Below are 1,140,259 nucleotides of genomic sequence, written 5' to 3' on the forward strand. Positions count from 1 at the left end.
AAGGGATACGGTCTTAGATTATTTATTTATGTGGCCCTGAGGGCTGAACTCAGAGGTGATGTACCACTTAGCAACATCCCTAGCTCTGTTGATTTTTCTTTTGAGAGAGGGTCTCACTAAATTGTCCAGGCTGTCCTTGAACTTGTGATCCTCCTGCCTCTAAAGTAGCTACATTACAAGCATGCTCCATTAGGCCCAGCTCTGATTTAGATTTTAAAAGGCTGCTATCAGGCCAGAGTCATAGCTCAGAGGTAGAACGCTTGCCTAGCTTGCGCGAGGCACAGGGTTCAATTCTCGGCAGTCTACACATAAACAAATGAATAAATAGCCGGGTGCGGTAGCATACATCTGTAATCCCAGTGGCTTGGGAGGCTGAGGCAGGAGGATCAAAGAGTTCAAAGCCAGCCTCAACAAAAGGGAGGTGTGAAGTAACTCAGTGAGACCCGGTCTCTAAATAAAATACAAAACAGGGCTGGGGAAGTGGCTCAGTGGTCCAACGTCCCAGAGTTCAATCCCCAGTACCAAAAAAAAAAGTCTATCAACATCTAAAAAAATATATTTTTTAAAAGGCTGCTCTCACATACTCTCACAGAAGTAATTAAGGGCGAAATAGATGGACGCTTAGGGACACAGGCACAGAGGCTTCATGACCCTGCTGTGGCTGTGTTGGTCACAGAAAGCCTCTATTATCTTACCATGAGTCACTTACCATGAGGTACTGGTGCCCAAGGCTTTGAACATGCAGACCACGCCATGAGGCCTCTGCTTCAGATCACTTTTCCCACCTGGGACAACCAAAATGCTGGGTAGGAAAAAGTTTATTCAATATTAAAAACATCAACTCTCGGGCTGGGGAGACAGCTCAGCTGGTAGAGCGCTGGCCTCGCAAGCACAGGCCCTGAGTTCGATCCCCAGCACCGCAAAAAAAAAAAAAAAAAAAAAAAAAAAAAAAAAAAAAAAAAATCAACTCTCCTAGCAAGTCAGAGGTCCTGGGTTTAATCTACTCCATGAGAAAAAACAAACAGACCAGGCTTAGGGAGACCAAGCCCCATGTGTCTGCCTTTGGGGCATTTATCTATTCTGAAGTAAGTTGGGAACTGAGCTTCATTGTCCCCCGAGTCCCCATGCTGGAGACTGAATTCAGGGGCATTCTTCCACTAAGCTACGTGCCCAGCCCTTTTAATTTTTTTTTTTTAAGGCAGGCTCTCACTGAGTTGCTAAGGCTGACCTTGAATTTGTGATCCTCCTGCCTCAGCCTCCCTAGTCACTGGGATTATAGGTCCGGCCACCCATACCCTGCCGGAGTTTTCCTTTTGATGGGCCTATGGGGGCTGGGATAACAAAGCTCAAAGTTTGTGGAACCACAGTCCCTGAATTTGAATTTAGATCATCTCAGACTGGTTTCTAGTCTGTTGCAGAAGCATATGAAAATCTAACCTCCTAGTCCTCAAATTTTTCCAGCAAGTAATTATTAAAACACAATATTCAGCACAGTAAAACAACAAAAATTAGACATACAAGTGAATGAGACCCCATAAGTGAAAACCAACAGAAACAATGACAACAAAAACAGGCCCAGATGAAAGTGTCAGGCGTGCACCAAGGCCTTGCAGCATCTGCTCTCCACAGAGCCCTGGGCAGGAAGCACTGCCACTATCTCCACTTGCAGACACTGAGGCCAGAGCTCAGAAAGCTGAGTGATTTGCCTAAGGCCACACAGCCAAGCTACGGGCGCTTGATTCCACACAGGCCTGTGGCCTTACTGTGTAGGGGTCCTCAGAAGTAGAAACCTAACAGGAAAGTAAGAGCGAAGCATGCAGCACCCTCTTTGGTCCCCACCTTCAGAGGTTCCCAGTGCCCAGGTCAGATTCAGTGATGGGAGGGATGAGAGATGCCTGGGACCATGCAGAGGCCCATCCAGTCACCCACACTGTGTGTCGGAGACATGCTAAGGAAGGTGATGACCAGGCCTAGAGAGCACAAAACGGCACCGAATCCTCTGATGGAGAACAAGTGGCTGTCTGGGTGACAATGTGGAAATATCTACTCAAATGCAAAACCTTCTCACCCTCCCACCCAGCAACTCCATTTTCCTCGGAATTCATCCCACGGATCCTAGTACACGGACACCCACAGCGCCAACATCTACCAGGGTGAGACGGAAACCACCCAGGTGTCCACCACAGGCCAACTGAATAGTCAAGTTATACCCACACGTATCATGGAGCCACTACCAGAAACGAGGTGGGGGCTGGAGCTCGGTGCTCAAGCACAGGCGTAGCACACGAGGTCCTGGGTTCAAGCCAAGGGACCCAAACGAATGACTGAATGAAGGAAGGCATATTTTTATGTGTTGACTTTTTTTCTTTTTGCAGTGCCTGGGATGGAATCTAAGCCTCATGCATGCTAGGCACGTACTCTACCTCTGAGCTACACCCCCAGCCCAGGTATTGGCATTATTCAAATGTTCAAAATATAGTATTATCGTAAGAGCTGGGTGTAGAGGCGCATGAATGTAATCCCAGCTGCTTGGGAGGTTAAGGCAGGAGGATCGTGTGTTCAAAGCAATCCTCAGTATCTGAGCAAGACCGGTCTCTAAATAAAATACAAAAACAGGGCTGGGGATGTGGATCAGTGGTTAAGGACCCCCTGGGTTCAATCTCTAGTACCAACACCACCACCAACAAAAAAATACAATATTAACTGAAAAAGGCAATTGCACAACATAATTTCTACCACTGTTTAAAATATTTTACATATACACATATTATACACATATATGTAGATATGTGTGCATAATTCATAGAAAAAATCTTAACAACAAACTGGAAAAGGACATATTACATTTATGTGCCATTTAAAAATTTTACAGTAAAGATGATTACTTTTACAAGCAGAACACAAAGTACTGAACTTGGGGACCCAACTTTATATCTACCTGTTAACTTGAAGGCTAAGAGCCAGATGCACACACTGAAGTGGAGGTGCCATCATGGGGCAGGGACACTCCGGAGGCCTGGGGCCCAATTCTGCCCACACCTGGACATGATCTGTCTTCAGTGGGAAAAGCAATGGACCTTGAAGCACCAGGACATCGCAGGGCCCACCTGTTAATGCAACACAGCTGCTAACACGGATCACACAACCAAACGGATACTCTGAGTTCCCAGCAGGGCCCAGCCTGGCCCGGGGCAGTTGTGCCCGGTGGGTGAGACGAAGCTTGCACCCCGCCTGGATGAGGGCCCATGTGGCACTGGGAGGGATTCTCTGTGACTGCTTCATAAATCTGTCTTGGGCCAGCCCCAGGGCGGGGGGCAGGGAGAGGTTGAAACAGAGGCTCTGACTGGGGTACAACCAGTGAGGTCAGTGGCCCATGTCCCCAGGCCCATCTGTTGGGCTGGGAACAGGGTGCTCCCCAAGCCAGGGCCCCAAGCATGCACTGATGGAATGCTACTGGATTCCAAGGACATGACTCCCGACCCTCTCTCTCCAAATATGTCAAGGCATATATTAAAAGTGAACTTGGGGACCCAACTTTAATGCACAAAATGTGTCCTGGGGCACCTTTCTCACTCGGCCTTCCAAATCAGAGCTGATAGCTGAAATTCGAAGTTTCTGGGCTGGGAGGTCTTTGACCTCTGTGCTCGAGTCACTGATTGATGAGAACAAGATGTTTGGCCCTGCAAAGCAGTCTCGTCTTTTTTTTTTGGTGCAGGTCCTCGCACAGGGTAGGTAGACAAGCTCTCTACCACTGCACTACACCCCCAGCCCTGCAGAGTAATTCATAGGGTCTAGACTAATTCAGCTTGGGGTCTTGGTGGCCCTCCAAGACCTGCACAGCCTCTCCTTCTTGCTCCACATCTTCAACCTTCCTTTCCAGACAAACCACAAAGGGAGAAAATGTACTCACTGCTTCCTGGATGAAGGGTAAGCAGTCTTGAGATGGTGGCCTACATTTTGTCAAGACCGAGTTCATGCTTGACCTCTGAGAGAAGCCACCCTGTGTGGCCCTCCAACCACGTTCTCACACCACAGGTCTCTGATCAGCCATTGAGTCTCTGTCCCTCTGCCAGCTGCAGCCAGCCTCAGCTCCACTCTTAATTTCTCCAGCTGGATCTGTGCACAGACAACCCCGGAGCCCTCAGCCCTGCCAATCTGCTCCCCCCACACTGATCTCCTGGGCACGAGACATTTAACACAGCTTTGGAACCACGGCATGCACTCTACACGTTGGGTCTCCCCCTTGAACTTTGCATTCCCAAGCCCAGTTGCCCTGAGGAGCAGGCGTCCTGCACTGCTGGCTGCCTCTGAAGTGCCTTCCCTTCTTTCTGAGAAGAGCCATGGAGGCCTCAGTCTCTGCAACCCCAACAGTCTGCTGCAGTCCCTCTGCTAGCTAATTCCTTGGTGAGGAAGGTCTGGAAGTTGGGTGGCTTCTACAGGCAGACAAGCACAGCCTGGTCACAGAGCAGAGACTGAGGGAGCTCCAAAGCATTAGAAAAACCCAAGCCACAGTCACTTGAGCTACCACAGTGGTGGCATCTGGGCGGGTAACCGTGGAAACCCTGGGCTGCCCAGCTCAGCTCTATTTGTTGAGTCCGAGATTTGCTTACTCAGCTCCTGGCACGAGCAGATCAGACCTGTGGCGGCGCGTGCTTCCTTTCAGTCTGCGGCACCAGCAGCCCTCCAGTCTCTCCCTGGCAAAGCTTCGGTGAATATTTAACTTAGTAAGGTTTTTCTGAAGGGGCCCTGCAGATCACGTGGGCCTCCCCTGCTGCACAGATGGCCCTCATTTATCGTAGCCACTGTTCAGGCTGAGCTTGTCAGCCAAGTCTTGTTCTCTCTGCCAGCCCAGCCTAGGAGGGGACACTGCAGAACTGAGGTCATGCTACAGCGTTACCAATAGACGCAGGTTGGGTTTTTTTTTTGTGCTGGGAACTGAACCAGGGGTACTTAACCACTGAGCCACATCCTCAGCCACACCCCCCCCTTTAAAAAAATATTTTATTTAGAGACAGGGTCTCACTAAGTTGCTGAGGTTGGCTTTGCATCTCATGATCCTCCTGCCTCAGCCTCCTGAGCTGCTGGGATCACAGGCGTGTGCCACCACAACTGGTTGCAGTTTTTTTTTTCTTTTTTCTTTTTTTAAATATTTGGCCTCTTCCAGGAGCAAAATCCCCTTCTCCCAGTGCTTTCCAAGGTAGTCCAGAAGGAATGTGGCTCCCTTTTTAACTTCCACAGGGGCCCAGACAGGAAGATAAACTCCCAAGACAAGCGACTCTGACACAGAGCACAGGAGGCATCTGCTGGGCTCCCTGTGTGTCCCTTGCTTCGACACCCTGATTCGACCATCTTCCCGTTTTTTGCCAAAGCATTTCATAAGCACTTGGATACCTGGAATAAAATGGTTTATTTACATAATAAAATTACAGTTACATTCATATTCCAAAAATCTTCGATGACACAAGTTCACGTATGACTGGAAAAGCGTTGGAAGGAAGCCACATGTAACAGGGCACAATGCTACAAACACAAACACCAGACGCAGCAGCCTCAGAGGATTCACAGTGCTACCTGGGAGGGGGCTTCAGCATGATTCCCTACACATGTAAACGTAGGCAAGGGGGCGAGCAGTGTGCACATCACTCAACACGACTGTGAGGAACAGGACTGGGGCCTGCCTCCTGGCTCATCCCTAGTCACACCACACACCAGGAGCACGCCAGACCCCACCTCCTCCTCTCCAAGGAGCCCAGGTGGAACTACCCCATCCTCCAAGAATCATGGTCATTCACCTTCCTCAAAGGCACGTGCTCGGAAGGGATGCACTGGGATCCCAACTCAGTCCTGCCATCAAAGCCTGCTGCCTGAGTCACTCTATCGCCACACAAACCTAAAATAATAAACTAGACCTATCAGATAATTTTTTAAAAATCATCACCAGGGGCTGGGGAGCTAGGTCTGTGGCACAGCACTTGCCTGGCATTCACAAGGCCTGGCTGTGATCTCAGCACCGCCCCTGAAACCACATCTGGTACAACAAAAGGGACCCCATGTCCCTTGGTCCTCATACCATTTACCAGGCAGAAACTCGCGTGTCCGTCGGGTTAAGAAACTGCCCATCTGAGGGATCCAAGTGGAGGATGCAGGACCTGGGCCCAGCCTGCCCTGAGCTGCTCCCGCGTGCCACCTCTGGGCAGGCTAGGCCTGTTCGCACAGCCTCTCTAGGCTCGGCCTTCAGTTTCACGCGCTGCCTGCAGAGGACGCACTGGTTCACTGCTTCCGAGAAAGTTTAACCGTAGGACAAATGGGAACAACCTGGACCATATTTATTTATGAAATAAGTCATAGAATTTGAGAATCTTGATTATTTTCACATCTATTTTTGCCATGGATAGATTTCTGTAAAAGAATTGATATTAAAGAAACATAAAAACTGACAGTTGACCAAGGTTTTGACTTTCTAAGCATATGCTTCTGGAAGCACGTTCTTCTTTGGAAATCACACAGGAGAATGGCCCAGAGAGCAGGCAAAGAAGCCTCCTCTGGAGAGTCCTTGCTGTGGAGCCTGAGGCCTGCCCAATCTGACCTTTTCTGAGCACCCTGAAGGCCACCGACAAGGGGTCACATGGACAGAGCGCCAGGTGGATGTCACTGTTGTGGTCTGAGGTGACGAAAGAGCCACCTCCAGAACCTTCAAATCCCTGGACAAGCGTGACTGGGTTCCCCTCAACCGCACCCCTCCTGGCTCCCGGCACGGGCTAGTGGTGCCCTCTGGTGCTGATGGGGTTTCTTACCGATGGGACAGACATTTAAAGGTCCACAACTAAAGGCCAAAAGCAAAGTTCCCTCTTTCAGACCCAGAGCCACGGCTGGGAAAGGCGCAGACGGCTGACAGGGCAAACCGTCCTGAATTCTTTGCATGGACAACACAAGCACATGGCATGAGCTACCTTCATATCAAAGTGACAGCTAGCAAGGGGACTCCAAGGCACCCTCGTCCTGCGGCGAGGCTCCCTGTGCACATCCGTGAGGCAGTGCTGTGGTCTGCAAGGGGCCCAGGGGCCACAAAGGCGTTGGCGATGAGGACCATCGCCGGTAAACGAACACCGCGCTGGTCCACAGCAGCGTGAAGTGCTCCTGAGCACCCACCCCAGAGCTACAGGGAAGCAAGACCTGGCCACTCGCCCGGCCACATCCAATCGGGAGGAGGAGACCTGAGAACGGCCACCTCCAGGGAGAGGTGCTGGCAGGAGGAAGCTGTCACGGCAGGACGCACGTGGCTTCCAGCACGGTGCAGGTGCAGGAGCAGCTGTCTGTGGTGGTGACCGAGCTCTTCATGACAGCCTGCTGGCCCAGCCTGGAGCTCTGCCACAGCCTCTCTGATCTTCAAGGAGGTGCCAGTGAGAGCAGATTTAGGTTTACAGAGTCACCAGGAACTTTTTCAGATTTGAGGATAATTTCTTCAGCGAAGCCTCAGAATTAAAAAAAAAAAAAATTAAAGGGCTCTTGACTCTGAGCTTTTATCGATTAAAGCAACGGATCAAATGCGATCTTCTGACTTGGACCCATGTGACCAGGAGAAGCCTGGCGGTGCTGACGGAGCAGAGCCCCCTGCCTGTGTCTGCCCCTCTGAGGGCACAGGCAGCTCCCAGCCTCAGCCTGGGGTCTGCATGGTCTGCCTACCTTCCTGGCACAGTGTATGGCCCAGTCTCCCTGTTCTTATCTTGATTCCAATAACTGGATCCTGGCAGAATTTTCTTTAAGGAACCGGCTCAATTCTTCCTGCTTCCATGGTGTACAACTTCCCACTGCTTGCTGGATTTGTTTTTTGTGGCACTGGGGACCGGACACCAGGGTGCTCTACCACTGAGCTACAGTCCTTGCCCGTCTTATTTTTTATTTTGAGACAGGGTCTCCCTTAAACTGCTGAGGCTGGCCTCAAACTTTTGAACCTCCTGCCTCAGCCTCCTGAGTCGTTGGAGTTGCTGGGGTCACAGGAGTGTGGCACCGTGTCTGGCTCATTGCCTTAGATCCTCTAAGAAAACACCAGACTGCAAGAAGGATAAACCATACGAACATCAGGGCCAAGTACTAGGTCATGTAGCTTTTAAGAGAGAAACGTGAAGCTTTTCATTATACAATCCTCACGAGTCCACAGGAAGCGCTGTACGTAAGGGCACCATCCGTGGCCCCAAAACCCACCAGGTCTGCTGGTGTCAGGCTCAACACCAAGCTTCCTGGTACAAATGTCTCTCCTCTCGTTGAAACTTGTTTACTTTTTCCGATAGAACCTGGGTCTTCGATATAGTTTCCCTTCCTGAGTGTCATTAAATTCTCTTGCTCCAATTTTCTCTGATGCTCCAGGAAGTTTGAAATTATAATCTGTGGTGACGTAGGGAATTGTTCCTTCAGGTCCACGCTGAAATGGAAACACAAGCAGAACAATGGAGGCTTGTCTGGACTCGGCCTCGGGAGTGAGCTCCCCCTCACCTGGGAGCCAGCATGAAAGTAAGTCACAGCCTCCGGTGCTCAAGGTGCTGGCCTCCCCCCTCAGAGGCCCTCGCCCACACCTTGTTCATTTGTGGTACTGGGAACTGAACCCAGGGGTACTCTGCCACTGAACTACGTTCCTAGCCATTTTCATTTTGAGTCAGGGTCTCACTAAGTCGTCCAGGCTGGCCTTGTACCTGTGCTCCTCCTGCCTCAGCCTCTTGAATGGCTGGGATCAGGTGTGTGCCACTGCACCTGACTTGGAGGGTCTCTTGAAGCAACTGGCCTGGTCACAAGCATGCACGTGCCTCTTTTATGACTCCAAATACCAAACACCGGGAGAGGAGGCAGGGCTGCTGCACACTTGGGTCTAAGCAGGTGAGCGGAGGACGGCCCAGCTCCAGGGCACACGCGCCCCTGTACTGGCTGCGGGCTGCAGAGATGCTGGGTGCCTCTGACGACGGCTCACGAGAAGGACCGTCCTGCAGAGGCCACCACCGCTCTTCCCACGACCCTTCCTGTGGTAATGCTCCACCCTGGGCTCCTGACCACACGTGCCATGGCTGGCAGCTTGGGACTCTGAGGACACCATGACACTCTGGCTCCACTTCCCAAGAGCTGCTCCAGCTGCAGCCACTCACTCTCTGCCACGGCCCAGCCATGCCCCCTGAGGGCTGTCCCAGGCTGGGGCGGGGGAGGAATTACCTGGCTCTTGAAGATACACTGTGGAATGGAAATGGCCCCCACCAGCAGACAGTTCACCGTTCTCAGTTCTTCTGGGGGCACAGGAGTGAGGATGTGGTACAGTCGCTTCTCCATGTCGATGCCTCTACAGATTCCTTTAAGAGAGTTCACGACACTAAAATCAGTCTTTCTGAAGACACTGAAGCTCCCTATCACTAAAAATCGTAGACTGGGGCAGGGACAGGGGCATGTGCCTGGAACCCAGTTATTCTGAATGCTGAGGGAAGAGGATGGCAAGTTTGAGGCCAGCCTGGGCCACTTAGTGGGATCCTATCTCAAATTTAAAAGTAAAAATAAAAAAGGGGGCGCTGGGGTTGTGGATCAGTGGTGGAGCGCTTGCCTAGCATGTATGAGTCCCTGGGTTTGATTCTCAGTACCACAGAAAATGAATAAATAAATGAAATTAAAAGGTATTGCGTCCATCTAAAACCAAAAATATTAAAAAAAGAAAAAAGGGGGGTGGGGGGGGCAGGGCTGCAGGTATTGCTCAGTGATAGAACAATGCCTGTCATGTTGGAGGCCTGGGGTTCAGTTCTCAGTACTGGAAAACAAAATAAAACTGTAGAATGCTCTCGAATGGTCTTGAGAGGAAATTTCGATTTTAAGTGTGTTACGCTTTCAGACTACAAAGTGCAACTCAAAAAACCCTGCTCAGTTGTTAGGAACCAAAATGAGCTGCAGCAAGAGCCATGGACTATCATAGCCGAGTAAAAGCAGCACCCTGAGATCATGGCGGGACTCCGCCTCTCCCCATCACCGCTTCCTTCCTACAGCTGGCACCAAACGACATGGATTTCTGTGGAAATGCTTTTGAGAAGTGATGTTGCACAGATCTGAAATGTGCATTTAGCTATTTAAGGATTTTGCTAGTTGTCAGTTACTCAGCCTTCCAAAACTCCACGCTGACGCAACTGACCTCTGAGCTGGGAGCAATCTGTGAGCTGAGGCTGCGAAGGAGCTGGAGACCCACCTTGCTAGGCCTAGTGGCATCGTCTCTGCATCCAGGTCACCTGACTTTGGGGAGGGCTTGAAGACAGGAATTTGGAGACCCCACTGAAGCATTTTCAGTAGCCCTTGTGGAAATGACAGTGCCCGGTGGGCACAGGGAGAACACGTACAGGAACCCAGCATTATTTTGAAAACAGACACTGTAAGAACTGCCAACAGACCAGATGTGTCAAATGCAGGTGAGGGGATGCCAAGGTGGGGCAAGGGTCTGAACAAACACCAGAGCAACCTGGAGGGGCCACCATGGGCCGGGCATAGGGGCAGCTGGGGGGAGTGGATACACCAGGCTTCGGTTGGACAGAAGACCACACATGGAGGCATCCCCTTGCAAAGGGGATGGAAGGCAGAGTGGGAGCGCAGTCCAAAGACAGAGGCCAAGTCCCCACAGTGGGCAGGACGGCCTCTAGAAAGGTGTCAGGGAAAGAGGGCCTGGTCAAGGCCAGTGGAGTCCTAGACACAGAGGCGCTTCCAGGAGAAGCATGTCTTTCAGACCTCCCAGCTGAGAGACAGCTACAGCGCCGAGGCCAACCACCTTCGGCTGAAAGGTCCTCTACAGCAAGGTCAGGGACAAGCTCCACTCTCAACTCACCAAACCCCAAACAGTCACAGATGGGAGTCTGGGCCAGCAGGATGGGCCCCTTTGTGTAGCCTCTGACATCATCCAGGATCTTGCAAAGGCCAACCCAGCTGGCATTCACAGCATAGAGTACGTGAGTGGGGGCGACATCAGCATGGGCAATCCGGAGGGCGACTGCATTGAAAGGGACCTGGAAGATAAATGGGCCCCTTGGAAGATAAATGGGCCCTTCTATCAATTTTTACTTAAAAAAACTATTTTTAATTTTCACAAGCTGACTTCGCCATCTAGATCTGCCAAACTGCCTACCAAAAAGTAACAGAGCACTAGCCTGGCCACAGTTCCCAAGGCGCTGTAATAAAGATACTAACACACACACAGTTCTTACACACCAGCACACCTGCTAGAAGTCTCAACTGAATGCCCAGCACTTTCCTACCTACAGATACCAATGGATTCAAGTTTAAAGATGTCCAAAATCAGTTAAAGTCAAGGAGACTTCCAGCCAAGTATGTGGAAGACTGTTCGCTGAGTCTTCTGATACAAGAAAACCAGAAGCACTCCTGAGAAAAGGATCCAAGTTTTTCCCAACCTGAACACAGTAGGTGAAGTGGGATGGACCACATTCCTGGAGCACAAGATAAATGAATAACACACAACATTCTAGGTAATTTCAAATTTTGAAGTAGGAAAGTATTTTCTTTTTTAATTGTAAACAAATGGGATACATGTTGTTTCTCTGTTTGTACATGGCGTAAAGGCATGCCATTTGGAAAGTATTTTGTTATATGTATTATTTAGACTTCAAAAATAAACCTGGACTGGGGTTGTGGCTCAGAGGTACAGCACTCATCTAGCATATACGAGGCACTGGATTCGATTCTTAGCACCACATAAAAAAAGAAATAAAGATACTGTGCCCATCTATAGCTAGAAATATATTAAAAAAAAAAAAAAAAAGTAGGTAAGAAAAAAGTAAACCTGCAATCCTGGGAGGCTAAGGCGGGAGGATTGCAAGTTCGAGGCCAGCCTCAGCATCCTAGCAAGATCCTGTGTCAAAATAAAAAATAAAAGGGGCTGGGGCCAAGCGTGGTGGCTCACACCTGTAATCCTAGCAGCTCAGGAGACTGAGGCAGAACGATGGTGAGTTCAAAGTCGGTCTCAGCAAAAGTGAGGTGGTAAGCAACTCAGTGAGACCCTGTCTCTAAATAAAATACAAAACAGGGCTGGGGACACGGCTCATGGCTGAGTGCCCTGAGTTCAATCCCTGGTATACTAAATAAATGAACAGGACTGGGGATGTGGCTCAGTGTTCGATCCCCAATACCCACTCTCCCAAAAGAAAACTAAACATAAAACAAAAAAAGGTGACGGAATTTCCGGCAGGTGAGTTTCGATTCGGCGGTAGGGTCATCGCCAAGCAAACAGATGACCCCACAAACCAACGCCCAGCGCACCAGTTAGCTGCCTGACTGTCCGATGGAGAAGACTTGGAGGCCTGTCCAGGTCCACCAACGCTGCCTGTGCGACTCGGGCGAGGCCTCCTGCTGGCTGTGCCCAGCTTTTGGAGCTGAGGTGGGGACACCAGGGGCACCTTCCTCTCAGGCTACTACAGAGCCAGTCATTCCGTGTGAGGGGCCCTGCAAAAGACCTGGCACAGAGTGGCAGTTCCAAAGTGGACAGGCCACACAGCGGAGTGGGCTTTGGGCTCTGCAGGTGTGCCTGGGCTTGAGGCCCAGCCCAAACTTGTACTAGGCTCCTGTGGGCAGGCTAACTCCAAGTTCCCCAGTCTCACAATCTGTAAAATGGGGACAGGAACAGGAGTTAACGCAGGCTCAGAACAGAGCAGAGCACAGAGCGGTCCTTTAAGAAACTGCCTACAAGCCTTCTGTGATATCTGCCACTGCCCACTCAGTCACACACAGCTGACGAATGCAAGTGTTGGAAATGCCGCTGGATCAAGAACAGAACACGTGGAACAGGCACAGAGCTGTGAATGCCCAGCACCAAGCTGGCTGCCAGGGCTGGAACACCAGCTCTGCCAACTTCCTGCTGGATGCCCTATCTCTGAGTACCTGTAAGGTAGAGAGGATTACAGAACCTGCGTTACAGGTGATTCTGAGGGTGACATGAGTCAACAGTTAAGGGGCTGGGAGGGGGCACAGCACGTAGGTAGTCATGAGAAAACCAAACAAGATTTTTCCCACAAGTCCCAAATACCTGATAGGGCGTCAGGCCATGTAAAGGACTGAGTGATTTTGGCACTGGGGGCAGCAGCTGGCCAAGATAACCTAACACTGCCAGTTCTCGAAAAATTCTGTTATGTGACTCCCTGAAAGGCAAACGAGAAGGACGTAAGTAACTTCTTCCACACCCGCTATCACGCAGAGACCCAAGTGCAGTCATCTAGGTGGCTCTCACGCTGCTCCCTGGGCTGTGCGCCGGCCCCGCACAAACAAGACCTGGGGTCCCGGCCCAGCACCACACCCAGAGGTGCTCCCACCTTCGCACCTTCAGGTCTTGCCTTGACACGGTCCTGTGAGAAAACATGGAGCCGCGAGAGTCTCCTTAAGCTAAAGCTGGCAAAGAGCTAGAGGCCACTTCTGGGTGTTTCCGCTGGGAAAATAACTGACTCTCCTTAGTAACTGCATAGCTGCAACAGGTCTGAAAACATTTTGCTTTTGTGATGCTGAGGACAACCCCACAGCCTCGTGCATGCTAGGTGAACACTCGACACTGAGCCACACCCTCGGCCCAGATAGGGAAAACTTTTGAGGCCTTATCCTTCTAAGGAAGTAAAAATAAAATGCCTCATTGAATCGAAGGAAACAACTCTTCAGTCAGATGGTTTACTTACCTATTCCTTGAAGTTTTTCTGAATGAAAACTCTGAATAAACACTCATCAGTTTATGTCCTGTAAAAAGAACTGGACTCTCTTTATCTTCGTCAGCAAATTCCAAATTATCTGCGAATTCTGGAAGTTCGTAGCCACGGTTCCTGACCCTGGACTTGCTCTTTGTGTACAGGCCGTCCATGTTATCCACGTAGTCTGGGGTGAGGCTGGCCATGTATCTGCTCTGGGAGGTGTGAAGCTGGACGACGTGGGTAGGAGACAGCAGCCGGATCAGGTCCATGAGCAGCAGGAGCCCTTCGTCTGTGAAGGAGGTGACATGAGCACGGCTGGGGATTAGTGGGGAGCCCATTTCAACCAGAAACAGAACAGCCATCCTCAGGCAAAGAAATGATCAGTCTACAGCTCAGCTTGTTGCTGGGCACCCTGGTGCACGCCCACAACCCGTGATTTAGGAGGCTGCAGCAGGAGGATGGCAAGCTCAAGGTTAGCCTCTAGTGACATGCCCTATCAAAATAAAAAGGGCTGGGGAAGTAGCTCACTGGTAACGGGCCCCAGCACCTAGTTCTAGCCCCCCTCCAAAAAAAACAGAAAAGAATAAACTGAATAACTGGACTTCTTTTTATCCAGGATATATAAGGAACTCAAGGAAATAAACAGAAAAATACCCCCACGTAATTTGATCACAAATGGCAATAGCAGGGCTGGGGATGGCGCTTAGAGTGGCCGCCTATCACTTGTGAGGCCCTGGGTTCAATCCCAGTGCTACCAACATAATCAGAATAATAATGGGCAAAAGGGCTGGGGTGTAGTCAGTGGTACAGCACCCGCTTAGCATGAGCCCAGGGTCTGCTCCAACCACTGCAAAAAAATAAACAAAAAACGGACATTCCTCAAATGATATCCAAATATCCAACAGATATAGAAGACTGTACATCACCAGTTGTCAGGGAGATGCAAACCACAGTGAGACCTCGCCCTCTGACAGAATGGCTAGAATCCAAACAAAGGAGCCAGGCCTGGTGGCACACACCTATAATCCCAGCTACTCAGCTACCTGGAAGGCTGAGGCAGGAGGATCGCAAGTTCAAGGGCAGCATGGGCCACTTAGCGAGTCCCTGTCTCGAAATAAAAAATAATGCAAAGGGTTGCGGATGCAGCTCAGAGGTAGAGCGTGCCTGCGCGTTCAATCCTCAAGGCAAAAGCGCTGGGAAGATGTAGAGAAAAGGGGACCAGGAGACCCAGTTTGCGGGAGTGTAAATGGTAACAGCTGCTGTGAACCATGACTGCGGTTCCTTGGTTCCTCACAAAGTAAAAGGCAGGCTGTGGTGGCCACGCCCACAATCCCAGTGGCTCAGGAGGCTGAGGCAGGATTGCAAGCCAACCTCAGCAACTTAGTGAGCCCCCATCTCAAAAACAGGGCTGAGGATGCAGCTCAATGGTTAAGTCCCCTGGGTTCAAACCTGGGTACCAAAAAAAAAAAAAAAAGTTGACAGTGCAAAGGTGGTGACTGAAGGTTGAGGAGAGGAGGGAGGAAGGGACAGGGACAGGATGGCCAGCAGGCAGAGCTGCAGTTCCACAGACAAATGAATTCTGACATTGTGTTGCTCAAAATGGTGACTACAAATAAGGATGACGTACCATGTATTTCAGAAAGGCTAGGAGAGAGGACATTAAAATGTCTTCACCACAAAGAAGCGTAGCGGTGCCAGCGTGGCCTGCCCATGCACAGCGTGCCCACGCCCCAAGCGTCCCACGGCACCCACGCCCGCAGACACTTGGCAGGCCACCCTCTCTGTGCCACACGGGTGCATTACCTGCCACCCAGCCCATGGTGTTGATGATAAGCGGGCACTCTCTCTTATAAGAGCTGAACACGTATTTTATTATCTCAATATAATTCTCGCAGTTGTTCTCACAAGAAGGCTTCCCGTAATACACCATCTTCTGTGGCGTCCTCTGGTGGGTGAACGGCGGTCCTAGGAAGATAAAGAGCAGAGTAACAGGCCAGGTAGGGACGCAGCTCGAGGATGACCACTCACAGCACACAACAGGAACAGCTGTGGTTCCATTTTTGGAAGAGAAAACTTTCATCTTAAGCTGAAGACAGGTTCTCTCTTCCCCTGCGTCACCAGTGGTGTCCTGCTGTGGCCTCGCCTTCAGCCAGCTGCAAGCACGTACTGCCCTGTGGGCAAACAGAAGGCTGCCCGACTCCCAGGGGCTGCCATCCTGAGGACGAGTGACAAGCTCCAGCACTGCTTCCTGGGCCACACAGCTGGCTGCTCTCACACAGCCTCCAACTTTCACAAAAGCCCTGAGGTGGGCAGTGACAAGATCCCCACTTTTAGATGAGGAAACAGGAAGGGATGAAGAGAATGAGGTCGAGAGCTGACGAACATCAAGCTGGGGGGAACTTAGGCTCCAGAGCTCCCACTCTCGAGCACGACACGCAACAGCCCAGTGCAGGCCACTTTCTGTCTCCTCTGACCAGGTACAGGGAGTAAAGCCAACGAGGCCAGTACAGCCCTGGGGCTGGTGACCAGCACAGGCGGGAAGGTGGTGACCAGGAGTACATGGTGACAAGGTCAGGACAAAGCCCTGGTCCACATGGGGAATACGAGGCCGCCTGGGGCAGATTCTACATCATGGCAGTGTGGCCATGATGCCAAGAGCTGGGATTTAGCGGGAGAGGCCAGGGATGCACACAGCCCCACTGAGGAAAGGGGCGCGCAGCTGGGAAAGGAACAGACACAGCAGGACTGAACACGTGTGAACACGTCAAAAGGAACTGCAGCCAGCTTCCCTACCACCAGAGAAAGAATCTGCAAACATTGAAGGGTAAGCCTAACTAGAACAAACCCTAGAGTGCTAGGCTGGAATCAGAAGGCCAGGCATAAACTCACGGCTCTTCACACACACACACACACAAAAAAAAAAAGAGAGAGAGGTACATGTGTACGTGCACATACCTAAAGCACGTGGGTTTGACACACGCATACCTCTGTCTACTGATGACAAGAAGCCATGATGCCCCAGAGGCAAGGAGCGACCTATTGCAAAGACTCTGGTTTCCCTTTCTTCTCTCTCTCTCTTTTTTGGTACCAGGGATTGAATCCAGGGACACTCCACCTCTGGGTTTTCATTTTGGGAGAAGAGCCTTGCTAAATGGCCAAGGCCAGCTTCAGCCTTGTGATCTGCCTGCCTTGGTCTGCCGAGTCTGTGGGATCACAGCTGGCACCACTGCACCTGGCTTTCAAATACCAGCCTCCATTAAAAGAGGGCTGGGCTGTGGGTCAGTGGTGGCACACTCGCCTAGCAGGTGTGAGCACTGGGTTTGATCCTCAGCACCACATAGAAATAAAATAAAGGCATCGTGTCCACCTACAACTGAAAAAAAAAACAAAAATTAATGAGGAATACTGGTACATGCCCCTAATCCCAGAGACTTGGGAGGCTAACACAAAAGGATCACAAATGTAAGGCCAGCTTGGTCAACCTGGCAAGATCCTATCTCAAAATAAAAACAAAAAGGGCTGAGGATATAGTTCAGTGGTAAAGCACCCCTGAGTTCAATGCCTAGTAATGAGGAACAGTATATTTACATAGTCTTAAAGCATCTCCCCATGACATATATTTTAATTTTACTTAGCGAGCAGTAACGAATAAGCATAAAGTAAGTTATCTGAAAGTTTTACACACATACATAGAAAGTATCTATGTATCTTACTGGGGAAAACCATGGCAAATACTATCTCAACTAACTGATCCATGTTCATACTTCTGGTGTAGCACATGCTTACCACATGCCCACACAATGTGATGACAACACAATGTCACTTCCGTGAACTCCTGCCAAAAATGTACACCCTCAATCTGTGTACTGTGAAGAAATTCTCCTAATATCCTCTTCAAAAATGTCAAGGTTATGAGTTGATGTAGCTTAGTGACAGGTTTACGTAGTATGGGCACAGCCTGGGTTTATTCATCAGTACTACCACCAAAAAAAAAAAAAAAAAGTCAAGCTCATACAAGACAGTAACAGCTGAAAGAACTGTCGCAGGCCGAAGAAACTGAAGATCATACAGGGCTGTGCTGAGCCTACACAGATGAAATTAGCAAAGCAGTTCCATTTAGAGTAACACCCAAAAGTTTTAAATCCTAAGGGATAAATCTAACCCAGGAGATAAAAGACTTGTACCATAAAAACAAAACATTGCTGAAAAAATTAAAGACAACCTAAAAAATCGGAAGGACTTCCCATGTTTATGGACACCAAGACCGACACGGCTAGGATAACAGTACCACCCAACCAATCTACAGATCCAATGCAATCCCTACCATACTTCCTGCAGCCTCTTCCCCAGAAATGGAAAAGCCAATCCTCAAATTCATTTGGAATTGCAAGGAGCCTTGAAAGGCCAAAAATATCTTAAAAGAGAATAAAGCTGGAGGACTTGTACTTCTTGTCAACACAGTTCTGGAACTCTTGACTGTAACCATCAGGCATCCGGACAGGAAAGGAATAAGTGAGGCTGTCTCTCCTTGCAGCTGACATGACCTTATACACTTCCATGATCTTACATGTAAAAACCCTGCAAGATTCCACCAAAACAACATCAGAACCCGTACATAAATCCAGTAACGTTGTGGGACACAGAACTGACATTTAAAAAAAAAAAAATCAGCAGCATTTCTATGTATTACTATAAACCATCTAGGGGATGGGGATGTAGCTCAGTGGCAGATAGTTTGCCTTGTAGATAAATGGCCCTGGGTTTGCTCTCTGGCACCAGAAAAAAAAAAAAAAATTTTAAATGGACAAAGGACATGAACCAACTTCAAAACTTACTACAAAGCTATAGTAACTAATACATTGTGGCACTCAAAAAAGGACAGACACACAGACCAACAGAATAGAACTTAAAAACCAGAAATAAAACCTCACGCATAGGGTCAGATGATCTTAGAGACTGTTTAAACTGGAAAGCTATAGACACACAATGCAAAACAACCAAGCTGGACCTGTTCCTCTGCACAAAGACAAACTCTAAGCATAACACAGTCACAGAATTGAGAGTCAGAATGGAAACATTCTTAGGAAACAAAAGCTTCATGACACTAGATTTGGCAACTTCTAAATGCCATAGAAATAAAGAATGCAATCAAAAATGCAATATTTACCGGGCATGGTGACACATGCCTGTAATACCAGGGGCACAGGAGGATCATGAGTTTGGGCCAGCCGCAGCAACTCAGCAAGGCCCTGAACAACTCAGGGAGACCTGTCTCTAAATAAAATACAAAAAGGGACTGCAGATGTGGCCCCTGGGTTCAAGACTCAATACCAAAAAAAAAAAAAGTGCAGTATTCAATGACTTCAGTAGACATCTACTCTAAGACATACAAATGGCCAGCACGGTGGCATAAGCCTCTCATCCCAGCAACTCTGGAGGCTAAGGTAGGAGATCACAAACTCAAGGCCAGCCTCAGCACTCCATGAGACTCTGTCTCAAAATAAAAAGGGCTGGGGGGCTGAGGTTGTAGCTCAGTGGTAAAGCACTTGTTTAGCATGTGTGAGGCATTGGGTTTGATTCTCAGCACTGCATATAAATACATTTAGAAATATATATATAAAGGGCTGTGGATGTGGTTCAGTGGTAAAATGACTCTGGGCTCAATCCCCCCCCCAAAAATGATACACAATCAGCCAATAAACACAAGGTCAAATATAAAACTACCATATGACACAGTAATCCCACTTCTTGGTGTATATCTGGGAAAACTGGGAGCAGAGACTTGAACAGATACCTATACCTCATGTCCCTCCTAGCGCTATTCACAACAGCCAAAGCACGGAAACAACCCGAGGGTCTACCAGTGGCTGTCCGGACAAACAACACCAAACATGTGGGATGAAATAATATCACTCAGTTGTGAAAAAAGGAATTAAATTTTGTTCTATGCTACAATGTGGAAGGACCCTGCAAACATGATGCTCAGTGAAATGAGACCGACAGAAGGACAAGTACTCCACGATTCTACTCATAAGGGGTATCTATAATAGGCAGATTCATAGGGACTCAAAGTAGAAGAGAACCTACCAGAAACTAGGGGATGAGGGAGAAGGAATTTTTGTTCAATGAGTATGGCTTTTCATATTAGAATAATCAAAAAGTGTTAACAGAGGTGAAGGTTACATAACCTTGTAAATGGGTTTATGCCACTGAATTATATATACAAATAGGTAAAATGATGAATATATTCTGTATATTTTATCATTAAAATAAAGCAACATGGAATTCCATGTTGGCTTCTGAGCCAGAAAAAGGATGTTACCAGGCAACCAGTGAATTCTGAATGATACTTGTAGACAGGTCAACTGCATTGCACCACTGTGCATTTCCTGGATCGAACAGTTGTAGAAGGTCACATGAAACAGTAATATTGGACAAGGTGTGCTCTCAATTTACACAAAGCAAGACAAGCAGCAGTTCCACTTGCTAAACGGAAACACACCCTTGTGGGTGTGCGAAGGCTGGAGGTGCGAGAAAGACCTGTCTCATGGAGCGTGCTCACTTTCTCCAGTCTATATTCTTACACGGAGTTTTTGGCAGGTGTCATTCCTTTTGATTTTATAAAACCAAGACCATGAAGAATTATGTAATACATACCCAGAACTGGTTCTGTGACATTAAGCAAAGAGATGCAGCCGGGAGGTGTGAACTCTGTCTGCCCCAGGTCACATTCCAAATAGTCAATGCAGGGAATACTGGAAACATTTAAAAAGGAAAAGAAAGAAAATCTTAACTAGCTTATCCTGTGGAAAGGAGAAATCAGATAGTAATGGTTCTACACGACACAGTAGTAATCCACTCTATGCAGCTTTTCAGGTGGAATGCTCCAGAGATGACCATGGAGCGCAGGCAAGGTCACAGTGACCCTGCACAGCAGGCACGCGACTTGGCCTCTCCTGCGATTCCATTTCAGAACAACGCATCCCCACTCTGAACCTGTGCATCTGCATGTCAGCTCCACACACACCCTGCCTTGGTAGTCACTGATGGCAGGACAGCACTGGGTGCCTGCAGCCTGGAGCTGGTGCACTCCCACGACTGTTGGAGCAGCTCTGCACAGCCCCGTACAAAATCTCCACAGAGAAGGCAGGCAGCTCCGACACAGTCTCCAAACAGAGACCCTACTCCTGCCTAAGATCTAGCAATATGCCAAGAGAACAAAAGCTCTCTTACCTATTTAACAACTGGTTAATCAGGTATCTGTTAAATGTTGACTTTCCAACGTCCTGGTCACCACAGACCAGAATGACAGGGCAGCCATCTGCTTCTTCTGAAGATGAAACAAACATTGGCCCAGAATTAGCTGTCTTCTTCAGTACTTTAGCCACAAGCAGGAGTTCTTTGAGGCTTCAGTAGACAACAACTGAATTTACCAAAACATACTACTCACCAGAAGAAACACTCACTAACTCTTCCAGGGCTGCCAGGGCACTCTCACTTAAATTAAGTGCTTTTTTCCTTCTCTCTTTTTTGATACCAACAGACCTCAAGGCTAAATATTCAGCATTAATCTGGAAAGTTGTAACCTGCAATATAACACTTTAAACTTTAAGGAACAGTGAAAACAATATACATTTTTCTTCATTTCTAAACTCACAAGCCTCACACAGTTGTAAACTACGTAAGATAAATTCGGTCCCTCCCCTTCTCTCACCACCCCAAATCCAACCCATCGGCAAGCCTGTCAACCCCTCCTGAAGCCATCCATGGTCTGCCTCACAGCGTATGCTAACCCCTGAACTTCCAGGACCTCTGCAGAAGGCTCCTCAGAAAATAAAAAGGCCTGGAAACCTAAAAATGATCGTCATAAGAAAAATTCAACAGAGGGCCCACAGCTGTGGAACAAGTTGGTGTATGGATTAGAGTTAAAGCAGAATCAGGCACAGTGGCACTCACTGTAATCTCAGCGGCTCCAGAGGCTGAGGCAGGAGGATCATAAGTACGAAGCCAGCCTCAGCACTTTAGTGAGACCCTGTCTTAAAGAAAATATAAAAAAGGCAGGGAATGTGGCTCAGTGGTTAAGTGCCCCTGGGTTTAATCCCCAGTAACAAAAAAAGGAAAAAAAAAAAGCATAAGGAATAAAACAACAGTGTTGGTTAAGTCTTGGGTAGGGAGCGGGAAATACATGTCGGATCCAGGCTATTCTGAGCATTCACCTCCAGGTGGCGGGGCTCAGGAACACGTCCTCCTGTGGCCCCATCGAGCCACTCAATTCTATAGTGGATTAAAATGCAATCGAGAAGGATGCGCCACTGTCCCACTCCATGTAAACCTCCACACCCAGTCTGCTCCCCACCCAGTGATGACCCTCATCCCATTCCCACTATGGGAGAGACGTCAGAAGTGGTGTTCTGGGCTGGGGCTCAGTGGTAGAGCGCAAAGCGTGAGGCACTGAGTTCAGTTCTCAGCATCGTGCGTGCGTGTGTGTGTGTGTGTGTGTGTGTGTAAAATATGTAAAAATATAATAAATAAATAAATGGTCCATCAACAACCAAAAGGGACCTCTGGCCCTCCCTGGGCACCGACTCCAGCAACTATAAATGAACTGCCTATTCCTCCTCAGGCCATGAGTCTGGGAACCAGACCTTCCCAGTGGGTAGTGGGTTGTTCCGGCCACCCTCCCCTCTCCTCTGGACCATCCCCACCCGCTGTGATCAAGTATGGTGTTTTAAATTTCTATCTTTTTTGTTGTTTTTTTGTGGTATTGGTGATTGGAGTTCTCTGAGCTACATCCTCACCCTTTTTATTTTTTAGTAGTAAATGGACACAATGTCTTTATTTATTTATTTTTATGTGGTGCTGAGGCTCAAATCCAGTACCTCACACATGCTAGGCAGGCGCTCAATCATGAGCTACAACCCCAGCCCCTTTTTAACTTTTTGAGATGAGGTCTTGCTAAACTGAGCAAACTGGCCTTGAACTAGTGACCCTCCTACCTCAGCATCGAGTTTAAATTCCATCTTAACCAAAACAAAACTTTCCTGGTCACACGGACGCGCCCATCACTGCTTCACTTCCTTCCTTCTCCCTACAGCAGGCTTTACCACCAACCCTCCAGTTCACTCTCCCCAAGCTCTTACCCTTACTGCACCCAGGACGTCCCAATGAAACCACTGCAATCCAATGAAACCACTCTTACGCAGACCTCCTTCTCTACCCAGCGCTCCTTTCTCCATCTTCCTGCCATCACTCTCTCCTTAAAGACCTCTGACCCAGACCACTCCTTTCAGGCTCTACTGATGCTCCCTGTCTCTGCCTACACCTCTGGCCCTCTCCCTTCCTTCTATGCCAACTGCCTCCCAGCCATTACCCATCTCATGTTCTCAAGAACCCTCTCTGCTGTCCATTCCCAAATTTACAGCTCCAATCTCCTCCCTCAATTCCGGCTCACACACTCCACTGCCCAGCTGATGTTTACAGCTAGATGTTTAACAGGTATCTCCAAGTCAGCATGCCCTGGCTCCTTGCCGCAGTGCCCTGCCTCAGTCAGAAGCAACTCTGTGTACCCAGAGGGTGAGGCCAACAAGTTTGGTGCCACTCCATGATTCTTTTGATTTGGGTGCTAAGGATCAGGTTCAAACCCAGAAACTCATGCATGTTAAGCACAATGAGCTGCACACCTCGCCTCTGTGATTCTTCCTCACATCTGACATCCAATCTGTACACTAATCCTACAGATTAAGTCTCTGATGATGTAGCTCAGTGGTAGATCACTTGCCTAGCATGAGAGAGAACCTGGGATCCACCTCTTGTACCAAAAAAAAAAAAATCTATAAATTAGACTCAAACTTCTGGCTCATGGGAGACATTTATAGCAATGGAACTTGACTTCAGATTAATAACACAGCCATCAAAAATTTACAGGTGAGGAGAGAGATGGGTGTGTTAGGTATTGAAGTCATTCTTCCATTGTTTAGAAAGTAACCATTAACCAACTACAACATGAAATGATGGCCTCTGCTAGACAATGAAACCAAGAGAGGGACGAGAGGCACAACCCTTTCTATACCAGCAACTTTCTAACTTCTGACAACATGACATTCTGTAGGATCTACCACACTAACAGGACAGACAGACTGATCTTCCAAGACAGCATCCTACATAGTCACTTGGTATGACCACTTTGGTGCAAATAATTAGCAAACCTCTGGATAAACTGGTAACTGGTTATACCTCTTGTGTGAAAATGTAAGATAAACCCGGATAGCTGGTTAGGAAGTTCACAGTGGAGGTTTTCAGACGTTCTAGCATCACAATGGAACACAGAGGAGAGAAATTCTTCATCGACCAACATCTGTCCTCTGTAGAAAGAAAAACAAACCACCTTAGAAAGAGCAATTCTAAAAAAGAAAGAGCTAAATTCTCTGCTCACTAAGGTAGCATCTCCTCAAATTAACTGTAAATTTTTTGAGAATTGGAATTATGTTTCAGTCTTTCCTAAACCATAATGCATAGTAGGGATACATGGAAGTCAACCCACGTTTGCCACATATGGCTCATGGTCTTGAGAATTTTCATTGTTTGAAAAATAACAACGTTAACTCTTATAACTCCCAGAGGGGTTAAATAAAGTGTTTAGCACAATATGGAGACAACAGTAAGCATTAAAAATTATTAACTTTATGATAGTAGGCCATCGTTAAATTACTCAGTTCTTTTCATTACCCAGGTTAAGATGAGATCTGAGCAAAATCCGGGCTTCCTTTCTTATCTCTTTCTCACTTTTCTCAGGCATGGAGTAATGGATTGCATTAATGGTCAGGTACGCATGGGTATAGGTAGAGAAGATATCTTGGGCAGGCTGGCCTTGGCTGATGATATAACCAAACACCTCCACCTGGCCATAGAGGCAAGTCAAACGACAGATTCCACTAAAAGTAAAAGTCTAGTGGGGAAGGAAAAAAGGCAGAAATAATATTACAGTTCCTATTACTAATGACAGAGAAATTCTAAAATCTTAATTTTCTGATTCCATATCACTCTTTTCTCATCGGTTATCTCTCTCTACCCTATATTCACTTTTTTTTTTTTTTTTTTTTTTTTTGGTTCTTTTTAGTTACACATGACAGTAGAATGACTGACAAGCATTCCTTATTCTCACAGGGTCTCCCTCTCCCTTCTTTTCCCCATCGCTGGAGAGGTCGGCCAGCTGTCCGGGCTTGCCATCAGAAGGCAGCGGACATTCAGGCAACAGAGCACACTGTATACAGTGACCAAAACGTGCTTCACATTTTTCATCTAAGATCATACTCCGTGGCAGCTCGGGGTAAAGCCTGTGGATACGGACACGTGAAGCACCGAGGGTCCCTAAGACCAGCTGTGCGGTCCCCCTGCTTTGCACTCACTCTAGGAACCCATCCTCACCACGGCCCATCGCTTGCCAAGTCTTTCCCGTTCCTGGGTTTTCACTTCCCCGCAGCATCGCAGGGGGATCTCTCGGACCCGCGCTTGTGCCCGGCTGCCTGGGTGGACTTCCAGCTCCGCCCCTTCTGCTGCCTAACTCGGGCAAGTCACCTGCTCCTCGGTGCGGAAGCGTATGCAGCAGGACGCTAACTGCTGCGCCCAGGGCTGGGAGCACCGAAAACACCGGCATCCGCGAGCGCCCAGCACCAGGGGCCCTCAGCAGAGGCGGTGGCCGCGCCTGGTCCCACCGGATCGGGAGGCGCCACCCACCTGCTCCGCCGGCAGCAGCAGCAGCGCGCGGCCCGGGCCCAGCTGCCGCACGGACAGGACCGGGAGCTTCTGGGGGCCGCTCGCGGAGGCGGCCGGTTCTGGCTCGGGGCCAGGGGCCGGGCCGGGGTCGGGGTCCGCGGCCTTGGGCCTCCGCGCCGCCGCCGCGCGGGAGCCCTGGCCGGCGCCCTCGCACCAGTCCCCGCCCGCGGCGTGGGCCTGCAGCAGCCGGCGCCGTAGGCGCCGCCGGCCGCTCCAGCGCAGTGTCCAGAGCCGGCGGCGCGGCCGGCGGCTGAGGATGAGCTGGGGCCGGGCCTTGCGGACCCGCAGCCACGTGGAGCGGCTCGCGCCGCGCCGCAACAGCAGCACCGAGTCCGCCATACTGTGCGTTCTGCTCCAGCCGCGCGCGAATCTCGCGAGGCCACTGGGCGGAGCGACGGGACCACCGGCAGGAGCGGCCTCGGGGGTGGCTGGCGCCCTCTGCCGGCCTCCGGCAGCACACGAGGGTGTCTCAAATGCCCCGCAGAGGCTGTAGCAGCCGGCGCCATTTACATTATGCAAAAGTTCCACCCCGGCGGACCTGAGTGGGAAAGCCAAAAACCCCAGGTCTGGCCACCAGGCCTCCTCCGGAAATCCACCTGGGATTTATTTTTCCTTTAGAAAAGCTCCAGGATTGGCATTTTAAACAAAACTGGTCTATTTGCATACCTTTTGTTTTGCATGCATTTGCCTTTGGGCTGAAGGGACCAACCCTGGATAACAAGGCTAAACTATGATGGTTCACTCACAATTTCAATGTCAAAAAATTGGGAACTGTGGGTGGGGATATCAATTCAAAGCCATGTCTCATTCAGTTAGCTGAGGTGCAGGTAAAGGATTCTAAAACCTGCTGCTAGTCAGCTCAGTGTTGCACACCTTACTTCCAATTTCTGTAACTACTAAGGCAGAAGAATCTCGTGAGCCCAGGAATCACCAGCCAGCCCAGACAACATAGCAAGACCCGGTCTCCCACCAAGTGTGGTGGAATACCTCTGTAATCCTTGGAATTTGGGAGGCTGAGGCAGAGGATCATGAGCTCAAAGCCAGCCTCAGCATCTTAGCGAGGCCCTAAGCAACTTAGCCAGGTGAAGCCACAGGAACCAGAGCAAGGTCAGAACCCACAACCTTCCAGAGGAGGGTCACGGGCACTGCCTGGTTTTGCATCCATGCCCTGGTCCTGCCCAGTTCCTGAGTGGGACCGCAGGCCCGGAAAGCCAAGAGCAGCAGCCCAGCTTCCACAGCTGGGCCCCAGTCCCACCCCTTTCAGGAGCATCAACTTGTGAAGTGACTGGGCAGCGACCTTCTCTTCTATTTAAGGCAGGCCTTGTCAGAGGCTGCTGCTTGCCATGCTGGGCACAGGGGCACCTGGCCAGCATGTCACCTTGGGTGGCTCACCTGGTCAGCCTGCAATTCTCCATTGCCTGTTGCTGGGCTTTCAGCTGCCACCAGTCGGGGTCCTCCCCTGACTTCAGCCTTCAGGGGGATTACCTCCTGGCAGGCCTTTTCCCTCTCCATGGTGACTATCTGCAGGTGAGACACAGGCCTCAAGTGACCCTCTGTGACAGGTAAGCGAGGGGCCAGCAGAGCTATCACTTAGTGGGACCTGTGCCTGCCTCTGGGGTACTCCCTGAGCTCCCACCCCGTCCCTCCTTTCCTCCCTCCCTCCCTCCCCAGTTGCCCCCTCCAGGTGCTGGCTAGAGCCCCAAACGCTTCTGGCAGCTTCCACTCTGATGTGCTGTTTTGTCCTTACTGTTGGAGTGCATTGTGTTGCAACCCCACTCAAGACATTTCCTGGCTTTTCTCCCAGGGAAAAGGACAGTGGATGCTCCACACAGCAGCCTTCCTGGGGCTGGTGGTCCAGCAGAGAATGCTTCCTGCTTCTCTCTGAAAGAAGAGGGCTGCTTGGGGGCTGTCACAGGAGGCTGGGGGATGTCTTTGGGCCACCAGGGAGGGTGCTTGTACTTTATTTATTTATTTTTTTTTGTGCAGCTGGGGATTGAACCTAGGGCTTCGTGCATGTAAGGCAAGCACTCTACCAACTGAGCTGTATCCCCAGCCCTGGGTGCTTGTACTTGAAACACACCTGCTGTTGGCCCAGGCTGAAGGTTCTGAAATGTGAAAGGTTCAGGTCAGAAGCTATAGGCAGAAGCTGGGAAAAGAGCCCCAGGCTGTGCAAGGGGTTTTGGGGTAGGACCCCAGGAAACTGGCTTCAGGTCACTGACAGACTGTGTGCAGGAGGCAAGTTCCCGGTGAGGTGAGAAGCGCTCCTTAACCAGGAGAAGCGGATGTGGGGGTTATTTGTAGTGTCAGTTTGTCCAGGTGATGGTGCTCAAAGCTGTTCTATCAAACACCAGGGCTGGTGTTGCTGCGAGATTTTTTAGATGTGATGAACATTTAAATCAATAAATCAAGCAGAGCCAGGAATGGTGGCACCTGCCTGTAATCCCAGCTACTTGGGAGGATTGAGTTTAATTTAGCAAGACCTTATCTCAAAATTTTAAAAAAGGGGGAGTGAGAGATGAAGCTCAGAGGTAGAGCACTTGCCTAGCATGGGCATGGCCCTGAGTTCCATCCCCACTATGGAAAATAAAATAAAAATAGACTGAGAAGAGCAGGTGACCCTCCAGACTGTTGGTGGGCCTCGTTTAATCAATTGAAGACCTTAGGAGACTGAGGTCCTGGCAAAGAAGGGAATTCTGCCTTTGGACTCAAGATTGCAACACCAGCTCTTGCTAGAATACCCAGCCTGTGGTCTTACCCTGCAAATTTCTGACTCACCCTCCCCCACAATTGTGAGAGAAGTTCCCAGGTTGCTCTGCTGCAGGACCTCTGGGACTTCAATGCTCACGTGCTTACCCACGTGGTGTGGCAGGCGGCGTTTCGGGAAGGTCTGCTCTACCTCTCCTCGGGCCTGCTAGCACATCCTGGGCCCATGCTGAAGCCACAGCAGTACAGGCCTGGGCAGATGACCTCAGAGGTTGTTCCTACTCCACAGACCTGGGCTGGGCCAAGGCTGGTGGGTCTCAGAGGGACCTTGACCTTCTCAGCTCTCACCATGCTTTCCTTGCAGGCCTGATAGCTTCAACGGCCACGGCTACCACCTCTTCCAGGCCATGAGGTTTGGTATTGAGGAGATAAACAACTCCACGGCCCTGCTGCCCAATGTCACCCTGGGGTACGAGCTGTATGACGTCTGTTCGGAGTCAGCCAACCTGTATGCCACCCTGAACATGCTCTGCCTGCCAGGGACGCACCACATAGCGCTCCAAGAAAGCCTTTCCCGCTACACCCCCAAGGCGGTGGCAATCATCGGGCCTGACAACACCAACCATGCTGTCACCACTGCTGCCGTGCTGAGCCCCTTCCTGGTGCCCCTGGTAAGCAGGGGCCTCAGTGGTTTGGCAAGTCCAGCTTGGGCTGGGGCAAGTGGGTGAGGACAGCTGTGCCCTCCAAGGCTGGTCTGGCTCTCCGGACCTCCAGCCAGTCCTGCTCCTTAGTCACACTGCAGAGGTCTCTACCTGTCCCAGCCGGCTTCCTTCCTCTCCGGGAGCTGCTTCCAGATCCCCCTGCCTCAGCCCTCACTGACACTGGTTCCCTTGGGAGCTGCTGCATTTGACTACTCCCCCTTGGTCCTCCACAGCCCTCTCCATCCAGAGCCTCCCCTCCTTCAGTAATGGTTGAAAACCTTTCCTCCCCGTGGTGCATGACCTTCACGTCGCCTGTCTCCTCCTGGCTCAGAGGCGGGCATCCCTCGGCTGGTTGGCACCAGCTCCTGCTTGGGCCTGTCAGTCTCGCGCCCCAGTCTGCAGGTGTGGGGCTCCCCTTGCCCTCCCGGCTCTTTCCGCCCTTCCCACTGGAACTCGTGCTCAGAGCATTTTGCTCCTTCTCATTTGCTCCTCCACCCGTGGCCCCGAATCCTGCCCCCCATGCCTGTTCTAGCCCCAGCACTTCTCGATTTCCGAAGCCAGTGGGCCCCCTTCCAGCCCCGTGTCCTGACTTCTGAGCACCGTGCCCGTGGACATTGCCACTTCAGGCGCCAGCAGGTTCCACACTGAATGCATCTCCCCCCACGAGAGACTCTTTTCTTCTTGTAGTTCCAGCCCTGACCCTATTGGTCCCACCAGGCCAAGATGCTCAGCTGTCCTACCCTTCGTGCTCACGTTCCTGCTTCTTGCCTTTCATCCATCCGCTGCCGCGGCTGCTCCATCTTCCTTCTCAACACGGCCGCGTCCAGCCCTTCCTACCGCCACAGCCTTCCTTCAGAGCACCTCGACTCCTCTGGTCTCGAGCCTTGTCTAACACATTTCTCACTGAGATTAGCTGTGTATTCCTCAAACAACCAATGTTATTTCTCAGGCTCGCCCCATGGCCTGGAGAGAAGACCAAGCCCTCAGGCCAGGCCGAGGACCTCTGGCCAGGCAGAAGCCCTTGTCAGTCCCCACACACACCATACTGTGGCACTCCTGTAGGCAGGTTTGTTCCCTGTGCTCAGAACGCAAGACTCCGCCACCTGCCCACCAGCCAGAGTCCACTCCTCTCCAGCACCCTGCTTCCCAGTGTAGCCTCCAGCTGGTGCTCAGACTGGGTCAAGCATGGCTCTCCTGTCTCCTTCCTCCCTATATCCCTACACCCAGCACAGGGCTGGCACTGGGGGACCTCAGTTGAGGTTGCTGCTGCTGATCTCACTGAATGGGATCCCCACAGATCAGCTACGAGGCCAGCAGCATGGTGCTCAGCACGAAGTGGCAATACCCCTCTTTTCTGCGTACCATTCCCAGCGACAAGTACCAAGTAGAGATCATGGTGCTGCTGCTACAGAGGTTCCAGTGGGTCTGGGTCTCTCTGGTTGGCAGCGATGGTGACTATGGGGAGCTGGGGGTGCAGGCGCTGGAGGACCTGGCCACGAAGCGGGGCATCTGCATTGCTTTCAAGGGCATTGTGCCTTCCTCTGCCCAAGTGGGTGACGAGGAGATGCGGAGCATGGTGCGCCACCTGGCCCTCGCCAGGACAACAGTGGTGGTGGTTTTCTCCAGCCGGCAGCTGGCTGGAGTGTTCTTCAAGTCCGTGGTGCTGGCCAACCTGACTGGTAAGGTATGGATTGCCTCAGAAGACTGGGCCATCTCCACACATATCACCAGTGTGCCTGGGATCCAGGGCATCGGCACAGTGCTGGGTGTGGCCATCCAACAGAAGCTTGTCCCTGGCTTGAAGGAGTTTGAGGAGGCCTATGCCCGGGCTGACAAGGGGGCCCCCAGGTCCTGCCCCAAAGGCTCCTGGTGCAGCACCAATCAGCTCTGCAGCAAGTGCCAAACTTTCACAGAATATACGACGCCCAAGCTTGGGGCCTTCTCCATGAGTTCTGCCTACAATGTGTACCAGGCAGTGTATGCTGTGGCCCATGGCCTCCACCAGCTCCTGGACTGTGCCTCTGGAGCCTGTTCCAAGGGCCAAATCTACCCCTGGCAGGTAAGAGTCAAGCCCCAGGTCCCTGAATCAGGGAGAAGAGCCAATCCTGAGACAGGCACAGTGGACACTCTAGGTCACCCCAAAAAACCAATGACTTGAGGGATGACAGTCTTCCCTTAGACAAATCCTTCTCCTCTCTGAACCTTGCCTTCTCCCCACCACCATACCCCAGAAATGACAAGGGCTAAAACAAAATATCCACCAAGGGGTCCTTTGCTAGAGGCCTCCTCTGGGAGGACCAGTGGGAAGGGCTCTGAGGAAGGGACAGCAGGTGTCCCAGGGAGTCTGAAATCACCCAGGTCAGAAACCCGAGAAGGCCCCTGGCCCCTGCTTCTTGCAGTCTGGTTCTGTGTGGTCTGCCGTAGCTTCAGGATGTCTGTCTGTTTTAGCTTCTGGAGCAGATCTATAAGGTGAATTTCCCTTTACACGAGGACACTGTGACATTTGATGACAATGGGGACCCTCTCAGTGGCTATAACATCATCGCCTGGGACTGGATTGGGCCCAAGTGGACCTTCAGAATCATTGGCTCCTTCATATGGTCCCCAGTTCAGCTGGACATAAATAACACTGATATCCGGTGGCATGGAAAGGACAATCAGGTAATGGAATGTGGTCGCTCACCAGGTGACTGCTTCTTGGGGGCCAGGAGCTTGACAGTGGCACCTACCCAGGGCAGGAAGGGTACTAGATTGCCCCAGGTACTAGATTGCCATCACTCTCCCCACCCTGCAGGGATGGTAGACAGATGCCTACCTGGATGCTGTTGGCACAATAGCCAGGGGCTCTGCCTTGGGAGTGATCTCCAAGGGCAGAGGCAGGGACATTCTGCTTTCTGTTCCACATGTGAACTGTCCTTTGACTTGGGCTCTTCTATGTGACTACAGTACACCTGTGGCTTCTTACAGGTACCTACATCTGTGTGTACCCAAGACTGTGTTGAAGGGCACCGTCGGGTGGTCGCGGGTTTCCACCACTGTTGCTTTGAGTGTGTGCCCTGTGAGGCCGGGACCTTCCTCAACAAGAGTGGTGAGTGAACAAGTGGGTGGGCCAGTGACCAGCACTCCAGGGGGCTACACAGCAGGTAGAAGAACCTCTCCCAGGCCGTGTGTGTACACTCAGCCCCAGGACAGTCACTGGGCTGCCAGTTAGGTGCAGGTTGGCAGACACCTGTCACCAGATTTAATTCTGATCAAGCAGACAGACAACAAAAGGAAAGCTGTAGACCAAGGTGTGTCCTCCATCAGAGAGCTCACATCACATCTGCAAAAAGCATCTTATTCTGAGTTCAACCTCTTCGTTCCCCTGGACGTAGCTCTTTGTACTCTCCCATCCTGTCTATAGAAAGTCCCTTCTGTTGCCCATGCTGAACACGGCCAGCACCTGGACTCCTGGGAGCATGTCTGCTGCAGGAAAGAGTCCCACCCAGTGACGCAAAGTGGAGACCAGAGAGCATTTTATGTAGCTAAGGGCTCAGCCCAGAGCTGGACTCCAGGGGTCACATGCTTCACTTTCACTCTCTGTGGGGATGGGACAGTATGCCTTCTGTCCTCAGAGAGTCAGGACTCAGAAATCATACAGGAGAAGTCCAGAAAGGTGGGTGTGGCTGGTGGAAGTGCTGGGAAGACATGAACACATCCTTCCTTTCCCCAGCCCTACTTTGTTCACCTGGCTCTCAGGAACCACCTTTGCTTTCCCTTTCAGACCTCTACAGATGCCAACCTTGCGGGAAAGAAGAGTGGGCACCTGAGGGAAGTCCGACCTGCTTCCCACGCACGGTGGTGGTTTTGACTTGGCAGGAGCCCATCTCTTGGGTGCTGCTGGCCGCTAATACACTGCTGCTACTGCTGCTGGTTGGGACTGCTGGCCTGTTTGCCCGGCACCTAGATACCCCTGTGGTGAGGTCAGCTGGAGGTAGGCTGTGCTTCCTCATGCTGGGCTCCCTGGCAGCAGGTAGCTGCAGCCTCTATGGCTTCTTTGGGGAGCCCACGCTGCCTGCGTGCTTGTTGCGCCAGGCACTCTTTTCCCTGGGTTTTGCCGTCTTCCTATCCTGCCTGACCGTTCGCTCCTTCCAACTCGTCATCATCTTCAAGTTTTCCACCAAGGTGCCCAGGTTCTACCGTGCTTGGGTCCAAAATCATGGTGCTGGCCTGTTTGTGATGATCAGCTCAGTGGCCCAGCTGCTCATCTGCCTAACCTGGCTCATAGTGTGGACGCCACAGCCCACCAGGGAATATCGGCGCTTTCCCCAGCTAGTGGTGCTTGAGTGCACAGAGGGCAACTCACTGGGATTCCTGCTGGCTTTCACGTACAATGGCCTCCTTTCGGTCAGTGCCTTTGCCTGCAGCTATCTGGGCAAGGACTTGCCAGAAAACTATAGTGAGGCCAAATGTGTTACCTTCAGCCAACTCCTCAACTTTGTATCCTGGATCACCTTCTTCACCATGGTCAGCGTCTACCAGGGCAAGTACCTGCTCGTGGTCAATGTGCTGGCCTTGCTGACCTGCCTGAGCAGCGGCTTCGGTGGTTACTTCCTGCCCAAGTGCTACGTGATCCTCTGTCGCCCAGACCTCAATAACACAGGGCACTTTCAGGCCTCCATCCTGGACTACACGAGGCGCTGCAGCTCCACCTGACCAGCGGGTCAGGCAGAGCCAGCCGGGCGGGGCGGGATGGGCTGTCAATCTGTCCTGCCCTGAGGTTGAAGGTCAAACTGAGTGGAGGGCCTGGAGGTCCGGGAGGCCTTTGGGCGCCCCAGTCTTAGCATGCGATGTGTCACCGCGCGGGCGAACAGAGCCCAGGCTCCGGGCGGCCAATAAAGAGGTGAAACGAGTGTTTGTGTCCCAGCGGCTCGTGCTGTCGGGAGAGGGTGGGGCCTCGCCTTTCCAAGTCTGAGCGCAGCGAGGCCTGGCGCCCAGCGTGGCGTTGCCAAGCAACTCCGGAGGGTGGGCCCGTCGCCCACTCGGCTCGCCACGCCCCCTCCGTCCATTGGTGGTTCTCAGGGGCCCCGCCCCCAGGGGCAGAGCTGAAAGCCCTACGCCTCGGAGTCTTTCCACCCCGGCGGCGCCCCTGACGTCACTTCCGGAGCGGCGTTGGCGGCGTCTGCGCACGGTGGGCGGGGCACGTCGGGCCGGGACAGTTGGTCCGTGGGCTGTGGAAGGGAAGAGACGGAAGTGGGGCCGGTGCAGCGGGTGCAGGAAGGACCGGTCCGGGTGAGGAGGGCACGGGGCACGGGAGGGGGACTGCGGGCCGCCTTCGCCGCCGACCGTAGTGCCGCGGCCGCCTTCCGCCCGCCTCTCGCGACCTGCGTGTGCAGCGTGGGCTCCGCTCACGTGTGCGCGGCCTCCGCCCTCCCCGGGTCGGGGTCCTCCGGCTGAGCCTGGCCCATCTGTCGCGCTCGTCTCCCGTCCCCTTCCTTCAAACTTTGATTCTTCCCAGCCGCACTCTTCACGACCCTGCCCTGTCCCCGCCATGCCCTCCCCCGCACCTCCTCTGGCCAATCCAGTATGACCCCCGCCCCGCGGGAGGCTGTCAGTGCCTTCCTGTGCTCCGCGTGCACCCTTTAACCTTGACCCAGGCCCTTCCTCATCAGTGTGTCCATCCTCCCTTTTCGATCTCGTCAAATCCAGGGACTTTCTCTTATTCTCGGTTGGGCTGGCCAGGGTGTCACTTCTGCCTTCTTCCCCTTCAGACCATGGATGGCTCCTTCGTTCAGCACAGTGTGAGGGTTCTGCAGGAGCTCAACAAGCAGCGGGAGAAGGGCCAGTACTGCGATGCCACCCTGGACGTGGGGGGCCTGGTGTTCAAGGCACACTGGAGTGTCCTCGCCTGTTGCAGCCACTTCTTCCAGAGCCTCTATGGGGATGTCCCAGGGGGCAGTGTTGTCCTCCCTGCTGGCTTCTCTGAGATCTTTGGCCTCCTGTTGGACTTTTTCTACACTGGTCACCTCGCTCTCACCTCAGGGAACCGGGATCAAGTGCTCCTGGCAGCCAGGGAATTGCGAGTGCCAGAGGCTGTGGAGCTGTGCCAGAGCTTCCAGCCCAAAACTTCAGTGGGACAGGCATCAGGTGGCCAGAGTGGGTTGGTGAAACCTGCCTCTCGGGATATGAACAGCCACCTCAAGGAGCCCACAGACTTGGAGGAAGAGGAAATTACAAGAACTCTCGGGCTAGTCCCCAGGGATCAGGAGCCTAGAGACAGTCACAGCCCCCAGAGACCCCAGCTCATCTCCCCTATTCAGAGTGAGAGCCCCTCCTTCCTCTCTGGAAAACTCAAGCAGGCTCTGAAGCCTTGTCCCTCAGATGACAAAGAGTCTGAGGACTGCAAAGTGCCCCCAAGGCCCTTTGAGGCTGAAGGTGCCCAACTGCAGGGCGGGTGTAATGAGGTACTGTGCCCAGGGAACCAGGGAGGCAAAATGGGGGAAATGCAGACATTTCTGGGGTGCTCTGGACCCCAAAGTAGGAGCTCTGTTTTGTGGAACAGGCTTTCTGTGAACATAGGAAGCCAGTGACCTTAGGTGACCATTCTGTGAGTCACAACTGTCTGTGGTTGCCAGCTTCCTTGGGGATGGAATGGGCAACTCAGGGTTACAGGTGTTTCCTTAGAGTAGTGAAATCTGGCCAGGCTTCTTGTTTCTCATAGAAATAGCCTCTTCCCCCCAAATACAAGATTCAGATGTCTGCCCTGGGCCCCTGAAGGGACCTATTCCTGATGAAAGGACTCATCTGGGTTGGGTTTTGGTATGGAACTAAAGCTGGGTCCCCACAACCCCTGCTGATTAATTTGGTGACCCCACCCCCTCCTGCTGCCTCCTCTGCTCTAGTGGGAAGTGGTGGTTCAAGTTGAGGACGACGGGGATGGCGATTACGTTTCTGAGCCTGAGACTGTGCTGACCAGGAGGAAGTCAAGCATAATCAGAAAGCCCTGTGCTGCAGAGCCAGCTCTGGGTGCAGTTTCCCTAGCAGCCGAGCCCGCTGAGAACAGAAAAGGTACAGCGGTGCCGGTTGAATGTCCCACATGTCATAAAAAGTTCCTCAGCAAATATTATCTAAAAGTCCACAACAGGTAAACACTGTTTTTCTACTTTCTTTTCCTGTCTGCCATTCCCATGTTGGGGGAGGGGACCTGTACTTCCCACTTGTGGGCTTTGTAGGGGCTGGGGGCTCTAGCTCAGACTCACATAGTGACTGGTGTGGGCATACCTCTCTGATTATCAGGGTGTGGGAGCCTGGTTTGGGGTCAGCTTCTCCTCCCTCTCTTACTGTGTCTTTTAGTTGGAGATGGGTTAGTAGACACCTTGTCAACAGGTTTTGCCCTCTGTGGACTTTGACCTTCACCTGGCTTCTTTTGCGGGGAGTGGAAAAACCTGTGATCTCTGAACCGAAACTAGTGCCTGACCTAGGAATTTCTAAAGCCTGGCAGCGTGGGCTTTGGGCCAAGGTGCTCATCTTTAGAATTGGTGCTATCTATATTTCTGGGGACTTTAGCTTTGAGGTATAAGCAGAGCATAAAAGACCATTTGTCTAAAGCTGCTGGTCCAGTAAGGTAACCAGCAGTCCTGTGGGTCTGTTTTAATTTAAAAGTAGTTAGTTCAGTTTCTCAGACACATTTAGTCCCATCTCAAGTGCCTGGTAGCCTTGTGGCTCCTGGTTGCTAAACAGACAGTGTAGACATTCCATTATCCTGGAGAGTTCTCTTGTACAGAGCTGCTCTGGAGAGCCTGTGAGGCCTCTGGGGACAGCAAGTAGGTGACAAGCTTTTCATTCCTGCTATTCTGCAGCCCAGGACATCACAGTGTGCTTTCCTAGCAAACCAGGTAGTGTCACACACCTCTTCTCAGTCTGATGCTCTGGGGAGCCACTGGTGATCCAGGAATTGGAGCTGGGGGGTGACACCTTTTTGCTACACCTGTGCTCAGTCTCAGGGCAGCTACTGTTAGTGAAGCCTTTGGGCAATCTCAGTATGTGGGGAACCCTGGCACGGTCTCTTCTGCCCAGCCACTTAGGCTCTGTGCCACTGAAAGACTCCAGTGCAGAACAGTCTCTCTCTCTTTATCTTGGGCTGTGTGTTGCTGGGTGGCCCTGAGAGCTGTGAGGGTCAGGCCATTGAGCAGGGTCCGAGGACAGTTGATGTAGTAGCAGGGATGAGAGGATTGTTTGGCCTCTGGCAGGTTGCGAGAGCTCTTGAAGCGTAGCCCATGGGCTCTGAGGTCAGGGTTCATTTAATTCACTTATCCCACAGACTGCCAGATAGGGTTGGCATGTGGTTCAGTGGTAGAGCACTTGCCTAGCATGCATGAGGCCCTGGGTTCAATCCCCAGTGCCACCCCCCAAAAATAACAAATTGCCAGAGAGCTGACAAGACTTGTGGGCACTCAGGATACACCAGTGGACAAAACAGAGGTCCTTATTGAGGGCTTACCTTCTGGTCTGGCAGTGCAGATGAAAGTGTTAAAATCTAACATGTAGTGTGACAGAGTGACATGTGCATTGGAGAGAAGTACAGTGGGTCCAGGGACTGGGGTCAGTGTGGGGACAGTTGCTCTCTTAAATGGATATAATCTGGGTGACTTACAGGGAAGGAGAAATTTGAGCAAGGATTCAAAGTGGCTGAGGAAGCCATCCACTGGGGAGAGCATCTGGGCAGGGACAGAAGCCTGCAAGAGGCTCTTGGCTAGGAGTGAGGCAGGCAGGTTGAGGTGCTGTGAAGGGGCGAAGGCCGTTCTCCAGAGGCCAATGGGGACTTTGGAGTCAGGCTAACAAGATAAGGGGCAGGCCAACTCGAGGAGGGCCACCAAGGTTCTTGTTGAACTGGGAAGCACTGGCAGCGTGAGCCAAGAGGTGGTGAAAGCTGACTTGGTTTAAAAGGGTTCCTCTGGCTTCTGAATGTAAACCTGCCAGGGAGGCTGGTGCAGAGGGGAGGACATGCATTAGCTCACGTGGGGCTTGGAGCTGCTGTTGCAGTGTGGTCGCAGCAAGGTGCAGGGGTTGGATTTTGGCCAGTTTGAAGATGCAGCCTACAGAGGCTCTAGGAAGACAGGCGTTCCTCCAGGTAGTCAGAGCCCAGAGATACTACTGCCTCAGAAAGAAGACTGCTAGCCAGGCCTCCCCCGTCACCTCCATGGGACCACTTAAGGAGGATGGCAGAGGTGGGGCTCAGGCTGGCTCCCTGCTGTCTCCTCCAGCACAGAGCTGTGTGGGCTATGGCCTGGGGTGCCTTCTTCTCCCGAGAGCCTCTGTGCTGGAAGGGGATTCTGGGCTTGTTCCCTGCACGTTCACCAGCTGGGGTCTCAGGTCACGTGGTGAACCATGGCCAGTCTCAGGACACATCTTCCTCCCTGCTGTGCAGCACTGGTCAGTAATAGGGCCTTGGGTGAGGGAGAACCAGGAAACCCTCTCAGCCCCCACACCCCTGTGGCTTCTCCTGGCAGGAAACACACTGGGGAGAAACCCTTTGAGTGTCCCAAATGTGGGAAGTGTTACTTTCGGAAGGAGAACCTCTTGGAGCATGAAGCCCGGAATTGCATGAACCGCTCAGAACAGGTACTTGGGAGCTGACCCAGGTACTCGTGGGCAGGGGCACACTGGCCCACATCTTGGTGCTATCTAGGCAGGGCCCCCAGGAGACCTTCTCTGATGGGGACTGAAACTCAAGATAGCTGCAGGGTCCCTGGAGGTCATCAGGTCCACACCCTGGTACAGGTGGGATATAGGCCTCCAGGGCAGAAGGGACAAGCCCTGGAAGGACATTTTGGGTTTGCTTGCTGAGGTCCCTGGCCCAGTTCTACCCTCAGTTTTGGAGAAGGGATGGCTCCTGGGAAGGGCCTCCTGGCCACCTGCCCATGCATCCCAGAGCTGTCCATGTGAGTGGGGTCTGGCTTACTCCCACCCTTCCCAGAGTCCTGTTGGTGGCAGTTGGGGCCAGGGACTGTGGGTGAGGTCATTTGGTCCCTGCCCCCAGCCTGTCAGGGCCTGAGGTGGGCAAACCCTTCTCAGCACGTGATAGTTTGCAGTGCCCAGTGATGGTCAGGGCAGGTGGGTTACATGTTGCCCTCTCCCGCCCTAGTGCCCCCCACCCCAGGCAGACTCTTCCCAGCAGCAAGTGGAAGCCCCCGCAGAGGCTGCTGTCACAAGCAGAGGCCCCCCCTGATGCTGGCCCTGCTTGCCCCTCACACTGCCAGGTCTTCACGTGCTCCGTGTGCCAGGAGAACTTTCGCCGGAGGATGGAGCTGCGGGTGCACATGGTGTCCCACACTGGGGAGATGCCTTACAAGGTCAGCTCAGCCTGGTCCCAGAGCTGAGGGCCTGGGCGGAGTGGGTGCTGGCCCCAGAATCCTTCCTGCTGAGCCCTTTGCCTGGTGCCATGTACCTATCCCCTGACAGGTTGAGGAACCTACCTTCTCTGCCCATCCATTGACCCCCATCTGTGGGTGGGGCCACGGGCCACAGCCTCACCTCCAGGGTCTCTTTCCAGGGGGGCAGGTTCAGCATCTCTCTGGGCATGGCATGGGCAGCTGAGCACAGCCCCTTCCCTCTAAGCCATCCTTTGCACCAGATCAGGCACCCTCCTTGATCTTGGACTGGGCCCTGCCCATACTGTGTTCCCAGTGGCTAGGGTTCCCTTGGTGCAGGCTGCCCTGGAGTTGACTGTGGGCCTGTTTTCCAGTGTTCCTCCTGCTCCCAGCAGTTCATGCAGAAGAAGGACTTGCAGAGCCACATGATCAAGCTGCACGGAGCCCCCAAGCCTCATGCTGTAAGTGCCAGACTGGGCTGGGCCCAGGTGCTCTCATGCAGCATGAGCAGAGCGAGGCAGCTGTGGCTGTACCCAGAATGGGCAGGAAGCCCTGTGGTTTATGTCACTGGGGGATCGTAGGGGCCTGTGGGGATCCTAGGCAACCCCATGCTGTCCTCACCTGGCCCTGGGCCCTCTGCCTGTCCCCCCTGCCCCACAGTGTCCTACCTGTGCCAAGTGCTTCCTGTCCCGGACAGAGCTGCAGCTGCATGAGGCTTTCAAGCACCGTGGGGAGAAGCTGTTTGTGTGTGAGGAGTGTGGGCACCGGGCCTCGAGCCGCAACGGACTGCAGATGCACATCAAGGCCAAGCATAGGTGTGTGTCAGCCCGTCCTCGCTCGGGGTCTGGCCCTGCTGCCAGCAGCTGAGCTGGGAAGGTGGCATTTGCTCACGTTCACAAGGGTGTCTGTGCTTCCCCCCGAGTCCAGTGCCTGCAGCTTTACTGGGGTTTTGGGGACCTGTGGGACAAGCAAGGGCTCGCTAGGTGCAGAAGCTGGGAAAGGGGCTTCAGACTACGATGAGGCACTGTATCTGTGGGGGCAAGTTCTAAGTTTCCTGTGACTTCCTGCTCCACAGACTCCCTTCTGTTGTTGGACAGTGTTCCCCACAAGCCCTCCTGCCCAGTGTCCCTAGCTGTAGCAGTGAGGGGGCCGCTGTCCTCTGTGATGGCCTTACTTTGTCTCCTGTCCAAACAGGAACGAGAGGCCATATGTCTGCGAGCTGTGCAGCCACGCCTTCACTCAGAAGGCCAACCTCAACATGCACCTGCGCACACACACAGGCGAGAAGCCCTTCCAGTGCCACCTCTGTGGCAAGACCTTCCGCACCCAAGGTGAGGCAGGCCCCTGGCCTCCTTGTCCTGGGCCCAAGTCCAGTGGCTGAGCCCCTGCCTTGTTCCCACAGCCAGCTTGGACAAGCACAACCGCACCCACACGGGTGAGAGGCCCTTCAGCTGTGAGTTCTGCGAGCAGCGCTTCACGGAGAAGGGGCCCCTCCTGAGGCATGTGGCCAGCCGCCACCAGGAGGGCCGGCCCCACTTCTGCCAGATCTGTGGCAAGACCTTCAAAGGTACGGGGGTACCCAAGGCTGGGTGACCCGAGTGGGAGGGTGTCCCTAGAGAGAGGAAGGCAACATGGGCCTACAGATGCTCCTCAGCAGCCGAGCCTCCCTGCCAGCAGGTCTTCTGTCTTCCAAGTGCTGACAGAGATGAGTGGAGCTGCCCCAGTGCAGGTGGGGCTGGGGCTCCCCAGGGCCCTGGGCAGTCGTGACCTTGGGGAGGTGTTGTAGAGCCTGGCAGCTCCTGGCCCCAAGTAGTGGGGGGCACCCCTGCACAGGGCCTCCTGCTGTGTTTCCTCCTGGGCCCTGGAAACCCGGCCTGTAATCTCAGGGGACCTCTCTGCAATGTTCCCTTCTCTCCTGATGCCTGTGCCCTGCCCCTCCTGCAGCTGTGGAGCAGTTACGTGTGCATGTCAGACGGCACAAGGGGGTGAGGAAGTTTGAGTGCACTGAATGCGGCTACAAGTTCACCCGGCAGGTAGGTGGCAGGTGGGGCCCATGGTCACCCCCGCCCCGCTGCCCTGATCCCTGAGCTCCCGCTCCCTGCAGGCCCACCTGCGGAGGCACATGGAAATCCACGATCGGGTGGAGAACTATAACCCACGGCAGCGGAAGCTCCGCAACCTGGTAATTGAGGACGAGAAGATGGTGGTGGTGGCCCTCCAGCCACCTTCAGAGCTGGAGGTGGGCTCTGCTGAGGTCATCGTAGAGTCGCTGGCCCAGGGCAGCCTGGCCTCCCAGCTTCCTGGTCAGAGACTGTGTGCGGAGGAGAGCTTTGCTGGCCCAGGGGTCCTGGAGCCCTCACTCATCATCACGGCTGCTGTTCCAGAGGACTGTGACACATAGCCCATCCTGTCTGCTTGGTCCCGGCCAATAAACCACCTGGCTTTGGACTCGATGGTTTCAGCCTGTCCAGCAGTGTTTCCTGACGCCCTGGAGCTGCAGGCCTGGACTCCAGTGGAGTGCTGCTTTCTTCCGCCTGCGCCTTAGTGGCGCCCTGTCCAGTCCTCTGGACCTCGCAGCTTCCCCAGCTCCTGAGCTGAACAAGACGTGATGGGGGCAGCCTCGGGTGCCCAGCCCTCTGGCTGGATTTGTCCCACATCTATCTTCTACCCCTTTTTTTTCCCCCTCCTACCCCTGTTCTTTCGGGATTTCAGAACTGATAGCGTTGGCCAGAGTTGGTAGTGTTCCTGTTTTATTGGAGGTGACACCAGGTGGAATTCATTACTAAGCCTCTGTGGAGTAGCCAGGGCCCGTGATGATGGCCTCACTGGCAGCCCAATTCAGGAATAGCTGAGCACGCCTGGGGACCCGAGGAAGGCCAGGCTCCTGGCTAAGCAGGCTCTATCCCTTAGGAGTACCCTAGCTTGGTCTGTGTCTAAAAGACCTGGGGTGTAGGCAAGGCCAGGCCTTGGACGGGGAAGGGCCAGGTTCTGTAGCCATGGGTGCTGAGTTATGGAGGAGAGGCACACAGTGCACTGGCAGACTGCCTGTGTCCACGTTTCTACCCCACTCCTTTCATTTCTAGCCCTGTGACCTGGGGCAAGACACTGCTTCATCTCCATCTTTGAATGGGATTAGTATCATGCTATATACTTTGCAAAGGATTAAATGAGAAAGCTCACTGAATAATAAACCACTGCAGAGTGTATCTGGGGACTGGGGGTTCTCTTCCGAGGATGTCACACACCACAGAGGTGCACACTGGGGCTGGGTCTTCTCCGCTGGCCACTTGGTTTTTCTCACGGCATGGTGGCTGGGTGCCAAAAACATATCCCAAAAGCCAAAGCTGCAAGACCTTTCTGTGCTCAGCACTGGAAGTCATGAGGCATCACCTCTGTTCATTCTGCAGGTTGAGGCAGTCACCAGTCTCTTCCAGGAGTGCAGAGGGCGCATACACCCTCTGGCCACTTGACAGAATGGGTGCCAAGGAATCTGGACACATTTGTAAACTGCCCCACCCGCAGAGTAGCCTGAATCAGTGGTAACTGGTTCAAATGGTCATGACCCCAGTGACCAGAGCTGGGCGCTGCCAAAATCCATCACTGGAAGGTTCCTGGACTGCATGACCCCATTCACAGTCCTCCTAGAGCTGGAGGCTAGGAAGATGTTTTTAGACTCAGGGCCTTGTGCAAGTGAGGCACGCACTCTACCAACTGAGCTATAGCCTGTCCTCTTTAAAAAATTTGAGACAGGTTCTGGCTAAGTTGCTTAGGGCCTCGATGTATTGCTGAGGTTGATCTTCAACTCTCGATCCTCCTGCCTCAGCCCCCCGAGTCGCTGGGAATACAGGCATACGCCACTGCACCTGGCCCATCTTTCTTTTTAGTCCTTGATCCCTGGGACCTTGGAGGTGATAATGCGTAGTGATCGCAGCCCAGGTTGGGCTCTTTCCTGTGTAGGTTATAAATACTTCACATCTGTTCTGGGAAGGGGTGTGGTGGTGTGCACCTGTGATCCTGGTGACTCAGGAAGCTGAGGCAGGAGGATTGCAAGTTTGAGGCCAGCCTGGGCAATTTAATGAGATTGTCTCAAAAAGTAAAAAAGGACCGGGGATAGAGGTCAGTGGTAGAGCACTGGTCTGACATGTATGAGGTCTCTTTTTTAAGGGCTCTACCAACCCCCGCCAGGTTATCCTGCAGAGGACTCCCTATTCTGCACTTCCAGGAGGGATGAAGAGCTTTGAATCGGGAGGTGGCCAGTTCCTTGAGTTTAGAGATGCTCCCAGCATAACGGCCCCTCCCATTATGCTTGATCTGTGATGAACTGAAAGGCCTGGGAAGCTCTGTAAAAGGGAGACACTCCTCAGACCCCTGGCACTGGGACCTTCTCCTCTACTTTGTTCCTTGCACTGCTGGTTTCAGTCCAAAGATTCCCCAGAATAGGATAAAGGCAATGACCTCAAACATATAGGAAATAGTTTTATTTCAAAAAGTATTGAAGGCATCATAAAACCTTAGACAGGATTCTCAACATTCATAAGCCTGGAGAACAGACAAAAATAAATATGCAAATTGTTCCCACCCCTGGGGCAGGATTGGAGGTGGACTAAGAGTCTTCTTTATTATGAGTCTCTGAATCATATAAATATAGAATGCTATAGATCAGCATTAAATACTACTTTAGTTTTCATAACTTAAATGTCTTATAGACAGAAAAGTTCTATACATGTAACACATGGGGATGGCCCCACAGCCAAGGGTCCCAGCATCTATCCCAAAGTCAGTGTAGAGACCTCTGGTGGAGACCACACAGCCCAGAACCATGACAAAGGGGAAGCAGGAACAGAGGGTCGGGTGCTGGACCCCAGCTGGAGGAAACTGGTCTTCCCCATTCTTAACCCGGACTCCTGATGATTGAGACCTGGGTATCTCTGGATCAGACAGGAGGGACACAGACCAAGCCCCATCGCTCCGGCACAGGTCCCGGAGACAGTGGGTAAGCCAGCCACCATGATGCAGTAGTGAACAGCAACCTAGAGCTCTTTCTCAAAGGCCCCACAGCCCATCCCAGATGACCTGCAATAGCTGTGTCCCCAAGCAGAGTGGACTGGGCGTACACTGGTACTGAGTTTGGTGGCAAGTACACACTCAGGGCCTCTTGGCTGAGACAAGCCACCCCACATGGAAGGACAACTCCTGGGACTCCAGCAGTCTCAGGGGAGCCAGGTGAGGGCCATGGGGAGGCAGCTTTCTAGAACTGAGGAGCAGAGAGCTCAGTGACGGGGTCACTGGGCTGGGGAGGAGGTGGCCAAGGCACAAAACGCAGTACTTCAGGCGCACGCTGCCCCTCCCCACCCCCGAAGCCGTTCTCCCGGGCCTGATGCCCAGCAAGTGCTCAGTGGGACTGGGAGTGGCTTCCCAGAGTCAGGAGGAGCTTCGAGCTGCAGCCACTCCAGCCAGGGGTCACAGAGCATGCCTTTCTAACCCAACACGAGGGCACGGGCATGACACTGTACAGGGAGCAGGCAGGCCAGGGGCCAAGGAGTCAAGCCAGCAGCCCTGCCACCTGACCAATAAATGGTCTGAGGTGTCAAGACAGGTCGTTCTCGGCAGGAACCTGCTGCACAGGCTAGGTCCCCAGGAAAAGGCCGCCCCAGACCTTTGCTTTCTTTCACCTAACAAGGGAAACTCTTGATCCCCTTCCCTGGAAAGGGAGAGGAGAGGCAGATTCAGCAGAGGCCACTTAGGCTACCTTAGGGGGCTCAATCCCCCAGTCCATGGAAAAACAGGGCCTTCCCAAGCCGTGGTTTCCTGGGGGCTCGTCAGGAGTCTGGGTGGCCCCATTCCTGCAGAAAGCAGGTCTCGTGCTGGATGAGGACACAGGCCAGTGGAGCAGAGAGGCCTAGCATCTGCCACAGCTGTCTCCTCTGGATCTCCCTGAACTACTCTGGCTCAGTCTCTAGGCCCTGTGCTCGCCTGGAGGCAGCCCGCTTCCACTTTGGTGTGAGACCCCAGTAGGTCCCCCTCTACCTGGTCACAGAGTGTGGGACCCCACTGCAACCATCACCTGCCTGGTCTCCAGTGCTCCAGGCCCAGAGAGGGCCTGAAGGCAGGCACGGGCCAATCTCAGACCCTCACAGGAAGACCCCTGGCCCTGTGCTCCCAGGATGGGAGAGGCAGGTGCAGAAGGGGTGTGTACCACATGGGCCGGCTGGAGTCGTGCCAGCGGGTTTCTTCCTGGACCGAGGGAGAGGCACCCATACTGGCCTTGGCCCCAGCAGCTGTGCCTTGGGTTCCAAGTGCACAGAAATCCTCCAGGCAATGGGTTCAGGTTCGTTCAGTGCTCAGGAGCCCGTGCTCTGCCTGGAGAGCCCCCCGAGCTGTGCGTGAAGGAGGGTTCCCTGCACCAAGGCCCGCCTGGGCCAGGCCAGGGCTAGTGCAGCTCTGCAGGGTCCCGTGGTGGCTGGTGTCGGCCTGCTTCCACATCACTGCTGCCACTGTCCAGGTCAAAGCCACGCCCACCCAAAGGCGTCTGGGGCATGAACTGGCGGAAGATGCTGACGCTGCCATGCCAGAAGGTGGGCTCCGGGAGCCGGCCCACCACACTCCACGCCCGAGCCTCCGGGTCGTACGCTTCCACCACGTCCGAGAGTTCAAAAGTGTTGTCGTATCCCCCGGACACATACAGCTTCCCTCCCAGGACAGCCAGGCTGCCCCCGACATGCACCTGTGGGCCGAGGGGATGGGTGAGAGGAGGCTGGCAGCGGGGCAGGGAAGGTCCTCTACTCCACGGCTCCTCTCCACCAGGAAGGTGCTGGGGAGACCAGGTCGGCCCTGCCAGCGCCCCCAGAGGGGCAGCCTGGGTACATCTAGATACCAGGAGCCGTCCTCAGCCAACCTCCCAGGAACTGTAGTTGGGATGCCAATGCCCTCCCTACACCTCAACTAGGAAACAGGGCTCCCCAGGGTCACAATCAGCGCCTGGCCTGGCAGGCGGTCCTTCCATGGTGGCGAGGGCGGTGGCCACAGCACTGTCCCGTGTACAGGGCACGCGAGCGCTTCCTGCGCTCTGTTCAGCTCCGCAGCAGACCCTCTCGGGCAGACACCACCGTCCTCTCCAGCTCACGGATGGGGAGACCGTGGGTCACGTGGCTGACCGTGGCAGAGCAGGAACTGGACCCAAAGCCTGTCAAGTGCCACTGAGCCTTCCCAGCACCAGAGTCGGACCTGGTGTCTCTCTTCCTAACAAGCACACTGGGCTCCAAGTCAGAGCACACAGCAGTTGTCCAATAGATGTGTTCCTCAGGTCAGTTCCTCGGGAACCGCTGGGGAGGCTCAGCCTCCAAACACCACCTGTCTGACCTCGCCCTGCTGCTCGGGCAGCCCACGCCGCGCTGCTGGCACCCTGTGAACACACCACCGCTCCCTCCCCTGGGGCTTGTGCACCTGCTCTCCCTCTCGGTGACCCTGTCTCCTTCCCTCACTTCCTTCTGCTCTCCGGCTCAATGCAGGTGCTCAGCGCGTCAAACAGATGAACCAGCACACGGCAGCCCTAGGACCTTATTGGACACCTGTCTCAGTGAGCTTCAAGTGCAAAGCGAGGCCGGAAGCCTCCAGGAACTGAGATGGTTCAGGAGAGGGCTGGACAGAGCCCCACCCAGCACGCCTGCTCCCAAGGACTCATCCTAATGACACGCGGTTGCCAAACCAGGACCAGCCTGTGCTGGCAATGCTGGCACGTCTTCAGAGTTACCTGATTCATAGACGGGATCTTGTCCCATTCGTTCTTCACTGGGTCGTACACGTCCACCTCAGCAGAGTCATCCCTGTGGAAGGAAGGGCGGGGAGACAGCTGGTCAGAGCAAGGAGGAAGCTGGGATGTGAAGGGACAGAGTCCACAAAGCCACGGGCTCCTCAAGTGCCTTGTATCTCCACTCCACTCCGGTACTGGAGATGGAACCCAGGGTGCTTTACCACTGAGACACATCCCGGGCCCTTTTTATGTTTAGGCGGGTCCAAGTTGTGAAGGCTGGCCTCAAACTTGCCATCCTCCTGCTGCAGACTCCTCTTGCTGAGGTTACAGGCATGTGCCACTGTACCCAGCCGTGACCTGGGGTTTTTTGATGCTATATGGCAGCGCTCTCAGTGGCAGATCCCATCCCCACTGTCCTCGAGGGAGATTCCAGGCTCCAAGGCTAGAACCCAGTCTTGCTCTCCCAACACAGGGGCCATACCCTGGGATACCTGAAGCCCTCTGGTGACCCCCACCAGGCAGCACAAAGAGGCTGCTCCTCCCTTGAGGCAGTAACAGTGGATTCCTCCAGATCCTGAAGTTCCTCCCCACCCCAGGCTTCCAAGCTACCCCCACCCTCCCAGTGCTAATCGGAGCCCTGCTTTGGGGAAGGCTGACTAGGCCAGACCAGCCTCTTGTCTTCTGGGTCCTGGACTTGTCACTGTCCTCAACTTCACTGTGAGCCCCCAATCCACTCATTCACTCGTGAGTCCTTGGTGCCCAGCAAGGTCAGTACAGTTACAGGAAGGAAGGCGGCAGACCCTTGCTCCCTGTCTGATCCGCCCACAATGAGAGGCGTGGAGGTGTGGCCTTGAACAGCAAAGGCGACAAGAAAAACAGCAACAGTGACAATTCATACAAAGATCAAAGGTCAGGAGTCAGCACTCACTACTGTCACTGTCATGCAAAACCAGCCATAGGGGGTTCTGAACGGGCTGGCTGTGTCCCAGGAAGACTTTACAGGAACGCAAACTTGAACTTCACAGGCCTCTTCATGTGCTGGAAAGGGGCCCCTTGTGTTGAGCCCCTCCTGCTACCCAACCATCGCAAGATGGGAAACTATTCAACTTGTGGGCCCCAGGTGATGGTTACACACATGGGGACCTGCTCGGCGGGGCCGCTTGCCTCCTCTTCCAGCAGACACAGGACCTGCAGCAAGAGGGGCCGGGCTGGACAGGGCTCCCCAGCTCTCCCACTGCACGCTAACCCAGCTGCCACCTTTCCCAGGACCTCTGGAGAGGAGGCACAGGACAGAACCCCCTCCACTGGTCCCAGGTGAGGGAGGAGGAGCTGCCCCCCAGGGACTGCCCAGAGATAAGTGGCATTTTTGGCAAGGGGTCATGTGGCTCATGAAGGGACCAGAAGCACGAACAGAGTGTAGGTGGGAGTAACCAGGCAGGTCCCTGGGCCCAAGGTCTTATCCCACTCCCAGGACTTTCTCTTTCTCCTGAACAGCCTCCACTCAGGCCCAGGCCAGCTCCCGGGCCTCCTGGCAGGCCACCGACCTATTTGGCCCTCTGCCCCCTGGGGTGGGGGCCGAGGCCTGCCTCCTCCCACATGTCCTGGCCCGAGTAAGAGCCAGCAGAGGCCACACCCTCCTGGTGCCACAGGGGCGGCTCAGCACGGGGAAGAGGGAAGCGGGTGGGTCTCGGGAACAGCAGCCCTTGGGTACTTCTCGTTCTAGGACCACAGAACAGAGGACGTTCTCAAAGGCACTTGGCCTGGAACCACTGCCGAGGGGCGAAGGGAGGTTTCTGGCATTCGGAGAAGTTGTATTTATAGCCATCTCCACCCGCTCTTTGAAGACACCTCCAAGGATGTGGGGGAGGGAGGAGGGTCAGGCGGTTTTATAACAGGACCAGACCTGGCCCAGGTTCCAGAGCTTTCTCAGAGCAGACCTTTCCTTCCTGAGCCACCATGTGACCAGCAGTGGTATCTTCCCCTCTGCTGCTCACCTTGAGTGGGAGTCGCCCGTTTCCAGGGTGAAGCGGACAAAGGCTAGTGCTGTTCAGGCCTTGGGCACTCACCCTCTGGGGCTCCCAATTCAAAGTCCCAGCCGGAAAGGGGACAAAGGGACTGTCAGTCATGCTTGCTCCTTCCTTCCTGGTCCCAGAGTCTCAGGCGGGCTCTAGGCCAGGAAAGGGAGCCGCAAAGGCAGCAATGTGTCCCCACTGCACACACAGCACTGCCTGGCAGGGAGCTTCCGGCCCCCTCCCTGATGCCAGGAGGGGCCATCTGGCTGGGACCAGTGGCCAGGGCTGCGATTTAGCTCACACACACTGGACTAGCAGATGCATAAGTGACCCGCTCACTGCCCATCTCTGATCTGTGCTGCCAGGCTGCAGCTGAGCTCTTTTTCCGAAAGAACCTAACTTACCACCCATTAAGAAAACCAGACCAGGTGCGGTGGTGCTCACCTGTAAACCCAGCAATGCGGGAGGCTGAGGCAGGAGGATCCAGAGTTCCAAGCCAACCTCAGCAACTTAGTGAGACCCTGTGTCAGAACTTTTAAGAAAGATCTGGGAGTACCGCTCAGCGGCAGAGTGCCTGCCTAGCATGCTCTGTCCCTAATAGCATGTGGCTCACACACACAAATGCCAGAAACAGTATCAGGCACATGGGAACTCACCTGACGAAGTACATGAGTCCGTTCAGAGTCACAGTCTTGGGTGCAAAGGACCAGGGTGGGAGCTGGCCACAGTCCACCAGTGACCACAGGTCCGTGTCAGGATGGTAGCACTGCATCACCATGGTCTCCTTGCCGGCCAGGGAGCCAATGGCGTAGAGGCGGCCGCGGCAGGCAGTAGTGGAGCAATTGTCCATGGGGTAGGTCATGGGCTGCAGGGCCTCCCAGGAGTCGGTGGTGTGGTCATAGCGCTCTGTGCTGTCTGCAGCCACCACGTACAGCAGCCCATCCAGCACAGAGGAGCTGTGGTACTCCCGGGCCTTCAGCATGGGCGCCACCTCCGTCCACTCATTCACACTTGAGTTATACCTCCACACGCAGTCGTAGAGCCGGGCGCCATCAGAACCACCTGCCGGGATGCAGTGGGCAGATGGTCAGCTTCCAGGGTGAGTCACCTACCTGTGCCTTCCTGCACTTCCATGAGGGCCTCTCCCTGGAGAGGAATTAACCTCACTGGACTTCACCTGATATGCAGAAGCTCTGGGATTTGGCTGGGGCAATGTCCACCGGTCCACTGCCTTGCAGGACGACCACCATAGACCACACCTAAGCCCTGGGGCACGGTGCTAAATAAGGAGGCAGCCTCTGTCAGGACCCCCGCATCCACCACCCAACATCTGGTCAGGTCACCCGGTCAGTTCCCCATGGAGCTTGTTCACCAACTACTACCCTTCCTGGGCATTCTCTAACCAGGGCTCTGCCAGGGTACGATGAGGAAATCCAGGCGGTAAACTAGAGACCCAACGGAAAATCATACTACAGGGCACTGCCAGGGTTCTGGTCTTGACTTCGGGGCAGGTCTCAGGGATGTGTTTCATTGAAAAAATTCATTAATATGTATAAGCATATATATATATTTACTTATTCCCCCTGCCCTTGGTACCAGGGATTGAACTCAGGGGCACCCAACCACTGAGCCACATCCCCAGCCCTATTCTGTAGACAGGGTCTAAGTTGCTCAACATCTCGCTTTTGCTGAGGCTGATTTTGAACTCGTGACCCTCCTGTGTCAGCCTCCTGAGCCATTGGATTAGTCACGCACCACCATGCCCAGCTTTTTTTTTTTTAATCAATAAAAATCTTTTTAAAAAAGTAGTGCTGGCTGTCGTAAATTAAATTAGATCAGGTCTATTAAGGACATTAGAACCCCTTGGCACAAAGGGACTCCAGGAATCCTGGGGACTGCCTCCCTTAGCCTCAGAGGCTGGTGCTACAGGCAGGGCAGGGTTGGAGACACAGTTTGTCTCATAGCCCTGAGCTTTTGAAGGGAGAGGACAGTCTTGTAAAGCTCGCTCTGGGTCTGTGCCTGCCACCCAGGCGCCGTGGCAAAGGCAGCTAAAACCGGCTTTCCTGGCCCCCAGGAAATTCCCAACCGCCAGCTGAATGGAATGACCCAGCCACCTGCCTGAAACCCAAAGGATTAGCTGCTCAGCTGTGACATTTGTGAAAGGATGTGCAGAAGCTGGGGCAAGTCTGGCAGTTCTGGGAGAGAGTTCTCTGCTCAAAGCCACCAGGCAAACATCAGTGGGGATGAAGATGGGGTGGCAGATGGGACATGGTCCCCAAACAAAAAAGGGTCAACCTCAAATTGGAAAGAGGGGTAGATTCTAACAAGTATCCACGGAGGGTTGGTTGGCTGTCAGGCAGGAGGCCAAGGAAGCTGTGGTCAGAGCCTACAACATCTCTGGGCTGGGATGCACCCCCTTTGCTAGCTCTGAGTCCCCCCAGAAGGCTGGGGCACAGCGCAGGGTAGGTTCTTTCCTGAACTTGCCAGGCTGGGCACAGCCACTGTGAGAAACCAGCCTGGAGCCTCCCTGCCTGATAACAGTGCCAGAGGCCTGCCCTGTCATTTCTTTCCTTATATAGCAGTCAGAGACCGCCCTGCATGCCCCACAGAAGAGGTAGACTCCCTCCTGTTTGAATAGGGATTTATCCTTAATAAAAAATGGGGGAGAAGCCCAGGACTGGGGCAGGCTGGGACCCGCCCACTATGACTCGGCAGGGTTTTGGGGTTTGAGCCAAGTAACTGGAAGAAAACCTTCTAACACGTGACCATGTTTACAGAGGCAGGCCAGCTCAGCCTAAACACCACGTGACCCACAGCCCCGTGGCTAGGTGCAAGTCCCAAGAAACCTTATCACTGGGGACAAAGCCAAGGAGTCAGGAGGCCCTGGTGGCCCAGCAGGGCAGAAATGTCCTGACTGGAGAGAATGGTCGCCTCACCAGGAGTTGGCCTCCCGCGTGTCCCCACATTCCTTGCGGAGAAAAAGAAAGCATTCATTGTGTGGCCGTCTCTTCAAACAGGAGGGAGGCACCTCCCGCGCCAGGCAGGCCCTACCGCACCGGGCACAGGGCCCACAAGCAGCTACTTGTCTCTGCTCGTAGGCGCACTTTTAGGTTGAAAGTAGCCGGAGAAACGCAGTTGTCCAGGCTCTACCTTGGACTCAGGTGTGCCCTCAGACTCCAGGTTCTGTGGGTGTTTCCTGGAAAGATGGTGGGCTGCCCCTGGGCGGCCCCCAGCGCACTCACCCGTCACGTAGATGTCATTGCCCAGAGCCACAATGCTATAGCCCCCGCCCAGGTGATCGGGGAACTCAGCCAGGTAGCGCCACTGGCCCGTCTGCGGGTTATAGCAGTCGACCGTAACCAGTTCATCGCAGTCCTGGTCGCAGCCGCCCACAAGCACGAGGATCTCGGCGAGGCCGGTAGAGGGGCGCGGGCGCATGCGGGGACAGGGCCCGCGGTCGTGGCGGTCATAGCGCGCCGCCTGGAAGTCGCGTGCCTCCCGTAACAGGCGCAGGCAGGGCGGGCAGCGCGCCACCAGCGGCTCGGCCTCGACGTGCGCCAGCAGGTAGAAGCGGCGCACGAAGGGCAGGCGTACGGCCTCCAGCAGCTGCGGCCAGTGCGCGGCGCGACGCGGTGGGTCAGCGCGCACCCAGCGCAGCGCGAGCTGGTATGCCGCCTCCTCCTTGGGCACGCACAGCCCGTCGTCGCGCAGGTAGCGCAGCAGGCGCGCCAGTGGCAGCCGCTCCAGCTGCTCTGCGCCCAGCTCGCCCACGTGGCGCAGGATGAAGCGCTGCGCCGCGCTCGCCAGACCCGCGCAGCTGAAGGCTTCCGCGAAGTCCTGCATGTCCAGGCAGTTGGCCAGGTCGAGCTGCTGCTGCAGGAAGGCGCCGCACGCCTCCTTCACGGCCGGGAACTGCAGCAGGTCGGCGGCGCGCAGCAGCGGCTCGGCGTTGTCGCCGCTCACCGCCACGCGGCCCGTGTAGCTGAAGTCCAGAAGCAGCTGCAGCATGTCCGGTGGCACGCCGTGCAGGCGCACCCGCTCCGCGCGGCTCTCGCGCAGCTGCCCAGCGAACATGGCGCGGAAGTAGGGGCTGGCGGCCGCCAGCACGGCGCGGTGCGCTGGGAAGTCGCGCCCGCCGGCCGCCTCCAGGGTCACGTCCAGGAACTTGCGCTCCGCGCGGAGCTGGCTCAGGCCGCGCAGCAGACTCAGGGCGTGCGCGGGGTCCGAGAAAGGCAGCACGGCCAGGGGCGCCGGCCGCTCCATGGCACCTTCACCTCCGGACTCGGGAATGCCGCGGCCGGGGCCTGCGGAGAGACGCGACGCGCCGGGCACCGCCGCTATAAGTACAGACCCGCGCGGCGGCCTTCGGGGGCGGGGCCAGAGGGGCGGGGCGCCGTTGGCACCGCCCTCTTAACTCCTCCGGGTCCGGCTAGCTGCCCGCCAGCAGCCGGCGGCCGCGCGGGCTCACCTCCCCCGCGCCGCGCCCGCCCCCGGCCCTCCAGGCTGAGTCACCGCCGCCCGCGCCCGCTCCCTCTCTCCGCCCTTCCGGGGCTTCCTGCAGCCTCCCGCCGGCGCGGTGCGGGGAACGGCTGGTGGCAAGCGCTGGTCTCCATAGGCGGCCTCGCGCGCGCGGGGGGTCGCTGACCTCGGGGGCCTGCCCACGACCCACCCAGGCTGCCGAGCAAAATCGTGGAGGCGAACTCGGCTCCCGGATTTGCAGCCACCCATTTCGCGCCCATCCCTAACTGCGGCGCCCCGGGGAGGCTGCGTTCCCAGGCCTATTGTTTTGTTTTTTTGAGTTCCAGTAGTTCCTAGGATTGCTAGTTAACCCCATCAAAGGGCCGATTTCAAAGGATGGGATTTGTACAAGTCAGGACCAAAGTATCAACAAGTCTAAGGTTTTAGGTGACGTTTTTTCTTGGCGCATATGTAAGTGACACGGGGCCAGATTTCTGGAATGCGCTTCACGGTCCTCCTCCCCGAGTTTCAATCTCAACAACACAGCCCTTAACTTTAGTCAGCATGGAGGAGCAGTTTTACTTTGCGAATTGCCTCCCAAGGGAAGGCCTCCTGCGGGGCTCAGGTCTCCCCGCTCTGCGAGGACGCGCTAGGGGTCCAGAGACAGCTCAAGGTCAGATGGGGGAAGTGCCTTAAGCACGGTATCACAGTCACTTGAGCTACGCTGGGCGACGGTGAAGAAAGGGAGCTCCCTTATTTCAGTTCCTCCCACAGATTCAGTGCCGCTTTGAAAGTGACCTTAGAGCGGGGAAAGACCCCTCGCTTTTTCTTCAGTTTAAGGTATGTATGCTTCCAAAGAAGACCCTATTCAAGTGTCAGTTCTCCCTTTTGCAGAGGAAATTTTGGATTTTTGTAGTTCGCCAGCCCCTTAGCCCCGCTTTTTGGGTCTTTGAATGCATTCCTCTGAAGGTGCCTGCCGGTCCTCTTGCGCCCCAGGGCAGGCCCGGCACGGCCCCCTCCCCCCTCTTCCTAGCCAGCTGTCAATCCTAATTGCCTGCTGGGTCAGCACAGCCTCTTTGGGAGGAGACTGTATTCTCTCTCAAATGAGACCCCCTAGGGTTTCTCTTCTATTCCGGAACCTCCTTCACTTTGCCCTAAGAATACATTTGGTCTAAATTTCAGAGTCGGATCTGGAAGCAGAGGCCTAAGTGAGAAACCATTCAGGTACCCAGGCAGCTGCCCGTTGCCCATAGAAGGACTGTTCACACAGCTATTAAGGGCAGCACAGCATTCCTGGGCCCAGAAGCCCAGCCAATAGCTAACTTGCACAGAATTCGTGACAGTCTCCAGCAGCCAGGAAGTGGGATGTTTTTAGGGAAAAGAAGACAATCCCTCTGGGTCAGCTTCTCCACCTTGCGTAAGTCTGGTGATTGAATCAGTAATCTATGGTTGAGAATTAAGTACAGTTGCTTTTTTTTTTTTTTTTTTTATTCCTAAGCATCAGGGTTTATTTAAACATTTGATTATGCAGCCTTGAGTAATGATGTAGATGTTTATTGAAATATGGAAAGATGTTCATGTTGTAGTGTCCAGTGAAAAACATGAGATTACTTATGGTATGATCCAATTTGCTACATGTGTTCATATACCTAGAAAACAAAGTGAAGGTAACTTTTTCTCAGGGTAAGTATGTTTGTTATATTTTTGCTTGGCTGCATTTTTTTCTTTCTGTACTAAACATACATTACCTGTGTATTAAAGAATACAAGTTCAAAATAAAATAAAATTTCAGGGCTGGGGCAGGGTGTGGTGGTGTACAAGGAAATCCCAGCTACTTGGGAGGGGTCAGTTTGAGGCCAGCCTGGGCAACTTAACAGGACCTTGTCTCAAAATAAAATAAAAAGGGCTGGGGCTGTAGCTTAGTGGTAGAGCCTTTGCCTATAATGTGCCAAGTCTTGGGTTCAATATCCAGCAGTTGGGAGGGATGGGATGGGGGAAGAATCATTGTTTTTTTTTTTTTTTTTTTTTGCTACTGGGGGTGCGGTTGGTTTGTCACGGAGCCACATCGTAGCCTTATTTTATTTACTTATTTTTTTTAAGACAGGGTCTTGCTAAATTGCTTAATTACTGGCTTGAACTTGTGATCCTCCTGTCTCAGCCTTGGAGTGGCTGGGATTGCAGGCATGTGCCACTGTGCCTGGCTGAAGAAGCAGTTCTTGAGGAAGAAAAAACACATTTTTGATTTCCAGGATCTGACACCTAACAGAGAAACATTTGAAACTGTGTGTGTACGGCTAAGTCAGTAGAGGCACGTGGTGAGAATAGAAACGCACAGATTTAGACCTATCAGCTGTGTTTGGAATTTGGAATAGCCTACCAACCCAGGCATGCTATTTAATTCCTTTTTCCTATCAGTCCCATGAGTTCAAAATGAGTATATGAGAATTTTTTTTGATTTTTATTTTTACAGACTGCATTTTGATTAACTTTACACAAATGGGGTGCAACTTTTCATTTCTATGGTTGTGTACAATGCAGATTCACACCATTCCTGTATCATACATATACATGGGGTGATACTGTCTCTCCCATTCTACTATCTTTCCTTCCCCCACCCCTCCTGCCCCATTTTCCTCTACACCATCCAAAGTTCCTCCATTCTTCTCTTGCCCCCCCAATATGTGAGAAATTTATTCACTACAGTGTGACAATGTCACCAATATAGTCAAACTGAATTAATTATAGAGAAAATTACAAGCAAACTGTATTAATTAAAGTGATTTAAATTCCTCTGAGATCATCCAACAGTGTGGTGTAATGCAAACTCTACTGTTTGTGTGGAAGATTTTAAACTGCGAAATGAGCAGTAGTTTGTGGGACTGTGTGTTCACAGATTAAACTTCAATCATGAAAATTCTCGAAGTTCACATCTTCTAAAATCATGAAAATTGGGCTGGGGTTGTGGCTCAGTGGTAGAGGGCTTGCCTAAGGTGTGAGGCACTGGGTTGCACCACATAAAAGTAAGTAAAATAAAGGTCCCGTCAACAGCTAAAGAAATATTTAAAAATAAAAATAAAATAATGAAAATGTTCTTTGCCTAACTTGTTTATAATGTATGACTTAAGGTGATTTAACAAAAATGGTACTATTTAATTAAAACATTTAAACTAATTTTGGTGTTTGAATTCCAGTTTTAGGCAGATAGGACAAGGAGTGATTGAGATCATTTTAAAAGCTGTTACCTTTTTATTTTGGGACATTTTTAAAAATGTATTTTTCCTAGCTGGGTTGGGTGGTACACCCCTGTAATCCCAGTGACTCAGGAGGCTGAAATACGAGGATCACAAATTCAAGGCCAGTCTTAGCAATTTAATGAGAACCTAAACAACTTAGTAAGGCCCTGTCTCAAAAAATACTAAAGGCTGGGGGTGTGGCTCAGTGGTAATAGTGGCCCTGGGTTCAATCTCTACTGGGGGGAAAAGAAAAAAAATATATATATATACACATATACACACACACACATATATATACTTTTTTTTTTCCTTTTTTTGCTCCTTATTATACACAATAAGTGTGATTTAAGCAACCAAACACAAAACTTGAAGGAGGCGGGCAGGTTAGGGACAGGGCTTTGTGGTAGGCCCTGTTCATTTATTTTTTTGGGGGAGTGGTACTGGGGTTGAACTCAGGGGCACTCTACCACTGAGCCACATCCCCAACCCTATTCTGTATAATTTTATTTAGAGACAGGGTCTCACTGAGTTGCTTAGCGCCTGATTTTTTTTTTTTTTTTTTTTTTTTTTTTTTGCTGAGGCTGGCTTTGAACTCCTGCCTTCGCCTCCCGAGCTGCTGGGATTACAGGCATGTGCCACTGCACCTGGCAGGCCCTGGTTTTGATCCCCAGCACCAAATAAAAAGAGGGAAGTATCCAGGATTTATTTTCTCCATAAGAGTCATTTATCCCTGTCAGGACAGGTGTGCTTTATGTGTTAACAGCTACACTGAAAAAAAGAATCCAACTGTCCTGGGCTGCTGTAGAACCACCTGGGACAGGGTTGAGCTTCCCCAGTAGCACAGCATGTGGAGGATCACGTTGCTGCTTTGTGGTGGTGGCTGCTGTCTCTCTCATTGTGAAAATGCAGAGCCAGGTGGAGTCTGATTGTGCAGGCAGGTGCCGCCTGTCTCATTCATCCCCAGGGAACAACCAAATCTGAACCAAAGACCCTGAACACAGGTGTTGCCTCCAGTTAGGTGTGGACCTCCCAGGCCTGGACCCTGGCTGACAAGCCACCGGGTTGAGTCTCAAGGTGCACTGAATCTTACAGCACCCTCCATGAGGGGCAGCCAAGTGGAAGGCATCTGTCTCTTTGCCTCTAGTGGAGTTGGAAGTCTGCCTTCCTGTTTTCCTCTTTTTTAAAACTTTCTTCAGGATCATTTAGGAAACATAATTCAGCATAATTCTGATTCTGGGTCTCCTAAGGTGTTGCTTGTAATGCTCTTAAGCTTTTTTCTTTAAGGAATGTTGTAACATCTCTTAATTAACTGTATTTGTTTATGTAAATGAGATTCTGTAAGTAAAAGCCTTTAATCTGCATTTATTGTTATCTTTATATTCTACCAGTAGGAACCATAATAAGAAATGCACTTGATTTCTCTGTTCATAGCAGTCAGTTTATATTCCTCTGTGAAAACCTGACAATACAAAGTCTAGAAACTGACTTAGAATCATTCACACACATATTCATCCGGTCGTCAAAGTTGAAGACAGTATGATGTTGAGGACATTTCACTTTTTTCCTCATCTCCTGAAAATGGAAGTGAGTAAAGGCAGGTTAGGCAGTGAGCACTGATCGTGGGGAAAATTCACACTATACCAGGAGAGCCTGGTACGGTGGAACTCACTTGTCATCCCAGCGACTTGGGAGGCTGAGACAGGAGGATCACACATTTGAGGTGAGGCTGGCTTGGCAACACAGGAGACTCCGCTGCAAGAAAGAAAATCAAAAGAGCTGGGGAGGTAGCGCCTTGGTAGAGTGCCTCTGGGGTCAGCCCCCCCATTATGGGGACGAGGGGATATACCACTGTAACTGACGAAAGGCTAACATTAGAAAATTATTCTGAGACAAATACTCAAGTGCAGAGTTAACAAGGGAAGCAGTAAGCATATCTCAATGTTCCCCCAAATGAATGTAGTGTAGCCAGTGAGATTTAGGAAGGTAAAACTATATTTGGTAACTCAATTAAAATAACTACATTCTCAAGTTACTAACTGGGAACCCATGGTATTGTTAGTATTTTTAACTTGTCACAACCTGTGCTAATGTGGACTTTTTCCCCTCCTCTTTCCTAAGCAACTTCAGTCATCTGAGAATTAGCACTCAGCAGCAGGTTGTGTGTGTGTTAGCAGAAAACAAAGAATCATAGATTCCAAGGATCTGACTACCTGGGTTAATGCTCTTGAATTACTCAAGGAATTCTAGATTCACCCCCTGGAGCCCAGGAGTAGTATAGTACACCTGAGGAATAAAGGAAATGCAGAACAAACCCAGCCCTGTCACACAGAGAGAAAGTCGACCTTGTTACCCCACAACTACTTATTCACTAATGAATTTGGGTCAATCACTGGTGCTATAGTTCCCCTCCCCCCTTTTGTGGCCTTCAAAAGGCTAAAATTTTAAGGGAAATTGAAAGGGAGACCAACAATAAAAAAAAAAAAAAAAAACCCTTCTGCATTACTTGAAGGGCAGGAAGAGAGACAAGTATAGAATGGCACTCAGTACTGGTCACACCTGTGCACTGAGAACCACAGTTGCCAGGTGCACTGGCACATGCCTATAATCCGCTACTCAGCAGTAATTCCAGCTGAGGCAGGAGGATCAAAAGTTTGAGGCCAGACTCACAACTCAGTGAGACCTTGTCTCAAAATAAGATAAAAGGGATACAGATGTAGCTTGGAGATAGAGTGCAAAGTGCTTGCCTACTGTGTGCTAGCACCTACTGGGTTCAATTCCCAGCACTGCAAACAACAATAATTACTGTTTACTAAGGACAAATTTAAGAAACATCTTTTGAATTAGAGCATTGAGCGGGAGTTATCACTTAGATCTGAGATTTTCCTTCCTTGGGGTGACCCAGTGGTCCTATATAGGACCCTGCATTCTAGGTTTTTTTTTTTTTTTTTAATGGTGCTGGAGATTGAATTCAGGCAACCCAGCATGCTAGGCAAAAGCTCTACTAAATCTTGCCACACCCCCAGGTGGCTTCTTGACCTGTATGAGGACTTAATGCTTATTATGTGAAATATTTACCATAGGGAATACATCAGGTGTAACAAAACAAAATAACCCTCTGTCTTTCATTTGGGTCTCACTAACGATTACTCTTTTTGGTGTTTGTATCTTTTAAGCTGCCAAAAGGATGCCATCTTTAAAGCCCTTTCTTTATTCAGGCAAAACAAGTTGCTCCTGGTGACTTTGGGCAACACTAGCTAACCTCAGGACATTTGCTTTGGCCACAGAAATAACATTTTAAGTCTGTGGTTAAATCATCTACATATGGCAAATCTACAAGTTAAGGAGAGACAGGTTAAGTGGCCAGTCTTCCTTTTCATCTAAGTAATTTTATCTGTGTATTATTTCGTAAAGCACCTCAATTTATCACCTCTGGGGAGCCCTCCTAAGGACTACCACACTGAACAGATAATAAAAGAACAATAACAGTAAGCTACCATTTATTGAACCAGGCACTATGCTATAAAATTTATGGCTTAGGAAATTGAGGCTAGAAGTATTTCTAAGATAAACGCATTCTCTTAATCACCAAACGCTTCCAATGGAATTATTTTAACCACCGAAGTAGCCACAGCCCCGGTGCAGCGCACGCTTCCTCGCAGTCTCATCCTGGCATGCCGAGGAGCTCCTTTTCTGATTTGGATCACATTTTCACGTCCTTCCTTCTAACGGTCGGTCTTATCTGCTACACACGACGCCAGGGACCCTGCATTCTGTGCAGGAACACTCCTGCTTTCGGGACGTGAATGCTGAGGGACGTGGGGCCTGCTCCCGCGATTTCCCCGGCGCAGCGCATGGAGTCGGCCTTCCACGTCCCAAGTTGTACAGCGCCCGCGGTCGGTGCCGGTGCCGCCCGCTGCTCCCGCAGCCCGCACGGCACCGCGGAGGGCAGTGTCCTGCGGGCCCGCGCTCGCCTCGCCCCGCGGCGGTCCTCCGGGCAGGAACACGCGCGGGGCGGGAGAGGAGGCCTCGGCCCCGCGCTGCGCGAAGGGCAAAGCACAAAGCGCGCCCAGCGAGCCCCCCGAGCGCCGGGGACGCGGGAGCGGAGTTCCGCCAGCTCCACCGAGCGAGCCAGCCCCGCAGGCGCCCGCCCCCGCCGCCGCCCCCCGGCGCGCTCCGCCCAGCGGCGGCCGAGGCCGGGTCCGCCGCGCCGCGCCCCGGACCCCAGCCCGCCGGGGGCCACCCCGAGCCCTGCGGAGGAAGGGCCGCCCCCAGCCGCCGCCCCTCCCCCACCGACCCGCGGCGCCAGCCCCCGCCCCAGCCCTGCTCCGCCCGCGCACCGGCGGCAGCCGCGCTGCCCCATGGGGCGTGGAGTCCCCCGGCGGCCTCTGCGCGCCGCGTCGGCGCTAAATGGACTACGACTCCCACAGTGCCCCGCGCCGACCGCGCCACGCCCCCGCCGCGGCCCCCGGACTACACTTCCCGGCAGACCTCGCGGCGCTCCCGCCCTCCCTCCCGAGACACGAGCCGAACTGGGCGTCAGGTCGGGGAGCCGGTCGGGTTCCCGCTCGCAGCCGCCGCCGCCGCCGCCCCCCGCAGCGCCTCTCCCGCCTCTCCGCCCCGCCGGCCGCGGGAGCTGCATCGCCCACTCTGCTTAGCCGTGTAGCCGCCAGTCCGCGAGCACCTAGCCCGGGGCACGACACGCCGAGCCCCCCGTCACCTCCTGCCGGGGCGACCCCTCCCGGGTCCCCCCCTCGCCCTGCGCGGTCGCCGGAGCCCCCGGCCGCGAGCGGCCCCACGGCGGCGGCCGGGCCCCTGCACTCCCGCAGCCGCCGCCCCCCACCCGGAACATGGACTCCGACTCCTGCGCCGCCGCCTTCCACCCGGAGGTGAGTGCGGGCTGCGCCCCGATCGCCCGGCCTCCCCTCGTCGATCCTGCGCCCCTCGGGGAAGCCGGGCCCCCGGGAAGCCGCCGAGCCGGCCCCCTCCCCCAGCTTTTCCTCGCCGCCCCCGGAGCCCAGCCCCCGCCCCCCGCTCGGGCCCGCGCCCGGTCCTCCCTGGCGGCCCTGCCCCGGACGCCCGCGTTCGCCCCGCATCCATCCCGGGGCGCCGTGCCCACCCCCAGCCCCGAGGACGCCCCTCCGGCCTCGCGTAGCCCCGGGACCGGGCTGCGCCCCCGCCCCTCCCCGCCCCTCCCCGCCGGCCTGCTGCTCCTCCCCGCCCGGGACGCGGCCGTCGCCGCCCGGGCCCCGCTTCCCGCGGCGGCGTCCCCTCCCCCCGGCCGCCCCTCCCGGTGGGGCTCGGGCCCCTCGGCGTCTCGGCGCCGCGCCGCCCCGCCGCCCCTCCCCGGCCCGCCGCGCCCGCCCCGCCCCCTGGCCCCGCGCGCGGCCCGCCGGCCCCCGCCCCCTCCGGCGCTCGGGGGCCGCGTCCCGCGGGGTCCCCCTCCCGGGCCCGCCGCCAGCCCGCCCCCGCCCGCGGGCTCGGCCCGCCCCGCCCCCCGGGCTCGCCGCCGTTCTCCGGCCCCCGCGCGGACCCCCGCCGGCCCCGGGTGCCGGTCCGGCGGCCGCGGTGGGGGAGGGGCGGCGCCGCCGGGCGCCCGCGGGTCTGGCCGCCCCCCGAGCGGGCTCCGGGGCCCGCGGCCCCCGCCCCGCGCGCTAGGCCCCGCACCTTCCGGGCGGGCGCCGGCGGGGTCGCGCGCCGTCGGCCCCTGAGGGCGCGGCGCCGGCAGTCGGGTCCCGGCCCCGAGCGCTGGAGCGCGGCCCCCGCCGAGTAAAGTTGTCCCTGAGTTTGCGGCCGCAGCGGCCTCGGGCGGGAGGCGGCATCCGGCGGGCCCGCGGGGCCGGCGGGGGGCCGCGGCCTGCCCGGAGCTGGAGAGCGCTCAACAAGTGGCGGGTTGGGCGCGCGCCGCCGCCCCTGCCCCGCCGGCCGCAGGGAGGGTGCCGCGCCACCCGGGAGGCCGCGGCCAGGGCTCCCCAGCAGGCCCTCCTGCAGCAGGGCGCCTCGGGGCCCCCGGGCCCGCGACCCGTCTTCCAGCATGCAGCCCAGCCGGCCGCAGCATACCTGGTGGCTTCTCTGGGTTCCACCGGATCCCGAGGGTTGTGGAGGGCTCCTGACTCGCAGGAATTTGGTCCTCACCTACCCTGGGCGGGCAGGGGTCAGCCTGGAGAGCAAGGATCTAAGTGTTGGTTTTCTAAGTCCCAATACTCTAGTTACAGCAGTAGCAGTGGTTTGCTTTCAAAATGGAAAACCTGTAGCAGAAACGTCCTTAGAACTCCCAATATGTGCAAGAACCAGAAGTTAAGGTCATAAAATGCCATGTGAGCACCGAGAGGTCGACTTTCCTACAACCTTTTATCTCTTAACCAGATTCCTAGTGTTCCTGGGACAAAATCTTAACATTTTGACTCTTCGGAAAACCATTTTATTTCTTGACCTGAACTTACCTCTTTGTTTAATAGACTGTAAAGCCAGCGGTGTGTGTTTTAAGTGGTTGACGGTAGCTCAGCTTCGTTGGTTTTGAAGGCTCTTCTCCATACTCCCTTTTCTGCTAACAGGAATACTCCCCCAGTTGCAAGAGGCGCAGGACAGTAGAGGACTTCAACAAGTTCTGCACCTTTGTCTTGGCCTATGCTGGATACATCCCTTACCCAAAGGAGGTAAGTATGCAAGTATTTGAGACCTGGCTTCCTGGGCAGTCAGACCTCAGCACCTGGCCCCTGGTGCAACTGGAGGGGCTTGCTTGTGGTGCAGTGGTTTGGCAGGAGTCCCTTTCTTGGGAGTTTAGACCAGTCAGGGAAGTCTTTTTGTTTATTACTTATTTATTTATTTTTGTTTCAGGAATTGAACTACATCCCCCAGCCCTTTTAAAAATTTTTGAGAGGAGTCTATAGAGTCTAAGCTGCTTAGAGTCTTGCTACGTTGTTGAGACTGGCCTTGAACTTGTGATCCTTCTGTCTCAACTTCCCAAGTGGTGATGTGCCACCATGCAGAGAAGTGGTTCTTAAAGCTGTGATAGAAAATGCAGGCTTATATAGAAATGATTTAACAAACTTTCAAAATTTATTTGCAAATAATGTGCTTGGTATCTGCCTGCTCTTAAGAGTGGCCAATACTTTTTTTTTTTTTTTTAATCTTTAGTCATTAATGAACCTTTTATTTATTTGTATGTGGTGCTGAGGATCGAACCCAGTGCCTCACACATGCTAGGCAAGTGCTTTACCTTTGAACCACAACCCCAGACCTGGCAGTACTTCTTTACAGTGGCTGGACACTCTTTTTGGCCCTTAGAGTGATAGGTTATTGAGGGAGAGAGGAAGTACCTTGTCCTAGGACCTGGGGTCCACACTTGCCCCTCAGACTGTGAACACTGTTTAACCAAATCTCCAGAGACTCATGCCTCCCCAATCCTACGTAAATGAAGAAAAGACAGGACTGTGGGCCAGAGTTGCTGTGGCCCTCAAACTTCAGGAGCCTCACTCATATTAAGCTGCAAATAAAAGGGTCCAGTATTTTTAGGAGGCATTAGCTTATTCTTTCCACTTGCTATGCAGGTCGGTCACGTGTGCTTTACACCGTGTAGAATGTTGCCATTGTCTGAAGAACCATGGCAGTTATTTACTTTGATTTTGCAATATTTTAGGATGTCTTCAGTTTCTTTAAGATTGTCAGGAAGTTCTCAAAACTACTTTAAGTTCACTTAAATTTAAAAAATGTGTCTCTTGGGGGGAGAAATGGAAGGAGAGACCTACAATCAGAACAGATGAGCAGTGAGAGGGTGTCCGCAGCAGTCCTTTCCCAGGTTTTTCCCCTTTGGGGCTGGTATGCTGGGCAAATGCTGTACCACCGAGCCACCCCCTCAGCTTTCTCCCTGGGCATTTGAGCATGAGCCCACTCTGGGGCAGGGTCTGGGGGTTCAGCAATGGAGGGAGTTCTTCACCAGAGGCTCATATTAAACTACCAGTGTCTTGTGGGCTGCCGAGTAGTGCCAGACCGAGGTTGTGCTTGCTCATTGCGGGAGGCCTAACCTGGGGGCCGGTGGAGCTGGGGAAGCTGTACTGGGGGCTGGCTCTTGTCACTGGGGACTCAGTAACCAGAATGTGTTCCTTTGCCTGTCTTTTCAGGAGCTCCCTCTGAGGAGCAGCCCCAGCCCTGCCAATAGCACTGCTGGCACCATTGACAGTGATGGCTGGGACACTGGTTTCACCGACATCGCGTCCTCTGTGCCCTTGCCGGTGTCTGACCGCTGCTTCAGCCACCTGCAGCCCACCCTCTTGCAGCGAGCCAAGCCCAGTAACTTCTTGCTGGACAGAAAGAAAACGGACAAGCTGAAGAAGAAGAAGAAGAGAAAGCGAAGGGACAGTGATGTGCCTGTGCCTGTGAAGGAGGGGTACAGAGGGGGTCTGCTGAAGCTGGAACCTGCAGATCCGTATGTGGAGTCCCCCACGAGTCCTGCCCTGCAGGATATCCCCCAGGCCCCCAGTGACCCCTGCTCAGGCTGGGACTCCGACACTCCCTCTAGTGGATCTTGTGCCACCGTGTCACCTGATCAGGTCAAAGAAATAAAAACTGAGGGCAAACGGACTATAGTCCGGCAGGGAAAGCAGGTGGTGTTCCGAGATGAGGACAGCACTGGCAACGACGAGGACATCATGGTGGATTCAGGTCAGTGGTCTCAGAAGGATGGAGTGCGGTGGCTGGCGATAGAAGAGGGGCCGTTTATATGATTTTGATTGTTTTTTTGGAAGAGGAGTGGTTTTAGCGGTGAGTTCTCAGATCAGAGGGCCTGGACCCTGCCTTGCAGTGTGGTTGCAGAATGCCTACCATCCTCGGTGGGGAGAGTGCAGGAAGGTGGGCGGCGATCTTAGCAGTTTTGGTGCCACCATAGACCTCAGGACGTAGAAGGGAACGGCCACTCCGCATCTCCGTGCTCCAGTGATGGCACGCAGAAGTTGGAGTTGTCTCGTGGGCTGATAGTGGGTTGCAGCCATGCCCAGCTGTTCTGCCTGTTGGACGAGTAGTTCTTCTGGGGGAAAGTGACTTTCAGAAGGGATCCCCCACCCCACAAATTAAACAAAACATGGGGGAGCAGTTAAAATGATGGACCTCTTTAAGGAAAACTTCATCTCAGTTTCAGTTCGGTCATTAAACTGTAAAGTCACACCAGAAAAACAAAAAGGGATCCCAGTGCCTTGGGGGACTGAGATGGGGGTCACAAGTTCCAAGTTAACCTCAGCAATTTAGGCCCTGTTTGAAAATAAAAAATGAAAAGAGCTGGGGATGTAGCTCAGAGTGCACCTGGGTTCAGTTCCCAGTATCACCAAAAAGTGTCCCCCTCTTCTCATGTGTTGTTTCCTTCCAGATGATGATTCCTGGGACCTTGTCACCTGCTTCTGCATGAAGCCATTTGCTGGCCGCCCTATGATAGAGTGTAACGAGTGCCACACCTGGATTCATCTGTCCTGTGCGAAAATCCGGAAGTCCAATGTTCCGGAAGTGTTTGTCTGCCAAAAGTGCCGGGACTCCAAGTTTGACATCCGCCGTTCCAACCGTTCCCGAATGGGTTCCCGGAAGCTGTTCCTAGACTGACTGTACTGGCGAGGAGACTCCGGGCGAGGGACTGGAAGGGATTGGAGCTCTGTGGCCCTCCCTCAGTTGAGCACAGAACTCCCAGCTCTGGTACAGGCAGATCCTGCCATTCAGGTGCCTAAGCAAAAGGACAGGCTGTCCGAGGTAGAAACTGTACATAGCCAGTGAGCGAATAAAATCTTTGTTGGCCAAAGCTGCTGCCAGAGCTGTGTTCTCTGCAGTGGAAGTGGACTGAACACCCAAGAATGGTGGGTTTGGTTCAGCTGAAAGTGAGGGTATGTGGTGGTTGTGAATTTTTCTATCATTGTTAACAAATTCCCCCTGTTTGGAACAAGTGCTAGCTGTTATTCCTGCTTCCACTGTTGGGGAGCGGAAGTGTTCAGTTTCCCCGGCCTGTAAACAAACAGCCATAAGTGTACGTTTTTTCTCGAGTGTCAGTCTCTCACCGTAAGTGTCTGTACAGCAGCCATCCAAGTCTCCCCTTCTCGTGGCCTGCACTACCTGCTTCCGTGGTCCCTGCCAGTCCAGGGAGCTGCTGCTGGCAACTTCTGATGTCACCAAGAGGAGTCCTGGGGTGTCAGGTGAACTTGTAATTCTTTGGTTTTCCCTGTTTGTTAAAGGGACTGTATGTGGCCACTGCTCTGTGGAAAGGGTTGGTTGGGGGGTGAGGTAGCCCACGTTCATAACTCAAGTTTCCTGTTTTGCACGATGTGAAAAACCTGTCTTTGCACGACTCAGCCAAAAGTATTGGCCGATTTCTTGCCTGGTGCCCTTCCTTTCTCTCCGGTTGGTGTGTACAAGGCGCCTCAGGTGGCCCAGGCAAGCTGTTTTCAAGTATGGGAGTGCTTAGGTTCTCTCATCTCTTCCCCTTATTCCAGTAGCAACCTAAGGATTAGGCAGACGCTAGGACATGAATGGTGTTCCTTTAAACAACGGGGTACAGAAAAACAGGTCTCTCCTGTGGGGGATTGAAGTATGCCCTTAGAGACTGGCTGGCCTGCTGGTTCCACCAGGTCAAGGTTAGGACTTGAATCCTTTTGGTTTGCATTGACGAGTGAGTGGTACAGCAACACTGGCCTTCAGAAATATACTGTTGAACTGTGATGTGTTCCTCAGATCCCAGCTGGGGTCCTGGACTGGGGAGGCCCCTTTGAGGGCCAGATCTGGAGAAGCCAGGTGTTTGGCCTGAAGCCCTTGCAGATTCTGCTCAAGGGCAGTGTACCCAGTACACTGGTGGTTCTGGGGCTCAAAGGGAGAAGACGCTATGAAAGTTTTCTCTGAAGTTGACCTTACTCTTCAGTTCAAGTACATGTTATCAAGAATGTTTTGTAAAGTGGTGGGTATGTTCTCATAAGCATTGTTTTTTGTAAGGCATGAAAAGGGAAGAATGCCCAAATTAGTCGTATTTATTTGCATATTATTTGAAGCAGGATGGGCCCGCAGGCTCCCTGATGGGAGCTTCCCCTCCCTGTGGCACCTTTGTGCCAGGGCTACCAGTCATTCCCCATGTTCTCACTGAAGCACCAAGGGGTTGAACTGCAATTTGGCTAACCAGAGCCTGTGTTTTTGTTTTGTTTTTTGTTTTTTGGTCCTAATATCCTTCACACTTGTCCAGTCCACTGTCTTAGTTTTTAATAGTCCTATTGCTTATATCAATGTGTGAAAGTAGAAATAGCTTCTGAAACTCGGTTTACTGTGGAGATCCCACGGGAGAGTTCTGCTGCAGAGAAATAGCTGGTTGAGAAACAACCTTGTCCGCAGGCTATTGTCTGACTGGGGCAAACATCCAGGACAAGTTGGGGAGGAATTTGCCAAAGATCTGCCCCATGACCATGCCTGTCCACTGTCTTCACCATGAGAATAACCAAAGTTCCAAAGTGTGTTTCTTTTTAAAAAAAAAGTTCAAGATTTTTTAAAAGTGCATTTAAGAATATGTGTGGTTTTAGACTGGAACTGCCAACCCTGGTGATGGTTAATGTGTGCTAGAGGGTTTGATGCTTCTGGAACGTGTTTGACACTCATCTCAATTTTTGTTTCCTTGATTTTGTTTTTGTTCTTTTAACAGATCTATCCCTGTTGGTGGTGTCTTGAGATGGCAAGCACACACCTTGGTTTTGGGGATAGATTGAGCTGGGCAGCTGCAATCAGCTTCTTTATGCAAATTAGGCATGACCTATCTAGGGGCTTCTGGTTGATAACTAATGAAGTGAGGGGAGGGAAAGATGTCACCCCCAAAGTAAGCCCCTCATGGGCTTTGGCCAGGCCAGACACTTAACATCGTTTACATGGTTCTGTGTAATTATAAAGTTTATGTGTATAAAGCAAGCTGTTTCTGTGAAACTGTATATTTTGTAAATAAAGATATTGCTACTTTGTGGGTCTGGTCTAGCTTCAGGTGTGTGTTCTGTGCAGAAGGGCTGCAGTTGCTGCCTCCTGTCTCCCATGCCACAATTCTGGCAAACTAAAGCTGGAGTTGGCATTTTAGCAGTTTGAAAAAACAATACTCGCCTGCTTGGACTGGGGATTGAACCTGGGGGCCCTCTATCACTAAGCCACATCCCCATCCCTTCTTATTTTTTAGTTTGAGAACTTCCTAGGTTCCTAAATTCCCCAGGTTGTCCTGGAACTTGTGATCCTCCGGTCTCAGCCTTCCAAGAGCTGGGATTACAGGCAGGTGCCACCATGCCCATTTCAGTATAGTTTCCTAGTGAATTCTTCAGAAATGAACTGCATCGTGGGCAAACCCAGGAATTAAAGCTTGGTCAGACCGACTTGGCTGAACCCCAGTGAGGCTAACCCAGGTTTTGCAAGCCGGATCTGAACTTCCTGTGGGTGCTCATTTTGCCCCTTTATTTTCGGGAATTCCCAGTGTCAAGTGTGCACTGTTCATCAGACCAGCGTCTAGCTGGCACCTCCAGTGACGTCAGAGGAACCGAAACCTTACCACCTGAAAGGAAATCTTGCACAGCTGGGGGGGCACTGGGCTCCTAATCTGGTTCTGGGGTCCCAAGGTTGTCAGCCCGAGTGAGCCTCGGAGGCCTAGGGCTTTAGGAAGCTGGGGTTGTGCTGGTCCCGGCCCGAGGTGGGGGACTCGGGGAACCACCGGCCTGGCGGCCGGGGTCCGCCCACCCCCGAGGCGACGCGGTCGCAGGGACCGCGGGAGGAGCGCGCCGGGGCCGGGCCGGCCTCGGGCCCGCGGCGGCCCGCAGCCCCGCCCTCCGAGCCCCGCCCCGCCCCGCCCCGCCCCGCTCGCCCCGCCCGCCCCGCCCGCCCTGCAGCCGAGCCCCGCCCCGGCGCTCGCAGGCCCCGCCCCAGCCCCGCCCCGGCGCCCCGCAGACCCGCCGCCATCTTTGTTAGGGGCGGCGGGCTCGACTCCGAGATGCCCAAGTCCTGCGCGGCCCGGCAGTGCTGCAACCGCTACAGCAGCCGCAGGAAGCAGCTCACCTTCCACCGGTGAGGGGCGGGCGGGGCGCGGGAGCCCGGGGCCCGCCGAGCTCGCGGGCCAGGTGCGCCGGCGGGAGCGCTGCGAGGCCGCGGGCGTGCGGGGCGGGTCGCGGCCGGCCGCGGGGAGGGGCGGGCGGAGGGGGCCGCGCCCGCACCGCCTGCGCCGGCGACCCCGGAGGGCCGCGGCGGTGGGGCGCTTTGCTTCTGCCCAGTCCTCCCCGCGGCGGCTCCTGACCTGGACCTCGGCGTGCTGCGGGGCAGGGACCGCGCGGTCGTGGGAGGACGGCGGGCTGTCCTGGGCTGCAGGACCCGGCTCCAGCACGCCAGGGCCCCCTGCCCCGGAGGGCACTCTCCAGGGCGCCAGCCCTGCCGTGTCTCTAGAGGTGGGCGGCCTGTGCTCTCTGCCTCTCTGCCCACCGCACTGTTTAATGCTTCTGTGGATGTGTAACACAGGTGTAGAAAAACGACACTTTTACACAGACCCGTTTTCACCAAGTGAACGCTGCTGAATGGTCGGCTGCTCCTGCTTCCAATCGTCCTCCCGTCTGCCCTTGGGAATGTGGATCGCTTTGGCCTGTTTTGAACTTTATAGAAATGGAATCACAGCATGTACTTTTATGTCTTTGGCTCGGCATTGTTTTAGAGTCATCCTTGCCACTCCTTTTGTTTGCAGCATAGTATTCCATCAAATGTATATACCAGAGTTCATCTGCCCTACAATTGAAGGGCATCTGGCTGGCACCAGTCCCTTACCCCACTGCAAATAATCTGCTCTGGACAGTTTGCAGGAGACCTCTTAGAGCATGTATCCTTATGCTTGTGTTGAGTATGTACCTGGGGATGGAGTTGCTTTTAATCTCCCTGAACCTGTTCCTACAAAAGAGCCCTGTCACTGGTGATCTATATGATGCCAGGTCTACCCATCTGACCTCATGTTATTCGATCTCTGTAGCATTTGACACAGCTGATCTCTTTCCCATGTGGCTCTTAGGACGAGTTTTGGCCCTCTGCTGTTGTCACAGCATTGCCTCTGAGTCTCCTTTGCTGTATCCTTCCCATTTACAAAACTGAAGGTCGGGGTGTTCAGAGTGTGGGCGATGGATGGCTCAGTGATGGTCCCCTCCACTCTGGCTCCCAGGGCACCATCTCAGCCTAGATTGTAGGTGGTTCAGGGCCCTCTCCAGACACATATGCCCCTGCCTGTCCACGTAGATGATCTGAAGAATGCTTTAAATTTAACACCTAACATACAAAACAAGCTCTCATCTCCCAGACCTGCCCTTTTACTTTTACAGCTCCTCCAGTACAAACGTGGAATTCCTTCCTTCTGTGTATTCCATGTTCCATGGGTAAACTCACTACCTGGCTTCAAGGTATCCAGATCTTCCCTTTCCTCATTGCTTCCTGCTGACATCTGTCCATGCCACCTGGTGTCCTCTTAGAAGCCGGGGTAGACTCAGGTCCCCTCTTGTGCCTACCCAGAGCTTCCAGCGACTCCTCTTCCGTCAGGCCCTGCATCTGGCTGGGGCAGCTTGAGCTCCTGCTATCCCTTCTAAAGCCCACAGTCTTGCTCTTCTGCTTCCTGTAGTGTCTGCTCAAATGTCACCTCTTGGGTGGTGGGGCCCCAGCAACTCAGTGCTTCCTTCTCTTTGTTCCCAGTTGTTTTTATCCTGCATAGTCACTACCTGCTTGGCTTATGGCTGTCTCCCCTTTTTGGAGGGCAGGCTCCCAGAGGGCAGGTGCTCTGCCCATGTCCCTAGCACCTAAAACAGAAAACAGGGTGCCTGTGGCAGGCTCTGGAAGGAATGAATGACAGCTTTGGAAACAGCTCATTTGTTTTTTGTTTTTTTTAAGAATTTATTTTATTTGTTTTTATGTGGTGCTGAGGATTGAGCCTGGTGCCTCACATGTGCTAGGCGAACGCTCCACCACTGAGCTCCGGCTGTAGCCCCTCACTTGGGCTCTTTGGTCATGTTCATCTTCTTGGGTTTCCATTAAGGATGCTGTTAACAGCCATGCCAGAAGCTTCCAGAAATTAGATGTGATCTAACAAAGTGAGATTACCAAATTTCCAGAGCTGTCCCATAAGCCACCCTGCAGTGGCCCAAGCGCAGCTTTGTCAGACCTCTCACCTCTGTCTACCTCAGGTTCCCATTCAGCCGGCCTGAGCTGCTGAAGGAATGGGTGTTGAACATTGGCCGGGCCAACTTCAAGCCCAAGCAGCACACAGTCATCTGCTCCGAGCACTTCCGGCCCGAGTGCTTCAGTGCATTTGGAAACCGCAAAAACCTGAAGCACAATGCTGTGCCGACAGTGTTTGCCTTTCAGGACCCCACGCAGGTAGGGACACACCGGTGGCCACCTTTGGTCTGTTCAGGTTCCCCCAGCAGTTGGGGGTGGAGGCAGCGTTTGTAGGAAAAGCAAAGGCTAAGGACTGTTGTGGGGCGGTACTGTCAAGGCTCTGGACCTCGGAGGCTGGCACTGTGGGCTGTGACCTCCACTTTAGACGAAGTTGTGTGGGGTGTGCTGGTGCACCCGTCATCCCAAGGACTCCAGGCTGAGGCACGAGGATCACAAGTTCGAAAAGAGCCTGGGCAACTTAGCAAGACCCTGTCTCAAAATGAAATATAAAAAGGGCTGGGGATGGAGCTGAGTGCAGAGTGCCTGTGGGTTCAACCCCGTACCAGAAATATAAAGACAACGTCGTGTGAGACTGCGCATGGGAGTGCACTGCAGTCCCAGCTGCCTGGGAGGCCGAGCTGGAGGACTGCTTGGGCCCAGGAGTTCGAGGCCGGCCTGGTCAGCACAGCCTTTCTCTTCAGAACAAGACTGTCATGCCTCACAGCAGGCTGCTGTTGGAGAGGCAGGCTGGTCCAGTGTGCTCCTTGGCAACTCTGCCTGGGTCTCCTTGGGATGGAGGCCATGCAGGGAAGGCCTTCCGTCCTGAGAGGCGGCAGGCCCGGGGCTGCGGCCAGGCCCAGTGCTCTTTGTTGGAGTAGCACCAGGGCTGTGCCCCACGCACCACTGTGGGTCCTACTGTGTGCTGCACCTGAACTGCTGGACCCGTAGTGACGTGAAGGACAGCTGGTCAGGAGAATGGAAGGGTGCTGCAGGGGGAGCAGTGGAGGCGACTTGGACGATGGGCAGAGCCTGGCAGTGGAAAAAATTGGGGCAGACTTGGGAACAGTGTCTAGAGGATTCCCAGAAGCTGGGGAGAGGAGCAGGGCCCAGCTGGGAGCACGGTCAGGCCGTGATCAGGCTTTAGGGTGTCTTAGCCAGCTCGGGTTGCTACAGCAAAGGACCTTGCTGGGGGGCTTAAAAGAGCATTTCTTTCTCAGTTCTGGAGGCTGCAAGTCCAAGATCAGGGTCCAACATGCGGGGTCCCGAGGAGAACCTGCTTCTGGGTTGTGGATGGCATTCTCCTGTCTGTGCCCTCACATGGCAGACAGCAGAGAGGAGGTTTCTCTCGTGTCTCTTATAAGGTCACCAATGCCTTCCTCTGGGCCCACCCTCCTAACCCAGCCAAAGGCCATCACACTGGGGGCTCGGGTCCCAATGTGAATTTTGGGGGGAACACACATTGAATTCATAGCAGTGGAAGGGGTGTGGCTTTGGAAGTTCGAGGTGAGGGGTGTGGCCTGGCAGAAGCTCGTATGCAGGCTGAGTGAGCGTAGCTGTGGTGGCCTGTGCTCGAGGGGAAGGAGCCTAGGAGGGCAGAGCTGGCTGGCTCCCCCACTCCCTGAGGGGTTTTTGGCACAATTTTTCAGTTTACTGCGTGAAGGAGTTACGCTGCTCTTAACAGCAGACCCCAAGTAGTTACGTCGTACAGGCTGTGAGGCTTGTAAGCTGTGATGGGACACAAGGGAAGTTCTATGTTGCAGCCTCAGGGAGCCACGAGCAGTTAAAACCCACGAACCGTCAGCTGATGGTCCCTGGTCAGTCCAGTTCAGGTGGAACTGGCGCGTGTTGTCACGCTGGTCGCCTGTGCGGAGTCACTGCTCCATCTCCTGGGTGCGCGGTTACAGCGCCAGTGCAGGCCCGTCTCCTTGAGCACCTTCTCTTGTTTCCCCTTATTGTGACCATCAGTGACCTGTGGACAGTGGTCAGGGTCTTCCTGCTCTCTGTTGATTTCTCACGTGGATATGATCCTTAGGGCCAGCAGGAAGGTCGCCATCCTTACTTGCATCAGCAAAGGGGTGGAAGGAGCAGAGGTCCCGGATAACAGATGGGATACGATTCCTTTTCCTCGGGGGAAACTGCTAGGTGGGTGGGCAGTGGGGATAGCACATTGGGGAGCGAGGGGGCTCAAGGGTGAGGCTGCTGAGTCCTCGGGGTGGCTTGAGCTTGGTTCCGTGCAGGTGGAGTTTGACATTCCTGTGGACATGTCTTGATGGGCACAGGAAGTGCAGGTTCTGCTCACGAGGGAGCTCGCCACAGCTGGGCGTTGCAGCCACGGAAGCCTGGTGACTCAACCCTTAGGTGTGCTAAGGCCTGGTGTGCGGGGGCCCCTCGGGGCACACTGCTCGAAGCTGGAAGGCAGAGTAGTGTGGGACACCCACAGGAGCAGCTCCCTGGGCCGGCTTGTCCTGGGAGTGAGTGCGGGACCTGAGCCCAGGAGCCAGCGGGAGGCCTGCCCTGCCTCTGCCTTCGCCAGGAGGGCTCCGCCCCGGTCTGGTCTGTCTGGCCCTGCACCCGTCTGGGCCTCCACTCGTACTCCCTGGTCTTCCTAGTGTCTGCGACCACCCACTGAACTCTGGAAGCTCTGTGAGGGCTGGGATGGGTTCACTGCCATATGCCCAACACCCAGGGGGCTGCTGGCACAGGGGGCTGCTCAGTGTGCTTGTTAATAGGTAGTCTTTTCTATCACATTCACATGTTTGCCCCCAGGAGTAAGAGAAGCAGCTGGGGCTGGAGGACGTGTGTGCTTGGCAGTGCTTGATGCCCATGTCAGGTTGGTGGTGAGAAACTGGTCGTGGCTCCTGTGGGCTCTTGTGCTGGGCAGGGACTGCGGATTGTGTCCGTGGGGCCTGGAGCGGTGCGATAGGCTTCCCGTATGTGCTGGTACGGACAGACGCTTACTGAGGCCACATGGCAGGCCCCGGGGCGACGTGTGCACTTTAGGTCCTGGCGTTGTGGGGACCTGTTCAGGGGCCTCTAAACCAGGAGTTGGGGACATGGTTGGAGAAAGAGAAGGGAGCACAGGCTGGGCATGGGCAGCTGGGTGTGCCCTGTATCAGGCTGAGCAGTGGGAACACAGGAGCCCAAGGCCTGGCTCCAAGGGACCTCAGGTGATGCCAATCTCATTGCACTCAGAACACCTGCTGTGTTCTGTCTTGCAGCTTGTGAGGGAGAACACAAACCGTTCCAGCGAGAGGGGCGACGCCGGCTCTCGGGAAGAGAAGGTGAGTCTGCACTGGGTCTCAGTGTGGGTAGCATGGCTGGCCTGCAGGCGTCGGTCCCGTTTCCTCACAGGCTAGAGTCTGGGATACCCCATTTCCCGTGAAGGGAGAGCTAGAGTTTCTCAGGCTTCCCTCGTTCTGTTCAGCACCAGAGACCTTGGTGGGCAACAGTCCAAGGTTGAGGTGGGTTGTTCTGTCACGCAGGCCCTGTGGTGGTCCTGGGCTGTAGCTGTTCATGCTGGGGGGACTGCCCCGGTGTGGGTGGCGGCAGCCATGGAAAGGTCTGGTGTCTCCCTGCTGTTCCCAGGTCCGCCCTGAGGCAGGGGCCTTGGAGGACAGCCAGAGGAGCAGCACTGACATCACACTGGAAGAGCTGCAGCTGCCGCTGCCTCCAGACACTGAAGGCCCCGCGCGGCAGGTAAGACCCTGGGTCCCAGCACAAAGGCAGCGTGTAGGTGGTTATCTTGGCAGGAGATGATTTTGCCACACACTGAACCTTGGTCCCCCAGTAAAAGAGCCCACTGAGGAGAACGAGATGCCTCAGAGCTTCCCAGTAACGCTGGCCAGCAGGACTTGGGCACACTGGCTTTCAGCAGAGCAGTGGAAGGGGCCCGCTGGTGGGGCTGGAGCAGACCCAGCCTGGCGCTGGGCCTCCCGTGGCCCCTCACCCCTGCTGGGGATGATCTGGGCAGCTCATGGCTCTTGCTCAACTCTGTCTTTAGGTTTTGCTGCAGAGAACAGAAGCAGCCGAGGCTCCTGGCGGGCCAGCTGGCCCCACAGGACTGGCGTCTGATCACAGCTATGCCCTTCTGGATCTGGATGCCCTGAAAAAAAAGCTCTTCTTCACCCTGAAGGAAAACGAAAAGCTCCGAAAGCGCTTGAAGGCCCAGAGGCTGGTGATGCGGAGGATGTCCAGCCGCCTCCGTTCACACAGAGGGTCAGCACGGACCCCAGGCCAGGCCACGGCCAGAGCAGTGGAGTTGAGCCTGGCAGTAGCACCCAGGGCAGGCAGTGATTTGGGGGCTCTGGTCATGGACACTTCAGTCTGCGGCTGAGGCTAAGAAAGTGGCATTGAGATCTGCCAGCAGGGGACAAGACAACAGCCAGGACTTGGTCTACTGTGCAGTTGAGAGGCCTTGGCTGGGGGAGCAGGGGCTGGGACAGAGGTGCGTCAGAGCCACACTTGTGGAATCAGAAGTCACAGGCTAAGGCAGGTTTCTGTGCAAGCACGGCTGGCACCCCAGCTTGAAGAGCTGACCTGGCAATGTCGCGGGCACTCCCTGAGGGAGAGAGCCCATCCTCCTAGTGCACCTCCCTCAGGGACAGCCTGTGGGTCCCCTCTGTCAGCCAGCCAGCCGTGTCTGAACAGAGGCTGAAGCTGGGAGAAGTGGCTCCCCTCCCAGCCTGGTTTCTGTGAACACCGGAATAAAGTGTCTTTCTACGCTGCAGGTCGCTCTCCTCCGTTTTTTTTTTTTCTCCTGCCATCTTTCCCTGCTGCTAAGAGGGTCGTCTTCCTGTTTCCCATTAAAGAACAGACAGGGTGTGCCTGCCTTTGACAACAAAAAAAGCTGTGACTTTCGTTACTCAAACAAAAATCCTAGCCCAACAGGTTTCCTAACTTGAGGCAAATGTTTAATGTAGGAAACGGAACCATATCTTCAAGTTAAGCTCGTGATATAAAATGTGGCTCAACAGTGAAGAATCAAGGACAGGAACCAGGCCTCTGGGGAAGAGGCAGCCACTTATTTATTTTGTTAACTCCTAAAAATGAACACACAGTCAATTAAAGAAGTACCCTCAGCTCTCAGGACAGCTTTATTGCGGGCAGAGTGCCTCTGAACAGCTGGCTTCAGACCGACGAGCAGTAGTGCCCGGGGACCACCAGGCTGCAAGCTGAGACTCACCCGTGGGGCGGCCAGAAACGTCCTTTTAAAAATTGAGATATTATAGAATTGGACAACCTAAACTGCTTTTAAGAACCGGAGAGGGTTCATCAGCAGTCACTTAGATACCGGTGCCAGTGAGTGAGCCTGCAGGAGAGCTGAAGGCCAGAGTGACCTTGGCCTTTAGGGCCAGTGGCCACCATCACTGCTTGGCAGCCGCAAGAGCAAGTGACCACTGCCTGCTCCAAGGCCCAGGCAACAGGTCTCTGACTAACAGGGAGCTGTTCACTGAGGCACACATCAAGTGTCTCAGCAGACACCCCCAATGAACCCAGGAGGAGCCAGGCTTGGCCTGGTGTGGGGTTAACAGTGCCACCTGCTGGGCACTCACCAGAGGCACAGGTGCTGGGGCCAGCCTTAGGGTCCCTGCCTCTGGTTGGCATCTGACCCCTTCTTGTCTGCCTTTGCCTTGTAGACCTCCCCTCGTTCCAGCACTGTACTGTAGGGGAGTATGTGTCACAGGGTGAGACGGACACAAGCTAGTTTTTGTCCACTGGTGGCAGGGTCTTTTCCCACAGGACATTCCCTGGGGTTACATCACTGTTCCAAGCCAGGGGCAAGAGGAATGACTGGAGAAGCTCTGGAGTGGGGAAGAGAGACCAGTTTCCAAACCCGTTTGTTCGCAGATAAAAAGCAGTTTTATAAACCCGTAGCCCTCTCACGTTCACTTGGTGACATTTCAGCAGAGGAAGGTGGCTTGTGGGGTGGCTCGACAGATTCCCTCACCTGGAGGCCTCAGCTGTGGGGCTTCCCTCCTTCCCACGAGTCTGTGTGCAGCTGTCCCGCGAGGGCAGCCTGGTCCACAAGGGCCTCCGGGCCCAGAGCTGTGGGGTGCCAGGCCGCAGGCATGCAGAGAACCTGGGATCAGGACCCTGGGCCCTGCCCTCCAGGAACACGGTTCTCTATAAAAGCCATGGACCACGCTGTGGTCTGGCCCCGTGTGGGGCCACCGCAGTCCTACTGCCAGCACCCATGAAGCTGGGCGACTGTGTGTCCCTTCACATAATTGATATGGTTCACCTTCTAGAGGAATAAAATAAAATAGAAACATCTGGCGTCTGGGGTTTCCCTGCTTCCATATTTGTAGACTCCCAAGAAAAGATTTTTGCAGCCTCTTCTCAGTTAGGTTCTGAAGCAGTTTATCCATCTGTATCGATCCTGTGAGCTGCAAAAGACAAAACCACCTCAGGCTCCAGGCGTGTCCTTTTCCACGCCTTCCTGGCTGAGCACTGATCGATGCCCAGGCCATGGCTGGGCATCACAACAGATGCCAGGAGCCCACTGGAGGGCAGAAGTTTACTTCCCGCCGGCCGTGCGTGCTGCAAGAGCTCACCCAGTGCCACCTGTGAAAGGGCTATCCTGGCTCCCTGGGCACAGATCACAAGCTCTGGGCAAGTCCCTGGGCCAGGGTTCAGCTGGCCTCCCTGCTTCTAGGTGGACCCCAAGTGGGAAGGTGGTTGTCACGCTCATGTTGCCACCCCATGTGCAGGTGACTGAAGGGGCCACTCACACTGCTTTGGTATCCTAAGGGCCTCGCTGTCAGGGACCGTCACTTGGTGCAGCACACCTCGGAACTGGTAAAGCACTCTCAGGCTCTTCTCCTCCCCCACACATGGGTCGTAGAAGCCCGGCAGCCCCGCCTGCAAAAAACCACAGTGATCCGAGGAGTCTACACCGCCCCTCCATCGCCACTGTGCATGTGGGAAGGAGGCGCACACTCTGGAGGGAGAACTGGTGTGCCCGTCAAAACCGCCTCTGCCCCACAGGAGCCCTACCCAGGTGGTGCGCCCACTTCTCCAGGGAGCTAGTTCTTCGAACTAAGCTAAGCTGCCCTTGAATTCTGGAGAGTCTGCACCCCAGGCTCTGGAGGTGAGACTCCTATGCGCTCTGAGTGGCCTTGCCCTCATTCTGGAACATAGCAGGGGTAAACAAGGCACTGCGTGTTCCGTCTGCTGCTGTACTGGCACGTGGCTCCCCCTGGAAGCTTCTTAGTAAATACCTGTTGAGCAAATGGCTTTAAGGAAACACGAGCGCAGGTGGTAAGCCGCTCCAGTGCGGGCATTACTCAGTGCATGCAGCGGGTGCTGGCAACACGAAGACCACTATAACCAGATGGCCAGGCAAGGCCAGGATGTCCCTGTCAGACTGAACCCGTTCCCTAAGTGCCTTCCTCTCTGGTGGAAGGCCAGTGCAGCGCACCTTGGAGGCCTCCGTGAGGATGAGCTTCGAGTCCTTCACCAGGCACTGCAGGGGCACAGTCACGTCGATCACCTTCACCTTCTCGCTCTTCTTGCTCTTGTCGTTGACGAACTTCCCGTACCAGGCGTTCACGATGATGAGCCCTGAAGACAGGTGCGTCAGAGCAGGGGCAGGCCTCCGAGACACTTCCCTTAGAATCTCCGAGAGAGCCCGGCGCCACCCCAGCCCCAGCCCAAGCATATGCCTTCTCACCCATTCTGGACTCCTCTGCCTCGATGATCCTTCGGACAGATTCCTGCATCAACCGAACCTGCCAGAAAAGATGACAAGCACATCAGAACCTGGCTGCGCTTGCTTCCCTGACCTGGTCAGTCACAGGCAGGGAGTCCACGTCCTTGCCGGCACAACTGCTCAGGGTCTGTGAGGGAAGGGAGTGGACACCCCAAGGATCAGCTCCCTATCAGCAAGGCCCTCAGCCCAAGAGCAGGTGGCTCGGGTAACTGGCAGGTGAAATGGCAGGATGCCCATGTCGACCCCAGTAGGAGCAGCAACATCTCCGCTCCCTTCCTAGGGATCCTGAGTGGGTGGGTAGATTTTTTGTGACCTGATGGAAAATCACTGAATGACTGCTGGTATTTAAAAACAGATTTCAAACAAGAAGTGGACTCCCAGCTCCTCTGGAGGAAGGACCCCATGTCCTTGTGTGCCACCATTTAGCTGGGCTGTGCTGCACTGCCCCTGATGGGCACGTGCTCACCCAGCTGCACGCACGGGCCCTGGCCCACACTAGGCTGTCTGCCTGGTGCTGAATTTCCTCATGTCCTAAAAAAGGAAGTACATAATGGGAAGAAAAAGAGGGAATACCAGCCACTTTTGCGTATGTGGCACCGAGGACTGAACCCAGGGGCTCTCTACTGCTGAGTTACATCCTCAGCTCTGGTTTTACTAAGCTGCCCAAGTTGGCCTTGAACTTGTGATGCTTCTGCCTCCCTCCTAAATTGCTGGGATCACAGGCATGGGCCCCTGCATCTAGCTCTGGCTACTTTAAGAACCTTGTTATGCCTTTGGAAAGCTGTCGTCATCTTTGGGACAGGGAACTAAGTCTTGAGTACTGTATCCCGTACTGGTTGCCGGGGAAGAAAAGACCGAGGTCCTTGAGCCCACTGCAGGGCACAGGGTGTCCTGCCACCAGCTTGGCACGCGGGCTGGAGAAGAGGATCTTTCCCACGCTCTAGGCTATGTGCGGCAGGAGGGCATCCTAAGGGGTGGACCTGGCGGGTGCTATGCACTTACAGCCGCTTCTGCCTCTTGCTTCTTCTGCAGGATGTCCGTTGCGGTGCTCTCCCTCTGCTTCTCCAATTCCCTTTTGTGAGAGAAGCACAAGCCACACATGAGCGTGTTGCCCACAGCGAGTCACAAGGCCCCTTGCTGGACCTTGGCCCAGCGAATAGTCTGTGATCTTGCTGGATTTCTAGTTCTAGCACTCAGAAACTAGTTCCAAGGTCGCCTCGGGCGAGCTGCGTGAGTTGCAGGCCTGCGCAGCCTTCCTCTGGTTACCGTGTGGCCCTCACCCCTCCCCGCTTCTCCGCCAAGGCCCTATGGACCCACTGGTGGTCTCCTTGGAAAGAAGACCTCGCCTGGCGAGAATCTCAGGAGGCTCTGCCCGACTCTGGGCTTATCAGGCGGCACTTTGGGAGGAACAACTCACACTACTTCAGATACACAGACGCATAAAACCTACTTTCCTGTAGCAAAGCACAGGGACTTGGGGACGGCGTGCTGGGTCCTGTTAAAGGGCTTGACCCAGTGCACTTTTCGTGCCAAGCCGCAGGGACCTGGGGACCTGGCTGGTAGTAATCCAGAGGCCAGAGGGGCCCTTCCTGAACAGGAGGGTCCTCTGTTCTGCAAGTTCTCCAAGTCCAGCGCTCCATTCAAGAAGACTGTTAAAAAGTGCACAGCTCACTCCCCTTCATTTCTGCAGGGATGTGCCCCAGGGGATCACCTACATGGAACTGCAAAGTGAGTTCTTTCCTGTGATGTTCCAGACTAGTCAGTATATTTCCCTTACACAAGAACAGAGCCCACTCCTCTTGACCGTGCCAGGAAAAGGAACGGTTAGAGGAAGCAGGAAAACTTTCTTTTGGTCACGGTTGAGAGTCTCGACTTTACACATGACTCTAGCTCTTTCTGAAAGTGGGACTGATAAATGAAGGGGACTGCTGGGGAATGTTCCTTGTGGACCCGTGAGGACCCAGACGCCAGGTCAAGTACTTTATATGCGTTCACTAGTTTAATTTTCCTAATAACCCCATGACATGTCTGAAACTCACTTTTCTTTCTGAGCCCTGAGGTATGGTTTGATGATCAGACGGTGCATAGCAAAGTAGATGACGAGAGGCCCCACGGTGGCATAGAACACAGCGCTGGGCAGCAGCTGATCTGTCAGGTGTATAGGGAAGAAGTAGGTCTGGCTGGCCCTGTTTAGCCTGGGGAGAAACAAAAGCAAAACACCCAAGGTCAGCCAGGTTTCCCAGTGAAGGGTGGGGGTCTCAGCCATAGGAAGCAGGCTTGAGATACCAGAATACCAGTTCCAAGAATCTCAGCACCTACTGGCTCCACAGTCCCCTCCCCTCTGCTGGTTCCATTCCAAAGTTTAACTGCCAGATGTGACGGATAAGGGAGAAGAAGGGACTATTATGTGCTGACCTCAAGGATGGAGCCCTGGAATTAACAACCAGAGTATCTGACCCCTGAGGCTGTGCTGGGTCAGAGGCCTCGGAGGACAGGTGTCTTGGAGAAACATGTTCTAAGGAAGTCTGTGAAGGTTTCAAGTTAGCAAATCAAGGAGGCTCTGCTCCCAGTGATGGCTGAGCAGTTCTGGCTGGGCTGATGGTGCTCACACCGGGAGCACCTATGAACTCAGCCATGTTAAAGAACAAAGGTAGACGGTTCCATCCATCCATCCATCCATCCATCCATCCATCCATCCATCCATCCAGGTAGAGAGTTCTGCTCTAGCCCAATATGGCATTGAATTCCTGGGCTTAGGCGACCCTCTTGCCTCAGCACCACCAGGTGTCACTGTACGGGGCCTGAGGTTAACATTTCTTTGTTTTTGTTTTATTTTAAAACAAAGCTTTGTTGAACATGGTGGCTCATGCCTGTAAAGTCAGTGACTTGGGAGACTGAGGCAGAAGGATTGCAAGTTCAAAGCCAGTCTCTGCACCTTAACAAGGCCTTAAGCAACTTTAGTGAGACTCTGTCTCAAAATAAAAAATTAATAAAAAGGGCTGGGGATGTGGCTCAGTGGTTAAGTGCCCAAGTGCCCCTGGGTTCAATCCCTGGTACAAAAACAAAAAACAAAAAACAAACAAAAAAAACACAGAATTGGAGATATTAATATTCCTCTCAGCAAGTAACAGGCAGCCCCCACCCTCGCCAGATCAGTAAAGCCAAAAAAATTCTCAACACTAGGTCTGGGGTTGTGGCTCAATGATAGAGCACTCCCGTAGTACGAGTGAGGCACTGGGTTTGATCTTCAGCATGTCATTAAAAAAAAAAAAGAAAGAAAAACAAAAAACTCAACACTGCTGTCAATCATGTTGATCTAACTGGCATTTCTGAAACACTATATGTAACAACTGTAGAACACTAGTTTATTTTAGCTGCACTGTGGTATATTCAACAGGATTAATCATAATGTTTGGCCATAAAACAACTCTGAATATATTTTAAGACTGAGCTGGGCACAGCTGTCAACCAGCAACTTGGTAAGGCTGAGGCAGGAGGATCCCAACCTCAAAGTTGGTCTTGGCAATTTAGTGAGGCCCTGTCTCTATGTAAAATATTAAAAAAGGGGTTCAATCCCCAGGACCCAAAAAACAAAACAACACAAAAAAGGGTTGGGGATGTGGCTCTCAATGGGAAAGTTACCCTGGGTTCAATCACCAGTACCTCCCACCCCCCCAACATTTATTTTAACATATTTGAAGACTAAAATCATATGATCTAATCCCAGCAACTCAAGTTTGAGGCCAGCCTGGGTAATTCAGTGATTTTCTATCAAGTGCAAGGTTCAATTGCTAATACTGGGAAAAAAAAAACAAACAAAAAAACAAAACAAAAAACAACAACAACAACAAAATAGAATATTATCCTTGGCCTACACCCAAAGGACTTAAAATCAGCACACTACAGAGATACAGCCACATCAATGTTCATTGCTGCTCAATTCACAATAGCCAGATTGTGGAACCAACCTAGATAAAGAAACTGTGATATATATATATATATATATATATATATATATATATATATACACACACACACACAATGGAATATTACTCAGCCATAAAGAATGATAAAATTATGGCATTTGCAGGCAAATGGATGAAATTGGAGAATATCATGCTAAGTGAGATAAGCCAATCTCAAAAAACCAAAGGATGAATGATATCGCTAATAAGTGGATGATGACACATAATGGGGGGGAGGGAGGAGTTAGGGTTAGAGTTAGGGTTAGGGAGGGGGGCAAGAATGGAGGAAGGAAGGACTGTATAGAGGGAAAAGAGGGGTGGGAGGGGTGGGGGGAAGGGAAAAAATAACAGAATGAATCAAACAACATTACCCTATGTAAATTCATGATTACGCAAATGGTATGCCTTTATGCCATGTACAAACAGAGAAACAACATGTATCCCATTTGTTTACAATAAAAAAACAAACAAACAAACAAACAAAAAAAACCAGAATATTAGAGCAGGGGCTGTAGCTTACTGCTAGAGTACTTGCATGTGCAAGGTCTTGGGTCAATCCCGAGTAATGTAAATAACAACAACAACAAAAGACGACAATGAAAAATTCCACAATATGATCTCTGACCAAAATGAAGTTAAATTAGAAATCAATAATCATTAGATAGTTAAGAAAGGTCTCAAATGGGTAACTTAAAGGTCCTTTATTTTTGTACTGGGGATTGAACCCAGAGTATTTAACCATTGAGCTCCATCCCCAGCCCTTTTCACTTTAAGACAAGGTCTCACTAAGTTGCCCTGGCTGGCCTTAAACTTGTGAACCTCATGCCTCAGCTTCCAAATCGCTAGGATTACAGGCATGTGCCACCATGCCTGGCTGAGGTTCGATTTTAGAAAAGCTACAAAAAGAACAAACTGAAACCAAAATAAGCATAAGGAAGGAAAGAATAAAGATGAGAAGCCAAATCAACAAACGAGTAAGGAAGAGAGAAGATGAACAAGATTCTTCTCAAAGATCAGTTTCTGCCAGACCAAGAGAAAGGTGGGAGGACACACATTAGGAAACACGTGCAGGTGACCAAGAGCAGAAGACGGGCTGCTGGCGCACTTCACACCGTCAGATTTGGCACCTGGATGAAACGGATGCACTCCTTGAGACACACAGAGCAACAAAGTTGACACAGATGAGATCAAATTTAAAATGTCCTATATTCATAAAAGAAACTGAACTAACTACCAAGAACCTTCCTACATAGAAAATTCAGACTGGGATGATCTTATTGGTGAATTTTAACAAAAAGAAGGAAGAAGTAACACCAATCATGCAGATTCTCTGAGAAAGCAGAGGAGGAAGGAATATTTCCAACTTACTTTGTGAAGCTGGCACAGCTCATCTAAACCCTGACCAGTACGTAATGACAACGGAAAATCACAGCTGAGCACCCTGACAAGCACAAGCACGCCGCAGCTCCAGTAAGATGCAGCAAGTCACAGCGAGCAACGTATAAAGTGACATCAGGACCACAGGGACGCCCTAGGGAGGTGGTGACGTTGTTTAGAACTAAGACATTCCTGTGATTCCTCCAATAACTGCAACATATCTGCTTTGGTTTAAAATATGGTGCCTTCTGATAAAACTTTGGTTCATACAGGTGAGGCATCCCTATCCTGAAAATCTGAAATGTTCCAAGATCCAAAACTTTTTGAGGCCACAAGTGGAAAATTCCACACTGGTCTCACGTGTAAAAACAGTGTCTGCAATTACCGTACATGAGTCGGATGCATAGGAAACGTACATGAGTACCGTGTTCAGACTTGGACCCCGCTCCTTCTCATTAGGTCCATGCAAACATTCCAAAGTCTGAAAAAAACCCTAAACATTTCAGATAAGGGATATTAACCTGTATAGCAATTCAGTTGGAATGGAAAAACTCAGTGGAAATGTAAATATTTTTTTCCAAAAATAAAGGGTTACATTCTTGGGATGAGAACTCAAATTAGATATCACATGTCATTTAGCTTCTGCACAGGAGTACTGTTGAAACAGACTGAATTACAGGGCACTCTGTAGGGCTTTTGTAAAATATGTGGTCCTGGGTATTGAACCCTGGGGCACTTCACCACTGAGCCATATTCCTAGTCCTTTTTATTTTTTATTTTGAGACAGGGTCTTGCTAGGTTGCTGAGGCTGGCCTCAAACTTGTGATCCTCCTGCCTCAGCCTTCTGAGTTGCTGGGATGAGCCCAGCTCCTCCCATATACTTTAAATCATCTCTTAATTACTTATGATATCTAACACAAAGTAAATGCTATGTAAACAGTATATTATAATATACTGTTTAGGGAGTAATGACAAGACATAAGTCTGTTCATGTTCAGTGCAGTGCAGCTTTTTTCTCCCAAATATTTTCCACCCAAGGTTGCTTGAATTGACAGAACTGGAACTCCTGGCTACAGAGGTCTGACTCTAAGTATGAACTAGAGATTTAGGAAGTGGTCCACGCCTGGGCTCTTGAGGTGTGAGTCCTTGGTACATGAAGCTATGAGGCCAGATTACTTGAGAGTGTACCCAGAGAGAGAGAGGACTATCTCCAGGTAGAAGTTTGGAAGAAAGGAAGAGTGAGCTGGTCAGAAAAAAACAGAGAAAAAATGTCATATCCTAGGACCCCAGGGCAGGGAGGCTATAAGGGAGCATGGAGCAGCCATAAGGTAGCAGCTGGAGAGACCAAGCAAGACGAGAAGAGTTGTCCTCTGGTCTGCGGTAGGACACAGGGTCCCCCACTGCTGGCTGCTTTTGGAATGGGCTGGGAACAGTGCTAGACAGGTTAGAAAGAAAGCAAGCAAACTCAGAGAACACTTCTGAAAATGAAGGACAGGGGCTGGCATGGGGAAAAAGAGCGTGTGCACCCATGGAGCATGGAGGGAGAGGATAAGCTGACCTGCAGGGCTTGGGCGGTGCCACTGCAGGCAGGAGCTGCAGGCTGCCTGGCCGTCAGCCAGCACCATCAGAGAAGGGGAGGCAGAGACTCAGACCACCCTAAGTCCCTGCTAGACTTCCGCACTCCTTGACCTCTACTGATGCACCAAGACAGAAGCGACCACACCCTTAAGAAAACACTACAAGGCAAAGGCCACCTCGCACTTGACTCGGGTGAGCCAGGCTGAGTGAAGCTGCCAAGTGTTCCCTGGCCAGAAAGAGCCGAGTTCAACTTACTTGACTTTAAGAGAAACGCCTTGTGGGACTCCGACACTGACAGCCGCACCCAAGACGCTGTGCCTGGAGATCTTCCTCTCGGCTCCGTACTCTACCACAGTCCCGAAGAAGCCTGCCCTGCGGGATGCAGAGTGCGGCTGTCAGTGCCAGGGTCCCTCAGCCCACCACCCGTGGGTAGCTACCACTTGAGAACAGAGACTCGGTCCCCATCCTGCCCCGCCAATATCCCAGGAGCAGATTCCTGGCTGATGCTCGAGTTGCTAATGGAACAGCAAATCCCTCACCGCGATGCAAGCAGAGGCGCTCACGGAGCATCATGTACAAAAGAGGTCACAGGAACAGGCATCCCACGCTCCTGGCTCCACTGAGACCCTCCACAGAGCCTGAGGCATCCCCCGTAGTCAGGCTGGGACTTACTTGAGGGACCCTTTCACGCGTGTCTGGTCATCATCTTGGAACTTGTGCTGATAGCTGATCAGTGCAAAGGAGTGGGGGATCCCCAGCTGAGGAGACAGGGTAAAAGGACTCAGGGCTGGCTCTCACTGCTTTGTGCAAAGATGGCGCCTATTCCTGTGCCAGCTGCTGGGTGTCCACTTGGTCGTTATGCAGTCAAGCACGGCGTGTGAAAATTTACCAACGGCCAGTACGGCCAGCAGCCTTGTAATGATGGGTACAGTCTCAGAAGCATGCTGCCAGGTGACTGTTGTTCTGTGGACGTTACTAGTGTACTCAGGGCTGATAGTTAAGACATCACTGAGAGAGACTTTCTTACAAGCCACTGATGGATATGTGTTCCATCGCTGACAGAAACTTCATGGAACACAGGACTATAGAAGCTGGGAGACAGGGCTCGGGCGTAGCTCAGCAAAGCCCTGGCCTAACACATTGGCCTTGGGTTCCAACCCAACATTCACAAAACCAAACCAAACCAGGAGATTTCACATAAAAATTAGTTTTCTCAGGGCCTGGGGATATGTTTTAGTGGCATGGTGTTTGTCTGGCATGCATGAGACACTGGGTTCGATCCCCAGTACCGCGGGGGAAAAAAAAAAATCCAATCAATCAATCAATCAATCAAATTTTCTGGCTTCTTCTGGGGAAAAAAAGAACAAAACAAAACAAAACACCCCCTTGCCTCCCATTTCTGGCAACTCCAAGCCAATGTTGCTAGGTGGCAGCCAAGAGGTATGAGCTGCCCAGGGGATTCTTCCCCAGAGCCTCTGAGCACACTGTTCTGCCTGGGGCTCCACTGTCACCCAGGGATCCTGCCCTGAGGCTCTGGGCTTCTCCTGAGGAGGATGTCAAAATGTCAGTTTGCTTTAGGATGATGTGAACAGGGCCACCTGGGCACCTAAGAACAACAGTCCTTACACACTGGAAGTTCTGAAAGATGGCGCCTGAGTGTCTGCAGAACTGCCTGCAGGCCCCCTGGTGCTGAGATGTGAGCAGGGTGACCAGGGTGCAGGACTGAGGGGCACAGTGCACACACAGGAGGGGTAGTCCTCCAGAGCCCTGTCCTCAAGAGACTACAGTTCTTTGGCTAACCTGCAGGGCCACAGTGAAGTGGCTGGTCTTAGTGTCCCGGACGATGCTTGTGTTCATGGCTGACTGGATACCCCATCGCCACTGCAGGTAGCCCACTGTGTTCTTGTCCAGGTTTCGAGCTAGGACAGTGGTAAGGCCAGGCCGGATTCCACGGGATGAAAACTGCAGAGCACAGTTTGTCGTCACAAAGCTGGGGAGACACAGAAAGGGTCCGGATGACACCTGCTCTCAGCTGTTCTGTCGCTTCCCAAGACCTCATTCACAATCACTCCATGAATCCCTGGACCCACTCCCAGCAAGGAAAGGCATGGAGCACAGGACAAGGGAGGGAGGCATGGTGGAACATTCTGGGACCCTCCCTGGCAACCTGCACTACCCAGTCCCTCTAACTTCAGACTGCTGTGTTCCTACATTAAGGGATGGCAGTCCTGCTCCACGTCAGCCACCTGGGAAGCTCTCAAAAGCAGCCCAGGGCAATGGTTCCCCAATGCTGCTGCACACTGTTGCCCGGCTGCTCTCAAGTCACTGGGGCTGGCTCCTGTGCCAGGCACCCAGACTCAGCAGAGGCCTGGAGTGTGAGCAGCCTCTCATGCTCTGGATGTGCAGCAGGGTGTGGGCCGGGAGCACACTTCCACCAGTTAATTCAGAATCTTCCTGAGGCCCAGGCACCAGTACATTTTCTAAAACTACCCAGGTAATCCTGGTGTGCTTCTGCCATGTGAACTCCTGACTAAAGCTACTGGAAAAGCCATCATGTGTGAACAGCTCTGAGGTTTGCTTCCAAGGGGGTGCAGCCCCATCTTCTGGTTAAAAAAGGGTATTTCACTTGTTCTCGGGACTCAGCACTTGGCTGCAGAGCTTGGATGTGGCAGGCCACGTTTAGGAAGCAGCCCAGCACTCTCTTGCTCGCCTGTCTTCAGCCCCAGAGGCGAAGCTTTTGCCACTTACTCACTGCTGACTGCTTCCTTTGGCCAAATGAACCAAGAGCCCACTCCTCACCCTCACAGGTCCCAATCCAACCCTCCTGTCATCTGTCTCATTTTCAAGCCCTGCTGAAGAAGGGCCATACTTTTCTGCTTTAGCTGTACTGGGTTATGTGAGCAAGGAGAGAGAAGAGAGAGATCACAGGTGCCCTCCACCACTTCACACAAGCAACCTCTGACTGTGGCATGGATGTGTAAGCACCTTAAGGCACGGAACAGGAAGCTGGGGTAGTGGATGTGACTAGTCTGTCCCTGTACATTAGTAAACTGGCATCCCTGTTTATAAGCCATCCCCACTGATGATAAATATATCAGTCGCCCTTTTTTATAAATTGAGAGTCTCAGTTTGATAAACTCTGGTGCCACAACACATTCTATTTCCAGATCTGTAACACTGATGACCAGCCAGACCCCTGGTGGAACCACTGAGTGGACAGACATTTGGAGGCCTAACCAGAATGAAATGGTAAAAAAAATATTCCTCAGTGATGTCTGCTCAGTCTGTCTGAAGACTCACCTAGGGAGGCCTTGAAATAACTAGATTCCTATTTCCCTCCCCCAGAGGACTGAATTCAGTTTTTCACCAGCATCTGAGATGACAATTCTAAACAGACAAGGTTAGGCCAACACTGTATGCATATACAGAAAATCGCCCTAAATCCTGGCTAATGGTTTCAGCCCCCTTTCAGGTCCCATTTGCAGACCTGTGAACCCAGCTTCAGAGCAGAGGCCTGCAGGCCGTGTTCTCAGCAGGCCTGCTGGGACTCGGTCCATCTTCTTTTTTTTGTGGCTCTGGGGACTGAACCTGGGCAACCTAAGTGGCCCAGGCTGGTCTTGAACTTTGACCCTCCTGTCTCTACGTCCCAAGTCACAGGGATGGCAGGCATGGCCACTGAACCTGGCTGTGGCAACTCCATCTTTGTGTTCTCTGCTTGTCCCACATGCCACGTGCTCCCAGGGGGCTCTTGCACCCAAGTTCTCTCACTACGCTTCTGACTCTGAGTGCCAGCCTGACTCACCAACTCACCCTGCTCCCTATCCACAATTCACTGACCCGGCCTGCAGGATCTGTGAACCTGGTAGGCCTGAAGACACACTCCACTAGAAATGGAACAGCTTTCTCAATAACACCTGCTTTGCCCCAGGACACCTTTGGCTCTACTTTCCCCAGAGGTAAGAGGTGTGATTTACTCTCCACTCAATTCTCTGATCTGACTTACAGAGACACCTTTGCCTCACATGGGGAAGGAGGACACTGTGTTGTTCTAGAAGGGACAGTGGTACACAGTCCTATGAGTGGGACACTGCTGCAGTCACAGAGATGAAGGAAACGGGCTGGGCAGAGCTCTGGCATATGTGAGTCCTACTGATCACCAGGCAGTCCAATATTTTCTGAGGGAAATGACCCACATGTCTGTAAGCACCTCAGACTGCTGACCAACACCCTGCAAAGGTATTTTTCATTGTCCTGTGGTTCTCAGAGGACCATGAGGCCAAAGGTGGGGAAGACTTCTCAGTGCAGAGGGAAGGCCTGGCTGGGGCTGGGACCAGAGTCAGCCTCCCACCCTCAACCCAGTGCCCGTTCTAGTCTGTATGCTGCCAGACTGCAGGCTGGTACCAGGCCTTACTCCACAGTGCTCAGTAACCTTGTAGGACAGACAAAAGCACTCCAAATGTCCTTGACCACGAGAACCCACAGACAGACCACCAAAGAGTAGTTATCTCATCTCTTATATTTACCATCTTGGTGTGAGATTACGGAACAGCTTGAGACCAAATAAAGGCCCCTGGAGGTCTCCAGCTCCAAATTCCAACTGTTCAAAACAGAAAGAAAGAATTAACGGAACTTCAGTCTCAGAGCAGCAACCAGGTCCCAGGTGTGTCCTGCTCAGAACTCCTTCGCTTGCTTCAGTGTTCTCGCCAGGGCTCTACATGGAGTGGGTGCAGGTTCATGCTGCTCTACCCTCACCTCTGCCCACTGGAGCTGACAGGTGTCCAGATCCACAGAAGGCCCAGGATGCAGCAGGGGGTTCCTCCAAGGAAACACTGCTGGCCTTGGGCCCACCTCCTGCTCAGTCGGAAGGTGAGAGCAGTTTGCCCTCTTTACCCACTGACACCTGCTTTGGTAAGGTGTGTCACCACCGCCACCCCATGCTGCCAACTCCTTTGCTCTGAAGTTCGTACAGGACTAGATATGGGCCCCAGGGTTCTGGTTACAGTCCACCCACAGTTTCATGCAGGGCCTTGGAAGTCACGGCCAGCTGTGGCTGCCTCAAGTACTAGCATAGGTGACCCTCAAGGCAACTCTTCAGTGTTAATTTGCTGCAGCTCAGGACTTGGCAGAGCTGGCTATTACATGATCACCAAACAGTGGCCCAGGCCCCAAGACAGGCATGGCCTCCTGTCCTTGCAGGAAATAGGGTCAGTCCATAGGACTGCTAGAAGGAAAGATGCTGAACTTCTAGAGGCTGGATTTCTGGAGCTGGCACCTGAAGGTCACCTTATCCTAACTTTAAACTGCTTGGCAGATTGGAAGAACTCCTCAGATGTGACATTCTTCCTTTGGGGCCAACGTCTAAAGAAGTTTGATATCCAGTACCTGGCTTCACAATGATGTGGCCACCCCCTGCCACTGTGAGGGTTAACGTTTAGAGGGTGCATATTCAAAAATAAGGTTTGGCATGGACAACACAATCCAGCCCGGCGGCAGACCTACCTCTCCCCAGCCCTTCGCAGAGGTGACACGGCGGAGCGCGAAGTTAATGGAACCCCCACCATTGCCATTCTGGGTTGAGAGGCTTCCAGAGAGGATGGCTGTGTCTGTAGCTGTCAAAGGTGCCTAGAAAAAGACACTGGCTATAACAAGTGAACCAAAGCAACAGGAAGTGCAGTGCCAGCAGCCCAAGGACCCCACCGTAAGCACACAGCCCAGGGCACAGAGACTGCAGGTCAGACGCACAGGGCTATGCGATCACCTCAACCGCTTTGCTGTTATTTGAACTGCACATGGCCATGAAGATGATATGTTTTGCAAAAGCTTTAGTGGGGAAACTTTTAAAGACCACAGAAACACAGGGCTAAATACTGGGTTCTTAGTGTGCCAGTGCGTGCAAGTGCACAGTGACTCTACCTTGGACCTTCCGCTGGGGGCTATCTGGGTCTCTCCAGTACCTATATGCCATCAGGGTTCTAGAAGGGACTGAAAACCTTCCCATAGCTCACGTGGGAAGGCACAAAGCTCTCGGCGAGGGCAAGTTTCTCTGTGTCAACTACGTGTTGTAGGCTGATGAACTTGAGAATAAATGAAGAGGTAAGGAGGCAGAGACCTGCTGTAGTCCTCGGTGGAAAGGCCTAGCTTTGCAGCATCCCAAAGTGGGTAAAAGTGACATTTCAGTGACCCCAGGGAACAGGTTGCAGAGATGCTATAGCTTTTCAGCGCATAATGACATGTAAGGAAACCAGTTCTTAAAATTATCTACGGAGGTCTGCCTTCTTTCCTAAAATCAAGGCACTGGGCTTCTAGGTCTCCCAGACCATTAACAGTTCTGAACTGGTGAGACCTAAGATCCTGTAGCCTGAAGGCCCCATGCTGGCACTCATGCTGGCTCATGTGTGGATAGAGCAATAACAGACAAGGCTGTGACTGGCGTTGGCTGTCTTTTAAAGTGACTAATTGTTATAAACAAAGATGAGAAAAACCTGCGCAGACTCTCATTCCAGCAGCTTGGTGCTGTGCCTCATTAACCCAGGCCTGCGCGGTACTGGGAGAGGTGTTCGTGTGCTTTACCTCGATGGACTGGGATATGTGCATTTTATTAATTTCAATCTGTGGAAAGCCACTTCCAGATACATCTTCATACTCCTCGTCATAGCGATCAAAAAGGTCAGTGGCATCTACTCCAACGCTGATGGTTCCCTGGGGCAGAAAAACAAGCAGTCAGCAAGAAGGGGTGGTATCTGTGGAATGAAGGACAATGTACCATTCAAGCATGAGCTCAGTTTCATTGAACTGGGGATCTGACTTCACAGTCCCTGGGGCTTGGGCATGACACTCCACCATGTGGTCACGCAAGTGTGAATGTCACCGTTTAAACCACACAGCTGCAGGGTACCGGGGACTTACAGAGCTAGGAAGTAGTGTTCTGACCAGGAGAACCAGTATGCAGAGCAACCACATGCCAAAGACAAGTGTTAGTGCAAGGAAAGAGAGGTCAGCTGGGCGCAGAGGCGCATGCCTGTAGTCCCTGCCACTCAGGGGGCTGAGGCAGGAGGATCACAAGTTCAAGGCCAACATCAGCAACTTAGTGAGCCCCTGTCCCAAAATAAAAAAATTAAAAAGGGATGGGGATTACACTCAGTGGTAAAGCCCCTGGGTTCAAACCCCGGTACCAAAACCAAAACCAAAACCAAAACCAAACTAGACAGAAAGAAAACTTTTTGAGTGTGGCCTGACCTGATCTTCAGAAACCAAACAGGATCCCTGGATACTTGAGACCACCTAGAAATTAGCTACTTGGATCAACCAATTTTTTCTAAACACTCTTACACCATGAACTACCTTAAAAACTCTTTTCTGTTTCATTTTGGTACTGGAGTGCTCTACTCCTGCTCTACTACTGAGGTACGTCTCCATTCCTTTTATTTTTTATTTTGAGACAGAGTCTCATTAAGTTACTGGAGCTGGTCTCAAACTTGTGATCCTTCTGCCTCAGTCTCCTGAGTAGCTAGGATTACAAGTATGTGCCACTGTGCCCAGTCTAAAACTCTTTAAAACATAAAAATGACTTCTAAGATAAAGAAGCTCAGATAAAATAAACTATGAACAAATGGGAGATTTGAAAATTGTTCTGCCTCTTAAAGTAATCTGGGCATTAAATTATGAAAAACATAAGACCAGTGGGCTGGGGAGGTAGCTCAGTCGATAGAGTGCTTGCCTTGCAAGCACAAGGCCCTGGGGTTCCATCCCCAGCACTGCAAAAACAAAAACAAAAAAAACAAAAACAAAAAAACAAACAAAAAACATAAGACCACATTCTCTCAAGAAATACAAACCCACAGTGCACACCTGTTATCCCAGCAATTCAGAAGGTTAAGGCAAGAGGATCACAAGTTCAAGGTTAGCCTCAACGACTTAGTGAGGCCGTAAACAACTTAGCAATCCTGTCTCTAAATAAAAAATAAAAATGGCTGGGAATGTGGCTCAATGGCGAAGTGTCTCTGGGTTCAATTCCCAGGACCAAAAAACAAAAACAAAAAACCTAAAATTTTGCTGATAAAAATGTTCATCACTCAGAAAAATCAATGATTATTTTCTTTCAGAGTCCTAAGACTTTTCAAACAGGTATGTATCTCAACCCAATGTATAGAAACATGACCACACACATTTTTATTAAATTCTCTACAGCCCATTTTTAAAAACAACTTTACTAAAGTTTAATTTATGTCTAAAGTAAGCTGCATAATGTGAAGTGCACACAGAATGAGTTCTGACATATGAGTACACTTGTGACACCACCTCCAAAACACAGCCGGGTGTGGTGGCACACACCTGTGATCCCAGCACCTTGGAAAGAAGAGGCAGGAGGATCACAAGTTTGAGGCCAGCCTTGGCCTAGCAAGGCCTGTCTGAAAAAAAGAAAAAGGAAAAGAAAAAAGGCTGCGGATACAGCTCAGTTGTGCTGCTTACCTATCGATGCAAGGCCCTGGTTTCAATATCTAGTACCATAAAAAAAAAAAAAAAAAAAAAAAAAAAGATAACAAAAAGTCAAGACGCAGGCTGTGGCTGTGGCTCTGTGGTGGAGCGCTTGCCTAGCATGTGCGAGGCACGGGTTCGATTCTCAGCACCACGTATCAATAAATGAATAAAATAAAGGTCTATCAACATCTAAAAAATATTAAAAAAAAAAAAAATCAAGACGTAGAACACTATCACCCCAAAGGTAGCTGGTAATGGTGTTTTAATTTTTAATAGTGAAGAAAGGCATCCCTGAAAGAAGATGTGTGAGCAGATTTCTAGAGGAATGCGGGTCAGCCTCTGGGCAACTGTGCGGGAGCCAGGAGGCTGCTGGGGCGGAGCCCACAGGGAGAGCACATGAAGAGTGCTAGAGTTTGCATATGGAGTGTTTCCCAAGGCTCCTGCGTCAACGTTTGAGCTGGGCATGGTGGCACACAGCATGATTTCAGCTACTTGGGAGTTTGAGGCGTCTGGGCAACACAGCAAGACCCCCTATCTAAAAGAGAAAAAAGAAAACAAAGGTTTAGTACCCAGTTTCATGATACTGGGGGAGGGGGTGGAACCTTTAAGAGGTGGGACCCAGTGGGAAGGTTCCAGATCACTGGGTGTGCCCTTGAAGGGACTGTGGAACCCTGTTCTCCTTGTTCAGGCCAGGAGGTAAGCGGTTTTGCTTTAGTGCGTGCTCCCTCCCATGATACAGTCCTACAACCAATCAATTCTCCACAGCTGTGAGGCAAAGTAAACCCCTCTGTTCACAGGGTGAGTACCAGGCAGGTCTGTTACAGTAACGGAAAACTGGCTACATGAGGAGTTTGGAGGGGGACGTGCAGGTGGTCTCTCAGATGGGGTCTTCCAGGATCACACCAGTTTGACGCTGTTGTTTCTATTGGCCCCACTTTTGTTGTTTTTTCGAAGTGCCATCATCATGGCCATCCTGCCTTAAACCAGGAAGCCAGAGTGGGCTGAACAGACTGCCTTCCCTCTGTCCTCGCACCGCCTGCTGGCACGTGAGAGGCAAGGCCCTGGGAGGTGGTCAGAGGCCCCGCCATGCCTCCCCAGCTCTTGCGGAGGTGCTGGGATTGAACCTGGGGCCTTGCACATGCAAGGCAAGTGCTCTACCACTGAGTTACATTCTCAGGCCCCCTTTTTAATTATGACTTTTGAAACAGAGTCTTGCTGGCATGGAACTTGTGATTCTCCTGCCTCAGCCACCACGCCTGCTTCTCTGCTCATCTCTTTCCAGATGAAAGGGCAGCACATTCCCTTGTAGGACTGGCAGCACAGAGCCCACCGCCACCAGGGGAAGATGCAACGGACTCCTTCCAGGTCAGATGTGGTGTCAGACAGGTGGCCACATTCTGGTCCTGTGGGACGCATGAAGTTGTCAAGGTGCTGGTCAGCAACAGCTGCCAAGAACTCGGTAAGTGTGACAAGATTTGGGGAACAGAGGTGGACTCAGTCTGCGGCAGGACCCAACAGAGCGCTCAGGGCGCTGCCGCCACAGCATCCGTGTCACTGCTAAATGACATGAACCGGGAGTTGGCATTTGCTCTGTGCAGGACCAGAGGACATATTTTGGTGCTGTGGGCCACATCGTCTCTGCTGCCACTGTTCCACTCTGCTGTTGTCTGTTGGAAAGGATCAGAGTAAATGGCTCGCTGTGGCCGGTAAAGCTTGTTTGGAAGCCCTGAAAGCAGAAGTGCGTGAGAGCCCTCCTCCCTCCTCCCTCCTCCCTGTGCAGGGGACGGAAACCAGGGCTGGGGCTGGGGCATGCGCCGTGAGCCCCTGCCATGAGACGCAGCCCCAGTCCTTGAACTGCTCCTGAGTTTTATGTCACAACTATTCTTTTGCCGTTTCTGTCTCTTAACCGGAAGCCTGTATAAAAGCAGGCAAAGGCTTCAATGTGGCACCCTGAAAGAAATCTGCAGGTCTTGACTGGTAAGGCTTTGTTTTTTTGATGAGATTAAACAGAGTATATGTTTTATTTTTAAAAAAATAAGTACTACATTTGTTTTCCCAGAAAGTTGAACTTGCGAGTTTATAAAATATTTTTCCACAACGACTGTCCAAAGTGCTAACTCTAAACAGAGGAAAATTAAGTCTTGGTTCTGCCAACGCAGTGCCAGCATCATCTTCACTGGGCATTCCTATTTTTTTTTTTAAGTTGTAGATAGACAGAATACCTTTATTTATTTATTTTGTGTGGTGCTGAGGATCAAACACATGTGAGGCAAGCGCCCCACCAAGGAGCCACAACCCAGCCTGGGGCATTTCTTTTTTAAAAAAAATTTTGTGTGTGGTACTGGGGTTCTCTACCACTAAGCTACACCTTCAGCCCTTTTGATTTTGAGACAGGGTCTTGCTATGTGGCCTAAGCTGGCCTCAAGAGTGTGGGCGTCCTGAGTCACTGGGGTCACGGTGTGCACCACTGAGCCCAGCTGCACCCCAAAGTTTGTAATGCACAAATGAAAAGAGAAAGCTGCTTCTGGGTTGGTCCCTAATGGAACTTCATAAGCAACGGTGCCAGTCCCCTGTTGGCACACAGATGCTTCAAGCAGAAACTCAGTCAGTCCTGACAACTGTTTGATTTCCAGGCCAAACACTTGATGCCACAAATGCTTCTGTGAACTTGGGGAAAACGGTCCACACTGAACATGAAACCATTTCTGTGGGAGTGAAGGGCAAGGGTGGAAGCAGGGAGAGCAGGCAGGGAGGCTGTGACTCCATCCCAGGGGAGGCAGCATGATTGAGCTCAAGATGGCAGCACTGGGTAACCAATGACCTTGTGTCCATCTCTTAACTGCCACCTCCTTCAACTCAGGAGACCTGGCAGTTTTTGTCTGGTTCTTTAGAGAGGCAATCACATTATACACATTATTTCAATTTTTGTTTTTGTCTTTTGGTCCCAGAGATTGAACCCAGGGGCACTTAACCACTGGGCCACATCCCCAGCCCTTTTTTAAATTTTATGTAGGGATAGTATTGCTGAGTTGCTTAGGGCCTCGCTGAGTTGCTGAGGCTGGCTTTAAACTCTGGATCCTCCGCCTTAGCCCCCGAGCTGCTCGGATTACAGGCATGGGCCACCACTCCTGGCGCATTATTTCAATATTTATCTTACTATGTGTCTAATTGTCTTGGCTAAAATAATTTTATTTCTTTTCCCAAACAAAAATCTAAATGTTACGTATCTGTGTTAAGGCGACGTGGACAACCAACTGATTTGCCAGAGGAAAAGCAGCTGTTAGGAGTCGGAAAATGTCTGGTCACCACTTCTCCGACCTCTCTGCTTGTTCCTTACATACAGCCAAGATAACTGGAACCCCACGAGCCAGTGACTTCAGACTCGACACCTCTGGTGCTGACCCAAGACTATGGAAAGCAGAGCTGCCAGTGAGCCAGAGAGAATGTAAGGCTCAGGTGCCAACTTGCTTGATGAAATTAACTGTCCTGGAAAATGACCCATCAAGTCATTTTGAGTTGACAAGGACATCTCTTTATTTCAGAGTGGTCCAGATGCCACCTTCTGTTCTTTTTCCATTTCAGGGAAACAACCTTTAGAAATGGACTGGTCACAGCCTCAGAATAGATGGATTTCTTCTCTCGGTGCCAAGGAGGGCTGGGCTACAGCCTGTCATTCATTTTCACTTGTAAGACAATATACTTTTATATAATGAAAAGGGACAAGTTTGAGAGGAATGAAGTCAGATTTGAGTTCTGACAGAAAAGTAAAAAATATAAAGCAAAGATAACAAATCTAACACTGGTTAAATCAAATGGGTTAGATTTTTTTCAACCACTTCTAATTGAACATATGCAGGCTTGTGTCCTATTACATCAAACTGTTATTAAATCAAACTTTGCAAACAAAAAGATTTACAAAAGAAAGTACTGGGGCTGGGGATATAGCTCAGTTCGTAGAGTGCTTGCCTATCAAGCCCAAGGCCCTGGGTTCAATCCCAGCACTGCCACAGGCCTATAATCCCAGCCACTTGGGAGGCTGAGGGAGGTGGATCACAAGTTCAAGGCCAGCCTCAGCAATTTAGTATGGCCCTAAGCAACTTGGTGAGATTCTGTCTCAAAATAAAAAAATAAAAAGGGATGGGTTTGTGGCTCAGTGGTTAAGCTCCTTTGGGTTCAATCCCCAGTACCAAAAAAAAAAACACAAAAACAAAAACAAAAGGAAGTTCCTCCTCCTCCTCTTCTTCTTCTTCTTCTTCTTTTTTTTTTTTTTTTGCAGTGCTGGGGATGGAACCCAGGACCTTGCACATGCTAGGTAATTGCTCTACCACTAAACTACACCCCACAGGGCTTTTAAAAAATAGTTGAGACTGGGCCTTAAGTTGCCCAGCCTGGCCTCAAACTTGCAATTCTCCTGCCTCAGCTTCCTCAGAGTAGCTGGGGTTATAGGCAAGGGCCATGGATTAAAGTACCTCCCTCCCTCTCTCTCTTTTTAAAAAATATTGTTAGTTGTAGATGGACATATCTTTAATTATTTTTTATGTGGTGCTGAGAATTGAACCCAGTGCCTCACCCATGCTAGGCAAGCGCTCCTCCACTGAGCCACAAACCCAGTCCTCTTTTTTTTTTTTTTTTTGATACTAGGGATTGAACTCAGAGGCACTTAACCTCTTAGCCATGTCCCCGGCCCTTTTTTGTATTTTATTTAGAGACAGGTTCTTGCTGCATTGCTTAGCACCTTGCTAAGTTGCTGAGGATGGCTTTGAACTCGAGATCCTCTTGCCTCAGCCTCCTGAGCCACTGGATTATAGGTGTACCATTGTGTCTGGCTAAAGTACCTCTCTTAAAGTAATCTCTGCCATTAAGTTCAAATCACATACTTTTATCTTTCTGCTGCTTGCTCAGCTCTACTCCTGAAGCCAAAAACAACTACAGATTGTAAGCAACAAGTTTGTCCTGCTGTGCTTCAATAATATTTTATTTTCAGACACTGAAATATGAGTTTCATAGAATTTTCATGTCTCACAAAATATTCTTCTCCATATGTGAAAAACATTTTCAGATGGGCAGTGGCCAGCTTGCTGACACTTACAGAGAGCACCTAATTCTACCATCAGTGTATGGAAACAACAGCCCTTCACAATAAGGATGATGCCTCTGGAAAGCGACCAGAGGCACACCTGGCTGCTGCAGACACCTGACCGCAGCCTTCCTGACTTCTGGAACTAGAGTTTTCTGCAAGTTTTTTCTTCTGCATCAGTGCTACTAAACCACAGGGTCTGTCAGTTCGGGCCATAAGTCTTCAACACGAGTCATCCAAAAAACATGATCTGGCTTCTCAAGTTCTGAGCGACACAGTAAAAAACACAAACTGACAAGCTTCACAATCCGAGGAGGTGAGCACAAGAGGAAGCAGCTGAAGAACCCCTGGGCGGCCTCTCCTCCAACCTGCCAGCTACAAGCACACAGGTACTCCGCTCACAAACCAGCCTTTACCTTAAAGAGTTAGAGAACAATAAGCACCTTTTTACTATCTCCCCGCAAACCATTGCGCTGGTTTAGATTCAGCCACCATCTGAATCCACTGCTTGAGACAGGGCCTGAGAATCTGCATTTTCATAAAAATAATATCATGATATAGCCGAGTTCACTAACTGGCTTTTGGTAGCATAAACTAGTTGATATTCTTTTTTTAACTGAAATTTTTACAGATATTAATAATTTTAATTCATATGCAGCTGTATAAGAATAAGAAGCCAGGCATGGTGGCACACTCCTATAATCCCAGCAGCTTGGAAGGCTGAGGAAGGAGGCTTCCAAATTCAAAGCCAGCCTCAGCAACTTAGTGTGACTCTGTTTCAAGATAAAAAATGAAAAGAGCTTGGATGTGGCTCAGTGTTTAAGCGTACCTGGGTTCAATGCCTGGTACCAAAAAGAAAAAAAAAGAAAAAAAGACCGTAGAGTAGCCAGGTGTGGGGACTCACCTGGGTAATCCCAGGGATTTGGGAGGATGAGGCAAGAGGACTGCAAGTTTGCGGCAATCTCAGCAACTTAGCGAGATCCTGCCTCAAAATAAAATAAAAAGGGCTGGGGATGTGGCTCAGTGGTTAAATGCCCCTGGGTTCAAGCCCCAGTCCCTGCTCTCAAAAAGGAAGGAAGGAAACAAAGACAATAGAAATTAAAAAGAAAAATAAGTTTGCCTTATATGCATCTTTTCCGTAGAGCCTACTGGAAGATGTTTCACAGAGAAAGTGCAAAACCAAACAAGAAGGCATGTGAGCCAAGTAAGAAGCAAACCTAAGCTCCAAGAAGAAAGGGGACCTGTGGTTCTGAGTCACAGGGTCTGAAGACGTCTGCATGTGGGCAGCACTCGGCAAGCCGAGCAGCATCTGAGAAGTTGGTGGGCATGCTCCTGGAACGCAGGCCAGGCGGGGCCAGGGACGGAGCCCTAGAGGCCACCAAGGTAAACATGAGTGACATGTCACCTAAGGGCCTGCTGAGGCTGAGGACAGTTCTAGCTCCGACAGCAAGTTTGGAGATGCATCTGCAACAGAAGCTGAAAGGACTGAAGGACAACTGCTGGCACAGATGGAATAGCGCTAGGAAGGGCAGGTGTGCTGTCCGAGCATCTAGACAGCCTTCATGATGTAATTCAACCCAAAGGGGTTGTAACCACTAGGGCAAAGACTATGTGCCCTGTTGGGGAACTGGGCCTCATTTCTCTGGGAGGTCGCCTTAGCTACTAAAACTGAAAAAACCATCAGTATAAACATTTGACTCAGAAATGCAGAATAAACGTCAGAAAAGAACACAAAGAGGTGGAGGGTGGCTCCTTCCAGGGAATGGGAGACAGGAGGAGGAAAGGAGTTACGGTAAGGTGATTGGGATTTTTCTCCCTACGTCTGGTAACTGTGACACTCTCCAAGCTATTTACACGTATTACTTTGGTGAAAATATTTCCCCCCATACCTTAAGGACTTCCACACTAGAAACTACTTAAAAATTATCACCATCTCCAAAGGGTCTTATATGCATATTTTAAATCAACAGATTTCTTGTGTAGAGCCTCAGCTGTCTTGCTCAGAAGGGCTCAACACAACAAGAAGACACCCTTACTAACAGGCAGGGCCAGCAGCATGGAAAGCCTTAATGATAATCTGACATTATCAATGGGCACAGCCATGCCCAATGGCAGGGGATCCAACTCAAATGGAAGAACCAACTGCCTTGGCCTGGGGTCCACTCCTGCACTGGCTCTGTGGACAGACTGGAAATTCTAGTTTTTACCTTAGTTACATATCCCATCCTCCCACTGCCATCTTCTAGAAGACAGAGGTCCCTACCACATAGTGTTTTAAGATGAGACAGTGTGACAAAAGTTTTATTTCCACGAGTCCCCAGCAGCTTCAGTAGCTCAATGCTCCTGATACTAAGCTCAAACCATTTCCTCCAACATTCACTCACTGCTTCTGGTTCTGGTCTCTCTCTCTCTCTCGCTCGCTTTTGGTTCTTCTCTCTCTCTCTCTCTATTTTTGGTACTGGGGATTGAACCCAGGAGGACTCTACCACTGAGCTATATTCCCAGCCCTTTTTATTTTTTGAGACAGGGCCTTGCTAAGTTGCTGAGGCTGACCTTGAACTTGCGGTCCTCCTGTCTCAGCCTCCTGAGTCGACGGGATCACAGGTGTGGCCACCATGCCTGGCTGGTTCTGGTCTCTTGAGTCATCACATATTAAGCCTGGTCCCTGCTTCACTGCAGAGTGAGGGGAAACATACCTCTTAGACTTCAACCCTACAAATTCCCCCATCATTGTTCCAGATACATCTTGGACATACAGATTCACTTCCCGTCCACCGGGAAGTTCTTCCCCCAGGTACCTCCTTCTCATCTTGTTCTGGCATCACTTTCCTGGTGAGGCCTGACCACCCTATTTGAGCCTGCTGACCTGCCCCTCACCTCGCTCTAGTTGCCTCCATGGCATCCAGGATAGAATTTATGTGCTGTGTTCACTGCGCATTATCTGTTCCTCAGGTAGAATGCTACTTTTCATGACAGCTGGACATCATCTGTTTTAGTCTCTGCTGAATGTATTGCTTTGTTTTTCGTAATGCTGGGGATGGAACCCAGGCCTCACTGTGCTAGGCAAGTGCTTTACCACGGAGCTATACGGCCCTGAATGTCCACACCTTGAACAATGCCTGGAAGGGTACAGGCATTCAATTCAAATTACTTTGTGAAAAACAACCCTCTTTACCCTGTACCCCTCAAAAGATGCTGATTGGTTGCTAATATTCAGCCAGTGAGTCAATTAAAGGCTACCATTTCTCCCTTCCCTCCTCTTCTAAGCCTGTTGTTGTCCCTGCTAGTCTTTATTTTGTGCTTAGCCCTTTCATCCTTGTTCGCTGGGTTGTTAAGTTCCTGGTGCTGTCCTCTGGCTTGGGTCACCTTGTGAGTGTGCAGCATCTTCGCTCTGTTGCTCAGAGGACCTGTGCACGGGAAGGGCAGCCTTGGCAGCAGAGAGGAAATGCTGCGCTCTTTAGCCCGCTTTCAGCAAAGTCAGAGACAGGTGAGCATTCAGCCAGGAGCAGACCACTCAAAATTTTTAGTTTTTGGTTTCAGATCTGCTTTTTGAAATTTTTAAATGTTTAGTCAACAATGAAGACTACACACATTCAAGGTGTGCAATGTGATGATCTGACGTACACATGCATTAATCCTTTTTCACGAACTGATCAATGTATCCACCACCACCTGCACTCAATTATTTTCATTTTCACTATTTTATCTGATCATGAGGATAAAACGAAGAATTTCTGTCAAAAGGAATCTCAATAGTAACTCTTTACTAACTGAAAATTCCCCTAGAAGAAGCGACAAGAGGCAATGTGAAATGTGCCCATTTTACCCTGACAAACCTAGGATGGCTCTTGCCAGGATGGCTCCCCTAGCCAATGTCTCTCAAGCATTTTATCTGGGATCAGAGAAAGAACCTGTACTTGCTAATTTCATGGAAGCTTAAAGTCAAAACCTACCAGAATTTCAAGAACTAGTCTGGCCCAATCACCACTGGCCCCCACCAACTGTGGCATCTCATTTCTGAAATGCTGTCAATCAGTGATCACGCACACACGGAGGCAACAGCTCCTTGCCCTGGAGCCCGCGGTGCTCTCCGTTGTCTCAGCGCTACCCCAGAGCCCACTCCAGACAGGATCGGCCAGGTCTGGCCCTTCTCCTTCCGACAACTTTCAAATTCAGCAGCAGCGCACTTCTGCATGTGGTAAATGGTTCCCTCCTGCCACTGAGCATCACAAACATACGGGCTCAAATGGTTTTTCCTGTACTATCATCCTGCAGCCAAGTAGAGTCAGCTTATGACCTCAGAACTGTTTACACAGAGCAGACTTAAGTCATGACCACAGGCTCCTTCTGACAGTTATAATCAGCCATGGCAACCACAGGCAAAAAAAAAAAAAAAATCCTTTAAAAATGCTTGAGCAACGTACTTATATAACTTTATGAAAACATTTTGAGACTTAAGGCATTTTTTATGGACATTATAAGCCTCCTTTGACATATTAATAAGCTTTTCCTAATAAAGCTGAACTGTGTTTCTAAGCTATTACATGAACTATCCTCATAACTGAGCCTTCTTAAAACCAGAAAGGAGATCTTCCCAAGGAGTTTACATCAACCTTCAAGAAAGAAAGGAAGGGACCAGGGAATAATGTAACAATCTCCATGAAACATTTTCTAAAAGAGTAAAGAATAAAGGCATATATACCCCTGGAAACAGTCAAGCCCCTAAGCACTCCTAGGTGAGTCCTCAGCTGCACCTGAGAACCAAAGAGTTCAGCAGCAACAATTAGACAAGGTGCCTTTGATCCAACAGTCTTCTGAAGATGCCTGAAGTAGCCACTGTCCATACAGCAAGAAGACTTACAGATAGAGAGAAGAAAGGAATTCAACTACCCGGTGTGAAGTGAACGCAGCACAGCTTTACCCTACTGTAGGACCTTAGCCTCTAAAAGGCAAGACATGTGGATAGAGTATACAATAAAACAGAAGCCCAGAGATGGAGGGAGGACGGTCCAATCAGTCCACGGCTACACCAGTCCCTCCTGGATGAACCTCAGGGCCTTCCCACACCGCTCTCCGTGCAGGGCCACGGAGACAGCCTCAGCTGGGTATTTTCTAGCAGTAAGTGCACATAGAGGACTTGTTTTCCCAGGGCAAAGTGAAGGCCCGAACAGAGGCAGTAAGAACTAGGGACTGTGGGGTCTCAGGACTTGAGCTCATGCGGTGGGGCTCACAGCAAACCTCACCAAGGGAGAAGCTGGGCTGAGGCCAGAGAAGGCACCTCATAAGCACAGAGACCGGAAGGTGGAGTCTGAACCTGGATCCAGGGCTCTTGTGTCCAAGGCTCTTCTTGTGTGTCGTGTGAGGGAGGTGGGTGAGTGTATTCCCCCATCAGATGCAGAGGCACACACTGGAGGCCGGCACTCGCCTTTTCCCTTCTGTGCCCCACGGCACTCTTCACACTGCAAACCGCACGGGGCCTGGCCACAGGAGGAGGCCGAGGGTGAGGTCAGTGGTCATCTTCACATCCCAGTCGGCAGACCCCATCTGGCCCCAGAGTCCAAGGGGCAGAAACTGGGAGCTGAGCCACATGAAATACCCATTTGATGCCCCATGGAACATCAAAACAAAATTAGGGGGAGAGGGCATGGCTCAGTGGTAGAAGAAAAAAGGAAGAGCTATAGAGTTAAAGCAAAATTAGGCTCCAAACCTCACCTTGGAACTAGTACCATTCTGTATTTACATATCAATGCTATCTTTTTCTCTTAACATCGACTTCATATTTATTCAGTTTTTCAACGTGGTGTGGCAGGATGTCCTCACTTTACAATGGGGAAAATAAACACAGGCCAAAAAGTATGCTCGGGGTCCTGCTTTCTTGCATCAGTCATTGTTTCTCACCTACCTATTTCCACTTGGACTTTTTGCTCTGTACACACACCCTGCTGCAAAATCCTAGACTCCCACTGATGAAGACAGAAACACCCATCCAAGGGTCAGATTCAGGATCACACATGACATCCAGCCTGCTACTGCCCCACGAGCTGGGGTCCTTTATGGGTGGTCCAGCTGACAGGCTGATTCCTACCATTGTCAAAAGCATGGACCTATTAAATGCACCCTTTTCTTCTTAGAAGGAGGCTGTTCCAAACCTTTCTGCTCATCTTGAAAATAAAAACAAACAAAAAACCCAAACCAAAAAACCCTTTGGAAATGGAACAAAAGATCTAGCTCAAATCCTCTCCTCAAAATGCCACAGAGCCAACATCTGGTTATCACTATTTCTGGTTAGAAAATGTTTTATTTATTTCAAAGCAGTTTATGGAAGTAGCAAAGTACTGGAAATTTTAAAATAGCTTGCATGCCTGCAGGAAATGGTCCCAGCTGTGCTCCTCACTCCACAGAAAGAGGGCCCGGAGACACATTTGGAGAGTCCCAATAAGCGACCATCACGCACAAGCAGGCACACCCAGATGGCCTATGTGCTTCCAGGACACAGCTCTGGATGAGCTTCTCTTCCCTGCCACTGCTCAGACAGCAGTGTAAATGCAGCCAGGACAGCAAAGCCACCAGGGCAACTGCCTGCCTGCCTCATTCCTGCCCTCACCTGCAGCTGCCAACACTGGTACTTTAAGTCAGACACCCCCAGCACACTGGCCTGGGCCCATGCTGGGGGTCATAACAGGGAACCACTGAGACACCTCAGAGACTTCTGAGTCTCCGAATGCCTCAAGCTCCCTGGCTCAGTTTAGCTGGGGTCACCTCCTACCTCTTTCTGATTAAGAGATAGTTCTATGTAACTGAACTGTCACCTGCTAGGGGTAAGTGTGTGTGGACATTTACAAATACCATTGGCCATCTGTATCCATGGCCACGAACCCACGGAGCAAAAATGTTCAGGAAAGAAAAAGCACTGGTACTAAACACAGACGTTTTCTTTGTCATTATTCCTTCAACAGTACAGCGTAACAACTGTTTCTACAGCATTTATGTCGTGTCCTTACAAGTAATCTAGAAGCGGTTTTAGACACACGGGAGGAGGTGGCAGGTTATGTGCAAACACCGTGCAGTTTTACAAAGGAAGGCGAGCATCCGTGGGGCTGGCATACTTTGAGATGTCCTGAAAACAGCCCCTCTAGGACCCTGAGGCATAACTAAATTATATATACTGTGACATGTGCAAACATACAGGTCTATTCTGAAAATAAGATTTTTTAAATGCTCTGTGTGTGTTGGGGGGGAGTATTTAAAAAAAATCTATGTTCTAGAATGAATTTAATTGGGTTCACTTTACTGGGTGCTTCCCAGTTTAAGCTGTCATTATTCTTTTTACGATATTTAAAGAAAAACAACGATGTTTGTTACATACTTTGGTCAAATTTCTCCTCCCTACAATGCCGCCGAGTTGGCAGATTATGGAAGCCCTGGAGAAGAAAAGCTGGGGAAGGCTGCTAGCTCTTATCACGACGGACACAGGCTTTCTGCACGGCCATGCTGACCACAACGGGGGACTGGTTGCTAAGTCCCTGACTGCACACAGTTGGACAGCACACCAGGCCACAATCCATCACTCCGTATGCTGCCATCCCACACTCTCGGGACAACCTCCCTAGCGAATGCAAACAACAGAACTTGGTTTTGGACTGAAAAGTAACTTTCTGACTCTGAGGTGTCATACCACTGAGGACTTGGTCACCTTATGGCTGCAGAGACAGTCTGGTGACTGGTGTTCATGGCTCCCACGTCCTGGGGTGAAGAAAGCAGAGGTCCCTGCTTAATGGGATCTAGAAATGCCCTACATTCTCTGCATCAACTGACCACTCGGTGTCCTGTTGCCCCCATGCTTAGGTGGTTAGGTGACTGTCCCCTCCTGACACTATTTCCTGCTGATTTTCAGTGCCAAAGAGTTGGTTGGGTAGCACAGCCGCAGGAAAAAGTCCTAGAGAACGAGCCTGTTTCTGCTTGGGGATCCTGGGTTCCATGAGAACGTGGGGTTGGTTCTGCTTCCCTCCTTCCCGCTGGCAACACCTGCTCCAGCTCAGCAGCAGTAGCTAGCAGAGCTACCTTCCAGAAGAACCCACTCTGAGGCAAGTGTTTTGTCCCACCTCCTCTGGTGCGCTGTTACCATAAAGCCCGCCCGTCCCTCAGTATCTGAGGCCTTCCTGTCCTATAACCCGCAGGGCTACCTTGGGGTTGGTTCGCTGCTGCAGCCTCCTCTCCTCCCGCTCTCGCTGCAGTCGCTCGAATTCTTCTCTGATTTCCGCTGGAGTTCTCCTCCGCTCCACAACCTGCGGGCAAAGCAAGGGAGTCAGCTGAGGAGCAGGATGTGAGGAAAGCACATGAAGAACTTCTGAATGCCTTCATTTTGGCAGGTACAGGTTGCTGGGGAGCCTGCGTGCTTGCCTCCTGGGACCTTGAGGTGTGAAGAGAGCTGTGACGAGTCTCTGCCACGGGCCCCAGAGGAGGGAGAGTGCGGCCCACCTCCCCGGCAACTTCCCTCCGCTCTCCAGAGTCTGACGTTCTTTTCTTTAGCCACCTCTCCGAGACTGCATGAATCTTACGAAGAAAATCCCACCGTTTAGATTTTCTAATGGCGTCCCCAGTTATAAATGCAGGCCATCAACTCAGACATGATGCTGGCTAGTGCACTGGGGACTCACTAGACTCCTCGTGGGCTTCTTGGACCAGAGGATCTCAAGCTGTGAGGGCCACGTGTTCCAGACTCGTGGGAGCCTTTCTCCTACAACATGTCGAGAACCTTTGCGTGGAACACTCCATGACGTTCTAGTCTTAGCCCAACGATAACTGGGACAGATAGCAGACCTCAAGTCTATGAGAAAATAAGGCCTTCCATCCTAGCCTTCTTGCACCACGAAAGGAAGACGGTCTAGGTTAGATTTCAGAGAAGGGGAGGTGGGGGAAACAAAGGACAGCCACAGGTCCTCGGGTGCCCCTTCTGGGAAAGGAATCTGCACCATGTGACAGCTAAGGGTCTCACTTATAACTGCACAGTCCTAGGCACTGCTAGAAATGTGTTGCTGGGAGAAGGACAGAAAAGAGGTTGCTCTTCTTCTGTCACAGTCAGTGGTTAGTGGACGAGGGAGCACATTCAAACTCATGTTCTGTGTTGGTGGGAGAAATATAGGAAGTCTTGAGGTGGTGCTGACAGAGTATCTAAAATGGTGGGTGATGGGAGAAGAAAAAGTACCCGAGGAGCTCCAAGTTTAAAAAAATATATTTTTTAAAATATATGCTCATGGGCTGGAGTTGTAGGAAAGTGGTAGAGCCCTTGCCTAGCATGTGTGAGGCACTAGGTTTGATTCTCAGCACCACGTATAAATAAATAAATACATACATACATACATAAATAAAAGTTATTGTGTCTATCTATAACTAAAAATATTAACTATATATATATATGCTCATAGCAAAAAATCAACAGTACAAAGGATATGAAAAAAAGTATGTTCTCATTTATCCACACTCTCTTCTCTCTCTCTCTTTACCTGCCTTAGTACTGGGTATTGCGCGTAGGGGCACTCCACCACTGAGCTGGATTCCCAGCCCTTTTAATTTTTTATTCTGAGATAGGGTCTTGCTAAATTGCTAAGTTTGGCTTACAACACGCAATCTTCCTGCCTCAGTCTCCTGAGCTTCTGGAATTACAGGTGTGCACCGCCACACCCAGCACACACTCCCTCTTCACAGAGGTTGACCTGCACACACACACGTAATTTTTTTTGGTAGTGTCAAGGATCGAACCCAGGGCCTTGTAAATGTCAGGCAAGTGCTCTACAAGTCAACAACATCCCAACATCCAACATCCCTAGATCAATTGTAGGTTAATATTCAATTATTTATGTCTCTTCCTAAAAATCTTTGCATATGTATGTGTTTGCATTTATTTATGTGTAAATAAATATTTTTTAACATAAATATGGCCATATTATAAGCTTCGCTCCACTCGATGTTAACAATGGAGAAAAATAAACACAGCCACTAGCTTATCCAAAAAGACTTTGATATTTGTTCACTACTGCTTTCAGAAGGTGAACAGAAGAAAAACAAAAAAGGAAAAACCAGCCTCCTGGTATATGCCTGTAATCCCAGTTACTTGGGAGGCCGAGGCAGAAGGATTGCACATTTGAGGTGAATCTCATCAAAATAAAATATATTTAAAAAAGAAAAAGAAAGAGAAGAGCCGAGGGAGCAGCCCAGTGGTAGGTACATGCCTAGCATCAGGCAAGGCTCTGGGTTCAATACCCAGTATGGGTCGGGGAAATAACATTCTCTTCCCCTCAAATAACTCAATATTATAAATCAATTGCTAAAAAAGGGAAAGGTGATTATTTTTTAAGAAAGCTTTAAAATAAAAAGATTATTAAAATTATCCAAGAAAAATGGAAAAGCCCTAAAGAGCATGACAGAGAGTGCTTTGGGACCTCAGGAAACCTCCTTGGTAGTACTTAATGGATAGGACAGGTCCTTCGAATGGACCTGCCAACACCAAGGGCCCAGGAACCTATCAGTGGTGTGCTAGCTGCCCAAAGCCGCCACTGGGCTGGAACGAAAGCCAGGCACAGCCTCTCACAGTTTCCATTACCTTCTCAACCTGTCAGTCTCTCCTTTCATTTAAGAAAAGAAAAAAAAAGGGGCTTTAGGGAAACAATGTAGTCAATTGTTCCATTTACCTTTGAAGAACCACAAAAAATGATTCAAAATACTTTAAATATTGTTCATGAAGTTAAGTGAGTTACAAATGCAAACACACCTTATCAGGAAGGATGAGAGGGTCTGGGTGTGGGGCCATAAGGTCTGGAGGGGAGGGGGCTCCTCTACATGGCCCAGGGAGTCAACACTGCCCCAACTCAGACCAAAGGTTCCATAACTGCATGTTCCATTCAACAGGACTCTGGTTTTAAAAACAGGTTAAGCAAAAGTTTGCTTAGCCATAATTTTAACCAGTAACATTAACAGACCCCATCAATATTCCCATACATGATTACACAAATGGTATGCCTTTACTCCATGTACAGAGAAAAAACATGTATCCCATTTGTTTACAATAAAAAAAAAACTAATACCTGTATACCCAAAAAAAAAAAAAAAAAAAAAATTCCCATACACTTTTTTTTTTTTTTAAAAATACACCAACGTGCAAGTTTCCAGGAATTTAAATCTGTTCATACCCTGCAGGAAATGAAAATACTGGACATGCCAGGCACCACAGAGGTCACGGCAGGAAAAGATACGTTTTCAGGAATTCTAGCTCTTTACTCTTTGCAGATGGAATTAATAGCTGCAAATTACTTCCTGCTGCACTGTGATAAACTACAGAAAAAAATAATCCACAAATGCCAGATCAGGCTCAGCCTCCTGGATTATAGGCACCTGCCACTGCACTTGGCTTGTAGTCATGTTTTGAACAATCAGAGCTAACTGCCAATCAAAACAGCCAGTCCCTCCAGAGAGAGGAGGACACTCTGCTAGGCAGGCACCTCACTCTTGGCTCCCATAGGCCTTTGCCATCCAGGATAATTCACATCCTTCTCTGAACAGAGGACAAGATGTTGGAGAGTGGATGGGGACTAAGGTGGCCATGAGCTACTCTCCCCCACTGTGGCAGCCTTTAGAAGCATGAGGAACACAGCACCCTGAACAGCACTGCAGCTGGTAAAGATCACATTTCTCTGCTCATGAACAGAGCGCATCACATGCAGCCCAAGAATCTACATAAGTGTGTTGTTCACCTGAGCCACCTGCTGCAGGTCCATCCCTGGGCTAGCCAGGAAGTCCCACCTTCTGGAGAGGGGAATACGGACATCTTGGAGGAGAGGTGGCAAATGGAAAGAGAACAGAAACCGAGCCTGTCTGACATGACTGCTCACCTTGGGACCTGAGGAAGTCATTCCTCTGTAAGCTTCAGTTTCCTGCTATGATGTGAGGACAGTTAAAATACCCAATTCTGGGGCTAGGGTTGTGGTTCAGTGGTAGAGCACTTGCCTAGCACGTGTGAGGCACTGGGTTCAATTCTCAGCACCACACATAAATAAATAAAAATAAAGGTCCATCAATAACTAACAAAAACCCCAAATTAAAAAAAAAAAAAAAACAAAAAACAAAAACCCAACAACCCAATTCTGCTGGGCATGGTGGTGCATGCCTGTAATCCCAGTAGAGCAGGGGGATCAAGAGTTCAAAGCCAGTCTCAGCAACTTAGTAAGGCCCTAAGCTCCTCAGTGAGATCCTGTCTCTAAATAAAACACAAAACAGGGCTGGGGATGTGGCTCAGTGGTTAAGTGCCCCGAGTTCAATCCCCAGTATGAAAACAAAAAATAAAACAAAAAAATATTGATTCCCGAAGTGTCATCTGGTTTGAAAATTCTATGATCCTAGCCAGTCAATTTCTTATTTTGGAAAAATTTTAGAAATTTAGAACTTTAGGAAAGCTGCAGATAGTTCAGAAAGTTCTAGTATACCCTTCACCCAGCTTCCCCTAATGTTAACATCTTATGTAACCAGGAGTGTCTATCAAATCTAAGCGACCAACATTAGTACATTTCTATTAACTAAATCCAGATCTTTCAGATTTTACTATTTTTTCCATTAACATCCTTTTTTTGTTCTTGAATCCAATCCAAGATGGGAAAAGTGAAATAGAGATAATGCAAAGGATTGCAAACTGCAGATGACCTAGGTCAAAGGATCCAACTCTAAACCTAAGTTCTGAAAGTGAGAGCAGGTGAGCTGAGTATGTGCTTCCCATTCCACCTGCCCCACTATCACAGTCAATGTCATCAAAGCACAGTTCAGTTCAAAGTTAGATTTTCACTGGGCTAAGGATGGAGTTCAGTTGGTAGAGTGTGTCTAGCATGCACAAGACTCTGGGTTCAATCCCCAGCACCATGAATAAATGAATAACTTCGATTTTTTAAAACATTTTTTTAGTTGTCAATGGATCTTTATTTTATGTATTTATATGTAGTGTTGAGAATTGAACCCAGTAATTCACACATGCTAGGCAAATGCTCTGCCACTGAGCCACAACCCCAGCCCCAAAAAGTAGATTTTTGTTATTTTAAGGAAAAGACATATTTTGTTTTCAATGTGGGCATAGGTACCAACACTGCTAACCAATGCCAAGCACTAACATGGTGATTGACAAGCTGGGAATGGTCACACAGCTTTCCTTTAGAATACTGCCAGAGAATGAGAAAGCCTCTTGAAGTCAAGGAAAGCCTCTTGAAGTCCATGAATGGATATTTCGTGGAAGCTGAGAAGCTCTGAAGCCTCCCCAGCACACACCATGAAATGGGAGTGACACGTCTGCTGGGAGCGGACCACCAGCCCCTCCACAGGGGCCCCAGCAGCGTCCTCCACTCTCACCACCCACAGGCTGCATAACAAACGAGTGCAAGTGGGCACCCCAGTGGCTGGCAGCCTGACAGCCTAGAACACTTCAAGAGCAGGAAGAGGGCACAGCACCCTACTGGGGTGGCGGTTACCACTGCAGAGGGAGACTCCAGGTAGGGGACAGTTCACCCAGCTGGAGCCAGTCCTTGAGGAACCTGCTGGAGCCGGGAGGCCTTAGGTAGGAGCAATGGTTCCGTTCCCCTGTACATTATGCACGGGGTGGTATATTCACATAGTTCTCACTCAGAGCACTTTCATCTTGCAGCGAAGCCTTAGTATCAGTATGAACTGATCCATGAGAACTTTATTTCCTTGAAGTAGTTTACTAAAGAATACAAACTATCCATAGCCACCTGTGACGGCCTCAGGGCCATGTGTGTGGTTTTGCCTCATTTCTAATGGGGGAGATGACGATAGGAAATCATGCAATATTTTGCCGGAAACTTCACTGCCCCAGGAGAGTTGGAATAGTGCTGCTGGAAACTAAAACCCTAGACTCCGAAGTGGGAATAGGTGCTAGGGGCCTACAGCTCTCAGTGACCCCGACCGCTGTTTGTTGACTTACAGTCAACTAAAACAATTATGGGAACTTTAAAATAAAGTTGAGAAATTTAGTATTTACAGCAGGATTCTATTTCCTTTTCTGGATTAAAAACTGCTGAGCTACTGAACTTTGTGCTGAGTTACGACGTACTGCTATGACATGAGGCACTGCTATTTCCACCAAACCAGAGGCCACAAACCCACTGCCTTGTGGAGCAGGTAGGACAGGCAAAAGAGCGAAGGGCCTGATAAAATGACTGACAGGGAGCTGGGGGACCTGGTGGGGGCGGTGCACAGCACAGCCTAGTCAAAGGGGCTCAGCTCCTCACTTCTAGTTGACTGCTGCCTCTCGGGGCAATTCAGATCAGTATGACTAATCTTTTGGTGCTTCAAGAAGACAGAAGTCTGAATTTCCATGCAAAAACTCCCAAAGGTGTTGTTGTTGTTGTTATTATTATTTTTAGTGCTGGGGACTGAATCCAGGGCCCTACACATGTTAGACAAGTTCTCTACCTCTGAGCTATATCCTCAGCCCTTTTTATTTTATTTTGAGACAGTGTCTCACTAGGTTGCCCAAGCTGGCCTCGAACTTACAATCCTCCTGCCTCAGCATCCTGAGTACCTGGAATTGCACGGGTGTGCCCTGGTGCCCAAGACCTCCCAAGTTAGAAACATTAGCAAATACACTGTACTGTACGGGGCAATCAAAACACAGTCACAGGTGGACCAGGCATGATGGCATATCCTTGCAATACCAAAGACTCTCAGGAGGCTAAGGCAGGAGGATCACATATATGAGGCCAGCCTCAGAAACTTAGTAAAACCCTGCATCAAAGTAAAATAACAAGGGTTGGGGACGTGGCTCAGAGATAGAATGCTCCTGGGTTCAATCCGCAGTACTGGGGAAAACAAAACAAAACAAAAAACATGCCACCAACATCAAGCAGGAAGAAGAGGAACGTTCCTTGCCCACACCCTCAGGCTTGAGAGGGCGGCCGCTAGAATCTGAAGAGACAGGCATACATGCTTGAGGTCAAATACCACATGATGATGGGAGACGGGCATAAACCCTCAGAGAAGGTGAAGCTTATGTTACTTACTAAGCCTGCCCAAATTTCTTGGGCATCGTAACTAAATTTCTTTAATGAAATTAAGTCATAACACCTTATACATTCCTGCTGCAATTTGAGCTTTAAAAAAAAAATTTTAATGGCTTTATTTTATTTATTTACATTGCTGAGGATCAAATCCGGTGCCTCGCAAGTGCTAGAAAAGCACTCTACCACTGAGCCCCAGCCCCAGCCCTGCAATTTAGTTTTACAACTAGTTTCCGTGTTCGTTTTTCCTCCTGAGTCCCACATGCTCCTTTGTTGACAGCAACATAGAAGCACACAGCAGCAGTGACTTGCCCAGGGCTCCGCCACCCCACAGCAGCACAGCAGGAGGAAACAAAATTGGAAGTGCCTGCATTTCAGCTCAGCGATTTCCTCATGCACCACGGCTGCCCAGGCAACCTATTTCACAGACAGTCGCTATTCATTTTGTTTCACTCATCAAAGTTGACAATGTTATAATATTATAGTCCTTTATAACTGCAAAGGTCATTACAGACAATAGTCCTCCATTTTTTGTGTTTCCATTTTGTTCACATGCCTAACTCTCCCAGCAGCCACATGAAGGAGGACAGAGGCACGGACAGCCGGTGGAGGGGGACAGACTGGCATCCCTTCCCTGAAGCAACATCTTCTAGGGCTCCCCAGCCCTGCCCCAGGGTTGAACAACCTGGGGTGCCATGCATCTCTATAGACAAGCCAGACTACAGACTTGCCCCAGTTCACAATACAGGGTGGCAAAATCAGGTCTAAAATTCCACCTCTGACTCTTAAATACAAGGCGAGGAAGGGGCCTGCCACACCTCAGATACTCTCCAAGGCCTTATCACAGGTTGTAGGTGCTCCTTTGTAGCTGCTTAATGACTCTTCTGGGATGTCACACAGTTTCTCTTACCTCCCATCCTTCCATTTCCAGTCCTCTCTTTCCATATATATCATAGATGGCCCTGGTTTGGGGGTCACTAAGCACTGCAATGAGAAAAACGAGACATGTTTACCACGTACAAAATTCTCCTTTCAGTCCTTTCTGAAAACACTGGCAAGAACATCATTGGTAAGTCCATCTTCATTGCTTCCCCACCCTGTCACAATATTCCTGGGGACCCTCTTCATGCCCTGTGCCTCTTTTTATTTGCTTCCTTGTTAAACCTCTGTTGTGTTTAAAGGTGGCTACAAATCAGAGAAGTCCATCTCCCAGGGTCCAGGCTTCTCTTCACTGCAGGGACAAGGTATACAAGGTGCACCTGCAGGAAGCCAAGCTAAAGGGCTACTGTTTTTAAAACAATTTGGCCAATTTCTGTCATAATACATAAGAGATGCTGGTCTAACAGTTGATTCCAGTTTCTAAAGAAAAATCTGATTCATTATTTACTCTAAAGAATGTTACTATCTCCTGAGACAGTCTATATTTTTTGAGTGCCCCTCTTTTTTATCTGAAATCATTTTAAAAGATACCAATCCCTTTCACTGCTGATCACATCAGGCAAAAAATTTCAGGAAAAGATTTGGCAAGGATCAAAGCCCTCAATGACCAAAAGTAGTTGTAACCTCTCCCCACCACTCTGCCAAGTTGTTCAGGACCTTTGCAAAATCTCCCCCTCCCCTGAGAATTCTCATATATTTTTAGGTCTAATTAAAAAAGGATGTAAACGAGCCCATCCATATTCAAACCTTGTGGGGAAGAAAGAAATGCTGACCACTGGAAAACATGGGAGTTAGACTTCTTGAGTTCACCTCAAGGATTTAATAAGGGAATATCTATTTATTATTTTATTTTCATCTCCCTTTAGGCAAAATATAGGGGCCAGGTCTGCTGGTGTAGCACTTTCACAAGTAGGGGTGGGTTTTCCTGTTAACTTAGACAACAGTAAAACTAATGCTACCTTCTAGAAAACAGAGAATAAAAAGACTTTTGGGCACAGCCACATAAGTGGTTTGACCAGAATGAAATTTGGTAATGACGTGAGACCAAATGCTCACATTTGTCATTTACCAGGTCCTGCAGCCTGATTTCTACTGGTCATTAAAATCTAACTTCTTGGTAAAAGGTAAAATACAACAAATGCTATTATGTCTGCCAAGAGTAGCCTTTATGACTGTGTAAAGAAACACATTATCTAATTTTTTGGTCTGAGTAAGGAGTAATCACCAAGTAGTTCTGAAAATTACTTTACTGAACATATGTCCTCAACATCAAGTAATCTGATGTATTTTGGCTTTTTTCTTCCTATGGAATGTGATGAAATGTGCACAGCACACAGTTGACCCCTCCAAGCACCTCGGCAGCAGGGAGTGTGCACGTGGTGTCAGGCTCTCGCATTGCCTCTGGAAGCTTCCATCATCCCAAAGAGAAACTCTGAACTCACCAGGGAACCAAGTATTTCTTAAGCAAACACCACAATCCTTCCTCTTGACACACCTAAGATTTAGGGTAAGAGCCTGAACCACCTGGCTCTCTTTCCTATTTGCCTTCTTAACAACATTTTCTTTCTTTTGTCAGAATCTTTCTTTAACCGAACACTGCAGAAGCAATAAAACTGCTTTCAGATAAAAAAAGAGAACAAAGAAAGCTTCCCTGTAAGGATGGTCCTTGCCTCCTGAGTCCCTTCAGAGCAGCCCGTGACGATTCACAATTCACGGAGTCACACTCGCTGCTGCTGCTGCGCCTGGGCTCTCATTCTCTACTCACTGGGCACATATCGATTTCCAAAGCAAGACGCAGCTCTCGCAAAGGACTGTCAGTAAGAAGCACTCAACTACCACCTCTTTTACACACCTCCAAGGACTCTTGTTTTCTATCCCCTACAAATCAAGTCTCTTAAAAATCGAGTAACTACTACCTGGGAGCTTCAGGGACGCTGAGTCCTGCACTGACCTTCATAAGCCTGGTGAACAAGGTTAAAGAGTCGCTCCGCCTGTGACTTGAGCTCTGGGTCTCTGTGCTTGTCGGGGTGGTAAAGCATACACAGCCTCCGGTAGGCAGCTTTCAGCTCTTCGGAGGAGGCCTGAAGAAAGAGAGATTCAATTAGAGAAGGGCTAATGGCATTCACACATTATTATGATCAGCATCAGCCCTGAACTAGGAGCCTGTCAGCCCGCTTCCAACCTGTTGGCTCTCCACATACAAGACACAATGAAGTCATGCTTTAATGCCTCAATAAGCCTTCTTCTTTCCACAGCTAATAAGTGATCAATTATGTACATCAACTGCTACCTTGTCTTGCTGGGGAGCCTACTATCAGAGGGAAGGAAAGTCCTTGTCCCTACTGTGGCACATGGTGTTCTGAGCTGAGACTAAATGCCACAGATGCCTGCCTATCTAAGTTCACAAAGGAGAAAGCCGGGTGACCTGTGGGCACAGTGGCGCACACCTGCAATTCCAGTGACTTGCAAGGCTAGGGCAGGAGGATCTCAAGTTCAAAGCCAGCCTCAGCAACTTAACAAGGCTCCAAGCAACTTAGCAAGACCCTCTCTCAAAATAAAATATAAAAAGGGCTAGGGGTGTGGTTCAGTGGTTAAGCACCCCTGGGTTCAATCTCTAGTACCAAAAAAAAAAGCTTTGTACCATTCATTAGACAGAAATGACATCCAATGAACCAGTCTGACGAAGTCTTAAGAAATATTAGTTCTTGAAACCAAAGATAAGTAATGCTGTAAAACCACCAACACACACACCTCTAATCCACCCCTCAATTCTAAAAGTGGCAAAAAGGCCCTACTATCCTGTAGTAACCAGGCCAGTAAAGCCCAACCAGAGTGATCCTTCCAACAGTCATGTCTGCTCCTCTGCCAGGTGCCCTGCCTGACAGTGCAGATGACAGAGCTGCTGGGTGCAGAAGCAGGGGCCACACAACATGCTCCTCCCCTGGGCCCCCTGGTAGCCACCAATAGGCTCTCATCCAGAGTCCCCTGGCCTAGGAGCCCTGTTCAGTGCACAGGGCTGGCCCTGCATTTAGGTGTGGCCTCTGACACGGCTGGAGAAGGCAGCTCTAGCAGGGGCTGTCCAGCAAGTAGTGATTTACTGTGGGAGGCAGCCCCCACTCTGCCGAATCAGAGACAGCAGGACAGGGAACCAAAAATCGAGGCATCTGGGAGAAGAACGGGCCCAGGTCCCCAGTGAGGCTGCCAGGGACTGTGGTGCTCTAGGATCAGGTCCTTGCCCTGTGGGTCCTCAAGGAGAGGTCATGGGGACACAATGAGTTCTGTGGACCAAGGTCACAATGGAAAATGCTATACTGTTTTTCTCTATAATTTCCACAGCTTTTTGATAGCTTTCAATTCTAGGACTTAGAATTAAACTTAAAACTCTTTTGTGCTTTATTAATAATTATGCTAAAACACCAGGAAACCCATCCAAGTCCAGAGGTTCTAAAGAATTCTGCCGATCTCCAAGAGGCCAGGCAGTAAGTGCGACAGGGAAGGCATGCAGACACAGGCGGAGAAGACAGGCTGGGGTGCCTCCTCCCCTCCCTCCACGTGAGGCTCCTCTGTCCTCTGTCCCAACAGGTGTCTGGGGATGTCCTGGAGGGGCCCTCCAGCTCTAACTTGCGGGATTCTGGTTTGCAGAGAAGAGGAGCCAGACCCAGGCACACAGCTGCCCTCTAGGCCAGGCCCTGGATGCCCTTGCTGCCTGCTGGACTGAGATGTGTCTGTGCTGCTGTGGATTTAAATCAGGCGCTCTGGAAGGTTTCATTAACTGCTCCATCAAGAAGGGTCGAGGATCCCCAAACTGAGTGTCTCTTTGTCTGCGAGAATTTGGTAGTTCCCCCCCACCCCGCCCCGCTAATCTCTTTTCCCATCTTGTCCTTGGGGCAGCCGTGACACTATTACACAGCTCTTAGGTGGCTGCCTTCCCTGCCCTCTCCAGCTGGTGGTTATGTGCGTGACTTACGCCATGCTGCAACCAAACCTTTCAGTTTAGGGGTGTAGAATGCAGGTTTTTGAGTCAAATGGCCTGTATTTGGATACTGGATCTGTCACTTCCAAGATCTGCAACTGGCAAGTGAGTTTACTGACCTTTATCTTCCTTATCTGAGGGGGGATAACATGCCTCTCCAGGATGATGTGAGGATGAAACAAACTGGTGACCAAAAAGTGCTTCGCACACAGCAAAACACCTAACAGCTGTGGCTCCTTTAAAACCCGTTTCCAAAGCCAGGCATGGGGGTACACACCTGTAGTCTGGCTACTGGGGAAGCTGCGGCAGAAGGATCTCAAATTTGAGGCCAGTCTCTGCAACTTAGTAAGACCCTAGCTCAAGAGAAAACAAAACGCATTGGAGGAAGTAGTTCAGTGGTAAAGCACTCCAGTACCACAAAACAAAACACAAAAAACGCAACAACCTTTCTGTCTCCCCATCTAAAGACTGGACCGTTATTGTAAGGTATGAAGGAGCTAATACAAGTTCGAGAACTTGGCAAACTCTTGCACGCAGCAGGGATGTAACCACTTAAGCCATCGTTATCATCACAATTCAATTTCCAAAACCCTTTGGCAGCACTGAAGCTGGGACCATTCAGAGAGAGGGTATTGCCTTCGTGCACGGTAGGAAGGTGGGGTTAAGGGAGTAACTCTATAAGCAGGGTCCCGAGCTGACACTCACATGCTTTCTTTAAAACAGCAGCTTCCCGCAGGCAGCCCTTCCTGCCTGAAGTCAACAGGACACGTTATACTCCTCAACAATCTCTCATCTGCAGGGGAGGCACAGGTCTGAGATGCTGATAAGAACACTTACGCTGGGGGGAGAAGAGGGGATTTCTGAGACCCTCACACAGACCAGGTTCCAGAACTGAGGGAGACCATGATGATTCCCCTAGTCATTAACTCTGTGAGAACAAGTTCCAATTAGAACCAGTCCACAAGGGCCAAAGTAACCCTGAGTCACCCTGGATCTTTACCATGTGCAGTGGGGGCTTGGAAGTTTGATGTCACCCTGCTCTCAGTCCAAAGTCAAGAGCTGAACCTGGGTGGGACTCTCTTGAAGGTTCCCTTGGACCCCCAATAAAACTGGAGGGCAGGAGGGGAGTGTTGTCCTTCTCATCTCTGAGAGGACCAGCTCTCTCCCTTGAGAATGTCCCCTTTCCCCGTTCCCATCCCTTCTAATAAACTCATGCCTGCTACTGAGAGGCTTGTTCTAAATCTTCTGGTGTGACGACAAGAATCACACCAGGGAGGACCCCCCTACCCCTACCCCTTGTAGTAACAGCAGCCTTCGTTCACGAAGAAGTCCTGGCTGTGAAAACTCACCAAGCCATGTGCTTAGGAGACGGGCGCTCCTGTGTGTGTGTATATCGTTTCATTAGAAATACAAGGTTCAGAGCCCAGCAGGTAACTGCTTGGCAGAGTGCTTGCCTAGCATCTGCATGGCCCTGGGTTAATCCTCAGTACTGGCACCAAAAAAAGAAAAAGAAAAAGAAAGAAAGAAACTCAAGGCTCCTGGGCTGGGTGGTGGAGTGCTTGCAGCAGGCAGGCAGGCAGGCAGGCAGGCAGGGCTCTCTGGAAGGGCTAGGCCTCAGTGTATCCAGCTCTGCATTTCTCCTTTTCCTTCCCATCGTAGTCTCTTTCCCTGCCAACATCAGCTATATAATGCATTTCTTGCACTCTTACCAACAAGCCAACAATACTAAACTTCTTAAATAAATATAAGTAATAGTAAAAAATGAGCACATAAAATAGGTCTTCTGGTAGGTTTACTCATGTCATGATGTAAAAATGGTCTTGCTCTTTCCTAAGCAGTTGTTCAGATAACTCCATGCTGCAGTTTTCTGGGAAGCGCAGGGGGTGAACCCACGGCCTTATGTGTGTTAGGTTAAGACCCTCTTCCTGCAAATTTTAACCATCCTTTCCTATTACAAGTACAGGATGAGATAAATTTGACTGATTGAGTTTGAATGCAATCTCCTAGTTATTAAAATTAAACTAGATGACAAGGGAAAAGACCATCTAGTCTGCAAGACATCCTTTAATCATATTAATAAATGGCTTAATGTACTATTGATTAAGTAATGGAAATGAGAGGCTTCATTTTTAATAAATATCACATTCAATAAAAGGTTAGACTGGGCCTTTTGTCACAACTGAAGAGCTAAGGTCACTGGTTCGATAGTTCATAAATGATAACCTTTTACTACCATAAAAATAGTGATACCATTTCAAAATGTAATGAGCTATCATTAAGAACAATGCCTAAAACTGCATACTTACTTCTAAGTTTCTACAGTAAAATTTAAAAATGTATCATTTTTCAAGTCTGAAAAGTTTTATCATCTTGTCATTTAGTTATATTTTCACTGGACAGACTATGTAGTAGGCCACAAATTAAGTCTCAATAGATTTAAAGACTGACATTACACAAAGTACAGCCACTACCACACAGCATGAAGTTAGAAATCGATTACAAAAGAAAGACTGCAAAACCCAGAGTCAGGAAATTAAACCATCTACTCTTAAATAACCAATAGATCAAAGAAGAAATCAAGGAAATGAGAAAAAACTTATGACAAATGAAAACAAAAACACAACATTCCAAACCAAAACTTGTGATGAAGTGAGAGTGGCGTTGAGGGGTAATTTATAGCTAGAAGCACATCAAAGGCACAAGGGCTGGGGATGGAGCACAGTGGCAGAGCATGTGCTCAGCACCCACAAGGCCCTGGGTTCAATCCCCAGCATCATGAAACCGCAGCAGCGGCAGCAGCAAGATGTCAAACCAATAATTTGACTTCAACAATTTGGCATTCAAAGATGCTACAGCTGAGATGTGGCTTCAGTGTGCTGCAAAGGCGCATGCGTGCGCACTGGCAGCTCGGCCCCCCAGCATGGTGATGCGAAGAGGTGGGGCCTGGCGGGAGGTCTTTTGGTCACAGGGGCATGCTGGAGCTTTGATGGTGTCTTCCTCTGGGCAGGCTGCCCACCTGCCATTAGCCTTCACCAGAGCCAAGGGGAAGCTAGTATCTGTGCGCTTGAGCCCCATAAACGAGTTAAATAAACCCCTTTTTAAAATAAAGTATCTAGCCTCAGATACTTTGCTACAGTAATGGAAAATGAACTAATACTATGAACTAAAAAAAGAAAAAAAGTACATCCCAAGACTAAATCACAAAGAAAGAAAAGACCGCAATAGTACAAAGACTGAATTAGTACTCAAAAACCTCCTAGCAAAGAAAATCCCTTGACCGCATGGCTTCAATGGTAATTTTGCTGAACATTTAAAAAACAAGTAATATCAATTCTTCTAAAACTTTTCCAAAAAACTGGAGCAAGCACTTCCAAATTCATTTTATGAGGCCAGTTTCAGAAGAATCTGAAAATCGGTGGTGATGGAAAACCGTAGGAGCCCTTCTGGCAGGTCTGACCACTGACCCACAGGGAGCTGGGGGGGTTGCCGACTTCCTGGGCTCTGCACAGGCGAACAGCCTTGCTACCTGGTGGGCGCCTGTGTGCTGGGGGCACTGCAATCTCATTTGGTGGTCTCTTCTCTGTAACGGGTTGCTGCCTGGAGAACAGAGAAAGAACTGCAAGTGCCCCACGCAGGGCACGCGCTCCTGCGCTCCCACTCTGTCCTCCGCCTGCCTGGTGCCGAGGCTCTAGGGACGCTGGTTCAGTTTCCCCAGAGGACAAACCCACGTCCCCTGGGTGGCGGGCAGCTCTGTCCTCAGCACAGGCACGCCATCGCTCACACACACACAGAATTTAAAAAACTCTTGTTTTAATTTGCATGTTTTATTTGCCGGTGAAGACGAACATTTCCCCATGTTGACGTATTTGCATTTTGGATTTCTTCTTTTATGAAATAAACCTGTTTCCTCTATTTTCCATTAGCATGGTCATCTTTTCTTTGATTTCAGTCTTTTCACTGTTTGTCTTTCTTAGATTTTAGTTTTTTCCTTTAACAAACACAAACCACAAAAAGTTTCTCATTTTTATTGACTTTTTGAAAGCAGGTTGCTGCCGGGTGGCAGGAACTCCTGGGCTCGAGGGATCCTCCCACCTCAGGCTCCCAACCGCTGAGACTCCAGGCCACACCACCGTGCCTCCCCAGGCTTCTCATTTTAAACACTCGAGCCCATCAGTTCTTTTCTCTGAGCTCTGTGGTGACATCAGCTCAGGGAAGTCTCCCACCTCCAACTTCCCCAGACCAAGCAGCTGCAGCTGTAGCTGTCATGAGTCCATTTATTCAAACCCAGCATCTCTGCAATCAGGCAGGACACGTTTAAGCCCTGCCACCACTCTGCTCATTTTCCACCTTCGTGACCCACCCTGGTCTTGTACTGCCTCGGTGACCTCACTGTACTGCTACCCTGTCCCATCTTGCTCACCTTTGAGGACAAGATGCCCAGAGGCCAGAAGGTCCTTTCAGGTGGGCCAGTTGGATACAAGAGGGCTGCCAGTGACCATCAGGCAGCCTCTAAGTCATTAGAGTTCCCTCTGCATGCCACATGACACGCTGCATGCCACATCCACCAGGAGGACAGGAAGGACCCAGAAAAGTGTGAAGAGGAAAACTTCTGCCCGTGCCCTGAAGAGCCAGGGGGTTCCTCCTTCTGTGAGCTCATCCCTCCCTCTTTCCTGAGCCCCGTGTCCATGACTTTCCAACCCCCAATGGTGGAGAAGCTGCTTGGTGAGTTTATCTCCCACTTCTGTTCTTGGCCAAGAATAAACCTTCCTTCAGTTCAAGAGGCACTTGGTGGGGCTGGGGAGATGGCTCAGTCGGTAGAGTGCTTGACTTGTAAGCACAGGGCCCTGGGTTCGATCCCCAGCCCCCCCCCCCCAAAAAAAAGAGGCACTTGGTCTTGTTATGGGCTCCACAGTTCGAGGGGGAAAAAAGGTCAAACACTGGGGACATCTTTAAACACAGCTATAACATGGCACCCGGGAGCCCACAAGGGCAAAACCATTTTCATCACAAATCCAAACTTTTCCACTCTCATTCTCTCAGGAGTGTGCAATGGAATTTTCTTGAGGCTACATGATGTGTGCTAAAATCACTGTTCTGATGGCTGATGGAATGTGCCTTATGTCTTCTAGAAATTTCTAATTTGGGGGTCCACTGGTTCTCAGTGTCATGACTGTGCTCCTACCATCTTTGGTTATAACTGCACTGACATCTGGGCACCTGTAGTCTCACTGCTGTCCAATACAGTACTTGAAGTCTTTGAGTTTTTCTTGTGCCTATACTAAAATACAAGAAGGGTATTTGTGCCTCATTACATGACAATACTTCATCAATTACCCAGTTTTAATTTCAAATGATTATCAAAAGTCACAAACAAAAGCTCTGTGGGAGCCTCAAAAATTTAAGAATGTAAAGTGGTCCTGACACCAAAAATCTTGTGGACTGCTGGGCTAGGAGATCCTGCACTAAGGCACAATCCAGAACTCCTGGAGGTCTGCTCCTCCCCCACTTGCCGTGCCCACTTCAGGTCAGCTAGTACTCTGCCTGGCAAGGTCCTCAGCTGGGACAGATAAAGCAGTCACCTTTGGGATGCCACCCATCTCCAAGGCAGAGGAATGAGCATGCAACCCGCTGGTTAAGACTGGCATTGAGGCACTTGAGCTGGGAAGTGCCACACACCCCTTCACTCATGTCACTGGTTGGAACTAGTCCCAGGGAGTCACTTGACCATGGGGGACCAGGAATGTAGCCCTATCCCACGGCACTCGCCGCTGCCCTGATAATACCACCCAATTCACACTCTGAGGACCCAAGAGCGCCCAGTTGATGGCTTAAGAACACCCACACTCCATCCACTTGAGAAATGGAATCCCTAAGTGTTTTCTTGCCAAACTTCTAATTTCAAACTCAAACTTCCAGGCTGTGTCTCTGAGTTTCAGCAATTAAATAGAATATAGTGAACTATATTCCACTAGATTTGGGGAAGTTTGCCTAATTACCACAATGAAGATTCTTTACTATCCATATGTTCCATAATAATCTGATTGAAATAAACTGCATCAGCTAATAAAAATCTGCACTTTTTAAGGAAATGATACTTGGTGCTCATACACTTTAAAGGAAAAAAAAGCAGATTTCAGGGCTAATTAATACCAAGCTAGTATGATGCTCTGTGCTGACTAAGGGTGTTCTGTGGAGAGCAAGGGTACCACATGCTATCTGCCGTCATTTAGTAGATTCTGATTGTACCAAGATGAGGCCACATGCTGTTCAGGCACTAAAAAACAACCCTGTAGCTGGACTTGGTAAAACATGTCCTACTTCACTTGGTGAAAGCTTCAACTACATGGCCTGAAAATACAACCAATCCCTCCTTGCACACAGCCTGACCAAATTCTGACACCACTTTCCCTGCTCAACACAGCTTTCTCCCATCTTCATGGACACATGGAGTGGCTTTGCAGGGTATGGAAATAAGGTCCTGTGTGGGGAATTTGTCCTCAACCAGTAACAGGCCCCAGCAATGTCTCTGGGATCAGCATATAATGTCAGGTACAAAGCAGACTTGTCCGTCCAGGCTCTGAAGGGGGCACTTCCCCAAAGTGAGATTCCCCTGAATCTACTGCAGAAATTCAGCTGTTTAGTGGACAAAAGAAATACTGTACAAAAATATGTCTGATCCATTTGAAACTTATTTTCTTTTACAAACATCATTACTGGTGCTCATGTGAAAGATGATAAACAGGCAACCTTTCCCCACTGCAATAAAAAGCATAAGAGGAAGACAATCAATATCTGCCAGATGAAGGAGTCCAGCAAGGGAAAAGCTGCTGTTTCATCTTCTAGCAGGCTATACTGGGGCCTGTGTGAGTCTCTGAGGCACAACTTACTATGGGGCCTAAGCATCATGGCCCATGTTTGGATTTGTTCTTTACCTCGTGTACCTGACTTTGATTTTCCTAAGTGAAAATTTAATTAACTAAGTTGAAAACTAAGACATTCCTTCCAATAATCAGTTCCTCTACAATTATTTGACTGCAAAAACGGCAGTGTGCTGCTCAGGAACACAGTGCACCTGTACAGGGAGGGTGGGTCGAGCAAAGGTGCAGTGTCAGCCAGGGGGCTTACAGGGGCTCAGCCAGGCTCCAGGCACAACCCGAGGCACAAGAGAAACACAGGGCAGTCCCTGCCTCCAGCAGATTGCAAGCTAGATGTACCTTTGCCCTCTTGGACTTCACTAAGCCAACTGAAACAGGAATGCTAACATTCATGGTACAGAGATGAGTGTGGGGCAGTCACAACACAGAGAAGAGAGGCCTACACAGGAAACAAAGATGCGTTCTGGCTTTCAGTACTGGAGAAGGACTGAGGTATTGCAGGGGAGAAAAACACTCCCTGAAAACAGCCGATGTTAGGGACAGAAAGAAGGAACACAAGCACACTGGCAAGAGTGGAGTGTGCGCAGGCAAGAAGCTGACCTGGGCACCAACGTTTGCTCGTTCGCTCTGCAAACACGTTAAGGAGTCTTGCTGCTTAGCGGCAGGGGCATGATCTGAGCAACATGCCGTGAAGGTGATTGTACTCTGGTGCGGCGTCAGAGTGAACCTGCACACATGGCTGCCAAGTCACGAGAAGTCCTGCCCCATGGGACCAGCATCTTACATGTGTCCTGTGGTTGGTGGAAACCTTGTTCCATAGCACACTGACTACCTACTGTGTGCCCAGTGCAGCCAGGGGGCGTAAGGCTGAAGCACACAGCCCAGACCTGGACCACACAGAGCCTCCTTTGTGTAGAAGAAGGCGCAGGTCACCACAAAGTAGGCGGAAAACACACAGAACATCTGACTTGCAAGGGGCTTCAAAACTGGAGCCAAAGAGTTTGACCCTTACCCAAGGAACAAGAGGAAGCCATACGTGGTTTCTGGATATGGTAACGACAAGCCCCTAGCTGGGGCGTAGCTCAGCCCTAGCGCATCGGCCCATCATGTGAGGTGGCACTGGTCAATCCTCAGCCAAGAGGGAAAAATGAAAAAAGTAACAATGTGCTCTGGACATTTGTCAAGTTGACTTGGCATGCTTCACTAAAACAGACTAAACCCAAAGTTGGAGAGACCTGAGAGAAACAGCAGGAGGACTGTGCTCTTTGTGAGAGGACTCGCAAAGCCAAGGGGTGACGGAAGGGTACAATTTCCGAAAGCTAAATGGAGAAGAAAAATTAAGAGTGTTCTGGATTTTTGGCTGCAAGTATGGGTTAGGAAGAAAGTAGAAGATAGTTGGGCTCAGGGAGAAGTGTCCAGAAGGCAGAGATTCAGGGATAAGGCAGATTTTAAAAAGAGCCAAGGAGGGGAGGACTGAACCCCAGAAAGGAGCCCCTGAGGAAGACACAGAACGAGCAACTGGCAAGGTGGGAAGACAGCTCCACAGCAGCAGGAGAGCTGGGTTGTCCGAGGTGTCGCGGAGGCGCCGGTGGTGCAGCGGACCAAGCGCCTTCACTGCTGGCCCTCCTTAACGTCTTAACCCTCACTAAGCTTGTGCTGGGACCAGAACCCTCACTCTGCCCATAGAAATACTGAGGAGCAAAAAGAAGTGCCGGCTGAAGAAGGAGGAGACAGTTGATCAGGGCATGGGTCCCGACCCGAACGCTGGCTAGAAATGAATGTTGCCTGGCTCTAATCAAATTTCATTTGTGAAAGTGAAAAGGAGTCTGCAGAGAGGGGACAGCCATACATACTACTCAGAGAAGACCAAGGACTTGGCCGAATTACTTAAACGGTCCGTAAGAACACTCCTTACTAATGTCTGTGCTCGCAATACTAACAAAGCACACTGGACCTGCAGAGTACAAAGTGCCCACTGCGTGTTAGGCAGCATCCTCACTCCTCAAAACAGCCCAGGGACAGTGAAACTGCCTGGATTTTATGGAAAGAAACAGGTTCAGAGAGGTTAGTGACTGCCCTGTGAGGGGGCCAGAAGGTCAAACTTAGCCCTGATGCCTGAGGCCGGGCTCCTGAGGCCATGGCTATCCCACAGACTCTTCTGAAGCTAGACTACAGTCCCCGGCCACTTCAAATGAATGTCAGATGCGCCGAAAACACAAGGTGCCGAGATGTCATTCCTGACGTCCTTCCCTAAGCCGAGGCCAGGCTGCGGTGGACACGCTACACTTCCCGAGATTTTGGAGGTCTGCTTCCTACAGCTGCTTTGGGCCTCTTTGCTGGAGAGATAAGAGCTCAGGAGAGAAACAACCGTATCATGAGTCACAAAATGAGTCAGAAAAGCTAAATGGGGGACTGGCCAGACAATTCCAAGTTTCTACTACCAGGAAGAACCTTTGACACTTAAGTAACTTCTATTTAACCTTGATTTCTACTTAATCTAGAGTAAAGGAAAAACTCAAAAATACACCCAAGATGATAATATAAATTCTAAAAAATAATAAAAATTCTAAAAAATAAAAAAATTTGTCAATCAGTAGTGACAAAATTTTAAATATTAAAAAAAAAAGGGGGGGAGGTGGGGGCAGACAATCACCTTTAAGGTTCTCGGGGAAAGGGAAATCCTGTCCAGCAGCACATACCTCTGCTGAAGACAGGAGACAGAAATTCTGATTCCCCATTAGGGGTCATTTCAAGGACTTAGGAAATATTTTCCCATCGCTATGCAACTTTCTCCCTTGCATGTCCACCTGCTAACATCCTGCCTACTCATGTGGGCAGCTTACAGTCCATCTCTCTATTGAACTGGCATTTCACTGAGCAAGGATTTCCTAGGTCCCACAAGCTACCGAAGGTTCACTGCACACTCAGGACATGCACAAGAGGCTCCCACAGTCCAGAAGCCTGACAGCAATGTCGCTACCAGGTTATCCTCCTGGGGGAGGCCCCTGCCAAGCTGGGGGATTTTCCAGGGAGCGAGATCAACCTGAGTGCCACCTAGGGGCATAAAGCAGCACTATTCCCATAGACAACCTTTTAGAAGTATGAGTCCCCTTCAGAAAGTCAAGTTATCATTGTATCATCTATTCGCTATCTTAAAATCCTTTCTTGTAGAAGGCTACGTATAAAACAAGTAAAATTTAACTGAAAGTTTAATAAAAGTATATACCAAATTCCATAGCCACATAAAACATGCTGCTTGCAGGTCCTGTATTTTCTTCTCTACTGTATTATTGCCAAACTTGCAGCACATACAAAAAGTTTTCAACTGAATTCTCTTTAAGAAAGAAAAAAAGAGGTGTTTTGGTAGCTAATGCAAAACTAGAGCATAGAAATTTCAAGAAACAATTGTTTGAAATGCCCAGAGTAGAAAGGTAGTAAGTGGTTTATGGTTCATTAAAGAAACACATTTTTAAGTTTAACCTCTTCTGCTTGTTAATTTCACTGCCATGACACTGGAACTGGCTGCTGTTTCTCCATCCACAGGCAAGACCACAGGCAGCCCCTCTGGACTCTGCCTCCTAGTCACCCTTGAGACCCCATAGTCCTTGCTGCTTCCCCTCCCTGCCCAGCCCCTTCAGAGGACAACTTGTAGGTTTATCTTTGGGTCCCACTCTACCTTTATCCCAGATAATGTTCTGTTTGTTTGTTTTCAATTATTCCTGAGCTTGTATCCTACTCCCTGTTCAGCTTCAACTTACACCAAAGTCCCCTAACCCACCCCTCCAAGTCAACTATGCAGGAAGCACAGTACAGAAAGATAATTTTTTTGGTAGTACTGGGGACTGAACCCACAAGGGCTCTATCACTGACCAAAACCCCCAGCCCTTTTTATGTTGAGATACAGTCTCCCTAAATTGCTCAGGTTGACCTCAAACATGTGATCCTCTAGCCTTGGCCCCCTGAGTCAGGGACTAGATTTTAAAACAGGCCATAAACATGGCTGAATGACATGCTGTAAAAATAACATTCTTTCAAAGGCAAAAAGGATATGGATAAAGAAGGTATGAAAGTCAGACATGGTGGCACACATTTGTAGTGTCAGCGACTTGGTAGGTTAAGGCAGGAGACTCAAGTTCAAAGTCAGTCTCAATAACTTAGCAAGGCCCTGTCTCTACTGTACCTTTATATATATATATATATAACATATATACACATGTATTTCATATATATATATATACACACCCCATATATATATACATATATATATACATATATATATATATATATTTTTTTTTTTTTTTTTAAAGGGCTGGGATGTGACTCAGTGGTAAAGTGAGTGGTAAAGTGTCCCTGGGCTCAATCCCTGGTACAAAAAACAATGCAAAACAAAAACCAAAAAAATTTAAACCAAAACCAAAGCAAAACACAGATGAATTAAGATATTAAGGCTCTGATCATGTATATAACAACACTAAACCAGAAAGCCGAGCTGGTATTGGTATCCAGTTATTGACATATTACTCCCTCTACTTTCATGAGGCAGGCAGATGGTGGCTCCATTCTATAAACAGGAAATCTAGAACACTAGAGAAAGGGAATCATTAAAGACCGTGAACCTTGTTTACAGCGCAGTTTGGTGGTCCTGTCTAACTGCCTTCTTCACTCTCTGAAATACAAAGTCAATGTGATATTGTAAAGTTTAAGACCTGGGAAGGGGGATTCTCAGGCTGATTTTTGACATTTCTATATAATGTCAATTGTATACCTCTACCAATAATTTTTAAAAAGAAAACTGGTTTTGCCTCAGGCTGTCTTCATCTACGACTTCTAGGGAAGAGTCTCAGAACTCAGTTGTAGAGTTCTGAAGGTGTTCTTCCAAAGGTGCCCAAAGCCCTGGTGGAAGAGGCTCTCACGTAAGTGGCACCAAGCCCTAGATTATAAAACCGACTCACAAACAGGTGTTATCATGTTCTTCCAACCATACACAAAAGGGTTAAGATTACTTCTACTTTTTCTCCAACTGAATCATGTTATTTCAATTTTATTTGATTTTGGAAAACAAAAAAACAAAAAAGCAAAAAACCCTCAAAAGTCTACTAAATATCAGCATCACCTTTGGAACTGCCTTCCGTCCCGAGACAGAACAGCACACCAAATCTGAGAACGACATTTAACACTGAGCTTGTTAACAAAGGCAACAGAGGCATGTTTCATAAGAACTTCACCTACAGCTGACTGTATATACAGGAAACATCTTCACTCACGGGACAACTAAAAAAAATTTTTTTTAAAGAAGTATTTCTTTGGCTTCCATTCATCAATCCAACAACAATGGCAAGCCCTGAAACTCTAGCAGTGTCAAGTTATACCTCTGTTAAATGTCTTTATGATCCCCTGCAGCTGCTTTAGTTCAGTAAGCTTGGAAAACAGGTAAATGGTTGATCAATTACTGATAACCCAGACTATGACTGAGTAGTTAAGAAAGGCTAAGACTGCTTTGCTCCCCCAAACTGGAAAAAACATGAAAAACAATAGCCAGACAGCTCATTCCATAGGAAAGAGACTAATGGCCAAAGAAGAGATTTACCCTAAGTCTCAGCTTTGATTAGTTACAAACTGAGAACAGGAACCCCCAGATGCCCCACAGCAGCTTAACAAGATCAACAACTCCCCAAAATATTTCGTCAGACTTTCCATAAGTAGTGACTAAGATATTCGAAGGATGTGGAGTGCCCAAGAACCAGAACAAGCAGCTGCATGGTCTGAGGCCTGGACAACTGAGGTGGCCGCACTGCACAGAGATCAAGGCTGGGACTCCTCGGTCAGTGTTCAGAGTTGAATTTTAGCTTCTGAACTTCCTAGTGGGTGTGACACTGGGTGAGTCAATCTTTCTATGCCTCAGTTTCCTCAATTACAAATCATGGGGATTGCCATCCATAAGCATAGCTGTGACGATTAAGTAACATAACATAATATGAAGTGTTCATCCATAGGGTGGCCCTACACAAAGCAAGCACTCAAAAAACGTTACCAAACACCACATACACTGGACAGGCTTTGTATGGGACCAGAAAACCTGAGATGTAATCTGCGATTCTCCCGTAGGGCTGTCAAGTATGGACCCAGCAGCTTAGGATAACTGATGCACCCTATGACCTGACCTTGGAAGCCTTTCTATCCTTCAAACCCGATCTCAACCGCAGACTAGTCACCAAAGTAGGAAATGTTCTGCAAATGCATGCCTGCTGGTCAGCGAGACTCCCTCGCATTCGTTTTTGCTTGCGAGGGGACAGGGGAACAGCACGTGGCCCGGGCGCTGAAGCGATAGCTGAGCCGCACTTCCTTCCGAGCCGTGGGCTCCATTCCCCGGCGGCCTCCGAGTAGCTGTTGGGAGGTTGGCCTCCCCACTCCTGACAGCGGCCCGAGGGCAAAACCCGTCCGACTGTCCTCGCTGCAGGGGCTGCACGTCCCTACTGGGGACGCGGCCGGACAGACGCCTGGAGAGGCCCCCTGGCGGCCGTGACCTTGGTGTCCGAGCCTCAGCTCGCCGCCCTGCGGGCACGGGGCGACAACACGGCTCATGGGCCAGCGCAGGTACGTGGACCGGGCAGCGCACCCCGGGGTCCCCCGGGCCGGTCCCTGCGCGCCCCCGGCCCTGGCTGGCAGGGCGCACGCGGCGCGCGGGCAGCCAGGGCGGTGGAGGCGGGGCAGGGGCCGCCGACACCGCGGTCGGGGCACGGCGGGGGTCCTCGGGGGCCGGCGGGGCTCGGGCGGGGGTCGGGCTGCGGCCGGCCGGCGCGCGCGCGGCGGCAGGGTCACGCGGGCTCCGGCCGGGCCGCGGCCGCGGGGCGGGGCGGGCGTGGCCAGCGCGGCCCTCCCGAGCCGCTCGGCCCGCCGCAGCCCTGACGGCGTCGCGCCGCGGGCCTCACCTCCCTGCGCACGTTCAGCAGCGAGTAATAGTCTTCATTGTCCAGCTCCTCCTCGCCCAAGGCCGTCGCCATCTTCGCAACCTTTCACCCCGCTAAACCGGCAGGGCCATGGTCAAGAGGGCCCCGCGCGCCGCGGCGCCTCCCGCGCGGCCGCCCGACTGCGCCACAGCGGCCCCTGGCGGCCCGGAGCCGCCGCGCACGAGCGCGCATGCGCCCCGCGCCCCCGTGCGGCCGGGTCCCTCCACGTGCTGCCCACGCGCCGGGGCTGGAGACCCGCCCGGTCGCTGCAACGCTGGTCCGGGACTCGAAAGGGAACCTGTAGCGTCAGATCAGCTAAGCTGCCGTCTTCTGGGCACCGCGGAGACCGGCCCAAGCCCGGGAAAAAGCTCGAGGCGTCCCGCTCCGGGCGGGAGAGCCCATCCGGGGGCAGGCTCACCAGGGCCCCGCTTGCCGACTTCTGTTTGCACGGAAAATCTCCCAGACCACATTTATGCCTCGCTCCGTTGCCGTCGTCTTCCTCCTGTTCCCAGCCCCGTTGCCTTTTCTCATGCATCTAGCTCCATTGTCTTTTTCTTAACAAACCAGAAGCTTTCCTGCCCACAGATCGGGCATCCACATTAAAAAAAAGAAATGTCTTCTTATCTGTAGGAGCACCTGGTCATCTTTTCTGCTGCGTAAATGGGAGGCAGTACCCACCTGGTTCCTAACCCAATCGTCTCTGGCAGGCGTGTGTTCCTATGGTTTCTACCCTAGAGCCATTCTGCTGTCAATTTTTCCCTCATAATTTAGCAGTGGAGTCTAATTGACTTTAACCTGGTGCCTGCTGTTTGGTGCATTATTAAAGATGTCTTGGTCACAATAATTTAAATAATGTAAATGTCTTCGAAATAATGCCATTATCAAGAGAAGGTGGGCGGCAGTCATCCTCTTGCCACCTGTTTGGTTCCTGTACTAGTTCTTTATCGTTTTTCAGGAGCCTTTGTTGTTCCTTAACTACCCATCACTTTGGAACCATCCTGGTTGCCCTTCATAAGCCGGTCTCCTGGGAAGCCCCAACACCTGTCTGTGGATTTGAGAAGTTGATTTCTTTCTCTTCCTAATTTTTGACCAGATGTGCACCATCTGGGCCTGTGTATCATCCCATCCAAGTTGCCCAGTCCTCTTAGGACCTTTTGGCATGAGATGCTCAGGTGTGCAGAGAGGGGATGTTCAGAGCAGTCAGTCCGCCGACGGCTGTCAGCTCAGGTCGTAAATTAAGAGCTATTTCTTGAACTGTGTGAGACTGCCCCACAGTCACTCATGGTCCATCAGCAGTTTTTATAGACTTCCCTTTTTCTCCTTTTCAGAGCTGTGATTAGGGCCAAACTGCATGCTGACATTTGCTGGTCTTTCAGAATTTCCTACAGAGAGTCTGGAGAAAGAAAGCTACATCGTTGAGAGCTTCTTTTTCCCCAGGTTCGTGGACATTAATTGGGTGCCATGTTCACTTGGGTAGAGGAGTTCTTTGCCATCCCTCCTCTGCTTTGGAAAACTGCTTCTAGAAATCACATAAACCAAACATAACATACGTTTCACTGTGCCCAGGTCCGTGTTTCTATGACTGAGAATGACCTGGTTTTTATTGCCACTCAGACAAAACAAACAGTGACTCAGGATGCTCTGTGATGGTCCCCTCTTGGGCCCAGTGTTTTGTACTACCATTCCTTGACAAGTGGTTGCGATAAATGTGAAGGTGATTCGACATGTTGCCAGCTCTCAAGAATGTATTTTTTTCAGAGATTGGCTCTCTGGTTTCTGCCCTCCAAAAACCCTAATCTGCGATGGGCAAAATAATGGAAACTGTGGGTTATACAAAACTCACATCCAACACACTACCCAAGCCAGAGCAGCTGGCAAAACTCAGCTGCTTTTACTCAGGCCTTGATCTTGTGTTTGCTTTTATGGATAAAGCCATAAAGCAATTTGTAACTTAGCTATAGAGCAAAACCTAATACATGTATGTAATCTATTTATATATAACTATAGCTACACATGTCTGCATTGTAAATGTACATACACATATATTGCATATTATATATATGATTATATTATATATTTTACATTGTATATAATACAACTGTTTTGAATTCTCTTATCTTTAAGTAGTTGATATAAGAATATTTATCTCTCCTATCATTCATATTTAGAATGATCCCCAGTTTGGCTGGCTGTGCAACCACTCTGTAGATATTTAGGAAGTTTCCTCCATTTAAAGTCTCAATCCGATGCAGGTGCTCCTCTTGAGTGTGTTCTGGAGATGAGATGCCTAGGTTAATTACAGAATGCCCAGTTAAATTTGAATTCCAGATAAACTGTGAATTTTTTTTTTAGTATAAATATACTAATATTAAACAGCATACACTTATTCTAAATAGTTGTTTTCTATCTGAATTCAAATTTAACAGGGTGTTAGTTTGGATTAGGAATGTCCCCAAGGGCTTTGTGTGCAAAGGCTCTCTTCCCATTGTGGCACTGGGAGAGGGTTAGAAACTTTAAGAGATGGGGCTTAGCAGAGATCTTAGGTCTTTGCAGGCAGGATCTCAGAGGGGCTGTGGCATTCTGTTCTCTTCCTCTTTTACATCCTGGTTGCTCTAAGGTGAATGGGCTTCTGCTACACGTTCCTGCCATGATGTGCCCTTATAGGCCCAAAGCAGTGGGGCCAACTGATCAAGGACTGAGGTCTTCAAAATTGTGAAACATACTAAACCTTTCCTCTTTATAAGTTGATTTATCTCAAGTGTTTGTTACAATAACAGGAAACTGACTAAAACACTGGGAATCATTTAAATAAATGCTATTTGTTTGCAATCCCTTACTTTCCCCCTTTTCCTGAGTAATAGTCCTGAGAAAAGAGGACAGCAGCCCACTCTTTCCCCCCCTCTCAAGCCAGTCTGAATCCACCCTCCTCTGTATAATTCAGGAGCAAAAATTACCTGTAATCACTTGCCTATTCCTTTGTCCCTGTGTCTGGATTGGGATTTAGTGCTTACTTGCTTCCTGGAGCCCATTCTTCCTTTCCCTCACAAGTGCTGATAACCCTGTTAATGGAGATAGGGGAAAATCCTGAGCTAAAGGAAAGACGAGAGAATTTGCAGGCACCTAAGAATTAAATTTTCTTGATGCTATCTGTTCCCTGAGCATTCAGTGACTTGTCACTGACATCTTTAGCCACGATGATAATTGCAGAGGGTCACCCAGAGGGAGAGCTGCACCTGCCTGTGCTGAGATAGCTGCCCAGAGATAGTGCTGGCTGCGAGCCCAACCAGGAGGCAGCCTTGGGTGGCAGTGGAGTTATGATGGCAGGGCAGGGACACACTAGAAACGTCTGGGGCTTGCTGGCCTAGACCTCAACTCCCTGAAAGCTTGCATCTCCTGAACCTCCCAGGCAGAGCTTCTGCCTTTGGCACTCAGCTAACCTGCAACGCCACCCGTCCGTCCCTGCCATTTCCTGCTCCAGGTTTCCTATCCCTTGTATTAACCCATCCAACCCATCAACTCCCTTGGTGGGGACCCAGTTGGATCCCACTGGGACATGCCATTTGGTGATGGTAATGCTATGCTCTACCCATCGCATCTCTCCCAGTTTAGCTTGCGTCCAACATCTGCCTTTTGTGCCCCTTCAGGGCTGTCTCGAGTAGCCGGAGGGTCATGCCATCTGACTTGCACTGGGCCTCCATGTCACATGGTGGTTCTTTTATGTCCATCTTTCCAACTATGCTGTGAATCGCCCCCTACCAGCTATTCCACTTATCTTTAAGATGGAAGATGAGTTCAGAACTGGGCATTGGAGTTTCAGCACTTCACGAGAGAGAACACTCTTGTGAACACTCCAAAGGGTGGGGGTGGGGAGGTGCAGACAATAAAGTGTTAATACTCAAGGTCCTTGCAGATGGTGAAGCCCGGCCCAGTGGCCCCGTGATGGAACAACTCGGGTAGACGAAGCTCCTCTGCATTGGTTGGTCAGGGAAGATCTACCTGAGGAGGTAACTTTGGCCTCAATGACAGAAGAGACCCAGCTTTGCAAGACCAGGAAGAGGCAGCTTCTAGGGCAGGGCGCGGAGCCAGGCAGGAGTCTGGTGCTTGGGGCCAGGGAGAGCGCTAGTGAGTGTGAGGCTGAGGAAGGTGGGAAAGTGCTAGGGAAAAACGTTCATGAAGCCAAACTGAGCGGGGTCATGGGGGGCTTAGAGGCAGTGATTGGGAGTTTAATATTTGTTCTGACCACAATGGGGAGCCATTGAAGGGTTTTTAAGTTGGGAAAGAACATGGTCTAATATTTTTCTCCCCAAAAGCTCACTCCAGGGACGTTGGGTTAGAGGGACCAAGAACAAGACATCCCCTCAGTCTTGGTCCGTTAGAGAGTGTCACAGTTTGTCAGAGGAGAGACTGTGGTGGCCTTGGCCTATGACGGAAATGATGGGGAGGGTCGGATGTAGACTATGATGGGGAGGGTCAGATGTAGACTACCCATCTGCTCTGGTTTGGATGTGGTTCATGTTGGACGCGTGGCCCCCAGTGTGGTGTTATCGCAGGTACTGTGGGTCCTGTAAGTGATGGGGCTTGGTGGGAAGTGAGTGGGTCACTGCGGACATGCCCTCTGAAGGAGTTAAGTAGTTCTCATGGGACTTCAGTTCCGTGTGGGTGAGTTGTTATAAAAGAATGAGCCTGGTGCTTCCCGTTTGTGGGAAGCCATCCATATCTAGCAGGTTCAGACGTGGTTAAGCCGTGGGACACAGAGGCCTGACTCCCAGGAGCTGGCAGCCATCAGAGACTGTTCCAGATCCCGGGCAGTGTGTGGCCCTGTGGGAGTGGCTTGCCATCTGGTTATATGGTAGTCCCTGAGCAAATGGCTCCCCTGACTCCACCCCTCCTGTTCATCACAGAAGAAGCCTCTCCTGGTCTTGACCCCCTTCGCCTGTGTGACGATAAAATAAAGGAGAGGTGGGCTACTCCATCTTTTTAGAGGCCAGATCTGGTATGGCCCAATCCGTCACACCCTCCCCTCGTCCCGCCCCATTTGAAGAGTATTGGCTCTTGTGTGTTTATTGATTAGATAAGTTTATTGGTGATTAATTGATTTATTGCCAGCATGCCGTCCTCTGGCAGTTAACCCTTCCCTCTTCCACGCGGGACGTGGTGGAAACGCCTCATCTGTTCTCTAGCTTCTGGTCTCTGAATGCCATCTCTCTGCGTGAGCTCCTGCCACGACGCTGTGCGCCATGATATAACATATCCAAAGGGACCCTCACTGGAGCCAGCACCATGCTGTTTGGACTTATAGCCTCCAAAACCGTAAACCAAATCCACCTCATTTTTAAATATGTTATTTGGCCTCAGGACTTGGGTGATAGAAGCAGGAAACAGACTGAAATCATCAAGAATTGCTGATGGACTGGGGGATGAGGAAAAGAGAAGAATCAATGGTTATTCCTGTATTTTGGTTTGAGCTACTAAGAAGTAAGGCCACTTACGGATCTGAGGAAGGCTTGTAAGAGGTGGGTTTGGGAGGGAAATAACCAAGATTACAGTTTTGAAGAATTAGAGATAGGTCTTTGTTACACTTCCAAGTGGAGATGGCACCTACTACTTCACTGCTCACTTTAATCAAAATCACCTTCTTGCTGGAAGTGGTGGTATGCGTGTGGGCCCAACTACTTGGGAGGCTGAAGTGGGAGGATCACTTGAGCTGAGGAGTTCAAGAGCAGCCTGAGCAATGTAGCAAGACCCCCGTCTCAAAGAAAATGAAGATTATTTTAATGTTTCCTGTGACTTTTTTTTTTTTTTTTGCAGTGCCGGGGATTGAACCCAGGGCTTGTGCTTGACAGGCAAACACTCTACCAGCTGAGCTACATCCCCAGCCCTCCTATGACTTCTTGAACCCCAGATCCAATGGCGTCTGTTTAGCTGCCATCTGACTGGGCTCTGGAAAGTCTTTAGCAATGTCATTAGCCTGCTATGTCATGACCTCTCCCTCTGACTGCTGTGCCTCTTCTCTCTTCCATGTTCCTCCTTATGTGTTCCTCCTCATCCTCCTGCCTGTCATTCAGGACCCTTGGAGGTCTGGGTTCACTTATCTTTCAAGCTTTATAACTCCTAATTTTCCTTTATGGATCTTTGGTTCTAGCCAGAAAATTTTTTTTTCTGAATATTTCTTGGATTTCTTTGTTTTTATCCTGTGCTACATCCCTGATCTTCCATGGAGCCTCATTGACCTTCACACTTAAAAATGCCCTGTGAGGGCTGGGGAGATAGCTCAGTTGGTAGAGTATTTGCCTCCCAAGCACAAGGCCCTGGGTTCAATCCACAGCACCACAAAAAAGAAAAAAAAATGCTTTGTGAAATTTCTTTGAAGTGGGGTCTGCTCTTGGAGAACACCCTCAGATTTTGTTTACAGGAAAATGTCTTTCTCTTGCTTTTTCTTTTTCTTTCTTTCTTTCTTTCTTTCTCTCTCTCTCTTTCTTCCTTCTTTCTTTCTTTCTTTCTTTCTTTCTTTCTTTCTTTCTTTCTTTCTTTCTTTCTTTCTTTCTTTCTTTCTCTCTCTCTCTCTCTCTCTCTCTCTCTCTCTCTTTCTTTTTTTTCCTTTGCTCTAACCCAGGGATGCTTAACTACTGAGCTACATACCCCTCCAGCCCTTTTTACTTAGAAACAGGGTCTTGCTAAGTTGCTTATGACCTTGCTAAGTTGCTGGGCCTGGCTTTGAGCATGAGATCCTCCTGTTCAGTCTCCCAAATCACTGGGACTATAGGCGTGTGCACTGTGCCTGGGTCTTTTGCTTTTATTAATAAAGAATATTGAAAGGTAGAGAAATTTACTTTGGCTGTTGTTGTTTTGTTGTTGGTATTTGGGTACTGGGGTACTGGGGATTGAACCCAGGGGCACTCTACCACTGAGCTACATCTCCAGTCATTTTTTTTTTTTTTAGTGATTTTCTTTTTTTAATCTTTAATTTTATTTGTTCTAATTAACTGTACATGACAGTAGAATGCATTTGTACATTTTGATAGATCATACATAAATGGAGTGTAGTCTCTCATTTTTCTGATTATACATATTACAGGATTACATCAGTCATGCGATCACACACGTACATGAGGTAATAATGTCTGTTTCACTCTAGCACCTTCCTTCCCCCTTCCCCCCACCCCCTCCCCTCCCTTCACCCCCCTCTACCTAATAGAAAGTAATTCTATTCTTCCCTACCCCCCGACCTTTATTGTGAATTAGCTTCTGCATATCAGAGAAAACATTTGGCCTTTGATTTTTTGGATTTGGCTTATTTCACTTAGCATGATATTTTCTAACTCTGTCCTTTTACTAGCAAATGCCAGAATTTCATTCTTCTTTAAAGCCAAGTAATATTCCATCGTGTGTGTGTGTGTGTGTGTGTGTGTGTGTGTGTGTTACTATAGTATAGTGATTTTAAGTCCTTTGGGTATAAACCGAGGAGTGGGATAACTGGGTCAAATGGTGGTTCCATTCCAAGTTTTCTTAGGAATCTCCATACTGCTTTCCATAATGATTGCACCAATTTACATTCCCACCAGCAATGTATGAGTGTACTTTTTCCCCCACATCCTTACCAACACTTATTGTTGCTTGTATTCTTGATAATTGCCATTCTGACTGGGGTGAGATGAAATCTTAGAGTAGTTTTGATGTGTATTTCTCTAATTGCTAGAGATGATGAACATTTTCTCATATATTTATTGATAAGATCGTATATCTTCTGTGAAGTGTCTGTTCAGTTCCTTAGCCCGTTTATTGGTTGGGTTATTTGTTATTTTGGTGTTCAGTTTTTTGAGTTCTTTATATATCCTCGATATTAATGCTTTATCTGAGGAATGTATGGTAAAGATTTTCTCCCATTCTGTAGGCCCTCTCTTCACATTATTGATTGTTTCTTTTGCTGAGAGGAAGCTTTTTAGTTTGAGTCCATCCAATTTACTGTTTCTTGACTTAAATTCTTACACTTTAGGGGTCTTGTTAAGGAAGTCAGGTCCTATGCTGACATGGTGAAGGTTTGGGCCTACTTTTTCTTCTAGTAGTCACAGGGTCTCTGTTCTAGTGCCTAAGTCTTTGATCCACAGTGAGTTGAGTTTCATGCAGGGTGAGAGATAAGGGTTTAATTTCATTTTGTTACATGTGGCTTTCCACTTTTCCTAGCACCGTTTGTTCAATAGTTATCTTTTCTCCAGGTTTTGGCACCTTTGTCTAGTATGAGATACCTGTATTGAAGTGGGTTTGTCTCTGTGTCTTCTATTCTGTACCATTGGTCTGCATGTCTGTTTTGGTGCCAATACCATGCTGTTTTTATTACCATAGCTCTGTAGTATAGTTTGAGGTCTGGTATTGTAATACCTCCTGCTTCACTCTTCTTGCTAAGGATTTCTTTGGCTATTCTGGGTCTCTTATTTTGCCAAATGAATTTCACGATTGCATTTTTTTTTTATTTCTATGAAGAATGTCATTGGGATTTTAATAGGAATTGCATTAAATTTGCATAATGCTTTTGGTAGTGTGGCCACTTTGACAATATTAATTCTGCCTATCCAGGAGCATGGGAGTTCTTTCCATCTTCTAAGTTCTTCAATTTCTTTTTTAGTGCTTTGTAGTTTTCATTGTAGAGGTCTTTCAGAACTCTTTTGTTAGATTGATTCCCAGGTATTTTATTTTTTGAGGTGATTGTGAACGGGGTAGTGTTCTTTATTTCTCTTTCAGTGTATTCATTACTGATGTATAGGAATGCGTTTGATTTATGGGTATTGATTTTATATTCTGCTACTTTGCTGAATTCATTTATTAGTTCTAGAAGATTTTTGGTGGAATTTTTTGGATCTTCCAAATATGGAATCATATCATCAGCAAATAGTGATTGATTGAGTTTTTCTTTACCTATTTGTATACCTTTAATTTCTTCCTTCTGTCTAATTACTCTGGCTAGAGTTTCAAGGACAATGTTGAATAAAAGTGGTGAAAGAGGACATCCTGTCTTGCCCCAGTTTTTAGAGGGAATGCTTTCAATTTTTCTCTGATTAGAATTATGTTGGCCTTGGGTTTAGTATATATGACTTTTATGATGTTGAGGTATGTTCCTACTATCCCTAGTTTTTCTAGTGTTTTGAACATGAGGGGTGCTGTATTTTGTCAAATGCTTTTTCTGCATCTTGAGATGATCATGATTCTTGTTTTAAGTCTAGTGATATGAATTACGTTTATTGATTCATCCCTCTCCTTTTAAATTTTATTTTGGGACAGTCTTGCTAAGTTGCTGAGGCTGACCTTGAACTTGCAATCCTCCTGCCTCAGACTCCTGAGTCACCGGGGTTACAGGTGTTGTTCCTCCTGTGCCCAGATTGGGCTGTTATTTGTCTTCCAGCATGTCGACAATATCATTTCACTTCCCTTTGGCTTTTATTATAGCTAATTTGAAGTGATTCTTTTTCCTTTTTTAGGTATCCCACGCAAATACATTAGATCTTCTCAGCCTAAACTTTCTTTTATATCTTCCTTTTTTCCTTCTTTTTAAACTCTATGGCTTATTTGTGGATAGTTACCTCTAACCAATCTTCCCCTCACTAATTTTCTTATTTTTTTTCAAAAACTTTACTGCCTTATGAAGGCATAGTTTACGTATAATAAAATGCAGACCTTTAAAGTGAACAATTTTGTGCATTTAGAGACACATGTATATACCCAGAGATCCATTACCACAATGGAAAAACAAAGAACATTCTCATCATCCCCCCACCGGAGTTTCTTCATACCCCTTTATAATCCCTCCCTCTAATCACCCCCATGTTCAGGTAACCACTGAAATTAGTTTGAATTCTAAATTAGTTTGCATGTTAGCATTCTAAATGTGGAATCCTATGTCCTGCTCCAGTCCTGCACCTATCTTTTCAATACCATCTGTAAGATAAACAATTTCTTTGTCCCAATATTGGCATCCCCATTTCCTGGATGCCTTATTTTCTTTTTTCATCTTGTTTTATTCTGTTGCTTTGATTGGGCAAGTCCTCCCACATTTTTTTTTAAAGAACTTGAATGCCCTTTATATTGTTCAATAAATAGTTTGATATGCAGGTAGTTTGGCTGTATATAAAAATCTAGGTTGCAAAATTATTTTAAAGGATTTTTAAGGCATTGTTATATCAACTTCAATATTCCAGCGTTGTTAGCAATAAGACAGATTCTATTCTAATTCCTGGCTCTTTGTAGCTCTCTTTTTATTGGGGGGGGGGGATATTCTTATTCTTGATGTTCTGAAATTCCATGTGACATATCTTCTATGGATCTTTTAAAATGTATTGTGCTGTGTGCCAGGTGGCAATGCCTGTAATTCCAGTGATTTGGGAGGCTGATGTAGGAGAATCACAAGTTTGAGATTAGTATTGGCAAGTTTGAGGCTAGCTTCAGTAACTTAGTGAGAACCTGTCTCAAGATAAAAAATAAAAGGCCTGGTATGCAGGGCAATGGTAAAGCAACCCTGAGTTCAATCCCCAGTACTGAAAAACAGTTATTGTACTGTGCGTTTAGTGGGCTCTTTTTTTTTTTTTTTTTTTAATTCAGTGACACTTGACTACTGAGCCACATCCCCAGAACTATTTTGTGTTTTATTTAAAGACAGGGTCTCACTGAGTTGCTTAGCACCTTACTACTGCTGAAGCTGGCTTTGAACTTGAGATCCTCCTGCCTCAGCTTCTTGAGCCAGTGGGATTACAGGCATGAGCCACCATGCCCAGCTTCCCTGATTGTTTTTTCCCCTTCATTTATTTTGGTCTGGTGTGTGTGTGTATGTGTGTGTGTGTGTGTGTGTGTGTGTGTGTGTGTGTGTGTGTAAAATTCCCCCAAAGGTCTGGTGGTCCTTGGCTCTCTCTTCTGAGCTGTCCTTTTGGTGAGCCTCTTAAAGGATCATCGAGTAGAGTCCTTCACCTTCACATGTTAGTTCTGTAGCTTTTTTTTTTTTTTCTCTTTTCCCAAAAAGGACAGGTAAAAGCCCCGCAGGGAAAGGGGCTGGTACTGGCACCTCAGTACCCAGACATTCACAAAATTCCCATCTCTCCAGCATCTGGTGTCTAGCGAGACTCTATGTGGACTCCAAAGTTTGTCTGCTGGGCCTCACCTCTGCAGTTAACAAACCTCCTATGTGGGAGCAGGGGTGGTATAGTTGCTTGGCTGAACAAACTGGGGAAGGAGATACAGGGTTTTGAATTATTCTTTTTTTAACAAAATTTTTTAGTTGTAGATGGATGCAATACCTTTATTTTATGTATTTTTATGTGGTGCTGAGGATTGAACCCAGGGCCTCACACGTGCCAGGCAAGTGCTCCACCACAGAGCCACAACCCCAGTCCTGAATTATTCTTTATGGAGACTAAGAACAACCCTGCCCAGCCTCTGGTTCATGAACCACTTCTGGGTCCTAATCACAAACCAGCTGACTCTGTGGGGGCACAGGCCCCTCCGTTTTATATCTTTGAAAACTTTGTTGACATCTTTTTCCTGAAGTCATCTCTTCTCCCATGCATTTTGTTCATATGCAGTTAAACCTGTTTGCTTCCTTTATTATTGTTTTATTGGAATTTCTGGGGTGAGTGAGATTAGCTCCTGTGTGTGCTTTATTGGATACGATCAAAGCCCTTTTGCACAGCATAATGCTATGCCACTAATCCATCACTTATAATAGGCCACTTACAAGTTTCATCATTTAGAAATTTATGTCCTCTCTTGGACTGGAAGCCCCTTGAGGCAGGTGCTTGAAATGTTTTGTGTATTTCCGGCAGCACCGTGTGCCTGGCAGACGGTCGGTGCTTCGAGCTCACGCGTGTGCTCAGTGTGTGCCGAGCCTGGGAAGAGAGCAAGGGCTGCAGACAGAAGATTGTGGTGGTGGAGCAGCCGAGAGCAGTTTCCATCCACTCAGGTAGAGGAACAGAGTTCAGGTTTGAGTGCCAAGGGCTCCTGGGAGCAGAGCATTGCCAAGGAAAGCCCCGAGTCCTGAGCTGGGTAGACCAGTGGATAGACCAGCGCTCCCCCAGCCCCGGTGCCAGGAAGCTTTCGTCTGTGCAGTTGGGCAGCTCCAGGTTAGTCTGTTCGGGCTGCTGCAGTAACGCACCTTAAACAGAGGAGTTTGTTTCTCACAGGCCTGGAGGTCTCAGATTAAGATGCCAGCAGGTTGGATGTCAGGTGAGGGCCCACTTCCTCGTGTCGACTGACCGTCTTCTTGACGTGTTCTCACATGGCAGGAGGGGCAAGGGACCTCTCTGCAGTTTCTTTAATAGGCATTAATCCCATTCAGGAGGCTCCACCCTCATGACCTCATCTTCAAGAGCCCCTACCTGTCACCTTGAGTTGGGATTTCAACATACGAATTTGTGGGGTACAGAGACGTTCAGACCACAGCAATGCCCATTGCCCTTCCCACCCAGTGGGAGTCCTGAGAAGAGATTGCCAAGGAGGTTTGTCACTGAGCATGGTTGAGTGGTGACCTGCTTTGACCACAGATATGGGTCAGATTTGAAAAAATGGTTCCTTTTAAATTAAGTGCTGATTTGAAGGAAAAATTTGTCTTTATGTGATTTTTTTATATTTCAAAAATCTCGGGAGTCCTTGAGGGGAGGTGTTGTTTAGTGGGTGTAGAGTTTCAGTTTTGCAAATGGAAAGTGTTCTGGATATGGGCTGTACAACAGTGTGAATGTGTGTAATGCACTGAACTGTCCATTTAAAAATGGTTAGGATGAATCCTAGAGACTGTGGAGGCTCAAAAGTTCAAGGCCAGCCCCAGCAACTTAGGCCCTGAAGAAAAAATGATCAAGATAACAATTTATTTATTTATTCCTTTCTCTCTTTTTCTTTTCTAATTTTTTGCAGTGCTGGGGGTGAACCCAGGTCCTTATACATGCTAGCAAATGCTCTACCACTGAGCTGTACCCGTAGCCCCAAAGATAGTAAATTTTATCTTATGGATATTTCATCACAGTTAAAAATTTTAAATATATATGTTTTTGGAGCCTTGATCTTTTGACTTCGGGAGCTCTTGAATCAGGCATAAGAGACCTTATTCCTGTTCTGCCATCTAGAAAGCCAAGCTATAGGCAGAAATGTTACTGGTCAGCCAGGGGTGGAAAATTCTGGAACTTAGCAGGGTTGCCTCTGTTTTGCTCCACATGCGACACAGTGCTTGTGACTTGGGTTCTGAGTGAGTTTTGGGCTTGGGGAGGCACAGCTGGGTTGTAGACGTGGAAGGCGAGGCTTCAGCCCCTCTGTGTAAAACCTGGAGTAACAGCCAGGAGGCTGTTTCCTCTGGGCACCCCTGGCATTCTGTGCTGGTTACGTCTTTGCTGGGAACCGCCCTGTGCCTTGGAGGACACGGAGCAGTATCCCTGGCCTCCACCCACTAGGTGCCAGTAGTCCCACACCCCACTTACGACAACCTGGTCATTGCTGAAAATCCCTGGGGACAGAATCACCCCTAGTTGAACACCACTGGGCCAGAGGTAGCCAGCGTGTCCTCAAATCACAAAGATCACAACGTCCATTTTTCTTCTTTAACATCAGATTTTCATGTGTCCACTCTGAGCAAAGTTTTCTAGCTTCTAAAATAAAATGAATTGAAAACGAAAAAATATTTAAGCTGTCTTTAAAGAATGTTTACTCTAACCAGGCATGGTGGTACATGCCTATAATCCCAGAGGCTTGGGAGGCTGAGACAGGAGGGTCACAAGTTTGAGGCGAGTCTCAGCAATTTAGCCAGACCTTTTATCAAAACATAAAAAAAGGCTGGAGCTTACATCAGTGGCAGAGCACCCCTGGGTTCAATCCCCAGTACTGCAAAAAAAAAAAAAAAAAAAAAAAAGTTTACTAGGTGATATCTGATTATTTAATCTTTTGAACAATTCTCTGATATAATTATGAACAGCCTCATTTTACAATTAAGCAAGATGGATCTGAAGAAACTAAGTTCTCGTCGCAGCTCACTGCATTAGCGAACAGAGAAACCAGGATTCAGAGCAAGGTTGACTCTTTCAATGACTTCCTTTACATTTATTTATTTATCCTCTTTTAGATGAATTCATATGATGATTTCAGAGGACTTACAGGCGAATGTGATAAAGCAGCTCAACTTCACGACTCCTTGGCTGTGTGGTGTGTAAAGATGCTATCTGTGACCTACAAAGGCAAGGAGTGTTCTGTCGTCCAGTCTGTGGCTCCCACTGCAAGATAAAAGCTCTGTGAGTTAGGAGATAAGGACATCACCCTGCTGCATGGAGGGAAAGGAGTTGGTTAAGGGCCACCAAGGTCCCTGTCCCAATTGTAGTAATGCTCCAATGTCCCTTAACCAGCAGAGGGCAGACTTGTGGTCCCGATGAACAGAGGACTGCACTTGGTTAGCACAGAGGGGATCTGGCTGTCACGTATAACTAATTAGAACAACAACAACAACAACAACAAAAGCCAAGGATGTAATTTAAAAACAAACCAAACAGGGGAGAGGTTGCGGGGAATCACACTTGCCTCACCTTCTTGTCCTGGGCGGGCTGTTTTTATACTGGTGGACAATGCACATGGCGTTCCTGTCCTTTAGAGCTGTGTTACCTCCCTCCACAGGGAGAGCCGAGAGTCAGCAAGCCGCTTTGGGCTTTGCCTTCCTGGTTTCTGTTACAGAGCTGGTCCTGGTCCTGTAGCACTCTGGCACCAGGAGATCCACGGCCATCTCAGGGCCTCCACCATCCTATGGGGCCTGTGGCCTCTGCTGTGAAGCACCATTGAGTTGGAGAGCGTCTGCCTCCACCTATCGTGCTTGGTAGGTTCTCGGGGCCCAGTGCCACACCTGCAAAGTCACCAGGTGGTCAGGCCCCAGCATGCTACAGGAGGCCCCGGCGTGCTACCCCGGGCAGGACGTCGGAGCCAGACAGCGATGGATGTGCTGACCAGAGGAAAGCCACCCGCCTTTGTTTCATGGAGAAGGAAGTTGCCAACAGAGCCTTAGCCGAAATCCTGCCCAGGCCGCCACTCGAATGGACTTGCCCGAGCCTTCAACTCTCCTGCTCGCCAGCATGAACATCCCCCAGAGCCTGGGCTACTCCAAGGTTGTCAAGCGCCTGGAGAAGCAGGCTTTCACCTGCTGCCTGCTCCTTCTGCCAGCCCCTGTGACTAGCCGGGGGCCTGGCAGAGCCACATAAATCATGACAAACCTCTCGCAGGCTTTCCTGCACCTCCCTTGTTTCTGCTGGCATCTGGGGACGTGGAGTGTTTGCACCAGCTCCTCTGCACGGGAGTGGCGGAGGCCGGTGACTACTGGAGCGTGCCCGTCCCTTCTAGCCCTCTGTCCTCCTCACTCCCAAGTGTGTCTGAATGTGGGGAAAGTGTAAGGCAGTGGCTCAGCCCCGTGCAGCGCCCATTTGGGGACAACCCCGAGAACATCACAGGTGCTGTTTCTTCAAGGAGGGCCAAGGGCCTTCTCTGAGCCCGGAGTTCGCTCCGGAATCAGCCCACCTGCTGAATTCATGTGTGGAACTTGAGGTTTGCGTCACTCGTCCTTGCAAACAATACAAAAAGACAAAAGTTTCAAGGTTTGGCATCACCATGGCAACACTCCAGATTCCTTACCATCCCCAGGTCTGAAAATGATCGGAGCCGCTTGGGCCAGTCCTCTGAAATTGACCAGAGCCTCGAGACCCACGGGTGCCCATTCACAGCTCACAAGGTGAATGTCCGCAGTTTCCACGGCAAAGTCGCATGGTAAGTGGGTATGATGAGTTTAACAGTGGCCCCCCAAAGACATGTGCGAGTCTTGACCCTCGGAACCTGTGAATGTTATTTGGGGAAAAGGTCTTTGTAGATGTAGATAAGGACCTCAAGATGAAAGGTGACCCTAAGTCTAATGACAGGTGACCCTTGTAATAAAAAGGCAGAAGGAGACACGGGGAGAAGGCTCTGTGGCAACAGGCAGATGGGGGAGCTATACAGCCACAGGCTGGGGAAGGCCTGCGGGCCCCGGGGCTGGCCGGGCAGGAGCATCTTTCCCAGAGCCTTCGGGGGGCATAGCCGAGCCCACATCCAGATTCTGGACTTCTGACCACCAGAACTGTTGAGAGAATACATTTCCGTTACTTCAAGCCCCCAAGGTTGTGGTCATCTGTCCCTGGGGACCCATACCGCCCCTCCCTGGGGCCAGCCACCACACTGGCTGGCGCTGTAACTGGAGCTCTTTCCCCCTGGCCAAAGAATAAGCGTCTTGCTTAAAAAATCAAAAACAAAAACAAAAACGCAAAGTAAAGTAGTGTTTGGAGGGGCCACCCAGCTGGCCAGTGCAGCAGAAGTAACTCTGGTATGCAGGGGCCGTGCTTGACCCATGAGATTTGTCCTCAGGTCCCTCAAGATCACCTTCTCAAGAGCCCTGGATACTGCTTGTTGTCTTTCCCGTCCTCCCTCCTACCCGAAGCTCATCTGAAAGCTACTTTCTGTTGCTGCCATTCCTTCCTCACGCTGGTCAGACTCCTCTTTTCGTGGCATCATAAATGGTTTCCATGGAAACAAAAGGCTGTGATGGAACACTGCTGATGTACATGTAAACTTCAGGATTAAACACGGCTATTGTCTTTGCCTGCCGCGGAGTTTCCTTCATTCTGAGATCGTCCCAGGAGACTTGGGCATGTGCGTCCATAACTCCCTGGGCTCCTACCGCACACGGGCCTGCCTGGCTCATGAAGCATGGAGCACCCCAGGAGCACCTCAGAGCTTCCGGCCCCTTGTGCTTCAGGCTTTCTCTTAGTTTTGGCATGTGCGTGTAAATGTCAACAGGTGAGGTGAGATTTGTTGTAAATAAGCAGATGGTCCCCACAGGGATGGAAATTCTAGCAGGCGATATCACAGCCAAAGACTCTGCCAATCTAGACTCATTTGTTCAGTGCATCAGGATTGGGGAACGGAAGAGGAAAGTGGACCCCAGGCCCTGTGCCTCTCCTCACATCCGTGAGTTTACGCCTGCCTCCTGCCAGAGCCAAAGGCTCTGCGACACATGCAGACTTCACGGGGTCAGGCCGTCAGCAGAACACACTTCAGTCCTTCAGCTGGCTCCGAGTAACTGAGATATGAGCTGGCGAAGGGGCGGCAGTAGAGATTCGGGGCCACTGGAGCTCTGCACCCTTGGTTTATAAGACATACTGCCGGTGATTCCTGTTTGGGAGAAAGTCAGGTGTAGGTGGGGTGACATTATCAGCCAAACTGGAATGCTTCCCGGGAGCGAGAAGAGCCACTACTAATTATACCAGGATAATAGGCCCAATCGGGACTGTCCCTGAAAAGAGGGACATCTGGTAAGCCTAACTGTAGGCCACACTGCCCCCAGCTCCACAACAGATCAAGCTGAAGTGTCCCAGGACTAATGCCCTAGTTCTGGAGATGGATGGGGTGGCACGACATTGTGACAACAACGTGACCGTGCTGAACACCACAGAGCCGCACACTCGAAAGTGGTCAGAATGGAAAATCTCTTATGTACATTTTGCCACAATTCAAACAAACGGCAATCGTTCGGGTATTCCCTTGAAACCTGCTCCTTCGGCTTTCTCCCCTTTATTGGAGGCAACTCTGTTTTTCCACTGGCTAAAGTCAAAGACCTCCCCTCGCAGAGCCCATGGCACGCCAGCTAGTCATTGGCTGTGCCTTCAAATGCATCCACCTGGGATCTCACATCCCCGATGCCTGCCATTCTGGCCCACGGATATCCCCTGTCGGATAGTCAGTGTCACATGCTGGATTGCTTCTTCCTTGCCCACCCACATTGTCCCTTCTCAGAGTGATTCTGCTAGGTATCAGGAAGCACGAGGCCTCCCAGCACAACTCCACTGGCTTCCTGTATCACTCAGGGAATCCGCCTTTCCTGTGACCTACAAGTCCTTTGTGACCAAAGCCCCCCTTTGTGTGTGTGTGTGTGTGTTTATGGTACCCTGGGTTGAACTCAGGGGCACTCGACCATTGAGCCACATCCCCAGCCCTCTTTTATTTAGAGATAGGGTCTCACTGAGTTGCTTAGCACCTCGCTTTTGCAGAGACTGGCTTTGAACTCGAGATCCTCCTGCCTCAGCCTTCACTGTGCCTGGCTTATCTGTGATTTCGCTTTCTATAGTTTCACTTATCTGAGGTTCATCATGGTCTGAAAGTTTAAATGGGAAATTTGAGGGATAAACAGTAAGTTTTAAGTTGAATGCCATTCTGGATAATGGGATGAAATCTTGAGCCTTCCCTCTCTGTCCAGTCCAGGACGCGAATCTCCCTTGTCTGGGGTATCCACACTGTATGCTACCCACCCATTACTCACTCAGTGAGCGCGTTGACTGCAGTGTCATCTCAGTGCTGTGCCCTAGGGCTTAGTAGACGCCCAACACTAAGTCGCTGTAGCTACACCATTCACCTGACCTTATCTCCTCCCTTGGTGTTATACCATCTCACACCATCACAGGGAGAAGGGTGAGTCCAGTGCAATAAGGTGTTTGGAGAGAGAGAGAGAGAGAGAGATGAGTGGGGGAGGGAAGGAGGGACCATATTCATATAATTTCCACTACAGTATATAATTGTATTTATTCTATTTTATTAGTAGTTATTGTGGTCGATTTCTTACTGTGCCTAATTTATAATTAAACTCTATCATGAATGTATGTACAGGGAGAAGGCAGCATATTTAGGATTTGGTACTTCGTGTGGTTTCAGGCATCCACTGAGAGTCTGGGAACGCATGCCTTGTGGGTAAGAGGACTGCCTTTTCTGTCTCCCACTGTCCCCTTGTGACTTCATCTCCCAGCTGCCCCTGAAGTGCCCAATGTTCTGGTCAGGTCTCCTGCTCTTCAGACCCGCCAAGGACGCCTGCCTCAGGGCCTTTGTTGTTGCTGTTCCCTCTGCCACGATGCTCTCCCCGCAGATCTCTGTGGCTCGATGCCCCACCTTCTTAGGTCCGCACCTGGACCCAGTGAGCTCTTCCTTGGCCTCCATGAAAGTGTCCGCACCACCAACACTTCCTGTCCTCCTCACTTGCTTGCTTTTTGCATTCACAGGTATTAGTACCTGACCTGCTATATATTTTATTTATCTGGTTTGTTTTCAACCTTCCCTACTAGAATATGTGATGCTATAGGCCAGGTTTTAAGAAAATCTCCTGTCAGGCGTGGTGGCACATGTCTGCAATCCCTACAACTCAGGAGGCCGAGGCAGGAGGGTTTCAAGTTTGAGGCCATACTGAGCAACTTAGTAAGACCCTGACTCAAAATTAAAAATTAAAAATAAGAAGGGCTGGGGATGTGGCTCAGTGGTAGAGCACCCCTGGGTTCAATCCCTATACCATACAAAAAAAGGGAAGAAAGAAGAAAACTTCTTTGTTTGTTGCTTTTCCTCATTGCCCAGATCAGCACTAGACATATACTTGATCCTCAGTAAATATTTATCAAATTAATGAAAGATCCAGACATTTAGGGAATTGCTTGGGATCCCCTGTTTTAGGAGACATTCTCTGACTGCTGAGTGGCCATGCTGGCTGCTTACACGTGTTCTATTTGTAGTAGTTCTATCAGCTTGGCCTGTGTTTCACTTAACTCAGTGGTTCTCAGCTGGGGGCAAGGGGGCCACCTGACAACAAATGGAGACATTTTTGTTCTTTAAAGAGAGGAGGGGTGCCACTGGTATCTGGTGGGCAGAGACCAGAGAACTTGCTTAGTACCCTATGTTAATGCACAGGATAGTACCTCATAATAAAGAATTATCAGGACAGAATGTCAACTATGCTGCGGTTGAGAAACCCTGACTTAACCTGGTCATATTAGGAGTGATCTAGCTTGCATTCAATGGGAGGTGAGTTACTTGTGGGCTTTTGGAGTTGGCATATGTCCCTAACCCCCAGTACCTGAGAATTTATTCGGAGATAGGGTCTTTAAGTCATTCAGATGAGGTCATCAGAGTGGGCTCTAACCTAATTCAACTGGTGTCTTTATAAAAAGTGGAAATTTGGACAGAGACATGTGGAGGGAAGACAATGTGAAGATGCTCGGCGAGAAGATGGCCTCGTGTCAAAAGCGATGCAGCTGTAAACCTAGGCTGTCCAGGGAACCACCAGTAGCTGGAAAGGCGAGGAAGGCCCTCGAGAGTCAGGGACAGCAGGACCCTGAGATTTCTAGCTCTAGACTGGGAGGGTGCTCTTCTGCTGTTTAAGCTGTCAACTCTTGGAGTTTGTATGGCAGCTCGAGCTAACTAATACACGGGCAGAGCCAGCGCTAAATCTAAGCTTGGAACCAACGGGCTCTGTGCCCTGCAGTGATGAAATCGGAGTAAGGTGTTTTACCAAGATGGTGGTTAGATCCTAATGTGGGAGGACAGAACAGGATATTTAGACTTTAGGGTGTCTTGAGACTCTTCATGCCCTGGAGTGAACCAAGAATACTTGTATAATAAATTTTCAAAGCCTCTAGTCGCCAAAGCCTTTCATGGGAAGATGACCCCAGCACAAAGTGTTTTTTGCTAATATTAACTTTGGTTCTATTTCAGATCAATGAAGGCAAAAACCAGGAGATCCCATAAATTCTGCTGTACCTGTCCTCGCTGTCAGATTACGCCCTGATATAGCTTCTGTTGGCTAATGATGTGGCCATCACCCAGAATGGATGCGTGTAGGAGGGGCTTTCCAAGAGCATCTGACCCACCATGGGGACACTTGTCATGCAGCGTCACCTGGAGGTTCTGAGGCTCCATGAAGGGTGATTCTTTGAACGTCATTTTCTCTAAAAACAAAATAAGAATGACAATTTAAAAATAAACAAAGATGTGGATTTAAAGGCTACTTAGCGTCCCAGGACCAAGATTAATGGTGAGTGGCAAGTTTTTGTGAAGTTCTTCTGTAGGCTGATTAGCTGTGCTGGGAGTCCAGAGAGATAATGTCTTTTCACATATAAAAGATCCTATTGATTTCCTGTTAGTATTATCCTGAAAATGTGCAGCGTATATCCATGGAGCAGAGTCAGTCTTCCATCACTTGCTTTATGGGAAGAGAATGGTTATTGTATCTTTCCCCATAAAATATAATCTCTTATTCTCTTTCAAAACCTACTCATCCCTCTGGGAATTTCCACTTGTAATCTGTGGAAGTGAATTGATTATTTTATTTTATTTTTTGCATGTGTCTGTACTTTTATATTTGGCTTCTCTACGTTTCCTCCTTGTTTTCTGGAGTCTGACTTTTCTAGATTGTTATTTGAGCTCATCTAAAAATAAATTTTAAAGATCTCAGTCCCACTGAGACACACGTGGCCACTTCGTGATGGTGGATGTCCGGGGCCCCTGACTTGATTGGACTGGGGCACCCCTCACTTAGCCCCGCTACTGGGGCTGGTGTTTGTGAGGTCTCTAGTGTATTCCAGCAGGATTAAAATTCAAAACCAAGTCGCTGGATGTAAGGAGTGCTCTTCCTGCTGATTGGGGCTCTCAGCATTATGTCTGGGCATTTCTTCAGGATCAATTAAGATACAAGGGCAGAGTCCTGCATATTTAAATACCATGCTCCAAGCTGTGGCTTGCTAAGCTAATGAGTTTGGCTGAGAAGACCCCAGCAATGCGGTGCTGTCCACACCTTTTACAGAGAGGTCTGCAAACATAGCCTGGCCACGAGGCCTGTGCTTATGGTCCTGTCTCCACCTTTGGACTAATGTAGATCTGTCTTTGATTCTCTTGTCCACAACCTCCCCACCTTTACAGGTCAACCCCTCCCAACCCCTTCAGAGTCCCATCCACACTTTCTGCCTTCTCTCCTGATTTCTTGTTCTTTAAATTCCTGTGATGCTTGTGGGTGATAGCATTCCCTCCAGCACTTTGTTACAGCCACCATGGACAGAGGTGGCTCAGTGGTGGAATGTATGGTTAGCATGCCCAAGGCCCTGGGTTCCTTCCCCAGCTCTGAAAAAGAGAAAGAGAGAGAGAGAGGAGTGAGGGAGAGAGAGAGAGAAAGGGCCTCCTCATACTGTTCTGGCTTATTGCAGGCACACTATTCTAGAGCACTACAGGGGTTCCTATCTCCAGCGTGCATCTTGCTCCCTCCCCTCCACTTCCACTTCCCATCCCTTCAGTTCCATGCTGTGTCTGGAGCTAACCAAATTTATTTTGCACTATTGCCAGATGATTTTTTAAACAATAATCATTGTAATATTATTTAACATAAATATATAACAAATGCACTATGACAATATAACATGCATATTATATGTACATGTAATATTTTATAACGTAAAACTCAGTGTTATGACTCCCCCCAATTCATATGTCAAGGTTAAGTTCTCATGCCCAGCACCTGAGAATGTGACTGAATCTGGAGACAGGCTCTTTTGTTCGTTGTTTCTTTCCTTTCACGTGGTGCTGGGGGTTGAGCCAGGACTTCGTGCATGCTAGGCATATGCTGTACCCCTGAACTCCATCACCAACCTGGAGATAGGGTCTTCGAAGAGTAATTTAATTAAAATGAGATCATGCTAGATTCTAATCCAAGAGGACTGGTGTTCTTTAAAAAAGAGATTGGGACACAGACAAGCACAGCTGCTCCTTGGCTTAGGATGGGGGGCCACCCCCTGATAAGCCCACTGTCCAGTTGAAAGTATCTCAAGTTGCAAATGCATTAGGTGCACCCATCTAGAAACCAGCTTAGCCACACAGTGCCCTGCAGCCTATTGGCTGTTTCCTCTTGATACATGGCTGGCAGGAAGCTGCGGCTCCCTGTCACTGCCTGGCATCCTGAGAGAGGATCGTATGGCACGTCCCCATCCTGGGGAAAGATCCAGATTCAAGAAACATGAAGCACAGTTTCTACTGAATGCATATTGCTTTTACACCGTCACAGAGTTAAAACATCCTGTGACCATCGTAAGCTGGGGACCTGACTGCAAGCCAAGGAGAGAGGCCTCAGGAGCAACCAACCTGCTGACACCTTGACCCCAGACTTCAGGCCTCCAGGACTGTCTAAAGGTACACTTCAGGTGCGTAAGTTGCACTGCCTAGCGACACAGGGCAAAGGCCAAATCTCAGCTTACTATTTTTTTTTTTTATTGTAAACAAATGGGATACATGTTGTTTCTCTGTTTGTACATGGCGTAAAGGCATACCATTTGTGTAATCATAAATTTACCTACAGTAATGTTGTTTGATTCATTCTGTTATTTTTTCCCTTCCCCCCACCCCTCCCACCCCTCTTTACCCTCTATACAGTAGTTCCTTCCTCCATACTTGCCCCCCTCCCTAACCCTAACTCTAACCCTAACACTAACCCTTCCCTCCCCCCATTATGTGTCATCCTCCACTTATTAGTGATATCATTCGTCCTTTGGCTTTTTGAGATTGGCTTATCTCACTTAGCATGATATTCTCCAATTTCATCCATTTGCCTGCAAATGCCATAATTTTATCATTCTTTATGGCTGAGTAATATTCCATTGTATATATATACCACAGTTTCTTTATCCACTCATCAATTGAAGGGCATCTAGGTTGGTTCCACAGTCTGGCTATTGTGAATTGAGCAGCTATGAACATTGATGTGGCTGTATCTCTGTAGTATGCAGATTTTAAGTCCTTTGGGTATAGGCCAAGGAGTGGGATAGCTGGGTCAAATGGAGGGTCCATTCCAAGTTTTCTAAGGAATCTCCACACTGCTTTCCAGAGTGGCTGCACTAATTTGCAGCCCCACCAGCAGTGTATGAGTGTACCTTTCTCCCCACATCCTCGCCAACACCTGTTGTTGCTCGTATTCTTGATAATCGCCATTCTAATTGGGGTGAGATGGAATCTTAGGGTGGTTTTGATTTGCATTTCTCTTATTACTAGAGATGTTGAACATTTTTCCATATGTTTGTTGATTGCTTGTAGATCTTCTTCTGTGAAGTGTCTATTCATTTCCTTAGCCCATTTGTTGACTGGATTATTTGAATTCTTGGAGTAGAGTTTTTTGAGTTCTTTATAGATTCTGGAGATTAGTGCTCTATCTGAAGTATGATTGGCAAAGATATTCTCCCACTCTGTAGGCTCTTTCTTCGCATTGCTGATAGTTTCCTTTGCTGAGAGAAAGCTTTTTAGTTTGAATCTATCCCAGTGGTTGATTCTAGCTTTTATTTCTTGTGCTATGGGAGTCCTGTTAAGGAAGTCTGGTCCTAGACCAACAAGGTGAAGATTTGGACCTACTTTTTCTTCTATAATCTGCAGGGTCTCTGGTCTGATTCCGAGGTCCTTAATCCATTTTGAGTTTAGTTTTGTGCATGGTGAGAGATATGGGTTTAGTTTCATTCTGTTGCATATGGATTTCCAATTCTCCTAGCACCATTTGTTGAAGAGGCTATCTTTTCTCCATTGCATATTTTTGGCCCCTTTGTCTAGTATGAGAAAATTGTATTTATTTGGGTTTGTGTCCGTGTCCTCTATTCTGTACCATTGATCTACCTTTCTATTTTGGTACCAATACCATGCCGTTTTTGTTACTATTGCTTTGTAGTAGAGTTGAAGATCTGGTATTGCAATACCCCCTGTTTCACTCTTCCTGCTAAGGATTGCTTTAGCTATTCTGGGTTTCTTATTCTTCCAGATGAATTTCATAATTGCTTGCTCTATTTCTGTAAGGTACATCATTGGGATTTTAATTGGAATTGCATTGAATTTGTATAGCACTTTAGGTAGTATGGCCATTTTGACAATATTAATTCTTCCTATCCAAGAACATGGGAGATCTTTCCATCTTCTAAGGTTTTCTTTAATTTCTTTCTTTAGTGTTCTGTAGTTCTCATTGTAGAGGTCTTTCACCTCTTTTGTGAGATTGATTCCCAAGTATTTTATTTTTTTCGAGGCTATTGTGAATGGGGTAGTTTTCCTAATTTCTCTTTCTGAAGATTCATCACTTATGTATAAAAATGCGTTGGATTTATGGGCATTGATCTTGTAACCTGCTACTTTACTGAAATCACTTATGAGTTCTAAGAGTTTTCTGGTGGAATTTCCAGGTTCCTCTAAATATATAATCATGTCATCAGCGAACAGGGATAGTTTGAGTTCTTCTTTTCCAATTCGTATCCCTTTAATTTCTTTGGTTTGTCTAATTGCTCTGGCCAGAGTCTCAAGAACGATGTTGAATAGAAGTGGTGAAAGAGGGCATCCCTGCCTTGTTCCAGTTTTTAGGGGGAATGCTTTCAGTTTTTCACCATTTAGAATGATATTAGCCATGGGCTTAGCATAAATGGCCTTTCCAATGTTAAGGAATGTTCCCACTATCCCTATTTTTTCTAGTGTTTTGAGCATGAAGGGGTGCTGTATTTTATCAAATGCTTTTTCTGCATCTATTGAAATAATCATGTGATTCTTGACTTTAAGTCTATTAATATGGTGAATTACATTTATTGATTTCCTGATGTTGAACCAACCTTGCATCCCTGGGATGAAACCCACTTGATCATGGTGCACTATCTTTTTAGTATGTTTTTGTATGCGATTTGCTAAAATTTTGTTGAGAATTTTTGCGTCGATGTTCATTAAGGATATTGGTCTGAAATTTTCTTTCCTTGATGAGTCTCTGTCTGGTTTAGGTATCAGTGTGATATTGGCTTCATAGAATGAGTTTAGGAGGGTTCCCTCCTCTTCTATTTTATGGAATACTTTGAGAAGTATTGGAATGAGCTCTTCTTTAAAGGTTTTGTAGAACTCGGCTGAGAACCCATCTGGTCCCGGACTTTTCTTTGTTGGTAGGCTTTTGATGACTTCCTCTATTTCAGTACTTGAAATTGGTCTATTTAAATTGTTTATGTCCTCCTCGTTCAGTTTAGGCAATTCATATGTCTCTAGAAACCTGTTGATGTCTTCGAAATTTTCTATTTTGTTGGAGTATAGATTTTCAAAATAGCTTCTAATTATGTTTTGTATTTCAATCCTGTCTGTTGTGATATTTCCTTGTTCATTCCGAATTTTAGTAATTTGGGTTTTCTCTCGTCTTCTCTTTGTTAGTGTGGCTAAAGGTTTATCAATTTTGTTTCAGCTTACTATTAAATTGTGTCCCATCCCACATTCCCAGCCTGTCTTCTCCCTCCCAAGGTGGACCCCTCCGTCCCCTGTGACTTGCAGCGTCCTCTTTCCCCATACTGTCCCACACCTCTGGCTCTCTTCCTCTCTTCCTGGACAGCTTGCCCCTTCTCCTTGCCCACGTGGATCCAAGGCAAGGCCAGTCCACTCCCCTCCTCCCTGCAGCCTCCTGCTATTCTGCGCATCAGGAACGAGACGAGCAGCTTCACTGTGGGTTGTACAGTGGTTTTCCAGCTGTGCTCCTGGGACAGGGCTGCTGTCTGATGGCAGCAGAGGAGAGGGACCAGCTCCTCCTACCCATCCATCAAGCAGAACTGTCTTTTTCCTGTGTGATTCCCTTATTTTTCCATCTGTTGTTTTAAAACAGGTTTTGCAGGGTGGCAGTGAGGCTGGAGAATCCCATTGAAGTTCTGCCTTGGTTGTAATGACAATAAAATATCAAAGAAGTCACACAAAGCTAATGCTCCTGGTTCAGGAAACACTGAAGCCAACGAAGCCCATAGCACTTTTTATCTAGATTTCCTAGAACTGTGCTGATTGTTAGGGATAAACTCAACTCTCAAATCTCATTGACTCTGGAAATGTCGCCCCTATGTACCGCTGCCCATTCCAGTTCATCAGACAGGCGGCTGCCGTGCTGGTGACGCGCTCGCCGCTCGCCATGTTATTAATCTGTTTTCTGAGTATGGAAGGATGACGGTTTCTAGTCTCTGATGCAGATGTGGACATTTGCCAGGTCACATCTGGCCAGGGGTTGGGTGCACAATGACCTCACAGAGAAATCAATTCCCGTTCCTTCTCGCTGACCTCAGGGCTGTCTCCGCAGGCTTGCTTCTTTCTGTTGAAATATAACAATTAAATTCCGGTCTGTGTGATTTTTACATGGTGCTGTTTCTTTCAGAAGCACTGTGCATGTTAGGAAGGACGGGAAGGGCTAGAATCACGTCCTGGTGTCGTGTATAGATGTGGGCATGGAAAGAGGAAGAGCTGGCCATCTAGTCCTGTCCACTCATGCCTGTGGTTGCAGGTTACCTTGCAGCCCACGTTAGAAACTCTGGCAGTGGAAATGTCATTAGGGCACAGGCTAACTGCCATGCCATCACACCCCAGGCTTCGTGGGACCTTGTGCGTTTACGTCTCCCCTACATCTCTGAGAAGTAAGCTAAAGTCTCTCTCCAATGTTTGGAGCAAAATTTCCTGGGCCTTGCTTGCTTCCAAAGCCCAGCTGGAAGACTCCACACAACCTTCCTGCTTTCTTCAGCTAGCCATTCGGTGTCTACTATCCATCTATGAAGGACAGTGGACTCATTGAACGCCCAGGGGATCATTTAGGAAAGTGGTGGCTAAATCTTCCCCACCTAAATTTTCAAACTTTTCCTTATTCTCCAACCCCCATCTACCCCTTAATCTGCCAGCGCGCGCGCGCGCACACACACACACACACACGCAGGTTTTGAATTTTTTTTTTTTTTTTTTTTTTTTTTTTTGTTGCTGGGGATTGAACTCACAGCCTTGTGCTTGCAAGGCAAGCACTCTACCTACTGAGCTATCTCCCCAGCCCACACACAGGTTTTGGATCTCCAATTCCTGGCTATTTTCAGAGAAAAAGGCAATTGCCTTGCAATCCTGGTGGCGAATGGATGGCACGTTGAAATGTGGACTCCAGTTCTCTCTGAAGGTGTACTTCTTTTTCTCCTAAGATCCCATAGCTAGATTCATAAGTCAGTTTTGTCTAGTCTGATTATCTGTTTCATCAGAGATTTTGCATAGATTTCCTATGTTTCTGATCAGTTACCATGGATATTGCCTTTGTTATCACAGTCCTCCGTAACAAGAAGCTGCACTTCTGTGGGCTTTACTCACTGTAAGAATTAATCTGTGCAAAGCTCTCAGGATAAACCTTGTTTGTTTTAAATTCTTTTTAATGGAGGTAGAAGGATTACAGATCGAGGGAAGTGGTGGGGAGGGGAACAGAAATAAATTTGCCATATGCTTGTTTATTGTCAAACATTTGCATCTCATTTTCACTGAAAGCATAAATTTCCAGTGTGACTTAAGCATTGCAGACACTTGGCTCTGAGGTTGCTGGGGTTTGGGACCCTCTGGATCACTTCCTTCCTCCCCTCTCACCACACTGCAGCATAATGACCTTGTCCTTCTTCTCCCTTCTCCAGTGCTACTGTGGACTCTGGTTCATGGTTGCATCCTTAAAGCCTAGCAGAGTAGCTCAGGGCACAGAGTTCTCAATACATGTTGAATGAATGACTATTTTCTTGCATTTCTCTCTTACTCCGCTGAAAAGTGCATTAAATCTAAGCTCCCTTGTTTAAGAAAGGGCTCTTCTGACCAGGAGAAGGGAGGGGAGGGAAGGGGAAGGAGAAAGCACCCAGGGAATGGGGGCTGGGGGTGAAGAGCAACATACCAGACACAGGAGCCCTCAAATGTGAGGGCCCTTAAATGTGAGCTGGACCCTCACATTTAAGAAGGTTAGCAGCATCGGCGGGGGGGCATTCTGGAACCCAGGCTGCCCCCTCAGGAGCAGCAGTGGGCTGTTTTGTTCCATGTTCTGACGCTGACATGAGCCAGCTAGGTTACTCTCCTCCCCCATGTGTACCCTCTCCCAGCTTGTCACTTGTAAGTCGACATCCTCTCTCTGTGTCTGTTCTGGAACAACCTAGTCCTAGTGTATGAGGATTGGCCCCAAGGTGTCCGGAGACTGAAGAAAGAGAGGCAGGTGACCCAGGGTCATTGGCAGACTTACTGACAGAGCCTCGTCCTGCGCATCAGCAAGACCAGCTAGATTCTCCACAATTGGGGTTAGAAAGAGGGGTGGGTTCATGGCTTAGGACAAAAGTGACTTCCTGCTGGCTGGAATGTACCTGGTTTATCTTCATACGGAAGAGTCAGGCGCAACCCTGGAACCAGGGTCCAGGTGCAGGGCCCCACGTATGACTCAACTGATTTATCTGCTCATGGTTTGCTGGGAAACCTTGCAGAAAAATCCAGCTAGGGTTACTCAGGGCCAGCATGGCAGTTATGACTCAGGATGGCTGGTTGCATCAAGCTGAATCCACACAATGCCATAGATTGTGCTGGCCCACATTTCTTGTCCCTTGTAAGTCTCACTGTGGTCTCTCCACTTCGTGTTTCAACGTTAATCGCCCCATTCTCTGGGCCCTACAGAGAATGGGTCCTTCACATGCCCCAGGGCACAAATTGGATGGCTCTACTTCCTCTCTCTATATCAGGGCGATGTAAAGCCCACAGAGTGACTGCCCCTGGGTCAGGGTCCTGTGGTCCAATCAAATATGACCAAGGGTTAGTGTCATATGCTACACAACTGCCCATGGATGGTCTTTGCCAAAGGCTGTGAGCAGGGCATGGGGGTGGTCATTTACAGTCATCTTGTGACCCTCTCCTTCCATTGTAGCAGTGTGACTCAGGGGCTCCACCTCAGCTGGCAGGGAGGCAGAAACCAACCAAGACTGTTCCCTGCCCTGCTGTGTGTGTTCTTGGTCAGAGACTACGAGGTAGGGTCAGAACACCGCATTCCCCTGCAGCAGAGATGGGTCCAGGGATGGGTTTATAAATCAGTTCCACATTTTCTGCTGGGCACTGTGGACACTAAATGCCATTGCTCTTAGAGGGTCAAGGGGAGAGGTGGTCTCATCCTGGATCGTCACTGTGCACGGGTGGCTGAGCCTAGAGCTGCTGCAGCCATTCTTGCTTCCGCCCGCAGAATGATAGCATTGGCCTAGGAGGGCGGAATGGAGGCGTGGCAGGGGAAGGGGTTTGGAGCCACAGATTAGCCAGGTCCCTGGAGCCAGGATTTCTCTCCACCTCCAGTCATGTGATCCAGTACATCTCCTTACTGTGAAAGCCAGTTTGTGGAGGGTTTTTGTAATTTGCAGCTGAACGCATAGCAGAGGGTGTGGCTGGAGGGAAGGTGAGTTTGCGGCCACAGTGGGCGATGTGTGCATCGTGGATTTCAAATTCTGCATATGGCACCGGGGCCAGGTTGGCCTCACAGGCAGGCAGACTGGGCAGTCACTTAGGGCCCGTGCTTGGTTAAGTCTCTGCTGTCACTGTCTTAAAATTCCTGATAGTGTTTTAACAAAGGGCACTCAGTTTCATCTTACCTCAGTCCCTACAAATCATATAGACATCCTGGGGAGGTGATAGATACAGAGAAAAGGGGTTGTATAAACTGTGAAGTGCTATACAAAGCATTATTTATTGCTATTTAGAAGCCTCTTCTCCTTCTAGGACGAAGGACACTATTGAGTCTCCTATGTCTAGTGTCATGAGTCTTGCTGCCAGGAATCCTCCCCCTCACGTGGTCCAACTCTGTGCTTAGCCCCCACAACCTTCTGCGGAGACGGTAGGGACGCCTATAGGAAGGCTGACAGACAGCTAGGAGATTCCTTATTGATAGAAGTTTCTTTTCCGTTTCTAAGAAATTGGGGAAGTATATGAACAAAGTTAAGGTATAACTGTTTAATTAACACCTGAACAAACACACACACACACACACACACACACACACACACACAGGCACAAACTACCATGTTTGTTGGACCTGAATTAAAATTTACTCCTCTGTTTGGATCTTCTTCTGCTTTTCAGGGACCTATTTTAGGCCCGTGGGCCCAATTGTCCTACCTTTGTGTGTGTGTGTGTGTGTGTGTGTGTGTGTGTGTCCCCACCGGATGTGGGCTCACATGTCTCAGGTGGAGAAAATGGCTGGCTGATTGTGCTGGTCCTTTCCTCCTGCTAATGCTGTTGCTGAGTGAGTGTTACTTTGGAGATAATTAATGTGTCCCATTTTAGTGCAAAAATATACCTTGTCCCAGGTCACATGACAAATGTAACCATAAAAAGTTTAAAATGCTATTATTTAAAATTTATTTTCTCATAAAAAATGGTTCCTGAAATGATCATAATTTGAATAACTTACTCTATAGTTATAATACATTATGCCTTGGCCTGGGTCCAGGCTGGGTAATCCGGGAGCTGAGCAAGATCTGTCTCAGGACGGAGCAGCCCGTCTCCGATAGCACCTCCTAAACGCAAGGCTCAATTCCATGCCTGTGCCACTTCCATCAACCTGAAGCCGGGGCTGCAGATCGTCCCATTTTACATTCTCTCTTTTCCTCTCCTAAGATGGCATTGGTTTCGTGAAGTTATTTCACAGGTTTAGAGATTCAAGTGGACTTTAATTCTTGGCTATCGAGTTCTTGGATTTTTACCTTCCTTTTGCCCCCCGCCGCCGCCTCCAGCCCCTGGGCTTGTCTGACCCGAGGGTCATCTGAAGGTCAGGGATGCAGGGAGGGAGTCCATGTGGGGCCATCACTTAGAGCAGAGCAACGGTCCGCGAAAGCTTCACTGCTCTGGTGTAGGGTGAGGGTAGGGGTCACCTGATAGAGCTGCAGCTCAGCTAATGACAGCAGGGATGCGTGCCCGTCCCTCCATGTGTCACATGCCCATGACACTGCTAACGATTGCATCTTATGGCATGCTGGGTACTGTGCTGGGAGCCGCATGTGTGCATTGTTCCCAGCAATCAACTACCCCGTGGGGACTGTGGATTGAGGCTCCCATGAAGGAGGCTCTGTCTGGGACTGGCTGCTTGGTCCAAAGCCTAGACAGTGTATTTTCTTCCTGCAGCTTCTGTAACAAGTTCTCACGAAATCTGTGGCCCAGAACATTGCAAATTTCTTCTCTTACAGGTATGGAGGAGATGGGTCTTACTGGCCTACGATCAAGGGGTCAGCAGGGCCGTGCTCCTTCCAGAGGCTCCATGGAAGAATCCATTTCCTTTGCCTCTTCTGGCTTCTGGAGGATGCCTGCATCCCTTGGTCTATGGCCCCTTCCTCCGTCTTCAAGTCCAGCAGCATGTATTTTCAGATCTCTCCCTGACCTCTGCTTTCATCATCCCATTTCCTTCCCTGCCTCTGACCCTCCTGACTCTCCCTTGAAAGGATCCTGAATGCACATTGGGCCCCCCAGATAATCTAGGAAAATTTCCCCGATTCAGTCTTTCATTTAATCACATCTACAAAGATCCTTTGCCATGCAAGATAATGTATTCACAGGTCCTAGGGATTAGGATATGGACATCTCTGACGGCCATTCTTCTGTCTAACACAGAAAGCACCATTATTAGCCTCACTTTTCAAGTAAGGAGACGGAGGCTCAGAACAACTTGACCAAGATCATATGGCCAGCATGAAACACCTGGGGTTTGCACCCAGGTACTTCAGACTCTGGCTTACTCATTTGGGCCAGTGTATACCCTTTCTGCAAAGGACACACTTTCCCCTGGTGATTAGCAGGGGCCAGTATTCCCCAAACCCTCGTGGGGTCCTGGGCAGTGTCGATCTGAGTAAAAGTCTTCCATGCTGGCAGATACAAAGTCATATGCAGATCTGCAAGGTAAGGCCGGGCTTCAGAAAATGTTCTTTACTTCCCAAGCCAGGAGCTCACCAGACCTGGGCTGCCCACTGCCACACCCAGCCCCCTTCCCTATTTGCTGTCTGTGCCTGGTGGGGTTTTGCTCCGCCTCTCATAATACGGTCCATGCCCCAGTAGCAGCTGTGCACCTGAGTGCTTGGTGGACAGGCAGGATTCCAGTTTCACCCCACACCTGCCAAATGAGGACCTGCACTGTGGCAGATCCCCTGGTGATTCATGTGTACCTTAAAGTTTGAGAGGCTCAGCCTCCAGGACCACGCATGCCATCTGCAGGGACTGCTCACCACACCTATTTCTCCTTCTTTCCCACCCCCTCTGCAGGTGTCTGGGGCTTGGATTCCTGCAGTCTGGGAGGAAGCATTAGGGAAATGTCTAGGTTGCTCTTTCTATCTCAGCGTCTTCGAACTGGCAGCAGAACAGGCCCTGCCTGGCAAACTCAGCTGGGCCCTGCAGCTGGGTGGGGGAGGCGTCTCTGTGGCTGCATGCCTGGGGACCTGGCCGGTTCTTCTGGCTGCTGCCTCTCCAGGGTGGACAACTGGCTGTCTGGGGCAGCACTTGGTACCTTGTCCCTTCTGCTGTGCACCAGCCATCTCGAGAGGCAAAGGGGAAGATGTGAAACGACTTTGACCTTGGTTTAGGCAGATCCCTCTCACTCTGAGTGCTTCAACATGTTGGCCCGGTACGTTCCGAGCACTGTGGAGTTTTGGCAGAGTGGCCGCTAAGTATTTTTAGTTCCTTCCTCCTTAATGTTTGCCAGAAAACCACAGTCATTACTCATGAGCAGGAGAAGTTTCCTACCTCCCAGTCTCCAGAAGAGTCCGGGCTCACCCTCAGATGCCCACTGAGGCACCTGTCCTGGGTTTCACACTGCCTTGGAAATCAGTGCCATGCTGATCCCTACAACGAATCAGAACATTGTGTATTTTTAAAATAGAATCGGCCTTAAGCTCTCTTCCTTAATTAATTCTTTTAAATTGTAGTACAGTATGCATATCTAAAATTCACCATTTTAACCATTTCTCAGTGCACAGTTTAGTGGCACTAAGTTCATTTGCACTGCCTTGTAGCCATCAGCACTGTCCCTCTGCAGAACTTCTCACCTTGCAAAACTGAAGCTCTGTCCCCATTAAACGTGACCTCCTTAGCCTCCCCCAGCCCCTGGCAGCCACATTTGCTATCTGTCTCTGTGACCCTGGCTGCTCTCAAGACCTCATATGAGTGGAATCGTACAGTATCCCGTCTCCAAGGTCCACCCACGGTGCAGCACCCTGGCTTTCCCCTCGGTTACTCACCTGATTGATAGACAACTACTAAATCAAAATGCAATCGCATCTTTTCTTTGAGGCAACTAGCTTCTGATGAGTCCTGCTAAGGAGAGCAGGGTCTGCTTTTGGAAAAAGGCTGGCATCCGAGGAGTGGGCCTAACCCAGGGCACACCTTGGCTCTTTCATGGGGTGGTCTGGGGAGCGCCCACTGGGCACCGCCCCGCCTGGGAGTGAGGAAACCCACAGTGTTAGGGCATAGTCCTCCTTCCACAAATAGTGGGACACTTTCCCCTGCCAAGGGGAAAGTTCCTGCACCCTCAGCATCTTCAATCCTGGTTCCCTGTGTGGATCTTAGTTTAATGGCAGTGCCTTCCAGACCGCAAGGGACGAGGCTCCCTCAGAAAAATCTCACTATCTGCGGAGGCATAATAGCCTGAAGGATCTAGTTCAGTAGACACAGGATTCTTTTGTGATGCACTTTCCAAATGAAGCGCACACTTTGGGATTAATTAAACTCTTTTCTAGCTGCCTGCCAGCGTAACCTTTCTTTTATGCTTCTTAGGGGGGAACACGAGTAAAAAGTCAAATCTATTATGTTCATGACTCGGAGGGAAAGATCTGGGACAAAATTACCTTACACACTGTTTTTCTCTTTAGAAAAAAATTCTGAGTACTGGATCAAATAGAGAGCTGTCTGAGCGATGTGTTCGCTGAGCAACAGATTCAACCCGGGACAGGAGTGGTTGGGGATTAAAGCAGTAGGAGCCGAGGGGAGTTGACACTGATGGCAGCGCGGACCCCCAGTTTCTTGGCACACTGGTGGGGGGGCGCTAAAGAGTTCATGGAAATTGAATTCTGGCTGTCTAAGCTTGGCCTGTGTTCTTGCCTCAGTCTTGCTGCGTTTTTGAGTGCATGACATTTAATTAATTTTACAGTTAATTCTTTTCACCGTTCCATTTTTGACAAAGTGTCACTCTCCGAGCTCTCAGCTGGTTGGGAAAAATCTGTCTCAGTCATTACCCTTGCTCAAGCACAGACAGGGTCATCTGGACCCAGCAGGAGACGCAGCGAGGAAGAGCAGCAGGCAGGGAGCAGAGACAAGATTCTAGCCTGTGGACAGTTTCCTGGAAGAGGCTGGGGCCAGAGGCTCCATCTCTGTGTCCCACGAGCACTGTCCACAGCTTCCCTTTTCCTGGCACCAGTGTCCAGGATCTTTGTTAAAACAAACAAACAAACAAACAAAAACTTGCTTTTTGGAGAACTTATGTATACAGAGACTTTAGATCAAAGTAATACACACTAAAAAGTAGAAAAGAGATAATAATGCTGAAAAGCCTCATGCTCACTCAGCCCTCCATCCCCAAAACAACTTTAATCATTTCTTGCTTTAATTCTTCTGGAATTTCCCCTGCTGCTCTAATAATTATACCTCTATTGTTTGCTTTATCAATTTTGGACAATATCTTTTGACTCCTAAATAGAAAGATGAAGATTTAGCTTCCATAAACCCCCTTCCTCGTTGTCCTCTCCTCTCTCTTTATTTTTATAATGGCTTTATTAAGATATAATTCACCTACCATATAGCTTACCCTGTTAAAGTTTGCAGTTCAGTGGTTTTAAGTATACCCATAAAGTTGTACAACCAGCTCCAGATCCAGTGTGCTCCATTCTCTAAACCCAGAACACACCTGTGCCCTGAAAAGGTAACCCCACCGACCATTATCACTCCCTCTTCATCTCCCCAACCCTCCATGGGCCTCAACCCCTGAGGCTAGTAATTCCCACTAACTTCTCCCATGTGTCTTGTCTTCCTCCTTTTTTTTTTTTTTTTTTTTTGGTGGTGCTGGGGATTGAACCCAGGGCCTTGTGCATGTGAGGCAAGCACTCTACCCACTGAGCTACATCCCCAGCCCCATCTTGTCTCTTTTCTTGTAACATCCTGTGGATATGAAGTGCCACTGATCATGTTTTTGGTTTGCATTTTCCTAGTTGTTAATGATTCTGAGCATCTTTTCATAAGCATATTGGTCACTTATGTGTCTTATTTGGAAAAATGTCTCTACAAATCCTCTGATATATATATGTATATATAAATTTTATATTTTATATTTATGTTTATTTATTATTGTGGTGCTGGGGATTAAACTCAGAGACTCATGCATGCTTAGGAAAGTGTTATACCACTGAGCTATACCCCTAGTCCTTGCCAACTTTTAAACTGGATTATCATTTTTTAAAATTTCTTTTTAGTTGTAGATGGGCACAATACCTTTATTTTATTTATTTATTTATATATGGTGCTCTTGATCAAACCCAGTGCCTCACACATGCTAGGCAAGCGCTCTACCACTGAGCTACAAACTCAGCCCCTGGATTATCAGTTTTTTAAGAGTTGAGAATTTAGCCGAGTGTAGTGGTGCATGCCTGTAATCCCAGCAGCTTGGGAAGCTGAGGTAGGAGGATGGTGAGTTCAAAGCCAGCCTCAGCAAAAGTGAGGTGCTAAGCAACTCAGTGAGAACCTGTCTCTAAATAAAATACAGAATAGGGCTGGGGATGTGGCTCAATGGTAGAGCCACAGTACCAATCCCCTAGTACCAAAAAAAAAAAAAAAAAAAAAAAGACAGTTGAGAATTCTTTCTGTATTCTGGATACTGGACCCTTGCCGGATATATGATTTGCATTCTATTTTCTGCCATTGTGATGGTGTCCTTGGAGTCACTGAAGTTTAAAATTTATCTATTTTTTTCTTCTGTCACTAATACTTTTCAATCATATCTAAGAACACATTGCCTGTCAATGCTTGGGGAAGCTATTTCCGTTTGCGTCTAAGATCTTCACAGTCTTAGCTCTCACGTTGAGCTCTGGCTGGAGCCCTGTTGAATCTATGGATCACTCTGGGGAGCTGCCATCTTAACGTTAAGTTTCCAGATCCATGAACGTGAATTCCACTCGTTTAGGTCTTGTCTATTTTCAATAGAGAATATCTTCAATGTTTTGTATTTTTTTAGTTTTTAAAAATGGATTGTTTTCTTAATTTCATTTTCCTATTGTTCATTGCTAGTGTATAGAAGTAAAATGATTTTCATACATTGATTTTATATCCTGCAACCCCGTTGAACTTATTCATTCTGAGAGTTGTATGTGAGCATATTCCTTAGGATTTCCTGTAAATATGATTATATCACCTGAGAATAGAGTCTGTTTTACCTCTTCTAGATGCTTTTTTTTTTTTTTTTTTTCTTGCCTAATTGCCCTGGCTCGAGCACAATGTCTAATAGTGTTGGAGAGGGTAACCGTTTTGATTTGCTCATGATTTTAGCAGAAAAGCATTCAGTCTTTCATTGTTAAGTGTGACGTTTCACTGTGGGTTTTTCAGAGATGGCCTTTGAGGTAGTTCCTCCCTACTTCTAGTTTGTTGAATGCTGCTAATGCCAACGGGTGTTGCATTTTGTCAAATGCTTTTTCTGTGTCTATTGAGATGGTCGTATCATTTTATCCTTTATTCAATTGTTATGGTGTATGACATTGATCGATGTTCATATGTTAAACCAACATTGCCATCCCAGGGTTAATCCCACTTGGTCACATAATACTTTTTATCCCACTTGGTCACATAATACTTTTTATATGAATCTGATTTGTTAGTGTTTTATTTGCTAGTATTTGTGAGTGTTGCTGGGCTTGGTCTGCTAGTATTTCATTGAGGGATACTGGTATGTCATTTTCTTGTGTTACCTTTGTCTGGCTTTGAAATCAAGGAATACGGGTCTTATAGAATGAGTTGGAAGGTGTTTTCTCCTGCTTTGTTTTTTGAAGGAGTTTTTGAAGAATTGAAGTTAATTCCTCTTTAAACAGTTGGTAGGAGTCAGTGAATTCGGGCTTGGACTCTGTGTGTGTGTGTGTGTGTGTGTGTGTTGGGGCAGTTTCTGGATGACTCATTCAGTCTGTTTTCTTGTTATAGGTATGTTAGATTACCTGTTTCTTCATGAGTCCCTTCTTGTGTTTTCTTTCTTCTCTCAATGTTTGATATTTACATTATTATTTTTAAATTCTTCTATCAGTCACTTTTCTAACTCTAAAGAATAGAATTCTATTTTGATTTATTTTATATCGGTTGTTCACAATTTCTTTCTTTTTTTTTTTTTTTTTTTTTTCAGTTCTGGGGATTGAGCCCAGGGGTGCTCTACCACTGAGCAGCATCTGCAGCCCTTTTTATTTTTTGAGACAGGCTCTGGCAGATTTGCTGAGGTTGGGCTCAAACTTGTGAGCCTCCGCCTCAGTCTCTGGAGTAGTTGGGATAACAGGCATGTGCCACCACGCCCAGGGAACTGTCCACAATTTCATTTGCCCTCTGCTTTGTTAGACAAAGACCTTTACACCCCACGCTTTCCTTCCCTGTTCACCATCATAACATCTGTCGGCAACACTCTCACAAGGTCAAGATCAGAAACATTTGCATTCTGTCCCGCAGATGCAACCAAGTCTTGGGTGCTACGTCTAGTTTGAATTTAAAAGTTAAAAACCAACGGATGGCTTCTCATTATAATGACTAACTCAGGAGTGTTCAACGCCTGACCAGATGGTGAAATCTGTGCTATTTTTCCAAATATTAAAAAAAATGTTATGTTCCCTAGATTGCCACACATTAGCACATACTTTGGCCGCTTTGCTTTGGGCCATTGTTTCCTGTACACTTTTTGTCGTATTTCTTGGCGTCTAATTGCCTTTCTTGCCTTTCAAGCTCTTCATCATTCTGTCTGTTCTATCAAGTCTCCCTTTTCTCTAGGGGTCTTCCTCCAAGACCTTTCTACCTACCTGCTCCAAACTGGATGATTGATCCTCCACACCCAGCAGCTCCTTGGAAGTGACTCTCTCTGTGCCATCGCTAACCATTGGACAACACCTCTTCCCTTGCTGTGTCACCTCAGGTGCTCTGAGTTCTGGCTCTACCTCTCTCCTAGTGTTTTCTTTCCAAACCATTTCATCTTCTAGTTTTTCTTCTTGTCATTATGGAACTTGGCCTTACCTCAGCTTTCCTCTCCCTCAGAAGAAGAGTCCAGATCTTTCCAGAATATAACATCAGCAGAATTTAGAAGACAATGAGCTCATATTGAAAATGTGCCTCAAAATCCCAGGAGAAAGAGGTGTGACATAAAATCAAGGAATTGATTTCATTGTTAATTTCTTGTGACTTTTCCCTAGTTTTGACTAATTATCCATTCTGCAGGCTAGATTAATTTTTGAATTTAATATCATTGTATAGGGTTCAATCAGAAAGAGGGATAATCAAGGTTAAAATTGTTACACAATGAAGTTGTAGTTTTTCCTTCCCTACCTAAAATGGAAATGCTAAAAATTTACTTCTTTAACATTAAAATGAATCCAGATATTGATAAGTCTATCAGCAAGTATTTAAGGGAGATAATTTAATGCATAATCCCTGCTGAGCACTTATTAAACATAAGGCTGCCTACGCACTCGTGGGCAGAATTTGTATTTGAATTAGGTGCTCCATTGGAAATATTTTGGCTTCATTCAACACAGTTTTTTAAAAAGGAAAAACAAACTGGATGCAGAAATCTCCTTTGCAAGAGGAAAAAAACATCATTTTATTACAAGCAGCAAATCCAGCAATCAGGCTCTTCCACCCATCCTTAGGGGCTGTGTGGGCGCTCAGGTGCTGACGGATCTCATGATGTCTTACTCCATCCCAAGAAGCAAACAGTGGTGGCTCAAGTGTTTGGCTTTGCGTTGCAATTAAAATTAGGGTAAATCGAGGCAGGTAAAAAATAAATCTTATAAAAATTAAGATATTCGGTATCACATGTGACTTCCAAGATTTTTAAGAGTTAATTTTGCCTTCATCGGCATAAGCCTTTGGGCAGCATGCAAATAGCTACAAGAAAAATTACCAGCTCCTAAAATGCTTTCTTTGCCTTCATTCCCTCAGGTGGTAAATAAGGAAGACAACCTATCTTCTCCCTCCTTCCAGCTGAAATGGTTAATAGTTCCAGGCAAGGGGGCTAGTCACTATTTGCCGAGCAGAGTTAAGTACAGACAGATGCCATCCTAACGGCATCCTAACTTGAAATTGACACATCATGGGTTTCCCCTCTTAATTTACAGTGCAATAAAAACGGTAATAAAGGTAGGTGCACTTCACCCTTCCAAAGAGTTACCATTTTTACGGTTTTGACAAGTCCACACTCCCGATTTTACCCTCACACTGTCCCAGGCTCAAGTGTTTAATATTTAACAATCTGTATTCTATAAATAATAGATGTGCCTGTCTTCACAACTGAACATCAGCAGCAGATTTTATTGTTGACAAGAGTGATAATGTTCTCTCACCTTCTTAACTTTTTATGTTACTGTTAATTTCCCCTTTGTGGCTGAGAGTCCAGGGAGGGGTTTGGGTCGTTCTGGAGAGAAATGAGCTGTAATAATCCAATTGGAACGGAGTACGGGGAGCCTCGGTAACTTGATGATCGTTCCAGCAGTTTGAGGTCACACAGGCAGATGCTGGAGTCGGGAGGAGCCGTCCTCCACCTTCCTGTCCCAGTGAGGCAGCTGCAGATCTCCATCGGACAGACGCTGGTTAATGCCCACTATGTGCAAAAGAAGGAACTTTGGGACAGGTGTCTGCACAAGGATTTAGCCAAGGTCATGCAGCTAATTCTTTGCAAAGTCGATGAAATTCAATTCAATTCGATAAATGGTTGGAAAACATTAAGAAACAGAATCCCAGCTTTCCAAAAGTTTAGATCATCTGAGTCCCTTTGCTGAAAATTCTTACAAAGGAACTTTTGGTTATATCGGACCAAGCACATTGCCTCCTTCTGCCATCCATACAGGCTGTTCCCTGGACCTGGGGAGCTCTCCCCACGAAGTCCCCACTGAGCTAGCTGGAACAGCAGCTCTCCCACTGCTGTCCCCACAGCAGCAAGGCATTCCCTGCCCCCTCTCCTTGCTTGCCAACTGTCCTACTTCTACTTGCTGTTTCCGTCTTTCCCACTGGAATGCGAGACCCCATGATGGTGGGACATGTCTCTTTCATTACTGGATGCCTGGAGCCAAGAACAGTGCCTGAGCTGGTGTAGAAATGCACATACCAGTGGGTTCACAAGCGAATACAGAGCAAGGCAACTGATCTGATGGCGATCACAATACTATGGGAGGCGGATGCCTCCGGTCTCCTCTCCTCGTGACCTCCCACAGGGCCAGCTTTCGTTTCCTCGGCACTTCATACAGCTATTTCTTGGGATACTCAGTGTTCTCCCTCTCTGGAGGGCAACTTGGGGTTCCCACTCTGAGCTGATTACCCAGCAAATCCTTAGAGGTTTTTGGGAGGTGGAAGAAGCCAGCTGGGTGAATGGAGACCAGTGTTTAGAATTTGCAAAGCATTTTTCCTCACCAGCTGGGAGCACTGCCTTGATGCTGTAGTGTCAGGTTGTCCGGTGCTGTTTCTAAGTGTGATCTACCCTCTACTCAAAAGTTGACATGCATCTCCCTCTTGCTTCCAGCACGCAGAGTGAAAGCAGTCCAGTTCCATCGGTTGAGTACAGTGGGTCCAATAGGCTCTGTGAACCCAAATGAGAAATAATGTAGAAAACAAAACGAGAACATTTAAGCCTCCGTGTTAAATTGCCAGAGCTTGCTTTTGAAACTCCTGCAACATCAAGCGAGGGTTCTGCAGTATAGAATGAAAATGAATGGCCAGGCCAGCAGAGAGCTCTGCAGACATACGGAAGATAAAGGGCAGGTGGCAGTTGCTCCACCTGCCACTTCCGGGGGATCTTGTATTTCCTAGAGAATTTTTACAGGTATTCTCTGATCTTCGTGACAAACCATGAGTTGGTATGATTATATACATTTTTAGATGAGGAAAGAGAAGCTCACAGAGCCATGCGATTCGCCCAATGTCACCATCCAATATTGGCAGGGGCAGGACTGGAATCCAGGCCTGGCCATTGATCTAGCGTTTTTTGGTAGGATGTTCCCAAATTGCAAAGTCAAGCTGTAAGCCAGAGTGAAGGCAGCTGAGGAGTTTCTGCTGATCCCATGGTACGGACAGCCAAATAGGAGTTTGGAAACAAACCCTCTCACCTTCCCTCTCGGGTTTCCTTTTCCCTTTTGTACAATTTACTGCTGACTATGTGATAGTTTGGAGAATTAGGCCCCACTGGGGCTTCAGCCTGTTGTCATGAACATGTCCCGAGGATCCCAGATCTTGTTAAACGACTGTGTAGCGTTTAATTGTGTCTTTGGGGAGGCCTGCTGGGGGGAGCGAGGGCAGGACTGGGTGTGAACTGGGAGGAGAGGCTCCCTCCTGGGTCCTGTGTGTGGAGGGAGGGCCCCTCTGTCCTACGCTGGGTACCAGGCTGGCCTCACCAAGTGCTGCTCTGCCTTGGGTGCCTACCAAGTCTGATGCTGGGGGACAGTGTGGCCAGCCAAGGCTCTGGAGGGCCACTATTGCCCCTCGGTGTGGGCAGCCTCTTTGCTCCTTATCCCCCGTTCCCAGCTCTGACCAGGAATACGCTTGGTCTAGTTCCAGATGCCCCAGCTCTGCCGGAGCCGATCCCTCCCTTCCCAGGGTCTGTCGGCTGTCTTCACCCAGAGAAAGTGACCTCTGAGGAAAGGTGTAGAAAATGAGGGGATTCTTCTCTCCTGCCCTTGACGCCAGCAGCTTGTGTTCCCTGGGGCAAGTAGCTTCTCTTTCCCAGGCAGGGTTTCCAGCCCTGGACAGTAGGAAACAGCCTGGTGACCTGTCACCTTGGGCTGTAAGAAAATGAGATCTGCTACATGGGTGCTGACTTGGCACCTGCATTCATATGCAATTCCAGGCTACTACCGCTTCCCTTCAAATCACAGGAGCACATCAGTGAACAGAAGACAGTCACTTAGATGGATGGGCCACCAGACTGTGGGACCCTGAGAAGGGACTTCGTGTGCTTCGGAGCACACATTTGGTGAGCTCAGCAACATCACTAAGCATCCAGCTGGATTGCTGTAAAGACTCAAACTTTCATTTCAAACTGTCAGGTAGGCTAGCCTTTAGAGGGGCCACTCCTCCATCCTATTTACAAGGAATCTTCATTGGCACATTAAAAGATGTCACGCCAAAAGAACAGTTGGTTTTATCTCAGGCATACAAACACTGAAAAAGCCAGACTCAATTTTGACTAGTGTTTAAAAAACAACAATGCTGGGCATCTTTGCCACTGTTTTCCTCTGCAGAGAAACTTTGCACCAGAGGGAAAGAGTTTTGGTATTGCCATTTAGCCATTAGAAATCGTATAGGACACATGACTGTTTTCTGCTTGCCGTAGCAACTGGACATGTGTGTGTAACTGGCTGAATGCCCACAGTGACATGCGTGGACAGGATCCCCTCTGCTTCGTGTGTGCATGTTAAGTAAACAGAGCCCATTTCAAAGTAAAGAAAACTCCAGATAGGGTCCTAGAAGGTGGAGTCTCAAAGAAAGGTCCCCTCCCGCCATGTCCAACTTTCTCCAGTTTACCTCTCACAAAGGTAAAGATTAGGAGGGGAGCTGAGAACCTGGAGCAGCAGCTCAGATGGAGCGTGCATCCATTAGCGTCACCTGGGGGTCTTGTTGCCACAGACCACTGGGCTCCTCTCTAGGCGTTTCTGACTCAGCAGGGTGGGAGCGGGGCCCCAGACTCTGCACGTTTAACAAGTTCCCAGATAATGCTGATGCAGCTAGCCCAGGGACCCCACTTTGAGAACCATTGATCTAGAGGGCCATTCCTTTAGAAAAGCGTGTGCGCCACCCACTTAGTGACACCCCCTCTTCTGACACATCTGGTTTCTCAATATTCTAAAGGTATTTCAGACCTAGCCACATTTAGCAAATACAATAAAATAACCCCTCAGAAATCAACTCGTGGCTCTCTCCTTCGGGCACCTAAGCCACAGTGAGGCCGTCAGGAATAATAGGCTGTGTTTGGGCTTCACTTCAGTTCCCTGCTAAAGCCACTGACCACCAAGTTATTAACCTTCACCAGGCTTATTCCTGACGCACCAACAGCAGAGTAAGCGGAAAGCAGACTCTTGATTATGTTTCTGTGATGTAGCAGAGAAGCTCCAAGTTCACGTTCCAAGTGAAAAGAGAACCGTCTTTTGAAGGGGTCAGCTTCCCTGGGGGAGAGCTGGCCAAGACAAGGCCACTCAGCAGCAGGTCTAATCTTCCTCCACAACACGCTCACCCTCCTCGGAGTCATTCTTGGTTCTTCCCTCTCCCCCACCCCACCTCCGGGTCTAGTCTGCGGCTGCTCCTGGCTGCTCCTGGCTGCTCTGTCCTCATCCTCAATCCAAAACCTGATTCTCTCTCACTACCCCTATCGATCTCACTCTGGGCAACCTGGCGTCACGGCCTGCCTGGACTGTGCAGCTGCTTTGTGGCTGGTCTGCCTGCTTCCCCCTTGCCCACCCCCACCTCCCCTGCAATTGTCTTTCTTCACTCTTTGGCCAGATTCAGGACTGCAGATTGTGTCCCAGATCATTGTGCTTCGTCCCCCACTGATGACCTTCCATGCAGCAAAGTCCCCTTCATTGGTTCTACTTACCCCTGTTGATGCTGAGTGCCTCTCCTACACTCTCCTTTGCTACTCAGCTATAGTAGTTTAGCCTCTCTGCTCTTCCTCTGATGCACAGGGAAGCACTTACCTCAGGACCTTTGCACTGACTGTTCCCCCAGAATCCTTATGACTCCTTCCTCAACTGCTTTGGTCTTTGTTCAAGTACCCTCTAAGGGTTGTCTTTTCTGATTGCCCTTTTAGAATTTTTTTTTTTTTTTTTTTTGATTCATCATTTAAAGCTCAGAGTAACAGGCCAGAGGGACCTCTGAGTTCAGCAGCTGTGAAGAAGGAGGGGTCCCCAATACACCCTAAGGCAGGTCACTGCAAGAAGGCACTCATGAGGGGGGCTTCAAGGCCCTCTGATATTTCTTCTTATGAAATAGGGGTGGGGAACCCCAAGAGTAAGGGAGGCAAAGAGACCATCAGGAGGAGGGGGTTGAGTGCTGAGAGTAAGAAACTTGCTAAGTCAGTGGCCTGCCCACACACACACATACACACACACACACGCACGCACGCACGCACGCACACGCAAGCACACGCATGCACAAAACACCCCACCACACCTCCAGCCTCTCTAAAACATGCAGTGGGGCCCTGGGGAGAGGGCGCCCCATGTTCAGACCCCTACTTCTTCTCCCATCTGGCTGGTTTGAGGCTGATCATCCCCACTCTGGGTGATATACGAACCCAGGGCAGGGCCTGGTAACTGCTTTTCTCAATGATCTTCGTATGAGGGACCTGGATGCCAGAGACGGTGAGGTAGGGAATCTCAAACTTGACCCCAGTGGGGGGCCAGCCATCTACCTCTTCCTTCTCCACACTGGGGAGGCCAGAGTGGGCTCACGTCAGGTACTCCTTGCCTCCGGGAAGAATCTGATACTCCAAACAATGACATTCTTTTTTGGCACATACTTGGCACTGCCCACGCTGGTCTTGAAGTGTGGGGAGTTGACATTGCTGGATATGGGAACAGATATGTCCATGTCATTAGCCACTGATGGCTTCTTAAACTGGCCCTTGGCCTTGACCATATTCTCCACTAGGCTATGGGAGAATTTCTCAATGACAGATTCAATCCAGATCGGCAGCATGACCTGGGTGTGGAGGCGGTAGGACATAAGCTCCAAGTCACCATCAGGCAGGATGAAGGAGATGGCGCGGTCGTTGTCAAAGCGTGAGAGTCACATGCACTAGTGGAATTTGACATCCTCCAGCTCCATGACCTTGTTCTTGCTGCCTGAAAATCTAGTGAGCTCAAAGAACACGCGGTCATTGGGGCCAAGTTGCTGCTCAGGCCTCCCGGAGAGAAACACCTTGAGCTTGATGGTACCCATGATCTTGCTCGGCAAGACGCTGCCATTGGCATTGGCCAGCAGGTTGCACACTCTGACATCAACGAAGACCTCACTCTTCTTATACTCGATGCCCTCAGAGCGCCAAGACACCACATTAGTTACGGTGGGTGGCACCCATGACTTGCCAGTCTCCAGCTTGTTGCCCTGCTGCGTGATGTTCTCCTGTAGGAGCTTGCTGTCCGGGGTCTGTGGGAAACCACAGTCCTTGAGCTCATCCAGCAGCTCATAGACAATGACAATGCTCTCCTCCTCCAGCTCCTTGAAGGATTCACAGAAGACCTCCACAGTCTTGTAGAGGAAGGACTGTAGCACGGAGGCATTGGTGGTCTTCAGTGTGGTGGCCACCAAGTAGAGGTTACTGTGTTTGGTCCACAGGAAGTAGACCTGGCCATGGCTCAGCAGTGGTGCCAGGGCACCCTCCTCTTCCCGTTGTGTGAGCAGAGGCATGAAGTGGTTGGTCTCGCTCATGGCCACTTCACCCTTGTGGTTGTGGCTGATCAGGGGCTTGCCCTTGACGTCAAGAATGAAGACCGCCAAGGTGGACGTGGTGAGGCACGTGGACCTGGGAGGTGGACAGGGAGACCCAAGAGGTGACTAGAAATTGTTTTTGAAACTGGAATCCAAGCTGGGTATGGTGGTGCATGCCTGTCATCCTAGAGACTCGGGAGACTGAGGCAGGAGAATCCCAATTCAAAGCCAGCCTCAGTAATTTATTGTGCTGTAGCACATATCAGAATTCCATTCCTCTTCACGTCTGGATGACATTACGCTGTGTGAGTATACCATGTTCAATGTGCCCATCTGTCCATCTGCGGACGCCTGAGTTGCCTGCACCTTTTGGTCATTGTGAACAACACTGCTATGAACGTGGGCGTGCAAATATCTGTTGGGGACCCTGCTTCCCACGCTTTGGGAGCTACACCCAGAAGGAGGCTTGCAGGGTTGTACGGTATTAGTCCGGTCTGTTGAAGAACTGTGTTCTGCAGTCGCTGTACCAGTGTACCTTCCCGTCAGCCTGCAGGAGGGCTCTGGTTTCTCCACATCTTGCCAATGCTTGCTATCCTGTTGTTTTCTCCTGTTTTGATGACAGTCATCCTGGTGGGCATGGAGGGGTTCTATCCTGAATTTTTATGGCATCTAACTCCGTGGATGCTTCCTTCTCAAAACTTTCTTTCCTTCGCGTTCTCCAGTATTATTTTCTACTTTTCTGGTTTTCTTTTTCCCTCGGTCTCTAAACACCCCATCAATATTGGCGTCTCCCAGGCTGCGTCACACATGTCCCTTGCTCTGGAAGCTCACGTGGTCCATGTGGTCACACAGAGCCTATTAAGATTCTGCCCAGTCCTGGACCTTACCTCCCACCTGAAGAGCAGGGATTCTCAGATCTCTACCTATCTAGACCCTGTTCCTGAGCTCTTTTCCAGCAATCCGCTAAAACCAGAAGCTCAAACACCAAATAAAACAAAAAACAAGAGAGCTAGTATTTGTGTCAGGCACTTGAAGTGAGGGGTTTATGAAGTCTTTGTCATTGAAGTGAGGGGTTTATGAAGACTTTGTCACTGACTTTTTTTTATGGTACTACAATTGAACCACTGAGTCACATCTTTATTTGTTTATTTACCTATTTATTTTTTCTTTAAGACAGTTTAAAAAAACACAATAAACTAGACTGAAAATCTTTTTAAAAATTCCTTTATTTTATTTATTTATTTTTATGTGGTACTGAGGATCGAACTCAGTGCCTCACACGTGCTAGGGAAGCACCTCTACCCCTGAGCCACAAACACAGCCCCTTAAGACAGGGTTTGCTAAGTCACTAAGATTGGCCCCAAACCTGCCATCCTCCTGCCTCAGTATCCTGAGTAACTGGGATTATAGGATTACACTGTGCCCGGCTCACATTTTTTTTTTTTTTTAATTGCAGTGCAGGAACTTGAACCCAGGGCCTTGAGCACACCAGACAGGTGCTCTAGGGCTGGGCTACACCCCCAGCCCCACGCATTGTGTCGAATCCTTCCATGTCCTCACCAATCCTACAAGGCAGGTTCTATCATTAATCCCACATTGCCACTGAAGAAACTGAGGATTCAAGAGGTCACTTAAGGTGTCAGAGAATATATCCATTTAGTACTTGTTTGATGAATGAATGTGTGAACTGCCTGCATTTCGTACAGTGTTCATTCATGATCAAATACTGATGGCTACCTACCCACTGACACACGTGTGTATGGATGGAGGCTTCCACTGAAGAGGATAATGGGATTCATGTTATCTTACAGCTAAACTCTTATGACTAATAACATTTGTAGGGAGAATCCCCCAGGATGTGAGATCTGGCGCTCCCTTCCCCCATCCCTCACCCACATGGGTAGAAATGGTAGAGAAATAATTCTCAGTGGCTAAGAGGGGACATAAACTTTTATATTCACTATTACTCAAAATATTTAACATTGGCCAATACCTTGTGTCTTTTCTTTTTCAGAGAGTTATCTTCCTCTAAAGATAACTATTATTTGAATAACGATAATTAATTATCGTTTTTCAGGACTCTTTTTTTTTAGGGATTGAACACAGGGCCTCCTACATGCTAAGCAGGTGCTCCACCACTGAGCCACATTTCCAGCTGCCCACAAGCACTAAGCTTAGGAACACCAGCTACATTATAAAATAATGTTAAATAAAGCAACTTCAATGGCAAGATTTAAAAAATGAACATTTTTTCATAGACCTGAATTCATAGAATTCCTCCAACCACAACTGGGCATTAAATACTAGGAATATAAGTAAATGACTCTGCACAAGTAAAATAAAGAACTTACTAATCTTGACATACTTTGTGAGTTTTCATTTATACCCAAGCTAAATCTGGAGTATAATAATAAAAGGACACTCCAGATTTAGTTTGGATATAAATGAAAAACTTTTTTTCTACTTTGAAGTAGATACTCATTAGCTACTTCCATGAACTTTCTAACAGTTGTTCATTAGCTATTTCCCCAACTTTGTAATCTATAAAATATGTAACATTATTCTTTCTTTGGTATTTTATGCCACACTGTTGTAAAAGTCCTACAAAGAATCTGGGCTACAGTACAGAAAATGTCTCTTTTTTCTTTGAAAATAACCAAGTCAATTAAAAAAAAACAAAACAAAAAAACAATACATTTTTAAAACTAGGTAGTTCATGAGTGTTAAAAAATATCTAAAAGTATGGAGGGGTTTCGGGAAAGGTCCTTCCCACTCCTCTCTGGGCCCCGTAGGGCCTTAACTCAGAGACAGCCTTACCTGCTCCACTCGTGTATTGCTTTGCTTTATGCCCTGTAATCACAAGCATTTATAAATCTCCACACTACCCCTGCCTACCCCGCCCTGCTTAAAAAATGGCACTACCTTGTGCTGCACCTGGCTTTTCTCACTTTGCCGTGCGGGTTGGCAGCTGTTCCGTGTCCATCCACGGAGAGCATCCTCGTCCATCTTCATGGGCAAACCAGCACTGCGTCAACTTTTCTGCCCAAGCGCTTGGGATGGCAGAAGCGCATCTGTAGCAAGGACACAATTCATTTGCAGTCTTCCATTTTGTTGGCATGTCATGCCAACTTTCCATTCTGCTTCCTAATGCACTTCTGCAGATTTTAATATAAAAATCATATTTTAGGGGTTGTGGCTCAGTGGTAGAGCGCTTGCCTAGCACGTGTGAGGTGCTGGGTTCCATCCTCAACACCACATAAATAAATAAAATAAAGGTAATGTGTTTATTTGCAACTAAAAAAAATTTAAAAATCATATTTTAAAACAGAGGCTGTAGGCGGATATACCTTGTTCATCCTGAGTCTTATGCGCTGCAGATATGTGAACCTCCATTTAGAGGGTGGACTTGCCACCTTGAATCCTGGAAATGTGGAGGGGAAGGCAGGGTGGGGATGATTAGTCCTTTCTAAAGATGTAGTGATGGCTGCTCAGCAATGTCAAGTGACCTATCCCTGGTGACACAGTGAGGATGCAGCTGGGGGAGCATCCAGCACCCTACTGTGGCCCGGTGACTTGTCCCACTTCTCTGAGCATAGGGACTTAGGTCTGCCACGACCATATGTGCATACCCAAGAAGATAGAAATCCAGGATCTAAAGGATGATCCACACCAGGGTTTACTGGAAAGGAAGAAAGACCTGGAAAACAGTGCCTTTATTGACTTGGCAGAAAATGGCACCACAGTAGTGAATTTTAATGTGTAAGAACAGTTCACATTTTTCATAGGATCAATTATGTCCTCTGAAATTCACAAGGTGAAGCCCAAACATTCAGTATCTCAGAACCTGACCATGTTTGGAAATAGGGCTTTGAAAGAGGTGATTAGAAGGTTGAAATGGGACTGCTGTGGTGGGCCCTAAATCTATCCTATGGGTCCTCTTAAGAAGAGGAAGAGATGCCAGGGATGTCCATGCAGAGGTAAGTCCACGGGAGGACACAATCACAAGGTGGCCATCTGCCAGGCAAAGAGAGATGTGAGGAAAAACCAAGCCTCACAGCACCTTCATCCTGGACTCCAGCCTTTAGGACTGTGAGACAATACATTTCTGTTGTTTAAGCCTCCCATTCTGTGACATTTTGTTATGGCAGCCAAAGCAAACCAATACAGTATGCATTTCAAGGGCCACTTTTAATTCTCTTCTAGGTGTTTTCTTGCCTTCACAGCAATCTGGTTCCTTTGAATAGGACTGGACTGGGCATTCATTCATTCATTCATTCATTCATTCAGTATTGTACACTGTTGTGTGCTTGTCCCATGGAGGGGGCTGACAAGTCCCCTGCATTCTGGAGCTACTGTCTAATTATTCCACCTCCAGAATGACCTGCTTCCTCATGTCCTCCTTGAATGAGATACTGCAGGAAAAAAAAATACATTAAACATAAATTAATGATCCAAGTCAGGATTTATGGGTAGTTCCAAATGTTTTGCTTTAAATACAAGCTTCCCTTGCAGGTTGCCTTGTGTGTTACAGGATTGAAGAAGAAGTCACTGAGGTGGGTTATACTCATGCTTCCCCTCACTGTCAAAGTGTTCTGAGCACCTGGCAGAGCCAGTTTTGAAGCTTGCAGCTCTGATGGTGATCGGAGCTATTGATTTGCTTGCATGTGTCTTTCCAGAGACTACCCTGGCTCAGAGAGGAGCTCAGACTCTACCAGTCCCGCTAGGATGGTTTCACCTAGAGGCTGGGAGGACAGGGGTGAGACTGAACCGGGAGCAGGTGTGTGGGTCAGTGTCTAGCAGACCCCACCCTGTTTCCCAGACCCTTTTACACTCCTGGGTGCCAGAAAGAGATAAAAGAGCCCCCTGGGAGTCCCAGCCAGACTCCTCTGCCTCCCCAACGTCACTCTCTGATTGTGCTCTCTGGATGTTTTCAGGAAAGCCTCAGTGGCTCATTGCAGATACCCATCATTAACGTGCCTTTCACGCTTCTTAATTCCTCCAGAACTTTAACCATCATCGCAAACACAGAAGGGGTATGATTCCTGGAGAAAGCCATTCATCATGACCGTACCAGCCTCCATCTCCAGCGCAGGAATTACTTCAATTGCCAATGGGAAGAGGGAGCCAACAGGTATTTTTAAAGAGGCTCTATCCACTAGAGGATCGAAAAGAAAATATCCCCTTTGAGCATTTAGTCACACACATCAAAGGAAACAACAGTTTCAATCTTCATTTGCATCGTGCAGGCATTAGATGTGGTCCAGTTACACTGAGCTCCGCTTGAAAAGGCAGAAGTGCCAGTACTTTTCAAGCCTTGATGGAGACAGAGAGAAAATGCAGCCAGGCAAATAATATATCACCCTGCCAAGGCATTTTCCATTTTTAAAAGGACAGAACAATTTTACATTATTTCTGGAGACTCTTTGCAGCAAATACCCCTTGACATTTGTTCTAGCACCCTGGCTGGCCCTCCTCAAAGTGCTGGCTGGTCCCAGCCTACTGCTCCTGGGTGTGCGCCAGGGACCATATTCTGCCTCTGGGTCTTGAACCTCCAGATGTGAGAAGGGCAAGTGGCCCCCCCACCTTTTTTTTTTTTTTTTTTTCCCCAGAGTGCAGGCAGATGGAACTCGGCTCTGCAGAAGTGGTCAATTAAAATGCCACCCTGATGCAAAGAACATGGTGTTTCAGGTCACCTGAAGATGCTTGGTGGAGACACAACACTCAGGGCTTGGAGTTGCTAGAATGTAAATGCAAGGAAGGGGTTTTGTGGTGAAGGCCCTGGGGGCTTCCGAGGGCTTAGACTTGATGGTGAACTCCTGGGGAAAGAGGGAAACAGACGCCACTTCTGGAATAAATTAGTGCCGATGACTAGTAGGGAGGGTGACCAATGAACAGGTCTTCCCTGGATCTGGAGAGTCAAGAATGGGGTATGTGGTAAATTCCCACGCTGGTCTTCCTAAGGTGGTTCGTGCACACTCCTCTTGTCCAGAAGGCGAACCGTGGGTTTCATTGTTTCTAATCCTCAGCCCTGGCTGGCCTGAAAAATCTCAGGGTGCTGAATGATTAATTCCGACCTGCCCTAGAAAACGTTAGTCAGCTGGCAAAAGGAAATAGCCCAACACGAAGGCAAAAGAGCAAATTGACTTTATCTGTGAGTGATTATGTTTGACAAGATGAAAAAGAAAGAAATCTTTGTCACTGGAGAAAATGGTGCTTTGAGAAATCTTTGCACAAGTCTTAGAACTGTGCTGTACACTGTTTGAATTAAAAAGGAAATAATCCCCGCCCCCTTTCCCCTCCCAGATAAAAAGCAGAGAAACAAAACTTTATTTTCATTCGTTGACTAAGGGAGAGTTTGGCAAATCAGAGCAGGAGTCCCAGGCTACTCCAGAGCAGCGCTTTGATTAACCAGAAGATCCTCGTTCAAGAAACCTATTTTTGAATTGCTATTTACTACTAGAATTTTAATTTCTCCTTAAAGTATTGTCACACATGCAGTCTGATTCTTTGTGGGTGGAATAGCAAGGCAGATGGGAGTTTCCTCTAATAAAAAAGGAGAGCCAATTTCCATTCTGAAAGGGCGAAAAGATCACCATTGTTAAAATGATTCTTCTGCTTTCCCACTCACCTCGTCCCCCAGCATCACGGTGTGCCTAGAACCTGAAGGAACACTCCACAGGCAGAAAAACGAACTGCTTGCACTCCAGCTATGATTCTGATTTTGTTTTGCTTACATTTTTCTCTTCACCAATTACAAGAAAAAAAACTAACCTATTCAAATCTCGAAACTCCCCTTGTATTTCAAACAATCTTTCAGTTACCCACATGACTAACTCCCTCACCTCCTTTGAACCTTTCCTTAGATGATAATGAGAATTCCTTTTATTTTTTTCAGTACCGGAGGTGGAACCCAGGGCCTCACGCATGCCAGGCAAGTGCTATACCACTGAGTGACATCTCCTGCTCTTCAGTTGACTTTCTTTTCAATTTTCGATTGACACAGGAGAACTGTACATATTTATGGGCTACCTTGTATACATGGTGTAAAATGTCAGTTTCTTTCTTTTTTTTTTTCCCTCCAAACAGATTTGTTTAACCTAATGAAATTTTATATACAAAGTAACCTTGACATGCTGCTTCAAAACATGATCCTTTCTTAACAGCATCCTGATAGGCTGGTTAAAAAGCAAGTCACTTGAAAATAAACAGACTAATGCCTGATGCAAAGCACATTAAATGAATGGCTTCATCACTGCAACTTAAATAGTCCTATAAGATAATTAACATAGTAGGATCGAATCCCTGTGACAGGCTGCTGGAGAACTGAGGGAAGAGATCAAGAGGCCATTTTGTGCACTGCTGCCGTGATGCCGTCCTGTTTTTGGATCATAATGTTCCCATTATCTGATTCTAGGCACACCACAGGAATGTCAGTGGGGTCAGAGGTTAGTTAGCTGCTTGCTGAGCTAGAACAGATATCACCCCAGCATGTTCATCTGACAGTGTCCCATGGCAGCCCAGATTAAGTCCTTGTGAATCTGTGCACAGGACTCCAACAATGGATGGGTTCTTCATTGTATCCTCCGAGTGCTGCTCCAAAGTCGCCTCCATTCCGCTCAAAGCCCACCCCGGCGCAGGACCCTGCAGTTCGTCCTGTCCTCTGCTCAAATGTCAGTTTCTTAATGTTCCCTACCTGACCATCACTATTTAAGATTGCACCTGCCCGACACGGGCACGTCTGGTCCCTTTTCACCTGCCCTACTTTTAGTTTTTCCACTCATAGCTTTCTCACATACTATAGGCTGTCTTTCTTTTTTAATTTCTCCTAGTTGTAGGTAGACATGATACCTCCATTCTACCTATTTTTTTATGTAGTGTTGAGGATCAAACCCAGTGTCCCACACGTACGAGGCAAGCACTCCCCTGCTGAGCCACACCCCCAGCCCCTAGAATGTCTGTGCTGTGTTCATTGTCCCCCACTAGAATGTAAGTGCAGAAGTAGGGTCTGTACTTTGTTCAGTGACATCCTATAATAGTAAGGATGGTGTCTTGGTGCACTTGGTAGGTGCTCAGTAGATGTCGAATGACAACGTCAGGCAAAATTTTCTGAGACTTGGAAAGGAGCAGGAGGTTATTGGGTGTCCTTTTGCAAATGCCTGGTAGATCCTCCTGTGGGACGATTCGATGGGTGAGGACCTTTAAATGAGTACATTGTCAATGATGAGGTAAAAATAGAGAACAGAGAGTAATACAGATCATTCTTGTCCAGAGAAGCAACTGATTTTTCCCTGTAGAAAAGATAACCCCAAACATGATACTTTATTGCCTTATTGAAATAGGTTATGAACCACTTTGCATCTTTTAGCAAGCATTCTTGCTTACCTATAAATATACATCTGTTCTTGGAATTCTGCTTTAAACCAGTTTAAACATCTTACAGGTTATCTCATTAATTAAAGAGCTGAAGAAAACTCTTGACACATACTTTATATTTGCATGAGAGTCATCATTTTTATCTTTTTGAAAGTTATGATGGAGTAAAAGTGAATTATACTCCTTCCTCTAGGATATTTCAGTTATCCCTGTGCTGTTAGCACCACCCAATGCTAAGTACTCCCAAATTTGTATCTTTAGACACAGCTAAATTACCCAGATGGCTTCCAACTTTCAATCACCCTGCCTCAACCTCCAGAGTGGCTGGGATTACAGGTGTGCACCACCATGCTCGGCTCCAAATGGAATTCTGAATTCTCACTCTCTCCTAAAATTGCTCCTCCCCAGCCTTTAAGTGCTACAGCAATAACTCAATTGTTCAAGCCAAAATTCCAAGTGTCAAATCTTGGCTGAAAGCATTTCTTTTTATTGTACTTCACACTCAATCCATTAGCAAAACCTAAGCAATCCTAAATCCATCTACTTTTTAAGGCCTCCACCTCAGTCTAACACCTCACAGCTGTTTTTGCAAATAAAGTTTTATTGGAACATAGACACTTCCATTTGTTCACACATTGTCTGTGGCTGCCTTTGTGCCACAATGGCTGAGTTGAGTAGTGTGACAGAGACCACAGAAACGGCAAAGCTTAAAATATTTACTATCTGGTACTTGACTGAAAAAAATGACTGACTCCTGGTGTAGCAGGCTGAATAATGGCCCCCTAAACTATCAGGTCCTAATCTTGAGTCAAATCTGTTACCTCATTTGGAAAAAGGGTCTTTATAGATGCTATTAAGTTAAGGCTGTTAAGATGGAGAGATTATCTTGGATGGTGTACATGGGCCCTAAATGTTATCATGTGTTCCTGTAAGAGGGGAAGGGAAACCTGACTCAATATGCACAGAAGAGAGAAGGTGAAGTTGGAAGAGATTTGATGATGCTATCCTTACAGACTGGAGCCATGTGGCTGCAGGCCAATAGAAGTTGGAAGAGGCAGGAAAGGGTTCTCCTTAGAACCTTTGGATTGAATGTAGCCCTGCAAACATCCTGATTTTAGCCCGGGGGATGATTTTGGACCTCCAGCCTCCAGAATGGTAATAGAATACACATTTGTTATTTTAAGACACTAAACCAGTTTGTTACAGTAGCCTTGGGAAATTAGTACCTTCAAGTCACCATCAAGTCTTGATGTCTGTGATAATCTCTTAACTGACCTGCTTCTTTTCTTGCATGTGAGGTATATTCTCCATGCTGTGGCAGAGTGATCCTTTTAATATACCAGTAAGATAATTCCCTCTGTTAGCTTTCTAGTGTCCTTAAAAGAAAACCCCAAGATCTCACCCAGAATGTGAGGTGCTGTGTGGAGGGCCCTCCCTGGACTCATGCCCCAACCTGCTACATGGCTTCATTGTGGTTCCTACAACACATTGTGTGCCTTAGCTTCAGGGCTCTTGAACTTGTTAATTCCTCTGCGTAGAACATTCTCCCACCCCATCCATGGCTGTTCACTTCCTCTTCCTTCCAGATTCAGAGACTTCCTTGGCCTACCTTGACCAAAAAGCATCCCCATCATCCCTCTCTCCCACATTATTTTTCTTCAAGCATTTATCAAGGTCCTTCAATCATTACCTTAGATCATATATTTGTGTGATTATCATGTCTTTCCACTTCCATGTCTGTCTATAAGGGCAGGAATTTTTGTCTTGGTTTGTTCACTGCTGTATCTCCAGCACCTAGAACCAGTATCTCATATGTGATAAACACCCAATAAACATTTGTTGAATGACTATACATAGTAAATAAATTTAAATCATATCAAAGGAAGAGTAATCCTTATTTTTTTCTGTCCCATCCTCAAAGTTAACTATAGGTAATTAAAATTTTTGTTATTCATCTGGAACCTTTTTCAGAAGAATGTACAGATACACAGGAATAGCTATATAGGTAATAAACTTTATATCCATTTTCTATACGCATATGAGAATAGCATATGTTATGCCTTAACGTATTCAGTTAAACATTTTAGTTGGAGATATTTCCATAGCAGTACACATTGATTTACCTCCATTTTTTAAAGTGGCTGCATAATATCCCACAGCTTAATACGTAAAGAAAAATAAACGTCCCATTTTGTTTGAACAGAGAAAGGCTAATGACAATTAAGTGCCTGTGCTCCCAGACCCTTTTTAGTTACTCCCACAGTGGCCTGGCATTTCTTGAATGTTCCTCACCACAGTGTTGGTGTATCAGTGGCTTTTATTCCAAATGTTTTGATGGGTCATTTTACTTTCAGCAACTAAACGAAGTTCCCTCAGAAGACTGGGAATGGAAACAACCTACAGTGAAAGTATTGAGCACATCAGTAAGAAAAGGGGGCGGGCGGAAGCAGCCCTCCGAATGATTTGCCAGGCATCCCTACAATTTCCATTAGCAGCCACCCCAAATAAACTGACGTGACAAGTGCAAGTGGGATTAGTCTGTGCAGATGCTCAGAGCCCCCTGGCTCCCTCCCTCCAGTTTGCTGCCATCCCCTCAGCCTTCTTTATACACAAGGGCTCCACTGACAGATGGGCCTTGAATCAGAGGTGTGAGCCTTGTCTCTGAAAGCTGTTGACTTCAGAAGTCATGGAGCTCTTTGCCTCTGTGCCCTCTCAAAGCCCGATCCCTCGGTAGAAAAGAAGACCTTTTTTTTTTGGATCATGAGTCCAAATAAACAATAAAAACTATCAGGCTGTATGATACCGGAAAGTTCAGGTAGGGAGTAGAAAGACATGAGTTTTAAAGGGAATGTCCAGAAAAAGAAACTGGATTGATTGTTGAAGTAGCATATCAAGGTGAGATACATTCCATCAAAGGCATTTAGATAAAACTCGAAGGAGGCCCCTGGAGAGCAAGTGCACTCGGGTATGTTTTATGCAATAGCTGGATGATGTGGCAAAGTTTTATGATTATAGCTATTGTTTAAACAACCTCTCTTGCAACCCCAATGACGAAGGATAATGTTCTGTTCTAGGTTTTAATTGTTAAAAGAAAAACAGAACTGCCAGAAGTGGGTGTGGCTGGTCCTCAAAACTACTGTCCCTTTGGACTTGGCTACCTCTAAGTAAATATTGAATGAATGAAACTACTGACTCGTTTCAAAATTTCAATGCATTCCCTATCCATAAATCAGGACTTTTTTTTTTTGGGAGGAAAATTTATTTTGGACTTACAGTTTCAGAGGTTCTCCAGGGTCAGTCACTTTATTGTTCAGGACCCAAATGAGGCAGATCAACACGGTGGCAGGGCACGGAAAGGGAATGCTGTTCACCTCATGGAAGTTAGGAAGCAGAAGCACACATCAGGACTTTTATTTTCATGTTATTTTTTAAATAAGCTGAAATTCAGGCTTCCTAAGGCTCAAATATATCATTCTATTTGGGGTGTCTGACAGGTCTCTACTCTTGCATCCTAACAGTAGACATTCTGATCATGCTGACATCATTGCTAACTGATGGCAGGTGGGTGCAGGAAGGAGGAAAGATGAAGATGTGCAGGCCTGGGAAGATATAGTATCTGGTTGGTGAAAGGTTGGTTCTAACAAAACCCACACATTTTCATTATGCTTTATCTTGAAAGACAAGGGACATGGGATCTCTCTGAATTATTTCTTACAATCGCATGCATATCTACAATTATCTCAGCATTAAAAAAAATTAAGAGGAAAAATCCTTGGGAAGTAGAAATATTGGATATCATAAGTTTTTGCTCTAAAAAGGCATAGCTAGAATAAATTTTCTTTCTTGTCTTGTGCCTGGTGAAAATGAGCTTGTGCTCCCTCATCAGAGTGTTTAAGCATCCGAAATGGGATCAGTCCATGCTTTCCTCTCCAAGTCCAGTGTTATGGAAGCTTCGGTAACTTCCAATTTAAGGAAACAAGTCCAAACATTTGAATTATTATCATTCCCAGTAATAATAAAGTCACTATTTCTGAAAGCTGATTGGCAAGGAACTCTTCTGCATGTATTTTTGAGGTAAGAAAGTGATGATTTAACATTCCCATTGTTTACCTTATAGGTTCTGTTTCTGGATGGTAATGCACTTTGCCTGAGGAACATTCGGAGTGGTGCCAGCCACGTGTATCTTCTAACGACTCCCTTTTCTAGGTGTACTTGTTTAGTGTCTCAGGCTACTTCCTCTACTTACAATGCCCATCTCTCGGTCATCCTCCCAAGCAAACACACCGCCACTAACCAGCCCCCAAAACAGCTCATTCTCGAACTCTTTGGTTCAGGATATTTTTACACTTAAAAATGATTGAGGATTCCCCAAGAGCTTTGCTTTATGTGAGTTTGTTTACCTAGAATTAGGTACTATATTTGAAATGAAAACTGAGACAATTAAAAAATATACATTAGTTCATTTAAAAAGAATAAACCCATTATAGAAAATCATAAATGATTTTTTTTGTGAGAAATAATTACATTTTCCAAAAAAAAAAAATTAGCAGCAATTTTAGAGGGGCATTGTTTTTACAGTTTTGTAAATTTTTAATATCTGACTTAATAGGACATGTCTGGATTCTCCTTTCTGCTTCCGCAGTCTTGTGAGATCACACATTACGTGGCCTCTGTGGAACATCACTGTACTCATGAGAGTTTGACATAGCATCATTATGTAAATAGTTGTGACTCTGTGGATCCCTATACCCCACTGAGGTCCCTAGGCTGCAGTTTGAGAACTGCTGGACTGCCCTATCTAAGGTGGCTTCAATGGTGATGGTGATATTCTCTGGAGGCTCAGGTGACATTCATTACCTTCTTCAGCATTCCCACCATACCTGGTCCTGATATGTTAACCTGCTAGGTTGTGAGCTCCTTGAAGGGAAAAACTCACCTTTATTCATCTTTAGTCTCTGTATTTAACACAGCTTCTGGCCCATAGTGGGCATCAGATAAAGTCAATGTTATTTTTTTTAAGAAATAGGGTCTCGCTATGTTGTCTACCTTGGTCCTGAATTTATAGGCTCAAGGGATCCTCCTGCCTCAGCCTCTTGAGTAGCTGGGATTATAGGTACATGCCACTGCAGTGGCTTAAAATTATTCTTTAATTTAAATGTTTTAGTTGTAAAAGTTACATACCTATATTATGGCTAAATTACATGAAATAGAGCTAATAAAAAAAAAAAAACTTCCATAATCTCCCAAATGTCATATTTTGGATGTATTTTATGTCCTTTTGCAAAATGCAGTTTTCTATACCTACCATTACATCATATTTTAGAAATGAACACCATAATTCTGAATATTCCCCTTTATCCTCAGCAATGGGTAAGCTTTTCTTTCTGTTTCTAATGACTAGCATCATGTTCCATTGTGTGGATATAACACTTTAATTACTAAATTTCCAATATAGCATGTTTGGATGCTTTCAATTGTCATAATACATACAGTGATCCTGTGAAGAATACCTTTGCACATCTAGCCTTTTTGGCATTAGTGTTATTTCCTTAGAATAGATTCCCAGAAGTAATATTACTAGGTCAAAAGAGGCAGACGTTTTTATGGCTTTCAATACATACTGTAAAATTGCTTTTCAAAGGGTTATACTAATTTACAGTGCCACCAGCACTTTCAAAAATGTTTCAGCACACGAATCGTCAACATAGGTGCTATTAAGAATGCTAATCGATAACATATTGTACCCTTGTTAAAATTCTGTATTTTTTGAGACACATAAAATTAAAGTTTGTTGAGGAATGAGTGTATAATACAAAACATTCTTTTGGGACATCTTTATTTCTAGAAAACTTAAGAAATTTTCACTGATGAAGACCAGAAGAAGAAGAACAGGTCAGGATTGTACAAAACTCACTCTGACAATCTTAATGCCAAAACCATTGAACGACTTTTCTGATTCTGTTGTCACTGACAGTAGCAAAAGGAAAAAAAAAAAAAAAAAAAAAAAAGAATGAAACGTTCTCACTGTGAACTGTACAAGATCACGGAAATAGGTTGGAGCTCTGATTTTCATTCAACTTTTCTTCTTTTTTTTTTAAACTTAGACATTTCATCCCTCTCCTTTGTTTCCGGTTTTACCTGCACATGTGCAGAGTGAGAGGGGGCATTTCCTTGCTGAGCGCTGCACTCACCGTGCCCAGCTCGGGGCTTCTCCGCATAGGGCGTGCTAGTCCACCAGGTGTGGACCGGCTTCCAGAAGCGCTGCAGCTGCGTTCCTCCGCCCTCTGCTCTGGGGCTCTCCTTCCCTCACTGAAACCCTGCTCGCAGAGGCGCATCCCGCACCTGGCGCGAACGCAGTGGGCGCCGAAACCTTCACTTGGAGAAGCCCGGCACTGAAAACCGGCTGCAAGGAGAGAAGGAAACTTGTGTCGCCTGGTCCTCCAGCCAGGCGCGCCGAGGTCTAACGTCCCTAAGGTTTCGCTCCGCGGCCTCATCCTGGGACAGAAATCTATGACTCATCGGCTCCGTCGGTCACATGGGCAACGTGACCAAAATAAAGTTTCAGTATTTTAAGCGCTAGAAAAGGGGACAGCGGAGCACACCGGGGGCGGGCGCTGAAGGCGGGCGCAGGCGGCCGCGCCCCCGGCCGTTGGGACGCGACGGCCGAGGGGGCGGGGCGCCGGTGACCGGGACGGGCGGGGCCTGGCAGGAGGCGCGGCCCCTCCCCGCGGCCGGCAGCGCAGCCCTCACTCCTGGTCGAAGGGCTGGGGGGCGCGGCGCCGGGGAGGACCCCCATGCCGAGGCCCTCAGGGCCAGCACCAGCTGTCGCGGCAGGCTGCGGGATCCCGGAGATCCCGGCGCGTCCTGTACTGCCACCGGGACCCCACGCGCCGGCAGCGGCTTCCCCGGGAACGTCCTTCAGCCCCGGGAGCACGCGGGAAAAGCCCCAGCGCGCCAATGAGCGAGCGCCTTCCTCATGACGGTCACGCTCAGGGGCGGGGCTTCCCTCCGCCGCTCCCGAGTTCCGGGAACCCCCTTTGATTGGTCTGGACGGCTTGGGAAACACTGTAGTGACGCCCAATGAAAATGCCACGTCCCGGCCTCGAGGAAATATTCCGTATCGGCCCCATCTTGATTGGGCCGTTCTTTCCGACTCTGACCACTAGGAAGCTTTGTTTAGGTCTGAAAGGCGGGCTTTCCTGGGAGTGGGTGGGGAGGGGGCGTTGGTTCTTGACCAATCCGTTTAGTCCGTGGGGTGGTGACCAGCCAATGGATCGGATGGATAGGACGCTCCTCCCGGAGAGTAGTGAGACCCCTGGTGCGGGGCGATTGGCAGCGGGAGCAATGAGTGGCAGCCCTGCGGTCCAATGGGCGCTGTGCGTGGGCCGCGGGGCGGGGCCAGGGCGGGTGCGCGGCGGCGGCGGGGTGGCTGGGCCGGCGGCGGCGGCGGTACGAGGCGCGCGCTCGGGGTCCCGGTCGCGAGGAGGAGGAGGATGTGGCGCGCGGAGGGGAAATGGCTGCCGAAAACAAGCCGGAAGGTAAGAGCCGGAGCGCGAGGGCCCGGGGGGCGGCGCGGCGGGCGGCGGGACGCGGCCCCGCCGGACATCCCGGGCATCGGCGGCGCCGGGCGGGAGCGCGGGGGCGCGGCGGGCGGGCGCCCCGGCCGGGGAGGGGGCTGGCGGGGTGGGGGGGGCGGAGCGCGGCCGAGTCCTGAGGTGACTCGCGGGGCGACGGAGCGCGGCGCCCCGCACCCCACCCCCGGGGGCGGGCTGGGCCGGGGGGGCGGGGGGCGCGCGGGGCGGGGGCCGGGCCCAGCGAGGAGGAGGAGCCGCGGAGGGCCGGCGCCTCCCCCACCCGGACCGGGCATCCCCGCCGCTCGCGAGCCCGCGGCGCCCGCGCCCCTCGCGCCGGGCCCGGGGTGGGGGCCGCGGGGCGGAAAGTTTATCTGCCTCGGGCCCCTGGCCCCGGCCCGGCCGCTCGGGCCGGTCCCCGTCGGGTGCCAGCGGCGGCGCTCAGCCCTCGCGGGCCGCCCGCTCCCGGCGGCGGGCAGGGCCGGACGTACTCTGGCAGCCCCCGCCGGCCCCGCGACGCCTCCCGGGCAGGCGGGGGTCCCCGCGCCGGTCCCCGCCAGGGGGACCCTCTACCGCGGAGCGTGCCTCGGCCGAGGGCCTCGTGTGACCCCTCCCCCTTCGCCTCCCGGGGAGGGAAGGGGGCCTGCGCAGCATCCCCGCCCCTCGCCGCCCTGCACATCCTACTCTTGCCCTTGCACCCTTGTAGCCAGGAGGGTGGGGTCTCGGTTTCGGTGGCAAGTGAGGCTCTTCACACTCCCTTGCCCTTTACCTTCCGTGACCCCGATCCTCGCTTGGCATAGGGGTCCGTCTGAGCCTCTCCTCTTCCGTGGAACCTTTTGGGGCCTCTGCACTCTGTCTGTTGACCCTTTTTGCCAGGAGTCGGGGACTCGGTCCTCCCCTGTTCTTTCTCACCCAGTGGATCGTGGGGGCCTGTGCAGCTCTGAAGTCATTTCTAAATGGGAGAGCAGACACTTCTTCAGATTATGTGCACTCTCCGCACACTTTCCTGGGTTAGGGTGAGCTCATTTCCTGAATACCCTTTGAGTTACCCTCTTTTTCTTAGGGAGAAAACTGGATGTTCGGTGCTCCTTTCTCCAGTTGTCTGTCTCCCTTGACGTGTTCTTTCTCCTCAGAGTTCCCAATCTGGATGAGGATGGGTGCCCCAATGAGATGTAGGGCAGGGCTTCTGTTGTGCCTAGTACTTGATTAAAAAGGGGCCACAACAATTACTCTCACGTTAGAGGAAAACAAAGGTGTATTTTTGCTTCCAGTTGATTCTTGCATCTTTGGAGGGGGCAGCCTTCACCAGTTGACACTACCCTACTGGGACAAGGGTCGTGTGCCCTTGGCTTTTGGTGTTCTGATTACTGTCTAATGTGCAATAGGAGCCAGACTTTGTACGTCCCACACTCAAGTGCCTTTGAACCTATCCTGGAAATAAACTTCCCAATTCTTTTTTGAGAGAACTCATATCCTCCTTATGGCTTCTGTTTCCTAGTCAGCCATATTTAGTGAGCCTGTTACCTTGACTTTTTCTAATTTTCTCAAATTGTATTCATGTTGGCTGGGTAAGGAGAAGCCATATGCCTTTCCATCCAGAATAGGGAGTGTAGACACCCATGTCGCCCACGTGCCATTCGGAAAGAGGTAGCTTGTGTGCTCCTTGTTGTACTAGAACCTTCCTTTGGCCCTGGAGTGTCTCTTGTGGGATCCAAACATTTCTTTGGATTTTGTACCTTTCAGGCAAAGGGGAAATTTGAATGCTTTCTCTTTTCTGCTGCTCTGGTTCTCTGGTGAAACAGATCATCTTCATGCTGTATGCATTTGTTGACATATACACATATAGGTCTGTATGCATAGATGAAATAATTTTCTTTAAAGTGAGAAGAAGGTAGAAAGATTAGGTGACTAGCTCTACACTTTGGGTGTGTGTGGGGACTGTGACATGCAAGAATATAAATATGCATTACTTTTGTTGGTAACTGTTCAGGCTTAGGAGAATCAGAAGAAGAATCATTGATAAATGGCCAGTTCTCACCACTCTTTCATTTGTCATTTGTACTGTACTGAATAAGCAGAATGACATCCTGAATGTTCCCCGTGTCCCTGCGTATGTGAAGTGTAGAGTGCTTGCTGATGAGCACCCAAACTTAGGCATTCTGAATTTAAGGGCAGTATTCTGTGCTTGTTCTGCATGGGTGAAAAGTTCTTATCTTGATTTTCTTATTGCATTGTAGGGGAAAGAGGTTTCCTGTGTTTTGGGCAAATGATAGGAAATGGATGAGAAGAATCTATTTCTCTGTGACAGAACTAGAAAGGAAAGGCCACATATATATGTCCCTGCTGGATTTTGGCCATTTAATAAGGAGAGAGGCTGTTAAATTAGGAAAAAGTACATTTGGAAAGGCCCTTGCCACTTGATGAGAGGGTGGGAGGATTATTCCTGAGGTTCTTTTCTCTGGGGCAGAGGAATGGTGAGAGCCTTGTGGGCTGGTCTCTGATCAGGGGCTTTACCTCCTAGTCTCCACCCGCTCCTCCCTTCTGTCCCTCTGAAATGAAGTCTCTTTTTGACAGGCTTAGTGTGGAGACTTGCTCTTCTCAGCAGGCTCTGTCGGGCTGTGAGACTTGGACCTTGGAGCACTTTTCTAGCAAGGAGAGACTCTCCATCTCAATTTCTTGAGTAAGGAGATGTAACCACCTAGAAGTTTGGTCAGCACTGGGCTTGGACTGCTGGGCTTTGCCTTTCAGTTAATATTGAGCTGTCCAGTGGGTATGATACTCGTTGCCAGAAAAAGCTTTTGACCTAATTTTTGCTTTTCTTTTTGAGTTTCTTTTAATTTTTAAGCTGTTTTTGTTTTGTCTGTATTTGTAATCAGCTTGATGGAGTTGTATTTTAGGGGTAATGTTAGTCTTGGAGAAACCAAGTCGAATACCTGCTGTGTATGTTGGCGTAAAACCAGGAGAGTTATCTCATTTCCCGTGGTAGCTCTTCCTTGCCCTTCTCCAGGCCACGGCCTGCCTTTGGGAGTCGTCCCTGTGGAGCAAGGTGCTCCCTACTGGGGCAGTGGAAGGAAAAGTGGAGGTTAGTCAAGAACACGCTGGACGTTACTGTGTAAAGTTGGGCTCTTCACCTTGAGTTGAGTACAGTTGTGCTTTCTGTGTCACTGGGCTTCATAGATGGTTGGAAATTGACATTTTCCTTCTCCTCCCCCAGTGCTGGGTGCTCTTTTGCAGATAGCCAGCCCTCGTGGGTTCTCTTGACCACTTTGCTTTTTTACATCTTTCTGTTTGACTATTTGCTAGAGCATCAGTCTTTCTCCCCTTATCTCCCAGATTTTGGGACAAGTTTGGATGGCCTCTTCTCCCTTGTCTTCTTGATGTCCTGTCTTACCCTGCTTCTGGGAAACACTGGGTTGTTCTGTCTCATTTTTCAGTGTATTCAGAATGTTGACATGTCCAGGGCAACCTTTCCTCAAGGTCAGATTGGGTCAGCTTTTCCTGTTCAAAGTGTAGCATCACTCTTACTTGCTCTTAGAGACGTGTTTATGCATCGTTTTCAGCCACATTTTCTGTTTCTTTAGTTTTTAGGCCCTGACTGTTTTAGACTGCCCTGCCCCCACCCCAGAAAAGCCCATTCCTTAGAGTCAGGAAGCATTGGTTTAGATCTCTTGTTTATTCTGTTCATGCTCGGTGTCATCCCATGTGAGAGGGTGGGCTTGGAATTCTTTCTGACCCATGGTGAGGTAGCCCATCTTGTGGCTTAACATTTCTTCCCACCATTTTCATTACTTTGGGCCATTCATCATTTGTCATTTCTTAAAATTTGAGGAAGACCCCTTTGTGTGCAGTTGTACTTCTTTCTGACTTCCTTATGGAGAAAGCAGTAGAAGGTGACTCTCACGTTCTCTTCCTTCCCTTCTGTAGTCGTGCCACTTGCCTCTCTTGTGGTGCCTTTGAATATGCCCTTTTGGGGAGAAGCCGTTTTTATATCCATAATCCATTACTGCAGTCATGCATTCAGGAGCCCTTTACTGGGTGTCTATTATGTGTGGAGCTCTGTGGGGGTTATGTGACTTTGCTTGAGACCATATTGAATCTTGTTAGCCTTTTAGTATGAATGACATTTAAGTGTATCTAGTACTTTTCTTTAATAAAGTCTTGTACAATTTTTTTCTGAATTTTAATTTTTGGATTGTAATCTTACAAAAATATACTCTAATAGTGTACTATCCTGTTGAGCTTTCTCCCTCCTCCCTGCAGGAGTGGGGGTGGTGAAGAGGGTGGAGGGTGTACTGGGAGAGGCATTGAACAGCTTTCATCCAGGCCGTGGGTGTGTGTGAGAGAGAGAGAGAGAGAGAGAAGGAGAGAGAGAAAAGTAAAGTCAACCTTAATCTGATTGTCTAGACATATCTTTCAGATATCTTTTAGATATATGATTGGTTGGAATGCTTATTAAACATTTGAACAGCAGCATTATATTAGATATTGTATAGAACATAAAATCAAATACATCCTTTATATAAGGAAGTGTTAGAAAAGCATTTTTCTCTTCTGATTAACTGGTCTGGTTTATAATACCAGATAGTATATGATAACTGTAATATGAGCTGCTATTACATTTTTTGCTGCCGGAAAGTCTTATATCTAAATTTAATGCCTAATTGTGATGACCATTTTTAGACTAGATATCTGATAGCAGCATCACTGCTTTTATTATGTGACTTTTAATTCTTCATGCTTTTTAATGTGCTGTTATTTGTATTTTTTGTTTGTTTTAGTGAGTAGCAGCAGATTCTTTTTGGATGCAGGTTAGATATTAATAGTGATGATAATCATGATAAAAATTAATATGGAGTGTGCTTTTTTTTTTTTTTTTTCTGCTTTAAATGAAATTACCTCCCTCCATAATGTATTTAGAAGCCATTTTTCTAGAATTTCATTCCTGTGAAAACTCTGGGTAGGATTGTTAGGGTTGTAGTATGTGGTTGGCAGTGTCCTCCGTTGATGTGAATGTGTGAGTGAATGTTCTTGTGGTGACAGAGATGTGTGTTTCTTTTGTGTTTCCATTATACAGATCATTTCCTACAGTGTTCTGTATCTTCTAGAATCACTTACCTTGCCCTTTTGGGATGTTTTAGATGAATTAAATCTTATCTCCCTTTCTCTTCTTTAGTCTTTCCTTTTCCTCTTTCTTACATAAGGAGGTTTCTTTACTGCCCTTGTTGTTATTATTAAGGCACTTGTAGATATACACTGCATTTGGAGCCTTTCTGACTTTTAGTGGAAAGGGATCGCCTACCGTCTCTTTTGTCCGGTACATAAGGCATGGTTCCTTCTTGTTTCCCTAAGATAGGTATATGGAGTGGGATTTAAGTCCCAGCAAGGGATGACAGCGGTATTTGTAACTGGAAATCATCCAGGGTGAAACACTGAGTCCTTCAGGCTTCTGGGCCTCTACATATAGGATTTTGTAAATTTGTTTTTTTTCTCCATTCAGTCAGCTTTTTTTCTGTCTCTTTGGCTTGATATCAGTACATTTCTTTGGGTACAGCCAACACGTATACTATGTCTTTGGAGCCTTTGTTTATGAGGAAGATGGGGTCCTTTCTAGTGTTCCTTTGCCTAGACTGGTACCGCCTTTAGTCTTCGGTGTGTTTGAGGGTGAGAGTCAGAAGTGTTCTTGTTCTATTTCTTGCCCATATAACTTGAGTAGAGTGTATGTCCATTGCACTGTTTTCCAGACTGTAGTATGGTCTTTCTTTGTTTTTTGTTTGAATACCCAATCCAGTTTAGGACATAGGTTGATCAGACACTATCGGAACCTTTTGTTTGGTGCCATCCATGGATGTATCCATCAGTCTTGTGACCAAGTCATGTCACCATTCAGTCATTAGAAGCTACTTATATACTTACAGATGGTCTGCCATCCTGTGATATTGGTTATGTATTTGTAAGGGAAGTCTATTTCTATATATACTGACAATGGGCAGCAGTCCTTGATTTTTAATATGGCCCGACAAAGTAAGGTTTTTCCCTCCCCTTTTTGGTATCAGTGTACTGACTATATATTTTTTAGGTTGTAGTGCATCTTCTGCTTTGAAAACCATGGCTTGTCAAAGGTCATGGGCCTACTTGTGTAAGGATTGGTAATGTTTCCTGATCATTTTTTTTAAACATCATTATCCTGAACTTAAATATTGTGTACTCCACTGCAAAGAGAGGCCAAATATCAGATAGTTGTCTGTCTTCCTCTTTCACTCCCTTTTTTTTAGAGGATTGTTCATTTAGTATGAGCTGATTGAAAAACATAAGGCAGAAGGACCAAAGATAGCTTTGTGATGCCTCTTCCACATTCACCCAGTATTTTGCTCATTCTTGATATAATAGCATGTTCTTTTATACATGACTCTTTTGCTCTTTTTTTTTTTTTTTTTTCGTCCAATTTCTCCTGGCTTGTCAAGTCGTGAACTGTTTCCCTTTCTGATCCAGTTAGCAGAGGGTAACTTTGAGGGAGATTGCTAGCTGTATTTCTCACTCTGCTTTCTGCAGTATAGTTTTGTGCACAGAGTCACATGCCTTTGAAAGAATGTTTGGGACTGAGTTCTTCACAGTTTTGAACATGGGGACTAAGTGATATTGTTCTCACCTCTTACCTCACTTCCTCAGGTCATCTAAAATAAATACCCTCCCACGTTCTCTCCAAGCAAAAAACCAAATCCCCAAAAAACCAAAAAACAACAACCGTAACAACGAAGTTCCAAAGCAGGCCCAATACCCCGAAGGCCATCTCTGATTGCTCCTGCTCTACACTTCAGTTGCTAGCTTTGGACAGGTGCATAACTGGTACCTTTTGGATGTGTAGTCTCAAAGGGGTTGACATGTGAAAAGTCTTTGGGACACTCAGCATCCATTCATTCAGTGAACCATGTAGTATCTCTTCCCTTTTTCTTTATCAGTTACTATAAGGTAACACCTGCAGAGTGGGTTAATTTTCTCCCTTTATTCCCACTTAACTGTTGGAGTATAATACTGGCAACAGTAAATTATTATTATCCCTACTTTTGTGTTCAGCATTGGTGAGAGAATGGAGAGCTAACTTCTGGTGGTGATAGTACAACCCATGACTGACTTCTCTGTGTAGGCTACACATTATTGCAGTAATGATTTACATTTTAAGCTAAATATAGGGTTTGTAATGAGGGATGAACCAAATATGTAATTCTCTTTTTTTACATCTAACAGGACGTATCTGTGTGTTATATTAGAATGATGTGTGGATATATCTGGAGGTACTCTTTTCAACAATTAAATAAAAAGAAAAAAAATCTTTGTTTTGAGTTTTGAAAAAACAGGTATTATTTTTCCTTCATCAAGGCATCAAGGTTGATTTAGATTGCCAGTTGTTATTTCTGAAGGTATATGAAGAATTTCTGTCTTTAAAACTTAGACTTTGTTTTTAATCCTTTTCTGAACAGTCATTTCTGAGTATGTGTGTGCCTCACTGGTTTTCTAGGCACTGGGATATCAAATCACTTGGGAGTGATAATAAGATATTGGTACAAAGTATGAAATTATCAAATAGGAAGAAAAAAATGCTATAGTGAAAGTTACCCATTTATGATTTAAAATAATCTCAAAGTGATATTTGGAAGTGTGAATTCAGATACTCTTAAGAAAAAATGGAACGTGGATGTGGTTACTATTTTGAAATTGACACATGCATATTGTACGAAGTATGGGCCTCCAAATGGGGCATTTAGAAGACAAATAAATTGATGGGATTGGTTATTTTAAAATGTGCCTTTTTTTTTTTTCTCTTTTAAAGAAGTAATTGAAATAGCCATTCTTAATGAAGAAAATGTAAACTTTGATGTAAGTTCAGCATTTGAAAAGTAAAGATTCAAGATAAGGATTTTTTATTGCAAATCCACAAGGGGGTAGTGATGTTCTATCAAAGATATTTGTGGTGGAAATGTGAGATGATCTCTTTTAACATTTTAGATTTACAGATAAAACTGGCATGTTTGCATTTTAACTTAATAAGATCTTCTTTTTAAAATGTTTATTGGCAAAATTGTTTATTGCTTAAATTAAAAAAAAATCCATTTGGGGTGAATGGCTATTTTAAGCTGTAAGAATGAGAAGAGAGAATGTCCTTGTAGTTTTGTGCTTTGGAAAGGTTACAAAGGATCTGAGGGTCAACTGTTATTTTCTAAGAATGTAATAATCTTAAATTTCCTGGGAAACATTAGGAATCTAGGAATCAATGATTTAAGTGTTCTGAATAAAAGGATGTTAGTAAATTGTGTCTAAACTTTACAGAAGTTTGTATTACTAGTTGTATTTTTCAATTCTGCCAAGAGATGAAAAATGTGAACAATCCCTACCACTAGCCACTTTTAATAGTTCTAAATAAATCAAAATTTTATAATCTTTTTTATTAGTTTATCTTATATCATTAGATAAAAGCATTTTTTTTTTTTTTTTCTCTTCTCCCTCACATAAAAATTCCAGCAGTTTACCTCTGGTCTTTGAGTTCCACCCTTATGTTCAGAATTCAAGTCAGTGTAGTGTGGTGATGCCAGGCAGTCTGTCCCTCTAGCTTTATCACGTGCTCTTGTTTGAATGACAGGCCACATGGTGGGAGAAAGATTTTTTTAAAAATTGGAATGGGAATTATGTATCACTTATTTAGAGACACTGTAACTGTGTCTTTAAAAAATACTACTTTTAACATTAATGGTGTGAAACAGTTGTGTGGTTTAGGAGTTAGGCTTGTTTTGTATTGTATCCATTATGTATTTTTCATTTCTGGTCTAGGAAAAAGGTTGTTAATACAGTGTTTCTCCCTACCTTTCCCCTTCCCTCCTTCTGAGCAAGAAAGGGCAATTTTTTCTTCTTTATTAAATGACTTTGGTGATGTAACATCCTCAAAGATCCACAGATTTTTCACATACTACTATCAGCTCTACTGGGAACTGAACTATGACGTCAGCATTTTCATTCATGGATTTGATGCTTCTAAGTCTGTTTTCCTGGTTTGTATTCCTGAGCTAACTTCTGGCACATGCACAGATCAGTTTACCATCAGTCAGCCCATAAACCAACAGTAGACCAACAGTAAAAGGTAAAACAAAAGATAAGACACTGGAGTTATTTCAATAGCACTGTTGTTGCTCATGCTGATTTGCATCCAATGCAGTTTGGATAAGGTTCCTGGCCAAACAGATTGAAATCTAAAAACAGTCAGTTTAATTATCTCATGATTTTTGTGGATTGAACTGTGTTGTGAACATACTGATACAAAATTTTTGTTCTTGATTTCCATCAGAAATCAGAGTGCTGTGTTATAGCACCTTTGTTATAAAGTAGCATTTCTTTTATCATTTGGCTAAATTGGAGGATACTTTATTTCACAGAGGTTAGGCCTGGAGATTAAATTATCAAATTTAATACTACTCAAATTACTTTTGGAATGAATTTGGATTTTGGGAGGAAATTGAAGTATTTTTAAATAACTTTATTATTTGATACATTATTGTAGAACTGGTGTAGCACCCCATGTGTTGGAGTCAGATTTCATCTCCCCTAGACTCTATATTTCCTGTGGCTGTACTCCATCATCTCTTCCAGGGAGGTCACTGCTTGTAATTTAGTGCTGTGTGAGAACAGATTTTGAAGAAATTTTACTTGGGAGGTTCCTCTGCAGGGCCAAGTTGGAGGCTGGGTCTCTGGCCTCTGGCGTCTGGCATCTTTCAAGCTTCCTTGGGGTTGATGAATGGTGAACTGTAAAAAAGTTGATTTTCTCTGCTTTCTTGAGGGTTAGCTGACTTTCTGGATACTTAATTGCCAAGAACATTTAGAAATAAAATGTATTACTTTTAGGAAGTACCATTTTAGTTAGTTATAATTCATGGTCATAGTAGGTGATTCAGACCATTTTCATTTGGGTTCATATGCATTTACCCACCACTCCCTCCTTGCTGGACACTGGACCTTGGAGCTTGTGAATACATGTTACTCTAGAGATACTTCATAGGTACTCTCTCCCCATCCTTAAATGGAACTAGAGCTTTGTGTTTTTTAGGTTCAGCAGGTTGTCTGAGGAGTAACGGATGAGTGGTCTCTGTGTTAGCTTTGTTCTTTTAAGTAAACATACTGGGAAAAAAATAAAAGTCAAATAGCGTGTGGATGTGCATTTGAAGACTTAAATGACTTGTCATTTTCCCTGAGAACTAAATAATTTTGATTTTACAAATATAATTTTTTCTTATAAATACAATTATTTATAAGTAATATGGAAGAAAGATTTAATGGTAAAGGGTCTCTGTAAAAACTATAATTTTCAAAACTACCTTTAGGATTTCTGGAAAGTTGTGGACTGTGATGGCAAGATTTCACAGTGTTTGGAACACTGCTGTGGATTAGCATTGTCCTCATTGTTCTACCTGGAGTGAGTGATAGATTAGTCTTTTGGCCATGGAGGGTTTAGGTTTCCCAAAGCTTTTAGAACAAGCCCAGTGCCCTTTCCTTTCAGTAGCTGGGAATGCAGGCCAGCAAGACTAAGGACCCCAGGGACTGTGTTTTCTGCAGTCCTCCTTGTCCTCACTTCAGTGGGCCAGTAGGGCAAAGGAGCCTCTCTGTCTTTGGCACCTACACCTTGTTCTTACCAGATTGGTCTTCTCCACTTATTGTTCTTCATTCTGGGCCAGCATCTCCTTATCTTGCCTTTTCCAGATCTCACCTGTGGTGGAATGAGTTCATGGGTGGTAATTTTGAGAGATTCAGGTGTTGAGTAGCCTTAGAAACCATCTCTAAAGTTCTTCTCATTCTTTCTTAAGATGATAGAAGGTGAGGTTGGATGTATGGAACTTCCCTTCACATCTTGCTTTGCTTATGCAAAGCAAGCTGTCTCGTGTAGCTGTTGCTTTTCCTGTTGAGTTTCTTGCTCCAGATCAAGAAGAAATATGTAGGTTCAAGCCACGTAGGAGGAATTGGAACTCTTGCCGCTGAGGTACTTGCTGCCTTCCCAGTGCATAGAGAGGGCTCATTTGTTACATCTTTTGCCAACCACATTGTGAGTGTTTAAGACACGTAAAAAAACTGTTATGGGTTTTATAGAAGACACACAACAGAAATGTCCAGTCTTCCTAGTTATTCCCTATGATAGATTTAAGGCTTTATTCAGTTACAGATGAGGGTTCATAGTTTTGGAAAATAGACTTAAATAATAGATGATTACAGATTTAAAAGCATCTGCTAACCTCAGTTGTTTTACATTCAAGGTAGTGTTTATACTCATTTAGTTGTATTTTTTGGATTTGATTAATATAACTGTTATTAAACTGTATTGATTGCCAGTAATTCAGAATATAAAGACTCTTCCTATTAAGAAACTCATGTGGATTGGGGAGTTGCTGAGGGTCCACTATAATTGATCATGTGGGATCTTCACTTGGACCTATTCCCTGGGCAACTATAGGCCTGGTGTTTGGGGAACCTTTGAACATAATTCATCTTTGAAAGTTTCTTTCAATATTTAAAGATACTGAGGGCAAGTTAAAGTTCTTGGTGTTCTTGTAAACATTCCCTGCCCGTCCTTTCCATTTCTGCCGTCTTGAAATGTGTTGACCGAATCATTTGCTTTGACAAAGCTTTGATGGAGGTTTCTTCCTCATTTAGTTTTATTGATGGAGGCTGTTGTGCTAAAAAGATGCTGTAACAAGTTGAAAGGTGGCGAGTGGGCACTCGGAGCTCTGAAGTACTTGTCTTTCTTCCTAGGGCTCCTCCAGAGATTGATTATAGATTACTTGACCAAATTTAAAGCCCACAGACTTACTGCAGACATTCTGGGAGGAAAGAAGCATCAGTCTTTCTGCACTGAGTCAGATTATTCTATGTGCTCCGTTACTGCTTATATGAGGACCTCCTGAAGCAGATGTGGTTGTGGCGACCTCTCTGCTTGGGAGGAATATTCTTGGCAGCTCTGATCTGTCGTCTCCAAGTATTTTTAGTCTCTCTTGCCTCTGTCTGAGGAGCTGAGGATGGATTTAGCTGCTCTGGTGCTGCTCCAAGTTGTGATGGATGCCTTTGCTACTACCTTGCTCACCATCCTATCCAGCACTGCCCTGATGAGGTTCTTGCCCTTGTCGTTTGATGAAGGAGCAGATAGAACCGTTTGTTCAATAAAGAGAGAGAAAAAAAACTCATGATTTTCAGAATGCTTTTAAGAAATAAATGGTGGTTAGTGGTGATGGTGTACAACCATGTGAAAGTACTTACTACCACTAAATTGTATGCTCAAAAATGTCTAATATGGTAAAATTTATGTTGGGTATATTTAACCACCATTAAAAAAAGTGAAATTTTCAAATGAATTTGAAACCTAATGAGAAAAGTATCTATAAGGTTCTCAGAGTGAATGAATATATGGCAGTATTTTCATCACCCCAGGGTTGGATATTGTGTCTTAAGTAAATGGTCAAAAATCACACACACACACACACACACACACACACACACACACACACACACACAGAATCAATAAATGATGGTAATCAGGCCTTGAGATTATTTTATACAGAAAGTGATTTTTAGGTGAGATTTTCATATTTGCCGTATTCATAATTGTTAAAAGGATTGACTGGCTCATTCAGAAAAGTTTGAGGCTTATAGTGGACACTTGTAAAGGTAGGTTGTTTGGTATTGATGCCTTACTTTAAATTAGAACAGTTCGGAATGCAGGGATTACAGCTATTCAGGTGAGATCAGTTGGGGCAGTTCTAGGCTAAGAAGTCTCAACCTCTGGGACAGACACTAAAGTATAGTGGGACATTCTGGGAACTGGCCCTGGAGTGTCTGGATGTCCTCTCCAGCGATGTCTTGGGCTAACCAGGTATCGCTGGGATACCAGGGCTCCTGTCTCTGCTATGCCCTCTGTCCTGTTTCTCCTTGCAGATTGGCTTTCTCCTCTGACTTCCTTGCTTCAGTTGCATGCAGGTATAGCCTGCCATGACCCCATGGCATGTCTTGACTCTGGTTCCGTTGCTCCCCACAATCAGATTCCACTTTCGTGGCCCAGTACGAAAGTATTCAAGACAGAATTGGACCGACTCCTCTCTCAACAAGTTGCTTTGTTTCCATAGGACTGGTTAGGGTCAGTGGCCTGCTGATCCTTTAGTGGCTAGGCTGAGAGGAGTTTGGGTGAGAAGGGGACTGTAGCAGGGGGCCTGGCACCTCAGACTGCATCTGTCTTCGTCAAGATCCAGTGTAAAAGAAAGGATATTGACTTCGGAATGGATTTCTTGTGTTTAGTTGCTATAGTGATTAAACTTTTTGTAGAGAAAAATGTTTATTGTAGCTACAGATAGTAGGCCAGTGTCCTCAGTCATCAGCTTGAGTGTGTGTAGAATGCTTCAGCAGTGGGTGTCAGCACTATCTGGAGCTTGGGCTTCCAGATGCCACCGCCAGCACAGTCTGTGCCCTGTGGGCTTCTCAGGTAGAATAGGCAGTGAAGGGGAATGTCAGTATCATGTGAGGACTCACATTTCAGGTTGGGTGGGCTCCCCTTTCCCCTGGTGTGGACCAGTAAGCTTAAAAAGTTAGCAAGAAAGGGAGACATCGCCCTGGGGTGAGCATGGGGGAGAGCACAGGAGCAGCCTCTGAGGGCTGCGGCTGCCTGCGCACTCGCTCTCAGCGCTCCTTCAGCCAGCCTCCCTCCTCTGATCTCGTTTGTCATGATTTCTCATGGTAGAAGGAATTATAGGAGATAGGGGGAATCTGTGCAAAAACAGTAGTTGGGAGGTCCGGTGCAGGGGCTGAGGGCCTGCACAGCATGGGACTACCTGAATTTACAGTGTTTAGTAATTGAGGTTTCACAGTGATGACCTTGAGTATCCAGCATTCAGAAAGCAGGGCTTAGGATTATCTTGTTTAACAGAAGAGGAGAGTATGTGATGTTTTCGGGAAACAACCACTAAAGTAGTTGTAGTAGTTAAAGGGATTTGACTCCTTTTAAAATTACAATTTATTAAAATATATTTGATGTACCATAACATTTACCCTTTAAAAGTTTAGTGTCTTTTAGCATATTTACATGGTTACACAACTATCACCACTAATTCCTCATGTTTATCATTCCAAAACGAAAACTTGTGCCGGTTAGTAGTCACTCCCAACTCTTCCCTCCCCTAGGCAATTACCAATCTATTTGCTGTCTTTGTGGATTTGCCTATTTTGGACCTTTTATATAAATGGAGCCAGACAGTATTTGTTCTTTTGTGACAGTTGTGTTTTCCTTGGCATAATGTTTCCTCTGTTTTGAGTGTTGGGATCTAAAACCAGGGCCTAGTGCATAGGAGGCAAGTGCTCTGAGGCTGAACTACACCCAGTCCATAAGGAGGGTTTTTTTTTTTTTTTTTTTTTTCCTTTTTCTTTTCAGTTTTTGGCAGTGCTGGGGACTGAACCCAATGCTCTCCTATGCTAGGCAGGTGCTCTACCAGTGAGCTATATCTCCAGTCCTGACATAATGTTTTTGAGATTCATTCATGGTGGAGCATGTATCGTTAGTTAATTCCTTTTATGACTGAATAATTTTCTGTTGTAAGGATATACCACATTTTGTTTATCCACACACCAGTTGATGGACATTTGAGAACTCTGCTTTTTGACTATTATGAAAAATGCTGCTATTAATATTAATGAACAAGTTTTATTATAGACAGATGCTTTTAGTTGTCTTGGGTAAGATACCAAGGTGTGGAATTGTTCCATTTGTTGTGTTCTACTTTTCAAGAAACTGCTAAATTGTTCTCCACAGTAACAGTGCTGTGTTATATTCTGCCAGTGCTGTCTGAGGGTTCCAGTATCTCCACATCCTTGTTGACGCAATCTCTTTCTCTGTGATTATGACTTGTTACTTTCTACAAAAAAGACAAATAGGGTTATGTTTACTCTGTATCTATTTGGGGAGTCAAAACCCTTTTTATGGATCTAGTATATGTTGAGGAACTCCTGGTTAACCTCAGCATCTCACCTTGAAAACATGCCATTGCTTTACTTTGCTAATACAGAAGGCTGCCTTGGTGAGCATTGCAGTCACTGTTAGGCCGAAATTGGACTTTGTAGGTTCCAGGAGAGCAGCTCGCTGCCCATATAGCCTGTAGGTGACTTTTTCTTTTTCTTCTTCTTTTTCTTTTGTTCTTTTAGATATACATGACAGCCTATTTTGACATATTATACATATATGGAGTATAACTAACTTATTCTAATTAGGATCTCATTCTTGTGGCTGTACATGATAAGGAGTTTTCACTGGCTATGTATTCATGTATGAACATAGGAAAGTTATGTCTGATTCATTCTACTGTCTTTCCTTTTCCCATCCTCTTCCTTTCCCTTCATTCCCCTTTGTCTAATCCAATGAATTTATGTTCTTTCCTCCCCCACTTTTATTGTGTGTTAGCATCCACATATCAGAGAGAACATTCAGCCTTTAGTTTTTTGGGATTGGCTTATTTCACTTAGCATGATAGTCTTCAGTTTCATCCATTTACTGGCAAGTGCCATTATTTTGTTCTTATTTATGGCTGAGTAATATTCCATTGTGTATATATACCACATTTAAAAATCTGTTCCATCTGTTGAAGGGCATCTAAGTTGGTTCCATAGCTTTGCTCTTAAGAATTGAGCTGCTGTAAACATTGATGTGGCTGTGTTACTGTAGTATGCTGATTTTAATGGAGGAGTGGAATAACTAGGTCAAATGGTGGTTCCATTCCAAGTTTTCTAAGGAATCTCCATACTGCTTTCCATAGTGGTTGTATCAGTTTGCAGTGCTACCAGCAATGTAAGGGTGAATCTTTTCCCCCACATACTTGCTAACATTATTTTTATTTGTATTCTTGATAATTGCCATTCTGGCTGGCGTGAGATGGAATCTCAGTGTGGTTTTAATTTGCATTTATTTGTTAGAGATGTTGAACATTTTTTCATGCATTTGTTGACCATTTGTATTTCTTCTGTGAAGTGCCTGTTCAGTTCCTTTTTCCATTGTGTTGTTTTTTTGGTGTTAAGTTTTTCGAGTTCTTTGTATATCCTGGGGATTAATGCTCTACTTGAGGTGCAGGTAGCAAAAATTTTCTCCCATTCTGTGTACTCTTGTGTTCTCAATCACATTCTTGATTGTTTCCTTTGCTGTGAGGAAGCTTTTTAGTACTATCCCATTTATTGATTCTTGATTTTATTTTTTGTGATTTAGGAGTCTTATTGAGGAATTTGGTTCATTATGTTGATGGAGATTTGGGCCTACTTTTTTTCTATTAGGAGCAGGGTCTCTGCTCTAATGCCTAAGTTGTTGATTCACTTTGAGTTTAGTTTTGTGCAGGGTGAGAGATAGGGGTTCATTTTCATTCTACTACATAAGAATTTCCAGTTTTCCCAGCACCATTTGTTGAAGAAGCTGTTTTTGCTAATGTATGCTTATGGTGCCTTTTTCTAGTATGAGATAACTGTATCTATGTGGGTTTGTCTCTGTGTCTTCTATTCTGTTCCATTGCTCTTCATGTTCGTTTTTGTGTGCCAATACCATAGGGTGACTTCTTGATGTTTGTGTTCTTTTGATGTGAAAGTTTGCTGATGCCTTGCCTGTGTAGAAAAAAATAGACTGTTTTGGCTAAGACACATTCTGGATAATAGAAAATTAACAGATTACATATGTGAATATTTATCAAAGAGTCAGAATATGTTAAAATTGTGATGCTGAAATTCATGCAGTTCTTATTCATACTGTTGGAGGTATCAGAAGGCACCATTGAACATCAGTCGTTGTTGTACTTTTGAGTCTTTTCATTTACTCAACAAATAATAACAAAATGCCTATTTGTGCTAGGCATGGAAGGACAGACTCAGTTCCTGTCCTCATGGAGCTAATGGGGAGACCCTCCCTAATCAGGATGCTGTGTGAAATTACAGCTGGGTATGATGGCATGAACACGGTGCTATGTATCATGAATGGATTGCCTCACTGAGAGGTTGGGGGCTTTTTGAGCAGAACTGTGGAGGAACATGGGAAAGAGCGAGTTACTCCAGGTAACTGAGCGAGCTGGTTAGTGAGATGTGTGGCGATAGTTGGGTTACATTCTGGCTGCATACAGCTTTTGGGAATGAGCGTCTGAAGGCCTGCTGTGGTCTTTTACTCTGCCCCTTAAGTGTCTTGTTACTGAGCAAGTTACCCAGTCTTTCTCAGCTTGCATACTTAGTGTTTTTTAAATGTACATAACTATTTTGGGGGGCTGGGGTTGTGGCTCAGTGGAAGATTGCTTGGCTGGCATGAGTGACGCCCTGGGTTCTATCCTCAGCACTGCATATAAATAAATGAATGAATAAATAAATAAAATGAAGGTCCATCAACAACTAAAAAGCATTTTAAAAAAAGTACATAACTATTTTTATTTAGAAATACATAAAAAAATGCAGAAATCTAGGGCTTTTAATTGGTTATTTTTGGGTAATTCAGAAACAGTTATTTCTTTGTGACCTTATAGGTTTGGCTACTTAGAAATGTAGCACTGGCAAACCGAGTATTTTTCTGAACATTTCCCCTAGTCATTGATGGCAGGATTCACTTCATTATATCTTAAATTACTCCAGAAGCCTGTGGGGCAGAAGTGGGGGCAGGCGTGGCTGTGTCTGACTGAGGCAGCTCAGCGTGCTGGTGTGAGGTACTCAGAGCTGGGAAGATTTCCTGGAAGACGTGGAATTTAACCTGGCAATGTTGACAGGTGGGAGGAGAAATTCCAGGAGGAAACGGAGCAAAGGGAATGCCAGGAAAGGACTTGGGCGGTTAGAACTCAAAGGGCATTCTGGGAAGGTAGACCTGGAAGAGCAGGTAGGTTCAGGTATAGGCCTAGGAAGTCCATCTGAGGAGCTGCTTATCATCTGTTCAGGGAGAGGCTTTCAGAATTTTTTTTTAAGTAGGAGTGGCACTGATGGGATAAAGTTGATTCTCCTTTAAAGTGCTGCTTGGGCCACCGGCTTGCCTCTTAAACTTCCTGCATTACACACAGATACAACTTGGCCACACACACAGCATGCTCAGTTTTTCAGTGTCTTCTGTCAGGGTCCATGCTTCCTCATGGTTGCAGGCCTTGCACACTGCTGTTGCCTGATGTAGAAGGTGGCCTTCCTTTAGAACACAGGTACTAAGCTCACATGTGCTCTTGCTGATGCTCCTTGGCCTTACTTTGTCCCACATGGGATTGGGCACCCTTCCTTTTTCATCAGAGCACTCTGGTTTTCCTGATCGTAGCATATTTTAGTTCCTTCTGGAAGTGCTTGCTTCTGTTTCTCCCTCAGTTAGGCATTCATTTCTAGAGGTCAAAGACTTGAGTACCTGGGCTTAGTAAGTGCATATTGGCTGAATGAATGAAAGAGGGAAGAGGAAGGACTAGAATTGGGATAGAGTCACTCCTGCCAAGAATTGTGTGTGGCTTTGGGTTGAAGAAAGAACTAGTGTGACTGAATTGTGTGTGTGTTTGTTCCTTTCTCAAACACAATTTTGTAAGTGATTGAATGTGGGTCTTGAGGAATGGCGACTCCTAGATCTTGAACTCCCAAGAACTGGGAGTGTGGCGAGGCCAAACATGAACGAGGGAATACAGGAGAGATGTTTTGGACGGCTCTGTTGTAGATGTAATTGGATAGCTTTAAAATGTGTATGTACAACATGACTTTGGAAATGTGGGTCAAGGACTAGGGAGTCATTCCTATCAACCTTGTCTCATTTTTCTTTGGATATTTTCAGAGGACAAGGAAACACTGGTTCTGAGGTCCATGAGATCAGCCTCCTGGGCACTGTACAGAGTGGAAAAGGGCAGTGGGTCCATCTGGAGGGGCAGACAGATGTGCCAGCATGCCCTCATGGGAGTAAACTTCATGAAAGCAGTGACCTTGTTTTTCTGGCTTATGGCTGGTTCCCTGTGTCCATAACAAAGCCTTTGTTTGAATGAGTGGATCAGTCATTCATTTGAAAAGCATTAGAACTCTTTGGAGTGAGTGAGATGACTGTGGGAGAAGAGAAGGGGCTTAAGGGCAGAAATGTGGTGGATTCTTAGATTCAAGTGTGTCTAGAGGGTGAGGATAAGTAGAGGCTGAGAAAGAATGGCCACAGTGGTGGGGATTCAGAGTGCAGGGGTGAAGGGAGGCGATTAGTTGAAATGCTGCCAAGAGTTCGAGTAGACTGAAGACTAAGGGAAAGGAATTGGTTTTGTTAATTTGACAGTGAGTTGAGAGAATAAAGGTGTAGAGATGGGATAGATGATTCTTTCAAGAATTTTGATGGTATATGCAGATCACTAGTGGAAATGATAGTGAAATGATTGATCAAGTTCAGGTTGAGAAACAAAATGACTGGGGCCTGGTGAGCTGTGTGTGTGTATTAACTACCCATTGGTGCTGTAACAAATGACCATAAACTTAAGTGTCTTAAAGTCATACACCTTTATTATTTCAGAAGGCTATGGCTAAGGCTGCAGCCTCACACTCCATGAGCCTCAGCACCAGGCTTCCCTTTCCCTCTGAAAGTTGCTGTCATGGGAAGATTCCGCTGGGGAAGGATTCACTGCCTTGTGGGCTCTTGGACTGAGGCCTCGGCCAGAGGCCACCCTTAGTTCCTGCCACATGGACCTCACCCACATGGTTGCTTGCTCATTAGAGCCATCAAGGGAGAGTCAGCTAGCAAGCTAGAAGTCACAATCTATGCTGCCCAGTCACAGAAGTGACGGCTTTGTATTGCTGTAGCTCCGTGTGCTGGTGAGATGCAAGTCACCAGGCTTAGCTACACTCAAGGCAGGGACTGCACAGAGGCAGAAGCCTCATGGGGTGGGGATCATGACAGGTACATCATGAAGTTTGTTCACCGGGAGGGATGATGGGACCAGGAGGCATTAGGGCAGTTCTTCAGATGGAGATTCTGTAGGATGCATATGAAAGGACAAGAGTTCTCAAAGAGGGTAGTTCTGGAAGTGAAGTTTCAGGGGAAAGATAAACCTTGTCATGCGGTTGACCCTTCACTGGGAGCCTTCTGCCCCTCTCCCTTCATCCCGAAACAAGGGGCATAGATGCCTTTTTGTGACTTCTCTCCTTTTAGACAAAATAACATAGTGTCTTATAACTGCCATTGATAAGCCCATTTACCTTGTTAAAGTGGAATTAGTCATCAGAAGGTTCCTGGCCTTTCAAAGTGTCTGCCCTGCTTTTGTTGAGGATGAAATGAGGTGATCCACATGGAAGTATTTTATGTAAAGTGACGTGCAGATAAAGGATATTAAACTGTATCCCTCCCATGTATGACAGGTAGTTTACATGAAATTTAACTTACATTTGCCTTGTTAACTTGGGTTCATTGTGTTGTCTGTTAAGTTATTGAATTGGGCTTTAGTTAATACTCTAATATTTTTAGGACCTTTTGAGTGGAGTGTTTGCTTTTATGACAAATAGTCCCAGACTGCTAACACCTTTCAAGTCCTTGTGTCCATTTTTAATTTAAATAGAAAGTCTCTCCTTGCTGTCCCTTGTCATTCTTTTGCGTTTGCCTAAGTGTCAATTTTTAGCTCTCTTCCCCTTCTGATTTCTTTCCTCTTTTCTCTGGGCTTGGCAGCCTGATAATTAAGCCTGTTACAATTGTGAGCAGTTTAGTAGCAACCAGTCCAGGAATGTGGGTTGGAGCTCTTCTCTCTGTAAAGTGGGTGAACTGATGTACGTGGACTTTGTGACAACCTCTTCTGGCCTTTGGAGTGTGTCTTGGCTTCCTTCCTGGTCCTGGCTGTGCAGGCTGAGGGAGGCTCCCACATATCTGTGTTCCATTCAGGGGAGCGCGCTGCCATCTTCTTGGCATACACCTCATTGCTCTGCTGTAAGGAACAGTGTCAGTTCTCTCTAGTTTTGATGAGGTTCTAGTGTTTTGGGCAGAAGTGATAGGTAATGGGTGGTCTGATGCATGGACCAGAAACTATTTGGGAAGTACAGGAAATCTTCTTGAGAGAAGACCAGCAGCCAGGCCTGCACAGCAGTCTCGGTTCCTGAGCCTCTTGCCTTTAGGGTGCCCACCGCCCAGCTTAGCTTACTGTGCGCTGCACGCTGTTCCTCCATGTGTTCATTGCTTTGGCTTTCTGTCAGAGCCGCCTATTTCCTTTCTCTGCCCTAAATTTTGGGTGCTTTGTGGAGGAGCATTCCTGTCTTCTGAGGGAGTGAGCTGTGTTCTTGTAGAAACAGTCCTGGATAGTGTGGGGAGCTGGGTCTGGAGCCCTGTTCCTTCCTGGCCTGCTGCCCTGGCCAAGTGCCCCAGCTGTGCCCTGGCATCCCCTTTTCTGGAATAGGCTTAATGTCTGCTCCTACCTTTTAGAATGAAAATTAGATTTTATATAAGAAAATGCTTTTATGTCTACGTAATATAGAAAGAGGCCTAATTTGTTGGGTTGATTCTGCTGATATTTGATTATTCTCTATTTCTGAGGAATTAAAAATGTCATTATTATTAGTACTAGTAACAATAAGTACTGCTAAAACAAAGTAATTTTAAGTCATATTTTTTTTCCCTGAATATGTTGTATTGAAATATGTGTAATTGTGTAAATGGGGACACTTACTAAGTGCCCTTTGATTATTTTCAGACCGTTGAGTATTCTGGCTTCCTGACCAAATTAAATTTATGAGAATTCTAAAGATATTGTGATTCATATCTGGAAAGATTTTTTAAAAAAATTCTGAAATAACTTTAAATACACTTTACATGAATCTCTGGGAATAGTGAATCAATTGATCTGATTTCTCAGACCATAAATCAGGCTGCTGTATTCTAGAACTAGTTCCTGTGAGCTTAAACCGGAAGGTACTCTATGGTCTGTTCTAGCTATTTGTTTGCTTTTGAACTGGACTCTGGGTGTGGAACTCAGTTTGAGAGCCTGAAATGGTCCCAGTTTCTTAGAGGTTCCAGTTTTAATTTCACCCACCCCGGGAGGAGGTAGCACTACCTACTGGACCTTATCCTTTTAATGTGTGTGTCTGCCTTCATTTTGACTCTATCCCACGGGAGTGTTGTGAGGTGGTTATGGTACGGCAGAACTTAGAGGATATTTTAAACTTCTTGGAAAGAAAGTATGTGAGCACAAAATATTTTTGTACTGTACTACGTATATATATTCCTGTTGACTTTTTGTGATTCAGGAAAAGGATAAAACTGTTTGCATTTACTTGTTGGCTATCCTGTCTTAGATAGTATTAGCCTAGTTTTATGAAGTGTCCCCAAAGCATGTCTTATGACAGATCTTGTGCTGTTTTATTTGGCAGGTGTGTGCTGTAGCCAAGAAGTTGCGTGTTGGCCATTAGGTCTGTGAACACTATTATGTAGCCCCCATTCCAGTTTCCCTAACTGGGTCTAAAGTAGTTTTGGTCCTTTTTCCTCATTTCTTGAATGAGCAAAGTGATCTGGTTCATATATATATATATATATATATTTCTCCCCCCCCCCCCCCCCCCCCACAGCATGACTGGACCAAGACTCCTTGACTGCTGTCTTGCTGTGAGTCATTTGCTCTTGTCTCAGTGGCAGGAGCCCTTAGGCTCAGCACCTCAGAGCCATTGTTCAGGGTACCTCTAGGGTACCAGAGCTAGGAGGGAGCTCAGGTGGTATTAGTAGAGGGAGAGCAATGCCTAAGGAGACAAGGAGGCCTTTGGTAGAGTCCAGGGCTGGAGATGGGGCTACTCTTTTTCCTTTCCATGAACTTTTGGAAATATCTTTTGTTCATAAATTCAACAAACATTTGAGCTTCTGTTACATGCCAGATTAGGTATGGGAGATACTGGAATGAACAAGCCAGACATCTCTCAGGATGCCCTTGGTATAGTCTGATTTTGAGTGTGTTAGAAAAAGATTTATCAAGAAGAAAAACTAGATGCTGAATGGCTTTGGGAATTAAGGTGGAGTTGTAGGTTGGCGCATGACATTTCTGGAAGGAGTGACTTTTCTGTAAGTAAGAGACAGTTTACAGATGGCATTGGGTAGAGACTGCTAGCTGCTCCCGAAACCTACCTCCTTTTCCTGGGCATTTCCCAACCTCCCTTGTGTTTTAGGTGTGGCTTTGTGGCCAAATTCTCTTCAGTGGCGTGAGAGCAGAGAAGTGTGCTGCTTCCAGCCCTACTCCCAGAGCCTTTGGGCACAGGTTTGTGCTTTTTCCTCATCTAACTCAGTGCAGAGGAGCCCATAGACCTAGGAAGTCCCCTAGTGGCTCAGGTTCCAGAGCCACTGCTTGGAGGAGAGCTATCTGCTGACTGGGGACACCTGTTTAGGACTTCATATAAGCTAGAAATAAATATTTATGGTATTTGCACCATCATACAGTTTGTTGTAGAGTTAGGCTGCCTGACTAATGTAGACACCATGCCTAGTGTACTGCATAAGGCTGGTGAGTTTACTAAAGGGCTGAAGGATTTCACATTGCTTTGATTATTTATATGTAATGCTATGTGCAGTGACTGCATTTCATGAATCAATCTAAGTCAGGATAGAGTGAGTGACAAAAAATGTTTAATGCATCACTTCTAATTGGTACAGTGGTTTATTGCACTCAGTATGGACTTGCTCTATCTTTGATTTAATAAGCTATGTGGATCCTCAGCTTTAAAGGTACTCTGTGGAGACTTAAACATCCTCAGTCCTTATTTCAAGGAACTGTAAATACAGTTTTCATCATGTTATTTCCTCTGTTCCAAAGTATGTTATCACTTCTTATCATATAGCATTTTGTTTCAGTAATCCATTATCCAAAAACTATGCACGTATGTAACGAAAGCACCTAAGTGCAACATCCTGACCTGAAGGGAGACAAAATGAGTAAAACGTAACCCGTGCTCTCAAAGTTTGTCCTTGGTATATTAATAGTTAACTTCATTTCCACACTACCACCATCTGCCCCTCATTTTAGTCTTTATTATACCATGTATTATTTTTTCATTATCCCACTTTCATTTTTGTCTCCTCAACTAGATAGTGTACTTTCTGAAAGCAGGAAATACATTTTTTAGTGTTCTATATCTCCCCTTGGGTACTTCTAGCAGATGCTGGGTGCTATACTTAATTGAGTAACTATTTCTATTTTTTTTTTTTTTTTAAATTATCTTGCTTGGATATTCTGCTGGAGTTTTGTATTATAGTCTGTATTAGCAGACAGAAATACTTTTTAACTTATGGAGTATTCATTGAATTATGCAGTTGAGGAATGTCAGGACTGGAAGGATCTTTTTTAGACCATTTATCTAATTCCTGATTTTTTAGGTTGATCATCTGGTTCCTGATACTCAAGGTGTGGCCATGAATCACGGCATCGGCATCACCTGGGGCTTTTTAGAGACAGACTGTCAGGCCCCACACAGACCTGTGAATCAGAACCCACATTTAAACAGGATCCTCAGATGACCTGCATGCACATAAAGTTGGAGAAGCCCTGCTCAAGTCAACCTCCCATTTGACTCTTGAGAAAACCAGGAAAGTCATAGTTGCCCAGAGCCACACAACTGTTTTCTTGGGATCATTTGGGAACTATTAATGCGGGGGTCCACTCCCCAGACATTCTGCCCTAACTGGTCAGGATTGCTGGGCATTAGAATTTAAAACAAACAAACAAAACAAAACAAAACAAAAAAAACTCCCTTGATGACCAGCTGAGGTTGAGAATGGTTGATTTGGTTATTGATAGAATTCAGGTTTTTTGATGCTCTAATCAAGCATTCCCTTTACCCCACCATTCAGGAACAACGAAAAAAGTCCCACAGAGTTCTCATAGTAGCACACCACTCTTCCGTTTCCTTTGTAACATTTATCCCTGTCAGCAAGTATCTGACTTGCTGTCTGCCTTGTTCCTCTGACATCCATCTTCGGAGGACAGGCCCCTTGCCTGTTGTGTTCACTGCTGGATTCCAGCTCCCAGAACAGTGTCTGGCATGTGGCAGGTGCTCCTTTTATATTTGCAGACCAAATGGAAGGAGGAAAACAGTAAGGAGGGAAACACAGGCTGCCCTAGAGGTGCGCAGAGGGCTGCCTAGCCTTGGGGCCATAGGCTTACTGATGATCAGTGCCTGGGCCAGTGGAGGAGTTGGCCGGGTAGAGCAGCAGGACTTCATAGCTGAGGGAAGGTGTGAACCCTCATCTGTCTGGCTTGAAAACTTGTGCCTTTCCAGTCTGCCTTGTTGTCCTGGGAGGCTGGTTTGCCTGGACTTCTCCACAGTGAGGGAACTAGGGTGGACCACTCCAACTCTGCAAATGCTTGGGGCTGCCTCCTCCCTCTGTGGCTGAGTTGCCACAGTGTTGCAGATAGGCATCTAGTGGCAGTGATAGCCGGCTCAATATGTGGTCCTGTGCAAGGCCCTCACTCACTGCCTGGCACAGGAGTGCCTCTTCAGAAGTGGCCATTTCCTTTCCACTTTTCTTGTGCTTTGACTGGAGGTTTCGAGGTTAGGGTGACTTATAAGGTTTCACTCTCACCTTATGTGAGTTGCTTTTCTAGTTAAATTAACTGTTGAACTTTATATATTATACCACTGCTATGGAGAAAACATGCTTAATTTTGTTCATGATGTTTCTGTTTCAGGTATTATTTTCATGCTTACTTCTTCCTGTTTGTTATTTGAAACATTTTACCACTAATTGTCATCAGACTTTGAATTTGGGTGTGAAAATCCTTTTTTTTGTGAAGCCATTCATTAGTGTGTCCCACTGAGCATAACTTTTTAAAAATTTCATTTATTTTATTTGTTCTAATTAGTTGTGCATGAAAGTAGAATGCATTTATACATTTTGATAGATCATACATAAATAGAGTGTAATCTCTCATGTTTCAGCTTTTGACTGGGACCATGGATAAGGTGTCTTGAAAAGTGCTCATCTGTCTTGAAAAGTGCTCATCTTTTGCTGTCTGCTTTTGGTAGTAAGAAATCAGAAAATATTGTCTGGAAAGTAAGAGTTTTTTTTTTTTAAACACCATTAAACTTTTGTTTTTGGTACTGGGGATTGAACCTGGGTTCACTTAGCTACTGAGCCAGATCCCCGGTCCTTTTCATATTTTTTCTGAGACAGGGTCTTGCTAAGTTGCTGAGGCTGCTCAAATTTGCAACCCTCCTGCCTCAGCCTCTGGAGTCACTGGGATACAGGTGTGGGATTACAGATCTTGGCCTAGCACCGTCAACTTCAAGTTTCAGTTTAGAAGCTGCACGAAGATGAGAGTGTTGCCTTTGTGTTGCAGTGGGCTGTTGGAGATTCTGGCAGATGTCGGAGGAAGTCCGGTTCTGCCGATGTCCCATCAGCCTCTTTGCATGCTGCAGTCCCCTTTTCTGAGGGTAGTCCATAGTTCAGAGGGAGGATCCTTGCTTCTGGATGCTTCCCCATTTACCAAGGATTGAACTCAAGGGTGCTTTACCACTGAGCCACATCCCCAGCCCTTTTAAAAAATATTTAGAGACAGGGTGTCTGAGTTGCTTAAGGCCTTGTTAAATTGCTGAGGCTGACTTTGAACTCCCGATTCTCCTGCCTCAGCCTCCTGAGCTGCTGAGATTATAGGCGTACTCTGCTGTGTTGTTACTGAACATATTATCATAGATAGCCACAGCTGATGAAGTCAAATAGAGAGGGGTGGTTAAAAGTCTTAGAACAAGAATTTTCCAGAAGTAGAAAAGAATTAAGAAGCTGATGGTTATCCTGGTAGCTAGAAGACATTTTTTGGAGAAGGGTTTATTATATGAACCCTGAAAATAATTTGACTTCTGAAGCATTTGACCATGGATATAAGGGAGAAGAAAATAAAAAAATTCATGGAAATCAATTTAGTCAGGTTTTACCATTCTTTTTGGCATAAAAAATTCAGGCAATCCTCAGTTCTTAGAAAATGTAAAGATTATTGAAGATTGTCCTCAGTAACATAGTAACAATCACATATTATATTTGTTTGGTTCTTTTGAATTTAAAGTACTTTGGTATGTATTAGTCCATTTCTTTCTCCTTTCTGTCCTGTAGATCAGAGAGAAGTGGTCTCGTCTTTTTTTAATGAGGGAATAGAGAAGTTCACTTACTTTCCCAAGGACAGTTAGCAAGTGGTAGAACTGAGCTCTTCATAATTTAATTAAGAAATGTTAAGATTGGTTGCTGAACTTGTAAACCATCTTTGGTTTTCAAAGTATACAGATGGGTAGTTAGTTGATAATGTAGGATGTATAATCTAAAATTTTACTTAATACCACAACGAAACAAAAAAGTTATTAGGACTGAGAGTAATTGGCTGGCAAGACCCAAAGAAAGTTTTTTAAAAGTTACCCCCCTGTGTAGGTTTTAATATGAAAACTTTAATTTTATTTGACTAAAGCAGCCTGAGAGCAGGGACACTGTCTTCCGGTTTCCTCCTGATTGTCTCAGATTCCATACTGCACGAAGTGCAGTCCAACTGCTGGTTGGCACTCAGATTCTTTTGTATGAGTTGGGTGTTGGGCATTCTGCTGGGAAATGGTTGATAATGTTGGTATTGACGGACTGCAAAATGAATATGACATTGGTTCTTAGTAAAAATTTACTCTATGTACTGCACATATGTATCCTATTTTTAAAAATAAGACAAAAATAATGAATGTTCACTAGCAGAGATCTTTTTTACACACAAATCTTAAGTTGTTGTTTGTGGTGTTGGCGATTCATGCATGCTAGGCAAGCACTTGGCCACTGAACTGCATCCCCAGCCATTTTTATTTTATTTCGAGACAGGGCCTTGCTAAGTTGTCTAGACTGGTGTCAAACTTAAGATCCTCCTGCTTCAGCCTCCTGAGTTGCTGGGATTACAGGCATGTACCACTGCACCTGGCTACCTCTTAAGTTTTGCAGCCATCGTAAGCCTACAGTGGAAAAAACTTTTCCCTGAAATTTGTGAATAAATTGTTAATATTTTGTCACTCTCAAATACTTTATTATATATTTCTTAAAAGCAAGGACATTATCTTCCATAACAATACACTAATCAAAATTGGGAAATTAATATTGAGACATCTCTACCCTCTTATCGTCAAATCCTATTTCAGTTTTGCCTGTTGACCCAGCAGTGACTTTTGTTTAAAAAAAAAAAAAAAAAGTTTAATCAGAACCTTGATACTGTTGTATCTGATTCTGTTGTCTCTTCAGTCTTCTTTAATGCAGAACAGTTCTCAGTCCTTTTTTGACTTCCTTGACCTTGAAGATTGCAGGCCAGTCATTTTGTGGAATGTTGTTCATTTTGGATTTGTCTGATGTTTCCTCATGATTAGATTCAGGTTTTGCATCTTTGTCAGGAATATCACAGAAGAGCCAGAATATATCTTTTTCAAAGATTAGTTTTACATTTTATTTTCTGTTTCCTTAGAGCGTTTCCCAAAGTGTATTCTGCGGAACTAGCACCTACTGTGTTCTCAACACCGTGCCACCTATAGAAGGTAGGATTTGAAAAAGCTTTTGACTTAACAGGAAGGGGTGGGCTTGGCAGTGAGAGTGACTCCTCTGTCAGTGCAGTAAATCAGCTTTTGACCAGGACTTAGAAGGCTTGGATTCTGCCTTTAACTGCTGTGTGATCTTAGATGAGTTACTTAATCCTTCTGGGGTCGCAGAGAGAACACTCTCCTCATAAAGTTTCTGAGCGGATTCACAAAGCAATGGATTTAATCACACAGAAAAGCCAAAGCACTCTGCAGGTGTTGGATATTAATAGAACAGTTCTTCAATTCTAGAGTCCAATACCAAGTGATACCGAGTAGGAATAGTGTGGCATTGTGGGAGAAGCCACAGGTCATGTTTGAATCCCAGTTGAGCCACTGGTATCTGTGGATCCTGGACAAATTAATCTCAACCTCAGGTTCCTCATCTGAAAGTGGGAGTGATAAAAATTTTCTATTTTATCAGAGGATTAACAGAGAGAGTGCAATGTAAAGTGCTTTCTGGGTGCCTGATGTGTTAGAGTCCCACAAATGCTTACCCCCAATCATTAACAGAAGATAGATTTACTTGATCACATGTAGCTGAAGTTGGAATTGGATGGAATAAAACAGGAGAGGGTACCTTTAAACCCAAATTGAAGTCATGGATTGAAGGGCTTCTGTGCCTGTATTTTATCTGCCCCATTCACATATTTTTAGATTGAAAATGTAAATGCAGATAAATAGAAGTTTATCAAACCTGAGTTATGAATCCACCTAAACCATGACCAGGGATTTAGTAACATGATTGACAGGATAAAGGTAATTCTGGGCCATCCAAAAATAGGGAGGAGGAGAAAGGTTGTTAAATACCTAAGCTAGTTAATGTTTTTCTACTCAAAAAATTATTATTTTTTATCCTTTAAAAATATTTTCTGTAATTATAACTGGGCTTAATTCATTTTGGAGACTTGCATTGGAAAAGAATAATGCAAAATCTGATCAATGCTTGGCACATAGTCAGTGCATAATTAATATTTATTTTGGATGAACAGTGCTTTGAAGGTCTGAGGTTAGTCAAGATAGTGCTGGCTGCTGTGAGTGCTGTGCTGACTTGAATTTAACAATATGTGCTTATGTTTTCCTGAATCATTTCCTCTCCTACTCATTAAATCTCAGCACATAATAATTAGAGCTAAACAGAAAATTGTAGCGCTTCCTTTTAATTTTACCACTCCAAGTTGTTGATCAAATATATTCCCAGTAAGATTTAGCAATTGGATACACTGTTATACCAACTTATTTTGAACAGTTTGGTCTAGAGGTTGAGAGATTAATCATTATCAACTTGATTGAATAACAGTCTTCATTTTGTAGAACTCAAATTATTTAATTTTTATTAATTATGAATCAAAATGGATGTATCATTTCTAGTTTAGAGTTAATGTAGTTACAGTTTATCTTGCAGAAGTCACAGCCTGTCCCAAGGAACATGTCAAATACATTTCTTTGGATTTAAATAAAGGATTTGGCAATGTGAATCTCAGTTTTTGGAAACAAAACTGAAAGCAAGTGTTCTACTTTTTTCTTGTTAACTAAGTGAATGAGCATTTGGTACATTTTAGAAAGATTTAGTTAAATTATAGTATGCTTCTAAAATTATCGTTTGGAAAATATTTGAAGGTTGACTAGAAAGGATGGTTCATTCTCTAGAATTATAGCTGTCAGCCAAGTAAATCATCTGTCAATTTCAAGAGCTTCACTGGTTATGTTTTTATTGTGATGTAGGTTAGAATATTATTTTGTAGAGTCATATATCATACATGCATATTTTGTTAGATAACAATAGTGAAATGTTTCACCGATATTTGGTTGACACTCCCATTTTGCAGGGTCAGAGTTTGACTATTTTGATTGAAGACTGAGATGCAGCTGAAACCAGTGTATACCTTAATTTTATTAAGATACTGTTATTAGAATTTAAAAACTGGCATGTGTATTTAATTATTTAATCATTTATAGCTATTCTAAAAACATTACACAGTAGCTTTTAATTAAAAACACATTTTCATGCAGTATTGCCATGTGAATAGTTCTTTGCCAGTGTAAAAGCAAAGTTTCTCTTTATTACACTTTACCCAGAAACACCAAAAATTTAAGGCACAAGTTTTAACATTTTTTTGCCTTTTTGAGTTCTTACATTCTTTTCCCCAGTACAGAAATCATCATATTCATAATGCACAGTGGGAAAATTTACCCAATGTTATGAGTCTTAAAAATATCCAGTTTACACTAGCATGAACCTGAAGTTCTGAAAACAGTACAGTTTAGAAGCTGATTAAGGGCAACCTGAGGGCTGGTCATCATCTTCCTACTTTTTAGGCCCTGGTCACACATCCCGTAAGTGCTTTATGTAGGAGCTTGGTTGCGATGGCGCTTACACAGCCTACTCTGCTTTGTCTTCTTAAAAGCTTCTGGGCCAAATCACCACAGCCTGATTTGGTATCAGAGTGGAGGACTGAGGCTTTTCCTGTAACAGCCAGTTGTGCTATTGAGAAAACACACACACTCACACTCACACTCACACATACTTTATTTACCATGGACACCTAGGTAGTTTTCTTACAGAGGCTAAAAGGACAGAAAACAGATACCAGGTTGCGATCACGAACATCATCTGCTCACTGGTGTTCAGAACTCTCGACAGCTAGCTTTCTCAAAGACAAGCCTGTTCCCATGCAGTGCAGTGTAAGCCCATCTGTCAAGCACCTAGCACAGTGCTGTTTTCACAAAAGGTACCCTGTAAATCTTGAATATTTGAATTGAGTATAGATTTTAGAATTTTATCTCTATTCTCAAAATCATATACATCATCATGGTGATTTTTTTTTTTTTTTTAGAAATGAGAATAAAACCACTTCTGGGTCTGAGAGAAGGGAAGTGAAGGCTCCTGTGATTCGGTCTTCTGTGCTTTAAAGTTTTATGGCCCATGGTACCTCCCTCTGGAGGATGAAGTGCAGGGAGCATGCATAAGCACATAAAATTAGAAAGGTTTTACAGTGAGTAATTAATACAGAACTTTCTATGAACTTTCTCCTAGTTAACAGTTTCCTTTTGATTTCTAAGTAAGACTTTTTGAAAGTTTAATCTTATTTTGCTATTAAATTAAAACTTTAGATTCTAGATAAAAACAGTCAGTTTTTAAGTTTTTTGAGTTTTTATCCTGTTATAGAAATATATGATGGCATTATAATTCAACTGGTTATGTAGTTCATGGACCAAAAAAGATTTAGTACGCTAAAACTCTCTTAAGTTCATCCCTATAAAATATTCTATATGATGTAGTAAAATTTTTTAGACTTATTTCTATGCCCAATATTTTCCTTTTAAGATCTTTTCCATGAAAAGGAATGTGTTAATCAGATGAGAAGTATTTGGAGAGCGTTTTCTGAACTTAAATATTTTAAAATTCTTTCGTGTTGTTACATGTTCAAAAGAATAGACTGTGCTAAACAAAATTACTATAAATAACTAGAAAAGTATATTGCATTTCACATCTAACATTATTAACTAATGCTTATATACTTATATAAGGCTGCTGAATTGTAAGACATGTTATTGAATGATAGTAAATTTTATAGGGATTGTGCCTAAAGCAGAATTAGAAGATCTCTAATTAGTGATTTGGGAAAACTGAAAATATTAAGTAACTTACCCAAGGTCACACAATTAGAAAGTAGCAGAACTGGGCCAGAATCTTGGTCTCTTTAACTCAATTCAGTGTTTCTGTTGTTTCTTATTAATATCAGAAAAAGTTGATACAATTGTCCTATTGGAGCAAGTTCAGTCCTTAATGTTTCAATGTGCTGCTCCTTAGTACCCTAGTTATTCATTGTACCCTTTGGTTGTGTATTGGGGAATTTATTTAGCCTAAGAAAAATTGGAGTGGGTAATTTGAAACTTTGACCTAAGTATGCCACAACTGCTTAGGAGTTTTGAGCCAGGCAGAGACTGTGTTATAGGAGTCAAATAATAGATGATATGTAAATAAATGACTGAAATAAATGTTATGTATCTCTTTTAGAAGGCATCAGGTAGACTGATGATAGATTGTCAGATTTACCATCTAGTTTAAAAGTAATTAATTTTTAAAAATTCATTTTGAAGAGTTATATTTTGATGAAATATATTCTGTAGATACGTACTTGTAAATCAAGTTAATCAAAGTGATATTTTTCAATTCAGGAAAGAAAGGCCAGCTTCTATATTACTAGTAGCTAGCTGTAGATTTAACTTCCTGGTATTTATAAGATTTGGTTTTGAATGGATGAATCTCATTTGTATTCAAAGGGATGAAGTAGTATTAGTTTATGAATAAAATAATCATATATTATTATAATTCTTCTTGCCTAAAAATTTTAAAACTTTTTCAAGTGGTTAATAAAAGATTTCTGGGTTTTGCCAGGTTAAATCATTTTGCAGTTTTGATGTTTCATGGAAACATGGGGGAAAAGACATTAAAAGTAACATTCTGTTTATGGCAGCTGCTGGGATAGTCCCTATTCACTTGCTTGTGATGGAACAAAGCTCCATCCTGTTTTAGAATCTTGTGGCCAGCTTCCTGCTGCTGTCCATCTGATCAGGTTGTAGATGAGTGTTGCTAAGAGGAATAGTGGCCCTCTGCTGCTCTTGGTCTCATAGCCACTAAGCTGAGCTGCTGTTTCTGACCTTGCCAGTTTACTTAATGGGAGGCTTTGCTCTTATTTTCTCTGAATTTATTGTTTTCTTCTTTATAGATGATCATGGGAACAGCAATAGTAGTCATGTAAAAATCTTTTTACCGAAAAAGCTGCTTGAATGTCTGCCGAAATGTTCAAGTTTACCAAAAGAGAGGCACCGTTGGAACACTAATGAGGTAGATAAATTTCTGTTTTTAAGGATATAATTATTTTAAGGATGAACTTTTTGCCTAGCTCTACTTTATATTATCTTAAATTTGAAATATTGAACTAGGAAATTATCAATGAAAAGAATATTTAATCTGGATTTGACAGAAACCAATTTGTGTCTTGAGCTGTCTTTGATCTGCTTGGCTTGTGTTGAAACATGTAAAATGTGTACCCTGACTTAAATAAGGTAGCATGAATTTCTGTGTTTGTATTTTCTTGCCTTTTGGTGTCTTTCATTTGGTACCTAACCTTGCTTGCATTTCAGTTAAGCATTAGTACTGCGTTGTCATAAATTAATAAATATGCAGTATAAATGTTTCACAGAAAATACGGTGTTTTGACAATGCGAAGTTTTGCTAAAATTGTGAACGACAGGCTTCTTCTGAGCAAAGCAGCTTTAGCCTTCTCTGATGAAGAAAGTTTGCTTGGAGCCTTAAGGCTTTACCTGAACGATGGGCAATTTTACTGGGAATGGAGGCTGTGTGTAGTAGCATCCAGATGGAGGACAGATTGATGAAAGTTTATTTTCTTGGGCAAAGTTTCTGCTTTTGGTAAATTTTAATCTGGGAGTCCTAGTATTAGTGTGTTGCTTTGTCATCTTTTTAAACTTCAAAATCTGAATACTTTTGTCCAGGGTTATAGCCATTAGTGTGGTGATAAGAATTGGGTGTGTGTGTCCATTTCAGTTTAAGGTAATATTCATTTTGTGTGGTATGCATATTTTGAGAATTATATTCCTGTAGTTCTAATGCTGAGGTTACTGTTTTGCTGAATGGCAATATGAATGTTCTAAATCCGTTGGTCTAAATCTTTGGTGTTGCTGGCTCAACATTTACTTCCAAGTTAGGTTAAAGGTAGCATTCTTACCTTGATTGGCACTCAGGTTTGCCAGGGCCCAAGAAGAAAACAGTGCTGTCTGCTAAGCCTTGATTTTTGAAAGATTCTGTTTGTGCCAGTTCTTGACTCGCTGCTTTTATTTCAAGTTATGGGAGGTTCCAGGGATGAAAGTTACAGGTTTAAATACTCGTATTATTCCCTTGTCTAAACTATTTTAGCTCTCTCTTAAGGTATATACATTTTTGATTATTTGCATAAATAGTATTTTTCTTTGGTAGAATATGTTTGTTTTGACAAACATTAACCTAGTTTAAAGGCCTGTGGTTTTAACCAGTTACTTATTAACTATTTCAAACGTTTTAGATATGAAAATAAAGTAAGTATGCTGACAATTAATCTTAATCATGTGTTGTAACTCTTATCAGCAATATGGTGTATTTTGGAAGCCACTCACTAACTCTGTACTAGGTTATGAATTATTTAAAAATTCAGTATGTTTCTTAGTATTCTCTGAAACATATATTGATACAATATTATTATATATTATTCCAGTTTTAAGTAAAAAAAACTTAAAATTGGTATGGTCTTTTCTTTCGCTCTCTCTCATTCTCTGTTTTTCCTTTTTTGGCACTGGTGTTTGAACCTAAGGGTAATACTACTGAGCTACATCCCCAGACACTTTAAAAATGTTTCGTTTGAGACAGGGTCTTGTTAAGTTGCTGTTGATCTAAGTTAGGTATGTATTATTCAATGTTATATTTCATTCAAATTGGCAATGTAATTATGATTTAATATTATATTTAAACTAGAAATTACCTAATGATTAAAATTGGTGGCCTTAAGAGTCTTATAAAAGTGGGTGTAGCAGGGTCAGAAATTTAGTTGGTAGATTATTTAGATCAGTAGGTTCGAAACTTTCTTTGAACTTCTGAGCAGTGTACTCTTCTTTCAGACATTTACCTGTAAATTATTGACATGTTCCAGTTTACTAATGTATTAGGTATGATGTAAAACACTTGTAAAGACCTTTTATAGAGGACACAATTAAAAGAAAATGAGAAGTCCTTCTGTATATCTTCTGAATATTTGTACAAGGAGTTGCTATAGTCCAAGTTCCAGAGAGGAAATGCATCCCTCTTGCTGACTGGTGGAAGGTGAAATTGGGGGTAGATGGGAAAAGGTGATTCTCTTTGGTAGGTGAATGCTGCTGCAGAAGCACAGTCAAAGAACGTGTATTCCCAAGGGTGGTGGCAGCAGGAGATAGTACAGCAGAGAGGCAGTCACATAGTGCCCTTGGCCCTTGTGATTGCTTGTTGCTGCAGTAGTTTATTAGCTCAATACTGGCTAAAACTCTTAGGAGAGAACGGAATTGAAAGGTAAAAAACCTTGGTGTGTTTTTCCTGTTAATTTCTTGACTTTAGGAAAAATAGAGGAATATTAAGTATGACAGTGGAAGACTTATGTTAGGGGGTGTTAATTCTCAGGGTGTTATGTGGCAGTAAACTGGCTTGGATATTAGAAGGAACACCACAATTACTGTAGTTCCTAAAACATTTTACTTCTTTGGTCTTGTGGGGTATTGACAGTTGCCCACGTTCTTCAGCCTGCCATCCTTATATCCCCACTAAAATCTGAAGAAAACCAAGTTCCTTGAACTTGCCTCTCACTGGGGCTTTGTGGTTGTAGGTGCAGGTATATCCTGTTTAGTCATCATTGCCGTGAAGCTCCTGGACTCCCTCATGATGTGAAGGACAGCTGCACCACCGCTATTAGGAGCCCGTTCCCTTCTAACGTTGAAATAGATGCTGCATTTTGGTTGAAGGCCAAGTGAAGTAGTCAGCTTGTGTTTAGAAACTGTGTTGTTTAAAAACTGCAGTTCTTCAGATCACACTTCCTAGGACAGGGGACTCTTGCTGGGAGAGGTATGTGGGCCTGAGAGCAGTTCAGTGCATGGTCGAGTTGTGTTTTCCATCTCACTCTGCACAGCATGCTTGACAAGTAAGACTGGCGGTCAGAGCTGCCTGTGAAAAATGGCAGCTGTCATCTTTCTTGGTTTCCCGTGTCTTTCATCCCCCCACTCTCTGCTGGGTGTGTGTGGTTGAAATCCTGGGCATAAAGTGACTCCTCTTATACTTTTAAGGAATTCCTGTACTCAGATTTGGGTTGAAATATTTGTGGCTATATAAGAAACCAGCTTTTATACTTGTGCGTGTGCCTGCGCATGTATGTATGTGTGTGTGGGAGAGGGTGTGAGATGGGCTCATTCACATGTTGCCATTTATTGAACTCGCGTCCTTTGCTAGTGACTGGGTATTTTCTGTAGTTATTTCTAAGTCTTTTAATAATATTTTGGGTAATATTTCCATTTAGAGAAGAGGAAGTGTTGGTAGAACAGGGTTAAATACTTTGGTTAAGACAGCACACTTGATAGTGCTTGTTTCTGAACTTAATTTCTTTCATGTTAAACGCTTATTAATGCCTAGGAACTTTCATTCTATTATTTGTTGTCTAGGCTCTTCATGGAGACTCTGTAATTCTGAGCTGCTTTAGTGTACTCAGCAAATCCATTCCGTGTTGTACTTTTGAATTAGAAGGGGTTAATGAAGAATTAATATTGTGGGGGTCAATGTGCACGTTTGGTGCAGCTGAAAGTCACCAAAGGAAGACTTTGACAAGAGAGGGATCTTTGGTCTAGTTAAGCTATTTTTAACCTTTCCTAACCTATTGCAATACATAAAATCTCCTGTCCTTCTTGAATGTTATTTACAGTTGCAGAATAAATTAAATGTTGTACCTAAAAACAGATCAATTTTAGATTATGCTTTCTCAACCGTAAGTACTCTTCCCAAGGTTTTGAAGACCAGAGAGGAAATGATGATGACTACAATAGAAATTGTGGAAGCAACATTTATTGAACATATATTGTGTGCTAGGCACTATTCAGTCCTTTACATGAATAATCACATTGAATCCTTGAATCAGTCCTGTGATATAGGTTATTTGATCATCTTGTCTCATAGATGAAGAAATATGAGCCCTGGAGAGGTTATGAAGTATTTCCAGAATTAGGGAGCTAGCTGCAGAGGGGGGACTAGGGAGTCCAGTCCCTGTGGCCTGACTTTGGGGCTCCTACTCCATCCTGTTCTATCCCAAAGAACGATTTCAAATGGACTTTTCTAAGATCTTTCAGTATTTTAGTGACTTATAATCCTTGTATAGAATTGTTTGACTTTTTTATTCAGTTGTATCTTCAAGTACTATACATAAACCATGTATTTTTGCAAGCTTATTTTAAAAAAAGTAGCAGCCACTCATTTTCTAGGGAAATACTTTGGATTTTTAATCATGAATATAAATATGTGGGCTCTGGATAATGAAGAAAATATATTAAGAGTAGAAATTTCGTTACCAGTACTTGGGGGTTAGGCCTGACTTGTATTTCCAGTGCCGGGGAGAAAGACTATAAATACAGAACATGTTTTTTAATGGAACCCACTCTTATTTCATAATCAGTTGGTATTCACAGCTGTTTTAGGTGAACTATTACAAGGTTTCTACATTTTAAGTTAATATTTTTAGGGCCCAGAGCCAGAAATAATTATGCTAATGTAACTCTCTGATTGCACAAATGACTACTTCATAATTACACTTATTAGTACTCCATATATGTTGTCCAGACTGAAATTTCTTTTGTTTAGTCATTAATTAACTGTTTGACTTAAAATATAACTGGTGCATTCCCGAGTTTCCAGATCTAGATTTCAAATGGCTTTCTTCCAAGTGGAGTGTGGCACCATCAACCTTTTATAATGAAAACATTCGCCCTGAATATGTTCACATCACTTTGTGTGCTGTTTTTGAACTATTAATGGTCTTTCATTTGTTTGTTTTTCTTCTAGTATAAAGTTTCTGTAGAGTAAGCAAACAATAGAATGCTAGTTTGTACTGATTCTTAAAGTGACATCACGTGTTTTTAGTTGGTGGTAGCTTCAGAAATTTTCATAGCCCTTTTTTTTTTGTATTGGGCATTGAACCCAGGGGCGCTTAACCAGTGAGCCACATCCCCAGCCCTTTTTATTTTTTATTTTGAGTAGTCAGGGTCTTGCTAAGTGACTGAGGCTAAAAAGGTTTTTTTTTTTTTTATGGTAAAAATGACTAGGTAAAGAGAAGTGTACATATAGATGATACTTTCTAAGTCATACCTAAGATCCTGAAGAAAAATCCTCAGTGTAATTTTAATTAAAAAATAATTTTTTTGTAGTTGTATATGGAGAGAATGCCTTTATTTTACTTGTTTATTTTTATGCGGTGCTAAGGATTGAACTCTGTGCCTCACGTACTAGGCAAGCACTCTGCCACTAAGCTACAGCCCAGCCCAGTTTTAATTTAATGTTTTTTTTTTTAACAGGGGGAGAATTATCCTTTGAATACTCTGCCCCCCCCCCCCCACCCCTTTGTATTTAGGTAAGAGAAATGGACTTTTAAGACCATGGGATTTAATAATTTTCATTGCAGTAAGCCACCTTCCTTGTTAAAAATTTCTTTAGTGCTGGGGATATAGCTCAGTTGATAGACTGCTTGTCTTGCATGCACAAGTCCCTGGGTTCAATTCCCAGCACCCCACACTCACACAAAATTTCTTTAATAAATTTTTTTTGGTGTAGGCACTCACACACACAAAAACACACCACACACACACACACACACACACACATTCACATTCACACACACTCACACACTCATATACTCACATACTCACATATTTTCTGGGGACTGGGGATTGAATCAGGAGGATTATAATTCTGAACTACAGCCCTAGCACTCTTTAAAAATTTGTGATAGAGTCCTGCTGAGTTACCCAGACTGACCTTGAACTTGGGATTCTTCTACCTCAAATTAGCTGAGGTTACTTGCATGTGCCATAGCCCACAATGTGTAGGCATATAATCTTAAGTGCTTTTGTATTTTTAATTTTTCTTTGTATAATTTTATGAAGTTGTGGGTTTAGGACTATAATTTTTCAGTGATTGGTTTTACTGGATAACATTTTGGTGTTATCTCTTTGAAATGTGCAGCCACATTTTTGAGGGACTCTTCAGACTTCCTGGGTGTGATCTAAGCTGATAATCTCTGGTGAATTCTAATTATAAAGGCCATTGAGATATTTTGGCTCTGATGACCTCGAAAGTTTGTTAACCCTGCAGTAGGGCTTTGTTTTGTTTAGCTTTTGACACAGCTGCTGACTTAAATGATCACAGATTATTTTCTGAACCCAGGCAGGGCTTTTCTGATTAAATTGCAAATATGAAAAGCATGTGAACATCAAACACAGAGATGAACTTTAAGAGTGATATCATTTGGTTTTTGAATTCAGAACATGCAATCAGGTTTCAAATTAAATGTGATAATCTTGTAGCAATTGGGTTAAATATAATTCCTCTATTCAACTTAGTATGAAGCAAGATAAATGATACCCAAACCCAAGAGGAAAGGTCTCTTTCTCAAGACAGCCTGTGTCAACTTGACACTTTTGCCTGGGGAGAAGTGGAAGTTGGCAGAATATTTTGGAATCTGTGCTGGGCTGCATGTCCTTCCACCTTGGTGAGAGTGGACAGGTGAAGACTGTCCAGTATAGCAGGTTTGAATGAGAAATGGTAAGAGAAGCATATCTCACCTGTAGAGAGTAATGCTCATAAAATTTGAGTAAGATGTTAAAGAAAATGTTCTATAAAGGAAGAAAATTCCTGTGGACCCATTTCAGTTTGTACCAGAACAATTTTATAGTAATTTTACTTCAGTATGTAGCACTTAGAAGAATATCTGGCCCATAGTCATCATTGTTCAGAAAATGTTTGTTGAATGAATGAAATATATAAAATCACAAAAAACACTATAAATTTCTTAATTCCTGGGATTCTTATGCAGATATAAAATATATATGTATATATTATATACATAGAAATCACAAAACCAGTAAAATTTGTATTAACAGTGTTAGTGACTGTGATGGATGATGTTTTGCCAAAACTAAATTGTTCTTGCACCATGAATCTCATCCTGAGTGTTCTCCAGCAGATTCTTTGGAATTTGGTGTGTGATACTATCCCATGCCCTTCTCCATGGAGAATATTTTTAAAATTTTTTATTTTATTTTATTTTATTTTATTTTATTTTTGGGCATAGGAATCATTTCTAGAAGTCTGTACTTGGTACAAATACATATATATATATATATATAGCTTTAAATGACACCACTGGGTACTAAGGTGAAAGTAATCACAAATTAAAAACTTGAGCAATGAATTTTTGTGTTAGAATATATTTGTTATAGGTGTTCCTTTTTCAGATTACAAATTGTGAAATTAAAAGTTTCTTAGGAACCCATGGACCTCTGATAATATTCCACAGAGCCTAAGTGGAGAACCACTGCTCTCTTGAAAAGAACGCAGAACGGGCACGGAAGCATGTTCTAGTCACCGTTCTGTCACTGATCCAGGTGGGTGTTATGTAAGACACTTGCCTGCTCGGCCTCCTCAAGTCTTAAGTGGTGGCGCACAGAGACCTTTAATAAAGATTACTGTTGCCTTCAGAGGTGTTTGGGTGTGCAGGACCCTTCTAGAGAGGCTTGGCCCCAGCTTGGGAAGTTCGTTTTTAATGTTAATTGCCCTTTTATAAAGTGTACAGTTCAGTGGTTTTTCATATATCCACAAAGTTTTGTAAGCACCACCACCTCTAATTCCAGAATTCCCTCTGACAACCTCTGGACTTGGTGGGGTTGGCACATGCAGCATCTCATCTGGGGTCTTGAGGTTCTTCTGTAGTATTGTCTCCGAGTTTCTCTACCTGTCTAGTACTGGCGTTGAACTTCCGACAAATTGTCCTTGTGTTCATCTCATAACTTACTCTGCTGTTTGCTGAGCTTGCTTTTTAAAAATACTGAGGTGTAAATGAAGATCCACTTTGGGTCCACACTTTTTGAAGGTGTATGGAGAGCTCTTGAGGGAAGTTTCAGTTGCAGTTGAAAGCTCTGTGTTTTCTGCAGACACCTTATTGAGGTTACATGGGGTAAAGTAGACCACCCTTTTTCGTTATGATGGGGCCTCCTATAAAGGAAAGTCTGAGTCCTCTGGGAGGGTGGACTGTCACAGAAAGGGAAGAATCTTGGAGAAGCTGGTATTCTTTGACTTAGAGGACTTCTGTCTCAAGCTGGTCAGAATCACCTTGCATTTGCTGGGCTCCATTTGAATTGTCTGTTCCAAACCATCACCCCCTGCTCCTGAAGACCCAAGAATGTGCATTTCTAACACATATCCAGAGAAACCCACTTAGATGAGAGCATTCAACCTAGAAACCTATTCTAATTAACATCACCTGACCTTGGTCTCAGCTTTGCTGTCCCCTTACCACTCCAGTGTATTTTGGGGCATTTTAGCTACAGGGGATACAGTTGAACTTTCTAGAGTTCTTTTATCGTGTCTTTAGCTAGTGAGTACCTAAGGGTTAAGGAATGCAGAGTTGATTTTTTGGTACTTTTTCTAAAGTATCTGTTAATACCTTGAGCCTTTCAAAACAGGATGGCCATAGTGGGGGTATGTGGAGGCATATTCTGATTTTTTGAACATTTTTTGAGGTTGCAGCATGAAGGATGGTCCTCTTCCCCTATCTTTTTCATCTCCATTTAGCCCAAGTAGCTGAAAGCAGCAGAATCCTGAAGCTGAGTGGAAACATCTGGCAGGTAGGCAGATTAGGTAAGATGGTAGATTATGACATTCAGTTTCAGCAGGATGTTCTCTTGGTAACTATAAAGTCCTGTTGACGGTTTTTAAAGAAGTTCCTAAACACTTTTGCACCAGTAATGGGAGTAAATGAATACAACTGCTATGGAAATCAGTATGGAGGTTCCACAAAAGACAAGTTGCTCTGTGACCCAACTTACCACCCCTTGGTATTTATCCTAAAGAATTAAAGTCATCATGCTATAGTAATACATGCATACACATATTTATAGAAGCATAATTCACAATAGCCAAACTATGGAACCAGCCTAGGTGTCTGTCAGTGGATGAATGGATAAAGAATATATACACAATGGAGTTTTATTCAACTATGAATAAAAATGAAAGTTATGTCATTTGCAGAAAAATGGATGGAATTTGAGAGCATTATGTTAACTGAAATAAGCCAAACTCAGAAGGTCAAGAGCCATGTTTTCTCTCATATGTGGAAGCTGAAGAGAAAGAAGGAAAAGAAGTGTATCAGGGGCGGGGATATATCATGAAAATCAAAGGGAGACCAATAGAGGTGAGGGACCAGGGGAGCGCAGGAGAGGGAGGGAGGAAGGACTGGGGAGTGATATTGGCTAACTTATATTGTCATATTGTGTGCACGTACAAATATGTAACAGCAGATTCCACCATTATGTACAACTTTATATAATGCACCTTAAAAAAATGTGGGAAAAAAGTTTCTAAAAAATAACCCAGGTTTTCCGGTGTTAATGCTTTTGGAAAGCTGGAAAATCAAATGAAAAATAGCAACAAAAACACAAAAAGAAATTCCTTCTAGATGATGAGAAACTGCAGCTGGGCTGGGGTCAACGTGGTGAAGGAAGTGTGCATGGGAGAGTGCTTCCTCTATATGAAAGGGTCTTTTGGGCTGCTTTGTGCTTCTGTGAGTTCTGATGTGTTTCTGTGGTGGTGTGTGCAGTGGTGGTGAAGGGTGTAGAGATGAATAAAGGTGAATTTTGAAGAATCTGGAATTTGACATGAGGAGAAAGAAAGGTGGAAACACAGAGCATCTTCAGCTCTGGGGAACTGGGCAGCAGGGTGTGTACGCCTGTGCGCTCCTGCCTGCTCCTCCAGGTGGGCATTGTGGTAGCCAGAGGTGGAATTCTGTGCAAACTTCATTTATTTCTGTGATCATTTTATTGTGATTTCAAAGTAGTTTATGGGAAGGGTAAAAACAGTTCCTGCATGCAAGAAACAAGGAGGTAGAAGAGTCGGAGCCTGCTGTGACACCATCTTAGGAGAGAAGCAGGCGATCTGAAGGGGTGACAGCCAGTTTCCGGCCAGACTTCTGAGCAGGCAGAGACCTCATTCTGTGTGGATCTCCTGCTGGGGAGTTTGGTGTCCTTCTGAGGAGACTGCTGTGGGTGGCACTGCAGGGGAGATTAGAAGGCCTGGGACCCACGTGGCGGCATCACACCTTCTTTGTGCTCTGGCTCTAAGAGAAGCTGGCCCAAAGGGAGACCTGGTTGACTGGCAAGTGGGGTTCTTATTCACCAAGCCTGCAAAGGGGCACTTTTTTCAGAACGAGAGCACTTAAATATATTTATGTTTTTAAAAAAAGTTAGAGTTAAAAGGACAAGCAAATGCCATCTGCTTCCTGTTTCTGAGAAAGGGTGCATAACTTAAAACTAAGCAGGATCTGTGTAACAGGTTGAAGTAGAATCATTCCCCATTTTTCCTGACACATTTTTAAGTAGTGTGGTAACAAATCCCCTTTTCTGGTGTTAGAAGACACTTGTTAATATGCATGTTAAAATATTTATTTTTGTACAGTTGAACAAAATTTAGACTTCTTAACTGATTATTTAAGAATCATTTTTGTTAAAATGTTTAGTTACTAATCAAATTTTAGATATTAAAGCATTTTCCACTAATTTTTAACAATCCATTCCTCAAGCTGTGTGGTGGTGATTCTATATTTTTTATTTTTTAAATGACAATAGTGAGACATAAGTGTTTTGGAATTAGCATTCATCATGATTTAGTATACTGTATAACTTTATGCCTTGGTTGTCTGTCCCTGCTAGATTGTAAATTCTGGATGAACAGGGATCTTGGTCTGCTGTATTCACTGATATTTCCTGTGAGCTTAATGTAGTGCCTGGCACCCAGTGAGTGCCCTAGGACCTTTGATTGAATGGACGAATGAGGAGGAGTCCGTCAGCCCACAGTGTTATGTTGCTATTACTCTGGGCTGCTCTAACTTTGTCCCTGAATTAGATGGCCTGGCATAGTAATAGTCACCAGTAGCACCCAACTAATCCATGGCAGCTACCCCTGAACAGCTTGTGATGTGGAGAAGGGAGCCAACATATGGTCCTGTGTTCAGGCAGATTCTTAGACCCGTGAGGGGATGGAGCAGGGCAGGCATGCTCAGTTCTGATCTCAGACTCCTCGATCAGGTGAGACCCTCTGTCTTGGAGTGAGGGTCAGCATGGCAGGAAGCCAACGCCATTTTCTCTGGAGGTCAGTTGCCTAGGAGAGGATATGGGGAAGAAAACATTGTAGGCAGAGGGGATAGGCAGCCTGTGCAAAGGCCCTGATGCAGGAATGTGCTTGGTGTGAGGACCTTGAATGAAACACTGTTGGTTGGAGCCAAGTAAGTGTCCGGGAACTGAGTGGGGCAGTCTGGTTGGGGTGCACCTGGTAGGACCCTGTGAGCAGGCCCTTGGATTTAGTCTTAAGGGCAGTGGGAAGTCACTGGAGGATGAACTAGCAGGATGTGAGTGGCATAATATGGGACTTTTTTCTCTAGCTGCGTCTTGGCTGTCAGGGGAAGCAGGGAGACCAACTAGGATACTGTTGTGTACTCACTGTGATCATGTAAGAGATGGAGTGGAGAGGGAGCAGAGTGGGTATGTTTTGTGGAGCTGTCAAGATCCCTGGGGTTGGGTATAGGGGAAAGGAAAAGAGAACTCAAGAAGTTCTGGCTTGGGACTCAGCTCCTGCGTTGGGGCTGGTGTTCATTATTGAGACTAGACTGAAGGAGGAGAGGACGGGATGTCAGGCGAGTTCTGGATGCATTAATTATGAGATGTCTGTTAGACACCAGAGTGGTGATGTTGAATAGGCATCTGTCTAGAAGCCTGGGAGAAGGTCCTGTCTGGAGATAAAAATTGAAGAACCATCAGTGTATAGATGGCTTTTAAAGCCACAGACTAGCTGAGGTCATTCTGGATGCAGAAAGTAGACAGAGAATGGGATGCTAAGCCATGCGGAGTAGGAGGAGCCTTCGTAGGAAGCTGCAGGGGAGCAGCGGTATGAGATGGAAGCCGTGAGAAATCCTGGCATTCAGAAAGCCTTTTTGTCACCACGTTCCAGCTGTGTGTAGCATGCAGAAGATGAACGGCCTCTTAAATTTGCATCTTTTTTTTTTTAAATATATTTTTTAGTTGTAGGTTTTGACATGGTATCAAAAGTCTTCTGAGTGGTCACTTGTAACAAGGGAAAAGTCAACTTTTTTTCTTTCTCAGACTTTTTCTCCTTTTCCTTTAGCGAACTTCACACTTAACACATATTTATAAAATGTTGGTGAAGTTCTGGGGTTAGAAACAGAAGGAACAATATAGGAGCATGCAGTTTCCACTGCGTGTCTTCAGTTCAGTATTACTGTTTTTGGAATGGAAGATCTGGCAGTTTTTAAAAGAACCTTTTAATAGTAGTTGAACCATTTTTTTAAAACAATCTTATGGGTAACCAAAAATCTATAAAACTGGGAAAAGTGGAGATGCTGTGATTGAAGCCAGGTAATAGGGCCAAGCTGCTTGCCTGGGCTTCTCACCTCCTCTGATGGCAGCTTCCCGGGTGAGCACTTGGAACCCTGAGTGGCAGGAAGAAAGACTTGCAAAATTGTAGCTAAGAAGACTGTACCCAGGCAGGTGGAAGATCAAGTTAGTGCAGATCCATTCATTCCCTAGAGCAGCGCTCTCTAAAGGAGGAGGCACTGCCCCTTAAATGGGTTATTTAGCAACAACTGAGTGTTGTAGTGAGTGTATTGTAATGCTATAAAGAATGGTGAAAGCTCCCTGTGCAGCTCGAAGAGGCCAGGCAACCCCTCTTGCTCCTGGTCCAGTGCTCTCTGTATTGTTGGTTCTCAACCATGGCTGCATGTTAGAATCCATCACTCAGGTAGGGCCTGGTTCGTCCACCCTAGTCCAAGTTATTTGGAGTCCCTGGGGGTCGAGCTCAGATGTTGGTTTTTTGGGTTTTTTTTTTTTTTTTTTTTTTTTTTTTTTTTTTTTGATGGTGCTGGGGATTGAACTCAGGGCCTCGGGGATGGAAGGCAAGTGCAAGACACTTGCTCTGCCACTGAGCCCCAGCCCCAGGGATGGAACTTCTAAAAGCTCCTTGTGGTCCTCAGCATATCAGCATCAGCATCTTGGTAGTTTTTTAGAAGTGCAGACTCTCAACCCCACACCAGCCCTAATGAATTAGAACTCCCCAGGAGATTCTGAAGTGCAGCCGGGTTGAGAACCACCACTTTAATCTACCACCGATTACTTTTTGAAGTCTTCATTGTAATTAAACAAATTGTGGTTAAGAATAAGCAAAAGGAAATCTGGAGGGGAGTATCTGTAATATACAAGTGGCCGTAATTAACTGCAGTTACGTCTGGATCAGTGGACACTACAGAGTTTGGGTTAAAACTTCAGCAGTGTGTGACATTCAAAGTTTGGTATTCATAAGGACAAAGATTATCTGTTTGTTTTTATCTAGCTGCCTTTATACATTTTTCCTTTCTGAAAATTTCAGGTTAATACAGTTAAGTGTCTAACACGTGGAGGTTTTTTCCTCTTTTCTTCCCATAGCCTGTTCTACATTTAGCTACTGTTTTCGCTTCATACCTTACAGTTCTTAACCATCCTCATTGTACATTTTTAAACTTACTGCACTTCTCTCTGACATTTACTTAACCCCACAGTGACAGGAAATTCAGCATGATTTTTCAAATATTTCAGAAGTATGTCATGATGGTTAATCTCACTTTGCTTTCTAACTTTCCAAAGTAGTTGTTTTCCACTTAATCCCACTCAATAATTTGTAATTTTCTTATTGTTGGATTGCTTCATATTAGTTTTTGTGCCGCTAAATTAATATGCTTTTGATTTTCTGTAAACGAATACCAGTCTTAATGGTTTACACCTGTATCATTTCATGTTTTCTTGAGGTTGCACCAGTAATACAATTGAATCTTCAGTTGACTTCTTTAATTTTTGAAATGTAGGTTAGAGATATTACATGTATGTGAATAATCGTGTTTGTGTGTCATTATATATATGCATGCTGTATGTATCTGGTAACTATGTGAGTGCTATGAATACACAGATCTTCTTAGGTACAGGTTGTAAGCACACTGGTGGAAAGCTTTCTTAAACTAGTGTACACAAGGTGGTGTATAAGGTTTGAGTGTGTGTGGTGGATCTGGTGGCCTTTCCCTGTTTATAATATGTGTATATATATATATATATTTTTTTTTTTTTTTAAAGTTGTTGATGGACCTTTGTTTAATTTATTTACTCATATGTAGTGCTGAGAATTGAACCCAGTGCCTCACACATGCTAGGCATATGTTCTACCACTGAGTCACAACTCCAGACCCTCTTTGCCCCTGTTGAGCGCCCCTAAGATACGTTGTGCTTCTAGGATATTATTCATACCTTTTAAGGATGTTTGGGAGGATTCAGTGACAGGTGTAACACAAACACTCTCTTATGAAACATGAGTTCTTGCCCAGTGCTGATATGTTTAGTAAATAATAAGACATGAAGAACACTAACTATAATGGAAAGGGTTGATACTTTGGATTACATTAAAACACTTCTGTTTGCTAGAGACACAAGTAAGTGAATGAAAAGTCAATTCGTAGAGTGAGACTGGCCAACATAGGCCTATTCAGGATATCTTAAGAATTTGTGTGTCAATAAGGAGATAGAAAACCCAATTGAAAAGTGAGCAAGAGACTTGAGCAGGCACTTCGTAGATGGGCAATAAACGTAGGAAAAGATGCTCAGCTTTTTCATCAAGAAAATGTGGAGTAAAACCACAGAAAGATGCCATTGTACATCAAATGATTAAAATAAAAAAGACAACAGCAGGTGTTGGCAAGGAGCAGAGCAGTGGGCATCCACATTAGTTTAACCACTTTGGGAAACTAGAATTATCAAAGTAGAAGATATGTTTGCCATGCATTTTAGCAATTCTACTTCTTACATATGTTACCCACAGAAATGTGTGTGTACGTGTACCAAAAGACATGTGCAAGAAATTTCTTTGGAACATTATTCCAAATTCTCTAGAACAGGAGCAGCCCAAATGCTCTTCAGCAACAGGATGGAAGATTACTTGTTACATGTTCATGTAATGTTAAACTATAAAGCCATGAAAGTGAATGAATAATGCTGTTTTCAAGAAATAACATTCACAGACATAATGTTGAAAGAAACCAGATGCTTAAAATTAAATATTGTTTGATTCTGTGTACAAGTTTAAAACAAGTTTGAAAACAGACAAAATGAATTTATGGTGTTGAAGTCAGAAGGTAGCTACCTTTGGAGACTGGGGAGGATGTGGTACCTGAGCTTCCTCAATATTGGTAATGTTCTTTTTCTTGGTCATGGGCACATATACAAATACATGTCTGTAATTAAAACAAAACAAAACAAAAAACAAAACCACAGTGTAGTTTCACAGAGTGTGTGATATCTGATTCTGTTTTCTTCAGTTGAAAAAATTGAAAAGCAGGCCCAGTGACTAAGGGAAGAGCTTTTGGAAGGGCACACACCAGGCTGAGGCTGGTACCACTGCATCTCCTCTTCTTTGGGAAGTAGTGGCTGGTTCACCTCCTTCTCTTGCTATCTGTTGCCACCTCCAGCTCTGCTGGCCCTGGAAAGTAGCTGGTATTCCACTGTTTGCTCTTCAATCTTTTGCAGATCCAGGGAAGGAAGGGCAGCCTGGGAAATCCAGCCCAACCAAATCATGCGGGTTAGAAGCTGCCATAGTCTTGGTTGCACAGTTCTGTGACTAAGAAAAATCCTGCTTTAAGTGTGTGGGCTTTTTGTGAATTATATCTCAGTAAAGCTGTTACTTGGAAACTACCATAGGTTGAACTTTATTTATTTTTTCTATTTTTTTTTTTTTTTTGATGGTGGAACAGTTTTATTTTTATTTATTTAAAATTTTTTTTCATACATGCATATATGGTAATAATGTCTGTCTCATTCTACTGTTCTTCTCATTCCCACCATCCTATCCCCCCCGCTACTCCCCTCTGCATAATCCAAAATTCCTTCATTCTTCCCTACCCACCTCCCACTGTGGATCAGCATCCGCTTATCAGAGAAAACATTCAGCCTTTGGTTTTTTGGGGATTGGCTTATTTCACTTATCATGATATTCTCTATTTCCATCCATTTACCTGCAAATGTCATAATTTCATTCTTTTTTAAGGTGAGTAATTTTCCATTGTGATATGTACCACATTTTCTTTATCCATTCATCTGTTGAAGGGCATCTAGGTTGGTTCCATAGTTTAACCATTGTGAATTGAACTGCTATAAACATTGATGTGGCTTTGTCACTGTAGTATGCTGACTTTGAGAACTTTGGGTATAAACCGAGGAGTAGGATAGCTGGGTCAAATAGTGGTTCCATTCCAAGTTTTCTTAGGAATCTCTATACTACTTTCCATAGTGGTTGTGCCAATCTGCAGTTCCACCAACAATGTGTGAGTATACCTTTTCCCCCATCCTCACCAACACTTATTATTGCTTGTATGCTTGATAATTGCCATTCTGACTGGAGTGAGATGGAATCTTAGAGTAGGTTTTTGGTGCTGTCATGTTATTGATTGTTTCTTTTGCTGAGAAGAAACTTTTTAGTTTGAATCCATCTCATTTATTGATTCTTAATTTTACTTCTTGTGCTTTAAGAGTCTTGTTAAGAAGTCAGATCCTAAGCTGACATTTCTTCTGTAGGTTCAGGGTCTCTGTTCTAGTGCCTAAATCTTTGATCCACTTTGAGTTGATTTTTGTGCAGGGTGAAAGATAGGGGTTTAATTTCATTTTGTTACATATGGATTTCCAGTTTTCCCAGCACCATTTGTTGAAGAGGCTATCTTTTCTCCAATGTATATTTTTGGCACCTTATCTAGTATGAGGTAACTATATTTATGTGGGTTTATCTCTATGTCTTCTATTTTGTACCATTGGTCTACATGTCTATTTTGGTGCCATTACCATGCTGTTTTTGTTACTGTTGGTCTGTAGTATAGTTTAAGGTCTGGTAGCGATTCTTCCTGTTTCACTCTTCTTACTCAGGATTGCCTTGGCTATTCTGGGTCTCTTATTTTTCCAAATGAATTTCATAATTGCCTTTTCTATTTCTATGAAGTATGTCATTGGGATTTTAATAGGAATTGCATTGACTCTGTCTAACACATTTGTTAGTGTGGCCATTTTGACAATATTAATTCTGCCTGTCCAAGAGCATGGGAGATTTTACCATCTTCCAAGGTCTTCTTCAATTTCTTTCTTTAGTGTTCTGTAGTTCTCATTGTAGAGGTCTTTCATCTCTTTTGTTAGATTGATTTCCCCAAGTATTTTATTTTTTTGAGACTATTGTGAATGGGTAGTTTTCCTTATTTCTCGTGCAGTGGATTTGTCACTTTATGTATAGAAATACATTTGATTTATGGATATCGTTTTTATGTACTGTTACTTTGCTGAATTTATGAGTTCTAGAAGTTTTCTGGTGGAATTTTTTAGATCTTCTAAATATAGAATCATATCATCAGCAAATAGTGATAGTTTGAGTTCTTCTTTTCCTATTTGTATCCCTTTAATTTCTTTTGTCTGTCTGATTGCTCTGGCTAGTTTCAAGGACAATGTTGAATAGAAGTGATGAAAGAGAGCATCACTGTCTTATTCCAGTTTTTAGAGGAAACAGGTTGAACTTTAAAGAAAAGCAAGGAAACAATTGGGACAAAAGTCAGGATGGTGATGGCCTGGGAGAGAGGGCCTGGAAAAGAGGGGCTTTTGAGCAGTCTTCCGAGGTTAGAAAATTCCCTTAAAGTGAGTTGGGGTTCCATAAGTGTTTGCCTCATTATCACGTAGTGCTCTGTAAATAGAGTATTGCAGAAAACACAAGAAGACGCGAATTTGTACTCCAGTAGTGGCAGGCAGTGAAATTAGTGCAGTTTATAAAGTTTGGGGGGCATGGTAAGATATGACCCTCATTTCTAACTTTGTAAAGGTTCAGAGATGTTAGTGTCTTCAAGTGTTCTTCTTAAGGTTGGGTTTTAGAACAAACCTTACTTCTCTTTCAGGTTGGGTCTGTGTTACCCTACACAAGCTATTCTTTGGAAAACTAGGGGCAGGAGCTGTGATCCACTTGTTAAATCAGGTCTCCAGGTCTCCTGACAGTCATGATAAGTTTTGAAAATAGGTCAGTGGGATACTTCTGTCACTTTCCACTGGGTGTATTTGATTTTGAAATTCAAACTAAGATTTCTTTGTACTTAAAAGTGGGTTTTTAAGATTATTCAAACTTTCATATCAGATCTGTTTTGGTAATCTGACAAATCAGAACATTCTCATCATCTGAAACTTATTGGAAAATTCCCTTATCTATTCTGCATTTACTGGAGCCACTTTTCATATGAATATTTGTTTTGGCTCTTTTTATTCTCTTTGTAATGAGGAAGCAATTGCTCAAATAAAGATGTGCAGCTTTCCTGCCTGGGGCTGTAGTTGTACCATAGTTCTGATGGATGTGAAGGCTTTTAGGAAAGTTCAAAACCAAGAGTATCTTGTATCATTTGTATGCAGAGATTAGCTTTTCTTTTTTTCTTTCTTTCTTTCTTTCTTTTTTTTTTTTGCTGTAGTTATGTAGGCTTTTAACTGCTTCTCTTGGTGTAGAACATAAATACAATGTTTTTTGAATTAGATGAGTTTTTTTGGACAGATGATTTCTATGTGGATTAAATTTATAACAGTAAATCCTCCTTAATATTAGTTATGACACCTCTGAACTATTGTAAACCTTCAGAGATACATTTGTAAGATAATGAGATTGTTAGAGTGTGATTTGAGTCAAGTGTCACTTTTCCTATTTTTTCCCATTAAGCAACAAAAACTTTTGGTGAAATTTCTAAACCAGTTTGTTGCTAAGCATTGTGTCTGCTAATCTTTTTCACCCAGTGGTTGTTTTGAGTCCCCACTTTTTCATGATACTTGTTAGAACAGCAAGGCAGACCATGTTCAGGACACTGTTCGTGGGAGCACAGCAGTGGGGTTTTGCAGCAGGCTCACACAATTGGGCCCAATTTCAAAGATGAGGATAAGTGGGGACCCCTATAGCCAAGGAACTGGACAGGAGTCAGTGGATAGAAAATTACTAGGAAGAAAGATCAGGGTAAGGGGGATTCTGACTAAAATCATCTAATGGGATTCTTGCCAAAGGCAGGCTGAGGTGATCAGACGTAACCTTTGAGGTGGTGGAGGTTGAGGAATCTTATCAGTTACTGAGAGTGGTCAGATATTGAGGGTGAGGCTCTGGCTAAACCATGCTGACAGGGTACTTGCTGACAGCCCCATTAGGTTGGATACCTAATGTTGAAGTCCAGGTGAGAGTAGGGTACTAGGAGTTTTTCTAGCTTTTGGGCAGGAGACATTCTGTTTACATCTGACCTTGCGATAAGCTACCTGTTCAGAGGTATGTAGAAGATGTCCGAGATTTTATAGGTTAGTTGGACATAAAGTTTGATTGCATTGTGGTGTGTTGGGAGTGTGATGAATTACAGAGCATGTGTGAGCAGAATGAACTTGGGCACAAAGGCAGCACTGATGAAGTCTGCTTGAGCATGTGAATGTAGATATTAAAAAATAGGGCACTAGAACTGTGTTTGGAAGGTGATAGGAGTTTGCTAGGCAGATAGAATCTGCAGAAAAGTCTAGTACACGTGCAGAGGAATAGAAGGAAGCAATTTGACTTACATGGGTAATTGAGGATAGGTGGCCAAGGGTTTGAGGAGAGGAGTGGATGAGTTAAGGTTAGAGAGATGGTAGCAAGACCACAGAAGCCCTCTCTGTGGTGTTGGGTCTACATTTTGCCTCATAGGTAACAGATTATCTGAGAGATTTTGATCAGAAGAGTGATTGATCAGGCTTTCATTTTGCACAGTTACCCCGTGGACAGTGCAGAGAATGACTTGGAGAGAAGCTGGGAGTCGGGTGGGAATTCCAAGCCAGAGTTCATCGATTAAGACCTGTGTTTAGGCTGTGGCAGTAGAGGAGGATCTGACTTGGAAGCTAAAACTAGTAGAATTTAATGGGACCTCTAAGATGTGGTGGCTGTTTCATAAATCCACAGAGGACAGATCAGAGAGAAAAAAGATAACCTAATCACTTACGTACTTAGTTAATAGAAATATGACTGAAAGGAGCAGTTACAATTTGGGGCTGATATACCTTTTTAATAGGGGAAGGGGAGGCAGAGAAAGGGCATTTTGGGGGAAACAAGTAACTTTTTGGAAAGGTAAAGGGCCCTTAGGAGAATAGTTCTGTGACATTGTTTGGATGTAGTCTGTTTAGGTGTCTTCTCACCTCAGAAGATTTGAGTTGTTTGTGGGGAGGGGATTAATGGCAATTGAGTTCTGTCCAGTTCTTTTGGGAGGTTCTGCTTTTAGACTGATTTTAGGGATTTTAGGAATTCAAATACCTTTAGCTTGAATTAATTTTTATACCACAGTAACTTATTCTTGATCCCTTCTTGGTGAGGGAAAGGAGAAATTACTGTGATTCTTTTTTTTTAGTGATAGTGGTACTGTGGATTGTGAAGTACACAAAGAAGAGCATGTTTCAGAAGTGTTAAAATTTTACTTGTATAGTCAAGCTTGGAGCACCCGTGGAATATCTAGGTAGAGATACTAGGAAGTAATTGGATGTAAATCCGGGAACTCGAGAGAGGGAAAGCTCAAAGAAGCCAAGGGTATGGATGAATTATACCTAGGAGAGTAGGAAGAGTGGGAAAAGAGAAAGGTTTTAAGGATGAACCAGAGGAGGCTGGAAAATGAGGGAGATGGGAGGAATAGGAAGGAAATTGAGCCTGTAAAAGGAGACTGTAGGGAGAAATAGCTGAGGATGATGGGAACTGGGAGCATTATAGAAACCAAGGGAGGACAGAGTAGCAGGGAGAAAGAACAGTAGGGATCTACAATGTCAGGTTGCAGAGTAAAATCATATATCTTAAGAAAATTTTTTTGATTCAGTGTATAATAATGGTATTCTCCCACTCTGTAGGCTCTCTCTTTGCATTGCTGATAGTTTCCTTTGCTGAGAGAAAGCCATTTAGTTTGAATCTATCCCAGTTATTGATTCTTGCTTTTATTTCTTGTGCTATGGGAGTCCTGTTAAGGAAGTCTGATCCTAAGCCAACAAGGTGAAGATTTGGACCTACTTTTTCTTCTATAAGATGCAGGGTCTCTGGTCTGATTTCAAGGTCCTTGATCCATTGTGAGTTGAGTTTTGTGCAGGGTGAGAGATAGGGGTTTAGTTTCATTCTGTTGCATATAGATTTCCAGTTTTCCCAGCATCATTTGTTGAAGAGGCTATCTTTTCTCCATTGCATATTTTTGGCTCCTTTGTCTAGTATTAGAAAATTGTATTTATTTGGGTTTGTGTCCGTGTCCTCTATTTTGTACCATTGATCTACCTGTCTATTTTGGTGCCAATTCCATGCCGTTTTTGTTACTATTGCTTTGTAGTATAGTTGAAGTTCTGGTATTGCGATACCCCCCTGTTTCATTCTTCCTGCTAAGGATTGCTTTAGCTATTCTGGGTTTCTTATTCTTCCAGATGAATTTCATGATTGCTTGCTCTATTTCTGTGAGGTACGTCATTGGGATTTTAATTGGAATTGCATTGAATCTGTATAGCACTTTTGGTAGTATGGCCATTTTGACATTTTTGGTAGCACATTTGATAGTATGGCCATTTTGGCCATTTTAAAATATTTTCTTAGTTGTCAATGGATCTTTATTATTTATTTATATATGGTGTTGAGAATTGAACCCAGTGCCTCAACATACCAGGCAAGTGCTCTACCACTGAGCCCCAGCCCCAGCCCCTTTTATTCTTAATATATAAAAGATCTAGCCAGGTTTGAACATGTAGCTCAGTAGTAGAGTGCTTGCCTAGCATGTGTGAGGCCCTGGGTTCAATTCCCACTACCGCCAAAATTACCTCAAACAAATAAATTACCCCAAACAAACAAAACAAAACAAAACAAAACAAAACAAACAAGGTCTGGGGCAGAGTGCTTGCCTAGCATGTGTGAGGCATTGGGTTTGATCCTCAGCACCACATAAAAATAAATAAAGGAAACAAACAAAACTACCCATAAAATGAATAACTGGAGATTGCTGGTTAAGCAGTACTGATGGAAGGTGACTTTCCATTCCCTTCCAAAACTTTGATGAAATGACAGATAGAAATCACAGATAGAAAGTTATAAACAGAAGACAAAAAGAATGAGACTGGGGGAAATTTCTGTTTCCACTAATGGTAGATTAACTGTTGGGACCCTGTTTGCTGATGAAAACAAGTAGAAAGATGGGAAAAATTTAAAATAAATTTGTTCAGAAGTAATGGAGTCAAGTGATCATAAGACAGTAGAGTGATGTCAAAGTGTTAAAAAGTAGATAAACTGCCAGACTAGACTTCTGTATCCAACAAAAATATTCTTTGAAAGTGAGAACAAGGGCTGGGGCTGTAGCTCAGTGGCAGAGCGCTTGCCTAGCTTGTGTGAGGCACCACACAAAATAAACAAAATTAAGAACAAAATTATTATTTGTTTTGATTAACAAAATTTATTAACTAGAATAACGAAGAATCAGAGGACTTAGAAAATCTTGGTAACATAATTAATAATAACATTAACAACATTAATAACATTATTAATAATAATTATTATCTAATTGAGATGTCATTTTGTAGTAGATTAGACAAAGTAGAAGAGAGGATATTTTTTGGGGGGGTGGGTACCAAGGATTGAACTCAGAGGTACTTGACAACCGAGCCACATCCCCAGCCCTGTTTTGTGTTTTATTTAGAGACAGGGTCTCACTGAGTTGTTTAGTGCCTTGCATTTTGCTGAGGCTGGCTTTGAACTCACAATCCTCCTGCCTCAGCCTCCTGAGCCTCTGGGATTATAGGCATGCACCACTGTACCTGTCAAGAGAGATTATTTTGAAAATAAGAAATATTCAGAACAAAATATGGGATATAACAAAACATGAAATAAATACATTGTACCTAATACTCTTAGACTATTCATTCTTCTCGTATGCATAGAGAACATTTACCAAAATTGCTGATCTGTAAACCTAGCTTTAACAAATTTCAAGACCAAAATTAGACTGTCAGACTTACTATAAAGATATGTTTGATATTTGAAAAATTGATCAGTATAAAACACTAAAGCAGAAAAATAATGTAATGTCAATAGATGCAAAATTTGCCACTGATAAGATTCAATACTCATTAAACATGAAATCACATACTATGAGTAAAAGGTAACTTCCTTAATTTGGTAAAGGTTACTCAGAAAAATCTTCTGGCATGCGTCGTGTTTAATGGTGAAAATGTTGAAAGTTTTCCTTTTGAGAGTGGGGAAGGAAGAAGTTATTTTTAATATCACCATTTTTGTTTATTATTTTATGGGAAATTTCTACCTAATTAAGACAAGAAAAATAGAGTACAGAAATCAAAATAGACATATCAGATTTTATAGATGACACAATTGTATGCACAGAAGCCAAAAGTATTTCTTATAACTTGTTTTAAATAATAACCAGATTGCAAGATTTAAAGTAACTTTAGACCCAGTTTTATATGCCAGTGACAAACAGGAAGTGTAATACAATATATTAATTGTAGTAACATATAAATCCATATTTTTCAGAAAAAAATTTAAAGCAATAAGAACTAAACAAATAGGGGATACACTATGTTCATGGATTAGAATCCCCAGTTGTAAAATGTTGCTATGTCCCAAATTCATCTAGCACTCAATGTATCAGTCAGAATGCCAGCAGATTTTTATGTGTGTGTGTAAATTAACAAATGGATACTAAAATGTACATGGAGATGTAAGCATCCAGGAATAGCTGATCCTTTTTGAAGAACAACAAAGTGAGCAGATTCATGTTTCAGGATAGCAAGATTTATTATAAAGTTATAGTAATAAAACGAATATGGTTCTAGTGAAAGACTATACAGGTACACCAATTGAACAAAGTAGTCTAGAAAGAGACCCACATTTGTAGGGAAACATGAGGCCCTACAGTGTAGTCCACAAAGGATTTTCTCTGCAGTAAATGATGTTTGGAGGCTGGGGACACAGCTCAGTGGTCTAGAACAATTGCCTAGTATGTGCGAAGCCCTGGGTTTGAGCCTCGGCACTATCCATCAATCAATCAATAAAACTAAATGAAAAAGGAAAAAAGATATTTGGTTAATTAGATACTTATGGAAAAAACAAAAATGTCACGATACTTATTTTTTTCTTTTTTTGCATTGCTGGGGACTGAACCCAGGGCCTTGCTCATGCTAGGCAAGCTCTCTTCCACTAAGCTACATACCCAACCTGAATAAAACAAAAATATGAGACACCTACTTTATGCTTGACAGATTTATTCCAAAATCCATATAAGTCTGAATCCAGTTAATGAGGGAGAAACCAGTAACTTGAAAGAAAAATTTAACATGAAGAATACTAGTAAGAACAGGGAATTGAAGTAACTAGGGATTGGCTAATAAAAAGCGAAGAGAACTCTATAGATAAAGTAAGAACAGGTACGTGCAGCAGCTGCTGCCTCCAGTGCTGAGAGAGAGTGCCCCTACTTCCCTCAGGACTGAGACAGGACTAATATCCAGAGGACGTGGCTCTGGTTTACTGCATGGAGTGTCAAACTGGTGGAACTTGATGGAAATCTACCTCTGGGTTTGGCAGAAGCCACTCTGTTGGACTCCAGAGTAAAGCTCTTCGGGGGGGGGGGGGTGTCCACTGGGGCACCTTGCTAAAACCACCCAAGTAGGATGCTAGGGAGCTGTTGAGCATTTCTGGCTGCAGTGTGCTACTGTCTCCAGAGGCCAGAACCACTGCACGTACTGCAGAACCTGGATGCTGGAATAGCCACTGGGGTGCAAGAGCTGGTTGCTGTGAAATAACACATTGCAGAAAAACCTGGAAGGCTGTTCATATCAAGATGCCAAGATGGTACATGTATTTTGTTTTTCTCACTGGCAAATAGGATTATGGTGATTGCTCCTCATTCCCTTATTAATTCAGCATTTATTCAATAAAAGTCATTGAGTGTTCCCTCTGAGCTAGACTAGATACCTAAGGATGAACAAAATAGACATTACCTTTGCAGAGTTTGTGGTGTGGTAGGATAACCAGCTATTCAGTTGAGGTCCTTCTTTGTGCCAAGTATGTTCTTGTCTCTGGTATGTACATAATGGTGATCAAGACAGTCTTGCCTTCAAAAGGAAATAGCCATTGAGCAGATAATCATATGAATAGCCACATCTTTAGGAAATTATCTAAAGGGTCAGAAAGGGAAAATTCAGGCTGCTGTCAGAGAGCAGACTCTAAATTTAGGTGGGGAGCCAGAAGCTTTCTTGTAGAAAGTGATATTTCATGACATAACTGATGCGGAGGTGTTAGCTTGGTGATCAGAGATGAGAGATCAGAATGGGGCTTGTGGGAAGACCTTACAATGGAGAAGAGCTTGGCTCATTTGAAGAAGTGAGACTCAGGGAAACTAGAGGGTAGGGTAAGGTAGACAGTGGCAGGAGAAGAGTCCACAGTAAGGGCCAGCTTGCTCTCAGCCTTAGGCCACCTTGGAAACTGGTGTAGCCCAGCGAAGGTACCCCTGTGGAGTTCTGAAATCAGAGCCTTAATGGACTCTGTTTAGGTGCTTTTTCTTTTATTGCCATCTTGTGGTGTGCTGACTGGTCAGTTGATTGGAGGTGGGAATGGCGGCCTCGACACCTTGGATGCATTTGCAGCCCCAGGGAAGCTCAGCAGTGGAGCTTGACATACGTGGATGGCTTGGGGATGGGGTTTGGAAATAGAATCAGACTTGGGGACGGATTGAATGTGGGCTGGGAGGGAGATGGAGCTGTTGAGAATGACTCCCAGGTTTCTGGAATGTGATGCCACTTTTCTGTGTACTTTGAAGTGAGTATAACTTGTTCAGTTAAAAAAGTAAAAGAAACTTGAATTCAGAGATGAGGAAGGCTTTGTTACAAAACAAAAATAAGCCAGTTACAGAGGGAACTAGAAAGTAGACCTGCAAGTTCTTAGAAAATCTGTAAGGTAGAAGGCTATGCGACAGAGGGCTTTGGATTTTGTTTTACAGATGGGGTAGGTGTGAGCAACTTCTGTTGGGATGGAGAGACCATAGAGAGAAGAGAGGGCATTTGTTAGCAGGTATTTGAATATCTGTATGCTAGGCAGTATTCTAAGACCTTACAGTATAAACCACAACAGACGTCCCCCTCTTCTGGGAGCCTACTTTCCAAAGTAGGGAGGTGACAGTAAAGAAATAATCTGCTAAGTGCATTGTAAACAGAGAACAAGAGCCTGTTAATGGGAGGTACAGAAGAGAAGTGCTGAGGTGGGTGGACTTTGTGATTATATGTAGTGGGTGACATTTATGTACTTGATGCCACTAGAGTGCAAGATATAACAGGGCAGATTTTTGTTTTACTCACTGCTATCTCTAGAATGGTGCCTGACACATAGTAAGTGCTCAATAAATAATTGTTAAATGAATCAATTAATGATATACTATCTCAAGGATGGAATGAAATGAGTTGTGGAATACAGTTGCAAATGAAGATATAGGGTAGTACCCATATTCCCAATTCAAATTGTAATTATCTTTGCTTTCAAAGGATTCAGTTATTCAATTGTGTTTTGGATCCTTTGGTTACCTTTGTTTCATGGCTTTAGTTTGGTCTGCTGTATGTTTCTCAGGTATATTAATATAATTTACAAATCTTACTTTAATTAGGGACATTACCCAAATGAGAGGTGACTGTTTTCAGTAATTTAAAAATCAGATTCAGGCTAGGGTTGTGGCTCAGTTGTAGAGCGCTTACCCAGCACATGTGAGGCACTGGGTTCAGTTCTCAGCACCACATAAACATAAATAAAGTTATGTCCATCTATACAACTAAAAAAATTTAAAAAAAATCAAATTTGCACTATTATATTGGTTTTTGTATTGAAGATGTTTAATGCTTTCATCATTATCCTGCTTTAAAGTGGTGTGTGTGTGTGTGTGTGTGTGTGTGTGTGTGTGTGTGTGTGTGTGTTATGCCAATGAAAGAAAGCAGTTTAGCTGGGATTTAAGCTGCAGTGGTCATATGTTAAGCTGAGCCACTCTCCTTGCTGTCCTTTTTTTTGATCAGTTAGTTGGCCTGATCCCATAGCAAGTCTTTTCATGGACTTGCAAGGTTCAGCCTCATGACAGTCTTCTAGTTTACTTGAATTTCTATGATAGGCCAGACTCAGCTAATTTAGGCATGCATGAAGAAGATGGTTCTTTGTTTGCGGAGTCTCAGCTCTTTATTGGAGGATTCCAGTGCCATTTATGACTTTGCACTAGCTCATGAAGATCTGACTTCTAGAGGCAGCAGGGTATGCCTTTGTCAAAAAGAATTTGGCACAGGTGTTTTAAGACCAGTCAAAACTGGAAGTTTCCTTGTGTCTCAGAGATGTCACATATTAATGAGGAAAAGGGAGCATACAAAATGACTATATCCTTTTTGCCACTGGTTGTCAGTCCTTTCTTAGAGAAATCACTTTATCTCTCTGGTAAAAGTGTATAAAATATACTTAATTATAAAAGTAATAAATGGTCATTGAAAAAATTCTAGTAATAGGAGTGTGGAGGTTAAAAAGTAGAAAATTTTCTCTAAAATTATACATTGTAGAAGATAACATTCTCAACAATTTGATATGTATTTGTATTAGTGAGTCTTTCTGTTACTTTATAAAGTGAAGAGGTGTATTTAGCTCATAGTTTTGGAGGCTGAAAGTCCAAGATTGAATGGCCCCTTTGGTTCAGCCTCTGGTGAGGGCCTGATGGCTGAAGACTGGAGAGCATGTGAGTGGGAGAGATCATATTGCCCAATAGGAAGACAACCTGGGTGGATCGGACCCGGGCTCTTAGAACAGCCCTCTTGTGGCAGCCAACCAGGGTCCCATGAGAAGTAGCTTAACCCCTTCTGAAGGCGTGCCCCACTTGATCTAAGAAGCTCCTACTGGGCCCTACCTGTTGAAGGTTCCACATCCCCTCTCAGTACCTCCATCCCTAGGACCAAAGCCTCTGACATGTGTGGACTTTAGGGGACACACTCAAACATATCCAAATCATGGTAATATCCGTACTTGGATTTTAAAGATGCATATGTATGTGTGTGTGATACATATTTGCATGTAAGTATGTGTGAATCATATACACACACATAGAAGAGGAATCATATATCCCTTTTAACTGTTTTCTTGTAACACAATTTATCATGGGCATTTTACATGTCAGTGAATATGTTTGTGTGTATGTGTGTGTGTGCATGATTATATAGTACAGTGTTCCATAAAGATTTTAAGCCAACCCATATTTTGTTTTTATAAGCAGTGATGCACTTAACTTTCTGTTAACTTTTTTTTTTGGGGGGGTGATTAATAGAGGTTGAACCTAGGGACACTGCCACTGAACCCCAGACCTTTTAAAATTATATTTTTAGGTAGGGTTTTGCTAAGTTGCTGAGTCTGGCCTTGAACTTTTCATCCTGCTGCCTCAGTCTCCTGAGTAACTGGGATTATAGATGTGCACCACCTTTCCAGGCATGTCCACATATTTTTGCACGCTTCTTTGTTATTATCTTAGGACAGATGTGCTTGTCAAAGTATAAGCATTTGCCATGTGCCTTTTGAAAAGCTATCAACTTGAATTCTGAATTGCCAAATACAAGTGTCCATTTCCCCCAGACCCTTACCAACAGTGTATTCATATTTATTTTTTTAATATCTTTTTTGAATTGTTGTTAGTCTTTTGTTCTTTTTTTGGATGGGTTCTTTTTCCTTTCTGATTTCCAAGTGTTTTTTTTTAAAAACGCATTTGTATAATTTTTCTTCTGTTAGCCATCTGTATTCATCTTTATTTATTTATTTATTTATTTTTTACTTGATACATCCTCATGCCAGTCTGGTGAGTCATGCACTCAAACTTTGAATCTTTCTGGCATTGGTAGCAAACTTAGGAAGTCTTCCCTACACCAGTAATTAGATGTTCTAATTTCTTGTTTAGAATTTTTATCCTCAAGATGGGCAGGGTAAAGTAGAACTCTCATTTGGTTTTTCTCTGAAACAGATGCTTATTATTGAATTGTTGATGCTTTACTGCTGACTTAAAATGCCGCCTTTATCATGTGCTCAGTTTTTATAGTTATATGGTTCTTGACAGTTGACTCTGCCCAGCAGTCCATTGTTCTGTGCCTGTATCAGTTGCATGCCATATTCCTTTCCTTATGCAGTAATTTACTTATTGTCACTTACTGTAAAGAGGACATTACTGCTTCTCTTCCCATCTTAAGTATCTATCAGAAAACAGGGGTGTGACTTTACATAGATATTCATTTGTGCGAATTATCTCTGTACTGATTTCAATAAGTTGAGGTCACATAATCTTTTAGAAGTTGTGAGTTGATGAAAAATGTATATAGAGCAACTGTCTTTGCTGTTGAAGATGGAATTGAAATAATCCTTACCTGTATTTCTCTAGCCATTACTTCCTAGCCTTTCTCATATCTTAGAATACATCAAGAATAAGAATATTTGCAGGGTCGTTTGGTAAGTGGAGGAGTGCTCTGGATGTGGTCTGGGTGGCCTGTCCCCTCACAGTGGACCAGGGATCAATACCTGCAACCTATTCCCAGTGTGCTGCACATGATTAGGAAAGTGTTCAGAAGTGCTGCTCTGGGATCATGCACTCCCACTTCAGAACTTTTTTGCAGTTTTGTTCCTGTCAAACACCAACTCCCCATGCCACTCTCCCAGCCCCTGGCAATTACCATTCTACCATCCATCTACAAATCTACCTATTCCAGGGTCCTCAGAACGTGGAGTCTTACACGTGGAGTGTTTATCTTTTTTTTGTGACTGACTAGACTTCTTTTAACCTGACGTCCTTAAGGTTCATCCATGTTGTAGCATGTAACAGAACTTCCTTTCTTTTAAAGACTGAATAATATTCCATTATGTATAGACCACATTTTGTTATTCCATCCTTAACGAACACTTTGGTTGCTTCTACCTTTGGATATTTTGAATAACACTGCTGTGAACATGGGTGTGCAAATCTGAGAGCCATACTTTCCCCAGAGCCAGACTTTCCTCAGGGCTTGATCCTAGACCTTCTTTCTGTAACCATTAAAAGTGGATATTTCTCAGGAATTAGACCTAAGGCCCTTCTCCCCTGCCCCTTGGATTTTTAAAAGAGCAGCAAAGAGATTTTGTCAAGTAGTTTCATGTTCTACATGAACAGTATAACTTTTTTAAGGGGATAAAGACAACAAGAACAATGAATTACACTATTTTTAAAGGCTATAACCCCCTCCCCCACTTTAGGAGATATAATTGACAAAAATAATGTATATTCAAGGTTTACAGTAACAATTTGATATGAATATATACATTGCATGCTTCACCATGCATGAGGTACATGTAGGGGGAGACACGGACCCTTGAAATCTGCTTAGCAAGTTTCAAGTAAGCAGGACAGCATTATCAACCATAGTCGCCGTGCTGTGTGCTAGGGCCCAGAACACACTCATCCCACAACTGAAAGTTTATCCCCTTTGACCAGCATTTCCTGTTTCCTCCAGCCCCTCCCCTGGCCACTCCCATTCTGCTCTCTGCTCCTGTGAGTTTGGGTGCTTCTCCCCTTGCTGTCCATTCTTATTCTAGGTGACCCTACACACTTCCATAGTTTGTTTGCCAAGGACTCCGTTGCTTATTGAGCTCAGGTCCTCTGCACTGAGCTCCACTTGAGTTGCCTCCCCACTGTCTGCACTGGGGTGTCTAATGGGTTGCTCCTGCCTTGCATGCCTGCGGTAAAGGGAGTGCACCCTAACCCCATGTACTGTCTCAGGAAAGGGTACTTCAGCCTCTCAGGTGCTCAAGTCATATCCTGAGGGTCAGTTTTAAAACAAACCTTCTAATTTGGGATACTTTCAGAGTCACAGCGAAGCTGCAAGAACATTAAGAGTTCTGTGAACCCAAGTTGCCCCTGTTAAAATTACTGTGGTTTGTTTGTCACAACCAATGCCAATATAGATACATTATTATAAACTGAACTCCAAAGGAAATTCAGATTTCCTTTGTTTCCCCTAATGTCCTTTTCTTTTCCAGAATCCCACCCAGGATGCCATATTACATTCAGTTGTCATATGTTTTGAGGCTCCATTATGCTGACAATTTCTCAGACTTTCCTTGTTATTATTGACCTTGACAGGTGAGGTATTTTATATGATGTTCTTCAATTTGTGTTTGTCTGCTTTTTCTCTCATCATTAGACTGGGGTTATGGGTTTTTGGAAAACCCACAAAGGAAAAGAACTGTTCTCACATCACATCAGGGGTTCCTATTCTCAGCGTGACTTATTACTGGTGATATTAACCTTAGTCACCTGACTGAGGTACTGTTTATCAGATTTCTTCACTGTGAAGTTAGCGTTTTCCTCCCCAGAAGAGGTCATTTTTGACACATTCCCTGTTTTAATCTGTACTAACTCTAAACCACTTCCACTGGCTCTTCTTCCCAAGTATGTTTCCATTCTGTTCAAATCCCTCTGTTTAGGTGCCACTCTTGTCCAGGCAGCATGACTTGGTTCCAGATTGCTTCAGGAACACCCCTGCCCACATGCCTGCTCTACTCTGTCCTCCTCCCAGTGTGGTCTGCACCCAGAGTGGTCTTTCAGAAATGCTCTTTCCTCACACCTGTGAATAATTCCCATTGTGCTTCCCACGCCATTCCTGCTGCTCAACAGTCACTGTCCTGTGTAACTGAATTGTCCCTTCTCCATCCTCTGGTCAAGCCCTTCTCACTTTGTTTTTTGTCCCAGTTGCTGGTTTCTCACCCAGAATTCCTTCAGCACACTCTGCTCCAAAATGTGGTCCTTTCCTGCTTAGAATGACAGGCACCCACCACCTTGTGCTCCTTCAGTCTCAACTTGACTATTCCTTATGCTTTCTCTGTAAGCCAGCCCTGGGGCGCAGTTGGGTCCTGCTCTTGATATGTGTTTCTGTGCTTCTTCGCTGTACCCGTCATGCTCTGAATTAGCCTCCAGTGCTAAGGTAGACCAGTGGAGACTTTCTCTGGTCTTTGCTGTGTATCCATCCCTCTTACCTGATACCGAGTTTGCTCTGGAGTAAGTGTTTACTTATGGATTAATTTAGTCTTTCGAATGGAAACAAGTACTCTTTGATTTTAGCATGAAGGTATATGCAAATAAGTTCTCGAGTTGATGTCTCTCAGTCAATTGATACAATACCCTGGGCAGTCTTTTAAATGCCTTGTGCAGGGTGCAGTGATAGGTACAGTAGGGAATGGAGTGGTGTGTGTTCAGCCTGTGCTACTCTTGACCCATCTGTCCATTCGGTCATTCTCTACTTCAGCACACATGAATCAGTAGCTACGGGGTGCCCTTTGCAGAATGTGGGGACCTGAGCATGTGAGCCTGCTGGGGACTGGGGGAGAACCTGCAGGCCAACCCCTGACTGTTCCTTTAGTGGAATAGAACAGATCTGGTCAGATCCCATTTGAATTCAGCTGTCAGTTTTAAGATTTACAGTCTTGAGCTCAGCATTTACCCATCTGCAAAAAACAGAGATAGAAGTGTCTCCCTTGTAAGCTGTGGAAGGACTCAGATAAGAAAAGGAATGTAAGATGATCAGCATCACGATCATAGTAACCATAGAGCTAATGTCCCTGCTTTTTAGGTGCTGAGCACCCCGCCATACAGTCCATATTAACATTTTTTGTTAATTCTCACAGCAGCCCTATAGGTAGGGATGTTATTATTTTCATGTTCTAAATGAAGAAAGAGACAAGTTGGAATACTAAATAATTTGTCTAAGGTTGCAGAAGGAGTAAGAGATAGAGGTATTGCTTGAACCCAGGTTCAGCTGTATGTGATTTTTAAAACCCAGAATGGACTTCTTATATCCTCTAGCCATTCCATCTTTAAATGTAGCTTTGCTGTTTGGGGTTTTAAAGACTTTTCAGGTCTCTATTGGCATTTAAAGTTTTCAAGTCTTATAAGGGAGGCCCTGTTAAACTGTTACCAGCTTGAATTTATTTTTAATTTACATTTTAGCAACCTCGATATCTGTAACTGGTTGCCTGTCTGAGACCAGTGTATGTTTGTGGGTCCTGGAGAACTGGGTTGAACCTACCTGGGCAGTATTTCTAAAATGAGGATTGTGGGCTCCTGGCCAGACTTACCTGGGATTTACCAGAAATCTAGATTCCTTAGGTACTTCTTTGATGTCCTAAATTATAATTTCCTGCTGAGAGGATATGGGAAGCTACTTGTACAAGGACACTGTTTAGATAGGGGGTTCGTATTTAGTCTGAAGTGTGAGAATCAGTGACTAGAGGAAATGGGAAATGTCAGAGGGATTTTTTATTGTCTCAGGTTACAGGAAGACAAGAAGTAACTCAGGAATCGTAGCTCCATGGGCTTCCCCGTGAATCTCTTGGCATTGACTGCACGGGCAGCCACAGCTGCAGCATGGCAGCCTGGCTCTGAGCATGCAGGGAAGGCACGTCCCTGGCATGTTCTCCCATCTACTATTCTCATTCTTACACAGCTTTATTGAGGAGCAGTTGGCATACAATAAGTTAACACATTTGTTTTTTAAAATTAAGTTTTTATTTTTGATTGACAAATAATAATTGCACATATTTATGGGGTACAGTATGATGTTTTAACTCATGTGTATGGTGTATAATGATCAGGTCAGGGTTATTGTCATATCCCATTAACTTAGATATTTATTTATTTTATTTTGCGTTGAGACCATCCAAAATCCTCTTGATTAACTATTTGGAAGGTACAGTTGTTGTAACTGTAGTCATCCTACAGTGTTATAGAGCACTCGAAGTTATTCCTTCTTTCCACCAGTGCCCCCTGCACTTGTTAACCATCCCTTCCCAGGCTCTGGTAATCAATATTCCGTTTATGATGTCAACTTTTTAGCTCCTGTAGAAGTGAGAACATGTCGCATTTGTCTTTCTGTTAAACTGCACATTGCTGCGTCTGCCTTATAAGGGTACCTAGGTAGACACTTTACGACTGTCCCCACACCCCACACCATGATAATGAGCACGTGAATCACTCAGAAGTGTCCTGGCGATTTGCATTTCTTTCCTCCCACTCACTTCATCCTTTTGTGAAATCTTTGAAGCCATTATGGGGAAAAAGTTACATTGTTGAGGATAAAATGGGAGGTAGGAAGGTATTGTAGTTTCTGCTTTTGTTTTCTTTTTGAGGAATATAGTGGAAATAATATGATGATTATAGGTATAGGTTACTGTATCATTTATGGAAAGTTTTAGAAACTGACAAGTATCTTAGACTGACTTTGAAAAGTTTGACAGGAAATGTACTTTTTGAAGGGTTGGGAAAGTGGTGACCATTGGCAGCAGGGGAGAGGAAGGGCTGATGGGTGGCATGTGGATGAGCTGCACACATGAGAACCAATTGCTGCTCTTCTTTGGGTTTTCAGTGGATGGCATTTATTCCATATGGGAAAAACTCAAATAAATGGCAACAGGAAGTGGAATAGAAATATAACTCCCCCTTAACTGGAGAATATACGTAGCTCAAGTGCATTTTACATTTTATTGAATGGCATGCTAGTGTTTGTGCATATTTCTAGATTAAAAATAAAATTTACCCAACTAAATGGCTTTAGTTGCTGAATACACTTGCTGAAGTTAGTTTTTTTTTTTTTTTTTTTTTTTTGGTGGGAGGACACCAGGAATTGAACCCAGTGGTGCTTAACCAAGAAGCCACATCTCCAGCCCCTTTTATATTTTGTTTAGAGACAGAGTCTAAGTTCCTGAGGCTGGCTTTGAACTTGAGATTCTCCTGTCTCAACCTTCGAGCCACTGGGATTATAGGTGTGTGCTCCTGTGTTGGATTCTGAAGTTAGTTTCCACTGCAGAAAGCATTGTATTATTATCATTGAGTTAATAGCTGTTTTTTTTTTTTTTTATTATAAGAATTGGTAAAATGTGTAGGATTCAACTGTCACCTAGTTTCTCTTATTCTTTGAATTTCTTGACCATATTTTTATTTCTTTCCAGTTCTTCCATGTATTTATTTTGAAGGCATTATGCTTGAGGTAAAAATGGCATCTTTTCTGTCATGATTTAACCTTCTTAGAAATATCATTTTTGCTCTATGTCTTGAGAGTTGAAACAATTCCTTGTGCTTTTGGATCACATTCCCTTCCTACCCCTGCTGCAAAACAAAAACAAACAAACCAAAACAAATCATGTAATGGAGAGTACACATCCCAATTCACTGCTGTCCAGATAGAGCTCACTGTGGGCGAGAATTCCCTGGAGAAATACTGTCTGCTGGAGCACCGGTGACTTGATGTTCCGTGAGACAGGTTCTGTGTGTTTTCTTCTTTTAGGCTTGTAGCTCATGAGTGTGGTGACATAGAGTCATTTCCAGTTTTAGATTAGCATGTATACTGTGTTTACACCCACAGGTTTTGGGTTTGGTTAGGGTTTTTGAGCCCTTTCCCTTTAATTCATTACTGATTATAGAAAGAGACTAGCTTTAATTGTAACAAGTCTTCCTGAGGTTAACTAGCCTTCTGTACCTCTCGATGTGAAAACACCGTGCAGGCTGACCATTTGGGGGTTTGCTGATTGCCACTCAGTCTGTTCGTCATAGTATTAATTCAGTCCATGCAGTCATTAGCTGACCATGGCCTTAGGAAATGGGAGGCGACTGGAGAAGGAAGATGGGTCATCGTAGTTCATGAGGCACTGCTGTCTGGGGCCTGGGAATAGGACTCGGAGGCAGGAAGGAGGTTGCACAGAGAGAATACCTTGACTCCAAAGTTAGGACCAGGGCTGACCTCTTGGGGTGTGTGTGGGGAAGCTACTCAGGCCCAGTCATCTTTGAGAATTCAGAGCAGAACTGTAATTTAAAAAAATTCCAGGGCAAATAGGTGGGTGTTAACCATAACAGCTGCTTACTGCATTGTTCTGTGGGAAAAATATATGTGAGTTTCCCATACCTGCCCTCTGCAAGTGGACTGGCTCTGAGAATTGGCTCTTCTTGCTATTGCGGGGGAGGGTGGATGGGGTGGGGGTCAGCTGCTGGCTGGGGTTGTGTCACCCCTGAGGGTTTCCAGCTGCCTTTTGCTTGCTCACTTGTATTGTGAGATCCTTGGCTCTGAGGATCATGGTGAACTGTGTACTGCCCTTACCTTCCTTTACCCAATAACAAACTCATTTGGAAAATATTCCTAAGATCCTGCATTGACTTTTTGTTTTTAAACCGCCTAAAATGTTTTTATTTTGGCACAATTTCCTTCAAAGCCAGTTTGTTAGAACTGCTGAATATTTAGGTGGAAAGATGGACTCAGTCCCATGGAATCATTTGTGGGAATTCTGTTGGTTGTAATATTCAGGTGCTGAGGAGCAATTCCTGACTCCTTGGAGGTGGAGACATGCTGCTTTGGCAGTGGGTGTCTGGAACTTCTGGCAGGGATTAACTGGTAGAAAGTTTAGGGCACCATTTTTTTGTGAGTTGGTGAATTCTAATAATAACTTAGAAGACTTTTTAAAGTCACCCGTAGGTACTTCATCATCTTTAATTGTCAAGAAGAGATTATTTTAAAAATACAGGTTTTGGAAATGAATATGACCTATAGAGATGTTTGTTCTGAATAGTCCTGTTGCTTTTTCTTTCTAATAGAGTGATACCTTAGGAAAACAAAACTTGACTAACATCACACTGCTGGCTTCTTGCCGTTTGTTACAAACATGCTGAAATGGTCTAAGTAATGATGCTACTAAAACAATGTATGCATTGTTTTGATGGGTATTGATTCCTTCTGTAGTGTTCAAAATTGCTTGCATGCCTCCCAGCAACAAATGCATATGTGACTGTGTGAGATGAGCATTCCAGAAAAATGGAATGCTGCTTTTCTTTTCATTAGCAGTGCAACTTAAAGGGAAAAAGTCATGTTTTTAGAAATGTGGCCTTAAGGCACTAACTCACTTGTATCCAGTGCATGAAGCTCTGCAAGTTATTTTAACACAACTTAATCAGAGGGAACAAAAATCTGGCATTTATAGTTGTTTATTTATTGATTGCCATAAGTCACTAGAAAGAATATCCTATTCCTTTTAATAAAATCCTTTTGGACAGTTGTCTGTATTTTAATCTGTAAGTGTTTGGGGAATTTGATTTTAACAAGGTTAACTTAAGTGTTATATTTTTGGGCAGAGCTGACGTGGGAGAATGGAAGAAGAAATGGCAAGTGGGGATTTATGAAAGAATTGTAACCCAGCCAAGTTCCTTTTGCTAGTTGTGCTTCACCTGCTCTCCTGTGTGGCAGGACATAATGTGTGTTGTTCTTAGAACCTGCTGTCCAGTAAGCAGAAGTTTGGATTCTGAGATCAGGGAATGTACCCTCCTCAAGCTTAGTTTTCAGAGATGAGATGCTGAAGATAATCGTAGTAGGCTCAACTATTTGTTTTATTTACTAGTGAAATGAATATTGCAATTGTTTACTGTAACTTAATTATTGCACTGTTAACAGTTAATTTACTGTTGCTCAAAGTTAAGCAACTATGTTGTGATTTAGGTGGTAGCTACATTTTTCAAAACAAAACTTAGCTCTTTTCTTTTTAAAAACATAAATTAGTTAATGGGAAAGAGTACATTGTAACATTTGTTGAAGAAATTAAGTCTGTTACTTTTTTCCCTCTGTAGATCTTTGTGTCAAGCCTCTATTAACGCCTTGTAATTCCAGTAGGACTAGCAAGTTATTTTGCTTAAAATGCCCTTTTTTCCCTGTGCAGTGAGAGTCGAATGTGAGAACAGATCTTAATAGATATAGTTACACAGTTTATTTTATCATGTATCACTTTATTGCTATCTTCTAGAACATTGTTATACTAAATGTTCCAATAATGGAAATTTTATGCAGCTACTTCAAATGAAAGAAATTTGCAAAAACTCAATTTTGGAACTCATTCCTTGAGGAGAGGGAAAAAACTCACCATGCTGTGACCAAATTAGATTTCTGATATGTTAGCAACTTATCAAACACTGTCATTTCCAGAAAACAGGGTATGGGCTCCCACTAAAATATCACTACTTCCCCAATCAATGTCAATTTGAGATATTTTGGGTTTTAATATGATCGAATGGCTAAATGTTTATGAAGTTGTTTTTGGTAACAGGTAATTAAAAATTGGTTTTGTACCTAAATAAAAATGACTCTGTATGGAATCAGGAATGACCATTTTCAATTACAGTGGAATCTTCTTTTCAAGAGCTTGATTTAAAATTCTCGGAGATATTAGTTGTACTTACTGGAGCTCCTTTGTTTTGCAGAGATCATGATGCAGCCGTCCTTTTGGATTTCTTTTTAATAATGTGTGACCCTTCACCTTTGATCCCCTGACCTGCATTACCTTGGTAACCATTTCATTTTTTAATTTAATTTCATTTTTAATTTTGGTGTACAAGCTGTAACATTTCATCTCTCAAAGTGTAGCACGCTGATTTCCTCAGATAGAGATACCCCTTTGAGCGATAAATTTGCAAAATGCTGTCTTCATTTTTTGTATTAAAATTCATTTCAGTTTTATAAAATAAAATGTAATCTGTGTTTTCATCCTTTTAAAATTTAAGTTTAGTGAGTGCATTTCCCCATACAGGATAGTTCCTCTTCTACAATGTTTTGCAAAAGCTGAATTAAGTGACATTCACATGTATTGCACCCCGCCCCCCTTACCTCCACTTTACTGCCACTCCCCGTCACACACCCACTGTTACCACACAGCCCTGCCATTGCAAGACGACTTGTCTTCCCTTCAGAAATACTAGCCACTTGAATTTGTTAGTCTTAGCAGCCACGTTCTGCACCCTTAGGTTATATTTTGTATTCTCAAGTATTTTTGGGAGGGAAAACTTAGAGTATTATTTTTAATTTCATTGAAGGGCTGGAAGAATATAAACTATTTTCATAGCAGTTTTTACCTTTCCCACCTCCTTCAGTATTTTATTTCTTCAAGACCTAAGTTAAGGAAAAGTCACAGTTTTAACTTGACCAAAAAATGTGCTTTTTGTCTCTGCTGAAACTTCATCAGTCAGCTCTGATGGTCCCTATAACAGATTGATTTACAAATAATGTATTTTTATGGTAGTCTTCTTTTCAGAAAATTCTTAAAAGCAAAACAAACCAAAAGTCAAATGTGAGTTAATTCTTTGAATTGGAAAAATATTCCTAAGAAACCATGTTTTAAAAAAAAAAAAAAAAAAAAAAAAAAAAGCTATGGACTCTTAACATGGCCCGGTGAGGCACAGATGATTTTTTAAGTGTCTCATTATTTTATTCTCTAACATTTAATGCTGATGTTTTAATTGCACACAGCTGAAGCTGCTAAATGAGCACTGAAATGGATTTAAGTCCTCTCTGAGCTTTGTTGATACCTATAAAAGTTTATATCATTCATTAGAACCACAAATTAAAATTAGTTGTGGTGAGCTGTTCATTGGAGATTGGAACTCTCACGAACACTTCAGCTTGAAGGCTTGTTTTTTTGCATGTTACACCTATTTACCTGGAAAGCTGCCTTTGCCCTTTTGGGTATCTTTTCTTTTCACAGAATTGAAAAATATCAGAGTTGAGGAATACAAATAGTCAACTCATCTTGTGATTGCAAAGCCCCTGTGATTATAAATGTTCCAATGGTTGGGAGCAGCTTCCTTGCCGAATCTTGAATTTTAAGGTGTTCTTTTTTATAATGTGTTCCACAATTGTGCAGAGAAATTTTCCAGATCCAGAAAACATTTATTTATTTATTTAATTATTTTTGCCTCAGGTATGTCCTTTATTTGTTCCTTTGATGCCATGTCCTTCTAGCACCAAAGGAATGGTGCCTGACTTGAAGTTCATAGACTCACAGGGCTGCAGGGGACAGTGACTGCTTGTCAGCTCCACTCCTCTTGCTGAGGGATGAGCTGGTGCCTGGTTCCCTGGGGAGTCACAAGTTCCCTGATGACAGAGTTGGCTCCCCTGTGGGCTCCCATCTACTTGAGAGAGCCAAATACTAAAATTATAGCCTCTAGTAAAAGATGTAGAGACATTAATAGGTGCAGAAATGTTTCTATTGTCATGTTTTATTTTGTGATTATATCAGTTGAAATTTTTAAAGTTTTCGGCTAAATATATTTTAAGATAACCTAATTTTTCTAAGAGAGCTAGTACATGAATACACTTGTTATTTTCAATGAACATTAGTTACATGGTTTGTATTTGGGACTTCGGTAAGTTTTTGTTATCATGATTCACTGAAAAAACCCTTGCCTGAGAGTCAGAAAACTTGCTTTGGACTGGCAGCAAGGTCTGTGGACATGTCATTGGTGTCTTTTGAGGTGGTGGACCCCAAAACTAAAATAATCAAACAGAAAGAACTTAACACTTTAATTTTGGAGTGGAAAACTGAAATTAGTTGTCTGGTTGACCACGTAGGAGTTTGTAAAACATTTCATTGATGCTGCTTCCATTTTCTGTGTATGTGAAATGTAGATACTGTGTGTCTCCTACTTGCCTTTTAGGGTTGTTGGGAGGATAAATGAAACACACACTGGGAGCTCAGAAGAAAGGTCCTTTTGAAACTGAACCTCATCCTATGGCTGTGCCAAGAGGCAGTGGTAGTGAACCCCGTGGTGAAGGGCCAGGACCATGGCTCTGGAGCCAGGCTGCTGTGGTTTGAATCCCACCTTGGCCTCTTGCAAGCGGTCTAACCTCTCTGTGCCTGAGTTTCCTCCTCTTTAACTTGAGGATGATAATAGTAGCACCTACTCAAAGGATCCTGGTGAGTGTTAGCTGAGCTGATATGTGTGGAATCCTCAGAGCAGTGCTGACATGTAGCAAGCGTGGCCACGCCTGCACACCGCAAGCAGGACATACACCCTACACAGAATGACACTTCAATGCCCCTCTCCCCTGCCCACGTTAGTCTTCTAACATTGATTTAGAAACCCTTGAGTGCTTGGAGGGGGGACTGCACAGTTGATGATATTGAAGCACCTCTGAAACAGGTAAAGTTCAGTGGGTAAAGTTAAACGTGGCTTCCTAACCTTTTAGGAAAGAAGTGCAGCCGCTAGAAGCTACTTGACCCTCTGTCTGTATGTTCTTTAGTTTTAACTCTTCTGGGTTATGGAGGTATAAGGGGAGAGGTCTGAGGGAGGGAGTGCCTTTTGCCTAGTTAGCCTTCCTACCTCCACTCTGCTAAGTGGTCTAGCTGGCTTTCAAGGAGTCAGAGGGTGGACTGTTTAGAGGCTTTTACTTGACTGTATGAGGCTTTGGACTCTTCTTAAGTAGATAGAAGGATGGGACCTCACAGTTGTTCTTGCATGAGAATGTGTGTTGCATTGTTCCCAGTGCTTTACATACATTTTAATCATCCAGATTTATCCAGGAGGTGGATGGTTTGTTAACTCAGTTTTGCACCTGAGAATGCTGAGGCTTAGGTAGGCTAAATACACTTTCCCAGGTGCACATCCCTAGTAGATTGCAGAGTTGCAGAACTGGCATTTAAGTCCAGGTGCTGCTTACCTCCTGATACCTGCTGCCTTGCATTCACCTGCAAACCTGGTGGAACCTCTTTTAACAAGAGACTCTTCTGCTCTTTTGGTTGCAGGGACCTGAACTGCATTAGTGTCTCTCAGCCACTGGACCTTTTAACTTAATAGCACCCCTAACTTAGTAAGATCTCATATGATGGAATAGCTGGCTCCAACAGTCCACTACCACCATTATCAGGAAGGCTCCATTACGTATGTGGCACTTGTAGGGTCTCTATAGCAGTGGCTTCCTTGATCCTGGTTGTGCATCTGGAATCAGTTGTGCAGTTTTTTTTTAAACTTGGAGCACTAGCCCCATCCCGTGACTGATTGTGGTCCAACAGAGAACCATTGATTAACAGGTTCAGAAATATAGGAAGATTTGGGTTTTTTTTTAAACAAAAATTGGTAAATGCCCTGTGCACATACTGACTTATGCTTCTGAAATATGGACCAGTGCAGTTAGTTCTGTAGTTGGCTACATTGTAAATTAAAATGGATCTCTAGTTTAATCATTCAGCCAACACTGATCAGTACCCTTCCTGAAGGCAAAGCCCCAGCATCCACTCCCTAGAGCAGTCAAGTGTGAGAACCCTGAGGTGGGCTTGCTCTTAGTTACAGGGTGAACCAAGTAGAGCGCCCTGCTGGCTTTCTCCGGCCCTTTCATCTGTCTTCTTTCTCTTTGATGCATCTATTTTTCCTTTCTCTTCCCCTCCTCCAAAGTTCTGTCCCCTCTCTGTTTCTCCTTCTTGCATTCCTCTATCTGATGTCGACAGTGTATCAGTCATCAAACTGAAAAGTACTTGAAATACTCCATGTACACAGCACATAGTAGGTGTTCAGATGAACTTTCTTAATTTGTCTTAGAATCCATTTTTCAAAGGAGAAGGCAATACCACTCATTAGCCTGAACTTGGTTAGATTTTGTTTGTGATTGTCTGCCCTAACTTGGTTTATCTTGAGAATTTAGATAGTTTAGTCTCACTGGTTCTGATAAGCTGAGTAATGTCAGGCTTTAGTCACTGAGTAGTATAGAAGCTTAGGCAATATAACAGACTTAGGTTGTTCTAGAGGCTGCTTTTATCAGGCTTAAAAAAGCCAGAGGATCTGCATTTGCCTCAGTCAGACCCCTTTTGTTTGGTGATGAGGAACCTGCTCCTGAGAGGGAGAGGCTTTTGGACTTGCTGCCACCGCCTCTTCTCTCATCCTCTCTCATCGCATTTTGTGTGTTGGGACAGAGAACAGAGCAAACAATGTGACAGCATAGAGGCCTGCAGTTAACTGTTTGCCTCCAGAAATGTTGGAGAAGTAGTCACAGTAATCCTCCTTCTGCTTCCCCTTTTCACAGGAGAGGTGACCTAAGGGTGGGGCGATTCTGAGGGGAGTGGCGGGCCTCCTCAGCGTGGAAGTCGGGAGGCTGTGTGTGCGGCCCTGGACCCCAGCAGGTTGGCCCAGGCGCCAGCTGGCTGCCTTAGGAGTTCCTTCTGATGGCCTTTAGCCCTTCGAGGCTTTGCGGAGGCTGAGAAACACGGTAAAGGTATGGAAAGGTGTTTTTGTCATTCCTCAGTAAAATTCTCCCTAACCAGAAAGGGAATTTCTGCTCAGGCAGGAAACAATTGAAAACAGCTCATTTGTTCTCGTTGTGGTTGTTGTTTCCCCTGGAAACTGTGGCCGTGGTTACTGTGGTACCATGTGACAATCTGAGCCTTTAGACTAGATTTTCTGTTTTCCACACACATCTATAAGTGGGTTCAGAAATGTGCCCATGGCGGACATCACACAAGCCTACCACAAAACTTGAATGGTCAGCCAGGGGTGGTTTTGCACACCTGTAAGCCCAGGGGCTCGGGAAGCTGAGGCAGAAAGATTGCAAGTTCAAAGCCAGCATCAACAACTTAGGGAGAGCCTGAACACCTTGGCGAAACCATATCTTAAAACATTAAAAAGGGCCAGGGATGTGGCTCAGTGTTCAAAGCGCTCCTGGGTTCAATTTCCAGTACTGAAAACAAAAACAAAAACAAAACAAACAAAACTTGGATTGTTCAGGTTTGACTGTCCAGTCCTTTTTTCTCTTGGTGCTGATCCTTTTTCTTATCCTTGCATTTTTCCAAAGGAGAAACTACAAAATCTGTAACTTTTTGTGATGGTGAGAGGAGGATCGGTCCAGAGCATTGAAGCTCTTGGTCATGGTTTGGCTCTGGGTTTCCCTTACCAGCTCTAGTTCACCTTACATGCCTGGCACAAGTTCTTGCACATAATAGACACTCAGCAAACATTAACTCTCTTCTCATTTCTCATTAGCACAGGTAATTAAGAACAGGAGCTGATAGACTCCCTATATCTGTGCAGAGATATATCTGTAATTAAAGTTTTAATTAAAGAGACACCAGACCAGGCAGATGGTTCTTATCCCCATATCCTGTAAACCAAACAGCCGTGGCTTTTTGATCTTGCATACAAGCAAAGCTGAGAGAAGCAGCTTTTGTGGTGACACTAAAGGGGCACGGTAGTTTTATTAACTAGCCATAATCTAATTTTGGTAGCGCTTTGTGTGATGCCTGATCTGGGGATAATCATTGCAGTTTGATATGGAAAGACAGTACATCAAAGTTATGTCCCAGCTGAAGCTTTCCAGCCTCAAGTCAAGGGCATTGCCACAGCCCAGCTGGTGGATCACAGGGCATGTGGTTTTGTGCTGGATCACAAAAGCTGACAAAGTGTTATTTAGGATCATCAGCCAAATACAGTATTAAATTAAAGCACCACAATCCTGATTGTCAGGTTTTGCCACTGTACAGCAATGCAGAATTGAGTTGTGACGTGTGCCACTTTGCCTCATGCTGGTTCTCTTCTATGTCACAGTAATCTTAATGGTCAGTCAGGTGCAGAATTTGAAAAATAAAACAACCACAGGGACTAATGGAAAAGGACTTGTCTCAGATCTTATCACTTCTTAGGCCCTCCCAGTGAACCCCAGCCATTTATTTCTAGTTGAATCCCTGTTGGCAGGAGGCAGAGCAGTGCAGGGAAGTGGGCAGGTGTGAGGTACATGGCTGCTCACCTTGACCGCTTGGATTTACCCACTCCTTTACCCCCAGTTTCTTAACCCTTCCTTGTAATTTTTAATGTAGCCAGGTTGTTAGGCCTTCCATGAAGGAGGCAGTTCTACCACGGAATTGTATGCTGGTTGACATAGGTGTGTTTCTACCACCAGCATCCCAGTTTAGTTTGTTAGGTAGAATCGGTACTAAAGGTGTTTATTTCTTATTTCACAATAGAGCATTTTAGTGTAGAGGTTAGGAACGTGGTTTCACAGGAGGTGCAACTTTTGTGTGATAGAGCCCACAGTACACTGGGAAGTGCACTGGGACTGTCACACCACAGACCTGTCATAAAGTGACAGAACCTGGAAATGTTTTAACTTATCTCAATATCATCTATAAATCAAAGTCCAGCCATGCTAGGAGAGATGTATGTGCAAAAAGGCACAGTAGATGGGCCAGACTCATAAGGCTGTGCACTACTCTGAGTGAAGCCTGCGTCTTATGGGTAGCTGGAAATGTGCCCACACCTTGTGGCTCAGGAAAGTTGTTTTTTGGTTTTAAAAGAGTCAGTTCAGCGTAAGCTGCTTTGACTAAATAGTCTTTTGTTATTGTATCCAGAGAATATCTATAGGATCTATGTGTAGGATATATCACAGGGTATTAAGTTGATGTTTTACATATGGAATGTGAACCTGACCAAAATCTGCGTCTTTTCTGGAGTAGACAACACAGTTTTAGATTATAGGTTTCTTATGAAGTTAACTGTTGCTGCTCAGAGAACAGTGGTTATTGCTGCTTTGCTGTGTAGGAGTTAGACTTCTTCCTCCACAGAGAGATAAGCACCAGCAAACCCTCCTGGGCTTACTTTTCTTTCTGTATTGGATTTAGAGAAAGTGTGTGCCCCCAACCCTTACCTCCCATGCCTGGGGATTGAACCCAGGGCCTTTTCCATGCTGGGCAAATGGTCTGCCACAGAGCTGTTTCCCTAGCCCTGGAAAATCCCTATTTCTCCACATAATTGTCACCACTGCATCAATGCAGATTCACTAGTATTCCATGCAGTCTAATCTTGAACCAGTGACAGTTTAGTAATAAATGGTTTTTAAGTAATACTGGCACAGTTTTATTTTGTTCTTTGTTTAAAAAATTTTTATAACTTGATTACTTATTTATTCATTTATTGCTTATTTTTACATGGTGCTGAGGATCAAACCCAGTGCCTCACACGTGTTAGGCAAGCACTCTACCTCTGAGTCACAACCCCAACTCCCTCTTTTTTTTTACTTTTAAAGCTTCACATAATGGTCACACTGCATGTTTTACCAAAAATGGGGGGGGGGGGGGGAGACGTAAGATCTTCAGTGACTGTGTGGTGACATGCATGCTTTTGCCCTCTCTGTAGTTGGGTGGTGATGTGAGAAGAGTGTTCTGCCCACTCCAGAGTGACTTACCTTCAAATATTTCTTCTTTTAATAGCCATACTGGGGATTGAATCCAGGGCCTCACACAGGCTGGGCAACATTTAAAATTTTAAAAAAATTTAAATGTTTTTATTAACATTATAGTTACACATAATGGTGGGGTTCATTTTGACATATTCATGCATATATAATGTGATTTGCCACATTTCAGTCCCTATGATTTCTCTCTTCCTCATCTTCTCTTTCCCCTTGATTTCCTTCCTCTACTGTTTGTCTTTCTTTGGTTAATTTATTGTTTTTTTAATTAGTGCATTATAGATATACATAAAAGTGGAATTCGTTGTGATATACTTGTAGTACATATATATAGTTTGATCAATTTAGGTTTTTTTGCAGCTCCTCTTCTTTCCCATCCCTTCTTTTCACCACCTGATTCCCCTTTCTCTACTCCACTGTTCTGTTTCATATCCCTCGCTTCCCTCCACCCCCACTTGATTTTTAATAAATTTCTCCCTAAATTCTATATATGAGAGAAAACATTAAATCCTTGATTTTCTGAGTCTGGCTTATTTCACTTAGCATGATGCTCTCCATTTCCATCCATTTATAAGTAAATAACATAATTTCATTCTTTATGGCTGAATAGCACTCTATTGTGTATATACACCACATTTTCATGATCCATTTATCTGTTGTTGGGCACCTGGACTGGTTTCATAACTTGGCTAATTTGGATCATGCTGCTAAAGACAACACTCAGCCCTTTTTAAAAAAACATTGTTTTGAGACAGGGTCTCACTGAGTAGCCTATGCTGTCCTCTAACTGGCCATCCTCCTGCCTCAGCCTCTAGTCTGGGATTATAGGCATACTCTACCACACCTGGCTTATTTATTTGTTCTATAAATAGTTATTGAATTCCTGGCAAAGGGCACTATTCTAAGTATTTGGAATAAAGCAGTAAGCAAAATTATTGCATTCCCCTCTAAAAGTTTTATTTTCTCAGTGGGGGAAAGGGGCAATAGACAATAAAAAAGTGTAACGGTAATTGAAAGCTTACATGAGCCAGTTATTTGTTTAACTCATGTCTGAGCAGCTCTGTGCTGTTTTGCCTGTTTCAGAGGCGAAGTCTGTGCTACAGAGACCTTGACTTGTCTGCCCCACCCAGTGAGCCTGTGGTGCTGCTGGCGCCCCAGCCTACTGCTTTCCTTCCAGGCTTCATGCTCTCACATACCAGGCTGCCTGACTCTGTTAAAAAAGTGCCTGATCTTGGCAGCTGGGGATATAGCTCAGTTGGTAGAGTGCTTGCCTTGAAAGCATAAGGCGCTGGGTTCAATCCCCAGCACCACCCAAAAACAAACAAACAAACAAACAAAAAAGTGCCTGATCTGTTCATTTCTAAATAATAAACAAATATCATTGGTAATGAGTGTGATGAAGACCAAAGATGCAAGGGAAGCCATTTGGATGTCTGGATGTCTGTGCTCAAGTATTGTATGTGCTGTTTTAGTTAGCGGGACTTGAGTGGGATTCTCTCATCTGGGAGGTGCAGGAAGGCTACATCATGAGCCACATAGCTATCCAGAGGGAGAGTATTCCAAGCCAAGGGAATAGTAAAAGCAAAGGCCCTAAGGTTGAGGCAGGGTTGTCTAAGGTGGAAGAGAAGCCAGGAGGACAAGCAGAAACTGTCCGTGACTCCAGGAGGGAGGCAGCCAGGAACAGCATCCCTAGGGGCCTTGTAGGTTTTACTGAAGAGAGGGGAAATGGTCCAAGAATTTTTGAGCAGGAAAAAGCCATGATTAAAAGGATCACTCTGAACATAGGGCAGTCTGCAGGCCAGAGTATTGCCTGCTTCGGTGTAGCCGGCGAGCTAAGAGTGCTGTGCACATTTGTGAATGGCTGGAAAGAAAAATGAATAATAATATTTTGTGTCCCATGGAAATTATATGAAACTCAAATTTTGGTGTCCATTTTTGTTCCAGTGTTATTGGAACTGAGCCACCCTTGTTCCTTTGTGTACTGCTTTTGAATAGCTTTAGCTGAGTCCTTGTAACAGACCCCATGGCCTGTCCTTTTCAGAAAAAGTTACTGTTCCCTGTCTTAGGGGGATGGAAATAGGAGAGCAGAGAGTACACATGACAGAAGCCGATGGTGGTCTGAACAGGGCAGTAAGAAGTGAACAGGGCCTGTTTCAAAGCAAAAGCAGATGCACCGTATTCACATGGGAAGATTCTGTTGATGTGGGAGTGTGGCACAGAGCAACTGGAAGAGTGCACTTGTCCTTTCTGGGGTCGGGAAAGACAGGACCCGACAGGGAGTGACAGGTGGGGGAGGAGGGTGAGGAGGAGGCCAGAGTTGTGTTTTGGACATGTTGGCTTTATGGTTCCTAGTGGAACCAGGTGTTGGGTTGGGAGTCCCACTCTGAGGAGAGGTTGAACCTGGAGGTAGACTTTGGAGTGTTTTCAGCATATTGTAGGAGGGCTTCCAAGCTGTGGGAGGGAAGAAATCCTGTAGGGAGCATATTTGGAGGGCAAGTTCAAACCTGAAGCCCTGGGACACCCAGCATTAAAGGGAAGGAAGCAGAGGAGAATGAGAGGGAGCATCCAGAGAGGGTCGTTGAGGAGACTGCGGTGTCCTGGAAGCACAGCATGGTTCCTATGTCACCATGCTGCTCAGGGTCAAGCAAGATGCCAGCCAACGATTCACCGTGAGTTTAGCAATGTGGAGGTCACTCATGGCTCTGATAAGACCTGCCTGAGTGACATGGTGAGGACAGAAACCTGAAACCAGCTGGGTCAGTGAAAATGGGAGGACAGGCAGTGGAACTCGTGAGTGGTCTGTTTCCTGAAGCCTAATTGCAGGCCGGGAGGGGGCAGGAGTGGGATTTAACCTGAAATGAGGATTTTTCCAGGTGGGGTCAGTGGAGGAAGGAGTGTGAGGGAACTGAGCATTGTGCAGGCGAACCCGTGTGACAATGGACCACATAATTGTGGCCAGGCAAGGAGCAGGAGGCAGGAAGGAGATGAGGGACAGCAGGAGGTTGTGGGGGTCAGTGGATTCAAGGAATTGTTGGAGTCGAGGTGGTCAGAATGGTGGCTTGAAATCGTCATCGTGGAGGGTGCAGTCGAGGTTACATCTAGACCTAAGGCAGTACTGTCCAGTAGCAGTGTCAAGAGAGCCATGCGTACTCTTCATGTTCTAGGAGCTAAATTTTTAAAAAATAAGGAAAATGAAACAATGAATTTAATATTTTACTATATTTAACCTGTTGCATCTCAAATACGTGAACATGTGAGCAGTATACGAATTATTGTGTGGGTTTTTTTCATACAGTCTTTGCATTTGGTATATATTTTATATTTCTAGCACCCCTAGAGACTGGGCACATTTCAGGTGCTCAGAGGGCACACATGGCTCATGGCTGCCATACTGGAGAGTGTAGGTCTTGGGAATGACTGTGGAAGTATAGTCCAAGGTTACTGGAGGGTGGGGTTGAGGAACAGTGAACCCAAGATTCATGAAAGACTGTGTGGATCTAAGCCACTTGGGACTCCTTTCAGAGGGAGGCGGTGGGGTCAAGGAGGTTGAGTGCTCTAGCCTGTACCCATCGAGTGAGTCTCAGCATCTGTGAGAAGGACTGCTCTTACCTCATTTTAAGTCCAAGAATCATGGGTTTGGGGCATGCTTTCAGCCTCACAGTAAAATTATCAGAAACATGGGCCATAAGATTGAGAGAATCTCCTCAAAATGGCAGCTTCCAGTCAGAGTTCACTTCTACTGAGAAGGCATTTCCGTGAGCCACTAATGAAGATGTTACCCATGTGAACTCATTCTGGCCCATTTTTTTTCCCCAAGAAAAAAAATATCTGTTTGATTTTTGTCTTTATTTTGACATAAATCTTTAGATGCTGATCTTTATTTTGGCATAATCCTCAAATCCTCCAAATTCTGTTTGTAATACTTAGCTCAACAATCTTAAACACATTTGAATCCGTGCAGAAGCGGATATTTAGTAGCTTCAAGGACATGATACGGACAGTAGCTTGCAGTCTGCCTGCCCTCTCTGCCTCCTTTTGATAGGGCACACATGGTCAGCTTTTTATTGTGCAAAGTTGTAACTACTATATATTTTATATATACATGCATATGTTTTATATATAGAGAAATATGTGTATGTACATATTGGCTTTGATCCATGAGGAGTCTTTGAAGATTAATAAAAGTGGTTGATGTCAGGAAGCCATTTGGGGCCTTACAGGCCAGGAGAAAGCAGATACTTTAACAGGGTAGACAGGAATGCCTCCGCAGCGCACTTTTCATATTGAGAGTTAACACAAGCTACTAATCTGAATCCCAAAGGAAATGGTGAATGGGGATCCCAGTTCCATACTCTTAATGAACCTTAGATTCTTTTTAGTTTGTTTCCTGTAGTATTAGGATTAATCAAAAAATTCTCCCAGCTCCAATATTTAGGAAGAAAAATGCATTTTAAACCTTGTGCTTATGCACTGTGCGTTCTCGGATGCTGTGTGTATTGAAGGAGCAGTTGTTCCTTTTGTAGCAGCCAGTTTCAGGGAATGAGGGATCTAGGCGGTCCAAGCACCCAGGCTTCTGTCATCTCAGAGCAGGGTGGGTGAGTGTCTGCTGGGTCAGAACCAACTTCCCTCTGGTGTGGGCACCTCCTCCCCGACCATGGTGTTCCTTGAAAGCAAGCCCAGGAAATGCCACTTGGTAACCAGGAAAGCTTACTCTTTACGTGAGTTTTCTTAAACACACTTTATTATAATTAAAATGTTTACCATCTGATGGGGAAGTGTATGAATATCAAGAATGGAAATTAGGCAAGACATTAAAAGAACATTAATGGCTTCTTTGCAATTTGTTTTGAGGTTTTTCTCCCCACTAAGTGGTGTTTTGCTTACAAAGTCACCCTTTCACACATAAATCTTTATGACAAATGATCCAGAATAAACCCCAGCAAAAGAAGAGCTATTTTATGGTGCCACGTGTAAGTTGTATCTCACATGTGGAAGAGAACCAAAGCATTCACTTTTTAAAAAGCATTGTTAGTGTAGTTACTCAATTGGTGTATCCAAAATTGTAGTTTGTGTGAAAGCAAAGTTTGGTTTGTCTAGGGAACTAGGAAAGTAAGTGTTCTGACATTTGTTCATTGTTTGAATTTACATCCAGTTCACCAGAATGCTCAAGAAATCCAAAGTGTGATTTACTTATTCTTTCAAAAGTTCACTGCTGAAACTTAAACTTTATCTGTCACAGCCAACGTCACTTCACCCGAGGTGCATGTTTGGTCTACAGTAGGCAGGCATCTGGTCTTCCTGGTCCTTGGGTGCAGGGAGTGAGTGCTTCTTCGTGCCACACTGGCAGCTTTGTTTGTTGTTACCTGCGTTTGTGTCCACGGTAAAGTCCTCACTGACCTGCAGCGCCTGCCTCTGGGTGGAGAAGTAGGTGGAAACAGCACACTATCAAACCCTGGGGCCCTTCCGGGTCCACCCCAAAGTCCCTACCCGCTGCCTCTCTCTCTTTCCTAGACCTTAGGGCACTAGGGCTCTGTCTGTTGTGCTTGTGGTTCCCTTCTCTGGCCTAGCCCTTCCTCCCCACTTCTACTTGTTCTGGTGCATAGCCTTGAGGGGCCAGCCCAGATGCCACTTCTCCAGCACCCTTTCTTGAGCTCTGTTCTGCACAATTTGTCCTTTGGTTCACTCTTCTCCTTCCCACATCCCTGTGAGGACTGTTGCCACAGTATAATGTCATGATCTCTTTATTGGTGTCTTTAATCTACTAAATTGGGAGCTCTTTGGGGGCAGGTGCTGGGCCTCCCTATTTTTGTTTCCCTAGAACCTAGTCCAGCATCTGCACATGGTTGTGAGTGAATGAATATGGGTGGATGGGTGGGGGAGTGATGGTGGGGTAATGTACCTTCAAGTCAAAAAGGTAAAATTGATTCCTGTTTTGGAGAAAGAGAAGAATAAATCCTGTTTTTGTTTATACAGGTCTTAAATTTTGGTAGCAGAGAGCAATGGAAAACAAGTCAGAAGCTGCTGTCTGATTCCAGAGATGGTCACATTTTATGCAAAAAGAAAAAAGTGATTTACATTTGATCACCTTGAAACCTTCAGTTTGTTGTTCTGATATCTTAAGTAACTAATTATTGAGTGGAATAACTCTTGGGGAAATAGATCATAAATGGAACGAGGACTCTTTCTTGTAAGAAGCCCACAGCTCTTTTCTTTTCACAACATGACCTTTTTAAAAAGTAACATGTTCCAGGCTTGTGAATGGGGTGGCTGGCCTCTAAGCATTGGACATATGCCGGAAAGTGATGGGCCTTTTTTATTTACCTTGATCCACTGGAATTAAACAGTCATGCTTACATTCAGTTAATTTGAGGTGTGGTTGAAATTCACTTCCAAATTGGGGAAAGACATGGGCATCTGCCCCTCTCCCCCTGTGCTCCAACCTGCCCTATAAGATTCATAAGTACAGTATTCCCGGTTTGAACTGAAGTTACTCACTTGACTGCCCCTGCGATAGTCCCTGAGGAGGGTAAACGAACAGATTTTTAAGACTTCCTTCTGCGTCAGTAGTTCTGGTAGTTTCAAGGCCACTGTGGAAGTCACCTGTAGTCTGTTAGGATCTTACATTACTTAGGAAATGTTAGTCCTTGTACTCATGCACCCTCCAGTATCCCTTTGGAATGCTGCATTTTTCTAACCAATGAAACTGGTCTAGAATGTATAGTAGCAAGTGCTGGACGTGAAGTCACCCTCTTGGTGCTGTGCTTCACAAATAGTTTCTAGCCAGGAGCCTCTCAGAGCCTCGTGTTCTGTTATATCAATATGTACTTAGACACGTTAATCTGAATTAGAGAGCTGATGTACATAATGACTCCTCTGGGATGCTACATTAGACAAAACAAAACAAAAACTGAAGTAGTTGGCTGAATATGCATAGTAAGCTAAAAAAATCCTTCTAAAATTAGTGTTAATTGAATCTGGACCTTGATCATCTTTGAACCTCTGATTTTTAATTTGTTCCTTTAAAAAAGTTTTACGGTCTCTTGAAGATACAACCTACAACCCAATAAAAGTTATGCTGTACAAGGCCCGATTTTGAGTTATTGTTGCCCCATGGATACACAGCATGTGTGGGGTAGATGAACACATGTACGTGCACATGCAAATGCATGTGCTTAATCTGTGCTGGAGTTTGCCTTTATTCAGATTTCTCCTTCTCTGTCTGCCTCTGGAAATGGGGCAAATTTTCTTCAGTTAAAAACAGAAATAGAAGCGGCGGCCTTGACCCATTTTACACCTGTTTATTTCAGGTTCTCACCACATACTTGTTCATGGGTGTAGCAAGAAGAGGGATCCACAGAGCTGGAGCAGTGAGGGCTGACACATTGGGGTGAAGCTGGCAAAATTTGTAGGGAGAGCTTTACCATCCTGTCAGCTCCATATCTGGCCTCAAGACAGTTCTATTAGTGGATTAATTGTACTCAAAACCTCAAATTCATTTGAACCGAATGTTACTAAAAATGAAATAGATTAAAGTGACCTCCTCTTGCCTCATCCAGAGTGACTGTGAAGGAGCCTCTGGCCTGATTTATCACTGGAGATCAAGTCTCCACCGTGTGCCACCTGGTCCTGGGGGCCTCCTTGCCCATCCCTGATGCCACTCTGCCCCCAGCCCCTCAGCAGGCTTCCCTTTTCTTACTGGCACTTCCCTCCCCTGGAATCTATTTATGTTGATTATTGTTTGTCTCCCCCAAGAATGGAAGCTCCATGAGAGCAGGGTCTCTGTCTTGTTCCGTGTCCCAGTGCATATAGGACAGTGCCTGGCACAGTGGAGTTTCAATAAACGCTGTTGAATGAACTAGTGGGTCACTAGCCTTGTGTCCTTTCTCAATCTTTCCCTTTTACTTGCTGTTTATGTACCACATACCTTTTAAAATGATACAGCAGTGGAAAATTGGGATTAAATATGAAAATTTTGTGTGATGGAAATAACTGGTAACCTAGTTCAGTGTGGAATAGGAAGCCAGAGTATATGAGGACTTAGGAATTACAGCCTGTGTGTTATGGTGTCCATGCCTCCTGGATAGAAGGCATAGGTGGGTGGAAACAGGAGTTGACTCTCTAGAATATTGTAACATGACACCAGGGAGAGTTGGAAGAAACATCCAATAAGGAGAGCAGGGAGGCAGACAATAGGCAAATACCAAATGCATTTCTTAATATCTAACGTATGTTGGCATCAAATAAACAAGATAAATCAAAATATTTTCTAGGTCAAGTACGCATTAACAAAGATACACAGGAAACTTGAGGTGTTGCCAGTCATCTGCCACATGTGGATGTCTGGTTGTCAGTGGATTGTGTACACGACTGTGGTCCCATAAGATCACATGCCATCTCAGTTCATGTAAGTACGTGTGGTGATGTTCCCATCCCATGATGGCAGGAATCACCAGCACTGTGTTTCTCGGAATCTGTGCTGCGGCCCATGGCTGTGTGAAGGTGATACTCACATAAGTACTTTTGTTCCAGATGTCCTTCACGGATGCCATAGTCACGCCCTGTTTACTCCTTGTGTGTTGACATAGGCCAGAGTACTGATACTGTTCTTGTAAATCTTTGAGAAGTTTTTTTGTTTTTTAAAACAGAACAAAAACCAAGGAGACAGTATTCTGTGATGTAGGCTGTTAGCACAAGGTGAGTTTATTTGTAGCAGTAACTTGTGATGAATTGTTTGAAGAAGTAAAACTTCTTTTCAGATTGAGCATATTTTGCCTGATTTTGTTGATTTCAGCACAAACTTTGGTTGTTATACACTGATGAAATCAAGTAAAATGAGGACCAGGGTCCAGTTAAACTGAAATTTTATTTCACACAGAGAATTGACCAATATTTCTGATCAAATCAGTAAATATTATTCAGTTTTATTTAAATAAAGTGTGAAAAGCAAAGGCCAGATTTTTATGAATCACAGAGCATAAAAGAAAAGAAAACCCTCTTGGAGCATGATGCATTTTCATTAGAATTAAATGTTGAATTATTTTGATTATATAATCTTATCCTCCCATGGAAGTGTAAGGAGTGTGAATTCTGGGGTGAAGATGTAATCACAAGAAATGGTTAATGAGGCAGAACACACAAGTCTGTATTTATAGTTTTGTGGACAAATTAATCACCATCAGAGAATACAAATGCAAAGAATTTTCCATTGCATTCTAGAAGTGCAAGGTTGAACTTCCTACTAAAACAAAATTTTAAAACTTCTTAAGGATGCTGTATTAAATAAGTTAATGTGCTTGGAACAGGAACCTAGAATGTAATGAGCGCTGATAAAATTAGCTGTTTGTTCTTAGCGGATCCTAGTACAGGAGATGAAAGCATGTTTTAATCATGCCTAATAAACTGTACTGTGGTTTGGGTATGGATGAGTGTCTACTTCTGATTGAACCAAGGGAGGTTCTCAAAGCAAAACAGATACCAAAACCTCTTCCTGGTGTTTTTTTGTGCATGTGTAAAACATACTGGGGCAGCTTGTGCAGATGACGCTCCTGTGGCCAAGAGCTGCAGCAGCTGCTCCGCCACTCTTGATTTCACTCTCAAGTGTTGCTGTGGTGAATCTGAAGTTTTGATTAACTTATGTTTTTCATATATCCTGCTGCTGCATGTGTGTAACTTTAAGTTTTGTGGAATTAAATAAAAATTTATTACCAATGACTCTTTAAAGCCACTGTCAATATTGCATACAAAACCTTTCATTGATTTGAAGTCTAGTTTTCATTCAACATTCCTGCAGTTCAAAGTATGTGACATAAGCTTTTAAAGAGCGATTCCATGAGTTAGTGCCCTCTGGTGGCACACAAAGGACATCAGGCACGGAGGGACTCGACCCAAGAGCCTTCAGATAGCTCTTCTAAAGTAGATTGTTTTCTTGTTTGTTCTTTCTGGTAGCTTTTCCTTTGGGTGGATTTTGAAAGTCCCCTGATGGTTGGTTGATGCCCACCTGTCATAGTATCTTTTTTTGTGTTTGGTGCTGGTCAGTTTTTTACTCTGTTAAACTATGGCCCTGGAGTTGACTCACCAACAACCTCACAGCCCAGCGATGTTAGCAGCTTAGGTTGTGAGCAGAACTCCATTCAGGTGAGGGAGGTTTGGGGTGGGCTCGCTGTAAGAAGGTACATGCCAGCATTCAGATTTCCCAGGAGGAACCAGGGCATCCATTTTTAGATGCATCTCTTATCTCCCCTTTAAAAGGGGAGACCATGTCACTTCCTGGATTAAGGAGGAAGTCTTCCTGATGACCTTGGGGTAACTAAACACAGCTTGAGATAAACCCATTGGAGGACTGGTCTTTGGTGGGTACTTAACTTCCCAGTTGGCCTTCCTGGAGTACTATCTTTCCCACAGAGGCCTTTACAGAAGCCATGCAGGCCTGGAACTGAATCTTCCCTCCACCTCTGAGAAGCTGTGGGGCCTTGGGGGCAGCTGCTGTCTTGTATGGGTTTCTTCAGCTGTGAAATAGAGGTGACTTTGAACCTGTTTCAGTGGATGTGAAGAGACAGCCCTAAGGGTGAGATGAGATGTTGTATCTAAGAGCCCTGCAGGGACCTTCGCCAGCCGCTAAGGGTGTTTCCTTCTCTTCTTTACGGCAACTTCTCTGCCTTTTTTAAACTTAAAATGTCATTAAAAATTTTTTTTTAGAATTTTGGGTTAATTTCATGTGTACAGCAAAATTACAAAATAATATGGAGTATTCACACACCCCTTTCCTCATTTCTCATGCAGGCAGGAGTTTTCCTGATAGTTTTCTCTGTCATCCCTGTGAACTTGGGTCACATCTGGTTTAAGTGCCAGCTAACACTTTGCTGAGACCGAGATGTTGGCCTTGAATCCCTGGAGTTTATTGTCAGTGTGTTTGCTTCCAGGTCGTCCTCTTTTCTTATTTTGTGTCTGTGACCATTTGACATTAGAACAACCTTCTGTGATTTTTCCAGGATCTTAGTGCCTAAATATTTCCCCTTTTTGTGCAGTTAATGAGCTGTGCAACCTAAGGAAAGATGGGCATCAGTTTCCGTCCGTATTTCAACTTGTCACATAACTATGAGGCAAAGGTAGAAGCACATACATCTTCAAAAATGAATAAACAACTCCAGAATGATTCTTATCTTTAGAATTGAGAAACTTACTGACTTCCCAATTAAAAGTCCACTAGCTAGTTTTAATGCATAAATAATCTGTAATTAGAATTATTACATGAAAAAATAAGCTTGAGACATTCATATTTTACATGTTTTAGCAGCTTAAGAAAATGTCACAACTTTGTGCTAGGTTTCTTAACAACTGTGGGGGTCAGGCAGGGAGAGTGTTGTCCCTTTTCATGAACCCAGATGAAGCAAGGGAGTGAAGGGGTGAGCTGATTGGGACCACATAGCAAGTTAAGTGAGTCATTCCCCAAACCCAGCCTGTGCCCCTCCACCCCTTCTTCCCCACAGTACTCCTGCAGTCGCCGAGAAAGGCTATTGGTCCACTTTTAGGTTACTGAACTTTACTTTCATGATCGTAAGTTTCTAATGTGCTTAGTAAGACTTTAACTAGTAGACAGTTTCCATGTTTTGTTTTAGGACTTTGCTGAATTTTGAAATCAGCATTGTTAGTCCTGAGTTAACTGCATCCCATTGTCTTGTGCTGAACTTCAGAGGAAACCCTGTGTTTTATTCGTGTTTTTTTTCTGTGACCAAAACCTGATAAGAACAACATAGAGAAGGGAAAGTTTATTTGGGGCTCGTGGTCTTGGAGGTCTCAGTTCATAGATGGCTAACTCCACAGCTCTGGGTTCCAGATGAGGCAGACCATCATAATGGAAGGGCGTGGCCGAAGAAAGCAGCTCAGGACATGGCAACAAGGAAAGAGTTCCACTCACCAGGGACAAAATATAGTCCCCAAAGGCACACCCCCAGTGACCTACCTCCTCCAACCACAGCCTGCCTACCTACAGTCACCAGCCAGTTGATCCATATCAGTGGATTAATGCACTGATTAGGTTAAGGCTCTCATAACCCTGTCTTTTTACCTCTGAACTTTCTCACATTATCTCACATGAGCTGTTTTTTGTTTTTTAACCAGGGATTATCGAACCCTGGAGTACTTAACCACTGAGCCACATGCCCAGCCCTTTTTGTTTTATTAAGACAGGTTCCCACTAAATTGCTCAGGGCCTCCCTGAGTTGCTGAGTCCGGCTTTGAACTTGCCATCCTTCTGTCTCAGCCTTCCGAACTGCTGGGATTACAGATGTGTGCCACCACGCCTGGCTTACACGTGAGCTTTTGGGAGACACCTCGTATCTAAACCATAACACCCTGGGTTGACCATTGTTGGTTCGTCTCAAGCTCTGCACTGTGGCAACACTGTTAGCACTGTCCACAGGCCCTGGGATGACTGTGGCCTCTTCCAGGAGGCTGCATCTTGTCTGGGACCTTTGGGTTACATATTGTGCTGGAGATAAACCTTGACAGTACAGGCATGTGTGACATATTTTTTATAAGAGCCACTGAGATGTTTGAATGAGAAGATGATGTTGTTTGAAAAAGTGATAAATGGGCCAAATTCTTGAGAAGCTAGCAGAACATCTTATTGAAACCTTGAGATCCAGTCAGAAAACAGGAATGAGTCTTCTAAGAAGTCCCCCCCCCGCAAGTACGATGGGGGTGTCAGTGCTTCTATGTGAATTGTAGAACCTCTTTCAGTGGCGTAGAGGTTCTGTTGTGTGCCTTGGCCTGTGTTCTTTGTTCTGGGTTAGTCATCCATTTCTAACAGCATCTCAGCTCAGGGCCCATGCTGGTGGCTGTAGCAGCAGCAGGCCTCATTCACTGCTTGTTTTGGTGGGTGGGTTTTTGTTTGTTTTTGCTTTGTTCTGTTTTTAATCATTAACATAGAGCAAATCTAAACCGAATCAAAGTCACATGTAGGAGGTAAGATGTTTTAATCTTTTGAAGGCCTAAAGCCTCACTAAAGAGCCTGTATTTTTTTCTTTGTTGTCTGTTAAGCTGAGGAGGGACCCAGCTACCTGCCTAACGGGTACCTAGCCTGGCACCCATGGATTAGGAGCAGCAGCCAGGCAGCTTTAGGTGTCACCTAAAAGCTCTTAGCATTTGGTTGGGCGGCCCTCTTCAGGTGCGCTTTAGGTCCTTAGGGGACCAGTGGTGCGATGGGGCTGGAAAGAGAGGGCGCCCTCTCCCTGTGCTCCTCCCTGCCATGTTTTCAGAATTCGTAGTGAAGATTTTAGCTTTTTGGGTGCATGTTGGGGCACTTGTCCCCCCTACTCCTCAGGGGGACGCACATGGGACGGAGAGAGTGACTGGCTGCAGTCCTTTGCTTCCTTAGGAGAGTGAGCTTTGTTGTGGGTCACTGGAGACTCGACACTTACCTTTAGTGTTAGACTCCTGTAATCCACGGTGCTAGCCTGAGAGGTGCTTTTTTGGGTTAATTTGTAGCTTACAGACTCTTTTAATTTTTATTTTTGTCTCCAGTGATTTTACCCAGGGGTGCTTTACTATTGAGCTATATGTCCAGCTCTTTAAAAAATTTTTTTTTTAAATTTTGAGACAGGATCACACTACCTTGCTTAGGGCCTTGTTAAGTAGCTGAGGCTGGCCTTGAATTTGAAATCCTACTGCGTCAGCCTCCCGAGTTGTTGGGATTACAGGTGTGTACCACTGCATCAGTCTGTAGTTTACAGACTCTTAGTGGGAAAATAGATTAAGATTTTGGTTGTATAATTTACATAAATGACTGAAAATGTCAAGCTCATTCCCCACATACACAACTGAGCCAGTTACACAAATAAGTATTTAAAATTTTTCTTTAGCCATGGAAGGGCACTTTCCATTCCCCACCCCCTTTTCTTTAACAACCAGATAGATTGACATTGAAAAATTTCATGGGATCCAGTATGTAAATGGCATGTGCTTTGTGGCAGGTGCAATTAAGTAAATGGAGAAGTGCACAGTTGTTGATTCGAAAGGCTGGCTGTGACATTGTAATGCCACCTGGCTGCTCTGGACTGAAGCAGGCCTTTAGAGTAGGTTTCGTGTTTTAAGTTTAGTTTTGAGAACCAGCCATTCACTGTGAAAGCAGAGTTACTGGGAAGTTTGTTTTAAAGACACTGCCACCCTCTATTTCTGTGAACCCAGTAAAAATAGCATGGAATAAAATTTAATTATACTGTGCTGAATATTTCATGTGGAATTAAGGGGCAAAAGCTGCCTTTAAAAAGCATTAGGTTTGGAAAGAATAAAGGCTTTGTAGGTTCTTTGGAAGATACTATAATTAAAAGATTTGTTCAAATGTATTTTCCTGTTTTTGAAGAGTTTAAAGAAATCCATCCCTCCCTTCCTAAATTGATTACCTCTCAAACATCAGCCCTACTTCGCAGTAAATACGGTGAAGCTGCCTCTGTGCTGATTTGACAGCTTTTTTATGTTAAATGTAAAATAGTTTTTTAATCTTCTGATTTAGATATTTAATAGAAAGTAAATGTTTGACTTGCTTTGGTTTCTGCTGAACCTGTATTTAAATCCACACAAACAGTTTGAATAAAGTGAAAACATCACTGGACTAGCTATTTTAAACATTTCAGGATATAAGAATGCTAAATGGGGTTCCCTGTTAAAAATAGAAATGACTGCTTGCATTTACATAATTACTGCTAACTAGCACAACATTTTAAATGGTGACAAACTCAGGGTGAAAAAGTAGCTGTTTTAAAAAGCTTGGTAAGAGGAAGCTGAAACTGCTCTGTGAGCAGCTGCTTTGGATTGAGGGTCTTTGCAAAGGCAGGAAATAGGCTTTGCAGTTGGAGGGTGGTGTCAGGGAGGAGAGGCGAGCCGCCCAGGTGGCCTCTGATGGCTCTGGGCTGACGCTTGGGCCAGAACTTACCAGCCTTTCATTTTGATGCATGAGTCTAAGTATTGACTCTTAATCTGCCTTGCTGTTTTGAACTGGGCGCAGTGTTCTCTGTCCACTCTTCGAAGGGGTCTGGTGAGGATTGAAGGTCAGTGTTGGTGAGACGAGCAGGGCAGGATATTTGTGAAAAGGAAGACGAGGATTGACTTCACGTGCTCATCTGAGTATCCTCTAGAGTACCCTTGATTCTGCATTTTCTCCATCTTAAGCATCGAATCCATTTGTAAGTGTTTTTGCTCTTCTCCCACTGTGTCTGACCTTCCACATCTCCACAGTGCCGCCCACCCCCAGCTTTGCCTAGACATCTGCCCCATTTTCTGTGTAGATTTCTACCTCCAATTTTGTCTCCCTTGCTGGGGCAGGATCTCTCTTAAAAATGTAAACAGGATCAGGTCACTAGCTTGCTTCAACCTGCAGTGACTTGCCACGCCCCTGGAGTCCTGCAGCCTCTTCAACACTTCCTTCCCTCCCTTTGCCCCTTCCTCCTGCGCATGCCGACCGTTCCTGTACCTGGAACGGATCAAGCATGATTGTGCCTTGCTTAGTTGTTTCCTCTACCAGGAATGCTGTCCCTTCCCCCTCCATCTGTGTGTGCTGGCCTCTTAGTGCCAGTCAGGCTGGCCTCACGTGTCATCTGAGACAGACCCTCCCTGAGGACTCCGTCTCACCACTGCCCACCCACTCTCCTGAGCACTTGTTTTCTTCATAGCATTTGTTACTGTTGGAAATTGTCTTTCCTTGTCCCCTCCCCACACCACCAGCTCTCAGGGGAGGGAACTTGTCTGTCCTCAGCTGTGCTCCCAGCAACTGGGATCAGATGAATGTGGGGGAGGGACTCGGAAGGCCGCCGAAGCCCGAGGACACTCCCCTGGTGGAGTCAGCTCCTGGAAGGGTGGTTCTGGAGTCTTTGTAGTTTTTGGAATTGTTCGGGAAACACTGCTGTAAATCTTGCCTTTTAGTGTTGAAAGTTGAAATCGGGCTTTTTCCCAGTGTGTGCTTAAACAGAGGCAGCCTGAGTCCCAAGAAGCTGGGGAAGCGCTGCTCCTAGCAGCCTCAGCACTGTCTTGCTTTGCCAAAGACTGAACTTGAACTCTCACTCAGCTTTAGGAGCCGGATGGCATTTTTCCTGTGAGCACGGCAGGGATGCTTTCCAAGTTCAGTGGTCATTCTGGGGTCAGGTGACAGAAAAGAGGGGATTTCATGAAAATTAGAAGGGAGACCAGTAGAGTAGAGGAAGGGGTAGGAGGTAATGGGGAATAAAATGATGTGTGCATGTATGAATTCTAACAGCAAATTCCACTAATATATATAATTATAATGCATCAAGAAATTTTTAAAACCATATAGGTATTTTCAGAAACCTAAACTTTGGAGCAGCTTTTAGCTTCCTTGATTTTCCTCTGGTGACATCCCGGTTTTAGGAGGGAAGACTGCTGATACCTAGCAAGTTGTGAAGGTGCTCAGAAGTAGCTAGTTGAACCTTTTGTGTTCAGAGTCCTTAGGGAAGAAAAGAATCACATTTCCGGCTCACTGAGTCTCAAACATATTTTGCCACTCCCAGCTGTCTGCTGAGGCACCGACTTTGGTCTTGAATGTGCTAGTTGGGGACTGGGTTGTAGAACTCAAGAGATCTGCCTGCTAAGCAAAAGCTCCCTTGTGTGACTTTCCATTCTCACTGCTATCTTTATCAGGGCATTATTACAGTGGTTGGGTTGTACAAGTGAAAATAGTGACATCTTCGTTAATTTATAGTGAAATGGACCTTTCTTTAAAATTGGGACCTAAAAAGCCCTCGAGCTTTAGGATTTGAGTTGCTTTTGATTAAGCATCAGTTCATCAGACGAGGTTTGAGAGGAGCTCAATGCCACCCAGGTGCGGGTACCTTGACGACTCTTGGTCCCACACCTGCCACAGGAAACCAGACTGGAGTTGGAGGGAACAAACGGTACACACAGGCCAAGTCAGAAGCTTCAGGTCTGTTCAGGATCATCAGGTGTGAAGTAGAGGAGTATAGAGGGGACTGGAAAAGGGTCTCGTATACAAGAAATGGGTGACCTCAGCAGGTTGCCTTCCCACAGTGGTGAGCTGCTGTTTTTAAGGTCAGCTGGGGGTGGGGAGGAGAGCTGGGAGTACTTGCCAGTCACTGGTGTCCTACTTAGTGCGGGCTGACTGAGCCTGCCTGTACTTGAAGCCACTCTTGTCCTACAGTTGACACTTGGAGAACCACCTACTCAGACCACCAGGTTGCATTACTTTCCTGATTTGGCCCTCAGTTGATTGCATTTGGAGTTAATGTAGTGGTCTGGTCAGCTGAATGTTCTAAGCATACACACTGGCAATGTTCTAAGCATACATACCGGCTGCTGGCAGCCAGCAATCCTGGTGAGTTATTTGAAGGGCAGTGACCTTCCCACCTGCATCATTAGAAAGTAGTGTGTACGGTACAGTTGTGATTTAAATATTTGAAAATCATCACACTCACTGAGCCCTCTAGTCAAACCTAAAGAGGTGAGACTGGCACTTCTGTGTGGACATGGTGGTTGCATTTAACTGTCCTTGGATGTTAGTAGGGGAAAAGTACTCACTTAATATTGATTATTTCTCTTTTCCCAGTTGTAAAAGAGCTCAAGTAATTTCCTGCCCACCGACAGATTGGTTTTCTTTTTGTATCTTGGCTTTCCGTGGCTAATTGCAGAAGTTTCTGGCTAACCACTAATTCGTAGTTTTCCTCACCTTTAGAAGTGCTACATTCAATCATATCTGAAAAAATCCACGAATCTGAAGTTTCACCTTAGGGAAGTTGGGATTCCAGTGGTTCAGTTGTTGATCTTCAGTTTCATTTTCCTTGTTTTGGTACATGGTTTGCTGATTAAATGTTTCTTAAAGTTGGTTGAGGAGCTTCAACATTTGTTAAAAGTTTAGTGTCTCCTGATTTAGGGAAAATTAACTATTACATGCAGCTTCACAAGATCCATTTGCTGCTCATTCCTCAAGTTTAGTGATGGAAGGAGAAGGTAATAAATTCTGTCTCCCAGGCTGGCATAAGTTCATATGTGTGGTGAGGGGCAGTGGAGTTGACCCATCAGGAGGTGCAGATGGCTTCCAGGGGATGTTCAGGAAAGTACTGGAAAGGGCTTTCCCTGAGCCGCCTCTTAGTGGAGTCTGCTTTGTGTTCACTGGCCAAGCTGGCCGGTCTAAAAGGACCCTGAGCCTCTCATCATGTACAGACCTCTAAACAGGTCCCTGGTTGATGTGGAGCCCTGATTGGTTTTGTTCAGTTTTATTTTTAATGTAGAAGTGGATGACCTAGACCCAGCACCAGGATGTCCTTACCTTTCATCACCTTTTTGTGTCCTTGGGTCCACAACATGTGAATCTGTGGGGAAAATCTGGTAGGTCACCGGGGTTTGGGAATTACCTGTACCTTGGGCACTTCTCCAGCATGGGGAAGGTTTGCAGCCCTTGTTGTCTCTGCACCATCATGGAGATGTCCCCAGCCAGCTTATCCGTCTTGATGCACTGTGGATGATGAACAGTCATCTCAGCCCTGTGTGGCTGAGAGGCAGACTCCAGCCAGTGTGTGCTGGGCGATGGTGTTTCCTGATGGATGGCGCCTCTTCTGGGAAGCAGCTTATTGTCTCACGTGAACAGCCTTTCTACAATAAATGGCTGCTTTCGCAATATTTTGAATCATTTTCTTCAGCACATGTTTTGTTGCTGTGGTTTGAAAGCTTGCCAAATATATGCCTTTGCACAGCTCCCTGTAGAACTGGATCTACAGTCAGACCAAACAGTGTGATTTAGGGTTGAACATAATTGGGAACTCAGCAATCACTTGCCTCACATTTGATAGAATGGCAGTGGAATGCTTAAGAGTTATTTCTGTTAAAAAATTATACATATAAGACACGTATACACTGATATAGTTTCACTGCCTCATAATAAAGAAGTTGTGTCTGAAGCCACTGAGCAAAAACAGTTGCATGATAAATAATTACTTGACTTCTGTGATGGAGGCAGTAATTAACTTCCAACAAGTCCTAGCAGTTGATACCACAGACACAAGTGAGGACCTTAGTCAAGTCATGTAAGATTGGAGGATGGAAAGCAAACCGTGGCAGAAGTACATTTCAAACTCAGGTCTTTCATCTGATGATCTGTCTTGTTAGTGAACTTCAGTAATTGAGCCAGAAGCTTGATGAGTTTGGTGTTGCCTCCCTGTTAAACAAGGGTCTTTGGTTTTTACATTTCAAACACTGCTGCATGTTTGTCCTTGGTGGAGAGCTGGTTGCCTGTAATTGAGACCTTTCACAAGCCTCTGCTGGTGGGAAAGTGCCGTTAATAGTCTACTCCCTGGAACTCTTTGAAAAGTCACTTGTGAAACCCAGAATTCCTTTACCATGTGGGGAAAGCACATGGGTCCCATAAACCAGGTATACCCAGGAGAGGAGGGAGGGACTTGACACTTGGTCTTTTCCCTCCCTGGTGTGCTGTTGGCTGCCTTGCTTGCTGCTGCCACTGCATGGGAGAAAGAGGTGGGGTGTTAATGAGTGATAAGGACCACCAGGCTCTGTGCCGGTGGTGTTCTTTTGCCATCAAACGCCTTTCTTCATCTGTTGTAAGCGTGCTAATCCAACAAGAAGAGGAAATAAAACTCTTGAGATCAAACTCTTGCCATCTTAACTTACACAGTTAGAAGGCAAATTTTATCCAAGTTTTTAATTTTTTTGAATCTTGGACACGTTCTAATCATTGAAAAGTACCTATATCTTTTGGCGTGTCAGTCAGTTAAGTGTATCCCACTCCAGAATTTAACCTTTATTTGCAAAAAGACATGATTATGAAAAACTCTAAACAATCTATGAGAATAAGTGAATTCAGCAAGGCTATAAGATACAGGATCAATTGTATTCCTGGGTTAGCAATGAATAATTGGAAGATACAACTTACAAATCAGTGCCATTTACTATAGCTTAGAAAACATTAATACCTTACATAAAAACCAAGGAAATATGTGAAGACCTATACACAGCATCACTGAGAGAAGCTAGAGATTTATAGAAGTGGAGGACTTATGAATTAGAAGACTAAATATTGTGAAGATGCCTGTTTTCCCTAAATTAGTTTGTGAATTCAGTGCCATCCTAGTCAAAATTTAGACAAGCTGATTGTAAAGTTCATAAGGAAATGCAGAGTACCTAGAAAAAAATCAATTTTGAAAAGAACAAAGCTAAAAGATTGCACTGCTTGATTTCAAGACTTCCTATAAAGCTACCGTAATCAAGACAGTGTGGTATTGCACAAGGATAGACATATAGATAGATCAATGGGACAGAATAGAGAATCCAGAAATAGACCCACACATAGATAGATGGTCAATTGATTTTTGACAAAGGTACAGTGGCAATTCAAAAGAAAGGATAGTCTTTTCAATAAATTGTAATGGAACAACAGGATATCTAAACACAAAAAAGAAAAAGAAAAAAACCCTGTACCTCATACTGTATACAGAAACTAACTCAGCTAACGCAAAGTAGATCACCTAAGTTTAAATTCTAAAATTATGAAACTTCTAGAGAAAAAATCCACAGGAGAAAGTTTTTGTGACCTTAGGTTAGGGAATGACTTCTTAGTTATGGCACCAAAAGTGCTATCCTTAAGAGAAAAGATGTCAGACTTCATAAAAATTAAAGATTTATTCTTTAGAAGACACTTTTAAGATAGTGAAAAGACAAGCCACAGACTGGGAGGAACCTTTGTGAAGTGTGTGTGTACACACACACACACACACACACACACACATTCTTGTATCCAGAATATAGGAAGAACTCTTAATATGTAAAACCCAATTTAAAAAAACAGGCGGGAGACTTGAATAGACATTTTAAGATATACAGATGGCAACTAAGCACATGAAAGATGTTCAGTATCATTAGTCACCAGGGAAATGACACTAAAACCACAGTGAAATACTAGTACATACTTACTAGAATGTCTTCTAGCCAAAACAAAACCCGGAATGCTGTTAATACTGGGTACTGGTGAACCTGTGGAACAACCAAAAACTTGCATCTTGCTTGTAGGGATGCAGAGTGACACAGCCACTTTGAAATCAAGACTGACAGTTTCTTATAAACTGCATTTGGAAAAAAAATCAAGTAACTCTGTATTTATAATATGACTCAGAGTCCCACTTTCTAGGTATTACCCAATAGAATAAGTGCATATAATTTGTATGTGAATGTTTACAGTGGCTATACTCATGATCTCCCAGAGCTGAAGATAACCCAGTTGTCATTGAATGGCTGAATGGAAAAGTATCTGCATTGGAATACTACTTAGCAATAAAAAGGAACCAACTGGTACTGCATGGGTGTATCTCAAACACCTTATACATAGGGAAAAAAAAATCAAAGTACTGAGAAGTGTCTGATTCCATTTATATGACATTCTTGAAAAGGCTGAACCAAGATGGAAAGAAAATGGGTCAGTGGTTGCTAGGGATTGGGGTGAGGATGAGTTGACTATCAAAGGGAACTTTCTGGGGTGGTGGAAATGTTCTATATCTTGATTGTGGTTGTGGGTGTACAAATGTATGTATTTCTGAATGTATGGACCTGAGCATTGAACAGGTGACTCAAAAGAAGATTTTACAAATGACAAGGAAGGTGCAGAGGTGCCCAGCATCTTCACTTGTTAGGGAAATACAGATTGAGACTGTAGTGAGGTGCACTCTGTTAGAAGGTCTACCAGCATTGAATGTCGGCGGGATCATGGTGCATCTGCAGCCCTCATGCACGCTGGTGGGTGTGTTGAGGGGTGCAGCCTCCTAGGAGGACTGTTGGCCAGTTTTTTCCCTTTATAATTAAACATAATCTACATCGTGATCCAGCGATTCTACTATTAAGTATTTATCATAGAGAAATGAAAATATATGTTCACAAAATGACTTGTATTAGAAGGTTTATTTGAAGCTTCAAACTGGGAACAGCCCAAATGTCCATCAACTGACAAGTGAGTAAAAAGAATGAGTGACCAATACAATCATGGATGGAACTCAAAGAAGTACATAGTATATGAGTGCATAGAGAGAAGCCAAGAACAGATGGACCAGTATATGGTGATCCACAGTGGTTTCCTGAGCATAGGGAGGTGAGTTAACTGGAGAGAGAAGGGATTTTTCTACAGTGATGGGAATGCACTGAGTCCTATTTTGGGTGGCAATGCATAACAATTGTTAGAACTATTGGCCAGATTAAGATTGTACGTTTTAATGTATTTTAGTTATGCCTAAATAAAAAAATATCTTAAAAGCTGTGTGTGTGTGCTGCTGGGGTGGAACCCAGGGCCTCCCACATACTAGGCAGATGCTCTACACTGAGCTATATCCCCACCCCTCTTAAAAAGTCACCCTTACAGACATTTTACTGAATCCTAAATTCCTTTAACCATTGGATCTGGTCATTGTTATGTACGTTGTGTGTAACCTAAGACTGTATGTGGTATGTCTTATTGGCCTTGTCCCCATTCTCCTGAGGCAAGAGGAAAGCTCGACTTTTGGTTGAAGTCATTGTCATGGCCTGGACCTTCAGAACGTCAAAGAAACAGGTAAGTAAGCCAGTCTCCACTCTGGGTCCTTTAGGACCTGCCCTATTTGCTGGTTCACCTCTCGTAGAACTCAGCTGTTCATATGCTGGTCCAACCGGCAGCCCCTTACAGACACGAGTGGCTGGAATTCAGCATATGAGTCAAGGCGGCAGGTGATGAAGGGGCAATGATATGGACAAGTTGGGAAGGAGGCGCTGGTCCCTGCTTCATTGGACCCTCACGGTTCTTGCTGTGGCCTTTCCTCTCTGTGCTTGGTGTGGCCAGTGTCATCTGAAGATCCCTGTGCTCTCTCTCAAGTCCATTGCTTCTCCTTCTGCTCACAGAGGTGCCGCCCTTCTCAGTTATGTCCTCTCAAACCTTGCTCACTAGGATTTGGTCATCTCTCCATTTTCCTTCCCATCCTTTCCCTAAGGCACCTGCCTCCCTCCCCATTAAATAGGAACTTCTTATTTTAGGATTCACTGGGAGCTCTACTAAGTCTATGACCTGTTTTTGACCCTCATCTTTCCTGGCTTCTCTTTAGCATTTGTTGATGTTAACTGTCCTTTTCTTGAAAGAAAATTTTTCTCTCCCTCGTTTCCACTGCTGTCCTTCTGCCCCATTCCCCAACGCCCCTCATTTCCTTGTCCCCTCTGGAGTGGCTGCTGCCCACCTTTGCATCCCCAGAGGCTTCTTTACTCTCTCTTGCTGAGAGAGCTCGACTGTCTTATCCTTCATGGTTACCGTTTCCGTTTCCCTCCTGGGTTTCAAGCCTTGGTTGGTATTTCAGATTGAGCACTTGCAGCTTAACGTGGGTGTGCCCAAAGCCAAAGTCGTCTCCCCCCCCCCCCCCCCCAGCACAGGTTCTTTGCCTAGTTCAGGTATCCCCTGAAGCAGTGGCCCTGGACTAAGGGATGCCCTTTGACATTTTCTGGGCTGGGTGGAAGAAGGATATAGACTCTCCTGTGAACTTCATGCTCTGTCTTCTCTGCCTCACCCCCACTGCCCAGGTTCAGGCCCTAACCTCCCTTACTCTTCCTGGCTCTGCCTGCTTTCCTCCTCTTTCTGTAACCCGCCTTCTGCCTTCGGGTTACCCTGCTCTTCGGGATAAAGCATCTACTCCTTAGAATGACAGTGGAACCCTTTGTGCATGCAGTTCCCTGTCCCTTCTGCACCAGCTAACAAGACCACATTCAAGTTTCAATTAATTTCTCCCTCTCTGTACTCTCCACGTCCCCTGGCAGAGCGCACAGTTGGGGTTTGTGTGGTGCCTCACGTCTTCACTAACTTGTGCATGTGTCCATCTTCATATGTGCTGCTCGGGAACAGAGCCTGGGTCTCATTTGTCTTTGGGGCCAATATAGGGTGCTCAGTCCAGGTTTGCTGAAGTGCACGGTACTCTGGTGAAGCCTGGTGGAAGCACGACTGTGTCCTCCCTGGAAGCCGCCTACTTGTTTTGCGCTTGAGCCTCCCACATAGTCCCCCTGCTCTTGCAGATGCTCCAGGGGGGATGGGGCTGGCCACAGGAACCCAGCACTGCCTGGGGTCATGAGCCTCCAGGTTGCCCGTGCTCTCTTACGCCCGAGGGATCACTGTGACCTGGAAGCTTTCCACAAGTGAGGCTACGATGAGGGATTCCCTCTCATGTCATGTCTGATGGCCCTGCAGTGGAGCTTCGCATGACCCTCTTCCTGCAGAGAACCCTCTGCCAAGGGACTCACAGAAGGCAGTGCTGGCCTCCTAATAAAGAAATGTGTCTTCCATGCCCAATGCATTTGTTGTGCCTGAGCTACCTACTGATGCCAATTAGGGCAAAGAAGGCTTCTGTCATGTCTGCCCTTCCTTCCTTGCTGGAAGGGCAGTGGGCAGCAGCCACTCCTCTAATCTTCAATAAAGCAGCCTAGGAACACCCAAAAGAGGCTGCATTCAAGATCACTGCTACCCACTGTTGCAGCCAGTGAGGGTGGCAGCAGGTGTTACAGGCGGGGTGGGAGACATGCCAGGGACCTTGGCCACGGTGTGGTGGAGTTGGGCGCTTTTAATTGATGCCTTTAATAATTACTGTTTAAGCAGCAGAAGGCACAGGGAAATTGTTTCAAAGGCAAATCAGCAGCATGAGTTTAGAAGTTGGCTCAGAAATGTGTGCCTCTCTTCCCTGCTCTGTGGCTGTTACTGGAATGTATTTTTTATTTAATTTTCCCTCCCCCTCATTTTGAGTGTAGCAGTCTTTTCCCTAAAGGGAGTGGAAGAGGAAGGTGCTAAATGAAATATTCTCATGCAGTTATTATTTGCCCGGGGCCAGTGTGGGTTTCTTGAGTAAATCAAAATATGCATTTTAGCTGAGTTTAAAACCTCACTGCCTGAGCCCTGTGGGCAGCCAAGGAGAAGTGATGCTGACCTGCCCAAGAGGTGGAAGCCGTTGCTCTGCGTCCTGTGACAAGTCTGGCCACCCTCTCGCGGGGACCCTGGCTGGGGTCTGAAGAGGAAATTGAGATCCATCTTCAAGGTAGCCATCACTTAAGTTCTTGGTCTTTAAATATTTGTGTTTTGTCTGTTCTAATTGCTTTTCAGTTTGTTTGCTTTTTAAAAATCCGGTGTGTGGTTTCCTCTGTGTCCTTGAGTTGGCATAGCTGTGAGTTATAGGACGTCCTGGAGCCGAGCAGCTTCGTCAACATTCACTATCTGCTGAGTCGCCAGACGGCCGGGCTCTGGGATGGATGGAGGGACATGGTCCCTGACCTCTCGGAACTCTCTACCATAAGGAGACAGTACAACTAGCTTGCAGCCTCAGCAGCTGTCCTCCCTTCCCCCTACCAAGGTCCCATATTTCTGGAAGGGGTACAGAGATTTTAAAGTGTGGGTAGGGACACTTCTGAATGAGGCATCCTAGTGGGTGTGTTTCAAATGCAGGCAGCTACTGCTCTGTGACCTTCAGTAAACCAGGGCATCTCCAGGGCCTCATGTGACTCCTGCCTAACAGCCTGCTGTTCCTTGTTGACAGTCCCTTCCTGGTGAGACACAGGGCACTATGAGGCAAGTATCAGGTACTGGCCAGAGTGTCTAGGGCATAAGAGTGGCCACCCCTGACCTGGGAAGAGTGCCCTCAGCATGTAACCTCTGGTGACCAGCAGACCAGCCAGGCCTCAACAGGCCCTTCCCAGCCAACCCTTCTGCTCTAGACCCACCTGGGAGTCAGTGTGGTCCTCAAACCCAGCTCAGGTCCCATGGCTCTGCTTTCCTTCCTGACTTCCCATCCTCCCAAATCCAGAGGTTCTGCTGCATCCCCATTGGTCAGGCATGTGGCCTCTTTTCCTGTGCTTCTGGATCACAGTGGCCACTTGCAGTCCCTCAGGCTCACAAACAAGTTGCCCCCCGGATGCACTTGCTGTTCCTTCTGCCTGGTACCCTGTCAGTTCTGCACTCGCCCCTTCCTGGAGCTTTCTGAGGAGCACATCTTCATCCTCTGCCTGGAGGCACTCCACAGCAGATCTTGGACACCCCCTGCAGGTTGCTAAGCTGCATGAGGAGGGGGCTTCCCCTGCCTCATCACCACTGTGGTATGGACCCGTTGTACCTGACACAGGGTGGATGCCTGACGTCCTGCGTTGCCCACAATGAACAGACTTACCGACTGGGGCTCTCACTTGCCTGCTCTCGGCTCCAATGGCAAGACCTGGAGTGCTCCTGGCACTGGGACGGCTACTCACTGCGATGTTGGGCCCGCTCACTCCCAGAGCATATGTAAATTAAAGATGAGTGCACTTTCTCAGTGGACGGTGTTTTTGTCAGTGAGTCGACCAAGACAGTGGCCCTGTCACCCTTCTCCAGGTTTGAATTCTAGTCCTCCTTCATTTTACTTTCTTTGGTGGAGAGTTGGGAAGAAGGACATGCTCGGGTTCAACATGGACAGATGCTCTTGATGTGCCAGGGAATGGCGGGCGTGCACGCTAGTGCGAGGGGCTTGTAGGCCCTGCAGCTGGCTGGGCTTCTGCTGGAAAGCCCCTTGCTTTGCCCTCCTAGCCACTACTGGTAGGACCGTTGACGCGGGCTCCTGAATGTGTGGTTTTTCACCAGGAGTTGCTGTTGACAGGTAAGTGTGCAATATTAATTTAGCCAGATTCTGGCATTTTCAGAATCACACATGAGAATTGAGAAATCATTGTTGAAACTGCTCAATCAATTTAAATTAAAAGGCATCAAATCAAAGAGTAACATGGTCAAGTACACAAGCATCCTGGTCATTTTCTATCATAATCCTTTACAGTGGAGACAGGATTGAGCAGTCTGGCTTGCCATATTTTCTTTTACTTCAGAAAAATGAGGATTTCCTGGCCTCTGAAGGAAAACTCAATTTATGTGTCTGCTTCAGACATTTGAAGTGTTAGATGTGGACCAGAGAATCCTTGTGACTTTTAATAATTTAGAATAAAGGGCGTGCAAAGTAAAGTCACCTGTATTCCATGCAGTGTTCAGATAGTGTTTCTGAATTAATTCAGAATACACATGAAAGGTCAGTTTTGTCTTCTTATCCAACTGCACTTTGAAAAGAAACCTATAGGTATTCTTTTTTGGCAAAATCACAGTGGTCTCATTTTCGAGAGCCTCTGAGGGGATAGATGCTGCTGGCTCCCGGAACAGGACAGGTTGGCGAGCAGCACTGTCTGGATTTCATAGCCACAGAAAGCCTGTCTCAGGACTGGGGGGCCTTGGGGCCTTAGTTCTCAGGTGGCCTCACCCTGAGGTGGGTGCTCAAGCAGACTGTGGCAGGCAGATACAACTGAGGGTGGGTGCTCCTGGCAGGAGTCTGAGGGCTGTAGAAGCTCTGTTCTTTGGGAGTGGGTGTGGCTGGGTGGGGGGTGTCCTCTGCCTGTCAGTATTTCTTGGTTTTTTTTGTGGTGCTGGGGGTAGAACCTAGGGCTTTATGCATGCCAGGCAAGTGTTCCACCACGGAGCTACACCCCAGCCCTGACTGTCAGTTTGCCATATGGATCTGACAAGCAGATGGGGTCTCTCAGGAGGTGTACCTATAAAGGGAAGCTGAGATACACTTAGGCTTCAGCTGATTATATGATCTTGAATATTGACCCAGTAATCTGTATGTGCAGAAACATTTGTGAAAAACACCCCTGATGAACTTTCCAGGTCTCTTGCCTTTCAGGCTCAGATTTTAGGAAGGATGATAGTGTCTTTGGTGGGATAGTACACACCTCCAGAAACCGAAAGCCAATGAAGTTTTCTTCCCCCATGTCTTTGCTGCAGCTGGTTGCCCTGAGGGTGGCGCAGCCTGGGGAAGTCTGTAGCAGCCCGTCTTGTCCAGTCTAGCAAGCTCTGTGAGTCAGTTGCCTGTCTAACAATGTGCGTTCATGGAACTTGACACAATCCTCTTCCACCTTCGGTTTTACCCGTATATTGACTTGGTCTTGGTTCCAAGTGAAGCCCTTTGCTGCACTGTTAGAGCTGATAATGCTGAGGCAATGCCACCTGTGGTAGGACCCAGGAGACTGCTCAGTGACTGGAGGGACACGTTGTTTATCTTCCTTCTGCTGGGTCAAAGTTAAAGTTCATAATCCAGATGATTGCAGAGTTGCCCTGAGCCTTCCCTAGGTGATGTGCGGGTGGGACAGAGTTGTAATCTCAAAACACCATTTGCCTCAGTTTTCATTCTCTTTCTGTGTGGGTGTGAGCCAGCTGTGTAGCCCTCCAGCCAGGCGGGAACGTAACTGCAGGATTATCATACTCTATAGCAATGTTTCTGCTACTTTCGAGGCTCATAAAACACAGCTGGCTTAGATATTTTAGGAGAGTGCTGTTGTGTTTCCGAAAGGGAGCATGCTGATGGCACTTGGTGTGCCCTTGGTCTGTTGGAGATTGGTCCTCTGGACACCTCTGCCTGTCACTATTTGGGAAGGTCATTATGTCCTTGCAGTCCATCTTGTGCCTTTTCTGTTTACACAGTGCAGCCAACAGTCTCAGGAACTCACATTGAATATTTAATGATGAGATACTTTAAAGACGGGGTGTGTGCTCCTGTTACCTAAGGGGTCTGCATGTGAACTGGTGGCTGGGCCTGGCCGCCAGGCCCCAGAATCCCATGCTGGGCTTCAGCAGCTTGGTGCCTTCTGCTGTGGGGTACTTTGCTCCTAAGTGCTCAGCACTGAGGAAATTGAAGTGGCGGGCAAGAAATGGACCTGCAAGGAGCTGTGTGTCCCTGTTGCTGTCCTCCAGGATGTCATCCTAAATTGCAGTACATCTGCTAATGAGGAGACAAGGTGCTACCTTCCGTTTGGAGTAGCTGCATTAATTACATCCTCTCAGACATCCCCTGTGCCTACCACTCCTGACCAGCTTCCTTTGTTTTAAATTAATAGACCAAAATAGAGGGAATTGGGGAAGGTGTCCCTGGAAGCCAGATGCCCTCTGCTTCTTGGCCAGGGATGAGGACTTGAGCTCAGGACCAGGAGCTGTGGGTGAAATACAGGCTGGCTCTGTAAGGCCATCATCCAAGGGAATTTGGGAACTCAAGGGTTACTTGCATGAGGGTCCCTTCAGGCTGAGAAGTTTCTGCCCACTGCATGCCTTTGCTTCACTGTGCCTAGTGGCGGGTGAGGAGAAGGGGCCATGCAGTCCCTCTGCCTGCCGTAATTGTTAGGGAGAATGGGACTTTAATATTAGAACAAAAACAAGGAGAAAAGCCCCTCTGCTTGTGCGTTGTATCATCTCAGTAAATTACCTGTAAGGCGGGAAGGTAGACCCATGTGGGGAGGGGGCTACAACTGAGGGCACAACCTACCTTCAGGCCCTTCCCTTTACCTGTCCCTGCCTCTGGCAGCAGGGAGAGTGAGAAACCCCAGGGGCAGAGTGCTTGCTGAGCTCCTGGTCAGAAAGCAGGAGCTCTGGGAACCACCTTTCAAGTCTGTCATGCAAGGTAAGTCAGCACCTTACACTGATTGACTTTCATCTGTCCCAGCGTGAAGCACATTCAGTGCACAGTGCATATTTGTTGAGCAAATGAATGTTCACATTGATAGCCAAGGACACATCCCCTTTGTTTCCCTGAAGCCTGCCTCCCTGTCCCTGCCCTCTTCTTCCCTTCAGGCTGTAACTGGAGGGGGTGTCAATGGCCAGGTTTTAGGATTTCCAGTGTGGCTCTCCTGTGTTAGGCATGGAGGGTGAGTGTAAGCCTCAGGCCTTCCCTTCTTTGTTAGCTGGGGCTTGGCTCTCATCCCTGGGTTAGCGGCTTCAAAGGAGCCTCCTCTGGAAGTCCCATGTGTTGGAGCTTATTGGCTTGAATAGCAGTAACCCTGAAGGTCAAGTCCTTTCAGACTGGCTGCTTTAGGATGGTTAGCAGGCCAGTGGGGTAAGCAGCAGTGATATCCCCTCTTTTTTTCTGAATGAGACCTTAAGTGTGAAAATGTGTGTTGTCTTGCTAATGGGACATTAATGAAATATTAAAGTGCCTCTCTTCCTGACAGTCTCCTGGGGGCCACTTTAGCCTCTCAATTTTAGTCTATCTTTACATAAAGAGCTCCAGGGAATGAACATTTCTTAGTACTTTCCAAATAACCTTGATATTTCTGATGCCATGGTAGAGAAGTTCATGATTTACATATGGTGACTATCCGATTCAGGGAGAAGCTCTGTCCCTCTGCAGGAGGAGGCTATTTAAGTAGCCTTCCCAACAACTTGTCCTTGAACTGCCATTTCTCCCAGCTCCCTATGTCCCATATCTACTTCCCTCTTGACAGAAAACTCTGTCCCAATTCATGGGAGATCTGCTGTCATAACTGCCCAAAGTTGAGCTCAGGCCAGGAGCCAGGCACACTGCCAGTCACCATGCCTGTCATCAAGTCCTCTCAGCTACCCAGCGGGACAGTTGCAGAAGTGTTTCTGTTCCCAGTTTGCAGGGAAGGAAGCTTGATTTGGGTTGTGTGGCTAGCTCAAGGCCCTGGCAGGTGAGTCACAGAGGCAGGTTTCCAGCCTAGCCAGCCCCAGTACCATGAACCCCAGGGCCGTGTGCAGATGCTGTGCTGTCTTTCCAGCATGACCACCATCCACATGCTACGACCTGAGTGATTTACACTACTTGTGCTTCTGTTGCCTCTCTCTCTGAAAGAAATTCAGTGCTTTCAACACGATCATACACTGGGCCAGTTTCTCTCTCCTGTTGGACTTTAGAGCCATGGCTTTGCTCTGGTGGCCACTGCTTGGCCCAGATGCCTTGTGTGGATGCTCAGTCAGTTGTTATTCACCACCTGCTTGCTCTGACCAGCATGTGCCGTTCTCCATGGCCAGACCATTTCTATCAAGTTGATAAGAGCTCTGCTAGGCAGCCTGCAGGAACCTCCAAGGTCCTTCTGCCTTTGGGATTTCTTGGCCCTCCAGCTTTGCTGGGGTATCATCCTGGCAAAGCCATCATGTATCAGGCATTCTGTCCCTGGCGGTCAAACACCCCCACTCCAGACTGTGAGTTCATAGTCTTTGAATGTTCCCCAGTTGCTCTTGGTGGGTCTAGCACACTTGGAGTGAAGGGGCGGAGCCCTGATTTTCCAGGGCATACCCCATATGCGCCATCCCTGCCTTCCTATTCCCAGGCTTCAAAGTCTTGGAGGTGACCAGGAGCTTTTGATCAGGCTCTGGTCCCTAGGTAGGATAGTTAGGTAGTTAGAATACCTTGGCTCCCTCTCTACCCCACATCCAAGCTTCCTCCAGCATAGATGCATATCAACTTCTTCCTGAAACTTTTCACCAAGAAAATTCTTCCTGCCAGGTCCTGTGGGGCTTGCCTATAATTTCAGCTACTTTGGAGGCTGAGGCAGGAGGATCTGAAGTTTAAGGCCAGCCTGGGCAACTTAGCCTGTCTCAGAAATAAAATGAAAAAGGGCTGAAAATATAGCTCAGTGGTAGAGCACTTGCCTAGCATGTGTGAAGCCCTGGGTTCAGTCCCCATTATTGGGGGTGAGAGGAGAAAGAAACTTCTTTAATGCCTGGCTCTGTGCTCAGTGCTGAGGGAGGTCCAGAGAAGGGAAGGAGATGGAGGAGAGGATCACAGGAGGCTTCACAGAAGCATGAACTTGGGCTCTTCATGCAGAGTAGGATATTTGAGGGCTAAAGGTGGGGGCTTCCAATTGAAGGAAGTGTGAACATAGGCATGTGAGCAGGGAGAGATGAATGTGGAGGCAGAGGAGTAGTTCTTTTGGTGTGGAACACAAGATTCATGTTAGCATTGTGGGAAAGAGGCAGGAGTACGTGAAGGCCAGGTTTCTTACCTCGTCTCATCCTGCCTTTGAAATACTGGGCTTAATCATAACTATTTCTGAGATGATTCATTTGACACCTGCCTCGCTCACAGGAATGTGGGTTGCAAAAAGGCAGAGTTATCTCTTTGTCACTCTTGTCTCTAGTGCTGGGGCAGTGCCTGCTGCACCACAGGCTTTCAAATGAATGAAGGTGCTCTTCGGATGAACACGTTCATACACGTGTGTGCACACATACACAACCATAGACTCCTGTAGCTTGTGGCTGTGCTATGGTCTTTATGGTGGGTTCAACCAGTGGGCAGCCTGCATGGGGCACCCTCTGTCCATTTGCAGAGCTGGTCTTAGGCAGAACCTTGGGGAGAAGAGGCACCTCTGTGCTGGGCCACAGGCCTTTTCCCTCTTTGAGCCCAGGCCTGCTTGCAGGTCTGAGGAGATGGGAGCTCAAGCTAGCCAGGGAAATCCGAGGAGCCTGAAGACTCTGGGGCATTGTTCTGCTCTCTCTCCCCTCCCCAGAAACGAGTTCTGTCTCCACCTCTCCAGCCTTTTATCTTAATTTATGAGCCTGCCGGAGCACCAATGAAGACATACTGTACTGCCTGAAAAAACTCGGCTGAATTCTAATTCTGTGAGGCTCGAAGGCGTACTTTTGGCCAGAGCTACTTCACAAATAAGCAAAGCAGGAGACTCAGCCTTGCTCTGGCTCCTTGGTTTGTCAGGAAGCTTTGCCCTGGCTGTCTCTTATTGGCCTCAGGCTTAATTAAGCCTTCTGATTTATTTTTCAATTCATTACTTTTTGAAAAAAGAAAAGCTGCTTTAATGGAAGCTTTTAAAATCCAGGAGCTTTGGATTTTTCTACTTTGTCAGGCAAAAGTGGATTCATTTAAGTAGTTTTATTTTTTAAAAAGGACATATTTATGAAGGTTTTAAAGATTAGATTTTTTTTTTTTTTTTTTTTTTTTTTTAACTCCCTTCACTTTAGGAACCTAAAAACCAGACTTGGGAAAGTTGTTTTTTCTGTGGTGGGGTATGTGCATTTGCTCAACTGGGAAATATAGTAGTTTTTAAGTACTCTTGAGTTTCTGTGTTTTATAGTTTCCCTGTCCTTTCCTACTGGGAACTTGGGCTTTGGGGCTTCTCCTGCCCTGCTTCTTGCTTTGGGATGTGTGGAAGGGCTGCAGGCAGGGGTTTGACTACAGGAGGAGTGCCCAGGTGGGGAAGTTCCAGCAGGGGGCGGAGTGTCAAAGGGGGAAGGGTCCCACGGTGAGTGCTTCTCATGTGGGTCCTCAGGAACAGCTGTTGGCTGGTATGGCTGGTATGGTGGTGTTCAGGATCATTGAGAAAGATAACAAGTGAGCCCTGCTGCTCGTGGGGGCCTGCATCCTACCCCCACCCCAAGATCCTTTGACCCTACCATCAGCCACTCTCAGACCCTGGCCCAGGGGACTGAGCCCAGCTGTACCTCCCCATCCCAAGTCTGAGAATTCACAGTGTGAATGTGCCCTAGTTGCTCTTGGTGGGTCCATCACGCTTGGGGTGGGTAGTGTAGCCCATCTCTAGGACCTGCTCCATGAATACTATCCCTTCCCTCAGAAGGCTCCAAAGTCTTGGAGGTGAGCAGGCTGCCAGAGAAGAGAGCTGGGCATGTGATGTCTTTGGCATGTGACCTCTTTGCTGTTTCCTACCAGCTGGGAATCCCCAGGACCATGGAGACCTCCTGGTCTCCCCCTGGCTGGGCTGAATCGGGCTCCCCCACCTGTTAGCGTAGCTCTGATGCTTCCCAGGCATCACAGAGTAGAAAGCGCATTCATTTTCCAAGAAAGGGCGCTGGGAAAGAGGGCCAAATCGAGTTAGGAGTACCAGGAATCCAGATCCTGGAGCTGCCGAGTTCCTGTAAGGCCCGCCCCGCCTGTGAATTGCAGCTGCTTCGTGTTTCTGCGGGGAGACCGAGCTGCTCTCCCGAGGCATTCACAGAAGCTTGATTTACAGGCCTGCATGTTTGCTGCATACTTCACATCAATTCTTTCTCCTTCTTTAAACTTTTAAGCTTTTGCCTTAATATGAATGAGGCCACTGATTTTCTAGGTTCCATGTGCTTTTCCTATCAGGATTTTTGTTTCTTCCTTCTTGGTTTCTCCATACACAAATTTTGAACCCCTGTTGTGTGTGAGACCAAGGACAGGCTCCCCAAGGTGACAGGATGAACTGGTCTCCTTGTGGGGTCACAAGGAGTTGGCATTCTGGGGAGGGTCAGGAGGTAGCCTGTCTGTAGTTGTTTCTCCATTTGGTTCACCCCTGAACAAGTGTGTAAGGGACCCCTGTACTGCATAGGCTCTGTGCCAGGGGTGGGCACTGTATAAGCACTGACCAAGAGCAGGAGGACTATGAATTTGCCTTGAGTGCCCCCTGGGGAGAAGGCAGAGGTATGCTGAGAGGTGGTAGGAGAGCATGGCAGGCTGTTAGGAGCCCCCAGCACAGGCTATGGGGCCTGGGTCAGTGACAAGCAAGTGGTGTCTAAGCTGAGAGATGAAGGATGAGCAGGAGCTAGCAGTATGGAGGGGACTGGGAGAGGAAGAGTGGTCCAGGCAGGGCATATGAGTAGCCCCATAAATATGTGGCATCCAGGGAAAGCATAGTTTAGTAGACAGGAGAAAGTTCAGTGCCTGTGGAGAGGGGAACAAGGGAGGCTGGCCGGGGAAGGGTCAGCATTGCATGTGGGTATGTGGTGATGCTGGGCTGGTAACATGAAGTACACAGGAGGCCCTGGAAGGCCCAGGAGAGAGGTGGCTGGTGAGATGTCTGTGGCTTAGAGGAGAGGGCTGCACTGGCAAGACAGAGCTAGGAGAACCGTCAAGAGACATGAACTTGCTGTTACCAAGTTACATGACTGATAACAGTGGCTGAGTGTGGCAGTGGAGCGGAGAAGAGTAGCATACTTGAGAGATTTAAGAAAAGGAATATGTAGGATTTGGTCACCTATCCGAGGGTGAGGGTAAGAGGAGAGTTGAGAAAAATCACATGGCTCTCAGTTGGCTGGCTGGGCAGGAGGCAGCACACTCTGCCATGCAGGACCAGGGGAGGACAGGAGAGTTCGTTTGGAGGCCCCCAGGATGCAGCCGGTGTGGACATGCAGTGGGGTTTATGGGTGAGAAACTCAAAATTGAGGAAGGCTGAGGAAACAGATTTGGGAGTTGCCTGCAGTTGAGCTCCAGGGAGTGAATGGAAGCCCCTGTGGGGAGATTGTCAAAGGGAACCCAAGAAAGGCACAGCACTTAAAAGGCAGAACTGCAGTGTGGAGTTGGGAAGGTCTTCAAGGGTGGGGTCACATGCATGTCTTTGGTTCTTTGGACCATGTGGCATAATCTTTCAGCAGGCCACTGCCACAGGTCCCAGGAAAGACACTGCAGATAACAGGGCAGTGTGACCAGGAGGAGAGGTCACAGGCATTGGTTTGCCTGGGACCTGGACTGGGCAGGACTGAATTTGGCTCAACACCTGGAGAACCCTGAATGCTAAGCCCTTGGCCTTGCTCGTGGGTCTCTAGCTCTCCTCTGCCTTCCCCACTCCTACCTGGGGATGATTCTACAGATAGGCCTAAAAGAGTCATGCCAGCAGCCCTGCGTGGAACAGGGAGTGTGTATTCGAGAGCAGAGGACTTCCGCCCAGTGTTAGGCCAGCTGCTTTGGGAAAGTACGGAAGAAGAAGAAGAAGAAGATCTTTTTAATCTGAAAGAACTTTCCATTTATGCTGGACTGAGGCACAGACCACACTGGTCCTGGGAGCCAATGGGAAGCTGGAGTGTGGGTGATCTATGCAAAGGCCCCTCAGCTGCCCTGCATCCATCACCCCAAGTGACAGAATTTACATCATTAATCATTGGCGGTAATAGAGAAGTCATCGGAATAGAATGTTGTCACAGGATAAATGTCTCCCAATTGCATATAAACGTCTCAGCTTTACGGTACCATGTGTGCTTGAGAAAGACTGGGGCTTCAAATCGGTATTTATCTGGTATCGGGAAACCATCACCTACAGCCCGTCCTGTTGACAGCCTTTCCCCAGGAAGGCCTCAGGCTCGGGCACCACACACACCTCGTCTCTGCTCACAACTGGAGTAGGGCACAGGCGAGGGGAGGCCCGGGCTCTGCACGCTCCCATGGACAGCGGTTCGCGCTCAGGTTCCCCACCGTGTGACCCCAGCGTGCCGTCTGCAACTGGAGGCAGTCTTGCCCATCCATGGCTTCCCACTGCTTGATGCAGACCTTGAAGGACAGATCTCACCCTGGCCCAGCCGGGCTGGCAGTGTCAAAGTTATGGCCTCAAGTCCCAGGGTGTGGCTGTTCCAAAGCCACCTAGAGTGGCTTTGGAAACAAGGGGCCACTCAGCAAGCCAGAAGCTGAAGAGCTGAATGTTTGAAGGCTTCTTTACCATTTTAGAAATGAAATCCACAGTGTTTTTAGACTGGCATCTTTCTGTCCTGTGACCTGAAAACACTCTGTTTTTGGAAAGTGCAGATCTGACACCTTTTTCCTGAGGTTCGTGTGTTTCTCTCTACCATGTGCCAGCCTTCCCTGGACAGGGCACGTGGCTTAGGAGGCAAAGCAGCTCTCGCCAGGCTTTGAAGGAATTTTTTTCTGTGTGAGCTTTCACCTCTCCATCCACTCAGTGGTCTTGGGGCTTTGTGGGGGGCCCAGCAGAAGAAGGGAGCACCCCGTTGGGCACAGCCAGAGACTAAGGCAGGAGGATGCCACATTTGGTAGCGGGCTTGTGGGGCCTGTGTTAGGGAAGTGACCCAGAGCCAATCGAGCTGGTAAGCCAGGGCAAGGTTTTGTAGTATGTGACTAGGTAAATGTCCCCTTTCCTCAGGGAAATTCACGAATGATGGTCTATCAGATGTGGAAGTAATATGAGACCCCCCCCGAGCCAGGTGTTCCCCGACATGGAATGGTCAGATTTTAGAAACATTTGTAACATCCTGACACAGGATGGCCACCTTCCAGTTTGACCAAGTGAGGCCATTAAGAGCCAGTTCCCAGCTACTCTATTGTCATTTCATAAAGGAAAGACTATTTTAGCACCAACAATATAAGAGGGACATAATTTCAAGATAAAATATATTTCTTTAGTGAAGGAAATTTAGCTTTATAAAGGATCCATTCCATCATTCTGTTTATTCTTTTTCTTTCTTTTTTACCAAAGACTGGCAAAAATCCATTCCTGGGCCCCAGTCCTCTATTTCACTGAGCAAGAGGGCTCGGGTGGGGCCCAGGACTGGTGCGACTGTGTTGCTGCAGTTGTTTCCGCTTCATAACACATTGCTGTTGACTGAACAGCGAGAAACTGTGTTCACTTGTTACCACATTCTCCCTTGGTTCTGGGGTGGACCTGGCAGCTCTAGCTTCAGGTCACAAGGTGGTTGGGCTGTCTCATCTTGAAGGCTCCTTGTTCCTAGAGAGTTGGGGAAGGTGCAGGCATTTGGGAATGGGGCAGCAGGGCATCCTCAGCGTCCCTCCCTATATATGACCCAATATAGTGGCTTCACGATAGCAGACTTCTTGCCTGGACCCAAATGAGGAACTGCAGTGCCTTTTATGAGTCAGCCTTGGAGGTTGGGCGTTGCTTCACCTCCTTCCATTTACTTACAAGTGGGCCATTAAGGCAAGCCTTATTCAAGAGGAGAGGAAGGACTCCACTCCTTGGTGGGAGGCATGCCAGAGATTTGCAGACATTTTAAAACTACCCTCGCACGCATCCAGTAGGCTAAGCCCAGAGCTCCTCTGGGAGGCCAGGTTTTAATCTGGAGCCCCACCTGCTTCCTTAAGTGCTCCAGGAAGGAGGCTGCTGGAGACCTGAGGGCCACTTGTGCTTTGGGGTGGTGGCAAGCTCTGCTTGCGGTCCCTGCTTGCTCTTGTATGAAGTAATGAATTTCATGAACAAGGTAGATTCCATCAAATTAGTATCAGTTAAAGTCTTTTATGATCATAACTGAGATGATAAATTAAAGTCAAGTTAGAGAAATAACCAATAAAAGAAGAGAGACTTCAGAAATACGGTGTTAAGCTCTCAGGATTCCAAGCACTCACTCACTCACTCTATAAGGAGGTGGCCTTCAGCCCTGGCCAAGCACCTTGTGTGCACGGCTGGTACAGTGGCCCGTGATGACTGCAGTCATAGTGGGAGTAGGGGGCCCAAGCCTGTAAACCTGAGCATCTGTGAGCATATGGAGGACCAGCCTGTGTATCCCCATCAGGGCCTCGGTGAGAGGGTGACACAGGGACCTTTTGAAATTCTTACAGAATATGGGCCAGTGGACTAGCAGCTTTCAGGCTTAGAGACACTAATTTCCTGTTGAAGGGACTTTCTCATAAGGATTCTTGAGGAAGTAAAGAATACTTTACAGCCCCACAGCCAGGCTGGAGGGATCCACACATGGCTGCTTCCTTGGCAGGGTGCTGGCAGCCCTCGCTCACAGCCTCTGCAGTGACCCTGGCATCCTCAGCTGCCAATTACCTTCTCTTGGTCTTAGCCCCAAGCTGGCTGTGTCCTCCATGCCTCCCTCCTTGGGAGGCAGACAGCCTCGGCCTACCACCTCCAGTGCCTTCCCATTCCTCTTGGAGTTCAAGGCCCTGTGCCTAGGAGAGCGCCTCCAGACCTGGCTCTGCCAGCCTTACCTACCTCTTTCCTGCATTTCCTTAGAATGCAGGGGCTTTGCTTTCTGCCATGGCTCCTGCCGAGAAAGAGTCACTGCTGGTTCTTCCTGCAAGGTGGTTCTGCTGACAGCCCTGAACAACGCTTGGCAGCCATCTCCAAGGCCATGGTCAGGGAGTTGGTGAGTCTGTAGTGAGGTCAGCAGTGAGAACAGAGGTGCCACTGGCTGCTCAGATCTTTTCATCCGTCATGGACAGAGATTGAGCCAGGCACGCTTCTGGGGGCTGGAAACCAAGCAGCAAGCCGACACCCTTGCCTGTCACATGCAGTAGCTGGGGTAGTCTTACTTTCTGAATCCCTGGCTTTGGTGGATCACCATCTTATACCATAGTTCTTTCCTTTCAAAAGGAAGGGAGAAACCACTTCCCCAGGGTATAGCATTCATCAGGAACAAGACCCCACTGCCACCCCAGCTGGTCTGTAACCTCTCACGTGAAGGGACCCACCTGCGTTTGTTCACAGCAAGCCAAGGATGCTTGCTTACCCAGAATCAGGAACATAAGCCGAGTGAAGCTGGACCAGGCCTCTCACTTACTCATTCATTTGATAAATATTTATTGAGTGCCTGCCCCAGGCCAGACACTGTCCTGGAGACTGTGTAGTGGACAAAGAGGGGGAAGCCCCTGCTCCCTTGGGGTTACCCTCTGACCGGGAGAAGGGCAGGAAAGAAAAAGGGAAGGCTATGGAGAAAACCCCCGAGGAGGGGCTCAGCTGGCGATGGTGCCCTGCAGGGCCCGGCCCCTTTTCACCTGAGCTGGTATCAGGGCTCCAGCTTCATCCGCTTGTGCTCGCAGGCGGCGACCCGTGTGCCCCTCCTGCCTGGCGTCTCCCTCCTCACCCACTGAACATAACTCTGCTTTTCTGACTTCTGACCTGGGCCCCACCAGTGGGGAGTATATTTTTAGCCTCTTGTGCTCCCTGTGGTAACTGTCTCTTTATTCCTGGTGAAGACGAGGAAAATGGGTCGGCTGTGTTTACTAAGAAGTGTGTTCCTGCTCCTTGTCCAAGGCTATTTATAAACTTCCAAAAATGTGTGCTGAGCTTTTCCATCCTACTGGAAGCCGGCGTGCCTGTGAATACCCTGTTACTTACTATGCTGGGGAAATCTGGCGCTTAGGGACTGGGTCACGTCAAGTGGGGAAGACAGAAACCTTGCCAATAGTGATTTTGATGAACTCTGGCAATCCAAGCTGCCTCTTGGTCTGATTCCTCTGGGTATTTTTTCATGTGACATTGTTGTGGCTTTCTTGGGGGACTGCATGCTAAAATTGTCGGGCTTGGACCATTCTGGGACCTTCACAGCTTGTATCCTGACAACTTTATCTAGATTGTGAGCCCTGAAAAGTGGCTACTGCCAACGACTGGTCCCTGCTCTCAGTTACCCTTGCCCTCTGGGTGTGGGGTGGTGGGTCTATGGGAAGGTGACTCCCGTGCTGGGAACTTGGGAAACTGTTCTGCACCAGTTTCTTCCATTGCTCATATCTAGGTGGAAGGAGACCAGGAGGCCCACCCAGAAGCTTCGCATTGGCCCAGGCTCCCCCTCCCTGACTCCCTTGTTGGGCCACCAGCCCCTGGCATCCCTCTTGTCTAATGCTGTGACTCTGTCATGGGGCCACACTTTCCTCATACTGGGCAGAAGAAATGTCACTTCTCTATGTCAGTGGCCTGGCCTTGCTTTCAGGGGTCATAAGTTTGAGGTCACTCTGTGCTTTAGTCAGCTTTTTCACTGCTGTGACTAAAGGACCCAACCAGAACAATTGTAGAGGAGGGAAAGTTTGAGGGCTCACCGTTTTCAGAGGTCTTAGTCCGTAGGTGCTGGCTCCATTCCTTGGGGCTCAAGGTGAGGCAGAACATCATGACGGAAGAGTGTGGCAGAGGGAAGCAGCTCACATGAGATCAGGAAGCAGAGAGACTCTACTTGTCAGACATAAATATATACCCAAAGCTATGCCCCAGTGCCCACCTCCTCCAGCCACAGCCTGCCTCTGCAGTTACCACTTGGTTAATGCCATCAAGGAATTGATTCACTGATTGTGTTAAGACTCTTACAACCCAATCTTTTCTCCTCTGAACCTTGTTGCAGTGTCTCACATGTGAGCTTTTGGGGGACACCTCATATCTAAACTGGAATACTCTGCTTGTAGTAGCCCCTCAAATTAACTGTTTTCAGTTGGTGTTCAGTCTTTTAAAGTGCCCTGCTGGGTCCCTGGTTAGAGAGGTTGGATTGTTGAGCCCCATTTGGACTTCGTGGGGGGAAGCGCCACATGGGTGAAGGCCCAGTCCCACTCCTTCCAAGAGGCCTCTTGCTCCTGAGCAGCTGAGTCAGGGCGTGCCCCAGCCCATCTGTCCGCTAGGGGGCAGTGTAGTGTGCATGGGTGGCCCTGCCCTCCTCAGATGCAAAATGAGGGGGTCTTCCACTCTCCTGTGCCACCTCTTTTGCCTATAGAACTATCACCATGATGATGGTGCTTCCTGAGCACTCAGGCCAGACAAGGCTCCTGACAGCTGACCACCCACAAGGCAAAGGGGCCGGTAGGATGGAACTAGTTATCAGTCTCTCAGGGCTGCACCTGCCCTTGACAGTAACACTTACTCTCGTCATTGCCTGTCTGCCTGCTGCGCACTGAGGGGACTTGGACCAGCTTTCTCCCAGAGCAGAAATACCCAAACTTTCTTGGTTCTTGACACCCAAGTGCTTCTGTAATTTGTTTCATCACATCCCCAGGCCTAAATAAATATCTAACAGTTCCATTTAAATAGTTAGATCCAAATACCTTAATAAATATTTGTGTCCTAATACCTTAATATCTGTTTGAAAATATTCATAATTTAAAAAATTTCGTTTTTGACCCAATTATTCACTAGTGAGACGTGTGCACATTGAGCCCTGGATAACTTTTGAAATTCTGTATCAGATGGACACTACCACCCACATTTCCTGTTTCATGGAGATTTTTGTGAGGTACTTGCTTTTTATCTCAGCAACCACTGAAAACCCAGCCTCGCTCATGGTGCATGACATGCTCAAGAGGGATGCAGGGAGCCCTGATGGCGAAACTAAGCCATCCGAAGCTGGCAGTTCCAGCATGTCTGACAGGTGTCTGACAGATACAAGTGTTCTTTCCCTCAAAAATTGAAAATGTCCTGTAGGTCTCCTGTGAATTTGCTGAGGCTCCCTAGGGTTCCTTGGTGCACAGTTTGGGAACTGTTCCTGGAGCCTTGTGGCTCTCCCCTGGTTACCCAGGAAGCAGATCCCTAGCTCTTGGGTTTCTGATTCCTGCATGCCCATCTGAAGGGGTATGGGAGATGAGAGAACTCAGGTGTCAGGACAGGGACAGGAACGGGGGCATCTTATTGAAACTCATGGAAGAACTCAATGATCTGCATCCTCCAGGATATGGATTCAGAAAACCCTCCTCTCAACAAAATGCGTTCAAGTCTGTGGCCATGCTGCTGACGCTGACAAAAATCATGCCTGCCATGTGGAGTGCCTTTGTTGTCCTGGGGGGTGTGCCCTCCACCCGAAGTGCTGAAATCCACTGCTTCAAAAGGCAGGGAGCTCTGCAAACCGCTGGATTTGCAAGACATCGAGTCTGAAAAGAGCAGAGTGAACCCAGTGCACTGTCTTCCTGCTCAGGTGCTGTGTCCCAGGCACAGGTGACTGTGAGCTCGGGAGACAGGGCTGCTCTTAGCAAGCAAGTGCTTTACCCTAGCACTTTGCTTCTGCTGGTCTCCTCCCTCATGGCCTTTGTTCTCTGCCTTCCCCCATCTGCCGAGCTCCCGGGCAGACCCTGACCTGTGGTTTCTGATGATGCTCTACACCACTCTCTCTCATTGGCACCTGCCCGTTTCAGGAGGCCACCACCTTGTCCTCCTCTCAGGACCTTTACACTCACCAGTCTCCCCACCTGGAGCCCTCTGCTTCTGTCCCTCCTTTGGCTGACCCCCGTTCATCTTCCAGGTCCCACTTTAAATGTTACTCCTCATCAGACCAGCCAACAGCATGCTGTCTAGAGAAGACCCAGCTCCTATGGGGCTTTTAACCTCCCAGCCATTTGAACTTGAACTTCATCCTGCAAGAGACCCCTTGTCTCTGCATCCAGGTCACTCACTGTGTTTTCTCAGCACCTTGCCCATGCCTGGCCCTTCTTGGGCTCTGAGTAAGTACATCTTCATGACTAAGGGTTTCCCCAGAGCAGAAGGGACTTACAGGGCCAATGACTTTTAATTTTGCCAAGTAAGACTTAGAAAAATCCCAGCTGCTGTATATCATCAACATTTCATAAAGAAAAAGTTGGAAGGACATAATCTCTGAATAAAGGACAATTCTTCCAGTGGAATAAATTTAGCATTATTGGAAGCTTGCTGAATTGTCCCTCTTCTCATCCCTGGAGGATGGACAGAAAGCCTCACAACATATTAGCTCTCCCTACAACTTCATACCAGTTCTACACCGTCCTGATACTGTTCCTGTGACATTTTTCTCCTTCACTGAGATTGAACTCCTGGTGGGATGCTGTGCTTTTGACTGTACTTGTCCTTGCAGGGGCCATGACTTCTGCTTAAAATGCCCTTGTTGATCTCTGGAATATTCCAGGTTCTGCCTAGACACCTGTCCTGCAGCTCTGTGTGATTGGCCTTGCTTCCCTTGCTCCTTGGAATCATTTGTGACTTGCCTGTCTATATTAGAATTCAGGTCTTACTCCATTTTACAGCAAGGGCTGGCACACCATAATACACTGAAGGATGGACAGCTGTTGACCAGTTTTGATGAGTATGTAGCTGGCACACACATCAGGCTACATCTCAGGTAGGTGACATGGAGCCTTCTCTTTATATAGCCAATTTGAATTTCTGTTTCTGCCCCTCATCCCACCAGTTACAGAAACATTGCCTCACTTAATTCTGTGTTTTCTAGGCACGCCATGAGGCCTACCAGGGCCAGCTCCTCCTCAGCTGTTTCCGTACTCCTCTTGTGGGGTGAAGGGCTGTCTGGCTCTCCCTGGCCCCTGGCAGCCATCTCTAGTCTCTGGGGCTCAGGGCACCACTTGAGGACACAGCTTGTATCGATAGGTGCAGAAAGACCATGTCACACTCCTCATCTTCCTCCAGCTTGGCTCTGGGCAGGAAGCGGTTCTCTCCAGCCTTGGCTTCCCTTACACTTCTGTTCATGTCTGGGCCTCGGCTTTTGAAGTCATGGCTTTGAGTCTTCTGTTGTTTGGTTCTAAGTAACAGATTTTCCCTGGGGTGCAGCTGCCCTGGGTCTGGTTAGAATGAAAGGCTAGGAGGAATGTGATGAGAGAAACCTCTGTTCACACCTGCAACACGTTCACCTGCTGCAGTCATGTGGGCTTGACTTCTACGATGGCTGCTCACCCAGGAGGGAAGAGGATGGGGGCTGAGTATCCCTTGGAAACTGCCTTCCAAATGTGTGCAGGGTAACAGATGCTGCAGCTGCCCAGTTCTGGCTTATTTGTTCATTTGTATATTGTTGTTTACTTAAAAATCTAAGTGTCAGGGACAATACCTATTCAATGAAGAAAAGTAAGGAAATACAGGAAAACAAATAGATCAGAGTCACTTATCTTAGCTGCTGAAGATGCTCTCCTTACATCCTGGCATGTGTCTCTATAGGTAGTTTAGTAATAAAAGAGATAATTATGGTACTAAATGTAGCGCACACTTACTGAGTGCTTACCATGTGCCAGGCCTTGTTCTGAGCATCACACGGATGTTAATTTATTCAATCCTAACAACTCCATGGGTGAATATTACTATTTTCCTCATTTTGCAGATGAGAAAGTTGAGGCGCAAAGGTTTATGTCATCAGCCCAGGGCAGCCAGCCCGGCAGCCTGGCTGTGTAGTGACCACACACCTGCACGCAGGGGTGCGCCTAGGCTCAGGCATGGCGCAGTTAGCAGATCAGCTATTAAGTTGCTATTCTAGTGTCCTTCAAGGGAGAAACCTGCCCTTGAATCCTCAGGGCTCAGATGTCACTTTCTGAGTGAATGAATGGGGTTATGCTTTTGAACTGGACGAGTGTGGTTGTAGCCTTAGTCACAGGCAGCTGTTCTTTGGCATCTCGTTTTTCTTCCCCTGCGTGGGGATAGCACACTACAGATTGGAACCTCCTTGCACAACCTCTGGGGGTTCTGTTCAGGTTGCGTTCTTTTTCTAAAAGCACCTTTACTGAGGCATAATTGACATGTTATAAATCACATATTTGAAATGTGAGTTTGGGCTCCATCATCATTACATTAAGATAATAAAAATATCCATGACCCCCAGAAGTGTCTGAGTCCCTTGGTGGTCCCTTCTTGCAGGTCCTCCCTGCCTCCTGAGTCCCAGGCAACTGTGAGTCCACCTTTTGTTAGATTGGATTTAGTTCGCATTTTCTAGAATTTCATAAAAATGTAATTGTACAGTCTGTACCGTATGATTTTTTATCTGGTTTTCCCTTAGCATAGTTATTCGGAGATTCATCCATGACATGTGTGTTAGTAATCCATTTCTTTTTACTGCTGATTAGTGTCCCACTGTGCGGACATAAGGCGGTTTGTCCATTTACCTATGGACAACTGTTTGGGTTATTTCCAGTTTTCGACAACTATGAACAATGCTGCTGTGACCATTTGTGGAGGAGTCTTCCTCTGGATGTGTGTTCTCTCCTTGGGCAAACTCTGAGGAGTGGACCTGGACTAATGGAGGACTGGACTAATGGACCTGGACTAATGCCCTGTTGCTTTTCAAAGCCGTGGCACCATTTTACATTCTTGTCTCTCCACATCCTCACCGTCCCTCTGTGTGGTCAGTCATGTTTACTGTAGCCATTCTGATAGGTGTATGGTGGTCTCCTGTGTTTTGAATTCTCATCTCCTTAACCACTGACAAAGCTAAGCATCCTTACATGTGCTTCCTTGTAATCCACGTGTCTTTTGTGATGTGTCTGTTCAAATCTTTTGTCCATTTAAACACGTTGGGTCATTTGTGTTCTTATTCTTGGGTTTTGAGAGTTTTTTTTACGTCTGTTCCAGATGTGTCAGATACATACTTTGCTAAAATTTTCTTCCAGCCTGTGAGTTGTCATTTCATCCTCTTTAACAATATCTTTTGAAGATCAAAAGTTAATTTTTATTAGTTTGTTTTTGTTTTTTGGATCATACTCTTAGTATTTATCTAAGCAATACAATGTTGTAAATATTTTCGCCTAAGTGTTTTTTTTCCCCTTTTTTTGTAGGGGGTTGAACCCAGGACTTCACTCATGCTAAGCATGTATCTACCACTGAGTTAGACCCCCAACCCCTCAAAGTTGTATAGATTTTAAATTTAGGTCTGTAATTCATTTGGATTAATTTTTGCATGTGATATGAGGTGTGAGGCAAGATTCATTTTTCTTTTCTTATGCAGATGTCCAGTTATTCCAGCACAATTTGTTGAAAAGACTCCTCTTTCTCCACTGAATTATATTTTGCTCCTTTATAAAAAGTCATTTGTCCATATATATTAGGGTCTATTTCTGGACTCTGTTTCATTGGTCAGGTTGTCTGTCTTTAAACCAATATTATACCATCTTGACTATTATAGCCTTATAACATTCAGATTCTTTGAGTCAAATCTGTCTTTGCTTCAAATTTATTCTTCCCTTATAAATTATTTTGGCTTCTCTGGGCCCTTTGCATTTCTATGTGGGTTTTAGAATTGGTTTCTAAAGCACAGCCTGCTGGGATTCTGATGGGGCTGAGCCTCACTTCTGGTTCTCTGCAATGGTCTGTTCTGGTGTTGTGTCCACCTGGCATCCCGCTGCACCAGAGGCTGTGCAGCCATGTGAATGACCGGGTGGAATAGAGTTGTAGTTGGTCAAAGGAGGGGTGATGAGTATGTAATTGGGTTTCAGTATGTGATTTTTGTGATTTTAATTAAATTAATTAATTTTTGGCTAAGCCTGGGGGACCCATCTGAGGACTATAGACCAGGAAGAGCCAAACATGCTTGTGGAACTTACCATGGCTCATGGTCTCGGTCAAGGCTTGACTCCTCTTTCAGAACAAGGGTCCCTGGAGCCCTCCTTCTCTAATCACCTGCATCTCGCATGTTTTAGGTGTCAGGGTTTGAGGTTCCGTACATGTGTTGAGTGGGCACCATGGGAAGGTGGGCAAGGGCAAGTTCCAGGAGAATTTTCCTTTCTGGATTATTCCTTTGAAGAGAAGTGGGTAGAAGAAACTTGGCTATCGCAGCCTGGTCCCATGTCTCTGGGTGTGGCTGACTTGATGGGTGCTAGACTCTCTCCATTCCTTCCAGGGCTGGCTTATGATGGCAGGGGCCTTTGCTTCCCTTTTCTAGCACCCTGTCCCCTTTGTCCTCCCCTCTTTGGTCCCTGTTGCCTTGGAAGGAATTTTGCAAAGGCTGCGGTATGGGGGATGAAGGACTCTGAGGAGGCCATGATGTGCCATTTCAGCGAGCTTTTCCAAGGACCGTGCTCATTCGAGGCCACCCCTGGGGAGAAGGAGCTGTTAAACTGTCAAAATAAAAAGTCAACCAAACTCCTCTGGACAATCGAAGGCACTTAACGCGGGCTGCAGGCGCAAAGGCAACAGATTTCCCTGTGATGTGCTACTGGGGAAAGGCGGTTGGGGAATTTACAGAGTGCAGGTAAGGTTCTAAAATATTGGAATATACCTAGTCAATAATACTTTAAATTTGGAATTCATAAAAAGAAATAGTGGTGAAAATCTTCCCAAATAAGTTTTTATTCCAGAATTTGATGACAAATCTCTTGGAGCACTGGTTATCCCGTAGGTGTGGTATTCTGAAATACAACCTGAGGCATATATATTGTCAAATAATAAAGTATTATGAAACCAATCAGCTGAGAGCTCCCCACTTGGCAGTTTGGAAGTAAAACCCTTTCTCCTTTACAAGGCCAAGTGACTCTTAATTCCTCCCAGGAGATTTCACGTTCAAATGTGTTCACTGCCAGCTGACAAAAGAGGCAAGTCCAGATTTATTACCCTGGCACCTGCAGCAAAAAATGACGGATGGTGAAAATATATTTAATTATCATTCCATGCCGCATCTCTGTCTGCTCCAGTCACAGGGCTGCAGCTGTTGGCACGCACTTTATTTTAAAGTCAATGTGCTTATCTGGAGAGAATGCTGCTCTCTGAGTAAATTGACTTGGGGGAGGAAGGAAATGGCGATCTCTCTCGACCCAGCTGAACAAATGCAGATTTGTATTCTGCGTGCCTGCTTTAATTGTCTAATCCGCCCCACATCACATCGGCACTGGGATTTGGCTTTTGTAAAGAAAACATTTGCAAAAAAGTAAACTTTCCTGCGGCCTTTCTGAGCCAGAATGAATGATTTCCTTCCCGGGTGTGAAGTGCCAGCTGAAGACGGATGCTTGTGTTTCTTCCAGAGGCGGATGTGGAAGTAGCTGGCTGTTGCATCTGAGAATGGAGGGAGCCCTGGGGAGCCCCAGGCCGGACCCTCAGAAGCTGGAGGGCTCAGGCTCTCACAGAGGAGGGGGCCTGGAACTGAGGTCCACCCTGAGTTCTCATGACTTCTGGCCACCACAGTAGGTTGGGGTGAGGAGCCTGAGCTGAGGGTGGCGCCTTAGATGTGCCCTCCTGTTTGTCACCTATGGAAGATGAAACTCTGGGCAGAGCAGCCACACTCCATCGTGGGTGAGGCGCATCAGATTTCTTGGAGTCTGTGGGGACTCTGGCTTGGCTATTGGGAGTCTGTGCCATTAGTTCACACCTAAGATGTGCTGTTTGCAACAGAAATAGCCCCGATAATAGGCAGTGTCTAATGTGGCAATTTTCCTGCTGTATCTCTTCTTATCAGGAGAAGCCACTCGATGTTTTGTGCATGGTGGGATTTAGTCCAAAGTGATGGCATTTCCTCTGAAAGCAAAACACAATAACTGGCTTAGCAGTTAGGATTTAGGAAAGAGGGAGGATGCTGAGCGGTCCTGATGGTGCCTGGTGGTGCCGGTGGCCTGAGGCAGATGCTTGTGCATGGGGGCAGGAAGGGATGGGGTTTCTGTGAATGTACGCTCACTGGGGGCGTGGCTCATGCCCCTGACCTTCTCTTTGATAAATAAGGATTCAAGATTGCATCTGCTGAGCCTGCAGGACCTGAGGCCTGGAGGAGAGAGGAGAGCTCTGGCTTATGATTTGGGCTGTGAACAGATCTCTTAGCCCCCAAGCTTCGCTGCATTGATCATATTTTGCCTATAAAGCAGAGTATTCCGTTATCATCATCACCATCATCACCATCACCACCTCATCTCACTGAATAATTTATACGTCAGTTATCACGTACCAGGCCCTGGAGTAAGTCATTTAAATGGGTTGTCTCTTTTAATCTCACGAGGTAGGTATTAGTTTGCCTATTTTACAAATGAGAAAACAGGCATAGGTAAGGGACAGAGCTAGAACTAAAGCCAGGCCCCGGAGCCTACTCTGTCAACCACACTTTTTCATTCAGGGGCTTTAAGTAGATATTTTAAAAGTTTTATAGGATAAAGGAAGGAAGAGAAAGCCAGCTGTGTGCTTTTGTCAAGAAAAATGTTTGAGGATGTCAACGATTTAAAGAGTTTGAAGACCAGTCCTTGGGGATTTCCCTTCCATGTTGGCTGACAGATAGGAGGAGAGGTGTCCCCTCCACTCTGGGGACTGTGGCTACTGGGAGAAAAGCTGGCTGGGGCCAGGATGTTGGGGGTGGGGTCCAGAGACATTGCAGAGGGAGCGCACTTGCCCTAGGGTCTTGGAAGAGACAGCAGATGGGGAGGCCAAGGGGAGGTCCTGGCCTCTGCTCTACTGCATCTCCAGACCAGGTGTCTGGGAAGGAATGGACAGAGAGCCTCAAGGCTTGACTAGGGGGAACACCTCAACCATCCTGTCCCCCGGGTCTCCTCCTTTGTGTCATCAGCAGTACAGCCCTGTCCCTGGTGTGTGTGTGTGTCCTGTTGGCATGGCCAGGTTGGAGCCAGCAGGGCTGCTCCAAGTGGTCCACTTTCCTAGCCACACAGCTTCCAGGAAGCCTGACCTTTATATATTTCTCACCTTTTATGATCTCCTCTGGCACTGGTGGCCCATCTGGAGCTCTGGGTATGATGCTTGACTGTGGCATACACTGAGCAGGATTATAGCTTCTTGCTTCATGGTTGAGCTACCTGGACAAATGGCAGGATGGTGGCCAGCAGACGATTAGGTGTTTGTCACTTTCTCTTCTGTTACCCTGCAGCTCCATACTCAATCAGGATCTTGGGTTTTACACCAGCTCCTAAGACCATCGAGTCTTCTGGCCCTGAATCTCTCAGAATAGCTTTCACCAGGTCCTTAAGTGTCCCCTATATGCCAGACACAGTCCTCACATGGGACTCTACACAAACAAAGCTTGGGAAACCTCAGGGAGATGCCATGACTCAGAGGTCTGCCCCTCACAGTCTCGTGTGTCCTGGCAAGAACCTGGGTTGAGGCTTGGAGGTTGTTGGCAGAGGAGCAGACTTCTCTGTGGAGTCTCGCAAAGCTTGAGGATGCAGACATGTCAGTGCTCACTCACCCAGGAACTATGACCAGAGAAGTTAGTACTGATTTCATTTCCAAGTGAGGCTGATGATTCTCCTTTCACAATGCACAATACTTTTTTTTTTTTTTTTTTTTAAACCCAGGGATGCTCTAACACTGCTACATCCATAGCCCTTTTTATTTTTTATTTATAGATAGGGTCTTGCTAAGTTGTCTACACTCGCCTTGAACTGGTGATCCTCCTGCCTCAGCCTCTCAAGTAGCTGGGACTACAGGTATGTAGCACTGTACCCAGCTTCACATTACTCTTCATTAAGCATTTTAATATTATTCCAAAACCATATACTATACAGAGACAGTTTAGAACACATTATGGGTTGTGTGTTTTGTAATTATCACAAAACATTATGGGTTGTGTGTTTTGTAATTATCTGGCCTCTATCCAGAATACAGCAAATAAAATAAGCACAGTTGTTTCCCAAAGAAGGGAATCACTGTGGTATGTGTGGACACTACCCATGGGCTCCAGGCACAGGAACCAGTGCTACCTGATGCACAGGAATGTGGCTTTCGCCCATCCTCCCGAGACAGCATCCTGGCTCCTCCATCTCTGAGCCGCAGGGCTCCCGTTCAGTCTGATTCCCTGTGCCTGAGACCCTGTATATTCTCTGCACATCACAGCTTAGGCTTCACCTTGGAGAAGCAGTCCCTGCCTACCCAAACCACACAAAATGCTGGTTGTTCTCTATCACGGCAATAGAATTTGCTTTCATTATGACACTTATTTACTCTTTGGGGGTTTTGCTTATCTGCATCTCTGCTTCAGTGCAAGCTCCGTGAAGCTGTTACCTTATCTGCCTGTTCAGCCTAATATTCCTTGCAACTAGGACACGACCCCAAACAGGATAGACATAGTCAAATACCGGATGAGTGAATGAATGCATGAGTGAATATTTCCTTCACTCAACTGTGAGCTCCTTAAGGGCAGGCAGAGATCTATGTAGCCATCCACATGGCCAGAGCCAATCCTATGGGATGCAGAACAGAACCTGTAGAATCTTCCACTCGAGTCTGTGTGCTTTTAAACAGTCACACAGGAGCTTAGGATGGAGCCTGTATTAGGGTTCCCTGAAGAAATAGAATCAAAGGAGATCTATCTATCTATCTATCTATCTATCTATCTATCTATCTATCTATCTATCTATCTATCTATTTATCTATCTAGTGGTGTTTGAGTCCCAGTCTAAGGGCAGGAGAATATCAACGTCCTGGCTTTGTACTCGGGGAGAGAATTCTCCTTCCTCCACTCTCCTGCTCTACTCAAACCCTTAGTGGACTGGATGTTGCCCAGTGATGCTGGAGAGGGCAGCCTGCTGTACTCAGTATATCCATTCAAGTGCTGATCTCCTGAATGGGGAACCCTCCCATAGACACTCCCAGAAATAATGTTTAGCCAAATGTGGCCATTCTGTGATTTAGCCAAGTTGACTTACAAAATAACCATCACAGAATCCCAGTTGGAGACCAGCACAAACCTATGAGTTGCAGATCATTCCACATAAGAAAAAGATGGACTTTCTGGGGAGTTGAGTTCAAATTAAGGAATAATCAGGGACTCTGGAAGCAGTAGAAGTCAGGAATTCAGTAGTTTTGCGTGTGTGTGTGTGTGTGATGGTGACCTAGGGAGGTGAGAGAGGGCTGCATGGCAGGTGTCCACTCTGCAAATAGCATCGTCGTCACTGTCTCATTCATCAGCAAAATCATCTACTGCATGGTGTGCCAAGGCCAGGCTCAGCACTAGCCCCCATCTGTTCATGGACTGTGGAGCATCCTGTCAGGTGGGTGTGATCTTGACAGGTAGGCCAGTCTCATTTTACTGCTGACGAGCCCACAGAGCCAGTACATGTATAGCAGGGATAGAACTGAGGTTGCCAGACTCCGAGTCCTAGTGATTCTTCTGTCATGTGCTGCTGCCTCTCATCCTGTGGTGGTCCATCCAAAGTTCTTACTGTTACGTGAGGTTCCGGCAGCAATTTGGTATAGCTGCACTTGAAGTTAGAGAACACCGCTGGATAATCATGGTGTCCCCAAGAGAAGGATGCTTGCTGACTCCAAAGTTGTCATGAATAGCACCCTTCCTTGGCTCTCCAGCAGCTCATTTTGATCTGAGCCCCCCAAAGGCCAGACCTTGGTGTGTTCATCAACAGTGAGGAAGCTGTAACTGAGAGGGTGAAGGGACCTGATGATTATTTTATGGCTCCCCCAGAAACTGTCCAGGGATCCAGGTGTAAGTGACCTATTTTGGAGACGATCCCAGAAAACATATCAGTGAGGGGTGGGAATACTGTAAACCTTATGTTAATGAGAACGAGGTTTACAGTATTGTGTCCCTTAGGGACAGTGGGAGCACATCACAGAATACTCTGTTGACAGGGGAGGAAGCTGTTGTCACTTGTGGGCAGAAGGTCACTCCTGAGGCAATAGTGGCCAGCCTTTGCAGGAAGTCCTGCAGGTGAGTGAGCCTGACCTGAGAACAGCCTGAGGCAGAGATGTAAGAAGAGATCCTATGCTCAGAATGGGTGTGTGGGATCCCCAAGAAGGGTGTTACCATTCATTAGGGGCTTTGTTCGCTTCTGATGGAAATCTTGAGTGGTGAAATGCAGCTCCCTTAGCATTAGCAGCTCTGAGCTTCCAATGCCAACAGCTTTCAGCTCTTAGTGTTGGAGCCCTCCATGCTGCCCTGGCAGCCAGAGCCAGTAGCTATTGGCAACTCTCTGGAACCCTTTCAGCAGCTGGGGCTATCAGCTCCCGGAAGCCCTCTATCGCTCCATCATTCTCTAGCTGCTAGCTGCCCTGTGGTCAGCCCTGGGCAGCTAAGAGAGTTACCAGCTCTTAGCAGCCAGCTAAATCTGTGCTACTGGAGATAGAAATCATGAGTGGGCAAAATATGACCATCCAAAAGAGATCTTATTAGGACTCATGTTGCAGCACTGGGGGAACAATATACAGACTGTTCTAGTAGGAGAATGCTTATGTAGACAAAAATATATAAATAAATAAAGTAAAGGTGGCTCACATGTGCACAGTGTCCTGACACCTAATTGCAGACTTTCTGCTTGATCATGGTGGTGTGGAGGAGCTTTTCAGACCAGACTCAGGGCTGCTGAAGGGCTGTGGAGGGATGGTATCATCCAGAGAGGCTGCAGGGTGGAGTCATCTGGTTGGACCCAGCACTGAAACTGCTGCAGCCAGGGCAAGTCTCCAATGTCGGCCAGGCATGGGGGCAGCCATGGCTGCAAAGATGGAAGAAAAAACATCTCTTGGGCCCTTCGCTCCCGTCTCAGGTGGAGGCAGCACAGTTGCCTAGCTAGCCAGCACACAGGATGGACTGGAAGCTGATGTGTCCACTCTGAGTGTGGCCAGAACCCAGAGAAGGTACAAGACTTGAGCTGAGATCAGTTCAGCCACTTACGAGCTAAGCAATGAGGGACATAAGCTAGGGATGGACCACTTGAGTCATGAGCCTGGCCAGTGGGCTCAGGGTGGACTGGGACTGTGCTACTGCTCCAGAAGAAGCCTTGCCCAGGGGACCTGCTGGTGACTACATGGGCTTTACCGACTCCACACCAGCCTACCTCTGCCTGCACCGTGCCATGATTCTCTTCCCACTCTTTTAATTCTTTTTAAGAACTTTCATTTTACAAATGGTTTTCCGTACATTTCAAGTGCTGTTCAAAGTGCTCACACCCTGTTTCATAATTAGCCCATCCAATACACCCTGTTCAGAATTTTTAATCAACTATGGCAAGTTGCCCCAGCAATTTAAATAAAAAGTATATAAATGAATTTAGTATTTTAATATAACAGTGACATTAGCCTTATATATGTACTTAGCAATTTCATGCAGTATTACAATTTTGTAAAATACTCTTCTTCATTTGGCTGGTGAATAAAGCCCAGTGTTAAAGCCATGGGCTCTCTGTGCAGCCAGCAGAGAAGGGAGCAGAGATAGCTGGGAGGAGCAGAGCCTGCCAGCTGGACCCTCCTGAGAGGTCTGACAGTCTGGGCATTCCATGCTGTCAGAGCCATGTCAGGACAACATCAGACTGTTTCCTTGTGTGTGGGCAGGAGGGACTTCGACCTGGTGGAGTGGGCATACTCTGACTTAGACTGGTTCCTTGGCAGGGCATGAGAGGTGCCACAGGGCAGAATGAGAACATAATTCAGGGGGAACCCACCCATTCCAGCTTCCAGTAATTTCTGTCGAGCGTCTTTGATGTGCCAGGAAACTGCCGGTCACTTTGCAGGCATCATCCCTGCTCAGGGTCACCAGTGAACCTGTCCTTGACTGTGTAGTGGCTGGATCTCATTCTTCTTCTCATGTACTCATCAGTAGTGCTTGACAAGCATGATCCTCCCTCCTCCTGGGATGACTTACCCTGGCTTCTAGGTTACAGCTTTCCTGGTTCCCTTCCTTTCAGTCTCCTCTGCTTCTTCCTCCTCTGGAGACCCTAGGGCTCAACCGTGGTTCCTTTTCTCGTTGCCATCCTTGGGGCTGCCTCAGTCTAGAGCATCATGGGACTCCAGTGGCAAAGGGGAGGCCATGGGTTGTGCACACAGGCGACACCCGTCTTCAGAGGGCAAGGAGGTGCATCTGGCCCTGTGCAGAAGTAGATGGACTGTGCACCTGCTAGCTCATTTCCCAGATCTGCCCTTGGTGCCCCAGGCTCTCCTCAGCATGGCCACAGCGTGGTTCCTCCTTCCCATTTACCAGTTTAGCCATTACTAGGTGTCCAACTCGGTAGCGTTTGTGCAGCCGTTCCCATCATCCATCTCCAGGACTTTTGCATCAACCCAAACTGAAACTCTGTCCCTTTTAGACACTAGCTCCCTTTTGCCCCTCCCCCAGCCCCTGGCAACAACCATTCTTTTTGTCCCTGTGAATCTGACTGCTCTGGGACCACTTACGGGTGACCATACTGTGTGTGTGTCCTATTGGCTGGTTCCTTTCACTGAGCATTATGTCCTCCAGGTCCATCCGTGCTGCAGCAGATGTCAGTTGTCTCTTCATACTGAGTAACATTCCGTTGTGTGCACACTCCAGTTTTTGCTTATTGATTTGTCCACGGATGGACACTTGGGTTTCCTCCACCACTGGAAGGCCAAGCCTTTACAATGGCACACCAGGACCATGTGCCCTGCCCTTTCACCCTGCTTGCTCTATGTAGCCTGCGAGCTCCCTGCTCTTCCTCAGAAACATGGGCGCACTCCCACCACGTGGCACAACCATAGGCTATCTGTCACACCTCTGCCTGGGACAGAGCCCTTCTCAGGAGCTTGCTGGACTTCCTTCACCTTCTTTAAGTCTTAGCTCCAGTGACTGCACTGACTGTCCAGAGAACACTGCTTCACACTGTGTCAGACCTTTTGGTTAGTAAGGTGTCACTGGAAAAACACACCTGGAAAAACCAACTTAAGGAAGAGAGATTTTTTGCGGCTCATGATTTCGGAGGCCTCGGTTCATGGTTGTTGGCCCCAGTGCTTTAGGCCGATGGTGAGGCAGCACATGGTGGGGAGCATGTGGGGGAGCAGAGCTGCCCGCCTCATGGTGGCCAGGAAGCAGGGAGAGGGACAAAATATGCCCTTCAAAGGCAACCCCCATGACCTGCTACCTCCAACTAGGGCCCCCCTCCTAAAGGTTCCACTGCCTTCCAGCAGTGCCACCAGCTGGGGACCAAGCCTTCCATGGGCCCCTCGGGGGGATATTCCAGATCCAGGCCTCAGCACCCCTCTTCTGCACTCCAGCTCCTGACTGGCTCTCCTTTTCAAAATAGCATTTATTGCCTTCTAACACAGTACCTAATTTACTTTTTAATTATGTCTGTTGTCTGTCTCCTGTTCCTGGAGGAGCTTTCTGTTTCATTAACTGATGTATCCTGTGTACCTGGATCAGTACTTGGTGCAGAATAGGTACTCAGTAAATATTTGTTGAATGAATAAATTTTTTGGATTATAGCTTTATTGTGATGTAATTCACGTGGAAGGCAACCCCCCTCTAAAGTATGTAATCCAGTGGGCGTGGCATATTTGCAGTTGTGCAACTGCCAGCACAACCAACTTCTGAGCATCTTCATAACCTATAGCCGTCACTCCCCAGTCTCCCCGGTCCTTGGCCATCCTCAGTGTCTTCCCTCTGGATTTGCCTACTCGGGACACTCATCTGGTCCATGTCTTCATGACTCATCTTGTACTTGTGGCACGTTTTGGTGTTCATCGGTGCTGCAGCACATATCACCCACCGCCTATGCCTTTCGTTGCTGGAGAGAGTTCTGTGTGTGGGTGGGCCACTTGTCCATCCATTCATCGGTGAAGGGGTGTTTGTGTGGTGTCATGCTGCTGCGATCAGTCATGTGCATCCCTTTCATAGGGCCATGTGTTTTCAGTTCTCTGGGGTACACACCTTGGAGTGGAATCATGTGGGTCATATGGGCCTGAGGGGGTCACATGGTAGGTCGGTTTAACTTTTGGAGGAGCTGCCAAACTGCCAAATGCCGTATCATTTACATTCCTGCCAGCTCTGCGTGAAAACTCAAGTTTCTCTCCATCCTCCCCAACATTACGTCTCCTTTAGAGTAAAACCATCCTGCTGGATGTGAGCTGGTATCTTACATGGTTTTGATGTGTAGATATTCCTCAGTGACATTCCTGTTAGAGTCTTTGCCCATTTTTAAATTGTTATTTATCTTTTTGTTATTGAGTTGTAAGCATTCTTTATATTTTTTGATACAAGGCCCTTATCAGATATATTATTTGAAAAAAAAATATTCTATTCTCTTGGCTTTGCTTTCTCGATGGTATCCTTTGAAGCACAAAAGTCTTAAATTTTGATGATGTTCCATTTTTTTTTTCTTTTGTTGTTTGTACTTTTGTTATAACTAAAATTGCTGCCTGATCTAAGGTCATAAAGATGTGCTCCTCTGTTCTTGCTGAAGAGTCTGTGGCTTTAGCATTTATGTTGGGCCTTTGATCATTTTGAGACAATGTCTGCATGTGTTGTGAGCAAGGGTCCAACTGCATTCTTTTGCACCTCCACTTGTCCCAGCAGCACTGTTGAAAAGACTGTTCTTCCCCCCTGAATTGTCTTGGCACCTCTTTTTATAAATCAACTGACTGTAAGTATGAGTGTATTTCTGAAGCTTTTTTAAAGGGGGTGGTAGTGCTGGGGATGGAATCCAGGGCCTCACAAATTCTAGGCAAGCTTCCTACCACTGAGCCACAGGCCCAGCCCATTGTATTTCTGAGTTCTGTACTCCACCGGTCCATGTGTCTGTCCTTATGCCAGAAGCATACTGTGATAGTTACGATAGCTTTGTAATAAGTTTTGAAACTGGGAGATGCGAATCCTTCAACTCTGTTTTACTTTCTCAAGATGCTTTGACTCTTCTGGATCCCTTGTATTTCCATGTGGATTTTAGAATAAGCTTGTCAACTTATACAAAGAAGCCAGCTGAAATTCTGATGAGGATTTTGTTGAATTTTTTGACACTTTGAGGAGTATTGCCAGCTGAGCAATATTAAATCTTCATCCATGAACATGGTAGTCTGTTTATTTGGGCCTTCCTTAATGATGTTACATAGTTTTCTGATAGAAGTTTTGCACTTCTTTGTAAGTTTTCCATGTATTTTATGCTTTTGAGGCTATTGCAAATGAAATTATTTTTCTATGTTCCTTTTCAGCATTTTTCATTGCAAATGTATAGCAATGCAGTTGATTTTTATTGTTCTTGAATCCTGCAATCTTGCTGAATTTGCTTTAGTTCTAACAGTGCTTTTTTAGATGCTTTAGGATTTTCTGTATGTAAGAACGTCTCGTTGGCGAGGATTAAGTAAAATGTGGCATGTCAGCTGTTAGCACCTCATCCCCTGTATGCTGATTTTTCAACCTACATGAGGTCCTGTGACACACCTGTCCTCCTCATGCCAGCTTTTCCCAAGGCCAGACACGTCACTCAACCTCTCTGAGTGCCACATAAAAGAAGATATTTTTACTTCCTCCTTTCCAATCTGGGTACCTTTTATTTCTTTTTTCTTGCTAATTGTTCCACCTAATTGAAGGGAAGGAACACACAAATGTAAATAAACCTCACGTCATCTCAGTATTCACCATTCATATTCCCATATTACAGGTTGGCTAACTGAGACTTAGAAGAGGTTAAGTAAGTAGTCTGAGTGTGTCCAGCTTAGAACTGCTATGCCCAGTCTCCGTGTTGGAATGCCTTCTCCCCAAGCTGGGCCACTTCTACATGTGTGGGGCCTTGGGGGAGGTAGCATCCAGCTTGTTTGATGACATTAGAGGGTCTAATGGCATGTTCTGAGTTTTGGCAGCATCACTAAACCCCTGTCTATCTGTCTGTCTGCTGCTCTCCACGCGTACACGTAGAGTAAGAGCATTCTCTCGTGGGCTTCCTTGTCCCAGATCCTGTTGCATGCTCTTAGCAACCCTTTCAGATGAGAAGGACCAATCTCACCATCCCCCTGTAATGATGAGGAATTGGCACTCAGAGAGGTCAAGGGACTCATCTGGCTTTGGGACTTGCATGATGGGGACAGGCTGGGATGTCATGTGGGTTAACCCATTAGCACGAGCTGGGTGAGGTGCTAATCATTAACATAGTTAGTTTCCTTGACCCTCATTCAGCATTGCTTTCCTCTTGTTAGTCCAGAAAATGGGCGCTTAGAAGGTTAGTAGTGTACTCCCGCTTCGTTGTGGACATCAGCGTCTCCCCTCAGGCCCAGCGTTTGATCCCCACATTCCACCTGCTTTTCTTGCACCGTTGGCCTGAGATCATTCAGGAAATTCATTAAAGAGAAAAAAAATAAATAAATACAAAAAGGGCCATTCCCAGAAGGCCCATGGTGGCAGGTGCTGCTGTTCCCTGGCGTGTTCCCTGTGTGTCACACCCACTTTGGTTTCCCTGCCGTTTTCAGAGGCAGAGTGATCTTCCAGGGCAACGCAGAGAAGGGGGCCGTCTGCTGAGGTGAGAGTCCTGTTCATACAGACGCCTGCCTTTTCCCAGATATGTCTGACTAATCCAGTCCTGCGGCTAATCCACTGAGACTTGATCTTCAGAACTTGTGACTAATTGGAACAGGCTCAATTGTTCCTCTTGCAGACCCCACACCATGGGGTCCGGGAAAGTGGGCTGAGGGAAGAAGGAGGTCCTGGAGTTGTGAGGGTCCTTAAATGGCTGCAGTTTCAGAGTTCCCAGTGGAAGGGACGGGCCAGAACCCCCACTCACGCAGCCTCTTCTGCTGATGTCGGGGATGGTTCTGCTCTGGATGCCCCAACTCACTCCAGAAGCCCCAGGGGCAGACTTGTGCAGTGTGGCCCTCTTCTCACAGACCTTGTGGACAGTGCCGTGGGTGGGAGTTCAGGGAAGACAGTGCTGACCCTTTTGTGACTTTACTTTCTCAGCCCTCCCTACAAGCCAGCGTTTTGCTCCAAGACCCTGAGGGTAGGGTCATAGTTGACACAACAATAAAATGCAGAAAGGCTGCTTGTGGGATGCCCCCTACCAGCCTCCCTAGAGACCCTTGCTGTCTGAAGACCAGGATTGCAGTGGGCAGAACCAGAATGTTGAAGGCAGACCTTTGGCACCTTGCTGTCTGTGTGGCCTTGGGCAATTCATTCAGGTTTTGAGCCCCAATCTTACAGCTCACCTAGTCCAGCAAGTTCACTTTTTAAAAAAGAAGACACTGAACTTGGAATCATCCCCAAAGCTACTCAGCCAGTAAGTGTAGAAGGGAAGGGCGGTGGCCTGGATGGACCGCTCTCTCAGTGCCAGCCCTCCCGTCTAGTTGTCTCAGTGGTCTTTACGTCCAGCCTAAGAAGTGCAGGCATTATCCTGATGTGACAAGGAAGGAGATCAGGGCTACAGTGGGTGGTTACTCTGCTGAGACCACACAGCAAAAACATGGCAGAACCAGATCGGAATCTGTGTGTGTCTGACTCTAGACCCCAGGATGGTGACTCCTGCTGAGCACGGGTGGGGACAGCATTGGCTGGGCAGACATAGGCCGGAGGCATGGAGGAAGGGGATGCCTGTTCCTGCTCCCAGATTCCCACATTCTCTCCCTCTGCACATGGCCTATTGCTAAGGGGAGCCTGGGCACTCACAGGCCATCAGCTCCTGCAGTGTCTTGGTAGCCTCCTATTAGGTGCTGGGCATTGAACCCAGGTCCTTGAACATTCTAGGCAAACACTGCCACCTTGCCACACCCCTACCCCTACATCCTCCTATCTTTTGTTATACATTTAATTAGATGGTGGGTATTCCCTTGGCATCTGTGGTCGAAAGTGTTGGCACTTCTAAGAATGGGAATGGAACCTGGTTCCCCAGTGCCAGCTTCCCAAAGCAACATCTTGGAACAGGCCATGGGAAGGACATCACCTGGGCCACAGCGTCTTCACAGAACACAGGTGAGGTCTCATTCCTGCCTCATATTCACCGCCTAGCCCTGGAGGGCCTTGACCTGGTTCCTAAGTGGTTAGGCAGAAGCGACATGCTCCTTGGCTGCTTGCTGGCCAGAATGAGTCCCCCGGCTTTCCCCAGCCATGGTGCCAAGGAAGGAGCACTTCTCTGTGTGTCCCAAGGGAGGCAGAACAGGTCGTGGCACTCATGACAGTACTACTGAGAAGTAGAGCAAAGGTGCTCCAAGACAGGGCCTGGGAGCAGCTCTCGTCAGGGTGTCTACAAGCAGGGGGTGTCCACTTGGTTGGTGTCCTGAAACCTGACCTGGACTCCTGCAGGACATGTGCTGTCGGTGCTGATGCGGAGGCGTCAAAGGGGCCTGGCCTCTGCCTGGAGCCGGAGGCTGCAGGTTGTCTTCATTTTGCTTTTCCTTGTGGTTTTGGCCTGGGAGCTGCAGACTTCCTGTGGGTGAATTGGAGTCAGAAATGCTCACAGGTCCAAGTACAGGCCCCGGAGGAGGGAAACGTGCTTCTTTCCACTTTCCTGTGGAATCAAGCAGCAGAGGAGATACAGAGTCACAGTGAAAGCAAGTCTACATCTGCCTGCTGGGGAGGATGCAGGTGTGGGACTGGGGGTTGATTAATTGATTCCTGTAAGTTATTGAATCCTAGCTTTATATCTGCCTTGCGGTGTGACTTTAGTTAAGTCATTTAACCTCTCTGTACCCTAGCTGTCTCATCCTAACATGTGGGAACTGATCCTATCTCACAGGGAGGTTGTGAGGATCAAACGGAAAGAAGGGGACTAGTGCCTATCAGAAGCAGTAGGTCCTTTGAAAGAGCTCATGTCCCTTTCTCACATGTAGACTGGGGTTCTTAGAAGCATCTCATCCCACCAGATGATTGGGAAGGCCAAAGAGACGATCTCTGTGAGTGCCGCCTGGCCCAGACACGAGGAGGTGGCTCCTCCTCAGGCTCAGGGCAGGGGTATTCTCCCTCCTCCTCTCAGTAGGCTGACGGTCACAAGTGCTCACCCAGAGCCTTCCCCAGCCCTGTCCTCAGCCCCAGAAGCCTTTTACCGTTCCTGCCACGACCCCAGCAGAGGGAGCATAGGCCTGGCCCAGGAAATGCCTGTTGTCAGCCTGGGGCGGTCCAGGGCCAGGGCGCTGTGCAAACTGTCAAGTGCAATACAGCTGGGAGGGCTGCCATGCATGCTGTCATCTGCTGATGACTGTGAGGCGTGGGTGGAGCTGTCAAGTGCAGCATGACTGTGAGGTGTGCTGTGCAAACTGTCAAGTGCAGCATGACTGAGGTGTGCCGCAGACTGCCGAGTGCAGCCTGACTGTGAAGCGTGCTAAACTGTCAAGTGCAGTACAACTGGGAGTTGTACTGTGCAAACTGTGAGGTGCCAGATGAGTACGAGGTCACATTGTCATTGCCTGGGTATGTTAGTCAGTTTTCCACCACTGTGACAAAACACCTGAGAAAATTGACTTAAGGAGGAAAGATTAATTTTGGCTCAGAGTTTCAGAGGTTTCAGTCCAGTTGCTTGGTGCCATTGATCCTGGGCCTGTGGTGAGGCAGAACATCATGGTGGGGAGCATGTGGTGGAGCAGAGTTGCTCAGCTCATGGCAACCAGAAAGTAGAGTGAGAGAGAGCCGGGGACAAAATATACCCTCCAAAGTCACAGCCCCGTGACCCACTTCTTCCGACTAGGCCCCACTTCTTAAAGTTTCCTCCCAATAGCACCACCAGCTGGGGACCAAGCCTTCCATGCACAAGCCTCTAGAGTACATTCCAGATGCAAACCATAACCTGTAACTCCAGGTCTGGGCCAGTTTCTTGCTGCTCCCTTGGGCCGCAGCCCAAGCCCCCTCCTACCCGCCTACCTCTGCCCAGAAGTCCTACCCGCCAGCCTGCTGTCTGCACACTAAGCCTCTGTCTGTCGTGGCAGTTGTATAGAAAGGGAAAACAGTATTGGGATGCTTAGCTGTTTCTGGTATCAAATGGAACAAAATCGTGAAGAGATTTCTTTGGGAAGGATGATTCTTTAAAGACTTACTATGTTTTAACATGATCAGTTCTAATAGTAAGAACAGTTCTCACTGCAGGGAGTTTGGAGCATGCAGAAAAGCAGAGAGAGGGCAGGCAGAGGGCTTGCCAGCGTGCGGGGGCACTGGGTTCCATCCTTAGCACCGCATAAAAAGAAACAAATAAAATGAAGGCATTCTGTTCATGTTACAACTACAAAAAAATAAAAAAAGCACAGAGAGGAGAAGGGGGCTCAGCCCAGCTCTCACTGCCCAGAGGTCCCCCCGCTGGCACCGTGTCCTCCATGGCTCCTTCATGTCAAGGTGTGTGTCTGTCATGCTTTGTGGCATTGGGATGGTATTTTCTGTGGCTTACTTTCTTTCACTTAACAACATTGCCAGCATTTCCCTGTCATTAAATATTCTTTGCAAACATGATTTTTACTGTTTGCCTATATCCCGTCCTGCAACTGTCCCTTCACTTTCTCTCAACATCATTGTGTGGCTTTGAAGAATTCAGTATAGGTTTCACTCCTGGAGTTCAGCCCAGTCTGAGAGAGGAAGATTCTAGAAGCTGTGGAGAGCTTTCTCTTTGACCTTGCAAGTTCCCGGTCCTTGTGCGTGATGGAGACCTGGAGGAACTAGAAGGGCTGGGCCCAACTGGGAAACATGGCCAGGAGACGCTGCTGCAAGTCCCCTCCCTCATGCCGTGGCTTCCACTGTGGCGTCATGCTTGGGGACAGGTCATACCCAGTGAAGTGCTCTCCCTTTCCCACCAGCCTGAGGGCCCCGCAGGGAGACGGCCTTGCTGGAGCATCCCGGCACACTGACCTTGGGTTCACTTCTCTTACCTCCCTGTCACCTCGTTGGGCCCAGCGTCAGCTTTGATTGAGGAACTCTCTAACACAAGATGGGAAAACCCAAGGGTGTGAAAGTCACTGCACTTTATAGTCTGTTAAGGGCCTTTCAAAAACAACGCTCATTCCATTTTTTTCTTTTTTTTATGAGCTTTTTGGTACACACAGCACATAATCCCACATCAAATGGCTGCGCATTATACTGGCATAAAAACCCAGCACGATGTGAAAGTCCGTGAAGTTATGGGTTGCTTCCGTGGGAGAAGTCACAGTCCTTCAGCTCCGAGGAGACTCTGGGTTCAGTGCCAAGGCTCCTGGGCTTTTCAAATTGTCGTGGAGTCCAAGGGCAGCACACGGGCAGTGGGGTCCTGAGGGTGGAGGCTCAGGCCCCCCAGAGCAACGACAGAGCTGCAGCTTGACCCTGACAGCCGTGGTCAGCACACACACTCTCTGGGACTTGCTGCTGTTGCCAGCCAGTCTGGGGAGCTAGTTCCGTATAGTGGCTTTCTTCATGTCACCCCTGATGGTCACCTGATGATTGACCACTGTGAGGTCAGTAAGGAGTGTAGACTGTATGCCAAAGAGCTGGTGCCATGTGTGGACACTGCAGTGGGCTCCATCTGGGTCTCAGTAGGGAAAGCTCCAGTTTTGTCTCACAATTGTGGCTTTCCTCTCCATCCTCATAAGCCACAGTACCATGCAACATACCCCACAAGCTCCAGTATTTCATGATCTAACGTGGATCCTAGGCTACCTCTCAGACCCCCAAACTGCATGCTTATTTTGTCAGATCCTGACTTCTGAATTGGACTTTGTAGAGTAAAAGGGAAGATCCTGTTTAAGATGGTTCTCTGTGCCAGGCATGTGGGTACATGGTAGCATAAGTGGTGGGATCTCTCCTGATGAAGAGGTCCAGAGGGGTTGTCGCTTTCCCAAGGCTACCAGGAGACAGGCTCTGAGCTTTGGCTGACTCCAAAGACCAAACTGTGAAGGACCATGAACTCTTTTAAAAGCCCATCCCCACCTCCTGGCAGCTGGGAATCAGAACAGTGCAAGTGGGAGCCTGCTTGGGCTGGGACTCTGCTCCCAGAGGCTACTGTCCCTCTTCTCGCCTGCAGTTGACCGAATGGGCTCCTTTTTGGTTGCCGCAGACCTCCCGTCTCTGGACCGCCTTGACTCTTCTCAGTGTGGACTGTTTTCCAGGTGTACATTCTTATGTTCTTTACTTTGTAGTCTTTATTCTCCTCTGTTAGAAGCGCTTTGTGTTTATCAATTGTTGTCTCTGGACCTTCAATTTTCCTCAGTGTTGTTAGCCACCATGTTCTGAAGAGCATCTGACCTTTCCTTAATCACCTTCAACTAATCATGGCTGGCGGCTTTGGATGAGTTGAGGTAGGGGCTTGGGGAGTAGGGGCCTTGGGGTAGATGATGATGGCAGTGATGATAATGACAGGCACCTGCTGTAGATCTTTCTACCTTTCCTGTCGCCTACACTGCTCCTCTGCTCTGGGGCCGAAGGCACCTGTCCTGAGTGTGCAAGGGGCTGTATTGGTTCAGAGTCAGACCCTGGGTTGGGTGGAGGGGCTGCTACTTGTTTTTGGCAAAAGGCCAGTTTTTGTAGATTGCATGTGGGGTTTGGAACCAGAGATCTGGGTTAGTTAGATACGGATGGAGGCCTGGTCTCTTGGCCCTGGACACCTTACTTACCTTCTGTATAAACCAGGGACAGCTGTAGTGCCTCAAGGGTTAGACTGCTGCCAGGGCCAGATGGCCCTTATGACTGCTGTTGTTTCTGATTGTCACGTCTTCTAGGTTTCTCCTGAGGACTCTTGCCTGGACTGTATCTCTGTCCCTTGTTCCTTTCTTGCATGATGTTCTTAGTGCTCGGTGTCCTGCTGAGCTCTGAGCTTGGCGTTGTGTTACACAGGGAGGAGGTGGCTGGGTGGGAGGGGTGGCTTCCAGGACTGTGGGAACTGGTCTCTGTCCTGCACCCATGGCCATGACAGGAGAGGCAGGCACCCAGAGGAGTTTTCTCCACTGACTCTTTGTGTGCAAACCCATAATCCTGCAGTCAGGACCGTGCACCAGGAAGGCCAAGCTCAGGGTTCCTCTGCAGCAGTGTGTTCTGCTTGAGAAAGTGCTGCAGCAGGCTTCATTTGGAACTAAGCTTATGCTTCCCTTTGCACAGATGTGCACTAAGCTCTACTCTGTTCTGTGCACACTGCTTGGGGCTCGCCACATGCTGAGACCAGACCTCTCTAGGTTGTTCAGTAGAATCATAGCTAAGGCAGCAGGTCTGGGGTTGCTCCCTGCTGGGAAGCCCCAACCTCCTCAGAACCCCAGTCCCTAATAGGAATTTTTGGGCCAGACAGTGCTCTTTCTTGCCTCTGCCAGTGAATAATCAGGTGCAAACTGTGTGCTTAAAGCTCATGGTCAGCCTTGGGGGCTGATGCGTCTGAGTGGGATTTCCGGAGAGCTCTGCAGGGTCCCATGTATCATCTGCCCTGCTTGCCCCACAGTTTGTTAGACTCTGGCTGATCCCTTCACTCTCTTGTTTACCATTCGCTGTTAACAACAGTAATTACAGTATAGTCGTGAGATGAAAACATGACTAAATTATGGCTCTGCTTGTGTAACAATCTCTTAAAACCGACTCAGAAGGCAAAGCTGCACAATTAGGCTATAAATTCTCTTCAATGAACTTGTTGGTGGCAGCAGTACCTGTGTGGCTGTGTCGTGTAAGAGATAACCAGACTTAATGGGCTTGGGAGGAGCACCAACGATGGCCTCGTGGAGAAGGAAACTTTGTACTTTGTCATAAACCACTTGTTCTCTTATCAAAACAAAGGCTGTTGCTGGCCCATTAACTCCTCTGTCTGTCCCGGGAGCAGTGTCCGTCTGGAAAGCTGACACAGGCCTGCTCCCTGCCTTCAGGCGTGGCTCTTCTTGGGCCTTGGGCCACCGCCTGCCCTCAGGAGGCCTGGTGGGAGTGGCTGGGAGCACAGCTGGTCTTGTGCTTAAGGGCAGGGCACCTTGGGCGGGGCCAGAGTCAATGGAGGATGAGGGAGGCTGGCCTACAAGTCGCTGAATTTGTTAGAAAAGTTGCTAGGTCATGAATATAAAGAGAGGGATAGAAACGGGAAAGTGGTCCAAAATGTTTCTGCCCCACCCCAGTTGAAGAGGGTGGCGGGCATGCCTGGAGGTGCTGTCGCGGGAGGCCCTGCTGTCTGCTTCCAGGCCAGCCTCGGCAGCATTTCCACCTCCCGTTTCCTTCCTGTTGCCACCCTACATATGACACAGACTTGGTGGCTTAAAACAACACAAACGCATTACAGTCTGAGATCAGAAGTCTGACACGGGTCTCACTGGGTGAAAATCAGGGTGACATCAGGGCTGTGATCTTCTCTGGGCTCCAGGAAAGTCCACTCCCTGCTTTTTCCCGCATCCGGAGCTGCCTGCATCCTTCAGCTCCTGGCCCTTTCTCCATTTGAAAAGCCAGCAATAGCAGGCTGAATTCCTTTCACATCATATTTCTTTGACCTTTCTCCTGCCCCTTCCTTCTCTTCCATTTTTAAGGACTCATAAGATTGCATTGGGTACACCCAGAAAATCTTTCCCATCAAGATTAGCTGATTAGCTACCTTAATTTCATAAGCCACGCAATTAATGCTATGTCTATTGACCAGATTTCCATTGTCAAGACAAAATACCTGAGGCTACATAAGTTATAAAGAAAAGAGGTTAGTTAACTCAGTTTTGGAGGCTCAATATCTAAATAGCATGACACCTGCTCTGGTGAGGGACCCCCTGACTATGTCACTCATGGCAGATGGCATCATGGTGGGAGTGCATGGCAGAGGGAGAGATCACATGTTGAGACTGGAAAGCCAGAGAGCAGGGATGTGCCAGTCTTGCTGTTCCAAGATCTGATGTAGATGATATAGCAACTTGTAAAAACAACTGCCTCACGCTCTGTGACCAATATCATCAGTCTCTTCCAGCAGCAGCGTCCCCAATGACTTGATTACCTTGAACTAGGCTCCACCTCTTGAAGTCCCACCACCTTCCCAACACTGTGATGCTGAGGACCAAGCTTCCAGTACGTGAACCTGTGGGGACACATTCATACCATGTCTAACCCTTAGCACCACGGAACGATGTATTCATAGATTCTGAGTGGTAGGATGTGGATATCTGTAGGGGACCAATTTTCTGCTGCCCACAGGCAGGTGGGGAGCACAATCTTAGGCCAGTCTGATCTTGCATGCCCTGAGCTGAGCACAGGCAGGGCTCGAACTTGAGAATGGAGGCTGATCTGGTCCTGTCACGGATCAGTCACTTCTGTCACTGTGGAGATAAAGGAGAAAAGGTTTATGTTGGCTCACAGTTTTAGAGGTTTCAGATCATGGTCACGTGGTCCTGTGTCGAGGCAGTACACTGTGGCAGAAATGCGTGGTGGAGGAAACTGCTCACCTCATCCAACTGGGAAGCAAAGAAAAGAAGGGACTGGGTGCCAATACCCCCTTCAAGGCCACGCCCCCCCAGGGACTTCACTTCCTTTAGTCATCTCCACCTCCTAAAGGTTTCTCTACCTCCCAGTAGTGCCACAGCCTGGTGTCCAAGCCATTAGCATATGTGCCTTTGAGGAGCATTTAAAATCGAAGCCCTAACCTATGGGGAATTGAAAAGGAAGGGTAGCTGAATGGACAGCATGGTCTGTCCATGCAGGAGACAGCCCATGCCTCAAATGTCACCTGCATTTCCCAGGAGCTCTCGGTAAGAGGGCAGGGACTTGCAGAAACAGAATCCAGAAGTGGATGTTCTCCCTAGTTCACCTGCTGCGGGAATCTTCTGGAATGAAAGGACAGTGGACAACCTTTCCCTCCTAGATCCTCTTCCTGGAGAAGGTGCCAGTCAGCCATCCAGTCAAGGATAGAGTTCAACCTGAACAATTTTAAAAACACACGAACCCTGGCCATTGCACCAACCCACTGGCAAGTGTCATGGCTGTGGGTTTTAACAGCTTTCACCATTTGGGGGCTGTAAATCTTTCACCCACAGCTGAGGCCCCACTGGCTTCCTCCACCCTCCCCCACCCCAGCTTGGCCAGGAGGCACCAGACTCCTCCAACAGCTTCTGTGAGGAGCCACAGGCATCTCCCAAGACCTGTCCACACAACAGGCTTCTGGAGCATGTCCCCAGGGACCTCCAGCTCCAGGCCTATTACTGAAGTCTGTCAACCCAGAAAATCTGTTGACGGAATCGTTCTCTCTGAACTGCAAGCAAATTGGGAAATTTGAATGTGATGCAATAAGACTGCAATAAAACACAGCCTCCAAGAAGTGCATGGAGCGAATCTCCTCCCAGCCCCAAGTCCACCGCCCTTCTGTAGCTTCCTGAGCTGTCACCCTCGGGGGTGGCCACATACAGTATTTATTTTTTTTAATTAAGCTGCATTGCTGTGTGGCTCACCCTCCACAGATGCTTTATAAAGCCCAGCCTTCTAAGTTGCTGAAAGTTTTTATTTTTTTAAAGTGGATAGTAAAATTAAGCAGTTATTAGTATTCACGAAAAATGCTCGTGGCAGGCTTCGCACACGTAATGAGAAGCCACCTGCAGTTCAAAGCAGTACTTGATAATGCTGTAATTAGATTTGAGATGCAAAAAAGCTCATTAAAATTAAATAACATATTTGTCACTGTTTTAAGAGGTACAGATTGCCTAGAACCATGCTGGTCTCTTGACCTTGAGTATTTTGGCAGAGTCCTTGCTGCCAACGATTCAAAAATAACATCAGCAATTCTGCAGAGAGTCCTGAAAACATGTTCATCCTGGGTTCGGTTTGTGTTGAAAAAAATCATATAGATATCCAAGGGAAATCACAGATTTGTGCACAGGGTGTTCCAAGAGAAGGGGGCAGTCAGAATCCTCTACACACGCAGTTCAGACAGTGCTGAGAGGAGACCAGTATGTGTGTGTGGCTGGTAAGTGAAGATCCCCCACAGGACTTGGGGACACATGACAGGGTCTGCAAGGAAGCAGTGGCATTGGGTACCACTGTTCACTTCTCTAGCTCTGGGCTGGATGAAGCCGCTTGATCAGAGCAGGCACAAGGTCACAGAATCAGTGGCCTATATTTCCTGGGTGCCTCGTAATGTGCTAGGAGTATGCAGGGCGGGGAGAGATGCATGTGCCAGCAAGACATGTCCTGGGCTGCAAGGAGGGCATGAAGGAGTTCAGGTCCAATGAGGAGAGCAGGGGCGGGGGAGGGGGCAGGTGGGATACACCCAAAGGCACCAGCGCCTTTTTTTTTTGGTCAAATCCTATTCAGAAAGTTTTACATGTATTGATCATCCAAGTCCCACAACAACTTGTTTACTCCATGGTATAGATGAGGAAATTGAGTCCTGAAAAGTTAAATCACCAGCCCCAGGTCACCACAATTGGCCACAGAGCTGGGATGAAATTCTTCACTTGACTATTATTCTATCTCTTCTCTCTTGAGATCTTGAAAGCATTCTACAAAGGATGTAATTTTAAAGTGACCATGATTATTCTTAGTGGAAAAATTTGCAAGTTGCATTTAAGGGGTAGTGACCAGAGCATCTGCCTGGAAGGAGAGCTCTTAAGTTAGAGGTGAGGAGATGGGACCAAACAATTGGAAAATGAGGCCAAATTGTTTGGGGAGACCTAGTCTGGTACCCAGAGGGAGTCCAGGCACTCATGGCCTGAGGGAGCTGGGCGTCCTTGGGGCAGGGAGCTGTGGAGAAGCTAGCCTGTGGCTGGCTGCCCCTCCTCCGGTGGCAGGATTGATTTTTGAGGCTGACTCTCTTGGCACTGGATCCAGATTTAGTTCTGTGGAGAGCTCGTCTTTCAAAGTCCAGCTCAAATGTCACCTCCTCTGCAAAGACTCCCCAACCCTCGAAGCAAAATTAATCACTCCTCCCCTGTGCTTCCACCGCACTCTGTGGATACCTCCAGAATAGTCTTATCACATCAGACGTGAAAGGATTTATGTGTTTACGAGTCTGTCTCCCCAGCTCTACAGGGACTTCCGAGGGCCAGGTCCACTGTGCTTTTGTGTCAATGGGCCTAAGGCAGTGCTGAGCCCACAGCCATGATGCATGTGTAAAGGAAGGACCAAAAGATGATTTAATCTGCTTGACTTTGCCAGGCACCGAGTACTGGCTATATGCAGGTCTTGCTTGAAGCCCTTTCTCTGTGTGCCACATCTGGTCCTCACAATAGCCCTGCGAGAACAGTTAGATCTTTTATCTCTACATTACAGGTGAGGCCGTGGAGGCCCAGAGAGGTTATGCAACGTCTCAATATCACATAGTTGGTAAGTGGGAGAACTGGGATTTTGAACCCCAGCAGTTTGAGGTGGAAACATCTGCTGAATGTGATTTGGTAGATCAGCCCATTCTGATTGTAGGTAGTGATTCTAGGGGACTTTCTGGAATGTCATTTCACTTTTCCTTTTCTTAACTTGTCTGAATTCAGCAAGGTTTGGAAACTGCTGGAGCTGTGCTGCAGTTACGGCGCCCTTATCGTAAGCCTCAGAATCAGCTCTGGGTAAATTAAACAAGAACGGGTTAGCTCACAGAAGGAACACCCCAGAAGGAGGAGCTTTGGGAACGCTGAAGACAGTCTCCTGGGAGAGCTCAGCCTCGGTCTTCATTCTGCAGGGCACATGTCCCCCATTCCTATGCCTGGGCCTGGCAACCTGCCCCCCTCAGGCCTTTGCAGGGAATCGGGGCACAGCACGAGTGCTCAGTGGACAAGAAGGTGCGTGCTGCTTGCTTGGTGCAGGTGTCCTGCTCTGTGTCCTGTGGGCTGCCCTGGGCCCTGGAGCTGCGGAGCTGAGGAGCATAAAGGCCCAGCACTCTCTGCAGCATCTCCTTGACACCAGCACTCTTTGCAGCATCTCCTTGACACGCAGTTCTGGAGGTTGTGGGGAGGGGAGTGGGAGATGCTTCTGAAAGGAATATTCACTGGCAGTGACCTTTCTTAGGTTTTTAACATTTTGAGGGGATTGATTGAATTGATCTAAGCCCATTCATTCTCAGCCTCCAAAGGACATAAATACCATGAGGCCAGCCTGGCCTGGACGTTTGGAAGCCGGGTGCTCTGGAATGGCACCCAGCCTGTAAGATAGGAGAAGGCGGGGGCTGGCTGGGCGTCCCTGGCAGGCTGCCGGAGCTGAGCTCTCTGGTTGTTGCAATGAAACCACCTTTCCAGAGAAGGGAGGGCAGGCGGCTGCGCATATCTCCTCAGTGGCTGGTCCAGGTCTTCCGGGATGGAGTCTTCTGCCTAGTCGTGTCAAATCCACACCCTCCTGGGGCTGGCAGGTCCTCACCGCATCCTGGTGCCTCTCGGTGTTGTCGGAGCGTCCGGCCTCTGCCGGGGCACCTTGATTTATTCATTACACAAGTGTGCTTTGAGCTAGGGTATGTGTGCGTGTGTGGATGTTGTGGGGCACGGCACAGTGGGAACGGGGCACACAGGGTCTCTGACAAACGGCACTCCTGCTCCCACTCTGCCCAGCTGGGGGGCCCTCCCCAAGCCCCTACTCTCAGGCCTTGCTGCACCTCACCCAGGTCAGCTAGCCCTTGCTGGCGGGTGGGTCCTGGGGTAAGGAGGAGGGCCCCGCCCTCTCCAGCCTGCGAGTCCCCGCTCCCTTGCTCCCTTTCTTAGAGCCCGCCCGTCCCTCGCAGGCTCCTCCCTTCCCACCTGGCCCCGCCGGCCCCGCCCCTTTTGGCGCCCCTGGACCCACCCCTCATTCCTCTGGGCCCCATTCCCCTTTGACTGAGCCTCCGCTGGCGTCTGGCACCCTCCACCAGAGCCAGCGTGATTTGTAGGCCGCCTGAGCGGTGACCTATAAACCCTTTTCTTCAGGGGGTGGCTGTTCTTGGATTAAATGCCCCTAAAAGGAGCCTTCGCCCCAGAAGTGTCAAGTGGAATGTTTCCACTGACGGGGAACATGACCTTTAAAACCCCACATAAAGGAATCGGCCTCGGGGAGGAGAAGGGGCAAGGCGGGCCTGCGCCGGCTCCACCTGCCCGCGGTCTCTGACCCCTCCCCAGGCCTGATTGGCAGGCTGCGGTCCCCAACCGGGTAGGCGGGGCACCCTCTCTGGCTTGGAGGCCCGACAGAACAGAGGAGGGAGTGCAGGCCAGGTCCCTGACCGCCTTAACTGGAAAGAAGGTCGAGGATCTTTGCTCCACGTGGGTCACATTCCCAGTGTCTCCTAGGGAATGGCGGGGCCATAAAGGCTTACATGCCTGCTTCATCCTGGAGGTTGCTTGAGCTTAGCCCAAGACTGCATAGGCACAGTGCCCTGGCTGTCCCCATAGGGCACAGGCAGGGGGCAGCGTCCTGGGTGCCCTGGTTGAGGCGCAGCATACTGGATCCTGAGGGCCCCATCTGCATGAACCTGGAAGACTGTACTTGCATTTCACTGGAGACCTTGTTGCTTAGGGGAAAGCGGTGCAAAGAGGGCTGGTAGCATACCCCACCCCCACCCCCACGGGACCTCTGTGGGGGGAGAAGCAGTCAGTGTGTCTTGCATGTGGGGTGTTACAAGGAATTCTTCGGAAGGAGGACCAGGTTGGTTCCGTACCCTTGTGGATGAAGGCAAGGGCATGTTTTGCCTCATATTAAAGGGGTTTCTACAGCCCTTCTCTAAGAATCTCAGAGTGGCAGGTTGAGGTTTAGGAAGGGCTTGTCTCATCAGGGAGACAGGGTGCATGGTGCTGGCAAAGAAGAGAGGGAGGTTTCTCTACTAAGGGACTGGGCCTGACCCGTGCCCTTTCATGTGGATGTATGTGAGAGCCACTTCGGAAGCAGCAGCATGGTGTGACTATGCACACATCCAAGCATGTATGTGCTTCTGTGTGCCCGCGTGTGCACGTTTGAGTGTGTGCTTGTGTGTGTACCTTCTGTGCATGCGTGTGTTTTCACATGCCTCTGTGTGTGTGTGTTTCGGGGGGGGGGGGGGGGGGACACAACCAGCTCTAACCTGAGGAGCAGAGTTGTTCCATCGTTATAAATAAGGCTGGTTTTTATATTCCCATTTGACCATGGAGTGAAACCAGCAGAGCAAAGGTAATGCGTTTCCGCCACCCGTCGGGGAAGGTAAATGTGGTTTATAAGCCCCTCTGGCTCAGAGGGGGTTGGGCAACTGTGGCAGCTGAAGCAAGGCGGCTCCAGATGGAGGGGGGACAGGTTGGTGACTGTGCACCCGGGTTTCTCTAAAGGAAAAGAAATGACGTGCTGCCCGTTAGCTAATCAGCAGTGAGGAGAAAGTCCTGACAACAAGTAAAGAAAACTTAGCTGGCAATAAAATAAGGGACTTTTTATGGTGGTTTTTATGGGAACATTTTCACTTTGGGAGTTATTAGAGTTAGTGCCGGTTGTGACAAAAGCCGCATTTGCATATCGCCTGTGATGGAGGCTGGATGGAGCCTGGATGCGGCATTAACTGCATATCAGAGACCCTTTCAGAAGCCAAACAGGATGACATTTATTGCAAGCTCGATGCCGCGTGTCTGGCATTAGTTACTGCTTGTTGTGTCCTGTGGAATGTAGATTTCCAGTCCTGGGATCTTTCTGGGGCTTGAAGCAGCAGCTTCCTACGTCAAGAGCAAGCTCGGGAGTAGGCGCTGGAGGGTGGAGGGGCAGCCTTGGGGAAGGGGCAGGGAGCGGCTGCAGGTGGACGTCGACAAGACTGCCACCAAAGATTCAGGCACCCCCAGGAATAACGGTTCCCCCCAGCACTCTTTGTGTCTTAAATCACAGTGCAATCCACATGCCATCTGGTTTGCCATTTTAAGTGTGCAGATCTGTGGTTTTCTTCTACGCCGAGTCTTCTGAGGGGAAGCAGTTATGTATCTCCCAGAGGTGTCTTGCCCTGATGGGTCAGTGTGGTCAGAGGAGAGGCCCGGGGGGATTCTGCCCAGCCCCAATTTCAGGGAGGGTCTTTGGGCAGGGAGTGAAGTCAGAATGTCCTATTTTTTCTCTCCCAGAAAATCAGGATCCCTTGGTGACTCAGCTCTTAGTCTTAATTATGCTGCTATGTAAATATTTCTGAGGTCCCTTGGTTTTCTCAGTTGGCATTATATCACCGTTAATAACTAGAGGGCACATTAGAAATATGCAAACTAATAATAATGCATCAACTTGAAGAGCTCGATAAATTGCCAAACTGAGCCCGAAGCTGCACAGCTTCTTCCTGTTGCTGCCAAGCCCACTGCCCCTACTCCTGGATCATGGAACTTGAGGATTCCACCGGCTCCCCCGCCCTGGAAGGCACCCTCAGGAGCAGCTCGTGCCCACTCATTTGCCAAGGAAACTGCTCTTAATGTGGCTCTGGATGTGTTTCCAGAATCCAGTGAGCCACCAAGTAGAGCCAGATGCTCGTGTCCTGGCCTGCCTTTGGCTCTGTCTGTGTTGGGGCAAGATCAGAAATAAAGGCTGGAGGGCTGGTCCTTTTCCCTGTCCTTGACTGAGTTGGAGAGTTCACAGCCACCAGAGAGGGACACTGCCAGCTTCCCACCTGAGAATGTGGCCTCAGGAAGTCATGTTGGCTTCCTCGTCAGATTCATTAATTTGACAGACATTTACTGTGTGCCTACTGTGTGCCAGGTGCTGTGCCGGGCAGTGCAGACAGGCAAGCAGGCGGTGATGATGAATGGGACAAGCGTGGGGACCCCTGGAGCAGGGAGCACTGAGGCAGGGCTTATAAGCCTGTCCTGGTGGGCTGGGGAGGACTCCAAGGAAGTGCTCCCTAAGTGTAGACCCGAAGGATGATCTGGGGATGTCCTGGGAAAAGGAGGCAGATAGAGAGAAGGGGCAGATGTGGGATAGAGCACGGCAGGTGAAGCAAGCAGGCTGTGCAGACAGAATGCAGGTGTGAGTGGGGAGCTGCAGTGAGGAAGGGTGTGCGGGGGTCTGGAGGTGGCTGCAGGGGCGGGCACGTCTGTCCCCAAGGCCCGCCTCCGCCTCACCGAGTAGGGGAACCTACAGGGCTTAGACTCTCATCCTGACGAGAGGCCCAGTCTGTCTTTAGAAAGCTCCTAGCTGAAGCGAGTGGTCAAATGGGGCAAGAATGGTAGCTGGAGTGCGTGAGGACCCTTGCTTGGCCTCCACTTCATTTGCAGCAAGAGCTCAACCAGAAGCTTCGTCGATTGCAAAGGGCACCTGTCCCCCCAGCCTGGGCCATGCTAAATTAGGTAGCCTGGGAACAGGATGCAGGCTGGGCGGCCTGCACTTGAGTCTGGGCAGGAAGGAGGTGGGTGGTATTTGCGGTGGGGGCAGTGGGATGCCTGTGACCTAAGTGGAGACAGCCAGGACTGGGACTTTGCTGAAGCCAGGTGACCAGGTGCAGGGAGGACTGGGTTCCAGTCATTTGCTGCCACTTACCCTGCTCAGGCTCCTCACCTCAAAACTGAGGACACTCACACTTGCTTTGGGCTGTGAGAAGGGCTGAGCTCTGTGCTGGGAATTAGCGGTGCCCGGGTGAGGTGCAGATGGCCCTGGAGCTGACCAGCTTCTGCGGGTCAGCACACTTGTCCTGCTTCAGCTCCCCCTCCATACCACAGGCACCTACCTGTGGGGCTTCGGGGGGACTAAACGAAGGGTGTGTGTGCGCTCGCTCTCCCTTTAACAAAACAGAGCTCCTGGCCCTCCCAGCTGGTGTCCGCTCGCAGTGCAGACGCTCCCTGTCATCAGTATTGCTCACGTTAGGTGTAGACCATGGTCAAGCCAATTTTCAAGTTTTATTTTGAAATCATTATACAATTTCAGGAAATGGAAAATATAGAACAGAGAGGCCCTGTGTGCCCTCTGCCAGTTTCCCTGACGGCTCCCTGTCGCCCAACTGCAGTAGTGTCACATCTAAAGCACCAATGCTGATCCGATGCTTGTGGTGCTTCTGTGTCATTCGGGTCACATGCAGACTCGTGTCCCCACCGGAACTGCTCCACTGCACAGACGTCATCCTGCTGCCCTGGCTAGGCAACCCCTGCCCCTCCCACTTTCTCTCTGTCCTCACACACTCCGTTTTCCCTCTCTGTACGATTATTTTAAATCATGAATTTGTTTTTGTCATGCAGATGTAGGGTGTGAACAGCAGCCCTTTCCACATTCCCCCACTTGGCCTGGGCCTGCCTGCCTGCCCTCTGGCACGGAGCACACATCGGATATATGGTGATCCCAGGCCGCAGGCCTGCTTACCCTGCTTGTTTTTCTCCTGGACCATAGCGCTCTCCCCGTGGGGTTGGTGCAGTCAGCATTCTAGGAAGCCGAATCTGGTGGCAGGGAGTTGGACTGCCACAGGAGTGGAGACTGCACGGAGGCCAGCATTGGTGACAGGGCTATGAGGCTTCTCGCTAGGCTGGGGACACTCAATCTGGAGGAGTCACTTCAAGGGCCAAGAAGTAGAAACAGGGCTCTGTTGAGGCCTGAAGGATTTGGCGACTCTAAGATGTCTGGGTCATAGCAGCCTCCGAGCAGAAGAGACCCACTGACTATAGGTATGCCTGGGCCGGTGTGTCCTAAGGCTTGCAGGGATGAGGCCAGTGGGCAGTCTTCAGGGACCCTGCTGACTGACCGTTTCACCTTTTTCCTTCTGCCTGGCTGCACTGCTGATCTGGTCCCAAATTCTACTTCCTGGCCATTGGGAGGGAAGGTGCTCTGGTTTGGCCTCTGTTCCTTCGGAAGACCTCGGAAGCCTCTTTCCTTTCCCCAGCATCCTGGCTTTCTGTCACCCAGCGGCTGGCTCAACTGTGGCCCTCAGTGTCAGCAAGCACAAAGCAGAGATGGAAGAAACTTTGGGAGTCATGAACAGTGCAAGGACGAGAGGTTCCCAAAGCAGAGCACACAGTAGGTCCTTTCCGTCCTCCGGGGTCTGCTGTGGTGAGCAGGTCTTGGCAGGTGTCTGGGAGTGGGAGAGTTTCTAGCAGCGCCTCTTGAGGGAATGTTGAAGTCTCCTCTTCGTGGCACTGCACTTCCAAAAGGTAATCAATAAGCAGACAGTGCGATGGTATCCAAGTCATCTGTCATGACTTTGGTGAGCACAAGAACAAGTTGAAAGTAGAAATTTTGAAATTCTTATCTCCTGGACAGTTTGCAGACACATCAAGGCAGAAGCTGTTTTTTAGCCACCCTGCCCTCACTACTGATTTTACAGCTGTGTCTTCAGCTGCTCAGTGGCAAATACATCCCCAGTAGGTCTCTAACCAAAGAATAGATCTGCAGGCAGGCCCTTTATTAAAAGGCATTTAATGACTTCGAAGTCTTGGTTGCATTAGTGCTGATTTGGTGCGGGGAAATGGCTGTGGCCAGGATAAAACCCCATGGCCATCCTGCATTGTTAATAGGTTTGTGATCAGGCTGATCTCTGCTCTCTGAAGGAGAAAGGAAAGAAAGGAAAAGGACAGGGTTATCTTGGAGAAGCAGGCACTTGTCAGTAACTACTGCAGAATCTTATCGATGGCATTGTCACTGCTAACCCAGGTGTGACTCACTGCCACTGGCCACCAACTCTGGCTCATTGCTTGCTGCCCTCTGCCTCACTAAAACCAAGAGGTGACAGGAGAAAGGAGGGATCCAGGGCAGGTGCTGGCGCTGCTCTTGAAGTAGAGGCCTCCTTGTGTGTGGACAGCCTGGGAGCGGGAGTTGGATCTTGATGAGGTGTATGTCAGGGCAGAGCTTCCTAGGGACAACTTTTGCAGGCCTTTATTACTTAGCATCATTGGGAGGTTGGAGACTTTGGAAGGGAATGTGGCCAGAGGCTTCCTTTGCCTCTTGTCTTCTCTCAGCGGGGTAGGGGGGCAGCGGTGGGAGGGTTGTGTTGTGCACCTTGAGAAGTTTTGCTGAGATGGGCAAGTTCTTGTGCAAAGAGAGGTGGTTGTCCTGTTACCCTAGTGGGGAGGGAACTCAGTTTATGTTTCTGATGATTGTAAATATATGTGGACGGCAAGGGAGAATAATATAGCACTTGAGGGTAGTCCTGTGTGTGCTATAACAGTGTGCCTGGCCCCTGGTATTTAATAAAGACAAAAAAGACTTGGTGAAGACTGTGCTGATACCTTTGAACAAATTAGTATTGATTTGACCTTCGATAGGTGTTTGTTTGTTTTTCCTTTGTTTGGGGAAAGGATCATATTTAGTAAGCATTTTTGTCCCCTAATGCTTTTAGTTGAAGTTTGTCCGTTCTCTCTGCTTGTGTCAGGCTGCTCTTCCGGGTGTGAGGGAGCACAGTCCCACCCTCATCTAGCTTATGTGTAAAGAGAAGCCACCTGGGACCTACCTGACTGCCTTAGGAGCTGGCAGTTGGCCAGGAAAATGTTGATTAAAGGGCGGAACGTTGAATTCTGCCCATGCCTCTGGGCGAGGATGGGTGGGGGTAGGCTTTATTCTCTGTATCCAAACTTATCCTGAGCCTGATATATCATTATTATTATTTTGGCAAGAACACTTAGCGGGAGGTCTATCCTCTTTGACTTTCAGGTGGCAGCAGAGTCCTGTTCTCTGTAGGCACAGTGGCGTTCAGCAGCTCTGTAGAAGGGATCGTGCGTGAAGTCAGTCAGCAGCTCCCCTGCCCCGCGGCCTCTGCAGCCGCCGTGCTCCTTCCCTGCTTCTGTGAGTTTGGCTCTTTGGGTGCTTCATCCACGTGGAGTCATGCGGGATTACCCTCCAGGCCTGGCTCATTTTTCCTGGTGTGCTGCCCTCAAGGTCCATCCTTGTCATCACGTGTTGCTGTTTAAGTTGGAGTCTGCCCCGCTGCGTGTGTATCCCCTGTCCTCTCTGTTCATCTGCGGGTGGACATTCAGGCTGTTGCCACATTTTCCGGGTTCTGGATGGCGCTGCAGTGAGCACAGGAGCGGCAGTTCTCTGGATTGAGACTTCTGTTCTTTTAGAAAACACTCAGAGCAGGATGGCCCGTCGCATCCTGGTTTGTTCTTGACTGAGGACCACTTCTTAACCTCTGGTTCCCTCGTCTGCCAGAGGACACCTTCCCTATAGGGTCATCGTGACCCCAGGCATTCAGAGCTCAGTTGGACCATGGCGACTTCAGCCTGGTGGCTGTTCCTGGGGCCATGAGTGCGGGTGAAGGGGCCACCCCCTTACTCTCACAGTGGCAGGCCGGGGGGAGTTGAAACGAGAGCTGCTGCCACCATGTCCAGGGCGTCCAGCTGGAAGGAAGCTTTGTGTCTCTGAATCTCAGTGCCATAAAGAATTTCCCTGTCAGGACCAGGAAAGCTCGTGGGAAATGTGATCCTTAAATCCAGCTTGAAGCCATGGGGTTCTTATTTGGAATTTGGCCTAAATGGCAAGCTCTCCCAGCCTCTTCGGGGCCTCTGCCCCGTGCACAGAGCAGCCTGAGACCCTGGTGTTGGTGTGGGCTGTTCTGCTTTGGAAGATGCATTGTTCTCAGTGCCAGGAGCTGCAGCAGTGTCTCAGGTGAGGAACAGGAGAGGGAGGAGCCCAGGAGCAGGCGGGGAAATTGGAGTAGGAGAATCCAATTTTTCATAGAGTAACAAAACAATGCAGTTGTGTATTCCCATAATGTCCCTTCAGTTTCTTGGGGTCTAGAGTTGCATCTATTTTTAAAAACACTTGGACCAATAACTCTGCTTTATGCAGACCAACAGTAGGGTCTCTGGCTTGGAGATTTAATGTAAAATAAACTCTAAATGGGGTGGCACACAGCACGGTGGCCTGAGTATAGACAAGCAATTTTTCTTAAACAAGCTGAGGGACTGATGTGCAGGACGGCTGTGTTAGGCTCGTCCTGAAACGAAGGGCTTACTGCAGATCTGGGCTGGCTGGGTCGGGGAGATGGAAAGCCCGGACTCATCTGGCCTCCTATCCCCATGCTGCTCTGTTCATTTTGCTTCCTATAAGCTCGAGGGTGAGGACTGGTGGCCAAACAAAAGTCCGACAAAAATGGCCAAAGCAAAGCTTTATTGGAATTTGGCTCTCAGGTGAAATTCCCAGCCCTGCGGGGTACAGGTCTGGGTGGAGAGCTCGAGAAAGTCGCATGTGGCCCCGGCTGCCCAGAGTCTCTATAGGCTGGAATAGGTGGGGTCCTGCTGAGTGACAGGTGGACCTAAGTGTCAGTGGGGTCTATCTGTCTGTGTTTGATTGATCGCTTTGTGGCACGCTGCCCGCTGCCTCAGTTGTTCTGCTACCTCCCACGCAGCCGCTTAAGTCCCGACCTAACACTTCCTGTGAATGCCAGCCAGGGTTCTGCTGGGCTCTGAGGTTGGGGAGACTGCCCAGAGGCAGCAGGGCTTGGGCCATCTCTGAGCCATGTGGAATTGGAATTGTTTCCTTGCCCATCACCTGTGGGTACGGAGTCCTTTTGCCACCTAAGACCTATCTGTTTGTGGAAGGGGTTCTTCCTCTGAGTCACAGCCACCTACCTAAACCTGGGCATCCCAAGAGGGTTTGCCTGCTACCTTTGCTGAAGGTCTCCAGCCACAGGCTGAGCTCGGTGCAGCCTTGACCCAGGGGTATCATTGTCCTCGGTCAGTAAGTCCTCCTCGAGCTCCTCAACTCGGATTTGAGCTGCACGTTGAATGCTGCAGGGCTCTGGTACTTGAACCCAGATTTCCACTCTCTTCTATTCCCGGGCTCTTTTTCTTATATAGTCTCCCTGCTTCTCAATGTCTGTCTCTCCTGGGGTTTAGGAACATTTCCTGGGATTCTTTCACATCCGTTCTTCTTGTCCTTCCTTGGGATTCCCCAAGCAACAAACTTTGGAGACACCATACTTTTCTCTCTCCCCGGTTCTCTGACGGTTCACTGGTCATTGTCTCAAGAAATAAAACATCAGTTGCTTCCCAGTCCAGGAATTGTGCTTGGCCGGTGAGGCGGATATGAATTAATCATCTCAGAGAATCCCCCTAAATGTCAGGTTGGAATCGTTCCAAGACACTGGGAGTGCAGGGAAGATTACATTTCTTTGTTTAAATCTAATTAAATACAGTTCAAGGCCCCATCTGCTACCATTAGAGATTGGTCCCAAATCAGGAGTTCTTGGGGCTCCCCCTCCAGGTTGTAGAGAGAGAACCCTGGGGCTCAGAGTCCAGGAGGGTCCCCTCTGTGTGGCAGCTCGTGGTCCTCATAGGATTCTGCTTGCCCCCCTGTGGAGGCCAGCAGAGGCCATTCGGAGTTGGGTGGTCCCTCTGGTGGCTCTACACTTGGCCAAATAGGGCCATTTCAAGCCTTGGTCAGGTCACAAATAGCGTTTGGCGTCTGGTCTTCACACCCTTTCTTTAACTTTGTTGTATCTGACCAAACTCAGGCCCCTGACCTCTCACCTGCTGAGACCCTCCACCTATGTCTCCTCTAGACCACGGAAGAGACAACCAATGCCCCAGGAAGGCTTCTCTCTTCTCACCAAACCCCTGGGCCTCACCCCTTCTCAGGGGACAGCTTTGAGACCTTGGAGATGCAGAAACCTCTGCCCAGGGATATTCTGCAGGGCAGCCAGCCATCTTCAGGTCCTGGGGTTTGAGACTTATTTCTCCCCTGTGGGAATGAACAACAATGGTAAAAGCATGTATTCACCCAACAAATACCAAGCATTTGTTGGAATAAATAAAAGGCTTCCATCTTCCAGGAGAAGGGGAACTACTCTTCTTTCATTTCTGATGAGTCCACAAAGTACAAGTTAATTTTTCAACAGAGCACCTGTCGGCCTACTCTCTCGGGAAGTCACCCTGTGGTCTGCAGTTCTTGTGAAGCAGCTGCCCCCCTGCTTTCCAGGGTAGGACTTCTTTGGCAGCGAGGAGGCCTGCCCCAGACACACTGCTGGCAGAGGCATGGCAGGCAGTTGTGCCAGGATTTCTAGGCCAATTCTTTAGCTTCCCACTCACCATGTGAGCTTTGGGGAAAAGGAGAGGGACAGACTTCATCTCTGGCCTTAAGGGGCTCAGGATCCTCTCGAGAAGATCAAGAGTGAACCCGAAAAGTCCAGCACAAATGCAGGAGGCAGAGGAGCGTGTGGTCAGCATGGGGTCCTCCAACTATCCTCGGCTCGTTCGCTGTTGGCTCTTACTGGACTGCAGGTCCCGGGGAGCAGGCTGTGTACTCCTGAGGCCCCAGACCACACACAGCCACCATTTTTTTGAATCCAAGAAGGAAAGAATCAGTGAACAGTGCTGCCTTGATGTCCAGGGTGTCCTGGGGGCAACGATGGCAGTTCAGGCTGTGGGGAGTGTGGCGGGCGAGGAGGGGTGGAGCCCGCACAGAGCGTGGTGACAGGGCTGAGCTTCATTTACCCTCGGCCTGCTCACCCACTGTATTTTAGTACATTCAGAGTTGTGCTACCATCCGTACAGTCAATTTTAGAGCTTCGGGGAAAGGAGGACAGACATTATCCCTGGACTTGAGGGCTTTGGGATCCTCTCCTGAGGAAAAAGTGAACCCCAAAAGGTTTAGTGTGAACTTTAGAACATTTTCATTGCACCCCAAAGAACACCACCCTCTCTAGCTGTCACCACCCAGCCTTCCAGCTCCCCAACCCTCGTAAGCCGCCATCTGCTTTCTGTCTTTATGGAGTTGCCTATTCTGGACATGGTGTGTCAGTGGAGTCATGCACTGGTGGTCTTTTGTGTCTGGCTTCTGTCACTGAGCGTGGTGATCTCAAGGCCCATCCACGCTGCAGCATGGATCGATGCTTTTTCCTTCCCATCTGCTGAGTGGCACAGATTGGAGCGTGTTGACTGCAAACCCAAGTTAGGCACAGGAGCCTGAACGGAAGCGTGAGCAGGCCCTCCACCTAAGCCAACCCGGGTTGTAGGTGGATCAATCTGACAGCGAAGGTCAGGACCAGGAGCAGAAAGAGAAGCACAGATACAGAGGTGTCGAGGGCACTCAGCAGGACCCACTGGGTCGTGTTTAGGGGACCAAGATACTGCAGGCCTGGGGCAGGATTGCCCCTGGGAGTGAGAGCAGGTGCAGAGTTCAGTGGGATGTTGGGCTCTGCAGTGAGGACTGGGGACAAGGGCTCCTGCCTTGAGGAAGTTGCCTTTGAGGGGGAGCAGATTCACCTGGAGGTCACTCCTTGAACCAAGTGTAACCCCAGTGATGGGCACTCAGGGAGCCGACCACCCAGGAGGAGAGGAGCACAGGCTAGGCTGGTCCAGCAGGACTTTCTGGGATGCAGGAGCCAGTTTCCCTAAGACTGGATGGGCCATGCACAGCAGGGAAGAGGGGAGAGAATGTTCTAGACCTAAGTCTGGCAAATAACAGGAGTAGGGCACTGGACAGGAGAGAAGGTCATGTGGGTGGAGCCTGTTGGTGGAACCCGCTGCCTACAGAGAACATTGAGAGCAAGCTGGACGGGCAGGGGGAAGCAGCAGATACGTAGCAACACTAAATCTAGCACATTCCATGTATTTATATTTGTGTGGCACCAGTGGCTTTGTACTGGAAACAACACTGGGTTAAGTTTTAAGTGTTTATCATGTCATTTGCATGTTATGACAGCCTACTCAGTAAGTTATATCATTATTACTGCTTACAGATGTGGAAACTAAGGTCTGCAGAGGTTAAGAGCTTGACCTAAACCATGTTTGTGAAAATTGCCTGACCTGGGTTCTGAAACCGTTCTCATTTGGGTGTAAATAACAGGGTTAGGGTTGTGGCTCAGCGGTAGAGTGCTTGCGTAGCACATGTGAGGCACTGGATTTGATTCCCAGCACCACATAAAAATAAACATCTAAAATAAAGGTATTGTGTCCATCTACAACTAAAACACAAAACAAAACAAAACAAAAAAAGGAAAAGCCAGTTATATTCACAGTGTGTTTTAGACAGGGTAGACTTATTCTGCTGATGAAACTAGGACGCTAGTTTTCCAGAGGTGAGATTTCAATCCAACAGACATTAGTTGGGAGCTGGGTATTTTGGGTACAAAGCACACTCCTAACCTGGCTGTCCCAGACAGGCAAAGAAAGGACAGCGCCCCACCCCACCCGGCCTTCCCATCCCTCTACCCTGGAGCCTCTTAGTGAACACAGTTACAGTGGTGTGTAGCCTAACCTCCGAGGCTGCCAGGGGGCTCTTTCCCTTTTGCGCCGGCAGAGTTAGCAGATGCAGAGGGACAAAGAGGGAGAGGCTGGGATGCCCAGCAGGTTGTTATTGTGGTGGGAGGGGCCTGTGGAGGGCAGCATGGCAGGGAGAGCAGGAAGGAGCGAGATGGTGACTGGGCTGACTTGGCAGGCCAGCCTGTCCCCTCGTCCTCTGGAGGAAGTTTCCTGAACTCTCTCTGCGGCAGTCTCCAGCATGGCAGGTTTCCCAGGTAATGTGCCCCTCACCTGCTTCGTGGGAGGCCTGGCCTCCTCCAGCTCCTGGACCTGTTTTGCCGGGCCAGGGCCATTTAATTCTGCATCCAGGCGCTAAATGGGTCTCCAGCAGCTCCAGAGAAAGAGATCCATTTAAACTGTGTGGTTATGGGAAGGAGGCTCTGGGAAGAGCAGCCCTCACTGAGCTCCTGTGTTTTGCAGCCTTCTGGAACTGAGCAGCTTTTAGAATTTCAAGCCACAATTTGTATTCAAATGAAGGTCATTTGAAAGGTGTAACATAGTAAACAGCCATTATTTCATTTTGATGGTGGCACTAAAATTATAGTGTTGGTTGAATTATTTTAGTGTAGGACCATTACCGTCTCCCTAAAACACTTATAGGGGTTCTTAGAGCGCTGCTGCAATCCCAAAATTAGAAGAAAATTAAAAATCTCAAGGCTGTGGCGATAGTGGTAGTGTGGTTGGGGAGAGGACCTCCAGGGTGTGGGACACTTTCTCTGACCCTTCACTGTGCTTTTCTTGCTCACCAAGTTGTCCTGGAGCTCAGTTCCTAAGTGCACCTGAAAAGGGGTATCTTGGTGCTTCAAATTGTGGGACACAGGAACACCCAACACCTTCCCACCAGTGTGTCCCTCTGTCATTCAAGTTCTTAAAATCCCACTGTGGGGCCTTTTCTCCCTTGGGCTTTCCCTCTAGAGAGGAGCATCCTGGGAGGGCCCTCTGAGAGCCAGTTTAGTGAGCCTCCCAGAAGCCCCTTCTGATGGTCTTGCTGGTGCACCAGCTATGGGTGCTCGGCCTCCCCTCCATCTGCGGCCTACAGGTTGGGAGGTTGTCCAGCACAGGTGCTGTCTTCCCTAATGGGAATCCAGAATCTTCTCTTTCCTTCCAGTGGCCTAAGGCTCCTCTCTGGCTGATCAAGGATGCTTCAAAGAGGCATTGGGGGCTGAAAGGGATGGGTCCTTGTAGGGACACTGCATTGCCTGCAGTAGCACCAAGAATCATAAGCAAGTGGAGTAACAGACTCAGGAGAGACTTAAAGATCTTCATCCTTCCTGGTGCAGATTGGGACACCAGGGCCTAGGGAGATATGAACTCTGCTAGGTCACATGGCAAGTCACAGGAGAACCTAGGGCCTTGGTTCTCTTCTGTTGGCCCTGGGCTGTGGCTCCCTTGTCTGAAACCGTGGGATCATTAGGATTGCAGAACTCAGGATTCTTTGGCCTTCTGAAGAGTAGGAGCATTTCTATGCTGCTGGCCAGTGCAGTGGCTTTGGGAATACTCCTGTGAGCAGCAACGCTAACATCACCCTAGTGACTTGTACAAATAAACACCAGGAGGGGCGAATAAGGACCATGAATAATGTCCTTTCAGGTCAAGGTTTGCCATCAAAATACGTCTAATTTAAGGAAAAAGACTTTTGAATTCCACAAACTTTTTGGATTTTAGAATTTCTCATAAAGTTTGCTCCTTGAAGAAAAGTTGAAAAGTTCAAAAGATGAAGAAGATGGCAATTGCCCACTTTTTAACCAATTTCTAGACTTTTAACTATGCGTTTTTTTACATAGCTGAGTTCTTACTCTACGGTTTTGTAGTCTACTTTTTCATTATATTAATGTATAATATATCGTTTTGCACTTAATGCATTTAATGCATAATATATTTTTATTGCATTACATAATAAACACATTTCCATGTTTTAAACACTTAAGCAGTTTGATGGTCGCACAGTGTTGGAAACCAGGGCGGCTCGACTCTCTCCCTTGTGCTTTTCTCCCTGCAGCATGTGCTGCTTCTCCACTGGTCATACTATAAACCCACAGAGTATCCTCCAGAATATTCTCCAGGGTGTGTGTGGATGGTGGGTATCTGGAATCCCCAGGGCATGAATCTCCCACGGCTGTACCTGGGGAATAGTGCTTCAGGCTAAAGTTGACGGACAGCACCTGTGACTGTTTCTAGGACTCCCTGTTTCCTCTCCCATGCTGGCCACGGGCAATTGGGAAATTGCTGGGACAGTGAGGGCAATCCTGGGGAGATGCTTCTCCTCTATTGTACGTGCGGAACATGGGAAGAGCGCTGGGGCAGGACATTCAGCATCCTCCTCACGTGGGTGGGTGATGCAGCCCTTGGGAGAAGTGTTTCCTGCCTGCACTCCCCTCTCAGGAGCCCCTTATTTACTTCCTAAGTGTCCCGAGTACTTCTCTCACAATCTAGTATCCTTCCATAAGGTTGCAGGCAGTGTGGCCCTGGGGCTGGCTCCCTGTCCCTAAGGGGGCAGAAAGTGGCTCTAGGCTTCTTGGTTCTCCCTAGGACCCCTTCCTGGCTGTCTCCCCACTTGACTCTCTGTGCAATGGCTATGGGCAAATGTCCTGAACTGGGGAAGGTTGGGGAGGTGAAGGGAGCAGAAACGGCCCCTGCCTCAGTAGCCTAGACCTTTGTGGCTCAGGGGGACCAGGTGACAGCAGGATTGCTGACCTAGTGTGTGGACTGTCAATTTCCCATGAGGTGGAAGCCTGGGAGGGTTATTGGTCTACAGTCCTGGGAGTCCTCTCTGGGGGGAGAGCCAGGTTTTGCTATGCTGCTGACAGACCCTAATCTTAACACTGCCTTCTTGGATCCAGCCTCTGAGGCTGCCCAGTCTAAACTTTTTTGATGTCTCATCCTTGAAAATTCAGATTAGGGTTTGGGAACAGTCACTAGGGCTTTCAAACTGTGTGGGGTTGTGAGTCCCATTTGCTGTCACCCTGTATTACTCTTCCCTCAGGCAGTTTGTCCAAAAGCAGATTCCAGAAAGAACCTGAGAACATTTGGGGCTGGGCGGTGGAGGCTGTGTTGCTGGAAGCCCTTCCTAATAATTCCATGCTCTTAGAAAGTAGATGAGCCAGTTTCTAAGACCTGTGCCACCTCTTCAGTTCTGCCCACCTCCCTCCACCATGTTCCAGCTGGGCTGGTGCCTTTCGGTCCCAGAGGCCCTGGCATGTTCTGGCCTCAGGGCTGTGCTGTCCACTCCCCTTCCTCCTCGGCTCCTACTAAGTCTCAGCTTAAATCCCAACCCCAAACCTACCAGGCAGCCCTGTCACAATCTGTCCTCACTCTGCAGCTTTTCCTTTGTAATACTTATCACAGGTTGGCTTTGAGTATTTATTTTAGTGTTTTATTTTATTCCCTATTTGTCTTTTCCATAAAGCTTCATGAAGGAGAGTTCCATAGCTAATTTGTTCATTGCTTTAGCCCAGTACCTGGCAAATGGTAGGTGCACAATGAAGAGATCTGCTGGACAGTGGATGGATGAGCGGGTGGGTGGGTGGCTGGATGGATGGAGATGAGGGGGTGGGTGGTGAGTGGCCAGCAATACCAAGTGCTGCACTTCTGGAGCGTTCCATGAAAATTAGGCTAGATATCTCAAAACATCCCAGGCTCATCCTACATCAGGCAGCTGTGTTCTGACTCCTTTGGCCACAAGTTATAGAAAAAAACCTCAAGCTAGTCCAAGGAGAGGTAGGAGCTTCTTGTGAGGACACAGGACAGTCTCCTGGGGAGGGAAGGCTACAGAATGGGCTGGAAAGCCATCCAGACTCTCCTGCCTCCACCTCTTTACAGTTGTGTGTTGTGGGCCTGTGGCTGGCTGACCCAGTCCTGCTCCTCAGTGCTTATGGCAGGGTGCTGGGACCCTTGGTCCTGAGTTTGCATGTGTCAGGTCAGCCGCCTGAACAGTCTTAAGGCCAGAGGCCTGGGGAAGAGTCTGGCTGGAGTCATCTATTGCTGGAGGCCAGGTCACACGTCTGGCCTGGGGTCCCCTCTGTGGTGCATGTAGGTCCCATAGGATCCAGGATGCCAGCTCTATGTATGCTGCCCTATGGGTCATGTTTCCATTTTTGCAGAAGTTCTTACATTCACATTTGATGATTGCTTGGCCTATGCCTGTCCATCCCAGGCCTGGAAGCTGACTTGCATGGCGGGATTCTCCCCTCAGCTGCAAGCCAGGGAAGCTGCTCTTCTTGAGCACAGGAGGAGCAGGGATGTCATGCAGAGTCCACCCAGGCTGATTCGGGAAGAGAACTGCAGTTCCAACTGCCAGGGCTCCTCAGGAAATCTTTGCTGGATTTGCCCAAGAGAGATGCTCCTGGGGGTCTGTCAGATACTGTGAAGAGGGAGGAGTTGCTATAAGAGGGAGGAGCCACTGTGAGAGGGAGGAGCTGCTGTGAAAGGGAGGAGCCACTGTGAAGAGGGAGGAGCCGCTCTGAGAGGGAGGAGCCACTGTGAAGAGGGAGGAACCGCTGTGAGAGGGAGGAGCCGCTGTGAGAGGGAGGAGTGGAGTCTGAGCTCTCCACACAACCCCTGAGAATTTTCCCCAATCTGGTTTTGCAGTAGGCAATGTGCTGCCATTTTCACAGTAGAGATTTTCTCCATGAGAAGAGAAACCCAGTTATGCACTTGTACAATGCAGAATCTAATTTAGGTTTCAATAAGAAGGAGCCATTATATCACCCTACTTCAGTGCCTTTTGTCATTGTGTTATATTTTTAAAAATACTTTCATTGGGGACCCGATATATACTTACAATCTCTCTGCATTTATTTTCTTTTAAGAACACATATAATAAAACTCAAAGTTAATAGCATGAAAATAATTTCTACAATAACAGTTGTAGCAAATCTTCGAATTGCCAGGGTGAAGGTGGCTAGACAGAGTGAGGCAATTACGTCTATTATTAGCAGCACGCGGGAAGGATTGATGTACAGTGCGCTGTGTGTAAGCAGAAGCCTTCAGACGTGAACTACATTTTAATGGTGGAATTCTCATAGATTATAACTCCCTTCATTAACATTTTCACACATCGCTGACTAACAAATGAGGAGAGAGGCCTTCTGCATGCGTAGATTTATTGTGCTCCGGATGCTCTCTGCACCTCTGTGCGTGGGCAGGAGCTCCGTCTTCTAACCTCTGACCACGGGAGGATTAACTCTTCCTGGCCTGACCCGTTTCCTTCAGGGATGGCAGGACATTCTGGGAACACAGGCCCTGAACGCTGAGGTCATTCCTGGGTGCCATCCTCTGGGCTGCCCCCTGTGGTCTTCTGCGTGTCCCCTGTTGGCTTCTGAGGTGCTGTCACAGTGTGGAGGGCCTCAGGGTAGTGAGACAGCACAGGCCTGCTGTGTGTCCAGCTGGCAGGGTGTTCTTTTCCACAGGACTCCCTGCTCAGGAATGTGGGTTGCCATGAGGAGGACGGTGCCCTTCTGCATGAGGATGGTCATTTGAGAGAAGAGTGGGTGTTTCAGCAAGGGACAAGCAACCTGTCTCTGGTGGGGTAGGAACATAGTCCAAGATGGGTCAGGGAGTTTGGGGAGGGCTCTCTGGGCAGAGGGGGAAGTGGACTCTTTGGTCAGGATCTGGTGAACTGGCTTCCCAGCCCCAGAGCCTCGTCCTGGGAGAGGTTTCCTTCCTGGTGTATGGAGGTAGAGGCTGTGGTGCCTGCCCTGGAAGGCCTTGCAGTGAAGGAGAGAAGACAGAGGAAGAGACGATGTTCTTAGGCGATTTACCAGTTGATGGTGGATCTGCACGAACTGGGAGGTAGTGCTGGAGCATGTGGAGAAATGCTGTCTGCTGGACACCCCATTAATCAGGCGGGCTTCCTGGAAGAGTCTGCGAGTCCGGGACTTAACAGAAGTGGCTCCGGTGGCTGTCTGCACCTGGCATCAGGTGGTGAGAATGCTGAGGATGTGCCTTCACCAGGGAGAAAACCTCTCGCCTGAGTCCTCGGCCACCCGTCCTGCTGCACACCCTGCTCCTCGCTGAGCACACAAGCCGCGGTGATGCAGGGGCCCGTAATCAACTTGCTGGCTCGTGGGCAGATGTTGTGATGTTTATTGGATCCCCACTGAGCAGGAGACCCCGGGTCAGTGTACCCAATGCTCATTCGTGTGTCCCTGCCTTAGGATGAGTATCTTGGTGAGTTTTTCAGGATGCCCAGACCCAGGATTTTCAGTCCCCTAGAAGGAACCTTAAAAACTAGTGATGCAGGGCTACCCTTGGAAACTTACCAAAGATCTGGGGTGGGGCCGGGCACCAGTGTTGTTCAAAAGCTCCTCGTGATTCTGAAGTCTAATCCAGACCGAGATTGACTGCAGTCACTCAGGCATGGACCTGGTTCAGGTGAGTGAGCTGCAAGAACGTAGGTGTGGCCAGCACAGTGAAGCCCAGGCAGCTGGGGGTGCCTTCGTAGAGCCCCTGACTCTTCCTGGTGCTCTGTGGCCTGAAGAAACCACTACTGCTGGACTATATGGGCTCACAGCACCACCCCCGTAGGCTGGTAAGGGGTGGGCACCTTGTGCATAGTTCCCCTTCTCCCCGCCACTCCGTCCTTCCCTCTGCCAGGTGCCCACTCCAGATGTGTCGTGGGCCCTGGGCAAGCGTCGCAGCAGCCAGAGCTGACTTTTGTCATCTTTGATCTCCAATATCGCTGGAGGGCTCAGCGGATGAGTCTGACACCAGCCTGGCACAGTTGCAGAAGCTGCTCTCTGACCCCCGCCTCCCTGGGAACATTAACCCTTAAATAAAATCGATAGGCCCAGGACATGCTTGGAATCTTGAAGTTAATCCCATATGAGTCCCATGTTCAGTGTTTTCCTAGTGGCCATTGGTGGGCTGTGCAGTGATAGGAAGGGGTGGGCCCACGGGAGGGGCTCTGTAAGTGCCCCTGCAGGCTGGGAAGGCGGTTCAGGCACTGGGTGGCTCATTGGGAAAGGGCGCAGGACACCCTGGAAGCTGGTGTTGGGCTTCCTTCCTCTGTGCAGCTCCCTCCTGCATCCTGGCATCCCATCAAGTGTTAAGGAGCACAGGAGGCAGACCTAATGAAAACCCAGTTTCATTTTGCATAATCAGGCACTATTGAAATGATGCTTTCAGTGCTGCACGCTGCAAATTAACAATCTGACTTGTATACAATAAAAACCCGAGTATTGTACAAAGCAATACTTCTTAGGTGGTGGATACACAGATGGAAATTCATTTAATGAACTACAAGTCCCCGAATGGATTCTAAACTTCTTGTAATTACCCTGGAAAGAACCCCAGTAGAAACAGAAAAAAGCTTTTTGTGTTCTGCCACCCCCTGCATTATGGCAGGCAGTTTTCTCCATCCTTCAGGCTGCCTCGTCAGAAATGAGCATCTTCATTTGATGAATTCTTCCAGGCCCATCCAACAGGTAGGGTTGGTCCATGTGCAAATTAGCAAACCCTGTCCCCCTTCCCTAGGTTCTGAAAACGGCGTGATTTGTGAAGACTTTGGTGCTGAACAAAATGGGTCCTAAATGGTGTTATGAAATGTAACCCTAACCCCATGATGGAACAGTGAAGAATCTAGCCAGCTACCCAGAGGATCCAGTAGGCTCTGTCTTTGGAGTACTGGGCAGACTGTGTCTAGACTGAGCCAGTGCTGGCCAGATGACTCCACCCTGGTAATTTACTTTGAAAAATGTTCCAAGGGGGAGGCCATTAGAAGGGTTCCAGTGTCCAGGAGGTCCAGGGGACCTGCCTATGCTTTGGGCATAGCAGAGCTGGGCAGCAGCTCTCAGGGGAACCATCTCTGCCTCCCACCATCAGGCGCCTGATGCCGGAGGGAGTCATCTGGGACCAGCCTCTTCTGAGGGGACAGTTCCACAGAAGGGCATTAGGAGCGGATGCAGCATCCACAAAGTGTGCCACACTCGATAAGTATCACAACCTGTTCCATATTTATTATGGGCAACAATTTGACTAACGGAGAATTTAGATTAATAACATTCAGGCCAGAGAAGTAATTTCCTCTGAGAAAGCGATTTACATGCACTCTGCCAGAAAGAGCCGTCACTGCTCTCTTGTCGTGTCAACTCAAATAATGAAGTTGAAAATAACATGGAAGGTTAATAGGTCCAACTTATCTCCTCAGAACTGAAAAGGAAGATTTACAGTGTGGAGCTGTTTTGCATATTTCCAGTGGGCATTGAAAGGATTTTTTTTCCCCAAACAAGATTTATGAGAACCCGTGGTTCAAGGTATCTGCTCTGTTATTGCTCCTAAGTGAGGCAGTAAACCTCTTCATTTGGGTGGATGCTCTTGGCTTTCCCAAGAGTCATCTTTCCCCAGGTCACCGGCTGGGGGCTGTCGTTGCTGCTGAAATTCCCGCTTGCTGTGAAAGGAGAGTCAACAGCTTTCAATTCACGTCGTTTGTTTGCTGGCCACTAGAGAGAGTTTTAAACATCTCCACCACCTAGGGCTTTTCAAAACATATTTTGATTTATTTTGTCCTCATTTACTACCCTTAGAACTTAGTGGGTTGCTCCGAGATCTGGTGAATGTAGGGCAGTGGAGCTGGGTCAGAGCAAGGGAGTGCTCAAGTGAGTGGCCGTGCACCGTGGGACACAGGCAAGGTAGGACAGAAGAGGCCTGTGCCGCCCACCTCTGCCTGCAGCAAGCTTTCCCAGAAGTCCCACCCAGCCACTCTGCTAACATCCCATTGGCCAGCTCTGTCTGCAGCGAGGCTGGGGGTGGGCGGTTGATCTGTTACTCAGCACTTTCCTGCCCACATAAAACTGGGTTATGTTATTTAGAAAGAAGAGGAGGACAGATATTGGTGGGCCACAAGCAGTCTTTAGCACTAGTGCTTGGTTCATTTATTTTTAATCTTTCTTGTTTGTGTTGAATGCAAACTGTAAAATTCCCTTTAAATACTGCTTCGGGCTGTGGACAGAGCTCAGTGGTAGAGTGCTTGCCTTGCTAAGCCCAAGGCCCTGGGTTCAAATCCCCAGCACTGCAAAAAAAAAAAAAAAAAAAAAAAAAAAAAGGTTAAAAGAATCATACAGTTGCATAGATCTCCATCACTCTAACATTTTGCTGTATTTGCTTTATCGTATAGCAAATCCATTTTAGTTTTTGATGCATTTCATAGTGAGTTGCAGATAACAATTTACTATGTTTCTTCTAAATATTTCACTGCACATATTATGAATTGTTTGTTTATTTACTTTTATGGACGATTTCTGTACAGTGGAATGCACAATCCTAAGTGTGCTGCATGATAAAGACATGACCCAAGCTCCTGTGAAAGCACATGAAAGATAATACAAAAAGAAAACGGAGGGAGACCTCGTGCGTGGACCAGCAATACTTTCTTCAGCAAAGGAGGGGCACATCTTCTGGGGTAAATGGTGGCTGGCCATCATGGGGTTCTGGGTTTTATAGGGCCTTAGCAGAGCCAGGTCATGGGAGGAGTTTTGGTGGCCAGGTTAACTTAGGGCAAGGCAGAAGGGCAGGTAGGGAAACAGTAAGGGAAGTTCCCTCCCTGGGGCTTATGGTCCATACCCTTTATTCCCAGGCAGCACTCCATTCCTTTGGGCAGATAACATTCTGATTGTTTTCACTAGAGGTTATTTTTGCCGGCTCTTGAACCTAATCTAAATGATTTCATATAATTATTCTCTTTCAGGGAACACGTCCTACGCTCTATGTTTTTGAGATTCATCTGTGTCATTCGAGTATCATTAGTTTTTTCCTGTTTGCAATGTGTGGCATTCTGTGGTATGAACGTACTGTAGCTTGTTTACCCATCCGTTCATGGACATCTGGTATGTTTCCAGTTTGGAGTAAAACTTCTGGGACTGTTTTGTACGCGTCTCTTTAGGGGATATGTATTGTTATTTATTTCGAGTAAATGCCTCAGAGAGAATTGCGGTGCTATGTTTTCTTTCTTTTAAAAGAAACTGCCAGACTTCCCCCACCCAAAGTGAATATACCCAACTCTATCAACAGTGCATGGGGGTCCCAGTTGCTCTCCATACTCCCCAGTCTTCAGTACTGTCACTTAAATTTGGGCCATCCTGAAGCATGTGTGATGGATCTCAGTCTGGTTTCAATGCACTTTTAATATTTTTTGTGTGCTTATTAATCATTTATATGTCTCCCTTCATGATGGGTCTGTCCAATCCTTTGCCCATGAAACATTTTGGATTTTCTTTTGGTTATTGGGTTATAAGAGTACTTTATATAATATAGGTAGAAGTTCTTTGTTAGCTGTATGTTTTGCAAATATTTTCTCGTAGCATGCCATCTACTTATTCATTTTTATAATGGTACCTTTTCCTAGAGGAAGTTTTTAATTTTGCTGAAATTTAATTTGTCACTTCTTTCCTGCTGTGATTCTTGCTTCCAGGTCCTCCTTCAGAAGTCCCTGCTTACCTCCTTTCTGTGAAGATATTCTCTCATGTTTTCTTCTGGAAGCTTTGTAGTTCTGGTTCTTACATATAGGCCATGCTCCATCATGAGGTAGCTTTCAGTGCATGGTGAAGGTAGGAAACAGTACCATTATCTACTGAGGTTTAGTTGTCCTGTGCTATTTGCTGAAAAACCCTTCCTTTTCCCTTGAATTGCTTTGGAATCTTGGTCTAAGATTAACTGAACACATATGGGTGGTTATATTCTGGGTTCTGTTCTTTTCCAGTAATTTATTAGTTTATTCTTATACTAGTACCTCACTGTCTTGATTACTGTGGCTTCATAATAAATCTTGAAGTGAGTCCTCCAGCTTTGTTCTTTTTCAAAAGGGATTTGGCTATCTCCTTCCTTTGCATTTCTAAATACATTTTTTAGAATCAGCTTGTCAATTTCTATAAAAAACCTTGCAGGTATTTTCACTGGACTGGTGTTAAAGTCTAGATTATTTGAAGAGAATTGTTGTCTCTCTGTTGAATGTTCCAGTCCTCAGAGATGGTTTATTTCTCCATTTATTTCAGTCTTCTTCAATTTCCCCCAGCTATAGTTTTTAGTTTTGTTAAATTCATTCCTAGCCATTTTTAATTTTGGACACTATTGTTAAACTCACCAATTATGATAATGAATTTGTCTACTTCTCTATTTCTGTCAAGTTTTGCTTCTTGTCTTTTGAAACTTTGTTATTAGGCATTTGTACATTTATGGTTGTAATGTTGCACTGATTAATTGCCCCACTTATCTTTATGAAATGTCTCTATTTCTGGTAATTCTCTTTGTCTTTGAAGTTAATTTTATGGCCACTCTAGCCTTCTTAAGCTATGGTTTACAGGGTATGTCTTGTTTCATGTTTTACTTTATCTGTCTTTACATTTAAAATGTGTTTCTTGTAGACAGCATATAGTTGGGTCTTGCTTTTTTGTTCATTCCAACAATCTCTGCTTTTTAAATTCAAGTGTTTAGTCCATTTACATGTAATGTAATTATTGAAATGGTTGGATTTACATATACCATGTTGATATGTGCTTTCTGTTTGCCTCATCTGTTTTTATTGATTTTTGGGTTGATTGAATATTTTAGAAAGAATTTCAGCTTCTCTGCTGGCTTTTTAGCAGTGCCTCTTTGCACGTTTTACATTTTGTGGTGGTTGCACTAGGGAATATAATATATATTCTTAATTTTTTGCAGTCTAATTTTAGTTAATACTTGTACCACTTCATTCTATTTATTAGACTCTTGCTAGGCACCATGGCACACACCTATAATCCAAATAGTTTGGGGGGCTGAGGCAGGAAGATCACAAGTTCACAGCCAGACTCAGCAATTTAGTGAGACCCTGTCTCAAAATAAAAAATAAAAAGGACTGGGGATGTCGCTCAGTTGTTAAGGGCCCCTGGGTTCAATCCCTTGTCCCCCCCCCCCCACCAAAAGAAAGAATCTTATAACTGTATTGTATATTTCCACTCCTTCATGCTATAGTTGTTATGTGTATTACATCTATATTTGATCTAAAACCATAGTGCATTTTTTCTTTTTATTGCTTTAAATAATCACATGTGTTTTATGAAAGTAAGAGAGAAAAATGGTATCTGTTACAGAATACGTTTAAGTGGGTCTTTGTTCCTTCCTGAAATCAGAATTCTAATTTGTAATTTTTTTTTCAGTGGAAAGAATTACTTTTTAACTTTCTTTCATCGGAAGGTTTGTTGGTAGTGAAGTTCTTATATTTTATTTTATAAATATGTGTTGTATTTTATTTTGCTTTATTATTGGTGAATACTTTAATTGGATGTAGAATTCTGGATGGTCACATTTTGAAAAATAGGGTCCTCTCTTTTGTCCTCTTGCTTTTGATAAGAAATTATTTAACATTTATTTAGGTGTTCCCCTTAATGTTATGGGTTGTATGTCTGGCTGCTTTCAGGATTTTTCCTTTACCTTTGGTGTTACTCACTTTGACAATGATGAGCCTAGGTATTTTTATTTTGTTTAGAGTTTGCTGAACTTCCTGAATTGGACTTTATTTATTTATTTATTTTTGAGATGGAGTGTTGCTGTGTTGCCCAGGCTGGTTTTGAAATTGTGGGCTTAAGAGATCCTCTTGTCTCAGCCTTCCAAATAGCTGGGGCTACAGGCATAAGCCACCATGCCCAGCTTGAATCCAAAAATCTATGTTTTTCCACAAATTTGGTAGCAATTTGACTGTATTTCTTCAAATGCTTTTTTTGCCCTATTCTTATTTTCTTCTTCTGGGACTTTAATTATATGGATATTTGACTTCATGTTATTATTGTTATTATTATTATTTGCACAAATCACTAAGATTTTGTTCACTTTCTTCAAAATTTCTGTTTTTAACATAGGTTAGGATTTACAACCCCAACACTGTTGACATTGTGGGCTAGATCATTCTCAGTGTGTGTGTGTGTGTGTGTGTGTGTGTACACGTGCACGTGTGTGCGTGCATGTGTGGTTCCTATGCATTTTAGGGTGCTTAGCAACGTGTTCATCTCTATCACTGGATGCCAGTAGCAAAGTCCCTTAGTTCTGACAACCAACAATATCTCCAGACAGTTCCAAATGTCCCTTGGGTGACCAAATCCCTCCAGTCGAGAGTAACAGATAAATCAACAGAAATTATCCGGTCAGGTTCACCAACTCTTTTTCTGTCATTTCCAATTCAGTGAATATATTACAGATTTTATTTTTTAGTTGTAGAATTTTCATTTGGTTCTTTTTAAAAAATAGTCCCTACCTGTCTTCTGAGATGACCTATCTATTAATTCATGACAAACATCTTTCCCTTTATACACTTGAGCATAATTATTATAGATCCTTTAAAATCTTCTAATTTCAACATTGTTTCAAAAGGAAGTCATTATTACTCAGGTACCCTGAGATCAATATCAGATGTTTGCCATTGAAAAGAGAGTTTGTTACAGTTTCCAAAAGGAAGGAGCTCAGCACTCATACTGGGCACAGGGGGAAGCATCAAGTCGGTTGGGAGGCAGAGGAGCAAGGCGGAAATGTGGGCAAAAACCTTTCCTGTGGTTTCTGTGAGAAGACCAGGTAAGGAAGGGCAAGCAGGCACAGCCTTGGCTAGTTTGCGTAATTTCCATGGGTTCTGGGATGTAGGAGCTGTCCCTAATTGCCTGGTGCCTGGCCCTGAGGAGATTAGGGCTGGGGACCAGTGATGGGCTTTGGGTGGGTTGACTTGCATATGAAAGGGGCACTCCTGGGCAAGTTGTCTGCTGTCTCTAGGAATTAGTACACCAGGAAGGGGAGTCCCTTCTAGTATCCCAAGGACATACGATGTCAAAACACTAGACTAAACATGCATGCTGGACCGACTCCACTGTGGCCTTTTCTCTGCACTATGGGTGCAATTCTCTGCTTGTATACTTTGTAGTTTGGGATCTGTCCTGGTCCTTAGGAGTGATATATTGTTGAGACTTGGGATTGTGTCAGGCTGTACTGAAACACAGAATTTTTGCTTTAGCAGATACTTAACTTTGCTGAATCCAGCTCAACCCTGTCTGGGCAGCACAGAACTCTCTGTCCGGGTAGGGCATCCCTGATGGGCTGCTCAGGGTCTGTCCCGTGCACATAATTTAGGGCCAGCCAGAGATCTGGGCAGTTTACACTGACTTTGGAGCTCTCTCCTTCTGTGGCAATCTCCTCTTTGGGGTGTCCTCCTTCATTTTCCAGGGACAGTGGTCACCTAAACTTTTTTCTGATTCTACAAATAGGACTTCAGCTTTCTGGGTATTAGCTGCTTCACGTCTCATCCTGACCTGCCTCAGGCAGAACATCATTCAAAAAACTTCTAGATCCTCAGAAACTCACCTGGGCCTGTCACCTTCCCTCTGGTGTCCAAATCCCACCAGTTTCAGCCTGCTTTTCACCTCTCCCTGGTGTCTTTGGATTTTGTTTTTATTACTTTGAATGTTGGAAGGGTTGGTCCAATGTGAGTGACTCCTCCCTCATTAGAGGTGGGATTCTGTGTGTCTCATGAATTTTGACACAATGATTTTACTGTGTTTGAATCCCAGTCATTCCTCAGCAACCCTTTGGAATTGTTTCCAGGACCCCAAGCATATCAAAATCCTTGGGTGCTCGAGTTCCTTATGTAAAACTGATAGGATTTGCATAGAACCTACACAATCTTCCCATAGACTTTAGGTCACCTCCAGATTACTTATTATGTCTAGCATGATGTAAATGTCATGTAAATAGTCGTTATACTGTACCGTTCAGGGGTACCTGCACACGCTCAGCACTTTTTCTTCCCCCTGAATATCTTCTGTCTGTGGTTGGTTGAATCTATAGATGCAGAACCAGTGGATATGAGGGTCTGATTCTCTTTAAGTTTCCCCTATGATTTTCCCTTTTATAAGGATCAATGGAATGTTTTCTAGTTCCTAGGTATATTAGATTTGCAAGCAAGCCATTCTTTTGTTAATAATTTTTAATTTTATTGTGCTGCCATCTTGAACATGGTTTGTAGGGTGTTGACTCATTGGCATTTACTGAAACTTGCCTTATTGCCAGCTCATGTTCAATTTTTGTGAATGTTCTACATATGCTAAAGAAACCGTGTTTTTTGTTGGGTGAGTTTTCCACGTATTTTTTAGTTCAAACTCAATAAACTTTGTTCTTGAGTTTTTTGCGCATGTGCCATCAGTTTCTGAGAGGTGTGTTAGTGTCTGCAGCCAGACCACTTGATTTACCTGCTTCTTGTAGTTTGGCCAGTGGTCACTCTGCATTTCTCTGGGCCAGATTCTTAGGTACATATCTTTTCCTGATGATGTGTCCTCTTGAGCCGCTGTTCCTCTTAGAGGCAGCCACTCTCCTCCCCTGTGTCTCATGCACCTGTTGGCATGCTGCAGCCCTTCCCACTGAGGTCCTTACATCTTCCTTTAATTTGGGAAGTTCTTGGTGATCATGCCTCTGTCCTTCTATCATGTGGAGGATGATGTTTCTTCTGTTTCCAAATTTTCTTCTACTTACTTATTTTACAAATATTTTTTATGCCTTTATCTTTTCTTGATGCTTTCTAGGTGAGTTCCCTGAGTGATCTTCCAGCCTCCTAAACAATTCTGTGGCTATTTATCAAGCGCTTTCTTTTAGGAATAAAATATGATAAGTGTGCACCTCTGGCAGCCTCCAGCCTCCTGAGTCCAGAGGGAGCCCCGGAGCGCTGCATGTTCTTGGCAGGTGCCTCACCTGTCCTGCATCCGGCAGCCCTGAGCCACTGCCATCGGCCTTTATCTTTGTGCATCAATCGCTGCAAGAGCCCTGACTTCAGCGCCCTCCTGGGAGACCTGTCCTCCTCCTGCTGTTTAGGATCACTCTCCACCCTCTGCCTTCTCTGCAGCACCCAGCCCCAGCTGTGCATCTGCGTTTTATCTTCAGACTCTCCTGCTGGCTGGGAGGGTCATGGAGCAGCGTTCTTTGGCTGTCTTGCCCTCTGTCACCTCCCTGCCACCTAGCTGAGGCACCTGACACATAGCAGATGCTCCGTAAGTATTTGTAAGTGAATTGATGATTGTACCATAGTTTTATTTATTTCACCCCTAATTTTTTAAAATAAAGCTATCCTTTTATTGGATATCTACATACCAGAAACAGGGTCAGGGGCTTCACATTGAGAGCATCATGCAAACATTTACTTATTCATCCTTTTCTATATTTTTGTACTATGATAAAATATATGTAACAGAAAATTTACCATTTTAAAACATTTTTTCAGGGGACAGTGCAGTGACGTTAAGTTTGTTCCTCTTATTATGCATACCATCATTCATCTGCAGAACTTTTTCATCTTCCCAAACTGGAACTCTGTCCCCATTAAACAATGCTGTTATTTTCTTCCTGCCCAGTGTTTGGTCTTCGTTCTTCTTCATGACTGCCTGGTCCAACTTTATATTCCCAGTAGCTCCCTTCTTTGAGGATGTTTGTCTGTTCTGGGTATAAATGGTTTCCCACTGAGACAGTTCCTCTCCTTGCCTTTCTGTTTTCCCCATGGGCTGCAGCTCTGTGGTGGGGTCACGTGCCCCTGGAGGAGTGGGAGGGAGTGCCCAGACCCACTCAGGCTCTTTCTGGCGAGAGGTATGTGCCCCTCAAAGTGGAGAAGGTTGGGGGTCAGATCTGTGCTTGGTCATGCCCTGATTTCAGGTCCACCCTGTATCCTAGCCTGCATAGGATAAGGGAAGATAGCAGGGGTTCTGGCTGAGGCGCCACAGGGGTACTGGCTGAGGGACTGGTGCTTCTGTCTTCTGCTGTCCTTGCACCAGGGATGGGATGCGAAATAGACAGTCAAGGCAAGAAGGTGTAGAGAATTGGGCCCCTGGAGAATTCCTGGCAGCTGCTCACACCAGGGTGTCTCCTCTTGCACTTCCCAGTCCCACAAAGCCCTTCACGGGGACCAATCATCTTCCTCTTCCCCAGCATTTCTCATGGTGGCTACCCATCAGTCCCCCTTGTCTGGGGCACCCCACATGTGGAGAACCAGTGCCCCTGGCCAGCTCACTGTCCTGTGAGCTAGCTTTGCCTTTCAAAGCTGTTCTGTTCTGAAGCCAGGGCAGGGGAGTGGGTTCTACAGGCCGTGCTTGGGGTAGCACGGGAGGGACCTGGAGAACAGCTACTGGAACAGTCAGAAGTCTCCCCGTGGAGCAGGGCAGCTTATGGAGTCACAGTTCTGACAGAGCAGAGGGCACCTGCAGTCTGGGATCCTTTCCTTGGGGCATCAGCCTGTTAAATTCTGAGGTCCTGGTTTACGTGGCTTCTCTAGGCTCTGACTGCAAGTGTGTGGGCCATTATTCCATGCATCAACTTTCCAAGTCATTGTTCCCCGTTCCACCCACCCCCGCCCCAGGTCCTCACCGCCTTTCCCTCATCAGTGTCTGGCGAGCCCTCAAGCTCAGCTTGCATTTTCAAGTGGAGAGGTTGTTTCAGAAAGAGACATAGTGGGAAGCCGTAGGCGTGTTTTATAGTCCAGTGTCTTTGACCAGAAAGGGACTTTAGAGGTGACGGGTCCTGTTGAAATCAGATCATCTTGTATTTGACTCTCTAATTACTTACCCAGAAAGCCCCAGCCCCATGCTGACAGAAACTCTCACACCTTCTTTTAGTTGAACGCGGCACATCAACAGTTTGATCGCATTTCCAATTTCTTTGAGTCTCAAGGACCTGCACACTGGAGTCACAGTGCTGGCAGAAATCTGATGGTGGGCCCTCATCTACCTCCCGCCTCTTGGTGATCGCCGCCCCCCGATTCCATCTTGGCTGGCTGCCACCTCCCAGCTCCCTGGGCCATTCCTCGGGATGCATTTGTCTAGGGCTTGGGCTGGACCTGCTCTGACTCTGGCCTGCCATTGGAGAGGCACTCATGTTTAGGAGCTCTCTCGCTTCTGCTGAGCTTCAGTCATTGCTGCTGAGTACGGGTTGGTCCTGCTTCTGTCCTGTGGGACCACAGAGAATCCCATCTGTGGCCTTTCTCATGAGTGATTCCGACATTGAAGACAGCTGTCGTCCCCGGTCCCTTGGCATCTTCTTCATAGGATGCTCTTCACTGTCCTAGTCAACCCCTGTGGGGAGCTTTTGTTTTCAGCATTGTCTTTAAATGTAGTAGCCAGAGCTAAGCACTAAAGCACAGGTATGGCTTCTGACCTGGGCAGAGAGTAATGGACCACCACCTTCCTTTATCATGACCTTGTCCTTGATTAATGCAACCAAGTTAATGCTTTTGGAGTTTGTGCTAAACTAAAACCCTTTTTAAAATGGACTCTGTCCCTTGTTTTCTAACCAGTTGTTTTGAACCTGGGGCAGACTCTTGTACTCCCTTTTGGCAAGGCAGAATACAGAAAGGACAATGGAATAGGGCTCAGAGACCCACGGACATACGGACTGGTTATGATAATTAAATAAAATAGCCTAGAGAGAAAGTGCTTGAAAACCATAAAAAAGCTGAAGGTTACCTCTTCTTGCTGCAGAGCTGGTTTGTTCTGTCACGAGCCCTGGGGTCTGTTTCAATTGTGTCTCAGTCCACCAGCATACCAGGAGTCCTTCTCAGTGTGGCTGTTTATGGACTTCATAAGAGTGCTTTCTATGATTTTATTCAAGCTATTGGTTGAAAAGTCCCATGATAGGACTGAGGGCGAATCCACGGCTGGGACATCTGGGATGACCGGGAACTATTACCTCTGTGCTTTGTGAGTTGAGTTATTCAACCAAGAGCGAGCATCCCTGCCTATACCTCCACCTAGCCTATGTGGCTTTGCGGCCTGTGCTCCCCACGTGCAGGATGGAGCAGGGAAGGCGGAGTGGTGCCAGGCCTGGGCCACCTGCGGTGCTGCAGGGATCCTGAAGGCTTCTTCCTAAGTGCTCCCCAAGTCAGCGTCTCCCCCACGGACACAGCGTGCAGTCACGGCAGCTCCACGCAGGCACACTGGAGACCACGGCAGGCTGCTGGTGATCCTCTGTCTGCCACATGGGTACTTCTTTCAGAAGTTACTCTTTTCTGGTGGAAAGCATAATGATTTTCATATAAATAGAGCCATGTTGTCGTAGCTTGAGGATGTGAGTAGCAAGGAACCTTCAACTTTCTGAAAGTGTCTGGTAAGTGCTCTGGGAGGTCACAGAAGTTGTGAGAGGTGCGTCCGAGCCTGTCATCATGTGTCAAACAAAGCTTTACTCATCATCGTTATTTTTATTTTGAAAATTAACTCTCTGAAAGGGCCAGGCTGTGCTGTGCCTCTCAAGGGTATAATTCTACTTTAAAATGTAAGCTGTTTTGAGATGATTTGAGCACAAGAATGCATCCAGTTACAGAAAATGATTTCCCTTGCTTTCCTTGAAATAAAAAATTGCCCAGCATGCTTAGGGAATGGAAGTTATTGTGGACACTGCATTATTTTCTAGATGAATCACCTTATAAATAAAAGTTCCATCATCCAGTTAATGGTGAAGAGTTGCCTGTTTGAAGAGAGGACAATTGCCAAGGAGCAGAAGCACCAAGTCTGTTTTTTTTTTTTTTTCCCCCCTTTCAAAATGGGGGCATGACACCAACTGCAATTGGGCCTTCATGTGAGGCAGCTGGGATCTGAACTGGAGAGCTGAGGCTGGGTCAGGCGCCCTGGACTGGTTTCTGGAATGTCCACTTGGGGGCTTGGCCAGTCAGCTGGGCAATCAGGTGGTCCTTTCCTATTGCTAGAATGTTCTCATGATCCCCTACAGCCTTCAAAAACCTTCAGCTTTGTTTATTCATTTATTTATTTTAACAACTAGCCAGGCTTGGTGGTACATGCCTGTAATTCCAGCAGCTCAGGAGGCTGAGGCAGGAGGATTGCAAGTTCACAGTCAGGAACTTAGTGAGATCCTGTCTCAAAATAAGAAATAAAAAGGACTGGGGATGTGGTTCAGTGGTTAGGCACCCCTGGGTTCAATCCCTGGTACCAAAAAATAAATAAGTAAAAACTGTAAGTCTGTTTGTTGTGAAATACAGCGTATATGCAAAAAAAAAAAAAAAAAAAAAAAAAAAAAAAAAAGCCTAAAAAAGGAAAAATTGCAGATCAGAGGATGAAAGTGAAAGTGAGAGCTATCAATTCAAGAGTGTGGCAAGCCAGCCTAAAGAAGCCTCCCTGAGTCCCCCACCTCCTTCTCAAAGACAAGTACTTCCTGATTTCTAACATTGTACTTGGCTTTGCCTGGCTTTTTATATATGTATTTTTTCAGATTGAAAAGTTTGAAATCTGCAGAGGCATTGCAAAAGGAATACAATGAGCACCTGTCCACCCCTCACCTGAATAGACCCACTGTAGGCACCTGGCCACATCTTCTGTCTCTCACCTGAGAAGTCCTTAGAGGCAACCTGGCATTAGACTTTGGGGCCATCCATTACACTCAGGCCCATTTCCAGACAAGTGCTCCATGTGCTAAGATCTGACCAATTCCCAGTGCCCATTTGAAGTCTCCAGGCAAAATAGAGGATCATCCCTTCCGGACCTCTGAAGGGTCCAGGCGGTTATCTGGGGAAATGACCCATCACCGCGTCAGTGAGTTGATGTCTCCCTCCTCTCCCCTCCACCTTCTTTTCCCTCCTCCTTTCTTTTCCCTTTCAACAAACACTCTCTGAACATGGTGGTCTTCGTGCCAGGCGTGAGGGTTCACGGAGGGGCAAGATGGGCTTGCCTTTGCCTTTGTGGTCTAGTCAGCTGGTATGAACAGCTGACTAGGGAAGTGCACCAGGGGAGGATGAAGGAAGGCTACTGGCCAGCCCAGGAGGGCAACAGGGCGTCCTACAGTCAGGGACCCCCATGCAGGGAGGACAGGAGGAGGAAGAGAGGTTTTGAAAGGAGCTGTGCCTGTATGTATAGTCTCGTAAGCCCGCCTGAGGAGCAGGTCAGGCCCTCACAGGCACGCGGGCATGGCAGGACGGAGAGCCAGACCAGGGCATGGGGAGCAGGCCTCTCGGGTGGAGCAGGTGCCTTCTGGGCGCTGGCTGTCTAGGGGACAGCAGATGAGGGCAGGGAAGAGAGTCCAGGTGAGGTTGAAGAGAGGGGCCAGCAGCTGAGCCCTGAGCACGTGGAAGGGTGGGGAGGGTTTGCGGGCACCAAGCCGGGCATTGCCAGACTGCGAGAAAAGCCGAAGGGCTTCACTGACCCGCCTCAGTGTCTCGGTCTGATGTGATGCTGGTCCTGCCTTGAGCAGTAGGAGCCCTCTGCTCCTCCAGGGTCTGTCCTTAAGGTCCCCGGTAGTAAAAGCTGTCAGGTGAAGAGGTTTTTTAAGAAGTTTACTTTTCCCATTATAAACTAGTATATGCTTATGATAGAAAATTTCAATAGTGCAGAATTTGAAACAGTGGTGGTATTTCACTGAATCGTGGCGTTCGTCCTAGAGATCCAGTCGAATGGAGGGTGGCAGGTTTTATTCCTTTTATTGTTTATCTGATAGGAAAAAACCCAAACCTGCAGTCTTTTCAGAATTCCCCCAGGCTTAGGTGTAGAGAATCAGCTTATTAATTAAAAGGGAAAGGATAGCGCTGAGAAGAGAGTCACTGAGGCCTGGGGCCGGCCAAGTGCACAGGCGAGGTGCAGTCACCGCCGACATGAGTCTCCACGAGTCACCCCTCAGGCCACTTGCTGGCCGTAACTGGGTCCGACACAGGGGCATCCACACCTGGCATGTCCCAGCCCACCTCGCCCAGCCTTTGAGGACAGGCCTCTGCCTCTGAACCAGGAGTCTTTCCCCCTTATTTCCCACATCCACATCCACATCCGTGGCTTCCCCTTTAACCCTTTATGCAGTCAGGCTTGCGGGTGTTGTTTTTAGTTTTTTCTCTCTGGTTGAAGACTCCTTTATCCACTTCGGCTTGCATTCTGTTTGCTTCCAGGTAGGACTTACGAAAGCCTAAGTAAAACGCACTTTCTCAGCAAGGCTGCCGAACAGAAGTAGAACTAAGAACATGATATTGGTGACGACGATTAAAAACAACACGGATACATCAGCCTGTTGTGTCCTGGCTTTAAGTTCAGCTCCAAGGGCCCTGGTAGTCAGGGCAAGAGGGAGGGAGGATGGGCTGCAGGGTGATCTGTTCGGAAGGAAGCAGACCAGCCCTGCCACCAAACCCTGCACAGAACTGGCCACATGGGTGTTTGAAGGGCCACTGAGCCCAAGTGGGGTCCGCGCTGCCAACAGTGCCTTGGAGCCAGAGGGATTCTTGCAACCATCTCTTAATGAACATGGGCCCAGGGAGAGCGGGATCCTTGTAGGGAACCGGCCCTCGTGAGTTTTCCGAGGAGGCAGGACGTCACTCCCAGTCCTTCCCTGGCTGAAGCCACCCAAGGTGTTCCCAGTTTCCATCAGAAATAGTTCAGCCCCCTTGAGGTGCTTTCGAGGGCCTAGTGCCTGAGTCTCGGCACCTCCTGCTTCCAGCACTTTCCTGCTCTTCCCCACTCCCACCACCCCATCCTTCAGGCACCTGGTGCTTCCCCTAGGCCTGCCACCGAGGGATGGCTGGGCTCTGCCTGCTGTTTGGAGGCTCCCTCCTCCCGGAAGGGCCCCTCTGTGGAGCCCTGGTGGCATCCTGCCTCTGCCCCTCACAGAGCTTTCCCACCTGTGGTCCCTGTGCCTTTCCACCTGGCCCTCCAGAGAGATCGGAGCTTGTTCCACTTGCTGTCCTGTCACAGGCCTCGGCATGAGGTTGTGCTCAGTGATTATCAGATGACCTGTACACACCTGGCCTTTGCAAGACCTAAGAAACAACATCCGCAGTGCATGAGCCCCATGCTAGCAGGGAGCAGGGCGAGGCCTGAACAGGAAGCCATGGAGTCCTGCTTCCGTCTGTGCGTCTCTTGGAGGTGGCTGCTGGGACACGGGAAGGCCATGGAGGGTTGGCTGTGTGTCTGTGTGTCCTGGGCACTCCTGGGAGGAGGCCGATGTGGAACTTTGCTTTCTAATTGGGCCCCGGATGTTCTCAGATGAGGTTCTTACAGAACCATGGGAACAGAAGGCAAGTGCTGGTGAGTGGCGCCCAGAGCTCGCAGAGCTAAGGGAGCAGAGACGGGCCACTGGGCATGCGCAGCCCTTGATGGGGGCGGGGTGCAGTCAGGAGGGCAGAGAACACGCTAATAAACATCGTGGGGCCTGTTGTTGTTTTAATGGACACAATATGGACAAGGCTCTCCCACCTGGACGCCAGGTATGAACTTGGCTCTGTGTGGCCTTATCCCGAGGTCCCAGAGGAGGGATGGAGCTGGATGTGTCCAGGTGGGTGAATGCAGGTGGCCCAGCCTCATGCACCTCCTGTGGGGACCCTGTCAGGGGGTCGGGGACAAGTTCTAGCCTGGTACCTAACAGATGGTCTCTGGATTGGCAGAGCTTCCACAAGTTCATGACTGTCTTGATTGTTCAAATTTGTAAGGCACTGGGACCTCTTACAAGTGGCTGAAAGGAATTGGATTGCTCATAAAAGCAAACTGAGAAATATTCATCTGAGGTGATTATTTCATATTATGGAGTAAGTACAAAAAGAATGAACTTTCTGCTCACTTAGGGAAGAATCCATGACCATCTGAGCTATTTAGTGAATGAGATATTCAACTAATTTATATGCTTTAAGAGACCTCAGGATAAATGCTGAGAGGTGCTGGAGAGGAAGCGAAGGGAAATAAACAGACTCCGCCTGCCCCAGCCCAGGAGCTCTCCAGAGGCCCTGGTGCCCTCTGCCCTCATGGTAGGGCAGCATGGCAGCCAGGCTGGTGGGACCCTTGGTTTGCAGTCCCCTTAGCCCCACGCTTGGAGGACATGAGCTGGGGAGGGGACATGGAGTGCTCGGGCGCCCCCTTTCCCTCTCTGGGCCCTGTCCCCTTCTCAGCGCATCACAGGCTTGACCAGGGACTCCTGGGCTCTGTTGGCTCCAGTGTGTGGGCTGCAGGGTGCTGCGGGGCTGGGGGACACATGACCTGGCTCTGGGGAGCTGCTGGGACTTGAGAGAGGGCAGCACCTCATGAGGTGCACTCCCTGATGCAGGGTATCAACTTCATGTTGCGGCAGCTCCAGCAGCTGAGGGGGACAAGTGCAAGCCATGTCGCCCCTGCCCTGAGGAGTGTGGGCCAGACCCCTGATCCAGGCTGAGCTCACTCACTTGCCTCATAGCTGACACCATAACCATAGTTGCCCATAAGCTGGTTTGTGCAGAGCCTCTGAGCCCCCTTGGACTTCCAAAACCACCTTGGATGGGTCTGGTCCTGCTCTTTGCCCAGGGTCCTCGGTGCAAGCAGCAAATGGCAAGTCCCTGTGGCATATGTCCCTGCTCTTCCTTCCGTCCTTGTTCTTGGGCTTCAGCCTGGCGCCCAAAAGGCCTTTCTTCAATGAGTTTGGCTCTTGAGCGTCAGGCCTCTGGACCACAAGAACACGCTGTGGGAGGTGTGGGGGCTGTCCAGGACCTGGCCCACATGGACAGCAAGGAGCCAGATCCTGAGTACTCACTGCTTCCTGCTGCCAGGTCCAAGAACTTGCCAGGTATGCTTCCTTCCTTCCCTTGGACTTGGATTTGCCCCTAGGACATGATCTCAGGTATAACTAAGAACCACTGGCTGGCAGGACACTACTGCTGCTGGGAGGACTTGGACAGGGGGGCGTCCAGAGACAGGAGAGGATTCCATTAAAGACTCGACCAGTACCTGGGGACTAGCTCTACATGTTGTGTCCAGAGCCGAGGCCTTGGGGCTCTCACCCCCACTCTGCCTGCGCTCAGCTGCACTTGGCCTCTAGGGTTCATGGGCTTAGGCGGCACCTCAGTAGGAAACTTTGCTGGCCACTCCCAGTTTGGGTCCATCCTGAGGAAGCCAGAGGCCTTTTCTGAAAATGGCCTGCCTGCCTCCTATTGTCACTGGCTTCGGTGTCCTGCACTAAGCATCTGGAAAGACTTGCATTCAAATCTTGGCCCATTACCTACCTGCGCCACCTGGGCAGCCCATTTCGTTACCTATGAAATGGAGATAGTGCAGAAGCCTCGGCCATGTGCGCCTGACGCGCTAGCAGACCGAAACTGCCCCCGCCTCCTCCTGCACCTTTCTGAGGGTTGCAGTTCTTATAGCTTCTGCCCTCATCGCCCACTCACCCCCTCTTCCATCTCAGAACCCACTGGAGTGCAGCCAGCAATGGCCGAAGCTCTTGCCCGGCTCCCTGACCTGGTCGGGTGGGCTAGACAAGCAACGCTGAGCCCTGCCTATGAACACCTGGGCCAGGTGCTCAGGGTTGCGGTGTCTGCAGTGTCATTGGGGCGAGCGTTCTGTCCCCAACCCCCCACAGCTGTGTGTTCCGGCACCTGCTGCTTCAGCCCTCCTGGGAGGGTGGCTTTTCCCTGCCTCCTGTCTGGGCGTGGACACCTCGGGAGGAGCTGCTGCAAGCCTGCTGGTCTTCTTCCCATCATGGTTGAGTGGGTAGGTTGTGGCTTCAGTTTGGATTGTGTCACTTGCTGCCCAGAGCTCTCCAGAAGCTTCCCTGTGGCTCTAGCATGGCATCTAGACCCTTGCATGTGGCCCGCGAGTCCCTTCCCGTCATGTAGCGCCATCTCCCCTTCCCTGCTGCCTGTACTTTGCAGGTGAAGGGACTGCACCTTGCCTCCCCTCCAGCTCAGAACACAGGTCAGTCCCTGCCACCTTTTGGGCCTCAGCGGCCGTGGCCTCCTGAGACCACCTCTGCGTACTCTGCTTAAAACAAGCCCTCCCTCTCTTCTCTCGTCTGCTTCCCGCTTGACATTTCCCCAGTTTGTTTTATTATTTGTTACTTTCTTTCTTGGTCCACCTCCCCACAAGACTATAAGCTCCAGGTGAGAGACCCCCCTGCACCTGTCACTGGTGTGTCCCTGACTCGGGCTCAGAGCCTGGCAGGCGGAGCTGCTGGTTGGTATCCTGTGAGCGTGACCTCCCCATTTCCCAGAGTCACACCCTCTCCAGGTCTGGACTGGGAAACACCCCAATCTCCAAGTGCCACATCTTGTGTCTCCAGTGATTCTCCAAGAAACCAACCCCCAGGAACTACAAGCCGCGGGCGCCTCACCCCAGTCCTGCAGGCTCTCCGACCTTCTAGCGCCTTCACACTCTCCTGGTGAAACCCCAGCCCTATTTAACGGGGTCTTCCCCTCACTCCTCGCCAGGACTGTTTTCAGGCGCAACCAGAACCCACCGAGGTGCTGTCTTCCTCCTTCTGGACTTTCCTGCCAGCACGCCACCCAGGCCACAACCTCTCCATCTTGGAAAGACTCCTGAGGGCCCACTGCCGCCCAGGGTGGCCATTCCTCTCTCGTTGAGCTGCGGGCCTCTTTGAGGGGCGGTCAGTACCCCCGAGTTCCTGCCATCTCCTGTTCCCTCAGGAACCCTCCACACGCTCACCCCAACACGCCAGCCACAAAGGCTTCTCTGCCCTAGGCCGTGGGTGCAGTGCCAGGTCCAGGGAACCCTTCTTGCCCCCGGACCTTCCCCAGCAGCCTTGCCCCGTGGGTCTCTCCTCGCGAGACTCCTCCTGTTGCCCTTCGCCCCCATCTGCCTGCCCACCATCCACTCTCAGCTCTGTGAGGTGCCTTCTCCTCCCTTCTTAGGCAGCTCCTCCACTCTTTGTGGCGCTCTGGGGCCCTGCCCTGCCCACCCCTGCTTGCCACTTGGGCTCTCATCTCTGATTTTAACTCCCTGGGGGTGTCAGTGACCTGGTTTCTTCCCAACTCCAAAGGTACCCACTTGGCTGGGCCTCCACTTGCCTAACAGGCCCAGAACCTGAGCGCTGGTCCCTCTCCCCAGAGCAGGTCTCTTGCCTGTCTGTCCTTCTCAGCTCATGCCAGCCTCATTTGAGGGTCTTTGGCCAAAAACCAGGGGTCAAAAATGTAAAATGTAATGTATGCTTTTTATTTTTTTGTGGTTCAAGGAATTGAACCCAGGGGTGCTCTCCCTCTGAGCTACATCCCCAGTCCTTTTATTTTTTATTTTGATACAGGGTGTCACTAAGTTGTTGAGGCTGGCCTCGAACTTGCAATCCTCCTGCCTCAGCCTCCTGAGTCGTTGGGATTACAGGCCATCATCATCAGGGCTGGGGTCAACTCTGAGTGCCCTGCCCAGTGTCTCCACACATCCAATCCACAAGGAGACTGCTGGTTCTACTCCCAAGGGCCCTGTGTCTCACCTGGCTGGTGTGACCTCCAGGTGCCTGTGACTCTTGGTGAGGCAGTTGCAGTCCCCTCCTGCCTTGTGTCCAGACTGCTGCCTTCTTCAGCCCAATCTCAGCCCAGTAGCCAGAGCCTCCCTCTGAGATGAAGGCCAGAACAGGTCGCTCTGCTGCTCAGACCCAGGGCTCTCATCTCAGTAGGTCAGGGCATAGTCCTTGCCTGGCCACCAGGCCCCTCCCTCCCCCTCCAGCCCCTCCTGGCCTCTGTCCCACCAGCCCCACTCTGCCCTGGCACCAGTGTCCCCTGCCCCCTCCCAAGCTTGCCCTCCCTCTTGGGGATGATCTCCCTGCCTCTGGTGTCACCAGCTCCCACTTGCTTAGATGCTTAACAGGAGCCTTTGTTTCCTCGTCTGTAACACAAGGAAATGTCGCCCAGGGTCCTTGAGACAATGCAGGGAAGGCTCACAGAGCAGACACTCTGGCAGGGTTGGCTGTTACCATCTGCCCACCACCCATCCTGCCCCATGGTGCCTCTGTGAGCCCTTTTCTGGCACCGCCTCCCGTTCTAGCCGCTGCTCCTGCGCCTGGCCTCTAGGGCGCTCACTGTGACCACCAGCGTGTGCTGTCGACCGCCCACCTTGATCTCTTTCTCCAATAAGAACAGAAGTGTCCTGAGCTCAGGGCAGTTGTCTGTGTCACTGTAACCTGGGACACACGTACCCAGTGCCTGATAGGGACTGGCATGGGACTGTTGGAGTGACAGGTGGGAAGCCCTTCCTCCCCAGCCTGGCGGAGGGAGCATCCCAGCATCAGCACAGACGCGTGGGCCTTGGGGCCCTGGCCACACTTGGGTGGTTCCTGGAGATGCAGTTTTGAGGTGAGACTGGAAATGTAGCCTTGAATGAGGTCTTTTTAAAATCGTGGCAAAATTTGTGTAATACAACATTTGCCATTTTGGCCATTTTTAAGTGGACAGCTCGGCGGCCCTGAGTGCATGCGCACAGCTAGGCTGCTGCACGCCCACATCGCACACCAGGTTGGGTCTGCTCCTCTGCGGATAAACCGCAACACCTGGGATGCTGCCCTTTGCCTACTATGAACGATGCTGCTGCGAACACCGTTGCACACACATCTGCCCCGTCCCTGCTTTTAGCTCTGCTGTGTGTGCTCCCGGAAGTGGAATTCTTGGATCATGTGGCAATTCTATGTTTACTTATTCAAGGAGCAAATGGAAGGTTTCCAGAGTGGCTGCGCTGTTGATGCTCCGGCTAGTGTGCATGAGGTCCCGCTCCCTCCACGCCCGTGCCAGCACTTGCTGCTTTCTGTTTTCTCCCTTTGTTGATAATAGCTGCCCTAATTGACGTGAAGTGGCATCTCATGTGGTGTTGATTTACGCTGCTGGAGTGACTGATAACATCCAGCGTACTTTCACGAGCTTATGGGCCATTTGTATATCTTCTCTGGAGAAATGTGTATTCCAGTCCTTTTCTCATTTTTAAATTGGATTGTTTGTTTTTCTGTTGAGTTGGAGAGGTTTTGACTGAGTCTGGGTGCCTGTGAGGTCTAACGAGGCTGTATTTTATCCTGGGCAGAAGGGGGATATGTGGAAGGTTCCGGAGCAGGGGAGCAACATGCTCTGGTTTGTGTTTAGAATGCTCACCTGAGTGGTCTCCTAGAGGAGGCTGGAGGCAGGAAAGGTGTTAGGTGATGGATGGGCTGGCTGCGGTGAGAAGTGGCCCAGGGAAGACCATAGAGAGGCTCGTGTCCCAGGCCTGGATGTGGCGTGGAGGACAGATTCCAGATGCCCTGTGCTTGTTCCCCTCATGAAAGGATCCTGGAGAGCTGCCGTCAGGTTGGTCTACAGGTCTGGGTGGCCTTGCTGCTCCATCACAGTCAGTGACCACTCCAGGTGGGCCTGTGGTCCTCAGGGTGCAGGTAGGCCAAGTGCAGCACTGTCCTGGCTGTGGGAAACGGTGCTCAGGGACAGGCTGGGAGTGGACACCCCACCCCCCCACCTCCGTCACAGGGCCCTTAGTCTGCCGGCTGTGCATTGGCTCCTGGTGGCAGGGCTGGCAGAACTTCCTTCCTGTCCTGCTTCCCCTTCTCTGGCCTGAACCAACCCCTCTCTTCCCTTGAGACTCTTCTTTAAAGCCCAAACGATAGCAGCTGAGAGCCCCTCTGGAGTCGGGGACAAGGAGGCTTGGCAGTGGAGCAGCTGCCAGAGGCGAGGCCACACTCCTGGAACTAGGAGCCAGCGCCACCGATGCTTGTGCTAAAAATACAACTCTGAAAATGGAGCATGGGGGGAGCCCGCCACGTGCCGCCTCTGAGGCCAGGGGCAGGCGACTGGCCTGCTGGGCGCTGGTGCACAGGGGTGCCTGAAGGTGCCCAGGGGCCAGGCCTGGGTTCTGGGGAGGCCTGTGTGCTCCAAACCCCCGCCAGAGGAGCTCCTGTCTGCACATGAGGAACCCGAATGGAAGCCGGGCCTGGGGCTAGGCCTGGAAAACCTGCAAATAGCAGTTTGTGTTTGGTGTGCGCGGCTATAAATAGCCCGCCGGCCCGAGGGGGTTGGCGACGCAGTCAACTGTGAGCAAGTGGAGACAGCTCCCTTTCCTGGGAATCCCGACGCCCACTGGAAAGGAGGACTCGTTTTTGCTCCCTGCGCCAGCTGGCCCATTAGATGAGGCAGTGACAAGGTCGGTGGCTATTGGGACCCCAGGCCTCTCTGCAAGCAAAGCCCCTTCCCCCCAGCTCCAGGTAGGGGTGTTGAGCTTCCGTTTTAGGGCAGCAAAAAAGACATAACAACCCTGTCCCTTGGCAGGAACCCATTTGGCTGTGTCTCCGCAGGGGTTCCTCTTCTCTCAGGGATGGGTGTGTCTAGGCGCCATGCCTTCTGTGCAACCTTGGGCCTCCGTCCGATCCAGAGTCCAAACCTGGGCCTATGGACCATCTGAGACTCCAGTGTGCCCCTGGTGAGCGTCACAGGTTTGGGAAGTGACCCAGACACTGTGTAATTGGGTCTGCAGGTGTCTCTTTCTGGAGAGAGATCATGGAATAGTTTTTCAGATTCCTGAAGGTGTCCCGACTGAAAAGCCACAAGCTAACCGACCTGTAAATGTTCTTCCCCCTCAGAGTCCTCGATCTATTCTTCCAAGCACAGGATACAATGTCTTCCCCGAGCAGGGGCCAGGGGTGTCAGCGTCCAGTCCTCGAGCTGCGACTGGCTGGCTAGATGGACTAGCTCCTTGGAAGTTTCCAGGTTTCTGATCTTCAAAGAATGAAGATCTCCTCTGCTGTGCTGGGGAGCCACGTGGTCCTTGTGGCGCAATAACTGGGCTGAGTGGGGACACTACGCTGAGGTCCTGCGGCCCTCCCGCCCTCCCTGCCCTGCCCGCTCACTGCCTCCCTCACTCCCCACTGCCCAGACCCTGGGGCGTCTGCAGCTCGGCCCTCCTTGCCCTCGGCCGGGCTCCTGCCCTCTGCCTGGGGTGTTCCGCTTCCCCGTGTCCCCATGTCCCAGGCCTTCCCGTGGGGCTGTGCACTGACTCTAATTCCTGAGCGCGTGGGGTATTGACCTTCCTAAGTTTTATTTCTTCAGTGACCGCAGGACAGGCGTGGCTCTCTGGGGGTGCTGCTGTATGGATTCTGGCACAGCAGGCCAGGGGCAGCACGGCAGGGCACAGGGCTCTGTCACCTACTGCCACATCCTGCCCCCAGACCCCCATGTCGTTCTGGCTCTTTTCTGTCCCCCCAGTCCTGGCTTTCTGACATGTCCTGTGGAGGCTGGCCTCCTGCCCTCAGCCTGTTGCTCTTGACTGAGCCACAGTGGGTGTCGGTAGTGGGCTCTTCTGATGGCAGGTTCTAGTCCATTCCCATCATCTTATCTGGACCCTCTTTCTCTTGATGAATTTTGCCTTATTTCATGCATGTGCTGTGTCGCTAGATGCAGCGAGCAGGGTCAGAGTCTGATTCATTTTTATAACCTTTCAAGTGCTATGCAAATTGTGCACTCTTGGCTGTCGAAAGGATGAAGGAATGAACCGCAGCAAGTGACGTGAAAAGGAAATTAATTTTGCAGAACTTGGGCTTTTCCTATATCCTAAAAAGATCCCTAATAAACATAACCCTCAAATTCCTCAATTAAAAGTAATTGGCTCCCCCATTCTGTTAGTAGACGAGCAGGAGGAAAGAGGCCCAGATCACCTGGTAACAGGTTTCTTCCTGCCTCCTCACCTACCTGCTTTCCTAGCTCTTATTTTGGTAAGCAGTTCCCAGGCTGTGCCAGAGGGCCTGTGTGTCCACCCATTTCTTATGCCCCATGGTCAGCAAGGCTGTTGTCCCCTGAGGGCTGGATTGGCCTGGGTCTGAGTTGGCCTGGGTCTGAGTGTTAGAGGGAAACAGGCCTGAATCTGGTCCCAGCTGTGTGACCTTACTTAAGTTGCTTCCCCTCTCTGGTCTTCCTTTATCTTGTACACATCTGTTAGATAGTGTCTATGGTCTCTTCGAGCTCTGGAACAATGTGATTTTGTGACTGAATGATCTCAACTCACTCATACAGAGGTAAACAGACACAATTTTCTAACGAACTATTTTTTGCATTATAAAAGGTGAATCCCCTGCTAATGGACATGTGTGCTCTTGAACTAGTGCCTAGTTATTTAGTGCCTACTATGTCTTGGTCTCCACCTGGAGATTTTCAGTTATTTGTAGGAAATGTAAATCCTCAGTGCTAGTGTTTGTAGGGAATCCAAGTACCACCCCACGCCTCTGTATTTATTCATTAGATAAAGAGAGGAGAGGAAAGTGTAGGTCTGTGTCATTGTGGCCTATCTCCTTTTCTGGGGTGGCCAGTTCAGGCTGGTGTTCTACAGAAGAGCTTTTTAGGGCTGAGTGACCAAGTGCCCAGAGCATGTGTCCCAGCAGCAGCAGCAGCCAGGGCCTGACCCTGCTGCTTCCCTGTGCCTGGTCCACCAGTGTGTCCTCAGCAGGAGCCTCCAGTCAGGGGCTCATGGCCGTTTCCCCGGAAGCGTTTGTGGGGACCAGGCAGACTGGGTCCTTCCTGGGCCTGGGCTTCCTTGCACACGGCTCAGGGGCTCCTGGTGGAAGTGCCTGCGTGGAGGACACTGGCCTCCTCCCTCGGCGTTATCCAAAGTCTGCACAGCCTGCTGGGTTGTTTTGCCCTCTCAGGCTTGGAGGTCACAGGACTTGTCCAGGTCACTTGGGTGGTGGTCCAGTTGGGGTGAGGACCTGGCTCCCGACAACTGCGTCAGAAAGTGGCTCTGAGAATGAATGTTTTCATGTCTCAAGTGGGCTTGCCAAGAAAGGTGTGCAGAGGCAGTGAAGGGGCACCCCAGCAGAGCCAGGGGACATGGAGCTGAGTCTCGTAAGGAGTTTTTCCTGTTTGGTGGTAGTTTTTGGTCCCCCCAGGCTTGTCCCGGGGAGGAAGCATCTTGCAGAAAGAGCAGGTAGGGAAGAGGGGGCTCTCCTCCCCACCTGGGGAGCCCCATGTGATTTCACAAGCCCCTATCCTTTGCCGTCCTCTCTCCCCGCCCCTTGCTAATGTCCACTGAGGATTACACTAGACCGGCAGGAAGGAGCGCTGCGAGAAGCCTCCCCTCTACCTTCCAGTGGCCAATAGCAGCATCTCATGGCAGAAAGCCACCTCTGCTCCTCCCGGTGGCGCCTACGTGGTCATCACACGAATTGATGCCGCGGAAGACACGCTTCCCGTTGTTGGGGTCGTTTCTGGTTTAATGTGCTTCATTTCCCTTCCCAGCCCAGAAAAGCCTGGCTCGAGGCTTGACCCGGTGCCCTGGTTCTGTTATCTCTGCTCAGCAGCCGGGAGCCGCTGGGCTCTGGCGTGAGGGCGCAGGGGACAGCAAATCATTTTAGAAAAGACCCTGCTGGAGCCCGGAAAGCCCAGAGACGCCCACCTGGCCACAGTGTCTGCTCCCACTCTGGCTCCTTGCCCTTCCTCCTGGTTGGAGGACCACCCTGCCCGTGATGGACGCCCGATGTCTGCCAGGTGGCTTCGGCCTGGGCGCCCGCTTTGGAACCTTGCCAGCTCTTGTAGCTTCCGCTCAGTCTTCCCCTGAACCCGGACCCCCTGAGCTCCCAGCTGGCATGCAGGGAGCTGGCTCTTGGACCTCTAGCAGGGTCCTCATAATCCGGGCCCTTATCGTTCCCCTGGCTGCCCCTGTGAGGTGTGTAGGGAGGCTTAGAATCAGTCCCTCTGCACAGCAGCACCCGGGGTGGCTGGCAAGACCTGCAGAGGAAGACAGGTTGGGATGGGGCTTTGCCCCCATGGAGAGGGGCCATGGGGCTGCGCAGCTCCTGGTGGCCTGGGGCAGAGGTGACAGAGCCTGAATGGAGCAATGCCATCGTAGGCAGTAGTCGATGCTGCCGTTACCCTCTCAGCAGGGCCAGGACAGGGGCCTGCATCCCCTCTCGGCTTCCCAGAGGAGATATGTCTCAGTTGGAAATGCTGCGAACCCTTGGAGCCAAGGAGCCAGCAACTGCATGGCCACACCAGGAGCGGGGGTCTGTCTGTCCTGCCCCTGTACCCACGCAGGAAGTCCTCACCCAGGCCGAAAACAAGGACAGGGCACTGGCCAGCCCAACAGAATGCCAAGGTCGGAGCTGGCTCAGCCCACGTGTGGCCCTGCTCCCTTACACTGGCCTGACCCCGGGTGTGGGGACATGCTTTTGCAGTATGGTCTTGGAACCCGGCCACTCCCTGCTCCTTCTCCAGGATCTGTGCTTGCAACCCCAGAAGTAGCTCAGGCTCGACTAGAGTGGCCGGGTGCCCGTGTCTCCAGGAGGGCTGTGGTGCCACCTTCGTGTCAGTGTTGCCTGCTGAAGTGTCCCAGCTCTTCGAGCAGGCAGTTCTGCTCTGAGTGCTGGAGTGGTTTAATCTAAAACCAGGAGCGTGAATTGGAGCCAGTTGGGACTAACAGAATTGAGACATTTTGGATCTAGAATGTTCCCTGAAGGCCCAGGTATTAAAGGCTTGGTCCTGGCTTGGCGTGGCTGGGAGGTGATGGAGCCTTTAAGAGGCAGGGTTCAGTGGGAGGAGCAGGGGATGAGGGCAGCCAGAGGGAACGGGGGGTACCCAGCAGCGTCTTCCTTTCTGTTTTCTCTCTGGTCTTGCGGTGGAACGTTTGGCTTCACCATGGGCTCCTGCCATGATGGACGGCCTCACCACAGGCCTAAGAGTAGTGAGGCCAGCTGATCAGACTGCAACCTCTAAAACCATGAGCGGAAAGCCAGCCTTTTCTCTTTTTAAGTTGATTGTCTCAGGTTTCTGTCATAGTCATGGAAATCTGGCTAACATGATTGTCTCACGGCACCCACAAGCGATGACCAATAAACAGACAATTTCCTACTGTCCCCTGCCCCTGAGAGCTCCTGTAGGGTGTGCTCCCTCCCTCTGCCACAGTGGCAGGGCTGAGAGCAGGGGCTCACACTGTGGGCTGACCTGGACCCACCACCTGGGGCAGCATGATGGCTGGACACCAGGGCCCGGGGTGCACTGGGGTTGACCTGACCCCACAGGAGGCAGCTGGGGGCAGTGGGCAGCCCTCTGCATCCTCCCTGGCCATCAGATGACCTCCTCTCGATTATAGTTCAGACAGCCACTGGGCGTGGGTGCCGGGGCCTGTCCTTCCTTGTGCAGGGGCTGAGGAGCAAGTCCCAGGGCCCACCAGAGAACAGATGATGACAGGTGTCGCAGATGCTGTCAGAAGCTCCCCTAGGTCCTCACGCACTGTGAGTGGAGGTGGCTGCAGTACTTAGGGGGTCCCGAATGGCGTGGCGCGTTGTGCTGGGGCCCTGGCAGTGAGACGGGGCACCACGACGGAGCATGGAGACGCCGGCCGTGGGCTGAAGGGCACCTGGTGGGGTTCTGCTGCCTCTGGCGGGTGCACAGACGAGCCCGGGTGGCACAGCTTTCTCGGGCTCTCTGGCCCCTGTGGACCGTCTCCAGTTCCTCTGCTGCTCAGCGACACCAGGGCCCTCCGTCCGACGTGTGCCCTCGCTCCTCGCCCACTGTGCTCACTCCTCTCTCCACCCCTCTTTCCTTCTTTTGTATTTGATTTATTTTTTACTGTAACAGAAACCATGCCCTGGACAGTGTGCAGGGGCAGGAGGCTCCTGGCTGGGGGCGGCCTTGGCTGCCCCGCTGGGTGAGGCCTCCCAGGTGCACACCGCAGCCCCTGTCCCCAGCTTCCTTTTCCTCACTCAGTTACCCACAGCCAGCCAACGGTTGAAATGTGTGGGTTTCACCGAAGGTCAGGGTGGCCAGCGGTTCCACACAGCTGACGTCACACACCTCGCTGATGAAGGTGTTGAGTCACCTCCCGGTGGCAGGAGCCGGGGTAGAGGAGAGAGGACGTTCGCTTGGCTTTTCCTACAGTATTGCTCTGTGCGCCACTTTTATCTTTGGTTCCTGTTCCTGTCTTACTGTGCCCGATTTTACAAATCAAACCCTGTCACAGGGGCTGTGCACAGGGAGGACAGTATGCACAGCTTTATTACCGTCCATGGTTTAGCCCCCCTGAAGGTCCTGGGATGTATCCACTGCAGATAAGAGGGATGCCAGTACGTCAAAGTTTAGCCATGCACACCTTCAGTATATGTGGCTCGTGGTGGCATTTCCACCTCAGGGAAGCTGCCTTGAACCCTGCACCCATTTGGAGGAGGAGAGATGTAAGAAAATGTTTTTTGAATATTTAGCTTTTGGAAAAACCCATATTCTGCTTCCCTGTAAGCCAGAGGGAAGCTGTGACCCAGCAGGGGACCATTAATTCTGGGAATTGGTCACTTTCAGATCATTGTTAATGGCATCAACAGCTATTGCCACTGGGCAGCAGTTCCATCTGCATGTCACAGCTGTGCACTAGCTCCCTGGCTGGTCCCCCTGCTTGAGACACAGAGAGGGGACATGAAGGGACCTGCCCGAGCCACACAGCCAGTCAGCTGCAAAGCTCTGTTTTGCGCCCAGCTCTGGAGATGTCTTCTCCTTCAGCACCAACTGAGACATGGGGCAGAAATGTCACTTGGGAGCAGGTGGCAGTGTGTGCTGGGGGTGCCTGTCACCTTCCCTGGAGGGTTGAAAGGGAGAGGCCTCTGCTTCTCCTGCAATGCTTCTCCTGCCTCTCTCTGCCACTCCTGCATCCCCAGCTGCGTGCTGCTGCTGCTCAGGAGGGACTGTCTGTTGTCCCTTTCCTCCAGGCTTTGTCTGAACATCAAGGGAGGCTAACAGGGAGAAGGTGATTGGCCCCATGTGAGTGTCTGGCAGGCAGCATGGTGTGGGCCGGTGGTACACTAGGCAACACCACGAGTGGGGTTTCTTCTTGGCTTGGCTTCCCCACTTAGTCCAGGACGACAAGAAGCAGACTCCTTTAAAAGAGCTGTCAGTCCTATATTGGTTTCCAAGGTTTTGGATTATTCAGGCAAAATTGCTTGGCAAATTCTGAAATCCTACAGATATAAGGTGTCTGCCCAACATACTTTTTTGTTGTCTTCTCTCTATCCGATTGGGTGGTATTTCGGGGTCATATGTTGAGGTGTGAAGGAGGGTTAGCTGTGACCAGGGTTTCCCGTTTTCTTGGTGAATATCAGGCAAGAGCAGCATCCCTGTGGCAGGACTGGGGACTCTAGTGGACCTTCTAATTGAGGAGCCAATTGCGCATGTGTAGGAGTCTCCTCTCACCCTAGACTCAGAGAAATGTTGCAGCAAAGGCATAGTTGAATTCCAAGGTGAGACTAAAAACTTCCATGTGCCAGAAGCGAGCAGGAACATCAGAGACGAGGCTGAGTGGCTGGGCTGGAGTTTCCACCGTAGACCGGGGGTCATCTTCACAGCACCTGGACAGCAAGAACTGGTTTTCTTGCACAAAACTGGGAGCAAGAGGGGCTGTTCTGTCTGTCAGAACAGAAGAGTTCTTTCCATTGGCTCAGAGACATGGCATGATCTCAGCAACCCAAACTGTAGCCACAACAGGAACTTCCTGTTTGAAAGAGAGCTGTGGCTTAGTGGCAATGCACCTGCCTAACACGTGTGAGGCACTGGGCTCGATCCTTAGCACCACATAAAAATAAACAAAAGAAATGAAGGCATTCTGTCCATACACAACTCAAAAAAAAAAAAAAAAAAAAAAAAAAAAAAAAAAAAAGGCTGCCATTTTTTGGCTGAACCCGACATGAGAGCAACCTGCACTGTCACGCGGGGCAGAAACTCTCAGCTGAAAACCTAAGAAATTTGGTCCAGAACTAATGAGACCCTTAAGATTTTGTCAGATGTAAGTGTAAAACTGCCCTCTGGGGATCATTCCTCCACATAATGCACATGTGAGTCGAGTGGGAAAAAGTTGGTGGAATCTCAATGTAGATGAGCTCTTAGACGAAAATTATAAAGCAAACAAGAAAATCTCTACTACAAGAGGTAATCAACACCACAGTGAGAGTCCATGTCTCAGCAACTGTAGGTAATACAGCACCCCAAGAAGGACATTAGACTGGAATGTGTAAAATATTTGAAGAGCCAAAATAAGAACTAAAATCCAGAAGAACTGAGTAGGAGATGCAGTCAGTTTAAAAAAAAAAAGTAATCAATTGGTTATTCTAAAAATAAAAATACATAGTATTTGAAACTAAAACCAAACAACCCCCAGCCTCCTAATAGATGGAGTCAGCAAAAGAATAGACATCCTGCTAAGGAGAGAGCGAGCCCGCCTGGCCTGCGGAAGTCCTGAGAAAGTCGTTCAGACCACAGCATGGAGGCCAGAAATGTGAAGTCCTAACACATGGCCAGTGGAGCCTCGGAAGGAGGAGAGAGGGAACAAGAGGGAGGCACACCCACCGAGGGAGTGGCGGGAGAAATGGGGAGAGACTGACCTTCCTTCTGAGGTGAGCAGGGGTCCCAGGTGGGATGAGCAAGAGCAAAACTCCATGTGTGGACACAGCACCGTGAGGCTGGGTACACAGGTGTCTTAAAAACCACCAGAAAAACACCTCCAGCAGGACCTCATTCACTTGGATAAATATAAAATGGGAAAATGCAAGGTGGAGGCTGCTTCTCCGTTTTAATGTGTTCCTAAGGAAGTTACTAGGCTTGACAGGATATTTTGGTTCTCCAGGCAGTCTGTGCTGATGCTGGCCTTGAAAGCCAGAGCGTCCCTGAGCGTGTGTCCCCAGTGTTTCTGAAGTACTGTTTCCCTGGTGTGTTGCCAGTGCCGTGTGTGCTCCATGAGCACCTTTCTGGGATAAACCTTCAAACGTGGGCTGTGGGCCTGGGATCCCCTTGACAGGTGCTGCCAGGCACGAAAATGTGATCTTCCCAGGGTGCTTACCTCCTATTAATAAAAGAAAAAAGCAAACTAAATTAGTCTTGGGAAGCAAAGTGCCATATGAATCAGCTCTCCTCACTCTGAAAATAACTTGGTAAGAATTTATAGATCCCCTAAGTTCTGCTGATTTTTTATATTGTTTATTTTCCTCTCCAAAATATCAAATAATTCACAGGTGCTAGGTATGGGGACTATACGGATAATTTGAAATGAGAAATGGACAGCAAGAGGAATTTCCTTCCAGGGGGTCAGTGCTGGGGTGACTCCCTAAGACTAATGGTGCTGGATTAATAACCCGGGGCTGCTTCAATATTCATAGCCTGTTCCCTCTGAAGGCTGGGATATTTCCCACTTTTATGTCCTGCACAAAACTGTAAAGCAAAGATGGTTTCATTGCAGCTATGTGCGTAATGAGATGCGCAAGGGCCGCTCCTGCCCATTAATCAGCGTTCGGGGAGGCTTCTGGAAGTCTGACCTATTGCCGTGGTAGCTGATCTGAATGCAATGATTTTTCCCTTGTGGGAGTCAGTGCTGCAGGACCTGCGAGCTGGCTCTGGCAGCCCGGGGGCTCTGGCCATGAAGCCCAGCCGCAGGGAGGAGGGTGGTTAAGGCTCCAGGGTGCACAGGTGCATAGCTGGGGTCTTTTAAATTAAAAGGCTGCAGGGCTTCGGAGGGAGCCATAGGATTCAGGGTTTGCAACGAGTCCATCTGTCCCAGGGGCCCTCTCATCAGCCTCGCTGGCTTTACCAGGGCGGGAGTGCTTAGGGAGGGTGGTGTGACCACATTCAACGGGAATATGAGTGCATCTCTGCACTGGGCAAGGCCAGGTGCTGGGGAGACAGCTAAGTAATTGAGACATTGCCTCTGCCTTGAAGGTGCTCCTCGAGGCGTGGGGGCGGGGAAGACCCACACCGTTGGCCTCAATGACCACGGGTAGTGAAAGGTAGGGATGTGACTGGTGCGAGACTTGGATCTGCCTGTTTTAGGGAAGAGGGCAGGAGAGGGATCGCAGCTTGGGAAGACTTCCTGAGATGTGAAGTCTGAGCTAAATCTAAGCCTAATAAAGATTTGACCAAGAGCTAGTGAAAGGGGACCCAAGTGACTGTGCGCCACAGCAAGGGGGAACATTGCCAGGAGGGACCTGTCAGGATTCTTGGACTTGCTGTGATGGTCTCACATTTCCCCCTGGGTGGGCACGCATGGCAAGATCCAAGTGTGACGCAGGTGGATGACCCAGAGAGGGAGGCCACTGGAGCAGGAAGGGACTCTGGCGAGCTGGTCTGGGCTTCCTGCTTCATGTGCTCCCCTCCCCAGAATTTGGAAATAAGCTAAAACTATACAATTCATTTTCAAAGATTTTGGAGATGTTCATGGGTGGTATTTAATAATGGGAAAATAAGGGCCAAGGGGACCCAGAAACCAAGGGCTGGGGGGATCGCCAGCTGTGCAGACCTTTGCTGGCCACTTTAACGCTTCTTCTCAAAGGGTTGTGTCCTTGTGTTGGTGGCTGTTCTTGGAGGTGCAGTGTTGGGCTGGGTGGACTCCTTTGGCCCTTGGTTGGAGTTGGTGCTTCAGGAGTTTTCCCAGCCTGCTTTGATGTAGACAAGAGGGCGTGAAGACAGTTGAAGGTCAAGGCCACAACATCATCTGTCTCACCTCTGGGGGACAGATGGGCGGGACGGGGAGACCTCTTTCGAGTGTTTGGACCCACACATGTCGCCCCTGGCTGCAGAGCTCATGGTACTAAGGCGCATGTCCGCTCTGCACAGCTTCGAGGGCCTGCAGCAAGCATGCACAGCACCGAGGTGCCTGCAGTGAAGGCCGAGGGCGAGAGCAGGACCCAGGGCAGCCACTGCACCGCATAGGAAGGAGTGAAACCTCAGCTGTGTGTTCCAACGAGATCTGTCGTGTGCGCCCGCTGGTGTTTTCTCATCCTGCTTTACGTCTCAAGCGTGCTAGTCAGGTTGGTGATTTTGGTGGTATGCGGGACTCCCTGGCTGGCGGTGTTTGAGTCTGATCCGTAGGACTTCTGAGCCAGGTTTCAGAAGATGGAGATGCCGCCAGGGTGTCCGAGCTGCGGGGCAGAGGGGGTCGCTGGCAAGCCCTGACATGCGCCGCAGAGCGTGGGATGGCTTAGTCTGACGAGGAGCGCGGAGGGAGTCTAGCAGGTCTCTCATGTGGGATGCAGCCATCTGTCTGAGATAGTAGGAAGATTGGGCTTGGATGCAAAGACCCTTAGACTTTTCGTTTGTTCACTTCGGTGGCAATGCCTCGATGAGCATTTCCTGCCAAACAGAGATACTCTTCACTGTATTTCTTCCTGACAATTTTCTGGGTCCAAGTTTATGGCAGAAACTAAGCTGAGGAGAAAAAGTGCTTAAGGTGGACCAGCAAACAGTGAGACAGCTGCAGACATTGCAGTGTCTTACTCATCGAGTCAGTGCCAGCGATTGCCTGGGTGGTGGAGCTGATGGTCAAAGTGGACCTAGGCCAAGAATCAGAAGAGGAGCCAAACACACAGCCCCTTGGCTCCTCCAACCTAGGAGACTGTCCTAGAGCAGGAATCTTTTCTAGTTAGGTCCCTGGTTGCTCTCTGCCACTGCAGTATGGTTTCCTGCATCTCCCCTCTTGCTGTCCACAAATCTCTCTTTCCAAGGATACCCTTTCTCCTGATGTTTCTCTGAAGATCCTAATTGTGGCCCCCATGTACAGCTCTGGACTCCCTGAAGCCCTGGTCTGTTGGCATGCCCCACCATGCTCAGAGAGGCACTCTGGTGTTGTCATGGGTCATTTTATATTCCCACAGCCCTGCTTTGAGGGTTGTCTTCTTGCCTTTTTGCCTCCCCAGGGGATTGTAGGGTACTTTGCACACACTCAGTCTTTGGATGGTTGGAGGTGAGTGAATGTGCTTTCCTGCTCTGTCTATCCTGGCCTTCAAAATATTCTGAGGTTGGAATTTTTAACACTTGTAGATAACCGAAAAGAGATGAAGGACTCAGTGCCTAGCTCTGACCCCACCCCCACCTTACCCGCTAGGGCCAGCTGAGAATGCATTCCTCCGCACCGATTAAATAAAAGCTTCCATCCTGAGATTTGGGGGCAAGGCACTGGACTGAACCGGGAGCTTGTCTCCATGCTGCAGGGCTTGGTGTAAGCATCATGTGGAATTTCACTTCTCCTTCCATAAGACAGGAGAATTATATGTGGCATATATAAATTAAGCCTTAAAGAGCCTATTTTATGTAAAACAATTGAGGAGGACTGTGTTAGTCAGCTTTACATTGTGACAAAATACATGAGCTAATCCATTTAATAAGGGAGAAGGCTTAATTTGGCTCATGGTTTCAGAGGTTTCAGTCTAGGATCACTTGGCCTTTTGCTTTGGGCCTGTGGCAGTATAGTACCTCATGGCAGGAGCACATGGAGAAGGAGCTGCTCACCTGGAGTCAGCAGGGGGGCAAAGAAGTGGGAAGGGGCTGTGGGCCCAGCACACCATTCAAGGGCTTGACCTCACCTTCTTCCACCACCTGAGGCCCCACCTCCTAAAGGTTCCACCCGCCTCCAGTAGCATCACGTGCTAGGGAACCAAGCTTTCCACTTTTGAGCCTTTGGGGAACACTCAAGATCTAAACCATAGCAACCAAAACCAGTGTTAATACCGCCTGAGCTCTCAGTGCCCTAGGACATAGAACTGTCCGTTACCATAGTGATTTGTTCCTTTGTTCCTTCGCTAGTTCCTCAAATACTTCCTGAATTGTCTGCTACCATGTGCAGACACTGCTGCAACCCAGGTAGGTAGGATAGACAAACATCTCAGAGCTGGAGATGTAGCTCAGTGGTGAAGTGCTTGCCTGGCGTGTGTGAGGCCCTGGGTTCAATCCCCAGCGCTGAAAAATAAAGCAAAACAAAAAACCCACTGCGTTCCCTGTGCCTCCTTTCTAACAGGGAAGAATGTAGGAACAAGAGGGACGCAGAGCAGAGTGAGGAGACAGAGTGAGAGTGTCAGGGAAGTTTGAAAGTGGGCGGTTTTGTTGGCCCAGAATAAGATAGAGCTATATTCAACTCCTGGCTCCCTCACCCTCCAGGGCAACTAATTTCACCTCTATGAACCTCGGTTTCTTTATCCATAATATGTGCATAATATTCATTTCCAGTGTTGATGCAGGGTAACAAGGAATTCAGTTTGAGTATAATGCCTGACCCCTAATACATGGGAGTTTTCATTGCTATTATGATTATTATTATTGTTATTATAAAATCGAAGGCTGCATTGGTCATCTGTATCGAAGAGTTGGCTGGTTAGCTTGGAATCTCCGGGGTCTTTGCAAATGTCAAGAAATTCCTCCTGGAGCCAGCCTGACACTTTCTTGTTAGAAATGCATCTCCTGGCTGAGTGGAGGTCCCAATAAAGTCTTCACCTATATATTCATTAATAAAAGAAAAAAAAAATCCTCCTTTCCTGCATAGATTGTGGCTGAGCAAGTTGGCTTCTGTAGAACAGTGGTTCTTGAACTTCTTGGTCTCAGGACCTCTTAACAAACTCAAGGGCCCAAAGATGATCTGTTATGAATTATAGCTACAACATATACTGTAATAGACATTAAAATGGAGAAATTAGTAAAATATGTATTAACTCATTAAAATAGCAGTAATAAACTAATTTCATGTGAACATAAATAGCATAATGTTTAATGAAAAATAACTATGTTTTTCAAAACAAAACAAAATTTAGTGAGAAGGGTAACGTCATTTTATATCTCTACAAATTTCTTTAATGTTTGACTTAATGAAAGACAAATGGATCCTCATATCTGCTTTTGTCTTCAATCTGTTTTGATATGTTGAAATAAAGGAAATCTCGGGGTGGGCTTCTTGAGAGGCTGAGGTAGGAGAATCACAGTTGGAGGTCAACCTGTGTGATGTGGTGAGACCCTGTCTCAAAAAATAAAAAGAGCGGGGGATGTAGCACAGTGGCGGAGTGCTTCTGGGTTCGGTCCCCAGTATCACAAAAGGAAAAAAGAAAGAAAGAGGAAAAATTTAGCTTAGTACAAAATAGAAATGTAGCATTTTAATAGTGGTTTCAGAGAATTGTAGATATTCTTCTTTGATTCTAACCCAAAACCTATAGGTGGTACTTTGTCAGTCAGCTTTCTATCACGGTGACAGAAATGTGTGAGAAAAATCAACTTAAAGGAGGAAAGGCTTATTTTTGGCTTTTAGTTCAGTCCCTTGGGCCTGTGGTGAGGCAGAACATCATGGCAGGGAGCTCGCAGCCGGGAGGCCCCCTCACCCCCTGGTTGTAGGGAAGGGGTGGGGCAGAAAGAGAGGTGGGGGAAGGGTTGGTCCCAACATGCCCTTCAGGGCCACACCCCCAAACAACCCAACTTATTGTTTTTTATTTTACAGACTGCATTTTTATTCATTGTACACAAATGGGGTACATCTTTTCATTTCTATGGTTGTGCACGATGCAGTCATACCATTTGTGTGATCATACACGTACTCAGTAATGATATGCGTCTCAGTCCACCATCCTTCATACCCGCCCTCCTCCCTCTCATTTCCCTCTATGTAATCTAAAGTTCCTCCATTCTTCTCTTACCCCCACCCCCAACTTCTTTCCACTAGGTCCTACCTCCCAGTAGCACCACAGGCTGGTGAACAAGCCACCAACACATGTCTTTGGGTAAGATCCAAACCATAATAAATACATTCTTAGAGATTAGAAACCACAGTCACGTGCCACATAATAACATTTGAGTCAACTGAGACGGCACATGATGATGGTCCATAGACCTATCACCCAGTGATGTTGCAGCCTTCTTGGTTTGTACAAGTTCATTCCATGATGTTGGTACAATGACAAAACTGCCTAAAAGTGCATTTCTCAGAATGTATCTGTTAAGTGACATATGACTGTGGATCAGTGAATTGTTTTGCATCCTGTTATAATAAAATCCATTGGCCTTTTTTTGTTTTGTTTTCTGAATCATCTTTTAATATGGATCTCTGGAAAGATCTTTTACCTAGGCATGGGTTTGTAAAATCACATTGACCATTTAAAAATATTGGTTCACCCAGTTATGCAAAATCTTCCAAATGTTGGCTCACTTCATTATATAATAACCTCCCCCATTATCTTTGTTACTACCCTTACTGATGTCCTCAGAAAAGTCTTTAGGTTTGTCAAGCTGCCAAGTTCACGGTGGTGAACACAAATTTTCTCAAATCAAGTTGTTCCTTAAATACTTGAATTTTGTCACTGACAACAAATATAATCAGTTGAAACGATGGTCTTATTATTTTCATTTTTGAAAAACTTTCAAATAAATGTATATTATTTCTAATTTACTTCCATTGAGATCAGAGGAATACTCTATGACAAATTATTTTAATTTTAAAAAATTTATCAAGACATTTTCATGGCTCAGAATATAATCTATTTTGTGAACATTCTGTGTGTACTTGAAACAAATGTGCATTCTGTTGTTTTTAGTGGGAATGTTCTATAAATGTCCATGAGTTCAAGTTGGTTGATAGTGTCATTCAAGTCCTGTATCATATCTACTTATTTTATCAATAATTAAGGGAAGGATGTGGAGATATCTAACTATCATCGTAGATTTGTCTATTGCATGTCTTATTTTTATCAGTTTTTGCTTGATATATGCTGAAACTTCCTTGTTTAGTTCATAAACATGTAAGACTCTTATGTCCCCCTGATCAGTCGCCTCCTTTATCATGAAGTTATCTTCTTTATCCCAGGTAGTACTTTTTTTGTTCTGAAATCTACTTTGTGGAATATTAATATAGTCATTCCTGAGTTCTTCTTATTATCATTGGCATGGAGGTATGTCTTCTTCCATCCTTTTAGTTTTAACATATTTTCATCTTATAATTAAGGTGGACATCATAGAGTTGGATCTTGCTTTTCAATGCAATTTCATAATCTCTGCATTTTTATTTGAAGTAGTTAGAGCATTTAGTTTTAATGTGATTATTTTTGGTTTCTATTTATTTTCTGCTTTTCCTATCTGTTTATCTCCCTCCTTTTCTGCCTTCTTTTGGATTAAGAATTTTTAATGATTCCATTTTATCTCCTTTGTTGGAGTCTTAGCTATAACTCTTGTTATAGTTGCTATTTTAAAGTTCTTATACGCCTCTTTAAGTTATCCTAGTCCATGCTCAGGTAAAATTATGCTACTTCATACATAGTATGAGAATTTCTATTTCTATTTCTCCCTCCTATCATTTTTCTCTTTTCTTCATGTGGTTTATTTCTAGATGTGTTTTAAGCCCCACTGTTCACGGTTATTGGTTTTGCTTTAAGTGGCTGTCTTTTAAAGAGGTTTAGACAATAACAGGTCTCTATGCATCGCCATTTCCAGTGCTTTTCATTCCTTTCTGTGGATCCAGCTTCCACCTGGGGTCACGTTCCTTCTGCCTGAACATCTTCCGTTCACATTTCATGTAGTACCTGTCTGCTGGGCATGCATTCTTTCAGCTTTTGTATCTATGAAAAAATCCTCAATTTCATCCCTTTTTTTCCTGAAAGATATTTCCAATGGGAAAAGAATTCCAGATGGACAGGTTTTTCTTTCAGGACGTTTAAGGAAGTGGCTGCGTGGCTTCTGATTTGCTTGCATTGTTGTTGATGAGAAGTCCGCAGCTTTACACATCTTTGTTGCTCTGCACACATGTATCCTTTTTCTGTGGTTCCTTATAAGATTTGCTCTTTGTCACTGGAGTTAAGCAAGTTTATCATGATGAGTCTTGATATAGTTTTCTTATGTTTCTTGAGCTTGGGGCTCATTGAGATTCTTGAAACTGTGAATTTATAGTTTTTATCAAATTTGGAAAAAAATTTGGCATTATTTGTTCAAGAATTTTTTCTGACCCCATCTCTCCATTGGGAACGTTATGCATCTAGAAGATTGCTTGACGTTGTCACTGATGCTCTGTTCATTTTTTCCTTCCTTTTCTCTGTTTCATTTTGGATAGTTTCTATTACCAGCTTTAAGTTCACTAATATTTTCTTTCATGACATCTAATTTTGTGTTAATTCCATCCAGTGTATCTGTTATCTCAGATTACATCTTAGATTTTGATGGCATCATCAAAATCTCAATCATCAATTGCATCATCATCTCTGGAAGTTTTCCTTGAATGTTTTTAACATTTAATATTTAATTAATTTAAATATTTAAATTAAAATAAAAATTAAATTTAAAATAAAAATAAAAATTAAATTAAAATAAAAATTTAAATATTTAATATTTAATGTCTCTTCTATTAATTTTATCACTGGATCATTTCTGGTTTGATTGTGATGGACTTTCCCTCTCACTATAAGCCATATTTTGCTTCTTTGTAAACCTAGACATTTTCCATTTGATCCCAGAGATTATCAATTTCCCATGTTAGAGACTGTATATATTCTTATTCCTATAAATGTTCTTGAGCTTTGTTTTGGAGCATGGCAATATTATTTGGAATTGGTGTTAACCTTTCAGGTTTTGCTTTTATGCTTTGTTCCATGGGTGCACAGCAGCATTGAGTCTAGGGCTATTTTTCTCCCCTACTAGGGTAAAACTCTACTGATCACTCTACGCCCTGTATATTATGAAGTTTTTCACACTTGGTGTGAACAGGCATAGTCCAGTGTGACAGTGATCGTTCTCTTTAATCCTGTTGGGTGGTTCACTGAATGACCTCAGATAGTTTCCTCATGGAACAGATCCATATTTATTGGGATACTTAAAGGGGATCCGCTGCACAGATCCAGAGTTGTCTGTGCATCTTCTCCATTACTCCGCCCTGTGAGAGTTTCCTTGGCCTCCTTAGGTTCCTGTTTCCTCCTTCTCCACTCAAAGAGGTTGCTGGGCGTGGGTCCCCTTACCGTGCCATGGCCTGGAAACTTTCCATGGCAAGTAACCTGGGGCAGTCATAGTCATAGACCTGTGTCTGTCCCATCACTTCAGGGATCTCTGTCCTTCACTGTCTGATGTCCGAAGTCTAGAGACCTGAGGTTTCACACATGTTGTCCAGCTTCTCAGTTGTTGTGAGCAGGAGAGTACGTTCCTGTTAATCTGTCTTGGCAAGAAGCAGAAGTACTGCCTTAAATAACCAGTTATTCTTTGAAATAAAAATGAAATTCCATGAAGAAATGGCTAGTTTAGCTTGTAGCTCAAACACGCATGTAATTGCTCTCCAAGACACCGTGGTACTTCAGTTAGCAGCAGAAGTGCTTAATGTATATTTCCATTTTATCCCACAGAATATTAAAAAGAAATGTAATCAAGGATTGAGCTTTACTAAAATCAGTTGTTTTTACAGCTTCGTCAAGGAATTCTTAAGTAAAACTGGCAGGAGAGCAAGTGTGTTTCTGTTAGTGACCGTGAGTACGTACAGTTGGTGCCACTGCCTTTGTGTGGAGGCCCCTGAAATTTTACCCACCACTGCTTTTACTTCAGCAGTGCAAATGGTAACACTCTGAAAAAGGCCAGTCACTTTTTAGTGTTTTATATAAAAATGGTTTTAACTTTGCAGTCCCCTAAAAAGTTCCTGGTGCCCCAGGAGTCTGGAGACCATACTTTTAAAGCTGCTGCCCTCCAGACACCCTTGTACCTTTGCACAGAGGTATGGTCTTTGTAGCATTGTTCACACTAATACAAATTTGGAAGCAACAAAAATGGTCAACTGGAGTAGAATGGACAAATAAGTTGTAGTATATTTATCGAATGGAATAGTATATAGCAGTTAAAACTAGGAAGCTAATACAGTTGTATGTATGTTATAAAAGAGCAATGTGGAAAAAATAAGCTGCAGAAATGAATGTATCATATGGTACTATTTTTAGAAGCTTCAAATATTTAAAAAAAACACGTTGTTCAGGGATACCCACATATGTAGTAAATAAAAACTAAATGAAGATAGTGGCTACCTGTGAGGGAAGAGAATGAGATGAGATGGCAGGTACATACACGAGCTCCAGTTATCTCTGTAATTATTATTTCTAAAACATAAATCTGAGGCTCGTGGAATATGACTGGAAAATATGGCTGGTTGGCACACAGATTTCTATTATGTTGTTCCTTGTAGTTTTTGGAAATCTTGTACTCTTGAATCATCATCATCATCATCAAAGAATATAGAAAAAGAGAAGAGGTAGGACGCATGCTAGAGTCGCAGTTCTACGTGAGAACGCTCAACGCTAGTGCCCAGTCCACCACGGTTGTGGCAGTGCCAACAGCTGCCGCTTGTGGAGGACTGCCACCTGCCTGGGACCCGCCTCGCTTCGCGTTCAGCTTTGCTGCCACCCAGGAAGTAGGACTGACCCTGACTGCCCACTGAGACGTGCACTCGGAACTGTCAGATGACTTGCAGTCAGGAGCCTCCAATGGGGCCGGGTCTGCGGGCTTCAAGGCTGTGCTTTCCCACTCTGTCAGCATCCGGGGTGATCCCTTGTCCTTTGAAGGCATCCTCTTTCTTCCTCTTATTTGGCTCTTCTCCAACCTAGTTTTTCTTGCATAGTTTGCTGTGTTTCTGCTGAGAAGTGAGCCACTGTCTCAATGACATGAGTTTTGTTGCTACAGCAACAGATGCAGTGGTGTTTTGAAGTATTGTTACTGTTAAGAGTGTGGCGAGCGGATGCTCTCCTGTTTGCAGAGGGCTCTTTCCAGGGGCTGCAGCTTCTTGTCTTTGAAGCCAATGGCATGGAGGCTGTGTTTCAGTGAGCCCTTGGAAGTTTGGGCTCATATGTGACCGGCTGTGGGAACACTTCTTAACCAGTTTTATGTTGGGATCATTTATAATGTTTCAGGTAATAAAACAAAAGGACCTTCTGAGGTTGTTTGTAATAATATCCATATGCCACATCAAGCATTGTCTAAAGATTTACTTGAATTAATTGACCAGCTGATGGAAAGAGAGAGGCTGTACTATTTATTTAGTCCTTTTTACTCACAGATGACTGATAAAGGAGAATGGAGGTAGAATACTTGAGATTGCATTAATGTGCCTGGAAAGATAGGCTGAGCGTTTATAGAGTTTAAAAATAGAAGTTTGAGAATTTTGTAGGTCTCTGTACTTGCTGGCAGTCCTGCGGGACTCGAAGAGAGTGCTTGCTGCAGAGAGGCAGTCAGGTGAGCCAGGCGAGGACAGCTTGTGGCGGTGACGGTCAGCTCTCCCGAGTTCTGCTTGCACCAGCCCAGTGTCCCTGCTCTGCACCGTGTTCTGTGATGCTCTCGCTGTGCTGGGCTCTTTGCATGGGTGTTCATGGCCCGAGGAAACAGGGACCCTCAGACACTGTTTTTAAGACTGTCTGTGGATCGATCCTTTGGACCATGATTGGTAAAATGATCTGCTCTGGGGTCAGACTGCCATTTCTGGCTGTAAGGTCTTGGGCAAGTCATTCGATCTCAGGGCACATCTTCCTCAAACATAAAATGAGCACACAGTAGTCCCTACTGCCGAGGCTCACGTGAGGACACGGGAGGGGAGGGGCGAGGGTGCAGGTGCCTTGTGGGGGTGCTGGCCGGGGTGACTGTGCACCCGAGTTAAAATGTGCGTTCTTTCCGAGTCACAGATTCCACATTTAGGGATTTATCCTATAGAAATGTTACCATGAGTATTCAAAGGCATATTCATACAGATGTTCATCGTGGTATCCTTTGTCATTGCGAAGCATCCTAATGTCCATCAGTGAGGGGTAGGTTAACAACTGTGGTGTACCCATAAATCAGGATCTGTGCAGCTTTAAAGAGTAGAAAGAGATTTGTGTGTATTTGGAAAGGGATCAATGCAGTATTAGTAAGAAACATTAGTATTTTTGTGATTTCAGTTTGTAAATTTCAAACATGAAGTTGAAAGAATTTCACAATGAAACCAATATACCCCCAACTCAGCTTCTACAGTGAATGTTTTGTTATGCTTGCTGTATCAATATCTAGCCCTCTATTCATCTATCATCTTAATATTTTGATTCACATCAGAGCAAGTCATAGACATAGGGTATTTCCCCCAAGTATTTCAGTATGCAGGCATATCATTCATTAGGGTTCATTATTTGTTTACAGTTCTTTGAAAAACTAGCTTTTGTCACAATGCCAATACTGTATATATCCATTCATATAAAAACAAAGCTGTTTACGTATGTAGCTCTCCTAGGATGGCAGCAAAGTGCTGCTGCTGGCAGTCTGTTGCTATCAGGGTTACTGAGCAGTGCAACCTTGACTTTGTGCTTTGTCTGAGCTGGACGTGTGGCACCCCTGCCCCGTCCTCCCCTCCTGCTGCGCCTCCTCTTCCTTCTGTGCCTCCTTGCTCTCTTTCTAGTTCTGGAAAGCTTTGCTTCACTTGTGAAGATTCAGACTGCCCAGGCAACCCTGCATTTCATGTGGCACACGGGACAGGAACGGGGCACTCTTCTGACTAGAGACACTCATTCTGTCATTAAGTCTGGGGTCCTGTCTGATACCCTGCGGTGAGGAATCTGAATTACAGTTAGCAGCACTTCCTCTCCCTCTGAACCGTCACGGGAGAGCCTCGCTTCAGTGAAATATTGGGAAACAAATGGGAAATTTGGAAGACGTGTAGGTATGTGGGGTGGTTTCTCTCAAGGGGCGTTTTATTCTGTGAAGTGCTTGAAGCTAATTGGCATGTGTCAACCTGCCTGATGGGAATTGCTTTAAAGTCTGAAACCAAAGTTCTCAAGGCGGAGAGATGCGGCTCTTGGAGTTGGCTGGATCAGGCATCCTCCTCTCAAACCCACTTGCTGCCTTTCTCTTCAGCCTGTGGGCGGGGACGTGGGAGGACAGTGGGCGACCTGGAGGGGAGAAGGGTATGAGTACAGAGACCTATATATAGTTTACTTTCCTGGAAAGATACGGAGACAAGGCATTTCAATCGCTGTTTTCTGGGGGCGTGTACCCTACAGATTCTGCCTGGGCTTGGGTAGAGTCCATTAGAAGTGGCAAATCATTTTTCTTTTTTCTTTATGGAGGAATTCAGGAAATTTTAGAGCTTTGCAGTGCATATTTTTAAATATGTTAAGTGCTATCATAAGGCTCAGATACCTCAATCTTCTTTAAATAAATGGATTTTACAATTGCAAAGTGGTGACTTACTCTTTTTGGGGTTGCAACTCACAATAGCTCCACCTTTCAAGTGAAATTTTAGACGCGGTGGGTTCCGAGATGCTAACTGTGAATTTTTTTTGGCTTTTAGCATTTTGGAGTGAAGTTTAAAGTTTCAGGAAGCAGCTAGTATATTTCAATTTAATCTACTGCTGCTGGGTTGTCTCTTGTTGATAGCATAAAGCTGGGGCCACAGAAATGTTTTCACGATGTAAATAATTTGTGTATTATAAGTTGTCTAAACATGGAATGCGTGTGATAGGCTGCAATAAAATTGCCTGGATATGGTTTTACATGACGGACTGTAATGGCTGCTTCGGAGTCATTAGAGCCTAGTATGTAAATAATCCGCATTTTCAAGTTGTTTTAGATGCGCTCAGACAATGGATGAATGCCTCCTCCAGATTTGTTAATTCCATCAAGAATTCACCGTCCACAGTTCCTGAGGGCACCTGCCTGCTTCTCGGGGGCGCTTCCGTCCCAGCACTGGCAGCCTCCCCAGCTCCTGGGTGCCTGCGTGAGCAGGCACTGGATTCACGTGGTGCAGGTGGAGAGCCTGGCCTGGCCGTCCCGCTGCTGCCTTTGCGCCCCGTCTGTGCTTGCAGATAGGTAGAGGGCCCTATGCGATGCCCCAGCATTTGTGGGGCAGGGAGTTGAGAGGAAGCGGAAAACACTGGGCCACCGAGTCAGACGTGTGAGGCCCTGAGTGGCCCCAGGCTGGCTCTCTGCCCTCCCAGCATCCGGTACCAGGGACAGACATCCCATCAGACATGTGCAGACAGGAGTGTAGCTGCTGCGATTTGGTGAGCATCTATTGTCTAAAAGGGCCAGTTAAGCTCTGTCTTTGAAACACACACACAACATAACATAAATCAGAGCCAGAATCTTTTAACATTTACAGTTTTAAATGAAATTCCTGTTGAGAGTCTCTTAAGCTAGATTTATATCTGATTTTGCATTGAACTGTGTCGTTATGTGGGACTGAGAAACTCTTATGAAATTAAGCATAATGCGAAAACATGCTGAAAAGACAGTTCTGTAGAAATGTGAAACATTATTATGTTATAGAATATTGGAGTGAAGAAATATGCATAAAGGCACAATTACCATGGACATTTTCCTTTTAATGATCCTTGTACAATCCTTGGCAGAAAGGTTTGCTGACGTCTCCTCATAGATAAAGGAAAATTGAGACAATATTGATAGTCTACATCCATTTTGAGATTCAAAGAATATCAGGAGAGCAAACTAGTCTGTTTCCATCTTCCTAGCAACAGGCCAGCCTACCCTAACTGCTACTTGCAGGAACTTAGGAGACTCTATCATTGTGTTTGGGGGTTTAATTGAAACCGACACACCATGCACAGACTGAGTGTTGGCAATAACCTGTTTAAGGATTAACTTCTGGTTTTACTGAACTGGAAGCTTCTAGAAGTTACTAGAATGGGTAGTGCTGAGGTTGTTGGAGACTTTTATCTGGAGAGTTTTGGGGCTTAAAAGCATCTGTCTAGGATGTTTTGGGGGTGGTCTTGGGGATCGGTGATTGAGACTCAGTTCGAGCTAAGTGTTCTCATTTTCAGCTGGTGGCAGAGCTGTGTGCCATGAACCCATCTCTCTTCTCCCCCATACTTTGTTCCCCACAGAAGAATCCCCCTTTACCCTCAGATTCCTGCTGACCCAGGTAAGGGTGACATGGATTATTTGTTACCTCCCCTGGGATTTTGTTCCTTTTTCCTCCTACCCCAAAGCTAGGGCCTCCGTCTCCAAAATGATGCCCAAAGCCAGTACTTCTTTCCACCTGGTCTGCGCTGCCCCTTGGCCTAGATGGGACGTGAGCAGCAGCCCCTCGGCTAGCCCTCCCTGCCTGGGCCTGGCATGCGGTTTACTGCCTTTCCTGTTTAGCTGGGGCCTCTGCCTGCCAGCAGGAGCTCTAAAGCAGCTGAGCAGGGATGGTGGCCGAGCTGAGATCACGAGCCTTCTCGGATCCCTGGCACTGGGCTCCTAGCAGATCCCCCGGCAGGCTTGAAACTCTCCCACAAAATCTTCCTGAGCCTGTGCCCTCTAAGTCTGGCACTGAGGTGCCAGCAGCTGGTTGGGGGAGGGGAGGTGGGGCTGGAACACGGTCCCAGGCTGATGCTCACCGCCTTTTGCACTTGGGTCTGGCATACTCTCCAAAGTCCTGGCTGTGTTATCCTCAGGGTCAGGTGACCGCCAGCCTCCTGCCTCCAGTGGAGCGGGCAGCTGCTCCTGACCCACACTCCTTCCTCTTCCGCTCTTCTTGGAACCATTTAGAGGACCTCAAAGTATTTGGTACTCAGTTGCTTGAAATTAAGCAATCTAATTTTCCTTTGGCCATGCAATGTCTGATTCTTGACCACCAGAGGTCACTGTAATAAGGTAGAAAGCAGGTGTTTAGAGAGTTGTAGAAAGCAAAATGAAACAGAAGCAAATCCCCTGGTTTTTTCACCGGCATGGGTGTACTGCAGTGTGCTTGGGGTGTGAACCCAGCCCCATCTCCTTCTCACTTGTGGAAGGTCCACTGGCTGCACAGCTTGGCAGGGCCAGGACAGGTGGCCACTCTCGGGACACCTGGCTCCCCGGTCCCTGGTACAGGCAAGCTGGCTTCACGGTGAACTAGGGCCCCACTCAGTGGCCTGGCTCTCCTTCCCACTCCCACCCAGCATGCTTCTGGGTTGCATCCTCCCAATTTCCTGCAGCAATCCTGGGTTCGGCTTTCCCGACTTCATGTATACCCATGCGTGCCTCCCCCTCTGACGCTGTCCACCTACAGCTGTTTGGTGTTCACATGAGAAGACGCACAAGGGAGGGGCTTAAGCCCAGTGCCTGGCTCCTGGCTAGTGCTTACTGAGCATCAGCCATGCAGCGTGATTATCAGGGAGGAGCCTCCACACCCTTCGGGGGGAGACTGGACTCCTCAAGGGCTGCCCTCCCTGGTCATCTTCCCTGCATGCTGATGCTTCTCAGTAGAAAGTAAGGAACACTTGTCTCTATCAGCAGCGACTCCCTAATGTTTGCCCCAGGCAAAGTTTTTCCTCTTTGGTGGGCGGCTGGCAGGAGAACATCAGGGCTCTGGGGGCGGAGGTTTGGCAGGCCTGCATTTAGCAAATACTTGGGTCTGCCAGCTAGAGCTTGTGTGAGCCTTCTCCTGTATCAGCTTCCCCTCCAGTTCTAAATTCCCTGTCATCTGCACAAGGTGACATTAGAGATGCATGGGATCTCAGTAAAGGGCCAGGCAGTGAGGGCAGGGGTTGGCTCTGGATGCAGGTGCTCACGTTTCTCCCTGGGAGCATTTGTAGGATATATGGGTTTTGGGGAAGGTGACTGCATTACCTGGGTCCTCTAGGGGGCTGTTCGGCTGCCAGTGGAGGAGGTCAGGAGTGGTGATCTACAGGAGATGCGCTGCCATTGCCTTCAGTGGTAATTTCCTCTGGCTGTCTCTGCGGAGGTGTCACACGTGCATGAACACACACGGAAAATAGCTAGGGCTGCAGAGCACGAGCCGTGTGGCTGCAGCTGCTCGGTCTGTGAGCCCTCAGGCAGGACTGGCCTGAGTGGCCAGGAGGTGAGGGACCCCCATAGAGCAGAGCGGTGCTGCTGGAGACCCCGGTGTTTGTCCTGTGGCCCAGGTGTGACTGACAGGACTCCAGGGGCTGAGTCTGGAAGGCACAGGCGTGGTTAGCAGGTGGGCCGCTGGGCCTCCAGCACGCAGGTATGGCGGCGCTGGAAGAGGAGCGAGCCGTCCTCTCTGACCTTGAAGCCCTGGCATTTGGAGCCTGAACGTGTGGAGGGAGAAGGCTCAGCCCTCCCCTCCCTGGTGACCTTCTGAGGCGCCAGCTCCGCTGGCTTTGGAGGGGACCTTCTCCCTGCTCGTCGCCCTCTGCCCCACTGGTGTGGCATCGCTCCCCCTGGCCCTCCTTGCCTCCGCTCTCTGCTCCTCCTGATTTCCCTTCCTGTCTGCCGCCATGTCTCCTTCCTGACCACATCCGCCATTTTGACTGAAAGCAAAACAAATCCCAAACCGATCCGCGTGGAGGTTTTCTATACGGGCTCTGGGGTTCTCTGGAAGCAGCCCCTTCACAAACCCCATGAATAAATCTCTCCCATGGGTAAAACTTCTGCACAGAGAGCCCTTGTGAAGTGTGGCCCGCAGCCTGCGTGGGTGGGCCGCTCCTGTTTTTAACTGTCAGACACCAGGCGAATGTTCTATGTGCTCATCTCACCTAATCCTGCTGAGGACCTCAAGAAACCGCTGCCAACATTGTCCTGTTTTAGTGCAAAGCAAAAGTTCACACATTTAGAAGACGACTTGTGTGGGGTCACCCCACTGAGGAGTAGCAGAACCCCACAGCCTACTGGCTCCACCCACTGACATGTTGCCTCTAGGGACAAGCCCCACTGTCGCTGGCCTTACCTACCTGTGCGGGTCCCTCTACTGTGGGGAAGGGCACTTCCCTGCTCACTGCGTCCTGGGCTGGAGTGGAGCCCAGCTGGGTACACTGCTGCCCTCAGCGCTCTGCCAGGTGTGTCTTCTGGTCAATCTCAAACCCTTTAAACTTCAGTGTCTCTACCTTTCAAAAGGGGCTCTGGAAGGAGGGACCTAGTGGGTGACTAACATGACTGAATCTGGTTCTTTGCAGTCAAGATATGAAATTGGCTTAGGGCCAGTTAAACCTGAATGAAGCAACAGGACAGGTTCAAGGGTCTCTTCTCTGAAGACACCCCCAGTATATGCTCCTGGCTTGTGTGACCGAGGAGGGTCTGGGGTTAAATCCATCCTTCCCTATTACAAGTTCTCCCTTTTCCTTAAAAAATATGTAAGTCCCAAGGCTTGGGAAGTACCTGGTTTAGATTTTCCCACACTGGAAGGCAATGTTTAATCAGGGCACTAGGCAGTGACGTGGTACTCACACCTAAGAAAATAAAAGATTAAGTTACTGACTTAGATGCTGCTGTTCTTTCTCAAACTGCTTTTTCTGGCTCCCAGCACCCCTGAAAGGGTCTGGGGTTCTTCCATCTGGTGTCATGATGAGGAGGAGACCCCTTCCTAGGGATCCCTCCCCTCTGACCCCTCTCAGCAGGAGTGCACACAAAGTCCAATTTCAGATCTGCTTCTGCATATTAATAGCAAAATTACTTCTAAATTGAAAATTTCATTTTTCTTGCCTGGTGTGTAAGCAAATAATTGAGACCTAATTTACTTTATTTAATAAGCTTGCGGCCAATGTGGTTGAGCCTGCACTGATAAAAACCTGGAGGGCGCTTGTTTACAACCTTCCGGATTTTTCTGGCTGGCTGGTTTGGGGCTGAGTATGCTCCAGAGCAGCAGCATTCCAGGACACCAAACCCTCCCAAGTCCCCTGAGAATGCCAGGTGGTCTTCCAGGTGCCCGGGGCATTGGCTCCTGGAGGCAGAGTCTGTGGCTGGGCTCTTGGAGCTGGTGGAGTCCCGTGGCCCTCTGGTGAGGAAGGGCTGCAGCCTGGGGCCTTGTCTCCCAGTCCCTGGGCCGGAACTGAAGTGCTCCCTCTGCAGACAGTTTTGAGAGCCTGACATGCTGCTGGATGGACAGAGAAGGCAGTGTGTTCCCCTTGAAGAACTGGTCTGGTGGGAGAGGAGAAAGCCACTAATTGCTTTTAGCAACGAGTGTGGGGTAGGAAATGTGCATGCTGGGCTCAGGTAGCACCCGTTTCGCGTGCTGCTCTTGGCGCCTGACCTCAATGCGCGCATTCAACACCTTTGAGCCTTGGTTTTCTCATCTGAAACAACACAAGTGTCTTAAAGCTTTTCTTCCGGGCTGCGACATGGTTGTCGCTGGGCAGTGCCCATCACAGCTGCTGGCCCATGTGGCCTCAGTGCTGACCTGGTGTTTCCGCGTCCCCCTTCCCGGGGCCATGGTGGGACTGCACTTCCCTGCGTCCTGTGAAGCGAGGGCTGGGCTGCTGCTGTGTGTGCAGAAGTGTGCGAGTCTTTCTGGGCCGAAGCTGTCAGAGCCAGCACATGGCTGCTGGTGCTTCCCCTGCTTGGTCATGATGGATGTGCACGCGGAAGTGGGCCTCGTCAGTCTGGATCCCCACTCCTGCAATATGGGGTGCTGTGTGGTGGGAGCAAGAGACAAACCCTTTGTTTGGAGCCCCTGCAGTTTTAGGGTGACATTGTTACTGCAGTGCCACTTAGCATCCTGTCTACATATTCTGGAGGAAACTTTGTCCCCCTCACTGAGGAGGGGGTGCTCCACAGAGAAGTTGACCTCTGAGCACAGTCGTTAGTCGGGACTTGGCGTTGGGCAGGTGCAGGAGGGGAGAGGGCGTCGGATGGCGGAGCCAGCTCCCAGGCTGCAGCGTGGCTCTCGGCGGGCTTACATTTCCTCTTTCCCTCTTTTCCTCTCCTGCCTCTTCACTTCCAGCTCCCTCCCTTCCATTGCCAGGAGTGCTGATGCTCAGAGTGATCCTGGAGATCGGCATTTAAACTGCCTGTGTCCCCAAAGAGCTCGTGTGTCTTGAAGTCCTTTGTTTTTCCCTCCTGCTCTCAGATTTCTTTCTTCTGTGCCCCTCCCCTGCAGAGGTCACTCACATTAGATCATAAAGCTGATAAGTGCAGATTTCCCACTGGTTGGGTGGCGATGGTGGGGGACCTGCGAGAGGTGTGCTCAAGGATCGTCTGCCCACGTTTAAGGCCTCCCCAGGAGCAGGGCGCTCGTGGGTCGGGTGGACTGTGCGAACCCTGCAATTCCTGTTGCCGGGCAGCGAGTTCTCGTTTTCCCTGACCGAGAGGAGAGCGTAGGTCTTGCCTCGTGCCTCACCGGCTCAGCCACCCAGGGAAAGCTGTCACAACTGGGCACCTGTCTCGGGCCTGGGACAGAGAGGTTTGGGGGGGCAGGGTGGAGCCTTCCTGGCCCAGTGGGGATCAGGATTTGCTCTTTCTCTCGATGACACTCAGCTGTGCTCGATTAAGATAATTTGAATATAATTGCTTTAGGAATAGAACCAATTAATTATTGTGACAAGGAGAAATTTTTGAGTGTGGAGAAAGGAAAAAAGAGGGAGTCACTGCAAGATAAGATAAACCACACACTGGAAAGTCCAGGTGATCAGCAGAGTGAGACCGACACTAGCCAGACAGTCACAGCAGGGACCCTGGAAAAGGACATACAATTAAGAGTTTAATTTTTGGTGGAATTAGTAAATCAAGTGTTGCAGGGACAGGCTTCTTAGGAGAGGGAGAGATTCATGTTCATTTTGCGGCACGGTGGGCCCTGCTCTTGGCCGCTGCAGCCTGGGGACAGCAGGAGGGGCCTCTTCCTGCGGCACTGGGAGCAGCGTCCTCAGGGCTCTGCGTGGGAACTTCAGCTAGCGTGCCCCCACCATCTTAGCGTTCCTTTACCAAACTCTGGCCCTCCTTTTGTTCTCTGCCCTGCTAGAGTCAGAACTGGGCGTGTCCTTTGTCACTCAGGAAGCCAGTTCAGGTGTCGCTCGCACCACACTCGACTCGGGTAGGGCGATCTGGAGGTCTGTAGACCCAGCTGCTCTGGCAGGTCTCCGTGTGCCCCTCAGAGATTTGTGACAAGGCTGTCCCCAAGCACTTTTGAAATTGTTCACAGGACTTTCAAGATGATCTGTCGACCTGTGTTGCAAATCTCTTCCAGCTTTAAGAATTAGTTTAAAATTAAAGTTACAGACAAACCAAATCCCGCTGGACCCAGGCTGACTTAGGAAAGTACATATGTAGCTTCATTTTAACCAGGAGCTCCCTGATGCTGTTCTCGAGGAAAATGTTGCCGAATGTCAGTTCATTAACTGGCGGACCAAACTCGAGCCATTCTCTGGCCCTGGCTGAGCTCACCGAAGGCTGGGGTTTTGCAGTTTAGAAGAATGTTGGTTCCAAGATGGAAGATCCAGGGGGGACCGGCATGAAGGACACGGGGACCCACCCAGTTCAAATGCCGGTGAGTGCTGTGCCAGAGGCCGAGCTCGGTCCCGCGGAGGAAGCAGAACGTGCCTGTGGCTCATCCCTTGCTGCCCCACGCAGGCCCTGGGTCCCGGGAAGTGGACCGCGCCCATGTGCGTACATGCGCATTCCTTTTTCATTTTGAGGTTATTTTTTTCAATAAAACAATTGGCAGCCAGTGAGGTGGATTTATTCACCTACAACTGTTTATTAAGCACTTGGTGTGTGCCAGACACCACTGTGGACACCGGACGTGCAGGAACTGAGGCCGAAGGCTCTGCCTTCATGGAGCGTATGTTCCCCTGGGAGGAGGGGGTCAGGCCTCGAGGACGTCACTGGGCCGGGCTGTCTCTGCTCCCTTGGTCCCAGTGCCTCTTCCGCCCACTGGCCCTCCTTGTCCCCCTGCCCTGCAGGTCACTGGCACTCTCTCCAGTCTGGCCCTCTCCCATTTCAGGATGTTCCAAATGCTCTTCTGGGTCCTCAGCCCCCTGTCCCCACTCCAGAGGCCCCCTCCACCTTCTCCCTGGCTCCCTGGCTGGGGGTCCGCCGTCCATCACTGCAGCCTTCCCGACCCCCTCCTGTGGTCCAGGCTCACTCCCACTGGGGCCTCCAGTCCAGCCACCCTTCAGCCCCTCTTCCAAAGCCAGAGGTCCTTGCCATCTTCCTGCTGCCCCCATGTTGGTCATCCCTTCTTGCTCACTCACGCTCCACTGTCCACTACTAGGCTCGCTCCCTGGCCTCCTCCACTGGGCTCTTGCCTTGCTCCCAGTCACCAGACCTGGTAGACCAACTCCCTGCTCTGCATGTGCCAGGTGTCCTCTGTACCTGCACCCACTATGCTACCCCGTGGGCCTTAGTTCCTGGCACCTGCCTTGAGGCTGACACCCTTATGCTCCTGGTCCAGGCCCTGCCTGCTCCCCTGAGCGAGGCCGGCTCCCCTCCCCCTCCCCTGGTTCCCACTCGAGACGAGACTGCTGACCTGCTGCAGGACCAAGGCTATCAGAACAGCCCTTCTGGGCCCTGCGCCTCCTCCAGCCTCCGCCCCCTACTCTGCTGTGCAGCAGGAAGGAGCAGGCATGGCTGTGCAGGGCAGAAGAGGGACATGTGGGCCGGCTGGAAGGATAGGCAGCCCCTGCTGTTCGTGAAGGGCCACTTGTCGCTTGTGAACTTGATTTTGACCTGTGTCTTTTCCCAGCCCCGCAGCTGTAACTCTCCTCTCTCCTGCGCTGGCAGTTTCCTTGACCGTCTTTCTCCTTCTCCACTGGTTCTTCCCCATCAGCATCCATGTGCGCTCCCGTTACGGAGGAAGGAGTCCCTGGCCTGACTCCATTTCCATTTCCTTTACAGCAAAACTTCACCAAGGACAGGTCTGTGCTCACATCTCCAGCGTCACCCACAGCTCATGTTCAGCTGTGACAGGCCATCAGTAGCCTCCTTTCTGGTCTCCTTCACCCTGCTCACTATAATGTGTTCTTGACACAGCCACCAGGAGATCTTGCTAGAATGTGCACCAGATCATGTCACTTCTTTGCTCAAAACCTCCAGCTGCACTTCTCCCTGAGAATAGAAGCCGCCATCCTGACCATGGCTGGGCTGCCCACGCTCTGCCCTCTGACCCCTGCTGGTCTCCCTGGCCCACTGCACTCCAGGGACATGGTCTGGTGTGCTGTTTCTCACACCAGGGCCTTTGCACTGGCTGTTCTTGCCCCGGATGCTTGTCCCCAGGTGTCTGCCTGGCTCCCTCTCACTTTCGTAGGCTGGGCTTTCTATGGGACTATTTCCAGCACCTGCAAAAGGCTCACAGAAGGGACCCTTGCTGACCCCCAGGCAGTGAGCCCAACAGCCAACAGGTGCCTGGCGTCTGGAGTCAGGCCCACCTGCCCCTGATGAGAGCGACACCACCCCTCACTCTGAGCTTCCGAGAGGTAGCCTCAGTGTTCCATCTGTGGAATGGGACAGTAAAGGGGCCTAGCTCTTGTTATGAGGCTAAATGAGAATGTGTGACCCGGAATTAGGAGCCAGAGACTTCCCTTCACAGCAACATGGCAAGCACCCTGCACATAAAAGCCCTGGCTGGTGCTGGCTCTGGCTCTGGCCCTGGCCTGCCTCTCAGGTCTCTGTGACTTAGTGTCCTTGAATTCCCACTTCCTCTGGCATGAATGGCACTGTCCTGGGGAGCAAATGAAAAACACAGAGAAGGACGTTCTGGGCTTCAGTGCACAATAGACACTTCAGTGAGTGTCACCTATTCACATTTCTCTCATCATGAGCACTTATCATGCCCTTTCGGTGCCAGATGCTATGGGAAGTGACATGGATGGAGACCTTCCCTGAGTTGGACCTGCTGAGCATCCAGGGCCAGCTTCATCTGACAGCCCTGTCCTTACCTGGGGGTTGCAGCAGTGTCACAGTGGAAGGCCCTGTCTCCCACCTGCGGGCTGGAGGACCGTGTTACTCCAGGGGCTTACCTGCCTGGGCAGTCAGAACCCCCCAGGGCCTTTCTCTCTGCCGTGAGTCCTGAGTGGCAAGTTTTGGAGCTAAGCCACCTGCCTGGAACCGTGTTTGGTCAGAGGTAGCGGCCTGGGAGCCCCGCTCCTCTCTGCACCCCCCACTTCCCGTCACCAGAGGTTTCTGGAACCTTCGCTGCTCCCTGCACAGCTTGCACGGGCCTCCGTGTCTCACGATGCTTCATTCGGTTGAGAGCCGAGCGCAGAAGCGGAAGGTGGAGCTGCTCCTGGGCCCAGAGGCTGGAGTGACAGATCGGGGACTGGGATTTCACATTGTAGGGTCATTCCTCACCTGGAGTCAGCCACGAAATCTCATTTCACACACACACGATTCTACTACCTCTTTTGACGTTACCATGGTGCTTTTGAGTATTTAAATGTACGGCTTCAAGAATTTATTTTTAACTGCTCAGATATCAACTGCAATTAGAACATGCTACCACCAGGTGGGAAAGCGGGTCACCGTCTGACCTGCGAGGCTCAGGCCACATGCCACCACCTAAAAGCTACTCTGGAGTAATTTCTAGCTCTTTTGATTTTTAAAAATAAGGACTCTGTTAAGATAGTGACATAAGGCAAATGCCACAGAATGCCAGATGCAGGGGCTCCCTGATGGGTGGATCCAACCAGTGCTTGTGAGTGCCCTGTCTTTGGTGCTGGGGACAGAGATGGGTCATTGGTCCCCTTCCTCAAGGAGGAGCTCAGTCTGGGGAGGGGAATAGGCCACAGAGGGACTCCCCTCTGGGTCTCCCGCAGGGTGGTCCACCAGAGGGCCAGCCTCAGCATGCCCAGCTCACACGCTTCTCCGGCTCCGTTAGGCCTTCTGTGACCTTGCCTCCCTCTCCTCCATCATTGTGGCTCTGGGCTGGCACCTCTCTCGTGTGGGCAGAGCCCAGGGTGGGCAGGAAAGTTAGACTGAGGCCCTCCTCTCTGCTCTTCTCCCCTGTGGGCCTGAGATGGGAGTCTGGGCTCCTGGCTGTGTCTTTTGTGGCTCAAGGTCCTTCTGGAAGTTCATCTGTTTAGAAGACAAGTGCAGTCTCTGGTTTTGTCAGGGCAGGTCTCAGCTTGGAGTTGGTCCTGTGCGCAGGGAGCTGCCTGTCTGCCCCAGCCTCCCGCAGTGTGCACAAACCGACTCACGTACCGACTGCTCCGGCAAGAGCTGTCCTGGGGATCGATCTTTGAAAGAGCTTGTATTGCAGTCAGAACAAAGTGTTTGAAAAAGCCAACCTTGCAGGTATTTAAACAGCAATCTGAAGTGGGTTTTATGATACCTCTCCTTAGCAGGCTTGGCAAATTCTCCAGGTGGTGGGCGGCTGTGTCCTGCTTCTCCCACAGAAGTGGCTGACATTTCAGGGACCTCCACAGGTGCCTGGGAAGGTGTCCAGCTGCCCACCTGACCCGTCTGACCTGAAGAGGCTGAGACCCTGCCACAGGATGGGGACAGTGTGGTCAGGTGGTCTGCAGGGCTGGTGTTTGGTTTATGCTCATGTGAAGCCTTTCTTTAAAGCTCTGGCAGTGAGTCCTGGAACATCTGGTTTGGAATACAGATGAGGGGGTGTCTAGTGTGGCTTGTCCCCTGCCCTAGGTGTAGTTGTACTTTATCAGTGACCAGCTACATCCACCTTCTCTTCTGAGCTGGAACAGGTCCAAAGATTTGGAGCCAGGCTGGGGACGGAGACGTCCTCCCATCTGAGGATGCCCTCTTCTCTGGACTCCAAGACCCTAGAAGGTGAGGCAGGCCAGGCCCTGGGTGTGGTCAGCGGAAGTCAGAGGAGGGGTGGGGACAGGTCCATCAGGACCATTTTCTCACGGACAGTCTTCTGTGGTGGAGGCTGCATTGACCTCATCCAATCCACATGCAGTCACGAGCATACCTTGGCTGATGTCATTTTTAAGAGGAATGTCCAGCAGGAGTGAACGTAGGGTCTCTCTTCTCGTTCCTTCTCAGACCAGATGGACGTGGCCCTACAGATGTCCAGCTTCCAGCTCCTTGGGGCACTTTTCCTAGTCTCCCCAGCATTACTCCAGTGCCAAGATTCTCCTCAAAATGTAGCAGGAAATGAGGGTCAGGACACGGAGATCTGGAAGCAATACTTTATTAGTAGTGCCGTGGCCCAGAGGGATAATTGCCGACGTCTGAGTCACAGGCACAGCAGGGCTTTTACCTCTATACATAGTCAAGTTTTGGGTACCTCGAGGCAAGAGAGTTGGTGCGATTCTCCTGGAGGGTGTATTCCATGTTCCTTACATGGACACAAGCTTGTCCACAACCTAGGGATTCTTAGCTCATACAGCTTAGGACTTTCCCTAAAGCCTAAGGCGGGGTGCTTCTGTCCCAGGTGTGTTGTCTCCTGCTTCTGCTACCGTGGTCATCTTGTTGGAGCTGCCTGTCAGCCGCTGCAGGCTTCAGGTAAACGTCGAAGCAGAGCTGCTGCCAGACCTCAGCCTGCTGTCTCTGGAACTGCTCGAGTTTCCGTTCTGTCCTCCCACAATGTCCTTGGACGCTTTTTCTAGACACCCTAGCCTCACTACAGTGCCAGGTTCTCCTCCATACTCTGTGGTCCCAGGTGTGGCACCCCACCCCACATTTCCCTGGGCCTGAAAGCAGGAGCCCCTTGTCTGGCTGATTCTCTTCATATCATGTGTGTTCCTTGGCCAGAGTTGGCTTAGTCCTCGTGTCTGTTCCGGGATTTATCCCTTGGGGGAAATGGGAAGGACACCCAGGCCGCCTGGGGACCCTCCCCTGGAGCCTGGTGTCTGGGCTGGATGAAGTGGATAAGACCTGTTGCTATCGAGTTCTCGCTACTTCTGGATGTCAGGGCAGGTGGGCGGGTGCTGGTAGACAGTGTAGGGACACCCAGTGGACCTTCACGGGATGAGCGACTAAGTGAGGGAGCAACAGTAATGCTCGGCCAGGGAAAGGTGGGTGCTCTGTGGATGCCGGCGTTCTGAGGGTGGCAGGACCCACGGAAGGCAGGGCTTCTCTTCCAGAGGTGGTTCTGGATCCGTGGATCTGCCCGGGTTCCAGGGTCTGAACTTAGAGGCCCAAATCCCTGCTCACCCTAAACTACAACACGGTAGGTGTCCTGGCCCGTGGGAGGATGAAAAAATTTGTGACTCCACAACTTGCAGTGGCTGAAGTGACTAGAGAATGGCGTACATAGCACACATGTGCACACGCACGTGCTCGTGGCACACACACCACGCACCTCCTCCTTCATCCCCGGGGTGAGTCCTGGCCTCCTGTGACTATAGGCTGGGATGTACTCCAGGAGAAATCTGCAGGCCGCGGCCTGAGGCAGGAGGTCATAGGCTGGTCAGTGCACATTGTGGCCCTCCTGGGGCTGCCGCGGTCATCTGAGCTTCCCTTCCCTTCTCTTCTTGCACACTGCACTGTCTCCCATGGCCTCTCATTTCTGTGCCACTGCCTGTCCTGTCCCCAAGTATTTCTGTGTCACTAGAGAGGTTGGGAAGGAGGACTCCATTGGACTCCCTGCTCCTTACTGACCACAAAGCCTTGGGACTGGATCTGTTTATGACCTTCATCAGTCAAGTAGGTGGCGGATGGGAGGGTGGTGCTGGGCATCGAGGGGCAGCAGCGAGCGTAAGGGATATCAGTACGTTATCCCGTCCTGTGCCTTGTTCTCTGAGTCCTGTTCAGATGGTGCCCTCTTGTCTTCTCCTCTTCCTTCTTAAGGGAACTTCTTCCCGCTCCTTACACCTGAAGCGACCAGTGTGGATCCTGTACGTTGGGGAAGGATTGAAATAGAACTTCCTGGGTAGTGACAACTGAAGCTTTTATTGTGCTGGGCTCCTGCGCTTTGTGCTTTATAACTGTAATTGGATCTAAATCTCACAGAATGCTGAGAAGCAGTTGCTCTTATTGCCTTGTTTTAGAGAGAAGCAGCCTGAGGCCCAGTTAACACAGCAAATCAGCTGAAGGACCGGATGTGAGCTGAAGTCACTAACCTTCAGCAGGTGCAGCAAATACAGCTGCCCCAGACCGGATCAGGACCCCAGGGACTTTTGGATGGCTTTTATGTGCACAGTCTACCGTGCCCACAGTTCTTGAGGGGGTCATCTGCCTGGTAGGGACATAAGATGGGCAAGACCCCTCCTGAGGGGCTGTATCAGTCTGCTGCCATTGCCAGAACAAAGTCCCACAGACCTGAGGTTTAAACAGAAATTGCTCTTCTCACGTTCCTGGAAGCTGAAGTCCAAGGTCAGGTGTCTGCAGGGCTGCCTTCTCCCAAGGCCTGTCTTGTTAGTTTGCAGTTGGTGGCCTTCATGTAGTGTCCTCGTGTGGTCCTCCCTCTGTGTGTGCATCCCTGAGTCTCTGCGTCCAGATTTCCCCTCTGACAAGGTGCCCGTTATATTGGATCAAGCCGCCCTGCTGCCATCATTTTGACTTCATCACCTCTTTCAAGGTCCTGTCCCCAAATGCAGTCACACCCTGAGGACTTAAACATATGAATTTCGGGGGCGCCCAACTCAGTTCATTACAGGGTCTTCTGCTTCACACGGGAGGAGTCCCTGACTGTGGCTCCTGTTCTCCTTGGACGCTCGTCTCCAGAGCATCGGAAACCTCCAGGCCTAGGCCTGGTGGCCGGTGCCTGGAGTCGGACATAGCTCCGTGTGCTCCTGGCTTTGATTTTGTGTCCCCTCCAGAGCAGCCCACACTCACTTCAGATTGGAAAGTTCTGTGTGCTCTCGCATAGTGCAAGTCAAGCCCGCTGCGTGGCAGTCCTGGGGTCGGGACCGGTTCCCTGGAGCACACAGCGTTGCTGGGCAGGCAGAGGTGGGTGAGCGCGGGCGACGCTTCCCTTTGTGTTTGGAACTGACTGCAGGCTGCTTGCCAGAAGAACGGCCTGCGAAGGAGCAGATTATTTGCTCTCGTTCCTCCTCCTTCCTTTTTTATTCCCTCTCAATTTGTTTTCAGGTCACAGCTTCCCGAGGTCGCTAAAGCTGTGAGAGCTGACAGACTCGCCATCTGAACGCACAGACTGTCCAGGAACAGGTTTTATTTGGCTCCCGAGTATATGTGACAGTTTGGGAAAGACCTCAGTCATTCCATTTTGTCTTTGCCTGGAAGAGTTTGGTTCAGTTCGACAAACATCATTGTGCACTGTGCCAGGCACCTGAGTGACTGCTTCCTGTCCCAGAGCACGGCAGATGTGCACATTCCCCTGTCCTGACCTCGTGCCCTGGAGCACATGCATTGCCAGGCTACCAGCCACTGGTGCTCGCCTGGAGTTGACCTGTCAAAAGCTTTCCTGACTGTTGGAGAGGTGCCATCTGCTCTGCCCGAGTGCCCCTGCCACCCTGGCCCACGGGCATTTGAGTAATGGCATCTGTGCTAGACCAGCTGTTGCACGTTTGAGTGTTACCGTTGGGGCAGGGCACATGGATGGGAGAGGTTCTGTCGCAAGCCCATTTTTGGGAAGTCTTTTTGGAGGACGTTAAGACTAAATTTTGAGTTGGAGCTCAGCAGACAGACCAGGGAGGAGCTGGAGGAGGGCATTCTCAGCAAAGGAAACAGGCTGTGCAAAGGCACTGGGGCAGGGAAGAGCGTGGTGGGTTGGCAAATGGCGACGGAGCAGGTCCGGGAGTGGTGGCTGAACAGATGGAGGAGGAGCTGGAAAGAACGGGATTCAGGAGAGGCAGAGTTGCAGGGTTGTGCTACGGTGCCAGCGGCTGTGAGGAGCGAGGGATTTGTTGTGATGACTCAGCCCCATGAGATTTAATTTTTTAAACCATTCTTTGTTCCAGAAAGGATGCATCTCCCCTCACATAGCTATTGCCCAACAAATATTTGTGTCATGAATTACGTATGTAGAATAGATGATAAAGAAATGTGTGATTCAGTGAGACAGGAGGAAAAGGGACCCAGTGTGAGGCAGTGAGGACACAGAGCATGTGACACAGAGCTGTCCACTCAGGTGGGGCTGTTTCCGTCAGCCCAGGTGTGCAAAGGCGACCTCATGGAGGGTGGGTGGAGGGGTGGGAGGGCCACCAAGAGGCTGCACAGCGTAGCACTGCCAGGCACCTCCCTAGGTGGTGGGAGGGGCTGGGCAGCTCTGGCTGGGGAGGGGGTGGCCAAGGCCAGGCCTGCGCGGCCGTCTCAACTCGATTGGATCTCAGAGGTTCAGTTTCCAGCTAGGGGCGCATGCACAGGTACTGGAGTTGGCACTGTAGCTTGTCCTGTGGGGGACACAGGGCAACCCATGAGTCAGTCAGCTCTGCCCAGAATGGCCAGTGGGTGTCGGAGGCCATGTCTCCTGCAAGACCTGCTGGTGCATCGGCCGCGGAGGCGCAGGGCCCGTGATGTGGGGCGTTCCACTTTGCCTCTGACTGGAGCGTCTGTGGAGAGACTGCCGCAGAGCACACCCGGGAAACACCAGCTTAGCCGCGGGGCAGACTGGAGGCGGGCCAGTGGCCCCGTTCAGGCGACCGCCCGACTCTTGAAAGACTTCCTAAGGACCCTCGCGCCGCCCCTTTGGGTCTGAAGAGCCTCCCTGGCCCTACCATTTGCCTTTGGACTTGGAATTTCAGACATCTCCTTCTTGTAAGAAGCAGCAAGTTGTAGCTACGAAGCGGGAGCAAGCTCCAGTCGTATTTTTGGGCACCTGTCATCTGTTGAGCATCGGCTGGCTCTGGGACACAGTGGTGAATAAGCTGGAGACATTTTCCGCCTCCTGTAGTTGTATTTCTAGCGAAGGAGGGAGAAGGACAAGTCGGCGTACTATCTGCTTGGGCTGCTGTAACAAAACACCCTCGACTGGGTGGTTTAAATAATCGACATTTATTTCTCACAGTCCCCGAGCCGCTGGCCACTGCTTCTGGTGACAGCCCTCCCTGGCTGGTGGACCACTGCGTCTCTTCACGCACCCGGGGAGGAGTTCCCTCCTCTTCCCTCCTCCTCCCTCTCGTTAAAGCCCCGGACCCCATCACAGGGGCGCACCCTCCCGCCCTCTCTGTCCCAGTCACCTCCCACAGGTCCCGTGCCAACACCGTCACCTTGGGGGTTGGGGCTTCAGGCTACGAACTGGGAGGATGCAGTTCAGTCCATGGTCGTCAGCAAATTTTATTTATAACCAAGGTCATTTCACTGGTGGGCCGCTGCAGGGCAGAGGAAAAGGCGCTGGGGCGGGGGGCACTCATGGGGGGCTGGCCCAAGGAGGCGCCATCTGGTGTTGAGAAGGTGACCTCGTGAAGGGCCAGGAAGGCGGCATCTCTGGTAAAGAGAACAGGGATGCCCAGTGTGTCCCAGCCCTGAGGGAGGCCCTGGGGCGGGGGACGGGAGACTAGTTTTGATTGATTAGTTATCAGGAGACAGGTGTTGGGATCGAGGACCTTGAGGGCCTGAGAGAAGGTGGGACCTAGAGCCCAGCCAGACTGACCTGGGCGGAGCAAGGATGCGGATTCCATGGCAACAGGAGATGGGGTGGGGAGGGAGGCGCCTCTGCTGTATTCCATGTCGGTCGACGGGAGGAGTCCAGAGTCAATGAGTGCAGGAAGGACCAACCAGGGAGACCACTTCTCCTCCAGCCTGGTCTGGTAATTCCCCCACCCTAGAGCAAGTGGCCCTCAGGGCACTCGCCCAGGTCTGCCCCACCCCTCCGGTCTGCAAGAGCAAGCAGGCTTTGGACGGGGTGAAGAACAGCTGGGCCCCACTGTGGCTCTGCATCCACACTCCCTGGGAGCGGCATGGGCCCAAGCTCACGCCAGGACTGAGCAGCCTGCATGAGAGGAGCTGAACCCTGGGGCCGCCTGACCTTGACCTGTTCACATCCTCTCTGATTGCTCTCGTCCAGCGTTCCTGAGCCCGCTCCGGTCCAGGATCCTCTCTCCCCATTTTTCCCTTGCTCCCCCAGCACCTGGGCGCTGGTTGGGTGTCTCATCCAGTGCTTGGACCCCCTGCAACCCAGTGTCTCATCACAGGTGGTGGGCTGTGAGCCGCCCTGGGTAGCTAGGGAGCTTGAAGAGGCACAAATGCTGTGTCGCTTAAGGAAGGCGAGACTTCTCTGGTCTTCTTTGGATGACACTTCGATTAGATACCTGTGGGTCATTTTTACTGCTTTCTTGATGAACATGCTTGCTTTGGGGACAGAGCACCAGGAATGTCTAAAAATGAAATGACTCGCCTACTTCCATGTTCTGGTTGGGTTTGGTAGAACTTCAGATGCAAAGTGCAGGAAGTGAAGCTGAACTCTTGCTTGGAGGAAAGACTCAACACTGAACGTCCAGTGTCCACTCACATAATCAGTTTCATCTTTTCAGAGGTCTTGATGCTAACAATGCTTGTGACCTATGACAGTCAGCTTCCCAAGTGGCTGTGTTAGTCCAGCCATGTCTCAGAGTGAACAGGGGGGCTGGAGATCACCTGATTAATAGGGAGAAAAAAAAAAAAGAAAGTTGTGCCCCCTAGATGGGCTAAATTTTCATCTGGCAAGTCATGGGCAGGGTTCGTGAGTGACTCCATTTGTAGAGTGAAGTCCCAGGGTTGAGTACTTGTTCAGGTCAAGTCGTGACATTTGTATGGCTATAGGTTTGCACTCAGCCCAGTAGCAGAATCTGATTTGTGGGAAGATAACTTCCTGGTCACCACGAGATGGACACCTAAACAAGGGGGCACTTTAAGGTTGAGGGGGGAGGGTGCTTCTCCCTTGTGATTGGGATGGTCAGAGCCCCCTACTCGGGACTCTCCTCCCCATTGTAGCTTCTCATCCAAAGATGGTTCCTGCACAGAGCATAGGAGCAAAGAATGGGAGATGCTGCGGGCTGGTCAATACGTACCACGGAAAGACAGAAGTCAACTCGGCTTCTAAGGGATGATGGCCTCTCCCGGGGCCGGAAGGGTCATGTCCCTTGGACTCCGAGTCTCCCGTTCCTGGACAGGAAGGGGGAACAGTGCCATGCTTTGATTCCTTGGGAAGTTCCCTGCCCCTGAGCACTGTCTTTCTTCAGAAGGTCTCAAAGCACCACGTCGGTTCTTGCTTAGTTACACTCTTCTTGTCCTGCTGCTGAGACCTGGTGGTGGCGCAGGGGGCTGGTTGTCCTTGAGTCCATTCCCAGACAGTCGCTTGGTCTAATTCTAGTTTTCGTTCATTCAAGTGCTCAACAGAGAGCTGAGTGTCTCCTTTATGCCGGGCACCCTGCAGCTCTTGAAGGTTGAGGCAAAGAACAAGATGGATTTTACCTTGTCTGTGCTGCTAGTTTCCCTCAGGACGCCTTCTGAGAGTGTCCACTGTGCAGGCAGGGCGGCTCTGCCTGGTCCACCCGACATCTCTGCCCTTTCACTTCTCGCTGACAGAACTTCAGCTGCATTCGAGTGTCAGTGGCCCCATTCTTCAGGAGGGGCCGGCCTCTCCAATCCTGGGGGCAAACCTAGCTGTCTTCATCCCATCATGCCCTGGTTGGTTTGGGGGTGGCCTGTCATTCACTTATTCCCGTGAGAAGGAAGGAACTTTGGGACCGTTCTCCAGCTCGTAAGATCATGATCATGGTGATCTCTTTGGGAAGAGTCCAGAAGGGAACCTGCTATGGTCACTCCACACCGGTCCAGCCCACAGTCAGAGCATCACCGAGGCGAGAAAGACTCAGGTTCTCGTCCATGCTTTGACAGCAGCCCTAGCTGCGGACCTCTTGTGGCAGGAGGTGCTCTGTACTCCTTCCTTCAGGTGCTCCAGGTTGGATCCGTATTGATCTTGTGCTCACGTGTCCATGGATACAGTGTCCACTGAGAGATGCTGCTCCTGCGCCCATCCCGTGCCAAGCCTTCCCTGGGTTCCAGCTGGGCTCAGCACACAGCAGAGTCCTTTCTGCATGGCAAGCTGCTTTGGGGCTCTTTGGTTTTCTCTTCTGCCCCTCTCTGCAGCACGCAACCTGGCCTGGCGTCTTGCAGGTGGTAGAATATATCAATAAGTGCTTATTGAGTTGAGTGTGAGTTTTTAGGACAGGAGTTTAAATTTAGGGGCTACCCATGGGCTTCTGAGAAATTATTGAAAGCCAATCAGCAGCCCAGAGGGAGGACAGGCTGGTCAAGGTGTGTGCTTTCAGGCCTGGGCAGCCAGCAGTGGGGATGAACATGACGCACGCGCAGTGCCAGGGAAAATCTATCATGTGTCCTGAGCTCTGTTTTTTATTGAAAAATCCATTTATAAATAATCTGGACAAATAAAGTAAAAGGCACTTTATTGTGATTCAGAAAAATTCATGGCTGTGAGCCTTTGACCGATCCAGCTCCTGACTAGCCTTCCCCAGCCTCTCTGGAGCAGGGACCCTCCCGGCCATTCCAGGGGCTGCTCTGGGCCCAGGAGTCTCTTATTGCTCAGCATGCTGGGCATGAAAATCTCCTTTCTCTTTCTTTTAACATACTAGCATTTATGGGGTGTCTGGGCCGAGTGGATTTATTGATGTGTTTCATGCAGATGATTGACAGTGACGGAGAACGCCAGACTCCTCGGCTTTGAGCTTGTTGGAGAGCCTCGGGCCAGTGGGAGGGGCTGAGCTGGGGGATGCCTGGCCTCCCTGCGCTGGGGAGAGGAAAGTGAGTGTCCCACACCCAACTTGCACACCCTGAGTCCTGCCTGACCCTGGTATCCTCTGGGTGGCCTCTCATTTCAGGAAACTTTTTATTTTACGCTTGTTTCCTTAACCCAAAGGCAACCAAAAAGAATCTCATGATTTGCCACAAAGGAGCAATCTTCATTTATTGAGCACCTATTGCATGCCATGTTCTGCACAGAGGGCTGTGGACACTTCATCTTGCCTAGCCCTCTCAGAGATCATCTGAGGACAAAAATGAAACCCGAGATATTCAGTGACTTGCTCAGGGTCACACAGCTTGTAATGGTGGAGCCAGGATTAGAAAATGCAATTTTCTTTTTAGAGTCTCACCTCCCTCCCAGGATCACAGGGATCATATTCTCCAAACCACAAATCAGATGCAGACAGCCTGGCACAGAGCAGCTAGACGATACCTGGCTGTTGAAGGAGTCAACAAATTAATGAGATCACGGGTCACACAAAGGTTAGACCTATTGTTAGTGGACTACCTGGGCGGGGCCAGAGACCTCTGGGTCTGTCTTTCCTCTTTGGATGAGTGGTGGAGTGCTGTGAAGGGGAGTCTGGACATTAGTGTTCTGGGGTGTTGTGGGTTTTGAAAGCCACAGGGGCAGGGGTCTGGCAGAGGGGCTGGCAGTGGGGACCTGTGCATGCTGCCTCACCAGGTTAATTTGTCAAGTCAGCAAGCCTGGAGCCAGACTCGAGACTTACCCTAGGTCCAACTTGGGAAAATACTGCACAGTACAAAATAAAATTAAACAGTATTAAGCACAGGCCCAAATTGCACCTATATTTTAAAAAGCATTGTGCAGCTGAGACTTACAAAGCCCAGCGGCGGCCGCATGAGGCTGTTTTGGTTAGTGGAACCTCTGTACTGCCTGCTCCCAGCCGGCCCCTTCCTGCGCTCACCCTCTGTGGGGATGCCTGGTCCTCCCTAGACCAGTCCGGGGAGGATGCGGCTTCTGGAGGAGGAGGGCCGGGTGTGAGGGCGCCAGTGTGCCCACCCTCCCTCTCCTGGTGCACGGAGGGGGAAGCAGCCAGGCCAGGGAGGGACTGGCGCTGGTGGGCTCCAGGGCCTCTGGCATCACAGCTTCGAAGCGTGGGACAGGGTGGACCTTCTGTGGGTGAGCAGAAGCATTCAACAGCCTCTTCTGATTTCACTTCAGCCGTCACTGATCCATGTTGGGTCCTAAAGTCAATTATTTTCCAGGCAGTGACCTGCTTTCCTAACTTGAAAATGGGCACCATGCTGGTGGCCCCTGGTGGCTTCCCGCTGCTCTAGAGCCAGGCTCTGGGGTAATTTCTTTCCCTTTCCAGATTCCAAAGCTCTTTAGGTCTGGGGAAACAAATTCCTTTTGGGCGCAGGACCTTATCTCATTAACTGCGGTGATGGGTGACGCCTGTTGCCCCCTAGTGGTCGCCAGCAGAGGGAGGGGCTGACATCAGCTAAGGCCCAGGCCTGGTAGGGCTTGCTCCCCGCCCGCCCCCCACTGCTGGGCAGCCACGGATGCCAGAGAGGAGCTGCTCCACAGTCCCTCAGACACCTAGCCCTCTGCCTCGTAGAGACGCCACTGGCAGTCAGTTTTTCCGAGCATGGAGATCATCTGTGTGTTTTAATTTTAGAAAACTCTTCCGGCAGGGCTGAGTTTGTGGGAGAGGGGCTGACTCAGCATGTGTTGGGGGCAAGGGGAAGGTCTGAGAGGGAGCCGCACAGCCTGGCTGCGTGTGACATGGACCCGAGCGTGCTCCCCTCTTCTCCCTCTCTCCTTGAACAAGGTCATAAAAGAGAAATGAGAAGGAGACGGTGAAGGTGGGCTGGGGAGGATGTAGATGTGCTTTTATGACCTTGATGGGGCCTTGTCCTTTCTATTTGTAATCTTGGGCTAGAGCAACTGACAAATGGCCTGATAGGAGACAAAAGCAAACAATAGACTCACTTGAAAGATACAGTGAATAGAATTTAATTGAAATTTTTTTTGGGTACAGACATTGATTTGACCCTGTAAGATGTATAGAGTGAATCATTAGGGGAATTAATATACATTAAAATGTAGTTTATTATCATGGAACTTTTATTGTGCTTGTAGTTGTGTTTTAATTATTATTTTAATGACTTTCTGTATTTTAAATTGTGATAAATCTATTTTGTTTTTAAAAATAAATGGACTATAGTTTTACAAGGTGACGAGTGGTGCTGAACTGGGAATACTGCTTCTTCATCAACAGGATCGGGCAGATGACAGGGACCGAGAATGGGCCAATTTACACACTTAAAAAGAAGCCAATTAATATCTGGCCATTAAACACAAATGCTATAGATTAGTCTCCCTCTCTTATCTATCTCTGGGCTCCTATTGGATCCTGCAGAGACTGACTTTTTAAACCAAATAAATGAAGGAAGCTCTAAAAGTGGAGGTGCCTGGGACCAGTTAAGGCCAAGGATTGGGCCACAGGGGCCGAAAACGCCCGATGGCCTTCTGCCCGGGGAACATTGCAGAATGAGCAGAGGATGAGGTCTGGTGGGGTTCGCCCCGCTGCCTTGGGGGTCTGGCAGAGGCTAGTGGCTCTGCTGGTCGGGGCTCTGGCGATGCCTCCGGCTCCTCTGGGGACGGTCTGCATCGTGCCTTCCCAGCCTCCTGGGATTAAGGGCAAATTCCTCCTCCTGGCTTCTTGAGCTTTGTGTGCCGCCGCGTCTGTGCCGGGACCGTCCCTGTGACAACCCTCAACAGTGGTCATTTAGCTCAGCTGGCCCCAGGGAGCTCGCACCAGCTTCCTTCCTGGTTGTCTGAGCTGGCTATTTCTGACTCTGTGAGTTTGCCAGGTGACATGTCTTGGCAGCCAGAGGCGGGAGAGTGTGGGCGTGATGTGCGTGGGTCCTGGAGGCACGAGGCCTACGTCTGCAACCTGGCACTGACACTTATTAGCTGCATGACCTTGAACAGCTTGATTTGTTCATTCATGTATTCATTCAATATTTATTGAGTCTGAGCCAACCGCTGTCCTAGGCTGGGGACGCAGCAATGAGAAACAGAATCTCTGCATTCGGGGCTGGGGGTGATGAGGGACGGAGAGGGGCACTCAACCAACAGTACAGCAAAGTGCACAGTGTGTTACAGTTGTTGGTGGAGGTGTGCACTGGCGAGGGACCGGGAGTGTGGAAGGGACACTGCAGTTTTGTACGGTGGTTAGGGTCAGCCCCAGGATGTGGGACATCTGAGTGGAGACCCAAAGGAAGTGAGCCAGGAGCCTCTTCCAGCCACAAGGAGCTGCAAACGAGGGGGCTATGGGGCGGGGTGGGCTGGGGATCCAGGAGTGGGCAGGGAATGGCGCCACAGGAGCAGGGCGGTGAGAAGTGGGTCAGAGAGAGCAGGGCCAGGTGGGGAGGGCTGGGAGGCCAGGATCAGACCTGGGTTTTGACTTTGAGAGGAAGAGGGCTGGTGTGAGGAGCAGGAGTGCAGGTGGGAGACCAGGCGGGTAGCAGGCCACTGCCATCGTTCAGGTGGGAGGGGCTGGTGGCTTGCACAGAGCGGGCAGCTGGCAGGAGATGTGTCTGATTCTGGCCATCTTTTGAAGATGGTGTGAACAAGATTGGCTTTGCAGGGAGGAGACAGGGATGGCTGGGCTGTGTGGCAGAGCGTGGCAGGGCGGAGCTTCGTCCACCGCATGGGGAACTCTGGGGAGAGCAGCTTCTGTGTGTGGTGGGAGGACCGAGGGCTCAGGAGCGAGAGCATTGAGTCTAAGACCCTGGTAGGAACCCAGGGAGGTTTTTAACAGGCAGTTGAATAGATGACCCTGGGCTTCATGGGAGAGGGCCAGGCTGAAAATGCAAATTTGGGGGTAGCCAGTGTAGAGGTGTTGAAAGTTGCCTGGAGGGGACGCCTGGGCGAGTGGAGTGGGGAGGGTCCAGGGTGCACTTTGGGACAGCCCACTGTTTAGAGGACTGGAGGATGAAGAAGAGAGAGCGAAACCCCACAAAGTAATAGCCAGAGAGGCAGAAGACCAGAGAGAGGAAGTGTGAGCGGCCCAGTGAAGATGTGGGGTTTTGCAGGGTGGGAGGGATGTCAAAAGGCACCGAAAGAGAAAGTCAGACACTTGCCAGAACCGTCTGGATGGAATGGTGGGAGGAAAAATCTGACCCTAACAGGCTTGGGAGAGAAGGGGAGGAGAGAAATTGGAAGTAGGAATTACAGACACTGAAAAGGAAGTTCGTTCTGAAGGGGAGCACAAAAATGGAATGATAAAGTTGCTTAAATCCCAATTCCTGATTGCTAAACGTGTAAAATGGGGACAACGACAATGCCTCTGTCATAGTGATGGCAGGATTGATCGTCTGAGATGTTGGGAACTCGGTGCTTGGCACACAGTAAGGACTTACAGCTTTTCTTGCCACAGCATTACTAGTCCTTTGTGACTGAGGTGTGGACAGGAAGATGGGGTCGGTGTGCCCGTGTCCTGGGTTGTTCAAGGTGATTCTGTTACTCTGCCCTGGGGTTGGAGTGCATCAAAGTTTGAGTTTGGGGCTGGGTTGGCTCATGGCGGAGTGCTCACCTGGCACACGTGAGGCGCTGGGTTCCATCTTCAGTGCCACATAAAAACAAACAAATAAATAAAATAGTTATTGTGTCCAACTACCATTAAATAATAATCTTTAAAAAAGTTTGAGTACATTCCCAATTTTCAGCAGCTGTGAAGTGTCATAAAAGGACAAAATGTGAGCCCCAGAATGTCTCTGCTAAGTGCTGGTTCACCTGGAGGACTGTGTGAGGCACGCGCTGCCTCCTGGTCCCTGTGCCCAGCTGTAGGGTTGGCTTGCTGATGGTGCTTTTCAAGATTAAAGCCATTTTGACTTTGAGTTGGAGTCTTTGAAGTGTAGTTTTCTCCTAATTATAAAACTCATACTAATTGTAGAAGTTGGAAAATAGAAGAAAATGTTCAAAAAAAGAAATTTATCTCAGCCTTTATAACCAAATCCAACTGCTATTAACATTTTAGTAAATTTTCCCCAATATTTTCATGCACCCTTTAAAATATGACACATCATACTGCTGTGTCTTGCTTTTTCTTCTCAACACTCACAAGCATTGAATTCTTCACCTATGGTCTTAATGGCTGTGCACTGTGGAATCTTTACAATTTCCATCTAAACTTATATTCGAGTGAAATTGCAGTAACAGTTAACCCTTTTAGCATAATGAGTTCCAGCTTCTCTTTCAAGTGACTTTATGTATACTTTCTCGCTCTGCAAAACCCCCCTTGACCTGGGCGCAGTCAGCGTTTCTGGTCTACCCCTCTGACCCGGGTTAAGTCCTTCATGGACTGTGAGGGTCCCAGGGGAGGCTCTGTACCCATGGCAGCCGGTCGCCTGCCGTGTGAGGCCTCCCATGTGAACCTCCTTCTGGAGGCTGCTGCAGAGGTGGGAGTGGAGATGACAGACACGCCTTCCACTTCAGTGTCCCCCAGACTTTGGTAACTGTGATGTGAAAACAAGTTTCCCTCATGCCTCCCGTCGCGGTCTCTCATGGCTCTGGCTATGTGTCCGTTTCTGCCTTCTCTGCCCCTGCTGCCTCTCACCTCGGAGTTGGGTCGGAACTCCTGGAGACAGGGGCAGAGTGGTCAGGCAAGGACAGGCAGAAGCAGTTGTGCTCAAGAGCAGGGAGGTTTCAGTGCCATGTCCTTGGCCTTGGCAAGCACCAGAACCCTATTTAGGTCATGACCCAGAACACACGTCTGTGGTTCATTTACGATGAACTATCTGGACAGAGGTTGAGGAAACAGTGCAGTCTGTGGCGCGCTCAGATGGTTTCCATTCCATCCCATTAAAAACCCCAATTTCTACCTTACATTGTTTCAGGACTCACTAATGGGTTAGTTAGGACCTGCAGTAAGTGCTGCCACCCTAGAGCGCTCTGCTGCTTCAGGACCGAGGACAGCGGCCTGTCCCTCCCCTTCCAGCCTCACGTTTTGGTTTTCATTCTGAGGTCTCAGCCGGGGTTGCCCCGGCTCTTCCTGGATTTCCTGTGGCCCACCTTCAGTCTCCGTGGTCTCAGAGTCTTGTGTCACTCTCCAGCTTAGGGCCTGGTCTTCCCAGCGGGTAAGCTTCTTGGAGATGAGCCCTGGTCTCTATGGCTGGTACTTCCTAAAATGCTTGACTCGGATCTCCAAGGCATGGGGAGCTTGACTAGAAGAGAGCAATGTGGCCTCAGGGCTGCCCCCAGGTGCAGCTGGCTGTAGCTCTGCAGGCTTGACTGTGACTTTGTGGACCGCCTTCATGTTGGGCCAGAGGGCCTCTCTTTATCAGAAACCCCTTTTCATATGGCAAAACCAAACCCGCCCAGCCGGCTCTCCTCCTCCTGATACTGTCCTGGTGCCACCTCTTGAAAAGCCAGCTCCCTTTTCAGGTTTTTATCTTTATTTTAAAAATTCTCTTAATTTTTCATTTTTATTAATTTTCTTAAGACCTCACCTGTGCCCTCACATCACAAGGGTCCCAGAAAGAAGCTTCCCACCACCTACGTGTTTTACCCTATAGCCATCTGCTCTGCGGGTGACATAATACGATGCTTTTGGGCTCCTTATCTTCCATCTTACTGCTTGATGTTATCAAGAAGTGAGAGAAGAGGCAGAAGATCTCTTTTTCACCTTCTAACGGAATCCGAGATTCTGAGGATCAGGCCCACCTGGCCAAAGGGGAGACTGGCATGCTTACTGAGGGTCAGTTTTAGGCAGCCCCGTTTTTGATTTTAGTTGGTTCTCACATGGGCCCAGACTTGTGTCTTTGGGACTGAGGTGTCTGCACCACTGGTCAATTATACCTGAGGCTTAGAGCCTTTCTGCCTTCCCCACGGGATCCACTGGAGCAACCCAGCAGCGGCTCCTTTGAGCCGCCCCTCAGTGGGAAGGCTGTGTTCATGCATATGTTAAGGTCTTCTGAGACCAAACCCAACTACTCTTCAAAGCAGGGGAGAACAATTACCTCTATAAAATTCATGAATTCTCCTCCTGTTTACTCTTCAATCCCAAAAGCTTGAAGCTGGGGTGCTTGTTTGTCATGTGGGATTTGTGATCACAGGTGTTAGCAAATGGAGGTGGTGACGGAGCTTAACTTCTCTTATGCAGGCGGGTTATGAAATTCAAACACTACTGAAATCCAAACACCTTTCATCTATTAATGGCCACCAGTGGCCCATAATCAAGTCACACTCTGTTAGCTACACAATTAGCTTGTTTGTTTGAAGTGTGAATTAAGGATTTGAGGCATCTGCTAATGAAACCTTACTTTCTCCCTATTTTAGCTGAAATCCCTGTACTTTTCCAAATGCAGCCAGTTCTGGAATTTGAAGAAAGATGTCTGTTGACCCTATTTTCTTGCTACATGAAATCAGCTTCTGCTTTGCTCTCTCAGTGGAAAGAAGCAGGTCCTCTAGCCCTGCTTCCCCTCTGGACCCGCCTTCACTCTCGTCTGGGTTTCCCTCCTCAGGGAGGGGGCTCCCCTTGCTGGGGTTTTCAGGCTCTTCCTGGAGCAGAGGCGAGTGGCGAGACTCCCCCTTTGCCAGGGCGTTTGATTCTCTTTGTTTGCGACTCTCCTCTGGAACGCGTTTCTTTTGTAGATAATGGGATTCCATTATGGGGCGTCAGGGCTGCTCTGGCGGTTCTGATCAATGTTTCTGCTTGTGCCTCGGATGTGTTAATTTTAAGATGACTAGTTTCTGTTTTTAATAGTTTTATTGGGTTTTCCGTGGTGAGTGGGTTAGGATGAGTGTTAGTGTTTGTTCTGCCAGGAGCGAGGTGGCTCCGCTTGGCTTGGAGGCAGGAAGGTCCTGGAGCAAGGCGAAATGGCCACCTGTCTCCCTGGGTGTCAGAGCCAGTGGGCTGCCTTCAAAGCTTTTTCTTGCCTCTGCCTGAACGCCCATTTCCAAAGGGCCGCGTGGGTCAATAAGTTAGCACGGAGGCGTGAGCGGAGCCCTGTGGCGTTGTGGGCGGGGTATTTGTTGGTGGGCGGAGCCCACGCACCCTCGTGCGGGTCCTCGCAGGGCAGTGGCTGCGCTCAGACCCGGGGGCGGTGCACCTCGCGGGGCCGACCCCTCGTCACCGATCCTTAATGGGAGCTGGCGGCATCGCCGTGCGGACAGCACCTGCCAAGGCAGAGAGGGAGGCCAGGGGCATGGCAGCTTCCGTGGCACTCTCAGGTGTGCGCCACTGTGCTGGGAGTGCCGAGGACAGCAGCCTCTGCCTTTTCAGGTTCTTCTGATTCTTAAGCTGAGCCTGTTGTGTCGGCAAGCCAGTGTCTTCCTCTGGGGCAGAGGGGATGGGTGGGTACCGCCAAAGAAAGCGGAATCAGTACCGAGTGGCCCCTGATGCTCTCTGTCCCGCTTCTGGGCAGCCGAGGAAGCCTGGCTCCCCCTGGGTTTCCTGGGAGCCTCTCTCTGAAATGACACAGCACCCTCAGATCTTTAACCCTGCTTCCTTAGGCTGACGCTTCTGTCCTTCATCCAAAGACTGCTGGCCTCTCTAAGAATAAAACACAAATTTTGAAATTTATCACAAGACTTTTGCTGTTGGCCATGATGGAGTAACTGGGACCCGATTTGTCCTCTTGCTATAAACAATTATAAAACTGGACAGAACATGTGAGATAAATATTTTCAGATGCTAGACAATAGAATAGGCCTGTCACTACACAGTCCCAGAAAAGATTGGGAGCCCTCCAATGCCTTTGTATTTCCGCCTGGAGGCATTTCAAGACTGATTTCAGGGAGATATCCCAAGCAGAGTGCAGTGATTCTGCCAAGTTGAGGAGACAGATACCAGAGCCTCAAGAGGGCAAGACGACTGGGCTTTTCAGGGAAGAATAGTAGAGAGCAGAGGGTCTTGCAGAGAAAGTACTCTGGAAACCAGCGCGACTGCCCCGGAATGTTCTATGGACACTGAGTTGATGGTGTGGAGGTGAAGCTTTGCGTGGCTGGACACGGCACGGGGACCGCAAGGTGGAGACCACAGTACTCCTGCAGAACTGGGGTGTTCAAATTCTGTGCACACGGCTTGGTCCCTCCTGAACACCTGGGACATTCAGTAGAGACCCTGAAGGGAGAAACATTCCTAGAGTAAAAGGTATGGCAGAATAGCTGAAGGCAGGCTAGAAGAGGCCCCAGGTCAGCTTGATCCACAAGTAACTTAACTGTTCCCCAAAGCAAAGCCTAAGACTCTATTTAAAGATGTGTGGGCTGTGGGTACAGCTCAGTGGTAGAGTGCTTGCCTAGCATGAATGATACCCTGAATTCAGTTCCCAGTGCACGTGCACACACACACACACCCACCCACCCACACACACACACAGATAAAACGGCTGGCAGTTTTCCAAGCTTAAGGAAAACTATAGACCCACTGATCCAAGAAGACCAACCCACCCATGCCAGACAAATAGACCGAAAACTGCAGAAAGGCCCATCATGACCACATCGATGCGAATCAGTGATAAAGTCACCCCAGGACATGAGGGAGACGCAGCAGACAAAGATGGGAACTGCAGACTTCCTTCAGAAACCACGTGAGCCAGGAGACAGTGGATGAAGTCTTCTGAGTGCCAAAATGGGGAAACCTGTACACCTAGAATCCTACAGTCAGTGAAAGGATCCTCCCATGGTGCCGAAAACTTTTTTATCCTGAGTGTGGGGAAGTGTATTCATTTGTTACCGTTCGGAACAGGGTGCATGCTATGGAATATGAATCATTCCTCAGTGAGGCAGCTTTGAAAGCGTTCAACGCAATGATCTCACGTGTGCCGGGCATCTGCCCGTAGTACTGTCCTGTGGTACAGTTGAGCTGTACCGTATTTCAGGTGGGGCACAGGGCTGTCAAATGACGCTTCCGTTCACACAGACAAAAAGGGACAGATGACTGTCTACTTTAGAAGAGATGCTTTCATCTTCCAATAGGCAGATTCTTCTCACAAACAGGAGTGTGGGACACAGCTTCCTGAGTGCCTTTCAGACTGCCATCTGGCTAGTGCCTGGGGACTTGCTGTGAAGTCCTCACTGGGACAATTTGGATCTGTCCCCAGATATATGACTCTCCCCTTAGGTGCTTCTTGTTCCCCTTATACTTTTAGTATGTCTTCTGGGATGGGATGAGATAAGACAGTGCCCTCTGGGCTGTGGGTAACTCTCTTATCAGCCAGGGCCCATTCAGGAGCTGGAGACCACAAGAGCATTGGACATAAAGAACTGCTAACCTGAAGAAGGCAGGGTTAAAGAAGAATTCCAGGGGTTCCTGGAGTCTTGGATATGAAAGAGCCACGGCTAGCTCTAGGCTGAGGGGGAGCAGGCAGTGGATGAACCAAGGATGCCAAGACCCCTCACCCAGTGCCAGAATTCAGACCTCTGGAGATTGGGTGCGACCAAAGAAGCGTGCACCTGAGAAGGACGTGGGTCAGCAGGAGGCTTCTGGCTGCTCGGGGGTCAGTGGACCAGAACGGGTCCACCACGGAGGGAATGTTTCCAAAGGGGTGCTATGCCCATCCGTGTGGCCACTGGCTCCTGCTCTGAGTGACACTGACGATGTTAATGATAACAATAATAGTAATAATGGTGCATCTTGGTGTATCGGTGCTGGGATGGAACCAGGGCCTCACGTGTGTCAGGAGGCACTCTGCCACTGAGCCATGTCTCCAGTCGAGATGTGCCTTCTTGCCATTGCCATCTTGCAGGGTCCTCTCGTCACTCTCTACTGATGAATCTTAACATTCTGCTAAACTGGCAGAGGGGCAATGTTTTTAGGGCCCAGCTTCTGTATCATAAGGCAGGACAAAGGACAGTGAAATTAGTGACAATGGTCACGAGGTTGAAATAGAAGTGGGGGCAGTTTGGGGTCCAGCTTACTCAGCAAATGTCATTGTATTTAGGGGCAGTTAGTGTTTTGGTTAATGTCACTTTCTTCTAAAATCTTTTGTTCTCAGATGCCCTTCTTTCTGGGTAGCCTGTATAGGCTACAATCCACTGCTTCCAATGCTGTAAAGACCAAAGCCCCAAAGTCAAGTGACTTCAGGTTTAGGTGGGTATTGTCAGTGGAGAAAGGAGGTCGGTGGAGACAGTGGTCGCCCGAGACCAGCCCACCCACAGGGAAGTGCCCCAGCCCCAGCCAGCGCGTGCCCTGTGGGAATGGGGCCTTGCCACCAGGCTTCGTTGTTTCAAGAGCAGCTGGGAATTTTTAATTCCCATCTTTTGATTTTTAATTGGCAAATAAACCAAATGGGAAAAATACTATGCAGGCCAAGCTGGTGCATCTCTGGGTGGACTCGGCTGCTGGGCCCAGTGTGTGACCTTGGCTTTGGAGGTGTTCTCGCTGCACCACCGTCCCCCGTGTTCTGCAGCCAGCTGGGTTTCAGCCCCATCTGTTTCACTTTTGCAGGCGTTTGCTTCATGCGATAGCTCAGGGTCCCCGTCCCTCTCCTGGGCTGTCAACATAACTCCTATCGGCAGTCCCTCTCCGCGGCACCGCCACCAAAGATGTTTCCAAAGCTGGGCCCAGCTTTCTGTGTCTCCCTTCTGCTTAAAAGCCTTGCCTGACCTGCCTGGCTCTCGGGATGAAGCTGCACTTGCCGGGCACATTCATTCCTCCACATTCTGGAGCCTCCGCCGCCTCCTGGCGTGGTTCTGCCGTTGTCCTCAGGCCCGCAGGCTCCAGCTGCTTCTCTGATGATGTTGCCCTGGACACACTTGCTTTTCCTGCTTTTGCACACACTGCTTCCCTGGCCCAGTGCTGTACCACTTGTCTGCCTGGCTACCACACTCATTCCTGAGGCTAAGTGGTGGCTCCTTGGAGTAGCCTCCTCCCTGTCTCAGAGCTAATTCAGCCTCAGCATCTGCTTTGCATTTGACACTAGCACTGGATCCAGCCTTGTCTGTCTTCCCAGCTGCAGTTTCAACAGCCATTACTCATATGTCTTCGTATCGTTAGGGCTTTGTGTAATGTCTGACATATAGTAGGTGCTCAATAATTCATCAAGTGATTGAACCAGTGAGTGAATAAATGAGGGAATCGCTTCTTCACTGCGTCTGTGGTTGAATGTCCTTTGGTGGCTCATTGTTTCTTTGCTGCTGGCACTTAAATGGTCAGAAGCATGCTTTTTCATGTCGACATGACAGATGGCCAACTGGGTCAGTCATCGTGATTTCAGAAGTTGAGGCTGATATATTCAGAAATGCTGTTTACCATCTTGTGGGAAGTCCTATGGACACCCTTGGATTTATGATAATGTCCATTCTCATAAGTGGTCAAAGTAGAGCTCTGTTATACCCTGTGCAAATAAAAATATCTATAAGCCATTATTCCATATGCTAGTTGCTTCTAACAAGAGCTGGCTGTCACTTTGAAACCCTGATTTGGGATGTTGGTTTTGACCTGTGGGTGGGGATCCAGAACATACTGTGCAGGGTGTGGACTTGGCCATCTGGGTACCTGGGAAGTCCACCTGAGGACAGGCACAGGAGTGTCCAAATAGGGCACTGTATGGCTGGACCCTGATTGGACTATTTATCACGGGGCGGAGACCCACTAGAGGAACACATGGGGAGCCCCCAAGAGAGCAGGGAGAGACACTGGGGGAGGGGGCATGGAATGGTTATTGATTTATTTAAATTAAGACCAATTATTTTGTGTAAAGTGCAGTGAGTGGTGGATTCTGGGAAAATTTGCTTCCACTGTAAACACGTTGGTTAGAAGTCATTAATATGACATTCACACATCCCTAATAAAGTGCATAACACAGAGAACTGGCACCATGGAAATACCCAGAGGACATTAAGTATGAGCCTTAAAACCAAGAGTAGTGGAAACAAGATATTTTTACTTCTCGTTTGGGAGTAATATAATTGCATTTTGTGGCTCTAGCAGATGCTGGGGCCAGCTGCGAGGAGAGCCATGGCTTTTCTCCCTCAGCATTGGTCCCTTACAGATAAAACCCTGTGCCGAACTCTCATGAGAACCAAACTTCTAAAAATTATCTGGTTGAAAACCCACCCTTTTCTCTGTAAAAGATATCTGAGATTTTGCAGGCCATAGAGGTATTTTTGTTACAAGGACTCAGGAGAATAAAGAACAAAACACACAGATGCACACTTACATTCACTCATGCGTGATGGACATGCATGCACACATCCACATACATATATACAGACATGTTATTTAATTTGCTACAAAAGCACCAAAGGCCCCTCAGTTGACCCTTGTTCTCCCTGACGTTAACCCATGTCTTGAAGACAGATTGGAGACAGTCTGTCGTAGAGAGCCCAGGGACTCCTGTCCTTTGTCTGAGGGCTGCTCCTCCTGAGATTGTTGTGGGGGAAGCTGATCTCCAGCACTGGCCTGTTCTTCGCAGACCCTGTGTGCGGTGGGCAGGTCCTCCTGGGAGGAAGAGAAGCTGCACAGAGCTTGGGCTGAGAAATCTAATGGATTCAGCCCTTGGGACCCCCGTATCCTTTTCTAAACAGATGGGAGCCTCCCACACCCCAGAGGTGGGATACCGATCCCGTGCTTCTGAGGTGGCCCAAGGGGATAGTGAGCCCTGTCCTCTGGAGAGTTCTACCTGTGTGGCATCGTCCCTCCCCTGGGAGCTTCTGAGTCTGGCCCAGGGCGCACAGGCTTGCTGCAGAAGGCGTGCTGTGTTCACAGGCCCCTGCTGAACGTAGTGCTGGCTGTCCTGCAAGGCAGCTGTGTAAAGCCACTGAGCCTGGGAAGTATGGCTGAGTCTGCTTGAGGGGCTGAGTGGAAACTCACACTGGATGTAGGAAGCAGTACGAAAAAGAATATCAAGTAGTTCCTGACTTCTTTCTAAAATTAGGGAATCACACTAGTTTGTATCTATCAGGTTGAAATATAAAACATTATTAAAATTAATTTCTCCTGTTTTTCTTCCCACCTTTAAAAAATGTATCATCTAGAAATGACAAAACTGCACCTTGGCTGGCATTCATGACTCCCGTGGCGTTTCTTCTGGACAGCGCTGCCGCAGTGCCGAGGGACAGGGAGCTGGGAGGAGTCTGCAGTTCCCCTCACGCGGGCCTCGTGCCTTCATGGCAACTGTGCCCTCACCCGTCCATCCCGGGTCCCTTGCTCACAGCAAGGGCGGCTCAGACGCGGCTGGACAGTCACATCCTTGGCAGGAGGATTTGCATTCTCTCGTTCCCCTTCCCAGGGGGTCCACGCCATCTTTGGATACGAGAGCTGGCCAGGGCTCTGTGTTGACATAGGACTGAGACAGCCCCTCCTGGACACTGCACAGCCTCAAAGGGAGGATGACCACACACCACGGGCCTGGGGGCAGGAGGCCCTGGGTGCTAGAAGTTCCAGAGTGTGCAGCCATTGCTGAGAAGGCTCCCGCGGCCGAGGCCACTGCGGAGGGCGAGGCGGAAGACTCCAAGAGCTGTGCCGTGAGCAGGGCCTGACAGGTCGGGGCGGAGCTGTCACAGGTGCTGGGCGGGAAGGGCAGAGAGCCAGGTCTCGCCCCAGTCCCAGAGGGGTGGCCCAGTGGGCAATCCTCCAGCCTCGCCGGCCTCCTGCTGGCTCACCACTGCCACGGGCTTGCAATCCTCCATAGGCCCTGGGCCTGAGCTGCTGACTGGACCTGCAGGGTCCAGCTGTGCAGGTGTGGCGGAGTGACCCCTGCCCTGCCGCCCTCAGTCCTGCGGCTCTGCCTTTGCTGCCGAGACTCTGTCAGGGCCTCCAGGGAGGGCCCACCTGCCTCCCTGGTCTGCGGGGACCTTCCCCAGCCCGGGCGGATTCTGCTGCAGGCGGCTCCCTGGCCGCGGCACACACAGGCAGCATGCCTCGGAGGCAGTTTTTCTACCGGAACGTCCAAAGGACAAACTAAACACTTCAGGCCTGCCGGCCGGCCGGTCTATACTTTGGCACTTGCAGTGACCGTCCTCGTCTTGACAGTCGAGTCATTCTCCTCCGCGTGGTGCAGCATTTAGGGCCCGGGAAGAGAAGGGTGCACAGAGCCAGGCAGCTGGAGAGGCTGGCGCGGTGAGTGGCCCCTTGGGCTCAGGCCCCTCCGCCAGCGCGCACCCGGCTGGATGCCATGTTCTCTTCTTTCATTTATCGTGATGAAATCCACAACAGAATTCACCACTCGTGACGCACAGCACATCCAGGGTCCTGCCGCTGTCGTTGCCATCAGACCCCGTCTTTGTCACTCTGACAGGGATGCCCTCGTCCCCCAGGCCCTGAACCCCCAGCTGGCGTTTGCTCTCCGTGGAGTTGTCCTTCTAGACACTTCGCGTGGCCTCTAGTGCTGGTCTCGTTCTCTCAGCCTGGCGTTCCAGGGTCCGTCTGCGTGGTGGCACTCTGTCGGAATGACCTTCCCCTGGACACGTGCATCTCGTGTAATCAGTGTCCGTGGAACCTGGGCTGCTTCCGCCTTTGGGGCACTGCGATCTATGTGGCTCTGAGCATTTGTGCCTGTGTTTCTGTTCGAGAACCTGTTTTCTCTTCTCTGGGGCCTCCTCTCCTGTTGCTTGGGCTTCCTGTGAGTCTTCTGAGCCACACTCGATTCTGAGAAGCCAGTGAGTGGGAGAGGAGGTGTGCGTGCTGGGTGCTGGGGCATGGGGTGCTGGGAGCCAGCTTGGCCCAGCCACAGGCAAGCTGACCTCGGGCAAGAGCTCCCCTTTCTCTGCCTCAGTTCTTCCTCTGGAGAGAGGAGCTGGTCCCATCTGTCACGTGCCCTCCTCGGGGCTGTGGGTGTGCAGAGCTCTGGGGAGGCGGGCTGGAGTGCCACTGTTCACAGCTGCTTCCACTCTCGGCCGCCATCTCCTCTGCCTCTCCAGCAAAGGCTTCTTGGAGACGAGCGGTCCTGCCCATTTCAGGATACAGGGACCTGACGCAGCAGGTGACCTTGCGAATCAGACTAGGGTGTTGGGTGAAAGTGAGACTGATCCTGGTGGGGGAGGGTGCACTGAAGGGGGCTCAGTCTGGACCCCTGGTCCACTGCAGAGAGGTGGGCGGGCAGGGATAGTCAGTCAGGGCGAGGGAAGCTCCACGCATGTTTCCTTTGTGCTCCATCCAGTATATCCTGCTGTTCTTGAAGGAATTCAGGAAAAGGGCAGAATGCGGGTTCTGGAAGCATCCTGCGTGGGTTTGCGTTCCAGTTCTCCAGGTACTGGCTGTGTGACTTTGGGCAAGTCACCTAAGTGCTCTGGGCCTTTGTTCCCTCACTTGTGAAGTGGGGCATGGTTCCTACTCCATAGTTTGTTGTGGACAGTGAATGAGATTATCCCTCATTAAGACCGAGAGAGAGCAGGACACTGTGTTAGCCCAATAACGGTGACACAGAGCCACCCTGTTGGCATGGCAAGGAGGACAGAGAGGATGGAGTGCCCGGTCCCCCGCAAATCACCCCCACCGAGCCCCACTGACCCTCCTTACTGGGAATTTTCATGCCTCTTAAGTTTCTCCACACTGTTAGCTGTCTAATCGCCTGTGTGTCCCTCTCCCCTCAGCTTCTAAGCTTGAGGAGGCAGGGTCTGGCCCTGGCTGCCCTTCTGGTAAGGGCAGCGGTTGGGAAGGCTGGGCAGCAGGTCTGGGGTTGGAGAGGAGACCAGACTTGTGCAGGTCTGCTGACCACCAGCAGCCTGTGACCATCACTGGTGATAGAGTCCAGGCCACATGGGCATGGTGGAAGTTGGACTGGGTGCTGGCGTTAGTTTCCTTGCTCAGACAAGCTGATCCTAAATGGGACGGGTGCTCTTCGGGGGTCCCGTGTGGAGGGTGTCATGGACTGGGAGCAGCTATGTGTGTCCCGGGGGAGGAGGGAGTGCAGTAGCCAGGTAGTTTGTAAGTCCGTGTTTTCCTGGGGCCTCTGCCTGCCTGCACAGTGGCTCGTCAGATCTGCAGGGACCCTGAGTCTGGCTATGGAGCTCACTGCACAGCTGACCCCGTGGCAGTGCTGATGCTGCTCTATGCGCTGCCTTGTCTCTGTCCCCTCTTGACTGTGAGGTCTTTAGCCGCGGGCTTCCTTGTGGTCTCGTTCATAGGCTGACATGTAGTATGTGCTCAATAAGTATTGGTAGATAAATTCCAAATACAGAAGTGGCGCAGGGTTTTCTCTTTGCAGGACAGTAGCAGTGGGGAGGCTTGCTGGTTGGGCCAAGTGACAACTGAAGGATGTTCATGAAGTTCTCTTTTGGGTGGCCCAGGTCATTGACATAGAATGAACCTAGGAGTGGCTGTGGTGGATGCACTCTGCACCCCATCCTTGGGGTCACCAAGGCATGATCCTGGCCAAGGCTATGGATCAGGGGGTTCCAGTTGCTTGGCCTGTTCCTCCAAGTCTCCCGAGATTTGGGAAGAGAGCGATGCAATCTCTACTTACACTAAGCACACCCTGCTCTGAGTATTTAGTGAAACCAAATGGAAACCAGTAGCTTGGGGCTGGACTCCAGCAACTCTGAATGGTTATTCTGATGTTCAGACATTCACCGTCTGCTAGTGGGGGTGAGAGGTGGTGTGAGGGGCAGAGGTGGGGACAGAGGGTGGCACACCAGCAGCAGGACCGCTTCCGACCTGGGGCCACTTTGGCACCTCTACCTCATCAGGGCCTCAGGACAGGCAGCTCACATGGTGTAGACCTGGGGATGCTCAGATAAAGGAGCTCTTGTTGGGGGCATGCTTTGCCAGCCAGGTATTGTGGATCTTCATTACCTGCCCGGGAGGGGATGTTCCCCCAGTTCTGTAGGAAGCGGGTGGGGGCCGCAGAGCCAAGCTGCGTGTGCAGGACAAAGATGGCCAGACGCTAGCGGGTGGCGCTGCTGGTGCCTGAGCAGGCTCTTCGCCTCACGCTGCTTCTCCTGCATCGACTTCGAGTCAGCTAAATAACTGGCAAGTGTTCTCCAGAAACCGCTGTGTTTGGGGGCTTTTAAGCCCTCACTTCAGCTATCTTCGTAGTAAGCGCACGCCCTTCTGAACGCACGCTTATTTCCACACTGCCTGCTCTGCCCCAAGCCCCCACCCCTCCTTCCATCCACCCGCCCGCTCATCCAGCCATCTGGCTCGCAGACGTTGATTAGATGCTTCCTCCGGCCCCAGGACACTGTATGTCCCGGGGATGCATCAGCGACGGCTTAGTCCTTATCCTTCTGTGGTTCAATGGGATATTGTCCAAATAACCAGGCAATCAGAACACAGGGGGTACACCCTCCACACCAGGACAGATCCTGGGAAACAGGGAGGACCAACCAAAGGAAGTGACACCTACCTGCAGCGAGACCCCAGGGACAGATTTTCCTAAGGAGAGGAAATAAACTGTGGAAAGGCTCAGGGACGTGAGGACAATGTGCTGATTGGCATGACTTACTTTATGGGTTCTGTAGAGGAAATCAAGGACAGCACTGGACCACGAGGGAGCTCTGTTTTTGCCAAAGGTTGCTTCCTCCCGGTCTCGGTGCAGGCGTGGCTCCTGATTTCCATCACCGACCACCTCTCGGTAGCGCCTGTTCCCATTCCATGAGGCTTGGTCTCCACTGGGGCCTCGTGGCCTTGGGACTGCATGACACGGGTGATGTTTTCTACTTGACCTCTCTGTTACCTGTCTTCCGTGGTGGTGCCCTCTTTTTCTCTCAAGGCCAAGTGTAGCGTCTCTGGTCACAGACGTCACTCCTTTATGTCCAAGTCCCAGAGGCTGCTGACCCTGGGCAGCTGGGCTGCTTCATTCGAAGGCACCCTTGCTGCGGAGAGAGTGGGGAGGGAGGCCTCTGCTCTGCCTTCCCCCGCTAGTCAAGGGCAGCAGCTCCGTGTTGTATCACCACCAAGATCAAGGGAAACGTGTACTAGTCCAACCTTAATTTAACTTACAATCCCTGCCAGTTTCGTGTTAGCAGATCTGTTTGGAGCTGGAAGTAATGGGCCATATCATGCCTCAGAGCTGGAGCAATGACTTATGCTGATGTCACCCATTGGCTTTTTATGGAAATTATTAATAAATCAGTAATTCTATCTGCAGTGATGCTGTTGTGTTTATAAATATTTAATTTACCTTCAGGTGCCCACATTTTCTCCCTCTTTGCCTTAAACTCAGCTGACATTGCTCTTCTCTGAAGCACTGCTCAATAGATCAAGTTATCAGTAGTGGGAAAGGCTAACTCACTTCTCTCTCTCTCCCTCTCTCTGGAATAAGGCTTTATCTCTTCTTTTCCTTTTAATCTTTCTGTGATTTGGCTCAGGGGGTTGGGAATCAAGCTGAGAGAATGCGGTGTCTCTTGTGACAAAGCCGAAAGATTCGTCCAGCTTCAGAAAAACAGACCAAACTTTCCAATCTCGCCCTGGCCTCAGTGGAGACCGGTAGTGGGCATGTGCTTTTCCCTCCTTCAGGTTAATGCCATTTAGAACCTGAAAGGTGTCTCATGTTTTCCTCCCGCAGAGAAATATTTTTGTCCTTGCCATTGACTCCTCTTTTGAAACCCAGTGCTTTGATTATTATTGTATGGCAGGTTGAGTGGAAAGGACTCGGGAAATCAAATCGAAGCAGAGTCCAGGTGGCACGTTTTCCTAGCAGAGATGGAGTTCCAGCCTGGCAGAGGAAGACCGCAGCTGGCAACAACAAAAGCTTTCTTACCTCTCAGGGTCCAGCGTGAGCTAATTGTTGTTATTATCTTTTTATTCTTCTGTTTCAGGAAATTGCAGCTTATTTAATAACATTTGAGAAACACGAAGAATGGCTAACCACGTCCCCTAAGACAAGGTAAGGTCCTGTGTCTTGCAGTTATCTGCTACGTACAGTGAGTGCATTGGTGGACTTCCCTGGATTGCCTGATCTGGCCAGTCTGTTCAGGGCAACAGGTTGAAAATGCCACGTTGTACCAGGTAGCCGGTGAGGCCGGTGTCATTAACTGCCCATGTCCCTGGTAGCGAGTGTAACTGGACAGACTTAAGATGGCCCAGCTGCCTCCCAGTTGTTGAGCGCCTCTGTGGATGGCCAGGGCCGGGCCCCTCCCCTGGGTTCGGGAGCCTTTTCAGGCAGGGGCTCCAGGGATGTTTATTTGGGAAAGTGCCCACCTGCCACTAGTACTCTCCAAAACGTGCCTTTGAAAAAGAGATACTGGCCTAACTGTCGCTTTCGTTTCAATGTGTTTTACAAATTGTGGGTCGAGTGGCTCCCGATTGCAGGTGAGAAGCTCCCCAGATCAGAAGCAATGGCCGAGTTTGTGGTTTATTATGCAGTAAATGTCCTTGAACCTACTAACTGCCACGAGCATTTAGCTTCGCTGGCCACTCGGGAGCAGAGGGAATTGATGAGACACAGCCGCCTGGGTTCGGCTGGGATTCAGCCCTCGTCTTAAAGGCAGCCTCTGTCCTCGCCAGCTCTGAAGTTTTTATTTTCGATGTGTTACATTCTAGAGCTTCAGAAATTCATGGCTGCTCTCTTCCAATGACCACAACTTTTCCATTAGTGGCGACAGGGTCAGCTGTCTGTTAGCTGAGGGTGTTAGCTGGAGTGTGACTTGCAGGGTGATTGGCCTGCAGGTGTGAATTTAAGGCGTGGTACGCTCAGGATGTCTCGCTTGGACAGAAGCATGAAGCCTCCGGGATTGCTAGCTGGGACCAGGGGAGGGGGTGAGATGGGTCCTCTGCACTCTCGGTCACAAACTTGACCTGTCCATGTGCTGAGCAGGGAGGAAGGGTCTGCTCCTGAGAATGCGCACTCATTCAGGAGGTACTCTGAACTTCACCTTGTCAGGCTCAGCTGTTCACTGGCTAGCTTCCTGCAGAGGAGGACAGTGTTCCATTTGGAGACTGGGGTATTGAGGAAAGGGCCATCAGTGACTGAGAGCGCCCTCCCCTGGGGCACTCTGACTCATGTGACTTTTCAGCCTGAGACCTGGAAGAGTCCCTCTGCAGGTGTCCTCAGCATCTCAGCCTTCTGGAGCCATGATTCCCCCTGCTATAAAATCAAATGGCTTACATCAGTCAACTTTTGCTGTGGTCATGTTATGTAAGAAACAATCCCCAAACATAGTGACTTTATAATAACAAATTTTCATTTTCCGCATAAGGGTCTGTGGTTGCCTGTGGTTTTGGATCAGGACCACATCTTGTTCTAGGACCTAGGCTGGGAAAGCCCCCTCTGTCTGGGACAACCGGTTCTCATGGAAGAGGGCAGGGGCTGAGAAGCCCAAGGCAACGCACGCAGGTGAAGTTAAAACCCCTGTCTGGATGTGGCATCGTGTGCCATGTGGGCTTGCCAGTTCACTGGCCAAAGCAAGTCTGTGGCTGGGCCCAGTAAGAATGGGGCTGGGAAGGCCATTCTTCTGGGGAGGGGCAGGAGTGGGGAGTGCAGAGCAATGGTGAACTCAGCCACGACCCCGACTGTGGAAAACCTGGTGCAGTCCACTCCTTTCTTCCGAGAGCAGCTTCGGGGGCAGTCACCACAAGCCAGTGGACATCAGAGCACATGTCACTGGGCTGACCCCATTTCTGATGCAGTAGTCTGGCCTGAGAATCTGCTGTTCCGAGCAGGTGATAGGACAGGCCAGGACTGAACCTCCCTTCCCGAAGTCCTGGCCTACTTTCTCTGGGGAGACGGCGGGGAGTCTGGTTTCTGCCTCTGTGCTGCTTCCTGTTGGCAACTGGTGCCTGTCTGCAGCCTCCAGCCTCTCCGAATACTCTTCTCTCCTCCCTGAGATGCTCCTCCAACCTGAGTGGGAGGAAAGAGCCTCTCTTGAGCTTGAGTGAGGCTCTCCAGAGCGTGTCGGCTCCAGACACGCTCACGTGGTGCTGGACCACGCACAGCAGAACATTCCAAGGTGAGGGCTTTACCTCACATCCCGGCTTCCAGGATCTGCGTTTGATGGAGAAGTGGATCTCACTTGCGGACTTTTTGGACTATAAAAGGAGCGAGAGACTTACTGTCCTGAGGCACAGGGCGTGTGGGGCAGGAGAGGGAATGTGGGTTCTCATATTGGCAGGTTTGGGTTTGAGCCCTGGCTCTGTCACTCAATAACTTTGTGACAGTAAGAAAATCATTTCAGCTCCTTCAAAGGATCCACTGTTTCTTCTTCATGTAGAAAGTGAGTTACTGCTGATGCTGTCCTTACTGAGTCGTCACGAGGACTGGATGAAGGATGTTTGTGATCCTGGTCGGTCATTTGCAGGTGTCATGGTGCCTCTTGTCTGAAGGACAGTCCCCAACCTGCCTGGGGTTGAGACTTCAGGAAGCATCTGCCAGAATTCCCCAGACCCTGGAAGGATGAATCATTTTCCTAAAGGCAGAGGGCAGGGCTAGGCATTGCTCTAGTGTTATGATATTCTCGCAGTGTTTACACTTGAAAGCTTCATGTCCCAGGAGAAGGAGAAGTTGCCTTCTTGTTCAAGGACCTTCCTAAATTAGTCGTTGAGTTGGGCTTGGCACCCCACCCCCACCTCCAGTATTGAAATTAATTGGTGCAGTTAACTGCTGAGTTCATACAAACTGGCCTCCTGGTATTAAGGAATTAATGACACCAATACTCTGCTGAACGAGAAGGCAGTGCAACTTCTGTTTGCCACCACCGCCGCCACTGCTAATTTCATTTTAGAAAATTAATAAAAATGAATTGCACCACTGACATTTATAGAGTTTCTTAATAAAATGATACATTGTTTGTGTGGAGGAATCCCTATTAAATTAATTGTTGTAATCAGTTCCCATATAGATGTTGGTCTAGGAGCAGCAGAGGACCCGTGGCTCATCTCTGAGGCTTCCTGGGGGCCAGGGGTGTTGCCCTCGTTACAGAGCAGCTGGGAGCCGGTTCACCTGCTCGATAAGGAGGCAGGCGGCTGGGGGGCCTAGGGCTGGGGCTGGGTCCTCTCACTGCTGCCATAGGACAGAACGCTGAGCCCTTGCGTGACGGTGTTGTGCTATCAGCAACTGGGAACTTCAGCTTGAAAATCACCCTCAGGATGTCTTTATTTGGCACTGGCTGTGTGCTCAGCACTCTGATAATCCCACTTGGAGATTGAATGCCACGCACCCTGCCCTGCCTGGTGAACTTGGGATCTCCATTTGAAGAGTGTCCTCTGTCTGGAAGATCCTCTGACTCCTCTGTCGGGCCTCGATTTACCCCACACCCTCTTGCCCAGAGACCCTGTCCCTCTTCCTTGCCCATTGCTCAGGTTCAGCCCACAGGAGGCACCTTGGATTTCACAGTTGCTGTGGTTGGTTGATTTATTCATGATCCACCCCCCACGTGTGACTGCCACAGGAGAGGGGTCTTAGGTTGGGGTTGTTTGCAGCAGGTTGGAAAATGTGCGTCTGCATCTGTGCAGGAAGAGACCTGGTTTCTTCTGGCCTATCTGGCCCCGGCACTGGCTAGCTTACCAGGACTGTTACTGGACACTTGCTCTAGGCTAGACGCCAAGCTTATTCTTACTACCAGGGGCTGGGAGGGTGCGTGATTGCCCCCTGCCCCGGCCAGGCCGCACAGAGGGTGTTGGAACTGGAATTTGAACCCAGAATTGTCTTCCTGCAGAGCCCCTAACCTTCCCTTCGTGCTCACTTCCAATGCCCAGAGTGGGAGTGGGGACCAGATGGGAGTGCAGGGTCTGGCTCCACTGTGCCTCTCCACCTCCCTTCTGCATGAATTCAGAACCAGCCCAGAGACCCAGGCACCCGGCAGGGCCTCCCTTTGTAGGTGAGTGTGGCTGGGGACATCAGCTAGTGGCTTCCCGCACCTCTCTGGGACTGGATTTGGGGCCCAGGCAGAGGCCATGCAGAACACACACTGCCACAGGAGCAAGCCCTCCACAACCTGCTGGAGGAGAGCCAGCAGAGCGCAGGCAGGCGACTGCAACACCGAGCGATCCCGGCATTCACTTCTCCCCTGGGACACTGGCAACCTTCCCTGGAAGACCAGGACATGCAAGCCTCAAGATGGAAGTGAAGGCGTGTCCTTTGCGGGAATCCCGCTGTACCAGCTAGGAGGCAGGAAAATGCTATTAATTATCTAATTAATTAATTGGGTTGATACAGATAGCACCTTAACACGGACGCACTAAGGTCTAGTAATAGAATCCTCTATAATGAACACTAAATGCTGCTTCATCAATAAGCAGTAAAACCCAGAGCAGAAGGAGGTGGAAGGAAAGGAGAAGTAGCCCTGAATGTCACGAAGACGCAGGGGCACTGGGGCTCTACCCTGTCCCCGGGTTCTCTTGACCCTGTGTCCTGGTTTCTTCAAGTGCCTGGAGCTGCCCGTGCCCCAGTGGTGGAGGCACACCGAGGCCTGTGTGCTCTGTGATTCTGCACGGCCGCCTCCCTGGCTGTCCTGGCCCCAGTCTCTCCTGGGCACCTGGGTGTCGGTTAGTGGCTCAAACTCTGCATGACTCCTCCTCTTCCTTCCCTGACTCCCATCCTGGCCAGCTTCTTCTGACTTCCCCTGTTCCCCAAGAGCTGCCTCCTCTTTAAAGAAGCCAAGCACGAGCCTGGTGCTCCCCATGCCTCCTTGTTCCCTTTCTGCCCTGAATCTAATGAGTGACCCCGGGTGCAGCCTTCCCGACTGGAGTTTCCATCCTGGTTTTCCAGTGCCCAACTCTGCGCTCCCGCTGCCCGTCCGCCACACCTGGGTGGCTGAGGTGGCTTGGCTGCCTCCCCTAGAATGCGGTCTGCACCCCGAAGCACTTCTTCATCGCGATTCTGCTCCCGAGCCCTGAGCCTCCCTGTGTGGCGAGATCCAGGCTCTCCAGGCTGCGCCTCTGGTCGTTATTCTCTCCCACCCTGACCGCTCAACCTGCCCACCTCCTTGCAGCTGGAGGTGCTTCCTGCTCTTGGGACACAGCTCCCCCAACCCCACTTTTGCCCTCATTCGGCCACAGACCTCCTCTTGGTGCCCTGCCTGCCGCTTCCTGGGAGCTCCTCAGCCGGCGGCAAGCTCTCTTGCTCTTGGCCACAGCCTGTGCCTGCGTCGGGTCTGTGCCCCAAGCCTTAGCTTTCCTAAGAATGGGCGTCGCCTCCCAGGGAGGGGCCAGTTCTCCAAGGGCACGGTCATGCTGTTGTCACTCTGTTGGTGTGGGTGGGTAGGCCTGTGGTCATTGTGGTGACCACAGTGGTGGGGATGGTCCACAGAGGGTCCCTGTCCTGTAGACCCCTGGGGTCCCGGTGGTGCCAGTCTGTGAGTGCAGGCCTACACCCCTGCGCAGACCCTGGCCGGCCCCTGTGTAGATGGTGTTGCCTTTTTCCAGTCCATGTAAGCAGTGCAGGGATGTTTCCTGGTGGCCACCTTTGAGGTCCCAACTCCTTGGGATGGGGACAGGGCTTTTCTAAGGAAGCCCCCTTTCCCAGTGAGGCTTCTCGAGTGGCCAGAAAAGAAGTGCAGAAATTAGCAAGAAGATGTCATTTGGATGATTAAAAAAATCCCCTGAGCTACAAAGGAATGAGAGTCAGACCACAAGGCATCTGGAGCGGTCGGGGTTGAAGACACAGAGTGGTGGCATTGGGCCTGGGGTGGTGGGGAGTTGGCGTTTGGTGGGACGGCTTCTGTTGGAGAAGAGGAGAAGGTTCTGGAGTGGACGGTGGTGATGGTGGCATAACATGTGAACGTGCTTAGTGCCACTGGGCTGTCCACTTACAATGATCAACCTTGTGAATTTAACGTCACATGTATTTTCCACAATTAAGACAATTCTCAGAGTTACTTCTGTAGCTCTTTCTCAGATTGGCAGAGTGGGTGGGTGGGGAACTGTCCCTGTGAATGGGTGTGGTTGGGGTCCGAGTCCCTGAGGGCAGCCTCACCCCAGATCATTTCAGGAGCCAGCCATCATTAACGCAGGGACCTTTGCTTCTGCTGACTTGGGGATCTGCTCTCAAATCAACAGAACTTGGTGTCACTTTCCGGGCATTTCAGCACGTGCCTGACACGTGGAGCAATCCCTTGATGCCATGCCATTACCCAAATAGCAGTTACAGCCAGAAGGACCCAGGGGAGGCCTGGCTGCCCGAGGACATTTACAAGTGTTCCTGGGATGAGGCAGGGGACTAGCTGTGACCCGGATCCTGACGAAGTGTCTGGCAGCGTCTCTCAGCTCTGTGTGGAAGTGGGTCTGTCCCGGGTCCCAGTTCTTCATCGGGAATTACAGACTATAGCCAGGAGCCCAGGGAGACCCTCCTGGAAGCCAGAGGCCATCGGCTGCCCAGCAGGGGCCATAGTCGCCCACACAGGGCTGCGCTCAGAGGACCTGAGCAACGAGTACCCTCAGGCTGCTTAGCTGGTTGCTAAAGTGGCAGTGCCAGTCGTGTGTGTGGTGGCCCAGGCAGGAGGCCCAGGGCCGGCTTCGCCCTTCTGCCCCCTCTTCTCAGAGCCAGGGTGAAGCACGGGAGCTGCTGGAGGCTGCGGAAGGGAGGCCTTGGCGTGGGTGTCTCCAGCTCCCCTGGGTGCGGGTCGGACGGTTGCAAGCTTCTGACTCCTGTCCCCACCTTCTTTTATTATCTTAATTTTATTAAAAATAAATACACACATCTGTGGTGTTTCCTCTGGATCAGTGAAGACCTAAGAAACCGGGACTCACTGCAGAGACAGGGAGCTGGCCCTCGGGCCTTGCGGCCGTTGGCAACAAACCACCTTTTGCAATTCATAAGTTTCTGTGTAATGAGTAATTACCAAATCATCTGGGTATTCCGGGCTGGAGACTCTCCCGCGTCCTCAGCTTGACTGGGAGGAATTGCTGGCTTTGCTATTCTTGGACTTTCCTCAGTCCTTTATTATGGAGCTAAAAAATTCAAAATAAACCAAAAAGAAAGGAAGGAATCTTTTCTAGTTCTCAAATTCTACTGCATACCCCCTTCTACCTGAGTCTTAGCTTGGTGTGGTGTGTGTATTTATTTGCACACATTCACATACACACACTAGTATGTAGAACACATGCACATGCATTTAACACGTCCATGCATGCTCAGGCACATACAGACACAATACACACTCACACACTCACACATTAAACACACACGTCTATGTCCACTTAGGTGAGTACAACTACAGCATACAGTATGTGCACACCACAAAGCACAGACACACAGTCACACATAAATCTCTCTCTCCCTCTCTCTCTCTCTCTCACACACACACACACACACCTCTTCCTGAATGGGTCACTGTCCTCTTATAAGAAAGTATTTTGGGGAAAAATTTCCTTCCATTCGTTCTAGATTTAATAAGCTGGTGCTTATTTGGGTAGAGGGAAATTTCTCCTAAAAAACGATTTCTGCTGTCCTAGCTGTTTCTGACCTCACTCAGTAGGGCACTTCTGGTTAATTAAGATGTTTAGTCTGAGGCGACTCTGGGGTAGATGGGGCTGCCTGAGTTTAGGGCTGGGGCAGCCATGTCCAGGAGCGGATAGTCCCAGCTGTGCCCACGTGGGAACTCATCGAAGCCATCCTGGGCTTGCTCTGTGACTTCCCCTGGTTTGCCACCCATGATCTGTAGGAATTTTGGCGCAGACCTTTTAACCCTTCTGGCCACTTGGCAGGCACACGGGGCTTTTTGACTGGTGGAAATGAATATGTGTGCAAGATGGCAGCTGGTGCCTGGGCTGAGGTTGGGGGTCATCTCTGTCAGACTTCAGGAAAGTTGTGGAGAAAGGCGGAGAAATGACAGAGGGCAAACTTGGAGGAGAAGACCCTGCGTCTGCAGCCCATGTGACTGGGCCATCTCCACACGGGGCCACACTCACGGGTCCAGGCCTGTTGCCTCCACTGTCGGGGCTCATGTGATTAATCCAGACCCCAGTGTTGGGGGTTGGGCCCTCCAGTTTGGGGTTGGCAGTGCTGTTGGGGGAAGGGACACGGCTCCTGCCATGGTGCCGAGTGAGCTCTTTTATTCCTGAATCGCCTGGTCCCAAATCTTCCCTCAGGCAGTTGTTGGGCAGTGTCCACCTTTCTACTTATTCTGTGAATTCTTTGAGACTGTGCCAGGTGCTGCGCCGGGCATTGGGACAGAGTGGTGATCAAGAGAGATACTTTGCCATAATTGCAATTCTAAGGATTGCCAGGAGAGCCAAGTGCAGGGAGGGGTGGCCCCTCGAGTGAGCAGGTGGGAGGGAAGGGCGTGGCCACAGGGCTCAGACCCCAGGCTGAGCTTGGGTCGGGCCGGGGGTGTGCAGGCGTTTGCAGGGAAGCTTGTCGCCCCTGGCCGTGGCTGCATGGCCTGCACAGAGCTGAGACAGGAAGGCATTGGGGACGGAAGACTAGACTGCAAGCCCTTATAGCTGGAGGTCGTAGGGGTGAGGTTAGGAGAGGGGGAAATATAGGCCAAGGGTCAGGGTGGTGCTGGAGGGAGCAGGCTCCTGGCAAGGGCTCCGATGGTTAACGTGGTACCCGGGTTGCCCTGGGGGTGCAGAACTGGAGGGTGGACTGGAAGGGTGAGAATGGAAGTCCACCTGGGTGCTTTCAGGAGCCTTTGCAGATGCCTATTTCACCGATGGGAAAACTGAGGCTCTACTTCTCTGATAGCGTGCAGAAGACACAGCGGAGTCTGGTTATAGGCATTGGGAGAACCAGAAGAATTGACAGGGAGCAGGGCCACCCTGAGGAACTGGGTGCTCAACAGCGCTCAGCCCAAAGCCTTGGTTCTGCTGAGCGTACTCGGCACTTGCCTGATGCCATACGCTGCCCACCCGTTGTCTCCGGCATTCTGTTGCCTCCCCTGTGCATGCTCTGTCCCTCTTCTCAATTCAGGGTTCTGACTGCACCTGGGGGGTGGCCTCTGGGTGGAAGTCCTGCTGGCTCAGAGTGTCTCTCCTAGGGCTGTTTTTATGTTAGAAAAAGGTTGGTGCTGGTGGAGATGTGACGGAAAACAGTGCAGGGAGAGCGCTGCAAATAATTGCCAACTTTGAGTTCTTCTTTGGCGTTGTGCAGAACGTTAAGGTGAGAAAGAAATCTCTCCTTTACTTCATGAGGAAGCAGTTTCGGTCTGTTTCTGATGGAGAAATTCTGGCCTTAACCCCATGCATCCCGTCAGCGTGTCTGGGGTTAGCCATGGTTACGCCATTTCTCTGGAGCTTAATTTCCTTACCTAGCGCCAGAGGGTCTGCAAGGATACCTATGAGTTTTGCAGTTTATTAATTTTGCATTAAATAATTAATAGTAAAGTTAATTGATGAATTATTCAATTTTCAGGTAAAGTGGGATGATAAATATTCATAACTTATTTTATTAAGGGAATTTTCATTTCCTATGTCATTAAATCTAGATTAACCAAGGCTGATTTTAAATGAAGATTGAAAACAATTGTGCTTTGGAATTAATTTACTAAGTTAAGGTCATTGCTTTGTGAGTTTACCCCCTGCCAGAAAGTTAGGGCTCATCCTCTGAAGAAGGTTCTGAATTCACAGAAAACATGTTGCCCTCCGTATAAGAAAATTCTCCATGTGTGGTGGGGACTTCCCCAGGACGGGCAGCGAGGTGCTGGCGGGGTGGGCGGAGCCTCTGCCCTTCCTGGGCCTCTTCCTGCCTCCTACTGAGCCTGACTGAGCCTGGCTGTTGCTTGGAGCTGTTTGTTGCTTGTTTGCACATTGCAGCGCAGGATAATGTCCGCCAGATCAGATGTGATGCAAGTGTGAATGCTGGTGAAGGAGTGACAAGTGACTGTCCTCTAACCGTGGAGGAGTACCCTGGGCTTTCCCACAGAGCTTTAGGAGGTGTGTGCAGGGTTTCCTATCTATTAATGCTCTCGGTCAAGGGTTAAGGACAGTTTCTGTTTTTATTTGTTTTCTAGCTATCTGATTTCTTCCAGATCTGGTTTATGTTAATTTGCAAAACTGCTCAGAGCGCAGACCGCAGAGGGGTGCCGAGGCTCCCTAGCACTCGGCAGGCGGTTCCTTCCTGACTCGCACAGCCCTTCTGATCTGGGACCTTCGTCCCTTAGCCCTGCTAGCACGTGATGCCTGTGGGGTATGTACTGAGGTGAGGGAGGGGAGGTGGGAGCAGGAGGAGGAGGAGGAGAGACGCAGGAGTAGGGAAGGGAGAGAACGCTGGCTCCAGGGAAGCCCTCTATCTGCTGTGCTGCTACTTCCCTCCATTCATGGATGAGAAAACAGACTCAGAGACCATGTTGCTTGCCCAAGGTCACTCAGCTAATTAGCCGCAGGGCTGGACTAGAGCCCAGGTCTTTCTGACTCACATTAGAGTGCTGCTTTCAACTCCAGTGTCTTTCTTAGTGGGTTAACATAATCCCAACCACCCGTGAGCCACAGCACCTGGACGCGTTCTCCACGTCACCAAGTGTTCCCTGTAATTTCCAGTGGAACTTGTTTGCTCGGAGGAAGCTGATCCTATGTAAGCCTTCGCCTCAGAGGAAAGCGTTTGATCCTATCTCATGAAGCTGCTTTCCTAAAATCATCCCTAATTGGCTTGGAAAGCGACTTCCAACAGGCAGATGGCTTCATATCTTCACTTTCTGGTGTGACTCAGGGAGGCCTGGGATTAGATCTGGGTTGGGAGAGCGGTCTAGTTAATTTGGAGGTTCGGATCCTATTACTGCTGTGCAGACGGAGGTGGCTGCCTCTGGGGAGGTGGTGTGAACCATCAGCAGCAGCCTGTGTCATCAGGGATGGCAGATGGCAGGTGCAGGGTGGGGAGGGGGCACAGAGAGGTAATTCCACAACGTCTAGCTTTTGTCAGCAAGCTTTTATTGAGTGCCCACTGCATGCCTAGGTTTGTGGGAGGCACTGTGGGGTTACAGAGGCAGTAGACAACATGGGCCCTGATCTAATTGAAGAGCCAAGTCACGCATATCTGAGATAACTGGAGAGCAATTCCCAGACAGCACACACAGCGGAGCCCGGGTGTGTGCGAGTGTGTGTGTGTGTGCGTGTGTGCGCACACACACGGAGCTGTAGGAAATATGCAAAATGGGGCCAAGATCAATTGGATTCAATCGATTTCATTGGGCAAAACAGCACAGCAACATTTGTAAGGGTGAATTTCAATCAGAAAACCGTGAACTTTGGTGGTGGTGAGGGGAGTGATGTGCCCTGATGAGGGACAGAGAGGCGACACTTGGACTTTTCTCATCTTGAAACCACACAGCGAGCAGATTAATTGGTGGCTTTGGCATCAACGATCATAGAGTTCCAGAGGCCACGGGATGCAAGAAGATGCGGCGGAAGCCGGCCGTTCTGGGGGAATGGCTTCAGGAGGAGGGTGCTGCGCGGGGCGTCTCGTCTGTGTTCAGGCTGCTGGGAGTCTGGCAGGGGATGAATAAATAGCCATGCTGACCCCTCTGGATCGACTAAACATCTTGAAGCCCTGACCTCGAGGGCACAAAGCGGCCCCCCCTTATTGAGCGTCTGAACAGTCCGGGGAGGTTGGAGCGCCTTCCCGGCTGGGACTCCAACTCTGTCCTCTGATTTGGAAGCCTGTTGGTGCCCTGCATCTGGGTAGCTCACGGGACCTCAAGCAGGTTACTCTGTGGGGTCGCTGGGATCAAGCCCACGTCCTCCTTCCCTTGAGAGCATGCTCCTCACCCTGGCACTTTGCTCCTCCCTCCCCTGGGACATTCCATAGAAATTGGAGGCGTTTTTTGTCCTCACATTGGAGGGAGTTTGCTAGGCTTATCATTTTGCTGCAGTTTTTTCTCAGAATTGAGCCAGTAGGTGCAAATCATCCTGAAAGGAGAGGACCCCAGGCGGGCGTGCCCTCAGCGGCAGGAATCAGTGGGGCTCACACAGATGCCACCTACCACAGAACGGAGGCTGAGCGAGCTGCTTCTCCCTTCTGGCACTCACTTTCCCTCTTAGAGGGGCTAGTTTGGATCGAGGGTGGAAAGGTAATGCGTGACCCATAAATACTCAGGGCAGACATCACTAACCATGACACATTCTTCCTGTGGGCGGGATTCAGCCTCAGAAGTCTAGCCACGTGCCCTGGCCACACCTGTATTCCCAGCTGCTTGGGAGGCTGAGCCAGGAGGATTGCAAGTTTGAGGTCAGCTTGGGAACTTCACAAGACCCTGTCTCAAAATAAAATAAAAAGGGTGGGGATGTGGTTCAGTGGTGAGGCAAGCCCCGGTCAATCCCCGGTACCAAAACAGAATGAAAACCTTCCTAACACGGCTCTCGTTCAGATGGCCACTACGAGGTGATCAGACAGCACTGGGGTCAAAGTCCCTTTGCCATCCTATGTGGCCTGTAAAGAGACATTCTGTGTTTACGACGCCCCAGACCAGGAGTCAGGATGCTATTGTCAAAAAGGGCTGTATCCTCCTGTCAGCCAGACTGGGAAAGCTGACTCCTCCGTGTTTGGAGAGTATGATGACCCACAGAGCTGGGGACAGTTCTGTAGCCTAGCCATGTCCTTCTCAGGCAGACCTGGCCTCCAGATAGGTGACTTGGAAGCCCAGTGTGGGGTGAGCTTGACCTAGAGTTTTCATTGGTGGGGTCGGGGAGGGCTTAGCCCCACGTCTTCTGTTTCCTTCGGGTCAGATATGGCTTGTGATGCTCATGCCTCTGGTGGGCTAGAGAAGGGGCATAGGTCATTCTGGAAAGGAGCTCAAGATGGCCTGGGCGTTCCTACATCCAATTTGTCTGACTTTCAAGTGGCACATTCCGTCCCTTTCTGGATCATGCTCTGGGGCTCCAGGTGATGGCTTAATTTGCTTGTGTAATCTTGATACCACCCAGGCACCTGCTTCCAGTCGCTGCTAGGGGTGTGCTGTTAACAAGGAGCAGAACGCATTTTCTGGGCTGTGTAACCTTTATCCCAGTCCATTAGGATTTTCAGCCCCCACCCCAAGTTTCTTTTCCTGGAGGGCTGGCGTGCTCAGAGGCAGCGTAATAGACATCGATTTGCAATGATTTTTAGCCACTGTGCTTCAGGAGAGCCGAGGAGCCCATAATTAATCCTCGCAACGGCTCATCCCTTTTGTTTGAAAATGACCTAGTAGCTGAATTGCTCCGGCAGGCCAGGCCAGCCTGACCCAGTTCAGCTCCCTGCCTTCTGCGGCTTCGTTCAAACGAGTCCGCCATGAATTATTCAGCCCTGCTGCAGGGGAGAGGGGTGCCCCTCTTGTAATGGTTAATCGGCAGCCGGGAGGATAGCGCCACTTTCTCAGACAGCTGTGCTCACGGAGAGGCCGAGAATGAGCCTTCTTGGAAGTCAGGTCGGATCCTGCCTTTTCCAGGAAGCTGGCTGCCCTCTGATCTCAGAAGGATAATGCTGCTGCTCAGGCTTCGCCAAGATCCCTGTGGGCTGGTCCTCTTCCCGAGCCCACGGAAAATGACCTCCTGGCCCCTCCCAGCTTGGGACTCCTGTGAGACTCCCATTTCAATGCTCTGTGGAGGTTTCCTGTTCCTGTTTCCTCTGAAGCAAGTCAGGGGGCATCCGTGACTTGCAGCAACTCAGACCTGCTATCTTAGGATTCTGTGTGCTGGGGAGCGGCAGTTTCGCGGCCTAAACCGGGGTGCAGCAGGGCTGGCTCCTTCTGGGGAACAGGAGGAGAATCCTCCCCTTGCCTTTTCCAGCTGCTGGAAGCCACCCACCTCCCTTGGCTCCTGGACGCTTCTTAAGAGCCAGCAATGCCGCATCTCTTTGCCTCCCACATCCCTACTTCCGACCTCCTCTCCTGCCTCCTTTAAAGTCACTTTTCAAATGATTTAACTGGGCCCACCTGGACAATCCAGAATTACCTCTTAGCTTAAGATCAGTGGCTTGGCAATCTTAATTCAACCTGTCACCTCAATTCCCCTCTGCCGTGTCACTAACGTACCACTCCAGGGATTAGGACGTGGCCATCTTTGGTTTTAAGGAAATTTATGTTGAGAAGAAACCCCGAGAGACTCCCTGAGCAGACGGGCTGGGGTAATCCCAAGAGGGTGGGCTCCGGGACAGACGGGCTGGGCCCATCTCAATTCTGCCGTCTGAGTGCCAAGGATGAGGTTGACACGGGCAGCAGGTGTATGGGGACGGTGGCTCCCACTCTCTGAGCACAGGGAGATGCTCATGAACACAGCCCCACCACTGCTGCGAGTGAGATGAGATTCTGGAGGAGAGGGAGTGGCCCCAGGAAGCAGCCCATGCCTGGGACCGTCACACCCCTCTGTCCTCAGGCCCTGTGGCTCCTCTCTGTTGGGAGGTGGTGGCTTCCTCTTACTGCCTTCCCTGCAGCTGTGAGGGGAGGCTGCGGGCTGCGTGGGTCTCTGGGATGTGGATGCAGGTGTATTTAGTGCAGACTGTTGCCCAGAGCCAAGCTGCCGGGCTGTCCCCTTGACGTCTCTCATGTCTGGCTTCCTTCAAACCCATTCGCTTGCTTCTGAGGTCTTGTGCCACGTGTCCACGAGTGACACAGACTGACCAGGCTGACCTTTTCCTGTCCTTCCTCAAGGTTCCGATGGATAATCTTTATAGTTTCCACCTCTTGATCAGACTCTCAGACCCCTTAAAGAGCTTGGCCAAGGCACCATGTTTTTTCTTGCTGTAACTGGTAAGGGTTGAGATTACCTTCTGCATTCAGCAGCCAGAGATGACGGTATAAGTGACCTGATTCTGTGACCGATGAGTAGCAAAGCTGAATGCTTGGCCCAGATCTGAACGTCTTTCTGCTTGGGTTCTAGATCCTTCTTTCCATAAATACTCAGCAGATACACGGCTCTCCGTAAGAAGAGCCCACCTCCTTCCCCCTGTCCCCTTCCCTTTGTGGTGGCACATTCTGGAGGTAGACTTTCCTGCTCACTTTTGACCTTGACACCTGAAGGGCCGAGGAGCCTGTTGGTGGCGAGCCTTCCTGTTGGCTCAGGGTTTCTCCGGGCTCCAGGTCTCCAGGCCTTTTCCATGCTCTCGTGTGGAGGCCGCAGAGACTCTTATTTCCTCCTCCCGCTTTCCAGACCTCACTTCTTGCCTGGGGGTGGAGGCCTTTGCTCTTTGGGCCTCCTTGTCAACTGTGTCAGTGCGGCTCCTCATGCACCCCTCCTCCCCATCAGTGCAGCCTTCTCGGCCAGCCTCACAGCCTCCTTCTCAGGTATGCAGCCCGTCTCGTCTGGCCCTGGCACGCTGGGCTCCCGGCTCACCCCAGAGAGTTTAGCGTCAGTGCAAGAAGCAGCAACTTGCTGAAATGCAGCGTGTGCAGATAAATTATTCAGTGAAACCTAGTCTAACTTTATTAAGCCTGGAATCATCCTTCTCTGTCAGAAGGCGCAGACAGAGGCTGGAGCAGGCCAGCGGCCTCCCAGGGCCTGAGGATGGTGGCTGGCCGAGGACTGAGCCCCCCACCCCTGTGAGCTCCAGTGGGCTGCCCGTGAATGCCCTTGGCCTTGTGCCCGTTGGTCCTTCAAGCAGACGGGGCTGGAGCGGGAGGGAGGCTCCCCAGGAGAAGGGCGCTCTCCACTCACCTCCCTCAGCACAGAAGGAAGGATTTGAGGCCAGAGAGGCTTCAGGGCAGGATGCCCAGGACCACCCTGAGAGGAAGGAAGGACTCAGGCGAGACCTCCCCAACAGACAGGCCAGGCTACACATATTTATTCATGATATTTAACATCATAATAAAGTTAAAGAGTTTGTGGCATTTTAAATGCTTTACAGATTAATTTATATTCTAACATGGTAATGAGGAAGCAGCTTTTGTCCAAGAGGTGAGATATGCAAAAATAACCTTTAAGTTTCTCATAATTAACCTTTAATGGGATTCTCACACTTCAGCAATATATTTTATGCTTCAAAACCGCACAGACAGAAGGAATTGCGTGCCGCCTGCAGCCAAGTGCCTGGCAAAGTGAGGTCACTTTGACGTAGGGGCTTTTGCCCCTCCGTAGTTTTGGTCCAAGTTCCTCTGGGAGGGACAAAGGGTGATGGGCGCAGGGGGCTTGGCTCTGTCCCCCATGAGCCTTTCTTTTCATCCATCCATGAGCCACAGCTTCTGATTCTTCAGGGTACATCCTCCCTCGTCATGGCCCCTCCAGCCACAGCAGGCCGACTCTCTTTAGCTGACTCTGGAGAGGGCCCAGCGTGGGCCAGGGCTCTGCCCTGCCTCCCGAGTGGGGGCTGCAGACACCCAGACCACAGTGACAGAAGCCAGGAGGGACAGTACCAGTGCTCTACCCCAGGTGTCCTCTGTATTTGATCAGGACTCTCCAGGGAAAAAATCAATTTTGTGTGTGTGTGTGTGTGTGTGTGAGACAGAGTTTGTGTGTGTGTGTGTGTGTGTGTAAGAGTGTGTTTGTGTGTGTGAGTTTGTGTGTGTGAGTTTGTGTGTGTGTGTGTGTGCGTGTGTGCGTGTGTAGACATACACATACAGAAAGGAACCCATGAGAAATTGGCTCACACACTTATGGAGGCCGAGACCCAAGGTCTACAATCAGCAGGTGGAGACCCAGAAGAGCCGAGGGCCTGTTCCAGCCTGAGGCTGGAGGCCTGAGGGCCAGGGAGCTCATGGTTCCAGCCTGAAGGTCAACAGGCTGAGACTCGAGGGGAGCCAGGAGTTCAGCCTGAGTTGGCTACAGTTCACTGTGCCTCCCGAGGTCCCTGTGTGGAAGGCTTGGTCCCAGCTTGGTGCTCCGGAGGTGGGTGGGCCTAGTGGGAGGCCTGCTCATTGGGGCGTGTCCTCTTTCTCTGGTTTTGCACCCTTGCCATGAGGTGAGTAGGTTTGTCCTGCCATCTGCTTCCCTCCATGGTGTCACCTCAGCATGGACCCAAAGCAACAGGGCCAGTGGACCATGGGCTGAAGCCTCCCAGAGTGTGAACCAAAATAAACCTTTTCTTTTTGTAAGTTGATTACCTAAGGTGCTGGGTATAGAGACAGAAAACAGCCTACACAGGGACTGAATGCCAGAAACAGAGCACTGTCCCTACCCCTGGAGTTCAGGCAGGAGGAGTCCCTTTACTCATAAAGATGAGCCTTTCTGTTCTAGTTGGGCCCTCAACTGATTGGACAGGGCCCACCCGCATTAGGGAGGACCTTCTGCTTAACTCCGTCTACCAACCCAAATGTTAATCTCATCCCAGAATATCCTACAGTCAAAACCCAGAATCATGTCTGGCCAATTATTTGGGTATCCCCTGGCCCAGTCAACTCAACACATAAAATTAACCATCACTCTGCCCCTGGGGTCCTTTTCCTGTGACGGCTGCTGGTTCTTCCTTGGTCCCTGGCCCAGCTACACTGAGTCATTGTTCAATTAATTTTTAAAACATCACTTAAAATAGGGAATCCTGATAATCACAGGTTCATAGGTTAAGAACTTTAGCTTAGAACCTGTTACTAGGCATTGACTTTTCGATCTTCAGATGCAGTCTGGGTGTTTAATCTTCCTTGACGTGGGCCTGCTGTTGGGGGGTTTCATCTTTTTTGTTTTACAAGTGGCCTTGTAACAACACCTCTCTCTAATTTCTAATTTAGATTTCCTCAAAGTGGAGGGGAACTTAAAGACACTTGTGGGACAGTCGAAGTGCCAGGTCCTTCCAGAGTTTGTCCCGTGTGGAGGAGTCATATCCACCCCCTCTACTTGGGCAGCATTCTTCAACTGCTCACTGTCATGGGTCTTTCTGAGTTTTTGGCTCAGTTTTTATGGAAACAGCTATCCTTCTTGTTATGCATGTTTCATTATCCAACCCATTACTTAATTTAAGTAATTACCATAAAAAGTTCATCAGTGCAAACAGGTCTGGAAAGGACCCGGAGGACTCCTGGTTTCCACAGAGCTCATGGGTGGAGAGGACACAGCGGCACCCTGGCGTGGAGTAGCCCCTGGCACTTGGTGGGCTGGGCAGGTTCAGTGGGAAGGGTGCTGTCTGCCGTGGCACTGGTCTGTTTCCATCCTATAAATGCTGCTGTCCTGGCAGATTTCCTGTTGCCAGGGTTTAACCAACCAACTGCTGAGTGACCTCCTGAACATTTAAAATCGGCTCTCCCGTGGGCCGAGGGGACTCCACCAACCAGCCTCCTACGCTCCATGTGGAGCAAGTGGTGGGCTGCAGTGCTGACCTTCAAAGAGAGTTGTTCATCCGGGTCCTTGGCGAAGGGAGGCCAGGTAAGAGCGCTTTCGCTGTACTTGCTGTCAGCTGCCTCAGCCTGATTACCTCACAGCCAGGAGCTCCTCTATCTTAACACTTGTTAATCCCGACCTGGGGTGCCCTGGGCCCTCCATCCTCCAGCCACCCGCTTCTCTGCCCTGTCCTGGGAGCCCTTGTGCTGCCATCTGCCATCAGTGATCTGTACCCAGCTGGCCCAGTGCCCTCTTGAACTTTTCTGGCTCTTTAGTCTTTCTACAAAACTTTGCTGTTCTGCATCTCGGGCCCTTAGGGACTTAGTGGGCCTTCACTGCCTGATTTAATCAGCACTTCCAGCCACAGTGTTGGCTTGCGAGGGCTTCATTACCTCCGCCTGCTTGATGCGCTGACTCATGGGCCTCCAGGTCTCAGAGCCTGCATGCCTGTGGTTACCGCTATTGACGGGCACAACCACCTCTGTGCGGGGGGCAGTGTTTTCTGGATCCCTTTTACTCTTCTTCCTGTCACTCAGGGGTCCTGACAGCACTAGGCACCCCCAGCGTGGACAGTGCCAGAAGCAGGTGGGTCAGGATGAGAGCCCGTGTTCTCGGCATCCCATGGCATCTGAGCTTTGATGCTTTTGATTTGACTCAGAGGCAGTTTTTGGAGTCAGGAATGTCCTCGACTGTGTTTCTGCCATCGTTTGAAGTTTTTTCTTGTTACACACTAGGTGTCCCTGTGTGTGAGATCAATAGCACTTCCCTCGCCTGTGCAAACACGAAGAAAACGTCACAAGTGGGGACTGTGCCCTGGCGGCCCCAGGGTTCATGTGCGGGGATGAGGAGACTGTGGCTGAAGGGAAGGGGACACCAGGGAGAGCTTGCTGTCAGTCTCGAGGACAGAGAGTGACATTGTGTGTTGGCCAGGGAAGCAGACTCTGACTGATCTTTATACTGAAGAGCGGAGTGAGCCAACAGAGTCTGTCTCTGTGTGGGATGAGAAGCAATCTGCTGAGCTGGTCACTCCTGTGTTTCCCAGACACCTGTGTACTGGGCTTGAAGCCGGGGGTCCGGAGCACAGGAGACCCCTGAGGTCAGTTCACATTTCAGAAATGCAAGAATTAAGTGCTTTCTGCTTTTTCTGAAGACTTCTAGTGCTTGAAATGACCTCTTTGGTGCAGTCCCCCAGACCAGTCAAGATCTGATGTGGCCCTGCTGAAACCCCACCTTTCTGTCCTGCAGTGGACTGAGCTGGGACCAGAGGAAACGCAGCGAGGAAGGCCAGGGAAAGCTTGGGAGGAAATGAGCCTCAGATGGAAGCAGCACAAATCAGGAGGCCATGAGCTCCCAGTCCTAGGTCTTCTTTCCACAGCAACTTGTCCCAGTGGAAGCTGGCAATTGACAGAGGCAGGGCGCTATTCCATCTCTGTCCTGACAAATTTGAGTCCTGGAACATTAACATGGATGAACCCTAAGCCCAGAGCAGAAAGGGCATACGCTAGTAACCGGCACCAGAGACTGCTGTGCCAGGTTGCTCCAGTCTGTCTTTTGGACTGGTGGCTGGGTGCAGTAGGCAGCTGGGTCTGCAGCATGGGCCGCCCTCCGACATGAGGTCAGACATTCCTGAATTCCTACCTTTGGAGAGTCAGGAAATTTGGTGGAAAATATAACAGTAATAAAGTTACAGATACCACTAAGACAGCAATCGCAGGTGTCCCACTGGAGTTCCGTGGTAGGACTGAGCTCCACATTAAGTGATGTGTGCAGCTTTTTCTCAATTCTTTCGAGAATGGTTCATCCAGCGCCACCCTGATGGCATGCCCACAGGAAGGTAGTGCTAGACTCCTTCAGGAACCCTTGTGAGGATAACTAGAGGTAAAGAATGCTAAGCTTTTGACCAGCGGTCTCATTTGGTCCTGGTGACCAGCCCAACAGGTGCCATGTTTTTTGCCATTTCGCAGATAAAGAAACAGAGGCCCAATGACACTGAGTGACTGGCTGGAGGTCACACAGATTGCACATGGTGAAAGAGGACCAGAACCCAGTTCTGTCTGCTCCTGTTGGTTATCCATCACCATATGACGGACTGCCACACCCTTAGGGTCTTAAAACAACACCTTTAACTATGTGAGTGTCTGAGGTCAGGAGTCCAGGCCTGGCCTGCCTCGGCCTCTGCTGCAGTAACTTTCACAGGCTGAACACAAGGTGTCTCATAGCAAGGCTGGGCAGCCACAGGGTCTGCTTCCCCATGCATGAACTGTTGGCAAGACTCAGGCCCTTGCTGGCTCTAGGTGGAGGCTCAGCTCCTGGACAGCTGGGCCCCTCCACCATGGTTGCTTGCTTGCTTCATCAGAGCCAATAGGACAGAAGTCACACTCCTGTACAAATCAGTCATGCAAGTGACACCCCCACTGTGCTGTCCGATGCTAAGCGCACACTGCTCAGCGTCAAGGGGAGGCACGAACACCCATCCCTGACTCCAGGGCCCAGGCTTGCTGCCTCCTGACTTGACGAAGACTCGGAACCTCCGTAGGCCACAAGAGGTTTGCTTGGACCGTCTGCTTTCGGGTGATGACTTTCCATTGTTCCTGATGTTTCTGATGGTATAAGGCAGAGAATTAAAACCACAGAGCTGCACTTTTGATTAATGTGTTAGATACAATGTCACACATTTCATGAACGTATCTTTCAAAGGAAGCGAATCTGCTGCCAGGAGCATGGGACAAGGGCTGTCTTGCAGAAGCACACTTGCTTTTGGCAGCTGAGCAAAGCCGGAGACTCTGCTGGTGGGGTGGAGCATCCAGACGACCTCAGTAGGGCCTGGTGCTCATACCTGGAGGAAAAGGAAGCCTCTGAGATGAGCCAAGTCAAGCACAGTGACCCGGGAGTCGAGAGAGTGTGAAGGCCTTGGTGTGCCTCAGTACCATAGAGTCACGGGCTTTGCACCAGGACCTGCCCAGTCATGAGTTTCGATGGAAAACAACATGAGCTATGTGTGCAATCTAAAGACCCCAGAAGGGTCCTGCAGGGCATCTTGATAAGCACTGTAGAATTATTAAAAAAAAAAAAAAATAAGCCACAACTTCCCATACGCAGTGGGCGAAGAAGGTGGTCATGTTCAGCTGAAGCCTGTTCAGCAGTCAGGTGCTTTGGCTTGTGGGAAGTTCTTGTTGTTGGGGTCAACCACATGTGTGCCCACAGAAATCACCAGTTATGAAAGAATCAGAAAAATTTTAGGGGTGTGGGTGTAGTTTACGGGTGGAAATTGAACCCAACAGGAAAACTGGGGTAGCTGGCCATCAACTCTCTCTCTGACAGTCCTGAACGCACAGGTGGATGTCCCTGTTGGGTTGTGGGAAGGTCAGGTCACCTCAGTCTTGAGGAGGGCTCACAGAAAGAACAGGGCCCCGTCCTGCCCTTCCATACTGCTTGCGGTGGTGGGGCCCACAGAGGGTCTGTGGCCTTCTTTGGTAGGTTCCCTGCCCTTGGTCGTTAGTGCTGAGGCTCTGTGAGCAACCCTGAGGTGACTGGCAGGTCACTCTTTGGGTTGGGAGTCACTCTGTTTCCCAGGTCTCAAGGGACTCTGGGGGGTGGGGGCAAAAGGCTAGGTTCTTGGGAAAGGCACTGCTTGTCCTTCTGTCCCTCTCTGATGTCACCTTCTCCTGGGGCTCCCACAGTTGTCAGGTACTCACCTGGCTCCTCAGGACCGCCCCAGAAAAAGGGCCCAGGGAGTAGCAGCCTGGGTGCTCCGAGACCCTTTCTGGAAAAGTGTGGTGTGCCTGGGCCAAGGAAGTGAGCCTGGGGCTCGCCCGCAAGGAGGGCTGCCCTCTTGCTCTGTCCAAGTCAGCTCTCAGGCAGTGTCCAGACAGGTGGCTGATAGAAACCCAGGGTCCTTTGTCCTGAGCATGTTCCAAGCCCACCCTGAAGGAGACAGCACAGACTGCCTCTCCTGGTGGCTGTCCTTGGCTCTGCTACCTTCGCTGGTGCAGAAGCCAGAGCTCAACCCTCCTCCCTCCCCAGGACTGCCTGGCTCCTCTGATGTTCTCTCCTGCTGGATGTGGCGGTGGCCCTGCCAGCCTGCCTTCCTCCCTGCCCAGTCCTTCTGCCCACGGAAGGCAGGGGATTCTGTGAGAGCACAAGCGTGCTCAGAGCCCCTTTCTGTCAGAACCCTGAGGGGGTCCTGCTCTTCGGAGGGAAACTCGAGACACCCAGGGATGTGGCAGCTGCTGTTGCTGCTCCAGCTCTGCCTGGTGGTTGTGCCCTGTGAATTTTCTGAAGCAGTTGCAACGAAGGCCTACAACTCCGAGGCTTAAACCATAGAGACTTCTTGTCTCACAAGAAACCTCTAGAGGCCAGAAGTCTGGTTCCTTCTGTGGCCTGAGAGGGAGAATCTACTCCATGCCTCTTTCCCAGCTGCTGGCCCCCAGTGTCCCCTGGCTGGTAGATGACCGCCTTCTTCCTGTGTCTCTATGCTCAGCTTCCCTTGGAATGTGCCTGTCCCTTTGTCCAAATTGCCCCTTTTTATAAGAGTGCTGGTCATCTTGGCTTAGGCCACTCCAATGACCTCACCTACCCATTGTCTCAAAGACTCCACTTCCGACATATTCACAGGTAGTGGGAGCGGGGCCTCAACATCTTCTGGACTCCTGTCTTCCCTACAGCAAATGCTGTGTGAGCTGCGTGCCCCTCCCCTGGTCCTCTCGGGTGCTGGGCTCTCTGGGTGCTGTGTGAGCTGTGTGCCCCCCCTCCCCTGGTCCCCTCTGGGTGCTGGGCTCTCTGGGTGCTGTGTGAGCTGCGTGCCCCGCTCCCTGGTCCTCTCTGGGTGCTGGGCTCTGTCTGCCACTGGTCTTCACCAGGGCACCTGTGTGTCCCCTCTGTTCTGGAAAAGCCTGGGCTGCTCAGCTGGCCCTGGCCCCCTCTTCAGGACTGACTCCTTCCTCAGGAAGACCCTTTCTGATGAACTCAGCGGTGAGCCATGAGATGCCCAGCCCCTGCCACTCTCCTGCTCTTCTGCAGATGTGTGCGCGTGTGTGCCCGCGTGTGTGTGGGGTTGAAACAGGCCTCACTTGTGCCAAGCACACGCTCTACCACGGAGCTACACCCCAGACCTAGGGATGCCCGAGTGGAGGCCCGAGGAAACAACTATTCTGCTTCCACTTGAATTGGAATAGAAGATTGTCACCACTGACAGTGTTGAGTCAGGAGTGGGACTTAATCTCTGGCCCTCCACCCAGGCCACTCTCCTCCAAGTGATCCCTGGGGACACTGGGAGATCTCATGGTTCTAAGGGAGCTGGCCATTTATTAATTAAGTCATTCATCTGGTGTCCAGAGAGCCTTTCCTGTGCTCCAGGCGCCATGCTGGGTGACGAACGTGTAGGAGTGGGTAGGACCCATAGTGATGGCCACCAGCCTGTGGCCTGCATTCGAGGTTAGCCCAGAGTCATGGTGGGTAGCACATGTTGGCCACCTGCCCATCCATACACACCTAAGGAAGCGCCTCCTGGAGAAGCGACATCTAAGCTGACATCCCGAGGAGGAGTAGGAATTAGCCTGGCCAATGGGAAGGGTGGCGGGGGGTGGGAATTTGAGGTGGGAGACAGCGTTGCCAAGGTCAGGAGGCCAGAGGCAGCCTGGGACGGTTAGGGGCTGAGTAGGTGGGCAGGACCGGTTATGGGCTGGAGGGGTGGGAGTGTGGGGGAGCAGGTCCCAGGGGCCCCCTACGTCATGCCTGAGGAGCCCGGGCTCTGGCAAGGCCAGGGGTGTCGTTGAGCCCAGCGATCCCACAGACCACGACCCATGTCTGTCTGTCCGCTGAGGCCCCGACTGGGTGGCTTTGTGCAGGTCTCCCTATCTGCTCCCCCTGCTCCCTCCCCCTTATTTGATCTGCCACCAGCCTCTGTTCAGCTAATGACACAGAGTGGTGTTTAATTCTGAACTCTGCAAACTTGAAAGATTAAATAATGGATTTTGTGATCTGCCGAGCTCCTTCCAGGGTAGAATGATAAGATGTCAATGGGAAAAATTTAAATATTGATGAATTTTAACTTTTGTATTGATTGAGCAGTGACATATTTTGAATAATGAGTCACACTAAAATGACAAGGATTCCTATTGATCCTGCAGTATCTGGCTGTATTAAAATGAGAGTAATTCTTAGAATTTGGAAGGCTTTGAGCAGCTGAAGATCCAGGCCGCGCGTGCGTGAGCGCGGGTTTGAGTTATCCTGTCTCCCCGCGCTCTTCACCTCTGCGCTCCTCAGGGTGGCTGCGCCTTTCGAGGGCTGGGTGGTCCAGGGCCTGAGACACGGTGACTGAGCCAGCAGATGTGGGGCTTCCCCAGGGGAATTCCCAGACCACTCAGCTTTTCCTGGTGCTTGTGGCTCAGGGGTGAAGAAGAGGCCAGGCTATGGGGCTGGCTATGTTTCACGCTTTTGCTGAGCGTGAAGCTACAGCCTCAGGAGCTGACACAGCGAGCCCCCAGTGGCTGAGCCCAGGGATGCTCTCAGGGTCCTTGAACTTGCCTTGACCCTCCTTGCCAGCACTTGTGACCACGTTGTCCTCACGTTTCCTGGTGCCTCCTCACCCACATGGTTACAATTCTGAACTTCTTCACTGTGGCTTTGAATATTTCCCCAGGGCTCTCAAAGAGGCTCAAGAAGCCGGCAGTCAATCAGAATGGCACTGCCACGTGTGGTGCCCGGGACGTGCCAGCCACTCTGCTGAACGCTCCATTCGTTCATCTGTCACTCAGCCTCCACGTATTTATTGAACTTTGACTCTGAGCCAAGCGGTACCCTGGCTGCACTTAGAGCTCCGAGCCTAAAAGGGGAGGGAGATGTAACCAATGACAACACGCAGAGTCCTCGCGTGACTGTTGATTTCAGGTGTGACTGACACTCACAGGACACATGCAGGGGACAGGCTCATGAGGGGGCATGCAGACAAGAGCTAGCCCAGCAGGCCTGTCAGGTCCCCTCAGAAAGGCCTAGGCCTGTCTGTAGAAAGTCCCACTGGCACGCTGGCTCTTGACTGTGTCTGGGACCTTGGCAGGTAAACAGTTCAGAAACTCTCGAAACACTAAGAGCAGCCAAACCTGTTTTCCTTCTTGGATTCAGGCGTGTGCTAAGCTGGGCAACCCCCATGACCACCCTCCATCCCATAAAAACCTCAAGTGCTGGGCCACCTGCCTTTGGAGGGTCACAATGCATCCCGTACAACTTTGCTGGGAGAGGACCCTTGGGGGCTGGGGCCTGGCTCCCTGGTCTTTGCCCCATGGGCCCGTTCTCTCTGCTGATCTTGCTGTGTGTCTTTCATATAATAAACCTTAGCCACAGGTGGGACCACAGGCTGGATCCTGGGCGTCACCCAACCGGGGGATGGTCTCGGGATCTCTAGACACAAGTGGTTGGAGAAGGCCTCCTGATGAGGTGGCATTTAGCTGAGACCTTAGGAACTGAGGGGCGAGGCACAAGATGGGAGAAATCTTCCTCGTCAGAACTGAGAGCTTGCACAGAGGCCGGGAGGCAGTCACTGAAGCAGGATGGGGTGGCTGGGGTGTCGGTCTGGAGGATGCAGCCTGCGGTGAGGCAGCCTCGGACAGAAGAGGCCAGAGCATGTTGGGTCTTCTAGCCACGGTCAGGAATTTGGACTGAACTTTATTTCTGATTTTTTTATAGCAACCCTATCAAATAGGAAAGATTTGCCTCATTTTTAAACATGGATAAAATAAGGTCACTTGCCTGAGCTCTCACGGTTAGTACATGGCAGAACTTGCCACAGATTAGGCCACCTGGCTTCCGCAAAGCCTGGGTTCTTTCCAAAGTCCTTGGTGCAGATGAAGCAGGGCTTCAACCCTCCTGACAAGGTCAACAGGAGCACCCTGGCTGGGTTGCTGTCTTTCCCTCCTCCTCCTCTGCGTCTGCTAATTCTCAAGGGCTCACTGCCCTGGAGAGGCCACGTGGGGGAGGTGGGAGGGTGTCTGGGCTGGAGTCCTCATTGAGTGAGGCTTTTACTTGGGGCAGTGGACTTACTGCATTTGTGCCTCAGTTGGGCTGCGGTGGTGGGTCTGTGCTAAACTTAGAAGAAACTGCCAACCTGTTTCCCCAGCTGGTTGTACTATTTGACATTCCATGAACAGCACATGAGAGTGCTTATGCTCTACCTGTCCCCAGCCTGGGCCTGGGCAACTTATTTATCTAAAATGCTTAACCAATCCAGGGTAGAGTAGCTGTGTCCCTACTGATGAGTGGTGCTGACAGTTTTTCACGTGCCTATTGCCACCGTACCTGCCGTGATGAAGCATCCTCAAATCTTTGCTACTTAAAGAACTTGATTGTGTTCCTATTATTGAATTGCAAGAGTTCTTTGGGAGATTCCCCATTGAATATGTTTATAGATATTTTTCTTAGTCTGCTTCTTGCTCTTTCATTTTTGTAACAGGTCATTTGAAGAGAAAACATTTCAAACTTTGATAAAGTAAAATTAGTTGACGATTTCTTTCATGGTTCATGCTTTTTGTGTAATATTTAAGAAAGCTTTGTCATTCCAATTTTAGAAAATATGCTGCTGAATTGAGCACAAAGGAATCTTTGTCAAGCCCGACATCATTAACATTTTCTCTTGTGTTTAAACTTCTAGAAGTTTAATAGCTTGCCTCTTGTAATTAGATCTATCGTCACTTCAAGTTGGTTTTTGCATGTGATGTGAGATAAAGGTCAATTTTCTTTTTCCATTTTTTGTTGTGGCTACCTGATTATTTCGGCGCTATTTGTTGAAATGATTACCCTTTCCCTATTGCATTGTTGATTCCTTCACTGAAAATCAATTGTCCATGTATGTGTGAGTCTTTTCTAAACTCTCTCCTGATCCATTTTATATGTGTCTCTGTTTATACCTAAACCACATTTTATCAGTGTAGCTTTACAAAGTGTCTTTAAATATGGTAGGGTAAATATTCCAATTTTGTTCCTTATTGACATTATTCTGCTTTTCCTAAGTCATTGTACATATGCATTTTAGGTTCAGTTTATCAATTTCTATAAAAATTTCTACAAAATCCATATAGGATATTGATTAGGATTGCATTGGCCACCTTGATAAATTTGAAGAGAATTCACTTCTTAATAATGTTGGTTTCCATTCCATGAACATGGTATATATCTCTATTTATTTGTTTCTTTCTTTCTTTTTTTTTCCAAGCCAAACTGTATCCAGCTTTATTAAAGATACTTTTCATAAACAATCATGGTATTTCAGGCAGGACATGGGCAGACAATCGTTAACAGTATACAACAACTTTCAAACTCCCTTCTTTGATGGACTACCAAAATCAGAAAGCCACTATAAAATCCAATGAAATCTTCATTTGATGCTCTGAATAGGAAAAGTTTAGAGTGAGGGTCGACATTTCACATTTAGCATGTTGTTTAACAACTTTTTACAAGCCAACACTGACTTTCAGGAAATGAAATGAAAATGGCAAAAATTATTAATCTGAAGATCCACGATCTAGAAAAGGAACTGTTGCTCTTCTGAGGGACAATATCTCAATGATGTCACTGGGAAGTCCAGATTGCCGACATACTGGTAAAACCAATTGTTGGGAGACAGATCCCAACAGGTCTGAGTTTAGGGGAGTTAAGTCTATGCCGATGGCAGAGGGAGAGGAGGACATAAGATGAATTTGAGTTTTTCCATACCACAAGGCGTTTGTGCCAAGGTGGATATGTGTGCAAACATCAGGGAATCCCTCCTCTTGGGAGCCAAGAGGAAGTCTCTCAAAACTAGCAGGGGAAGGTGTTTTCCCCCACAGCAATCCAGCTTTGGAGACATTCTACTAGTAACGTATGCTCCTTCCCCTGAAAACAATAATGAAGTGTTCTGTGTGCTAACAACATAGCTTAAAAAAAAGAAAGAAAAAAAAAGTAAAACAAAATTCTGCATTTTTATAAAACTTGATAAAAAATAGTATTTCAAACTGTACAGTCACCAGAAGTACACAGTTGTCAAAAATGCACACACTTCACTTGGCATCTCCAGCACCTTCGGCTTTCTGTGCCTGGTCTGTTTGGCATCTCCATTTTCTGCAGGGTTATTCCCATCCTTGCCAGCCTCGGCTTTTCCCTTTTTCCCTTTGGGTACCTTCTCTCCCTTCTTTGCAGGGGCCCTTTTAGGCTTGGGCTCTGGCTTTGGAGGAGCAGGTTTAGCAGACAGCCTTGCTGACTTCTCTGTGGTTCGTCCTTCACCTTGGCTTTATCTCCTTTAGCATCCCCTTCAGCCTTTCTCTTGGGCATGGTGGCGACGGCGGTGGGACGCATGGTCATTCTCGCCTCTTCTTCCTATTTGTTTATTTTTAAACAATTCTTTTTGCTTTATAGTTTAGCATGCAGGTTTTGTACATATTTTGGTTAAACATATCCCTAAGTATTAAATATTTTTGATGCTATTAAAAGTGGCATTTAAGATTTGTCAATTTTCTATTGTTGATGCAAGCATACAGAAAGTTGATTTTTACATATTGACCTTGTATTTAGAAAACTTGTTAAATCCACTTATTAGTTCTGTTAACTTGTTAGTTGATTGTGTAGAATTTGATGCCTAAACAATCATATCATCTGTGTATGAAGACAATTTTATTTTTTTTTCTTTCCAATTTGCATACCTTTAAATTTCATTTTCTTGGCTTACTCACTTGCTGCAACCTCCAGTCAAAAGAAATTAAATGTAAAGTGTAAATCTTTGCCTTATTCCTGATATTCAGGGGAAAATTTAGTCTCTGACCATTAAGTATGCTAATGGTGCATTTTGTGTACATGACTCTTATCAGGTTGAAGATTCCCTTTTATTTCTAGTTTTTTGAGAGTATTTTTGAGGGGTTACTTTTAATTTTGACGTAATTCTTCGACTCTCAAGAAGTAAAAATCATACTCTGTAGATTCTTCTAATAACATACTTATAGTTAAAGATATTATCAAAACAAGGCAACTGGCATTGGCACAGCCCCATCGGCAAGCCTGTTGGCCTTAGCTGGACTCCTGCTGTGAGTTTTTATCATGGACATACATTGAATATTGTCAAATGTAAGATTTTTATCTTTTAGTCTTTTAATAAAGTGATTTACCTAATTCATTTTCAACTTAAACCAACCTTTTATGTGGCTATGATGTGTTGTTATTTCTTTTCTTTTCTTTTTTTTTTTTGGTGCTGGGGATTGAACCCAGGGCCTTGTGCATGAAGGACAAGCACTCTACCGACTGAGCTATAGCCCCAGCCTTTGTCTGGGTTTAGTGCTGGAATAAAGCTTGATTCATAAAATTAGTTGGTAAATCTTCCCTCCTGCTTGTATTTTAGAAGAGTTTGTGTTGAATTGGTGTTATTTTCTCTTTAAACATTTGTTAGTATTTTTCAGCAAAATACCAGACATCTGAACTTGGAGTTTTCTTTGTGGATCAAGTTTTTAACTACATGTTTAATTTCTTTGATGGGTAAAGGTCTGTCTGAGTTATGTGTCTTCATGAGTGAGTTTAGCACTTCATGTCCTTTAAGGAGTTGTCTGTTTCTTCCAAGTCACCAACACATCGCTATGAAACTATTCATGCTATTTCCCTGTTAGGCACCGAGGTCTGTGGGGCCTGTAGTGATGCGCCCTCTCATTCGCAGTGCAGGGAACTTGTTTGCAGAGGTTTCTCAATGTCCTTCATAAAGAGCCATATTTAAATTTCATTGACTGTTCTCTCAGGCATCACTGTCCTATACCTTTAGTGTGAAAACTGTTATTTCATAGATTTTTAAAAGAGTTTCTTGTGGTAGGAGGGTGATTCCATCATGGCTGCAGGGTAAGTCCTCAGCGTGTTCAAGGATATGAAGGAGTTCTGAGGTCAGGGGGCTGGAGAACTGCCACTGTTGTGAACCTGCCCTTCCCAGGATGCCACCCCGTCAGGCCTTCTCAGGGGGTGTGTTTCTCTCCCACGCTCTTGGTTCTGCTGCACCCTGAGGCCATGCAGGTGTCTTCCTGTTGAATGCCCATGCCATTGTCCCCACGTCCATCCCTCTTCCCTGAAAGCTCCCCTCTCCTTTGAGCTTCCCGCCTTCAAGCTTCTACCACATGGCATCTTCTCTTGCCGTGGTTTTTGCAGACTCCTCTCCTTCCTTGAAGAGGTCGGCACCTGGATCACTGCCTCTTCCCAACTCTGCACCTGTCATTATTCTTGCTGGTTTTTAGTGGCCACAGAGGGATGCTTTCAAGACTCAGGAGTGTTTGTTACAGTAAGCAACACTACCTGCTGCCACCAACGAACCTTAACTCAGAGGATGAAGCTTCCATGTGCCAAGCGCAGCACCCTCTGCGGCTCTCACCTGGCAAAAGCCACGTCTGTTCAAATCCAGCTTTACCTCTGGACACTTACCCATGCTGCACGGTGTAGCTGTCTCCAGAGGCCGGCCCTGGCCAGCGTCCTTAGGTCTGTGATCCTCCTGAGCTCCAGTGCTGCCTGGCGAGTCTGCACCGCTCCATCCACACGTGCTAGGCCACTCGAGTGGCTCTGCACCCTCTCCCGCGTCCCCTCTCAGCTCTTGGCCTGGCTCCTGTTTTCCTGAAAGGACAGGATGAATCCAGAGGAATGTCTGGGGCACCTGCCAGCATGTCTCCCTCCTGCCTTCAGCTGCACCTGACCCAATGGCACCTTCCCTCTGCCCTGTGGGCCACCTGCTTTGCTGCTGGCCACTCAGCTCTGCTGTTGCTGGGCCTGTCCTTCTCGCCCATTCGAGGGCACTGTCCTTCCCTCCCTCTCCTCGGCCTCGGGCCCTCTGTCAGATCGCGCTGATAGCACAGAGCCATCCGCGGCCCCTCCTGTCGAAGGCAAGTCTCTGCCCGTCTCTGTCCGCACTGCGCAGGGCAGTCTGGACACCGCCTCACCTGTGCACTCTGGCTCCTCTGCTCCAGCTCTTTCTTTTGCTCAGTCAGAATTGGTCTTCCTCACCCCAGCGGGAAGGTCTTGCTCAATATACCTGACCAGAGGTGGGGCTCCACCTCCTCTTCTGGCCCACGAGATATGTTTGACGTAACTGGTCATCTCTTCCTTGCAAAGCTGCCTTTTGCTGCCCACTCCTGCTGTGGCCACCATTCCAGACAGTTCCTTGAGTGGCTCCCGTGTTCTAGACATCTTAAGGCTGTGGTGTCCAGGGCCCCGCTGTCTGTCTCCACTTCTCCAGCAAGCCCTCCTGGCCGCCCCTGCCAGGCCCTTTCCTTGGCACACATCTGTTCGCTGACGACCTCACATGTGTAGTTCCTGCCCTGCCTCTTCCCTGGACTCCAGGCACATCTGTTCCTCGAGGGTCAAGCAGGCATCTCAGACCTAACCTGTCCCAACCGAGACTCGTAATCAGTCACCTGCTAGAGTGTTCAACCCTGATCTTCCCTCTCCCGGACAGTGGCCACCTGACTTTCCCCAGTGCCTGGGAGTCACCTCCGCTCCTCTCTTGTCCCTCTTCCTCCATCTAGTTCACTGGCAAACCCTCTGGCTCCGCCTTCCCAACAAATCCAGAATCCCTCAGCTGCGGGCCCTTCCCTGCACTCAGGGTGGTCCACACCACTTTTGTCTTTCTCCTGGACTACGGAAAATGGTTTAGGATTTCCTTGTAGCCCTCACATCAAAATGTGTCACCCACTGCCCAAAAGCCTACCCAGTGGCTCTTGTGCTACCAGGTCCTCTTGGATCTGGTTCTCATCTCCTGCTTGCTGGCTTTGCTCCTGCCACTTGGCTTAAATATGCTATACATATTCCTGCCTCAGGGCCTTTGCACTGGCTATTTCCTCTACACAGAATCTTCCCCCATTTTCCTCATGGCTCCTCCCTTGCCTCCTTCAGGTGTCCCCTCAAGTGTCACCTTCTCATGGAAACTCTCCCTGACTACTCTCCGCAAGACCCCACCTCCATCCTTCCTCTCATTCCCTTCCTCTCCTGTGGCTTGGCCGCATCTCTGTTGTTATCCGTCTCCTCTGCCAGAATCTGAGGGGCAGACATTCCAACTCTGATTCATGCTCTGTTCCCTGGTGCCTATACTTGTGCCCAGTATGTCATTGGGACTGTCTTTTAGAATGAATAAGTTTTGGCCCAAGTCCTGGATTCATAAACATAAAAATCCTGTCCTCCTTTAATATTTATTTAAATTTCAGGAATTAAATGTGATGACTGAAAGAAACAAATCGATTACAATTTAAATGTGCATTTTTATGGTTGATAATTATCATAAGGACAATTTATGTTAATTCTGAAAATTCACGCTCTTCTGAGATGCGTAGTGTCAAGTGGAAGACGCCCCAACGCGGTCTCTCCCTCCTTCCTCCTCCCGGCGCGGCCCTCAGCCGCACAGCTCGGAGGCCGGTCTCGTGGGCGCCGTTTCCTGTGGGTAAAACACTCACCTAGGACGCCATCTTGCTCTGGCTACAGAGTTGGTCTTTTTTTTTCTTCACTTAAAAATACACCAAAGGCCTTTCTATGCTGATGCCTCCAGGTCTTCAGAAAATGCCACTGGAGGCCTCTGGGACACCATGGCTGCGACTCTGGCTGCCCCTACCTGCCCCCCCAGGGGCAAGCCCACTCAGTACTCCCTGTTCAGCAGCTGTCCCCCAAAAGCCGGGTGCTTGGCCCACGTGACGTGTCCCTGCACAGCTGTGTGTCGCTTTCCGTGGGGTCTTCCATTGCCCCCTCTGCAGGAGCTTCGTCCCATTCACTAGGTTGTGGTGCTTCCCTCCTGCAGTTTTGTACCCCAAAGTTCTGCATTCAGCCCACGTGCGTGCGATGGAGAGGGAAAGAGGGAAAGCCAGAAGACTAGCTCCTCTTCTGGACCCCGCCCAGCCACGCCGGCCGATGCTTCAGGACTTGGAGTGGGCAGGTTTGCTGGCTGGGGTGTGGGCTCCCTCTGTACCCCATCAGGGAAAGCCGCAGGCTTGTTCAGCCATGGGTAGCAATGGCATTAGAAAAACAGCAGCAACAGTAACAGCGACTGAGACTAAGTCACCATTTACTGGGTGCTTACTCTGTGCAAATGCTTTATGTGCATCGTCTTTAATTTTCCAATAACCCAATATGAATTAGATACTATTACTATTTCTGTTTTCTGAAACAAGCCCAGAGAGGTGAAGCAGGCCGCTCAGGAACACACAGTTAGTGTCTGGGCTGGGATTCAAATCAGGGTCGCGTATCCAGAGCTCAACTTTCCAGGGCCAACCTGGTATTTCTGATGGAGAACCAGGTTTGCGTGGAATCTTCTTTCCTATAGGGAGTGGTTGCATTTTTAATTACAGAAAGCTCCCAACGTGTAATTGATAGGTTAATATGGCAACTTGTTTTTTGCTTGAGGAGGTATCAGTTTAATGCACGTGGACATTAGCAGTGAAAAGACTCTCCAGAGTGACTGACTCCCTCCCTCCACCCCAGACTTCAGAGGGGTCCACCCAGCAATCTGAGTGCTTCATCCTTGGGCCACTTTCCGCTCCAGCCTGAGAAGGCGAAGGGAAGGCGGGCTCAGGAGCCGCAGCAGGCGGGTGAAGATGAGGCCTGCAGGGTTGCTACGTAAGCAACCAGCAGCTCGGACAGCAGCATCAGCTGTTGTCAAACTCGACTCGGGTTCCACAAACTGAATCTAGAAGAGAAAAGAAAAGCTATCTGAGGAGATTTTGTTAAAGTTCCACTTGGTTAGCATGCTTGCAATGCACACTGTAACAAAGCTTTAATATAATTAAATTTTAAATTCCATGTAGAATCTAGTGGGTAGGCAGATGTACCGGTATGTTAAACTTTATGTCGCTTGAAAATGGTTTTCAAGTACATCAGAGGGAGACCATCCAGCTGTAAAATTATCAGCTTTATGACGCCGCATCACAGCTCTGATCTTTTTCTTTTAATTAAAAATGTACCTTAAAGTTGAACTGTTCCTACTCTCTGCTACCTCTTCTTCTTTCTTAAAATCTTCCCACACAAGATGCAGTAGTGCGACTGTTCTGTGAACCTGTGGGGATGTTTATGCAGGAAATAACTTTTCAATTAAATATTAATTTTGGTGGCTCTTGAGCCCCTCTCTGGGCCAAAGGGCAGCTCCTCGCCTGTCTGACGCTGTCCAGGCTGGGGGCCTTAGGTGGTCAAGCCTGCTAACCTCTGTAGCCAGTTCCAGAAATGGAAAGAGTCATAGAACTTTGTACAGGAAGGAGATGAGCCCCGTCCAGCTTTTCTGACCTTGGCCAGGTGTGGAGGGCTGCAGGCGTCTGCCCTCAAAGAAAGTCATCTCTTTAATTAGAAGTTTTGTCCTCTGTTCACGTGGAGGCACTTGTGGATGGGACTCATCAGTCATAGTCCTTTGCTATGACCCAGGTCCCAGATCCTTGGGAAAGGCCATAGAGACACTAGAGACTGGTTCCCAGGGCTGGCCTCGGCAGCAAGGAGAGGCCCCACAGAGGCCTTGGGCACCGGGGTTACTTCCAAGGCTGGCTCTGGCAGGGGCTGACTGACAGCTGCCAGTACACTCTGTGTTCCTTTGTAAATGAGTTCAGTCCTCATCAGGCGCCTGCCCCCGAGCCTGGCATACAGTGAGCACTAAATCGACACTGGTTATTATGGAGATTATGAATGTTTTTGATATTATGAATATTTTCATATTCTAATTATAGTCAGATCCTGGTAGACCTTAAGGATCCTTCTGGAACCTGCCAAAGGGCAAAGGAAGGGAAATGATCCATTCCTTATGTGGCCTGGCAATCCTGTCAGCCGCAGATGTGGGTGGGAACTGAGGATCATCTCATTTAAGGCCCATTTTTGCACTAAATGAACAGGAAATGGGGCTCCTACCCACTGAAGGGACTTGTCTAAGACACACAGTGGAGTGGCCCTCCAGCTGGACTTTTCCTTTGGTCTTCTTCAATGGCCCCACTGCTGGGCACCACATGCCGAGCTCCCTTGAACCTGGGTTACGTTGTGGGACAACTGCCCCGGGCCTCCTGCAGCCTTCGAGAGCCCTGTCCTATCCCACCACCTCCCAGGCCACGGGAAGAACAGTGGCCAGAGAGGTCTGCTTGGACGCTGGAGAACTGCAGTTTCCACAGCCCGTGTGCTTCCCCAGACCCCGCTGAGAGCCCAGTCCTACCCACACCTGTAGCAGGAAATGCCACGTCCTGCCCTCGTGCTGGGATGTGGTTGTGACGGTGCTCCTTGAGAGCGGTGGTCCAGGAAGTGTGGCCCTGGGTCCCAGGATGTCTGCGGGACGTTTGCTGCCAAGGGGTCAGACTTGGGGGAAAGTTCCAACCAAGGATTCTGCCACAGCTCAGCCTGGGTGCCTCGTTGTGGGGACTCAGGACAATCCAAGCTTCTTCTGCCATCAGGGCTTGGAAAACAATCCACACACGTGTGACTCCAGGGTGGGTGGTGGAGCCTCCTCCACCAGCTGGGGCAGAACCAGGGGAACAAAGGGCAGAGGCTTCTGGAGGAGGTGACCCTGGCTCGGGGCAGGAAGCCCACACTGGCCTTGTGGTGGGTGAGCTGCTGAGTTAGGATGGCGTGCCAGCATCATCAGGGCTCTGCATATGGGGCGGGCAGCCTCTGTCAGAGAGGAACAGAAGCACGTCCACACAGCGGAACCACCCGTATTTCATGGCATCCTGTGAATTTCTGTGATAGGCTTAGGTTGGCACTGTGGGCACAGGGCTGGTCATGGTGACGGGTTGGCACCGTGGGCACGGGGCTGGTCATGGTGACGGGTTGGCACCGTGGGCACGGGGCTGGTCATGGTGACGGGTTGGCACCGTGGGCACGGGGCTGGTCATGTGACGGGTTGGCACCGTGGGCATGGGGCTGGTCATGGTGACGGGCTGGCACCGTGGGCACGGGGCTGGTCATGGTGACGGGCTGGCACCGTGGGCACGGGGCTGGTCATGTGACGGGTTGGCACCGTGGGCACGGGGCTGGTCATGTGACGGGTTGGCACCGTGGGTATGGGGCTGGTCATGTGACGGGTTGGCACCGTGGGCACGGGGCTGGTCATGTGACGGGCCACCTCAGGGCTCTTCTCACGATCATGTCATCTTGCTGGAGGTGCCTCGTGGCTTGCTTGCTCTGAAGAGGGGGAGATACCCCATTGGGCAAGGGTGGTTTGGGGCAGTTTAGGGACCAGTGGCAATGACAGTGAGGACGGGCAGACAGCGTCCCCTCCCTGAGCCTGGTGTGCCTTCTCTGAAGAGTGGAGGGCTGAGCGAGCCGCTGTGCAGGTGCTTCCTGCCGCACGCTCCGATTCTGATGTGGCATTCTCATGCCTAAAAAGGTCTTTCTTTGTCCAGCATAAGATCCACTTTGGAAAACGTGGATCTACACCTCTTTCCCCCTAGGGGACCCTAGAGAGAAGACAGGCTGCTGACCAGGTGCTGCCCCTGCAGGGATGGGGAGGGACAGGACAGGAGGAGCAGGGTGCAGAGAAGGACTTGTGTGGTGGGGTCGGGTCCCAGCGGCTCCAGGGAGGAGCTTCTACCTGATCGCCCAGCCTGGACTCAGGGCCGAGTCCCACACAAGTGCAGGTGATGTCTCCATGCTGATCAGCAGTTGCGAGTTGTGACTCTCAATCCCAGTCCCGAGTATTAGTCACCACAAGAAGCAAAACCTTCCATGAGACACTTAGGGCTGTTCCAAAGTTAGCATTGTTTGGAGCCACTTTGGATGTGTGAAACCCAAATTAATTACGCTTCACCACCTAGTCAAGCCACAGAGTGTTGACAGTGGCTTTCGCCGTTTCCCTGTGTAGCTGGCTCTTCTGTGGGTGGGGACTTCCTGCTGGCTGCGGCTTCTCTCCACTCCACACCCACACCTGACACTGAGGCTCCTTCCCAAAGGGTCAAGGTGCTGCAACCTCTCCCCCTGATCTTCCCACTGCCGAGGAGCAGTCCCTGCAGCCACGAGGGGGCACCCCCTTTCCTCAGGAGGGCATAGAAACCAGTTTTGGTCACTTTGCAAATAATGACGTTTTGTGATTTAGAGAGGGTAGTCCAGTCTCAGCTTCTACCACGAGCTTGGATTTACTGGTGCGAACACAGTCATATACATAAGTGGAAACGTGGCTTCTGTCCACTCTTGCTTTTCATGCAATGCCTTCTATCCTGTTCTTCTTGTGCATCTCTGTGTCGTCAGCAGAGCCACTGTGTCACCAAACTCAGGGACGGCTTCACTCTGTGGTTCAGATACACTGCTCTTTCAGTCTAGGTACCATGCTGCCCTGGAAATTCTAGGCCGTTGTCTCAGCTGGAGCTGCTGTAAGGCGGAGCCACAGGCCGAGCAGCGTGACAATGCACTATACTTCCTCACAGTTCTGGAGGCTGGAAGTCCAAGTCGGGATGCCAGCATGGCCAGGTTCTGGAGGGCTCTCCTGGCTTGCAGGAGTCTGCCTTCTTGCTGTGTCTTCACATGGCCTTTTCCAAGTGTGTGTGCATAGAAAATCCTCTCCTCCTCCTCTTCTCCAGCCACTATCAGATTAGAACACCACCCTATGACCTCATTTAACCTTAATTATATCCTAAACTCTCTATTTTCAAATACACTTGCATTGGGGGATAGGTTTCAACCAGTGAATCTTGGGGGGCATAATTCAGTCCATGGCACCTGCTACAAGGACCCACACACAGAACACTAGACAAGCTCGCCCTGTAGGTTCACGTGTGTGATCGCCACATTGTCAGGACTTACTCTGGTTTTGAGGGCTTTTTTTTTGAGGCTTGTGTATGTGGACACCAAAACCTGCAAGCATGATGTCATGCCATTCTGCATGATTATTAAATGGTGTCAGATTTATTCGCCTCTGTTTATCAGTCCTGTCTGGTGACCTCCGTAAAACTTCCTGAATGAGGATCGCTGAGGCCGTTTCAGCTGATGCTGTCTCCAAAGGGTGCTCTGATGTCAGTTATGAACACCCCGCAGTTTGGACAAATCTGTGGCCACGGCACATTGGTGAGGAGGTATCTGCTTATCCGTCCCATTTTACAAATGTAGACACAGATGGGGGCACGTAACCTGCTCCAGTGTGCAGGGCTGCCAGCCACCTGGATTGGCATTTCCCAGCATCATGTCCCCTATGGGGGTGTGATGGGAGCGTGTTTTAATGACAAGATCTCTGAGGGGACAAGGGGCAGAAGGTCCAGGGACCTTCTCACTGCACCTGCTCAAAATCCCCAACCCTGGGAGCCAGCGGTGCCCTCTCAGCAGGGCCCACCCTCCTGGGCAGGCGCGAGAGCACCCCTTAGGCCCCCCGGTCTTAGTGGGACTTCACGTGCCTCTTCATCCTGCAGGTCTGAGTGGGCTCTGGTTTATTCATCGATTGTATTTATGGAGACCACTGAAACTTCCAGAAAAGGTTTCTTCCCTGCAAGGCTCTCTTTGAAGACAGGGGTTGAACAGTGTGGGGAGGATGGGCTCTCGCTGCGGGGCAGAGCAGCTGTGTATCCTGGGAGCCAGTGAGAACAGGCTGTGGTGCCAAGATGGCTCGGGACAAGCTAGCTGGGCCCAGCAAAGCTGGAGTTGCTGCTGCCCTCGGGGAACAAGGGCTCAGGGACATGGCAGCGGGGCATCCAGCGACCCTGGGGGGCCAGAGCAGGAGTTTAGCCTGGTCCAGCAGCACAGAGCTGGTTCCTTGCAGCTGGGACCACACCAGTCACCCTGCGCAGTTACCTGAGCAGGATGTCCCACACTCAGTGAGTGGGCTTGGGAATGCATCTTGACTGACACAGGAAGCCTCTGACTGAGTAGGGGCATAGCTGACCTTCAAGGAAATGAAATGTGGACTGAGGGTCCTCGTGGTATCCAGAAGGAGTTCAGGAATGGCATGGCCCTGGGCATGAGTCCATGTTTCTGAGCTGCGCTGTCCTGGGCCAGTGTCCTAAGCCCCAGAACTCAGCCTTCACCTCTGTGAGTAGAGGTCCAGCCTAGGAATTACCTAGGCTGCTGAAACCATGCAGGCTGCTTTCTGCTTCTTGAACAGGTACTGTGCATGCATTGTATTATGTCAAACGCTTGAATCGAATCATCTGCTTTAAAGGAAGAACTTCATAAAGTCCAGTGGTGTAACAGCCTGGGGGTGCTCAGTAATGCAGCTGCATATTCCCCACCCTTCGAAAACAGGGTGGCTGCTTATTCCAGAGGCAGCTTGTGGCCAATAGTCCACAGGCCCCAGGTAGCCTGTGGGCCTCTCTGCCTGCTGCTCAGCAGAGCCTCCCTCTGGGCGCCTGTGGATCCACAGGGCCTCGGGTTGTTAGAAGTTAATGCTCACAGATGCAGGGGAAGCACATTGGAGGGAAGAAGTAAAGAGATAAAAATGTGTAGGAAGGTTATCTTTCAGTTAAGAAGGCAGTAATTCTTCTTCAGAGTCCCGTCTGGGATATCTGTTTCGCCCATGCACTGAGAACCAGTATCTGCACAGCAGGAGGAGGGCTACTGGGCTGGAGCACCCCTCTGTGCCTGTGTCTCCATGACACCTGCCAGGTCCCAGGGGCTCCTCCCCAGGGGGCAGAGCGAGGCGTGCGCACCTGCCTACTGCACTGGCTGCTGGGAGGGTGACTTGGTGTCAGTGGGGAGGAGGGTGCAAACCTGGGGTCTCGTGCCTGCACCTGCCCCTCCTCCCTGCTGGCTCCTGGCCGGATCTAGAGGGCTGCTCTTGCTCCAGTGCTCAGTCCTGCTGACCTTCCATCCAGGGGTCGTGGACAGGCCAATTCCAGCCCTGCCACCTCCTGGGTGCACACCCAGGGCTCCCCTGTTCTGGTTTGGGGTGCGGCCAGTTTGCCCAGAATGCCCAGAGGTCCCAGGCCCTAGCTGCCCCTTTCCTTATCAGGGGACTTCGGGTTCTCCGGATGGAGGCAGAGGGGCTCCGAGGGGCTATATAGCTGCCACTCCCTAGGTGACCGCAAAGCCCTAACTGTGCCAGTGGCCACACTACTGTCTGCCTCCACCCCATGGGCCTGTCTGGTTACTTCTCCACCCAGCTTGACTGGTCCCTTGGGCCAGAGCCTGGGCTTGCTTGTCCTAGGTCCCCAGGGTCTACCCGGGGCAGAGCATAGAGGACTGCAGAATCGCTTGCCACCTTCTGGGCAGCTGTGGAGGGCCCTGTGCCCAGGCCTGCTTGTCCTGTGGGCACATTTATACCCACAGCATGTCTTCCCTCCACTGGGGCAGGGAAGAGGCTGGGGAGTCTCCCCTTAATGCTCCCTCACTGCCCAGCGATTGGGACAGGTGGGGCAGGGTAGGGCTCCCTGCGTGGGGCCGTTGCCTCTGCTGGTGGAGGTGGACCAGCTTCCCCAGGCAACGGGGTTTCCAGTTGTCACCCTCCTGGGCTTGGAGGTGCTCCTGCCTGGGGAGGGGAGGCTTTGCATTTGAGTACACTGGCCTTTTGCTACTGAGCAGCAGAAAGACTCGTGGGTAGGGCAAAGGGGGCTCACAAGCTGGACCCTCGGCAGGCCTGGAAACAGTACCTGGGGCAGCTGAGGGGCATTTCTCGCTCCTCTTTTGCATCAGAAGAGACCTTTCCCCCATCAGCCCTTCCTTGTGGAACGCCAGCTTCATCTGGGCTGGTAGTTTGGTTCCTTAGCAGCTGGGTGGTCTTGGGTCAGTTGTTCAACCTTCAGTCTGGGTAATCATGCCCTCTCCCAAGGCCGCTGGGAGGACCTGAGAGTTAATGTCCATGAAGGCAAATGTCTGGGCAGGGAGTTGTTCTCATTCAGGTCTCAGCAGCTGGGCTAGGTTTCCTGGCTGGTCCCCAACACACGGAGGACAGGAGACAGTCTGCTGGATCCTGCGCTCTCCAAGGATGGCTCCCCTGACCTCTGGGAGACAGAGTGGATCCAGCCAAATTCCAAAAATAACTCAAGCCTGGGCTGTGGCCAGCAGAGTCAGAGGTGCTGATGGCAGTGCCAGGCAGGGCGGATGCCGGGAAGAGTCCACGGGAACCTGACCCAGAGCGGGGAGTATTCGCTCTTGATGGCCGTAAAGGACAGGAGCAGCCTTTCTTCCTCCTGGGCCACTCCTGGGGCTGTGGTGCTGGGGGATGGTCACAAGGCTGGTGTCACTGCCTGGGGGGCCCAGGAAACTGACTCAGCTCCATCCAGGAGCTGGTGACCTTGGACTCTACCAGCTGGCTTGTTGTCCAGCGGCCTTGCCTGGAGGAGTAGGGACGAGGCCTCTTCAAGGACTCCGGGCTCTGCCCAGGGTTAACGAGTGAGGCACGCTTTGGGGAGCCAGAGCCCCCACCCAGGCCCCAGCAGCTGCTCAAGATGGCAGTCTTGCCCAGGAGGTCCTGGCCTGGCTTTGTGTTTGGCCCGGATAAGCAAGTGGACCCCAGGACCAAGCGACTGGTCAGTGTAGTTAATGAAGCAGGTACAGAAATGCCTGTCTAAATGCAGTGTGGGAGGGGAAGTCACACAGCCACAGGGCAGGGCCAGACTCCTGCTTCTTCCTCGTGGGAGGGTGAGTCTGCCAGCAAGGAGGCGCACTGGCCAGACACAGGGCCTGCGCCTGAGCACCCAGTGTTGGTGCAGGGCACACTCCTGGCTGGATACTACTTTGCGGTGGGGCCTGTTCTGTGCATTGAACGGTGTTTAGAAGTGTCCCTTATCTCCACCCAGCAGATCCCAACAGCCCCTTCCTCTACCTGTGACAACCAAAAATATCCCGACATTGTCCCAGTGTTCCTGGAGAGCAAGATTCTTCGCTGCGAGAACTGCGGCTCCACCATGCAGACACAGATCTCCACAGCTTTCGGACGGAACGTGGGCCTGTGGGGAAAGGCCAGGTGGCGCCTGCGTGCTGGGTCCTTGCCATTCCTTTCGGAGGGTGCTCTGAGGAGTAGGCCTGGGTCCTGGCCGCACATACCCGGGGGAAGTCTGTATCCCTCTGTCCCTTCTGATATTGCTGCTGCTGGCTGGCACGGCAGATGGGCTCGGAGAGCCCCTCTCACTTTGCCCGGGTGAAGAAAGCAGGCGCAGGGTGCTGCACACATGCTGATTGACTCATCAGATGATCTGCTGCAGCTGCCTGCATTTGTTTACAGGGTGAAAATTAATGCCACAGATGTTTACTGTATAATAGGATTTGAAATCTGTGGTGGGGGGGGGGGGGGCACCCGTTGAAACCACTGGGCCAAGAATGAGAAAAACGCTTCTGCACGAAGGAGGATTTGGTTCACTAAGTAGCGCACGGTACTTGCTGTCAAATGCTAACAAGAAGCATAGGCCTCCGCTCGGCCGGTGTTGGCGTTTGTGCCTGTCTCTGGCTTTATCCCGCCCTGTGCTTTGCTCTGGCACGTTCTTAAGCGTTTTCATTATGGGGAGAGCTGCTTCTGAAGGGCACACCCAAACCTAACCCAGGGCGCAGGCTCGGAGGCCGGCTGGCCTCCTAAACCCCTCCTGCTCGCAGCCCCCTCTTGTTCGGGGCAGGGTGCTGGATTGCAGAGCAAGGCCTCTGGTCCCCCTGGTGACCCCGGGCCATATTGCCTGGATCTGGACCCCTGCCCGTGGTTGTCCCTGAGACGTGTGTCTCTCTCTTGGTAGAGTGTCTAAGCCACACGTCACCAAGAGCCATGAGGGAGCAGCCATTTGCTGGGCCTGTCCAGAGGCTTTCTCAGGGACTGGGACAGACAGGGTCCCCGGTGCTTTTTTAGTGGAGTGCCACGGAGGAGAGGGGTTTGGGGGCATGCTGGCACATGCCTGGGGACCCTGGGGCCCTGGAGGGAACCTCCTTCCCAGAGAGCTTCCTGCCTGTGGCCCAAGTGTGCACTTCTGTTTGGATTCTCACTTTCCTTTGTTTTTCTCTTCAGCCAGCTCTGATTGGATTCACCATGGATTAACATTTTCCATTATACGTGATAATGTGTTTTTTTTTTTTAAACCAAATCTCCCTTCACAGATTGCTGTCTTTATAATATAGGAATGATTTCTCAGTCACTTTAAAAGTCCTGCTTCATTAGCTTGCTGACTGTTTGGTAATTTGCAAAGTCACTTTCACAAGTTTTAATACTGCCCGGTTGAGAATCACAGTAATAAATGTATTAGATCTTAATGGTGTTATGATTCTGTCTGAAGTGAAAAAAAATTAGAATCAGTAATTAGCTCTGACCCCAACGTGAGCCTGCGGCGTGCGGAAGCGGATGCTGATGGTGAGCTTCACCACGTAAGCGCGAGGGAGGCCCTGGCGGCCGGCCGCTCGCCTCTCCCGATGGTGCTCCTCCTTCCCTAGGACATGCCTCAGTCTAGACGGGCCTCTGGGAAGCATGCGGGGTGGGCGTGACTGTGGGCGTGACTGTGGCCCTTCGCAGGTGGAGACCTTGGACCCCAGCATCCGGCTCCTGCTCTGGCTTACTGTGTGATGGGTGACGACACTTGCCAGGAAAATTGCCCAGAATTTTTTTTTTTTTCCATTCTCACTTTGTTCCTCTTCCTGTGTCTGGGATGAGAGGAGGGGTCAAGGGCAGAGGGAGAGCATGGCGCTCCACTCGCTCCCCAGCAGGCTCCTCTGCCTCGTGGGGTCTCTGCAGGGCCCTTGTGGCCCGGGGCCTAAGCCGTGCTCCCTCTTGGTGGAGAGGTGGGTGGGCTCCGGAGAACTCACTCAGCTTTGCCATGTTCCATTTACCCTGATTAATTTGGCAGCTGTACGAACCAGAGGGAGTGGTACACGCCCCTAACCTTTCACAGATGTTCCAGGCCAAGGTTTTCTGGCAAAATCGATTTTGACATTTTGATAAGAACTCATTTGCTATGTTCTGTATTTTGAATCTTTGACTCTAAGCTGTTCTGAAAACCAGCTGTGAGGCTCAATCCTGTTTGTAGGATCTGCATACTGCATCGGCAGCGGAAACTGCAGAGCCTTGGGTCATCTCCGAGACACCTGAAGCAAGTTAGGCGGGACGTGGTGGTGTGGAATCACAGTGGTGTATCAGACTGCTGCCTGGGAAGCCTGGGAGAGATGCATAATGAATGTCTTGAACCCTCTTCTGTCTGTTGCAGTGTTTGGAATGCAAAACAAAACAAAAAAGAGGTAGACCTTTAATAGAAAGATTTTGTATTCATGAAAAAGACCAAGTCCCTGTTACTTAGGAAACTTGGTTGCAATGCGAAACCGAGTCTTGGCATCGGGAGTGGGGTGATCTTTTGTCACTCAGCATAAGGAACGAAATTAAACATCGGGTTGGAAGCATTTTAGGCCACTAGATTCTGTCCAAATTGAGCTTCCTGTTTACAAGTATTATTTTGGGGGAAGAGTGATTCCTAGGCAGCCTGGCTCCTGGAGGGGTCGTCTGCCCCCAGCGCAGGGTCCCCTGCCTACTTGCACCTGTGGCAGGCTCTGTGTCTTGCTCTGAAAGAACAATTCAAACCAGAGAAGACAAAGCATGCAAGGAGACAGGTCCAGGAACCAGGAGGACAGGGAAAGGGTGGCTGACAGCCCGTGGTGTCACCTCCTGGCTTCCTTCCTCCCCCGTGGACGGTGAGTGTGACGTGATGGGCAGGGGATGGGAGCCTTGGGCTGGTGTCCTGCACAAGGGCACTGCAAGTTCTTGGCCTTCTTCATCTTCCCTCCCTCTGCTTGGGGTCCCTGTGTGTGAGGCATTGTGGGTCTTGGGAGCATTTCATGAGTGACAGAGAATGTGGCACTGAAGGATGCAGCCCTGGAAGGCTGCATGGTGACATGACAGAGACCAGGAGGCTGGGCCCCTGCTGCGACTCTGCCTGGCTTTCTCTAGGACCCTGGGTACCAGGATCCCCATGGGTTCTGACTGTCCCAGTTGTACCTGGGGGTATTGGGCTAGAGGATTGGCAAGAACCGGAAACCCATTCTCTGCAGCATCGCTGAACAGTCCATCCAGCTGGGTTGCTGGAAGGTGCTCCAGAAATCCCAGCCAGGGAAAGCACCGCAGGCGGGCAGGCCACTGCCCTTGGAGGGTAGGAGAGCCCTTTCCCTGACTGGAAGATGGCGGATTGACTGGGGACCACACCCCCTGGAAATCTGTCATTGAGAGTCTGCCATCGCTAAGTGGGTGGTGGATCAGCCTGTGAGTCTGGCTTATGTCTTCTATTTTTCCTTCATTCTCCGCCCTTCTTCCTAGAATCCCATCTAACCTTTGCATCCATTTTCCTGCCTGGGTATCTGGAGCTTCTTTGCTACCCAGTTTGTCCCTCCCTCTGGAAGAAAATGAGCTAAGAAATTAGCATTGAGGCCATGATGAATTTGAATACCCTTCTTGCTGTGGGGTGTTCGCTTTCTAAAGCCATGGAGCCTTTGCTGGTGATGGAGTTCCAGGCACACAGCACACCTGAGCAGAGGGCATCTCCCTGCCCCTCACTGCAGAAAAGAGAGCACGTCCAGGTGGGGTCGTCTCTTGGGTTTATTGGACTCCAAGCCTCAACCATTCAGGACTCCCTCAGGGGGCTGTGATTTGAGGTGTGGGAATTGACGGGACTTCTCAAGAGCCCCTCCTGCCCCAGCGGGGCATGTGGGTGCCAGCATGCTAATGCTCGTGCACATGTTTTGTTAAAACTCTCCATGCTCCTAGAATAGAACGTCCCTGCAGTTTGCATGCTCTCTCCACTGTGGCCCTTCCCTCCAGAGCTAGCGAGATGAAAATCAAGGCCCGGAAATACTTGTAAGTGAGAGACTGCAGGTGCCAGGGCAGCCTGGGGGTTGGGTGAGGGGCCGTGGACTGGTGGAGGCAATGTCACTGTGGATGGATGGGAAGTGGATTCAGGGGAAGGTGGCAGAGTGGACATTAACCTTTTCCTAAAGTCAGACTCTCAAAGGCCCCTTGTGCTGGGCAGTGCCCACACTCCCTGTGGGTGTCTCATGCTGGTTTGGGAAGGCCCCAAAGGAGGGGGGTCAAAATAGAAGCCTGTTCAACTTGGGCCTCTGTGGGAGCCCAGTGGGGTGGGAGAGGATAGGGGAGAGAGCCAGTCGGGGAGCAGGACACAGAAAAGCTTTGGGCTGGGAAAAAGGAGCCCTGTCTCCAGCCTGACCTGCCACTGATGAGCCACGAGGTGAGGCGCTGGGGGAGGGAAACCAGGCGGGCCTGGTCAGCAGGCTGGTCCCGCTTTATGCCTGCCGTACTCCAGCCCCGTGTCTCCCTGTGCCACCTGCCCGTGTGCCTGGCAGGGGCTGTGCACTTGTCCTTCTCATTCCCCAGTGACTGGGTTCCACCTGTACAGGGTCCCTCGTCCTGGGCCAGTTCTGTGCCCCTAGGGGGATCCAGTGGAAGATATGGCCTCTGTCTTCAAGAAAGGAGGAGACACAGAAATGGCTGGTGTGAGCACAAGGTAGCCAGGACAGTGACAGGAAGACATGAGAGACCAGAGAGAAAGGTACCCAGCCCGCCTGCAGGACTGGAGGGCTTCTCAACAGCGAGGTGACCTCTGGCCTGAACACCTTCCAGTACAGCGCCCTCCTCCCCGCGCTGACGTCCCACCTAGGCTGTTTGCAAGAAGGTGAACCTCGCGCCACAGTGAATACAGAAGAGTGTGAGGTGAGAGGCGCTCGGCTTTGCTGAGCCCCAGTGAGCTTCTCGTGCTAAGACGAAGTCCACTGGGGGGGCTGCACCCGGTGTACCTTGGGCCCTTTGTCGTCTATGGCTGACACCTGATTTTATGGGGAGCAGATCATTCGCCCTTTCAGATTGTTTGGATCAATTCCCACTTTCAGGACTATGGTCAGCAGTCTCCGTGGGTCAGAGGCTCCTGTGACCCGTGAACCAGCAGAACCGAGGACAGAGGTTCCTAAGAATCATTCCTCATCACCTTCCTTGTCCCCAAGAGAATCACGGGTCAGGAGGAATTCCTATGCAGGGAAAAGTGTGTGGTGTAACACGAAAGTTAATGATGGAAACTTTAAGCAAGGTAGGGATCGAGGGCCTTTCTCTACCAAGCAGCTGTAGCACAGGAAATGTAAATCTAAACCGCAAGGAAATGCACCACGCGTCAGCACACTGGCTAAAACTGAGGACATAGACACAAGGTCGGGCACAGTGGGAAGCATTGGTGACTGGCGGGGGTGTAACATGGGTGTACACACTGGGAAATGCTCGACGATTCCTACATCTCAGCTGAGCACATCTACCTACAATAGAAGCTCCTCTTTTGGACGTGTACCAAGAGAAATGAAAACATATGCTCACAAAAAGGCTTGTAGAAGAACATTCTTGCCCGTTTTACTCGTGACAACTAAAAATGGAAGCTACTCAGGTGGCACCAGTGCGTGGTCAGATGGCTCCAAGTGGAACATCAGGGCAGAAGGGTGTGTTGGAGGAAGGCAGCTCAGGACATGGCAACCAGGAAGCAAAGAGAGCTCTGATCACCTGTGACAAGACATAAACCCCAAAGTCCCACGTCCAGTGATTTGCTCCCAACCGCTACCTGCTCAGTTACCAACCAGGTAATCCATATTAGAGGATTAATCCACTGACTTGTTTATAAATTTCAAATCTAAGTTCACCTCTGAATATTCTTGCATAGCCTCACACATGGGCTTCTGGGGGACACCTCACATCTAAACCATTACAACCAAGACGTGAGTGGACTGAAGGATGGTATATTCATGTGATGGAATACCACCCAGCAGTAAAAGGAACGCTTTCCTGAGAACCACCGTACATGGGTGGATCTGAAAACATGCTGAGTGGAAGAATCCAGACACCAAGAGGTCATGTTTTATTTTATTTCCCAGTTTAATTTTATTTATATGAACTTTAAGATCAGGCAAAACTAATCCATGATGGGATACAATCTCGACAACGATTGCCTCTGTTGTGGGTGATGCTACCTGCAATTTACAGGGAAGGGAGGTGAGAGGACTTCCTTGGGGTATTTGGGTGTCCTCTCCCTGGCAGATGCATGACTCACACCAGCCTGTGCATTGTCAGAACTCATCCTGTGCTGTATTTGAGATCTATATATTTCATTCTCTGCAAATTTTACCTAAAACAAACAAACCGAAAATATCGAACTGTAGTTAATGATACGTCTGCAGAAGTGTACTGATGTCTGCAATTTACTTTGAGATGCATCAAAAATAAACTGGATCGATGAATACATAGAAGGATGGCTAGACACTTGCAAGACAGCAAAAATAGCAAATGTTAATTGCAGAATCTAGATGGTGGGAATGAGAATTTTCTCTGTAAGATGTAGCTTTTCTTTATGCTTGATGGTTTTCATAATAAAATGGAGGAGAACTCAGCAATGTACCTCTCATGAACTGGTACACAGCTGGCAACACTACAGATGCTAAACAGTTATGGGATCAGAGTGTGGAGGTCAGGAGCATGCTGCCCCACGGTGCGTCAGGCGCACCGAGAAAGCGGGGCACACAGAAGTGCCCACGGTGGTTCCATGTGGAACGTTCTGGCTCAGGTCAACGATGCGGTGGGGCTGGGTTGATGAGTCTTCTTTTATTCAAACTTTGTAATTTACATGTACAAAATATATATATATATATATATATATATATATCTACAATAATTTTTCTTAAAAAATGTAAAGGGCCTGAAGATTTTTAAAGGAAATGATAAAATCTTAGAGGCAGAGAAGTTCTATTTTAATAGGCTTTAAATAATTGAGGTCCAAGAGGGGCTGCTCTTGATCTCTGGGGTGAGCTGGGCTTCAGGGGGAGGGGAGTCCAACCCGGTGTAGAAGGAGTGATCCCAGACTTTGAAAGTGGCTCTCCGAAAGAGCGATGGTTCTTTTCAAATGTTTAATCTGTGTAGAAAACCGCGTAGGCAGGTACCGCTGGATTCCAGCTCCGACGGCTCAAGCTTCAGTCCCATCACTTCCCCTCCTCACTCTCAGCCAGCGGTCACTTCCTGCTTCTCCACCTGAACCACAAGCCATGACATGAGGTTGGCTTCAGCCTGCCCATTTCCCTGCATGTCCTGCGGTTGCCTGTCCCCTCGAAAGATGGGAGGTGGCCTCTCTGTTCTCCACTGCCTGATTGAACCCTCCATTTCCTCCTCTGCAGCTTCTGGATGAGGGAGGGACTGTCTCCTATGAAGCGTAGGTGCTGACTGCACCCACTGTGTTAGGTGCCTGTCGCACGTACAGAGTCAGTGGGTGACACTTGCTCTGGACGACTCACCCCTCCCCTGGCACCTCCTTTCACATCTTCAGCTTCATTCTCACCCCCCACCCCAGATGTCTTGAGACTGTCTCCAGCTGGCTGTCTCTGCCTTGTAAACGGCTGCCACAGCCATTACACGGCCTCTGCACGTCACTGTGCGATGACTCTCATTCCCCTGGGAGCATTGCTGGACATTGAGTCATTTTGTCCTCCTGGGACGCCATGCCCGGTCTCCTGCAGCTCCCTGCCCACCTCGCTCTCACCCTTGTGAGCTCCCAGCCCTGCGCCATCTCTTAAATATTTCGGATCCTTGGAATTCAGTCCAAGGCTCCCTATTTTCATCGTCTTAAAAACTTTCCTGGAGAATTCCATCTTGTTAGACACCCCATGGTTTCAGCGTTGACACCCCATGTCCCGCTGTTTCGGCACGGTAACCCCCGTGGCCAGCAGACCCCTCCAGGTGAACGCTCTGTGCTCTCATTTCTCCACCTGGACGTGCTCCCTGGGGATCTGTCTCAGGACCTGGCCCTCCACTGATCCCCCGTCTCTCTGCTCTCACATCCCTCCACCCCACGCCTGTGGCTCTACTTCTGAGTACTTAGAGCTCAGTTTTCTCTCCGCCCTCACCGCTCGCCCGGGTCAGGTCCGTTACCTCTTTTCAGTGTTGCCGCACAGCCTCTTGCTCCTCCCCCTCTCCCTCTCTAGCTCACCTTCAATTCCTTCTCTCCACTGAGGCGTTTTCCTAGACCTCCATCTCGATTCTGTCACTTACCTACTTCATGTCTTCCACTGAACTTGAAATCATTCAGAAAGCAGTGTCCGACCTGGCCCCAGCCCACGTCCCCCTTGCTTCCGGTCCCAGCCCTCTGACAGCCGTCTGTCTCCCTGCGGGCTCCTGCCTGTCCTCCCTTCCTGCCCACCCATCCCTTGGCGCTCCCACGCACCACTAGCGCCCAGCTCACCCGCCACCTCCCTGAGCCAGCCTTCCCTGTCCCTTCCCTCACTGGTGAGCAGGAGGGGTGGCAGGAGACAGGCAGGTTCTTACCCTCGGGTGAAGCCCTGGTGGAGTGGCAGTTAAGGGGACGCAGTCAGCGACAGCTTCCAGGGGTGACTGTAGCCGCAAGAGTCTAGGACGTGTGTGTTTCTGTGCCTCCAACACCAGGCGCCTCCTCTGGGGGTTTTAGCTCGACCCTGAAGGGGTCAGCAGGAAGGACAGACCAGCGGAAGGCACAGTCAAAGCCACCAGGGCTCCTCTTGGTGCTAGAAGAACAGAAAGACCAGGTGTCTGGAGTGTCTGGAGTGTGGTTGGGACAGGAGAAAGCAGCGGGGGTGGTCCTGGCCTTGTGGGGCACAGCCACGTGCTGTCGGTCACTGTGCGGAGCGGGCAGCGTTTCAGACACAGTGGGGCTGCTGCAGGGTTCTGCCAAGTGAGAGGACCCCGACTCGGGAAGTGTGCAGCCGACGGTTTCCAGTGTGTTCCAGGTGGTGCCACGATCGACTTTCGTCACCCCAAATAGACCCTGACCCCTTAGCCGCCCCCCACTCCCCTCCAGCCTGGGGCAGCCCAGGCCCTTCGTCTCCGTCAGCTGTTTGCATTCTGGACGCTTGTGTTCCTGGGGTCGCCGTCTGTGTCTCTGGCTGGCTTCTTTCACTGGCCGAGCGTCTCTGGGCTGCTTCCTGTAGCGTGGGCCAGCTCCCTCCAGCTGGACAGTCTGCCCTACACGGTCGGACCATGTTTTGCTTCTTTCTTCATTTGCTGATGAGCATTTGGGTGTTTCTCCTTTTTGGCTTTAAGAACGGTGCCTGGTGACCATTTGGAATATGTGTTGTGGGGACACCTTCCTTCCTATTGGGCGTATCCCCAGGGCTGGAGCTGCTGGGTCGCCAGGCAGCCCCTGTGCTGGATCTTCTGAGGACCCTCCAGCCTCTGTTCCAACGTGGCCACAACACTTTATTTCCATGAGAGGTTTCATTTTAAAGGGTCAAGTTTAGGTCTCTCCCGTGGTGGAGCGTGGACCTGGGGAGTCCTGGGAGGGGGCTGCGTCAGGACGCCAGGGAGTGAGGGAGGGTACCCTGCTTTACAGGTAGAGGGAGGCGGACAGGCTGGGGACAGAGGAGGCAGAGCTGAGGCTCCTGGAGGACTGGGCGTAGAGGGAGGGAGAGGGAGGAGTCTCGCTGAGGCACGGAAGGGTCGGCCATGCCATTTATGAGCCAGAGGTTGGGGTGTGGGCCAGGCGTCTGATCTGGGCAAATGAGGCGTCCCAAGCCAAGGTGGAGAGGGGGTGGTTTTGGTGCTAGCATAAGGGTCAGGACTCGGGAGTATGTTCGGGATTGTCAGTGTGCAGGTGGGGGTGGTCGAAGGATCACCAGGAGCCCCGGGAGGGAGCGGAGAGGGCAATTTGGCTATAGCACTGAGCAGTGGAACTTTCTAGCACTTAGGTGTTAAACAGAGAAAATCCCACCCAAGGAGACTGAGAAAGGCTGCCTGTGGTGGGGGAGGTGGTCAGGAGGCCACAGGGCTTCCTGGGAACAGGGAGGTCCGAGCATCTGCGTCACCTCTGCTGAAAGCCATGGAGTTTGGAGATGAGAAGTGGCTGCCCCACGTGGCCCGTGTGCTCTTCAGTGATCTTCAAGTCAGTAGTTTCAGCTCCCGAGTGGAGAAGGCAAGGGGAGCCCACTGCCTCAGGAGGGTGTGGCCTCAGGGAGTCCAGACCCGAAGCAGGTGCCAAAGAGCAGCAGGACCAGCCACCAGAGGCTAGATGGAAGGTTCTGGGGAGAGAAAAGTCCTGAGCAGGTGATGGGGCTGTGGTTTCTGATAGGAGCAGGGCCGTATTTTCTCCCGTGACCCAAGAGGGCAGGAAGGGAGGTGGCACTGTAGGAAGGAGTTGGACTGCTGAGTGGAGCTGGGGGTCGCCTTGCTGCCCATCACTCCTACTCCTCAGGGAAATGTCAGCTGGGCAGAGTAGCTTTGGGTATTCCAGGGGTAGAAAGTGTGACAGAGTTTCCAGAGTGGCCAAGGAGGGACTGAGGAGATGTGTGTCCCTGAGTATCACCTAGAGCCACCCTCAGAGCCGACCGGGCCAGTCCTAGCAGCCCCTCTTGCCTGGGTCTGGGCTAGCATCCCTCACTCACTCTGCAGCTGTCTCCCTCCCTCCTTCCCTCCCTCCTTTTGTCCTCCCCCTCCCTCTGTGGGGGAGGGCCGTGGTGTCAGGGTGAGTAGGAGGGACTCTAGCAACAGACCCTGAAGCCCAGGTGAGGAAAGGAGGCTGCAAGGGGAGGCAAGGAGAGCTGGGGTCCGTGGGCTGGGTCAGCCCCACACAAGGTAGCCTGCTGGGTGGATGGTGGTCAGAGAAGGAGAGGCTGGCGGTGTTCCAGAGGTGGGCTGCAGTTGGTGTCTGGAGGTGTAGGTGGCCAGGGATGAGGGGAAGGCGAGGTCACTGGAGACATGGGATTGAGGGATCAGGACACCAGGGGGATGGGCGGGGATACCACATGGCTACCGAAGTCATCCAGGATGACTGCCGCATGGACTGGTGAGGAGAGAACCATTCAGGTGTAACAGACCAGAAGCGTGTGGTGGCCAGGAGCATGTAGATGCCACAGAGGGACAGGCTGGAGGGTGGCGAGGTGTTTGGACTGAGGAAGCAGGAATAATATTTTGGGAATGATAGTGGGAGACAAGGGGCCACCAACCTCACCTTTAGGCTCCCGGGGCATGATATGCAGGTACAAGAGAAAAGGCCGCACTTGGGAACACCACAGAGACAGGCCCTGGGCAATGGCAGGTTCAGCTGGGGCTGTAGCCTGAACAGGTCGCTGGTGTTGGACAGAATGTCCACCATGGTCCACAGGACCCCACAGGGCACCACAGAAGGACCTGGGAGGCAGGTGGGAGGGAGCAGGGCATGGGGGAACAGTGTCTGAGGAGGGGCCGCTGTGTGGGCACGCCGCACGCTCACCAAGCTCGGTCCACCTGCTGGCGAGACGGGCCTCCCCTCTGGCCACCAGCTCTGCTTGTGGGGAGCCTTGCCTTCTTGCTCATGGCTCTGCCCCCGTCCCAGCCCCACTCTCAGCACCTAGCTGTTCAGGAGAGTTCACTGCATGTACTCTGCTGTTGTAGCACGGGCACAGTGATGCCCTGGGCGTCCTGCAGGGGGACACAGACCCTGGAGACCTGCCCCCCACACTCCTTGAGTCCTTCTCCTGACCCTGGTGTCAAAGTCAAGTCCATCCTACAGTTTACCTCAGGGTTTTGGCAGATAACAAGGCGTGAGATATTGACTTAGAGCTGCCGGGTCCCACAGGCCCCAGCTGGCCCCATCACTAGCTGTTTGGAAGTTAGGGCAGACAGATTGGATTGGGTTGTTGAAGGAGTTTGCCAGTTTGTGGTGGGAATTGAGTTGAATTTATTATCATTTTTGCCAGCACTACTTTGCCAAATATTTATTTAATCTGAGGATTTTAGAGAATGTTCAGGGTTTGACGGGCAGGTGGCTGGAAGCCAGCCTGGCCTGTGTCTGAGCTGGCATCCCTCTCTCTGCCCCGTGCCATATTAATTCCAAAACTGCAGTGCCTGCAACGCAGAACAGCCGAGGTTTGGGGCCCATGGCCATGGCCAGGACTGGCCCATGGTGGCACGTGGGGGTCGGCTTCTGGTCAGTTCTCACAGGAAGTGCTGAACCTGTAGTTGCACCTTAGAAGCTGGTGAGAGGTAGCACGGGACAGATTGTCTGAAGATTGACTTGATGAGTTCTGTATTTTTCCAGTATTTGAGCCAGTGAGGCTTCTTCTACCTTTATAAAGGGTGATCAGATGAACCAAGAGAAAAGTGCCATCTCATCGTGTGAGTGGACGAAGACACTGTGATCACTGAGGTGCCAGGCAACCAAGGTAGATAGACACCTGGGCCCTCCCTTCCTGTCTCAGGGGTAAGAGCACCTACAGTGGCAGTGTCCTGCATGGAGATGGGTGTCCTTTGGTCCCTTTCAGAATGGACACTTTTCAGGAGTGTCCTGCATCGAGATGGGTGTCCTTTCGTCCCTTTTCTTCATTAGAAAGTAGATGGAAAAACTGCTTAAATATGATACAGTTGCAAAATGTTGAACAAACAGTAATAAAGTAGACATTGCTGACTGGAAAAAAATTACCTATTTTTAAAAAGGAAATGAAAACAAAGTGGCCAAATCACTTAAATGTGGTCAAGATTGTGAAATCACCCTAGGATGGATCAGTTATCAACAAATAAATTATAAAACAAATTAGTAGTTTGAGATTGTTATCTAAAATGGATTGTTAACTACTTCATCATGCAATACCTACCGACAGACAGACACAGAGGCTAATGTAATATACACCTGTGTATGTACCACTTAGCTTTTTACCCTTTATCCTATTTAATTTGACATTTTTATAAAGAAATAGAGCATAACAAACACATTATACATCTCAATCCAACTTCCCTCGCTCCTGCCCCAGTGATGGAGTTCTTCATTCTTGTGCATTATTTTCTTTCCAATGTATTTTTATACTTTTCACATATTTATGTGTTCATTAGCAATGCAAAGCATTGTTTTGCAGATTCCAAAGCACCCAATATCTTCTTGCAACATTGTTCTTAAGTGTTATCCTGATATATAGACAAGTGCATGTGTATATAATATGTATCATCTATCTTACATATATATCTCATAACAGGAAATACACACATTTCTGGTGTACTTATTGTAACTGCTGTAGAGAACCTCATTGTGCTAATGTGTGCGTGCCAGTGTTTGTCTAAGGGCTGTGTGAGTTTATCTGGATATTCTCATTTTGCTAAATGTCGAACTGCTTGGAGGGAGAGAACATGCATCTTCAACAACTGTCAAATTGCTCTCCAAAATGATTGTATTGATTCATGCTCCCAACTATCACTGTGTGATAATTCCCACTTCTTGAGATTCTAGTCTGAAGACTGTGAAATCTCTCTGCATTGTCTTAATTTCCACTTTCACCGCTGCCAGTGCGGTGGAGCTTCTCATACAGCGCCACTTTGGGTTTTTTCTGTGTGTTGCCCATCCCCCCCATTAGATTATTTGTATTTTAGTTATTGATCTATTTGCAGGGGCTCTTTATATTTCCTATATACTGATCCTTGGCCAGCTGTATGTATTAAAATGCCTTTTACCGTTTGAGACTTTTAATAGAAGTGTTCTTAATGCTGTCTTTGGGTGAATAGAAATTTTTAATTTTGATGTAGTTTGATTTTATCAATCTCATTTTTACAGTTAGCACTTATTTTTCTTATTTAATAAATCTTTCTGTATCCCAAACCATAACTACTGTCTTCCAAAAGTCACAGGGTTTTGGCTTCACACTTGAGCCTCAACCCATCTGGAATTCATGCTGTGTAAGCAAATTCTCATCTTTCCCAATGGTGAAGACCATTTGTTGCCTGACCACTTGTTAACGTTTCCCCTGTGCCACGGCGGCGTGCGTGCCTAGTGTGCCTGGACGACTTCTGTCCACGTCACGGAGTCATATGTGCGTAGGTGATGCAGGGCCAGGTGTGGTCAGGTCTGCTCTTTTCTTGCCTCAGTACATCATCAGCTTCATAAGGGGTAGGTGGTGGCTCCCCACGTAGATGTGTCCCTCAGACATGTGGACCAGTTTGTCCATTTCTGCTGTTCCATGAACACAGGGAAGAAAATCTTGTCCAGATCTTTAAATTCTGTGATGATTTTGATTGGAGTCGTCATGAATCTATTTACCAGGCTGATGAAAATTGACCTTCTCATGATATTGAGTCTTCTACATATGAATTCCATGTACCTCTCTATATATTTAGGGTGTTTAAATTTTTTCCATAATGTTTTATATGTTATTCATAAATTTAGTCTTGAGATAAATCGTAACATATCCTTAGAAAATTTAAAATTTACATTGCAATTATAATTGGTATCTTTTAAATTTTATTTTGCAGTTGCAGTTGCATAGATACAAACTTATTTTTGTATACTGATTTTATATCCAATCACATTGGTCAAATCTTTAAATTTGGTGCATCACCTCTAGATTCTTTGGATTGACATATGTAATTGTCCGTCTGCCAATACTGGAGTGTTCTTCCTTCTTTTCCATACCTGAGAGCTTCTGTTTCCTGTTTTGCATTACTGGGCAGACTGGGACTCACAGGGCAGAAGCTGGCTACAAACAGGAGTCACAGGAGCTCCTGTCTGGGATTCTTCTGTTTCCATGCTTCATGTTGGTGTTGGCTGCTGGAGTTTTTTGTTTGTTTGCTTTGTTGGTATAATATAAACCCTTTATTGGTTCAACAGCATTTTCTTTTCTTTTTTTTTTTTTCTTCCTGCCTCTGGATTTATCTATACAAACAGCATAGGAGGACACCAGTCCCCATAGACAGGGGCTCAGGGGTCACACCAGTCCTTCTGTCCTCACATTCACAGAGGTTTTTATTATGGAGGCTTTGCAGGGACCTGGGCACCCTTGGGAGAGGGAGCCGGAGCCAGAGTTTTAGCCTGGGTCTTGGCTTGGGCTTTGGCCTTTGGCCAGCACAGCCTGCGCTCCCTGGCCATGTGGCACAAGCACACTTCCCGCGCTTGGGATGGGCAACAAGGCAAGGTGATCGAGCTTGTGGCTGGCATCCTTTGGCATCTTGGGCTTGACCTCCTTAGGCTTTACCAGGGCCTTGACAGCCTCAGCACGTGCACTCATGGCCTTGGCATTGTTTGCCTGCATCTTTTTCAGGCCTTTCTTGTTGTGCTTCTTGGCAAGATGCATATTTCTCAGGAACTTGGGGTCTATCCCCTTTAGAGATTCATGTCTCTGTGATCGGGGTTTCTTGATGCCATTTCTGTGCCATTTTTGGGATTGGTTGTGCGTGGTGTGGTTCTTGGACTTGGCCGTGTCTGCACCGTAAGCCACTGCTCCCGGAGTGGCTGAGACCGGAGGAGCCAGGGAAAGCAGCATTTTCTTCTAATCCCAGTTTTTTAAACAGTTTTTAAAATCACAGATGGATGTTTAATGTCATTGAAGGCTTTTAATGTAGCTATTAAGGGGGATCATATAGTTTTTCTCCCTATAATGTTAATATCATGAGTCATATTTATTTATTGTATAATGTTAATTTCACTCTAATTCTAGAATAAACCCAGCTTCCTCATAATGTATTATCATTTTTATACATTGCTGGTTTTGGTTTTCTTTGAGTTTTGCATCTATGTTCATGACTCATTTGGGTCTTTAAGTTTCTTTTCTCATGATGCTATTGTCAGACCTGGTTTCAGACATGAGTTTTAGGTCATTGGATAATCATACTCTGGATAATTTGTGTAAGACTGGGATTATTTGTTACTTGAATACTTGGCTGACTATTGAAATGTCAGAGCCCTCTGGGCCTGGTCTTTTAGTGCAGGCTTCCGTTCTGCATGTGTCTCCTGGGAGTATGAAGGTCTCTAGACTGCCTTTCATGGCAGTTTTCACAAGTTTGTTTCCTTGGAATCTGCCCTTTTCCAGTTTATTGTCACGAGATGGTCACATCCTCTCATAAACTTCTCATTTTTCAGGCTTCTCTAGTAATGTTCTTTTCGCTCCTAATAGTGTCCTTTTTTCATCAAATTTTGTCAACTGTATTATTCCTTCCCAAGAGTCAACTTCTGGCTTTGTTACTCTTGTCTGCTTGGCATTTGTTTTGTTTCATGACTTGCTTCCTTATGCTGGTTTCCTGCTTCCTATGCTCTTGAGTTTATCTTACTGCCCTTTTTCCAATGTCCTCAGTTGGAAACTTGATGCATTAATTTTTAGCTTTTCCTATTTTCTTTATGAACACTTAATAAACTCCTCTGTAAGTGTATATTATTAGTTATCCTCCACATATTTCAATACATAGTGTTTTAATTATCATTCAGTTGTATTTTACAACTTCCATTATGATTTCTCTTTTGAGTTGTTTAAAACTGGTTCCTTAATTTTCAAACATGTAGGGATTTTTCTAGAATCTTTTGGTTACTTATTTCTAATTTGTGTTCTGATTTCAAGTTAAGTCCATGGTTATTTGGAGAACACGATCTATACGATGCTAGTGTTTCTGAGATCTCTGAGGCCTGGCATTGGTTTCAGTCAGTGTGAAGCTGGCATATGCATTCTCCATTCAATGGTTGCGATGTTCCAAGTATGTTTGTTGGGTTAACTTTGTTAATGGTGTCGTTTAAATTTTCTTATCTCACTGATTTTAGTTTTTATTTGATCTAGAAATTGCTGGGAAAAGTAGACTTTCAGTTTCTCCTGTCTTTCTGTCAACATTTTCCTTTATTGACAACTTACTTCCTGATAAGTTTGTTCTCAGCCCTCGTGCTGGAGCTGGAGGAAAGTGCAGTGTGTTCCTTTGTCCTGTCTAGTGTCCAGTTCAAGGAAGGCCGCAGACACGGCGGTCCCCAGCAGCCCGAGCTGTGCATGCCATGCCCACTCCTCCACCTGGGGAGACTTTCCTCTCCCAAGCTCTGCTCAGAACGCACCTGCTGGACCTGTTTCCCCCTCACCTCCTGCAGCATCACAAGGAGATACCAGGAAGTGGCCACCAGCACTTCCTGGATGGAAATAATTCCTGCCCTCTGAGAACTCCTTCCAAGGGTATCCCCCTCCCCGGGCCAGTCCATCCCTTGAGGTTGTTCAGTGGAGGTGAAACTCACTTAAGATTAACCATTTTAAAGTGAGCCAGCCAGTGGCGTTTGGTACATTCATGGTGCTGTAGGACCATCGCTATCAAGTTCCAAGATATTTTCATCATCCCAAACAACACCTTGCTCTGCTAGGCAGTCACTCCCTGTTTGCCTGCTCCCGGCTGCTGGGAGACTCTGCAATGCTTTCTGTCGCCAGGGGTCTGCCTATTCTGGGTTTTTCCCACAGAATCATATGCATGACCTTTCGTGGCTGGCGTCTTTTGCTGGGCATCAACATTTTGAGGTTTGTCCCCACTGGAGCGTGTGTCTGTCTTTCCTTTTTTTCCATGGAGGGGTGAGAGTCCATGGCACGAGTGGGTGTTGTAGTTCCCCATTATTCTGTGGACCGATCCTGACCCTCAGCCATTTTCCCTGTGGCCCCACCTTCCCTTCCTCTCCATGGATGGCCCCAAGGAAGAGGGACCTGCTGGCCTTAAGGGTACCTCCATGGTTAGCAAAGGAGGCAAGGGCACCCAGGGAGCTACTGAGGGCAGAGAACCTGGGTGTCCCTGTGCAGACCTGGGAGGGAGGCCCAGCCCAGGCCTCTCCCTGATCTTTACTCTGCTGTCTCCTGGGGCTGCTGCAGCTCCTAGCCAGCCCGGTTCCTCTTTCCGGGTCTGCCCAGGAGACAGGGGATGTTCGCACCCAGCGGCAAGAAGGTCACTGGCTTCCTGGGACACTGCCCACGAGTGGCTGGCGGCTGGGGGACCTTGGGCAGTGAGGTGGGGTGTGGGGCATGACACAAGGGCACTGAGTCCTCTCTTGGAGGTCTTTGTGGGCTCTCTCTCCATGATCCCCGAGGTCTGGGAACAGCCGAGTGTTTAATGATCTTCTGCAGCAGCAATTTTAGGCTCCGGCAGCTAAAATTAGATCCCTCCTGGTGCCTCAGGGAGGGTGGGCCAGCTCTGTCCACCATCCCCTGCCAAAGCGTGGCTGGTGACAGCCTGCACAGGAGGCTTGGGGTGAGGCTCCGAGTCACGAGCTGCTGGACATTATGTCCCTCCTGTCCCCTTCAGCTGTGCCTTCCTTGGAGGATGCAGAAATAGCACTTGGCTGCCCTCTGTCCTCTGGCAGGTCGGCATGGCTGCATTTGAATCCTAGCTTCACCGCGGGGCCTGCCTGAGACCTCAGGCACAGATACCAAAGCTCAGATCACCCCATGTCATCCAGGGAGGAAGATGGAGCTGCCCTCTGTGTGTGTGCTCATGCACACTGGGGACTGAATGCAGGCCCTCGCACAGGCTAAGCGCTTCTCTAAGCTATCCTTTGGTTTGGGGGGTGGGAGGTATGGGGAGGAAGATGACTGCAGACTGCTTTCTACAAAACCCAGCAGAACCCTGTGTGGCCCAGAGGAAGCCAGCAGGACCCAAAGGGACCTAGAAGGGCCCAGCAGAACCAACTGGAACCCCTGGGGACCTAGCAGACAGGGAGCAGTAGAAGCAAGAGGGGCTGCGGGGCCCAGCCTTTACCGAAGATTACCTCGGTCACTGAGGCACCCATTCTTCCAGATGCCTGGGTACCTCTCCTGGTATAGTGGCTGTCAGACCTGCCAAATATTCACACATGAGCCACTCGCCTCCTTTCCTCACTTCCTGCCACCCTCTCTCTCCCCTTGGAAAAATGGCCCTTCAAGGAGCAGTGTAGAGAGAGCTCTCCAGACCCACAGCCCCTGCAGGAGCAGCTCTGTCAGGCTGGGAAAACGGTGGCATTATTCTTCTGCAGAACTTATTAGATTAGAAACTTAGTAAAAACAGCCTCAGCTGCAACCACTATACATAGTCACTATCAACAAGGAAAATTTATGCTTTAAAAATAAAAAGAAACTCAAGTGCATTAGTCAGAGTGAGGAAGTGTTCAGGAAAAAGGTTTGTTCCCCAAGTAAACAGCCACAATGGAATTGTAATCAAATTTCTTAATTATTTCCATAAATCTTGGGTACATAAAAACATACAGGGCCCTTTTTCAAAAAGTCATTGTTTACAAGTGCCTTGGATGAGAGAAGAGGTAGCCCCAACCACCCTGGTGTGACTGGAAGATTCCAGAAGGGGAGAGGGGCTAAATACACCTTCCCTCCTCCCAGACCTGGGTGCATGGAGCATGCTGTCCACCCCAAGTGACTGAGGATGCCTGGCCAGAGGCTTGGGTGACCGTTCTGAGGGGACACTGATCAACAGAGAGCAGTGTTTCTGGTCTCAGGAGAAGATGCTGACCTGTGGGAAGCAGGGGCGGGGAGAAGGCTATCCCTGCCCGCGGCTCCTCTGATGCTCTGAGAACCAGGCGGTTGGTGCTTTTCCCAGGAAAGCAGGGGCTTGGGGGCACAGGTGCAGAGCCTGGAGCCCAGGGGAGGCGGAGTAGCCCTTGGTCCTCTGCATGCAGGGACCATGGGCCTTGGGACAGGAGCCCTTCCAGGGTGCCAGGGCTGAACGGGTGGAGAACTGCCTGCCGCAGGCCACTCCGCCCCGCATCCTCCCATCAGTCTTTGGGCTCGGGTTTGCCCTTCCCCAGGATTAGGGCATGATCCTTTTATAAACTAATTTTGAAAATAATTGAGAGAATTGGAAACTTTGAAATATTCTTCCAAGTTATCTTGTGGGAGAGTAAGGGAGACAGAACTCAGGCCCCAGAGCCAAGCACACACCTGCATGCTGCCCTGGCAGTGTCCAGGTGCTGTTTCCTGTCCCCACGGAAGCTCTGGGCAGGACGACAGACAGGGTCATTGACACCTAGCGGTGGTGCTTGGCCAGTTTAATGCCACGGAAACAGATGCATGTCAATGAAGTGGAGGGAGGTCTTTCTGCGCCTGAGCATCGAGTAGTGGGAAGACTGTTCTTGTGTTTTCTGTTCTCCCCCAGCCTGCTTAGCTCTTCAAGAAAGCTGGATGAAGTATCTTGTTTGAACAGTTGGCCGCACATTCTCATGATAACACAATCCCATTATAAGGTTCCTTGGTTCAGCAGAGGCACTGTGCCAACGGCCTACGTGCTGTATTGAGCCATAATCAGAATTAAAAGGCGGATTCCCAACGTTCCCACAATGTGCTTTCCTCCATGGTGGTGAGGGACAAGGAATTTGAGGGGCAGAGGGCTGGGGAGGACAGAAGCGGCTACATTGACAGCTGAAGCTTGGAGGCCCTGCATTGTGTCCTACCGTAGCCGCCGGGTGCACCCTGGAGTCCACTCCTGGCTTGAGTCAGACCCCCAAGTCAGTCAAAAGCCACCTTTGTGCAAAGCCCTGCCCCCGACCAGGGTCTCACTCCACTGCTTCCAGCAGTAGTCAGCTGACAGGAGGAGGCACTGTCCTTGAGTCCCTCTGGCCATCCCCAGGTCCTGGATGGGCAGCTCTACCTAATGCCTTCTGGGTTCCAGAAGATCAGTGTGCTCGCCCACGAACACTTGTTTCACAACAATATTGTTTTTATTGTTATTGATCTTGCCAGTCGTTTCCCACCCGTCCCCCAAAGGTCTCCAAGTAAACCCTGAAAGGCATCAGGAAAGCCTCTCCTTCGGGGGTGGGGGACTTGGTCCAAGATTCCTTAGACTGTGGCTCCTGGCACCTGGCCTAGGGTGTGGGCACCCCAGTGTGTCCATTCTGAACTTGGATGCCTCCTTGTTGGGAATGGGTGGAGCAAGGGTAGGTGTCTGATTCACACTGAAACAGTGGACTCTGGAGACGTGGCCAGTGGCAGCTACTGTACGTGCAGTCATGGATTTCTAGATTAGCCCCTACCATATAATATGGAATCAAGAAGTTTTGGAGACAGTGTAGCATAGTGATAAAATGTGAACTGTAGTGATATTTAGGCCACCTACAAACTGTGACGTCTTGGAAAGGCCCTTGCCTGGTGATCGCATGGGAGAAATTATTAAAAACAGGCCTAGGAGTGGCATATATCATTTGTACCACATTTCATGGACAGATGTCAGTCATAGGCCCCCCTGTCTGCAGGAGTGACTGGAAAACAGTTTAGCAATATCCCTGGAGGAAGAGAAAAACACATTGGTAGGTACCTGCACAATTGGATACCTGAGACCAACTAGGCAATAGGTTAGGCCCTTCTCCCACACAGGGCTCCTCCCCCACACAGGACTCCTTCCCTGCATGGAGGCCCCTCCCCCTAAGGCAATTCCCCCACGTTGGGGTTCCTCCCATACATTGAGGCTCCTCCCCTACACCAGGGCCCCTCCCACACACCAAGTCTCCTCCCACACTCTGAGGCCCCTCTGCTACATTGACTTGACTTCCTGAGGAGTTCCCCAGGAGGAAAAGGCTTGAATGTTTCAGGAGAACAGGAAGTTCTGTTTTTCTGGTAGCTTCTGCTCCTCTCTTTCTGTGCCCAGGGCACCAGAGATGGTGCAGAGTGTGGGTCTGTAAGAAAGATCCCTCTCCAACCTGCCATAGTCAGTTTGTATCTCTGCTGCTATTTTATAAAACGCTTGTGAACAGTGATCCTGTTTGTGTCCCTGCCTTTCTAGTGACTATTAATTGCCTTCCAGATGAAGGCTCAGCACTTGTAATTAGGCTGGCACATTCTAGACAGCATTTGACTGTGTGTCGGGCCGGGAGGGAGCATGTGTTAGTGGCACTGAACTAAGCCACGCCCCTCCTCAAGCCTGCGACTAACCCCAGGCCCATCCCCGGCCCTCTCCTACTTTGCTAAGCAATGAGGTCTTTCTGGTTCCTTCCGCATTCACATCCTGACTTGACTCTTGGCTAAGGACTGCAAGCTTTGATTCCAAAATACTTTTGTGCACAGAGTGTGCCTCTCTGCCTCCCATTCCTGCAGAAGGAACTCTGTCCCTGCATGCACAGCGTGGGGACTCTGCAAGGAGGCCAGGAGAGCAGAGAGCAGGGCTGATGAAGGAGCAGGGCGAGCTCCCTGCTGCTGTTCTGCAGTGTGCAGGGAGAGCCTCCTCAGGCTCTTTCCTAAGACGTCTTCTGTCATTCCGTTGACTACAACATGGTGTTGAGGAGCCACAACCTTAGAGATTCCCGTGTGCGTGTTAATATTTTAAAGACACAGTTGGATCGGAAGTATCCATCTGCAGCAGCAGTAGGCTGCTTGGCAGCGGCTGTGGAAGCCTGTCCAGAATGCTGGCTGAGGGAACAGGTGGAAATAGCCCAGGATGAAGAATGTGTTCTGGAACAATTGGTGCCCCAAGTGAGGAGCACCTGTGCCAGGGCACTGCCGTGTCCTCGTGACCCAGGCAAAGCATCTCTGTGCCCCTCTGTGGCTGCGGCTTCCTAATACACGGAAGGACAGACGATGACATGGACTGCCCCGGCCTACCTTCCTGCATTCGGAAGCAAGGAGCTGACAGCAATTCAAAGTAGTCACGTGGCGGTTATGAATATGGTTCAGGAAGGAGCGCCAGGGCCACCTCTATAAGGCAGACCCGCAAAAGAAACCTGGAGACGAAATAAAAAGGCGCCAATAACACCACGCTCAGCAGATCAGCTGGGTGAACCATGATGTCATAAGCCAGGTTCATGTAGGTGCATATCAGGGGCATGTAGGTGCATATACATAGCTCGCCACCCCACGGATGTGTCTCCATTCTTATGCACCACTGCATGTATCCATGCCACCAACTCTAGAATATACCTTCCTCTCAAGTACACACAGAACATTTACAAAAATTTATCATGTTAGATCACAAAGGAAACTTCAGCAAGTTCTGTAAAGTAGAAATATTACAAGCAATATCCTCTGATCCCGTCACCCTACAGATGGACTCTATTAACAAAGACCAAGACCCTATCCTCTGGAAATGTAAAAACCTCCTATGGAACAGCTCTTGCAGAAAAAGGGGAGACAAATTAAAATGAAAAAAATTATGAAAACACTTCCTACCATGATTTATGGGATGCATTTAAAGCAGTGATCAGAGGAAAATTCACACCCCTAAACACTTCTATTAATAAAAAATAAATAAATAAACTAGATTTCCAGCTCTCAAGCTATGGAAAGAAACAAAATATAAACCAAAACCAAAAGAAAACACAAGAAAGAAAATAGGAAGGATAAAGGCAAAGCAAAAAAAAAAAAAAAAAAAAAAAAAAAAGGATAGAGAATAGAAAAACAGTAGATCTAATTAATAACCCCAAAATCTAATTTTTTAAAAAAATATTTTTATTAGTTGTTGATGAATCTTTAATTTATTTATTTGTATGTGGTGCTGAGAATCGAACCCAGTGCCTCACACCTGCTAGGCAAGGGCTATACCACTCTGTCACAAACCCAGCCCCCCAAAGTCTAATTTTTAAAAGCTTTGGTAAAATGGACAAAAATTTTTTGCTAACAATAAAAACTGAGAGACAGCACAAATATATAAAATAAGAAATGGTAAGGGAGGTGTAGCCACTGAAATAAAGGAAGTTTAAAAGCCATAACATTGTTTGATAGACCTCTATAAAAATAAGTATGAAGACCTAGATAAAATGCAGTACCAATTAAACGTAGGAAATGTAGACAGACCAATTTCCATAAAGGATCTAGAGAAAGCCCTAGGGGAACTGCGTGCAGAACGCACGAGGCCCGGGTGGCTTCACAGGGTGCTGTGCCAGACTTTCAAATGCCAGACATCCTCTCCTGTTTATGGGTCGTGTCAGGGTATTACAAATGCAGGGCTGCATTTTAATTCTTTCTTGAAAGGAAATATTGCAATGATATCTGAATCAAAAAAGCAAGTACAAACATGAGTTGACAGAAAAATAATCACTCATAGATACTGAAGTGAAGGTAGTAAACAATCAAAGGCCAGATCCAACTCCACATTACGAAGTCAATTTATCGTGACCAAATGGTGTTTTTTCCCCAGGAATGCAAGGTTAGTTCAATGTAAGGAAATTTATTAATATAATACAAAAATAAATAGATTTAAGGGAAAAGATCATCTGATTATCTCCAGCGCCCATGGCTGAGATATCAATGAAGAAAACAGAAATGGATGGATACTTTCTTAACCTGAAAAACCATTTTATAGGCTTAAATTCAAGTGAGGATCTTATTTGATGGGAAAACACTAGAACATTTCCACCAACTTTGGACCAAGGCAAGAAATGCCTATTATCTCCTCTTTTGCCCACAACAGGACTGGTAATACCAGCAGCTAGATAAGTCCATTAGGGGCATGAGTACTAGAACAGAAGAATCAAAACCTTTCCACTGGCACACGATACAATCATTCACTAGGAAAACCTCGTCATTGGTAAATGTCAACAATTGACATTTGTAAATCCACCAACTAAAGAAATCATGAAGGTGGCAGGATAAAAAATTGACACAACTCAATAACTTTCCTGTACACAAGCAAAAAGCAGTTGGGGACAGAGTAACAACCAAGAAGATAAACTCTTTAGGAATGCACTTAGTGAAACACAAGCAGAGCCTATCCGAGGAAAACCATTACACTTCTAGAAAACCAAAAGTAATCTTGGACAAGTAGACATCCCTTGTTCTTGGTGGGTTGACTTAACATCATCAAAGACCAGTTTGTCCCACGTTAATGGTGGCTTTAACACAATCCTAGTAAAAACATCAGTAAGCTTTTTTTACAGAGCTGGACAACTGGTATACTTCTGTTCATAGTGAAAACAGATAGGCAATAACCATGAAAATGCTGAAAACCTGAAGCTACCTGGGGATAGCTCCACCATAGGAAAGGGAACCATTATGCCTCTGTGATTCTGTAGGGTGGACAGGCTCAAGGGGACAAAGAGCAGAGGAATGGAGCAGGAAGTCCAGAAATAGGCCCAAGTACTAGGAATTTCAGTCTGTGACAATGGTGGCATCTCACATCACTCAGAGGTTAGTTTTTTGATACTGTGCTGGGACATCATACCTGCCTTACACCATGCACAAAAACAGACTCCAAATGGACCGAGACCCTGATATAACAATGACATCATAAAAGGACCAGAAGAAAACATGAGTGAATTGTTCTATAACATGGATGTGCAGGGAAGGTTTTCTAACTGACTCAAAATCCAGATGTAGGAAAAGGTTGATAAATTTGAGTAGGTAAACAAAACAATTTTGACATTACAAACAACAAAAATACCAATCGAGTCAAAATGCAAATGACCGTGTGTTAAAAAATACTTGCAATATGCATCAGACGTAAAGGGTTAATATTCCGGATACACAAAAACCTGCTGAAATTGAGGAGACCCTACGAAAAATGGACAGAAGATATGAAAGAGAATCCACGTAAAGGAAATACAAATGGCCCTTGCACATACGATGTTCAGCTTCAGTCATAATTAGAGAAATGCAAATGGAAACAACTCTGAGGTATTATTTTTTACCTGTCAGATTGGCAAAAATTAGAAAGCTTGATGATACATCTGTTGGCAAGGCTGAGGAGATGAGCAAACTCACTTGTGGCTGATGAGACTGCAGACAGGGGCAACCCTTCGCAGGGAGATTTGGCCAGACTTATCACAACCCTTATACACTTCCATTTCCATCCAGAAATTCCACTTCCAGGAATAAATCCTGAAAATACATGTCTGGAGTATGAGCATACCCATGCACAAAGTTATGCATTGCGGAATTATTGGGAATCCAAAACAGTTCTCCTTCCCTTACGGCGGGGCTACATACATATCGACCCACATAAGTAGAAAATGATGTAAGCTGAAAATACACCTAACACACCTCTCTACTGAGCACCCTGGTGTAGCCACAGAGCAGGTAGCAGAAAGTGCGGCTGACGGAGCTGCAGCTCGCTGCCGCCACTCCGCATTACAACAGAGGATGGTACAGTATCGCACCAGCCCTGGAGAAGGTCCAGATGCAGAATTTGAAGCAGTTTCTACTGAATACATGTCACTTTGGCCTCATTGTAAAGTTGAAAAATTATAAGTCAAATTATAATTCATGGACTTTCTCTATGGGAAAGAACCTGAATTTCCAAACACAATGGAGTAGTTGAATGACTATTGGTACATAATACATGGTACATAGCACAATGGAGTACCATGCAACTATAAAAAAGGAATGGGAAGGTCTGTATGAATGGATGTGAATGGTAAGTGACAAAAGCAAAGCACAGAACAGCATCCTTATGAGGCAGGGGACAGGGATGAATGCAGATGAATGTGAGGGGACTTTGTGGAGCAATGATGGTAGCAATGCACGCAATGGGTTTTTGTTATTAGACTGTGCACTTAGAGTGACTGAATCTTATGGTCGGAAATTGTCCCTAGACAAGGCTGTTAAAAGACCATCTTTAGCATACTACCATTGTGTGGCAAAGGAAGTAAAATAAGATCTTATCTGTGTGTTTTAGTAAAAGAAGGAATTCAGGATGGGGAACTGGAATCTAAGGCAAATGATTACCGATTGGTGGGGTGGGTTAGGACCCAGGCGGAAAGGATGGGAGGATGGAAGGGGTCAGAAGGAATGGAGAGTGCAGTTTCTCTGCGTCCACTTTTTTGTATACTTGTGACATTAATAATCATGTCAATATTTCATTACTCAAAAAGAAAAGAAAAAAAGCATCAAGAACTAGAGACAAACCCTCTTGTGGAATAAAAACAGAAACAATGTCAGGAGCTATAATTCAAAGGGATAATAAACCATGCTGGAAAGTGGGGACAGCTCCCCAGGTAACTTTGGGACTCTGTATTTTGACCATACACTCTGAGGCTGGTAACAAAAAATAGCTGTAAAAAAAATACAGTTACTCTAGTTAGTAGGTTTGTTTTTTAAAGTGACATTGTTATGGTTTTGATGTGAGGTATCCCCCGAAAGCTCACGTGTGAGGCGATGTGAGAAAGTTTAGAGCTGAAAAGACTGGGTTATGAGAGCCTTAACCCAATCAGCGGATTAATCCACTAATGTGGATTAACTGGGTGGTAACTGTAGGCCACAGGGTGTGGCTGGAGGAAGGGGTCACTTGAGGTGTGCCTTTGGGTTTATATTTTGTCCCTGGTGAGGGGAGCTGTCTCCGCTTCCTGGCGGTCGTGTCCTGAGCTGCCTTCCTCCTCCACACCCTTCTGCCACTACGTTCTGCCTCACCCTAGTCCCGGCACTGTGGAGTGGCTGTCTGTGGACTGAGACCTCCTAAACCCTGAGCCCCAAATAAATATCTCTTCCTCTAATATTGTCCTCGTCGGGTCTTTTAGTCACAGTGCAAAATAGCTGACTGAAAGAGATGAGCGTTAGCGATTCTGAAAGTACTCATTTCTATTCGAGGTCGGGGGAATATGTCGATGTATTGAGTAGTAGAAGCCATGGTTTCCCAGGCCAGTGGCGGGGACCCGCATTTGGAAGGGTGGAGGGGTAATGTTACTGGAGGTGCTGGGTTGGAATTTGAGTGGCATGCACTCTGGAAATCAATGTGCCTGTCCACGTGGCTCTGCCTGTTGATGGAGCCTGGAAGCTATGGCATCTCAGTAGCAAGCCCAGCACCCGGGTCTGTTTTCTAAATCACTCCCACCGAGAGGTACCAGAGATCTTTGGAGGGACGGTCAATTCCAGGGTCAGGACGGAGCAGGGACAAGCAGGCCCAGAGCAATTTGGACTGGAGAGTAAACAAGTGCTCAAGGAATCCTGTAGACGTGGTAGAATGGACCAGAGCAGGGAGTCTGGGTGGCTGGTCGTCAAAATTAGGATAGACAGGTGGGCAAGAAGGAAGGTGCTTCCTACAGAGCAGACCGCACGAAAGGGTTAGAACAAGGCCCGCATTTCCTTCTACACGATTCTCACTGGTTTCAAGGGAGGCATTCCAACATGACAACGAGGACATGGCACGTTGTATCCTAGTGGATCGGTGCAGGTCGATGTAGGTCGGTGTTGTGGGGGCCAACAGACCGCCCGCCCTCTGGCAGGCGCACCAAGCGGGGCCGGCATCGTTCTGTGGTCCTGCCCGAAGTGTGCAACCCGAAGCTAATTATGGGCAAAAGCAGGCGGAGTGAAATCGAGGGGCTGCTACAAAATAATTGGCCTGTACTCTGAGAAAAATGTCAAGGTCATGAAGGAGAAAATCAAGAACCATTCCAGATCAGAGATGAAGACACCGCTAGGTGAAGGCTGCACTGGACTGGACCCTGGCGAGCAGGCCGCGACCCATGTCCTTCCTTCTGCTCCAGCAGACCCTGGGGATGATGGGGAGAGATGCGGTTCTGCGGACTGGACAGTAGTCCTGTCACTCATTCCTAGCGACCACTCAGTGAAGAGGGGAAGGGCACCGTGGCTTCTCACTCTCAGCTGCCTTAGGGGCACAGAGTTGAGACCCAGGATCTGGTCCTCATTGGTTTTGTCCCCCTCCTCCATGATGGCAAGGTGGCATTCCCCAGTGAAGCTTCATGGGGGCTTCTTCTTCCTCTTCCTCTTCCCCTTCCCTTCCTCCTCCTCCTTCTCCTCCTCATTTCATCCTTCTTCTTCTTGAACCCAGGGGCCCTTAACCACTGAACCACATCCCAGCCTTTTTTCTTTCTTCCTTTTTTTTTTTTTTTTAATTTTGAGACAGGGTCTCACTAAGTTGTGTTGTGCCTCAATAAGTTGCTGAGGCTGTCTTTGAACTTTTGATCCTCCTGCCTCAGCCTCCCAAGTCGCTGGGATTACAAGTGTGCCTCACTGTGCCTGGCCATGGTGGTGTCTCGATAGACCTTCAGAATGCGCTTTGCTCATTCACAGTTCATTCGGTGGTTCACATGATTTACTGAAAATGACGTGCCAGGCATCGATCCCTGCTAGGAGCTGACACCCCGGGGAAGGAATGCTATAGTTCAGAGAGAGAACCCTGGGCAACAGCGGCAGTGAAGAGACACCTTCAGCCAGCTCCTATTTCCTGTTGGGTACAACTCAGGAATTTTCCTGGGGGGGTGAAATCCACCGTTTCCCTGGAAGGGTGTGGTTCAAATGGGGTGTACTATATGGAGTCTCCCAGGAGGACTGTAGTACCGTCTCCTTGGCAGGGATTAATTCAGAATCTTCCTAGGGGGTGTGATTCAGACTCTGCTGGTGGGTGTAATCAGAGTGTTCCCGGCAGGTGTCATTCAGTCACCCTGGTGGGATGTCATTTGGAATCATCCCAGGGGGTGTGATTCAGACTCTCCTGCTGTGGGTAATCAGTGTTCATGGTGGGTGTTATCAGAGTCTTCCTGGTGGGTGTCATTCACAGTCACCCTGGTGGGGGTCATTCACAGTCACCCTCGTGGGGGTAACTTGGACTCTTCCTGGAGGTGTGAGTCAGACTCTCCTGCTGGGTGTAATCAGAGTTCCTGGTGGGAGGTCATTTGGAATCATCCCAGGGGGTGTGAGTCAGACTCTCCTGCTGGGTGGGATTCAGAAGTCTTCCTAGTGGATGTAATCAGAGTCTTCCTGGTGGGTGCCATTCAGTCCCTCTGATGGGGTGTACCTTGGACTCTTCCTGGGGCGTGAGTCAGACTGTCCTGCTGGGTGTAATCAGAGTGTTCCTGGTGTGATTCACTCTCCTGGTGGGCGGGATTCACAGCCCCCTGTGGGGTGTACCTTGGACTGTTCCTAGGAGGTGAAAGTCAGAGCTCCTGGTGGGTGGAGTGCAGGGTCTTCTGTTGGGGTCTGACTCCGTCTCCCTGGGAGTTACGGCGTCTTGGTCAGGGAAGAGGGCTGGGGTGCTCACCTGGAAAGAGAGGAGTAGAAGGTGGGGGTGAAGCTGCCAGACCACCGTCCCCGACTGGGAAAGGAGCTGGGCCCAGGGCAGGAAGGGCGCTGGGTGTGGAGCCAGGTGTGCAGGTGAGGAACGGGGGCTTCCTGTGCAGCCTGCGGAGCGGCGCCACAGGGGACTGTGGGAAATGAGGACACTGCAGGGTTGGACACTCACGGGGAAGGACCTTCGTTATGAAGGACTTTCTTTTATGTCCTGCCTCATTTTTTAACACAAAATCTACCTTCTTTTATGATATAATACTGAAAGCAGGTAACAATTTTTTAAATGTCCTTACTTAGCAAAATAGAAAGTTGTCGGTCCTCTGTTTGTCTTCCCACTGATGTTTTAAACATTGGATCATAAAATCCCGACAGCTGGGGACCTGGGCGTTCTAGATTTCCTGAGGAAATTTTCATGGCACCTTCTGGTTTTAAGAAATATATTTTTTAAAAGTTGCAGCATTTTAAACGCACAGGATATGATGGTGGATAGGAGGAACTGGGCCCTGCCCGCCGGGCTCCAGAGGGCTGTGGCCTCGGCATGCACCCCTTCCTTCCCCAGCTTCACAGGCATTGGTGATCCTGGTGATCGCCCAGCCTGCTGCTGTGTGGCCTGGTGATGAAGGGTGGGGCCTGCGTCCCCTGTGGCGGTTTTGATGGAGCCCTTTGGGAGCTGCTTTTCTGTGCCTGATTTTTTAAAAAATATTTTTTAGTTGTGGATGGACACAGTCCTTGGTTTTATTCATTTATTTCTGTGTGGTGCTGAGCAAGGAACCCAGGGCCTCACACGTGCCAGGCAAGCGCTCCACCCTTCAGCCTCGACCCCAGCCCAGCCCTAGCCCTGAGCCTGCTCTTTCATCCAGGGACTTGGGATGAGCCTAAAATGAACCGTTATACCTTTTAAAAGAAACTACAGAAAAATGTGCGCCTCATCCCACTTCAGCCCTTCAGCCCTTCTGCAGTGTTCGCCACGCTGTGCACCGTCGCCCGCCACCTGCAGAACTTACTGCTCCCCAAAGTGAAGTTCTAGAGCTGTTCAACCACAGCTTTCTGGGACTGTGCCTCCTGGTCTGTGGCCGCCCCTGCTCCCTGTCCTGTGACCTAGGCTGCCCTCACCCCAAGTGGAGTCTGAAGGGCTTGTCCTTCTGCGCCGGCCTTCCCGCAGCTGGGTGTCTGCAGGGCTTAGCCGCTCCGCAGCTCCTCTCAAAACCTCCTTCCCCTTTGTCCCTGAGTCCTGCGTCACTGAGTCCTGTGTCTTGTCCATCCGTGTGTCTGTCTGTCGATGGGCCCTGGGTTGTCTCTGCCATCTGGTCTTTGCTGTGACATGAGTGTACAGTCCTGCTTTCTTTTCCTGTGGGTTCATACCCAAAAGTGTGACTGCTGGGTCAATGGAAGCTCTGACTATTTTGGGGGAAACTGAAGATACTGGAGTCGGGAGCTTCTAACACAGTGACAACAGACGTGAAACCGGGCCAAGGAACAGAATGCACAGGTAAAGATTTAATTGGAGTGTGGGGGTTACCTCAAGGAAAGGGGAGACGGGAGAGAGGGAGAGAGAGAGGGGGAGAGAAGGAGAGAGAGAAACAGAGAAGAGAGAGAGAGATTAGACCAGAGCCAAGCAAGGGGCAGCTTTCTATTGAGCACAGGGCGCCTCGCGTCTGGATGATCATGAGCTCGGCTCTGGTTTTACTGGGCAGCTCCAGAGAAACCTTATGGCTCCAGAGCCAATCTCCTTTTGTTTGGCAGGATGTTTACCCTGTTCCTGGAAGGGGGCAGTTTGGTTTGCAGGAGAAGGCTCCGCTGTCCACCCAGGCACCTCTTAAGGGCGATCTGTCTGGAGGGCTCCACTCAGTCTTATCTCTGCAAATCTTGAAAACACCTTAGTTTTCTTACCGCGGTGTCCTTGGCCTTGGAGGGGGCAGATTTCCCGCTCTGGAATGCACACCTCTTAAACGATTGGTGTACCTCTGTGCAGAGCCCAGCAGGACCCTGACCCCGGGTTTCAGGTGGTAAAGGAGACTCATGCACAGGGAAGGCAGCCATGCCAAGTTCCACCCTGCTTGTGCTTACGGGTCGGGTACCCGCAGGCGGGCGAGAGTCGGTGCTTTGCAGCAAGGCAGCCGGAGTCCCTGTTGTCCCTGGGGCTCTGGCTCGTCCAGCTTTTGAGGTACTTTTAGTGGGTAACAGGCTGCGAATGAAGGTCTCGGGAGTGCGCCTGCCCTTCGTCCCCGTGGTGGTCCCTGGAGGCCTCGTTGCCATGGTATTTTCTCCAGGGGCGGTGGCATCACACGTCCACACAGGTAATGCACAGGGCTCCCCTTTCTCCGTGTCCCACCAACACTTGCTTTTTGATGTCTAAACACGGGCTATCCAGGGGTGTGAATGGAGTCCAGCCATGGCGCCCTAGCTTTGATTGTGTCACCAGGTAACATGCCCATGTGGCTTCTCTACTCCACCTCGAGCCTCATATTCTCTTTGTTGCCTCCCTCGGCCTCACTTAATCTTTGTCACCTTGTGCACCAAGTTGTATGCAAAGTCCTTTCTGCATGGTTTTCAACGGGGAGATGCTGGAGAAGGCCATTAGGAGGGAGAGGGAAGCAGTGCACCCCACTGCACCCCACGGCTGTCCCTGCTGCAGAACAGGTATTCAGGAGCACTCCCTGTGTCCCCAGAAGCCACACAGAGGTCATGGTGTACCACACACAGGTTACAGTCTACCATGCACAGGTCATGGTCTACCACACCCAGGCCATGGTATGTCATGCACAGGTCATGGTATGTCATACACAGGTCATGGTATGCCACATGGCAATGAAAAAGAGTGGATTACGTTTACAAGAGCCCATGGCATTTTATTGTTATAAAAAACAGGTTATAGAATAACATATTAAAAACTCCGTGCATGAATAGATATGTAAACGCACACGTTATGTGTAACGAATAAGGATGCACCAAATGTAATCTGAACTATTCTATCATGTATGTACACAATGCATGTGACATGTAATGTAGACGTGCACGTGTTTACCTGGTTTAAACACACACAGGATCCTCTGGACAGATGTGCGAGAGGTTGTGACAGTAGTTATTTCTGAGGGACTGCGGTTGGTAGGGGAATTTCAATTCGACTTGTTATGCCTCAATTGTTTGAGTGGCTAATTTTTTTTTTTAAACAAGAAATCTTATTTTTGTAACTTAAAAAAATAGGAAGGAAGAGGGAAAGGAAGGAAGGAAGGAAACAGATGCAGTAGCTTGAGGTGGAGGCCATAAAGCGCAAACCCTCCGTCGCGGTGCCACGTTCGTTCTAGATGCGCACGATGGTGACAGCACTATCCAGATGCTCACTGGGGCACTGCTCTGGGCTCTCTAAGGAGCCCACTTGCTCCACAGACCATGCTGTGAAGGAGCGAGGTTCTCCAGTTTTACACAGGAGGACATAAGCTCAGAGAGGCAAAGTCATTCGCCTAAAGTCGTAGCTAGTAGGGGTGGGTGTTCAGTTCTTTAACAATGCTTTTTTTAAAAAAAGACAGATTTTAACTTCTGATGTATTTTTAAAATTGATGAGATACTGTAGGCAGCTTGCAAAATGTGAAGATGATTAGACATTTCGTTCGTTTGGCCTAACTTGAGCTCAGCTCTGCTCATGAGAGCCTTGCGTGTGGACTGAACGCCAGGAACTGGACAGCGGTCTTTGTCAGAAGAGGACATTTCAGTTTCCATTTTAAATAAAAAGAATTGCGAGGTCGGACCCCCGATAGCTGTGTCTGAGCCCTAGATGTGGACGGGGGCTGGAGAGTATTCTGAAGGTACGCCGAGTTCCCTCCTTCCCGGCAAAAGTGTTGAAATTCGCCCTTGGCCATCTGCAGAAGGTCACCTTGAGGTCACCCTTGGGGCCTGAGTGGAGGTCTGGGCGCAGCCTGCTGGCCTGAGCATCCCCAGGTGTGGCTGGGCTCCTTAGGGAGCCATCCTCGCTTTCCAGCAGGCTCTCTAGGGGGCGCTGTCCCTTCTGCACCTAAATGAGCAGATTCCACAACAAAGGTTTCCAAGTGCATCATTCCGTTAAACTCTAAAAACTGTTAAATTAATAAAATCAGCTTAACAGAACGCTGATTAGTTCAAAATTGCTTTAAAGCTGGTCATTAGGTTCCAGGAAACATGTGGTTGCCTGCACATCTGGTACAGCTGCAGGGCGTGAGGGATGAGGGCAGGGTGGTGACGCTGCAGAGGGTGGCGAGCCAGCGCTTGGCTGCGGGCAGGCTCTCCCTGCGAGCTTGCAGCCCCGAGTCCACTTCCTAGTGAGACGTGCCCTGAGTTACTTCTCCAGAAACAATCTCTTCCTGCTGTAGGAGGGACATTGTGGAGGGGCGGAGTGTCCAGGGAGCTGGGTTCACTTCCTGAGAGCCCACGAACTCCTGGAGCCACATGGACACGCTCTAGCTGCTGCCCTTGACATCCCCATTTGTGAAATGGGTGGACACCCACAATGTCCTCCTTGGATTTGGAGGGGAGGGGGCCTTCTGGGGAAAGCCTTTTGTTGAAGCTATTAGATAGATCCCCAGAATTATTTGGAGAAGCCTGTGTCGATACGCATCTGACTTCCTCTTGGTACTCAACTCCTGGCTCCTTGTGCCTTCTGCTTGGGGCTCCTGGATCAGGTCTGCAGGACACTGACACTGACAGTGGACATGTGTCAGCAGCCAGCCCCCTCATCTGCGTCTATCCCACTCTGTGGCCACGGTTTGACGAGCCTGCCAGCTGACATTTGTGCTGTGTGGGTGTCTGACCTGGCCAAGGGGTGTGTGCTTGGCCTTGGACCTCAGGACAGCACCACTGATGGGCCCTGGTGTTGCATCCTTCAGGAGCCAGGACGTTTCCTCTTCAAGAACTCGCTGACACTTGATGGTCGACCACAGGTGACATGGGACAGAAGCTGTGCAGCCTGGCAGTAGAAACTGCCATGATGGAAAAGACTAAGTGGAATCTCAAGGCTGCCAGGAGTTGAGCTATAGCTGGCACTCATGTGGAGCTGGGTGCACTCATGACCATGCCCAGCACTGACGTGACTGCCACCAGCTGGGAAGTGACCATGGCCACAGATCTGACCCTCCATGGCCACCCCTGCCACAGGTGGCGCGCAGAGCTCCCTGTGCTCTTGGGTCTTCAGGACCCCGTGAGCTGAGCCTGTTGCTCCTGTTACACAGGTGAAGAGGCCTGGTGTGGTGGGCTACGTCACTGGCCCAAAGTCACAGTGCAAGTCCAGGGCAGGGCTGGGATTTGAACCCAGTTGTGAAAGCAAAGGCAAGATCCCCGAGGGAGATGGAGAGCAGGATTCGGTGATCTGCCCTTGCTGGCTCTCCTCAACTCCCTTCTGCAGAGAGAGCTCAGAGCCAGGTGATACCATCAGGGGCTCCGTTCTAGGCCACAGACCCTCATGGGCCCTGCAAGTCTCTGGGGAGTCCAGCCTCTTCTGCTGGTCCTTTAAAAAAGAGTCATTTGCTCTCCAGAGAATGTCATCTTTCAAGTCGCAAGTCTCCCAGCAAAGCCAAGTGCCATCTGGAATTTACAGTATGTAAGTAGGTTACTGCAACCCCATTGCATCTGCTTCCCAAACGGTAGGGAGGTTCCAGGGAATGGCAGCTGCGGGGCAGGGGACAGCCTCTTAGGAGGAAGGATGTGGGTGGGAGGCCAGGACGCAGAAACTGGCCTCAGGGTTGTTCTGCCTGGTGTACCCAACTGAGGGGGGGGACACACTCGGGTCACACACACTTGGTGGCTGGTCCCAAGTGCGGAGAGCCTAGGTGGCCGCGTCCTCAACGCAACGCCCTGGCACAGTGCAAGCACGTCATGTGCCCAGAGCTCTGTGAGCCCAGGGAGGTGCTGCAGTGGGGGGACACGCGTTCTGGGTGCCCTTCAGGAGCTGGGCAGATCTCTCAGAAGAGGCCACTGCCCGGAGCTGTCACCGGCTGTGGGTTTCTATGAATGTCTCCTGTAGTCTCCGAGGGTGAAGTGGCAGGGCCCCTGGTGACAGCAGCAAAAGTGGCCCATGTCTCACTGGGTCCCTCATGGCCCTCCTAGCACAGCTCCCTGCCGTTGGTGGGCACACGCGGACAGAGCGGCGCTCACACACCTGCACGCAGCCTGAGCCTCAGCAATGTATTTAAAAACAGAATTGTATTTAGAAATACAAAATATTTTTAGCTCATGAAATTGAGGTTTTTAGAAGCATGACTTGAAAACAAATATAATAAGCACAAAATTCCTTCCTCAGCAATCCCCTTCTCTCACCAAGATCTGGTGAAAACAGCTACTATTCACTAAAACCAGCTCCAACTTCCAAAAAGATGGCAAAGGTCGATCTTGACTTTTCAAACACTTCCTAGTGTTCTTGGAGTCCAGAGCTTTGTGCGCCTTGTACAGACCTATATGGAGGATATATTTAGACAGGTTGAATATAATAAACTATATTTAAATATTTATATGGGGAATTATTTTTTTTATGGTGCTGTTCTTTAAATCATTGAATAAGGCCCTATCATTTCTCCAAAAGATATATGAGCACTGTCTCTTGGCATATAGATCATTTTGCCTTTGAAAGATCTCAACTTAAACATGATTTCTGCGGACGGTCTTTTGCATACATTTGTTATCGCGCACAGTATTCTATCCTGCTGTCTCTCAGCACTGCTTGGAGGGATCCTTCTGAAAATAGCACTTTATTTGCAGGAAGCTGAGAGCAGAGAGTGCAAGGGAGAGAACGGGCTGGTTTCACTGGCCTGGCAGCCGGCACGGAGAGCTGGAGGGCCCGGCTGTCCCCAGTCTGAACTCGCCTTCCCCACACTCCCCAGCAGCTTGGGGCTAAGAGAGAGTTGGCTCTTCTCTTCTGCTAAGAGTCAGGATTCTGTGATTTTTACTTTCCACTTCTTCCTCTGAGGCCTCCCTCCTCCTCCTTTGTCAATTTGAAGAGCTCTCCTATTCCTAGGAGTTATCTAGATAACAACCATTTGTTTTTGAGATTGATTCCTATAAGGAGAGCATCAGGCATCTCAGGGGCTAAGCTGTGGAAGACTGTCAGACTTCCCGGGTAGGACATTGCCTGCTGAATAGGCAGGTTTCTGGTTTCATGGTGAAAACAAACAAAAACAAATATACATCCAGACCCCCTGCCCACCTGCAGGAAGAGGTTGCTGGTCAGATGGCACGAGGTGGGCTTCCCCTTCCTCATACCTTTCGATGCAGCCGTGCCCCTTGCTCTGGCCGGTGACATTGTAATTGGAGGTGACACATGCCCTTTAAGGCACAGATTGCTGGAGTTAGAGCATTGTTCACCATGCTCCTTTTCCCTCCCTGGCAATCTTGGAAGTACTTGGTGCAGCCGAGCTTCTATCAGTGTGGCTCCCTGAGAGAATAGCCTGTGCCACAGAGCCCCAGGTAGCCCCCAATACCCATGTGACTCGAGCAAGAAATGAAACATCACTGTTACTGCAGCAGAACTGAACCCATCCTGACTGATGTAGGTAGATACCAGCAGATTGATATGGGTGGATACTGAGCAGGAGGTGAGACTCTTCCATCACAGGAGTAACCCACGTTGTCGGTACCCCAGTGGTCCTGAGACAGGGAAGCTGGCTTGCTAATATGCTAATCATAGCCTATCGCTGTCTGCAAATGGAAGGATGAAGGGAACTCTGATGGGTGCACTTGAGAGGGCTGTCTGCCTGCTCCCCGGAGCTCTGCTCAAGGAGTGGACGTGCCCATCAGCAGGACAGAGGGCGTGGCGGAGCTGGGTGTTGCTGGAAGAAATCACGCAAGCCAGGCTTCGGTATGCTAACGGATTTTGGAGTGATTTATATGAAAACAGTTTAAAGCATTTACTAGCTGTAAGAACTAATTTCCAATAAATCAGGCAGGATTCCCTTGGGAACCAGAAATAAATGAGGGCAAAAGAAATTGCTAAGGGTTGTTGAGCAATAAAGAGATAGGTTCTAGATATCTTAAAATGATATTTAAATGGACAAAGTTGATTTAACTGTCTTTTTTCATGTCTAGGAGTAAGATTTAAGTCTACAGCATGTCATTATAACCAGGAATTATTTGCCAGGAGACTTTCAGCATTTCATGCACATTCCACTGAATGGCAGTTTTAACATTCCAGTTTCAGTCCTAAATTGTAACGAAAAGGCATTAGTTGCTTCGTTCCCTGCAAAGTCCATAAAAAAAGGAGAGTTTCTAGAAAAAGTTTAAATTTGGTACATGAGGCTGAACTTTCCTTACCTAATTTTAGTAATTTTTTCTAATTAAAATTTTAAATGAATATTTATTTTATTATCTTCATGTTCACAAGTACTTACTACACAAATACTGATCATGGGGCCACGTGCCACAGGAAACACAGAATAGATGCGCTCTCTCTGTCCCTTTCCTGTCCTGTCTCGTCCTAGCCTGTCCCCCTTTCCTTCCTTCCTGACTGACTGTCTGTCCAGCCGTCCTTCCTGAACTCCAGAGGTATAGCTACATCTCCAAGCAGACCGAGCCCTGAACTCCGCGGCTGCCAGGGAGAGGAGGGAGGCCCTCCCGGGAGGTGCTGCACTGGCTCCAGGAAGCGGGTCAGGCCTGGGACCAAAGGTCCAGGCCAGGGCTAGTCGTGACCAGAGTGAGGAGAGAGCTCCTTCTCTGGATGGGGACTAGCTGCAGCCAGAACTGGACACAGGAAGGTGTGCACGTGGTTCCCGAAGGTGGAGGGCCCCCAGCTGCCCGAGCCGGGTTAATTTGAACACCACCATATCTCCTAGCTGAGATTCAGCATCATTTCCTGAGGGCCGGTGTCCTTTAGGAAATAGGACATGGGTGTGCTTGGGCAAGTGGGGCAGGTAGGAAGGGACCCTTGGTGTTGGCCCTCTGTGCCCAGCTCGCCGACCCACTGCCCCGTGGCTGCCTCCCAGCACAGGGAGCTTTACGCCATTTCCTGGTGGAGCAGACAGACCTGTAAGGTTGGCAGTGTGGCCCAAGCTACTTAGCCCACGGTTGCTGGGCAGTTCTTGAGTCCAGCCCGTGGCCTTGTATAGCACACGAAGGTGTGTGGCCAGCAGCAGGGGAAGGGCTGTCCTCTCTGGAGACTGGGGTGTCCCACACCCAGGAATTCAGTTTCCATGGCAAAGGTGGCATCATGGCACCCATGAGCCTCCCCGGTGGCGTCGGCCCAGCACGCTCAGGACACCTGGGGGTGCAGTGGAAGCCCTTGCAGCCTGTGCCCCGGCACCCCAGTGCCCCAGCCCTGATGGACTCCCAGGAGGTGTGTGGCACCAAAGGGAACTGAGCCGCCACAAGGCGCACGCAGAGCCGTCTGGGCTGCAGCGTCCCCGTCCCCACGCTACAGCACAGAAACAAGTCCCTTTCACCTTGTTCCTTTGCTCAAAAGCTCCCGGAGCTCCTATGTCACCCGAGAACGGCCACCTCTCTGGTCTGGCTTCCACAGGGTCTGTCACTCAGCCCGCAGGCCACGCGGGCTTCTCAGCATCTGCCAAGAGGCTTCCTCAGAGCCCTGCTGGCCGTCACCTCTGCCTGGAGCCACCTCCCCGGCCAGGGCTGCCCTCCGTCCTTGAGGTCTGTGCTCACAGTCTCCTTCCTGCAAGGCCTTCTCTGAGGACTGTGCTGGACACCAAAGCCCCATCTGGCGTTCTCGCCCGTGCACCAGTCACCTGTGGACGTGTTCTCACGTGGTTGTCTGGTTTACTGTCCCCCTGGCCCCCTCTCTGGAGGGCGGAGGTCTTTCCTGTTTTCCCTTGTCACCTCTGTGAGGTGGAGGACTGCACGGTGCACCACAGGTTCCCTCTCTTCCTTCCCACTAAGGGGCAATGATGCTGCAGCCAGGGTCCTTTCCCCTGGTCCCCTGGTCCCCTGGTCCCCACCTGCCCCATGGAAGCTGACTGCAGCTTAGGTGCAGCTGGGAGGGCCGAGGATCAGAGGCGCTGCCCTCTGACCTCTGCAGGGCAGAGGAGGGAGGTGGGAGTTTCTACTGTTAAAGTTTCACCGTGTGATCTAGATGTGCATAAGTGGGATGATAACAGGGGGAAGCCCACACCCGCCACCAGCTGGCACCTGACCTTCGTCCCCCAGACCACGGGTCACAGACATCCCCCACCCTTGCTACAGGGACTTGGAGACTCACCACTTCCTATGAATGACATTGTACTGCAAACATCCTTTTTTTTTAAATTGAAATTTTTTATCAGAAACAAATTCAGGAAGTTGGGAAAATTTCAAAAAATAGTGCAAGTCTCCTTCATATGTCATTCACCAAACTCCCCGGCTGGTCCACGCTTCCTGCGTGGCTTCGCTGTTCTCTCTTGCTCTTCCCTGCTCCACGTTGCTATCTCTCTGTGCCCCCTACTCCACGATCCCCCCTTATCAGTGGTCTCACTTTCTGTGCTTTCAGTTACCCACCGTCAACCATGGTCCCTAAACAGTAAATGGAACATTTTCAGAGATAACCACTTCATGTTCTAAGCTGCGTGCCATTCCGAGTCCTCCCTTGGTCCAGCCTGTCAGTCACTGAGCAGCCAGGTCAGTCATCAGCACAATTGACCTATCACAGTGCTCGTGTCCAAGTGGCCTTTATTTGCTTAATGGTCCCAAAGCTCAGAAGTAGGGATGTGGCAATCCAGAGGACCTGCAACGTGCTTTCTTTAAGTGAAAAGGTCAAAGTTACTGATGTCCTGGGGGCTCGGTAGTCACGGGTCAAGGATCCCTGGGGGCCGTGGGGCACATCCCCGTGGTGTGCACACTGTGGTGGTATGACTCGGTGTACACGTTTGTGTACACGTGGGAACGGTGCAGTTAGACGAAGTAGCTCCTATGTAACAGCTGAACTTCCTTCAGGGACGTTCCAGAACACACCCAAGACAGGATGCTCCTTGCTTCTAAATGTCTCACTCTGCGTTTCCAAGACCAGGGACACACTGCATGAGATCACAGAACAAACAGCAAGGGCAGGAAGCTGACGTTGATAGGATACTATTATTTAATCCTCATTCTTCATAGAAACGTCCACAGTGGTCCTGTCAATGTCTTCACAGCAAAAGAAAAACAAAGAGTGCTTTGGCTTCAGGGCCAGGGTCTGACCTGGACCTGGGTACCTTTCCTCGCCACGTCTCTTTGGCCTCTTCATCCAGAGCAGTCCACTGCCCCTGCTTTTCTTTCTCGGAGTTGTCATTTTGAAGAGCACTGGCATTTCATAGAATGGCCTCTGCCCAGGGTTTGAGGCTGCCTCGTGGGTACAGGGACATGGTGGTCTACAGTGCCCCGAGTGGACTTCCTCCTCACCATTCAGGAGGTGCCTGGTGTCGGTCTGTCCCTGGCTGGTTGGGGTTCACGAACCTCTTGATTAAGCCGGTGCCTGCCAGGTTCCTCTGCAGAGAAGCGTTTCCTTTTGTTTTCTAATTAATAAGCATCTCATGAAGTGATACTTGGGGACGGTCTGAATACCTTGTTTCTTGTTCAACTTTTAAAACAAATTGTAAAAACAGTTTTATTGTGATGTAATTCACATACCATATAATTCACCCACTTGAAGTGTATGAATTCAGTGGGGTTTAGGACATTCACAGATATGTTCCCCCAAAAATATCTTCATCAAGTCGAAGAGAAAGCTGGAATCGAGAGCTATCACCCTGCATCTCCCTATCCCCACCCCAACTCCCAAGGCCTATGCAACCATGGATCCACTTTCAATCCCTGTGAATTTCTCTAGTCTGGACTTCTGTGTGAACAAACTTCTGCATGAATATGAGCTTTTGTGAGTGGCTTCTTTCCTTCAATAAAGCTTTTAAGGGTCACCTAAGTTGTAGGGTAGGTCCTTTGTTCCTTTTATAGCTAAGTAATATTCCACTGTGTAGATTGACCACGTTTTGTTTATCCATCTCTCAGCTGATGGACATCTTGCTGCTTCACCTTGGGCTGTTGTGAACGGTGATGGTGTAAACAGCCACACACACAGTCTTGTGGAGACAGGAGTTTTCCCTTGTCTTGGGTGTGCGCTAGGAAGGAAGTTGCTGGGTCCTGTGGTCATCCTACAGTCGTGTGTGGAACCGATCCAGCCTATTTTCTTAAGTGGCGGCCCCTGTTTCCTTCCCGCCAGCAGGTACGAGGGTTCTGGTTTTGCTCTCTGACGTTTTCATTCCAGCCCTGCTGGTGAGTGTATCACCTTGTGGCTTTGGTGGCATTTCCCCGGTGGCTCATGACGCTCTGTCTTTGTGCATATCTGTGTACTTCCGTGGAGGAAAGTTCATGTGGAGCCTTCGCTGACTATGTAGTTGTCCCTTTTTATTATTAAGTCGTAAGAGTTCTTTACGTATTCTGCATATCGATTCCTCACTAGATACATGGTTTGCAAATATTTTTTCCTAGTCTATGGGTTGTCTTTTCACCTTTTAACACAAGTAAATTTTGATGAAGTCCAATTTATCTACTTAAAATTTTGTTGATTGTGCTTTTAGTGTGCTATCTAAAGATGCTTTGCTGAATCCAAGGGCACAGAGTTACATGTTTTCCTCCAGGAATTTTATCATTTCAGGTCTTAGGTGTAGCTGTTTGAGCCGTCAGTTTTGAGTTAATTTCCCTACGCGTGAGGTAAGGATTTCATTTCATTCTTTTGCATGTGGCTAGTTGTTCTCCTAGGACCATTTGTTGAAAAGATTGTTCTTCCCCAGTCGAATGGTCTTGGCACCCTTGTTAAAAATCAGTTTGACACTTTTCTTGTTTAAATTATCCCCAAGTATTTTGTTATTTATGATGGACGATGAGTGGAATTGCTTTCTTAATTTCATTTTTAGATTATTCATTGAGTCCATAGGAAATCGAGTTGATTTTTATATGTTGGTCTTGTATTCTGCAACCTCAGTGAACTCATTCACAAGTTCATTAGTTTTTTAGTGTATTTCTTGGGGTTTTCTATATATATGATCATTTTCTCTGTGCTTAGATTTAGTTTTATTTCCTTTTTCCCCCAATCTGGATGCCTTTAGTTTTTTTCTCTTGCCCAGTTTCCTGGCCAGAACTTTCAGTATGATGTTGAAGGGAAGTGGGGAGAGTGGGCAGCACTGTCTTGTGTTTGGCCCAGGGGAAAACCACCACCTTTAAGTGTGAGGCAAGCTGTGAGCTTTTGGAGATGCCGATTAATAGGCTGAGGAAGTTCTATACTAGTTCACAGAGGGTTTTTATCATGAAAGCATGTTGAATTTTCCCTAATGCTTGTGTGCCTTTTCTGGGGAATCATGTTACTTTCTGGTTTTAGTGTATTGATTGATACGATGTTGATTTAGTAGACTTTCAGACGCTGAGTCAATCTTGAATTCCTAGGACGAGTATTGTCTGGTCATGGTCTGTCATTCTGTTTAAGTGTTGTTGATTTGGTTTGCTGGTTTCTTTTTGAGGATTTTTGCATCTGTATTCATTAGAAGTATTATTTGTAAGAAATATTTGCACTTTTATTTGCGTAAGAAATATGAGCACTTTTATTTTCTTGGGATGTTTTTGTCTGTTTTGGGCATCAGGGTAATACTGGTTGGGAAGTGTTTGCTTCTTAAATTTTTGTGAAAGAGTTTGTGAAGGACTGGGGATATAGCTCAGTGGGTAGAGTGCTTACCTTGCAAGCACAGGGCCCTGGGTTTGATCCCCAGCCCCTCAAAAAAAAAAAAAAAAAAAAAAAAAGAGTTTGTGAAGAATGGATATTGTTCTTCAAATGTTTGGGGACACTGTCTGGGCTGGACTTGTCTGTGATTACTAATTTAGTCTCTTCACTTGGTATAGATACATTCAGCTTATCTATTGCTTCTTGTGATGGTTTTATTTCTTTTAAGTAGAATTTATTGTGTATATTTAAGGTATGCAACGTGCTATGGTAGTAAAAAGGTCACTATAATAAAGCAAATTAACATGGCCATCACCTCACATGGTGGCCTGCTCTTTGCTGTGTGGCAGGAGCAGCCACACTGTGCTCTGCGTGGGTGTCTTGCTGTAATTTTAGGTCCTGTGGTCCTCCCAATGTGCACCAGGTCTCTAGGCCGGCTGCTCCTATGTACCTGTCACTTTTATCCACTGAACTGCGTCTGCCCATTTCCTCCTCTTGTCCCATTCTGGCGACCCTGTTTTGTCCTCTCTCTCTGTAGGTTCTACTCTCAAGTGAGCTCATGCGACGTGTTTTCTCTCCGGGTCTGACTTCTTTCATTCCGTGCAATGTGACCCAGGGCTCTTCCATGTTGTGGCAAATGGCAAGATATCATTCCATCTTTAGGGCTGATTTCTGATTTCATTCCATAGTGGTTGGAGAACATCCTTTGTATTATTTCTCTTCTTCAGAATTTTTTGAGGGTTGTTTTATGGCCTTGGATGTGGTCTGTCCTGGATGAGCGACATGTACCCTTGATACCAACATGTAGGCTCTTGTTCTTTGGGTAAAGTTCTGGAGGTTTCTGTTAGATCAGTTTAGAGTAGTCGGGTCTTCATCTCCATGTCCGTATTCTGTGTGTTCTGTGCATAATCGAGAGCGGGTGTCAGAGTCTCCAGCTGCTACGCCCGTTGTCCATCCTGCCTTCATTTCAACTGTGTTTTCCTTCCTGTGCCTCTGTGCTCCGTCCCCAGGTGCACCGGTGTGGCTACTGTTGTGTCCTCCCGAAGGGCCGGCCCTTTGGCCTTAGGAGATGCCCTTCCGCGTGTTTGGCTCTGCTCTGACGGTGGGAGTGCCACATGGTCTCCTGCTGCGTCCTCACGAGGTGTCCTTCCACGCTTTTGCTTTCACTGTTTTGTGCCTTTGAGTCTGAAGGGTACCTGCTGTGCAGACCTCTCCTGTCTGAGTCCTTGCGTTTACCAGGCTCCTTTGTACAGGGTCTGTCTTTCTGAGGCCTGTCAGGAACCCTTTCCTGCACCTGGATCGGAGTGGAATCCACCCCCATTTTCTTCTGGTGCGTGTGGAGTTTCTTCCTCTCCACCTGGGCGTTGTTTGACCCACTGGGACTTTATTCTTGTATGGTGTGCGGTTCAGTTCTAATTGGATCTTTTTCCAAATTGTGGACCAGTCGTCCCTGCAATAGGAACTCGAGAGCCCCCTCTCACACACTCCGTTCCAGGCGGGTGCTGGGTGCCAGCTCTCCCCTCCACCCGGCCTGTGGCACACTCTCCTCGGAGTCGCCGTGCTGCGTCCATGTTTGGTGGGCCTGTGCTCCTCAGAGTCTTCTTTCTTGTTGTTCTTCAGCTTCCCCTGGAGGTTTAGCCTCTCACATGAATTTTTTTTAACCTATGTAGGTTTATACAGGTAATAAATAATGACATTATTGGAGAAAAAGTTAATAGGAATTCAGGAACTGAATTTAGAGAGGAACATTATTAAGAAACCATAAAGATATTTGTACATTAGCAAATGTTTACGGTTTTCAGTGGGGTATATAAAAATGTTTGTCATTTTTGTGGACAGTTCAGTAGTGTTTAGAATATTCACATTGTTGGACAAATGATGTCCAGAACTCTTTTCATCTTGCAAAACTGAAACTCTATGTCTATTAAACAAGAACTTTCTAGACTTTCCTCCTGCATTCCTGGCAATTCTCATTCTTCTTTCTTTCACCATAAATCTGACTATTCTTGGTACCTCACATAAGCCGAATCTTATGCTGGTTTTCTTTCTGTGACGGGTTTACTTAGCACAATGTCTTCAGGGATCATGTATGTTCTAGCCTGTTGATAAGCGAAAAATTCTGAGATATCCAGCATTTATTTAATTGAGTCCCAATTTGTGTTGCTCCATAAAATTGCATTAAATTTACAAAATAACTTACAGAAAACTGGCCTCTGTGTGACATTGAGTTTTCTCCTCCAGGAACAACTATGTCTTCCTATTCATTCAAGAACGCTTTGATGTTTTGTGTTGGTTTTTAAAAGTTTCCTCATAGAGGTTTCACACATAACTCACCAAATTTACTCCTAGATATTTTGCTTTTGTTGCTGTTGTCAATGGGGTTTTTGTGATGTTAGTTTCTGAGGGTCAATTTTTATATTCTGCTACTTTGCTGGTCCTTGTTTCTTTGAGCTGTAAATGTGAGGTTTTCTGGGGGATGCTGGTACCTTTATTTGTTTTCACTGCTGTATACTATTTCATTGTGTGAATATACCAGAATATATTTATTTTTTTCATAGGTGGATGGGCACTAGATTGCTTCCTATCTGCTCGAATTTTTCATTGGTTTTCAGAAGTAGTTACGTCAAATCTCACTCGCCTTCTGTAGTGTGCGCTTCACCTTTTGTCTGATGTTACTATTATCAATCTTTAAATTTTGTCCATTTGCAGGGGAGAAGGTGGTAGAGAAGCATGTTTTTAACAACTGTTCTCGTGTCCTTGGTTTCTAAATCCTGACCCAAATAGCCCTCCCGCCTGGACACATCCTTGGGATTGCTCTGCAGTGCCCTCCTCTCACCCCAAACACCAGGCTGCCAATGCCTGGTTCATAAGCCTGGGTCAGAAAGGCACTGGGATAAAAAGTAAAGGTACCCCTGTTAGATGAGGAATGTCCAGCCTGGGGACGGTGGCCCCGGAGGAATGTTTCTGCTGAATTATTGGGTTTATAACTGCTCTTCAAGCATCAGCAGTCAGCATTCACCCAGTAACGACTTACACCTGGCACTCGGATGGACTCTTCACAGGGTTCTTCCTAATTGGAACGAAGAGACCACCAGATAACACCACCATTGTCCAGTGCCAGGACAGCAGTGCAGACAGAGTGGCCTCCACAGAGAGAAAGGGAGAGAAAGGAGGAGAAGGGAGTTGAGGCCCTGAGCAGCTCATGGGAGCCTGTCTCCAACTAAAAACTAAAAAGGGCTGTGGACGTGGCTCAGTGCTTAAGTTCCCCTGGGTCCAACCCCTGCGGGGTACCGAGAAAGAGAGAGAGAGAAAGTGAGAGAGAGAGAGAGAGAGAGAGAGAGAGAGAGAGAGAGAGAGAGAGAGAGAGAGAGAGAGAGAAAGGTGTCTCTCTTTTTCATGTTATGGGACAAATTCAGGAGGAAGAACTGTCATTGAATTTCTTCTTCTTAATCAAGTGAAATTCATCCAGGTAAAAACGAATCCACCACCATCTAAAAAGTCCACCCTCTCTTTCCAACCTGCACAATCGCCAATAGTTTGAATTCCACTTTTGAGCAGAGTTCCAACCTCCAGTGGGTGATCTGGGACCAACCCTATTCCCAAGTGGGCCGTTTTCAGGACCCTGTGTCATGAGACCAGTGGCTGAGCCAATTGTGACCCTGTACCAGGAGCCCTCCTCTCATTTCTTGGGAACAAATCCCCGCTGTTTCTCCCCACCACGCTGGGGTGCCTCGGGATCCGAGAACTGCCTTCAGCTCCCCTGATTCCTGAGACCAGAGCTCTTCCTGTGCTTTGGTGGACGGCTTCTCAAAGTCAAGTGCTCACGCGTCCATCCAGACATTTCCTTGATCAGCAAGTTTCCTCCTTCCGCTGCCAGACAAAACCAGGGTTCTAACTAAGGTTTGGTGGCAACGGGTGGTGAGAAGTGTCCACGCTCATCTACTTTAAGGGAGAACGCCCTTCTCAGTGAGCCTCTCCCTCCGTGGCCCACAGCGCACCCTGGAGGCAGCTGGGCAGCATCGCGTGTTCTGGGAGAAGCCAGCTGGCTCTGCAGACTCTGGTCCTTTGCCTTGACCTCATTAGGTCCACTTGCTAATCCACCACGCCCACTGGTCCAGGCTTGTGGAGGTTGGTTCGCTCTTTTGTTCACTTGGTGAACATGGACTTCGCTAACAGTCCCACAACTACCTGGTCAGCCCAAATGTACACACACCAAAGCGCCGGCCTCTCCCCTTTCCCTGGAGTGCTGGGCGTCTCTGAGCAACCCAGGAGCTTTAGGCAGAACTCCACCTGTGTCTGCCCGGTGTGTGGGATGTGGAGGCTGCATTGGGCCGGGTCGGGACTCTGCAGAACCACGAGGTCCTGCTGGGTCGAGTCGAGCCAGCGCCAGGGGAGTGAATCTGCACTCAGCTCTGTGCTGTGCCGGTGTGGCTCCAGGAGAGGTGCTGGTGTGGCCGTGTGTTCCCTGAGGCCTGGAGGGGTTGAGGGCTGAGCCTTGAAGGATAGGTGGGCTTCCCACACACTCGGGACAGGCATCTACGTGGGGAGAGTGCTCGGCTAGGTGTGCCGAGACTCAGCGGAGTGGGTTCTGGTGCCGTTGAGACCAGCGTGGCGGGGTGTGTCACGTGCTTCACTCTCATGTCCTTGGACCTCCTCCTTGGGCCTGTTGTGTAGGAGACTCGTCCTGGGGCCCAGGTCAACTCTGTGCTGTGCAGGGCCCTGGAGGTAACTGGCCTGGCCATGGCGGATAAACAGCCTCAGCCACGTCTGGCCCCTGCCCCTTTCCTGGGTGCCTGCTTTTGAGCTCTTATTTTTTGTTGAAGTTGTAGGTAATTACCCTTGTCCTTAATAATTGCATTAGTTTCCTTGATGAACAGAGATGCTCTGGAGTCCACACTGTTAAAAAGAGGTTAGGATTAAGTTTTTCAACCTGCTGGTGGTGTGAGAAGGATATCTCCATGCCAATTACTGTCTCCTTGATAGGATTAGTCACTGTGTTAATTGCTACTCAGAAAAACTGCCAAGTTTGTTGTTTTAGACTTTGGCTTTTAAAATATTGCAGATGTCATCTCAAATGCAAATTGTATTCGGTATTAGAGATAACGGCTGATCTATTAACACTTTGGGGTTGATTCATATCCGAGGCTGCGTGAGAAAGAGGAGTCTTGCCCTCAGATTATTAATTGCATCTTTGATGGTGGCTGCAGAACTGGGAGGGGGAGGCAGCTGTCAGATCTGTTCCTTGGCACTCTCTTTGAGAGAACCCGGAGCTCTGTCAGCAACAATCTGTTAGAATTGGCCAGAGTCGTGTACCAAACAGCCTCGCTCTTCAGCCCAAGAGCACCGCCTGTCTCCTCTGCAGGTCACCCCGCCTGGTTAGCTCCTGATCCTCGCCTTTAGTGCTCGCTCCTCGGTGAGTGTCAGGTGGCCGCGGACTTCTCAGTACTTTGAGATTTCTGAGTCCCCTTTTTGGACCAGGTAAGACTAGTCAGAATTAGAGAATTCTGCTGTTCTGTGGCATATTATTTTTCCTTTATAGTTTGGAAACTTTTTACTAAATTAAATAATTTTAAAAACTCAGGAAAGTTGTAGGAGTAGAACAAAGAAAACTTTTACACCCTCGACCCAGATTCCTCAACATTTTTTCACATTTGCTTTGTGGTTCTGTGTGTGTGTGATCTCGCCTGAAGCATTGGAAAGTGTTTTAGGCCTGACACCCCACTAGCCCTCAGTACTTCAATGTGTGCCCCCTAAGAAATAGGACTGTGGGCTGGGCAGTAGCTCAGTGGCAGAGCCCTTGCCTGGCATGCCAAGGGCCTGGACCTGAGACCCAGCTTTCCAAAAAAAAAAGGAAAGAAACAGAACATTTTCTCACATAACCCAGTACAATAAGCGAAATTGGGAAAACAGACCCAATGCAATACTATTAGCCAATCTATAGACTTTATTTGTATGTCCTTCATAGCATGCTGTAATCTCCTAGGATCCAGTCCAAATCGCACACTGTATTTCGTTCCCTATGCCTTTAATCTCCATTGATCTGGAACAGTCCTCAGTCTGTCTTAGTCTTTTGTGACCTTGACGTTTTTGAAGCATGCAGGCTGGTTATTTTGCAGAATGCCCTTCGGTGTGGGTCCCTAGCCATCTCCTCGTGACTGCATTCAGGGTATGTATTTTTGGCAGAATCACCACAGCAGTGATTTGGGGACCCACTTAGCGCATCATTGGAGGACACCGGGTACCTGTAGCCTCAGTTGAGCATTTGTTAAGATGGTGTCTGCTGCGCTTCTCTAAAGTTTTCCTTTCTTCCTTGGTAATTAGTTCACATTTCATGGGGATCTCACTTAGGTCTATGTAAATACCTTATTTCTCGTTAAGCTTGTGTGCACGTATTTCCGCTTCCATTGATAATTCTTATTGAGTCAATGATTATGTTTGCCAGATGGCGATTTTTTTCTAGATTTGTTTGTTGTTTAGCACACCCGACCACATTGAAGAGCGTTTGCTTTCTTGCATTATTTATTTTCTCCCTTATTTATTTATACACACATGGACTCACGGATTCCCATCTTAGACAATTTTGTCTTCTGCATCCTTTTGACAAATCTCTGTAAATTTTTGACAACATTTTTATTACGGAAACACGTTAAGCATACAGGAAGTGAAGGGAGAGTTCTTCAGTGAACATGCTCTCCCTGTCATCAGGGTTCTTCAGCACCTCACACGCCCGTTCTGTCACAGACCGTCCGTCCGCCTGTCCCTCCCTGTGCCCCCAGCAGTTTGCCTTAGTTTCTAATTCATTTCTGGGCAAGGCGTAGATGTCAGTCCGCTTCCTTCCTGAGCCCCCGGCAGGCGTGATGTCGTCTGTAGCTGCTCTCTGTCAAGTGCACGGCACACCCAGGGCAATGTGCCCGAGGGAGGTGGCCAGCTGATGAGCCAGGGCAGAGTGTGCACCTGGACGGCAGAGCCGCGGTCACCCGGGGCTCTTCAACGCCTCTCAGCACTGCTCGGCTTCATCCGCAGCAGCCACTGTTCTTATTTTGCTCCCAGAGTCTGGCGTCTTCCTGTGGCTTCGTCTGAGTGGCTTACGCACTGTATTGCTACGGCTTGGGTGTGTTTGACAGTGTCCCCCAAAGGCTCACGTGCTGGAGGCGTGGTCCTCAATGGGGACCCCAGAATCACCCTCATTGATTCCTCTTGGGAGCTGGGACCTCTAAGAGGTGGAGCCTGCAGGCGGTGCAAGGGATCCTGAGACCCAGGGATCTCTGGCTTCCTGTTTTAAGACGCAGTCTCTCCCTTACACGTGGGCTCCTGCCACGATGTTACACAGCTGAAAGGGCCCTCATCAGAGCTGAGCTGAAGCCAGCACCTTGCCTTTGAACCTCCCAAACTGTGAGCTAAATAAACCTTTTTCTTTATAATGTAGCCTACCTCAGGTATTTCGTTATAATTACACAAAGTTGACTAATACAAGTGAAAGTCTTTCGTGTGAGGATGATCGTACTCATAGTAATGAGGCTGAGATTTGCCTGTGTGGTGGATTACACCCATTGTTCATTCTCCCATCATTCTTTTGAGCACTTCTTTACTATCTGGCACAACAAAATGTTCCAAGGTTGCCTTGTACTTTCCTGCAGCAACCTTTACTTAGCTCTATCTTTAAGGAGCTTTGGCTCATTTCAGGAGAAATGATGGCTTCTGGGAGTTTGCTTCTACGGGTATGCCATTGATTCTAGGGGCCCTCTTTCATAATAGAGATCTAAGAAATATGCATGAGTATAAATGCATAGGCACACGTAGCTCCACATCTCTTCCTACACATGTCCATCTATGTGTATGTGAGCGTGTGTGTGTAAGACTCTCCATCTGTGCTGATCTAATGTGAGGCCACACTCACAGGGCTCCCCCTAGCCTCTCATCTGTGGGTGGTGCTTCCCTCTCCAGTAAAGAGATTTTCCTGGCCATGTTTATTTGCTGCCTTAATCCTGAAAGACACATTAAGTAGTTAAATGAGAATTAACCCATGCCACTAGAATAGCAAACCTCTGAACAAGAGTTCATGATTTGTTTGCCACACTTTTTTTTAGTCTGAGGTACGTAGTTGGAATACTGTGTTCAAAGGTCCCTTGGGTGGATTTTCTTCTCCCCAGCCCTGCTTGCCCTGATGATGCTGTCTTGGAAATAAAATATACTTGTTATTCTGGTTTTTTGTTTGTGTTCAATTTTAGGATCCATTCCATCCTTCTTGATTTTTTAAAGTATAGAAAGCATGAACATATTTACAAAAATCTTTTTAAAACGATTCAAAAAAAGTTAGAGAAAGGTCACTGCTCCACGGTCCTGTGTGGGTAACCAATGTCATTAACATCTCTCCATCTGTCCTGTGTTTCTTTGCTGATTTAAGCAGGTTCATGTGTTTTCTTACATTTTTCTTCTTTACTGGGTAATGGGAGGGACCTCGGACAGATACCCCTTTACGAGTTAGTTGTTTTCAAGTAAACTCTGTATTTTGAGATAATTATTGATTCATGTGCAATTATAAGAAGCCGAGAGAGAGAGAGAGAGAGAGAGAGAGAGAGAGAGAGAGAGAGAGAGAGAGAGAGAGAAACACACTCTAAACAGTTTCCCCTGATGGCAATAGCTTGAAAACCATAGTGCCGTGTCCCCACCAGGATGCTTGACATTGATACTGTGACATGCAGAACATTTTATCACCCAAGGATCTGCCTGTCGCCCTCTATGGCCCCACTCTCCACCACCCGCACCCCGTTTCAGTCCTGGCAGGCACTAGCAGTGTCTGTAAGTGTGTCATTTTAATGGTGTTATATAAACGGAACCCTACGCAAATCGCCTTGGGGTCAACTGTTCTCACTCCGCATGGCTGGAGATTTGCTGGGTTGCTGGTGTGTTCAGTCTGCCCCTTCTGAGTGCTGGAAGGTGTCGAGTGGTGTGGACCCGCCAGTTCCAGTCTCTGGCTGTCACATGTACAGTTGCTACAGGTTGGGTATCCCTTCTCTGAAATGCTTGGGGCCAGAATTGTTTCACATTTGGAATTTTGGGGACTTTGGACTATTTGCATGTACATAAGGAGACACCTTGGTGAGGGGAGCCAAATCTAAACATGACGTTCATTTAAGTACTTTATACATATAACCTAAAGGTGATTTTATACAATATTTTAAAAGTTTGCCCACGAAACAAAGTTTCATAGTGTACAAAGTTTTCAAAGCTCAATTTTTAACTTATTGGTATCATGCTGGTGCAAAAAGTTTTGGATTTTGGAGTGTTTTGGATTTCCCTCTCCAGCGTATGATGCGGTCACTATTTTGGGCTTTAGCCGTCCTGATGGATGCACGAGGAGATCTCATTGTGGTTGAAGTTTGCCTATCTCTAATGACTAACGACACTGAACATCTTTCTGTGTGTTCACTTGCCACCTTGTTCTCCTTGGTGAACTATTAGTGTCCTTTGTCTATTTTCTACTTAGATTATTTTATTTTTAATTTTACTGCTGAGTTTTGAGAGTTCCTTTTATGTCCTAGGTACTAGTCCTTGGCCAATCTGTGGTTGGCAGTATTTTCTCCTCATGTGTGTCTCGCTTTTCTACTCTCAGCAGGGTCTTTCCCAGAGCATGGAGGTATAATTTTGATGAAGTTCAGTTTATCGATTTTTCCCCTTTTGGCTCTGCTTCTGGTGTAAGTCTCAGAATCCCTTGCTTATTCTCGGGTCCGAGTTCTCTGCTGTTCTGAGTCTGCTGTCGGTGGGATTCCACTTCGGTAGGTGTGGAGCGATTCCTTGGGAAGAGGCTCTTTCTCCTTTTCCCGTGGATGCCCAGTTGCTCTGGTTGCAGCTGTTGAAAGGGCTCTTTCTTCCGCTGAACTAATTTTTGAGCCTTTGCCCCTAATCAGTGGGCGTGTGGGTTGGCGTGTGTCTGTTTCCCGGGTCTTTGTTTCATTCCGTGGCTCTGTGCTCATTTGATGCTCAGCCTCGAGGCCAGTCTCTGTATAGTCGAGACCTCCTTCTCTCGCGCTGAAACCGCCCCTCTTCTTCCTCCTGGGTGTCCATTCTGCCTCCTCCCGCTGAAGTTTAGTGAGTGCTTAACCTGTTGTGCTGACTTTGCGGAGCAAAATCCAGAACTGTGCTTCCGTCACTTGGTCTACCTCCTTGATTTCTGCATCTCACTGTCCCCTTGTCTTACTTTGGTTGCTTTTCTTTCACTTTCAGCTTTCTGAGCTTTGTTCTTTTTTTTTAATTCTTTTATTCCTATTGAAGTAGGGGGAATTTTCATCTGGAAAATAAAAGTTTTCATCTGAAAAATATTTCCATCTGAAAACATGTCCCATAAATTCCAGTATAAATAATCATTAAAACACAATTTTCATTAAAACAGGATTTCTGTTATTTTAGATATTTATTTCAAAAGTTAATTTGCACAATTTTATTGCACCATAATGAGAAAATTTTTGACATTGTTTCTACTTTATGGAATGTATTGACATTTATTTGTCACCTGATGTGTGACCAATTTTATAGCTATTATGTGTGCATCTAAGAAGAAGGTATATTCCCGTATCAGGCACATGTACCTCCGTGTGTTCTTAGGGCCTCTGCGTCTGCGCTGCCAGATCTCCCCTGTGATTACTGTGGCTGGTGAGCATCGCTGGTGTGTGGCCCTCCCTGTTTCCTTTCATCTCCTCCAGATTCTACCTATGAAGGTAGAGGTAAACCTTGCAGGTCTTGCTTGGTTCCTTGGTATTCATCATTGTTATATTTTCATTGTGAAATGTAGTATTTAGCAGTAGAAAGTATGTTGGTCACATTAAATGTTTTTTTAATACCACTCATTTTACTTTGATACTGAGATTGCAATCCTTATTCTTTTATTATTTTCGTTTGCTATATCTTTACCCATCCCTTGATTTTTAACCTCTCTGAATCCCTTTTTAAAAGCATTCATCTGGTATGCAATGTATATTGGATCTTTTTTCTTAAACTAAATTGAAAATCTTTTCGTGGCTAAGTTAAACCACTCACATTTATTTGTATGTGCCCATTATTTGTAAAATTGATATTCTTGGTCTTAACACTCTCATAATAGTTTATGTAACAAATAACTATGTGTATTGTATTCTATCTGTTGTACTCTTTTCTCTACATGATGCATTTTCTTTGCTTTTTTATTTCATTTCTTTTTGTAGAAGTTTTCACTTTTGTCCTAGTGGCTATCTTTGTACTTATTACCTTAAAAAAAAAAAAAAAAAAAAAAAAAGCTCTCTTGGTCTCCACTAGCTTTTCCTGTCTGCACTGTCAGTTGTTTCTGGGCTCTTGAGCCCACCTGTTTGTAGACAGCGATCACTGAGTGAAGTCTGCTTGTCTTGTCCTCTTTCATTGCCTACCATCTTGTGGTGGACAAAACATGACATCTATGTATTTTCTCCTACTCCTATTCACATATTTAAGTCTACAATTAAATATACTAAATGTTCCCCATAAACCCATGTGCCCAAGTCACCAGTCATCTCTTGGTTGGATGAAGTTAATTCTCTCAGTGGTTCCTTAGGAAGGCCAACGGGGCCAATTACTCCCACCCTTCCAGAGCTATCTCCCTATAGCTCTGATGGTCAAAGGTCTGCTTTGTTGGGTATAAAACCTTTGAGCTTCATGAGGATCCTGCCCCATCCTCACTCTGCTTTCTTGGTAGGTTGCTTTCCAGAAGGCTAACACCCATCGACATTTCCCACCCTCCTAAGTTATTTGGCGCACCGGTTTGCAGGCTGTGAGCGTGTTCTTCAGATGCTTCTTTGAGTGTTTGAAATTAGTTTGTAGTACTATGTTGTAGCCCCTCCAGCAGTTGAACTATTTGGATCATGTTTTCACTTCTTTCATTACAGCAGATGAAGACTGCTTACATTTGTATTTTTGGGGTGACTTATGTGATTTTTAGTTCAAGAGCCTCCTCTTCCGTCAGTGTAGCACAGTGCAGTTTCTTTGTGGTTGGCTTCTGGGGCAGAAGGGAGAGGAGGGGATTTCTCCTACTGCTGCTTGCTGTTTTGCAGGATCCTCAGGGCCCACTCCTTGCTTCCTCCTCCCTTCCTGCATACCCTCCCAATGCTGCCCACCCCGCTCCCTTCCCTTCCTCTGTGGGAGAACTGGCTTCTCAGCGCTGCCTCTGGAAGCCCAGGCCTGCTCTAAAGCCCTCCCTTCCAGTCTGTGGCCTGGTCTGCCTGGATCTTTTCAGCAATTTTCCAGAGGGTGTACTTTTCTTTCCTAGGTAATTTTAGTTTAATCCTAGCCCTCCATTTTCAACTTGTCTTCATGTGGCTTTTGGACCCGGCCCACTCCGTTGCTCTTTACAAAGGTTTTGGGTGGAAACCCAAGAAATAGCTTCACTGCAAATTGCTGTATATTTTTCTTCTCACAGGTGATTTGACATTTATAGCGTCCCTATCTTCTAGTCACACAGAAGGCGTGAGTTGTATATGGTTTTATCTGTTCTTCTTGTTGGTCTGTGCTGGTTTTGAGGATATGTTGGGAGATTCTGATTTTTGCAACCGCCATTACCTTGGCTACCCAGGAGGACCTTTCCAGTAGCATTTGGAGAGGTTTCATGCAGTTACTTCAATTTCAAGTACAATAGCAACTCAAGCCTGTTATTAATGAGGCTTTTCATGCTCATTGTACACAAATGAGGCTTGAGGACATGCTTGAAAGGGATGCTCTCTTACAAAGGTCAAGTGTCTCCCCTGTGAGCTGTTTACACCATTCTCTGCTGAGCCTGTCCTTGCTCATGGAAACTTCAGCCGGATGTTGGAGGGTCACAGTCTCTGCAGTTATGGGTTGGACTTGATGAGGCTTTCACTGTCCAGGCACTTTGGAAGGAAATTGCCATTCAGTTGCATGATACAAATGTGATCCAGTGGCTGGTGTGTGTGTGTGTGTGTGTGTGTGTGTGTGTGTGTGTGTGTAGTCTTTATGAAGAAGAGACTCACTGTCTGTGACAGCCTGAATGGCCCCCGTACGCTGAGGCCCTGACCCGCTACCTGATGGCATTTAGAGATGGGGCCTTTGGAAGTTAGTTAGGTTTAAATGGCCCCCGATTATGGGATTTGTGCCCTGTGTGGACACAGGGAGAAAGGCTATCTGGCCAGGACGAGGATCCTCTGTAGGAAGAATCAGCTTGGACCTCGAACTCACACTTCCAGCCTCCAGATCTTGGGAAAGAAAGTCTGTTGTTCGAGCCGCTCGCTCTGAGGTGCTCTGTTATGCAGCCAGAGCTGACAAGGCCCAGCGGACACTATTTTTACCGAGTTTTCATACAGAGCCCGAAGCCTGAGTCAGCCTGTGAGCTGGGGGCGGAACCCACTTGGAGCCTCCAAGTGCTGGTGGAGAGGAGGAACGGAGCAGCTTTCTGGGACAGCCACCTGAGTCACTGGAACAGAAAGACCCAGGCCCCCAGAAGGAGCGGAAGGCTTGTCGAGCACCTGCAGCTGGGTCCATGGAGCAGCGGAGGGCGGCACTGGGGAGAGGCCCTCCGCCTGCCACTCACTGCTTGTGGGCTCAGGGATCCCCCTGGCCGTCTGCCCTCTGGGTCGACACCCATTCACAGGGGTGATCAGATCTCTGGAGAAAGCTTCTACCTCTGAGGTCGCGGATGAGTTCTGTCCCTTGATGTCTGCAGGGTGCTACCCCATCATCTCTTCTGCTCCGTGGCCCCAGGAAAAGAGGCCACCTCAGCCCCAGGGAGGAAGCTCCTCCACAGCCTCTCTGACAGGCTGTGGCTGGAATTTGAGCCACCTTTTCAAAATGAGAGCCAGTCAGGCCCAGTGGGACAGGGAGCAGGGGACTCCCAATCCAGCGTGTCTACCAGCAGTACCCCCGGCCCAAGGAGCAGCTGGGGGCCGGGAGCAGCTCAGGGACTTGCACTCCATGCCACCGCCTGTCCCGGCTGCGAGTTTAACCTGTCACAACCGCTGGGCGCAGGGAGGACCCGGTCAACAATGGAGGGATCCTGGTGGTCACCAAGGCCACCTGCTCTCCTGCCTCCTGGCCCTCGGGCCAGGCCTGCAGTCTGTCTCCCATCCCGTCTTGTCAGTCACGTCAGTGTCCTTGCGGGAATTCCTCCCCGAGCCCCGCAGGCGGGAAGCGCTGGAAGCCCGCCTGCCCCCGCGCAGAGTGATGGCATGGTTTCCTCGGAATCCATCATGTGGAAAATTGGAGGCAGCTCAGGAAGGGCCGAGTTCCGTAAGAGCAGCTGTGGCTGATGGGAAATGCTGGCCCCGGGAGCAGCGCTGGGCCTGCTCCCCAGGGCTTGGCTCCTCGGTATCTGCAGAAAGGACCCTTGCTCCTGCCACCCGCTCCTTCACTCACACGCGCCTGGCGGACGCTGCACTCTCCACCTTGTGCCCAGACCTGTGCTGGACCGAGAAGCAGAGGTGGACTTGCAGCTCGTGTCCTGAGCAGCTGTCGAGAGAGGAGGCTGCCCTGACCTCCGGAGGGAAGTCCCTCCAGAGCCAACATAGGGACACTCGCCCATGGGCGCCGGCAGGTGCCTCGGCTGCACCCCAGGAGGACTGTTGGGAATGTGCTCCGAGTCTCTGGGACAGCGACAGGGGCACAGCGGTGGGCCTGGGCTTGGGGTCCAGACAGATCCTGCCTAGGCTCTTAGCTCTGCTGCTCACTGGCTGCAGGCACCACCGTGCTGTGGCTTTCTCAGAAGCCATTTGGGCTAAGGATTCCTGTCCCAGTGGGAGGATTAAATAAGGAAGAAGCAGGGCTGGGGGGGCGGTGACTGCCAGGTGCCATGTGGCAACCTGGTGTTCCCTCAGAGCATGTGCAAATGGTCATGTGTGCACACACACATGCACACTGGCACACACACATACATGCACCCACACACACAGGCACGCACATGCACACACACATGTGCACACAGGCACACACACACATATACCCACGCACGCAGGCACGCACACGCACACACACACGCAGGTGCACAGGCGCTCACATGCACACACACATGTACACGTACACACATGTACGCAGGCACACACACATGTACACACACATACACATGTGCACAGAGGCACACACACGCAGGTGCACAGGCGTACACACGCACACACACATGCACATGTATACAGGCACACAGGCACGCACACACACACACACATGCAGGTGCACAGAGGCACACACATGCACATGCATACACACACACACAGGCTTGCTGTCATCCTGGCCAGGACAGCAGCAGCTCTCCTTGCAGAAGCCCTCTGAGCTGTCTGCTCCCCACATGAGGGGTAGTGGGACTCTGACTGGAGGTGATGGGTTATTGAGCAGCTTTGCTGCCAGACATATCGCACGGGCTTCTTATAATGTCACTTAGATCTGGGAAATGGACCAAGCATGATTTCCAGCTAGATGAAACACTTCAGGGCCATCAGCTAAATAGATGATGCTTTTGAGAAAATCCCGTGAGTGTTGTGTCAGACAGGCTGTGGGACCTGCAGGGCTCTTTTTCTGTCCCTGTCGGGTGATGATTCATCACCTGGGCCAGCTCCACGGGCCCCTATGGCCAGAGGACCCGTGCTTTACATCTGAGTGCACTTGCAGAAGGAAGCAGCGACACGATCCTTCTGGAATACTTAATCCTTTCTGCATCCGCTCTCTTCCTCCTCCTTCCTGTTCTATTTCTCTCTTCCTCTTGCTTGACTCTGTCAACTACAGAATAAGAGTTTTTAGGCAAGCTTCCTTGCCTTCCTGCCCCACTCCATTTCCTTCCATGAAATAGTGACTGGGCCTAAGTGAGAAGCGTGCCTAGGTTCTGTGGGCTGGAGGGAGTCGTGCACCTGGGCCCTCCCTGGGAAGCCCCAGCCCCTCACTCTATGTCCCAAGGGGCCGGCTTCCACCCTGCAGCCTCATCCCTGAACTTCTCTGCAGAAGGCCTATGGAGAGCACCCTTTCTTTCTGGTGGCAGACCTGTGCTGGCCAGGAGAGGTCCACTGTTCTTTGTCATGGAGGGAACCATGTCAGACCAGCATTGTCTCCACTTCTGCAGTTGTGCAGGTTCATCCTGCTGAGCTTCCTCCTCTGCACCGCGTGACACCTGCCCAGATGCAGTGTGAGGATCCGATGCAATGCTGCTGAGATGCTTAACGCACTGTGAGGCACAGAAGAGATGATCTGAGCAAGGCTGCTCACTCCCGTGCCGAGTCCCTAGCATTTCTTCCTGTCTCAAGCCCTTTCTTCTCGATCTTCTGTCCTTGCTGAACAACACCTTCTTTCCTCCTGCCTTTGCTGGCCACCTCGGCGCATCTTATCATGGGCCATAGCTTAGGTCTTTCGCTGGCCTTTTCTTACCTGTTCATTCACCTGCCATCCACCCATCCACCCACCTGTCCACTCCTTGCATCATTTATCCAGTGGTTCATTGACCCTTTCCTGCCTGTATATGCCAGACTGTGGCGAGCAAAGCAGGTTCCAACTCTGTGCCCACTGAGCCTGCATCCTCCACCAGCGGATGGAAATGATGAAACACGTGTGCCTGTGTGTGAGTTAGAGAGTGTGCTGGGCAGGATCATTAGGGCCACTTGGGAAATGCACAGCAGGCCACTAGGTCCCTGAGGTTGGAGAACTTCATGGAGGTACTAAGTCTTACCTTCCTGACCAGATATATGCACCCTGAGGCCAGAGGGTGTGCTTTTTAGTGTTTTAGAAAACCAGCATCATCTGCAGGTGGTCCAATGAGTGCCCCCGTTTCTGAGGTACTGGTGTTACAAGGAGGGGCGAATGTACACATGAACTGCAGTGCACACTGGCCGAATGCTTGTTCAGGGGGTTTGTGGTGAACGTGCCACCACCAGGCTTAGGTTTGCTAAGAAATCTGCCCAGCACGTGTTAACTCTGACTCCCATTAATAAGGAGCTTAGAACTGCTCATCTTGGTGTTCACGGTTCATGAATATGCAAGTCAGTTTCCTTTTAATCTCAAATTTTATTTTATTAGATGCATTTAAATTTATTTATTAGATCTCCGCTTTTCGCTTGAATCTATGGGAGATTTAATGAAGGCATCATCCCATCAGTGCCGTTATTAAAGAGTTGGGTGGAAAATTCCTGAATAACTTGGTCAGCCCAGAGGGACAGAGAGCTTCTGGGTGTAGGATGACCACAGAATAGTCATAATCACACCCCAGAACTGCTGCCACATTTAACTGTCTGTGCTCCATGGCACCTTGACCTTCACAGCACAAACTTCACACACAGCCAGAGCTCTCACCCAAGGGAGGGAGGCTGGCCCTCCACAAGGTGGGATGGGGACTCCGGTCTTGCTGGCCTCATTTTGCCACAGAGAGGCTGTGGGCTTAGTTGAAAATGAAATCAATGTTCAAGATCAGGGTTAAAACTGGTGGTACAGGCCCGTGGTGAGCCTGTCCCTGGGTGTCCTGAATGTGCACTATGCACCGTGCTGCAGGCTCCAGTCTCAGCTGACAGGTATACTGCCACTGTGAGTGGCTCGGCCTCTACCCTAAGGAGGAAGGAAACCCAGGAGCTGGCCGAATCTGAGCAGGTCGTGAGAACCAGTGAGGAAGCTGTTCTAAAACTCATTCTTACTTGCTAAAATTAGGGTTTTGTAAAGGAAATCTGCTGTGCACTGATTTTCTTTATAAACACCATCATCATTTTGGACAGGAGCACAGAACTTGCAAGCTCTTCTGTCCCTGCAGGCTGGAGGTGTGGAGGGATGGAGACTCTCTCCTGGGGTCAGTTGTTGTCGAGGGAAAGGGTCTTGGGTCAGTGAGGTGCTGACCAAGCCCTCCTGGGGCTCTGGGGTGAGAGTGCTGGGTGGACATGCCTCTGCCAGCCCAGCTGTCCAGGCCTGCCTGACGCTTCTCTATGCCTCGATGGACTAATGGCACCTGCCCACCAAGGCTGCCACTCTCCACAGCCACTGTGATAAGACTTGGTTCACCTGAGGTGCATCTTCATAGCCTGCAGCCACTAAGTGGCACAAAGCACTTCAATCCCCTGATCCCTCCATCCAGTTTCTCCTTGGCTGAATTGAGGAGGGTCAGAGGAGAGTCTGGAAATGTCAGGAGGGAGCTGAAGGGTGCCAGCGGACAGGGCACCTGCAGATTCTAGCTGACAGCCAAATCTCTCTCACTTTTTTTTTATTTGTTGTTTTTAGATATACAGGACAGTAGGGTGTATTTTGACATGCTATACATACACAAGGCGCAACCGATTACAATTTTGATCCCATTCTTGTGGTTGGACACGATGTGGAGTTACCCTGGTTGTGTATTCATATATGAACATAGGAAAGCTGTGTCCAGTTCGTTCCACTGTTCCTATTCCCCCTTCCTTCATTCCCCTTCGTCTAATCCAATGAACTTCTATGCTTCCCCTCCCTACCCTCCCCTGTTTTGGGTTAGCATCCACTTCACAGAAGGAGAAATATGAATAGTCAAGAAATATATGAAAAAATATTAACATCTCTAGCAATTAGAGACATGCGAATTAAAATCACACTGAGATTTCAACTCACTCTAGTCAGATAGCAATTATCAAGACTACAAGTAACACTAAATGTTGATGAGGATGTGGGGAAAAAGGTACACTCATACATTGCTGGTGGGACTGCAAATTGGTGCAACCACTCTGGAAAACAGTGTGGAGATTCCTTAGAAAACTTGGAATGGACCCACCATTTGACCCAGCTATCCCACATCTTGGTTTATACCCAAAGGACTTAAAATCAGCACACTAGGTGACGTGGCCATATCAATGTTTACAGCAGCTCAATCCACAATAGCCAAGCTAAGGAAACAACCTAGATGCCCTTCAAATCTCTCTTATTCTCCCAGCAAACCCCATCCTCCACCATCACCCTCCCCCCTCCCCCAACAACGTCCTGAGAACTTTGTCTCTCATTAGCAGTAGGGGTATCTGGCCTAAGCATTGGATTTCTTGAGCTTGGACTTCCTGACCTTGGGGGATGGTTCTGAGAACACTTAGAGGGTTCAGTCACCCGTGAGTGGTGAGGTGGGTACCCAGCACCTTATCGATGCTGATAACTATCTCAGAGAAGCAGGGAGAGTCCCAGGACATTTAGTAGGCCATCTGGGCTTTACTTCTCCACGTTGTTCCCTGTGTTAATCAGCTCTCCATCCGCTGCGACAAAGACCAGGAAAAACAACTCAGAGGAGGAAAGATTCTTTTTGGAGTTACAGTTTCAGGGATTTAGTCCCTGGTCTGCCCGCTACGTTGCTGTGGGCCCGAGGGGAGGCCAGCCATCATGGTGGAAGGGTGCAGTGGAGGAGGGTTGCTCCACCCATAAAAGCCAGGAAGCCAACGGGTAGGGAGGAAGGGGCTGAGGACAAGAAATACCCTTCCAGGGCTTGCTCCAGGGACGACTCCTCCACAGTTTCTACCATGTCCCAGGAGTCAGCTACTGATGGAGCCAAAGACCTCATGGTCCAATCACTCTGCCAAAACCCCTGCCTCTGAACATTGTTGTGTCGGGGACCCAGCCCGAACACATGAGTCTTTGGGGACACTCCAGATCCATTCCATAGCAGTCTCCTCCTGGGAAAGGTTGCAAACACACACCCGTAAACTTTTGGTTGGCTCTGATTTCCGAGAGTAGCATTCCCAGGTCAGACCCTAGAATCCACCCTCCTCTGATGAGGCCACATGTCCCCTGCTGGAGGAGTGTGAGTGACAGCAATGCCTGGCTCCCGTCGTTGCTTGAGTGTGGTCCTTCCCTCCACCCCGGTGGGGGGGGCCCTGAACGGCACTCCCTGCCTCTGTGCTCGGGATCCTGACCCCCTGGCTGGTGTCTCTTGGGAGGGCTGAGTGTTGGGAGACGGCCTGTGTAGCCACCTGCTTTGGGTTTAATGCACCCACATCCCATGAAGCTCCAAAAGGGTCTTTTTACCCAGTGAGAGCTTCCTTCATGCCAACACCCGCTTCTGAAGAAGGCCCTTTCAGGGGTGCACAGGAGGGATTCCCACAGTAAAAGGAGCTTCCGAGCTCACTGCCTCCCTCTTCGCCTGCCTGTGGGCTTCACAACTGTTTACTCTGGTGGTTTCCTCTTGCCTCTTCCTGGCTAAAACTGGGTTCTGTCGCCTCTGTGTCCCTTGGATGGGGCAGAGCTGGTGTGTGCTGAGTTAATCAGCAACCCCTCTCCTTCCATGTTCCTCTTTGACTGGGACAGTAGGGGCTCGCCGAAGAACGGTCCCATGACACGGAGCACCTTGATGCTCTTCTCCCCTGCCCTGATCCTCTGCAGTCCGCTCCCTGCAATCGGGGCCGATGTGAGCGTCTGGCGTACTTGCTACTTTGCAATTAAAAAAAAAAAACAAGCCACGGAGCGCTTTGTGTCGACGAATACAGACACGCACATCTTTCCTAATCACTGCGTGCTATTCTGTCACATGAACACACTATGATTTATTTACCAAAGCTATTAACAGACACACTTTTAGGTGGCTTCCAAGCTTTCCCCCTCATAAACAAGGCCACAGTGAATGTCACTCCATGTCTCTGGGCCCCTGTGCACCCAACTTGGTGGGGATAACCCCATCCTTTCCTAAATGGTTTTCATGACACGGATTTGCTTCTGTGGACCTGCCTCATTGTTATCGTTAAGGGCTCCTTGGTGGGCCAGTGTTCTTGGGAGCTTAGTTTCCTAAAATGGGAATGACAATCCCAGGACAACAAGGGGCACCATGAGGAGTGACAGAAACAGGACACCTGGCGGTCTCTTGCTCCAACAGGACTGCATGCTGGAGGACGGAAGCAGCTTCTTTCCGAGCCTGTCCTAGCTCCGCCCCCTTCCCCCTGGCATCCTACCCAGTGTCCCCACAGGGTGGAATTTGAGGATCGCTGCTGACTGCCAGGGAAGAAGGGCCCTGGGTGGCCCCAGGCTGGGAGTGCTTTGTCCCTTCAACCTGCCTAAGGTCATCGCAGGGCTTTTTGCTCATCTTCTCAGCCACCTAGCTCCCCGACAGTAAAACATCATTTTCTATTAAATGATGTGTCTGACATTTGCCAAATTTTATGTGACAATTTAGAGGGAACTGGTTGCATTAAACAGCCTTATTAATATTGCAGTAACATGATTAGGGGAGCATCATGGCTGTTAGACCACAGGGCCCTGTTTACAAGCTCTGGAGAGAAGAGCTGCGGAGCTCTCTGTTGACCAAACCCTGGGGCACGACTCAGGCTATAACTAAGGACAGTCGGAGGCGAACCCAGCAAGCCAGGATGCTGTCAAGGGCTCTTCCCAAGTCTGGATTTCATATTTCCATCTTGGGTGCATACAGATTTGACAATGGGGTGTAATACCAAGGGGTATTTAAACTACCCAGAAGCCCCCTTTGACGGGGTGCGTGCCAGGCCTTTCTTGGTGTGAATCTCTACCTTTTAACCAGCTCCCCAGGGACGCAGCTTGGTCTGAATGTGTGCCTGGAGTCAGACCTGAGGAAACTGGCATCACTGTCATGGCTGTGTGGACTTGGGGAACCTGGGGAACCTCCCTGGGCCTTGGTGGCTTTGCCTGCAAGGAGTAATAGCATTGCCTACTGCATAGTCATCTCGAGACTCAGAAGGCTCCACACAGCTCCCGACACATGGTGCTCAGCTCCTGCTGGCTCTCTTGGGGTGGGAGAGGCCCACATGGATCACCTCTGTCCCTAGCTCCAGTTGGGACTTTGGAAATCTATTTGGAGACTGAGGGCACTCTTCTGTGTCTTAGAAGACCGAGACTGAGCCACGTGGCCACCCGGGGGCTTCCTGCCTTCTGGGGAGGCAGACAGGGAACTGGCTGTCATGAAGGTCACGAGTGGGCCTGGGGAGGGGCCTGGGGACTGGCCTCACAAAGGCAGTGTGGAGCTGCATGCTGGGAGGGGTGGGAAGCAGGGGCCTCTGGGACAGGCCTTGAAGAGCCAGATGGGGTCTTGGGCCTGGACCAGGGGTTGAAGCTCTGGGTTTGAAATGGCAGTCTGATGATTCACAGCTGCACTTTTGGGGCTCTTTGGGCTAAGACAGTGGTGTGTATGGTGCCACCAAGGCCTGAGGGGTGGCGGGCAGCACAGGGGCTGGGTCGCAGGGCTTCCGGCTTGTGTGGCAGGGGTGGCGGAGCAGGCTGAGCCCAGATGGGAGGGCTTTGCTCCCATCAGGAGTGTATGGGGCAGGGTGGGGAAGGCCGCCTGGAGCAGGCCGAGGGCGTGCAGAGCGCAGCACCCACAGGGCGCAGGGCGGTGTGAGGCTGGGCCCAGGTGGGCAGGGAGCAGGGAAGAGCTGCAGGGAACGAGGGCGCTGTCTGCCACAGCCCTGCTCCGTCGGGCCCCTCAGTCCTCCATCCCTGGCTCCTGCCAGCTGGGACTTCCCAGAATCTGCGCAGACGTAGAACAGGCCTCACTCTCAGGGTGCGAGGGCCGAAGTGGACCTGTGAGCTAGACCACCAGGAGGCTTGAAGGGGGGTCGGGGAGAGACAGAGCCAGCCCAGGGGAGCCGCCCCGGCAGCCCAGAGACAGGCTCAGCTGGGGCCTCCTTAGGAACTAGGTGCCACTCCAGTGGGATTCAGTGGCAGAGATTCCCCTTTTCTCTTATTTTAAAATGAAACAGTCATGTTCGTTGTAGAAAAGTTGAAATGCGAATGGGTAGAAGGAAGGAAGTGGAGCCCCTGGCACTCCAGGTCACAGATGACGCGGGGCCTGGAATTGTTACTTTCAGCCAAATACCTTCTTTGGGGAGTTTTGAGGGGCTGGTTGGGGCCCAGAAGCTCCAGAAAATGGAGGCCGTGTGAGGCCCAGTGGAGAATTCCCAGGGATCCTTTGACCTCAGGGACGGGCTCAGCGTTCACTGCTCCCAAGCTGCCCGGTCAAGGGGGTGAGGTGGGAGCCTGTGGAGGACTCTGGAGCTGGTGCTGGTGCCCCCCTGGGAAGGTGCCTGCGGCCTGGCTTCTCACCTGGCCCCAGCCCTGGGTTGTGACATGCCTCCTGTTGACCTGGAGCTGCGGTTTTAGGCTCCGGCGGTCAGAGTCCTCGGAAACCAGGAGCCACCGAATCGTGCTCCAGGCACTTCCCGACTCTGGGTCTGTGTTCTCCGTTTCCTGTTTCCTGGGCCTCTGGGCTCCTGAGGCCACTTGGCCTCTGTGTCCTGCTGACTTGCTGGCTCCTGCTCTGGGCTCCCCACACTCGTCCCTGGCAGGCCTTTCCCCCTGAAAAGCTCCTTTTGTGCTCCCTCCTGACTCTCCCTGCCTCCTGAGTCCCCATCTGCACCAAGGTCACTGTCCTGGTCCTGGTGCTCCTTCCGGCAGTTCCCGCTGTTGGTCAAGGTGGAGGAAGGCTGCAGCCCTGCCATGGCTGGGGCACCACTCAGGGCTCTTCTGCTTGGGAGCCAGAGCCCCAGAGCCCTGGGAGAGGGCACTGTTTCCGGGTCCAGGTGAAGGGCAGGCAGGGGCAATGGAGACGGTTTCTAGACTCACCAGTCCCTGGAAGCCAGGCCAGTGGAGAGGTGGCACACAGCTGGTACCTGTGGTGTCTCTGAGAGATGAGGGCCTAGGTTACTGAGGCCTGGCCTGGGGCAGATGCTTACCTTCTCGAGGAGCTTGCTTCCTGAGCCCAGAATGACTGCTCCAGGCCCACAGCTGGGGTGCCACTGGCATCCCATGGGAGCCTGGGACGTGGCCTGGGAAACAGGAGCCATTGTCGCCTGGGTCGCCTGCATGTGAGAGGAGGAGGTTGGTGCAGTCACACAGCAAGGGGCTCCCACCTTGGGGTACAGCTGCACCTGCACCTTGAGCAGGAGCCCATGGGTGTCCTCCCTGAGTGGGATCTGACGAGGGTACGTCTTCACCCTTTGATGGTGAGTGTGAAGTTTGGAAATAGCTGAGGCCATGCAGGCCAGGTCTGGGAGGAAGGGTGGGCAGGAGAGGCGGCAGCGCATGGGCTGCTGGGGGCATGACTCCGAGCTGCTGAGAGATGACCTGGGGTCCGGGAGAGCCCCCTGTGTCCAACAGACCTGGCCAAGTCCTGCTCTACCAGCTGCTTGCGACCTGGAGTCTGCGCAACCCCTGAGATGGGGGCCTTTCTCCTGTAGAGGGGGCTCCACTAGAACCTGCCTGGAGTTGAGCAGATGAAAGGAGCCACTCCTTTGAGCTCAACCAATCGCTGTCCTGGCTGCGATTTCAGGAGCAGCTCAGCCTGCCAAGTGCCCAGGCGGGGATGCACCGGGTGCCAGGGGAGCACAGGCAGGGGCCCGTCATTCTGTGATGGGGGGAGGCCGTCAGTCCAAGGCCAGCAGAGAGAGCAGGGTCTGTTGAGGACTCCAGACCCACGCCCATTTCCTCCTCCCAGGGCACTTCAGCTTCGTGGCCATGAGCTGCTGGGCTGGGATGGTTGTGGGGCTGGAGGGCACAGTGTGGTCGGCCAGCGGAGGCAGGGGTGGTCACCTGGAATGCTACCCTGGCAGCTGAGCCAGGCACCCGCTGCATGGAGGGCCCAGGGCTGGCGCTGGGCTTCCTGCTACTGGCGGCTGGTTCCTGCTGCCAGGATGGACTGACATCTCTGCCTGTCCTGATTGCTTTGGAACCAGAAGCGTGACTTTGCCAGAGTGCATTTTTATGTTTTGCACTAAAGATAAAAAAAGTTACTAGACAAAACAATTCTATTTTAATGTTCAGAATTCCTGTCTTGAGTTTTCTCTTTGTAGTACTTATCTGCTTTTATTAGTTTACGTATGGATCGGCCCATTTCCTCCCTGGACTATAAACTCCCTGAGGACCAAACAGGCTTATCCATGTGCCACTGTGTCCCCAGGACCTGCAACAGTGCCTGGCATTTAGGACATGTGTCGGAGGAGCAAGGGACAATGTCCATCCACCTCTCGGCCCACCTGGAAGAGGCCCGAATGGTGTTCCCGTAGCTCCCTGTGCAGCGTCGGCCCTGCCTGCCCATCTTTCTCTTAATAGTTATGGATTATGGAAAAGAAGAACAAAGCCCATTAAGAGGTTCCCCTACATTTGATTTGAGGAAGTTTTCATCAGAACGGCTCCATTTATTGGCCTTTAGCGGATAGCCTATTCCCTTCTCACAAAATGAATATTGCCTCGTCTCCTTGAGAAAAATTGATTTCAACCAGGAAGGAGAATAGCAAACTCCCTCCTCCTCCTTTTCTTCTTCTTCTTTTTATTTTTTTCCCTCCCACTGAGACAGAATTTATCTCTTAGGTAGGTGGGGGAAACAGGAATAATTGGCCCAGAAGCTAATTCCCTGAGATTCATTGTCTCCAAAGCTCCCACCAGAGTGTGGGAAGCCTGCCTTGAATTGCATGCTAATGATAAATGACAGCTTAGCAGACCCTCACATTGAGATGTTTAGTCCTTCCTGCAAGGAGATGACACATTAATTTTCTCTCAGATTTACATTGGATTATTAATAAAGTATCAGTGTTGGAATGTGACAGGTGAGGGCCATGGAGTGCCAGGCGCCACTGTGGAGGCATGGACTCTGGCCAGATGGGACAGTGGTGGGGAGGAACGTGAGCCAGACGCTGGGTGGCATCTGAATGATGCTCTTGGTGCTCCCTGGGGCTGGGTCCCCAGGGGTCTGGGCTGCACCAAGCAGCAGGAGTGGAAGGTTCTCCTTCTTTGCAGTTGTACTGAATCCAAGGAAGGGGTTGCTATGTCCTCTCCTCCATCTTAAAACCGCTCTTTTCTTTGCCTCCTCATTGACTGAAATCTTTAAAGGCAAGTGATGCTTTCCCTGTGTTTGTAAGAAAGTCACCAAGTTCTTGATCACTCACCGCTTAGACAGGGGTCTAGGTGCTGCTGTTTAGGAGTTGGAGAGGTGGAGGCTGAGCCAGATCTGCCAGTCTGGGAGGCCATGCCCGCTCTGCTTCCCATCCCCATGGGTCCCCTTCTCCTCCAGGGAGGAGCCAAGCCCTGGGACGGGACCCAGCCGCACCCTGAGCTGCTCCTCACTGCAAGTCGCAAGTTGTCACTGGAGGTCAGTGCGTGGTCATATGCTTCTGCTGGGAGCCAGTCCTTGTTCTCGCTCACTGCCACTCCTGTGGTTGACGCTGTCTCATTAACCTGTGTCTTTCCTCAAATTGGAAGCGAGGGCCACCTCATTCCAGCGCCCACGTCCCGTGGCTGGCCCCGCTGCCAGCAGTTGGCCACCACTCTCCTCTGTTCCCCCTGGGGTCCTCTTCCCTTCTCTGGCTCTGGGGACTGCACAGGGCAGACCTCTGAGAGTCCCCCACTGTTCCCAGAGCCCCCAGATGCGCCAGCCCATAACAGCTCCTCAACATGTATTAACCGAGTGAGTCTCGAATGTCGTCATAGGATCGAAGGCGAACCCGGGAGCCCTGGGAACGCGCCATTGCGAATCCCTCCAGACTCGCTCTGGACCGAGCCCTGGCCGTTACCACATCTACATGTGGGTCGCTTCTCTTTTCAGGGACCTCCAGTGACAATTTATATGGACAGAACTGTGTTTAGCCAGCTGCATTTAGTGGTCCTTGGGAAGCACACAGGACTGCTGCACCCAGAGTTCTGGAAGCCCACCTGGACGTCTTGCCCTTGGAGGCAGGTGTGGGCCCTGACTGCGGGCTGTCGGGCTGGCCTTCAGGCCTCGGTGGACCTGTGAGATCCACCACACGAGGCCGCAGCTCCTGGTGGTGCTCCTGCTGACTCTCCTGTTATTCAGAAGGACGGAAACGGGTGCTGGGGAGTCCTCAGGGGCAGCTCCCCGGGCCCTGGCTTCCTGGGACCTGCTCATCCGAGACAGCAAGAGCCGGCGCCCTCACAGGCACCGTGGGGCTCACGGGGGGCTTTTAGGCCTATGAATCTCCCCGGTCATTTGTTCTCTGATAAGAAAGCCTTTTACGATTTTCAATTTGCCCTTATTTTAATGAAAAGAAGCTGGGGTTGGACCGCCCAAGAAGGGGCTAATCAAATAAAGCAAATTGGTGTTACCTTCTCCTCATCCTTATTATTTCTATGGCTCCAGCTGGAATTTATTATGAAAAGCAATTGGTTTTCATATCTGGCAGATTGCAGCCTGGGCCGGCCGACGGCCCTTTCTTCCCTATCATTCCATAAACAGCATGGAGTGGCCGGTGGGGAGGGGACACTGAGCACTTGTGACAGGCTCTCTTGCTCCTTGTCCCCCAAATCGTGAGGACCCTATAAACAAGTCAGAAGCAGGCGCCAGGCTGCAGGTTAATAAACCAGCCCCTTCCCAGGAGATCTGGCTGTCGCTGTGGCTTCTTGGGGTCCGTCTGGCGTCCTATCAACCTTGCTGAGCGCCCGCCATCAATTACGGCTCTCGCTGGGTTTGTGTGAGGAGAGATAAGCGGCGGGGACATTCCTTTACCAGGCTCTTTTCCTTCCTTGCAACAAAAGGCAGAACCATCGGACAATTTAGACCAGCCTCCCTCCGTCCTTCCTTTACATGGGGCAGCTGCTGCTGCTGGATCCCGTGGGCCTGTGGATGTCTTGGTGGTTACAAGAGAAGAGGGGCGGCTGGGAGGTGCCTCAGGAGGAGGGGCAGTGGGGCCTCTCCCTGCTTCTGTCCTTTCGGGCTGTGTGATCTTGGGAAAGTTTCCGCCCTTCTCTGTGCTCTAAATATTGTCCCTGTGAAATGAGCATAATGACACTCACTTATCAAAGCTACTGTGGGATTAAAATGAGAAATGGGCTAAAGGCCTGTGCCTGCATCTAGCATGTGGAAAAAGCACAGTGAAATGGCAGCTCTTCTTGTTGTCACGGTAGTTGCCATGGTTATTATTGACATTTTGGTCCAGGCCACCTACCTCTAATGGTGCATTTAAATCAGGCCATTCTGTGTTGGAAAGATCAGAAGGGAAGGTGCAGGTGCATAAAGTACGTCGGCTGTAATTAAGGGTGGCATTTCCCTGTCCTAGCTGCCCACCGGAATGGAGATTCAGCACTGGCTCGGGAATAGCATCCCCTGCTCCAGGACACTGCATCCGTGCCTGGTCACAGGGATCACTTTGACACTTGGGGCCAAGGCCTGCAGGCAGTGCAAAAGCAGGCACTGCATTGTCCTCTGGCCAGGACTTTCCAAGTGCCCGAGGCAGGAGGGAAGGGAGAAAGGCACAGGAAGAAAGGGAGGTGCCCCCCCAGGGTTCGGGTGCCAGCTGGAGAAGGAGAATTCTTTGCGGTGGTCACCATTTGGCAGCTCTCTGGGTGTTGTTCGTCGAGTCCCACTAGGAGCAGAATGTCATCTGCTCTTCAAGGGATGCCTCGAGGGGCAGCCTTTGAGTTGGTGGAGCTGGTGGGCTGCACAAACACACAGCCCCTGGGCCAGGGAGGCAGCGGGTGGGACAGGCTGCCAGCAGCACCGTGCCCGGGGCCGAGGCCTGGACCGGCAGCCAGTATCCACAGTCTGTAGGGGACTGGTGGCTGTTGAGGTTCTAGAAGTGATCAATTAGTGACAGAGAGCAGGGCTTCCGGAGGAGGAGCCAAGAGCCAGACCTGTTTGGGCCCACTCATGTCTGAAGTTTGACAACGCAAAGTGCCCCGACTTCATTCTGTAGAATGAGCCCAGTCCTGGATCCACCCCCAACTTGCCCTGTAATTCCTATTTAATATCTGCACGTGAAGCCTCTCAAAGCACACCACCCCGCGTCTTCCACCATTAATGGTCTTCCGTCGGCCTAATTTGAAAAAGATACTGTGCTCTAAGGTGCTGGCCAAGTAGGAGGACCGCGAGTGCTTAGGCTCGGGCTCTGTCCCGCCGGGCGTCCAAGCTGCACCCACAGCCACATTTCCTGACCCTCCGTCCTTCCACCCCTGCTCCTATGGGGGACCCACACGGAGGGGCCAGGTCTGTTATCTTTACCAGGCACAAAAGGCCTGCACTGTGTGCTGGCAGCTGCTGGCCACCGTGTATACATTACGTTATGCAACAGGAAGACCGAGGAATCTGTTCAAGGTCACACAGCGCATAAGAAGCGGAGCCAAGATTTAAGATGTCACCTGGATTGCACTCCAAATCCCCCAGCGATCTTCTTTTTAAAAACATTCTCTCATGGAAAACTTCAAGCATTCACAAATATGGACAGACTAGTGTGACACACTCCCTCGTGCTCAGTGCCTTAGACCACGGCCGGAGCCTGGCCAGGCTGTCATTCATGCAGCCTCCCCTCTCTGACTGATTTTGAAGCACACCTCAGTCATTGCGTAATTTCATCTGTAAATATTTCAATATATAATTCTCTAAAAGGTAATTAATAATAATGCAAAATAGCATTGAATATCTGGTCATTATTCAAAATTCCAATCATTTCACAAATGCCAGAAGACTGGCTGAAGGAACCAGCTCCTGTCCTGTAGTTTTCTGCAGTCCAGGTTTTGCTGATGACGTTCCTATTGTAAGGTTCCATATGCAGTCCGATCCACACCAAAGATGGCCCCTGAGCGGCTTCTTCTTCCCATAAGTCTCGGCTTCCCGCCACCTATTTTCCCGCCGGCGGCAAGCCGGACCAATCAGAAACCCACACACCACTTTCTCCCTTAACCCGGAAGCCCCAAGAGTATATATGTAAGCCTCATCTTGTAATAAAGCGGACTTCTCCGGTGACTTGCCAGCCGTCTCCATCTTTTACCTATGATGGCCTTGCCATGTTCCAGTGCCCCCTGGGGGAACCTTAAAAAGTGGAGGCTAGGTCAGGAGGTCCAATTTCAAGGGCAGTTTTTTCCTTCACAAAAGCCAAATGTACTCCCACTAGGAGACGCTGGGTGCCGGGCTGTCTTCTCTTGCCGTGTTGGCGGTGGGCCACACCTGGTGCATCAATTCGCTCGAGATGACAAGATGGCGGTCCTCTGATTCCCTCATCCCCCTCGTTATTGGCCAGGGTGCTCTTGCAGAGGTAGACCTCTGGTATCTGAGAAGGGTGGTGACAGGGGTGGGGAGTGGGCACCCGATTCTCCCCCTCCTTTTCTTCTTTTTCAGTTTTCACAATAATGTGTCGGGTCACGAGCATCCTCAGACAAGAGGTCTGTTTTGCCTCTGTTTCAGGATCAACGTGAAGTCATGGATCTGAACATATTCGATGTGTTTTAGTCCGCCGTGGTTCTTATTCCTGTCAGGGATCAAATTGTCCCATCCTCAGTCAGCAGGAGCCTCTTCAGGTTGGTTCCTGAGTCCTTTTCACAGGATTTTAAGCCTTTGATGTAGCAGCATCACACTTACAGGTGGAAGACTGACTGCTGTCCCCTCAAAAGGGCCAAGGCCAGGTCTTTGTACCACTTCTGTTCAGGTTGTCCTGCAGGTTCTAGCCAGTGCAATGAAGCAAGAGAAAGAAATAAAAGGCATCCACAATGGAAAGGGGAAAGGGAATGATGTGTATTTGTGGGTGGCTTGATTACTGATGTAGAAAATCCTGAAGAATCAACAAAAACCTTTACTAGAACTAGTAAACAAGTTTAGCAAGGTCACAGGATACAAGATCAATATGAAAAAATCAGTTGTATTTTTGTACAGTAGAAATGAACAATTCCAAATGAAGAAAATAATTCCATTCACAAACAGCATCAAAAAGAATAAAGTATTTGGAATAAATTTACAAATTGTAATACCTGTACATTAAAAACTACAAAGTCTGTCTGAGAAAAATTAAAGATTTATATAGATAGAGAGACATTACATATTAATAGAATTAAAAATCACTTAATTGGAAGCAACTGGAAGGCTCAATAGTGTTAAGATGGCAATTCTCTCCAAATTGATTTCTAGGGTCAATGCAACTCTTATCAAAATCCCAGCAGGCTTCCCGCCCCCCCAAGAAATTATCAAGCTAATCTTAAAATGCATATGGAAACACAGAGGACTTAGAATAGCCAAAACAATTTTGAAAAAGAACAAAGTTGGAGGATTTGTAATCTTTAATTCCAAAACTTGCTTTAAAGCTATAAAAATCAAGATGTGATATTGGACAATGGAACAGAATACAAGTCCAGAACAATGCCTTTTATTTGCCAATTTATTTGTAGCAAAAATACCAAAGCAACTCACTGGAGTGTGTGGTAGAGAAAAGGAAAGGAGTTTCTTTTTCTCTTTTTAACAAATGGTGCTGGGACAATTGGAGAGCCACATGGCAAAAATCAACTTAGACCCTGACATCATGCCATCCACAAAAACGAATGCAAAATGGATCAAAGACCTAAAGGTAAGAGCCAAAAATATAAAATTCTTAGAAGAAAATGTGGGAAGTGTTCTTGTGACCTTGGGTTAGATAAAAAAAAAAAAAAAAAAAAAAATCTTAGGGGGATTCTTAGGGCACTAAAAACACTTCTAAAGAAAAATATTGAGGGACTGGGGCCGTAGCTCAGTGGTAGAGCACTTGCCCAGCATGTGTGAGGCACTGAGTTAGAGTCTTAGCATCACATAACAATAAATAAACAAGATAAAAGATATTGAATCCATTTACAGCTAAGAAAAAATAAAAAAAAAATAAAAGAAATTGATAGCATATACTTTACCAAAATTAAAACATCTTGCTTTTTCAAATAAACCATTAAGAAAAAGAAAAGACCAATCATGGAGGGGGGGAGGCATTTGCAAGTCACTTGTCTGATAAAGCTCTTGCACTTAGATCTTATGTAAAGAACTCTTACAACTCAAAAAATGAGAAGATAAGTAACTCAATTAAAGATGGGCAGAAGATTCAAATAGACATTTCACCAAAGAAATTATATGAATAGCTAATAAGGACATGAAAAGATGCTGAACATCATTAGTCATTAGGGAAATGCAAATTAAAACCACCCCACACCCACTAGGTGGCTGCCATCCAGAAGACCGAGCCAGTGCTGGAGAGGCTGAGGAGAAATCAGAGCCTTCTACCTTTCCTGGGGAATGTGAGACGCCTTGGCCACTCTGCAAAACAGTCTCGCGGTTTTATTTTTATGTCTTTCACATATCGTTACTGAATTTTGCATTATGATCAGGAGTTTTCTTCTTTCAGGTTATGGTACAATTCACCCATATTGTCTCCTGGAGTATGCATGATTTTATTTGTCCCATGGAAACTTCTGGCCATGTGGACTCGTTGCTGCTGTGTGGCGGAGGGGTGTCTCCAATGTGCTTTCCATGTTCCTATCCAGTAACCCTAACGCCACTCAGTGAAACGCCGATCCCCTTCCCCACAGACTTGGGTTACCTTGTTTAGTGTACATACTCAATTTGTATGTGTAACGGGGGATGTTTTTGGATTTTCTGTTCCATTCTGTTGATCTGTCTATTTATGTGTCAGGCCAAGAGTTTTTAAAGTATAGAGGTTTTACACTATATATTAAGAGGTGGGAGGGCTAGTCCTTATGCCTTGGTCATCTTCACGGGGGTTTATCTGGCTCTTCTTGGTGTTTCTTCCTTCCAAATAAACTGTTCTAGATACAGAAAAAAATCCAGATGGGATTCTCAGTGTTATTACATCTTATCACATTTGTAAGTTAACTTTGAAAAGATTCACATTTTATGATCTTAACACTTTCCAACTGAGACTTATTATCAAAACTTGCTTTTTTGTCTTTTAGTTTTTTTTAGAGTTTGTCTCTCTAGGTTTGGGGAATTTCCCGTTGAATTTATGCCTAGGTGTTTAATTTTCTTTTTCTCTGTAGTAAATAGTCTCGCCCATCATTTTCCTATCGGTCTAATCTATCACCAGCAGCTGTGTCTCGGTTTGTGCCTGTTTCTTTACTGCTGCGGTTTGCAGCAGGCTCTGCCGACCCTGTGACCTTTCAATCCTTTGCACCCAGCACTAGTGGTTCTGCTAGCTGGTTGTCTCCTGGAGAGAGGGTTACTTGGCGAGCAGCCCTGTTACGACAGGACTCCTGCAGTTGCTCTTTTCCTCGATGTCCCTCTGCCTCTGCTGCCATGCCGCAGCCTGGCACAGCTTCTCCCAGAAGGAGACCTTGGGAGGAGGCCTGTGGGCAAGCGGTTTATCTGAAGGTGACCCCAGGAAACAGCAGTGGGGAGTGTGGGAGAGAAAGAGGAACAGGGGGACCATACAAACCACCGCCAGCAAGTCCCCACGGTGGGGAACTGAGCTTGCTACCAGAGGGGCATCCTCAGAGGCCGCTGGAGCCCCCAGAGCACCTTGGCCTGGGGAGCTGACCTCCACCCACCAATTCTCTATCCTAGGCCAAGGTGCTTTCAGAGCGCGCATGCCCAGCCAGCCAGCAGAGCAGAACCGGGCTGCAGACCCTGCTGGTGGCAGTCCATGCTGAACCAGCGGCCCCAGGTGGCTCTGGAGTGAGACTGGCTCAGGGTCTCCTGTTGGACGCTGCCAGCTGGGAAGACTGATTATAGGCTGGGAATTACAGTGCCTCCTCCTGGGGTGCAGGTGAAAAAACACGTGGACAGAGACAGAGGGAGGCACAGACCAGACCTGCCTGTGCTCCTGCAGCCCTGGACCGCGGTCAGCGGCCGGCACCCGGAGGGGGTGACGTTGTCAGGTTGCAGAACTCCAGGCCTCCTCCACGCCCGCAGCTCCGCTCCCGTCCCCGGTGCTCCCCAGGCTCCTGCTGCCTCAGGTCGTCCTGAAGTGTGTGACACCCTCAGGATGGCCCCTGTGGCCAGCCCCGCCTCGTTCCTCCCAGAGCCACCCTCCCCTCGCCCTTCCTTCCTCGGCCCCCTCTGGCAGCTCTGGCTCCCCGTGACACATTCTGGGACAGCCTACAGCCTCACTGGGGCACTTGGGCCCTTCTGCAGCCCGTCGTTTCTGGTCTCAGGACTGGTGCTGTGGGGGGGCCCTCCCACCTGGCAGAGCAGAGGCAAGTTCTAGCAGCATCGGATGCGCCGTTACCCTGCTGGGTTGCTCGTCCCTGCAGGTTAAGACGAGTCTGTTCAGCGAGGCTGTTCAGTCAGACTCGTTCCCTGTGGGACGGTCCCTCCTACAGGGTCAGATGACAGGCCATTCTTGGATGCCAGAGAGGGTTTCTCCAGAGCAAGATGGATGTCCAGGGGTGTGTGCAGTTGTGACTCCACCTGTGCACGTGGTAGTGTTTTGGGGAGTCCCCCTCTTTGGGCCACTACAAGTTGGGGACAGTTGGCCTGAAGTGGCTGCCAAGGTTTATGGATCATGTTTCAATAGGTCAGGGCTAGAGAAAATCGTGTCTCGTCTTGGCCCCCAAGAGGCTGGGTGGGGTTAGCGTTGGGCCTCCTGCAGCAGATGGGCCTTCCTTGGTGGGCTGCCTGCAGGACACTGCCATGGGGGCTGCCACTCCTCCTGTGAGGGGACAAGTCACATGTGTAGTCCATCTGTTGAATCCAATGCGTTCCTTAGTTTTTTCCTGAGGCAGCAGCCTTAAGCACAGTAGTTGGACTTTGGGGGCCTTCCGGGGGTCTTTCGAGGAGAGGGGCTCTCAGTGTGGCTAGAACAGGCTGAAGAGGAAGAGGCAGGCCTCACTGGCCCCTCTGAGCCCACCTGCCATTCAAGGATCGAAGCAAATGGAACCGTTTTCAATGCAGACTTGTAAACGCAGACAGATACCATCAGGTGACAGCGTTGTGACAGCGTGCGGAGCCGTTTCCTGATTGTTTTAGTCGGCTTGGGCTCAGGGAGGGAACCAACACTGACACAAGCCAGTCGCACCCTGACGGAGACAATGAAGTGCAGGGAGTCCTGCCTGAGTCTGTAATTTCCACAGCTTTGATGTTTAGTCATCATATTGCTGCTGAACGACAGTCCAGTTGGGTGGGAACAATTAGCTGCAGTCACCCTGGTGTGATTTCCCCCTCTGGGCAGCGGAGCATGAAGCCATGGATAGCCAGTGATATGGCCCGTTGTTCAAAGGAGGGAGGAAAGTGAGAGGCTGGAGGTGCTGGCCCGGCGGCAGGGGAATGGCTGCCGGCTCATCCTCACCTAGCTCTGCTGTCGCAGAGAAACATAAGCCAGCATCGTCAGAAGAAGCCACTTCATTTGCCTTATTTGTGTAAAGTGCTCTCTCACCCTCCGAGGGCGAGATGGAAGGCTGGCCGGCGCGCAGGACACTCGGGTGTGCCAGTGCTAGCATTCAGGTTCGGGGTGACGCAGAGCTGGCTGAAGGGGCGGGGGTGTGCTGGCCCCGCAGGCTGGATCTGGGTGCACCTGCTTCCACCTGCTCTGGACGTGGCTGACCACAGCACGGGCCCTCAGTTGCCCCGGGCCTTGGAGTTTCCCACCCCAAATATGCGACCCCTGCAGCTGCAGACAGGGTCATACTGATCCTCTGCCCTCTGCAGCCGAGGCAGCCTTTCTTTTTTAAAATTAAAGGTTCCTTTGGTTTGTTCTTTTTAAAGGTCACAAGTATGGCCACTGTACTCTTGGTGTTCAGCAAGTGGGCAACTATTTTCCTGAGGTACTGTGGCTATGGGCTGCGTAGATGAGTTACGTGGCATTATCTGACAGCTGAAGCCCAAATGGGAATGAACCAGCACTTGGCTTGCTCAGGAAGGAGGCCCGGGATGCTCTTCCATATCTCGCGGTAATCTACACGCAGGCAATGAGTCAAGAGCATGTGGCCTCGGCAACTGGCTCTGCCATTGGTCTGTTCTTAACATAGTCATCCAGCGCCTGCCTTAAACTTATTTATTTCCTAATGCTGGGTGATGGATTAAAAGATGTGTGGAAAATCCTTCTACAAGAGATAAGATATTGCAGGCTGCCACAGCACCCCCAGCTCTCTCCCTCGCGCTCTCTGTTTGCCTCCCCTTCAGTGCACAGCTCAGCCCCCCACGCCATACATCCTGATTAGTCTGCGGATATTACTAAGGGGATTTTTTAAGCCTATCATTGACACATTTAATTCATTAGGTACCAAATCCACAAGCAAATTTTGGCTGGCCATAAAACACTGTTAATCCAGGGAGCTACCATAAAAGGTGAAAAATTATGTCCCAGCAAGTGTGGAATATTGCTTTTCTGTAGAGACTTTTACTGGTCTACAATACCTTTCTTCATAAATTTGTCTTCTGCTTGGTTCTCTTGGTGACTTAACCATTTGTTGTTTGCAGACCACAGAACGGCTCAATGATACTCTACAACAGGAAGAAGGTGAAGTACAGGAAAGATGGGTACTGCTGGAAAAAGAGGAAAGACGGGAAAACGACCAGAGAGGACCACATGAAACTCAAGGTCCAGGGAGTAGAGGTAAAGAGCAGAGACGCTCTCTTGTCCCCAGATGTCATTTCCGGGCTGCGTTGGAGAATGGAACTGCTTGAGAGTGATTCGATGCCAGTCACCTCTGTTGAAAGAATTTTTGTTTGCCGAGACCCTGGGGCTTGCTTTTGTTTTCCTGCCTTCTTACCCACTAGTCTCCATTCAAGTGTCCAGTGAAATGTGGGGTGACTGAAGCACTCTGCTTTCTAGGGAGGCACTGTGTGCAGATGGGGGTCTGCCAGGTACCTGCAGAATCACGTGTGGTATCACTGCAGAAGAGCCCCTGGGTGTGCTGGGAGTTTGCAGGTGTCAGGGAAGAGGGGCAGCAGCTTGAGCAAGCTCTCTGGCCTCCCCCATTGAGCTGGTACCCTTCCCCAGAGCTGGGCTTCGCACCCTTTTACCAACAAACCTTCCATCCCCCCCTGGGTGTTTCAGCTTGAGTAGAGCTTAAAGATAATTAGATGGGATCACAGGGTGTGTGTGATCCTCACAGGGCTGTGGTGGAGGTGGCATGTGCAGAAATGTCTTGGGATCTCGGGCAGACTTGGGTTTTGGTCCCTGGATCAGCCTGAGTTTCTTGCAGTTGTTCTGGTTCTCAGCCGTGGGCGGCCGTGGAGGAATCCCTCCCTCCTGAGGCTCAGCATCTAAGGGCCGAGCCAGGTGTCCCAGCAGTCGAGGGAGAGGGCGTGGACCTGCTAGGTAGCCAGCACACTCTTCTCCGCATTCCTTGCTGATTCTGCCGAGAGTCTTCCCCAGGAGTGTGGCAGGTGCTGCCTTGGGGCCAGGAGCTGAGAAGCTGGTTTGCGATCCACCTGGTGTTTCAAACTGGCAGAAGAGAGGCGTCCGGTCTGTTGGTGTGTTGAGTCTCTAGCGTGCCACTAGGGTGAGGTGGTGAGGACCCTTGGGTTCCATGGGTCACCCTTCCACACTGATGTTTTTTGTGATGCACTTTTTCAATATGATTTTTTCTGTATTAATCATGTGCATTTATGACTGCTAAAAATAGCATCAAATGGTTTTTATTACTCTCCCCCCGGAGATAACTTTTGTTTTATGCCTGTGCGGTTTTTTACACCCAATAACAATGCTTTATGATGATGAACAAAGAGCAGCCGATCCGAGAAACCCCAGTTCCCTCCGCTCTCCTGTGCTCAGTGTTTGCACAGGGTGATTTAATTGACTGCATGGGACATTAAAATGCAGATTACCCAAACATGCTGCTCTGGACCCACCTCTAGGATCGTGACCAGCCACTGTCGCAGGGGGTGGAGGGAGATGGGGCTTTGCTCTGGGAGGATCTGGATCTCCCACCAGAGAAGAGCAGGTAGAAAGTGTAGGCGGGGCCCGAGAGGGCAGGGGCTGCTCACAGGGGACCCACAGGCCTGCGGAAATCCACACACAACCAGGCACACGTCCTGGCCCGTGGCTTCTGGCGTATTTCATCTGTAGTGATACGTAAATCAGGACTTCTGGTAGTGAGTGCCAGCAGGCGGAATTCCTCCTCAGCAGCCGCTCGGAAGCCCGGGGACAAAGGCACAGTGTTCATTTTTCCTCCCTTGTGTTATAAATTAGAATTGTCACTGGATGGAATCACAATGATTCACGGCTATTTTTAGGCCATATTTATGTTTGGAGTTATTTGTGGTCTCACACTTGCGGGCTGCAGCGCGCCCCACACAACATGGAGGAAGGGAACTAGGGGTGGCCGAGCAGGCAGTGGGGACGGAAGAGGCCTTGCTGGGTGACACAGGAGCTTGGCCTCCAGGCCACCTGTGGCTACGTGTTGGGAGGCTGCCTTTCTCTCCAAGCTCAGGGAATTGTCCCACTGAGCCACCCAGCAAATCCCCACCACGCACCTCCTTTGGCAAGGCTGTGTGCTGTCCCTGGAGAAACAGAAGCCCTGATCTCTGTCCTCATGGTCAGCTCAAGGAGACAGCCATGTCTGTACACAAAGGCCACTAATAGTGCTGACAGGTGCACAGATTTTGGGATAAGCATCCTGGGAGTCTGGGGGAGGCCGCAATGAGCAGAGACGCTTCCTGGGAGAGGCGGGAGGTCAGTGAGCTCTTGGAGTTGGGGCGGAGGGCGTGTGTGAGTCGCTCATCGTTCCCCTGGAGAGTGCAGCTGAGCTGTGGCCCTTTTGTCCTGTTGTCCTGGTTAATGGCTCTGTGGCATCCCACTGGGTAAACGCTTGAACTTCTAAATGCCTCCCAGATCTTCAATGTGACGCATGGTGCTCCCATAAACATTCATGTGCATGTCTCTTTGTGCACATATGTAGCCTGGTTCAGGAATTGCTGGGTTGTAAGGTACAAGAATTTTCTGTTTTGCTGGATACAGCCAAATTGCTCCTAAGTGACTGTACTAATTACATGCCCACCGGCACTGGAAATTACTATTTCTCCCACACCCTCTTTCACACTAACGGATGAAAGATAGCACCTTGTCCGATGCAAATTTGAGTTTTTCTTAATTAGTGCTGGGGGGGGATGGGCACCCTCTTTTGCTAGTGGGAGATTCTGTAGAGAGTGCTGTACGTGGGTGTGGAGTTTCAAGCAGCCCTGGAGAAGGACTTTCCAGGCAGGTTCAGCCCCTGCCTGGCAGTGCTCCTGATTAGCCTGCTCTGTCCAGAGCTGGAAAGCCCAGTGGGCAGGCTTTTCCGTCTGAGGAATTGCAGGGGACGGCCCCAGGGCTTTGCATCTCTCAGGAGGAGGAGCCCTCCCGTTGGGACCCGGTTTAAGTCAGGCAGTTCCCCCTAAACAGTAACCTATTTCACACCAGGGGCGGCGCCTGCCAGCCACCCTCCCGCTGCGTGGGGCAGAAGGTCTGGCATAGGGTCTCCGAGCTGTGGCTCCGCTGCCACACACGCAGGTTTCCTCAGTTCAAGGGGCGATGAAGACATTTGGATCTACCACTTAGCACAGCGCTGGCCGTAAGGCTTCCCTCTGGCCAGGAGAACCTCCAGCCCTGCTTGGGGCTCCGCGTCAGGCTTCCTTTGTTCTCGGAGGCCAGCCTCACTGCACATTGATTTTCTCTGTCAGGCACAGGATGGGGGCAGCCGTGTTTGAAGCTGTTAGGGCCATGATTAGTCGTTGTGTCTCTGAGCCAAGGAGAAGCTAGCTCGATAAGCTTCCAGAATGACAAAGGTTGGCAGGGAGGAGAGGAAGGTGGTTGCGATGTCAACGCTTCACGAGATAAAATCTCAGCAGGTCTGAAGGGGGGCCGCTCCCTGCAGATCCTTGCCTGCCTACCCTCGGGGAGGGCCAGTGGAGGTAGGCGGTCCCCGGAGAGCAAGATCTGAAGCACTGTCCTCCTCGAGGACCAGCACAGCAGGTGTCTGTGTGCCAGGTCAGCCGGAGGCGAGGCTGACCGTGGGAAGATTCCTTCTGGGCTCCCTGGACTTTTCTCTGGCCCTAGCTGCTGCCCTGACTGTCCAGTCTGGTGTTTACCCCTCTCTCCTAAGAGTGCCAGGGTATCTCAGAAGCCAGGCCAGATCTTGGCTCCCCACTCCTGCTGGGTCCCCAAACAGACAGGAGCCACCACCCTTAGTGTAGGGACATCACAGGCTTATGTAGGGACGTCACAGGCTATGTATGAGGCATACCATCTTATTCATCCTTGCAAAAAAATCCAGGCAAAGTACATATTATAATACCCAATTTATAGATTAAGAGATCAAGGCTCAGAGAGGGTTTCTCTTGAACCATATTATTGCCACAAGTCAGTAGCAGAGCTGGGACTGGCCCTGGGTCCTCCTGGCTCTGAAGCTCACACTCTGCCCTTATCCCAGTGGCTTCTGGCACCTGGGTGATGTGGGTTGGTTTTCAGGCCCAGCCAACCCATATGTATTCAGCACATACCCTCCACCGTCAGTCCATCATCGGAGGCTCTCTGCCCACCAGTGTCGTGACAGGGTCTCTAGGGGTCTCTGATCTCACCGGGAGACAGAAAGCCCAGTGTGCACTGGAAGAACTGCTAGGCACCTGTGAAATATGCAGGCAGGTACCTAAGGCAGGGTTGGCCTGAAGACATGACAGGAAGCAGGACACGGCAGGAGCCATACAGGTAACAGGGCAGAGATGGGAAATAGCAATGAGCAACAATAATCTGTTGACAGATAGCTCACGTGACTTTAAGCAACAGAGGACCAGAATGGTGACATTGTTTGTATTTCTCCCCGCCCTCTGCAGACTAGATGTTTGCCTCCTGGGGTTGGGGTCTTCTCTGCTCTGGCCTTGAGGTGTGCCTTGCTGTGGGCAGCCGTTCTTTGGGACCTCTGGGTGGTCCTGGGATTGCTGCTGTTGGTAGTCTGATCCAAGGATCCAAGACCTACTTCCTGCCCACCGGGCCTGTTCTTCCATGGAAGGAACTCCCTGGCCGGGACCATCTTTGGACAGAAGTGCCAGCCCATCATCCGTGAACTGCTTTCTAGCTAGAAGCCCAACTTTAGTGCAGTAGTGGTAACAAGCTTATGTGTGGGACTCAGCCTCATTAGAATGATGTTCTTTATTTGGGCACTTAGGCCACATATTTAAAAAAAAAAAAAAAAAGCACCTCTTTTAAAAGTAGGAATGATATTGTAGTTACTGCATTAGGAATTAACAGGGCATGAAATCACTGTCCGCCTCATGGCGATGCCAGATCATTTCAGCTCTGCTTGCAGCCATAAGATAAATAGGTATCTTGCTCGCAGCTGATGGGAAATGTTTTAAAATAGCCAGCCGCAAACATGTATGGTGCCCAAATCAAGTTTGGAAAACAGCAATGACCAGATAAGGAGGAGGCGAGCTGGCTAATGAAACCACTGAGCTGCACAGGCTCTGGAGGGCGGGCCTGCGTACTGCCCCGACGCACTGCTCACGTTTTGCAAAGGACTGTATATCTGTCTGTGGATGGCGGGTTTCCCGCGTGCTCCTCAGGCCCGCCGTGAGCCTCCAGCGGCGCTCGTTCATAACCTGTTTCTGCCCGTGTCCAGGTCCAGATGCCTTACCCTGGTGACTTCCAACTCTTCCAGGGTCCTGCTCCGATTTCCTCCAGTCAGAAGCAGCTGTTTCCTGCCCTTGATCAGGGTAGCACTGTATCTGCCTCTTTGTGATGAAAGAGCTCACTTTGACTTGACATCAGCGCGTCTGTGCCGTAGACTGGTTGAGTATTTGGTTGGTATCTTCTAGGTATTAGGAAGCCTGGATCGGGTGAGGAGGTACTAGTAAGCCATGTGGGGCAAATAGAGGAAAATAAGACGGTGGCATCCCTGAAAAGCTACAGAAACAATACTCATCCAGACGACGTGACTTGGCAATTATTAAAATGACCTGGTCGCTAAAGAAGGTCTAGGAGTATCGGAATGTCTTGCCCTTCCCCCTCCCTAAAGGCAGGCTCTGCACTGGGACCAGGGACCTTGCTCTGAGCAGTGAGGTCTACTGAACCTCCGAGAGCCTCATGATGGCCACCTGGCCTGGCCCCACACTGCACTCAGGCGGGCACCCACCTCGCTCCCACTGGCGGCTCACCTGGGTCCTGGCCCAGGTCTTCTCCTGCCTGGCTTTGAGTAGGGTGGTTAAGGTGTCCTTGTCTTCTGACATCTCCAGTGGAGAAGCCTGTATGTCCAGTGGGCCTCGGACGATCCCCCATGTCTCAGCTGGCTTTTAATCATCTGAATTTGGGGGTAGCTTTCTGTTAAAATGGAACAAGTTAAAAATATCCTGTTACCTGGATGTGCTTTGGTAAAAGGATTCATTCAGGAGTTCAAATCCATAATCTTTCCTTAACTTCTAATTACTGAGCATCCCTGGTGCCATGTCCTTACCCAATTCATATAATTAAAATTTTAGGTAATAAATGGCATTAGCTAGCCATGTTTCCAGATGACAAAGCAGCCCTTTCTGTTCACATTCCATGCTGTTCACATTCCATGCTCTTCACCAGGCCTGGTCAGGAGGTGCTTTAAATTCTGAGGTCTCAGTCTGCTCAGCTGCTGTGACATCAGTGTCCATAGCACACATTTCTCCCGGGCTCTGGGGAGTCCGAAAGTCTGAGATCACACCACAGACAGATGTAGTGACTGTGCAGACTGTCCTGGTCCATGGATGGCACCTTCTGCTGGTGTTCTCACCCGGTGGAAGGGACAAGACAGCCTCCCTGGTCTCCTTCATAAGGACACTCATCCTAGGTGAACCTCATGAGGTCATCACTGAAAGGCCCCAACTCTCCAACTGTGACACTAGGCTTAGTTTCCAACATATGAACTTGGAGGCAGGCACGGCCAGCCAGTGGCCCCTTTTCCCTCACAACAGCCGGTAACAACAGCCTCAGTGAGGATGGCTCTGCAAACTGACTTCACTGTCTTGCTTGTGCATTTTATGTCCATTGTCTCGTTCGGCTACATGACAGTGCCTCTCTTGGGTGGGTACCGTGGCTGTCCTCATCTTAAAAGTTCTATATTTTCAAATACCTAGGGATATTTTAGTTAGAAAAACAAAGGCCGTGGAGATCTCTCTCAGGTTCTGAAGGTACCCTGAATTAAGTCGTGCACACCCCCCTTAGAAAACCAAACAAGCCTGAGCCACCTCGCTCCTCCGCTTTCTCACGTAAAGAACAAGGCCGAGCTGCCTTCAGGACCAATGCAGTGGTGCCTGAGGACGGCTGATGGTTAGGCACCGGGCTTGTGCCAGGCCCGTCCTCACTTTATCCAGGGCTGCTAAAGACCCAGCAGCCCCTGCTGTGCACGTCATGTTCAGAAGCTGGTCCCCAACCCCAGACACCCTGCAAAACCCTGGGTCACCCTTAGCTGTGGTTTGATCCAAGCCCTTTGGGGACTTCTATATTCCCACAGGCGCGTCCCATGGGGTGACGAGCTGCTGGCTCCTGGCAAGAGCTGCCCATTCCACTGTCCCGAAGCTGCAGCTGTCATGCTTCCAGGTCAGGCTCACTGTGACACTGAGCTTCCACTAAGTGTCAGTTTCAGACACATGGTGGCTATTGTTCAGTATGAATATGTCCCATGCTGTATTTGGGATGCACGTGCCCCAAGCAGTGCCCCTGTCCATCTGGACTTGCACTGCTCAGGGCCGCCTCTACTCTATCCGATGACCCTCTGACCGTGAGGACCCTCTGACCGTGAAAGCATTTGCCTGAGTCTCTGCAAGCAGAGACTTGCCTGCTTCGGTGCCGGGCTCAGGAAGACCCAGGAGTGCATGGGCTTCTCTCAGTCAGGGAGGACTCTGGCCACTGTCAGTGGACCCATGTGCTGCCAGGGCTGGGGCCCTTTTGCTCCCTCTGAAAAGGGAATCCCGGGTGCCTCTCAAATAGGCACTGGACCCACCTGCGGCCTGTGCAGGGCCCTGGGAGGAGTGCGGCTTCCACCAGTGCTGTTGGGAGGGGAGCTTGGTAGCGAGACAGACCAGGGAGACCCTGAAGGAGATGTGGTCCTGCCTTCCTCCTGTCTCTGGTAGACGACAACATGTGAAATGTTTTGTGACGTCCTTTTTTCTTAAACTGCACTTGAGCCTTAGTAAGCCAGTGCTCCCTGGCAAAGGTGAGGCCCTGGAAAGCCAACCCGAGGGCTGCACTAGGGCTTGGTCACCCTAACGGCCTGGCTGTCATTGTAGTTTGGCCCACAAGGGCCCAGTGGAAATGTTATCATGTCTTGGGTTGACATGGACCCTTGAATGCCACTGTCAAACCAGCTGAGGTCACTCTGCTGGACCCCAACCTGCAGCAGGCTCAGGTGGGCCCTCTGACACCCCACGTGCACTTTCCGTCCTCAGGGAGAAGCGGGCGTGCATTTTAAAGCCATGATATGTTTTTCCCGTTGGTAAATAACCAGAAGGGTTGTTCGTGCTGGGTAAAGAACATCTCTGGCCTTCACTCTTCTGAATTGTGAAATACCGATCTTCTCCATCTTTTGGTCCCCTCGTATTACTAGGAAACTCTCTCCCGCCGCCTGCTGCCGTGGCTTGTGTCTATGAGGCACCCACACTGCTTTGGTACACATCTCCAGCCTGGCTCCAGGTAGTCACACCAGATGCACTTGAGTTGACCTGGGTTTGTCACCAGCAGAGGGAAGGGGAGGGTGCGCAAGCTACTTAGGCCACTGTCACTCTGTCTGGGTGGTTCCCATGCTGCAGCCCATACCATGGAGGTGGGAGTAGATGAGCAGATAAGGGCTGCGGCTACCTGCGGGAGTGAGCAGAAAGAAGAGGGGACAGCGAGCCACGGTGCTCTGGCCAGGCTACTTTGCGGGCACTAGCTCTGGTCTCAGGTTTCTGCTCCAGGTTCTTTGGGTTTCTGGCAGCTGAGCTTCCCGTGCCTGCCCTCCCGTGATACAAGGGTAGAACTGTACTCAGGAAGCTTCTTGCTCTTTGAGCTTTTCTCCTGGATGGGCAAAATGACCTTCCATTTCCTCTTTACAGTTCTTAGTTCCCACTCTGGGGAAGGCTGTGTGCCTTCAGGGAACGCCTTGCTTCCTATCTCAAAGACTGGCATCCCACTCCTGCAAAACCCTAGATGCTGCAGAAAGGGCAGCCATCACGGCGCTCCTTGGAGCATCAGGGATGGCAGGATCTGCTTCGTCGCGGCCCGTTGGACTGCAGAGTGTCCTAGGTCTGGGTCCCTGCCTGGCTATCTCAGGGGAAGTCTTTGTGTTAGGCAGGCCACGTGGTTCACCTGTACCTGCACTTGACTCGTGTCATCCTCTTGCTACTGGTAGGGTCCTGCCTGGGGGGTCTAACCACCCGCTGGGCTAAACTTTTTTTATTTTATGAAAAACATCAAAAGGAAATTTTCAAAAGTTGGTATTTGATTCCTGAAATCCCTGATTATATGGCTTGAGCCTGTCATTCTTCATTCTGCCCTTGGCAATGAAGGATCAATAGCTGGTTCCCAAAAGCAGAACACACCAACTAGCAAGTCCCTCAGCCTTCCGTTATCCAGGGAAACAGCCCTGCCCATGTGTTCTTAGCTACTCTGAATAGGACCCTGCCTATCCCTTCACTGCCAAGTCTTGTGCTTGGCATGGTACTTGGTACACATTTGGTGCTCATTAAATATTTTTTTAATGAATGAATTTTGAATAAATGGACTTTTGCTGTAAAGGGTCAAACTGAATATTTTTTGGCTTTGTGACCAGATGGTCTGTTGTAAGAATTCAGTTCTGCCATCGTGACATGGAAGTCGTCACTGAGATAGTTAAGGATCGAATGTGGCTGTGTTCCAATAAAACTTGATTGACAGAGGCAGGCTGTGGCCACACTCAGGTCACGGGAGTAGCTTGCCCACCCCTGTTTTAGGGTATGGCGATGGTTTGTCGAAGGGGTGGGGTGTCAGGGGAGCTGGGAGGGCTTGAGGGTGTCATCAGGACTTCCACAGGAAGGACTTCAGTGGGGCACCAGAGTGTCCCTGCATTCATGTTCATAGTGGGACACTGATGTGTTGTTCACGCTCAGCTTGCATTTCTGCTAGGAATTAGTATTTTACTCACAATATACCTGGGAGGGGTTCCTTTTTTTTCCTTTATTTTCACTGGCAAAATGTCTGCAGGCATAGACTTATTTGCTTCACCCCCAGTTGTCCTCAGCCAGGAAAAGTCAGGCAGTGTCTCTTGCAGAGAGCAGTTGAGTGGAAGTGGAAGTGTCCTTTCTCTCCGGGAGGCAGGGGTGCTGCTGCGCAGCATTATGGGAGCACCCGGCCAGTCTCAGTGATGTACCCTGAGCTCTCTGGCAGTGTGTGGTTTTGTGAGACTGACTGGGATGTCACTGAAGAGGAAAGGGGACCTGCCCACTCCTTAGGCTTGAAGTGCTTAAAAGGAGCCCACCCAGTTGGATGTGGCAAAGTCCCTCTCGGATGGTGACTATGGGAGGTGCAGATGTGACTTGTGCATGTTTAAGTGCTTACACAACAGCACGAGAAAACTGCAGGTTCCCTTTCATCCTGGTGCTGCCATTTCCATACAGCTTTTTGATGGATGCAGGAGGTAGACATTTATTACAAAAGCACAAGAGATGTCGACTCCGTGAATGGATTATTTAGAATTCATTTTATTAAATATTCTAGGTGGCGTGTGATAAACTGAACCTCTATTGGTTTGCAGTTTAATGATTCCTGTGTCCGTGGTGGTGAGAAGGAAAGCAAAGATTGGGCTTGCCATTTCCGAGGGACGAGGTGGATTATTGTTAGATTTGGAACAGGCCTCTGGAGGAGCCCCCTGCAGAGACCGCAGGTGCGACAGTCCCTTCTCTGTGGAACCCTGGTGCTTTACTTAGGGAAGCAGAAATCCCACAGCACGTGGCCGTGGGCTCCCCTCCCTCTGGCTGCTCACATCCTCACTAGGGATGTTGCTTTTTCCCCTTCCTTGGTGTATTGTGTCCATAGTTCTTCGGTCTCCATGCCCCCACCCCCCATGCTGAAAAGCTCTGCTGGGGTCTTCACGCTGGAGATGCCTTATTTAAACTGGGCTAGTGGCTTCATCCTGGCCCTTTCGTTTGAAACATCACAAGCTGTTTAACTTCCTGGAGCTCACTGTGAGGGTGCATTAGACCTCAGAACTGAACGGCAGCGAGGCCGCTCGTGGGGCAGGAGTGCCTGAGTCAGGGCGCACCAAAGCCAAGGCGCAGCTCAAAGAGCAGGTCAGGGCGGAGGGTGGCAGGTCAGGTGCTTGGCTCCCGAGGGCTCTGGGGCCACTCTCTTTCTCAGATGCTGTGAGCCGGGTGGAAGTTGGCAGTGCCACATGGCTGTGTGGCTGTGCAGCCCAGCACCGGAGGGTAGACCGCGCTCCAGGGGACGTTCAGCAGCTGCCGGAGCACATGTCTCACAGTGACACTTCAACAGTGCTCACCTGGCAGCTTGGGTTTCAGAGTGCTCCATGACTTCCTTTGCTTTGCACAATAGTAGGCATTGCTGCATGCCGTCACCTCTTCACCATGTCACTGGGGAAGCAGAACTGGGAACTCCCAAACCCTGCTCCCGCTTCCCCAGGACCCCTCGCGCCCACGAGCTACACACAGCATGGCGCTCCAGGGGTACTATGCCTGCCCCCCATCCCGCCACATGCTTTATATGTGCAGTTGGGCCTGATTTTCCATATAAGTCCACGTCAGTGTGGTTTCCCAAAAGAACGACGCTGAGCTCTTCAGCGGTTATTTCCTACCAACAGAGTCTGCTTGACTTTCCACGCGCTAATCAGTCCACAAGGAAGTGAGTTCCGCTGCTGACCTTTAATTCTTTAATTGCTGTGAAATCGCTGAAAGGGTTTTAAATTCCAGCCTCCCCGTAAAGGTGGGCATGACGAGGCTCCCTCGTCTCCGCGGCACAGTGCTGCCTTTGCGCCCCTTGGCTCTGTTCTCAGCAAACGCCTTCCTGTCTCCTCCCCTCCTCTCCCTGCCATTTGCCTCCTCCTCTCGGGTCTCCCAGCACCTCACATAGTAGGGCTCACCTTCAGCACCGGAACATCTGGAGGGGGCACACCTGAGCTTCTGGTGCCCCGGGGCGGGGGGTGGCGGAGCAGAGGTCTGTGCCGCCGGGCGTCAGATGACAGCAACCTGGTTCCACCGCAGGGCTGATCACATTTGCCTTTTCCTGGAAGGCGATTAAGTAACCGCATCGAAGCAGCTTCTCCCTCAAATTAATGAATACTTTCAGACACAATATGAAATGTTTGGAAACGAGATGCAACACAGGATTTTGGCCGTATTTTTTCCCTTTCACAACACCTGGCAATAAAATTCTCAGGCTAAATACCAGATGAGCGGGCGCTTCATTATGTATAGCAACTTCGTCTATAACTTTTTTAAGCCCTCCAGATGGAAGCACGGTATAAATGTAGAGAGGCTGAGAAGGGAAATGAAAATAAATGCACTAAGAAATAAAGAATCTGTTTTTTATACTTTCTTTTGCAAATAGTGTTTGCAATGACATATTGTGAATGGACTGAATTATAACAAAAACAGAAATGAAACAGAGCTCGGGGGTAGGAAGAGCCATTGTTACACTGACTTTAACTGATATAATGCAGAGCCACGCTTTTTACACTCAATTAGTTTGCACATTGTGTTGGACACAAACCAGAATGTAGAACATTTTTGGGTTTTGTTTTTACATGATTAAGGGAGATGAGATGAAATAAATTCAGTAAATTACCCTCCATTCCTTTTTGGTCTGCGATGTGTGTGTTTTATTTTTTCCTTACCCCTGGTGCCGAGAGAATGGGCCTCCATCCTCTGGGTGGAGGGGCGGGGCCGGCAGAGGCCAACCTCACCCTGTTCCCAAACAAGATATTCCTCAGCAAGACTGGTGGGTTTCCAGTGGAGTTCCTTCTCCCACATCAGGGCCATGTTTTGCTGCATAAACAAGGTTGTGAATCAGAATTTATTTGCATCTGGTGTTTGACTGCATTTCCTGCTTCGGCTTTGAGGAAGGGGAGCGGGCTCCACAGAGGCCAACAGATGTCAGAGAGCATTTAGGCGGCAGAAGTGTTTCCAAGACTGTGTATTTCAAGATCCTTGTTTAATTTATTTTGCTTAATTATCCTTCCTTGCATTTTTAATGCTGCTAATATGGTAATATTAAGAATTTCAGTGTGTGATTATGTGTTGCTCATTTCTGGATCTGAGAGGCGAAGGGAAGTGTGGGTTGGTGCTGTGAGCCAGGAGCAGAGGAACTGGGGACCCAGCCTGGCGCCTTTCCATGATAGTGCTAGCTGTCTTCCAGGAGGGTCCAGGGAGGACTGGGCTTCCCTGCAGACGGCTGAGACGAGCTGCAGACAAGTCCCCTGGGCATTCTGACTTGGTTGGCCTGGGTGGGCCCGGGGCACCCTTTACAGCAATCCCCTGCAAGGCCAGTGCTGCTGGGCTGCGGATCCTGCCTGAGTGTTGAGGACAGGAAGAGAGGGAGTGGCAATACATCCCACAGCTGCTGGCCACCTGGGCCCCACACCAGGACCGTGCCTGCCCACTGGGCCCTGTCCACCATGTCCAGGCACGCAGTGTCCCTCGGGCGCAGAAGGTGTGGGGAAGGCCCCTGCTCAGACTCTGGCTTTTAAAAAGTTCATCCTCATTTTCATTGGTGCAAAACGAAGGCCACCCTGGTGTCACACACTCTGCGATTCTGTGCTTGATATTCCGAACCACAAGCACTAAAAAGAAAACAATGAGAGAAACCTGTTATAGGTATAATATCCAATTAGAATTATTTTTTACTCCAAAAAGCACATCAAATAAATAATGCAGTTTATGTTACTTCTAGAAAATGCAGCAGCATTAGTTAATTTACATAAATTATACAACTCATTATCTTTGTTTATAAAAAGCCTTAGCAATATTTTGGCTTATGGATGGAAAACGGGGAAAGCATCCCAGATTTCAGTTCAGACTAGTTTTCCTTTCCTGCAGTCAGTCACCTTGTTATTTATTTACAGAAAGAGCGTCAGACAGATCCCCTTAGGAGAGCTGCCCTTTTCTGATGATGAATGAAATGTCTCACATTCACCTTTTGTTTATAAAAAGTTTAATAAATACAATGAATGAATCCAGGAGTCCAGAGCAGCGGGCCCCTTCCTCTGCTGACTCCAGCATCTCCAGGCTGGGGAGGGGGTTTCCGGAAAGGGAGAGGGTCTCCCAGGCCTCTCTGCTGTCTTTTCTCAGGCAGGCTGGGGTGAGCATGCAGTGTCTCTGGCCTGTGTGTCAATGTTAGCTGCTGGTCTTTTCCTGCACCCCTAAGCCAGTAGCCACGAACCATCCGCTGCTACCGAGCACTTGAAATGTGGTTTGTCTAGATCGTAGCATGTTCTAAGTGTAGAGCCCATACTTTGTTTCCAAAACTTAGTATGGAAAAAAAAAGTTAAATAACCCATGAATATTTTTATTACATGTTGAAATAATACTTTAAACATATTGGCTAAATAAAATGTATATTAAAATGGGTTTTGCATTTTTTTCCCTGATTTTTTTACTTTCCTGTTGCCAACTACTGCTGTGAACGTGGCCTGTCTCATCTGCGGGGACTACAGTTGACTAACAAGGAGGCTGGAAGCCTCCATTGCTCTTAAGCACGCCGTGATTTAGGCTGAGTGTGATTCCTCTCCCAGCCCTGCCTCAGGCTCTGACTTACAATCAGAAACTTAGGATGCGTCGCCGTGAAAAGGGCAGGGCTTGCTCGATGGTTTGGTTAGAGATTTGAAGGGCACTCAGGAGAACAACATGCTCTAAGAAGATTGAGCTCTTCTCCCTCAACGACGCTTCGCTCTTGCTTCCAGCTTAACCATTAAAGACTTTGCCCATGGATGGAGGAGCCCTGCCCCTGGTTGTTTCCAAGAGGAAACTGGCAAATCAAAAATTCTGCATTGCTCATGCAGATCCACTCGGAGGGCTAAGGACTGGCCTGCCCGAGGGGGCTCGCGGATGAGCGTGCCTCAGCTGTGGGCAACCTGGGCCTGGCCTCGAGCTAGGCTATCTGACAGTGTGTCCAGGTCGTAACCTGGTGGCAGTTGGGCTTCTGGATGGGCACACCACCACGGAGCTCACCCAGGCTAAGCCCGCAACCCAGAAACAGAGATTCCAGACTAAGATTTCTGCCACTGCTCAATTGATAACACCTTATTTAATTCCTCTGTCCATCCATTCATTGAAGGAAACTGATCACAAGGCCACCGTGTGTCAGAGCTTTGCCCGGCCCTGGAGATACAGTGGTACACACACCAGATGTGCTCTCTGTCCCCTCGAAGTTTCCAACACAGTGGACTTCATGGTGGGAGTGGGGGACAGGCAGGACGTGGTAAGCAGCCGGCCCCTGGGACCCCTGAGAGGAGGCTGAGGGTAACTCCCAAGGCTCAGGCCCAGATGCCAGCACTGGCCTCAGAAGTCCATAGGTCTAGGTGAGGCAGGAGCAGTCGACCTGTGACTTGAAAGAGGAAGGGCCCTGGCAGGGAAGAGTAGGAGGGGTGCATTCAGGGGATGGGACAGTATGTCCCCCTCAGGTTGGGAGTACCTGAGCTGTGTACTGACAGAGCGACGGCCTGGAGAGCAGCAGACAGGAGAGGGTGGCGTGAGGGGTGGCTGGAGGCCAGACTCCGGTGCTCCAGGGCTCAGCTGAGGGATGACACTTGGATTCGGTTCCCAGGATCATGGGAAGCCTATGGCAGGATGGTAGCAGTGATCTGGGGCCAATGGGAAATTCTGCATGGGGTCCTTCACCCTGGCCAGGTGATACTGGGCTGCTCGCTCTGCCACTTGGGTGTTGGTTTCCTCGTCTGTGAAGTGGAAGGGCTGGGGGAAAAGGGAGGCGGGCCAGAACGTCCCTGCTATGTGAAGCGTCATGATTCGGAGTGCTCCGTCTGGCCCCTCTCTGAGCTGATTCACCTTCCTGTCCCCTGGGACTGATTTGAGAAGAACTGGCATTTCCGTGCACTCTTTGGCTTGCACGTCTGTGAGTTCTTTGGCTTTGTGAGACGGGAGACGACAGGTCCTTGCTGTGCTGGTGTCACAGTGGGGTGCCCAGGCTCCCTCAGTTCATCTCGGGTGGGACAGGCTTCTGTACTTTTCAGAAGCTTCCTGGGTGGTTGTCTTCATGTCAGCCAGATTACAGACCCCCAAATGGTTGGGCCTCTATCAGGGGAGAAAGAGGACCCTTAGCCAGATGCCTGCAATACATAGGACTTCCTGGGACCACCCCAATTCAAATGTCCACATCCAGTGTGTCACTGGGAGGTTACGCTCTCACCATTTTGCACGTGACAGATCTCTTGCACCCTACAGAGCAGACAGTTCTTTGGTAGACCAAGGGGCTTGCTGGTGGATTCTTGTCATGCACTGACAAGTCATTTGTGAGAAGGCACACGGATCAGTTGTCCTGAGTGCTGCTAATGAAGATTTGGGATCTCAGGACGCAGTTGGTGAGCATTTCTGCTGTATGTCCCCTACCCCTTGCCTGCACACCAGGGAGCCAGCTGAGACTCTGCATGAAACTTAAGAACTTAAGGCGGGAGCCATGTGGAAATCCCAACCCTCTTGTGCACCTCTCCAAGGGCCCAAGACCTCCTGTGGTCTAGGAACTCTAGTGAACAGGCAGTCCCACCCAAAGCAGCAGGAGCGCTCAATAGAATCTGTGAAGCAACTGGGTCAGACACTGGGCAACCAGCAGCGCAGGACTGGGGGACCTGAGCTGAGTGACAGGAATGCCAGCTTTCCAGCCAGAGGCTCTTTCCATGCAGCAGTGTGGGCGTGGGTAGGAGAGCAGGGCGGACCGGACCAGTGAGATGAGTAGGTGGAGGATGGAGTCAGGGAGCAGGCGACAGGGGCTTCTAGGGCAAGTGCTGGGACGACAGAGGCGAGATAAGCAGAGGAAGCAGGACACTGGAGCTTGTGGCTAGACACTAAGCTACACCATCCTTGGGTGAAACTCCACAAGGTTGGTCATGACAACCCTTGGAGCTAGTTCTCAGCTCAGCAGGTTCAGACTGGCCTGTGGGAAGAGATGCTAATAAATACGCTTAGTAGAGACTCCAGAAGGATCAGCCTTCAATCATAGGGTTAAATTCTCCCTGGAGTGAAAACAGCTTTAGATGCACCCTGTCAAAGCACAGCAGCGAACCTCAAATGAGCAAGCCGATCTGAGAGTAATGAAGGTGCCTGACAAGGCAAAATTCAACATTCTTTAAAGTAAAATAACAAAATCCACACTCAACAATATATTATTCACAATGCTCAGCACTCAATAAAAAGTTATTAAACATGAAAGAAACATGAAAACATGACCTATATACAGGAGAAAAATCAGTCAGTAGGAAAGAAGCCTAAATAATACAGAAATGAAATTCAAAGACAAGGACTTTAAAGCAGCCAATATAAATATCCTCAATATATAATCTATAAAAATCCTCAATTATTTAAAGGAAATAGATGAACAAAGTGAGAAGTGAGGTAAGGGCCAATTAGAATTTCAGAGCTGGAAAACAATACCTACAGTGAAAATCTCTGGTATCTATTGATATTTAACCAATTACCACACACAGAGCACCCTGAAAGAATACACATGCATTATCTCAGTTTTTGAGGGTCAGAATCCAGGCAGAACTCAGCAGCAGCTTCTTCATTGGGGCCTTACACAAAGCTGGAATCAAGGTGCTACCAGAACTGAGGTATCATCCAAAGGCCCAAATGAGGAGGACATGCTTCTGGGCTTTCTCGTTTGTTGTAAGAATTAGGTTCCTTACCAGATGTTGGACCAGGACTTTGTTCTTAGCTGGCTAATGGCCACAGGCCACCTCCACTACCTTGTTACATGGACCTCTCCAACATGACAGCTTGTTTCATACAAATATGCCAGTCGAAAACACAACAGAGTGTGCTAGCAAGACAGAAATCACCGTTTCTTGTAATCTGATTGCAAAGTGACGTCTTGTTATCTTTGATGTGTCCTATGGCTAGCAGCAAGTCACCAATGTGCCCTCAATCAAACAAGGTGAGATTATACCAGGGGATGAATACCAGGAGTCATACACTCAGGATCCTACAATCTGGCTGTCACAATGGACTTGATAGCAGGTTTGACAAAGTATAAGAAAAGAATCAGTCACTTGAACCTGAAGCAGTAAGAACTACTCAAACAAAAACACTCAAGGAAAGAGAAACAGAAGAGGGGGTTGAGGATGGCAGAGCATTAAAGAACTGTGGAACAATATCCAGTGATCTAGCATATGTACGATTGGAGCCCAGACGTGGCTGCCAAAGCAAAACATCTCAAAGAAATCATGGTCAAGGTTTTCCCAAATTTGATGAAAACTATGAAGTTATAGATCCTAGATGTACAGTGAACCTAAACACAAAGCAAGAGAAATACAAAGAAAGAACACTGAGAAATATAATCAAATTACTGAAAACTAGCAGTAAAGAGGAAATCTTTCAATTAGCAGAGAAAAATAGACATTACAAAAATAAGAATTACCTCTGATTTCCCATCATGAATACTACAATCTAGAAGACAATGAAACTTTTTAAATTGCTAAGAGGAAAAAAAAAATTCAACCTAGAATTCTATATTCAGTAAATGTATTCTTTAAAGATGAAGATAAAGACATTTTTAGACCAAAAAAGAAAAAGCTGAGAGAAGTTATTGCTGGCAGACTGATACTACAAGATGTATTAAAGGAAACTCCTGAAGCCAAAAGAAAATGTTACCAGATGAAAATTCATACACAAAGGAACGTGGAGCTCCTGAAATGGTAAACGTGGGCAAACAGAAGATACCTTCCTTCTTCATTCCTAAATTTTTTCTTTAGACTACATATAAGCAAAACTTATGGGAAAGTTATTGTTCTTAATGCCTGTGTCAAAAAAGAAAATGATCTCAATCAGTCCCTCAACCTTCCACCACAGGATATTAAAAAAGAAAAGCAAAGTAAACCCGAAATGAGTCAAAGGAAGGCAGGATGGACTGGGTGTTTCTGTCCACCTCAATTCTTAGACTGAAACCCTCACCCCCAGTGTGGCTGTTTGGAGATGGGCCTCTAAGGAAGCAATTGTCCTTCAATGAGGTCATATGGGTGGGGCCCCCATTCAGCAGGATGGTGTCCTTTTAAGAAGAGACATCAGAGAGCTCACTTTCTCTTTCCAAGTGTGTTCCAAGGAAAGCCTGTGTGGGACCGAACAAAAAGGTAGTCGTCTACAAGCTGTGACGAGAACCCAAACAGAAATCAAGTTCTCTGGCACCCCGATCATAGACTTCTAGCTTCCAGAACTGTGAGAAATAAACTTTCGTTGTTTAAGCCACCCAGTCTGGCCTTATGTAGCATCCCGAGAAGACTAACACATAAAGGACTAGTAAAGATCAGAGTGGAAGGGAGGGAAACCATAGGGAAAAAGCAAGAAAATCAAAGTTGGTTCTTTCAAAAGATCAACCAAATGGACAGAACTTCAGCTAGACTGACAGAAAGAGGAAGGAGAGAGGGAGGGAGGGAGAAAGGGACAGAGGAAGGGGGAGGAAGGAGGAAAGAGCCTCAAGTAGCTAAATCAGGACTGTAAGAGCGACATCATACTGATCCACAGAAATAAAAGGATTATAAAAGGAATAATATGAACAGCTATATGCCAACTAATGAGATAAACTTAGATGAAATGGGCAGAATCCTAGAAAGGTATGATTATTGAAATTAACTCACAAAGAATAAAGAATCTGAGAAGACCTAAAACAATTAGAGATATTAACTTTAAAATATTCTGACAAAGAAAAACCAAAGACCAGATGGATTCATTGGTGAATTCTACCAAACATTTAAAAAATAATTAACATAAATCATTCACAAAGTGTTTCAGGAAAGAGAAGAGGCGAGAACATTTTAGTTGTATTATTATACACTAAATAAATAATTTGTAAGTCAAATTTAGAAAATAATTTCAGTTATAAATAATGGCATCAGGAAGAATCAAATAGTCATGGATAAAATTTTTAAAAAGCACAAGACTTATAAATGGAAACTATAAAAACTATTGAAAGAAATTAAAAATCTAAATGAATAGAAAGACAATTCATGTTCATGAATCACAAGACTTAATATTGTTAAGATGGTAACAGTTCCCAATTTGATCTTCAGATGCAATACAGACCTTCTCAAAATCCCAGCTGCCTTTTTAAAAATCGAAATTGGCAAGCTGAACCTAAAATTCATATGGAGATGCGAGAAGCCTGGAGTAGTTAAAATAACCATAGAAAGAATGACAAAGTTGGAAGAGTAAAAAATTTTCAACGTTGAAACTTACTACAACATCATCGCGATCAAGGCAGTGAATCACTGGCGTAAGGGTAAACATACTGCCCAATGGAATAAAATCGAGAGTCTGCTGATAGTCAATTGATTTCTGACAAAGGGGCCCAGGCATTTGAATCATGGCAGAAGTCTTCAGCATATGGTTCTGGGGCAACTGGATATACTCATGTTTAAAAAGAAATTTGGGGCCCTGCCTCACACCTACATAATAAAGAAATGCAAAATAGGTAACAGACTTAAATATAAAAGCAAAAATGATAAAAGTCTTAGATGATAACATAGGAATGTATCTTAGTGACTTCAGGTTGGAAAGTATTTCTTAATATGGCCCAAAACATTGGTGATTAAAGACTGATAAGTTGGACTTCATGAAATGAAAATCCTTTGTGCTTCAAAGAATGCTATCAAGAAGCTGAAAACGTAACCTACAGCCTGGGGAAAAAAAGGTGCAAAAATATTTCTGATAGAGGACGTACATCTGGAACATATGAAGAATTTTTATAATTTAATAATAAAAGCCACTAAATTAAAGATAGACAAATAACGTGAATAAGACATTTGCCCCCAAAAGATACATGAAGGGTCAATAAATAAATGAAAATATGTTCAACGGCATCATTACTCATCAGAGAAGTCAAAACCACAATGACGTGCCACACCCTGCCCACCAGGAAGGCTGGAGAAAGAGCAACAATAACCACCGCTGATAAGCTTGCACTGTTATAGGTCGAGAGTCTGCAACCCTCACCTGTGACTGACAGGCATGGGAGTGGTGGTGCTCTGTGGAGAACAGTTTGACAGCTTCTCAGAATATGAGCATGGAACTCATACATGGCCCAGAAGTCCACTCACAGGTATATGCTCAAGAGAAATGAGAACGTGTTCACAACTTGTACACCGATGTTCATGGCAATATCACTGATAATAGCCAATGAGTAGAAACTACTAGGAAATATTTGGCAATAAAAAGGAATGAAGTACTCCCACATACTACAACATGGATGAGTTTCTGAATGTTATTCTAAGTGAAAGAAGTCAGTCATAAAAGATCATATATTATGTGACACTATTACATGAAATGCCAAGAATAGGGTGATCCATAAACACAAAGTGGCTTGAGAATTATCCAGGATTGGAGGGGTGCGTGGTGGGTGTCTGCTAGTGGGCATAAGGTGAATACTGGGGTGATGAAAATGTTTCAAATGAGATTATGGTGATGTTTGCATATGGCTGTCAACATATGAAAGACATTGAAGTGTACTTTTATTTATTTATTTTTTTGGGTACCAGGGATTGAACTCAGGGGCACTCAACCAATGAGCCACATCCCCAGCCCTGTTTTGTATTTTATTTAGACACAGTCTCACTGAGTTGCTTAGGACCTTGCTTATGCTGAGGCTGGCTTTGAACTTGTGATCCTCCTGCCTTAGCCTCCTGAGTCACTGGGATTGTAGGCTTGTGCCACTGCACCTGGCTGAAGTATACTTTAAATGGGTGAATTTGATGGTGTGTAAATTACACCTCAATATAAAGTACTGAAAATGAATTGATTGATGTCTTAAAGAAAAACTACATAGAAGCAAAACACGTGACACCAAGAGTACAGAGGAAAACAGAGGAAGGTGACATTCTCACGTTATGACTGGTGGAGAGCTGTGACATTTTTGAAGGTAGAATACTGTAATCAAATATAGATATTGCAAATCAAGCATGACCACTAAAAATGAAGAGACACAGCTGAGAAGCTAACAGTGGCAATTAAGTGGAATACTCAAAACTACTCAAGTTATGAAAAGAGGAAAATGAATCAGGACAGATAGAAAACAAAGAGCTAGATGGTGGAGTTGAACCAGCATTATCTATGATTACATCAACTGTGAATGGCTCAAACTTTCCCGGTAAAAGTTAGAGACTATCAGACGAGACAGTAAAGCAACACCCATGCTTTCCAGGAAATACACTCTGACAAGAAAGGCACAAACCAGTGAGGAGGAAAAAGGCAGAGTGCACAGATGCTAACAAGAATGCTAATGTGACTATTTATCAAGTAGAGGAGACTCCAGGGTAAGGAACACTACTCATCATAAAGAGGGGCATTTCATGACCATAAATAGGCAGAGCAGTCCTCACGGAGGCATGCACCTAAATAAGCAGCTTTCAGTAGACTTTGAAGTGACAAAGGAAGGGATGAATGAATTCACAATTAAAGTGAGAGATGTCAACTTCCCTTTGTTTAGTGGTGAATAGAATGTATAGGCAGCAAATCAGTAAAGACACTGAGAAGAATAACACTGTCAACCAACTCAGTCTAACTGGCATTTTTTAAACAAATACCTGACCATGGAAGGATATACATTCTTCCCAGCTTCGTGGAAACCATTTACTAATACAGACCAAGGTGCCATAAAACAATCTCATTAAACTTATAATGATTGCTATCTGTTTTTCTGACAGTAACCGAATTAATTTAGAATTAAATAGCCAAACAGATATCTAAAAAAATTCCAAATATTTGGAGATTAAACAACATACCTCTGAGGGCAAAAGAAAAAAAAATCACAAAAGAAGTTATAAAATATTTTAAATAAGTGAAAATTAAAAGCCAACATATAAAATGTGTGTGATGCAGCTAAAGCAGATCTTAGAAACTTTCAGATATAAGAATTTGTATTATGTGCCTTAAAACCAATGAATATAATTCATATGATCAAAGATGTAAAAGATGACCTAAGCTTTCACATTTAGAAGTTATAATGAGATAATTAAAATCAAAGTAAGTTTAAAAAAGATAGTATTAAGATAAAAATAAAAATCAATAATACAGCAAGTAGACATACAAACAATGGGAAAAATTTATAAAATAAAAACTATCCTCTCTTCAAAGATCAATACAGTTTTTGAAGAGATCGATACATTTTTTTAAAAAAGATCAATAAATTGATGTCTGTAGCTAGTCTGATCAAGAAACAAGAACAAAGTATTACTATCATAAATGAAAAAGGCTGCATCACTAGAGATACTATACACATAAAAAGTATAGTAAAAGAATACCATGAAAATTTTACAGTGGAAAATTTGGCAACTTAGATGAAATGGATACATTCTTGAAAATCAAAATTACTCAAATTGACATGAAAAGAAATGGAAAAATTGAATAGCTCTATATTTATTAAAGAAATTGAACTTGTAATTTAAAATCTTCCCACAAAGAAAAGCCCTTCATGGTGAATTACCAAACATTCGAGGAAAGAATAATGCTAAACTTAGCAAACATGTTTTTAAAATATACAGTGGAATACTTCTGCATTCACTTCATGAGACTAGTATGTCTGATAACAAAGAAAGACAAAGACATTACAAGAACACTACAGACTAACCTTGTGAAAACCTTTGACAGAATATTAGCAGGTGGAATGCAGAGATATGTGTGGATAGGGTAATGCACCATGATTAAGGGGGTTGGTTAGGGTGTGCGAGATGGGCTTAACATTAAAGAATCAGCGTAATTTGCTCTATTAGCAGAAGAAAGATACTGAAAATGACATGCTTCTATACTCATTCCTGATTTTAAAAAAAATCTCAGCAATCTAGGAATAGAAGAGAATTTCTTCAGTCTGATAAAGGGCACATAGCAAACACCCACACCTAATATCTCACTTAATAGCTTATGATTGCACTTTCCCCTAAGACTGGGAAATGGTGAATCTGTCCACTTTCATCACCTCTAGTCATTACTGGACCGTAGCTCCTAGGTAGTTCAAAAAGGCAAGGAGGTACTTCCCTGCACACTGCTTTCCTCAGACACAGAGCCTGCTGTTCTCTCTTCCCTGAGTTGCCTATTTTGGGGCATGGAGCTGCCAACAAAGCCTGATGTCTTTGACCTGGACCTGGGCACATGGAGCCCCAGCTCCTCAAAGGAGAAACCCTAGGCCAGGTCACACTGCAAGGGTGTTGGCAAGCAGCTGCCTGAGTACAAGGTGGCGGTGGTGCATGCAAATGGTGTGGCACGAGTGCATTAGCACATCCAGATGACCCACCAGTGCTTTGTGCAGGATCACGACCCCACCATCCAAGATTCCTCCTGGAAGGAGGTGGCCCTGGACCACGGGGGCTATATTCTGCATGTGCTATACACTTGCAGGACAGGAAACTCACAGGACCCTGTGTGACCAGTGCTTGGCAGTTGGTGATGGTGTGCTGGATGTCTTTGCTCTTGACGATCCTTCATCTCTGCAGCAGATGTGGGCCACCTGGGGTCCTTGCCACACCTAAGCCCTGGTCCTGGTGGGCAACACATGTGACCTTATGACCACTGCTGGAGATGCTCATGCGGCAGTCCTGACCCAAAGCTGAGGGTCCCATTTGTGGAGACCTCAGCCAAGACATGGCAAGGTGTGGAGGAGGCCTTTCCCCTGCTCATCCAAGGATCCAGAGGCCCGGGGGCCCGGCGGTGTCACATGGGCGAGGTCCTGGCATCGGAAGGCTGTGCAGCTGTGGCTGCTCTGTGGTCTGAAGATATTGGTCTAGAATGATGGCTCATCCCACAGGCCAGGGTGATGATTCCTTCAATATGAGACACCCCCTAGCAAGTAGGATCACAGACACTGTTGGTGTAACAGGCATAGACAGACACACTTTTCTTAACTTTCATTTGGTGAGGGGTTTTGTTTTGGCAATATGGGTTGTCTAATGTTGAATATGTTGTGTCAAATTGAGAGATTTTTGTGCAAAATTAAATTGTTCTCAGGTTTCAAACAAATAAGGAAAAGAGACAATGGTGAATATGAGAAGAAAGTAGCGAGACTCTCCTGGGACATAGAAAATTCCAAAGAATTTGTGAAAAAAAAAAAATTACTGGATCTAGAATATGAATTTAGAAAGATCACAGGGAATAAGACCAATATTTTTAAAAAGTGCTTTTTCATAGATTGGCAATGAACAATTGAAAAATAAAGGTCAAGTAATATGTAGTTTACAATAGCATAAGAACTTAAGACGTTTTAGGATAAAATTAACAAAATTTGTAAGACCTATACACCAGACACTGTAAAACATTGTTGAGAGACACTGAAGAAGATTTTGAGTGGAGAGGTATACCATGTGCATGGATGGCAGCACACAGTGGTGTTCAGGTGGCAGGTTTCTCCACATTGATCTGTAGCGACTGCAGTGCGCTGCTAACACAAACCTCTTCAGGCTTTTTATATAAATTGACAAAGCAATCCTAAAACTTACATAAAACATGAAAAGAACCCTGACTCACTAAATAGATTCATAAAAAATAAAGAGCGCCATTCTTGTCTCATATTCATTCTTGACTTGCCTCTTAGACTAAGAAGGCGGCTCCCAAGAAGGCTCTCGTGGCAGATGGCAGGAACTATATACCATTTCCTCTTCTGTCTCCTCCTCCTCAAAATAAAAACAACTTTCCCTTTTTGATTGTTTCAAAATGAATATATACTCATTGCAAAAAACTTCAGATGATTCAGAAAAGTGAGGGACATTAAATCCACCCTGAATTCTCCACTGATAAAACAGTCCATGATGTCCATCCTGGGACACTGATTTTTACTGAAATGCAGGGTTATATTGTATGCACTAGCCTGCATTGAAATAATTCCATATTAAGTGACTTAAACAATTTTAAAAGGCTCTGTGTGAGTTCACCTACTTAACCTGTTCACTGCCCTGGGTACTGGGCATTACTCCTGCTGTCACCTGTCATGCTATGAGTGACATCCTTGTGTCTATTCAGCAGTCCTTCAGCAAATGTTTATTTGAAGACTTACCAGGGTTTTCATATGTGTTCACTTGTTTTCTTGGGTATATTCCTAGAAATTAACTGGTAATGCTGGGTTCAAGGGTATATCCATTTAAAAATTGGGTAGGTGCTGCTAGGTCATTCTCCAGAAAGACCGTGCTCATTTGTAGCAGCACCAGTGATGTTTATTAGCAAATATGCCCGCCACACCTGACTTTGCTCAGGGCAGGCCACTTAGGATGGGTGAAACCTTTTGTTCAGCAAAGACCACTGGACCACATCCGTTGGGTGCATGTGCTGTGCTTTCCTCTAGCTCATAGAAAAGACTGTGGAACTCACCCTGGTTTGTACTGGGCGTTACTGTAGACAGAAGTGTTCCAATCTGCCACTCAGCCATTTAACAACAGCAGTAAGAAAATCAAAATGGAAGCTACTACTTACTATGCTAAATGCTTGTCGTGCATTATCTCAACTTTGCAACCCCCCTGCGATGTTCCACTGATGAGAAACTAAGGCCCAGGTTGTTAAATAATTGCCAAGGTTACTGAGCTCGTGGAAGAACCGATCCCCAGATAGATCAGGCTGCCCTGCTGTGAGATCGCCTCGGGCCTGCACGTTAGCTTCATGGCACCATGGTTCTCTTATGCAATTAGAAGACTAAACGGTGTCTCCCCTACCAGACTGGAAGCTCCGTGAGGGCCAAGACCCCTCTATAACCCCTCCTGGCCCTTTGCAAGGTGATCAGTAAATCTTTCTAGAATGAATGAACCCAAAGCCAGTGTGATTAGGAACAGAAAGACAATTTGAAAATCCATGATTGGAGTTGGAGGAGGAGGCTGAACTTGTGAGTCGGATATCTTGCACTTCAATCATGGCTCCTTGATTCAAAGAGGGTTTTCGTGGAGATGGGCAGCTAGTGGGGGTGGGGAAGGCCACTAGGAGAAGGGGACCAGCAGCAGAGAGAAGGGCAGCACATTCAGAGGCCCTGAGGGCGGGGGATGCAGGAGGAGGACTGAAGGCCGGGGAGGGGGCGGTTGGCCTTGCAGTATGGAGCCAGAGGTGGGCAGTGGTGAGAGAAGAGTAGGCATGAGCCTCACAGGGCTGTGGAAGGCTCTGGAATCCTGCCTGAGAACAAAGGGAGACAGTGGGAGGTGGTGGGAAGGGGAGCCTCACCATCTAATTGCTGTTTTGAAAACATCACTTAGGCGGCTGCAGGGGGCTGGGAAGGGTGGGGCTTGGGTTCAGAGGGGAGGGGCTGCTGCTGCATTGTTCAGAACAGGTGGTTCCCTCCCTTTTTTCCTTCCCCTTCCCTTTTGCTTTTACCTTTGTGGTTGGTTTCTTGTCCCTGTTCAGTTTGAACCTTCTGGGTTTTGGGCTTAGGAAGTGAGAGGCTACAGATGGCCTGGGTATTGGAGCAGAGAAACCAGGGGACTGGCAGCCCCGAAACCTGTCAATGTCACACAAGTCATCCTTCCAGAGCCGCAGCTACCTTCCCGGCAGAATGTCAAGCAGCTTGGCACGAGGAGCAGCTGCTCGCAGCAGCTCTGAGCATTGTCAGAGCACCGTGAGCAAAATGGTCAGGTTTCTGCAGAGAGAACCTCCTGGCCCCCCCCCCCCCCCCCCCCCCCCCCCCCCGCTTCCCCGCACCGGCCAGGCGCTCTTCCAGCATCTGTTTTTGGTACTTCTGAAGCCCACAGTGTGAGACTTTGGGATGCTGTGGTTCGAATGCTAAGATGCCTGAGTCAAGGCAGAGTGGGACTCGGAGACTGTCCCCCACCTCTTCCTGCACTGAGAGGAAGCCCAAGGTACAGCCTTGGCACTGATGGAGGACCCCAGGCCAGGGAGGACTTGCTCAGAGAGATCCTTCCTATCCCAGGCCTGGGTTCAAGGAGGGCGGGGAGTGGCCCCGTGCCAGGCAGGCCCAGAGCGGGGACGTGGACTGCGCCAGGAAAGCGCCTGCTGGTGGCTGTGGAGAGCTCAGGCCCTTCGGCCTGCTTGGATGCTCTATTCCTGCTCATGTCAGAAATGCCTTAAAAACAAACCAAAGCCATCCCAGTGAAGGTCTCTCCGCTTAGAGTACGGCCATGCTCCTGCCCACGTGGGCATCTGGCCCCACACAAATCTCCACCCAAATCCCTGGTTCTCTGAACTGTGCTCACCAGGAAGGAACCCTGGAGGGTTCATCCTGTCGGCGTCCCCTAAGCTCATCTGATGGAGGGCCGGGCGGGCTCCCGAGCACCGCTCCTGTGCTAAGCCCTTCCTGTCCTGCTCTCGGGATCCCTGGGGTTGGCAACAGTTTCTGATTCTGCAGAGGCAGCTGCACTCTGGCGTCATGGTGCTGAGTGCCATGTGGCAGGACCTGGTGGCCTCAGGGCACCGCAGTGTCAAGAAGAGCCTCAGAGCGGGCCCTTCCTGGGGAGGCTCCCTGATAACTGCCCGGTGGCACGGGCCTGCAGTGACTGCTCAGGTGACTGCTTCATAATCGACTCTGTCTCCTTCTTCCTGTGTGATAAACGGCACGAATGGACCCAACCTGCAGGCGGCGGGATTGGAACTCAGCTTCCCTCCCCTGTGGCTGTTCGTCTTCCATCTAGCATGTAAAGGCGGTTTCCATGTGAAGTGTCTCACAGGGTCCTCGGTGGACTAATGGCCCTGGTGTCTGGATGGAGGAAATTGGTCTCAGCAACGGATACTACCACGGCGCGATGCGTCTTGGAGGAAGAAATTGGCCCTGTACCGTGCACGCTTTTTTTAAAAATTAATATTAAAGCCAAATTAGAAGGAAACTGCTGAACAGCAAAACGCAAATATTTTGTTAACAAGAATCCAAAATGTGAGACATTTGTTTTGACTTGAAGAGCCAAATCCTCTACAAACAGAATGAAAGATCCCACCAATGAACTTTCTGTGGAAAAATGATTAGCGCTGGCAAACACGGAGGTCCCTCTTTCCTGAGCAGCCAGCTTGTCTCCACCTGAACGCGGGGTCCCTGACGCCCCTCCCCTCCTGGCAGCAGGAGCAATATTAAAGACGTTACTTCAGTTTTTAAAACACAGACTTGTAACTTTTTTCTTTATAACTAGGCAGAATATTAATCTTGCAAACCAATTCAAGAATCTCTTTAAAAAATGGCCTTCTGGGCTTCAAGGTTGTAGGTATATATTTAATAAATTGAGGCGCTTTACAGTTAATATGTCAAAGGCCTGCTCTGCCACATGGAGAAAATAATTGCTGCAGAAACAAGACTAAAACCTTATTCGCAGGTGGGTAAATGTCCTGAAAAATTGGATTCTCCCCTGGAATAGGAATCCATGTGAGTTAAATATTCAGGCAAAGACCAGTCAAAGCAGCAAAATAGGAAAACAATCAAAACGCGAAAGTGAGTGTGCTCTTAAATGAAAGGATTAATCATGCTAAATTAGAAAAAGTAGTAAAATAGTTTTAGATTAATGCAGACTGTGAATATCAATATAATTGCAGCAGCTTAATTTGGCATAAAAAGTACCTAATGAAATATTTTAATGTCATTGTCCATTCAGCTTACCAGCTTGAATTTCTTGGGGTCCAGGGGTTTAGATCATCATCACTGCACCTTTCAAATCCTGCTTTTGTTGTCGTCATTGTCTTTTGGGTGGTGGCTGGTGGCGGAGGGAGAGGGCATTTCTGTGTGGCCGCGTGTCATTCAGGAGTCGAAACCCAGAGTCCTACTGCAGCAGGTGAGAACCAACCCTCTTCTTGCCGGTTGTGTGGGGATGGGACTCTGTCCCCGTCTGGGCCTTCGGCGCCGCTCCGGGGCTGTCTGCCCGGCTGCTCTGGGAGCCCAGGGCCCTCCGGCCTCCATGTCACAGTCGAGGGTGGCAGTGGCTTCACCTTCCCACAGAAGAACTTAAAGAGGCTCATTTCGTGTGGGTGGCCGACGCGTGGAGGGTGGCAGAGCACCCCACGCTGGAGAGGAGCTCCCTGGGGGCAGGGTGCCACTGGCCCTCCCCGGGTCCTGCAGCCCCCACGGCCTATGCCTCCTGGCAGCCGCTCCTGCCTCTCCGGTGGCTGAGAGGGACTCTGGGCTGGCCTGGCCACTCGGGGCCTGTGCTTCTCTCTCCTCACGACCCGCCTTCTCACTCCCCAGAGCTCCCACCTCTGACAGCTGCCCCAGATCCAGAAGAGCAAAGCTGCAGACCAGCGGCGCGGCCCTTGGGTGGCCTTCGTCCTCCTCAGGAGCCTTGCTAGCGGTTCCTCTCGCCCTCCTGGGATGCTCTCCCTGGCGTTCTCTACCCGAAACCCGGGCCTCAGCCACCTCTGGCCTCGCGTTCTGCTCTCGTTGCTCCCCTTGAAGGCGCTGTGCGAGGGGCTGGAGGGGAGGGGGGCCGCCCTCCCTGGGGAGCTGCAGGGGGTGAGGGACCCGGCTGCGAGGAGGAGCGCTGTTGCCAGCATGGACAGCACGGGGCGGATCTGTTGCCTTGGGCCACCAGAAGCAGCTGTAGCTTTTCACAAAGACACAGGTGACAAGATGTGCCCCTGCCCGTGTTGGGGGAGCTCTCTGCACAGTGCTGGGGGCAGGAGTTGGGCGCAGCCCACCTGCTCGGCACAGAGCTGGTGGACCATCACATCCCCACCTGTAGCTGTGCTGAGCGATTACACAAGAGCAGAGAGAGGGTAAGAGGGGCAGGGGTCATGTCCAAGCCTGTGCCCGAGTCCCCAGCTCCTTGGCAGTCGACCTGCCCTGACACCTGGCCATGTCCAGCCACAGCGTGTACCACTGAGTCTCCACACGCTGTCCCATCTTCTGAGGTTGAGGGGAGCCACTGACAGCGTGCGTAGCTCGCCCTGCACACACAAGCACATTTTCTGCCTTTGCTGCTCTTGCTGTTTGAGAACTAGTGATTGTATTGAGAAGGACTCAAGTTAACATGGGCAGAGGGCTTGTGAGCGAGCTGACTGCAGAGTAAGTCCTTCACTAACACTGCTCGTTGTTAGTGTGCTCCCTGCACATCCTGTGCCACAGGCTCTCCCTGCCCTGAGCCTACCTGGCTCCTTCAGCTCCTTGAGCTCACCTTGTGCCTACCACAGGGCTTTTGCACATATTCTCCTTCTGCTATGAACACTTCCCTCTCCTCTCCACCTGATGAATGCACTCTTCAGGGCTCAGCACATGTCCTGACCCAATGACAGGAATCAAGCAAGGAGGGGTGGCATGGCGGGTGAAAGCCCGTGGTCTAGTTACATGTGGGTGGGGAGGAGACACCTCCCAGCAGCCCTCTTGGAAACCTACTCCTGCAGGCTCTCCCACAGGGTTCTTGGTAGCCCCCGTGGTGCCAGCCCAAGGCTCCTTCAGGCCCAGTGGCCCCAATGGCCATGGGTCACAGAGAGAGGAGATGTCCTGCTGAGTGGACAGAGCTGTGTGATGCCCAGCAGATGGTTTTCAGGCAGCTCACTTCCACCCCTGGGTGTCCACCACAGCCACTGAACAAGTGGCAGACACTCACCATGGGCTGTCCTGACGCGCTCGGGAACCTGTGGCTGTGCGCAACCCTGACCACAGTGCTCTAGCCAAGCATGGTTGCCTTGGGCCCCGGCTCACTCGGGGCTCCCAGGGCCCTCCCATCTGGGGCAACGTCTCTCTGAAAGGGACCACCTTCTCAATATCACACGAAGGGACACGTGCCTGAGTGAACCAGCTCCAGACACGCCGTGTCTCCTCACTAAGCCCAACGTTCACACAGGCCTGTCTTTTGGTGTGAAAGTAGGGTCCCCGGAGGGTCGACGTGCAGATGGAGCCTGCCGTGTGCCAAGCACTGTGCTGGGTTCTGAGGACACCTGGGCCACGGTGGGGGCCAGGGAAGCCCTACAGGGCGATGAGCATGTGGTTGGAATCTCAAAGGGGGAGGAGGGCTGTGTTGGCCTCGGTCAGCAGCAGGGCCGAGGGCCGCGGGCCCAGGTGCGCCACAGGCTTCGCAGCTCCAGGGCAGCCACTGGAGCTCTGGGCCTCCAGGCGGTACTGGGAGATGCCCCTGCGGGTCTGCGGCTGCCTCTTCTGTGATCCGGTCTCTCTGGGCTGGAGTGACACACGTTCAGATGGGTCACGTTGTGTCCATCTCCCTGAGAAGGGCTGGTGGGCAGGTGCAGGTGTGACTGAGGTTAGTGAACAGAACTGTCGCATCGCGGGGCATTTTGGAAACTAGCACTTTTCTGTAAGGGCAGAAGGTAGTTAGAGCCACTGGGCTAAGGTCAAGATTGTTAGGCTCAGACTGTAAAAGGTCCCAAATGATCCCAAATACGCCTGCTGAGAGCCAACAAAGTAAGAGATTTGGGGGGCCACTGAGGCTGAGTGGAAAGAGCAAGGCCTCGGTGAACCCCCAGATCCCCACTTACAAGTATCGAGGCCTCAGGCAAGTTGACTACCCTGCTCAGGCCTCAGTTTCCTCCTCCGTAAAGGAGGGCGGGCTCTCAGCACTGCAGATGGTGGGCGTGGAGTCCGGCTGTGCCTTCTGGCCCTAGCTTCACGGCACCACGGGTGACCGGGTGGAACAGCGTCTTCTCCCAAGACATCCACGCAAGCCTCAGAATATGACATTGTTTGAGACTACAGTCCTTGCATCTACTCCATCAACTCAAGAGGGGCCACGCTTTAGGGTGGTCCTCGTCTAACGATGGTGACCTAATAAGAAAGGGCTATCAGGACACAGACGCCCAGACAGGAGCCTGCAGGAAGACAGGAGCCTGGTGTGCTGGTCCACACGGTGAGCACACCGCGGACAGCAGCAGCCCCCGGAGCCGCAAGAGGCAGGAGAGGCCTCCGTGGAGCCTTCAGAGGGAGCTGGCCTCTGGCCTCTGGGACTATGAGATGGTAACTTTCTGTTGTTTCAAGCCACCTGGTTGGTAAGCCACTTGTACCAGGAGGCAGAGCAGGAACGTGTGAAGGGCACCTGAACGTGTCGGCGAGTGGACAGAACACATGGTGCTTTGACCAAATCACGGCCATGGTAAAATCGGCAGTGCTGTGGGTGTGAGGTTGGCGGGGAGGCCTGTGAGGTCCCTGAGGCTCTGTCTTGGGGGTGCTGCCCGTGGCCTGGGCTCCCTCCTGCTTGGTCTTCACTCCCTCAGTCGGGCCTTCCTGGCACCCAGCCTCGCAGGAGCAGAGCGCCGGCCTCGGCGTTGGAGAGGACGATGCGGGAGGGGCACCCACTCTCCCCGGCTTCCTCCTGGCAGGGCTGCCTCGGTCAGTGAGGGGCAGTCGGATGCTCGACATGAACCAGGAAATCCACGCTGGGTCATTCCGTGTTCCCACAGGGCACAGCCTCTGCTGCCACCACACTCATTGCGGGGTCTCCGGGCGGTGCACGTTGAAGGCATGTTTAACCCTCCGCTGATCTCGTCCCTGGGCAGGGAGCTTAGCCTCAGGGTGGTGACTGGATGGACAGGGCAGCCTGCTGTTCCATTCCACGGACGGCTCTGCCCTCAGACAGCATTGGTTGTCACCCAAGGGAGCTCTTGGGGCGCATACCTCTTTCCAGCTGTCTGGAAGCGGGAGGACTGGATGCCAGCTGCCCGCTGTTTTGGCGGGTCCTGTTAGTGGGAACAGCCGAGAAGACTGCTCCAGGGTGCGTGTGCTGTCCGAAAGCTGGCCTGTTTTGCAAGGAGGCTGCGTGGCACAAACACACTCTGACGTTTATATTGAATATTTTAGTTTGCAGAAATTCGAAATTAAATATACTTTCCACCTACACTATGAAAAATCCATTTATAGAAACTAAATCAAATCGGCGATCTAAGGACGGGTGGCCAGAAATGAAATATTTTAAAAACGAAATGTATGGAGATTGAATTGCTGCAGCGGAGCTCGTTCCGAGGCCTCCGGTTGGGGCTGGAGGGAGGGCCTGTTGGACAGGGTCTTCCCTGGGGACCAATTTAGAAGCGCCCTGGCGTCCTAAGTCTCGTGAGGAAAGAGTTCTGTGAACGAACTTCAGCAGACAGAGCCAACCTTCAGCCATCTCTCGGAGCCACCTTGGATTTCAGCGTCCATGAATGTGCGTCTTGCGGTTCTCCATGGAAATTGCTGGGACCCTCTGCAGAAGCTGGATGCTATATTGAAACCCCTAAGCTTTGCTCCCAGCCTGTCCTCCTGGCCTGAAGGTTTGGTCACTGTCTGAATGGTGGCGGACTCCCAGTGCTCAGTGGTAGAATCTCAAACTCAGCTCCGGCTTAAGTTTCTGATCTCCGATTGACTTTTCCTGTGGCCTTTGCACATCACCAAGGGCTGCTCTGTTTCCTCTTGCTCCCGGAGTGACCCGTGACCCGCACGCACTCACACATGTGCCCTGCAGCCACTGAGGAGGCCCAGCGGCTTGGCTCAGGACTGCACATGGCCACCCTTCAGGACGGCTGCTTGGTCAGCTCCTGTCCTGCCCCACAGCCTCCCATTTCTCACCAGACAGTTTGCAGGGCGGGGAGGGAATCCTGGGCCCCCAGGGAGAAGCCACCTTGCTGGGCGCTGGGAGTCTGGAAGCCCAGGCTAAGTTCCATGGCCATTTTCCTGCTGCCTCCCAGGGATCCGCACTTCCTCCTGGGGTGGGTTGGACTGGCACCAGAACACCAGCTGGCCACGTGAGGCCTTCACCCTCCCCTGCCCCAGGCACGACACATGGGGCCATGAAGCAGTAGGAGTTGCGCCCCCGCACCTGGGTGCCATTATGGGGCTGGTGTGTCCCTAGTGCTCCATGTGAGCCAGCCCAGGTTGGTCATTTGTCAGAAAGACGAGAGGCATGATGAGCCAATGTGGAGCGCCCAGAGCGTCGCAGGCCCGGCCAGGGCGTCCTGGATCTCGCTCCCTCCGCTGTGCTTGTCGTCTGCTTTCCTGCATCCTCTGGGGAACCTGCTCCTCGCCCCGCCTCCTAATGCGGTGGTCTGCTTTCATCTGCTGGAAGTGAGGTGCGAGGTGTCGTAGGCCTGGGAAAGTGCTGAGGCTCCTCTGTGGGGGCGTCTGGGCGTGAATTGCCCCTGCTGACCCTCGACAGTCAAGCTGCCGGGGCTCCCTGAGGATGCGGACGGCAGCCTCCCCGTGCCTGCCCAGGGCACCAGCTGAGTGCCCTCAGCCACGGGGCTCTTTGGAGCTGTCAGGAGATTGTGTACAGTGAGCATTTGGTGGCTGCGGTCCTCTCCCTGCTCTGGCTAGCCGCCCTGCCTTCCCACCTGCTCAAACGCAATTAGAGATGCCATGGCAGGTCTCCTGGGAAACACGGTGGCGCCCCAAGCCTGGAGTGATCCTTGCTTCTGTGCCCAGGGTACAGTAGAGAAGCAACCCAGATCACACCCCTGAAGCACAGGTGCCTGGTGCCTGGGCAGGGAGGGAGGCTCCCAGTGTTGAGGGGTTTCCTCCTTGGGGTTTTGCATGGGCTGTTGTTCAGCCAGGGAGTGGCCCCCAGGACTTACGCTGTTTAACACTTGCCAAGGGTCAGCGCCTGGGGACTGTGTGCAGAGGGCCATGCGTCAGTTCTTTGATATAATGGAACTGCAGAGATGTGCCATTGCCTTGGCTCCTCCAGATGTTGAACTGGCTTTCATGGAAGGTGTCCAAGGGCCAGGGTGAGGCTCAGAGCAGCAGTGTTTAGGGGACAGGTGGCCTTGCCAGTGGCCTGCTCATCCATGTTCCTCAGCAAGCCCAGCCCTGTGGAGAAAGGGCTTCCACGGCCACATCTGCCCCAAGCCTTGATTGACAGACCCTTGCTCTGCTGTGGACTCCCAGAGAGAACTAAGTCATGCTGCTTCCTGGTCCCTGGAGCTGTGGTTTCGTCTCAGACACTGATGAGTGGGTGTGATTTCATCTGAGCCTTATGAACTAAATGAAAAGAAGACTGTCCCCTTCAGGGACCGCAAGTCACATGGGGCCTCTGAGCCTGAGCCAAGGACCAGCCCAGTCCCAGGTGACCTCCAAGGCCAACCTGCTTGATCTCAAGTGTGTCCCCAGCTCTCCTGGTCTCCAGTCACCCCAGACTCCCCTCCACTCCAGCCGGCCCCCATCATCCTGGTGTGAACTCCCTCCTCCACACCCTGATGAGCCCCAGGAGCCCCCAGCCTCCTGATTGCTGCCTGTCAGTCATCATGTGGTGCCAGGGGCCGGGCTTGCCGCAGACTTCAGGCATTCAGATGCCAACTCCACCACGTGCTTCTCGTGTGGCCTGAGGGGTGGTTGAACTCCTTTTGCTTTGGTGTTCTGGTCTGTAAAACAGGGATCATGATGGCACTTGCCTCTCGGAGTTGGGGTTTAGATGGGCACTGTGTATAGGGCAGGCCTGGCCCATGGGCATGCCCAGCACCGTCAGGGGGCCCTTTAGGTCTGCCTTGCATATCCGGCTCTGAGCTTTCAGTCAGCCCCAGGATTCATGACCGGAACTTTTCCTCTGCAGCAGACTGCACCCCTTAGGGGGGTGTGTGTTGTTTGGGGGTCTGCACAGTGGAGCTGTGCGGAGTCCAGGGAGCGCACTCCGCTGCCTGGACAGTTGACGCCGCTGCGAATCTGGGAGAGTAGACGAAGCAGCACATTCGAGGTGGCTTCCAGGTGTTCATCCTCGTGATTCACACAGCCACCTGGGGAAGGTCCGCTCTATGAAATGTATTCATCTGCTCAATAAATATTTGTTGAGTCCTCACTATGGAATGGCTCTGGTTCCTGGGGGCTCATAAATGAACAAGACAGACAATATCCAGGTCCCTGTGGAGCTTACCAGGAGCAGGAGAACTGACAATGGACAGCTACAAGCTCGGGGATACTCCACGCCATCAAGAAAGTAAAGCAGGGTGTATCAGTTATCCATCACCGTGTAACAAGTTGCCCCAAACGTAGCAGTCTAACCCAAGGCACACTTAGCTGCCGATCATTTCTGTGGGCTGGGGGTCAGGAACTGAGCTGAGAAGCTGCTACCAGGGCAGTAATCATCTCAGGTGTCACAGGAGCACGATTCTCCTTCGGGCCACCCCTAGGTTGTTGGGAAGTTCAGTTTCTCAGGAGCTGTTAGACGGAGAGCTTTGGTTCTAGCTGTCTGCTGACTGCCACCCTCAGTGACTTGCCCTGTGGGCCTTTCCATGGACCCCTAACAGACACTTGCTCCAAAGTCAGCAGGCGAGCATGCCAGGGCCCGGGCTCACAGTCCTTGGCGAAGGCTGCTGTGAATGTGGGATAGCTCTATTCTAAATACTTTGGAAGACGTGCCTGGATTACGTTGTTTTCCGTACAGGGCGCTGAGTTTTGTCATTCAGCAGAACATGTAAAGGTTGTGGGGGCAGGTGGTTGATTCCTTGCAGACCCTTTTGACTTGGTAAGATTTGGTGTGAGTCTCTGATAGATTTGATCTATTCTGATTTTGCCTCTACTTGTGGGTTCTGGCCTTTACGTTAGGGTGTGGTCCTTTCTGGAGTCTTAATGCCCCAGGTACTCAGCAAGGATTCTGGCTGGGCTGGAATTTAAAGGCGCCCCACCCTGCATGACCTCCTGCTTCTCTGTCCTGCTTTCAATGCTACAGCAGTATGGATGTCCTGCACATGGGTAGCTCTGCCCTGAACCACACACCTCGAGGGAACACCTAAGCAGACTTCCAGGGCCTTCCTTTTGCACAGTCTCCTCTCCAGAGCCCAGGCCTGCAAGTTCCAGCTGCTTCGCTTCCGCAGCCCCAAACTCTGACGTTTGCCTTCTCCAATCAAGGAGGCTGCTGTGCCCCACCTCCCCGTGGGATGTCCAGAAAGCCAGGCAAAGGTGGGGCTTGTATTTCCCTTCTCGCAGGATCACAGTGCCTGAAAACAGCAGTGTGGGAGGTTTTTGCCAGGTTTCGTGGCTGCCTGCGAGGAAGGGCATGTCCAGCTCCAGGTACTTCACTACGGCAGGAAACAGTGTCCCTCTGATTTAGTGTTGGCCACTCTTCCCCTTTGCTGCACCCGCTCGTCACCCTTATCAGTGACAGTTCAGTATGTGTTTATAGTGTGATACGGTGCAATCCTTTGGGTTGAAATAAAATCAAGTCAAACAATTTGTAGTCTGAAATAAACAAAGACCATTGCAAAGGCTTTTCACTTGCTTTCAGCTAGTGTCTGGAGGAGACTCCCAGAGAAGGACTCTCAGGGACGACTCGGGAAGTCCTTGGATGGCCAGCTGCCAGCTGGTGTGCAGGTAGACTTCCTCTGGGAGGGACAGGACAAAGCCCACAAAAGAAGGCAGGGTCCCTCGGTGCAGAAGCCGGGCTGCGTTTCTGGTTTAGCATTCCGGGGAGAAGCAAGGTCCCCCGGGGACTTGTGTGCAGGAAGACTCCCCACCTCCCTGACACGGAGACACTTCTCTGTTCTGGAGAAGCCACTGCTGGGTCCTGCTCAGACCCTGGGGCTTCCGGGAGTGGACTTCCTGCTCTGCGGGACTGTGACTGTTGAAAGGGGACCCTTAACTGTCTCTCACGGGTGTATGCAGCCCTCTCTCCTGGGAATGTGTCCACACAGGTGTATTTTCCAACCAGCAGGAATAGAATTCCTGTCACTTGTAACAGGGAAAATTCTAGGGTTTTGTTCCCAAAAGGCCCATGATGACCAAAATCGAGTACTTTCATCTTTCCCCCGGCATCGCTCAGGTGTTTCCCAATACATTCTGCAATAGCTACCTATTCAATTGTTCGCCCCCAAACCTTCACTAAAGACATGCCAGGCATTGTGTTAGGCTTCGGAGCCTCCCGAATCCCTGACCCAGGACCCCAGGAAGGCACTCGGGAACCATTTAGATACACTGTGAGTGTCCCTAACGCGCTCAGATGGGAGTCACCAAAATGTTCAGGAACAGCCCTCAGTGGCCAGCCTTCCAGCTCCTGCCACCACCTCCCACTGCCAGCTAGACCAAGGGTTTCTGGACCCACAACTGGTCCTCCTGCAGTGATGTGTGGGAAAGGGCACTTGCTTCAGCAAGGTGCTGGTGTGATGGAGGCAGATCCCCTGACTTGGCACCTGGTCTCCACTGACTTACTGTGTGACCTTAAGCAAGTACCTTTCCCTCTCTGGGTCTGATACCAAAATTCAAAATCTGAGAATCGTGATTCAGATTATGGGTTGGAGGTGAAGAGACCTGGGTTCCCTGCTGACTTCCACATTGTCATGGATTGGCCATTTAGAAAATACCACTTTTCACAGTAAAGAGTATGTGAAGCCATGACTTGATTTCTCTGTATGAAAGGGGCTTGTAAATCTGGAAATGGGATTAAAATCATCCTGGCCTCTGACCTGCAGAGAGCATGGTCAACAGTGTCTCCCCCTGGCCAAGATCTTGCATGCAGCAAGCAGGGGAGGGATCCGGCCGCCCACAAATCCCAGCTTCCTCTAGAATTCTCCCACTTGTTTATAGTCTGGGCAATCTGCCTCCTGCGGCTGCTGGACTCAGACTGGAGAGTTCCCAAGCTCGCCCTGAGCCAGCTGCTCCCCTGAGTCAGACGCTGGCCACCATGTCCCAGGCACCTGTACCCTCTACCTCCATCTCCTCCCTGGCGGGCAGCACCACCTGAACCCCACGGAGGGACTCAGGCCAGTTCAGCAGACTGTGGAGCCAGGTCCTGGCAGTGTGTGTGGGTGGGGGTCCCTTCCCCACCCAGGCGCAGGATTTCCCGCCTCTTCTTAGTTGGTCTCATTTTGCTTTGAAGTGTAGGTTCTTCCTGATGGAGTCAGATCCCAGGTTCATTGGGAATCCTGTAGGAACTGGGTGCAACAGGAAAAGGGGTGTATGGGTGACTTTTCACGTAACTGAAAAATCCAGCAGAAAGTGTCTGAGCATAAGCAATACAGAATAATAAGCACAAAACTGGATCATCTGAGATCCCCATAACTCTGACCTGCACCTTTTATAAATCATAATTTAGAATAAAGAAAATTTCTTGCATATTTATTTTAGAATCAAGTAGCCACTGTGTCATTTAGATTTGAGATAGCATTCTTTAGGAAAAAAAAAAAAAAAAAACCCTTCATAATAAAGCCAGGATTGCATGCTTGATGAGTCATAAATGCCCCTCTGGAAAGAGCTGTGTTGAAGAGACTCACTCAGAAAACACTTTCCCTTCGTCCAAGGCTGCTGCAGCTGCCAAAGTCTCCCTCAGACCCAGGGCTGGATCCCCTCTCTTTCTCCTCTTCCCTTCCTGGCCCATCTCTGCTCAGGATGGCGGGCCCCACAGACACCTCCTGCGCTAACATCACCTCCAAATGAATGTGTTTAACAATAATTGTTCTGAAAATTTCATTGAACCAGAAAAGTAAGATTGCAAATAATTATCAGGCAAGGAGAGGACATGGATTCAAGTCCTGTCATCAGTTGGTGACACCTTCAAGCTCTCCTGATATGAAGTGATTCTAGAGCAACTTTATTTGACTAGTCTGTGTTGCACTCAAAGTAAATATTAATTCCATTATGCCATAAACTTTTATTTATCATGACAGCAAGTCATAAAGTTCTCTTACTAGAATATAGCTTCTAAATTGCATATCAGAGATGAGATACAGCACACACGTTGGATCAGCAGCAATCACCCCCATCCCTTATGCAAGATGGTACTAAATGTGCTTTCTCAGTAAGAGTCGCAGTCTGAGCTTATGCAGAAAATCTTCCAAGGCCATTATCCAGGAGCCCAGATATATGAGGCTAGGGTGACAGAGGAGCCACAGCCAGCAGGGGCCAGCCACCAGGATCAAAGTGCACCAAGACACCCGGCAGTAATTCATTTGAAGCGTTCTTTGCATATTATGGGGCTGACTTTTTAAATTACATAAATTGCTCATTAGAAGTGTCTTGTAATTGCCTTACTCTGTGGTATTGTGAGAAGTGTGGGTTTTAATTATTCTTTTTTGATTTGTGGTGTGGTTTGACTTGTTCAGGGTGATAGTTTGAAAATGTGGATCTGCTTTAATTGTTGCACTAAGTGAAAATAGATGACTCTTTTTATCAAATTCCTTGAGTTTATGTTTGGGGACTGCAAGGGGGTCTTACTTTTCCCTGGCCCTTGTGCATAACCAAGGGAGGTTCCCACACGGGGCTGGGGACACTCCCTCTGAGCCTGCAGAGGCAGCACTTCGGTTCTGCTGGACTTCAGATGACTTATGTGAGGACGGGCTGCTCCTCCAAAGATAGATGGGTGACATCTGCAGGGGCTCCCCTCAGCTCTTCCCCACAGTGTGGGCATGGACAGGAAGCACCAAAGGCCTTGCACACCTCTGGAGAGTGAGGCAGACACGGGAGCACAGGGCTATGCCCTGGATGCCTGCCCCAAGGCTCTCCCTTCCCAGAGCCACTGGCTTCACCTGCAGCACCAGGCCCCGCCTGCCCAGCCCCACCTGCAGCCAAGCTCTTCTGAGCTCCAAAACGGGCTGCAGGCCTTCTCAGGCCCCTCGGCCCAGCCTCCTGTCATCCAGCACTTGGCATTGGCGAATTGTGAGACCAGAGCTGTGGCTTTGGGGGTAAATTTCCAGGACCCGCTCTGGCTCACCTGCAGCCACCAACGAATAAAAACTCGATTAGGATGTTGGTCCTTGAAAGCAGCTATTTTAGGACTCACTTTTGGAAAGGCAGGGGATTTCTTTTTCCAAGATAAAATTATGCATTTGTCAATATGCCAGTCGCTTCCACCGCTTTCTCTCGGGGTCTCTCCCCTCCATTGTTCTCCATCAGTGAACCTTTCCCTTCGAAGTCGGCTAAGGTGTACCCAGGCCTCCTTGGCCCCCTCCTGCTTCTGGTCTCTTCCTTTTTGGAGCAACCTTCCTCTCAGTGACAACAGAGGGGACAGCCTTGGCAAGTCTAGGGGACACACAGCCCATTCCTCCTCTTTTGTCACCTGCTTTATGCATGTGGCATTCATTCTGTTCCGGGCCAGACTTCTGTGACATGAAAAATACACTAAACATGGGCTGCCACCGTCGCTGTCATTAACCAACCACTCGTCGTGTCTTTATAAATTTTTACACACCACTAAATTATAAATCCGCAGTGCTGGGAGTCATGAAATGCGCACCTACGAGATCCGCAGTGGCGAGACTGATTCTGCGCCCGTGCGCTGCGTGGTCGAGGAGTGGGGGCCGCATCTGCTTCTCCCCCGAGGGCCCCCGGGGTCTTTCCTCCAGCAGGGCCCTCAGGGGAGCCCTCTCAGGTGTGGGCTCCTGGCCTGCAGCCTCGCCTCTGGGGCCACAGGGACTCACTCACCTGGCTCAGGAGCTGCTCCCTCAGCCCTCGAGAGGCTGCAAACCCACAGCAGGATGGAGCCTCCCCATCACATAAGTCTGTTCAAGATGCTGGGCCAATTACCAAGGAGTGACAGCGTGGTGCCTGAGGGCCAGGAGAGGAGGCACCACACTGCGGGTGAGGGCACCCTTGGGAGGGCGGGCGCCGACCCTGCTCCTCTTGCTGCCATGGGCGCCTCGGAGGGCTGCATGGGATGCACTCTTCCAGTGGTGTCCAGCTCGCTCCCAGCACTCAGGGTTGACCAGCACGCCCAGCCCAGTCCCGTCTCCTACTCCTGATTTCTGCCCCATGGCCCAGAGCAGAGCTTCAGCACCACCGGGGTGGAATAAAGAGGTGTGTTCTCCTCTCCAAGTTGGAAATGTCTTTATTTTGACATACAAATAATATGTAAAGACGCAAGCAGTATAAAAAGTTATAGAGTCGAAGTCCCCCTGAATTCAATGCATACATACACATTTTTATAAAAAGAGTCTGTCACTTTTTGTGTGTGTGTGTGTCTTGGGAATAGAACTCTGGGGTACTCAACCACTGAGCCACATCCTCAGCCCTATTTTATATTTTATTTAGAGACAGGGTCTCACTGAGTTGCTTAGCACTTCACTTTTTGCTGAGGCTGGCTTTGAACTCACGATCCTCCTGTCTCAGCCTCCCAAGCCACTGGAATTATAGGCCTAGGTCACTGCGCCTAGCCCTTGTCACCTTTAACCATAATTATACTGTGTAAGTTATTTTTTGTTCTACAAATAATATATTTTAACAGCTGCACAGTAGTCCATTGTGTTGGATAGCTACATTGTTTCTGTCATTTCATTCCACCAACAAGTGTTTGTTGAGCAGCTACTAGAACCTAATGTTCTAGTGCTGGAGATATGGTCGTACTTCTAGGCACATTCTACAGAGGGGAGATGGACACGAGAACTAGAACGTGTAGTATGTCACGTGAGGGTGGGAAGAGGCAGAGGAAAGGCACAGGGAGGGGGCATGGTTCTAAATCAGGAGGCCGGGGAAGGGCTACAAGGCACTGGAGAGCCAGGGGCTGAAGGAGCAAGAGCCCCCATGGAAATCTGGGGGAGGCACTCTCCAGTCAGAGTGGTGTTTCCTCCTAAAACCTGGGTGATTCCATGTCCACACATTTCTGCAGAGTGTGGCTCAGGTTGAGGGCTGTCCTTTACGTATAGATGAACTGTTGCTCCACTACCACTTCCTTTCTCCTTTGAATTTGCTTCCCACCTTTGTCAGACGATCAGCTGTCCATGTTTCTGGGGTCTGCTTCTGGTGTGTCTGTTCTGATTCATCAGCCTACATGTCATTGACCTACGTTGCCCTCACATCACCAGCGCCATAGTGTCTCACCACCGTAGGTGTATATGACTCTTGAAATTGGGTGGGCAGATTTCTCCAACTGTATTTTTGTTTTCCAAAAATTGTTTTGACCATTCTGGTTCTTTGGCCTACTGATATAATTTTTTTTTTTTTTTTAATGAACTTGTCTATATCTACAAAAGAAATCCTGCTGAAATTTTGGTAACACATCACCTCTGTAGATCACTTTGGGGGAAATTTGAAATCTCTACTATGATGAGTCTTCTAGTACATGACCACAGGACATCTCTTAATTTCTTTAGATCTTTAGAAAAAAATTTCTTCCATTAGTAATTTGTAGTTCTCAGCATTTAGGTGTTATTATATATATTTTTAGAGTTTTACCTATGTATTTCATTTTTTAGAGCCATTGTGAATTGTATTTTAAAACTTGGCTTCCAATAAGCCATTGCTAATGTGTGAGAATACAGTTGGTACAGTTTTGGGGTGTTGACCTTGTATCCTCTGACCTTGCTGAATTCACTTGATTTCTAAGAATGTTTCTTTTTTCTGCTGTAAATTCCTTAGGGTTTTCTGTATAGACAATAATGTTCCCTGAAAATAGTGACAGTTTTACTCCTTTCTTTACAATTTACATGCCTTGTATTTCTTTTTCTTACTTTATTGCACTGGCTAGGATTTCATATAATACTAAATAGGAGTTGTGAGAGTGGATACCCTTGCTTCCTTCCCAATATTAGGAGGAAAGCATTCAGTCTTTCATTGCTAAATATGATATTAGTTGTAGGGTTTTGTTTTTCACAGATGTCCTTTGCTGAAATAAGGAAGTTTTCTTCTATTTCTAGTCCACTGAGGATTTTTAAAATTTTTAAAAAAATATTTCATAATCTCTCTGAGTCTTTTCCTTTGATTTATTGATTATTTAGAAGAGTTTTGAAACTCCAAATATCTGGGATTTTCTTTTTACTTTTCTATTGCTGGTTTCTAGTTTAATTCCACTATTATCAGGGAACATACTTTGTATGATTTCAATTATTTAAATTTTTTAAAGGTTTGTTTTATGGCCCAAGAGATCTTGGTGAATAGTCCATGCACACTTGAAAGGAACATGTGTTCTGCTGATTTTGTGTGGAATGTTCTCAAAATGTCAATTCAATATAGCTGGTTGATGGTGTTATTTTTCTATGTCCTTGTTGATTTTCTGTCTATAATGATTCTCTCTCTATTCCTGAGAGAGAATTATTGAAATTTCTAAGTGCAGCTGCATTTGTGTTTTCCCTTTCAGTTTGTAGGATTTTGCTCTGTATGTTTTGAAACACATCAGTACATGGGTAGACATTTAGTATTGTTATATCTCATCCTTTTATTATTACATCATGTCTCCATCCCTGGTTATTTTCTTTGCTCTGTGGTCACCTTGTCTGACACTAACATAGCCAAACTATACTTTTCATAGTGTGTACGTAGTATATATATTTCCAACCTTTTACTTTTAATTGTCTTATATCTGAAGTGAATTTTTGTGAACAACATACATTGAGTCATGTTTTTAAATGACCCATTCTGACATTCACATACAATATAGTTATTATATTTAGACAATTTATATTGCATGTAATTGAAAAAGTTTTTTATTATTTGTTTACTTTTTCCTACTTCCTTCTGTGTAATTTGAACTTGTTTTTAATATTCTGTTTTGTTTATTGTGTTTTTGACTCTCTCTTTTTGAACAGTTCTTAGTGCTTAGTGTGGATTATGACCCACATTCTTAACTTTTCATGACCTACTTACAATCAGTACCTTGCCACTTCTAGTGGAATGTAGAAATCTCACCACCTTACAGATCCCTTTACCACTCCTCTTGTATTTTAGTTGTTCTGTATATCTCCATTGAAAGCTACGATACAGAGTTGTATTTTTTTTCTTGCAACCACCAAAAGTATTTAGAGGACTCAGAGACAAATCATCTGTTGTATTTACGCAAGTGTTCATTAGTCAGTTACTCTTCCTTCATCCTTGATGTTCCATATATCCTTCTGGTTTATAATGTGCCTTCCATCTGAAGAACCTCTTATAAAATCTTTTAGAGAAGACCTGCTGGTAACTTAGATTTCCTTCTATGACACTTCTTTCTATCCTGCATGGTTTCTGTTGAGAAATCTGCCCCATTCAAATCAGTTTTTCCTATAAAAAGGAATGGTAATTATTTTTCTGTCAAGGGCCAGAGCGTAAATACTTTTGGCTCTGCCAGCTCTACAGTCTGTCACAACTGTTCAACTCTGCCATTGTATCGCTGAACAGTCATAGGCAATACATAAAGGAAAGGTTATGGTTATGTTCCAATAAAACTTTATTTACAAAATCAGTAGTGAGCCAGAGTTGGCCTGTGGCCCACAATTTGCTGATCTGCCCTATAAGTAACATGTCATCTCTTTCTCACTGCTTTAAAGATTTTTTTTCCCTTAATGTTTAGTTTTCTGCAGTTTTATTATAGGTTTATGCTGTTTGGAGTTCACTAAGCTTTTCAAATCCATAGGTTTGTGACTTTTGCCAAATTTAGAAAATTTTCAGCCATTATTTACTCATCTTTTTTCCTATGCCATGGTCTTTCTTACCTTCTTCCAAGATTCCAGGAACATAGATGTTATACTTTTTGGTATTGTCCTACAGTTCCTGGAAGCTCTGTTCATTTTTTTCAATCTTTTTTTTTTTTTTTTTTTTTTCTGCTGCTCAGATTGAAATTTCTTCTTGAAGTATTCAAGCTCCTTTTATTCTGTAATCTTCATTTTGCTATCTGGCCCACCCAGTGAGTTTTCTGTTTGGTTTATGGTAATTTTCAGTTCTAAAAATTTCCATTTGGTTCTTCTTTATAGACTCTATTTATATTCTGGAACTTTTATCTTTCCATTTGTTTACCCTTGCTTCTTAGAACATTTTTATAATAGCTGATTTTAAGTTTTTGCCAGATAATTCCGCCGTCTATGTATCTTTTTCTATGAAAGTTGAAATTTTTCTTGTTCTTACTATGTCAGCTGATCTTGGATTCTATCTGTGCGTATTGAACATTATGTTATGAGACTGTAGGTCTGATTTAAGTTGAAGGAGAATGTGAACACTTTTGTCTGAGTGGGTGATCATTCCAGTGGGGTTCGGCAGTAGGTTTCAACCAGCCTTCCAGGGGCTGCGATTTCCATGATATTTCTGTGTTCAGTGCCCTTTGGTCATGTCAGGAGCTGCCCTGCCAGTGCACCACTGGAGGGCCAGTCTGACACAAGCGTGGTAGTGTGCCTCACCATCTGGCCTGCCCTTAGGGTCCGCTCCATGCACCTGCAGCTTGGCGGTGCCCTGGGAGTCCACCAGCGTGTGTATGGGATGCTCCCTCTCCGCTGTCTGCCTGGGCCTCTCTGCAGCCCCTTTCAGAATGCTGGGCTTTTAGTTACCTTGCTCCCTTGTGCAAATTCCATAATTTGTGTCCATATCTGGGGCCACAGCAGTAGGTCAGGGAGAGAGAGTGGGGTTGGGGGAGAAAACAGCAGGGCTTTGCTGTGACCCCTGGGGACCACAGGTCTCCCTCTTGGTGAGGAAGTTTCCCTTCACACATGGTTTTAGGGGGCCCTTCACCATGTGCCCCTTGTCACTGCCATCACCACCCCAGGATTGCCTGGGGCTGCAGCGCAAGTGAACAGAAAGAAGAATTGGGATCCCATTCACCCTCTCTGTCTGCCTGGGGCCCCGGTTCTTGCTCCCAGAGCTCTGGGCAGCAAGCGTCTCCTTCATGTGCGGGGCCCCAACCCAGCTCCAGGCACCTTGAGTCCAGGCTCCATGCAGGACAAGGGGAAGCACGTGGCTGTCCCCAGGGCACTTCTAGTTCCCACCTTCTGCCTCCAGTCTGCCTGCTGCCCCCTACTTTGCAGAGGCCCTGCCTCCCACCCCCGCGTCTGTCGGGTGGGGTGCTTCCCCCAGCACCCTCCCTGCGCCTCCCTTTCTGTCCTCACCCCGTCTTGCCCAGAAGCAGAGCTACTCTGTACACTTTGCCCACCTCCTAGCCTCTGTCCTGCCTGTCCTTCGCTGTCTCTCAATGGGCTTCTGTCCTCTGGGCTGCCTCCTGGCCCTCCTGTCTTGGGTGGTTCTATTCGGTCTCTTCTTCACGTCTTTCCTGAGCGGTGCCAACCCGTGATTCATCCCCCTGTGCCGCCGCTTTGCCCCTTTCCTGAGTTCTGGAGTTCTGCTTCAAGTTCGTCTCAAGGAAGCTTTTGTTTCATTAATGTATTTCAAATTTATGGCAAAGCTTGGCCAGCCGTGTGTAATGACTCCAATGGAAGTGGCGAGCATTCTTCATCCATTTGTTTTCACTTTGCCCTGCCTCTCTCTGCACTCTTATACGCATTGGATTCTGAGTCCTTTTCTGTCGCTCCTGGTCTTTCAGTGTCGGGTTTCCTGCCCGCTCCCCTGGATCTGCTGTTTGAGGGTGTTGCTGAGGGAGACGGTCAGCGTGGGCTCCCAGGCTCCCCGGAGTTGTCCCTGGATGGCCAAGGTTTGCATAGAGTCATGGCTATCTGTGAGCCCTGTCCCCAGTCAGCAGGAACCAGCAGCTGCAGGGTCCTATCTATCTGGCCCTCACTGCCACCCCTTCTCTGACCCTCTCCCAAGTCCTCTTGTCTGGACCAGCCATGAACCTGGGCTGCCAGTCACTGTGTCTTAGGTTTAGTGCCCAGGGCTTGTGTTACCGTTTTGACAACCGACGCTCGGTGGCTTGGCCTGAGATCTGCTGCTGCAGTTGTCTTGGGTGCCTTCCTGTGGCCCCTGGACATCCTCTGTGTGGTGTCTTCCTGTGGCCCCAAGGACCCCTGCTGCAGAGCCCAGCCCTCCTCCAGACAAAGAGATTCGTTCTCCTTCATCCTGGGGTGAGTTTCTGGTGAAGGGTGATAACATTTATTGCATCATATTAAAGTCAGACTGGGTGGGTTTATTTTTTAAATATTGTACACATGGATACGATTAAGCACCCTCGTGTCAGGCGTCTTCCACTCAGTAAGCCTAGCCTGACATGCCAGGGAAGATGCGGTGGTCGCTGCTCTTGCCGGTGGCAGCTTTCTGTACACTGGACGGCAGAGCCCTTCGGCCACCCCTTCACAGCAGCTGCTCTGGCACAGGTGTGCCAGCGAGGGCAGGTGTGGACACAGCCCAGAGAGGGGCCTCAGGGCTTGGGCCTTGGGACACTCCCGGGGGCAAGTCTGGGCATGGGGCGTCATTCCATCCAACTCGGCCCTCGGGCTGCAGCACGCACACCACCTGCCAGCCGTGGCCTCCTCCGCCACCTCAGCTGGGCGTCACTGCTTCTTTTCATCTCGGAACCCGGGTTCTTGAGTGGCGGCTCCCACTAATGCTAAACCAAACATCAGCATGGGCCATGGCGGAAGAGCGAACGGTGAGGAAGAGCCGCTTTCCATCTCTACGAAACGGATGGGATCCTGACTTGGGAGTCACAGTGGGGATGGCCGAGTCCACGTTTTATTGACACATTTCTGACCATTACAGTTTCCTCCCTCTGGGCTATCAATTCCTCCCACACGCACTAATTCCGCATTCATGGGACCCTGCTTCAGGAGCACCCCCAGGCACCCCAAAGCACTTCACTGCTCCTCTGAGATCTGGCAGCTGTGGCCTCTGACCACCTAGACCTCTCTCCCGAAACTCTGGCTAAAGGGCAGACATGCCCTCGAAGTGTTCATAGGAGGAATGATTAGGTTCAGAGAGAGAGAAGCAGAGGGGTTTGGACTTCAGGGTCAGGGATGGGTGTCAGGGGACACACAGTGGACAGGAACGTGTCTGAGGTTCACTTGGTGGCTCCTCCTGCAAAGCAGTCAGTATTGTGGACTCATGGTGCAGCTCTCTTGTTGCAGTTCTGGAAAGCTGACTCAAAACTAGTTTAAATTTATTTCTTTTTTATTTTGAGACAGGGTCTTGCTAAAGGCCTCGATAAGTTCCTGAGGCTGACCTTGAACTTGCATCCTTCTGCCCTGCCTCCCGAGTCCCTGGGATTACAGGTGTGCGCTACCACGCTCAGCTACGGCTTAGCTCTGAGACGAAGTTTCATGTTGAATCTACCCACGCGCCATAGGGCTCTGTGCCTCCAGAAAGGGCAATAATTGGAGCATGGAGCCAAAGACACATGAGCCCTGCTGTCGACTTGGGTCACAAGCCACTTGCCTGGGTCAGGGAGCAGGGCTTGCTGGGCCCACCCAGGCAGAGGCAGAGCCTCCTCCCCTCCTTTCCCCATAGACTAGGGCGGAGGAGCAGCAGGGCCTGGCTTTGACCCTGGCCAGTCCCTCAGAAGCTGAGTCAGTGCAAACGGCTTGTGAACCTTTCTACACCTCACTCCTCACCTGCTAGCTTGCAGGTAGTCTACCCCTAGGGCCCTGGTTTTGATGTCTTGAGGCTACCATAGCTAAGAATCACAAACTGGGGGCCTAAACCATGAGAAATTATTGTCTTATATCTCCAGGGGCCAGCAATCAAGGTGCCAGCTGGGCTCTGGGGCTGCCAGGCCTGCCGGTCATCCCGTGTCCCTGGGCACGTAGATACGTGATGCAGTCTGGCCTTCCCCAGGTCTGCTTTCCCATCTTCTCCTCGCTGTGTCTTCACGTGCGTCCTGTAATGACACCAGCCCCCGATCGGAAGCCAGCTCTAACCCAGCATGACCTCATCTGGACTAATTACGTCTCCAAGGACTGCTTCCAACAAGGCCCACTGGAGGTTCTGAGTGGACAGGGCTTTGGAGGGGTGCTATGGCACCAGTGCAGATACTTACCCGGAGGACGCAGGAACAGTGCTCACAGAGCGCCCGCCACGCAGCTGCTGCAGGGAGGGCGTGTGTGAGGAGGCCCCGGGGAGGGGTTCGCAGCCTCCTGGGGAAGCAGGTGGCTTTGGAGCTGAGACCAGAGGATGTGTAAGGCCCCCACACAGACGAGGGTGCAGCCGCGTGTGGAAGGGCTGATGAACGAGTGCCTGTCCCTTAGGCGGCTGTGTAGGGACAGCTTCACGGCAGCCATTCCTTCTGCTCTCCCAGCTCAGAGCCTGGGGCCTGGGACCGAGAGCTGCCTGGGTCAGCCGTTAGCTGTGGCTGTAGAAAGGATGAGTCGCCTGAGATGGACCTGTGGCTGTGAGGATGTCGCGGCCTCTCTTGGCTCCGTCTTCATCTACAAAAGGGGACTAAAGATCCTATCACCACGAGAGTCACAGGAGTAATGAACGTGCAGTTGTAGGACCTGTCCACACCACTGAAGGGGTTCGGCATGAGCGGGAAATGGCTCTTTGTGCTTGATGCCTGAAGTACAGGAGGGAGAGGAGGTGGCAAAGGCCAAAGGTGCTTAAACTGAATGACATCAGGCGGCAGGTGCCCTGTCTGGGCCCCCACCCCAGGTCACTGCCACCTGGACTAGAATGCCCTGTATGGATCAGTGTTGGGTGATTTAACAGGAAGAGCAATGTTTTTAATCCTTCTCAGGGATATTTACAAGAGATGTTTATAGTTAAAACAGAAGAAGCAGAACGCAGCTCTTGCTCCTTTCGTGGGGAGATGTGGTTGCTTTGCTCATAGGGGCCATTCCTGCCACTAGAGCCCTCGTGGCTAAGGTGCCACCTGCCTGTCGCAGGGTAGGAGGAAGCCCTGGGGAGATGGGCAGGTATGTGGAACTAGCAAGCTTGAAAGACAGTGGGGAAGGATGTACCGTACGGTGAAGCTGGTGTCAGAGCCCAGTGCTCACGATCCAGGGAGCCCCACCATGGCTCTGAATTTACTGCTCCTGGAGAACAGGCCCGTGTTCCTGCACACAGGGGAGGAATCCCAGGGCGTTGCTCATTTCCAAGCACAGGGAAGCATGGTGCAGGACCAGGTGCCTGGTGGAGTTTTCTGGATTTCACCCTGGGGCATGTGGACTTGCCCAGTGATAAGTTTGTGGGGAGTCTCCTGGGTGGTGGTTGGTAGATCATGAATAAAACAGCACTGGGCAACTCGACAGGAGGGGACAGAGGCTGACAGAGGCATTTTGGGGGAATTTATGAGAGACGCTTACCTTGGTTACAGAAAAAGGTAATGTGAACAGAGCTAAGTATTATTGATTTTCCCCCTCCATTTTGGTATTAGATGAATCACCACCAGCACAAGCTCTGACTGTATTAATGGGGTTTCCTTGGATGGCTACTCAGCTGAGGGAGCCACCACATTGGAATTCCATGGAGAGGGTTATTGAACGTGACAAGTAGGCGAGGGGGCGTTTTCCTCAGCTGCTTCAGGAGTTACGTACGATGCTGTGGAGAGGGTGGACCTCCCCTCTGCAACCAGAGGAGCGCGTTCCTGCTGTGCAGCGGCCCACCTATTACCAATAAAAGCCAGTTCCTGGCCGCCATATGTCTTATTTCTGCTGGGCGTCTAGGCCCTAGCATAGTGCCCCAAGCATGCAGGTGTCTCAGGATGTATCTGCTGAGAGACTGGACGGGTGGAGGATGGTAAGGAGGTAGGGAAAACGAGCGAGGTGTGAAGACTGCGTGAAGTCACACGTGCTGGGTGAGTGGAAACGGACATGTGGAGAGTCGCCAAGCGCCTGCCGACTTGCAGGCAATGCTGACTCATTCTGTCAGGCAATCACCCACGATCCTGGGCACTTCCTTACACCAGGGGCATTTCCTGCTCCCATGGAGTCTAGACTTGGAACAATTGCTTACCTGGTTAATTACTTAAGTGCTATCATGGTGGGCAATCAAGTTATGTGACTTGATCTGGTGCCAGGGCGAGGGAAGTTTTCTCTGAGGAAGCGAGCTTTACATGGAGATCTGAAGGAAGGGTCATGTTTTTGATGCTATACTAGATCTTTTTTTGATATACTAAAAATCTGATTTTGTATTCTATAGTGCCTGACACAGAGAAGTATAATTTCTTTGTGTGTTGACCTTGTGTCCAGCATCCTTGGTAAATTTATTTATTGAGTCTAATAGCTTATCTCCTGAAACCTGTGTATTCTATACATATACAATTATGTCATCTGCAGATAATGAAAGTTTTATTCCTTCTTTCTGATCTTTATGCCTTTGATTTCTTTTTCTTATTTTATTACACTGGATAGGATTTCCAATACAATATCAAATAGAAACGTAGATTGTAGTCATCCTTGTCTTGCTCCTTGATGTCTTCTATTTCCATTTTCCTCAGAGTTTGTGTTTTTGTTCATCATAAATGAATATTGTTATCTGTTCCATGTGAATGAAAACTTTCAGACTGAGACAGAAGAGACCATAGTCATCAAATCACTTGCTATATGCCACACGTCTGAGGCTACAGTAATACACTTGAGGGAAGACATCTGGCTGGTGGATGTGATTGATCAGGGCTGCTATTCAGTGGAGCCTGAAGTATTCGAGTCTTCCTTCAGGGTCCTTCCAGCTTATGCAGGGGCTACACTGTTGAGTTAAGTGTAGACTTGATGAATCCCCTCCCCCAAAGTTCCCCTCCCCGACTTCCTCTTGGAAGATTCCCTCCTTGGATGTGATGTCGCTGTGGTTTGCTATCCTAAACAGCATGAGGGAGGAGCAATTTAAGAGACTTCTACTTGCCCTGGCCCCTCAACCTCACAGACCAAGGACCTGATGTGGAAATGCACCCCTGCCAAGGAGGTTGATCCCAATTATACATTGGAGGAGAGGGGAAATCACCATCAGGTGGATCCACAGACTCAGTGGACCCACTAGAAGTAGACTGCACAGGACTGCATGCGTTATCAGGTCCCTGTTCTAACGGGGACATGATGATACTTGGGTCTGAGTCACAATATCAACTTGGACTCTGTGCCTAACAGTCCTCAAAATATCTAGTTATTCCTCCCTTCTGAGGTCAGGTCCATCCCCCTCTGGGCTATGCTGCTACTTAACACTAGTCTTAGGCCCATAAGTATCAGGGAAAGTGGAAGCATCCTGATTTGAGACCCCAGTTACCTTGTGGAACCGAGGCCTTGGCACTGTTTCCCAGAACAGGGGTAATGCCAGCTCTTACCAGAGAGGAGTGAGCACTTTGCAGGCTTATAAGGCTCTGGACAGACTTGGAGTCAACATCTTTGACCCAGATGTTTCTGGGCCCTGCGTTAGGGTTCCCAGATTCCCAGCCTGCACTGGTGGTATTCCTAACTGTTGCACTTCAGCCACTTGTTCTGGTAGACCCTGGCTCAGTTCTGGGCTTTATGGGCTTTTGATCATCTACTGTTTGCCCTTAGCTGTTTATTATCTGTCTGCAAAGTACTGGGCAGCAAACTTTCTCTTGAAGGAGTAGACTGCACATATTTTAGCATGCTTGTCTGTTTCAGCTGAAGACTTGTCTTTATAGAAAGCAGCCAGGAACATTATGTAAATGAACGGGCATGACTGTGCTCCAGTAAAACTTTATTTATATAAACAGCATGCCACCTCTAGGTGGTTGTTTGCCTGCCCCTGTGTCAGAGCATCAGTGTCAATAGCTGTCCAATTCCATCACTCCAACAAGAATATAATTCTTTCCATCAAGGTACTATTATAGGTTCACCCACAAGTTTTGATTGGTAACATTTCTACTGTCATTCGGTTCAATACATTTTCTAATTTCCACTTTCATTTCTTGTATAAGATTCATGGTGTCTTTAGAGTGTTCTAAAGTTTCCAAGTATGTGGGGAGGGACGATGCTTTCCACTATATTCTGTCTAGGAAAGCCTTCCTGCAGGTATCCACAGGCTTTGCCCCCATGACCTGCAGGTCTCTGCTGCATGTATCCTTCTCAGAAAGGCCACCGACTACCCGGTGTACACCTGCACCCCCCCAGCACTGCCCACTCCCAGCCTGGGTTTATCGTGCTGTACTGTACAATTGTTTGGTTTTCTCCCCACAACGACAGCACTAGAACCACCTCACTAGAACATACGTTCCCTTGAAAGCAGGGCGGACGGTACATGTAACAGTCTGCAGCACTAAGTAGGTACTTGTAAGTCCTTGTGGAATGAAGGGATGGCACATTCACAATAAACCCCTCCCTCATTGGCCTGAGGTTATAGGTGGTGCTTTGTGAAACGCAGTCTCTCTCAAATTTGTTGAGACTTGATTTCTAGTATAGAATGCGTTCCAGGCTGTTTCAAGAGTGCACGCCGTGTGGTGAGCCCCTGTGTACTTGGTTAAGCTTCGGAATTACATTGCTTAAATCTTTTGTGCTGTTCCTTTTTCTCCTGTATGAGCTACCAACTGTTGAGATGTGTATTTTCACGTTTCCCACTGTGATGACAGATCTTCCAATCTCTGCTTAGATTTCTGCCATGTATTGCTTTAGCTATTTTAAGACTATGTTATCGGGTGTATACAGGTTTAGCGCTGTATTGCCTCTTGAGTTGAGCCTTTCATCAGTACACACCCTCTTTATCTCTGGTGATGCTTTTAGCTTTAAATCTGTTTTATCTGCTATCTTTCCATTAGTGTTCGGTGCACCTCTTCCCACCTTTCACTTCAGACATCCATGAATCTTATTTTGAGAATTGAATCTATTTAGATTGGCCATCCTTATTGATCTGTTTGAATTCATTACTACCATCTAGACTTTCCATTTGTTCTATTTTGTGGGCACATGTGTGTCTGCTTCTTTTCTTTATTCTACTTTCTTGCCATGTTTTTCCCTTTTCCGTTTTCTGAATATTTTTTTTAGTTGTCGATGGATCTTTATTTTATTTATTTATATGCAGTGCTGAGGATCAAATCCAGTGCCTCACACATGCTAGGCACACACTCTACCACTGAACCACAACCCCAATCCCCTTTTCCATTTTTTATTGGCTTAGAGGTTATGACCTTTATTTCTATTTCTAGAGGTTATCCTAGAAATTCTGACAGAGACATGTACCTTAGCAGAGTCTAAGGTTAATCAGTGTTTTGACCATCCTCTCAAGCAATTCAAGAAAGTTACCATGGATGATTCTCACCCAGGCCTTCCTCACCCACTATGGTGTTCTTGCTGTGAAGGAATTGATTTTTTCTGCTTCACAAAATAGACATTGTTATTTTTACCATTTTACATAGGGAATATGTCCATTTTTTTCTTCAACAGAGAGTTGTTAAACACTATGCACCAGGCTCTGTTCTAAGCACTCAGGATACAAAGGGCAGGAGGGGCAGGGGTCCTCCCCTCGGGGGCTGTACATGCCAGCTGGGGTGCAGACTCTAAGTGCTGCCCATCCTCCCTGAGTAACTTAGACATTAGAAAGAGGCAAGTACTCTGAGGACAAGGAGGAGCAGAATAGGCAGTCTGGGAATGCAACCTGAAGTCTCCTTCCAGCTGGTTGAGGATAGCCTCAGCGAGGTGGTGAGATCTGAGTGAAGGCTGGAGGGAGTGAGGAAGCGAGGCTGTTCTCCTAGCTTAGGAATTTTGGAGGGCGGTGAGTACAGTCTGAAAATGGGGGCCTGCTTGGAATGTGCGAGGACACCAAGGAGAGCAGTGGGCCTGGGCAGAGTGAGCCAGGGCATGAACACGGAGTGGGAGGAGGGCCCGAGCCCAGGGACCTGGTGGACTACTGGTCGCAAGGGCTTTGACTTCCACTCCGAGTGCAGGAGGAGCACTGCGGGGCTCTGGGCACAGGAGCAACAGGATCTGACTCACATGTGAAGAGGTTCCCTCCTGCTGCTGTGCTGAGTGAGGTGAGGCGGAGGAAGAAGGCCAGCTGGTCACCAGGTGAGGGCGGACAGTACCTCAGTGCGGGATGTGGCTAGGTGTATGGTAGAAGGGTCCAGCACTCGGCACACACTTCCTGGTGGGTCAGGCGGGGTAGAGCCACACATGTTTCTGAAGGTGTTTGTCCTGAGCACCTAAGAGAAGGAAGCAGACCTCCATGGAGATGGGGAGCTGAGGAGACACGGTGGGGCAGGAATGTTGTGGGCTCGATTTTGGTTCTGAAGTGAGATGTCTTCAAATTCAGGGAGGCTGTTGAATTCCAAGTCTGTGGTTTCTAGGGCAAATTCAGGTTTCCTGGGTCTGAAGCTTACTCATTTTTGAGGTCCTTATGTAGGAAGAAAATATAAAAATTTACACAAAACCAGATGCAAGAGAGGCCCTGAAGCCTTAGCTCCACTGGTTCTCCAGAGCACTGCCTCTAGAGGGCTGGGGAAAAGCCCGAGCTGAACACACGGATGTGCGTGTCATTGGCAGAGAGGCGATATTTTCATGCTAGATACTGGATGAGCATAACCACTTGAATTGTGTCCTCCAGAAAGATGAGTTCAATTCCTAACCACTGGCACCTGTGAGGGTGACCTCATTTAGAAATAGGGTCTCTAAATAAGTTTTAGGTGAGATCAGGCTTGGTGAGGGTGGCCCTAAATCCAATACCAATACCAGTGGTATTGAAGAAGTGGTATCTTCTTATAAGAAGAGGGAAATTTAGACCCAGGGAGAAGGACAAGAAATGATGGAGGAAGAAAGCAGAGTGACGCAGCTGTGAGCCACGCCCAGGGTGGCCTGCAGACACTAGGAAGGAGGCTCCCCTGGAGAATTCAGAGAGGGAATGGCCTTGCTGACCCTGGACTTCAGCCTTCTGGGCCCCAGAACTGTGAGAGAACAGATTCGAGTTGGTGGTAGTTCATTACAACAGCCCCAGGAGACTGGCCTGGGGAGTAAGGAAGAAGCACACGAGCACCAGCACCAGCACCAGCCCTGAGGCTCATCTGGAAAAGTCGAAGTCGGGGAGAGCAGATGGAGGAGACCCACCACGGGCAGGGAGGGTCCCTGGGCAGGGCATTCCATCTAGCAAGCGAATGAAAGTGCTGCCTTCTGGTCACATTTGAGGAGGACAGAATTGGCCATCGATCCACCTGGAGGAGGCCACTGACAAGAACAGCTCTGATGCACCAGTGGGGACACAAGTCTGTTTGCAGCTTATTTAAGAGAGACTAGGAGGAAGGAAATGGAAGACAGAACATGGGAATAACAACAGGGGAAAGCAGGAACGGGTGTAGTGTTGGAGGCATGGGGAGCTTCTCCTTAAGATGGAGGAAATAACAGCATGTTTGTGCGCTGATGGGAAGGATCTGGTGGAGAGTGTAAAACTAATGAAGTTCAGGCACGAGGGACAGAGCCTGGGCACGGGGGGAGGGGCAGTCTGTATTTACCCTCACGTATACCACTTCATTTCTCCCATTTCTTCTCCCATCTCAGACATCCTTCTGGAATCCTCTTCTCTAGAGGGATATTCTAGGGAAACTTCCATCATGGAGTCTTGTTGGAAGTCTTTCTCAGGTTTGGTTTTGTTGCCGAAAGAAAATGTTTTCCTTTGCTCCTCATTTCTGAAAACCTGTTTTGCTAGATGTACATCTTAGGCTGACAACCTTGCTGTTGCTGTTGTGTTCACGCTCAGCACTTGAAAATATTCATCCAGTGTCTCCGGGGACTGATCGTTACAGTTGAGTAATCGGCTGTCACTCAAAGTGTCGTGTCTCTTTTTCAGAGCTGCTGAGATAGTCTCTCTCATTTTATGTTCTGCATTCTCATTAAAACATACTAAGTGAGGAGTGATTTTCACTTTTTTCTGATTGCATTTCGATGAGATTCTTGAATTGGGATGGATGGCTGTCTTTCAGAAGTTCTAAAAAGTCTCAGAAAACCCAGATATTGCCGTGGTCCTATTTTTCCTCTCCTTCTTGAACTCAGATCATCTGCATTGTAATCTGCTTTCCAAATCTTTCCTTTATCTCATATTTTCCAGTGTTTTCTCTCTGTCTAGGTTTTCTTTGTAATATAGTTTGATTTGTCTTTCTATTTATCAACAAGTTTTGACTGTTTGGTATTTTCTTTACATTGAGTTTTTAAATATTAGGTATTATACTTCTATTTCTAGAAGTTCTGATTATCACCCCCAAGCCTGCCTAGTTGGTTTTGAGAGTCCCTTGTTCCCTCATCGTGTTGTATTTCTTTTCTTTTCCTTTCTTCTTTCTTTCTTTCTTTCTTTTTTTTTCTTTCCTTATTTTTTAGATCAAACTAATTTTATTTTATTTTTCTGATAATTCCAATATCTGAGGCTTAGCAGATCTGATTCTTGACTTTTTTGTTTGGTTCTTCCTCATGAAGGATCATTTGCTTCTTGTGCTTGGTGACTTTTTTTTTTTTTCTTATGTCATCAAGCTCCAAAAACCACACTGAAGAGAAAACCAAAACACCTCAATTCACCTCATGCACATCCATCCTCCCCGAATCTGCCCTTACAAATCCCAGGGTACTCAAAGTCATGGTAAAAACTCTAAACTAATAACTTAATGTGATTTTTAATTATTTTGGGGGTTTTAAAATCTCTTTCCCTGGATGAACATAAACTGCAAGTGTATATTTTCTAAATAATTCAACTTAACACTTTTTTAAAAAAACAATTGCAGGCCCTTGCAACTGTGTTCATAATTAATCATTTCTTCTCTTAATATAAAACCTTTTTTACTTATGGAGAGAAATCCCTAAATTCCAAACCAAATTCTAAACCAAGAGATTCTAATATTGCTCTTTTAAAATGTTGTTACTTTATGGTGACAAATTGTCTCAACTTTGACTCAAAAAGTTTTGCTCCCGGGCTTTATTTTTCCAAGTTGGTGAACTCCTTTTTATGACATGATTGGACTGATCTCTCCAGAATCACAGACCCCATAGCTGAAAGAACTAAAGGCCCATCCATGCTTGTCAGTTGCCCACTGGAAACATGGTTTCCCATAAACGCCCTGCAGTGTGATGTGTGGAGATGGGGGAGAGGTACTTGTCTCCCACTGTGGCTGGGAAATGGAGTGTGAGCTGTCTACTGAGAATCCTCTCGACCCAGATGTGAGTTGGGTGCAGAGGAGAGGAACAGCAGTACCTCCACAAGCCCAGAGTGAACCCCAACAGGAGCAGGCACTTTGCCCCATTTGATCAGCTCCTTGGTTGCAAATTCAATGACTTCAGTCTCATCTATCTGGATTGTCAACAAGTGTTACCCAAGAGAAGTAGTACTATAAAATGGGAACCAATGGTTCAGTCATGTTATTTGTGCTAATTGGCTAAGTTATAAGAGAAAAAACATATATTTTTAAATGTCAAGATGGCTTCCTACATTTCTTTCTCTCTCTTTAATGTAGGGACTGGTTATGGCAGAAATGCCACAGGAGAAATAGCCAAAAGGAGCTGTGTCTATCCCATGAGCAGATGGGGAAGAGGCAGGGTGACCTCTCTGTCCTGCCAACAAGCACCCTCCAGACTCAGGCCAAGACAATATAGGGTTTTGGAGGCTGATTGCATTTGGCTCACAAGGTGAACTCAGGAAGGCCCCATTCCAGAGTTTCGGAGGAACATGGGCAAATGGTGACTGCCATCAGCTCAGCCAGGTCCTCCCTAAGCAGGCAGCCACCCTCAAACAGGTCTTGGGACCCCTTACACTCCCACAGAGGAATGAGGATCTCCAAGAACTTTAGGTTATGTGGGATACATAAACTGCTATTCACTATATATGAGTTAAAACTGAGTAAATTTAACAATGCAAAAATGCACAAATGCTGCTCCCACTATGTGCTGTCCCATAGCCTCTGGAAAATGCTGCTGCAGGACTCAGGGCAGATCACATGGTAGCAATCCCACACCACACCTGGATGACCAGCCCCAGGGGGTCCCCTGGGAACTGACCAGAGGAAGCCCTGGTCAGGACCTTGTGCCCAGCAAGACCAGAGGTGACAGCACGCTGGGGTCAGCAGTCGCTCTGTCTCTTGCCTCTGTGACTCTTTACTGCCATGAATCGAGACGAGGGGGAAGTCAGCTGTGGAGGGCAGCTGACTGGCCCTCCTCTTCCTTGATTGGGTGGTTCTGTGAGCTCTTTGGAGATCTGCCGCTTTGGGCAGTGAGAAGCACTGCACCAGCCACTTGTGATTCTTGGCTGAGACACCTGTCCTTGGCCCACTTATGCAGAAAGGCCAGCTTTTCCCACAATACACACATCCCTCTGTGGCCCGGAACACCATCCTGTCACCCTGGTCAGGAGGGCTGAGGCGAGGCTCCATGGCTGCTGTTTGGAACAATTGGAAACAGGGAGAAGAACGGGCTGGAGAGGGAGCCACCAGGTGGGGGTCCCTGGAGACCTCCTTGCCCATCACTCCTGGTCCACTGTCAGGAGACCCTCATAAAGCATACCAGCAAAGACAGGGAACACATGTTTATTTTATGAATGACTTCAGGGAAGGAGGAAAAAAATCATCCGGAATGTCATCCAGGAGCCTCTGTTCTTTTTATTATGTTTTGTCGGTAAACAAAAAAAATTGCCACATTTAATACTTACACCAGTCCTGTGGGATTTCTCTGACTAATGTAAAATGACAGTTGTCGCAACATTCTATATAAATACAAGTCTGTTTGCGGGAGACTGTTCTATTTTTAATGTAAACCACACCTAACTCGCTCTGAAGAATGGTACCCTTGGAATTTTGTGTCCTGCCTGTTGTCTGTTCATGGTTTTGTATTGTCTCAGGAGCGGCCCGGAAGATACCAAAAGCGTCCCAAAGTTTTGGTTTAATGTGAGAATTATTCACCTAATTTCCCTGCCGCAATTGTGTTACTTAATTTATTGTGGTACAGAGCGCAAGATGACGGGGCTAATGAGCGACACAGTGTATCTGGTGAGCGGACCTATAATTTAGAAGCTGCTGATGATCTTAGTGCTGTCTGAAGTCTGAGCAAAGCAGGCAGTAAAAATAAAGAATATACTCTCAGATTATGTAAACATGCACAAGTCCCCAGACACACACACACACACACACCCCTAGTGGTAGCTCATGACCCTCTGTGTTTGCATGAGCATGAACTTACCCTGCCCAGAGGTACTAAGAAGGTTGACACTGTGTGTTACCAGTTACAGTGGCCCAACCCTTGGCCACCCTTTCTGAGAACCATGAGCTGATGGAGAGTTGGTAGGACCCTGAGGCTTCCCCAAGGCGGGCCAGAGTGCAGTCCTCCGTGCCCCAGCCCCTCCCACTCTGCCACCACTTCTCCCCACACCCATTCAGAGTGACATCAACTTCAGGATCCCCTCCATGCAAGTGGCAGGTCACACGATGACGGCTGGCATTGGGAGCTGAACAGATAGAGGCTTGAAGCACCCTGCTCTGGGGTCTTCAGATGGGAATGGCCTATACATCACGGGGCAGCTCTTGCCGGGACAGCCAGCCTCTCTGCTGGTCTGTACAGCACCCCGAGCCAGGCCACCAGCCATCCAGTAAATCCATAGACCTTCCTGCACCTCTCAGGAACTTGGAGCCAACACACTTAGGTACTACAGACTGGCTTTAAAAATCAACTGGATTTGCTTTGCCTTTTGCAGTCTCTTGAATAAAGCATTTTTGTAGCCTACTCAAAATCCTCTCTGTGTGTTTACATTTTAATGGGTATTCCAGTGAAATGCAAGAATTTCAAAATTATTATTACTTACATTTATCAAGAAGGGAGGAGGGGATGAGCAGCCAATGGCCGGCAGCCTCTCTTTGGGCTGCTGGGCTCTTCTGTGCGTCAGCCTGAGCTAACCACAGCCTGATCATAGCCTGAGCAAGCAGAGTGTGCTGCTCCGCCGGACAAGCCAAAGCAGAGGAAAGGCCATTTTTATTGTCTCTGTGACTTCATGGAATTTTAAAATAGTATTTTCAACCTCAGGCACCACTGAAGGATATGAAGAGTTCTAAGAAGAATCTTTGATCTCATTGGTCCATGTGGAAGAAAGTCTGTTTTACATGATGAGGTCCACTCAAGAATCTTTCCTGCAAGAAAGGAAACGCAGGAACCAAGCTCTGGGACATGTCAACAAAGCCTTTGACTGGCTCCTTGTCACAGCTGTTCTTGGCAGGAGAGTGCTAAGGTGACCTAAACTCTGTGTCAGTGACTTAGAGACAGTTTTAGTTTCTGTGGCTATATAAGGGTGTACCCTTCTCAAACCCTGGGGCACAGAAGCCACTTTCTGGAGGCGATAGATTCTTTCGGGTGTGGAAGGGGGACTCTGCCTATCGCAGCATGCACCTAACATTAAGATCTTCTCGAGCAACGGGTGCTTCTATCACAGTTGATCGGCCAATTGGGACAAGGCAGTTTGGGGGCCTGTGCATCAGGGCAACTGCCAATGTTTTAATCTTCCCCTGGGATGTCTCTCTTGTTCCTCCCCTGACATTCCCGAGAGATCCCTAATTAAAGCTACAGATGCAGTTTAAAACTACACGCACCAGATGTTGGTTGAAAATGACCTATAACTGGCAGCAGAGATGAGGGGCTGCTGCATCTGAGGCCTTCCAGTAGCCTTTCCTAGGCTGTCATTCGGTATGCAAATGAAGCCCGGCAGAATCTCAGCCAGCCCCGCCAAGCCATAAAACCAACTGCTTTGAAAGCCATGCATCAGTAATTCCTGTCACCTGGCATCTGGAGTGCAGGAGAGCTCAGCTCCTAACTGGAACACGCAGTGGCATGGCTTAGGAGAGTTTCCCCTCTCCACTAGGCAGACCATTTAAATGAATGGATCTGCTCGCTGAAACTCAGATGGCTCACTTTAGGACATTCCATTTCAAAAACTGAATCCAGGCTCTGAGACCCTTGATTTGACTGGACTAGTGTGCCAGTGAGAAGGATCACTGGGGGTCTGAAACCCGAGAGGCCAGCACTGCAGCTGGGCAAGTCAGACCGGAAGCTACCTTCTGGGGCTTCATGTGGATTTTTCTGTGTGAGTTCATTAAGTTCTAAGTGAGTGAGGTCTCAGGCGCTTGCGAAGTTGAGGGATGAGAGATGCAATTCCTGGGAATCAATATCTTAGGGAACAACAGGACTCTTTCTTTACCCACAGACTGAAATTTACAGGCAGCACTTTCTTATCAGTGCATTTATCAAAGTAAACATATAGGTCCAATGACAGTTCAGCCGGCAGCCACCTATCAGTGCCCTGGGATGCCATCAGGCCTGGAGACACCCGTCAGAACAGCAGCGTGCTCTGGGCTCTGCACATCCCCAGCCTCCCTGCCTGGCGCCCTTGAGCTGGCCCCAGCTTGAGGCATCCTGTGCTTTGAATGAAAAGACGTGCCTGCTCCCGGGAATTCCGTCCATCTCACTCTGGGGAGAAAGCAAGGCTGGGCTATCGGGCAGAGGCGGAGTGAGGGCAGGGTTCATATTCAGAGGGGATGGGCAAGCCGCTCCGACACGTGTGTCCCCCGGGCGGAGCCTGCAGGCCAGGCCGACTTACAGTGCAGGAATTTTGCCGTCAAAAGAGGTAGATTGTTTGTAGATAATGTTGAAAACAAGACCTCTGCGACCCTGGTATTTGAAAGGCAGAACACAGGTTTGTGTAGTAAGGAAAAGTGACCAATCTATTGGTGGGAGGAAGAGAGCCTGGAGGGCAGATTGAGTGTCTCGGAGGCGTGATTATTTATCAAGCTGATTAAAATGTAACCACGGCCCAGCGCTCCAAACCATGGCGCTCCAAACCATGGCGCTCCTCTGCCCGAGAAGCAGCCCTTTGTTGAGCACCTGCAATTTTATTTCTCATTCATTATCCCAAGAGCACAAAACCAGGACTGGCCTGGTCCTCGGGAGCAGCCCCTCCCACCCTTCATCTGCCCGTTGCTCACTGGACTGGTGTTGGTCCAGGGGGGCGAGCCCGCTGTCCCCGGGGAGGCCCCAATAGGCCCCTGCTGCTGTCCCTCTTGCCTCCCAAGGGTGTGTGTGCAGGGAGTAGCCACTTAGCAGAGGGAAGAGGCACAGGGCTCAGGCATAAGCAGTGTGGGGTGCTGAAGAGGTAGAGAGGTCTGTTGGAAGGGGTAGGTGGAGATGGAGCTCTGCAGGGCCAAGACAAAATGCCCGGATGGTTTTGGCTCTTATGGCATTTGCGTGTCCTGAGGAAATGGATGGCTGGGGGCATCCCCCGAGAGAGCAGCTCAGGCCTCATGCACAGAGCTCCAGAGCTGCTACAGGGGTCGGCCTCAGACGACCCTTCTCTGCCTCCCTCCTGAGTTCCCACATGTGTCCCCCAAAATGCCCAAAGCCGGAGACCTCCTCTTTATCTTCTTTCACGTGACAGCTCCTAGGTCTAACAGGGGCAGGGCTGGAAGCCATTCATTCCATTTAGCTTGTTACTGAGGCCAGGGAAGCAACAACCAACAAAAAGGCTTAAATACAGATAGATGCCTTGCCTCCTCTGGAAAGTGGCTTCAGTCCATCAATACCGTCACCTGTGACAGATGGGTCCTCTGTGACCCTTGCTGAGTGGCTGTCCACATTCCACCTTGCCCTCTTCCTTCTGGGGAGGTGGAAATGACTTGTGAGGTGGGGAGGGTGTGTGTGTGGGGGGGGTTGTAACAGTTCCTTTCATGCGTCAGCTGGACCAGGCAGCAGGGCCCAGATCTTGGTCAAGCACCGGTCTGGATGTTTCTGTGAAGGTGCTCTAGAGATGTGGTCAACGTTGAAATCAGTAGACTCTGCAAAAGGATGAACTTCCACAGTACAGTGGGTCTCACCCAAGCGGTTGAGTGTTCTGAGAGCCAAGTCGGAGGTTTTCCTGTGGAAGGAGGGATTCTCCCTCAGAGTGCGGCTCGAGCCCTGCCTGGGCTCCAGCCTGCTGCTCTGGAATTTGGACTCAAACTCCAACATCAGTGCTTACCCACATTTCCAGAGAGCCTGCCTGCCCCACAGACTGGGGCTTCTCAGCCTTCACCGTTGATCATGTGAGCCAGTTCTTTAAAATGAGTCCCTCTTCCTCCTCCCTCCCTCCCTCCCTCCCTCTCATTTAGAGAGACATGGACATGTCGATATCCCCTGTTGCTTCTGTTCCACTGGAGAACCACCTGATACAGGGGTGCAGGTGCCACTTTCTCCTCTAGATTTTGGGGCTCCTGACACCTCAGTCACCTGCTTAGGTGCCACCCAGCACCTGGTCCTCTGTTAGGTCCCAGGAGGAAGGACACAGATGTTAGAGAGGCAGCCTCCTCTGGCAACACTGCGACTTACAGATTCCTGCCAGAGACTGAGGGCCGAAGGCTGCTTGCTGCTCACTGGGGCCAGGAGTGCACAGGAAGATGTCGGTACAGTGCTGCTGGGAAGAGCCGTCTGCCTTGGCCACCTGCAGACTGTGCCTGGCACGTGGCCGAGCCTTTCCATAAAGGCAGCCCGCCATGTGCACAGTAGGGACCCCTGTGGTTCCTCATCCATTCACTTATTCAAACAGTTAGGGAGCACCTGCCACGCCCCTCACACACCCAAGTGTCGGGCATAAGCAGTGGAAAGGACCAGGACCTGCCTCCCTGAGCTCACAGGGACAGACATCCAGCCAGACATGAGGCACCAGCAGGAACGCGCCTTCAGGTAGATGCAGTGTGAAAAGATAAAGCAGGCAAAGGTAGCCCTGGCAGTGATGGTGACATGGCAGCACGGATGTGCCCGATGCCACTGACCTCCACACTCAGGATGCTCCAAGTGGTAAAGCTTATGTGTTTTTAAAATGGAATGTAAAACAATTTCCAAATATTCCAAAATGTAGTCTGGTGGTGACTGAGCAACTCTGACTACCCAGAGCCACTCGCTGTAGGCTTTTGACTGGGGCTGTGGCATGTGAGCCCCTCAGTGCGCTGGGTTTTGTTGGCTCTAAAGAGCCAAGTGAGGGTGGGGTGGACTGTTCCAGAGAGAAATGTCAGGGCAGCCCTTTCTGAGAAGGGATTGTCGTCCTCGTGTGCAGAGGAGCCTCAAGGGGCGGGTGCCTGGCACAGTCCCGCAGCCAGCCCTGCTCCGCTCCTCCCTTCCCTCGCGTCCCGAAGCCCCCTCCTCAGTGCACGCCCCACCGGCCAGCACAGCTGTTCCAGGCATCCTCATTTCCCGTCTTCTCTCCAGCAGGCACAGGAGAAGCAGCCCTCAGGGCTGACCCAAGGCCCAGCAGCGACAGGGCCTGGACAAGGCTCACTCCCAGGAATCCGCAACTCTTTTCTTCAGAAACTATTGGTCAGAAACTATTGCAGACTTTGCTGGTCATGTGCAGGGACTCGACTCTGCCGTAAGCACAGAAGCAGCCATGGACCTTGTGGAACCAGGTGGCTGTGGCTGTGTCCCATACAACTTCACTTACAAACGCAGGCAGGGGCTGGATCCAGCCGTGGTCGCAGTTTGCCAACTCTTGATCTAGCTTGTGGGTTTCTCTTTTCTGGAAAGACTTTCAGAAAGTGAGATGGAGAGGACTTGAGCCATTCTGCTTCCCCTTATGTGTGTCCAGGGAAAGGCTCGTGAGGTGCTACATAGCCAGACTCCTCCAGAGAAATGAGACGCAAGACCCGTTAGTCACAAACGCATCTCTGTGAGGAGGCCAAGGCAAAGGGAAGGCCTGGAGGTGGCTCTTGTCTGGGTGATTGTTTCTCCCACAGCAGTTAATGAGCTATCATCCACATCCCCACTCATCCATCTGCCCTTCTTTTCTTCCCTCTCTTCCCTTCCTCACTTCTATACATACATACATACATACAGGCATGCTTCCATCCATCCATTCACCCATCCACCATCCATCCATCTACCCATCCGCCTATCTACCCATCCACCCACCCACCTACCCATTCACCCATCCACCCACCCATCCACCCACCCATCCATTCACCCACCCACCATTCCATCCATCCACCCATCCACCCATCCACCCACCCATCCATTCTCCCATCCATTCACCCATCCACCCACCCATCCATTCACCCATCCATTCACCCATCCACCCACCCATCCACCCACCCATCCACCCACCCACCCACTCACCCATCCATTCACCCATCCACCCACCCATCCACCCACCCATCCATCCACACATCCACCCAGCCATCCACCCAGCCATCCACTCACCCATCCACCCACCCATCCACCCACCCATCCATCCACCCACCCACCATTCCATCCATCCACCCATCCACCCACCCATCCATTCACCCATCCATTCACCCATCCACCCACCCATCCACCCACCCATCCACCTACCCATCCATTCACCCACCCACCATTCCATCCATCCACCCATCCACCCACCCATCCATCCACCCATCCACCCACCCATCCATTCACCCATCCACCCACCCATCCATCCACTCATCCATCCACCCAACCATTCACTCACCCACCATTCATTCCATCCATCCACCCATCCACCCACCCATCCATTCACCCATCCACCCACCCATCCACCCACCCATCCACCCACCCATCCATTCACCCATCCACCATTCCATCCACCCACCCATCCATCCACCCATCCACCCACCCATCCATCCACCCATCCACCCACCATTCCATCCACCCACCCATCCATCCACCCATCCACCCACCCATCCATCCACCCATCCACCCACCCATCCATTCACCCATCCACCATTCCATCCACCCACCCATCCATCCACTCATCCATCCACCCATCCATCCACACATCCACCCAGCCATCCACCCAGCCACCCACCCACCCATCCACCCAGCCATCCACCCACCCATCCATCCACCCACCCACTTACTGCCTCATTTGTAAACACGAGCTCAGAACCTACCCTGCATAAACTGGGCCAGGCCACGTGGATTCAGTGACGGGCAAGGCGCAGCCCTGTTCTCAAGGAGCTCAGCTCATGAATAGACCCAAATGTAGAGCACGCCCCAGTGGAATGGATGCCAGTAGCAACATGGTGGGGAGCCGCTGGGCAGTGGGCCTTTCTTCTTGGACCAAGCAAGACGAGGCCTCAACAGCAGGCCACCAGACTCTAGGCCCTAGCCCTCTGACTGCAGAGTCCCCACAGTGGCACTTTCCTACGGGCTCTGGGTGGCTGCGCCCCGAGCCCTGCGTCTTGGCCGGTGGGCGTGGAGCTGCCCGTTGGCAGGGCTGGCGGTTTGGAACAGGAGCAATGTCCACTTTCCACGCACGTGGGGACTGTGCTGGGGGTGTCTGGGGCTTTGGGTTGTCACAAGGAAGAGAGGCAGAGTCATCTCTCTTTTCCCACCATGGGAGCAGGTGGTCAGCCCGTGTGTCCTGAGCAGCATGGCCACCCTCAGAAGGTGGGACACAGCTGTCTTTGTGTCCAGTGCAATGAAAATATTTCTGTTCTCTGATATCCAGGAGCAGGCAAAGTAGGCTGGGATTGTTTGGGCGACAAAGAACAAGTGGGACTCTTGACAGGAGCCCATTTCTCCTCTGAATTGAGCCGTCGCCCAGTGTGGAGCAGGCTCCCCTGCAGACGACAGCCCCAGCTGGCATTCGCCCAGCCGGGGGGTGGCGGCAACCTGGCCAGCCTGGGTTTCCCGTCTGTGTGACTGTTCTGCCATAAACATCATCTGTCTGTGCGTTATCTCCGGGCACACAGGGCTCGCCAGTTTGGCCAGGGTCCAGGGCTTTCTGTCTCTACAGAACTCAAAATCGTGACAGTGTTTCCATAGGATAAATGAGGTGCCGTGTCCACTGGAAGGCAGATTCAAGTTTCTGAGGGGCCCACGGCTGGCCTCCAGGGGAGCTGGAGGGCGAGCAGGAACAGTCCAGGTGGCTGTCGTCTGCACTGCCTCCGACCTCAGCATGCAGTGTCTGTCCTGCACGGGGGCAGTTTGCAGCAGTGGTCATCACACTGACTGGGGCACCATGGATGCGTGCTGTTCACATGCAGTGCCCCATGGAATCTCACGCTGACCCTCCCAACTCTATTTGACAGATGAGGAAACTGAGGCATGCTGTGGTTTCTCTCATTGGAAAAAATGGGCACAGCCCCTTTCTAGTGTGTCCCAGGGCTGATCCAGGAGAGGCTCGTCTCTGATGGACTGGAGTGAGGAGCCAGTGAGGCCAGGGTCCTCAAGAGAGCTGTGGGCTCCTCGGGCCGTCTGGAAGCAGTGCTGGGCTTCCCTGGGCTTCAGTTCCCTCCTGGCTGCGGTGCTGACAGGGACTCCTCCTGCCCTGGGGTTCGGCCGCAGGGGCGGGTGGCAGGGCTCCAGGCCTCTCCTGTGCTACCCATGGGAATCCACTGCTCAGGTCCTGCCTGGAGGATGGGCCTGGGGGCTCTGAGGTTGGGATGGGAAGAAATGAGTCTCCACTGTCACGACAGGTGTCTCTGGGCCCCTTTTCTTAAAATCCCATAACTCAGAGTCGTGGGACAATAGGGAGCAAGTAATTCAGCCCGAATGTTGGAAGTAAGAGGCGACTCAGAAGAAGAGCAGAGAAGGGGAGCCTGCCGCCACACCCCACTGGCCCATTGGAAAGGTGACCAGACACAGGGACCAAAGACAGCCCTCCTGGCTGATGGCCCAGGTGCTCCCAGCCCCAGAAGGCCAGCGGGCAGACAGTCCGCCTCCTGGGCTGCCTTCTGAACCCCATGCCTGTCCTTGACGAGGTATTTCCTACTTTCCCCAGGACCGTCGATCAGACACGGCTCTCCTTGCGCGGCTCGGGCGGAGACAAGTGCCCTCTGAGCTCAGTGGGCGCCGCTTCTACAACCATGCATCACATGGCGCCAGCCCTGGGCTCCTTCTCCCTGACCCCAACACCGCTAAAATATTGTCCTGTGGATAGGAAATGAAAAGGGTACAACCTTATTTCTTCCAAGATTGCCCAATCTAGCCCAGAGGTATAATAAAACCCCAAACTTTCCTTTCAGGAATCATCTGTTGTAAGTAATATCTTTCTACGGTAAGTGGTCAGCACACAGCTGTGAAATCAAGCTTGAGGCACGAGGGGCAGTTTCCTGTGGACCGTGGGGTGCACAGCACACCCGTCGTCCAGAGCTGGAGGCCCCTTCAGGGCCACCCCGGCCATTGCTCTGCGGCCATACAGGACTGGAGCCTGGGTAATCTGTCCAGGGAGGAGTTTGTTTTTAAAGCAAGGAGGACTTCAGTCACTGTGTTCATTGTGAACCTGCTTACCCTGAGCAACAGCGAAGGCCTTGCCACAAGGCAGGCCCGGCCCCTGAGCCAGCGCAGGAACTGGACATTGCCCTTGGCCACATTCGCCTGTGCCCACCCCTCCACCTTCCCCCTCCGCAGGTCGTGTGGCTCTCCCATTCCCTGTCCTTCATTTCAGTCTAGTCACTTACGATTTTAGCTCTAAATAATCCATCATTTAGTGTCACCGGTTTTGAACTTTATGAATCAAGTGTTTTGTGCCACGCTTGGCTTGGGGGACTAGCTCTGAGGTCCACCACTGTGCCGTCCCACCTGCGCTCTCAGCAGGACACTGCCGTGGGCTCCTTGCTGCGTCCGTCCACAGCCCCTGCACTCCTCCCCACCTGAGGGCCTGGAGTCCTTTCTGGGTTTCCCTATGAGGAAGAGCACTGCCCATGGTGGCCGTGCAGGTGTCCCTGAGGCTGGCAGGAGGGCCCTTGCTGAGGGGTCCTGCTACCTGCTTCTATGCAAGTCACATGTGTGGCCTGAGGGGCCCAGTGGGACTCCTTTGCCACCATACCCAGAGCCTCGGCTGGGACCTGAGCCATTGGCACGCTGGGCTGGCCCTACCCCCGTCCCCACGGGGCCTAGGATCTGCCTGCGTGGTCTCCCCAGCACAGCAGCCCAGGCTCCAGGGCGTTTCCCACCGTCCGCGTGGGAGCCACAAGGCTTCTCGTGGCCAACCAGGAGTCTCGGAAGGTGTCTCCAGCCAGTCAGCAGGGCAGCGTGGAGGCAGGGGCGGGGCACCGCCTCTCGGGGGACATGTGGCAGAAGCAGTGGTCGTTACTGGATCCCACGAAACACACAAATGCTGATCTTTTCAAGTTGGCTCCGTTATTTTCCAAGGCTATCGGCAACTTAAGGGCCCCCAGCAGTGAGTGAGTGGTGCCTGAGGCCCCACCCTCAGCACGTGACGCCGACTTCCTAACTGCTGTCAGCTGAGTGGGTGCCAAGGGGCAGCTGGCAGGGCCTTGTCAGCATTGCCCTGGCCGTGAGTGAGGCAGGACATCTCCTCCTACATCGTTCAAAGCCACCAGGCTGGCCGTGGAGCTGCCGCCTGAGCGTGTGCAAAGATGGGCTTGGCTGGCAAGTCTCCTCCCCAGGGATGGTGCCAGCCACTGAGAACGGCTTTGAGAATCTGAGTCTCTTCCAGTGGGGGATAGTGGGTGCCTCTGAAGTGGCAGCGGCTGGCCCCGGGGCCTGGCGGAGGCAGCCTTCTTGGGCCCCTGACATCCCAGCGTTCACAAAGGGCAGCTTGGTTTTGCCCCTCCCAGGAGTGAAGGCAAGTGGCACCTCTGGCAGGTACGAGGCCCCTTTGTGTAAGGGGTCCCAGCTCCTGACCCCTCGCCTTCCTTGGTGCCCCCTGGTGTCAGGTCCAGAGCTGAGAGCTGAGCGTCCTGGCCCGACTCACGGGCCTTTCCAGACGGAGGTACAATGGGCGTCTGGCCCACGGCACCACCTATTCTTCCCCTGACTGCAGGCCACCTGTCCCATACAGCTTGGATGTTTGGGGACAGCCCTTGAAAGACCCAAGTGCTCCTCTCCAGACTGTGAGCGACAGGTGGGAAGGAGGTGCCCCTTCCCAGTGGCATTCCTCAGCAGGACACAGTGGACAGTTCTGTGGCGTGGTCTAGGACGTGGCCGGACATCAGGGGCCTGTCCACGTTCCACCTTCTCTACGGCCATCTGCAATCTGGAAGCCATCAGGAAAGGGCTTCCAGTCATCCCTCACTTTCTGACGTGGGAGCCATGCTCCCCAGAGGCAAATGGACTGGCCCAAGGTCACAGGCTAAATGGCGGCTGAGGTGGAACGGAGTTTGGTCCCCTCAGGCCTTTCCTGCCATGCTATACCCCTGGTCACCACCTTTGGTTTGGTTTATTTAAAAGTGCTTTCTTCGGTTGCCAGGAGCTAGGACTTCCTCAAATCACCTGTCTTGTTCCATGACAAATTGCCACAATCTGGTGGTTTAAAACAACAGAAGTGTATTCTCCTGCAGTTCTGGAGGCCAGAAGCCAGAAATCAAGGTGTGGGCAGGGCTGGCTCCCTCTGGAGACCCTGAGGAGACTGCCTGAGTTCCTGGGCTTCAGATGCATCCCTGAAGTCTCCGCCCCACCACCACACAGCCGTCTTCTGCATCTTGGTGTCCTGTCTGTCTTTTCTAAGGATTAGGCACCCCAATCCTGCATGATATCTGGAGCCTTCCTTACATCTCCAGAGACCCGACATCCAGATAAGGTCATATTCGTAGCATCTGAGGGTTTGGATGTGGACATGTCTTTGGGGGGGCCACATCCATCTTGGTTTGAGAAGCCGGGGTTGAAGACTAGCCCTCAAGGGCAGGCCATGGGACAGGGGCAACGTGTCGCTCAGCCTGTTTTGCGGGCTCCTTGATGTCTCTTAGTGTCTCAGCCTCTTTCTAGAGGCCGTTTGTGTCTTCTCTCTGCCAGCTGCCCCCTCCTGTGCCCTGGCATTTGCGTCCTCTGCCCTTCAGTGTCTTCCTGATCCATTGCCGCTCTCTGGCCTCAGTCTCGGCAGCAGCTCAGCTCCCGTTTCTGCTACTAAGGGCCTGGTGCTGGTGTGGCTCCCAGCCTGACTCCTGGGAGGAGATCTAACGGGTCCAGCCATCTTCTCACCTCACCTGCTGTGGGTGGTCCTGGGGTTGAGTCACTCACTCTCCGTCCACATGCAGAATGGAGCGTGGTGCCAGGCACAGCCACCTCCACCTGCCCTCAGACGGGGTAGAAGCACTCCTGGAACACGGTGGAGGTTTGGGTGTCCAGAGAGAACAGGGTGCCTGTAAGAGGCTGGGACCCAACTAAAGAGAAATGTCCAAATGTCAGTTAACGGAGACATTGTCAGTTCTATTCCAGTTTGAGAGGAGAGAGGAGTAAACACTAGAAACCTGGAATAAAGCCACCAGGGGGTTTTCCACATCAGTCCAGTCTGTTCCCCCACTTTGGTGCACAATGGCCAGTTGCAGGGTGCCACTGTCCTTTAGGGATCAAAGAAAGATGACGCTGCCCACACTCATACATTCGACCGTCTGCAGGCAGGAAAGGCCGGTGATGCAGTGGCGGTTTTCCAGCAGAGCCTCGGTGCCTCTCCTGGCCGGGGCCTCCTGGTGGTCCCAGCCCCGAGGGTTATTACCCTGCCGTTTGCCATTCCACAGCAGCGAGCCGGTTCTTCTCGCCTCCCTGCGCAGTCCTGTCGAGCGTCTGTAAGAGATTCCGTCCCAGGGAATACTTTGTCCCTGTGCTATGGGCTTAAGACGGCAGATCCGGGCTGTGATATAAACGCAAAAGTCATTACCATTCTCGGCGAGCGTCGTTAACGACACCGCAGAATAGCGATAATTAGATGGAGCATCATTTCACACCATCACCGGCGTGCTTTACGTTTATTTATCACCATCCTTTTCTCCAAAGTCAGCAAAATGGAGACTCATACAATATCCCAAAGCATCTGACGAGGGGACCATCCTGTGACTGTTAATTACTGCCTTAGAGGCGCGCCGAGCATGGCCTCGCCCCCTTCTGGGCCTCCAAGAGGACCACTGGCTCTCTTTCTGTCTTCTCAGTCCCTCCCCAGCCAGGACCGTCTGACATTGGCATGCAACCTCTGGTCAGCCACCAAGGGCACCCCACGCTGTCCGCATCAGTTCAGGCCACCACAACCGAGTCCCAGCATCTGGGCAGCTTCAGCCACAGAGGTTTACCTCCCAGTCTTGGGGAAGAGAAGTCTGAGGTCAAGGTGCAGCAGCGGGGGCTCCCCCTGAGGCCTCTCTTCTGGACCGGGAGATGCCACCTTTCCCTGTGTCCTCACCGTCTCATGCAGTGCCTGTGTCCTAATCTCCTCTTCTTAGAAGGACACAGGTCACAGCGGATGGGTCCCTGGTGACCTCATTTGACCTTAGTCATCTCTTTAAAGACCCTGTCTCCAAGTGCAGCCACGCCCTGACCTCCTGGGGCCAGGGCCGCAGCAGAGGAACTAGGGGTGCGCAGCTCAGCCCGCAGGACACCCTGAGAGCAAGTCCTGCTGCCTCATCAGGGCCACGCAGCCCCACGTCCTTGCAGGTCCCACGGAAGTGCCGGTGGCCCTGCACTCTTCTCAGGGGAGTTCTGCTTTGGTCACATTTCTATTGGGTGATGTTCGTCACATTTCTGCTTGGAGAGAATCAGATTTTCCACACACAACTGTGCCCACCTTGAAGAGCAAGCACAGACTGCCTCCCTGGGAGCTGAGTGGACATCAAACATCCTCTCTGTGTCCAACACTGGCTGTGTCCTGGAGTAAATGCATCCATTCTTCATCTTACCTACGGCACACTATCACACGCCAGGTCCGGTGCCACCTCTTCACAGACACATTCCTTAATAATCCTTGCCTCTGCAGGACTTAGGATTCTCTATATTTTTTGATGTGGAAACTTGAATTCAGAGGGGCTTAGTAATCTGCTCAAGGTCACACAGCAAGTGGTGCAGTAGGATTTGAACCTTGGTCTTTTTGATTCCAAAGGCCATGCCTTTTGTCACTACACCATCTTGCTGACTCATGAGTAACTGAGGACAGAGCCTTTGTTATGCCATCTGGGTCACTTCTCTTTCTCTTTCTGCAAACCAAACAAAGACCACAGAATCAGCCAGCATTCTGATGGTCCCTTTCCTGGGGCTGCCACAGATGGGGCCACTTAACCATCAGAAATTTGTTCTCCCACAAATACCAGAGTCTAGAAGTCGGCAGGGCTCCTCCTGAGGGCAGCGAGGGAGTCTCTCCGGCCACCCTCCAGCTCTGAACCCCAGGCGTCACCTGGCACGTGTGCGGCGTCTCCTCCCTCTGTGCACGTCCGTCGGTGCCAGGCTTCCCCTCCCTACGAGGGCAGCCACGCTGGGTGAGAGCCACCCTAAGGACCTCATTTTAATTGGTCACCTGTGAAGACCTGATTTCCAACCAGGTGGCAGTCCCAGGTCCTAGGGTGGAACTGTGACCGTGCGCCCACAGAGCACCGAAGCCAGAGGACCTCGTGCCCAAAGTGAGCCATGGCCTCAGGCCAGCAGCCCCCGCGGCTGCAGAGGGCCCAGGAGGGGTGGGCAGGAGACCACCTGGCTGAAGGGAAGAGCAGGGCGGCTCATCCTGGGCCCCTCTGGGCTCATGCTGGAGTCTGACTTGGGTAGGGCTGGGTGGGAAGGACCCTGTGACTCACATGAGACCCCAGCCCGGCCTCCTGGAGCGGAGCTGTCCTGGGAGCTTCCGGGCTTCGGCTGGCCTCTGGCCCCACCCTCTTGCTTCCCACCTGGGTCCCCCACACCAAGTATTCCTCGGAGACAGGGATGACAGGTGCTGGGCCCCCTGAATCCCAAAGCCCAGGGAGAGTCTCAGGAGTGGGGTGATGTGGCACTGCTCTGTCACTGGCCGTCCCTGCCTCTCGATCCACCAGGTCCTCCAAGACCCCCGTTATAGAGCCCCAGGACCATAATCAGCGCAGACTTGGGTGACCCTTTCATGTTCTCTTGTTCCTGAGGATCTGGGTGGAGGATCCTCTGCTCCGGCTAGACCCCCACCTGCGGGCTTTTGCTCCTCAGGGCAGCTGCTTGCCTTCCTGGGGAGCCTCGGCTGCTAGAAAATTCCACTTCTTCCCTTTATATTGGGCCAAGATCTACTCCCAGACGCCTAACTTCACATTAAACGCTTGGTGTAGAAATGTGGGCATTGTTAATATCAAGGAACGGTAACAGCGTGCGGTAACAGTGTGCAGCTGAGGGCACACGCACCCGCACAAGCACACGCACACACACGTCATACAGCAGACCTGAGTGCTTGGGTTTAGGTCTCAATCCCTCCAAGTCCTGTGGGGGCGCTTTTCGTTGCCCAGGGCCATGGGGAGGGAGCTGCTGCTCAAGGACACTCCTTCGTGGCAGTGTTCCTTCACATGCCCAGGCCAGAGGGCTTTCCCTGGGCCACTCTCTGCCCCAGAGCTGCTTGCAGGTCCTCCAGGCTCCTCTTGAGCAGGGTTCACTCCCACTGTGCTCTCCGAGGACCCTGGGTGCATGTTGGTGGTGGCAGACCCTGGCATCATGGAAACCTGGGCATTGTGAGGCTGGGCAGCGTGACCCTTGGGCTGGCCTCAGATGGGGTCACCTGCCAGGTAGCATTTGTGCTCAGGGAACAAATCAGGCGGCCGAGATTCTGATGTCTGAGGAATCGCTTTCGTTTGGGGAATGTGCAGGGCTGGAGCAGCATCTCTTCTAGTCTGAGAGCTATGCCGGGCGCCTGGGAGCTGGAAACAGCCGGGGGACCACCCAGCAGCAGGATGGCCCAAGCCGCCCCAGCTCCTGACAGCACAGTGCAGGCTGGAGGAACAGGCTGCTGTGTTCCAAGGGCCAGTCCTCCCTAGATGCAGAGGTCACTCTCCAGAGTCCCCTCTATCCCACAAAGTCTTCCTTCAGCAAAAGCACCAGGTGGCCTCTGCCCAGCTGCTGGTCAACAACACATGTGATGGCTTCGGCCATTGCTGGGCCCTGAGCCCCTTGTCCATGGAGGTGGGCTGATTGGGGTGGCGAACTTGGGCATGAAAACTGACCAGGGAAACGAGTTGCGATTTCTATGCAGAGTGTCGTCCCAGGTCGGGGCGGGACCGGTCAGTGCCTTCAGGGAGTGACAGTCACAGGGAAGGCTTGGAGCTCTATGTTCAGGCTGTGTGTGAATCCCTGCATCGCAGCGTAAGAGGTGATTGCAGTATGTTATTTGGACTTGGCATTTATGGCAAGAATAAACAGAACATCATCACTCCCAGCTCATGCGCTGGGTCTGACCAAGAGGAAGGCCGTGTGGAGATGCACAAGAGAGGACTTTTATACCAAGAGGACAAAGCAACAGGCTCCTGCTCTTAATGCTACTGCTATAAAACAGAAACGCAAAGAGCAGAAAATTGAAACCATCCGGAAAGCGCCGGGTCTGGGTGGCCAAGACAGAAGTCACCGCAGATGAAACCAGTGGCGGATTCCAGGAGAAGGCCAGGAGCAGGGAGGAAGCAAGGCCAAGGCGAGGAGGAGGAGGAGGGGACACAGGGAGCGGACAGAGGGCCATGCGGTGGCCCACTCAGGGCTGGCTTTTCTCCCAGTTATAATGTCCTCCCAGGCACATTTCTTTTGTCATCTAGGAGAGCTGGTGACCATGTGTGCCTTGGCACCTCCTGAAAAGGGTAACTGAACATCCTCCAGGCTGGGGCTGCAGCATGGGCCTGATGCAGCATGAGTTTCTGTCCTGGCACTAAGGTCCTGGAATGCCCCTTCATGTTACCAACAGGGACAGGGTGCCAGCTGGTGACTCTCAGCTCAGGGCTGTGTGACATTGGCTTGGACAGGGCCTCACTGGTTTCCTCCCTGGGGAGACTGCTTGAGCACCAACCCAGGACCCCTTTCCCAGGAAAGGAATTTTTAAAGTAACCCGAAAGAGCCGCGTGTCTTCTGGGCCTCAGGCCGGCAGCCCTGACGCCCGAAGCTGCCCCTGTGGGGGATGGGCCCCTGGTTGGAGGGCAATGGCGTGGTGTCTCAGCTTGAGCTGGTGCTGGGGTCTGGCTTGGGCCCGGGTGCCTTTCCAGGGTCTTACACAGAAGTGCTACCTCCTGCTGGCTGGACCCCTGGCTCTTGGCAAGACCCCCTTCTCAAGAGAAAAGGCCAGAACCTGGTGTGAGAAGCTCTCCTGCCCTTCATGCAGCCAGCCATATCAAGGAGGAGCGGAAGGTCCAGAGGGGCCCCTTCCCACCCGGGGGTGCGAGTGGTCTTATCCTCCCTGGGGCGTCTTAGGTTCCAGACACTGTCTGAGGCACTCAGAGGTCACCTCCCTTGACCTCTGGTGAGGGGATGTAGCCGGACAGCGGGAATCTTGACAGCCGCCTGGGTCCTGTGTGGGTGGAGCAGCACGGCTTCCCTCTGTCCATTCCCCAAGCCCTGCGCTCCCTTTGTAGCACAGGATTGCACAGTAGGTCCTGCGAGGACTGGGGCACCATCAACCTGTTCCCGACTGTAAACACCAAGTGCTCCTCTGTGCCCATAACCCCAACATCCCCAGCTCTGGCCTCTTTTCTGAGCCCCAGATGCTGGTCCAGGCCAACCCAGGGTCACCTCCTCGGCCCCAGAGGCCTCCCTGGCTAATCAACCAGAAGGTCTTCTGACCCTCCAGTAGATGTCTCCTTCCGGCCTTCCCGCCTTCCCGCCCACCCTCCACCCAGCTCCCAACACCAGGGTCCTCCTGGAGTCCGTCTTCCCCTCCCGCCCTTGTGTAATTGCCCAGCCAGTGCTGACAGCTCTACCCGACTCACAGCCCAGGCTGACCCTCTGCAGAGCCTCCATCCCGCCTCAGGGCACAGGTCACTCTTCTTTAAGATACTCCTGCTTCCTGCGGTGGCTGGAATCAAATCCAAAGCCCTGCCGTGGCCGTCCTCCACACCCCCATCGGCCCTTCACTCCAGCCTCGTCTTGCACCTTCTTCCCTCCGGCTGCCTTGGCTCCAGCCAGATGGACTTGTAGCTGGTCCTCAGTTTGCCTCTTCTGACCACACCCCAGGGCCTTTGCACATGGTCTCCCCTCTGCCTTGAACACTCTCCAGATTGTGTAGGGCTGGATCCACTCATGCAAGCTTGTGGCATCACTGTGCCTGGCCTGGGGACAGGGAGGTTACCCACCTCTCAGAAGGCTGCAGAAACCTCAAGCAGATATTTAGAATAATGGAGACCCTGAATCGGGCTGCAAGGTCAGGATGATGGCCAGGCCTGGGAGGGTGGGCGCAGAGTCCCGAGGTGCCCTGTCTTCAGTGGGCTTTTGTTTTGGTTGGGGTGCTGTTCCACAACTGGGACCCCCAGAGCACCAGGTTCCCCTCTCCTCCTGCTCTGGATAGGCCTGCATGTCCTATGGGGAACCTCCAGTCAGTTCTTGGGTCCTCGGCCAGGTCCTCTGCCGTGCACCCCACCTGAGCACACACTGCAGAATTCTCGGGCCTGGCACTGGCTTCTGCTGATACCATTTTGGCTGCACCCTGAAGGTCAAGCCACAGTGGGTGGTCTTCTGAAGGGTGTTTGGAGGCGTCTCCTGGAGTCTCAAAGCCTCTTCCTCCTGGAGTTTCCCGGGAGTTCTAGGTGGACCACTACCACCTCCCCCTCAGGTCCTGAAATGAGGTGAAGGGGACCCCAACCTTGGACCACCAGCAGGCTGCCCGCCCCTGGGGTCCCACCTGTCAGGGCTCAGCTCTGTGTGGACGGGCTGCCCATTTCTGGCAGCTCTGTTACAGGGACAGGTGGAATGTGACTCCGGCGCAGGGCTCTCCCAGGGGCCTGGACAGGGCCTGCAGCCTCCATGGACAGAGCCATCAGTGCTCCTCACTTGGGCTTTGAGTTCTTTCTCTCCCCCTTTCTTCATTTCTCCTCCCCCAAGTCAGCTCAGGGCTTGGGCACGTTCCCGGAGGCTTCGAGCAGGGTTCTAACTTGGCAAAGCTCGGCTTGCACCCCTAAAGGTGGAACAATAGTGATCAGAAGAAGAATCCGCGCCTCTTGGGTGGCCTGAAGAGTCTGTGTGAACACTAGCACCAAGCACTCGCTCAGTACGTGCGTGATCATCAGGAGTGACCTCACGGCAGGGGCGGGCGGCTCTACGCTCCCTCCGGCGTGGAGACTCCAGTTCACTTTGGATGTCTTGGGCTGTACCCAAGGCCACCACAGAGGGACGGATGCAGTGCTGGCTAGCTGCCTGCAGAGCCCCCATTGTCCTGCCTTGAACCTGCCACAGCATGACTCTCGTCCCTCCCTTCCAGGAGGGCAGCTGCTCTTTGAAATTCATGGGTTGCCTCCTCAGGGTCTTGTGAGTTGGCACTTCTGGATCTTTCCATGCAATATGCTCCCTTCTACTTGGGGAAATACCTGAGGAAGATTTCCAGTCAGTGTCTGAGCAGGGTGATGAGGTGCTGGAGCCTGGAATTCCTGCTCCAGGTCCACCTTTGCTGTGGCTTAAATGTGTCCCCTAAAAGTTTATGGATGGGAAACGCAATCCCCAGATTCATATGGTGGTACCAGGTGGTGGAGCTTGGAGGTAATCATGGTTGGAGGAAGTCATGAGGTGGGCCCTGATGGGAGGCATGCTACGAAGAACTGAGCATGCACACTCCCTCTCCACGAGATGCCCTCTGCCATGTTCCGATGCAGCAAGGGGCTGAGCAGAGGCTGAGCAGGCACCTGCGCTCGGGCTTCCCAGCATCCAGAACGGTGGCCACATAACCCCCTCTCTTTTATAGTCACCCGGCCTCAGGTACTCGTGATGGCAACAGAGAACAGGCTAAGATCCGCCTCCCACAAGCGGAGTGGGAAACTGTCACCTTCCCCTGCAGGCTGCCTCGGGATGGCCACACATGGGGCCCTGGGTTTTCTGGGCTGTGCTAAGAGGCTGTTCATGTGCTGGGGGTGCAGATAAGGGGATCTGTGGGCTCATTTTCCAAATGAAGGCCCCAGCCCCGCTCTCTGGAGGGCCGATGGACCCAGAACATCACACTTTTCCAGGTTTTTCTGTTTGCCATCAAAGGGTCTCCTGAAAGGCTGTGGTCAGAAATCGCAGAGACGAGGCCCCAAGTCCTCATGTTTTTGTTCTCTGGTGCCCGGAAGTGGGATCTCTGGTTGCCTTTCTGAATCTGTAGCTAAAAACCTTGACTTGATAAATGAGATGTGACCTTGGAGTAAATGTGCCTATTATCTAGAAGTCATGGAAGCAGATATTAAAAATGGACTTCATTTACTTCACGAGCAGGTCAAGCCTCTCGTAATGAGTAATAAACTCATCTCTGCCTGACGACGTTTTACACTGTTTGTATTTTTTATTGATGCTGTCATGCTTAGGTGACCCTCACTTAGGCAGGCTGTGGGGGCTGTGCCGGGGGCTGGACTTTTCCCTCCAGGGAGCTGGTGGCCCCTCTCCCCGAGGCCACCCCTGTCCTGTTTTGCTGCTGTCCCTGCCCCAGGACTTAGACAAGCCTCTTTAGACCTGCTGCCTCCACGAGCTGGCCAAAATGAATCTGCAGTGCTGAATGTAGGTGGGTTTCCTTCCTCCTTCCTGAGGAGTGATCTCAGTCCCCTTCACAAGCCAGCCAGCCACCCTCTCGTGACTAGGCAGGCATGTGGTCAGGACAGGTACTGCTGTTTCCAGACCAAACAAGGCCTCAGGCCTTGTTAACAGGGCTCCTTGCCGTGAATCGCCTTGTTTGTGGACAGGCAGGTGGCCCTGGCTTTGCCCCCTCGCCCATGGCAGGGGATCACGTCTCCCACTGGCATTAGCAGTCGAGGGGAGATGGAGAAGCAGCCAGCCCCAGGGTCCCATCACCTGGTGACTCTGGCTATAAAATCTCACCCTTCAGCAGCCCATAAGGCACACAGGGAAGTGGGACCCTCCCTTCTAGAGAGTTCTGGGAGGCTTTCCCTGCTGGCAAAGCCTGGGGTAAAGCAGGCTCACCCTGCTGGGAGGGTTGGCTCCTTCTGAGGATGTCAGGGAAGATCTGCCCAGGCCCCTCCCTGGCCACAGCCTTCATCTCCACATGGGGTTCTTCCCAGTGTGGTCATGTCCACATCTCCCCTCTGCATAAGGGCGCAGTCACACTGGGCTATGGTCTACACTAAACGCCCCCCCCCCGCGCCTTTTTTTTTTGTTACCAGGCATTGAACCCAGGGCACTTGGCCACTGAGCCACATCCCCAACCCATTTTATTTTTTCATTTTGAGTTTCATCGAGTAGTTTATGGTCTCTCTAAGTTGCTGAGGCTGGCTTTGAACTTGACATCTTCCTACCCCAGCCCCCTGGCCTCTGGGATCACAGGTGCGCACCACCCACCCAGCTCTAAACCCTTATTTTAACTTGATGGCCTCTTCAAACGAGGTCACATTCCGAGAAACTGGGGGTTAGGACTTCAATATATGGGTCTCAGAGAACAGGACTCACCCCTTAGCCTCTGGAAAGGGAGATGCAGCGTGTCTCCAGAGAGCAGGGGCTCACCACAGAGGCAGGTCTGCGGGCAGTTCCCTTTGCAGAGGCATCGTCAGGACCTTGTCCTCAGACCTTGTCCTGAGGTGGGGGATGTGTAGATGTCTCTGCGTGGGCATAGCCAGGTCCAAATCTCAGGTCTGTGACCCACCAGCCCATGACCTTGATCTGATGACTTTGCCTCTCCCAAGTCCGCTTCCCTGTTTGTAAAGTCCTCAGAGGGCTGATCTGGGGTCAAGGAAGTTAAGAAAGAGCCAGCCTGGTGAGCAGCACGGTGCAGGAATAGGACAGGTGCTCACCGATTTGGGGCCTGTGCCCAGGCTGGACAGTCCTTGAGGCTGCTTCTCTCCCTGTGCCCCATAGCCTCCCCCTATCTTGCCTGGCCAAGTGGTCGGCAGTGTTGGCCGACTCCTGTTGGAGGATTTTCATCCGGGGAAGGATGTGTAATGGAAACAAGAAGCCATCTCTCTCCTCCGGATCTGTCTGCAGCCACTTGGCAGGCAGGGCACAGCGCGGCGTGGAGGAAGGGAGTTTACTGCTGAACTTAATGGGGTCATTTTCTGCAGCACATAAATCTGTCCGTGCTCGGCTGAGGTTCCCGGGTGGCTGGCACACCAGCCATTGTTAATGGGACTTGCCCTGGAAGACGGGCTGTGGGTGTTGGAGCTTTGTTCTCCACGTTTCTTCCTTGGGGAAGGATATCTCGACAGAGGACTTGGTCACAGAAGCTGGGTTCGGCTCTTTAGCTGCTGCCTGCCAGCCTGGTCAAGGGGTCACCCTCGACAACACAATCGGAGAGACATGATCTGTTTGGGATTCGTGATTCCTCGCCACAGCGAGCTGTCATGGTTGGGCTGAACACCAGGGCAGGGCCCCGCTCCTCTTGGGAGGTTTGTTCATTTGCCCGACAGTTGTCTGCTGAGCTTTCCTGTTGGGCCAGCCCCACCGCCAGCCCTGGGGCTGCAAAGGCAAACAGGACAGATTTGGTTCCTGGGCTCAAGGAGCTGAGAGCCAAGCAGAGAACCTTCAGGGACAAGGGTGGTGGCCAGGAAGCCTTCCCTCAGGAGGTGACCTTCCAGCTGACCCTTTGTGGATGATCAGAGCTGGTCTGGCCAAGAGGGTAGGCCTGAGAAGCCCGGGACACTGAGAAACAGTGTCTTCTTGTCCTCTTCCTTCAAGGACAACTTCAGTTCTCATTGCTGATGGAAGGGAAGGGCTCAGAACACACAGGGCCTGCGGATCTAGCCACCTAAGCCACATCTCCACAGCTTGACTTTTTAAAAAGTCAAGGTGAATCTCATTTCATGCAATAAATATTAACCTGGAAGGTTGGGGGTACATTAAACTTTTATGTATGGCAATCGATTTCTTATGCAAGAGAGGACTTGCTGCTAGTGAAAGGAATTTGGGGTGAAAACTCCCGTGGGAGGGATCACCCCACCTCATCTGCTGGCAGGTTTCACCAGGTTCCCTCTGAACTGATCCATGTATATTAATCATCTTTGATTCTCTCTTCTCTTCCTCTCTTTGGCTTCTCTCACTTGATTCCCCAAGCCCTGGGGCCGCCCTCTGACTTGCCTTCTCTTTGAGGGAGAATCTCTGATGTCCACCTGCTAGGGCTTAACATTCCTCAAGCATGTAGCCAGGGTCCCCGAGTCTTAGAGAACTAACCTGAAACTTTCCTCTGCGCTGGCCATGTGCAAGTAGTCACACCTATTCGCAGACAGCCTGTGTCCTGGTAAAAGCATAACATGTGTCCCCTCTGCTCCACGACCCAGCCACGCAATTTCATGTCTTCTGTTCATTCTGCCTTATTAGAATGTCCCTTCTGGCTGGTGGACTTGGGGAGGGTGGATAGACTTGAGGAGCGCTGGTACCTTCGGGAGGTGCTGGGTTCCCTATCTCCGCTCAGTAGAACTGAGCCCAGGACACAGAGATAGCAGGCAAGCAGCAGGTCTATTACAAAAGCAATGGTAACAGACTTCTGAGAGAAGGGGCTGGGAGTTTCTAAGGGAGTTTGCGCCTGCTCCTTTTATGGTCTCTGGAGTTTCCTCCTCTCCTCATCTCCGCCCCGTCCCCGAGCTCCTCACTATTGTTGATTGGTGCCCCTTCTGTCCACGCATCTGTTTTAGTTTTTCTATTGGATCCCCTGCTTAGAAGCACAAGTTCAGAAGTGTCTGTCCCGTGGGGTCCCCTGCTGTGTCCACAAGTGCTTTTGTCCAGCAGGAAGCTGACCTCATTGGAGACCCTCTCCACGCTCCTTTGTTCTGGCCCTGCCAGACCTCCTCCCTCACTTCTTGCCCTGGCTACCGACACCCTTCTATACTCCCTCAGTGCTGGTGGACTTGGGTAGTGTTGCTGGGCATGGGTAGGGAGTGGACTTGGGTAGAGTAGATATGTTTGAGGCAAGTCTTGATACAACTATTTCTGCCAACTTATCTAGCTGGGGAAAGCTCTGTACCAAAGGAGGAGGGATTTTAGGAAATTTTTTAATGTAGACATTACGTTATGGCAAGTTTGAGATGAGGGAGATGCAGATGGTACGTACGTCGCCCTCGTCTGACCCAGTGCTAAATCATAGCACGTGGCTCCCTCTGCCACTCAGGACGTGGGCTGGGCTGTTTTCCTTGTACCCACTTCACTCAGTGATTAATATCTTTTTTAATGTTCAGCTGCAGTGAATTCTTAATAAATTATTTTGTAACACATTGAAATCACTTTGTAAGCTTTTTGTTAACACCTTTAAGAGGCCTCAAGCTATGAAATATTACTTTATCATCTTCTTGATGCTGGACATTTGATGTAATGCTAGTGTCTCGGAGGTTGTTAATAAGTAATGAATGGAGAGATGATCTGGGGGTGACCTTTTGTAGAACATCATCCGTCAGCTGAACTTCTCTTCCTCCTTCCTTTCACCGTCCTCTGGCTTTTGGAATACCAGGCAGTGTGCAAATCAGGTGGCCTGGTTCCTGCCAGCGAGTGATATTTCATAGGATGGGTGATGTGGGAACTATCAACTGTACAGCCGCCTCTGGGACCTCAGGATGACCTAAGCCCTGTGATTAGGAGGTCTGTTTTGGCCTGGCGGTGGGTGGGGAGGAGCTGTGGCCTGTGTGTCCTCGTGGTTGTGAAGGCAGGGGACCCCAGCAGGGACTGTCCTGGTGAGCGCACAGCAATGCTGCATGCAGCCTGCCAGGCAGGGGTGTCTCTCAAGGGAGCTTTGGTAGGTGGGCCTTTTGCTAATGCTTTCCAACCCTGCTAGCCCCCTCAAAGTCACAGCAAGCCAGAATGTCACAGAGACCAGGAACACCTGGGGACAGACACCCAGTGGAGAGTCTCAGAATAAAATCAACCTCCTCTTCTAGCCCAGCCCCAAGCTCCCAGAGGAACTGGGGTCGGGCAGCCGAGTGCCACCCCAAGGTGGCCCATGCTAGAAAGGACCCCCCACCCCCGTCGGGTCTGGAGCTCCCCTCTCCCTTGCCGATGCTCTTCCTCCTCGGATGGTTCTAGATTCATCTCACCCTTTGGGGAAAAAAAGTCCTATCGAGTGCCAGCTCTGTGCAAGGTTGTATGATGTCCTGGACACACAGGCAGCCAGACAGGCATGGCGTCCCTGGCCGTTCGCCGACCTGAGACCTGTACGCTCAGGCTGCCGTCAGAGCTTCCGCGTGTGCTGGGGCATGAGGAGCCGGGCTGGCAGGGGTCCTGAGGGAGGGTGCAGAAGGGGAACTCCGGGGATGAGGTGGACACCCTGGGGGGTGGGAGAGTGTGTCCCAATGTGCCACGGGCTGTGGGGCCACAAAGATGGGGTCCTCTCTCTATGGCCCTTGGATAAGCCCAGAAGCACCACATGGTGCTTCTAGAACCTGTCAGAGCCGTGGCACCAAGCAGGTGCTCGCACGTATTGGACGGATGAGGGAACAAGCCTCTGCCACTCTGATTTCTCCAGTCACGCTGGGGTGGCAGAGGCGGGGTCCATAGTGGAGGACTGCAGGCTACTCAGCCTATGATGAGGACCAAGAGCCACCCAGGGCTGTCCCAGGAGCAGTTGTGACATCCAGCCCACCTCACTCTTGGCCTTGGGACTGGGTCCCATGAGGACGGGCCCTGCTCCCGCAGGTCCCTGAGTAGACATGGACGACCAGCTTCAGTTCTGAGGCCTTGAGCAGGGAGCACTTGGCTGCTGCCCCCACAAGCGAACTTAATGGCCTGAACCTGTAACACCAATTCGGGCATCTGAAAATCACTCTAAAATTATCTCTGGAGTTTTATTTCCTCGAATCCTGAATAGATCACATTTTATTGTTGAACACTGAAATCTCATTACTTTAGGAAGTGCTATTACTGGGCTATTACTGGAAAGGAATTCCTCTCTCCTGTTCTGATTAAAACCTCCTGTTCATATTAAAAAAATAATTTGACAGTTCTTTTTTTTTTTTTTTTTTTTTTTTTTATGTTTCTTAAAGCATAGAGGTACAGCCAGGAGTCTCTCTCCCAGGGCCCCATGCCTGGTGTGGCCTGCCTGGCAGCTGGAGAGTGGGCAGTCCTGCTGGGGTCAAGTCACCCCTCTCCTGGAGCTGCCTGCTTATCCAGAGCAGCCCCTTCCCCTCCCTCTCACTTGGATCACTTCCTGAGATGTTGTTTCTTGTTTTGTTTTTGTTTTTTGTATTTGGGGTTTTTTTGGGGGTACTAAAGATTGAACTCAATGGGGCTTAACCACTGAGCCATATCCCAGCCCTTTTTATATTTTATTTTGAGACAGGGTCTTGCTGAGTTGCTTACGACCTTGCTGGGTTGCTGAGGCTGGCTTTGAACTGGCGATCCTCTTGTCTCAGCCTCCCAAGCTGCTGGGATTGCAGGTGTGCCATGCCTGGCACTTCCTGACGTTCTAGGTTCAGCTCTGACCTTATAGGCAGTTCTAAAGGAGGCTGGTTAGGGACTTGGACCTGGATTTGCTCACTAGAAAGAGGATGCTGGGAAAGCTGGACATAGGGTCGGGAGCTCGACCTTTCCCCTGATGGGTGGAGCCCAGAGATGCCAGCTCAGCCGGGGGCAGTGGGATAGGTAAGAAGTCCTGCTCATAGCAAGAAAGGCCACTGCCCTGCAGTCACCAGCTACCTGGGTCTGAGTGCTAACCTGCTGGTGCCCCTGCCCCACAGAGTTTAACCCATGTGCTGTGGATATCAACTGCTGGCTGGCTTCATCCTCATTCCTCCAAGATTCTGCTTGTCCTCTGGGACCCTGGTGTGTGTCCCTCAGCTGCTAGCATCAGTTGCTCAGAAAATATTTGTCTGATGGATGGCTGAATTCACACAAGTGTCAGAAAGCAGAGTGATTTGGGAAGTTTCTGAGGCAGAGGCGGTGTCCTTAGCACATCCCTGTCCCCCTCGTAGGTACACGCTGCTCGACAGGTTCTGATGTGCTCACTATCCTCTGTTGCCTGCTGTTCCTGCCTGGCTCTCCTCCAGACACCTTCCATGCAGACACAAAGCCCTTGTGAGACCCCTGGGCCAGGTCCAGCTGGGCAGTTATAGGTGGAGGAAGGAGCAGCCTGTCCTCAGCTCAGGGGACCCTGGAGGGGAAGCTGCCCCTTCCCCTGCTGAGTCTGCCCTCCAAGGCTGCAGTGTGCCTTGGAGAAAGCTCAGAATAGCTCTGTGACTCTGCACAGGAACGGTTGGGTGTGCGTGTGGCTAGAACGCTTTTCCGGACCCTTGGCAGATGGAATGATTTCCAATGCTGGGGCCCCTGATCCCCTGCTCCTCCGCCAGCTTGGGGCAGGTGGAGTGGATGCTCTCTTCTTGCAGAGCTAATGATGACATTCAGCTCCCCCCGCGTGTCTTCGGTGGCATGGCTGTGGATATTTTTATTTCCCCAGGCAGGTCAGTAGCTAAGTGTGCACATCCACAGGCAAGCTCTTGGGCCAGGAGCTGCAGCACAGTGGTGTCAGCCTTTGGCAGTGACACAAGACTGCAGCGTCTGCCAGCCCAGCCTCTGGCTACCTGGGCACTCCCTGTGGGTCCCCCTGGAATCAACAAGGGGAGCACCTGCTTTCTGATGTGGCCCATGAGTCAGGGTCACTGGCTGCAGAAGCTCGTTTTGGATGGACTTCACAGTCACATGGGGCTTCTGGTTATGCGAAACTCGACCTTTGGCTTAGTCTCTGGCCCTTCTTCTCCTCACTCCACGGCTTCCGCTGCCTGCTCTCTTTGCCATTCTTTCCCCTTTAAAAAAAAAACTCTCCTGCTGACAGGAGCTTCCTAACTTGTCATTTTGGAGATCATCAACAAATTCTATGGAGAGGTGACCTCCATTATGAGAAAGGGACTGGGAGCTGGCTGGGCCCCAAGCTGAGGAGCCGGAGCCTCTTCTGACGGGCAAGGTGACATTGTGTGTCATATCAGCATTCATGACCAGCTCTCTCCTCCTCGGAGAGTAATTATTTCTTTCAGAGCGAAAGGTCCAATTTGCTGTAAAGAACAGAGCCCCAGGTAAAAGGCAAGGGCTCGCTGCAAGCTCCCTCGACACAGAGGAGACCTGACTGCCCCGTCCCCGGCTCCGCCTCACTCTGTACGTCGCGATGGCCACGCCACCAAATCCACTGTGTTTATTTGTGCTTCCTTCCTGTCCTAACACACGACAGAGGCTGCACATTGGCGAGGCCCGCTCAGCGGGTGGAGTGGCTCTCCTCGTAGCTGACCCTGGCCTGGGGCCAGCAGCTTAGAGAAACAGGGAGGTCGGCTGCCCGGGCTGAGCCAGTGGGCACTCGGCACTCCTCAGGTGTCCCCCTACTCTGAGCCATTAGGAGCAGGCGGCCATGTCTGCCTGGGGTGCCACCACTGTAACTGGTGCCAGGCACTGAGCTCCGCTCGTCCCGGACCCAAGCGGACCGCTGACTCCCATTCTCTCACCGGGTCCAGACTGTGGTGCACGAAGCAGCAGTTTGGGCCTGTCGGGTGGCTGGAGTGAGGCCATAGCAGCAAGGCCTTCCCAGAGCCCTGGCCCAGGTCAGAGGCCCCTGCTCCGAAGCCGTTGCCTTCAGTGTCCCTGGTCACCTGGACTGTCTCTGCTTCTTTACTTGTCTCCCTCCCCTGACGCTGTGGGACCCTCTGTCTTGCACAGTGCTGTGGCCTCAGCCCACATGGACCCTGGTCCACGGCAGCTGTTCCAATCCTGCCCAGTGTCTGTTGATCATCCGCAGAGCCTGGATCTGAGACCCAGGCCGTCTCACAGCAAAGCCCAGGCCCCAGTCACCACCTCTTCCTGTCCTCCTGTCACTCGCGGCCATCCCACTGTGTTTTATGTAATGCACCTGCACCCCTCCCTCTGCCTGCTTCCCAGGGTTCAGCCAAAATCGGCATGTTGCCCACGACTAGAGGAGGGAACATGTGGAAGCGCAGGGGTCAGGGGCCTAGCCAGCCCTGGGTGGAATGGGCTGCTTCCTGCCCTTCCACCGCCCCTTCCTGGGGACCTGCAGTGGGTGTCCTTGATGAGAGGTGCCTGAACTGGGCCCTCAGTCAGGGCCCAGGGGCAGAGGGAGGGCTGCTATTTGCTGTGCTGGACTTGGTTGGACGCCAGGGTGCTGACCCAAGCCCCATCTGTCATAGCTTGCCGATTCACAGATGAGATGCCTTGCATTCAGAAAGGTCAAATGAGCTGGCAAGGTCATCTGGCTAGTTAGGGGCAGGGCAGAGTTCAGTCTTGAACTTGGGACTTCCTTGTTAATGTAAGACCAACTGCGAATTCAGGTGTCCCCAGGGTCGTCCCTTGGGGAACTCACAGAACGTACTGGATCTGCTGCACTCAGGGTCATGGTCACCTATGGTAAAAGGGCACAGATTAAGTTCAGCCAAGGGAAGGACTTGGGCGAGTCCAGGAGAGCCCCCACACAGACTGCCCATCGCCCTCTCTGTGGGCTGTAGGAGCGCCGACTCTGGCCAGCTCCATGTGTGTCGTGGGCGGCGCCCCTCCAGTCGGAGACACTTTCCAGGCCCAGTCCTCGCCTGGGACGGCACGGGCCTGGGTCACATGACCTGGGTCTCCAGCCCCTGCTGAGGTCCAGCAGATGCAGGTTCCTGAGAGGCTCTTCCCTGCCCAGCCCTGGCGGCCTCCGTCCCCATGAGCGTGAGACGCTGCCCTCCCCTGGGCTCACGGCGGCGGCAGCTGCCCTCCCGTCTGTTGGCCAGGGGCGGCGGGGCTTGTCTGCTCGATGCCAGCACCCATGTTCCTCACCTCCAGCTGCAGCAACAACTTTATTTGATTTGATGTATATGAAGAAATAAAACTCAGAAGTCAATTGACTTAAACATGGAACAAATGCAGCTTGGTTATTATGGTGTATGCTAAATTTTAATGGCATTTAGAAAGCATTTTGTGGGGTAGAAAATAGAAGCAAACCCATCAAACTTCAACTATGCTCTATGTTTTATAGTGCAGAACATTTTTCTGCTACAATCCAAAGACTTTAAAATGTAATAAGGTACGTTTGAACCCAAGGGTTTTAAAATATACGTAAGAAACACATGCAGAAATGGAGTAAAATAATCCATCACGGTCCAGGTTGAATTGGAGGGAAAACACGCATTACCAGGAAGGCTTTCCATGTTGCGTGCTCCACAGACGTTATTTATTGACACATTCCTCTTCCAGGATTAACATATTGTAAGGAGCAAGAACAGGGTGGTGGGGTATTTCCTATGCCTTTGTATTTAAAAATTACGTGCCACATAAATTAATACATCAATTGAAAAATAATACAAATTTTCCATTTTTATATTTCATTAAAAATATGCTCCGACTCTCAGGTACATCTCAGCCTGGCACCAGCCTCACCACCCGCCACAGTTTTCCAGAGCTTTCTGTCTTGACTCCATCCTTATGATAGCACTGTGTTTTGTGTGTGCGTGTGTGTGTGTGCGTGCGCATGTGGCACTGGGAATTGAGCCCAGGGGTGCTCTATCACTTCACCACATCCCCAGCCCTTTTTTCAGAGACAAGGTCTGGTTAAGTTCCTGAGGCTGGCCTCAAACTTCCGATTCTTCTGACTCAGCCTCTTGAGTACCTGGAATTAACGGTGCAAACCACTGCACCCAGCTCAACACTGTGTCTTTGATCACCCTGACCATTAGCATTTCTTGGTGATCCTCACTAAATCTACTCAGTTGTTCCTATGACTCAAAATGAGACAGAGAATTCTCCAGAATGATCCCTGGCTTGGCTGGCAATGAAGAAGTTGACTCCAGAAGTCTGCTTTCATCTCCAACATTCATTTGAAGTATGAATCTATGTCCATGAGCTTCAAATTTAAGGGCCAAAGGAATCCTAGAGGTCATCAAGTCTGGGGTTCTGAGCCAGCGGTGATTTGGTTATGAAGCTGGGCTGGGGAGGGGTCAGCACTCCCGGCATCTGGAAGTGGATGAGGTCCAGGAAGGTTTTTGCCAGCCTCAGTGGTCAAGATGGAGCCAGATCCTCTGGGGTCCAGCCCCAAACTGCCACCTACGGAAGGCCCAGGCTGAGCTGCACCTCTCTTCCCTATCAAGATATGACCCTGATATGACCTGTGCCCAAAGCTTCGAGGACGACAGAGCCTGCCCAGCCTCAGGCTGCAGGGTGGCCGCCCTCCTGTTTCAGATCCCTCCTGACACCCTTCCTCTTTAGCCACCACCAGGCCCCACCCTTTCCCTGTGCTGGCTCACCTCCCCTTCAGGCTGCTGTCCCCGTCACCATGGCTGGTGAGGCCACTGCAGGCTCCCACGGGGAGCACACACACCTGCTTTCTGCCGGTAAACACAGATCCCGTGAACTGAACACGTCGGAGAGTTTTGCTGAGGCCCTGCTGTGCCTGTGTATGTCCTGCTGTACAAGAATCGAGCTGCTTCTTCAAAAGACAAAAATAATATCCCAAAGCCTCCCTCCTAAGCCACCCTCCTGCAGAGTTGCCCGTCTTCCCTGCTCTGGTCAGCTGCGGGCTTCTCCCTAAGCAGCTGGACCTGACGAACAGGCACGCACTCCAGTGCGCCCTCCCGGGCCTGGCCCTCCACCCCACGCTCCCGTTCCTCAGCGTCCTCATCATCCGCATTAATCGCCCCCAGAGCCTGCAGTCCCTGGCACCTCGCGAGTGACAGAGCTTCGCCTGGAAGAGCTCGCTGAACCCCCACAGCAGCCCGGGAGGCAGGAGTGTGCTCCTTACCCCCCGCTACAGGCAGGTGGCTCAGGAGATGTGGCATGTGGTTTTAGGCTGCGTGGCTAGAGGCAGCAGGACCAGGGTCTGAACCCCAGGCGGTCACCTCCCCTGAACTCTTAGCGGCTGCCTGTGTGGCTCCAGGCTGCAGCAGCTGCTCCTCTTTATCGGGGCCCAGTGGCCCTGGGGTGCTGCCACCCTGCGTTAGCCAGCCTGCTGTCACAAGAGGAGGCCCTCCCTGCAGGTTGCCACCAGCTTCCCCCACATCCCCACCAGACAGTGGGCGGCACCAGACAGGAGGCGGAGACAAACCAGCCCCACAGGACAGAGTTCTCACTGGGCACTGTCTCCCCGGGGGGTAGGATGGGCCTTTGTCCTGAAGCTGTCCTGGGACCTCCCTGCCCCACCCATTATCTCCCTACACAGTACGCTGCCCGCTCCAGGCATGAAGACCCAGAATGTCTCCATACTTTGCCAAAAGTCCCTGAGTGCGTTGGGGGAACGTTCGCTGGGGTTAGAACTGCCGCCAAAGCTCTGGTGTAAGATGTTTTGCTAAGGCATGGGATTTGGTTCCTGCAGATTCTCGCTCCCCAGCCCAGCAACCCCGAGCTGGTTGTGGTTGAGGGGCTGCTCAGGCATGGATGTGGCACACTGGTGACTGGGAAGCCTCATGCTCTGCCTCTAGCCCTCAACTCGCCTGCACCCTGCAGGTCTGGGGGTCTGGGTCCTGTGGGTGCCGCACCTAGACCCAGCCCGAGCCCCATAGAACAAAGGGGCAGAGAGACGGCAGGGACTCCAGACACCCATCCTCTGCTTCCAGACAACTTGGCTTCTTTGCCTTGTGGGGAAACTTATAAATTATTTGGAGAGCAATATTAGTCTTTTTGCTTCTGAAAAGGGTTCTGCATCTTTAATAGAGCCTGGTTTTGAAACATAACTCACAGAGTTGTACAAATACCCCATCAATAGTGCAGTGGCTCATTTCATTGTTCTCAGCGCATGGAATCTTCATTATTTGCACTGTTGATAAAAGGCGGCATCTTCAGCAGATCTGCACTACTCCATTTAGCTGAGAACAATGATTTATTCCTCCCTCACTATTGGACATCCTCAATTTCCTTGGGTAATAAAGAATGCTCCCACGGCTGGGATGAGCGAGGACGTCGGCTGCTCTGAGCTGGAAGGTCCAGAAGAGCGAGAGGGGTCCTGACCGCGGCTCCACCGAGGGAGAGGCCTCCAAGCCTGCCTCCAGCCTTGCTGGCAACCACGGTCTCCGGTGCAAGCCCAGAATTAGCACATGTCATTGACAAATTGCCCAGGAAGCAGCAGGGTCCCTGATGGAAAACCACCCATCTCAGCACAGACAGCCAGCACAGCCCTGAGCAAAAGGCTCCTTCCTGCGCAGAGATGAGATTCCAGCAGTCTTGATTCGGTCCCAACTCAGGCAAAGTTGGGAGCGTGCAGGCCAGCTCCTTGCTTCCTCCATATTAGAAGTTCACCAGCCCCAAGAGACGGGGAAATGAAAGCATAGCCTCCAGCTGGGCCCGGAACTCTTCCTTGGACACAAGAGAACTGTCGCAGGCTTAGGCTAAACAGGCTTAGCTGAGGACACAGGTGTGCAGAGGAGGGGCGGGCAACACCAGAGAACCCAGAGGCAGCTTGCTCCAGCAGCCCTGCTTGGTGGAAGGGGAGGAGGTTGAGAAATCTGGGTGTTCCTCAGAACAGGTAATGGCTCCGGGGATCCCTCCCCTGGCGGCACTAGACCAGCGTTTAAAAGGAGCCCAAGGCAGGGATGGGGTCAGGTGTTCACCAGATGCAGGATACCTGAGAGTTGGAGGAGCAAGCGGAAGGGAGCACTTGGGCTTCTTACCAGCCAGGCCAGTACCCCTGCTAAAGTGCCTGCCCCTGGCCCAGCCCAGCCAGCGCACCCTGAGGCAGAAAGCCGTCTCCCTTCTCCCAGGACCCTCTGGGTAGTTGGCAGTGTGTGTGCAGGGAGGGAGCTCCATGGTAGAGTTCTACGTCCCTGGAAGGCACTGGAAGCAGAGGATGACTGGATTTGGCCTGGGTCGTTTCCATGGGGGTAACAGAGACAGCTGAGATGGCCTTCTGTGAGAAAGGACACTTTGAGTCACTTTTTAAAAGGACAAAAGGCCATTGCTCTCAGTTACCAACCAACAAACAAGGGGCTACCTAACTTGCCCTAGTCAAACCTGAAGCCCTCTCTTATCATCAGACACACCCCGTAGCAGGCTCAGATCCCCTCACTAGACAGAAGCCAAATCATGTCCCAAAGAGTAAATGTTGCTATGGCAACCTGGCCTCATGAGCTGCCTGGTGGCACTGGGGGTCTGAGATGGCACCTGTGAGTGTGTTGGCAAAGAAAGGAACAACCAGCCACAGGACCAGCACCCTCTGGGGAAGGGGCTTGCCAGGTGCAGGCTATCTTGACTCATCTTCCCTTCCTGCCCAAGCAGCAGGAGGCAAGAGATGTGAGACTCAAGTTGGTTTGTGAATTCGGGAGCTGGAAGTCTCCCACCAAACTGGCTTTTCCACTGATGGATGCAAATATAAAAGTGTTATGGAGTCGGCTTCCTCTAAGCACCCTTTGTCAGTAGGCAGGGCAGGGTGACGGGGACTGAAGACTGACTGCCACCTCAAGTGGGCTCCTCGTACCCAGGCGGAGCCCTACAGAGGGGTCTCCTCCCCGCTGACAGTCCCCCTGCCAGCCTGGACTATAAGCTGCACCATGAAGTCTTCAGATTTTAAAATGCTAATGGGAAGGCCAAATAAATATTTCAGGGTCACCTAAGGGTTCCCTGGGGTCTCGTTTATTAATAGCAACCTGGTCACCTCACTCTAGAAATGCTTCAGATTGCAGAAGTATGAATAGAAAGCAGCTCTTTATTTATTTATTTGATTATGAATTTATTTATTTGTGCTGCCTCCACCACACCAGTGGGTGTGGGCACACCGGGCAGCCACAGGGCTCGGCTCTGGCCAGTACGTGCGCTAGTCTGCCTGATTGCTTGGGAGCATCTCCCGCATCGCGTCTAGCCTTTGGCTTCGAGAAAGGAACAAACTAGCTCCTGGGGCCTGGGGTGGAGAATGTATCTGCCAGGTGGGGCAGAGCCAGTGTGCCGTTGTCCCAGGGACCCTTGCCCAGCACCCTGGAGTGTCTCTAAAGATGGGGTGCAGGCAGCGTGCCAAGTGGCCTGGTCAGTTCATGCCAGTGAGCTCACGGGGCAGAAGGGTTCATTTCCTCCCCTCTGAGTCCTAGGATTCTGCCTCTTAAGGGGTGCTTGCTATCACCCCCATTTTATCCTAGAGGCCAAAAGAGAGCAAACGCATGAGCTGGTGCGTGACAGGGCATGACGGAGCTGGGACAGGGAGCTCAGTGCCTGCAGGAAACACCTCCTTCCCTGGAGGCGGAAGCCAGTGGCACTGCCTGCACAGCATAGGTTACCAGTGGCCCTGCCGGCTGCCAACAGGAGCAAAGCATCCTCAGACCAGGGCTGCCCCCGGAGGCCGCCTCTTGCAGCCTGCATCTGAGGCTCTGATGAGCGTGTTCACAGATTGGTCACAGACTGGGGTCCCCCTGGAGGTGCTGGACCCCATCTGCACATCCATTCTGAGAGGGTCTGCTGCGGCAGGACAGTACTCGCCAACTCCACCCAACCCCAGCCCGGCTGAGCTGCCATGAAGTGTGAGCTGCGAGTGAAGAGGGCTCCCTGCCCCCGGGAGTTCTGACCGTCTCCAAGGCGCATTCATTCACAAACACTAAGGACAGAAAGAGGGCAAGGCACTGAGAACGTTGCTGTTAAGAGCATCCTCCCCGTGAAAGAGCCAAATGATAGCTGTTCAGGGCAACACTTGTCACATAAGGGAAGTCCAATGTAGAGAGGACTGCTGCTACGGCTTGATCAAGATTCTGGTCCTGTCTGAGCCTCTTGCTCCCTCTCCTTGGGGTGGCTCATCCTCAGGCTGGCTTCCTGGGGCCAGTAAAATGGCTGCAGGCATCTGGAGTCTCTGGGGGTGTACTCCATTCTCCCAAAGAAGAGAACTCAGACACTTTAATAAAAGTCCTGGGCTTCACTCTGTATCTGTACAGGCCATCTGAACCTACCACTGTGGCCAGAGGATGCCATCAGCTTGACTAAGGCAGATCATCTATGGCCCATGGACCAAATTCAGTCTGCCATCTGTTTTGGTAAATAAAGTTTTATTGGCACACAGTCCCGCCCATTTGTTCCGTGTTGTGTGTAACTGCTTGCATAAGACAGTGGCAGGATGGAGAAGGTACAGCAGGCGCTTCATTGCCTACAAAGCCAAAGAGACGAATAGAAAGTCCTCTTACAGAAGGACTGCCAGCCCCTGGCTCACACAGGACTGTGTGCGTCCTGGGAGGTGGTGTGGGGGGAAAGGCCCCCAATGTTCTGTGTCCGTAGCAGAGAGAGGGAGGGTGTGGAGTAGTGGCTGGGCGAGGGTCAGTCCACCCAGGGCAGCACTGTATTCACTTGGCCACCGAGCTGGACGGCCTTCTATGCGACCACCCCCTACCCCCACCCCGGCTCTGCCAGGAAGTTCCGGCTTCAGACCGAGAACAAAACCACATTAAATACTCAGAGTAGCCGAAACGTCTAACCCCCGCCTCGGTCATGTGTCCCCCCCAGCCAGGAACGAAGTCGGATCATGCGCATCAGGAATCAAGTGGAATCATGGTAACAGGGAGACTCCGTGGTGCTTTGGTGAAAGCCAGCGCAAAGGCCTCTTGCTTGGGTTCCCTGGCGTGAAGGGCCCCGAACTGGCACCTACCGGGCTCACCCGGACACACCCTGGGCACACCCCTGGGCACGCCCCACACTAGCCTGCACCACAGCCCCTGGCACACCTACAGGTCCACTGGCCACGGGTATGCCTGGGGCACACCTCAACACACCCCAGGACCCCCGGGCAAGTCCCAGGCGGGTCCAGAGGCCAGACGCAAATGGCAACTGCTGGGCAGGGGACAGGGCGGCTGCTTAGGGAGTCCCCCGTTTTGCTTTTAGGGTGATGGAGACGGTTTGGAACTAGACAGTGGTGATGGTTGCAGAACTCTGAATATACTTAAAACCACTGAATTGTACACTTTAAATGGTGAATTTTATGCTTTGTGAATTTTACTTCAATTCAAAAAATTAAAAATCAGAGCCAGAGTCAGCTTTAAACTTGGAGGCGTAGGGAAGCCCCGTGGGCTCTGTGCGTTCCAAGAGGGAGCCCAGGGGCGGGGCTGGCTTCCTGAGGACTTTCTTCCCACTTGATCCAAGCACATGTCACCCACGTTCCCCGCCGGCCTTCTCTGCCCAGGCCTCTGGGGGTCACCTGCAGCACCTACCTCACCTGCCTTCAGAGCAGGTGCCTCGCTCGGAGCATGACGGCGTCTATAAATTTGCCTGCAGGCTTGGCATTTATGTTTGCCACCTTTGTAAAAATATTATTTCCCATCGCTACCCAGTTTTTATAATGTCAATATACCAAGATCTCCCCCTCAGTACTACATTTTACACACAATGCCGCTTTCTTTATACCCTGGAGCGCATGTGTTTTTCTAACTTGGCTTTCAAAAAAATAGTTGGTTTTCAAAGAGATATCGCAGGAGACTTGCTATTGGCAGTGAAATACTTCTTCTTTTTTTTTTTTAATCGTAGTCTGGAGCAAAATATGAGATGGAATCCTTAATTGAAATTCACCTTTAACATTCAAGTTTTATTTTTTTTACAATTTGAAATCCATTGTGAGGGATCATCATCCTACAGAGATTCGTTTCCTTGGGGAAGTTTCTTCTGTGGTGATGTCAGTTAAATTCGGGGAGCTGGACAAAACACCAGTGTCTCCTATTTCTAGTTGCTGGCAGAAGAGGCTGCTGGCGTTGGTGGCCGGGGGGCTGTCAAACAAAGCACTCTGTCTCCCGAGGCCCTCCTCCTGCGGGCTCTGCCCCTGCTGTGCCGCCTTCTGAGCCTCTTAGGAGCAGAGTGCCCCAGAGCGGGCAGGGGCTGTCTGCACTGCGGGCGGGATTTATGGCGGATCCAATTCACCCTGTTGGCTTCTGAAGCCGGCCTTTGATGTCTGGCTTCCTGGTGGCCTCTCTCACCTCCTCCTCCTGGAAATGTTTCCTTGTGTTTTCATTTTGCAAACCGTACCCGCCAGTGAGCCGAGAAAGCCTATCTGTGCACATCTGCCTGTGCCTGGAAGAGAGAACTTGATGAGGCTGTGGCCAGGCAGAGCGGGGACCAGCGAGTCGCACTGAAAGGGCAGTGCCTACCCAGCAGTCATCACGTTGGAAAGTGCAATGGCAATTTAATTAATTGCCCAACTCCAGTGCTAGAGACGGGGTCTGTGAGAATGTCTCTAGAATTTGAGGAAATTATTACAAATTGTGGATTCTCAACTCTTACGATGAATACCAAATCCAGACATCATATGTTTTGACATGTCTATTATTTATATGCAAATCTGGCTCTTTGGAAAGGGTTTCCCGGGAGACCATTGGGTTAGTTTTCCTGCAAGTTCAGAAGCAACCGTCTGCTGGTGTGGCGTGGGGCTCTCCTTGAGCACCCTTGAGAAGGCAGCCCCGTGGATCAGATTTCACCCCCCTTGCCACTCTAGCCGCCCTAGGCTTCCTCTGTGGAGGCACTTCCACTGTGCCTGAGTCACACTCACCCCAAGTACAGGCTTGGTTTGAAGGGTTCCAAGGCGTGCAGGGGTGTCCACAGGGGTGTGCACTGTGGGCTCTGTGAAAGCCACCTTTTCCAGCTGGCCTGGCCAATCTGATTACTCTGGACTGCTAAGCTCTGCTGTTGGGGTTTGTATGTGTCGGCAAATAGCAGTGGCCACAGAACCATGGAAACACTGGCTGATAAGCAGGTATTGAACGTTCACCAGGCCAGACACTGTCCTGGGATCCAAGGATGGCAGAGAGAATCTCCTTCCTAAAGAAAGTGGTTAGGTAAATGTGCTCTGGAGTCAGGCAGACTGTACTGGTTAGGACAGATTCAGCTGTAAGTAGGAAACACAGTAGCAATGGCTTAAATAGGATAAGTTGATTTCTCTGCCTTGGAAAAGATTGGTTAGAGAATCCAGAGCCAATACGGTAACTGGTGGATCATGAGAGTCCCAGCTTCCCACAATAAAATGCTGCTGTCCTCAATGCATGGCTTCTGCCTCATAGCACAAGATGGCTACTTGAATTCAAGCCATAGTGACTGCATTCCAGCCAGCAAGAAGTGGGAGGACACTTCTGCCTATATCTCATTGACCACAGCACAATTATAGTCACATCTAAGTGTGGAAGAGGCTGGCCAGTATAGTCTTTAGTCTGAGTGGACATAAATTGGGGGATCCTAGTACTTAAGAAGAAGAGAGGGAAAAAATGTCATAACCATCTCTGCCATAGACCTAAGCGCAGAGCTGGGTTCGGTGGGTGAACGAGGATCTGTCTCCGGAACATCACTTCTTTCTTTGTAGAACCAGGTAAATGCTGGTGCTCACGAGGGCTGTTGTGAGGGGCACAGAGAAGGGGACTGTGCAGTGCTGGCACCGGGCAGGATGTAGGCAGGGTCTGGAAAGCAGCCAAGGGTCTCCGTCTCCCAGGTAGCTCACCCAAGGCAGGCTCCCTTGCCAGGCAGTGGCAGGGGAAGTGGCAGGGCAGGGACCATGCACGCTCCGTGATTGCCACTGCCACGTCAGATTCTGTCCTCCTCCGAATGCAGGTGCTCTGGCCCTGGCTAGGGGAGGCTGCCCAAACCCACGCCCCCAGCTCTGGGGCCAGTCCGAGTGCATGTTCCCACTGCCCCCTGCAGCGGGATGAATAAGAGACCATGTGACGTGAAACCTTGAGTCCGTTCTTCGTCGCAGTAACTTGTTAGTCTGCATGGGCGGGCGGGTGGATGGATGGATGGACGGACAGACAGGTAGATATTCCTATAGTTTCCCGAGGCAGAGTCTAAGAAATTTGAGGAAAATCCTTCCCTTTTGGCTATTAGTTCATTTGTTCACACAGCCAGTGTCTATTTACTGAGTGACTGCTATGTGCCCGGTGTGCTGAGCTGGGAGTGCAACGTGAAAAGCCAGGCGGGACACACGAACATGGAGCTTAGTGACCACAACCCCAGGACCAGGCCAAAACCACCTGGTCCCAGGAGAGTGCGGGTCCCTGCATCATCAGCACACTCAGATCTTTACCAGATGGTGGGAAAGTGTCCCTCATCCAGACATCTTGACCCACATCACCCTCACCTGCAGCACTTAACCCAGACCCATCGACACTTTCTCACTTTCTCACTCAGCACGTGTGTGGTGCGGCCATCCAGAACACACTCTGGAGCCAGGTGAAGTCAGACTGGACACAGTCCTGGTTCTGTCTGCCCAGTAACTCATCTTGGACACATTAGCCGTTTTAGTCAGCTTTCTCACTGCTGTGATTAAAGGATCCGACCAGAACAATTGTAGAGGAGGAAAAGTTTATTTGAGGGCTCATGATTTTGGTGGTCTCAGTGCACAGCTAGCAGGCTTCATTCCTGAGGGCCCAAGGTGAGGCCGAGCACCACAGCAGAAGAGTGTGGCAGAGGGAAGCAGCTCACGAGCAGAAAGCAGAGACTCCACTCGCCAGATACAAATATGAACCCAAAGCCACGCCCCACTTCACACCTCCTCCAGCCACAGCCTGCCACTTCAGTTACCACTTGGTTAATGCCATCAGGGGATTGATTCACTGATTGGGTTAAGATGCTCACAACCTAATCATTTCTCCTCTGAACCTTCTTGCATTGTCTCACCCATCCAAACCATAGCATTAGGCTAACTTCTGTGCGCCTCGGTCTTCTCATCTGTAAAATGAGAATAGGATACCTACTTTATAGGACTGTCGAGAAGATTAAAGTGAGTTACTACATATGGCACAGAGTAAGCCCTGTACAAGACTCATGAGGATAGTGATGGTGGAGATGGTGATGGTGGTGGTAATGGTGGTGCTGGTGATGATGGTGATAGCGATGGTGATGGTGTTTATGGTGGTGGTGATGGTGGTGATTGTACAGGTGACGATGATGTTGGTGACAGGTGGAAGAGGAGGAGGATGATAGAGGATGATTGAGATCCCACCATGCACAAACCCCGACACTCAGTGGTGGCTGTGCAGAGGGGAAAAGGGAGAATCTATCTCCATTCTTCTAGTATAGTGGAAGCAGAGAAGCCCAAAGGTGACCACAGGGCTCTGGAAGTGCAGTGGATCGGCACAGAGGGTCAGGGCTGCAGAGGAGGGCGCAGGACTTCCTCCCTGCAGAAACAGGGCTGGACTGGGCTGCATCCCACTCCCACACCAGGTAACCTGGGATGGAGCGGTGGGGTGGGGAACGGTGGCTTCCTGGGAAGGCTTCTCTGCAGTGGGGCTTCTCCCCGCCAGTGGGAGTGGTGCTGGCCCCACTCTGGAACCTCTGCCCCCCGCGTGGCTTCTTCTAGAGGCTGTAAAGTGACCTCGCAGAACCCACTGCTCATTTTATGGCAAAAAAGTAGTTCAGACGCCTAACGTTCCCCTTTGCTTCACTGGAAGTTGCGAGAAGTCGGGCCCATCCGAGCTGCAAGGGCACACGTTCGAGAAATCAGCCCATCTCTGCATTTTGTCATTCTTAATTTTTTGCTAATTTAATTAGAATGGAGATAGTCAAGTCTAGGTGTGCTAAATCAAGACCATAAAATTCTGTCAATCACTTCAGCATTTGACAGGTGTGCACATGTTTGTCAATCACCAGAGGCAGGTCTGCAGCTTTGGGGACCAGCCTCTGGTGGGGATCCTGAGTTGGCAAGGGTGGGAGGACTCTGGGGACACATCTGACCACCTCTTGGGCTGCCAAGGGCTTCCCACTCCACCCCAGGATGGTTCGGTGGGGCTGGTGGAGATAGCCCACCTGGCCCTCCCTTCGGCTTCCCTGTGGATGCCATGCTCCACCTGCCTCTCCCGCTGCCCCTGCCCCTCCTGTCTGTTTGCTATTAACAGGACACTTGGTTTTTGCTAGACAGCAGCAAGCAGTATTTCCAGAACAAATAAAGCTGTGTAGACTATTGCCGTGGGCGGTTCACGTTTCAACTTGAATGTGTTTATCTCAGCTGTGCTGTTTGAATAAGATCTCTGCAAGGATGTTTGGGCATCTAAATTGCCTGCTCACAGGCCAGTACTTACACTCAGGGGAGCCAGCAGGCTGGGAAGGGCCCTGAGAGGCCTTCACACATCCCAAGAGAGCCAGTAGGAGCAATGGCCACATGAAACAGAACGGCACATACCAGGACCAAAATGGGCTGAGGCCAGTGGACCCCAGGCCTCTTGGGACATCTCCCCAGAGTGCCAGCCAGGATTCCAGGGAGACCTTGGGCTGCCCTCTCTATCACCTCTCTTCCCCTGGAAGCTCAGTTCTGGCTCCACCCCGTCAACCTCTGGCTCCTCCATGCCCCTGGGAGTTAAAGGCACTGAGCCCCTGGGGAAGCAGTCAGGTAGAGACACTTTTGTGCAGCCCTGGGAGAGGTGTGGGCCTCGACCCAGAGGAAGATGATCTGCTGTCATAAAAGATGCATCTGAGCTGTCTTTCCATCCGGGACGAGTTGGCCAGGAATTTATGCCAAGGGCAGGTCTTTGTGTTAATATCACAGGCCCCAAACGCAGAGCTCAGCAAACCATCCTGTGTGATGTCCCAGCCCTGCCCCTGACATCAAGAACAGCCACTGTCATCCACCCGAGCTGTCCCACTCAGAGAGGGATGCAATGTCCTGAAGACCTTGTCACAGGTGGGCAGTGCCTCTGGGAGGCTGCAGCCACTACATCACCCCTCCTGAGGTTGGTGGGAGCTGGTGGTGCCAACCTGGCCCAGGAGCTCTGGCCCACTGTGGGTTTCAGTTGTGCTGGGGGCTGGGCTCTGCTGGGTGCAGCATCTCCTGGTCTCAAGCCCTGAAGCCTCTTCCTCATGAGAGGTGTTCTTGGCCTCCTCTATCCTCCTAAAACCTCCAAAGACTCCTTCTCACTCAGTGGAGGCCCTTCTCAGAAGAGCGTGCACTTTGGCAGTGGATATATGCACTGGAGGGAGGCTCAGCTGAGTGACCTGCAGCGAGTAACTCAGTCTCACAGCCTCCATCTCCTCCTTCGTAAAACAGGAATGGCAAGATTCCTCTTTCAGAGTCAGGAAGTCAATGGGATTGTGCTAGTCAGCTTTCTGTCACTGTGACAAAATATCTGAGAAAATCAATTTAAAGGAGGAAAGATTTATTTTTGGCTCACAATTTCAGAGGTTTCAGTCCAGAGTTGGCTGGTTCCATTGCTTGGGGCCAGAGGTGAGGCGGAACTCACGGTGGTGGGAGCGTTGGGAGGAGCCTGCTCACCTCATGGCAGCTGGGAAGCAGAGAGCCAGCAAGGAGGGGCCGGGGACAACACGTCCCCATCGACCAACTGCCTCCATCTGGGCCCGCTTCCTACCGCTCCCCATAGTTCATTCAGTCATGAGCCCATCAGTGGACAAGACCAGAGCCCTTGTGATCCAGTCTCTTCCCAGAAGCCCCATCTCTGAACACCGCTGCACTGGGACCAGGCTCCACCACAGAGCCTTTGGGGACATTCCAGATCCACACCTAAACAAGGACAAGGCACTGAAAACACTGTGCCCACGCCTGCACAGGCCACACAACTTCCCAAAGAAGTCTCTGCCGCGGGGGCAACCCCTCACCCCGAGACACATCTTCCTAAGGTGGTGCACCCCACCCACCCCTGTGTGCTGGGAGTCTTGTGTTGCCATGGTTTCCACGATGCTGCATCTCAGGTTTGTCTGACCTTCCCAACCTTTTAGTCAGAATCCTCTTTCCCTGGCTTCTCCTGAAGGTCCATCTCCCAGAATGCTCCCCTTGACTGGCTGTGTCACCGTCCCTGGGTGCATTCGTCCATCCCAAGACCTCCATCCACAGAGACTTCTCTTTCCCACCCGGACTCCGCAGGAGGCCACCCCCAGCACACTCAGACTGAGCTTCTTACCTCCTGGCCTGCATGCCCCACACCAAGCAACGGGCCCTCCCACTCCACATCCTGATTCAGTTGCCTCACCCTGTGTTATGGTTCGAATGTGAGGTGTCCCCCAAAAGCTCATATGCGAGAAAGTGCAAGAAGGTTCAGAGGAGAGAAGATCGGGTTGTGAGAATCTTAACCCAATCAGTGAGCTGATCCCTGATGGGATTGACCGGGTGGTAACTGGAGGCAGGAGGGTGTGGCTGGAGGAGGCGGTTCATCGGGGGCATGACTATGGGCTACATATTCAGTGTCTGGAGAGTGGAGTCTCTCTGCTTCCTGATCACCACAGGAGCTGCTTTCCTCCGCCATGATGTTCTGCCTCACCTCCAGCCCCGGGGAATGGAGCCAGTACCTATGGACTAAGGCCGCTGAAACCATGACCCCTTTCTGCTCTAGAGTTGTCTGGTCGTGTCTTTTAGTTGCAGCATGTGAAAACTGACTGAAACACCCTGGTTTCTCCTTGCCCTCGCTGTCCCAGGCCCAGTCCCCTATTGAGAACCTTCAATTCTCCTCGCCCACCTGGTCTCCATTTCTGTCCAAGCTGGGTTGTGGCGTCTCTTAGCTCCATGACAGCAGCTCCCCCTCCAGCAGGCGGTCCCAGCTGCCCAGCCCTGTGGCTGCCCTGCCACGCTCAGTCCGGGGCTCCCCCGCTGCAGGTCCCTGAGCCTTGGTGTGTGTCTGCTCTTGCAGCTGGAGTCAGATGAGCTTCCCCTGGACAGACCGCAGAGAGGAAAACTGCAAATAGGTTTTAGATTTTTAAATGCGTACGGTGTGAAAACGATAGTGGGGGATTGGACACAGACGGGTAGGAGGTTATGACGGAAAAGAATTCTGCTTAATCTTGGAATGAAAAATGCTCTGATCCTGGCAGAAGGAATTTCCAGTGAGATCTGTCTTCTTGCCACGCTGTCCGTGACACAATTGATCTCTGCTTTGATTGCTTCCCCCACTCCCGCCCCTCACTTGGCTCTTTTACAGCTAATGCCCTGAAAGTCCTTTTCTGTTGTTGGAGCCGGTTCCTGGGGAAGGCCTTCTAGGAACACGCCCATCTTCCCTCCCACTTGGCCCCCCAGGGAGATGGGTCTTCCTCTGTCTATGACCTACTGATCTTGGCGGGCCTCCAGTTCAAATCCCTGTCACTAGCCCTGGGCAAGTTACCACTCTAAGGATCTTTTTTAAATTCTTTTCCATGTGGAAGATGGGGACAGTAGTCCCTTTGTCATGGAATCATTGTGAAAATTCAGTGAAATGACTGGTAAGAAATGCAAGCTGTCATAGATGTGCTGTGTCTCTTGTGCCAGGTCACCATGAGCCTCAGCAGCAGGACTGCCAATGTGCCCTGCCTCCTCTGTGTCCTGCTCAGGGCCCAGCCCTGTGCCGCCGTGCTGCAGGCGGATGGAATGGAGGTGCCTCTGTCCCGGGTGAGCCAGACAAAAGGGACGCCTCAATCCACGCACCTGGCCTCCAGGTGTGCCTGGCTGGTGCCCACAGAAAGTCAGATTTACTCACTCCTCACAATTTGGGATGGCCCTGTGCACGCATGGATGGCACCCCTCATTTCCTAGAGGCGGTGTTCAGGGAGGCCTGGTGTGAGGAAGCTAGAGGGAAGATGGCCAGCAAGGAGCCCTGCCCTGGTTGAAGGTGCCCTCGGGACCCTGGTGAACATCTGGCCTCGGGATGCACAGAGAGGACGCCAGGGGACCTGGCCAAGAGCCTGGGGGAACAGCTGAGAACGCCTGACCCCACTGACTCCCCTTGGGCTCTTATCCCATTGCCACTGAGTCAGAGGAGCTGCCTTCTCTCTCCCTGGTGGCATCCCCCAGTGCTTAACCAGAGAGGCCCATCCCTTGGCCATCACAGAACCAGGACTGGGCCAAGGAGGCCTCAGGCCTCCGAGCCCTCTCCCAGGCCGCTGCTGTCCCCGCCTGGCTGGTCTCCCTTGTGGTAACACCCCACGCCCATCCCACGCCATTCACAGAACCCCACAACCCTGAACAAAGGTCGCATAAGTGAGGGAGAAGGGACAAGGCTCAGGGAGGCTGGTGAAGGCTGGTCCAGCTGTCTGACTGCCACTCTCAGAATAGTCTGGAGCAGACAGAGCAAGTTCACTGTGGCCGCAAGTGACCTTCCAACACCTGAGATGTGTCCTCACCCCAGAGCCATCTCTCCTCTAGCCCGGTGCTCCCATTCCTCCAGTGCCCCCTGTGCCCTCCCTGCCCTGCACCAGCTGCACCCCACAGCTGCCCACCCAGGCTCCAGTCTCTGGGCCCTGCAGGGCTCCGGTGCTGCTCTCACTCGGCCAGTGTGTCCCTTAGTGCTGCTAGCGAACAGCCCTGTCCCCTGGCTCGTGGAGAGCTGGCAGGACAGATGGCCCTGGCTTGGCCCAGCGGGCAGGCAGGTGTGTGGCTCTCCCCGAGCACTCTGATGGTGGACCTGCTTCTCTGCCGATTCACTCTTGGCCAGTCCTTAGAAACAGATGCTGGTGGCCACAAGGCTGTGCCAGGCTCCTGTGAGACCCGTGAGGAGAGGAGGCTGCAGCTGGGGACAAGGGCTGAAGGAGATCTGCTTTCCAAGTCCAGGCACAGGGACTGTTGGTCACCAGCCACTGTTTCAGCTCCGCATAACAGTGCCTGCGCCTGTCTGCTGCCCGGGCTGCAGTCACGAATCAGTGACTCATCCTTACCTGTGGGGCAGCTCTGGGTGCAGGAGCCAAGGGCTGGAGCAGAGCAGAGGGCCCTGCAGTGGGCACAGGGCTGGCCCTGCCCACTCCTGTCCAGCCACATCCCACATGCCCTCTGAGGACCCTGCAGGAACAGCTGCCACCTGAGCCTCTGGCAGCTACCAGACTTCCAGTTCTCAAGCAGAGGGAGGCCAGCGTCTCAGGGTCAGAGCCAGAGGGTGACCACCTGCCACAGGTGCCTGTTTCTTCCAAGCATCTGGCCCAGCTCAGGGACCTGCTGTCCTGGGCTCATTCCAGTCGGGACCCTGGCTCTGGGCCCCGCCCATCTCTCTGGGAGCTCCATCTGGACCCATGTGATAGATGGCCTCCCTGGCCAGCGTCCCTGGTCACAGGACCTACTGCGAGTGCTGCGCCGAGAGCATGACCAGCCCTCTCCCCTGGAAGAGAGTCTCCTCTCTGGGCCTCAGTTTCCTCCTTACGAAATGGGGTCGTGATCAATGCCAGAGTCAGAAGGGTTGCTGTTCAGACACCCAATCTGTGGCACGTTCCTGGCAGGGGCCCGCCTGCTGGTAGGCACTCAGTGCCAAGAAGAGAGTGGAGGGGGTCCAAACAGACCCACTCCCCTGCAGAGGCACACTCCTGAGGAGGCCAGAGGCCTGCGGACTGTGGGTCAAGTGTTGCTGTTGAGGTCTCTGCTGGCCCTGCCCATCACGCACCTGGGCACTGCCTGCTGGACCCCCGCCCTGAGCACGGCCCCCGGGCCTGGCCTGTTTTGCCTTTTCTCCGGAAATGGTCCTTTCTGCGCTTTCTTGGGAGAGAGGCCCCACCTCCATTAGAGGAGTGGGTGGTGCATCCTGCTGGTTCCCTGGGGCGAGGGACAGTTTCCAGGGACCCCCGACACAGCATGTGCACTACGTCCTCAGTTGGTCCCTTAAAGCCTGTGAGTTTTATTGCCTTCCCCTTCTTGTAGGTAGGAAGCTATTTGCAGAGAGGCTACGCCACATGGCCAGGTGGTGAGGCTAGGAAGGTTGGTCCCCAGCCTCTCTGGAGGTTCTTTATTATTTGTTGGTAGAAGAAGCTCCCACCTGAGCGGCTGGGTCTCAGGTTTGACAGGTTTCACGTATCAGGGGATCATAGCCTCAGTCCATTAGTTTGAAAACTCCCCAAACCTCAGTCAGCCACGCCCTCTCACACCCATTCCACTCCAGCTGCGTGTCCGTGCCTTATCCCAAAGGCCGTGCAGATGGACTCAGAGCATGATCTTTGCGTCTGGCTTCTTCCACGGAGCGTGGCTTGGCAAGTCATGCACGTGGCTGCCTGTGTCCACAGTTCCGAGGCATCTGAGATCCATCTCTGCTGCGCCTGTTGGCCCCTTTCCTGGTGAGTGGGGTTCCGTTCACGAGCCTAATGCAGTCTGCTTACCACTCGCCTACTGAAGGACATCTGGCTGTTTCCAGCTCAGGGCTTTTACACGTAAAGGACGATAAACATTTGTGTAATCATACACTTTTATGGGTGGGGAAACACCCAGGAGAGAAATCACCAGGTCGCATGGTAAGTATGTTGGACTTTATAAGAAACTGACAAACAGTGTTCCAAAAAGGCCATCCTGTTTCATACCTCCAGCAACTAGGAGTTCTCGTCACCCACACCCTTGCCAGGAATCAGTATCTTGCTACCGTAATGGGCACGGAGAAGTATTTCTTTGTGATCTTCACTTGCATTTCCCTAAGGACAAATGCTGTCTCTTCCGAGCTGCCTGAGGTGGCTTCTGCATTTCTACCCAAGGGACGGGTATCTAACTCCAGGCCTGATTTTCTTGGGTTGATCTCTTGTTGTTGACCTGTCGGAGGCCTTGGTGTGTGCTGGAGGATGGTTTGTCACCTGTCTCTCATTTTGTTGTCTTAACTGTATTTGGATGACGTCAAATTGATCTCTCTGTTCTTCTACAGGTGTGCTTTTGGTATCATACATGTCTTGCCTAACTCAAGATCACAAAGAGCTCCTGTGAGTTTGTTCTAATTTTGCAGTTTTGAATTCTACATTGTCTCTGGTCTATTTTGCTTTGACATTTGCGGATGGTGTGAGGTACACATGGAGGTTCTCACCACACGTGGACATCTCAATTTTCCACCAACTCGTTCTGCACTTTCATTGAAGTCAGTCAACTCTACAGGTCTTCCAGAGTTAGAAGACGCCCCCTTGCCGATACCCACACGTTGCCCATCCCATGCTGCGTCAATGGCTCCAGCTTCATAGTGAGTCTTGAGATCAGTGGGCGGGAGCCTCCCAGTTGTGCTCTCCCTCTGTTGTTTTCCAACCCTACCTCCTTGCCTTCCCATATAGTTCCCCAACTCCCCATATTGCTGGGAATGGACCAAGGGCTGTGTGCTCACTTGGCCAGGCTCTGCCACTGAGCTCCACCCCAGCCCCCTTCCATATAAATTTTGCAGTAAGTCTGTCAGCCTCCACAAGGACCAGGAAAGCCCTGATGTGCTCTTGTTGGGAACGGCCTCGGCTCTGCAGGCCAGTCTGGGGTGTGAGCATCTCACCAGTACTGACACATCAACATGGCATCTGTCTCTCAATACATTTAGGCCTTTGGTGTCTTTCCTTGTGCTTTGAGGTTTACAGCACACAGATCTCACGTGTATTTTGTTAGATGTATTTGGTGTTTTTGTTGCTATTGTAAATGATACTGCTTTTTCCAATTTCCAATTGTACATTGCTGTTATATAGAAATGCAATTGATTTTTGCAGTTGTTGTTATTGACCTGCGCTCAGGTCTCCTGGCGCCAACTCCCTCCTCTACCCCCACCCCAGGCTGTGTCCTTGGCCGTAGAAGTGAGGTCTGGGAACTGGGTTACTGGGCTAAGGTCCCCTCGATGGTGATAATGGCAACGAGTCACCTTGGCAGAGCGTCCCAGCTTCTTGCTGTAGTTTTCCTCTCTAGAATAAGGATCCAGGATGGAGCCTCCGGCTCTCTCCTCCCTCCCAGGAATGCTGGAGACGGTGACTAAGGCAGCCAGGGCCGTGGTGCTCTGCCAGGAATAGCTTGGTTTGCGAAGACCAGTGGCTGCTGTTTGTCCTAATGCAGGGCTATTGTCATTTGCATGTGGGGGAGTGGATGCAGGTGGGCGGGCTGGGCCAAGGAGCCAGGAGGGCTGCTCACACCGCCCCGCTCTAACAGAGCCTTGGCAGACCCTCGGCTTCCCTTGTTTTTCCTGTCACCACCCCCAGGGCACCTTCTCCTCTCTCCCTTCTCTCCATCCTGCCCGGGAGACCAGCTCTAGCCGACCCTCCTCCCCTGCTTGCTGTACACAGCCATCTGGCCCCTGTCAGTCTCCTGGGCCAGGACAGGCAGCTCTCTGTCCTTACAGCAGGGTGGTTGTCTGCCCATTCCCCAACTGCAGGCATGAGGACAGACACCAGCTCCTTCCTGCAGGGGCCCCAGGGCCCAGCTGATGCCCTGGTAGGGGCTCAGAAACACTGGTGAGGCCTGGTCTCCTGGGGTCTTGTGCTTCCCCTACCCTCCCAGCCTCGCCCTTTGTAGTGGTCTGGGGCGCGTCTGCTGGTTTGACAGTGAAGCAGCAGCGAGGCGAGCAGGGCCTTTGCTAAGAAGAGGGGCGAGCAGAAACTGCAGAGAGCGGGGGAGGCCCCCGACGTCATTCTCAAACCTGGAAGGGAAGTCGAGTCCAGAACACGTCATGCGGCCCTCCAGGGTGGTCGCGCTCCCAGACGGCATTCCTGCCCAGACCCTGCCAGGAGGGAGCGCCAGAGCGTTTTCCAGAACTGGCTTCCATTCACTGTTCATTATTCTTTCATTCACAAATCAGCCCCTGCTAAGTGAGGACTTCGAGACTAACTGGCGAGAGGGTGAATGGATGAATGACCCGTGCAGGGCCAGCTCTATGACGGAGGTGAAGGGGAAATCATTTTAAGCCTCAAGAAGCTCATGGCCTGCTGAGGGAAGCAGACCCCAAAATAAAAGTGGCACTGAGTGGCTACGTCCAGTGAGAAAGGTCTCCTGGGATTGTGTAGTGCAGTGTGAGCAGGGGAGGGCCAAGGAGGCTTCCTGGAGGAGGTGACCCAGGCCTTCCAGGCTGTGTAGGAGCTGACCAGCTGCAGGGGACGCCAGGGGGACATTACGAGGCTGGGGTGGGAAACAGCAGGGGCTTTGGCAGCGCCGTGTAGACGCATGAATTCTGGGTGGTGTGCCCTCCAAGGTCAAGGACATGGCTTCAGGTCAGCACTGCGGACTAGAATAGTCGTCCAGCAATCTGGTTCTCCACGGGAAGAGGTTAGCGAGTGCAGCAGGCGACCCGTGCCCACACCACGGAAGTCCTCCCTCGCTCCTTACCATAGTTCCAGGTGCGCTAGGGTTCCTCCCTCTGCTGCGTGGGAAACTTCTCCAAGGTCTTGAGCTGCCCAGAGCAATGCTGGAGGACTGGGGAAGGACACTATTCACACACAGGCAGAGATTTACCCACCTTTTCTGCTGAGGACCCTGAAGCCAAGAGAGGGTAACTGCCTTCCCCAAGGTCGCCCAGGTGGGGTTTGACCTCCTGCTTGTAACGGCAAAGCTTTCTCACTCTCATATTAGCCATGGAGAGCTGGCCTCCAAGAGAAGGCTGCTGCCCAAGGTCACAGGCGGCCCGAGACTGAAGGCATGAGGATCTTGATTCACCCTGGCCCTCTTACCAAGAGGTCCTGTGCTTTAAGGACAGTCGACAGGACAGGACGGTGTCAAGAGCTGTGATCCCCCAACCCAGGGCTGCTCCTGCCCTGGCATGGGACCTTCACTTTTGACCTGGCCTTTGTGTGGGGAAGCAAGACTGAGCCCCAAGCTGTGTGCATGCTCAGCCTTGATCCTGGGGTCTCTCGCCATCAGCAATGTCCAAATTGGACTAGTGGGACAAGCCAAAAAATGTCTTTGGGCTGCTTTCAATGCGATTTTTAAAAGGTAATTTTTCATATTAGTCTTCAATGAAAAATAATTAGGCTACTATAAAAAATTACCCAAAACTCAGTGGCAGAAAATGGCAAAAATCCATCATCTTTCAGTTCTGGAGGTCAGAAGTTCCACTTGGGTCTCACTGGGCTAAAATCAAGGTGTCATAGGGCTGGCTCCTTCTGGGGGATGGGAGAATTCTTTTTCTTTCTTTTTCCAGTTTGTAGAGGCCACCTGCATCCTGTGGCCCATGGCCTCTTCCTCCATCTTCAAAGCCATCAGCTTGGTGTCCTTCTGCCCATTCTCCTATAACCACATGCCCCCCTGACAACAGCCCAAAGGGTGGCCTCTTCCAACAATGCACATCCTCACCGGGGCCCCAGATAACGGCAGCAACCCCCCATCTCCAGACCCTAAGTTCCCATCACAACTGCGGTCCCTTCTGCCATGAAAGGTGACATCAGCAAGGATTCCAGGCTGGGCACAAACACTGTGGGATGACCATTATTCTGCCCACCATGTGAATATACTCCTGTGGTTCAGAACTCAAAAAGACATTCTAATAAGAAGAAGACACTGAGCGCCTGTATCGATTTCTTTCACATTATCCAAGTGTTTCTTTGTGCAAATGCAAATCTCCATTCTGCTTTCCCTTTCTCGCACTTCTGGCCCATTCATACAGACTTAACAAATTTTCTTTTGCTGTTAATGATCTATCCCAGAAAATGTTTTCCACAGTTACAGAGAATGTCCCTGTTATCTTCCCTCATTGGTTCTGATACTACATAATATTCCATTGTGTGGATGACCCATAATATTTTCCTATGATAAATACCACAGTGGGGAGTAATTCTGTGCATCCATCATTTCCTGCTGTGCAGGTCCATCTGGAGAACGGATTCTGGCAGCAGGCTTGCTGGGTCAGAGGGCAAATGCATTTGTAATTTTTCTGTTCATTAGTTACAACTTATCTTGTTAGTTCTTCTTTATCCTTACATATTCTGTCTGCTTTATCTATCCTGGATTGAGAAAGGGGTTTCGAGCCTCCTATTACTAGTGTGTTTCTATTTTTCCTTGTGTTTTCTTTAACTTCTGCTTTCTGAAAGTTGCTGGGATTTTATTTTATTTTTGAATCTGGTCCCTCAGTTCGTCCCATGGGAACTGCACTTTTAAACATCATGAAGTATCTCTTTTGCCCCCTTTGTTGCCTTTTGACCCAGATTCTGCCTTGTTGGAAGTCACGGTTTTGCCCTCTGCTTAATCTTCCTGCTCCCCACTCCCACCTCCACCATGTCCGGCTGTGGCCTGTGGCCAGTGGGCACGCGGCACCCCAGCCCCTTTCCATGCTCCATTCTGAGACCTCTCCTTCACCCGGCTTTTCCTAGGGGATCTCAGTCTCCCACCGGGCCTGCCCAAGGCCTCCTCTACACCCCACACCCCATTTATATGATGCCGCATGACCTAGACACTGGCTTTTGATGTCCCTTAGCATTGGTAACCCTCAGTGTCCCAGAGAAGATGGCGAGGCCCGAGCAGACTTCCCTTCTCACAGGCCTCCCTGTAAGCCTGGCCTTCGTCAGCATAAGGCTGAAGGTGGGAGCCCCTGACTGTAGGCTTGCTCCTGGTGGCCTGGGGGTGGGGACGGCGCCGGCACAGGATTTCCAGGCACCCATTCATGGCTCGAGCTGCAGGCTCAATGTCACGCCCCTCCCCTGGCTCCTCGGGGGTCTAGTGAGGTCCTCTGTAGGAAGCCGAGTGCTGAGGCCCTTCCTACAGGGGAGAGCAGGCCTCCTTTCCCTTGGGGCAGCTGGAAAACAATTTATAAGGCATTTTGAGAAAGTCTCTGCAGAACAAGGAAATTGATATAAGCAATTTCATGTCTCTAATAGAACTAATCTGGAGTGTGAAGCCTCCCTAGTTAATGATCAGCATAAAATAAAGGTCTTTTTAGTATAACAGTGCGTTATCTATTACTTTCACCGTGGAGCCACAGAGGAAATACTGCTAGGAGGGGCAGCATTAAGCTTCGTGTCTCATGGCAGGTGAAGATGGCAGCTGGAGTCTGGAGTCTGGGGCTGAGGGGTTCTGGGTCCTCCTGCTTCCTTACCTGCTAGGCACCCAGAATGCCTCTCCTTTCTGAAGTTTCTACGTCTGAGCGCACCCTCTTCTGAGTCCATTGAGTACCAGACCAGAGGTTTGCAAAGCCAGTCTCAAAGGCTGGCATCTCACAACAAGCTTTGACCTTGAACATGTGAGTTATTTCTGCCAGGCCTCAGTTTCCTCATCTGTAAATGGGGATGCACCACACTGGGTGGATATGAGACGCCTGTGAACTTTGAGGTTGACACTGACCCCATGTCCTGGAGGCACAGCAAGCATAGCTCAGCATTGAATGAGAAAGAGGTGCCGGCTGGGGACAGCTGCTACACAGCTGGGGACAGTTGGGAGAATCGTTCCACACACAGCTGGGAACTTGGAGACTGCCACTGTGACAGTGGATTCGAACTCCTTGCCCAGACCATGGAACTGCAGCAGGAGACCAAGCAGACAGGACAGAGGTGAACTGCAAGGAACGAGGGTGCCCCCTAACGGCAGAGCTGCCGCTCCTGCAGCTGCGGGGCCTCTGGGGCCGCTCCTCCCTGGATGATGAAGCTCTCCTTACTCTCCAGACTGCTCAGGACCCACAGGATGAGAAGGGTCATCCCAAGGAGGGGACCTCGGCAAGGTCCTCAGGTGTGACCAGAAGGACTCTGATGTGCCCCAAGAGCACAAGCCATGTTCACAGCATCCAGCAGCAGAGTCCCAAGGTCCAGCCTCTGAGGAGGAGGCAGCTGTTAGCCTGCGGTTCACACAGTGCCAATGAGTGCTGAGCAGCCCTGAGAGACAGTGTGCAGGGTAGTCCTGCAGGCCAGGGGCGCGTGCCAGGGAGCTGAGAGCTGGGCGAACCTCTTTGTATGCTGGGCTTTGGAAGATGTCCTCATGCTGCCCACGGTGCCTTCCACTCGGCCTTTCTCGGCCTTCACGTGCTCATGTGTGTGCGCGTGTGCGCACGCGCGCGCGCGCACACACACACACACACACACACAGCACCCACACAGCACCCACGCAAAGGGGGCCACATCCAGATCTGGGACAGCTCTGCTCAGAAGCGGTCATGTCTTCGCGGGCTCCAGGAAGCCCCTGACACACTAGTGACGGAGCTATTTAGTTTGCTCTGCAGACATCTCTTGCATTTCTGCCAGGTTTATTTCTGAGCTATCTGTGCAGACACCACTGCTAGCTGTGTGCAGCTGTGTGAGAGAGCAGAAGTTCTGAGGCTTTGTCAGTTCTGTGTCTCAGTCCCCAACTGGCTGTCTCCTGGGCTTTGGTGGCACTTTAAACCAAGTGCCCCCAGCCTGGCTGGGCAGGCATTTTGCACATGGAGAGATAGTTATGATATGGTTGCTAAACTCCGTTTGATTAACTGAAGACAGATTGGCTGAGCAAACTCTCCTGAAATGGATTTTGGTGACATTGCTGCTCAATCCCATGCTCGGGGTTTCAATAGTACACTCCTACCTAATTACCTTGAAGCACCTGTCAGCTGCAGGTTTGCGAGGGAAGCTGACTCGGGGACTCTGCTGCTGGGAAAGGACATAGATGCCATCCATCAGAGCCAGAGCCTTTGACAGCAGCTGGGGCCTCGGGGCAGCCAGCCTGTCTTGGGGGACTATGGGTAGCCCCCCCAGTGCACAGAGAGGCTAGTGGGGGCTGCTCTGGGGGCTGCTTCCTGCCACCCTGGCACCTCAAGTCCAGGTTCAGAAGAGGCTGCTGAAGGGCCAGAGGGGCCACAGAATCCCAGCCAGCCTGTGGCCTTGAGCTTGAGGGTTCCCTTCCCTGTGCCGGCCTTGCTTCCCCTGCCCCCCTCTACAGGGCATGGGTGGGGGGTGGGAGGCCACTGCAGAGTGGCCTCTGGCTTGGGATGAAAGTCTGCCTTTGACTTGGGTTGAGGCCTGGGCCTTGCCCCTGCAGTGGATGTCCAAGCTCCCTGGCCACACCTCTGCCCCAAGCTGCCCAAAGCAGGGCTTGGTTTTGTACAAGAGTCTGATGCAGGAGCCAAGGCCCAGGTGTGGCTGTGGGCAATTAGGCCACTGCAGGGCGTGAGGGGCCCCAGGGATGGCCTCCAGGAAGGGAGGGGCTGAGGGCATCTCAGGCCACATCCCCTTCCTCCTGGGTCACCACTGCACTCAGGGCTGCTTTCCCAGCTGCCGGCAAGGCCTAGTTTTTGTGCCCAGAGGAGCCAGCAGTTTTTGACATATGCTGATGGGAACAGAGTGGGTCAGGGATCCTGTGGGAGAAAGGTCAGGAGCAGGCCTGGAATCCAGGCCACAGGGCTCAGCAGTCTCAGGCACACCTGGACCTGCTCTGGCCTTCCCGCCTGCCCTCGGGAGACCATCTGAAAGGCATGGCTTGCAGTGGTCTTCTGGCCTTTCTGGGGTCCCATGTAAACCAGGTGGTTGCAAGTTGCTCGGAGAAATCAGAGACCAGGGTCCTGACCTAGGCCTGGAGATGGGCAACAGAGATCCTGGGAACAGGGACTGAGCACGTCTGGCTCAGCACAGGGGCTCAGATGTCGCTGGGTGAGAGGATGGAGACCTGAGCCTTCTCTGGCAGCTTTAGCAACTGCACCGATGGGGCAGCGTGGGCACAGACCATTTGGGCAGCTTTCTGGGCAGTGTCTCTGACATCACGTCCCTTTGTGTCCTGTGCCCTACAGTGCTTCATGGGGGTATCAGAGGAGCCAGGGTGTGGGAGCTGAGGAGCAGGGCGTGGTCCTGGGCAGTCCCTCTGCCTGGCTCCTGGTACCATGGCCCCACGGAACTCACACCCCAGTGATACATCCAGGCGGGTATAGCCACTGGCTCCTGGACAGTCAAGGGCCTCTCAGAGGCCCAGCCTCTGCAGTACACATCAGTCAGCGTCAGAGCGGGGGACTCTTGGTGTCACTAGACCATCTTCTGATCTGGAACTGGGGAAGCCAAGGTCTGTTGGCAACAGGGCCCAGGGCCCCTCCCTGCACAGCCCCTCACCACGTCAGCCCACGGCCAGCGGTCGCCATCGCCCTGCCTGGCCCCTGGCCCACCCCACTTAAACACATGGAGATCAGAGCCTGTCCTGAGAACATTCCCGTTGAACCCCTCGTCCCCAGCTCTCAAAAGACAGTCATCTGTGTCCCTTCAAGTCCCTGCCTGTAGCCTGTCTCCAAGGGCACAGCTACCTCAGACTAGGAGGAGCTGTTCCTGGGCCCGGGGTTTTGCCCCCAGTAGTGAGACACCAGGGCGGGCTGATCTGCTGAGAGGAAAGACAGACCATGTCCCAGGAAGGCCACAAGCTGGTGCCTGCTGCTCTCCTGCGGGGCACTCCCAGGAGAGCGACCAGGGGGCCTGCCCTCCTGAATCCTCCCTGGGGAGAGGAAAGCCCCTGGCCTGCTTGCAAAGTGGCCCTCTGTCCTGTGGGAAGGCCACCAGCTCGCCCATCCCTCAGTCCACAGAGGGCAAGGGATTCAACCAGTGGAAAACAAGGGCCCCCGAAGCTGCCCTGGAGGACGAGGTGGACCGTGGGGGCCTCGCCTGCTGGCGCCCACTCCCCAGACTCCAGGCTTCTCAGGCCAGGGCTGGCCTTCCATAGCCATCACCTGCACCTGGCTCTGTGCTCAGCACTTTCCACACAGCTGTGCTGCACCCTGCCAGCCACCGTGGGTGGGGTGACCCCTGTGTCCACTAGGAGAGGCTGACAACCTCCCCGAGGCCCGTGCTGGCACTGAAGTTAAGTGTCACGTCCAGGACAAGAGGTGCCGGACCCCATGGAGCTCTTAAATACAAAATCGGATTTTCTCCCCAGAGGAGAGATGCCCAGCTCCCCACCCGGGTTTCTCTTGGGGACACCACAGTGGGGTGATCCCCAAGCCTCAGACAAATCACTGAGTGTTTTGAGTTCAAGGAACTTGCCTTGTTGACCCGAGGGCTGAGGCCTGGACGTGGCTGAGGGTAACAGGCCAGGAGAGTCCCAGAGCAGGAGGAGCCGGCTGCCCCAAATCTGTCAGCTCTCAGCCTCTTCCTCAGGACAAGGAGCCTTGAAGGGGACAGTGACCAGGAGATTCCGACGTAGCAGGAGCCTCTATCTCATAGCGCCCTACCCTTGGGCAGGGGTAAGGCTATGTTACGGCTGATTTTAAAGTGAGCGGTCGGTCACCAGGGAACTGTCGTGAGCGGGCGGGAACTGCTGCCTCCTCTACAGACATGCAGCAGGGGAAGGAAGCACCCCAGGCTTGACCCTGGGAAACCCAAGCACTCGTGGCCCAGGCCAGCAGCTGCTGAGCAAGGGTCACAGCTACCGTGGTCACTCAGCTGGAGTCTCTGGATGGCCAGGACCCTGACTGCCTGTGGTCAGGAACTCCCATGGGGCACAGAGCAACCCCAGAGCCTGGTGCGTGGTGTGGTGTGTGAACAGGCTAGCCCACAGACCCTGCCCCAGCAACAGGCTCAAGAGCTGCCAACTGTGGAAAACATGGCTCTGCAAAAAGAGAAAAGGACGACACCACCCCGAGAGGCAGAGGAGCCCTGAACATTCCCAGCCAGAGACTGGCCGGCACTGCAGCTCACCCGGCTCTCCTAGGCTCACTGCAGAACACGTGACCTGAGAGTCCTTGAGCATGGACCACTCGATGACAAATCCACAGCCACCATGGCAGCTGTAACCACAGAGCCCCGAGAACTGCAGGCTCCAGGATGCCATTGCAAGCCCCAGCATCCCAGACCCAGGCTTAAGTGTCTGCGGGGTAGACTTGAAGGAAGAGTGCTGGGTCCCCAACACGCACCGGTCAGGAGCAGGCACACATGTTCCCGTGTGATTCTGAAGAAGCAAATAGATTCCACGATGTTATATTCTCACCACAGTAAGCCTGGTTTCCAGGCAGCCCCTGATCACCATGCTTACTGGCCAATGATCCTTCGATGTTTGGAAGGGGCCATGTTGGACCCTGGAGACAGCAATTCCAGTCACCTCAAAGCCACCCTGGTCCTTTTTGTCCTGGCATATGGGCTGGGGGGTTCCTGACAGATCAGGGATGTTCCTGGACCTTCCTGCTGGTGGTCCAGCCCCTGCTCTGGGGAGACCTCCTTGCGCCCCGGCATTCTGGACAGGCATGCTGCCACCACGCTCTTCCATGTCCGCCATCCTGGAGGCTGCTGGCTGACTTTAGGAAAATCACTGGCCTCTAAAGAATTAGAATCAAACTAAATTTAAGCGCTAACACAGTGCCTCCTGGAAGGGGACCCGTACCCTTTTTCTTGTGATGACTCAGAAGGCCACGGCCGTCATCATAGCAGTGGTCTCCAGCTTCGTGAGGATGAGCTGGTGCAGAGGGAACCCAGGAAATGCAGTTGATGAGAGAAGGGGTGAATGATGGGGTGGAATCAGGCAGCTTGCTGTCAGGATTAGGAAACCGAGTCTGAAGACCTTGCTCCTTCCCTGTCATCGCCGGGCCCCTTGTCCCCTCTGCCATTCCTGGGAGCCCCTTCTCCAGGACACCTCCTTCTCCCAGTCTCCCTCTCTGCTGCCCCTTTTCAGGATCCCTTCTGCCCATTCTTCCTGGGGCAGGACCAGAGCCTGCTTCCTGTGCTCTGCCTGCTGGTGACCTCCAGCCCCATGACCTGAAATGCCTGTCTGTGCTGTGTCTACCAGATTATCCCTTGCCCCGAATTATCACTTTCTCCCAAATCTCTCTCCTGCTAGTCCACACCTCTTCTCTATGTGACTGTCAAGTAAATGTCTCCAAATCTTGTGTGCAAAGGCGACCCCCTGATCCCCTCCCCCACCCTGCTTCACCCTCAGCCTGCTCATCTGTCGGGGTGACTCCATCCTTCTAGATTCCCCAGGGAGTTTGGAGCATCCTCGGGTCCTCCCTCCTGCTCACCTCCTCCCCCATTAGCCCCTTCACTCTGTTGCCGCCAGGTCTGAGCCACCATCTTCCCTCCCAGGACCACGACCAAGTTCTCCTCCACCTGGTTCCTTCCTTCCATTCTCAACACTGTGGCCAGAATGACCTTCAAACAGGCCAGTCTGTGCAGTGACTCAGTATCCTCAGATGGAAAGCTCACCAGCAGCGTCTGTGCTAATGAACTCGGGTTCCCTCTCTGTCCTCATTGGCCGCACCTTGGTTCTTGAACCGCTGGGACCTCGCAGCCTCCCTGCTGGCCTCCCACATGCTGGCCGCCCCTTCTCAGTCTGTTGACTGGTTCCACTCCATCGTCTTGACTTTCAAATATCAGAGTCCAAGGCTCCCTTCCTGGACCACCTCTCCATCTGCACCCCCTGGTGACCTGCTCAGGCGCATGGCTTTAAACACACGTACCTGATGACTAGATGGCACCCTGGCCTGCCCTTGCCCAACATCTGAGTGCCACTCCTCCTCCCCACCTGGACGTTCACACCCCTCACTGCACAGGCCCCATGGCCACCCCGCTGCTCCTCCTCTCCACCTCAGACCCGCCTCTAACCCAAGCAGGGCCCAGCTTCCTTCGGAGCGTTCGCGTCTCTCCACCCACAAGAGTCTGTTCCTCTGGGCCACGCCACTTCCCTGGGTCACCAGGGTCATCAGGGTCACCAGGTGCCCTGCTACCCTTGGCCCCTTGGTTTCTGTGCTGGATTTCAGAGGTCAGCTTGGGTCACTTCTCGGTACCACAGTCACCAGGAGCTTTGACCTCACTCAGCAGTGAGCCCAGCCATCAGCACCCAGCCTGCCTCCACCCTCCGCAGGGCCTCCAGCAGGGCCTGGCCTGTTCCTCCCCACTACCCTCTCCTCCTTCCTCTGGTGTCTGCTCAGATCTACCACACAGCCGGGGGGCCTCCCCTGACCGCCGTGGCTCAGTCCCTGCCCTCTGCCCTGTCTTCTTTCTCTCCACGGCCTGCGTGGCCATCTGGAGCACCACGTGGGCTTGCTTGTGAGCCGCCTGCCTCTCACCAGAGGGGAGCACCGTGGTCTGCGTGCGTACTATACCCTCAGGGCCTCCGATGGAACTCTGTCTAGGGAAGGAAGGAGCAGGTGAACGGGCTGGGGGCCTCCCTCCCGCAGGCCTTGCAGGTTCCCCCAACCTTTCCTCTGTCAATGAGTCTGTTCACGCTCATCTCCTGAAAATGACGCTCTTGATCTCAGCCCAAATACGAGCACCCTGGGCCCAAACTGGCATATTCTTTGAGCCTCTGAGCTGGTGGAGAAGCAGCCAGACTGCTGAAGGGCAAATCTGCCCGTCGGTGGGGCCTCTGAGGGGGGCACTAGGCTGGGCGGGTGGAGGGGCCTCGGCCGGTTCTGTGGGTACATCCCAGGACCCTGGTTCTGAGTGTCGTCCTGACTCCAGCCTGAGCACCCTGAGGTGGGGCTGCAAGTTCTCTGGGGGTCCCGTGACTTGCCACAGGGTGCTCTCAGGGGCTGCCTCCTGGGGAGAGAGGCTCAGCTCTCTTGACCTGGGGCCACCAGGCTCTTCTTGCATCCTGGCTTCTTCTGGCCTTCATCTGGGGCCCCGAGAACCCCTTAGAATAGTGGCTGGACACCCCAAGTATTCAGTATGTGTTGGTTGGATATTTTAGGCAGAAGGTTTACAATAGAGTGGCTGAGCATGGGGACTGTAGCCAGCTGGCTCTGTGACTTACTAGTGGGTCACCTAGACAAGTGCCTGAGCTGCTCTGGGCCTCGGTTTCCTCATCTGTGAATTGGAGCATCAAGAGCATCCCCCTCTTGGTAGACGTGAGGGTCAGTTGATGTGAAGCCGTCAGAATGGGGCTCGGCAGGATCATCACCCTGGCCCCACGGAGGAGTCAGACAGGGTCCTTGAGTGGAGGCTGAGAAGCTGAGGGCCAGGGGGCAGGAGGCCCCCCTGGGAGCTCTGCTCTTCCTGGTGCCCTTTCAGCACAACACGACTGTGGGTGACCACAGGGCAGTCCTCGGGGACTCCCAACACCACCTCAAGAGCCCCGAAATATTCACAGTCTAGGGGACAGTGGCACATATTGGAGTCCAGGAGGCGCAGCAGTGCAGACAGCAGGTGCCGACTGGCCCGCACTCCTGAGCAGAGCGGCCATGGCAGGTACTGGCCAGCCCTCCTTCGTGCCTGGCCAGTGCTCTGAGCCACATGCTCAGTCACAGTCCCTGTTATCAAGACATGTCATTTCGAGCGGCAGCTGCAGGCGCATGCACAGTGACATGCCAGGAGAGCCAGGTAGGAGGAGAGGGAGGGCCTCGGGCTTCCAAAGAGGCCTGGTGGATGCCTCCAGTGGGGCAGGTGACGGGGGCCTCCAGACCAGGGAGCCGCCCTGAGGAGGTCTGGCCTCCAAGGGCAGGTGAGAGGATGTGCCAGGCTAAGGGCCCACTGCGGACAAGAAAGGGGTGGGCAGCACAGACAGCAGGACCTGTGCTCTGCTGCCTGTGGTGGTGGCCTGGCAGGGACAGGATGCTGTGGCCAAGATACATCTTTTAAACAGATGACTACAAATACAAGCAAGTATCTCAGGGTCCCTCTTTTACAGGTAGGGAAAGAGAGGCTCCCAGAGGCTAAGGCCAAGGCCAGGCTGCTAACACTGCCTCCTGATTCTAGTCCCCACTCAGTCCACTCTCCAGAGCGTGGGACTCCCTGAGGTTCCCTGTCTCCCCATATTGGCCCAACCAGCCCAGGGCCACGCACCTGCAGGCACCCGCTGAGAACAGACTTCCCTTGGCTGTGGAGGCTGGCATGCGAGGCTCTCCAAGCCGGTGGTAGATTCGTATCTGAAACCACATGAGCCCCTTTCATGGGTGGCCCCGGGGGAGGGGGTTGTGCATTTTCAGAACAAAGATTAATGGAAATGCATATTTAAGTGTTTTGAAAATAGTTTCTCTATTAATCTCTGTTGGGAGCTGATTACTACCCACAGGCTTATGAAGATGTCCAAGTCTCAGGGAGAAAGAGGCCAGGAAAAGGCAGCCCTCGTGGCCCCAGGCGGGAGCTGGTGGTGACCAAGACCCCCTGGGAGGGTCAGAGCCAGCACACGGCAGCACCTGCTGCATGCACCCCGCTCTGCGGGCTGGGCGTGCTTTGGGGACCGTCGCCTGGGTGTACTGCTGAAAGAATGAAAGCAGCCCATCACCAGCACTTTGACACACTGACCTCCCTCTGCACCTGCTTAGGTGAGGTGATACTGGGATTCAGTTTTCTATCCCGTCTTTGTCAGTTAGCATGACTCTCCTGTGATCAAGCCATTTGCCCTCTCTGCCTCGCTCCTCGTCGGCATGATGGGCCGCTGCTTTCCTCGCCTACCTCTTGGAGCTCATTGCCGAGTCAACAGATTTGGTGCAGAGGGGCACCGTAGAGCAGGTGTCCCAAGCTCCTAGGGCTTTGCACTTGCTCTTCATTCATTTCACACATAACACAGCGGGCAGAGGCGAGTGCGGAGAAGGAAGGCAGAGGAGGAGGACTGGAAAAGCTTCTCAGCCGTCACCAGCCCGCCCACTGCCGTTCCTCCCCACGGCTCCCCCAGGGCCACTCCTCAGGCCACTGCGGGCTGTTTGGTGGCACTCGTGCCCACACCAGCTCCGAGCTACAGCTTCCCGTGGGCGGGCTGTGCTACATGGAGGGGCTTGGTGGGCACTTGAGGCAGAAGGGCGCGGCATCCTTACCTGCCTTCTCTCCTTGCTGTGCTTGGCTCTGCAGCTGTGGCCCTGTCGGCTCCCTGCCTGGGGAGTTTGCTCCCAGATTCAACCATCCAGGCCTGGGCAGCTGCTTTGCCCTTGCAGCAGCAAGAAACCTTTTAACACCATTTATCATATAAGCATTAACGGACACTTTTAAAAAGAAACTAAATTAAAAGCCCCCACCTCATTTCCTCTGCTCTACAAATTACACTGCTCCGGTTTTCCCTATTCTCTGCCAGATTCTAGAAACATCATTTTGCATGGTATGTCATGGCGTGGGGTCGGTGTTCCTCCCTCTGCAGAGCTGGAGAAAGGAGGGGCCGAGGTGGGCAGGTGGGGCTTTGCCAGCCTGAGGGACTCACAGCCCCTGGCTGCACAGAAGCACCCTGGCTGCTGAATCCAGCCTGAAACTGAGCCTTTGGGTGCTGCTGACAGATTGGGATGAGAGAACAGGCCTGATAGCAGTACCACTTTCCCATGGGCTAAATCCCCCACTTCCTTTCTGAGTCTCAGATGGGTTGAACTGGAGTCATGGCCCAGGGTGTGAAAAGGAGGTGGCTTCAGAGACCAGGGAAGCATGGCCCAAAGCCATGCAGCTAGGTGAGGTCAGAGGGCTCCACAGCCAAGTTCAGTACAGCCTGGGACTTGCAGCCAGGAAGCCTCCCCAGCCTGAACCCACGTGCGGATTGGTACCTGGGGGACACATCCTTGAGAGCCCAGTCTTTCAGGTGGAAGGGGCAGGTCAAAGGGGGTGTCCTGCATGGGGGCAGAGGCAGAGTGGAGCCAGCCTAAGCCACTTCCAGGAGAGCTGAGGGAGTGGGACCCAGGCTCATGGGCCTCAGTGGCACCCACTGACTCGTCCCCAGGGGAAACACCAAAAGTTCCAGCTCACTACAAACGTGTTCGGAGGGTCTCGAGGGGTCCACAGACCCAAGGCTTTGCCCCGGCTTGTCCTTTGCCTCTGCCTCTCCTTGGCTGTCTGCAGCAGAGGCTGACGGCTCTTAGAGGCTTCAGGAAGACAGAGAAACGCTGCTTGTGGGTTCTGGGGAGGGCGGCAGCTCAGGAGGCCCATGGCACTTTGATCTGGAGGTTCAGGGGGCGTCTAGGCCCTAGAAAAAAGCCCTGGCTATCCCTCATCCTGGGCCAGTCGTCCTCTCTGAGTCCTGGGAGGGGACAGAAGGACTGTCATTTGAGTAGCAGGGTCCAGGAGCCTAAGCAGGCGAGCCTGCCCAAGGGGCTGGGGCCTGGCATGTCTAAGAGTCAGCATTTCTCGCTTCCCAAGGACAGACACAGGGTGCGGGGAGCCCATCCCCCTTCTCTACAGCCCACGGAGGCCGACATGTGGGCACCTCCATGTGCCTGAGGGCCTCTCTGGGGCCGTCAGCGCCTGTACATCACTCCGCCACTAAGGTCACTCTGCTGCCCAGTTGCTAGATAAGACCACAGTGCCTGCAGGGACCCCAGGCTTCCCTTGCACTTGAGACTCAGGTCTCATTATTCGGCAGAGTTCTCGCCACAGTGGGCTACAGCTCCTCTCTGCTCTGCCCTGGGGGCCCGTCGTGTTGCCAAGTCTGCCTTTGTGCACTTGCTGTGCACATGTTGACTGAGCACCGTCCTGGCCCCTCACCGCCAGGGTGCCAAGAAGAGAGGCTGCAGTCAACGTGAAGCACCTCATTCCCCAAGAATCATGGTGGGTCAGGTGGGTGGCGCACCTGTCATCCAGCAGCTCAGGAGGCCGAGACAGGAGGATTGCAGGTTCAAAGCCAGCCTCAGCAACTTAGCAAGGTCCTGTCTCAAAAAATAAAAAGAGCCGGAGATGTGGCTCAGTGGGTAAGCACCCCTGGTTCAATTCCCAGACAAAAAAAAAAGCTTTCAGTTAAGCTGTGATCTTAGGGACACGAGACTGGGGAGAGGGGTTTGGGCATCTGAAGGGTGCCTCCCTCCTTCCGCAGCCCCAGCATCCCTCATCCCTAAGCACCCCTCATGGTTGGGGGCACATCTAGCAGTTTTAAAAGGTAAGAGCACCTGCCCCAGGCCTTGCTCTGCGCTGCATGTGCCTGGTGGCTGGAGAGACCTGCACATGAAGCTCAGGGCCACCTCTGCAATGGGTCTCTACCTGTGCACCCCACCTGGTGGGGACTGGGGCCAGGAACAGGCAGGCTGGCTGGGGGTAGCATCAATTCCTGTCCTGGCTTCTTGTGAAGATCCAGAAGGAGTGAATGTCCCCCAAATCTGCCGACCTGGGGTTTCCATCTTGGAGCCCATTATCTGCTAAATAACTGCATCGATTCGATTGATACTATTTGTTAGATAACATGGAGGACCCTGGACGGGGCTGAGCAGGGCCTGATTTACATGGAGATGGTTTAAAAGATTGGCTTTAGTGAAAGCTTCAAGGTTTGGCGAATCCATAATTAATCAGCTTGGCTCTGAGCTTCTGTAATTGGGGGCTGGTGACAATTCTGCAGAAAGGCAGGCATGAGGAGGGGAGAGAAAACTCCTCACTGGCCACAACTGGGCAGGAGAAGGCTGAGCTGCAGAGACATGGGGGTTGTGAATCGGATTCTTTTGTGCTTAGTTTCAGGGTGTGCACTTGCACATGACTCATAAATAAGGTCTTTCACAGAACTGCAAGTCAGAGTTAAAAAGACTTTGACTGTTCTCCTCCTGGGAGGGAGAGTGAGATTAAACTTGGTCCTTGAATCTGGCCTGTGTTTTTAGTAACGTACCAGGGCGCTGGGAAGGCCTCTCTGCTCAGCGGTGGCTTTCAGAATCCTGTTTCCCTTACCCACATTCTGACCTGTCACCCCCTCTTAAGCTGTTCTGGATGAATCTTCCAGAAGCAGAACAGTGACGTGGAGGTTTGAATAGGTGGTGTCCCTGTCCTCAAGGACAAGTGAGGTCCTTAGCAGGGGGACAGGATGTGTCTGACTGAGAAGGGCTGTTTATTACAACCCCGCAAATGAGCTCAGCCTTCTTCGAGAAAAATTAATCCTGGGGCGAGTTGACGCCTTGGCTGCGTTCTAAGTGGCCCCCAGGTGTCAGATGAGCTCCGTTCCTACTTGTGCTTCGTGAATTCCAGCACACTTAGTAGCTAATCTCAAGAGATTAATGCTCAGCTATTTGGGTCTGGGGAACATGAATGCAATATTTATGAGTCGATGGTGAGCAATCCAAACTCGGCATTTCTACATCGGTGAGTTCAGAAAGACCTTCTCAGACACGCGCCGATTGTCCTTCTCGCCAATGTATCCAGGCCCTGGGAAGGTCTGCAGAGTCTAAATTGGAATGTGAAGATTTAGTATGGGGCTACACAATAATTTGCTTTAAGCTGTATAAATAGTATTTTATTTGGAAATTCATTCAAAGGAAGTTTTGAAGGTCACATCTCCCCCAAACATTGAGTGTGTATGTATTTAATTTCAAACCCTAGTCTCTTTTATAATCCTGAGTGGCTTGGCTTCCAGAAATATTTTTAGCTATGGGAAATTGAATGTCAATTTGAGAAAGCCTTCCCTTGGGGTGGCCCCTCCTGGCCTCTGCACACGAGGCCCAGACCAGAGCAGAGTCATAATCTCAGCTGATCCTTTAGGGGGAGCTGGTTGCTGCTGACGATTCCGCTCCTCGGACATTGCAGGTCCTGGAGGATCAGCCCAGAAGTATAATCGCTCCAGCACCAGAGTATTCTCTGGCCCGCTTGCCGCTCAGGCCTGCCTCTTGAGGGCGCTGTCATCTGGGTTTAGAAATGAGCTGAAACTGGGGAAAAGACCCAATGCAGAGGCAGAAAGCACTGTGACTGTGGCCACCCCACTCATCCAGATAGCCCCCTCCTAGCTTGCCGCAGACCCACTCACCACCAGACTCAGTACCCATGGAAAACACAGTGCCTCCTGAAAGTCTGGCCACAGCAGATGTGCCATGGAGTGGGGAGGGAGGCAGGCAGCCACTGGTTCCCGTCAGACCCTGCAGAGCTGTGGGGACATGGTGCTACTGGGAGGGACAGACTCAAGGCGGCAGCATGGCCTTGAATGTTGTCTCCCGTGCACTGGGAGCAGGTTCCTAGGGACAGGGACTCAACAGGCATGGGTTACATTAAGGAGAGCTTTGATGTGAAGGTCGTGGGGGGCATTTTAAGGCACATCTTGCACCCCAGGACTTTGCCAAGTCAGGAACTGAGTGGTCTCAGATCCTGCCCTGCTGGGTTTCCCTGAGTGGCCCCTGAGGAGACAGAGTCAGCTCCAAGCTCCTCCCCATGTAGGTTGTAGGCTGGCTCTCTTTAGGGGAGACCCAGCCCCACTCCCCAGCAAGGCCCCCACACCACCCTCCCAAGAGTCCTCTGAAGTCACCCCTCACACTTGGCTCCGCACCGCTCTCCCACACTGCCCTCACCCCTGGGGTATCTTCCCCTATCCCTTGCCCACGTGGTGAAGCTGCAGTCCTTCAGAGCCATGTCAAAGTGCCTCCATTTTCCTAAAGGCCTCCCCCACACCCTGGTGCCAAATCAGGATGAAGTGCCACTTCACCTCTGTTCCAAGCTTCCTGCTGTGCATCCTGCTTTAGAACCGTTGTCTCGTGTCTGGTTCCTTCAGCTGGCCGCAGTGCCTGGTAGACTGTGGGGCTCAGGGTGCTTGTTAGATGGGATTTCCTTTGGCCTCCTGACAGTGAGGACTTAAGTCCTCACAGCACAAAGGCCTGGAGAGGAGAAGATCCCACCACCTCCCCAGATGTGTCTGGGTACTTTCAGGTTCCACTCAGCTCTTGTTTGAAGCATAGTGTTATCAGGATCAGGATTTGAGAGTGACCTGGGTTCCACCTTGAGCTCCTCCACCAGCAGAGGGAGGAAGCCTTGAGTAAGTCTACACCTCCTTGAACATGACATTCAGTCATTGTGGGAGGAGTCAGGGTCATTGTAAGTTGAAATATGATGATTTATATGAAACTCTTCGCATGTCAGTGCACAGCGGAGTTCAACAGTGAAAAGTGTTAGCACAGTGGTGCTGGTGGAGATGTTGGTGGTGATATGGTGGTGGTAGTGGTGGTGGTGGTAGTGGTGATGGTGATGGTGGTGGTAGTGATGGTGGTGATGGTGGTGATGGTGGTCGTGATGGTGATGGTGGTGATGGTGGTGATGATGGTGGTAATGGTGGTGGTGGTAGTGGTGATGGTGATGGTGGTGATGGTGGTGGTGATGGTGATGGTGGTGGTGGTGGTGGTGGTGGTGATGGTGGTGGTGGAGATGGTAGTGGTAATGATGGTGGTGATGATGGTGGTAATGGTGGTGGTGGTAGTAGTGATGATGATGGTGGTGATGATGGTGATGGTGGTGATGGTGGTGATGGTGGTGGTGGTAGTGGTGGTGGTGATGGTGGTGGTGGAGATGGTAGTGGTAATGATGGTGGTGATGGTGGTAATGGTGGTGGTGGTAGTGGTGATGGTGATGATGGTGATGGTGGTGGTGGTGGTGATGGTGGTGGTGGTAGTGGTGGTGGTGATGGTGGTGGTGGAGATGGTAGTGGTAATGATGGTGGTGATGGTGGTAATGGTGGTGGTGGTAGTGGTGATGGTGATGGTGGTGGTGGTGGTGGTGGTGGTGGTGGTGGTGATGGTGGTGGTGGAGATGGTAGTGGTAATGATGGTGGTGATGGTGGTGGTGGAGATGGTAGTGGTGATGATGGTGGTGATGATGGTAATGGTGGTGGTGGTGGTAGTGGTGATGGTGATGATGGTGATGGTGGTGGTAGTGGTGATGGTGGTGGTGGTAGTGGTGGTGGTGATGGTGGTGACGCTGATGGTGGTAACAGTGATGGTGATGATATGGGTGGTGGTGACAGTGATAGAAACAGGGTGGTAATGGGGTATCCATAAGTTTCTGCTACCTTGAGGTTCAGTGAGTTTCCATGGTTCAGGTCTTTGCAAACTCCTCCTCTGCTATCTGACCAGCGCCAGCCTCCACTGAGGCACAAAGGCCACCCTGCTGCTTCTGCTCCTGTGCTCTGGGTGTTCACCCACAGGCAGCCTGCTCTAGACGCTGCCATTCCTTCCCTGTGGGCCAGCGAAGGCACCGAGTAAAATCTTTGCTGACTCCTTGCGCTCCAGGGCCATCGGCGGCGCCCTATTAGACTCCTGCGCATCCTTTTCACATATTTTTATTGTCAGGTTAGAAGAAAATATTCCACTCGTTTGCAACATTCTCATTATATTCCCTTTATAACAATTTCTAAAAGAGAATAAATATAAAATATTTCTCTGTATTGTGGCAATATTTCAGCCTGACTTTAATATGCTGCATAGTTTTCCAACTCGCAATCCTTCTAACCTGGTGATGACAGTTAAGAAATCTTCGGGCCTGGGAAACGTGCGGATCGATGAGTTCATGGAAACGCAGGCACTTTATGGGGATTCGGGAGGGCAGCTTTCTACCAACTCAGGTGCCTTCCCAGCCTGGTGAGAGGAAGCCTCTTCCTGGGGCTGTCTCTGAGCACTCGGAGATGTCTCCTTTGGGACCCATCAGCAGCTGAGTCCCCCGAGAGCCTGGCCAGGAAGGGCAGAAGTAGGCCCTTGACCATGGCCTCTGAGCCTGGCTCCCCCAGGTGGCCATCGCAATGGGTCCTCTCCCAGAGGATGCAGACACAGGGGCATTCAGATTTCCAGTTTGCACCCGGAACATGGCTCCCACTGCATGTTCAGCCCCAGGCACATAGTGTCCAGGTCCCTGCCTGCTGCAAAGGTCTCCCTGCAATGCCTTCAGCTCCAGGCTGAAACCCCCTTGGCAGATGGAGGAAGCGGGCATCCCAGCTGCTCTCCCGGATGGAGGGTGCCACACACTTTAGTCTGTTGAGGGTCTCTACTTCCTCCGCCATGGGGGCTTCTCAAACAGACCCCAGCCCACTGGAAAATCCAGACCCCTATGTGAATTCCTGCCCCTGCGCCCTGGCTCTGCACCCCTTCCCACACAGCATGGCTTTCCTCTGACTGCCCGGGCCCCTCCTGCTCTGGAAGCCTTGCCTGACCCCCAGTCCCTGGAGACACCCTGTCCTCCCACTGCCCCCAGCCCTGAGCTCCCGGAGTGGGGTGATCTAGGTGCTGTTCTCTGAGACCCCAGAAGGCAGTGACTGTGTGTTTGCTGGTCACCCACCCGCCCCTCCCTCGTGGCAGGATGATGGGCAGTACCCAAAACGGATAGGCACTTGGGAGTTGCTGTCGAAGGTGCCAGAGAACAGGAGAGCCCTAAACCAGGCAGAGGCACTCCTGGTCCTCACGAAGCTGTGGTCGATTCTGCAGAGCATGACCTAGTCCTGGAGACAACCAAGCAACTCCTCTGAGCAGAATAGAAATGGGGCCAGTAGGGAGCAGAACAGACCCAGGGAAGTCAGGTGGAGGACTGCCCTGTGTTTCAGGTTGCTAGTGCCAAGAATATCTACCCTGTCTCTTTGAACCCTCACCCTACCTCATGAGCTGGACAGAACATCCCCATTCTGCAGACAAGAAACAGGACCAGAGAGAGAAAGTGACCTCCCTGAGGTCACACAGCCAGGATGCATGCAAGACAGCGTTTCAACTCAGGTGTCATTATACGTTGGCTCTCCAGGGAGTTCATCCATGGGTGTTTCCACAGTGGTCTAGTGAACCAGCAGGGATGGGGGGCGTGTGTCCCGGAATCAATGGGGACGTGGGCATGGAGACCGTCTGCACACAGCAGAGGGTGAGCAAGGGCAGCTCAGAGAAGTTGGGTCTCATTCTGGGTGAGGAGGCCTCCGGTGGGGTTCACAGTGGGGCCAGGGTGGTGAGGCACCAGGGCAGTGTGTGGCCTCCGTCTGGGCTGACCCCCTGTGGCATCGTGGTAGCCCGTCCTGAGCTGGGCCCTGGGAGAGGCCGCTGGCTCCTTCCCATAGAGCAGTACCTTTCTGTTGCCTGAGTCCTACTCTGTGCAACAAAATTTGCTGTCCCCCTCGTGGCCCTGCGTCTCCTGCTATCTCTATCCAGAGCCCTTCTGTCTTTTGGCTCCACCAGGAGAGAATTATTATGTCCTTGTCTGTTTCACTCTCTGCGGGAAATGCCTGGGCCCTGCTCCTGGGGAGACAGGTACACCCAGCCATCCAGTACCTGCCTTGCTGTGTTTATGGAATTAGCACCAGGCCAGACCCAAAGGGGTCTCCAGAACTACAGCCCCCAGGCTCAAGAAAAGCAGATCCTCAGATGGAAGCAGGCAGCCTTCTTCCAAACACCAGGCACATGCGGGTCCAGGGTCCCACCGAGGCACCGGTGGTGCCTATTAACAGGTTCCACAGGCCCTATGCCGCCTGCCTCCTACCCTGGAGGTCCCTGAGGAAGGAACACCCCAGGGAAATGGGCCTGCCAGATGCTTGGGCCATGAGCCCCACCTCCTCCACCCAGGTTTTGCAGCTGGAGGGCTCTGGAGGCCACTTGGCCCACACGGTTGTCCACCACCTTGAACATTCAAGTTTCTCAAGGACCAACCAGCGGCTTCCTGCTTCAAAGTCCCTCCAGGTGCCACTCCTCAGGCCCAGCAAAGCTAGTGGCACAGAGGGACCCTGGTAGCTCAGGGACAAAGGAGTAAAGGGCTGTGGAGGCACAGGACAGCCCACTGGAACTGCAGAGAGTATCACTGAGTGAAAGATGCAGTTCCAAAGGGCCACGTGCTTATGATTCCGTGCAGACGACAGGGGGAGTCCTTGTGATGGAGTGTGTCTCAGTGTCCACATCCAGATGTGCAGGAAAGGGAGCCTCACTTTTCTTGGGACAGTGGCAGCCCAGGCCTGACCCCTGGGCCTGCCCCACCCTCCTCCTCCCGGAAGCCCTCCCGGAGTCCCTGCCCTGTAGCGCTCTCTCCTGTGCTGAGGAGGCAGCTCTCCATAGCTCTGCACGTGCACAGCTCTGTTCTTTCTTCAGGGATCGAGTCATGGTGGTGACCATAACACTTTGACCCCATTCAAGGATTGCGGTGGGCAGGAGTGATGGAAGCAGGGGACAAGGACAGCCCCTCGCCCCAGACACCCTGCAGGGACACCCCCACCATGGACAGATCCTGAACGCATGTCGCTATTACAGTAGGGTGGCTGGCCAGTCCACAGGGTGGGAGGAGTAGAGGAGGAGAGCACACATTCGTTCATTCACAGTTGCCCCCTGGGCCCCCACTATGTTCTAGAGGCTTCCCTAGGCACTGGGTACTCTAAAATGAATCTGATGTCTGCTTGTGTCCCATTCTGTGCTATCATCACAGAATGCCAGAGACTGAGAAATTTGTAAAGAGAAGTGTATTTCTCACAGTTCTGGAGACTGGAGGTCCAAGGTTGAGGTGCCAGCCCCTGGTCTGGTGGGGACATTGCATTTTCACTTGGCAGAAGGTGGAGGGAGCTGACCCAAGGCCCCGTTTCTATCTGCATCTTTACTTGAGGTTTCTCTGTGCACCTGTGTCCAAATTTCCTCTCACAAGGACTCCAACATAGGATTTTGCTCTCATGGGGACCTCTGGCTTTTCATCAAGGAAAGAACCCATTCCCAGGACGCCCGGGGCCTGGTGAGAAGGCCACAGCCAAGACTGGTTTGAGTGCCCCGAGTTGGTGCTCTGCAAGGCGAGTTCTGGGCCCGCAGACTGCGTTCACTCTTCACTCATCCATTCTCCATGAGGTTTCTGGGCCCTACTCCCTGCTGGCTCTTCCAGCCCTGGGGTACAGCAACAGGTGGTAACTTTGGGCCCCTTTCTGTGTAGGAAGTTAGACAACAAACAGATAAGCAAATATAGAAGGAATCTCAAGTTTAGATAAGAGCTGTGGATAAAAGAACATGATAGAAATAACAGAGGGCCTCTCCGGAAGCGGATGTTTGAGCCGCAATCCAAATGAGAAAGAGGCTGCAGGAAGACTTGTTTCCAGAGAAAGCCAGCTGGAGCTGCCTCTGGAGTCTTTAAAATCCTTCTGGAAAGACGCCAAGGCCGTGAGTGAGCAGGGTGGTCAAAGGCGAGGGAAGGATGTGACTCGGTGTGTGTCTCTGGTGCTCTAGGCCACCATTGCTGAAGAGGCAGAGGCACCCAGGGGGCTGGGTTCAGGCAAGAATCTCTGTCCTTACTTGGAAGACTGAATGGCCTGTCCAGTGTCCCCAGGGTCCTGCTGGCCCTGTGTCTGGGGATGGCCCTCACTTGCTGCCCTCTGCCCCGCTCATCCCCTCTCCGACAGGGCCATGGCACGCTGAGACAGGTAGATTCAGCCCCACCTTGAACCAGTTCCTAGAACTCACCAGGGCCCCCCCATGGTCTAGGTAGAACAAAAAGAAGAGGGTCTTCGGAGCCCAAAGGCTCTATTGTGGTGACTGCGGAGGGACTGACGCTAGGGAAGGTGCTGCAGCTCTGCCTTCGAGCCCCTCCGCATTTTGTGAGGCCGGTGTGATGCCCTCTGGGCTCAGCTGCTGTGGGCATGTGGGACGGGGCTCCTCGCCTGTGTGCTGGGGCTGTTCACCACGGCGTGCAGATGAGAGGAGCCTGGTGCAGCAGGAGGCCTGAGAGGCCAGTCACCATGAGACGGTCAACCTCTGCCTGCAGGTGGGCGGCCGGGGTGCCGCGGCCCAGGGTCCCCCTCCTAGGCTGAGCCCTTTGGGTCCCAGCTCCCAGGTGGGTGGTGGCAATTCTGGTCCAGCCCTGCTCCTCTTGGCAAGGACACGTGGGATCAGTCTCCCTTGTCACAACTGTTTTCTGCCTCCAGGTACAGAGGCCTTGAACCTCAGGAGGTGTGGAGGCCGAGCCTGGGCCCTGGGCTTTCCAGACACAGAGCACCTGGTACACGCACACTGCACCTCGTGTCTTGGTTTCCTCGTTTCTAAAACACGGAGGTCCAAGGTGCTGTGAGGTCCCTTCATGAACACCTCTTGCGGGTCCGTCTCTGGGGCAGGAAGAGGCTGCTCAGGCAGAGCAGGCACAGGGGGCCCCATGGGAGCGGGCACCTGGTACATCAGCCCACAGGGTCATCAGCTCTGTCCCATTGCACAGATGAGGGCCTCTTGGGCTCTCCCCGCCATCTGGCCACAGCCAGAGTCCATGTAGCCTCCATTTTGACCGCAGCCACACCTCCAGACCTGTCAGCAAGCCCGGCTGTGGCCTCCTCTCCACCCTCACTGGACCTGGGGAGGCCTAGGCAGAGTGGTGCAGCGCTAGCAGGGAAGAAGCCCGGCCAGGCCCGTGCGTGGCTAGAGAGGAGCCGTGTGTTGCCAGGGAGGCCCAGAGCAGGGCGAATCTGCATCTTCAGTGTTTGATTGATTGCATCGTTCAGAGTGGATATATTTTTTAATAATCTGTTTCCAAAATTAGCCTTTCCTGTATAGCGGCTGTCACGAACAGCATGAGGTGTACTCCTTTTTACCTGTCAGAGGTAGATGGGTGTTTGCTTTCCAGAAAGAGCAGATGAAGGTGTGGTTCCTGGGTCCCCGCACCCTGGTGCTGGGGTTGGCCTCACCTTCTTGGGCTCCAGAGCCAGGGCAATGAGAAGTCAGCCTCACTAGGTCTTCTCCTGTGCCTGCTCTCCATGGCTTGGGAAGACATTTTCTCTCTGCACCTCAGTTCCCTCAGCTCTTAAATGACCATGGTTTAGTTACTCCAGGCAGTTATGTGGGGATTAAAATAGAGGATAAATCTAGTCCACATGTAGTAGGTGCTCAGTGAACGTTCATTAAGGGGCAGTCTCATCTGCCGCCCTTTACTCTCCCAGTCGCCATAGGAGCAGGTTCTGCCTCAGTTGCCCTGGTCCTTCTGGAGTGGCATTCCAGAGCCTGACTTTGAGCCCCTCTGTCCTTTGGATGAACATCATAACACTCTCCACTGTGGCCTCCCCCAAACACGGCTGCCCATCTCCTGTGAGCTCCTCAGTTTCTTCTCTAGACAAGATTTTTGGTTCTTAAGTTTTCCATTTCTGTTGTTTATAACTCAAAGCAATAGGTTATTTCTGCATTCTAAAAATATAATGAAAGTGTTTGTTCCAACCTGTCCCCATGCCCAGCGTCCTGGTAGGTCTCCTGAGCCATGCTCCCTGACACCTTATTGGGAAGACACTGGCCCAGCTCGTATCTCCCACAATGACTTGGGAATACAAATGCTGCTGCCGTCCCTTGGCGCATGGTCTGTGCTGGGCCACTCCTGAGGCCTCGAGGCCGGTCTTTGCCCTTCACACGCCGTGCCTGTGGTCGAGGAGCCTAGTATAGGAGTGAAAGCATCGGCAGGGCCCGGCACTGTGGCCGCTGGTGCTGGGTGGGCTGCGGCCAGGAGCAGGGAGCTTGGGAAAGGGAGGGAGTCCAGGTCGCTTTCGGGAAGAGGATCCTGAGCTGAGCTTCAGAACATGGTGAACCGGACTGTCTGAGAGGAAGAGTGCCTGCCAGTGGAGTCCATGCCAGAGCCAAGGCCCAAGGGTGGAGCCAGCTGGGGGCAGAGGGAGATGGTGGGAACAGCCTGGTGCTCTTGTTGGTCTTTTTTGCGGATTGAAGTGACGTGCAACCAGTCCCACCCGATCCTGCGGTTCTGCCATGTAGCCTACTGCGCCCACTTCTCCCTGCTTTGGGACCCAAGGGGACTCTCTCTGCATGGCCCACCTTCTGCAGCCAACCGAAGGGCAGAGCTGGACTCAGCAGAACCAGGCCCCCAGGGGAGGCCTTGATGCTGGCAGTCTCCAAGGGCTGCTGCTGCCGAGTCATCCATCAGTCCTCTCCCGCTGGCTTCTGGGAACCCCCAGGACTTCCCCAGCGCTGTCCTTGCCCCTGTGTTTCCATGGAGAAGTGCTGACGATTTTGTTTCTTCTCTCCCACTTCTTTCTGAAATTCATCTGCATCAAAGCGAGATCCCTTATGTTCAGCTCTCAACAAGGCTCTGGTGATTAAGCACTTAAATTGATTAATCAAATTTCCTGTGATGAGAACTACTGTCATTCATTAATCTGAGCGGGATTATAAATAAGAGATGGCAGGTACAGGAGACAAACGTGTTGACAGATCGACGTGACAGCCTGAATCTCAAGTAGGTGCCTGCTTCCTGAGGGCTTTCGCTGCAGGCAGCCTGGGATGCAGCTCCCCTAAAGACAAAATGAGACTGAGATTAAAGTGTCCCCTCTTAATCAGGAAATAGGCGTAAAGGAGCAGCGTGCCCCGCCGGGGAGGAGGCCACAGGCTGCAAGCCAAAGGCCAGGCTCATGCCCGCAGGTGGTGGCAGCACTCCAGGGGCCAGAGGGGCTGGCGGGAAGTCGGCCGGCAAGCAGACACCAGAGAGGTTTGCCCTCTAAGCTGCACCCCAGCTGGGAATGTAGCTTTGCAGTGGGGTCTGCCCTGGCTCCAGGGTGCACTCCACGCGACTCAGCCGAGACTCAGCCTCGCAGGATTGGGGTGCGTGCGAGTGGGCCTGCCATGCGGGGCCGTAGTTCAGATTTCATGATGTCATGTCTATGAGGCACTTTCAATCTATTCTATAGATACTTACTGAGCACCTGCTGTATGCCAATACTGAGCCAGTATTTAGAGATTTGCAAGGAATAAGACCAGTGTGGCGTCTGTCCCCAAGGGCTGGTGTCCTGGGGCGGGTGCGGGGAGGACAGACGTGAAGACTGAAGGACTGTGAAATGCCACCATCCTCGCCTCCCAAGGTGCCAAATTCTCTCTTGACCATCCAGATGCATGGATGTCCTTCCTGTCCCTGGTCTTCCTGCCTGTGGTTCACACCCTGGGACAGTGGCTGATTTCTTGGCCTCATTGACTCTGATGGAATTGCTGCTCCTGGCTCCAGTGTGCTTCTCCACCCAGCTCAAAGCTACCTGCCAGCCCTGCAGAGCAGGCAGCCTCTACAATGAAGTGGGGTTAGTGTCAGAGGAGAGGGGAGCCCAGAGCATGGTGGGTGCCTTTTCTGGGTGGGCTGATGCCAGAGCTGGGTTTTGTGGATGTGGGAGTTGGGAAAGGACAATGGGGTTTCTTAGGTCTCTGCACCCTGTTTTCTACCTCTTGGCATCCCTGGCCTCTGTGGGGGATCCCCACTAAGCAGGCCAGAAGGACGAGGCCTGGCCTCCCACCCATGCCTCTGCCTGGACACGAGAACCAAGAAATGGCTTGCTCCATCTTGCTGGGCTCAGACGCAGCCGTCAGTCAGCTGGCTCGCAAGCCCACCCCCTTCAGACCTCCCAAACTGCCCGAGTTTGCGGAGGGCGGGGGACAGGGTTGGGAGCAGGGGGAAGCTGGATTCCCTCACTTGGAGGAAACCCGCTGGTGCTCAGTGAGATTAAAACTATCACTCCTTGTTGAATTGGCCTCTTCCACTGGTTTGCTAAATATTTAAAGACTCCTTATTAAAAGAGTTACCATCTTAAAAATGTCAGCCCGTCATCTGTCATGTCCTTCCTCTGGAGTGTGGCCTTTGGGCCATTGCACTCATCCCAGCCAAAGAAATCTTTTGCCCAAAGACCCCAGATCACCTTGAGTAGTTGCTGAGGACCTACTCTGTGCACAGCACTCCAGGGTGCCCAGCCACCTAGCGGCTCAGCCTAGGTTTCTGCAGCCACAGTGGCTTCTGCAGCGTGACAAACCAGAACCAGCCTGAGCGGGATTTGGGAACCAGGAGGAGGCGGGTGGGGCTGCAGTCCATTGCCACACTGGGCCTTGCCCAGCCCTGGGCTGCCTGCCGCTTCCCTTGTCCCTGGGCACTGCTGGGCCTTGGAAGCCAATGCACAGGAGGGTCCAGATTGGGCCACTGAGAGTCTCCCAGCCTAGGGAGGAGACGGGGGTGAAGGCCGAGGTGGAGGGCCATGGCCTGCCAGGATGTTGGTGAGAGGGGCTTGTGGGGGCACCAGGGAAGGGGAGGTAATTCTTCCCCAGGGATTAGCACTGGGTTAGAGGTGCCAGTGTTGGCTTGGGTCGGGCTGGGCTAGGTCAGGTTGTGCAGGTTGAACGGCACCCTGAAGCCTGAGTACAAGGTCACTCAGCATAGAAACAGGGTCTCCCTGACCTCCAGAATCGAAGAAAAAGGTTCTGAAAGCCTGCTACTGATTCAGGGATTCATTCAACTAACAACTGAGTGCCTGCTGTATGCCAGAAGCCACAAAAGGCTCCGAGAATACAGAAATGGGTGTTCACATATTCCTAACCCTCATAAAATGTGCAGCCTAACGGGGGCAGAGTGAAACCAGCCATGGCGCTGAAAGAACTCACTGCAGCGAAGGCAGGTTCCAGCCACCTCCACACGGGAAGGGTGGGGATGGGCGGTGCCCCTCCTGGAGGAGCCGCCCCTGGGCAGCTGTTGAAGGACTTCACTGGGACTGGGGAGCTTGGTGTGATAGGCCAGTGTGGAGGGAAGTACCAACAAGTGAGTCCAAGAAAGGGCTGAGGACTGCGGAGGAAAGAGAGACAGAACCTTCTGGAATGGTCCAAGCGGAGGTGGATGAAGAAGCTGCTATGAGAGGGAATTTGGGAAGGATCCCCAGAACTGAGGGGGTGGCAGGGCTGATGAGGAAGGGGAAGCTCGGGGCACTGGATGTGAGTCAGCTGGGAAGGATGGTCAACCAGGAGCGCCTACTGTCCACAGGGGCTGTGGGACCTGGAAGCAGGTGCGAGAGCCCAGCCAGGACAATGGCCCCAGGGACCCAGTCCTGGTGGGGGGTTGGCCTATGACCCCACGCAGTGGGAGGACACCGTGAGCCCGGGCCTGGGGAGTACAGGCTGCCCGAAGCAGGAGGAACCAGAGAGAGGAGGGCAGGAAAGGCTGTGTTTGACCTTCAGTCACACGCACCCTTGTGTTAGAAGCTTCTGGCACCCAGTTTGAATTTTTTGAGCCTTTCAAGGCCTGTGGGATGAGAATCTCAATTTGCTGCAGCCACCGTTGGCCCCAGGGTGAGGACAGTGGCTAGCAGATGTCACCTGATGTCCTCCTTGATGTGCGCAATGCTCAGGGATGCAGAGCTGTCAGCAACGGTGGCCCTGGAGCCTGCAAGTCCACAGACGAGTTCCATCTGGGCGTGGCCACAGGTGCCTGGGGAGCCCTTGGATGAGGCCAAGGTCACCGTGCCAGGGGTCTTCCCTCCCCTTCTGGAGCACAAAGGCCTCAGCTGGCGGGGGACAATCCCAACCGCTCCAGTCATTGGCCAGCTCCGAGATCTCACACCCACCCACTCACCTTGCTGTCGGCAAGAGTTAAGTTTTAATGAGAAAAGAATTTCTCTCTGGAATATCGAGTATAATTAAAGTTCTGCTGTGAGAAAAAAAAGCCCAGCAAACACTGAGGTGCTAGAGGAAGTGAAAGGGTTAGAACGCGACCCCCACTTCCCCTCCCCGCGACATGGATTATTAAGTCAGGTTTGAAAACGTTCCTATTAAATATTTAAATATTCCATTAAATATTCATCATCTCAAAAATTGCTTCCTAACAGATCCTTAGGTAAATATAACAATATTTGATCACAAAAGCTGCTCGCCTGACACAGGCCCAGAGGGGTGAGGGTCTGGGTCTGGGGTCCCCGGGTGCAGGGAATCCCACTCAGGGAGGGAGGCTGCTTCTACCATGGCTGGGGGCCTGGGGGACTCTGGTGAATGAGCCCCGGAGGTGAAATGACCCACAGAGGCCACCTGGCCCCTGGTGGTACAGCTGGACCCGCACTGGCCAGCCCTTCGTAGGCACCCTGGTGCTGCCTTCTGGCCTGTGCCACCTGCAGGGCGATATTGTGAAAGGGATTTCGTCCCAGACAGCAGCTAGGTGGAGAAGCCTCTGTGTGGCTGTGCTGATGGCCCTGCCATTCCTTGTAGGGACATCTGGCCCACCAGAGTGCAGGGTTCATGGCTTTCTGTAGGCAGGATCTGAGGGGCCCCACCCGTTTTCCCTACATCCCAGGTACACTGCTCAGGTCTGCAGAGGACTCTCAACCTCCAAGCTGGTGGCTTTTGGAGCCAGATCATCCTCTGTGGTGGTGACTGACCTGTCCTTTAGGCTGTGCTGCATTGGCCCTGGCCCCAGTCCATGAGAGGCTCCATCAGTTGTGACCCCCTAGAATGGCCCAGACATTGCCCAGTGCCTCCAGTTGAGTCTTACAAGAAAGGCCATCGATAACGCTGGAGTGCATGGCTTGGGGTTCCACGGGACAAAGCACATCAGGCGGCGGGGGCCAGCCTCAGCCTGAGGGGCTGGCTTCAAATGGGTGGGGGCCCGGCGAGTGGGGGGCAGTGAGCAACCACCATGCCTGCGCTCGGTTCCCTCGTGGCATCTTCCCCAAAGTCCCAGGGACCCTGGCGTCTGCCACCCTCCCACCCACACGCCGATCTCCCCCACCTCGCCTGGACCATACCACCACAGAGCCTAGTACACAGGCCTCTGTGGGACCTTGCCCTCAAGGCCACACCGGGTCTCCGTGTCCTGGCCTTCCTTGACCTTCCCAGCAGCTCTCCCAGTCCTGTCTCCCCGGAGCCCATTCAATGACCGTCGCGGCCTCGTGGAGCAGCAGGACGGGTGTCAGACCATGGGTCGCAGACCTGGCATCTGCTCCCCTCCTCGGGGCACTACCAGGAACAGGGGGCAGGCTCTGCCCTCCCCACCTCCGTCCTCAGTAGAAGAGCAAGGGTCATTCTCGCTCTGCCGCCGGCTCTCCCAGCCCCAACCTGGTGGCTCCTCGAGTCCATGCAGGCTTCCTGCCCTCAGGGCAGCCATGGAAGACAGACCCCGTCGCCTCCTGCCTCCTGTCTGCATCCCTGGACAGCGCTCTTCTCTGCGTGAGGCAGCTGCTCTTCTCGGCTTATCACGGTGCACATGCTCAGGTGCAGAGAGGCTGAGCTATTTGCCCAAGGTTACAACAGTAATAAACCCAGGTTCAGGCCCAGGTCGGTCCCACCCCAGAGCCCAATCGTGAAGCAGGCGCTCAGTAAACGCCTCACAGATGGTGCATTGCAGGAACTCTCCCAGCAGGTGAGGGGCGCAACCCCTTCCCCTTCCACCAGCCCCAGGTGTTTGCAGAGCAGAGAGGAAGCCTGGGTGCCCAAGCCCTGACCTCCCCACCTCCCTCCTCTCCTTCCCTGGGCAAATTCTGGGGTGAGGAGGAGACTACGAAGATTAATGGGCTCCCCCGCATCGGGCAGCAGGTACAGGAACAGGGCAGGGTGCCGGGTAGGCCTCCACGTCCAGTTCTGATGACTGACACCCGCGGCGGGCTGACAGGAAGGCATGAAATCCGATGCTCCAGTGGGTCTGGAATGTGGGCGGGCCTGTGTGTGGAGCCCCCAGGGGGTGCCCTGCCCTGTGCCCAGGCTGGGCAGGAGTCCATCCCCCTGGGAACAGTCTGATTCACATTGTCACAAGATGTCACTGACCTGGGTGACTTATATACAATGTTCTGGGGCTGGAAGTCCAAGGCTAAGGCTCTGCCAGTTGGTGCGGGGTGCAGGCTGGCTTTGATTCCTTGGTGGCACCTGCCTACTGTGTCCTCACAAGGGCCAGGCTTCTTTGAGAAGGGCACAGATCCCATGGTGCAGCTCCACCCTCATGACCTAATCCTGTCCTACCTCCTAACACCACCCTGTGGGGACCGGGACCCTGACAGGTGAACCCAGCGGGCCCCGTGGCCGAGCTTCCCTGCCAGGCCGGTCCTGTGGCCGCTATCCCAGCTCTTTGCTCACACAAGGAAAGATGGACCCGAGGTACAGAAGCAAAGGGTTTCCCCAAAGTCACCTGTCGTGAGTATGGACGCCAGCCTGGCCTGTCTGGGCACCAGGGGAAGGCAAGGAGACCCAGGGGCCCAGGGCGACTGTGGGAGCCACTGGGAGTCAGAAACAGGGTGTGTTGCATGTTTTTAAGTAGGATGGTGGGGGCCGCCCTGGGTCAGCCCACTGGGTGGGCTCAGGCATCTTAACTGAAGCAGCGCCTGACAAATGGGGGGCCAGGCGAGTGGCACTTTTCTGACCAAAGCCGTGGGTCCCCTCATTTCAGAAGGCCTGGGCTTCCTCACTCAGACATAGGATGAATAAACGCTTCCTCCTTTCTCAGAGCTGCCCCAGAGAGAGAGGCCCTGGACCTCAGCCTTGGCAATGGGAGCTGGTGGCCCAGTGGCCAGTGGGAGCAGCAGGCCTGGTTCAAGTTTCGGCCCTGCCATCCTGACACCCGTGAGGTCTGGGGTCTTGCTGGGAGAAATGGAGCCAAGGTGAAGACTTGTGGCCAGCCCCATGGGGAGTCGGGCTCCTCGGGGACCACAGGCAGCAGTTCAAAGGCTACCAACCAGCAAGCCCAGTTCTGTATCCTGCTGAATGTGGGCAGATCCTGAAGCTCTCCAAATCTTGGTGGCCTCATCTGTAAAGTGGGTCACTAATTCCCTTCAGGACAGGTCACTGTGAGGGCCCAGAGCCAGTACAAGGGCCCCGCAGCCAGCATGCAATGACACTTCCTTAGGCAACAGTGGCCCAGAGACACAAACAACAGCCCAGTGAGGCAGCTCAGTAGACCTCCTTCTAACGTCCAGAGCCGGAAAGCGTGGCCGTCATGGTCACAAAGGGACTTCTGTCATCAGCTGCATCGAGAGGGAAGGCAGGACTCCCTCAGCCTGGGGCCACCTCTGGTGTCGGGGGAAGGCCGGCGAAGGGCCTCTGCAGCTCAAGCCTGGTAAATGGCCAGATGCAGAAAGGAGACAGGTGGGATTAAATTGTCCACAGGTGCCTGGGCTGTGCACCCCACCGCCTCACCACTGTGCCCGCAAGATTCGACACCGCCCGCGCAGGCTAGCCGCATATTGGATTCCAGAGAGTCATATTTTAACACCGCCGAATTGTTGCAGGCGACAGGAAACCTGTTCTTTTCCCATTTTATACCTCCAGAAAATTTGTACCACATGCAGCCTGCATGTCATTACACACTTTAAAATATTGCATTCTCTCTTCCTGGAGCCTACGGAACCATCATAAGGCAGGTAGAGTGCAGGGGCAGGGTGAGGGCCCTGGAGAGAGCGGCTAGAGGAAGGTGCCCGCCTCTCACCACTGAGAACAGAGCCTGCTGCCCCGCCTGGGGAGGCTCATCTTCCTGGGATGCAGGACAATCTGTTATTTCCCAGGGAGGTCGGTGAAGGCGCTCACGCGGGAAAAGCAGGTATAATTACAGAGGCCGGGGCGGGCTCTGCTCTAGTGGATGTGGGATGGTGGCTAGACTGCACATGGCTGAGCCCCCAGGCCCACTCCCCCCACTGGGCGGAGGCTCCAGGCTGAGGAGACCCAGCCTCCTGCCCTGCACCACTAATGAGCAACAGACAATCCCCATTCCTCCCTGTCCCTGGCTCCCACTGAGAGCCATTTGCATCCTGTCTCATCTGCAGATTGTTCCTCCCACTGGGGGCTGCTCAGAAACGACAGGGTTGGTTTGGAAAGCAGACTTTCAGGCCTGTTATGGTGTGCAGAGCAGCTGCAGCTCCTAGATAGCCAGGGAAGCTTGCCACGTGGGGACCTCCTTCCTGCAGGGGCGGGTGGCCACCTTCATGCCCGGGCACACTTGAGGGTCTGGACTCTGCCCTGGGCTGCAGAGAGTCAGCTCTGCTCTGTCCCAACCTGAGCCCTTGTCTTCATGTGGTGCTTGATCCAAAGAGCTTTTCTGGAACATTCACTGTAAGCCAGGTACTGTGCCAGGCTGGGGAGACAGACACCTTGAGAAGATTTGAAAGGCAGAGGGAGCCCTCTCCTCCTCCCAGACTCCTGCCTAAGAGCAGTCTCTGTGGTAGGCTCCACAGGGGGCCTAGGGTCGAGGACCACTGAGGTAAGACTCCGGAGGACAGACAGCCTCTAGCCCAGCCAGGAAGGCCCATGGGCTGCGGGCCCTTGGAGCTCCTGGCTTCTCCAAGCTGGGTCCCAGCCACACACTGTTGTCCAGGAGCTCCCTTTGTTCCAGATGCACCAACGTGGGGGACCCAGGGTAGACACAAGATGGATGCAGTGACCCAGGTAGACAGGTGTGGATGCAGGGACCCAAGAGGGTGGGTGGATGGTCAGCAGAGGGGAAATGAATGGAAGGTCAAGCCCAAGCCCATGAGAAGCTGCCAGTCTCACTGGGAAGATAGCCACTTGAGGAGGACATTTAGGGGAACCCGGAGCAGGCAGCTCTTGCTTCAAGGCTGAGACTGGACCCCAGGTGCACAGGGCGGGAACCAGGCGAGGAGGGCAGGCCCTCCCCACAGACCCCATGCATCTCACAGGCAAGACCTCTCTCGTCTCCCCAGTGAATCTCAGCGCCTGCACCTGTTGGTGCTCAGCAACTTTATCTCAGCTGAATAGGCAGACTTGGATGCAGCAGTGATGCTGAGGGCATCCTTGGGACTGGGCAGAGGGGTCCTGTCCTTGTTTAGTGCTTGGGACAGTCTTTCTGTTCTAATTGAGTTGAAAGTCACTAACTTAAAATCAACTTTTTTTTTTTTTTTTTTTTTTTTTTTTTGGTACTGGGATTGGACCCAGGGGTACTCTTGCTCTGAGATACATCCCCGACCCTTTTTAGTTTTTATTTTGAGACAGAGTCTTGCCCAGGCTGGCCTCAAACTTGTCATCCTCCTGCCTCAGCCTCCTAAGCAGCTAGAATTACAGGTGTATGCCACTGCACCTGGCTTAAAATGAGCATTTTTAAAGTAAATAATGCAGTGGCCTTTAGTAAGTTCACAATGTCATGTAACTGCCACCTCTTTCTAGTTCCAAAACACTTTTATAACCCCAAAAGGAACCCATCTCCATTATCAGCAGCTTCTCCTCCTCCCCGCAGCCCCACAAATCTGTGTTCTGACACTAGAGACTGGCCTATGTAGAATATTCTGTCCGCGTGGCATCGTACAGTGTGTGCCTTTGGGGGCTGAATCGTGTTTTCAAGGTTCTTCCGTGCAGCTGGGGAGGTCCCTGATTCTCTTACGGAGGAGTAAGGCTCCTGGATGGATCTGCCCCATTCCGTGCCTCTGTTCACCTGTGGTGAGCACAGGGGCTGTTTCCACGCTGTGGGGGGGCGCCGTGTGGCTGAGCGGATGTGTACCTGCTCCAGCCCGGCTCTCAGGTCTTCTGGTGCACACCTGGTCACCCACGCTTAACTCTCTTGAGAAAGGGGCCACTGCTTATCTGTAAAATTCCGAAGAGATTTTGAATGGTCTTGCGGTTGACCTCCAGGGCTAGGCGCTGAGGGAACTGTGTACCAAGATGCCATCCTGCTCCCTGGGGACTCACAGGCGGCCCCATGAGAGGTGCCAGGGTGGCTGCTCAATGCCTGGCAGCAGCTTCAGGAGTCCTGGCTCGGCAGCACTTGGCGGCGGCGTCTTCGTTCAGCCAGCCTTTGCCCTTAAGCACAGGTGCATGATTGTGGCCTCCGGCGGCCCAGGTTCCCTGGACTGCAAGGGTTCATGGGGGAAGCTGGCCGTGCTGGGAGCGAGTCACGCGGAGGGAACCGTGGCCTTGGGCACCAGCCCGTCTGGATGCCGGAACCTCTCCTTCTGCCACTAGGTGGGCCTGACAGCTTCCAGCAGCCCTCGTAGGTGCCTGGACCGCTGTGCTCAGGGACCAGGAAGGATGTCCCCGTGATGAACTCCACGGGGGAGGCAGTGCCTTTCAGTGTTTCCGTACAGATGAATCTAGGTGCTGTGGAGGCACCTGAGCACCACAGCAAACAGACTGCCTTGTCACCAAGTCCTGGAGGAGGGTCAGCAGCACCCTTTCCAGCTGCTGGGGAGTCGGGGGCTGGTTGGATGGCTCAGAGGATGCCAGGAGACGGTACAGGGTGGGAAGGGACCCAGAGAGGGACCCCGGGAGGTCTGGCTTGCGGCCCCTGCAAGGGGTAGAGGTTGCTGTCGGCAGGGGGAGGTTGGGGATGGGTGGTGGGTGATGCTGAAAAACCGTGGAAGCCAGACCAGAGGGGGCTGCTCTTTCCTGGAGACCAGGGCCAGCCGAGTGGGCTTCACGGTGGAGGAGTGGGGGGCCAAGTGTTGCCTTCTTAACTGCTCACTGTGGCACAGGGACGGGAGTCACAGAGCCATCCAGGGTGGGGGCCACGGGCCTGCTGAGGTGAGGGCAGGGGCTGGGCCAGGGGCCAGGCAGTGCAGGTAGAGCAAAGGTTCATGGGAGAGGGTCCTCAGGGGGTCTTGCTGGTGGTTTGGGCCAGGAGCCCTTCATTTCTGAGGTGTGCCCTGGGGGGGGGGGCTCTGCTGGGGGGCATGGCCTCCCCTGCCCCCAACACTCCTAGTGGAGTCAGGCAGGTGGGTGGCAGGCCAGGCAGGGGCACAGTGGTCAGCTGGGTCTGCCAGACAAAGGTCGGTCTGGGTGGTCCTGAAGAAAGCTGGGACCCGGGACCCTGAGCAGAGCCAGGGTGTCAACTCTCATTCCGCGGGGAGAGGACTCCGAGTCACGTCCGCAGGGGGATCTCCGCCTGTCCCCTGCCCCACATGCTTGTTGGCAAGGCTCCAGAGAGCACTGTGCTCATCTTAGCATTCTGGCCACAGGAAGTAGCTGGGGACACACAGCCTGAGCACGAGGCAGAGGCCAGGCCACAGATGGACCCCGGCTGGTTGAGGGGCTGTCACTGTCATCACAGAAACGGGGCAGGTCCCCAGTGTGCTGTATCTGGGGAAACCGGGGAAGCTCGTGTTCATTGATGCCAGTCACTACAAATATGTTGTCATTTAATCCAACAAACCTGCAAGATTAGAATGTTTCCCAGTAAGAGTCAAAGAGACCCAGTCACCGGTCCAGGTCCACCGTCACTAGTGCTACAGAGACGCCCAGGAGAGGGTCAAGCAGAGGCTAAGCTCCTGCTGGGGGCTCCCTCCCTCCCGGCATGGCACTCCCTCCTCCCCCACAGGGCCAGGAAGCCTGAGGATCAGGTGACCTCTGCCTAACGAGGAGGGATGAGGAGTGTTCTCTGTCCTCCACTGGTTGCCCTGGACTCTCGTCCCCAGAGGTTTCCAGGGCTGGACAGCAGTGCTAGGCAGAGGTTTCAGCCTACCTATCCAGGGACACAGGGCTGTGGGGACATTTCCTCTTCCTGATGCTCTTCCTAGAGGGCCAGAGTTCCCCGAAGTGCTGTGCTCAAGGAAGGAGGCTTTCCTGGCCGGGATCCCAGTGCCCCGGGAACAGCAGCGCTGCTTTCCACGGACCCACAGAGACTTCTTTGTAGCAGTAGTCACGTCAGGCTCCTTATTAGCATCATCGTTACTTCCATTCCACAGATGGGAAGGCCGAGGCCCCATGGCAGCGATTGAGCTGGGTTGCCTTCCCCTGCTGCCCTGAGCCTGCAAGGGCTGCTTGGGCTCAAGGCCGTGGAGGCCCAGGCAGGACGCTGCTGGGATGGGATGTCCACAGGTGTCGGAGCCCATCCGTTTCCAGGGGCGGGGGCTGCTTAGTGCCCTCCTAAGACAAGACTTGCTGCCCGTCCTGGGGTCTGTGCCAGCAGCCCCACGTGGCAGGGATCTGTTTGTGTGCATTTCTGACGCGGCTCCCAGATCACTGGCCTGGTGCCAGGGGTGCGCCCCCACCAGCGCCCTGCCTGCCGGCTCCCTTCTCTCTTTGTAGAGATGTTGTCGTGAACTTCCAAAAGAAAAAAACAGAAAAAGGCCGATTCCCTCTGTCCAGCCCATTAATTCTGCATGCTCAGGCCCAAATTAACCTTGGCAAGCCTTGGAGAGGAGAGAGTAATTCTAACCTTAAAAATCTGCTGATTAAAGCTGGTTTCAGGAATTCGACTCCACTTAATGTCTTGGCAGGGAGCCCAGCCCCGCATTAACATAGCCACAGACAGGCCCTGGCATTTCCCTCCCTCCTTCATAAACAAAGCCCCCCTGCCTGCTACAGGCAAGAATTCCATCCCAGCCTTCACTGGGCGCAGCTGCGTGTTTGAGATGTGCCTCGGGTACCTGGATATGTCACAGGTGCCTGGATGGGCGGTGCTGGGGAGCTGGATGCTAGCAGTCTCCAATGATCACTGCCAGAGACCCCAAGCAGCTGCAGCCCACCTGGGCCACCCACGGGGCCTGGAGCCACCCACAGGCTGGTCTCCCAGCAGCACGCCTCCCTCTGTATCATTTAGAATGGCCACTGGGCACTTCGGAGGGCGGACTCCTGGGTCTGCTCGGCTTCCCTTCTGGGAGGAGGAGGCCAGGGAGGAGGAAGGGAAAAGGTGGGCTTCTTGGGAACGTACCTGGAGAGCTTCCAGCCCCAGAAGGCACAACCCGAGCTCCCTGCAGGGCCTCAGTTCCCATTGGTCATCCCTTGGTCTAAAACGTGCAAAGTCCCCATGAACCCCACTGGCAGTTGGCAAGGAGGACACCTGCCCAAGGGCACTTGCGAGAGTCCATTTGCCCCATTAGAGAATCCTCAGTATGAAGTAGACATGCTGGCAGAGGGTGGAGGGGCTTAGTGTGGTGGGGGGAGGAAGGGAGGAGGCAGGCCGGCCGTCTCAGTACAAACCACTTGCAGAATCAGTTCTAGCCACTTGACAAGGCTCCAAGAAATAGGTCTCAGCAATATGCTTTGATGAGAGAGAGGAAATTTCACTTTATTTATTTATTATTTATGTCTCATACTTTTAGTAAGCATTCGAGACAGAAGCAGCACAGCTACCCTGAAACCGGCTAAGAGCCAGCGCCTGCAGGTGGGAGGGGCCTGGCGGGGAGGAGAGCCCGGGTGGGTGTCCCTGCCTGAGGAGGAGCTGTGCTCCTGTGGGCCCTGGGGGACCAGGTGTCAGGATGGGTTTCTGAGTCACAGAGGGTGTGGGTCTCCCGCGATTGCTCGGGGGGCAGTGTTAGAAATGGCACAGAGCGCCTGGCTCCCCAAAGTGGTCTGGCAAGGGCAGGGGTAGAGGGCAACTGGAACCACGTGGGCCTGGCCGACAGTCCCCAGAGGGTGGGGAAGTAGGCAGGAGAGGGCGGCCAGGTACCTGGACTTGACCCCTGACAGAGGGACCTGATGAGAAGGTCCAGCCCACAGCAGGGTCCCGCAGGGTTCAACACTGGGTCGCGTCCACCCACCCGGCCTCTCATCTGAGAGTCACAACTGGAACAAACCCCCTCTCTAGATCTAAATTTACCTTATTATCAATTTTTAGTTATTATTCCATTTTATGCCCACAAATTTATTAATCTTGGAACCCCCCAAAACCAATAAAGCCAAAGCTCCAGGGATTTTATTTATATCCTTAAACATGATTTTTATGCCTTTTTATCTAAAAATTCATTTGATTTTATCTCCCTCCTCACTCATGTCATCGTTAGGCCGCCGGCCGCGTCTTTTGGGTGGTTTCCCCTGCATGTGTGTCCCCAGGAGGCAGGAGGGAGGCAGGTGGGTCTGGTGCTGTGGTGACCCTGGGGACAGGATGGTGGCCCAGCCCGCCCTTTCCCCATCACTCACTCTGTCCCTGGGCTCCTGACCCTGCACCTTGTTTTTTCTTGGGATTTCCTTCCGGCTCTCAAAAGGTCTAGAAGTAGAAGTGTAGAAGTGGTCTAGAACTTTCTGTGGAGATGGCCATGGACTTCCAGCTGGAGAACCAAGTGCCCCTCTCCCTGCCATACCCTGTAGGTTTTCTCACTGCTCCTTGCCCAGACTGAGGGGCTGTGAGACCCAGGGGGTCAGACAGCATGTCCCCATCTGTCCCACCTGTCCTCCCTCCCAGGACAAGCCCCAGGGTCCACAGTGCCTCCACCAGGCTGGTGTCCTCTGCCCTCTGCTAACCCAGGTTCTCCCTGTCTGTCCCAGGGCACCCCCTCCTCTGACCTTAGTCCTTCCGAATGCCCAGGAAGGATCCCTCCCATCTGCAGGGACCATATGGCCAGGACCATAGGTTCTTTCTGTAGGGCGGGGGTACCCCAGGTCTGCCTGCTTCCCCCACCTCGCTCCCTCTCTTCCCATGGGGGGTGGGGTAAGCCACGAACATCTGCTGCCCCACTGGTTTCTATCCGCCCCTCAACTTCCTGCATCTTGGAGGACCTTACCTTTAGGACCAGGCTGGACCTCTTTCTGGTCCCATGTCCCTACACGGTGTGGAGCAGATCTTCCGCCCCAGGGGAAGAGTCTGATCTCCTGGAGGCTTTCAAGGCCCAGGGACCAGAGTTCAGATTCTGGCTGTCTCGAGCCCTGGGACTTTGGCCAAGGAAAGTGCGGCCATCTCTGAGCCTCAGCTTCCACATCTGTAGAGAGGGATTCCTGCTGCCTGTTCTCAAGGATGGCAGGAAGGTCCCCGGCAGAGCCCCCTTCCCTGTATCCCTGGTCCCCTGTAGTACCAGGCATGCAGACAGTCCAATAGCAGGCTGAAAGGGCAGGAGCAGCCTCTGTCCCGGAAGGAGTTGTTCTCTAGAGCCTGGAGGAAGATCTTTGGCAGCCTGCCCACCCCTGCCCCAAGGAGCCTCCAAGGAAGTGCAGGGGCTGATTCCAGGGCCTGATTCCAGGGGATGCTCTGGACTCACCCATGCAACCTGGTGTCTGCCTTATAACACGGAAGAGTCAGGGTAGGGCACCCAGCAGCCTGAGTGCTGACGGGGTAGGCCAAGGCTGCTTGGGGAGATGCTGTTGAGATTGTTTTAGGAGAGAGGCCAGCAGAGCCTTGGTCAATGATGATCTAATATCCCAAATCTCTGCTGTCACCCAACCCCAGAGGCCGAATCAGACTGCAATCCATTTAGCTCAGACTCATTCTAAAGCAATTCACTATTTAACAAGTTCTGAGGCCCAGCGCTTGTGCAGGCAGCACGCGAATTGAATCATTTGGTCTAATCTTAGATTAATATGAGCCAAATCCGTCAGTGAGGACAGTCCTAGGAGCTGCCCTGGGACTTCATCCCTTTGTCTGTGACGAGGCGGGTCCTGTGAAGACCTGAGTTTCAGACGGATTGCAAGGGAAGCTACGAGGATAGCACAGGGGCAGGAAGAACAGGACTGGGCTCAGACTCAGCGCAGCAGGGCCCTCTCTCCCCTGTTCCTAGCCATGCCACCTGTCCAGGACATGGTCCTCCCCAAGATGCCTCTGTGCAGTTGGAGGACAAGAAGCAGCACACCCCCATCACCCTTGCTGCACCCGCAAGCTGTTCCCAAGCCCCCTCCCATCTGTTGGGCTGCCAGGGTGCCGTGAGCACAGGCTGCATGTCCTTCCTCTTGTGCTTTGCTGTAGCCACCCCTGACCAGGGGTGCTGTGGAGGGTGCGGGAAGGTTTTTACCCCACCTGCTCTTTGAAGAGCGCCGCGTCTTGCTGGTATGCCAGGCTTCCGCAGGAGAGGAACCACCCTTGGTCACTGTGAGGGTCCTGTAGCCCTGTGCTTGTTTGCACTGCACCTGGCTCCCTCCTGCCTCACGGGTAGTCTCAGGGTCAAATCTAGAGGAGGGAAATGTTCCTGCGTCTTGGGTCACAGCCAGAATAATAGGTCTCTTTCTCTCTGCCACCTAAAGACTGCCCAATGCAGCAGGTGAGAAAACACAGAAATGAGAAATGGAGACCAGAAGGGAGGGGGGCAGGGTCCAGTTCAAAGCTCTAGTTCTGAGCCTGCACTTGACCCTTCTGTTCTCAGAGCTGACCCCAGCTCTTCCTGGAAATCCGGAGAAGGTCAGGGCCACAGAAACAAAGGGTCTTTGCTCTACGCCCATGGCCACCTGCAACCACGCATCCTGGTCCCCAGGGGGATTCTGCAGAATAGCCTTGGAGCCATGGGCTCAGTCCCCAACCTGATCCTGCACTTGGGAGTCAGATGAGGAAGTAGAGGCTTGGTGTCCTCGCCCATTCCATGGCCCTGCTTAAGACATCTCTGCAGTCCACGTGGCCTGGTCTTTTCCACCTGCTGTCCACCTCACCATTTCCCACTCACCCTTTTCAGCTCAGCACAAATGTTACTTCCTTTCACATGACTTTGCTGACCTTCAGAATAAGGGGACCACTCCGTGGCTGCTCTGGGTCCTTGCACGTGGCCTCAGGCTCTGCCATTTGGTCTTGCTCATTTCCTTGCCTCTCCCTTCCACAAGCCTGGGGGATACTCAGGACAGACAGCACAGACAGCAGTACAAGTCTGTTCCCTGTCCTTGGGTCCTTCTCTCCTGGTTGCTGGCCTTCCAGGTCCTGCTCTCTGGGAGGTCTAGCTGCCTCTCACTTGCTCCTGCCCCTTGGTCACTTAGGGCCAGGATGAAATCGTTATCTGGCAGGAGCGCTTTCCTTTCCCTATCCTCCTTGTTCCTCCCTCACCTTTACACCTGAGAATCATTTCAAACAGATTCATCTTGGTCATGTGTGCATCAGATATAAGCAGAGATAAACCAAGGACCAAAAAATCGATGCTCACTCTGACTGCCTCTGCGTAGAGAGTCACCTGCCCAGTGGGAGACAGAGGGACGTAGTGGAGCTCCTGGGCCAAGCCACAGGGCTGGACAGGCACCACAGCAAACCTTGCCCAACCCTGGGCCCCCAGCCGGGGCCCAGCTGCCAGGGGCTAATGCAGTTCCAAGGCAGAGGAGGTAGCAGAGGGACCCTCCTAAAAGAGTCTTATGGATGGAAATTTGCTGGTAGACATGCTTGTCCGAGGATGTGGCAGGTATTAGCCCCACGTTAGAGGCTTTTGAGGGCAGGCAGTGTGGGCCTGAGCTCTCCTGGCTCAGACAGGGAGGACTCTGGGAAACACTAGCAGAGCCGGGCTGGCCCAGGGGAGGAGCAGACTGACTGCAGACATTCCAGCTCCCCAGGCCCCTCCCCACCAAGCCCTGGCTTCCCAACTCTGGGTCTCACCCTCCAGGGGCCTCAGCCAAACATCTCTGAACGGATCCCAGTGCACATTCCCTAGAGTGGGTGCGTCCAGTACAGCTTCTGTGATGACAGAATGTCCTGTGCCATCCAACAGTTGACCACTGCTACATGCGGCGCTCAACCCCTGAAAGGCGCCAGCCCCACTGAGGGACTGAGGCCTGCGTTTGCCTTGGTTTTACTTCAGTTTGACTTTGCACCCTACACGGGGCTGGCGGCCACTGTGTTGGGTGGCACAGTTTTGAAAAGACCCGGTGAGCCACACAGGAACGTGTTTCCCAGCCATCTGTGGAAGGAGAGGCAGTCCACACTCCCAAGTCAACAGCAAGCCACTGGCTTTGGGGTTCCCTCTTCTTGTGAGAGGCAGACCCAGAAAGCAGGACGAAGGGGTCCCCCCGAGAAGAAACTTCATGGAAGGCCAAGACTGCAGGGGCATTTGCCCCTCCTAAGGAAAAAGGCTGTGCATGCCCAGAAAACAGATATCCAAATCTACCCCTTCCAAAGCTTGCCCAGCTCCTTCTGTCTGCCTGTTAAAGATGCGGTCTGTGCTTTCCACGTGCCTGGCCCTTTGTCCTCCTTCCTGGCCTGGCTTGGGCGTTTGCATCCAATGGGAATCAAGCAAATTTATCGAGCACCTGCTACATGGAAATCACTGTGGCGAACTTTAAAGGACATATAATTCCCAATCTCCTGGTCTGATAGTCAGGGAGAGGGGAAGTGTGACCCAGCCCACGTCTTTGAACAGCCTGAGAACTAAGGCTGGCTTTTACATTTCTTAACTGTTGAAACTTCTTTTGAAGGATGACATTCACGACACGTGGTGATTGTGCAAAATTCAGATTTCAGCATCCATGAGTGAAATGTGGTTGGGACAGAGCCACGTCTGTCCCCAGCCTCTCACCAAAGGATGCCTTGGCCTGTAAGCAGAGTCAAGTGGGTACAAGTTCATCCGACCCACAAAGCCAAAAACCCCGGGAGTGGTGAGTGGTGCCGCAGATGTGAGAACTGAAATGACATGGGGAAGGTGTGTGCCTCACCCCACGGCCAACCCCCACGCCAGGAGCTGCCCACTGGGGAGGGCATCATGGCCAAGCTCTGAAGGGCCACTTCCAGGGAATCGGCCCCTGCAGCTGGGGCTGGAGAGGACCTGCAGAGGCAGAGAGAGGGCGCCGTCTGGGAAGCCGCCCCCAGGGGAGGACAGGTTTGGATGAAGGACGCACCAGGCCTGCACAGAGCCACGTGTCAGTGTCCTCTGGGGAAGACGTGAGTGGGCCATTCATAGGGCCGAGCTGGTGTCCAGCAGCATTGTCTGAACTCCATCGGCTTCCCCAGGGCTCTGAACCTTCAGTGGGGGCCTGAGTCCTTGATGTGGTGGATGCTGGCAGTGGAAAGAAAGAGCTGGAGTGTGCATGCCTGAGAGATGGACGGAGACACAGAGCAAGGGACAGAGACCTGGAGATGGACAGAGACACAGAGCAAGGGACAGAGACCTGGGAGACGGACAGAGACAGAGACACAGAGCAAGGGGCAGAGACCTGGAGAAGGATGGAGACACAGAGCAAGGGACAGAGACCTGGAGATGGACGGAGACACAGAGAAAGGAGCAGAGACCTGGGAGACAGAGTGAGCGAGCAAGCAAGCCAGGGAACTGGGCAGGGAGGTACTGTCACAGCCCTCCAGCACAGCCATGCACCCCGCTTCCACCCACTGAGGCCACGATGGCCATGGTGTGGAGCCCGGATGTACTCTCGGTGGCACCCAGGCCCCGTGCTGTGAAGCTGTGGGGAGGACCCTGCTGGAGGAGGGCCTGCGGGACAGTCCCTCGTGGCTGCCGCTTGCTGTGGAAGGCTGGAGGAATTCTCCCTTTTTGGTGTCCCCTGTAATTTCATCTCTCCCCTTTTGAGTTTTGGAAAAGCACCATGGTGTCATAAAGCAATTAGAGTGCTGAGGAGAAACGTCTTCCTGGCTCTGCCCTGCCAAGGGGGCTGCTGGGCCCCTGCTCCCCGGACATGCCTCATCAGAAGGTTGTCTTTATCTGAAGGTGACGTTCTCTGGGTTGCCTATAAATATGCAGCCTCTCCCTCTTCTTCCTCTCGGTGCACAGACAGTGGGAAGCCCATGCGTGCCCGCCCACACGCCCCCCCCCCGCATGTGCACACCCACCGCACACTCGCACAGCAAGAGCCCCGGATGCGGCTCTCCCTGCAACCGCATCGTGGCCCCCAAATGGAAAGCTCAACCAGGGAGCCCCCGGGGAGCCCGCAGGGCCTGATCAGAAAGCGCTGGGAGTTTGTACAACACAAATCACTACAGACCAACTTGATTGCTTTTTTGATTAGCGGGTAAGGGAATGGATTTGATACACTGCCTCATGAAATATTGTGCAATTAATCCCCAATTGGCTTGGTAATGACATTGTCATATGGACTGGAAACCAGTGGAAAGACTGCAGAGTGGGGACGATTTCACTGGGAGCCCGGGAGAGCCTGGATCGGGCCAGGTCCTGGAGGGGGCTGGTGTGGAGGTGAGGCGGAGGGCAGGGCCACACGATGGGCAGGCAGGGTGCCCCCGGCCAAGCTCTAGCGTTGGGGGGTTCACACCTAGCTGCTCTACCCACGCAGAAAGGCCCCTGAGAAGAGCTTGGCCTAAGTGGACAGCCCCGCCCCCGGCCATGGCCACCAGCCCATCCCACCCCTTCCAGGTCCTGACTGCTCTTGCCAGCTCTGCCTAGCCGCCACAGCGAGGCCTTGTAGAAACCTAGAATGAGCCCCCCTGCTGTGACCCAGGGTCTCCTGTCCCTGGGAACGGGACCCACATACCCATCTGCCCAGCCAGAAACAACATCATCCTTCTCCTGCAAACGGCTCTGATTCTCTCCACTCTAGCTCCTAATGCCACTGTCCCATCCCCAGCACGCCTCCCAGCTCACAGGAACCCCTCCAGACGGGTCCTTATGTCCCCAGCCTTCCTCTGCTTCTGCTGCTGCAGTGAGGTTCCAAAAGGAAAATGTGGCTGTGATATTGCTTTGCTCCCTACTGCTCCGGGGTGAGAGCAAAGCCCCCTCTTTGCTGTGGCCTTTTGTGATCTGACCTGGTTGATCTCCCCTTGTGCATTTTGTACACCCATCCATCCAAGCAATTTCAGAGCTCCTTGAGCCCAGCCCACGCTCCGTCGACTTTCCAACCTCCGCCACCAGCTTTTCTTGCTGTGGCAATCCTCATTCCCTGCTCCTGCTCATCCTTACAGCCTCGCAACCTCTGTCGTCTCTCCCACCTGCTCCAGTGATAGCCACTGGCACGGCTGCATGTGCACCAGGTCTGGGACTGTCCTAAGCATCCCACTACCACATCAGCTCTCAACCTTCACAGTCACCCTACGAGAAACAATCAGAGCCAGGTGCAGTGGCACACGCCTGTCATCCCAGAATCTTGGGAGGCTGAGGCAGGAGGATCGCAAGTTCAAAGACAGCCTCAGCAACTTAGCAAGGCCCCAAGCAACTCAGCAAGACCCAGTCTCAAAATTAAAAGTAAATAAAAAGGGCTGGGATGTGACTCAGTGGCTAAGTGGTGAAATGCCCCTGGGTTCACTCCCCAGTCCCAGAGAGACAGAGAGAAAGGGAGAGAGAGAGATGATCAGAATTGCACCCATTTTACAGCCAGGAAGGACAAGCAGCCTCTGGCTGGCGAGTGGCAAGACTGACGTGCAGTCAGCACCCCCCCACCGCCCCGTGAGCCCTCCAGAGTGACTCCAGCCCACAGGAGTGGGTTCCCAGGAGCCTCCTTCCTACAAGGACAGCGGGCAGTAACGAGGACAAGTCTGCTTTCCTTGACGCTGAGGCTCCTCCCTCTAAGTGAGGGACACTGAGCCACGCTGCAGGGTCGTTTTCTGAGTTAGAAGTCCTCGGCTGGCAGGGCGCACAGCACACTTACACGCTTCCTCCCTCCAGCTCCTTTCCTGCACCAGCCTGTCTCGCCCGTGCCCTGGGGTGCTTAGGTGGGAGAAGCGTGTCCTGTCTTCTCCCAGGGAGCCCAAGGCCCCCACCCCAGGAGCCCCAGGCAGGAGGCAGAGGGTAAAGCACCGTGGGGGGTGAGGGGTGCGCACAGTGCTGAGCGAGGCCACTGGGACGGAGGCCGAGGCCTCAGGACTCCTTAGCCTCGGCGCTCCTGGCAGGGTTCTTCCTCCCCGCAAGCCTGGAAGCCTGGTAGGCACGCCATGCTGCCCGCTCTCTGATTGAGCCGCACTTCCTCCTCCCGACCTCTGAACGCGGCCTCTCATCTGATGAGACCAGAGACCCCAGATCCCTGCAGTGGTTAGAGGAACCGAGCAACACCTAAAAATAGAGTCCTGAGGATCTGAGCGAGGCCGAGGGCTGCTCTGATTAACATGCATGAGGCTGGATGTAGACACGGCCATCTTTCTACCTTCGTCTTGCTTATTGGAGGATTCTGGACGGTTCTGGATGGGCCAGGCTAGTGGCCAGGGAGGTGCTGGCGAGCTTGGGGAAAAGAGCTGCTTTCTTCCACATGTTCACAGACGGGGCGGGGTCGGTGTTCGGTAAACTCTCGCTGACCTGGGAGCTTGAGGTCGAAGCTCCGTGAAGATGGGTAGGCAGGGACTAGGGGAAGCTTGAAAAACCAACCCCATTTGCTTCAAGTCTAAGAGGAGTGAACAGTGGGAGGAGGAGAGGGAGGACTTTCATTTCAAAGGGGTGGGAGAAACTTCTCCTAGCGGTTCTTGGCCTCTCCCCTTGGTTCACCAAAAGGGTCAAAGTGAAGAAACTGCCCCTGGGAAGCAGCTAGCGGAGGTCACAGGCTGCTCGTCCCCTGCAGCCAGGTTCTCCCTGGAAGTGATCAAACAGGAGCCTCCTTTGGCAAGGAGTGAGTTATCGAAAACACAAAAACAAAACACAGTGTCTTGCAAACCAGAACAGTCAGGGAAGAATATTGCCTTCTTAATAATAAATACATTTCTTGGGCAAGAATTGCAAGGGAATCGTTTAAATTAATTTCCGCTTTGTTTGTTTGGTTTGTACAGGGCTTAAATCCCAGCTGACGGTGCTCTGTAAAAGTTCTAACATATTGGAAATCTGATTTTCTTACAGCCAGAATCCCAGAGTCCAAAATGATTTCTCTTTCAACTCTGCTAATCAGACAGGCAGGGCTCAAATGGACTCCAAGTCGAACCAAATTGCGCTTGGTCTTTTTGAGGGTGTAAATAATATCTGATGAAGGCTTCCAGTGTGGAGCTGGTGGCCATAAGTCACCGGAGAGCTGGTGTCAGGGTGTGGGGGCTGTGGTGACATAAACTGAGCAAGGAGACAGGGAGAGAGGCCTTTGTCCCCCCAGGGTCCTCACACCTGTGCTGGCCCCTCCTGGAGTGTGTGCCTTGGGAAGCCAGGGAACCCTGGAGCCAAGGAACAAGAGGTCATTCCATTTTGATTTGGTGGCTCCAAAGCAAAGCACTGGCTTGATGTGGCCGCCATTCCTGGGTGCCCTGAGACATCCTCTCCAAACTGATGAGCCGCCTCCATCAAGGCCCCTGTTCCACACACATCTGCCAGTTTGATTTTGAGAGGGACCCGACTGATGGTTCCTGAGGTCCCTCTCTGCCTCACTAGCAAGCCTGCCCCCAGTGTCCAGCCCCGGGTGCATAGGCAGCCCCCAGAAGCAGGGCTATGACAGAGGTCATCCACGAGTCACCTCCACCGCCCTGGGCCTGGGTGAGAACTGTCCCTCTTCACAGCTCTCACCTCTATTCCCACCCACCTTGCTCTCCAATCTGACTGTCTTCCAAAACCAAACCCATCTGCAAATGACAGAGGTTTATATTTGCAAAAGGAAACAAGAAAATCTATGACGCTCATTCAAAAATAGACGGTGGGCGGTACGGAGGAGCCTCGGGCTCTGGAAGGGCAGCCCCCAGCTCCTGAGCTTCCCGCCTTGTCTCTGGTGGCCCTGGGCTTGTGTCAGCCAGGGCTGCCTGGCGAGGAGAGGGCTGGGGGAGGCGTGTGTCCTGTGTGTGGATCAATTCTGCCGCCTTCGGTCTCTGTCCCTCCCGGTGCCCCCAGGGTCTTAGCCTTGGCGCTAGGAAGGAGCCTCGTGGTAGCTCCAATCCCGGGATGTACCTGTGTGTGCATTTCCCTGGCCCCTGGCTGTCCTGGACTCTAGAAACCTCTAGCCGGAGGGTACGTGCCAGCCGCCCCGTGTGGCCCGCTCCTCTCTGCTGCGCCGTCTTCCTTCCTCCGACTTCCCTCTTTCCAACTGAACTCTCGTTTTTCCTCTCTCCCTAGTGCTTGTACGGCTGCTATGTCCATTCCTCCATCATCCCCACCTTCCACCGGAGGTGCTACTGGCTCCTTCAGGTAGGTGGCTGGGACTGGATTCTTCTTGCGTCACCGGTGCTCGGGAAGGGTCTGCGGCGGGCGCTGAGGGGGCGCGGGGCTCCTGCGCATGGTTCGGCTCAGGGCCGAGAGTCCTGGGGAGCCTTCCTAGCTTCCGGCTGCGTGGCGCTGAGGCCAGCTGGTGGCTGGCCTGGTTGTCAGGTGCCAGGAGGGGAGAAAGGTGGAGGCAGGGCTAGCCCTCGCCACCCACTGGAAAGTGGACTAGGTGCCTGAAGGTTCCAAGGTGTCTCGGTTTCCTGCAGTGAGGCCAGGAGAGGAGGTTGAGCATCCTGCCGCGAGAGCTGCACGTTCCTCTGTTCTGCGGGTCGGTCCCAAGATGCATGTGGAAAGCAGACCTCCAGGTGCAGTTGGATTGATTGGCACAGTTGGGAAGGAGCTCCTTAATCCATTTGTGATGTCTGGCATGCGTGTGGCGGAGAAAGTGGTGCAGGGAGGCCCGCCGTGCCTGTGGAAGGGAGCCCCACCCGTGTCACCTGTGCACAGTGTTGCTGAGCCAGGGAGGGTCTGTGCAGAGGCCCACCCAGCCTCTTGCCATTGGTGGTCATCCTCCCAGTAGAAGGTGCTGCTGCGTGGGTGGGAAGGTGAAGGAGCCATCTGGTCAAGCTGGACCCCCTTGCAAACAAGTCCACTGGTTTGCAGCTGCCCTCTGTACAAACCATCCTGTGGCCCGGCACCGTCACCCCAAGGCCTTCCTGCTGCTTTCACCCAGGATGCTGCCAGGGGCCTTTCCTGCCACCATCCCACTCTCTGTGCTCACTGGTGTTCAAGCTGGCAAAACCCTGGCCCTTAGAGGTTTGGGGATCCCTCTGACCTGAGATCCTCTTCCCAGGAAGCTGGGGAAGCAAGCCCCTAGCTCCGCATGGTGTGTGCAGGGAAAAGAGCCGCCCCCATCCTGGAAGGGTCTGTGGGGCCCAGGCCCGTCTGGAAGAGGCCATCACTCAGTCTGGTCAAGCCTTCCGTTCACTGGCTCCACTCAGCCCCAACCTCCAAGCCCTTTCCATTCTCCCTCGGTTCCCAGAAATAATTGTCTGTGGTTCAGCAAGTTCATTAACGAATGACGCCGAGACTCCTGGGGGATGTGCTGATGTGCAAAGACGCTGTTTCTGGATGCTGTGCCCGCGGTCAGTTGCCCTGGTGGTCTCCTGTGCAGATTGACATTGGAGTGTGGTTCATGACTGTGAGCTCGTGGGCGGGCCTCAGCGCGGGTGCTACTCTGCTCTCTAGTTAGCAGGCGTTGCCCCAAAGATGTTTCGCCACAGGGCCGAGGGTCTCCTCCCTATCCAACGTGGGACCCGCAGGACCCACCCAGAAGCGGGTTCTGGGATGTCAGAGCATGCCCGGACCCCAGGCTCAGATCCTGGCTTTTGGAAACAGCGTTGACTCCAAACAGCCTGCGGCTCTTCTGCGTCTCCGTCCTCCCGCCCCTGCCACCAGCATGGCACCTGCCCCAGGACCACCCTCTCCTCCAGGCCTCCTCTGTGCCCGCCTCTGCCTGCTGCCCCTCATCCTGTCACACTCTTGTGCCCTTTTAATTCCACAAAATTTGCTTCTGGAATCAAACCCCATTGGGTGGCGTGGGGGGCCCCTCTCCTCCCCCACCCTCCCACGTGCCTAGGCCAGGAGAGGGTCCTGCCACTGCGCCCCGTCTCGCCCTCCCTCCTGCTTCTCTGGCCTCTGGAGGGTAAGGCCTATGGGGCAGCAGAGTCTCCCCAGGGCCAGAGTTACAGGAGGGGTTTCTGTACGCCTCCCATGGGGCCTCTATTTCCTGTGCCCACGCTGGGGGGTTGTCACCCTCCTGGCTCTCCTGGTCCTCAAGCATCACTCTTGTTTCTGTGATCAGGTAACAGGAGGGAATGAGCACAGGTTGGGGGTGCCCCGCCCCAGACCCGGATGGCAATCGGAGTTCAGGGAGCTTAGGCCAAAGCAACTAGCATCGTCTCCTGCTCCAGAGCCAGGAGCTAACGTGACAATTGATTCTGGTGCTAGGAGAATGATGGCCTGGTTAGGTTCCATTTCTCTGGTATCAAATGGGAAAGAAGGCGTGAGAAACTGGCCCGCACGGAAACCGGCCCAAGGTTGCTGCTGACACCTATTACCAGGAAAAGGGTTGGCGGGAGCAGTGGTGTCAGGGTAGTGCCCTGTGGGAGCTGAGGAGGCTGTGCAGGACCGCTGAGAAGGTGCCCGGCAGGGGCCTGGGCAGAACACACCCCTCACAGTCCTACACCTGCTGAGCCAGTTGGCTGGCACCAGGCGACCTTCTCCAAGGAGGGTGCTGGGGAAGGGCGGAGGGCACGTGGGGTGCCCCTGATAACCCAGAGGGTTCCTGGAGGAGCAGCCCGCCACCGGCCTCTGCAGCTCGCTGGCTGTGAGCTCACTTCTGCCCTCTGACACCCTCCAATGGATGCTGCCCCAGGGCCACTTGGTACAGCAGGGGCTTCTACCCACACAGCCTGGGTTCCGTCTGCCTGAACCGGTGGCTCCCTGCCTCTGTCCCTCTAGTGTCCTGCACAGAGCATGGGCCACAAGGCATTAGGAGCAAGCCATGGAGATGGGGGCCAGGTGCATAGGGTCAGCGCCAGGACGCAGGTAGGGTGGGGACCTGAGCAGTGTGGGGAGGTGCTGAGCCTTCTGAGGTGTCTGGCTCCTCTCAGGGGAGTCTTCTGTCTGTGTCTGTCTGTCTCGGTGGGCCATTCTTCCCTCTGCTTCTTCATGGCTAACAAGTATTGCATGAGGATGTGGGTGAGTGGGCGGGCAGGCAGCCCCCAGAGCGCTGAAGCCTGTTTGGCCTACAGGTGAACACAGTCCTTGCTGTGCTCAGTGGGCACCATGCAGGGCCACCAGCCAGCTCAGAGGTGCTGGCAGGCAGGCCACTCCTGCTCTGGATGGTGTCTTGGGCCCCAGAACACTCTGGGCCAGAAGATCTGAGCTTGGCCCACTTCTCCGCAGGCCAGGGCCTGAGCGCCCAACACACCCTGCTGTGACCTGGGAATGCCACACAGGCAGGTGGCACACATTGCCTTTGCTCAGACCATCAGCCTCCCTGGGGGCTCCACCTGTCACAGCAGGAGGGCCCCTGGGTCCACTGTGCCCAAAAGAAGCATGGCTGGGCTCAGGATCACGCCCTGGTCAGCGTAGAGCAGGGATCCAGCCTCAGATACGCCAGCCTCTGCTTCCACTGCTTACAGGTTTGTCACTGGAGCCACTGGGCGAGGCAGTGCCCAGGGGCAAGCCAGAATCAGGCAGAGGGGCCCTCTGTCTCGGCCTGCTGTGCTCGGTTTCTCCTATTTGGGGTGTTCCGGCGGCCATGGGAGAAGGCGACAGAGCCTCAGGCTCGCTGGCATCTGCCATCCACCCTCCGTACATTCCCCACCCTGAAAGCGGGTCCCCGTTCAGGCCAGACTTCCCAACAGATTCTGTACCGTTATTTGGAAACGATTTCTGCTTCTAATGAGTGTTTTCTCTTTGCCCTTGTCCTCTAAAACGCGTAATGAGTGTTTTCCTGCGAGGGAGGCGGGGGGTGTCCCTCTGTGTCTGCCATGGCTGCGTCTGAGCTGCTTGGTGCCAACTCCATCCTGCTGGGGCAGAGGCCATGGGGCTCCCTCCCTGCCTGTCCAGACAGCACACACAGAGGTGGCAGGGGGACTAGGACCCTGGGGCCTGGGAAATGCAGGACAGGGCAAGGCGGGAGCTCCTGGATAATGGGAGCAGCAGTGAGCCCAAGTTCTAGGGTGTTCTGCTGCTAGGAGGAGCACGGAATTCCGAGTCCAGGGGCTGGCTCTCATCCTGCCGGCCACCCTGACCACCAGCAGCGGGGACCTTACGCTGGCCAGCTCTGGGTGCCACTTAGCAGTGAAACTTCAGCGGGGGACCATCTTCACCTCTTTGTATAAACGAGGCATTTGAGAGTAGAGATTGGGCACTTTGTGCCAGGTCACAAGCGTGACCAGAGAGTGGGATAGCTGAGGGTTTCCTGCCTCCGTGAGCCTCTGCTAGCCCTGGCTGACTGGACTGGGCGCCGCGGGGCCAGGCTGTAGGTTCATCATGGTGGCACAGAGCCTCCATGGCCCAAGCAGCTGAGTGTAGAGTCTGGGCGAGGCCCCAGCTCAGCCTGGCTCAGTCCAGCTGCAGAGCTCTGGAGGGTGCCTCTGCTGGGACTCTGCCTGGGCAGAGGCAGGGAATGAGGCCCAGCTGGTCAGTCACCTGGGGCAGGGGTTCAGGCTCCCCTCCCAAGGGCCCTATGGTAACCAGTCCTCCCTGTCTGCCCCATAAGGCTTGGGGTTCCAAAACCAGCTTCACCAAGTCAAGCTGAACCCCAAACCCCAAAGCAACAGGCATTTCATCCTGTGTGGCCGGCAGGTTTTCCCAAAGTGGGAAATGGCAGGACTTTGAGGCTCTTCCCAGAGGTGGGAGGGAGGCCAGGATGCAGGAAGGTGCTGACTGCCTGACGAAGTGGCCTTCCTCTCCTGCCCCGGGCTGGCTGTGAGGCCCAATGCAGCCTGGTGGCCCATCCTCTGTACTATAGGAGCCACACACTTATAGGAGTGGACCCGCAGGCCAGAGCAGGTCCAGTGGCCTTGTTAGCACAGGACTCACAGAAGGGGCAGCTGTGACTGGACAGGGTTAGAGACGGGCAGTGTTGGAACCCAGACTGGGTCTCCCGCCAGGAGGCCACGCCAGGCCCTCCAGGTGCTACAGGCCTGGAGCTCCTCTTGGCCATGTCTGAAAGCTCCTCTGCCTTCCATTCTGAGACTCATGGGGAAGGGCCATTTCAGTTCTGCACCAAACAGGAACTCTGGACCCCAGCAAGTGCCCAGGGAGCCTTCCCTTCCTACTGCCTCCCTCTCAGATGGTCACTATAGAGTCTCTAAGGAAGGACAGGCCCTTTAGGTCCCCCAGGGCATCTTTGGGTCAGTACAGGAGAGAGCAGGCAGTGGGGCTGCCCAGCGCCTGCCCAGCTCAAGGGACTGTAGCATATCACAGTGGGTCTGAGGTGTGCCCAACATGGCTTTTATGGGGCCTTTGTGTCTGTTCTCTTCACGGGTACCACAGCCTGTCTGTGCAATGTGACTGACTATCTCTGGGCCAACTGCCTCTGGCTCCCCAGCATCCTCTGAGCTTGTCACCAGCACAAAGTGCCAGAACAGGACTGCAGCTGTGTCATGTTGAGCGTTCTTGCAGGAGTCCTTTAACCCAAGCCCCTGTCCCCTGCACATCACCTGCCTGGTGCCTCCTGTCCTGAGCCCTGAGTAGATGGATGAACATCTGGGGTCCATCTGGCATGGTGTTTAGGACCCTGAAAATAGTGGGGTTGGGGTCAGTCCCAAAGCACTCATGACCCTGGGCAGTGTGTCTTGTTTCTCTAAGTCTCAGCTTCTTCATCAGTAAAAAAAAAAAAAAAAAAAAATGGGGGGGTCTACCAGCCTGAGCTGCATGGCTGTTGTGTGAATTAACATACGTGAAGATAAGGAACCTAAGCTGTAACCGGTTCCAGGCCCACAGGAAGCACAGGCATGCCGTGGCTCAGGGCTGTCAGCACCAGGTGGACCTCTGCAGGCATGAGAAGCCTTCTGTGAAACCCCTCCCCGTACCACATCTCTGTCGCCTCTCACGGCAGCTGTGATAGGAGGAGCCAGCCCCCAAGCCTGAGCCCCACAGGCCAGCAGCGGCTCAGGCAGCCTCTCCTCTCCTCAGGACCCTCCTCCCTAGCCTGGAGGGAGTAGGGAACAGCTCTGTCATTGCACTAACTGCCACTCAGCCACCCAGCAGACATGAAGTCCGGCTGGAGACTGACCAGCTCTTTTGCCACCCCAGTGCCCCCCCCCCCCCACTTTGCTCTGTCTGGAAGCACAGCCCACCTGGACGCTGCCCGGCACTCAGGAAGGGTTGCCTCAGTGATGAGTTAGGCAGGAAGAGCAAGAAGCCCGAGCGGGCAGCTGGAAACCATGCCCACCCACCCTCTGCCCTTGGCTTGGTCCTAACGGTGAGCACATGTCCACTTAGGGTAGGGTGGACTCCCCAGCTACAGGCCTCCTCAGGACACGTGGAAATTAGTTTAACAGGGCATAGTTTCTCTTTTTCTTTCTCTCCTTTTTAATGGGAGAATATTGTAGCGTCTTACAAAACACCTGGGGCTTACTGTTGGTTAGCTGCTTTTGTTTCATTGGGGCGCACAGAAGTGGCCGGGAACTGAAGCACGCAGGAGGGTGCTCCGAGTGGGGTCCTTTAACAGCAGCACCCTTCTGACCCCTGGGGATCCCATGGGGCGCACTGTGAGGTGAGGCTTTGCCTGGGTTAGAGCTACAGAAGGCATTTCTGTCCACAGGCACTGTCCCACAGGAGACACGTGACTCACATGGTTCAAGGGAGGGATGCCAGCTGGTGCCTGAGTGAACCCTGGTCCCTGTGCCCAGGTCAGTGGCGAGGGAGAGGTGGCTGGGCATCGTGAAAGGCAGGGACTCAGCCCAGGCCTGGTGCTTCTGGTCTGACGACAGCCGCAGAGCAGAGATGCTGGGGTGCACGGGGTGGGCTGGGCTGAGCTCCTCCCTCCACAAGCCTCTTCCTGCTGGTGGCTCAAAGGACCCAGCCCTTGCCACGGGCCCCTCCCTGCCTGGCACCTGATTGGGAACTCCATGGCCAGCACCTGTGTTCTCACGGCTGCCCTGGGAAGGCTGGGCTGGGGTGCATCCATCCCCGTGTTTCGCAGAAGTCAGTCCCTGAGGGTCAGGGGCAATGAGAGGCCCTGAAAGACACAGGGCAGGCAGGGCAGTGCTGTCCAGGCCCTTTGAAGAGACATCATCCATTGTCCTGGCGCCAGGTGATTGGACGGGAGTGTGGTCTGGAATTTGCCCTTCTCCTCTGTGGGCTCAGAAGAGAGTTCCAGGGACGGCCCGCGCAGAGGGTGCAGGTCCACGCCCGCTGGGAAGCTTCCCCCGGCCTCGGCAGCAGCGGCCACCACCATCCTCATCAGTGGTGATAGCACAGTCACCCCGGGCCTGGGCTTCTTTGCCGGCCTGTGAGGCTGGCACATTGTTATTGTCACCAATAACAATGGAAATGAGGCTAGGGGCACTTCAGGCCTGTGCTGAAGTCAGCCATCAGCTGGTCTGTACATGCAGGAGGGACGCTGGCCTCAGACCAAGACACTGTCACCTGGTGGTGCCTGCTGTCCAGTAGGGACAACATGCCTTCAGCAAGTGCTTGTGTCATTAGGTATTGGGGAGAAGGGTCAGGTCCTGCAGGAAGAGCCAGGGGCTGCAGCAAGAGGCGGGGCTTCACGAGGGCCAATGCTCTGCAGAAGGGCGGGCGCTGACAGGGCCCAGGAGCCCCTGCCCTGAAGGTCACAGACCTGGTAATTAAACCCAAGCCACACCTGATAAGCCATCGGAAGGATTGCCGTCTGGGGCAATGGGAGCCAGCACCTTAATGTGGCAGAGCCCTTTCCAGCCAGGAGGGCAAGTCTGGAGAGGAGGAGCGGCGGAAGCGGACAGATACCTCGTGAGCAGCCTTCTTGTTCCAGCTTGATTCTAACTAGCAGCTTCCACATCTTTCTCCATTTAATGTCCCTTGAATAACGTGATGAGGAGATAAGGTAGACACCAGGAATTTACGGTGCTATGCAAAAAATTGCTCAATTCCATTAAGATTTCCGGACCCTTGCCAAGGCTGCACGGCAGAGCGGGTAGTATTTCCTCCGTAGACATCTTTGCTTGATTGCAATTTATGACGCCAAGGCCACTGCTGTACCCACCTAAAGCCTCCAGAAAATATGGCAGTTCCCCCAAAACGGCCATTATCCTCCCTGAGGAATGTCACCGGGCATTTTCTAGAAGATTCCCTCATCCTGATCCTGTGCTTCCCCTTCCTCTGGGGACAGGGGGATGGAGGATTTGCTTTTCATCCAGTTGCTTTGGGTGGGAAGGGTGGAGAAGGGTGGGGGCCCAAGGGCAGCTGCCTGCCCTTCACCTTGCAGAGTGCCCAGAGGTAAAGTCTCTGGGACGGGGAACCCTCTGCTCCCACCCAGTGCAGAAGGCATGCACTGAGTATAGGGTGATGGCCTTGGGCTCCCTACTTGGGACCAGCAGGGTTTAAATTAGTTCCACCTTTGCCAGCCAGGGGATTCTGGCTGAGTGACCCAAGCTCTGGATCGTATTTCTTTTCAGTAAAGTCGGCATAAATTACCTCTCTCCTGAGGTCACCAGGGGGACAAATAGAGCTCAATACACAGAGCCCTCAGTGTCACGCTTGGTGGATTTTTGGACTCACCAACCTGCCGGCAGTTTTACTCTGGGAGACTGGTCGTGGGTTTCCAGGGGCAAAATGCGAGGTCTGCCGATGCTACTGATTTCCAACCCTGTCTCCCCGTTTGTCCTGCAGTCCTGGGCAGGAACGTGCTGTCTGTTAAGTGGCAGAGCCTCTGCATTCTGGCAGTTTGTCTTCTGCATCTCCCACCCAGCCCCCTCTGCTCCCCACCCCGCTGTGACAGGGACCGTCATGCACCCTGGCCTGGCCTGCAGACCTTCACTCTGTCCTTCAGTCCTGGAGGGCTGGGCTGCCCACGCTAGCCGAGAAGAAGGAAGCTTGCAGCTGCCAGGGCTGCGGTTCCTTGGAGATGGGAATTATTAATTAGTCTTATTATCCCGGACTTGTCTGTCTCTTAATCCTCCGGTCTGCAGAGGGGCCCATGCCTCCATGGTGTGTGTGTCAGCATGGCTAAGCAATTGCCTTTAATATAAAGGCAGAACAATGGGCCCCACAGTTTGGTTACTATCTTTATTTATCAAGCCGAACAATCCCTGCTCCCCTTTACAGCACATCCTTCAAAGATGAGGAGAATGCACAGGCGGCTTAATTCCCTTCTAGATGGCTCATAATGTGGGGCTTTTATTTAATTATCCTTTTCTTGTAATCTGCAGCTGACATTCTGTCCTTAATATCCTAATCTTCTTTGGAGCAAAGGGGAAGCCATGCTTTCCAAAGCAAAAGACAGGAGTTCGCCTGAGGAAGCACTTTGTTCCGCCTCTGAAGGAACTCAAAGGGCAGGAACGAAGTTCCGATGTGACTTGATAGAGTGAAATGGAAAAGGGGGTTGTGGTGACACGCTCCACGTGTGAACATCAGCAGATCACTCGGGCCTCTGGCTGCACTTCAGCTGGTGATACTGGGCTTCATGGGTGCCACAGACCCCGTTCAGACAAGGAGGTCTCACAACATGGCGCCATTGCTGCTTTGCCCACCCCAGTGGTGCAGTGGCTCTTGGGATGCAGTTTTCACACACCATGTGCACCAGGCTTATGGCAGATGGCTCTAGTTGGACAGGTGTGTACAGGTGATGAGCAGAGGTACACACTAACATGCAGGTGTGCACAGGTATGCATAGGTGGGCACAGGTATTCATAGGTGTGCACAGGTATGCATAGGTGGGCACAGATATATGTAGGGCTGCACATGTACGTTTATATATATATATATACACAGGGGTTCACAAGTGTACACAGGTGTATTCAGGTGTGCATAAGTGTACGCAGGAGTGCACAGGTATGCCCAAGTGCAAACAGGTATGCATAGGTGGGCACAGATATATGTAGGGCTGCATGTGTATACACACACACACACACACACACACACACAGAGGTGTTCACAAGTGTACGCAGGTGTATGCAAGTGTGCACAGGTGTATGCAGGAGTGCACAGGTATGCCCAAGCGCAAACAGGTATGCATAGGTGAGCACAAATAAATGTAGGGTTGCAGGTATATATATACCACACACATACAGGTGTTCACAAGTGTACACAGGTGTATGCAGGTGTGCACAGGTGTATGCAGGAGTGCACAGGTATGCCCAAGCGCAAACAGGTATGCATAGGTGGGCACAGATAAATGTAGGGTTGCGGGTATATATATACCACACTCACACAGGTGTTCACAAGTGTGCACAGGTGTATGCAAGTATGCACAGGTGTACGCAGGTGTGCACAGTTATATGTGGGTATGCATAGATGGCAGAGGTGTGCCCTGCTCAGTCTGTGGTTGTCCTCACCCTTGCTCACTGGCCATTCTTTCCTCAACCTGGTCCTTCCAGTTGTCCCTCTCCAGTCATGGGTAAAGCTCTTGTGGAGGTCACCAGCCACCTCTGCCTGGCTACATCCAAGGTCACCTTTTTGTCCTCACCTTCCGACCTCCTAGCTGTACTTGCCCAAGCTTAGCCATTCCTTTCTTCTGGAATATTCTCTTCTGCTGAGATGTTTACTGGCCATGTTCCTCATGGTCTGTTCTTTGCAATCCCATTTTCTCCAGTTCTTCGATGTTGGAACCTCCCTGAGCTTCCCAGGTCTTCTCTTCTCTGGCCACTTTCTCCTGGAATCGTCGCGTCCAGTCCCAGGGCTCTGAATGCCTGTTTGAGGGTAATGACTTGCGTATTCAGCCTTCCACCCTGACTCTGACCCTCAGCACTGGCTGTCCCCAGCCACCCTCTTGGCGCTCTCTTGCAGACTCTGCGCCTTGGACTTCCCTTGGCCAAGGCAAGCCTCACGCTCCTCCAGGAGCCTGCTTTCCTCCCGGCCCACATGGCAGCAGGATCGCCACCCCGCAGGCTCAAGTCAGCCCTTCCTTTCTCTTCCTCGCTGCCCCTGCCCCTTCCCCACTCAGAAATACCCTTAGCCCATGTCCTTTCACTTTCATTTGCTGCCCACACCCAGCCCTGGCTCCCTCCTGCCCATGCCAGAGCCCTTTCTTCTCTGCTGTGGTTCATGCCCAGATGTGGCCAGAGCAGCCAGCTGAATCTCAAGTCAAATCATGTCCCACTCACACTTCAGTCACTTCAATAAACCTCCAGGCATTCAAAATAACAGCTACAGCCTTCCCCTGACCTCCAGGGCCCACCCTGCCTGACCTTCACCTTCCTCTCCCTGGGTGCCCTCCAGTCACACTGGCTGCTTCTGCTCCTCAGTGGAGCCCAGTACCTGGATGCCTCAGGGCCCTTGCACATAACCCTCCCTCTGCCTGGAGGCTGACCTGAATCTTCCATGGGTAGCTAAGATGGAGGTCTCAGCTCAGCTGTCAGCTGCTCGTCAAAGCCCCTTGTCATCTCCAGTTCTCCGGCACACCACCGTTACCTGTTCCTGACATTTTATGATGAAGTGTTGAAGATATATAGAAAAGTTGAAAGAATTTCACAAGCACCATATGCTGCAGCCTTGACCGCTAGCATTTGGTGGCATCATTGGGTCACTCGTGTGTCCAGGGACCCCGCAATCTGTCCTGTCACTCTTCATGCAGGACAAAGAACGCTGCAGTCATAGTAGACCTCTCTTGAGTGCTTAGCACGCATCTCATTAGCCAGAGGCCACCATTAGTGCACGATTCTTTCTGGCATTTGAAGTAGCGTTCACGCACAACGCTGCAATTGAGCCCACAAATGAATGTACTCGGTGAGTTTCAACCAACCACACACCAGCCATGACCCGAACCCACATTAGGATCTGGAACATGATCATCCCTCCAGCCTCTTCACAGTCTGTCCCCTCCCCCCACCTCCAAAGTCACCTCCATTCTGATTCGTCCACCGTGGACTTGGTTTTCCTGTTCTAGAACTTCGTGTGCCTGGAGTCGTGCGGTGTGTGCTCCCAGGACAGCTCCTTTCCCTCGGCATGACGCTCTTATTCATGTACCATCCCTCCTCCCTCCTGGGTCCCTGGATCCATCCTTCCAAAGCAGGCTCCCCGGGGGCCAGGCCTGGCACACAACTGCACGTTTGCTGGGTAGGGGTGATTGGTGTCTGGCCCACCCAGGAGGCAGGCTTCCGCAGGGCAGGCCAGGCCACTGCTTCCTGGGGCTCCTGCAGACTCCCCCACTGCGATGGCAGGCACCAGTTGTGCTCCAAGTACAGAGTCAGAATAGGGTAGACTTCAGGAAGGACTAACTGTGCATTCCCCTCCTTCACCCCCTGCCTACCTTCCCGAAAAGGAAGAGTCTCGTGCTTTAAACTGGCCTTGTGTGGGTGCAACAAAGGCATCAGAGTCCTTGGATGCCCAGGATGGCTTACCCTGGGGACATAAGGCAGGAGAATTCTCCATGAGGTTGGTATGGAAGATTGAGAAAAATCCAGAGCAGCAGCAGAGTTTACTAAAAGATCTCTTAATTTAGAGACCAAGTTCTCAGGAAAACAGTCAGTTCTGAAGAAATGAGCTTCCCCTGGGCTCCCTTTGCCTCTTCTGTGCCCTTTCTGCAGGGTGTGTGGCTCTGGGGCACAGGACATCCTGTGGGAAGACCCAGCTTAGGCCCCTGAGGCAGGTGGTCGGGGAGCCCACACCCCTGTCACGAGAGGTGATAGAAACCACACATTATACCCACATGCCTCCCCAAGTGACCCCGGGGCTATCAGGGCTTCCAACTGCTCAAGAGGGCTTCAGGGTTCTGAGCGGAGGCTGAGCCAACCCCACGGTGCTCCACAGAGCCATGATCGCCAGGAAGGGCAACCCAGGAGACTGGCTGGAGGGGTGGCCAGAGGAGACTGGGTGCTGGGCCATCCCCTCTCCCCACCTCCGTCTGTTCTCCACCTGCTAGGGGTTTCCACCTCTCCCGCTGCCCTAGCCCCACCTGCCTGGCCCCACAGACGAGGATATGGCCCAGGACTGGGGTTCAGAAAGAGGAGTGTCTCGCCCTACCCTGGGGATAGAGGCCCCTGCTGAGTGGGGCCCAGCTGCCCAGGACGGGAGAGGTGCAGCCCAGAGCCAGCAGCAGGACCAGTGAAGTGGACTGACCCTGGCCTGGGCCCTGCAAGTGGCCTGTGTTCCAAATACCTCCCTGCTCCCCACAGGGTGGAAGAACCAGCCACCACGGTCACTCTGTCCTTGACCCTCACGTGGGGATACTGGGGGCCAGGCAGCACGCCCCACTTGGTCTGCTGAGGCCTGCTTCTGCCCCTCAGCCCAGGAGCCTCAGACCGCGGCCAGCACTCAGGGCCAAGGCAAGCAGGGTAGCTCAAAGCGGCCTCCTGCAGACCATGGACTTGGTGTGCCAGGATAACGCCAGCTTATCAGGGGACTATATGCCATCAGGCTTCATGCCATCCCCAAGCCAGACCTGTGTGGAAAAGTGGGGGTTCATCACCTAGGGTGGTGCCCCCTGGGCCCACCTTCCCTGGGGGAGGTCTCTGGGTTTCCCAAGCCAGCCACAGTCCCGGGAGACCTGTAAAGGGCCTCTGATGCAACTGCAAGACCAGGGCCTGGGTGGTCACACCCCCAGGTTCTAATCCCACTTTCAGAGTCACACGTAGAGGTGTGTCACTCGGGCTCATTAGCCCCGACCTGGGCTCTGTTCCTCCCCACAGAAGGGTGCGGCGCAGCATTCAGAAAGGCTCAGAACGTTCAAAGCCCCACGCACAGGGTCGAACACAGGCAAGCTCTCGGTTGAATGACAATCATAGCTGTTGTCATGAGGACTCTGTTGTTGCAACCCCAGCTGGACCCCGCAGGGACGGACGCAGGCGCAGGGACGGATGCAGGCCTGGGTCCTTCCCTCTCTGTCACCAGTGCCTCCTGCACCGCCCGCCCAGCCAGGCTCTGCTCCCTGCACTCAGGAAGACCTTGGCCTAGCCTAGGTATCTGCTCGCCACCCACCTGCCTAGCTAGCTCAGGAATATCCCAGAACAGCTCAGGCCGAAATCCAGCTCCTTCCAAGAAGTCAGCATTCAGAAACTCTGCCAGCATCTCCGCTGGCCGCCCACCCTCCGCCTGTGCCCTCCTTACATCCTCTGACATCTCAGACTGACCCTAGCTGTCCCCTGGACTTCCATTAGGCAGCCACCAGCGCCGTTTGTCACCCATGTCTTCACGGTGCCCACCCCTTGAGGCATGGCTAAGCAGTTACTTCTGGGGCCCAGGGCTCCCCCATCCCCACCCTCTGACAGCACACCATGCTCCCGACACCCGGCCACTCCCTGCTTCCTGCAAGCAGCTGCTTTGGTGACAGCTGGGGGCGGGGAGAGGGCTTGGGGCATATGGTGCTCCTTAAGTCAAAGTCGTATCAGAAAGTTAAACTGTGCACAGCTCCAGGGCAGAGAGAATAGCAGAGTCCAGCCCTGGGATCTGGGGCCTGGTAGACCCTGATGTCCTTGTCCACGTCCTTGGCAGGACCTCCATCGCAGTGGACCGTGAGATCCAGAAGCTGCCCTCCCTGAGCCAGGACCACCCCTTCAGTGCCCCCTCCCCAGGCCAGGGGGTGGTCCCTCCGCATTTCAGAACTTGGGTCATTTTTGGCAGTGCCAGCAGGAGCTCAGAAACCAGATGCCAGACCCCCAGGGTGGTCAAGACTGACCCCAGGGAACCCAGTGACTTAGGCAGGAGCTGGGCTTGAACCCTGCTTCCTGACTGACAGGCCACGCCTCTTCTGGGGACACCCCTCCTCACAGAGACTGTGTGTGATCTACAGCCTTTTACATATTCCAGGCCAGCTTCCCAGGCTGCCCTAGCATGCAACGCAGCCGCCAGCCGCTGGTGTCTGATCGGAGAAGGCACACTCCCAACATTAGCCCAAGTCGAGCTTAATTAGATAAAAATCATTCTGCTGCCAGAGACGAATCATGCTTTCCCAGCTCCAGAAATGATGTTCGAATCCAACTGCTATTGGGAATGGTGATTGCCTCTTTCAGGAAGTGACAAGCAGCTGCCCCTAGTTGCTGTGCAGGTGGAGAGGCAGCCAGATTTTGTCCTGCAAGGCAGTGGTGTGCTGCTAAATGTCTAACAATAGGCTCTCCAGGAAAAACAACAACAACAAACAAATGCCTGATTTTGGGGTTTGCCAATATCCATGCTGTAAATATTCACACTGTAACCAAATTGAAGTTACCAATGTGCTATCCACTGACTGGCAGAATTCTCAAAAAATTTGTGAGGCAGCTCTCAGGAGCCAGTACAAGTGAGCTCCAGCCCACCACTGTGCTCTTGCCTTGGAGAGCACAGGTCTGGAGACCCTGCCTGCAGGGCCCAACCTCCGAGGACTGGTTGGTGCCTCTCTACACCTTGCCTGAAGCTACTCACACTCATGCCTTGGGGAGGGAAAGGCAGGTCTCCACTTGAGTTTCCACAGGCACTAGTCATCTGTCACCATGCTGAGACATGACTTCCAGGGTGGTCTCTGTTCTGTCCTGCAGCAGCTGCTGTGCTCAGCTCCCCCTGACCTCAGGACCCGTCTTAGGCTCCCAGTGTAAAGCCAGTCCCCAGCCACCGGCCGCCCTGTGTCTCCCATCCCCCTCTCGCTGCCTGGGATGGCCAGGTGCACCTTTCACTGGGGTCATGGTGCTGCTGCTGCTGGGTTCCCCTTAGATGATCACAGCTGCAGGCTGGGTGAGCATAACCTTTCCTCCCACGGCCTCTCCCCCAGACAGGGTCCTGCTCCCAGGATGCCCTTGAGCGCCTCCCTCAGGCCTGCCTTCCCACACTCCCAAGCTCTGGGTGTGAGTCCCCGCTCTGCCCCTTACTTCCTTGGGAAGTAGCTTAAACCTCTCTCCCTCAATTTCCTCGCCCAGATGATAGGATAATAACTCCTGCTTTGAGGGGTTATTGGGAGGGAGAACAAAAACTAACCTGCATGAAGCGCTTGGCATTGCGTGTTCATAGACTAGGTGCTGGGTGACTTGACAGCTCTCCTCGTTCTTTCCTGACTTGTCGCTACCTGTACTTTGCATATTCTCGCTTTCTGCAGCACACGATTGAAGTCCTCTCAGCAGTTATCCAGCGCTCCCTCATCCCCCAGGGCTGCCCAGGGAGCAAAGCAGCCGTGGCCCAAGGGGTAGCTAAGAAGGGCCAGCAGTTTGGGGTAAGAAACCAGCATTTCAGGTCACACTGCCCCCCGCCCTGGGGCCTGGTCAAGCCATATCAGAGACTTAAGGCAACAAGAAAAATCAGTAAATGAAGACCCTGTCTTCATTTAAAATTCTAATACTTTGCTCAAAACTTGGGTTTTTTAATTAAGTCTGATACTTTAAAACATGGCATTACAGTGACTTTGTCCTGGTGGTCTCTGGCAGCCCTTCAGTCCCACCCTCGTTCCACCTCCGCAGGGACACTGCTGTGGGCAGGGCCATGCCCCGGAGTGTCCCAAATGGGTGACCTGAGAGGACTCCAAAGAGGCGGCTGTGTGCCCACACCAGCCTGTGGTAGCCTCGATGTGGGTGGGCCACCTGGACTCCTCCATCCCACGTGGCCTCTCACACAGCCTGGCTGAGGGGTGGTATTCAGTCCTTGATAAAGAACAGAGAAGCAAAGTTATAAAAACCCAACAGCCCAAAGTCGTACTTTCCAGAGCATTCTTAGCCCCTACCCCAAGGGGGACACAGGCCCCTGGCCTGTCCTTCACCTACTCACTGCCTCACTGTGCAGTGCTGCCACAGGACACCCCAGGCCCCACTGGGAGGCCCCTTTGCTATTGGCCAGGGCTGTGGTCACTCTCTATCACCTCCTCACCCTCCTCCAAGGGCAACAAATGCAGAGCTGCCTTGCCTTTGCTGGGCCTCTTCCCCCGCCATCTAGGTTTTCCCTGGATGCCTGTGTCCGTGACCAGGGCTCACCTGCACGGGAGGCCAGAGTCGCTGTGAGGCTGGACCCGCTTGGGGACCAGCTTCCTCCGCCAGGTCCTGCTAGCTCCTCTGCAGGAAAAGAGCCATCTGCAATGAGCCTGCCTGCTGGGCCTGACCCAGGCCTCTGCCCCTGGGGTCCAGGTTGCCCCTTCGTCCTGAGCCAGCCCTTTGCTCCATTCTGCCACAGCTGCTCTCTGCCCTCCCCTGAAAACAGACACCTTTAGGGAAAGGAAAACCTTCCCAGACGATGTAGGTTCCATGTTTGGACCAAGGCTTGCTGGGAGTGGCAGCTGTCCCTGGCCACACGGCCTGAAGGCCAGAAGACACAGTTAGAGGTCATGGTCCCCCAACTATGGCCCAGGTGGGGGCCTCCCTGTGCCCTGTGGCACTGCTGTCTCCCTCTCAAGACTCAGGATGTGAGGGGGCTACCGCCTCCTAGTACGGGCTTGCCCAGGAGACAAGGGACTCCGGGACGCTCATTTTGGAGATGAGATGGCACAGGAGCAGCTCCCATCTCCCTGTAGTTACCAGTACTCAGGCCAAGGGGACACTTGGGCCTTTCAAAGGGGCTTGGACAAGCCCTGTCCTCAAAGCTCCTACAGGAGGGTAAAGTAACGCCGTCCGCGGGAGGTCCGGACCCATGCTGGCTCCCGGGCTCCCAGCTGCAAGTTCTGCCCTCCGCTCCTGCAGGCAGATGCCAGGTACCCCGTTCCTCCAACAGCAGCGTGTCGGGTGCCACCAGTGTCCTCCCACCCACGATGCCGATGCCATCACACACGCCCCATGGGGTGGGTGGAGAGGTGTTGAGTGGAGGAAATGTTGCCGCCCAGGACCAGGAGATCCGGCCCCGGGAGGGCATGGCAATCTCGCTTAGATGCCACCTAATGGTAACTGGGCCACCGATGATTCCTGACCACCTCCCACCAAGGACATTGCTTCTTATTGCCCAGTCCTCAACTTGGGTGGGTTTCTGAGTCTCTTGGACTTTTAACTTCTGTCTATAAATGACTCTGTTGGAATCATGGAAGTAAATAAGTATTGGCTCCCTTCGTTCTTCCTTCCATGTGACCCTCTGGCAGTCCCTTCTTTTCTCTGAGTCTCAACTTCCTCATCCAAGAAAAGAAGACTTGGGTCCTAAGTGCACAGCTTCCCGGGTCTGGCCATCCACGAGCTTGCTGTCCAGCCTCCTCCTCACTCCCTCCTCCCTCTTCTGTGACCGCTTCCCTTCCTTCCTGTCCTGGCTCATGCCCAGGTTCTACAGAGCCAGTGTCCCCCACCCAGCTGCCTGGACCCACCGCTGCCACTCTGAGGGCCTGCAGGAATAGCTGTAGGCCATGAGCTCCTGGCACATAGGCAAGCCAGGACGCCATCCGCTGCAGCCCCCAGGTGGGGCAGCCTGGCATGGGCAGGGCCTGCTGTCCTGGAGGCAAGCTCCCCTGCTCCCTTTCCATCGCTCAAGGAGGTTGAGCAGGGCAGATGGTGGGCCATGTGGCACCTTCCAGCAGGGTTCAGTTAAACTCAGAGCCAAGAGTCCTTTCAGGGGTTTGTGGGGGAAGGAAAGCGTCTCGAGGTCAGGCAAGGCTGATTGTCATGACTCTTCAGAGATGGGCTGTGCGAGGAGGCTATTCCACACAGGGCCATGCCCATAGGCCATGGCCGGACTGGAATCTCTCCTTAGGCATCAGGGCACATTATTAGAGGTTGGGTGACACGCCAGGTGCTGGGGACAGTGGGACGGACTAGCCCTCGGGAGGCTTACAGTGGGTGGAGCACAGATAGGAACAGACTCCTGGGGGGTGGGGGTGGGTTTCTCAGAGAGCAGAGGCCCTCCCCAATTTTACCTGGTTTGTCAATATGGACTTGTGTGTATCCAGACTTGAAGTGTCTGTTCATCCTCCTGTGAGGTGACCCCTGTGCCTCTCCACAAGATGAGTGTCAGACACACAGGGAAGCTTCCACGCCAGGGCCCCTGAAGCATCCCATGACCAAGACGAGGCTGGGACACATCCTTTACACGCCCCCACATCTGGTTCCTGAACCAAAGAAGCAGCTGGCCACTGGCGTTGTCAGCTCCCTTCTGCTGCTCAGCAGGAGGGGTGACTTTCAGCACTGGCAGGAGCACACCAGGATCCCAGGGGAAAGGTACACATGCTTAGGAATTGGTTCTCCTGGGCCAGCCGCCCTGCGTCCTGCCGTGAAGCTGTCCCCCGCAGCCTCTGCCCCAGGCGACTGCTTTCTCCTAGAAGTGATCTGGGCGTCCCAATTAATGTCAAAGAGTAGGGCGGAAATAAATCGGTCTTCTCCCCACACCGAGAATCAGACTCCTTGTGGCCAGCTGGACAGTGAGCATCCCTTGTTATGCTTCTGGCCTCCTGTCAAGCTGCCCAGGAGCACAACACAGAGCCCTCTGAAGGCCAAACTGTAATTACCAATGGTGGTGTTCAGACTGCCCTCTGGTCACACCTGGTCAGTGGCCTGTGTGACCAGAGGCCTTAGTGCCCAAGCACAGCCCTTTTCCTGTGGTGTCTGTGTGGAAAGGGCTGCTGTGTGGGCATCTTCTGATCCGGGGGGAAGACTGGTGTCCACGTCCTGCACAGCCTCCAAGGACACTGAGGGTGCAGGTGCCACTCTCTCCCAGGTGGATGCTCTTCCCCAGAGAGACCATGAGCCTCCTGGCTGAGCACAGCGCGCACAGAACCCGAGGCATGTAGGACTTCGGGTTTTGTTATGGGGTGCAACTGAAGAACAGACTGATCACCGCTGAGAAGTCCAAATTTGAGCCTTTATTAAGCCGGCAGCTGACTGTATCACACGATGCTCCCAAAAATGGCTATCGGGAGAACAGCCCCGACCACAGGGTTGTAGGGGTTCTTATACCAAAAATCACATCAATCGTAAGTGTCTGTTGCTATGATTCGAAATTACAAACTAACATCATGAGATCATTGGCAGAGGGGGAAGTGGGTCAAGCTGACCCTTACCTACGTACGAACTAAAGAATGGTAGCTAACATCCACACAATCACCGTTTACATGGTACATTGGTTAAGAGCAATGGAGGTCAAAGGAGAGCAATTTTTACTACATAGGAGTTGCCATTGTATATTATTAAACATGTCACGCTAAGTAACTGATGATGGGTACAGAGGCGGGTGTTCCCATGGAAGAAGCTTATTTCCTACATAACATGGAGTCTCAGAGCAGAATGGAGTCTGTTTAGTCACTCCCTTAGAGTCTGGCCTGGAACATTCTCATGGAGCCGGCTCTGTCAGCCCATCACAGTTTGTGTAGTGAGGGCACTCTCCTCTGTTCTTAATTCTCTCCCTAGCCAAGAGAGCCCACAGCCCATCTCTGCTCCACTGACCCAGCCCTATCTGTGAATGCCATTTACAGATTGTTCCTCTTTCATTTTTTTTTTTTTTTGTTTGTTTTATGAAGACCTCTCTTTTTCTTTCCAGAACAAAAGGAGGCTTAGCAGGCATCCCACTGCCTATGTGAAATCCTCCAAACTCTTTCTAGCGCTGGGGTCTGCACAGTCCCCAGGGTCACCCTGCCCACCCACCTTTGCTTGAGCATCAGGCTGACTCCCTCCAGTTCACACCAGTGTCCCTGGCAGGAGGGTTCCCCCCTCAGGGCAGGGTGAACTCACACTGGGATGGTGCGTCCACAAACACAGCAGCATAGGGGAGCGCTGTCCCCAGGCTTCTGGGTAAAGCAAAGCTCCCCTGAAGCCCCAGCTTAGTTCAGAGGGACAGAGGAAATGGTTTCTGGCATGTTCGGTGGTCACCACCCGAGGTCCATCTGCGTCACACAGGACGCAGTGTACGTGTGTGGTCATTAGTTAAGGTGTCTGGGAGGCGAAGAAGGAAGAGAGCTAAATAATTACAAGCACTTGGGCGATTTTTTTTTTCCCACTGACTAAGGTTAAAATGAATAGTGTTGATCCACTGCCCAGGCAGTAGGCTTGTTAAAGGAAATGGTATTTAAAATGATTTTTGAGCCAAAGCAATTTGGCTGCTCTGAGGCGTCCTTTATCTTTTGCTTTCAAGAGGATAATAATGTTTAAAGACGAAGTCGCTCATGCCGTTTCCTGTCGGGAAGCCAGGCAGTGATGGGCAGCTCTTCCTCTGGTTTGTTTACTTGCTCTATGATGGGAAATGCAAACTTAATGGCCCCTCTGCAGAGCCTTTGGTGTTCAGACCGAACACAGCCCTGTGCTGTGGGGGCACCCCTGTCCTCGGCTCAGGCCAGCTCTCCCCAGAAGCCCGACGCCATCTAGGCCCACGTTATGGATCTCAGGATTTCACCTCGTATGGAGGGAGTCTCCAAAAAGAAAGCCCCTGGCCACCAACACCTGGTCCAGGGCTGACAGGAGGGATCACCCAGGGTAAGAAAGGCTCCATTGGCTAAGGGGCGTCCGCCTCTCCAGAGAACATGATGGGGTGTCCCAGTTGGGAAAGCGTTGGGCAAAACCTCTCGGGAGGCGTATTCTGTGTCATCCTGTGCCAGTCAGACAGGGGCCACTGACTCACCTTTTAGACTGCAAGAGGCGGAGGGCACAACTTCCCCTTAGAGAAGAAGGGAAGGTGCTGAGGGCCCCAGGCCTGTCCAGCCTGGTTGGGCTAGGGAAGGGCTTCTGTGGTCTCATGGGCAGAGGCTGGGGGTCTGGCTCCAGCCTTTGGTAGCCCAGGACACTCAGCTCAGAGGTACACCAGTGTCCCCCTCCTGCCTCCAGCTCCCAGGAGCCCCCAGCAGCACTGTAGGACTAAAGTGTCTTCCATGACAGTCAACAGGAGATCCCCAACATCCCCTCCTGCACGAGGACCGGAGCACACTCGCGCGCGCGCACGCGCGCACACACACACACACACACACACACACACACACACTTGTGCACGTGCACAGAAGTGCTAGGCCTGGTTCCTGGCACACAGCAATGGTCCACATACTGGATCCTTCTCATGTCCTTTATCACACCAAAGCAGAGCATCCCTTGCCCAGGAGATGGGGCAGGGGTGCAGGGTGGGAGGGTTTGTCCTTGAGGGGATGTTAGCTGATCTGCAAACCTGGGGGACGTCAAGGGTACCGTCATGCATTCCCTTGGGCCATGTCCTGATCCAAGTCAGGCAACAGAGTGAGCCACTGAAGTGAGGGACATCAAATGGGGACATTTGGGTGGTTTTGTGGTCTCAGTGACGTGCTTTACATTCAACTTTGGGATCACATGTCACCTAGGGGATGGGATGCTGTTGGGGCCCGTGGGGACTGTGTCCTTGCTCCAATCTTACTTCCCAGGCTGTGCTGGCACAACTGACTAGTCTCATCCCACCCCATGGAGGACTTTGCAAGCCCCTGCCATGGCAGGCTGAGCCACTGAATGGCCACTGAGCTCCTGGTACACTTTAAACACACTCCCAAGCCCTGTTCATTTTGTCTTTGATGGGGAGGCGGCCTTCTGGGTTTTTCTTTCAAGAGATGCAGATTTAATGGACTGTGATTTTTCTCCAGATCTGCTGTTTAAAAAAAAAAAAAAAAAAAAAAAAAAAAAGCAGCATTAAAAAAGCAACTCAGAATTTCTATTTGCTCAGGGAAAAAAAAAATCTGCTTGCTATTCAGGCCCTAGATTTTCCTGAGAGATTAGTGTACTTGCCTGCCAAGATGTTAGCTAAAGGAAAACACATTTGCTATAGATCAGAAATATTTATCCTTTTCTGGGCAGGAGATCCAAGGAGCCTCGTCTGAATGCCGAGCACCTGGGAATATGAGTGAATGCAGCCTCTGAGCTGCAGGCCGCACCGGGAGGCGGGACCCCAGGGCTGGGGTGGAAGCCTCGGGGGAGTCAAGCCAGGCCACCAGGCTCTCGGACGGATGCCAGGGGGTTGGCAGGAAGAGAACGGGAGCCCTGGCCCTGCAAGCTGGCTTTGCCCTGGAGCAGAGGACACTGGCCTGCCCTACCTCATATGCCCGGGGAGTGGAGGCCACCCAGTCAGAGGCCCAGGATAGGACAACCCTGCTCCTGCCTCTTGATAAGAGAGAAGGGCCCTGGCTTGTCTGGGCTCCATGCTCTGGTCCTCAAATTATGGCCCCCATCCTTTGAAACCTTCCCTTAAACTTCACAAACTCGTTTGGTTGCTGCAGAGGAGTAAGAGATGCAAGCTCATAAATAATGAAGAAACCTAGCCATTGTTGCCCCAGCCACCGGCCTGCGGCCTCGAGAGAGACCAAGACCTGGCAAGTGTTTGGGGGCACAGGCTGACAATCTGGGGCTTTTGCGGTTTTACTCATTTGGTGTTGTCAGTCCTGAATCACTGTGATTAGGATTGACCCCTGTGTTTGCTTCTGAATGCTGTTCAGGAGGATCAAGTTTGGAGTGTGGGTTGGGTAGGAAAAGGCGTCAGAGATTTGTAGGATCATTTGTCTTTGGGACCCATTTTCCATTCGCAGAAGTGATTTGCCCTTGACCACTAGCCAGTGTGGCCCTGCATCCAGCCTCCTTCTGGAGCCTGGGTCCAGGGCTTTCCAGGGCTCTTGACATCTGGCATCTCGCTCCTGGGCCCAGTGAAGCCTGTTGGCCTCCAGGGTAGAAGCAGCACCCCGAGAACTTTGGTTCCTTCTGAGTGAAGGAGCGGCCCTGGCATCTCCAAGGGCCTGGCCAGGTGTGGAGAGAGGATTCCTCCCCGAGAACTGAGCATCTGTCAGGGCGAGTTCTGCTAACAAGGGTTTGGTTAACCAGAAGGATGGTGCCCTTTAACTTGGAAGCCCCTAGATCTTGTTCAAACAGAATTACTCCCGGGGCTTCTCAAGGATAAACCAGTCCAGGAAAGACTACAAATCCCGGGAATTTACAGCGGGGCTGCTTGTTTCCACTTATCTATTTTGGTCTTGTTCAGAGTGCCTTCTGGCTATAATTTCATCTCAGGTGAATGAAAGCTCCTTTCTTCCCCCTCAGAACTGGGGAACCACTTCCTCTCTGTCTCCTGGCCCAGGGCCAGTCTCTGAGTTTCCCCCAGGCGCTGGGGGGAGCAGCCCAAACAGACCTGGCAATCAGGAGCTGGAGAGATAGCTCAGAGCCGTGTGGCTGTCCTCTCCCTGACCATCTTTGCCTGAGGTCGGCCCCACGTGGGTAGTCTGCATAGGCTGGGGCTTCTCTGACTTGAAGAACAGCCCACGTGTGGGCGGAGGAGCAGGAGGGCGCCAAGGTGTGCAAGTCCCTTTGGGCTCTGTGCAAGACAGGGCTGCATGGGACACTCAAGCTTGTGACTTTCCAGCTGTGGGTGTGCCTGCACATAGGTGTTCTGGGTCAAGGTCAAGTGCTTGTGAGCAGGCCCACCTTACAGCATAGGGTGGGGAGCAGGGCATGTCCGTGTGCACTGTCCACAGGTCTGTCACAGCCTCTGTGTGTGCAGCAACCGGGCAGGTGCAGGCTCCTGGCTGTACTTCCACTGGACACCTTGGTGACCGCCACCATACTGGAGGGTCACGCTTCAGCAGCATTTCCCTGGGGTGAACCACCCCAGTGTCTGTGTTGGACCTTGCTTCTCTGGTATCATTGTAATGAAGGTGTGGCTGCTTTAGAGATAAAGGCAGACTGAGAGGAGAGCACTCCCTGCCCCTGTCTTCTTGTCCCATTGAGAAGAAGGATCCTGGGAAGTCATGTTGTCCATCCCTCTGCCTCCCAGGAGGCTGCCATCCAGCTTTCCCAAGAGTCGGACAAAGAGGCCCCACTGACCTGCAGGTGGCCACCACAAGGTCTCAGCCCAGGAGTCTCCACGCGGACACTGTCTTCCTCAGAGGTGACACAACTTGGGCAGAGAGACAATGCAAGCCAGGCTCCAGCCCCAGGGGACCTGGGGCCAATAACAAGGCCATCAAGGTACCGTCCTTTGGTCTCTCTGAATTAGACTCGTCACCCAGGACAAGCAGACAGCTACTTGCCAAAGGGCTTCTTCCCAGCTGGGTAGCTACCTACCCTGGAGATGGAGCCATGGCAGGCTCCACTCCCATCCCCTCAGCCACAATGGCCAGCCACAGACATGGTCCTGTCACCCAGCAGGTCTGAAGCTAGATGTCGGCCACTTTCCTCCAGTAACAGCTCCCCCTGGGGGCCCCTCCCATCCTCTGAACTCCATGCTGTTGTGCATCCTGGCAGAGGGCAGCCCTGGGTCCAAGCTCAACAACCTTGGGTGAGGCACATCCCTGCTGGGTGGGGAGAGCCCTGGCCTGTGCTGGCCCTCACCGTTGGTGCACTGGACAGTAAGCCCTGCGCCTAGCAGGTCGCGCTCAACCTGCCCTCCACGGGGTTCCTGTGTGTGCTTCCACACCTGCAGGACACCCTCACTCTCATCTTCCCACAGCCGCACAAGCTTGGGGACTTCCCAGCTGGAGAGACGACCACGTGGAGTCCAAGCCCAGGGAGAGTGACCAGGGAGTTTATCCCTGAGACAGAGACGAGGCAGGCAGGATGTACTCTCCTAAGGGGCAGCACCAGACCGTGAGAGTTGTTTTCATTCCAGAGAATTCCACCTAGCGGGCCATCCTAACATATGCAGACAAGGCAGCCCTCCTCAGCCCTGGCAGAAGGAGATGACTGGGCCACTTGGAAGACTGGCCTCCTCCCTGGGTCTCCTTAGAGACCCTCAGTGCACCCTGGGTGCAGCATGGTGGTCCTGTCTTAACCTTTCTGTGGAAGGAAGTTGCGAGAACAGGAAAAGGGGGATGAGGTGCTTGCCAGGAAAGATCAACAGGACACTGGGGACTTATGAGTATTCATGTGTGTGTGTGTGTGTGTGTGTGAGAGAGAGAGAGAGGATGGGTATGTGAGCACACGTGTACTCGTGAGCGTGTATGTGTGCTTGATCAAGTGTGGAAGTGGGTAGGTGTGTACATGGCTATGCATTAAGTGTGCTTGTGTATGAATGCACGTGCTGGTGAGCATGCGTGTGTGGGTGTGGCTTGCCGGTTAGCAGCCAGTTATCTCTGCAGAGCTGATTCCTGCCTGGCGTCTGCCATATGAGACCTTCCGGTACAAAGCTGAGGATCCATGAGCCCCGTGCGCCTGTTCCTTTGCCGTCTTAAAGCTGCAATCTGGGTGATGCAGCTCCAGTACAGAGACTGTGCCTCTGCAGTCCCCAGAAGATGCCAGAACTTTGACTGGGTCCCAGATGGAGGCTGTCCCCAGGGGTTCTAGGTGGGGCACTCAGGGCCAGGGCTGCTTCACACAGACCCTTTAGAAAAGCAAGTGGGGCTTGGAAGAAGCCAATTCATACCCTCCGTGACATGTTGGTGTGTTTATGAGCCACTGCTGGAGAAACAGGCACAGTGGCCCAGACAGGAAGGAGGGTCTCTCTGGAATGTGGCTTCGGTCCCTGCCCTCACGAGCCAGCAGCACAGTCTGAGAAAAGACTAACCAAGGGGTGGGGTGGCGGCGGGGTGGGGATTAGAAGTGTGGTCTGCACGGGAGATGAAGGGAAAGGCCTGAGGACATTGGTTTGTTCCCGGGATCCCCAGGCCAGATGTGTCCTCCAGCTGCCAGCCTTCCAGGGCTGTCATTTCAGATTTCTGTCTTCTAGCGCTCACCGGGCAGAGGGGCTGGCCAAAGACATCTCCACTCAGCTGTGTGCTTGGTGGGTCTGGGTGTTGGTGGGGCGAGGAGGTGGCCTTCCTCGTGCAGTGAACCCTGAGGCTGCGGGGCAGGCTTGGCAGCTTTAGCAAATAAAGATTTGGGGTGTCCCATTGCATTTGAATTTCAGATGAACAGCAAATAAAAAAATGAGTAGAAGTATGTGCTGCACAAAACGTGCATGTACTTCTAGAACCGACTTTGCTTATCTGAGATCCAAACTGAATTGCCCCCTCGACTTACTGGCTGCCCCTGTGCTCGGTTTCCCTCTGCTCTTCCTGCGTCCCCATCCATCTCCACTTCTGCATACAAGTCTGGGGATTCTGTGATGGATGGACACCTGCTGGCACCAAAATTCCTTGGCTGCCTCAGCTGGTGGGGGTTTCCGAGTGCTGCAGAGTCTTCCCTGAACCTCTGGGGGCTGCAGCTGAGAACATCCAGGCCTCTGGGGTTTGCAGCAAGCCCGTACTTGAGACTGCGGAAGGGTCTGGAAGCTGAGGAGTCTGTTGTCCTAGCTGTGGTCCCTGGTCTCAGGGTAGGAGGATGTGCGTAGCCGCGGGTGGTTTTCAGCTCTGGGTTGGGACGTGGAATGCAGCAGAGAGGAGACTGCAGGTGCCCAGGAGAAGGCCAAGGCCAACAGAAGCTGTGGAAAGGGCTGGCTGAGATTCACAGAGTGGTCTCAACCCCACTCTCCCCACTTCCCTCTGGCCCCCGGCCAAGGACAACCCCAAATGCAGTCTCTGTGCAAAGAAGTGGTTTTGAGAAAGTGTCCTCTCTCCAGGCGGGAGCATTTGCAGTCAGGTCTGTGTGTGGAATTTTTATTCCTCTAATGCAGCTGAGGCAGGATTTAGTGCACAAGTTCTCCAGAGGAATGCATTCAATAAAAATCTGATGGGCTTCGGCAGCTCAGCAGAGTCTCCTTACGAATTCCAAGTGTTTGTTTGGTCCCCGGCTTGGGCAGGAGCTCAGCTACGGTCTGCAAATGGCACCTTCAGTGAGGGGGCCCTTGGAGGAAGGGCCCACGCCAGTCAAGGAATTGTCTTTGTTCCCTACTTCCCAGGAAGGGGCCCCTCCAGGCGGCAGCATGGGGACTTCTGGCCTTTGGCCCCAAGAAGGACTAAGCCCCAGGGCTCTGGGGTCGTGGGGATCCTGTTGCTCACGATGCAATGACACTGGACACTGGACAGGAAGTTAGTGCCTAGGAGGATAAAGAGTCAGTTAAGGAATGGAAGTGAGATTCCTGCGGTTGGTGGGAAGGATGAGTTTCCTCTGACACTTCTCTTTGCTCAGTATACTGAAAAGAGCTTCTTTCCTTTGAGGGCCAGAGAGGAGTGTGGCCCCTGCCCATGGCCCGTGGCCCATGCCCTGTGAGTCATGCTGGGCTCAGGGGTCTTGGAGGACTGTGTCCATTCACCTCTCCATCCTCACCTCTTAGCCCAGGCACAGAGAGGGAAATCAACCCGTGGCAGTAGATGGGGGAGGGATGGCAGACCCCATGGGAGGGAGAAGCCCACTGGTCTCCCAGCTGTCCCCCTAGGAAGCCCCAGGCACAGCCCCTTTTCACCCTAGCCTTCCTCCTGGTGGCCTTACTCCTGATGAGTCAGATCATCAGGAGATGCTCCCAGGGCTCTGCTGCAGCTGGAGGGCAGGGCTGGGGACAGAGTGGATGTCCACAGCATGAAGGACCCCTCCCACCTGTAAAACAGGACGCTGTAGAGGAAGGAAGGAAGTAGTAGAGGAAGGAAGTCAAACAGTTCCTTGCAGGGGCCTGCTCAGCTGGGAGGCATCCCCACCCAGGTCCAGCCAGGCCTACGTCTCCGTGGGAGCAGTCCTCTTGGTAAGCAGGGCCAGGCGGCGGCCAGCCTGTCCCCTTGCAGGTGGTGTCTGGCCAGGCGCAGTCTGGGGCTGGGAAGGTGTTCACGGGACCGCATGGGCAGGCCCTGGCCAGGCAGGGCAGGTGCAAGTCTGGTCCATCGGCCGTGCCGGGTGGTAAGCAAAGCCAGTCGCGGGTCACCAGAGCTTCTCCTTGGGGCCCCAGTGGCCATCCGCTTTCTGCCCACTTCTCTCAGCTCGGGCTCAGCTCTCCCCTCCGTCCTGCAGCTGACAGAAGGCAGGAAGCCCACCGTTTGCAGTTTACCCTCAATATCCCACAGTGCTAGTCTTTGGCCACCATGGAGTCCACAGTCCCATTGGAATTCCCTGTCAATGAGACCTGTCTGTCCCACCCCACTGTCCCTATGTCCCTGTGTCGTGAGGACAAAACCAGGGAGTGGAGAGATCAGAGGAGGAAGGGCTGGGAGGATCCCAGAAAGGGCAGAATTTGCTAAACGGTGTGACCCCAGAGGGCTGGGGACTTCCAGGGACACCAGAGGGGCCTTCTGGGCAGCAGGGGCTGTATCTGGCACCACTGCTGTCCCCAGTCCTCTGTGTGCTGGCCACATGTCCTTAGGATCCATGCCCCATCTGGCATTGCTATAGGGCCCTTGGTGCAGAGAGACAGCTGTGCACCCACTGACAGGCCAGTCAGAGTCCTTGGCCATATCCTGGGCTCTGATGCCCAGGCCTCAGGTGGCACTCGGGACCCGTGACCACCACCCACCTGCCTCCAAAGTCTCTTTAAACTCAAAGGAACACCCAAGTGCAGTTCTTGGTCTCCGGTCCTGAGTCCTTGCTGTCAGCTTGTCTGGGCACAGGGCTCTGCTTCCCTTTAGCATCGGGGACCCTGGTGGACGGCGCGTGTCAGGCATGGAGGGGAACCACACCAGCCTTCTCGGCCCCAAGCAGGAATGCGGATCTCAGGCATCTGCTGCACGTTCTTGGGAAACTCTCCCGGATACCCACCTGCTGGACCTGCAGGAGGGAGGAAGCGAGGTGTGTCAGAGCGCAGCACAAATCCCCCATGGGGGTGGGTGGAGTCCAGGACATTCTGCACAATGATCGTCCACGTCTTCCTGCACTGGCATAGAATGAGGATGACTCACCTCACCAGGACTGGCGCTCTGCCCCCTGAGGGCAGACCAGCCTCGAGGCGGGAGCACATGCCTATCCCAGAGGCCCCTGTGGTCCCGTGGCTGTCCTCTGGGAATCGGCAGTGAGAGGAGGGCCCAGCCCTGTGGGTGCACAAAGAGCAAGCCTCCTTCACAGGTGAGCACGGCACAAGCTCAGGGAGCCCTGGGCTTGTGGAAACCCAACACACCCATGCATGTGCCCACCAGCTGGCTGTCCGTAGGAGAGGACACCCTGAGGGGCCTCCCCGCCAGGCTGCAAGGGCCCCACACACCCTACGCAGCCATGGGGTTCCCTCTGGTTTCTGTCAGCACTGGCGTGTCCTGACTGAGGGTTTCGAGTAAGTAGCAGATGTACGGCATTAGACCAGGGCCGCCTGGGTCACCCCAAGCAGGCAGAGGATGTGACACGGCAAGTCCCCCTACCCCAGCACTCTGCTGCAGGTCCTCAGAGCTGCCCACCTTAGACAGTGGTGAGAGGAAGCCTGCCCAGGTGCTGCTGGGCATAGCAGCTGCCAGGGCTGCCCGCCCTCCCAGGGCTGGGTCCTTCCCCTGGGATGGGAGTGGCTTGCTGGGCATGGGTCGGGGGTGCTGGCCCAGGAGACAGTCCACCTGGGGCCAAACTAGGGCAGCCTGTTCAGGTCTGGCAGAAGAGTTGACAGACAACCGTGGAATGTCCTAGGGCAGCAGAGGGGACTCCGCGGCTTCTAGGTGGGCCGTCATTCTCAGTGCCCTCGATCTGGGACGGTCCTATCCACCAGGCCCTCACGCCGCTCCCATCAGGCTGGAGTCCCGACTCAGCCCCTTCCCAAACCTGGGGGTCCAACCTGGGGCACAGGAGCGAATGCTGGCTGAGGGACCCTGGGCACACCTGTCCATGTGGGCACTTTGCCTGCTCCACCACGCCAGGCCCTCCAGTCAGAGAGGGACCTTCTTCAGACAACAGGATCATTTATGGAGGGACCACCACACGTGGGCACATCAGGAGAGCACGCAGCAGTGGAAGTGGAGGTGGGGCGCGTCCTGTGGGTGGGAAGAGAGCCCCCAGGAGGGGAGGCGGGGGGGGGCAGTCGAGCAGGAGGCCAGCAAGGCCAGGAGGTAGGGGAGGCCTGTCCATGCCCAGGTGGCCCTGGGGGCCCCTGGGCGTCAGCGGCAAGATTCGGGGCAGGAATGGGGAATGCAATAAACATACCAGAAACCAAAGGGAATGACGTCCCAAGCGCTGCAAGGAAGAGCAGCCGGGCTGAGTGGCCCAAGGCCCAGGAGGAGGCCCAGAGCACCCAGGAGGCGCTGCCTTGAGCTCCAGGTCTGGGTCTCCTGGCCCCACCACCTGGCACCACGCCAGGCTCATGGCACTCAGCCACACGCACACTCACAGTGCGGCTAGAATCCACTCTCACCCCATTCACACTGACACACACTCACACACACTCCCCACACTCACACACTCTTATTCACACTCACTCTTACTCATATCACACACTCATATTCACACTCACTTTCACAGTCACACTCACACACTTGGAATCACACACATGCACATCATACACTCAACACACATACACACTCCCCCACACTCACACACTCACATTCACACACACTTATTCATATTCACATTTGCATTCACACTCACACACTTGCATTCACACACATACACGGCATACACTCAACACACACACACTCCCCACACTCACACACTCTTATTCACACTCACTCTTATTCACATCACACACTCATATTCACACTCACTTTCACAGTCACACTCACACACTCACAATCACACACATGCACATCATACACTCAACACACATACACAGTCCCCCACACTCACACACTCACATTCACACACACATACTCACATTCGTACACACTTATTCATACTCACATTTGCATTCACACATTCACACACACACATCCATTCTTACATATTCATCCCTACACACTCACATACTCACCCACATGTGTCCCCATACATTCACAGTCACACACACTCCCACATATACACTCACATGTGTACTCCCCAACTCACACTCACATTCACACTCACACCCACACACACTCAAACACACACATCCCACACCTGTGTACACAGTATTTGAGAACTCACACTCACACACCCTCACGTCATTCGCGCACACCCCTCCGGCCCTCACACACCTTCGCACTCATGAGACACTAACCACATACTCGCACACACTTGCTCACTCACACTGAGCACGTGGGCTCCTCGCCCTGGCACATCCCCACTCTCACACTCCTGCCTGAGTTCTGGGCTGCGTGCCGGCTCCAGCAGGGCCCAGCCTGGCCTTGGCACTGGTGACGCAGGAGGCCCGGCGCTGGGCATGGGCAGCCTGGGGTCTGGCGCGGCCGGGGCTCCTCTGAGCAGCACTTAGCCTCAGTTCCTTTCTCTTGCTCCTTTGGCGCCTAGAAAATCCCAAGCATTCCCAGGAGGAAAAGCAGGCCCTTTATTACCTCGTAGGCTCAGAACACTGCATCGCAGTAACCGAAAGTGGCTTGACTCAAATTGCATTTTCCACAGAAAGACGGGATGTGGGAAGGAGGGGCGGACGGAGGGAGCAGCAGGGCCCTGAGTGAGAAGCAGCAGAGGCCCAGCTCCACAGGCCTTGAGGCTCCGGCAGCTGGGCCGAGGGCCGCATCGAGATGTCAGCAAACCCTAGCAGCACAGCGGCCACGCCTGGAATCCCAGCGGCTCAGGAGGCTGAGGCAGGATGAGTTCAAGGCCAGCCTCAGCAATGTAGTGAGAGCCTGTCCCTAAGTAAAAACTAAGAACTGGGGATGAGGCTCAGTGGTTAAGCAGCCCTGGGACTGCAGTGCCTGCTACTGTCAGTACCCAATACTGGAAAAGAACAAAAGAAAGAGAAGAAAGAAAGAAAAAAGAGCAAATCTTTGGCCACACCTGCGAGAAGAAAATCCTGTGAGCAGGCAGCACCCACCCCTTGCACCAGCCTCCTGACATGACCCCTCCCAGGAGGGCATTGTTGTCTTCCTAGCAGGTCACACCAGTGACATCTCTACCTGGCACAGGCAGCGGTCCAATGCATGTCTGTTGACTGAGTGCTGGTTTGTGCCCCAGGGCCCTGGCTCATGCTGCTCCCTCTCTGTTCTGCTGTCTTGTTCCTCCCACGAACTCTTACAATACCAGCAAGCTTTATGGAGCATGTGGCTGTGTTCTGGACAGGGCGCGTAGCACTTCCCTTAAATCTCATTAAATCCACGAATACCTCACGAGTAGTGATTGGGATAGTCGTCACAGTACAGATGTGGCAGCTGGAGCCCAGAGGAGGCAGAGCTGGGCTGTGGCCAGGGTCTCTGGCTCCTCCTGCAGACCCCTCTCATGGTCACGGCCACGCTCCAGTGAGTGCCAGCCGAGGGGCGAGGCCACTCACCCTCATCAGAAGAGGCATTAGAGAAGCTTCTGGATGCTGGGCCAGGTGCTGGTGTGGTTTGAAACTCCTTCTCAAAAGCTCTGAGGCTTTGATCTGTGGCCAGGGGTCACAGCTACTGCAAAGTCCCAGAGCGTTAGGGACAGGCAACAGAAGGGGGTGGATCCCTACCTATGGGTCCTGTTTTAGTGGCTGTGTTCACTCACAGTGTGACCCACAGGCCCAGAGTCCCCAGGTCACTCTGTCCCAGAACCCAGCACTGAGCCTGACAAATGGCAAATGCTCTGCTGGGAAGATGAGTTGATGGGATTGATAAGGGGGAGGGAGGGGCAGAGGAAAGGAGGAGGAGGAAGGCGAAGAGCAGAGGGAGGGCGGGAGGCCCTAGGAGCAGGAGGGCCCCAGCCCTGGCCTTTTAAGGAAAGAGCCTCTGCACCTGCTCACCTGCTGCCAGAATCAACATGTCCCGTCAGGCCCCTCCCCATCCTGATTTCTGAGCACCCTCAGCTAATGAGTGAGAAATCCAGGGCCCCTCCGAGAGGTCGGTAGAAGGCGGAGACAGGCAGCATGCCCACGGCCACTAAGGCTGTGGGTGGGGACAAGCGCCCGGTGTCCCTCCTCCACTGCTGTGGGTTCCCCGGTGCAGAGCACTGGCCCTGGGAGCGGCTTGTCCCTGGGATGGCTGGCAGAGAGCTGGAGGTGGAGCAGGAGCGGTCCTGCCAAGGGCACTCAGCGATGGCCTTGGCCCGGTGGGCTGAGCTGGCCCCCGCCCCACTTGTCTCAACCTGATGAGGTGCAGGGAGCAACGGTCACTTCAGACCGAGGCCTGTGCTCCCGCTTCTCAGCCCCGCCCGCGGGCTCACCACAGCAAGAACGAACAGGCGCGCACCCAGAGGGTGACAGCCCATGCCTCCCCCGGGCGGGCGGCACCTGGGCAGGAGCGGGGAGGACTCAGGACAGAGACCAAGCGTTGTGACACCAGTTTGATTTCTGGACTGCCGGCCTCGGCACACTTCATGGTCCGCGGACACGGGTCTCATTTTCCCCTCCTGGTTTACTCCGGTTCCAGATTATTGTCTGTAAGTCTCAAAACGGCCCAGGGCCCGGAGTGGTTTATAAATCAGGGTGCTTTCTAGCAGCACCCAGCAGTGCCACTATTTCTGAGGTGGTGTCAGAGTTTCATTATAAACCCCATTTCTCAGAGGTTTATAACTTGGCCATAAAAACCGCACCGGCCCAAGGCTTCGACTGTACCCTACACAGCTACTGTGTCCCTTCCAGGTCTCTGAACGGGGACGTTCAGCAGATGTACAACAGAGCAGGAGACCAGGACACGGGTGCCACGTCCTGGTGGAGGCCCGCCATGGGAACTTCTCCTGCCCCCCGGGAGCTGTGCTCCCAAGGCGGCCCGTGAAGGACGTGCGTGAGCTGACGAGGCCAGGCTGCCTCTCAGCAGGTGGGTGTCCAATGGGGAGGAGGTCCTCTGACCTGGGTGGGTTTCCCAGGCCACAAGCTAACTGTCACTTCTAAGTCATCCTGAAAATAATATTAAAGAGCCTCTTCTGAGGCCACCTGCGTTCGTTCCTGTAAGTCACTAGCCCAGTACCCAGGTGCTTGGTAGGACAGGACTTGAAATCTCACCTGCCGCTTGCGTGGAGGAGCAGGTTATAAAGAATGGCTTGGTGGGGAAACGGGAGATAGCTAGAGCAGCTGCTCGCGGGCTGAGGAGCTGGAAACTCAACATGGCCCGCCCGCAACCCCAGAAGGATCAGTCTGGGGAGGAACCCAGGGGGGCTGCCCGGCTCTGCGACCCCAGGCCCTTAGAGGCAGGCCCTTAGAGTTGTCCTGCCTCGGAGACACAGGTCTGGACGTGCACCTGGCTGTGTCTTCCTGTGTCTGCGCCAGGGACGTGCTCTTAGGAGCAGGTCTGGGCCGTGCCCAGGACTCAGTGAGCAATGCCAGGGAGCCAGGAGGAGCAGAGGGCTCGATACCAAGGCCTGGAGCCCATCCACGACCCACGGGAACTGAGGTTGTGAGGCTCCTACAGGACCCTTGATGCTCTTGGGACAAGAACATGGCTTGAACGGTGGCTCTGCCACCAGCCTTCCCAGAAACACATCAAGTGAGTGTCCCCTGGCGTGTCTCCCCTTTGGGGCACTGCAGGACCCTTGTCCTGCTGCAGGATACCTCTCGACCTCCTGGGCACCCTGGTTCCCAACAAGCACTATCATTGCTACCTTTATTTGAGGCTGTTGCCTGAGGTCCTGTGGCTGGGGAATCGCTGACCCCATCCTCTGTCCCTGCAGGCCTGCACAGCCTCTACCCACCCCCACAGCTGCTCTCTGGTGGGGCTGTGCCTTGTTGGGTCTGTTGCCTGCCCCTTTCCTGGCCAGCACTCGGGGAGACTCAGACTTTGAGATCAGAGAGTTGGTAAACTTGATCTGTGAACTTGAGGGCCCACTTTCCCGCCAGTGATGTGGGGACAGACATGCAAATACTGATGCTACGAGAAGGTGAAATGGTGAACACAGGCCACACAGTACCCTAAAGGCATTTGTTTACGTGCGGGTCTCTGTTGTCATGTTGGCTGCAGCTCCTGTTCAAGGAGGGCAGCCTGAAAGAGCAGGAATCTGGGTACCCAATGCCCCAGAGATGTCTGTGCTGTCTCCACAGTGCGCATGATACGGGGAGGCAACCTGGGCTCGGGGAGCGGGGCCCTGGAGCTCTGCTCTAAGGATCCTGCCCTCACCAGGCAATTTCCTACCAGGTCTTTGTTGCCAGACCCTGAAAGGCTACCAGGCCCCCTTCCCTGCCCTTTGCCGAGAGCTGGGCTGGGCCAGGTGCTTCGTGGCAGGGGCTCCTGGCAATTGGACCTGTGCTGAGACTGGCTTTCCAGGCCTCTGAGCTCTGCTCTGCCCCAAACACCTAATTCCCCTTCCCCTGGGAGCCACTCGCCCTGACACCAGAGCATGTGGCCCGAGGACACCATAGTCTGCAGGTGCTCATTCGGTTTCCTGCCTTTCTTCTGAGCTTCCCGGATTCCTGATTCGGACTCGGGACTCAGGCTTGTCTGGATAGATGGAATCGTGTCCCGGCTGCCAGCTCTGCCCGGCTGCCCTCAGGGGCCTGTCCTCAGCAGAGCAGGCGCTGTTCACCCACAGGAATGCGCCCTGCCAGTCGCTGTCTGGGTATCTGGCAGGTGCCGAAGAGCAAAGCTGATGTGGCCCCCAGACATATGACAGAGCAAGGAGATGTCCTGGAACTTCAGACACGATGACTCGGTTACTGTCACATGCCCTAGGGACTGGAATGTGTTCTGGGAGTGTGTCAGTGTGTGATTTGGCCACTGCACGGACCTCATGGAGTTGCCTGCACACACCCAGATGTAGTAGCCTGCTCCACCCTGGGCTGTGTGGTGTAGCCACCATCATACATGTGTTCTGTCACTGACCAGACGTCCCTGGAGACCCGCGACTATAGGATACGTAGACAGCAATGCACAGAAGAGTAGAGTGGAGCCGGATCAGGATGATGAGGAGGGAGGGGCTCCAGATGCAACTCCAGCTGGGGAGAGGCCGTTGGGTTTGCCGTGATCCCGCCATGTGACAAACAGCCTCGGAACCCGCCGGCTGAGAGCAGGCACTTGTCATTGCTCGCTCTGATTGTGTGCTGCACCGTGGCTTTGGGCAGGCTGAGGGGCAGGGACTGGTGTGTCCTGGGTGCCTCACTGCAGCACCTGGACTGGGCTTGGTTTTCTGAGAGCAGAGGTGGCGAGGACATCGGGGACTCAAAGACATACAAGCCACTCAGAGGCTCTGCCCAGACACAGGAAGTCACACCCCCTCCACCACCCAGGCCAGTCACACAGCCAAGCCCAGTGCCTGGCACGGAGGGGTGAGGAGGGCAGAGGGTCACTCGCTGAACAAGGGAGCACCACTGCGGAGACAGGGAAGGAGCCACTTGAGAAGGGGGAGGGCAGGAGCCAGGAGAAGGCCAGGGAAGGGCATCCAGAGATGACGGGAGGGAATGTGCTAGAAGGGAAGAAGGCAGGGTCCCACTGTGCTGGAAAGCCTGGCTTTTCCCTGGGGGCAGTGGGAGTGCTGTGGATTTTGAGTGACAAGGTCCGACTTCCATCCCGGAGTCCTTTGGCTGGCCCCTGTATTGGAGAGGGGCTGAAGGGAGCAGAGGTGAAGCAGGAGGCCAGGCAGGGGACACTCTCGCCATCACCTGGTGAGGGCAGCACCCAGGGTGGCAAGAAAAAGCAGACTGTAGACTGACTCCAAGGTGGAGCCACCGGCCTGCAGGCTTCCCTGGAGTGAGACAAGAGGGAGGAGAACCTTCCAGACTGAGTGGGGTCCTCTGTCAGTGATGCAGGCTGGTAGGGTCAGGAGTGCCAGCCACCCTGGAATTTCAAGATGGAGGAGCGTTGACATGTGTGAGAGCTGGGTCTTCCTGAGGCGGTGGGGAGAAGCTGCTGCAGGCCTCTGCCTCGCTGCTGGAGGCCCGCTGCCATTTTGCACCCCCAGACTTGTGGGAGCAGCGTCACATGGCATTCCGCCTGGGTCTCCAAGTCCAAGTTCCCCCTTGTATGAGGACAGCAGCTGTGTTGGATCAGGGTCCCCCCACAAGATGCCCTCATCTCCCTGGTGGTAACTGCTGTGAGCCAATTTCCAGGAAAGCTCAGACTGAGAGACCGTGGGCCTGGGCGTGTGAGTCTGGGGGTGGGAACACATCCTACCTGTAACAACATCTAGGGGGAAGGCTGCTCACCAGAGAGCGGAGGCTCAGATCCCATGCCCGGGCGCCTCTTCCAGCTCCCCAGGCAAGGAAGAGAGACCCCGGCCCTCCTTAGGCCTCCTGCACTACCTAGTCAGCCCCGAGCCCAGAGGGGAGAGAGAAGAGGCTCCCCAAACCCGCCAGAGGCCAGGTCTCCTCTGGGGAGCTTCCATTCTGCAAAGGAAGCGCATGAGTGCATGAGGGCATCGATCCACTCGGCATGCACCGCCAGTGCACTGCTTGAGCACCTACTGTGTGCCACGGCCTCCAGAGACTTGGGACACAGCGGAGGCTGCATGGGACTGGGACTGGGAAGGGACTGGAGCGCGGCCGAGGGGAAGCTGACGACGGCGAGACTGACCTGAGGAGAAGCACTGTTCAACTCGCTCCAGGAATGTGACAGGCAGAGTCCTGTGCCGGCCGCCAGGGGAAGCCCCACGTGGACAGAGGGCTACGAACAGAGGCAGGGATGCTTCTGGCAGCCAACCAGGAGAACGAGTGGACAGGAGGAGGAGCCACCTCCTGGGGGAGACCCAGCTGCAGAGGCCTGGGGCCCAAGGAGGTCTCGGTAGGCCCTGCTTCTCAGCTGCGGAGTTCGCCAGCTGAGAGGCAGTCCCAGAGGGGAGGCCGAAAGAGCAGAAGCCGCGGCCACTGGCGCCACCGAGAGCCAGGACCGTCGTTCAGGCTCCTCCTGGGAACCCAGACACCCCCTCAGAGGTGACATGCAAGCACACTCTCTGGCCCCAGGAAGTTCCTCAAGACCTTAGGAAGAAAGAGGTCCTAAGGGGCAGTGTCTAGATGTGGTCTGTGGTGCCAGACTGCCGGATCGTCCTCTGGACACTGCCATTCTCCAACCATGTGACCTTGGGAAAGTCACTTCTCTGTGTCCCATTTCCTCATGGGCTTAAATCTGTAATTACTTAGCACAGAGTTCAGCATTCACCACAAGGACACAGTTGGTCTGGGCGCTTACCCAGCTCGGCACTGTCCGCATCTGCCAAAACCCAGGCTGGGGCTCCTGCCAGCACATAGGCTGCCCCCTTGCAAAGGCAGCTTCCTCATGGGCCCCGTGCACTGACCCCAGCTCACCTTGAAGTGAGAGGTACTGTAGAGCCAGGGCTGAGTCCAGGCTCAGAGGCCCCCCAAGTCCCTCCTCCCCTCTTCCCTCTGAGAGCCTCAGACGCAACTGACTTCATATTTCCCCAGGATCTGCTGGTCCACCAAGACCCCAAAGCACTTTCCCTTCCTGGATAGGCACACCCAGAGGGGGGCACATGGGCCCCAAAGGACCTTTGGCTGACTTCAGCCTCTAGGTGGGAATAGGCTTGTGGAGCCTGGCTCACAGCTCATAACTCTGACCTCAGGTGTGACTGTCCCCAAGCCCATGCGTCTGTCCCTGCCCCACATCACACCTTCCCCACCAGAGCTTCCTGGCTGGGGAGGGTGGGCTCCGCTCCAGCCCCCGCCAGCACTGCCTCCGCCTGGGCTGGGACTGGATGATGACTTTGTAAGTCTCTGGCACTTTACAAAAAGTCACAGGCTCTGCCACAGAGGGGTTTTGTTTGGAACTTGAAACACTTGCTCAAATTAATGACCAAAAATGTCAGATTGTCCACAGCTAATTATTCATTAGATGCTTAATTAGTGTAGGATGATCATGACATTTTAATGTTATTAATTTTATACCGTAATAGGAATTAAATTGTTCTGCTGTCCTGAAGGCTCCTGCTGGAGACACACTGTGGAATCGGGGTCTGGGAGGAGGCATGGGCCATGGGGGCAGCAGAGGGCAGCCAGGCAGCTCGCTGGCCAGTGTCCAGAGCACTCACCGCTCCCTGGCTGGGACAGTTTCCTCCTGCCACAGTGCAGCCTGTGTGGTGCTGGGCCCATGGCACCGCTATGCAGACCACAGGAGCCGCGGGCATACGGGAAAGGGTGGCCAGGTGGCCTCCAGGCTCCTGCCTGCTCCCACTCCTCAGGACATGGTGTTCCTCACCCCGTCCCAAGACAGAAGGAGAACCAGGGAACCACGCTGGAACCATGTGGAAAGGCGAAGGACCACTCAGAGGGGCCACAGAGGGCCACCCAAGTGTCACAGACCTGCTGTCCACTCCCCCGAAGGAGATGGTTCCTGTGTTCCCAGGAATCCAAACTAGCCCTGGCCTGTAGGCACAGGGGATGGGAGCAAGGGCCACACGTGGCCTCTTCTTTGAAAAATGGACATAGCTCTCTTATTATTTTCTAATTAGGAAATTAATTCATGCCTATATTTAGAAATCCAGCCAGACAGAAAAGGAAGAGAGCAATAGAAGGTCGCATGAAATCCCCCCATCCAGAGAGTCGCGCTCTTTGTGCTTTAGCGGATGAACTCCTGCGCTGTCTTTGGGCACGTGGCTATGAGCACTTGGATAAAAATACGCTCCTCTTAGGCACTGCTATCTTGAGTCTGCTTCGTTGTCTAAAGAACCTCTGGGGGGTCTTTTCGAGCGCCTGGGTACAGGTCGGCATAATCGTTTGAAGTGGTAACATTATATCACACTATGCAAGCACACCATAATTTTTCTAACCGGTCTCTGCCTGACACTCGGATTATTCCTAATCATTCTCTGATTGCCTGGGTCCTCCTCCTTGTCTTTCCCTTGTTGGTCTGGTCAACTCCTTGGGATAAATGCCCAGAGGTGACATTGCTGGGTCCCAAGGAGGCTTCTTCACAGGAGGGGAAACTTTGAGGCCACATGTGTCTGTGACTGTGGTCCCGCCCCCTCCTGGGAAATGGAGCCATAACCCTGTCCTGAGCGATGGTGAGGACTGCAGGAACCAGCCCAGAGCCTGGCACTTAGTAGGTGCTGCTAAATGTGAGCCTGTAGTGTGCACAGTGTGTGTTTCCGTTCCTTTCATCTTACCTAACTCTGTAGAGAACAAGGAGGCCCAGGCAAGGCTTGGGTAGCTTCCTCAGTGGCGTTGCCGTTGAGCTACTGGGAAGAGCGGAATATCCGGGGCTTGTTCTTAACCCGTCGAGGTCAGAGGCAACCGCACGTGCTTCTGCACACTGCTGTTGGAATCCCCCATTGGAGAGAGACTGTCACCCATTCCTTCCTGGAACGAATTTCTGATGATGAGACCCATCCCAAATCAGATGGAGGAGTCCAAGCAGAGGGTCAAGCCAAGGTTCTGTGAAAAGAAATCCTGCCTTCAGAGGTGGTGGTCCCCCAGGGTGGCCTGGGAGATCCCACCTGCACCCAGCCCTGAGCCAGGGCTCCATTCTGAGGTTGAGCCCTGACTTAATGAGCTCAAGGGCAGCCAGTAGACCTGGTGCCCAGCCCGGAAAAGAAGGCCAAGGGCTCGGAGAAGCTTCTCCAATCGGGGCTGAGCATACATTTGTCTGCAGAAGCCAGGTGGGAGGAATACATGCAACCAGAGCTGCAGAGGGCAGGTTATGAGGAAGGCCGGAGGCCCTAGTAGCAAGTCCCAAGGCTGGGAGGTCTCTCCTTTTTATGCAAACTTTAAAAAAAATACCTGGTAAAATGAAGCTGGTACTTGGACCCCTGGACCTCTAGAGGCCCCTTCCAAAGGTGTGGCTGCACCTTCTAGAGACCACTCCTGTGGCCCCCACCCCCAGTGTGCTCTTCTCTCTTCTCTTTGGGCCCCTCCATGCTGGGCCTGACCCTCACCCTTACAGCTATATTAGGAGCCTGGGAGACAGCCCCAGTATTGGGTGTCTCAATGAATAGAGGGGTTCATTTAGGTAAGGGCTGATCACAAAGCCCCTGAGTCCCCTACAGGGCAGTTGCCCTCCCCATAGAATGGTCAGCTAATGAACAGGACTCCAGGTTGGGCACCCTCAGGAGAGAGGGCCCTTTGCCCTGCCAGAGCTGGCTCCAGAAGAAGGGGCCAGGCTGACCCTGTATAGCAAGGAGAGCTCTTTATAGCTCCACTTAGTCAACTCTGGCTGAAATGGAAAGTGCCAGCCCTCACTTCTCCACCTCTCCAGATGCCAAATGTCATGGCAGAAATTCAGGGAGCCCCACACCCTTGGGCAGAGGGCGCCTGTGGATGCTAACCTCCCTTCTCAGGTCAAACTTGGCAGATCTCCCATTAAGTGCCCCAGAAGAAATGGCCTGCAACAGCTCCAGGCCTGCCAACCACAATGCCATGTGCCGACCTGAGAGCCCTGGGAGAGGAGCCCCAAGCCCGGTGCCAGAAGCAGAGACTCCTGGGAGAGGAAGGCTGACCCCAAGGAGCTCTCCAGCCTTCCTTCCTGCCCCCCTGCCACTGCAAACGGCCTGCTCCAGATGAAAAGAGAAAAGGAAGAAAAGCTGTTCCTAGGCAATTAGATCAGGCAGGGATGCTCCAGTGAGCATCTCACATCATCACAAACTCGCTCACCAGGTGAGGTGCCAGGTGCCCTGCACCAGAGTGGAGCCTGAGCTGGTGAGACCTCACCTGTCTCCCTCAGGCCTTGGCAGGTGGGCAGGGCTGGGAGAGGTGGGGGTTAGGGGGGGCAGCCTGCCTCAGCACCTCCACGGTGGCTCTCCTCATGGCCCCCTGCCCAGGCCCTCTAGGCAGAGGGAGCATTCAGGAAGATCCTCCGAGGAGCCCAGGCAACCTCAGCTGGAGGAGGGTTCTATGGGCTTTGTGAAGCTCCCTGGAAAGGTCCTTAGCCAGGGACATCCTTGTCCTGTCTCACTGTGAACCTCCCTGAGCCACCTCTGCCTCTCCTCCTGCCTGGGCCAGCGATGCCCTGATCCCTCTCTCCAGCCTTGAGCCTCCCCCCAGGCTGAGACCTGCAGGTTCAGCCACCTGCCAGGCATGCCCTCTGCCAGCCACAGCCCTCCTGTCCCACCTGTCCCTCCCTGGGGCTCCTGTTCTCATCCCTTTGTTCAGCCTCCCATCTGGACAACATAGCCTGTCGACTCTACTCCTAAATATTCACCCTCTACCTTTGTGACCACCACCCTCCTTTTTTCCTCTGCTCTTGACAGTTGTCATTGTCCCCTGCTCATCTCAGGGACATCAACTGTCCTGCACTGCTCCCTGGACCACAGTGCTGTCACAGTAGATCTTTGCCAAACATGTCACTTGATGTCGCCTCTCTATCCAGGTCTTCAAAGGCCTCTGTCCTGTTGGGGAAAAGTCACTACTTCCCAGCGGAGCTCACACCCTTTGTAGGTGCCCCTAGCTGCCAGCCCCCACTGCAGCTCCAGGCTTTTATGCTCGCAGAACCCACCTGTGGTCTCAGGCCTCCATCACCTGCCTGGGCTGCCTCCTCCTCCTCCTCCTCCACTTCCTCCAGGAAATGTCTCCAAACCAAGAGTCTTCCCTGGTCAAGATTAAAACCCCTCTCCCAGGTGGGCGTGAGGACCATTGCATTAGAAGCACTGGGGAATGTACTCAAAACACCCTTAACCCAGAAGCTTAGACCCTGCCTAAATTCACAGATAGCGGTTGTGGAGCTGGGGTTTGAACCAGTACAGTCTAGTTCCAGGCACTGAGTTCATAAACACTTTGATGGAGTCCCTCCAAAGACCTGGGATGTCGCCAGTGCTGAGTGAGTGACTGAGTGAGTGAGTGAATTGAAAAGTCACTTGCTTGAATGAAGCAGCACACATTTGTTTTTAGGAAGTATGCTCAACTTCAACTCAGGCTTGAGTGTTGTGGACCCAAACTGCAAAGACTCAGAAAAGCCTCCTACTCCAAGATGGCTGCTCATGTAGGAATGAGGGGGCAGGAGGGGGACAAGGTAGGGGCTCCCAGCAGCCAGTATTCCCACCGCCATCATTCCAGCTGAGGACACGAGATACTGGCCCTGCCTCTCGGCCACCCCACAGTTCATCTGAGGAAAGTTCCAGCAAAGTCATGCCCTGTGTTCAAAGGGTGTCTGGCCAGTGTGGGGGGCTGATGCCCATCAGCACACTCTGAGCAGATGTGGAAGTTAAGCTTGCATATTGTAGACTTTTGTGCAATTATAAGAAATAATACAGAGAGATTCCTGCTAAGCACAGCCTCCACTGCTGCCCGGGACTCTCCTCCTTAAAGCTCGGCCATGGTGGTGCCTGGTGCTTGCTGAGAGGAATCTAATTCCTGGCCACATGGAGCTAAGGGTTATTCAATTAGCGGGTAGGCACTAAGGTAAGGCCCCTGGCAGCAATGCTGAGTGGAAGCTCCTTGGCAAGCAGCTGGAGCCAGCAGGGAACAGCATCTGGTTCCAGTCTCACAGGCCATCAATCATGCATCTCAGGACCAATGTGGGTCCAACACAGGAAGGATTCAGATGAAAGGAAATCAATCTGCAGGGATGGAGGAGTACAGGGTACAGCCTTGCTGGACCAGCTACCTGAGAAGGCCACAGGGACATCTCCCTGGGCACCATGTTGGGGACACTGACTTTTTGGAGCCCTCATATTAGCCATGCCAGCCATCCCATCCTGCAGTCTTGAGGACCCTGAGAGCCACACACCCTCCAGTTTCTTGCTGCAGAGTGGGGAGGAGGATGGGGTGTCCGGTCCCTCCTGCCAGAGAAAGACCTGGTCCTCCTCCAAGCCTCACCCCCAGGTGTCCACAGCTCCTTCCAAAGCATCATGGCTTGAACCCTGAGCAGCGTGTTCCTCCAGACAGACTCGCCGCCTTCCCAATAACGATGTTGCATTAGCCAATACGAGCAGCCTGGGGCTCTCAAAGACTCGGCTTCTGTCCTAGGTAGCTGGTGATGAAGTTATCTGTCGTGAGGAAGTGAAGGGGAGTGGGAAAAGGCTGGGAGAGCACTTCATGAGCTCAGGGCTCATTTCAAAAGACGGTCCTTTTCTCCGGGACTGTGGCCTCTCACTCCCATCACATTTCAAATGTCCTTCGTTTTATGACAGCATGGTGACAGAAGAGGGTGTGATTGGTTTTTAATGACTTATTCAGCTGCTAAATGGCAACATCCCTGCAAGTCCATTATTTTTAATTGGAATTTTTATTAAGATAATTGTAGACTTGTATGCAAAGTAAGAAATAATACAGAGAGATTCCTGTACCCTTCACCCAGCTCCCCCCAACGTTTGGCAAAATGCTAGTCTGATGTGACAGCCAGAATGGATACTGGTACCATTTACCAGTCTTACTCAGTTTTCCCCACACTGCCACAATTGAGTTGTTGACTGGATCCACCTGAGCGGCTGAGCGTGCCTCTAGTTCTCTCCTTTGCACCGCTGAGGGGGCTCTATGCTGTGCAGGCTTCATGGTTTAATATGTGACTGTTTCAGACAAAGCTGCCGTGAATTTTCCCTGCAGGGTTATAGTCTTTTTTTTCCCTCTGGGATAAATACCCAAGGATGTGTTTGCTAAGTCATTTGATAGTTGCACATTCAGTCTTATAAGAAATTGCCAATCCATTTTCCAGAGTAACCATACTGAGTTCCAACTCCCACCAACCATGTCTGAGTGATCTAGTTTCTCTACATCCTCACCAGCATTTGACATTTTCACTGTTTTATTTGAGACTTTCTGATGGGTCTGTAGTAGTGTCTCACTGTAGTTTGAATGTACATTTCTTTGAAGCTGGTGATGTTGCCCATGTTTTTATGTGCTTCTTTTCCAAATATATGTGACTTTTGATGATATGTTGACTCGTGTCTTTTGCCCATTTTTCTATTTGCTTATTTGTCCTGTTGAATTTTTAGTTCTTTTTCTATTCTCCCTGCTAGTCTTTTGTTAGTTACATGGTTCACAAGTATTTTCTCCAGCTTATCTTTGCATTCTCCTTATGTTGATTTTGCATAATAAAAATTTTTAATTTCAATGAGGTCCAATTTATCAAAATTTTCCTTTACAAATAATGCTTTTAGATTCAAGTTGCCTAATGATAGGTTCCAGATATTTTTTCTTAAGTTTTTACTAAAAGCTTTATAATTTCACACTAAGTCCATGATCCAGTCCTAACTAATTTTCATATGGAGTCTGAAGCTTGGGTTGAGGTTCCTTTCGTTGATGTGTGTGTGTGTGTGTGTGTGTGTTGTTGTTGTTGTTGTTGTTTTGGTTTTTACTGTGGATTGTTGTCCAGGTGCTCCAGAACCATTTGTTGAAAAGATCAACCTCCCTCTATTAATTGCTTTTGTACCTTTGTCAAAATAAGGTGAGCCTGTGTGCACAGGACTGTTCTGGGTTCTGAGCTCTGCTCCATCCATCTACAGCCTACCCCCTTCAACATGCACTGTCTTCACTGCTATTGCTTTACGGTCAGCCTCAACATCAGTGTGTCCTCCTACGGCATTCTTGTTTATCATGATGGTTATAGCTATTCCAAGGCCTGTGCCTTTTCATATAAATTATACTCTACACTTGTCTATCAATATTTATAGGAATTACATTAAGCCCACACATAAGTTTGGAGAGAATTTGCATTTTCACTGTGTTGATTCTTCCAATTCATGAACAAGGTATGTCTATTCATTTGTTAGGTGTTGGATTTCACTCATCAGCATATTGTAGTTTTTAGTGCACAGATCCCGTACGTTTTTTGTGAAGCATATGTTCTAAAATCTCATTGTCTTTGGAACTGTTGTACATGGTATTGTGCTTTTAATTCTATTTTCTGTATTTGTTATTAGTACACAGAAATGAGTAGATTTTTCTGTGTTGATCTTGTCTGCACAACTTTACTGAACTCACTTATTAGTCCTAGGAGATTCCTTCTGGTAGGTCTCTTGGGATTTCCCGTGTCAGCCACCAAGTCACCTTGAGAGCCCGTTGTGCCTCTTTTGATCAATCCATGTGCCTCTCCTTTCTTCCTCTTGCCTTCCTGCCTTAGAACTCTCTCTGCAGTGCTGGTAAAAGCAGACAACCTCGACCCATTCCTTATCTAGGGGAAAGCATTCAGTCTTACGCTATTAAAGGTATGGTAGCTATAGGGTTTTTTTTTTTTATTTGTTTGTTTGTTTTTTGTGATGCTGGGGATTGAACCCAAGGCCTTGTGTTTGTGAGGCAAGCACTATACCAACTGAGCTACATCCCCAGCCCAGCTGTAGGGTTTTATAGATGCTTTCTATCAAGGTGAAACAATTTCCCTCCATCCCTAATCTGCACACACTCAGGAATCACCAGTTAGCACCTTGTCCAGTGCTTTTGCCCACATCCACCCTCTCCTTCCATCCTCACAGGCCCCAGAGAGGTAAGGGGTCCACGTCTTCCAGCTCAGGTTCTTGGCTCTCAGTCCTATCTCCTACCCACCAATCCCACTCTCCTGTGCTAAGCCTCTGTCCCATGCCATGTTCCCAGCCAGAGGCAGGTAGGGAGAGAGTCCACACCAGTGCCAGTCATTCGCCCTTCCATGCGTACATTTCACTGGTTCACTCGGCCCAAGCCCTGTAGGCCCGTAGGCCAGGCCCTGTGGCAGAGAGTGAAGGATGCAGGCCCTGCTCCTTTGAAGCCCACCTAACAGGCACACTCCATTGGAGCCCTTGACATGACACATGATTGTCCCTCTGTTCTCTGTGGCTGCAGGAGTTGCTTTATTTTCTTTTTCTAGGAAATACGTATCCCAAGCAGCCCCAGGGTCACCCCTCCCGTGCTGCTCTGCGGCAAGTAGAAACAGCCCATTGGCCCCCGGGAATCTTCTTACCCCCCTCACATGACCAGAGCCTCCAGCCCACAGCAGAAGGAGGATGATCCTGCTCCACCAACCCAGCCCCAGCCCAAAAGCTGGAACCTTCTGTCAACACGATAAGTTGCCCACTCTCCACAGCCATGGGATGACATGGTATTGATGTCCTTGGATTTTGTTTTTTTAATCAAGGGAACAATTTTTGTCTAGGCAGTTCTCTTTAATAATAGCAATATTATTATTATCGCCAGCATAGCCTCAGGCAGTCTTTCTGAGTTGAAGAGTAGCTGAGCTCATGGTTTTCTGCATGGCGACTCTGAGCATCATCAGGCCAGCTTCTGTGGTGGGAAGGGTCTCATTCCCCAGCTGGAAGACGACAGCAGGGAAGAAGAGACACCTGCTGATTGTGCTGCCACTTGGACATCTGAAACCACCCACCCTCCCCTGCTTCCTGCACCCTCTCCTCCGTCTCTGGCCACACACAGCCAAGGCTGGAGAGCTTCGTCCATGGAGCGCTCCCTCCACAAGCATCTACTCACTGGCTGTATGCCGATTACTGCCTGGGGCCAGGCTGGCGGGGTGACCAGGTAGCTGCTCACAGCCTGAAGCAGGAAGCAGACAGGATGGTGTGGGCCACAGCTGGTCCCCTGCCCCAGTACCCAGAGCCTGTGGGAGCCCTACCACCCAGACTTGGTAGGTCTAGGGGAAAGCAAGTGCTTACGAGCTTAGTTGCAGAATTTAAGGGACTCGGGGGGGGGGGGGGGGAGGGAGACAGTAGTCAGACCAAATAATCTTTTAGTGAAATATTTTTTAATTCAAAATTAATGTAAAAAATCCATGATGAAGCTGGACACAGTGATGCGCCCCTGTAATCCCAGTGGCTCAGGAGGCTGAGGTGGGAGGATTATGAGCCAGCCTCAGCAACTTAGCAAGGCCCTAAGCAACTCAGTGAGACCATCTCTAAATAAAATACAAAATAGGGCTAGGGATGTGGCTCGGTGGTTAAGCACCCCCAGGTTCAATCCCCAGTACCAAAAATAAATAAATAAATAAATAAATAAAATCCATGATGAACAAAATAGCAACATTTTAAAGAAAAATAGAAACCCCACGGGAAGGCTTCCTGGGCAGGGACGTGGAAAGTGCATTAAGGTTTCCAGCATGAGCAGGAGTCAGAGGGCCCCACCTCCCTGCCCCCATCATCAGACCCATGGCCCATCGTCTCCAGGGGCTCCCGAGGCTGAGCCCTAGTGTCTCCCCTGAGCCCTTCCTGCACACAGCGCTCCAGGCAGTCGCTGCTCCCCTTCCTAAGCAGTGCACACTTCGGTGAGGGTCCCCTGCAGGGAGCATGCACCAGACACTCCAGGCCTTGGTTCCTGCGTTGCAGGGAGGACCTGGAGTCCTGGAGTCACTTGGACGCTGCACCTGCTCGCAGTTGCTGGTCAGCCTCATGGGGGGGAGAGCAGAATGAAGCACCAAGGGCTGTTTGGAAGGTGGAGACGTGAGGGGTCAGAAATCCAAGGGTTAGGGACCAAGGTGGGACAGAATGTGAGTCAAGGACAGGTTCCCTGTGGCGGTGACCCTCAGCAGGCCTGGCAGAACCAGGGGTTCAGAGCTCATTTGGAGAACACCAGCCTGGGTACTGGTGTCCAGGGCCTGCTCGGAAGGCCTGGCTCAGAAGGGAGGCTCTTGCTCTGCAGTAGCAGACGGTGCTGGATGATGGCCCTGCCTGAGCCAAGCTGGCCGCCTCCACGAGCTTTGTCTGAATAATTGACTCTATTTATGTCACTGGGCATTAAGCCACTTTCCTCCTTGATCAGCTGCTGGGGCCTGCATTTCCCAGAAACCAGCCTTTCAAACAGGGGCTCTGAGCACCAGGAATGTGTGTCGCCCCAAGGCCGTCAAGGCCTGCCTCTTCCTGCACTCGGCCAGTGGCCACTCCCCTCCTGTGCTAGGAGCAAGAGCCCCCAGGCCTGCCTGACTGCATCCTATGGCTCAATGTCACCTCTGAGGTCCAGCCACGGTGGCCAGATTTCCATGTGACGGTCCTATTAAACCTCCTACCACCCATGAAGAAGGGTGACTGTTTTCAGAGAAGGAAACTCATTAAGTGGACCTAATTAACCATTTAGTGACGGGTAAAGGATCTGAATGGAGTCGTGTGGCTGGGATCAGTGTGTCGATGTGGATCAGTGGAGGTACCACCAAAAGTACAATAATAAAGATGAGTGGAGTTGTGTTCTTAGCCACAATGTGATGTTGGTCCCAGCCCTGGGCAATGCAGCCCTACAGTCTTCCTCTGGCCCAGGACAGGACAGGAAACCATTAAGGGTAGCTGGGACAAGAGCCAGTGTATAGCATAGAATGCTGACCTTGGAGCCATGCCCTGGACAAAGGCAGGCCAGGGAGGCATTAGGGGAAAAGAATACAGTTGACTTGGAGCCACACTTGTTGGGTATAAAAGAGGCCAGAACACTGACCAGGTATGACTCAGCCACTTCCTCTTGGAAGTCACTAGAAGCTAACTCCTCGCAGAGCCAGAAAAGCAAGGGCCCAGCTGTAGCTTCAGGCCCTCAATCAGTTAAGGGGAAAAGGTTCTTTACTCAAGAACCCCCATGAATGACTGTGGTTCTCAGGCCTCAGAAGCTTCAGCCCGTGTTTGTCAGCCCCACCCTCCTCCAGACCCTTCTTTTTCTTGATAACGGCCAGAGATTGAGGCAAACAACATCACTAACACCCTAGAGATGGCTCCAGGAGATGGGAAAGTTTGGAGGATGGAGTGGGCTGCTGGGAAGGGTCCTGGGAGGGAACGTTGTAAAACGGAAATAGCATACTTGAAAGCCCAGCGCGTCATAACTGTTCAGTAAACGGTGACCATGATCCAGACAAGGGGGACTCCAAGATGTGAGGCTGTCAGCATGTCCAGAGGAGGCTAACTGAAGTTCCCCAACGCAGACAGCTAGCCTGGCAGGGTGGGGGCGAGGGTGTCTGCCAACCTTCGCCACCTGCCCACTGTGTGCCAAACTGGACCCCAGGCCCAGGAGGGGCAGACTCGCCTACACTGGTGGGAGCAGCTGTTCAGCCCACTCTCCTTCTGTAGACCTCTGTGGTTCGGCCAGCCCTTGTGCCCACCTGCAGGAGTCCCTAGGTGTGCGTTGGTGCTGCCTGGCTCAGGCTGCAGCTGCCCTCAGCTCAGCCTCCTCCCCAGTGCAAACATAACCAGAGCCTCATGAAGGAACCAAGGCTAATAATTTAAGGAGTAATTTGTTGTTAGTGTGGCACTGATGCGTTGAGCTGACCAAAGTGCCTTTCAGCAGATCATTATTAAATATTAAGTCTATTGATTTGATACGGAGCAGTGTGCTGCTCGGTCCCTAGCAGCAGGGGACACACATTTGTTCCCATGATTTATAGAAACCAAGCCCACTCCAGGGAACCTTATGGAATCACCCTGCTGGGTATCCTCCCAGCAGCTCCCAGACATGCTACATAGAAGAGACCAAGGGTCAGAGAGTTAAGGGAGCTCCCCCAGGCAGCACAGCTGGAGAGTTGGCAAAACCAGGCTCCCATCTGGGGTGCATCTGAGTTAAGCCTCTGCCACCTTGACCTATGTGCCACACGGTAGGGACTTGTTCAGCGTGCATTAGTGTCCCTCCCAAGCATAAGCTCCACCTCTGTAAAAGAGAACATGGATGGCCTTTATCCACCAGAGCAGTTCCAGCACAGAGTAATCGAGTAACCCTTTAATATGTACAATAAATATTAAGATGGAAGGATGGGAGGGCCAGAGGATGGGTGGATGAAAGGAAGAGAGGGAATAGGCGAGGGAGGGAGGGAGGGGAGATGGGAGATCGAAGTCCCAGACAAAGCCAAGAGCATCGTGACACTGTGCAGCCTCCAAAGTCTAAGGCTGCGTGCTCTTCAGCCTCTTTGCCTCCTGGCCCTCGTGGCAGAACGGGAGGCGTGGCTGCAGCACCCAACCCAGGCCCGCGGGGCCTGGCATCTCACACACAGAGATGCACGTAGTGAACTCTGCCAGGCGCAGAGCCAGCCCCGTCGCTTGGCCTGTACTGCCATGCTGGGACTGCAGAGGGCTCCAGACCCCTGAGCATCTAGTCCAGGGACCCCAGGAGAGGAACTGTAAGTCCAGGAGGGAGATGACCTCTGGACCCCTGGCTCCCAGAGCAGAGGCAGGGTGGGGAGGCAGGCCCAGGTCCTCCAAGCTAGAGCACTCTGAGGACAGAGGCCTCCCCGACCCTGCTCCTGGCCCTCCCTCTGCCTCTTTGATCCTAGAGTTTGAAGCCGAGACGCCACCAGGAGCAACGCGCCTCTGGAACAGCGCCACAGACGAGGCCGAGCTCCTCCGCGCCACCCCATGCTTATGGGGCCCTGAGACCGCAGGCAGCGCTGGCGGGCGGGTTGCCCAGGAGCTGGCCAGGCCGTCCCTTACCGACTCTTGAGTGTCCATCTGAGCAGCCACAGACATTTTGGGCTGGACATTGGCCTTGGGGCAGATGCCCTACAAAGCCATCAGGTGGCTCCGGAAGTCCCTAGAGGCCTGACCTCGCTGGGGAGCTCAGGGCCTAAGTCGCACCCGGGAGTCTCCCTCAGTCCTAATCACCTGGCCTTCAGAGCCTGGGTGGGGAACCTTCCTGTCTGCAGGCGTGGCAACCAAGCTTGTCCCCCATGCCCAGCCTTGGCCCAGCCTCTCAGCTTCATTCTTGAGCCCCGTGCTCATTCCACAGGTATCAAAAGGCAGGGCAGAGGGCTTGGCAGCCCTGGTGCCCCTGCTGGAGCCCAGTGAGCCTGGCTACCACAGGAGCCCTGTCATTAGGTCAACGCATGTTTAACCCACGTTAGAGAAGGACAGACGGGAAGGAAGCTGACAGGGCCCCCGGGCTGAGGGAGAAGGCGAAGCCGGCCTGAGGACCCGGAGTCGGATGGACTGCTCCGCTCTCCTGGGGCTGCTACCTGGGGGCTCTTGAGGGGAAAGGGCTGGTCTCACCTGGAACCCATAGGCAAGGATTCAAGTAGCAGTTGAGGGGCCCAATGATTAGCTCATGGCTACTCCTGATAGAGAGGGTGCGGGACTGCAGTGGCCACCTGCCCGTGTCTCTTTCAACCAAGCCCCAGATCAGCCTGGCTGCCCACAGGGTGGAGACAGACCAGCCTTCCGCAGCAAACCGATAGCCTGCAGACCTGGGCTGCTCTCAGTCTGCAGACTCCCTCCTGGGCTGAGTGAGCCAGGGGACAGGGGAGGGCCGCGTGGTCTCTCTCAGCCTCTGAAGGAGCCATCAAGGGGCAGCAAGGGCTTCCCCCAAAGTCCTGCAAAGGCGGAGATCCAGGCTGCAAGAAGAGCCCAAGCCAAGCCTTTTCCCTGTGGGTGTGTTCAGAGAGGCATGAGGACATGGACAACTGGGGCCACCCGGCCTGGGTCTCCTGGACTTCAGCTGGACAAGACCTTAGGAATCCTTCTGATGGCCTCTTCCCCTGAAACCAGAAGAAAAGGGCCTTTGCAGAGGCCATGGCTATGCCCAACCTGGCTAGGCCTGGCCCTGAGCCCTGCCCCCTGCCCCCCGTCCCCCCACCTTGCCCGGCTCAGCACCCCTCAGAGCCCAGGGACCCCTCATCTGTGGAGGCCCCTGGTCCCTCCCCACCGTCCTGCCCAGCCCGCTGCAGCCTCCTATCTGCCAATACAAAGCCATACATCTTGGTGTGTGACAAATCACTTTTTAATTGCCTCAAGGAAGAAATCCATTAGTCTTTCCCTTACGTGAGAATCATCCTAATCTCCGGAAGCGGGGCTGGCTGGGGGCCGAGGCCGGGCCGCAGGCTATTTTTAGTTTGCATCAACATCCCACTCTGGAGCTTTCTTGGTGGAAAGGGAGGATTAAATCTCCCTGACACCCCAGCGCCTTCTCTGCTACATCAGGAGAGCTCGCCCTGAGCCCAGAAGTGGAGCTGCCTCGGATGGAGTGTCAATTGTCCACAAGAATTTGTGTCACGTTTCACACAAAATCCACTCCCCCGGAAGCAAGTCCAGTCACGGCCCCTCTGAGAGGCCGAGGGACCCCAGGGCAGCTCTGCTGGGTGGCGCTCCCTGCTCCCACCCCCACCTGCGTCTCCACTGTGTCCCAGCCAGTCCAGCAGGGGCCTCTGCAGCATGGGCTCTGGCTGCAAAAATGTCCCCAGCTGCCTAGGGTTGCACAGTGACAGTCACAGCTCAGTCAGAGCACAGGAGCTGTGTCCCTGGCGGGGGCTCCTCCCTGCTCCTTTCTGGGGCCACAGAACACCCCAGGTGGAAGAGCTGGGGGTGGGGTCTGTGCCGGCAGCTGGCCTCGGAGGCCAGCACGAGGCTGTGTGGCTTGTCCTTGACGCGGGGACGTGTGAACAGGCCCAGCTTCTGTCTGCTACAAGCCATCCTGTCTTGATTTTGGAAAAAAAATGTCACAAAGAAAAAAGACAGTTGGATGGTGGGGAAGGGAGAGAGGAAGGCGGGGAAGGGAAGAAGAGGGAGCCCAGTGTCCAGGAGGGGCGGGCGGTGGAGCCAGCCAGCCACCAGCTACCAGCACACACCAGGGTGAGCACTGGGTCCCCGGAGGGACTCGGTGAATGTCAGCGAAGGAGTGGGCCACGCCGGTGATCAGCACTCTGAAGTAGCAGGGCGGCCGCCCTCTAATATGAAGCCTGCCCATAGCGGAGCCCCTGAGAGCGCGCGTCTCCTCGCGGCCAGGCTTCTCTCTCAGAGGGGCTCCGGGGCCTGTGAGCGTGGGACCTGCTGGTGCTGTCACCCTGATGTGGGGTCCCAGCGCTTGGAGGACAGCCAGGCTTTGGGAACTGCTCAGCACCGTCTGGAGATGGCAAAGCAGCTTTACCCTGCACCCTCTCGAGCACAGGGTCAGGCGCAGTGGCCACCTGCAAGGTGGAGGAATTCTTGGGACCGTGATGCACGCAGACAAAGGAGGGCTTGGCCAAAGACTGTGAGGCTGCACCTTGCGCTCCCTCTCCCGTAGCTACAGGCTTGGACCCCAGCAGGCAGTGCCCGCCCTGTCACTGGTTCTCTAAGCCCCACGAGCAGCTTTCAAGGAGGCTCCTCCGCCCAGGGTGTGGAAGGGGCTCATCTTGGCCCATGCAGCTGAGGTCCTTTTTTTTTTTTTTTTAAATCAGAATATTTACACAATTATTTCTGTGCATGAAATTCAAGGTTACCAAGTTTAGGTTCCACCTGATGCTAACAACCTTAATTGTAAATCCTTTATTTATAGACTTGGGCTATAAACAACCCCCTCTCGGTGTTAAAGTAAACGCTGACGAAGGCAGAGGTGGGCGAGCACCCCGGCAGCCCCCATCACCAGGCGTATCGAGTGACAGGGCTCATAAAACCCCATCCCTCCCTCCCCTTTGAGTCCTGCTCCCAAGGGGCAGACAGAGAATCTTGTACAAAATAAATTACACTGCATTTTCATTCAAGGGTAACTACACCTGACTCAGCACTTTGGACTGAGCTGAGGGAGGGGCTTTGTGGCAAAATCCAAGGACGGGAGGAGGGGGCAGCCCTGAGGTCACCCATGCCCACCACGGCTCTTGGCCTTTGCTTTGGGTTCCGATTTCTCTGCCCTCTGGTTCAGCCTCCCTCAGACGCTATCAGATGGCCTGAGAAGGCAATTGGAGATCCCAGAATTCCAATCTGGTTTTGCTGGAGCTGACCAGGCCTTGAAAGGGGCTCTGGCCCAGGGTTCCCTGTTCTGGGAAGAGGGCAAGGCCCAGGTCCCTCCATGCCTTCTCTTCTCCAGCAACACTGTGCCTCAGTGCCTCTATGGGCCTGGGGCTGATGTGGGGGCACGTGGCTGCAGGGTGGGTGGGAGACCAGGCACGGGGCCTGGTGTCCGCTACAGCACTTTTTCCACATAGCAGACCAACCACCGCCTTCCCTCGTGCGTGCATCCCTGGGCCTGCAGCATGAAGCCCCTGCTCACTAGAGGGTCCCCTGAGCTGCTGTCCGTGAGCCCCGTGGGCCATGGTCCTCTTCACTCTATGTCTCTGTTCTGGGGATTCCTGCCCCACAATGCTCCCTTGCCCCTCCTCCTCCTCGTCCCTCCGACCTCTCAGAAGCTACCTCCTCCAGGAGCTGCCCAGACCACGTCCAGTGTGGTCTGGTAGTCCTCAGCCTGGCCTGCCTCCCCACGGGCTCCTGGCTGGGGCAGTCTCCTTCTAAACAGGTACTGCCTGGGTTGCTTAGTGGCAAGGGATGACCCCCATCAGCAGCAGCCGCAGCCTGTGGCGGGCACCTCCTCCCCACCGTTGGTAAACTCAGCTTCTCTGAGTGGGCAGCCCAGGGCCTAACCAGGAGGGGCGAGCTGCTCCAAGGTTCACGGGGTGAAGTGTGATTAAGTGGGCGGGGCATCAGGCTCGCTGTAAAGGACACTTCTTCTGTGACCCTTTGCTAGTTGGGTATCAGGTCTGAGCAAACAGAACCCTGTTCCAGGCAGCCAGCAAAGTGAGTCCCCCATACTCTGAAGGACGCTTTAAGCCCACCCCACCCCACCCCCACCAGGGCACAGAGAGTGACCGCAGGCATGTGAAGGCCCTCCTGCTTCAGAGACCAGGGAGGACCCTCCTCAAGCAAGTCCCCCTCTGTGCAGGCCGGGCCAGGCTGGACTACTTCACACTCAGGCCTCCAAATGGCCACGGCCTTGGGCTCAGTGAGTGGAGGGTAGAGCCTGTGAGCCCATCTTCCAGGAGCGGGGCCTCAGGGACAGGGTACACAGGGCACCCACTCCCCCAGGAGGAGCTTCCTGCTGCTGAAGGGTACCGGGTACAGGAAATGGAGCAGTCCTTTCCCAGGAAGCCTCTCGGCCTGCCCTCACTGAGCATGGCTTCCCTTAGGAAGAAGTAAGTGCTCTACTCCTGACACACAGACACACTCTCCAGGCCCTAGAAAGACAGGAGATCTTAACTTGGGATGGTTTATTTAGCAAATGCCCACAAACCATGCAGCTTTCAGAAGGAAACTATAGGTCTAGTCTTGCCTTTGGGGGAAAAGAAAGACCTTTCCTCTCCTGTTCACTCCCACCTCAGGCAGGCCAGGGCAAGCTCTTTATTACCGAGGGTCTTTTCCTGTGTTCTCTCTCAGAAATCAGCTCTTCCCCCTTCTTTGGCATCACAGCTCTTGGTGGTTTTCTGCTTTGTTGTTCAGGGGGTGCTGCTGACAGATGTGCTGTGATCACAGGCAGATCCACCATGAAGTGCCGAGTCTCCCACTCAGGCCCCTTGTTTAGATGTGCTATGCTATGCTGTGCTGGTAAATGCCTCACAACCAGCCCCCCGGTGGGGGAAGCCTGGTCTGTGGCATCTGTCCATATCCATGGTGTAAATATTTCCTTGGTGACTGATTTCCAGAGCATGCTCAGGACCAGAAATGTGTTGGACTTTGGATTTTTTCAGACTTTGGAATATTTGCACGTGCATCATGAGACACTGGGACTGGACCTAGCATTCTGTATGTTTCATGTACACAGTATACACTTCACCCGAAGGTAGCTTTACAGAATACTTTTAATAATTTTGTACATGAAACAAAGTTTCATGGGTTGGAATATCTCTCTCATAGTGTCATATCAACATTCAAACTGTTGTCGATTTTGGAGTATTCTGGATTTGGGGCTTTTAGATTAAGGATGTTCATTCTGTACCTGTCACTGAACACAGAGTTAGGAGAAAAGACACATAATTGCCTCTTGTGAGTTGGTGCAAACCAGCGTACCACTGTACCCAGGCCCAAGGACCAGCTTACATTCTGAACTATGTATTCTTATACAGACCTCAGACCCAATAACCTACGCCTCCCTGATAATGATACAAGGGTGGAACTTCTCAAAGAGAGGATGTGTCACTCATCCCAGGGACCGCCCACATCAGGCTGTGCCAGACAGGAGCATGGAGCTGACAGAGCAGCTTTCTATTCCCCGCTGGAGGAGCACAGGGCTCCCAGGCCTCCAGTGTTTTGAGCACCCCAGCTCTGAACTGCTAAGGGATCTGAATCCCAGGTCCCGCCTGCTCCCTGCGCCAGCTGCCCTCTGTCCATCTTCCAAAGCAGCTCCTGGAGGTGACAGCTGGAAGTGAGGCAGCCTGCCCCCACCCAGGGTGAAGCTCACAGTGAGCCCCTGAGTCTTCCTACAGGTTTGACATTGTGAGCCAACATATAAAAATCTGAGAATCTAGTACCAAACCCCAGATTGATGACTTTTCTTGAAAACCCAGAAGATCTCTCATAGACCCACGTCCTGGCAATAGTGCTACAGACAGGAGCTAACGAACAGCCCACAGGACAGGCCGGCTTCCAGACCAACCCCACGCTCCCTCCCTGGTACCCAGGCTGAGGAATAGTAGCTGTTTCTCATGGTGCCTGCCCTGTGGTTTTTCTTAGAGAAATATTTCTCTACCCAGGTTTTTTTTTTTTTTTTTTTTTAATGGGCAACGAAAGATGGCCCATGGAGGCCGTGGGTTTGACAGGAAGGCAGGCGGCGTATTTCTCTGAGGAGAGAGGAACACCCTTCTCAGAGCCTTTGTCCCTGTTTCAGAGACACATGATACCATGGTTCGTGGGCCTGGTGCCCCCTAGAGTTGTGCACCACAACGTGTGTGCAGCCCAACTCCCTGTGTGTGAAGTGCAAAGAGTGTCAAAACAATTCCACTTATGGCTCCACTGGTCTCACATATAATTGGCCTACATCTGCAAGCACGTGTCTGCTCTCCTCGAGGTCTCACATGGAAGGACCCTGAACAGACACTGGGGGAAGGGCCTGATGGACATCACCAGTCAGAGGGGCACCAGAAGGCTGGGCAGAAGGGCGGCTGTGGAGCTGAGACGCCTGGCTGAAAACCAAGCGGCCCCCTCTGCTGGGCTCACTTATTATTGCAGGAATCATCTGGCAAACTTCTGTCCCCTTGCAAACCCAGCTAGGATGCTGCCTCCTCCCTCCAGGAAGCCTTACCTTCCAGAAAGTTAATCATGCCCTCCCCTGAGCTCCCTCGAATCCTGAACTTGCCCCTCACTGTATGGATCACTCTGTTTGTTGTGTTTCTGTTGATGGGATCCAGCCCTGCGGCAAGGCAGCACTTGATTACATACTCTCTGCCTGGGATGTTGCTGGTTCATTATTGGAACCCTATGAATAATTAATTTAATGAAAAAATGAGAAGACAAATGGATGGATGGATGGATGAATAGATGTATAGATGAATGGATGGATGGATGAATAGATGAGTGGATGGATGGGCAGATGCAGGTATGTATGTATGGGATGGATGGATGGCATGTAGAAACTCCGGCTCTGGGGGACCAGACTGGGGCTTAGTAGTAGATCTGGAGTATAAGCAGGTCTTCATCAGGGTTAGCTCATTTTTGGAACCAGATTTCTCTAGTAGCACAGAACTATCTCAGAGTTTTGCCACAAACCCCCTGAGCTCCTGTCTGGGAGTTCCTATATCCTCCCACCTGCCTGCACAGAGCAGTGGTCCCAGTTGGGGGTGGGTAGAAGCAGAAGCAGGAGGAGAGTAGCAGTCCCACTTCCCAGGCACCAGGTCCCAGCCCCTAGGCCAAAGGTTCAGTAGGTTTCCCCTCTCCAGGGACAGGTATGATTGACACAGGAAAATTGTGCAGCTTTCATTTTGCACAACAGCTGGCTCAGCCCCCTCCCTCCTGCCTCTGCTTCTTGGGGACGCTGACCTGGACTCATGGGTCTAATTGCTGGCCCTTCCCAGATTGCAGGTGGGAAGCCACAGACCAGTTGAGGATGAAAAATGCACTAAGTTAAAGGCTTCTGAGGGATAGTTATATAGTTTAAAAAGGTCAAGAAAACTATTGCTGAGATTCAAAGGCCAAGTGCAACTCTGGGCCGTGATTAATTGGCTAAATCATAGAGGCTTTGACCCACCTCTCTGAAGTTGAATGAGTTAGTTGATGAGTTGTATGAATTTGCCTTACTGCCATGAGGAGGGAGTGGGTCACTGGTCTTTGACTAATGACACCCCCCAGTGGGTTGCCCCCAACCTGCCTTGGGCATGTCGGCCCAAAGAACTGAGGAGCACAGGGTCCCCTGCCAACTGACTCTTGCCAAAAAAAAAAAAAAAAAAGGTGGACCTTCCTCCTCCCTCTGGCCGTATGTGGCTGGATTGCGCTCTCGTCCTCAGCCCTCTTCCCTTCTCGCACTCTCTCACTTCCCTCCCTCCCTTTCTTGTTCCTTCCTCACATTTGGAATTTGCTTTGACTCTGTGCCTCAGAGCATGGACCAGCAGCCCCTGCGTGGTCCTCCTAGCTCAGAAAAGGGAGGCCCGGAGAGTGACACCTCAAGACAGACGTCATCAACGGTGGCTTTAAGGGAAAATCACCACCCTTGTCATAATTATTGATGGGCACCAGATCGCAGAGTTAGACCGTGGAGAAGGGCTGATATCATGGCCACGAGACTTGATCTGGTCAATAAAGCAAATTGCTTTAAGTGAAAATAAAGCTGCGTTCACAAGTATATTAGAAGAATAAAGTAATTGCTGTCCAAGGTGCACGGAATATAAATCTCTGTTTGCTTGAAATTATTACAATGTGGTATTGATTACTTAGAACCTGCCATTGCCTTTTAAGTTATAGCTTATTAAAGGGTAATATGTTTAGCAAACATCTTCCCCTGCACACTAGACACACAGGAGCCCCGGGGTGTTCACTGCCCACTCTCAGTCCCCCACATTCTCTGTCCTATGCTCACACGACGGACCCTCCAGGCTCAGCTGGCAGGTCTGGGGCCCTCACTGGAGTTCTGCTTGGCTCAGGATCTTGCTGGATCCCGGGAAGAGGTCCATGGAAGGCCTCTGCACACGCCGGCCACACTGCCTGGAGCGTAGGTTTGTCCTCTGCTGCACGGAGAGGTCAGGCCCGTGGAGTTAGACACCACCTCACGGCTTCTCACGGCTTCCTCTGTGTCCCTCCTTGACTGAGCATCGTGCCCACACACAGGGCATGACCACAAATATTGGTTCCACCAATGGCCTTTTTGAATTTTTGGCTTCACCTTTTTCTTTATTAAAAATGTTTAATTGCAAAGGTAAGTGAGCTTGTTATAACAAATGAAGACATCATTTTTTTAATATTTTTAAATATTTTTCTAATTAGAAAAATTAGATACACTTTTAGTGGAACATTTATAAGATACAGAAAGGTATCCAAAAGATAATACAAGTCACCTATGGTCAAACCCAGTTCCCGTTTTGGTCTATTTCCTACAAGTCTTTTTCTATACTCATACAGAAGAATATTTTTCTTTTTGTAAAACTGATATAAAATGATACATATGTAGCTAAGTGTTTAGTATTTCTTTCACTTCGCAGTATACAGCAGTATTTCCCATTATTCAATATTCCTTGAAACATGATTTTTAATGGCTGCAAAATATTCCATCTTACAGATATACCCTAATTTACTAGTTGTTCTTCATCGGACACTGATGACGCTCCCAGTGTTAGACCTTAGAAATCATTCTCTGGTGACTGTCCTTGTGCATAAATCTCTCATTTCATCTCCAAGTATTAGGAAAGGGCAAGTTCTTAAAGCAACAGCTAGTGGCAAAAAATAAAGAGCCAAATTCCAGACCTGAAGCCTGTGCAGTCCCACGGGGCCCTGATGCGTCACTCTTAAAATTCTATATCAATTTTGAACAAGATAGCACACATTTGCATTTTGCACCAGGCCCCACAAATCCTGCAGTCCGTCCCGATTGCGGGGAGGGTTCCTTCCTCCTGGCACTGGGAGGCTGGCCCATCTCTGAGTGGTAAGGGACTTGGTGCCTGGTCTCATTTCATTCCTGTGAAAAAATCAAAGATCAGCATGTGATCTCCTCTGTACCCAGCTCTCCAGGACTGAGAGGCCTCCCCCGAGAATCTTCCAGGAGCTGAAGTTTGCCCCTCAAACACTAAGGCGTCCATATTACTGTGGTGTGTGTCTCATCTACCTTCTTTTTATTCGAACCGTAAGTTGTTTCCGTGGTTATCGTTGTTTGATCTTCTTTGATCTCCTAATCATTGCTTTCATGTTTTCCTGGATTTTGAAGCAATCTTAAACTTACTAAAAAGTTAGGAGGACAGTTCAAAGAAACCTTGCTCCGTACCACTTGGCAGTTGCCATCCTGAAGCCCTGTCACCCACCCGGAATGTTTCAGTGTCTGTCCCTTATGAACTGGATCATTTTATAGAACCCTATCAGAACTCTCAAGCAGGGAGCGAGCTGACGATCCCTCAGTCTTCCAGTAAGTTCTACTGCCCGTCCAGATGCTGTCAGCATTACACGTCCCAGAACTGTCCATCCGCCCGGAGCAGGGCTTCCTCTGTCCTTGACTTGCCTGACCTTGCAGTTACTTGGCAGATGGTTGCTTGCTGTGGAGTTGTCTGATGTCCCCTCATGGTTGGATTCTGGTTGTGCACCTCTAGCAGGAATCCAGAGAAGGGGTGCTGGGCTCCGGCTCGTGACCCAGAACTCCCACTTTGCCCCTTCCTGGGGCTGCTTCCTTTGTCACTAGCTGAAGTGGCATTTCCAAGCCTTATGGCCAGTAAAGCTGTTCTTTTTCTCTCCTTAGTTCGTAAGTGTTGGCAGGAAGGCACTTTAAATCTATCTCTTATCAAACCTTCAGTTTACTCATTTGTTTTTATAATTTCACACACTCACGTTTCCTGTTTTATCAGTGGGCTATAATCCATTACATTGCTCTTCATTGTTGACAGTCAGCTTGTCCCAGGCCTGGTGGTGGGCTCAGTGCTCACGGTTCTGTGTCCTTTGACACAAGCCCCTCATTCTGAGCCCTGCCTTGCTTTCTGGTCAAGACGTTCCAGGCATATCTTGTGCTTGCCTGGAATCAGCCAGTTCTCCCAAGAGCACTGGAAACCCTGGTTCCTTCTCATGGAAAGTGCTATTTAGAAGCCAAGCTCCAGCTGTGAGGTGCTCAGTGTCATTGCAAGGCTGCTGTCCACTAGGCAATGTACTCGAGTGACCTTGAAGTTCATAGTAAATCAGAGACCACGTTGAGCCCTGAGCGAAAAACAGAGCACAGAAATAGGTTACTCTGCAGGTCAGGTAGTGAGCAGTTCTGTGAGAAGAAGAGGCGCAGAATGAGCGCGTGAGGGCGGGGGTAGGAAGGTCGAGAAATCCCTACTCCTGAGTGCAGGTACCAGGCTTGGCCCAGGTCCTGTCTCAGGACCCCAGCCCCCGTGAGAGAGGATGGAGACATAGTCAGGAAGAGGAACCGAGACAGAGTCAAAGGAGGGAGGAGGGCGCAGGGGCTGGAGGAAACGAGGAGGAGGCAGTGCAGGGACAGAGGGGAGGGTGAGTGTCTAGAAGGAACTGGGGTGAGGGAGGCTGGCCCCAGGCCAGAGGGGAGAGCAAGACTGACCTGCGTCTTTAGGTCAGGACCCCAAATTCACAGCCTCCAGGGGTGGCAGAAGAGAAGCCAGACACAAAGGGCCACCAGGGCGGGAACCAGTAAGTGCAGACCCTTCTTTGGAGACCCTGGCCTGGGAGAGGAAGGACAGGAGGATGGTCCAGGGGTCCTGGCGAGGAAGATTTAGCCTGGAGACCCTCCTTTGCTCTGCACCTTGAGAGCCTGGAGCGGGGCTGCCAGCACCTCCTACCTACCTGTCCCTCCCGACCCCTCCCTCCCGGGCCCAGCAGCAGCACAAATGGGTCCCTCTGTCTGCTACCACTTCTCGTTGGCTTCTTTTGGGGGAGGTGAAGCACCCCAGTTTATTTTAATGGGATCTTGTCAAGTATCCGACTAATCAGGCACAGAGATTCTAGCCCAGCCCTTCCTTGAAAGGCCCTGGGAGAGCAGGATCGACTTGGAAAGGCCAGTGGTGATCTTTGCCCCCACAGAAAGGAAAGTGTGTGCACGATTACTGGCCCTTCTCCTGGTGTCTCCCTACCCAGCCTCCCCACCAGAAGAGGAGGGGACAGGAGGAGGGTCCTCACCAAGTGCCCAGCTGGGCTCCGGACCCTGGCTGCAGGACCGACGGGCTCTCCCGTGCATGAGTGTGCGCGTGCCTGTGGACATGGGTGCTTGTGGGGAGAGGGCATGCAGGGCGCAGGGCGGGGGCACGCCTGCACCGTGAGCTCGCTCCTCTGCGTCTGCCAGGGGACATGCTGGGAGTTGCCTGGAGAGCCCAGGCCACACCTGCACTGCGGGCGCCCAGCATCTACCTCCCCTACCTGGAGGAAACTCCTGACGCTCCAGGAGACGGTGGAGCTGGAACTTGACCCCTATCTGGCCCCAAGGGGCACCAGCCTCCTTGGATAGCAGGAGGACAGCCAGAGGCACTGGCTCAGCTCTGAGCAGTGGTCCTCCCGAGGACTAGCTCCGGGGCAAGAGGATGGTGCCCCCACCCATGAGGCAGCCTCCTAGACCCCCAGGCCACCCAGGACCCTGCCCCACCACACTCCACCCCTGCAAAGTGCAGTGAGGCTCGCCACATACCCGGCAAAGGCCAGGCAGGTAACCGCCCACTTCTTCACCCTCCCAAGGGCCACTTCAGCTTCAGTCCTTGGGGACCCTGGACGTGCCCGCTTGGCCACACCTTGTCATGGAGCAGTGGTGTCCCTGGTGTGCACCTGACCCCGGCATGGGGCAGAACAGAGCTGTGGCCTCAAGGAAGGAACTGAGGAGGAGTCCCCAAGCCAGCCCACCTGGCCTCCCGGCTGCCACTCTGAGCCCCCTCCACCAGGGTGGCTGCCCGGGTGTCCTGGAGGCTGCTCTGTAATGGGAAGAGGTGGGCCTGGCTCTCCTACTTCCCCACAGAGGCTCTGGGCTCTGGAACAGCCCCTCCGGCTCCCCGGTGACACAGTGAAGCAAGGCAGGGCATCGAGTGTGGAGAAGCGTGGTGATGTCCCTTCCACAGCCCCAGACCGAGCTCGGGTGACCTCCACAGGGTCACGGTGAACAGGGGGTGGCCATCCAGTCAGCACGGAGAGCCCCCCGTGCTGTAGACCTTAGGCTGAGTGGCAGTCCCTCTCCTCCCAGCTCGTGAGCTGTGAGGACAGATGAACAACGGGAATGGCCACCTCCAAACGCTTTCGGAGAGGCGAGGCTACAGTGCGGTGGAGAAGGAGCCGGCCCGGCACCGGGAAGCATCTCGGGTGGGCAAGTGAAGGCTGGGCCTGTGGCGGTGGGGGCATGAAGATGATGAGAGGCAGAGGGGGTCAGCCCTGGAGCAAAACCGGGGACATGGCCACGGCAGCCATCGGATTCCTACTGAGTCTCGTAGGCTGGGGCTGGTCAGGAGGCTCCAGGGTGCCTCCAGCACGGAATCCGCAGTGTAGGGCAGGAAGACAGGGAGAAGCGAGGGTCAGCCCCGGTGTTGCCCTCTGGGCTGTGTCCTGTCCCCGTGCACAGCCTGGCTCAGCGCTGGCTCTGCGCGTGCTTCCTGGAGGACCTGATGGGAAAGAAACTGGGGGAAGCCCAGGGAAGGGAAGGCAGCTCCCCTGACGCTCTGGCAGAGCACCAAGAGCCGCCGGGTGGGCGCTACAAGGTCCCTTCTGTGGGGAGGGCGGCCACTCAGGGGAGGTTACTTTCTGAAGGGGCTAATTGCTGGGGGGAGCCCAGGCCTAAGTGACCAGCACAATGCAGGGGTGAAGCCAGAAATGCCATCGGCCTAGGCTGTGCCTCCCACCCCTGGGCGCCCAGCCCCACCCCTGGGGAGTTTGTACTCAGGATCCCTGTGGCGTAAAGAGGTGACCATATGGTGCCTGGATGTGGTCTCTGCTCCAGGGTATGCTGCAGGGAGGGGTGTGGGTGCAGGAGGGAGAGAGGGCAATGGATATTGAGGACCTCCTGGGGTGGTAGCTGGAAATCGCCTACACAGAAAGGCCCGACGTCTGCCAAGTCGCTTCACCGTGGGACGGAAGGGGGAAGGCACGTCCCCCAGGTGTCTCCTCTAAGCTCCCTGGCTGGCCTGGGGCTGAGGGATCCCCAGTGTGGCCCACTCTCCTCCATTTCTGCACCCCACCCTCCTTCCCTCCTACAGCTGATCATTTAGCAGATATTACAGAGGCCTGCTTTGTGCCAGACCCTGTCCTGGGGCTGTAACACGTGGTGAGTCAGACAGGGCCCAGTCCTGCTTGCTCAGGAGGTCATTAAAGATGAGAGAATAAGAAGGACACAGCAGAGCTGTAGGAAAGCTCTGGAAGGCAGCCTTGCTCTTCCCCATCTTATCTCTAAACCACTTGCCTGAAACCCAGGGACAACCCCACCAGCTGCCACCCTCCGGCTGCCTGGGGCAGAAATGACTAACAGATCCAGCACGTGTTCCTGCTGAGCCTAGTCTGAGTCCTTCTCAGTCCAACCCTGCAGCCTTCAGCCGCAGGAGAAGCCACGGGAGACCCAGGGCCTTGCCGGACTCACACCCCATCGCTGCCTCCAGACGTACTTCCCGCCTCCCGACTCCTTCCGTTTCCAGCCTCACTCAGTCACCGGGCAGAACGCCACCTCCCCTCTCCTTCGAGTCTGCCTTTGAGCACAAGCGGAAGGAAGCTGCAGGGACCTTGTGGGGCTGCCCCAGGTCCTGGAACCCCGACCTTGGCTTGCTCCTCCCCGCAAGAGCAGAAGCCAGCGCTCCTTCAGGCAGGAACAAGTCCCAGGACTGCCCGAGCCCAGTGGCGATGGCGGGCCCAGACCGCAGCGCTGAGTTTTTCTCATCTTTCTCAAGCGATCTGCTAATGGAGGTGGGAAGGGGGCTCCCAGGGCTATCGGCTGCCTCTGTCAACACAGGGTATTGATGTGCAAAAGCGGGTACCTGTCAGCCAGCGCCCAGGCAGGAGGCAGCCAGGGCAGCCCCAAGACTCAGGCCAGCGGAGGCCACCGCGATGCGGTCCCTGCCAGAGCCGAGTGGCCTGCGGTCTTGGAGATCTGTGCATGGGGCCCACACAGCCCTCCCAGCTTACAGCAGAGCAAACTGGCAAGGCATGATGGACAGAATGCGCCACAGAATGCGCCACAAAATGCAAGGGAGCGTTTGCTTCTGTTTTCGGACTGGAGGTGCTAATTCGGGGTGTGCATGGGTCCGTCCCGAAGCCAGTTGGGACCAGAACTTCTCGTTCCCTCCCTCCACTGGCCAGTGGGGCCTCCTGGCCCTCTGCCAACCTGGGCCCCTCCCTGCCCTTCTCATCTTTGGGAGGAAGCAGAAGGCCACAGGCGTGGAACCCTGACCCCAGGCTGAGCGACTGGTGGCAGGCAGGAAGGGCCCCAGCTCCCACAGGCTCCTGGAAGCTTTCCTCCATCTTTGTGAACTGCGTACCCACACAGAGGCCCCTGGTGGCTGCTCATACCTGCACCCAAGGTGCCCCATCTGCCCCAGCACCTCAGCCAAGCACCCACCCAGCACCAGACCTGTCCATCTAGTTTCCCCAACATCCAAGTGCAACCCCTTCTCCCACCCCAGGCAGCCCAGGCTGAGCCGCCATGATCCTGTTTCCAAGTGTGACCTTTGTCACCATTCAACTGTGGCCAGGCCAGCAGATCAGGAGATGGTGCCTTTGAAAAGTTGGTTTGTCACTGTCCTGAGGGGACGAGGCAGGCTGTGTCATACAGAAGCAGCAGGGCCAGTCTGAGGCAGAGAGAGCGAGGAAAGAATGTTTCAGAGGTTTTACTGTGGCTTCTGCAGGAAAGAACAGGTGGGGTAGGGTGAGCAAGCAGAGGATTGGCGGGTTTGAACAGTTCCTGTAGGTACCAAGGCAGAGGGGCACTTCTTGGTAGTGGTACCTGGCACTGGGGAGATCGGGGCAGGTGGACAGTGGCCCTGGGGAGTCTGAGAGGGATGTGGTGGTGGATGCAGGTCTGGACTGGTTGGTTTGCATAGGGAAGGCAGTCCTTCACTGTCTCTGGGAATTGGCCACCCTGGGAGGGACAGTCCCTCCAGGGTCAGCCCAGCCCTGTATGTCAGAGCAACGGACACAGAAAACCCGCATGGTTAATACACCTTCCCAGGCCCTTGACAGGCCGCTGAGTCCTCTCTTGCAATCCATACACCAACCCACAGTGGAAAACCATAGCCTGGCCTCACAGCCAGCAGGCCCTTATCAGTTGGAAAACTGCAGTAGCCATTCCATCTCAGCCCCATCCCAAACCCACCCTGCTCTGCAGACTCTGTGGCCTCTTGCAGACTCTGGGAGGTGCTCCGTCTAATCTGCCTGGGCCGGCACCCCCTGCCACTCCCCAGTTCCCCACTGCTCAGCCTTCCACCTGCCTAAGGCCCCTTCCACACAGATGAGTTAGACCCAGGAGGGCCTCCTGACTGCACGTCCACTTCTCTACCCCGCCCTCCACCTCAGGCCACGGCTTTCCGAGGACCCTTGTGAAAGGGTTTCCAAACCTTCCCCAGGGGCCTGTATTCTTGTTTATCAGCATCCTTCAGATGAGGAGGTAGTCTTGAGTCTCAGGAGGTTTGGTGGCTTCAAGGTCACAGAGTTAGGAAGGGCCAGGAGTCAAGCTAGGCTAGGGTTTCTAGAAAGTTCTAAATGGCTCTATGTGCTTCCCTCACTGCCTTCACCCCCAGCAGTGATGTAATATTTGGGGGCCACAGTTAAGGCCCAGCCCCCAGAAAGACTTGGCTGTGCCCTATGCCCACCTCCAAGGCACCCCAAACACCAGAACCAGCATTGGCAAGTTGTGGGTGGGTAGGAGGGTCAGCCAGTCAGGGAGGGGGCTTCCTCCACTGTCGAATGCTGGTTGGGAGTGGGTATTAGCATCGTGGAGTGCTGTAACAAAGTACCACAAACCAGGTGGCTAAAAAGAAGAAATAAATCACCTCAACTTTCAAGAGGCTCAAAGCCCCAGGCTAGGTGCTGGCAGGGCTACCTGTCTCTGGAGTCTCCAGAGGAGGCTCCAGTTGCTGGTGGCTGCCAGCAGTCCCTGGAGATGCTCCACCTGTAGACACCTCACAGGGTGATGCATGTGTGGTTTTCCATTGTCCTCTCTACCTGTGTCCGAAGTTCCCTCCCCTCACAAGAACACTAATTATCTTGGATTTAGGGCCCATTCTGTTCCAGTATGACCTCACCTTAATTTAACTAATTAAGTTACGAAGATCTTATTTCCAAATACGGTCAGATCCTAAGGTTCCAGTGGATATGAGTTTTGGAGAGACCCTGTTCAACCCAGCACAGAAGGGTATTCTCCTCCTCCTCTCCTGTCTGCTGGGGTTGGTGTCCTGGGCCAGCCTGGGCAGTCTCAGGACCAGAACCAGGGCCTGCTCCTTCCCCTGCAGCTGCCTGAGGTTGGATACTCCCCACAACCTGGGGCACTGCCCCCAGCCAAATCCTGTCGTGTCCAAAAACAGGAGCACAATGGGGTGTACGGCCCAGGACCTGACATCCACAGCCTGTGGTTCTCTTCTTCCTGAGCCTCTGAGTCCTCAGCTGAACAATGAGGATTCAGGCAGCATGTGTTCCCAGCTGAGACCCAGCTGTGACAGTCTAGGACCCAGAATGCCCCATATCTCTTCTTCATAGGTCTTTATTTTCTAGCAGAAAAGCAAATGAGAAATGTGATTTTCATTATTTTTAAAAATCACTGAAGTAATGGGAAGATGGTAGGGCCTTGAAGATTCAGTCCATTTCTCCCCAGCTCCCTTAAATCTGTCGATTGCCACACATTTATTGAGTACCTACTATGTGCCAGACGCCAGCCTAGACCCAGGACACCCTGGACAGAGCAGGACTCAGTCTCTGCCCTCAGGGTGCTGCAGCCATGGCTCCCCATGTGCCCTGGTGAAGGAGCTCTCCAGAGGCACGTCCAGGAACTGGGCGCCATCCAGGGCCTTCTCTGCGAGCCTCTGAGGAGGGAGGTCAACTCTAGGGAGAGCTGCTGGCGCTGGCAGGGGAGGCGTGGGAGAGCTCGCAGGGACATCCCTCCACCTCGGAGCCATGGCTGTGGGTGGCCTGTGCCCCTCAGCCTCTCCCCATCCCCCCTGCTGGTGGAGTCAGAGTGGAAGCAACACCAGGATCCCCGGCGGCTTTCTGCTCCCGGCCACCCTCCTGTGCTGAAGCCCGTCAGTGGCCCGGCTCTGGCGGCTCCTGCTTCCCGAGCCCCGCTGATCCCAGCCCACAGCCCTGGACTGCGGCCTCTGCTCCCAGCAGGGGTGCAAAGACAATCCCAGAACAGTTGGCACCTTGCTTTGAACATGGCAGGAGAGGCGGATTGAAGGGGAGAGGCAGGGACCCTGGGGCTCTGCGGGGCTCATGGCGAGCAGGCCATGCCCTCCTCCGGGGCAGACGGGGAACCTGGCGGGTCTAGGCAGTCACTCCCCTGGCTCCAGAACAGGAGGAACTCTGTACCCTTCTCCAGGGAGAATCCCTAAGATGTATTCAGGGACCCATTGTTGTTTCCCAAGGCGCCCAGAGAGCTACATCCACAGGAAGCAAGTCAGTCCCAAAGGTGGGAGGGGTCGCCCACCGCCTCCCTGCGGACACAAGTGGGTCTAGCCCCAGGGTGCAGCCGGGAGGCGGAGAAAACCAAGGGCTCCCATTAGCTGGCCCACCCTCTGAGCTCTGCCAGGCCAGGCTGCCATCCTGGGAAGCCCGTCCGCCCGCAGCCGCTGTGGCAGGAGGCCACAAAATTAAAGAAGGATTTCGGCAGCTGTAGTCATTAAGATAAAAGTCACACTAATGACTCAAGCGTTATTTAGTTCTGATATCTTAATTTAATTGGATTTTTTTAATTAAGAAAAAGACCCATAATCCTGCAAGCACCGAGCTGCTGCTTTTCAGTAAAGGCAACCTTGAAGGGCTGGGCCTGACCCCTCTCCCGCCCAACCCAGGCCAGCGGGGGTTTACGGGGAGGGACAACAGGGGCCTGCTGTCTGAGCAGAGAAGGAAGCCTGCAGCTGCCCAGAAAGACCACCCCTGCCCACATGAGGCCACCCAGGAAGCGGGGCAGCGAGTGCTGGTGCCAATACTGTCCCACTGGGGCAGCCGGGCCTCAAGGGTCGGCCCTGAAGGACTGGGCCGTGGACCATTCCCACCCCCAGAACCTCCCGTGGTTCCCAGACACTGCCCTTCTGCCCGCCGTCCCTCCCCCCAGCAGCCTTGTCTGTCTCAAAGGCACGGAGCCCTCCCAGGCCCTGCCCTGCCCAGCGGGGGTGCCTCCCGGGATCCTCCTGCCCCTATGGCTGCAGCCCCCCTTCCCTGCTGCCCTCCCCGCTGGGCTCTCACAGCCAGGGGCTGCCTGGCCAGGGTGACTGATGGTTTACCAATAGGAGTGGAATGAAGTTTTAATAGTCTCAGATTAAAGGATCAGAGAGCAGAGGGAAGCTGGGAGCCGGCTGCTGGCTTCATGTTTTCCCAGGGAGCAAAGCTCAGAGCTCTGCGAGAGCCTGTAAAGCTGCAGATCGGTCCTGGGAGGTGGATGGGGGTCCGGTCCATGTAGAGGCTTCCTGATGGTCAGGCACAGGGTTAGCCAGCGTCACGCCACAGGTGCAGGAGCATTCACTGTCCCCTGGGGGCCAGAGGGCAGCCCGGGACCTTGGCAACCTTGAGGAAGCAGGCCTGTGCACCTGGATGTGCTGGGAGCGCCGGCTCCCTACCTCTAGGCTGAACTTCCAGTACCAGGGAGTTGAGGGAGGGAGGGGTCTCAGGTCCTGGCCTGAGAATTCCAGAAGGAATCAGAAGTCATACTCCACACACACTTCAGGAACATGTCTGAGTTCTTGGATGAGAGGACGGTTCTCTGCTCTTCTTCGGAAAACCTGATTTTTCTGTTGTTGGGGGATTCTGTGTGAAATCAATGCACACTCCCCGCAAAGTCAATTGTGGCTCCCAGAGGTGAGACCCAGATTAAAGGCAGCCTGGCAGGCGTCTGGCTTCCCTACTGAGGAGAGAATTCTCCTTCCCTAGCCCCCAGGGTGTTATCGGTCCCGTCCCTTTTCCTAAGGGAAAGTGAGGGGACAGGGCCTGGTGGCACCTGCCTGGGGTCTTGCTCCACCCCTAACACACCCCTGGGACAAGTGTCCCAGGAGGCTCACACTGCTGAGCCGCAAGGCTAGGAGTCCAAGAGAAAGGCCAGCAGACCCGCAGGTCACCCATGGCAGCATGGGCAAGGCGGTGTCCCTGTGCCCTCCCAGCCTCAGTTGCCTCCCCTGTGAAATGAGCCAGTCTGTGACCCCATCTGGGTCATGAGTAAGGCCTGTGCCCTCAAAACCAGCTGTGCAGGCAGGGCTGGCTGGACAGGGAGGGGGGGGCGGCAGTGAAACGTGATCACGGGGTTGCTGTGCGTTTCGGCCGGTGTAAGACCAGCTGTCACTGAGCTGGGTGACCCATTAGCTCAATAACCAACTACTAGGCTTTCTTTGTCAAACCAGCTGGTGACACCATCAAGGAGCGTCATGAGTGGATGGTCCCCAGTGTGGCAGCTCGACAGGGAAGAGAATGACATAAGATTGGGAGCAGGGCTGGGAGGAGCAGGGCCAGGCGGGCAGACCACTCGGGGAAGAGGAGCACAGACCTCAGTGGCCAATGCGTCCAGGAGTGTTACCTGGGGAGCAGGCGTTGCTCCGTGTGGGTGACGGGTGCAGACTGTGAAGGTCAGACGTGGTGCCAGAAGCTCAAGCCCTCTATGCTTGGGGTGTGACCCAGGGCACTTCCTGCATTGCAGGGTCCTCATCTCTGCTTCTCAGACAATGCCCAGCACATCCAGGTGCTGGCTGAGGAAGGACAGGTGGGCAGGGGCGAACGGATGAAGGGTCCCCACCCCTGTACCAAGGCAGGAGGAGTGTACCCGGGATCCGCCAGCAGCATCCCAGCTGATCAAGGATCTCCTGGCCCCTCTGCGCCTCTGCTCTGCTGTCACCACCAAAGCCAGAACTCCCTAGGGAGCCTCCGGGCACCCAGTTGGGGTGGTGGGGAGATAGTGGATGGACAGGCAGAAGGGCGATGCAGGCAGGAACGGGTACCCTCCTCCAATGCCGCGTTCCTGTTCCTGCTGGGTGAACACCCTACAGCCCTAGGATGAGCCCCATGAGGGCCGAGAGCCCCTGGCCAACAACTCGCCCTGGCCCCAAACAGGCCGAGGGAGGAGAAGGGAGACAGCAGGCTGACCTGCCCAAGGCACTCTCCAAGGCAGAGTGGACTCCACCTGGTCCATGAATCCCCGAGCCATCAGAGACCCCTCTGGTGATGTCCAGGCTATGGCGCTGGAAGACCCACCAATTCTCAGAGGCAGAAATGGCTCAGTCGGAGGGGAAGCCCTCACCCCTGGCTGAGGCCGAATGGCTAGAGGAGAAAGCAGCGGTGCAGGCTCCGCCATCAGGAATCACCAGCTGCGGCCTTGCTGACCTGCCCAGTCCCAAGTTCTGGGTCAGAGGAGTAGGGGCCAAGTCTCCAGAGAGCACCCAGGTCTAATTTGGACTCTTTCCCCATCTGAGGGTCATGGCCAAGATGACAATTTGAAGATGGTGGTCAGGCGGAGGTTTTGCACCCCAGGAAAAGCCAGGCACGAGGCCGCAGGCCTGAGTGCCCCACCTCCCAGCTTTGTTGCGCAGAGTGTCGCATCCTGCTGGAGGCCCAGCTGGCCCAGAGCTTTCAGCCCCTCCAAAATCTGCTCCTGTAACAAACAGCAAAAAAACTTAAAGGAATGTGCACTGGGCAGCTGTTACTCAGCATATTTTATGGTGTTGTGCCCTGGTTTGAATATGCAAAGGCACTAAGCTGTTTAATTCAGCGCCTTTCTGCGTGGGCTGTGGCATAACTCAGTTTGATATCAGCGGCTTGTAGCAACAGCCGGAAGGGCTGAGCCGGGGTAATTTAAGCCCCACTCACCACAAGCTGGAACTTGTGCCTGGCTCTCCCCCTCCCCTGGGCTGACAGGCCGCAGTGACGGTGAAGTTGTTCCGCTACCTGTGCCTCCCGAAACATCTTCTCCTCATTTTCAGAGGTGTCACCCGCGGCTGTCTGAGAAGCACCAGAGTTGTCCTACAGTGCCGCTCAGATGGCCTATCTAAGGCCTCCTGCAGCCCAAGGGAGGCTCCGCAGGGAGGGGACTGCTGTTGACCCTCACAGGCCCCCAGGTCCTCCACCTCTGCCCTCTCCGCGAGGCAGCGCTGGCCTTTAGCTCCTCAACACGTGCTCGGGCGACCTCCGAGCCTCTCCAGGGCTCCAGGTCTGCGCTTAGCTAGACTTTTCCATCCTGATGTGTCCAGGGCTGTCAGGTCCATCCCGGACACACCCTCTGGCTGCCCCTCTGCAGCTTCTCGATCCAGCTCCTGCTGTCCCTCCCCATCCTAGTGTGACATAGACCCAAACCAGATGGCATTCTCTCAGCCCAGTGCCCCCTGTTCCCACGCATCCTGGGCTCTTCCTCCCACATGGGGACAGTGAGCACAGAACCCAAGTCGGGATACTAGTGTGCCTGGGTCTACCACCAGGGCTCCGGGGACGGCGGAAACGATCGTGCTTGCGCCCCTGCCCCCACTCCACCAGGGGGCAGTCGGCACCATGGCTCACAGCTGTACCTCGAGGAGGCTGGTGTGGACAAAGGGCCAAGACTGGGCCACAGCACAGTGGGCCCTGGGGCAGGAAGGTGGGCAGGGCCAGTGGGCATCTCCCACACTTTCCGTTCCTACTTAGGCTTGCTGTCCACACCCACTGTGCTTCTGCCCTGGAGCCCGTGCCCACTAAGTGTGTCCTCAGCAAATCAGGGCTCCCCGTCAGGCTGCCAAAGCCCTTGGCTTGGGCTTGGTCCCGATGGCCACGTGAGACAGGATAGCACCCCATGTGTCTACATGTGGCCACATGGCCTGTGCTGTAGGGGCTGCTGATCCTCGCCACACATCTCCCGTTCACTAGGGAAACTGAGTCCCAGAGAGATTTGGGGACTTAGTGAATACCACGCAGCTAATGCAAACTGCGGGCTCATTCATTCACTTAGTGTACGGCACTGAGAACAGAGCAGGCCAAAAGCCTTGTCCCACAGAGGGAGAGTCCAAGAGAGTTAAGAGAAAGGAAAGAACTAAGACAAACACAGGAAATGTCACCCAGTGGCCAGTAGTGTCAGTGGTCAGGGTGGGCAGTGTGTGAGCCTGTGAGGACAGAAACTGCGCCGTTAGACTATGTATCGGGTAACGTGACGATTGATAAGGTCCTTTTTGTTTTAAGTTTTTGGAATTCAAGTGAAGAGAATCAAACACAAGTTGGATCCTGGGCTGGAGAAATGTCACCCTGTCTGATGGACAAGGGGAGGTTCTTGGTATGGCCATGCCCCCTCGCCTTCCTGGGCTGCCCATTCCTGGTCCCGGTCTCCAGTGCCCCCTGCTCCGTTTCTAGCGAGGGAGCCGTGGCCATGGGCAGGACCAGCTTCCCAGGCAGACAGTCTCCCCGGGCGGGAGATGCTAACTCAGCGCCGGTCCTCTGCTTCCCGGAGAGGACTGTGGGGCGCTGTCAGGATCATCGCTGCTGATGTGATTTGTAAGGGACTGCGGGAGGGATCTGCCTCGGGATTGTACGTGCTGCGGTTTACAGTGAGCTCTGAAAATTAATTAGAGAGGGCGCATCTTCAACAGCAAGTACTCAGGAGCCCTCGGAACTCCCCACTGCCCGGTGGGGGTGCAGCTCAGTGGTGCAGCGTGTGCCTAGCATGCACCAGGCCCAGGGTCCATCACCTGCCCCACAAAAATAACCCCCTCTGCCATCAGAAACCAGCTCCCTCACCCTGTTTCCTAGGAGGGGTTCACGAGCAAAACATTAAATGGAGCAAATTCCAGCTGCAGGGTACATGTGCATGCATCTGCCTGCTGCTGGCTGTGCACACGCCTGCGTGCGTGCGTGTGCATGCAACATGTGTGTGTGTGGTCTGCAGACACAGCCACTGCCCAGCAACCCCCTGGCCCTCTGCACCCTTCTGTGGAGAGAGGCTCCGGGCCAGCCAGAACAGGAACCCTGGAAGGTCCTGGGGACAGAGGAGCAAAAGATGGAGGATGGGGCTGGGGGAGCGTGCGGCGGAGACCAAGGTAGTGCCAAAGAGAACTGAGAGCAAGCAGATGTGGGCCAAAAAGGGGTGGAAAATAGACAAGCAGAGAGAGAGGGAGCATGGAGGAGGAAAGAAGGGAAGAGGCAGCAGGCCACTTTCTGGTAGAGCTGAAGGAGGCCAGGAGCAGAGGGTCAGACCCTGGTGCTCACCAGGGGCTGGATCTGAGGGTCCTTCTCTGCTGGGACACGGCCGTCACGCTGAGCAGGGCAGGTTGGCCACAAACCAGGCCAGGGCTGGCTGAGCCTTGGACCCGGAGTCCCCTCAGCCCCCTTCAGCCTCCTGCCTGAGGCCCCATGTCCTGCTGCCGGGGGAGGCTGCCTGGGGCCTCAGCTGTGCTCTGAAGCTCCTCAGAGAAAGGAGTCCCACGCATGTTCTGGATGCTTTTTATCTTGTCACACTGGGGCTTGGGGCTTCAACTTTTGGATTTGGGGGAACACAGTTCCATTCACAGCACCCTGAAATCACTTTAGAAAGAAAGGTGGGAGTTACCCTGTGTCCTGGGCTCCCTGCATATGGAGTCGTGAGCTCTGAGTGAGCTGGGCTGGGCCCTGTGTGACCCCCAGGTACTCACTGTCCCTCTCTGAGCCTTCCTCTCATTTACAAACTGCAGAGTCAACCCAGCTCTGGGGGATGTTGGGAAGGATGATTAAGGTTATTTTTAAGTATGTAAAGTGGTCTTTGGAGACAGGCCTAGTGTAAATAAGGTTGGTTTTATTGCTCATAATAAACATTTATTAAGCACCCACCGAGTTCCAGGCATTGCACAGAATACCAAAGAGACCCCAGCCCAGCCCGGGCCACGCGTGCCTCCAGCCCATTTACCTCCCTCCCTCCCATGGCGGTGGGAGTAGAGAGCCACACAGGTAGGCAGCCGCAGTGCCAGGAAAGCCCCACGGTCACAGCTTCCTGAGTCCAGACCTCAGCTGTGGCAGCGCAGAGCCCCCAGGGGACTGAGCCCCTGGGGCTGCAGCACACGCGGTAAGCCTCTACCCCTTGTTCAGGGGGTAGGCCTGTCAAGACGCCCCGTGTCTTCCTGTTCGGTGGCTCTATCCTGGGGAGGAGGGAGCCCATGCTTCCCGTCCAAGTCCCACGTGCACACTGTCAGAAAAGGGAGCACGTCCTCTGCTCAGATGGCCGCTGGACAGGCTCCTAAGTGTCCCCTTGGGTCCACGTGGATGGGAAAAATGGATGGGTCTCCATGGGGCTGACCTGTAGGAGGGAGGATGGGAGATGAGCCCGTGAGGCAGATCCCAGAAGGGGCTGCGCGGAACCCTGCATGCTGCAGCCCGCAACAGGGTCTGGGGCCAAGAGGCCTCGGGTGCATTACAGAGGCCAGCCAAGGGACATGAGGATGCTGTGTGATTCTGGAAGGCTCTCTGAGGAGGTGACAGTCCCAGTGGCCTAACAGATGGAAGGAAGGGTGCTCGTGCTGGGTGCTCCTCAAGGGCCAGGTCCTGAGTGGAGTGTAGGAGAGCTCACCTTCCCGGAGCAGAGGACAGGAGGGCCAGTGCATGGCCAGCCATCCCCAGGAGGGTCCCAGCTTTCAGAGGACCATCTGGATGGCAGGGGAGCAGGTCTGAGGATCTGAGAGGTCCCCTGAGGTCCTGCCCAGGTGATGGCATGAACTGGGTGGCCGTGACGGAAGGCAGGGGTGGCTGGGGTTCGGAGGCAGACCAGCAAGCCCCGCCCCTGTGCCCGCCCGACCTCCTGGCCCTCCTGGCCCAGGCTGCAGAGAAGGGCAGCTGCTCTGGGGCCGGCACCTTCACAGCTGCTTGGGTGCTTGGGATGGGCGGGCGGCTTATGGACTCGGAAGTCTGCGTCCTGTGCCCTGTCTTGGGCTCACATGCCCACATTGAAAGCTGAACAGCGAGGACTCTGGTCTCACACTGTCTGGGCTCCAGCTGGGCCCCGCCAGCATCACCGGTGTGGCCTGGGGTGCCTCCCTAAAGCCCTCCATGCCTGCTCCCCCATCAGCAGAAGGGGACAACCCTCTCGCCAGCCCGAGTGCATGGAGTAAATGAGTTAAAGTTGGTGAGATAGGAGATGCTCCGTGACGTTCACCATCACCACCTCCACCATCCAAGTCACCACCATCATCGCCAACATGGTCCCCGTTGTCATGACCACCATCGCCGTCACCACCCCCACTACAGTGTGAATTAGGCCCCTTGGGGAGGGTCGAGAACTCAGCTTAGGGGCTGGGAGGGAGAAGAGAGGAAACGGGGACAGGCTAGGGTGGGCCTTGCCAGCCTGGGTATGTGCCAAGCATTAGCCCAGCATGCCATCGGTCCCCAGCAAGGGTGGGAGTTGGGCAGCACGTGGCCTCCAGCGGGGCCTGGAGACTGTTGTGGCGGGTTTTTAATTAGGGAAAGCCCTTTGGCGCCATTACACTTTGTCCTGCAAGCCGAGGGCAGGGGCAGCCTGCTGGCTGTTAGACCAGTTTGTCTGACCGGCTCCACCCTGTTCACAGAGCCCAGGTCCGAGGGCTCCTACCCAGCCAGCACACACCCTGCCCAGGACACCGTGTCCCCAGGTGGGGCCGATGGGCCTCTCCTCTGCTCTCCACACTCCCACCAGAGGAGGGAGGATCAGTAAGGTCACGGCGGAAAGCCTGGGAATTGGAGAAGGGAGTCCAACCCCAGCCTCCCATGAACTGGCCGGGCGGTGTCTAGAGGCCCCTCAGCCTTTCTGAGCCTCCGTTTTCTCAACTGCAAAGCAGGGCCAGTGGCTCAGTCACTCGATGCTGAGGATTAGGTGGGGTCTGTCCACAGTGCGAAGGGCCCCTCCTGAGCCAGGACATAAGGGCTCCCACCGTCCAGTCCCGCCCGCCTCTGCTGCAGTGGGAAGGGAGCGGTGTCTAGTCCGCTTGGGCTGCTGTAGTTCCTAAACTTCAGAAATTGGTCTCCCACCATCCTGGAGACCAGGAAACCCAAAGCAGAGGCACCTAGACGCTGTGTCTGTGGGGCAGGTTGTCTGGTTTATGGACAGCCAGGTTCTCTCTGGGTCCCCACATGGTGGAGGGTGAGGGCCTCTCGGGGGGCCTCTGGTAAGGGGGCTAACCCCACTCACGAGGGCTGCAAAGGACTCGGCTCCCAACGCAATTCCTGCAGGAGTCAGAATTTCAGCATCCAAATTTGGGGGAGGATGCAAACATTCAGACCATAGCACGAAGAGGGTGCTGAAGACGGACAGAGAGACGGGAGACAGAAGCCCACCAGGGCCGGCCAAGGGCTGGTCCGCAGGAGCCGGCGCCCGTGCTCAGCTGCAGTCAGGGGCGTGGGCTCCCTCCTCCCTCTCAGCCCAGCAAGAGCACAGCGGGCCTGGACTCCACGGTATCTCCACACAGGCCTCCAACCCGCGCACAGGGCAAGCCTGGTGGGTGCCGCAGGAACCAGGTGTGCTGGAGAGCAGTTGGCACGGAAAACGGCCCGGCACTGCTCCCCGACCCCACGCGCGGCCCTGGCACTGGGCGGGTGCTCACAGAGCTCTTCAGCCTCGGGAGGTTGGGTCCCACATTAGGGTTCAGGAAACCAAGGCCGGGAAGTGACTGGCTGCCAGGGAGGTTCACTGCGAGGGCCACATTGGCCCCGAGACCCCGGCTGCTTCCCTGCCGTCCTGACGTGGCTTCTGGGACAAAGGGGCTTGGATCCCAGTGGCCATAACAAATTACCGTGGACTGAAAACCACAGGGGTTTGTTCTCCCACTCAGGAGAGGGGCTCAGGGGGGAAGTCCAGGTTGGGGCAGCTCCCTGGAGGCTGAGGGAGACTCGGCCCAGGCCTCCCTGCGGTTCCCCTGGCTCCTGGTGACCTCTGGCTCCCCTGGCTGCATCCCTCCTCCTCTGTGCCTCTGCGTCCCTGCTCTTCTTGCAAGTACGCCTGCTGCTGGGCCTAGGACCACCCGGATGTGCGATGGCCTCACCTAACCAAGTCCTGTGAAGGCCCATTTCCATGTTTCCCCCCATGTTCTGGGTGGACATGCATCTTGTGGGGATGTTTCAGCCCAATTCATCACTGAGTGGTGACACCTGTGTCCCTGAGGGGCAAGCGCCCTGAGGCAGAGGAGCCCTGGGGGATCCGTTGGGGGAGCTCACGGCTGGCTACGAAGCCACATGGCCCCAGCAACACCCATGGGGGTGCGCCTGGCATGGTCTCCCCACCCATCCCCAGGTCTGGGATTCCCCACGGGAAACCTGAATGGAATTGGGGCTTCCCTGCAGGCACCCACTAAGAGGCAGCCGTGGGACAATCTGGCTGGGGGCTGAAGCTGGCCCTGCACCCTGTGAGGCAGGCTTCCAAGTAGATCTCTCTGACTTCACTCATCTCTGGGGGAACGGCCGAGTCTGAACTGAACCGGGGGGCAGGGCAGCTGCTCCTCTCCCACTCGGATTAAGCACCCTGGCAAGTGAGCCGTGTCAGGGATCATGTGGCTCAGCCCAGCATGTGCGGGCGACACTCCCTGGCCAGCTGGGTGGAAAACAAATTACCTGAGGGGCTGACTCAGGCCGGCCTTTTGCCAATGAAGCTCTGATAACTGGCGCTGGGCGCGGCCCCCAATCGATACGGGGCTATTTTTAACTCCAGGATCAGCAGGGTCACTTTCTGGAGGAGGGCTGTTTGTTCTGCTCCCTCTTGATGCCACACAATGCTGGTAGCCCCTCGGGTCAGCTGTGCCCCCTGCTGAGCCCTCCTTTCCACCTTCTGAGGAAATCAGAGGTCGGGCAGGGAGAGGCAAGAGACAGGGCAGGAGTTCCAGGCTCCCCAACTCCAGCCAACTTGGTGTCTGGCTGCCAGTTTCCTGGTCCAGCCCTACACCCACCAGGCGCAGCTTCTCAGGGCCCTCGGCCTCCCCGGGAGGATAAACGCAGACCACTAATGGTGCCAATCCCCGCTGTAGCCAAGTCCTGAGCTCTGGGCTGCGGCTCCATGTGTGTTCCCTGCCTTGGACCCAGCAAGTTCTGCTCTTGTCCGTGCCTCATGGTCTCATCTGTGAAATGGGCAGATACTGTCAACCCAGCGGTGAGCAGCACAGAAGGAACTTGGGCTGAGTGTTAGCTCCAACCCTGGCCCGTGACCAGGCTCAGGGAATGTCAGCTGGCATTTTGGAGGTAATTCTTTGTGGACCCTCACATGCCCGGGAACTGAGGGTCGAGGTGGCCAGCCACACCCTGTGCTCCTTCCTCCACCCACACCGCCAACTCCGCCTCTGGATGGGTACTTCCTTAGCTTTAGCGCACCCAAATCACATCGAGCAGACAAGAGGCGTGGTCAGACTCATCCTGGAAGCAGGGGCTCCTCCGGAGCTCAGTCCCTCCTGCTTATTTACAGACCACGGATCCAGAGTTGGCAGAAGCACTGTCCTGGGTAGAGCCCTGAGCAAGGGGGAAGGGCACAGGGGATCTAAGCCTGGCTCTGCCTTAAGTGACTGTGTAATCTTGAGTCAGTCACCCCCACTCCCAGGACTCAATCTCCACCCCAGAAAAACCATAGCAAATAGGTTCATCACTTTAAATATCATTTATTGAGGAGGAGTCTGAGTTTCTGGTTTGGCAGGGAAAGAGTGCTGTGATCGATTAGTAATTGTCTGGCTCTGGTGCAGGCAGGGGAAGATGAAGCCACTTGTAACTTATTTGACAAGTCCACACTCCATGAGTGCCAAGGGCCCTTCTAGTTCCTGCCTCCCTGGGTACTTTATCTGGCTGATGGTGATCAAGGAGCGGAGAGGTGGCCTGGCTGCAGGGAGGTCCCTCCCAGAGGCACACTAAGTGCCTTGGCACTATGGACTAAAATGTCTGTGTCCTCCAAAATGTGGGTTGAAATCCTAATTCCCAACGTGGTGAAGAAGTTGGGGGCTTGGAGAGGTATTTAGCTCATGCAAGTGAGGCCGTCGTGTTGGTTATCAGTGGCCTGGTATAAGGGGCCCGAGAGTCTCAACCCCTCCACCACGTGAAGACACAGCAAGAACAGTGCTGAGTGAACAGGAAGGACCCTCCCCAGACACCAAATCTCATCTACCAGCAGCAGGCGCAGGAGAGACGGGCATTCGCCCTGGCTCCCGGCTCCGCGCTCCTCACGGGGCGCTTAGATCAGGGGCGTGGTTGGCAGGAGTCACAGCAGCCCAGCAGAGGCTCTGCAAAGAGCAGCCCTTGACAGAACAGCTAGGGTCACACGGGAGAGCAGGGAGGGAGAGAGGGCATCACAGAGGGTCTCGGGGACCCTGGAGACGGCCCTGGAAGGGATGCTGCTCTCACCCCCCGTCTGCAGACCAGGGAAATGGCGGAGGGTTCCCACAAGCGCCAATCTCAGTTCCAGTGGCTTCACTCCAATGCCACCTTCCTGCCCCTGGGCACTGCGGAGCTCCAGGGGACCCGGCCTCCTGGTCACTGGCGCAGTGCCTGAGGTGGGGTCACGGCACGGGAGTCACGCTTGCTTCGAGAGGCGGAGATGCAAACTCTGGGCCACTGGGCCACACCAGCCCCTGACCGATCAGCTCACCTGCCAATTGCTGCTCCGAGCGAGGCACAGGGAGCCAGGCCTTCTAGAGCTCCAGGGAACAGCCCTGTCCTCGGAAAGAGGTGACCTAAGAGCGGGGGACAGATGGGTGGACTGGGCAGCTGGAGAGGCTTCCCACCGGGCTTTCTCCATTAGACCAGCAGGGGAAGGAGGGCGCCAGCTGCAGGACCCTGGGCGGCCAGCAGAGGGGAGGCGACCTGGATGGACCTGGGAGCTGATGGAGCAGAGGAGGGGCAGCCTTCCAGAAGGAGGCCCTGTAACGTGGGGAGCCCGGGAGGCAGGGGCGCGAGCGGCGGGGCTGGGGGATGGGCAGAAAAGGGCCCGCACAGCAGGCGTGGGAGCCCTGCCGAGGCCACGCGTGTGCCCCACTGTGGACATAGCAGAGGCCGCAGGGACCCCAAAGACTCGTGGTCCCCTTTCCCTTGGGCCAGGTGGCAGACAGGACACTCACTGGCAGGGGGCAGACCCTCCACATGGGTCGGGCAGGGTGGCTGAGGAGGACAGAGGAGCTTGGGGAAGCTCGCCAGCTTTTGCTAGGCCTCAGAAGACCCTAGAGAGGGAGATGAGTGGGGACCGTGTGACCAGAGATGGGAAGGACAGGAGGCGCTCCCTCGGAGGAGTGGGGAGAGGACGGGGTGCCCAGCCTCAGGAGGAGGCTCAGGCGCGAGGCCGAGGATTTGGGCTTTGTCCCTTCTGCTTTCAGCCTCTCGCTGGGGCCCGTTCTCCTTCGGCCCAACAGTTTCCCAAATGACTTCAGCACAGGGAGGTGGGCTCACGGCAGCTACCTCTGGCCCAGGCGTCTGGACAGCCCAGTCAGGAAACCACCATCCCATTCATTCCAGCTGAGGCTCCGGAGGCCTGCAGGCCAAGGCCCCTGGGCACATGGGCCTGAGGGCTGACCCCGAGCCAAGCACCACCTAAATCCCTCAGATGCTTCCTCAGCTGGACGCTGCTGGTCTGAGGGGAGCTTGGCCGCCTTGCCTCCGGAGGGTCTGGGTAGCCCTTCCCCAGTCCCGACCTCCCCCACCCAGTGCCCCTCAAGAGCCCTCGCACAGAGGCACCCAGTGAAATCGAGAGCAAAACACGGTGTCCTGGCTGTGCGACCTTGGGTAGGTCACATAGCCCTCCTGGGCCACACCCGTATATGGCCACATCCGTGTCCCCAACAGTGTTGAGAAAGGGAGACGCTGTAAGGTGCCACCAAAGAGCTGGTGACATGGAACAGGGGCCTGGGGAGGAAGCGGAATGGAGCCTGACTGTGGCCGTCTGCACATCTTTGTCCACAGGATGGCAGGGGAACCACAGGCAGCGGGCTGGCCTGGCCTCTGGGTCCAGGGAAGGCGCGCCCTCCTCTCTAGGAGGCCACAGAGCAGCCTGAAGGGACACCCCGGAAACCGGCCTCCTGGGCTGCAGGAGGCTGTGGTCTTGAGAGTGCGAGTTTGGGGTCACTCCGAGGCAGCTCAGACCCCAGCAACTTTCGCGGCGTCTATGGCGACTGTGGATGGCCCGTGGCGATGTTCCCGAATTGCTAAGCAACGGTGGCCCTTCTTGCACACGGAGAAAATTGAAACATTGATTTATCTATTTGTTTTGCAACGAGCACTGGCGGCTTCATTACTCCGTTCCCCAGGGACACCCTCCCACACACTCGAATTGAAAATTAACTCTTTTTACCTAGGAAGGGGCAGCGATGGGTTTTTAATTTGGAGAAAGTACAGGAACAATGGCCGGGCGGCAAGCCAGACAGCCGGGAGGTGAGGCTGACCAGGGTCAGTGCCCAGAGAGCCACAGGCAGGGCCACCCACCCCGCCTGCTGCCTCAGAAGCGGGCAGGTGCCAGCAGGTCTTGAGGCCAGTAGGCATGGTCCTCAGTGGCACTGACAGCCAGGGGTCCACTCTGGATCTCTGCTCCCTGGCCAGTGGTCCAAGCCCTGGAGGCCGGAGCCTGTGGCATCCTTACGCCAGGGTCCCTCTGGATGCAAAGGGCACCTCTTCTGGGGTGCACACGACTGGGGTCTGGTTTCCAGCTCCACTGGGAGCTTGGAGTCCCTAAGCCTTGTCTCTCCCAGGAGGGCAAGAGCACTTCCCGTCTTCTAGAGCAGAGGCCGCGGCCCTGACAGTCCAGGTGGCTGCTGGCCGTTTCCTCTGGCGCTTCTTCGCCCCTCGCTCGTCGCCCACCCTCTGGGAGGCCCCACTGTTACCTCTGCAATGTTCACGTCAAAAGCAGACCAGCAATGGAGAGGCTGCCCCTGGCCTCAGCTTAGTTCACTTCCCGTCTTTGGTGGGAGCCAGCAGCTCCCTTAAGTGAGGCCCTTGTGGCTGTTGGTCAGGGGAGGAAGGAGCCGCCTGCAGACACCACCTCCAACCTTCACCAAGACGCAGTCAGCGGCCTTCCCGTGTCCCACAGCCCTTCTCCCCCTCTGCTCCCGAGGACCTCACTGCCTGGCCTTCAGCCCTCCCACAGGCTGCACCCTTGGGTGTGGTCACAAATGAGCTTTCTGTGCTTCAACCCCAGCAAGGTCCACCTGGGCTCTGGATCCACTGGGGTTGGGTTGAGCTGCCAGGGTCAGAAAAACTAAATGAACGAGGCCCTAGGGCTAAAGGTATAGCTCTCTGCAAACAAGCAACTGAGAGCTAGCATGGCAGCTCCACAGTTTCTAAGAGACCAGGGCTGTCTTATTGCTCTCATCGTCCACTCCAGGCCCTTCAGATCCATTGTGGCTGTTGTAGTGCCAGCCATCTTGCGTGTATCCCAGCCATCAGGGAGGAGAGACACGGTCCTCTTGTCAGGAACACCTCTGGGAACTTGTACACGTCACCTTCACTTACATCCATTGGCCAGAGCACCATTGAATGTTCATGCTCAGCTGCAAGTAGAGCTCCCTGGACAGTGCCCATCCCCAACCTGCCCACTGACCTGGGGAAGAGGGGACTCCAATCCACATGGCGTAGGAATGGGAGGGGCAGGCGTGAAATCCCAGCCCCAGGTGGCCCGCCCTCAGGGAGGGGAGGAGTGATGGAAGCAGCCCGGGACTGCCTGGGGAGTCAGGAGGGTTGGCCTCCCGCCTGGGGCAGAGCCAGCAACCTGAGCTCAGGAGGTGTGCTGGCCCTGGGGACGGGCCTCTGCTCAGAGCTCTGCAGAGCAGGGCCGCAGCCCGCATGGAAGGCTCCAGGTTCCCGTGCAAGGAAAGGATGGTCTCTGTAACTGTCCAGGCTGTCCTCTGGTAGACTGGGCTTCCCCAGCAGGGAGTGAGCTCCCTGCCACTGGGTAAGCAGGGCTGACCTGTCACTGGACGAGGATGTGGGGTGAGGCCCACTAATTTTTCCCACGGGTATAATCTGCCCTGAGCTCTTTCTTCCAGGACAAAAGCTTATGAAGGACACCCCTGGGCCTCCCCCTGCCTCAGCCTGTCCATGATCATACTCTGAGAGCCCCCTGGAGGTCCTGTCCCTTCCCAATCAGCCCTGATCCACAAGGGCCACCCCTGTGCCCGGACCTGGGTCAAGGGCACAAGAAGTTACTGGGAAGTCCAACCCCATGCAGCGAGGAGAGTCTAGCCATTCATAAGGCACCATCTCCAAGGTGGACAGAGATCAGTGTCCCCACTCTAGGGTCTGACCACTTGAGGTCAGCCATGAAGCTGTGAGCCCAGACGAAGGAGCCGGGAGGTCTCCTGGGCCCTAAACATTGAGGGGTGTTATCACATCCCCAGAGATGACACCGGAGTGTCCACTATGCTCTGCGGGGGGAAGGGTCTGAAGGACATCCTGATAAACCCTCAGGATGGGGACCTGCTGGAGGAACCAGTAATCTTTCCTCCCCTGCATCCCAGGGAGTGAGCCCAGGGTGCCCTACGCTGAGCCATGCCCAGCACGTCTGCTCTGCCTCCTGACCAGCTGGGATTCCAGCTGTGGCCAGGGCACCTGGCTCCTTCTTCCTATTTGCAACAGTTCCGTCTTGTTGAAGAAGCGTGTTTGTGGCGCTTACTAAGATGGCAAGGCACGCTTCACCCACAGGGCGTGAGCTCAAGGGCCACTGCAGCAGGGTCTTCTGGTGGAGCAGAGAGAAGGGGCCCAACTCTGGCTCCAGGGGGACAGGGACTCACAGCCACAGTCCTCATGGTGAGTGAAGCTGGAGGCTTCTGCCTTGCGAAAGGCAGGCCCGGGTGACAGGAGATCCAGGAATCGGTCACCAAGGGTGGAAGGCTTGCTGAACTGGCTGAGCAGGATCCTTGCTCAAACTGGAGAGGGGAGTCCAGGTGGGGTCAGTCACTCAAGGTTCAGGGGAGCCTGACTCACGTTTAGGTCAAAGCAGAGTCCTTGTCAGCCTCAAGGGACGTGGCAGGAAACTGCCCAGGCGGGGCTGTGTCCAGGGAGCCCTTCCCATGGACGTCGATGGATGCAAGGGAGGTCTGCAGCCCCTCGCTTGGAGCCCCAAGGATGGTGGTCCTCAAGCAGAGCCAGCTGGTACGGTGTGGAGACATCGCTGATCGTCACCGCTGGGTCTTGGGAGTGGGTGCGCTGGCATCTGGTGGGTAGAAGCCAGGGATGCTGCCGACATCCCACAATGCCAGGACAGCCCCCCACAGCAGAGAGCGGTCGGCGCCCGACGCCGGCAGTGCCAAGGCCTGGAGAGCCTGTCGGCGCGTTCAGACGTGGCATTTTAGAAAGTTACTACTGCACGCAGGCCATATATTATGCAATGTCCCCAGCGGGGTGTGGAGTAGCACCCCGTAATCAAACACATTAATATTTCTGCAGCAAAATGTATGAATATTCACACAAAGAGGGATGAACTACAACTATAAATAGCCTCACATCCGTTCAGGTCACGTTCTGCCACCAAATGAGTTATGAACAAGCTTTTGGTTTTCAGAGCTTTATGGATTTTGGAATTGGATTGTGGGTCTGTAATATAATTTCAGACCGTGATAAATGCTGGCACGACAACAAGGCTGAGAAGGGGAAGGAGTAACGGGGGTTTAGACAGAGTGGCCACCAAGGAGCCTCTCTGCAGAGGGGACGTCTGAGCAAAGACCTGAGTAGGGTGAGAAAATGGGCAGTGAAGTTATGCAGGGAAAAGCGAACCCGAAGGGGCAGGAGTGTGTGCAAAGGCCCCGGGGTGGAAGTGAGTTTGCAGGGTCTGAGAAGGGGCCAGGAGGGCAGCCACTCTGCCCGATGCCCAAAGAGACAAGAGGTGACGAGGGCCAGAAGGGCCCTCGTCAGATGCTGCAAGGATTTGGGGTTTGCCATGATAAGAAGGGGAACCAGTGGAGGGGTGGGTGTGTGAGATCATGCCAGCTTCCGGGTGCACAGTGAGTCACGGGAGGAGAGGAGCAGGTGGCCTTGAGGGCAAAAGAGGAATGGCCCGAACTCAGGTGACCTGTTCCCACGTCCTGGGGTGGGGATCACACAGGGAAATAGAGGGATGTGGCCACGTTAAACCTCGGACAAACTGGGAGGCACCGCTCATCACTCATTGGTCCCTCATCCTTCTCGAGCTTCCTGCCTCAGGGCCTTTGCTTGCATCAGCCCCACCTGACGCCTCTCAGTCACGCCACTGTGTGCTGATTTGTTTATCCGAACACCCTTACTTCTCCAGCTGGGCCCCAGCTGCCGGGTGGGCTGGGCTGAGCCTTCTGTCTGTGTCCCCCAAGCCCCAGGTACAGCTCCTCAGCAAGAGCAGAGGTCACACCAGAAATCTTAAGACATCTGGAAAGACAGCAGACAGGGCAGTTCCCAGGGGGACAAAATTCTAAAGACCAAAGGGACAGGAAGGTGCCAGAACAGGGGGGGCGGAGGTGTTTGGAGGAGTGAGGAAAAGGGTCCCCTTCCAGCCAGGCACCAACCGGGTTCATCCCTGGGGCTCCTAGGCACCCAGAGTATGGACAGCTCCTCCTGTGGACACCTCGGGGGCTAAGCAGAGGGCCAGCAGTTTGGTGTTCAAGCAAGCGAGAGGGAGGCTTGCCCTGAAGAGAGGACCCCAGAAACTGGGACGATGACCTTGGCCCTCCCCCATCAGAAAGGGAGTCTTATCTGGACTCTCCAGGCGCCTGCAAACTGCAGCCCTAAACCCTGGAGCCACAGTAAAGCAGCCTAGTAGCTTTCAGATGGGGCATGGCCAGTGCCACCTGGCTGCCCCAGAAGCCAGGGCAGGCCCAGCACAGTAGGACCGGCGGTAGCCAGGCCACAAGCCACTGCTCCAAGGCCCAGCTGTCACCAGCTCCCTGTACCCAGGGCCCGCACCCCACAGCCCCCCTCCCTCCCCACTACTCCACTGCCCGCAGGGTCAGCAAGGTAGAAATGTCCCCAAAAGAGGGAGCCATGCCCCTATAGCAGAGCAGGCCATCCCCTCTAGGAGTCCCCTAGGGACCCTCGAAAGTCAGGTGTGGGCGGGGAGCGCAGGCCGCATCCACAGCCCTAGGACAGCGGCCGCTCCGAGCTGTCCTGGCTCATGGGAAATGGGTCTCCTAACGTCCCTCGCTGCCCAGCGGAGCAGAAGCCCAGGCTGTGGCCTGGATTGGGGTTTCCCATCCCCTTGGGGGTCCTGACCCAAAGTGTCCCAGACCGTCAGGAGAGGGGTCTGTGATGCCCCGACCCCCACAGGTAACCCACATTATGTACCACCTGCACCTCCACCAGTGACCCGTGGGGAGGGACCTAAGTGCCCGAGCCGTGCCTGTCCCCAGGCCACCCCCGCTCCAGGCAGGTGAGCGGTGAGAGGCCTCCTGGTAGAGTCCAGGGCCAGGCAGCCCCTCCTCTACTGGAGCCCCCAGGGCCAAGGCTGGCACCTCACCCGCCCAGCCCAGCTCCCGTGAGCCCCACAGGCTCTGCCAGGAGGTCGCCCCGCTCCTGGAAAGGGCGAGCTTCCTTCCTGCCAGCCGCGCCAGTGGGGCGCACCCGCTGCGCGCCCGCAGCTCGCCCTAACCCCGCGCCTTCAGATCCTTCCCTTCCTCCCACACTGGAGACGTTTCTAAATCATACAGGAGGCCTACCGGCGCGTCCTGAGCCAGCCGCCCGCAGGCGGCCCGATGGTACTTGCTCTACCTGCTGCAGCTCACAGGGTCGCCGGCGCTCCCCTCAGATCCATCCGCCTTAAGTGTGTAGCGGTGAGAGCCTCAGGTCCCGCCCCCCGCTTGTGCGGGCCCTGACTCCTCCAGCGCCCCTGCTCAGGGTCTGTAGGTCGTGCTCCAAGGGGGACAGGGCTTGGGGTGCCTCCCAGAAGGGTCATGGGAAGTAGCGGAGCCCCAGAGGGGCAGAGCTGGGAGCTCAGACACCCAGGGGATGCTTGGCACTGCGGGTGACTGTCTCCAGCTCTCATTCATGCATCCCTATGGTCGTTCCCACTCTGCTGGGTGGCACTGGGCAGCCCGGCAGCAGCGACCCAGTCACCCTGGCCACAGGATGGTGAGGTCAGCCCCTGGGGCTCCATGAGTGAGGGTCCTTTCTTCCTCTCAGCCAGGAAAACTCTGACCCTAGGACAGGCCCTGCAGCCAGGCAGTCCCCACCCCAGCCCCTGCTGTCCTCCAACACCAGGGCCAGCGGCTCTGCTGTGGGACCCGGCCCCCCCAGGGTTGGGGGGAGCGTGCTCAATGGCTGGGAGCCCTCCCCTCCACTCAGCAGGAGGGCTGCAAGTGTCAGGGCCCCATGCACGGCTGCCCTTCCTTGCCACTGTCTGTCCTGCCTTCAGTCTGTAGGGGGAAAGGTCGAGGTTGGTATGCCCAAGATCATGTCACAGGGACAAGTCCAAGTCCAGTCCAGCCCTGGACTCTCAGCTCCTGGCCCGGGAGATCTGAGTAGCCCTGCTGCAGCGGCCCTGTCTTGCGGGCACCTCCAGGGCCACCCCCAGATCCTGCCTGGAGGGACTGTGCCCCTACCAGTGGGTACCAGCCCTGCCCACAACCTCCAGGCAGGAGGTCACCTGAAGGGGAGTGGGGAGCAATGTGTCATATCTATAAACTCTTGGGCGATGCGCACTCTGTCTTCCCATAACGACGTGGGGATACGATCCCACATGCTGTGGGACCAGGCAGCCCGCCACGGGGTCTTATTGTCCTCTGCGATCAGGGAAGGCTGATCCGGCTTGGATAAGCGCAGCTTAAAATTGAAAAACCAAGCAATTTACCTTCATCGCTTCTCAGAATTTTGTGGCAGACCAGAGACAGTTAAGGAGAAATAGACTCCCTTTCCATCTTAAGTGCTTCTATTAACATTTGTTTCCTCGTGAGATTAGGGCTTGGCGGGGGAGGGGTCCTCGCTGGGTGGCTAGGTGGCATCCTGCTCCCTTTGCCTCGGGGAAGGAGCTTTGCCTCGGGTTCCTCTTCCCAGAGGGCTAGAGAGTGGGTGCTGAGACCTTCCCTTCCTGCTGGCAGAGCTGGCGCTTGACAGGCACTGGGCTGAGCCTCATCCTGTGGAGGCCGGAGAGGCCTGGGCCTGTGCTCAGGCCTGCTCGGGCCTGGCGGGGAGAGGGCGCCTCTTCCCGAGAGCCCACACCTCCCACCCTGCCCAGGCGGGGATCCTGCAGGTCCCTGTATTTGATTCGGGCAGATGTCCTCAAGCCAATTCTCCTGGAACACTTGGTCTCATTTCCACATTAAGGCACAGAGGTTGGCTGAGGGGTGCGTGGGGACCTGGGGCAGCAGAGACCCTTGGACAGAGCTGTCAATGCTGCAAGCCAACAGCAGCCTCTCGTTCTGTGCAGCCCAGGGCTCTGGCTGCCAGTGGTGCCGTCCACCCTGCTCCCACATGCCCTCCCCCGCGCTCTGTCCCTCAGCACCTACAGGCAAGTCCTGCAAGTCCACTCAGCACTCTCGTAGCCAAGTTCTCTGCTCTGGTGGTTTTGACCATCGGGAGGCTAGACGAGCCTCAGCAGGAACCCTAAAGCCCTTGACCTGATGGTCACTTTGTACCCCGAGCAGCAGCAGAGCATGTGCTGAGTGAATTTGACAGCTACCTCCCGAGGCCCTTCCATCAGCGCCACGAAGATAGACTGTCGTGAGTCTCACACTCAGCTGTCCTCCCAGCTGTGTGGCTGCAGCCCTGGTCTCCTGCGTTTGGTCAGCCTCCCCTCCTGTGGCTGCACCAAGCAGGGCTGTGCATGCCCAGCTTGGCAGGATTGCACTGGGCATGCTCTGGAGATGGGGAGCCAAGTCCAGAGTCCAGACTTGTCCTGAATGCCAGCATCTCTACGTGCTCGTGTGGAGCATCCCAGGGCTCCTAGCTCCCAGGGTTGAAGGCAAGGGAGTCCATGAAGCAAAAGTCACCATAACTGCCCGGAAGACCAGGCCCCTCCTGGAGGATCTATATACTGCTCGATCATCAGTCCTTGAACAAGTCCCAGGCAAGACCGCTCCTGAGTCTCTACAGGGAAGCAATAGAGCAAGGAAATCTAGGGGGAGAGAGCAAACGAGTCCATAGGGCAGAGCAGGGGCAGGCACAGGCAGGAAGTTCTGGGTGGACACTGGACACCTCACCACCACCTCAATATCCTGAGGCCAGTCTAAGTTTAGAGAATGAAAAGCCAAAGACCCCAGGGGCCCAGCAGCTCCCAGGGCTGGCATCTGTGTCCCACAGGTCATGATGTGGGGCATCTGGCCTCGCCCCCTGCCCCTCAGGAGTGTTGTCCACCACTGGGCATACTCGGGGTGGGTCAATGACTGACCCTGGCCTCCCCTCCCTCCTGCTTAGCATCAGTGCTAATTTTGCAGAGGACCTGGGGGAGCCTCAAAGCACAGCTCCAGTCACTTTATGGTCCTGCTTTCAAAATGATGACATCTTTGTGTTTCCCCAGAGCAACCGAGTCCTGGGTGTCAGTCTCTGGCAGCATCAAGGAGAAGTCCAGAAGAGGGCCCCCCAGGGGCTGACTGCTCACACGCACTCCAGGTCTCTCGGGAGAGCAGTTTGGGAATCGAGGTCACTTGACAATGCCTGTTTTAAAAACTATACAGCCACGTACTGCTTCAGTCCTGATGGTGGTCCCAAAGATGGCCACCCCTAGTGATTGTTGTAGCTTAGTTTGTGTAAGTGGTTTCAGTGCTTTGAATCTGCTGGACCACACAGTTTTCAGAATGTGTCCCCATCTTCGAGCAATGCTTCCTTTGGTTGTCATGCACACTGTGTCTGCAGAAAGCTGTGTGCAACTTACAGGAAACAGCAGATAAGCAATTATAAAGCAAGTGATCACAAACCAGGCGAGAGGGACCTGCGCATAGGGAACCTCGCAGCTCTGCCCTTTCCCATAAAGAATAGGACTAAAGAATAGGACTGGACCCCCGCCCCCAACTGCAGTATTTCTGTGCAGTAAACCCTGTTCCCACCATTGATCCTTCTCCCTTCCTGGTCTTGGTGAGAAAGGACCTATCCAAAGATGACAGGATTCAAGAGAGATTAATTTGTTATTTTAGACCTTTAGAAAGTGCAGTTGCACAGAAACGGAGTCCCTGGGTCGTAACGAAGTTCAGATCAATTAAAACAATTTACTTTGCTGCTAATGATTTCAGACCATTGTAATTTATTGGTAAGTAAATGACTTCAAAAGCACATTCCTTTGGTGGCTGCACAGAGGGAATTTTAACAAGTTCTTGGATAAATTAAGTCTGGAATTTGTTAACAGACCGTTATTGTAAAACATTTAAAAAAGGCCTTTTCACTCTGCTCCAAGGCCTCAAAGTTTCCAGAAACAATTAAAATTTCTAATCAGTTCTTCATGCTTTTAGCAAATCAAACGGCAAGAAAGAGCTTTGGCTCACAGGGGGAAGCCTTCATATCCAAGGGTCCAGCAGCCAATAGGGTCTACCCATGACTCCTGCTCTTGGGTGAAATTCAAGGTGTAACTCTGGCCTGCACGTGTGGCTTCCACCTGCCCCTTGGTCCCGCCTCATGCTTCTCTGCCCTTGCTCCTCTGTCGGCCCACCCTCCACTTCCTGCCAGGGAACAAGTCCAGCCCAGGTCACCTCCTCCTTGTGACTTAATTCCAACTCATGCCCCTCAGCAGAGAGTCCCTCCCTGACCTGTTACTTCCTCTCTCTCTCCTTCCTGTCCCTTCCTCCTGGCCCTAGGGTAGCCACAGTCCTTGCCTGGCCTCCTGCGCATCTCTCTGGCTGTGTGCCTCCCCTGGGGCACATTTGCTGGGCTGGGGTCTATTGGGCCCCACCCAGCACCTTGCAGAGGTACCTGGTGTGACAGGCATGTCAGACCTTCCTGAGCAACTGAATGGGGACAGCCCCAGGTATGACGCAGCTCATACCGCAGTGGAATATGCCAGCGCCCCCTGGGGGTTCCTTTGTTGACTTGAGGCAACAGGGCCCTGGGAGAGGGAGGCCTGGTAGTCCTACAAGTCGCCCACCGTGGCGGGGTTTCCTCCAGGGCTTTGGATCAGGGCAGACATGGGCTTCCTGTGCCTGCATTAGGGTCCAGAGCGTCTTTCTGAGGCTGGCTGGAATCTCCTGGGGCTTTCCTTGGACAATGAGGGTTTTCCGTAAGTTCTTCCCAGCCTCCGATACCTCACTCCCTCAACAATCCTAACAGGAAGAATGACCACCACCACCACTTGCTAAGTGAACAGGGTCCCACACCAGGACCTCAAGAAATGCAGGATGGTGCTCACAGTTCCACAGGGCAGGGAGGTGGCTGCCGTCCTGAGGGGCAGCCTGATGCTCTGACATTCACGGCTCGTCCAAGCCGCAGTGTGTAAGGGGCAGAGTTGGGCTTCAGCTCCTGCTTTGTAAAATGTGTCGTGCTGTACTGCCAGGAGGGCCTTTTAAAGTGCCTTGGTGCCACTCCACCCTGGGGCCAGTGACTTCAGCTCTGCCAGGCCCTGGTTACACGAAGTCAGAGAATTGTGAGTATCCAGCGCAGGTGGCATGCAGGTGGACAGTTTGGGATGGGGCCTAGCCTCCTTTATTCAGTCATCAAGATCTATTTACTAAAGAGTCTGTGCTGGGCACCATTCCAGGGCCTGGGGATCCCAAGTCCCAGAATTTCTGTTCTCCTAGAGCAGACCTTCTAGTGGGAAGACACACATGGACAAGAAAACATTCCAGCATGAGGGGTCTTCCATCCTTCCTGATCCAGGGTCAGGAAAGGACTCTCTGAGGGGGTAGCATTTGGGCTGGCACAGAGTGAGCCAGAAGCAGCATATAAGGACCTAGGAGAAGAATATTCCGGAAAGAGGGACCAGCCAGTGCAAAGGCAGCAAGACTGGAAGGAAGGGAAAGGAAGGAAGGAGCTGGTGAAGAAGCAGAGAGGAACAGGAGGGAGCTGGAGGTGGCTGCAAGGCAGGCTGGAGGTGGGCCCCGGTGTGGACTTCATCCCAAGGGCTTGGGAGCCTCTGGGGCATCGTAGGCTGGGCAGCAGCTTACGATGATCTGGTGGCTGTGTTTTCAAAGCTCCCTCTGGCTGCTGTGGGCAAAATGTTTGGAAGGAGGTCAGGGAGGCAGCCTCCAGAGCGGCTGAAGGGCAGGGTCCAGGCAAGAGAACGGGCACAGACAGGGTAGAGCAGGGGAGGAGAGGTGCAGAGGTCTGGGGTATATTTTAAGGTGAGATTGACAAGCCTGCTGATGATTTGGGCATGACGTTCAAGTGAAGAGAGCAATCTGGGTGACCAGTTGATGTCAGGCATGAAGAAAAAAGCAGGTGGCAAGGCCACGTCCTCAGAAGAGGACATCAGGCAGGGAACAGGTTCTGGGGATCAGGTTTTTGTGGGCCAGTGTGGGTTCCATAAACCAAGAGGGGAGAGGCTGTTGGGAAGGGGACCTGTGGGTTCCAAGGCAAGTCTCCCAGCACAGGGACACCCTCCGGTGAGGCTCCTGAATGGTCATACTGGTCAGAATGAGTGCCTTGTGTCTCAGACCAATGTGGTCAGCTTCGAGATTGTCTGAAGCAGGTTGGCAGACCCTTTCAGCGCCAACGAAGACTGCATTTGAGTAATTTTCATCATATTTTTGGCAGCTGCAGAGACTCCAAAGCCAGGCAGAGCGCCTTTTAATGGAGCATTGAAAAGCAGTTTTTAAAAATACCTTTTAGAAAGCTATTTAAATCCTCCCTTCTGTAGCAAAATTAATGTAGAAATTGAGGGCCTTAATTTGGTTCTTTTTTAAATGAAGGTGGGTGTGTTTCCTTGCGTGGCTCTGCTGAACACAGAGGCTGGACCTTCCCGGGGAAGCCCTGTGCAGCCAGGCAGGGCTGCAGACACTCGGCCTGATTGTCACGCAGACTTCACAGCAAGCTCGTGAGGTTTGTAAAACCTGTGATGGGCTCACCCCACTAGAGACAGGGACGCCGAGGCCAGGCTGGCCTGGAGGAGGAAGGGAGGCTGGGCTTGTTAGAGGGATGGGACTGCAGAGCTGGGAGGGACCTGCGTGTCTTGTAGTTGTGCTTCTGGCCCCTGCTGCAGAGCTCCCTATCTGCCTGGGCATCGCAATGGCCTGGTGGCTTGTCACAACTGTGCCTCCCAGCCTAGCTGACACCAGGGTGTCTCCAGGAGTGGGCAACCTCCTGAGCTCCCGGGTTGGGGCGCGATTTGGACTCGCCGTGGCAATTCTCAGAGGGGCTAGGACCCCCTTCCCATGGCAGCTCTGGCGGGGGGCTTTATTAAGTGTGAGCTTCCCCAGGACCACGGGGGATCGGGGAGCAGACTCTCAAGGTGCTCGCAGGGGGATTCTGAGGCTCACTTAAGTTTGAGACGCCCCACCACCCTGCCTCCCCAACCTGTGCCCGTCGTGGCGATTTCAGATTCAGATTCAGAATCAGAATTTCATCCCCACCTTAGAGACAGGATGCTGCACAGAGCCGCACAGCGTCCGGGCCCAGGGCAGGATCTTCTCACAGACACCCTTCCCTGGTCTGTCCCCATCTCCGGGCAGCCTTCCAGAGAAGCAAGTCTTGGAGAAAAGGTGGAGGTCACGTCCAGGGAGACGCGGGCTAGAGGCCAAGCTGCCCTAGGGCAGCTGCTATTAGAGAAAGTGACATCAGGGTCCTCCTGGCAAGTCCTGGGGTCATTGCCCCTCTCCTCTACCCTCTGTCCTTGCGGACGGGTGGGAAGTCACTAAGAAGCCAGGGAGCCCGCGCAGAGGAGGAGGCAGAGGTGGACAGTAGATGCCCACAGCTCGGAGCGGCCGGGCACCACCTGGCAGAACAACTCACTGAGCCCACAGTCTGGGGGCCTGTCTGCCCCACACTCACCATCTAGCTGTGGAGGGGCCAGCCCAGCCTGGCCACACTGCGTGACCCAGATTTAAATGGAGAAGGGCTGTGCCCCTAGGTGCTAGTGGACCCGCCCCCGAGCCTCTCACACCTGCACGAACCCACCCCCGGACCCCAGGGCCTGCACCCCGCTCCCCACAGCCACTCGCAGCTCCATGCTGTGAGTGCCCTTCACCAGGCACAGTGCCCCCTGCAGGCCCATGTGCCCACTGCTCATCCACGTTTCTCAGGGTCACTGACTCCCTGGGTCAGTTTGCTCCAACTTCCATTTCCCCCCATGGTTGAATTCGTTGTCACCTGCTGGGACAGCCAGATTGGTCAAGCCTTGTGCCACTTGCTCTTATTGGTTCACCTGGTTTTACTGCCTTCTTGAGCAGCGAGGAGCAGCCAGCTGCTGGGGAATCACTCAAGTTGACATGGCTTTTCAGATTTCATTTTCTCTTCCTTCCCCCATCGGTGTCTCTACCTGTGGGGGACAGTGACAAGGTGACAGGCAGTAACTCCCAGCATAAGCAGAACCAGTGGCCCTTGAGCAGACCGTGACCCCAGGAGCCTGAGGATGCGGAGGGTCCAGCCTGGCCCCCGTATCAGTCCCTCCACGCTGCATCCCCCTCTGTCCCAGGTGTTGGCCTCTATTGGCAACCTCACCCTCTCTGCAGCCCCAAGATGCAGATCTTGCCCATGACATCACTGACCTGCTTTCCCTAGCTTCCCAATAGACACCAGGACAAGAACCCAGCCTCCGGACAGGGGCCTCAGAAGAAGTTGGATTCAAGTGTCGGCTCCAACTATAAGCTGCACTTGACCTTGGGCAAGTTGCTCGACCTTTCCACATTTCCATCATTTTCCTGCCTCCAAACAGGAGTGGCAACAGCACTGCCCCCAAGGGTTGAGACAAGGCGGTGAGATGATGCATGTGGTGGGCAGGCTCAGTGACAGGCAGGGACAAGAGCTCAATACACAGCAGGGAGCCCGTGACTTCCCGCTTCATTGACAGCTTGATTAATTGTTGGCTCTGGCTCGGAGACCTGCAAAGAAGGGAGGAGAGAACTTGGCCCTGGGCTGGGCAGCGCCTGAGTATCCCATGGGGTCAGTGGAGCAGGACGTGTGTTTCTGGGGGGGACCGTATTTACCAGGATGCTTCCGCGACAGAGACAGTTCAGAGAGAGGGTTCGGAAGGACTTGGCTTATGGGATCATGGTGCTGATGAATTCTGCAGAACAGAACACACCCAGGAAAGAGCTGGTGGTCAGGGGGACCCTGGGGGACGTCTGCCAGCTGAATCCCATCTTCCTCAGGGAACCTCAGCCTTTTTCTCTGGAGACCTTCAGCTGATTGAGGCCACACACATTGTGGAGGTCATCTGCTTATCCAAAGGCTACTGGCTTAAATATTAACTCATCTGCAAAGTACCTTCAGAACCACAGCTAGACTGATGTTTGGACAAATGTCGTGGCTCTGTGGCTGTGTCAGATTGACACACAATTCACCATCCCAGGGAGGGACAACCAAGCGCCTGTTGCTGTTCCCTGCCAAGTCCATGGGCTCCGAGGCCTCGCAGCTCCACCCTGCATAGTCTGCTGTCTCCTACCCCTGACTTCCCACTCTCGAGAGGAGCTTATGGGAAGGCTTCAGCAGAGGGCTGGCCCGACATAGGAGGTACCTTGAATCATGTGACCACACGGTGCCATAAGTCATGTGACCCAGCAAGGCCCCTGGGTGAAAAATAGGGAGATTGCCCTGGTTGGTCTGGGAAGAGAGAGACCAATGTAGTCAGTGGAGGCCTGTCTGGGGCCAGACCCCCAGCCCCTTCCAGCTAGGCTGAGGCTGTCAAGTGCCTCTGTGAGGCTCTTAGGAAGCAGCAAAAGGGATGCCAGAGGTCAAAGGCCACTGCAGTCTTTCCAGAGCAGAGTTTGAGAGAGGGCCCGAGGCGCAGACCAGAGGGTGGCTCCTTTAAGATGGCACTTGTTTGCAGGCAGACGCAACGCTCCCTTGAGAGGCTCAGATCAATCCTCTCGCTTTTAGCTTTTCTTGAGGCTCAGCATGATGAAAAGTGGCCTCTATCTATGGCTGATAAATAACCAGAAACTTGCTGTATCTGCTTTCATTTGATTTTCTTGAACAATTACCGCCAGTATGCCTTATGTTCAGAGGCTGAGATTTTAAGTGGCCAAAAGAACTTCCCAACAGAGACCACCGGGGACTTGTTTGAAATGCCCTTAGGTGCACTGAGAAACACCAGGTGGAGTGGCCTCTGTGAGAGAGCTTGGAGGGAAGTGTTCGGGTCCAGGCACAGACATTGCCCCCTCTCTGGGGACGAGAGTGGAGGTTTCTAGCCCAGTCTCGGACCCTGGGAGAAACTGCCCCTCCAATCCCTCTGAGCTGAAAACCACCCTGGCCTTCCCAGAGCCCATGAGTGACGACTGTATCCATACCAGACACTGCCTGATTTATGTACAGGGGGCTTTGAACTTGGAGAGGATGGTGGCCCATCCAGGAGCAATTGGGCCTAGAGTCTCTGCAAGCCCTGGGGAGGAAGCTGTGTCGAGCCACAGAAGCCCGAGATCCCTCTGCATCCCTCTCGTGGAGTACTCAGTACTGTGTGACTCCCGTGATATGCCCGTGGCAGTACCAGGAGAACAAGCTCCCTGAAGCCAGGAACTGTGTCTTTCCTTCCTAGAGAGGAATCAGCCTATAACAGGCCCTCAGATGTGCTAAATGGATGGGTGGGTGAATGGATGAATGGGTGGGTGGGTGGATGAATGGATGGATGGATGGATGGACGGATGGATGGATGGATGGATGGATGGGTGGATGGATGAATGGGTGGATGGATGGATGGGTGGATGGATGAATGGATGATGGATGGATGGATAGATGGGTGGATGGATGGATGAATGGGTGGATGGATGGATGGGTGGATGGATGAATGGATGATGGATGGATGGATAGATGGGTGGATGGATGGATGGATGGATGGATGGATGGGTGGATGGATGAATGGGTGGATGGATGGATGGGTGGATGGATGAATGGATGATGGATGGATGGATAGATGGGTGGATGGATGGATGAATGGGTGGATGGATGGATGGGTGGATGAATGGATGATGGATGGATGGATGGATAGATGGGTGGATGGATGGATGGATGGATGGATGGATGGGTGGATGGATGAATGGGTGGATGGATGGATGGGTGGATGGATGAATGGATGATGGATGGATGGATAGATGGGTGGATGGATGGATGGATGGATGGATGGATGGATGGGTGGGTGTGTGCATAAATGGATGGATGGATGGATGGGAGGGCAGGTTTGTAGGTGGGTCGATGAGTAGATAAATTTGTGAATGGAGGAGCAGCATGAATCCATCTTAAAGTCTTTGAAGGAATATTACCTCTTCAGGAGTAAAATCCTGTGCTCTGGATTCAGAAAACTAAATCATAGTAGATTCTCTAAGGAAGCAAATTTGGACTCAGGCTCAGAAAGAACTTTGTAACTGCCCACATGGACTTTGGATAATGGATGATGTAGACAGGGAGCAAGCCCTTTGTCCTTGTAGTGTTCAGGAAGAGGAAACTGCCAGGTAGCAGAAGGTGTCCTTGTGCTTGTGGGGGATGAGGCTGCATGCAGTGTGGAGTATCTTTCCATCTCTGGGCTGCTGCCCTTAGTCAGGTCAAGGAGCCAGTTTTTCCTGCAGTGACCCATGCTCTGCTTTTGCTGCTGCTGAAGCATGGTGGGAGACATGCTCTCCTACCCCTGTCTCTGAATGAGCTCTCAGATGCTGCCCTGGCAAGCCCCTTGGCAGGCCTGGCAGGAGCCGGTCAACAAAGAGGACAGAGAGCATGTGACCATCAACAGCCCTGGCCCTGGTGGAGGTCAAAGGAAGGGCTTGATAGGGGGAAGCGAGAAGCACTGCCAGAATGTCCCGCAGGGGACGGAGCCAGGGCAGAGCTTCCCAGCCTGGGTCTGGGGTGCTCAGTGCCGGCCCCCTCCGTGTGTCTTGGGCACCCAACTCCCCGTGAAGAGCCAGGGCTCAAAGGAGAAGGAGAAGGTTTGAAAGAGAAGTTGGCACCCAAGACCGATGACACAGGGCCCGTCCCCCACCGGGAAAGGAGCCAGGTGCATCCTGCCAACAGGGTCCCTTTGGCCCACGTGGTCCCTGAGGTGCTTTTCTCTTCAGAAACCAAATTGCTCGTAGCTTCTACTCTGGCCATCAGTTTGATCTGAGCTCAAGGGTACAGCCAAGACTCACCTTGTTCTGCTTAAATAATGCAGACAGTGAGGCTATCGACAACCTGTCATGTGCTGGAAAGTGGCTTCGACACAGCCCGAAGCCCCTCAGGGCCTGGGCCAGCCACAGGTCCAGCCTATGGCTGGACCTGGAGTTCTCTAAGAAGGAGCCGGCCTCGGCATGTCCAGGGTGGATGGATGGGAGCTGAGCCCTGCCTGGCCTCTTCCAGAAAGACATTCCACTGGGAGATTCCAAGAGAAAGGGAGGGCAGCCCTGCTCTGCTGGGAGGACTGCACATGGATTGGAAGGAGTCTTGGGTGCAGCTAGGCCCCTGCCAGGGCTGGAGGTGGCACTGAGTCACTTCCTATCAGAGGCAGGGCCTGGGCCTCCCAGGACATCTGTCTCCTCTCTGCTCCCCCTGGTCGCCCCACACACCTGCACTTGGCCTCCACAGGAGTTTGTGATGAGGCTGCTGCTCTTTCTGAGCTTGGGTCGGATTTTTTTTTTTTTTTTTCTAATGTTTAAAAATTCCCAGCAGCATGGCAGGTGCCCGAGTGCCAGGTCACCCCATCGGCTGTTCTGTCATCGGACATCATGTTTACCCGTCAGACACTGTTTTCCTGACACTCAACACTCCAAATAATGATGTGGTTGGAGCACCTTCATGAATGATTCATGAGGCTCACTCGACTTTGGGTTAACAGCAAATCAAAGCCCCTCCAAAGGGCAAGCGGAGCAGAGTGGGAAGGCAGTCTGGACCCAGCCTCCCACCCCAGCCTCTGCCCAGCCCAGCCAGTGAGCCAGGCTCAGACCTCGCTCAGCAGACAACCGGGGGAGCATGGTGCAGGGTCCCAGCTTTCGCCACACGTCCTGGTGACCTTGCAGAGAATGGTGTGCTGCAGCCTGGCATGGGGTCCCCTGGATCCCGATGGCAGCGTGCCCTTCATCAGGCCACCTGTCTTCTCTGAGCCTCCTTCTCCTGTCCGTAAGGCCAGGACAGTGGTGTCCCACAGGGCTCCTGGGAGCAGGGTGTGCCCCAGGGGGTGAAGATCCGAGACTGGGCACAGGGCCACCGTGGCAGCAGTTGGTATTTGCTGTTTTTACCTTGCCTCTCCCAGCCTTCATGTTCTCACCTGTGAAATAAAAGGGCTGAGCTGGGTGCCGCCCCAGTCCCCTTGTCCCCTGGCACCAGGCACAGCGCTGCGCACTCAGCCTGGGAATGCCGTCTCTGCAGAGCTGGGTGGCTTCCGCCTGGGGCAGGTCCTGAGAGGCGTTTCTGAACACACTCGGGCATGGAGATTCTTAGGGAACAGAAGTCCACCCTCACCTTGGTGTGCATAGCCCAGCAAGGGTCGGACACAAGCACACAAGCGGACAAACAGGCGAGAGGACCTCCCAACACAGGCACCCCTCAGCCCCTAATGACCTTAAGCATGGAGCTCAGAGGGAGCAGCTGGAGTCCTGGGTTCTGTCCTTTTCCTCATTCCTGCGGTCCCTGCGGGAAGGGCAGGGTCTCCTCCATCCCCACGGCTGGCCTAGCTGCCACTCACAGCTGTTGAACCTGAATTTATGCCTAATAAGTATTGGTCAGGGAAGGAATGTACAGATACATATTGAGCCCCGCAGATTCCGTCCAACAGGACCAATTTTGTACAACTGGCCATGTGGTTTTCCACCTGGCGTTGATTTCACCTTGGTCTCCTTCTAAAAGCAACAGACTGAAGACTGCATCCCTAACCTCCTGTGGCCTCCGTGGGCTTTCTAGCCTGATTCTGCCATTCAAAAGTCAGGGATGGCTGGTCTGCTGGCAGCTGTCACACAGGGCAAGGGGGAGGGGAGGAGTCAGATCACAACCCTGTGTGGACCGCATTGGCCTTTGCCTGCTCCTGGGAGCAAGGTTCAGCCCCGGCTGAATTTCTTCCTAAATGGCCTGGAAGCCACCCTTTGGCAGAAGCAGGGCTTTATCCTGCATGTGTGGCTGACCCAGTTTTGGCCCACAGTAGGCGCCACACAGCACCTCAATACAGGATGACCCCAGAGAAGCCATAGCACGGGGATGCAATGACAGATACCTCCCAGGCCTGATAATTAGTGGGCACCACAGGCCATGGGGAGGCTCAGTGGCCAAGACCCAGGCCCAGGGATGAGACCCAGCTCTGCCACTTACAACCTGTGTGGTCCTGGACAAATCTCTCCTTCTTGGAGTGCACTTCCTCATCTCTCAAATGCACATAGTGAATGTCACCACCCTTGAGGCTAGGAGGGAGAGCACCCTGTATGTAGCACCCACAACCTGGGGTGCTGCTGATCCTGCTTTATTTAGGGATTATTTGGTTCATCATGGATGATGGTTTAGAATATTGCATTAAACATTATCTTCATTTTTGAGGTTTTGGGGGTCCCTCTCAAATTTTGTGCCTAAGGCAAGTGCTTAACCATACCTGTGCAATCTAGGGTCTGGAGCTGGCTGGAGGTGTGGACTAAAGGGCAGGAGTCTAGGAGGGGCTGGGTTAGAGCCGCAGGCACGGAAACCAAGGTCCTCGGTGAGTCCAGCAGCCCAAATCTGACGAGGGTGAGCATGGGAGATGGAGGCGCTGTGTTCCTGGCTGATTCCATGTGTGCCCACCTCATCTCCCCTCTGGGTGTGTCTCCCAAAGATGGGAACCCTCGTCCTAGAAGTCCTTGCATACCCCCACCATGGCATCAACAGGGAGCCCCAGACCCGTGACCCTCAGACTGAAGGGAGACAGGGAGACAGCAGGAAGAGGCTGGGCATGGACTCAGTGTCTGACTGGGAGCTGACTGGAGCTGGGCATAGACTCTGGCATCTGGCCGCACGGTCAGCATTTCCCCTGGAACTGGAAGGCACAGCAGCCCAAGCCCTGTGGGCCCCTGCTAATGCCCTGCCAGTCACCTGTTCCTTTACTCAAGACCAGCCCTATGCCTGGAATTGAGCTGGGCTCAACAGAAAGTAGGGAAGAGGGTCCCTACTGTCGAGTGGCAGACAGGCACTCGAATGATGATCAGCCCAAGAGGGGACCCCACAAAGGAAGCCAGAGCACAGGCTTAGAAAACTGGGGAACAGTTACCCAGGTTGTGAAGGACAGGACGCATGAGGCACAGAGGAGGCAGCAGGTCCCTCCAGGACCTGCAGAGGCATAGGTGACATGGTCCTTGCCCCCAAGGAGGTGATGACAAACTGGGGACAAATTAAACAGAACAAGATTTAAACCCCTGCCAAGCAGGGAATAGGAGCTGTGGCACAGGAGAGCAATGGTTGAGTGACAGGTGGGTCACCACTGCACAGGTTCTGTCGGAGGAGAGATGTGGGTGAGAGCAGGCTGGACCCCAAGGGGGTGTCAGAGGGAATTTCAGCAGGAGAAATGAGGGCATCAGCAGAGGCCTGAGGCCAAAGTCTCAGGCTATATCCAGGGGACAGTTTGACTGGACTGGACGAGTCAGGGTCAGGGTGGTTGGGAGGGACACTTTTCAGAGCCCCGAGCTGGCCCATCTGTCCCTGGCCCCCCAGAGGGACTCAAGGGCTCATCCCTGGTCCCCAGTCCCCTCCCTTATCACAGCCCGGCTTGGAGCGTCCCTTGCAGCCTGAGTTACCCATTTATGTCCATCTCCTGCTCACACAAAACCAGACCCCAGAGACAAACAGGGAGATGTAAAAAGGAGAAGGGATGAAGATTCATTGACGCCAGAACCGACTCTATTCTGGAAAATTGAAATATTTTGTATGTAATGACAATCGAGTCACCGCGCGACCTTCCCAGAATAACTTTCCAGATATACGACAGTGACAACTGCCAGCCCGCTGACGCTGACAGGCCGAAGGGTCCCCAAAGCCACCACGTAAAAAACGCCTCCTGTGTTATTAACACTCCTCACTTGGGGATGTTTATGGCTCGTCACTGTTATCAACAGTAACAAATTTCAAGAACCTATAAACGACACCACCCCCAGAGACAGCCCGGAACAATCTGCCATCAACCTGCCTGGCCCAGCCTAGACCAGGAACATCAAATCAGGCTTACCCGCCCTTGGCCCCCTGATTCTCCCATCCTGCTCCCTCACCTTGACGCCCGAAGGCCCCAGCTCCACCTGCACCCCCTTCGCCTTGCCTGTCAGGAACTCTCCACACTGCGGGGGCAGGGTATTCCTTCAGGAACAGAGCTGTGGACCTGGCGGGTGCTCAGCGTCCTGCCAGCTGCTGTCTCCCTGCTGCGCAGCCCTGCCCTACACCCTGGGAGTCGAACCCTTTGCTTACTTGTTCATCACCCCTCCATACGGCGTGCCTGCTGAAGTGACCGCAAAGTTGCACAAACACTTGGACCATGCACAGGAGCCGAGCACTGACTCCCAGCCTAAGGGCCAGGGCAATGCCAGGCAGAGGAGACGCCTCAGAGCCCAGAGGTCAGAACCCACGGTGCTCTGGTCGCTGTCCCAGGACCAGCTGAAGGAGGCAAAGAGCAAGGCCGCTGTCAAGAAGGGCAAAGCAGGCCTCATACCCCACCCAAGCCCACCCTCTGGCTGGTGCTGAGAGCTGCCCTTGGAGAAGAACCGGAAGCTTGTGGCATGGTGACCCTGAGCTCCGACTTTGGACATGTGGCCATGACACTGACTCACTGGGACCTCCCACGTGTCAGTTTTCCTACCTATAAAGTAGGGCTGAGAATGTTTTCAAAGGTGTCCCAGGGACACATGACAGGATGCATGGCAAGGGCCCGTGTACCCCTCAGTGCGTGGCCAGAGCTTGCTGAAGACCTTCACTACTGGGGGGCTGTTGTTTACTTGGGCTTGAACTCTCCTAAAAGGCAGAGGCCACTCAAGGGGTTCTCTGGGCCACTTGGTTTGAAGAATTTGTGTTGATTGGAGAAGAGGTGCAAGGTCACTTGGGGTGGGTGCGGGGGAGGAGACAATGCCACCTCCTGTCCTCGGCCACCCCTGCCCCGCTTTGCCACCTTGGGGCGACCTGGAGCCAGTCATTTCACTCTCCCTCAGCCTCAGTTTCTCCATCTGCCAGGAAGACCTCTGAAGCCTGCTGCTCACGTCCGGCTCCTACAGTAGCTGTGTGGTGCTCTGAACAGGATCGCCATGGGAATCTAACAGGATAATGAATGTGAGAGGGCTTTAAAAATACCCAGTGCTCTGTAGACGTAAGAGATTATTATTCCCATTTACCACCCTTTTAAAAGGATATTTTCCCTCCATTCAGCCAAATTTAACTCGATGATGAAGAACCAAGCCCGGACTTCCCAGCTATAATTTTCTTGCTTCCTTGTGCCTCTGAATATTAAAACACAAAGGCGCACGTTGCCGAGAGAAACCAAAACACCAGCCTATTAGAGGCGCAATTGCACAAACGGAATTCACAGTGATATTTCCAGCAGGGCGTTCTGTTTATATAAACCTTGAGCGCACGCGAGGAGTGTCGGCAGAACTTTGAAATTAAAATCGCTCCTTTTTTCGTACACGGCTCTCTCTATCATTGAGCCTGCGTCTGGGTAGTGATGGAGGTTAGAGACCACTGGGGGTTTACTTCATAGTGCTAGAAATACTAAGAGATGGGGCAGGAAGGCGCTGGCATCTTAAACACCCCACGCGCCAGGCAGAGAAATGAGCCCCGAGGGGAGCTGTCCAGAGTGCTGAACATGGAGGCCGTCCCTGGGACTGGAAGGTGTAGCACGGGGTCATCCTCCAGTGGCCATTCCCCGCACTCCTTAGGACCCCAGAGGGGAGGAAAGCGAGCCCGGGGGGCCGAGCCCTCTAGCGAGCTGGCGTGGGTGGAACCCTGGCAGGCTGAGGAAGAAGTGCCAAGGGGAGGGGAGACAGGGCCCCACCAGAGTGACAGCTGCGGTGGAAACGAGAGGAGAGGTGAGCTTGGAAACCAGAGAAACTGGAAAATAAAGTAATAAAATAGACAGATACACTCGGTGACAGCAGGGAGATAAATGAAGCAAGTTATATGAAGGGCTCGTTTTTGTGCAAATATGTGGGGCTCTATAAAATAAGGCTGTTTATTATAAATCTGTCTCCCGAATAAGTCTTGCCACTGCCTGGTGTCACCTGCAGTGTTGTGCTCCCCTAAGATGTGGAGGACAAGTCTCTAGGGGCAAAGTGTGGCTCCACAGCTCCTTCTGTCCACTGTGGCCCTTCCTGTGGGGGAAGGGAGACTGCTGGGAGGCCAGAGAACCTGCCCTGCGTTGGTGACCTTGACCTTCATCTCCAGCCCAGAAGCTGCTGGAGCTGGGAAGTGACCTGAGATCCAGGTGACTGACATACCTGTGTGCAGAACCAAGGAGTCCCTTGATTCTGTCTTCAGGCCTCGGGTGGGCTCTGCACCAGCTCCCTTGGGGCAAGAGATGACAGAGCACAAAGGTGAGAGGCAAGAAGCCCTCGGGGTTTATCAAGCCCTTATCTGTGCAAACGCAGAAAGGATAGACACCCTCTGCCCAGGCTGGCCCACGGCATCCTTCCTGGAACCAAGGGACTGATCAGAAGACTTCAGAAGCTTAGAGAAATTCCCGGGAGGATCTGCGTTCTCTACCCACAAGTTCTCAAGTGGGTACAGTCTTCTCTTTTAACCAGTTTCACTTTCTGCTTCCAATTACCCCTGATCAACCTGGTCCAAAAAGGTAAAATGCAAAATTCCCCAAATAGACAGCTTTCAGGTTTTAAGTTTCCTCCTGTTCTGAGTATTGCAATGAACTCTATGCTAACCTGTAAACCACCCCTGGTCCAGTGCAGCCCGTGATACCAGCCTGGCAGTCACTCAGAAGCCATCTTGTCTTGGCATCACAGGCTTGTGTTCAGGTAACCCTTGTTTTACTTGGTAATGGCCCCGACGAGCTAGGGTAGTGACGGAAAGGAGGCAACAGGGCACAAACGTGGAAGGACTGATTACCTCTGGTACCATGTGGCAATGCCACCTGCATATGGGGAAAACATCGCGTGTCTGGAGTGCAAGGCATGATCTGCAGTTTCAGGCGTCCAATGGGGGTCTTGGAATATATGCCCACAGTAATGGGGCACCACTATATATCATCAAAGTGAATAAGGCCTCAAAGCTGGCTGGGGACTCGAATCCCAGAGTGGCATCTTTTCCTGCTAACCTGACATTTAGACACACAAGAGGGGACATGGAGAGATGGGGAATGTCTCACTGGTATGTCACCCCGAGGACTTTGGTCACACACCAGAGACCCAGGATTCATGTTCCTCAGAGGAGTTTACTCTCCAGTCCCACATGGCGATTGATATGGAGTTAGGAATCTCAATCATTCATGCTTCCAGTGTCGGCGCCCCCGTCAGAGCAAGAGGAGATTATTCCAAGTTCAAATACCAGCACATGTAGAATGAAGCAGTCGTCACAAGCATGTCCCCTGTCTCCTCTGGGCCCTTTTCCTCAGCTCTCCAGTGGAGCTGATGGTAATAAGGTTCTAGGGAGAACTGAATGCAGGGAGCCACTTAGAGGGTACAGCCCAGGGCCAGGCACCAATGGGCACTAGCTCTTCTTAGCACTGTTCAGGCAGGAACTCAGCCCTGCCCCATGCACACCACAAGTACTCAGATGGACTTGAGTCTGTTTCCAAGACATGGTCCTCCCGTGGCAGCTGGGCACAGCTCCAACAGCAGCAGGATCCTTACCACCACCCTTCAGGGTCATCTCGGACACCTGATCACATCAGACTGTTAGATTACCACACCATCCCTCTTGTCCAGCCTGGCCCTGAGGACAGGGACTCTCTCCCTGCCATCTCCACACTCCCAGGGATTAGCACATAGTGACTCATGAAAATGTTAGCTCCATGGTTAAAGGAAAGATGTGACCTCCCAAGCCAGACAAGATTCCACCCCTGTACAACCCTTGGAGATCTCTGCAGGAAAGGACCACTCTCTGGGAGTGCAAGGCCCTCTTCTCCCAATTCCAGGCCTCTTTCCATCTTGCTTTGTATGCAACTTTGCACATTTGCAAGAAACATCTGATTTCTCCCCAGCCAGAAGCCTCATCCCCAAAGACTAACTTGAGGCCATTTACATCTCCTCATTTTCAAGGTTTTGGCTGGAAAGGTGGCTCCTTGTGGTTGATCCCAGCCGGTTCTGATGGTGTTTTACAGTGCCTTCCTAATTTACTGCCTTTTTATGATGATAGTAAAAGGCCACACATCAGGAAGCGCCATCAAACAGGACGAAACGCCCCCTCTCCTTGTCAGCTCAAGTTGAGCGTTGTAATTTACAGGGAAACCTTGTGGCTTGGGGTGTTTACCTCCCATGGAACCGGTTTCTTCTCCCATTATGAGAATGAGATAATTAAAATACTTCCCTGTTCCTTTGATATTGAATTAGGTTAGCTCAGCCCAATTTCAAATGCCAGTTTGAAAGCTGTTATGTTATTTGGGTTGCAATTTAAGAGTCATCCATTTTTTTCCAGAAAAAAAAAAAAATTTAAGAGTATTTTCAACTGATGCTGGGTTAGAGAAAGGCAAGGGAAATGAGGGATTTATTCAAATTTGATCAGCAAATGTGCATCCCAAACAGAAGTGTTGGGGCAGCCAGGGCCCAGGAGGCGGCTGGCTTCCTAGCTCACCCTGCATGAGGCAGGGAAGCCTGAAGAGGTGGTGGTGAGGTCCAGTGGTAGGAGGGCCACTGTCGTCCGCCTTCCCTCCATCTACCCTGTCTTCGCTGCTGAACAATCCACAGCAGAGTTCCTGCTCCAGGGAGGGAAAAGCCGACTCAGACCAGCGTGAGCAATATAGACTTTGCCACGTCACCTGTGCAGACAGCTGCAGGCTGCAGTGGATGCAGAGGCTGGGCCATGGCCCCAACTCTGTCCTGCCATCATCAGGGTGACTTCCTGCTCCTGCTGAGAGCCAGGTGACTGCAGCAGGCCCAGGTCCCATCACACATGTCAGTGTCACAGGAGGGAAGAGAGGGACCTCCCGTGCTCCTGCCAACGGAGGAGCCCTCTCCTGGAAGCCTGCACACTCCTCTCGCCTTGTTAGCCAGAAGGAGGTCACATACCCATTTCTGAGCTACCCCTGTGACACTCGCCCAGTCAGGCTCACTCACCCTGCCCTGAGGCTGCTGGCCACACAGGAGGAGTGGATTTGGTGGGGATACATGCTGCACAGACGGCAGGACATCATCAGCAGAGCGCCACAGAGCACAGTTATTAACCTGAACACATTTGAAGTGTGTGCAGGAAGCCAGAAGTAGCAAGAAAACGAACCCCAACTAGACCTGGCTTCGCCCAGCCCTAGGGACCTAAGGACGGTCACTTCCCCATCCCTGAGTCTTACAAGTTGAACAAGATGTTTCCAGGAAAGCGGACGGCATCTGGGGCCATTGTGGAGTTCCCACAGAGGCGAGTCTGCTCCCCGGGGGTGTTTGGCCATCTCTGAGGTGTTTTTTGTTGTCAACATGTGAGGACGCCACTGGCATTTGGTAGCAGAGGCCAGGGATGCTGTAAGATCCTGCAGTGCACAGCCCTCCCCAACGGGGACCATCAGCTCCAAATCTCTGTAGCCGTGAAGCTGAGAAGCCTCGTTTAAGCCTGGCTTGCCTCCAGCATTTTCCCGGGATGCTTTTCTCCCTGAGGGAGAGATGGAGGAGAAAGGCTTACAAAAAAGATGTGATCAGAAGTTGGGGAACCAAAAGCGGGCCTGGCCCCACACCCCTCTCCTGCTTCTCTCACAGGACTCTTTCCCTTACTTCTGGAAAATGGAGAGAGTTATCTCCCTGCACTTGGAGAGCAGGGCCCTGCTTAGCCATCCAGTACCTACACCACACTCACAGAGGGGGTATCCCAAAGTGGGTAGAAAGGAGGGAGGAGCCTGGGGGGAGAAGAGGTGGGGGAAGTCCTGGGGCTGATAGATGAGCTGTGATTGAGAGGCGACCTTGGCTTCTTAGCTGGGGAGCCAGCTCAATTCAGGAGTAGGTCAGAGAGATGCAAAGGCTTCGCTTTGAGAAATTGAACCTGACAGTTCAGATGAAGCCAAAGAATCCTCTGACAAGAGCAGGTGGGAAAAGGTGTCAGAGGAGGCAGCCCGAGGACAGGTGCACGGTGGACGGGGTACAGAGCTGGGGAAAGTTGGAGGGATTGTCACAATTCCCTCTACGGATGGGAAGGGCAGGGGCCAGGAGCAGAGAGGAGCCAGGGCCCCGACTCGGGGCTAGAGCCCAGGAGGAAGGGGGACCGGGACGGAGCAAGACCAGGAGCCCCTCTCCCCATGTGACCAGAGGGAAGCGTCCCTGGGACCAGCATCCAGAGCTCTGGGAGGGTCCCCCAGTGGATGCGGGAGCCCTGGGCCCTTCCATTCCACAGTGACAGTTCACAGCCCACTGGTTTTTTTGTTTTGTTTTGTTTTGTTTTGTTTTTTAATCTTATCGCTGTCACCTGTCAGCATCTGCAGAATTTCCACCAGGGGCTGCAGCCTCAGATGCCAGGAATTTTCCGCTGGCTCCGGAGACATTTCCTAAGCCGGGTGCCAGCCTGAGAAGGAGGTGAGGGAGGCTTCAGCACTGACCTCCAACATCAAAACTGCTGAAAGCCCTGGTGAACCTCGTCCCGGCAGCCCTGCGCCAGAGACACTCCCCTCTAAGTTAATAAGAAACGAAGAAACTAATTTCCTGCCAGGTGCCTCTGCCCAGCAGAGACTGCTTGACACACTCCATCATGGGTGGGCATGGAGTGCATGGGGATGGGCGTGCCAGGCACTGTGCTGATCCTTCTGGAAGTTTGTTGGAGAGGGATGGAAAAGTCTTCGTGCGCCGAGCAGGGCAGGGGTAGCCCAGGGACCATCCCTTCTGAGAAGGTCACTTTGAGTTTCACTTGGCCATGGTTGGGTGCAAAATTCCAGGCACCAAGTCAGCTCTACTGTGTCTTGGCTCCTCTGTGTCTCCAGAGCAAAGATGCAAGGCCAGGGCCAAGGTGACCCTCTGGGTGACCTCGTGTGACTGGGTAGTCACCATCAACCTTTGGTTTCCTAGACACAGCTGCCAAATGGGAGCGAGCGACCTCTACAGACAAAACTAAATGGGGCTCGGGAGAACCGGTCTCTTCCTTCAGTTCCTGGCCCCGGAGGTGTGGGAGGAGATGGGGGAGAGATGGGTGTGTTCTTTCTTTAACTCCTTAATCAATGGGAGTGGTCATTCCTTGCTGGTAACTGTGTTGGTCACCCACCACATTCTCCCTCTTAATCTGGCAATGACCCCGACAGCATGGTCCCTTGTGCTATTGAGATGAGACCAAGAGGCATTACGTTACTTGCCCAAGATCACACAGCATTTAAAGTGGCCCAGGTGAGATTTGAGCCAAGGTCTGGCTTCACGTCCAAGTGCTCTTCATCGTCTGGCCGCAGGCAAGATAACAGATTGGTGTACTGTTTCTTATTTCAATTCCCAAATTAGTATCTGCTACTGAGAGCAGCTGACTTCACCAGAACGCATCCTCTAGGCCTTCGCTCAACAAATAGCCAACAAAACAGATCATTCTTTCAGAACAAGCCTTAAACACGGAAACTTGGGTGACTTCCTCCCTCACAGGGCGGGCAGTATTTTTGGTCTTGTGCTTCTTGGTGGTGGTGTGGGCTCTTCCTGGAGATTGGATCTCGACATGGGGAGGTTTTCCTTCCAAGGAGAGAATGAATCTTAAGTTCAATGTGGAGGCTCATCCAACATGAACGTGTTCCTGGCCCATTTCACGTATTCAACAACTATTTACCCAGTCCAACTCCCAACCTGGTGCCAGGCCAGTTGCTGGGTGAGCAAGATAGATGCAGAGCCGCCATCTTGGCACCCTGGCCCTTATCAGCCCTGCCCCTGCTCACCTGGCCATTTAGTGATGGCCTAGGTCTGTCCTAAGATCTTCATCCCAATCCCCTATGCCTGAACTTCCCTCACAGGTCTCCCCAAAGCTGGCTGCTCCATTTCACATCAGACTCCACCCAAGGTCCCCTCCCCTGAGGCCTCCCAGAGCTCCCCACGGTCACCCTCCATCTCCATCAATCTGCCTTTTTATGCTCCTATGTTCTCACACTATCCAGAATCACCTGCTTCTTCAAGTATCCAGTTTGCCTCCTTGAAGGAGAGATGTAGTCCTCATCACTGTAGACCTGGGTCCTAGGCCAGCCCTGGCAAGCCCTGGCTCTTGAGACGTCTGTTGAATGAACAGTGACTGAGTGAAGGGACAAGTGGATGCGGTCAGCGGAGGAGGAACCGGCCTCTAAGCGACTGAGAATTCCACCCAGGGCAGCCCCCTGGCTGGGAGCCCTGAGCTGGGAGCCCCCCACTGGCCTCTCAAGTCAGCCAAAGCATGTCCAAGCACTGTGCCTGTTCTCCTAGACAGCACGGGAAGCACAGAGACAGCTGAGAAAGTCACCTGACACCTCCATCTGAAAGGCGCCTTTTCAGCTTTACCTGTTGGCATCCCTTTCCATCCGCTTTCTCCAAAGGAGCTGCTGGCCTGATTTACCTACAACCACCACAAGTAATTGCCATCCTGGGTAGCTAACATCTTAACAGCTCCCTAGCAACAGAGGTTTGCAAATGCCAGCAAGTGTTTTTTCCAAAGGGACTCTACCCCCTACACAAAATAGAACATTTTGAGTGAAATTTAAACACAGTTTTTGAACAGCACTGTTCGGATTTCTTCACACTTCACAAATGCTTTCTTTGCAAACATGGGTGTCCCAGTTACCCTGGGCTGGTGCCAAGGCCCTCAGCCCAGCGTCTGTTTTCTCAGCTTCAAGGCAGCTGCGGTGAGACTTAAAAACAAACAGGGGGAGAGAGCTGTGGGTCTCCCAGCCAAGGGTGTGTGTGTGTGTGTGTGTGTGTGTGTGTGTGTGCGCGCGCGCGTGCACGCATGCGAGCACACACAGACATGATGACCACATTTTGTTCTCCCACCCCAGTGATGATCAATTGGTGATGGCAAACCCACAACTCTGCTGAGAGATTCTAAGACCCTGGGAGAGCTTAATGCTATCTGCCATCCACCATCCATCATCCACCATTGACCATGGTTTAGTACAAAATTTCAAGGGCCAAGATGAAGAGCAGAGATTAGGTGAGGGGAATCATCCTGGGATGCCCCTTGCTTCCACAGAAGAAAGCAGCAGAAATTAGGTTAAAATGAAAACGCAAGTTGCTGAAGTATCCAGAAGGCCCTGCCGCACTGTGCACTCTGCCAGCAATGGGGGAAGAGAGGGGGTGAGGAGGTGGGTGGATGGCGAGTGTAGGTGCCACCCACTGGTGGGTACACTGGCTCTTCTCCTAACATGCCGTCCAGCCCCAGTACAGGGGCTCCCTGCAACTGGTCCAGGTTGAGCAATTCAGTTCACCACCGCCCCAGGGCAGGGGTGGCCAACTGCCTACAGGGATGAGCTTCCTTCTGACTTAGACTCTGCTTTCAGGAAGCTGGGGTCTGGAGGAGGGAGATAGACTCCAGCCCAAAATTAAGGGAGAAGAGTCAGGACCAGCCCATGCTGAACCAGAGGTGCAGAGGGCCCCTTCAGGGTCTCTGAAAGAACGCACTTCTCACTGGTTGGAAGAATGAAGGGGCTGCAAGGCCAGTGTGCTGTTGGAGCCGGGTGGGAAGTAGGTGGGACATGGAGGATCCGGGCCTCGGGAACAGAGAGGGCAAAGCCGAGGCAGAGCCGCCCAGTGGTCCTGCTGTCGAGCCAAGCATGTGGGAGGTGTAGATGGACAGCATATTGATCAGATTTCAGAGGCCTTTGGTGACAAGAGTGGGGTTGTGTTCACAGGAAATTAGAGCCACAGAAGGTCAGCAATGGATGGCACCAGCCGAGCTGGGACTTGGAAGAGGCTCCGAGAATCTGGCAGGCAACCAGTCAGGAGGCTGGGGCCAGGGCCCGGGGACAAAGCAGGGCAGGCCAGACTGGGCAGTGGCCTCAGGGAGAGAGAGAAAACTCCTTCCTCTCCCCTTGCTTCTTCTCCCTGTCCCTGGACTCTGAGGGCATTAGCAGCACCTGGGACTTGAGTCATAGCCAGGTGAGCGCTGCAGCTCAGTGCTGCCCCTGATGGCAGATGCGGGGCTCGGTCTCAGGGTGATGCTTGGAGGTGCCCGGGGCAGCGGGAGGAGGCCAGGTCTTTCTATCACACCATCTGAAGACTGGCCCCAGCAGCTCCCTGCAGACCAGACACCTGCCCCACCGGTGGCCTCAGCATCCACCAGAGGAGGGACATTTCAAGACAGAGGTGGCGTGGGGATTGGGAGGCTCACTCTGCTCTCTGCGGAGGGCTGGCGTAGGGGCAGCCCCTTTGCTTGGTTCCTGCCTGTGGCTTCAGGACGCAGCAGTGAAGATGGGATCCAGATCCGTGTGGGTATTGGGGCCACTGAGCCCCCCGGTTGAGGGCCGAGCTGGGGTTGCCTGCAGGTGGGTTCGGGGAAGCCTCCGCAGCTCTGCAGAGGGAGGCCCGGATTTGCCTGTGTGCTCAGTGCAGCGGGTCCTTTATGACCCAGGAGGCCTCCAGGTTATCAGTGAGCTCCAGGAGCCACCAGAGAAAGGACGAAGATAAAGAGGGATTTAAAAAAGAAATAACAAAAAGAAAAACTGTATTTTCTAATCCAAACCTTGCCCTGCAGAGGCTTTGTTAACCCAGTCACTCTTTCAGGACATAAACTGTTGAGGGCCACAATTACTTCTGTGATTACAATTTATCTCGTCCTACCAAGGTATTAAAGGGGAACTGGGGAACACATTAAAAAAACATACAGCCCAATTTAATCATGATTCCCTCTAAAACAATTGCTGGAATCTCACTGTTACAGTTGCCAGAGCATAAAAATCCTATAGCTGCTCGATGGGCCAGGCCCCATCCATCCTGTGCCGCGGCGGCAGCCGGCTGTTTGTCAGTCAGGGGAGAGCTTGGGGTTCCTGTCTTTAATAGGATTTAGTGGAGGCACTCCCTAGGGGCTCCCCCAGAGCAGGGGGTGGCCAGGCCCAGTCTGGACTTCCCTGCTGAGGTTACCTGCCCACCAGGAGGACGATGGGCCCTTCCAGCCCGCCATGGGCTTCCCACCAGGGCCTGTTCTCCGTCAAGGTTGTAAAGGAGGCCAGCATCTGGGAAGCCAACCTTGCTCTGAATGTCACCTTGGCAAGCAGCGACCAGCTCTGCCCTTCTCCATAGCCTCTCTGCAAAGCAAGGAATGTGCGGCCATTGCTTCTGGGTGCTTCTGGATATCAGTGGCAGGGAGTAGGAAGCCAGCAGAGGGGAAGGGTTGCTGGGCTCCCTATCATCATCCTCTCCCTGTCTGCTGGGTGACATGGGGCCAGTCACACCCTCTCCTGGCTCTGTTTGCCCAACCGGAAATGGAAGCAGAAGGCCAACCTGACCTGGAGGATCCCCAAGCTTCCTCTGGCTTTCTCAGTCTTTAAGAGACTTGAAGATCCTGCCGTTTGCAGGATCCTCGAGGATCTTTCATGCACACATTTAAATGTGTAAGCATCCCAGGGGGAGGGAGGAGCCTGAGGATCCTGGAGGGCCCGCAAGTCCCCAGATGCTGGTTCCATCCAGACTAGAAATGAGCCCAAGTGACCCAAAATTATCCCAGTTGGCCACAGGATACAGCACTGGAGTGCCGCCATGACCTCTTGAATACTTGGAGACTCAGAATCTCTCTGGGAAATGTAGCTTTGCTTTCTTCCAGCACTTGGAAGATAGCCGAGAGTTGTCTCTGAGACCCTGTCCCCGAGATTGGGCAAGAGCGACAGGGTGCGGCCCATCCGCTGGAGATAATGGCGCTTCCTTGGTGTTGACCAAGAACGTGTCACCCTGCCTCCACCGGCTGCTGTCTTCAAGATCTGCCCCTCCCAAGCGAGCGAAGTCCGAAGGGTTTTGTTTTGCTCCGCCCTTGGGTTCGTTGACGCTGTGTGGCAATGTTGGGCAATGAGGTCGTGGTAGTGTGAGAGGCCGGTGATACTGGCACCTGGCAGTTGCTTACCATGCGTCAGGCACAGTTCAAATGCCTGATCTCATTTCGCCTTGGTAACCTCAGGAAGTAGGTGTGATGGTTATCCCCGTTTTCTAGATGAGAAAACCAAGGCACGGAGAAGTGATTGCCGCAGCCCACAGCTAGAAAGTAACAGAATCCAGACACCAATGCAGACGCTCTGGGCGTTCTGCTTCTTGAGCATCCGACAGACCTGTGTGCCGAGGAGCGGGACCTCGGCGAGCTAAGTAACTAGATCACATTCCCTGCATGTACAGTAGGGATGATCACAACCAGTTCTCTCTTATGAGGATTAAAGGAGCTAAGTCCTGTGAAGTACTTAGCACCCAGCACCTGGAGCATGCAGGGGTGAAGAAATGGGAGTTCCCCATAATCCCGGTGGTGGTGGTGGTGGGGTGGCGGCTGTCGCCTGCCCTCCAGAAAACCCGAATTGTACAGTGAAGGGAATTGTTGGCTTAACAAAAAGAAGACTGGTCTCTCTTCAGAGTTAGGGCTCTCTATGAGTACAACAGAAAATCCAGCTCGAACTGACTTTAGGGTGAAAGGAGACTTGGGGGTTCCAGTTTCTGAAAAGTCTGGCAGCGGGCCAGATTCAGGCACAAGAGCTCCAGGGATTCAGTCACTGGCTTCAGGCTTAGCGCCCCCGCCCTCGACTCTGCCTCCTCCATGCCAGCTCTGTTCTTGGGCTCCACGTGCTGGCCAGGGGCAGCTCCCGGGGGCACTAGGTTTCATCCTCCAGGGTTCAAGTCCAACAGGAAAGAGCATCCCTGTCCCCCGTGGCTCTGGCCAAACTCCAGGGATGAACTGTGATTGCTGTTGGTGGGTCTGTCCCTGAGCAATCACCATGGCCCAGAGAATGCAGGGCTCTGAATGGCCAGCCCGAGACACAAGGGCCACCCCCAGACTGAGTGGCCAAGTTGATTGCTTCCCTACAGAAAATGTCACTACTTTTGTTAAAAGAATGCCAAATGCATTAGAGCCTCATCTAGTTCTGCCTCCCATTAGCCACGAGCCATTAGCAGATCACGTGGCACCTCTCCGCGCAGAGGGTGGTGCCGCGGGCCTGCCTCCTCCAGAGCAGCTATGGGGAGCAGATGGACAGGAAGGCTCCAGAGCACGTGGGTCCTCCAGAGGATCCTGATGGCTGGTGCCATCGTCATCAGACAGGGTTGAGTCACTGCCTAATGGGGCACAGATCTGGTCCCAGGAGCAGGCTTGGGGCATGTGTCCTTGGAGAGAATGGGACAGACAGGAGAGGACAGGAGAGTTGTACTTTTGAGGCTGGTGTACCCCATGGATAGGGGAGGGAGGTCAGAGGAGCAGGGTCTGTAGCCCTCTGAAACCTGAGCACCAGTCACATGTGTGGCCTTGGCCTCTGGCTCTGCTTGCCAGGAGTTCTCTTTGTCCCTGTAAAAGACCCATGGCTTCTTGTCCCAAGGCTGTTTGCAGCAACTCTTATGGTGATCTCTAATAAATCAAAAATCAGTTCAAGGTGAGAGCAGGAGACATACAGAACACAAGCCCACACTCTCATCCAAGCTCAGACTCCGCCAACTGCAGGACACCAGCGGATGGATGGGCAGACCCAGCACCCTGCTGACACTTGCAGCCCTGGATCCCTCCCCGCGGGCACCAAGTATCATGATGCCACCTGGGTCAACCCCCTCTTCCCCCAAATCCTGATCTCCTTTCCTAACGCCTTACGGATCAGCCATCCAGGAACTAATGTTACCTGTTTTTTTAAAAATCTCAATACTTTCAGCCCTGTTTCCCTTGGCAACACATGTATTGCTCCTCCATGTAGTTGGGTTTGTTCTAGCATGACCTCCCTGAGCCTGGAGAGCAGGGACACCCTCATTCTTGGGATTTGGGGGTCTGGAGGGAAAGGCACCCAAAGATGTGAATCACGTTTCTCTTTCCTCTTTGTCTTCCTGGACAGAGAAGTCCTCTCCGCTCAGGCTGCCCAAGCCTGCAGACCCCCTCTCCCCTTTGCAGATCAAGGTCTGTAATAAAAGCAGGCTCATCACTTTCTATCCAGGACCCAGGTCATGCCTGCCTTGCCAAATAGTGCCTTTGCAGGTTCTGGAAACAACTTCGGACCAGGGGCTCTGTGAACCACTGGGGTCCTCCAGCTGCGGCACTCTGGCCTCCCTGAGCAAACGTTGGACTCTTCCCTAGCCGCTGCCTTGCACTCCACCACCGGGAACCATCTGTCACTCATCTACACACCAAAGTGACTCCTTAAGATCCTTCCATACCCACAGAAGTTCAGCGTCATCTACAAAGTGGAGATGTCATTGGACAACCTTCCCCCAGATCATTTGTAATGATTTTAGATAAGCCAAGGCCTGGCCCGAGCCAGCCTGAGTCTGGTGGTCTCCCTTGGTCCACACAGACCTGTGCCACGTGTCTGCACCCCACTGGCTCCTCTGGGGAGGCAGGTCTCTCTGCACCGTGGCTCTCCCCAGATGCCTCATTCCAGAATGGCTTCACCCGCTAGGAGCCTTTGGCTAGAACTTTCTCAGAAGTTTCCGAGAAGTCCAGATGGGCAGGAAACTCTGGTGATGCTAAGCCCTTGCCTCTTTATCTGATCTGCTCAGGATGGTGGCAAATCATCCAGCACCCTGCATTCTCTGAGCATCCAGAGTAGGCCAGCGCTGGGCCGGGCCTGGTTTGCCCCGCAGGTGTCTTTCCCCCATCACCTTCAGACTGAAGGAGCAGAGCAAGCCAGCCCCTCTGTCAGCATGCTTCCCGGAACCCTGCACCAGGTGGAAATTGTTTAACTAGATTCCCATGACTAGAAAATTCTGGTAATTGTGTAATAACAACAGCAGCAGCACTCAGCAATTACCCAGGGTTTTCCATCTTCAGACCACTTTACCCACATTAACTAATTAAGTCTCCCGGCCTCCCCTCCAGGCGGGGCGGGCTGCCGGCCCCAGACTCCTGCTGCCAGGTGCACTCACTCGTGGAGGGCAACCCTTCCAAAGGGCCTCGGAGCTCCCCTGGGCACGACCTCGGCCCCCACACAGACCCTCCAAGCCTCTTACTGGGCGTCACTCCAAGCCCCCTGGCCCTGCTGGGCATGGGCAAGGAACCCCATGGTTTTCTGTGTGCCCTGCCACCGGGACTGCAGGGGGGCTCCCGGGCCCAGAACATGATGCAGGGCCTGGCTCCCAGGAAGAGCACTGACCGCTGACCCTGCCTATTCCTGGGGCAGGGCCACCTTTTCAGTCCCTGCTCCCGCACTTCCCTCTTTTTACTGTAACTGTCCCTGACTTTGAGGACCCGGACCTGCCACCAAGGACCAGGAACTCGGGTGTGGGTAATGTTCCCCGACGTGCCCCGATCTGACCACCATGGGTCCTTGACATGGAGACGGGTGTCTGGGCCTGGGCCCTGGCCCAAGGGGTCAGCCTGCCGCACAGGAGCCCCCAGCCTGGCCCCCGTTTCCACAGCCCCGGGACTCTGCAGGTCCCGGCCAGGCTCCCTGAACCCTTTCTTCAATCTGCGCTGCTGTTGGTCAGGCTGCTGCTGCCCCAGATCCTGAGGCTGGGCGTCCGGCCCTCCCACCCAGCAGGTCCCAGAGCCCCTGGGCCTGGGCAGAGCAGTGGTGAGGAGATCCAGGCTCTGAGCCCAGGCTGGTTTGAGCCACAAGAGTCTCCGCCCCTCAAACACACTTTCCTTTCTGTGAACGGGGATGAGAACAAGAGGCTGCAGGGACTGAATCGGGAAGCACTCGTGGCTCAAGTCGAGGCCTAGCACACAGCTGGCTTGAGAAAGCTGTCCTTGAGAACAGAGGTCCGCAGTGGGAGGTGCCAAGGTACAGACACACTCCTGCCCCCTCTGGCGCAGCGCCCAGCATACCCCTAGGGAGGGCTGTGGGACGCTGCCATTCAAGGAGAACCTTCCCCGTCTGTGGCAGGGAAGGCGATAGCAGCTCCAGGGGCCAGGACCCTAGGAGACCTGAGCAGTAGGCACCGCCCACTCTGACCCTTCTTGGAAAATAGAGTTCTCCATTCCTTGCAGCCTCCAGATCTCGGCTCCAGGCCCTCAGGCCTGCTTGGCCCTGGCCCTGCCTACTGGCCCCCTCAGTGGAGGACAGAGGGGGATGGAATCCCCCTCCAGGGCCTTTGGGACCAGATTCCTTTCTGGTGGGACCATCGGCCCCATCTCCTACCTTTACCCAGGGCAGAGAGAACAGGAGGCAAGCTGCCAGGGCCAGCCGGGGTGTGGGCAAGAGGATTTTTCTCTGCCTTGCAGCCGGGTCACACCCACAGCCCTGAGCTGCCTACGATCATCACTTATTCATTCCCTAATAAATCCTGCCCTTCTTTCTGCCAGCTTTGCACTCTTGTTTTATGGGCTTCTACCCTCGTTGTTTATTAAGCACCCAGGTACAGGGAAGGCTGTGCCTCTTAAGATCAGGCTCATGGGGCGTTTGGAATCTGCATAAATGGCGCTAATATGACAAATGCAATAATAGAAAGGGCTTGTGGCGCCAACAACGCTGATTTACTTGCTCACCTCCCTCCTTCCAGCTGGCGGCACGCGGGCCGGCCCCCGCGCCCCCGCGGCAAGTGGGGAGGTGTGTGGCACTATTACATGCTATTATGACTTTGTGGGTAATGTATACATTTCCACTATCACACGGCCTCTCTCCTTCATTTTTCATGAGAACTGGCACGAGATTAATGACTGAGCCACAGAAGAAACGGAACACCACGCCACTCTGATTTATTGACCACTTAGCGTTGATGAAGCTGCAAACAAGAGTCAAACAGATGTTGCAGCTGCATTTTTCTTTATCAAAACCAAGGGCTTTTTGCATTTTTAACCACTTCTTGGGTTGCTGTCCTGCTCACTCCCCAGCAAGGGGTGCTGGCTGGCTCTGGAGCTCCTCCTTTCTGGCGATGGCAAAGAAGCAAGGGCTGGGGCTGTGGGACACCACCTGACCTCCAGCCACCAAGCAAAGCACCCACCCAAAGAGTGTCTAAGTGGAGGACGTGAGAGCCTCAGGGATCTTGCTCTGGGTAACTTGAATCCCCTTAATGGGTCTCCAGTGAAGAGCTTGTGGCTGTGTCCCCAACTGCCCCCCAGAACATGCTATATACATGCTGGGGTGGGCTCAGCATGTGGGGGCTGCGTGGCTCAGCTCTCCCTGCAAACTAGGATCCCTGTCCCACCTCCCTCTCAAACCCTAACAGATTCCTGAACACCCACTCAGCAGGCAACGTCAGTGGTCTTAAGCACAAGTGCTGGCTGGGGGTCAGGTCCATCCTGAGCCCTTTGCCTGCCTCACCTCCCTCCCATCAAGGTCAAGGCCGGCTGAACCATCTGCCACTCTAAAGAACAGGTGTGAAGGCTGGCGAGGCCAGCTGCCTGTAGAGGCAGCGCTCTCGCCACCAGCTCTGCCCTGGCCCCTGCACCCCACCTGTAACCTCTGGGAAGCCAGCAGCTGCAGGAACTGTGGTCCCTGCTCCCGGTCGCAGATCCCAGATCCCTGCGGGCAGGGGTGGGCAGCCCCTTTGAGGCTCTGAGCCACACCTACCTACCACGTCTATCTGCCGCACCCCGCTCTCTCTCCTCTGCTCTTTGCCGCTCAAGACCCAGCCGTGGCCTGAGTCTGGTGCCCCAGGCTGCCGTGGGATTGAGTCCTCATCTTGTGCTCCCTGGCTGAGGCTCTTCGAGGGGAGCTGTGGCCTCCAGGCTGGGAGGATCAATCAGGGAATGCCCCTGCCGAAGACCATCCATCTGACGTGTCTGAGGCAGGATCTGCCGCGTGTTCATCCGAGCCACGGAGCCCTGTAGGCGCTCGGCCGCCCCCGGGCTGCCCACCCAGGCCACAAACACCAGGCAACGGCTTAACCCACCTGGAGCTGGTGGCAGGTTCCTGTTCAAAGCAGTTTTATTTCCTCAAGTCGCCCATCGCCTGTCCAAGTGGAAGTCCCACCTCAGGTTGGAGGTGACGCTGGCCCCAGCACGGGGCAGCAAGGACCTCCGGGAAGAGCAGAGCGGTGCAGACAGTGCAGCGACGAGGGGCAGGGTGGGCAACTGAAAGTAGCTTCAGCCAGGCCAGGGAGGGGCAAGGGGACCGCAGCTGGGCAGCCGAAGTCCAGCTTCCCCAGAGACTCTGGGAAAGGGGGAGAACCCAGGAGCACTGGATGATTTCCTGTGGCTTCGAGCTTCCTAATCTCTCTTCCAAAGGACATCAGGGTCCCAAGAGGCTCAAGCTCAAGGTCAAACGGGATTGGAAAATCCCGCCGACTGCAATACCACCGAGAAATCCTGTACACAGCTCCCTCAAGGCTCTGACGAGTCCTGCACCCTAGAGACTGTTAATTTGGACACATGATTCTCTGCAGAACATTCTTAACTCTCCTGTGCCTGTGAAGGGAAAGGCCCTTAGCTTCTCTCCACTCTTCTGTGCTGGTGGGTCAGGTGAAAGGTGACATCTGGAAAACACACCGGAGAGACTGACGGACGCTGGTTCCTTCGTCACCCTCACTGAGTCTTCTGCTAGCAGACTCCAGGCAGAGGGAACTGGGAATGTCAGCAAATCCAAACCTAGAGGCCCAGCTGGGCTAAGGGACAAACCAAGCTTCCAGAGGAGAGGGACAAGGACTCTGGGCCCGGGGCTGCCCTCCTGCTGTCTCTCCAAGGGAATGACCCCTCCCACTCATGCCGGGCACCCCACTCCTTCCCTACTCTGGAGTCTCAGTCTGTCTCTCTGGACACGAGCCTGAGGGTTCTCCAGTCCCCGTGTCCTGGGATACCAAGTACCAGGGAGGAGGAGCTGCCCCTACCTCTGCAACGGCTCCTCCAGCCCAGACAGCACCTCGCAGGCAACTCTGGGACTCTCCACACCACCAGCAGCAGGCCAGGCAGAGCTGCTGTGTGAACAGAGTCCCAGCCATGCAGAAAGCACACTTGCAGCTGGGCAAACAGGTGAAACCTGAGAAGTCATTGAGCAGATGGGTGTGAAGGCTGCAGAGGCTGCAGGGTCTGGAGCCTGGCAGGACAGCCACTGGGTCATGGGTGTCCCCAGAGAAGGTTCTCACGAGGGGGTGACACTGAGCCATCCCATCCTGAGGCACAGAGCTCACCAGCCCAGACAAGAACACAGGAGATTTAGGGACTAGGCAGCAGGAACGGACTGAGTGACAGGCAGGAGCAGGGGGCCAGCGAGCATGCTGCGAGCAGATAGGGAGAGGAGGGCGGGAGGGCGGAGGGCGAGGCCCAGGGGAGGGAGTGAGGTTTGGACTGTGGAGATGGGGTGCGGGCACCTGGGGCCAAGCAGCGGGGTCAGGCGGCTTGGGGATGGGGAGGCTTGGATTGGTGCGGAGCGGGAGGAGGGCTGCAGGTTCGGGGCTGCGGGGCTGGGGCCAGCCTGGGGAGGAGCTGAGAGTCCGCGCTGGAGAGGGGCATCTGGGCCCTCAGAATTGGGTAGACTGGAGGCCAGGAAGCTGAATGAGGTCACTGAGGAGAGCGAGCGGGCGGGTGGGCTGCCCACCGAGGAAGGGGCATGTGCAGGGAGAACCAGGGCGCAGCACAGGGAGTCCTGAGCGGCTGGACAGCCTGCTGGAGGCCAACCTCTGTTGTTCTCAGGAAACCCGCAGGCCTCTTTTGGTTGGTTGGTTTGGTTTGGGTGGCAGTCGGTGGTGAGAACAGCAGGGCTCTGGCCATCCTGGGGTACTCGCTGACCGGGCTCCCTCTGCAGCCCTGGGGAGGAAGGTGGGGCCTGTCTCCACTTCCAGACGAGGAGCCTGAAGGCCCAGGAAGCAGGGATGGAATCTCCTAGCCTATGACTCTTCCCAAAGGACTCTGGGACTTTCCTGAGACTCCCGTGACCCCCTCCCCTGCTATGGACGGGGCCTCCGCAGTGGACGGACTCCCCCTGGCCTTACCACCAGGCGAACTCCAGGACACTTGGGGCTCCTCTTCAAAGGTCATGCTCACTTAGGGGGCAGCCTCTAGCATCTTCCTGGAAATCCACAGCCCAGGGCAGAGCTGACCGCATCCCGAGTCCATGGCACAGCCACGGGCAGCATGGAGGGCCTGTAGGAGGCCAAAACACCCCACAAGATGTGTAACTAGTGACAAAAATCACAATGTTGCCAAGAAGGGATACGTGCCCCAAATCTCTAAAAATACCTCAACCCCTCTCTGTGTGAAAGCCAGCCCCCGGCCAGGAAGTGGACAGTCAACACTCACCTGGAGAGTCCCAGCCCAGGGCACACCGGGCTGGCGCTCAGGGGTGGAGTCTAGGTCAAAGGCAGAACCGCAGGAACACAGTGCAACCTGCTCCCTTCCGACTCAAACCCAGTCTCCCAACCCTCCCGGGGGGGGACTTCCTGCTCATGCATTGAAGTACCCAGAAAGGAAGGCTGTGCGAGTCCTGAGGGGACCACGTGTCTGGCTCCTGACAGCTGGAAGGCAGCAGATCTAGAATCCGGAAGTTGGTGGTTACCATTGTGGGGTCCCCACCCCCACTGGATCTGTGAGTCCCTGGAGGGTCGATGTGCCTTGGGGTGATTTTCAGGGACAGGGTGAGGCGCCCACAGCCTTCATGGGTTCTCAGAGAGGACTCACATCTAGAGAAGGTTAAGAACCAGCCCTGCTTTGTAGCTGTCTAGCAGGGCCTGTTCAGAAGTACTTCCCTGTCCTTCATAGACCCCAATGTCCAGAGATCCCAAGTCTGGGAGGCAGAAGGACCAGAGGTCATAATTCAGCTTATTTCAATTCTCCAGACCTGATAATGCCAGATGCTGTGGTATCCTCATCTCCGAGATTGAGGAGATGAAGCAGATGTGTAGACAACAAAGATGGTGTCCATCCTGTCTGGGGGCAGGGAAGGCAGAGGGGAAGCTTCCAAGACGAGGAGGGGATCCTGGCCCTGTCCTCGGAGGGTAGGTGGAGGCCGGACCTGCGGGCAGACCTCAGAGCTTCCAGAAGCAGCAGGATCTCCAGGGTGTGGGGTGGGCTTCTTAGCGAGCAGGCCCTTGTCTGCACCTCCTTAGCCTCCCGCAGCCCTTCCCAGGCGCCCAGGCTGTGCTCAGCTCAGCGAGGCTCTGGACAGGAGGCTGCAGCCTTTCATCTCCCCGGGGCTGACCTGCCAGCTCCCTCCTGCGGGGGCCAGGCTCCAGCTCCAGGGACAGGGATCAGAGGAAGCCCCAGGTAGCCGGCTGGCCCCGTGGCCCTTTGATCCTGCCTCACCTTGCTGGGCAGCTGGCACTGCCACTGAGCAGGCCAGGCTAGAGCAGGAGCGCCCAGCCCGGCCCCAGCCCAGGGGGCCAGCCCACTGCTCTGTGGGAAGAAGGCAGGAGCAGGACCCAAGCCGCTCGGTCGCTCCATCCGTGCGACAGTCATGGCAGATCCGTCCAGCCCACCTACCTCCTGGGCGTATTGCGAGGATAAAGTGAAACGGGAGGTGGGAAAGCATTTGGGCCAAACAAAAAGAGGCCACCAGATGCCTTGGCAGGCCTGGAATTCAGAGTCAGAGCCCTGGCGTCCAGCCCAGGCCCTGTCCCTCGCCAGCCACTGGGCTGTGGGCGAGCTTTGCCCCGCTCGTCTCCAGACAGAGGGTGCCCTGCCCTGCCCTGCCCAGCCCGCCTCCCTGGCTAGCACGGGCCCGAATGAGATAATGGCTGGAAAGTGCTTTGAAAAGAACACAGTGCTGTGGCGACGTCAGGGATTATCATTATTATTAAGGAATGTGAGTCCCGCAATCCCGAAAAGCTGCCAGGAACAACAGGACTCCAGTTGGCGTTGATTTAATTTCCTGGTTAACTGAGCGTTGGCAAGAAAAAACTGCGTTTCAACCCTTATTGGAAATCCTTTTAAATTATGCGCGTCTACCTTCCCACACTGGTCGTGGTGTAGCCTTGAGTCTTTATTTATTAATGGCTTAATCGATTCATATATTCATTTCATACTTTTGCTCTGACCACCTCCAAAAAAACAGCCACGGACTTGGCCTTCCCCGCCCGGCCCTGCCCATCCCATGCTGGGGCCTCAACGTGAGCCGGGAAAAGCAGGGCAGGCTCGGCCTCTTCTGTCCTTCCCTGCAGATCTCCATATATTCTCATTCGTTTCCTTAGGATCATGCAAGAAGTATTAGCTCAAGAACTATCTCTGGGTTGGGGTCCAAGGGTTCAGCTAGGTCTTTCCAGGTGTGTCCAGGTGCTTCTGTGAAGTGATGTGATTGTTTTTAACAAACTCATCAGGCTCAATAAACAGCCTGACCGCTGCCTTTTCTTTGTTTTTTTGTTTTGTTTTCTGGGACAGGGTCTTGCTGAGTTACTCAGGGCCTCACTAAGTTGCTGAGGCTGACCTTGAACTTGCGATCCTCCTGCCTCAGCCTCTTGAGCCACTGGGACTACAGGCGTGTGCCACTGCACCCGACTTAACAGCCTCACTTTCTTGGGGGGCCAGGGGAAGAGCCCCAAAGGCCCCTTGGCCTGTCACTATCAGAAAGTAGTGGGCAGAAAGGGACAAAGTGTGCTGCAGATTGTACTTTCTGGGGAAGCAGGCCCTTTAAATAGAACCACCTGGGGGCTCTCGGGGTCCTGGGGTCTGCAGCCCCATCAGGAGGCCTTCCCATTCTCAAGCCCCAAAGGGGCTTCCAAGGAGGTGTCCGAGACCCTGGGTGGCCGCTGCCTAGTGGGTGAGCTGCAGTGGTGAGTGTGGGTGGAGCTGTGTGCAGGGAGAGACCCCTGGCTGCTGGTGGAAGTCCCTGGCCCCAAGAAGCAGGGGCCTCGGGAAGAAGGGCAGGATGGCGCCTGTGGGGGAGGTCCCGCAAGCTGTGACGAGGACACGGGCATCAGGTGCGGGGCGAGGGACAGTGGGGCAGCTGCTGGAGGGGGCTGGGCAGAGATGCAGCTGGCCTCGCAGATGGGGACCTTGGTCACATGCTTCCAACTGCCCTGGAGGTCAGCGGTACCCAGGGGACACTGGGCAATGTCTGAAGACGGCTCCAGTCGTCACAGAGGAGGTTAATGGCCCAGGCAGTAGAGGCCAGGGAGGTGGCACCTTCCCACACTACCCAGGACACCCCCAGCAGAGAATCGCCCACATCCCAGCATCCTGTGCCCAAGCCGCGTAAGCCCCGTGGGGACGGTCCCTGCCCTGGGACATCCTCTGTCCGCCGTATGCTGCCAGTCTCTGTGCTCTCCCCCCAGAACCCCGACATCGTCCTGGTGCACTACCTGAACGTGCCGGCCATCGAGGACTGCGGCAAGCCCTGCGGCCCCATCCTCTGCTCCATCAACACCGACAAGAAGGAGTGGGCCAAATGGACCAAGGAGGAGCTCATCGGGCAGCTGAAGCCCATGTGTGAGTAGCCACACGGGGACCAGCCAGTGCCATCAGGAGGGTCCAGGGAGGACCCCGCGGCCATGGGGTCCCAGCCACGGAGCCCACCTGGCTTTCATAGTGCTCACTGGCGCTCCTGAGTCGCCTTGATCCCCAGGAGCGTCCTCTGTGACACTCAGGCACAAGATGTCAGGTCCACACGACAGATGGGAAAGGTGAGGCTTAGAGCACAAAGCAACAGAGCCGAGCGTAGCCCCGGGCCCGTGTCCTCCATGCCCAGACAGGAGGCAAGCGGGCCAGGGAGGGAGGGACCTGAGCCCAGCCTGCCTCAGCCCAGACTGGGGGCGAGCGGTTGATGGTGAAGGAGCTGGATCTCATTCTGTCAGCGAGGCAGAGCTTTCTGAAGCCGCCAGGTGCAAATCACTGAATGCAGGTCAGAGCGAATCCAGGAGGCTGAGGCCCGGCTGTCCCTGGCTTCTGTGGGCCACAGCTCCTGGCCCCTCTAGGGCTCTCAGTGCCTCTCCAGCCCTGACAGCTGGGCTCGGAAGGACAGACCCAGGTCTGCCAGGCCTGAGAGGAGCGTGGGGCAGCCGGTGCCAACAGGGCCCCGGGGTGCAGGGCTGTCTCCCCAGCTCAGGGAAAAGCCCACACGTTCAGGACCAGGGAGCCCGTGTGTGGTTCCCTCCAAACCGGGGCCACCTTGGGGCTGGCTGCAGGGAAGGCGCAGTTGTCGTCCCCCACACACAGCAAAGTCACAACGTCCTTTCCTGGGGGACTGAACTGAGCCCAGGACCACCTGCAGTGATCAGTGCATCCCGAGTCTCCTGGGTGCGCAGTTCGAGCATTTGCCCCCAGCCTCAAGACTGGGATGAGGGTCAGGAGGGACCAAGGGTTCTCTCTGGGAAGAGAGGCCCTGCCAGGGGAAAGCTTGGCAAGGCAGAGCTTCCTCTCGTGCCGTCCTCCTGAGCCAAGTGCCCTGGGAGGTGATCTGGCCAGTCTGCGCTCGGTGCTGCTGCCTGGAACCTGGAACCAGGCGGGCCAGGGGCCTTCTGGGTGCGGGCTGCGTGCCTCACTATAGCTCTGACTATCTCCCTCCTGCGTCCAGAGGTCCCCCTTCTGGTTCAGCACCCAGTGCTTGACGCCCCTGGGTGCACAGCTCTGGCCGCGGCTGCAGCCCCTTCCCCTTAGCCCTGCACCTCTGTCCCTGAGGCTCTGCCCTCTGGGCACCTCCGGGTCTGTCTCCCCTCTGCTTCCTGCCTTCATCTGCTCACCCACCCCTCCCCTGCAGAGCTAGCCTCCAGAGCCCCTTCCTACAGGCCCCACACACGCACCCCGCACAGGGCCTCCTCGAGACCCCCAGGGAAGACACCAGTGCGAGATCAGCCTGTGGAGACTAACTGGGGTAGCAGCCAGGCCTGTTCCCCATGCAGCAGGCAAGACGCTCTGGAAGCTCTGCAGAGAACTCCCCAAGTCCCTCCTGCTCTCTTCACAGCGCCAGGCTCGCAGATGGCCGTCAGAAATAACCCTGGACTATGAGCAGGGGCCCGAGCGACAAAGGCCCTGGAGCTGAGGCCACCCGGGGACACCTTCCCAAGGCCAGAGCAGTGGGCCGGCGCCAGGGGTCCTGCCCCCACTTCTGATTCAGCATCGAGGGGCGCGGACTGGCTCAGGAGGAGGGGCTCTGCCTCTGAGCACCCCTGGTCTGCTCGCCCTTTCTCCTGGGCCAGGTACCACCTGGCCAGGGCAGTCAGAAGAGCTGGGGAGTCAGCTGGGCCCGCAGCCTGGTTCTGTGGCCGCCTCACTGTGTGACTGCAGGCCAGTCACTGCCCTCTCCGCTCTCAGTTCCCCTTCTGCAAAGGCAAAGAATCCAGGGCCCTCTGTCCCCAGACCAGCTCCTTCCAGCCAGTCAGCTCCTGGCCTGTGTCCATGACCAAAGGCAGAGGCTCTGCCTCCATTCCATTTCCTGGGAGACAGAGTTACTGCAGGTGCTTCAGGGTGGCCAGAGTCCAGGTGCTTCTGCCCCTTGTCCCAGTCGTCAGCGTCCACTGTTGGAGAGGGCAGCTGTGCCCCAAGGGTTGGGGAAAGGACCCCTCTTCCCGCTCTCTGGCCTGCTCTCCCTTCCCCTTCTTCACCTGAAGGAGTTTCTCCTGTCAGATTCCACTGGCAAATTAGGGCCCCTTCAGCAGAGAAAGGCCCATCCACACACAGCCAGGAGCAGCCAGCTGGCCCCAGCAACAGTGCCAGGGACGGCGCAAGCCAGGGACCCGCCAAGAGATGCTCCCAGGAAGCGGCACCTTCCGAGGCGGCCGCAGCTCTGGCCTGGCCTGTCTCTCCTCAACAGCTCTTCTCCCCAGGCCGTCCCTCACCATGTCCCTGGCACCTCAGCACCCAGGAGCTGCCCGCCCACCAGACAGGAGCGCCGCCTCCGGGCAGGATGGGGGAATTAGGCTCCGGAGACACTGGGAGGTGGAACGCAGACCTGCATCGGCCTCGTACGCTTAACCGGAGGGCCTGTGAGCGCCTGTTCAGAAATCTGCAGTGCATCAAGGAAATTATGTAAAACGACAACAAACTCCCCATAAATCTAAAAATGCTGGGCTCTCCGTGTCTCGGGGGGCGGGGGCCGAGCAGCAGCCTCGCTCCCAGCCAGCCTGCCTGTGCACAGCTCTGGTTACAGAGACAGCCGGGAACGTGGTTCCGCGAAGACTTCAGATGCCCATCAGGCGTGGGGCTCGCCGGCGGGGACCACAGGTGTGCCCAGAGCCAAGAAGCCGTCCGCTTTGGTTCCAGGGTCTGGCGAGCCACCCGACGTGGCAGCCAGGCACATTAGCTTCATCCCGTCGTCACATGAATCACACGCCTTCAAAGACCTCAGTCTGATTTCCTGATGTTTCCAAATTTCTCTGCCCCACAGCAGAATCGTCAGTGCCTTAATCAAAATGTCGTGCTTATCGGCAGGAAGGGAAGCTCTGGTCTCGCAGCCGTGCCTCGCCTGTCGCAAGGTGGAGCTCACCGTGCTGGTGCCTTGGGAACCCCACAGACACCGGTTCCTGAGGCAGATTGGTTCTGGGGGTCCTACCTTGATTCTTACGGCTCTGCCCTTCGGATGGAAGGGAGCTTCTCTTCAACCTACCGTCTGAGGAATGCCTTCTCCAGATAGAAAACACACAGGAAAAAAGATTTAAGAAGTCTGACAGAATTCCCAATATGCTCCCAGAGATCCTTCCGGTCCTCTGTAACCCCTTCCACAGTAATCAGAATACAGTCCTGCTGCTAGCAAAAAGGCCAAAATAATAGTGGCTTCAATAAAACAGAAGCCTACTTCCCTTTAGCATACTTTGCAGTGTGGGGTTGGTAGGACAGGCCCCATGTAAGGATCAGCCGCTGAGGCTCCTCCCTCTGGCTGCCCTGCCATTCTTAGGGAGTTATGCCCTTTTGGTGACCCACGGTGGCTGCTCCGGCTCCTGCCATCACAACTGCTTTTCAGTCAGTGAGAAGAGAGATGAAAAAGTGCAGGGGAATCTTCCCTTTAAGGATAAGTCCCAGAAGGTGCACACATAATTTCCACTCATATGTCACTGGAAAAAATTTTTTGTCATATGGCCACTCCTGGTTGCAAAGAAATCTGGGAAGCCTTTGCCAAGCACTTTGAGGAATGCAGCTCTGCGTGTGGACGGTTCCAGGCTGCGCTCCCTGGTGGGTTCATGGTGCACAGACCTGCTCATCTCAGTTCCAGGCCGGGATGGGTGTCTGGGGTCCTGTCTGACAACTGGAGCTTATAGGACTCCAATGAACACCAGCTGAAGTTCAGCACGTCTCATCCTGGATATTCCAGGGTCTCTTCCAAGGCAGCTGGTTGGTGAGCCCGGCTCTGCCACCGGCAGGCTGCCCGGTGTGAGCGAGGCGCCCAGCAGGTGCAGGGCTCCCTCCTGGGTCAGCCTCCGAGACTCAACTGAGTGGGGGCTGGGCTCAGGCTGGTGGAAAACTTGCTTAGTGTTCTGGGCCACCTGCCCCACCTTCCAGCCTCCAGTGTGGACTCAGAGGGGGCAGGGAGCCCACCCCCTTGGAGCCCACCCTCGCCCTCTGCGAGCCTGTGACCTTCTGCTCGGCCCCATTTCTTGGCAGCCAGACAAGGACAGACATGCCAGCCATTTCCCAGACAGCCCGGGGTGAGGAACCAGGGTGGGACTTTAAAGCTGTGTTCACAGCCATCCAAGTGGAAATCCTGTCGGCCGTGCCCACCCGGAACACTGTTGGAGTGCCTGGCTGGATAGTCCTGCCGCACCAAGCAAGGCCTCCCCAGCCCCAGAGGTCACTGGGTAGCTCTGTCCACCACCCTGGCCTTGGCACTACCCGCCCTCCTGGACCCTGTGCCGTTCCCAGCCCCGAGGCCCCTGTGGCCTGGGCAACCCTGGGAGGTGAAGCGGAAAGGCTGGCTGGGGAGCCGGCCTGGCCCCAGACCTGCACCAGGCCTGCCCTGGCCACGCTGCCCTGGCCACGGTGCCACGCCCTCCCGCCTCACGCACGTACACAGCTGCCTCTCCACCCCAGCGACGTGTGCAGGGACATGCCACACACGTGAGCTCGCAGGGGAGATGCTTGTTTCTACAGCCCCCACCCCGGCACTTACTCCCAAAGCAGCCTGGCCTCTGTGCCCGGAGGTAGAGACCAATGGCACTAACAGAGACAGGCTCCAGCCAGGCCACATCACACACCGAGCACTGCCCCTGAGAAGTGGCTTGCTGGGCTTGGACAGCAGCAAGGGCAGAGGAAAGACATGCAGAAGAACTTCCAGGAGTAGACTGCCGCTTGACGGAGTCTTGGGCCGGGGTGAACCGGATCCCCTCCTGGTAGGTGTCCTGGCCTCTCTGAGCCCCCACACCCTCCTTCCAGCAGAGGGACGATAGTGGCCCCGGCATCCTGTGGCCATTAAATGACATCACAGATGAAGAGCACAGAGAGTCCAGACGGCAGCCACAGCACAGGAGGAGCCACCCGAGACAGAGCGCCCGCTGTCTCCAGAGCCTGCACCTGCCCAGCAGTCAGCGCATGCCAAGCGCTGCCCTGCAGGGGCCACCAGAGGCCAGCTGGACAGTCCCTGGGGGCCTCCTCCAGCCCAAACTGGGCTCCAGCAGGCTGTCAGAGGTTCTGCTCAGTCGCCCAGGGCTGGACCCCAGGGAGGTGCCAGCGAGAATGCCAGGCCCTGCCCTCAGGGAGCCCAGCCAAGAGGCAGCCCAGCCTGGTGGGCACTGCGGGCAGAGCTGGCAGCCCTGACATGCAGCAGCGTGGTGGGCTCCGGCATCCTGACAGAAGGAGGGCCCCGCTCTGGGCCTGAGGAGCCTGTGGGATCCAGGAGCACACAGGAGGCCAAAGGGGTTCCAGGCAGGGACACAGGAGCGGGAACAGAGGAAAAGCAAACAGGAGGTGTAGTACAGGCCCTGGGACTTGTCAGGTGGGCCTTACAGGGCTGGGCAAGAAGTGATGGAGGCCATGATGGGTGTGAGGGTGGAGCAGAGGGTAGGTGTGGGGCTGGAGGCATGTTGGGTCAAGGGGCTGGAGCAGATGGTGGGTAGGAAGGGGTGGAGGGATGGGGAGTGCAAGGGGTAGAGGCCATGTAAGGGGTTGGAAGCCATTTTGGGTGTGAGGCCACTGAGGCCATGTTGAGTTGGAGGGTTGGAGGCCATGTTGACTGTGAGCTGGGAGGTCCAGGTTGAGTGTGGGGGTGGAGGCCATGTTGAGTGTGGGGTGGAGACCATGTTGAGTTGGGGGTGTGGAGGCCATGTTGAGTGTGAGCTGGGAGGTCTAGGTTGGGTGTGGGGGTGGAGGCCATGTTGAGTGTGAGCTGGGAGGTCCAGGTTGAGTGTGGGAGTAGTGGCCATGTTGAGTGTAAACTGGGAAGCCATGTTGAGTGTGGGGGTGGAGGCCATGTTGAGTGTGAGCTGGGAGGTCCAAGTTGAGTGGGGGTGAACATCATGTAGATGGCAGGGTGGAGGCCATCCTCCATAGAGGACAGAGCCAAGTGAGTGTGGGTTTTGAGGGTGCTATTATGGCTCCCACCAGTCCTCAGTTACCCCAGTGCCTCTGTCTTTGCTGCAGTGTGTGGAGTCACCAAAGCCAGGTCTGCTCACCAGGCACTCTCAGAAAGAGCACCCTCCAGCACAGTGAGGAGGGAGACAGTGCAGGGAGCCCAGAGGCTGTGGATGGGGACCCCACTGGCTGAGTTGTGCCGCAGCAGCAGAGAAGGGAGACGGAAGCAGCTGCCTCCTTCTGAAGCTCCTGGAACCCTGGAAGGCCGGAGGCCAGCAGAGTAGTGTCCAGGGCCCCTGCCTCTCCACTGCCCAGGAGGCCCAGCTGATGCCAACACCCAAACCTTGGGTTGTATATTCACATGTGTTGTTTTTCACAATTTTTCAGACAAAGACCAAAGACTCGGCAAGGGGGGTTGTGTTTATTTGTTTTGGTGTTTTGCTTAGATTGTAATCCTGGTGATTATAGAATATCAAGAAGTAAAATCAACAAAGGCTTTCCTTTCCTGGGCCTCTCTGAACCCGTTCCTGGTCGGTGAGCGCCACCTGGTGGCTGGTGACAGCAGCAGGGCTGGAGCCAGGCCCAGCTCTCCTGGGCTCTGGAGGGGGTAGGGCCATGAGCACCTTCTCTGAGATGCTGGAGTGGGTAGATTGGGGAGGGCTACGTCCCTCCTGTCCTCCTACTCAATCTGTCCTCATCAGACACCACCCGGCTAGCCATGAGATGGATGGACAGGGGGCTTGGCCCTGCCCAGGAGGACCTGTTCCTAAGTCTCCACCAGATCCTGTTGGGGAGGAGGGCGGTCAGCAGTAGCAAAGGAGCTGGTGGGGCAGTGCAGCTGGGCAGCCTGGAGAAGGCTATCATTGGAAAGCATGTGAGGATTCACAGAAATACCGTCCAGCGTCCCCACCTTGGAGTGAGACTCCCAGGACAGCAGCAAGGGGCTCAAAGTCAGGCTCTGGGGCTGTAGTTTTACCCCCAAATCTGTGAAGGCACAGCAGAGCCTGAGCACCAGGTGGCTCTGGGGCGAGAGCAGGGGTTCACCTGGGAACCACCCGGGCAGGCGAAGAGGCAGGTGCAGGGCCCCCCCAGTGTTGATTCCACGTTGGAGCTGCCCCGGGATTGGGACTTTTTTAAACCAGATTCTCATGCTGGACCACACTGTCTGAGAAACCCCAGCCTAAGCTGCTCTGGTGAGGCCAACCTGGGACCCTGTCCGGACAGCAGGGTCAGCACCTTTTGGAGACTGCAGGCCTCTAGGGGTCAGCTGGTTCTCACCCCCAGGTGTGGGGGAAGTGTTTGAAGATCACCAGTTTTCTTATGGAGACTCCAGAGGGTGGCATTGCAAACATTCACCAAGACCTGGGGACACAATCTCCAAGTGCTCCAGGACCCCTGAGGTCCTTCCCTGGACACTGGGTGAAGAGCCATTATCCTGAAGCTCCGGTGGTGTGCAGCTGCAGACTTGGTGCTGGTGCACAGTGGGGTCTCCTGGGCACTTGTTCACTTGAACACACAAGAAATTCTGGAGCATCGATCTGAGCGTCAAAGGAAGCACATCTACATCCCCAAGCAGGTCCAGGACCAGAGACAGCAGCTCTGTCCCTAGGGGTGAAAGCCCTACTCCCTGCCTGTGTCCATAGGACCCATGTCGTGGGGGTGCTGGGGACGGTGCCTGGAGAGGATTTCCCTGGGCACTTTGCTGTAGCCCTGGGTTAGGAGCTGCTGGCAGGGAGCAGGCAGGGTCACTTGGCTCTCCGATGGACCCGGCCCTGCTCCTGCCAGGACTCGGGGTGGTTTTGCGCGTTCCTCCCCCTCAGGCTGGGTTCTGTTGAGCTCCTGTGGCCGAGGAGGACTGAAAGAGAAACCCTTCCTCTGATCTGTCTCCCTGGCTGCTCGCCACTCTGGCTGCTCTGTGCCGCGTACCTCTGCTGTCACGGAAGGCCCTGCCTGCTTCCTCTTTCCATTCACCATTTGTAGAGTGGCCTTGAAGATGATGGGGATGTGCAGCCCTGTCTCCACCCAGCCCGACGCCCAGGAGCTGATTCTGCACGCTGCTCTGTACCTGGGGTGGCTTGGTCACATTTGGAATTGTTGCTAAGGTTTAAGCCTTCAGATCGCAAGCCTCTCTCACAAAGGCTCTGGGCCACACAGGTTTGCACGGACAGGCCTGCCCGCTAGAGGGAGCCTCCTCTGGGCAGCACCTCTGGACGCCGGGAGGGCACCTGAGTCCCAGCCTCCAGAGCAGCCTTACCAAAAGCAAGACAGAAACTGTCCAGAACAGCACTCCGCCTCCTGCCCCCACCTCCAAGTGGCCTGGAGGAGCTGGACAGACGGGGTCTGAGCAGGGCCGGGAGGCCGGGCTGTGGTCACACCCAAAGGGGAGAAGGTATTCCAGAGGCCTCGGGCTCACGGAGGTGGAGTAGCATCCCCCACTGCCACACAGCGGAGCTTCCGCCGTCCATGCTGCACAACTGTGCAAAGAATTCCCAGCCTCAGGAATGAGCCACTTAGCACATCAGGAGGAGACTCAGAGAACCTCCAGAAAAGCCACATCGTGGGTCCAGTTAGCTCGGCCGAGTGGAAACGCTCAGCCAGGGCCACTCTTGATGTCACTAAGCTCCTTGGAGGCCACCTGGGAGGCCAAGTGCAGCGGCAAAGGGAGTGCCATTCCCCGAGCCTGAACTTCCTGACCTTGGAGACCTGGCCAGCTGCAATCCCCTGGGCGACCTCAAACTTCCTGTCTCTACCCATCACCCCTGGTCGGTCCCACCTGAAACAACATGGCCAGGGTAAGTTCCCAGCCCACAGCTGTGCCCCAGACTCTTCTCGGGGGGGGGGGGGGGGGGTAAGCTTGGAATGGAGCCCGGGCCTCCTGGTAGCGAGGGGGACCCTGATGCCCACGTCCCAACAGTGCCACCTGCCGATCACAGGGTGACTCAGGACACAGCTCACAGGTCCCCACACACGTGGCCAGCACACAGTCCATCCCGGCCCCTCTCAGCTCTGCGCTCCTCGAAATGAGGTTTCTGAAATTTTGTCCTCAGGACCAACAGGAGAATGAGACTTGAGTGGTGAGATGAGGAAATTGAATAGCGTGCGGGTGTCTGGGCACGAGCAGTGAAATCTCATGAAGATTTCGTCCAGTCGAACCAAGAAATCAGAAGCAGGGTCTTCATTCCTGTCAACGAGAATACAGTGAAAACTAAAGCAATGTGGCTGCCATTTCCCTGTGACCTTGTTGCCATGGTGACGGCCTTCCAGCATCAACAACTCCGAGGAATCCGTGGGGGCTCTCATTCCGCCCCCCACAGGCGCCTGGCTGCCTCTGCCTCATGGTTCACAGTAGTGACCCCCCGTCTAGGTGTGCCTGGGCGTGTCCACTTGAGACATAGCACCCTGTCCATCTCCCAGACGACCTGTTTGGACAAGAACTCACTGGCCCTCATACGGGTCTCTCTGGGGTGGCAGGTGCTGGATGAGCCCAGGCTGGAAAGGAGGAGGGGGAGGGCCCCCAGGACGAGACACCACCACTTGTCCTTGTCACCTGCTAGCTGCAGCTCCAAAGGAATGTCTTCCTGTGCAAAGAAAGGCCAAATGTCAATTCCAGCAGGTGCTGCTTGCTCCGTCACCGTGGAGACCAAAGCTCTGTCATCCTTCCAGAACACACTGCCCTGCAGAGCAAAGGGGACAGGTGGCCCAGCTCTCACAGGCTCCTGGGTCCCCAGGGCTGAGGGGGCTCTTCCGGAGGCTTCCTTTCTGACCCCCTGTCCGATTCCTTTCCAGTCTTCCCAGCGTGATTTTTCAGAACAGAAATCATCCTCTCTCCGGCAGCTTTGGATGTCCTGTGGATGCCACCAAATCAGAATCCAGCTTATCAGGGTGTCCTCAAAGTCTCTTGGAGAAGGAAGACCCATGAGGAAAGCGACATTCAGAGGGATCAAAGTTCTTCCTGAGGTCACGTGTGTGAGAAGAGCTGTGGCCATGTGTGGCCCTGGTCCCGCCCGCCGGCCTGCCCCGCTGCCCCAGGGCTCTTGAGTCCAGCCCCTTCTTCCCAGGAGCAGCAAGCTCAGAGGGCTGCCTTGTGGTCAGGAGGGCTGCACCGGGTAGCCCTGTCAGAAATGGAAGGGTGACCTGCACAGGCCACCAAGAGGAGGCACCCCTCAGCCCCAGGCCCTCACTCGGGGTCCACTCCCCAGCCCCACGCCTCACGTCCAGGTGAAGAGGCCTGACTCAGAGCCAAATGCTGCCGAATCCCTGCTGCCTGGGTGAAGCCTTCCTTTGAATTCTTTGCCTGTCTAGAAGTGTCCCCTAAATACCCCCGTAACCTGCACCCAGCCTGCCGGAGGGGGTAACAAGGCACAGCTCTCGGAGACCCCAGGCTGCTCCCCCGCCGAGCCCACAGGCCTGAGCCTGCTGAGGCCTCTTCCTCCCTCCACCGCGTTGCTTGCTCTGGATGGCCGGAGAGCAGGTCCTTATCAGGTCTGACCTCCCATCTCCTCCCTGCACCCTTGGGGCCTAAAGGGGAAGAGCCTCTGCCCTGGTCTGGGTGGCTGGCCAGCTGAGCAGCTGCTCATTAGGGCCTGGCTGCCCTCCTCACCAGCCCCACTGAGGAAAATCACAAGGGAGGAGCCAGGGACAGGAGCTTCCGTCCCTTATCACCCTCCTCCCCAGCCACAGGTGGGACCCAGCTCTCTGGAAACAGCTCTGCTTCCTCTGAAGCAGAGGGGGTGAGAGACAGGACAGCCTCCAGGAGGGGACGAGGCACCTAGCCCTGCCTGAGTGTTCTGCGTCCCCGGTGCTGCTGGGGAAGCCACTCCTCTCCAGAGAATGGAGTGAGTACCCTGCACTTGGAGGGGAATCTCCATCTTCTCTGCCACTGATCGGCCGTCCAGAATTTCCAGGGAAGAATGCAAGCCAGGATGGCGGCCCACTGAGAAAGCGAGACTCTGCGACCCCTCCCAGCCCCACTGATCTGCTGCGTGACCTCGGGAAGTTACGTAACTTAATCTGAGTCTCGGTCTTCACTGGGACAGCATGGAATAATAATTCTGCCTCAAAGAATAATCGAGATGAGTGACATCTCTGTCCGTGGTTCTCAAACAAGTGTGCATCCAAACCCCAAAAGGCCCAGATCAGTGGTCTGGACAGAAACTGAGAATGTGTGTTTCCAACACCCTGGGTGGGGCAGGCCACACCTCGAGAACTGCAGCTCTGCGTGAGGCCACCCAGCCCAGGGCACTGCCCACAGTCGATGCGCCATTGGGGTGCAGGGTATTGCCATTTATTTTTGTAAAGGAGTCAACATCTAGTAACTCACATGGTGCCCAGTATGTTCAGTAAATATCATTATTTTTGCTGTTATGTGATTGAGACAGGAGGTCCCCTTACAACTCACTGTAGGGGATGGGGGAGAATGAACTAATAAGAAATAAAAGGAACGGTGCAGAGAGGGCATGATGGATGGAGACACTGGCCACACGTGTATTCATTCAACCAACCTTTATTAAGCATCTACTATGTGCCAGGCATGGTTTTAAGCTTGGAGGACAGCACAGTGGACAGCTCAGCAAGTCCTGATGGAGACTCTGGCTGCAGTGGGGACGGGCACCAGAGGTGGAGTACCAGGGAAGCTTCCAGGAGGCAGTGGAGACTTAGCTGGGCTGTGCTAGAAGGAGGGCGAGATTTAAGGTGGTAGAGGAGGCGGGCATGATTAAGTCCACTCTAAAAAGAGCTCTCAGGAACGGGGTCTTTATCTGTCCCCTTCCCCCACGGGAAGAAGCCAGAAGAAAGCCCTTGCTGGGTCCTCTGCCTTGATCTTGCCCTTCCAGCCCCCACAACTATGGGAAGACATTTCTGCTCATTATAAACCTCCACCTGTGGTGATCTATTATAGCAGCACAAAACAGGCCGGCACATTGCCGCAACAGAGCACCCCGGATGGGTGCTTATGACAAAATGTATTGCCTCACAGCTCTGGACGCTGCGAGCTCAAGATCAAGGTGACAGCAGGGCCGGTTTCCGAGGAGGACTTGCAAGCGCCTGCCTTCTCCCTTTGTCCTCTCATGGCCTTCTCTCTGTGACCAAGTGCCCCTGGAGTCCCCTCTTTTTCTCCTACATACTCCAGTCTGTCCAATAGGGGACCCCACTTGTGTGACCTAAAGCCCCGTACACGATGCAGTCGCACTGGGCCAGGGCTGAGAACGCAGGGAACGGTTCAGTCCATCTGCGGGGAAATCGGGTGTGCCTGGCTCCGTCCCCCTGCGCCCCCTGGCTGCTGCCCTCTCTTCCACCTCTCGGCTGCTCTTCCCAGTGGTCAGCCACCTCTCCGGTAGAGTGTTGGTGGAAGATGCTCTCCACAGACGGCCACACGCTGCTGCCGATGATTTCATTCGGATTATTCCTATTAGCAAAAGTGCCAGTAACTCACTGCAGGTCATAATCAGAGTAAACAAGGTGAGTGGGCCAGGTGCAGCTGCCCCCAGCCCCAGCTTTGCCCTCGCGTCCTCATGCAGCCATGGTGCAGACAGCCCCATCAGACAGTGCGTTCCCGGGCTACATCCCTAGGCCCCAGCAGGCTGCTGGGGAGCCACAGGAGGGAGTTTTAAAGGTGCCCAGCATCCAGGCTCCCAGGGCCCAGTGGGGCCCTCCTGGATGCCCCTGTCCTGCGGAGGCCCACCCATGCTGGGGTCAGCTTTTCACCCACCCCGGCTCCCCGTGTGGGCTCTCCCCTGCCCCAGGCATAGGTCCATCTCCACCCCCAGTTTGGCGCAGGGACTACTAGAAGCTGAAGAAAGGGCCCCTCTACCTGGGTTTGGTTCGAGCCAGGCTAGAACATGCTGTCCTCCCAGACCAGATGGCCAACTGTGCCTGGGAGCAAGGTACAGTGAGCAGGAGGGGACAGAGAGGACTCAGAGCTGCCAGAGGCTTACTTTTCCAGGAACCCCCACCTCTTTCCATACCTCCCTTACGTGACACGTCATGACCTTAACATTTGATCAAGCGGACTCTGGTGTGGTTTCCATTTTGCTGCTTTTTCTGAGGGGGAGGCCTGGGAAGACGGCCAGGATGAGTGTTTATTAACCTTCCTTTCATGACGTGCGTTCTTCCCCATAGAAATCTCCTTTCCCACTGATTCATTGCGTGTCGGGAAGCCGAGCATGACACGTTAAAAGCCGTCTTGATAGTATTTGATATTCAGTACTAACAGCTCACCGCCTCGGAGGAGGGGGGTCCCGGGGGGAGGGAGGCGATCTGCATATTGGATGTGCCAAGACAGTGGGTAATTTGCATTAAGCATCCAAAAAGTCTCTGTTCACAATCTGTCACCCTTCGCTGGGTTTTCATTTCATAACCTTCACAACACAAGGAAGGGAGCAGGAGGCAGAGAGGGTGTGGACACTGCACCCCCATCAGGGGCTGGAGGAGAAAAGAGGACTGAGCCACGGTCGTCAGCAGAGGCACCTGGGCAGAGGCGCTGGGAGATGCCGGGAGGTGCCGCCTGCCCTGGGGAGGAGCAAACAAGGTCTCTGAGGGAGAAAAGCAAGCCCACCTGCCCGAGGCCCTTGGCTGGGGCGTGGCCAGGAGGCCAGAAGCCGGCACTGGCACTGCCCCAAGAACAGCTCATCTCTCCAGAGAGCCAAATTCAAGCCCCTGGGAGGTTCCCAGAGAACATCTGGCCTGGCCTTGCCATGGGCATGTGCTCAAGGTCCTGTGGGTGGAGCTCCAGTGCACAGGCCGATCTGCTCCTGGCCTTGCAGGCCCTGCTGGGCTCAGGCTTGGGACAGAGCTGTCTGTTCCATCCCGGCAGTATGTGGGAGGCCCTGGAGAGCTTTTAAAAATGCCTGGAACGCTCCAGGCCAAGGACATCAGAATCTCCGGGCTGGCGCATGGGCATAGCCAGGGTCTGCTGACCAAGACCGCTGGACTGGTATGTGTGACAAGCAGCAGGGAGTCCGGAGTTCTGCTCTCCAACCCCTGGATGTGACATGGGGTGTCATTACCCCTGCCTGAGCCCCTGTTGTCTCACGTGCAAAGTGAATCTGGAAAGGTCCTCGGCCAAGGGGGGCCCTGGGCCAGGGCCAGGCAGGAGCTTCCACTCGGCCCTTCCCGCTGTTGCCTATCATCTGTGTTGGACCTCCAGGTAGAGGGTCACTTGCCACAAGGCTGCGGTAGCTGTGCTGAGGCTCCACAGCTCTGACTGGGCCTCACTTCAAACACTTGGGCATGAGTCCCTTGGAGAATAAACTCAACCAGGCCTCACCAGCAGGAGCCAGGGCCTCCTGAGGCAGGGAGGACTCCTCTGAGGAGCCCAAGACAGGACAGCGTGCTTCCCACCTGCAGAGAGTCGGGCTGCAAATGCCTCCATCCCTCACACTCACCATCACAGAACGCTCCAAACAGGTGGGCATGTCTTCCAAGGGGGCAGTACAGCAAGCTGGGGGTCAGGTGCCTCTTAGTACTCCACCCCGTTCTTCTGGCGATCCTGTCAGAGTGCAGGGCCTGAGGGCAAGGTGAAGGTGCCGGAAACAAGGCCCTGCGGACCTCCAGGGGAGCAGAGGGCAAGGGAGGCGGAGGAAGGCGCAGGGAGGGATTCCTGCGGAGGGCACCACGCCTGGGTGTCTCTTTCCTTTGAAAGACAGCTGAGGTTCCAAGTGAAGCACGAGGAGAAACAGCAAGGAGACCGACAGCTGCCGTGGAGACCTGCCACCAGCGTTCCAAGACTGAGCCACGTGTGGATCTCACAGCAAGAAACTTCCTTCCCAAGTCCAGTCCCCTGGGCCTGAGCCGAGCCCCAGCAGGGGTGGCCCCAACTCCAGGGGCTGCAGTTAGCACTGAGGCTCCAACTGTGCCAGCCATGTGGGCCCTTCAGTCTGTCCCGTCTCTCAGCCTCTCCTGCAAACCCCTTCACAGGGAAGCCTGAGCAGGGTGGGAAGCCAGGGTCTTCCCCCAGGCAGACAGACCTCTTCCACACACACCTGGGGAAGGACCTGGCCCTCCTGCTCACTGGACACCCAGCCACCCTCCATCCTCTGAGCCTCTGCGAGACACCTGCCATCCCGGGAGGTCCCCCAGCCTCTGCCAAGCCTCCTACCTCAGCCTGGCTCCTTTCTTCCTCCACTTGGCAGCCCTGGAAGAGACACCTGGTGTCCTTGGGCATTGGGAAAATGAAAGCAAGACTCGAGGTGGTCTTCCCTAGGGGGAGGCGAGGAAAGAGTTCAGAGCTCCCGCCTCCCGCCACCCTCCTCCCCTCACCTGCTGGCGATCCTTCCCCGAGCCAGGCCCCCAGCAGAGCAGGCTGAGTAACTGGGCCTCCCCTGCCATTGCGGCCCCTGACATCCCCTCTGCTCTGCCCTCTCCGCAGTCCATGGCATCAAGTGGACCTGCAGCAATGGGAACAGCAGCTCGGGCTTCTCTGTGGAGCAGCTGGTGCAGCAGATCCTTGACAGCCACCAGACCAAGCCCCAGCCCCGGACCCACAACTGCCTCTGCACTGGCAGCCTGGGTGAGCTGGGGCCCTGGGGGCAGCTGGGCACAGAGGCACAGGGCTCTGCCACTGGATCTCAGAGGGCGTGGGGACAAGGAACCAGGCCACACCAGAGCACATGCGCCCGCAGCAGGCCCTGAACCCTGGCCCTGCCCTGCGCAACTGGGCAAGTGAGACCAGTTCCCAAAGAGCCAGGCTCCCTCCAGGGATGGGTGGGCACAAGAATGGTGGACAGTAACCCTGGGGGGGGGTGCAGACCCTGGGGCTCGGGCCACCCAGCAGTGCCTTCCAGGCCCCTGTTCTCCGGTATCCTCAGCACATGCCCAGGTCCCTAGTGCTGAGGTTTTTCAGGGACACCTGCCCTGAGTCAGTGGGACCACTCAAGCTAAGCCTCTTTCTTTAACCTCTGCCTCCTCCAAGATGGGAAGGCGTCCCTTGCCCTCATCCTAATGTGCCTGCCTGTCTGATAATGGTATTGCTCTGAGGAATGTACTTCTCCACTCCCTTGGCTGCCTTAATTGGATACTTCCACCAGAGGGTCGGGTCACTTCCCTGCAAAGTCTTTGTGCATTTAGGAGTCTCGGTGGTGAGCCTATAACAGAGAATTCACCCTTTTATCAAAAGCTAAGTGACCCTTATCAGATGAAATGAAAATAATGACGGAGTGGGTCAGAGGCCATGGGGGAGGAGCCACAGCCAGCCTGGCCAGAGCTCAGAGGTGCTCAGCTCTGGGGCTCTTTCCTGCTGGACAGGGGAGGAAAATGGGGGTCTCTGTTCTAGCTTAGGAATTAGAAAGGTTTTTGTCCCTCAAAGAGCTGAGGACAGACCCAGGTTGAGCCAAATGGTGGGGAGGGTAGCCTGAAATGCCTTTCTGCCTCTGGAGCAGGCGTAGAACTATCCTTGGTCCTGGGGTCTGAGAGCCATGCACAGAGAGCTTCTGTCCACCCCCAGCCCACCCGCCTCAGTCCCGAAGAGGGGCCGAACTCCTAATCAGTGCACCTGAAGGGCCAGGGCTTGCTGAAGCATGGCCAGAAACAAGTGTCACAAGTTGGGGTGGGGGTAGAGACACGAGCACCACCCCTGCTGAGCCCCTGTCCCCAGTGCAGTGAAAGCCGTGCAGTGGGAGCAGCCCGTCTGCAGTGGCCGAGAGGACCTTCCCAGGGGGTGGCACACTCCACCTCTGCTTCCCAGCTCCCCACAGGCCAGACACTTACTACTGGAAAGGCACAGTCAGGATCTAGCCCTGCGGCCTGGGAGGAGGGCTGTGTAAGCCAGGAGAGCCCACGGCCCCAGTGTCCAAGGGGCAGGGTTTGCGGCCTGCCCAGGCCCCCTGACGGTCTCCGGGCCTGCGTGTGTGCTTCCATCCCCACAGGCGCGGGCAGCAGCGTGCACCACAAGTGCAACAGTGCCAAACACCGCATCATCTCGCCCAAGGTGGAGCCGCGGACGGGGGGCTACGGCGGCCACGCGGAGGTGCAGCACAATGATGTGTCGGAGGGCAAACAGGAGCACAGCCACGGCAAGGGCTCCAGCCGGGAGAAGAGGAACGGCAAGGTGGCCAAGCCCGCCCTGCTGCACCAGAGCAGCACCGAGGTCTCCTCCACCAACCAGGTGGAGGTCCCCGACACCACCCAGAGCTCCCCGGTGTCCATCAGCAGCGGGCTCAACAGTGACCCGGACATGGTGGACAGCCCCGTGGTCACGGGCGTGTCTGGCATGGCAGTGGCCTCCGTGATGGGGGGCTTGTCCCAGAGCGCCACTGTGTTCATGTCGGAGGTCACCAACGAGGCTGTGTACACCATGTCTCCCACCGCTGGCCCCAACCACCACCTCCTCTCGCCCGATGCCTCTCAGGGCCTCGTCCTGGCTGTGAGCTCCGACGGCCACAAGTTCGCCTTCCCCACCACGGGCAGCTCGGAGAGCTTGTCCATGCTGCCCACCAACGTGTCGGAAGAGCTGGTCCTCTCCACCACCCTCGATGGTGGCCGGAAGATTCCAGAGACCACCATGAACTTTGACCCCGACTGTTTCCTCAATAACCCAAAGCAGGGCCAGACATATGGGGGAGGGGGCCTGAAAGCCGAGATGGTCAGCACCAACGTCCGGCACTCGCCGCCTGCGGAGAGGAGCTTCAGCTTCACCAGCGTCCTCACCAAGGAGATAAAGACGGAGGACACCTCCTTCGAGCAGCAGATGGCCAAGGAGGCCTATTCCTCCTCTGCAGCAGCCGCAGCATCCAGCTCCCTCACCCTGACCGCCGGCTCCAGCCTCTTGCCGTCGGGTGGCGGCCTGAGTCCCAGCACCACCCTGGAGCAGATGGACTTCAGTGCCATAGACTCCAACAAGGACTACACGTCCAGCTTCAGCCAGACTGGCCACAGCCCCCACATCCACCAGACCCCCTCCCCAAGCTTCTTCCTCCAGGACGCCAGCAAGCCCCTCCCCCTCGAGCAGAACGCCCACAGCAGCCTCAGTGACTCTGGGGGCACCTTTGTGATGCCCACGGTGAAAACAGAGGCCTCGTCCCAGACCAGCTCTTGCAGCGGCCATGTGGAGACGCGGATAGAGTCCACTTCCTCCCTGCACCTCATGCAGTTCCAGGCCAACTTCCAGGCCATGACCACGGAAGGGGAGGTCACCATGGAGACCTCACAGGCGGCGGAAGGCAGCGAGGTCCTCCTCAAGTCTGGGGAGCTGCAGGCCTGTGGCTCAGAGCACTACCTGCAGCCTGAGACCAATGGGGTGATCCGCAGCGCCGGTGGGGTCCCCATCCTTCCGAGCAATGTGGTGCAGGGACTCTACCCGGTGGCCCAGCCCAGCCTTGGCAACACCTCCAACATGGAGCTGAGCCTGGACCACTTCGACATCTCCTTCAGCAACCAGTTCTCCGACCTGATCAATGACTTCATCTCTGTGGAGGGGGGCAGCGGCACCATCTACGGGCACCAGCTGGTGTCGGGGGACAGCACGGCGCTCTCGCAGTCGGAAGACGGGGCGCGCGCGCCCTTCACCCAGGCGGAGATGTGCATCCCCTGCTGCAGCCCCCAGCAGGGCAGCCTGCAGCTGAGCAGCGCCGAGGGCGGGGCAGGCACCATGGCCTACATGCACGTCGCAGAGGTCGTCTCAGCCGCCTCGGCCCAGGGCACGCTGGGGATGCTGCAGCAGAGTGGACGGGTGTTCATGGTGACCGACTACTCCCCAGAGTGGTCTTATCCAGAGGTAAGATGTTGCTGCTACCGCCACCTCCTGGCCACTCACCCCACCTGCGCCGGGGGCCACCGGGGGCCACCGGGGGCCACCGGGCAGGCAAGGGAAGCTCATGTGCATGTGACCACCCTTTGGATGACGGACCACAAAGACAAAGCTGTCCCCTCCCTCTGTCCCCACCGCAAGTGGTTCTCAAACTTCCCTGGAACAAGTAGCTTTCAAATCAGGGGAGTCCTTGGAGGCAGTGCTGTCGCAGTCTGGCTAGAACAATCTTCTTTCTTTTTTTTGAAAAGGGCCCAGGTCTGCTTTTAAAGCACTCAAAAATCGCCGTCATGGGTCATCCAGGTCACCTATACCCATTTCTCTGGCTTTGCTTCACTCAACCAAACCAAAAAAGCTCTCATCAAAATTGAAAGGGAGGGTACAGCTTCAGTCCACTCACCTGCAAGACTTGTGCGGCATCCACAGAATCAAAGATAAGTTATGAGGCCTGGATTCCAACCTGTGCCCTCTTTTCCCACCAGAGAGCTGACTCCATTTCTGGGGATATGAGTTTGGGAATCAGTGCTCCAAAGAACAAGACTGCAGGGAAGTCCAGGTCTTGCCTCAGGGGCACAAGTATTTAAGGAGAAACCTTTGCTTTTTCTCTAAAGTAGGATGGGACAGGAAGTGGGGAGCATGGGCCCAGCTTGTCCTAAATACGCTGTGCACACAGCATGTGCGCCCTGGCTCCCAGCCTGCCTGCCCGGAGCTAGGAGAGCAGCAGGTCCCCTAGGGCCAGGAGCAGACACTTCCTCCCCCGGAAGTGACTGCCCAGAGTTCCACTGGTTCCACAGACACCTTCCCTACATGCCACAAAGGGGCTTTTGCCAGGGGACATCAAGGGGGGCGCTCACACTTCTTCCCTTCTGGAAAAGCCAAGGTAAGAAGCTCTACATACAAGCGCCCCCACATCTCAGAGAGAGAGGACAGCAGCCCAGGTGGGAGTCCATGTTTATAAAAAATGGAGAGGAACGTGTGTGTGGTCAGGAGCGTGGGGCCGGAGCCAGATAGTCTAGATTCGAATCCTGGCCCCACACTTGCTCTCCAGTGAGCTTGGGCAGAGCAGCGGCCTGCCCTGCCTCTAAAATTGGAGCCTGACAGCGAGTTTTGTTGGAGGGAGCGCTCACTCAGCACAGATCCTGCCTCTTCTGTCCCTCTCTATTTGGTCCCATCCCCTGGCAAGAGCTTCCTCTGGGCGCGGCTCAGTGTGACCCCACTTCTGAGCCCCTGCCCTTGTCAGCAGCACTGAGTCAGTGGCATCTTTATGGTGCCCACATGAGCCTTAAGAAGGAAATGTGAAGGGTTCGGGGGAGGACCAGGCTCGGTCTTCCACCGAGCTGTCCTCTGATCTGACTCGCCGAGACTCGACTCTCTGGGCCTTGGTCTCCTCACAAGTTCACAGCTAAGAAGAGTGGACTTGGGCAATCCAGGTCCTTGGACCTGAGAGATTTGGCGCTCAGGATCTCTAAGGCTCCTCGGAGCCTGCATCGTGCAGGATCGCAGGAGGTCTGCGAGTCTCCTCTCCTAGGCCCTGACCTGTGAGCACAGGGCCCCAGCTGGATCCCGGCCAGCACTCCAGCCTCCTTGGGTCTTCCAGGCTCTGGCCAGGCCTGGTCCCTGCATTCTCCAGGGACCTGCACATCCCTGAACTGTACCTTGTAGAGTCAGTTCAGCGGCTCACCACGCGAGGGCATCCCAGGAACGGCAAAGAGTGGCAGTCCCGAGCATCCAGCCCTGGTTTTCCAGAAACGCCTGATGCCTCCCATTACCCAGAAACAAAAGCGGCTCGAAGTCAATTTGGTTTGGAAAACGACCCTCTGGGGCCCCAGCGTGGCCACATGGTGAAGCCTTAGAGACCCCAGCAGCTCTGATGGCCGCTTCCTCCTCACCAAGCCCTTTTGTGAGAACACTGGCTCCAGGCCAACAGCAGTGGTCACCCTGTCCTCCACTCAGCAAGACAGTACCTTCTCCCCTGACACCTGTGTCCCCCCACAACCCTCTCACCAGCATCTTTACCCCACATCCTGTCCCCTTCCACAGCCAATAAAGATGTCTGCACGCTAACCGCATCAGGAGCCCCCTCCCAGCCAGGCCCTGGCTGGCTCAGAGAGGGCTCTGCAGCAAGGCATGTTGCTGGGGCCCCGCTTCCTAGTCTGCAAAACGGGTTGAGCTCAGTGATCATTACTGCTCCACCCAGCTCCGACCACGATGGTGCCCAGCCACGCTTAGCAGGAATGCCGGAGCCTGGCCCATTCTGCTGGCTCTTCTCTGAGTGCCCTCCCTCCCCCGTGCTGCTCCCATTTCTCCTAGCCTCTGCCCACCTCCAGCTGCAGCTCTCCTCTCTTTCTCCCCCTCCAGAGGTGCCCCTGTGCCCCAGCATCGACCCCACTGGCATCAGAAACCTGGGTCCTTTATCTCAGGACTCCCGGGACGCAGAGGCCTCCCTCGGATGGCATCTACTGCTGCCTCCCACCCTAACCCTCCGGTGTCTCCCCCCACCACCGACTCTCCATCCACAGCAGAAGCTGCTGCAATTAGAGCCCTCAAGCACGCACGTCACACCATTCAACACCACCGGGCTAGCGGTTGCTATGGGAACCATCCCCTGAACTGACGGATGCTGAGGCGTCCTGCGGCAGTTTCCATGGAGAAGGTCCTGATGTTCTTCAGTTCTTTCTGCAGTTCTTTGTTCCCTGCAGCAGGCCCAGCATCATGCCAGCAGCTGTGGATTGGGGCTATCTTTTTCTTCTTCCTTTTTTCTTACATGGTAACTGTCTCTGGCCTTTTGAAGCCACTGGTCTTGCACATCCCAGAGTTCAGGGAGGTGGTTCCCTGGGATGGACTTCTGCGGCTTCTGGACATCCCACCCAGGCACGCACTCCTGGGACCCTGCCCCACAACTTCAAGTTCCAAATCTACCTACGGAGCCATATGTTAAAACCAAGGAATGTTAGGGCCGGAATGGCCCCGAGGGACAAAAAGTGCCACCCAGAGTGGCTAAGTCACTTGCCTGAGGACACACAGCTACTGAGGGGCAGGAGTAGGCCTTCTGCTTCTGAGTCTCAGTCCTGAGTCCCTCCACTGCCCCAACCTCTAGATGCCTAGCAGTGAAGCGATCTCTCCAAAGCCACCCCAGCCCAGAGGAAGTCACAGCCAAGAGCAAGGGGCGGGAACGCCTTCTGACCCCAAGAGCAAGTCTCTTCTGCACAGAGGAGGCCCCTTCCCCTCATCCTTGGAAATGCCCCCAGCTGCTCCTGAGTCTGCTGCCAGCCCTGGCCAGCTTTGGGCTCCAGGTGGGGGCCTGGGGAGCAAGATCTGTGTGGAGGCCAGGACTGCCTCCAAGGAGACGCCAAGCAAGAATGAGTGACTGGCTGGCCTGGGGAGAGCTCACCGGGTCGTGGGGTGGTGGGGAAAGGGGCTTAGGCCGCCGCCTCCGGGCCTCTCGGCCTTCCCCAGCCTGGACGCCAGGTGGCGCGCTGCGCCCTGACCAGCGCCGCTCTCCGCCCCCCTGCGGGGAAAGGTGTTTACTTGTTTGGGGGTGGGGTGGATGAGCCTCTGGGGTGGGTCCACCCAAGGTTAGCCAGGAGAGCCAGAGGCCAGCGCCCCTGCCCTCTGCATCCCGGGGGAGAGCCTCCCTCCACCCTGAGTGACCAGCCCCTCCTCTGGGCTAAGCCGTAAGTAGGGGACCTATGGCGCCTCGTCCTCCCGGGGCTCGGTAGTGAGGAGGTGCTATTAATCACTGCCGGGAACAACGGCCCTGAGGCAGGACTGCCCGGCACCGGGACTTGAGGACGCTCTCCTGGCTCTGTGGCCCAAGCAGGAGGGCAGGGAGCGCCAAGCCTTCCCCAGGCTCCCCAGCCCTGCGCCTTGGGGTCCCTGGGGCGGGATCGCTCGCCTGACGCTGGGGAAGGTCATCCGTGGCCCCTCCCAGCCAGGCTGCAGGGTAGTGCCTGCGTGTGGCCAGGGGCCTCTACCTGCGCGCACTGGGGGGCACAGTCGTAGCTCTGCACACCGTGAGCTGGTGGCGGCTCGCCCGCTCTGCGCCCCAAACTCTGAGTTCCCAGGGCAGTCTCTGAGCCCCGCCACCGCTGAGCCTTTGTCCGGCCCTTGTCTCTGCTGTCTCCTTCTCTCCCTCTCCCTTTCTGGGCCCCTCCCCTTGCCTTATCCCACCATGTGCTGGAGATCCTGGGTCTCAATTTCCCACAAGAACTGCTGGCCCCAGGGGTGACACTACAACACTCAGACCTGCTTCCAGAACTCGAGGTTCCCTCCATCTCTCAAGCGAATGACACCAAGTCCCCTCTGTCCCCTCTGCTTCCTTCTCTGTGCCCCCAGTCGACCAGTTCTCAGGTGCATTGTGGGCTGAAAATTCTTGAAAACAGTCTGCTCCCTACTGCCTGGAACTTGGAGTTGCACAGAATAGGGTCAGGGTGCTGGATGCCAGCTGGGCATCTGGGACCTTCCGGGGGTCAGGGGAGGGCAGCTCCCGGCCCCCTCTCCTGCCCTTGTCCTGGAACAGTGCCTCTTACTGCACTCCTTGCGGCTCTGACCTGGGGATCTGTGTGTCGAGCCAGCAGATCCCCATCTGAGCATGCAGCTGCAGGGGCCTTCCCTATGCTGTGTCCCCTGGTGGCCTCGCATCCCTCTGTGGCTCTTGCTCCATCGCTGTTCCTCTCTGTTCCCTACAGGGAGGGGTGAAGGTCCTCATCACAGGCCCGTGGCAAGAAGCCAGCAATAACTACAGCTGCCTGTTCGACCAGATCTCAGTGCCTGCATCCTTGATTCAGCCCGGGGTGCTGCGCTGCTACTGCCCAGGTGAGAGGGCCACCCTCTAGCAGAGGGCATGGGGGCCAAGAGGGTTGGACTCAGAGTTGGGTTCGGGGTGACCTTGAGAAAGTCATGTCATTACTCTGGTTTCCTCAGTTGTGAAGAAGTGGGCCCAGATAGTCTATTATAATGTCCAAGGTTTGAACTGTGGACCGAATGTCGGATGGTGACACCAGCTATACTCTACTGGAATCTTGAGGAAAACGTAGCAAAGGGATGACTTAGGGAGCCAGTAACCCAGGTGATGCGTCCAGGACTGGCCCCAGCAGGAAGATGTCACCACCTGGAGCTGGACCCAGAGGCTGGCCAGGAGCTGCTGTGGCCAGAGGCTGCCCCCGCAGCAAGGCATGCCCGTGCCTGCCACAGCCCCAGCCAACCCGAAGCCCGAAGGGTGCAGTCCACCGGCTCAGCTCACCTGAGGCACAGAGAAGTCCTGGAAGTGGTCGGCACTGTGGGGTGCCACACTTACAATAATGAACACAAACTCCTTAAGTTCATTCAGCTTCCACCGAGGAAAAGGCACATGCACGTGTGCTCCCAATTTCATGGCCTCTGTGAGAGCCCAAGAAAGCCGTGGCTCAGACCCCTCCCTCACCCCAGGCTTCTTCATCGCCTGTTTTGGGTCCTTGCCTGTTCAACTCGCCCTTGACTTCTGACCTTTGCTACCTCCCCACCAGCCTTTGGGATCCACAAGGGCAGGAGCCGTGGCTTTCCTGATCACTAGGTGTCCTCAGGGCTAGCAGATGTGCCTGGTCTGACCCAAAAGGATGATGAAAGTCTGTGAAGGAAGGACCAAGTCTCTGGAAGCTTGAAGGCAGTTTGGAAAGCTCTCGTTTTCTCTTCCCTGGGTTGGGTTCAGCAGGAACCCTGGGCTCACCCACCTCTGCATAGTTAGCTCTAGGGGTGGCCTGCCCAGTGACCATGGACAGTGAACAGGAGAAGCAGAACAAGGAGGAAGGGTGGTGGACAGAGGGTCCACCCCGTGTTGTCTGAAGCCCTGGAACTTCCAGTAGAGGACTGGTGGGGAAGAGAAGTGAGGGCTCCTGCAAGAACAGAGCTGGCTGCTCCCCCAGATTCCATTCCTTGGCTGCCCTGGTGTCTGCCTTTCTCTGCTCTTTCCCCCAGCATGAGGCTCCTGAGCTCACAGTGAGCCCTCTTCTTCTCTCAGTCTGCCTTACAGTCCACAGAGCAGGATGCCCCTGCTACAGAGGCTGGCCTCACATCTCAGCCTCCGACTGAACCTCCTTCAGCACCTCTGTCACCCCCACACAGCCCAGGGCTGGTGCTTATGGTGGCGACCCCTGCTGGCTACCCCCATCAGCCTGGCTCCCAAGGGCTCTCAGAAGCCCTGCTGGGCCTGGACAGCCCATCCTGGATGCCAGCCCTGAGGGGGTGTCCTGACAGTGCAGGAGAGAGGGTAGCATTTATTAAACAGCTCACTGATCCCCTGCTGCCAGAAGGAGACTGGCCTAGCCTATAAATAGACGCCACTTCCTGTACCTGGTTCTTGCCTGACTGAAAGACCCAGACCTCACCTGTTCTCAGTTACCAGGCCCCTCAAAAAATAATAATAAATAAATAAAAGGACTGTCCTTTATGTGCTCTTTCGATGATGTGTCAGCTCAGGACCTGGAGAATCCTGGGGGCTGGAGTCAGTGACATCTGGGTATATCCCAGCCAATCACATGCCATCTGCGTGACTAACTTGGAGGTTGGCCTCTCTGCACCCCAATTTCTACATCTTTAAAACACACCTCAGGTGGACGAGAGCATTACATGAAAGAGGGGTCAGGAGGCACCTGGCTCAGGTGCTCAATTCAAGAAGATGCCCATTAGGGAGGTCTTTGCTCTTCCTTCCCAAGAGAGAGCGAAGAGCAGGAGGCAGGGATGTCCAGGCCTCAGCCGGCAATTCTGGTCCCATGTGCTTCTGCATCCCCAGAGCTGGTGGCAGAGTCTCAGCACAGGCCGCCATCTCTCCTGGGTATCCCAGATCTGCTGACACAAGGTGTCCCAGGCCAGAAGTCTCCAGGGAGACTGAGTGGGGACCCTCTGCTAGACCACCATTCTACTTTATGGCTCACTCCACAAAGGAGGGCCACTTTGGACATCTCTGTTTTGAGGTCCAACTTGAAACGTGTGTTCTAGAAATATCCATTCACTCCATTTGCCGAATAGTTTTTGAGTATCCTCTGCTTACTGTGGAGTGGGTTAGGCCTAGAATGAAGCCAGGAATAAGCCCAGGCCCTAACCAGGCCCCTGACTCCAAAAGTTCCCCCATCCAGGGCCACACACACCTACCACTGTCCTGGGAGATGACACTGACTGCTTGGGGACCTCATCTCTGGGTCTCCCCAGGGGCTGATCTTGAAGGATGAACACTCGAAGCTAGAGCCATACTGGACTCCAGCTGGTAAGCATAGCCAGGCCCCCTTAGGGGCTGGGAATGGTGCAGGAGGAGGGTGAACAGGAAGCACAGCTGGCTGCCGCCCACGCCAGCCTGGTGCATCTGCCCAGGTAAAATGGGCCTTAACCAAGAACAGGGTTCTGCGCAGGCAGTTCCATGCCATCTCAGCTGCAGGAGACACGGTGTGGACTCTGTCTTCTGCAAGACTGCAGGGCTGCTCCAGGGTCAGGATGGAGCTGCTGAGTCAGGGCACTGAGCAAAGAGTGAATCTGTGGGGAGGAGGTCACCGGGCTCAGAAGACAGAAGGCCTCCTGTCCAGACAGCTCCACCCTGGGTCCCCAGGAGATCACCAGAGGCAAAAGATGAGATTCCAAACAAGCTGAACACTCATGTTTTGAAGGAACTCCACAGAGCATCACTGACTGACCAGGACGTGATGACAGGCACTGACCTTGGCACTAGGCATAAAGAGCAGGACTGAGTGGTTCCTAGCTCTTGGGAGCTGACATGCTGCTGCAGAGACACAGAAAACAATGAAAACGACCAGGGAAAGCAGTGAGAATGAGGTCACAGTGTGAGAAGAAGAAAGATGCGGCACCAGGGCCTGGCAGCCCTCTGGAGGTTGATGAGGCCCAATGCCTGGAGGCTGAGGAGGCAGGAGGTGGACCAGTCACAGGAAGGGTAGGAGAAGGCCTCCAGGCCAGGCAGAGGACAAAGGATGTATAAAGACCCTGAGGCAGGAAGAGGTCTGGCATGTTGGAGGGATACAGAGGCCCTGGCTGGCTATGGAATGCCCACTGGGGAGGGACATGTTCAACACGGTAACACTGGAGGAGATGGAGGGACCCAGACAGACCATGTCCGACCCAATAAGAAGGAGTCTGATTTAATTTTACTTGCAAGGGGAAGCCATTAGTTAAGCAGAGGAGTGACTTGGTCTAAATTATGTCTTTAGAAGATGGTTCTGGGTGTGTGGGAGAAGGGACTGTAGGGAGGAAGAACAGGCGCAAGGAAGCAATCTTTAGTGACCTAGGAAGTGGTCCCCTTGGGTACCACACCCCACTGGCTTCCCAAAGGGGCATTGCAGAACACCCCAGCCCATCCCAGGGGATCAGGCACCAGGTGTGCCAGCTTTGACTTCAGCAAGAGGCCGATGCACAGGTTTAGGAAGGAAACGGCACCTTGGACAAGAGCAGAAGCAGCAGAGATGGAGCCACCACCCGATGGTGCACTGCGTGAGAGGAGAGGAAGGGAGCAAGTCCAGGAGGCTGCTGTGGTGGGCCTGGCCCCTGGGACACCAGGACAGGTCCCCGCACTGCAACTCTGGAGAAGGCAGGAATGCCCAGGAGGCTGCGGGTTGTGCACAGCATGCCAGGGTGACGGGAGAAGAGCCGCAACGGAGGGGCCCTGCACTGGGACAGCTGGCACCAGAGACGCCTCCAGCTCCCCAGGGGCCAGGGCCAACTGAGGAGGCGCTGAGCGGGAAGTTATGCGGACAGCCTTTCCTTCCTATTGGTAAACCAGGCAAATCTCCAGGGGAGGCAAGTGACCACGAACTTGGCGATCTGCCCAGGGATTCTGTCAAAGCCACAGGAGGTTCTGGACTTGGCTGGGGATCCCTTCCCAGAGAGGTGCTGTGGGAGGTCCTGTGTGACCCCTGCTATGGAGCCTATTGGTTCATGTGTGGCAGGAGCTGAGGGAGCAAAGCCAGGGCAGGAAGCACAGGGGAAAACCACTGGTCACTCTTGGACAGTGACATCTCCAAGGCCTGTGCTGGGAACAATGGCAAGACGACTAACGCCTTACTGCATATACCTGGGCTGGACATAAGCCACAGGTCAGTGAGTTGGTTTTCCCATCGGAAGTGGAATCAGCAGTTGTCCTCAGAGGGAAGCCAGAGCTTTACCCTGTCCCCAGGAGCAGCTGACTTGGATGGCTTCCTTGTGCCCGTGAGCTTCTGAAAACCAAGAGCCCAAAACAATAATGTGATCCCCATGTGTCCTCCCTGGAAATCCATCCCGGGGAGGCCCTGTGTGTCAGTATCTGAGCTCTGGAAAAGCAGTACAGAGAATATATAACTGACTCCTCCCGGAGATGAGGCCTGGCAGGGCGGGGGGCCTGCATACCCACCACTGCCCATGGACCACCATTAGGCCAGCTCCCAAGGTACTGACAGCCATGATGGAGCAGCAGCCTCTACCCCAGAACCGAAGCAGGTCCCCATCACTGGCTGGCTTTCCTCTTCCTCCCAATGAGAACATCTAATCCATTTAGTCCTTGCATTAGTCCTCAGTATTCCTGAGCCCTGTGTGGGGGCCAGGGCAGCTAATAAGACCCACAAGGGCCCTGCCTTCCCAAAGCATACTCCCTGGCTCCTGGAAGGAGGTGCAGGCTTTGTGCCAGCACCCCAAGCTCAGCATCCACTGAGTCCACAGCATCACACTGACTGGGACCAGAGTAAGAGGTGTCTCTGAAACACTTGCTTTCAGCAGGGAGGTGGAAGAACTTCCAGAAACATCACATTAAGAGAGCCAGGGGAGTTGGGGGTGTAGCTCAGTTGGTAGAGTGCTTGCATAGCATGCACAAAGCCCTGGGTTCAATCCCCAGCACCACCAAAAAAAAAAAAAAAAAAAAAAAAAAAAAAAAAAAAAAAAACAACCAGAGAGGCAGGGCAAGCTTGTAGGAGAGGGTGAAAGAAATTAGCACAAAGTCCAAAGCAAATACCTGCACCTTGCCTAGGAGGGGTGGGATGAGGAAGAGGGGGAGGCATCACTTGCTCATTCAGCCAAGTCCAAGTCATGCCAAGCCCCCAACTCTGCTTTCACCAGGGAGCAGAGGAACCAATGGCATTTACCGTTGGAGGTCCCTGGCAGTGGGGGATCCCAGGCTCCTGCTGAGTCTGGGGCCAGAGAAGCCGCCTTGAGGAACAAGTGGGCACAGGCTGCTGTTAAAAGGAGCTGGACATTAACGGATGAAGGCTAGTGGGGAGAGGGGCTGCAGGCTGCCCGTGTGCCCGTGACCCTGACCTCTCTGCCTTTCTCTTTCAGCCCACGACACGGGTCTTGTGACCCTACAAGTTGCCTTCAACAACCAGATCATCTCCAACTCGGTGGTGTTTGAGTACAAAGCTCGGGCTCTGCCCACGCTCCCTTCCTCCCAGCACGACTGGCTGTCACTGGACGGTAAGAATGGCATCCAGGTCACCTGGCCAGGCCCTGACATACCAAGTGCACAAGAAAAAAAGCCAAGCACCCAAAGAGGGGAAGGAAAGGTTATCAGTGTATCAGGGTCCACCAAGGAAGGATGGGCTGGGCTCCATAGTCAGGCTGCAAGTGTGTATGTCGCCTGGCAGCTCTGTTTCTGGCCATGGGCTAGTCACATCCTCAACTTGGTGTCTCTCTGAGAGAAGCATGTAAGCTGTGCCTGGCACTCCCGCCGAGGTATCTGGGTGGCTAAACAAGCCCCCAGGAGCTACGGGGACACTCTCTGGACAGACCCCAAGCAGCAAGTCCAAGCAGCTGCTATTTCCCTTTCCTCCTGGAAGGAAACAGCCCTGAAGCCTCAGCAGACCCAGGCCTCTTAGAGCAGGAAGCAGTGAGAGACTGCGGCAGCGGCTCAGGCCTGGGCGTCTTTCAGACTCAGACTGCTGGCTTGTGTGTGGCGTGTTTCTGCCTTTCCGGGACAGCTAGCCAAACCTTCTCCTGGGACACACACATACACGCATCAGCCCCTGCTCCTTGGTTGTTTTTACTTACACCTCTGCCCTGATTCAGCCTCGGAGACAAACCCAGCCTCACGATTGTGCCAAAGGGTTCAGGGAGTGCTGCAGGGGAGGAGGCAGGGCTGCTACCCTTGGCTGTGGAGTTGGTAAGAGGTTGCCCACGTCCCTGGGGCACCAGTGGCTCTGCAAAGAAAAGCTGTCAAAGACCAGCTGGGACCTCCAGGGTCAGCAGCTGCTGCCCGGCTACCTGGGCTTGTTTCCCAGAAGCCCCAGAGCTGGAGAGCCCTTGGCAGGTGGGGGGCGCTGAGCCCAGCCTGACCTCTTCACAGGGTACAGGTCTCAGTGTTAGGGCACCTGTAGAGGTGGCAGTCTGTGAGGTGTCCTGCAGGAGACTTCAGCTGCCCTGGGTGTTGGGATCATGGCTAAGCTGACCTTGGGCCCTCCGTAAGGGTGGGTTCCCTAAGTACCCCTCCCCTACCCATAGTTGCCCCCTTGCCTCCTCACCTCTCAGCCTTCTCCTGGCTGCTGGCTGCCTCTGCCCGCCCTGGGCAGCTTTCTAGGCTGCAAACCTAGACCTTATCCCGGCTATACCAGCGGTGACAGGGTGCCTGGCAGCCGCTCTGGTCAGTGAACCCTCAGGAGTTATTCCCAGAGGTGGTTTTGGGTCAGCAGGATCTGCACCCTGGCATGGCTGCTGGGAGCACCGTGCTGGCCTTGGCAGCATCTCTGGCTGAGGCTGGAGCCAGCCAGAGCTGCGATGACGACCGGCAGTATGTAACAGAGAAGGGCAGGGTGACCAGGGGCTCCTGTTCAGGAAATCCGGTTTCAGTTTTGCAGAACAAATGGGGAATGGAGCAGGGAGCTCTGCAGAGCCCTGGCTCTCCCCGAGTGACCCAGCCAGCCTCTTGAGGGTGGACTGAAGGATGTGGGGCCCCGGGTAGAGCCCTGCCTTGGCGATGGAGCCTTATCAGAGCTCGGGCTCTGCTAGCCAGTGCCTCAGAGCACAGGAATCATCCACTGGCCCCTGAAGGCCTGGAAAGACAGCCATACCCTGAGGTCACCCAAAGGGGAGGACCCTGTGAGTGGAGACACTGGCCAAGGGAACCTGCCTTAACTGCTCATGACAAACACAGTCCTGGGACCTGGGGAATGGGACTGTCGCCAAGCTGGGCAGCTGTTCCACAGCAGTCCCCTCTGCCAGGACTTTGAGCTCTGACCTCTGTATGCCACCAAGTTGAAATAAGCATGCCTCGGACACTGGCAGGATCCACAGGAGAGATGGTGGGCAACAAGGCTTTGGTATCTGAGTACCATTGACTTTGTGTTGCCACCAGTCAGGGTGCAGTAAGAACCGTAGGTCCCTGTGGTTTGGAGTGGGAACTCAAGGGTTGTGCTGAAGCAGACTGGGCCAGCCTGGCTCAGGAGAGACAGCCTGCCATCCCACTATGGCCCAAGTGCCCCACTGAGAGCAGTTCAGGGCCCCAAGGATGGTGTTAGTCCCTTTTATCTTGTCTGAGCCAGGTGCCCTTTCAAGCAATGGGAGGGAGAGAGGGGAGGGTGGAGGGACTGAGACTCCACCTGGCTGGGGGGTGGAGCTTCCCTCGTTATTCATTTTCCCCTAAGAGAATACAAGTGACTTACCCACCCAAGGACCATTTTCCCAGCCTTTCACTAGCCTGATTGTCAGTGGGGGAGGGGAGCAGCATCGCAACCTCAGCGCCAGGGGCTAATCTGTTCCAGCGCAAAAGGGACTGCCGGGACAGCTAGCAGGAGGGCGAGGGTCCCGGCCTTTGGCCAGCCTCTTGGCCTGGCTGTGAACTTTGTGTCGGGACAGATGCTGCAGTGGCCGGGCGGTGGTAAGCCTCTCTCCCCGTCTCCTCTCCCCTGCCCTCCCCTCCTGTCTCTGCAGCTCCTTGGCTCAGTCCCTCCCGCCCCCACGGCTACTGGGCACACTCTCCTTTAGAGCTCGCCAGGAAGCGAGATGTGTGTGCAGCAGCGAGGGAGGAGTGGTGTTGGAAAGGGTGGGGGCGAGGGGACTGCAGCGCAGAGCAAAGTGGGGCACAGCGGCCGGCGGCGCGCATGCACAAACAGGCGCGCGCGCGCACACACACGCACACAAACACACACACGCCCGGAGCGCAGCCGCAATGCGGGGTCTTTCGCGGAAAGGCTGCCCGGGTCCCGCAGGGCTCTGGGGCGCCCGCCCCGCGCTGCAGCAGGACCGCGGCTATTTGGAGGCGAGCGGCCGTCCCCAGCGCTGCGAACGGGGACCACAGTGCGCAGCGCTGCGGGCCGCGAGCCCGCCCCCCCACCTCTTGCGTCGCCCTCTTGGAGTCCCAGAGCGCTCTTTGCCCCTCCCCCATCGCAGAGCGGGGTGGGGGGGATGTTTGAGGACGAGAATTTCTGCCTTCGCTGGGTTTAGACAATGGATTTGTGTGCTAGGCTAAAGGCTGGTGGGCGGTCCGGAGCCCGGAACGCTGCGAACCTGCGCGCGCGCGCGCACACGAGTCTGCAGCGGCAGAGGCGCAGCCTTTGTCCCAGCCTGCAGTCTTTGTCCCCAGCCCTCAGCCTTTGTCCCTGAGGTGCAGCTTTTGTTTGCGCAGCCCCACCTGGCTGGCGGCGGCCGAGAATCGTCCGAGGAGGGGACGTGCAGTGTCCCCTCTACGTTCCCAAAACCTCAGCTGGGGCGCCGGCATCGAAGAGAGACCGGGCATGGAGACGGGAGAACCAGGAGGTGGTGCAGCTGCGGTGTGGGAGTGTAGCCTTCTGGATACTGAGGCTGTAGCGCCTTTTCCAGACCTAAGGGGTTTCCCCCAACGTTTTCTGTAACCTCTGGTGGCCAGAGTCCACCTTTGCTGGAACCTCAGTTCCCTAGCACAGGGCGGCACCATGGTAGGCTGTAGTACATGAAAAATGAGTGCAGATGAGACCCATCCACCGTTTATTGATCCAGTCTAGTCCAGTCTAGTGGTCAGTACAGCTTCACCTGGGAAGTGAGGGGCCTGGTGAGACCTGAAGCCTGAGTAGGCATCTACCAGAGGGAGGGATATTCCAGGAAGAGGGAGGGGAGAGCTGCCTTTGGTCAAGTCTCTCTGGAAACTGCCATTTCTACTATCTATCCTCCAAAGACCCAGATATGGCACTCAAGGGTGGTCTGAGCAGGCTTGTTGTTCATTTGAGCTCACAAGGGGAACCTTCCTCCGGGCTGGAGGTAGGCAGGCAAGGGGGTTACCCTGGATCTGGGGCCTCTGGGAAATGTCACTTCTGCCTGCATCTTGTCTTGTGGATTCAAGCCGCCAGGCTGTGCTGAGCTCAAAGCCCGTGCGCTGTCTGTTTAGGCTGTCTTGCCTGTGCCTGTGTTTGCAGAGAGAATAAACCCAGTCTGTTCAACACTGCAGCCTTGGAGCTGGGGGGTGGGCAGGCCTCTCATTTGTCCAAGGGCATTGGGACACCTTTAAGTGACCCCTGCCCCTGGAAGAGAAGGTTAGTGGAACATCTGCGTGCCCTGTTCTTCCTCTTCTTATAGCTATCTGATTCTCCCCAAGGTCAGGTTGAGAAGGTTCAGGGTCCCCCCAGCCCCACCCCGCTCATCCCCTTCTTGGAACCCCACTAAGCTGCTTATGCTTAGACTATTTTCAGTTGCTTCTCTCCTGCCTGGGAGAGAGGATTTTAGTGGGCCATGGAGTGAGTTCACCGAGGAAGCAGTTTCCCTGGGCATCTTGGACTGGTCATGTGGGCAGTCCTGCTGATCTCGAGTTGGGAGGGACCTTGTCATCTCAGGTAGAGGGGGAAAGCAGGGACTGACAGTTTTAGCTGCATTTCTAGGTGCCTGCTTCCTGTGTCAGGCTCTGGGCAGGCTGGGTGTCCCAGACAGCCCCCTTCCCATTCACTAGGGGCAGAGAAGGGTATTCTCTGACTTCTGGGGCAGCCTGGCACTGGGTTGGGTGTCTGCAAAGACAGAGAACCTTGCCCCTGTCTGACAGGGAGGTAGAGAGAAGGAAAGGCAAGATTTGGCCTCCCTGTTTGACCTTCTGGTCTGACCCAGCCCTCCGTACTAAGATGGCAGATTGGCAGCTGGGGTGGGTCCCAAGTTTGCCGCCAACCCTGCCTCCAAGCTGCAACCTGTTCCTGGCATGTGCCTGCAGTCCTGCGGTCCTCCCCACTGTGTGCTCCTTCCTCATTCCACCCCTGCCCACAGGGCTGGAGACCACACACTGACCTAGAGACCCTGGGTACAGTCTGGGGACGATGGGAGAGGCCAGTGTAGCTGTGGGAGGCATTTGCTATTTCTTTGCCTCGGTAGCACTCCAGGGCTTTCTGAGAAGTGAACCTGTGCCCGCTTCTCCTGGGCTGCCCTCTTGCTTTTCTCCCTCCAGCCACCTTGCTGTCACCCTCAGCCAGGCCCCCTATGTCACACAGAAGAGAGCAGACTTGAGCAAGCCGAGACGAAGAGCCATCGAAAAGCGTCTCTTTCCCCAGTCAGTGTGTGTGTGTGTGGGGGGGGGGGGGGTTGTTATGTTAAGTAATTTAGCTATTAAATAATTTTAAATGTCATTGTTTTACTAAAACAAATATAGTTTGTTTAATGGCATAGAATCTAAAATTCACAAGAATTTTTAAAATAAGACCACATTAAGATAAGACAGTGTCAGCCAATTGGTTTGACCTGGATATTGGCTCTCAATGACACCCGTGGTTAAAACCCAGAGTCCACACTCACCCCCTCCTGCCTCTAGGGGCACTTGGAGGAAGTCAGAGACCCTCTGTGACAGGGGACTGGCCAGCAGTAAGTGAGCAGGAGCCCTGCCCAGAGCTTGCTGAGTCTACCTGGAGTAGGGTCTGGATGCACACGAGCCGATTAGTGCTTGGGCCTCTGGGTGCTTCTGTGTATAGCAGTGACCTGGGGGACACAGGTGGCAGCAGCAGAAGAGGTTCGAGCCAGTCTTACACTTGGGACTTGAAGCTGAGTGACAAGAGGAGCATCCCCTCTGAGCCAGCCAGTGTCTTGCTCCAGTGCACAGCATTCCTCCTCATTACCAGTCTTCTGTTCTCTCTGGGGACCGCAGCACCGCAGATCAGGGTGGGCGTCCATCTGCTCGGACCTGCTCGGTCCGCATGCTTTCCTTAACACTGTTGGGGGTGGCAATTATGTCAGCGTCCACTCAGGGGAGCATCTTAGCTGTTTTGGTTCCCAAGGAGCCAGCTATTTCTCCCGAGCCAGGGACCAAGGGGAGGTGACTACCTACTGTTTGCAGCTGGGGTCACACCAAGTAGATCTGTGCAGGGCTCCTCTGTGTGGCAGGGAATGGGTCACCTTGGAGTGGGGCCTCACCCAGTCTTCTTATAGCAGTGACAAATGGAGCCCTGCAGATAAGAGGTACTTAGGAGGAAGCTCAGCCTCCCTATGGAGGCTGAGGGAACAGCCTTTGCCACCCCCTCCTGACCATTAGGGTAGGAGGCAAAGAAGCCAGGGGTTGGGGGCAGGGCGGGCAGGTGCGGGCTGCTCTTGAGAGCTTGTCCCCAGTCACCTGGGGATCAGGTGCCTCATTCAGAAGCCTAAAGGTAAGGAGTTCAGTCCCTCCAGTGAGCAGCACCAAGCAGTGTTTCCTTGACCCCTGGACTTAATTCCCAGGGCTGCCATACAAACCATAGACATTTCTCTTCGTTCTGGAGACTGGGGGTCTGACCTCACGGTGACAGCTGGGCCAGGATCCCTTAGGAGGCAGAGGGAAGAATCTGTTGCTGGTGGCCAACAGCCCTGGTCCCGCCTGGGCTTGTGGTCTCTGCCTCCGTGGTTACAGGGCCACCTTCCCTTGTGTGTCCCTTTTTCTCTTCTTATAAGGACGCCAGTGGTTGAATCAAAGCCTACCCAGTCCACTAAGGACTGGGCTTAACTGATTAGGGAGACCCACTTTCCAAATAAATGACATTCTGAGATTCTGGGTAGACAGTTCTGTGCCATCACTGTGGGATTGTGCCCAGGGCATCCAGAAGCGCACCAGCCATGGTCCTGGTCCTCAGGCCTTGCTGAAGTCACAATTGACCCACAGAGATCGCCAGCAGCCCCGAGGGTGGCAGGGCTCTGAGCAGGGCATGGAGGGTGTACTCCTCCATGGTTGGGAGCTGGCTCAGTAGCCAGGGACCATTCACAATCAAAGATGAGCCGTTATAAGGACAGTGAGAGGAAGCGCACCCCCACTCAGCATCGAGTGGGCATTTATCATGTGAGCACAGGGCACACTCGGGAAGGGCTTACGTGGTGGGAGGCAGACTCCTGCCTGGAGGTCACTGTCCTGCTGGGACGCTTAGAGAGAACTGTGGGGCACCAGGACAGAGTGGGCTCTGGCATCCATCCAGCTTCTGGCCTCCCACATCCACCCACTGTGGACACACTGACCAGCATGGCCCTTGCCAAGGTCAGCAGTGTGTCCTTGTTGACCCTGGGGCCTGTTTGGACCTCTGACCCAGCTCATTGCAAGCCCCTCTGGCCCTGGCTCTTCAACTCTGTCCTCTCCTCCAGCCCCTTCCATCTCCCCTGCCTGCTCCTTCTCAGGCTATCACCCAGCTCCTTCTGGAAAGTTCTGTAAGTGTCCACAGGCTGGCTCTCTTTCCCTGAGGGTTTCCCCCCACCCCACACCGGGCTCTCTCCACTCATGCCCAGCTGGCTGCTCCTCTGTATTTCATCTCAGCTCCAGAACCACCCAGCTGCCCAGAGGACAGTGCCACCAGGCCTCCCTTGGGCAAGCCAACATGTCCCAGGCAGGACACAACCATTCTTGTGTTGCCGCCTTGTCCAGTAGCCCTCCCCTTCCAAGCTTTCTGACCTCCGTGGGTAGTTCGGAATCCCACGAGGCGCCCTGGGGACCTGTGCTCTCCCTCCCCCACGTGCCGGCGCCAGCCTGGTGCCTTTCTGTCCTTGAATTCTCTCACATTCTCTACTTCTCTCCTGCCCTGCCACCCCGTCATTCAGCCCAAAATAATCCCACACGTCCTCACCTGTCTCCTGGCCTCCTTCCCCTGGGGCCATTCATTCTTCCATCATCCAGTAAATATGCACTAAGTACCTGCCGTGGCCTGGGCCCTGGGGACACTCGCTCTTGCAGAGTTTGTGTTCCCAGTGGGTAGAAAGACAACAATCAATGGCAGAGGAAAATACCAGAGAGTGGTAAGTGCTGGGCAGTTGCTGGGCAGGCCCCAACTCTGGGTGGTCTGGGAGAGGGTCCAGGGTGGCTACTTTAGGTTGGGGGTCACAGGGGCCTCTATGAGAAGGCCAAGGTAAAGCTGAGATAAGAAGGACAGGAAGGAGCCAGCCAGACTAAGGTCCGTGGAGAAGCATTCCAGGCAGAGGGATTCACTAGGACAAAGCCCCCAGCGGAGGAAGGGTGGCCTAGCCTGGCATGTTGGAGGGACTGGAGAGGCCCTGCCGTCCAAACAGAGGAGGGGGATCCCCAAGGGCCAGCCATTCAAAGCAGGGAGCAGGGTCACGTCCTGCGGTCCGTGGGAGGCGCCGTGGGAGATGAGTGTGGATGCTCAGTCTGTGTTTTAGCAGTGGGGTGACATGCTCCAGGGATGTTTTCAAGGCCGCCCCAGCTGCTGCAGCATTGTGTCTCTACTTGCAAGAAGAACACTCTGGAGCCTCTAGCATCAGTTTAGGCAAGAGACAATGGTGGCTCTGACAAGCTGGTAATAATGAATCCCCACATGCATGGCAGCTTTGGGGGAATATTTGAGGTAAAGTCAGGGGTCCTGCTGATGATTTGAATGTGAGGATGAGAAAGAGGACCTAGATATGGGACTTGAACAAGTAGAGGGCCAGGGGACCATTTCCTGACATGGAAAATTTGAAGCTGCCAAGCTCGGGGCTCTGGGATGTAGAGTGTGGTTGCTGTCTGGTTATGATGAGTGTCTTTTTTAGGGGTGCTGAGCTCACAGTTGGCTTTGAACATCTGGAGGTCAAGGACAAAGAGGTCCATGATGGAGGTGGAATTCAGGAGTCACCAACTCCTGGATGGTATTGAAGCCAATGGCTCCAGAAACGGGTATAGATAAAGGAGAGAAGCTGCAGGCTCAGCAGTGGCTAGTCCAGTGTCAGGATGCCAAGAGAAGGCTGAGCAGTCCGTGGGACAGAAGGGGGACCAGGAGGAAGCAATTCTGTTGAGACTAAGAAAAGAGGGAATTTCAAGAAAAAGAACTTGGCCAACCACGTCCAGTGCCAGTGGAGAGGAGGACGGGCTCTCCGGGTGGAGGGAGCAGCATGTGGAAAGAGGGGGAGGTGGGGAAGATGGAGCTCCAGAGCTTCAAGGCCTGGAAGGGGCTGAAAAATCCAGAAAAGGCAGTGCCTGTCCCTGACTCAGAGCCACAGGCTGAGGCAGGAGCAGAGGGCAGTAGTCACTTGGACTCTCAACTGGCCCAGGAGTTTCTGTCTCCCGCTGTCCTCAACCATACAGCTGGGAAGGACCAGGGCCCAGCTTCCCCTGCCTTGCACCTCTGTGGGCCCAAGGAAGGTCGCCTTCAGTCCCTGGGCTCATGGGATATCCCACAGCTCCTGAGTGCCAAAGCCACCCTCCCTCTTCATTCTTCCCACTGGGCACAAGGGCAGGATATGAGCCCCAGGCAGGAAGAAACTGGCTCGCCCCCAGACAGTGTGTGGATGCCATCAAGCGCAGCAGGGACTGCTCGCAGCCCCTAACCTCTGAAGGTTGCTGAATGCAGCAACCTGCAAACGGGAAGACGGCCCGCATACCCTCACTCCCACGTCAGTGACTCCCATTCTCCTACCTTGGTATTTGGATGCTGATCATTGGTTGTCCACAAAGCACAGCCCCAAAGACAGGCCACTTGGAACCTGGAACCCCAGAGAGACCATCTGGGCTGGGACCAGTCCGGGCCAGTGTTTGGCTGTCTTCCTTGGCCTTTTCTATGATCAGCCTCCCAGAATCCACCCCCTGAAAAAGACCAGAGATGCAGGTCTGTTTATCCAGCGGTAAACAGGGGAGAAATGGCCCCACCCAGGACTGACCAGCCTGAAGAGTCTGGGCAGCGAGGAATTGAAGAAGCAGGGGTCCGGGCGGGGACCTGTGGGAAGGAGCGAGTTTCTGCAGGTCCCAAGCAAGGCGGGAGGAGGCACCTCCCACATAATCCAGTTCTGCACAGGACTGAGAAGGCGACACTCAGCCTCTGACTGGGGCCAAGAGCAAGGCCTCTCCTTTTGAAAGCTCCTAAAAATACACCTGTCTCTGATCCCTCCTGAGAGCCCAGCCACCTCGTCCCCCGCCTTGTGACATAAGGAGATTCAGAACAATCTCTGATAGACCGAAGACCAGCTTCCTCCATGGCAGTAACTTGCCAGCACTTTCCAGGGGTTGAGAACTCAGAATCTTTGGTTTGAGGGGGAAGAGTGAGAGCGTGGTCCATATTAAGGAACAACAGGAGGTGTTTTCAAACATGAGCACAGAGCAAACATCTCGATATGCCAGAATTAATCTAGAACACGAGAGGGTGAGAAGTCGAAGCAAGCTTGGTTGGCCATTAGTCTACCTCCTCATCCTTCTAGAAGGAACCTGGTCCCCAGAAGAGTAGTGACTTAGCATGTCTTCCTCCCTTCCACCTTCCCCTTCTCCATCCGTCAGACAAACTCACCTAAGCGCTCTCTAGAAGACAGGATGGAAAGGGAAATGAGAAATGAACCATCTGGAAATCTGGGGCCAAGTGATAGGCTGCAGTGTCTTTGCAGAGGTAAGCTTTGCCTCTGTGACCTGGTTGAATGAGCTGATGCTCTTTCCCAGCATTCCTACCGTCAAAGGAGAGGGAACAGTGGCTCTTACCACACTCTCCAAGCCCCATGTCCAGAGGGCTTGGTTCTCACATCAGTAAATGGGGGAGTCCCCAGGGGAGGTCCCCCAGGGTCTCTTCACATCCCAAGGCCTGAGATGTACTGGCATGTGAGTAGAGAATCCCCAGCCCCTCTCCTCAGTTGGTGGTGTTCTGGAGAGCTGGTGACATCCCATGTCAATTCAATGACAGCAAGCTCCACCAGTTGGTCTTGAGGGACATGGGACAGCTGGAAGTCCTCTGAACCACTCTGATGGCCTCTTTCAGCAAAACCTGCCTCCGCACAGAGTTGCCCACCAAGGGTAAGAGCTGGCACCTGCCAGTGTTTGCCACCTGCCTGGTCCCATGCATAAAGCATCGATGTGCACAGACCTACTCAAACTTCCAGCAACCTGAGGTCCCCATTCTGCAGGTGAGGACACCTGGACCCAAGTGAGCAGGTGGGGCAGGCGCATCATACACAGGTCCTACCCCTGTGGCTGTCCTCTGTGTCTTCTCCTGGTCACAGAGGTGCTGCCTCGCAGCTGGAAGCGCACTTTGCCCCTGCTCCCCCACAGCGCCCACTGCCCCGCGAAGGAGGCCTTCTTCTCTGCCTTCCCATCACACTTTGTAAATTCCTCCATTAGTGATTTTTTCTCTGCAATCATTTATTCAAAACTGTTAATGGAGGGAGTCCCCATGAGGCACCAGGTGCTGCACCAAGTGCCAGGAATCAGAACAAGCGAGGACAGGTGAGGCCTCTGCTCCCTGGGCTTACTGACTAGCGGAGGAAAAGTCAGACCTGATTGTGAGCCTTGGAAAACAGCCTTTGGAGAACTTGTCCCAGGAGGTCTTCTCAGGGAGGTCTGGGAAGGATTTCTTGAAGAAATGACTCTTGAACTGAGATCTGAAAGCACAGCAGAAGTTAACTCCAGGAAAACAGGAGGAGGCAGGGGCTCCCCAGGCTGAGGGACAGCACACGCAGAGGCTCTGTGTTGGGAGGGAGTCTTGTGAACGTGAAGGAGGCCCAAGGCCAGCGAGGTGGTGGGGAGCAGTGGGCCAGGCTGGAGGAAGCAGGAGGGGCATTTGAGCGCAGGGCAGTGTGAGCTGGCCACGGAGTGGTGGCTTCGGAAAGGGGAGCCATCGAGGGTTGGAGAGGCAGTGACATGACCCAGATTGCTTTCTGAGAAGTGGGCTTGGTTGATGCATGAAGAGCAGATTGAAGGAGGGCTGGAACAGATGAGCCTAGATAATGAACTTGTCCAGGCTCAAGTTGATGGTGGACTCGGCAGTTCTAGGAGAAGAGGAAGCCAAGGAACACAAAGAGGTGACATCAGTAAGACTCCCAGATGGATTAGCTGTGGGGCTGGGTGTCATTCGCCTTGGCTAAGGACTGGTCATGAGTTGGGCTGAGGTTAAGGAGCACTGGTGACAACCATGAGAAAAGTCGATGGCAAGGAGATACAAGAAGAGAAGAAGGGCTCAGAGAAGCAAAGGGTCAAGAGAGAGACTTCTGAAATGTGTGCATGGGGGTGACATTGCATAAAATGGGTCCCCAGATGTGAAAGAATTGACGGGTGAGAAAGAGTATAGCTGAGTCCAAAACCAAGGACCTTTCTCTTAGTAATCATCATGCCCCAGTGTCTGTCATAGGGAGGCCAGAAATGTAGTAGCTTCTCAATAAGTATTTCTTCAAGGGATGGGCAGAAGGATGGACAGATGGATAGACACATGGATAGATGAACAGATGGATGGATGGATGCTGGTCAACCTGGTGGTGTCTTTGAGACCGTTGTCCTCACTGCTGATTGACTTCAGCTCAGCCCAGTGTCCTCCCTGGTGTCAGTAACTGGGGATGGTGTCTAGAGCTGATCAGGCACCACTGCCTTCTCTCTGGATCTCTGGATCCTTCAAGGATGTGACCCAAGAAAAGAACGCAAAGCTTGATAAGTTCTCTATAGAACGTGCCCTCAGGCCGCCTTCAGAGCTATCAAGCACCCCCCACACCCACACCGCGAGCCTGTGAGGACAGAGGAGCCTCCCTCCTGCTCATTGCAGGGGAGAAGGAAGGGAAAAGCAGTTCTCTTCCGAGATGCTCAAACCTAGCCACCCTCTGGATGTCAGATAAGGAGACTTCGCATCCAGGTCCCTAGTAAGTCCCTGCATGGTGGGTCGCCATCCGGGGACCTGGAGAAGGGCTTCATGACCCTCTATGGTGGCCCCATCACCTGGCCCAGTCTCACTGTAGCCTGGTTAATGATGAATGAATGAGCGAATTGAATGAATGGGTGGGTAGAAGGGTCAGTGGCGACCACAGAAGTCTCCCTATCCACATCCCTCCCATAGAATCCTGTGGTGCCGAAACACACCGGCAGGACAGTGACAGTGACAACCACCAGCCAGGTCCTATGGCCCGTGCTTCATATTCATGATCCTATTGAGGTCTCCTAACACCCACCTGCTTGGCCACTTGTGGCCTCAGGAAGTTGTTCATAGGCAGATACCTCACCTCCAAACTGGGTCATACACCATTATGGAAGAAACAGGCTTGGCAGTCTGTCACCAACCTGTCACCTAGTGGTACCTGCAGAGCTCCAACCACCTGAGAGCCACTCTGCAGGAACTGAGACTCCACCCACTGTGTTAGTCCATTTTCTGTTACTATAACAGATAACCTGTAATTCAGGTGCTTTATAAAGAAAAGTGGCTTATTTAGCTCGTAGGTTCTGGGGGATCAAGGGCATGGCACTAGCCTTGGCTCAGGCTCTGGCAAGGACAGATGGCATCACAATAGCTGGAGCATGTTCAAGGGGGAGAGACCATGTCACCAAACAGGAAGCTAGAGTTGGGGCGGGGGGTCAGCCTTGCTATGATAACAACCCTCTTATGAGAACTAACTCAGGGTCCCTGAGAACTGTATTAATTCCTCCCAAGAGCAGCGTCCCCAGTGAGTTCCCACCAGCCCCACCCTATACGGTCCCACCACCTCAACACTGTCACACTGGGGCCCAGACTTCCAACACAGGGACCACATCCAAACCTGAGCACGCACCCATCACCCAGGCATGCCCTGGCCCCCAGGGCTCAGGACAGGAGGCAAACAGGTCTGAACAGGTCCTCCACCCCTCCAGAAGGGGGACACATCCAACAAGGGTGACCCTGTGTGAAAGCTGTACCGTGTTCCTAGGCATGCTCTTCTCATGTAGAAAGGATGTGCAAGAGTGGCCAGCTGTGTGGTCACAGTCCACACGAGCCTGCCCTGCCTTCTGATATCAACTGCAAGTTCAGGGTCCCAAGACCTCCCTTTGGTAACTCACTGGGAGGACTCAGAGCTCTGAAAGTTGCTAGACTCACAGTGGACGGCATTTGGAGGGTACAAATTAAAAGAAGCCAAAGGAGGGTTGCAGAGGGCAGAGTCCTACAGGGTGCCAAATACGCACTGCCATTGTCCTGTGAGTCATGAATAGCACTACTGTTCTGGCACTGACGTGAGACAGCACCCAGTGGCGACTGCTGGCCAGGGAGGTTCACTGGAGCCTCCGTGTCCATGACGTGAGTGAGGTTCCCTTGTGCAGGCTCCCCGTGGCTAAGGCAATCCCAGAGTCACCTGGTACTACACACGTGACCCAGAGCCCCACCCTACATCACAATATTGGTCTTCCTGTCATGGCCAACCACTACCCTAAAAGTACCCTGCGTGCCCATCCCCTACCCTAAATTATATCGTTCCCCTGCCCTGTGACCCAGGACCTCCAGGCACACTGAGATGCTCCCGTCAGGCAGACCATTCCAAGGGCTAGAGATCACTTCCCAGCAGGGGAGGACAAAGGCCAGACCTCTCTGTGGGCGAGGTTAAATCATTTGCTACAAGGAGGGCCCTGCCCCTCTCCCCACTGCCCACCCCTGCCTCTCCTGTGCCTCGTCGCAGGGACCAGAGCCTTTCTGGTGTTTGCACTGAGGGAGGAAAGATTGTTGCCGTTGTTTCTAAAGCATTGTCCCTACAAAGAGTTTGTCCAGCTCTCAGCCGTTCTTTGGGGACACATTTTCTTGTGATACGTGGTTTGGGTGGGTCTCACTTTGTCTTCTATAGAGAATACTGTGCACAGCTCACATTTTCCTGGGTGGGGGTGTGAAATTAACTAGATCACAGATCCCTCCACCTAGATAGGAAACGAAATGAGAGATTCTGGAAGCCTGGACCACTAATTATTATTCTAATATATTATTTCAATCACTTCTTTAAATTGCTCCTCTGTGCTATGACCTGCAATGCTCTGGAAATGGACCTGCGTCCTGCTCCGTTCTACAGATGGCAGCCCTGGCCGGAGCAGGGCTCTCCCAGAGGTGCTCACTCCCAGAGGCTCCATTTGCTGCAGAGGCTTGAGAGCGGCTTCCTCCTGCCCCTCCCTCTTCTGAGCTGGGAGCTGGGAGCCTGGGAAGCCCAGAACCAGCGTCCCCTCCTCGGTGGCCAGTGCTTCTCTTCCTTCCCCCAACACTGATGGGATTGGGTCAGACCTTAGGAATGGTGACCAGCGGGGTGTAGATGGGGAGGTAGCCTGGGGGCTGCAGAACTCGCAGGCCAGGAAATGGGAAGACGCGCAGCATTCTGTCGAGTGTGACTCTTAAGGCACAAGAACTGCATCAGCGCTCTTGCTTTACGGGTTCGGTGCTATTTACTGTGGCACTGGAAGGCCTAGCTTGGGTCACTGTGCAGCAGCTAAAGCCAGTGGAAGTAGGCATGGGTATGCAGCTGCCTGGAGATGCTGTGGACCGGCCTGAAATGCTGCAGACAGGGCCGCATGCCTGAGCTTGGGCCTGGTGCATTTGAAGTCCCCAAACCCTGGAACTTGGAAATGATTGATGCTTTGTTTAGTTTTGTTGGTATTAGGAACTGAACCCGGGGTGCTTTACCACTGCACTACATCCCCAGCCCTTTTTATTTTTATTTTTCGACACAGGGTCTTGCTAAATTGCTCAGGCTGGCCTTGAGCTCATGTTCCGCCTTCCTCAGCCCCCTGAGCAGCTGGGATTACAGGTGCGCCCCACCGCGCCTGTCAGTTGATACAGTTCTCACCAGTCCTACACCCCTCGCTTGGGAAGCAGCAGAAAAGCGCAGACGGCCTCCCCTGGCATCCAAAGACCTGCATGGTTCCTCCCCGCCCCTGGCACTTCTTTTTTAAAATATTTTTAGTGTAGGTGAACACAATACCTTTATTTCTTTATTTTTATGTGGTGCTGAGAATCAGACCCAGTGCCTCACACGTGCTGGGCAAGCCCTCTACCCCTGAGCCACAACCGCAGCCCCGGCACCTCCCTTTTTAAGTCCCAGTTAGAAAGCGAGTGGGTGCGTATTGGATATTTGGTGAAGGGCTCTGGCCTTATTCCAGGACACTTGAACGTGAGTTAAAACCAGGAGGATTACTGGGTGGGGCTGCCTTTCCTGTTCCAACTCTGGAGACACAGCAACTCGGGGGGGTTCCTCTTTGGAAGGGGACAGTGCTTCTCTGGCCCAGGGACAGCAGAGCCAAGCAAGAGACTAACTCTACTTCATTAGACCCAGAGCCATTGAGCTGCTGGTCCCTGGGGTGTGGCTACACCAAGAGGGACCACAGTGAAAAAGTGACCAAGGCGTCAGAGAAAGATCGGGGGGGCAGAGCACACGAGTGTGTAAGGCCTCTGTGCTTCTCCCTGGCCACCCTTTTGCTTTTGGCAGGGAAGGTGTCTGCGGTGCTCCCTGAGCCCAGTCTGTCGGCTCCACCCTCCCCAGGTGCTCGCCAGGCCGCTGGCCCTGCACTTGGACACCGTAGGGCCTTCCTTTCCATTGCACCCCTCCCCGGTGTCCTTGGGTCTTTATCAATCTGACATCATGGCTGGTTGCTTCCCTAAAAGAAAAACTGCCCAGCTCTCATTCCCACTGGCCGCTGATGGCGGCCGGAGGGTGGCAATTTCAAAGTGGGTCTTGCGGTAAGTGTCGGGTCTCTTGACTCCGTTGTCACTGACACACTTGCTTCTCCCTAATCAGATCTCCATGCTGAAAAGATAACGGCACCTCTTAGTGAGACACTACAACACTCGGAACACGTGCATTTTTTTGACTGTGCCGATCTGATTGAACTGCCCACTCTTAGCTGCCACTCCCCCAGGCTGTAGGGAACGCTTGTCCTCTTCAGAGGCTCAGCTGGGGTTCCTACCACATGGAAAAGTCAGCTGCAGCACAGGGGACCCGTGGTGCCCTCAGACGTCAAACCTGGGGCTTCCTGAGCTCCACTGAGGGGCAGGGGGCCCTGATTCGGCAAGGAATCAGTGGACTCGAATGGGGATCCAGAGAGCGGGGCCAGTGGTGCCTGCAGCTGGGCCCAGAAGGGCCTGTGCAGGGAGGGGATTCGAGTAAGAAGGGGTTTGCATTAGTCCAGTGGACCGGCCAACCTGAAGGGGACCTATGAATTAAACTGGTATGTGCCCAGGGCTCTGGGCCTGGTCCTCTCCTGATGCCTGTTGAGTGACATGTATAATCCTGAGGTTCAGAGGGCTTTGGGGAAATGAGTGGGCCCATATCAGCCACTGAGGAAGAGCTGGTGTGGCTTCACCCAGCTTCTGTGGAGATTCTTTCTGCATTATGTCCATGAAGCTAAATCTGCGTGTTCTAGGGCCAGTGGCAGGGTCTGTCCTGCCTTCAGAGCCAAGCTGATGGCCTTCTGGGGCTGAGATTAACCAGGCATGACCTGGCAGGAACACCTCCACTCCCACCATGTCCTGCATCCCCGACAGTTCCAGGGATCTATTGTCACATAACAAGACACCCCAAAGCTGCAGGGCTCAAATCAACAAGAGTGTGCTAGTTTTCTTGGTACTGTGTGTTGGCCAAGCTCAGGTGGAATCCAGAGTCCCTGCAGCGGAGGCACAGGGGCACTTGCTGGTCCAAGTCAGGCTGAATGTGCACTGTGACGACATGAACTTTGATCCATCTTTTCAGTGGTATCAATGATTTGGATAAAGCAGGATTTTTAAGAATTACGTTGTGGCCCTAGTCCATCCTCACCTTACAGAGGAGGCAATGGAGGCACAGGTGTTGGAAGTGGAAACAAACCCAGGCTTCCGAGTCTGGCCAGGATCTTCCCCCCATTCTCCTCACCTCTGGACGGCCCAGAGGCCCCAACCAGGCCACCCAGATGGAGGTATGTCACATCCATTGTGATCCTGAAGGAGACCCTCAAGTTCAGGACCCTGTTCTCCAGGATGCCTGGTCACCCAGAGGAATCACGGCGAGCAGGAACTGATGGACTCACCTGGCTTTTTGCACCATTAGAGACCACGCATCTTTCGGCCTCTTCCCTTGGAGTCAGGGTCATGTGCCTGGGGCCTCCCCTGGGCCAATCTAGGCTCCTCTCCGAGTGGTCCGATGTGGCCAGCCCAGTGGGAAAGGGCTGCCCTGTTCATGAGCCTGGGCCTTCAGGCCCTGCCCTCCTCCTCCTCCTCTCAGCTGGCCTTCTCCCTAGAGTTTTGTTTTTCATGCATCTTCGTTCTCTCTCTCTCTCTCTCTCTCTCTCTCTCTCTCTCTCTCTCTCTCTCTGTTTTTACAGCTTTGAGAGACAATTAACATTTACAACTTAATTTACCTATTGAATTTACCTATTGAAAGTGTTCTTAGTATAGTCACAGGGCTGTGCATCCATCACCACAAACGAACTTTTGTTCAACTTATTTATTTTTGGTGTGAGGATTGAGCCCAGGAATGCTCTATCACTGAGCTACACCCCCAGCTCTTATTATTTTTTAATTTTGAGATGCTGAGGCTAGCCTTGAACTTGGGATCCTCCTGTCTCAACCTCCCAAGTTGCTGGGATTACAGGCCACAAACTAATTTTAGAGTGTTGTCATCCCTCCCAAAGAAACCCCCATATCCATGAGCAGTCACTCCCCGTTCCTCCCCAGCTCCTCTCTCCCTCCCACCCTACGCAACTCTTCATCTACTTTCTGTCTTGATAAACGTGCCCGTTCAGGACATTTCCTGGAAAGAGAATCATACCATGTGTGTCTTGTGGCTAGCTTCTCTCACTTAGCATGGTGCTTTCTGGGTTTATCCGTGTCATAGCATGCATTAGCACCTCATCTCTGCTTACTGCCAAGCAGACGTATGAACATCTGTTTTCTTGTGTCTAGGAGTGGAATTGCGGGGTCTTATAACTCCATAATTCACCTTCTGAGGAGTGCCAGGCTGGTTTCCAAAACGGCTACATTCCCACCCGCACTATTTGAGGGTTCTGCTTTCTCCATGTTCTTGACAGCTCTTGTCATTATTCATTTTTTTGTTTATAGTCACTTGGTGGGTGGAAAGGGCTCTCTCATTATGTTGTTGTTTTTTGTTTGTTTGTTTGTTTCATTTTGATTTGCATTTCCTCAGTGATTTTATTGCTTATTTGTATACTTTGGAGAAATGTCTATCAGATCCTTTGCTCATTTAAAATATTGAGTAATTTTCTTTTTGAGCTGTAAGAATTCTTTTTATATTCTACATGCAAGTCTTTTATCAGATATGCAGTTTGAAAAGATTTTCTTTTAGAGACTTGTTTCATGTTTTAAAAACTTTTAAACTTTTCTTAGATGTTGATAGACCTTTATTTTTCATTTTTATTTATATGTGGTGCTAAGACTTGAACCCCGTGCCTCACATGTGCTAGGCAAGTGCTGTACCCAGCCTCAGTCTCAGCCTGTTGTTTCCCTTCTTCATGGTGTTTTTTGGATCACAAAATCTTTAGTTTTGTTGAAGTCCAATTTATCTTTTTTGTGTGTGTGTGTGCTTTTGGTATCCTATTTTTCAAAAAACCAATGCCAAATCCAAGGTGATGAAGATTTACTGCCAAGCAGCTTTTTTCCCCATAAGTTTTGTAGTTTTAGCTCTTATGTTTAGATATTTGTTCCGCTTTAACTGTATATATGGTGTGAGGTAGGGGTCCAGTTTCATTCTTTGGTATGGGGGTATTAGTTCTAGCATGCTGTCAGCCCCATTTGTTGAAAGGACCATTGTTTCTCCATTGTATTACCTTGTTGCCCTTACCTGTGGTTTTTAAAAGTGTTAGTTACTTCTTAGTGTCTTAAAGATACATCAAATATGCATCTTGCACTTATTTTTAAATTGTAACTTCATTTGAGCAGAATCCTGTTTTTCTCTTATTGAAAGTTGATATATGTAGAAACATATTTGATTTCTTATCAGTCAGGAGAGGTTAGATTGTGCAGCAGTAACAAACAATTCAATCTCAGGGGTTTACTTCTCACCCATGCTTCAAGTCCAATACCAATTGGCAGGGAGGGCTCTGCTCATCATGGTCACCAGAGGACCTGGGCTGGTAGAGGCCACCTCTTGACATAAACAAACTTTCACAGTTGCCAGGGCTGGGGAGAACAATTTGGTGGCCAGATCACTGGCACCACAAGCTTCTATCTGTAATGCTGCAAGTCACTTTTACTCATATTTCACTGGCCAAAGAAAATCACATATTCACATCTAACTTCAGAGGCTTCGGGCCGGTGCAAAGTACATTACCACCAGCAGTATTTGAGGGTCCTATTTTCTCAACATTCTTGACAATTCTTGTTATTGTCCATCTTTTTTGTTTATAGTTACCAAGTGGGTGGAAAGTGTATCTCATCCCCAAGGGTGACAACCAGAAATATTCATAACCATTTATTTCCTTGGAGTGTACTGAATGAAATTCACTGATTTGGACTTTCTGTTATGCATCTCAAACTTTAAATCATCATTGTAAGAAAATTCCTTTGTAGATATTTCAAGACTATTCTCTTAAACAAATGGTATCTAAATGATAAGAGTTTTTAGGTGCTTCTTGTTGGGTAGAATGAGCTCAGGTTCAGAACTTGAAGTCCAGGTCTGCTGCTTCCTAGTCATGTAGTTTGGGGTGAGTTATCTGACTTCTCAAATCCTTTATCTCACCCTCTCTACAACGTCCTACTTGCAGAATGAGCAGCAGTGGGTGCGAATGGCCACTGCAACAGCAGGGAGCTAAAAGACATCCAGCAAACCACAGTTCCCTTCCTCCTCCGCAAAGGATCCACCTCATAGGTTCATCATGACACCCTCAGCAAGGTCAGAGCTAACAGCACATTGTTTCTCCTTCGGGGGCAAAAACTGCCCTTGTCTAGGCTCTACCAAGTAGACTCACAACTGAATCAAGTTTTATTTTTCTCTATTTAAAATAAAATGACCCAGGTACACTCAAAGTCCATAAAAATCCAGTGTATTAATTTGCTTGAATCATAGGCATGACTTGCCATTTCATTTTCTAGCTTAGAAGAGAGGAACACAAATATCCACAAGGAACAACCACCCACGGGCATTCAGTTCTACCATGCCATCAGATCTTGAGCTGCCTTCGGAAGCATCCGGCTCGCCCAACTTTTTGTGCACAGACCAAGGAGGGCTCTGGCTTCTTAGGTGCAGTGGGGACCCAAGAGTGGCAGGCTTTCCTGGAAGTAAAACAGGCACAGCGGAGGAATAATAAGAGGACATTCTCCTGGCTGCCCAAGAGGACAGCTCCAGGTCTTCAACCCAATCCCTATGCAGGAGGGCTCAGCCAGTGCCTGCCATGTTGCAGCAGCCATGCTCCCAGCTAGCCCACATGCCAGGTAGACATAGGACTTGTGGAAGAAGGATGAGGGGCCTTGGGTTCCCTGAGGCCTTGTTCAGATGTCTGGGATGCCCAGGGCTGAACTCTTCCCAGGTCATTTTTTACCCAGGCACTTTCACATGAGAGAGACAGAAAAGATTGGAGATTCCTTTCTTTAGCTGGTCCAGGTTGGATCTGCATCATCCTGAGTTCCCTACACTCTAGATTATAAAGGCAGGTGCCCCACCATGTTCTGCCCATTGGTCTTTGTTGCTCACGTTCATTGAGAGCCATCCAACAGCTATCAGCTGAGCACACAGTTTCCAGCCTGCATTGAGCAGGTACCACCATGAGTAAGACTGTTCCTCTTCTCAAGCAGCTTAGGGCTGTCTTGCTCTTAGCTAACAACTAACTTTTATTTAGGAAACTTATGAATGCATGGGATACATATGGGAATTGCACTTATCAAGCGTGCAGCTTAGTGAGTTTCCACAAACTAAAACCAGTTCTCAGGTCAAGAATTAGAAACCCAGAAGCCATACCATACCCCAGGCTTGTCCCTACTCACTACCTACCCTAAGGTATCCTGACTTAGTAAAGACTACAATAGCTAACTTTTACCAAGTGTTCATTATCTGCCAGGCACTGTTACAAGCACCATATAGCTATTGATTTATTTAATCCTTACCCCATAGATACGAAGGCACAGAGGAGCACACAGGTAGCAAGTGGCCAGATCTGGCTTTGAACCTGGGCAGTGTGTCCCCAAAGTTGATGTGTCCTTGACTACTACCCTTTCAGTGCCTCCCCTGGAAATAAACTGATCCTATTCATGGTGTGCTGTACTAACAAAATTTCAGGTTCAATTCTCCTGAGAGTGTCAGGGAAGGCCATAGAGAGTGGTGAGGTTTGAATCAGGTCTTCAAGGAGGAGTTGATAAACAGAATTGGGAAACTGCCGGGATCCTGTATGGTAATAGGAGTAGAGGCAGGAATCTGAAGGAATCGGAGCAGGAATGTGACTTGTTCTGGAGACAGACTTGCTCATGTGCAGAGTTGGTGGCCAGCCCCCAAGCGAGACCAGACAGACCTGCGTGCTTCCCTGGCTCAGAGGCGTGGGCACAGAATGTCCTTCACTTGGCCTCTAAATGACGTTTCATTATTGGTTGTACAGGCATAAGTGCTGTGCAAAATTTTGTGGTCGTTTTCCTGGTGTATCTGGGTAGGATCAAGAGACCCAGTTCTCGTCTTTGAGACTTGTGCTTTAACAACCAGATGTCAGAAAGGAGACATGATTATTTTTAAAGATAATTGATATTATGAAGGCGGGGCTAAGATGTCCTCATCACAGTCTATGTCAGGCACTTCTGCACGCAAGGTCGCAGGTGATGACTGAATACCGGTAGGACACAAATGTTATTAGGGAAGGAGAACGGTGGCGGTGTCCACCCCGGATGCCTGAAAGGCTGAGGGGAGACAATGAGCCTTGGTAGAGAGGTGTGACTTGGGCTTGTGGCAGAAGACAAGAGGATACCATGCAGAAGTGTCCAAGTGAGCAAAGCCGGTGTTAGAACTTTTGGACACCGAGTTTAAGGAGCTTTGGACGCTCTGGAACTCCCACGGGGGCCGCAGGTCACTGCTGCAGCTGAACCGTCCTTGCCCTCCTCCTCGGTCAACTCCCGCATCTCTCGGCAACCTGGCCGGTGCGGGGCCGGTGCCCGCGCGACCTCCCGGGAGCTACCCAGGCTCCCCCGGCGGTGGCGCCCCGCGCCCCCTCCTTCCCGCCCAGTTTTCGGCGCTCCCGGCTCGCTGCGCAGCGCCGGCTCCTCCCGCGGCTGCATTGCAGACGCCGCCGCCGCAGGGCGCGCCGGGGCCGCGCAGGCAGCCGGAGCCAGAGTAAGCGAGGCCCCTGGGCGCAGGGCTCCAGCGCGGCCCCGACGGCGCCTTCGCCGAGAGCCGGCGGGGCAGGCCACGCGCGGCCCGAGCGGGTCCCGGAGAAGGGCTCCTGGGGCCGTCGGCCCGGGGCTGCGGGTGCGACCGTCGGGCGGGGAGTCGTTCCTGCCCTCGAGCGGACCGCGGCGACTCCAGAGCTCGATTCCCTTTATATGCCGGCAGGCGAGTGAGCTAGGCTCAGGGTCGCCGCGACGGCGTTGTGAGGAGCTCGCGCCGGGGCCGCGCTCCGCCCGCACCCTCTGGGTCCGGCCCGCCGCCGTCCAGCGCGGCGCCGCGCGGCTCGGGCGCAGTTCCGGCGCAGTCCCCGCGCAGAGCGGCTCCGCGCCCCACACCTGCCTCTGCCCGGCTCCGGGTGACGTCGCGCTCCCTTATTGGCCCGCGCGGCCAGGGGGGCGGGGCCAAATCCGGTGAGCTCACCGCCGCGCCCCGCCATTGGTCGGGGCGGCGCACTCGGGCTGTGGCGGGGAGACGGCGGTACCCGGAGCCCTGCAAGTCGTTCCAGCTGCGGCGTGTGGAGTTCAGCGGGCTCAGGGCCGGGTCGGGCGGGGCCGGGCGGGGCGGACGAGCAGGCGAGAGCGGCTTGGCGCAAGCCTGACCGGGCGGTAGCCGTGCTCCCCGAGTCCGGGTGAGTGTGCGTGCGGCGGGGCGCGGCGGCGCGGCGCGTGCGGGGCGAGGGCGGCGGCCGGCGGGGGCGCGCGGCGGGGGCGGGGCCGCGGGGCGGGGGCGTGGGGCAGCACGCGTGCTCGCGGGCGGGTGTGGGCGCGTGGGTGCGAGGGCCGGGCGCGGGGAGCGGGGGTGCGGCCACGCGTGACTCTGGCGCACGAGGGAGCGGGGCCGGCGGGCGTGTTTACGAGCGGGAGGCGGCTGCGTGGGAGGCGGCCGCGCGGCGCGCGCGTTTCCGGCGCGAGTGGGCTGCGTCCTCCGCGTGAGTGCGCGCGGTGCGGGAGTCGGGGCCGTGTTTCTGGAGGGGTCTGGGCAGGGAATGCCTTCGCGTGTGCATTCGAGGTCTGCGTGTGAGACACGCGTGCTCGGGGAGCGAGTGGGGAGGCGCGGCCGACGCTCCAGCGTGCCCGGGACCCGGGCTGGTTTCTGGAGGGCCGAGGGCGTGAGCGCCCACGACCGGAGGGAGCGCCTTTGGGCGAGTGTGCGTGGAGCCGGCGTGAGACACGCGGGACAGTGTTCGGCGCGCGTGCGCTTGCGGGGCGGGTGCCGGGGTGTGTTTCTGGAGCGGCGTGCGGGCGCGCGCGGCGGTGTGCGGGCGGGCGGGCGGGCGCGGGCCCTCCTGCCGCGGCCCCTGCGGGCGCGGGCGTGGGGGTGAGCGCTGCTCCCGCCTCGCCGCCAGCCCGCGCCGCCTCCCCCGCGCGGACCGCCACGGGGACAGCCGGGCGCTGGGCCGCCGGCCCCCTTGCGGGCCCAGGCGCCTGCGGACTGTTGCTGAGAGCAGCCGGGCGGAGCGAAGGGACGCTTTGTTCTTCCTTGCGCAGAATGCAGCTGGGAAAGTTGAGAAGGAAGGTTTGGAAGAACTTCCTGAGAGCTTGGCTTACCTGCAGTCCAGGGAAAGGAGAGCACGGGAGCAGCGCACGCAGATGGCCCCGACTAGACAGGGTGGCCGGCTTGCACGTTAGGACCTTCTGGGATTTGCACAACCTTAGAGGTGGCACTGATGTGCTTGATCTCTGTTGATTACTGCAGATATTAAAACCAGCTTTCTACAACTTAGGCATCAGACCACATTTCTGAAACTAATATTCTTGTACATTATCTTCTTAATTTTCTCTTCAGGGAATGGCAGTTTTAAAGTCCGTTTTCTGTTTTGCCCACTGTTACTTGATATGGTTTCTATTGCCTAACCTGAAATAATCTAATCAGGAAAACCGACTGAGTATACTTGAGAAGGGCTCTCGGATAACCACGGAGTGCCTCAGATATTTGGTTGAATGCATTATATTTCTTCTGCCAGTGAGGCCAGACCCTGATATTTTAAAATTGTGCTCCCAACAAGTTTTGCCCTCTTTTGGTAAAATGTCTGGTGTAATGAAGGAGTTATATCTTATTGCCTAAAGAAATCTTTTATAGAGTTTCCCTGCAGAATCTGTCATATGCAGAAATTGTTGCTCAGTAACATGATAAAGAGAAGTGCATTCAGTTACAGAGCGCTTTTTCTGTTGTGTGTTTATAGGAAAAAATTGAATATCAGAATTAGTTGATAACAAATAAGCTTGTTTCTTTGTGTTAGATTTAGGGAGTTATAATGTTTAATGTTCTAGAAAATAGTATTTATTTGCAGAATGTGTTTCTAAAATAAGTTTAGTTATAGTGAAAACAAAAAACTGAATTCCTAAGGACCCCAGATTAATATCATTTTGGGTAATCCAATGGGAAATAACAGTAATGCAGGAGTTAACATTGTGTGATGTAAGGATTTTTATCTTTGCTTTGTGATATGCTCTCACAAACACACTCTTTGGTGCTTTTCTTAAGTCTTCTGTTCAGGACTGAGCTGGGCCCTGCTGTCTAGAAGAGATGTCCTGCCGGAGTGTGTTCAGGTTAGGTTATTCCAGCTCTGGGTAACAGGTGGATGAAGAATTCTTCCCACGAGAAAGGTAGTGAAGTTAACTGGTTTACATAGCAAGTTTCCTTACTGAAAGATGTGAGGCTGTTACAGCTGAGATGCAAGGGTTTGGCAAAAGAATACACTTTGGCAATGCAGGAAATGTAAATTTGGGGGGATACAGAATTTCCTCTGGGAACCATTATAATTTGTTGTTTTGATTGTTCTATGAACTTCTCAAGTTACAGAATTGTGCTTGTAGGCTGCCTTTTTAAAAATGTTTAAGACAAATTGTTAGTTCATTTATATAAGAAACAACTTTAGGAATCACACAGAAATTCAACAAAAACCCATTTCATTAAACTTGGCAGAGTTCTTCAGATGAGTTCCTTTGTGCGGTTTTCTGGAAGCCCTTTATCCAGCCTGAGTTGTGTGCACTTGGCCCTCCTCCCTGCTGTGCATTGTGTGCCCACCCTGTTGTCTCATGTTTAAAGGGCTTTGCTTTCTCTGATTTAAATTGGTTTAATATTTGTATTCCATCGATCTTTTCAAAAGGAGACTCTTTGTGGTACCACGTCTTCATTATTAAATATCAACTGTGCATCTTGTCATGGTGTAGAAGTCTAATATTCAGGAGCTTATTTCAGTTATGGATTTGTTTGTCAAAAAGCATCTGACAGCCAGCCACGTGTGACATGGTTTATTAGTGTACTTCTCAACTTCTTCAAGAAAGTGATTTAAGGGAGCTGAGAGGGATTCCACAGTGACACAAAATAAAATAAAAACAGATGGAAATAAAGGAGGATGGGAAAAGGAAAGTGAAGATACGGGAAGTGAAACGGAGCTACCAGTGAAGTTAGTGAACATCCATTTGTAAAAACGTATACAGGTTTCAGCACTCTGCCATAAGCTGCATTTCAGGCTGCCTGGCAACTGTAGAAGCAGTGCATGGTTACTTTTATATTTCATGTAAGGTCTGACAGCCATCAATTTTAAGTGACAATGGAAAAATTCCAGATGGGATGTGTCGAATTATATTAGAGACCACATGTTAAAGTTAAATGCTTCATTTTACATTTAGGAAGTGCTTATTAGCCTGCTAGGTGACACAATAGGAGTTGTCACCTCGTACCATGAGGACAACGTACTGTGTTCATAATTATAAAGCTCTGCAAGGGTAGCCTTACCCTCTTCCTGAGGGTTGATTGCCCTGAAGTCAGTTGACCATTTTTTCTTTGCTGTTCTCCCAGGTGCCTTCATCTGGGTTAACACACAGCAGGCAGACCGGAGGTGCCTTTGCCATCAGGAAGTCACAGTCCACTGTCCAGCAGTGTGTAGCAGGTGGCTCTTTAAAGTCGTGATATGATACCTTGTAAATGGAGCCTTTTACAAAAATTGAGTGGGTTGCTGGTATGATCTTTTTTGGGGCTTCAGTGAAGTTCCTTTCATGTACTAACTGAAATTTTAGTTTTGAAAGCATATGGTACCTATTATTTGCCTAATTTTATCTTGTCTTATATACATTGAAAATAGGATTACAGCCTTAGACATAGGTTGTGGAGAGATCAGTCAGCACGTTTTTAAGCACCTACTGTATAGAAATTGTTAAGCAAATTATAACTAATAATTAAATATCAATTTGAATAAAGTAAAGTATAGGAGTTTAAACAGGGTTAAAGGTTGTAGAAGTGAAATTGCTGATGATGTACTTCTGTAATGTTTTTGTAACATGAAACCTAGTGGTAAATCGAGAAATACATTTCACCCTTATCTTAAACCAGTGTGAGTCGACCGCTAAGATTAACCAGGCAGTCTCTCCATTTTTCTCCCGGTTGCTTTCCGGGACTCACTGCCTTCCAGGTCTCACCTTTCCTGTGCCTCCTGCCATGTACTCAGGGTGCGCCTTCTGTTGCAGTCAGGCCCTTGAGCATACTGTGCCCCACTGTCCCTGTCAAATTCTGCCTCCTCATTCTCTGGGTCTAGCTCAAGTCTTCCAGATTAAGGAAGCCTTTTCTCTCATCTCCCAGATCAGATCATGGCTCTTTGGGGCTGTGTCTCAACTGCATACTCAGCACACCTGCCGTGATGGAATCAGGGAGCCAGGGTTTCACAGATTCGTTAGCCGACAGATCACACAGTGTAGCGCTACTTGTTGGAGAGAGTGAGAAGTGAGCTGTTTCTTCAAGCCCGAGACAAACCTGATCCTCCTTCCTGTGTTCAGTTGGTCCTGTCTCCTGGTAATGTGGACAAACACCCCATGTGATCTCCCCTTTCAGGCCGGGTCAAGGTCTGTCATAGGTTTGAGTTTTTCCTTTGTGGTCTTGAGGTGGCCCTAAAATCCTGGACGCCTTGCCAGTGTAAAATAGCTTAGGTCAGACACCTGGATCATCTTCCCACGCCTCTTACGACCTGCCGGGAGTTTGCTGTCGAGGAATGTGCATGGGTTACAGCTGTTTTTCTCCATATTCTGCACTGGGATGGGTGTAAGTTTCAGGTGTTTTGCTAACTAAATGAAATGAGAAATCTTAGGAAATCACCTTACTTCTCTGGATGTCATCCTTTACCTGTTTCCCAAATCTATTAGTGGCTCAGGAAATCAGTCAAGTGGGTCAATATCAGTTTTTAAAATCAGAGTGCATTGCATGTGGTAAGGATAGATATTTGGGAAGCTTTTGTTTCAGCGGTGTGTGTGTGTGTGTGTGTGTGTGTGTGTGCACGTGTGTTTTCTTCTGTGGGGTTCTATTCTGTAGGCCACATTCTAAAAATGTCAAAAGCCACTGAACTGGATGATTCTTAAATTCTCTTTCAGTTCCAGTGTTCCATAGTGATTCTCTTCTGTGGGAATCGTCATTGTTATGACATTGCATTTGGCAGGAACCCAAGGCCTGAAACAGTCAGGATACTTCTGTGTGTATGTGATCCAACAGCAGATGCTGTCTTTCTGATTTCTTTTAGTAATCAAAATTGGATCAAGTTTCAGATAAGCATGGCAGCTTGTTTCTATCATAATGTATCCCATGTTTTTAAGAGAAGTTCTAATGACATTTATATTCTGCTACTAAGGTATATTTAATGATAGGGAATAACTTTTAAAATTTGTAAGTAGAAGCAGATCAGTTCTGTTTATTTAGCAAAAGGATCAATGTCAGTTAATAGATTGACTTTATAGCTTCCTTTCAGCTGCAAGTGACAAAATTTCAACTCAAATTGACTTACATGCCTAAGGGAATATATTGATTCTTAAGAAGTCCAGATTCAGAGTTTTCTTCAGGTATAGCTGGTTCTAGGTGCTCCAATGGTGTCTTCAGGAATCTCTCCCTCTCTTGACTATCAACTCTGTAGGTTTTACTCTCAGGCAAGTGTTACCGAAGTGGCAGCAAGATGGCCTGCCTGAAATTTCTGGCTTATGTTCTGCCAATATAGCACATGTCTCCAGGAAGACAGCTCTTTTGTCCTGGTAGTTCCAAGAAATGCTGTCTTACTGGCCCAGCTAGAGTCACATGTCCAGTCACTTGAATAAGGGAAGGTAGTACTCTCATTAGCAAGGATGGATTCCTGCACTAACCCCTGAAGTCAAGAACTGGGGTCAGCACCACGTAAACAGCACAGGGCAAGAGTAGCTCCCTGTCTTAGTCGGGGCTGTAAAACAAAGTTCCCATTGCCAGGTCACTTACAAACAGGATTAGTTTATTTCTCACAGTTCTGGAGGTCAGCTTGGTTGGGGTGGCATACTACCCGCTTTTTACTGTGGAAAGAGGAAGAAATTGTTCTCTGAGGTCTCTTAAGAGGGCACTGATCCTGTTCACAAGCTCTCCACCCTCATGACCTGCCCTTCCAGAGGCCCCACCTCCTGGTACCATCAGCTTGGGGTTAGAATTGAGGGTCATTGCATGGCTCTGGAGAGGAGTGGCATGTGCTGTGAGGGGCTGTGTGTGAGCCTCGCCACAAATGGCCACCTCTAAGGAGAGCACACGTGTCCTGAAACACAGCACCTTCAGCGGGGCTTCACGTCAGGTTCTTAGCTCATCTTTTTTTTTAAGCAAGACAGATCCCATCATCCTCAGCCAATCTTTAAATGGTCGCTAACGAGTCCTAGGACCATGTTCAGAAAATGTGGTCCAGTTCCTTAACATTACACCTGTGATTTGAATTAATCAAAGATTTATTTAAATATCTTTTTGCTTTTTATAGTGAAAAATCACTTATTCCTCTGTAGCCAGAATCAACACCCCTGATGGGGGCTGTGCACACGTGTGTGTGTGTGTGTAAGAGGTGTTTTCAGCTGGTAATGTTAAAATACAGGACATGCCTAGCTATAAGAGATGATCCTCAGGCTTATAAGTCAGTTAACTACTTCCCAGATAAACAGTGCAGTACATGGTAGGTAGGTGCCCAGGCTAACCTGACAACAGAAACATTTTTTAATCCATGCTAGATAGTCTCTGCTTCTAGGGGAAAAAGTTTTAAAACCATGTGTGTGCATGTATGTGTCACATACATATTGTAGAACATCAAAGTGTCAAAGTGCGCATCTGCTCAGTGTGTCCATATACAGCACACACTTGTATGTTGCCAAAGTGATAGAGGAAACTTCATGTTCATGTATTAAATGTTGTTGCTTGAGTAAATAAATACATAGGATAATTTTAATAAATGAAAACATTTGGTGAAGATTCTTAATTTATAGCGAACGTGAAACATAAAGTCTAGCACTTCAACATTTTAAAAGGCCATGGAAAATAGTTTTAAGTTCGCTAATACACTCTAGCATTATTCTTATTATAATTTTAGTCTTACTTTTATTATCAAATGGAACAAAAATGTGTGATCTTTCCAAGGTGTCTGGCAGAGTTAGAACAATGAAAGGGAAAGGAGGACTGTCGGACTAAGGAGGTTGCCTGTGGCAGTCTGAAGTGGACCCGCCTGACCCACAGGGAGCAGGGGGGAGGGGCTCTCCTGAGAGGGGTGGCAGGAAGGTGTTGGGGCCAGCATTTCCCATGTTGCTTCCTGCTTTCCCCTAACAGGCATATCTGGATCCAGGATTGTTACCAGTTAAGCAAGAGCAGGGAGGTGAAGTGAAGAGGTGTAGGGAACAGCATTGAGTCAGGGAAGGAAAAGAAGGGAAGCAGGGAGGAAGGGTGAAGAGTCCAGCTGTGCAATGAGGTCTGCAGTGAGGCTGTCCAGGGAAGGGCCTGCTGAACCTGTTGTTAACCTTTTGATTCATGGTGTAAATGCTCCCTAAACCTTTAGACAAACTTTACCCTGAGTGATGACTGGAGGCCCATTCTGGGGGAGAGCAGGACAGAACAGCCTGCACAACTGCGTGAAGTCAAGGTGCACCCCATGTTAGTGGAAAAGACTACATTTTAACTTTTCTACCTGATCCAAAGGATTAGGACTCAGTGATACATTTGCTGAAACCTCGCTGGTTTGGAATTTGCATGGGAAGGTTACACTGGACTAGGGGTTGAGGGCTAATAGGGTGCACAATTCTTAAGTTACTCCTCCCAGGTGCACAGTGTGAATGTGAGTACCCTGCAGACTTGGGACGTATCCTTGATGTGTTTTGGGATTTTAACAATGTTTATTCTCTATCAGAAAGGCCTGTAATGAATTATCAAATAGGATTTTCAGGTCATGTTATATTTTAGGACTTATTTATCTATCATATGTCCAGTATTTTAGGGAATATAGCCATTCCTTTTAAAATGTATGCATTTCCATCTATTACGTTGGAACTTTACCTATATTTATTCTAGATTTTTACAAAATTTTATAACATTATGGAAAAAGTTAATCATCTTTTGCATTGTGGAATAGAATTATGTCTATGCAGAACCCACTGTTTACAAAAAAACACATTTTTGGAACATCTTGGAGTTTAAAACTCATTGTTAGCAAGATGGCTGAGAAGGTCTGTGCAGATGGTGCCCCACAGTTGGCTCTGAGTGCAGAGCCTGGCCAGCCCAGACCTGAACTGCATGTGGAGAACAAGTCTGAAACCATGAGAGGACTTTTCCAACCATCATTCTGAGAACGTGGTTTCTCAGTCACATATTGAAAACCACCAGGAACTCAGGACAGATGGCTCTCATATGAATAGAACATTAGGTAGAGGCAGCCAGGATCATGTCACTACTTGTCTCTAGGTACCAGGTTACACATCTTCCTGTCAGTTTTCTGTTTTACTGTGGTTTCAGTCTCCACCCTGGTCCACCCACCCCGTTGTCCCCACCCTGACCTTGTGGACATCACAAGGTAAAGACCAGCAGGTGAAAGCATTTTCTGTGCTGCCTCAGGTGGGTGGGTGGGTGGTTTTCAAGTGCCTAGTCCTTGGTGTGTTTGAGAGAATTGAGTAAAAGATGGCCAGGGGAGAAAGGAAGAAACTACTTTTAATACCTTGACTGGAAAAAAAGAGCATCCCAGAAATGACTAATGGAAACAAATACCTCGTTCCATGTAATGTCCTTTACCTCGTCCCTGTGGAAGCTCTTGTCTTATATTTCAAGTGGATAAAGAAGCCTCTTATTCACCAGATATTTCTTGAGGCCCTGCTGCATGACAGCTGTCCTGCTAGGCATCAGGAGTTTAGCAGTGACCAGGATGGTCGTAACCACTGGCCTCTGAGGCAGTGAGGTCTCTTTCTGTTCATGTGTGTCAGACTGTGGTTCTTCAAGTGATGGCTCCTGCCTTTGGCTTTTGGCCCCCCGGTGGCTAATACAGCCTGAATGGTCTCATTGCTTGTTGACCCCCTAGAGCGCCCCCTCTGGTCGGTCAGGAACTGTGTGTGAAATGAATCTGTTCTGGCCCTTGTTCTCCACAGTCACCCCTAGAGGATCTAAGTGACTTTTGGTAGTGGCAGGCACCACGGCACAGCCTGCGCGTGCTCCATCAACACATGCGTGCCCCTGAAAAGCCTGCGTGTCTTCTCACTTCAGACATTTCGGGTCCTAAGCATCAGGATGCTTGCTCTCCGTTTTCCTTTGCACAGACCATTTAAATTTCCTTGCACTTCACCTCTCCACATCCAGGCAGATTGTTGTTCATCGCTGTCTTGGTGGCAGTATGTGTCCCCATTCCTCTGTAGCCATTTTATTCTGACTACTTTAGAATGTCTCCATTTTTATAATATGTCTGTTTTTTTAATTTTTAAATTTATTTGTTCTAATTAGTTGTACATGACAGCAAAATGCATTTATACAAGTATGTCTAATTTTTGAGATACTCTGAAACTGTTTGGGACCCTGTCCTCCAAACTGGTTGCTTTTCGAAAAGTTAGCAGACAGGCAAAGTTCTGTTCTCTGGTAAATCATGTAAAGGTGGGTGAGGGAGCGGCACTGGAGTTCCTGGCCTCTTTTGTACTCCTGTTAATCATCTGCAGTTTGACTACCTTGGCTCCAGCTGGATTTGTTCCTGTAATGATAGCAACATTGGCCCCCGCATAACCTGGGGTGTTCCTGCGTGATTACTGCTGTCTCGCGATGGTCGAGCTCCTCGGGCATCCCATTAAACCTTCGTGTCCTTGGAGTGTAGGTCTGAGGGTTTTGCTCTCATGTACCTCTAGCTCTGGTACTAATAAGTTTCATATGAAAAGTAATTGTGAGATGCTTTGTCATCCTTGAAACATTTTGTCTCCAAAGTGCTGTTAGTCGGTCATTAAGAGTTGCATCCCAGGTGATTTTTCCAGACAGGTAAGGCTCTGAATTTAAGAATAGTGTAAAACAAAGACCCAGGAGAAGAAATATGAGTCCAGATTCACTACAAATGAAGAAGCCTGAGAAGGACAGCTACTTTTTGTTTCCAGTGTTTTGGTACATAGAGTCGTAGAGTTTTTAGAAAGTGGAGTACGGCAGTTTTTCCTGAGGCTAAATTTAGCCCTTGCTGTGGAAAATCAGAGTGGTACAGCCTGTGCCTCGTCTCCGGCGAGCCCTTACCCTTTCCTCTGCACTTGGACATCTTAGAGGGCTTGCTGGGGAGCTGCAGCTTAATGGGCTCTAGTGGCCCCATTTAGTCTGGGAAGGAATTAAGTGACTTCATTTTCCCTGTCTTTCTGAGCTTCCTAAAAAATTTAGGAGACTTCCTAAGCAGCAATTACAGTTCTCTCCAGAAATAGTTCCAGTCCTGCCTCCTTTTGCCTCATCAGCTCTTCCTGCCAGCGCGGCCAAGGGCTGTAAATGGCATGAGAGATGGCCTCTCGCTCCCAGGCCAAGAGCAACAGGAGGCACATGTGCACTTGAGCTACAAATAACGCGTTTTAAAATAGCAGATGGTATTTGACAGTCGCTCCTTCATTCATTTACCTGCCAAGGCTGAACTTCTCTTCTGTTCTGGCAGCAGGACCTGCGGTGGCTCGGCTCAATCAGTCGTGCCACGGGGGCCTGGGTTTGCCGGCGCTCGGGTTCAGGCAGGCTTTCTGAGGCTGTGCTAGAGAATGTGCCTTTTGTTTGGCACAATTGAAATTTCATGTTTGTACAACAGCGTAACCTGCCAGACTTGTTAAACGCTTCTGTAGCTAATTCTTTCACTCAGGTGTGCTGCAGCCATTTATATTCTGAACATCCCATTTTGCCGGTGAACAGGGGAAGTACCTAAAAGCTAGGGAGCCCTAGTTTTCACTTGAAGCTCAGTGACCGAAGGAAAGGGACATTGCTGGGAAATTCTGGTTTGTCTGTGAAGATGTCAGATAGTCCTGTTCTGCTGCCAGCCTGTTAGGCCAAAACATGTAGTTACATAATTTCCTTACCTGAGCCCAAGTTCAGTGGCAGCCAGCCGAGTAATAGCGTGCATTTTCTCACCTGCTTTCCAAGTCAGCTCCATTCCGTCTTGATCGTTTCTACCACTCTTTCCTTACATGGAACAGGTGGTAAAACTATCGATTGGTGCACAAGTCAGCTGGTTCACTGTGCATAGTTGAGATTGCTGAGTCCTCGGCCCATCAATAAGTGACCTCTGTGATAAATGGGCATCCACATGGGCAAGTTAGAAAGCAAAATTCCATCTCACTCATTGTGCCAGAGACACAAGCCAAGGGCCCTGCTTTCAGAGTGTCCATGGTCAAGCGTTGAGTAGGGGTGACACAGAGGACGTAGCCATAACGTTTCTTTGCTAAGCACTGTGAGAACAGAGGGCAAGATGTAGCAGGATAACTGCGCATAGTGGAAAGGACATCAGCTTGGAGTCCAGCCTGTCTCAGGCTCTGCCCTGTACTTACAATCTGAGTGACCTTGGGTGCATAACAGATTTTCTAAGCCTCAGCTTTTTCCTCTGTGAAATGAAGAGGAAAATCTTTCAGTTACTTTGAAGATCAGAAATAATACGTGGAGAGTGTCTGTTGACACAGATGCTCAGCGTCAGCTCAGCTGCTATTAATAATACTATTGAAGTAGTGTTTGAGCCACACTCGGAAGGATAAGAAGCTCACCAGGTGGACATGGGGAAAGGTCAGCAAGGCCCAAAGCCTTGGAAAATTCCTGGTGGGTTTGGAGAAGAGGAATTATGAAAAGAGAGAACCCTGAAAACGTAGCCTGAATGGTAGCTAAAGAGCATTCCATACCACGCCAAACCGTTTAAATTTATTTTATAGGTCCAAGGGGAGGGATTTAATTTTTTAAATTATCTGATATAATGTCAGGAAGCGCCTCACATTGCATTGCCCAGTACAGCCATGAAAATTAGCAGCCTCCAAGATTTGAAGTGAGTGTCCAGAACCTAGAGGACGCAGGCGGTGCGGCTGGGGGCTGAGTGCCTGGGAAGTCTGGCTCGTGGCCCGTTCGTTGGCATAGACACTTTCTTACTCACAGCAGATGCCCAAACACTTGGGATTCTCCATTTTTACAGCAGTAAGCTCTACCTTTCCAAACTTAGAACATACTGTGGGTGTCTGATTTCCTGAAATTTTCTCTGTCTTTTAAAACTTTGGTACTACTTAGGAATGTTGAACACTTAAGGGAATATTAATTTGGGACATTTAAGGTCTAGGAATCCCTGTCGGAGAGAGCTAACGAGATGCCCTGTGGCTGTGCCGTGTGACACTCACCCTAACAGCTGCAGAGGAAAGGCTGGTGTGAGGCAAACCGCAGAAGAAAGCGGGGTGAATGCCGGCGAACTGGGCGGTGGCTCTTGGGCCACGGTTGGCTGGGCGCTGTCTTTTCCTCTTCTGCTGATCTTTGTGATGCTCATGTATATTTTTCTTTATATTTATTTTTTTCTAATATTGAAAAACCACAAGAACTGAGGTATAACAGTGTAGTTGGATATGCTACTCTTCCCTGTACCTGTCCTTTTGAGAGTCAGAAATTTCCTTTTTCTGTAGTTTAGTGCATCCAAAAGATTTGTTGTATTTATTGGCTTATTATGTCTGGGTAACATGTTGTTGCTTTTCATCTTCATTTTCCTATGTTTAAAATGTCACCACGCGGTATTGGAATCAGAGACATCAGTATGAACTCCTGTTTATCTTAACATATGTCCAGATAGTCACAGAAATAACTATAGATCTGCATTAACACACATGCAGATATTTCCTAGCCCTGTTCCCTGAGTGAACCTAGAAGCAGTGACAGCCCTACAGCTCTGAGCACGCCAGCACCCAAGTCTTGGCTTCTAAATGTCATTCTCCAGCCGAAGGAACCAGGTCTCCGTTCCTCAGAGAGACTGAGGCAGGAGAGATGAATGATGAACCTGCAGCGTCTTTGGTGAGTCAGGACACGTTTCTGTGTGCCAGAAAGTAAGGAAGTACTCAAGAAGAAAAGAGGATGAGGGCATGTGAAAGGGGCAGCCTGAAGGAGCTCCTAACGGCCAGCTGAAACCATTTGAGCAGCAAAGTAAATGACCTAGTGTTAGATTGTGACCTGGAGTGTAAGTACATGTGAGTTCATGCTGATGTAAATAAGTGACTAAATAGATAAGGACCAGTCTCCTTTCAGGAGAGCTCCAAATAGCATGTGTACATGCCCCATCCTTGAGATGGAGCTTAGTTCCCCTCCCTGTGCCGAGGGTCTGCACTCAGTAACTTACCTCAGCTCCTGCGGTTTGTCCACTGTGTCAGAGCTGCAGAGTCTTTGGTGCTTCCACAAAAGGGTGCAAAATGAATTATGAGCCAGTTGCCACCAAAGCCATCAGAACTATTTACTTTTTGCCTGGGGTATGGGTTCGTGTCTTGAAGGGGGTGGGGGAACAATGGCATGATGGTTGAAGGCATCCTTCCCATTCCTTGAAGCCAGGCAAGATGCTCAAGGTGGTTAGCGTCCGTCTCTGGACAACTTGTCTGTCATCTGCACATGTGCCACCAGGAAGAGACCTGTACAGCTCTTCTGTACCATACCCTGGCCCGAAGTCTGGTATAGAGGTGAACAGAGCCTTTCTGTGGTGGAGTGGTAACTTGGTGAGGTGGATGGAGCCTCACACTGGGATGAGAATGGGAATCTCAGGACGATGGGGTGGAAGGTAGGGATGGGACTCCTGGCTTTCTTGGCTGGACCCTCTGGAGGCTCTTGGGGCCTTTGACCCCCCTAGCTTCTGGTTCTCATGGGGGGTAGTCCGTGCCTCCCCCGAGCTGCCCCATTGGCTTTGTTTGCAACATCACGAGTGAGAACTGGGACCGGATCAGTCAGCCCCTTACTCTGTGCGTCATTCCCTCTGCCCCACATGTGAATGTAAATATCTAGGTTCATCCAGGCTGCAGCAAGTATTTGTTAGTCAACAGCTGAGGGCAGGGGTTTTCACTAGTGAACATTCCCCAGTACCTGGCACATAGGTGTTCACTAAATATTTGTGTATAATCTTGAAAAAGTGCTTTTTTAATACTCTTGCATAATCAGAATGTTTAGAAATTTTGCTTCTAAGAAGTCATTTCCTTCAGCCCATGATCACACCCAGTGTGCAGTGAGAGCTGTCCTCTGTACTTGACAGTATGGACCCTCTTCTGTCCACCTAGCTGAGGACCCAGCCAGGCCGTGCTTCAAGGAAGGAGGTGTATCGGAGTCTGACTCTCGGTCAGCACAGATGAGAGGCCTGCACTCTCAGGGGTGTTGGCTCAGTCACTTCCCTCTGAGATCAGTGTCTGATCGTGATTATCGCTCCCCTCGTTTTTGGAATTGAGAAGCTCAGAGCTGTTATGCTGATGCAGTTTTGTTGAGAGGCACATAATTGCCTCGAGCATCTTTGTCAAGCACTGCTCAAAGGAGCTTATTGTGTGAGGTGCTCCCTGCATAGCATCCGGGAACGCAGCTCGGAATGGAGGCTGGTGGCCTCTGTGGACGTACTGGAGCCACCGCTGTGACCGTTGGAGTGTCTCCACCTGGTGATGCAGTGCTCAGCCTGGCTGGGTAACATCAGGGGGACTTGTTTCTGAAGTGTCTGCTGGGCGGGGGTACAGAGGGATGGCTCACAGTGCACCGCAGCTCTGCCCAAACAAAGCCACCCACACAGGGGAGGCAGGCGGGAGAGAGGGTGCAGCCTGTCCAGCTGACCACGCTCAGAGGGCACCTGTGGTGCCTTCTGCCCTTGCCTGTCATGGGATGTTCATCTTGGCCGCTGTGCTACACAGTGCTCTGAAACAAGAGCAGTGACCACCCAGAACTGGTCAGTAGCCACAAGATCTCGGGCTTGCAGAAGGCACAGCCAGTCAGTGGCTCTGGAGACTCAGTCTAGGCTGTTTGAGCCCGATGTTGGAGGTTTCTTGTGCCCATGTGGTGAAGTTCTGACCTCGCTCTGCTCGGGATAAGCTGGAGAGTTCATATGTGCTGCATGAAGGGTCACACTGCCTTGAATTGAGTTCTAGCTGAGGAGTGAAGTTTTCAGTGTTCAGCTGGCTTCAGGCAGAGGAGACTTCTGCAAGGTTTTGGATTCCTGGTGTTTTCCTCTAGTGGCCACAGTGTGAAAATGTCCACATGCAGGTGACCACAGGAAGTATTTATTCCAACTTGTTAACCTGCTGGCTATTGCCACTAAAGTGGGTTTGCCTGCATTTAAAATTATTTGTGAAATCAGGACAAAGATGTTATTTTGACTTTAAAAGAGGATTTTTCTTTTAGTGTTGTTCCTGGAGATAAAAGGATTCTTAAAAACAGTCTCTTGCATGTGTGGTTTGTAACGTAAAATCGATTTGCTATTGAGTCAGTGCTGGGAATTTCCTGCAGAAAGGGTGTTTCCTGTCTGTTTACCGAGCTGAGCCTCTGCAGATTGAGTGCCTTTGTCCCCGCAATGGGACAGAGTACCTGTGTCCCTCCCTTCTCCATAACCCTTCCTTCCTGTTGCACGTAAAGGTTAAACTCTGGTCCTGGAGCCACACAGATGGGCTACCGTCGCATGCCTCGGTTACTTCCATCAGGTGATGGTTTGGAGTCATGCGCCCCTGTTGGCAAAGCAAGGGAGGCCTGCAGGAGGTTTCTGCAAGGGGTGGCTCTGTCCTTTCTTCTCGGTCACATGCAGTGGTCAGCTTTGCCCTCTGGTCTTGGGATCTGTGGCTGGGATGGCAAGGAACGCTGACCCGGGTGGCTCCTTTCTTCGTTCAGATGGCTGTGTCCTGACAGAAGTTGTGCCAGCAGCAGTTTGAGAAGACACGTCATCACTGCTCTTCAGTTGCTAGAGACTTTCAGTTTGTCTGAAGATGATGATAGCTAGTGCGCTTAATCTGGGAGGCAGCGTGTTCTGAGCGGGTGTGCGTAGTGACCCACATGATTCTCAGGCAGGTCTTTGCCATCTCCTTTCCAGAGTAGAGGAAGCCGAGGCATCAGAAGTTCTGTTCAAGTTGTGTGGTTATCACAAGGCAGAGCCAGGGTTCTCGGCAGGCAGCGGAGCCCTGTCCAGTGCCTGCCCACCTCTCCTACTCCTTGCTCTCCCTGTCATTGTGATCTAGCCACTGGACCCCTGGTCCTCCGGTGTCCTACCTCAGGACTTTGCATTTGTCTCACCCCAGTGCCTCTCACTTCTGGTGCAATCCTGGCCTTACTTTTCCCGACTGACTGAAGTTCTGCCCCCACCTGCTGCTCCTTATTACACCTTCCTGCCTTCTCTACTTTTCACAGTCTGCCTATTAGAGCAGGAGGCAGCCTCCTCCGTCCTGTCCTCTGACTATCCAGCACAGCCTTCTTTAAGATGTGTTGGCTGAACGTAGGGGCTCATGGTTCTGATGGTGGTTTTGGCCCCTGTTATCTACCCATGAGGTAGCCTGGCCCTAAGATGGATGTGTGCTTGTGTGTGCATGAACAGGTGGGTGTAAGGCATGGGTGCATGTGTTCTGGTCTTGCCTTACGGTGGCATCTCAGCACCTCTCTTGGGTCGCAGTCCTAGCTCCAACAGTGATGTCTTGTTTTTCCTAGGTGGAGGTGAAGCACCTGTTTGCATGTCTTTGTCTTTGACAGAAACATTTGTTAAAAGAAACAGTGGGTAAGAGTCTTGGGTAGTGCGTGATACAGTCCCTAGAAAGAAGTGTAGAAGCTGCAGCCTGGATCAGGAAATGTCTTTTTAGTTTGTTGTTGTATAAGCTCAGTGCTTGAGTAAAACACTGTTTTCTCGTGTTAATATCTCCTTTCCCACGTCAAGTATTTCCTCCACCACTGCATATCAAACAGTGTTCATTTGGAGTGTTCGCAGCAGGTCATGCCTCCCAGATCTCTTCAAGGTGTTAGTTGGGAATTCGACAGAGATGGAGTGACAGGAAACCAAAAGCCGGATCTTTGACAAAAAGGGATTTTTGGCTGGGAACTTCAGGCTGCCCTAGAAGTCAGTCTCCTGTTTGGGACATCTCTGTTCTGGGAACCTGACTGGATAGTGGTCCCTGTTTGGGAGAAGTTACTGATGGCCTTTCCGTGCCAGTCCTGCAAGCTGGCACAGACCACTGGTCAAGTACTTTTCTTCCAGAACAGTCTCACTCCTCCTCCTGCCCTGTCCTAGATAACCAGTTCAGGATGTCCATCCTGGAGCGGCTGGAGCAGATGGAAAGGAGGATGGCGGAGATGACGGGCTCCCAGCAGCACAAACAGGCCAGCGGAGGAGGCGGCAGTGGAGGCGGCACCGGCAGTGGGACTGGAGGGAGTCAAGCTCAGGTAGGAGCCTGTGCTGCTGTGTCTCCCGTTGCCTTGGTGTCTTGTCGATGTGAGCAGCCGATCTGGCCCCTTCTCTGCACAGATGTCCTTCTGGTTTAGGCAGGAAGCCCCGGGCAGCACTTATGGTCCTGAGCTTCTGATGTTGTGAAAATAGCCTTAGGGCTTCCAGTCATTTCCTCCCTAATCTTCAGGTCCTTTTTTACTGATCTCAGCATTCGCTGTGGCCCCACAGCTGGAGTGAGGGCATCAGTTCAGAAGACTAGTTGGTGACTCAGATCTGCTGGGGCTCAGAATCAGTCTCTGTCTTAAGGCTGAACCTTAAGGATATATCAGTAATTCATAAGCCTCAAGAAGACCATGTGAGAAGGACCCAAAACACTCGCTGGATTACTGTTGTGCGTGGAGTAGCATTGAACGTGAGAGCGCCTTTTTATGTCCTCTTTTCAGCAGTTGCGTGAGGAACATACTGTACTGCCAAGTGCAGGGAAATTACCAAATATTGGTTTGGTTCTCTTGGTCTCAAAGCTTTGAAATAGGATTCACCTAGGAACTTCATTTTGGGGATGTCTCCTAGGCAGAAAGTTTCCCAAGAGACCTTGGGATGAAGTTAAAGAGCTGGTGGTATCTTCCCTCCACTACTCAGTCGCTGCCTGAAGACCTCACATAACCCCATCTAGCTCCTCAGGATGAATGGGGATTTCTTTGACAGAATTCTCACTTTTTATTTATTTATTTATTTTGGTGCTGGGAATTGAACCCAGGGCCTTGTGCTTGCGAGGAAAGCACTGTACCAACTGAGCTTATCTCCAGCCCACAGAATTCTCACTTTTAAGTGAACATTTTCCACTTTACAATCCTTATAAATATCAAGTGTTAGAAATACTTTTAATAATAACAGATGAAAGAAAAGCATAGTATTCCATACCCAAAACTCTTAAATTGGAAAGAAGAGTCTTGGCATGTGGTAAAATCTTGTTAAGGCCAAGCTATCTTCTTTTTCCCTGATATCACTGAGTTTTATAAAGGAAGTGATCAGTGATCATTGTTTAAGGTACTTCATGGCCGAAATGGGGATTTCCCATAGAATCCTTTCCTTTCCCCCACAAAGGGGACTTAAAGGGGATGGCATGTCGTATTTTAAAGCTCACACCTTCAGCCACTGGCCCGTAGTCTGAGCTCATATTAACTATTGAATAATGTCATCAGCTTACATTGGTATCAATAAATGTTGCTGTCATATTGACAAAGGCAGGGCTGTTTTAGTTTAATTCAAGAAAATCCTCGCTCTTCCTTTTCTTGGTGGTGATTTGGTGTTTCGGGTGTGAGCGTGTGGTGTGTGCCGAGCTGCTCCACCTGGCCTTCTCCAGCAGGGTCAGCCATTGACCAGACCCTCATCAAGTGGCGGTAAGGCTGTGGTGCATTGAGACTGCCCAGGGTGCTCCTTTAGGATGTCTTCACAACTCTGACAAGGATGACATTGCATCCAACGTCTGCCTTTTAATTTTGGGAGGCATTTTTTCCGCATTTAAAAATAAAGAGCAATGTTGAATAACAGTATCTCTGTACTAATTGGATTCTGTGGAATTCATTGCCAGAAGAAAAAAAACAAAACTTTAAAAATAACACCAGAGATGCAAATGAGGCTGAAAGCGCCATTTATGTGGGAGAGTGTTAAGCATAAAACCACTGTCACAGGGACTCAGATGAGCTGTTGAGGTTACTAAGGTTTTATTTTTCTTCCTTTACAACTGATTCCTGGGAAGAGGGCCACGTGGTTCACATTTGTGCTTTTCTCCTTCCTGTGTGCCTTTATTGTTTCTGACAACACTTAAACTCCAAGACCTCTCATGCTTTTCCAGTATAATTTTTTAAAATGTAGAAATTGTTATCAGATACTTTTAAATATTTATTTAGGGGAAAATACCCACAGCTAAGTAACTTGACTTTGAGAAGAAGTCAGGGAGTCATGTACTCATTGTCCCAGATGGAAACGGTGACCGCAGGGAAGCTCGCATTTTTTTCTTTTTTTCTTTTTCTTTTTTTTTTTTCCAGCAGTGTACATTTTCCCCAGGGCGGATCAGCATGGAGTTCAGAGTCAGAGTCTGTCAGCTGTAGTAGATGTGGTGTTATTAGTGATGGGAACTTAACCTGGTGCAGTGACTTTGGAGGAGTGCTGTCCATTCTGTTCTCTGTTTCATTCTGTTCTAGTTCTCTGTTTCCAGTTTTGAGTTGGTAATCACAAAGCATTTGCTTCCCCCGTGTTAAAACACTGACATGGTAAAGCGGCTGTGGTCCTCAGATTGTAACATGTACTTCTCCGTGACAGTGTGCTTCTGGGACGGGGACCTTGGGGAGTTGCTTCGAGAGTCGTGTGGTGGTTGTTTGTGAGAAGATGATGAGCCGTGCCTGCTGGGCCAAGTCCAAGCATCTGATCCATTCCAAGACCTTCCGTGGAATGACCCTCTTGCACCTGGCCGCTGCCCAAGGCTACGCCACCCTGATCCAGACCCTCATCAAGTGGCGGTAAGGCTGTGGTGCAAATGACGAGTCGTCTTCGCCTACCAACACCACTGCTCGAGGGATTCCACAAGTAGGGAGATGGCAGGCCACTCGGTGTTTCTAGGCTGGGAGCAAAGGCCTTTCTGGGAGGACAGTTTCCAAGAGACTTTATGTCTGTGCCAAAGAACAACTGAGTGAGGTACTAACTAAATGCTAGATTTTTTATTTCCTCTGGGCTCCCAGCCAGATGGAGAGTCCAGGCTGCCTTGGAATTCCCACTCTGTTTCTTTACGTGACGGAGATTAGATGCCCAGTTTAGTTTCATCTTGCGGGATTTCATAATACTCTGGTATGTCCTTTTAATGTGGATTAATCATGCAGTAACTTCTGGTGCTGTCCCTTCCAGCACAAAGCATGCAGATAGCATTGATTTGGAACTGGAAGTCGACCCATTGAATGTGGACCACTTCTCTTGTACTCCTCTGGTAAGGAATAGGTTCATTTTATCCCCCTGACCATTTTCTCAGATTGGAGTTGGGACTCCTTTGGGATCTGAGAACATTGGTTAAAAGATGAGTTGTTTTATTAAAGTTTTCTTAAGCTGAATTTAACTGTTTACTTGGCTCTGGTTAAGGGTTAAGCATGCCCACTGTCATTCCTCAGTGACACAGGGCATTTATAAGAGGTGCTTTGTTATGGTAACGTGGAATGGCCATGCTAAGGTTGCCAGCAAGGACCAGTTTGTGGGTTGGCAGCCGTGGTAAGAGTACAGTCTGGTTTCAGCCTCTTTCTCTCTGCCCTCCTGCCTTAGATGTGGGCGTGCGCCCTAGGGCACTTGGAAGCTGCTGTCGTGCTGTACAAGTGGGACCGGCGGGCCATCTCCATTCCAGACTCTCTGGGAAGACTGCCTTTGGGGATTGCTCGGTCAAGAGGTCATGTGAAGCTAGCAGAGTGTCTGGAGCACCTGCAGAGAGACGAGCAGGCCCAACTGGGACAGACCCCCAGGATCCACTGTCCTCCGAGCGAAGAGCCAAGTACAGATAGCTGGATGGCCCAGTGGCACAGTGAGGCCATGAGCTCTCCAGAAATATCCAAAGGAGTCACTGTTATTGCGAGTACCAACCCAGGTAAAGCTTGGAGTTACTGAATCTCAGATTTGGACAGCTTTCCCATTTGCTTTCATGCCTCTGCCCTTAGGAAAGTTTATAGGATATTCACATATTTTTAAGGGTTGTTTTTTTTTTTTTTTTTTAATGTTTGTGATATTCCTTTAAAAATGCTTAGTGCCCCCCCATATGGAAAGTAGCAGAAATTCTGTGTTCATGCAAAAAGTACACATTTTTGAAGGAGAACTATCTGACTAGTGTGTGCTGCTGGGGAATATTTAAGCCTTAGGGATATGTCATGAGTTCCGGCTTTGCACTTTGTCTCTCAGGCATAGAGAAAGTGTTAATGCTTGAGGATTCCTACTTTTATCGCCTATCCTGACTGTCCTTTCTACTGTACTTTTCAGAGCTGAGAAGACCTCGGTCTGAACCCTCTAATTACTACAGCAGTGAGAGCCACAAAGATTATCCGGCTCCCAAAAAGCATAAATTGAACCCTGAGTACTTCCAGGCAAGGCAGGAGAAGCTGCTTTCCACTGCACTGAGTCTGGAACAGCCAAATATCAGGAAGCAGAGCCCTAGTTCTAAGCAGTCTGTCCCCGAGACAATCAGCCCCAGTGAAGGAGTGAGGGACTACAGCCGGGAACTCTCCCCTCCCACTCCAGAGACTGCAGCATTCCAAGCCTCTGGATCTCAGCCTGTAGTAAAGTGGAATTCCAAAGATCTTTACATTGGTGTGTCTACAGTACAGGTGACTGGAAATCCGAAGGGGACCAGTGTAGGAAAGGACGCGGCACCTTCACAGGTGCGTCCGCGGGAACCAATGAGTGTCCTGATGATGGCTAGCAGAGAGGTGGTGAATGCAGAGATGGGGTCCTACCGTGATAGTGCAGAAAATGAGGCGTGCTCACAGCCCATGGATGACATTCAGGTGAGCTCTGCTCAGGTAAGCCTCAGAGGCTGCAACCTAGAGTCACTGAGGTCTTTGGGTTCATTTCCAAAAGCCATATAATTTTCTCCCAGGTGGAGGGTTACAAGTTTGGTCTTAGCCTGGTGTGGTGGCACATGGCTGTAATCCCAGTGGGACTCCGGAGGCTGAGGCAGGAGGATCACAAGGTCAAACCAGCCTTCGTAACTTAGAGAGGCCCTCAGCAACCAGCAAAACTCTGTCTCAAGTGAAAAATAAAAAACGACTAGGATGTGGCTCAGTGTTTGAGCACCAAAAAAAAACAAGGAAGTCTAGTCTTATGCACTTGCATGAGATCTTGGGAGTATCTTCTTTCCTGGGGCCTGCATTTCCCTTCAGTGCAATCAGGTGCTGTGAATCAGGCCTGAACAACAGGCCCCAGGTCTCAGCAAAGCTCTCCCTCTTGGCATCAGCTCCTCGGAACACACTTACAACCCTACAGGATGTCTTCTGCTTCCTCTTTGCATCCAGGATGACAGGCTTCACTGTTTTAAGGCCCTAAAAACAGCTAGCTGGGAAGCCTGTGCACAGAATTTGTATTATTGAAGTGACTTTGGTTGGCATAGCCATCATCTAGCTATTGTAAAGGGCATATAGGGCATGAGGGGCTCATTAAATGCAGTGAAATGTCTCTAAAGCTGATGATGGACTGCCTTCATAGTGTAGAGAATACAGTCCTCTTAGGGCACTGTACTCGTTATAGATTAAGAGAATATGTACCGAAGCAAACTTGGCAGTAGGCTATTAAGCAAATTCCATTAACCAAAATACGTAGGGGAAGGGCTAGGAAGGAATGTAGCTCGGTGGTAGAACACGTGCCCAGCTTGTGCAAGGCCCCAGGTTCAATCCCCAGTACTACTAAATAAAATATACAGAGGAGGCTGTAAGGAAACCAGAGCACATGTCGTGGAATTCCTCTTTTTCCAACTTCTCATTGATACAACCCAAAACAAAGAAGAAGACGGCCTGCTAAGAATTCAGCAGGGCACCTGTGCTGGAGGAAGTGGCGGAGTGGGCAGGAGAGGCATGGAGACGCCTGGCCTGCATACCAACAGAGGTCTGAGTGCTGTGCAGCTCTCAGTCCTGCTCCCATTGGCTACACCCTCGGCCGGTCAGCACAGGAGGAAAAGCAGGCATGCCACCTGAGCTCCTGTTCGTGGTGGACGGGAGGCCCGCTGCTCACCTCCAACCCTGCAGTCCTGGGGAAGCCTGCCAGACTAAGTAATGTCTTAGACAAAGAGCTGGAAAACTGCTTCTGGAAGCACCAGATAATGGATGATTTTGGGCTTTGTGGGCCATAGCAGCTTTGTCATGACTATTTAACCTGCTCCAGTAGCGCAGAAGCACCCTTAGAAAGTAGTAATGAATGCGTATGGCCACGTTCCAGAAGAACTTTACTTCAACAAACGGGTAGCTGGCTGGATTCAGCCTGGTGTAGTTTGCCAAGTGCTGTTTTAGACAATTCCTGATGGAAGTCATTCCAGATATCAATATTAAGCCGCCCAGGGCTGTGTTTATATATATAAATGTAACAGTTTGAAAATCGGCAGCTCAGAAGAGGGAACTGAGTTAAGCCTGCAGAATGGTGCCGTCCAGCAGAACTTTCTGTGTGGTGAAAATGTGCCAGAGGTGCCACCACTCTGACAGCCCCTTGCCACTGAGGCACTGAGCCCTCGAAGTGCAGCAAGTACAGCTTAGTAGCTGGACTTCTCATTCTACTTAGGTTTAATACAAGTTTAAATAGCAGAACCAGAGCTGATGCAGGAAATAGAGAATAACCTTAAAAAAAAAACTACTTCAGATTTCACCAAGTCTTGAGAATACTGTTGTGCTAAATGAAGAGTGCATATCTGTGAAGAAAGCAACAGTCTAAAGAAGTATTTTGCCAAATGAAAAAATAACAATTAAAAATAATAAAATCATTCCAGAAATGGCAAATCAAGTGTTCTGGAGGAATGAACAATCAAACCAGTGGAATCAGTATGTCTGTACTGTATGGTCGGCAGTTTCAGGAAGGGATTCTTTTAATGGGAGAGGAATCGTGTTTAAATAATTTAAAATTGATTGTAAGTGGAGGTGGGGAAACAAACATAATCAAAGTACATTAAAGCTGCCCACCATTTAGGGAGGGCTATAGGTTCCATTCCACTCAAGACACAGATAGATAAGCATAGACTGAAATGCACTTGTTAAAAATGTCAAGCTAATAGAGGCTGTAAAAAATAGGCTACTGAAGTTACTAAGAAAGAAAAATTGGCTCACTGAAAGTTCAAGGATGGTAAGGTAACAAAGGAAAAAAACAATAAAAAATAAACAGGAAACAATATTGTAGGAATGTTTTCAAATATGATTCATCTACACTTGGGTAAATGATAAGTCCCTTAAAAGGCAGGTTCTTGCTTTTGGTTAAAAGAAAATGAAGCATATGCTGTTTGTAAGAGACCAGCTAAAATGAAGAGCAGCAGAAAGAATGAGAAGGCAGCCAAGGCGCTCCGTCTCACAGATGAACGAAGGACGGCTGGGGAGGGAGCTGACGGCAGAGAGCGTGCTTCGCATGCCAGGCCCTGGGCTCTGTCCCCAGCATGCAGAGGCAGAGAGCTGCGCACACGTGCTTTCCGAACATCTTTACGAACCATCGTGCCTTAGCAGTGTCATCTCTGAGTACTGAAGCAAGAACTAGTGGCTATCGGAAAAGTGGAACCACGGTCGTGGTGTGACCCTGACGCCACCTGAGAGCTTGTCAGATCAAGTGGATGTGAAAGGGACATGAAATATTTGACTAGCATAGTTAGGAAGCGTGATCAAATATATATTTAATGTATAGTTATGATATAATAGAATTTTATAGACATTGTAATTAGTACACATTGTAAATATATAATTATTCTTTTCAAATATTCAAGAAATTTTCTGAAACTTTCTCATTCTGGGACACAGAGAGTTTGAATAAAAACATTTAAAGGCTAACTTCTCTGACCACAATATAGGAAATTTACAGTGCTGTGATTTTTTAGATCCAGTTGCTAAGAATATTATTTGTTTTAAAGTTGTTTAAATTTCATTGCCTTTTGGAGCCATCACAGAAAGGAAAAAAATCAGCTACTTGTTATCTCATTTGAGATATAATATCTACACTGTAATATCTACATTGGAGTCTTCACTTGGCTGCCATATTAAGGTGCTGTAGCATGGTAGGTATGCACCATGTGGAGGATTTGGGGGTGACTGTAGCGATAACCTTCAGCCTTCAAAAATTGCATTTTGCTTTTGATAAAAATTTGAGTACACCAGGCACAGAGACAACACCTATTTCCCAGCTACTTGGAGGCTACGGCAAGAGGATCATTCGCTTGAGGCCACAAGTTCAAGACCAGCCTGGGCAACCTTGCAATGCCCCATCTCATCCTAAACAAGAAAACAGAAACAAGAGTTTGAGCACTTTCACAGAAAAAGAGTAGAGGCAATATTTCCTGTTGTTTGAGTCACAAACCGAAAGGGCCAATATAGAAAAAGAAAAATGGCGATATTTTTTCCTTTTTATGCCTGTTACAAAAAGTAATTCTTGTTCTTTGAGAAAATTTGCAAAATCATTCAAGGTCAGCATCTCTAAAAGCTCTGGGAAGGTGTGACTTTCATGCTGTAAAATTCACTCGTTTTAAGTGTCCGGTATCAGGAATGGTAGCAGACTTATGCATCTGTGCAGCCGTCCCCTTTCTCCCTCCCTGCAGCCCTTTCCTGAGCCCCCACTGCAGTTGGTGCTTGCTTCACCCGACCCTAAGCAGTTATTCATCTGACTGCATCCCCAGAACTTGTCTTTTCTAGAAGTTTCTTCGGGATGGAAGTGTTCAGTGTGTAGTCCTCTGTGCCTGGTCCCTGCCACTAAGCTCCATGTCTTTGAGCTGCACGGGTGTTGCAAGTCCAGCATTTTTGTCCCTGTGTAGAGCTCCTTTCAGAACATTTTCAGTTCACTTAAAACCCTGAGCTGCTGTATTCTGATTACCATTTTGAAAAATATGTCAGGAAATTTTTTAAAATGAGGTGTATCTCTTATCCTGATTTTTTGTTTTTAATCTTCATCCAGATGAGCTTTAATCTTAAGTATATCTATTAGAATTAATATATTTGGGTACAAGTACCAGCAACCTAACTACATTGGTTTAATTTTTTAAAAAAGACTTTTTCATGTGACCAAAGGTCCAAGCTGGCATGCGTGAGGCCTGGGTTAGAGTCCCAGCACTGAAAAAAAAAAAAAAAAAGAAGAAGCCTGAAGACCCAGTTACTCAGTGTGGCCTTGAGGAACTCACAGGGTTTTTTGTTCTTCTTTTTCTCAGATTTCCATTCTTGTGACTTTCCTCTTCCTACCTGATGTTTTATGGGTGAAGCCCATAAACCACAGGCCGATCTGTATTCAAGGCAGGAGTAAGGGAGGGGGGTTTGCCAGGTGCACTGATGCCCCTCCATCAGCAAAGCAGAAGCTCTGCCCAGTACCCTTGGTGCAGACATCTACATAGTTCTACCGTGTGCAAGAAGGTGGGAGATGAGACCATATTGGCAGTTGGTCATCTGGGGTTTAGCACCTTGCTGTCCTCTGCAGGATCAGGCGTCCCTAGGCAACGCAGAGGGGAGTCGAATGCTGCTTAGGCAACCACTAGTGTGACCACATTAAGACTGGTGCACTCATCTGCCCAGCCGTGGTACCTTTGATTGCTGACCCAGCTGAGAGTGAAGCGTACGCCTGAGCCAGACATTCTCCAAGATGTACCCAAAGGTTTTTGGCCAGACAGTGATTTTGAGATAACAGATCTCAGGACTTCAGCACATTTGGATAAAATTGTGGAATGACCTTAAAATGTTCCTTAAATGTGCACTAAGGTGGAAGTCTGTCTACCTGCCCTTTTTAGTCTGCTTTCCAAAGCAGGGGGTAGAGGGAGACCTGGATAACTTTCAAGGTTCCTTTCTAACCTGAGTGTTCTGTGCACTTCTGATTCCAGGTGAACATGATGACCTTGGCAGAACACATTATTGAGGCCACTCCTGATCGGATCAAGCAGGAGAACTTTGTGCCCATGGAGTCCTCGGCATTAGAAAGAACAGATCCCGCCACCATTAGCAGTACAATGAACTGGCTGGCCAGTTACCTGGCTGATGCCGATCGTCTGCCAGGTGCTGCCCAGATCAGGTTAGGAATATTCTGGGGTCACTGCCCAGCATGAACCCCTGGATTTTACTGGAGGCAAGGGAGGCTAAGTGACTTGATGAGTGCCGTGTTATAAGACTATCAAGAAGGAAGAGGGGTCTGGAGGTATTCCACTCATGCTCTCAGGCCCAACTCTGTCCTCACCACTTCCATTTGTTCCTTCCTAGACCAGAGCATGCGAGCTATGTGCCACAATATGCCCTAAGTCACCTGAAATTTGAGAGAAATGAGGTAGTGTTCTTGGTGGGGTTAGTATTTACCATAGTACTAAAGTCATTATCAGGTCCTGAGTATGTCCAGCAACTCACCTGAGAGGAGGAGGGCATGCCTTTAATCATCCACAGTGGCTCCCGCGGATGCCATCTTGTCTCATTTATTCCTAGCTCACAGACTGTGCCAGTCAGTCATCCCCTCCCTTTCCTTTCCTCTTGTTTCAGAAGTGCGTATAACGAGCCTCTGACCCCTTCTTCTAATACCAGCTTGAGCCCCGAAGGCTCTCCCGTCAGTGAAATGGCTTTTGAGAAACCTACCCTTCCCTCAGCGGCAGACTGGTCAGAATTCCTGAGTGCATCCACCAGTGAGAAGGTAGAGAATGAGTTTGCTCAGCTCACCTTGTCTGATCATGAACAGAGAGAACTCTATGAAGCTGCCAGGCTTGTCCAGACAGCTTTCCGGAAATACAAGGTAAAATGGAAAATTCTTGATGTTGTCCCCTTCTTAAGATCAGAGAGCAGAGATGAGACTCAGCTACTTATTTTGAGACACCTCCTAGTTCCTTTACCTCTGGGTTTATAGCATTTTTATGGAAAGTTATTAATTACATCATATTAGGTTATTAATCATTTTTAGGAGCTTTAGTAAAGTAAAACCAGTAGTGAGACAACTGTCACCATTTCTACTTACTATTGATAATGGTATGGATATTTTACTTGGTTAATACAAAGCAAGTTGATACCTTTATCACAAAGAATTTATGACCTACAGCAGGGATTTTCAGCCAAAGGCCTGGGGCCTTGAGGCAGCTCATGAACTCCTGAAATTATGTGGTGAGGCTTCTGTATATGCAGTTTTGGTGGTGAGAGGATCCACAACCTTCTGCAGATTCTTAAAGGGATCTTGGATGCCCTCCTCTCCCACAAAGGTGTTAAGAGCTATTAGTCATTGAACCAAAAGTGGTCGGGCTTATCTAAAGAAAGACTATTGAGATCTGGTAAGACAAACAGTATAACACCTAATATGTTATATACTTTTTAATGAATAACTTTTAGGCCTCCTAATGTGCAAATAGTTCTGTTTATTTATATTTACAATCAATGATCAGTGTATTGTTTTGGTAAACTGGGAGTCTCAGGTCTGAGTTACATAACATGATGGTTCTGTGTACTATCTTAGAAAACTGACAGTTCTTACTATTAGGCCATTAATGATTTCCCCTCATTTTACCTTAAGGGCCGGCCCTTGCGGGAACAGCAGGAAGTGGCCGCTGCGGTCATTCAACGTTGTTACAGAAAGTACAAACAGGTAAACCTCAGTCTGCATCACAAAAGGAGGAGGCCCTCCCTGCAGAACCTGCCTCTGAGGACCTGGTGGGCAGTTTGGATAGTGAACACCACGTAGGCATGATTCGCATTGCCGTAATTAAAACCCAGAGAGCCAGGAAACAAAACAAAGCAATCAGCAGTTCAGCTTGTGCCACAAAAGAACTTGTGTTCAAAATCTGGACCTTTAGTTTTATCAGCTTTCTGAGATACCGCTCTAATACAAGGAATTACTTGTGTTTGAAGTGAGGACTGATGTTCCAGTAATTTCATAGGCTGCATAGTAATTGAACTCCAGAGAGTTTGACATTGCTCTGGGAGGAGGTCAGTGCTGGCCATTCCATTGGACATTGAATTATATATGTTGTATAGTCTTTGGCCCTTTTCCATTTAGCTGCTTCTTATCCTTTTTAAAATGAAGAATTGTAAAAATCTTTGAGAATCCTAAGAAGCTCGGAACTTCTCAGGCTACTTTCATCTTTAGTTGGCAGGTGCAGGAAGGACAGAGCAGGTCCCTTCCACACAGATTACTGTCTCCAAACAGCCTGTGGGATTGGTGACTACTGCCAGATAAGAAAGGGGCCTATGGTTCGTGGGGCACCTGTGTGTGCTGGGTGCTGCAGGCCCACCATCTTGTTCACCCTCGCAGTTACTCAAAGAAACAGCTTCATTTCCATCTTACAAAGAATCTGAGGCTCAGAGAAATTCAGTAAATATTAAGACTTTCTAACCCTCAAACTGCTTAGAGTCTAGGACCTTTTTATTAGGTTGGGCTTCAGGTAGGTTTTGCATTTTAATTTGGAGACTGATCAATGCAAAGGTGTGTGATAATCTCATAGTGATCTGGGGTCCCGCTGTCTTGTTCCTGTGAGGGGCTTTGATTTCTGCTTCGGGTTACCATTTGCTCTTTGTGATTAAAACATAGCAATGAGGCAGGGAAGGAATGTCTCCAGCTCAGAGCCAGTTGAGTTCATGATCCCAGAAAATGAAGGTTTATTGTGCAAACGCTGACACCACATCCCTGTAGCTGTGCGGCAGGGAGCTGTGCTGGCCTGTTGTGAGCCCAGCGGCACGCTGTGGAGGCTTGAGTCTGCCATCACAGCAGGGATGAGTTATTTTTTTAAAAACATATTCCCTCCCAAAGAAGTGTTATCAACAGTGAGGACAGTGGAAGGCAGGCACTGTTTTTAGAAATAGTGACAACTATATGACAGATTTTGGAAGATGGAAGGCATTAATGTAGTCAGGTTGCTTTTTTTTTTTTTCCTTCCTTTTTGGTTGGGAGTTTTATTGGTTCTGATTTTAATTTCATTTCATTATATTCGGCAATCTAACATTAATCTTGTATTTTCTGTTTTTCCCCCAAGCTGACATGGATAGCCTTGAAGGTAATGATACACCAAGTCCTCTCACAAACCATTCCACGAGAGTCACAAACTTCACACCCATCACCAGCCGCCAGAGGGCCATTAAGATGACATATCCTGCAGCAGACATAACCCCTAGCCTCCTTGCAGGCCACTTAGCCACAGCATGCCTGTCCTCTGGGACCCTGTGGTCATTCAGTTGGGATGGGTTTTGGCATTGATCATAGCGGGACACTTTCGTGGCAAGTGTCAGTGCATCTGAGCCAGTTACTGTGAGCCCAGTGGCCACCAAGTAAATGTCCTTTTTCCACAGTGGGCTTCACAGGCCTAACAGGGTCTGAGTGTGCAGTATGTACAGGCCAAGGTGATGCTGACCGCAGGCTCAGTAGGGTGCAGTGCTCTTGTCTTTTTGGATCAGTGAAAATGAAGGTAAAGATCAGATGAGACTGAAGACTTTTGCAAAGGGGTCCTGTTTCTTGAGCATCTTGAGATGCTTGGTTTCGTCCCTCATCCCACTTCATACATCCAGGGACATAGTTAGGCATGTGCAGGGATTTTTTCTGAGGAACATTTTTCCTTAAAATGGTAAGTGTGCCTTCTTGTATGCAAAAGGCTTCGTGTGACCTTTTGCCCCTGACTCATTTTCTATTCCATTAGAAATTTGGACAAAACATTTTTCAACCATGGTGAGCCCTGTACTTATAGTGCCTTGACAGTGTCAGTGGCAAGCACGCATGCCCCTGTGCCTTCACCCATCACTGTACCCTGAAGCAGGCTGGGTGGAGGGTAGCTGGCCCTGGCTCGAGCAGTCCCCGACTCTGACGACCTTCCACGTTTCATTGCTTTCACCACCGTTGGTCTGATGAGTGTTAATCTTTTATAGCGTAAAATGGCTTAAAGGTGTCAGCGTTTCATGATAAGCCTTGTATTTGGGACCTTGTAACTCCATCAGAAGTTCGTCATACAGAACAGTAGTTAGAAATCAATCAGAAGCTGACTGCTAGGTAGATCCTGTATATGGTGGGAATCGGGAGGCATGAAAAGAGTTAAAAATGTCTCCAAGTCAGATAGCTAATATTAATCTTAAACACTCAAAATTTTATCTTCAGCATGCTCTAAGCCTCATAAATGCTCAGCTTTTGCTATTGAAAATCTTTTTCAAGAAATGTAGAATATTTGGTATTTGGGGGGAAAAACACATTGCAGAAAAATAAATTATTTGCAGTCGACCCTCGAAGTAGTGCTTTACATTTGGAAAGGTAGGTGAAAAGAGTCCCCATCTGCCTCTTTTGTGATCGAAGCCCCTGCTGATAGGCCTGGGCCCAGAAAGGGAGGAAGGGACCTGCTGCCCTCTGCAGAGCTCCTGGTGTTACCTCCTGCTCATTCTTGTTTCCCCTGCAGTATGCACTTTATAAAAAGATGACTCAGGCGGCCATCCTTATCCAGAGCAAATTCCGAAGTTACTACGAACAAAAAAAATTCCAGCAGAGCCGGCGCGCTGCTGTGCTGATCCAGAAGTACTACCGGAGTTACAAGAAGTGTGGCAAGAGACGGCAGGCTCGCCGGACCGCGGTCATCGTGCAGCAGAAGCTCAGGTGCGCAGCAAGGGCCCCCCGACTGCCGACACCAGGCTCAGTGTGGAGCCCAGGCATCCAAGGCTTCCTTCTTTTCAGAACCTGCGTGTGGAGACCTTGCAAGCAGCACCTGTGCTGTGTCTCCTGTCCATTGAGCCCCTCTGTCCACCACAGCCCCATATCAGCCAATTTCAACTTTTATCAAAATTTGGCAGGACCAAAGTTTGGGGTCCAAGAGACATCAGTCACGGTATAGCAGTCTAAGCTGAAGAGCTCTGCGCAGAAGACCAAGGAAGAAAGTTAGGTTGAGCCTTAAAATGCCACTTACAGCGGAGCAGAGGACGTGCGGGTCGTGGGGAATAACTCGAGAGTATCCACCTCCAGCCAGTCAGCTCTAAGCAGCAAGTCTGCAATGACAGTGCCTTTTCCGATGAAATGGCTTATAAAGAGCTGTAGTGGAACTTGTAGGGATATCATCTTTTCAGTCTTCTGTCCTCTGAGAATTTTAGGGGGCAAAAAGGGGCTTTTGCCCCTCTTCCTTCCTCTCCGGGCCACGCCAGACTGCGTGGTGTGAGCGGCCTGTGTGTATGCTGCTGGATTCACTGCCTGAGCTGTTCAGTGAGAGTCCCCTGCCACTACTCACCTGTTTTAATTTTTTTGCATATTAAGCTTTATGGAACCCTTCTGTGACAATTTAATATTCTGACTTTTTCAGGAGCAGTTTGCTAACCAAAAAGCAGGACCAGGCTGCTCGAAAAATAATGAGGTTTCTACGTCGCTGTCGCCACAGGTATGTTAACCTTTGTCTATGCATTTTACTCATCAAGAATAATTAAACAGCCCTAACCTTCTTAACCATTCACTAACTTCTGCACAAAGCCAAAACCCCAGCAAACACCAGGGTAAAGATCCCAAATGATGATAGGATAATAGAGCTTGTTAACTTGGCACCACATTGAGCTCTGCAAACCGTAAAGACCTCTGGCTGTGTGTGTTAAACACATTTATGCTAGTGTTTTCTGTTTGATTTGGGTGTGAGTATAATTTAGTCGGACTAGCTTTCAGTTCAAGTTTCTCTATATTATTCATATGTCACTTTGCATCATGGTCTCAACTCTTCATTCTTACAATGTACATCAAAACAGAACATAAATGAAGTTTGTTATCATGAAGGAAAGAAAAGAAAACCGTTAATGCTGTCCAGGTTTCCTGGTGTCGAATTTTCATCAAAGAGCTAGTGCCCTCTGCTGGAGGGAGGAAAGCCAACAGGTTCTGAGGTCGTCCGTGGAAGCCAGTAGTGATGAGGGGCAGGAAGCCACTGAGGGGAAGCTGTGCAGGAAGTGACAGACATCCGAGGTCCCAACTACATTTTTAGTTAGCAAGAAGTACACCCAAGTGCCCCCGCTCTGAGGGGACAGCACCTCCTCAGGGAGCTCAGAGTCTCGAGCCTTCTTTGTGACGACTAGGTTCTCGATTAGGCTTCTGTGGGCTGGTGAGCAGTGCTGTTTGGGATTTGGGGGCCACCCGAGAATAGTATTCCAGATTGGGATTTGGGGGCCACCAGAGCCTCAGATATCAGTGACCTTCCTTGTGGTTGGGTTGTTTCTTTGTGCATCAGGAGCTGTGCAGCTGACAGCCACAGATTTAAAGCAGGCTTCATATGGTCTTAACCCTTTTCCTATTCCTTGGTGCCCGAAGCCCAAGTATTCATGTTCAGTTTGATTCCTAAGAGGTTCATTTTAGTTTTTCTCTTTTTTTTTTTTTTTTTTTTTTTTTTTTTTGCGGTGCTGGGGGTTGAACCCAGGGCCTTGTGCTTGCAAGGCAAGCACTCTACCAATTGAGCTATATCCCCAGCCCTCATTTTAGTTTTTCTTACTCTTAAGACCATCTGGTTGCTAACTTGGAAAAATTTGCCTTAAAGACTTGGCAGGGTTTAACTGGTGACTTGTACTTTCACCTAAATCAACAAAAGAATGCATTTATGTAGCCATAGAAAGAAATTGCACAGCAGGTAGGTTAACAATAGTAAAAACTTCCAGAAGAGCTTCATTAGGGTGCATGGGGTTCTGTAGCTCCAGTGTGGCAGAAGCAGCTCAGGTCCTCATCCTGTGGGCCTCAGCAGCTCATTTGTTCTCTGTCATGCAGCAGGTGGGGCCTTTTTATCCCAGGAGAGCTAACGAATGAACATGCTGAGATAGGAACTTCTGTTAGGAAACACACATCAAACTACGGGTATGGCTGGAATGTAATGAAATCAGTTTGTAAGCCTTAAAGAAGTGGTCTGTATCCAGTCATACCTTTTACTTGGCATCAGAGTGCTTATGACCAAATGAAAGAACTGACTGTCTTTATTTGGTGAAAATATCAAGGATTCCAGGCCCCTTTCCTTACATTCGTGTATGTTCACAGCCTTCTCCCTGCAAGATAAAAATCCAGGATACTCCGCCCAGCACAGAGCAGTAGACTGTGATTGGGGGGGGGGGGGGGGGGGGGCGGGGATCACGCAGGCACCTTCTCTCGGGAGGCTGCAGTTCAGGGTTTCCAGGAGATTTTGTTTTTGAGAAATCACCTTAGCATTGCTCTTGTACTCTGCTTCCCCCGCTTCCAGTCATGTTCTCAAACTTTGAATACATGCATAGGAAATGCAGCATGAAAAAATTCAGACCAAGTCCTGTTTTCCTGTGTCCTGTGTTTATAGTGGGTGAGTTGAGAGAGTTAGATATTCAAACAGTACATACATTCATAAAAGATTGCCTCCCAAGGTAGGCGGAACAAAGGAACCCTTCCACTCTTGGCTCTTAGAGTTCCCTTTTTGCAAACTGGTGGAGAAGAATTTCCTGAAGATTTTTAACATATCATAACGCCATAAGAAAGCCAGCAAGGTTCGTTCTGAAGAGAGCATCAGATCATGGGCCCTGAGTGTGCATGATGGGAATGAAATAGACACTCTCATGGACTGTTTTTTTAATTGCTTTTATAGTTCAGATGTTAGAAAAATACAGGCAAATTTTAACATCCTTATATAGTCATTATATATGCAGTATTTTAATACTGACTGTTAAAGATCAATATTTACTTCCCTTTTCTATAAATTCAGTTAATTCATTTAGTGAAGGAGCTTGAAGAAGTCCTGAACATCTATCTCAGAGGTTTGTTTAAACTCGCATTTTTCCTAGGAGTGTACAATCCTGTTTCTATTCTGGTTTATTTAATACTATTTTAAGAGAAACTGTCATGTTTATTGTCCCTTGGAAGTATTAAAGTCTATATTAAATAGAAAACCTCACACGGCACCTCTTGAAAAGGTAGGTAGATAGTGGTCTTCTAATCAACAAGTGTCCCATTTCTAAGCCATGTGACCCCAGTGTTTTTTAAGACTTAAAGATAAATTGGTGAATTTTCTACCTGCTCATTTCACAATACCCCACCATCGCACTCCTTTTCTTTCTTCCCCCAGAAGAAACCATTTTATGCTCATTTTGGTTGAATTAAAGCTATTGATAAGATTTCTGTTGTCACCCTCTTATGCTAATAGCTCTTTGGTGTTGTTTTACTGTCTAAAGCCCCCTGGTGGACCATAGGCTGTACAAAAGGGTGAGTTTAGCTGCCTGCTAGCCAGTTTATCTTTATCTTCCATTTTCAATATTTTGCTTTTTGCTTGCTTGCATGGGGCTGCAGCCTAGGTATGCCAGTAAGTTTCACATCCATTTTGAATGAAATGAAATAAAAGAAAACTAACCCTAATTACTAACACTGCTATTTTATACAGCAGAACAGTCACAGGCAGTAACTGTACAGATGCATGAGTAAATAGGAGGGAGGGACCTTCCAAGCCGCCGCAGGGCATGCTAGGCTGGGTGGAAGGAGCCTCTGCAGACACGTGGCTGGCTACGAGGGGAAGTCTAGGCAAAGCTGCCTTTTAAGAAAACAGTAAGCAAGTGGGGTTTTGTTTTAAAACAATTCGCTGTACTAAACCTTCTCAACTACTGCTTTGTCAACATTCCTAAAGCAAGAAGGCTCGCTCAGCAGTACTAGGCTTTCTTTCAAGCCAGTCTGCTTCTTGTTCAGAATCCTTGCTCCCGGGGACCCTACTCCTGTGGGTCCATTCTGTAATTTCTCTCCCTGTGCGGTGCCATGAGGTAAGTCAGTGTGGAAAACTGCCTTTCCAGAGCTAGCCTCTGACATTTGTTTAAATAGTGAGCAGACCAGACCCCCAGCAGCAAAGGGAAAGCTGAATAAAGAACATGTAGGGAAGGGTCTTAGGTCTGTGTGTTCCATTTGCGGTAGGGGGTGATATTTATTCCAAAGGAATTCGGATTTTCAATAAGTTATCATGAGTAGGTATTCAGTAGACACTGTTGCATTCCCAGGGTTTTAGAACATGCTTCTCATTTGTAAGTGTGACACGAGTCACTACCAGATGAAGCCATAACACATCTTAGTTACAGTAAAAGGTTCAGTGTCAGAAAGCTGCTTTGTAAAAGCTAGGAAAGGATTTACCAACACTGGACTTGAATTTAGATGAATTTGATGAGGTTTTTCTTATATAGTCTTAAGAGGGGGTGACTGTCTTTATCACCCACATTAATTGCACCCTGTTTTTATTAGCCTTGTACTAATACTTTGGTTAATTTTAAGATTTCTGAGATCATAATTCAAAAAATCTCAAAACTTGTAGCCTGGTATTGTGGCACACACCCATAATCCTAGGTGAGGCAGGAGGATCACAAGTTCAGCAACTTACCAAGATCCTGTCTCAGAATGGAAAATTTAACGGGCTGGAGAAGGGTCTGGGGTTGTGGCACAGTTTTGGAGCTCTTGCCTTGCATGTGTGAGGCACTGGGTTTGATTCTCAGTACCACGTATACTGAGAAAAAAATAAGGGTCTGTCAACATCCTAAAAAAATCTCTTTAAAAAAGGACTGAAGAAGCAGCTCAGTGGTAGAGAATACCTGGGTTCAGTCTCTAACACTAGAAAATAACCTTAAAATTTCAGTGTTTCTGCAGACATTCACATCTAACTAGTTATATTGCTACTAATATTTATTCATTATATTTTATACCAGGAATTGGCAAACTTTTCTTAAAAGGCCAGTGAGTAAATACCTTCAACTTTTTGGGCCACACATATAATCTGTTCCAACTATACAATTCTTACATTGTAGACTAAAAACAACCACAGATAAACAATGTATAAAAGAATGATCAAAACTGCGTTCTTATAAAACTATATTTACACAAATGGGCAGTGGGCTGGGGTTGGCCCGCAGTCTGTAGTTTGCCAACTTGGTAATAGACTTGAGTTTTATAAGTTTTTCCTGAATAATGAACTTATTTGTATAAGATTTAAAGTCTTACCTGCTTTTACACCATGAATAGTTGCTGAAGAAGAAATTTGTTTTGAAAATTAAAAGATTAAAAGGCAGTTACATTTGTTAACTAGTTAATCCTTTTTACTATTAGACAGTTGTTTACCTTTGGGACATTTCCTGTGTGGCAGAGCTGGATCAGAGAATCCTCTGCTTAAAATATAAGAGAGAAGAATCTCCATCTCTCTCTATTCCCTCTCACTTCTGCAAACATAGATAATGTTTCTTTCCATTAAAAAAATCCCAACAAACTCCATGAGAACAGATGCATGCCCAGGACTCAGTTTAACTGGAGGTGGTAGTGTATTGTGTGTTAAGTGCTTTTCGCAGAGCCTGCTGCAAGGGGCCGACCTTTTGTTAGAAGTGGTTATTTCTGCACTCTTGTTAGTTTCTAGTATGTTCATGGGCCTTTTTGAGAGAACCTTTTCTGAAGGTGTCTCTCAGTGCCAGTCAGAGTCCCTCTTTTGATTTCTTCAGTACCTGCTGCATTCTGTTGTGAGCTTCTAGAACCCCTACCCATGCCTGGAAAGCTGGAATCTGGTAACATCCCTGCTGCCTTGCGCAGTCTTCAGGGCGTCTGGGAGAGAGGAGCAGAGAGGTGTGAGTTCCTTCTGGTGTGGGAACGTTTATGTACAGTAACGGTGGGGCAGCTTTGGTGTGTGGCTTTTTGTGACCACCAGTCAGATGCCCCCCACCCCAACGAGGTGGCACTCCCTCTAGTGGTCCCCAGGTTAAAAATCTTGGGCGCTGAGCATTCTCTGAGGATTTATGTTCCTGAAATTTATGTCAAGAAAAAAGATAAAATACTTATTTTCTTAAAGTACACCATACTTAAGAATTTAAGGTTGGCAAGTTGAAAATATTAAAAAATGTTTTTAAAAAACACTAAGAATTAAATTTTGTGGTGCTGTGTGTGTAAAATGCTGTCATCCACCCATACTCTTGGGATGATGAGCAGAAGGATATCCAAAGGCAGGTGCTGCCATTCCTCAGAAAGGAGCACAGCGGCTCAGCCAGCCGCACCGCATCCTGAGCCTTCATCGTTGCCTGCAGAGGGCCACGAGGCGCTCCGCACATTCTTCCCCAGTCCAGCCGAGGTTTTCTCAGCCTTGCCTTCAGGCTTAGCCCCTAATTTATCCAGTAACTGAAAATAAAGTTACCCAACCCCTGAAATAATCAGGGATGTTTTGTTTTTGTCTCAGACACAATAATTGTCTACTTAGGAGGCAGTTACCCATGGGAGACACTTAAACCACCTATTTTAATTCTTTGAGTTAACTCAGATGATAACCCGACTTCAGCAAACCACTGAAGGGTTTTTACGGTTTGGGGAACTTAAAATGTAGATGCTGAAAATACTACTTTCCAACTGGACTTAGTACTCAGTACCCCTGAGGGGGGTGTCACTCACTGTCACAGCAGAAAAACCAAGACACATCAGAAGCAGAGGAAATGGCAGGTCCTTGTGTGACACAGCAGACTCCTTAGGGCGTTGAGACTTCATGAACTAAAGAAAGAGCCTGTTTTCTTGAGTAGAAGATGGTTTTCATTTCTCTCTTAAAGACTTTCTTTTTCATGTATAGTAGAAACTGTTCTCATAGATTTCCTTGAAAAATTCCTCCTTTCCCTGAATGAGATGGTGTTTCTGCAGAAGGGCTTTATAAACTTCACAGTCACTGCAGATTACCATCAGCAGTGGAAATTCTGCTATTTAAATAGCCTGTTTCTTAAATTGCTAACCTAGTCACTCATGTTCAGGCAAGGTGGGCACAGCTGTCCTCCTGACATAAAAGAACCCTAATTGGAGGAAGGAGAACAGCACATTTTGAGCACACATTTTCAGACAACAGGTCCCCTCTGTGTTTGAGAGCCAGTTTTGCAGACAGTTAACTTCTCCAGAAGCTGACAGTCACCCTGGTAAGTAGTGATTTCAGCACAACAGCTGAGAAACGAGAATAGCCCTGGGAAATGTCTCCAGTGGCCAGGACCAAGTTCTGGGAGTTATGCTTCATGCCTTTTGCTTTGTCGTCTGAAGAGACAATTCCCTGGCAATGCCTGGAGGCGCACTGTTTTGAGAAAAGTAGACAGTGGGCTAAAGTCAACAGATGTGACACCATACTTGTTTAGTTAAATGACCTGAAATCTAGTTTCCAAGTGGCGCACGTGTATTCCACGAGGAATGAGAAGTGAGTGTGGGATGTTCATCCAGGGTGTGTTTTAAGTCTCCAAAGTAATTTTGTCTCACTTGCCTCTTTTAGGAAATGAATATTTTTGGAACACAGTGGTGTGTGTTAAATTGCAGACAACATGCTCTGTGTCATTCTTATTGGGCCTCTCTGTCTTTTTTGTTTTGCAATCCAAATGAAATTTCTGGAAAATGGCAAGATCTCTCTTTTCCTAAATTCCCCACAAGCTATTGCAGCTCTCAGAGCAACAGGTAACTAATCAGAAAGCCACATTGGGCTGCCCTGTATATTTGACGTCCAGCATTGCAAGAATATACCTGCCAAAATCCACTGACTCATGAAGCATTCCTCTGGCTGAGCATTACTGAGTAGATGTAATGAAGCGGCTTTGCCTTATGCTTTTCCCATGGAGCATTGTTTGCTACAAGGTTCTGAAGCAGGCCTACTCCATTTATCCATGAATTACCATTGGACGTCTGATGGAAATAAACCCGTGGGCTTCTGCTGGCTTTCAGTGCTCTTGCTTACCACATCACCTCAGTACATTACTATGCACCTGTTTTTTGTTTTTGGTTTTTTTTCTTTGTTTTTTTTTTTTTTGTTGTTGTTGAGACTGCCAGAGTATCCCAAGGTGGTTATTTTCAGCGTAGAATGCTTGGGGGTAATCCTGGGTTGTCTTTAATTTTAATAGTTGAATGGTCTTATTACTGTAACTCCAAACTGATAATATGAGAAGTATTTTCTAAGTTACTGATGTGAGGTTCAGAAATGTGTTCCACACAACTCTTCTTAGGGAAGCAGTAGCCTTGCAACTATAGAAGCCACAGCTTCCCAGCATTAATTGTCTTTATGACCTTAATGAAGACGGATCTTCCTGTCTTCTATATGATGGGATTCAGAAGGAAGTGCCATTATGATGGAATTTTTTTTTAAGATAACCTGGACAGTTTAGGTTCAGTTCTTTCATAGCCTCACATTTGTAATATCAAAAACTCAGTTAACCCTTGACTGAGTTTGTATTGCATAACTCAGTAACAGTTTGAGTACCTGTGTTGTAAGTTAAATCAGTGCAATGATGGATTTTTAATGTCATTTCAAATATTTTCCAAGTTTATGTACTGAAAAATATGTTTACAACATAGGTAAATATCAATGAAACCAGTTTAGTTGATTAATTTGGTTTTGGTCTATGAAAATGAATTTTTTCCTCCACTGATTTTTCAGTTTATGTCCTGTGAACACAACTTTGACAAGACATAATAGTAACAAATGGATAGCAAAGTATAAATCTTTTCTTTTAAACATTCTTTAAGGTAGAAATAATTATGACTATAAAAGAAGTACATATTCATCGTAGTAAACTTTGTAACTACAAATAAGCAAGGACAGTCACCCAAAGATGATAATGGTCACACTTTTATTATGTATCCTTGTCAGTAAAGATTTGCTTTTTGTTCACATATGCCTTATAATGATCAATCACGTCCCTGACTGATAATAAGGCAAAGCCAGTTAACTTTGGAACACTCTCATGGAAATACCTGTTTCTTAGAATCGGCCAAAGACTCTGACCTACCAGGTGTTTTTCCAGGTTGCTTCAGGGATGTCACTGTTTTCTGTTTCTTTGGAGCAATGTAACTTTCAAACATCATTCTCTCCAGTTATCATTTGATTTAAAACAAAAATTAGGCACCCTGTTTTATCCTAACAACCTGCCCTCAGGTAACCTAAAACCCCATGTATGGGTTCAGTAGGGCGGAGGGTGAGTGTCTCTCAATTTCACGTGAACTTTCAGAGGTAAGTTAACATCACACACAGCCTGTGAATCACAGATGAGAGAACAAAGTTTAAAAGCTGCTTTGGCTCTCAGCACATTATTTACACGTTTTACGACTCTGAATTTGATCGAGTTATAAGTCAATTACATGTTATGTTGGGGTCTTAGGATCCCACAACATTGTGATTAAGTCCACAGAGGGTCTCATACAGTACAACATCTCAGAATTGAGAAAATATTGTCAGTTTCATTTCATATCCTAGAAACTTTCCAAATACATGTTTTCTATAAGTCTTCTAGAAAAGTAAGAATTTATAAAAATCACTAGAAGCAGGGACTGGAAGGGCAGAACTGAAGACCCCGAAGCCACACCACCGTGGCTCGGTCCTGCTCTGCCGCTCGCTGCCCGCGTGGCTTGGGGCAGGTCAGTCAGTCCTCCTCAGTCTGGGTAGGGCTGCAGCACTGCGAGCAGGCGCCCAGGTGGCGGAAACAGGTGCCCGTGTGGCGCTGCCGCCTGAGTCCTCCCGTGCTCCTCTCCCTGCCATTCGAGTGCTTCGAATGCTCGCTCACTCTGGTGACTCCATGGTGGGACTCAGAACTAGGTTCTCCCAGAGCTCCAGGAGTTACCGAAGCCCAGAGAGCAAGCCTGAGACGACCGTCCTCCTGTCTCCGTGGACCTTGTGTGTGTGGCTCTGCCCACTCCTTAACTTAGTGGTCTGTGAGGACGTCGTTAATTTTAGCAGAGTATTTATATGGTAACTTAAACACCTTGTGAACACTTAGTCGATCTTTTAGTTAGTTGTGAAAAGAAACTGGAAAAAATGCAGAAACAAACGTGACCGCTTTAACTAGGAGAAAAGTGTTTTAAGTGCTGCCTGCCCTGACCTGCTGATCACAGATTCTTTGGTATGAGACTGCATAAAGCACTCTGGTTCATGATCCACTCTCCTTTCTGTTTCATCTCGGTGGTGAGCTTGATGTTCTTAAAGCGTCCTGTTCGCTTTAGAAAAGCTGAATGGATATACGTGTGTCTGCCAGACCCTCAACTTAGGAGTCTGAGTCCTAGAGACCTCGTCAGTGATGGACTCACTGCTGCATATTCGTGGATGAGCTCTGTGCTAGTGCAGAGATAGAACGTAGTGTTTGAGTGGGCTGGGGATAGCTCAGTCGGTAGAGCGCCTGCCTCGCAAGCCCAAGGCCCTGGGTTCGATCCCCAGCACCACAAAAAAAAAAAAAAAAAAAAAAAAAGTACTTGGAGTAGCATGCACATTTTGCGGTAATTCAGCAAATAGGTCTGCACAGTACAGATATTGCATGTCCGGAAGTAAAGTTGGCATCTGTGCATGCCTTGCATTTTTCCAGCAAAGGGATGTTAGTATAGATATTGCATGTTTAAAAATTGAACACAGACTGTAGCATGTTTCAATTTTTAAAAAGCCATTTATTAATATGCATGTCCAAAATTAGGGACCTATAATGATGCACAATTCTATACTGTATTATGACTCAGGTTACCCTAAAATTTAATAAACCATGGTACCTTTAATTATGAAATTTAAAACTAATATCCAGATCTACTTAGGAACATAGCAGTGTGTCCTAAATGGAGCTATTAAGAAAGAGTCAGTCATTTGGGAGATACAGCGTCGGTCACTGTCACCTGTAAAAATCACACAAGACTAAGCTGGGCTTAGAATATGTTAAAGTAAGACAAATAAGCAAGTTTTCAAACAATAATTTTTAGCATAGATGGTAAAATGAAATATCTTTTCTTCTGAAAGAGAGCATCTTCTCTCTGAAGAGATTTTATCAACTTTTTAGAATACTCAGAAATGATGATGTTTGGAGGTGGTGAATTTAAGTTTCCTTCAGTTGCTCTTGGCACCTCAGCCTCTGACTCCCAGCACATGTTAATACAGCAATAACCTACCACTTTTTTCCAGAATGCTTTTTCTCCCTGCCCAAGTGCTATCAAGAAAGTAAACAAGCAGTAAACAAGCATGAATCTTAAAATTTTAATTTACTGGTATAACAAGATAATGGGAGAGACCTTACCCTGAGGGAATGAGGAAACTGTGTTTGAGATCATCAACCTCAGTGTAGGCCCATATCAAATTGTGTGCTTCCTGTCCTGCTGCTGGGGTAGAGGGTAGGCGTCTGCTCCTGTTTGGCTGAAACTGTCCTCTCACACCCACTTTTGGGAAACAAATCTCATGACATGGTCTGTAGTTCCTCACTGTGATGTGCACAGCGTGCACTGGCTTGCGTCTGACCATTCTGTTAAGGCAAGCTCGTAATCATTGGTCAGCACAGAGATTTTCTACAGATTACAACTTTTCTGATAGCCCTCCACATCAGGCACCACATTTAAAAAAAAAAGCAAACTTTTACATTAAAAATATAGATTGGAGGTGATAATTAATACTCAGCTGATGGGAACTTTCCATAACTCAGCCTCTCCTAGTTCCATTTAAATTTGTTTGCTACAGTATGTCTAAGTAGAAAGTGCCTTTTCCCTATTGCCCCCTGCTGCCATCCATCTGGGGGCTCTGAGAGGAACCCGAACATCCCTTGTGGTCACAGTGTGCGGAGAGGAGAGTAAGAAAATCAGAGATTCCACGGTCTGTGAAGGAAAGAATGAAGTCATGCAGGTTGTGTGGTCACTAGCATCGGAGCCTGTGAGCAAAGTAGTAGTTCAATCCCCGGGTCTATCCAAAGCTAAAAGAAGGTGTTCAGTTCCCCTGCCTGACATCACGTGAAATCAGAGGGCATTCGTGGTGGGCTAGCGGGTGAAAAGAAAGCTGCTTGAATGAAATCTTCCACGATGAGCATATTATTATTATACTCCATGTAACAAACAGACTGATTTCTCACTGCTCGTGGAGCACCTGGTATAGGGCAGAGTTTCTAGGATTTTGTTTTTAAAGCCACCTTGAGTTGGGGCCAGGCTTCCTGTTCGGATGTTCTTCCCAACAGTGTCACGGGCGTTTCCTTTGCCATCTGTCCTCAGAAGGGGTTTGTCTTGGCTTTTCATTTCAGAGGGAGGGGTAACTGCCCTTTCCTCTGCCCAGTCGCAGTTTCACTATATAGTTATCGCCTGGTGTTCTGTTTTGTTTCTCTTCCAGAGTGAAAGAATTGAAAAAGGCCAAGGAACTTGAAGACATACAGCAGCATCCCTTAGCAATGTGACGTTGCTTTTCAGACTGTTTTCATTTGTTTTTAGCAGAGACATGCAACAACAACACACGCGCACACGCACACACACACGCACACACAATCCCTCTGCAGTTTTGGGGAGATCAGCTGCAGGATTTTAACAGGAATGTTTTGGTCATTGCATTTGCACTTTCATGGACAACTTTTAATTTGATCAGCAAGACATCTTGGAACTCAATCTTCTGTTGGATCATAGGAAACAAGACACCAGGAGGAACTGAAAGAGGCCTCCTCTTGGGAGGAAGCCGTTTTCCTTCTCATATAGGGCTGTATTCAAACATCGTGTGGAACTGTACAAATATTTATACCAAAAATATAGATTAAGAAAAGGTGGGGATACACTAGCAACAAAAAAGATTGCTGAACCTGCCCCTGTCGGTTATTTCCAAGAAGCTGAATCTTTGGGGTTGATTCTCAGTGGAGGGCTTAGATCATACAAATCTTTATTGGATCCGTGTGTTCTCATTTCCTTCACTGTTTAATTTTTGTTTTGTTCTGTTGTTTGTTCGTTTGTTTTAATCTCTCAGCACACTTAATGCAACTTTTAAAATCTGCAGGTTTTTAATGTCTTGTGGAGATTCGCAGAGGGGCGGGTGTGTGGTAAACGGGTAATGCATGGAAAATAATGAAAAACAACTCAGAATTAAATTTACGTTCTTGTCCCCACCACCTCCCAAGAACCTGCGAGGATAGCACTCATCTTGTCCCTTTTCTCACGTTCAGCACTTTAATTTTTTTGCCTTACTTTCATGTGCAATGAGAATTATTTCAGAATTGGTAAAGCATGTAGCCTTTTTAGTGACCTTGGAAACTAGTCATTCCGAGGAATCATAAACCTAGCCTGGACATTTACCACCTAAACGACCAGTGTGGTGCTGCGTTCTGGCCAGTAATCCCATGTTTTTGGCTCTATCTCATCCAAACTAAGTGGTTTCTGTGTATATATAGAAGGTAGAAATGAAAAGCGAGAAAATATTTGAAAGGGATTATATTAATTGCTAAATATTTTATTCACAAAGGTCAATAACGTGGCAAGATAAAATTATTTGTATAGTTTTGTCTGAATGAGCGAGAAAAAATGTGGATGTATTGTTTGTATATATTGTATATATTAAAACAAAGAGATATGTGCATGAAATCAAGAAAAAAGAAATGAACAAAAGCAAAGCATTAGTGGCTATGGTCTGTAAAATGAAACAAAAAAAACTTTATTTCACTATAAGAGTACTTTATTTTAAATGTTCTTTAGAAGAACATTTTGCTAAAGCATGACTAAACTGCAAAAAAAAAAAAGAGCTACTGTATTTAGACTTAGGAAAAAAGGCAGAGTAACATTACTTAAAAAAGGATATGTTTACATTTAATTTTGGCTACCAGGAGTTTATTTTATTTTATTTAAAATTTCTTTGCCAATGGTGCCAAGTAATGTGAATGCTAATATTGCTTAAGAAAATTAAGTTACTTTTGCAAAACAGATAATCATAAAATGAATCCGTATATAGCTGAACACCATCCACTCACTCCAACAAAGAACACTTAGAACGATCAGAACCTGACAAAAGAGGTACTCTGAAAAGTAGAGAAACGTCACGTTTTCATATCTCCCGCTGGAAATCAGAAAGTGTCACAAAGATCGCACAAAAAATACCTAAAAGTGAAAAAGACGCAGACCGGCCTCGTAGGAATGCCACAACGTGTTACTCTCTCCACATCATGAGGAGCCAAAGAAATCTGATGCTTTTAAACATTAAACTGCTCACATCAAATTGAGAGAACGAAGTTTGCGTTTGCTGATGCCAGTTGAAACCCCCCGGTTAAGCCTGAGATCAGTTGGTATAAAGCTGAGGTGTTTTTACTTGTTTCTGGCTGCCAGCTGTGAGTTAAAACTCAAGGCTTGTTGTGAAGCCTAAAAATACTCACAAATAAGCTTTTAAACTGGTGTCTTTGGAAGGAAGGTCGATACAAAAAGATGGTGGTAAAAACTGGGGTCAGTGCTCTTGGTGCCTTTTCTATAATCGTACTTGTTTTTTAATTACTTCCTTTCACTGCCAACCTCGAATTACTGTACAGTATATGTCTTTCTGCTTGTGATCAGCTTTGACAGCGGTGACAGCCCCACAGCTCGGAGCCACCTGTACATCTGTAACTGACCTGACTCAATTCCGTTTTTAACGTGTGGGTTATGTTGCAGCTGTCGCGGTCCCCAAACACCCATTGTTTGACGCAGTTTGACCTGTAAGAGGACACTGAGTGATTTAGGAACACACAATGCATTCGTAACTGGGAACAGAATGTGAAAGCCAGCTCTTTCAGAATATCCTATATTAATACTGAATTTGGATACACTTATTCCATTTATTATGGTACAAATAACGGATCTTTTGACCAGAGTAATGACCTCAGTGGATTTGCTTTGACCCTCATATTTATTTATTTATTTTTTAATGTTTCACATCTACATAGTTAGCTGAGTAAGTTAGAAAATTCTGGAAGATAGAGACTTAATAGAATTAGGCGGTTCTTATGGAGGGGATAGGAAGTAGGTTCAAAAACCTACTATTCCAACTGTGAATCCTAGGTGAGGTGAAAAGCGCACTTCCACTGAAACAAAGCATTTCTGACCGCTTTTTCTTGGTTGTGAATCTTAATTTTGAATATAAGATGATAGGTAAGCGCAGCTTTCTTGGATAATCTGAATTCCCAAGTGCCAGGAGTAGGATTTCATTATAAAATTAATAGCTAATCTTATTCTGTCTCCTGAAGATTTAATTGCTATTCTTGTTACCCATTCGAAATCAGCTGTACTGTGTGAACGAAATAAAGACAATAACACGAACCCCTCTCTGGCTGCACGGTCGCTTATGGCAGTTCCACACAGTAGTTGGCGCCCAATGGGGGGTCCCTGAGATTTGCATGTAAAACTAGTCTAGATGTCTTCTTTTTTGTAAGTTTTATTTTTGTAATTGTGCATGTAAAGCATCATTGAATCAATGGATCTGTTGAAGAACTCAGCTGCTGGAAACCATGCAAAATGTTTTGAATTGCCCTTAAAATATGGAAAATGTTTTCTGAATGCTTTATATTCTTTCTGCTGTAAATTAAAAATGAAGAAAATTTCCCCATACTATCTGTGTGTTTTGCTTTAACTGGACCTGATACCGAAATCCAGTATGTTTAGCACACGCTCAGACCTTGTGTAATAGTTCCAGTGTCTCGACACTGCGTGTTACAGCTTCAGATGCTGCTGTGGAAGAAAACATTTCCTAGAACCCTGGCTTTTCCCCGCCTCCCAGGGCCCCTCTCGACACACCAGTCATTTGTCTAAGACCGCAGGTGGTTGGGAGTCTGAGCCAGTCAGACTCCCCTTCCCAGCTAAATCCTGAGTTTTGTGAGGCACTTTCCAGCTCACTGCTGGCAGCCCCGCTTCAAGTATTCTTCTCGCTGTTCCTTCACTGCAGAGCCTCTGTTTCCCTCCTCGGCCTCTCCCATCTAATCCGTCTCACAACTACTGCCAGACAAAGTTTGCGTCATGACTCTCCCCAACTGTGAGTCCTTGCTGGCTTCTAGAACCCGCTGTGTTTAAATTAGATTCGTGATGCTGCTTTCTCTTCCCTCTTAATTCAGTCTTATTTGTACCTTTGCCCAACCTGTACCCTTTGGATGGTCTGCCCACACCCTGTCCGCTTCTGCTGACCTTTCTCATGGTATGCATTCATCCCTTACTGGGGAGTTCTCTTTTGGGCTATTTATTCAACTCCAGTCCCACTTCTGTGGCACTCTCTTTATTGTAATATACAGTAACATTTCCGTTTTCAAATTACTGAGTTGGAAGACAGCAGAGTTGTTTTTCACTTACCTGAGAGATCTGCCAGTGGACCTGTTTACTGGTGTTTCATGCAGGAGATTGTCTCCATTGGTAGAAATATTTCCGTAACAAACACGTTACAAATCACTCACTCCACTCTACCTAAAGTTGACCTACTCTGTGCCAGGGCCGGGGAATACAGAAATGAAAAAACCTGCAATTCCTGGTGTCAGGGCTCCCTCCAGCGATCTGTGATGTGGTCTGTGGAACAACAGTTTCTTTGTACCACTGCTAAAAACCCCGGTGCTACTGCTGGAAGGTCCAGTTGGGGTCCAGGTTCGTGGAGTCTCAAAGAATTGAACAGATACAAAGGAGATGCAGCCGGTGTGTAGATGAATTGAGAGTTCACTCCCTAAAGCAGAGAGGTCCTCAGGGAGAGCATGGCTCAAGGCTCCAAGCCTGAGCCAGTCTGGTCCTGAGTTGGTCTGAACCTTCCCTGCGGGCCTGGTGGGAGACCCTGCCCCATTTGTTCCTAGTGGTGACTTTATTTTTGCCTAATTAGAATACAGAATGTGCTGAGGTGATGGCCAGGGGAACATGCTGGTCATCTGGTGGTCACCCTGCTCGACTCCACCCCTGGTCCCTGCTCCACCTGACATTTTTCTTGTACCCCTCCTCCACCACGCCGATGTCCCTAAACTCCTAACTCATTTCCCCCTGAGAGACATGATCCCATGATCCCATGTGGTGGAGGGGCTGGAAGTCTCATCTATAGCTGCTTCAGGCCAACTGGGGGTTATCATCCCTGCCTATTTGGGAATCGCAGAACTCTTGCTCTGTTGGATCAAGATGAGACAGCAGGGCACCCAGCTCCATTTGTGGGATCGGTCTGAAGCCCTACCTTCATACCAGAAGGAGTTTGAGACTCTGGATGAGGAGAGAGAAACTTGTTAGCAGGTTTAACCAGCAGGTTCCAAACAACAAAGCCAGAAGGAGCATCGAAAGGGGTCCCGCCAAGGGTAGTAACCAAGACTTCCAGTTCTAAATTTCTGGCCATGATCCCCTTGACTCGGACAATTGCTTCTGTATCCTAGAGGCAAAGTCTGCTTCTTTGCTCCATCTCTAACTATCCCAGAGTGGTTTACATAAAAACAGCATTCCTCCTCCAGGAAGAGACTCAATCCCCCTTTTCAGCAGTTGATAGTTACCTTCTCCAGTTTGGGAGAATGCTGCTAATGAAGCTCTCTGGTTCTGGAGGGTAATTATGCTTTTTGCTGTTTCCTCTAGGATATCAAACCCTGAAAGTAGGAGAGGGAGGGGGACTGCCCACTCCAGCAGTTACTCCCAGTCCCACCAGGAGAGGAATTAGTTGTACAACCTGTTCAGCTCTAATGGATGCTGTTAAAGGTGTGATTAGAGACTAATTATTCGGGGCTATTCTATGTTTAGAGCTATATATGTGCATGTCTCCATCTGCTCGGCCAGCAGGCACAGGGAAGATTTTGTTCCACATAGGAAGAAGATTCCTGTGTCTTCGTAAAGAAACTAGTTTTGATCGTGAACACGTGGATTAGTTTTCTATTTTCAAATCCCCATGTGGATCCGGCTAACATAGCCCCTGTCAGAGGCTGGAAGGGACTAAAAGACTGGTCTGGGGCTGCCCCCAAGGCCTGTAATGTTTTGTGTTTTTAACTATATCAATAAGAATCCATTTAGTTGAGCTTTTGTAACTGGGGATTAGTAAGCATTCCGAAAGGGTTGGATTGTATCAAGTCGCCAAAGGAAGATGCTTATGCAAGTAGAGGTCTATTTTGACAGTAGCCTGAGTTTTTATTTAACAATTGGTTCTTTTTCAAGGATGGTTTCCACGAGAATCATACTGGTTGTTTAAAGGGGGTGTATCAGGCTACTATGTGATTGGTGTGGTTGTTTGAGGGAGAAGTTACCAAGTCATGAATGTAAAGAGGTCTTTAGACTCACTCAAGTTGTGCCCAGGACTGTTTCCTCTGGATACAGGGGAGCACCTGGAACTTGAGTCTCATTTGAGTTATATAGGCAGGTGAGATGAGGTTATTTTAATAGAATCGGAGAAGTTGAACTGCCTTCCAGTTATTGTTTTCAATGATACCTGTGATATTTATGTTGTATAAATCATCTAAGGTCATTAGCTGGAATGGATAGCCACCTTGATATTTAGGATAGTCATTGTGCTGCTAGCCCATGGTCAGGCATGGATGACTCTATTACCCGTGGAGGTGAGGGACAAGCATAGGCAGCAGTCCTTGGCCAACCCATGGTTAGGTTGATTTAAAAGATGGTGGGGGGCTGGGGTTGTGCTGAGTGGTAGCGTCCTCGCCTAGCATGCCTGAGGCCCTGGGGTCCACCCACAGCACCACATAAAAGTAAAATAAAGTTATTGTGTCCACCTACAACAACAACAAAAAGATGGCGGGGGAGATTTAAAGTTTTAAACAGGTTTGTGGACCCAAAGATTCTCCCAGAGGCCGACCTGAGCCAATTACTGGCCATAGGGTGAGGATCAGTTCCAGGATCCAAATCCCTACACCTCCATTAGAAAGTTTTACGGTCAGCATTCTGGAGTCAATTAATAAGTCTGGTCACAAACAAAACGGTTATTCCATTAGTTGTTCGTGTACTCGCTGAGCCCTTGGGTGACTGTCTCCTGGAGAGTAGCTTGAGGCCCTCCATTGCTCACGGGGCCAGGTCTTCAAAGTCTTTTTGCGAATCTTGTTCTGATTCTGGAGGAGTCAGTGCAAACTCTACTGTTGAGAGATGTATCCAGCTGCTTACTTCTGTGAACTTAACAGTTGGGGGGTGCCCAGGATTACTTAAATTTTAGCTGGTCCTCCAGAGAGTTCTTTCTCCAAGTTTTAAGTAAAACTTGTTCCCCTGGATACACCTGTAGAGAACATCTCCAAGGAGATGGAAGAAGCCAGTTACCTATGGTTCGAGCGGCCAATTCAGTTATCCTAGGTTTGCAGGATATTTGGTGAGCTGAGTGGTCTCAGGATCTGCCACCAGGTCTTTAGATAGGAAAGGACACCCAGGTAGCGTTTCATAGGGGCTTACATTTAGTTTTGTTGTAGGTGCATTCCGGGTTCTTGTGGGAGCAATAGGTAGTATAGTTACTCAGGTTTCAGAAATCTCCTAACAAGTTGAGCCAAGGTGCCTTTTAGGGTTTGGTTAGTCCTCTCTACCTTTCCTGATGGTTGGATTCTCCAAGCAGAATGTAGGGGGTATCTAAGCCTCAGTCACCTGCTATGTGACACAGGACAGGAAGGAGGGCCATATTCATTCTGAGGCTCTGGGGGAACCTGACTCTTGGAATTAGTTTCTTTGGTTGGGCTTTCACCACCTCCATGTTTTTTTCTGTCCTTGTAGGACACCCAGTAAGTGTCCACCAGGACCAAAGGAAACTTGGAGACCATCTTCCAGTCTTCTCCTGGGTAGGTGCCCTGCATTGGATGGGTTCAATTAGCGGGGGAAGGCTTGGCCCAGGGTGATTATGAGAAGAGAGCAGACAGGCTCTGCAAACTGTCTTCACTGTTTCAGCAAGTTCTTTACCCAGGAAAAATCGGGAAGCCGTCCGAGAATGGCTTCTTGTCCCACGTGGAAAGAGTCATGTAAGACTTTAATGGCTTTCTACTGAAGAAATGTGGGTAGATGGGAAAGTCAGCCACCTTTCCCCACCCCTTTCCTTCTTTAAGGAATCCCGCCATCCTGGTGGTCTATGTTTCTTCCAGGATCTAAAGTGAGTATAAATCTGCTTCATGAAAGGGGTACAGAGCCATAATAGGAAGTGGGCCTCCCCTCGGAGCTGTCTCCTTGGCCAACTGATCAGCTCTTCTGTTGCCCCTGGATATCTCTGACCTGTCCCTCGGGTGCCCAGGAGTGGGCGCTGCTGTCACCTCGAGGACATTTGTCACCTGTGGCAGTTGCAGAATGTGTTGTGTCGGGACCGTGGATCTGTTAGGAGGCCCCTTCCAGGTGGCTGCATGGGCATGACGCTCCACAGAGGCACATGTGGGAATAGGTATGTGCATAGGATTAGAGAAGGATTTTGTCCCTTGATGAGCGCTCTCATTAGGGTGATCAGTTCAGCCTTTTTGAACTGAGGTCCCTCCAGGATAAGTCAAAGGCCAAAGGTAGAGTTTGAAACCCATCAACAAACTTGTTGAACCCTCGGAGTATTTTCCTAGTTTTCTTTATGCTGTTGGATGAGGGTGACCAAGAAGGGGACTTATACTCTTACTGTCCCTTCATCCCTGGCCACTTCCCTAAAGGCTAGGAGTGTTTGTATGGTGCCCAGGTAGGTGGCCCCTCTCTCAGTATGTTGTGGGCTCAGAATGTTAGAGGAGGAGGGAGCTGGTGAGCCGTTTTGGCTGGCGGTGGTGTGGAGGGATTGTTGGTGTTCCCCCAAGAGACCTGGGACAACTCAGTAAAGGGTCATCTACAGTGTCTGGATGGGAGGAGGTAGCACAGGCTTCTCCTGGGACTGGTGAATTTTTCTTTGCATAGTAAAGGGCTTTTGTAAAAGGCCATGAAGGCTTGGGTGTAAGGGATTTCTAACCATTTTCTTTGTCTTTTGCAAAATAGACCCAACTGAAGGACAGCATTAAAATTTTGACTACCATTAATGGGCCACTCTTCTGAGTCTCGTAACTTATATCAGGGCCAGGTGAGACTGCAACAGATGATGAGGCACCTCTTCCTCAGGTTATCAGGATTGAAGGGCCTAGTGGCAGAGACTACAGCTGAGAGGAACCTCCTGTGGTGTGGACGTGGTTCCTCCATGGTTGTCTGTAAGAGGGAACCCTAAGGATCTGGGAACTAGATTCCAGGTTCCCTTCCAAGCGTCCCCCAGAGGAATGAGGTAACTGACTTGGGTATTCCTGGGGCATCCCCTGGGGATCCTGGCTCAGGTGGCCAGACACCTCTGGCTCTTGACACTGGTGCCACTGCTGAATGTTCCCTAGAGCGTATTCCTTCTCTAATCCCATGAGTCCCTTCTGACTCCTAAGTCCCTCACTGCGAACATGGATGGATGCCTTTGTAGATTGGCCTGTAGCAAAGAATTAATTGCAAAAGACAGGGAGTCAGGTGCAGTCTAGGGCTGAGGCAAGGGATAGGAAGCTGACACAGAATTTTCTTCCGGGACAGGACCAACCATGAAGCATGGGATTACTGGATGTGTGCCTGGCTCTAGGCATCCTTACAACTGCTTGTGTCAGTCTATGAAATCTGGCCTCCCTTCCCAAGAGGGTAAGGAACACCCAGTTGGCTTTATTAGCCATCTTTAAAAAACAAACAAAAAAAACCACTTTTATAGCTTTATTTTATGTGGTAAGGATCCAACCCAGTGCCTCACACGTGCTAGGCGAGCGCCTCTACCACTGAGCCACAACTCCAGCCCTTGGTCAGTTCTTTCATCACTGTGACCCAAAGAACTGACAACCAACAATTTTAGAGGAGGAAAAATTTATCTGGCGCTCCTGGTTTCAGAGGTCTTGTTACAGTGGTCCATGTTATGCTTTGAATACAGCCCTTGCTGCTCTGCCATGTGCATTATTTTTCAAAGGAACATGTTTTTTCTCTTCCCTCCTTAACCCTGGAGACAAGGATTTACATCCCTTCCCCATCCTAGGCAGTTGTCCATCCTGGAGCACACGCCTACCACAGTAAGGAAGTAATTGAGACGTGGGGATGGCACCAGAAGATCTCAGAAATGACTATCTCCCAAATTCACAAGTGAACACCTCTGGCAGAGAATACATGGAAGGTAGCCTCTCCCTGGAATGGGCAGAATCACAACCTCTGGGACAGGAGTCCCCTGTTTTTATTGCTAGCAAAGCAATAAAACTTCTTTTTCCTTTTTCTCAAAACTGTGTCCTCATTATTGGATTGGCATCAGGGACAAAGTCCGAACTTTCCGTTAAAAGTCTCAGTCCATAGATGTCGGACTCCATTCCCTGGGACTCACCTCCATTCCTCAGGACTTGAGGGGAGACACAACAGCTTGGTAGAAAGGTGTGATGGAGGTAAGCAGTTCAGAATATCACAGCAGGAAGCAGAGGAGACAGTTCTCTTACCAAGGAGAAAATCCATACCCCAAAGGCACACCCTGCCTATAGTTACCAGCCACTTAATCTCTATCAGGGGATTGACGCACTGATTAGTTTAAGGCTCTCATAACCCCATCCTTTCACCTCTAAATTTTCCTGCATCGTCTCACACAAGAGCTTTTGGAGAACACCTGATATCAAAACCACAGCACCACTTTTTCTTCAAATGTAAGGACTAAAATGGAGAGCAGTCGCCATGCTGATATACCACCACAGCCAGTAGGCCTCAGCCTCCCAAGGGAGGCAGCCAGGTGCTAATTGTACAAAAGGAGCTGCAACTCCAAGAGGAGGCACTGAGCCTGTTTTAGCAGAGTAGTTTGTGCATAAAGACCTGTAGGAGGCAGGGGAAGCAGGAAGATATGAGGTCATGGGATGGGCTTCATGCTCACCACAGAGAGGAGGGGTCCCTGACAGTATTCGCCCAGCTCTGACCTTGTATGGCCCCAGGGTTGGGGTAGATGGATGTTCTGTACTATGTGCCTGTGATGGTGAGCTTTGTCTTGAGTTCAGCACAGGCTAAGTCTGACTGCAGCTCACAACCAGATTATCCTGTCACAGGAGTCTTCAAGCAGCTGGTGCCCTGATGGCTCTTAACTGCCTGACCCACACCGGCTGGGAGTGTGACCACACACCCAAGGCACGTCATTGTCAGTAACCCAAGAAATTAAGAGAAAATGGTAGGAGGCCTAAATGCATTAAAAGGAAACAGATCCAAGACAAACCCAGAGTATCCCAAGGAGCCAGGGTAGGCCCACAGCAGAGAGGCTGAGCTGCTGGGGTCATAGGACCCCCACCCTCATGGAATAAAGTTCCCACCAGTTCAAACAGTTGCCTTCTGACCCCTAGCTTGCTGGTTAGTCTGAATGTGGTCCCGTGGGGCAGCCTCAGAGTCTGGAGAGAGCTGGGGCAAGCATTAGGACCCCCTGCCATGCCTCCTGGTCGGCTGCCAAATGTGACCCAGGAGGGTTGAATCCAGGTTCTTCAGGTTCTTTGTATTGTGAGAGATTAAAAAGTCTGGCAGTCCATTTTCAGAATATTTAGCTTTACATGTAAAATGATTCGGGACATAAGAAAGGCAGCTGGAGGGGAAGCAGGATGAAGTTACAAGCAGTAGCACCAGAAAGTGAAAATTCACAGCCCCCTGAGGAACAGGAGGTAAGAAGGAAGGTGCCTAACTTGACCAATGGAGGTGAACTGTACTTGCCAGAAGGCACTCAGTCCAAGGGGACTTTCCTGCCACAAGAGAACAAAGGGAGGTGAGGACAACTGAAAGCATGTTTCTTTAACCCAACAGGTGACAGAAAAACCTAAGTGACCTTTGGAAGATTGCGCACCCTCAGTCAATGAGGAACAGGGGGAGGGATCCTGAGCTCTAAGGGAACAAATCACTGGTCTGGGGTCCCTGACCACCAGGCATCTGATCTAGCAAGACTGCCATTAAAGCAAAGCCCTGCTTTTTGCTGTTGTTTGCGTCTTAGTCCAGTCTTAGGCTTGAACAGGCGAGGGTGCTTCTCACAGCATCTTGAACAAAGAATTGGGCAAGAGGCAGGGGAGTAGCAGCCAGAGGGCTTATTGAAAGTCGAGGTTCACTCCCCAAAGCAGCACTGGGCCTCTGGGAGAGCAGGGCTCCAGGTCCTGGGGCCTGCCCCCGTCCCCGCTGGAGGACCTGAGTGGAGACCCTGCCCCATTTGTACCTATTGGTGACTTTATTTTCACCTAAGTACCTATTGGTGACTTTATTTTCACCTAATCAGAATACAGAACTTGTGGCAGGAGTTGCTGTGGTAGTGGGACAAATCCGCAAGAGTAAAGCGCAATCCAGTGGTCCGGCTGCACGAGTCCTCTCCCCGTCCTGTGGTCCTGCTGGCATTTTTCTTGCCGGCCTCCGCACCAGGACGTCCCTAAACTCCTAGCCCAAGGAGCGGGAACCTCGCCCTACAGCAGCTGTGGTAGACGCCCCCAAAGGACTCCCTGTTTCACTGTAACTACTTTCGGGGAAAAGCACCGGGTGTCCCCAGGACGACTAGGTTAATGTGGGCCGCTAAGGCGAAGCATGGACGCTGTTGCTAATGTCACGACCAGAGACACTGTCCCGACGCTCGACCTCCGCCGGCGCCACAGTCCCTTTCCTGCGCATAAGGAACCTCCCGGCGGGACCCGCCTGCCGACCACGTGGCCGGCGGGGCGGCAGGGGCGGCAGGGGCGGCGTGCGCCAGAGGCTCTGCACCCGGCCGCCCAGGGCCTCAGCGCGCGGGGCGGGGCCGGGGAGGGCGCCTCGCTCGGGCCGCCCTCGCCCCGCCCACTTCCGGCGCGCCCTCGGCGACCGGCACGCCCCGCCCACCCGCGCCCGGCGACGTCACCGGCGCGCCGCCCCGCCCACCTCCCGGCTTCGTCTGCCCGCTGCGCAGCTCCGCGGACCCTCGCCCGCCGCCAAAATGTGAGTGACGCGCCGCGACGCCCGCGGCTTCGGGCCCCACGGGCGGCCGCCCGCGCCAGGGACCCCCGCACTGCCCCGGGATGGCCGTCCGCCGCTTGGACGCGGGCCGAGGCTTGCGCGGCACGCCCAGGGCCTGGGGGTGGGCGGCGGCCCCGGGGTGCGGCCGCAGACGGTCGGGACGCCCAGCGGCGCCGCCGGTCCCTCCGGAGCGCCCCGCGGCCGTCGGGCAGGCGCGGCTGGGCTTCCCGGAGGAAGCGGCGGCCCCACCCCGCACCCTGGCTTCTTCCCCGAGGTCCGCAGGAGGCCAGTGACGACCGCGCTCGCCCGGCAGCCCCCCCTCCGGGCCCGGTCGCCGCCGGGCTGCGGAAGTGCAAGCGAGCGGACTCGGCCCGGTGGTGAGGCCACTGTGGCCGGAGCCGCCCAGCAGCGCCTGAGGGCCCGGGGGCCGCGCTGGGGAGACCACTGGACCGCGGGCCTTCGCCCTGGTCCTGAGCAAAAGCTGTCTTGCACTGGCTCTTAAAATCGGCGTTTCCACTGGGAACGTTCCCAGGATGCCAAGGACCAGTGTGTCCCTGCAGCCTGCCCAGTGGTCACTACCGAGGAAGCCCCGGGTTTCCTCCAGGAACTGGGGACACCGCTTGGAAAGCACCTGGAGAGGTTGCTGTGCCAGTAAGTGGATCGCGATGGTCGAGATCCACCGCCGAGGGTTAGCACCTTGCTCGCCGCAGCCAGCCGTGGTTACCTCCAGGCCTCACTTCCCTGTCTGTGAAGTGGGTCATAGCGGTGTCTCCTTGAGAGCTGTGAGGTTTCCGTGGGGAGATGCAGGGGAAGGGCTAGGCTCCGGGGCGTGGCCCGAACCTGTTCCCTACCAAACCCTAGATTCTGTGAGGGCAGCTAGCAGGGCCCTGGGCCCTGGTTATTGACACAATGTAGATTTAAAATAACTGTTGAATCAGTTGTGTAGCAAGGCCCATGCGGGGTACTGTCTTGGCTACAGAGAAGAGAATTCTGAGACCCACGAACCTGTAATCTATTAGGAGAGGCAAGACTTTATCTATATTGAAAAAATCACATCCATATAGAGAAATCAAAGTGATGCCAGCCAAGTAATGGAGGCAACAAGGACTTCAGAGCTGGAGTGGTTATGAAAGATCTGCATGGGGAAAAATGAGATATTTCATGAAGATCGTAAAAAAAGATTTTTTAAATACCTTTTTAAGAGAGCATAGCTTCAACTACTCCATTCCCACCACCCTGTCTCTATCCCAGTGTTCCTGACCCTGTGTCTGTAAATGAAGCTATTTTTTTCATATTGAAAAAGGGCCATTCTGTAATTATTCATAACTATAAAATGATTTTTCAGGAGAATATTGAGTGCATTTAAGCAGACGTGTGCTTTAAAACAAGCTAAAGAGGGCTGGGTTGTGCCTCATTGGTGGAGCGCTTGCCTGGCACATGCAGGGCACTGGGTTCAATCCTTGGCGCTACATAAAATAAAATAAAGGTATTGTGTTCCTCTACAACTAAAAAAAAACATTTTAAAAACAATCTTTAAAAAAATTAGAACACAGTTTACCTATCTTGGGAGCAGGCAGTTCAGTGATACAAAGTAGATCCTATTAAACCTTCATTTTAGAACCTGGTCACTTTATAATGTGGTACTTCTTGGAATTAAGAAGGAATTATAAGAAATGCCCTCAAAGTCCTTGATCATTTCTGCAGTACACGTTTATTTTTTATTTTGCTTTAGTTTTGAAATAAGGAGTTGGCACTGAGCCCTGAGAATAATATCTTTATGTTTGCAGAAAGGTCTTTGGAATCATATGTGTGCGTGCATGTGTCTTTGTATGTTCCAGGTCTGCGAGCGCCCCTGCAGGTTCCAGTGCCGCCACTGGCGGCAGTCGGAGAATTCAGCAGACACAGAACCAAGTGGATGAGGTATCGCTCTAAAATTCTAAAACGTGAATCTTAGACAAATTTGGGAACGCTCTGGAAATAATTCTGTTTAGAAAAAATATCAAAAGTGTGGATGTAGAGTAAATTTTAACTGTATCATCAAATGTAGCAAAAATCTGCCCCCTGCTGTTCTGGAAGCTCTGATCTGGTTTCATGCTGATTTTCCTGCCACCAAATCACATACTTAAAATGCAAACATTTGGTAACATTTTCCAAGAATTGTTTTGTAAAATAGGGAAATAAAAATTTTAAGGATTAGATTACAGATTGGTTAAGCATGGAACAAGTCCTTCAGATCATATATTTTTTCAGAATGCCTTGTCCTAATGGACTAAACAAGTTTCCGGGCCTGAGCAAGTCTGTAGAATTCTTCTCTGACAGTTACCTTTGGATGTGCATTAAGGCAAATGTTGACAAGCTGTTCTAGCCCGAATGATCTATATTTGTAGAATTCTTAAGCTAGAAGATCTTCACTGTAATGTAGGAACACAGTGAAGATGTGTAATTTCAGACTCATGTTTCCACGTTCATACAAGCTGTCACTGTCCAACAAAGATATCTGCATTTAGTGCCCCCAAAAAGTAGAGTTAAAGTTATGTTGGATATGTTATTAAATCATATAGTAATGTTTTGATTTGATGGTTTATGAACTTTATTCTGAAAATTTTAGATTTTTATCTGAAACTTTTGTTTACTTACAAAATCAAATTGGATCTTTTTTTTAACCAATGGAATTATAAGGAGAGATTTTTTTCCTTTGTTGTGTAGGTGAAATTCACATTACATAATTAATCGTCTTAAAGAATTTAGTGTATTCATTGTGTTGTGAAACCAGCACCTCTTTCTAGTTTCACAACTCTTTCATCACCCTTGAAAACACTCCTACCTATTTAGTAATTAATCACTCCTCATTCTCCCTTCCTTCTATACCTTGGTAACTTCTCATCTGCTTTCTGTTTCTATGGATTTGCCTATTCCGAGCGTATCATTAAAAGAATCATAAAATATGTGGCCTTTTATATCTGGCTTCTTTCACTTAATATGTTTTCAACATTAATCCAAGTTGTAGCCCGTATCAGTACCTTTTCCTTTTCATGGCTGAGTAATATTCCATTTTGTTTTATGCCACACTTTATTGATTTATCCATCAGTTAATGTTTGAGTTGTTTCCATGTCTTCGTTTTCATGAATTTTGCTGATGTAAATGTCCACAAATTGATTAGACGTAGTTTTCATTTCTCTTAAGTGTTTACCTAGGAGTGGCAATATTAAGTCATATGGGAATTCTATATTTGACTTTTTGAGGAACTGCCAGATTTTCCCAGTGGGTACACCATTTTATCTCACATCAGCAGTGTCCAAGGTTCCTGTTTTTCTATTTTCCTAACAACATTTATTTTCTCTCTTTGGTATATTGCCATTCTTGTGAGTGTGAAATGGTATCTCTTCTGGTTTTGATTTGCATGAGTAAATGATTAGTGATATTGAACATGTTTTCATGTGCTTATAGGTCATTTGTATATCTTTGAGGGAATGGTTATTTTTTTAAAAAAATTTTTGTTGTAGAGGGTCACAATGTTTTTATTGTATTTATTTATTTGTACGTGGTGCTGAGGATCAAGCCCAGCGTCTCACATGGGCTAGGCAAGCGCTCCACCCTGAGCTACAGCCCCAGGGCTATTTTTGGTTGGGTTCTTTGTCTTTTTGTTGTTAACTAGTAAAGAGACGTTATGTATTCTGGATATTAAACTATTTTCAGATGTATGATTTCAGATATTTCATTATATGGATTGACTTTTACATTCTTGATAACATACTTTGATGCAAATGAAATATTTAATATTTATGAAGTTCAGTTTATTTTTTTAGTAATTTAGTTTTTTTTATTTTGTTGCTTTTACTTTTGGTATCAAATCTAAGACTCCAGGCCCATATCTGAAGTTTTATTTTTTCTTCTAAGCGTTTCATAGTTTTAACTTTCACATTGAGATCATTGATCCATTTTGAGTTGATCTTTGTGTGAGGTGAGGCAGGAATACGACTTCATTCTTTGTGTGTGGCTAACTTGGTTGTCCCAGCATTACTTACTGGAAACACCATTCTGCCCTCCACTGATGATCTTGATTGACACTCAGTTGGCCACATGGGGTGGGCTGGGCTGTACCCCATGGTGAAGCTCACCTTGCTTGCACTGAGGGAAAAAATCAGTTGGCCCTAGATGTTTGAGTTGATTTCTGTTTCCTGGACTCCGTTCTATTCCATTGATCTTTGTGTCTGACCTTACGTCAGTACCATAGTTAGGATCACTGTAGCTTTGTAGTAGGTTTTGAAATTGGGACGAGTGAGTCCTCCAACTTGATTTATCTGTTTTTAGTATTGTTTGGCCTATTCAAGGCTCCCTACAATTAATATGAAAAAAGTTATTGCAGTTGGGATTGCGTTAGGATTTTTCTGAGGAGAAAGGAAAAAAATGGCAGTTGGGATTGCATTGACTCGAGTCACTTTGGGAAGTACTGCCGTCCTCACGGCATCACAATACTAAGTTCCAGTGTTTGAACCTGAACGGCTTCCCATTTAAGCTGGTCTTTGGTTTCTCTTAGCAGGGTTTTGCAGTTTTCATTCTGCAAGTCTTTCATCTCCTGAGTTAAAGGTATTCCTAGGTATTTTATTCTTTTGAATGCTGTTATAAAGGCAGTTGTTTCCTTGATTTCCTTTTCAGATTGCTCATTGCTGGCACATGGAAACACAGCTGATTTATATGTTGATCTTAGATTCTCCAACTTTGCTGAATTTATGAGCTCTAGTAGCTTTTTGTGGATTCTGTGGTATTTTTCCATATCTATAGAATCACCTACAGATGGAGATAGTTGTACTCTTCCTTTCCAACTTAGATGCTTTTTCCTTTCTTGACTAATTGCTCTGGCCAGGACTTGAATAGAGTGTTGAGTAGCAGTAGTGAAAGTGAGCGTCCTTGTCCTATTTCTGATCTTAGAGGGAAAGCTGTGAGTCTCTCACCACTGAGTATGATACTAGTTGTGGGGAAGTTCCCTTCTATCTTTAGTTTGTGAGTGGCATTATCACTAAAGGGTGGGCCCTTTAAACTTAAATGAAGTTTGGCTCAAAGTTATAAAGTGATGATCTGAAAAAAAATATGCCAATAGATTTCATTTGGAATTTTGATTCCCCCATTCCTTCATATTAACTTACTGTGATCACATTGGTTTAGGTTGTGGACATAATGAGAGTCAATGTGGACAAGGTGTTAGAAAGAGACCAGAAGCTCTCTGAGCTAGATGACCGTGCAGATGCATTGCAGGCGGGAGCTTCTCAGTTTGAGACAAGTGCTGCCAAGTTGAAGAGAAAATATTGGTGGAAGAATTGCAAGGTAATTCTCTTCTTTACATTAAGTCCCCCTTTCATTCTCAAAGGAGTGACAGGTCTGCAATACTGAACTTTCATGAACCTAGGATGCGCGTTTGACTTTCTACACATGAATATTTGGATCTAAAACAAGCATCCCCACTACTCACCCACAAGTAGGACTCCCCATGTTCTGTGGCTGATATTAAGAGACATAAAACTGTAATGTCCCAAAGCAGTCACAAACAAGCTTCTTCTGACCCTGAACCCCCCAGGACCATTAACACAGACTGATGAGAGAAGACTGGCCTTGGTGGTCAGTTTGTAGCTAGTTCTGTGAATGGCTCCAAGGTCAAGGGAAAGAAATGCATGCTCACCAGAAAAGGAGAAAGCCGCCACACATAGAGCGTGGCCTGAAGCAGATTATAGTCAGCAAACAAATGTGCCATGGTCAGATCCCATACACAACCAGCCCTGTCTGCCTTGTTGAGAAGTGACACTTTGCAACACATGGGACAGTTTAGTAGCCCTTCCTTATCTGGAAAACGTATACACAAACATATGCCTCTCTAGGGGCCACAGATCATTGGAAAATATTGTTTAAAGCAGGTAAGTAACCTTAAGTCCTAATTGAGAATATGAAATTTAGAAGTTATGAATTGCTCTTGGCTGTGGTGCACCTCACATGATGCCCTTCAGCACGCACTCTGTCTGTTGAAGTGTGAAGTGGACATGTGTTTTGTTGCAGATGTGGGCAATAGGGATCAGCGTTCTGGTCATTATCGTCGTCATCATCATTGGTGAGTTACTCTGTGTTCCCAGACGATTGTGTGCAGGTGCAGAACAAAACTCCAAGTTTTATGACTTTCCTTAGCAAGTGTTTTAAATATTTGAGTTTTGTATGATTAAAGTCCAAGATTTTTTTATATTGATCCTTCGTCAGGGAAAATTTATTCATTTCTACCGACTGGTTAGTTTTTCTTTCTAAATGTATTTTTATTATCTATTTCCTTTTATTGTGATGTAGTGATTAAAAGCATGGACCGCCTCTGATCCATCCTAGCTCCACCACCATCCATTCTGTGGTCTCGAACAAGTAATTTAATGTCTCAGTACCTCACGTTCCTCATTTGTAAAATGGGGATAATAATGGTACTTAGCTTGTTCATTGAAGACAAATCTGGTTAAATATATGAAAAGTACATAGAATAGTACTCAGCATATAATAACAAAAATAGTGGTTATATAAATAAATTGCACTTATTTATACACACACACAGTCATTACATATAATATTGGAAGAACCCATTGCCGCTTTCAGGCCAGCATATGGGAACTAAAGGAGCGGGTTTTCCATTCCTTGCTAGGTGGATGCCAGTGTGTGTTTCCTGTCAATGAGAATGAGTATGATAACTTGGATGCTTTGTGCTGTAGGCTCTAGCTCTCCGTAGCTTGTAGAGAATTAGACTGTAGCATTCTCTCTTCATTCTGGATTTGCTCTGAAAAATTAAACTGCCCTTTTCCCTGTTTTTGAATTTCCCTGCATCTTAGTATGGAGTGTCTCTTAATGAAGAACTGGTGAAACTCAAGCCTGCTGTCCAGGAAACCTCTTCAAGACTTTTGACTTAGAACCTGCTATATTATCCAGCTTACCTACTGTTATTTGCAAAATGATTATTTTTGTTAGTTCATGTAAAGTTTGGTTTCTAGGCTGTGTGCCCTTGTTTTTTAATACGCACTCCAAACCAGAGGGCCAGCCCGCCCATGCTTTGCACAGTGCCTTCACAGATCTACCTATGAGCAATAGGGGACATCTGGACTCCAGAGGGCTGTAATCTAGACTTAATGTTGTCACTCATTCATTGCCATTGACTCCAATTAAGGGAATCCATTGCAAGTTCACTATCCTGGTCATTTGACATTATCTTTAGAGCCACATTTAAACCTTAGGGTAATCAGATTTCCAACTTGTGCCTTCCAGGAAGAACACTACTGCCTAATCTGATCTGTGACAATAACAGGCTGTGCCTTATTTTGATACTTTCCTGGTTCTCTGTAAGCCCTCTTCTTTTTATAAGCACTACTGACTCTTGCTATATTTAAAATAAGATACTGGTAAAGAATTTTTGCTCTTTTGTTAGATATGAAGATGTTTACTTTCTTGTTATTGTTATATATCACTTGCTAAACTATTAATCAGAAATAACACCTTTAAAAAGTTTTTTATAGAACTATCAACATGACCAAAGTTCCTAGTTTGCCAAAAAGTTAAGTATGAATAAATTGTCTTTACGTCCGTCCCTGACAGATAAATTCAGAAAAGTGCCAAATGGGACTCAAGGTGCCCTTAAAAAGGAAAATGGTAGTGTTGTGTGTGAACCTTCTGTATCCTAAGAAGTCTGCCGTGCCTCTGAAATGCTGGCCCATCCCTTCTGATCCTGCATTTTTCACTGGGTTGAGGTTGGAGCAAGACTCTCACCGTTTGATCTCTTACCAGCAGACAGTGTTTTCCCAGCATTTTGCTGATCATCTGCTGTGGGCTCCAGTGTCTTTCTGATAATTACTTGAGCAACAATTTTGTGACCCCTAAGTAAGACCATCTCTAAAGATGATCATTACCTAGCCCAGTCCTCAGAGGTGATAGTTTTTTGAAGTTTGTTTCCTATTTTTATTCATATTCTGCTTCCTAAATCAGTCGTGTAAATTATGCTTGTGATGAGGCATTGGTCATGGGTGGTGACTCTTCACAGAGGATAGCTAACCGAGATGCCTGCTCTCTTCAGTGGCAAACTGCATAGCTGTTCCCATCTGAGATACTTTGTTATGTGCATGAGACTTTTAACATCAGAGTATGCGGCTCAAAGGTGGGAATTCCAATGTGAATGAAGGCAGGGAAGGAGGCATGGAGAGAGAAGCAGGTGAGCTTCATTGCTCTCTGGCCCACTGTTACTAAAATGCTTGTTCACAGGCTAGTATGACTTAAAAGCAGCAACAGCTGAGCTGCACCAGAAAATGGTTCCATTTCTTTAATATCTGTTTCCCTGATATTGCTGAGATGAGTTAACGTTGGAGACATGCCTTGTAGTATGCCCAGCTGTGAGAAAGCAGCTGTTGGCTTGAAGACGTCAGCACACCCTCCCCACAGGATCCCTGGCCAGGTCTGACTCAATCCTTGGTGCTCGCTCCTCGGCCTCAATACTCGGTCCCACATAACCCACGGGCTCCTGCATTCATCCAGGAATACCTCGCTTGTATCCATGCATTTAGCTGGGAACTCACCCACTCTAATGACCTGAATAAAGTGTTTATAAACATGTTTCTGGCCCTTGTGTTCCTGAGAGATAGCTGCTCCTGGTCCAAGTACTGCAAATGGCATTCCTTGCAGCACCTCCTCCCTCTCCTTTCAGGCTACACTTGGTTTTCTTTCTTACCCATGCCCTTCCAGAGTACTCTCTTCTCTAGTACCCCATGTGTCCCCATACCAGGGTGAATAGAAGCACACCACTTCCCTTTGAAAAGGTGCCTTCCAGCATTGAGTGGGGAGCCGGCTTTCACAGTTACCAAAAAGTTCAGGATTTGGCTTTGGGGTTTTTAAATGTTATTTCAGAAGTTATGTGCAGAGCTGGCCCTATATGTGGAAGACTAGGTAGACCCTGACATGGGAGGGTAGGTAAGCTTGGAAGGGTGAGTGACATCTCCACACACTCTTTATTTTGAACCTGTATTTCACCCTTTCCTTATACTTCCAAGTCTTATTCTTCAGCACCTAGGAATCAACGTAGCATGCGTGAAGCAGGCTGTTGCATACTTTTCTGCATTAGAAGCCCCACCATGATCTAGCACTTCCTAACTTCCCCACCTCTTTCACACCATTCTGGCCCTGTCTTCTCCAAGCAAAGTACACTGCCTTCCATTTCCCTGTTGAGGTCTGCAGTGCCGTTCTGTTGGGCCCCCTTCCCTAGCCCCAAGGCCTGCTTCTCTCATCACCAGGGTTTCCATTTCCCCTCGGAGGCCTTCCCTGATCACCTGGCTAAAGTGCCTCTCACTTCTTCACCCCTCCACCTGTCTCAGGTACACCCCATCTCACTAGCTTGTTTTCTATACAGCACCTAGTGCTTCCTGAACTTACTTTATTGGAGTCGTTCGTGTTTTATGTCTTTCTCAAAACGTGGGCTTCCTGAATGTCATTCACTCTGTGTATTCACCCTACTGTCTCCAGAGATAACAGTCATCCCTGCCCAGATATGCACTCAACGTTTGCTGAAGGAATGCAGTTTGATAAAACAGCTTGGGAGAACAGTGTTGCAAGGTAGAGTAACGCTTAGAAAAACAGATGTTTTATTCAATACATAACCGAGGACAATCGCCACTTCACTTTTCCCCTCTCCCTTTATGCACAACTTCGATTCATTCCACCAGTACCAAGTATTTTTGATGTATCAGGCAGCAGAGGGGCGGGACTTTGACCTGCACCTTTCCTGTCGGGATGAACTTTCTGTTCTTTGTTTCAGCGGTGCTGAGCATTGAACCCTGGGCTTCCCGCATGCCAAGCAAGCGCTCCACAACTGAGCCACACCCCAGGCCCAGACTTTTTTCCAGGGGCTCTACGCCTCCCTTTTCTGAACCATCTTTTCCAAATACGTGTCTTCCTTCAGTTGCCAGATGAATCTTGACGTTAGGAAGGCCAAGGTCCACGGTCTAAGTTCCCTTTCCGAAGATCGAGTTGGGTTTTACCTGGGCGACTCTGCTCGAGTTAGCGAGAAGGAGAGCAAAGTTAGGAAACACGAAAACAACGGGAACTCAAGTAGACCCCAAAGCACTGCGTCGTCGCAAGGCCTCCCTCATTCCCCTCCTGCAGCCGCAGCCACCAGCCAACCCCGGGGCACCCCTCGGCCCTCGCCCCGCCCGCCGCTAGGGAGGAGGCTGCGCCGCCCCGCCCCCTACCTGGTCCCGCGCCCTCACGACTGGCCGCTCCAGTAACCTACCAACGCGGTGTCGCTGCGCCGGCTCCACCTCCAGGAGCCGCGCCCTCAACTCCCGGCCGGGCCCGAGTCCTCGGGGCCACCCCACCCGCTGCCCACGCGCAGGCGCGCAGGATTGGCCGAGCGCCGCGCCCGACCGACGTGTTATGTAACGTGCTCCAGGGCCCTCGCCCCGCCCACTCCCCTGCGTTATGTAACCCGGGCGCCCCAGCTCGGGCCCCGCCCCCGGACCAATGGGGGCCCGCGCACCCGGCCGCGAGGGCCAATCGCGCGCCCAGGGGGCGGGGCCGGGTCCGTGGCGCGCGGGGGGCGCGGCGCGACTGGCGCCCGGCACGCGGCTGGCCTCGAGACTGCGCGAGCGGCTTGTTGGTCAGGGCTGGCGGGCAGGGCTGGAGGGGCCGCGGCGGCGGCGAGCGTTCGGCCGGCCGCCCCGGAACGGTGCGCCGTGGCGCTGCCCAGCGGCCGGCGGCCTTTCCGGGTGCGCGCCGACTTCCAACTCGGGCGGTGGCCAGTCGGTCGGGCTGAGAACCCTGCCGAGGGCCGCAGGGGCTCGAGCTGCGCGTGCCGCTTGTCACCTCGGGCTCCGCGGCGCGTGGAGAAGCCCGAGCTCTGGGAAATGCCGAGGAGAAAAGTGCCCCTGAGATGAGCGCGGCCGCAGGTGGCGGGCTGTGGCGACTGGCCCTTCTCCTGCGCGGTGGCAGGACCGCGATGGGAAGTCCCTTCCTGCCGCCCACTGCAGCGTGAGCAGCCGGCGGCCGGCCGAGGGCTGTCAGCGCGCCATGGACCCCCGCGAAGACCTGGGAGCGCCGCGCGGCGGTGGTCGCCAGCCCAGGGGCCCGGGGCGGCTGTGGGGCCCCGGGGGCCAGCGGCAGGGGACGCGCGCGGAGAGCGGCCACAGGTGACGTCCCGCCCGTGCGCACCCGGCTGTTTGCCGCCGCTCCCGAAGCAGGCAGTGGGAAGGCAGGATTCGGGCCTTTTGTTCTTTGGTTATTAACCCCCGGCAAGCGCATAGGCAGATGCAGACAATTTAGGCCGAGATGGTCAGGGATGCTGCAGACAGTTGCCGGAGTAGAGAAGAAGGTGCGCAGTGGTGGGGGAGTTTGAGTTCGGGGGCCAAGTGGGGATGAAATAAGGTGGAGAGCGTCGGGTTCCCTACCTGTAAGAAAAGCAATAAGCCAGCACTGCCCGGTGTCGCCCGCCTGTAATCCCAGCATCTGGGGAGGCAGGATCGCAAGTTTGAGGCCAGCCTTGGAAACTTAGTGAGACCCTGTCTCGAAAAGGACTGGGTATGTTCTTCAGTGGATTCAATCCCCGGTGCCCCCGGCAAAAAAAAGCATAAACCGTGAACTCAAAGAGTCGATGTGCACAGAGATCCTGGAAAGTAATTTGCTGACCCTGGGTCGATGTGCACAGAGATCCTGGAAAGTAATTTGCTGACCCTGGATGTGGGACATTGTTATTTCTCATTTTTTATCTTCCAGGGAACAAGATCGAAACAGAGTTTCAGAAGAACTTCTAATGGTTGTCCAAGAAATGAAAAAATACTTCCCAGTGCAGAGACACAATAAACCAAGTACCCTAGACGCCCTCAACTATGCCCTCCACTGTGTACACAGTGTGCAAGGTAAACAGCTGCAGAGGAAGTGGCGGGCACAGGTGCGCCTTGGCCAGGAATGGGAGTCTCAGCTTTTCCTGTAAGATCTCTTGAGCACATCTAAGACTGATTTCATTAGTGTCTTGATTTTTCAAATTTGAGAGACCAGGAGAACTTATTTGTCTAACAGTTTAATAATTATGCAATATTTTGCTGATCTGTTGCAAGAGAGAATTCAGGATAAGCACATTTCGAAAACTAACTTTTTAAAGGCACATTGTATTCTGTGAAGGTTACAGGAGAAAACATGTTTGACTAAATATGAATTACCTTCCCCATCCTACACATGCTTTGAAAATGCAGTCATGATATGATAAGAATTTACCAAATAAAAAACGAATAATTGTAAACACTTTTTCCTTTTTCTTTCTGACTCTTCAGAGAATTTCATAAAGTCATATTCTCTTTAGCACAAAACTCTGCTTCATCTATAATATATAGTTTCTGAATGCTGAAGTAATATTTCCACCATAAAAATCGTGTATATCTGAAGCTTTTGATTTCACTAACTTGTTTCAGTACATTAAGTGAATTTTGCTTCTTATGACCTAGAACATGCAGAATCATAGAATTCATAATTTTAGGTTTGCATATTTGTCAGTATTTTAGGTGTAAGCAGAACATGATTTGGTTTGAGGGAGATGCTCTTAAGGTGTACTCATTCTAAGAAAGTAAGCCATCCTGGTAGTGCTAAATGTGATTTCCCAAAGATGCCATTGTCACTGGACTGCCTGTTTATTTCCCTGTGTTTCTTAGCAAACAGTGAATTTTTCCAGATTCGCAATCTGGGAGCACCTCAGGGGGAAGTGACTGTGTACAGTCTGAAGGAGCTGGCCACTGTTGCTTCTGAACACACTTCCAAGAACACAGTAAGAATCTATGAATGTTCTCATCTCGACCTGGGTGACTTTTCCTAAACAGCTTCTCTAGTTGCAGATTTTTTTAAATATTAAGTGAAAGTTTCAGGAGCCACAATTTGAGGTAAACAAAGAGAAGCTGCTCTAGAAGCATGGTGTGGCTTCTCCTGCCCTAGCCAGAGAATATCCAGAACCCCAAGCAGCTGTTTGTGTGCTGGGCAGTAGTTTCATGTGGTCACCAGCTGCTTTTATCCCCTTGGCATCCTTGAGTTTTCTCAAATTGAGGAAAAATGGAAGCTAATCCAAAATAAGAGGGAGGGGTGTTTAAAAAAGGAGAATAGAAGAAAAGTCAGTGGAGTGTACGAAGGGGAATGAAGGGAAGGGAGGAGGAATGAGATAGGGAAGACAGTGGGATGACTCTGACCTGACTTTCTGAGGTACATATACGAACGTACTGCAGTGAACCTCGCCGTCATGTACATCCACGAGACTCTAACTTAAAAAAAAAAACAAAAACTACAAGTAACAGAAAGATCAGTGGAGTAAAGGGAAGGAAATGGAGGGAAGAGAGGTGGGAAAGGGGAAGTACTAGGGAATGAATTAGAACAAATTATATTCCAGACTTTTATAATTATGTCCAAATGAATCCCGTTGTTATATATGATTAAAAATAACCAATAAAAAAAGTCGTACAGAGAAAACTTTTTAAAAAAGAGGAAAAAGTAATAATACTGCAAGGGTAATTTCTTGTATTTTATTCTAATCTCCAGATTATTAATTTCTATTTATATCATTCTTAATTCCAATACCTGCTACTTCAGGTCATTACAACTGGGTTTTATAGAATAGATGAGTTGAGATGCTTTCATTTTTTGTGAAATTTTGGAAGAGAATTTTTTAAAAATCTTGTCAACAGGGTAGTAGGCCTCATGTTTCCTTGATAGGGTGCTTACTTAATTTTATATTTAGACCTCAACATAATTGTAACTTAACAATTTCATGACATTGCAAAATAAACTATACAGTATAGTTTTATTGTAGAGCTTATTTTACTAACTGGTGTGTGCATAGTACTGTAGCAGGAGATGTGAAACTTTAAAAAAAAGTTTAAGAAAATATTTGCCCTCTAAGATCTTTCAAATAAAGCTGAAGAGGAAAACGTGCGACAGTGCTGGCAGTCTGGAACCACAGAGGGTCATAAACAAACCATGTTTGTGTCCAATGGACAAGCAGAGCTGTGGCACTGAGGGAGGAGCCTGCCAGGGACACCTCCTGAAGGAGGCAGGTCTTGGGCTCCTTCTCAAAGCACAGAACCTGCTGAGGAGAAGGCAGACCCCAGGTGTAGGGCATGGTTTGCAAAGAAGGAATCCAAAGCTTTTGTGCCACACGTGTGTTTAGTCTGTGCAGAAGGAGCTAGTGTATATTTTGGCATAGAAATCAAACCTTCATTCGGTGGAGGGGAGTGAAGGGAGGGGAAGGGGCATGGGGTAGGAAGGACAGTAGAGTGAAACAGACATTATTACCTGATGTACATGTATGACTGCATGACCCATGTGATCCTGCAATATGTATGACCACAAAAATGAGAGATTACACTCCATTTATGTGTGATTTACCAAAATGTATAAATGCAGTCTACTGTCATATACAAGAAATTAGAACAGATAAAAAAATAATAAAAGAAATCAAACCTTCAGCAGGTAAAAGTGCAGGTTTTGTGATAATTTCTAAGAGGAATGCTGAAAAAACTATTTTGGATGTTTTCTTGCCTTTTCAGGATTTGTATATGTTTTAGACTATTGATTATGGTAGAAATCTAGAAGATATTTTCCTTTCAGGGAGTATTTCTCAAGTATTATAACGTTTGTGCTTGTCTTCAATGCTTTCTCGTAGGATACCTTTGTGGCCGTGTTTTCATTTCTTTCTGGAAGGTTAGTGCACATTTCTGAGCAGGCTGCTTTGATCCTGAATTGTAAGGAAGATTTCCTGAAGTCCTCTCACTTTGTTGACCTGCTTGCCCCTCAAGACGTGAGGGTGTTCTGTGCACACACGGCTCAAGCTCAGCTTCCTTTCTGGAGCAACTGGATCCAAAGAGGTAATGGGCCCAGTGTTGGGATGTGTATCTTGCCAGTTTCATTGTTACAGACCTAGTACAGAAATTATTTACATCTATGTATTTATGTATTTTAAACTATAGTTTTTCTTACTTCTTTCCTTAAAAAGTCAGAATATGATGAAACAGCATTTTAAATGTTTCTAATAACAAAGACCCAAGAGGTTTATTTTCATATAGTAAAGTTAGTGTCTTAGATTATTTATTATAAATATAATTTGATTACCAGCATATCATGCAGCAATTTAGTTGCTAGAAAACCTGTTTCCTTTAATAAAATTAAGTGTTTTTCCTTCTATGTTGACTTCATGATTTCTTCACATAATAGATTTTACTTTAGAGACAAACTGATAGTTAGCTCCCTTTTCCAGTTTTTCTTCCTTGCTCCTAAAAGCTTATGAATCTCATTACTTTCTTTTCTGAAATGCTTGTCTATCTGAACCAGGAATGTGTAGTCACTTTTCTTTGTGACATTCAGTCCTGTGTGATCTTTAATTTGTTGTCTATTTTTAAATCAGTCTTTATAATTTATTTCATATTCTTCATGAAGTGTCTTGAAGAGCTTAATGTATATAAGCCTACTCTTTGATTCCAAACCCCTTAATTGTTAAAATAATATTTTAAAAATTGTGATTAAAAAATGTAGAGCAACTAGGTGTGATGGCCAACACCTGTAATCTCAGCTGCTCAGGAGGCGGATGCAGGAGGATCATGGGTTTAAAGCCAGTCTCAGCAACTTAGGCCCTAAGTAACTTAGCAAGACCCTGTCTCTAAATAAAATATTGTTTTTAAAAAGGCTGGGGATGTGGCTCAGTGGTTAAGCACCCTTGGGTTAAAGGTCTAATACCCAGTACCAAAAAGAAAATATAGCATAAAATTTGCCTTCTTAAATCATTTTTAAGTGCATAGACCAGTAACATGAAGTATATTTTCACTGTTGTGAAACAGACTTCCAGAACTTTTTCATCTTTCCAGGTTAATATATATCTTTTATTAATTTTTTAAATCTAATTCTTGGCCCAGTGAAGAAGCGCCTTGCCTATTTCTTTTTCCAATTGTGACCTTTACGCCATCTTTTTTGAATATATCTTCATAAGCTCTAGACAACAAGTCTGGCATCTTTGCCTCCTCCTAGCTCCATCATCTCTCCTTTCTCCATCTTTCAAAAGCATCGATTGCCTTTCTCTTCTCATTCCTAAATGCATATGTTCAACCTTTAATTATCCATGTTTGTTTCTTTGTTTTTCTTAGTCAATTTCATAAACATCTATTTAGCGGTCACCGTGGGCCAGGGACAGTTCTGAATGCTGCAGTACAGCTAAGAACAGGACAGACACGTCAGAGTGTTCTCCAGCTCCTTCATATTTTCCCTTTAGCACTGCTGTGGTCCCTGTCCTGTCTTTTCAGCCTGTTCATCTTTGTCGATTACTGAGATGTGCTCCTTCCATGTAAAAACTTAGTGTCTCCTGCAGTTTTTGTCTTTTGTACCTCATACTTGACTTATGCCATCAGGATCTGATACCCATATTGTTCATTCCTAATACTGTATTTCTGCCTCCGAATCTCAAGGATTCAAGATCATACTGAGAGCAGTTGGTGAGCCCTGAAACTGGCTGGGCTCATGTTGCCCCTTCTGTCCCTTCCTTTGAGCTCAGAGAACATTAGAGGGCACAGGAAGCAATGTTGTCAGCTGTGGACAGCCTTCTGTCCTACATCAGCACACGTTTCTGTGTAAGGCTGGTTGTGTGCACCTCTCAGAAGGATCTGACGATACTTACTGAGAACATACTTCCAGAAACAAGAAGAATCCACGCTTGCATCCTGGGTATCCAGTGCTTCGTGGGCTCTGCCCACTGGGATGGCATATTCTGGCTCCCAGGGTTCCAGGACTTGAGGTGAACCCAGTTGAGTTAGGGGCCTGGTGCAGTGTGTGACTGGTGAGCAAGTTCACATGACAGCAGAGGCCGATCCCCGATTCTCCTACAGTCCTCTCCTCGCGAGAGCAGAGATCCAGCCTGATTCGGTATTTTCGTTCTTTGGGTCTTCACCATTTATGCTACCATCAGTTTTTGTTTTGTTTTGTTTTTTAACTTCTCACAGTTTTCCATTGTTTGCTCTAGTGCAAAACTGTTTTCAGAGTTCTACCAGAGGAAATACAAATAGCAAACTTTTGCATAAAGGTTCAACCCCCTCATTTGACTCTAAGATAAGCAAATTTATTTCTAAATTGTCACCTTATATGTCCGTAGTCACTAAAATTGATGCAAACTGATGACATGAGGGTCATGAGAAAGCATTACTGAGAGAAGGCAGTGACACTGTAAATCGGTACAGTCTTCTATAGATTAATTTAAGAATACATAGATGGGGTTGGGATTGTAGCTCAATGGTGGATCACTTGCCTAGCTTGTGTGAGGCACTGCATTTGATCCTCAGTGCCACATAAAAATAAATACATAAAATAAGGGTATTGTGTACATCTGCTACTAAAGAATATATATGCTTTAAAGAGAATACCTAGGAATTATAAAATGAATATATCATTTAACCTAGAACACATCTTTCAGAGACTTACCCAAGGAAAGAATTTAAAGTAAAGGGGAAAAAGTCAAAGAGATGTATGTATCATAGAGCTAAATACTGAAATTAGTCTAAATTTCCACTTATTGAGAACTGGCCAGATGCTTACAGTGGGATAAACTATTGCCACCAAAATAATGGTGTCAAAGGACCACTGTGGTGGCATTTGAAGTAGTGAACATGGGCAGGCATGAGGGAAGAAGTAAGTCAGGTACCCCCACTGTCTGCCTGAGGGTTGCTGGGATAATACAAGGCCCTGAGCCAGGGAGAAGAGTCCTCTCTCAATCAAAAGCTGCTCTTTTAAAAAAACCCTCAGTTGTTGGCACGGCAGTAGTGGGAGATTGCTCATCTGAGGAAGCACGGCCCGAGGAGCTAGAAAGTGACCCTTTGTCTCTGTTTCTAGCATCACAGCATGAATATGCTCCAGTGAAGTCCTTTTTCTGCCGGATCCGGTAAGTGGAGGGGCTGTGGAGGCCAGAGTGCTCCTGGATACTCTGATTCATATTTAGCACTTATTCTGGTTCTTTTATATTCTGCCAGATTCTGTTGTAGATTAAAAAAAAAAAAAGATTTGCTTCTTGCCATGAGGAACTTGCACTTGGAATAAAAAGAGACATGCTCATGAGAAAACAAGATGATAATGCAGTAGGAAAAGTCAGAAAGCTCATTCTCCACCCTCATGGCACGTAGGAATCAGTGGATAGGAAGAACGTTTTTAAATGACCATTATTTGGTGTGCTTTATTGTTTGCTTTTTGTCTTTCAGTCACATTAAAAAAACTTTCCCCTACTCAGCTATATTTCAATTTTTAAATTTTTGAGGTTTTTTTCTTTCTTTCTTTACCCCCTGGGGCTAGGAACTGAACCCAGGGACCCTGTACCATTGAAATATATCTGCAACACTTTTTATTATTTATTTCGAGACAGGATCTCACTAAGTTGCAGAGACTGATCTCAAACATGTGATTCTCTTGTTTCAGCCTCTCAAATCTCTGGTGCACCACTGCACCCACTTAAGTAGCTTTAAAGAAAGCAAGATATTTATGTTTGTAAGAAGAGTTTAAAAGATCCAGAGATAGTGAACTAGAAGAAAATAGACTAGAATTTTAACTGTAGTTTATTTCTCATAGGGTTTATCAGTAATCCTTTTCATCGTCCAAGTTTGCTACAATATGGTAACATTACTTTCACAATAAAAAGAACATTTTTAAGATGGCATCATGATTAAAGCTGCTAACTGCTTTCGATAGTCATAGAGAGAAACCCTTATCATTGGTTAATGAGATTGCCCATGGAGTTTGAGATCGCCCATGGAGTTGGGGGCCTGAGCAGGTAGGACCTGGATGCAAGGAGGAGTGAGCCAAGGAAGGGCACGCAGGGAGGCCTGTGATGCTGCCCACCGTGCACAAGGTTCCTAGATCAGCATGCCCTGCAGGAAGTGCCCCTGCAGGTTTGTCAACTTAATGACTGTGTTTAGGTCCTACTTTTGAGCCAGACACAGTTACAGTGCTGGGATAGAAACACTTGCCCTGTGTACTTCTGTTCCGTAATGGGGACCAGAAACATGTAAATGTGTGTGTCCACTGGCACTAAGTTCTGCACAGATACTGACTCAGCAGAAGGGAGTTCTGGGCAGTGGAGAGGTTGCCCTTGTGTTCCAGGCTGCGTTGGTCTGATTTCTGTTGCTATTTAGAGTACCTGAGGCTGGTAAATTTATTTGGGTCCAAGTTCTGAAGTCCGGGAGCATGACACCAGCGGCTGCTGGGCCTCTGGTAAGGGCCTCATAGTGAAGGCACACTGGCGTGTACAAAGAGGAGGGACCAGGGGAACCAGATCAGCCCGTTCTCACTGAAACTGCCCACTCCCGCAGGAACGACACTGACCCTTCCTGGGGGTGGTCCTGGGATCTTAAACCCCTTGAAGCCCCACTACCTCTCAGTACCTTGCACTGGCATTTAGTGCTTTGGCGGTGACAAACCACACCCAGACGGTGGGAGGAGTAATCAAGGAACTCTCCTCTTAAGAAGCCTGCTTGCAGCCAGAGACCAGAGGAGGTGAGGTAGTGAGCCACACAGGAACTGTGGGTTGGGAAGTGTCTGAGGACACTGCTGCAGGCAGAGAGTGCAGCCTAGCACGGACTCTGCAGGAGGGGCAGCAGGGAAGCTCCCCAGCCAAGGCCAAGGAAGGACCAGGCTGCAGGGAGCGTTGCCTTCTGAACGGAGTGTTTAGTTCAGGTTCGTTACTTGCTTCAAAACCTTTTGCTTTGAGAGTTTTCTGTCCTAACACAAGAGTAGAGAATATACTTTAACAAATCAATATGTAATCACCCAACTTTAATAACTTGTAATTCGTGATTGGTCTACTGTCACCAGTTCCTCTGCTCTTCTTCCCCGAATTACTCTGAAGCACATCTCAGCTGTCATACGATTTTCTCTGGGGGTATTTCAGAATGTTAGTTCCCATTCATCTTTGTGATGCTCAAAGTGCCCTATGCTTAAATAGTAGGAAGCCCTTTAGGGTGATTCCTGTGCCCTGAGAGAGTGCCCATGTGGCTTCAGTGACCTCCTTTGTTTCAGGCATGGGATGTCCCAGACTTGCACTCAGGCAGTTCTCTAGGAATCCCTAGTTCCTGTGGAAAGTGGCATGAGATCTGGAGACCAACTCTGGATAGTAGGAATGGTTGCCATAGGGTTGTCACTGCTTCCAGGAATTTCAGTGCAGAGCCAGGCCATTTTGGATTTTTGAAAGGAAGCGTAATTTACATGACAAAGGGTTGTGTTGGCTGCTGTGGAGATACCGTGAAGGGAGGAGGCGGGAGAGCGTGAAGGTCCGCCTGGGTAACAAAGGTGCACGGCCAGGCCCAGGCCATTGTGGCAGTGTGCGGCAGAGACTGCACTGTGGGGTTACCACCAGGCTTTACTGGAGGACTCCATTTGAGGTGTGAGGTGAAAAGGGGGCAAAGATGACAGCAGGGTTTTCAGCGGGAGTTACTGAGGTGGAGGGAGTTGTAGGAGAAGCAGCTTCCTAGAGAGAGGCGGGAGGGCAAGTTAAGTTTGAGATCTGAACTGAGACCTTGAGTCTAGTTCAAGGGAAGTGTCCAGCCCAGAGGTAGGTCCTTAAGTTAGTGGCATAAGAACCCTTGGACTGAGGAGCCTGGCAGAGCCCATTGTAGACATAGGAGGGAAGTCAGGAATCCCTGTGGAGCCTCCAGCTGCAGGGCGGGAGGGGAGGACGCAGGGTCCTAGGAGTGGAGGGAGTAGAGGGGAGCCAGCGGGGAGTGTGTGGTGGGCAGGTCTCTAACAGCACTGAGAGCAGCTTGGGAGTAGTGGTCAGGAGCCAAAGTGGTGTAGAGAAGAAGTGCGCTTAGGTCAAGTGAAGTGTGGGAATCGGACCTTGGGCATATGAACTCTTGAGGCATGGTGGCACAGTCAAGTGAAAGTGTCCCTGGGCAGCTGGAGCGAAGACCTTCTAGTCGCTTACCTGACACCACCCCTCTCCTCAGATCCTCTGTGGGAATTAGGAGGAGCCACCTGCTCAGGGCCAGGGCTGAGGCTGGGAAGGGGAACTGGATTTCAGCCCTTCCTTTTTCTTCCCAGACAGGCAATTTGAAGGACAGAGTGCTCAACTGTCCCACTGAAGTTGTGAGACTAAATTGGTTCTTGGAAAGAGGGAGTAGAAAGGGACAGCTGAGCGTTGGCTTTGGGGTGTGATCACAGGTACTCAGCTCTCGGTGGGACTTGAGTTAGACCTATAAGACATGACTCCTTACAGCAAGAGGGAAAAGTCAGGCTGGGCATTTGGGGCATGGAGGTCAGGAGAAAGTCATGCGACGTCTGTTCTGCTTCTGCTCATGGGAACATAAGCAGTTCTCCATAAAACCTTTTATTCAGTGAACCAGTGAACAGTGGGTGAGTAGCTTTGCCTGAATATTGGAATTTTAAACCAACCTTGCCCTGCTGTGGAGAACAGGCTGTTTAGACATCTTAGATTTGATCATGTCTGTTTGGGAATTCCCCATGGGGCCTTCCCGGCCTGTTTCCCGGAGGGCTCCGGATGCATCAGGGCAGCACTGATCACCTTCCCTCTCTTCAGTGGAGGTGGAGGCAGAGAGCGCGAGAAGCAGTACTCCCCGTTCCGGATCATCCCCTATTTGGTTCATGTACATAGCTGTGCCCAACCAGAATCAGAACCTTGCTGCCTAACGCTGGTTGAGAAGATTCACTCTGGTTACGAAGGTAAGTCAGGAGGACCTGCATTTAGATGAAATGCAGAAATGCTGGCAATCGGATAGGAACATGGCAAAGCCTGTTCACTGCAGCCCTAGGGCAAAACAAGATGGCTCATTTCCAGTGGGGCTCCTAAACTCTGAGCATTCTAGCTGGTGTTTACTGATGTCTCCGTCACTGACCTTGACTTCTGGAGCAGCCGTCTTCACAGGTAGCATGGCCTCATGGTCTCAGCCTGGGACGTGGGACGAATGCACTGTCAGCCCTCCAGTCACTTCTCTGCTGGTGACCCATTCTGTGGCTTTTTGATTCTGTCTCTCTGGAATATGACACTGAAACTATTGCACAAAGAGGCCAGGAGTGAATTTGCATTTTATAAAAGTATTTTGAAACTTGTCCAGCAAGCAGAGCCCCGTTTCCAAACTCATGTGCCAGCGCAGGCAGCTCAGGTGTGGCAGGTGCTCAGTTGTAACTGACATGCCAGCCCACACAAACTCACATAAAATCTGCAGGGCTATGGGAAGACTTGTTCACACAGTGAAAGTAAGACAGGATTCTAATGAAAACAAAAACCCACTTTACATGTTCCTGATTGAGATACCCTACGCCGCAATAAGCACAAGAGGGGCCCAGCTAGCAAGAAGATGATGGAGTGGCGTGTGTCTTGGTGTCCTAAGTGGCTCTGACCTCTGCCTCCACATAAGGTTCTTACAAAAGAATCGCACCTGAGCAGGTATGATGCTGTAGATGCTCAGGTTGTTCCCTAGTGTACCGTCCCTGTGTTTTTCAAATCACAACAGGGAGCAAAACCAACAGCACCCATTTTATCAGCAAAGAACGTCCATGTGATACTAAGTGAATTTCAGATCCTTTGGTCACGTTGTCTACAACCACTGACCAGTGCTAAACTTTTCATTTACTTCTGCTTTAACCACTAGATTATTTGTGATGAGAAAACAAGCTGTTCAGTGGGCCCAGACTTTTTCTTTAAAATTAACCTGAGTGAGCATCACATTTGACTTGATCAAGATGTAGTTAATGAAAATTCTTATAATTTGCCTGTAGCTTTGGCTGCTAGAAGGCCTGGTCCCTAAGGGAGATTTCTACCATTCCATATAGTGATGTCACTTCCCTTTCAATACGTCAAGCAGGAGTTAGGTGAATGGTCAATTAGCTATTGCCTTTAAGTGGGTCTTTCTGTTTTCTTATAGCGCCTCGAATCCCAGTGGATAAAAGGATTTTTACCACAACACACACCCCAGAGTGTGTGTTTCTTGAAGTAGATGAAAGGTGAGAATCTTAAAAATTCGTTTGGAAAAGGTCTTAGAGATGAGAAGACATTCACATCAGGCCTGCGTGTGCGTACACCGTGAACCTGCAGTCCATCCTTTGCCTGCTAGGTTGTTGTAAGTTAGGTGGAAATCTATTCATGTTGTCTGATTTTTAACATAAACACCTTATAAATTTCTAAAAGGGATTTACAAAAGACCACATTAGATTTCATGACGCTGTGCTCCAGGTGGCCAGTGTACAAGCGTACAGTGAACCTGGGAGCCAGTTTTCCAGGAACACCTGTGATGTTTGATTAAACTCAAACTGGTCTCTAGCCTATCTGTTCCCACGTATTTTCAGTGGACAAGTGCTCCTCAAATCAGTTATGAAGTGGGGGGAAAAGCTCTGTTATTAAAGCTAAATTTATTTATTTTAAATATATATATTTTTAGGTGGACACAATGCCTTTATGTTTTTATTTATATGTAGTTCTGAGGATCAATCTCAGGGTCTTACTTGTGCTAGGCAAGCGTTCTACCACTGAGCCACAACCCCAGACCTCTTAAAGTTAAATTTATTTAAAGAGTTTTTCTTTATTTTAAACTTAAGTTTCTCCCTTTTTTTTGAGGGGGGGTGTGGAGATAATTTTTGTTATTCAGAGAATAGTAATGGTAGATATTAATTACTTACCACTGATTTTTAGTATCTTTATTTGGAACTATTAAACACCGATATTATATTTAGTTATATCTGCCATTTTTCCCATTTATTTTGAAATTTTACTTATTAAATAAATTTGAAAATCTGGGAATCCATGCACTGTTCCACATATAGTATAAAGTAAAAATGTCAAAAACCTGGGCATAGTTAATGATAGGTATTAATTTTGATTTTTTTAAAAAAATCTGAATGTTTGAAAATGTGTTTAATTATTGTTACCCTAAAACCAAACAGTAATTAATGAAATACTTTGTATAATATAATCTGTGTAAAGTTAGACAGTCTAAGGCTAATTCTGAAACTAGCTTAAATTTATTACATTAGAAAATATATGTGGATTTCTATACACAGAAAATATTCATGAAGTCAGTTTTTTCTAGGGCATTCTTAATCTTATTATAGTTTCCCTGTGAATGTATTAAGTATCCTAAAAGTGTTTCTGTGTCTACTTCATATCATCTTTGGTATCTTAAGTTAATCAGCTTTCTGTTACTGTGACAAAATACTCAAGATAATCAACTTGTAAAGAGGAAAGGTTTATTTGGGCTCAGTTTCTGAAGTTTCAGTCCAAGCTAGTTGGCTTCATTGCCTTTGGGTCCATGGCCAGGCAGAACATCCCTGCAGAAACAGGTGGTGGAGCAAAGCTGTGACCAGGAAGCAAAGAGGTGACAGGGGGCCAGGGTCCTAGGTCTCCTTTGGGGGCACACCCCAGTGACCCAACTTCCGTCCACTAGGCTCCCCACACTGAAGGTTTCCCTATCTCCCAGTAGCTCCCTGGGCTGGGGGCCAAGCCTTCAACACTTGGGCTTTTCAGGAACAAGATCCAAACCATTAACACTGCTGTATAAATTTGTAACCTGCTTTATTCATTTAAAATTATCAGCATCTATGATATGATGTGGGTTTTTTTTTAATGGCAACATAATGGACATCAGATTCCTTCTGAAGAACTTGCTGGAAACACAGATGCCTGGTCGTGCCAGGTCTGTCTACGGTTCATTCTGTGGGTGTCTATGATGCAGCTCCTCCGTCGACACCAACATTTACTGGGTCACGAGCCCATTTCCTCTCAGTGCAGCCACTGTGGTTGCTGCTTTTATAAGTGCTTTCAGGAACGACTTTCATCAATTTTTTTTCCTATTTAGAACTAAATAAAGAAGTGTTTTGGGGGAGGGTTTCGGTGGTTTTTGTTGTTGTTGTTGGCTTTGTTTCGTTGGGTTGTGCTTTTCAGAAGTAGGGTTGAGATCAGAATGTGAGGCAAGCACTCTCCTGCTGAACTGCACCCTCAGCTAAGAAGCATTTTTACAAGTGCATGAAGTTTAAGTTTCTTGATGAGCGTAATGTGCTGTGTTATGTCCGCATCCAGAGCAGTGCCTTTGCTGGGCTACCTACCTCAGGATCTGATCGGAACCTCCGTGTTAGCATGCCTGCACCCAGAAGACCGTCCCCTGATGGTTGCCATGCACCAGAAAGGTAGGACTGTTGGTCTGCAGGGAGCTCTCACTGCTGCCCTGCCCAGCTTTTCACTTCCTTTCTCGTGGGCAAGTAGCCTTTAACTAGGTAGGCAACGTGGTGAGACCCTAATCCAGTGGTTCTCTATTTTAACCCTCGAAAAAATTGACAGACGAGCAACTTAAAAAGGGCACTCGTAGGGACTGGGGTTCTGGCTTAGTGGTAGAGCACTTGCCTAGCATGCATGAGGCACTGGTTTCAATTCTCAGCACCACATACCAATAAATTATTAAAATGAAGGTCTATCAACATCTAAAAAAATTTTTTTTTTTTTTTTTTAAAAAGGGCACTTGTAATCAGTGTCTGTAAAGTCACTGTTGTCTTCTCATTTCATGTAGTCTTGAAGTATGCAGGCCACCCTCCCTTTGAACACTCACCCATTAGATTCTGTGCTCAAAATGGAGATTACATCATACTGGATTCCAGCTGGTCTAGCTTTGTGAACCCCTGGAGCCGGAAGGTTTCCTTCATCATCGGTCGGCATAAAGTTCAGACGTAAGTTAATTAGCTATAATACTATCTAAACATCTTTTTTACCAAATAATACTCTTTAGCCTGCTGACTGCCCCTTGAATCAGTTGACACCTGAAGTAAATAATGTCAGCCTTAAAGTGTCTTAAATGTCTGTTGCTGAGTAAACTCTGGAATATTTCCTTGATGTATTATTATATTGGCCAATAGAAACTTTTGCAGAAATTACCTGTTACCTAAAATGTTTGACATGTTAGATTGCAGCACACAAAGTTATCTACCTGTCCTTGTAATTAGGTTTAAAACATACAAACACAAACTGAAATAGGGAAAAGAAGATCACAGGAAATAAAAAATTAATATGGGTTAGGCATGAGTAGAGGAACTATGGATAAGGCTTTTTATCTCTGTTTGCTCTTTCTGTGTTTTAAAGATCTCCATAGCACATACAACTTTTTGTTAGCCTTCTGTTGTCAAATTCTACTTAGTGGTATCTGTTTTACTAAATCTTTATTTTTTAAAAATTAGATTCTTCGCTATTTCTTTTTCTGCCAGCATGAAAGACTGCTGTTCCCTGTCCATGCAGTGAAATCATGTGAATGGATCTGGAACAACCTGGCTGCCTGTGTGGCTAGGATACCCCTAGTCCCTTGAATTTTTGGTCAGGGTCAATTTTTAAATTGACCTGTAGGTTTTTTGATCTGGATATAAGTTTCTTTTTGATAGCTGGAGATTTGGGGTATTATTGTTTGCTTTTTAAGGATGGAAAGCATATTTACCTCTGCTTGTCATGCTGAGATCAAGAGATGGAGTTTTGTACTTCATTATACAACTTTGTGTATGTAAGCATAAAACTGAGAATAGCCAGGCACGGTGTGCACTCCTGAATCCCAGCTGCTCAGGAGACTGAGTCAGGAGGATCCTAAGTTCAACGTTAGTCTCAGCAACTTAGCGGGACCCTAGGTAACTTAGCAAGATCCTCTCTGAAAATAAAAAATAAAAACAAAAAAATAATAAGAAGAACAGTAGATCTACCAGTTAAACATATTTTGTCACATTTTAATATCACAATGGAGATGATATATTCCCTCATGATGAGAAAGGTCTCAAGGTTTCCCTTACCACTTTGTACTCTATTGTTGAGCCTTTGCAGAGCAGGTTTGGAACCTTAAATGGAAGGAATGGGCTCCTTGCTACCTAGCTTTGATACTGATTTGTGCTTGAAAACTAATTTAAAAGTTAAAACAGGAAATAGGACTACTAAGTACTGTTTGTGCTGGTGAGAGAGGACTTTTCTTCCCTTGGTAGGAAACCTATTGAGAAATGAAAATAAAATCAGAAAACTGCTTAGTGCAAATGTAGGGAACCCCAGCAAATAAGATTTTTCCCTGAAATATCTGTCCAGGGGTTGTTGATGTCTCCTGCCTGCAGGTAGTCCCTGAGAGAAATCCTAGATTACCTAAGTTATCCTTCAAGTTCTTTGATTAAATATGTATGAAATTACCTGGTATACAGTGAATCCTCTGAATATTGTCAGTATTTTTTAAGAAAAGTACACCACTGTTTACGTCTCAACATCCAAGATTATATGATGGAAAGAATTTAGAGTCTATAGGAATTACTCTTACATAAAATAGTAGTTGTTCATCATGTTTACAAAATTATCATTATTAACTTTGTTTCATTTATTTTTATTTTTTATATGGTGCTGAGGATCAAACCTAGTGCCTCACAAGTGCTGGACGAGTGCTCTACCACTGAGCCCACCCAGCCCTGCAAAGTCATTATTAATGCAGTATTCTCTCAAGTACTCATGGCTCGCCTGCCCTGGTGAGGCACCATGCTAGACCTGAGGGTGAGAAGGTAAACAAGTATTCTCCCCGCTTCATGGAACCCACACGTGTGTAAGTGGAGAGGCAGGACATAAAAACGGTGCTGTCAGGCCAGGCACAGTGGCACACACTCTAATCCCAGCTGCTCAGGAGTCTGAGGCAGGAGGAGCGCAAGTCAAGGCCAGCCCGGGGAACTTGGTGAGACCCTATGTCAGAAAAAACAAACAAACAAAGGCTTTGCCGTACAACTGAAGTCCAAGGAAGAGTGACCACTGACACAGGAAGGGAGCTGTTGGTGTGTAGCAGGAGACCCACCCACATCTCTGGGTCCTTCCTGGCAGCTCTGTGGGCAGAGCTGAGGTGCTGAGGTCTCTCACTTTACAGATAAAACCCATCCTGAGAGAACCAGCTTGACTGTCCCAGAGGTCACTTAGGGAAGAAGCAGGAGCGTGACTTGCTTTCTACTGCTCATTCCCTCTGTGCACATCGGCCTATGTGTCATGGCGTGTTGGCCATCACCTGCAAGTTAATCAGTTTGATTAAAAATAGTCTTGTAGAAATTTTCTCAATTAAGAATGTTTAAATCTCAGAGTATAACACATGTCTGTTCTGTTTCCATTTCAGACACTCACTCAGAAACCATGTGACATACTTGTGAAAGGTTTTCAAGCTCACAGTGCACAGAAAGATGTAACATGTTTTGAGTCAGATAAACTATTATTTCCAGACAACTGATGGCTCATAAATTCATTCATTCTTGTAGCAAATACTTTGTGGATGTCTGCTGTGCTTCAGGAGCTGTTCTTGGTGCAAGCAATATAAGGGTGAAAAAAAGACAGAAACCCAGCCCCGTGGAGCTTCTGTGGCAGTGGGAACAGTCAGGGCACAGACTGGCAGGCAGTTCTGGGAAGGCAGTGTGTCAGGTTTTGAGGCAAGGCACAGTCTGCCGTTTACAGTGTGTCCTGCTGTGCTCAGAGGTGCTGACTGGGACCTATTCTGGTCTAGGTGCTACTGGGCACAAAGGCAGATAGGGCTGCCGCTACGCTGTTGTGCATGATGAGTTAATGGTCCCCAAATGTCGATTCACTGCTGACTACTTTTATGACACTGCCAACATCCTATGATCCTCTGATGATAATTTCTGCCTGCCTTTGTGAGGGTGTTTCAGGTTTTAGGCATCTAAACTACATGTTTAAGTTGTGAGAAACAGACTGGGAAAGAGAAACGCTGGCTCTGAGGTCAGACATGGATTCAGACCCTGGCTTTGCTTCTTCTTGGTTGCATAAACTTGGGCACGTCCCCTAGACGCTTGTCTCCTCCCAGTGTACGGTGCGTGCATGGGGTGCTGGATGTAGACCCAGGGCCCCACACACGCTGGGCATGCTCTCTGCCACTGAGCCATGGCCCTGGCTCTCCTCTCACTTTTAATGTCAGCAGCACCTCCTACTTCGTAGGATGCAGTGAGAACAGATCTGACTCGGTAGACCTTATTAGACCTTGCTTTGCCGAGGTCCCAAGAGGCAGAGCCATGTGGTGGCAAAGATGCAGACCCTGGGGCCTAGACTGTGTCCCTTCACGAATCCCTGTTTGCCCCTTACTGACTAGGTAACCTGGGAAGGTGGTAATTCCAGTGAAAGAAATAACACTTACAAAGCACTGGGAACAGTGCCTGGCACATCTTAAGGGTTCTTCTTATTGTATACTACAAAAACTAGTACGATTCTTGTCACATAGGCGATCCTAAATATGTTCATTTCTTTTCTTTGTTATCTTTGTTGGCATGTCTGCCATTCACTATACTCGGCTAATAGATTTAAAAAAATTTTTTTAGTTGTTGATGGACTTTATTAATTAATTAAACAATTTATTTATTTATTTATTTGCGGTGCTGAGAATCAGACCCATTGCCTTACACATTCAAGGCAAGCACTCTGTCACTGGGCCATAACCGCAGCCCAGCTAGTAGATTTTAAATGTTGTAGAATTTGAGAATACATGAGCCTGAAAGTAATTTGGTGACAGCCACATCTTCACCATGAGGGTCAGTTGTAGACTGTTCTTATTAGATAGTTAAGTGATTAGGTGCATCAAACATGAGATGTGGGGGGTGTTAAAACCTCTATAGGAGCACACTGACTTAATGTCAGATTTCGAAGCCAGTCATTATTGAAGATATTTTAGAAGCTAAGGAGGCTACTTATCACTGATTTTATATAATATAGCTATAATCACAGAAAGATTAGTGCCTAAGAGAAACTTAAGAAGCCTATTAATGCCTCATTTGTTTCTTTGTATTTTCTGTACCTCTACAAAGAGAATTTTAGCTTTATATCTCCTATATTTGGAGTCAAAAGAGTTGCTTTATAAAGTACAGATTTATTCTTGAGTACTCTATTAAAAATCACTTTGGACTTCATTGTAAATGGATTTAAAATTGTTTGACTCAACCTTTACTTGGCATTTTATAGGAGTCCACTAAATGAGGATGTTTTTGCTACAAGAATAAAAAAGACGAACAGTAATGACAAAGACATAACAGAATTACAAGAACAGATTCGTAAACTTCTGTTGCAGGTAAAGTGAAAGATATTGAAAAGCAAACATCACCAAACTTACTAATTGTGTTTCATGTTAGTATTCAGTCTTAGTAAAGTCACTTCCAGAATTGTAAGCAAATAGAAATTTTTACCTCTGTATTTAAGAAGGTTTTGTCTCTAAATTATGTTAATTTTTTTGCTCCTTATTCCATGTGAAACACAGAGGGTCCTTTTGGAAGCGCTCATTGTAAAGCAGCCTACTGAGTCCCAGCAGTGGGCTACAAGCTTTCTCCACGAGACACCACCGTGGGCTCAGCCTCTTGGTTTTGGTGTCATTATTTTTTTTAAATAATTCCAACTTTAAAGGTGAAGGAAAGGGACAGTAAGTTTCAGTATCTTTAGTTACTAGAAGGTCAAAGAAGAAAAAATTGCCCGTTGAGAAGAAATATCAAAGATGGTTTCTACAATCAAGTAAAACTGAGTGTGTCACATAGAATAGCCCAGTGGTTTTCAAAATGTCTTTGATAAAATCTCTAGGATTTGCGAAGTGCCTGCCTGTAAAGTTCTCAAAAAAAGGCATATATTTAGTTTGTTCTGTATATACTAAACTCAGCATGAACTACAGTTTATTTTCATGTTTTGAAAATTAATTATACTATGCATTTAAAAATTTTGCTATTCCAGAAATATCCATTTAGACTAACTAAATGGAAACAAGACTTTGCCCTTGACTGTTAGTAAATGAGAAGGGGAGTGTCTTTCTTGTCAGCATCTGGGTTAGCAGCATCAGCCCAAAAATATCTAATTTAGGACGGGGTTTCTGAAGGTAACGTCTGATGGTATTAGAGGGTCCCAAGTAGACAGCCAGTGCTGAGTCAGGCCTCTTGTCTCAGCCCATCCACTCCAGTGCTTCCAGTGGCTACGGGAGCCGGGGGAGCAGCGGTTCACAGGAGCAGCAGGTCAGCGTGGCGTCTTCCAGCGAGTCGAGCGGGCCTTGTGCGGAGGAAGCACAGAAGGAGCCGGTGCGTGCAGCTGGGGTGCAGCCGTTTGGCGGCACAGGCTCTGGGTGACCTGTCTGTCAGCACTGGGTCTGCACTTGGTGACATCTTAGCCCTCAATTGAAAGAAGACATTTCAATCCATTTTGGTTTGAAAACCTGTAAAAAGAAACCACCACCTTTGGAAAGTGACGTTTGGATTAATTATATGCTTTCTAAAAATTAGCATGCTGTGAACTGAGGCATTTAGGGTTACACTGTGGGGAGCTGAGTTCAAGCCCTGGCTGTGCTTCTCGTGTCTTTAGAGAAACAGAAGTGAAAAGCATCTTGTTTATGTTTATTTTAATGTACATATTTATAATATTTGAATCCTTTGTATCATTCTTTTCCTAAGATGACCTTGAAGCAGGTCTATGCCAGTGTGAACAGAATTAAGAATCTGGGTCAGCAGCTCTATATCGACTCAATGGCCAGATCGTCAGTCAAGCCAGTGATGGGGACGTGCCCAGAGCCATCTGGTGGTGGTGAGTCAGGGTTCCCGGGGCCTCTTCCAGGGTCTGACCTCTTCTGCGAGTGTTGTGTGGGATCCTGAATCGTGAAGCCCTGAGCCATGTGTCTTTCTTAATTTGCCCAAATGACATTAGAAATATTAACAACAGTAATGGTGGCAGCAGATACTACTCTGAAAGCTAAATGGTATTAGAATGTGGTTCTGATGTAGTTTTGTTGAAGAATTAACATTTTTGATGATACCTACAAATTCATAGATTTTCCTATCACCCTATAAACCAAGAGTTGATTTTTGGTGAATGAAAACATTGACTTTTTTCTTAATACATGCTTGTTTTTCTCAAGTGTGAGGTAAGGACTACTCTAAAAGAATTGATTAGTTGTATTAGTGGCATGATTCTGAAAAGTTAACCTAGTTACATTATATAGCAGAGGAAAGTGCTCTAATATAGAAATCAGGTAAGATTGACTTCTTAACTTAGCTAACTTTTCCTTCATTTTTACCCCCTGAATGTTAATGTGATTTTGGCAGTCATGATGGATTTTGGTCACCGCCGTGGTATAAAGGGTCTCTAACATTATCAGCTGTAGGCATTTTACATAGTAGAGGTGACACTTAACTTCCTAAAGCCAGTAATAATACTCAGTCTAATAGCTGTTTCTCAGGACCTGACATGATATATGCCATAAAAAATCACAGTGCTGTGCCATATGTCCCGTCACTGGTAGCCTGCCTTAGTTCTTTTGTGCTGCTACATCGAAGTCCCTGAGACTGAGTTGGAGGTCTTTTAGCTAGCATTTCTAAATATTTTGTTCATTGTCTGTTCTAGTCTGTCCTCACTTCTGCCTTGACCTAGGATCTCATTATTAGTGTCACAGTTCTGTATCCTGAATATCCTGAACTCTATATTTTATCTCATCTCTCAGCAGCCTCCCTTCCCACCTCCTGTGCTGTCCAGTTTCTTCTCAGTGCGTTGGTCTGGTGACATCATCAAAACTGTATTCTCGAAGGCTGTAGACATAAGCAGGCCAGTTTTTCATCATTTACACGCTGTCACGTAAATGACAGGCATGCTCTGTGCTCACACAGCTGCTCTGGAAAAAAAAACCGTTTCTACTTTAGACGTTTCACTGGCTGCACACACCAGGTGTGACTGGGGAGAAGGCGACCTGTCCCCGTTGGTGTAGCTTTGGAGAACAAATGCCTCTTGAGGATCCTGGTTTTATGAACATTCTGAGACCCACTAGTTTAAAAAGCTATAAAAAACCTTTATGCTCTTTATTCAAGTGACACCAGGATGTGATTCAAGAATGTTGCAAGATAAACATTAGAACTTGAATAGAGGACTACAGCAGACCTCACCAGCAAAGGGACAGTGTGCAACAACCCCAGCACACCTGCTGTAGTGTGCTAGAGCTGAAAGGAACTCAGACTATGAGTTTATACTCTTACCTTTCTTACAAGGGCAAATAATGCTTTTAAATAGAATGAGAAGTGAGATTTTAAAAGTCCACATGGGAGGGAGAAGGGCAGCAGATACATAAAGCTCCTTCGTCGGCCACGCATACAGATGTTAACTGCCAGAGCCTGATTGGCACTCCAGAGCTCGCCTGGAGCAGTGCCTGAGAGAGAGCAGAGGACCCACAGGTGAAGCTGGCTTAGAGAATGCTTCCAGTTTCTGCCCAGAGTTATGGGAAGCAGGCTTAGCACTCCAGACTCAGTGGAAAAGACAGCAAGTTCATAACCTTTCTTGACCCCATCAGAGTGCTGTTGTGCCAAGGTTAGAGGACAGCCAACGTACCTAAAACCTAAGGTGAGACCTGTGCTTTCAGGGAGGAATGAGGTACAGGCTCTGGATTAGGTGTACTGGCTTCCACTAGCTTGCCACAGTTGGACCTTCCTGAGGCACAGAGCAAAGGGAAGACCAAAACCTGGAAGTTGAGCAGATATAGAAAAACAAAACAAAGCAAGAATTCTAGCAAACCAGCTGCCACTGGAAGCATCAGGTATAGTTAACATAATCTGAAAGCCATTTATATCCATAAAACCACAGCAAGAGCAAATACGAAATCTGGTCTAAAGTTTAATAAGGTCGATTCAAACACAGGACTCTCAGAAGGAAAGGCCCAGTCTCTCCTGCCCTACACAAGGTGCTTGGTGTTCAGCAAGAAGGTGTGAAGCCTATGGAAAAGCAAGAAGAAATCCTCCGAAGAGACAAAGCAGTCATCAGAACAGGGCTCAGCGTGTGGCCCAGGGTGGACGTGACAGAGAACATAGACTAGTTAGGGCACCACACCTGGGGCGAGCAGACACGTGGGCAGTGAGCAAGCCCAGCAGGGTGGCGTGGAACATCAGGGTCACCCGAGACACTGCGTGTCCCAGTGCCTGCTTCCTGCTGGCTCGCAGTGTAAGAAATACCAAGTGAAGTGACCGAGTAACAAGGGAATGAAGTTAAGTTTTGCATACTCTGGGGGAAGGTACCTGAGATGATGAATGCCTTTCACCCACACATCAGGAAGACTCAATAAACTCCAAGACAGCTGACTTGAGAAATTACTCAGACTGAAACAGAGGCAGAATACAGCATTCTACAGATCTAGGAACAATATAAACTATCTAGCCTAGGCTTAGTTGGAATCCCAGAAGAAATAAAGGCCAAGAATTTTCCACAGACACAAAAAAACATCAAGTAAGATAAAATTTCCTAAACTATCAACCCAGGTTGGGCATGGTGGCACACCCTATAATCCAGTGCTCTGGAGGCCGAGGCAGGAGGATCAAGAGTTCAAGGCCAGGCTCAGCAACATTGAGGTGCTAAATAACTCAGTGAGACCCCATCTCTAAATAAAATACAAAATTGGGCTGGGGAGGTGGCTCAGTGGTTGAGTGACCCTAAGTTCAGTCCCCTGTACCCTGCCCACACCCCCACAAAAAAATAAATAAATAAATAAACCAGCCTCGGTATTTTACATTTAAGCTGCTAAAAACAAAACCAAAGGGAACATCTTGAAGACAGCCAGAACAAAAAGAAAAAAAAAATCACATAGCGTCCAAGGTAAGAATCACAGTGGGCATTCCTCCAGACCAAGCACCCGGAAAGACTACAGGGACACCTTCAAAGGAGAAGGCAGCCACACAGAATCCTGCACCAATGAAAAATCTCTTCCAGAGATGAAAACAACTAAGATCTTCTCAAACAATAATTGTAGGAATTTATTGCTAGCAACTCATGCTGTGAGAAATGCGAAAGGAATTTCTTAAGGCAGCAAGAATACTATACCAGTCCCCAACCCCAAAACATGCACACGTGGGTCTACACCAGGAAGTGAAGAGCACTGAAACAGGATAAAAGAAGATAAAACAAACTTTACTTTTAATTGTTCTAAAAGAAAACTGACCAAAGCAAAAGTCACTCTGCACTGATGGCTTATATGATGCTGCAAAGCTGGGGAAGCCTTAGGGATACGCTGCTGCGGGTTGGATGGGACACTGGACACTGCAGAGCCGATGTGCTCGGAACTTTGTGACAACAGTTAGAAGACACTTTTAAAGAAGTATAAATAAAAAGTCAGTAGAAGAGAGAAGGTGGCATTTAAGAAACAACCCAAAATGAGACAAAAAGGAAAGAAAGAAAACCCTGTGGAATACATAGAAAACAGTGAGCAAGATGGTTTACTGTGATCCAACATCAGGAGTCATGCTAAATACGATCCCAGGATGCCAGTTAAAAGTCAAATTGGGTAAAAAGGTCTAGTTGCATGCTACCTACAAGAACCCGTTCTGAAAGCTGGGTGCAGTGGTGCATGCCTGTAATCTCAGCAACTCAGTAGGCTGAGGCAGGAGGATCACAAATTTGAGCCCAGCCTGGGCAACTTAGTGAGCCCCTGTCTCAAAATAAAAAGGTCTCGGAATGTGGCTCAGTGGTAGAGCATCCCTAAGACATAACCCATGTTGAAAATAAAAATAAGATAAAAACAAATGGTTAGAAAAGATATACATGCTAATGTGAAGAAGAAGAAGAAAAAAAAAAGCAATTTGGAAAACTAATATCATACAAAGTAAACTTGGGGGGAAAACGATTTTTTCCAGGGTTACAGAAAGAGATTGCATAATGATAAAGGATTTGTTGTCCAAGAACGTGGAACAGTCCATGTGCATGTGTTTACACACCTAACACAAGAACTGCAAAACACATGAAGCAAAAACAGTGATAGCTGGGGACTTGAACACACTTCTCTGTGACAAAGGAAGTAGAAAGAAAACAGGTGAATATGTAGAGGATCTGAGCAACACTTTCAGGACCAAACTCATTCACTCTATATGAAACATTCATCAAGATAAACCATACTCTGGGTCCTAATAAAACCTTAACAAGTTTTAAAAAACAGAAATAATCCAAAGTATGTTCTCTGACCATCATGGATTAAACTAGAAGTCAGTAACAAAGGTACCTAGAAAATCCCCAAATGTTTACAAATTTTAAGTGACAGACTTCTAACTAACCCACAGGTCAAAGAAGAAGTCTCAGAGGAAATAATTTGAACTGAAAGAAATGAAAAGACAACATGAAAAGTATCTAATCTATTTAGGCCAATGCTTAATGGAAATTCATAGCATTACATGTTTATGTGGAAAAAAGAAGAATGGCCTCAACTCAGCAACCAAAGCATCTCCTTAAGAAATGAGAAAAATAACAAATTAGATCCAGAATAAGAAAGAAGGAAAGAAATAAATACTATTTAGATGTCAGTGAAATTGGAAACAAAAAAGAGAAAATTAAAGGTTAATAAAAAGTGAATTTTTAGCTTAACAAAAGAATGACAGGTCGTACACATTGGATTTTATCAAAATCTAAAACTCAATTTTGAAAGATACTGATAAGAAAATGAAGAGAAAATATTTTCAAATTACACATACAGTATAGGACTTGTATCTAGAATATATAAATAACTCTCAGAACTCAACAACATGGTGCACGCCCATAAACCCAGTAGCTCAGGAATCTGAGGCAGAAGAATTACAAGTTCAAAGTCAGCCTCAGCAACTTAGCAGGGCTGTGAAATAACTTGACGAGACCCTGTCTCAAAATAAAAACTAAAATGGGCAGGGGATGTGTCTCAATGGTTAACCACCCTGGGTTCAACCCCCAGTACCTGCCTCCTCCAAAGATAGATAGATAGATAGATAGATAGATAGATAGATAGATAGATAGATAGATAGATAGATTGATAGAATGATAGATAGATAGATAGATTAGATAGATAAACTGAACATTTCTCCAAACACATGTATAGACAGTAAATCACATATGAAAGATTCTCAACTCATTTGTCATTAGACCAAAAGAAATTAAAACCACATGAGCTACTACCACACACCTATTAGAATGGATCAATTAAAATGAAAAAAATGTTATAGTGCTAAGTGTTGACAAGGATGCAGAGTAATCAGAACACTCATATTACTGGAAAAAATGTAAAAATCATACAGACACTTGGGAGAAGTTTGACACTGTTCTATGAAGTTAAGCATGTTCTTACCATATAACTTGGCAATTCCATTTTTAGTTCTTTACCCAAGTGAAGTAACCTAAGTTCACACAGAAACATGTACCAGGGTTACTACACTGGGCACCACCCACTTGTCATTCAGTAAATGTTGCTCCCTGTTGAGCAACAAGGTCTTAGGTTGTCTCCTCGTTAGAGATCTTACCCATCTCTGAATACTCCACAGTGCCTCAACAGTTCAGTGGGGAGGGAAACCTCATCAAGAGCCTGTCTTAGGTTGTCCCAGTGCACCTGGGATCTTAGCCGTCATTAGCTCAAGGGGTCTCCGGGGGTTAACCTTGCATTATCATTGTATGCTGCCTCATAACCAGTGGCTAGCTGTTGGTATTGTTCTTGGACATTCATTAATTGTACTGCCTCCCAACATTTCTGTATGAACAGTAGAAGGGAAGTAAGTAAGGGAGCCAGCTATGTAAGCCCATCCAGAAGAAGCTACATTGGAACTCAGTACGCCGTTTTTTCAGATTTTCTTGCAGTTGGTTGATCTTGTTATGGACAATTCTGGACCTGTTGGCATAAAAGCAGCATTCCTCCTGAAGAAACAAGTAAAGCCCTCCTTCCCTGGCAGTTAGTAAATTTAACCCTCTCCCATGTTGTAGGACTACCGCTGCAAGGGAATCTAATTGTGCCTGGAGGTCTAAGATTGCACTAGCCTCTTATTGCATATCATCTATTAATTGTTGTGAAGGTTTATTATATAAGGTAAGAGAGGTGCCTAGTCCGGCAATTTTGGCTCCTGCTTTAGTAGCTACCTTGTTCTTAACATGTTGCTCATAAAGAGGAATCGTGCTCATTTGGATATTGTGAGTATCCATCCTCTGGGGCCGGTGCTCTCTCGTATTGTTGCCTTATCATCATTAGTTGGACTGTGCTTACACGGTCCTTGATAAAAGCTATTAACCTATTTAGAATGCAGGGGCCGAAGGTTAGGAGTAAGAATAAAATAATAAGTGGCCCCAGTAAGGTAGAAATCAGGGTGGTCAACCAAGGGCAGGAATTAAACCATGATTCAAACCAGCCTTGCTGTGCTTCTTGCTCCTTCTTCCGTTTGGCTAGTCCTTCTCTAACTTTAGTCATAGATTCTTTAATTACTCCTGAATGGTCAACATAAAAGCAACATTCTTCACCTAGGGCTACACATGATCCTTCTTGCTGTAGGAAAGTCAAATCTAATCCCCTCCTGTTTTGCATTACTACTTCAGCTAAGGAAGTGAGGGATTCTTGAAGGTGGGAAACGGAATTTTCTAGCTTCTCAATATCTAGAGCAATAGCTGCTCTTAAACCAGAATAATGTTGGTTCTGAGTTATCAAGGAAGCTGTTCCTGTCCCGGCTCCTATGAGTCCCATACCCAGAATCATACTTAGGGTTAGGGCCATAAGAGGTTCCCTCTTGGTGCTAGGGGGGCTCCCTCTTAGTCGTAGATAGAAGTCTTCATCTGAATGATATAATAGCCTGGGAACTAACCTAACAAGCACACAAAAGCCTTGGGAGTTACTGATCGCTTCTGTGTGGGCACATGGTGTGAGTCCTGTAGAACAGGCCCACCAAGTGTCCTGCTGGGGGATTAGATACTGACCTGAGTTGCTCAGTGTCACAGTTTGCTTGCATAAAGACGATGAGATGCAGGGATATGGCCTATACAGAGCCCTTGTCCAGTAACTTTTTTGTAAGGTTAGGGTACCTTTTGATTGCCAGCGACATTCATTAGAGTTGTGGGAAGAGGTATAGTTTCCTAGAGTTGCTATGCCTTCATAATATGGTGGAGCTGTATCATAACGTAGCCAACAGGATTTAGTTATATTGGGATTAGAGCTGTTTAGGACTAAGCAGGATTGTTCTAGAAGAGCTAATAGGGGGTCTTCGAGGGTCCCCGTTGGGAGAGTAGTAAGACTTCAATAGCAAGGTCTTGGCGCTAGGAGATCTGGTTGAGATGTGTTAGGCTTGGTTTTGGGGTACCAGTTTGCTGAATGGATTGTTTGCTTGGATTAAGTACCTGGTTGGGGCCCAATGCTGTTTTGCTCAGGGGTCTCTGGACTAACTTGATTGTGAAGATTAGTCCAGGATTGTACCCATTGCAGTAAAGTCTTAGTCCCCAGGTTTTTCCAGCCTCCCAGTTTGCCTTTTTTCCCGCGGGGGTGAACTTTATGACTAATGGGTTGCAGCGTCCCCCTGGGGTAGCTAATGGGAAGGCAGAATATTCTGATTGGTTTTTGTCATAACATGGCCCACAGTTCACCCTTTTACTGTTCTGTTGGCAATAACCTTGTCCCACTTCTTGCATGTGTCTACCCCTTTCCACTGAGATTAGGTCTCCAGTGATGGGGGGGTCCACGTGATCCACCCAGTAGATTCACAACCCCATGCTTTACAGTAGGTGCTTTCAGGACCTCCGCACTTGGCAATTTGCTTTCTGTCTCTCAAGTGAGTGGGGCAGACATAGAACCCTAGGCTTCTGATATTGCTGCGACCCCCGGGAGTTAAACACCCATAACCCGGGAAGGGTTCCTGATCTGAGGGGTCCCATGTATTCTCCACAAGGTCACACAAGTCCACAAGGAGGTCAGGGAACCAAGTTCCTAGAGGGGCTAAATTTGAGGAGGTGACATTGGCTATTTCGCCGGTTTCCGCGTTGATGACCATCCAGGTTTGGTTCCATGGGAGGTGGGGTTTCCTTGAACTAGTACAGTACTTACAGTTAGGAAGCAAAGGGTGACTAAAGGTCCCATGGAAAGCAGAGGGATTTAGGGTTTAGTGTGGCTTTGATACTTATGGTACAGCTCCGGGTGCTCCAAGAAAGCTTGGATGATGACGGCACTAATGAGCACCTACAGGGAGATGAGCAGTCCGGCGATGACGAGGCAGAGCCCACCAAAGTCCTTGCATACCTGTCAAAGACGAGAGAATACCATCCCTCAAAACGCGGAGCTCCCTGGGTCAGTGTTATTTTGTGAGGGGAGGGCATCATTTGGAGGGGGGTGATATTTAATGTTCTTTGCAGGGACCCAAATGGGCTTGTCCTCACCAATAGGAAATACACATCCGAATCCCCTTCCAACAGTTATGAGAGGGTCAGGACCTCTCCAGGCCCCTGTGAGAGGGTCTTGCCATTGGACTTTGATGTTGTGATATTTTACCGTGGTTGCCCAATGCTTTCGGAAAGGGGAGAGATGATCATTTTTGGAAAAATTTAAAATATTTAGAGTGCATAGTGCCATCCTTCATTGATCATGGGGGATGATACTCCCCCTTTTTGTTTTAATAGCTGGGTCTTTAGGGTTCTGTTTTGTTGTTCGACAATTGCTTGACCAGTGGGATTGTAGGGTATGCCTGTATTATGCTGGATGCTCCAGCGTTCTACAAGTGCAGAGAATGATTTACTGGCGAAGCAAGGGCCATTGTCAGTTTTGAGTTGTTTGGGTAGGCCGAGGACTGCAAAACATTGTAGTAGATGATTGATAGCATGTTTTGTCTTTTCTCCGGCATGAGCTGTGGCCCAGCAGGCATGTGAGAAAGTATCAATGGTTACAAAGATGTATTTGAGCTTTCCAAAAGGAGCATAATGGGTGACATCTGTTTGCCACAGATGATTAGGTGTTAACCCACAGGGATTGATTCCAGCTTCTTGTAAAGGAGGCACTTGTAGAAAAGGCGAATAAGATTTACAGGTCTGGGCGATTTTAGCTTCTTAATGGGGACCTGGGGATACCTGTGGTGTAAGCCCTGCCAATTAACATGGGTAAGCTCATGAAAGGAGGTAGCCTCCTCTTGAAAAGAATAGCTTTGCAGAGAAGATGCTAAGGAGTCAGCAATTGTATTGCCCCGAGATAAAATACCTGGGAGGTGTTGGTGCCCGCATAGGTGCTGCAGAATATAGGTTTAGTCCTTAACTTTAACAGGTTTCTTGCCTGAAGCATTAAAGGGGTGATGGGATTATCAGCAAGTTTAATGTATGACCAGGGGAGGTTAGGGAGCAGATTGGCAGCATAGAGGCTATCAGTGAACAGGTTGAAAGGCTCTTGTATCTCGCTTAAGGCTAGAACGATTCAAAGGCATAGAGCTCTTTGAATATTGCTGAACCTTGGATGTCATGGACTAATGTCCTGGGGGTTCCGTCACCCTGCATAGAAGGTGGAAAAATAACTATTGCTGCTCCTCTCTTTTTCCCCCATCTGAGGACACCGTGAGAAAAGAAGGATTAGCCTCAGGTAAAAACAATCTTGGTATAAAAAGTAATAAATTTTACATATACCCTATTGATAACAGGTCCTATAATAGAATATTAAATGTTAAAAATAAATCCCCAATAAAATTTACTCTCTATAATTACCATTACAGACAAGTTTAGTTTGGAGAATAGCAGCTTGATAAATTCCCTGCTTTAAAACTTGTATACCTGGAAAATATGAACACATTTAATATACAGAGAATGACCATTTCACAATTACCTTGACACTTTTATATTACCCAATTTAGTTTTTTAAAGAAAAATTTAGACTCTAATGTAGTACAATACTCTTAACAGTTGTTTAACCATAATTGTATAAACCTCAATTTTCAAGACTAATTGTCTTAAAGAGTGAAACTTAACAGATATAATGTTAAGAGTAAATTAGTGTCTGTAAGAAATCCTTGTCAATTTAACATATAAATTAAACTTCGGTTTATATCAGTACAGTAGTATTTGACTTTAAGAAAAACCTTAAACAGCTTTAACTGATTGTCTCACATACTTATAACCAACTTAGTTACATGCAAACTTGTTGACATTTGCCCTTTACTTACAGACTTTCTTAGCACTTACTTAGACCCTCATGTATTTCATTATATAAACACTTTCTTATCCAGAAAGATTTTGTTCTTCACTGAGTATAGTTCCATTTTTAGAGCCTTTTATTTTCTTAATGCTCACCCTCTGGGTTGGGGTTTTACCTGTTAGGACATAACTCTTAATAATCTTGTTTTTAGTAATGACACAAAGCAATTTTAAACCCTTTTTAATTTACCAACCTATGAAAACACCAATAATGTTTAAGTATGTTACTCCATGGATTTAAGGACTTAAGAGTACTTAATGTTATTTAACAATTAGCATTTTAACTTTGCAACTTAATTAGATTTCGCTAACAAACACATTTGAGTATTCCCATACATGTTAAATTTACTTATTTTGAAAAAAAAAAGATATCAGACAAGTGTCCTGAACAGTATTTGCCATCTCTTTCCTGTTGAAGAGAAGTCCTAGAAACAGTTGATATTAGACATTGTTTAACATCAACATTTCATTAGTTTGACCACCTAGAGACTCGCAAGTTATTTCTAAAGACATTTCACTTTTATTAGTTTACCCAACTTAAATTGAACCTTTTTAAATCACGTGAATTAAAAATATTTGGATCCATTTTTAAATTTTAATTTTAGGAGGACTCAGTTTTGATACAGACAAAACATGATATCAGACATCACGACATACAAATAACACAGAATCAAAGGCCTTGTAATTTTATAGGTGAATCTCCATTGCAGTGTAACAGATGTTCAAAAACTCTAGTCGAATAAAAAAATAGAACTGATCAAAAAAAAAGTCATGAGCTCAAAAATACAACATTAAAGAAAAACAAAACAAGAATCCTAGAAAATGAGTTAGCTCTGTGTAGCAGCCCAGGAGTTTAAGTCTCAGGTCGCTCCCCTGCTGAGACTGCTGCAGTTTACATTCCAATGCAGGCTTCAGCAAGGCCAGGCAGGGGGAATTGCCTGGATCCTTTTAATCCTTTTTTTCCTGGTTGAGAAATCAGGTTAGGTTTGAATGCAGAAAATCATGAAACATCATTTCCCACTAACATTTTCACAAATTGATCTCTCAGTGGGCCTGGAGGGAACTTTCTCTGTAAGCTTTTTTCCACTCTGTCTATAAATGTGGCTAAATCCTCAGAGGCTTTTTGTGTGATACCTGAGATTGGGGGCTCTGAGGGGCCCTCCTCAAGTTTCTTCCAGGCCACCAAACCTAAAGCGCGTAAGGAGTGGGTATGGCTGCCTGCAGTAGGCCCGTAGAGAATTGATCATTAGACCCTGAGAGCATTCCAAAGGTGATGGGGATAGGTGGATTAGTGGCTTGGTTTCTCTCTGCCTGAGTATGACACTCGTCATTGCAAAAGGCGCACTACTTAATATACATTGGACCTGGAAGAACGGCCTTAGTCAGGTTTCTCCAGTCCTGTGTGGTGCAATTTTGGTGGGCAAGACCTTGAAGCATAGTTTCCCACCCAGGGGAGTTTGGGCCGTCCTCAGTGACGGCATTCTTTATTTCTTTTAAATCTTGAGCCTCCCATGGGTACCAGATAGCAGGCCTATTACCTCCTGGGTTAGCATTCACTGGAAAGAGGTGACATGCTTCAGAGGCAGGGGCAGGGAGTGGCCCTGTGCTCAAGATAAGTTTTGTATCTGGATAAGGTGGAGGAGGGGCTGAAGAAGCCCGGAAAGGGTTAGGAAAGGGAGTGGTCAGACTTGGAATTGGACTGTCCCATATTTTATGGGAGTACACTCACCCACAGTCCGATGACCTGTCAGCGACTTCGTGATCCTCCCACGGGGCACCAGTTGTTGCTCCCTGTCGAGCAACAAGGTCCCACGTATCTCCTCAGGGCCCACCTGAGGAGAATATGGGGCCGAGCAGGATGATGAGTGTCGGCGGCAATGGAAACCCACCAGAGCCGGGAGGTCTGTCAGCGCACGAAGCACAGCAGGAACTCGTTTATTAAGGAAGTTACACAGCTTTTATGTAGGGTGGGGGCTAGGTGGGGACCAGTTAGCTTAAAGGTCAGCAAGGCACAGGGGATTCACGCAGGGGAGAGTCCTATAGGACTAAATGGCAAGCACGAGCTGATCACGTTCACGGAACTGCTGCTGACCAATCCCTGACAGTAGCGGGTGGAGATGAGCAGGCCAGTCAGGGAGTTGCTGGGTAAGAACACATTTTTCAGTTTCCAGGGGAGAGTGGCAGTACAAAGAAGTCCGGGTAAACTGTTGGTGGATCAGGCAGTGCCACATATGAGGAAGCGGTTGCCACGAGGGTGCAGCCACCATTGGGGACGTCCCCTACAAGCAAATGCATGAATGACTGTAATACACGCACACGATGGAATACTACTGCACAGTGAAGAGGCGCGGACCTGGTGTATGCAGCAGCCACGCGGACACTGACGCCGTGGAAGTCCAGGGCCGACCTTCCTACGGAACTCAGGAGGAGGATCATCTGCTTCTGGTGTCCTGGTCACTGAGCATGTACAGTGTGGGTACACCAGACAGTCATGAATCACGTCCCGTGGGAGGGAGCAGGGCAGTCGACTGTATCACACTACTCAGAACAGTGCACACTCAGCTCTGGGGACTCTTATTTCTGGAACTTTCTCAGTTCCTGGAGACTACAGTCAGCTGTGGGAATGGAGATCACAGAAAGTGGAACTGCAGGTAAGGGACACAGGCTAGGAGCAGGGAGGGAGGGGCTGCAGAGGGCAGCTCTGGGAGTCGAGGGACGGAGGCAACCTGTAGGTCACTGGGCAGCTCTACACAGCTCTGGGAGTCCTGAGGGACAGAGGCGTCCTGTAGGTCACTGGGCAGCTCTACACAGCTCTGGGAGTCCTGAGGGACAGAGGCGGCCAGCTGGTCACTGGGCAGCTCTCATCAGTTGGTGAAGACCGATAGAGACCCCACCCAGAATGCAGGGAGAACCCAGGGGTGCTGTGCAGGCTGTGTCCGGATCAACTGTGTTTCAGATGAATGGCATAGCGCACGGAAGGAAGTGGGAAGAAAGGAGCTGGGTATTTTTGGAAAAAACCATTTTACGCGGATTCTCCAGGGCTGAACAGGAAACTCTTGACGTTGCACACGCTGGACTTGGGTTGACTTGTTCCTCATTAGAGCAGTTCTTTTTCAGGGGGTGGTTACCAGGGATTGAACTCAGGGCACTTAACCAGAGCCACATCCCCAGCCCTATTTATATTTTTTACTTTGAGACATGGTCTCACTAAGTTGCGTTAAGGCCTCACTGAGTTGCAGAGGCTGGCTTTGAACTTGCAATCCTCCTGCCTCAGCCTCCTGAGCCACTGGGATTATAGGTGGTGCCACTCTGCCCAGCTACCAGTGCAGTTCTGAAGCTGATTTGTATGTAAACTAGGGTTAAACAGAACGGGTGAAGACGATGTAAATAAGGGTAAGCGTACTCCACCATCATAGGCGTCTCAGGTAGTTGAAAAAGGGTGCTGGAGGCCGCTGTGGTAGTGCCGACCTAGAGACAGGGTCAGGAGAACTCGGGGCATTTTGTCTAATGATGATCAAACAGATGGACAGATAAGCAGCAGTACGCAAGCACGCTCCCCAGTCCTGACTGCTGGGAGGACCCACAAGTAAGGACACACGTGGCACCCAGCTCTTGGTTTCTAAATGTTTTTCTAACAAAAGGAACCAAGGCCAGAAAGTAAGTTTTCAAAATAGAATGAAGAAGAGTGACGTGTCAGAAGGGCACAGAGGACAATTTGAAAGAGCTGCCAGTGGCCCAAACTGGAATATTTGGAGCACAAAGTACATGATGATAGCATTGGATCGTAACCCAGCAAACAAAGCGGAAACCCAAGAGTGCTTGGTGATCGATGACAGGTGAGTAGTGAAGGCTGAGGGCTGCCACAGCCCAGCGGCCGAGACGCAGCCACTGGACTTGGCGTTGAGGTCCTGAAAAGTCAGACGGTGGTGGTCAGCTGCAGAAATGCCAGTGAGGTGTGTTCTACAGTTGATCATTGTTTCTTTGTCACCTTCTGTGTTTTGGGTATTTGCTGATGGCGTGCACAGGTGTGATGGTCAGGTAGGTGGGAACACTGTACTGGCTTTGCAACTCTTAAGTCTAAGGTTACTTCAGAGTCAGAACGAGTGAGGTGCACAGGTGGCCATTTTTTCAGAGTGGCTCTGAAGACAGGGAAGCTGGACAGGGCCTGGCGCAGGTCACCGCTCCTCCTGGAACTCACTTCTGTTCTTGGTTCCCGTGACCCTGTGCTGGGCAGGGGTCTTGTCTCCCTGGCTGTTTTGGTCTCCTTTATGGGCTCATCCTCTATAGCACGTTTACGTCTCAGGTCTCAGGCCTGAGACCTTTTGTCCTCTCTCTGCTCCTGCGCCGTGCCATTTGGTAGCCACCAGCTACAGGTGGCAACTTAAATTCAGACAAATACCGTGAAAATTTGGTTTCCGTCAGTTGCTGTGGCCACGTTTCAGGCGCTGGGTAGCTGCATGTGGTGGTGCTAGTGGCTCCCGTCTTGGACGCACAGACAAGTTCTGCCATAGTCGCACGGGTCCCCAAGCAATGCTGCCCATGAGAAGCACAGTGTCCGGCCGTGCCCGTGTGCGGCGCATGCCCTCGCTGGGCAGTGCAGCGTGCGGGCATCTGACCCCCTGCAAGGTGTCGCCCCCTTGGCATCAGGCAGCTCCTAGTCAGCCTTTCACCTCAGCATTGATGATTCTTGTCTGAAACCTTTTCACCCTCATTTATCAATGGTCTGTGTTACCGTTCTGGTGTAATGTGCTCTGCACCTTATTTCACTTACATCGTTATGTATCATTAATATCTTTCTGTCCTTTTAGATCTGAGCTCATTTTAATAGCTGCACAATATTCTAGGTGCATAATCACGTATGTCATAAAAGTACCATGATTTAGTTTTGCTGACTGTCTTAACTGCATGCTCAGTATTTTAAGTGCACATTCCTTCCATTCTCTTTCAGGTGACAGAAAAACCTCTTCCTTCTCCCAGACACTGAAAAAGAGAAGCATGTACACTGAGTCGGGGGAGGACGTGAGGAAGGCCCTGCACAGCCCATCATATCAGCAGATGAACTGTATCGATAGCGTCATCAGGTGTGAGACAGCTCCAATGACATGGTAGTTTTTTCCAGAAGCATACGTTGTCACTGTGGAGCCTTCACGGAATTTCCAACAGCTGTGCAGTCTTGATTGCATACTCTGAATTAGTAGGTATTTATAGGGTGCCCAGTGCATGCAGTTCACGGTGGGCTGCATTGTCACGGAGTGTGCGTCGGGAGACTCATTCCTCCCCTGGGGATCCGTGAGATGGCAGGGAGATGAGCCTGAGCTTATCAGAGCTAAGTGGTGTAGCATGAAAGGTCAGCCTGACTCCACAGTGAAGGAGCGGTCACCACCATGGTCCAGCCGGGCAGTCGGGGGGACCTCAGAGAAGAAAACAGTGCCCCAAACATGTGGCACGAGAGACACAGAGGTGGGATGGTGCAGCCAGGGGACAGACGAGAAGTTGTGGTCTGCTTCTGTCGTTGCAGGTACCTGAGGAGCTACCATGTCCCAGCTCTGAAAAGGAAGTGTGCATCCTGCACAGACACGCCATCCTCCGCCCCAGAGGAGGAGAAGCGGGCCCCCCAGGCCGATGACCCCCACACGCTGCCAGGTGGCCACCTCCAGGGCTTGCCCAGGCGCCCTCCCGCCTCCTGCTCCATGCCTGCCTTCCTGCCCTTCCTTCCCCACCGTGATCACACGCCCTAGTTTCACGCCCCTTTCTACAGCCAGGAGCTGGTTTGTGGGTGGTCATCGGCTGGGTGAGCTCTTTGCGTCTCTAAGGCAAACTTCCTGCTGGGAGCTTTCTTTTCACCGTTGCTTTCTCGTGTCTCACCAGCTGTCGTGCAGATCCCTGCCATATCTAAACCGAAAGTGCCCCCAAATGGATGGCCCACCACAGCTGAAGCAGGCACGGCCCGAACCCTGACCACTGCAGCGCTGAGCCTGGGGTCGGGCACCAGCCAGTGCAGCTACAGCAGCACCATCGTCCACGTCCCGCCCCCAGAGCCAGGTGCCACCTTTACCTTCACTGAGAGAAGCAAGCTGTTGCAGCCATGTGCTTAATTCTAGCTTCTGAGTTATGAACAGTTGCCCTTCCTTTAATTCAGCCAAGGCAGTTTTGAGCGCTATGGTGTTTGTTTGGGGGAGTGTTTTAGGCTGTGTCCTGGCCGATTGCTGATGGGAGCAGTCGACGCGCTTATGCTTGGTCTGCCCCTCAGCCTTCGCTGTTAGCGCAGTGCTGGGTGGCACTGTGTCACGTCACTTCGTTGAATTTCACTTCATCCATCTCACACCTTGAAACATGTCACTACGTACACATCTTTATGTTGGTCTGGAATTCATGAGTAGTGTATTTAAAACTCCTTTAACAACTAATTACTGGGTGAATTATTCTGATCTTGTTCTTTCTATTCTCTTCTCCCTCCTGTTCTCTTGGCTCATAATGGCTTGGTAGATGACATGGTGACAGGTCTGTTACTCTGGGTTTTCGGGTACCCTAGTTTGTCCTTGCTGGTCTTCCTGGAGGCTTGCCAGCAAGTGCTGAGCCTCTTCTGCACCTTCTCTCCTCAGTCTTGGGGGCATTCGCTGCCAGTCTCAGTGAGTACGAGGCCACAACTCTGTCTAAGGAGAGCAGCCAGCTTGTGTGTTTTTAGACTGATGCCTGCACGCTGCACTGCCCAGCGAGGGCATGTGCCGCACACATGCTCTGGAAAGCCTGTGTTCTTGCAGCTCCTGTGCTGACTCTAGTAATGCACTGGCTCTGAGGGCCAGGATCAAGTGTTTCCTTGCCACGCACGGGCATCACTGGTGAAGTAGGCTAGCTTTCCCAGAGTCCTGTGGCCCACAAGTTGCAGAGTGAGAATCAAAGTGGTCCCCAAGAGCCATTCCCACCAGGGGCCAGTTAAGATGGAATGTGAGATACAGAGATGAGGTGAAAAATCCATCATGTTCTTTCCTTCCAGTGTTGGGATGAGCCCAGGGCATAGTACCTCTGAGCCGCATCCCAGTCCTTTTCTCCTTTTTTTTTTTTTAAAGACAGAGTCTCACCAAGTTTCCAAGGCTGACCTCAAATTTGTAGTCCTCCTGCCTCAGCCTTCTGAGTAGCTGGGATTACAGGTGTGTGCCACTGTGCCCAACTGCCAATCTGTAAATTGAAATTTTTTAAAATGCTCACATCCAAAAGAAGGGCAGGAAAAGAAAAATCAAGCACATAATAAAATAATAACTTTAATTATTATCAGTGATAACTTAATAGACTAAGTGCCACAAGAAAGAGGCAAAGATTGTCAGAGCAGATAGAGATCAGCTCCCAAGTGCATCCCACCCACAGTGCCGTCACCAGTTCACGTTGCAACAAACGTGGGTGCGTGGGCAGTAAGGAATGGGCAAGGTGCCGTTGGGGCAGTGGGTGGAGGAAGCCTGGGGTGCTCGCATAGGTCCAGGACAGGCCCCTGCAGTGGTGGGGCAGCCCGCACCAGTCACCAAGGGAGAGCTGAGGGTAGGGTTAGAGAGGCGCATCCTGTGGTCCGAGTGAGAGCACCCAGCACCCTCTCTGCAGCTGACCAACTGTCCGGGCAGAAGCATGAGCAGAGAAATAGGTGAGCCAATGACGTCCCAGCCACCTCACCCGAGCTGATCTGCCGAGAACTGGTGCCCGCTAACCACATTACACACGTTCAAGGACACAGGGTGCTCAGTGACCTGTAAAACGTGGGCTGTAATGCAAGTGCCAGACGTGAAAGGGTCCATGAAACACACTGTGCTTTCTGGGTAGAGTGAATTAAATAAAAAGTCGATAATAAGATCCTGAAGTCCAAAAGTGTGGAAATTAAAGAGCACATATCTACATCATGATTAAAAGATGAATTACAAAGGAGTTAGAAAATATTTCACAGTCAACAATGGAAGTGTATATAGCACATTGACGTGTGCAGCACAGCTACAGGACAGCTTGTAAGATCAGTAGCTTTAAATGCTAATCAACAGAAGAAAGATCTCAAATCGGTGATCCAAAATTCCTTCATATGAAAAAGAAGAGCAGAGTAAACCCACAGTAGGAGGAAGGAAGAAACAAAGATAAAAGCCGAAGTCAACAAAATAGAAAACAGCATTAGATTAAATGAAAGCTAGAAGTTGGTTCCCTGAAAAGATGAACAAAATTCATCGAGCCCTGTGAAGCAGGGGTGTCTGACTGTGCAGCTTCATGATTAGTCTTAAAATCGTTGCAAATCCTGCAGCCGTGGGTTGCTCACGTTTGCCTTGAGCCTTCTATTCTGTCTCTACAGATTGTAGGCTGCTTCTCAGTGTCTTCCTGTTGTGGGTTGTATCTTCCTGCTTCTTTGAATGCCTTCCGAGAGGATGTTTGAGGGGATACCAGATACTGTACATAGGGCCTAGATATTTTTGTTTTTCCCTGAATATTCTTTAGCTTTGTTTTGGAATCCAGGTAAGTTACCTGGTCAGACTGATCCTTTCAAGTTTTGCTTTCACAGTTGTTAGGCAGGACCAGAGCATGTGTGGTCTGGGCCTGATTTTTCTCTGCTGCCAAGAGAGGTCTTTCTGGGCCTTTGTCCCCTGCCTCATGAACCAAGGGTTTTCTGGTCTGACCTGCTGGGAGTGAGTGCTGATCTGTGGTCCATTGTCATCTCCTCTTCATGTCTCAGGGGCCACTTCACACACACGGCTGCCCTGATGAGTGCTCCCCGGCTGCCTGGGGGCTGGCTTCTCAGGGACCCTCTCTCCCTGCCGCTGATGTCGGCTCCTCTCCTGAATACGCTGGCCCCTAGTTCTCAATGGTCCCTCCACCTTCCCCTCCCCTCCAGGCAGTGAGTGGGGGCCAGTCCCGGCTCGCCTCCCTGTTTCCTGTCTTCCGGGTTAGTGTCCTTTGTGCTAGAGTTTGGCCTTGAAGCCTGTTGTCTCATATGGTTCATTCGTTTCATGGTTACGGGCAGGAAGTAAATCTGGTCCCAATTACTGTCTTTGCCAGAGCAGAAGCCCTGTCGGGAGCTGATTCAGACCAGGTAGGGCCCGCTTGTGGAGTGCATGGCTGAGCCCACCAGGCCACTGGACCCACACAGCCCCGGAGGGTGCCTGGGGAGTCCGCCACAGTGCCACTGCTAAGTCCTTCCTTGGAAGAAGTAATTTTTTGGGAGCGCTCCCCTGTGGGTGGCACCCAAGATGGCGTCCTGCAGTGTGCCAAGCACAGGGCGACTGCTGATGTGGGAGTTTCTTCAGGGCACCCTGCAGGGAAGAAGTACCCTGCAGCTCACCACAGCAGCAGCAGCAGCAGGGAGGTTGTCCTTGAGACTCACTTGCTCAGTGTGCGTGACGAAGCTGGGAGATACCAAGCGCCACTTCCTGAGGGGGAGCGGGTGGGAACCAGGCAAGTACGGACAGGCGGGCGTGCTGACTGCCTTTATAATACTTAGTGGCTTTCTAACACCTGCATATATTACTTGTTGAAACATAAATACAAAGATAAAATGTTTTAAATCATTTAGGGCAATAAAGCATTTATAATAAAATCAAGAATTAAACGTGCACTGATTATCACAACTCTGTAGTGTATATATATATTTGTTTATAAAGAAAAATAAGAATTATTGTGCTAGCCTGGTGACTTTTTTATATTCTAGCAGTTGTAATAATGTGTGTAAAAAATTGTTGAGAGGCTACTTAAAATAATAAATGGACGAATAGAAGTAATCAACAGGAACTACATTTGAATCTGTCTCGTTTCACCTCAGCAGAAGATGCCACCCTAGGACGTGAACCCTGGAGCCTGAACACCCAGCCAGCTCCGTTCACTGCAGAAGAACTCAGACACGTAGGGCTCACAGCCGCCGCTCTGTCAGCCCACACGCGGAGGGAGGAGCAGGATTATGTGGACAGGTTCCGGGAAAGGATCCTGGCATCACCCTACAGCTGCTGTCTTCAGCGAGAAAGCAGAAGCAAGGCCAGAGACTCTTCTGTCCAGGGTAGTTACACTAAAATATGTATTCCACTTGTCCCTCTAGCTGATGAAAATCATACCAGTGCCATCGTCCCCAGTGTTACCAAGGGATGGGCTCCAGGACCACCTGGCAGTCCCCGCCCCACAGGTGCCCAAGGCCTGAGGTGGTGGGGAGGGGCACAGGGTTGCCCACCCTGCCACGTTCTCACCCCTTAGTTACGTAATGCCTCAGACGAAGTTCAGTGTTACTTTACTGCATTGTTTAGGGAATACTGACGAGAAGGTAAGCCGTACATTTTCAGTACACATGCACATTTTTTCTGAATATTTTTGTTTGTGTTTTGTTGAATCCATTGATGTGGAACCTGTGGATGTGGAAGACCAACTTCCAAGAGATGGCATGAGCTATAGGGACTGTGCCTGAAGGAGAGATGCTGAAGTGAACTCCCTTGCCAGTACTTTTCCTCTCATGGAATCCAACCTATTGATTCCATAGGAAACTGTTTAAGAGATGCTAAAATGAGCTTATTTTCTAGTAATAGATTTTACCCAGAACTTTGTTCATCTTTTAGAACTACTTTTCGCCATCTCTGTAGTACACGTAGTTTACTATTGGTAAGTATTTATTCCTAAGTAATCTTCTTAAAAAATCACCTATAAATGGCATTCTTCTTTTTTCATTTTAGTTTTCTGTAATATGCCTCCATCTTTATCCTCCCAGGAGATTCTACTTCCAGGCACACCAGGTCAGCGGGGTGCAGGAAGAGGAAGCACAAACGAAAGAAGCTGCCAGTGCCCTTGGACAGTAGCAGCTCCAGTGACGACTTCGGTTCCCAGGGGCCGCTTCAGGACGTGCCACCCTGGTGCCCTTCCACCGCCTCTTCTGCCTGCACCTCAGGACTGGGCTGCCCAGCTTCCGTGATGGTTCCTGGCCAGGCCTCTTACCCGCTCCCAGCTTTTCCCCTGCCAGCCTGGGGAGCTGCACCTGAATGTCTACCTAGGATGCCTGTGTATGGTGGCCTGCAGCACCTGCCAGCTCTTCCTTCCTCACACATGGACACTTTGACCTTTTTCCTGCATGATCCCCCCATCTGTTCTCTGTGGTCACCCTCCTTCTCTCCATATCTATTATTGGGGGCCACAGACTCTTCTGAAATCCCACCCTCAGTGTCAGCAATGGCTCCAAACCTGGAACCACCTTCTTTCATCAGCAGCAGCAGGACAGAGGAGGAAAACTGGGAGAGGCAAAAGGAAGGGCATCCATTCATTGGTTCTCGGAGCAGCTCGCCACTGCAATTGGACCTGCTCCAGGAGGAAGCGCCTCCTTTTACCGAAGCCCTGGATGTAAGTGACACCGGCTCTCTGGCCTGTGTGGCCTGTGTTATGTCTGTGGCCAAGGCTAAGCCTTACTCCATGTGGCCTGCAGTGAGCCCCCTGTCCCCACGTGGGGAGCAGGACTGGAGGAATCCCCTCTGTCCTGGTCCTCAGATGCTTAAAGAGGCATCTTTCCTAAAGTTCCACCTTTCAAGTTTTCTGTGTGAAGCAGGTTCCCTCCACCCTTTAAAATTTGATATCCAGGTATTAAACAATGTGTTTATTGCCTATAAAAAGTATTTTCTTATAACTGAGGTTGTGATCTGGGACATGGAAACAGGCCATATAGCAGGATATGAACTTCCATGTGTATGTGTAGGACAACACGTGTTGATGTAAGAAATAGGAGGTACTTTTGTCATCAAAAACCAGGCAGCTTGTAAGTTCCTGTTTGTACATTTTCCTTTAACTTTTCAAATACTTTGCCTAGGCTTTATGTGATTTATGTATTATCAGAGTAAACTTTGGAATTGTGACATTCCTGTATTTAGGTGTAGAATCCAAGACAAGTGAATGTTTACACGTTTTTCTTTGGTCTTCCCTTCAATCCATAATACCCTTATTTGAACATGTGTTCATAACATGGCCATCAAAATTGAGGTTGTGGGCTCACCTTGGAGAGCCCGGAACCAGTGCACTGATAAAAATCTAAAGCAAGGCCCATGTCTGTTTGAGTGGGGTCTGGGCAGGGAATAGGACCCTGGGTTCAAACCACACTCTGTCACTCGTTGGGGGTTAGCTTAGACGAGTTATTGAACCTTTCTTTGCCTTTGTTTACTTACGAAGAGAATGGAAAGCTCAGCGTGTTCGAGATCGTTTGATGTGACGTGTGCCCTTTCCCTTGTGCACGGCTCTGGGAAGCTGGGCTTCTTTCAACCCTCTGCCACATGCCTAGAGTTTGGCACGGTGCTCAGAGCACATGGAATGCTCAGGATGCATGTCTGCTGAATGACAGAAATGACGTGATGCTGGAGAGCGGCTGGCGGTGCTGTGGGTGCTCTCTAAGTGGGCGCCTCCCGCACTGTACGGAGAAACTCGGATGCGTTCTTGGGGACAGGCTGAGTCTCTCTCGTGATATGTGTACAGTTCGCTCTGCTCGACGTGAAGTGAAGGCCCTCCGGGTCTGTGGTGCTTGGAGGGTTAAAGTGCGTCTTCTCCTGTCCCTCCTCTCCAGCACTGCGTTCCAGACGGCTGTGGCAGCGGGGAGCAGTTCTGCAGCTAGTGACCTCTCCACAGCCCCACCCCACAAGGCGACTCCGTCTGGAGCTGGTTCTGCAGCCTCAGGTAGCGGATCTGGGACCCCAGTTCTTCAGACTTGTGTCCCAAGATTGCTGTGTGAGGCCGTCTGATTTGGGCACTGGTGTAGAGATAAAGTTTTTTCCCCTTTTTTTCTTTTTATAGGCTTTCTTGGGATATATTTACAAACAATAAAATCAACCAGTTTTAAGTACACGAACAGGAATTCCCACAGATGTGCATACTTGTGTAACCACTTCTACAATCACCAGAACCTTTCCATCACTCTAGAAAGTTCTTCTGTGACTCTTCAGGCATTTCCTGCCCTGGTCCCTCAGGCTCCTGGCAAATCATTGATTTGCCACTTTAATTTTGCTTTTGCTCTAGTTTCACATACAATGGTACTAAGTCCTTCTGTGGGCATATGCTTCCATTTCCCTTGAGTAAATTCCTAGGACTGGATTTCAGGCATGTGCTAAGGGTATGGTTAGTTTGCTCAGAAACTGCCCAGCTGCTTCCAGAGCAACTGTGGCTGGGACACTTAATGGGCTGGGTAGTGAGGAAGTGTCAGCTAGCTGCCACAGTCTTGGAAACCGGTCTTTTCATCTGTCGTTGATTTTACAGGAAGCAGTGGTAGCTGCATATACTTCACTAGTAGTGTTGACTCTTCTGAAGTCTCTGAAAATGGGCAGCAATCTCAGGAGATACAGGAAAAAAATGCCTTTCCCAGTTTAGCTGAGGATCCCATCTGGAAAATGATAGCACAAACGCCCGAGTGCGTTCTGATGACATATCAGGTGCCGGAGAGGTAAGAAAGCATTTTAAAAGAGACTTTGGTTGTTTTCTAATGTTATAAATATAACATGAAATACAAAAGGATTTAAACTATTTTATACATACCCTTAGAAAAATACGTTTTGAGATTTACTTGTTTGAAGTCAAGCAACAAATGATTTCTTAAAGCAAGGATCACAGTGCTAGTGCCACACATCTGCAGATCCAGGCTGAAGAGACGTGTCTCATCGTGAGATAAAACGAAGCCAGGCTCTGCATTTCAAGACAGCACACAAGTTGGGGAGCTTTTCTCTAGAAGAAAAGAGAAGCTGTGCCTTATTCAGAATGGTGAAGAGGTGTTGTTGTTTGTTTCCAGGGTTACAGAAGTTGTGCTAAAAGAAGATCTAGAAAAATTGGAAAGCCTGAGACTGCAACAGCCCCACTTTTCTCCTGGGCAGAAGGAAGAGCTATCCAAGGTGCATTCTTGGATTCAAAGCCAGACTGTTCCTCGAGGGGTGCATGTCCAGGTAAGCCCAGTAGCATGGCCGTCACATGGATGTGTTTTATGTGGGGAAATATTCGTAATTCATGATCCACTGAAATTTTTAACCCTGACAATTGACAGAGGTGTTATTAAGGTTTGCAGATGTTAAGTAATAGTGTAAGGTTATCTAGTTCTTTGGATTTTGAATTCAAGTCTTTTTGGCAGCAATTTTTTTTTTTCTTTCACAAGTTGGACTATTTGGGGGCAGTGAAGAGTAATAGTATCTGCTTTGATGTATGAGGAGGGAGGAGAAAGGCATAAGAGACACATTTCACATATACATGCATGTTTGAAGAGTTAGAATTGAAGATTCACACCAGAGGTGGTGTTCACAGCCAGCAGGAGCTCTGCTGGGGCCCGCATGGCTTTGCCATCACCAGGTCTTAGAGTGTTTGTGAAAAGCTTCAGCAGGGAACCTGTCATCACCACCGTCCAGCCATCTACGCAGCCATGGTGGTGGAGGTGACAGTTGCCCTAGTAATGAGGTCTTGGCTCCCACAGGTCTCATTGGGGAGGTTGAGGGGTCAGGTTAGAAATTATAACAAGAGAACAATGTGGGTATTCAGAAAAGGATTAGGTGAAGGCAGGTCACTGAAATCCTTCCCCCTCACTTTGTTTTTTTAATTTAGCACTTTTTAATCTTGCAAAATACACACGGTGCATGTAACGTGAAACTTACCTTCCTAACCATTTTAAAGCACACAGTTCCGAGTTAAGTACCTTGGTATTGTGCGGCCATTAGCACCGTCCAACTCCAGCCCTCTTCATCTTCAAAACGGAAACTGCCCTCATTGAAACAAGTAGCTGGCGTCCCACTGCTGTGCAGCCAGCCGCTCCCCACTGGTGCCTGGCTGCCTGAGTCCTTCGTGCAGGCGGCGCCACACACTCTTCTCTGGTCTGGCTCGCCCGTAGACGTCCCTGTTCTCCTCAGCCACTGTTGCATGGCCTGCCTGTCCCTCATCTCACTGTCAGCCTGTGTCGAGGTCGGACGTGGACCTCTGTGGACGGCGTGTGGTTTGCCAGGCTGTCTGCCCTCTTCAGGCCAGCCTCTGTGTTCCAAGTGGAAAGTTTGGCCCCTTATGTTTAAAGGAACTGCTGGTGGGGGCTCCCTTGTCATCTTGCTCTTTTGTCCCCACTGACCCTCCATTCTTCCTTGCTGTCTTGTGTTGGAGTGATTTTTTTGCAGTGAAATTTTAATTCCCAACTCATTTTCTGATATGTATATTCTGTAATTATTTTATTCATGGTAACCATGAGGGTCATATTTAATATTCCAACGTTATATCACTCCAGTTTGAATTTATTACAGCTTAGCTTCAATAACATTAAAAAAAAAAAACCTTGAGCTGGGTGCGGTGGTGCACGCCTATAATCCTAGTGGCTCAGGAGGCTGAGGCAAGAGAATCACAAGTTCAAAGCCAGCCTTAGCAGCTCAGCGAAGTCCTAAGCAACTCAGCAAGACCCTGTCCCTAAACAGAATACCAAAAAGAGCTGGAGGTGTGGCTCAGTGATTAAATGCTCCTGGGCTCAATCCCCAGTACCAAAAAAAACAAACCAACCAACAAACAAAAATGACTTTTGTAGAACTCCATCCCTATCTCCTCTTTTCAGCAAAATTAGATTTTGTTTGTTTGTTACTAGGGATTGAACCCAGGCTGCTCTACCTCTGAGCTACATCCCAAGACCTTTTTATTTTTCATTTTGTGACAGGGTCTTGCTAAGCTGAGGGTGACCTTGAACTTGGGCAGTGCTCCTGCCTGAGCCTCCTGAGTTGCTAGGATTATAGGTAGGTATGCACCATCATGCCCAGCACAAAGTTAGATCTTGATATATTGTGTGTCCAAAATCATAAACTAATAACTATTTTATTCATTAATATTTTAAGTGATGTAGAAAACAAAATATGGAATTATAAACCAGTTACCATAATATTAGCTTTTAGACTAGTTTTCTTTAAATGTATTAGTCTTTTAAATCACATATAAAACAAAAAATTACATGCCATTGTTAGAATAATAGTAGTGTCTATAATTGCCCCTGTATTTCTGTTTAGTGAGAACTTTGTTTGATATGGCTTTGAGTTACTGTCTGTTGTCCTTTCATTTCAACCTTCAGCATTTCTCCCTCACTTTTTTTTTTTTTTTTTTTTTTGGTACCAGGAATTGAACCCAGGGGCACTTTACCACTGAGCTACATCCTCAACCCTTTTGATTTTTTATTTTGAGATGGGTCTTACCAACTTGCTTAGGGCCTTGCTGCGTTGCTGAGGCTGGCCTTAAACATGCTATCCTCCTGTCTCAGCTCCCAAGTAGCGGGGATTATAGGCATGTGCCACTACACCCAGCTCTCCCTCACTTTCGAAGGAGTTCTGCCAGGTATAGGATTCTCAGTTGATAGTTTGGGTTTTTTTTAAGTGCTTTAAATATATTGGCTCACTGTTTCTGGCTTCCAGAATATCTGCTGAGACCTCTGCCAATAGCCTCACTGTTGCATATGGTGTGGCCTCCCTTGTGGCCTTAAGGTGCTTTTTCTTTGACTTTAGACTGGAATGGGTCTCAGGGTGGGTCTCTGAGGTCATCCTTCCTGGAGTTCATTGAGAGCTTCTTGGACATGTATCTTCAGATCTTCCACTGAACTGGAAAGTTCTTGGCCATTTTTCTTCACACTCTCCTGCCCTGCTCCGCGGCTCCCTGCTCCGCGGCTCCCTGCTCCTCTCTCTGGGTCCCAGGGCACTTCAGACACCGCTTTCTTTCCTTTAGTTCTTCTACTCCTCAGTCTTGACAGTTTCAACTGTCCTGTCTTCATGTTCACAGTTCTCTCTTCGGCCTCCCAAGCCAGCCTTTGAATCCCTCTAGCCAATTTTTCATTTGTTTTGTCTTTTTCAGGTACAGAGTTTCTTTCTGGCTTCATTTATGTTTCCTATTGCTCTGTTGATATTTCTGTTTTGTTCATACATTGTCTTGGTTTCTTCCACATCTTTCTTGAGTTCTTTGAGCATCTTTGAGATTGTCGTTCTAAAGTCCTTGTCCGGCAGGTCAGCAATCTCTTCTTCGTCTGAGTAGGCTGTGCTCTCCTGTGTCTTAGGCTGTGGTGGTGGTTGAACTAGACCTTGGAACCTTGTTGTGTGGTGGCTCGGGAAACGAGCCTTTTCCTCCTTCCTCAGAGCTTGCTGCTTTTGGCTTTTGCTTTGCTGGAGGTCAGCAGGAGGCCCAGACCTCAGGACTTCCCAGTCCTTTGTTAAGTCTGCACTTTTCCCCAGATGCGCATGGTGACGCTCCAAATTCCTCACGTATGTGGTTGACTTGGAATTTCAGCCTCTTAAGGGTGGGGTGGGGTGGGGTGGGGTACGCAGGGAGAAAAGTGAGGGTGTGGAGGCGGGTAGTAAAAAGAGGAGGGTGCTGGCCCTTTAAATCCCTTGAGAGTAGCTTCAGCTGGAGGGACAGGGAGAGTATGATGATGATTACCTACCTGAGTGTCTACCACCAAGATTAGAGCAGCCAGCAGCCAGAACACAGGTCCAGTTATTGGAGAACGGGGTTCTACTGCCCACCCTGACTCTCACAAGCTGCATGCAGGCTGTTCCAGGAGCAAATGCGGGGCCGCTGGGTAGCCAGTGCTCTGCTGCAGCCGAGTGTGACCAAAACCAACCACAGTTTACCATGGAGACCTTCCCTGGAAACTGCAGGCCTTCAGATAGACTCCCCCTGAGAGGGTACATGAAGAATGAGCCTCCAAACCAGTTAAGCTAACCTACTAAACAGGTTCTGCCATTTACCTCGTAATGATTAATAAAATGGACCCCCGTAGGCACTTTGAGCATGAATAAGGGGAGGCCTGGTAGCCCTGTGCTGAGGGCATGGACATTGTGTGACACTCCTGCCTGTGTTCTCTTTGAGAACTGCGCCACCTGTGAAGACAGAGGGTCAGCTGGTGACGCTGCGGAGGCCCGTGAGCTGCGTCCAGCAGAAGACAGCAGCTGAGCCACCACAAGGATGTCCTTGCACAAGCTTTCCGGGCACGTGTGACAGACCTCCCTGTGTGTCTCTAAAGCCCGACTCAAAGCGACCACAAAATTATCATCAACAGAAGACTTCCCTCCTTACTTTAGTAGACATCACTTTTCTGAAGCAGACATTGTACATTGAATCTTCTTTTTGTTCCTGATGTTAAAACTGCCAGTTAGACTCCTTTTCTCGTTTAGCTGCCTTCCAGAGAGATCGATTGCCTTTAAAAGGTAGGTGTCTGGCAAAATTTTATTTCAGACATTACCCAAAATAAATCACGATGAGAAGTACAGCTGAAACGAGCCCATGGCAGCCTTGTCGGTCGGTCTGTTGTGGCTGAGTCGTTCTCGCCCTAGATTGCGAGGAGCAGCCACTCCTGCAGCGCGTTCCCACGATGGTCTCCACAGTACATGCTCCCCCGCGGCTCAGAGAGATGTTCCAGTTTCCTGCGACACGTTCAAGCCCATTGTCCACCAGTAAATCTGGAAATAACTATTTTTAGGACTGAATTTTGACTACCGTTCTTACAAATGCATTTTTACTTTTTACCTTTCACTGAAAGACTTTTCTAAAAAAAAAACATCCATCAACTTAAAAGGGGCTTATTCTTTGGAGAACTTAAATTAGCATTTGCAAATATAATGTTAAAACAAATGAGCTCTTTATTCAACCAAGAGTGTTTCTTTTTAAGGTTTTTGATTTTAAAATGATGATTGTAAAAGTGACAAAAGTTCTGTAAGTTAATATTATTACATATGTGTTCAACTAACTGTTCTCTTGATTTTCACTGAATTTACACAAAGATGTCTCTCCATGCTGACCAGAGGTCTGATTGGCACTGCCTTTTGTTTGCCCTTGAACAGGGTAAGTGTTCTGATGCCCAGTGAGGAACCTCTGGGAAGCTCAGCCACCCCAGCCTCCCCATCCCTCGGGATTCCGCGAGTCAGGAGTCAGTGCTTTCTGTGCCCCTTGCCCACAAGTCTCGACTTGACACATTGACTCACTGTGGTGCTCTTTAGAGAAGTCCAAGGTTCCTTCTCAGACTTAGAAAGGTATGTGAGATTCACACCCGTGTGGAGCAGAAAAGGAAATAGAAGATGAAGGTGACAGTAACCTTATATTTTTTATATAACTTATACAAACTTACTTATTTTTTTTCTTTCTTTGTTTTGTTTTTTTTTTTTTGTTTTAGGAAAAGATTTCTTTCTCCTTTGAAGTTTTATAGCTTTATCTAAATGTACCATAATGATTAGGCAAATTGACCTTTTTTGTGGAAAAAACAGACCCTGATTCTCCAATCCTGTAGCTCAGATTTCCTTCCCAAAGTAGTGGGTGGGATTTAGTCTTCAGGTGTCAAAATCATTTTCAAATGCTGCCTTTGACATTTATTGGAGTTTTCTAAAATCAAGCTTTCTCACACAAATCTTCCTGTTTTATGAATAGAGAACTCTCACATTCTATTCTATCTTGATAGTTAAATGACTTCTGGGGTTTTTGTGTGTTGATCCAGTTATTGTGGTATTTTTTTTTCCCTTGGTTTAAAAAAATTTTTTTCCCAGTTTAAAAAATTAGCCTGTCTACTGATGACTTTCTAGAGTAGTAAAGTTTTTAGTTTGTGTAAATCAGAAATGGCATTTGGAGCTGTCAGGGTCATTCTGCCTTTGCATGTGCGTACTAAACTTTGTGTTCTTGCTGACACCAAAAGGCCTCTTTCTGCTGTTTTGGATGTTCGCTAGAGTCACCTGTTGCTCTGCCGTCGTGCACATCCTGTGGAGTGCACATGCCACTAGGCTAGATTGGACATGGTGCTTATCACAGGCAGATCTGCAAGACCACTCAGGTCTCTTCTTTTGATAAGAGGATTGTTTAGTGCTTGTAGAGATTGTCCGTAGCACTGCTCCCCACGGGGCCTCACCCAGTGGAAGCTTCGTCGTTCAAGCTTATTAGCTTTTATATTAATGGCCGTAGGGCTTAGTGATAAAAGTGTGTATTGTAGGCTTCCATGTTTACATAAATACTACCCAAAAAGCTTTATTTTCTTGGGTCAGAGGTCACGATTTATGAAAAGCAAAATGCTGTATAAAGGGAATAGTTTTGCAATCACACAAAACTTCATTATAATTCCTAAGGTCAATTCAGCCCAAATCGAAATTTTGTTTCAACTGAATTTGTAATTATGTGATTTACTTGTTTTTAACGGCTATTAATATTTTAATTGGGAATCTTTTTTAAGTAAAACAATAAACTGTACATGTAAAATCCGTGGGGTCCCTGGTGGTGCCGTGGCAAGCCCCGGTCTTGAGCGTATTTGTTGCCACGAGACGTGCTTCTCCTGGAGGCTCCGGGTCGCCGCTGCAGTGCGTGAGCTCTGTGGTGGCAGGCGTGTCTCAGCCCCTTTTCCCAGCGCACTGGCTCAGTTGGTCCTCACTCCAACTTGTGAAGAAGTGATTGGGTCGTGTGTGCATGTATGCGTGTGTGTGCGCGCGGTAGTTTCCATGGCTGTTTAGTGGAATCCAGTTAGCATACCACTCTCACATGTTCTGCAGGGTGAACCTGTGTTCACAAAGTCTGACTGTGTACCTTGGCAGCAGCCAGAAATCAAGATAAGGAACAAGAGCCTGAGGGGCTGTTAACTCATACCCTTTTTGAATCCCTGCCACCTCTCTGAGCAGCAGCGACCGCAGCAGAAAGGAAAGGGGTTCATTGTGGGTGTGCTCGGCAGCTCCTGGTCTCAGCTGCCCCTGAAATGAGCCTTGTTGTCCCAAGTTACAGAGGACCCTGCAGCAAGGAAGCAGATAGCCGGTTGGAGCGTGCAGGTGGTCCGTGTGGGGAGTAAGGATCTGAATTTCATTATCTGACCGTGGAGCTCAGTACCACTGTGAGCAAGAGATTTGGGGTCACCACAAGGGAATTCTGCCTGTAGGCTCTTTCTGGTGTCATGATGAGGCCCTGTAAGCTCCATAGCTGTGCTTGGTGTCAGGTGCTGAGACCAGGCACCTGCTCTTCACTTTAAAACATCTTTCCCTGCAGACGTTCTTGATGTCTTAAATCAGGAGCGCTCCACCAGAATGTGCTCTCGAAGAGATTCGTGATGACTGCTGCCAAGATCAGGGCACGCCAGGTGCTTCCGGGTGGCTGGTGCAGCCCTGGTGCTGCGAGGGAGGTGGATGGACATCCCCTGTGGCCCCTGTGGCCCGCCTCTGGACAGTCTGCAGAGCCCTGGTGCTTGCCCCAGGCCTTTCACATGTCTACAGACCGCATCACTGTGGAGGGGCTGGTCACATGAACTAGATTTACACACACGTGTGGTGTCTAAAGACTAATGGGGCTCGCTCTTGTGTTCTACGATCTTAAGTCCTGCCTCAGCCTTTTCTCTCAATAAGAAGCAAAGGTATTTCCCCCTTCGTTACATGAACTGTGATTATTGAACTCCAAGGAACTGAGTTCCAACGCGCTTCTGTGTGAAGCGGCAGTGCTTGAGTGTTGGTATCTTGGCCGGTGCAGGGAGTGGGAGGCCAAGCACATGAACTTCCTCGGGGAAGCCTCGAGGGATTTGCCTCTCGGGTTTCCTCCTGGAGGTATCACTCACTCTAGAGACCTTCCAAGCTATGGCACTGCTCTGCGTTTTAAAAGGTAACTTTTTATGTTGTCATTTTTAAGGGTGAGAGGACATCATAGCTGAGTTTGTTTAAATGGTTTGTAGTTGAATGATTTTGACTGAACTTCACTTTTATGACTTTTTCTTCTTATATTTGCTTCTGTTTATTTATATCTCTACTTTTAAATTTTCAAGAAATTAGGACTAAATTGAAGGAAAGAAAAGTCACAGATTTCCAGGACATGCTTTCGAGTGAATCGGCCGCTCGTTATCCTGCAGACTGGGGTGCTTCCTGGGAGCCAGCGGGGCGGCGGCCTCCTTTTCCCTCAGTGCTTCCAGCTGGGCGACTGTCCACACCGGGCGGTGCTGAGGAGCCGTCCCTGGGCCTCAGACACAGTACTTCCAGAAGCAGTCCACGGGGGGCCCGTGCTGCTTGTGCTGCTTCCTGGTTCTGGCCAAGAGGTGACTCAGAAGAATGTTAGGGTCCTGTCCAGGGAGAACCTGAAACCAGAACAGTTCGGAACAACATCAGCCACAGAGCGAGCACTTGCCAGGGGTCCAAAGTCTCGCTAAGGCTCCCTCCTCTTGCAGGACTGAATTCACTGCTGGCTGAGATTGTTCTGCTCTGGGACAAGCAGCCTAAAGCAGCCCAGAACCCCAGCGCCGTTGAGAGGGAGGTGGCCGGCTCCCAGGGCCGGCAGGCGTGAGGGGGGGTCTCACTGAGGTGGGGGTTGGCCCGGAGGTTCTTCCAAGCTCCCCGGTGACGCGGAGCTGCTGGGCAGACATCAAGAAGGCAGGGACTACACAGGGCACATCATCTACACCAGGACCTCATCTGTGTGATTTTTTTTTTTTTTAATTCTTACAACTTTACTATAATTTACCCCAAACACACTGGTGTGTCCTTGTCACATTCAGGGTTTTTTTTTTTTTTTTTTTGGCACTGGGGAGGGGCACTCAAGCACTTGAGCCACATCCCCAGCCCTATTTTATATTTTATTTAGAGACAGGGTCTCACTGAGTTGTTTAAGCAACCTTGCTGTTGCTGAGGCTGGCTTTGAACTCACAATCCTCCTGCCTCAGCCTCCTGAGCCACTGGGATGACAGGCATGCGCCACCACACCCGGCCACATGCAGATTTATATGAATCAAAGTTTGAACAAATCAATGCTTTCACAACACTGACCAGTTGTTTTAAGATGCAGTTGCCACAAGAACACTGGTATTTCCTGAATTCAGGAGCCTGTGAAATCAGAAGGCTAGAAGGCTCCCCTTTCTTTCCTGCCTCTCCCAGGCAGACACTTACCTTTCTCAGATGGCCTCTTGAGTTGGAAATGTTGGCACTAGGATCTGGAAAACAATTGTGAAACCAGTTCCTCAGATCTGCTCTGCCTAGTGTGTGCTTATTTTAAAACACATAAAATAGGACATGGCTAAATCCGGTCTCGTTTCCAGCCTCTCCCATTGCAGCAGTGTTCACTTAGACGCAGAAAGGAATCCTCACCTCTGCGACTCACAGAAGGCCTTGCATTTTTCTCAGCAACTTAGCAGTTCAATATTTTATTTAAAATTTTTCATAAAGGCTGAACTCCTGTCTGCCAACTATTATCTGTGAAAAGGCTCCATCTTGTCTTCCAGAATGTCCTGAGCACCACGTCTGTGCTGGGAGGGACACCGGCCATGACTGGTCACTCTGTATGACCCTGAGCATTTCACCTGCATTTTCTCACTGACTTTTCAAAATACCTTAAGAGTGGGTGTTTTTGTCATTACTGATGAAAAGCTGGGTTATAAAAGGATTTAGGTGGAAAACAAGGATTTAAAATGGTACTCATTGGAAACAAACTCACCACTGCCCCACCCACGGGGTCCACAGAGAGAGGCTGCAGGGCACCTGGCACAGCCTGGAGCTGGGGTGGTGAGGACAGAAGGTCGCGGCCAGAGGCTGGGCCCAGAGGGGAGAGTGTGGGGCCCCTAGTTTGGTTATTCCGTCTACCTGGCCTTTACGCCCCAGTGCAAGGTTTCCTCATCTGAGGACAGGGTGAACCCAACTGCCGTGAAGTCACGCCCCTGGAGGCAGGGAAGTCAGCTGACCTGCGTCCCCGAACCCATGGCCTCTCCCTGGGCCCAGCTCCTCTGGCAGCAGTCGCAGGATTTCTGCTCTCTCCAGCTCCTCCAGGGCCGACCTTGCATCTTCCTCAGGTGCTGCAGAGTGAGAATAGAGGCCAGTAACTCAGTCCAGGCTTCAGCTAGTCATTTGTTTCCCGTTGTTTTGGGGGAGTTCCAGCAACAGGGAGATGAATACTAGAAAAACTTAAGATGCAAAGTTCCTGATCTGAGACTAGTGGTATTGTATTTTATTTTATTTGCAGTATTGGACATTGAACACAGGGGTGCTCTACCACTGAGCCACATCCCCAGTCCTTTTTAAATTTTGCTTAGGACCTTGCTAAGTTGCTCAGGCTGACCTCAAACTTGGGATCCTCCTGCCTCAGCCTCTCGAGTTGCTGGGAGGACAGGCATACGCCACTACACCCAGCACTAGTGGTGTTTTAACAAGTGAAATTACCACAACCCAGTTTGCAATCCAGCAGAACAGAGGTCAGGAGATGTGGATCTTATTTCACCTCTTCACTGCGTGTGACTTGCCTCACTACCCAGGAGGGAGAGCTTTGAGCAGGAGGAGAACAGAGCCATTTAGGCTCAGTCTGCTGGACCCTCATTTCTTCTTTGTCCTCTGCAGCTGGTGCTGTTTGCTGTAGATGTCTGGGGGTTGCAGTGGGAATGAGGAAAGCAGAGATGGTTTTTGTTCTTCCCATGAAGGGAGAGCAGCACCTCTCGCTCTCCAGGTGGAGGTACAACTATTGCCATTCTTGAAAAGAATCAGCTGCAAAACCACTTGTAAAGCGCTTGATTGGCATGAATCCACAGAAGGTGCTTTTCCGTGTGAACCGTGATCAGCAGGCTGCCTAAGCTGTGCAGTGAGCGCGGGCGAGCCCCAGGGTGCTGGCATCAGCTCCGTGTTGTGGGCGCTGCCAGGCAGGGGCCCAGGCTGTGGGAGCCGGGCAGTAGCCCTACGGGACCCCGCGGACCGCAGGCTGACAGCGGACTGTGACCTTGCCTGGAAGACAGGGAACAAACCACCCGAGAGGCATCGGGCACATTCTCGGCACTTCTGAAGAATACTAACGAAGCCGGTCAAGTCTGATCATGAACAGCTGTTTACGAAGCAAAGATCAGTGACAAAGAGTCTAAGGTAAGCGTCCACCTACTTGGAATTTGAGTTGCTACCCTCATTTCATGTATTTTTTTCTAATTATTATATATGAGTGTTTAAGATGATATTAGTATATGAATTTTCACTCCTGATTTCTTCTTTCAGTGTTTATCATCCCTTTGTAGATAATAGAGATTTGGTTCGTGCTTGGTTTTGACCAATAAGATGACTGCCAGTTATGAGCTCAGTGACCCCAGAAGTTGATTGACAAGGTATGAATGACTGGCAACACTCGAAAGTTATCAGAAAGCTGTTTGGAGAAACTTTTAGAGACTAGGAATTATAAAATCAATGGCTTAGGACAGTTTTTTCCTTTATTTAAAAAATGTCTAAAAGTAATCAAAGATAAGATTAAATCCAATAAAAAATTTTTTTTTGGAACTTAACACTCAACCTTATTTCTTAAGCTAAACCAAGAGGTAGTAAAAAAAAAAGAAAAAAGTTCTACTTCACTGATGTGTGTTTTAAAATCTCAGCTTGGACTTGACTGAAATGAACATGAATCCAAAGGAAAAGACATGTCAGGGAGCCCCTGATGTCCCTGCCCCTGCTTGCCAGGCTCCTGATCTTTAATAAGCCTTTTTGTTTCAGCCACACATCAGGTGATTACTTTTTAGTGTAGAATAAGAGAACATTACTAATCTATAACTGGAACGGCTGATTCTACACTCACCCGGTTCATTTAAAAATAAAAGTAATGTTGTTTTAAATTGAATGCAATTTCTATAAATGGGAAAAAATATTGACCAATGCAAAAGTTTGAAACGGAGAGGTGACATGAAGCAGTTGGTGCTACTCTTCTGTGTTTACATTTTAGAAAGCAAAAACTGTGTCCACTACTAAATCTAGATGTGCAGCAAGAGCCCCTGACATTCTTTGCAAAGCTGGGACTATCCCCATAAGCAGGCTCTTTACAGGAACCCCAGCCCTGCCTCCTGCACAACACCAAGGGCCCGGTGGAGAAGATGATCTTACCTGGGAGCTGGAGGGACGTGTCCCTGGGGTCAGTGACGGGAAGAGAGAAGAGAGGATTTAAGAATCCTATAAAGAGCAAGCAGCAGGAGGCCAGCTGGTACATGACTGGAGAGAGAGCAAGTCCCCTTCGCTCCGTCCTGAAGCGCTGTCGGCTTGGTCCTCCTCAGTCTGTGGTCACTGATTATATATATCATCCCATGACCTCATGTCGTCCCCTCCAGAAAAATGTAAATGTATTGGCTGTGGAGGCCAAAAGGCAATCACTTTGCATCGATGTAATTTTTCAAAGTAACAATTCATAGACAATAAATTTACTGTCTCGTTGCCTACTGTGCAAAGTAGGTAATATAAAGAACAAATCTGGCAAAAGGAGTAACTTGGCAGTGAATCTTGAGTTAGAGAAAGGGTCAGAAGTGAGCTGATGTGGCCAAGGCAGGAGATGTGGATTTATGAGTCTTAACAGAAGTGACGCAGAGTGTGACATGAAATATGTTGGTTCCCTTTATTTTCAGTCTTTTGAGTGAATAGATGAGTTGCCGTGTGGTTGGGGGCTGCCATGCCTGAATGACCACCTCTGGATAAAACTTACAACCAGTTCTTTAAAATAGTGAAGATAGTTAAAATATATAGCCAGCATTGCTCAAAGCTCAAATTCGGGGCGTGCACTTGGACTCACAGAGACATCAGAGAAAGGAGAGCTGTCCGTCAAACTGGACAGTGACCATCGAGCAGGGATGGAGGACATACCCCCAGACCCTGCTGATGAGGTCTTCAGAATTTGACCTGCTCACCGCTGCCCCTGCCCCTCCGCGTCCAAGCCCAGGCAGCTGCCAGTCCTCGAATCTGCGCTTGGGCCTGAGCCCCGTGTCGCACAGCCAAGTGAGGTCGTCGTGAGGACGTCCGTTCTTTGCTCAAAACCCTCTTTTGACTTAAACATAAAAGTCAATGCCGTAGAACTATTCAGAAAGAAAATACGGAAGTGCCTTTACAACCTCAGGTTAGGCAGGTGTTTCTAGGGACACCGGCCACATGAGAAGGAACCAGAGGCAGGAGGTGTGAGCTCGAGAGACCCGCACCCGGGGGCTTGTCGAGTCCACGGTGGCATGCTTGCGGACGCTCGGTGGGTCTCATCACACACAACGTTTTGAAATGTTCTTACAGAATTAAACACGCCAACTGTGCGACCGGTACCGAGTGGGCACTTGGCTGTGCCGAGTGGAATGAGCACGGCCCACGCAGTCACAGCCCCTGACGTCCACAGCAGTGAAGACCAGGGCACCCTGGTGTCCTTGCCCCCACAATACAAAGAAGCCACTCGGGCACAAAGGAAAGGCGTCTGCGCACTGACCACACGCTGAGCAATTAAGCCAGACCCAGGGGAGACTCGCGTGGCCGTGCAGGAAGGGCAGAACTGACCGAAAGCGAGAGTGGCTGGGGAAACGGGAACTTGGATGATGAACTGTCCCCCAGTCAAGGCTCTGGCTGTGTGGGCACGGACGTCGGTCAACACTCATGGCTGCGCACGGCACGTGGCTGCATACTCCTGCATGTGGATGATGCCTGATGAAGCTGGCTTCTAAGAATCTCCACTGCCCCGGAGCTGATGCCGACCCCCTGCTCTGCCCTGTGCACACTCCCCGCCCTTTTCCCCGTTCTCCACCTTCACGCTTCCTGAACACATTGGACACGTCTCTGCCTCTGGGCCTTTGCAGTGACTGATGCCCCGCCTGATTACTCCTTCCCTGTAGATGCGCAGCTCTTCCCTCACCTCCTGCAGGTGTGTTCTAAAAAGCCACCTCTGCGGGGGCCTTCCCGCCCCTGCACTGCTGATCCCTTTGCTTTGCTCCATCTTTTCCACACCACTCAGCTCCTCCTGAGCTTGTCAGACATTGTATATTTAGTATACATGTGGCACTCAATAACTGTCAAGTCCATAGTATGCACCTGCCACATGCCCGTCCCTGTTCAGGAGAAAGCAGTGACCACATGAAAGAATCTTCTAACCCGAGGAGACAGGTGACCAGACAGATGCACAGTGAAGGTGATGTTCTGCTGCTGTGAAGAAAAGTGAGCCCTGGAGGAGCCTGGCTGACCGCGGTCGGATGGTTGCCTTCAACAAGGAGGCCTCTGGGGAGCCACGTCTGCGCAGCTACCCAGGTTAATGCAGGTTGGCTAGTGAACATTGAGGATCCACCAAGGAAGCAGAGGAGCAGAGCCCTGACGAGGAGGTGTAAAGAGAGTCCAGCATGAGCCACTGGGGACGTGGAGGGCCACGGACAGGCTCTGGCCGCTGACCAGGTGACCCAACGGGGAAGCCAGCCTTAAGGTCCCGGGCAGGGCGAACTCCATAGGGGCACTTCCTGGTCGTGCGGCGTGCACACTCCCCCGTCACACACTTCTGAGGGACAGGTGGCCAAACGGCTCACGTCTCCTCAGCTCCATTCCGTGTCTCTGTGTCTCCTGTGTACCGACACAGCTGTGGACAAGGACAGAGCTGGCCTCAAGAACCTGATATCCAGATCGGGGTGAGAAAAACCTGGAAACACAGGCCAGCATCTGACGCAGGGGAGCGTGGAGTGGCAGGCACAGGCACCCCACGGGCCTCTGCTCTCCCCTTCAGCGCCTGGCTTCCCACCCTTTCTCCCCCAGGGTTCTTGCTGTGACGTCGATCTGTTCAAATATCTCTCATTCTTCTCTTAGCAAAAACATCTGTTCTGTGTATACCTGGCCAGGCACGCCTCTCCAAGCACGCCTCTCCACTGCCAGAATTCCCTTCCTTCAGTCTCAGAGACCAGCTCAGACACAAGCACATCTTTAACCACTTTGCAGGTTCCTAGGAGACAGCCTTTGCAGGAGGGCATATGGACACTTTGCAAAAGAAAGGGCTGTGGCCCCACAGGAGAGTGGTCCCAGAGGACATCGCCAGCAGAGTAGAGTGTGGCAGGAGCTAGTGTACGGTAGGGCTGCTTTCAGAAATACATCCTCAGGAAACGTTCCATTGAACAGAGAAGAAGTTACCTGAAGGCATCATTGGTTGCCTCATCTATAGTCAGGGACACAAAATCAAGGGTGGCAAACTCAGATGTTCATAGGGATCAGAGGCTGTAATGTGAAGGAGGCAGGCCTGGTGGGTGACATTAGGGAGCAGTAGGGACTGTAGCAAAGTGGACATCACATGTGCTCTGAAGGGGCACTGCTGCTACTTGATGCCATGCCAGTGTGTTGAAGTCCAGATTCCAAGCCTCAGTACCTGCCAGCCATGACTCAATCCATAACCATCCCTTTTTAGCCCAAGTACCCTCAAATAAACCTTGTATTAGTGGATCATAGAACATGTCAGCATATAATTTTAGCAATCATTAAGGTAGTACCTGAAAGATACTAACAAGTTAGGAGTTGGGGCTGTAGCTCAGTGAGGTTGGGAGTTGGGGCTGTAGCTCAGTGAGGTTGGGAGTTGGGGCTGTAGCTCAGTGAGGTTGGGAGTTGGGGCTGTAGCTCAGTGAGGTTGGGAGTTGGGCTGTAGCTCAGTGAGGTTGGGAGTTGGGCTGTAGCTCAGTGGCAGAGCACTTGCTGAGCCCTGGGTTTGGTCTGCAGCACTGCATAAAATAAGCAAAGGCATTCTGTCCATCTACAATTACAAAGCTTTTTTAATTTTTTAAAAAGATATTAATTAAATATATGGTTGCTATTTTATTATTATATTATTTTATTTTAAAAAGGGTCTGTGGAAAAGCAGGTGCTGGAATCCAAATTTGAGCAAGGTAAATTCTATGCTTGTACAATCATGTCAAAATGGATTCTATTGTCATGTATAACTTAAAAGAACCAATAAAGTTTAAAAAGAAAGGTATGTGGGCAAGAATCGGTATGAATATTACAAAATTGAAAATAGCTGTGTTAAGGTGAAAGGATTTTTTTCCCCTAAAATCCTGTGCTACTGATAGGAGCGTGTGTCTGTATGTGGTGGGGGTGAAGCTCTCAGTGTTGGGCTGAGAGGCCTGGGACTCAGTGACCTTGAGGACAGTTTCAGAGGGAGGCAGGAGGCAAATTTCAAACTACCTCCCTCCTTGGCAGAGGAGGCCGCTTGCCAAGCTCTGTCATCCCCTGGTGACTCAGGGGTCCTCCTGACAGTTAGTGATGGTTTTACAGCCTGGCCTAATTAAGTTACTACCGAGGCTTCAGCTGAGGAGAAAATCAGCTTCTTTCCTCCAACAGACCATCAATGACACTGGCACCTTGTCCCAGAAATGTCCCGGGCATGTCATTGAACCACAGTGGTCCTCATGCTTCACATTTACGTGGGACACCTGGGAACAGCGTCCACCTTGGCGGGCAGGAGGCCGTGGGTCAGTGGCAAAGCTCCTTCTAAACAGGGCTCTTCACCTGTGTGATGAAGAAGCGAGCCATCAACGCGTCCTGTCTGGGGTGACCCTTGCCCTCGGAGCAGGAGCGAGCCGTGGTGAGCACGAGGAGCGCCAGCCTCTTTTCAGTTGTTTTGGGATGGATCTCTGCTCCCTCCCTCTGCCACAGTCTTCCCCTTTTCAAAAGGGTCAGTTTTTGACAGTTGATATGGACTGTCCTCAGCTGGGAGGACTCCTGGGAGGAAGTCAGGGGAGATGGGGCAGCAGGTGTTGAGAGCTGGCTCGGGTCTCCTGAGCCTCAGGGGCGATCCGTCAGGAGGGTGCTCTCTGCTGGGAGCGCACCCTCCAGCCCGCCACCTCCCACCTCAGGGCCTTTGCACCCGCCATCCCGCTGCCTGGAGCGCCCTCCCCCAGGTCGCGCCATGGCTAACTCGTTTGCCTCCTTGAAGTCTCTGCCCAAATTCTACATCCCTCTCGGAGCTACGCAGATGGCCTGTGTTTGAATTGCAGCCTGCCGTCTCCCAGCCCTGGACTTCCCACCCTCTTGTCTCACCCATGTCGCCTTTGGTTTATGAAGCGTGTTTGCTGGGGTCACGTTGAAGCCGAGACCTCTGTTTGTTCACTGAGGTACCCAGTAGCCTGGCACGGGCCTGGCACCGTGGGCACTCGGATGCCGCTCACAGAAGGGACGGACGCTGGAGGTCCTGCAGCCCAGCGCTGGTTCTGCGCTGCTGTGTGGGAATCCGCCCAGGACACCCAGGACACAGGGCTCCTGGGTCTGCCTCAGCCATGTGAACTGGCGCAGGGGCCTGCTGTGGTTGTCCCCTCCCTGAAACGGTGTCCACCAAGAATACGGTGGCGTTCCGGGTGACACGAGCACCACCCCTCGGGCGGAGTTTCCGTGAAGCTCCCCACAGCCAGCCTGGACCCCGCGGGTCTCTGTGGCTTCCCGCCACCCGGCACAATGCTGGGCTCTCGGCATCTAGCGGAGATGTCCGTGGCTCTCCTTGTGACCTGGCCGCACTTCGTGAATGACGAGCTGCCAAGGGACGAGCCCCAGCCTGGGTTTGATCCAGAGGCGGATGTGCCAGGCACAGAGGCCGCGCGAGGGAGGGTGACGTGTCACAGACAGCGCTGTTTATTGATCTGATTCATCCAATTTCCTGGGCGGCTCCTGAGGGAAGGTTCTAGGGAGTGACTCAGGCGGCAGCTGAGCGGGGCCCTGGGCCTCGCCAGCCCTTGTGTCAGACGGATAGGAGAGGAGACTCGGTCACAGGCTGCTGGGAGTGTGACGCGAAACGGAAATGAAAAGGCACAGCCAAGTGTGCCACCAGTGAGGCCCGAGGGAAGTGGTGCTGAACCAGCACAAGGTGCACTCGATGACTTTCTCACTTCCTGTCACTGACGCCCGCGTCCTGGTAGGTTTGCTTGGAGTTGTGTTCTGGCTCCAGTGCCCCACAGGGGACCCTGACCCTCAGGACCTCAGAATGTGAGGGAGGCAGGGCCTTTCCAGAGCCAGGGTGGCCCTGGCCTATCTGAATAGTGTCCTTGTGAGAGATCAGGACGCAGGGACCCCCAGGGAAGGACACAGGGAGAAGACCCGCAGCCCCGCAAGAGGGGCGTCAGAAGGAAGCCCCCTGTGGCTCCTCTGTCTTGGCTTCCAGCCTCAGAGCTGTGACAGAGCACATCGTGAGGAGCCCAGGCTGGGGTGCTGGTCATGGGAGCCGAGCAGACGGTGGCGCCTCACACCGCATCCCATCCTGGAAAGAAAGCGCGCAGGGGCCGGGGCCACGGGCTACTGATCTCGCAGGTGAGAGGATCCTCTTGCCCCAGGAACAGGACTAAGCGCTGATTTCCAAAGTTCCCCTGGTGGTTCTTACCGGCCTCTCCAGGATCAGCATCTAGTTACCTGAGCCTCCAGTTTAAAAGAACATATCCTCAAGTTTCAAGAAATAAGGAAAATTGAAATTGAACAATTGCTTCTGCTCACGTCATTTACTTCCTATTACCTGTCCGTTATCAATTTCCTTTACCCAGAAACTACCAGGAACACACCTGTAATCAAAGAAAGTTGGATTTTTTTTTCTTTTTTTTTTGTTCCAGGGACTGAACCCAGGTCCGCGTTACCACTGAGTTATATTCCAGTCCTTTTTAAATATTTTGAGACACAGTCTCATGAAGTTTCTGAGGCCAGCCTTGAACTTGCAATCCTCCTTCCTCAGCCTTCCAAGTTGCTGGAATTACAGGCGTGCACCACCCTGCCTGACAAGAAATTAGATTTTTTTACTCACTCATAAAGCCATAGCCACGGGGAACCATAGGGGAATCATAAGGAGAGAGGACAGGGTGTACCAGGGCTGTGTCCTGAGCCGCGGGGTGGGGGTGTGTCCACCAAAACAGGCCTTGCTCCAGATTGGATGCCGTCAGGAAGCAGCAGTCAGAAGAGAAGGAAGAATCTTCTAGAACTTAGGAGAGGCTAGCACTGTCACTGGCAAAGAAGCAGCCCTCACTCATGAGCCACAGAGGGGTTCGGGGACTTCTCATTTCAGACAGCATTCCTGTTTCTGTCCGGGCAGCCTTGATTCCATGTGCAGTGGTCTTGTTTCTGACTTGGCCCAGAGTGCGTTTATCTGATGCGTTGGTCACTGAAGTCATGAGGCTCAGCCGACAGCGAGGCCCAGCTGCGGGCCAGGCCAGCCCTGCCGAGGGGGCCGGTTTCCCCTCCCACACAGCCACTTACTTCTCAGACAGCTAGCACAGCTTGCCTGCTCTGTGGTCAAGAAGCACGGACTCATTTAACAAGTCTGTCTGTCCCCCTCTCCTGCCCTGGCTCCTCTCCACAGGCTGTTGATCTGCTTATGTGTGGTTTATTTGGTGCCAGTAAGCTCCCCAGCACGGGTCTGTGTCTGTTCCGTTATCAATAGGTCCTCATGACATAGAACACACTAGGTGCTCAATATTTGCTAACAATGCTGGCCATTAATTAAGGAATGTGTTAACTGTAGAATGCACAGTGCCCCGCCAAATCACATCTGGCCTTTTCTAGGAGAATGTTCTAGTGTCCTGAGTTCCAGGGCCACTCTTCCAAAAGACAGTAAGAGTCATTCCACCTGTCTAGCCACCCAGCCACCCGGCCACGCAGCTGTTCATCTGTAGCTTACACTGGGCTGTACACAAGTCTCGTTTGGAAAGGGAACGTCTTGGGAAAGTTGTCTTGTTTCTTCCTCATCCGTGTGTCCTCACCCTTGGCAGACACCACGTGTCCCAAGTGAAACAAGTTATTAGTATTTACCAAACCAGAGCGAAGCACCTCACCACTGCTGGACAGCCTGTGGCAGTCCTGAGGTGGCGTTGTAGCTGGTGTTAATTCTAAATAGTCCACACCTGTAACTATTCATGGCAAGTCACGGCATTCCTCAGAGACACTGGGTTTCCGTCGCCGACCACAGTGCTAAAGCAGGCGGAAGCCAAGGGACTCGGGCGTTCTGTTTTCCCAGTGCGTGTAAAAGCCACGCTGACGCGGTACTGTCGCCTGTGAGGGGTCGATGGCACTGTGTCTAGAAGATGCACATATCTTAAATTTAAAAATACTTTATTGCTTAAAAGTGCTAACCATCACCTCCAGGTGTCACGGTCTTTGCTGGCGGGGAGTCCTGCCGTGGCTGGCTGCTGACTGGTCAGGGTGCTGGTGGCTGAAGGCTGGGGTGGCTGTGGCTTATCTTCAGATCAGACAAGAATGAAGTTTGCCTCCCAACTGATGCTTCGTGACGCCTCTACAGCGTGCCGTGCTGTTGGGCAGCGTTTTACACACAGTGAACGTCTTCCAAAATCGAGGTCAGCCCTTAGCTTTTATGTGATACTCCACAGCCTCTGTGGCCACTCAGCAGCCTCCAGGGCGCCCTGGGGAGTAGATTCCATCTCCAGACTCCACTTTCTGGTCGCATCCATGCGAGGCAGCTTCTTGTCCCTTGGGAGGGCAGCCACCGGGCCCCACTCCCGGCTCCTCTTCCAGTCCTGCTCCCCCACACCCGCAGCTCCTCCTCCACAGAGGCCCTGAACCCTCAGGGTGGTCCCCGCCACCAGGTCAACTCCGTCCAAACGCCTGCCTACGTGTGGCTGTTCTGACCTCCTCCGTGAATCGCCGCAGCCTGACAACAGGGCTCGGAAGTCTAAGTCACTCCTAATCCAGAGGCCGCGCAGTGGAGGCGGCTGGCAGGGTGAGAGCGACGCGAATCTCGCTGCGGCCCGCGGAGCTCCTGGGAAAGCAGGCGCGGGAGGTGAGCAGCGCCCTGACCGTGGACGCGTCAGCAGGCCCTGTTCCAACCCGCGGTGCCACCAGCCTGCGCTGCCCCGTTGGCAGAGCACAGGCACCGCAGGGTAGTGTCGTCTGAAGGGCCCTGGCGTTCGCAGAAAGCCCAGCGAGCTTCACCGTCACCTTGAAGTCACCGCCGCCTTAGCCCGAACAAGGGCGTCTGGTCAGGCGTTGCCATGGAGGCCCGTCTTCTTCCAACAGAAGGCCGTCGGGTCCAGGCTGGAAACTGCTGCTGAGGGCAGCAGCTCCGTGGCCATCCCAGCTGGACCTCGGGGACAGCGCTGCAGCTTCCACGCGGCCCTTGCTGCTTCACCTGCACTGCAACCGGTGGGGCTGGCATCTGCCCTTCAACCTCCTGAGCGACCCCTGCCGGCCTCCCCTTTCCTCCTGCAGGGGCCTCCCCTCGGGGCCCTCCTAGGAGGGAGGAGAGTGAGGGCCTGGCTCTGGATCCCTCTGGCTGAAGGGAACGTTTGTGGCTGGCTTGACTTTCTATCCCGACTACTAAAACTTTCCTCAGTGGAACGTCCTGTAGCAACAAGGCGGCTGGGCCTTCCTACCGTGGAGTTCATGGGATAGCACTCCCCCTTCATCCAGGCTTTTCCTTCACAGCTTGGCTCTCCAGAGCAGAGGCTGAGCCTCCAGTCTGTCCTGGCTTCTGCCCTGCCTTCCTCACTAAGCTCACCACTTGCAGCTGTTGGTTGAGAGGGAGAGACGTGTGGCTCTTGCCTCCCCCTAAAGACTCAGAGGCCATTGCACTGTGCTGACCGACTGTGTCTCAGGGGACAGGAAGCCCCAGGTGGGCAGAGAGCTGGGAGGCTGCGCAGTGAAGAGTCAGAACTCACAGCATTCACTAAGTTTGTCATCGCGTAGGGGTGCGGTTCTTGACTCCCCCAGTCATGACAGTAACGTCCGAGATCGCTGGTCACAGACCACCAGAGCAGGTGTGGCAATAGTGGGAAGGTGTGCAATATCGCAAGAATCACCAAACCGTGGCCCAGACAGGGACTGAGCACGTCTTACTGTGTGTGACTCCCCAGAGCAAAAGCAGGGGCTCCTCCTAGGCTCTCCTTACATCAGATCTTGAACAACGCCACAGTTTCATCATAAATAAGCTTTCCGAGGAATTCAGTCAAGATTATTTTTTTAATCTCTTTTTTTATTGTAAACAAATGGGATACCTGTTGTTTCTGTTTGTACATGGAGTAACGGCATGCCATTTGTGTAATCATACATCTACATAGGGTAATGGTGTTTGATTCGTTCTGTTATTTTTTCCTTCCCCCCCACCCCTCCCACCCCTCTTTTCCCTCTATACAGTCCCTCCTTCCTCCATTCTTGCCCCCCTCCTATCCCCCATTATCTGTCATCGTCCACTTATCAGTGAGATCACTCGTCCTTTGGTTTTTTGAGATTGGCTTATCTCACTTAGCATGATATTCTCAATTTCATCCATTTGCCTGAAAATGCCATAATTTTATCATTCTTTATAGCTGAGTAATATTCCATTGAATATATACCACAGTTTCTTTATCCAATCATCAATTGAAGGACATCTAGGTTGGTTCCACAGTCTCACTATTGTGAATTGAGCAGCTATAAACATTGATGTGGCTGTATCTCTGTCATATGCTGATTTAAGTCCTTTGGGTATAGGCCAAGGAGTGGGATAGCTGGGTCAAATGGTGGTTCCAATCAAGCTTTCTGAGGAATCTCCATACTGCTTTCCAGAGTGGCTGCACTAATTTGCAACCCCACCAGCAATGTATGAATGTACCTTTTTCCCCACATCCTCGCCAACACCTATTGTTGCTTGTATTCTTGATAATCGCCATTCTAATTAGGATGAGATGGAATCTTAGGGTAGTTTTGATTTGCATTTCTCTTATTACTAGAGATGTTGAAAATTTTTTCTTATATCTGTTGATTGCTTGTAGATCTTCTTCTGTGAAGTGTCTGTTCATTTCCTTAGCCCATTTGTTGATTGGATTATTTGTATTCTTTGTGTAGAGTTTTTTGAGTTCTTCATATATTCTGGAAATTAGTGGAAATTTATCTGAAGTATGAGTGCAAAGATTTTTCTCCCACTCTTTAGTCTCTCTCTTCACATTGCTGATAGTTTCCTTTGCTGAGAGAAAGCTTTTTAGTTTGAATCTATCCCAGTTATTGATTCTTGCTTTTATTTCTTGTGCTATGGGAGTCCTGTTAAGGAAGTCTGATCCTATGCCGACATGTTGAAGATTTGGAACTACTTTTTCTTCTATAAGATGCAGGGTCTCTGGTCTGATTCCAAGGTCTTTGATCCATTTTGAGTTGATTTTTGTGCAGGGTGGGAGAGATAGGGGTTTAGTTTCATTCTGCTGCATATGGATTTCCCGTTTTCCCAGCACCATTTGTTGAAGAGACTATCTTTTCTCCATTGCATATTTTTGGCAAATTTGTCTAGTATGAGAAAATTGTACTTATTTGGGTTTGTGTCCATGTCCTCTATTCTGTACCATTGATCTACCTGTCATATTTTAGTGCCAATACCATGCCGTTTTTGTTACTATTGCTTTGTAGTATAGTCGAAGTTCTGGTATTGTCATACACCCTGTTTCGCTCTTCCTGCTAAGGATTGCTTTAGCTATTCTGGGTTTCTTATTCTTCCAGATGAATTTCATGATTGCTTGCTCTATTTCTGTAAGGTACATCATTGGGATTTTAATTGGAATTGCATTGAATCTGTATAGCACTTTTGGTAGTGTGGCCATTTTGACAATATTAATTCTGCCTATCCAAGAACATGGGAGATCTTTCCATCTTCTAAGGTCTTCCTCAATTTCCTTCTTCAATGTTTTGTAGTTTTCATTGTAGAGATCTTTTACCTCTTTGGTTTGATTAATTCTCAAGTATTTTTTTTAAGGCTATTGCAAATGGAGTTGTTTTCCTCATTTCCCTTTCAGCTGTTTCGTCGCTTGCATATAAAAATGCTTTAGATTTATGCATATTGATTTTATGGCCTGCTATTTTGCTGAATTCATTGATGAGGTCTAGAAGTTTTCTGGAGGAGGTTTTTGGATCCTCTAAATATAGAATCATGTCATCAGCAAATAGTGACAGCTTAAGTTCCTCTTTTCCTATTCGTACCCCTTTAATTTCTTTAGTCTGTCTAATTGCTCTGGCTTGAGTTTCGAGGACAATGTTGAATAGAAGTGATGAAAGAGGACATTCGTGTCTTATTCCCATTTTTAAAGGAATGGTTTAAGTTTTTCTCCATTAAGAATGATGTTGGCCATGGGCTTAGCATAAATAGCCTTTAAAATGTTCAGGTATGTTCCTACTATCCCTATTTTTTCTAGTGTTTTGAGCATGAAGGGGTGTTGTATTTTGTCAAATGCTTTTTCTGTGTCAATTGAAATACTCATATGATTCTTATCCTTAAGTCTATTGACATGATGAATTATGTTTATTGATTTACGAATGTTAAACCATCCTTGCATTCCAGGGATGAACCCCACTTGATCATGGTACACGATTTTCTTGATATGTTTTTGGATACGGTTTGCCAATATTTTGTTAAGGATCTTTGCATCTATATTCATCAAGGATATTGGCCTAAAATTTTCTTTCCTTGATGTGTCTTTTCCTGGTTTGGGTATGAGGGTGATATTAGCTTCGTAGAAAGAGTTTGGTAGCATACCCTCCTTTTCTATTTCCTGGAATACTTTGAGAAGTATTGGAATGAGTTCTTCTTTGAAGGTCTTGTAGAACTCAGCTGAGAATCCATCTAGTTCTGGGCTTTTCTTGGATGGTAGGTTTTTAATGGCTTCTTCTATTTCATGCTTGATATTGATCTGTTTAAATTGTGTATGTCCTCCTGGTTCAGCTTGGGAGGAGCATATGTCTCTAGAAATTTGTCAATGTCTTTGGTAGTTTCTATTTTGTTGGAATACAGATTTTCAAAGTAGCTTCTCATTATGTTCTGTATCCCAGTGGTGTCTGTCGTGATATTTCCTTTTTCATCACAAATTTTAGTAATTTGAGTTTTCTCTCTCCTTCTCTTTGTTAGTGTGGCTAAGGGTTTGTCTATCTTGTTTACTTTTTCAAAGAACCAACTTTTTGTTTTCTCAATTTTTTGAATTGTTTCTTTTGTTTCAATTTCATTGATTTCACTCTGATTTTAATTATTTCCTGTCTTCTACTACTTTTGCTGTTACTCTGTTCTTCTTTTTCTAGGGCTTTGAGCTGTAATATTAGGTCATTTAGTTGTTGACTTTTCATTCTTTTCTTGAATATGCTCCATGCAATGAATTTTCCCCTTAGTACTGCTTTCATAGTGTCCCAGAGATTTTGATATGTTCCATCAACATTCTCATTGACCTCAAGAATTTTTTTATCTCCTCCCTGATGTTTTCTGTTATCCATGTTTCATTCAATAGCATATTATTTAGTCTCCAGGTGTTGGAGTAATTTCCTTTTTTTATTTTGTCATTGATTTCTACTCTCAGTCCATTATGATCTGATAGAACACAAGGCAGTATCTCTATTTTTTTGCATTTCCTAAGGGCTGCTTTGTGGCATAACATATGGTCTATTTTTGAGAAAGTTCCATGTGCTGCTGAGAAGAAAGTGTATCCACTCGTTGATGGATGGAATATTCTATATATGTCTATTAAGTCTAGGTTATTGATTGTGTTATTGAGTTCTGTGGTTTCTTTGGTTGGATTTTGTTTGGAAGATCTATCTAGTGATGACAGCGGTGCGTTAAAGTTGCCCAGAATTATTGTGTTGTGGTCTATGTGATTCCTGAAATTGAGAAGGATTTGTTTGACGTACAGGGATGCACCGTTGTTTGGGGTATAAATATTTACAATTGTTATGTCTTCCTGATTTATGGTTCCCTTAAGCAGTATGAAATGTCCTTCTTTATCCCTTCTGACTAACTTTGGCTTGAAGTTCACTTTATCTGACATAAGGATGGAAACCCTGCTTTTTTACTGAGTCCATGTGCATGGTAGGTTTTTCCCCGTCCTTTCACCTTTAGTCTGTGGATGTCTTTTTCTATGAGATGAGTCTCTTGCAGGCAGCATATTGTTGGGTCTTTCTTTTTAATCCATTCTTCCAGTCTGTGTCTTTTGATTGATGAGTTTAGGCCATTAACGTTCAGGGTTATTATTGAGATATGATTTGTATTCCCAGTCATTTGGGCTTATTTTTGGTTTTTAACTTGGCTTGGTTTCTCCTTTGAGTGAGTTTTTCTCTAAGGTAGTTCCTCCCTTTTCTGACCTCCATTGTTGTTTTTCATTTCCTCCTCATGGGATATTTTGTTGAGAACATTCTGTAGCACAGGCTTTCTATTTGTAAATTCTTTTAACTTTTGTTTATCATGGAAGGATTTTATTTCATTTTCAAATCTGGAGGTTAGTTTTGTTGGGTATAGGATTCTTGGTTGGCAACCATGTTCTTTCAGAGCTTGAGATATGTTGGTCCAGGCCCTTCTAGCTTTTAGAGTCTGGGTTGAGAAGTCTGGTGCTATCCGTATTGGTTTCCCCCTATATGTAATCTGATGCTTTTCTCTCACAGCCTTCAAAATCCTATCTTTATTTTGAATGTTAGGTATTTTCATTACAATGTGCCTTGGTGTGGATCTGTTGTGATTTTGTGCATTTGGTGTTCTGTAAGCCTCTTGTATTTGATTTTCCATTTCATTCTTCAGGTTTGGGAAATTTTCTGATATTATTTCATTGAATAGGTTGTTCATTCCTTTGTATGTCTGTGCCTTCCTCAATTCCAATAATTCTTAAATTTGGTCTTTTCATGATGTCCCATAGTTCTTGGAGATTCTGTTCATGATTTCTTACCATCTTCTCTGTTTGGGCAACTTTATTTTCAAGATTAAATATTTTGTCTTCATTGTCTGAGGTTCTGTCTTCCAAGTGGTCTAGTCTTTTGGTGATGCTTTCCATTGAGTTTTTTATTTGGTTTATTGTTTCCTTCATTTCAAGGATTTCCGTTTTTTTGTTGTTGTTGTTGTTGTTGTTGTTTTGTTTTTAGAATCTCTATCTCTTTGTTGAAATGATCTTTGGCTTCCTGCAGTTACTCTTTCAACTGCTTATCTGTATTATCATTCATTGCCTGCATTTGCTCTCTTATCTCATCCTTTGCTTCGCAAATCATCTTAATAATGTATAATCTGAAGTCCTTTTCTGACATTTCTTCTACCATACTGTCATTGGATTCTATTAATATAGAATCTAGATTTGTTTGGATCATTTTCTTCCCTTGTTTTTTCATGTTGTTCATGTATCTTCCGCTCTAGCGCTGCAGATCTGGGGTATTGCAGATTCCCCCCTATAGGCTTATAGTGGCACTATAGGTTTCCAAACCCTTTTCTTTAAGGGGAGATCAATATTAGCAGTGCTCAAATCAGACACTATGCAATCCTAGACTAAACAGCCCCTAGGAGGACATTAATAATATTGTCATAATAAACAGAATGAGTTCAGATACTATCTTCAGTATAACAGATTTCCAATAAGGTCTGCAGTTTCTAATGGATGACAAAGAGGATTCAGAGGGATGTAGGATATAGCTGTTTATGGGATAAGAAAGGAATATACAGAAGTTCTAGATAATAGAAAAGGGTGAGAGTATAATCAAAAGAAATTGGATGTTAGCATGAAAAAAGGGAGAAAGAGACTCTGAGGGAACAGGTAAACAAAAAGAAAAGAGAGCAAGAAAAGCAAAGAAATAAAAACTTTAAATTGTTCAATAAGGAGAAAAAAGAAAATCTACACTATAATAGTCATATAGTAATGAAACCTCCCAATCTTCCTTAGCCTGATGCATGAGAGGTACCTGACAATGAGCTTCAAGCCTCCAGCAGGCATCTCAGGATGGGATTTGCCCCACCTAAAGATTGGAGCTATGGCTTCCAGGATTATCCAAGATGGCCGCTCTGGCTTCCAAATGTGTTGGCAAATGGGGAGCTGCAGCTCAGGGTGTGGATGTGGTCGGCTGGAGGTCCTGGAGGCAGAGTGTGGTTGGTCAGGCAGGGGTCCTGGAGGTTGGGTGTGTTTGGTGTGGTTGTGGGATCCTGGAGGCCGGGTGCAATCAGTTGGTCTGGGGGTCCTGGCGGCAGGGAGCAGTCAGTCGATGTGAGGGCCCCAGAGGCAGGGAGTGATCAGTCGGGCTGAGGGACCCTGAAGGTGGGGCTCAGTCAGTCTGGCCAGGGGTCCTATGGGGCCTGGCTGTTGTCTCAAAATGGCGGCAGCCATTTTGTAACCAAACCTGCAGGTACTGTAACAGTGAACTTCCAGGCAACAGCAGGCAGCTGGTGCTCCACTGGTGGTTGGCGATCAGTTTGCTGACTGTTGTCGGACGATCGGGAGGTGAACCTCGGGTGGTGGGTGGTGGCAGGCGATGGACAGACAAGAGGCAGGCAAATGGCAGATGATAGGCACCTGTCAGTGAGCAATCAAGAAACAGATGTCCTCTGCTTGAAACCGGAGTTACAGAGCGACAAGGAACGCAGCCTCCCTCTAGTCCGCCATCTTGGATCTCCTCAGTCAAGATTATTTTGAAAGCTAAATCTGAAGCACATGTTGGGACGTTACAGTAGAAACTTCAATTTTGTAATAATACCATATGGTTCTCATGATGGAAAGTAAAAGAACATCAGTTAATTTCACAGGTGGAATCACAGAGGGGTGCATTTTTTACTGAGTTTATTTCTGTGACATTTAATTGTATTTTTGCATCTTGTTGATTTTTTTTTCAGTTATTGCAAGGGAATACAAATTCTTTTTTAAATTTATTGAAAACAAATGGGACACAACTATTGTTTCTCTGTACATGAAGTAGAGTTATACCATTTGCAAAATCATACATGTACATAGTATAGTGATGTTTGTCTCATTCAATCCAATACAAACTCTTTATGAGAAATAGCTAAAGAAAATTGTATGCTTTTGTTTTTTGGTAAAGTTCATTGTTATACTATCATTTAAAAATATGTAATATATGCACAATCTTCCCATTTGCCAAGTGCTGGCTAATATTTTTTCTTAATGCCTTATACTATTCCATGGACTTATGCAAAGACCCTGCAGCTGTGGTCAAGTATCAGTCCTCTGCTGGGATGCTTTACACATACCATATGATTATCTCTCAGGATCTTTGGGGAATAGGTTTCAGGACCCCAAGAATACCAAAATCTGCAGATGTTCAAGTCCTCATATGAGCAGTATATTGGCACAGAACCTGAGCACACCCTCCTATTTTAAATCATCTCTTAGATTATTTATAATACCTAATGTAATACAAATGATATTAGGTAGCATTTACTCCTAAACAGTTCTTTAGTGTGTTGTTTAGGGAATATGAGAAGAAAACATCTGTACATGTTCAGGACAGACACAGTCTTTTTCCTGAATATTTTTAATCTTCAGATGTTTACATCTGTTGATGCAGAACACACAGATCCAGAAGGACTATATGTCCCTTAACAAATGTGCATTGGTCTGATCTACAGTTTCTAAACCAAAGGACCTTCTACCAGTATGGTATTCAAAGAAAAAGAAACCATACTCCCTGCTGTACCGCTGTTTCCTGTGAAAGAAGAGTCACTCATCAATCTGGGTGGCCACTTCACTGCATTTCACTCTTCTATTTTTATTTCAGTCTCAAGGAAAAATGTGGGGACTTCAGGAAGTTTCTTGGAATACAAGAAAATTGGGGAGAAGTTTCCAAAATTGGAAATATTTTGAGGAAAAAATTAGTTATGCACAGAATGTGGGGAAACCAGATGTTTCCCTGTCTAGCTCGTCGATACTTCTGAAGGAAATCGTTACTTTTTTAAAAATGATGGGCAGTTTGTGGCTATGTTGGGTTTTTTTTATCTTAATTTATTTATTTTTATGTGGTGCTGAGAATCGAATCCAGTGCCTCACACGTGCTAGGCAAGTGCTCTACTGCTGAGCCACAACCCAGGCCCCTGGCTATGTTATTTTTAATATGACACGACGTAGCATATTTACTTCCCTTCTTGATCTTGCCAGGGTGGGCCCTGCGGCACAGGCTCTGTCGTGATGCCGTTGACCTGGAACTCTGCTTCACAACCGTGCCTGCTTCTGCACCACACTGGCAGCTCAAATTGGACTCAGAGGAGTTAGTGCGAATTTTTTTTTTTTTTTTTTTGGAAAAATTTTCATTTACTTGACTTCAAATTTGCATGGTGGAAAGTGTGCTTCCGCTAAGCATTTCTGAATTTTGGACGATCTGTGGTCCTGTACCCACCACCATCAGCACAGAGAACTGCTCCATCAGCCCCCAAAGCTGGAACGAGGGTTCAGGCGCAAGCAGGAAAACCACGGAATGAGCGCTCTGTACTTAACCCAGCGGGAAGCAAATTCACAGAAATCTTAAAACAGTAGGGCAAATCCTCCAGCTTTGTTCTTTCAAAAATCGTTTCAGTTATTCCATATAAAATTTTGAATGATTTTTATCATTACCTGTAAGTAACCCTGCTGAGACTTCTATTCGGTTTGCATTGAACCTATAGATCAATTTGGAGACAACTGAAAATTTAACACTATGGAATGCCACTCCAACCCATAAGCAGTGTTAGGTTGGATCTGGAATGTCCCCCTCCAAGGGTGCATGTGTTGTACCCCACGCTCCCCCACGTAGTGCTGTTCAGAGGTGGGGCTTTTGGAGCCCAGCTGGAGGAAGCAGGTCCCTGGGGACGTGACTTCGAAGCACATATCATATCCCTGGAGTCAGCCCCTCTCTCTCTCTCTCTCTCTCTCTCTCTCTCTCTCTCTCCTTCTCTCCTTCTCTCCTTCCCCGCTTCCTGGCTCCATGAGCTGAGCAAACTCCCCCACCACACACTCCAGTGGCCCTGATGTTCCGCCTCACCTCAGGCCAAAGGCAATGGAGTCAGTCCCCTGGGACACAACCCCTGATATCCGAAGCCAAAATAAGCACGTCCCCCTCGGAGTTGATTTTCTCCGCTGTGTTGTCACGGCGATGTTAAGCCCACCCGCACACCAGCATCTGTCTCCATTCACTCAAATCTTCTCTGACTCATCGGACCCGGTTTTGTAGTTTTCATGCAGATTCCATGCGTTCTGTGTTAGATTTATAACAAAGTACTCATGACTCTGGCGCTATCGTAAGTGTGTAATTTCTATTTCTATTTGTTTGCTGCTAGACTATAAAAATGCGCTTGGTTTTTGTTACGTTCTATCCTGTGACCTTGCTCGAGTGACTTGTCAGTTCTAGGATCTATCTTGTAGACGCCTAAGTGGAATCCACAAATTTTGGTATGTCACTTTAGCTGAAGCCCATGTGTTTTGATATTTTGGGTTTTTCATTCAGTTAAAAATAGTTTCTGGCTTGCCTTCTGACTTTCCTTTCGTTTTGACAGCTGTGAACTCGCAAAGATGAGATGTGGAAACTTGCAAGTAGATTTTCCACTTGAATGTCTTGCCCGCCCTTGGTGATGGTGCTTCTGGTGGGCTGGGAACCAGTTTCTACCGTTGTGTCAATCTCAGGTGTTCCTGGAGAAGGCACGTGCTGTGGTCCACGGGCTTGCTGGGCACCCGGTGTGAGTGACCTGCCTTTGTGGAGATCCACAGCGATGTGTGGGGCCCTCCAGTGGTTGCCGGTGGAATAGCAGCGGAGCTTCCTGGAACCTTGGCTGTTTCGCAGGAAGGCATCAATAGGGGAATGAAAAGCAGTAACCGCGAGCTGGTTGCCTTTGGCTTGGGGAATAGGCCCAATTCCAGCCCATACCTGCCTGGTGGGGCCGGCCTCCATTCCTCTCGACGCCGAGCATTCGATGTCTAGTTCTCTTTAATTCCACCTGTCTTTGCTTCATGCATTTTAAGACTCTTTTATTAAGGTTCATGGACACCTAAGGCATATTTTATGTTTGGTAAATTGAGCCTTTTGTCATTGTGTGTGTCATTGAATGGAGAGCACCGCAGTGCTCTCCATTCTGAAGGCTACTTTGTCTATTAACAGTACCACTCTAGTTTCTTTTGACGCCTGTTTTCATCCTGTATCCTCTTCCATCCTTCTGCTTTTAATCTATGTAATTATATTTAAAGGTGAGCTTCTATAAATAGAGCACACATTTGGGGCTTATATTTTCAATCCACATTGATAATCTCTGTCTTTTAACAGTGTGTATAGACTATTTACATTTAATGTAACAATTGATATGGTTGAGTCTTCCCATTTTGTAATTTGTTCTGTTTGTTGCCACTTTTTTTATTCCTCTGTTACCTCTTTCTCCATTATTTTGGATTATTTAGAGATCTTTGGTACTTTCTGATTTATTTATTTATTGTTATGGTTCTGGGGATTGAAAACAGGACTTCATGCATGCTAAGCAAGCACTTCACTACTAAGCTACACCTTAAGCCCCTAGTACTATATTTAATCTACCTAAACTGTTGCTGTTTTCCATATCTATTAGTATTATAACGTAGTAGTTGCTCTGGACAGCACAATATACATAATTAATTTTTAATAATCTAAATTTAATATTATAATACCATGTAAAAGGCACAAGCCTTATAAACATATTTTACCCTCCTCTTTATATGTTAGTTGTTTTAGCTATGAGCTCTACATTCATCAAACATTTCCCCAATATTTTTTCTTTCAGCAGTCAAAATATTTTAAATAACTTAAGAAAGGAGTCTGTTATATTTAGTCAGGTATTTACCACTCCTATTGCTCTTCTTTCATTCCTGGAGTACCAAGTTTCTCTCTCATATCTCTTCAGCCTAAAAAACTTCACTTATTATCTATTTTAGAACAAGTCTGTTGGCAACAAATATTTTTCATTTTCCTTCTTCTGAGAACACCTATTTCACTAAGAATATTTTAGCTAAATATAGAACACTGTTCCACTGCCTGTTTGTCCCCCATGATTCCTGGTGAGAAATCTGCAGTCATTTTAATCATCCCTACGTCTACTATGTCACATTTTCCTGGTGGCTTCCAAGAGCTTTATCTTTGGTTCTTGCCAGTTCATTAGGAGGCATATGGGCCAATTTTCTTTGAGTTTATCTTGTTGGATGCTTCATTGAGCATCTTGAATCTGTAAAGTTGTCTTTTGACAAAATTTGAAAATATTTGGTCGTTATTTTTTAAAATATTTTTCTGCACAAGTCTCTCTCCCCTTTATTTGTGAAACCCCCATGGCAGAGGTGGTCAGACCTTTCTGGGTTGTCCCAGAGGTCTCTGGGCCTCTGTTCAATAGTTTAAATCATTTTTTTCTCTGTTCTTCAAATTGAAATTTTTCTTTCGCTCTATCTTCAAATTCACTGACGCTTTCCTCTGTTGTCTCATTCTGCTGTGTTGCTTCAGACAGGGTCTTTTTCAGTTCTAAAGTTTCCATTTCTTCTTCTGCTGAGAACTGGCACCTTCACCTTCAGGTAAAGTGCATTTGCCTTCCCTCAGGAGTCCCTTTAACACCAGTGTTAACTGCATGGTCTGAGTCAGCTCAGCATCGGTATCTGTAAGTTTTCTCCCTTCATTTGTTCACATTTCCTGGTTCTTTATACATTGAAGATTTTTTGACATTTTGATGATTATCTTGTGAGGCTTTGCATTCTGTTGTGATGTGCTAGAGAATACTGATGGTTGTTGCTGTGTACCTGGTAATCATCTGATTAGAGTCATACCACAAGTTCTAGTTTGTCTTCTATGAATGGTGGTTCTCATGTCACGTAAGTTGTTAAAACCTTCCTGTTCCTTTGGGTCTGGCCTCCAAGATGAGCTGGGAACATGACAGTAGTTTATGTTTGTAGTTCAGTTCTCAAAGCTTTTGCTATGCTACTTTGGACTCACTCTTGTAGAGCTAAGGGTGAACCCAGAATTTGTTCCAATTCACACATAGAATTGGGAGGTCCCCCTTATTCAGCTCTGCCCTCTCTGTGATTCCCTGAACACTCTCTGGCTCCCAGGAGCCTCTTTCCCAACCCTCTGGCCAGCAATCCAGATTTCTTTCAGAGTTCCAACTGCACCTCCTGCTACCTGGTTGATCTGCCATTGAGGTTGGTTGAAGGACAGGACTCGAGGAGGGAAAAAGGGAGAGAAAGAAAAAGAGAAAAACCAGAGATTTCCCTGTACTCTTTGATTTGTGAAGACCCCCTTTTCTTGGTTCTGTGGCTAAGAAGACAGAGCTGGGGAGGTCCAGGCCGGGGCTGCCTTCAGGTCACATACAGGAACAAAAGAGGACATGAAACCAGAAAGCCCTCCTTTCCACCACGGACTGCATCCCAGGGTCACCTCCCCTGCTGTGCGTTGTCTTCTGTTTACTCTCCAGGGACTTCAAGTGGCTGCTTTTTATACCTTGATCTCGTTCCTCCAAATGGGCTGTTTGCTAAGAGGACTTAGCGGTCACTGGAAATAGATCTGTCCTCTCTTTCTCTTCTTGGATGTCTCGAGGTCATACTTTGTGCAAGTCCTCAAGTAGTGAGCTGGCATTCAGAACCCAAAGGTGTACGCCACACACAGACCCAATCTCTGTTCCCAGTGTGAGGCCTCATTCAACCCCTGGGTAGGGAAGCCCAAGAAAACAATTTCCTTACACAAACACCTTTTAAAATTCAGCCTGGAGACGGCTTCTGTAGTCCTCTGGACCTTCACAAGGTCAATCTCACTGATTCTGCACTCTCATTTTGTTGGCTTAAATGTATGGGCAGTGGAACTTAATCAATGTAAATTGGATTGCATTTTGGAGAACAGAGTTTTGCCTGCATTAGAGGGCGATTGCCTTGCGGCTGGAGATTGCGTTTGTATTGCACTCGGCTCCTGGTACGCTGTGAAATCTGCACTGAAGACCTCACCCCGTGGGCGTCCAGCTCCAGCTCCTTCCCCCACTCCACCCTCTCTGCACACCAGTCATCAGCTATTTGTGGAGGTCAAAGTTGTTAGAAGGAAAAACAGTGAATGGTTTGACCATGACAAATGAGATTGTAGCTGAGGGATCTGTGGTTCTTTTCTAGTCACCGAGCCTCTGAGTTTCTAAGTAGGCGCAGGTCTTGCTCTTCTGTCAAGAACTTCTGTCCCATGTTCCCGCGTACATTTTACCTAAGATGAGCCAAACCTGTTAGGAAACATGACTCTATTACCCGCTCTTCTCTTTCCTCTTCTTTACCACCTAACAACTGAGTCTGGCTTATATTAATAAATCATCTGAGAGACATTATTACTTTAAATATTACTTCTTTTTAAGAAACCTAATTAGGCCAGGCTTAGTGGTGTAATTCCAGTGGCTCAGGAGGCTGAGGCAGGAGGGTCATGAGTTCAAAGCCAGCCTCAGAAACTAAGGTAGGTTCTAAGCAACTTAGCAAGACCCCATCTCTAAAGAAAAAATAAGAAAGGGCTGGGGATGTGGCTCATTAGTTGAGCGCCCCTGGGTTCAATCCCCAGTAAAAAGAAAAAAAGAAGAAAGGAAAAGAAACGTAATTATTGGCTGGGCTGTAGCTCAATGGTAGAGCACTTGTCCGCGTGCTTGGGCCTGTGCTCCATCCCCAGTGTCCCCCGACACACACACAAACAACAAGCACACAAGCCATGAGTCCTAACTGCGGAAGCACGTTCCCTTTGGATTGGGGCTCAGTACCTGGTCGAGGTGGCAGATTCTCTCTGGTCTGATGAACCCTGAGTGGACTGCCCCCACGCACACTGGACACCATGGGCAATTTCTCAGTGTCCCTGCCGTGGTCTCCTCGTCCCTAAGGGGGTCGCAGCAGTGCTGGTCGCCTGAGCGCTGAAGGCAGCCATGGGGATGCCCGCCCGGGAGCCTGTGGTCTGCAGCCAGCCCTCCGGGCCCTGAGCCCTCACCATTCCCCCGCGCAGGCTTGTCACCATCACCGCTGTTCAGTGACAGCCCGTGCTCTGCAGGGGCGGGACGTTGGCACCGAGGGCAGGATAACACGCCAGCCCGAGCACATTCTGCTGGGGAGGGCGGACTCACCATGGACCGGGTGGGATGCGAGGAAGCTGAAGAGGGGTGGGTGGTGGCTGCAGCCGGGTTGGGAAGCACTAACGGGAGGGCCATCCGGGCTGGGGGGACTGGGGACGCGGGGACCAGGCGTGGCGTGAACAGGGGGCCCCGAGAGAAGCTCTGGGAAGAGGATCGCAGTGTGGATACACGGGGGACAGCCGGCCCGTCAGGAGTCTGACCAGGTCGGGGTTGACACCAGAAAGAGCAGAGGAAAGGCTGAGCTGGGCAGGCCCGGGGAGCAGCGGTCTCCTCCCCTGCGCCTCCTCCTCCTCCTCCTCTTCTTCTTTTCCTCCTTAAATAATTCTTTGCTGTTCCATTAGCACATGTTTTAAAACATGTCCACAAATTCTTCTGACCTCTTTCCCCGTGAGAAGTAGGACGTACGCTCCCTCCCTGCAGTCTGGGCAGGCCCTGTGTATCGGTCACCCACTGCTGCGTAACAAATCACCCTAACACCCGTGGCTTGAAACAACAGTCATCCTCTCAAAGCTTCTCCACCTGGGGCCTTGGGAGCGGCTAACTGCCTCTGTCTTAGGCTCTCAGTTGCCTCCGAGGTGCTTACTCCCGTAGCCACCAAGCCGTCCTCTCCCTATGACTTGGAGTGACTGCACGATGTGGCAGCTGGCTTCAGCCATGAGGAGAGGGAAGAAAAAACTCAATGTCTTTTGTCACATGCTCTTGGAAGTCACATGTCCACCCTATTCTACTCGTCCTGGGTCAAGAGCTGTTGGCCACTCAAGAGAAAGACAATGCGTTTCCACCCTTTGAAGGGCACCCTATTGAAGAACTTGGGGACATATTTTAAAACCACTTTGCCCGTGACTTACACCAAATACAATGTGGGGAAGTGACACTGGGTGATTCTGGAAGCTTCCTCAATGTTACTGAGACGCTCGGCCCTGAAGACCCAAGTCTCCATGTAAGAAGCCGACCACCCTGAAACCTCCGTGTGGTGAGGACCCAGGGGCCACGCGGAGAGGCCACGTGCAGGTGCCCCAGCAGACAGCAGCATGGGCGGCAGGCCTGTGCAGGAAGGAGCAGCGGATGCCCAAGCCCGAGCTGTTGTGTCACTTCTAGACACAGCCCCGGCATCGTACAGCAGAGCTGAGCACCCCGTCTGACTTCCCGACCCACGGAATCCACGCGCATGTTAAACGGCTGTCCTGCAACACCAAACGAGGGGCTGTTTGTTACGCAGCCTTAGGAACAGGGAAGGGGCAGCGTTCCGTCCGGGGGGAGTCAGTCTCCAGCAGGTCCAGAGGCACTTTCCTTCTGCACTTTCCTTTGTCCCTGTGGACACTAGAGGAGAGCAGTTAGTTATGGAGACGGCTTTACTTCCATAGTCCAGAAAGGAAACTGCAAAGCTCGTGTTGCTGTTCTGCACGTCAGAGGCTCGTGATGAAGCCAAAGTGCGGTGGAGTTGGGAGTAGCTCAGATGATTGGCAGGAAGAGCTTTCCCTTCTTTCATTTTTTACCAAACCCACCCACTGCCAAGAGTCCCAAGGCCCGGGTAACCTGTCCCTGAAACACGGAACCCAATTGTAGCCACAGTGGGCTGCCCGCCAGGGGTGCGGTGTGAACACGGTACTGAACGGCTGTGGGACGTCCTCCCTTCAAAGAGAACAGCAGCAGGCCAGCCCTGAAGGACATGTAGGGCCGCGTCTCCATCGCAAGGCAGCGAGGGGACGAGGGACAGCGGGTCCTGACGGGGGGAGGGAAGCCGAGGTCACAGGAGCCGCCGGCAGTTGCCGTCTGGAGACCTTGGCACCCTAGAGGGTGACTTCCTGGCCTCCAGCCCCTGGCCCTCTGCTGTGGGTCTTCAGTCCACACAGCTGGGACGGGACCTGGAATCCCTTTCCGGGCTTTTTGGGGTCAGAAAATAATTTGCAAAAGCTAGCTCCTGTGGGCCCTCCCTGGGCTGCCGGCGTCCCTCGTCCCTGTGCCCGTTCCTTACTCCAGGCGGAGGTGGCAGGCAGAGTGGCTGTGACGATGTCCTGAGGGTCGTCAGGCTGTGTATACATTCCCAGTTCTGTGGAGTGGAGCTTCCGGGGTCGGGATTCCACTGGGGGCGTCCTGCGGATCCCCCCAGGCAGGGAGCACCTTGCAGAGGGTCCGTCTCCCCAGCAGGTGTGGGACCCAGAGGCGCCCCAGCACCACACTCGGTCACAGGCACACGCTAACAAGCTGTGGGCAGAGGCGGAGCTCAGGGGACACAGGCGACAGTCTTCTCCCTGGTAATGAGCTGACCATGCGAAACACCTGAGCAAAGCTGAGTCTGCACCGTGGAAGCACCTGGAGTCTAAAACAGACGAGCAGCGCACCCGGGATGCTCGGGGCAATCCCGTGACCCCTTCTTGGTCCGCCTGTTTTGCGGGAAGCCCCCTGAGGGCGGCCGTAGCTGAGGGGCGCGCCCGTGCCTGCTCTCCAGCCTGGTTCCAGCCCAGCTCGGCTTTTCAAGTAAATCACGCCACCCAGACCCGCGGAGAGAACTGAACGTCGGCTCAAAGGTGGAGGCCGGCTCCCGGGAGCAGCAGGTCCCTTTCCAAATCCTGCGCTGCTGCTGAGAGTGGCAGGGAGCCCCACCCTGCCCCGCAGGCCGACTGTCTCAGGGGTCAGGCCAGGAAACAGCCGTGAGGGGCTTCAGATCCTGTCAGGGACCAGCAGAACCCCCGGCCCCGGCTTCAGCTGTTCCCGGTGGCCTCCCGCAGCCTCCCTAGGCTTCTCCTCCTGGGTTGAGACCTCCACGTCCGTCTCTCTGACCCTCTTCCCAGTCACCTGCATTTTACATCAGGGGCTCTTGACCCAGGGCTCCCCACCACCCCACTCACTGGGTCCAGCCCCGCCCCCAGGGTTCCGGCTCAGCCTCTGTGCCACCGTGAGTCACCGCTCTCCAGCCAACGCAGCAGTGACAAGGTCAGGAGAGTGGTTCTTCCCGGAAGACGCCTGCAGCCTCTCTTCGCTCCCTCTGCACTTCACAGCCGTGTCCACTCCAGGGTTTCCATCGTCCACAGGAGCCAACTTGAGAACTGGGCTGCTGGAAACTCCCGGCCATCTCATCAGAAGCATGAAGTCCATGAGAAAGGAGATGAAAATGCTGAGATCCTGCCTCATCCGACCATGTGTGAGGTGCAGACATACTCTGAGTATCAGCTGTGTCTGCATGATGGTCTGAGACCATCTTAGACGGAGGAGCGACTGAAGGACAATCAGCGGGGGCTGTCTGTGAGCGTGCTGAGGGTCCTCCTGTGTGCCTGTGTGTGGAGGCTCAGGACAGAACTCCGGAGGGAGAAGCCGGCCCTGCCTCTGGCCAACTTGGAGCCTTGCCCAGGTCACTTCCCTCTGCTTCTGGTCGAGGGACCAGTGCACACGCACCGGCTGCCTGCCCGGAGCCCCCGCTGGCCTTCCAGCTGGCCTCACTCTGCAGTCGGCCGGGAGCACCTCTGGGAGCGCTTAGCACACGGTTTGTTATTGCTGGGGTACGAGTTTCCTGCTGCCGCTGTAACAAATCACCACGAACCCAGTGGCTTGAAACAACACGACTCGTTCTCTTACAGCCCTGGAAGTCAGGAGTCTGAAACGGATCTCATGGTGCTAGACTCAGGGGTCCGAGGGCCTCCAGAGCACAGCTGCAGGCGAAGACCCGCCCCTCCCTTTCCTGACTTCTAGAGGCCACCTGCTCTCCGTGGCTCCTGGGGCCTGCCTCCACCTTCAAAGCCAGCTGAGGAGCATCCTCGAGTCTCTCTCTGACTCCGACACTGGCTGTCTCCATTCCTTCTTCACCTAAAAAGACCCTGTGATCACATCGGGTCCACCAGATAATCCAGGCAAATCTCCTCTCCAGGTCCTTAGCAAACCCATCAGCAAAGTCCCTTTTGCATGCCAGGTAGAATCTCCACAGGTTCTGGGGCTGGGGACATGGACATTGGGGGGGCCACTTTCAGGCTGCCATAATTGTTTCTGCGTTTATCTCATGAAACCTCAGAGCAGAGACCGCGCCTGGCCTCCCTGCTTGCTCCCAGCCCCAGCCCGAAGGTCGGATGCCTACGCTGTCTACCCGATGGCTCTCTCTCTTCAGGACACTTGCCGGAATCCCACCCTCCCTGAGCGGAGCACGGCTCACAGCTCGAGCCAGGCAGTTCAACACCCCCCTTGCCAGGTGGCGACACAGCCGGAGGGCCAGGAGCAGAGCTGAGCACGTCCCGGCTCACGCACCTCTGGGCCTGGTTTGTGGCTGGTTCTGGCAGGCACAGAGGTGGGAATCAGAGTGGCAGAAGCAAACGCTGTCCTTAGTCTGTCTGTCTGGTGTCACTCACCTGCCACGTACTGAAAAGAGAAGCAAGTTGTGTTGCGGTTTTGGATACCGACACAGAACCCACTGGAACGTGGCTGAGTGAAAGGGAAAACCCCATAATCATTCACCCCAGGCTGCAGCTGGGAAAGGATAGGCAGAGGCAGAGCTGGACATGGCGCTCAGATCTGGCCGCTAGGCCAGGCTCTCCGGGACAAGGGGGGCCCTTGCCCCCCAGGTGCTGCGTAGCCGCGTGGGCAGCCAGAAGTACTCAGAGGCCCACACCCTTCCCTGTCCCCTGGATTCTCCAGATTTGCACCTCTGTGGGGAAGACAGGACACTGGCCCTCCTGCCACTGTGCCAAGGACAGACACCGAGCGAGAGGAAGCGGATCCTGACTAGAGCCTGCGGATCCGCTGGGCCAGACAGAGGTGCTCAGAGAACCGATTTGGACTTTGTTGTTCACGTCCCTCGATTTTTAGATTTGGAGTGGAGAAATCGTGTGTTCCATACACACTGGATCCAGCCCTCACGTGGCATGCATTCTACGCAAGGGTAAAAGCATGCCAGTCTTCTGACAGCCCTGGGGGCTGGCTGGCACCCTTCACCCATCCCACAGACACCCGGGCATGGAGTGGCATGGGACAGGCCAGGATTCAAGCTCCGGTGTTGGGCTGCAGAATCCTGCTGTTCTCCTCCCTCCCTCCCTCCCGTCCCGAGCTGGGGATGGAACCAGGGCCTCGCGCATGCCAGACAAGCTCCCAGTCTCTGAGCTACACCCCCAGGCCCCAGAATCCTGTCCTTAACCACGCTACTCTGCTGGCCTTCGAATGCCAATTTTAGGGATGAATGACAGGCAGATGGACGGGAATAGTTCCTTCAAATTGTAACAATGACCAAAGCTCCTGCGTCCGACCTCGTGCCTGTAGTTAACACTGCGTAGTGTGCTCTAAAACTCTCCAAGGGAAGGTGAGGGCGGATCCACAAAATTAAAGGGAGGATGGGTGGAGTAGAGGAAGGGAGCGAGGGGAGGGCGAGGGAGGAAACGCAGAGCACTGGACAGAATCGCCCTCCGGACACCCATGAATGACCCCGCAATCCCACCTTGAGGTGCATCTATAAAGCTCGAATTTAAAAAAAATAAATAAATAAACAGAAGAAAGACCCATAGAATAGAGGAAGGAGAAAAGGGAAAGGGGGGAGGGGAGGCAGAGAGGAAGCACTAGGGACAGGAATGGAGCAGATCAGTCTCCACGCGTGCGTGGTGATGTCAGACATGAACCACGGTCTTGTATGACCGTAGGCACCAATAGAAGCATTAAGCTTGCTAAGACTTAATGCTAAAGTGTTCTTGCAAGAGTAATAATGATTGCAGATCCTGCTTGCGTGAGTCTGAGAATAACATGACTTTTGCATTTCTGGTGAATTCACAGATGGTTCCAGGACTGAGGTCCACGGACCCCACTTTGAGAAAGCAGGGTGCACACGTTTGTCACACATTTGTGGGTGTTTGATTCATTTACTTGTGTCCAAGTAAAGAAGTTTTGCTGCCCTGGACTGAAAAGCAGTCCTCTCTAAATGGGGGTTTGAATGGTGTTCCCCTCCCTTTACTAAATGGCTCCTTCTCAGAGGTTTAGTAATTAATAATTAAAGAAAACCCTTAAGGGGCTGGGGTTGTGGCTCGGTGATAGGGCACTTGCCTAGTGAGTGTAAGGCACTGGGTTCCATCCTCAGCACCACATGCAAAAATAAAATAAAGAAACTGTGTCCATTTACAACTGAAAAAAGAAAAAAGAAAACATTTAAAATGCAATAGATCTTACTGATGTGGAAAAAAACAAAAAAGACTAGCCTTGAGAGCCCTGTGGGAAGCCGGGCATTGCTGAACCCTCCTCTCTGACCACAGGAGAGGGAGGACCAGGAACCATCGACTGTTTTCCTCTGGTGAGAAAAGGGCCCCAAGTGTTTCCGTCCTGTGTGATCCCTGCACCCAGGAAGCCTAAGTGCCTGTGAGGAAAGAATGGACCCGAGAGAGAACCTTGAACCTGGAAACCCAGCAGGAGCAGGGTGTAGCACCTCAGAAGTCCATGCAAGAGGTAGGACTGGTCACAGGCAGATGGAATCCTGCTGCTAGAGACACTAGCAATCTGCCCAAGTTCTTTTTTAACAAAATTGATCTAATCAGAGGGCAGTGCTAAGGGCAAGGTTTCTAAATCTTTACTTTCCACACAGACCTCTTTCAGTGGTGCATAATCACAAGATATGACCTTGTACCAGCCAGCTTCCCGTTACTGTAACAAAATGCCTGAGAGAACTAACTTATAAAAAGAAAAGAGTCATTTTGGCTCATGGTCCTGGAAATTCAAAGGAGGCAAGGAAGGGCCCCTGACAAAGGGGGCAGTAAATTGCTCAGCTCATGCACCAGGAAGCAGAGCTGAGGCGGAAGAGGCCAGAGTCCCACCATTCCCTCCAGGGGCACATCCTTAGTGTCATAAGGACACCCACAAAGAGGCGCCACCTCCTAAAGGTTCCACCACCTCCTACTGGCGCTCTGTGGAGACCAAGCCTTCAACACACAACCCTCCCAGACACCCTTCCAGTCCACGGCAGACTGTAGTGATCCTCCTGGAGCACGTCTAATCATTTCAATGCAAACGAAAGTTTCACAGGTAGCGCAGACCGGGTAGATCTCAGGGCTGGAGCGGAAGGCGCAGCTTGCAGATGAAGTCACTCCCGTTCTCACAACGCTCCCAACCTGGTCCTCTTCACCTTTCCTAATTCTGGTCTTCCCTCAGAAGGATGTTCAGATAGCCGGAGGCTGGAACAGAAGCTCGGGACCATCACCCTCAGGCGCTAATTAGGAGGCAGCCCTCGTGGCCTTCTCCATGCAGATGTACTTCCTGAGATCCTAATGTTATTTCCTTGCCATTCCAGAAGGACGTGGGCCTGGTGGCTGACTCTCCTCCCTGGGTAACCAGCCTCCTCCTGGGACGCATTTAGGAGGCCGGGGAGCGATCGGATCAGCGGCCTGGGTTCGCCTTGGGGAGCACCTCTCCCGCTCCCTGCGCTGGGCGCCTGCTCTGGGCCATCGGCGTCCTCCTCCCGGGGTGGCTGCTCCGGGATGCGGGCTCAGCGGGAATGGGAAGCGCCTGGACCGCATCAGGGAACCTGCTGGAAGGACACGCACATGCGAAACCACCAGCACAGGCTGATCATGAAGTTCATGGGCCTCGTCCTGCGAGGGGAGAAGAAAGAGGATGGGGAAGGAGTCATGCGTGCGTGGCCAGTCACGGCCCGAGCAGGGCCGGGGAGACAGAACCACCTCTCGACCTGCACAGCGCACGGCTCTGACCTGGCTGCGTGGCCCGGGCTCAGGCACCCGCACCGCCACCGCCACCGCCGAGGGTGCGTCTCTGGCCGCTCTGCAACCGCCTGTCCAGCTCTTGCTTTGCCCACCGGAAGCCCAGGTGGGGCCTGGGAGGAGGGTGAGCGGAGCCAGGGCCACTGCCTCTCCACTCCAGCGCAGCCGTGGACAGCCGGCGTGTCACTTGCTGAAGGACATGCCAGCTCTGCAGGCCGGGCCTGGAGGGGCTGCGGTCCCACCGCCTCTCCCTGGTCCTCAGCGGATGGTCACCACCCTGCCGCAGTCCTGCCTGCCCTGTGGCCTCCCTGCCCACGAGCCCAGAGGAAGGCACAGGGAAAAGAAGAGTCACAGGAGACAAGGAAGGGCGACCAAGGCGGGGGTCTCAGTCCTGAGAAACAGTGAGAAACTGGCCCTCCCGAGGTCTGAGCTTGCTTCCGATCTGTTGTTTCTGTCCCTTTTACATCGTGACAACTGGCCAGGTATCCACCTGTGTCTTCAGCTTCGGGTAAGAAGACACCTCCTCACGGTGGCTGGCGGTGGTCTGGGAAGGCCTCGGGGTACAGCACTGCCTGGCACTGGGGCCCTGGCTTCCCTCCCCTGTTGCTAGAGTTCATCCAGGAATTTTGTAACTGAAAGAAAACGGTCGGCCACGCGTCCTGGTACAGTATGGGCGCTCCTTCCAGTTTCCAGGTGGGAACTGGAGAGCAGTCTCAGAAGTGCCTGGGATCGGTGGCACTGAGCTTCTGTCACTTTTCTCATTTTGGGTCACTCTGAAAGTGCTTTCCAGGGAAGCTACTACAAGGGCTGAGTGGGGTTTTCTCTGGGCATTATTTGAACTTCAATGTGTTCATTAAGAAAAAAAAAATCTCTGCTTTACTGTAGTTAGAAACTTGAGTTTTTAAAAGTTCTCCTGCAGATCAGTTGGGAAAGGATGAAGCAGCACCATTCAACCCACCAAACGTAAATGTCAGTCCTAGGTGGTCATGGAAACCAGCGGACTTCTCTAACTAAACCCTAAACCCAGGGGGGTCACAGATGACTTCCGCCAGACGTTTTCAGAATGATTCTCATCACTGTGTAAATCACAGCCCTTGATTGGAACTGTAATGTGTGTTGTGTGTCTCACCCTGTCCTTTTTCATGGTGGTGCTGGGGATTGAACCCAGGGCCGTGTGCATGTGAGGCAAGCACTCTACCTAATGAGCTGTATCCCCAGCCCCCACCATGTTGTTCTTGATGGAAAATGTTCCTGAGCAAAGAAATGACAGCTGTCTGAGGTGCCAGGCCTGCCCTTTGCCCTGATCTGGGCATCACACATTGTCTTCAATATCGAAAGGTCACACTCTACCCCATACCTAAGTACAACTACAGTGTCAATTAAAATCAAAATGTATTTTAAAAAGATCATGTTATCAAGCTGGGCATGGTGACACACCCCTGTCATCCCATGTGAGGCTGTAGGATTGCAAGTTCAAGGCCAGCCATAGCAATTTAGCAAGGTCCTAAACAACTTACTGAAAACCTGTCTCTAAGTAATAAAAAAAGGGCGGGGGGGTGCGGGGGACTGAGGATATGACTCAGTGGTTAGACACTCCTGGGTTCAATATCCAGTCCAAAAAGAAAAGAGGGGGGCTTATGTTTTCACTACTAGGAGTTGGAGGTCCGAGCACAGTGAGTTCAACCAAAGAACACACACGCAAGCCAAGTGTGCTTTATTTTATGTTTATCAAGTACCACAGTAAAATATGTGCCCGAGGTGTTTAAGGTGTTTTAACATGCTATTTCATATTGCTTCAGGGAAATGAATTATTCTGTTACATAAAGATAACTTTGATAACATACTGTAAAAATCTGATGAGCTTTTCTCTACACTGGTTACCAGATTTTTTTCAAGTTTTTCTTTGAGAATTAGATCCACTAGAACCCACATGTTGAGAAAGAAGCTCTATGGATCATGTCCAAAATTGTATTTGAGTCATTTCTGCTTTTATATTACATGAGGTTTTGCCTCCATATTTTCTTTGGCCCAGCATATTTGAGGACATACCTAGGTTATGATGAAGCTTCTATTTACCCTTTGACATGTGAAGAACAAGTTCTTGGGGGTCTTCCTGTCTGGAAATTACTGTCTTGTCTGTTTTGTGCTGATGTGGAACACCTGGGTCCGGTGATGGTAACGAGCGGAGGTTTATTGGCTCTCAGTTCTTGGGGCCGGAAGACCACGATCAAGGCAGGTCCTACCCAGGATCAGACCTCTTTTCTCTTTTGGTGAGTTGCACGTCCTGATTGGACTACTATACTGTTGGCCAAGGGCGTCCTCAATAAGGCCCCTCCTATCATTCTCTCCAAGCCGATCACGTTAGCCTTAGGCATAACAGGGTCTGGCCAAGGCACCATGATTCCAGGCTGGACCTGACTCTCTGGCCTGGGTCTCTCTCCTGGATCCCAGGAGAGTGGATACCGGTGTCTTTACTGCCCCCTTGTGGTGGATGACTTTTTGTTCTTTCCAGTTTACTGTCTGACAAAAATCCCTTGAGAGATCTGCGGAGCACCAGTGTGAGACATCTGCACACGAGGGTCAGGCATTATATTTAAAAGTCACACCCAGAGTCAGCAAGAAAAGTGGAGAGAGGGGGAGCAAAGGGACTGGGGCAGGTTAAACCATTTTGGGCCAGCATCCCGATGCAACCTTGCCCAGTGTCCGACCTGCAGGGTGGCTTGTATATGTAAGGACACATTGTCCCAGGGTCCTGTGCATAGGTCAGCCTGTGCTTCTGTCCTCAAGGGTAATAAATGATACGTGACCTCTAGACTGTGATTTGCAAGCTATTTTGATGGGCCTGGGTCATTTGGTCGACACATTCACAGAACTGGAGACCTGGGACTTAACCCTTTCTAATACCCGAGAACAAAAAGGCCCCCGACAGACTCTTGTCTCCAAGCTGAGACCCCAAAGCTGGATGTCAGAGAAGAACACCGAGGGTAGTTATTACCCCTCCAAGGTACTTTTTTCACACCAGGTGAAAAAAGTCTTGCTCGTGACTGCTGAAGATAGAATTCAGGGGTTTCGTGATTATTAATTTTCAGATCTTAGAATAAAATTTTCCCTAAATTTATATTACAATCTATTTCTCAATGATCTCATTATAATTTAACTTTTATGGTTTTAATATGATTTTTTCATTTTTTATCTGGATTTTAAGGAATGTGTCTAATGTATGGAGCAAAGACGTGCCCGGTCAGTTTGCTTTGACAGGGGTACTTTGCTTTCAGAATGCCCTCTGATTATTGCTACTTATTACTCTTAAATATTTATATATGATGCAGTATTTGTGTATCATCACAACATGTAAAAAGGGTTTAAAGAATAATCTGATGGCTGGGAAGTGCAGCTTAGGACATTATCATTGCCAATACAGTTAAATACTGGTGTAACGGTGGATTTTATGTGTGACCTTTAGTCTCTGGTAACCAGTGTTTGGTCAAATCAGGAGATTTTGATAAAGCAAATCACCCTCCTTAGTGTGGGTGGGCCTTATCCGGCTGATCAGTTGAGGGACCAGCTTGTGACCTTCAGCGTGGACTGCAGCGTCAGTTCTTCCTGTGCGGGATGAGCAACTTTTCCTGTGTTTAAGAACAAGTCCGAGTTCTTCTTAGTGCCTGGCCTTTTCTTTTCTGGTGGCGCCACAGACAGCAGGGACGGGGCTTCCTGAGCCTGGGCCTGCTGGTCTGCTACTGGAGGGTGAGCAGTACTCCTACATCAGCCCCTTCTCAGTACTTGGTACAGAGGAGGCGGGGCCTCATCCTGCTGGAAACTCAGGGGGCCCTGCAGGCCTCGCTTGCAGCCAGAGGGTGGGTTCTTATCAGGGCTCTGCAGCACTGCCCCACGGCGGCACCCTGTTGAGCTGCAGAAGTGTAGCTCTGGCCCTCTGTCATCAAGCTCCCACTTACCCCGGTGCTTCTCCCAACACCCAGAGAATTCACAGAGCTATATTAGCTAAGTGGGGTTTTATCCAGGAGGGGGCACATCCTGTTCTCATTAATTTGTGAGGAAGAATTTCACAATAAATTAAGTTATAGAAATGTCAAAGGGGGTAACTTGCATGTTCCTGCCAAGATGCTTGTGTGGTGTGAATCTAAACCTAAAGCTCACATTTGTCCTGCATCCATACACAGGCCTCGGAACAGAGATTGGTGACTATCTTACCTGTTTGTCTCTCTTCTTGACATAGCTAAAGAAAAAAAATTTGTAAGAGCATTCTAGAATTTTCTTCCTTTCATTTCTACCACCCCCATGAAGTTTGCACTTTTACTCAGAAACTTCCAAAACTCCCTTTCCTGACACACAGGTCAGAAAACTGTACAGCAATACCAACACCAGGAGCCCAACACCAATATCAATACCAATACCACAAGTCCAACTCTGATATCAATACCAATACCAACCAATACCAACACCTGGAACCCAACACCAATATCAATACCAATACCAACCAATGCCAAGACCAGGAACTCAACATCCATATCAAAACCAATACCAACCAATACCAATACCAGGAGCCCAACACCAGTATCAATACCAACCCAATACCAATACTACAAGCCCAACTCTAATACCAACACCAATACCAACCAACACCACACCAGGATACTGGTCTTGGAAATCAGGATCAGGTCCTCATCCCCCTGCTATTGAGGATTAAACACCCGAGAAATGTCAAGGCAAACTTGGAAAAAAGTTTTATTTAAGAAAGAGACAGAACAGAGATAGCAGACTTCTCCAGAGAAAAGCCAGAACCCAGAGCTGGCGCGGGTGGGAGAGGGTGCATCTTGCTTTCTTACAGACCCCCACCCTCTCTTTCCTTCCTGCATATGTGCCCAAAGGCAGGAAAGAATAACCCCAGGGGGTAATTTCTTGTGTTGGAAAGTGCAGTCCTTCCCCCCAACCCCGTGGGAGGTATTAGCATTCTCTTTCCTTTTCTTTGATAATTAGCACCCATCATTCCAGACCAGTCATTTATTGTTTACACTGACTACCTGTCCTTTACCTCTGTCTCACCAGGAACATAACATCAATATCAATACCAACCAATACCAATACCACAAGCCCAACACCAGTGTTAATACCAGTACCAACCAGTACCAACAACCAGAAACCCAATACCAATATCAATACCAGTACCAGGTGCAGACCCCCAGGGCTGGCCCAGCCCAGTGCTGCGGTTCCCATCTACCAATGTGCTTGGACACTCCTGCCGCTATCTTGGGTTATCCGCAACACGGACAGCACCATCTATATAGTTGGGGCAGTTTCCATCCTGGGACATCTACCAAGACTAGAAGTTAATTATCAAAGTACCTACAGGTTAGCAGCTGCTGTGGCCGCCAACTTGGGACATGGTTACTTATATCCAGGGATATCAGCCAGGTCCTGAAAGATCATCACCAAGGGCCCTGCAGGTTTGGTTGCATCTGAGGTACCCCTGCTAGGTGTGGTAATAGCCACCATCATGTTGCAGAGGGAGGAAAAAGAGCCTTGCAAAGTGTTGGTAGGTGGGAAAAGGGTGTGAGGGCATCTTGATCCTGGCTCGTCCAGTCAACCAGCCTGGCACCCACCAGGATCCCAGAGACAACTTGGGAGCATCACTGGGACCCAATATCAGCCTGGTCCATGACTCCACTGAGCCCTGGTCCTGCCAGTTTGGCAACCAACAGGACCCTCCAGTTCCTCAATCCCCAGTCTCCCAACCATCCCCTGGCCACCAACTGGCCCAGTGTCTGCAGCTACATGGCTGGCACACAGTTTTCAAAGCCTGGTCCTGATTTGCCCAACACAGAACAGCTTTCCAAGATAGGCACACAGGTCCCGGTGCTCAGCCCTCAGGACCTCCAGGCAGAGAGGGTCCTGCTTGGGGAGTCGAAAGGACAGGAACAGGAGAGATACAAGTTAGAGACTAAATCACAGGCCAGGAATGGTGGGGTCCACAAGTGAGGGAAGGACCTAAGACCAGGTTCCTGTGTCACACGAGGACCCCAAAGGAGAGTCCTGGGCACAGTCTTCCAGAGGGACCTGCACTTGCTCCACCCTACCTCCAGGAGTCTCGCCTCCACGTCTAATCCCACCTTAGTAACCGCGTCGTCATCCTGAGGGTGGAGATACCAGCAAACTCCAGACAACCCCCCATCAGAAGAGAAGGGAGGCGAGAAGACACTGAACTCCAAGAGAAAAGATGGTTCAATTTTCCTTCAAGACTCTTTTTTTCTTCTTTTTTCCTCTACATTTCTTTCTTTCTTTTTGTTTCCTGCTCTCACATCCCCATCATCTTTGAAATCAAGTACCTTTCATGCATCAGTTGGTAGAGTGCTCGCCTTGTAAGCACAAGGCCCTGGGTTCAACCCCCAGTACCACAAAAAAAAAAAAAAAAAAGACTGGGAGGTTTGACTATATACTACAGTTTTGTTGTAAATTATTTTATATTTTTATCCTTATTTTTTAATTTCATTTTTCTCACTCTATTTTCCTCTTATTTATCTGTTTTCTTAGAGCCTCTTTCTTCCTTTTCTCATGCTAACAACCAACTTCTTTTGATTCTGCTTTCACTCTTCCTATGATCTAGTATCTCTATATGCTCACTTCGTACCTCATTGACATTACATCCTACATCCCTCCCCTTCCTCTTTATCCACCACTAGAAATTGTAGACCTTATTGCAAACTTATTGTTTATGCTATAGATAATAATCAAACTCATCATCTCTGTTTATTATGATAATACTGTTAACATCTTAATAGAGGCTATTTGGATTAAGGGTGCATATTATTTGCACTGGGTGCTGTTAATATTGATCTCCCCCTTAAAGGTGAGGTATTGAAAGCCTGCAGGAACACTATAGACCTATAGGGAGGAAATTGTAATACCTTGGATTTGCACTGCTAGAAGAAAAGATACACAAACAACTTGAAAAAACAAGGGAAGAAAGTGCCCCAAATAAACCAAGATGCTATATTAATAGAATTCATTTTGACAGCATGGTAGAAGAAATGTCAGACAAGGAGTTCAGAATGTACATAATTAAAATGATCTGCAAAGTAAAGGATGATATAAGAGAGCAAATGCAGGCAACAAAAGAGCACTTTGATAAAGTGTTAAAAGAGCAACTGCAGGAAGCAAAAGATCATTTCAATAAAGATATACAGATTCTGAAAAATAACCAAACAAAATCCTTGAAATGAAGGAAACGATAAACCAAATTAAAAACAATAGAAAGCATCACCAACAGACTAGATTACTTGGAAGACAGAACCTCAGACAATGAAGACAAAATATTTAATCTTGAAAATAAAGTTGGCCACACAGAGAAGATGGTAAGATATCATGAACAGAACCTCCAAGAAATATGAGATAACATAAAAAGACCAAATTTAAGAATTATTGGGATTGAGGAAGGCACAGAGATATAAACCAAAGGAACAAACAATCCATTCAATGAACTAATATCAGAATATTTCCTAAACCTGAATAATGAAATGGAAAATCAAATACAAGAGGCTTAGAGGACACCAAATGTACACAATTACAACAGATCCACACCAAGACATTTTATAATGAAAATACCCAACATATAAAATAAAGATAGAATTTTAAAGGCCATAGAGAAAAGTATCAGATTACATATAAGGAAAACCAATTCAGATAGCAGAAGACTTCTCAGCCTAGACCCTAAAAGCTAGGAGGGCCTGGAACAACATATTTCAAGCTCTGAAAGAACATGGATGCCAACCAAGAATCCTATACTCAGCAAAACTAACCTTCAGATTTGATGATGAAATAAAATCCTCCCATGATAAACAAAAGTTAAAAGAATTTACTAATAGAAAGCCTGCCCTCCAAAACATTCTCAGCAAAATATTCCATGAGGAGGAAATGAAAAACAACAATGAAAGTCAGCAAAGGGAGGAAGTACCCTGGGGGTCCTCCAACAGTGGGATTGCAGGACCAGATGCGGAGTCATCCTCCAGCAGATGTGCAGTGATGGGAGACATCAAGGGATGTGCTGGCCTTGACCACCACTCTGGTCAGACCTCTCCAGCATGGGGGCTAACCTGTCCATCCCACAAGACTCCCCCTTAGGGTATCTCATTAAAAATTTCAAAATCCTCCACCTCCAATCCAACCTCAAATGCAAACAGCCTATCAGGTTGAGTACTCAGATCTGGCCACAACATAAACTGGACAAGCTAGTCAATGACCCAAATTTGGAATTTGTGAGCTTTGACCCCCCAAATCCTCCAAGACTTAGACAATTTCCTCCAACAAAATAGCAAATGGTCTGAGGTTCCTTATGCCCAAGCTTTCTTTTACCTTCACTCAAAGTCCTCATTATGCCAAACTTGCTCTGCTCTTCCATTAATTCTCACTGACTCTTCACTCCATAAGCTTCCTGGACCAAGTTCTGACCCCCAGTCCTCTTCCTCCTTTACTGCCTCTGAAATAGCAGACGAACTCCCACCAAAAGTAGGTGAATTTGAGGCTATAAAGGAAAGTGTCATAGACAGGAATGCCTGATAACTAGCAAAAGAGACTGTCAGAGTCACGAGCTTTGTTCTGAGTCAGTTTGAGACCCTACAAATCTTCCTAAGCTCCTACGTAGGCAAGTTTGATCCGCGTTTCTGTCTGCTAGTATGATCATCCAGCTCCAATGTTTATTCTTCATGTTAGTCTAAAAGGTGTAATGTGGCACATAGGAGTCCTAACTAACTTTACTAAGAAAGCCCTAAGTAACAGAAATAAAGGGACCTCTACTAGACACAGAGGTTGTGCCAATAAAAAGGTATTTTGTAAAAACCAGATGATATTAGATAGCTTAACTACATCTGAAGGGGACATTGTGACAGTATAAAACTAAATATTGTGTTAACTCTGGCAATGTTAAGGATTTACATTCCCAAATAAAGCCCTCATCCTTACTGGCCTTGTTATGGGAACAACTTCTGAGCTCATGCACATCCTGGTGAGAGATTGCTGGTTTATATCATCTTCATGATATTCAGGGACATGTTCCAGATGCTGTGACATTTATTTTGCATTAATCTCATTCCAGTCCTCTGTCTTTTTGTTTCTCTCATAGAAGCACTCACCCCCAGATGACGTTACAACCTGTTCTTTCTGAACCAGACTTCCCACGGACCCTCAACTGACCCCGAACCTTCTAGAAGGAAACCACACTGCTTGCCCCAGGTCACCCCCTCTCAGCTCCAAGCAGCCAGAGCAGTCATTGTCCCTTTCTGTTATAGCAGTAAGGTTTCCATTTTCAGAGGGGGACTAAAGCCAGGGGGACAGAGAGTCAGTGTAGATAATAAATGATTGGGTCAGGAGGCAATGAAGCCTGGCCGGTTAGCTCAGCGGGCTAGAGGAGGAAATGAAACATTAAACCTTCAGGACACTTCCCCCTCCTCCACCTGTTGTCAAGGTGACCTGCCTCCAGGGAACTGTTCCTCCATACAAGGCGTCCTTAATGAGTAAGTGTCCCTGTGACCACTCTCTTCCTGCCTGTGCCCCTGGGTGGGCTTCCTTCCCTCCCTTGGATCACTCCACCTTTAGCCAACTTTGGTCACTAGGCATGTAAAGATGGGAGGAGGAGAGAGCATGCTAAATGTTGTGTATAATAATTCTATCAAATGGGTACACCGTGCTGACCCCCACATGCTTTCTTTTCTAAGAAGCAATTTACCTGCAGTCCTGCCTGGCCTCTGAGGACAGGATGTGTCACATTCCGTAGCTAACTACCTGTTAATCTGTCCCAGTTAATCAGAGTAAAACTGCCCCTCCTCTGTCCTAGTTCAGGAATCCACATTATTTAATTTCTCTAGTGGAAATATCACCCAGAGCATTAACAGGCTTGCCTCCCACTTCAAATCAAAGAACATAATATGAAATTATGGTCCTGTGAGTATGAGGACCCAGAAGGACAAAAAGGGCACATGTAAGATTTTAAGGGCACAACTAGCTGGCAAATGTCCTCCCTTAAATTAAAATTGTTATCAAAAAGTTGTATCCTCCATTCATTGTGATGCCCCAGCCAAAGGTCATGGAAGGAAAGGCAGAAACTGCTGACCCCTGGAGGGAGCTGTCCCCAGCCAAAGAGACTTTTCTTGGCACAGGTGCCATGTCTCTTTGTTCATTTTTGTTCAGAAGGAAACCTCATTCTCAACAGTAAAAGTAGGGGAGACAAAGTTGAGATAAATAATTTTCTGAATCCAACCTGACCCATTACCAAGTGGAAAAATGAAAAATGGTCTCCAGAGGAAACATAAATTACAGGACCACACTTTCAGAGACTGATTTTACAAAAAAAAAAAATTGGTTTAATGACCTCTCAAGCTCAGAATAGCAGCTCCCCTCGCTTAGGTTCTGCCAGATTTTCATTGAAATGCAAAGTGTGGGGACTTTCAGGGCTTGCAAGGAAATGACTTGGGACTGAAGAAAAAAAGTGTCACTTTTAAATCTGAGCTGCTTGTGGGACCCAAATGACTGGCTTATCTCCATCTTGCAATCTAATGATCTTTATCTTGAGAATTTTTAACCTAAGGATTTCACAGCTCTCTCTCATTGGGAAATTTTCCTCCTACAACAAATAGCTACAAGATCTCTGCCTCCTATTTTGTGTATGTGTGCACATGTGTGTATGTGTGTTGTGTTTACATATGTGCTTGTGTCCACATATCTTGTGCATGATGTCAAAATTGGCATATAGATAAATGAGTGCTCACAAATGAAAATTTAAAAGAAAAATGAATCCAAATACTCTTTAGTTTATGTGATTTTAAAAGTTCTATTTAAATTAGGTAAACAAATGAGAATAAAGATGTCTTTAAAATTACTAACTCACAAGTTTTTCTGGGTGGTCAATTAATAAACTGTTGGTTTCTACAAAATGTCTAGAATGTAATAGCCATTGCTTCTAGGATTTTTCTTCAACAAGGAAGAGATGGATAGTACTCTTAACTGCACTTGTCTGCTATCTTGGTTTTTACAGTTAAAAATAAATAAATTAGATTTGACATAAATGGTATTAATCTTAATGTGTTTGCTAGAGAAATCTGATTAATTTACAAAATTAAAAGGCTAACTGCTAAATATAAAATCAAATATTCTTAAATTCTTAAATTCCATAAATATATTTAAATATTATGTGTGTCTTCATAAATTGGTAAATGGAAAAGGATTTTAGATTGCTTTGTCCATGTCTTCATTGAAAACAAGGTTACTAAGAGTTCAGATTCTACCAGGTGTAATTTATATGCAAAGAGTTAAGAGGTTTCAATTGGGCTTCAATTAAAGTACCATAAAAACAAAATATTTCATCTTATTAAAGTGGAGTAATTTGTCTAAATTCAGAAACTTCATAAGGATTGTTTCAGAGTGTCAATTAAGAAAAGGGTTAACAGCTAGGAAAGGGATATAAAAAGGTTCTAGGTATGAAAATTTATTTTAATATGGAAAGTAGAAGGAATAAGAAGTGTTTCTGGATGAGAAAGTCTTTTGTGTGGAAAAGTAAAAGTCACAGAATGTGTAAGGAAGTTGCAGAAGACCTGTGTAGGATAAATTCCAAAAAGTTTGAGGGTAACTAAGTTGGATATATATAATTAGCACAATCAAAGTTACTTAAGGCTTTTTTCTAAGGTCAAATATTAATGTACTCATATAAACAAAGTTTAATCCTCTATGGGTTGAAGATTTCTTAAAACATCAATCTGCTCTTATTTATCAAAACAATCTCTAGTGGCTGTTAAGTTTTATTCTTTAGAGAAGCTAGTCTTGAAGGAATTAGCATTTAACTCTGGTTAAACAACAACGGTTATTTTAGATTATTACAGTACCTTACAGAGTCTAAACTTTTCTTTAAAAGCTAAACTTGGTCAATATAAAAACATCAGTGTAATTGCGGTGCTATTACTGCCCTCTTTTTGTACTAATTATATTCATATCTTCCAAGGATATAAGTCTTTAAAGTATAAGATTTGGAAGAACATTTTACCGAGCTGGTGTTCTTCAGACTAAGGTTTAAAGTAAAGGTTTAGGATTATAAAAATTATGTTTCTTAGTTCACAGCTATTATACAAATTCAATATGTTTTTACTCTTATTAATTTCGTTTTGTATTTTCCTTGTAAACGTTATCTGTTGTCTGTTAGTGCCTTACAGACGTACAGCTTTTGATATAAAAACCCACGTAAATTTGAGAAAATAGGCCATCATCTATAGACAGACAGGCTGTAAGGCTAACTTCCAGTACTAATACTGATCCCAATTAAATAAAAGAGGTGAATGACTGTAACGTTATAGACATTAAAGTTAAAACCCAGTACTCTAACTTTAAGAATGGTGAAACTGGCTTGCTGGATGTTTAAGACCAAAGCTTAGAGACTAAAGTTGAGGAAATAAAGGGCAAAAGAAAAAAATAGAGAGAGAGAAAGCATGGGGCAGGGAGAAAATAGCCAATATTTGGCTCTTGCCCTCTGAGTCAGCTTGAACCCAGGGAACAAGGGACGTTCTTTAAGGGCTTTGCAACTCTGGGCCACATGACCTCCCAGTCAGGGTCTCCATGAGAGCCTGGAGAACAGAAAGCCGACCAGTGTACATGCTGCAGAGAGGAGGGTCACTGGAGAAGGGAGCCATCCCTGATGCTTTCAAGGGAAGCCACATGGCCAACGAGACTCTGACCCATCTGGCAGATGGCACTAAAGGAGCTAAGAGGCTGTTTCCAAGTTCCCAAGAGTGACCACCTGAGGGAACTCGGCTGACTCTTAACAATAGATAGGAACAAGGCCAATTTGATCACCTAGCAAAAACAGTTATATCCAAAGTATAGCCATACCTGGGCATTTAAAATAAAAGGCAATAGTAGAATTTAAGATGGATACTTGTGTCAGCCCCATAGCCCTGGTGCCCCCAAAGTCTTTTTTTGTGAGGCTCGTATTTACCCTTGCCTACCAAAAATTTAACTGGCCTCTGTACCTTGGTCTTCCTTACTCCTCAAATTGATATTTTGCCTAATAAACAATGTTTGCTTATCTTGATAGCAGCATACACCAGACACAGGAGAGCCCTTCAGCTTATTCCCTTAATCAGAGGGCTAGAGATACCAACTGGGATTGATCACCACAAAAAATAAAATAAAGGCATGCTGTCCATCTACAACTACAAAAAGGAAAAAAGAAAATCTTCTAAAAAAAGAAGATATCTAACAGGCGCTGATTCAATACTGACTTCACAAAAGCAGCTGGATTCCCTGGTGCAGAATCACTGGGCTAGATGTCCTTACTGCAGAATAAGGTGGCTCCTGCCTCTTCCTCAGGGGACAATGCTGCTTCTCTGTCAATCAATGAGGACTGGTAAGGGATAAGACTGAGCAACCACAGGACCGACTCAAACGACAGAGATGAGAACTGGCTGGCTTCTCCCTCTTTTAACCCTTCTAATACTCATTTTTCTTGTCATGACCTCTTCCCCTGCTTTGTCAAAACTTTATACAGAAGCAACTTCTTGACAAGGTGACCCATCTAGCCCAGACCACCTCCCAAGAATACACAAGAGCCGCTCTTCTCCTTCACTCCCAACGTGACTCTCCTGAGTCCCACAAGGAAGGAATTGCCTGCAACTACGTCAAAGTCCCCTCCATCTACACCACCCTGAAGCCACAAGAGCCAGGACTGTGCAGGAGCCTAAAATACCCCACCTCCTCATGCTCTTCCAGATCTCTGACAGGGAATCCCCTTCTTCACCCCTTCTCAGCAGGAAGTACCACCTCATTATACTCCTTTCAGAGTCTGGAATGAAGGACATGGACAATAGTCCCCAGGGACTTTCCTTACCTACAACTGCTCCCTCCCTGCCCTCCTGCCCCACTTGAATGAGCCCACCACCAAAACTCCTCCCGTAACCTGGCCCTGCTAAACCCAAAACCCAGACCCTCATTGGAGCCTGCTGCCATTTTCCCTCTCAAAAATGTGCCCCTCCACTGCTTCACAAAACACCGCCAGTCCACTGAGATCCATCTCCATTTCCTTTACTTTTTGTATTCCCTTCATTTCACCTATAATCCCAGCTACTTGGGGGTTGAGGCAGGGGGATTTGCAAGTTCAAAGCCAGCCTCAGCAACTTAGTGAGACCCTGTCTCAAAATAAAATATATAAAGGACTGGGGATGGGGGTCAGTGATTAAGTACCTCTGAGTTTAATCCCTGGCACACTCCCTCAAAAAATAAAAACCTTAATCAAACGCCTCCCTAGGTCAATATAATTTCAATATAAATAGATTCTCACAGCCTGCTCCATTCTTGTGCAATCAAAATTGTACCAACTCCATAGGAGGAAGCTGCTGGTCTTTTCACAAAATAGCTAAGAGTTTAATTCAGGAAAGACACCTGTTTGTCCTGGGGTGTTCTGCAAGGTGAAATGTAAGAGTTCATCTGTTTTAAAGGAGATGTTCCAGAATACTAGGAAGCATTCATGGAGTGCTCTCTCGTCTCCAGGAGTCAGAGAGCCATGGATCCTGGCCTCACGGAATTCGGGCTTCATGGTCAGGGAGGTGGACACATGCTGTTGTGGAAGGGCAAGAGGGCCCAGGACAGTGCCAGAGAGGGAAAGACTGTTCTGTGTAGTGGGTCAGATTCACAGAGGAGGCTGATTCATAAACGTTTAAGGAAAAGCAAGGATTTTTTTCATGTTGGTAAGGGTATTGTCTTAGACTATTAGGATGCTATAAAAAATGCTGTATTCTAGGTGACTTATAAACAACCAAAGTGTGTTTCTCCTTGCTACAGAGGCTGGAAGTTCCAGAGGCTGGAAGTTCAAGCCAGGCTGATCTGGTGTTTGGCTGGAGCTGGCTTTTTGCTTCGCAGGTGGTGTTTCTCACTACGTCCTCACCTGGTGAAGGGCCAACTCCGGTTTCTCCAACCCCTCATAATAAGGGCACTAACCCCATTCACAAGCCCCACCCTCATGATCCAAGGACCTCCCAAAGACCCCGCCTCCTAACACCATCACCTTGGATGACTATGAAGAGCAGTGGAGACACAGTCAGACAGTAGCAGGTGTTTCAAGCAGAGGAACAAGGCTGTGGGTGGCCCAGCATGGTGACAGCACCGTGTGTGCCCAGAGAGACCTGCAATTTGAGGAGAGACCAGCTTGTTGTGGGACTGGGGGCACTGGGAAGCCATGGAATGATGGTAGGCTTCAAGGCAAATGGGGTCACCTCTGTCCTGTTCTAGAGGCTGTGGACTGGTTAGATGGTGGGGTGAGGGACAAAGCCCAGGTGACACCCAGGTCTCTTGCTAGGATGGGGTCTGAATTGAGTTACCACCAGCAAGAAAGAGCCTGGAAGGAGGAGGTGGTTATAGGAAGTAAGACAGTGAATTCAACTTTCAGAGGTAGGCAAAAGTGAAACTCGTAGCTGTGTACTGGGTCAGAAGTTGATCCATCCACCCGTCCATTCACCCACCCATCCATCCGTTCGCCTACCCATCCTTCTGTGTGTGGATGATCTGATTCATGTGTCTGTCTGTCCATCCAAGTTCTCCATTCACCTTTATCTGATGGCCCCATACCTTGACTATCTTCCTCTGAATCAGTTACCTTGCTGGGAGCGGTAAACACTGTTCTTCCCTCTATGTCTGTTTTAGGCAGACTTCTCACTGCTGTGACTAGAGAATCTCACCAGAACTATTTTTAAAAAGGGAAAGTTTATTTGGTGGCTCAGGGTTTTAGGAGTCGTCCATAGAAGGCCAGCTCCATTCCTGGGGGCTTGTGGTGAGGCTGAACATCACAGCAGAAGAGCTTGGCAGAGGGAAACAGCTCACATCATGGTGACCAGGAAGCAGAGAGAGACTCTGCTCTCCAGATACAAATATATACCCAAAACCGCGCCCCCGTTTCTGCCTCCTCCAGCCACAGCCTCCACTGCTGGTACCACTTGGTTAATTCCGTCAGAGATTAATTCACTGATTGGGTTAAGACTCTCACAACCCAATCATTTCTTCTCTGAACTTTCCTGCCTTGTCTCACACATGAACTTTTAGGGGAGAGCTCACATCCAAACAATAACAATGTCCTTTTTAATGTCATTACTTCCCTGCTCTGAAATGTGGTGCGTATAGAACAGACAGGAAAAGTGTTTCATTCCCCGCTTTAGATTAAGATTGGAAGGGGTTTTTTTGACTTTGTGTTTTAGGGGTTTTTTGGTACCAGGGATTGAACTTAGGGACACTTGACCACTGAGCCATGTCCCCAGCCCTATTTTGTATTTATTTAGAGGCAGGGTCTCACTGAATTGCTTCACACCTCACTTTTGCTGAAACTGGCTTTGAACCCATGGTCCTCAGCTGCTGGGATTACAGGTGTGCGCCACCACACCCAGCCAAGATTTGAAGATTTTGATAGGAAATTTTAGATAGATTTTTTCCCAGAGATAAGTTAGAGGACAGAAGATGGTTTTTCTTCTCTCATTAACACTGATAGGAAAAAAAGAAAAGCAAAAAATAAAAAGTAAAAAAAAAGTCTTGATCTAAATGGAAGCATTGTATGAGAATAGTTGTCTACAGTCCCTTCCTCTCCTACAAAGCCATGTGGGCCCCTGCTGTGCTTTATTATTTTGCAATATTGCAGGTAATTCCTAATAGTCTACTAAGTTATGTGTCCAGTAAAAAATTAGAAGTTATAAAAATCGGGGCTGGAGTGTGGCTCAGTGGTAGAACTTTGCCCGGCAGTGTAAGGCCCTGGGTTCAATCCCCAGTGCCACCCCCACACACCATTATAAAAATAGACTGATGGCTATAAAATCGGACATATATAAACACATTGCATATCACTTATGATTCTGGAACTCTATGTGGATACAAATCCCTGGAAATGTGGCTCCGAGTCTCACCTGGACTGGCAGAGCTGAGCCAGAGCTTCAGAGAGGGGAGCAGCTCCACCTGATGGGAAGAGGGCTGGCAGGGGAGGAAGGAAAGGAAGAGGGCTCCACAGGGTAAGCCGGGCAACTCACACGTGTTCTTGAGTTTTTATTCTGTGTGATATACCAGAAAAAAAGTATATTCTAACAATGGGGTATTTTTTTTTAGGTTGTCAATGGACCTTTATTTATTTATTTATTTATTTATTTAATTTTATTTTTTTTATTGTAAACAAATGGGATACATGTTGGTTTCTCTGGTTGTACATGAACTAGAGGCATACCATTTGTGTAATCATACATTTACGTAGGGTAATGGTGTTTGATTCATTCTGTTATTTTTTTCCTCCCCCCACCCTTCCCACCCCTCTTTTCCCTCTATACAGTCCCTCCTTCCTCCATTCTTGCCCCCCTTCCACCCCCCATTATGTGTCATCATTCTTTTATCAATGAGGTCATTCGTCCTTTGGTTTTTTGAGATTGGTTTATCTCAGCATGATATTCTCCAATTTCATCCATTTGCCTGCAAATGCCATAATTTTATTATTCTTTATGGCTGAGTAATATTCCATGGTATGTATGTATATGTGTGTGTGTGTATATATATATTTTTTTTTTCACAGTTTCTTTATCCATTCATCAATTGAAGGGCATCTAGGTTGGTTCCACAATCTGGCTATTGTGAATTGAGCAGCTTCGAACATTGATGTGGCTGCATTACTGTAGTATGCTGATTTTAAGTCCTTTGGGTATAGGCCAAGGAGTGGGATAGTTGGGTCAAATGGTGGTTCCATTCCAAGTTTTCTAAGGAATCTCTACACTGCTTTCCAGAGTGGTTGCATGGATCAAGGAACTTGGAATCCGACCAGAGACCCTGCATCTTATAGAAGAAAAAGTAGGTCCAAATCTTCAACTTGTTGGCTTAGGATCAGACTCCCTTAACAGGACTCCCATAGCATAAGAAATAAAAGCAAGAATCAATAACTGGAACAGATTCAAACTAAAAAGCTTTCTCTCAGCGAAGGAAACTATCAGCAATGTGAAGAGAGAGCCTACAGAGTGGGAGAATATCTTTGCCACTCATACTTCAGATAAAGCACTAATTTCCAGAATATATAAAGAACTCAAAAAACTTTACATCAAGAATACAAATAACTCAATCAACAAATGGGCTAAGGATATGAACAGATGCTTCACAGAAGAAGACCTACTAGCAATCAACAGATTTATGAAAAAATGTTCAACATCTCTAGTAATAAGAGAAATGCAAATCAAAACTACCCTAAGATTCCATCTCACCCTAATTAGAATGGCGATTATCAAGAATACAAGCAACAATAGGTGTTGGTGAGGATGTGGGGGAAAAGGTACACTCATACATTGCTGGTGGGACTGCAAATTAGTGCAGACCTTTATTTTATCTATTTATTTAAATGTGGTGCTGAGAATCGAACCCAGTGCCTCGCACATGCCAGGCAAGCGCTCTACCACTGAGCCCTAGCCCCAGCCCAATGCGGGTAATTCGTAAGACTCTCTCCTAAGCTTTAATAGAAGAGAAAATAGACTAGGAACGGGATCAGGTTTGAGTTGGGAGGCACACCTGTGCCTGGAGAGCCACAGGGTACTGGCTGGTATCTTCCCCACACCATCCTCCCTGCTTCATCTGCAGGAAGCAGCTCACTCCTGATCCCAGAAAAAGCACCTCCGGCGTGGGGCTCCTTTAAGATTTTAACAGCAACAAAATATATGTGGCCCACAGACAATGAATTCCCGCACATTGTGGCAGAGGGTTTTGTTTAATCTGAGACCCTGCACTGGGAGTAGGGGCAGGAGTACATGAAAGTATCCTCTCCTGAGCAATTTATTTTTGAAGTCTCAAATCCACATGTAGCCAGTTACCTTCCAGGTTATGATTCATGAACCAAGACCGCAGCAAGAAGCCAGGAGATCCTGGTACTGGCCAGATTAAACACAAGCCACTCAAACTTGACAGGGCCACTTCATTCCTTGGGACTTTGGCTTTTATTTCCCTGTCTGTTTTGGAAACTTTTTGGTTCTGCATTGCCGATTGGCATGCAAATTCGTAAACCTTTTTGAAAGGCGATTTTAAAAAAGAAGAACTATTCGAGGTAGAAAGCAGAATTCTATTTTTAACAGTTCTCCAAACCGCTCTTATGGCACAGAAATGCATATCTTATAGTATAATTTCATTTGCAAAGTGTGTTTATTTGTTAATATCATTCAAACCATCCAGAAACGTGTCCTTTAAAGTAACAGAACAGCGCAAAATCACAACAGATCCACATGGAGGCACTTTAAAATGAAAATGCCTCATATACAGAATAAGGATAAAATTTTAAAGTCTGCAAGAGAAAAATAGCAGATTAAACATGTAGGGAGAAACCAATTCAGATCTCAGGTGATACCAACCCAGACCCTCAACGCTAGGAGGTCCTGGGATAACATATATCAAGCTCTGAAAGAAAAGGGATGCCGACTAAGCAAAATTAAGCTTCTGATTTGAAGACGAAATAAGAACCTTCCATGATAAACAAAAATTAAAAGAATTCATAACCAGAAAGTCTGTATTTCGGAATATTCTCAAAAAAATATTCCATGAAGATGAAATGAAAAAAAGAAAAGTGAAAACCAGGGAGGGGGAGAGATACACTAAAGAAATATCAACCAAAGGAGAAACTGACTCAAATTAAAATCTAGAAATAAGCCAAGAGGACTGGGAACACAAATCATCTCAATAATAACCCTGAAGGTTAATGGCCTAAACTCATCAATCAAAAGACGCAGACTGGCAGATTGGATGAAAAACCAAAATCCAACAATATGCTATCTCCAAGGGATTCACCTCCTGGGCAAAGACATCCACGGCCCGCAGGTGAAAGGATGGGAAAGAAGTATCACTCACATGGACTGTGTAAACAAGCAGGGGTTTCCATTCTCCAAAACAGACCAAGTTATGTGAGCTATATAACTATGATTTTACAAGTGTGATATTTCCTTAATACATTTTTAGCATCTGTAGGGTTGTTTTGATGGCTCCCTTTCCACTGATATTTTTTCTTAGTCTTGTTAGATATTTATTGACTTTGAGCTGTATGATTTCTTTTCTATTTCACGTATTTCCACTCCTACTCTTATTTTTTCCTTCCTACTACCTAATTTGAAAATAATTTGATTATTAATCTGGCTTCAATCTGATATAAATGCTTTAAGTTATAAGTGTGCATCTAAGTCCTATTTTGTCCCAGAGATTCTGATATTTTAAGCTTTTATTATCACTTGGTTCAAAGCACTTTTTATTTACTTTTCTTGTGCTTTCTTCTTTGGTCTGTGAGATATTGACAAGTGTGTCATTTAATTTTGAAGTAGTTGAGACGTGGGGGTGGGTTCTATATATCTTATAGTGATTGATTTCTAATGTGATTAATTTCAAATTTTTAAATTTTCTCAAAGCTTATTTTATGACAGAATATGGCCTGTCCTGATTAATTTTCTACTTGTCATTGCTGTTCTCTATAAACAGCAAGTAGGTCCAAGTGGCTGGTAATGTTGTTCGGCCTCCTATGTCATTACTCCTTCCAGCAACGTGAGGGGGCTCAAAACCTCCAGATACGATTGTGGATTTATTTCTCTCATCTCATTAATTTTTACTTCCTGTATTTTGAAATTTCATTGTTAAGTACATATACATTTAGGATTGTTATACGTTTTTGAAGAAGTTACGCTATTATGGTTATGAAATGTTCCCTTTTTCTCATGAAAATACTTTCTCTTGAAATGTATTTTATATTAGTAGCTCTACTTCAGATTTCCCATGCTTATTTTCCCCTTCTTTTGCTTTTAACTATTGGTGTGATGATATTTAAAGTGTGACATACGTATAGAGCATATAGTTACTGTCTGCTTTTTACACGTGTTGAACATTTATGCCTTTTGATTACAATATCTAGTTCATTTATATTTAAATTAATTATTGATAGTGTTGGAAAAAAGATCCCCTGACCTGAAGGTTGGTGGAAAATTGGGTGAGTGATCGGTGTGATGATGTAGTACTTAGGAAAGGGGGTTGAACAGTCCTGCTGTTGGGCTCAGAGAGAAGGTTGCTGGAACGCTTCTGTTGCAATTGTTCATTCTCTCATTTATCACATGGCACATGGCAACAGGTCTATTTTATAGTTTGTTACTGATTTCTTTTGCAAGTAAAAATAATGTATAGGTATATAAGCATGAGAGGCAGACAACGAGTGAGTGACTAAGCAGACAGTGCCAAGTCAGGGCCACATATAACCTCATGCCAGGTGGCCGTGAGGGTGTGCGATGCTGGAGACTTCCCTCCAGACTGAAATGCACATCGCATCTGTGTGGCCTGGCCTTCGAAAGGCTGGGTCTGTGGCAAAGAGTACGAGGAGGGAGGGAGCTTCGGCGGGGCCATGGCTGAGGACGGGGACTAGGACGGAAGGTCCCAACGCGGCCCGTTTCCTCTTTGGACTTCACCCACCAGAGGTGGCTGTGTGCAGTGGTGTTGCTGGTGCCCGTCTCTACTCCCCGTGTTTTTAGGTATTTTTGTGAACCGATCAGCTTTACTTTCAGAAAAAGCGAAGTGTAAGTTTAAATGGTCTTATTCATAGCATGAAAGTAGAGTGTGACAATCTGTGCTTGGAATTCATTTGCTTCTCTTTTGCAAAAGGACTTCCTTGATGACCTCTTTGCCCCAGGACCTTCTGTCCTTCCCTCCTCTTGGAAAACCCCAGCCCCTCAGTCAGTCAGCTTGGCCTCTTCTGAGAACAGCAGAGTGTTCTGGATCTGGACCTGGTCACTGCAGAGGGAAGACCCCTCCCCCAGATGAGCAAGCCTCTCTAAGCCTCCCTGGGCGCATTCTTTACCCCCACTCCTGTCCCTTCCTGCGGTCAGCCCAGGACCCTGGAGAACCTCTGCCGCATGCTCCTGCTCCACCCTCGAAGCCCAGGCCTCCAGCATCTGCCTTTGTCCCACCTGCTTTAACTGGAGGTGGCAGCTGCCTTCCTCTGAGGGCTCCTGGTCTCTCAGACATGGCTCCCTCGACCCCATCCTGGACTCCTGTTAGCCTCTGCATTCGGCCTTGTCAGACCTGGGCCCCCATCAAGAGAACCATAGCGTCCCCTTAGCTGGGTTCCCTACATTTAGCAAATAAGAATGCAGGGTGCATGGTTAAATTTGAACTTCAGATAAACACTTTAAATACGAGCCTGTCCTCAATATTGCACAGGACATAATTATACTGAGAAATCATTCCCTGTTCATAGGTGACCGTACTCGATCAGAGGACCCTGCCCTGAGACCCACGTGGTCCCCTGATTCCCTGCTGCCTCTTTCATTCCCAAGCCCTTGAAAGGTACGAGGACGCTCGCTGCCACCACTCTGCCACCCCCTTGGGTGACCTCTTTGGGTTTCTTGTGGGCTCTGGGTTCACAGAAGTCTGACTCTCCAGTCAGCACTTCTCAGGACCCTTCCACACCACCGCTCTGTGGCTGAAGCTAGTGCACATTCTGCTGTCACTGCCCCAGACTCTTCCCGGACTGCGGCTGTCCTGTGTCCACTCTCATCTGCTGGCATCCAGAGACCCTGCTGGAGCCACTGGCATGCCACTCTCCCGTCCCCCACCTGCCACAGCGCCCCCTGCCGCCCCAGCTCTGCCGTGGCCTCATAAGCCCTCCACTGGGAAACCCAGCATCCATTGCGGTCACCGGCCAGCTCTCCTGACCCCTTCCACCCCTCCTTCAGCTCTGCTCATGGCTCCTCTGTCCTCCCAGATGCCTGAGCCAGAAACCATGGTGTTGTCCCCCAGCCCCTAGATGAGGCCTTGCCCAGCTGCCCACTCTGCCCTCACACTGCTGCTCTGACCGGACTCCTGAGCAGCCTCCTCGCCTGGCTCCAGAGCCTGGTCTTGCCTCTAACATTCTTCCGCTGCAGTAGGGAGAGCTTTTTAAACAACAGCCTGAGCAGCCCGTCACCAGCTACCCACGTCCACAGGTTAAAATCCAAGTTGCTTAGCTGGGTTCAGAAGATCTGGATAATCTGCTCCCTTCTCCAGCGGCCACTTCCTTCATCTCGTCTCAGGGCCCAGCCCCGGCCTCCTCCCTCCCTCTTGCCTGGGCCCTTGGCTTCTCTGGGAGCCCCTGCCCAGCAGGTGCTCTCCTCAGCCTCCCCAGTGAGCCCTTCCCCCCGACCCCTCTGGGTGAGCTGCCCCTCCTGGCACACGGGGCGGGCGGCAATGCCACCTGGACCAGCCTGTAAGTGCAGGAGGGCACACAGTAGGTCCTCAGGTATGTTGTGTCCCATGAAGAAACTCTGCCCAATGGGGCTCTGACAGGTTGACGTTGCAAGACCCTTGTCAGAAAGTCCTTTATCCCTGTGCCTCTGTGTCCTAACAGTTCCTGGGGCGGAGCAGACACCTCATGGACACCAGTTCGGGGGAAGAATCATACTTTGTAGTCAGCTCCTGTGATGACTTGCCAAGATCAGTCTCTTCCATGAATTTAGAAAAGGTTGTTTAAAAGCCTTTAATTTGCTTTAAAACTTAATTTGAAATACAGCTCTGAATCAACCCTGATATAAAATAGACTTCATTTCTATGTGACTGATTAGTCAAATGTTGGGAGCAAAAGGACTCTCAGCTCCGCGTCTTTAGCATACTTTGGCACTGAAGTCTGAGTTCCCATTGTTTACAAAGAACGGCGCCTCATTTCCTATGTAGCGTCTGTGATCTGATGTTGCAATAGTAACATAAAGTTTGAAAACTAAGCTGTCTTTTTTTCTTCTATGAAGATGATAGAGTTATGTTTTATTTCCGAGTCGTTTTTAAAAGCCTTTGGTGACACCTCCCCCTGCCCACCACTCAGGTCACACCCAGCCTGCCCCGCTGGCCTCTTGGGTGGCCTCAGCTGCTGCGAATGGAAACATCTGCTCGCACAGGCAGGAGACAACACTGAAGAGCCAGGCGCCCCTCATATCTAAAGTTTCCATCAGAGTGCTGTCTTCCACTAAGAAGAAAATCAAACTTTGTCTCCAAAAAAACCTAGACTGGTTTGGGGGCACTTGAAAACTGTTTTAAACCTGTATATTCCTGTTAACTTATTTTGATCATAGAAATTTACCTTTATTTCTATTAAGCCCAATAGTTGGATTTTCTAAATTAATCCCCAAACAAGATCATTTTATCTTGTCTTGATTTTCCTTATTTGTTAACTGTTTTTTGGAGGAAAAAATGATTCATGCTCCAAGTTCCTGTGTTTTTCATTTATAACTTTTACACATTATACCAAAATATACTGTGATAGAGATCTCATACGGCCCGTGTGATAGCCAAGTCCGTCAGACAGGCAGAGCCCACTGGGGACTTTTTAGGTTTATTCTCTGGGACAAGTGGGAGTTCCTTGCGTCATTTCGAATGCCCTAAACCAGAGGGGCGTGACCAGTCTCCCTCTGAACGTGCGTGGTAAGCCACAGAGAATGAGACACTCGTGCCCAAGGCCAAGGGGAAAATCCTGTCGAATTTACAGAGTTGCCGGGTGCCAGGCCCAGAGGGCACCCTGCTGTCCCCACGACCTGTAGACTGAGGCAGGAGGAGAGGCCTCACTTAAGCCCTGGAGTTCAAGGCCACCCTGGGCAACAGAGCAAGACCCTATCTCAGAAAACAAACACATAAAACAAATATGTAAGAAATAAATCAAACCATCTTCACAAACCAGGCATAAAAGGCAACTTCCTTATCTGATCAAGCGTATTTTACAAAAAAAAAAAAAAAACACACCTGAAAGTATTCCTTATAAAAGTAAAAAAAAAAAAAACTATCTGTATTAAGATCTTAGCAGGACGTCAAGCTAGTAAGAGAGAAAGGAACAGAAAAGGAAGAAACTAGCCAGGGGTGGTGGGTCACACCTCTAATCCCAGTCACTTGCGAGGCTGAAGCAGGAGGATTGCAGATTCAAGGCCAGCCTCAGCAATTTAGCAAGACCCTTCCTAAAAATGAGGGTATAGCTCAGGTGGTAGAGCACCCCTGGTTTCAAGCCCCAGTCCCACACACACAAAATGGAAGAATCTCTTATTATTGTAGAGAACATTTTGTCTAGAAAGCCAAAATAATCTATTACATGTTATTAAAAATAACAGGCAAGTTTGGCAAAGAGGCTGAAAGAAGCTGCCTGTAAGGCATGATAAACAAGCTTCCTGCATCTCCACGGTTCAGCAACAGGCAAGACCATTCTACAAGCAACAACAAGCAAAGCTGGAAGATGCATGAAATGTTTCTGGAGACACTTTATAAAACTTTTCTGAAGGACATTAAAACGTCAACCAGGTGAGGACATTTGGGGATGTGAAGATCCAACGCAGACAGGTACAGCACCTGCTGGGGCAGGCACTGTTCTTTTTTTCTTTTTAATATTTTTTTAGATGTTGACGGATCTTTATTTTATTCATTTATTTATATGTGGTGCTGAGAATTGAATCCAGGGCCTCCCACATGCTAGGCAAGCCCACCGAGCCACAACCCCAGGCCCCAGGTGTTTTTCTTGGCACCTGCAAAAATCATCTCCCTGGTGAAAAGATCCGCTCTCCCTAGAATGGTCTATAGGCTCTGTGAGATTTCATTCAGGGGATGGGGTGCAGCTGAGTGGTAGAGCTCTTGCTGAGCCTGTATGAGGCCCTGGGTTCCATTCTTGGCACAACCAAAAAGAAAAAGAAAAGAAAAAAAAAAAAAAGCAAGAGAGAGAGAGAAGTTTCAATGAATCTTTTTTGGAATTCAGTTTCTAAAATTTATAGAACTGAATGATGAGTCAAAAATAGCCTCAGCATAGCCCTGTGTGGTGGCGCACGCCTGTAATCCCAGCCCCTCCGGAAATCCTGTCTCTAAATAAAATACAAAGTAGGGCTGGGGATGAGGCTCAGTGGTCGAATGCCCCTGAGTTCAATCCCCGGCACCAAAATAAATAGATAGATAGATAGATAGATAGATAGATAGATAGATAGATAGATAGATAAGTAACCTCAATGTTCCCGCAGTAGAAAAAGGTGGAAGGACGTTCTCTATCAGATACCAAGAGCTATTACAAAGCCGTCGACATGAAGACAGTGTGGCATCAGTGCAGGAAAAACAAAGGGACGGGGACATGACAGCCCAGAAGCAGGCGTGTGGCCAGAGGACACGGAGGAGGGCAGAGGTGACCTTGCAGATCCACAGGGCACAATGGAACACTGAGTAAATGGCACTGGTTGGGGTGGATCCGTCATCCCTGATCCCAAAGGCACAAAAATCAGTTCCCAACAGGTCGGACTAAAACACGAAAGGCAAAAGGCTCTGGGGCTGGAATGTGAAGTTACATTCATGGTGTTGTGTGAAAAAGAATGTCTAATCAGGCAACACCAGCACCTAAAGGGAATCAGATAAGAAAAGAATGACAACACTAACAAGCTAAATGGAGAACTGTTTTACTTATTAGCAGAAGGACAAAGAAAGATGCCATTAAAAAGAAAAAAAAAATCACAAAGGAGACATTTAATTATTTATTGGTACCAGGGATTGAACCCAGGGGTGCTAAGCCACTGAGTCACATCCCCAGTCCTTTTTATATTTTATTTGGAGACAGGGTCTCGCTAAGTTACGGAGGCTGGCTTTGAACTCTCTAATCTCCTGCCTCAGCCTCCCCAGCTGCTGGGATTACAGACGTGCACCTCCACGCTTGGCAGGAGATATTTATAATATGTATAACTGACCCAAGATTATCCTCTAGAATATATAAGGAAATGCTGTGACTCAATAAGACAGACAACCATGTTTTTAAAAATGGACCTAATGGATGTGGAGAATAAGAAATTCCCAAAATAATGAGGCCTGAGAAAGAGAAGGAAAAACGAAGGCCAACACCTATTGTTGCTTGTGTTCTTGATAATCGCCATTCTAATTGGGGTGAGATGGTGGGGAAAAAGGTACACTCATACATTGCTGGTGGGGTTGCAAATTAGTGCAGCCACTCTGGAAAGAAGGGTGGAGATTCCTCAGAAAGCTTGGAATGGAACCACCATTTGACCCAGCTATCCCACTCCTTGGCCTATACCCAAAGGACTTAAAATCAGCATATGACAGAGACACAGCCACATCAATGTTCATAGCTGCTCAATTCACAATAGCCAGACTGTGGAACCAACCTAGATGTCCTTCAGTTGATGAATGGATAAAGAAACTGTGGTATATATATACAATGGAATATTACTCACCATAATAAAATGATGGCATTTGCAGGCAAATGGATGAAATTGGAGAATATCATGCTAAGTGAGATAAGCCAATCTCAAAAAACCAAAGGACGAATGATTTCACTGATAAGCGGATGATGACACATAATGGGGGTGGGAGGGGGCAAGAATGGAGGAAGGAGGGACTGTATAGAGGGAAAAGAGGGGTGGGAGGGGTGGGGGGGAGGAAAAAATAACAGAATGAATCAAACACCATTACCCTATGTAGATGTATGATTACGCAAATGGCATGCCGTTACTCCATGTGCAAACAGAAACAAGTTGTATCCCATTTGTTTACAATAAAAAATTCAAAAAACAAATAAACAAATAAAAAAACGAAGGCCACGCACCGGCAGCCTTCCTCTCCCAGGACAGGTGTTCTCGGGTGCGGCCGCTGCGGACAGGGAGGAGGTGCTTCATCACCGTAAAGGAGACCAGTCTCTGGGAGGCGCTCATCTCCTCCAGAGTAAGTCCTCTCGGACCCTTCCCACAGCCTGGCCCCGGAAGGCTCGCCTTCCTGAGTGTCCCAGCACACCGACACATGCTCCCTAGACCACCCTCAAGACAGCCCATGTAAACCCAGTCCCTTTCTTTGTTCAGCGACTCCTTTTCCAGCAGGAGAGGGGGTCCTCGGGCGCCATTTCATCCTCCCGAATATGACGTTTGCGTCCCGCCCAGTCTTTTTGTGCTAACAGGACCAAATGTATGAGTGAGCATTTCATAAAAAAGAAACTCAGTGGTATATAAACACGTGACAAGGTGCCCATTCGTCATTGGAAAAATACAAAATAAAGCCACAGTGAAGTGCCACTCGGTTGGCAGAACTAGCGGGGTGGATAGCACAGGTCCAGCAGGCTGCGGGTCAGCAGGACACTGGACAACACCCACGTGACTGAGCAGCAGAAACTGAAGCGCATGGAGGAGCAGTGGACACGGCCAGCCCTTGGCAGCACTTCCCCCTCCCTGGGTAAAGATTAGGTCTCTGTCTGCCGATGCCTGGCTGGCCTGGTCACTAATTCCAAAGGCTGGTGAGTGTCTAGCCAACTAAACACGAGCTGCAACAGAATAAGACGGCCCACGATCCAAGCAGAAGGTGCCCCCTGTACCCAAATCCCGGAACGAGATAACATGGGACGGGCCCCAGCCAGAGCGGGCACGCGGTGACAGTAAAAACACACCTTTGTGGTTCTGTTGTGATCTGTTAAGATTGGTGGTGGCGAGGGGGGGTCTGGTTACTTCTGCGTTACCTAGCGTGTCCTGACTGTGACCATCACTGGCTCATTAAGTCGCGCGTTCACGGCCCCTGAGATCCAGCAAGTCCACTTCTGGGACGTTTCCCTGGAGACACTGCTGCACAAAAGAACAGTCACGGCAACATTGTTGGTGACCGCAAAGAACCTGGGGCAACCCAAATGTACCCTGGCAGAGGGCGGAGTGGTGAATTAGGGTGTAGGAGCTTCGCCAAAGGAATGCACACGAGAACAGGAACAAGTCTTATAAACATGATTTGGAACGACCAGAGCAGGTCACAGAAGTCTCCACACAGCACAGCCTCGTTTTCAAACAGTTCAAAAACAAACACAACTAAATCACAGTTTTAGGACACAAAATTATATAATAAATGATTTTCTTTTCTGAAGCAAGGAAAAGATAGATTCAAAATTTCCTAGAGAGGTTGCCTGGGGGTGGGCAGAAGATGAGGAGGGGAAGTTGCCCTCTGATGGATCCTCTGATCTTGACTTTGACCCTACAAAGGGTCAGATATCAAATGTTTAGACTTTGTGGAACTCTGTAGTCTCTGACACAAGTCCTCAACTCTGCCACTGTAGAGCAAAGGTGGTCTTCGGCCAGGTGGATGTAGCTGTGTGCCCATAAAACTTTACTTAAGGACTGGGAAATCTGAGTTTCTGATGATTTTATGTGCCATGAGACGTTATTCTTCTTATTCGTTAACCACTAAAGAATGCAAAATCCACCCTCAGCTCACAAACCATACAAAGGCAAATGGCGGCCAGATGAGACCAGGGGCATCTGGTGCCCCTGTGCTGGTGCGCAGGCTGGGCCGAGTGCCCAGGCGCTCCTTTTTCCTTGCACTTCATACCTTTCAGGTGTGTTCCATCGATTAATGTAACGGCTCAGAGGGACAATGGCAGAAGGTGAGGGGATGGAGAGGACCCTGGCGTAGACAGATTTAAATTCTTTCTGATGCCTCCTTCTTGCCCCCAAACTCAGGGCGGTCATCGTTCTCACTGACAGTTAAATGACGGAACTAGTGGGAAATCTGGTAGAGAATATTTGCTGCATCCTATGGCTTATGGACAGTCACTTAGCACACAGGCCAAACCTGCACGGATTTTGATGGTGATTTTTAGCTGGACCAGTGGTCCATGTGATTGAACTGAAACCTCTGTTTTCTGGTTTGTACTTCTCTGTTCGTTTGTGATGCCGGGGCTTGAACCCAGCTCTCATGCATGCCCAGCACTGAGCTCCATCCCCAGTGCCTGATGTGATGGATTTGAAACTACCATTTTCTCTGGGTTTTCAAAAGCTAGCCCCGTCCTGTTAAGTAGCATCTAGAAAACAACCACTCACCACCAGCACTGCCCCATGCTTCTGTAAAAGGGGGACATTTATGAAGGCCAGCTCCAGAGCATTAGAGAAAACTCTTCAGGGGCAATGCTGGGGACTATCTAGGGTGGGACTTCTCATTTTAAAGGACATGACAGCGGGATCGCCCTATTTCTCTTGCTTCTTTTCCGGTCAGTTCTGACAGCTCTTGAGATTTCATTTCACTGTTCACATTCTCCTTCTTCTTCTTCTGGAAACCGGCAACTGCAGGCATCTTCCTCTTGGGCTGTTTGTACTGGTTTAAAAAATGCTAGAGAATGATTTAAAAGACAGTTATACGTTGTGGTCTGTTTTAAGCACAAAATGCTTATTTCCCACAAGTCACCGCTGTAGAACATTTCTAAGCAGCAAACATTCTCAGGTTTAATTTTAACCAACTTATCCACAAGAGAGTAACAGTGTGTGTGAGTTTTTTCCTAGGGATAATTTAAGATTTATTTCCTTTTACCAAATATTTTATTGGTCTTTAAAAACTATTTTCTTTATTTTATACATGACTGAAAAAGCCTCAGGCATGAGTCACCAAAAGCACAAAATATCAGCCATATCCCAAACACAGCTATAGTTTCAATTTATCAGTTCATAATTTAGTCTTAGGGTTACTTATCAGAGATTATACAATTTTTCTTGAATGAAATTCTATGCTGCCAACTTTAAAGATATTTCCACTACTTCCATCCATTAGTAACCAAAGAGCTGATCCTCAGATCCACACCTCCTGGGTCCTCTTTTGCAAGTTCATGTGAAGTATTTGCTTTACTGCTGAGAAACTTTCAAGTCCTAAGCAGATACTTCCTTAGAACCTGTCAAGGCTTAAGGCCCTGCCCCAATTTCACATGCTTGTTTTTATTTTTAAAACAACAACAACAACAACAACTATACCTAGAAGGCAAGAAAAACTGTCAAGACCTTCAGAAATACCAGGAGTTGTCTTTTGAATTTATATCAAAGATTAATTCAAAAATGGAGATCTACTTCAGGCAGATGGGGGTGGCCTGCTTTTCCAGATTCCTGCTACTGAGTACCACTGGAAACTCTGATTGTTATATATATAACAAACCTGAGAAGGTACTGGAAGATAGAAAGAAGCAGGTAGACTGGCCAAGACTCTCAGGGCCCTGAGGAACAACATGGCCCCCAAGCTGGGAAGTGCAGAAGACAGCAATCCAGATAGGCCAGTGGGTAAAGAACAAACAAAGCTCCAAGAAATCCTGCTGCCTCCAGCCACAAGGCCAGGGGAGGGGCAGCCTAGCAAGACTGAAGGAGTTTAGACAATCACCACTCGACTCCAGCAAAACGGCAGAGAAATACTACGGCCCCCCACGCAAGCCCACCAGGAAGTAGAGCCCAGCCTGCTGCCCTCTGCTGTCTGTGCCAAGGCTCCCAGGGCGCGTCAGAGGAGGCCTGAGGGAGCGTCAGGCCGCACGAGCACCAGCAGCAGTCACGGGCTGCAGCCCCCACCCCTCCACCAGAGTGGAGGCCACATGAAGCCGACTGAGCGCTGTTCTCCTGGCAGCCTGGGAGGGGCCCTGGGGCCCAGGAGGTCTGGTGTGGAACCCCCCCAGCAGTGACAAGGTGCCCCCTCGTCTCCCCCCACTGGAGTGCTGTCAGAAGCTTGAGAAAACAGGATTTAAATTAGATCCAGTGTCACACACTGTGATGAAACCCAACTGTGTGGGTTTCAATGAAAAGATCCTGTATATTACAAGCATGAAGATCTGGATTCGTGAACAGAAAAAGGCAGTCCACAGACGCCAGCATCCAGGTGAGAGTCAGGATGATCTGAGGAGGACTTTAAAGCGGCCATCGTAAACATGTTCCAACAAGCAACTGGGAACACATCTGAAATGAATGGAAACAGAAGATACAGAGCAGGGCAGGTGGCACACGCTGACAGACACAGCAACTCGGGAGCCTTGAGGTTGAGCATCTCTTTAAGCCCAGGAGTTGGAGACCAGCCATCTCAAAGAAACAAAACCCACGCAAGAACAGGATGAGCTACTGCGGCACAATCACTTGGATAGACACCAAGGGCATATTATGCTGAGTGACTAACGTCAACCTCAAATGGTCACATACTGCATAGTCCATTCGTATAACATTCCTGAAGTGACAAAAGTGATAGAAAACAGATTTGTGACTGCAAGGAGTTGGGGATTGCAGGGGAGAGAGTGGGTGTGGCTAAGAAGGGGTAACGGGGGCCACCTTTGTGATGGATAGCGCTACATTCTGGGGGTTGCATGAATCTACACATGTGACAAAATGACATACACAGCTCTGCAAGCGCCTGCTCCTGACATCGTGCTATCAGACAGAGCTGGGTAGAATGGCATGTGACACTGTTCTGTATGTCTTTGCAACTTTCTGCAAATCTATAATCATTTCAAAATGAAAAGCTTTTTCAAATGACATGAAGTTTTTAAATGAATTATGGTTCCATTTGCAACTCACTAATTACTCACAAATACTTCTGAAAAACATCTTTTAAAAATTTTTTTAGCTGTTGATAGACCTTTATTTTACTCACTTAATTTGTATGTGGTGTTGAGGATTGAACATGCTAGGCAAGCGCTCTACCACTGAGCCCCAGCCCAGCCCCTGAAAAGCATCTTATTAACAGCTTTACTGTCCCTTTGGGTAGGGGTGGGGGATAGTTCTTTAAGTCAGGTCTGGGTGGTAGCTTGGGGTCTACCTGACAGCTGTGGACCCTAGAAAGAGAAAGAGTGAGGCTCAGAGTAGGTAAAGGTTGTCTGCAGCCCATGAACTGACTACAGAGTTCCCATAATCTACCAGGAAAGAACACATCGCCCTGTGGGAAGATGTCAGGCCACTCACAAAAGAGGACACCCAAATGGCCCAACATGGGAGGAGATCTGACTTCAACAGTGATCAGGGAAATGCACCTTAAAACACAAGGAGATGCAAAACCCGTGCTAGGTCGATAAAGCTCTTCAAGGCTTGGTCTGGAACAGGTCACACTGGAGACAAACCCAGTGTCCCTGGGTCAGGGTCTGGAACGGGTCACATTGGAGACAAACCCAGTGTCCCCCGGTCAGGGTGAACAGCCGTGGGACAGTGGGTAGGAGGTGCACGGGAATGGAAATGGGCCAGGGCTGAGTCACCACGGGCGACACCTAGAGACCCGAAGCTGAGTGAAAGCAGCTGGCCACAGAACCCCGCTGCGCCGCCCAGGTGTGGTTAGCATGGGGGAGAGGCTGGGCTGTGGGGCGGGGCAGTTTCCTGGAGCCATCAGGTTCTATTTATAGACCCGGCTAGAGTTGATTTTACATCAACCTGTTAAATTTGACATTTATGCATTTTTCCAGATAGTTCACAATGTTAAAAGGGTTTTTAAAACAATTTTTTTACAGTCTTTAGGTAAGACCATGCTAATACTTTTCCTCCAATATTTGTATTTAACAACCTCCAAGTAGATGCCCTCCTGTCTTCGGTGTCTGGGGTGAAGATTTTGCCCTCAGCGTGCTCCTGCTGTCTGTGAACCTTGGGTTCAATCGAGCCTGCTGTCACTCATCCCATTCTCTGTGAAGACTAAATACCGGTTTCCCCACCATAAACCATAAACTTAATTATAAATACAGGCAGCTTTGTTTAGTGGGTGATGACTCTGTGCCAGACGCCAGCTGGGTTCTTTATAGAAGGAGTCCCTTATTTAACAGATTAACAATGTACTACTGGCATTTTTCATTTAATCTAGATTGGTCTTATAATAATCCACTTAGTTAAATCCACTTTAAACTCCCTCCCAGCTCTCCGCGGCTTCCTCGAGTGCAGATCTACACTGAAGTTAAAGCCATTTACCCACCAGAGGAGCAGCTCTAGGTGGAACAGAAGTTCCTTCCAGATTCCTCCTGGTGGGGGTCCACAGGCCCGGCTGGCTCCGCACACTCACACGCCCCTCCCGCAAGACTGCAGCCCTCTTCGTGTGATTTTTTAGGACCCTGGGCCATGATCTGCCAGAGCCAGGTTCTCCCCATCTCAGCACTACTGACATTTGGGCTGGCTCACTCTGTGTTGGGGACCAACCTGGGAGCTGCGGGTGGGCGCTCAGCAGCATCCCTGGCCCTCCACTCCAAGGGCCCCTCCCCACCACCAGTTGCGAAATGTCCCCTTGGGGATGGTGCTGCCCTGCTTATGACCACTGTGCTATACCGATCTCGTTTTTATAACTTAAAAAAAAACCCTCTTTTCCTTCCTGATGAAAAGCCTGGCCCTGTGAGCGCTTGTATCTAAGACTGTTAGGTCGGCCTTACGTTGTTTGAATATGTACAGGAACTTCTTCCTGCCCCATTTGACGACGGAGAGCCGGAGCACCAGGAAGACGAGCAGGGACACCACCACGGCTGAGGTCAGCGCCAGGAAGAAGGTGCGGCTCTGCATACTGTGGCCTTTGCAGGGAGCAAGAGGAGAGGTGAGGGTCGGGAGGCGTGGGGGCAGGAGTCTGCTGAGTCGACCTAGATGACTTTACAGAAGCCATCACTTAGTGACTTTCCTAGAGGCCAGCAGAAGTTAAGCAGCTTGGCCTCCGAGGACGTAGGAACTCGGGGCCCTGTGCCCCGCTACTCGGTCCGCAAAGGTGCAGCACTGCTTTGGGATGAGCCCCAGCATGCGCTGTTTGCTAATGTGTAGCTCAGACCGAAACAGACGGATCCCGAAGGCAGGGTGGAGAGGGGAAGGCCCCCGCAGGTGCCTGTGTGGCAGACTTGCAAGACCTCACAACACCTGGGGCTTTCCACAGCAGCTGGAGAGACATGATACATTCACTTTGCTTTAACCAACAAACCAGCACCTGGCTCTCTCCTAGGGGCAGGCATGGTAATGGCGGAGTTACCTGGAGAGATGTCGGGCAAAGCGGGTCCACAGACCACATTGCTGTCCTTCGTCCCCTTTGCAAGTACTGATTTTCCATCCAGTGAACAGCTTAGACAATTCAAGGAAAAGAGTTCAAATATTAATTTAGCTACAGAGGACACCAGTGAAAAACTTTTTGTCACCCACTGAAGTTGACTCATGACAGAGGTGGGTCTGGGTGCAGAGAAAATGGGCAGATACCAGGAAAGAGTCCCACTTGGCCATCAGGCTTCCTTCAGCTTTCACTCAGCTTTCCACAGAGTTCACCCGCTCCGCACCAGGGATCCCTGCACTGCCGAGGCTGCTGCCTGGTCGACCCTCACCTTCCCCTCCCCACACGTTTACACTTGTATTCCCACATCGCAGGCACACAAGAAAGGTCCGAGAAGGTTCGGAGTCTTAACCCTCGCGGGGTCTGAGCCTGAGCCTGCCACTCTGCAGGAAGTTATGACCCTGGACAAGTTATGATGTCTGCTGAGCCTCAGTTTGGTAATCTGCAAAATAAGGATAGTATATGCTCCCGGAAATGTTATGAAAAGCAAATGAATGAGTGACACACTTATGTATACCTTACCCACCGAATAAGTGGGTGTGTCATCACCATCACCATCACCAGCACCATCATCATCACCAGCACCATCACCATCACTATCATCACCATCACCACCACCATCACCACCATCATTGACATGCCTTTTCCTTCCTTTTAAGCTATCCCAAATCCACCCATCCTCCAGAGCCCAGTTCAAATCACTTTTCCACACACTCCCTTAAATACTCTTATCAATTTGTGGTAAAAGAATTTTAAGAAAAAAGACATTCTAATCTGTTACCAATCAGCATATTTTTAAAAAATAATAAAAATGTAACTGTAAAATAATAATTGAAATGATTTTCTCACTAGAGAAAAATGGAAAAAGAAGAAAGGCATCTAGAATGTGAGACCCAAGAATTTGTTATCAGAGACCACAGATCTCACTGCTCTGCCAGCTTCAGGTCTCTGAGTACGTCCTCTCCTCACCCCTGCTGTCCTGGATGCACAAACTGCCCACGCACTAGCCCCTGTCTGAGCAGTCTGAGTGGCCCTGGGCCAGATCCCAGGGTCCGCAGTCACATTCTTCCATGTGCTGTTGGCTGCCGCATCCCCCGCCCGTGGCCTGCGTGCCCCTGGAGGAAGAAGCATGCTGTGCCCTCTGTATCACTCTTGGTTCTGGCACTGAGCACTGGAGACAGGCTGATCAACACAAAAGGTAAGAGGCAGCAAAGAGATTGGGAGAAGGCAGAGGCGACCAGGTGAGGCAGACAGTGGCCAAGTTCCCCTGGTCAATCTGCCCTCAGGGCTGCAGGTGTTGTTTCTGGAGAGAGTGCCCACTGTGTGTCAAGTCACCGTCCGCCATGCCTTCCTATCAGTACATCCCGTTAGGTCTGCACTCCAAGGGGCAAACGGCTCCAAGGACAACATTCCTTGCCTTTCAAACGCTTACCCCAGAGACTATTGTGTAAGCCAGTGAAATTACACCTACTTAGTCCAGGGTCTACAGATGCCACCTTCCTGATCGTTGAATGTCCCAGCCGCACAGTCTTTACAACCTGGAAGAAAGATTGAAGCATTTCATCACTTCAGAACCCTCCTTGTGAGAAGCACAGCAAAGTCGTTAACTTAATATAACCTATGTGTTGTTTAACAATCCTGAAACAAAGCCCTAAGATTGCTAACTGGACAGAGGACATTGCATGTATCTAAAATGCGTAAAAGTACATGGTTCTGACTATCAGCAAGGGTCCTGATTTCAAATCATTTCTATTCATGGGAGAAAAGTACATATCATTTTATTGATTAAAATATGACATTGATATCGTGAACTTAAATCACTGGCACATCACGTGTTACTTAAAAGTTTCTGCAAATTACAGGGCACCTGCAGGTGGCAAACTGGGCTAGACGCAGGAGGAGCGAACCTACCCTCTGGTGTCAGCTCCTGGCCTGGTTTACAGTCTGGGTCACACATGGTGCATCCTGCCCCCCAGCAGTGGAATCCTGAGATGCAGCCACACTCTGTGTCGCTGGTGGAGGAGCACGGCGTCTTGACCCTGTGGAAACCTGCAAGGTCCCACTGTTAGGTTCCACTTGACCTCCACCTCCGGGAAGCAAATATATGTTCTGCAGCAAAACTCATGCTCACACTACTTACCACGCAGTGGGCGTGTTTACTTTTGAACATCCACAAAGATGTGTTTGCACTTTGCTAATTAGAAGTTTCTTTCTTGTCAATGAATATTTCCTCTGAGATTTAAAAAGTCCCACCATAAGCAATTGCTCTCACACCAAGTAACTATGTTAGACCTGCCCACTGACTGAGAACGGCATGCCTCTGGTACTTGACATACTGGACAGAGACCAATTAGAGAGTGGGGATCAAGAGCGGGTCCCCAGGGCCACCTCCCAGGCGAAGGGCGCACCTTCAACCCCTACCTTCACACTTGGTGCATATGTTACAGGCTCGCTGGCCACCTGTGCTGGAGTAGCTATCCAGAGGACAGGGAATACACGTCTGATTCCTGCTTTTCCCACAGAAAGTACCTAAGAGGCAGATGAAGGCAAACACATTCAACAAGGAACAATCACCACCCAAAGCATGATGGAGTTCACAAGAAAATCAGGATGAAGGCACTGCTTGTCTTCTGGACATCTCAGTGATAGACATTATTTTGATGATTGACTTTTTAAAATTATACGTTGGCAAGATTTCCCTTAGCCTAATCACAGAATTAGTAATAGCACAATACAAATACTGCAACAAAGGAATCAAGACAAGGAAAGTACTTCCCTTTGTCTATTGATCAAGACAGATGATTTCTCTTGATTGATCCAGGAGATCAATATGACTGGATTCAGGAGAATATTAACGTCCCTCCCTGGTACACTATGACTTGAACACATCTGACTTTCTGTACTCTGTCAAGTCCGCTGGCGCCTGTTGCACCCGCTGGGCCCCAGGCCAAGCACAGAGCCTTGTGCCCAAACTAGCATGAACAGAGGTCCCTCACTGTCCTACCCTGTCACTGCAGCCCCCCCCCCCCCAAATGCACAAGACAGATCCATGATCGCCAGATGACAAGGTCAAGACACAGAGGCTAAAGAACTGGGCTGTGATCACGCCACTGGTTTGTACGAAGTCATTAAAAGGGAGCTAGGCCTTCCTGCCTGACCAACAGAATCACACTTTCAACAGGACATATCAACGCACATGAACTGGGTACATACCAGCTGGACAAGTGCCACAAAAATCCTGCACTGCTCTCGTCCTCTCAGAATTCATGACCAACAGCACCATCGCTACCACCTTGTAGTAGCCATTCCTCATGATGAAATCCTGCGTGGATCTGACGCAAGCAAAGCAGATTCCAAAAGAAAGCTGGTTGAAGGAGCTGGTCTCACTAATGTTGCTCTGTGAAATGTAAAAGTTCCCGAGGACAGGGGGCTTTCTCCTTCCAGAACCATCTGCATTTCACATTTCAACCACTACTTAGACCATTTCATAGGACCATAACTCAGGGTATTTTAGGAGCATTAAAAATGGAATATTATGGAAAAGTAGCAAATTCATAGACTTCTACAATAAGAGAAGCGTGACTAAACACAGCTTTGTGCGTGTTTGCCAAAGAGTGAAATTTCCAATGTGTTCCACAAAAACACAGAAACGATCATGGCAAGAACTCTCGCGGGACTCTCGTAGATACCGGCAACAGCACCCAGACTTTCATGCCAGTTACTTGCTGCCTTATGAAGAGCAGTGATGTGAATCATGGTCTGACCCCCTCATGGCTGTGCTGTACTGGGAGCTGCCTCGGCAAAGGTGATGGTCAAGATGACCCTGTTGCCATGGTGATGCTGACCAGAGCAGCCTATGTGCACAGGCACGCAGCAGCGTCACCAGTCGAGTCCTTGAGCCAGAGGCACCAGCTACCAGGGACAGAGGGTTCTAAGCATAAAAGATGGCCCTACTGTCTCGCCAGTCCTGTGTCCTTCTGATTGCCTGCTTTGCGGGAACTTTCCCACAAATAATCTTTTTGATGAAACCTGTACAACAATGTGCTGAGCTAGCTCTGGGTCATTTGTCCCTCGTTAGGGGATGGAGAACCACGTGGCTCCAATTTTCTTTCTGTGTGTGTCTGTCTTTTCTTCATCTCCCATTGCCCCTCATTTGGTTTCTGAATTAATGACCCAGGCATGAGACCCAGGCACTGCTTCCGAAAGTCCTCACAAAGAGTGGCACCTCTCAGTTGTGTTCATTGAGAAGATATCTTAGTCACTGTTCCCTCTTTGAGCATCTAATTGCTGACTTTTTAAAAAGTTGTGTGTGTGTGTGTGTGTGGTCAATAACCTTTATTGTATTCATTTATTTACATGCAGTGCTGAAAATCAAACCCAGTGCCTCACACATGCTAGGTAAGTGCTCTACCACTGAGCCACAACCCCAGGCCTAATTGCTAACATTTTGAAAGACCTCTCTTCTCAATTCATCATCACATTTTCTTAAACATAGACATGAACTTGCCATTGCGGAACTTGAAGCTCATAGGGTAACAAAGCTAAGGAGTAAAAATAACTCTTCATTTTAAAAATCTTTTTATAGTAGGCTGTTGAATAGAAAGTATTCTAAATCAGAAGGGAAAAACATCTAGATGTGCAAGAACAGTTTCCACCCTCATCTCGCCCCGGGTCCTCTCTCTACCCCCAGTGAACATACCTTGAGATCTCAGAGCAGCAGAGAACTTTCCACTCCTGGGTACAGCAGCCAAATGCGGCAGCTTGGGGGGACCACAGGTCAAACAGCCAGGGTGACTCAGCCAGGCGGGGCCTCTTGGGAAGTCCCCACAACTCTGATAGGGCTCATTTGTGTGCTGACCTCAAAATCCCCAGAGCCCCTGTCCCCTCTTGACAATGGTATTTCAAGCCATTTCTTGGAAGCAGTTTCTACTGCTAGGATATTTCCCAGATGACTTTAGGAAAAGGATCTTGGCACTTAAAGCAGTTATCTATGTCAAAGCTTTTAGTGTCCTCAAAATATCCAAGATGTGAGGGATGAAACTGACCTCTAAAGACAGAGGGGGGTCTTGCTCCCGCAGGACCCTGCTTCCCTACTCACTGTGGAGCTCTGGCCCCCTCTGGGTGCAGCCCCCCGTCCCCACGGGGCTGAGTGCAGTGGGCCTTACCACTGTCACTACTGGGCAGCAAATGAGAGTGCCCGAGGCTGCCACTCCTGTCAGGCCACCAGCCGGGTGGACAGACTAGAGCCCTAGCCTGCCTGCCAGGTGACCAGGTTGCTTTTTCCTGTGCCCCTCCTGCGTGATGGGGAGGACGCAGGGAGAAGGAGGACAAGGGAGTTGGAGCTCTGGCGGGGCAGTGGGGGGCATTGTGAGACATTCTTGGGCAAAGTGGAGATCCATGAGAGATTTTCAGAAGGCTGTGATTTTAATCTTATAAAAAGGAAGAAGAGGAGCAGAGGAAGGAGGAGGAGAAGGAAGAAGTAAGAGGAGGAAAGGGGAAGGAAGAAAAGGACAGGAGGCAGCGGCTCTGGAGACTAAGATGAGCCTCCCCCGCTGGGTGGTAGGGACCCTCAGGGACATGACCAGGAGAGCCCTGGCTGCAGTGGGTGGGAGGGAAATGTCAAGAGTGGGTCCAGACGGAGAAGAACTACTTCTCCACAGGAGAACTGGAAGCTCGGTCCTGAGCAGGGGTGCAGCGGGGAGGGAGCTGGTATGAACTCTCCCATGGTTCAGTTAACACAGGCTGGCTTTACTCCAGGCCTCACTGTCGTAGAAACTTCCACTGACTCCCTGGTGCCCCAGATAAAACTGGGCCCTGCCATCCAGGACTGAAGGACTTCCTGGATCTACCCTAGGTTTGCCTTTTTGAAAAGATAAGATAGAGTTCACATCAAATCCAACATTGAAAGTGTACCATCCAGTGGATTTTAGTATATATACTATGCTATCCAACCATCACTACCAATTCCAGAACATTCCACCAATCAAAAAGAAATCCTACCCCCACTCGCAGTCACTCCCATTCTCCCTACCGCAGCTCCCAGCACCCGCCAATCTACTCTGTCTCTATGAATTTGCCTATTCTAGAAATTTCGTAAAAATGCAACCATACAATATGTGGCTTCTTTAACTTCACATAAGGCTTTCAAGGTTGATCGTACTGTGGCGTGTGTCAGCATGGCCCTCCTCTTCATGGCTCAATGATATGCCACTGCACGATTACAGCACATTTTGTTAATCTGTTCATCAGCTTACGGACATTCAGGGTATTTCCACTTTGGGACCATAATGAACAATGCTGCTGTGAACACTCACACATAGGTTTTTGGGTGGACCTGTGTTCTCAGTTTTCTTGAGTGGTACCTAGGAGATGCACTGCTGCGTCGTCTGGTAATTGTTTCCCTTTTTGAGGAGTTGCCAGATTGTTTTCCATAGCATCTATACCACCTCACATTCCCACCAGTGACAAAGGAGGGTTTCAGCTTCCCTGCATTAACAACCACCACCACAACAAAATCAAGCCATCCTAGAAGGTGTGGCATGGTATCTCAATGCAGTGTTTTGCTTTAAATATTTTTAGTTGTCAATGGACCTTTATTTTATCTATTTGTATGTGGTGCTGAGAACTGAACCCAGGGCCTCACACATGCTGGGCAAGCGCTCTACCACTGAGCCCCAGCCCCAGCCCCATCTATGCAGTTTTGATTTACTACCCGCATCCCAGTTTTATCACATACATGCACTTGAGCATCCTGCGCTGGCAGCAGCTGGGCATGGAGCACAGAGTGTTAAGATCCCATGCTGGGCTGTCAGGTGGACCTGGGCAGGTTTCTTAACCTCCTTAAATCTCGACCTTTCCATCCACGCCTTACAGTTACAGTGATACAGAACATCCTCCTCAGTTGGCCAGGGTTAGATGGAACAGTGAACGTGATGTTCCCACGATGTCTGGCCTGTGGTTCTTGAAGGAAAAGTAACTATTAAAGAGATTGTTTTTGGAATGTTCCTTCTCTACCTCCCACACTGACCATCCTAAAGCCACAACAGGACAAGGGGCAACACAGGGGGGAGAGTTTTGGAAGCCCCGGGCTGCCAAGAAACTTACTCCAGACCTGAGAGTCGACTCTCCTGTGATCTAGCGGGGTCACCTGCCGGACCTGGGCAGCACTGGTACATGTGAGGGCATCACACCATGAGGACAAGCCTGCTGATCACCTCCTAGCCCTTTCAAAGTCACCAGCTGACCCAGTGGCCCCCTCAGTTATACGTGTTCTGTGTTCGACCGCCCAGCATGACATTTAACAGGGCTGGATTCTCATCTAAGTAAACGCTACCTACTCATTTGCCTTGGACAGTCTGTGGGCAGAGCTGTCGCCCCACCGGAGTGACGTGCTTAGCTCACTTTCTCAGGACCCGAAAGTCTTCACTGAGCTCAGAGAGTCTCAAGATTAGTTCTGTCAACCTACAGTTAAACCAGATCAACCACTTCAGGGTTATTCTCCTGAAGGCGGCAGTTTTGCATGATAAAATCATCCTAGTAAGCTTGCAAGGCAAGCGTGCAGCTAACCAGGTTTACCATTTCAGCCACCCAAAGGCAGTGTTCACTAGTATGATTTTCATTTACTTTAAGACATGGATCCCACTCCGTTGCCGTCTGCCTTCTGCCTTCTGACCTTCCAGATGCCGCAGTCAGAGCCTTCCCCAACTAGGTCTGAGCGACTCCAGCAAAACACCCACGCTTTGACAGTACTCAAAGTATTGGTTGCGTTGTTCTGAATGACTCATTCTAAGCCAAGGAGTAGCTTCCATGTAGTTGTGATTGACTCTGCGTCTAATGGAGTCGATCTCAAGCAAGTTAACTGAGCTAATCAGCATAAGGACTCGACTACTCTCAACAAAATATTTAGAAAGAGAAAAACAGCCCCTCAAGCAAGCTGCCCGTAACACCTGCCCCTGTGCCCCCTGGGGCACACCCTGGAGGTGGCCTGCTCTGCCAACCAACCCAGAGGACCAGGATCCCTATGCCTGCCCCAAGCACTGTGGGACTCAAGAGGCCTGGGAAGGGAAAAGCGAAAGGGAACTAGGAAACAGGAGAATGAGAGGAAATCAGAGGAGGAGGAGGAGGAGAGCAGGGAGAGAGGAGAGCACTGGTTACGGAAAGGTAGAGGGACACGGCCATTTAACTTGGGGGCTTCTTGTTCTGCGCGTTGCCTGTGTGGAGTCTGTTTCTAAGTCCATGGCTCCTGAATACTTACCTCCAGCCTCAGCGCACTCACCACCCTGCAGTGCCCAGGACAACAGCCTTGACAGAGCCCACATGCCCGGTCCAGTTAAGTCACACATCCAGCTGGGCGCAGTGGAGCAAGCCCACAATCCCAGCAGCTCAGGAGGCTGAGGCAGGAGGATCGAGAGTTCAGACCAGCCTCGGCAACCTAGAGAGGCCCTAAGCAAGTCAGCGAGCCCGTCTCTCAATAAAATTTAAAAAGGGCTGGGGATGTGGCTCAGTGGTGAAGTGCCCCTGAGTTCAACCCCTGGTACCAAAAGAAAAAAGTTACACATCAAGTGAAAACACCTGCTGTCCAGCACAGGCTCACAAATGCGCGCGCGCGCACGCATACACACGAGAGCGTGACTGAGTTTGTCCAACTCTGAACATAGTCGCCATCTATTCTTGGGACGCCCGTGGTCAGGCCACCAGCAAATACTTCTGCATGCCCCTGGTGTCCTTGAGACAGCAATGATGGCAGCTCCCCACTGCTGCCAGCACCAAGCCAGGGAGGAGTGAGCCACAGTCCCAGGGAGGGCGAGGCCTGCGTCTCTCGAATCCTGCGCAGACACCAAGGCGACCGATTCCTGCAGATTCTAGAAATCTCAAGTGGACGTTTTCTTGATCCTACTTTCGTACCAGTCTGTGGTTCCAGAAGAGCCCTTGGGCCGTGATTCCTCTAACCGTTGCAGTGGCTGCAGGAACGCTGTGGTATCGGGCATTTAGGACTGCTCTTGCACGTGCAGATGCAATACAGTCCCAGAGATGCAGTGCTGATTACAATGAGAACCACCTGGAATGACTCCAAGCCCCAGAACTGTAAATAATCCGCATTTTTATATAACTTAATACAATTTAAGTAAATTTCAAAACAATAAAATTTCAGATTAAATATTTGCTTTTATCCATAATTTATATTTTTAATTGTAATAGGTGATTTTTGAAACCTTTAGATTTAAAATTTTTTAAATTTTTAAATTAAAAATGATTTTAATTCAGAAATTGTACATACTTAAGTTCATGATTTACTTTAAATAGATACATTCTGTACAGAGTATATTTTGTCTTTTAATCCTTTAAACCATTACTATCAGTAAAACACAAATTAAATGATATTCTTTCTTTTAATGCATGAAAAGCAAAAACAAAACATTTTATGGAGTAAATAACACAAGAATTGATGAATCACATGTATTTTTATTTACCACCCAAACAATGCCAGCCCATTATAGGCATTGATATATCTGCAATTGTAATTAAACTAAATTCAGTCATCTTTGTAAGCCTGCCAACTTTTCCACCTAAAAACAACTGTCTTTGATTTTGTTCTTTCCAGACTTCTCCATCAAACCAGGAGAACAGGCACCTTCCCCTTTGGCTTATCTGCCACTCTTAGTCTGATGGTCTGTAGGCTGTTTCTGTTCTTGCTCCAGGCCCTGGAAGTGTGGACACAGTGTGGGGTGGCACTTGGTGTGGATGCAGTAAGCCTTGGCTCTCTCGTTGGGTGCTGGGGGTTGAGCCTTGTGCATGCTGGCACAAGCCTCCTAGGCCAATAACACGTATTGCAGGAGTGAGTGAAGGCGTCATTTGCAGACTCCAGTCCCACCACGTGCCTCCCTCTTCACGAGCCAACATTTTCTTTCTTTCCTTGGGAAATCATTCAGAGTGTCTACTTCAACTCAAGTTCTTTAACTACACCTTACAATATCCTTTGGAAATTAGGGCACACATAAGTCAGGTACCCTGCCCAGCATCACGTGACAAGGAAGGAGCAGAGATAGGGTTCACACTTGGCTTCTGGCCCCAGAGCCCACCCCCTCACAAGGGCTCTCCCAGCCCATGGTGCCGTGACAGAACCTAGGGACTTGTGCATGCTGGGCAAGCAGTCTACCACTGAGCTACACCCCAGCCCCCAGTGACTATTAACCTATCTGTGCCCAGGACCCTTTCAGCTTGTGACCTCTATGCTTCTGAAATCGTCTCAGAAGCATACAAACAGGTAACAGAGGGAGCCAATTCCCTGGAAATACACCTACCAAATATTTAAAACCCCAAACTGTGATGTGGTACTGAATGCACTTCTGCACTGATATATGCCCATCACAGTTTCAAACTAGTATAAATGGTATTTGAGATAACTTGGATTTCTGTTGGTGCAAAATCATGGGTAGTTTCTTCAGCTATGCTTTGTGAATTTGTGTACTCAAAATTGAAGGAAAGACTGGATTCCTGTTAGAGGTTAGTGAAAATAAAGATGAATTTTCTCACCCAGGTTCAGAGACCCACTAAATTTTACCTATCCCCATTTGGACTTATGGGCATCTGCAGGTACCAGGGCCAGAGTCCCTGTATGGACTCTCTTTGCTGCCTTGGATGCACTTAAACAGTCTTAGCTCTGCGAACTTGCTCTTACTCCAAAGTGATGACCTATCTTCACTTTAGTTCTTCAGGTCCTTACACTGTACCTTAAGAAAAAAATGAGTCCTTTCTACACCTCCCCAGCCTCACTATGATGGCAGTTGTAAGTTATTTCTTCCTCCCCTCCTCTGCTCTGGTCCCTTCACTGAGTTTAAACAGACAGCAACTTAATTATCAACTCTATTTATAAATACGTGTTTTCTAATAAGAGCTAATAGTTAAGGGTTGCTTTCTGCATTGCAGCTGTTATGCTAAATACCCGAACTCTTTAAGCTGCCCTTTCAAGCACTCTGCCAGGTAAGAACAGTTACTATGATGCTGGCGTTGAAGACAGAAGCTGAGGGAGGTCAGGTACCTGAGCCAAGGACTAAGGCAGCACCACAGCGTTCACCAGAGGCCAGTGGTCTAGCTTTGCCTTTAATTCACTCAGTCCTCTAAACGACTCTCTGGAGCAGAGTTCTGTTGCACCTGTTTTACAGATGGGAACCTGGGGCAGCAGGGGTCAGTCCTTTAAGAACACTTAGATATCAGAGACCGAGCTGTCTTAAGCCCAGCTGGGCTGGCACCCATGAGAACAGTTTCCTACTGTACCACTCTGCCAGTTAAGAAAGGGGAAGCTAGGATGGAACCCAGGACTTCTCCTTCCAAAGCGACCTTAACATTGGGGCAAGAGTGAGGACTGACTCAGGAGCTACCGGCAGTGGCTCATTCCTGTGAATGAACAGCCAAAAAAAAAAAAAAAAAAAAAAAAACACGTTGACTCAGCAACCAACAGTGATATTGTCAATTCAGGGGTTTGAGAGCTAAATCGGAAACCACAGATCTCATCTACGTGAATGACTACCAAGAACTGACAGTCCATTTAACCTTTGAGAAATGTGTCGAAGGGCAGAGCCCAGTCTCAGAAGCCACGTTTCAGAGGGAGCTAGACTGACTCAAAAACAATTTTTTTGGTTGGGGGTATAGCTGTATAGCTCAGTAGCAGAGTATATGCTCTGGGTTCAATGCCCAGCCACCCACTAAAAAGAAAAAAAAAAAAAAAAAAAAAAAGTAAGGGCATGTAACCAAAAACTATTAAGTAAACAAGTGTTTTCTACTTTAAATTGTGATGAGGATAGTTGACAAATACCACCAAGAGGAAAAGTATTCTTTGGGCTACAAGTGACAACTTACAAAGCAATACCACCCCCTCAAAGTGACACTGTCCTGACTTAAATTGACCTCGTGCTGAAGGCCAGGTTCTGCCTGTGAGGCCTTCTATCCCGAGTATTCACCTCAGCCCTTGGGAAGGAAAGTACCATTAAAATTAATCAAATTTATCTGATTATTTCAAAAATTTAACTTTTGTCAACACTAAAGTATTTTTCCTCCAACTAAGAAGCAAGATATTAGGGGACATATTTTCTTTCCTCCTGAACTTTCTAATTACCAAATAATTCCACGCACAAATCATTCTAGTTCTTCCTCCAAAGCTCTGTCTTGCTGAGTTTCATTACAATAGAAGATAGTTGCAAAACCCACTGGTTTTCACCAAGTTTTTTTTTTTTCTACTTAAAATGTTGTCACACTAAATGAGTGTTCAAACGTACCTGCATGGAAGTTGTAAATGCATTACGTGCACACAGTCAACAGGGTCTGTTACACTCAACCTCAAGTGATTTAGTTATTCTTGCAGCTGGTGTGTAGGTCAGTGGCACAGCATGTGCTTAGCATGCCTGTAGCCCTGGGTCCAATCCCCAGCACCAAAATAAACAAATAAAAATTAAAAAAAATAATAAATTACTCTCTATCCCTTACTGATACAACGAATCCAGGAAGCACGTAAGGAACGCCTGTTGCAATCTGGCCAGTTCTTTCCCTGACGTCTTTGCTGTTCTCCAATGCTAAAGGTGCTCCTGGGCAGGGTTTTACTTTGTTGTTCTGTCCTCTATGGTGCTCTTCCTCCCACTCTCTGTATGACTCGTTCCCGCGCCTTATTCAGATTTCCTCCATGGAAAAAAGGGTTTCTTGACTACACTCTAAAAAAGCATGCACGTGTGTGCACCCACCTGTTATTTCCTCTTTTACTCTCCTTCACAGTACATACTGTGGCCTGGCATATACAGTCATATGCTGCATGATGACATTTCAATCAATGACAGAGCACACACACCATTATGGTCCCCCAAATAGGATCACATTGCTTAATGGCTTCATGGTCATCTTAATATTTAAATATATGTAAGACAGTCGCACAACGAAATTGCCTCAGGATGCATTTTTCAGAACGTATCTCATCATTAGGCCACACGTGACTTTTTATCTATTTGAGCATGAGTTTATTGTCTGTCTTCCCCCACAGCAAAAGCGCCATGAGAAGGGACATCCTTTTTTCACTGTTGCAAACCTGGCACCCAAAGTCAATAAAAACTTTTTCTTGAATGAGTTTTACTGTCCTGTAAGGCAATATTTAGATAAGGCATAATCTTAACAGCTTTCACAGCCTTTGGAAAAAGGAAGACTTACATAAATAAGGCCACATAACCTCACAGATACAACTACTACAGGGCAAAGTGCTATGAGAATACAGAGAAAACTTCCTGGAGGGACTGGCACAGTAACTGGGTTTTGCAGGATGAAGAATCCACTGAAGAGCTGACACAGAGGCAGAAGGCATTCAGGGAAGACAATCATGAAACATGAAGGAGGCGAGGTGCAGGGGGTATTACAGGAACAGAGAAAACGAGTGAGGGGGAGTAAGAAGATAAAGAAGAAAGGCTGTTTGAACCACACTATGGCAGAATGACAATAGCAGCTGGCATAGCCACTGTTGATTTTAATGCCCTGTATGTAAGTCCCTGCGGATCACAGCAGCTCCACAGACCTATAACCACGCAAAAGGCCACCAAATACTGTGTCCTCGCCCTGGGTGTAGCCACTGCTTAACAGCTCTGAAGTAGGTGGGCTTGGAGATAAGGAAGGGACCTCCCGGATACAGTCAGGGGACAGGGGCAGGGAGTAGCCACAGGTTTTGGCAGATTCGAACGGCCCCGGCTGGGTGGAATACCGATTACCTACTGAGAAATTTTGGTGTGCCTCCAGGATCAGTCTACGTTTCCAAAATACTGGAATCTGAAATTACCGTGGAGGCACGACTGGAAATAACGAGAAGGCACTCGACACTTCGGTGGCCCTGAGCCGGCGTTTCACACGCGATCGCACTGGGTCCCCGCCGCCTTCGGGCAGGCACCGCAGTCCACGCTTAGCGAAGCCCTCAACCGGCCTCACTCACTTCTAGAACTAAGACCCCGCAACCTTCGAGCCCAGCAGGGTCTGACGCAAACCGCCTGAGCGAAGCAGAAGCCGCTGCCCCAAGCAGCCTGGCTCTCACACCCGGCTCTGCAAACTTTCCAGGGCCACAGGGAGCTGCGAGCCGGGACGCGGCAGAGGCTGCCGGCGGCGCTCTCCGCGGGCCGCAGCGCGAACCCGGGACCCGGAGGTGCCCAGGGACCGCGCCTCGCACCCGCAGGCCTCTCTTCCTCCGGAAGCCCCCAGGGCAGCCGGGGCACCGCGATCCCAAGGCGGCGGGGACCCACACGCGGTACTCCCAAAGAAGGACCTGCCGGGTGTCTCCGTCAGGCGGCGCGGGGCGGCAGCTCAGGAGCGCGATGGCAGGCCCCGCCCCTGCGGCCCGCCTCGGCCAATCCCGGGCGCCGCCGGGGCAGCGGCCGACGGAAGTGGGCTTTACGTCACTGCGGCCCGCCGGCTCGCTTCCGGCGCCCGGCGCGCCGTGGGAGTCACAGGTGGTGGCCCACGCTCGGGGGGGGGGCTCTTCGCCCTGGCGGTTAGAGGCGCCGCTGTTCTCGGACCCCACACAGACCCTCGTGTCAGAATTTCCGCCGGGCGCCCTCAAATGTCAGCGCTCGCCCACTCTCCCCCAGTCTCGCCGGCCTAACCTTTCGGGGCCTCGGCGGGGAAATTCGCCGCGTCTGCGGGACCTCCCTGGAGCGCGCCCCTCGCCCAGCCCTTACGGGTTTGAGAAGCACGTTCCTCTAAGGCAGCAGAGGTTTGCCGCAAGCCCCGCGCCTCTGACGTGAGAAATGACACTAGAACAGGAGGCAGGCGGTCCAAGTCACACTGTGAACCACGTAAGAAAAGCTGGCACATCCTACTCGGCGAAGACTGGGCGACACGGAGCAGTAGTCACCGAGCGCCTGCCCCGTGCAGGCAACGGCGGGCTGCTCCTGGACTTCCCAGGGCCAGGGGAAGGCAGACCGTAACAAGTTAACGAAGACGAAATGCAGGCGTGATGAGTGCTGCCGATGGATGAATAGGGTAGTCGCAGGGGATGAATTAGTGTTTACTCGGTTAAGACGAGAGGACCAAAATAAGAGGGGCCCTGGGGGAAAAGTAGTGAATAACTGGAAGCAGTCTTTCTGCCATGGTGCTTGTGGGGGTGGGTAGGGTGAGAGGCGCCGTGGGTGACTTGCTAACATACCAAAGCCATTTCTCCTTTATTGGATTGTGAACTCCCCTGGGCAGAACACCCTATCTCCTTAAATGATGCAACCTCTGTAAGAAATTGAGTTCCTTGGAAACAGACTTTTTTTCAGTTTTTAGTTCATACTTTCCACAATGCATAGACTTGTGAAATGTTGAGTTTAAAAGGTACTAGATAGGAGGGGGTTGTTCTACCTGGAAATAGGGGACTGAACTAGGAGGTGTCTTCATTGCCAGTATACTAGTAATACGTTTTTGGTAAATGGTTGAATATTTTTGGCTTTGTCCTACAAATGTGTGAAGAGAAATGTGTATGAAATATTGAGAGTTATGAGTGTTATATTATTAATTGTAACAGCATATGGGTAGAGTGTGAAAATTGACATCAGAATATCTGAGTTTGACCGAGACTGCAGGACCTTTCTAGACCTCAACCTTCACATTTGTAAGATGAAAATTGTGATAATACCTTCCAAAAATTCAATATTATTGCCTAAAGCTAGTAAATGAGAAATCAAACGTTAGCATACTGTTTTAAGATACTGAAATATCACCAGAATATTACCTGTTGAAAATATTTTGTTCTGGGGAACAGGGCTGAAGGGTACAAAAGAGTTAAGTTTGAGGGTTACTACTGTGTAGCAAAACCTGACTACCATAGTTTGCCATCTGCATGGAGTGACTGCCTCAGGTTGCTAGTTGTGTGGGTTGACTGGGGCAATCCTGTTGCAGGTGTTCTTTCTGAAACCCGTGTTGAGGGGGAGCAGCAACTTCCCAAAGGGAAAGCTCTTCCTATGGCAATTTGAAAGTGCAAGACCACAGACCTAAGGATCAGGTGTTCTTTGAAGGCTTCAATCTGTTAACATCTCATTGGTAAAAGAAGGTTAAACTCAAAAAGTCAAGAGACAAGAAGTACACTCACATATACAGATAGAAGGGGAAAGAATGATTATTTCTGAAAATAATACTGTAAGTAATATTTGAATTTTAAAAGCTGTGCAGTGTATTAATTTGATAAAAATTAATGCTGACTCAGGTCCATTTCAGTTTTTGTTGATGCAAATGTCTCAGAAGTGTTACCTCCGGTGTGTGCCCCTCCCCCTTCCCATATTTATTCTGTTGCTACTGTCTCAAGCTGCAGCAGACCACCAGCAGGTCCTCTTGATAGCTTATACTGTGAGGGGCTGGGCCTGTGGCCCAGTGTGGAGCACTTACCTAGCACATGTGAGGCACTGGGCTCGATCCTCGGTACCACATAGAGATACATAAGAAGGTATTGTGTCCATCTACAACTAAAAAATAGATATTAAAAAACACTTAAAAAGCTTCTATGGGAACTGGAACAAAGCAGCTTGCCTTCTTTTAGTTTTCCTTCCATCTACTTAAATCCTTCCTTGGTTCCAGAAGCACACCTCTGACCACCTGCTTCCCTCTTTCAAAGCTGAAGAGGGGCAGCTTTTGTTTGCTTCCAACAACCAAAGGTAAAATCACTGCAGAACTCCCAACAGTTTCTTCTTAAAATGTTAACTGATTAAAGATATTTCAAACGTTTACACAAGTGCATAGTGCAATATATGACTTTATTTACAATTTTAGAAATTAAAAAAACTAAACACCACTGTAAGGAGCACATGAAATGTATGAAAGCACTTTGCAAACTAGCAACAAAAAAATCAAATGAAAATAAATGTAATTTTAATATCTCAATGGAGACCGTGAAAACACCAACGTATTTAAAATTCTGTTTGAACTCATGCATTGCTGGTGAGAATGCTAAGTGGTTCGATTTGTACGGAGTTGCTCAAATGTGCTTCCCACTGCTGGGAATTTACTTTCATTATACTTGCACACCTAGGTCCTGGGTATAAGGTTATTCAATGCTATCTGCACAGAAAATGATTGGAAATAACCTGTATTATCAGTGTGGCATAGGTAAATAAACTAGGGGATATGTCCACCATGGCATGGCATGGGCGGGGTATTCTTGATACAAAAGGAGTCCCACGATGTTCATGCAATAGATGCAATCGTGCATAGGGGGAAGTGAAGAACAGAGTACACAATGTACAACATTTTCATGCGAAGAAGAAGGAAAATTGACAGTATATATGTGCTCGCATGAAAAGGACGTACAAGAAACTAACGTCACCTGTAGGGAATAGGGGTGGAACTGAATGAGGACAGGAATGTAACCCTCGTCATCTTGTCTTTTGAAAGTGTCAGAAGCATTAATATCCACAAGTCTAAAAGTCAGGTACTGTAAGCAAATTTAACCCACTACGCATTTATCCACTATTTGCTCGGCACTGCTCTAATCCCGTAGACTCAGCAGCAGCAGCAGGACTTTTCACAGCGTAGAGAAACTGCCCGGGACGGCGAGGCGCAGGGGGACAGACGCGGGCGGAGTCCTGGCGGGCGCACAGGAGAGAGGAACAAAGGTAGACGCGCGTGCCGCACACCTGCTCGCGCCCTTGCGCAGCGACGGAGGGCGCGTCCAGCCGCAGTGCGCGGGTCCGGGTGCGGAGGCGTATTCATAGCTGCACACGCAGCGAGCTCGGCCGGACGTGACGCACTGACGCGGGGCGGTGCCGAGGGCGGTGGCGCGCGCGCGTGCGTGCGGCGGTGAGCAGCCTTCGCTCGGCCGGTGAGTGGTCCCGGCGTCGCGGAGCCGCGGACCGCTTCGAGGCCTTCCGCCGTGGGAAGGGGAGCGGGGTGCGGACCAGCGCCTGCGGGGAGCCGGGCGGGCCTGGGGCGGGCGGCGCGGGGCCGGGCCGGCGCGCCGCGGTGGTCGGGGCGAGGTGGACGCGCGTGGGGAAGTCCTTTTACTGGTGCGCGGTGCAGGGCGGCGCGGCCTGCGGGCAGACGGGCTGAACGTGACCGCTCTGCGCCCGGGGCCCGGCCGGGCAGGTCCCCGTGCCCCGGGCGTGAGAAGCATGCCGATGTGCAGCCGCCAGCCCCCGCTCCCGCGCGGAGTCTTTACTCCTCTTACTGAAACTTAAAAAAAATGAAAAAATAAATTTTAAGAATCCCCTCCAAAGCTCTTGCAGGCTCATTGCCAAAATCTGTTTCGGATTTTTGCCGGTGATGATCAGTGTGGCTGTTTTCTGTGAAACAGTCCTTGGAGAACTGTCTCCCTGCACTGTGCTAAGTGCAAGATCCACACACGTGTTTTAGAAAACGCCCAATTTAACATACTAGAAATCGGGTTTAAGAAAACGTGGTAAAGAGCCTAGCCTGGTAGTGCACACCTGTATAATAATAGGGAGGCTGAGGCGGAAGATCCCAAGTTCAAGACCAGCCTGGCAGCTTAAGGAGACCCTGTCTCAAAATTTAAAAAAATAAAAGAAGGGAGCAGGTTGCTGGGGATGTAGCTCGGTGGTAGAACACTGCACTCCTGAGTTCAATCCCCAATACCACAAAAATAAATAGAATGAAAAAGGAAAACTTGGTAAAGAAACTCTAAATAACACTAACACATATTAGCAACATCACTGTGTCTTCATCTCAGAAATAGAGCTTGAAACTAACCCAGAATGCTTTTCTTTTTTAATTCCGGAACCATTTCCCTAGGAGATACTTAGTGTGCTTTAAAAGTGTCCTAAACTTAAATATTTGGGCCACTATAGGGTTGCAGTGAAAGTGTTTTGAAAAATTTTTTTTCTTTTTTTTAAGACTTTAAAACATACATCAAAATGGCTTCAAAAAGAGCCCTGGTCATCCTGGCCAAAGGAGCAGAGGAAATGGAGACGGTCATCCCTGTAGATGTCATGAGACGGGCTGGGGTAAGTCTCCTACTGTTTACTAGTCCTTGTTTTAAAAATGTTTGGATTTTTAAATCATTGAATAGAATGAAATCTAAAGTAGTTAATGAAATATTTCAGATATATTCAAAATTAACAGTGATTACATAATAATAAATATCTATTCACTGCCCATGTTTAATACTTATTAACATCTTGCCTTAATTTCTTTCAGATCCTTTTCTTTCTTCTTTTTAAAAGATAGTTTGGCTACTCTATCTTTATAGCACAGACCAGCCCTGAACTTCTGGGCTCAAGCAGTCCTCCCATCTCAGTCTCCACAGTAGCTAGGACTATAGGCATGTGCCAAAATGCACAGCCATGGACCCATGTCTCAAAGAGCAGATTCTTTAAAGAAATATACTTAAGGTCCCCCTTGTAAAGTCCTTTCAGTAGCAGTGTGCAGGACTTCATGCAAAGCACTTACTTATATAAACCTTAACAAGAATTCTGTTAGACTTTTAACTCATTCTACAGTTGAAGAAATCGAGGCACTAAATGTGCTCAGGTTGCAGTTTTAGGTAGAGGAGCCAGACCATGGACCCACGCAATCTGGCTCTGGAGTCTGTTTACCGTTACACTCTTCTGGTTCCAAAGTTGAAAATCCAGCTTCTTCATTTGGTGTTGCTTGTTTATATTGCACTATACGAATATGCCACAACCTGTCCATTCTGCTTCCAGCCTTATAATACTGTGGTAAACATTGTAGTGTTGACTCGTGCAAATGCGCGGAAGCCTTTTCAGGCTCTGCACCTAAAAATGGAATTGCTAGACCCAAGGACAACCCTTAGTCATCGTCATAAGTTTTGCCAAGTTGCTCTCCAGTGTACCAATCTGTAGTCCCACCAGCAGGGTAGAAAAATTCCCATTTTTTTCCCCAGTACTAACTCTTGGTGTTATTAGCTTTTTAAGTTTTTGTAAAATAACATGGCGTTTTATTTTTTAACTTGCATTTCTACCTTATGAAAATGCTGTGAGGTTTAAATGCAACGGGAACCTTGCAAGATAGGTTATTAATAGAATGGTCATGAAATTTATCTCCTGAATCAGAACACTTGTGGGAGAAAGGGTATTCTAGCTGGACAAGATGCCAGGACAGTAGCTGTAAGTTGGAGCTGTCCCAAGCAAACCAGGACAGACCTGTTATTAAATATATTTAGTCAGTGTATTAGCTTAAATTCAGTATGGTCTTCTTGCAGTATTTACTGTCAAGTTATTTTAAAACCCGGGACAGATGTGAAATTGTTACTCTTAAGTTTATGTCTCAGCATTCTTAAATATGATGTCTTTCTCTTAGATTAAGGTCACCATTGCAGGTCTGTCTGGAAAAGACCCAGTACAGTGTAGCCGTGACGTGGTCATTTGTCCTGATGCCAGTCTTGAAGATGCTCGAAAGCAGGTTTGTTTTCCATACATGAAATTATTACTTCATATAGCTTCTCTGTTAGTTTCTTGAAACATCTTTTGATTACATATAAGACTGTTGTTAGAATAGACTTATTTTAAGGAAATTATTTCCCTTGGAAATATTCCCCACTAAATTTAGAGGGCAAAGACTTCGCCTTTCTACTGTGTCCATAGAACTTGGCAATTGCTAGACTCTGCTTTTGTGCTCAGTAAGTGGGTGGATGCCAGGAGGATGGGTGAGTGGGAGCTGAGGGTGGGAGGGGCTAGAGGGGAGCCCTATTCTGTCGTCAGTCTTCTCTGGCTGACAGAGTGTGCTTGCCTCTTCAGATAATGTTTTTACCTGCTATAAGAGAATCAGTTGTCACGTGTTCTATTTATTTCTTATTCCTTTTTCTGAAGCTGTTTGTTTTTATTAGAGCATTATAATTATACATAGTATTTGGGTTCCTTTAAAAAAATTATTCATACAAGGAATTCGATTTCAATCCCCATTCCTTCGCTTTTCCTCCCCTCTTCCTGCCCCTTTTCTCCCTCCTCTGCCCTACTGCTCTTCCTTTCACTCTTTATTTTGGATTGTTTCTTTCTACATGCACATAACTGGGCAGTCCCTTTGGTACAGTTGTGTGTGTGCAGCATCCTTCTGTTAGATGCATTCCACGTTGCTTTCCCTCCCTCCCTCCAGTTCTCCCCCTCCACTCATCTTCCCTTTATCTTTATGATATCCTGTCCCCTCCCCTTTCCCTTGTCCAGCCTGCACAGGTGAGAGGAACATGCCACCCTTGACTTTCCAAGTCTGGCTTATTTTACTCAGCATGATGTTCTCCGTTTTCGTCTAAAGCTGCTTTTTACCCTGCCCTTACCGTGACACAGGTGCTGTTGTTGGATTCATCTCACATGGAATGGTTGGATTACGGGAGGGATAAGAGTTCTACTTAAATTGTCACTTTTTCTGTACCTTTAGAAAGGAGGTACTGGAGAGCACAGGTTCTTCCTGTTATATTATGGAAGCTGGAATCCCTTTTCTCAGACACATCCTTGCCCACCCTGCCTTGGGGTCAGATGGGCCCTCAGGGGACACAGGGTGGGCTGTGCCTCACCAAAGCGGACAGAGCAAGCTCACTGTGGTTGTGCTGCCAGAACCCAAGCTGATTTCCCATGCGAATGTCCTCTGGTGAAGCTGGATTGTGGAGAATTGGAACATTGTTATTATATATAAATTCTTGAAACTTTCTAAGTATCCTGTTAAATCAAGAAATGGGAGTCAAAAAGAGATTTCTCTTGTTGTGTTTTGTCCGTGGTGTCTGGGCATTTTTAGATCAGCAGTTGCCTTTGTCTTTATTGTTTAGTTCAAATTCTAAAGAGTGAAGGAGATTAGAAATTAGATACTTTACTTCCATTAGTTTTGAGTTTTGCTTTGTTTAAAATGAGTCAGCTATTTATGGTATTGAAAAGTAATTCTAAAAAGTAGACTACGTATGTACTAAAGTTTCATTTTGTAATTTAATGACTAAAGTTTTTAACCTCTTTGTTGCTCAGACAATTTCCATTTTGTAATTTCTGCAAGCATGAGATTATTTTTTTCTTGCTCCTTTTTTTCACATTTTGCATTGGTGCGTTATAGTTGTACAGAATGATGGTATTTGTTGTTACATATTTGTACACGCACACAGATATTTTAAATTTGGCCAATATCACTCTCCAAGCCTTGAGATCATTCAGTTTTCTAAGAAGTTTTGGTGTTTAGGACACTAAAATATTGTGTCATTTATCTTTTTGCCCCACCAAGTTCCATTTTTTCATAAAGTTAAAAATATTTTTCCTGTATATTTTATTTAATATTTGCTTTTCTTCTAGCTTTTAAAATTGCTACATATGCCAGGTGTGGTGGCACACACCTGTAATCCCAGTGGCTCAAGAGGCAAGCTGGAGGATCAAGAGTTCAAAGCCAGCCTCATCAACTTAGTGAGACCCTATCTCAAAATAAACTGTACAAAAAGGGCTGGGATGTGGTTCAGAGTGCCCCTGGGTTCAATCCCTGGTACCAAAACATACATACAGGGGCTGGGCTTGTGGCTCAGTGCTGGAGCGCTCGCCTAGCACCGGTGAGGCACTGAGTTCCATCCTCAGCACCACATAAAAATAAAGGTATTATGTCCACAACTAAAAAACATATCAAAAAAAAAAAAAAAAAAAACCATGCCTACAGTGCCACCTACACTTGCTGAGTAATAGCCCAGGGCTGGGATGTGATTCAGTAGTGCACTTGTCTGGCACGGGCACGGTCCTGGGTTCCAACCCCAGCATGGCGAAAAAAATAAGCATGTGAAGGAAAATCCCTCCGAGCTGGACCTCGACGAAGTCCGAGTGCACGAGTCCCGTTCTCACTCTCCGCCCCGCGCTACCTCCCTTTGGGCCGCGCGCTCTGCATGCCTGTCTGTCTGTGCCTCACAGCCTCCTGCTGGCGCCCAGCTGGCCTCCAGCTCTGTGCCTGCGCCCGCCTCCCAGTGCACCTGAGTGGCCTCACGCGAGTGCAGTTGTACTGTCCTGCCGCTCTCCTCCTGGGTGACCTCTGCTCCTACTTACAGGTGTGCTGTGTTTTTTGCTAGTTAACGACTTTCCGTCTTAGGGACACACCATAGTTTATTTAAGTTCTTTTATTTTTGGTGTTGTAGGTGGAACTAGGCCTCACATGTGCCAAGCACATGCTCTCCTGCTGACACCCCAGTCCCTGGCTGTTCTTTCGACAGATGCTTGGATTGTCTACTGTGTTTTGTTTGTGTCCACATTTAAAATACGAAAGTGTTATGAGATTGTCTCTTTAGTATACATTTGAAATAAAATGTACTTTTAAAAAATTTTCAACTATTACAGGGACCATATGATGTGGTGGTTCTACCAGGAGGAAATCTGGGTGCACAGAACTTATCTGAGGTAAGAACTGTTCAGTTGTTCACCTCTGTGAGGCTGGGCAGGCGGGTCTACAGCAGGCCCTTCAGCTCTGCTTGTCTTCAGTCCAGTTTGTTATTGGGCTATTTCAGAGAGATGACTGAAAAAAACAAAACCCACCAAAATTAATAAAAGGTGTTCTAGGCTTGTTTTTTAAAAGATTCTAATAGTATTTCCTATGGAAAAGAGCTGAGCTTGTGGAATATTTATTATGAAAAGATTCAGCCGACGGTCCAAAGTAAGAGCATGTGTGTTTTCCCGGCAGCAGCAGAATGATCTACTGTTGTGAAGGTGCAGCGCAGGAAGCTGAGAGACCAGCTGTCTGCTCAGCAGTCCTGTCGAGGGGCGGTTGCAGGGACTAGAGGTGCCAGCAGGGAATGAGAAGTGGCTTCAGGGGCGTCCACCACCTCTTCCTTTATAAGTCTTATGTGAGGAGGGGCAGCAGACAGAAAGACCGGAAGAGGCATAATTGAACATTAGGGAGGTCTCTGGTCAGTCTGTCCTCGCCCTGCCAACTGAAGACCCCCAGACCCCACATCTCTTTGTCTCTTTCTACATGGAGTACAGAACCACAGGGTCACGTGTGCCAGGAGACAGTACTTTTTCTTGTCATCTTTAAGTGAAAAGAGAAGCTTTCTTTTAGGACAAATTACTTGACTGGGTGTAAGACTATAGATATGTTATGAATTTGATAATTTCCATGTTAATGATTCAGATGTTTTTGGAAAATAGATTGAAGCTCTTATGGTTTAAGCTAAAATCAGATTTGGCCAGATTCCTGGCAAGAGACTGGCTGTGGCCTAACAATAGCTGTCTTTGGTTTTCTTTGACTAGTCTGTTGCTGTGAAGGAGATCCTGAAGGAGCAGGAGAACAGGAAGGGCCTCATAGCCGCCATCTGTGCAGGTAACGCCCAGCAGCGTGGGGGCAGCATGGCTGCCAGAGGGTCCTGCCCTCCCTGAGGCAGAAGGGCATCCGTCCTGATGGGCTCAGTGTGGGTGGCATGAAGTCACGTCCTTTCAGCAGTGAGTCCAGCCGTCCACTCGGCCTTTTTGTACCCTTGGTCTGCATTCTGTGCAACTTACTGTTTTCTGTGTTCAGTTGACCTCGGAGGAAAACAAGGCCCATGGAATTCAGTAAACAGCTTGTTACAGCAGGTCTTCATGCCAGAAAACACTCCTGCCAGCACACAGTCAGCAGGAACCTCTCAGACAAACACAGCAGCTCTACCCTGTGCTTGCCCTGCAGGCTTGGAAGCCAGGGGGCTTGCGGCCTGCTTCCCAGGCGTTTTCTGATTCCCGGGGTTGCCGTATCATCTGCCACATAATTGGGAACAAGATGCTTTAGTGCTTTGTAGTTGTCCCCCCATCTTTGAGACCTTGTAACAGTGTTGTGTCATCTGTGCCACCGTAAGTGCATCCTGTTGCTTCAACGTCAGATGCTGTCCTGCTGTCGAGCGTGTGTTCCCTGGTGGGCCTTCGCCAGTGCTCTCTGTGCTGTGGGTCTTGATGAAGTATGTGTCCAAAGAGCCAGTGAATAAACGCATGAACGGTGGATGGTTTGAGAAAAGTGACCCATTGGTGTTTGTTTGGGACTTTAGCCCTTTGAAAGAGGCTGCGGCAGGGACTCTGCACCCCAGCACTGTGCTAAGTGTTCCTCCAGAGGTCTGGGCAGGTGGGGCAGACTTGGGCTGTCACGTGCCTTCCCTCTCTCTCACAGGAGTGGCGTCAGAGTGGGTCAGAGCTGTCATTTGGGCAGGGCACTGTGTGAATTTCTTCTCGTTTTAAATCTCCAGTTAGGATGCGGTTCAGGGATAGGGCACCTGTTCAGCATGCCTGAATGCCTGGGTTCCATCCCCAGCATCCCTCTAAAAGCCCCAGTTTTCACTTCTAACAGGGCACGTGGTGATTGGTGTGACTCCACACAAGCCGAGGGGACCCAAGACCTGCATGCTTGAAAGCTGCTGCGTTAGAGATGGGGGAACAGCTGAGGCCCCTGCCCTGGCTGGCCCTGCCCCCCGGGGTTCCGGGTGCCACTGGCCTCCTGTGGCCCACCCTGGGACAGAGGGCTTCTCTGAAGCCCCTCAGTCACTGTGAGCCAAGCAGCTGCTCCCTGTGGGGAGAACGTCATGGATCCCGTTAGTGTGAGGTCTGACTGCCCTGCTGCTGCTGGGGAACCAGCCTCCTTCTCAGGTGCTTTGACCAAAAGAAGACACCAGCAGTTTGCCTGGGTTGTTGCCTTATCACTCCACTGAGAGCAAAACCACATGTTCTCTTGGCCTGCAGTGTCACCAGGTAGCAAAATTACCAGCCTCAGGTGGCCCACTGTCTTGTGCTGGGAGAAGCTGGATTGTGCAGAAATAAGTAACACTAGCAGTGTGTTCGCCCTGTTGGAGCCCATGTGCCACCACCTCTGTGCTGTGTGTGTTGCAGTGGCTTGGGTGTGGGACAGGACGATGGGACGACAGAGGAGTGAGGTTTTTTCAGCCTGGGGGTTGAACCCAGGGCACTCTACCACTGAGCCACACCCAGCCCATGTTATCTTTTGTTTTGAGACAGGGTCTTGCTAAGTTGCCCAGGCTGGCCTTGAACGTGCCATCCTCCTGCCTCAGCCTCCCGTGTAGCCGGGATTACAGGCGTGCACCACTGTACAGTTGAGATTTCCCTGTTGAAATCAGCAAATAAATAGAAGATTCTTCTGGAATGTTGCAGTTAGAAAGTAGGAACTGTTTTTGAACTGAAAGAATGTTAGATTAGCCCCTGATCTTGAGGAAGTGCGAAGGACAGAAATGGGAAGGGAGGCCTTTGTGAGAGGATAAAAGGGAATGTCCCTGCCGTCAAGACGCTCAGTCTAGGAACAGGTGTGCAGGAACTAGGAACATCTGGAGGAGCTGGGGAGTTGGCCAGGGTGTTGTTTTTGTAAGTGTCCACCAGGTGGCACTGTGGGGTGAGGCTTCTGCCGGCTCCACCCTCAGTTCCTTGCTCAGAGCCAGACCAGCAGGGGAGACTGGCAGCATTTCTTCCATGGAACCTCAAGGAGTAGGAACGTCTCCTCTGATTTTCCAAACGGGACTCCTAGGCCACAGAGAGCAGCAGCTCTGAGCCTCACCACAGGCAGTGGAGCCGCAGCCTGCTGTTGCAGGGCGTGTAACACTGCCGCAGGGAGCAGCCCCACGACTTCCGGCCAGGCCTCGCTGCTGTCATGCTGAAGCGTGCTTAGAAAGACAAGATAGTGTAGGGTTCTGAGTTCTTCAGAGCTTACCAAATAAAAACTAGAGTGGTGGCTCACGAATCCATCCAAATAAAGGTCGTGAGGTGATGAGTCCATTCTTACAGACTCTTAAGTTTGGCTACTGTACATAGTTGTCTTGTGTGTAGAATAAAAGTTACGGTGGAAAGGGGCGTGTTTGAGGCTTTTGATGTAAGAACTTAAGGAGAACTTGGTCTGAAGCTGATGCCAGGCACAGCCCCTGGAATCGGGTGTCCTTGGCCTTCCCGTTTGCAGCAGCCATGCCCTGAGTGGCCCATGGCGTGGAACTGCCATTGCCAGGAAGGCTGTGCTGGGTGAGCCTTCAAAGGCCAGGTGCTCTCTTAGTGGAGGGGAGGGTGGAGCCTTAGGGTTTTGTGTGTGTGACTTAAAGAAAAAGGTACAGTAAAAACTTTTTAAGATCAGGTGATAAGGTAGCAGAGCTGGGGACAGAACCTGGAGCCCCATGTCTACTGTGCCAGGGCTCCACCGCTGAGCCACACCGTAGTCATGACTTAGGGTTACCACCAAAGTTGACCATTTCCAGTAAACTCATTTGGATAGAAATCTCTGGTTAGTACCTACGTATCTTCAGACGTCGTCTTAAGAGCAGGAGTAGAATGTCACCCAGTGGTTCTTTGCATAAGTAGTTCTAAGAAAGGTCTCATCCCTTCAGGCAGGGCAGCAGGTGATTCAGATCTCAGTACACGTACCACCTGAGGATGTAGATGAGTAGATGGATAAATGAGCATCAATTCCCCATTTTTCACTTTCAGGTAGAAAAATAAAACAGCAACAAAGTCCAGAAGTTCAGAGGGTACTGGTTGCCCTAAACGTGTAATTAAATCTTTCCTAAATCTTTCCTTTTGCCAAGAGTAAGGCAGGAAGTTAGATGCAAGGTGGTCTCTCCCACCTTTGTACTCCTGGAGCATAGGGTCCCTGTTCCCTTTGGAGGGCACATGCTGTTTGCCTGCTTGGGCTTCCTGGGTGTCTGGGTGAATCTTCTGATTAAATGCTCATTGAAGTGTTTTGGGTTTGTGTTTTTTTTGCCCGATATGCTCAGCAGGTGATCTCTTCAGAGCGTGCCTTACCTCTCTAGTGAAAAGTGTTTAGTTTCAGAACCGTAGCTCTGCTTTACATAAGAGCTTTTGACTTTGAAGAATACTTTTGCTGTTAGTATTTTAAAAGTATGGTTTTTCTTTATCTGCACTCAATTTTTTATTAATCTTATTTATTTTTAGGTCCTACGGCTCTTTTGGCTCATGAAATAGGTTTTGGAAGCAAAGTTACAACGCACCCACTTGCAAAAGACAAAATGATGAATGGGAGTAAGTATGCCCTGTGTTTGCATGTTAGGAAGGCCTCGCCCCTGGCGTCTGTGCTCACCGGGTCCCTGCTGTCGCAGGCAAAAGACGCATTTAGGTCGTGTTCTTAGGAGGCTTGGCCAGCTGCTAGGCGGGTGACAGCCCTGCCGGTGGTTTAGAAAGTGCCCTCACCCGCATCGCACAGTGGCACAAACCTCGCCTTCTCTTCCAGAGCGCCTGCTTCCTTGTGACCTCTTCTTGTATGAGTGTCAGCAGGGCACTTCTGCCTTCTTACCTTTATAAAGCAGTTTCCTGTCTGTGGCAAGGCACGCGGTGCAGAGGGTGAGGGGACACTAGTGTCCCTCTTCCCTCTTGCCCCCCATCCACCGTCAGAGGTGACTTCCCTGAGAGTGTCTCGTGCACTGCCCTGAACTCCTCTGAACTCCTCTGCACACACCATAAGCTTACTGTGCTTTCTCTCAGATGGGACCCACTGAATATGTCGTTCTGGAACTTCCCTTTGTTTGGAGGTCGTTTCTCCCCGTGTAGCGCAGTCTGACCGAAGCATTCTGAGCTAGGGCCATCTCCCTCCTCGGCCCTGTGCAGCCTGTTCGCCCTGAGCATGCCTCAGGTGCCCTTGCAGCACACTGGTGGCCCATTTGCAGTGCAGTGTGGGGGCGTCCCCCTGTGGACAGACCGCAGGTGGCTTTCTGCTTGTGCCGTATGCACTGCAGTAATGGCGTCCTGCAGTGTCCTGAGGTGTGTGTCTAGGTCCCCTCTTCAGATTGAATGGTGCCTTTCTTCAGATTGAATGGTGCCTTTCTCAGTGTCTCGCAGTTTTTAATGAACTTTGCTGTTTGGGGTGCAGCTCAGTGGCGGAGCATGTGGTCAGCTGTGCAAGCCTCAGCACCCAAAGAAAGAAACAAAGGAACAAACTTTATTTTATATTTTTTATTTTTTAGGTCCACAGCAGAATTGAGTAGAAAGTAGGGTCCCCTGTGGCCCTCTGCCTCTGACACTGGCCACTGTCCCTGTCCCACACCAGGTGGGGCATTGTCGGCACTGGGGTACTGTCCAAGGTGTGTGTGACAGCAGGGTTCACTCTTGGTGTGTAATTCTGCACATTCTTGAATTTGATCCAAGGTTCTATTGTTTTGGCTTTTGTTTTTGTTTTTGGTACTGGGAGTTGAACCCAGGGGTGTTTACCACTGAACCATATCCCTAGCTCTTTTTAATTTTTTTTTTGGAACCAGGTATTGAACCCAGGGGCACTTACTGACTGAGCCGCATCCCTAGCCCTTTTTTGTAATTTTTATTTACAGACAGGATCTATTGAGTTGCTTAGGGCCTTGCTAAGGTGCTGGCCTTGAACTTGTGATCCTCCTGCCTCAGCCTTCCAGGCTGCTGGAATTATAGGCGTGCAGAACCGTACTCTGTTGTTTTGTATTTTGAAAGTCTGTAACTTTTTATTTCGTTTGGTAGATATTAAGTTGTAATCCTATCTGCATGAAAATTGATTTTTTCTTCTAACATGCTTTGACTTGGGGGTGTTTAAATGTAGGAGTTTGATTTACTTGGAGTGATGGAAAGATTTCAGAGGAGTACAGAGAGCTGGGGCCGAGGGGCCCGGAGAGCAGCGCCCCTCACTGACACCCAGCCTCTGTGTTCCCCTTCCTGGTGGCCCTGAGGTTCCCAGGCAGCTCCACCCTCCCCTGAGTCTGAGCTGCAGGGCTGAGTTAGCAAGTCCAGTAGAGGACGGCCGCTCAGGGTTACCCCAGGAGGAGGATGCGGGAGGGCACAGGCTGCCCGCCGTGGGTGTTGGGACTTGGGCCACTGGCTTCTCGGCCCCTGGGCCCTCGAGTGCAAAGCTCCGAGCAGCCCGGTCGCGTCCCGGGTCGCCTCGCTCATTTCCCTGAGTCTCGGGGTTCCTGCCTCTGTCGTCGGAGAATAAGGGCAGCGCCCGGGGCGGGGGTGGCACGAGCTCACGTGTGCCCCCCAGCCCAGCAGGAGGTCGCGTGCTGTGTCTCAGTGCTGCCGCCCTCGAGGGCATGTGCCCACAGTGGCAGCACTAAGGATCCGCCCCTGAGGCCCAGGGTGGCCAGGCAGCTGCTGGAGGGCAGACCAGGGCTTGCACCCTGAACTGCTGTGCTCAGAGGTTGCTGACCTTCCTAAAGGGCCAGGTAGCAAGGATTGTTGGCTTCATGGGACTTAGGTTTCCGTGGCAACCACTCAACTATAATCCTTACAGAATAGCTACAAAAATAAACAAATAGGTATGGCTTTGTGCCATGAAACTTTAGTTACAAAACAGCAAGGCTCAGTGGCTCACGCCTGTAATCACAGTGACTCAGGAGGCTGAGACAGGAGGATCACAAGTTTGAGGCCAGCAACTTAAGACCCTAAGCAATTTAGTGAGACCTTGTCTTAAAATTAAAAGGGCTGGGGATGTGGCTCAGCAGTAAAGCACCCGAGTTTAATCCCCAGTACCCAAAAATAAAACAACAGGCAGCAGGTAGTCGCTGTCCCTGTGTCTTGAGCCTGCCCACGTGATTTTTCTGTGTGCAGAGTTCCTGACCTTGAGATTTTTTTCCTAAAACTGAAAAAACAAAACCAAACCGCAATGCCTTGTGTTGTTTTGAGCATGAGGTGTGAAATGTGCAAACCCACCTTCCTTCAAAAATAGAAAAATCTGCGGTTTCTGTGTGTGAACTGGGCCTCAGCTGGGCGCGCCCCGGGTGCTGCTCTCACACCATTAGGGGGCATTGGCAAGGGTAGACCTGTCATCTGGTGGCGACTTGAGCGTGTTCCAGCAGTTTACACCCCTCTGGCGGGTCACAGAGCCATTGCCAGAGGGCCGTTCCCAGTTAGGCCTCTCGCTCCAGGCCTGGTCACTCTCCACGAGTGCTGGACAGCTCGCCTTGCTGAGGTTCTAGTTTTGCATTTAAAACCATCCTCAGTGATTGGGTTTTGGATCATGAAAAGCTTTCCCTTCAAACTAGGGAGCCTTGTTTTCTCGACAGTAGTGTAAACAGGAGATGGTCCCCCTGCCCCGTTGTTTTGGTGGACACTTGATTTTAATGAGATAGGAGGAGGGAGGCATTGCTGGAGGTGGTGAACCCACCTTAGAAAGCTGGCCACTGTGACAGAACCTGGGGCTTCTGCTTAAGGGGAGTCGCTGGCTGCGTTTCCTGAGCTGTTGCTGGGGTGGCAGCAGGAAGGAGCAGGGTGCGTCGGGCCCGGCCTTCCCAGGTGCTGCGCTGAGCTGGCTGGGCGGGTGGCCCTGCCCCTGTGTGGTGCTTGCATCCACATGGAGGTCCTTGTCCACCTCACTGCCCCCACCTCAGTGGGGTCACCATCATCCAGAACAGAGAGCCGGGGTCATCCAGCTACCTCTCTGTGTCCTGCCCCGTCACTGAGTTGTGACCGTCCCACGCCATTGCCCTGCCTGCCCTGTGCCTCGTGCGGGCCTCCCCGGTGCTCCCTCAGAACAGGGTCTCCTTGCAGTCTGGTCTCTGCAGAGGCCGAGCCCCAGAGGGCCTTGGGCACCAGACTTGGAGTCCTGGGTCCCTCGTGCGTGCTGGGAGAGCTGGCAGGGTGCCTGGGTGCCTGGGCCTCTCTGCTCATGCCTGCGGGCAGCAGGTGGGTTGGGGGACCCGGTCAGAGCACTGCCGCCCACAGGCCACAGGGCACCGCCTTCATGCTGTGTGGGCAGACAGGGACTAGCCGGCGAACAAGGGGATAGATGGCGTCAGTTCTGGGAGCTTATGAGCCCGGCGAGCAGCGGGCTGACCGGGGCCTGACTCAGGGAGGTCAGCCTGTCCTGTGCAGGGCTGGCACCTGGGAGACCTTCCAGGCCAGGAGGACAGCTTGGCAGCCCTGCCTGGCCAGAGAGGTGGAGGCTTGGCCGGCCTGGGGTGCTGCAGGGGCTCCCAGTGGAGGCGACGGCCAGGGCATGCGGCCTCTGCACCTCCCCTCCCCGCCCGACAGCCAGGCTGGTTGCACGTTCCACACTGCCCACCCCGCTCCACCTTGTGCCTTGAGTAGAAGGGACCAGGGAGCCTCCGCTCCGAGGGGCCTCCTCACAGGCCTCTGCGGCATCATCCCCAGGGCCTCCATCTGCTCACCCCAACCGCTGTCCTCGCCCACCCTGTGCCGCGCCATCGCCGTGGGGTCTTGGAGGAGCTCCTGAGGGCTGGGGAGCCCTGTGGACGTCAGGGGTGGCCCTGTCCTGTTTTGTGAGAGGCCTGTGGCAGTGAACTGAGTCACTCCAACAGTCCCCGCCCCCCAGCCCTTTGAAGAATGCAGCCTTGCTGTCCCTGCCGGCAGGTCACTACAGCTACTCGGAGAGCCGCGTGGAGCGGGACGGGCTGATCCTCACCAGCCGCGGGCCCGGGACCAGCTTCGAGTTCGCCCTTGCCATCGTGGAGGCGCTGAGCGGCAAGGAGGTGGCTGACCAGGTGAAGGCGCCCCTGGTTCTTAAGGACTGAGGCCTGCCCTCTGCTCCCCGCTGCAGAGGCCTGCCGTGCGCCGTGACCCCGTGCCCAGCCTGCTCACTGTGTCCGTACATCTCTGAGCCTTGCTTGCAGAATAAACAGGGCGTGCACTCCTCTTGTCTCTAGATTCTTTTGTGCAACCCAATTCACGATCAGTCTGCATGTAGCTGCTGAGATGAAGAGCAGCGCCCCTGCTCCGAGCGAGGAGTGCGGACGGCACCCTGGGACTCGGCGGTGTCCTGCTGCTCAGCGCTGTGTGTTCGGCTGCTGCCGCACCTCCGCGAGCGGGGCTGTGAGGGTGAACTTCGCAAGTGGGAAGGGTCCTCTGGTGGAATCAAAGACCCCCAGACCACCGGCGTCTGTCTTCTCCCCTCACTGGGAGCCACTCAGCTCCTGCTTAGAGGTAAAATGTGCCCAGAGTGGGCAAGTGGTCTAGGCCCCGCCAGACAATCTCACGTACCCCTGACCACACGACCCAGGAGAGACTGGGCAGTGGGTGAGACTCAGTTCTACAGCCTCTGTGCAGCTGCTGAGGGTCTCTGCTGCTGAATTGGCCAGGAAGATACCCTGTAAAGTCGGAGCACTGGCAGCCCCAACGTGAGGAAGGAATTGGCCTGGGGCTGGGCCCCGTCTGTAGTTGGTCAGCTCCTGGTCTAGAAGCAAAGCAGATGCTAGTTTTTGTAAATGCACACATATAATCGCACATTTTATAAGCAGTAAGGAAGATAACAATGCCAGTGTCACAGGTAGGGGTGACAGTGGGGGGCCCTGAGGAAGCGACACTGACGCTGGGTCTTTGTGCGTTCCTGCTGTTCGTCCAGTGCAACACTTACCATGGAGAAACATCCTCTGTCCTTGGAGAGCCTGGATCGTGAGCGAGGAAGAGATGAGAACGTACTCAAAGGTAACACCCTATGAAGAAAAGTGAAGTGACTGGCACTGTCTTTATGATGGTTAGACAAAGCCTGTCTGACGAGGGGTCTTCGGGAGATCTGAAGAAATTGGGGTGGGAAAGAGGCAGATGTGTGTATGAACCCTCCAGGCAGAAGATACAGGAAGTGCAAAGGCCCTGGGGCTGGCTCAGGTGTGGAGGGTAGGACTCCAGGACAAACTGTGGGAAGACTTGCCTTGGGGCTGGGAGGCCTCCTCGGAGGACAGCTGAGGCAAGGCTGTGATGACAGGCGGACCCCGTGGAGTCTCAGGCAGGGACCGCAGGGACCTTTCCCACATTTCTGACTTGAGTCCAAGGCCAAGTGCAGACTGTTCCTGAGTTGGTAAAGGAACTGTTGAGGGAAGGGATGGGGGAACTTTATAACAGATTGATGAGTTTGCGGTGTTCATAAAATACCTTTTTGTTTGTTTGGTACCAAGAATTGAACCCAGCCCTTTTTATTTTGAGAAAGGGGTTTGCTAAGTTGCTGAGGCTGACCTTGAACTTCAGACTCTCCTGTCTGAGCCTCCTGAGTCGCTGGGATCACAGGTGTGGCCACCAGTTTCCATAAGGAAAGGGAAACTGGAGACCTTACTCTGCAAATCACAGATCGCTGATCTGGAAATAGTCTGCTGTTGACAGAGACCATTCGCAGACTCTGCCAAGTCAGCTGGGTGTTTTGCCCCTCCCTCTGAATAGTCCCCTGGAACTTCAGAGGTTCCACAGGCAGGGAGAGCCTCTGAGAGAGGAGCGTCATCTGGGGAGACGCTTCCCCGGCTCTTGGGGTAGGGGCTCCAGGATCAGCTTCAGCAGAACCCGAGGTCTCTTCTGGCCCTTCTTGAATTACTCGGTTGGGCGTGTTGATGACAGTAAGAAGGTCGCAGCCCCAGGGCCGCCTCTTTCCTGTGCCTGATAAACCTGCTGTCTTCCTTCCAGCAGTGGGGGATGGGCACCCGAGTGGGGGTGCCGTATGTTCTTGAAAGGGGACTTGGAGTTGGGGACTTGGGGTGGTGGCCAGTTGGCTTGTCCGCCTCTTCCTAAGACTGGACTCACCCAAAGTCAGAGTTCTTATTTATTATTTTTGTTTTTCGCTTTTTCAGTAAAAGTTCATTCACTTTATCAACAATTTCTCCAGCTCCAGGGGTTTGCCCAGGTAGTTTACCAGGAACCTGGTCTAGAAGTCCAGCCCTTGCCCAGAGCCCAGCTCCCTTGATGGAAGAACATTCTGGCAAGACAAACAGCTCGGAGCCTCCAGCACACCCCAGGCCATGGCTTCCATTAACCAAATTCCAGAGGTCCTGGTTGGAGTGTCCCCTGAGGGGTGTGATGATCACCTGCCCTTCTGAAGGAGCCCTGTCCCAGCTGTCCATCTGTCCCAGCTGGCTGGCTCCTGTGTCCCTAGGTGTTTTTGTATACAAAAGGGATCACATGGTCCCTGCTGCTCTTCCTCCCTGGCTGCCCCGCCCTTCAGCTCCTCCCCCTGCAGTCACTGGTGTCAGGCGCTGAAAAAGGGGAAACCCTCCTCTCTCCAGAGGTCAAGAACTACCTGTCCTGTGCCTTAGGATTGTCGTAAAAGTCAAAGGCCATAGTCGGTGGGGGGTATACTTCCCACACAGTGAGACAGTGTGCAGCCTGCTGTGTCACCCTGGAGTCTACAGGTTCCCCTTCCCCATGTGGTTCCCTGAGGAAGGAAGCATGGAGTCTGAGGATCATCTGGAAGGCCTTGGAGAGCGCCCTGCCTTTGTGCCACGGGAACGGCAGCAGGGGTCTGGACACATCGAGGCCATCGTGGCCATCGCCACCATCACCATCTTCACTTCCTGCAGCCTGCAGTGGCTGTTTAGGGTCCCCCAACATGTCTGGGCCAGCTGCAATGCCCAGGTCAGGTGAGCTCTCCAGAGGGCCGGGCCTGGTGGGCCTCGCCTCTCAGCCTCTCAGAGCTGCTCCATCTTGCCTTTTCAGTTCTGCACACGAGCACTTTCTTAGAAGGTATTTTGCTCCTTAATTCAGCCTGTTCCTAGAGATTTTTACATGGCTTAAAAATAACAGGGGCTGGGGTTGAAGCTCAGTGGTAGTGACTGTTTAGCATGCATGAGACCCCGGTTCCACCCTCAGCGCAACAAAATAATTTAAAGAAACATTAGAATAGAAAGTTCTTGTCTTAAAAAAAGCAGAGCACGGTGATGCACACCTGTGATCCCAGCGGCTCGGGAGACAGGCAGGAGAGCCACAAGTTCAGGTCCAGCCTCGGCAACTTAGTGAGGCCCTTCCCAAAATAAAAACTCCAAAGGGCTGGCTGGGATGTGGCTCAGTGGCTGAGCACCTTGGTTCAATCCCTGGTACCAAATAAAGAAGAGGAGACAAAACCATGGTATTGGAGGAGCCGCCCAGACGCCGACCTCAGGCTGAGGGCGCCTTGTCAGAGGAGCAGGGATGGAGCCGGCTTTGCGGAGTGCCTTTCCAAAGCCAAGAGGAGCAAGTGTGCCAAGCTCTCAGGTGGACGCAAGAGAAAGTTGAACTTTGGCCCTTGATCCAGGTGGACTCTGCAGGCTGCAGTCCTGTACCCCTGTCCTCCGGGTCTGCCCTCGGCCTCCCCACCTGCAGGGTGGAGGCCTCCAGGCAGCCTTCCTAGAGCCTGATGTGCAGACAGCTCTCCAGGGTGTGGGTGACCTGGGGGAGGTGGTGGTGGATGACCGGGGCAGAGGCAGGTGACGGGGAGCCGGCCATCCTGCCTCTCTGGGCCCCTTGGCCCAGCCTCCAGAGCAAACCAACGCAGGAACAAAACGGACCAAGTTCATAGGCAAGAATGAGGTCACCCTCTCCTCTCATCCTTGGTTATGCTTGCACATCCTTATCCAGGGACGCCACTCAGCTAGGACAGGGCCAGTTATCTCCAGGTGGGGGTGATACCATGTCATTAGTCCATGAGCATCAGCTCAGTGCACCTGGGTCTTAAAACACTTTTAAAAAATTAAATTATATAGCAAACACGTCAATACCTGCTCCTTGGAAAAGACAAAAAAATACATGGACATATGAAAGGTCTCTTTCCTGCCCTCTTTCCTCTGTCCCTCTTCCTCTTCTAGGGAAGCCCACCTTGGGTCCATCTTCCAGTTTATTTCCCATGAATTTACAAGCAGTGTAATGGGACAAAGCCACACAAATTACAGTTTTATATATACAGATTATACCATAGTTTGAAAAGTTACTTTTAAATACATAGATAACTGGAGCTGTGCACCCTGATTTGCAGATTGTATTTTTGGAAACGGGATGTCCTGGACCACTGACCACGTCAGGCCCCTTGGTCTATGTCATGGTGACTAGAAAGCAAATGGCAGCAAGTCCTGTGGAGACTCACCGGGGCGCATGCCTGGCAGTGATGAGCTTTCCTCTCCCTGGTGCAGGAGGGACACTTTCCAGGGAGATTTAGGTCACCCTCCCAGAATCGATGCTCTGCCTACAGGAAAAGGAGAAAGGGTGGGGGCGGGAATG

The 1,140,259-nt window shown here is 50.0% G+C and overlaps 13 protein-coding genes, 2 long non-coding RNA genes and 4 pseudogenes across 54 annotated transcripts; 10 read left to right on the forward strand and 9 right to left on the reverse strand.

Moving 5' to 3' along the window:
• Positions 1–2,938: 2,938 nt before the first annotated feature.
• NOL9 (nucleolar protein 9) lies at positions 2,939–33,443 on the reverse strand. Of its 2 annotated transcripts, none has more exons than XM_079150396.1 (12): positions 33,319–33,443; positions 24,411–24,630; positions 23,919–24,046; positions 21,136–21,271; positions 20,919–21,015; positions 20,343–20,440; positions 15,489–15,650; positions 13,677–13,974; positions 13,040–13,151; positions 10,832–11,009; positions 9,196–9,329; positions 2,939–8,419 (listed from the first exon to the last, which is right to left on the reverse strand). In XM_079150396.1, the coding sequence occupies exons 1-12, from the start codon at positions 33,364–33,366 to the stop codon at positions 8,273–8,275; spliced, it is 1,758 nt and encodes a 585-aa protein (XP_079006522.1). In that variant the 5' UTR covers positions 33,367–33,443; the 3' UTR covers positions 2,939–8,272. The 2 variants fall into 2 exon arrangements, with proteins under 2 accessions (XP_079006522.1, XP_079006521.1); XM_079150395.1 differs by lacking the exon at positions 33,319–33,443 and adding an exon at positions 25,419–25,841.
• Positions 26,814–33,753, forward strand: TAS1R1 (taste 1 receptor member 1). 4 transcript variants are annotated; one of them, XM_079150379.1, is made up of 6 exons: positions 26,814–27,019; positions 28,525–28,831; positions 30,159–30,920; positions 31,310–31,522; positions 31,829–31,949; positions 32,625–33,753. In XM_079150379.1, the coding sequence occupies exons 1-6, from the start codon at positions 26,829–26,831 to the stop codon at positions 33,554–33,556; spliced, it is 2,526 nt and encodes an 841-aa protein (XP_079006505.1). In that variant the 5' UTR covers positions 26,814–26,828; the 3' UTR covers positions 33,557–33,753. The 4 variants fall into 4 exon arrangements, with proteins under 4 accessions (XP_079006505.1, XP_079006502.1, XP_079006503.1 ...); XM_079150376.1 differs by lacking the exon at positions 26,814–27,019 and adding an exon at positions 27,450–28,431; XM_079150377.1 differs by lacking the exon at positions 26,814–27,019 and adding an exon at positions 27,450–28,431 and having other exon boundaries at positions 31,352–31,522.
• Positions 33,754–33,889: 136 nt separating this feature from the next.
• ZBTB48 (zinc finger and BTB domain containing 48) lies at positions 33,890–41,663 on the forward strand. Its single transcript, XM_079150401.1, has 11 exons — positions 33,890–34,132; positions 34,612–35,304; positions 35,743–35,984; positions 38,350–38,461; positions 39,100–39,192; positions 39,585–39,671; positions 39,871–40,025; positions 40,405–40,541; positions 40,613–40,777; positions 41,155–41,243; positions 41,315–41,663. The coding sequence occupies exons 2-11, from the start codon at positions 34,615–34,617 to the stop codon at positions 41,609–41,611; spliced, it is 2,067 nt and encodes a 688-aa protein (XP_079006527.1). The 5' UTR covers positions 33,890–34,132; positions 34,612–34,614; the 3' UTR covers positions 41,612–41,663.
• Positions 40,032–53,303, reverse strand: KLHL21 (kelch like family member 21). 2 transcript variants are annotated; one of them, XM_079150407.1, is made up of 4 exons: positions 52,215–53,303; positions 49,629–50,034; positions 46,961–47,033; positions 40,032–40,167 (listed from the first exon to the last, which is right to left on the reverse strand). In XM_079150407.1, exons 1-4 carry the CDS (start codon positions 53,233–53,235, stop codon positions 40,033–40,035), a joined length of 1,635 nt encoding a protein of 544 aa, XP_079006533.1. In that variant the 5' UTR covers positions 53,236–53,303; the 3' UTR covers position 40,032. The 2 variants fall into 2 exon arrangements, with proteins under 2 accessions (XP_079006533.1, XP_079006532.1); XM_079150406.1 differs by lacking the exon at positions 40,032–40,167 and adding an exon at positions 44,735–45,934 and having other exon boundaries at positions 52,215–53,302.
• A 7,859-nt stretch (positions 53,304–61,162) lies between these two features.
• On the forward strand, positions 61,163–68,620 carry PHF13 (PHD finger protein 13). Its single transcript, XM_079150415.1, has 4 exons — positions 61,163–61,549; positions 63,215–63,316; positions 64,781–65,321; positions 66,019–68,620. The coding sequence occupies exons 1-4, from the start codon at positions 61,511–61,513 to the stop codon at positions 66,243–66,245; spliced, it is 909 nt and encodes a 302-aa protein (XP_079006541.1). The 5' UTR covers positions 61,163–61,510; the 3' UTR covers positions 66,246–68,620.
• A 954-nt stretch (positions 68,621–69,574) lies between these two features.
• THAP3 (THAP domain containing 3) lies at positions 69,575–76,536 on the forward strand. The gene is given in 6 exon segments (XM_079129356.1): positions 69,575–69,698; positions 71,837–72,029; positions 75,029–75,091; positions 75,396–75,506; positions 75,811–76,019; positions 76,021–76,536. Coding segments are annotated over 6 exon segments (702 nt in total). The 5' UTR covers positions 69,575–69,624; the 3' UTR covers positions 76,073–76,536.
• Positions 76,537–76,672: 136 nt separating this feature from the next.
• On the reverse strand, positions 76,673–133,903 carry DNAJC11 (DnaJ heat shock protein family (Hsp40) member C11). Its single transcript, XM_079129242.1, has 16 exons — positions 133,763–133,903; positions 117,937–118,066; positions 115,957–116,030; positions 108,180–108,281; positions 93,012–93,140; positions 91,941–92,063; positions 90,965–91,038; positions 88,242–88,431; positions 87,114–87,199; positions 86,697–86,813; positions 81,561–81,716; positions 80,524–80,593; positions 79,483–79,540; positions 79,231–79,373; positions 78,542–78,671; positions 76,673–78,196 (listed from the first exon to the last, which is right to left on the reverse strand). The coding sequence occupies exons 1-16, from the start codon at positions 133,832–133,834 to the stop codon at positions 78,171–78,173; spliced, it is 1,680 nt and encodes a 559-aa protein (XP_078985368.1). The 5' UTR covers positions 133,835–133,903; the 3' UTR covers positions 76,673–78,170.
• Positions 132,588–161,010, forward strand: LOC306655211. Its single transcript, XR_013762233.1, has 4 exons — positions 132,588–133,427; positions 154,328–154,646; positions 156,663–156,798; positions 159,975–161,010. It is a non-coding gene; the product is annotated as an uncharacterized lncRNA (long non-coding RNA).
• Positions 161,011–178,827: 17,817 nt separating this feature from the next.
• On the reverse strand, positions 178,828–180,411 carry LOC306654537 (AP-1 complex subunit mu-2-like; annotated as a pseudogene). The gene is made up of 2 exons: positions 180,401–180,411; positions 178,828–180,128 (listed from the first exon to the last, which is right to left on the reverse strand). The product of its transcript is annotated as an AP-1 complex subunit mu-2-like (transcript).
• A 6,682-nt stretch (positions 180,412–187,093) lies between these two features.
• Positions 187,094–187,758, reverse strand: LOC306655158 (ragulator complex protein LAMTOR5-like; annotated as a pseudogene). Its single transcript has one exon. The product of its transcript is annotated as a ragulator complex protein LAMTOR5-like (transcript).
• An 8,055-nt stretch (positions 187,759–195,813) lies between these two features.
• CAMTA1 (calmodulin binding transcription activator 1) lies at positions 195,814–960,364 on the forward strand. 28 transcript variants are annotated; one of them, XM_079111189.1, is made up of 25 exons: positions 195,814–195,945; positions 224,403–224,472; positions 229,245–229,363; positions 452,289–452,356; positions 573,663–573,798; positions 733,396–733,467; positions 860,612–860,765; positions 876,136–876,276; positions 877,631–879,477; positions 884,196–884,322; positions 889,786–889,920; positions 930,293–930,444; positions 932,771–932,967; positions 933,350–933,428; positions 933,755–934,070; positions 934,457–934,980; positions 940,008–940,195; positions 940,651–940,897; positions 941,663–941,734; positions 943,119–943,139; positions 944,520–944,713; positions 945,408–945,482; positions 948,256–948,286; positions 952,320–952,498; positions 957,150–960,364. In XM_079111189.1, the coding sequence occupies exons 1-25, from the start codon at positions 195,901–195,903 to the stop codon at positions 957,211–957,213; spliced, it is 5,253 nt and encodes a 1,750-aa protein (XP_078967315.1). In that variant the 5' UTR covers positions 195,814–195,900; the 3' UTR covers positions 957,214–960,364. The 28 variants fall into 28 exon arrangements, 25 of the variants coding, with proteins under 25 accessions (XP_078967315.1, XP_078967323.1, XP_078967305.1 ...); XM_079111193.1 differs by lacking the exon at positions 957,150–960,364 and adding an exon at positions 227,349–227,507 and having other exon boundaries at positions 195,880–195,945; positions 952,320–954,398; XM_079111194.1 differs by lacking the exons at positions 195,814–195,945; positions 957,150–960,364 and adding exons at positions 220,309–220,334; positions 227,349–227,507 and having other exon boundaries at positions 952,320–954,398.
• LOC306655388 (non-histone chromosomal protein HMG-17-like) lies at positions 479,630–480,849 on the reverse strand (annotated as a pseudogene). Its single transcript has one exon. The product of its transcript is annotated as a non-histone chromosomal protein HMG-17-like (transcript).
• Positions 597,406–598,070, forward strand: LOC306641790 (GTPase ERas-like; annotated as a pseudogene). Its single transcript has one exon. The product of its transcript is annotated as a GTPase ERas-like (transcript).
• Positions 960,365–969,257: 8,893 nt separating the features above from the next.
• On the forward strand, positions 969,258–978,255 carry VAMP3 (vesicle associated membrane protein 3; the record flags this gene model as incomplete). Its single annotated transcript, XM_079148429.1, has 5 exons — positions 969,258–969,625; positions 971,482–971,563; positions 974,808–974,966; positions 975,690–975,741; positions 976,493–978,255. 5 exons carry the CDS (start codon positions 969,258–969,260, stop codon positions 976,507–976,509), a joined length of 678 nt encoding a protein of 225 aa, XP_079004555.1. The 3' UTR covers positions 976,510–978,255.
• LOC306666393 lies at positions 976,681–980,078 on the reverse strand. The gene is made up of 2 exons (XR_013765296.1): positions 979,927–980,078; positions 976,681–979,685 (listed from the first exon to the last, which is right to left on the reverse strand). It is a non-coding gene; the product is annotated as an uncharacterized lncRNA (long non-coding RNA).
• A 200-nt stretch (positions 980,079–980,278) lies between these two features.
• On the forward strand, positions 980,279–1,030,084 carry PER3 (period circadian regulator 3). 3 transcript variants are annotated; one of them, XM_079133820.1, is made up of 21 exons: positions 980,281–980,821; positions 981,405–981,547; positions 982,334–982,446; positions 984,328–984,529; positions 987,531–987,579; positions 991,219–991,361; positions 992,564–992,642; positions 994,711–994,817; positions 995,195–995,351; positions 999,628–999,733; positions 1,000,590–1,000,718; positions 1,001,088–1,001,217; positions 1,016,534–1,016,666; positions 1,017,104–1,017,228; positions 1,017,454–1,017,627; positions 1,021,367–1,021,594; positions 1,022,291–1,022,940; positions 1,024,131–1,024,227; positions 1,024,804–1,024,987; positions 1,025,330–1,025,480; positions 1,029,394–1,030,084. In XM_079133820.1, exons 1-21 carry the CDS (start codon positions 980,703–980,705, stop codon positions 1,029,475–1,029,477), a joined length of 3,303 nt encoding a protein of 1,100 aa, XP_078989946.1. In that variant the 5' UTR covers positions 980,281–980,702; the 3' UTR covers positions 1,029,478–1,030,084. The 3 variants fall into 3 exon arrangements, with proteins under 3 accessions (XP_078989944.1, XP_078989945.1, XP_078989946.1); XM_079133818.1 differs by lacking the exons at positions 1,024,131–1,024,227; positions 1,024,804–1,024,987; positions 1,025,330–1,025,480; positions 1,029,394–1,030,084 and adding an exon at positions 994,280–994,327 and having other exon boundaries at positions 980,279–980,821; positions 1,022,291–1,023,725; XM_079133819.1 differs by lacking the exons at positions 1,017,454–1,017,627; positions 1,024,131–1,024,227; positions 1,024,804–1,024,987; positions 1,025,330–1,025,480; positions 1,029,394–1,030,084 and adding an exon at positions 994,280–994,327 and having other exon boundaries at positions 980,279–980,821; positions 1,022,291–1,023,728.
• UTS2 (urotensin 2) lies at positions 1,030,073–1,041,758 on the reverse strand (the record flags this gene model as incomplete). Its single annotated transcript, XM_079128292.1, is given in 7 exon segments — positions 1,030,073–1,033,600; positions 1,034,406–1,034,449; positions 1,035,194–1,035,304; positions 1,037,729–1,037,788; positions 1,037,791–1,037,948; positions 1,039,778–1,039,827; positions 1,041,735–1,041,758. Coding segments are annotated over 7 exon segments (561 nt in total). The 3' UTR covers positions 1,030,073–1,033,486.
• Positions 1,041,759–1,090,050: 48,292 nt separating this feature from the next.
• On the reverse strand, positions 1,090,051–1,108,230 carry TNFRSF9 (TNF receptor superfamily member 9). 2 transcript variants are annotated; one of them, XM_079152891.1, is made up of 8 exons: positions 1,108,177–1,108,230; positions 1,106,691–1,106,874; positions 1,105,899–1,106,006; positions 1,105,389–1,105,526; positions 1,104,949–1,105,015; positions 1,103,406–1,103,494; positions 1,102,828–1,102,962; positions 1,090,051–1,090,472 (listed from the first exon to the last, which is right to left on the reverse strand). In XM_079152891.1, exons 2-8 carry the CDS (start codon positions 1,106,788–1,106,790, stop codon positions 1,090,420–1,090,422), a joined length of 690 nt encoding a protein of 229 aa, XP_079009017.1. In that variant the 5' UTR covers positions 1,106,791–1,106,874; positions 1,108,177–1,108,230; the 3' UTR covers positions 1,090,051–1,090,419. The 2 variants fall into 2 exon arrangements, with proteins under 2 accessions (XP_079009017.1, XP_079009016.1); XM_079152890.1 differs by lacking the exon at positions 1,090,051–1,090,472 and adding an exon at positions 1,096,323–1,098,806.
• Positions 1,108,231–1,121,229: 12,999 nt separating this feature from the next.
• On the forward strand, positions 1,121,230–1,135,958 carry PARK7 (Parkinsonism associated deglycase). Its single transcript, XM_079125175.1, has 7 exons — positions 1,121,230–1,121,351; positions 1,122,312–1,122,421; positions 1,123,737–1,123,838; positions 1,126,718–1,126,777; positions 1,127,627–1,127,696; positions 1,131,278–1,131,364; positions 1,135,667–1,135,958. The coding sequence occupies exons 2-7, from the start codon at positions 1,122,332–1,122,334 to the stop codon at positions 1,135,825–1,135,827; spliced, it is 570 nt and encodes a 189-aa protein (XP_078981301.1). The 5' UTR covers positions 1,121,230–1,121,351; positions 1,122,312–1,122,331; the 3' UTR covers positions 1,135,828–1,135,958.
• Positions 1,135,959–1,140,259: the final 4,301 nt, after the last annotated feature.

Source organism: Sciurus vulgaris (genome assembly GCF_902686455.1).
Source record: "Sciurus vulgaris genome assembly, chromosome: 1".
NCBI classification, from domain to species: Eukaryota; Metazoa; Chordata; class Mammalia; order Rodentia; family Sciuridae; genus Sciurus; species Sciurus vulgaris.

Excerpts from the sequence above, each read along its gene's own strand:
- NOL9 (XM_079150395.1), bottom strand. The coding sequence starts at position 25,796 with ATGGCGGACTCGGTGCTGCTGTTGCGGCGCGGCGCGAGCCGCTCCACG. Across the intron at positions 15,651-20,342 it reads TGTCACAGAACCAGTTCTGG|GACCGCCGTTCACCCACCAG; the intron begins GTATGTATTACA and ends TTATCTTCCTAG. Across the intron at positions 13,152-13,676 it reads AGAAAAACTTCAAGGAATAG|GGAGTCACATAACAGAATTT; the intron begins GTAAGTAAACCA and ends TTTGCCTTTCAG.
- TAS1R1 (XM_079150379.1), top strand. The coding sequence starts at position 26,829 with ATGTCACCTTGGGTGGCTCACCTGGTCAGCCTGCAATTCTCCATTGCC. Across the intron at positions 30,921-31,309 it reads GCCAAATCTACCCCTGGCAG|CTTCTGGAGCAGATCTATAA; the intron begins GTAAGAGTCAAG and ends TGTCTGTTTTAG. Across the intron at positions 31,523-31,828 it reads GGCATGGAAAGGACAATCAG|GTACCTACATCTGTGTGTAC; the intron begins GTAATGGAATGT and ends GGCTTCTTACAG.
- ZBTB48 (XM_079150401.1), top strand. The coding sequence starts at position 34,615 with ATGGATGGCTCCTTCGTTCAGCACAGTGTGAGGGTTCTGCAGGAGCTC. Across the intron at positions 39,193-39,584 it reads CTGGGGAGATGCCTTACAAG|TGTTCCTCCTGCTCCCAGCA; the intron begins GTCAGCTCAGCC and ends CCTGTTTTCCAG. Across the intron at positions 40,542-40,612 it reads CAAGACCTTCCGCACCCAAG|CCAGCTTGGACAAGCACAAC; the intron begins GTGAGGCAGGCC and ends TTGTTCCCACAG.
- KLHL21 (XM_079150406.1), bottom strand. The coding sequence starts at position 53,235 with ATGGAGCGGCCGGCGCCCCTGGCCGTGCTGCCTTTCTCGGACCCCGCG. Across the intron at positions 47,034-49,628 it reads GGACTCATGTACTTCGTCAG|GGATGACTCTGCTGAGGTGG; the intron begins GTGAGTTCCCAT and ends TTCCTTCCACAG. Across the intron at positions 45,935-46,960 it reads AGATCCCGTCTATGAATCAG|GTGCATGTCGGGGGCAGCCT; the intron begins GTAACTCTGAAG and ends CTCGGCCCACAG.
- PHF13 (XM_079150415.1), top strand. The coding sequence starts at position 61,511 with ATGGACTCCGACTCCTGCGCCGCCGCCTTCCACCCGGAG. Across the intron at positions 63,317-64,780 it reads ACATCCCTTACCCAAAGGAG|GAGCTCCCTCTGAGGAGCAG; the intron begins GTAAGTATGCAA and ends CTGTCTTTTCAG. Across the intron at positions 65,322-66,018 it reads GGACATCATGGTGGATTCAG|ATGATGATTCCTGGGACCTT; the intron begins GTCAGTGGTCTC and ends GTTTCCTTCCAG.
- DNAJC11 (XM_079129242.1), bottom strand. The coding sequence starts at position 133,834 with ATGGCGACGGCCTTGGGCGAGGAGGAGCTGGACAATGAAGACTATTAC. Across the intron at positions 118,067-133,762 it reads TGCTGAACGTGCGCAGGGAG|GCCTCCTCCGAAGAGCTGAA; the intron begins GTGAGGCCCGCG and ends CTCTTTCTTCAG. Across the intron at positions 92,064-93,011 it reads ACATATCCCAGTCCATCGAG|GCACCTTTGACAGCTACAGA; the intron begins GTAAAGCACACG and ends GTCTTTTTCTAG.
- CAMTA1 (XM_079111189.1), top strand. The coding sequence starts at position 195,901 with ATGTGGCGCGCGGAGGGGAAATGGCTGCCGAAAACAAGCCGGAAG. Across the intron at positions 195,946-224,402 it reads TGCCGAAAACAAGCCGGAAG|AGCGTTTCCCAAAGTGTATT; the intron begins GTAAGAGCCGGA and ends CTGTTTCCTTAG. Across the intron at positions 934,071-934,456 it reads TATTGCGAGTACCAACCCAG|AGCTGAGAAGACCTCGGTCT; the intron begins GTAAAGCTTGGA and ends TGTACTTTTCAG.
- PER3 (XM_079133820.1), top strand. The coding sequence starts at position 980,703 with ATGGACCCCCGCGAAGACCTGGGAGCGCCGCGCGGCGGTGGTCGCCAG. Across the intron at positions 994,818-995,194 it reads GGTTGCCATGCACCAGAAAG|TCTTGAAGTATGCAGGCCAC; the intron begins GTAGGACTGTTG and ends CATTTCATGTAG. Across the intron at positions 1,022,941-1,024,130 it reads ACACCGGCTCTCTGGCCTGT|ACGGCTGTGGCAGCGGGGAG; the intron begins GTGGCCTGTGTT and ends ACTGCGTTCCAG.
- TNFRSF9 (XM_079152890.1), bottom strand. The coding sequence starts at position 1,106,790 with ATGAGGAATGGCTACTACAAGGTGGTAGCGATGGTGCTGTTGGTCATG. Across the intron at positions 1,106,007-1,106,690 it reads TTGTGGCACTTGTCCAGCTG|GTACTTTCTGTGGGAAAAGC; the intron begins GTATGTACCCAG and ends TCTGCCTCTTAG. Across the intron at positions 1,105,016-1,105,388 it reads CCAGGAGCTGACACCAGAGG|GTTGTAAAGACTGTGCGGCT; the intron begins GTAGGTTCGCTC and ends TCTTTCTTCCAG.
- PARK7 (XM_079125175.1), top strand. The coding sequence starts at position 1,122,332 with ATGGCTTCAAAAAGAGCCCTGGTCATCCTGGCCAAAGGAGCAGAGGAA. Across the intron at positions 1,126,778-1,127,626 it reads GTGCACAGAACTTATCTGAG|TCTGTTGCTGTGAAGGAGAT; the intron begins GTAAGAACTGTT and ends TTCTTTGACTAG. Across the intron at positions 1,127,697-1,131,277 it reads CATAGCCGCCATCTGTGCAG|GTCCTACGGCTCTTTTGGCT; the intron begins GTAACGCCCAGC and ends ATTTATTTTTAG.